The following is a 1,153,433-nucleotide window of genomic DNA, read 5'->3' as shown; positions in this document are numbered from 1 at the left end:
TGACGTAACTTGTTACAACATGACTTGGAAGAAGGTCAGAGTTTGACCTTGCTTGTAGTAGTGAATTAAATGTCTCCCCAGAAATTGATGGTCACATTTACAGAAATGGAAATGAAAGCAAATCAGATCCATTAAGTGCACACTTGCAAATTATCTGTTACACAAAACAGTATGAAAAGAAAATCAAGGTCCTGCTGCTAGTAGAGTAATTACAGAAATGCAGCATGAATAATGTAATTCAGATTACATACTAAAAATGGGGAAGAAATCACTTTTCTTATAGCAGATTTTGAAAAATATGCACTCTGTCTGAAATGATCCTTAGAATTCTCAATGTTTTCATAACTGAGGTTTAAAAACTCTGTTTGGGACAGTAGAACCTTTTGCTTTGAATATAACACTTCTTCTGAAACATATTCATTCTGAAGCTGAGAATATATTAGATTTTGTAATGAAAATTAGGTGACTTAAAATCAGAATTCATGACATGGAAAACAAGTCACTGTAAAAATTTTTAAAATATTAGGTGACAGAAGCAAAACATAATTCTATTTTCTTTATTTCTTTTTTATTTTATTCATGGCTAAAAGGAAGTAGGTGTTTTGGGTTTTTTTTGTCAAAAGACAGTATTTGAAAAATTCATGATTAATTCAGGGACATACATTCCACTTTTAGGATACCATTCATCTGGTGAGCCAGTGTGAAGTACAAATACAGTTATTTTCCAGAATCTAGTTTCACATTCTGTGTTTTTATTTTGTTGATTCTACCCTTCTGAAATATGAACATGTATGACTTGCTTGTTTGAAGTCTTGTTTGACCTCTATCTTCTTCATGCAGAGGCAATGATGAGAGGGGAGAAGAAGAACAACCTATTTGGAATCATTTTGTCTTCTATTAAAGCAGTTCAGGAGCAATGGACAAGAATACCGCATGTGTTTTTAAAAACAATCATACAATCCTAGAATATCCTGAGTTGAAAGTAGCCACAAAAATCATCCAAGTCCAACTCCTGGCCCTTCACAGGACAGAAGAGCCTGTACTTGAGAGCATCATCTAAACACTTCTTGAACTCAGTCAGGCTTGGTGCAAGTTCTAATTTTTGATATTTTGAGATGGTTTTCCAGTCAGTTTTTGCCTCCTTAATTTAGTATAATATTACCAAGCTTGAGTCCAGGTGTCACTTCAGAATCACCTAGCATAAGTTGTGGAGTAATCACTCTACATATCTGTTGAGTAAGACTTGTGCACTAGTATTGAAACCACTCTTTGTGCATGTGGAAATGTTTAATTGTTGCTCAGGGAAAAAAGAAAAAGGCCTACAGAAGTCTTGTAGCTCTCAGAACCTGTGTGTTATATGTACATGTATATATATATATATATATATATGTATATATGTGTGTGTTGTATATATGTACAGACACCATAGTGTTTTCAACATATGAAAATTTTGTGAGGAAGAGTATAGAGATTGAAGTTAGCCACATTGATATTTTCAGGTTATCTCCTCAGAGCCCTGCTATCAACAGTAATTCTGTGACAAGGATGTAGTCCAGCAAAAATTAATACTATGCCCATACCTCTAAACAAAATGTCCTTGGTACTGGGGAGCAAGTTGCCTGGCAACATGAAACGTCTTCTTTGTGTGATTGTAAGGGCCATAAGAACATCTTGTATATAAGCATTTCCTCTGACCTATTCCTCTCTGACTCATTTTGAATGTCAGTTCTGGCTGAATCAGCAGATCTCTCACTGCTCACAGTCTGCAGCTAAATGTGAAACTGAAGAGAGATGTGGTATTCCTACCACTCCATACATGTTCATTTTTATCAAAGTCAGGATTTTACTCTGTCAAGTCGCCTTTAGGTGGATGATATTTCTGGTCCTCTGATTTCAGTCCATATTCAATTAGGAAGATAATATATATAGTATGATATCATTGATTCCCACATAACAGAAAATAGCTGCTAGTGCCTCTCTGTAAAAAAACATCACTGCTTTGGGAAAAGGCCAGAGAAGGCTTCTGTTCAGTGCAACTCTTGTCTTTATAAACTGTAACAAGAGTCAGAGGAATATAGACCAGATATTTTTCTGGAGACTCTTCAGTGTCACCTCTTTTGTTTTAATGATTTTTATTTAATTTATTAAGTGGTCATTTCCAATTAGGCATTTCCAATTAGTCTTGGCTATTCATCTTGGATGCTCCATAAACAGCAAATAGAGAGAGATGACTCAAAAGGTAAAATCTTGGCCTTATGGAATTCCTAAATTTTTTTTGGGAGGTATTTCAGTGTGATTGGGATTTAGGCTTTAATATTTAGGCACTATTGAGTGGCCTTATCATGTCCCTGTAATTAAAATCAGTTCTGCTGCTTTGTAACATTTTAGCTGAAGAGCTACTTCTCTTTTGATCACAGAATGACCACGTAATGTTTCATATATAAAATAACTGGAGTAAAAATAGAAATAAAAAGTCATATGGAAAAACTAAATTTTGGCAGAAAATTGGTCCACTGATTCTTATCATGTGGATGATTAGAGATTTCCCCTTTCAGAAACCTCTTAGGTAATTTTTTGACAGTCAATATTCGTAAGTTATCTGAAAGTAGCTAAAAGGCAAACCAGTAACCTTTATTAATCACCTTTATGGCTTTAATAGTAGAGAGTTCAGATACTTGCCAAAGTGCTTGAGTTTTGGAGCCACTGGGGTCATTGGGAATAATCTGTGTGTAGTGTGGCTGCATTGAAATTTCCCACGTGGCTGTAGATAACAGGGAGAGAGGACAGCCTTAGCTGTCCTGCATGGGTTTTGTGATTTGACATGTCACTCTGCATCATGCAGTAGCAATGTCTGACTGCATGCATGCTCTTAAACCTTCTTGCAAATGTGAGATGAGGTGGAATAGCTGCAACCTCCTCCATCAATATGTGCAATTTCATTTTCCAAAACCTGAGAAAACAAACATGATCCATGACTGTGGCTCAATGGATGAACAGCAGTTTATGAAACTGAAATCTTGCCTGTACCCAGATTTTAGATAAGCTGCTGGTGAGAGTCTTTTGAGATGAGGATTTTGCCAGTGCTCCTTGCCCTTCCTCACATATTTAGGGTAAAAGGGTAGAAATCTGTGTGCAGCCTGGGGTAGAGGATTTGCTTTATTTGAGCACTGACTTTTATTTAACATGCTGAAATGATATGTAGATGACTTTAGAGCAGAGTGCTTTTCAGTGAAGTGGCCTCTTAAGTGCATGAGTTAAAATATCCATGGGAAGTGAAGAGACTGCAAAATGTACAAGTATTCCCCTGGAGGGAATTCTGGGTTTGAAACTATGCAAGTATCAGGCCTGTTTGGTACAATTCTTCCAAATTAAAGTGTGGCCTCTGTTAAGAAAATGTTGGGATTCTTGTCAACAGTTTTCCTATATTTTGTTCCCTGCAAAATACAGAGTACCATTGACAGGAGCCATTTTTTGAGCACTGTGTAGAGGCAAAAAAGTCAGGAGAACTTGTTCAACTTGAACTGGCCCTCTTTAGGAGCAGGTGGAGAGCATGTTCTTTGAAAGATATTTGTTCAAATGGCTCCATTTCAGGATCACTAACCTTATGCCATAGGGCACAGAAAATTCCAAGAGAAGCTGACTAAGCCTGTGAATTTTAGATCGTGCTTTGATAGTGACCTTTTAAATCATTCTATAAACTGGAAATAGTGGTGTTTCACACAGAAAGGAAATGTACAGTGCACTTGAACAAGCAGATCACAGGAAGTCGTGGAAACAAAAGACCACACAACCCAAGGGAGCAATTCCACTCTGGTCCACAGTCTTTATTTGTATACGCCGTGTAGTCTGGATGTCAAAGCACTTGACATCTCTGCTTTAAATAATTTGTCATGGTTGCTTTTAAAGTTCAGAGCACTTGTTCAGGGCCCCTCTCGAAAACCCACAATAAATATTATCATTGCAGATGAACTTGATTGTCTTTGAAGTTGTTTTGATTCTAAAAATGGTAATAGAGCCTATGTGCAATATTTTACTTTACAAAATTAAGACTCTTGTACGCTTATGGCAGAAAAAATATGTACAAATCCTTATTTTTTTTTCCCACCTGAGATTCATTGCTCCAGAAGTACTGCAGTAGGATGCACTTTCCTAGCACTTTCAGTCTGACTTTTCACAGGGAACAAAATTCCGAAAGGCAAACAAAATCAGGAGCATGATTCTGCCTCATTAAACCCCCAAAACATTACAGCCAGGGTTAGTAGAAGCAATTTCATAGCTAAACACTAGGTGGTGGTTTGGTGGCAGGACCACTGATGGACTAGTGCCCGGAGAATCAGTAGAGACAAGATAGTAACGGGTTGCAGAAGATGAAAGTTGGGAAACAAATCTCAAGAATTTTCTTCCTTCTGGAGTGAATAGTAACCTCAAGAGTCATTGAAAAGTAAAGTAGTTTGACACCAGAAGGGATGATTGTGGGATGAGAACAGCTGGAAGAAAAAAGAAAGTTATTGCTTTGGCAAATAGCAAAGCATTTAACATGTAGAAGTGTTTTTTCCCCTAAGCCTAGCAGGAAGAAAGGTCTAGGCCTGGAAAGTTGAAGAGTGGGAAGGGTGATTAGAAAAGACCCAGATAACAGATGAAAACTTCGTCTGCAGCCTTTTTGTGACTTGTGACAACCAATATTTCCAGCCTCTCATACTGAACATTGAAAAGACAGGACCTTACATGTGAGAAAGGCTTTAAAGTTACGTATTTTTCTACATGTTCTCATTCAGAAGTTTATGCTCATGATGCTTAAATAGGAACATTATGTGTCACAGGAGGTTGACAGCACTACATTTTCTTGAATAACTTAGTTGTGTTTTATTCTTAGTAGTTTACTCTTATCCAATCTATTTTGCCATAAAACCACTCAAATTTCAAATATTAACTGAGAAAAAAGTTTTGGAGGCTATGGTCCCATTTTCCTAAGTAAATTCAAATGAAACATTGGTGCTAGGAGTGTATGGATGAATCTTTTGCTTTTTGCCTGTTTTGAACTAATCAACAAAGTTGTCTTGTTTCTTCTTATTCTTGAGTATTAGAATTATTTTCTTAGCTTTTTGTCCTTGTTTAGTTTTGCTTTTTATTTTTGTTTTGTTGAGATTCACTAAGAGAAATTATTCTATCCTTTTCTCTTGCTTTTGAAGGTGTTACTGCTTTGTTTTGTATGAAAGATGCTGTACAGAAAGAAGCTGATCTTTTGTATAATTTCCTTGCTGGAAAAGCCAGTCTGTCTCAGTCTTACCCTACACTTCTGTCACATGTGTCTAATTAATAAAAAAAGGGTAAATTCAAGATATTTATTTATTTATAAATAAATAAAGATATTTAATTATTTATTTATTTATAAAAAAGAGTAAGATATTTATAAGGATTTTTACCTTAAACAGTTGAAGCAACTGCAGCTCATGCTCCATTTTAGACACTAAACTGCCTTTCTGAATGCCTCAGGAAAAACAGCACTTACAGACAATATTTGCATCTTCCCTTATGGGGGATAAAGGCTCTCCTTTATCTGAGAGAAGGAAAGCAGAGTTATGATGTCCTCTTGGAAAATCAGCTGATAGAGTTACAAGAAGGACAGACTGGCATTCTGGAAGAAATTGTGGCAATGTTCCTCAAATGTGTACTTCTCCAGCTGAGATGTACTGATGTGACTAATGCCACAACCCTTCCTTCCTGCTGATGTTGCACTTGGCGCTCAGTGCCTGGCTCCTGCTCGGCTCACTATCTGGTACTGAAACCCCCTTGTTTTGCCTGCTCTCCCATGGCTGCTCCTTTTACTGCTTCTGAACACTGTCTCTGTTTTTGTTTCTTGTCACTGTTTTGCTGTTGCTATTCTCCAAACACATCTCAGCACTGCAAGATTTCTTCTCCCTTGAGGTACAGCTGCATCAGCTGTGGATCACAGAACAAGTCTGAGCTCTACCCCAAACCTTGTGATTTTAAAACTCCAAATCCAAGTTTGACTAAAGGAAATTAGTTTCATTTTGCATGAAACTAATCCTGTCTCTTTTATAAAGCCACTTATGTCGGAATAAAATTTGCTTGATTCCCTCTACAGTTTAAGCAGAAGTAACGACTGTAAGAGCAAGATTCATCTCATTCTGATAATGATGCTTAAAGTAGGTCAGGCAAATTTTCACCAAATGCATGTTCCATATGATGGGGCTCCCAAATTGATTTTCTCAGATGTTGACATCTTTGCTGTATATCTCTAAATCTAGATAAGAACTAGGAGCATATTATAGTAGCAGAAGAAGAATCAGGAGGGTACTATAGTGAGGTATCCTGTTCTTTTTCTCACATTGGAACATCACTAGCAAACATAATGAGGGTCCTTGCCTAGATGGGCATTTCATTGACTCAATACAGCCATTCCCATGTTCTCATGTAAGCCCATCTTTTATGCCTAAAATGACTTTTATGGTATATATTTGCAAAACTGGTGGCAGAGGTCTAAACTGAAAAATCAAAGTATGAGCTGCAATTAGCAGTCAGAGTACACTGCTGAGGAAGAATAAAGTCACACAAGCCCTCTACTTCATAAGGCTTCATCCCTCTTCCTTGACAGTGAAGATTCTTTTTCTCTTCTGTCATTTCCTACCTTGTTTTAAAGACTTTCTTTCTGCTGTGGCACCTGTGTCACAGCTTGGTGTTACTTCCTCACTTCCAGCATAGAGCAGGAGGTCCAATAGTCTCTTGAATAAAAATACAGATGTTAATACCATACGTAAAATGTAGAATTTTTTGACATAAATTACCATAATGTTTATAATGTACAAGAAAAGAAAAAGAAGGAGGAAAAAACCTATAAAAATCAAGCAAATATTAATAATTTCTTCTTCTCTTAAAATCATGAACATACCAACTGAATAAAAATCAGGCCAGAGAGGTTGATATCAGATGAATTTCATGAAAGGAAGGAAATATGTAGTTATCCTAAATTTACAAAACCACTTTAAATCTTCTTATGAAGCCATGATCTATTTTATTCAAATTGGATCCTATTTTCAGCTCATTTAAAATTCAACGATTCAGAAAAATCAAACATATTTTGTCTGTCAGTGAATAGGGTGGAGATAACAAAGAGAATGAGAAAGCACTTATATGGAGATGAGGGATAGAAAACTAAGTAAACCAAGTTTTTTGAGAAAGGATTTGACACTGTATATGTGGTTTCTTGCTTATAAAGCAATAACATTGCTGTGACAAAGCCATGATTATAACCTGAAAGTAGTTTTGTCAGTCAAGCAGAAATTCTGAGGCTGGAAGGCACCTCAGGAGATTGCCCAGTTCAATCACCTCTCTGAGAGCAAGGTCAGCTAGAGAAGGTTGCTCAGGGTCATGTGCAACTGGGTTTTGAATATCTCCAAGAAGGGAGTCTTTAGAGACTCTCTAGGCAATGCATTTCAGTATCTGACCACCCTCAGAGTGGATTTCTTTTTTCTTATCTTTATGGTATTTTATGTTTAATTTCAATTTGTGTCCATTCCCTCTTGTCCTGTCACTGATCACCACGGGAAGACTCTGGTTCTGCTTTCTTTACTCCCAGCATGAGGTATTTATACCCTTTGCTGAGATCCCCCAGAGTCTTTGCCTGTCCAGGCTGAGCAGACCCATTTCTGTCTCTCCTTGTATGACAGATGCTTCAAGCCCTTAATGGCCTTCACTGCTCTCACTCCAGTATGTTCACATCTCTCTTGTACTGGGGAGCCCAGGTCCAGATATGTGAAACCCACACCCCCCTCCCCCCTGTGGATCCCCTGATGGGGAGACCCCTAAAAAGTTCTGTGCCAGGATTGAGAGACAAATGGGACTTTTGGTTTTTTTGGTCTTCAGGTTGTTGTTTATTTTTTCTCTTATCAACTGCTCAGTATGTTGTCTACAAACCAGACATAGCATACAAAAAGAAGGCACCAAAAAGTCACAAGATACACAGGTTCAAGGTCTTTTATTTTGTCCAATTAATTCTTAGAACATACTTTATTTCTACCTTTTTACCAATAATTAATTATTTGTCTATTCATGCAACATCTGCATTGCGGCTCTTTCTAACCAATCACTCTGTGCTACCAACAGAGCAGAAAATGGAATAAATGAAGAACAAGAAGGAGATTAGACAACGCCCAAAATCCTCCATCTTGTCTCCTATCTACCTCCATACTAAAATTCCAAAACTCTGAGGTTTTCACCCTGTGATAAACTATACTACTATCTATTTCACATACTTGTAGATTCCAATTCATCCCAAAGTCTTGGAAGCTTTCTCCATGGATGAAGATTAAAAGCAGTGTTCTCCTGGCGATCAGGACTTCTCAGGACAGGCAGAGAAACATTCCCTGTGCCCTGGGTTCCAAGACAGACACAGCATTCCAGGTGTGTCTCCCAAGTGCTGAATGGAGGGCAAGGATCACCTCTCTCCAGCTGCTGGTGATGCTCTGCCTGATGCAGCTCAGGAGCTGGTGCCCTTCTCTACCTCAAGGCCTTTTCTGGCTCATGGGCCACTTGTTCCCTGCCAGAACCCACCAGGCCTGCAGTGCAAGGCTGCTTTCCAGCCAGCTGGCCCTTGGTTGGAGCTCCTGCTGTGTGAGTCTCCCTCTCTCAACCCAATGAGCAGAAATGCTGCTGATCCCTCCCTCAGGGCAGCTGAGGCTGAAGGTCAGGAGGCTTCAGGTCTCAGAGAGGAACCAGCCACCCTCCTCCTCTTCACCCTGAGGCTCTGCAGGCTCCTGGCCTCCTCCTGCTGTGAGAGTTCCCTGTGGATGCTGTGGTTGCATCCTCTTTCCCAGCAGCAGCAGGCACCCTGGTGTTCCTCAAAGGGTTCCCAGGAGTCCCCCAACAGTGTCAGGAGAAGTTCCCAGAAGACAAACAGGATCTCAAAGCACAGCCAGAAACCACTGCCTGGGCTGTGGTGTCTGCCAGCTGTGCTGTGGGGCTCTGTGGGACTGGAGGGAAGCAGCTGCTCTTGTGCAATATTTTTAGGAAAAAAAAGAAAATAAAAAAAAAAGTGCATCAAGGAAAGCTAAACACAAACACAGGAAGACAAATTATTCTTCTGTGGATAATAATATACACTTCTAAAAATACTTTCAGAGGTCTTATCAGTCCTTGAAATTTCTGAGAATGTTTGGGAATATTGATATATGAGTGTATTATTGTGTTAAAGGCCTCTGAACACTTTTCTACTTGGAGAGATCAGATTAAGTACTGTGATTCCAGGAACTGTCTGTTCTCATAGTTGCTGCAAGTAAATTCTTAATGGAGTGTTGTGATAAAGCTGATGTGCTTTATTCTCCTTTATCATGTTGATTTTAATAGTAAAATTTATCATGGAAAGCTTTAGTGAGAAGAGTCTTTTTGATTTGTTGAAATGAAAATCCAGATAATACCCAATGATTCTGAAGTGAATTTTTCTAGAAGTTTCACCTCATGGGAAGTCTGGACATTTTATTTCAGTTTCTCTCAAAAGGAAATGTTGAAGAACTAAATAGGCATGTAGGATAGAAATTCCAGAATTTGGGCACTGTAACATTCTTTGAGATAAAGGTTGTGGTGTTTCTTTCCTCTTCTGCCTATCCTAGTAATTTCATGTCTCTTATCAAGTTATATTTTGGTAATGAAGTCTGTACTGGGCAAGAAGATTTCAGTGTGTGCCCTAATGAGCTTCATGTGGGAGCAAGACCTCTGTGTTTGCAGAGTTGCTTGCATAGATCTAACATTTCTGGTTGCATCTTTCATGCTTGCTTCGTTTGAACAGCATCACTTTATAAAGGTCCAGATTTTCCCTGCAGTCTCTTACAAAGACTGAATTGCTTGAGGATGAGTGCTGTAATTGAGAAACTAGTAGTTTAAATGCTTTTATTGTAACATACTTAGTGTTTTCTCCTTTCTGGAGAATAGTTAATCATAGTGAACCGATTTTCTGTTGATCTGGACAAGGAAACCATCAAAAACTTGGAGCAAACAGAACTGTGTTCCAAAGACATGTGGCATTACATTCTACAAATTGATGGTAGCCAGAGAATATGGACAGAACTGATTAGTCAGGCAGAGGGCTCAGTTTGGTACTCAGTTTCTCACAAAATAATTTTTGATCTTTCTTTGCAGTAGCTATCTTCTTTAAAAGGTTCTTTCTTGGAAAGTATGTAATTTCCACTTGAAGATATTTTCCTGTTTGAATATTATAGGATTAAAAACCCCCAGAACATACTGTGAGTAGCATTTATTCCTGCTTTAATGTGACAGGCCCATGAAAATAAAACTAGCTTTGAGGAATATAACAATTATTATCTGGATCTAAATCCTGAGGTGGAGGACTGGACAAGTAAACACAAAACTTTCTCAGAAATGTGTTCATCTTTTCCTAATTAATTAGGAAATTAATTGCCTCTTGGAAGTCTCATTCCAATAGGCAGGTGTGGACATGAAGGTTGTTCCATCTCCTTGGTTCTTCCTCTATCAAGCATCTTATATTATTGATTTCAAGTGCAGCCTTTAAATAAACAGCCCCATCCTCAAAAAGCTGTCATTTCAAATTCATCCATCTACCCTGCAAGAAAAAATTGGTCTGAAGGTAGGAAGGAGCTAACTTTTAGTATTGGGAATTTTGTTTCTATGTTTTCCTAAAGAGGTTCTCTTTGGGGAATAAATAAGTTGTTATAGAAAATTTATACTGCTATTAGGAAAAATGAAATAAAAGGAATTTATTTTTGTTTGTAGAAAAAAATTTACTTAGAGCAATAAAAAAATAAAGCATTCCTGAGCCTTTTTCATAAAATTCAAATCCAGTATGATTTAATATTAACTGGGAATGATTTATCCCATAGGATTGAGCTCAGGATTAACAAGTCCATCATGTGCTGGAATGAGGGGCTTGTTTCATCTTCTTAGCTGCATAATCAGTTATTTTCCAATTGAGATCATTGAAATGTGATCCTACCCTGAATAAAAACAAACTCTGGGTTCCTCCCCCCAGTATGAGACTCATTGTAACACAGTTCTATTTGTATGTCATGACATTCTGTTTCACACATGCCTTTTTTCTGTGAATAACAACAACTTTTTAAGGGACATCTCTCAGAGACAACTACTGTGGGTCGAGGTCACTGGAATCATATCTCCCCAGGAGACACATTTGGAGCATCTGTCACTGAGAGCCTCACAGATGTGAGGTTTATTATGTATCCCTCATTTTTGGCACTATCATTTGCTTCTCTGTTACCACTGCAAAAGAAGTATTCCATTATCATTTCCAACAGTAGTCAGAAAGTTAAGCCAGAAAGTTAATCACTGGAAAAGTCATTACCAGGTCATCCTATGATTCAGTTCATGCCCAAAGCAAAATTATCACTACACAGTTCACCCTATGCCCTTTCTATTTTGTGGCTGATCCCTGAATTTTGCTTTTTGGGTCTCTCCTCTCCCCACCCACTGCCTGGGGGGTATCTGAGAACCCTTTTTGCTCTGGTTGGCCTCTCTATCCCATGGATGCCGTGGTTCCTACCCAGGAATACCACCTGTCCACATTTGTGAATACAAACTTAAATCCTATTTTAGTTGGTAGGAGGGATGAAACAAAAGTCTTGGGAGCTATATTTTCACTTACCTTTGAAAAAAAAAAAGTTGAAATAAATGAGAATCTCACTGTATTTTAATAGAATCTGAAAGCTAATGTGTGCATTTATCTTTTCACAAAATTAAGCACTTGGAATACACAAAATTTCAGACTCTAAATCATTACTCATTTGGAAATATAGGAGTTAAAATCTCTGGCAGACTTTAAAACATTTCATCACCATTCAGAAGAAGATGCCAAAACCTCAAGATAACTCACAGGACTACTCCAGTGCTAAAAGACACTGAGCATCTTCTTTGCTGCTGCCAAGCATAGCATCTTTCACTATGAAGTATGACAGTGAAATGACCTTTAAGAGACTGTGTCTGGTAAACTGAGATCAAGAGTGACATCAGTCCTGAAACAGCTGCACGATGAGTGATGACTGATAATTTTTTTCAAGTAATTTGATTCTTCCATTAAGAACTCGATTTTCAGAAGAGTTCGTGGCTCAGTAGCTCCATCTACAGCTCTCAAAGCTCAGGCCAGGCCTGAGAAAACACCTCCCTATGGACACTTGCCCCCAAAGTTGAGGAAAAACTCACTGGTACTGAGCCCATGTGAGTTGGTGAACACCACAGCACTAACCTGGTGGAGAACTAGCTAGGATCTTAGACCTTCTCTTTGCTTGCTTGTCAGTATCTTATCCAGCACTGCCCTGAACCATACATAGGAAACTTTAAATTTTGCTTAATATGGTTTGGCTTCTGAAGAGGTTCTAGAAGTGGAAAAGCAATTATGTAGCTTAAACCTGAAGTGCATTAATAAATTTGTGTCAGGAAGTTTTCACAGTGGTTTTGCTCTGTGCCTATATTAAACCAAGGCTATTAATAGGGTTGAAATGTTTTGGTAAGTCTCATGAACTTTCACATCAAACTGAGACAGAAACTTTTTTAAGTCTTGGAGAAACTCTTGAGCACTTTTCTGTGACTTGCTCTGCTTACCTCTGTTCTTCTTGTTTATTAGGAAAAACAGGAAAGGGAAGGGTCAAAATGAAATTTGAGGAGTTGTTCTCACGTTGATCCCAGTCTGCCTGACAGCCAGAGCCATCCAAAACTGCCTGAGAGCTTTGCTTTACAGAATAAAGGAGCAAGCATGTTCCCAATTACAGCTGGTAACCACATGTCCTGGGGTGACTTTATTATTGGATTTGCTTTCTAGAGGATCTCGATTTGGAGGTTTTCTCCAAAATTTGCCCTAAACCAGGACACCACAATAATTAATCCAATAAATATAGCTCATATCAGGGGTTGGACTTATGCCAAGGATTGATTCGCTGTTTATGACTGAAGGTATTACTTCAAGGTTTCAACATGCTTAAAAACTATGATCATTATGTCAAGTAATGAAGAGAATTTAAATAATGTTACTCCAAAAGAAGAATGACTTTGCATATAAGGAAGGTTTTCAAGCAGCTTTTTTAGTCTTCAAATATTTTCCTTCTTTGTAGCAACATGATACCAACTTATGTTTAAATTCTGCTTGTCCTCATCACAGGCATACACATTAACATACAGGAACACATGCACGTGATTTTATGGAGGAACAGTTATACAGTGTTTGTTTCCATTGGTTTATTCCATGAGGAATGGTTAGTGTTCTGTTTCAGACATTCCTAACTGGGTTATGTCTTACAGTCATTAGCCTCTTCCACCAAAATATTGGATTATGCATCATAACTAAAATTAATAAATTGACTAATTCAAGACATCAATTTTTATCATTCTGAAGCATATGTTCCTGAAAACATTCTCTCCCCCTGTACCTATGGGAGACTATGGGGCTGTCTTTATGGAGAGTCTTCCTTGCATCATTATATTTATAAAGCAGAGACATTCACATTCCCAAATCTGGCCACTGGCATGTCCTTCCTTCTCATGCACTCATCTATTTTAAGGTGTTTCATCTATGAGTCCCACTTTGTCCACAGTTTCTAATTTGATTTGTAATACTTTCTGTCTTGGATTTCACTTGAAGGACCTTACACTATCCAAGAATTTGCCCACATATCCCTGTTTCTCTCTCATTTCATATTCACTCCCTCATTTCTACCTTGTAACCTGTGCAGTATGTCCCTGATACTATTAGTACACAAGAGGCTTTCAAACAAGAAAAAAAATAGAACTGACACTATCAACCTGAACAGAATTACTGTTTAAAAATCTTTTAGTCTTGTCACCATGATTTCATGTCTTAATATCTTCCTACCTTTCAGATTCTGTAGATTTGGTTTTATTTTTTATGCTTTTATGTTTTTAATTTGAGAAGAAACTTGATAAAGCAATTTATTTGAGCTACCACAGAATTACCTGCCTTTCTCTATGTTTCCATAATTTTCTATACTAATTTACGTACAGTTTTGAACCTTGTAAAGATGAATAGATTATTAGTGAGCAGCAGAGTTAAGGATTAAAAGTCTCAGATAAGTGGTTCAGATTAAAGTGAAATTCTGTGTTTCTGATTTAACTTACAATGAAGACAGGAAACAAGATCCAAAATATATTTATTATGGTGCTTTGTAAAAGTGTAGCATTACAGGGAATCAAGTTATGCATGGTAAACAGGGTAAGCAGGCAAAAAAAAAAAAAATCCAAGAAAGACCTAAAAAGCAGAGAAGCAGAGTAACTAGTTATAAATAGCTTTGATTCAAAGGACATAACTTTCTTTCTGTTTTGGAGCATATTTCATAGCAGTGTCTAGTGTTTCTTGAAGCAAAACTGGCAGAAAATGTAGTAAAAGGTCATGCAGTGTTTCGAATATGGTGTCCTAGAACCCTGCTCTCAGCTGTGCTATAAATACAATGTTAGCTGTCCCTCTAAGAGGTGATACAGCCTCCCAAGGAGAACTGCCTCTGTTCTGGCACTGGGTGCAGCCCTGGATATCAGGATGACCATCCTTGTGCCCACAGAGAATTCAGGTTACAAAACACTTCCAGGAGAGTGCCCATGGATCTGACTGACACTTCACAGGCACTACAAAAAGCACAGCATTGCTTGCATCAATGATCCTGGTGGACTTCCAGATGTTTTTTTCAGCATCATATGAGTGTTTGTGAATTGCATTTGCCTATTAATAGCTTGCCTATTAATAAACAGGAAATAGAAAATTAACACTGGCTTTGTTAATTAAACACACTGTACTCTGTTTAGTACCCAAATAACAAGGCAGCTACATACAGCAACTCTCAAATGTTACCAATTTTCCTGAAGTAATGCTACGTGCTGCATGAGTCTTGCCTTTGTGACAACTTCCCTGTTTGTTGATATTAAAATCCACTTCCCAGGAACACAAGTCTCATGCAGTCCAGAACAGCACGTACTGAGCACAAGTCATACTGATTTTGGAGGATCTTTAACATAGCAATGGTAGCCCACAAAAGGAAATTTCCATTTTCTTGCTATGTAGTTACAATGACATAAACACAAAAGAGGCATTTACTAAACAAGCCCTACAAATTACTACCCCAGTCCCACCCCAGTCCTAAGTAAAATTCCAGTCTCTTTGAATTTTAGGTGTAAAGCTTGATTACTGCTAGACCCCATCCTTCCTGGAAGGCAGTGTAGTGTCAGAGTAACAAGAGCCCAAACCAAGCATGAATGTCTCAGGAGAAGTGAAGAGTCTGCATGCTTACAGGGTGTCTGCCTGGCTCTTTGTTAAGATTATTTGAACATCCAGTCAATCATACATGTTTTGCCTGATGCTCCCTGTTACTATGTATGTTACTAATATCTTTTCTAGATTTGGAATACCACCTTGAGAACTCATTTTTGCCTTTAAGGATCTATATAAATCCTACAACTCTAGGATTATGACTAATGATGTGGAGCCACTGATGCATACTGAAGCACAAATAATATATTGGTAATAAGGTAGCTCAGGACAGCAGACAATTTTTGGAGGCTGCAGACTTTATAAACAGAAATAATTGCAATAACTAATAAAAATAATGTAATAAGGACAGTCTAGTCAAATGTCTGTGTCCTAATGAAGTGTCTCATTTGCAGCCAGGCTCAAGTAAACATCCTGCAGTTCGAAGAAACTCCATATTGGTATGGTGAAGAAAATTTAGAATGCCAGACTTCTAATATGGGTTTGTACATGTCTCTTGTTCAAAATTTAAAAAGACAAAATTTAAAGACAGAAAATTAGAGCAGTTTTTAAGTAGCCCAGGAATAGTTTCCCAGATGTTCAGCCACATATCCCTGGACAATCATTCATTGCATTAGGCAACGGATAAAACTCATTGTACTATTTGGTTCTATGAAAAGGTCCCAGATCATGGTGGCAGGCAAGACTCATTTTCCTCAGGTCAGTGTAGTCAGGGCTGTGTTACCCATTCCTCCACTGCCTGGGGAAAAAACATTCTCATAATTACTCCATCAACTTGTCCTCCTGTGCAAAACCAGTGCAAAGGTCCAAGGTGCCTAAATCATACTATATTTCTTCTCCAAGTTATTTGCTGACATACACACCGTGCAAGGTCATTGACCTGTAGAGAGGCAGCAAGAAGCTCTTAGCCTGGATCAAGTTGAAATACATTAAATTTTCAAGGGATAGAAAGAAGTATGTGATGTTTCAATTCCTTGGGAAAAATACTGAAAAAACTCACAAGGGAACAAAAACCTTTTGTCAGTCCAGAGCGAGGTATCACTGTTTTGTCAGTCCTTCTGGTACATTTACTATTTTGATGTTATAGGCACATTCTCAGTACATAGGTCATGTGAACATGACTTACAAAGCTCTATTTTTAGCCTGAATGAATACATATTTTATGAGAGGAAGAGTTTTCTTCACAAAAAGAGCTTGCAAATGATGTGAGACTTATTTTTTTCCCACAGACCCTTACACATGTGTTGCAGACATTCAGAGAAACAAAAGTGTTTAATCTGACTGGCTAGGACAGCTGCATGAGTTAAAATACAGCTCTAAGTTCATTGGTAGATGTTTCTACAACCAGATGTTCAACTTGTGCATCCTCTTATGCACTGAGTAAATTAAAGAATAATCTGTGATTACATTATGCTCTGTACTCTATTGCACTGCAGATTGTAGCAATTGTCTCAAAAACTTCTCAAAAGTTGAGGAACTAACTATAGCTCAAAACACTCTCCGTTTGCTCTGTCAAACTTCTTTTCTCCTGCAGAAAAGGTTTGGTTGGTTTGGTTATGGCTGGATGAATGGTATATGGCAATTCAGACATGTATTACCCAAGATAGTATTTGCATCCAAAAAAAAAAAAAAAGAAGAAATTTCAGTTTGTTGTGAATGCTACTAATCATTTATCCAGTGAAACTCTTAGTGTTCAAAAAAAATAAACCTGATGGTAGCCAGCTGTTGTTCCTCTGCAAATTGCAGAGTCAATGTAGTGATCAAGCAGCCTGTGCTGGTGTAGAGCAGGAAAGAAGTCAAGTATGGATCTTTCCAGCCAGCTGTTTTCAGCAATTGCCAACATACTCACTGCCATGGGTAGCAGAGTCCATCTGCCTGTTACCCACTAAAAGATAATTTAAACCTCTACAAATACCTTTTCTTTATTTAGTGTTTGCGCAGTCACTTGCCAATTTATGAAAGGCTGGATGAGCACCTGGGAAATGGAAATCATGTCCCTGTTTACAGAACAAATGGTTCATCACAACTGCCCTTGCTGGACCCTCTTTTGCTGCCCTTCCCTACTTGCCTGAGGTGTTGTCACCTGCATGTATGCCTGGTCTGCCAGTCAGACCATGAACAAATTTAGTGTTTGATTTTGGTGGTTTGTTTATTTATTTGTTTGTTTAATATTTTTCAAGCCCTTAAAGCCCTTCCCAGGCACAGGATGGGAATCAGCAGACAGGAGGGAGAAGGCTATGTGTTATTTTTGTATCATCATCTCTATCAAACATATTTTAGACTCAATCCATAGCCTAAGCAGGGACTGAATAGATCTGTAAAGACTAATGTAGAAATCAGGGAAAAAGAAGTTACCTGAATTAAACTAGCCCACACTTGTTTCACTACACAGATAAACTATCAGCCCTTGGGGAGAAGAAAGTTTTGAAACATGAGATTAGGAGACCCAGGACACAGATTTAGGATTCCACCAGTTTAATTGGTAATTGGATTAGAGTTTAAAGCCTTATGTAGCTCAGGCCCAAAGACACAATTTTTACAGTTCCTTATTCACCTTCCTCTGGAAAACATCAGTTTCTTCCAGGCTACTCAGTTCAGTGTTATGACTTTGCAGCCTAAGGAGGTAACACTAGTGAACAGCACAGCTTTTCAGAAAAGTTGAAACAAGAAACAGAAAGAAATAAAACAAGTATGTCTTGTTCATACAAACAGGACTGGTTTTGGTTTCATTCTTCCCATTTGGGAATGTGCAAAATTAACTTAGAAATAAAAATACTGTGTTGGTAGATGTAGATACTCTGGCTGCTACAAAGAGCAACCAGAATACATAATAGTTCCTTTTTATGTATAATTTGTCATTGGTTTCCCTGTGAAATATGGAGAAGAATCTTGAGACCTTTGAATTACTAATAACTCAGAAACAGTCTATCCAGCCTTAAAAACTGGGGTAATTTAGTACTTAAGACACCAAGCTCCAAAAAGTTTCCCTGAGTTAAGCGCTCACCAATTCAGCTTTTCAGATACCTGAAAGTTTTAAATTTGTTTTAACAGATAAAAATCCACTGTATATATACACATAGACCATAAAAAATTATATTTATCTGTGGATATTTATAAAAAAATAATCTTCAGACAGAGTAATGAATGTTTTTCTTGGGAAAGGGAGAAATAGTGTCTTATAGATGCTTTCTTCTTATGGAATCTGGGCAATGAATACACTCAGAGAAGGAGATTTTTTCTTTAGGGGGACAGCTGGAAACATGGGTGTTAAAGGACAGACCAAAAATGTCCAATTATTGTGTCCAGTTGCATCTTTACATAAATAGTGTTGCTAGAATCCCTATAATTTATTAGGTTACTGTAATTTTTGGGAATATTTAAATATTGGCTTTGCTGAGTCATCTCTGTATGGTGTCATTTGTTTTTGCTATACTAAGCTTTCATTACTCACTGACTATTTTTCACTTGATGCATCTGCATAAGTTTCATTAACATTAATGAAAATTCCAAGTTTATGTCAGATGGAGTCTAAATCTTCAAGACTGGAAATAATAGCTTTAATATTTCCTGTGAAGATGTCTGGAGAGAAGACAGGTTTAGTTCTAATAGTTACTTCTTCCTTCCCTGCTCATTATGTCCATGTATTTACCTCTAATTATAAATTGCTGTTTTCAAAGCTACCGTACCCTTATTCAAGGATAAACACATTACACTTAACCAGAAGTACAATTTAGATTCAAAAATATGAAACAATTTGTGGGGTGCTTTGGGAAGTCTTAGAAATGTAATTTAGGTTAGAGAGATCTAGAATAATTCTGTAAGCACATACAGATTTCCCAGAAGCAATTACAAGGTCTATTATACCTGTGTGGCACGACAGGACAAATCCAGGTATTGTGATGCAATTGTGAGTCTGCTGGCTCCTCATTTACTCTTACCTACAACTGTTCCTGAGTTTATAATACTTTGGGCACAGGAGACCAAGGATTATTAAGAATGTGTGTTTCATTAATTTATCATTTACCTGTATATTCCTGTTTATCATCTTAGGCTTAGCTAAAAATACAAAAAATATTTTCGTTTTAATCTACTGTAGAAATTCTGTTTTGATAACATTTTTTCATCATTTGTTTTACATCAACAAGTGGCAAAAAAAAAATTAATTCACCCTGGATAGAAGCCAGGCTGCCAAAATCTGATCTAATTTGAGACATAGGCACCTAAATCAAAGCTGTGTGCATTTTGCCTAGAGAGCAACATAGACTTGCAGCTTTCAAATATTGCCTAGTCCTGTAGGCACTTACCTACCTAGCCTGGAAGAAGACCTCCAGGTATCCTGAATTGGTTGCTCAAACATGTTCCAAAGAGGAGCAAACATTCCTTGGGAGGATGAGCAGGCTATACTTATATCATAATCCAGGTTTAGGCAGACAGTCACCTAGTCTGTGCAGCTCCTGGAAGAAGAGGTTTTATATATATTTTTGCACTTAACATTTAGTAGATAAAGCACTCACTACCACCTTAAACTTACTCCCTGTCTATAGTATACTCACTCTTACACCTCTGAGAAAATGTCTTCACCAGCATTTTATTGAACTGGGAATTCTTCCTACAGCTCCTCATGGATCCAAGTCATGGGGCCAAAGAAAGAACAGACACAGGGAGTCTGATTCCAGCCTGCTTCTAGGCATTCCTGAGAGGCTAATATTCTGAGTCAGGGCTTGGATCCCAAAGGCATTCTTTTCAATAATCCACAATTTCTTTCTCCATTCTGTGTCAGATTTGAAGCAGGATGGATGCTGCACTAGAACTGGCCTGTGAAAAACACTTGCATACTCAGACTCACAGTCTGAAGGGTTAGAATGACAAGGTCTGATTCTATTGAAATTATATTTTAGGCATCTGAAACGCATCATTGAGCTCAGGCTCCATTTTTAAACAAGCTTCTGAAAGTTCTTTAAAGATGAACTGACTTATTTTGCTCCCTGCTTTTATTGGCCAAGGCTTGCCTTAGTGTTGCCATGATGATTTTGCCATAGTTGAGGTGGCAGGACTGTGTGAGATGTAACAGGACACCAACCTGTGCTATTCAAAGTTTATATGTTATGTGTCGTGGTCTGCTCAAAGACAGCTTCTTCTCATAGTTTATCTCCCTTTGCAATTCTTCTCATAGTTTATCTCCCTTTGCAATTAACTGTTACAGTTAATACTGTAAAAAGAATATTAGGATAGCAATTATAGGAATAATATTAGATTGCCTCCACTGCAAAATACCTTTTCCTTTCCTTAAATTTTCCCATTTTATCTTTTCTTTCCTGTACTGTAAATATTTGCATTAATTAGAAATCACTGTCCCTACATAACTCATAGTTCCTGATACTACCTCCCTCTCTGTTATATTCTTCTGTTCTTCCACATTTTTTTAATCCTGCCCTCGCTTCCATAAGAACAAAACCAAACAAGCAAAGAACAAGAAAGACCAAAACCAAAAACCATAAATTCACTGGCTGAGCAAAGCACAAGATGGCTCAATCTTTTCTTTTGGAAAGGGAAGAAAAAATATTTTTGAGTAATGGAGAAAAGGAACAAATGCTCAAAGCATCAGTAGTAGCCAACATGAGCACTCTTCTCCAAGAATGTCAGTCTGAAGTTGTGGAAATCCTTAGGCTAAACAGGACCTAAACCTCAAGGTTCCCTTTTCTCTGTTGAAAGGACTTTTGATTAGGTTATGAATCCAATGATTTTTTTTTAGAAAAGCAGCAATTACTAGATTTCTGAGGACCTGAACCAGTTATGAGTCCCAGAAGAGGCAACATTATTTCTCCTGATTTTTGGATAATGATCCACAGCAGGCAGGAGTTCAGAGTACAGAGGCTTAGTTCAGAGTGTGCTAATATAGAATAAGAGATTAGGATCCTAAACATTAAATGAGGAGCAAGTTTTGGCGTTTTCAGGATCACTGAGGCAAAGCAAAGGCATTTAGGGCCTTTGGATCCCCAGGTTCATGTAAATACTTTTCCAGAGTGCTGCAGCCCTTTGCTGTCTCTTCCCCCAGTGCCTTCTTTGTTCTCCTGTACCTGAAACCTGCTTAAAACAGTAATCTGCAATCAGGAAACTCAAATACTTCAATCTACAGCTATGCTCATGCTGAGATATTAATTCTGCCCTCTGCTCACTCCACAGCCATGGCACATTAGTCCTGGCTTGGAAGATTTTCAGCTCTCTGTAAGACTACAGCAAAACAGTTTAAAGAAAAGAGACCTGTTCAGAAGCTGTGATCTGATCTGTTCTGGGGAGGCAGTTCCAGCTAGCCACAGGATAGCTATTATCTTCCACCATTCAAGCAAGAAGAAAAAATTAAATAAAAAAGCCCCAAACACAAAACCCAACAAACTTGTAATGCTGGGGAGAGAAATTTAGTACCTGTTGTGCAATTTAAAGAAAAGCAGCTCAGCAAAGATTAAAGAGAATTAAAAGCAGCAAGTTCTACCTGCTGCCCAAATTTACGTCAAAGATTTGTGTGGTACTTGCTGCTGAAGTCTGTGGATTTGAAGACTAAATTCTGCTCATCAAGTTGACAGAAGATATTATTTCATACCTCTGGAATTAAAGGCATGCCCAGCCCCAAACCCTGCAGCCATGAGCATCTGACAGTGCTGAGGATGTTCCAGCATGAACTGCAAGACTGGTACCTTTCTCTCCCTAAAGTGAGCTGAAAATGTTGTCAGGGATTGACCTGTGCTACATTCTCTATCTGAAAACTAGAAAAAAATACACGAGTTAGCTTCTGTCTTCATGGGTTGCTGCAGACCGTTTCCTTCTCTTTAATGTTTGTAGATAAATAGGATTCACAAAATACCTCCATTTTAGCCTATGCTGAAATCTGATGAAATCTACCACAGGTAAAAAATCAGGCTAATACCAGTTGTGAAACCCCACAATCTTCACTGGGAGAACATCCAGGCCAAATAGGAGTGTCACTAAAAAATGAGACCCTGTAGATACAAAAAACTCTCACCTCCCAAATTTATTGAAATCTGTTTTTAAGATTAATTTTCCTTACAAATCTTTGACAAGGTGAACTGAGGGCCTCTCTCAGTACTGCCATTGGGAATGTCTTGCTTGTGAACTATTGCTGCTGCTGCAAATGCCCCACAGCTTGGTTACACCTGGTTCTGACCTGACTCAGGATGACACAAGATGGACATTCTCACTTGGGTGCTGGGGCAGGTCAGTATGATGCTACATTTGGATGCTTTCCCTCCATGTCAAATTTGGTAGTTACAATTACTTTCCTTATTGCTGAATGGAACACTATTTTTTTTTTTAATTTCTTAATTGCAGTGTCTTTCTGAAATCATTTTGATTCTGTAGAAAAGATGAGGGGCGGACGTTCTTCTTTTTGGGCTGTTACTCATCTTCTTTATTAAGTTCTGTGTTGTCTTCAAACTAAGTGACTGACACTGTTCAGCAGTCATTGCTATTGGGTTCCAATTGAAATAAAAACCAGTTAGAGTTGAAAGAGCATTTAAGTGAGGTGTGGAGAAGATGTGGGGCCTGGGGTACCTCGGGTTGGCAGGGCAGGGCCTGGCATCAGACCTGGGCTTTTCTTAATCACTACACAGGCATTAATTTCCTTCTCAAAAGCAAAAGCAGTTACTTGAGTTATTTTCTAAATAAGTTCACGGATTTCAAGTATTACAGCCTAAGTGCTTGTGGTATTCCTTTTGAGAGATAATGGGAAATTTGTGTTCCTGAGATCAGATGTCATGAATTTGACCTTCATTTGCAGACACAGTTTAGTTTCCCTCCTAATTTTTTTTTCATATTTGTCCTTCTGTTGGTCACAATCAATTAAAAAAGCCTCAGCCTAAACCAAACAAAGTTGACAGCAATGTGGAAGATGATGACAAAATAAAGAAATACATCTTGCATTATAATACTTTATGGATTCCTTTGTTTAATCTCATGTTGAATTAATTTTTAAAGTAAGCTTTCTCAAGGTTATTAAAAATTGATTCCTAGTAATTTAAATTGACTACTATTAAATTTTATTTGAATTAATTAACTAATTTCAATCCAATACTTGAAGAAAATCTCAAAGGTCTATTTTCAGAAAATATTGCTTCTATTCTCCCTTAGACATACTTATTACTCTTTTGAGCTAATTCTTAAATAAGAATCAAAGGGCTCATAGAGGCAATGTAAGAACCTTCTAACTTTTCTCTGATGCTCCCAATGAGGACTGGTACCGAACAGATTCCCACAGTCTTGAATCACTTGCTTAACAGCACAGAATTGATGGCTGAGTAAATTCCAGATATTGGTGAAATAATTACATTTCTATTCTGGACTAATAGATTTTTGAAATGTAACAAATTACATCTCTGTCAAGTATGGACTCAATCAAAATCACCTGCTGACTCAATAAAAAATAAACCAAAAATTAAATAGCAATGATTAAATGAAAGCTATCATTTCTTTTATTGGTCCTACACATTTTTGGAGTTGGTACTGACTGTTTATGGACAACTCTTTCATCAGTTTCCATAACTCCTGATAATCAAATAAAATGCCCATATATAGACTGTATATCAATAAAAGTTCTTATTCCACATGACAGTAAGCAGCCCTAGCAAGCCCATTGCTCTCATTTTTCAGGAAGCCCCAGGACTGACATATCTAGAAACCCAAGTGCAATTTCACAAGTTCCTCATAGCATGACAGTTTGCTGCCAGCAAAACTGGTTCAAAAATTAGCAATTTTCCACTCTTTTAAGAGAAAATATAGAAGAATTTAAGCAAAGTGGGCTGTGACTGTGGTCTATTAATACTTGATATCCCTGGCCATGTGGGTAAACTTTAATGTGTGGCTGAAAATGGCAGAGTGATTTGAGCGCACTTTCCTGTTCATCCTCCCTACACTGGCACTATGTCTTTGACAGCAGTGAGGGACAAATGTCCACCTCTTTGAGATGATAATGGAAGGACATTTGATTATTTGAAGGCAGAGGTTTAGACTTTCAAAGAGTTGTCCTTTGGGAAATATAGGAAAATTTAATTAGTTTTGCATGGAGACAATTTCATGGTAGTGAGTAGAAAGCATGTCTTGGTGCATGTTTTTTGGAAGTGGTAAGGAGGAATTGACTGTTTTAAAATACTGCCCAATGCATCTGCATCAGGACATATAGGGTCTTTTTATAAAACAATAAAAATTTTATTCTGCTAAATCCTGCTGCAAGCCTTGAGTTACTTTCTTCAGCAAGTTGTATAGCCTAATCCGGGCCCCTGTCAGGGAAATAATGCACTGCTCAGAGATGCCAGAGTTGCAGTATCTCCCCTAAATATTTTTCTTGTGTTCAATTTGGGAAACAAATACAAAAATCCGCTCTCTCTTAAACCTTCTAGGCACTGTTAGTGCCAGAGTGGGAAGTGTCAAATATGGCTCTTTCCACAAGCACTATTATGTATCTCCAAGGCTTTCTGACAACTGGCTAAATAAGAAGATGAATCACTGTCATCCATTTAAAAGGTGGAGAACAAAGAGCATGTCAAGGATGGTGTGAGAACCTCTCTAGCAGTTACCTTTGAGCTCAAACTATTACAAGCTCTATAACAAATTGCTTGCCTACAGGCAAGGTCACTCCTATTAATTTTTATGAATTGCCCTCAGTTCCTTGAATCCATGAACTATGCAACAAAAGGCAATCAATAAGCTTCACTAAATCAGTGTTTCAACCTTTAATGATATCCAGAGCCTTTATGGAATCAGCTCTGTTTTAATTAAAGCTTATTGAAATTGATTCAGAACAAACCTTGGACAATATGTGTCAATAAATAATGTCTTCAAAGGACATAGTATTAGAGGAAGGCTAAAAGAGGTGATGGATCACTGGAACTATTTCTGGTCATTCTCTGTGCCAGGAAAGACAGTTTATCATTTTTGTATTGCATCAGTGAGAATTCCATGTGCACAACCTCTCTAGTTATGAAATTTCGGGAAATTCAGTGGTCCCCTAAACTACTCTAATTTCGGGTTATCTGGATCCCCTTTTCCTCTGGTTTTGTCATTCTCTTAGTGACTGCCTCTGATGCAGACATGACTGACCTAACCTTAAATTTTCTAGCATAATCTCAGCAGCATATATCTATCTCACTGTCAGCTGCAACACCTGGCCAGAGGTGTCTGACATGACCTTCTACTTGACCTCCAGAAACCATTGCTGAAGGACTCTGCTCTGACAGGCCTTGTGTAATACCAGCCTGCTCTGTAAGGTCGTCTCAGAAAATTGTGGTGTCTCAAAGAGCACAGAACTTGTGTTTAGGTAACTGAGTTGAGCTCAGGTTGTCAAGGTAGCTGCTGGTGAGGAAAAACCTAGAAACTCAACTTTTTTCTGCTAATTGATCTGCCCAATATTCTTTGCCCATATGAAACTTTCACTAAAATCCTAAGAATAATTGACACAGTTACTAGGAAAGAGTGCTAATTTATGGTTGGAATAGTGCTGTATCACCTGTGATGGAAGCAATCATTATGGGTCAAAATCTTGCCATTTAATAGTTATCTAACTTTTCTTTGAGCTCAGTTGTCACCTTCCTCATATCTAATAAAATAAAAAATTTTGAAATACAATTTTTGCAAGCTAACAGATGAAGTAATACACTAGTTCCTCCAGTTTTAGATTAGTTCCTCCTAGTTTTAGCTTAAAATTTATGTAACAGCTATAATATTCAGCCAAGTTTGAAATTTTCTCTCTAAATTTTTTTTAAGACATAGAACTCAACTAGAAATACACTTTATGATTTAGTTTATGTCTGGATTTTTATGTTTCCTGGGTTTTATTTTTTTTCATTGTGAAAAATTATCTGTCAATATCTCCACAACCTTTTCCTCTATTTCAAAACATGAAGGTACCTCACAACCTTGTAATTTTTTCTTAACAAGAATAAAGATATTTCTCATCAGTTATCTTCATAGTTGGCATAACTGAGACCTACAGTTACTATGTTAGGCTACATTGGTGATGAAATCGTAATAGCTCCAAAAGCCTGTTTGCCAAGAACTTTCTCATTCAAAAGTAATTTTCTAAAAAATCAGCTGCAATTAAATTTTGTTAAGTTACTGAGATCATTTAGCAACTACTAAAACAATTGGAATAAACTATTAACTATTCAACAGTAAAAAAAGTTAGCATATTTTCGATAGGAAATAATCACTTTTTTCACTTATGATTTTATATTGTGCTATACTGAAATAACTTCCATGAGAGAGAACACCACTCACTTTTATACTTTTCTTTTCCTGAGAAGAGTATAAAAGCCAAATCTTTATTTCACGAGACCTTTCCGAAGATTCTTACTGGTGTTCGAAGATGTCTGATAAAATTATATGGGAATGCAATGCACATTTCATGATCTCAAGGGCCTTACAAAAAATATTACTTTGTAATTTTCAAGATGAATTGTTCATATAAAAGCTTCAACATAATTTCCTATTTATTTAGGGAGAATCCTGATTGTTAAGAAATGTGTTTTGAGCGCTGGCACACAATAAATTGGTGAGTGGCTGGAATCTAACAGGCGTCAGAAGTTTTGTTTCTCATTTCCCAGCTTCCCCCTTCTCCTGCATTTCCTCTGCCTTGTGCCATCCTGCACCCATGCTTGGTAACAGCAGCAACACAAATCTGTGCAATTCCCAGCAGAGAAGGATGGGAGCTGGGAGGCTCAGTGATTTGCACCTTGAGCACAGCTCTATAGAGGGTCACACCAGGACACAGATGCAACCTCCTTGACAGCCTGACTGCCAAAATTGCTAACTCTACATTAGCCCATGAGGATATGCTGCCCAGCCTGGTGGTAAAAATGGCTCTTATTTTTTTCAGGTTGAATTTTATTTCTACTTACATCACAGTCTTATCATTGCAGAACTGTAAGACTTTTTGCCTTTCTAAATCAGGATTGGAGAAAGCACTCAGGCAGCAAGCCCCCCCTACAGTGACTGCCAGGCACCTGGAAGGGTAAAGGGTGGCTTGTGGATTCTTCTCTTCATTTAGAGATCAGCTTAATCTCTAAATATTAAAACCTTAATATTTGTCAGCCATTGTTAACATTGAAGGGTTTTTAATAAGGGACATAACTGTGATTATTGAGTGATAAAATTATCTTTAAAATAAAAATTAAGCAGTTAATGTCACTTGTTGACTTTATTTGCTAGTAATGTAGTGAGGCTTATGCTTCAAGTGACAGAGAACTATTTTCTGGCTTTAATAATTGCTCATCTTCATATGACAGAGATTTTCTGTACCTCTACAAAGTTAGTGGACACTCTGTTGAGATATTTACTTTCTGACAAAGATAGCAGAAAATCTAAGCCATATAACTTAATCTTGTAACTCATCCCAGTATGATCAAGCTATATAAAGAAAAACAGGCTTCCCACTAACTTTAGTGGGAAATCTGAACAGCTCTTAAGCACCAGTTTTTGTGGAACTACTGCATGATATTTTGATACTAGGAAACTTCTGCAAGGTTGAAAACTGAGAATGACTGTGTTTGAAGTAGTGCTTCTATTTACTTTTTAAGTGCTGACATTATGGCTGGTAGCAAAGCTGGTCTAGAGATGATGAATGAATCAAAACCGAGATTACACTTTTTCTGGTGCAGACTTACTTCAAGCAAGCAATTTTAGAACAAGAAGAGATGTTGCAGCCTGGATCTGCCAAAAGATGCAGTCCCACTACTTTCTGCTCTTGACCATACTTCCCTTGCTTGGGACTGGCACACATCAGGTTTTGTGAATAGCTGATTCAGCTCCTTAAACTGGCAGAAAATGACACATTTGTTTCTGATGGGCTCGTTCTGTAATGATTTAGTGAGAGGAATTGGTTCATCCTGATGGCGACTAGAGTGATTTCAAGGGAGGGGCTGGGATGTGAAATCAGGAGAGCTGAACTGGAAAGGGAGGAGAAAGAAAGGGAAGAGGAAGCAGGCTTTACATATTGGTAATAGCTGTTAAAGCTGCTCAACCCATTTGTGAAACTTCAAACCCAGTATAGTGTCTGTTAGACCCCTCCCTTTCCATAATGTGTGATGATGAAGACATCCGTTTGTCGTCCCTTCTAACTGAACTCCTGTTTGCCTCAAGTTCAGGCAGTAAGAAGGCAGAACATGTTATACAGGGCAAAATATGACTTTGAATACTGTGTGTAAAATATAGAAAACATGTACAGTTCCAAGGAAGACATAATTTGGAAAGTGACACAGGAACAGCACAGAAGGTAACATGAACAAGAGTTAAAGTTAAGGGTGCTTACAGAAAGCTACAGGGACAAACCTGAGGCTGATGTTGAATTGTTTTGTGTACAGGATGAAAGCCAAACTCTAGCAAGTGTGTATGTGAGCAGATACAAGGCATGTAAGCCTAAGGCATGTGTCTGTTCAGTGGGAGACAGAACTGGGACAAAGCCTGTTTTGACTTTCTGTTCTCACTAGTATATTGTGCTTGACTAGAAAGTCTGTCTCCATTTGCAGCTAATGAACTAAATTTCATTTCATTGTAAAGCATTTGAGGGAGGTGTTATAGAGTTATGTAAGATTTTTTTTTTTATTCTTGTGGATGCAGTTGGCTTTCTAGTATTTGTAAGTACTAAGCTGTTTAGTATCATTCTGTTCATCATATCAGTTTGATGAAAACATTTGGGTTTTTCCCCATTTATTATGTAAATTAATTATTTATATCTGAAGCAAAGGAAGATATTATAGAATATATCAAGGCCACAGTGACAGTCCTGTAATTCCCCATATATTACTGAAAGAAAATAGTCTTTTTTGGTGTTCTGCAGCTCTCAATGAGCAAGAGAGCTAATGTATTCTGAAAAACATTGTGTGTGCAAATAGCATCTCTATCCCTTCTCTGACCATAACAAATATGTGAGGCCATATTTGCAATGAAATATTTCACTTCCATGTAGAGTTTGGCAATGCAAGAGTGTATGAGAGAAAGAAAAGAGAATGTCCTACACACCTGGGATTTAAGTGGAAGAAATTTTAACCAAATAAGTCACTTAACAGCCAAAGGCTCTAATGTACTTGTAATGGGAAAATGAGTTAGCTGGGACTGATCAATTTCTGCTAGACTTGGCTACTACCTAGCTCCTGCTAAAACTTGATGTGTGCTGGGAGCAGTGCCATCAGGTCCAAGCAAGGACAACATTTAGGCAGGACACTGGGGCCAGAGAGGGCTAAAGTCATCATGTAGCCACTGCACCTGCAGCTTGCTGTCTCCTGAAGGATCAAATTCCTTGGTTTTGGAATTATGCTCCAAGTTATGTCACCTTGTCCAAAATGTTTTGGAAGCAGATCCAACAGGAGCTGGACTGCTGAGCATTTTGTGCTTGGTGTGATAAAGGTGTGCTTGGTGTGATAAACCGTGGTGTGGCAGAGGACTGAGGATGAGCTCTCTCACTGTTGGCCACTAACTTGCACATAGGTGCACAAGGTACAAGTTCTAAGTTGTAAATTAGAGAACTTGTGAGTTAGAAACCTCATGAACTAATCAATGAACCAGTGAGTCACTTGTTAGACTAATCTGTACCAAGAGGTTTGAGCCCTTGTTTGTCATGTTTGTTTCTTTTTATTTTTCTTTTCCTCTAAGCTTATAAAAATGAATTTAATTTACAGTGTAAGTTGTAAATTTGAGATCCAAATGCACTGTGAAAGTCAGGCTCCAGGAGGGCTGCTTTCAAATACTATCACAAAAAGCTAATTTCATCACTTCTTGGAATTAGTGTTCAGAGTGCACTGCTGTGATGCTGCTCATCATTACTTCAGCCTGGGCTTTGATCATAAGTAATATATGAAAACAGTGGTGGATTTACTTCTTGGAACTGTGAGCTTCATAAATTAATAGATCTAGATCTTTTGAGATTTGTTCCTGTTCATTAAAAAACAATGAATAAAAAAACTCTCAACAAAACAAACCCAAAACCACCCACAGAACGGAAAGGAAAAAAAAAAAAAAGAAAGAAGAAAAAAAGAAAAGAAGAATAGAGAGTTCAGTCAAATTTCTGACTGGATAAAGCATGTGAACTGGGGTGGTAGCATGTCCAAAGCACCCAGAGAGTTTTAAAACTTTAAAATGGTTTTGAAGCCATTGGGCAATATTGATGACACAGCTGCAAATGTGTGGGTATGTGTTGGCTAAAACTTCTCTACCTCTGAAAAATGCAGCTTTGCTTTTGGCATGTCACTCCAATGACTATCATGTTTATTTTTTAGTGAAAGAGAATGAAGGAATTCTAAGTGGTGCCTCTATTTCAGGAAGCTGTATCCAGTTCCTGCACTTGGCTGACAGATTCAGCAGCTTACACATAAATTGTAGTTATGTTAGTAACTCTGCTAGACAGATGATGCTTGAGATGTCATGTTTCATGTCAAGTGTTTGAATACTGTATGCTTGCATGCTGTGTGCAATTTCCCAAAAGACAAAACTAGATAGAGGGATATAGGAATTCCATAGTCCATGCAGCCCTCAATACTGCTCTCCTTTGGAGTTGCAAGAAAAACCAAAAACCAAACCAAAACAACAACAACAACACCACAAACAAAACAAAACAAAAAACCCCACAAATTTTACCATTAGATTAGAATATAGAAAGATAAATGCTAGGAAATTTTATTTTTAGGAGATGGAAACTGAGTGTTAGCCTCTGCTCAATAATTTGACAAAATAAACCCTCATTTTAGAGCATATTCTTTCTCTATAACCTTGTTTAGAAATCAGTTCTTAGCTCAAGTGCTGCCTCTCACCTGATGCAAATTTAGTGGAGCTGATGGACCTCCCCAGTCCCTGGGACAAGAGGTTGAATCCTTCCTTAGCCCAGTTCTGCACAGCTGCAGAGGAAACTTCAGTGACTCAGGTGTGTGTTCTTAAAGGAGTTTCTAACAGCTGCTCATGGTGCTGTAAAGAAATTCCTGAAATCTCAAGCAATCTGCAATTTCTGTACTTCAGAAATAGAGCTAAGTTTAGCACCAGGCAAAAAGGAATACAGAAAATGCTGCCATAACAGCAGTGAAATTTGTTTTGCATTGACAGAAAAATCATAAACTATTTCTGGAAATGTTACTTGCTGATTAAACTTCAAGCAAACACTTGAAAAACTAAGCTTTTAATCAGTGAAAAGTAAATTATCGTAACTAATAGTAAACAGTAAATAAACATAATGATAAAATGTATAATTTGAAACTATTTTGCAAGAAAGGTAAACAAATAAAGAATCAGTTGTGTCTTATAGCATCTCATTTCAGATTTCTGAGCATCTGGAATTCCTTGATGCTTTCTCATAGAATATAAATGACATTTCTAGAGAACGAGTAATGTCAGAAAATTTGATACTCAAGCTGGACTCTAGCTTTCTTGTGCTTCTCAGCTAGAAATAGGCATCAGCACAGTAAATTACAGGATGGAAATACACAAGGAAAAGTTTCCCCATGATAAATCTGATAGAGCTTATCAGAAAAGAATGAAAAAATCAGTATATATTGGAAGTGTTCAAGGTTGGATGGGCCTTTCAGCAGCCTGGTCTATTAAAGGTGTCCCTGCCCATGGCTGGGGAATTGAACTGGGTTATATTTCCAAACCAAACCATTTTATGAATCAACGATAATAGTTCATATTTCTCTCCGTGAAAATAACTTACGATCTAGGTGCTGTTATAACATAGCATGCTGCACTAAATTTCTCCAGCTTTCTGGAGCAGACTGGGGACATTTCAGACAATTTTGTAAATACTTGCTGGCGGCAAGGAGGCCATGGGTTTTCTGGAAATACTAGATACAATATTAATCTGGGAGGTAGTAGGAAACAAAAACACTATAAAATTGTGGGGTAAGAAGAACTTTCATTTCCATTTTACTCCATGGGCTAAAAGAGTGCCTGAACCCAGAAGCCCTTGTTCAGCTAAACCTGACACCATAGAGCAACCAGGGATTGGCCTCCAGACAATCCACATTAAATATCCGTTTAAATGGACTAAGATAGAGGCTCTATTCAATGAGAGTGAATCACTGTAACATCCTCCTTACATCTATTGGCTAAGATACTATTTAATTTATGAGTTGTTAATCTTTTGCTTCTGGTGACTCTTCTCTGTGCCAGCTGCTGCAATTCAAAATGCACTTGCTGGGGAAGTGGTGGAAAAAGATTAGAGAATGCCCAGGTGCAAGCTGTTCAGGGCTGTAAGGCTGTTTTCCAAGACAATTTCAGACTAGATGGTGCTTGCAGACAACTCTGAGGCAAGGGTGAAATGGACTAACCATGGGAGGGATTAAACCATGTCAATAAAAGCTGAAGGGGACCAATATTATAGGGCTTTTGTATGGATGAGAGAATTTATCCATCTTTCTTTATTGTGTTCCTAGTAACAGTAAAGGCTAGGAAACCACAGTGTTGAAAGCAATACCAGATTTTTTCCCTGAACTTTAGAAACCCATATGTTACAAGAAGTAATTGGGTAAGAATTAATCATCCACCACTGCAGTAAGTAGGGAAAAATCAGTTCCTACTTGACATCTCTGTATAGAAATTGGCCTTAATTGCAGTGACTAATATTTCTAGCACAGTTGTGCTGTGTCCATGCTTTTTGAAGAGGTGCTTCAAGGACTCCAGTGTTAACACTGTGTTAAACCTCCTTTTGGACAATATACAGGCCTCCGTACTGGATGTTGCTATGAAGGGTGCTATTAATATTCCTAAAGACTTATTTATGCTGCTACATTGTGTCCCAGACTATTTCTTGACATGGTTTGGAATAAAATTAGGAAAACCTGGCTAGCACACAGTAACACTTTCAATGAAAAATCACTGCTGACTGAACAATCAGTCAGTGTGCTTGAAGTTAGAGTTTCCAGGAGGGACTGTTGTTCAATGTGACTTGAAGAGTTTGTTTGAAGATAAATGTGTTTAATCATGAAAGTCACAGTTCATTATACCCTGTACAGTGCTTCTGTCAGCATCTGACTAGAAGCAAAAAGGGACAAGTTTAGATACAAAGGAGCCAGTGCTAACATGCTGATTTGTGCCTCCCAGTAAAAGGGGAAAGAAGAAAACGAAACTAACATTTTCATGCTAAATGAGCTAGTTTTCTTCATTTATAAAGCCTAAAAATTGGCTTAACAAATAGTTTTTTACTAGCGGGAAGACGATAAGTCTGAAGACATGGACAAATGAAGTGACTCTGATCTCACAGCTGATCTTGTACCACCACTTGTGGCGCTGGTTGTTGCCTGGTGTCACCCCCTTGCTCCACACTGCCTCTTCCTCCTTGCCCTGTAACCACCCCTGGTCATCACAGTTGTGCTTCTACCAGGCCCTAACAAAACACAGCTCTCCACAGCTCTCCACTGCAAGAAGTTCCATTCCTACTCCCATTTCTCTCCTGAAAGGCCTCTTTCCTCTGCCCTGCAGTGACTGATGCTGCTGCCCCAGTGCAATGCCCAGCAAGGCAGATTCCAGCTTAGCTGTCCCACTGCTGTAAGGGGAGCTGCTTTGTAGGTCAGGGGGTTGCCTTCCTCACAAGCACAGCATGTGCACAATCCATGGGCTTTAGGCCTGTCCATTAATGTCTTTTACTTCTCTCCCCTTTGATCCATCAGGTAACAATGGAGTTCTCCTCTTGGGGGAGTTCTCTGCCATCTGGGCTCACTGCTGGGGATGGGAGAGAGATGTGGGTTCTTGCCACTGCTTTAGGTCTCAGCTTTCAGATTTCTGTATAAACAGGTCATGGGGGAACTGGACTGATGGACTTCCTGGCCTGCTGCAATTTTCCTCTCTTCCTAATTGAACTACCCCTTTATAAGTAGGCAGATGATAGTGAGGTCCACCAACAATCCCAATAATTGTCAATCAGTACATGTACTGAAAACCAGTAGTAGCTACTCAGGAATTCCTGTAACCAGCAAGAAGAGAAGAAAAAAGTTTTAAGGGAATTTTATGATGTTCTTGCTTTTCCTTGGAAATGTTCACCTATTGGTTTGAATATTAAGAAAATCTTAAGATTACCATATTGACTTACAGGGTTATCAGACATGGGGTGGAGTAGAGAATGGTTATGGAGAAAGCACAGAAGCTGTAAAAGAAAAAGTCAGTAACAAAATGGAATATTTGATATTTAGATTTTTTTAAAAACAAAATTTCTAAGACTTGTTGGAAAATCAGCAGCAAATAATTTCATGTTTTTCTATGTGTTGTGTATTAAAGGAAAAATGGTCCCTTACACAGGAAAACTCCAGGAAAAAGTGACCCCTATTTACAAATACCTCCAAGGGACATGCTGCAAGGGGAGAGAGTAAGGTGAACAGATATATAAAACCAGATAAAAATAAGGTGGTAATAATTAAATTTTGGCTAAAAATCATAAAAGCCTTAAACATGGCCACAAGAGTAGTTCTGAAGCAGTGAGGAGAAGGGTGAAATATGAACCTACTTTTAGGTGAAATTCAATAATAAATTTATGATGAGGATTATCTGACATAGTGCATTCTGTAGCCTAAATGATTCAGGAGGTCTTCAAATCTACTTCACATGATTTGAAGTAAAGGTGTTCTCTGAAAAATTTTTATCGACCAAATCCATAGTGTGTCATACATAATTTTCATTGACAGTGAGCAATATGTAACTTGTGAAGCATCTGTATCATCATTTATACAGCAGTTGATTAAAAATTGTCAGAGAAAATATGTTGTTCCAAATTACCATAAACATTTCAGTTTTGAAGAGATATGATACTTTATACTTTTTCTCTTCTTAGATTGTCTTGAGAGGAAAAAAAGAAGATTAATTAAAACCAGCCCTTGTCCTTGCATCACTAAAAGTGTTTAGTGCTAAATATTTCCAAGAATGGAGCAAAGAACTGCTCATGCATATGCTCTGAAGTCATCAACTATACACATGTACATGGAAAAGTTGTGAAATTGCTTCGTGTATGTCTGTATTTAAATGTATATATGGTTCATTTCAGGGCAGAGAGGCATGTTTCAGTCTGCTGTTATGGACCAAAATCAAACTTGAATACTGAATAGGACTGCAGTAAATTTTTTTTCCACATTTGTCTAAATTATTTCTTGACTGGTCCATAAAGCATGTGCAATAGATGCAAAGCAGTGTTTCCTGCAGATGTCTGAAGCACTGAGATGCTGCTCTCACACAGAAAACAGTAATTTTTCTTAAGACCTGATTTCTAAAACGCCTCAGAGAAGAACCAGAAGCCTTTTAATCTTTCAAATGGACACCAACCCTAAGGAAGCTGTTACCATGTCATGTACCTCAGCTGGAAATGAAATTTGTGTATGGACAAACAAAACCTGAAATTCTGCTGTAAAGAAGAAAGGGAAAAAGTGTTGGGCTAAGGATTGGGTAATGGGTGCTCATCACAGCCTCATTTCTTGCTAAGAAACTATTAGAAAATAGTGCAGCTGTGCCTAGAACATGATTTTCACAACACACATTAAAAAAAACAACTTACTAGTTTTTCTGGTTCGCTCTGGATTAATGTCTACAAAAATGGAAAACGTTCTGTAAATAACAGAGGAAGAAGGAAAAGAACTGAATTTGATAATTGCGAATTGCTTTTCTAACATTAATATAGTTATCTTAGCATCTTCTGCCCTCGACCAATTAAAATACCCAAAGTAATTTTAAATGGGATTTTTAATCTATGTCACTATATTATGTAACAAATATCAGAAATATATTTTAATGAGACTTCTCTGTGGATCGTCTTGTGGCACATTATTGCCTCCTGCACTCACTGCACAAACTGGCAACATGACGCCTCACTGTGGAGGTGCCTTTTGCAAAGAGGGGGCAGCACACCAGAGCTTGCATTCTAAGTAGGGGACATGAGGGAATGACACATCCTCTACCACACCCTCATCAGGGGATCAAAATTAGGAATTTGGTGTATTGGCAGGGGACAGTGGCAAACAGCTTTGCAGAAGTTAATCAGAAGACAGCTCTTAAATTAATAAATAGGTTAAAATCTTGTATTAACTGATATGTAATCACTAATAGGTGAAATTATGGTATCAGCTCGAAAGGAATATAATCAGGGTGATTCTTGTGCTTTACTTCACAGGGTGGGCACCCCTCCCACGATAAAACTTCTAAGCAATTCTTTCTGTACTTTGTGAAATCAACAGCATGGGAATTTTTCGCAACAAAATATCATGAGATGTGTACAGAATAAATTATTTTAGATGGAAATGAATCATGCTCCTGCAGTGAAATGCCTGTCTGAAATTGCTCAATAAGAAATAATATGGAGTCAGTTTTATGGTGATGAAAACATCACCCTGAGAGAGAGAGACTGGTGAGGATAAGAGCTCTGCTAGCTTTGACACTCATGAAATGTGGAGATTTACTCACACATCATTGAATCTGCAACTGGTGGGTTGCAGCATGAAAGCACAAAGTCAGCTATGCTTCTGCTGGTGGACTTTATGATTATTTTTTAACAGCACTCAGTGATCAGAACACTTATACTGGTTACATAATTAGATTTGTTTTGGATGCCAGCAGAAGAGGCAGATGTGCAGACTTACACTAGAAAATAGAGTTAACCCTTCAGAGTCATTAGGGTTTGCAAGAAAATTACCACACTTCCATTCAGGCTGAAGCTGATTAAGAATGGAGAGGGCTCTGATACTGCCCCCATGACAGGGGCACAACAGGAATTAGAAGAAAAATGATCCAAGGTGAAAAATGGCTCAGAGCCAACATATATTTGCCATATCAAGCTCCAGAACTAACAGCGTTTTTCGAGGAGATGATATTAACAAAAGATTATTTTATTTGTCTGGGCTACGCAAATGACAGTGTGCACAGCATGGACTGGAGGATTGAGGCAGTGCCCTTAATTCAAAAGAATTAGGGATAGACACAAAAGGTGACACTGTGGCAAAAAAATAAACAAGCAGCCCAAAAGCACCCACAATATTTGCAAATTTTGATTTGGATAAAAAAAGGTGAAGAAGCAAAAGCTGTGCCAGAAACAATGATATTAGTGCAACAAAGTAAAACAGCTAAAATCTGGGCTGTGTGACACTGGTCTTACAATAGACGATGTGATTATACAATAGAGGATGTGATTATCCAGCTGGGAAAGAATTTGTTCTGTAACAATGCTGAGGAAAAAGGTGGGTTAAATTAAGGTGAAGCTCTTAGTTTTCTTTACAGGGCAGCCACTGGAAGGGCAATCAACTGTCCGAGGACAGTCTACAAACAGGACACAAACCTGTACAGACTAAAGCTGAGAAGCTCAATGACCCCAGGTCAAAACTCTAGAAATGCTGCCATGGCCCTAGAACAATCCAAGCCATGGAGGATGGATTCAGGATGCAAATAAATACCTCATTTAAGACATTAGTAAATATTTGCTTAAGCAGTTGTCCAAACTTCTAGTAGAGCCCACAGAGATTCAAAGTTTAATTTGATTACTAATTATATGTCCTTAGCCCTCTCCAGTTTCATGTTTCACATGAATGTCTCCACTGTTCAGAGGAGATATAGATTGGGCAGCACGTGCTTGCCTATTTGTGAATGTTTAATGCCATTGTAGGTCAACGGCTGATTTTGCTGATCTTCCTTTGGCTGTACCAGTGAAGTATGGTTTTCTAGTGGGTGCCAGTCCTTTGTGGAATTTATTTGCTATCACTAGAGCACCTCAGATGATATTAGGTATCCATGGTGAGAGAAATTACTTCTGCCTCTAGCATCAGATCACAATGTTAGGGAAAGAACTTGGGGCAAAATGGGAGCTCTGGTTTCCCTAGCTATCTTGTAAAAAATTCTGGTACTTAGTATGACATAATAAAATATTTGATCTTGGTATGTCAGCCAGTATTGGTACTCTGTTCAAGAGCCACAGGACAGAGAACTTCAATACTTTTCTCTAGCATCTTAGAAAGAATATGTAAGTGTCATGCGCAGATTTTAAAAATTCTGTGAAGAAAGCCCATGTTTTAGTCCTGCCTCAGACAAACAACTGTGCCACAGAAGTGGTCAGGAGCCTCTAATATCTCAGAAGCTGGATGACTGGAGCAAAAGAGGCTGGGGAAACTTGTATGAATGATTATCCTCTTGCGCAGCTGTCCAGCCAGTGAAAGCGTCCCAGCTAGCTCGCCAGCACAGCTAGCAGCACAGGGGGGCACTTGACCAGATAAGCGTGCTTCGGGTCAGCGCCTCAGGCAAACGCCCAGCGTTATAGCTACAGGCGCTGCCAGGTGCGGGACGAGGCCGATGAGTGGCTGCGGCCAGCAAGGAAAGAAGAGAGCGCTCTCCGGTCAGGGCAAATCTGCCTTTATTGAAGATCACAGGGAGACCAGCAACCAAAGAGAGCAGGCATTACATGAGCTTATAAAGGGTGTAGGAGACAGGGGTGGAACCAGGTCGGGAGCAAATGGGAATCCAGGGGGGAATGGGGAACATGGAATTGACATACAGAAAAGACCAATGAAAATAACTTGGGGGAGGGTCCCTGGCCCCTGATCCAATCACTCTGAGCGCTAGACAGAAGTTTCTGGAGAAAAAGGTGGTGGCAGGGAGTGACTGGCAGGGCACCGGGGTGGGGTTGAGGAGAGGATACATTCGGTTACTAGGGAAACTGGGGCGGAGTGTAAAAAGATACAATGGTCGCTATAACAACTGGAGTGACAGGCAGGAACTGGGAGGGGAGGGAGAACCAGGGCAGAACCATTTTAACCTAGAGGGGGAATGGAACAAACCAACACAATACAACACTCTTGCAAAAATAAATTTAAAAAATTAACCTAGACTAATGCTTCCTGGTGCAGCCATACCATAAAACACACCAGCTAGACAGAGCCATGCCTGTGAAGGAACATGCAAGACATGTTACCCATCTCTCTTCACCTCATGTTGTCTCTGCATTTCTCTTTGCCCCAACCCCTAACTAAGCACATGGTGCCTGTTGGAGGGAGGCAGAAGGGAGTCAGTGCCGGGGAGGAAAGTGGTGCCTGCAGAGGTGTTCCCACTGAGAGGTTCGTCCTGGCTGTCCCCAAGGCCCAGCTGGACACTGGCTGGCATGGAGGGAACCACTGTCTGTGGTATTCACATTCTCTGAACAGAGAGAGACATAATTCTCTCTCCTAGGATTTTTCCTGGGGAAGATAGTGAGAGAGAAGAGAAAACAATTCTTATCTCTATTTGCTGCTCCTGTTGTTTGGCACATGTGGAATGTTTATGGAGATTGTTTACCAAAAGGAATTTGTTAATTGGACTTTGCTGATAGTTGTTTGGACTAATTGACTAATTGGGTCAAAGCTGTGTCGTGACTGTCTAGAAAGGTTCATGGGTTTTTTCTTTAGTATAGTTTTAGTTTTAGTATAGTATAGTATACTATAGTGTAGTATAGTATAGTATGTAGTCTAATATAGCTTAATAAAGCATTTCTTCAGCCTTCTGAAATCACTGGAGTCATTGCACATCATTCCCTGGCTGGGGGCGTCCTGCATTGATAACTGTCCATCACCAATGTCACAGCTCCGTCTTCCCATCAAAGGGAATGTGCTGCTGCTGCTGCGCATGGCACAAAATCCTGTTAATGCCAGCTGAAGGATATCTTCTGCATCATGGATGTGCTCTTGCTGAAGTCATGGCAGTGCTTAAATGCTGCTCTGCTGATGAATGCCATTTCATCAGGATGATTAAGAAATGAGCTTACCATATTAAAAACATAATTTAATGTGTGATAAAAATATCTTGCATTGCTTAGGTAGCATACCTGGAGTTATTTCAATGAAAAATCCATGTGTTAAAAATTACCAGCTTAGAGAATTTGGCACAGTGAAAGAATGACATTAATTTTTAATTAAACTAATCTTTCTACTGAAGATCTAATATTGGTCTGTCACACTACAGATTCAATTTTAATTATAAATTGTAAACTGCTAGGCATTGTTTTAATGTAGTAAGTATGAAACAATATTAGTAGAAGTCCCAGAAAAGAAGAAAAGTCCCAGAAAGTTTGTGAAAAGTGCTAAATAAAAAAAAAAAGTTATTATCTTGATCTAGATAATATTTTTGAACCCAGACATACACCTCACTGATGCAGGTGACTACACAGGAGCCATGGCACTGGAAATAGAGATGATACAAAAGAATTCCATGGACTTTGACCTCTGAGTATAAAATATTATAAATTTTTTCAATCCAGGAAGCCTCATTTTCAGCTGAGCTACCTGGGCTTCTTCACAGTCTTGCCTGTGTTGGTTTAAAAAAGATTCTCCTAATCTCCAAAGCAAGACCCAGTGATGTGAGTTCACAAAAATGCAAAAACTAAGCAAAACATGTGTGCTTTCATTTTCAGTAATGAAAATTACTCAGATCTTCATGTAAGAAGATTGTACTTATGGACAAATTAAATTCAAGTGATTTAATGGAGGAAGAATGATTTTTAGACTTTTTTAAACACATTTTTCTTTATGGTTCTGTCTCTGTATGAAAACTATAGTTCAGATCTAAATTTTTTTCTTTTGCTGGCAAATGATAATTAGAATTTTCCCCATAGGAGATGGCAGAGTGGTAGTAATTCTCCTTTTGTGAAATCTGTATATTGCTCTCTGGTACTTCAGAATTTATTGTAAGCTATGCTATTGCTACTCATTCAGTTAAAGCACCCCTTTCATACCATGACATGTTTTTTTGCACTTACTGGGGCCACACATGAATCTGTCATGTCACTTTACTCACTTTGAGTTTTTGATAGGAAATCTGGGTGTTTTCAATGTTCTTCAGACAGCTGAAATGAACAGCATTTGACTAATTCCTATAATTCAGTCTATAAATTAGTGTATGTAACTAATCTTAGTTACAATTTGCTATAAGTAATGAGCAAGATGGGAATTAACTGAATGTGTCAGTTTCAGTGAATTTAGATAGTTATGAAATACAGTTATCAAAATATGAACTTTACAAGTCTAAAAAGAACTGTCATAAAAGCTTATTACGATAGAACAGCAGCTGGTAAGATCATCACAAATTTATTTACAATTGAGAGTGTATTAAAAAAAGCAAATTTCTCCAGGTATTAATGCCATCTGATTTAAATTAACATAAACATTTTTATTTGCTTCAAAATTGACAATATAATATGTTTCATGGAAGTGTGTAAAGAGGCACTGCTCCATATCATAATCCATTATTCCAACCCAATTTCCCAGGCAGTGTAGAGGTCTAGAGTCATATAATTAGCAAAGTTTTCATACCATCTAACATGGAACTTTTTTAGCCTTCTGCTACTGGAATCAATGGGCATGAAAATGAAAAGAAATTTTAATTTTTTCCCCTTTCTTTTATATCAACCACTTATCAGTTTCTTCTCTGAACTGTCCCTAATGTTTAACTGGTTTTCCTTAGAGTGCAGTTTCAGAAGTTGAGCACAGTATTAGGGCAAAACATTTGCCAGTATGGTGCAAAGAGTAAGGACTGCTTCTTGTGTCTTGCAGGCTATATTCTAATACACACACACACACACACATTGTTAACACTTAAGATGGTCATAACTGATTTCCAGCTTGTGATGTCCCTAGAGTTTCTAGGCAAATATTTCTAATGGATTGTTTCCCTAGGCACTTGTAAAATTCAATATCCTGAGACAAATTCCTAGTAAATATATATATATATATATATAAAAAATATAAAAATATATAAATAACTTATTTGTAAATATAAATAAGTAAATACCAAATACTTATTCCTGTTGAATTTTGTCCTTGTTTTACAGAACCCTCCACAAGAGTTCATTTTGTGTTGCAATTCTGTTTCCAAGACAGTTCTTGTTTCTGAGCCTCTTGTTACCTGAAAATTTAATAGCACATACTTTCTGTTCAGTCTTCCAGGTGGTACAGGAGGTAATTGAAGGGTACTGAATCCAGTGCATGCCATAGAGTCTCAGAATGGTTTGGGCTGGAATGGACCTTAAAGTCATCCAACTCCAATGCTCCTGCCATGGGCAGGGACACCTTCCATGAGATCAGGCTGCTCAGAACCCCCTCTTAACCTGGCCTTGAGCACTTTTGGTGGTGGGGCATCCACAGCTTCTCTGGGCAAGCCGTGCCAGTGCCTCATACCCCTCAAAAGAAGGAATTTCTTCCAGTTATATAAACCTACCCTCTCCTTATTTTTAGCCATTACCCCTTGTGCTATCACTACATCCCTAGCCAATAGTTCAACCTTCCATTTTGATAATCAACAAAAGATTTCTAACTGAATGAGGTTTTCTAACTAATGCTATATCCAGTCTGTGGTAGTTGTATCTTGTTTTAGAAAAGTGAAGCCTAATCCATTGTTTTGTCTCTCAAATTCTATGCGATACTTGACAAGCACACAAATGGCTTGTGCCAAAACAAGGGCTTCTGTCCGTCACGCAGTCATGGAAAAAGCTGTGCTGGATTGACAGTATTTGTTCGTAACAAGTTTGTTTTAGTATGTCTTCATTTGAGACCTTAGTTAATTATTCTTAGCAGAATTTCTATGGTAAAATAAGTGGATTAGTTTGTAAATGCTTGACATTTTTTAAAGGAAAGGTGCTGTGTTTGCCTTCTTTCTCTGTTCTCCACAGCTTCTCAAACAGGGCAGGCACTCCTCTGATGCTGCTTTAGCCAGTTCTAAGTACCTTAAGGTGACATTTATCAGGCATGCTCCCCCTCTACTCCGTCCACTTTAAGCTGTAGTTTTAGAATGAAAAATGAATGTGTGAAAACATTACTTGCATTTTACCATATCCTGTCTGTCTGTAGCTTCTGTCAGGACATGGAGCGCATGCTGCAATAGTGATGGCTGGTGGTGTTCAGTTACTTTTTCTGCCATGTTCTGTGGGTTGAAATATGCATTAGGATGTACTGCTCTAGGATCTAACACTTCCTTCCAAACTCCGTTATTCTTTAAAAAACCCAAACCAAAACAAACCCCAACAACAACAACAAAAAACCCAAACAACAACAACAAAAAACCCCACCAAATCAAAAGAACAGATAAAAAAAAGACTAAGGGAACCAGGAGAATGTTGCATTTTGCACTGCAAGGACAATATTGCTTTTCAAGTGCCAGCTGGATTCTTTTCTGAATTAGAAAGTCTTTAATGTAATTGCCTGAAACACCCTAATCTAACTGCAAATTCCTTACTGAGATTGTAGGAAGGTAATTAGAAAGTAGTTTGATTGTATTTATTTAATGTGCTAAATACACTATTCCCCGTTCCAATAAGATTATGTCCAATTAAAATGCAATTACTTCTATATTTCCTCAAACAAATGAGTGCACAAGGGAGAATTTTTCAGGCTTGGGGAATCCTTTCTCCATTCACTCTCTTCTACCAGAGTGTGGTGGAATTTTTTTGGTTTCTTTGTGGATTTTGTTTTTTTGGTTTTTGTCTTGTTTGGTTTTGGTGGGGGTGGCTCTTTTCTTGGTGGGGGGGGGCGCTGAATGTTTTTTGTCTTTTTTTTTAAACTGGGGTTTTGTCTGATTGGGGATTTGTAGTGAAGATAAATCAGCGAGTAACATCAGCTGGTGGAAGTAGATGTGGACATTACCAAACAGGCCTTTAAATATTTAGAGGATTTTCTGCAGAAATAAATATATGTTTCTTTCCCTCTTGACATCTCTGTCTCCAGCCTCCCTTCTGTTCACCTTCTTGATTTCAGCATCCTTTCACAGTCTTCTAGGCTTTCTTTTGATAAAGTTTCCACCACAATAAGCTTTTATTCTCGTTGCTGTTAGGTATGACCACAAAACTGGGTTCATTAATAGTAAGTGAAAAGCTGTGGCAACTCGAATTAAATCAGTAAAAGCCAACAGCCAAGTCATGAAGATCTGTGAAGTTTGTGGAAAGAATTGTAGTGCTTTTTCTCTCACCAGACTGTGTATCTCTTCTTCTGGAAGTCTTTCAGTTAAAGCACTAGAAGTTTGTGTTAGCTCGTTAAAATATGTGGTGACTGAATTTCATTGTTAATTTGGGACATTAGGTTCATCTTGCAAAGGAAACTTCTACAGAATTTTTTATTGTATTCCATATTTTTTATTTTCAACATTCTCAAAATTATAAAGTGATCCTTAGGGCAAAGGATGTGTTCTCCAGAAGCAACAGGAGTCATATACAAGTTTGGGCTATCTCTGGAAAAACAAAGGAAAAAATATGGAGAGGAATTACTTATATATTGGAACAAAGAATGTAATTTTCACGAGCTAACTGTAGCCAGGTGACCTTTAGCAGGATGGTGCTTTACTAGATTTGAAAACCAGGAGGGAATGTAGCAGCTGTTCGAAAGCCAATGTTCAAATACATGAAACAACACGTTCACTGAATATGGGCACTGCCTTATGTACAGCAAGCATGATGTTCTCTGGCAACAAAAAATATTTCGGACCCTGGAAGATGTGTCATCAAAGGCATAAAATAGCCAAAACTGTTTGGCCTTCCTCTAGAAGACACCTAAATAAGAGTGATTTGGAATGCCAAACATCAGAATATATCTAAGTGTAGAAAAGTCTATACTGTGGATTTTTTTTAACCTCCTTCCAAGAAATGATAGTCGAAACATAACCATGTAAATTCACCCTGTTTCATATTTTTTGTGTGAAAAGACTTGACAAAGGGTAAGACAGATATCCTGATGAGACCTATCTTCATTTGGGTGTGCACATGTCAGTTTGTGTTGAATGAGTATGGGTATATGTGGTGGACATTACTGGCATTTGTAAAATTAAGTTAGAAAGCTCAGAAGATTTGTATTCTGCTTCACATGCTCTTGCAAAACTCTGTGTGATACTTTCAGTGTATCTACAACCAGCTCATGAAGCAACAGACATACATCAGTTAATGTTGGCATATCTCCATTTATTAAAGGAGACATCAAAGCATCAATCATGAGCTTTAAATGCTTTCACTTCCTAATAGCACGGGGGGTGCCCCTGAAAAGTTGTAGTTTCATTTAGGTACAGCCAAAAATATTTTGTTTCTTTGCTTTTAGAGGAAAGTTTTATTTTGAGAAAAGTAAAATTTCTTGTTGCATGGGAATGGAATGGACTTCTTGGAAAGTTGTGGACCTAAAGGAACATTTTCACAACTTCTTCAATGTCAAGTTGGAGAAACATGTTCTTTGGGCTCCACTCTCTCCCTTTCCATTACTGATCAATGAACCTAAACAGGTACAAATCCCAGGGAGCACTGCAGAGGCCCAAACATCTGTGACAAGTGCAATAAGATATGTTGTTTTATTGAGCTTCCCATTGCCATTTGTAGGTCAGGAATGGTTTATTACCAAATACACCTTCCTAACATAGGTGTCTCAGGTACATCAGTTTATTGCCCACAGTGACTCAGTTATCAGGTACTTTGTTTCTCTGAGGAAACACTTTGACTGCTACAGTCCAGAACTGAATTTTTTCTGTCATGATTATAAAGACCAGTGACTTACCTTCCACTCCTATTTGATTTAGACAATTAGATCTCTCTCCTAATTGTCAAGTTTCATTTCAGTTCCTTTGTTTCAGTAAAGATCACATTTATTAATTGCTCTATTCATGATTTGGATGCTATAGAACAATATTTGTTCCAAGACAGTAATTTCCCTATGTTGAAATATTAGTGCTGTATGATTTTAGTAATTTACACACATAAAAAGTAGTAAGTGTTTTCAAAATAAGGAAAGGATAAATATTGAGAAATTTATATGAGTTCATATATTTTTGGTACATTTTCATGGATATCATCTGAGCCTACATCCTTTGAAAAGGACACCAATGTAAACTTGAATCCTTGCAAGTGCTGTCTTTTCTTTTTCCTTCCCTTGCAATTTTTGTGATGGAGATGATTACTATAACATCACATAAGAAGTTTAATAACTGAGCTTCCTAAAAAATTATAACAACTATTAGCCTATGTCAGGTTAATCTTCTTGAAGTAAGTTAATAAAAAACCCCTCAGTGAAAAGAATTTTAATAGAAAACCAAAGCAGAGAAGTAATCAGTAGCCTTGGCCAATAAATAGAACCAAGACATGCATTTGCTTAAAATATGTTATTCAGATCCATAGATGATGCATAAAGTACATGTGAAAGTTTGGAATATGTTTTAATTTATGCATGCTTGAGGTCTGAGACTAAATTATTCAGAAAAGATGTCTCTCAGGTTATCCTGTTAATACAGGTAGCCCTGTTAATACTCCAGTAACAGAATTATTTAATCTGATAACATTTAAAAACTTTTAAAAGATACAGTGGCTGCCTCTCTTGTTGTTAGCTTGTAACCTAAAAGAACAGTTCATAATCCAAAAGATTATAGTAATAACCACTTTCAAGTCCTGAAAGTTAATGAATAACTCAAACATAAATGCGTTATGATGAAAACAATTGAGGTTGCTAAGAGACAAAAACACCATGAAAAGTAAATCACTACTTTTAAAATCAGTTTATTCAAGCAATGAAGCCGTATGTATTCTTGTATCACTATCTCACATATGCATACCCAAGTCTGAGATTACACCCTGAGAATTTACAATTCAAGTGCATATATTCATAATAACAGTGCTCTTTCACAAAAGCATTTCACAGCTTGAGAAAGGGCCAGGGTTTCAGTAATAGGAATTCATGTTCTCCATAGATCCCTATATATCTCTGATTATGCATCAAAATGATGGACACTTTAACTCCAATGAAAAAGTTAATAGTTCCCTGTGCCTTATGCCTGAGAAGTAATTGTCAGTTATACAACACTATTTTTTCCCAAAGAGGGAAACATTTGCTTTCATTTTGTAACACTGCTATGACACAGAACCATGTTTGGAAGGCTGTAAATGAAACTAAGACCTAGTGAAAAACAACTGATGAATTAAAAGAAAAACCCATAAATTTTTAGGTAACATGTACATGTATTAAAAAACATTAAACACCTAGGAGAAGAAAGTATTCTCTGTTCATTTAACTTTTAATGTGAATTCCTGGGTGCTAAGCATTGACACAGAAAATCACTGCCACAGTAACTTCTGGCAGAGGCCACTTCAGATGTTCCTAGATCAAAGGGGCTGCCACTTAGCATACCTTGGTGCTCTTCCACAGCCCCTAATTATTAAGGTTTCTGAGCATCTCACAGTGTTTAATGCACTGTCTCTCACAGGTGTTCTCCTTTGTGAGATGGAGAAACAGTAGGACATTTAATTTTTTTTCTGGTGCTGGTACAAGATGCTTGGGTGCCTCACTGTTGCACTGAAATGCCCTGTCCCTGCCTATTTGCTTGATGTCTTCACCAAGTGCCTGGGAAGGAAAAGTGACGCCCCAAAGCAGGGAGTGCCCAAAGATGAGAGCAGCTAAAGCAGAGCACTGGCTGGGAAGCCAGCCAAGGTCAGGCTGTGGAGAAACACTGAAAACAGGGTAGATGATGAATGCCATTTCTCTCCAGGGCTGAGATGCCCCATGCAGGGTGGCAGATAAGTGCTTCTCTCCACTTGAGACTCTCACCTCTGAATCCTACAGCAGGGATAGTACCTCTTCTCTCTTTCTAAAGCAGAAGCAGGAACAGTTTCTTCTTTTAAAACTGAATCTTTAGTCTTATGCTGCTGTTTTTGAGCAGTATCTTAGCACTTGCTCAGAATGTGGCATCCTCACATTTAATTCCCTCTTGCATCCAAGTGAATTCAGGCCTCTTTTTGCCCTGGAAATATCCTAGCTTTAAGTTACTCTTGGGTTATGATATTCTCCACCTCTCTGGGTTTTGTACTTGCTAAGCAGCAATTCCCAATAGGAGACAGAGTAAGTTTCATTTTTTGCTCTGCTCAGTGTGGTGTGAGGAGTGGAGCTGCAACTGCTCCATGGCTCAGAGCCTACACAACTAAATGGCAGAAAGAGCAGGCCCTATAATTCTGTAAACTTCAATTCACCTACACAATCTTTCAGCTTTGGTTTATCGCTAATTACAATCCTCCAAAACTGAATTATACATCATTAGAGGTCATTATATTTTACCAAGGCAGCAGAATTTTCTATGAGTGACAGTTTTGAACACCTTTGTGTGGTGTGGTTCTAATCACAGCATCCCACACAGCCTGGCCACGTGAAGTGCAGGAAAATTGGCTATAACAGAGCCAGGAGATAATTTTAGACCTTTGACTTGTGTGCATGGGCTGGGACCTCAGAGCCCCTTTGCAGTGAAGGCAGCCTTTGGAGAGTAATTGAGAACAACTGTGCTGGGAGCCTCCTCCACTCCCACATGGGCTCCCACCTCAGGCACAAAGTTAAATGCCTCAAGTAAGGAGGGCGAATGTTGCCATTTTCATTAAGCCTATTAGAAATGACAAAAAGGCCAAATCATCGTGTGCTGATGCCCTAGCAACCTTTTAATGTAGTACCCTTGCTGTAACAGCAGAGAATTTAATCCCATAAGATTCCTCCCACTGTTTGATGAGAGAAAGGTTAGGAATAGATGAGAACAAATATCCCGAAATAACAAAATCTTTAGGATTTTGCAATGGATCATTCCTCAAATAGTGAAAAGCTACATGGAAAGCCTGAAGTTAAACATTTCAAATCTCCATTTTGATGATGGAAATTAACCCCTTCATGAAAAGCACAACCCAGGATTCACTTTGGCTCCTCAATGTGTGTCTCAGCCACAGAACTCATCACTCCAGCAGCAATGTAGCTGCTTTTTGGGACACAAGGTGTGTTGAGGAAGTGTTGAGTGGCTGCTGATGCCACTCATGGTCACAGGTTAATTAACTTCTCTCAGAAACTGACTCAAGATCTGGTGTGTTTCAACTACCTTCACTTGAAATGGCTGTGGACAAAGGAGAACACAAACCACTTTTTAATACTACAGTTTTGTTTTAATACAACTGAGTGCAAAAATACGTGGACTTTACTGAGGCTTTAGAAACTTTGTGTATAGCAATGCTAGAAGGCAGCTTGAGCTAACACTCTGTGTTAGTAGGAAGCTGGAAGCTGTGGAAAGTCCAAATGGAATTTGAGATCCTCATTCATATTGGTCTCCTAAAAGATCTTGTCATTTATGGGATACTTACGCTATGCAGTTTCTAGGTGCTATAGATCATGTTCTATCATCAAGATTCCTGGTTGTTCTTCAGCCAACTTTTTGAAATAGAGCTGTGGAAATGCAGAGGTTTGTTCAGAATATCTTATCTGAGATGCTGTAACACTTCTTTAGTTTATAGCAGCAATTTTAGTAAATATTCTTGTTTTGAGGAGAGCAAGGCTACAGCAAATACGCAATCACTATAGGAAAAGCATGCATAGGTAAGAAATCAAAAATAAACACTTCCCTTCTATTGTTAAAATGGATAAAAAGCATATAATATTTTTCCTCACATGGAATTAAAAGACATTAAATTATTGAGTGCACAGGAAAGAATGATTACCATTGTAATATATTCACAATTGCTTAATCAAAACATTCTCATGATTTGCAGTTTCATTTGACTTTAAAATATTACAGTTGTCTCATGCTCACAATTGGGTTTATACCTTTGGTTGTTTATGTTTCGAAACTGCTGTAAATGTTCAGTGGTGTCCAGTGACCTGGCAGATGCTGTAAAGCAGACTTGTGGCTCAGCTCTGAAGAATTCCAGGCAGAAATGACAATCATTTAATTTGATTTTGCTAACAATCAGGAAAGCATGAATTATTAAATTCTGAATAATCCTCTAGTCCTGTCGTCATAGTATTCTGTTTCAGGCCTGAAGTAATTTTTTCTCTGTGCAACTGCTTCCTTAGATCTTTGCCAGAATGTTTGAAGGAAGCATCCCTGCCAGAGACACAAGGTGGGCATTCCCAGCTCTCTCAGCTCAGCTTGCCCTCTCTGGTAGGGTGGGGCTTGCCATACCCTCTGTAGAACAGGGCAACTTCTTCAAATAAATGGAATTCAAATCATGTGTTCTTGGAAGAATGAAACATTTGTGTTTAACCTGAAATTAAGTTTCTCTGAGTTTTAAAATAGTGTTAAAATATTCCCACTTCATTCCAATTTTTTTTCAGCTGTTGGATTTTTTCAGTTTCTCTCCTCTTCATTTGAACATGAACTAAAGAGGCATTATTCATACAGCTGTACGTTTTAAGTGACTTGTACATTTTACAGTGCACATACCAACACTGAGAATAAAAACTTCTGTCTCTAATCCTTTCTAAACATTATATCATACTCTGTTTATAAAATCCAGTCAAGGAAAATAATCCAGAATTTTGGTATTACATTTCCAGAATAAATTATTACAAATATCTCTGGGTTTGCAGGTGCAATTCCTGAAATCCCTGGAAATTAAGACACTCCCTGTGGGCCACAGAAACAGCCCAAATGGGATTCTGCATTATTTTTCTGGGGACTGGCATAGCACAGAGTCATTTGTGTTCCTTTGCTGTAGGAAGCCTAATTACAGAAATTTATGCAGATAAAATTTGAAGTGCACTTTATCAAATTTGTTTTTCTGAGGTATGGCTCTGGGAAATCAGCCAAAAACAAACAGCAAACAGCAACTGATTTACACCTAATTTTTACTAATGCCCTCCATATTTTTATATTATAAATCTTCCTTATTTTACGGCACTCTGCAATGTCATGATTTAGATTGGAGCAAATGCCTAATTAGTTTGGCTCATAAAGTGCCCCACACAACATCTTTCATCTTACTCTAAAAAAAGATGGTTTATTATCTAGGTTTTCAAGCAAACAGAGGCTGGTGATGCATAGAAGCAGCCTCACACATTTCTCTATTCTTGTTAGGTTTATCTTTCACTGCAGAATTTCCATGATCAACAGTTTGATTTATATATCTCAGTTGCTGTTTTTTTCCTTTACAGGCAAATACTAAAAGTCTCTGTTCACTTCATGTGTATTATGGCCTGCCCAGTTCTATCTGTGGGATGTATTTTAAATTGTCAGATGAAAAAACATTTTACGAAGTACTAGAAAAACAAATTCAAGCATAATGAAGCCTCTTTCAGATTGTGAAACTTCTCATTTGGGCATGGTTTTTGTAAAAAAAAAAAATCACATTCAGATTTTGAAAAAAAGAATACCACATTCAGATTTTCAAAAATACCACATGATTAACTGAAATGTAAGCATAGCCTGTTACCTCCTCCAAGGCACCATGCAACCAGAAGGATGAGGAGTACATCTGCCAGAGACATTCCTACTTAATCATGGGTAAATCATGGCACTTTGCTCTTTCTCCATTCTTGGTTATAGACAGTAGATAATCTGGACCTCATAAATACTTGACATACTTAGTAATATTTTCTTGTAACCCTCTCTTCAGAGTGGATGTTGAGTAGAGCAAAGATCAAGTCAGATGAATTTTCCATGTGAATTTTTCTTTAAAAAAAATTAAATATTTTCAAATTTTATTATTTTTTCATAGGAATAACTGCAATGTTGTATATACAAGTTTTACTACGACCTTACCAGAAATCTTTTCTCCCCTAAATGCCAAAGACAAGTCAAAATCAGATTTTCATTAATTGCATATTTTGCATCTCTGAATTGACATCATGATCTGCAAGACTCACCTAATCCTGAAGGATGGTTTTCTTGTGTAAAATAACATTGAAATTTGTAACCAATTATGAAGAGTAAATTTCTGACTTTTTTTCCCTCAATAAAAGATTTTCAGAACATCAAAAATGCTCACCCACATCGCAGAACTTCAAACATTAGAAATGTAGCAGATCTGCAAAAACTTGCAGAGCATGAAAGAGTTTCAAGAAATCTGCTGAAAAGTGTTCTGAGGCACTGAATGCTTCATCAATTGGGCAAATGAGGAATGATAACGAATAGTTAGTTAAATCAGACTTTTGTATAATCTTGTCATCAGAAAGCCTAATTGTTGCACAAAATCAGTGGCAACAAATGTGTTCTTATCACTCAGTGCTTGAATTGATGGGAGTCATGTTGGTGCATCATTCACAAGTCTGTGTGCTGAAAAACGAAGGCAGAGCTGCTGTTTCAGCCAAGCAAGGGAATTCTCTTATTTTGCTCCTGTAAAGACCCTGTGCAGCCTTTCTTGCCAGAGGCTGGTGTGGGGGAGATGGTAAGGAAGCATTAAGGTATATACCACTAGAAGACAAATGAGTCCTTTAATTTCCCTTTTAAAAGGTAGTTTTACACCCAATAGTGGATATTCAGCCAGGGAAATATTGCTGTTATCTGTCCTTTTTTGGGATTCACTTCATCCAGCTTCAACTATCTGATTTGTGCAAGTTGCTGAGTGTCAACAACAGAATCAAGACAGGAGAGGAAAAGAGCCATGAAAAAGCACCGGAACAGAGAAGTTGAAACCACTGACTGCTGCTCCTAGGACATCCAAAGGAGAAAGCATAAACACTTTAATGAAATTTTTATATGCACTATTAGAAGGTTCTTTCTTAGCAAAATTTAAAATTTCTTTAATAAAACATAGACAAATGTACAGTGTCCTACTAAGCACCAAGGAATTGATAGTGGTTAGCTAACTCTGCAAACGTCCATTTGCTTGTGCCATGGACACTCATGTAAACACATGGACAAGCTCAGAGGCTCCCTTCAGTTTCTTCACACTCAGAACTGACACATCTCTGAAGTACCTTGTGTTTGAAGACCTGTTTTCAGTGCTGCTAAGTGTACAGAGTACCCAGAGTACAGCATTCAAATTGCCTTCTGTGTGACAGGGAAAGGACATTGCTGTACAGAAGAACTTCCTCAACATGCTTGTTAAAAAAAGGCAATGATCTAGAAGTATTTTGGAGGTGGCAATGTTGTATGTGCACTTGGAATAGGAGAGTCCTCAAGAAAACCATCCAATCTAGTGAGCTAAGGCATTATGGACTTGAGCAACTGTAATGAGATCAGATCTCTCCTCTGGAGTTTGAATTTATTATTAGTACACCTACTGCCATTTTGAAGACTACAAAAGGATAAAAAAGTGTGTCATTCAGACTAAGGTGGTCACCTCTCCTGAAAGAGATATTGCTGTAGATTTTATTGAAGAAGATCTTACACTAAGATTTTGGACAGATATTTACTTTGCAACCAAGTCCTACTGCACATTTTTTTTCTGCAAAGTGCTCATTGCTTCATCTGTTCTAGGAGAACTCCTACACTCTTCTGAAAAAAGCAAGATGAGGGAGAAGGATGTGTGCAGACCTTGCATCATTACTTTAAGAATACAGGATATTTGCAATCTACAGCTTCCTACTTTGCTGACTACAAGTCAATTGTCACACTTTACACAAGACAATTGTCATATTTGCTTTTCTTTCAGGAGATAATGTAATAATTCTTGAGAAAAGGCACCAATCTTTGCTCCTATTATGACTTATTATGAACTATGTATTATTAAGTTTCATATTGATCTGGTATTATTTAATCTTTATACCTGGTTTTATATTTTTGAAATCCTGTTCACATACACTTGCACCTTTTGACTACATAGATAAGATGGGTTGACATTTTGATAGATTACTATGTTTCCATTATTTCTTTCCTATCTTTTATCTTCAGAAATCAATTTCCTCTGTCTGCAGCATTGTGAGATTCTGATAATGTACTGGTCGGTGATGGATTCACTGTGGCCACAGCTAAGCCCTACCCAGCTGCTCACTGAGTCTTCACCTTTAACTGGAGAGGAGAGAGAATAGGAAGAGCAAAATCAAAAAAACTCATGGGTCAAGACAATGACAGTTTAGTGAGTGATGGAAAAACAAAAAGGCAAACAAACAAAACCTGAGTGATGTAGGCATCAGGATGACCAGCAGCAGAGCAATGACCCATGAGTCTCCAAGCAATGGCTACCTCCCACAGAGCCCCCTTCTCTCAGGTTTACTGCTGAACATGTTACATAGCCTGGAATATCCCTTTGGGCAGCTGCATCTGTTGTCCCAGCTGTGTCCCCTTCCAGCTTCTTGCCCACCTCTAGCCTACTAGCTGTTGCAGCAGAATGGGAAAAAAAAAAGGAAGTCTTGATGCTGTGCACTGCTCAGCAATAGGCAAAGCACTGGTGTGCTATCAACAGTGTTTTTATCACAAGTACAAAACACAGCACCATTCAGGCTGATAGGAAAAAAATTAAGTCCATCATTAACTGCCAAACCCAGTATAAACTGTCAGTATTATCCAATTATAGTATGAATACTTGAAATAAGACAACCAGAACATACACTGTGAGGTATTTCAGCACCACCCTCTCCCCCATATGTGAGTGAAACAAAAAAAAAAGTAGTGCCTACAGTGTTACACCTCAAATAAAATTATTTTGTATCCAAAACATTTAAGTTAACTGCTGGTTTCCTCTTCTTTCACCAGCTAGATTAGCTATTTTCTTAATTTTAAAGATGGATGTCATGAATCAGGATTGTTCAGTTGATGTGAGAATCTAGTCCACATTAAAATTGCTTACAATCCTGCTTGGGATGGACTGTAGAGAAATTAGAATTTCTAGATTGGAGACTTGAAACAATTTCAAGTAAATCTCTGTACTGGCTCCTGAAATGGTACACACAAAAATTTTGGTGACATCTACATTCTGAATAGCAAATGTCCTAGGCATGCTCAGCAGCACCCTGCACATATAGACCTGTAAAGTCTATTGTCTTCTATTACTTATAGGAGACTGACCTGGGACTTTTCAAACCATTCAGCCCCCTCAAAACCCCATCCAATGGTGCTGACTGCTGCTCATTGTGCTGCATTCAAACAGAATTCAGCTTCAGAAAAGCCAGCTGTACCCTGGGCTGCATCCAAAGCAGCGTGGGCAGCAGGGCCAGGGAGGGGATTCTGCCCCTCTGCTCTGCTCAGAGCCCACCTGCAGGGCTGCACCAGCTCTGGAGCACCAGCACAGGGAGGACAGGGACCTGCTGGAGTGAGTGCAGATAAGGGCCACAAAAATAATCAGAGGTGTAGAACACCTCTGCTCTGAGGAAATTGGGGTTGTTCAACTTGGAGACAACAAGGTTCCCATAGGTATCTTAAACCATTCTATGATTTTTGTTAACATATTGGACTCAGGGCGGATGGTTAGTAGTAGCAAGATTTTATAATCCCAAAGATAAATCTGAAAGAGTCTATGTGCCTTTAGAAACAACCTTTAGAAAGATAAGATTTTAGAATTCTAATTACACAGTATTATTGTGAAATGCAACAGGATTTTATAAACCATTCACCTTGCAATATCAAACAGCCCAACTGGAAAAGTTATCTTTTCTCTAAATCAGATCTTTGGTTAGTGCAAATTACACACAGAGTATCAGATGAGCCATGTTTCTGTTTTAAAAAACAGAACACACTGAATACACTGATACCTATCTGTGAGAAAATTTTTAAAGAGTAATAGCCTAAGTTTCATGTATTTCTGCTATTCACTCCTAGGTAGGAACCCAGAAGAGGAACAAATGAAACATACAATTTTGTTGAGATGAATTTCATAAGTGTTTTCCCTCCATCTCTGGGCCGAGGAAGGGAAAGTAGTAGCTCAACTTTTCTGAGTTTTTTTCTCTGATTCTGTGAGGGGAGCAAGAATGAGGAATCATCTCCAAGCTCTCTGTAGATTAATGGCTTCAAAATACCCAGAGTCCTGGATTTGTGGTGGACCTGGATGTCCCCACAGATGTATGTAGAGGTCAAAATGAAGCAAAGATAAAAATGTTGGCTTGTTATTCCTTCTTTCTTTCAGACCTTACTCATATAGGGGATTCCTGCTGCACAATGATCTGATTGTAAAATAAGCCTGAATATAAACCACAGAATTAGATTCAATATTTCACCATTTTAGTTGGATCAATTCTGACAAATTTGGGTCTAATATGCTTGGAGTCTCATTTCCCAAAGCTAAATTTGTGCTATTCTTCAAGACTAAGAAGATGAAAGACATGCTGATGAATTGATTGGTAAATGAGTTAATTTTGAATGGCTTTGGCTGATTATTTAGCTTTGTTTTAAGAGCATTTGTTTTTAGTTGGAACACACACAGAAATTAATTGCTAACAAGACTAGGTATCCTGAATTTAGCCGTTTTAATTCTAAGCAAGCAATTTTATTTAGATATTTTAATTGCTTGCCTAAAGAAGGACTTAAATGCACACATATGGACTGGACTGCACTGCACTAGCAAAATGCTTTTGTGTAACAGTCTGAATGGCTTTGAAGGGATAATTCAACACAATTTTCAGGCAGGGTCACAACCTCCTTTGGGCATCAACCTGCTCTGGCATGGCCTCCTTCATGGGCTGCACTTCTGTTCTTCATTTTGCTTCTTACTTGTACTGAAATTTAGCAAATCAAAAATCTCCTGTATCTTCATTTACCCATAATTCATTCTTGTTTCTCAAAGTTGCTTCAAAGTTTCATTAATTACTTGAGGTTCATGTAAAATTCAAGGTCCTTAGCTAAAGTAATATGTAAGTGTTTACACGACATGATAAAAAAAATACATATTGAACCCTATAGAAACTGTGGGGGGGTCCAGTGGTAGTGCATTTTATCAAATATCACAATAACAAGTATAGGGCTGTGGCTAGTTTTATTATTTATACTGTCTGAGAATGAGACTGGAAAGTATAAAAACATGGATATAAAATCAAGTGAGCCATTGTACATGATAAAACTTAAACATAGCAGCATATTAGATTTGACTTTTTTAATACAAGGGATCTCTGAAATGCTAATTCCCCCAAATCAATTATTTAACACAGGTTGAATTATTCAGGTTTAAAAATACAAAGCTATGCACAATAAAACCTGTGTGTTACACAGGAGGTACTAAATCCTCTGGGACAAACTCAAAGATCTTTGCTCAGCCTTCATTCTGCCCAGACTCTTACAGGAAACTTCTAGTGGAAACTTTGCTGAGTGAGAATCATTCTGGAGCATTCTGTGAGGATTCTGCAGTAGTTGAAGATGGCTCAGGTGAAAATCAACATCTTCTGTTTGGGGCTTGATGACTAAAAGAGGAGAAAAAAGTTTTTAAAACTTCTCAGATCTAAGGATTTGGCTGGGAAATGAAAGTTTGGCCAGGCCATTCTTCTAATGTCCTAGTGGCAATTAAGAATTAAGGGTTTAATATGGCAGCTTTAATTTGCATATGTAAACTGTGATGCAGCACTCAGTCACTGTGAAAAAAACCACTGGAACAGACTCATAAAGAAGGAGTGCTTAATATTGGGTGATATCTTCAGAAACAGATTGCATAATAGTGACTTACTGCTAATGGAAAATTAATCAAGTACTTAGATTGCCTTATTTAAATTCAATACATCATGAACTGTTGGATGGGTTCTGTCTCTACTATACACCAGTAGTTACAGCCAAAAGCCTAGCAAAAACAGATTACATCAAAACTGCAGCATGAAATGTAAGTAAGGAGCAGTAGGAGATGGGGAAGGGAACAGTGACTACAGTGGCAGTAGGATAAGTTTAAAATATAGAGAAAACAAATCAGGGAGAGGTGACTCCATGCAATGCCTAGCTGAAGTATGTATGTACTGCAGTGGAGTTATGGGATCACAGCAACTCAACTAAGGTTTAGAATCATAGAATAGTTAAGTCTAACCACCAACTCAGCAGCGCCACTATGTTCACCATTAAATCAGGTCCTCTACTGCCTTGGGCTGGGAGGTTGGGGTTAGGTGTGCAGCACCACAGCTGTGGCACAAGAGCATTGATAACAACAGCAAGTGTTATTCTAAGAGATTGCTGCACCCTCAGTTCCCCAAAAAGTAGTTCTGGACTAAGCTATTACAGTTTTGTTTTAATCAGAATGAAAGTCAATAGTTTAGGAAAAAAAAAATTTACTAGTTTTGTTAAAAGTAGATTTTGGAACCTATAAATTGAGGACTACCCAGTTGTCAGAGATATATATTACATTGTGTAGTATTCTTATATTTCCCTCTTGCATCATATGCAATAGCAATATCTCTGTGTTTAGAAATTTATACTTCTGTCCTTGAGCAGCTGCTGCCTGTTCTCTCCAGGACAGCATTGGATGTTGCTTAAAATATGATTTTAAATGAAACTGTATAATTGTGTTCATTACAGATAAAGTATATAGATTTTCCAAATCTATTATAACTGATTATCAAAGGGCCAAGTTTAAGTCTTCCCAATCCTACAACTGGAGATTCAGCTCTTCTGATTTAAATCTCACAGAAGAGCATCTCAGGTCTTCTCAGTTGCAAGATATGATTTTGAAGAAGTATTCACATTTTGAGCACAACACTTCATAACTGAGTGGAATTTAGTGCTAATTTTAAACTACCTGAAAAAAAAAGAGCTTCTTCCAGAGTCTGTATGAAAGGGCTTGGAAAGGCCCCTTTCATTGCTGCTTCAGTGGATAGTAAGAGATACAGGCATAGGTAACTTCCCAAACTACTGTGTCTAAACTGGGGGTCTACTGCTTTTTTTCCCCCTTTTAATTGGAAGCAATTCCTATTATTCTTGAAGTCAAAATTAATTTTAACATTAAAGCCTGAGAATTATTTTAAGCATTATTCCCAAGAGGAATGTGGATTATTATTTTCACTTCTGTCTTTGCAACTCAGAGTACTAGAAGCTTTTTTCACTGAGAACTGTCATGCAAGTAACATGGTCCCACGAGCTGATAAGTGAAGAAGGCGAGCAGACCCTTTGACTCAAGATTCCAAAGAGCTATTTACAATATACAACACTTAGAGATTAGTAAGAGCAGTCTTGTAGCTCTGAAACAGTTCCATGGGAGTTTCACCCAAGAATTTATTAAATAAATCAGTTAAGTCACAACAACTTATTTTCTGCAACAAAAACGAATGTCTGAAGTAAGCTGTTGCCTGAAAAATGCTCTTTAGAATGCTACTGTGGCCTTGGAAACCTTTGCACTACTTAGAAATACCAGTGTTTCAGAAAAGAACACAACGAAGAGGACAGAAACTGAGAATTCATTTTTGCAGAGATTTCTTACCTCCAGTCTCACAGCTTCCATGTTCCTTTCCAGTGGAACACCATGCACTTTCAGAAAAAGTATTGTAGCCACAGTAACTTACTAATATTTTTCCACTGCAGGTACCTTAGCACAGAAAGTGGATACTAAAGATTATGATGGGATTTGAAGAGCAATTCCAGAAAACTTCGGTCCTGCAAAGATCACGTATTTATCTCAAAAAATGTACATGGTGCAACCAGAGAGGACAAGGGTGCCCACTGTCCTGGTTACAGATGGGATGTAGATAATTTTGGCAGCAGGCAGGAGGGGCATGGCCAGGACCCAGATGTTATGTGATACCACCTCCCATTTCCATTTTCCAGGGATGAGATAAGGGCTCCCTTAAGGATCAATGTAGGAGGATGGCAGAGGAAACAGCCACGTATTCTCTGGGGGTTTTCATATGAATGTTTTACCTCCCTCTTGTACCCTCTGTCATCAGTACTGTTGCTGTTACTGTTGTTTTTCTTATCTCTTTGCTGTTTCCAGTAAATTGTTCTTGTCTCAACCCATGATCTTTGCCTTTTGTGCCTCCAATTCTCCTCTCCAGCCCACCACAGGGAAGGGGTGGGGTGGGAGGGAGTGAATGAGCAGTGTATGATATGGAGTGGTCTCAGTGGGAGCACTAAATTTGACTATACCATTCCTAAACCCCAACACCTACAGAGACCTAAAAATCTGGCAGGATTTCAGGATTTACTTGTTATAAAATACCATGGTATAGCAACCCATTAGTTCTTCTGTATTTGGTCTATAACTGGGTCTATAACTGATGATTCTAAAAGCATTCATCAAGCATTCATGACTCTATAGAATATTATATTGCAAGCACAGATAACATAATTCATGCAATGATAATTTTTGAAGTAATTTTCAACAATTCCCAGTAAGCAAGGACAAAACAATAAAATGGAATTCTGCTGGGCTGACTCTTGGTTCTGGAAGAGTTTTTGGTATTATTACTAAATATTAATGATACGAAGATGCTAGTCTAGCTCATCAATACAACTGAGATTTTCTTGAAGCCTGTACCAATCCTGCTAATATCCAGGATAAACTCTTGGTTTTGTTGTAGTCCATTGATGACATGACTTCCATGGATTCCAGAGGGATCAGAATTTCATCTCAATAGTTAGTTTTCTGGTGCAGTATCTACAGAGGAGGCTGACACCAATAATTTTTTTTTCTTTGTCAGTAACTCAAACAGTTTGTACCACTTGTCAACTGTCTGGAAAGATGAAATTGTTCCAATGCTTAATTAATGGGGAAAAACCAAATTTATTTGGCTTCCTGAATCATTTAACTTTGAGAGTGTTTAAAGTACTTAATTCTGGTTTTATATTTTCAAATATAATTACTAAAATCAAAATAAAATAATCACAAAAAAAAAATCAAGGGAGACATTCTGAAGTGACAAAGAATGACTGTTTATCATTTGGGGATTTAATTTCTTTCCAAGACAAACAAACCTGTCAAATAATAACTGATGATTTTGTGGACGCTGCATCTGCTGAATATTGCAGAGAAGTTTTGTCTGAAAAATTTATCAAATCACAATATAATTAACATGATGCAGGTTAGCTCATGTATCGTGGATAGGATTCAGCATTTACATATTTTAAAATTCTTCAATATCCTTTCTTTTTTGACTTTTCCTTTGAATTGCTTCCTAAAGACACAAATTGCTTTGACAGAACAAAATTAATCCCTTTTTCTATGAATTTATTGTTGTTATTAATCAATATTATGAAGTAAAACTAAGGGTGTGACCTATGTGACCCAGTATGGATAGTTTTGTGGATACTATGTATTTTGGGTAAGTTTTTGCTCTGTCCTTGTTATAAATTTTTTTGTCACATAAATGTGATCTACCAGAATAATCCTGTAGAGCCCAGCAGAATGGTCTCTTAGCCATATTTTCAAAGATGCCATGAAGAGTTAAAACTACAGTGGTTTATCTCTGTATCTCAATGAGGAAGGTTCTTCTATGAGGAGATTCATCCATGATGTAGTTTGGAGGACTCAGACAAGATTAAAAATACATCATACAATTCTGAATCCATGTAGATGGCATGGACTACAACAGAATGAGTGCAGGACATTTGCATAGTTTTTACTGCAGATATACTCCCTTTGGAGTAAGATCTCAGTAACATCTAATTCTGTAAAAAACCATCTCAGAATGAAGGTGAACTGCACAGAACAAACTGTGCTCCACATGACTCATGTGTGCAATAGATCACTGCTGTAGTTTGCATACAGTTAAGGTATTTTTTGCAGTCTGTTCTCTTAAGCTCTGAGGAATCAGCAGACTGGTGAGAATCTGAGAAGTGTGAAGTCTGGGACAAGGATGTTTTGCAACTGCAAGTTATTTAGCAACTTCAGCTTGGTGAAGAAAACAGAGACCTGCTGTCTAAACAATCAAAAATCTGTTAAACTTTACCTGGAAGTATTGAGTAAATAACTCTAGCTCAATTCTCAGTAGGCCTGCTTTATTCAAAATTATTTCATATACTTCAAAAATATATTCAAAATATTTATATTTTTTTCCCCTGACAAATTTTCTCTGGGAGAATCTCTCCCATGTACTGATCATCAGTAATCCTTAAACATTGACCATGTCTTCCTTTTTACATTCATATTTATTCATTCCTCATTAATCCTACTTCCCAGAAATGAACTGAATACCCAGATTCCTTTTGAGGTATTTTTTGCATATTGATACTTTGCCAAATCTCATTACGTGTGCTACATCAGCTCTCAGGGGATAAAAGAAGATGCTGCATATTTACTGAAAAGGATATGAGCATAAAGATTAAATGCTTTCACCATCACATTTGATTTCTTTGATAGCATTATTTACAAATCCACCAGCCATGCAGATACTTTACAAGGCCTGAACAAAAGTAAGAACCAGACTTCAATTTACTGCTACCAAATGTAAGAGATTGGTATTCTGGAAATATTTCCTACAACATAACAGTTGTCATATGATAATGGAAAAAAAACCCCAACCAAATCTTTCTAAAGATGTAGATTTTCTCCAATTTTTAATAAATATTTTTAATCAGAAAGGTAAAATAATATTCCTTAGAGCTGTTCTGTCTGTTCCCTTGCCCTAATTTCATCCCCATCTGTCCCCATGCCCCAACCTCATTCCACTCTTTTAGTGGACTAACTATTTGTGAAAAGGTCTCTATTAAATCCTAGAATTGTCTTTTCTTTTCTTTGGAGGGTTAAGTGGTCATGGCATGAAATGCAGATACTATCTCATCACTGCCATTTGCAAAATAGGAGTCTGGAAACATGTTTCTGTTTAATATTTTTCACAGTTTTTTTTCTTATGATTTCATGGGATGTTCATGCATCTATTACTACAACATGGTCTAAGTTTTATATGTTGACTATTGTGGGGGAGCCTAAAAGGTAGCAGGTGATTGCTGAACTGTGGAGCAGAATTAATTTTGTTTAACTTTTGCACATTTGCAATATAAGAACATCTACTGGGGTGATTATCTAGGCTTCCCTGATGATCACTGGGGGAAAATTGGATAGACAATTAGCCAAAGATGAATTGGATAGACAATTAGCCAAAGAAGAAAACTGAATAGCTCTATGCCTGTGTTGTAAGCATCTAAAGATAAGTGAAAATTGTTTCCACCCCATATGGTATTCTTAAAAGCCAAAGGATGATGTATCTCTGCCTCCAAACATACCTTCCCTCTTTTATTGCCAGCCACTATCACTTTGCTTTTTCTGCAGATAATCTGGTAGCAAATTAGGCAGATGAACACTGCAGTGCAGTTTGTAAGGTCCATCAGAAGGAAAGCTTTCTTTATAGAAACTGCAGGTGGGCATGTTTCATATTTTAACTTTTCTAGATTGAAATTGATTCAACTTACATGACACTGTGTTTAATGAATATATTACTTGCAGGTTTCCCTGGACTGTTTTTTTGTTTTTATTTGCTTGTTATGGTATTAGCTAAATCCTTCCATGCTATCAGAATGGTCTTGATCAAAGAAATTTCACTGTGTAACTAGTGACCATCATTCCTGAAGTGCCATGATGAAAAAGGGGCAGGCAAATGTTATGCAATCTGGTGTAGCCAACCTTGGGGAACCTATGAATTACTACAAGAGTCTAATAAACAACAGCAAGAAGTATTTTTTGACACTGTGGTGGCATAGCCAGACACAATGAATAAGCATCTTGCAATGCATGTTAGCAATTTAACTTCCTTTACTGTAGTTTATGAAACTGAAATTGCATCTGGCGTCAGTGTGGGAACTGCAATATGGAGCATAGAAGATTTTCAGGTAATTAATACCCAACTGTCCCATCTGGTGGCAGGATACAGAGTGACTGCTTGTTCAGGACTGAAGTCACAATGGGTAGAACTGATTGTCAAAGGAAGTCCTGAAAGCTGCCACCATAGCTCAAACTGTAGAATAGAGGACATATACATGGAGGATATATTTATAAAAACTTTATCTTACCAAGAATGTTGGGTAGTGCTTGTCAAATTGTTTGTAACAAAATCACTATGTAGCAGAATGAGTTGTCATACTTTTTCTGTATCAGCCCTGTTTTCTTTCTCAAGATATATGTATACTTGTGTTTCATATTATATGTATTATAGATTATATCTTTCAATTTAGTTCCTAGAATTCAACAATTAATTGTATATAAACGACTTCATCCTGGAAATCTGTTTATGTGTTTTTCCTAAAGGTTACAATATTTATTGTATTATTTTCTCTTAATGAATGCTTGGTGGACCTTCAAAAAAAAAAAAAAGAAAAATAGTAGCAAAAAGACAGTGACTATCTTTTCTTGAACAATCCCACGGTCCACACATCAACAACATATAGTTGTTGATGTGTGATTGTGTGATTACACAGAGGAATTTTCTCTTAAAACAGTTATTCAAACAAACCCTTACTAATCTAAAAATATATGAATGACAAATGGTGGTAGGCATGAATGTAGAGAAACCAGGGACTCACTCAGAGGGGAAGGCTGTCACGCACCACATAATGGGGCTGTTTGAGAGGTCACTTGCAACCCTTCATGCAACACAATGTTCTTTCCCAACTTACTTTTTTCCCAATTTCCAAACAAGACAACTCAGGCCAGCAGCAAGAACACAGAGAAGTAGGGTGGCAGAACTACAGAGTTTACCACAGGCCTGCCGGCAGGAGCCAGCAGAGAAATCTCTGTGATAGCTGTCAGAGGTATAGCAGCAACAAACAATAAAAGGACATGTCTGAGTTCAAAGATCAGTATTGATGCCAATCAATGACACATCATGTTTTCTCTGTAAGACTGATGCTCTCAGGCCTTAGAATTACAAGGGAAAAAAACCCCAGTGTCTTATGCTTTAAAAGGTGGGAAATATTAAATATTTCCTTCAAAATATTAACGCTGAGAAGCATTAAAGCTCTCTACTACTGAAGTCACTGAATAAGATGGTGTAGCACATACATGTAGCAAAATAAATACAAAATAGAATATAAATCCAGACAGGATTATTTTATTACTTAGAGCTTTGTTAAAAAGAAATTTAGGGTAGAAACTGATTTACTGTAAAGGAATGGGATGCACATATGTAATTCAGAGAAAACATAAGTAAGATACCATTTATGCATAACTTAGAAAATATATTTTTGACAGATAAACTGTTGTGATTAACTATTTTAAATACAGAAGGTGAAATTAGTGGTATATCAATAATTATAAATTTCATCCTGAAGGCAGAATGATGGCACTAATATCCATCATGTCAGGATCCCTACATGACAAAGCTGACATAGCAGTGAGATGTTTAGGAGGTACTCACTGCAGTTACTCTGCTTTCAATTTAACAGATCTGTTGGTCTTCTTTCAACATATTTTTCACACTTTTTGTGGTTTTTTATGTTTCTGAAAGGAGGTAGAAAATTTCTAGTGTTATGCTGGGCAGATAACTGATAAATTTTTACTAGTATCAATAACCATAAGTGATTTGAGAACTAAAGTAACTACTGATGTCATCTTTTAATATGACACAGTAATGAACCTTACTGTTGACAATGCTAACTTGAGATTTCTAGTCTGCACCAGAAAAAGAAACAAACAAAAAAATTATAATCTTCACATTAGTAGAAGCTTCACACCTTCAACTTGTAAAGAACTTAAAATAAAAAGCAAATAGAATTTTTTTTCAAATTATTAACCACATCATTGCTGTGGCTGTATATGATCATGTCAAGCTAAACAACTTGTTATTCAAACACATTTTGCAGGCAAAAGTTAAATACCAGGAATAGTTGTTTGAATGTTTAAGAACCTATTTTTGTTGGAGCTGTGATGTATTTGTCACTCTTAATGATACTTGTTTACTCTTTACACATTTGCAGGTCTAAATATCAAATCTCCAAGATAAGAACATGATTCTGCAAAGTATGTACACAGAAGGCTTCAGTGTATCACATTCTTTACATTCTTTGCTAGTGTGACAAATTTAGGTGACAAGTGGAGATGCTTTGAACCACTGAGGCAGGACACAGAAGTTAATATAGTGCCTTGCATGAACATGGAATGGAAGCTGAAAAGCTCTTAGGTTAGTCATTAAAATGACAAATTGAAAATACTTTATTTCTTTCTGTAATGAAAGAAGGTAGAAAAGGGAAAAAATGTAATCTTGATCTCACTTATGCTGTAAATCTATTGATTTCTGTCAAATTAGTCTTGCATTTCATGACATACATGGTCTCTGGTTCAAGATCTCTTTCCATATACACTTTGATTAGAAGGTTAAAAACCTTTCCACTTCCTTGGAAAATAAAAATACATTTTCTACTTAATTCTATCTAGTTTTGACTTCAAATATCCTCCTACTCACTTAAAATAGAGAAGGAGTATCTTATTATCTGTAATGGGAATAGGGGCTTGATGACTTGTAAAGTTCTTTATCTCGGAGCAATATGCCTCAGACTACTGGGTTGGAAACACAGTATTTATTCAAAGCCCACAAAATTATATGCAATGAAGCTGCAATGGGTTTAGTGACAGTATTTCAATTGGACTGACTTTCACAGTGTAGATATAGCACAAGTGGGTGTTAGTACGTTTCAAAATTTTAAAATTATTTGACAATAATTAATTACACCATGTAAACCAAGGCAAATGTAGCCTGACAGATCTTGTGTGAAGGCAACAAGAGAAGAACTGTATGTTTCTGAAAAAGATAAAGGCTAAGTGGGATCTTGTAAGGGAGGGGACAGTGTGTGTGTACACATTTTATGTGATGGGATTAGGATCATCCCTAGCAGTCCATCAATAATGATGCTCCCAGAAATCTCTGGGTCCCCACAAACTCGAGTCCTGAGTATAAATGTTCTGGTAGGAACACATCCTTAAATTTTCTTTGTCACTGTAGACCCTACTTCTCTCCCCACTCTTTTGCAGTTCAAAAATCCTTCAGTATCTCTGGCCCATGAACACCCAAGAGTGGTCTTAGCCAAGAAATTTTGAACAGCTTTTGAATGTGTTTCTGTGATCCAGTCCTATTGCTCTCATCTAGCTCACCAGCCATCTATGCCTAACTCCTCATCAAGCTCTCCTTTGAAGAAAAAAGCTTCATCTGTAATTTCTGACTGAGTGATTAAAATGTGCACTTCAGTTTCATATATTTATCCAGGCAGCATTCTTTGTGAACAAAAGGGGCACAGCAATGAGAGCCAAGTCACAGAATCACAGAACAGTTTGGATTGGGAGGGACCTTGAAGATCATGTCGTTCCAACGCCCCTGCATGGGCAGGGACACCTTGCACTAGACCAGGTTGCTCAAGATCCTGTCTAGCCTTGAACACTTCCAGGGATAGGGCACCCACATCTTCTCTGGACAATCTATTCCAGGGCCTCTCCATCCTCATAGTGAAGAATTTCTTTCTAATATCTAACCTGAATGTGAAACAGCAGGTCGGATCGGGGCCGGAAGAGACTATACAAAGGAAGAATTTTAGACATGGGGAAGTGTTTCTGGTTGGCACAACATGGCCCTCATTCACATATAAAAAAAGGCAGAAGGCAGCTGGGATTAGAATCAGCAATTGACAATGGTTATTCCATTTATCTTATGAAGAGAAAAACAAAATTACTAAGTAGTAATGGTTCCATTTTCAGGCTTTCTAAAAGCAAGTAGAGAGTCCTGCACTATAGAGCAGAGAAGAATTCCATCAGGCAGGTTACACATCCTTCACAACTCCAAGCTGTATAGCATTCTGCTATTCTTTCCAAGTGATACACCCACAGCAGTGACACTGCTTAGCCATTGCACTGTTAAACTGACTTTGCACCTTTCCTGCTTTATTCGGCTGTGGTTTTGATAGCATTCCCATGGCAGAACAAAAAGCCATGAAACCGACTGTGACATGTGCTGGAGTATCCTTGTTAGGTGCATTCCAACCACCTTACACAACAAGACTTTGGTTAAATGCAAGCAATTAAACATCACTGTATGAATCCTTGAAAATTTCAGGTTGATGTTGTCACTTTCTCTTGTTCCTGAAGAGGTTTAGATTAGTCTACAAGTTAGCAATACAATTGCACCTCTATATATTCCACTATAACATTTTTGTAAGTTATGCAGTGAGGCTGAATCATGGTACTGTGCTGTTGTGCATGGCATCTTTTGCAGCTTTCATTGCCATGGCACCCAAGTGACTTGTAGTAGTGCATTGAGAAATGTGCCTGTCACTCATTAGGCAAGCTCACTCCATCTCTCATCCTTTCCCTTGTACAGGGAACAGGAGCTTTCAGCTTTTGTTTTTCATCTTTGTCAGTGAAATATCTCAGTCACTAGACTTGATTGAGTGAATGATGATGGAATAGTTTGTAACTTGCTCTCTGTAATAAAACCAATTAAACCAACTCGAAACTACACTTACACTTCACATTAATGCATCAGTTCTTTTTATCTGAGAAGACAGATGTATTTTCTGATAATGTACTAAAAAAGGTGCACAAAGGAAATATTAAGCATGTAAATGCTGCAAATTTTTTTGGTCAAGGTTAGGTATTTTTTACCTCTAAAGCATGAAAGGTTAATATGTGCAGGTGGATCTCTGCTCCACCATGAACCTCCATGGGCTGCAGGGGCACAGCTCTCTCACCACGGTCTGTGCACCATGTGCTGCAGGGGAATCTCTGCTCCGGCACCTGGAGCACCTCCTGCCCCTCCTTCTGCACTGACCCTGGGGTCTGCAGGGCTGTTCCTCTCACATACTCTCACTCCCTTCTCTGGCTGCAAATGTTCTTGTGCAGAAATTTCCCCCCATTTTTAAATCTCTTGTCACAGAGGCGCTCCCACCATTGCTGATGGCTCAGCCTTGGCCAGCAGTGGGTCTGTCTTGGAGCTGGCTGGCACTGACATCATCTGACAGGGGAGAAGCTTCTGGCACCCTCTCACAGAACTCACCCCTGTAGACCCTCCCACCAAAACCATGCCACACAAACCCCATAAAGACTCAGGAAAACCAGCTGGTTTTTCTAGTTCAGTATTCACTCTGATTTTACATATAGATATATACACATATTTACAGGAAATAATAGAGTGAAGATCTGATCACTTTCTCCAGAACAGCAATTTCATTGTAATTCAATTTGCAATTTAAATGTCGAATAGATGACTGCATAAATATCAATAATGCCAAATTCATTAAAAAATAGCATTTATTCATCTTTGCCACAGAAATACCAAGTTATTAGGAAAGCCAGAATAATATATAAATGTCATTTGGTGTTGGAAAGACTTGCACAAAGTGTAATGAATAGTTAAAGTTATACTCTGCTAACAGTCTCTTTTCTTCTTTCTCACAGAAGACAAGGACCACACCTTGCTTCTTCATTCCAGCACTTTGGCATCCAAAATATTTCTCTTTAACCTCACTAGCTTTCAGATAGTTACAGAATGGATTATCATCCCTAGCCTAAAAAAAGAAAAAAATGCAAGTCCACTCCCATATCCTGAACCATTCCAATATAAATGCATCAAAAGGACACACCACCTTTAGCCAGCGTTCCCATCATATTGTGATTCTTGGAAAACCCACAGATTTCAGAACATCTGTGCCTATCTGACCTCTAGTAGAAGTATGGCCTGCTCCTATAGTGCTGCGTGTTTTCACCCTGTAACCAGGCAATGCAGACAAGGCAAGTATGTTGAAAGATGTCTTTTTAAAATATAAATCGGATTGAAAAAATTCAGAATTTCAGCTCAACATCTTTTTTTTCCTTTCAAGGGCATTGAACATTTTTTGTTCCTATAATTTATCTGTCCAATGTTTCTGGAAAATCACACAGCTGTGTCATCACTGTATCATCAATAACACCTATTGAGTGTGGCTTCAGGATTTGTGAAAGGTTTGGGATTGGTGAGAAAGTAAGAGTGCCTTGGGAAATACCAGAACTTACGAGACTGAAATAAGAATGAAGACCAAGGAAAGTTTGGCATCTAGGAAGGGCACCAACTGAGAAAATGGGAAATGTAACCTGGAAGCTGAGAGAGAGGAACAAGTATCATGTTAAAGATGGGAAATAATCTAGGGGCATTCAATCAGTAAGCACAAGACTGAAGGAAGCAGAAGAATGGAATAGAGAAAGTGGCTCTTGTGGCTTTAGTGCAGACTCTGAAAAAAAAATAAATCAAGGGATCTGCATGCCCATCAACAGAGTAGGATGATATTCACTTTAGAAAGAAGAAAATATACCAGAGGAGTGGAGAAAAAAGAACAGAGGGGAGGAAAGGGAAAAAACAAAGGTACCTGGAAGAAAACATTTGAAACAACAGCGTAATATCAGATAGACTACTTGAAATAAAAAGTAACTGCAAAGATTTGGGAAATATACAAAAAGCACTAAGTGGAGAAGTACTGTCTCTTCATAACAAAGTAGAACAAATTAAATTAAGTGGTTACACACAAGAGCAGTGGAACACATCAAGATTCCATCACAAAGTATTCTAGAAAGCAATTTTCTTTCAATAAAAATGTGAGATATTATCAACAACATATTTCTCAAATGCAAAGCCTGCACATAATTTTGTGCTGTCTGTTTTCTATAGTAATATGAAAGAAGTAGCAGCATGAGAATTATAAAATACACATGGTATCATTGGTACTAAACTTCCTATTTAAAATAAAATCTCCTTTAACAGAAAAAATGGTTTGCAAAGAAGGGAAGATTTCCAAAACTCATTAGAGTGTAATTTTGAGAGCCATAGCTGGGACAGAAGAAATTTCAGAAATTTGACTGCAGGTATTTCTGCACCTCCTCTAAAGACCTCGTAAATGAGCAGCAGGTTTCTTCTCACAGCTCCTCCTCTGGCAGTTTCAGTAGGTGAGCCGAGTCCCAGTGGCCCAGGCAGCCACTGAAACCATGGGCTGGCGGGGGCTGCTGCAGAGCAGGGACAATGCCAGCCTGCTCGGCAAACGACTGTCCTGGGGCTTGCCTAGCTATTTTCTCAGCACATCACTAAATCAGGGGAAGGTGTGCATGCCTAGAGAGTACAGGGCTGTGTGCTATTCCAACACAAACACAAGTCAGTATGTGAACGTGGCCAGGAATGAAGGAGTGATTTTATTTGGATGCACTAATGTTTTAACTAAACATTTACAACATTTAATTCTAAATATCCCCTTGTGAAATAGTAAGTACTGTGTTTAACGTGGAAGATACCTAAAGGTCAGATGTTAATTCTTCAGTGCCACGCCTTTTTTAGAAAAGTTTGTAATTACTTTTTTGCAAACTATCATCAAACAAAGTGCTACCAGTGAAGCAGAACTGAGAAATACAAGTGGACTGAGTTTCGCTTAAGTGCTATTACTGCAAAAATATTGTGTTGTTTTGGGGCTTTTTTTTACTATGATATTTGATATTTTGCCCCTGCTCTTAACTGACGTTATTAGAGGTGATTAAAAACTAGCTCTTCTCTGAAACAGGTGAACAGAGGACGTTTTGGAAATGAAAGAAAGCGGCAAAGAGCCTGAAAAGGAAGTAGAATTTCCAATGAAATTTTCCAGTTTATAGGGAAGACTTAAAGTTGCAGATTTTCTGGGTGTACTTGATTAGCATTCATTTTCACTGATGCTCTTCCTCGGCCACTTACACGAGGACACAAGTGCAGCGCAGGCTGTCCTACCAAGCCACTGTAAATCCAAGCAAGAGTTCTGTTCCCCAGCCGCGGGGAACACCGCCAGCCGCGCGGCCGGTCCTGCCGAACTCCCACGGGAGCGTTCGGCGGGGTTCATTGCCGACCACCGCGGGCCGTGCCCGGGCAGAAGCGGCGGGAGGCTGGCTCGGTCCCGGCGGTGGGACATGGCCCCTGCCCGGGGCAGCGCTGCGGGACCCGCCAGCGCAGCCGGGCCGGTGCCGCGGGCCGCAGCGAGCGGCGGCGCCGGCGGGGGAGGCGCGCAGGGGGCACCGGAGCCCCAGGGGAGGCGAGCGGAGCCCGCCGCCCTCCCACCTCCCGCCCCTTCCCTCCGGCCGGGGACAGCCGCGCCGCCTGACGCGCCGCAAACTTTGCTGCCCCCGCTCCGAGCTGCGCCTCGCCCGCGGCGCGGCGGGCGGCGGCTCCGGCTGCAGGGAGCCCCTCGCTGCCGGGGCGCGGAGCGAGCGGGGCCGCGGCGCTGCCGGCGAGAGCCCAGCGCGGCCCCGAGCGCCGGTGCCTCCGCGGCGCTGCCGGCGCGCCCCGAGGGAGCCGCCGCGCACCTCGGCCGCGGGACAGCATGAGCCAGGCGCAGCCCTACGCCCCGCGCAAGGGCAGCTCCCCGGCGCCGGGGGCCCGGCGGAACGACAGCCAGGACTACCTGCTGCTGGACGCGGAGCTGTGCGAGGAGAGCGCCCTGCCGCCCTACGCCTTCTACCCCGTGTGAGTCCCGCCGGCCGCGCCGGAGGTCGCTCCGTCCCTGCGCGGGGGAGGCGGTGGCGGGACAGGGGTGGCGGGACAGGGGTGGCGGGACAGGGGCGGCGGGCGGGGGTCAGGGTTCGTGGGCAGCCGCATGGGGACCTGGCAGCTTCCCTCGCCTCCCCAGGGCCGGAGCGGGGTAGCTGTGCTTGCCAAGGCGGAGGAGCAGCGTTGGCACCGCGGTGCCCGGGCTGGCCGGTCTCCTCTTAGCACGGCGTGGTGCCTTCCCGCTGGCAGGGAGGCGAAGGGTGGCTTGGGCTCAGCTGTGGAGAGCAGGGCGAGAGACGTCGGGTGTACGCAGAACTGATGGTGTCTAATGGGTTTAATGTAATTACAGAAATTTTGACTCCTGTGATCGGTTGCTCCCACCGAGAGAGCGCAGATTGCAGGTGTGTGCATAAAACCATCCTCCTTTCATTAATGCAAAATAATTACAAAAAACCCCATCCTCCTATTATTATCTTTGTCAAGGGCACGTAGCCTTGTGTAATTTCATTATGTGAGTTTTGGCAGGTAGTTACCATTTAAAGCAGAGTGTAAGAACATATGCAATAAAAGCTGAATTATGTAAACATAAATTACAAAGGTTCCAGGAACCACAACTTAAGATCCACGTCTATTGGCGTTCAGTGTTGGCAGTGTCCCTTTGGTTATGTGCTGTCAGCATGACTACTGTAATTACCACTTGTTAATGCTTCTGAGGAGAAGCTACCCAACAGAGGGGGAAAATGGGTATTAAGCAATGCAAGATGAGTCCTAAAATCTCAGACGATTGCCAGGAGAAGTGTACTTTCTTTTTTATGAATTATATTTTATTGCTTAAATGGTAAATTACAGTTATCGGGCTCTCCTAATATTTGCTGTTTTATCTGTGAGCCACCTACCAGCCACTTGACAGCTACCTGGATATAGGAAAGGAATAACAACAATGAAACTGGGAACACTTACAGTGCTTGAATATTTATCAACTCAGCTAAGAACAACCAGAGTTTTCAAAATTTACTGCTGTATTGCTATTCTTGAGTGTCTTTGTGGATCGCTAATTCATTATGCTCATGTAGCTGAATGTAACAGCATATATTTCTGCACATTGGACTTAAACCCTGCATATATGAATGCATATATCTAATGCATATATCTAATGAATCCTTTCAGAAAAAAAAGCTTTGTGATGTTTAGTTCAGATTGGTTCTCACTAGTGGACTAAAGCCTTGAACTAATATGGCAATTTTGCAGTTCTTTTGCCATCTACTCACTCAGAGTGGTTGTGCAGATGTGAGAGGATGGAGCTTGCGTTAAGTGTTTCAAATCATCTCTTCGAACAAAGTCTGCAAGTCTGTGGGGTGCTGATAATTGCCCTTCAAGAGTGAAGTGAAAAAAGTGCCTGTGCCTGCAGCTCCTGGTCCAGCACTCTCTCAGTGTGGGACTGCTCCTCATCACCTCACAGTGGCCGTAAGGACAGCCTGCATTCTAATTTAGTGCTTTGTAGAACAAGGGTAGCACTAACCACAGGAAGTTATCAAGAGCTTGGTTTTCACTTCCACGTTAGGCATGGAGAAGTTGTTCTTTGGGGTTTCTCTGGATGTGGAAAATAATCACTTCACAGAGATCCATAGGCAATGCCTACATGTGGCCACTGCCAGGACTTCCTTGGCTGGCAGGAATGAATGCAGTGAGTGAACAGGCTCCTCTAGGCTACAGTGATTACCAAGCAGTTTATGAATTTTTCTGCCTAACTTCCAGCTATATCACATTTCAGGTACACTTTGTAGATACACCTTTTCAACCAAAAGTCATTGGTTTTGCTAGAGGCCTTCATATGGCCAAGAATTTAATAAATAATAAGCTGGGCCATGTGTAGCATATGATCCTTACACTCTTTATCATCTACACGTAGTAAGAATACTTTTCTCCACTTTTTTTTTTTCATCCTCAAATTACTGGTATTTCCTGATGCTATTATGGTGATTAATGGAGATCAGTAATGCAGAGTACAGCTGATACCCAAAAAAAGCTGAGTTTTACCTCCTTTTAAACATTACTGAGAGGGTAACACACTTACTGGCATAATATGGCATGTGACTATTGCTTGAAAAGTAGCTTGATACTAAGGAATAGTTTTTCTCAAGTGGTGATTTAGTGCTAATGCTGATGTTATTGAGGACATTGTTTGTAGAACATGCTTTTCATGTATTGTTTTTTGACTGCTGTTAAGTGCTGTAGTTTCTGGATGATAATAAAAACCCAAACCATTTACAGAAATGTATTTCCTGTATTTTAGCTCCTCTTTCTGGAGAACAGATTTACTGTATCCAAGGTATCTTTACTGCAAAAAAGATTTCAAGAAGATACCTTGAGCTTATCAGCTGTACCAAGTAGGGTCACACAGTCTTTTGGCAGTGAATGGAAGGCTTTTACCTTTATATGTGGCATGATGCAAACCAAAATTTGAATGGAATTTTGTGCTGAAAAATCCTGCTGTTCTTTTGAATTCAGAACCTTAAGCGGGAACTCTAAAAGTTAGGCAATCTGTAGAATTTGTAAATAAATTATTTCCAAAAGATGACTTACTTACTTACTCCAAAGTCTTACTTTTTAAGACTTAAGACTTCTAAGATGTGTTAGAAATTATATGCAAGTAAACATTTTCTTTCTAGTAGTGCTATTCCATCTGGTCATTGAGTCCTGCCCCTTATGTATCAAGAAATACACTGCAATATAAATGTCAGAAGATTGACTCCTGGAATGCAAAAATGTATGTTGGGATTTGTCCCTCCTGTGCAAGTATTTCATTGGCAAAAAGCCCAGTTTTGAGGTTTAAAACAGGATAAAATGTGCATTTTAATGTCTAACCCCAAGTCTGAGCGCTGATGTGCAGTAGGATTTGGAAAGTGATAGCACTTGTATGTAAACTTGTCTGCTGGAAAAATGTTAGTGAAGGACAGATTGTCAGTGTACTAAGCTAGTGAGAAGACACTAATTCAGTCAGACATCTGGTTATAATGCTTATTTATACTTCACAATATTTTGCGTTGTGAAAAATAGATGTTTTCTTATAAATGTGAGGAGGGATAATTGTGTATTAAAATGTCAGTTGTAAAGTAAATGAGGAACACAAGTTATCAGATGAAAACAGGGGAAAAGGGTTCTGATATCCAAAACTGCATTGAGACCTAGACTGTTCCTCAACTTTGTGGTTTTCCAGCTAAGTATTTCTTGAAATTACCAAACCTAGTACGTACTTAAAAACCTATTCTTTGTTAAATAACATGTTTAATGATTTCTTTCCTGCCTGCAATATAATGGTTTCTGCCATTGACATAATGTAATTTTTATCACTAGTCTCAACTGTCTTGCTTGAAATGACCTGTAAAATTATTTTCCAGACTCTTCATTAGACATAATCTCTTCAGGGAGTACTGTACAATGTGGCAGCTATGTTTCAGATTGTCAGCCTCTTTGATGAGATGCTTTGTCTTCTGAAAATATGTTGAAATAGTTTTGTTGAAATCAAAAAGGTAGAAGTGTTGGTATGGAGGGGGGTTAATTTCCTTTTATAGCCTAGTGTATGGAACAAATGCACAAATCATCATGTGATTTACGTTTGATGGATCTAATTCATACTGGGCACTGGGAAAAAAAATCATATCTGAATCTCTCATATTCTGGGTGATTAAATGTAATCCCTTAGGTCTCGAGTAAAAGGACAACAACATTGTTATCAAGCCCCCCAGCTTTTAGTTCACTCTGTGTATCCTGCAAGTAGGTAGAAGAGAATGCTTCACTTTCCACATCACACATATCCCTATTTATTTCATATTAAGTAGACTTTTCCACCCACATGTGTTCATTTTTGGTGCAGGCTTATGGGATTTCTTGGGTTTAGTTGTTAGGCACTCTTGTGTTCACTGTGTACACTCACTAATTTAACTGGGAGCTTCTTTGGTCAGCTACAATACCCAGTTTCCTATGCTATGATTATGAATAATAATTTTTCTTGAGCCATTGCAATATATCTGTGAGTTTATTTATACCCTAACTCTCATTTAGTCACCAAACAAATGAAAATTGTCTCCCTGGGGGACATAATTTTGTAAAACTGTAAGATTTCCATGAAAATATAAGTAATTTGTTAAATTTGCATGAGGAAGGTGGAGTAGTGATTCAGAAATGTGTGGGATGTGTATGGCATACTTTTCAATGTAAATGTTAATAACCAGCATGCTGTTTGTCAAACATTGTCCCAGCAGCATTTCCCACCACAGAAGCTGAAGGTTATAATAACTGGCTACTTGAAGAAGTCCGGCCAGTATTGGTATCCCCAAATAAAGGTGGTTTGGCATGGTGGGTCTGCATCATCAGGCTGTGTTAGACTTTCCAGCTCTGCAAACATGAGCAGAAGAAGAGTTTGGTGGTTAAACTGTGTCCATCAAATTCTTTTGCTTTCATACCTCAGGCTGTTGTGCAGTGGGAGGCAATGCCTTAGCAGAAGGCCTTAAACTTGAAGTGGATACAGTGAGTTTTATATACAGGTTTGTGCACTTGTGGGTGTAGCCATTGCTACATAGAGTCCACTCAACAGGAGGCTTAAAGGATTTGCGTTGATAAGCAGTGTTTAAATCTAAGTTTTGATAATTGAATGTGGACAAAAAGCTTAATGGTAATTAAATGACAGGCAGTGTTCTCTGGAATGGATTAAGATTTTTGTCTTGAAGTACAAAGTTGATTAGTTGTTTAGCACTGACATACACAATCAAGTATACTATTTTTAGTGAAATAAAATGTGTGGAATATAATGTGAAGATGACTGACTAAGGTCTGGGTCTGGGCTTACCTTCCATACCCATTTCTGTCCAACTACATTTTTTTCTACTAATAGTGCATTTGTCAGCACAGCTCTATTGTAACCTCTAGTCTGATATGTTTGAATACATTTTTGTCAATATTGGAAAAAAAAGCCAAAAGGCAAGCTTTGGCATTAAGAATAAAAGGTGATTTACTACAAGAACCCTGAATAAGTGAAATAATGGCATATCAAGTATTGTCATTTTTAGGTGCTTTCTCAAAGCTGTGTGGGAAGTAGATAATTTGTTTTCTGAAGAGTTGAATGTAGTTCCCTTTTGTTAAAAAAAATTACTAAAACATCAATATTGTGGTTGTGAGCTCAGATTATGCCAGCTCACAAGAGCATGACTGGAGTTTATTTTGGTCTTTGGACTTGATTAAACACTGGGTTTGATGTCAGTATTTACCTTAGTGAAGAGAACAAAGAAGTGAGGATATTTACAAAATATTTAACATCTATGAGGCCTTTCAAGCAGGTAGAAAGAAGGATCTTAAACCAAAGGATCATAGTTGATCTGTAGAAAACAATATGGACCACAAGGCCTGGTGCTGCTGCAGCACAATTTTGCAGAGTATTCAGTCTGGAGAATTTTCATAAAGCTTTGTGCTGTGTTACAAAATCCTAGAAGGGTTTGGTATGGGGGAGATCTTAAAGATTGTCATCTAATCCCAACACCCCTGCTATGGGCAGGGATGGCACCCATTAGATCAACTTGCTCAGAGCTCCATCCAACCTGGCCTTGGACAATTCCAGGTATGGAACATCCACGGCTTCTCTGGGCAACCTGTTGCAGTTGTCTAAGAACCCTCTGAGTAAAGAATTCCTTCCTCGCAGCTAATCAACTCTCTCCTGTTTTAGTTTAAATTAAAGCCTTTCCCTCTTGTCCTGTCCTGTCGGCACATGTCACATCAGCTTGATGGGCAGCTAGGTGAGTGCCCAGCAGACTGGAGGGATGGACTTAGAGCTGGTCTGTTGCCTCCTGTCATCTTCTGTCAGCACTGGGATTAGTTCAGAGGAACACTTGGTTGTGCTGATTTTCCTCCAGGCCCAGCTTGGTTTTCTCTTACTGTGCGCATTGACTGACTTTAGGACTGATGACTGACTGCTTAGCAGCTTTTCAAAAGGGAAGATTCCCTTATCTTTGAGGAGTGATTTGTGTTTTCTTTTCCTTCTGTAAAATGTTTGCCTGCCATCAACATGTTTCAGCTTTTCTAGTCATGATTTTCCCCCTTATTTGGAATAGCTAGCTAGCCAGGCCAGACTGATAAACTTTGTTAGTCCTACTCTGTGTGCATGTACTAGGCCTGCCAAGTAGTAATAGCCCACAGTAAACTTCTCTGAGAATTTTTTCTAAGCAACTGTTTTTCATGATAGAAGATTATAAACCAATTTTCTTTTTTGCTTTTCAATGCAGTAATTGATTTTCTGTACAAGTTTTAATTCCACTGTGTTAATCTTTAGTTATATGCTTTTCTTCCTTAAGATAAATTATAAAAAATGTCTTAATGAAAGAAACATGCACTAGAAATTTCTAGTTTATTATCTTCATTTGCTAAGGCTGTTGTGTTGTCTGTGAGTTGAAGTTATGTTTCTTGGAGTTTTTTTCCATCTGGATTTATTAATTTATAGTTAATTCCAGTGAAACCACAATGATCAAAGTATATTACATACAAAAAGCTTTTGAAATGGTAATTGAAAGGTTCTAGAGCTTTATTTGGGGATATGTGGGAGAGGAGTTTTTGAAAGTTACATGTGTGCTATACTAGTGGTGCTTATTCAAAGAGAAATCCTGTGCTCTGAGAACTCTCAAGCTTCTCTTAGCCCTGAAGGATAATTCTGAATGCTGGAGGATCTGCCTGTGCCATGTCCACTGCTTGTCTTTTGCTTTCCTCTGTCCTGCAGGAGCACATAGAGTAGGGTGGTTGCTCACAGGGTTCATTCAGGCTCTGCAAAGGATCATCTTGCTCCACTGGTGAGTGGGTTATCTAGCTATCCTGATAAATCAGATGCAAAAGGCAGGCTGTGGGAGGGCAGCAGGGACTCTTCCTCTCTGTAGATTTTACATTCCTCTCCCTTTAAGAACAAGTTTCCTATTAATTACTCAGGACAGTTTTTGAAGACTGCTGCTGTTGTGAGTCTTAGAGTGAATCTTGTGCGTCTCAAGTGAGTTTTAGAATAGTACTTCTCCCCATACAAGAGAAAAATTTGTTTTCTCTCTTCTAAGTGTGGAAATCTAAGTGAAAAATTGCAACAACCCTTGATAAAAATACAACTGAAGTGCAGTAGCACTTACCTGATATGACTTCATTTTCAAGTAGTAAGCATGGGATGAAGCTTTTCAAGGATACTGGGTATTTTGTGTGACTTCTCATTGTGAGATGTTCTCACTTCAGGATCAAAAGCTCTGGAAAACTTGGGCTGTAATCCATATTACTGTTCAAGTCCCTTGGATGTCTGCGGCTGGGAGTCTGTAACAAGCTCTTGCTGCCCAGGAAAGACTAAGGAGTTGCAACAACATGGCAGATATGTTGGAGCAAAAATAGCAATATCTTGAACTGACATCTAAGCAACAAATAAAACCACCAAAAATTAGGAGGGGAGAGGGACTTAAGTTTCTGAAGATACAGTTTAGATTGAAACATTTTGTAGAGCACTTTGAACAAAAAAGTCAGCAATAACAGTATCACCAGGTCTGCAGAATGAATGCTGAATATGGTACTAAGCTGAAGAAGTTAATGTTCCCTACTTTTCTTCAGAAAAAAAAATTAGAGGCTTAAGTTAGACAGCTATTTAATCATTTAGCAACATCTGATGTGAGCACATTTGTAGGTAAACAGCAAATGATGTGACAGTGAAATTTCAGAACTTCTTTGTATGATAAAATAATAATGATCTTACCTAACAAGTTGATATATAAAATATACACTGGGATTTCTTACCCCACAGCCACTTCCATCCTAGAATCAGCAACACCATTTAATGCGTAACAGGAAGAGAAACTAAAAAAAAATAACCTAGGCAGGGATTTACAGAGACAGCAAGGCTAAAGCCTCTCATTTTACAAAGCTATCTGAGGATCTTTCATGACCTGAGGTTTCTATTTTACTGATTTTACATCAAATCTGTAAACTGGCAAAAATTTCCCTAGTTATCAGTGAGAGCATTGAAAATGCCTTAGAGGGAGAGAAAATCCTTTGTGGTTTAACTAGCTTTGTGCAGGGCATGGCTTAGTGAGGAAGGTGCTGGTAGCAGCACTGCTGGGTGTCTATGTGCCTTTTTCAAACTCTGTCTATGACAAGATTTCTGACTGCATACGGTTCTTGATATCTCCAGAGGGCCAGAAAAGGCATGGAAGTACACATTGAAGAGGAGGGGAAATAGGACCACTGCAGAGGCATGTGATCCAGTTCCTGTATGTATTTAGAGGCCTGAGGACACTTTCGGGGAATCAGAATTACAAGACAGATTCAACGGCAAAGTGTCTTGTCTTGGTCCCTCTGCGAGCCTCTCAGGAGCCCTGGGCCAGTCCCGAGTCAGCAGACACCGGGGGGCAGCCCCGACACGGCCGACAGCGGGGAGACACTCTCTGTGTGTGCCCCGAGGGTGCTGAGGGCACCTGGGCTGGCAGGGAGACACTCTCTGTGTGTGTGCCCCGAGGGTGCTGAGGGCACCTGGGCTGGCAGGGAGACACTCTCTGTGTGTGCCCCGAGGGTACTGAGGGCACCTGGGCTGGCAGGGAGACACTCTCTGTGTGTGCCCCGAGGGTGCTGAGGGCACCTGGGCTGGCAGGGAGACACTCTCTGTGTGTGCCCCGAGGGTGCTGAGGGCACCTGGGCTGGCAGGGAGACACTCTCTGTGTGTGCCCCGAGGGTACTGAGGGCACCTGGGCTGGGCGCCTGTGGAGCACAAGAGACACCAGAGACATCGGTAGAAGAGAAAGGGCCGACTCTCAGCAGGGGTTAATCCAAGGTTTTATTAGGATCCCAAGGGAGCTCCTGCACCTCAGGGGGCCTCCTGCCGAGAGCCCCGGGAGATGGGCCAAGGTCACATTTAAAGGGAGGTGGAAACCCAAAGTAGATAACATTTTACCAACCAATGAGTGACCCTAAGGGATGGGTACTGGGGATAGACATTTAGGACAGCGTATGGGGCAAGGCTTGGGGGGCTGACCCCTGGCCTCTGGCTAATCACTCGATGACCTGGAACAAAACTTCTGGATGGAGGGATGGGATGCTGAGTGATTGACAGAGAGCCAGGGTGGGGGTTTGGGGATGATCTCATCCCGGGAGAGGGATAACACAGGTAAAGGGAGGGGAGTACAGTCTGGGATAAACCATTTGGGAAAAATATGGGAATACAAAACAAAACTACTTCAAAGTATTACAAAATATAAAAATGCACTACAACAGTGTCTTTTGTTGAGTGAGATGTAATTTCTGAATAATTTCTATGTCTGGAATAATTCTCCTGAATCTATCAATATTATATTGGCAGGGGGGGAATGTTGCCCCAAATACGAATTTCCAACCAGACAGCCCCTTCACAGTGGCACCGTACAACTGAGTGCTCTTTATTGTAAGAAATATGGAACAAGATTTGCAGCGCTGAGTGCCATCTGAAAATGAAAGTGTGCCCATCTGTGCAAGCTCTCATGCAGATGCAGCAGCAGGCTGCTGCTGGTAAGGGGCATGAGGTGCCTCTTTTTGCATGTGATGCAGGGTTGGGATCCTGCCTCTGTGCCTGCTGGGGTTGTACTTCTCTGCTATGTTGTGATAGCAAGCAGTCAAGATCATTCCAGCTGTGTGATCATGTCACACTGCCTGTTTGTTCAGGTAAGCAGAGCTTTTTGTTACGCTCCTTGGGCTGGTTCTCATGTTGCTGTAATCATAAAATTTGTCCTGAATATAGGCCATGGGTCATTAGTGGAATATGTTCAGATATGTTAGTAGATGTCACTGTCTTGGCTGAAGAGTCAGTGATCGATGGGATCACCTTACCTCTCACTCTGCTCGGTAACCCCTGAGCACAAGACTGAGACAAAAGGTAGAAGGAAACAAGAAAACATCTAGTATTCTTCTAATATTCTTCAAAGTACTAGTTCTGAGAATATAAGAGGCAGTAAATATGAAATGATGACTGCTAAATACCTTACCAAAAAAAAGGCAAGATGCTAAAATCTGTGTAACTGGAGGAGATGTTTAAAAGGAATCAAAAAAGTTATGGATGTACAAAATAAGACTGCCCTTTTTTCCCCCCTGTCTCTAGTCATCAATTAGCATCTTCCTAAAAATTCAAGGTAATTTCCAGAAAGCAGCAAAGACAGAGGCAGCTGCTTTATGTTCTCGTGTACAGGAATGGGACATTGCAGAGTGGTGGAGAAGGATGGTAAAACTATTTTCATGACACTTTTCATGTGCAGCATCTAGAGAAATGATATGTCAACTAGAATAACTTTATATCCCAGACATTATTGCTGCATGAGAGCATGGCCCTCTGCTCCTCACACTTTTGCACTTACCGCTGCTGCACTTACTGCTGCTCCAGAGAGTACATAGCATAACACTTACAGGAGGATCATGAGGAAAAAAATCCAATTTCTCAGTAAATAAAAATTGTAAGTAGAACTCTGAAAGTGTGTGTTTTGTCTTTTGGGTTTATTTCCTTTCCCATCCCTTCTTCTTGGATGTCATCTTTTATGCCTGGCAAGAAAAGAACAATTTCATTTTTCCAGTAGAGAATATAGATGAAGGCTGTGTTCCCATTTCCCAAGTCCTATGTAAAAATGAAGGCTGAGTAAATCTGAAACTTCTGTTCATGTGGAATGTTATTGGTTTGGTATCTGTTTTCATGGTTTAAAAATCACTTTCATTCTTTTTTTCCAAATAAGTCTTGACAGCACTGTTCTCAGAAGTATTCTCCATTGGCTTTTTGATCAAAAGTGTTTCAATATGGCTGAAATAAGAATGTTTGCATTTGGTTTGTTGAAGCCACCATAAATCATCCATGGGTTGATCCAATATTAACTGCTTTTGAATCCCCCCCCCGGGATGGCTGTAGAGGGCAAAGCTCCAGCTCTGCTGAGCTCTTTCCTGCTCTGCAAACGTGGCATGACTCCCTGGGCAGTGCTCAGGGTGTATCTGCTTGTCAGTGTTCAGCTCATGGTGTTCTCTCAAGAGACCAGCCCAGGCAAAGCTATTGTGACCAAAACTACAGTTCTGTCTCCCGTCAGTGGGAAAATGTAGCTAATTGTGCTGTGGAACTGATGCAAAGCTGTACATTCCAGATCAGTTACAAAGCAACCATACAAATGCTTTCTTTTCCTCTACAATGTGAAATTTTGGATTCAGGTAATGCACCCTCCCCTTGTCCCCTTAATTTTAATGTATTTGGTTAAAATCTGATAAGTGAGGTTAGGCAGTTAGACAAGCAAGAAGACTTCCTGATGAATTTTTTTTTCAGAACCTGTATGCAGCACTAAATAAATGAAAAGGCCTCTTTGATTCTTATTTCTCCTGATGTACTTTATTTCTCCAGGATGAGAGTTCCCTTCCATCCCAACAAACTACTACTGTATAAGTCTTAGCTCTGCTAGTGCCCATGCAATTTCATGCTAAAAAACAGTGTACATTGTTATTCTGCTTTGATTCACTGGATTATCTGGATGTTAGAATCATCATTCTTTATCACTTAACACTATTTAACTAAGGAAAGTTTTAATTAAATTACAGTTCTTCTCTGGAGCATGTTACAAATCCAGTATAATTTGATAATAACTAGGACCATGTGAGAACTGGTTTTGATTGGTATTTACCATTGTACCTGACAGTAAGTGCTCCAAATTCTTACAGTTTGAATCAATCTGTCCGTTTGAATAAATACCTCTTAGGAAAACTTCTCATGTCTATATTTCAGTGTAGTGAATTATTTAGCAGTAAGATAGGTTTGTAGGGTGTCAAAGATCAAATTGCAAGACCAGTTTCAACTCAGTAAAAACAGAAATCTCAATCCACAGCAGCTACCTGCCAGAAAAATATTAGCAAGGCATAACTCTTCTTGTTTCTCTTCCTTATTTTTTTTTTTTTGAAGATAAAGGTCTCAAGGTTTTCTCTGTATATTCTGAAACTTTATTTTCCCCCGTGAAAGCAAACTTCTTGATTTTAGCTATAATAACAGTCTTTGTCAAGTGATTCTAAAATCCTCCCCATGCTATTCTATTGTTATTACCTGACTGGGGAGCAACAACAGCTAATAACATTGTCATGTGGCTAGCTAGTTCATGGATTTCTTCTGTTCTGTGGAATCAAAGGCAACATGGTGTTCAGTGGAGGCCAGGGAATCTCTTCTGAGTGACAGTGTTTGCAAATGTCACATGTTCTGCAAAATATTCCGCAATTATAAAGTAACTGTTAAAGGTAGATGTTAAAGGTCTTATTCTATGCCTTTGATCTATCAAATCTGATCACAGCTCTTTTGTAACTTGTGTTCTGTGCTGCAGTCACCAGTACATCTCAGATCTGAGAAAGCCAAATGATCTTTTCCTGCTGGAATTGTGTGTGTGACTTGCCATCAATTCTGTTTTCTCTAAAAGTGTCATTGAGGTCATGATACCAAGTACTTGTGCATATAATATACACATCATCATTGTTTCTTTATTCTTACAAAGTAATTAATTTGCATAACAGTAATTACAAATATTATAAGTAAACCAAAGTAATTCCCTTTTTTTGTACTGCTTTCCCTTTTACATATGCACACATTGAAATGCTAAGATCTTCTGCAGGAGCTCCTATTCATCCTGAAGTTGCAATGCTGCGGTTTTTATTGTGTGCGTGTGTGTGTTAAGGTAAATTTGATGCTACTGCATGGATTCTTTAATTAGAAGTACATCACATTCACATGATGAAAATGGCTTATTCTTAACAGAGATGCAGGAAGAGCATCAATAGGCACACTTCAATTATTTTCCTTCAAACACAGCTGTTAAAAAAATGGTCTCCTGGACATGAGCATCTTATTTTGTGCAAATCTTTACTTTTTCTAGGTAGGAAAAGTTTGCGTAGATCTAGTGTTCTCTCTGAAGTTGGTGTCAGCCTTCGTCATTGGTTGAGTTACAAATACAGTTTCTCAGTGAAATTTTAATTTTGTAGAAATACAAGGTCAGACCTAGATTCATATTAGATGATGGACGTATTTTATTTTATATGGAGTATGTGGAAGAACAAATGGATAAGCATATTAAGTTCCTGAATCAGTCCAATGTGACTACTGGAATAATCTTAATCGTTACCTTTTTCTCATTTGTATTTGCTATATTTTTGCATATCTCTGTTATTTGAAACACAATCATCTCTAAGTTAGTTACTCTCTTTAGTATAATTATAATATCTTCTACTTTTTTTGCAAAGCAAAGACAACTTACTGTTCCTTCTTCCTAAGATGCCAAACAGAAAATACACATGCTGCTTCTGCAGAAGGAAACAACTCTTGTCACTAAACCCCTGATGGCTCATCCAATTCCAATAGATTTTCCTATTGCTCTTTTCTATTCAGATGTTTAAAAGATCTTTAGTACTTTTGCCTGTACTCTGAGTAGCCCTGAGGTTGTTGCTTGTCATTTTCCTAATCAGTTGTTTACATGGCTTTCATTTCATATCCAGTCCCTTTTATCCACAATTGCATGCACACTCATAAATTATTCCAGTTCTCCTGCAATCATGAGACATATATTCAGCATGGAGGATCCATAATGTTAAAATCCATATTTTTCTCCCATCCTTATTTTATTGGCAGTTTTCCTCAGTTCATAGTCCTCACCCATGACAGGTCAAGATTAGCGAGAGATACACAAAGGAGAATGTATTGAAAGATATTATATTTATAAAAAGGAATAGCATCTGCAATAAAAAAAAAGAATATGCTCTGAATAGTATTTCACCATGAAAGATTCTGTATGTGGAGACTCTACCTAGGAATTTGATGAGATCTCAGGGCTGTTATATTTCATATTTGCAGATTTCCTCAGATTTCAGCTACGTTTGATATTAGTAGTCAGATCTACAAGAGAGAAATACAGACTGTATAGATCTTTTGAGGATAAAAGAGATACTCAATTTTTTATTACAACCCAGAAGCTGACTAATCTGATTAAGGTGTAATTTATTCCAGTGTTGGAGTGCTAGTTCAGTGCTGACTGGAGGGCATGTTGATCTGCCCTGTTACAGACTCACTGTTTTGTGTCATTCACTGTAGGCTTTATGGTTAAACCATGTAGGTGTGTTCCCCCTCATTCAGTTAACAATTTTTTTCATTTTGTTCCACTCTTTTCTATCTTTACTTGCATTGCATGTGGAAATATTGGAGTAATCTTAGTTACCATGTTGTTTCCTGTCTAGGATTTGTAATTCGCAACTTGATGGGATTTTGTTGTGAACTCTGGGCTTCCTTATCCTTACAGATAAGAACAATTCTACTGAGGCTCTTGTGCATGTTTTTCTTAAAGGATGCCCAGTAGTCTTGGTTTAGAGCAAGCAATTAAAAAATGTGGCTAGCTAAAATTAATAAACCTTTATAAAAATAAAGTGAAAGTGATGTATTTAGACTTGTTACCTTCTGCAGCATTCCTCTGACCTCTGACCAAGTAACAGAGGAAGCAGCTACCTGAAGAGCTGTCTTTTTTAAGGTGTTTTACATTACTTTATTTATTCTTTTTCTAATCATCTCCAGGTCTCCTGTTCAAGATGGTTTTTGTGTTTCTCTGACCTTTTTTGCTCATACCATACCGTATTGCCTGGAACTCCAACTGTAAAATAAACTGTGCTAAAGCTATTGGTGAAAATTGTGTCTGACTCATGCCACAAGTAATTCATACCTCTAGAAGACCAGGGAAGAGGAATAAAACAAGACATTTTGAGTTTGGTCTGAATTCTGTTCAGTGTTTCACCTTGTGCTTGAATCCCCTGATGCAGTTCCTGGATTGCTGTATTGCAGTTGGATTTAGATACATTCAGTGTCTAGGATGAGCTCTATTATCTGTACTGTGTGATAAATGTTTGTTTTCCTTCCTTTTATAGATATGTATGTAACATGCACATGTTCATATATGTTCCCCTTTTTGAAAATAGATGGCATTAATTGGAATTAAAGGAAATTACCTTCTATCATTAAATGATCAAAGTAGAGAGTTCAGCAGAGCTCTTGACAATGCCAGCACAAGCTTGTGTTGTTATCCTATCACTGTATTGTTGTGTTTATCCTCACCTGCTGAAATTTCTGTGGGTGAATGATCTCTGGACCTTACATTATATGAATTGCACAAAGGCAAGCAGTCAGGAGTTCCTTCTCCATCCCCATCACAAGGGATTAAGGTCCCTAAGGGACCTTGCAGCTTCTGAGCTAAGGAAATGCATGGCCCTTCTGTCTGGATATCCTTCAGTAGGCTTTCCCAGAGGTGCAGAGAGGGTCAGGAAGAAGATAGGACCATGTCTCAGTCCCACAGGTACATGAAAGGAGTGTCTGAAGTAGCCAGCCTTGTGGGGTGCACTTGGCACACACAGAACTACTTTATCTGGTTTTGTGTCCAGGGAGGTAAAATCCCAGACGTGGGCAGCAGACAAGCAGTGTTACAGAAGCTGCTGCTGCTTCTGAGGCTGTGTCTGAGTATTGGGACTCCATTCAAGCAGAATAGTTATTAACTTATGACCAGGAATGCATGAAAGAATCATTGTTAGCAGCTTAAAAATGAGAGGACTACAAGGCACTTGGTAGCTATTAGTTTGTTTTGACAAGTGGGATTCTCTGTGCTTAAATTGTAGTTCTTTAAGCTTCTGAATTAATCTGTACACAAAAGGTATGTAGGGAGCAGTGGAAGTAATATGAAAATGTAAATTATCTAAGCCTACCCATAAATGTGTATTTAACCTTAAAGACCCCTCCAATTCAGAAATCACTTTACCCTGCGATTAAGTCTTAATAGTTTTAAGGCAACTAAAGTGAAAAGCAACAAACTACTTTTATGAACTTAGACTTTAGTTACATAAAAGAAAGTGGAAAAAACCCACACTAATATTTTACTATTTTTTGCTTCTACAAAAATATTTTTTCTAGTTTCACATATTTAGTATGTTCATCTTACTGACCTTAAAAAAATGGACTCTTAAATATACTAAACCAATCCATTTAAATTTCCTAGTGCACATATTGTATCACACTCCTAAACATGATTCTGACATCCTGCGCTTCTAAATATTTTTAATTATTTTTATGGTTTATTACATTTGGAAGCAATAAAATTAATTTTCTCTAGTATTTAATTGAATATTAATGACTCATTTAATGGAGTTAATAATATGAGTGAGAAATTTTGAAAGGCATAAAAATTTAGTTCTGGCATTTAAGATTAGTTAACAGTGCTTATATTATCTGACAGAAGGATGGATAGGCATGGAACTATTATACTTTTATTGAGCTAATCTGTTTCTCTGTGTGGATTTTATAAAGCATGTTATAAGGCATTAATGCACTTGTCAGTTTTGCAGATTTAAAGGGGTTAAAAACACAAGATTATTTGCATAAATGAAAATTGACAAATGATCTAGTGTAGATGAACAGAAGGATTTTTATCTCCTAAGAGGTTTTATTGACTGTAAAGTATTAGAAGGAAATTAACAGTGATGCTTTCTTCTTGCCACCTGACAATTTAAATATGTCAGCCCTGAGTAGTGGTGTTAACTCACAGTAGAGCCAGTGCAGAGAATCACAATGTTTCATGTCTGGTTGAAGAGCAAGAAATTGAGAATAGGGCCTGCTGACTACAGGGAAAAAAATCAGCCACTGTATGAATTTTGAAGTGCAAATTGCAGTATATATACACTAAAACCTGGATGTATCTGAGAAAGTCATTAAAAACATAGAGTGTATCTTGGCTTTAGACAAATTTTTGAAGTATCTACTGACAGAACTTCAGATATTCTTACAGATGACAGGATGGGAGAACAAGTGCTGTTGTATAGTTCTCCTGCAGTAGCCTTGAACCCTGTAAGTTTGAGCTTTGTTTATCCATCTCACATCTCTGCAGATTGTTTATTGAAGGTGAACTGTATTTGACTGGATATTTCTGGATTTATGTAACACTTTCATTTCTAGTTATAAAAATTGTGCTCTGTTTCCTGCATTTCTCCAGGTATTGACTGGTTGGCTTTTCCTTGTTCAAGCTGAAGGTCTGTGTGGATTCTCAATTACCTGGATGACTTACATTCTTACTGATTAAACTGCCTTTTGTCTGTGTCTTGTGAGGGGTGTTGTGTTTTGATTTGAGAACCTTAAAAATTTGCATTTTTTGTTATTAAGTGGATGACTGGATGATTTCTAATTTGCAAAACTACAAAAAATAAGTTCACTGTCATCCACTTTCTTTAATGTCATTTCAGGCCTCTTTATGTTTATCTTTGGAGTTCCTATCATTTACAAAAACAATTCTTTGGAATCGTGGTACAGATGATGTCATAAATGCAATTGAGACACAGATAAATATAATGGGAATAATGGGCATTTATGCATGAGAGCATAACTGGGAAAAGAGGAGTGGTTTTATAACAGCTTGCACCATCTTGAGATGACCCTTATTTATGGCATAGACTGTGGGAAGGGAGCAGTGTTTGTGCAAAGTTTATATAGATGGACAACACTGAGATATATTTTATTTGAAGACTAACTTGTGATGAACTTTAAAAAGCCATTTTTTCATACATGCAAAGCCCTCCAAATAGTAAATTTATTTTAAGAAAGTGAAGATTAATTTTTCTGATTATGTGTGCTCAGATTGTAACACCACTTACAGAACGAGGAACTTACTGCATGGGCAACTATAACTACTGTGAAAATAAATGTCTTTGATTGTTTTTATCTGTCACTGGCTTTAAAAGATCTCTGATTTTGTGACTTTTAAATGAATTTCCTAATGTAAGCTTCAAGGTTTGACAAAGCTACCTGTGTATGATCGTGGCAGAATGTTTTTATGTGCATTCTTTCAAAATTTATCCTGCTGAAAAAGTACTGGTCTGTCAGCAACTCAGTACTCTTTTAGCTGTATTTTTCCAGTTAGAAGTGTAATAACTTCAAGGAAAGTTAATGGTGACCTTCAAGCCTGAAAAACACTGAAACATTCTCAATTTTAAAGTTACATCTCAATATATAGTACACTTTCAGGCTGAGAGCTTTCATTAGGGACTTCTAAACTGAGAGTTGATCAAATTTTGATTTTGGGACTTTCTGAACCAGATAGAGGTCATGATTTGTTTTTCTGCAATAGGTGTAGGTTTCCAACTCAGGGCAAATGGATACTGTGACTTCCATATCCTAGGGCAAGTTTAGTGAAGCAGATTATTATCTATGCTTTCTTTAATCTAAAATGTACATTTCAATGATCAAAATTCCCGTTTAGAGCCTGAAGGCATCATCACTCTTGACGCAATAAGTCACAGTAGAAAGGCTCTGTAACATATTCTCATGTGGGTATTGAAATGTCAAAGGGTTGTGTGGATCACCAGCTGGAGTCCTTAAAATTTAGAAGCACTTTCACCTTCACACAAGCTTAGGCATCCTAAATATGGCCAGTAACTAGAAATTTATGAAATACAGTTGGTAAAAAATAAGCTGCATTTCAGTCAGATAGATGCTCAGAGGAAGAATTAGAAGTATGTCTCTTAAAATGAAATTTCATGTTTGTAGAGTTGATTCAAAATGTGTTATAAAAGGAATATGGAAAATATTAAAATAATTTTTTCAAAGCCTATCCGAAGCTTTCAGTTCTAAAGGCAAACAATCTTTTCTTTGCCATTTCAGTTTTTATAGCTCTATCAGATAGGGGTGATATTTTGTGACAACTGAATGGTAGATATACCAGCCCCATTTTAAGAACAGAATACAAAGTTTTAGACAGAAAATTGAAGAAAGGATTAATACGACAAAATGAAATGTAGCAAATTGCCAGTTACTGAAAGATTAATTGTACATTAATAAGAAGAACAGTCAGAGTTAATGTACCAGGACTCAGTAATCCATTTGATATGATGGCATATAAGAATTTATTTGTTAAGTTAGGAAATATTGTTGTCATTGAAGAAATTGCTTTGGTGGAAGGAAATAAGAGGTTGAATTCTGGTTTCCAAATGTTTAACTTCTACAGTTTTTTGCGATATAACTCCTTGCCTAGTTCAAGGAAATATTTTTTTCTTTTGATTTTGAAGCATTATGTATCTGGAAATTTTTTGTGCAGTGGAGGTCCTTCCAGATCAAGAAGCACCAATCCAGTTCCTTCAGGTTTTTTTTAGATAGCTCTTTTCTTTACTTTTAATAATTTATTACCACACATCACACCTTGCTGGTGATGATTTGGTCCATATTCAATCACTTGCCTCTCAGAAACAGTTCCTGTTTCTTATGTTTCTCTGCTTCCAAAATATACTTATTTATTATTCAAAAATATACTTATTTATTTGTTCAGAGAAGATCCAGCTTGTTCATGTTGCACATGGTATTGTTCAGCTGAATTTGAACGATTTCAGTCTCCAGCAGTGGAGACTCCACAAATTATTTTGTCAGTCTATGCCATGGGGGAGCATTTTTTCTTTAAACAAAATTGGAATATCCTGTTGTTGCAACTTCTGATTTTTACATCTTGTCCTTTCACTGAGATGAGTCTGCCTCAGTTATTTTCATATCCTTCCAGCAGGTCTTTATCAAAAGCAGCAAGATCTTTGCCTCAGCTTTCTTTCCTACAAGATGGTTAAGAACAGTTTCCTCAACCTCTTCTTTCATTTCTTGAGCTCCAGCACTGTTGAGCACTTGCTGGCCTTACCCTGTTATGTCCATGTCTTACTTTTGTTGTAAGTCCAGAACTGGACACGGAACTCCAGATGTGCCCAACAGAGTCTCAACAGAGCCCAGAAAAGGCTAAGGATGACTTCCCTTGATCTGCTGGCAGCGCTGTTACTGACACAGCACCGTACAGGGTTCATTGTCCTTGCCAAAGGGGTACATTGCTGAGTCTTCTTTACCTTGAGGATCTTCAGATCTTTTGTGGAATGCTGCATATTCTCCAGCTGTTCTTCAGCTTGCTGCATTGGTTTAATCTGTCCTGGACATAGAGTTCACAACTGCCTTTGATGAAGTTTGTAATGCTACATTTGGCCCATTTCTGTGGTCTACCCTTTGAACAGCAGCCCTACCTTCCCATGTGTCAATGCTCCCACCATCTTCCCAAAAGTGTCATCCATGTCACACATTAAACACTATTAAACACTAACATTATTCCAGGAGGGTTGCTGGTACCCAGCTGTACTGGGCTTTGTAGTGCTTGTTGCTACCCTTTGAGCCCAAATGTCCTGGAATTTTTGTGCTCACGTTATCCTGTCCCTCTCCAAACCATACTGCATCAATTTGTCTACCCTGCTGTGGGGTCATATTGAAGGCCTTGCTAAAATCAAGGTCAGTGATGCCATAGCTCTAGCTTGGTGCAGGGAGCCCAACATCTTGTCATGGAAGGAAGTCCAGTTATCACGTGTGATCTGCTGCCTTTTCCACCTTGTTATCCTTCATGTGTGGGAAATGTCTTCTGGGAGAATTTACCACAGACTTCCTGAGATACTGAGATTGGACTGATTCACCTACAGCTGTGCACTGGTTACCTCTGGGGAAGCCCTTTTTTGAAAATGGTTGCAACATTTGCCTTTTTCTGCATATCAAGTATCAAGAAACTTTCTCAATTGCCAAAACCTTTGAGAGATATTAGATGACAATCTTGTGTGTAACAAGTTGGAAAGTTCCCTAGTTCCCTGTCCTGCTTTTTGCCTAATCCATATACAGTGATACAAACAATTCCCTTCACAGTTTAAGAATTGAGAGTGTTTCTGGACCTGTTTCCAAATGTTGATTTTCATGCAGCCACCCTGTTCTCAGCAGTGAGAGAGTTTACTGGAACTGAGCAGAGTGGCTGTAGTGAAACATTCATTTTAACCAGTGTAGAGGTCGATGAGGATTAGCCTCACAGGCGTGCCATGCAAACAGTTGACTAAACTTGCGAAAAATGCTGTACCAGCTAGTGCCAATTTAAAGAACACATTTATTTGTTCTGTAAAAGAAGACTTTCATTAGCTCTAAAAAGGGTAGAGATACAGAACAAATGATAGAGAAATTTAAGTGTGTGTCTGTATGTGTTCCCCCAAGCACTCAGCCAGTCCCAGCCTGGGAAAGTTTTAAGTAGAGAGTTCAATGATAGTAAGAGACAAGTGGTCTCTTAAGACCCCCTCTGTCCCCCACCTGCTGTATTGGTTTTCCTTACTCTAAAAGTCCACTTCCTGCTGATTCTAGATGGAAAGCCTGAAGGAATAGCTGATGCTTTTTTATTAAACCTGTCTGTGCACACTTCCAAAGCCCTGCACCTGACACTTACTCTGGAAGCTTCCGGGATCACAGTGTCCATTCCCCATTTCCATCTTCCCCACCCCCCAGCCTGTCTCCATTTGGCTTTATACAAAACATCTTCTCATATGCAGGTTGGGAGGGAGCCTTATAACTCTGCAGTTTTTTCAAAGCAGAGTTTGGACTTGATCCTAATAAATAAATCTTCTATGACAGTTTAATCTAGCTGCATATTATAGCCACAATGTAACCATTGAAAAGAATCTTCTCTGACAATATGCTGGAAGGCAGTGTATTTATAGTTATACAATAAAGGTGTAAATGTGTTCTCAAGTATTTCTAATAAAATAAAAATGGGTCATAGTAGCAAAAAGGAGAAATTTGCTACAGCAACATTTAGGAATTTATTGTATCATAGTATTTAATTGAAAAGTAAAATCCCCAGTGTATGGGGGATTTTTATGTTTTTAATTTTTTTTTTACTGTGTGCAGTGTTTCTACTGGGTGTTTTGCTTCCATGAACTCCTCTGGATGGTACTTCTTATCAATTTATTGAAATGAATTATGAAGGTTTTGTGTTTGTAGTGGCGGAATTTTAATCTGTGTATTGATGTAATTCTGTGTATTGATGTAATTCTGCAGTGATGGGTATCTCCTTCTGGATGGAGATGCCATGACTTGTACTGAACTGGAGTCTTCAGCCAGGACAGGTCAGAGGTGGCTCCTGCAGAATCCCCATCTCATCATCAGTCAGCGCTGCTGGAGACACGTAGTACTGTGCGTTGTGTCTCTGCTGGCCCACGTTTACTCCAGTGCTGCAGTAAGTTGTTCCTCATAATCCCAGAGTGATGGGACACTGCAGGAGTTATATGGACACTGCAAGAATCATATGGACAGTTTCTTGCCAGCTTGGTAGCTGTAGGCTGCTTTGTGCAGTGTAAATTCACAGAATCACAGAATATGCTGAGTTGGAAGGGGCCCACACGGATCATTGAGTCCAGCTCCTGTCCCTGCACAGCACCATCCCCAGGAGCCACACCATGTACCTGAGAGCATTGTCCAAACACATTCTGAACTCTGCCAGGCTGGTGCTGTCACCACTTCCCTAGGGACCCTGTTCCAGTGCCCAGCCACCCTCTGGGTGAAGAACCTTTTCCTGATATCCAGCCTAAACCTCCCCTGACACAGATTCAGGCCTTGGGTCCTGTCACTGGTCACCAGAGAGCAGAGATCCATGTCTGTCCCTCCTCTTCCCCTCACAAGGAAGTTTTAACAACAATGAGGTTTTGCCTCAGTCTCCTCCAGGCTGAACAAACCTCAGCAGCTCCTCATATGGCTTCACCACCACCCCCTTCACCATCCTCATGGCTCTCCTGCGGACTCTCCAATAGCTCTGTCTTTGCAGCACACTCCCACTGTGTATGTTGTCACAGCTTCTTCATCATCTTTGTAATCCCAGAGTGCTGATACACTGCTAATGAGAGTTTGGGTGCACTAACTATGTAGGAATATTGGTTTGCAAAAAGTAAAAGTACTTATATGCCAGTAATCATGGAATGAGATTTCCTGAGGATTTCAGTAGGAGCCAGTTCATGACTGAAAAAGGTCAAGATGCACATAAGGCTGATGAATGTTTCTTTGTGCAGTGCGAAAGTTTTTTTACTGGAATTTTTGTTGTTTAACACAGACGGTTTTCTTACTGTTGTGTCTGATATGTGCTTTCCCCATATTAAAAACAGATGGAGAAAGGACATAGCAAAAGTGTGCAAATAGTTACAGCAAAAAGACTCATCAGCCTAAAGCTTAATTTGTCCTGAAGAATAGAAAACCTTGCTAGATGAATAGTGGGTTCTTTAAAAGCTCCTTACATTTTATCAATATTGCATCCAACATGAAAAGTCACATAAATTCCTCTTTCAAATCCTGTAGAAAAGATTTTTGAATATTTTATTAAATACTTAGATTCAATTTATTAAGAGTTTTCTTAAGTTCCAACCACAGATTTCAAAAGTAGGGTTTTTTTAGTTTATAATTTTCATAGGTATTTGTGATGGACTATCCTAGAACTCTGGTTGCAGCAGATAAGTATGAAGAATTTCCATCAGAAAGTTGTTTGAGATTCCTCTTTTCATATAAATAATTTCTGTTTCATGAGGCTGTATTTGAGTAAATATATCTCATGTTTCTTGGTAACGTAAGAACAAGCAGCATTCCAATAAATTGTGAAAACCAGGCAATGAGAAAATTAGGAATCTTTTACTCCTCCAATAAATTCACATCTGAAAAGTGAAGAGAGGTTTCTTGAGCATTTCTCAAAATCATTCCCTGGATTACATAACACCAATGCGATTCTGTCGTGACAGGATACAAGGAATTTATACTTGTGTATAACAGATTCAAATCCACTTTGTGCTGTTGTAACTGGGGGGAAGATCCTTGCCTAACTAAAAATGTCATGCTTAATTGAACTTCAAGAATCCAACTTCAAAATTATTAGTAGCCTTTTGCTCTGTGTTCATAAGAAATTACTTGGCATTCTCATTTTAATTCCATATATATTATCAGCATATATGCACTTAATGTTTCTGGCTGTCTACAAACAGGTATTTCATATGGATTACATAAATAGCTTGCTGTTCCCACAGAGAACTTCTACATGGATATGTATTCACAGTCCTGCCCAGGAGGATGCCAGCTTGGCCTGAACTTGCCCTTAGCTTGTAAATGCCTTTGGTATGGTGTAGCATTTGGGTTATGCACCCAGCAGGAAGGCAGATGGCTCAGGCTGAACTTGTGGCTTAGCTGTGATTACTCAGCTTTGCATTTGGTGGAGGTTCACATCAGGCCAGCGTAGAAAGTCAGCAGAATGAACCCTTGCCTGCAGGCAGGGATTCTACAGATGTCAGAGTGTAATTTTTATGTCCATTTAGCGTATTTGCCCAGGAACTTCCATTTGACTTTTCTGCTGCATGAGGGAAAAGGAAAATCTTGCAGTGATTACAAGTATATGATCTATTCTATTTTTACCATTGCCTTAAGTGTAATGAAGATACTACACTGTTGATTATCAATAACATATTGATTACAATGTTTTGCTTCCACTAAAATATTTATTTCAGTTTTATTTTGATTTCATATTTTTCATATTTCAGAACACTTTGAAAGTCTTTGTTTCTTCCCACTGCTCTATTTTTTCCACTTATCTCAGTGCTTACCTTCACAAACAGGTGAAAGATTGCAAATAATCTACATAGAAGGATTCAAAAGACTCAGAGGATCCTGATGTGGCCATTGATTATAATGAAATTGATATGCTGCCCATTTTGAATTACTTTTCCTCACTTTGTTTCATTTTCTAGAAAATATCTTGATGAGGCATAAAAAATTGCAGTCCTAGATATATCATGGGTTGAAATGTCAATTTCTTTCAATTGTTTTAGTTTTCCATTCTTCAAACTCCCTCCTGTTTCGGATTCACCTAAGCATTAGTGCAGATCCATCCCAAACATCTTCTGATTGTACAATAATATTTACATTTTTACAGTGCAGACAACATGTCCAGAGAAAACAGATGGCTTATTTTGTTCTAATAGATGCAAATCTGAATTGATTAAAAAAAAAAAAAAAAGGTTAAGGAAAACTGGGAGTAAAAGCTTCTCCTTCTTGTACAAGGGGCTTTTTTGATTTAGGAGTGTCATACATTTGTAATGGATGCAAGACCTCAGGAATTTTGCCTCCCTCTCCTCCTAAATTCATCAATAACTACACAATATTCTTTTCTTCTCTTTGTTTTGTTACATCCGCTGTCCTTGGAAATAAATGGGGGAAGGGAAATCTTGTAATTCAGCTAGCCATGTTTCCTGGGATATTCAAGGTTTATTATTTGTTTTGGAAACACGGGAGCTTTATTAGGGTTATTCTTGGGCATTTGCTCTCTACACATTTTTCTTTCAGGACCCAGTGTGCCATTTCCAAGTTTTTGAACGTGCCCAGCAATTTCACACAACACCTGTAAGTGGAATCAGTAACCACTAGGAACTGAATTGAAAACTTGTAATTTTGTAACTTGAAAACCTGTTGGTGACAAAGGTACCATTTTCTTATGTGTCTGGACAGCATGTCACACAACAGGTTTCTGCTCAGTTTCTAGTCCCTAGGCTATGTCTGTACTAGTAAATGAGTAAGTGCCAGGGAATGTTCCTGGGCAGCAGATCTCGCTCTGTATGGCTAAATTATTAGAATGGTCCCTGGTATGTTTTTGGGATAAGCCAACTAGCATTCCCAAATATTCCCACGCGCCACTCAGGAGTTAACCCAGGCCATGGAAAATTTCCATTAGCTAGTCTGAATGCTGCCACTGTGTTTTTTTAAATAACAGGGTTTAATAAAGGGTCAAGGGTTGTTCAGCACCAGTTCACTTTTTGGTGCAGATACACCAGTTCCCTTATGTGTGTTCCACATATACTCTAACTCGTCATTTTCTTCAGCTTTCCTTCCCATGTCTTGAGTATTCCAAAGAGAGAAAATTAATCTACTGGCTGAAAGGCAATCGTAACATGCTCCAGACAGGTCCTCAGGGACAGGACCAGGACAAAGGAGAAAGCAGCAGAAAGCACCTGCAGTTCTCTTTCTCTATAACCATACGTGATGTGTCCTGTTCTGAGCATAGAACAATTATTTTGACTCGTTTCCTGCATTAAAGGGAGGAGTCTATATTTTCTTGGGAAATTATTTGTATTGCAGGAACATGAAACCTTCAAGGACCCAGTGTGCCAGAGGCAGCTCACTTGCCTTCCCTGTGATTGAGCAACTCATGGCACCTAGCATATGAGATCAATGAAGAGTGAATGAACAAAACAGTGGTGTGCTGAAAGCCAGGGAAATGAATGAGCTTCGTCCTCTATATCAGGGATTCCATGTGTGAACATTTATATCTTAGTCATAGAGTGAAGCTCAAGTACACACAGAAAATATGTTATGCAAAATTTGTCTGTATTTACGTAGTTTAACTAATATTTTACATACTGCAGCAAAGCAGAATACATTTTTTAAGAGGTTTTATTTTGGTATACATACAGTGAAGTCATACAGTAAAATCCCAGCCTCATTAAAGTGAGCAACAGAGCTTTATATTATCTTTGATCAAGTAAGAGTTTTATCCCTGTACATTTTTCATGGATGTTTGTTCACTTGTTTAGTTTTTCAAAGACTGATGTTCTCATACATTGTGCTAACTCAAGTAAGATGGTGGCATATTTTAATAATGATTCATCTCTTCCAAACAGATAGCATTATTTCATCTCATTACAGGAATTTTCTGATCCTTTTGAACATTAAAGGTCCAGACCAGTTCCCACACAAGTCAGTAACATTTGGATCAGATTCAAGGAGATGTTTGGCTTTATCTAGCTTATGCTGCCATGGTGAAAATGCAACTGCCTGGGGAATTTTCACAGCATTATTTGACCTTTTGCTAGAGCTTAGATTGAATATCAGAAAAGTGTGTTTTCAAGAGAGCATCTGTTCTTACATAAATCTCTCAGATCTATGCTTTAAATCTAATTTCTGGTGCAACTTCTAGCTAAATTCCCTGCATTCTGCTTTACAAAGTGGCAGAGTTTGAAAAAAATGGCATGTTTTAATTTACAGACAATGTTACAGTCAGAATGATTTAAGGATGTCGGAAAGATAAGGTTTTGGGACGAAGGCAATACCTTTCTTGGACCAGTTAGTATAGACTTGAATCAGAGCATGAAAAAGTTGTTATCCCCTCAAAAAATTTTAGTGATGTCTATGTAGGTATCTCCATCTCAACTAGCCATGCTTAGCTCTTTTACAAAAAGTGAAGATAAGTAGGCACTTCTAATGTGCAGTTCAATTTAGACATTTACTTGGGGCAGTGAGTCATGCCTTGGAAGGGCTTATTTCTGTCCATCAGCAGCATGGAGGGTTCGGGATGCCGAGTTCAGTTGCAGATGTCTGCATTGTGTGCATCTATATTTAGTCAAATCAATCCTGTCTGATTGTGTCACACATAATGGATGTGATTAGATATTATCTCATTTCCCAAGTCAGTTCTGGTGTCAACATGAGTATACCCCATTAAAAGCATCAGATTATTTTCTCCTGTGCTGAGTGACTCATGTTTAAATTTTTTTAAAAGAAAAACAGACCATTCTGACATATATTGTCTTTCTTACTGGTGGGCTTCTTGTGTGGCTAAAGTAAGAAAGATCTTGTGTAGTGACGTAAACTGTGCACAGCACGAGAGTGACTGCTTGACAGAAGAGTTCCTCCAGATCTCATTAGCAATAGAAATGTGAGTGAGTCAGTGTTCTGAGTCATTTTTAGGGAGTTTTTGGAAATGCCTGGGGTGTTCTGCTCAGGTGTGTTGAAATCTTCTGTACAACAGTATGAGAATCAGAGTCTAATTTGATCCTTCTAGGCAGAGTTGTTGGCATTCAAGCAGTCCTACAAAAATTCTGCAGCCATTCAAAGGAAAGTGATTTGTTTACCAACTCTGTCAAAGAAGCATTTAGGAATAAAATTCAAAATAAGAGGTGGTAAGGAACCTCTCATTCTCTGAGTTGTGATTAGAAACAAAGTAAAACATAGAAGCATTGATTTAGAAATTAAACTTATAAAGTTATAGACTTAACCATACCAAGCTCTGCTAAATCTGTGTCTTGAATTTGATGGCATATTTTGATATTTCTTACAAGTCACTGCCCAGTGCCTAGACTTCAGCACTGGGAACAATTACAATACTTGTTCCTTAAACACCAGTTTTTATATCCTGATTCCTTCAAACCCTCTTATCCACAAATGCATACACATCCCTTCCTTGCTCATTTAACCTATCTAAAAGTGTCCCTTTATGAGCTGAGCCACAAATTGGCTTGTTACTTTGAAAATTGAGATGACCAAACATTGTTATGAGAGAATGTTCTCTGAAACCTCTCCAAATGAAAGCTACAGAGGGGCAAGGTCGTTAATGACCATATGAACCCTGCATTTTCATACATATTTAGCTTTGCCATAAAATTGATTGAGGTGACAGGGCATGTATAGGGAACCCACAGACAGCTGTGATAGTTAATTACTGTGTTTGATTGTCAGGTTGCCATCTTTGAAAAAATGTTATTATGACAGATGGTGCTCATAAAGGTAGAGCTCAAGATTCTTCTAAGTTTCTCTGAGGCTTCCTGGGTGTCTGTGGAGTAGCCAGAAAAATAGGTATTAAAGAATTAGGAACTACATCAGTAAACAATCATAAGGGCAAAACCTTTCTCATAAGATGAGTGCTATTTATTTAGTTTTGCATAGTATTTTCAAATAACTCCTGTCACATCATTGAATTCTGGACACATGAAATGGATGTGTGGTTTTATTCTGGCATAGTCTCAAAGGCTGTTCTGATGTACACAGTCATGACCAGATATGGGTAACTCATGCAAAGAGCTGTGGCTCCCTGTCACAAAAGCAATTTCAGCAGCTCAGAAAATAGAACACAAAAAGTGATGTTTTACAAAACACAGGACATTTATTAGTTCTTTACCAAGGGCATCATTTAGGACATACTTCTTTAATCTTAGCAAAACAGGTTATTTGGGAGCATTATTTAGTTTCTGACAGTGTTCAACACAAAAAAACCACCCTAGACATAACAATGGCTACCGTAAAATGTGGTGTTTTATTCCAGATCTATTTTATGATATTTATTATTCAGTTCTTAGTAGAGTTGGTTTTGCAAAAAGCCATAGTGCTCAGGGATGTAGTGACACAATTATATTCTTTCCAGAAGCAAAAGCAGACAGAAATTAATGGTTACATCTCGGGGCCACTGACACCAAGCATAAGACATAAGCTCTTTTTTTTTGGTGTTGTTTTTCCTTTTAAGGCACAAAACCGACAATTTAGCAATTAGCTTGTGACCTTGAAGATCAAGATTAAAACGTGTCCTTTTGACACTAAGCAAAGCACTTGAGACCTCTTTTAAACTTTGCACTGATTGCCCTGCAGAGAATCCCAAGTTAATATTTGGGGTTTGCTCCATGCCTGAAGTCACTAAAACCTTTCATTTCCTCACTAATGAATTTCAGAACAACTGAAAAAACAAGTTTCCCTAGAAAAGAAGCTGCTTCATCCTTTGGTCTTAATCCAAATGAATTAACATCTAGGGGAATGTTTTCCTTTGTTGTCATCAGGTTTTGAATTTGAGTTTCTGCTGTTTTGAGGAAGGAGGACTGGGCTTGAATTGTTACCTTTTTTAGGGAAACAGAATCAGCCAGCAGATATAAAGCCAAGTAGGTTATGGATGTTCAGTGTTCCACGTAGTGACATCTACAAGTTTCTTAATTGGAATTTACTTTCTTTTTACTTCCCCTGAAACATAAACTCAGTTGGGAGATCTGCTTGCAGGTTTTCAGTATTTCTGTGGAATTTATAATAAGTGTAAGAAGCCTTTCCTGGATACTAGGTAACATGAATTTTGGCAGTGTAAGACAGCCACATTTTCAGATTGCTTCCTTATTACATTATTGATGCTGTCCATAAGTTCATGTGAAAATAGTAATCAAAATGCTTCACCAGCTGCCATTTCACTGGTTTTGTGTTTGGGTTTGTTTTTCTGATTTTTTTGTTGGTTCTTTTTTTTTCCTGCCACACAGAACCTGAATAGTAGCAGTTCACCTGGGAGTAGAGTTGGTGTAATCCTGTTATGCCAGACTAAAGACTCAACCAGGATCTGCTGATTTTATGATGCAAAAGGAGAGGTGACATGCAAAAGAAAGGGGTGGGCAGCACATTTTTCTGGATTTTAATAATCCAAATTCAGGCTGCCTCTGACACCCATGGATTTTAGTGTTGCAGAGAAATGTCCAAAACAGTGTCCTGTTTCAGGAAACAGATTTTGTTTTCCTAAGTAATTTCCTGACCTGAATTCTTGAATTTAACTTTTCCTTTAATTTTCTCATGCTGTTTCCTATTCAAAGAACATTTTTCCTCTTTGGATCAGCTGGCTGCCATCTTTTCATTTCTTAAACTGCCTTGAATAACCCAGGTGCCAACATGAGAAGTATGTTTATGAGTCAGGTTTCTTGCATAATATTCTTTCTTGTCAGCAGGGCTTCCTGATAGAGCTGTGTTATGATAACACAACCCTTTTAGGTCATTTGACCAATTTTTTATGAGCCAGTTCAGTTAATCCTATTCAGAAGTTTCTCAGACTTCATTCAGGTTTTCTTTTTTCTAAGATAAAATGCACCATTGAGAGTCATATTGTTGATGACTTTCAGTGCTATTGTTTGATATTAATAATATTTATTTTGATTGCCTTTTTCTGATTTTAACTATTCTAAAAGTATTTTAATGTTTGCTTATCTTCTTTTAGTAATGGAAATTAGTCAAAAATTTGAGAAATTATGCCCCAGAGTCAGCAGAAGTTAAAGGAAATACGTGTTCTCTGTCATGGTATTGTTTTTCTTCTCTAATAAATTTACAATAAATTTAGCATCCTTTCAACAAGTTCATTATTGCTCAGTATTGCTCAGTTCATTATTTTAAAGCTGTTGTGATTGCTCTAGAAATTGCATTATATATGAAAAGTTATGCAAAGGAACACTGAAAGCTAGATCATGATAAATAGACTGTTATGTTTGATGACGCAGGCAAAGGGAACATAATGTATTAAATTTATTTTGTCCCTGCCATAACAATGAAAGCATTGATTTTCTTGGAAAGGATGAGACTGACACAGCAAATACTTTTGCTATTACTGACCTGTCTAGAGAGTGGAATAAACAAAAAAGAACTAAAATTCTATTAAAACTTCTGGCCCAATTTTCAGAAGGTTTGTAAGACTCAGGTAGAGACCAGTGTAAAAACTGATGAAGAGGGGACAGGAAGAAATAGTACAACAACTCATATATGAAAACCTGAGAACAAGTCCTTAGGTTTTGTATTTGTGTGTAAATTGGGGCACTGTTATTTATCCAAAATGCTTTAATCAGGATAAAGGTAAAATTGAGTGGTTTTTATAAGGAACACTGAATAGTCCGCTTTTTATATCTGTTTCCACCTTATTTCATCTTTTCCTTTTATTCAGTTTTGAAGATATTTTTCATTTCCTCTGAATTCTTTAAGTGTTGGTTTAAATTTTCTTGTAATGGGTAAAAGAAGTCTCTTCTACATAATTCTTCTCAGACTCCCATAATGCCTGTCCCTTTCCCCCACTAGTATTTTTCATGACTAGGAAACAGAAAACATAATATCCAAAATGCAGATCTCAAAAAGAAAGACTGAGATAATCCACCATATTTTTCATGGAATTTTCAACATCTGCTAGTGCCAGGCATTTAAGGAGGTACAAAAGGTGCTTCAATAAGAAATTAATCCATTCTGAAACTGGAGGTAGCATTAAATGAATCTGTTCATTTTTTTGGATAGCTGACCTAATTTTTCTACAGTGAACTTGGCCCAGATGCTTCATATCACTATTACTTATTTATAGGTAAAATGCAAAGTATTTTTAGAAAAAAGTAAAAGCTCATTCTTTACTTACAAGAATGTTTTATTTAGGTCACACAGAAAGAAGACAGTGGGAAATTTAATGTAATATAAATGAAATGTGAATGAGGAAATCTAGTTTTGTCTGTGTTTCCAGCCAAAGCTACCACTCTAGAATCGCGCAGCAATGAGACTGGTGGCAAACTAAGGCAAGGGTAACAGTTACACCAGCCACAAACTTCTTTGAGCTAAATTCTGAACAGCTTTAGGTGATCAGGATTATTTCTGCTTCTGCAGATGAGACAATTTGATTATTGTTTTCCTTGTAGTACTAAGCACTGGAATGCTCTCACTTTGGTTTTCACAGTAGAGATCATTCCTGTTGCTTGTCTTGTATATGGAGATATCAGATGTCTCTGTAGAAAGGTTTCCTTTGGGCAGTGTGCAGGTTGTCTGTGAGGAGATTTTGATTATTGGCATAATGAACTGAGGACTAGATTTGGGGATACATCACTTTCTCTGCTCACTAGTAGAAAAAGCAGTTCAGGGTGACCCTGGACTATTTACCAGCTTGGTTAATGTTGAATAAGCAGTGAATAGGTTGATTGGACACCTTCTAAAACAGTCCGGTACATTTGCTTAATATTCTTTATCAGTGTGGAACTAAAGCATTGCACAAGTGTTCCTCTCCTTAACAGGTGTTGCAAATGTTTGAAACCCTATTTGATGACAGCTTGTGTGAACACTATTACCTTACTTCATCCCAGTCTAGTACATTTTTTTCAGAAGTTGAGAATTTATTTTCACCAAAACTGGCCACAGCATAAGTTCACTGTTTTTATTTATTCCTGGAAGATCAAGATTTACATAGATTTTAGGTAGATTCATTGTTTACATTGAGAGACATATTTTTTGTGCAATGCAAGGCAAATCTCCTAAGCAGAACAGAGCTGGAGGAGATAGACAGCAGTTCTCAAGTACAGTTGAAGCTTACACAGCCTGAAGTACTTCAGCACACCTTTTCCTTGCAGATGCAATTTCAGTCTGGTTCCTTTCAGTTTCCATATATCTACTTCATCTCTATATCAATAACAGTTGCATGTTAGTGAAGTATGTTCTGGATAAAATGAGGAATTTGCATCAGGACAGTCCAGCTAAGGACCTGTCATGTTCTGATTACACTGCATCAGCACTGATCTCTGAAAACTCAGTCAAAAGAAAAAAAAAAAAAAAAGAGCAAGAAAATGGTAAGAAATGCCATTAAAAGGAATAGGGAGTGGTTGTATTAAGTTTAATTAAGCAGTCTTCAAAACTAATTGCTTGAGGTAGTTAGTAAATCTAATGAAGAATGATTCCCTTTTCTACTCTGCCAAAAAAGTAATGACTGTCTGGGCTCAATATAATGCCCAAGTTATCACTTAAAACAATGATCGATAGCCCTAGAAGATGACCTGCTCTTTGTACAGATTTAGCACTGTTTGCTGTAAAATGTGTGAATGGAAATTCAGCATTCTGGCAAGTGGAAAGTGAATCCAAGCTGTGTATGACAGGACATATAGTTGTGTTATTTCCTGGGTTATTTCCAATTCTTGTACTTCAATGACTGTCTTCCATTCTATTGCTGAGTTCTAAAATGGCTTATGGAAAAGCAGGTATCTACACTATGTATAACTATAATAATGAATTGTTTGCTATATGAACCCTCTGAAGTTTCTATGGTTCGAGGAGTTTGAGAGTCCCTGAAAATAAATGATTTATCCATCAATAGCAGGAAGATTTGAAAACAAGGGAGCATCCTTTGTTAATTTTCCAAAGTCCTTTCTAAGCACCATAAAAATATTGCATGAGATAAGTGATATGCCTTATGTTTTCTAAAATCACTTAACAAGATTCCTTTCTAGAGATGATGAGCTGTGGTAAAACAGTGTTGAGTGAAAGATGAAATAGGATATTGGCCAATTTCCAGAAACCAAGAAACAGCCATAGATGGATCTTTTTCTAATGGAAGGGAGTGAAGGCTAGAGTAATCCAGCAGCCTGTTTCTGTCACAAGGGAGATTTTATTATACTGCTGGGCTTCTTTATGTCTCAGGGGTGAAAGGAAGTTGGTAATAGCACAGACAGGAGAGATAAATGCTGTCCTACATCCTGAAAAAAAATGGTACCATGTTTTCTGGAAAAGTAAAAATACCTTCTGTATTTTAGAGAATCAGAAATAGAAATGATAGATGAGCTTTTTTTTTTTATTTTAATTTAATCTGTTTTGGATTGTTGTATTTTAGGGGTAAAACCTCTACATTTATTCTATACCATTACAAGGTAAAGGATTTTGAGCCCTGATTACTTGAGTAGATAATTATCTGTCTGCTGGAATCTGGTGTATCCCCATGAAATGTTTGTGCAACATTTTCACTGTATGTATTCCCTGAAGAATATCTAAGTAGGATGCCTTTTCTGCCTGATCTGGTTTAGTTGATTGTTATTAACAGTGATTTTCTATGTTCAAACCATGTGAAGCGCATCCCATCAGTGCGTTAAATACCTTTAATTTTGCACATGAAAATAGAACCCAAATTATTGAGAAGAATGTTGTGGTTTTTTTCAGGCTTTTTCTTAGTATATTACTTTCATAGTATATTATTATTTACAAGCAATTTACTAATACCCTCTGGCAGGTTTTGAATATGGATAAAGTAGGTGACAATATTTTCTCTAATAGGTGTTCGTTTAAAAATAAATGAAGGAGTTAAGAAAGTGCTTGGGGAGAAGCATTTCACAAATGAGGTTAATTAACACATATGTCAGTAAGCAGCATTCAGTTATGAAAAAACCCCAGCAGAATGAAAATGGCTGTGGTGAAAGGGCACAGTTAAAATAAACTGAAGAATAGCAACACTAGCAAGTGTGTGGAGTTTCTCTTGCTTTTAAAATATTTTCCTGAATGTGACAACATTATGAGCTGAAGTGAAATTAATTTTTAAACATCTTCTGATAGCAACTCCACTGCTATCTGAAGTCTAATGCCTCAGGACTGTAATGGTACATCGCTTCATATCTGAGGCCTGACTTAAATATACCCTTCCCCAGCATTGCTTGAATTTTCTTTCTGTTTTCCATTTTTTTGGTCAACAGAATTCAACCAGAATCTTTCTTGTACCTCTGTGAAGTATCTACAGATCTGCCCATTCCAGCAAGCAGAACAGAATAAAGGCTGCTAGGTTAGGTTTACTCATTGTTTCACAGATTTAGGCAGTCTTTCACATGCTGCACCTACCTACAGTGTTCAGCTGTGGCCATCTGGAGTCCCAGCCCCTGCAGTTCCACAGCTGGGATTTTGCTGGAGCTCAGCTGTGTAACTGTGCTTAAGGGCCCATTATTCTCCACCTCTCCAGCCATTGTTTTTTGCTTTGGGAATATGAGCTAGTGACTGTAGATAGTGTCACTTCCCTGACTGCAGACAGCCTGGAACCATAGTTTCACAAAGTATGAACTGCCCAGTTATCCTAAATTAGGTATCTGAGGTTTCCTGCCTTTAATTCAAAATCACCTGGTCCCAGCAGTATTAAGCTTTACAAGTAGTGAAGCACTGTTAAATGGGATTAAATCCTATTAAACTGAAACCCCATGTACTTGTATCTAGTGTTTTTTCCCCTCTAAAGGTCAAGAGACACTGTGCAAAGTATGTTTTGTACATTATGGTGTGAAGTATTCAAATGAGGGGAGCTATTAGAAAAATGTTCTGACTGTGCTGCCAGGTACTTTAAAGAACTCAAGGTGCAAACTTGGTTGGGAGAACACAGGGGGAAGTTTTCCTCACCTGTGTTTTTTACAGCTAATTACTCATGTAGGGAGAAGCTGATCATCAGAACCATGAGGCTTAAATGGGTGTTGTTCTCTAGCTGTGAGTCATAGGTGAATAAGATTTTGCAAAGGCAAGAGGAGTGATATTTAGAGGAAGGTATATGGCACCAGTAGAACACCCACCAGTGTTGCTGGAGAGTTCCTAGGCTCTTGCAGCAGCATTGAGAGCTTGTGCCATTGAACTTTCACATTTCAGCCCTGGAATGGCTGACAAGAATGGGCTGCTCCAGAACTAATCAATTAATGCTTGATTCCCTCATCTTTCTGGTACATCATGCACAGATGTCTTTTAAAGCTGTTGTTTAATTTCAGACATTGATATTTATTGTAGAGGAACTTAAATCAAGATCAGCTGTCTGAATGCTTGAGTTCTTCAAATTCTTAGGAAAGACTACAGTCAGGACAGTTTCTATTCCTTAAATTTATTTACATTAGCCTCTTGGGCCTATTTTTTTCTCTTAGGCGTGAAGTGATTTTTATAAACATGCATCCATTAACTCTAAATTACCACTGTACTAAATCAGATTCCATGTCTCTCTGATAAATTGTGGCTTTGCTCAGAGGAGCAACACAAATGTAATTTTGTCTCTAGTATATAGATGTACCTTCCTGTTGCCTAATTTAATAATCTTTATCCATACTGAAGTTTACATAACAAAATGTCCATAAAAATTCTTTTATTCAGCTAAATTTTTACAACATCTATGCGATATGAATATTAAAACTATTGAGACTGGAATAGATTATAATAGAAGCTTTTGGAATGTGCTGTAGGCTGTGCAAACACCTACAGACATGGGTATGGTTCAAGAAAACCTTTTCAGGTAAGCAATTATATGCAATTATATATATTATTTGGTATACACATGATTCCATGTATAAATATATATATCTATATCTATAGATATATAAATAAGAGGAAATTCAATCCCAGCAGTGGATTTTTGTTGGCTGAATTTGTCTAGTTGCCCCTTAAGCCTGTTGCTAGATTTTATCACCTGTAGCATTGTGTGTCACGTTGCACATACTAACTGCACAGTATGACAGAGCACCTCCTTTGCCTTGCTTTGATCAGTAATGAGCAGTCCTTGGGGCAGGGAGTCAGAGCAGGGTGCCAGCTGCAGGCATCCTGTTTGTGAACTGCAGACAGTGAGTGGACAGGAGAGCATTAAATGCTGAGAAAATAACCTGGCCCTTCTGGACTCATAGGTTTCAACCTGTTCTCTGTTTAGGATTCACTAAAACTAGAGATGCAGTGTCTTTCAGGATTTTTTTTTCATTTTCCAGTTTTTTCAGCTGAAGAACCACTGTTACTGGTCTAAATATGATTAATATGCCCAGGTTCTGTTTATCCGGTTGTGAAATGGGAAAGCACAACCTGGAGCTTGATAGAGAAAATCCACATGAAATTGTATAGTCTGCTTTTCCCCTGTCTTCTAAATCATCTGTCATCATCATAGATAGATCACTTCATGAGTGAATACAAAATGCTGGTTAAAAAAAAAATCCCCTTTATTTTGCCTTGTAACCTATTGTTTTGAGTAAGAGCTCGCAGTAGGGTGGTTCAACAAAGGGAAAATACAAAGGAAAATACACAGTTGTGTCTAAGTGACTACTGTAGACAGTAATCTTTGTGGTACAGACTGGTGTTAGACTCAAATCTTCTCTCCTCACCTCCTGCCACTGATTCCTGTCCTCACTCTGCCTCCTACCAGGGGACAGCACAAGGGTTCACATCTGTATGATAATCTGGGTTGGAGAGCTGGGCTTAGAGTAAGCATTTTTCTGGAGGGGTGGGGGGAGAAGAGGAGTTTTGTTATTTCAGAAATGTTAATTTTCATTTAGATAGCTCCTTGCTTGGGGTCAGCCTGGAGATATCCCAGCACTTCTGTCAGGATACTGAATGACATGGTACAACAGTAACCATGAGCAGCCGAAGCAGAGCAGAAGGTTTGGAGTGTTTCTGCAAGGATGCACATGAAACAGCATCCTGACCTAATTTATGAAGCAGTTAGCAAAAGTGCTGCACTGTATAAAATATGACAGTACAGGAATTAACCTGTTTAGTTTAATAGAAATTAGACTTTATCCTTTTGAAATTAAAAAAAAAAAGAAATTCAGTTTGACCCTCTATCTCTATGGGATCAACATTTTGTGTAAAAAGATTTGGAGAAATAAAACACTGAACCTTGCCTTTAGTTTATTGTTTAAAAGATATTTTCTCTTTAAGAATCTCAGCATTTCCAACAGTTGAAGGCCAGCATCAAGTTGCTTGTATATAATAGAAGTTTGCTTTGTTTGTATCCAGTTTTAGCATTGGTACAAGTATCCACACTCTATTTAGAGTACTTTTATTTATAACCAGTGGGACACAGCACTGAAGCGTGTGCTACACAGAAGTACAATGTTCCATGAGATATAAGAGAAATGGATTTTGCTTTTATTTGATTTCTTGTCACTTCATTCCTAAGGAACTCTGTGAAAGTAACAAGGGCTATGGTGTTGATGTCTGCTATTTCACTGCTAATGTAATAATGTTTTGTTTATAGAGGCATGTTTGTCATATATAGACAGCTGTGTTTGTGTTACAGCTGCTGTATCGATTGTGATCCTTCTAACTGAACAAAGTTTTAGCCTCATTTTAAAAAACCATGACCTGTTAGCTTCAGTGATTTAGTCTACAAATCATCCAGAGTAGTCTTAAGATACTAATAATGATATGAGAGTTATGGAAACTTCAGTGGTGACTCTGATATGAACTGGAGGTACTTTTTCAGGGGGCTCCTATCTAGATAAACAAATGGTTCTTAAATTGCCATCTCAGATAAAGTCAGACCTGGCATTCTTAAATTGCTAACTGCAGTGGCTTATTAAGACAGAAAGGCCAGTGATACTTAGTGGAGAGGAGAAGCTTGCTTGAGGCAAGCAGGCTCCTGACAATTGTTGTCTACAGTGGTCTTCCTGACAGTCATCTCTCTGTGAGGTGAGTAATGAAAGCCATAACTCACCAGAGCTGCTGGCAGGCAGCTGCACTGTACAGTACTGATAGCTCTGCAAAAGGTGTGCCTTGAAATGGAAAGCAAGCACTTGAGCAGAAAATGGAGTTTCTGAAAGGGGAGGTGGTTTCAGGGCTATCAGAAGGAACCTCAACAAGGACTGTCAGCTGCAGTGACAAAGTTAGGCATGGCCAGGTTACTGGGGAGTGAACAAGGCATAAGACATTACATTTTACAAAACATGCAAGCTCAAATAGACCTATATACTTTGTTTAAGCCCCAAATACAAAGCCACATAGAAACCTTCAGAAATTAAGAATTATTTGCGTAAGACTGTAGGAATACAGAATTTAACAGGATATGGCATATGCAAGTGAAATACCTCTATAAAGATGTGACAATGAAGACTGTGATGTAATTCAGGTATTCATATAAAAGCCACAAATTAGCAAAGTAGCTAGCTGATAAAACTATGCTAAAGTCATGCTTTATATTTCATGTCTTCTAATTTTCCTTTTTATCCTCAGTCCAGAAGATAAAATGCACGCTTTAATTTGAATTATTAAGACTCTTTGATCTTTGTTTTACTATTCTTAAGCAAGTGAACTTTGGATGGTCTGTCTCCAGAAGGGCAGAGGATGTAACTAACTTACTGAGTAGGCACCAAGAGGAACTTCCTGAAAATCATGTAAGGAATGTGGAATCCTGTATTTTTTATTAGATGCTGGGTATAGAGGAGAACAGTGGTGTTATCAAGTGCCAAGCTTAATAAAGTGTTTACTGGTGGGCACACACCAGTATTCTTTGCCACCTTCTGCAAGAAACAGTACAGAAAAATAAATATTTCCTATCTTTAAAAAACCTCAGAGTTGAGGTTGCACATTGATCAAATAAGCTGTGAAAATAGGCAATTGAACTTTAATTAAACTGTGTTTTAAAGGGTGAATGCATTCAACATTTTTTACAGGTGAGGAAAAATGTCTGAGCAGGTGTTACACAGAGAGGAACTAGTTTTGCAGACGTAGCTAGACATTCTGAGCAAGATCAGCTACTGGAAAGTAGGAATTCAGTTTTTCAGTAATGACACTAAAATTAGGCTTTAAAAATTTTATTGTAAGTTTATTGTCAAATGTCTTCAGCAGACAGAATGAAATTAAGAATGTGCTCGGGTACACCTCAATGTTCAGACCTGCACAATCCAGATGACTATAAGTCTTTTAAACCTTAAAATGATAGTAATCCTCAAAGAAAAGGATGATATCTTTTGACACTCCATACTAAGCGGTCTCAACCCATTTCTTCATGTCATCTGCCTTGCCTAACCATCCTAGGCTTACCTAGGTTAGGTAAGGCCTAGGTTACGCCTTACCAACCTAGGCTTGAGGTTAGCTTAGTTGGGGTGTCAGAGCATGGTACTAGTAACACCAAGGTTATGGATTTATTCCTCATATGGGCTATTTACATCAGAGCTGGACTCAGTAATCCTTGTGAGTCCCTTCAAATTCAGAATATGCAGTGAATCTGTTTGCTTTGCTTTGCAATTGTGATGTATAAAAGCCTCTGGGCTGGTAAAGCACTCTTCTCTCTTTTTTTTCTTTTGAGGAAGAATTTAAATCTCACACCCCTCTTTAAAAGCTTCAAGCAATCTGAGTGCTATAACCTTTTGTGTGTTGTTCCTGATAAATCTGTAAGCTGACTCGGTTACAGCTTTCCAGGCTACTTTTTCTCCTTAGGCCATTTTTTATTCAGACATTGTTTTCCCAATCATTTCCCTAAATGCTTCTGTTTACTTGTCATTCCCATTTTAGAGGTTGGAAGCTAATTCATCAATAATAAACCACTGGTTTATTACTCAGCCAAGGGTAAAAATTAGGGTTAATGAATGACAAATTAAATAAGGAGCCTGAGAACTGGTTGTTTGCCTTATTTTGCGTGTTTTCTCTCCATCATCCATTAGATAGCCACTAAACTACTTTTCAGGAGAGAAAGAAAAACCTTTTGTTATTTCCTGAAGAAAGTGTTTGTCAGACTATTACCCTTCCAGGTTCACAAACTGTGACTGATGAAACACCCTCTAAAACATAATTGTTTTTAACTGCTCCTGTACAAAAGCATTTGCACAACACAATCAGCTTGGGGAAAACACTTCTCAGCAGTCTGTAAACAAGAAAGCTTTGACAGTCCAGGTCTAATAAAGACCTCTGGGACAGTTGCAGAAGGCAAATCAATTTTCACCAAAATTTCAAATAAAAGTCTTAAAAGATTTTATATTTCATACTGTGTGTTACATGCACATCTTCTGATAAAAACCCCACAAAAGTAAAAATACTCTTTCTTGTACCTTTCATCTGCTATAAAATTAAATACTTAAGGGTTGTTCATTGTGGGGTTTTCTTACTTCTAAGACAGTCACTATCACTGATTATTTGTAAGCTTTATAGTACATGTCCACAGGTGGTTTTGGGTTGTTATGTACAGTGTTTTTCAGCCCCAGCTCACTTACAATTCACCACCAGCTCCTAAGGGTTATGGAGGAACCTTGGATCCTCATGCCAAAAGATGGAAAACCCAAGGTTCAGATACTTGTTTCAAGATGTTTACCATCTTTACGTTTAGAATTTCAATTTAATCTTGCTTTCTACAGCCTGTCATTTTCTGTCCCTTAGCATGGTATCATATAGAGGTTCACACCATGTCTCTGTCTAAGCTCCCATCCTATCTCTAGTTAGATGGAGTTTATATTATTTAATTTTATATATGCTGCTATTATTTTATGTATATCAATATATAATTTTATAAAATATGTTTGGCAGATTATATATGCTATTATGTTATGTACTGCATATATTTTTTAATTTTTTATATAGAAGTATGATAAAAGACTGTAGAAGAACAGAACATCCAAATCCAAATAATTGGATAGTTTTGAGCTGATTTATTATTGGGTGTTTGGTGCTGATGATTTTGTTTGGTATTACTTCCTATCTGATCTCCTAGCTAATTGCTACTTATTGACAGTTTACCAATAGCATAAGAGAATTAAATTTGAAAATGATTGATTTAGTTTAGCTATTTTCTTCTCTTTGTAAAAATAGGCTCACAGCCTTCAAAGTTTTCTGGAAGCTTCCTTACAGAGTTGGTTCAGAAATGATTACTGATGGTTTCAACCTTGTTTCAGCTGCATACTTGACTTTGAACAAACAGTGGAAACTATTGTCACAGTGATTGGACAATTTTCAGAATTTTTGAGCTTCACAAGATTGAGGAGTTTGTGATTAAACTAGTGTGTCAGCACAACTTTCTCCATTTAGTTTGCTCTGAGAGCATTTGTGTCTATGACTTTTTTTTTTCTTTAGGATACTGCCAGAAGTGTCAGCCTCCTTTTTTCCTTACGTGTTTCCAGCCTGTAGATTTGCATTGCTAGCAGTGTACATGAGTACACATATATTTTCTTTTCATGAGAACAGCAGGCATTATGTCTGGTTTTATATTCAGATATGCAGGTCAGGGACTTCAGTGCAGTATCTTACTAAAGCATGGTCCTGAAGATAGTAGCAAAGTTGGATTTTTTGAGTTTAATTTGTTCTAATTTCTTGAGATGTCAGTCTTCTTCTAAAGGTTAAAAACTTTTGAAGGAAAGCCAAGCCTTAAGTTTAAATGCATTAAGAGATTACTCTTATAAGGTAATTCTAAAGTATTATAAGCTCTTTTAAGTGAGTAAAGGAAGATGAGGACTTTAACCTGTCACTATACCAGCTTGTTCAATTTCTAGCAGATATTGCAGAATTTCTTACAAAACATTTTATTTTGGATTCAAATGCTGTGGATACTCACAGTTGTTTCCCATGGCCAAGCTTTCCCAGCTTCACAACTCTTTATAATGACAGTTCATATCCTCAAAGGGAGTTGAGGGTCAAAATCAGATCTTTCAGCATAGTTCTTTCACTTCATAAAAAACTCATTGTCAGAGACCTGATTAAGGAAAGTCAGCAAAAGCAGAATTCTGCCTCACTAGAGAAACCATAGTGCCTAAAAATGATTTCTTGGATGTAAATGCACCTGAGAGATAGCCAAAGATGTACTGCACCAAAAAAGGTGTCTAATCATTTTACTACAAACACTGACATAAGGGATTACTGTATTTTAAGTTTAGGAAGGTGTACTCAAGATGGGTTTTGTCCTGTGGCAGACGGAACCTCATGGATGTAGCAGGAAATTAGAGGAGCTTCACTCAGCAAGATGAAGGTTGAGAGGAGATATGATTGCTATGAGTTCATGTTTTGCAGGGGACTACTGTAAGGAAAAGTGATACTTAGTTTGAGTAAAATAGATCTAAATTGGTGATTTTTAAATTTAGGCTGAAAATTAAGTCAATGTTTCTGAGTACTACAACAGTCAAATTCAAGATCAGTCTTTCCGTGTGATTAGTGACAGACAATAAAATTTCAGCAAGACAGCCTTTTCCTTCAAGACAGTCTGATATTTTAATGGGAAGTGTTTGAGGTGATACCTGTACTTGTAAGGGACTTTACTCCATCATCCTTCTGTGGTCTGTACTCCTGTTAAATTCTATGCATTAAAGGAGGCCTCTCACCTAATCTGCTGGCATTCTCTTGGAAACAATGGAAAAATATAGGTTCTCCACTTATAACGTAGGTAGGAGAAATGTCTCTCCTTTATCTACAGAGAAGATAAAAATTACTAATTTCTACTAGAATTCTGCTGATCCTATAGTGAAAGTGAGATGAGTGGAGTACCATCCTCTATAATTCACAAAATCAATCTTACTATGCTTTAAGTGGAAGATATGGTAGAGACTGTGTGACCTTTGTTGCTCTCTTGCATTTAATTTCTAATTTTGTAGAACTCCTTCCTGTAATATGATATCAAAAATGATGATAATATTCCAGCCTTGATCATACTGGTTCTTCAGTACTAAGGAGTAATGAGTATGGTACATTAGACTGCATTTCTCCAAAGTACACTCAGGAAATGTCTTGCAACCAACAGTTACAGTCTGAGAAGGATGAGGTTTCAAGTGGCTTTAAGATTTATGTGGCCAGTACTATGACACAAACATCTATTTAAGAAAAAATGAACTGGAAGGAACTTATTGAGTGTAAAATAAATGTAAGAACGTCAGACTAAAACAAGACTGAACATACCCTTCTGGATTGCCAAATTCCTTTCCCTGTGCTTAGAGGCAATCAAGTGTCTTACACATTTCTAAACAAACTCCTGAAGTAATGTTTCCTTCTCTATCTAGTTAAGCAGAAATAATAAAACAGAAAATTCAGCTTTCTGTGTTGCAATTAAACATACTTACAGCCTTGTACTGCAAGAACCAGTTTTAATGACAGATGCTTAAATTTAATTAACTGTAGATGCAAATGGACAAACCAGGACATTCATTTCATACATATGAAATGCATTGATGCAGGAGCAATTGGTTACATTGAGATTCTAGAGATCTGCATCAGACATGTGGTACAGGCCAGCAAACAATAAAAATAAATTCTATTTCATTCTATAATAGGTTCTAATTCAGTTGATGAGCTACTGTATAAGGAGTGTATGTGTTTAATATCCCATTTAAGCAATGATTTTCTTCTAAATGCAGGGAAGGAAAGAGGAAGTGGTACTAGACAAAGACACTAATTCAAAGTATTCTTCACTGCAATGATTACCCTTTGCTTTGATAAACCATACTGAATGTTTTGCTAGAATAGAAATAGAATATCTTTCCCTTATTTGAAAGATGGAAGAGGAAGTGTTTAATGAACAGCAGTTTTTGGCTTGTGGGCTGTGTCAGTTCACCACCACAGACTGATTATGCTGGTGGATCCAGTAACAAAGGACCCAGGTAAGGCTGAGGTACTCAATACTTCCTTTGCCTGTTTTCAACATTAAGATCTGTCCCCACAAGCATTATATTGGATCAGTTAATCACCCCAGACTGCTGAAGCTGATGCTGAAAAAATAATGACCAAGATTCTGTTGAAGGGTCTATTTCCTTGTTCAAGGATCAAATACTAGAAAAATAATTTTATACTGGGTTAGTTTTGCAGGGCACATAAAGATACATATTTTATATCAATGATGTTATTGACAAATTAACTAAGATTTTAGTCTACATTGAACACGTCTTTGTTATTTGGAAGAAGTTTAAAAAATATGTTCCATTTTTTTTGTGGGTTGAATTTTTTATCTGTCTATAATCTGTTCAGAGGAGGATTAAGTTGGACATCAGGAAGAATTTCTTCATGGAAAGGGTTGTAAAGGAAAGGAGTGCCCAGGGAGGTGGTGCAGTCATTTGGTGCTTGATACTTAGTGCTTTGGTCAGGTTGACAAAGTAGTGATGAGTAAAAGATTGGACTTGATGATATAGGAGGTCTGTTCCAACCTAAATGATTCTGTCCTACTGTGAAATAACTTCAGTATAAATTAATTGAATTATATTCAACAGTAATTGGCTGCTGCACCGAAGAAAGAAGCAGTTCAAGATAGATAGTGAACTACTGCATTTAAATAATCAGTTTACTCAAAACTGAGAAGCCAATGTGGAGCTAAGAAAGTTGGAAAACTTGGTGCACTTCAAAGATGGTAGAGAGCAACCTTGCCATGATTTATCCCTCTGCACCCTTGGATGCCAGGTCTCAGGACTTTGTGTCTGGTTGGTTAAATTGAAGCCCAGGTCAGTTTACCTTAAATGTAGGTAACCCCTCACACTGCTAAGGACCTTCTGTGGTATAAAAGAACAAATCAATAAAAAATGTATATGAAAACTTTGCACTGCTTTTCAGACTTTCTACAAATCTGATGTCACAGGAACACACTGCACTGTGAAAATATAGTAAGCTTACAAAATTCAACATATACACAGGAAAACTAGGATAAATATAAAATAAAGCTTATATAGCTTTTTTTCAGAGCTACATTTCTCAGTTCATAGGATTTGCGTTTATCACTAGGAAAAAAGTTTGCTTCTGAAATGAATTTAAACATAAAACTAAACATTTCTTTGCTTGATTTAAATATTTAGTGCTTCCCTACTTGCAATTCTGAATAACTATTTATTAAAAATATCAAATAATGAAACTAATAATTATAATTAATAGTTACTGTTGTCAGTTGTGATATATTCCACATTCCATACCTATTATTATCTTGCAGAAAATTGGTCCTTTTATATTTAAGACTTTGGCAATTTCAAGTATTTCCAGTGCTGCAGAAGACTTTATCTCTAGAACATAGAAGACAAGAAGCAGAAAGGAAATTTATACTAAAGCTAAATCTAAACAACCTAGAATAAATAGTACTTTGTAATGTTACTTATGGTGAAGAAATTTTGAATCACAGAGGACTAATTTTTTTTACTGAAACTTAAATTCATATTCATTAATATTTAATGAATAAAATATTGCTTATGGTTATTTTTTGTGGGAAATACTGAATGTAGTAAAGTGTATTTGAGCATATGTATGTAAAGAATAATTAAGCTATTATTCAATAAAGAAAAAAGATGAAGTCGTGGGGAATATTAAGTAGTTTAGCAGAGTAATTCTAGAAGAGAAAATTATTTGCAATTTTATTTATAAATCTTAATAGACTGAAAAAATAAGATTGAATTAGTTAATTAGATTTCCTTATTTTTAAAGAGAATGTAGCATATTTTGTAACATTTCTCAGAAAACTTAAGTTTGCCATGCTCACTTTATAATAATGACTAAATAATTATTAATGAGGTATTTAATATTATGGTTGTAAATGGCTGAGGATTTCAGTAGTAGCAGACTGGACAACATTTCAGAGCTATCATGAATCAAGAATTAGCAGGATTTGTTGGCAAGCACTGAGTGAAGGAATAACTAGCATATTAAGATTATGAACTGCAATAATGAAAAGAATGGTGGAGATGGGATGTAAGAGATGCCATTCAATGTATTTGATGTGCTTTTATCTTGTCCAGATTCAGTTAATGCCTGAGCACTCCATTATAGATGTCAGAAAAACAACAGCAGGGTGCAGAGGAGAAACCAGAGCCAAAATATAAGTTAGATGGTTGCTGAAGTAGAGAGAGTAAGAAGAGCAAGGGAAGTCAGCCTGGCTGCTTTTGTGAAGCAGAAGGGAGTTTAGACATTTTCATCTTTGTGTGCCCTGTTATCCTGAGCAATCCCTCATTTCCTATCCCATGACTGCTGACTTCTTTCACACTGTGGCTTATTCTCAATCTGAGCTGGGAGGATAAAATAAGGAAAAAAAGTGTAGTTTTAGATGATGATTGATGACAGCTTTTTCTTCTTGTTGAAATAAAATGTAGCTGTCTACTGATTCTCAGGTTGTGTAGTAACAGTGGTTACGAAATGCATCAAATACAGGGTTTCTGGTGTCCCTGCTGCATTCAAAATACACAGCAGATAAAGAACTAGAATATTTTTATTAATTATTATTCAAAATGTCCTTGCATAAGGAAGAACTAACAATTTCTCTGTGTGCACACAGCCGGGGTAACGAGAACAGACTGGCCCTGCGGCGACAGACCATTCTGCGGGAGAAGGGCAGGAGGCAGGCCAGCCGGGGGCCAGCCTACATGTTCAATGACCGCTCCACCAGCCTTTCCCTGGAGGAGGAGCGCTTCCTGGACGCCGCTGAGTATGGCAATATCCCGGTGGTTCGCAAAATGCTGGAGGAATGTCCCTCGCTCAATGTCAACTGCGTGGACTACATGGGGCAGAACGCCTTGCAGCTGGCAGTGGCCAATGAGCACCTGGAGATCACCGAGCTGCTGCTGAAGAAGGAGAACCTGGCCCGGGTGGGGGACGCCTTGCTGCTGGCCATTAGCAAGGGCTACGTTCGGATAGTGGAGGCCATCCTGAGCCACCCCGCGTTCGCCGAGGGCAAGAGGCTGGCTCTGAGTCCCAGCCAGTCGGAGCTGCAGCACGATGACTTCTACGCGTACGACGAGGACGGCACGCGGTTCTCGCACGACGTGACGCCCATCATCCTGGCGGCTCACTGCCACGAGTACGAGATCGTGCACACCCTGCTGCGCAAGGGAGCCCGCATCGACAGGCCGCACGACTACTTCTGCAAGTGCAGTGAGTGCAACCAGAAACAAAAGCATGACTCTTTCAGCCATTCTAGGTCCAGGATCAATGCCTACAAAGGTCTGGCCAGCCCTGCCTACCTGTCTTTGTCCAGTGAAGACCCGGTCATGACTGCCTTAGAGCTCAGCAATGAGCTGGCCGTGCTTGCCAACATTGAAAAAGAGTTCAAGGTGAGTAGAGGGACGCTGATTCTGGCAGACACGGAACGGCAAACTTTATCCTTCATAAATCAGCAATATAATGTGGAGAAAGATACAGTTTTTTACTGAGTGGAAGATTTAAATCTTTGTGAATGTCTTATTGCCGTGTGCCGATTGTAATTCATGCTGCTTATGTAGAATGTACCAATGAACTAATTTTCTACTTCCTGTCAGGTAGGAGAGTGAAGGAGGCCCTTCAAACTCATGGCTGAAGCTGGTCTAGGGCAGGGAAAGAGGAGTCTAAAGTGGTACATTTTAGTCACTTATGTCAGATAAGTTGCATGATTCTATCAAACCCTCATGCATTCTCTTTAGTTTCTTGTATTTGGACTTGAAGCTTTCATACTTACAGTGTATTGCATTCCTCCATGAGGAGGATTCTAAATAGATGTCCTCCTTTTTTAATGCGCTATTCTAGTATTTCTGTTCACTTCTTCCTCTTTCTTACTTTTTTGTGCTTAGTTATATGTAAACTCTGTAGAGTTAAAAGGCTTTTTCAGTGTTAAATAGAAATTTTTGTATTTCATACGTGGATGTTTTTGGAAAAAAATATTAGTAGTTGAGACTCTTGAAGCATGAGTGAAAGAGTAAGAATATAAGGTTTTATCTGTCAGTAAACGCAAAGTCAGGCCTTGTGCAAGCATTGCCAATGTTATTTATGACCTGGGTTAGCTAAAATCATTTAGCATGCGTTTGCCTCATGGGATCCTGTCAAAAGCAGATGCTTCTGTGACAGAGCTCTATAGACTTCACTAGCAGGAGATCAACATCCTTCCAAAGCTGTAACAGAATAATTTCCAACATTGTGTTAGCAAGTGTTTGAAGTTATCATGATCAATATTTAAGAATAATCTTGGCAGTGGTACAGTTCACAAAACTGTGAACCTGTCTCTACTCAGCCAACCTGAGCTGAGGTGCTGCAGTTCTGAATTAATTCCCCTGGACTTGTGCTCATAGGTGGCACCAGTCTATTATAAGAAGCTGAAATATTTATTGGAGAGGGAAAATAAGGAAGAAGAATGTATAAGGTGATCTTAAAAACAGCAGCTGAACTGCTGAAATTGGAGGTAAGGAGAAAAAACCAAAATGCTGGGAGGACCATTTGAGATTATTGCAGAGAATGAATATCTGCCCCATGAAGTCCCTGGCAGAAACCTTTAAGACCTCAGTGGGCTGAGATTTCATCCACTGATTTCCTGTGCAGTTCAGGGAAGAGTATTGAAACCACATACTTTTTTCTCTTTAGCAGCTGCTGATGGCAACAAAAGGACTTGATTAACTTAAAGCAGAGTAAATTTAGAACAGAGCTAAAAATCGTTTTTCATAAACCATAAGCACAGCCTGTTGAGTTCACAGCTATGTTGAGATAAATAGCATGTCTGATTTGTAGGAACTGTATAGATCCCTTTACCACAGTTGGAGTGACACAAGCTAAGATTATTATAAAGATAAATAAACTCATTATCTGGAGCAGCCAGCAAGAGGTGCCCTTCAATGTATGCTACAGAACACAATCAGTGAGATGAGTGAGAGGACAGTACCTGTCCATGGCACCACCAGGCAGGGAATGGAGCACACAGGTGAGAACCTAAGTAGGCTGAGTCACAGAAAAAGCTTCTGCAGCCAGCCCAGAAGTGCCATGAGGAGGTCCTTCTTTGGTGACTTCTGTTTTTACAGTTCCTCTTTTGTGTCAGTTGCTCTCTGTAAAATGAGAGCTTCACTTCTAGTGTAGTGTTGTACAAAGAATTTTAACAGATTTTGGATACTGTCCCTCAGCAGAAACAGGAGATTAGAGACAAAGCAGCTCCATACTGCTGGGCATAAATCATCCAGGCTCTGCTGGGAATATGCATACTCTTTGGGTAGAGTGGAGTGGAATAGAAACACTGACAAGCACAAGGCAATGTGGATATTTAACTCTGCAATAATTTAAGGTTTCACCAGGAGCTGGCAGCTGGCAACATAAGGTCTTTTGGGAATGTTTTTATAGATACTAAAACCATGTAGTGGTTCTGGATAAATATTAAAGACTGTGAAGTACATTTATAACTGAATTTATGAGAGCTGACATTTACACTATTGATAAGTAGTGATGTTTACAATATCTAGACAGGCCAGGGACCTGACTGCGAAATACCCTGCCTTAAGTTCAGTGGAGGCAGTACAAGTGTGTAAAAGTTACAAGAAATGGAGGCTGTCATTTCTACTGAGTCTGGGCTTGTGTGTACTCTGCAAGCTTATATCCCTGGTTGCTGCAATTAATCTAAAAAAAAAAGTCACCCTTGCTTTATTTCAGGAGTTTGTTACAATTATTTGGAGAGTGTGGTCACTGCATAAAAGTGTGGGTTTGGCAAAAATGCTTAACATGTGTTAGTGTAATCAAAACAAGTATATTTTTAGTGCATAGGTTGTGGCACTGGACATGGCAAATCTTTAGCTCCACCTAGGGTTAGCCTGAGCCATTTAAAATATTTCAAATCTTACCTAAATTAAAACTGAGCTTTCTGGTAACACACCATTTTAGGTCACCTGTTTGATAGTGCTGATAGGGTATTGTAGCAGGGAAACTTTCAAGTGGTTGCCTACAGCAGCCAGTGACACAGATAATTTCCAGGTCTTCCTCAGAGGCAATTGGAAGGATCAGTGCTAAACTGTGATGCTGGTTGTTTTATGACTGTCCTATAAATTGCTTCTCTCATCTAATATTAGAGAGAACACTGGCCATGAAACTGTGATTCATACAAAATAGGAAATGCCACAGTCGGGGGAAACCATTATTCTCTGGAATAAACCCCTTTCTTTCTACAAACCTATGCAGTAGTGTTATCCAGCATTACATGCATTTTGCATTTTGTTGCAGGTATTAAAAGTGTTGCAGTATTTAAGAGTGTTTTGGAGAAAAATACTTTATTAGGCATAAAGTCAGAAAGAAGTAGATTACTTCTGAAGGAAGAATAACTGGACAGATGTGTAAAGCACAGTGTAGAAATATTTCTGTCCCAAACAAATAGGTAATTCAAGCTTCCTAAATAATTCTGTCATCTTCAGGTATTTCTGAAGACCATTTAATTTAGTTTTGTGTCATAGAACCATAGAATGATTTAGATTGTAAATGACCTTAAAGATTATTTAGTTCCAACCCCACTGCCAGGGCAGGGAACCTTCCATTAGACCAGGTTACTCAGACCCCCATCCAGCCTGGTCTTTAACATCTCCAGGGATAGAAAGTACTTTAAGGACAACCTATTCCAGTGCCTTACCACTATTTTTGCCTAATATGTAGTCTAAACCTATACTCCTTCAGCTTAAGGACATTGGCTCTGGTTCTGTCCTGCCAGGCCTTTTTCTGAAGTCCCTCTCCAGCTCTCTTGGAGCCCCTTTAGGTACTGGAAGGTTCTGTAAGGTCGCACTGGAGCCTCATCTTCTCCAGGCTGAACAGCCGCAGTTGTCTCAGCCTGCCTGCATGGGAGAGGTGCTCCAGCCCTCTGATTGCCTTTGCTGGCCTCCTCTGGACCTGCTCCAACAAGTCAACCTCTTTTTTATATTGGGGGCTCCAGAGCTGATGCAGCCCTGCAGGTGGGGTCTGAGCAAAGCAGAGGGGCAGAATCCCCTCCCTGGCCCTGCTGCTCACACTGCTCTGGATGCAGCCCAGGACACAGTTGACTCTTCAGGCTGCAGTCTGACATTGCTGCCTCATGTTGAGTTTTTCATCCACAGCACTCCCAGTCCTGCTTCCCATGGTTTTTCTTGATCTGTTCTCTGCCCAGCCCATGCATGCACTTGGGATTGCTTCAGCACATGTGCAGGACACGGCTTAGTGTGCAGCTTTACTAAGTTTGATATTATATAGAATATTTTTATTTTTGGAGATAGTGTTCATGTTTTCTGTCATCTCAGTGGTTTGCCCACCTAAGAGCTAATATATTTACTATACACATAAAGATGTAGATGATATATGACAAATGTTGTCCTGCAGAGATGTGGCCTGAAGTTTTGAGAGGGAACGGTTGTGGCCCAGTGCTGTTCAAAATAGATAAGATTAGCATTTTTTATAAAGTCCACTGCAACTATAATGGCAACTGACTGGTTTACTGTTTAAAGGGATGAAATGGAAAATGTGTTTTTAAGTTAAACATAGATATATTACTGTTTGCTGTACAGTAATCCCCCTAATAAAATCATCCGAATTTGCTTTTCTGATGAGAAGCAAAATTCAATTCAATCCTCTCAAAATCTAATTATCTAGGGGGTTTTGGGGTTTTTTTTTGTTTTCTTTATTTTTTCATTTATACAACCCCTATTACAGAAATGGGACCCCCATCTTCACTACAGCAGTTATCAGCTTTCCTAAAGAAAAGTAACATCACTTGTTAGAGAAGGAGTGAAGCACTGAAGGCATAAGGGCCACCTTTGAAAGGGAAGTAATGTATTTAGCTATCTGCTGTGACACCTAAATTCAACATTACATCCCACTTTAAAATCCTAAGTTCTAGTACAGCAGTATCCATATTTCTGATCTTGTCCTTTACGGTTCACTGAGCAGAGCCAGGACATGGTCTGGAGCACTGCTCCATCCCATCCATGTGGTTCATTGTCGTCCTGCATGCTGAGAGCATTCTAATCCCAGGCACAGTCTGGGGGACAGCAGGAGCCTGTGACTGGTCACGGGGGACTGTGTGAAAAAAGGCTCTTTCTTTGGGAGATACAGCTGTAGTGATGCTCTCCTGGCTGTGGTCTCCTGTGCATGGTCAGAGGTAAAGCAGGCCATGGTCAGCTGAGGTTTTCAGAGTGACAAGAGCCTGCTTGCTCCCTTACTTGGCACCCCAAGACAGTCTGGCACGTTAAGGGCAGGTGACTCCTCTCAGCAGTGCTACTCTCACTCCTCTGCCACCAGCATTGTTCCCTAGTTCCTCATCCCCCACAGTGCTGCGTCACCTCCCTTCTGCAGGTGGGAGCAGCTAGTACTTCTCCCTCATCCTTGGGAAGAAATTTGTGAAATTTGGCACAATTTGTTTTTTTCCTAAACTGCTGAGGAGCCCTGAGCCAGTGTTGTCACATGCAGAGAATAAAGCATACATGCTTTACTGCAGAATTCAGTGCTGATTCTTTTTAGAGCCTCCAACTGTAAATTAGTTTCTAACTACCATCTAAAGTTTCTCAGGGATGGGCTTTTTTAAAAAATCACTACATTTACAACATGCAGTAAAGGAGAACTCATTATCCATGCCTTTGTCCATTTTTGAAAATAAATTAAGCCAAACAAATTGCCCCACTCCCTTGGCTCACATAAATGGTAGGAGACATGTGAGACCCAGGGAGGGGGACCTTTATTTGTGTGTATACAGAGACACATTGAAAAGTGTATCAATCATTTCTGCTGTCATTTCATTTTTTGTTCTGCCTTCAGCTGACTTTGCCTATGACACAGCAGAGGAGGAGGCAGTGATGGGCAATGCTCAATTTCCCAGTTGAGCAGTTGTTTGCCATAACCTGACTGCCGAGAACTTTTCATCTTGGCTACCATCACTGGTCACAGCTGTGGCAGTATTTCATGGAAGGGGGAAATGTTTTATTGCATTTGCAGAAGAGAAAATAAACTGGTGGATTTTATGGATGAATTTACAGGGTGCATTAGCATGATAATGCATGATAATATACTGTAGTACTGTGTACAAACCTAAATTCAGAAGAGATAATTCCCTGTAGAGTAAAGGTCTCCTCACATACAGTTTTGAAACTCCATGTCAGTCACTTAAGCTGGTGTCAGTCACTTAAGCTGGAAAATACTTACGGAGAGTGTGTATGAGTGTGGATGTATGTACCAATCTTCTACCAGAAAAAATACACATACTAATATATTACAATGCTTCATAAGTTCTTATGAAGGCCAAATTATATTGTTCATATGTTTACTGAAAGTTACTTGGTTTTTTATATTGGTACTCAAGGGTCAAATATCAGTTTGGAAGAATTAGTACCTAATCATAGGTGGGTAGTTGCCTCTATGTTTCTCCTTTATCTGTGAATTTGAAATGGCTAATTTTCCTTTCATTTGGAAGAGAAAATTAATGTGTTAAAAATACTGAATAGTGAATCTTAGATTCTGCAGAAAAATGAAAGCCAAACAGAAGGTGAAATATTACTCTCAAAAAAGTCTTTCTGTAGTGTCAGAAGTCAGGATTTTGGTTAAAATCTCCTGTTATTCATTGAATGGAGAGAAAACAAATAATGCAATAATAAATTATTCAGAATGAAAGGAAATTACTACTTTTAGTATTTAGCTTCTGTTGTCTTTGTAGGTAAATGGCATTGAATGAAGTGCCTTTTGCTCTTATAAGAGATCTGAGTTACCTTATTTATGTTATATTATTAAAAAAATAAATCACTAGCAGTTTTATGTAGATGTCTGTAAATATTTGTCTGTGAATGTTTGCATCCATCTAAGCAAAGTGAAGTGTAAAACTTGGATGCAATCCTTTAATATATCCAAGTAATAAACTTTTATTGTAGTGTTGTGCGTAATAAAGCACAAAGATGCATGAAGTACACCCTCAGCAAAGAAATTAGGGTATCCTGTATGCTCATTCTCTTCTAGGATGAAGTATTGGATGCATTGGATGGTGGTTAGTATGAAGGAAGTATTTAAAGAGAAAGGGCTAACTCAAGAGTAAGGGTAGAAGAAATACCCTTAAGCAGAGACTGGAAGAGGGGGAAATGTGTCTGTGTAATAAAGCATTTGTAGAAAATTACCTTGAACATGCCACAGAGACTACATGAGCAGTCCTGCATGGTGTGAGGTGGTGGGAAGTTTCTTCCATTCTTTCATTTAGGAAAAAATTCTACAGTATTTCATCTTTTTAAGACATTAAAATGAGCAGAAATCAAAAAATAGCAGAAGTTTTTGACAGGTGTGTGCCTAAATCTCTTGTGAGATTTTTTTTAGCTTTAGATACACATCTATACCTAATTCCCAGCTATATCCAACTTTTATGGTCCAAACACAGCTGCATGTAAGGAGTGGTTAATGAACTGCAGATTGCAATGATTAAAATACCGCTTTCTGTTTTGACTTAGGTCTTTTGGAAAACAGTGCCCAAGGACAACACTTGTTAGCTAAAGCAATAAGCAACTGAAACTGCAGTTGCAGAGCAACATTTTGGTCCATGTGCTGAAGTCTCTTGAGAGGTCCTTGAGCCAGAGCAGAGCTGCAGTCAGAGATGTAGTGTCACCACACAAGCTGTATCACTGGTAGCAGTGTTGCTGGAGAACAGCAAACCTTGTCTTTGCAACCTAGAATAGATGTTGGAAAAGGGGAAAGACAAAGTTTACAAGAATAATTCTAGGCATTAGAAATTTCACTATATTTCTGCATTTCGGAAGATGGTTGGGCATTTCTTTAGATGTATCCTGCTTAGGATGCTCATCTTGGCCAATTGAAATCTCTACAGTGCAATTTTCTACATCTTTTCTAAACTTCTGCAACAGCGAATAGAAAAATTTCCCCTCTGCTATACATCTCAACTTGAACTGGTCATTAAAATGTGTCATACGATGTTTCTGAAAGTGTTTTGGTTTTTTTTTTCTACTTTAATTTCCTCTAAAGCATGTCTAGACAAGTGACTCGGGTGGGAAAATTGATAATGTAGATGTACAAGACAACCAAGGTGAGATGAACCGCATTCCTTGAACATTTAGGAGAAAAAAGGAGTAACAAGATGCAAAGAAGCTATTCACATTCACAGAGGTGTAGGTGGAATGCAGAATTGCTTCTCTCTTGTTGGATCTAAACACCAAGATTTTTTTCTTTCTGCTTCTCTTTTCTAGAATGATTACAAGAAACTGTCTATGCAATGCAAAGATTTTGTAGTTGGACTGCTTGATTTGTGCAGAAATACAGAAGAAGTGGAAGCTATTCTGAATGGTGATGTGGAGATGAGCCATAGTAATGGAGAGCATGGTCGTCCCAGCCTCAGCCGCTTAAAACTCGCCATCAAGTACGAAGTTAAAAAAGTAAGCAATTCTGTTGATCAAACAGGCACGTCATGATGGTGGTATAAAATTATGCTTTTGTTAAATTTTATGTTTTGGTAGCCTGTGACACTGAAATGAATGTTTGGGCCCTTTGGGCATAGTGGTTTTACAATCTAAAGAATCCTTGCTTGCAATATAAACAAGAGGCAGATATTTAAGGTGAATACTGGTCACAATAAGCATGAGAGCAAATGACTCTTAAAACAATGTGTAGCTATGTGTGACCGTGGTCACAAGGGTTTTCAGGGTGAAGAAGAGACGAGAATGTTGACTCCATGATCAGAAGGCTTGATTTATTATTTTATATGTTACATTAAGACTATACTAAAAAGAAATAGAAAGGAAAAGGTTTCTTCAGAAGCTAGCTAAGCTAAGAATAGACAAGAAGGAATAACAAAGATCTGTGTCTCAGACAGAGCAAGAGCCAGCTCTGCCATGAGTGGTCAGGAAATCCAAACACCCACAGGAGACCAATCACGGGTCTACCTTTTGCATTCCACAGCAGCAGATAACCATTGTTTACTTTTGGTTGCTGAAACTGCAGCTTCTCACAAGGAAAAATCCTAAGAAAGGATTTTTCATGAAAGATGTCTGCGACAGCTATGTACAAAAGTTTTTGATATATATTTTTATTTTAAATCTGTTTTTTAAAGAAAAAAGATGGAAAAATTTTGCACTACTTCTGAAGCCTGGAAAAATGTAAGATCTAATAAAAGCTAAAAACAGTACATCAGTCCTAGTGCACTACATAATAAGAAATGACACAGATTTTTGTCAAGCTGTTGTGTCTTTCTCAAGAATTTGAGAAAGCCTGGAGAAATTGCATGTCTCACAGAAACTGTGTCTGTGTCTGTACAGAGGGATCAGAGGAACAACCTAGGAATATTAGAACTGTGGTTCTGAGGTCAGGAGAAAGCAGGCTTTTGGCAGTGCCAACTACAGGAATTTTTGTCCCTTCTTTGCTTGCTTTCATTTCTACTGACAGTTTAATACTCTGTTCTCCATCTGAACAGTGCTCAGTAAGCCAGCTGAGTTTGTAACTGCATAAACATTGGAATTTCCCAGGAAACTTGTCTTGGATAATATAGGTTGTAAAATTCTAGGTGACTTGTGTCAACCAGGGAGAAATGATTTGTGTGGTGAAGTTTGTACAACCAAAGATCAAGAAGACACAGATAAAAGGTATACTTCCAAAGCATGATACCCTAAATTTTTACAGAAGTTGAGTTAACATGCCTGGGGGACACACACAAATTTATATGTGAGAGGTTGTATTTATGTGTTCATGAAGGGAAGGAAAGACAAAAAACCCTTTCGGCTGAACCAGTATATGAGCACAACCTGCAAAACACTTCCAAGCTACAGTCACTAAAGAGAGCTGAAACAGCTTTTGAAGAGAACAGATTACATTGAGGTTGGGTCCTTCATACTGTGAGTCTTAGTGCTTCTGCACATATGAACTTTCTTTCAACACTTTCTCTTACCTCAATAAAGACATTTCTTGTACCTTCAGCCAGTCATCTTTTAAGTATAGAGAAAGGATCTAGAAAAACCACTACATTCAAATAAATTTTGATTTTATTTATAGATTTGGATTTTAAAATGTACAGTGCACAAGAATCTACAATTTTTAACATCTACCTTTGTAAGATGCTTCTTATACTGTCCAGAGGACACAAAGAGCCTTATAGGACAGACTTCTCAGTTTTGCAGTTTGTCCAAATGGTTCCAGAACCAAGTTATAAGTAATCCTTATCTGATTTCCTGCAAATGTGACAGCTGTTTTCTCATGCCAGCTGAAAAAAATGGTATTTTCTGTGTAATTATGTGAAAATAGGATGTATTATTTCTTTCCTAAGTGAAGATTACATAGCAATTTTTGCAGAACAGAAGACTCAAGGTGTTTTAATTTCTGAAGCAGTAAAATTAAAATTATAAATGTCAGAAACATATAGAGTTTGCCCAGATAAATTAACCTTAGATGAAATTAATAGTTTATGATGGAACATAGTGTTAATAAATAAGTTTTTAATTTAAAGTATTTCTTGCTGATGGCAACATGCATGTTTGCTGGGAGATTTGGCTTATCAAAATAGATTTTCTGATGCCCCTGTTAATGCTCCTTTGAATTTAAGCTGCATTTTCACAATTCCAGCATTCTTAATCCACTTCCTATGGCTGTATTTTAAGGGAAGTTATTCTGAAAGCAGTATCATTTTTGTGGTCTTTTTTTTTTAATTAGTTTGTAGCACATCCAAACTGCCAGCAGCAGCTCCTCTCTATCTGGTACGAGAATCTGTCGGGTTTGCGGCAGCAGACGATGGCAGTGAAGTTTCTGGTTGTCCTTGCGGTTGCGGTCGGACTGCCCTTCCTCTCCATGGCCTATTGGATTGCTCCTTGCAGTAAGGTCAGCCTGGGAAGCCCTGTCAGGGCCTCCTAATAACTCCTCAGCCTGTAAATTCCTGATAGCACTTCAGAAACATGTTGTTTTAAAGCCATGTTGGAGTGGAATGGCTGCAAGGTTGCACGTTCAGGCAATTATAATTAAGACAAGTAAATGTGTTGTGTTAATTGCAATATGAAGGAAACTAAGTTAAAATGGTCAACCAAGTTTTACATTGAGGAAATCCTGCTTTATAAACCAGTCAAACAGTTTTTCATTTAGTTCTTGCCTTAGCAGGCAGATGCAGAGGATACTCATTTTCCATTGATTCAGATATAAACTAAGCTCAAGCTGTGGGTTGATTCCAGTTGCTTCAAAGGACATTGTCTTTTTCATTATCAAAAATAACTCTATAAAAGTCAAGACAGTGCTAGTATTCATCATATTTTGTGAGGTCTTAAAAGCAGTTGCACAACCTGCCCTGCATTCACTTGGAATGCTCTGTCTGGGATTAGGTGCTACCCATATATCTGGTTTGGGTTATATATAGTATGGAAAACCTTTCCAATAAAGATGGGTTGCAGTTTTTGACCTCACTGAGCTTTCTGTTGAATCCCTGTTTCAGTTGGCCAGTGAGTGGACAGTTCCCTTTTGAGTGGACACTAATGGAAAATTTCCCTTGAAAGTATGTTAGAGGGACAAATGGCCTCCTATAAGGATTATTCAACATGTTGCAGTACGAGATCACAATTCTAGCAGGTTGAACTCTGTAGCCTTTTATGTTTTGCCAATTTTTTTTCATGTCTTTCAATCTAGACAATAAAAATCAATTGCATTATTTTCACTTTTTGGTATTATGACTAGGGGTTTTATGAAGAGTTTTCTCTTAAAACGCCTTGAGATACAACACATTTCAGTAATTGAATTTGTGCAGTAGCAGTGACTTACCTTCTTGTTATTTTCCTTCAATAATTTATTTGGCATATGCAAATGCAGTCAGTCTAAAATTAAAAAGTACTTTCTGGAGCTGCCAACTAAGTGGATAAGCTAAGACTTTTAATATAGGCACTCTCAAAAATAAAAAATTGCCAGAAGTTCAACTCATGTGAGTTTGTATGGAGCTTTCAGGTTTTTAAGTGTTGCGCTAAACTATTTTTTAAGTTGTTCATAGTGTTTACAAAGCTGAGAACTTTTCCTTTGTACAAGTCAGGAGGAAATTAAGACTCTACAGAACTACAAATACAACCTTTTGAGGTGTCACAACTTTTTTAAAAAAAGAAAATAAGTTGGGAAAACTGCAAATAACTGTGCTAAATTGAGTATCACATCAGTCAGGAAAAGGAATTCTTTTCTTCATAATTCACTCATAATGATAATGCTTTTAGTAAGTGTGTCAAAATCTTATTTTCTGTCTTGCCTCACAATGAAGCTAGCTAGTATTAAAAAATTCAACAGCTGTAATAGATTTTTTCTTGATTATTTGTAATAGACAAAAATGACACAAAATAATTACAGTATTATTTCAAATCACTGAGTTAAAATATATATTTTTTATTTTTCATTTCAGTTTCACTTTTAATCTATTGCTGATATCCTAACAGTGAAACTGATGGATTATTCCTCTGAAAATAGCAAATCAGTAGAAACTTGTAAAGATGACTGTCAACAGGGCATCACAGTATACAAACGTTTTCAGATATTTGTTTCTTTGTATTATTGAAATATATGATTATCTGTGTTACTGCTCTTTTTATATACATTTTATTTGGAATCAGTCAGTGCAATATCCTTGTGTTTGTTGATCTCTTTTGCAGCTGGGGAGGATAATGCGTGGACCATTCATGAAGTTTGTAGCCCATGCAGCTTCTTTCACCATTTTTCTTGGTCTGCTTGTCATGAATGCAGCTGACAGGTTTGATGGCACCAAACTCCGACCCAATGAAACAACAGACAACGTAAAACAGCTTTTTAGGATGAAGACATCCTGTTTCTCATGGATGGAGATGCTTATTATTTCTTGGGTAGTAGGTAAAAATTTTTGCTTAAATTGCTATGATTACAAGTGAAGCTGAACCCTTTCCTTTCAACGCTTTGTGTAAAAATTGCAACAAAGGGAGTTTATTCAGCTGTCTGCATTCCCACGTGGGCCTTGTGTTTTTTATTAGATGGCAGCAGGATTCATATGTCTAGTTGATCACAAACATACAGACTAAGTATTTAGGTGAAACCTCTATTATCTGAAGATTAATTAATTCAGTTTTATGAATATCAAAGCAAAGTGTCTACCAGTTTTTGGGTGGTTGAGTCCCAGTGTGAATTTCCAGGAGGAAAGATTTTTACATGATGAGACAAGATTTATTTGTGTCCAGTTGTCTCTTAATCTCTTACTTTGCAAGCATGCCTCCAGAACTAATAGTGTTTAGATGAATATATTAGTGATGAAAGAGAAGAGTATAGATCCCCAAAGATTTGGTGGTAGATTTTTTCCATCCCAACACAGGATGAAATGAGTTCTATGAGCAGTACTCTGAGCTGACCCATTCAACTTGGTGATGTAGAACTCTTCAGCATCAGAACTTGAGCCCAGACCTTCCAAAATATATTAGCTGTCAGTTTCTTACTTTCTACCTTTTAGTCCAGTGGGGTTTAGATGTCCAAATATTTTAAGGATCTGCTTGTTAATTATGTCAGTAAAAAGTGAGAGCTAAATTCAAGCTACCCATTGAAGAGCTTATGCATTTAAAGTCTTTTGCTTTTATGATCTCATTGTGATTGAAATTTGTATACCAACTGATTATAGCTTTAAAAGACCTTGGCAGTATTTATTTATTTAATTGTAAAGCTATTTATAAACTATTATAATTTTGTATTTTAGGAATAATATAGCACTTAGGTTTTCAAAGTCTATAAACATCAATATTTTCATCTGATAATAAAGAAGTAAATAATAAATTCTCAATTTTAAGTTCTACTTCACTAATTTAATCTATTTTTTATCACTTTCATGCGTAAGACAGTTTATAAAAAATTGATTCATGCATACTGATGTGACATTGAATTTAGCTACTGTAATTGACATTATTATTGTCCTTACCTGAAAATGATGAAAAGTGCTTTCAATTTGATAAGTGTAAAAATTAGTGACATTATTCCATTCAGTTATTAATTCTTTAGAATTTTACTTCATAATTACATAATTTTTACCTTGAAAAGAAAAAAGGATTTTCACAATAAAAAAAGCTGTCATAAGCTGATAATGTACTTTCATTTTATTACTAAGGGACAGTAGTTAGGAATCTGACAGATACCTTTGTCCTATTGAAGAAGAATTAGGTCTGAGTCTTACTTTCATGATCATTTGTCACATGTGTAAAAGAGACATGTAGCCAGGGAAATGGCAAATAAGAAATTTTGAGTTATGCTTTAGCTCTACCACCGCTGCATTTCTGCTCTTCTCGTCTCATTCTGTGTCTGTAACAGATGGTAAGGCTCACATCCCATTCCTCTCTTGGAAAGCTTTTGTAGTTTTACAGGAAAAAGCAGTCTGAAAGACTAATTATTACTCAGATGAGAAAGAAGTCTTGGAATGTATATATAAATTTGTAGGTCCAAGGATTTAATTTTGTGTTTGAACTCCTACTGATCAAAATAGTTTTGAATTTGACTGCAACCAAAGTCATGTCCTATATATAATAAAAATATAAATATATTATTTATATTATATTTAATATAATATAAATATATTTTATAAACATATTATTTCTACTATATTTATGTTATATATAATAAAAATATAACACAAGCATGAAGAATTAAGAACACACTGTTTTCTCTGTTCTCTCTTACACAGGCATGATATGGTCTGAATGTAAAGAAATTTGGTCTCAAGGTCCAAAGGAATACCTGTTTGAGTTATGGAATATGCTTGATTTTGGTATGTTAGCAATTTTTGCAGCATCGTTTATAGCAAGGTTTATGGCATTTTGGCATGCATCCAGAGCACAGAACATCGTTGATGCAAATATGAAAGATCTGACAAGTCCAACACTGGAGCCCAACATAAAATACTACACCTTGGGTGAGTTGATTGCACAATTATTGGGCCAAAACAAACTGATTTTCTTTTAATTAGTCTCCAATACCATAGTTTCACAATGTAGTACTGAAGACATTCCCACTGCTTCTCTTCTTTATCTTTATGGCAGGTTGAACATGAGCCAGGAGTGCCTCGGCAGCCAGGAGGGCAACCCTGTCCTGGGGGCATCAGGCACAGCATGGCCAGCTGGGCAAGGGAGGGGATTGTCCTGCTCTGCTCTGCTCTGGGGCAGCCTCACCTCCAGTGCTGGGGGCAGCTCTGGGTGCCACAGCATAAAAAAGACATTAAACTATGGGAAAGTGTCCAAAAGAGGGCAATGACGATAGTGAAGGGCCTTCAGGGGCAGTCATATGAGAAGCAGCTGAGGTCACTTGGTGTGTTCAGCCTGGAGAGGAGGAAGCTGAAGGGAGACCCCACTGCAGTCTGCAGCTTCCTTGTGAGGGGAAGAGGAGGGGCAGGCACTGATCTCTTCTCTGTGGTGACCAGCGACAGAACTCAAGGGAAAGTCCTGAAGCTGTGTCAGGGGAAGTTTAGGCTGGATATCAGGAAAAGGTTCTTCACCCAGAGGGTGGTCAGACACTGGAACAGGCTCCCCAGGGAAGTGGTCATAGCACCAGCCTGTCTGAGATCAAGAAGCATTTGGACAACACTCTCAGGCACATGGTGTGACTGCTGGAGATAGTCTTGCACAGGGCCAGGAGCTGGACTCAATGACTGATCCTCATGGGTCCCTTCTGACTCAGCATATTCTATGTTTCTACGATTCCACTATTGATCATCAGTCCCCTGGCTGTGTTGGTACATCTTTTTGTAGACTGTTCTAGACAGCACTGAAATGAACTAATATCAAAATAAATTCACTGTCACCCACCCCTTTTCTAGATAATTTTAATCTGTTCAATTATACAATACTGTCCTGCAAACCAGTCTGTGGTGGTGCAGCTTTGAATGGAATGTATTGTAATGCAGCGACAGAACTGAGCAATGCGGTGCAGGAAGTTCATAAACCTATTTTGCCAGAAAACCAATATATCTTTTATATATTATTTGCTCAGAGACTCTATTATATTTCTTTAATATTTTTCAATCCTTGCTCTTTACCAGTAAAAGATAAAAATGTTAAGAAACTTGCTTGGGATATTTGGGAAGTCCTAGAAGGTATTTTGCCCAAATGGGGAAAAAATTAAGCACTGCTGACTTGTGTTCACTCTCAATACCACCACATCTCACTTACCATTATTAGATATTTTTCTCTAGATACTAAATTGCATCAGTTTCTGTCTTTATTCTGTGCTTCAGATACTGTTTCTGAAAAGGTTGCATTTTCACACTATCCAGACTGCAGAAAAGCAGAACAATTAAAACATATATATTCTGAAACACATAAAATTGTAGTCTTAAAAATTTTACTTGAAAGTTATAAATTTCACATAAGTCCTAAAAGCAACTAGTTGAGGCATGTTTTTCATGTATGCATGTACACGGAAGTCTATTTGAAGAGCATCTGTGTATGGATGGTATTAATAGTGAGTATTTAATGCCAGGTTTCTTCATAGGGTAGCAAAGATAACTTGATGGACACCAGGTTGAACAGGAGCCTGTGCAGCAAAGAAGGCCAGTGGTATCCTGGGCTACATTAGGCAGAGCACTGGCAGCAGGTGGTCCAAAAATGCCTCCCATAGATAAGCACATGTTTTACTGACAGGAATTCTCGTCTTTTTTCCAGCCAGAATAAACTGGGATCCGTCTGATCCTCAGATCATTTCTGAAGGGCTGTATGCGATTGCAGTGGTGTTAAGTTTCTCACGGATAGCCTACATCTTACCAGCTAATGAAAGCTTTGGGCCACTGCAGATATCACTTGGCAGAACCGTGAAAGACATCTTCAAGTTTATGGTGATATTTATCATGGTGTTTGTGGCTTTCATGATAGGCATGTTTAATCTCTATTCCTACTATCTGGGGGCAAAACAAAATGAAGCTTTCACAACGTAAGTACAACTGATTAAATTGTAACCTTTATTTTCTTGACAATAACTCAGTAAAAATACTAAATGTTCTTTGCAATGCTACTGTATTTTTGGATGTGGGGAGCTGAGATCTCTTTATCAAAGCAAGAGAAAATAAATCTTCAAACAGATGGAGATAAACAGGAAAAAGTACCTCAGAGGTTTGGACTTATGTTTATTTATAAACTGATCAGGAGGAAATACATGCATTTAAATTAACTAACCTGAAAAAAAAATCACTATTTCTACACCATGACTTTACCCTGGAATTGTGGAACAGTAAAAACTCAGCTGGAAGATTATGGTCCATAAGACCAATTTTTTAAAAAATTGATGATTTGCCGTCAGATATCCTGTCTTCTTCATAGTTTTGAAATATTTGTCATATTAATGGTGAAATAATTCCCAGTCAGTGAACTAATAGTGCAATTCAAATAAAGTATTTACAGGTTAATTATTTTAAAATTTTTTTAAAATTTTTTTTCATGTTAACAGCAAGCTTGAAGTATATAGATTAAAGCAGTTAACAAGTGAATCATTGTAATATTCTTTTGAGGATGTATATACGAATCCTAAAACCATCTGATCTGAATCAGATGGTTTTATAGTTAGTTTTGTTAGGAATTTTGTGTTATGAAACAGCCGTGAAATTAGACAATCTATTTTATGTACAGAGGTGGAGTTAAACATTATGATAATGGAAATATTTGTACACTGTATAAAATTGATAACTGGCAATTTCTACAATAAGAATATACAGCTTTTCTTCAATAACATATGCATGTGTCCAATTTCTCCTTTTAGTGTTGAAGAAAGCTTCAAAACATTGTTCTGGGCTATATTTGGACTCTCAGAAGTTAAATCAGTTGTTATCAATTATAAACACAAATTTATTGAAAATATTGGTTATGTCCTCTATGGAGTCTATAATGTTACCATGGTCATCGTCTTACTGAACATGCTTATCGCGATGATCAACAGTTCATTCCAGGAAATTGAGGTAAAAAGTCCATTTATGATGAAATATCACCCTATTTACTGTTGCAACTGATTGTCTCTGGCTCCTGGAAAATTTTCTTGTTGACATCAAGACAAGTACCACATAAGCTTTTGGAAAGTTTTAGAAGAAAATATTAATGCCACTGTTCATTTTTATTATAAAATACCTGTCAATTACTTGGCTGCATGTGCTTGCAATAGTAAGAACCAGACTGGAATAAGAAACTACTGGTGAATTGTGTTATATTCCTGAAGAGTATGGGCTACATGGTGTTACTTTGTGAATCTTTCATTTGCCTCATTTGTAATTTCTTGTGAATCTTTCATTTGCCTCATTTGTAATTACTCACTGAAATCCAGCATGACCGTTTGCATTCCATGGAAAACAGAAGGCTAAATCATTATCACTGGTTAGGAAAAAAGTAAGCAGATGTTCAGGAGCTGGGCCATCCCAGACTTTCCTAGGGGTTGCTCTTGCCAAAGCATCAAACTCGGGTTTGACTCCACTTTGGTCCCACATTCTGGGCTCTGACTGCGGCCTGTAGCATTGTCAAGCTAGAGCAAGAGCAACACATTCTCTAGGGATGTTCACAGTCTTCTGGACTGGGAGGCCACAGGGCAAATCTATCAGCTTTGGAGCATTAAAAATACAGTGACTGGACAAAACAGACTCTAAAAACAGGTACAGCAATATTGAGTCATGACCTTGAACTGACGTCAGTCCTTTCTGTAGAAAACCCTCCTAAACTTTACAGGGGGAAATAAAGTGAGTGTTTTGGTGATCATAAATGATAAACATAAACCATGGTGATGATAATATATCTAGTTTAATCATATATTTCAGAAAATTGAAGGAATTAGGTAAGAATCACCTCATCTTTTTTAAGTTCATGTTTAAAGTAATAGACTCTACAGACTAGTAAGAGAGTCTGTCATTGTGGTCCTGTATCACAGACTATTAGCACTTACTCTGGAATAAACAACATTTAAATTAAATCCATTCTGTTCTTCTGCAATTGCATTATTTTAAATGGATTAAGAAGAACAGTTCCATTCACTGAAATTTTGGTTTTCATAAATCTTGATCTGTTTGAGATTTACTTCAGCCAATTACACTTAAAACACACATGAAGTTTAGCTAGAGCAGCTTCAATAGTCAGAGTGGTATTAACCGTGTCTTAACAGCTGTGTTTCTGTTTTACAGGATGATGCTGATGTAGAATGGAAATTTGCAAGGGCTAAACTTTGGTTTTCTTACTTTGAAGAAGGGAGAACTCTTCCAGTACCCTTCAACTTAGTGCCAAGCCCAAAATCTTTGCTGTATCTCCTAATTAGAATCAAAAAATGTATTTCTAAACCATTTTTGTGCCAAAAGAAAAGCTTTCAGGAAGATGCAGAGATGAATAAGGTAATTTTTTTCTTGTATATACTGACTGCTTATTTTAGAAGATAAAGCCAATTTTAACTTTATTTTTATTATTGCCCTGCTTTATTCATTAATTTCCCAACATACTTAATTCATACTGAATCAGTCACTAATATGGGAGAGCAGAATAGAATAGAATAGAATAGAATAGAATAGAATAGAATAGAATAGAATAGAATAGAGTAATTACAATCCCTGTTGAAGTTCAGGTCCAATGACATCTCCTGCTTTCCCCTTATCTGCAAGTCACTTTATCTCAGAATACCATCTAGATGGTCAGACAGATTTTACTTTTCATAAATACACACCTGCTTTTTCCAGTCACCATCTGTTCTTGAATGTGATCCAAGAAGTTTCATTTTTCATTGCGTTATTTTGCCAGTTACTGAAGGGAGGCTGAGTGGCCCAGGGCTGCTCGAATCATAATTTTTACCTTTTTTGAAGATGGATCTGACATTTGCTGTTCTCCAGCTTTTGGGGACCTCTCCCAGTACCCATGGTCTTTCAGAGATGATAGCATATTTACAAGGGGTGCATCTGTTCTCTCAGATGCGCCTGTGGATGTAGCACTCTGGACTGCCTGGTTCAAGTTCTTCCTGTCTCCTCGAATTCCTTCACTGAGCACAGAGGTCTGAGAAACTGTTGATGAAACCGGAGGCAAAAAAAGCATCAAGTCCCTCATTCTTACCTTCATCCAGCTGTCACTTAAATCCCTTTCTCCATTGCCAATAGGCCTGCATTTTCCTTGTGCTGCCTTACGTTGCTGTTGTAGCAATATTTCTTACTGCTCTTGCAAATGTCAGCTTAAGGCAATCTTTGTCTTTCCTAATGCCACCCTCACATGCCTGGGCAGTCTCCAAAGTCCCCCCTTGGCACCCTGTCTCTGCTTCCACTGAAAATGCCCTTTGCTGTTACTGTAAAATATTTTGTTACCTGTTTTACTTACACAGCTTCAGTAAAAAGCACTTGAGTTGATGCATTGGACTTGCTTAGTTTGTAGCAGGTGTATTTTTCCTGCACTATCTTGGTATAGATCATTTCAATTGCTTGAGAAAAACATGGAATGTTAGGTGGCATTGGAAATGTAAAGCCTGGCACTATTCTAGCACTTTTGTAACATTTTAGGGAAGAAGAGTTATCCAAGGCAGCTGATCAGATGTAGTGAGTAGAAAGGTGAGCATATGCTAACATACAGGAAAAAAAAAAAAATTGTCATGGTGGAAAAACAAAATTTTCTTCAATGGAAATTTAAGTATGGAAGAATCTTTGTTAAAATGGGCTGTGGTCTGAGCAGAGGCCTATTCAAGGTTAAGAGTTCTTGAATTTGTTGTTAAGAGTCCTTAGTCCTTAGTCTGGGGACCAGTAAAGAATTTACATGCATCTGTCAGTTCTCTGTCACCAGTGTGACCAGCACATTTTTCACACTTATTAGTTGAAGAGTAAAAGAGGAAAAAATGCTCACAATCCTAGAAAGAAAAAATGGACTTTTAGGGAAAAATCCTGTGCCTCTGAGCAAGTTTATACAGTTTATGAAAACAAATGTAGGTATTGTATTACAAACACTGTTATCTAAGTCAAAATTGCTATTAAGTTCAAGTGTCTCATCTCTGTTACCAGTAATTTTTCTAGTGTTTCACAGATCTCACTTCATTTTATTTGGAAAATCTAATCCTAATGTATTTAGGACCTAACAGGTATGACACATGCATTTGCTCAGGTTTTTAATGAATCTGACATTTGCAAAACTTTTCTTCAAGCTGCGTGATGCAACCTGATTTTAAAACCTTTGTGAGTGATAAAGTCATCACTAAAATATTGCGCAATTGAGGAGATGCATATAAACTTAAAATTGAGTGGTGGTTAAAAACATCAAATGCTTCTTTTCTAATTCACTTACTCTGTGAATTTGAAAAGCACATAAGTAGGTTATAAGCTTGTGTTAATGACTTTTTAGCATGAAATTTATGTTCCCATAAAACAGGTATTCTTATAAGTCCCATTTATACAGACTAAGGAAAGAAGATGTATTTTTATCACTCCATTCAAACATAGCAATTCATGTTTTCTAGCATCTTTCTAGAAAGGTGCATAGTGTAATACTAACCAGTTCTACATAAAACAGTAGCAGATTTCTCAGCTTTTACAGCAGTCCCTCTGAAAGAGAGCTGTAGGAATGCAAACATTGTTTATCAGATTTTTTCCTAGCCTTGAATTAATTTTAAGTCTTCAAATATTAATGCTTTTACACTCAGTTCAGATTTTAGTATAACTAATCCTAAATGAAATGTGCATACTCTGCCGCCAAAGCAGCTATAAAAATGCAAATCAAATTAAAAAAAAAAATACATTGAAAAACATAAAATGTCTGAGTTGTATTTATTAATTTCTCAGGTTTTTCAGCAGATAGTGGTAGATGATTGCATTTTCACTTACCTTTTGGGCTTTTACATGCTGAATTTATCTGAATCTATGAGCTATTGCCATCCTGTGCAATTCCAAGAAGTAGCTTAAGTGGTTTTGTGTTACCTTTTGATCCACTATTGACGATTCATTATTGTTGAGGCTGTCATGGCATCTTCTCAAGGGCACTCTCAGGCTTTTGGGATTTTGACTTTTATTTCACTTAGTGCGGAGTGGGTTGATGCTGCTATGACTGCTGAGCAAGGAGCTACCTGTGCATGTATATTTATAGTATAAATAAAATGAGCTGTGGAAAGATACGGAAAGATTTGGCAAGACCAGACCCAAGACTTGATGGCTGTGTTTGTGCTAGTATAACATGGGTAGCTTATCTGGGTATTGAGGCCAATTCAGGAATGGCTTGCCCCTATTCAGGTAGCTTCCCTCACAAAGTAGGAAACCTCTTGTCCCTAAGCCATTCCAGTTGCCAGACTGTGCCTAGGAAGATTGAAGGTTGCTCTGGTGTGAGTCCTACCCGGGAGGACAGTGAAAGTTTACTGGTGGAAGACATTGCACTGCAGTGCCCAGTAGTGTTAACACACACTGGAGTTTCACTGGTTCTGACCCAGCCTGTGCTGGGCAGAGCCTGCATCTTCTCTCTGCAAAAGCTGCAGCAGCTTCAGAGTGAGTGGGAAGACAAGAATTAGGGTGGGAAGGAAGGAAATGCTACTCCTAGTTCCAGCTCTGCCCTGATCATTGCTAGCAGAAAACGAAGCCAGATGCTGTCAGTGCTAAGCAAGTAATTTACATAGCTGTGTTCAAAGTATAGCACACCAGAAATTAATTTCCTGAGACATATCTAAATGCAGTACTAAAGACTGTGAAGATGTTTTCTTTCAGGCTGTTGATTAAAATCCATAGATTCCTTTTTTCAGGCTAGAATTGGCATTTTAAATATCGAGTGAGAAACTCAAACCAATAAAAAGGAAAAAAGAAATGAAGGAAAAGGAGAGTTTTTTTTAAAAAGCCTACTTTGACTAATGTTCTAAATTTTAAAATTGCCTTGGGATTGAGAAAATTTATGGCTCAAGTGTCACAGAACATGTTCATCTAAAAATCAGCAGTGAGAGATAATATATTTAAATTTTGTTCATTAAACATGGCCCTTCAGAAAAGAAGTAAGGGACAGTTATTTATTGAAGTAGCTTTAAGCCCTCACTCAAACAAGAAAAATATGTTAACTTTAACTTTCCTAGTGTAAAACAGTATTTCTGAAATTTTCATGAGTGACGTCTGCTTATAGGAGCACAAACTGAGTCACTTTCTGGGAACCCTCCTTTTTGATCCAAGAAAGTACAATTTTTTGGAATTGCGAGTTGACAGCAGCTTCTGATTTAAGACATTAATAAAGTGCTGAAGAAACCAGCTATAACAATTTTATTACTATTCTGATTGAATTGAATTTTAAGTAATACAAGAGAATAATGAAATGAGAGGCAAGTGTAAAGATGAAGATGTTTTCAAAGAACAATGATCCATATATCCTGCATTTCATATTTCACCCCCCACTCTAGAAGAAGACTTATTTTGGTTGGGATTTATATCATTGTTTTATTTAATTTACATCATTTCCTCTCTGGTTACTCATATTCAATAAATGGTAACTTAAAAATACGGATTCTAGGTCAGTCACCAATGTGACAGGTTAAATTCACTCTAGTACTAATTTTGGAGAAAGAAAAAAGCCATAGGCAGGAAGCTCAAAGAGAGCTTAAAGAGAGTTTAAAAATGTTAAATGTGATAATGAAATCTTGGCAGTCTCTGCCACCAAGTGGTCATTCAGCAATTTACAGTGGATCTTGTGTCCTGTTAGTGGTACACATAAGATCTAAAGTTTCACACTTCTGATTTACCTGCCAACTTTCAAGGTGGCTAATTAAAAGTAAATTATTATCTTAAAAACTGTGCTGGAGGCATTACAGTGTGCCTGGTTTTACAACTTTGCAGTGTCATAACTCATGTCACCACATATTACCAATTTTGCTATTTCAAGTGAAAATCAAATTGTAATTGAGCAGTAGATTAACTTTTGAGGTGAAAAAATGTAACATAAATTTGAAACTGGTAACCAGCATGACACTTTGCTTTTAAAATATGTAATAAAATACATAGTAAATACCCAAGGCAACTTCCCTCTGCTGCTGCAGAGGAAGCGTGATCTTACACTTTTTCAAAAAATGGTGCATGAGAAATCCAGGAACTGAAATAGCAGGAAGATTGTTTTTCTCTTTTAACCCAGTATTGTAGATGAGGCCCAAGAAGTGTGATTAGTTCTAAAATCCTGAAAAACATAGCAATTATGTAGTGATTGTGTAAACTCACTAGTCATTATTTTTTATTATAAATCAGATTCCTAGTTTAAGTTAAAACATTTTGATAAGATTATACTTTTTAAGATATATTCAGAATATCTGAAGTAGCTTTATTCAAGCATGAAAAAATAGTAACTTGCCCTTTTTATACATGCCTGTCCACATGTAGATTAATATATAAGAGAAATATTGTTTTATATGTTTTACATTATTTATCTTTTATCATTACTTTTGCTTAGTCAAGTAAACATAGACTACATAGATAAATAATGTTTTTTTAAAAAAAGTATGGACAAATAGATTTGTGAATCTTTCTGAAGAACCAAAAATTCCCAAATTCAGTGTACACTTTATATTGATCACTAATGCATATGTTTTACCAATAGATTTAATCTTTTTTGTATCAAATTTAATCAATTTTTGTATCGAAATACAAGCCTGATCTAATCGAAGGTGTCCCTGCCAATGGCAGGGGCATTGCACTACCTGTTTTTAGATGTCCCTTCCAACACAAACAATTCTGTGATTCTATGGAATGCTGAACAAAATCTAATAGTATTTAAATTATTCCCGGTGTACAGCTGTGTAAGCATCAAATCCTGCCCCATTTTTGTCAACAAATTGTATCCCAGCATATCCCACAGGTATTTAACAGGCTTCGAACTGCCCCAGTCTGCTTATCAGTAGATGCTCGATATATTAGGGCATAACATAGAGGGGTTCAATGGAAGTACAAAACATCCCACGGGATTTGAGACACTGCTCTGATGGCCCCATCCTTTGGAAGAGTAAAAATTTGGTTGGACCATGTATAATTTCAGGGAACTGAATTTTTAGTGGCAGTCCCACTTATTGCTCATCCAGATCCACCATGACTTATATTTCTTGCACTGCTATTTGTTGAACTGGCCCCACTCTTTATCTAAAGTAATACCATTTGGTTTTGCAGTTTCTGTTCACTTTTACTGCAGCCCAGTCATTCAGCTTGAGTCCCAGTTCACCATTTTGTGATGCCTTAGGTTTTCTGTCATAGGATATATACATGAAATATACATGTTGATCTTCTATTTATTTTGTACTATAAATAATGTTTCTGTTTTAGCTTGATCAAAGGAAGCAATCGAGTATAAGAAGCTCAGATGAAATTCACTTGAACAGTTTAAACAATCCTCCAAGACAATACCAGGTAAAAACCAGTTTATTTTTAAATAAAATCAAGAAGTAGTAGAACTGGCAGACTGATGGCATGAGGACAGTTTTGAATTTATGCTAAGTAACATGAGTCAAGGATAAATGCACAGACCTTGTATATTTCAGAAATAAATGAAATGGTTTAGGTATTTGCAGTACAATTTGAGGGTGTTTTTCACTCCTCTTTGTTTCTTAAATGGCACCCTTATAGTGCAATTTATTTATGTGCTTTAGAAAAATGTTCTTAATTTTAGAGTTGAGTCCTCAACTGCACAATGTGAACTGAGAAATCCAAAAATAAAGCCCAAATCTTTCCATTCCATTTGCTGAAGCAGATCAGCTTATTGTGGCACATCTCTACATACAAATGCCTCAAGCACTGCAAGTATCTGTCAGCCTTTATCCTATCAATGCAGTCTGGTTTTCCTTTCCCTCCTAAACAACTGCAATGAGCCTTTGTGCAGTTAAGTATAAAAAGACCCAGCACAGTCCTCATAAATCCCAGCTATTCTGGTCCAGAGACTGCTTCTTTCCTTCTTGTAATACTACAAAGTGGGTGGAAAGGAAGAAGCAAAAGCTGCCTGGGTAATATGAGAAGACAATCTGAATGAAAAAAGGTACAGAAAATGAGCATACTTGATTGATCACAAGAGAGATTTTCCCTTGGGCAGGCTACCGCCGCTCCACTTTTATGTTATGCAGCGTCTACAGGAGTCTGTTCCAAACCTCCCTCACTTTTTCACAGCCAATTTCATTATGATGCAGGGATAGATAGTAAGATTAAAAATCTACGCCGTAAACATGTAGTGTGGCTTTGTATTTGAAAGATTCTTGGATCATTATAATAAACAGTACAGCTGCTGACCTTGCAAGCGTGATCACGGTGATGGCCTGGGACCACTAATCTGGCATGACTCACCTCAAAACCAGCTCTGACCAGCTCTATCATTGTGGAGACAAAAGCAGACATATAAATCTATGAATGTTTTCTATCTTAAAATGGAAAAGAAAAAGTATTATGTTGTCATGGACTACACCCTATGAAAATATTAAACCCAAAGGCAGAAATACATATCCTAAAATGTACTTGGATACCTTGTTCTTTTTTAAGTAATTTGAACTGTTGGGATAGTCAGGGCCAGAATTCATTTTTTTCCTAGAAAGGTAAAATTTACAATAAATTTGCTGGCCTAGATTCCCCTTATTATTAACAGAGAGGTTGGTCATTCTCATGGTATAAGCTATTCGATCACTTTTAGTTGTCTCAGATGAGCTGTGCTCTCAGGTTTGCTCATTTTATCCATAGAAGGAAATAATACGTATTTTTACCTTAGAAAGTATCTGTCTTTGGTTAGATGAGTCCCAGATGAGACACTTAAATGACTTAGAATTTTGGATCCCATTTTCTCTAAGCAAGCCCTAAACTGGGAAAACATAACTTACCAAATATATCAAAATAAGATCAAATAAACTAACAACAAAAGGATTTAGCAACTAGCAATGCTAAGCAGGGTCATTATCATCTTTGAGTAGCAATAAAGGCCAGATGGCTTCATCTACTTGGAGATCAAAGATGCAACTGTATTAATAGCTCTTACAGCCTCCAGTAGCAGGTTAAAGGTTACGAATTATAACATTCATAAGATTGTCTTTAGTTCTCTAACTTTCAAGTATATATATATATATATGCAGAATCATAAAGGTTAAATATCACCTATAGATGAAAGCAGAGATTTTTACATTAAATTTCTTTAATTTGTCAAGTTCTACACTGAAGTATCTGAATGCAACAGAAGGTAATAGAGGTGTCATAATTTAACCCATCTGTCAGCTAAGTACCACACAGTTGCTTACTCACTGGCCCCACACTGCCCGCTTCCAAGTTCATGGGATGAGGAGGAGAATCATAAAAGGTAAAGCTTGTGAGTTGAGATTATGGTGCTTCACTCATTTAAATAAAGAAAAAAAAAAAGTAATCGTAGTGGTAGTAGCAGTAGTAATGAAAAGGAGAGATAGAGGAGCAGTGATCACCCCTCAAGGCCAAGCCCCCCCCAGTTTCTATACTGAGCTTGATACTCTATGGTATGAAATATTCCTCTGGCCAGCTTGGTTCAGCTGTCCCAACCATTCTCCCTCCCAGCTTCCTGTGCCCCTGATCAGCAACAGAGCATGAGGCATTGAAGAGTCCTTGCCTTTGGGTAATCACTGCTCAGCAACAACTAAAACACCAGTGTGTTATCAACACTATTCTCATACTAACCCAAACTCACACTGTACAAGCTACTAAAAGGAAAATGAACTCTGTCCCAGCTGAAATCAGGACAAGAGCTCTTACTTTGAAATGTTATAACAATACTAGTCCAACTAAGAAAACTTCTTTTTCCTTTCTTTGTTTCTTCTCTGCAGAAAATAATGAAGCGTCTTATTAAAAGATATGTGTTGAAAGCTCAGATCGATAAGGAAAGTGATGAAGTCAATGAAGGTGAGTATGTTGATGAATTGTATGTTTCATCAGAGAATCAAACTAAAGTGATTATATATTTCCAAAATATTTAATCCCCTTCACATCTTTACAAGTGCAAGAGGTAAAGTTAACCTGCTGTTGAAGAGGTGGGATTTATGTCTCTCCTCTCCCATCAGAAACTGTCCCTTATCTGACAAGTGTTAAAATGTGTTGCTACATGTAGTAATAATAGAATCATAGAATAGTTTGGTTTGGAAGGGTCCTTCAAGATATGGTGGTTCTTTAAAGATCTGATGGTCTGGGCAGTGATGGGTTAATCACTGGATTCAGTGATTTTAGAGGTATTTTCCAACCTAAATGATTCTGTGACTGTGATTCTGTGATATCTCTTACAGCAGAACAGCATCTTCCATCGAATAGATCATGTGAGTTTTGTGAACTCATGTTCTCTCACACTTTTGCCTTCAGATTTGTTTGATTCCTGAACTACATCTTCCTATTTCTATCCCCAAGACACCATTCCACTGAGGTTAGCTCATCTGGTCAAAGCATGGTGCTAATAACAAGATTTTGGGTTTAATCCCCGTGTGGACCATTCACTTAAAGCTGGACTCAATGGTCATTGTGGGTCCCTTCCAACTCAGAATATCCTATGATTCACCAATGGGCAGCAGAATATCTACTTCTTCTGTTTCAACAAAAAAATACAGGAAAAAACCATAATTGTGAGATATTTGGGTATGTTGTTTTTTTCTTTTGTTAATATTGTGGTCCTTTAAAATCTGTTACAGGTGAATTGAAGGAAATTAAACAGGACATCTCAAGTCTCCGGTATGAACTCCTTGAGGAAAAATCTCAGAATTCTGAAGATCTGGCAGAACTTATAAGGAAACTTGGGGAAAAACTGTCACTTGACTCTAAGGAAGAAGAAAGCAAGAGATAACCAAAATAAGATATGCAACAGAATGTTAACAATTCCCTTAAAGCCATATTTCTGTTTTCCTCAAGCCTAGCTCACATTTCTAAAAAAGATTCAGAAATTAAATCATTCCAATGCTTTATTGAAAGAACACAGTGGCAAATTCTCTAGGTCTACAGTAGGGAGACCATACCACTTCAGTAAAGATATTTATTCTTTACCTGCTGAAGAATAATTGATCTGAGATAGTTTAAGTACTCAATTTACTGTCTAGAATTCCAGTGGAATTCTTGATGAGCTCAGTCACGAAAGATTAAAAGCATAGATCAAAATTTTCCTATGTTAACTGTTTATTTTTTGCAAATTTCCCTTTGTAACCATTCTTACATATATTTTAGTGAAGCAAAAGAGAAAAATCCAGGCTTTTATATATATATACATGTATCAAAAGCTATTTAATTTTTCCAGCATTCCCAACTAGCAAGAAAAGAAAAAAAAAAGCTAACTCTCTTTCTTAAGAATATGTAGGATATTAAAATAAACCTATGAATGTTCCATGTAGAGGTAAATACCAGGACACTCAGAGCACTGTGTTGTATTTTCCCCTGCTGATCCCTGTCAGCACTGGGCTATCCTTTGAGATACCTAGGTTCCAGTGGGAGTTAGTGCATTAAGAAAGAAATATTTTTCACCAAGTTTATTGAAAAGCTATTTCTGAGTCTGGGAGGCTGGAAGAAAACCTTCTTTAACCCAAAATAATTAACCCTTGATGTTCCAATCTGTTTCAGAATTACTAAGTTCTCCAGCTTTTATGTCTTGAACTGAACCTCCCAAACTGCAGGTTACGGGTTTGAATGCAACATTTTTATTTGAGGTGGAAGATACTAAAGTGTTAGGTCCAAACCTCTCTTTGAATTCTGGGAATGTCATGCATGGGGGACCATGTTTCTCTATGTTAATCCTGTTTAAATGATTAAATTTTCTGCAGACATAGACAGCAAACAAAACAATCTTGTTGCAAAACAATGAAATCTTATCTTCTCTGGATTTGCATCCCTCATCCTTTTTTCCACTGGTGACAGCTCAGCTCTTGTGCTGTATTCTTTAGGACTCTTTTAATGAAGAATCTTCACTCCATGTGGTAAAGAAAGCTCCAACATTTTCACCCTGCCCACTGCAATAGTTAAAAGTCTCTTTCTGTTAAACTGCAGATGAGCTATCCCATGCTCTGTTTGGCTGTTTGTTGTGTAACAATGTCCACGCAGGACAGTCAGATGGTTTCTGTCTTTCCAGATAGAAACAGCATAAATTCAATTCCATAATTTTTCCCTTGGTTAATATAGTAATTTGTGTTTCTCTCTTTGGACAGTCACTAATTCTGGAGGTGTTATAAACATATATTACATTGGGCACCTCTGCTTCTCTTTAAGCTTTTTTTGAGATTAGTGAAAGGGCTGTGAAAAATTATAACATGTCATCCAGGTATATAAAACACCTGTAAAAGACTTGTAGGAAACAAGACTTAAAAAGGCTTGTCAGTAATTGCTTTAAAATTAGCTTTGTGAAACTTATTTACTGTGGAATGTATTAGAATGTTTCTGCCTTTCCCTTTCAGGCTGGAGATTATTTTTATTGGGTCTAGATTAGTTTCCAGCTGGATTTTTATTGATAGTTATTTTTAAAAAAATATTGATGGAATCAGTGTGTATTTTCAGGGAAAAAAAGACATATTAGAATGGGTTTTGAAATCACTTGGAGACAGGTGGAGGTAGGGGACTGAGGTCAGTTTGCCCTGTGAGTGTTTGTCATGCTTTGAAGGAAGAGCTTGGCACGAAAGTTTAGCCACGAATGGAGTATAGGGAGCAACATGTGGGCTTCAGGTGCAATGAACTCAGGGTTTAGAAACTTCTAAGGCTTCTTCATCTGAGGGAGAAGGAGGAAAGTGAGGATTCAAAGGTAGTGGAGCACAGGCAACTGGTGTGACCTTAGGCTGGAAGGCAGTGTGATGGTAACTTTCACTGCATTTTGGCTCCTGGATAGTTCCTGGCCATCTCTCTTGGCCAGGACTGGCCTCTGAATTGAAGTTCCACCTGAGTATTTTGGACCTGGTTTTCTGAAACAGTGGGCAGTTCATTCAGCTCCACCAAAGGGCTGTGTTAGAGGCCATGCTGCTCAAAGCACATCTTCCATCTGAGAGAAACTCTTCAGAAAATCTGTTGGTCAGGATCAGAGGTAACACAGACAGCCAGTGTTCACTTTCAGTAATCAGAAGTCTTAATTTTTGGTCATTGTAATACACAATTTGGATCTACTGTAGTGCTCATTGATGGTAAACCCTCACTCTCCATAAACCCAGAGAGAGGAAATGCATATAGACAGTTTGAGATCCAGGCACTTTTAAAGTGAAGATTTTTATTACAGAGGTAAAATGTACACTGTGAATTTGTTTAAACCCAAAATTTGATGTACCTTAAAACTATAAGATCATAATGTATATATTGTATTTCATGAAGAAAATACATACGGATTTTTTTAATCATTGAAGATATTTTATATGTAGTTATTACTCATGGAACAATTTGTTAAATATATTTGAAGAGGTCTATTGCCAAATGTAGTGTGACAAGCAATGTAGTATTTTAAATGAGCACAATGCCAAATATATTATGCTGATTAAAAAAAAATTAAATGTACCAAACTAAAAATGCCTTTGTGATCCATTGTATGAACATTTTGGTATTTCACTTTGGAAATTTGGCTGCTCCTGCTTGGAAGACTGATACGGTAAAAAACTTGGATTTCCTAACAACACTAATATTAAAATAAAACATTTCAAAGAAGTATTTTCATACTTAATTAGACTCAAGGCCAAGTATTTTGTCACCTGTGACTGTGCCTGATGCTGGATGGTTCAGAACATCTGCAGTAACATAATTTTCACCTTACATAGTTCTCCTTTTGGTTTCTAATAAAACAATAATTTGATCAGAAAGTATTTCCATATTTGTTTGTAAATTATTAGGATAACAAGATAGTCTTGTCTTGCTACCTACTTAATTGTGTCTTTAAATCTTGTTAATTACTTGAGTTCAGCAATTCTGTTTCTGTAGCAGCAGCTTCCACATCTAAACCAGACCTGCTATGAAGTATTGTCTTTATATACATTTTTTCCCCTGAGTATTTCTTAAACTTGAATTGTGAAATATGGTGAGTAGATTTCATCGTCCCGTAGAGAATCTCCTTTCTGTTTCACCCAAATGTATTTCACTAAAAGGTATGGAAGGACTTAAGAACTTCTGAGGAGAAGGCAATGAAGTAAGAAAATCCCCAAATCAATGTCTGTGCAAGGTGTTCTCACACTATTCCGGATGAAACAGAATCACATCTAAATATTGAGAGAAAGCTTTATACGTCATGGAGGAATGGATATTTTATTAGAGACCAATCATGCAATACAAGCCTAAGGTACCCAAGATTTACAGTGACAGATGCTGAGAAAAAGCTGTGGGATTTCAAATTAAAGTTCTGACATTCCAGGTAAAACTCTGCTGCATTACACCATATTTTAGAGCACTGACAGGCCAAGCCAATGAAAGCTGCTGGTTTTAGAAGTGGCATCTACAGATTCATCTGATTTTAGATGAAGGCCATGAAGACAAGCAACTGAGCTTGTCTAGTGTTTCTTTGTGTTCAATGGATAGAAATCATTAAAGGCATGATTTTGTGTCATAAGGTAGACAAGTATTCCAGGTAAGTCATGGTAGAAGTGACCATTTATCTCCTGTTACTCTGAAGAAGCCACTCTAGCTGTTGGCAACATTGCTGTTGAAGTGTGAGAAGTCTCAGCTTGTCAGAAATCAGCACTCAGCTCATGAACGCTGCAAGGCCAATGAACCATCACAAATGATCATCTCATTGGAAGGACTTGAACTGATGGGGACAGTCACTGCAAGGGGCAGGATCTAACTTGCCATCCCAAGAATCCATCCCATTCCCCAGGGATGATGGATGAGTTGGCTTCTTCTTTGCTCTGTACCAATATTTTCATTTTTCCTTCTTCATTAGTGTTGCTGTGGGTCAGCATAAACAAAACCACCCATTAAGCAAATCTATCACAAACGTGAGAAAAACTCTGTTACAGAGCATATGGCAACTAAATTCTTGCTGCCAAACCAGGACCTTTATGACAGAAGTTTATGTCTCATGTTCTAGTACATTGGGGTGAGCATATATTTTCAATAATATATTTTCAAAGCATAAAATACGTAGCTTGATCTTGGCAGTACTTCAGCTATAGCAGCTGTATCCTGTAATTTACTAAGAACATTTTCTCATGACTTCTGTGTCCCAAAATGCAGTTTAGTACAACAAAATCTTGCATTTGCTTCTTAGAGATTTCCCTCAGGCTTGAAATTTCTATCTGAACATTATAATTAATACACTACAAACCACATAATCTGAAACTGTACTCATTTGCAGAACAGAAGAAATTGTTCTTACAGTGTAAATTGCTAGTTTTTCATGTAAATATTTAACGCTTTTTAAAATTTGTTGGAAGCTGCCTGGTGTGAATAATCTATCCAAGTACTTAGGTTCCTACTTAAATTTTATTTTGGCTTGTGGAAAATAGAATTCGCAAAGTTTGTGCTTGGAAAACTACTTGTGCTTCAGAAGCTCATCTCAAAAGAGAAGTTAATCAAGGCTGAGGTGTGTACCTTAAGCTCCATGCTCTTAGAAGGCCAAGGAATCCCATGCACTGTTCTTCCCTTGTGTATGAGTAACCTCAAAATGTTTAATTTGTTCTGTTGTTCCCTGGTTACCGTGAGTACCTCAAAATATTTCATTTATTCTCTTGTTTCAATTTTTGCAAAAAGCCAAGTTTCCTGTTCCTCTTTCTGTTCTTGTCAACATCTTGTCACCATATGACAGTGCAGTAGGGATCAAAAAGTACAATTTTTCAGTGCTTTCTCTGTCCAAGGACATGAATTTTGGTAGTATTTTGTTTTGTTTTAAGCTTTTGAATATTCTGTGCTTTAGCTCCTTGACATTTACACTTTGCTCCAATGGAACTCCACTCAAAGTAATTGAAAAAGATCAGTTCATATTCCATTCAAAGTAAAATGCAGCAGATAAATCATTATCAATGTTATTAGCAATATTTTTATGCCCTTTTATATATGAACACTTTTATACCATTCTGATATTTAATTGTGCTTTATAAACAAGTATATTCTAGTAGATTTGCAAAGGACAAAGGGTATAAATAAAGTGACAAACACTCCAAAAGCTTTTTGTTAATAGACAAAACCTACTCACTCTCAAATACAAATAAATGTATTTTCCTATGACCCTTGCTAAACGAGCTCAAGTCTCTGTTTTTCACCTTCTTCATTTATGCCAGGAGAAAATGATACTAATTTATGTCAACATGCTCAAATAAGTATTTTCATGAATTAAAAACTTCAGTTCTTTCTCAAAGGGAGTACTTTTATTGTTTTCATAGAAAATTTTGTGTAATTTTACCAGAACTCCAATGATGTAATGAACTTAAACAGAAAAAACCATGAGATTTCATGGGGTAATGTCTGCACTACAATGCAATGGGTTTGTTCTTTGGAACTGCTGTTCTAAAAGTTCCACTTGAGACGCTAACTTAATCTGTCCACTCTATACACCAAGTTATTCAGTCCCCCTATCTACTAATGCTAAACTGAGGCTCGGCAGCTAGGTCACAACAGCCTCTTTTAAATGGAGAAATATCAGTAACACAGTGAATTTTTGAAAATGAGGACCAAAACTGAGCTCACAGATGTTGCAAAAGCAGGGGAAAAAAGTAAGGAGGAAGACACCCCATGATGGGGACGATATGAGGGACATGGCATGGATACTTTAGAAAAATAAAAAGGAAAAAATCTTCCCCAAAGTCAAAGCCATCAAGTGCAGGCCATATGCCATCAAGTGCAGGCACATGCAGCAAAGCTTGTAAAAAATTGATCCCTGCTGAAGGCCAAAACACAAAGGAAGGAGTTACAAACACACTGGAATGGAGATACCATCAAAGGAATTGCAATTGGAAGAGAAAAAAAAAAACTTTTGGAAATTTAGGAAATTTAGTGACTACAAGGAGATGGACCAGGATTTTACAAAGTGCAGTGAAAAGAACCAAAAGAGGCCAAAACAGACCTCACAGATGTTGCAAAAGCAGGGGAAAAACTTAAGGAGGAAGACACAACTTGAAGGGGAAGATATGAGGGACATGGCATGGATACTTATTAAAAAAAAAAAAGAAAAATATCTGGCCCAAAGTCAAAGCCATCCAAAGGCATGGCATGCCATCAAGTGCAGGCACATGCACCAAAGATTCCTCTCTTGGTCCCCATTGAAATCGCAAGATTCCGTTTCCCTTCCCGAAAGGAAATTTCATTTCCTTTCGGGAAGGGAAACGGAATCTTGCGAACCCAAAAAGAAAGGCTTACAAACACTCTGGAAAGGAGATAGGATCCAATGAAATGCAATTGAAAAAAACCCCAAAAGCTCCAGAAAATTGGGAGATTTAGTGTCTTCAGCAAGTGGTCTGTGAGGAAATGAGCTGCAGTGCAAAGGACCAAAAGAGGCCAAAGCTAAGCAGAGAGATGTTGCAAAAGCAGGGGAAAAAGTCAAGGAGGAAGAAACAACTTGGAGGGGAAGATATGAGGGACATGGCATGGATACTTATTAAAAAAACAAAGGAAAAAAATCTTCCCCAAAGTCAAAGCCATCAAGTGCAGGCCATATGCCACCAAGTGCAGGCACATGCAGCAAAGCTTGTAAAAATTGATCCCTGCTGAAGGCCAAAAGAGAAAAAAGGACTTCAAAACACATTGGAATGGAGATACCATCAAAGGAATTGCATTTGGAAGAAAAAAAAAAAATTGGGGAAATTTCAAAATTTAGTGACTACAAGGACATGGACCAGGATTTTACAAAGTGCAGTGAAAAGAACCAAAAGAGGCTAAAACTGAGCTCACAGATGTTGCAAAAGCAGTGGAAAAAGTTCAGAAGGAAGACACAACTTGGAGGGGAAGATATGAGGGACATGGCATGGATACTTATTAAAAAAAAAAAAAAATTCCTTCCTAAAATAAAAGCCATCAAATTCAGTCCATATGCCATCAAGTGCAGGCACATGCAGCAAAGCTTGTAAAAATTGATCCCTGCTGAAGGCGAAAACACAAAGGAAGGAGTTAGAAACACAGTGGAATGGAGATACCATCAAAGGAATTGCAATTGGAAGAGAAAAAAAAAAACTTTTGGAAATTTGGGAAATTTAGTGACTACAAGGAGATGGACCAGGATTTTACAAAGTGCAGTGAAAAGAACCAAAAGAGGCCAAAACAGACCTCACAGATGTTGCAAAAGCAGTGGAAAAAGTTCAGAAGGAAGACACAACTTGAAGGGGAAGATATGAGGGTCATGGCATGGATACTTATTAAAAAAAAAAAAAATCATCCCCAAAATAAAAGCCATCAACTGCAGGCCATATGCCATCAAGTGCAGGCACATGCAGCAAAGCTTGTAAAAATTGATCCCTGCTGAAGGCCAAAAGAGAAAAAAGGACTTCAAAACACATTGGAATGGAGATACCATCAAAGGAATTGCAATTGGAAGAAAAAAAAAAAATTGGGGAAATTTCAAAATTCAGTGACTACAAGGAGATGGACCAGGATTTTACAAAGTGCAGTGAAAAGAACCAAAAGAGGCCAAAACAGACCTCACAGATGTTGCAAAAGCAGGAGAAAATGTTCAGGAGGAAGACACAACTTGAAGGGGAAGATATGAGGGACATGGCATGGATACTTATTAAAAAAAAAAAAGAAAAAAAATCTGGCCCAAAGTCAAAGCCATCCAAAGGCATGGCATGCCATCAAGTGCAGGCACATGCACCAAAGATTCCTCTCTTGGTCCCCATTGAAATCACAGGATTCCGTTTCCTTTCCTTTCGGGAAGGGAAACGGAATCTTGCGAACCCAAAAAGAAAGGCTTACAAACACTCTGGAAAGATGATAGGATTAATTGAAATGCAATTGAAAAAAAACCCAAAAGCTCCAGAAAATTGGGAGATTTAGTGTCTTCAGCAAGTGGTCTGTGAGGAAATGAGCTGCAGTGCAAAGGACCAAAAGAGGCCAAAGCTAAGCAGAGAGATGTTGCAAAAGCAGGGGAAAAAGTCAAGGAGGAAGAAACAACTTGGAGGGGAAGATATGAGGGACATGGCATGGATACTTATTACAAAAAAAAAAGAAAAAAAATCTTCCCCAAAGTCAAAGCCATCAAGTGCAGGCCATATGCCATCAAGTGCAGGCACATGCAGCAAAGCTTGTAAAAAATTGATCCCCTCTGAAGGCCAAAACACAAAGGAAGGAGTTAGAAACACACTGGAATGGAGATAACATCAAAGGAAATGCAATTGGAAGAGAAAAAAAAATTTTGGAAATTTAGGAAATTTGCTGACTACAAGGAGATGGACCAGGATTTTACATAGTGCAGTGAAAAGAACCAAAGAGGGCAAAACTGAGCTCACAGATGTGTCAAAACCGGGGAAATACTTAAGGAGGAAGATACAACTTGGAGGGGAAGATATGAGGGTCATGGCATGGATACTTATTAAAAAATAAAAGAAAACAATCTTCCCCAAATTAAAATACATGACGTGCAGGCCATATGCCATCAAGTGCAGGCACATGCAGCAAAGCTTGTAAAAATTGATCCCTGCTGAAGGCCAAAACGGAAAAAAGGACTTACACACTGGAATGGAGATACCATCAAAGGAATTGCAATTGGAAGAGAAAGAAATTTTGGGAAATTTCAGAATTTAGTGACTACAAGGAGATGGACCAGGATTTTACAAAGTGCAGTGAAAAGAACCAAAAGAGGCCAAAACTGAGCTCACAGATGTTGCAAAAGCAGGTGAAAATGTTCAGGAGGAAGATACAAGTTGGAGGGGAAGATAGAGGGACATGGCATGGATACTTATTACAAAAAAAAGGAAAAAAATCATTCCCAAATTCAAAGCCATCAAGTGCAGGCCATATGCCATCAAGTGCAGGCACATGCAGTTAAGCTTGCCAAAATTGATCCTTGCTTAGGGCCAAAACTAAAAAAAGCTCTTATAAACACACTGAAATGCAGCTACCATGAAAGTAATTGCAATTGGAAGAAAAAAATTAAAATTTGGGAAATTACAAATTTAGTGACTAGAAGGAGATGGACCAGGATTTTACATAGTGCAGTGTAACGTACCAAATGAGGTCAAAACGGAGCTCACAGATGTTGCAAAAGCAGGGGAAAAATTTAATGCGGGAGACACAACTTGGAGGGGAAGATATGAGGGACATGGCAGGGATACTTATTAAAAAATATAAAAAAAGAAAAAAATCTTCCCCAAAGTCAAAGCCATCAAGTGCAGGCCATATGCCACCAAGTGCAGGCACATGCAGCAAATCTTTCCAAAATTGATCCCCGCTGAAGGCCACAACAGAAAAAAGGACTTACAAACACACTGGAATGGAGATACCTTTAAATGAATTGCAATTGGAGGAGAAAAAAAAATTTGGAAATTTAGCATGGTCAAATCTTTCTTGTGAACTCATGGTAAGGTAGGTACATTATCAGCTTGCTATCAAATCATATTGACAGTAAAATATTCAAGAGACCTCCTTATGTGCGTGTGCTAGAGGACATCTGGTCTCTCCTGATATGTTTCTTCTGTTTCTCAAGAGAAACTGTTTCTTTCTAAACAACTTTTTGCTTCAATCTGTCAGAATAATTTTAGAATTCTTTGAGTTACTTGCCTCTGAAGTAGACATCACACTTTATTTGAGGAAACTAAACTGCCTGGTGCTGCAATATCAGTGGCTGTAATCCTTCAGTAGAGATTCCTCTTTTACCCTACATGAGTCCACTGACCTACTACCATCAAGAGTGTTAAAAAACAGCCCCGGATATACCAAGAAATATTTCTCAGAATCTGTCTGGAAAGAAATAAAGACAAAATCATTCCCAAAGTGCCCAGGGGTCTTCTAATGTTGCAAGTTAGCCTGTATTCACTCATGAATGTTCCATGTGTCTGCAGATTTTGTGCCTTCTGATTCAACATCCACAGTACACATTGCAGTATGACATCTAGGCTCTCCCCCTAGTCTCTGAAAACTCTGAATGTCGTTTCAGAGGTACATATTTACTTTAAATGGAGGCACAGCCTTGGCCCAAGCTGTTGTAGTTCAAGATCTTGAGAAAGTGTAAATCCCTTATTGGGTCAACAATGAGGTCTCCATGGAGTATTGAGCTAATAAGAACTGCTGGCAATTGCACATAAAAATATGCCAAGTGCTCTTCTCTGCAGAAGTTTTCACAGCTTCAAACAGAGTACTTTTGTAAGACTCAGATTTTAAATAATCTGTGAATATTACAAATTGACCCCCATAACACTTGTCTTTAGATTATAAAATGCAGTCAATCCAGTAGATTTAACAGCTTGCAGTGTTCATTAAACTTCAAATTTAATTGTTGCATTAGGCAAACACTGAGATATTTTTATCTAATGTGGGTGAATTTTCTAATCACCAGCCAAAATTTAATATGAAGGAGATTGTTTTGGGAACAGGATCCATGTTGATGATCCCAATGAGGTATCCTCATCTCCCTGCTCCAACATCATCTCATAGGATGCTGGCATGCCATGGTCCTTAGGGGTTACCTTAGGAGCTTGATAGGCCAATAAAGTTACACATAATTGAAAAGAATGGAAATTTATTTTAACAGATGCTCCAGTTGTCAGGCTTGAAATTACTTCAAATGCATGTGTTCCTTTTGGTTGATTTTATACAGAGAGGAGTACCCGAGCTGCAGAACAGCAGTCACTGTACTACAGTAGCTCTGGTAAAAATAATTCTAGTTCTTGTGGAAAAAAAAACCTTTAAAAATTTGGAAGCAGTCTTAGGAACTGCAAGGTTGCCATGTACATGCCTTCCAATAAACTGTTTCTGCTTGCTTCTGCCTTCCTTTCATCTAACACTTCTTTTGAAAAGTAAATTATTAAGGTTACCCATTTATTTTTAGGTTTATTGGTTTACATAGTTGGTTTAGGCAGGAATTCAACTTTAACTAAAATAAATATATTTCAAGTCATCATTTTCAATGTCTATAAATTTTACGGTGGTGTTCTAGCATAGCCAACAGCTCCTAGCCAAGAGTTTGTCATCCTGGGATTCCTCTATGCACAATGAATACCATCAGTTGATGCAGCAGAAGGTAAAGCTGTCTGTGTACCTGCAGACCCCAGGATGCAGATCAGAAGATGACAGATGGTATTAGATACCCATCTTTTTTAATAGACTATAGCAAAGAGAACCTGGAATTCCTGGAAATTGTGTTTGCATTCACAGGATACATTGTAGACTCTCAAATTAATCCATTCCAGTGACTTAGAGTGAATTTTCCTTCCTGTACACCTAAACAATTTCAATAACTTTATAATGGGACTAAAAAATATCTGTATGCACCCCTTTCTGCATGATACAGGCCTGTAGTTTCTTGTCTAAAGTAACTTCTGTCTAATAGCAAAGTTGAAAACAACCTGGAGAAGTTAGTCTTCAAATGAAACCTCAGGCGCTTCTTAGTTCAGGTGACTTGGTAGGTAAGGGGGAACAAGAGGGAGCTATAACAATGGGGATTGAGTTAGATTGAAGTCCCTGCAGGACTGTGGGTAGGCTCCTAGAGCCCAGCAAGAACCAGCCTGGAATCTCTAATGAGAAAGTTCAGTGACTATTGATAGTTTCTAGGCCCAGAATCTGTAAAACAAAATCTAATAGTTCCAATGGAACTGAAGTAGCAGTGGCTGTCTGAAAAACAGCTTCTAGCAACTCCTGACGTTTATAGTCTGCAAGACATTCCAGGAGAGTTGAACACATAATTATTTCCTTGACAAAAAGCTGCCCACAGGTAGGGGATGTCCTCCTGTGGACAGTAGGAAAAGAAAACATTGGCAGCTTCTCATCAACTTAGCTGAGTTGCAACAATGCTTTTTTTTCTAGTGCTATTCAAAATAAATGTAACTACTGTCTGGCTCAATGAGAAAGTTTGCTATAGCCCAGAAGTATATCAACCACATTTTCTTCATTTTATGAGAACTACATTCCCTCTTGCTGCACACTCACTGTCTGCAGTAGTCCCATTAAACTCTACCTTCTGCTAAGTCCACCCCTGTAAATGTCTTAACTGGCTATAGGTATATACTGTCTATACTGGCTATATATACTTCATGTAAATGCATGAAGTATCCTCCTCTTTCCAATAAAGCAAATATTTTAACATTTTATTTTCCAACTGTATTTCCACATTTCTCCTACCCTTTTTCTTAATAACACTGCTAAGTGAGCTTGAAAACAATACTGTCCCACAGCAGTGCCTTGGCAAACATAAACTCTATACTGTGTCCAGAGGTTTGAATAATTAATTAGGAAATAGATGAATTGATTCAGTAATGATTATAATACAAACTACCTATCTCTCTGCAGTACATTTATTAAGTTATGACTAATTGAATTTACTGCATCAGGTTTTCAGAAATCTTTCTACAAAACCAGGAGGAAACACAAAACAAATGCACTTGTCTGAGCAAACCAAATTCTGGGAGTCAGAACCACTGTCCTCGTTCTTATTTCTTGTTTACATTATAAAAGGATTTGAGTATTACAAACCTTAATTGAGTATTACAGACCTTAAAAGCCCAGTTTCTGCCAGGAGAAGTTATCATCAGAACTACAAATGGCTGTAAACCACTGTAATATAGATAAATGCCCTTCAGCAGGTTGCAGCCCTATACAATTCAAGCCCTCTATCCCAGTTCATATTTTACCTGCACCCTCAGGCTGCAATAGCAGTTGAATGCAATGGATGTTCTGGTTGGGTATCACAATAAATAAAACACACGGGCCCCTGGTGGTCTGGTGGCTCTCTCTACCTCCGTAGTCACGAGTTCCATCTCCCTGGCATTGTGCCTGTGACCTGCCTGGCAAGCATGAGCACCAGGCCTTAATGCCAGCTGAAACCTGGCTCCCATTGAGATGGTTTGGATGGAAGTGTTCAGAACAAGCCTGACATGGAGGCTGACTGAACCCATGCACACCTTCAAAATTGGGTCAAGATTATTCCAAGCTAAAGAGCATACGGACCTGACGTAGGAATGTGATGTTCTCCTGGCCTGAGGTCACTGTTGTAGTGCCCACAGTACTGTCATTTCACTTCATATGGCTCCCTCAGGACAATCAGATTGGTCTGAAAGCCTATAAATCAGATACAGTAAGGCATCATCAGCTATACAGGTGCAAATATTGCAGCCATCTAAGGGCAGCAGTGATGCCCAGAGCCTCTCAGTGCACATGCTTTGGGAATATGGGAAAATGCATATGGGAAAATGGAGTGTGAGTGGAGCTAATGCCTCCACAAGGCCTCTCCAGGCATGAGCAAGCTTGTTGACCAAACCAAAGGAAATCACAAGGAACACACCACTTCCAATAAACGTTCTAAGCAATCTGTGTTGAAGTGATTATATTCATTTGCAGTGTTGTTTTTTGGGGTTTTTTTTGTGTATGATTTCTTAAACAAAAAGCACATAATGTCTCTTTTGGAGCTGCCTAATCTAATAGCACCCCTACTATTTGAGGTTCAGGGAAACTGAAGTGAAAATTGAAACAAAGTAATTGAATTTGTATCAATGTGGCAAAGCTTTAAGAATCAAAGTGAGAAAAAGTTCAGTGAATTCTAGGCTTGCAATTTTCAAGGCACTTGCAAGTGCATGATCCACCACGCTGGGGCAGTAATGCCCTGGGTTTGCTTAAAAAACAGGTGATGGAGTGGCTGTGCAAAGTCCTGCCAAAGCTGGGCTCTCATCTCACTGAGCAGCGCTAAAGGCTCATACAGTCACAAACACACAGTCTTTGCACTGTCCTTATACGTGTGTGTTGTAAATGTACACCCATCACATTCATGTTCATGTGTATGCTTGTGTATACTACATATCTGAATGTATTACACATGCACAAATATTATATATATAGTATAACACATATGCACGTATTGTTAGACATGCAAACAGCAAACTTATCTGATTTTTACAGTGCATTGGGCATGCCCATACAATCCTTCCTGTAAAAGAGACGGTCAAGTGAAACTATGATGGCAGTGAAATTACCCAAAGGCTGTGGAAATCATTTCAGGTTTACAGTTACACGTCTTGATCACACTATGAGAATAAGGGGCCATTGACACAAGGTGCAAGGCAGTAAAGCTGGGTCAGATATTAGGAAAAGTATTTTCCCATTGGACATGTTCAAACACTGGCACAGGCTGCTCACAGACACTGTGTAGTCTTTAATATTTTTAGGTTTTAAAAAACTGAGTGGACAAAGTTTGAGACACCTTAACAGGGTTTGGATCAATTTTGACCAGGAGGGTGGTCCAGATGATCTATTGCACTTCCTTCGAAACTAAGATATTCCATCATTCTATAAGGCTTTGATTATTATGGATAACTTTAAATACATTTACAAGCCTCAGTAATTGAATGTGCTACCTATATTTAACCAAAGCAACTATAAGCCTCTGGCTTGTATTCCAGAATGGATGCAAGAAATCTTCGAAGATTTCATCATTTCACTTTTCCCTTGGTGAATTTGTGAAATGTATTATTTTTTATGCATGTCTTCTATGTCTATGATTAATCACTTCCATCTCATCTAAACACAGCAGACTTACAGTATTTGTTTATTTTATTTTCCCAGCCAGGGAAAACAACCAAGTAACAATAAGCCTAGCAAAAGCCACAAAAAGGCAAACCAATATAGGCAAACAAACCGGGCCTATCCCTACTTAGAAAGTCTTACAGAATATAAAATTTGTATGTAGCAGAAAAATATTATTATTCTAATCTGATGGAGCAGTGTTAGAAAGCTGCCTTGAAAATTATCTTAACAATTCTTTAAAAAGATATTATATCATCAAAATGAAGGTCTGTAAAAAGTCACACCCCAGATAGAACTTATGACTGTTTTGAATCTCTGAAGACAGGAACTTTTAAGTCTTAAAATATAACTGCTGCCACTTCTCAGGCTAAGATTCCAAGCACGAAAACTACTTCACCTATTTTCACATTATCCTCTTTCTAGAAAAATGACTCCAGATTATTTTCTCTCTTTTCCTACCTTGCACCATTTTTTCCCAATAAAGCCTTGGTCATCAATGCTTGATATTCATTTTGGAATAGCTGCTAGAAAGTGAGAGTTTGACAGAGCTTGTTTGGCACAGGAGAGCTGAGAGAGAGAGAAGCAGACAACCTGCTCTGGATTTACAGCAGAAGGTCAAATGAGTTGGATTTTTTTATATTTTAAATGCCATGTATCAATTTTATTAGATTATAGGTAAATATGAAATGCATTTGATTCCTTCTTCATTCCTGGATTTGTATTAAATGTATTATTTTTTAAAAAAGGAAGATGTTTTACTGTGATGTCTGTTTTCATTCATTATTTTTTCGTTAATGCAAATATTTCCCAAATCCAATAGCCAGACAGTGTGGTAGCTTTGTTCAGGGCTTGTGCTGTACTTTCCTCACTCAGGATGGAGCCAGAAGTTTCTGAGAGAAGCCCATGAGCAAATGTCCACTTTGGGCATATATCATATTTGGAAATAGAACAGAGAATTTGACCCAGCAGCCCTGGAGCTCAAACGCAGCTCAGGGACCAGGCAGGGCCCTGGCCTCTGACCCCGTAAGGATGGGGCTAGCAGGCAGTAAATCTGTGCTGGCCCAATGGGAGAAGGCATGAGGACCAGGAGCAGTGCACCTTTCAGCTCTGCACATGCTCCATGGCTGATGTTCCTCACCCCAGTTCTCATCTGCTCTGGCTTTACAGAGGAATCATTGAGAATATAATCCTCAGCTCCATGTTTTCGGCTCTCCCTTGTTAGATTTGTTTACTGGCTCACAGATGGCTCTCATTGCAGAATAGCCCAGAGGCTGTCTTCATTTTACTCACAGAAAATAAAACATTCCAGCCACCCATCCCACTATCTTGAGGCACCACAGAAATCCACAGTGGTAGCACAGTTTGAACATGTTGCATGTTTTGGACTGCATGTGTTTCCTGGTGTCGTGCTGCAATAGTGGAAACTGAAAACTGCAGTTCTGTCAGGCTGTGTTTTTGCACTTCTCATCCTCACCATCCCACACCTGCTAATTGACTGGCTGTTGCCTCATTTACACATATGAAATCTCATTTTAATGGTCACTGTCCTTGTGACTTACATTTATTTGTCTTATATCTTTCTTCTCTTGGGACTGGTACATCTCCCATCCTGACAAGGTCATGAGGGTTGAACTACTTCAGTGCCTGGATTTTATTCTGCAGGAAAGTGATGATTATGTGACATGGCCTTGTGTCTATTCATTTTCTCCCCTTGTTCTTAAGCCTTGGAAGGCAGAGGTGTGATGTGAGTAAATTGACCATAGGTTTTCTATGCCTGCTAGAAGATGAGCTGAAACTGCTAGTTACCTGGAAAAAACACAGCCATTTATTGCTGTATACGCTTCTGGGTTTATAAGTAATTTCTACTAAAGCCAGTGCTGCAATCTGTATGCTGTGGCTCAGAAAGCAACAAGCAAGCAGGGGACCTTTGAGCAAACTTTGTGACTTATCTTTCCCCAGGAGTTCTGTATCTAACCACAGATAAGAAGGTTTGGGAAATTATATGGAGAAGGACTCAGAAAAACAGAGTAAATGCATTTCACTATTTGTGGTTGCAAAATGTTCTTGCTTTTAGAAGGTTTTTGGGAGGATACATAGACAATAAGGTCTGCACAGCTGCTTTCCAAGTCCTAAGTGATGGGAGTTCTATGGAACAAGTATATGACAAAGGACTTGTCCTTGCACTGGGAAACAATGACCAAATCAGTTTGCCTGGTGGAATTTTGGAAAAAAAACTCCTTTCAGGGAAATCAAGGCATAAATATCTCATTGCTGTGTTTTCTGCATGACACCAGTGCTAAGTAAGGAAACACTAAATCACTCCCCACAGCTATAAACAGCAAGACTCTTCTCCAAGAGATAGAGCTGACTTGTGTGTATTTGCTGCTAATACTTTGTGATAAGCAAAATAAAGGGCACTAGAAGCCTTTCACTGATAGGGAAGAAAGAGATCTTACTACTTTTAAAGGCAATAGTAAGCTCCATTTACACGGAGTGTAGCCTAAGGTATGGTGCTGCCACCAACTTCTATACCATTACTGCTTTCATGGCTGTTGGATTTCTAACACTGAAGAGTGCCTGTGGAATTAGGAGTGCATTGGGAAGGGATGTGTGTCCTTACTACCCAACAGGACCCCCCGGAGCAGTCTTTGCCTGCAGGAATGCACCCAGGACTATCAGAGCTCCAGTTGCCCCTCTATGGGCAAGAAGTCTAAAGGTCTACACCAAACTTCCATGTTCTGGATCTATTTAATAGGTATAAGGACCAAACAAAGTATATTTTCATGAAAAAAATAGTATTGCTTTTATTCATATTATTACTCACTGAACTTTTACATAAAGATCCTAGAGTCTGGCCTCAGAAAGCACCAAAATGGCAAAGGACTGTCTGGAGTGGCAACCTGCCAGTGCTGTAGAAGCACTGAGCATGTTTTTTTTCCCTGAAAATGGATAGTATAGGCAGAAATGGGAGAGTGAAGGTTTATTATACTCTCCATGTCAGTAGAAACCTTTTTTTCCTCCTCTTGACTAGCACTATTTCCTACTGTTTCTGTGTAGAAAGGGTCAACTATATATTACATTAAATTCCTGATTGGGAAAAGTTGACTTTTTTCCAAACTTCCTTTCTAACCTCCTCCTCATCTTCTTACATCATTTGTATATTTGGGAATTTGCATTTGCAAGAAATATGTGATATATTATGAATATATAACACATATCTCTTCTGTATGTATCTATCTATACAATGTAATTCACGTGTATCTGCATCTATATTTGTATAAGGACAACTTTGCATACAATTCTATATAAGTATACATGCTTGCACACATGCATGTACAAATACACCCTTTGAGTGTAATCAAATGTCTACTGATCTCAAAATATTAGGGCATGATACTCTGATTAAAAACCCCTGGACTTACCTCAATGGTTTCCAATGCTGAAATAGCAGAATTTTCACTTTGTGGTCAATCCAGACCAGGAAAATGAGGCATTTGGCCTTTATAATGTGAACTAAACGAACTATGAATTTAGTCTTCTGTGAGGAAAGGTTTGGAAAAATATCTGTCTTCTAGACTTGAAATGGTGATGTGCTTTTAATGTAGGTTAAATCTCAGAATCCCAACTTTCTTCTATTTTTCCAATATAAATCAGAAATGAAGGACCATATTCCAGGAGCAAAATAAATCTACAGTTAAAATAAATCATCTTTGTGGGTATTTTTTTTTGGGGGGGATGTTTTTTTTTTTTTTTTGTGATTAGAGATTTATTAAAACTGACTGGGACCCACAGGATATAAGATGATATGTTCTGTTCAGAAAAAAAAATAATCAGAAACAATTCCATCATTCAAAAACAGACACAGCCTCTATATTTTGGGTACTGAATAGGTTTGAGCTCTTTCTAAAAGAGCTGCTAGATATACTGCAACTGGAAATTCAGGTGAGAACATGTTTCCTCTCATCTGGAGTTCAAATCTTGTAGTTTCTTAAAATATCTAAAATATCTCAAAAATAAAGATATTTGCTGGGGCTAGGATGAGGGAATCACTGGAAGCTACACCAGAAATCCCTCTCAAGGCCTGGTGAGAGAAGTCATAAGCCAGAAAGAGGAAAGCCTATTTCCTCTGTCTAATTTGTTTTCTGTTCATGTATTTCCTTTGGGCTTTATTGGAGGAGGTGTGCATGCAAAAATTTAAAATAAAATGTTGATTTCCAATTTTCAGACTTCCTCTAGAATCCTTACCGGCTCTTGCTTGTCTCTGGGTTAATATAGGCATTATCTTTTTCTCTGAAATCTATAAGGACAATCGCAAGTTTCTGAACAGTTCAATGGGAATATGACTGGAAAAAGTCTTTGATATCTACTAAAATTCTGCTCCAGTGGGGTCAGACTCCCACACAATTTTAATGTGCTGTGCTGCTCATCAGCTTTGCCTTAAAACTGCGTATTCTGAAATACAAAACTTGAAAGTACTTTAAAATATTGTCAGCATTGATGGGTCAACAAAAGCAGCCAGGACTCAGCCTGGTCTTTTGAAAACTCTAGACTGGAAGTCTGTAAAGGTATCTGAAATTTTCTTGCTACATTGTCAGGCCATACTGTCCCAGCACAGATCAGAGCACATTATTCTCTTCCTCTTTGCCACAGTTTCCATGCATTTGAGGAAAACTCATTTCAGTCTATTCTTTCAAGCTGAACCACAATTCTTTTCCTCAAAAGTTATTCTTTTTAGACACTTGTCATTTAAAATAATTTCTTCTGAATTGCTTTATGTCTCATAGTAGTTGTGACTGTCCAACTGAGGCCCCACCAACACAAAACAGAGCTGTAATATGACTTTTTCTTCCAAGCTCACCTTCAGATTGTGCTAGTCTTTTTCTTGTGAGCATGTCACAGGTCACATTCATTTCATTCCTGACCTACCGTAACCCTTGGATACAATTTTTTGGGCAGAATTCCTGTCTGTTTGGTTGCTTCCAGGATTCTGAAGACAAAGGTAGATTTCTGTTCACATTGTAATTGAATTATATTCTCTTTGGAGTTTTCCCCAGACAGTTCCTCTAATTTGTACATATATGAATCTGTATTTAGCTTGCCTTCCAGGGACTCTGCAGTCTCTGCCAAATCTGGGAAAGGACCACCCTGAAATGAATACTCTGCTCTTTTTCAGAATTGATGCCTGAGGACCTTCCTGAGTCCAGGGAAATCTATTCCCTGGTATAACACCCTTCAGCTGGGGCCTGCTGTTCCTCACATTGTCAGGCTCAGAGCTTGCTGCACATAAATCAGGTTTTGTGAGAGGTCTGATGATGCTGCTGCCCAGCTTGCCCAAGGAACTCCTCTATTCCCTTACAAGGCTGCAATGAACTAACACTGCTCTGGCTGCCTGAAGGAGGATCTGCTGCTCCTTTTCCAGCCTCTGAGATGCCCAAGGTTTTGTGCAAAGTTAAAGGGATGGCAGCTGTTTGCACGCATTTACATACTGGTTTTTCATGGTGGTGAACACTGGCACCTGCTGCTTGAGGCTCTCACAACATCTGCCTGGCTGAAAAGGCACTCCTGCCTTTGTTTCTGTGTTGGAAATGCTCAACAGTTCCCGAGGGGACCAAGTGAAGCCTTGGGCAGGATTGTGGACCACTTACCTGATTGAGGTGTAGTTATCTACATACAGAATAACTTCACTAAATCAAAGGGGAGTTTTTTTAGCTGCATTGCTGCAAGAATGCATCATGAATTTTGTAAATTTTCAAGTCTTCTCTTTAAAAAGCAGCTTGAATTAACATTTCCAGCAGCACAGTAGAAATGGAGGGGTAAACTTACAACATTTATGATTAGATACAATTTTTTTGTATGCACATAAATACCATATTACAAAAACTCTCCAAGTCATCTTTTCTCATTTGTAAAACTGATCTAGCTCCATCCCCTTTCTGAAAGAATTTGCTGATCTACAAGTCTCTTCCTTAGATAACTCAAACTCTTATCATAAACCTTTTCTTGGCTAATGCCTCAGATCTCCAGGTGCCTAAAATCACCAGATTGACTGATCCTCTGTCAGCAGCTGAGCATAACTGGTGAAATTCATGCTTGACAGTAACAGCAGTGGAGCATTTAATGGAGTTTCCTGTTTAAAATGGAGTATTTTCTGCCCATGTAAAGAGAAGAAAGACTGTCTCCACAACTTTAGTGGTGCAGTGCAGACAATCTTTGTTTGCCTTCTGCTTTGGGTGATGAGGAAGGTGAGGATGCAGAAACAGTGTGGGAGCCAAACCAGCTGCCACTGAGCCCCCTCCCTGGCACTATTGGTGACCATGAGAAGGACTGCTGGAGATCTCCCTAGAACTGATGTCACCAGTTAACTTCATTTGTTGTCTTTCTCAGTATTCCTGCAGGTACTGGTACAGATTATTTCCTTCAAATACATTTTGTAGTCTCCTGCAGTATGGCCTAGCCTCTTCTTGAAACTATATTTAGAGCCATTATTCCATTGTGTTCTACACTTTTTCCCTGTGCTCTCCATTCAACTTGACCTGAAAGGAACCAACATAAGACACTTGTTTCTACCAGTACTTCTCAATAGCTTTGCCCTTCTGTGCACATCAAATTGAGGCCAGTAGCCCTATTAAGTTGATACAGCTCTAGCCTTGTTAGCTTTTACAAATCCAGATAATTTCCTGGCAGAACAGACTATAGAAGTAGAGCCACAGAAAACAACATATAATTTAAGGCATAAGATGAATCAAGAAGAGCTAAATATAGCACAGTCTTGAGAAAAAAATATCTGCAGCAAATCTGGTGGTTTTGTTCCCTCCAACTAAGCACTGAGGATTCATAATTTGGCAACAGACTGTGGTGTGTTGTCTTTTTGTCTTTCTCTGAGCAACAGGCACTGATTTCTTGGTAAATTTTTTGATAATCTTTCTGAGGACTTGGGGAAGTGTTTTTCTCATAATCTCTCATGGTTTGTGGGGGAAAAAAAAAAAAAAGAAGCAAAACTGTTCTTCTATTTCTCTAGAGTCCCATAACAATATTATCAGACTTCTAAAGTCCATACCTCCTTGGTGTATCCTCATGGCTGCAGCTCTTCACTGACTCCTTCTTCTGCATGCTGTTCCCTCCCAGGTCAGAGCCCCTCCAAGGCTCTCTTTGACTGGCTAACCCACCCCCTTTTATCCCAGTCATCTTCACTGGTCACAGCTGCAGCCCATCAAGGGCAACCGGGACCTCTGGGGCAAAGCCCCTATACAGAAATTCAAATACAAAACATTTCCTCTGCTATACAAAACTAGTTCCATAGCTCACAGTTTCCCTTATCTGGTCGCATGGATGTTCTGTGATAGATTCATACTCTTTTATTGGTTATCTTTATCCAGGTGAAACACAGAGCAGTGTCTCAGAAATATTTTATGATTTTCATCTTTTATTGTTTTGGGAGGTGACCATGTTATTGGTGTGGATACCGTGTGATCTCTGTGGCCTCCTGCTTTAGTTGGTTGACTTGGCTGGGTCCCTCACAAGATCTGTATCTTGTTTTTGGTGAAGGTTTTGTGTGGTGTTGTCTGCTAGTTAGATGTGACCTCTGCATATTCTACAGATTTTCTCCACTTAATTTTATGAATGAGAACTACTTGAACTTCAACTGACTCCATGTTTTCAAAGCCTTTGGTAAATGTTCAGGTTGTAAGCTTATTTCTAAGTTTTCCATAACTCTTAACAGGGTATAACATGTCCTAACTGTTAATAAATTATTTGTTTAAGGGGTTTGATTCCTCCAACAAATCACAACATTACTCTTTGATTTTTAGGGTTAATCTAATTTTCTTATAAACAAACCAGAGATTGAATATGTTTGTGGCTGAGGCCAGATAAAACTATAGAGGAGAGAAGTATAATTCTAGAGTTGTCTTGAAATGTGAGGGATGATACTGACATGGTTTTCTCTTCAGCCACATACCTGAGAGATATCAAGTGAAATGTTATGAACACAAATGTGAATTTCTATTCTCATGTAAGAGCTGTATTATTTAAAGAATAGGAAATCTGACATAACTGTCTATGTTTCTACACTTTTATACCTTGTCTGACTTCAAAGAAACTAGAACAAAGCAAGTTGGACATATGCAGTGAAAGAAAACATAATTCTGCTCTTGGAATGTTAAATGTGATATCAAGTATCTCCTAGAAATCATGCACCTACTAACTGGAAACTGACTGGTGGAAAAGTTCTGCTCCTGCTGGCAGTGACTGTCCCCCTGTAGCCAGCACTGCTGAGGCCACAGCTCCAATGCTGTGCTCAGTTCTGGGCCCCTCAGTGCAAGAGAGACATTGAGGGGCTGGAGCGTGTCCAGGGAAGGGCAACGGAGCTGGGGAAGGCTCTGGAGCACAAGTGCTGTGAGGAGCAGCTGAGGGAGCTGGGGGTGTTCAGCCTGGAGAAAAGGAGGCTCAGGGGGACCTCATCACTCTCTGCAACTGCCTGTGGCCAGGTGGGGGTTGGTGTCTTCTTGCAGGTAACAAGTGACAGGACAAGAAAAAAAGGCCTCAAGTTGTGCTGGAGGAGCTTTAGATAGGGCATTAGGAAAAAAAAATTGCAGAAAGGGTTGTGAAGCATTGGAACAAATTGCCCACAGAAGTGGCTGAGTCACCATCCCTGAAAGTATTTAAAAGATGTATAGTCAAGTTGGTGAGGCACAAGGTTTAGTGTGAGTTAGGAGTCAAGACTTAGGAGTTCTGAGTTAATGCTTGGATATTATGATTTTAAAAGCCTTTTCCTACTTAAATGATTTATACTAATATATGAATCAGTGGAAGTGAATCAGTTGGACCATCTTAGGGAGAACTACTAGTCAAGTCCTACCATCTCTCTGTCTACTTAAGGTCCCTGAGCCCAGTTTTATTTGTATCTCCCAGTACACAATAGATTTCTCTAAGGCAGGAGGATTACAAAACAATATGAATTCATTCTTTGTCTGCAGCCTCAGCCCTTCCAGCTGTTGTTCCTTCTTGGCCAGTTGGATACTTGATTGTACACATTCTACTCCAGATAATCTACTCCGGACTTCTTAGCATCAGCAGATTCTCTCCAGTACAGCAGTCTAGAGATACTTTAACCAGGAAGAGAAAACTGAAAAGAAAATGTCTTTCTCTAGTTCTGTTTTCTTGGGCGTGGGACGTGATAAGGATGATATGTTCAGAAGTGTTTAGTAAGGCAAAGACAGCTGTGGAAGCCATCCTTTCATTGACTGGATATGAAATTATTTGACTTGGGTAACACAGTATGAATTAATTTCATGAATTCTGAAAACCTGTAAATATGTCACCAAAAGTCTTGTGAATAACTTGCAGATAATTTACATTATCAAAGATATTGGTGAAAATGAATGGTTATTTTTTTAAAAAATAGGTCTCTAAAGTCATCTTCTTTTATTATTAGGACAAAGTATTTTTGGCTTAAGGCTATGAAGCACATAGAAACATGTGGCTTCTACAGAGGTATCAATACTATTCTCAGATTTCTGTCTCATGCTTTAATGAAGAAAACCCATCTGGAGACCATGGCTCCATCAGTTCACACCAATAAATACTGAGAAAGAGACACAACTTCAATCAAAATGGTATCCTCCTTCTCATAACCACTACTGGCACAGTTAATGAGGTAAATGCTCAGGAATAAGGTCATGTGAAAGAATAATGTCAAGAAGACCTTGCAGCTGTAGACAAGGGACATCTGTTATATCTTTTTATGCAACAGTCCAATTAGGAGCCATGATCTGAGTTAGATGATCTGAGGAAGAACTGGTTAGCCCCCAAACCCCTGAGGTATCTGAGCATCCCACATATCTAAGATTCTACAAAGCCACTGTGCTAGGAGCAGTGGTGCAACCCTACAGCCCATGAGCTGCTATGGGCCTTCAGAAACACTTAACACAGAAATCACACTAAGTAGCACTATTAGACAATCACTGGGGAGAACATGGGCCTTCTTGTAGGTAGGGTAGATCTGTGTGTGGTATGTAGGAAACCTGGTTTGTTCCCTCTTCTTTCTAATTAAGTGCTTTCAACCCAGGTTCCCACCTCCTATGCTGTAAGTATAGAACAACATTTCAGGTATCTGAGATAAATGCAGTCCAATAACTTATTTTCATCACATCAAACATCTGTACTCACCAGAGCAGGAACCTGCTGGGCGTTCAAATTGCACCTTCTCCATCTGAAATCAAGTCTGATAGCTTCAGGGGTTTTTTCAGGATCAGTTGCACAAGTGTCCAACTCTCCTCAGGGCTGGCTGACCTGGAGATGAGAATATCCCAGGCTCAGTCTCCCTCTAAATGTCGTTCATCTCACTGTTGCAAGTCTGAAGGAGCTTTAAGGTTTAGCCCTTAATTTGTCTTCTCCATTCATTCCCCAAAGACATGATGGATTTCTTACTTCAAAGCCCCAAGGTGTTCTGAGAAACAGTGGATTCTTCTATGCTTGTGAAGAGCTCAGCTATTGTAATAACAGAGATAATAACATTGCACAGACCAGATATTGCATAACCATTTACTCCAATGGCACAGGGCACTGTGGACATGTTAAAAAGCACTTTAGTTTATCTGGTTATGAAACCATACCTACTGAAAATTCTAGCACACTTCTCTAACTATTCCAGAGCATCCAGTTTCATATCTGATCAGGTTAGCTTGACATGCCTTCTAGAAACCAGAGAAAAATATATTCTGATCAGCTACAATGAAAGTTACTTAAGAAGCTCTTAGAGGAAAGTTAGACTGACAAAAACAGCAGCAGGATGCTTGAAATCTCAGAAGTGGACTGTGAAGCCTTACACCTGTCATGACTGCAAACTTCAGTTAAGAGTTTGAAATGCTTGAAATAATGCTAGGAAAAAAAAAATTGAGATTTTTCTGATTTTTTTTAATGAATACAAAAGTGTCAAAAGCATGATTTTGGCATGAATCAGCCTCAGAAAAAATATAACGGTTTCTGAGTCTCTGAATAGAGGTACAGGATTCAAAAATTTAAGCTGCAGGCTATGGATATCTTTAGATAAAGGTAATTGTGATATAATTTGTGCCTTACAGAGCCGAATCTACAAAGCAATGATCCAAGAGTGACTTTGTTCTTGACCTTAGAGCAATAGACAGCCAAGAAACAGCAATTAACCAGCTTTATATTACTTGTTTTGATATCAGTGGCTGAGACTGAAAACATTCTAAAAAATTCCCTGGAAAATGGAATGGCTCTGCTTTCATTCCTCATGTCTTTACAGGGTCTTGATGAAATGCAGAAGAGTAATCTGCTCCACAGACTGACTGGATTGGGCCCAGGCATGACACTATAATCCCTCCCAACCATAAACATTTTGTCATAGATGAGAGTTATCAGGAAACTTGCCCACTAGAAAAGATGCCTCCTGTTTTCACATCTCCATGCATGTGGGTGAAGGGTCCAAATTGTAAGCCTTAATTCTGTGGTGGGAAAGAAGAATCCAGCAGGCTAATGCAGCCCTTCTTCCTCCTGAGAATTTTTTATTTAGTTATTTACTTACTTACTTATTTACTTATTTGTTATTTATTTATTTTTATTTACTTATTGAATTTTTATTTACTTATCAAGGAAGACCATACAAAGTAGCAGCTGGGGCTCGTGGGTCCCAGTGGGTGTCTTGATGACTGAGAAGCCAAAGAGCAAAACATATGTTTAGTTACCTAAGACAGGGTTTCATCTAAACCTGAAGTTAAACCTGATTGCTAAAGTACTAAAGATCTAGAGTCTTACAAAACAGTCAAGTTTAGGAGTGTGCAAAACATAGTTTTACAGTTTCCATGCAGGCAACAAGCAGGAAAAAACAAAAAAAGAGCATGGGTAAATTGCATGTACCTCAATGTGATAAATTGTGATAAACCGTGTCTTGTGGGCTTTCATTGAACAATATCTGTATCCATCACGGCAGAAGGATGAGGTTGACTATGAATAAGGATAATTTAGGTACCTTACAGCTTTCATTGCAGCATTTTTAGGATTTCATAAACCAGTGGTGGCTCAAGAAGACAAACATAATTAAGGGTAAATATTTGCTGTCCAAATGCATAATTGACAACAGAATACAAATGGAAAATGAAAAACTAGCTTATAAGAAATTCATTCATTGCTTCTTACCTTGTTTTCTTTTAGTAATATGAATTATTGCTGGGCAATGATCTCTGAACTTATTGCCAAGTGATCAAAGACAGTGCCCAGTAGATACTTCAGAAAGCTCATTCTCTGGCTGACAGTGATGCACAGAGGCACATTCAGGCAGAAAATTCAGAATGAGAGGAACATGTGCATTTTAGAGGCAGTGGCATTTAATGAGCCGCAAATCTATTTCTGTGCTCTCCTTCTTATGTCTCATAAAGATTTCAAGCATTTTTTCTTAACCTTCAAAAATTATTCCTCTGGAGGAGAAACAAAGAGAATGTCTCTGACAAACTGAAATTCACTGGAAAGTTTGTTATCACAGCATCCTGGCTTTGTCCCTGAGTGCATCTGGCCATGTCCTTACCTGCTGAAGTTGCAAGAGGCACCCTTGTGAGCACAGCTGCAAGTGTGTGCAGGCCAGCACAAGTCTGAGCAATTCTTGGTAAAGTATAGCCTGCTGGCCTCCAGAAACTGCTGGAATTGCTTTGGTTATTAACTGCTTCTTGCAATATATCTTCTGGGAATCCTACCTCAGTGGCATAATCCTAGTAAATTTTTTATTTCATTGCCTAATAAAAGGGACTTTAAAGACCATGTGGATCTGTAATTGAAGATTCTAGGCTTAAAGAGAGAACAATTTTATAGGAGCACAAGGGACATTGTGTTTGTTATGAGAGCAGAGCCTACCCACATCATAATTTCTGCAGAGCAGATGTGGAACAAACAGATACAGAGGAATGGCTGGAGACAGACCCCAGCTAGCCCTGCATCATGCTGAAGAAGTAGGAGCAAAAGCAAGTGAAAGGAGACTTTTCTAAGCTTTTCCTATGTGAGGCCAGCTTCCCTCCAGCCCCTACTCACCAGGGTCACCCTGACTTGCCAACCCCTGTCCTGCAGCCTGAACTCAGCTGTTTTGGGGCAGCACAGGCACCTCACAGTCCAACCGTGGCCACAAATGGCTCTTTTCAGCCTCAACTCTGACAAACTGAGCTGAGCAGTAGCTTAAAGCTGGTCCCTTTCCCACTGTTCACACTATACCTTCACTCTGACTCCAGAGGAGAGAAGATTCCCCACATATCCTGCTGCTGGGCAGGGGCTTTGTTCTGATCTTGGCCTGCCAAGACAAATGCTTAAAAAAAGAACAATTTCATCATGAGCTGTAGGTATGCAGACTGCAGAGTTTGTGTGATATATTATTTTTAAGAATGCATCAAAATCAGCCCATCCTGGTTCTATGAATTTGTAGACTTTCACATTTAAAAGTTCTGCAAACCAGTTGAAGCTGGTTGTCGATGAATTTTGGTTGATTGATAAAGTATTCCTTAAGTAATCTTCTGTCACTGAATATATAATTGAAGTATGTACAGGTCTATGACTACTCCAAGGAGGTAAGGTAGTGCTGTTTCCTTTTCAAAAAATAGTTTAATTTTTTTTAAAAACTAACTTAACACTGTGTCATCCTATGCTTAATTAAACAAATATGGGCACATGAGCAGCAGGGAGAGGGTAGATTTATGCCCATGATCATGTATCTGCAATATATTTCTTATCAAATCTGCTTTGTTAGTTTGTATTTCTCCATAATTTCCTGATCCCATTCTGTTCTGGAGGAATCCTGGCTGATTTACCCTCATGGGCTAAAAGAGCACAAGTTAGTGTTTCACGGTGACTTAAATAAAACAAATTTGAAACTAGATCTCACTTTGAGTTTTTTGTCATTTCTGCCATCTGTGAAAAGGAAGTATTGGAAGGGAGAATAATGTTGCAATCTCCTCCTCATCAAAATCTGCTAGCCTGCTGATTTTATCCGAAATCAACATGATAATATGCCACAAAGACAGACTACAATGGAAAAGATATAGATCATCTTACTGGTTATAAAATGATCAAGAACTAACTGAAGTGGAGATTTTGTGGACTGGGCATCACAGTTTGATTGCAAGATTAAGAGTGGTTAAGATTAAATCCTTGAAGGAGTTATTTTAGGATCTTTTTTATCAAAACCCTGAATTATTTTTTAATATCCATGAAGAAAAATATGTGAAGGACAGGAAGAAATACTCTGAGAAGAGGAAGAAAATTTGCCAGAAGAAAAATACAAACTTGGGCATGAAAAGGTCGAGCACACAAAAATTTGCTGAAAATTGGGAATGTGTTGAGTAAAACAGAAGGGAATTTAGAATATTACACATATTCATTTTACTGAAACATTAGTGTGCTTTGCTGGAATCAAAGAAATCAAAGGATATTCTAGAACATATGAAAAATTGAAATTTTCAATGTCTGTTAAAATGTGTGTGCCAGTCTAAAAGTCATAGCTGAGGAAAATTGAATCTTTATTGACTTGAAAGAAACACAAAGCTGATTTCGACAATGGAAAGTCTTTCACAGATCAGGAACTAGAAGGGATTAATTTATTAATGCAATTATATAAGGACTGAGGGAACATGTTATTGTGTTTTACAAATAAAGTTTGGAAACAAATAAAGCTAAATGGTAATATTTACACAAGAATACACAGGTAACACTTAACAAAAAAAAAGTTTTCAAATTAAAAGGTTTCTGATCATAAGACCAGTGGGAATCTGGAATAACCTGCCATTTGGAGTAGTGGAGTCAACAAAATATACACACCTAAGCATCTGAATGTTGTTTTAATAGATATTGTCTGCTATCACCTTCACTAAGTGAAAGTACCTTTTCATCTAGAATGCCATACAGCTGCTTCTTCCCAGGACCACAGCAAGATTAATCATTGAGTGTTTCCTCTTTTTGGCATTATTCATTATTCATTACCGCCTTTTTCTGGCAAACATTAGCTTTATCATTTCTTCTGTGCCTCACACATTTAAAAAATGCCCTTAAGTTGTACTCAGCCCCACCAGCACATTTTTCTACGTGATGTCTTGTTCCCCTTCATAATTTCTAATTAAGGACAGTTATGACATTTTTATTGTGTCCTTATATTTTATGAACTGGGTTCTCCTTTTCCTTTGTACTTGGCTGAAAGAAGGATGCCCAAAACTGTTTTGTGAATAAATTTACTTCCTTAAAAAATAGACCAGGAAAATATAAAAGTGGGGTCAGGAGGAGGAACAAGCATCCACAGACTGGAGCTCCTGTTACTAACATCACTTTGCATGTGGTGTGTTGTAAAACTATTTGTGGATATTGGTTGCTTTCACTATGATTTTTGTCTCCTGTGCCATGGAGATGAATAAGACAACAAATCGTCTCCCCTTTGCTGGCCACTTCACAGCAAATCATGATGCCTGCCTGAGCACTCAGGAAATGACTGTAACTCATCTCAAGTCAGAATAATTTTTTCTAAACTGTGCTGGTGCCGAAGCCACCCCTTCTGTTTCAGGCCAGATGGAGTCCTTGAGTGACGGCCTGTCTGTATTTACTGACTGTGAGAATTGCTTAGTACAAGTACTACCTCTCTCTATAAGCCTAGTCTTTCCTAAAACTGTCCATAGGAGCCTTAGGAATGAGAAGGCAGCTAAAGGGAGCTGAATACACTTTTGTGTGACTATGTAAAAAACCCAGGAAGACAGGAATTAGTACTTAAATTATCACTGACTAAAACAGTTGGCTGGTTGTCCCACCTACCCCCACCTCCCAAGGCTCTAATGGTATTTAGAAAGTCCCTGCTATTACTTGGCATTTAGAGCAGTGTCCACATTCCTCCCTTCAAATGAGAGCAAACCAAGCTACAAAAACAGTTTTGAGCCCAAACATGGTGCATAGGTGAGACCCACAACCTCCCAATTAGTTCTGATAAATGCCTTTTTTGAAGAACCAGAACAGCACCACTCACACATTTAATGCAAGATGTCACCAGGGCTGGGTTCACTTGTGCCTTCCACTCAACTGTGCTGTGCTTCATGCCTGTAGGAGCCTTTGCAAAGCAAGTTTGCTCAGTGTCACATATAAAGTGCCACCTCCAACATCTCCTGGAGCCTATCACTTTAAAAAGACTCAAGTGGTTCAGCCTGACATCATTAGAGTTTAGAGTCTACTTATGAAATTATTCTAACCCAGGAAACTTGAAATGGTGAACATGAAATAGAAAAGGTCTTAAGAATTCCTGTTTAAGGAATCAAGCAGAGCAAGATGCTGTGTCCAGGTGCTGTAAAATGACTTGCCCTCAGAAAAACAAATAACCCAGTGTTGCTTACATGACTGATTTTCAGCAAGACTTCATTATTGCCTCTGCCTAGTGAGCCATGTGACATCAATACAGTGAGTCAAATGTGAGGGACCCTGCAAAAAATATAACCCCTTCAATTGAATAAGCCATGAAACTTGCCATTTGTTCATCTCTATTTTTTGGCACATGTTGTAGCTGTACCTTAAAGCCAATAATCTATTTGAAGTTTTAAATTGTACATCCAGGTGTTTTGCCATAATCCCAACTGACTGAAGAGCGGTACATTTCACAAGGAAAATATGGAACACTGTGACCTGTAAAGCTTTGTGTTGGTAGCCAGCAGATCCTCATGTCAAAACATTAGACAGAGTGGGTGTTGTTTTTCACCTCTGTATTGACAGTATTTTATTACCTCTTGCAGTTCCTTTCCCAAGCAATAACAGAGACCAAAATGACAAGTCTCAGCAATTTTGAAGCAGCATCCAATTGCTGTTTCTGTTACAACAGTTTTTATTAATTCTCTTTTTCATTTTTTTATAGTTAAAAGTTGTGTTCAAGTCACATGTTTCTTTGGGGGTGGGGGAAAGCGCTGCACAACTGTCTGTACATAACTGTGCAGCCCTTCAAGGGCACTGCCCTGCCGGCCAGCCCATTCTCACCCCCAAAGATGCCCTGGGGAGGAAAGCAGCAATGTTGTTCAATGTACCCACTGGTTAAGCCCTGATACTTCAGGGACCAAATGGAAATCAGCTGCCACCCCTTTTCCCTTATGGTCAAGTCCAGCAGGAAGACTATAATCACTTATCTGGATCTAGTTGCTAATTTTCTGGTAGAGCATGTGGTGAGAATTTTCTCATCCTCTTGGTCTCTGGTACAGCTGTGTTGTGTACATCATGCTTTAACCCTGAAGGATTAATCTCCTGCTTTGCAGAGGATGTTCAGGAAGTTGGCAAAGAGCAGATGTCAAATAAATTTATCTTACCTACTTACCAAAGCAAGGTCAGAGAAGCATGAGAAAGTGATTAATTTATATGGTCTCTGAAAACAGAGCTGCTATGGTAATTCATTGGTTTAATGTGTTATTTTTAATTATACAGCTATAACCACCATACTATGAAAGTAGAAATGGTTGTAAATGCAGTCAGGGCACCCAAGGAGTCAAGTACCTTGATGTATTAGAAGCAGAGTGCAATGCCTGCATTTTGACAGAAGTCTCTCAGTTTGCACAGAGAGCTAAGACCCATCCCTGGTCTCCTTTCCTACTGCCTTTCCAACCACATGATCTATGAAAAGCACATCATTTTGAAAACTATCTTTTCATCTGAGTGCTGATATACTTTAACTGGATATTACTTACATACTGCTATTACAGCTTTTTTTTCCTCAGAAAAATCTTAATGTCAGCCTTGACTCCTCAGCTCCTGGGCTACTGACAGATACTTTTGTCTTCACTACCTTTCATGTAGCTATCAGATTTGCTAGGCTAATGACCTTTAGGGGATCTAAATCTAATTTCTAAATGACTGCTCATTAAATGCTACTGCATGGGTAGTTAACTGTATCAGCAACACAGGATTCATAGGGAATTCTCTTAAGGGAGGAATACCTAACCTCCAATTTTACATAAAGTCTTTAAAGCTTTTGAGCATTTAAAAACTTTGTAAAAAATTAAAAATCAAATTTATAAAGATTTGGAAGGAGAAACTTAGTTTTCTGATTATATTTTTCCTATTTCTAGATTAGTTACAGAATAGATAAATAGCATAACTTCATTTTTATTGAAAATAAAGCAACCTCCAACAAAGGAAAAATATTCATTCATCATTTACCTTTTTAATTCTTTTCATTGTCTCTTGCAGATGCTTGAAAAATCTTTGAGGTCACCCACCCAACACTGAGTTTAACCACAAACATTCTCTGACTGGGGAAATTGGGAAGTTAAGGAAGGATATCACAGCTACACTTAAGATGACAGTGCTTTAATGTAATTTAGATTTGTAGACTGTTGTACCTAAGAAGTGAATAAACTTTTTTCTTGACTTTCACCACTCTTGACATCCAGGCTTTTGTATTTTGTAACCACTTGGGCTATTCATTTTCCCCATTTTCATCCCTCAGCACTTGCTGGCTTCTGAACTCATCAGAATCCAGGACTTTGGGCACGTCTCAAGAGACATCAGCGTTAGAGATTCTTGAAGGAGTCCTTTATATGAAAAGGGATAAGATTTACCACCCCCAAAAATTCATTGTACATATGTACCAAAGCATACATAACAACAGCATCACATATTGATACATCCAAATATTGAAAGAAGAAACAACACAGGAAATAGATAATCATATTATTGTACCAGATATCTGCTCAGCAGCTGTCAGAATGGTTGATAGCCTGGGAACGACTACACAAGAAAGCTGATAGCACTATTATGCCACTGTCTACAGTTACAATGCAAAAAAATTGCATTTCAGTGTGAGAGGTCAGACAAAATGTCTGCAAAGAAACCACATATATCTCCAAGCTTTAAAAGAATAGGTTTTGGAAGGCAAAAATTTTGGGGGAAAGCTGTATGTAGTGTTAGTGAAACCATCACTAGATGATGTTGCCATCAGACTAGAAGGTCTCAGAGCAGGGCTTCATGCTAAAGTCTGACTCTTCTCAAAACACACAGCTGGTAGCTGCCAGGCATAATGTAATGTATGTATGCCTTGCTAAAATTTTTTAATTTAGTCAGAAGTCTGCAAGAGGAGGAAGGTTTCTAAAGTACACTTTTTATTTTTTTAAACTTGGTGAATTAGTGAGAGAAATAAGATAAGCCACATTGTTCTTTCTCTCCAGTCGAAGCTATACACATTTCACATTAAAAAAAAAGAAAAAAAAAAGAAAGCTATATACAGCTAATTCCATAAGAAACTAAAAAGAACAAACTAAATTTAAATTGTATTTTTCTAGTATTGCTTTATTGTGAATGCAAGAAACAAATAACATGATAACAGGAGTATATTTGAAAATATCCCTTAAAGTGTCAGACCAAACTGAAGACTGAGGAGTGGAGTTTCTACAAATCTAGAAACTCCATTCTCTAGTTGTACAGATAAGGTGTATAGCTTATCTGTAACCCATTATTTGTTTTCACTAAATTAGGTTTGAAAATAAATTCTTATTTTTGTTTTTACTTTACAGTAGGTGCAGGAAAGCTTTTCAAACTGAGGAAGATCATATAAACAATGTCCACATACTTCAGGGACTTCAGACAAAGGCCATAAAACAAGGGTAGGGACTGAAGAATGTAATACTTTTGGATTTTTGAAAAGAAAGTTGAGAAATAGTTTGGATCCTACTTTATTAGTGGTTTTCCATGGGTTATGTAGTATTTTTCAACATAATTAATAGAGCATAATGAAAAGCTGGTTTTAGATGTCAAAAATAGAAAATTGAGTCTAGAAATACAGAATAAGTCCAGGGTGATGAATTAACCGCCACTTAACCTATAAAATAAGATTAGATTTTCCTAAAAGATTCTTCTTCTGGAGGAAATTTTGTGTCCAATATGTATCTACACAAGTGCGTGTACCCACTATCTGAGGTATCATGTTGCCTGTTAAACTCTGTTAAAAACATGTTTTTAAGCTTTGGTCATCACTATGACACTTAAATTAGTTCTTAGGTTTGGGGGTTGGGAAAATCCCTTCCTCTGAGAGATACTGAGGTAGTTTTGTTTTCCTCTGTTATTCACCTGTCATGAGCAAGGTGGAGCTTATCTGGTGTGCCCAGATCACCCTATGCCAGTAGCACACAGGTCTTCATCCTAATGACTGCCATTTTACCCTGTGCAAACCTTTGCAAAAGAAAATTTGTACAAAACATAGTGACTTACAATGGTACAGGTCAGAGTAGAAGAGACACTACTCCCTCATGGATGTAAACTGTGTGTAGTGAAACATTTCTGTGTGTTGTACTGAAAAAGTAGCTTGTAGATTTGAGTAAAAAGGTTAAGAAATGGCTTATGGCATATTTTTAAGGGGCAGCATGACATTTGTAGTTAATGAAAGCCAGAACAAATATTTTTTAATTTGATGTACATTAAGAGAAAATACAAAAATAGATGGGGGTGTACTGACCCCACCTCATGTTGCTAATTTCATTGAATGGGCTGCCTCGAAAAAGAAGGGGAAGATTTACAAAACCAGCAATACCCATACACATGATACATCTTAAAATAAGTAGGTATAAGTAATCCATGACCACTTCTTATCCTCAAAGTACAGTATTTCTCATTGTACCCTGGCTCTAGTAAAGCACATTTAGGCATCATCTACTCCTAGCACATCCTTATTTCCCCAAATATCTATGCTATCTTGTCTAATCATTAGTCAAGAGTCCTTGCTCTCCGTACAAAGGAATGAACTAGAAATAATAGGGCAGATGAGAAAGTTTTTTAAATCTTTTATTATTCTAAAGGATGAGATTTGTTTAAAGCACTTACTTTTAAAACAGGCAAAAATTTTGTATAGCTGAAAAAAGCATTCAAGGATTCCACTTGTAGAGTTTCATATTAACACAGGTAAAAAATCCTTGTCTAGAATCATCTAAGCATTGAATCTGCTGAGCCCATCTGGCAGAAATAGCAAGTTATGTAGCAAACACTGATGATGTGAGAAGCAATGTAACACCAGCAGGAACTGGGGATGGTGCTGTGACTGACACCACTGTCCAAAATGAGGCTGAAGGAATGCCCTCTGGGTGATTATGTGTTTGACATAATCCCTGTTGAAAAAAAAGGACAGGAAAGTTTAAGACTCTGTCATGATCCTATTCAGACTCAACATTACCCAGGGATGATACCTAACTAATGTAACTAACTCATTTATTCTCCTGAGAGAACAGGAGTTATCTGCCCAGACAAAATATCTCTACTGTAGGAACACCCAATGGGAAAGTTTTTTTGGCAAACTGATTTTTGTCCATGTTACACTGACTGCTTGACTCTATCTCCACCTTTTGGGGGAGCTAAGCCACCAAATTCATCTGTAGCCACCTACCTCCACACACCCACACCGTGGTGTTTTGAGAGTGGAATGAACCCCAGCCAAGCAGTTCAGTTAAAGCAGAACCAGAGTCTTCCTATAACATGAAAAAGCACCAAAACAGGTTTGGACAAATAGACAAGATAGAAGTTGTCTAAAGTCACTAGGTTTCTGAAGGGTAAAAGAAGATGCACAGGGTGTGATTCAGGCAAGGACAGGGAAGAATTAATGACCTGGTGAATGTATTAAACTGTCAGGCTCCAATAATTCAAAGGAAAAACAAGCAGTTACCACTATCCTGCAGCTGTTTGGAATTGATTGAACTGGGAGTAGACTATTCATCTGCAGGAAGAGAAATAAAATTCTACCTTCAGCACTACCAGCAGTTTGAGTTGGGTCCTGTGCAGAGCTGACAGTGTCAGGCTGGTTTGTAAGCTTCTCAGCTCCTCTAATAACAAGTCTGACAAATAAACTTCCTGCTGATTTTAATACCATAGTAATAATAATGTAGGGACATTTTAATTAAGGAGCCACTTAGCTTCCCACAGTCTCAGCCTTTCACAGGTCCATAATTTATGTTTTCTTTCACCACCTTGACACCAGGGGAAAGATTACACCACCATTTGGGTTATCCTCATCACAGTAATTTAGAAAACTCATTAGCACAAGGACAGCAACTGTTTCCTTTAGTTTTTCTCCCTCTGCTACACTAGCCCAGATGATTCAGTACAGTGTCCAGTACAGTTCACCTGGACAAACATAGCTCTGTGTTTATAGGAATTTGTCTTTTGACCATTGGTTCCACCCTGTATTTGACTCTTGATACAGCATGATAAATTACCAGCTTTGCTCACATGTTCAGTTGCTTGCCAAGCTCCCCTTCTTCTGTTTAGCTCCCACACTGAGAAAAGCTGTTAGTGATAATTCACAATATGTTTTCCTGGTGATTGTTCAAAGCTAGCTACAAACACATAGCACTTTGCCCAGAATTTAAAATATTTTGCAGCTGAGCCACAGTCCACCGAGGGATCTTTGCCCTGTTCCTAGACAAAGCAGATAGGAAGAGACAGAATTAATGGCCTGAACATGGGATCAGCAGGACAGCTTTGGCCTGTGAGTTGCAGAAAGGATGTCCCTTACACTCCAGGCAGCATCTCCCTGGCTGATGTGGTGAACCTCACTGGGCAGAGGTTGCAGGCAATCCCAGCAGCTGCCTGGCTGCTTCTCCAGCAGCATCAACATCCCACCTGTGGGCGAGCTGAGCTGTCTACATCTCTTCTGTCTGTGCAGTAACTCTCAGTGCCTGAAGGTGGGCTGCTGTTCTGCCTGTCCTGCATCAAAGGCCTGGCTTCTGCACCCTGCTGAGCACCTGAGTGCTCCTCACCTTCCCCTTTCTCCAGCTCTGCCTGCAAGTGCAAGTGTTGGCGCTAACACGAAGCAATGAGACCTTTCATAAAATGGTTCACCAATGTTTCACTTTGAGCTGAAATATGACAAAAGGTTTTCCTGGTTTTCTTCTTCAATTTAATAAAACATTTTTCAGTTTTTGGAGGACTTCTGTTAAAAACACCTCACAGGATGCTTTTGTGCTGAAAATCCAACAAATAATGACTATATGTCAAGCTGAAACAATCAAATCCTCCGTTATGTAATGTTGGTTTCACATGGTTGCAATTAAACTGCAATCTTTGTTCACTTGTACTATTGAACATTGATCCTAATCTCCCTGCCTTGTCATTTTTATAACTATTGACTTTAGGAAGAATTGGAGAGAATAGCTTGTCCAGCTGGTCTAATGAATTAATAGTACTAATAAGACTGAATATAAATTATGCAATCAACAATTTTAATTTTATCAAGGCTGTAATCAATCAGCCTTATAAACTTACATTTTTTGCAGTCAGAAGAATGGGGCCTTTTGCAGAGCTACAACAATGTGAATGACCAAAATTAGATGACTTTAATGTAGTTTTAATGAACTCTTATTCATAAATCCCTCATTTATTTCCTCCTGTTTGAAAACTTTTAGACACTATGCAGGTTTTCTTATCTTTGTGTCTAAAATAATGAGCAGGGTTTGGAGCCATGTACACATCTTTTTCTGTGCATCTTTTACTATTGCCTGCATATTGTTGTTTTGGTAGTGGGTCTATGTCCAGCCAGCATCGCTGCAAATAATTCTTATCTAAAGAAACATCTTAAAACTATATTAGGATAGTGCAACACCAAGTACTTTTATGATTTGAAAGGAAAAAAAATAGTCAACAAAAGCTTCTGAACATTTTCCAGTACTATGATTGTGAAACAGGATCCTATAGAGAGATACTGGTTATGGTGGAGACAAGACACTTTGAAGAACAGTAGATTATTCTACATGCTTTTTCAGAGTGGTGATAAAAATTGTTCTGTGCAGGCTCAACCCATACTCTTATTCCCATTCAGGTCTGTGGATGTCACCTCTGAAAAATTTGAAAGGGGAATATGACTTATGATAAAGAAAATATGTTGTTTTGCAACACTCTTAAACCCACATCTATTTCTCATGTCAGTCAACATAACTTAAAGGCTTAGCTAAATGGGAGCTTACACATCTGATTCTCATTCTTTCAGAGTAATACTTACAGGGTCAGACCAACCAAAATTGTGTCAGCTCACCCTTAGCTGAGTACAATTCAGGAGCAGATGTATGGGCTTGGTAAGATCTGAATCCTTGCTTGTGAGCTTCACATCTCCCAGGAAGCTGGCTGGGGTGATAGCCAAGATGGATGGAGTAGTGGGCTTCTCAGAACACTTACAATATTTCCTGAGAATTAAAGATCCTCAGGTTTTTACCAAATGGACTTTTGCAAAGCCCAGGGGTCACAGGTGGATTTAGCACTGCTGTCTCCACTGCTGTAGAAGAACTGTTAGTGTACAGACCAATTTTGCTTTCCACTGAAATGATATATGTTTGTCCACACAAAACTGCTTTAAGAATTGGATTAATGCAGATGGTAGAGCAAGCTGACAGCAAATATTTAAATAAAATTTCTGGACCAGGCAGAGCAAATTGCTATTAAGTAAAGATTTTCCCCCTGGAACTGTTTTTTCTACTTTACTTCTGAGACAGCATATTCCACTGTCAGAGGCAGGATACAGGGCTGGATGTATCTTTGACCCAGTACAATTGTTTTTGTGTCCTCATGACATCCTTTGACTGCAGACAGAACTGAGCAGGTACATACCAACACTCCCCAAATAAATGAAGGCCCCTCAACCATCCGTTGCTGGAACAACAACTGTTGCTGTTTCCACGGGACTGAAGCCAACATTTGCAGCTGCTTTATAATTTTCAGTAAACTTTTTTTTGCAGTTTCATGACCCATGTCAGGTTCTCCTCAACTTCACACATTAAAAGCCAAATTTGGAAATGTCCAGAAACAGTAACTCAAGCACTTATCCAAACCTGAAAGCATAGACCACAAGTTAAGTTGAAGTCAAACTAATTCACTTCCTGACATTTGTTCTTAAACTTTCATCGGTACTCGTTAATAAATCACATACAGAAAACAGAAGAGATTAGTTCAAACCCCCTCCCTGCTAGGACTGTTCCCAGGCTTTCAATGCCCTCAGTGTCAAATTATCAGGAAGTCACACATATTCCCTGTTTCCTTTTCTTTTCCTCTACCACGTGAAATCAGGAGAGAGCTAATCCTGCAGGTCACAGGGCAGAGCAGAGGTGTGCGAGGTAGTTCTGAACAAACCAGCTGATATACTGGAAGCATTCTTGCTACAGCTGCACTGAACTCTGTACAGTTTGATTTAGCTTTCTGGTTCTCAGTGGAAAGCCTGATAGAATTGTCCTCAACAGCCAATAGAAAACACTTCGCTGCTTCCTGAAAATGTCAAACCATGTACAAGTACTTGAAACAAACATTACACACTTTGAAGACTCTGGTTTGCAGAATTTGATGAGCAGAGCTAAAGTTGTGGGTACAACTCATGACAAAATTTTTGCAGTCACACAGGAACTTAAAATCTTCTATTGGACTTGAAATGTGTATTGGGTTTAGTTGCTGCTTGAGCTTGACTTGATAGAACCACATAAGAGAGAATATTGATAATCAAAATACAAAGTATTCTAACAACATGAATTCCATTTCATTAAAATAATAATTCTATAAAAGGAGGAATTAATAAGTTCAATCTAAAAATAATTTGGTTTGACACATGGCAAGTATACTATGTGTCTATAGTCTGTCCATAAAATACAGTGTACACATATGTATCAATTACTTTGTTATGCAGTAACCTCAATAAAACACAGATCAGTGTACAAGCATTTGCTTCAATTTAAATTAGTTTTACACAGAGAGGTGCCATGGCATTACACACAATATTACCACAAACAAAAAAAGAATAAAATTGATGTTTCTAAATTTAGTGACTATGGTTAGCAGCTTCAATAAATGATGAGATTTTCAGAACTACTGGTGCCTTTTGAATTTCAGTGACTTAAACCTACATAGTCTGGGCACAGGTACTTAAAAATTACAGCATCTGGTCTAAACAGGAATGACACGAAATTCTCAGAAAAGGTCTTTGAAATAGAAAGTGTTATTTCTTTTTATTTTACCTATCATTCTAAATGGAAGAGGAAGTCAATGGCTGAGAAGAATATTCTTGTTTCATGAATCACTTTCCAGGAATAAAATGTATATTCATTATGTAGTATCTAGTATATGCCAGTATGTAGTCCTGGGCATTAAAATCCTTTACATAAACAATAGACTGCTGTAAGCATTGATTCTTGAGAGTCCATCTATTTCTCTTATAACTTCACTACAAATATATAAAAAAAATCTAGCATAAGGACTTCCACATAAGAACTGTGGTTTTCAGACGTGCATATAAGTTAAACTAAGACCAGTTCTCATGCAAATATATCAAAGATGATGATGCAAACGTCCAAGTCAAGGGAAATTATGGTTTGTAGTATAATAACCAACCCATCTTCTCTCTCTGACCTCTTTTCCCACTTAATAATTTGTTCCTAGTAATGCCATCACTATTCCTATCCCTGTCTCTTCTATTTCTCAATCATTACTTGCTCCTGTAATTAGATTATTCTGTCACCTGCTTACTGCCTTTGCTACCCACTCCTTTACTACCTAGTCACTCTTCTTTGTAGTCCACCTCTGATTTTTCACATTTTTCTTTCCCCATCTTCTCTTTTTTTTTTCTTTTTCCAGAGAATGAACCCATTTCTTTTAGTTCATTTACACTCTGCTTTTCTGCCTCACTATTATTTTTTCTTTTTCCTGCCTTGGCTCATATACTTTTTAAACTCAGCAGACTTGTTTACACGTTGAATATTCTTCTTCAAGATATTTCACTGGCACTTTTTCTGAAACACATGGCAGAAGTAAGGCATTACCGCCAGAAGTGTGAACAGGAGCACACTGCCCCATGAGTGATCATTTGTTTTCAAGGCAAAGCAAATAACTGAACCATGCAGACATACAGAAATATTTCACTGCTCACTTGAAGAAATCAGAAAGGAAACAAAAAAGAATGAAAAAAAAAGAAATGTAATCAAATTATTAAAAATGTTATCTACTAATCAAGAAATACCTAATTTAGATGAAAAACAGCTAGATCTGAGCTTGGTACTTCCCGTAAGATGAAATAAGAGTGTAAATGTGACTGCTCAGTGAAATAGTTCAGAGTCCATGACACTCACAGATTCTCTTCGCTCCAATGCAAACTCTCAAGTTCCTTTCATTCAAGAATTCTTCTCCCTCCCCTTCCAATTTCTTCTCATTTTCCTAGACTTAGTCCAGCTGATGCAACCACTGTCTACTCTGTCCTCCACCACCTCATGCAGATTGAGTGTTCAGAACAGCAGCAGCACCCTGAAGAGAGCACTGGCAGACAAGAGGGAGAGCTGAGTTGTGCTCACATTCTTTAAAATAAGCACACAGGTGCTGAAAATGCCAGTAAGATTAAACATTTAAATACATCTCATTAAGGAAAATTAGCACCAGAGATATCAGTTGGTTTACCTGCATGGGGCTCTGTGAAGCCACCAACTGGCATGGAAAGGTATTTTATGTAGGTATTTTATTACTACATTAGACAAAAATTACCAAAAATTACATCTTAACACCACTGGAAGGCAGGGGTCACAGACATGTTCAGACACACTTCGTTTGTGCTTACCATGGTGAGACATACACCATGAAAATACCATGAATATCCTGAATACAGTCTTCAGAAAATGGAAATACTGCTGGCACAGTGTTGTAGCATCTTCCAAAACTTTCTTAAGCAGTGACGTGGCTGGGCAGCTTTGGGCTAGGCTCAGCCAAGGATGAGTTAAGGTTACAGAGACAGAGCCTGAGGCTTCAGTGGGGATAAGGCTGTCAAAGGCAGGGGAGGGGGTCCAAAAATATATGATTTCTGCTGGAACTTTTTCAAGACCAGTTTAGAATACGTTATGGAGATGTGCACAGTTGAGACCAGAGGCCTCCTGGTGCCAGCAGTATCTTTAACCCAAGGTGCTCAAGAGCTGAACAAGAGGCCAGTGTTTAGGCTGTTTGTAGCCCGCCCCCTTTCTCTGGCAAGCCTGCTGCAGCCCTACACCAGCAGGAGTTCTGGGCTCTGTCTCTGTACTAAACATAACCTCAGCCTACATGCCATGCCTAACCTAAACCCTAAGTCCTAAAATGAACCTGTGAAATGTCAGTGACTGACCCTCAGTCAAATTTCCAAGAGTGATTTCTTTTTGAAGTCCAGCCCCCACTCGGGAAGCCTTTTATGGTCCTACTATACATAGTCCCCCACACATCAGCCCAAGGCTCTGGGTTTCTCCTAACTCCAACCCTAAATATAACCCTAAACCAAATTTGGGCTGGGCTGAGCTTTAGTGCAAGACCCCTTGAATTTGTTGGTTTAACAAAGTTCTAAGGGGAATTTTTTTCTCCACTTATTGTTATAAATTATAAATTTATAATTATAAATTATAAAAAATAATTATATTTTTTTCCCATCCCTTTTGCCGCCCAGGATCCCCTTTGCACTGACATTCCTGGAGCCTGACACATGTTCTCTCTCACAAATCTGACAATAAGTATTACCCTAGGTCTTGGACATGGCTGATCCTTAGTCACAGCCCTCTTGAATGAGGTCTCAAGAGAGATTTTCTGAGACCTCATTCTGAGACCCCTCCTTCCTTTTCAGCCCCTTTGAGGCTGCTGTTGCTGAACCTTGTTTGTAAACCTAACTTTTGACAACAGCAGAGCCTTAGCACCAATCCTCCAGCCAAAGCCCTCATTAACTTGCTCTTATGGGAGGAGACTTTTCACACAAGAGTCCACCTTCCTCTTGTGCAGTTTGATTCTAACCCTACATATGTTAGGGTTAGAATCAGATTTGGATGAGTGTTACAGTCACAGCTGTCTTTGACAAGTCCTAGGCTCCATTGAAGTGAGATTGCAAAAGGGATGACCAAGGGTTGAACTATAAGACAAAATCTTTCCTGAGAACTTCTTGGCAATTCTCATGGCTGGGAACATGGAGAAGGCTAAGCCAAGGTCAAGGCAAAGGCCTAGTTGATAGGCTTAGGAAGATGAGGCACAGAGAGCCCTGCACTTGTAATGTGTAAAGGTGGAAAAATGCAGACAGGAGTGACAGTTCTGATGTAGGTTGAGAAGCCCTGGTCCACCAGGTTGCCAGTCAGGAGTAGCTTCGGCCAGGTCTGCACCCCACAGAAAAAAAATCTATCAGATCCTGAATTAGAGCCAGTCAGGAAAGTACACAGTGCTCAGCTCTGTGTACTTTCATCAGACTTTGAAAGAAGTGGTCAGCCATGAAGGGCTGCAGACCCGGTTCTGGGCACAGAACAGGCAAAGGGGGCACAGGTCCCTGGCTGTGCTGACCCATGCTGGGCCTATGAGAGAGGCCACAGGTATGGCCATGCCAGGCAAGGACATCCCTGAGGGACTGTGGCAGAGCACAGATACTCTTGGATCTGAATTTATTAAAAAACTACAACTTCTAACTAAGAAACAGCCAGCTTGTTTGTCTCTAAAAAGCACAGTTCCTTGATGACAGCAATAATACGACCTATTTCCTGAGGGCAGCATTACCACAACTTTGTTTCTCAAGAGCAAATGGTTTCAGAGTCCTCATTAGGTGGCACTTTGTGTTGCAAGTGTCACCATGACAACCTGAGGAAGTCAGTGTGGCTGTTGCCAGGCAGCAGGACACCAGGTAGGGTGCCCTCCCATCTCAGGTGCCCTCTGGACCAGCTGCCTGGGATGCTCAGGCAGCTGCAGTGATTTTGCCTATATGGAGGTGTCAGAACACAAGAAGAAAATCTGGATGGTGCATTTTTAGATAATTATTCAATAGCTCTGGCAGGTTTATGAGCTCTGAAACTGACAGCAGTGTGAAATCGACCACTCAAGATGAACAATAAAGATGTTGTTGTAAAGATGGGCTGTGGGGAAGAAACTGTTGCCCTTTCAAAACTGAATTTTCCCATTTGTATTTACAAACTATTATTAATATAGACAAGAGTAAAATGGATTATATTAATATCCTTCAGCAAGTGGTGTGAGGGTTGGAAAATGAGTAATTATTTTCATGTAATTACAGCTCAGGCTGCCTTTGATATAAGCAGCTGCCTGCAAAAGCAAGCAGCTGGCAAGCAGTGGAACTGGGCATAGCCAGCTCTTTCATCCCCATGTGAAATGCTCCATAACATCATTACATTTCCTTCCAGGCTCCATGGAACTTTATACATGGCACCTGTGACAGTAAGTTAATGCAAGAATATTCTGCCTAGGAGACTTTTTCCTTTCCCATGAGCTCCATCTCTAAGAGGCAATGCATGTCGCCACCCCGAGGAAGTCACATCTCTTTGGGTGAGTGGCACAAGACAAACCCATCTCACCATGCCATCAGCCCCTGCCTGTAGAAATAGGTGGAATATGGGGAAAACCTCTCATAAACCCACCCCTGACTTACCATGAGCTCAAGTGCCTGAGCAGTCCTCAGTGCTCCTCACATTGGGGCAAGCAGGGAGAGGACTGCGGGAAAAGAAAAATATTTTCCACTGCCTGTTTGCAGTGGACGATGCCTGGGCCATCTCACTTTGTCTCAGATGAGGAATGTACACTGGGACCTGTACCTTTGAGAGTGGCAAAACCAGGCAAGGACTGTTCTTCTTTAAAGGCTGCTCCCAAACCAAAATGCTCTATAATTCTATAATATTATGATGTGATGATTCCTAAGTTTCTTCCCTTACCTTTATACTCTTCCTCCAAATTGTGCCACATTATCTCCCTCTCTCAAATAACTGAGTATGACTGTAAGTTTTAAGGTGTTATGTTACCTTTAGATAGTGACGAACCAATAGAAAAGGCAGAATAAAGATAATTTTAACAGTTGCTGCTAAGGATGAAAATGAAAAATGAGTGTTAAGGTCATTGCTGGGTATTGTATAAGCAAAAAAAAAGAAGTTGGTTTAGGACAAGTGATTTAATGTCTTTACAGAGTGTTTTTCCAAAACAATTCCTTGCTTAAAACAACATAAATTGTAATAAAAATAATATATCTATAGATCTGTAGGCCAAAATCCTTGCAATATGAAGAATAAGAAATGAATTGTGATCAGGATCTGTCTCAATGGCTCTATTCATTTCAATCATTTGATCATTTCAATGGCTCTATTCTATCCATCACCAGCTACATCTTAAAAAGCACTTGCACAAAATGAGAAATAAATAGATTGGCTGTTTACCAGAGGATTAAACAGAAGATCAGCAAAGCTTGGTTTTGCATCAGGCTTTGGCTTCTGTCCTCACTGTTCTATGTCTTTGTATGTCTCCCCACACTCTGTGTGAAAGGGTCAGCTTTTAGTTCAGGTTAGTTATTCATCTCAGTTAACTGCAAATGGCACCAGTGGAAAAGCTGACGCCTGAGTAACACCCCCCCAGCCTCCACACTCAAAGGAGAGAAGTTGGCATCTTGGGGGGTGATTTGGTTATCCTGTTTCAGATTAGGACAAGTCCTCTCATCATTAGGGGTATTAGGAGTGTTTTGCCCTAAAAGTAGTTATTACTCAGCTTATGTGTCAGCAGATCAGATAAAACTGCCTGCAATTCAAATCTGAGCAGGTTAACTCAATCTTTACATATCCTTGTGGGATAACTCCAGCCTCACTTCAGGTTTCTAAGGCATTGTGGCTGAACAGTTAATATATAAAATAAAAATGAGGATTTTTCCAAGCTTTTTTGAGATTTTTCACTCTGACTTGTACACTTGTACACTTGAGCTCTTTTAGGCAGAATTTGTCTTTATTCTCTGCCTTGTAGAGTCTTTAGCACATACTGATGAGGTCTATGAAATTACCTCCAAAAATGATTTTAAACTTCTGATGAATCATCCTAATCTTACATTTTCAGTACTTGGAAAATGCCATCAAAGAAAAGAAAGGCTACAGGTCTAAAGTTTCTAGAGACATCTGCCAGCAACAATTATACTGACTGAATCTTAGAGTCTTCTAATGAACAGGGAAAAAAATAAATGGTCTTCAGGATTGTTTGTCTCTTTGCACTCACCACCACTGTGAGGGAAAGTGAGCTCATCTCACAAACCTAGAGTACATGACAAAACAAAAGTAAAAATACTTTAAATCCCTATTAAGGATGAAAATTTTGTTAAAAGACAGTAATCCTGGTAATACTGAGATATGAGTAAGGGCCTGAGATGGGAGGAAAAGGGAACCTGTGCTTGTGATCTAATCCCAGAATACAATTAAATGCCTGAGAAATAGATAAAGGGAGAAATTACAAGACTGATGGCCTGAACAACTTTTGGCCACCAAAGCTCCAGTTCTATGTTGGAACAGACAGACAGACAGATGTATTTTCTTCCCATTGGCCTGTATCTGCCTCTGTAGAATAGATTCTTTACTTACAGTAATTGTGTGAACAAAAAATGGGCTCTCTGGTATTGCAGCTGAGCACTGTAAGATTACTGGTGATAGCAGACAGCTGGATTTGTAGTCAAAATATGCCTTGGAAAAGTGAATATTACTGACACATAGATTTAAATATCATAATCAAAGTACTGTTATTTTGTAATGTTATTGGGGAATTCAAGATGTGTTTCATATAGGAAATTTACATAATGTGTTATTACTTTCCTCTAAACTAATTAAAGAGTAAAAAAAAAGGCCTTGACTTAAATTTCCAGTTTTGGGGGATAGTCTTAGGATCTCAGTAACTGGATTTCGAAGTGAAAATGCCTTTGAGGATAGACTTCAATCTTGTATAGATTGATAAAGAACAATCAAATTTCAATATAATTTCAATATAATCAGTTTTGCTTTTACCTTGACTCAGACTAGGAAAGATTAGAGCCATCAATTTTCTTTGTACTTTTAATTTCAGACTCCCCTATAAAATATTTTAAATGAAACCCTCTTCAAAGTTGTAGAGTTGGTAGGAAACAGTCAGTACAGCATGGAGATCAGTTTTGGACTACAGGAAGGAAGGCATTTATATTTCATGACTTCAGAAGGCCATGCCTGTTTCCTATCTTTTCTACTAAGAGTATAGTCTACCATTTTTGTCCACAGTTATCAAATGTCTCCTGTAAGACTGAAACAGAAGGTTCTAAATTCTTTACATTTTCAATGAAAAATAAAATATATTTTGCTCAGAATTCAGATTTTTTCTTTGTATCTGATTTACTCATCCTTTTTTAGGTAGAAGTAACACGAAGCAAAGAACTCTATACCTTTGTTTGCACCTGCACCGAGAAATAAAAAAATATTCCATTTTCTGCACAAATGATCTGCAATTAAAAATCACAGGGGAAAAAAAAAGTGTTTGTGACTAGTCAAGAGCAGCCATTTATACATCTCATTGTTTTTGCTGCAGGTTGCCATACAGAATAAAAATAATCAGTAGTGTGTATGGGTTTCATATCTAGAAGATCAGCAGAACTATTGGTATATGTTTTAGATAAATGTTTTGTTTCGGATTATGATTTCCAGGAGATGATGCAGCAAATACTGCCACTGCAGACTGCTGGAACAGGTCTGTGATGTTTTATTTCATTCAGTTGAATGTTTCAGTAGAGATTCAGATCTAGTTCATAATTTTTTGTTGCAAAGAGAGAATGGCAAAACCCCAGATTTCTGACTAGGAAAGGGGCAGCTGGGCAAAAAGTAATTTAATTTGGCTAAGACTTCAGCTGCCTACAATACACACATAAAATGCTGGAAGCCATGTAACCAGCCATCAATATTCTATATAGCTGGACTACCCAATTAAGGATTCAGTGAAGGATCACCATCATCCTGCTGCACAAAGCTGTAACCACACTGCAGCCCTGACAAACAGCCTTGCTAGGCTCTGGAACTAGCAGTTGAAAGCAAAACCTGTGCGCTTCTGAAATTTGCTGCATGTTATAGTTGAACTGCTCGTGCACAGAAAAACTGGCTGACAATCTGTACAGTGTGGGAAAGTCCTCAGCCTCTAATCGAAGAAGAGCTTTTGGTTTTACTTTTCTTATCAGGTGATGGAGTAGTAAAAAGAACAAGCTGGTATACTGAATAAAGCCTCCTGAATTCTTTTTTAAAATACAAGGTTATATTGCAGGAAAATCAAAACTGTGCTACGTCCATTGGTTCCGCCTGCTACCAAGGCAGGTGAGTACACATTTCCACTGACGTATCATTCCCCAAGCAGTACAGTATCAGTGCCTACTACCTTTGTATTTTCTTACTTCAATCTAAATGTCAAAATAATTTAACATTGAATGTATTTTATCATTTTATTACAGTGATGTCTGGATAGCTCAAATACAATAACACTTTCCTTTTAAGTTACCATACAAACTCAGAATAGATAAGGGCCATTTAAAAAGCAAATTTATTCTAAAAAGACGGTGATTATTTAACCAACTCTAATTTAATGATTAATTTAGAAGAAAGCAGTCTGATTTTTTTCTTCCCAATCATTATTAATTTGGACAAAGTGGTTCTTTCACTATCACCATGGTAAGAAGGTCAGATTAACAGAGCACAACTGATTTGTGATAATTTTTTTATGTTTAGGAAAAACATATATTTATGAAAAAGAAAAAAGAAATTGAAAACAGACAAAAGAAAACTGTAATGTCATTCAATTTTTCTTCTTTTTCTGCCTATTCAGTCTTGTGTATTTTCTTCTGAGTGTTTCTTTGTCGCAGGTGCATTCAAATACTCGATTTGTTGATCTATTCTAATATGAAGAAGCAGCCAAAATTTTGTGTCAGGAAGAGTTACATTGAGCAAAGTCCACTGCAGTGGACACCTTGGATAGCCTCCCCCAGGTGCCTCTCTCTTCTTCTGACACTGAACACAGAGTTAGTTTTCTCCTGGACATGAATTTCTTCTCAGGACCAGAAACTACGCTGTTTGGTGTTCAGAAAATGGAACTTCCCTCTAGGTTCAGGCATAAGTACCAAAATCTCATCTTTAGGCCTGTGCCGTTTCATGGTTTCATAGGGTAAATATGGATGTAATTGTTAGTAGTAACACTACTATCACTGTTAATCATAATCTGTCAGCATCAACAATATTATGGGTCCATAAACTGTAATCACTGAAAAGTGCAGTGGTTCATCAGTGAAATATTCACTGCTCCTTAAAGCCATGGGAACAAGTTTTGTGTGACAGGGCTAGGGAAATGTTTTAAAAGATGTATGAACAAATAGCAAAAATGCATGACTCTGTGATATTGGGGTTTTTTGCCACATCATTTCCTTCCTGACTCAGATGTGCCCTCAGATGTTGGCAATGCTTACCTTTTCCTGTAATACAGAGTTCACAGATGCAGTAGTTAAATTATCACACTAAATTCTGGTTTCAAAGTAAAAGAAGGGAGAATAGAGATATTATCTAAAAAGACTAATCAAATGAGATTAAAAAGCACACTTCAGTGTGCTCTAAACCCCAGAGGTTAAGGACATCTTCAGTGTTACAGTGCTGTAAGAGTTCTGCTGTAGTAAAAATGTCTAAGCACAGCTCTGGGCCAGGATTTGACTTCTGGAACCACACATTAAACCCAGCCCCAGCCAGTGAGTCTGAGGCATAAATGAGCCTGTGGAAATCGATGCTGAATCATCCAATGTTTTCCAAGTTCTTTATTTAGCATCTGCAGAGCAGGCTAGACTTCAGTCAATGCAAAGTTGTACATCAACACACAAATGGAATGTGGCTTCTGAAAACACCACAGGAAATCATCCCAACTGAAATCCAGGTTCACCAGCTGTTGGCTATTCTTCTATTCAAGAACATCTAGTCAAGAAATATTAAAGGGCAAATAAGAAATATGTATTTCCCTCTGATATATTAAAGTTTTAAGCAGTCCCTTATGATAACTCTTAATGCTAATTTCTAATTCACAAAAGGGAGAGCCTGTTTGCTGACACAGAAATTACATCTCTCAATTTAAGGACAGGGTTTGGGTCAGAAAACCTCTCAGAATGGATCCTCCTCTTTCTCATTATACTGATTTAGCTAAATGGCAATTTTGGAAACAGAGAGTGCCATAGCAGTAGTTATGGAGTTGATAGTCTCTTGAGTTTGACAACTTCTGAACTTGTTGTTTTTCTTAGTATCTATGGTTCCTTGTATCTTCTGATGTCCATAGCAAAATTAGACAGGAATAGACTGATATTTTGGAATGGAGACAGGCATATGAGAATTTTTCTGAGTTTTATTGTTTGTTTTTATTTTGATTCATTGTTTTTCCATGTTTAATTCATGATAAAAAAAATCAAAGCACATATAATGTTGACTGTTTGATTTACTTTTATAAACAGAATATAACAAAATATATAAATATAAATAGCAAAATTTTCAGGAGCTGGTAAGAAGCAAAAAGGAAACTGGAATGCAGGAATTAAGCATTCAAAGTTTTTATCAGTCTAACAAGTGAAAAAAAAGAGCAGTATAGAAAATACAACATTAACCATTACCACAGATGTTTTTGTGAAAGGATCCTACAGCTCCATTAATGGAATTACTAAAACTGGAAAAACATATCCAAGGAACAGAGATATTTGATGGATGCCCATTAAAATATGAGTGTGATTGAAAGGGGAAAAGATTCACTACTTATTTTCTTCTTGCAGTATAAGAATAAGGGGAAGTGAAATGAATCTTGAAGGATTCCCATTCAAAATGCACAGTGGTAGTTTGCAACCTGTGCCAGTGTCTCACCACACTCACAGTGAAGAATTTCTTCCTAATATCTAATCTAAATCTATTCTCTTTCAGTTTAAAGTCATTCCACCTTGTCCTACAACTACACACCCTTGCAAAATCTCCCTCTTCAGCTTTCTTGTAGGTCCCTTTTGGGTACTATAAGAATCCTATAAGGTCTCCCTGGAGCCTTCCCTACACTGAATAGCCCAAACTTTCTCAGCCTGTCTTTGTAGCAGAGCTGCTCCAGCCCTCTGATTGTCTTTGTCACCCTCCTCTGGACTCACTCCAACAAGTCCATGTCCTTTTTTTGCTAGCAGATCCAGAGCTGATGCAGCCCTGCAGTTGGGATGTGAGCAGAGCAGAGGGGCAGAATCCCCTCCCTGCCCCTGCTGCCCACTCTGCTCTGGATGCAGCCCAGGACAGCTTTGGCTTTCTGGGCTGCAAATGCACACTGACAGCTCGTGCTGAGCTTCTCATCAACCAACATCCCCTAAGTCCTTCTCCTCAAGGGTGCTCTTGATCCATTCCCTGCCCTGCCTGTACTTGTGATTGGGACTGTCAAATAGATAAACATGGGACAGTGGTAAGTAGCACGTTGGAAAATTTTTGACCACAAGCATAATTAAAGCAAAAAAAGAATTTGATGTATACAGCTATGAATTTTATGACCTGGTAGCTTGTGATCATCAAGTGTATGACCCGAAAAAGCCCCCCTGCTCCTGTGATGTGTTATTAAGGAAATATATACCAGCAATTGTAACCTACACATTGTTGTCCAATCCTTTTCAGTCCTGAACCTTTATACTTATCACAGCACAGCCCAGATGAATTTGCTGATTCTCTTAGATAAAAAGAGAAGCTGATGGTGAGAGAAAATGACTTGGTCTATTTGAAGAAAATAATGCTAACATTCCAGACCATCCGTAAATCTTTAATGATGCTTTTAGTAATTTCTGAAATTTCCTTTCTGAACCCATCTTGAAAAGAAATTGTTTCCAGTGACTTAAATGTTCCATCTACAGGGCCCAACTTTCCAATTGCTAGGTATAGCTCAATTTAAAAATGCCATTATCAATCACTTCTGGTTTCATGATGTAAATAGTTACCACTAAGACCAAAAATTTCACAACAACGTTACAGTAAAGACTGCCACATATGCAGAATTCGAACTGAATGGCAGTAAACTTCTCATAAATGATGTTTCAGCTGATAACAGTAGAGCACTCTGCAGATTGGAGAGCTGCTCTAGCAATACAAGTTTTATGCCCATGGTTTTATTTCTTGAGCACTAATGTCAGCCTGGTTTTAGATTAAAAAATTATAGTCCCCAGCAGAAAACAACATAATGAAAAAAAATTTGAGAAGTCTGAAGTAGCTCTCAGAAATGCCAGCATGACCTCTACAAGGCAGTAAAAATGCTCAAAGTAGAACTCTTCTTCCTAACTCCTGGAGAAAAATTCTACTCATTTCCACTCTTCTAAAGTGATAAGATGGAAGAGAGATGGGCTGGGTGCATTAATAAAGAACCCTTTGTAACATCTAATATTCTGAAATAATAAGAGAAAAGAAAACCTTTCTTGTTTCTTGCCTCTCAGGAGTACATTTTCAGGTAGGAAGGTTTTAATTTGATCAGAACTATGCAGTCTTTTGATGGGGCAGAACAAAAATGTTATTCTGGCTTACCACAGTGCCATCCTAGTCCTGCAAGGGGAATATGACAAAAGAACATGGCACCTAACTCTGGCTAAAACTCCTGAGAAATAATCAGATATTTTACTACAGTTTTTGGTTCAAATATTTTAACATGACCATATCAGCTGGTAAAATCAGTGGGGTAGAACAGTACTAGAAATAACCACGTAATGAGGAAGCAAAGACTAGAGGAAAACTAAAGGAAGTCATAACAATTTGACTTGGGAGAATCATGGAATATTGTGTTCATGTCGTGACATACAGGAAGTCCGTGGAAAGCTGAGAGTTTTGTTGTTGGGGATACCTGTGGAAGACCCTGCCTACAGGCTGCTCTTGCAAGAGGAAGGAGAAATATTCTTTGAATTCCCCCAGTGACTGAAAGCCTCTAAATCTGGGCTTCAGGATAAGAATCAGATAAGGTCTCTGAAGACCTCTGCTTGCTTGGGTATACATTTGAGAGTCACTTGACACCAACCTTGCCTTCCTACAAAATGGAAATTCCAAAACCATACAGTTTCATGCTCTTTGTTCTGTCAAAGAAAATCATCCTCATTCACACTCAGGAGGATTCATTTTGATCAACTGCATATTTGGTAGGAAATGGTGTGCTTAAACAGTGTGTCTTCCCACCTGGTAGGGAGACACACTGTTTAAGCACACCATTTCCTACCAAATATGCAGTTGTGTCACTGTCACATCAGCCTGAATATCTTCACAGGTCCCAAACATACTGTGGGTCATCCACAAGTAAAATAACAAACAAAAATAATTTAATAACAGTTAAATAACAGTTTTATAACTTTCAGCTCTGCATCTGACTCTGGTAAATGAAGTAACACATGCCACATCTTGATGCAGGACAGATATTAGGAGCAGGTAAGTAACAATAAAATAATAACATAATTCCTGTGCTTTGTCTGAGGCTGGATCTCAAAAATAAAAATCATGTGTTAGTCCCAAAGGTATGTCACAAGAAAGCCAGAGGTGAAGGTCAAGTGGCATTCGATGTGTAAGTAATATATATTATACTTTCGAGTATAATTTCATTTCTGAAAGGACAAACTCAGCAGCAATATTCCCCAGTTGTCTCATTGTCAGCTGGCTGGATTTCATTGTCACATTATATGTCTGTATAACCCCATTCCTGTACAACCACTGAGCAGTCTAAAAAATTTAACTACAATTTCACATATGTTACAAGGTTATTATCTTCTGATTTTAATACAACTCCTATTATATGCAGTTTTGCAATCAAAACAATATTAGACATTTTTATAAATCCTAGCCTTTAATTAGTGAAATTGAACTTTTTCAGGGACTACCTGTTGGGTTAAAGGGAAGGGAGAGATCAGGATCTAGAACATCACTTTCTTTTTTTAAAAAATATTTTTCAAAAATAAAAACTAAGTAATAATCCCAAATATATATATATAATGTAAAGGAATAAAATAAAATAAAATAAAATAAAATAAAATAAAATAAAATAAAATAAAATAAAATAAAATAAAATAGTCTTTTAAGGCTTTGTCATTAATGTCAAGGTCAAACATGGTACTTTTTGCTCCATTGATTCAGCAACTCGCAGCCCAAGTGAGGTCACTGCTTATGCACAGAGCACAATTAAATCAAGGTTAGGCAATCAGGATTCTGTAGTACAAGATAGTGTGCTAGCAGATTACACAGTACTAGGAAATTTACATTTGAAACATGCTTTAGGACGATTATTTTTTCATTTTCATGAGTGAAAATAGCCTGTAATTTTATCACTATAACTAGTTCTGTTTAAAGAAAACAAGTTAATAACCAAAATGTCTGCCTGAAATCTAAGGGTGGTTTTACATGTACTTGTACACACATGACAATAAACAGAAGTGTTTTGTACACTGTTTTTTGTGTTGTTTACACACTCTCAAGATAGCTTTTATGTGACAAATGAGTTGGAGTAACTTCACAAACTACGTAAATATTTTTTTCTAATCAGAATTCAACCTAAAACTCAAAGGTTCCTTTGCACAGCAAGAATTTCCTATCATAATCCTTTCATAAGCACACAGTGTGCAGTCCTTTGCATATATGCTTCAAAAAAGACAAGGCCTTAGCTGAAGTATGACATTTAGAGAATGAAGTAAAGTCATACCATCTGACATCAGAAAATTACTAATATGTGGCCTATTTTTTTTCTAACCAAAACCAAATTGATTGCAACTCAAGGCTGATATTTCACTGAGTGTAATTGGAAGATTTCGATCTGGAATATCTACTGAACACTGTCAATGAGTTAGTGTGTTTAAGCTCCCAGAGGACTACTCAGGCACAAGGTTCACAGATCAAAGGCATAGTATTCAAACAATTCATGTAGTTTCTTTCAAGTATATTTAAAGTTACTTGGTTTGGGAAAAGTCATCATGGAAGAAAGGTAGTTTTGAGAAGTGACCTGGAAAAAAAGGAGTCATATCCATAAAATACACAAGTGGGAAGTGCATCGGGAGGATGTAAAGATGTTAAAAATATAAATGGATTTGGAGAGAGTTGACAAGACACAGGACAAGCATGTCTGTGTCCAAGGCTATACCATGAATGCAAGCTGGACTTACTTCAAGTCAGAAATATACCTTTTTGAAAGATTTGTTAGAATTTCTATAGTTAGGTGAGCAAACAAAACTGAATGTATCAAATTATTTTACAGATTAATGTCTGCATGATTTCCTGGAGAAAAGGAGGCTTGGGGGACACCTTATCACTCTCTACAACTGCCTGAAAGGAGGGTGTAGCAATCTGGGGGTCGGCCTCTTCTCCCAGGCAACCAGTGACAGGACAAGAGGCCATAGCCTCAAGCTGTGCCTGTAGAGGTTCAGGTTGGACATCAGAAAGAATTTCTTCATGGAAATGTTTGTCAGGAATTGGAATGGGCTGCCCATGAAGGTGGTGAACTCCCTGTCGCTGGTTCAAGAAACAACCGGATGTGGCCCATAGTGCTAAGGTCTAGTTGTCAATGTGGTTATAGGACTTGATGATCTTGGAGGGCTTATTTAGCCTAAGTAATTCTATGATTCTGTGATTACCTTTCCCTTGTACATCATATTTCTGCTTGTACAAATACACATATGTGCTTACCTAAAGTGTCCAGCAGACTCTGTCAATCAGGTTCTACCTCAAAGTGGCCAGTTCAAGTAGCCTGGTTATCCAGTTCAAGCAGCCTTGTTAAGCAACAAGCTATTTTAAAATGACTACGTGTTTGCCCCCAAAATTAAAGGAATGTTCATTTCTCTTTCTTCTTTTCTTTTCTTTTTTTTTTTTCTTCTTTTCCCCTTCTTATAAATAATACCAAAACTCTAGGATATGAATCAGAAAGAATAAGAAGAATAAGGAAAAGGAACAGGCAGTTTGTTGGACACCCTTGTAAGTTGAATTTAATTGACTTGCTTTAAGATCCTCTTTGCTTTATACAAGTCTTTTGTCCTTTGCCTTAATTCATGCTGTTGATTCACAAAACTGATTAGGAGAAATGATAAGTTTTGTGACATATATGTACAACTGCTTTATGGCAAAACACATAAAATGACCATGTAGATGCAGAACACTCAAAACTTTAAAACAGCAACAACAAAGTATCAGTGTATTATGAATTCTTCCTAGGATCCTCTTTTAGTTTGATAAATGAAAAAGAAAAATTAAGATAATCAATTTCAGTGTTGCTTTCTCTGCCTAAATTTACAGAATGTTTCCTGACCCTGCTGGCTGAAGACAATTATGCTACATTCTTCTTATATGTACAATAAACAGCCAAGGTCGAGGTAATGAAAGTAGGTGTGTAGATGCTATTGTTCTACGAAAACATAAAGAAGACTATCATTAGAGGCCTAAGTAGACTTGTTACTTTTCTTGTTACTATATATTGTTACTTTTCACAGATATTGAAATATTAATATTATCTTGAAGTTCAAGATATTTTTTACCACAAACCACATTTTTTTACCACAAGATATTTTTAACCACAATCTATTGCAATTACAAAATGTGTATTTCCCCTCTGATCAGTCTTCTTTGGGCTGGAATGAGCAAACAGAATTGATGTAAATATATCTGGGTCACAAAAATAACAATAAATGAGCTAGTCATAGATTCAAAGATTCAAAGGGAATTTCAGCCCAGTTTTGACTATTAACCAAGTTTTTTTCAACACCTCTATAGTTTAGTGAGGAGTGTCCCTGTTGTTGTTAAACTGTTAGCACTACATGCACTCTGTTGCTAAATAAGGAAATACAAGCTTATGAAATTGCTACAGTATTTATAACCTCCTGTTACAGAGCCAGAACAAGTTAGCAAACACTGTTCTTAAAGCCCTGTTGACATTGTCAATGCTGTTAGTGCAGAAACAATCCCTCAAAAGAAACAAAGCCAGCTTGGCCAGTGCTTTACCTCACTCTTCGGCCAAGTGGAACAGTACAGAAGCGACAGGAACCAAAAATTATATTCAGGCTTCTAAGCAGACAGCAGAATACTGGTCACGGGGACAGTGTGGGACTACATTTAATATATTGTAATGTTCCTGTTAACATTGATCTGTGGGCAAGGAAGATGTTAAAAAGCAGGAAAAGACCTAGAGTAGTATTTGTTTCTGCACAAATTTATCAGGTTTTGTTTTGGTGCTATGTATGTGGTGACTGTTATCAGCTTTTCCTCTATTCCTGGCAGGTGCCAGGAGCTAGGCCATGCTTGGATCACATGGCTTCTGTGTGTGTGTGTGCGTGTTTGTGTGTGTGTACAAGATAGTCCCACCCATCTCAGCAGCCAGCAGCAGAACAGAAGTCTTTTCTGTGGCACTCCTTCTTTTAATATCAGTGATAAAATATTGTGTGTGTTCTTTCAGACTAGATATAAAGTTTTTTTTTTTGGTTTTTTTTTTTTTTTTGTTTTGTTTTTTTTTGTGAGGATAGTAAAATACTGGAACAGGTTTCCCAGAGAGATGGTTGAAGCCTCCATCCGTGGAAAGATTAGAGTTTGGATTAGATGAGATGCTGAGCAACCTGATCTACTTGAAGATATCCCTGCTGAAGGCATGGGGGTTTAGGCTGGGTGACCTTTAAGGTTCCTTCAACCCAATTCCATGATTCTTTGTTTGCAAGTAACATCCATGCTATCACCATCTGCTTATGTTACAAAACTAGTTAGAATAAAATGTGGTTGCTGTTGTGAAATGGAGCAAACAGCGAAGTGTGAGCAGTTGTAGAACCCTCAGGTTTATGAGCAGACACAGCCCCAAAAGGGTGCATGCCAAGGGCTGACCTGAAAAGAAAAAGACATATAGAAGGAGCAGAAAGCAACATACCTATCAACATTAAGTAACATAAACCTTGCAGTTTTTACCTTGTTGCCTAGTATTTCTCTTTCATCTCTCTGTTGCAAAAAGAAGGAAAAAAAATTCCCTGTCATCAAGAGAATCTGGAGCCCAGTGAGATTTATGATTGATTTTCAAAAACACTCTTCTCTTCTCACATACTTTCCTTATCATTTCCTGCTCAGAATACCTGAGGTTTTGCAAATCACTATTAGTGCCTGAAAAATTCCCCTGAAGTTAAGGCAGTCAGGGACAGTTGCTGAATGCTGATGCAAAGGGCTGCCTGTCTGGGTGGAAAAAATCTCCACCCAGAAGACCAGGTAAAAGACAAAGAAGAAAAGGAAAAAAAAAAATCACTCACTCAGAAGAAGGTAGAAAAAGGGAAGAATTACAGTAACCACAGCAAACCCGCTCGTGGTAGGAGTTTTCTATCTTCGGTAAGTACTAGCATTAATGCCAAAAAAACTCTCCAGTCCCTATTTTCCTTTCTACAAAATCCAGTCACATTTTCACAGTTTCCAGTCATGATACTGATGTTTTGGCAGACTCAGAGATGAAGGCATGACCTGGTTAACAGCAGTCAGGATGCTTTGTGTCATCTGCATCTCAAAATGGGGTGAAAATATGAGTGACCTGGACTGATTGGTATAAAAATAGGAAAGTGGGGATGGTAATTTGATTTCTGTCTGTGCAATGCTCCATTAAGAAAGCAGAATGTTTCATCGTATGCATGCTGACTACCCTGCTTCCAAAGCAGTCAGCATTGCTTTTACTTGCAAATGTGTACCTTACAAACATTTATAACTTTATTTCCTATCTACCTGTCTTATTGAATCTGTCAGTTAGTGTTATCAGATCCAAAGGCTTTGGAAGACAAAGTTGCCATCAAGAAGTTCTGAAAACAGCACCCCAAAAACAGCAGCTGAACAAATACTCCATCTTTTGACCTAAGAAGTACCTCACACATTTCAGTGAATGACAGTTCACCAGAAAACATCAGCCTCCAAAATTACAAAAATATAGCCTACCAAGTGCTCTAAATCATGAACATAATGATACCTGAACATTTAGGTTTTCCTCATATATGAATAAGACAAGGGCATATCATTTTTCTAGTTGGCAAAAATGAACAAGGGCGCCATGCATACTTTGTGTGTGTGTCCATATTGTGTACAAGCATATGGAGGTATCATTACAGCTTGTGCAGGTGTAATAAAAATAGCACTACCTATCCAACTCATGTCAATAGTGCTGAAGAGAAGACAGTGATGGCTGCCAAGATGACCAAAGTTAGTTTTCTCTATGATTAGGTTCTGTTGAGTACATCAGGACTTCATTTCAATGTTTATATATTGTTTACACTGAAGAACACTAGATGAAGCCTGTTCTTTTAGAGTGTAGTACTGATTTGTGGACTCACACATGGTCTGGCAGTGATCTGAAGAATTAAAACATAGAAGCAGACAGGCCAACGCTTTTCCGGTTAATGCTGCTGACACCCAGGAGAGACAGGTGTCTGCATGTCCTGAAACCCAAAGCCCTATTCCCTTGGCTCTGTTAGTCTCCCATCTTTTCTTCTCAATTGCCAAGACTACATGGAATTCCTGTGTGGGTGTATGACCTTGGGCTTCATGGTGGTGGAACTGCTGGCATTCCTGAAGAGCCAGGCTGCTCCCAGAGGCAGGGAATTCCATGTGCCTGGTGTTGCATCCCTGTCCATGTCCATAAGTAACAAGTGAGCTGAGCATCCTCTCCTTAGATCTGGTGGATGACTGTATAGTATTCCAGCTGCTGCTTACAGCACACTGTATAATCTGCAAAGACTAATGACATATTTAAAAAGAAAGTGAAAGCATAATATCAACCCTTAATAACAAATAGAAATTATTATTAAAAAAAATAAAGACTAAAGCAAAGCCATATTATAAAGACTGTGTCTTTTGCATACTTGAATCTTACTTCTATAACAAATGAGAGATGAGGATAAGAACAGATATATTTTCTTTGCCACACAGCAGTTTATTTAACATTTGAGCCTGTGCAATTACAGACCTACAACCAGGTCATGACACTTATCAGATGAGAGGATATGAGTAATCTGAGACTTATGGAAAAGATGTTGAAAGCAGAAGATCCTTAATTTGGTCAGATACACAAATGGAAAAAAAAAAATTGTAATGACTCCCAATCTACCTTACTCAGATTCAAAACCAGAAAATGTTACAGGTTCATTTTATCAATCTTATCAATCTATAAAACGCCTTCATACTCTCATAATTACACACACATGGGCAGACTGCAAAATCAACTATAGCTAACATTTGTTGAGCTGATGACTTCTTCGGTTTCTTCTGTGAACATAATTTAATTTGTTTGTTTTATGACTTTTTTCTACAGCTCTAACCAGGTTATTTTTCAAGGCTAACAAAAATAAGGGCAATAGCAGATTGCAAAAATATTTAATCTCTAGGCTTTGGAAGGTCTTACTGTGCACAAGGTATATCTGTAAGTGAGGAATTTGGAAAGATGGTGTGCATCAGCTAATTGTACATATTTTGAAAAATTGAAGAATCTGGCACATTACTTCAGGGTGTATTTTGACCAAATCTCTAGCACATTACTTCAGGGTGTATTTTGACCAAATCTCTAGCAAGAGGTTTTCTTGGCTACATGGAAACTGAGGCCCAGACAGTAGTTCTCAGAACTGAGCTGTCCTATTGACTCAACTGAGGTGAAGCAGTTTGCATAAAACTTAATACTGCCCTTATTTTCTCTTTACTGTCAGGAATAAACTTATAGATAACTTGAAATTTTATAAAGGAGAAAACACATGCAGTTCTGTAATATGTCTACCGACTTTCTATGTGTGTTGTCTCAGTCTGTGAAAAAAAGAAAACAATTCTCAGCGGCTTTTGTCATGTGCTGCTGAAAGATAAAACAAGCTGAGTTCTCTAATGCAGAACTTGACTGACCAAAGGGTGCAACAGCAAAACCAGATCATCTGTACAAAGAAGAAGCAAAGGGGGAAAAAATTCCAACTATTTCCTTTGACAAGAGAAGAGAAAGGAGAACTAAACTGCCTGTTAAACCACAAAAAGCTCTCTAATACTAGCATTGAAAAGGCAAAGATTCATATAATATTTCTTCACTTTGTGAGCAACTTATAAAGATCAAATTTAAAAGGCAGCAATCATTTAAGAGGCCTGAGAACCTATTTATGAAAAATTCTTATTATTTAGCAATAATATTCAGTTCATTGCCCAAACATCTATTTCTTGATCAAATATTTCAATCTAATATTTAAGATGCCTTTTAGTGGATCTCTCAAAATTGTTAGCGTAACTTTTAAAAAGAAAAACAGTAATAGAACACTAGGGAGGAAAAACACCCTGGATAATTTTTATAGTCATGAATAATTCTGTAAACTCCTAGATTCATCAATCACAATTTTTAAATTAATTTGGTGGCTCAATTCTTCCCTTAATTACAGAATTTTAATTTGTAACTTTACCAGCACTTTTCCATCCTGGAAAAGGAAAGAGGAGAGAACTTTCTTCCCACTCCTCTTGCCAGTCAAAGGCTCATCATCTTTTTCTTATTCAGAAAGGCAGGGAAACCAGCTCCATTAATATTATCAGTAGGCCTCATTCTCCAAGAAAAAAGATCTTCAACATCTGGATGGCTCACAGATTCTGGACACACGAGAGTGCAGCCGGAGCTTTTGGGTTCTCCCAAATACCCAGAGGCAGCCAGCAGAATTTAACTGAGCAGCATACATTCTGATGTCAGAAAGAACAGGATCTTTCTGGTTTGTCTTGATAGATCTGTTTTCCTTTGACATCTTGAGTTCCATCTTCCCTCCTCCATTAGATACACCTCCACCCTTGTATAGAATTTCTTGACAGAAAATAGAATGCTGTTTTTTTTCTAGAAACCTAATATGACATGTATTATTGAAAATTTACTTCTAATTTGATATTTTACTTAGAGATATTTTTTGAATGAAAAGAAGCACTCAGTACTTCTTACATTTTGTGGATGACAGAATGAAAGGAGCAGTCAAAATCTACTATAGTTGCTGACTAGTTTCAAAGACACAAATGCAAACAAAAAATTAACATATTTACAAATGTATGAATGAATATAAATGCTGCATGTTTGGAGACATGTCCAGGTGAGAATCATTGAGTATAGACTCAATGAGTGAGGCAATAGACTAACTGGGGACATACAGAATGACAAATAATGAGGCTAAGCCAGCAGATACTGATGTGAAAATATCAGGAACAGATTTCTACATCAGAACACTGCCCCATTATTAAACCTATCATAATCACCCTGATAAAACTTTGAAGAGAAATTTTTTTTTTTTTACAACTTTTTGCAATGTTCTTAAATCCCCAAATCATCAGGAAGCCTAGGCATGGCTTTAGTTTCTTGCACTGTATCAAAACCTGCCATGGATTGTTTGCTAGTCCTGGTTTCTGTGTCCACCTTGCTGTTGCTGTTTCTGCCAGCAAGAGGGGTACAGGTGAGTCATGGCACACAGAGAGTTTCATCCTGACATGACCTCAGGGTGTGTTTAGAGTGCACAAAATAGCCTAGAAGATTATTCTGGGTCCCACAGGTTAGGTGCATCTTGGCTGATCAGCTGATGAATGTTCACAATAGCCTGATACATTTCTCTCTATCGGATAATTTGGATGCTGTGGTCTATGCTGTGGACTTGGCACAAAACATGTCAGCTGACGTCACAGAAGTGTGTTGGCATAATGCAAATCCTATATAGCAAAGAGTAACAAATTCTCCACCAGAGTGATACTGTGGCAACTGCATTTGTAGTGTATTGCATTCTACTCATCCTAGATCCTATAGCTGTATATATGGCAAAAATAATTGTATTAAATAAAATATATTCTATATACTCATACAATACAATCCCTGCAAATAAAAGGATTTAAATAAAGAATTAACTTCAATTTATTTCCTTTCAAGTGTATCTTATAGCCAACCCCTTGTAGGTTCCCTGCTCCGGCAGTTACAGAACCACAGGACACAGAATAATTTAGGACGCTGCCTAATCCAAGGACCTCAAGTTGTCCAGTTGAATTTTGAACATCTCTAAGAAAGAACACACTGCCTCTCAGAGAAAATATTCTGGTATTTAAAAAATAAAAAGTCTAACTGGAATTTTTCAGGTTCCTCTCTTCCTATTGTTGTGTACCTACCTCCAAGAGGAGTCTAACTCCTTGATATCCTCTGATCAGGTAATCGTAGACAGCAATAAGATTTGCCCCTTGGATTCTCTTTTTCGGGCTGAACAACCATGGCTTGCTCAGTCTCTTCTTGTAAGTTCAGTGCTCTGGCTCCCTGACCACTGGTGATCTCCACGAGTCTCATTCCAGCACACCCATGGCTTACTTGTACTGGGGAGGCCAGAACTGGACCAGCATTCCAGATGTGCCCCATGAGTGGAGGTACAAGGGAAGGGGAAGGGTGATTTCCCGCACCCACTGGCTGCACTTATACAGCCCAAGATGATGTTGGCTTTCCTCGCTCCAAGGGCAGTATATTCCATGAGGATCATGGTCATCACAGTTTTGTTTTGTTTGTTTTGTTTTGTTTTGTGGGGATTTTTTGTTTTGTTTTGTTTTCTGTAGCTTTGGATTTGGTTTTAGTTAGTCAAAGCATCTTCCTGGCTTTTTATCAAATATTTATCCCTGCCCAGGTAAACTGGAACTGTGTGGAGCTGTGATGGGTCTTTCATATGAAGAGATCAAAGACATTTAGAAAGCTTTCTAGTTTGTCCAGGACAGACAGAGAGAGAGTACATTTCTACTTATTACTTCAACAAATGGATGTTTCTTATTGAATATTCCTGGTTCTATAATTTGAGCAGGAGTTTCCTGGATCTCAGACTACACGCTCAACACTCAATATGTTCCACTAAAAGATTTCAGACCTGCTACCAAAGCTTTTTTTTCCCCTCTTTTTTTTTTTCTTTTTCCTTCTGAGAAATAAAATGTAGAGGAATTTTTAGGATTAGAATAATTCACTTGTGCAATAATTCAAAAAGGAAAAAAAAATTCCATTGCAGTACATCTATTTTTTCAACAAGTATTGTGACTTGCCACATTATCACTCATCTATGAGTAATGTTTCCATAACCAGCAGGCTGCTTTCCCACCTTTCCTAATGGATGAGCTGTAACAAAGGCTTTACACTATGAAACACTTAAAATCAAAAGGCATGTACAGCCTCCAACCGAGGTTTGGCTGATTTTGTTCAGATAAACTTTGAGATGGTTGTCTTTTATAAGAAAGTTCAGTTTCCAGTGAAATTAATTTCTTATCTTTCTAAAATTACATCAGTCTAAGAATGTCACTTCACAATTGTCACAGAATACTGTAGGTTCAAACTCAGACCATGGTCTACACTGAGCCATCACTGGTTTGGAAAAATAAGAAGAAAAACTTAGTCTGCTTCCTTCATTGCATTTCTTTATTGGTATGATAGGCTAAATTACATCTTGATTGCTTGCTTCTTGTCCTCATAATTCTTGCAGTCATGATTGTACAAGGCCTCAGAGTGATAAATATATAAAAAATCAACTGTAAGACTTAATATTTTTAATATTTTCCTGAAAAATTACTTTTGATACTCCTGTTCAGGTCCCTCCTGCACAGTGTAGATATCTATTGAGTCACTGTGCCACATCTTTAATATCAGTCAGCATTTCAAAAAGATAACAAACGCTGCTTTTGTATGAGTCAGGGGAGCAGTTCTAGTGCTGTGACCTGGTTCTTATTCGGGTAACTGCATTCTGTTCTATTTGAAAGCTTTTTAATGTTCTGGTGAAATGGAACATTCTTCATATCCTTTCAGAACTACTGCAAATGCTTTGGAACATTTGCTGGCTGAGGCTTAAACCAGAGACAGAAACCTCTTCTGGGGAGAGAAATCCTGCATTAGTAACAAACAGCACAATGGATATATCAGTCTACAAGAGGCATCTAAACATGTCAGGATCATTTTCTGATTTAAGATAGAATTTGCATTTATTTGCTTACTCAAAAACTGCTTTTACCATGATTTCATAATGATGCCTAAAACACAGAGCTGTGGCTCCAACTCATATTTCCTTTAGGATCAGACATGGTGGGGTTTTTTTGGTCATATTAATTTTCCTTATTTCTTTGTAAAAGGATGAATATAACAAGACACATAAAGCCCAGAGGCAAAAACCAAAGGAAAAGATGCCATGTACTGATTTTAAAAATATATCAATAAAAGAATAGATATGAAGTCAAATAAGGAAAGCTTGACTTATAGTTTTAACCTTAAATGGTCCCTGTTTTGTTAGTAGATTTAAAAAATCCATTTTGTTTATATCACTCGTATTTTCTGTCCTTGGGCCAAAGGGGAAAATATTCTCTTAGCACCAGAGGAATGTTACAGTTTGGACATCATTGGACATCAGAATATTAAGAATATTCCTTAAATCCATAGTAATAATCTGGGGGACTTTAATACATTCATGTCATTTACATTACATTGTATATAATATAAACATTTATAATAGGCATGTTTGTATACTATATAATTTATAAAACTATATAAAATGCAAGAACATTACTATATTTAAATTATTTTTCTCCTCCACTTTTTTTGCTGGTGACTTCCAATAGCTTAAAACAAGTGTCCTATTCATTTATTAATTGTATTCTATTAAAAACTGAACTTACACACTATTTCAGACCATATTTCCATCTAATCACTCTGTTCAGATTTTTAGGCTAATGTAAGCAGATTTGTGGCAGTCTACCTGTCGGAAATATTGCAGAAGTCTTGAGGTTCTGGTTAACACAGGTTTTGCTGGGAATAAGTCATGCAAAAGAACAGGATGAACAGAATTATGATAAAACAAGGCCAGCCAGGCTTCTGTCCCTGCAGCAGAAACTCCCACGAGTACCCAAAATGTAACCATGGCATTGGTGTCACCAGGTCTTCTCCTCTTATACATTGCCTCCTTCATCCCTCCTGCTACCAGCTGTCACTACTCTGATAACCTTGTTCCTACCTCACTTATCTACTTTTCCATGAGCAGTGATAGTATTTTTTTTTTAATTTCATGGCAAGGAGAGCCCCACAGTTAGCAGCACAGTACGCAATTATTTTTTGGTTTTAGATTTCCCAGTGTGTGCACTGGCCCTCCAAAGTGAAAAATGTAGCTGTCATTTTTTAGCCTAAGGTCAGCAGAAGTCAAGAGAAACACACCCTAAAATATCCCTGTAAGATGTGTTATGGCCAGAATTTCTAGGGCAGTTTATTTTGGGATTAATTTTAGGGGAGGGTGATTAACAGATGTAGCAGGCCTCTGTCTTCTTCTAGGGTTGTATTAAGTGAACATCCCCCTGACATGTATCTATTTCTAAAACAAACTGCACAATGATCTTAACATTTGTCTTTTGTTTAGATGACTCTAATTTAATATCATTTTCTGTAAGAGGTTTTAAAGAGACCTTTTTTCTGTTAAATACCTAACATAGAACTGGGACCTCTGATCAGTGACAGACACCTTTAAGGATGATCACAGCACCAGTGTTGTAGTGCGTTTTTATATTTTGTAATACTTTGAAGTAGTTTTGTTTTGTATCCCCATATTTTTCCCAAATGGTTTATCCCAGACTGTACTCCCCTCCCTTTACCTGTGTTATCCCTCTCCCGGGATGAGATCATCCCCAAACTCCCATCCTGGCTCTCTGTCAATCACTCAGCATCCCATCCCTCCATCCAGAAGTTTTGGTCCAGGTCATCAAGTGACTAGCCAGAGGCCAGGGTTCAGCCCCCCAAGCCTTGCCCCATACGCTGTCCTAAATGTCTATCCCCCAGCATCCATCCCTTAGGGTCACTTATTGGTTGGTAAAATGTTATCTACTTTTGGTTTCCACCTCCCTTTAAATGTGACCTTGGCACATTTCCCAGGGCTCTGGGCAGGAGGCCCCCTGAGCTGCAGGAGCTCCTTTGGGATCCTAATAAAACCTTGGATTAACCCCTGCTAAGAGTCAGGCCTTTATCTTCTACCAATGTCTCTGGTGTCTCTTGTGCTGCACAGGCGCCCAGCCCAGGTGCCCTCAGCACCCTCGGGGCACAGAGAGTGTCTCCCTGCCAGCCCAGGTGCCCTCAGCACCCTCGGGGCACACACAGACAGTGTCTCCCTGCTGTCAGCCCAGGTGCCCTCAGCACCCTCGGGGCACACACACAGAGAGTGTCTCCCTGCCAGCCCAGGTGCCCTCAGCACCCTCGGGGCACACACACAGAGTGTCTCCCTGCTGTCAGCCCAGGTGCCCTCAGCACCCTCGGGGCACACACACAGAGAGTGTCTCCCTGCCAGCCCAGGTGCCCTCAGTACCCTCGGGGCACACACAGAGAGTGTCTCCCCGCTGTCGGCCGTGTCGGGGCTGCCCCCCGGTGTCTGCTGACTCGGGAGTGGCCCAGGGCTCCTGAGAGGCTCGCAGAGAGACCGAGACACACCAGCAATTACCAGTAATAACAGAACTAGCAAGATTATCTGACAAAGGAATATTTTAGCCAGAGCTTGTCAAAATCAGCATGAGAAAGTCTGTGCCCTTCACTGACATGAATAAATTTGCTTCTTTGGAGTTAGCACAAAGCACAAGGAACCATGTCTCTACATCTTTCCATGTCTAGTTAAGGGACTCATCTGCAAATTGTCATTTCAGGTGGACATGAAAATAGCTTGTGTAACTTGAAGGTTTTACTCTGTGGCAAATCAGCACAGGATTTATTCCAGTTCAGTTTAGACAGTCTTCACACCTTATAGAAAATTCCATTTAATTAAAGTGGTGACATTTTTCATATTCCAGACAAGTTTCACTATTGATTGAATTTATAAATGGCATGTAGTAATGTTAAATTTCAGCAATGAAATTTAATTTTCTTTGATTCATTTAAGAAATGGAGCAATCATGAACCTGCAGGGGTATATCTTCCCTTCACTTCCTGCTGTTTAACATTTCACATCCAAATCAGTGCTTAGCAGGCTTATGGCTTAAACCTAGCCCTTTTTTATTCAATAATGAGTAATAAATTAAAATCTGATTATATGTAAGTACAATGTTTGCCTGACAAATCTCCAGTTGTGAGTTTATTGACAATACTTTTCGTCTCTCAATTCAGAATCATGCTTCCTTTCCCAAGAATTGGGAACAACTTATCCCTTTTCAGTCAGTCAGATGTGAAGTACTGGTTTTGTATGACACTGACAGCAGTTTACTGTTTAGACAAGTATCCAGACCCAAAAAATGTGACAGTCCTCTAGGCTTCCTAGGAAACAATGACCTTACATTTATTACCCTCCTGTAACACACTTTAAGGGAACTTTTGAACTGGGAGAATTAAAGAATATTGGTCCCTTGACAGTTTTTAAGCTAGTTCCTCCTCTGGATCTCATTTAGCTGTGCTGATTGATAGCATTCAAGTACTTGATGCAAAATTCAGAGTTTAATATTCCAGTACTTTAATGGCTGGCTGATTCACAAACTTGGCAATATTTTGATTAGATTTTACTGTCATGCAGCTTCTGGGTAGAACTGAACATTTCAAAAGGTGAAGGTCTTCTGCCTCAGTCTTTGCTTAATTTTAACATCACAGGGCACCCTCCTTTGCATTTTAGTATTTCTACCCAGAATTGCCAAACACATGGACGCCTTCACAGATAATCCTCATACATTGCATCCATTCTTCACCCCACAGTTACATTTTTCACAGAATAACAGAATGAGTCAAGTCAAGAAAGGGACCACATTGGGTCATCTGCTCCAACCTCCTTGCTCAAGCAGTGCCATCCTTAAGCACGTGGCACAGGATTGTGTCCAGATGATTATTGATTATCTCCAGTGAGGGAGACTCTACAACCTCTCTGTTCAAACTCCTCTAGGGCTCAGTCACCTGCAGAGTACAGAAGTTCTTCCCCTCGTTCAGGTGGAACTTCTGTGCATCAGCTTCTGCCTGTTGCCTCTCGTCCTATTGCTTGGTACCACTGAGAAGAGCCTGGTCCATCTTTTTGCCACCCTTCCTTCAGATACTTGTATACATTGGTGAGGTCCCTTCTCAAGTGTCTCTTCTTGAGCCAGAACAGGCCCAGCTCCGTCAGCCTGTCCTTATAAGGGAGATACTTTGGACCCCTCATCATTTTTCCACTGTCCGCTAGAGCTGCTCCAGGAGCTCCATGTACTGAGGGGCCCAGAGCTGGACACAGCACTCCAGATGTGCCTCACCAGGGCTGAATAGAGGGGCAGGATCTCCTCCCTCGACCTGCAGAACTGCTCCTCCTGATGCACTCCAGAATCTCACTGGCCTTCTCAGCCACAAAGACACTGATGGCTCATGGCTTGTTGTCCACCAGGACCCCAGGTCTCTCTGCAGAGCTGCTTTCCAGCAGGTCAGCTCCATCCTGTGGTGGTTCTGGGGGTTATTCTCTCCAGGTTCAGGACCCCACATTTTTCCTTGATTCTCTGCGAATTATAGAAAAATACTACATTGCCACATTTTGTCTTTAACAAGTGGTTATGAAAAATTGCTCATTCAGAGCAGGTTGTGAATATTTCAAGGCTGAAGAGTCAGTTTTGAAATTTAATGGGACAACCAATTCCTGGTGGACTATTAGACTGTAAGTAGAAACAGGAAAAAAAGCTGGTGAATATAATAATTTGATGGAAAATTAATCCTTGCTAAGATGCCTTGAATTTACATAGGAAGGATGTTTCTTATGAAATTAAAGTTGGCAGCAAAGGCTGTACCAAAATAAAAGAAAATTATTCCTACTTCCACTTATAGTGTGATTCAACTTCAAGATTGCTTGTATTTCAATCAGCTTTTGAACTCTTAAGAAACTGCCATAGTTATGTTCAACCCTCTTTTATCTCTGTATTAAAAAGCATTTTAACATAAATTTGGATTACCAAACTTACTTGTGTATTTCCTAAGGCCCTATCCAATTGTTACCTTCTTTTCTATGATTACTTAGGATACACGATTCAATCAGGATATTGGTGTTAATACTTCTGAAGATCTACTGACTACTTCTTTCTAAATTTCAGAGATGCTAACAGCTGTTTAGTATCTACTGGTTGCAACTTTCTATTCTCCAGCCAGCAAACGAGACTTGATGCAACATCACAAATATTATACTGCTGGGAGGGGAGTAGTACAATGTCATCTTGTTCCACCCAGCAGCACTGGGTTCAATCATCTTTATACAGCCACTTAACATATTTATATAAAATATGTATTTCATATATAAAGATAATTGAATATCATATTTTACACAAAGCAATGTTTATTTCTTTTTCCTGAGGCTACACGGGAACAAAACCATTTTGAGGAAGATGGTGGGTTTGGGTAAAAGTTTGCCAGCTAGACCTTGAGGGAAGCATAGCACCTGCCCTTTGACACCTCAAGGTGGTGCATTCATTGACAAAATAACTGAGAAAGTTTTTGAGGATGTTATCCAGCAAGCAAGGACATCCTCTGTGGGGCATAAAAACAGAAAGCTTCTTTTCCTCTTTTTTCTCTTTTTTTTTTTCACTCCTCATGTTCCAGCTTATTTACTCAGTGACAAGTTTATTATATTCTGCATTTCAGTGAGCGTTAGCCAAAACATAAACAAACAAAGAACAATAAATAAAATATGCGACTCCTGTACCAGAAAGAGCTACCACTTTCATAACTGTGACTCAATACCCATCTGTTTCCTCCCTTTAGACAATATATGAAGATAAAACTGTCTCACAGTCCACTGCACCTTCCATATTGCTATTATGCCTGTGGGAACTTTAGCACCTGAGAGCAAAAAATTATGTAACATGCACTGTGATTAGCTTCCTTTTCCCTCACCTCCTTTTACAGCTCTATTGCTTACCTTCTTTGCCACCTACCTCGCTGTTTGCCAACGCCTTTTGCACTTACAATATGTTTTAGTACACCCTTGCATTTAGTAAACCAATAGTTTTGATAGCTTTTAGTAAATCTGATGGTTTAGCTTAAGCTAACAAAACACCTGATAACAGACCACAGAGATTAATTACATTGTAACATGCCCTTGCTTAGAGGAAATGAAAGCATGCTTACAGCACAGTTTCTGAAACTATGACTTAAAGAAATGCACATTAATAGTAGGGCACATTGATACTGCATTTTAAGGATTTAGGACTCCATTCATACCTCTTCATTTAGGCATCGACACTGCACTGCCAAAAATCATGGCTCTTTGAGTGCTTCAGATCAAAGTAAGTCCTTTATGTCTTTAACAAGACACAAAGTGTCTGAAGAGCTCCAGAAAAAATGGTACCTACAGACATCTATGACTCTTACCTGACTATGGAAGCCTAATCACCAGGTTCAGATGTGAACAGTTACCATCAAATCATATTCCTGATGCTGAGTGCTTCCATGGCTTAGCAGCTACTCCAAAATCATGATCTCTGAGAAGAGCATATTTAATCTCTGCTGGCACCCTAACGTAAGTGAAATTCAGCCTGAAGCCTGATAACTGGGGGTCTAAATTTTTACAGAATAGGGATGAAACCATGGAAAGAAATGTCTCCAAAAATTGTAACATAACAAGAATGTGCTGTTATTCACATGACAGTATTATGTTTTTATTGTCTACACTACATGCTGAAATGTGGGGCTTTTCATACAATTATGGAGATCTATTTTTTTAAAATAAAAATGTTACTTCTGTGATAGAAGCAAAAGCCTCTATGTCTCTCCTTATGCAAGCTGCTTTTTAGTTTTGGCCATGAGCTCATAAACTGTTTGAAGCAGTCTCTCCTCCTCTCTGTTTATAAGAAGTGAATCACATTTTTAGTTGTACTATGTCCTGCACAATGATAGTACAAAACTGTGAGCCACTGATTAACTGAAAAAAAGGAAACCAGTATTATTTTTATCTTCTAAGTTCTGTTCTCCAACAGGCTGTGCAGAACAATGTTGTAAGAAAGGTCTGTATGGGCTAAGACACTAACTCAGTGTAATTAATCTGTCATTTTCCAGAGTCAAACATTAGCTCACTCACTGTTTATATGGAGCAATCTTGGCATACAAATGGAACACTTTAGTGTGAGAAAAGGAACTTATATCTTTTTGACCTTCAGCCCATACTTCAAGATATTTTTAAAAAAAGTCATCATAGAAAACGTATGTGATTTTGATATTGGTACTGCTTGAGGAGGCTGTGCATTTATCTTGTTTCTCAAACAACATTGTCTTTTTATTTAAGCCAAAACCATCAGAAATATTTCAAAGGGTCTGTAAAAAAATTTTGCTGTTTAAAAGTGTACAGTTGAATGGCTGAATGGTCAGACTCAGGAACTACTTAAAAAATCAAGTACAAATCTAGAGCATTACAGTGGGAGTTATCAGTACAATTCTATTGCTATTCTTGTTGACATTTTATACAAGAATCGTGCTGAAAAGCAACACAGATGAGAAATTTTGTTCAGTGCAGCTTTTACTCATCCACACTTCTTGAACAGAGCAAGAAAATAGACACAACTTATTTGAGCTCTCAGATATATTTTCACATTCTCACAGAATTTTTAAAAATGCAAGAGTATCAATCAAACTCTCCAGTGCTTTACTTTTGGGTTCAAAATAGGTCTGTACATAAGTACTTTCATACAGTTTGCTCTTTGAAAATTTTATATTGAGTAAAATATTATTGAATATAAAGAAATGTCATTTTTAGGCCTGATTTGAAAATATCACTTTCGATTTTAATGGCTTGCAAATGAAAACTAGTCAAAGATATGCCATATGTTTTTCTTTAATGTTGATTGACATGCCAACAAAGTGAATAAATGAAAATTAAGAAATGACAATGGTAGGCTGCTAAAAAAATTGAGGACATATTTTGAAATGTTCTTATCAAAACACCTGTGGTACCATAGCAATATCAGGGAAAGCTTCCAAATGATGTGAGAAAATCTAAGAGCAAAAGAAACGAATCACAGAACACCTTGGGTTGGAAGGGATCTTAAAGACCACCTAATTCCAAATCCCCTCTCAGGGGCAGGGACACCTTTCACTAGATCACATTGCTCAATGCCCCACTATTAACCTTGAACACTTACAGATACGGGCACAAGAGTTATGGACAGAATAATGTAAAGAAAACAGCAAAAGTTTCCAGCGAAAGTTCATAGAAATCATGTGAAGCCAATATAAATTAATGTCCACTCACTTAGGTCCAATGAATTTCTTAAGGATATAGAACCCCAAATATTTTCCTTAAGCAATGAAAACTCAGCATAATTGCTGTTGCCATTAAAGATTTGAGTACATTTGTCAGGTCATAAAAATGAAATTAGGAAGCACAGCATAAAACCTGGACAATATACAAATGCTAACATTTAGAAAAATAATGCAAGTAGTAAGTATTTATATTTCTGGTAAATATGTAGGTGTTTACAGCCTCATAGCCTTGTTGGTGTAGCATTTCAATGGACAAGTCATGAGCAGCAGTGAGTGGAAACTGCTCAGTACTGCTTTCCTTTCAGGACCCTCTATTCAGGCCATCTCTGGCTCTCCTCTCTTCCTAGTCCAGAAGCAGTAGGAAGGGGGGAAGTCACTGTAAGGAAACATGTCTTTGGAGCACACTTTTATAAAGATGCAGGCCATGAATGCTGTGTACATATGGGGAAGTGGAAATGAGAAAGCAAGGCAGTGGCAATAAAAAGGCATGACAACCAGCTGACTAAGCATGCAACATCAGGGGAAAACCACAACAAGCATGGAGATGAACAGTACTGGAGATGAACTTCTCTCTCCTCTGAGAAAAGGCAGGTTTGGGAAAAATTTTGTAGCATGCAAAACAGAAACTCATTAGTCATTGAAGCACTTCACAGTATTTTAATGTCATGTCATTACAGAACTGGGTAGCACCTCTTAAATAATTCTTTTAACATTGGTTCCACTGACAGATTTTGTGAAAATATCTTCAGCTCCTGGTACTTGCTGGACAAACAGTTCTCTCCCATGCAACATCAAGAGAGTGAAACACTGCTGTTCAAGAAATATTCCTATACTCAACAAGTGTACTTGAAAGTGCATCATACTGTTGAGCCTCTAAATGTGTATAGAGGTGCCCACAATAACATCTGAATTTTAAAATGCTGTTAATTATCATATTGCCACAATTCTTTTGAATACCAAAAAAATAAAGATTTTCTTCTGTTTATTCCTAAAGGAATAAAAAAGCAGTCACAAAGCAGTCTATAAGCTAGTAGTGTTTTGTCAAGAATAATGTAGAAAGTACACACCACGTTGAATAAGGTTTGTGGGAAGTTGCTGCTTCTATAAACTTGCCTTATATGATTTAATAAAACTTAAACAATTTCCAACAGTTATGTTTATCTCCCTGAGAAGCTGTCCTTTTCAGTTGGAAGGTGTTTGGAAAGTAAAACAACAAAAGCAACTATTCTGTGGTGATCACAGTTGTTTTTGTTTTTTTTTCTTGAAAGCTGTTTCCTTTCAAAACAGCATGTTACACCTACAGGGCATAACCAAGGATTTAGCAGCACACTTTATTTATCCAAAAATATACTGATTCTGCTTAAAGCCAGGAGGACTACTCCTGCACCAATTTATTCTCTGTATCTTTCAACTCAAATTTCTTTCTTCAGACTTCTATATAATGAAAAGTATATTAAAGGTTGCACTGGTTTTTGGGGGATTTTTTCCCCACATTAGTAGCTGTCTTATTGAGTTGAGTGGGTTCTGCCACAAAGCCAGCATTTTCCACAAATTGCCAGCAATTAGCTGGTGACAGCTTCTTGGTGAGAACTAACCTGGGCTGAATTGCAACCTGCTACATGCAGGCTGGCCAGCCAGTCCTTTTAAAATGTCCTCTCATTTCCCTGACAAAGAAATTAAAACCTAGAAGAAATGAATGCCCCACTTTCCAAATCTTTTGCCGAAAAGACGTTGTGATACTTGGTGTAAAGGATGCTTTGACGTCCTGTAATGGCACATAAAGAACTTTACAATGCTTTGGTTTTCTTGCTACTGGAAAACGGATCTTGCGTCAGGAGGGGTTTTGGAACAGAGCTTAATCACGAAAAACTACACTGAACGTCTGAAGGGGACAGTGAAAAACAGACAAATGGGAGCCGTCGCTGCAAATAAGTAAAGCTTGTCTTTCTGCTCTCCAAAGCAGCGACCTACCCAGAGGCTGTGCCCTCTGCTCAGTGCAGAGCCGCACTTCATGGGATGGTGAAGCGAGAGGACGAAGCAGCGGCACAAGAGGTGGGGGGAAAGGAATGAGAAGACAGGGAGATGGTCAGGAGAAGCCAAAAAACGCTGACCTAAGGCACAGGGCGCCGGATACGATGGGAAAGGGATGCGGGCACGGCGAGCGATGGGAGGGGGACAGGCGGAGCGGAGGAGGAGCCGATGGAAGGGCCGCTGGAGGAGCAGCGGTTCCCAGAGGCGGCAGCCCGCGCCCCGCAGCGCAGACCCTCGTTAAGGGACGGGGCTGGAGGCGAGGAGGGGCGGGGAGGGAGGGACGGGCGAGGGGCGTGGAGCCCGTGGCCAGCCCGCCCGGGCGGTGGGAAACACTCGGGGGACGAGCGGAGCGCGGAGTCAGCCTGTCCGCCGCCGCCGGAGCCTGGCAGGCACCCTCCTTTCCTGAACGCCTCCCGCACACGCTCCCATCGTTTCCCCTCTCCAGGCTGCACCGCCCCCGGCTCCGAGTCACCCCCGTCCCGGCGGCAGGGGCCGGGGCAGAGCCGTCCCCCCGAGGGCAGCGCCATGTGAGCAGGAGCCGCGCCACCGCCGCTGCGGGCACGTCCAGGATGTAAGGAGCAGCCCGGCTGCTCGCACCCCGCCGCTGCCCGGCTGCCCGCGCTCTGTCTCTGCCGGAGACTCGCCGGCGTCCATCGCTGCCCCGGGACAGCATGACCGAGGTGAAAGCCAAGGAGCCCAGAGCGCCTCCGCCTGCCACAGACGGGGCGGTCCTGCTGCAGGGTCAGCCTGGCTGTGATCCCTTCCGCGAGGAAGCAGAGTCCGTCGACATCTCCCTGGACGGACTGCTTTACCCCAAGAGCAGCGACGAGGAGGAGGACGAAGAGGAGGAGGAGGAAGGGGAGGAGGAGGAGGAAGAGGCGCAGCAGCAACAGCACCATCTGGGGCGGGAAGACGGCCGGGACTCCCCCTGCTACCAGCCAGGGAGCGGCTCCCTCTCGGTCAAGGACTCCCTGGACACCGTGCTGGACACCTTCCTGGCGCCTGCGGCTCATGCCAGCTCCACCGTGGCCGCGGCTCCCTGGTCCTTCTTCGAGGCGGAGGAGGCGCCCGACGGCCCGATGAGCAGCGGCGCCTCGCAGAAGGCGGCCGAAGCCGCCCCGGGGGCGCCGGGCCCCTCGCAGCCCCCGCCGCGGCCCGCCGCGCTCTGGCCGCCCGGCGACGCCCTGGTCCCCGCCGCTAAACCGCGGCCGGCGGGGCCGGGCTCCGGCGCGGAGTGTCCCACCACGGCGTCCAAGGGCGATGTCCCCGGTGTCGGGGCGCTGCCCGGCGGGTCCCGGGCGGGGGACCCGGGGCAGGAATACCTGCACGTGCCGCTGCTGCCGCTCAACTCGGCCTTCCTGGCCTCGCGCACGCGGCAGCTGCTGGACGGGGCGGAGTACGAGGGCGGCGCGGTGCCGCGCTGCTCGCCCCCCGCCCCGGAGCTGCCGGCCTACGGCTTCCCGCCGCCCGACGCCAAGGACGGGCCCTTCGCCTACGGCGACATCCAGCCCGTCATGAAGATCAAGGAGGAGGGACTCGGCCTCGCCGCCCGCTATCCGGGCGGCAGGGCCACCCCCGCGGCGGGCTGCCACGACTACCCGCAGGCTCCGCGGGCCGGGCAGGAGCCCTCGCTGGAGTGCGTCCTCTACAAGGCGGAGCCCACCCTGTTGGCCGGCGCCTACGGGCCGGCGGCGCCGCCCGACAGCCTGCCCTCCACCTCGGCCGCGCCACCGGGGCTCTACCCGGCCCTGGGGCTGAACGGGCACCAGCCGCTGGGCTTCCCGGCCGCCGTGCTCAAGGAGGGCCTGCCCCAGCTCTGCCCGCCCTACCTCGGCTACGCGCGGTAAGGCGGCGGCGGCGGGGCGCTCGCTGAGGGACGGGACCGGGGGGGGTCGCGCTGCGCGGCGGGAGAGCTCCGCGCCTCCTCCTCATCCTCATCCTCCTCTTCCTCCTTCTCCGCAGGGGCGGGCGGGCGGGCGGGCGTGCCGCGCGGTGGGCGCCTCGGGGAGATGTTAAGGGGATGCTGAAGGAAGGATAAAGTTTCTCTCGGCGAGGGCCTTTTTGGGCTCTAGGTAGTGGCCGCAGCCCCGTTCGCATTCCCCGCGCTGCCTGAGCACGCCGCGGTGTCCCGGCTCCGCAGCTGGCGCCTCAAGGCTTTGGGCACGGTGACGCCCCAGGGATGTTGGTTTGTTATCGCAGCGGGACTTCAGGGCCGCCCCATGTCCGAGTCAGTGCCCGGCCCCGGGACACAGCGTGCAGGTTTTCTAGCATGTCCTCACTTTCAGCGATACCGTATTCATCAATACCTAAATATTTTCCAAAATACTTCCCAATTTGAAAAAGAACCAAAAAAAAAAAAAACAAACCCAAAGAAACCAAAAAGCTAAAAACAAAAACAACACCACAACCAAAAAACCAACCCAAAAAATCCAACACCACAAAAAGCATTTGATTTCACACAAAAAAGAAAAACTGAAACACTTGTATATTGATTTGCTTGAATGAAATGGTGTACTATCCTGCTGAGATCTGTATTACCTACAAATAGATGCAACAAAAGGTGCATGCAATGTTGCAGGTATGGGTATCCTTTTTTTTTAGTAAATGCAGTGGTTACCTAGATTAGTCTGCCTTGGAGACAAATTGAAATATCATTGATATCCCCATCAGACTTAGTTACTGCTGAGAATACTGCAGCTGAATGGGGGGTGAAAAACTGATTATTAAAGATTTTTTTAGTTGAAATGAAATTTTATGTTTCCCATGTGAAAGAAACCTTTGAATTTCAATTGACATATATGTGATTCTGTCTCTGTACAGGAAAAAAAATCATCAGTATGACTCCACTCACAAGAGTTGTTGATCTGAGGAAGATGAACATTTTAACAGAGTGTCCTAGATGGTACCTTTTTTGCTAAATGGTTTAAAATACAACTTTCTGCTTTTTTTTTTTTGCAATGCTTTCCTGTATTACCATAGTAGAGACAAACCATTAAGCAGAAAGGCAATCATACTTTATTTTTTTCGTGTCCTTCTGTATCTTGACTACAAATTTTAAAAAGAAGTTTTTAATATAAAACTCCTTAATACAGGTAAGTAGTTAACTGCACAAAGCTAGATCTTTCATTTCTTTTAATTCTTTTTCTTCTCAAGGCCAGATACGGAAACCAGCCAATGTTCTCAGTTCAGTTTCGAATCACTACCCCAGAAGATTTGTCTCATCTGCGGTGATGAGGCTTCAGGTTGCCACTATGGAGTACTTACCTGTGGAAGTTGTAAAGTCTTCTTTAAAAGGGCAATGGAAGGTACTATAAGATGCCATTGTTCCTAATTATCTGAAATATGTCTTCTAGACACTAGGGCATACTGTTTATTTATTGCTCATTTTTATAAATATTGTCACTGCAGTGAATTTTTTTGCTGTTTTATCAACAGTGGATATTGGCAAAGTTCTTCCTTAATTGTTTTTTTTCTAGTATTATTTGCTTTACTTTCTTTTTTGCTATTTATTTTTTACTATTTATCAGTTAATCTTTCCAGGTAGGCAGAGTTCAATAAAAATTTTGTGCATTATACAACTTGTTTTAAAAAGTATAAATGGTGTTCCAAGGAAAATATTCTGGGTATGAACTCATGATAGGCAAATAAGAATTGGTTTTGACTTTGTTCTCTTTTTGAAAATATGAAATTTTTCTTGCTTTCAAGTTGCAGAGTTTTGGCTTCCTGGAAGTTATAGAAGTATTTAAAATTTCACTGAGCCTTTTCAAGTCATAATAACAATAAATGTGTTTGATTTGTTCCAAATAGTTGTTAAATTGCAAAGTCAAACTGCAAGTTTAATGAAACAGTAGCAATATCTAGGTTTATTTTTTCATTTTGGATTCTTTTATATGCCTGGTCCACTGAGATTTTGAATACGAACACAAGCGCGGACTGTTTTATATGGTTCAACAGATAAAGCAGTAGAACAAATCCTTCTACTTTTTAGGCTTTGTCTCCTGTTTTGATTTTTATCTGATCCTACCAGACTAGGATATTCAAATTTCTGTTCCATGTATTTAACAAAACCATTGTTCTAATGGATAGGATTCCTTAAAATAAAAACTCTGCATCCTGTATTTTGTCGTTGTGATACGTAGTTTTTTCTGCTTTAGAGAGTTTGTCTCTCTCCAAATGAAAAAGGGAATTTTGGAAAGGTAAAAGCTTAGCATAATAATATAATTATATTTTTTGTTTCACAAAATTGTGCTGTTACTTTCTACTTTAAGCATATGCTCATGTTCTTCCTTAACATTAAATATTCTTCCTTAACATTAAATATTTGCAAAGTGGTCTTGGTGGTCTCAGTGAACTTTTGAGGCCATACCACATTTCTCCAATGCATTCAATGGGTTTCATGAGAAAATTACTAGAAATATTTGTGTTAGGCTGCAAAGCTCTTAAGTCACTTACAGGAATACATTTAAGTTTCACTGCATCTGCTAGTTGGTCTCCTGATTTGCCTTTCCATTTTTGCTATGTTTTTCTAAATCAGCCAAATATTTTGTTTAAAAGTCAGGGAGCTGAAGTTTTAATACTAAGTGTAGTGTCATTTATGAGTACTGTATTTTAAAATAAATTTTATTTTTGCTTTTTACTTATAATGTAATAATGTCTTTGAATTTTATTCTGTCAATTTTAGATTTCATCTCTTTTCTAATTTAGTACCCAGTTCTGTTTGCAGTAGATGCACCTGCTCAAAAACATAATATGTTACATGATTGTTCAGCAGAATTATTTTAACAAAAAATGTTAAGAAGGAAGAACTTGATACAAGGAACATCTTAAAGTTGTTTTCACAGACTGTTCAAAGTCTATATAGGCAGAGTCTTACCAGGTTAAGAATATAGAGTTATTTAGAGACAAATGAGAGGTCAATGCAGTTACACAAACAAAAGTCTTAGGTTTTACGTAGCAGCTTCATCATTTTAATTTTTAAATGAATCCACAGACTGAGAGTCTGTTGAGGAAGTGTGTTTGGGTTTTCTAGTAAGGATTTTCAAAGAATGTTCAAGGATGTGCATCAGAAACCTGACTGTAATCAGAAAAGATGGAGGTTATTGAGTTTGATGGGAAGCAATGTTAGACAATGAGCAGTGTAGGCATTGGCAAAATGAACAAATACAGTTGTACCTGTTTTTGTGTAGAAAGTGCAAGACTACAGGGGGCTCCTTAGAGATAGACTGATTGCAGCATACTATATAATTATCAGCACTAAACCAATCCTATTTATTGACAGTTAGTTGATTTTCTGTGGACTTTAAATACTTAAAAAAAATTTAATATCAGAAATAATGGTGGAAAATTGCTCCTCTGTAAAAAGACATAAAGTATTTGTATTTTAAATGCAATAGAAAATAGTGTTTAAAATTCTCATTGGCAATCATATAAATTTGAAACATAGTTCTTCCATGAAATGTCCCCTGCCCATAATTTCTCTGAGCATAAATGCATTACTTATTTTTTTTTAATTTTTAGTACTACTACAGACGTGGAATTTTTAATAATTCATTCAAATAAAATGCTAAATTTTGTGAGTAAAAAATCCTGGTCAAAACTCTACTTTTCATGTAATTTCCATATAGTACTGATCTTTATGAGAAATTAAAACATGATTGGAAATAGCTGGCTTTTGCTATTTCATGGTTTTTCTCTATCTTGAGAGGTTTTTTTGTATGTTATGAGGTTTTGTGCATAGGTAAAAAAGTACTTAATATAGTAGCTTTACATTTCTTGGAAAAGAAATGGAAAAAGCATATTTTCTATTTTAATTATTTATGTAATCTGATATGCATTTGCTGTTTCAAATCAAACAGCCTATTTTTTTTTTGTAGTTTTTTTCACAGAAACTGTTCTATTAATACACCATTTATTTTACCTTCCCTGGTGTGAGGACAATACTTTATTGGTTAAATACATCCATTTGAATAAAATGAACTGCTCTGTTATCCAGAAAATTCATTTTTTTCCATATCTAGTTTTTTTAAAATAAAACCAGATTATTTAAATTATTATGACTTATCAATGATTTAAAACTGTATTTACTAATTATGATTTAGTAACACATTTGAATGTAACTAATACATACACATACAACTTAATGAGGGGTCAGAGTTATGTGAGAATCACGAAGATTACTTAGAATGTTTCTTGGCACTGAATTCTAGACTATATATGCATTGTAGATACTTTCTGTCTTTTGGGTTCCTGGTTCCCCATATATGGCTGTATATATGAAAAAAAGGCTGGAGTTTATGTAATAAATATATAGTTCTCAAGGCAAAATCTTGAAGCAGGTTAAACAAAAATGCAAGTCCTTTCTTTGGGAACCTGTAGCATAGCAGATATGTAAAAAAGTTAGTACTGCAAGTGAGGAGGAGAAAGGAGACAAAGATACTGGGTTGGTTTTACTTAGGAAACATTTATCTGCATTTAGAGGTTGTACATTTTCTGCTGGACTCCTACAAATAACCAAAAGTCTGTAGATTCACTTAATGTACAAAGAAGTGAGAAGGCTTTTAAAAAATACTTTAAAGATCTCCTTTGAGTATAATGAAACCAAAGAAAGTTACAGCTATTCATACTCAGTAAAGAAATTTGAGGAGACAAAATTGAATTCATTGTGCTGATGGGGTAGTGCTGTTCCTGTCAGTGAGATGAGTGTGATGAGGATTTTGGAGATTGAAAAAAAAAAAAAAACAACAGAAATAATATTCAAAATGCTTTCAAATATGTAGAATTACTATATTTGTAAAATAATTTGCTCTTGATGACCAGCTGTTATTTAACTGCTACCAATATATCTCATTCATGGTAATAAAACGTAGAGGACAATATTTCTAACAGGCATTAGGAGAATTAAGATTAAGAGACAAACTTTTACTTTTCAATGACTAAATTGCCAAACAGTCATTTGTGATGTCTTATAAAGATTCCATAATGTGAAATGATGCAGGGCAGCTATGATCAAAATGCTTGTGGACCACCACAATGAGATGTTTTTCCCTTGAGAGGAGCCCAGTGTTCAAAATTTTGGGATTCTGGAACTGTTGCTAAAACAGAGTTTCTTGGTAGCTTGCATTATTGCCTTCCTGTTAAAAGTGTCTCTTTTGCAGTAGTTTTACTAATGAGAATTTTCAATTACCTAAATCCTGCAAAAAAATTCAAGTGCTGTTTTTCCTATAATAAAGCCTCTTACTTTTCTTCTCTATATTTGCACTTTGCTTATATTGTTGATATCTAAGGAAAAGTAGTTGCTCAAACTCAGAGTCTGAGACCAACATGAATACATGATATTGCAGCATATCTGTCAGAAACTGACTCTTGGTTTGTTTAAATACCTGGGAATGTGTTACAAACTTGATCAAGTGATTGTAAAACATTTGTCTACTTTTAATATGTGTTTTAAGGTCAGGGTAACTCTGACCTTAAACTCTGTTGCATCAATGGCATCAGGGAACAAGCTCAAGCACATGTAGCAGATAACATTTAACTGACCACGTGTGAACTTTCCTTCTTTCTGAGATCTGAATTTGGTATGCTGGCAGAAAGTAAGATTTCCATGAGAGTTTTCACTGTCTGTATATGGAGAGGTTCTGTGGAGTGTCTGATGATGAGCTACACCTACACAGTAAGAAGGTTGATCATGACTTCAACCAAACTTTCTGATAAAGTTTATCTGACCTTCTCAGTGTTATGATAAGCAGTTTTGTGATGGCAGTGTGATTCACTATATTCATAGTGCAATACTGTGCATAAGGAAAAGTGTTTGTCTAAACAGTTATGCTTTTCCATAGCTAAAGAATCTAAAATGGTACAGCATGCCAAGTATGAAAAAAATGCCAACCACTAGTAGAAAATCTTCTTTGAAAAGAGAGAAATAATAGTGTAGAGACCCTTTTATCTTTAAACTTGATGAAGCAGGTGTTAAAAGTTCCTTTTTCTCCCAACTCTGAAGGGTTTTCTAATTCTTAATCCAACTTTCCAGTCTGGATCTTGGGATCAGAATTTGGTACAGCATGTACTGTAAACCTGATGGCGATGAAATGTTCATGAATTAGAAAACATGCAAACACACAAAGCAGACAAATGGCAAGTTGAGAGATAAAAATTCTTTTCACTCAATATAATGGATTTGATGTTATTGAAGTTCATTTATTTTGCACATGGACAAAATGTATTAAAATACAGTAAGCTAAGTGTATTTTCAAATTCAAATGTATAAAATTGCTTTATTGAGGACCCTAAAATACAGATGGAGAATGTCACTTTTGTGAGTTCAAAAAATTTGCATCATGAAAACGAAAAGAAAATCTGCATTGATACATAATGATATATCTTATCATACTTCTGACTTCAAAAGAATTTGTTATCCAGCAGTTTGACAAACAGCAATTTGATGAATTGATTTATATGAAGCACGAGGGTGAAGTGAGCTGAGGTGTCATCTGTTCTGGTGCTTTGAGTCTTGAGCTAATGCTGGGCTTCCTACTCCTCTAACTGTGACTTTACCACTGTTTTACTAATAGACATGGCTTAGTACATAATCACCTGCAGAAATGTCAGTACTATAATTTTTAGTTTAACTTTTATGTAGTATTTTAGAAACAGTATCATTTATTAGCTTAAACATCTTTTGAGGTAGATTAGAAGCTAATTCAGGTTGTGTAAGACTCCCTGCTTTAAAGAGCACCAGCAAGTGGCTGCTCAGCCTTGCTAATTCGCTGTTCTAACTTCCCATGTGCACTATGTGAGCAACCATCTTAAGTTCATTTTATGGTGTATGGAGAGAAACAAGAAATTTAGGAAGAAATACACTGACATTTCTAATATGTACTTGTGATGAAAATAGCAGTGCTCTGACAGTAACTGTTTCTCAGCACTGAGTATAAAGGAGTGTCAGGTGACCATGCACACTGTCTGCATTTGGTGATATAAACCCTAACCACATCATCAAGGTAGCTAATATAGTTCTGTAGTATATAAAAGAAATATAATAAGCATACAAAATAATAATTTCATGTTGCTTAAGTATTATATATAAGGTATTATAGATATCGTTAGATTATTTTACATATACCAATCATACTTATTTTAAGTACTAGAGTATTTATAAATTGTATAGGTATATGCTAAAAGTAGATTTGGGATTAATGATGTCCATTGCCTTAAATTGTGCATTTGTTCCACAGTATTCATGAAGTGCAAACTAGCAGTGTTTTGATAGATATCTACATTTTAGAATCTAATTAATCAAATAGAATCAAATTAATCTAAGGTGTTTCAATCAAGAGGCAGCAATATCTGGGTGTTTTGCATATTACATTTTTCTGCTGCTAATATTTCTGGGTTTTTCCACTTTTATTGCTAATATAGTGGATGACCCTGTCCCACTGGTTCAGTTGTAGGACAAGTCAAGGAACATAAGAAAATACACATGAAAAAATGTATCATGGCAATGTGCTATGATAATTCCACTAAAATAAGAATGATATGATGACTGAAATGCAAATATGGAGTCTTATCTTGATAGAAGAATATAACAGGGATCAAAAGGACAACTGATACTTCAGTGCTCCATACCTCTGAAATAGTTGGTGTGTTTATAAAGTAGGTTTTGTGTTCAAATCCCATGTTTTGTATTTGTAAGAAACAAACCTCCAATTGACAAATATGCTGACACTTCCATTATTTTACATATTTATACCCCTGATGTGGTTAATTATTTAAAAATTATGACCAAGGAACAATTGTGACACAATGTCATAAAAAGAACTGGAAATAATGATTTGTAGATGCTACCATATTCTCCTGAAAGGGTATTAGCTATGGAAAGTTTTTACTGTTGTCAGTAAAAAATTTAGATTCCAAAACTTTACACATTTCAAGGTGTTGCAGTGGTAAACAGCCTAGGCAAACCAATTGTTTCATGTTGAAAATCAATATGAAACAATATACCTAATTTTTCATTATAGTTTCCATAAATTACGAGTTAATCTTGTTTCATTTTTTTTCTTTTTCTTGTTGGAAATGATGGGACAGGGAAATGTAAAAAAGATTAAAAAGCAGGATTGTAGCTTTTGACTCTATAGAAGTGAGCAAAATCAAGATAGCTAAATTTAATTGTTCTGTTTTGTAGATATTATTTAAAAATTTTACTCTGTTTGGAGGTTGCTCTTTGGAGAAGTGATTTTGGAAAGACAAACAATAGTATTGCAGGATTCACAGCAAAAGGCAGGAAGATTTTGAAATCACTATACAAGAGGAGGAAAGAGTCAGTCAATGATGTTATAAACAATTATTTTTATTGCTTTCACTATGAAATATATTATTATGAAGAAAGAAATTCTTCATTATTTCAGTTAGATTCCAGGATGAAACATATTTACAAGTTCTTCTGTTTTCCACTCTTTGACCCCTTTGGTCTACTAAATCCTTAATTCTTTGCTGAGGAGCAGATATACCAAAATATCTATACCAATATAGATATATTGGTATATTTATATACCAATATACCATTCTATATTGGTATAAAGAAAGACCTGCATCAATAGCAGGTCTTTCTTTATACCAATACAGGCTACAGAGTGGAAGTTGAAACACCTACTTAAGAACTGGAAGTGAGAATTTTACTTCAGTGGGCCAAGAGGGAAATCAAATCTTTATCAAAAGATTATGGTAAAAGTCCATGATGGATGTGGGTTTTGCTTAAGTAGTTGGAATCAGAAGTCTCGCTTCAGAGACTTTTTCTATTTTCATAGAAAACACACAGAAATAAAATCAATTATAAATTAAAACCTCAACAGCATTATCTGAAGTGTGTGGAATCTTGGAGACTAATAGCATGGGATGGCATACAGGGATGTGGAGACTGTGTAGTGTAGATTCCTAGTTCTTCACAACTTTAAAAAACCCCACATGATGAGAGGTAAATTCAATCTGCATTTGCTGTTTTGCACTTTGACACAGTGCAAATAGAAGAATGTTATATTTAGATCTGGGCTAAATTCATATAATTTTACTTCCCATTTTACCAAGGACGAGCTAGGCCAGACTGCCTAGCTGTGGAAAACCTGTCTTGTCAGAGCATGTTCAGCATAAGGATTACCCTGTATTTACTCTGACAAGTCAGGTTTTCCACAAGCTAGGGACGAGCCTGGTCTGTTGTCTTAGCTTCCAGAAGTCAGATTTTTACTCAAAAGCTACATCTGCACCATTATCTTTTGTTTAGGTGCACAGGTGTACTTATTTTCCATTCTTTAAATTTTAAACCCATGTTTATTTTCAGCTTCCACAATTCCATTGTGGTTTTTGTTTTGTTTTGGTTTGGTTTTTTACCTATTGATTTAATTGGTACTTTTTCAGAAGTTTATAAGACGTAAAACATACTTTTAGAAAATTATTGAGCAAAACCTTGAGGTGAGCCTTCAGGAAGCAAAGAGGCGATGTTGGGAGACATTTGGCAGTAAAATAATTTAAAAAGAGATGCAATAGATGTCTGCAAGTTTTAGACAGAAATCTAAAACTAAAATATCACGATGTGTTCTGCTGAGGTTGATGGTTTTATACAAAACCATTGGCAGTTAATAGAAATACAGGGAGGTAAAATCCCATCTGGGAGAAAGAAAAAAAAAAGTGAGATAGTACTCTTCTTGCAGCTAAGAGGAACTGAGAGTTTGCAAGTGTTTTGCTTCTGTGCAGGGTGGCAGCAGTTCAGCACAGATGTATTTACCCAAATAACTGATTGCTCTGTCTGATACTCCAGGTGCAGATAAAGCTTTATTTTTTCCATATTTTGTACATTTACAAAGTCTCTGCAACTCTTGAGTTTACTGGGGTGATTATAAGTGACTTACAGCATGTCAGTGAGCTAAGTTAATAGTGCTGTTTGTAACGACACTGTATGTGCTACTTTCACCACTGGACTAAAAACCTCCCAGAATAGCAATAGTCATTACAGGACTTAAAATTGTGTTTGCCTGCTTACATTAGAACTTGCAGCTTTGCTAATATTAATGGATTTTGATGGAAGTTTAAGAAAATACTATCCTACAAAAATCAGGAACATTTAAGTGACAGATAAAATCATCTCTGTGTTTTCTTCATCAAGCTGGTCATGGGGTGAATACATTGAGAGTGACCCTCAATGTGCATTTTCAATAAACAGTGCAAAGTAAACATGCATAGGAAACTTAACATTAGGTGAAGTTTTTGAAGGTGTGGCAATTGCCAGAAAGTCCCCAGGTTCATATTTTTGTGAGAAGTGATAATAGAAAACTTTTCCTTCAAACTTGTGCACTAGTGACTATAATACTATCTTGTTTTTTTTCTGAGTATTTTGTTTGCTTGTTTGTTTTGTTTTTTGTTTTTTTGGTTATAATGACAGTAGTCATAGACAAGAAGATACTGACTATCAAGCCACCAATTGAATGGTGATTGTATCTTGATGGAGGTTTTGGGTACTTCATTAGTACATGCATTTGGTATAACTGCAGTGCTCAAGTATGGAAGACAATTAGTTCAAATCTAGATGATCCTGAAGACTGAACTGTTGCAAGTACATTTTCAAATACATATTTTATCATCCCTGGAAAACCTTCCAAACCTAGTCATCTAACTAAATATTGTCCAGTAATTTTGAAATTAGGCAAATATCTGGTATGTGTTCATTTCTTACACAATCTCTCCTTTAGATGGCTGCTGTCCCTGAAATATTAATAAAAAAATGTCAAGCAAGTAACAGTTTCTCAGAACCCAGCTTTGCACAATGGTAGAAGTGATTTCAAATGGGAACATTTACTCAGATTTATCTATTGAGATGAAATCCACACAGATCACTGCAATTAAAAACAAAATTCTTTACTGATGAAACTGAAAACTGCCAAACAATTGAAACTTTTATGTTTTCCAAATAAATTGTAGCTGAATCAAAAAGAGTGGAATACACTTTGGGACAGAAGGTGTCAGGGAGAGGTGGGGTAGAGATGTCACACGAAGGTGTAAGTCAGGTAGAGGATATGACTGTGGTTTCTTAAAAGTCCTGAAAACAAGGAAGATGTTAACAGTAAGCATCAAAAGGTGCCTGAGTTTTTGTCACCATAATCCCTTGATAGAATTGGGTTAACAGCATTTTGGCTTTTAAGCAAATTTTACTGTGCCTAAATTCTAGTAACAGATTTAATTCTGGCCTGGTATACACTGGGCAGAGACACTGTTTAATCCTGTCTAATCTGAAACTTCAGAACATATGAGCATGGAAGTGTACTTTTAAAAACTGCGATTCAATTATGATTTGTTTTGTAAATGTGAAAAATGTTGTTCAGCCTTAGATTTATAATAAGAAGGACAAGGTTTATATGGAGTCAGACCATCTTGTGAAGAATTAACAAATTCCCTAGAAAAGAGGTCCAGAAGAAATCTCTTTTCAGGCGACCAAAGAAAACCCCCAAAACAAAAAAAGGACAAAGAAAACTTTAACTATGCTTAAGCATTCTTTGGTAAATTAGCTGTGCATTAAAGCACTAGAATGCCATGGAGCTGAGATAATACTCATGGATTTTAATTAAACTAATGGAGTTTTAAAATTGTTGTTGCTTATCAAAAGACTCAATGCTTTTTGTAGCTTATAAAGACAAAGAAATACAAGGAAAAACTGCAAGTAATCCCATGGAAGAATTGTTCCAAGTAAGTGTTTTGCTTACTGGTCTGCTGCCAATAGCAAGATGGATTTTTATTCATTTGTCTGCTTTTGGTAATGTTTCCTGTAAGGAGGAGTCCAGAATTAGAATTAATGAGACAAAGTAAATGAGAATTTCTTCTGATTAAAACATTAGTAAGGTCATTTTTGTTGCCAGGCAATGTGTGTGGAAATGGTTTTTGTTTACCTGTAGTTTTCAAAAAAAAAAAAAAGAAATTGTTATGAAAAGGAATTTCAGACAATAGGGTTTCTTTCACTAAAATTAAGAAGTAAGCTGTTTAACTTTTAAAATGGTAGCACAGAAACGAATGCAAAATTAAGCAATAAACTAAGCGAATCTAAACCACAGAGTTACTATCCCCTTCTATTTGTCCTTTTTGGCTGTGTTGGCTGCACCTGGTCAGCTGGTATTTCAGCAAGTTTATTACAGAACTGCTTGCCCATCAGAAGTCATTTGCTTTGCTTAAAGGGCTTTTTTTTTTTACACTACCGCAACTTCTTCTTTTTGTTTGCTGTCAGAAGCTCCACATCAATCCAAGCAAAATGTACTTAAGTTCTTTGAAAATAGGATTGATAACTTCACAGAAAAATAAACTTTAAAGAAACAATTGGTCTGTCTTCGTGCTTGATTTACTTAAGAATTACTGTTAGTACAATAATTTAAGCAGTTCATGCTGACTGCTAATTATTTTGGAATTTCATAGATGAGGAGTTATGCCCTTAAACAGACCAAATAAAGCATTATATTCAAATAGTAACATGATTGGTCAAAGGTTAGCATAAAATGAAGGAGTTCTTTAATGGTTCAAGTACACAATTTTGAATCTTCAGTTATTTTTGCAACATTTATACACAGAAATAATTTTTTTGTGTTAGAAAACATATTGTTCACACAGTTTTTCTTTTTCCTGCAGGGCAGCACAACTATTTGTGTGCTGGAAGAAATGACTGCATAGTCGATAAAATCCGTAGGAAGAACTGCCCAGCATGTCGCTTGAGGAAGTGTTGTCAGGCTGGTATGGTCCTGGGAGGTGAGCTGTTTTTCAAGTGGATTTATAAAAATAGGCAGTCAAGTACACTACCTTCAGTCTGTTGAGGTTGAACAACAGTACTTTGATACTGTAAAAGAAAAACCACATTCAAATATTATTTTTGGAAGAATTACCTAATGCTTTATACTTTCTTAGAATTTTTCTTTAGTGAATCTGGAAACCCTGACAAAATACTTTTCTGTACTGTATATCCTTACATTCATTTTCTTGAAGGGAAAGGAATTATGTCTTAGGTGTATTTGTTAATAATTTTGGATCAGGTAGTTTGGTATAGGTAAAAAAAATGTAGATTGAAATTGACATTAGAATCAGGAATCAGTACTGTGCTCATCTAATTTGTGTCATACTCTTCATCATTGCTTTGAATACATGTCAACAAAATTATATCCTTCTGTTCCACCAGAGAACAGGCAGTGGTTGCCCCAATAATGCAGGCTTTGCATATTAGGTGCTGGGAAATCCCATCTTTGTATTAGTTCTTTCTGTAACAGATTTGGGGTTTTTTTTTATGTATCATTAAATGTAATTGAGCACTGTGCCTTTGAAAAACTACAGGGAGAAAATGGTGTATGATTAGGTAGTCACATGGCAAGTTTTGATGTGTTTACAGGCAGGAATGATGCTTATTTTTGCTGGGTTTTTTTCCCCTATTTTGTATCAGCACAAAGCTTGGAAATATGTGGCTAAGGCTATAAGAAAATGGACATATTAAAGTGATAGAAAGAATATGTTCCTAAAGGGAGTTAAAAAAAAAAGGGGGGGGGGAAGGACAAAAACCTGCTTTATTTCCAATTTAATCTGTTTTAGCCCATCAAAACCCTCTGTCTGTCTCTCTCCCCTGCTCAACCTACATTCCCTCCCCTACATTTAAGTATTGTTTTTTATCCCTGAAGGAAGAGCTGGCACTATATCCTGTACATCATTGCATTATCTTGCTGATCAGCATTCCTTGATAATGTAAAACATGCATATAGTTTTCAGACTGATAGTTTGCACAGCTCTGTGTTTCCAGCCCCTGTAAGCTGGATGCCAGCCCCATGGAGCTGGGGTATTCTGCACACATGGCCCTTGTGTCATTCTTACGTGATCAGTCAGTGCCATCTCTCAGTTAAAAAAAATAAATGGAGCTGACAAGCACACTGGGCTGAGGGGAGAGGGACGAAAGGAGAACATGTCCTTTGGATCCTTCTCAGATTGAGGTAGTGTTTTAAAACTGGAGTAGCAGTGCAGTAGGGAAACATTATTAATACAAAGGCAGAGTCTAAAGCCTTGTTTGCCCAGCTTTGGAAGAGGAGAAAGCCAGGGAGGCAGAGGTCCTGAGTAGGCTGTGGAAAATGCAGAGTAAGAGGAAGAGGAGTTGGCAGATGTAGTAACTGCCTTTTAAAATTTGGGAGAATATGCAAGATTTGATCAATTTGACCTCTAAAATATATACCTGCCTAAGGCAGGTGTCTTAGACTAGATGATCTTTAGGTCCCTTCCAATCCAAACTATTTTATGATTCTAGTGTGTGTAAATTAATACAGATAAAAATTCATTCCTTACTGTGAATTTTGCACAGCTAGGAGTTTGATGATGATCTAACCTAAATTTTCATTCATGATACCCTGGATAACACCAATAACTAAACTTTGTGTGTTTCAACATCACAGGTAGCAGTTTCAACAAGCAGAAGAGTGTGAGATGACTCACTATCATTGTCCAGTCCTTTTGCTTCAGCATTGTTCTGCATAGTAATAGGAAAAGTCGCCAGCAGGCTTGACTTCATTCTACACTTTGTGTGCCGTTATGGATGCTAGTTTCCCTAGTGTTTTTTAATATATGCATTTTTCTCTGGGGGTAGGTGCTAGGAACAGAAAAAGTTGGACACTTTTGCCAGCAATATTGATCAGATGGTATGTCCTCATTAGTGTGTTCTCATAGCAAGATGTTCCATCCTCCTACAAAACCTGAGGATAAAGATACTCTGACTTTTATTTCATTACTATCACGTATGAAGAGAGTAAAATCTTCATCTTTCTCATCACCTTTTCGGATCACCTTTTTTTTCTCAGCTATTACAAAGCAAGCATAAATATTTTCTTTGTATTTAATACTAGATTTTTGTACCTAGCTGGTTTTTTGTCTTGCTTAGTCTTCTCCTAAGTACCTAATCAAAACTGTCTCCCATTTTTTGAGAAGCCTGTGCAGTCTAGTTTCTCTGGTTCTTAGAGAGACATTGCATTTCATCAGATATCTGCCCTGATATCCCCACCTACACCATCTTCTGGAAAGGAGCAATCTGGCAGCAAATAGAAAGCAGAAGAGAATAGTTGGGCAATGGAAAAAAGGAAATACTGAGTGGAGCTGTGACTGTGGCACCTCTTATTTTTTTTTAGCTGCTTCAGGTTAAATGCCTCAGGTACTCTTAGTGATGTGAACAGTTCTGGGGAGATTAGGAAGCTAATTGTTTTATGCAGGCTGAAATGGAGTGCTTAGTACTGAAAAGAAGAATAAAAGACAAATGTAGACCAAAAATGAGGAAAACTGGAGTGAAATTATACTATTTGTAAATGGGGGTTTAAAATCAAACTGCAAACAAAATCTCAAGATAGACTGTTAACCATAATACTCTTTCTATGTTTATATTGTTGCCTTTCTTCCTTTTGCTCATCTACCATTTCTTACAATTCCTTTGTTGTATCACATGAGCAAAATTTCCTACCATGACTTGATGTGCTGATCAGCACAATATGATTCATATATGGAGTGTTACAGAGCTTAGGTAATTTTCCCAAAGACATCAGTGATCAAAGGGCTGGGAAGCCTGCCACACAAGGAAAGGGTAAACATGAGCCAGCAGTGTGCCCAGGTGGCCAATGGCACCCTGGCCTGTATCGAGAATAGTGTTACAACCAGGATTAGGGCAGTGATTGATTGTCCCTCTGTACTCAGCACTGCTGAGGCCATACCTTGAGTGCTGTGTCCTGCTCTGGGTCCCTCACTACAAGAAAGACATTGAGGAGTATGTCCAGGGAAGGGCAACGGAGCTGTGGAAGGGTCTGGAGCATAAATCTTATGATGAGCAGCTGAAGGAGCCAGGGTTGTTTAGCTGGGAGAAAAGGAGGTTCAGAAGGGACCTTCTTACTCTTTACAACTCCCTGAAAGGAGGTTGTAGCAAGATGGAGGTCAGCATCTTCTCCCAGGAATCATGTGACAGTGTGAGAGGACATAGCCTTAAGCTGTGCCAAGGGAGATTCAGCTTGGACATCAGGAGCAAATTTTTCACAGACAGGGTTGTTAAACTTTGAAATGGGCTGCCCAGAGAGGTGGTGGTGTCACCATCCCTGGAAGTGTTTGAAGAAAGGCTGGACATGGCACTTAGTGCTGTAGTTGACAAGGTGGTGATGCATAGAAGTATGGACTTGATGGTCTTGGGAGGTCTTTTCCAAGCTAAAATATTCTGTGATTCTCTGATTCTGTTAACTGAGTTTGTTTAGTCTTGAGAAAAGAAGGCCTAGGGAACACCTTATGACTGGTTTCCAATATTTAAGGGTGACTGCAAAGAAGATGGAAACTCCCTTTTTACAAGCAGTCACATGGAAAAGGCAAGGGATAATGAGTACAAGTTACTCCTAGGGAGATTCTGATTAGACACAAGAGGGAAATATTTCATGAGAAAGATCAGCCATTGGCATTATCACCCCAGATAAGTGGTGGACTTCTCACTGTGGAACACTTTTAAGATTCATCTGGACAAGGTGCTGGGTCATCTTGTCTAACTGTGCTTTTGCCAAGGAAGGTTGGACTGGGTAGTCCTTCAGGTTCTTCCTATCCTGGAATTCTGTGATTCTGTGATAAAAGCCCATACACAAATTTGCAATTATTGGAATAAAGTACATGCTTAGAGACATCCTTGAGTATTTAAAATTAATTGGAATTGGCAATACTTTAAATCTCTTCTTGTGTTTACAACCTATATAGGTCAAGATTTTTTGTGCATTTTGTGATTTCTGCCATTTAGAACTTACATAGAGATATTTTTGTTATTTTACCTCGGATGCTTAGTTTCTTAATGCTGGCCTTGAGTTAAATGCAGACTTGCTATATTACTTAATTAACATGAGAAACACTGAAATTTTACAGGATATTAATGATAAGCTTCCAAAAATTACTATATTAATTAAATTAAGCTTACTTAGGGAAGTACACCTATCTTCCATTGAATGTCACTGAGTGGCAACCATATAGATAAAAGTGTAGCATTTTACTATATGGACAACAGTTCCATTTTTCAACCCTAAATTCAAAGCAATTTCAAACCCCTGAAATATCTTGAAAGAAATTTAAAGTCAGTTGTAAGTAAATTATAGAATAGCAACCAATAGCTTCAATAATTTATTTCCCTATATAGACTGTTTTGCCTTTCTTAGTCTATAGAAGGAAAGTATCAATAAAAACATTCATTTCACAGTATTGTATTTGTCATTTTCTTTGAAAGTGTTAATTGTCTTTGGGCTTTATAACCTCATAACTTGAGACATTAATCTATCCCCTTTCTAATCTTAAACCTAATAGGATAGCAGGTTGCTGGATCAGGTCCTGGAATAAACAAGTTCTCAACTCTTTTATTTATTATGAGTGAATCTAATTTTTTCAGGCTGATTATCACAGATTCCTTGTTCAGTTGTATTGCTAAATTACTGTGTCCTTCATTGTTTCAATCAGCTTTCGGTCTGCAGTGCAGTGATTACATGCAGAAAAAGGTGAATTAATTTTCCAGGTAATATTTTCGGAGGTAGGATCAAAGGGTTTATTAAAACCAAGATGTGTTCCTTCTGCTTTGCTGCTTTCTCTGAATTGTATACACCCTCCTAAGGTGTACATGGCTTCTTTTTCTACACAAAAAGCAAGAGCATAGTGACCTTAAAGTAAGGGCCATTGTGTTCTGTCAAGAATAATACATCATTGATGCTTTTCACCTCATTACAGGGTAAGGAGAAGGGTAGTGAGATGTTAAACTTCTACTAGAAACCCAGCCCTTTTATTATAAATTGTCTACCATCAGTAATGTCTAATTGTCTGTATGATTCTGTATACCTAGTTAAAAAAAATATTAAAATACAGAATTAGGTAGTAAGGAGAAAATCATAATATATTTGATAGTGGTATTAAACAGATTTATTTTTTTAATGTTTAATAGGTACATGTAGAACACAAACACCATAAACATGCTATTCGTAGTAATCAAGGGTAGGGAACAGTGAGTATGAAGAAACAGCTTGAGTGGTTAGCTGTCTTAAAGTGAGGTAATGAAAATGTTACCAAAAATTTTGTGCTGTCTAAATATGCACAGACATATAGTATTAAGAAATATATATTATAGTATTAAGAAAAGTAGTTGTCAGAGTGGATTGGTATTATTTACCCATTATGGGACTAAGGGGAGACATTTACTTATCTTACAGCAAAACTTACCTGCTTTGTAAACAGCAAATGAAAAACTAAGCTATTGTCAAATCTCCATTGTTTTCCTTATTATCTTTAGAGTTTTTATTAATTTGACATGGTCTCCTTTGTTGTAGATGGGAAAGTTTGCTGCGAGTTATTAATCGTCACCTCTCTTGTAGATAGGTAACAAGTGGAGTTGTTTTACTGATTGCTGTTAAGCAACATAATTAGCAATAAACACATGAGCAGTTCTGCAAACCAGTATGACATTAATTCTGATACATTTAGTCACTTGGAAACATGGGTACTTATTAACTACTAACATTGCCTTGTGATAACTATTCTGTTTGGTTTCTTTTTTTACTTGTTCTCTGAACTGTAAAAGTATCTGAAGCCATTATTTCTGAAAATGCCTGAAATCATTATTTATGAACTATCAAATGCATTGTTACTTCTGTTTTCCTTCATGCCTACACAATACTTAGTGGGAAATTCCCAGCAAGTTTATGACTATGTATAGGTTTGTTATGATAAAAATTGGCTCTAGGTCTTTCAGCATAATAAATTCTCTATTCTTTTGTGGGTTTTTGTTTTGCTTTTTTTTCCTTGGTTCAGCTGTAACATAAGATGCGACTTTGTGTTTGGTTCTTTACTAAGAAATCTCCAATTAGAAATATTTTTATTTTTACCACAAGTGATAAAATGAGCATATGATTGTTGTGGCACTTGATACTAATCTAATTAAACCTGCAGTTAAGTTAGTGGGAATATGACCCCTGAATGTCGTTGCATGATGAGTGTTACTGTTTTTGCCATCACCCCTGTGTCTATTTCTATCCCCCTGTCATGTAAATCAGACCATAAGTATCAGTATTTTTATTGCATTTTTTGACCTTTTTCCCTAAGTAAAACTTGTTTGGCAGAACTAAAGATCTAGCAGGGTTTTCATCATCTTTGAGGATCTATTTAAAGCAAATAGCCATACTGCATGTATCTGTGCTTATTTTGGGAAGGCAGTTCAGCTATTAATTTGTTTCAGTTAGTGTTGTTCATACCACTGCAGTATGGAATTAACAATTAAAAATACTGAGACAGGGAAATTATGCTTTAGGAAGTGAAATATCTTCTAAGAGTTTACAGTATTTGTCAGTCTTTCACTCATCCCCCTGGGCACTAAAATAAGATTCAGCCATGACACTGAAATGCTCTTAGGGAACTGGAGGAGAGGAGTTTCTGTGTGTAGTAATTAATTACTAACATTTTTGGTTTTGAATGTTAGGGAGTAAAAGAAGCAGTATCTTTAACTGACATTAAATAGAAACTGAATTGTAGAGAGAGCTGGCTCAGCTGTTGGCATATGACAGAAGAGTGGGAATTGAACCAGAAAACACTTTACGAGGTTACTGTAACCTAGAATTCATGGCAATAATTTTAATGGGTGGGTGCTGTTCATCCCTTAGTGAAAGGAGCAGGATACAGAGGGAGAAGCTCTAAAGAATTTTCCATCATCATTATTCAATTACATAAATAGTCAAAAAGTAAAAAATTTATTCTGAAGACAGTTCTAGTTTCCTTGTATAGATTAAAAGTGTAATCCAACACTACTGGAAAATACTAATGTTCTTGGTTAACTCTTTCTAACAGATCAACAATTTTTTTTTCAGGTCGAAAATTGAAGAAGTTTAACAAAATAAAGGTTGTGAGAACATTAGATGTTGCACTCCAGCAGCCAGCAGTCCTTCAAGATGAAAGCCAGTCTCTAACCCAAAGGCTGTCCTTTTCTCCAAATCAAGAAATACAGTTTGTTCCCCCAATGATAAGCGTTTTACGAGGCATTGAGCCAGAAGTTGTCTATGCTGGTTATGACAATACAAAACCCGAAACACCAAGTTCCTTGCTGACCAGTCTGAATCATCTTTGTGAGAGGCAACTTCTTTGTGTAGTCAAGTGGTCTAAATTACTACCAGGTAGTATAAATTCTTATATGTAGTGAATTGTATTTAAGCAAATATTCCATGAGAGGAGCAGTCTAAAGATAATACTATTGACTACCTGTCAATTCTTTACAAGTTCCGAAATGATTAAGCTTTCCCTTATCAGATAATTTAACTAATCAAATATATTTTAATAGGGAAGCATATTTGAAAGAATCCATCTAAATATTTAGATTCACTCCAAGTAAGCACAGGAGCTCAGACAGTTCCTGTATGTGATTTTTATTACAGCCTTCTATTTATTCATTTGATATAAAAAAGGTTGTATATCTGCTTATTCTTTATTCTTCTTATTACTAAAATGAATTTTTGAAAGCACCAAAAAGTAAAATTTTTATAAATAATACCAATTAGAAGTAAGCTGCTCACAGACTGGTAATGAGAAGTAATTGAATTTATGAAGATCCACAACTGGATTGAAAAAAAAAGATCCATGTTATGTATTTATGTGTGCTGTTTGGTGATAGGGATCATCATGGTCATCCTGGGATATATAGAAATCAATATATTGAGGAGAAAGCCTGGAAAATAGTTTCATGTGAGCTCAATTTGACACTTTGATGCTGCAAGAAGCAGTAGTCTCAATCACTGCTCTTCCCATTGCATTTGGCACTTAACAGACCTCTTGAGTGAATTGATTCATCTCACCAAATGAGAAGAAAAGAAACCTTTTTTTTAGTCCTCTGTGTTTCCTGATGTCTTCACGAACTGAACCAGTTCACTGAGGAAGAGCATGACTGCCAAAGCTTGCTTGAAGGAGGTAACAGGACCACACAATGAGGAACAGGAGTGTTCCTTTCAGTGGCAGGAAGCTGTTAGTTTCACTCAGATAATTTGTGGCAATCTTTAAATTTTTCAAACAGCAAAAGTGATCAAACACAAGCTCACAACTGAATATGGTTCTCTTAAGTTGAATGCAAGAAAGATGCTCATACTGGATGTTTTTGTGTGATCAAGCTATTGACATTCAATGAGAGTTGGCTACAGTGATGATGTTACAAACTATCATATTTTTACCAAAGGAAAAAGAGATACATTCCTGTCCTCTGAAACAGTAATTTTTCGTAAAATAAATTTTGGTGTGAACATTTCAAAATACTGGATGAGAACAAAAAGACAAGAGGTTAACTGTCAAAGTAAGATAGGCAGTTATTACCCAAGCATTGGAGAGCTACATCCCCAAAACTGCTTGTCTTTCTAGGTGTTCTCAGTTTGATAGCTGAATTTGTAATCTCAAAACACCTACTTAGATGCTGTCTAAATGAGAATGATGAAATATTTTATCTTGAATTTCATTACCAGGTTTTCGGAATTTGCATATTGACGATCAGATAACCCTCATCCAATATTCCTGGATGAGTCTAATGGTTTTTGCCATGGGATGGAGATCGTACAAACACGTCAGTGGTCAGATGTTGTATTTTGCACCAGATCTGATTCTAAATGAGTAAGTAGAATGCTCCCATGAATAACATGTTGAACTTTTATGTGCCAATGGGAATGTGACTCCATTGAGGCCAAGATTTCATTCATTACTTGTTCTGTTTCAAAATTAATGGCCAAGTCCTCTGACCATATCAAAGTTTAGTATCTTTGGGAGTGGTTTTGTGGGAACCTCAACTAGTCTGTGTACATGGTCAAGCAAAAGCAGTTCAAATAGAATTTTAATTATCTAAGGAAAAAAAAATCATGCTGTCAGAAGATTTACTTCAATTCGTATGAATAAGTCATGAGTTAATGTTTACTAAATGGAACTGAGTGTGGGTTTTTTTGGTTGTTTTTGTTTGGGTGGTTTTCGCAAATAGTTTGCCTAAAATCTAAATGCTCAGTAAAAAAACTACTTATCAAGTAGGAATTTTAATATCAAGGAAAAATTATATGAGACTGCTCTTTTCTGCTGGGGGATGGCAGGGGCTTTTTGGCTTGGATTTTCCTTCACTATGCTATTTAATTTAGATAATCATCATTTCAGTCTTTGTCAGTTTTCCAGCTCCGCAAATTAATATTGTCAGACTTGTAATTTTATATTCTTTTGTTATAGTACATGGGAGGTTGCCAGGAACAGTAAAACATAATTTAATCCCTATATTTATTTTTCCTTAATAAATTTTTCTCTTTTTTTTTTTTTTTTCTTAAAATACTAAAAAAACTGCTATGAAGCAAGCTGAAAGAAAAACAGGTATTTTGTAAGACATGTTGTTTAAGGATTAAGGGGTGGATTTGCAGAAGATCTAGACACCTGATTTTAAAATCTATAGATGTGCAAGATCCTCCCAGTGAAGTTCTTTGTAGGAGATATTCAGTAGAGCCGACCCTATAGCTCCTGACCTTTTCTCTTTTAAATGACTGTAAATCACTGTGAGGTTGTTGAGTAATGAATTCTTTCCTGTCCCATTTTTATTAATTGTGATGTACAAATTGAAATACTTAGAAGTGATGGGATTGAATGAATTTCTGGCTGTATTGTTGTCCCAGCATAGTCTTATACATCTTATGGTTATCTTCAGAAGAAACACAGAGTGAGATGATAGCTTTAAGCAGTAATGTCATGTCTTGAAGTATCACCCCGCTTGTGCACCACTGCTGACAGCTTGTGAAGAAGACTTTAAGTACTTTCTTTGGGAATGGTGTTAAGATTTATGAACCCTGATAGTAATCCACCAGAGACAGATTCTTATTATCAACTCAAGATCATCTATGCTGGGTGCTGACAACATATTCCTCTCTTGGTTGTAGAACATCTCATCAGGGTCATACTAGAGATGTTATAAACAAGGAGATATAAAAAGTGACTGATGCACTGAATCATATCTGCAACTATTTATTGGAAACAAGTTAGCTTTTAGATCAGTAAAATGTAAACGACTTTATCTACAATGATGTTTAAGTTTGTACTTTCATGTTCACCTTAAGCAAGAGTAACTGCTGAACACTGCCAAAAAAGTTAGCTGTCCTGGTCATGCATCCCCATGACTTTAGCTGAGCTGGACCAAACACTCTGTGGCTGCACTGTCAAACAGATGAGGAGTTTATATGCCTGAGAGGTGCCCCAGAAAAAGCCATTCATTAGCAGATAGAGATGATCCCTGACATGACTCACCATGTAGGAGTGCAGGCACTAATGCCAGAATCACAGGAGTGTGTGCCTAGAGGTAGAAGGAGATAATAGAAAGTCCTTTTGCAGGGGCAACACACGCCATAGTTGTTTCATAATTACCATGAAACCAGAATCCAAAGCTTGTGTCACAGCCATTCTATCATTTAGTGAACTGAGTTGTAATGCTTCTGGGGAAGGATGTGTTTGGTAGCATCAATTTCAGACCAAGAAAGCCAGTAGTGCTGGTTTGACAAAGATTTCTTTGTATTAACACCCTGCAAGGACTTACTGTTCTTGTATTTTTGCAGGATCTGAAAATTTGAGTAAGAACAACATTTAAGCTGCTAAACCCTAAAAGCTGCTATTGCTCTTCATAGATAATAATTAAGAAGAGATGCCACCAAAAAGTAATAGAAAAGGAGATTTAAAGTAGATGAAGAAACAAGTCTATTCAGGTCTAAAAGATTAAATTTCTATGGTTATGTCATTTAAGAGCTGGTACAAGATACCAGATGTTGAACAACATTGAAATAATTTTCATTCAAGCTGACAGTAACACTTTGACAAGAAAAAAATTCAATGCATTGAAAAAGTCTTTTTTAAATGGAAAATATCCTGTTTTGTTTGCTGAGGTCACTACCTGCAGTCAGGTTGGAATGCTGATCTGAACTCACTAGCAGGTGGGCAAGCAAAATTTAATCTTCCTGTTATTGTACCTAATTCATCTGGATTGGGATGCCCACTTTTAAAATCAGTCCAAGTTACTGGATCATCAGGTTAATATGCAATGAATTCAGTCTAGATTAGAAACTTTGTAATGCTACCATTGCAGTCATTGTAGTTGAAAATTTCTTCTACTAAGTATATGCAATAATATATACTCAATATACCAAAATCACAAAGAGAAAAGTGGTATCAAAGTGCTGCAAAGACCCCACAGTTTTATGTATTTCCTGTGTGATTTGTTCTGGTTACTTCTGTGGGAGTTTAGGAAAGGTAGTATTAATGTTTCCATTTACTTAGCATGTAACATTTTTAACTGTTTCTTTAATGGCATAACATGCGACAGAGTAATATCATTGCTGCTAGAGGTACCAGGCTAGAGTTGCTACAAAGTATCTTGATACAGATATTTTTGGAAAACCTAAGAACAAGCTTTCTATAGACTTTCAGATTTGTCTTCAGTTCTATGCTTTGAAATCTTTACGGAGATACAAGAATCTATCAACTTCTAAAATAAGAGAGTACTTCACATTATTCATTAGGGTATTTTTAATTAGTAAACTTCCCTTATTTTTAGTGGTTAGAGTTCAGCTTTGATAATTTTTGGTTTTTTTCTGGACAGCAGTAACAGATTTAATATCCAAAATAATAGCACATTCATTGCAATAAAAAAGTAGCATAGGAACAAAAATAATCAGAAAATTGTTTATGTGTATAAGCTTATCTTTAATTTTTGTAATGTGATAAATGGCTAATAAGACCTTTCTTTCAAGCGGTTAGTACTGGAGTCATTCTTTGTCTTTGTTTTCATGTTTGTTAATTTATTTTTTTAAACTTTTCTGGGTGTAAGACAGAGGATGAAAGAATCATCGTTCTATTCCCTGTGTCTATCCATGTGGCAACTCCCACAGGAATTTGTTAGACTTCAAGTAAGCCAAGAAGAGTTCCTGTGTATGAAAGCACTGTTACTTCTCAACACAAGTAGGTTCTTTTATTTCTTTCTAACACATTACTACTAAAAGGGTTTTGAACCATGTTGTTTAACTTGAAAACTTGACAATCACTAAGCTCTATGGCTTAACAAATGGAGCTGTCCTAGATGGCATGTTAGTATTGTAAGACTAAAAAATATTTTTTCTAATGTTTATAAAGAACAAAGAATTTGTGATTCATTGTTGGTTTTATTGTGTATAAAGATACTGGGGAAATGTTGGATCCCTTTTGACATATGGCTATATTGTGTTACACATTTTCAAAACAACTGTGCAGTATTTCTGCATGGAAACATCGGTTCAAATGACTCTACACAGATTTAAAAATCTCCAACCAAATCAAAGCAATCTTAAAAGTATTAGAATATATTTAAAAATATTTAATAAATTATCAGGACTGAGGGCTTTATCTTGACCAAGATCTTAAAGCACGTTTGCTGAAAAGAATTAGGGAAGTGGCCATGACAAACAATACAAGCATTTATTCAACTTTTTATGGTTATAAATAGGTGAAGTTTAGCACAGATATAAACAAATGGAAATGTTTTTCTTTGGTTTGTTTCTCTGGAAACAAAATCCGTGGTCACTTAATTATACGCATCTTTTAAAGAATGCAGCATACAGCTGCATTCCCCATTACATGGGAAATGTGATTGCTGGTGAACTTATCTTCCAAAATCTTCTCTGAAATACTAAAATTTGCATCTGCTAAGGCCATAATTGTTAATTATGAATCCCCAAATAGAAAATTTTTAAAGTTATATAGGTGCTGTTAGAAATGAGAATAAGCACTTTTGAAAAATATAGTGGAAAGAATGTAAAAGTTTGGTTCTCAACACACAAAGGGGTCAGGGGAGAGATGTGCAAATCCGGCATGACCTGCTTCTTGGTTTTACAAAGTTTAGTTAATTGATAAGGAATTAAAATTTAGTCCCTCTCAATCTGTTCATGGCTGGTATTTGCATAAACCCATTCATTTAAAAAAAAACAACTCGTTTCAGCAGAGAGTAAGTTTAAAAAGATATGAACATGGAAATTACTAAAAGAATAGCAAAATTCCATACACTGTGCTAAAGCAGTAAAGGTAATGTGGATAAAAATCCTGGTATAACTCCAGCTGCTTTGTTAGAATATTAATGCATTCCTATTTTAAATGCTTTCCACCTTGTTTTCATCCCAAATAAACTTTCTTGTCTATCTTCTAAAATTTCAGTTAAATTTAGATAAATTTCTGACAAATTTGTGATAAATTTCAGCTATCTCTGTTCCAGAAAGTTCATATCAAATTCGAAAAAGCATGACAGAGTTGGTCCAATCCCTCTAATTTTTGAGTGCATCAGTTTAATAGAATTCATCCAGTTACCTCTCTTTATCAACTGCATTGCATTCAGAAGCTATTTTTTTTAAGATGATATGTTTTGTATATACAAGAAATCACTTAAAAAAAAAAGAAAGTATTTCTACCTGTTCTGATGAGTTTTGCTTTTTGTTCTCTCCTGCACTTATTGTCTTATAGGAAAAAACAATTTGTCAGATCTTTGGGAAAAGGAACACACCTAACAGTTGTTGCTGAGACATTTAGTAAACATTTGGTACTGTATAAATATAATTCCACAAAAGCATTTTTAAAGAGCCATATAACCGTGTTGTTGTTTTAAGGTGTTTTAAGACTATTTTTATTTTAGTCATGATGTTCATCTTAATCCACTTCTATTGTGAAAGTGCAGCCATTTCAATCTTTTGTGTACTAACAGTAAATCAAGTCTAATCCTTTAGTCTCTCATTGTGTCTTCTGTTCAATTTATTATTTAGATGAACTGTTTTTGACATTTTTAGATTATTCCAAAGTAGCAATAATTTGAAATAAACTGAGTGTCAGTCTCAATACATTTCTAATTTTGAATGGACCCCCAGCCTAAGTTTTAACCTTATATTTGATTTTACAGTTTTTTCTTTGAGTTGGCTGAGGCTTAAATGTAATGCTTTCCAGACTTCTGATTTAAAGGAATTTCTAAATCTTGTTACATAAGATTTTGGCTCGGTTCGTGCCACTGAATAAAAGTATCCTCATTCTTGACACATGTTTGGGGAAGGGAGCAGCTCACATAGATAGCTACAAGGAACTTTTGGTCGTTAGGTGGGAATGTGACTGTCTTTTTGCAGAATTCAGAGGAAAAAGGTGATTCATTGATGGAAGATACCTTCAAAATTAATTTGCAGGGGAAATATAAAGACTTAATTGCTGGTTTAGAGATGTAAGTCAAGGATAACTTCCATCTAACCCTAAACTCCATCAGAGCCACTTTATATGAAAACATTCCTTAGTTCTCTATAAAAGAAATGTCTAGAATCATCCAGGCTTTGAAAATTAAGGTATTCTTTTTCCATGACACTTATCAGTAGCAGCCACTAACAGGTTCTTATCTCAGTGTTCTCTCCATGGCCTCATTTTGATTCTCACACCTGACCTTTAAGAGAAGAGGGAGTTCAACCAGTTTCTCCTCCTTGCTCATTTTTCTAAAAAGCTGTTCACCTTTAAGTCTCTGATCGGTTCTATTAAGTGAAGGAGGTTCAAACAGGAGGTCTGAGCCCTGGCAGCTTTAATGTCTGCACTACTTTAGAGCTGTTAGTTCATTCCTTGACTCCATTTTGAAGCACTCCAGCTAGATCTCTCTACCACAGATTTGCTGTGAAGAGGGCAGACCCTCAGCAGGGTAAGCACAGATCAGTCCATAACGTGTTTCCTCAAAGACAGGAGTGGTTCTTTAAGCCATATTTTTTTTTCCCCAGCTAACACATGTAACTGAAGCTTAGGGATATTTCTAGACATAAGGCAATTGGCAAAATGAACTGATTGCTCCTGGGATATCCTTTTAACTAATTGTATCACTGGTTTTGGAGTAACTCCTGAAGGGGAACAAGTACTTGGCCCATCATAATGAATTGCACTGTACAGCATGAAATACTGTAAAGTTTTCCTGTAGTTGAAATTTCATCGCCTTCAGAGTAAATTGTAGCCCAACTGATTTGGTTTTTTTTTTTTAGTTCCTTTGGAAGGTCTAAGGAGTCAAAGCCAATTTGATGAGATGAGAACAAGCTACATCAGAGAACTGGTGAAGGCAATTGGTTTGCGCCAGAAAGGCGTTGTGGCCAACTCACAGCGTTTTTATCAACTTACAAAACTGATGGATTCCATGCATGATGTAAGTTGATTTGTTAATGCTTTCTGCTCTTTATGTAAGAAGGAATTTCCTACAAGTAATTCCATGAAAGGGAGTCATCAGCATTGCTAAACAACAGAAGAACAAACAAAAAACTCCTTTATTGTGTATATTTGTGTGAATAGATAGCTCTATATTCAACATCAGTATTTGTATTGTGCACATATTTTATGGTATACCACATCAAAGTATTTGTGAAACATGCATTAGAGTGCTACCATTTTGTTTAACTTTTAGTGTATTTTAACCAGTACAACTGTGGGCTTTGGTAGGGTTGGTGTATGTGTGTGTGAGCGCGTATATACTTGTTCAGGAAAATAGTGTGAGGTAGAGGCAATTCAAGTTGCAAAGTCAGACTACTAAGAATTAGTGAAAGGCAACCAAGATTGGATTTCCAACCTTAGTTCAACTGGTTTTATGTGATATTCTGTACCACTTTTTCAGTATCTGTCTAGGTTTAGAAATTGAGTAATCTTTGACAATTCTAGATATCATGCCCTGGACACTTGAACTCAATGTTGGTTGTGAGGAACTCCTAAGGAGTTCAAGGTGGACAGGACCTTTGCATCTCCAGAACTCAGCAAATCTGCAGTTTATTTTAATTCAATCTCTTCCTTTTAAATGCATACAGTAAAATAACCTGTGAGGAAGGGAAAGAGGGAGAGAGGCTTGCTGCAAAGTAACAAAGTAGTATTTGATCCATGGAGTATTTTCATTCAAGTCCTGTTTCAGCTCAGGCTGATAAGGTGGGGAGAGATACAAGGAAAAGAAAAATCATCACACTGGAGAGATTGTGTGATGTTAAAGCCTAAGGTAGCAGAAATAGTCCAATATTTAACAACATAATGGTCACTGGTCCGAAATAAAAATTGGAATCTCTCAGAGAGGCTAGAAGAGATGTAATTATCATGTATTGAGCAGTTGTTTTCAAGGGATTAGAGTCCGTGGAGTTCAGTGTTTGCAGCATACACGGATATGATCATAATGAAAACCATGTCAAAGCTCACAGGTAAGCAGTAAATGCTGCCTCTCAGAGCAGTGTTTAAATAGCAGGTAGTGACCAAAGCACACACATGAATGTGAGAACAAGATGTAAGGTTGAAAGCTTGTTAAGTATTTGCCATGGTTTGTCACATACGTCTTGAGTGAGGGTGATACTACTTTGTAATATTAGTGGAGCAGTGGTTTTATATGACTTGCCATGACCATATGTATGGTTTTTGCCATTAAGAGGGTCTGACAAGTACCCTCATTACTGATTCAAGAAAGGACAGGGTAAGGTATAGAATGATGTGAGCTGATGAATGTATAAGTGATTGACAGCATGTTTATGTGGCTGCATTACTGTTAGCCTGATTGATCATGTTTGTATTTTATCAAATCCAGCTGGTGAAACAGCTCCATCTCTTCTGTTTGAACACATTTCTCCAGTCCCGTGCACTGAGCGTTGAATTCCCTGAGATGATGTCAGAAGTGATTGCTGCACAGCTACCCAAGATTCTAGCAGGGATGGTGAAACCTCTTCTCTTTCATAAGAAGTGAAATGTCTTTTCTCTTATCACAGAGATGATACCTGGGTCATTTTTGTTTGTTTATTTTGGTCAAGATTTTGCAATGTCAGGACTTCAGCATATTTGACATACTTACCCTGCTGACTGCTTTATACCTGTAACATACACAAGCCATTCAAGCTTGATGTACATATTGTGAGTTCCTGATTCCTTAACTGCATTCCCAACAGTCGTAAGAAATGTTTTGTAAACTTGTCTAAGCTGCTTTTTAGATATGCATATGAATGACAGTGAATAGACTTTCCAGATTTCTAACAACAGTTATACCTTTTTCTTACACATTGCACACTCTTGAATTTCTGGTATGACATGGTGCAAAATTTTTACTTTAGCACATTGTGTGCATGGGTACATGTGGGCACGTGCATAATGTAAGATTTTGGAGGAATTAAAATAAATATTGCCCACATTTTCTTACAGATATTTTACTTTTTATTACTGCAATGCCATCAGAAATAAATAATGTGCTAGGCACACAGTATACATTCATACTCGCATCTGTGGTCATGTTGCATTGAAACTCTTGATCCAGCATACTGTTTTCTGCATCATTCAGTGGAGCTCTTCTTCAAAAATCAGAAAGTTTAGGAAAATTTCAGTGTGTGTTACACCAGAAGTAATGTGTATGCAAACCCATTAAGCTTTGGTTTGTGTTATTTTTCCTTAAAAGTTCAGCACTTACTAAAGCTAAATCACTTAGCTGTAATCCTAAATTCATCAACTCTTACATTCTGTATTTCAGAAGCTTTAAATAGAGATGTTTTCACTGACTGCAACTCTTAATAATCTTAATGTTTTGCATTCCAATGCTGAACACTCAATCAGCCATTAGCATCAAATTATAGTGAGATCAGATGCAAAAAGAAATGGAAAATATGACTGCAAACATTTTGATACACATCAGACTTATTTCAGTATGATTTACTGGAGCTACATATTTTCTATTTTAAAAGCACACCATTATAAATGGGGTAATTGTAAAAAAGGAATTGGACTCAATTAGCTTTATATTCATGTTTTACCATAGAAATGAATATTCAACTGAAAAATTATAATGTAGTGGTGTTTGTTCCTTTGATACGGTTATGAAGCAACTCATACATTTAAGGCAGTAAATTGTAGATTTATTCAAACAACAGAGGAACAGATAAACCTTAAGAAGAATTTATGAGTCTATTAAAATATGACAAATTTTTCCAGTCATTACAAATGATATGTAAACATAGGAAATTGTGAGTCTTGTTTGGATACTTCTGGCCTTATGCTTTTGCTTTTGCCCATGGCTTGTTAGATGTCCCCATTGTGTGACTGTGTCCTGCTGGTGATGTGTAGCTTGGTCTGTACAGACATATCCTTGTCACATGAACAAAGGCCCCTGGAATACAAGTTCAGTATCCCCACCTAAATCAGGGTGCCCCTCATTCAAATTATAAGTGATGTTGCTTGTTGGTAAAAATTACATCTTGGTTCTTGAAAAAACTGTGGACAACTGACAAGTACAGGAATGTCTCAAGGTGTCCTTACTGGTCATAATTTCCTAAAGCCAACGAAGAAGAATCCACATTACAACTGGGAATAAGAGCATTTTTGAGATCCCCACATATCAATACAAAACCCACTAGAGCTGGTGCAAATGTGTGACCCTAGATAAAGTGGTATAGACAGACTTCTGTGTTAGTTGACAAGGTTTGTAATTTCTAACTGCCCAGGAAAGCAATGTCTTTGATATTCCATACAGTCTGACTTTTAACTGTGATCCTTAAAGCAATTATGTTTTAATAAATAGCACAAAATTCTTTATTTCTACATCCTGAAGGTTTTTTTCTTTATTTTGTGTTTTCATTCAGTAAATGTGATTTTCAGTAAAAAAATCCATTTCAATCATTCCACTTTCATGTAACAACTGTATTTCCATGCATTCTTTTGGAATTGAAGTGTTGCCACATGATTTACCACCAAATAAGCAGACCGTCTATGTTATTGTTTAGATTAAACTGATAACAGAAACTTCCCACAGTAAAAATTACTCCTCATCATCTAATTTTGAAATTAGACGACAGATCAGGCAGTATGTTTGCCTTAGGAATGCATGAATCTGCCTACATCTGCGTTTTACTCAATCCCTAAGTGGCTGACATGTCACCGTGTCCCGTAAACTTGGCAGATTAGTCTGAAATGCACTATATTTGCCTCAAAGGCATAATCAAAAAGGAAAAAAAGATACCTTAAGGGAATAGATAACAAAGCTTAAAAACATTCTCAAATTGTATTTCTGAAAGACCTCTAACTCACAGAAAAAATTTCCCAAAAGTTCGTGGCCATGATGAATTCACTACACAAGATAGAGTGATTGGGTAATTGTGTCTGCTATAAGTCTGAAAGTCCTGTGATCATTATGTGTTTGTATGAAGTTGGGAAAAAAAATCCAGCGATAAGCCCAGATTATAAAATGGCCTTTAATGTCCATTTTGATATTGTCATTTGCTCTGGGTTATGTAGAGACTATGAGTAGTGGAAAGGGACCTGGGGGTGCTGGTCAGCAGCAGCTGAGCACGATCCAGAGTGTGCCCAGGTGGCCAAGAAGGCCGATGGCATCCTGGCCTGGATCAGCCAGGTGTGGCCAGCAGGAGCAGGGCAGTGACCGTCCCCCTGTAGCCAGCACTGCTGAGGCCACAGCTCCAATGCTGTGCTCAGTTCTGGGCCCCTCAGTGCAAGAGAGACATTGAGGGGCTGGAGCGTGTCCAGGGAAGGGCAGCGGAGCTGGGGAAGGGTCTGGGGCACAAGTGCTGTGAGGAGCAGCTGAGGAAGCTGGGGGTGTTCAGCCTGGAGAAAAGGAGGCTCAGGGGGACCTCATCACTCTCTGCAGCTGCCTGACAGGAGGGTGCAGCCAGGTGGGGGTCAGAAGTCGACCTCTTCTCCTGGGTAACAACTGACAGCAGGAGAGGATGTGACCTCAAGCTGTTCTAGAGGAAGTTCAGGTTGGATATCAGGAAGAACTTCTTCATTGAAAGGGTGGTTAAGTGTTGGAAGGGGCTGCCCAGGGAAGTGTTGAAGTCACCATCCCTGGAAGTGTTCAAGAGATGACTGAACTTACTTCTGTGGTTTAGTTGACAAGGTGGAGATCAGTCAAAGCTTGGACTCAATGATCTTGGCAGTTCTTTTCCAAACTAAATGATTCTGGTTCTGTGAACATTGATCAATACACCTGATTTCTTCCTTCCCTACAGAAATCTTGTGTACTATGACTTTTCAACCCTGCAGTAATGTTCAGAGAGAAATTACTTGATTTTTTTACTGAGTACAAGGTTTTATAGTTGTATGTGCTTATGTCCTTTAATAGTTTTTTAAAGAGCAAAGCATTTTGGACCTGAGCTTTACAAATTTGTCTAAATAGACATCTTGTAGTGCTTCTCAATATATTGAGCAAGGCAGAATGCTGGATCTTCTTATGGTGTGTTTATACACTAGGAATAACAGGTTTCAGCAGATGGACTTTTCTTCTTTTCTGACATTTAGGATGTGCCTGACTACATTTTAAAAGTGTGAAACCTGTTGTATTAATTAGAAATCTTGCCAGCCATCTTCTACAGGCTTTTGTTTCAAGCTATGACTAAAAGTTCTTCGTGCACTGAATAATGCAGGCTGTGTCTGAAGCTAAGCCTCTCCTGTTCTGTGCAGTTGAGTACTTTTGACCAAAGCCCTTCAGCCTTACCTTCTGCTGCTGCTTGAGTGAAGCAACCAAACCAACCCATGAAGTCATCAGCTTCCTTTCAGCTCTGTACAGGTATCATATTTATGGCTTTTAAACAATGTTTTGGAGGTTGAGGTGCCTGGCCATGGCAGCTCACCTGTGTTTGGAGAGGTGAGACCTCCAGCCCCTGCAAGCTGTTCTCTTAGTCTGTGAGCTGCTCCGCAGTTGTGCTTGCTGTGGTCCAAGAAACACAAAAGATCAAACACTTGGCTCATGTTTTCAAAGGTCTCAACTGTATCCACAGTTGGGACCAGCCTTTAGGGGTGGAGGAATGTGGGTTCCTTAATACCTAGTCCATGACAGAGGGAAATGTGTTCTGAAAAGTTTTCAGTTGATTTCATGGCACTTTGAAATGTCCTGGTTATATGTGTGCATAATAAATATACATAATAATTTCTGATCTGCAGCTGTTTCTTCAGCTGCACTGGGGTTATGCTTTCTCATGCTATATGTGCAACGTATAAACTTTCTCATTGAAAGTGAGACCTAAATTTGTGTTTTCTGACAGTCAATGCCTTGTTTGTACCTTAGCTGGGTTTTTTCTTTCTTTTCAAGTATTTCTCTCTCCATTACCTTTGCTGGGAAGGTGAGCTGCTTTCCTGTGTTCCTACCTACACCCAAATATTCATCTCAGTACCAGTGATGTGTCAGTAGCATGAACAGCAGGGATCCTACAGGAATCCTTCCTTCCTCTCCTCTCCTCCCTGCCCAAAATTAAGGTTGGTTTATCTGCAGAGCAGGAGAGGATGGGGCTGCCCTCCCCCCCATGCAGTGCAACTCTGAGCACACATTTCTTGCCTTTCATGCTGTTTGTGGCAGGCTGACCTTTCTTTCATTCCAAGAAGTCAGCTTGCAGCCACAGAGCTTATATCCAAAGCCCTCCCAACTTTCCACGGCTCAGAAGCCTGTGAGCATATTGCCAGGCTGGACTGTCAGCATTGCTGGATTTATTGGTTTGTACTGCTTTGTGTCATGGTGACCTGACTTGAACAGAGATTTGCTTTTAGTTTAGTTCTCTTTTTCCCTTGGAAGATGAAAAGGAAAAAAACTCTAATATTTTAGGTATTTTTTGGTTTAATTTTTTTTTTCAATGAATGCTATTAATTTATTAGATTGATGTTATTTGCATGCAGAATGGTACTGTAGCTTCTCAGATGCTGGGACAGGAACATGCAGTAAAAGGTGACTGCACAGATATTAATAACTAAGTTAAAATTTATCTGTCTGTTTACCTTAAAGAGAAAATAAATAACACACAGAAAATAGTCCTTAAGTGCTCTTGGAACTATGCAGCAGTTGCATAACTTCAAATACATGAACAGTGCTGCTCCTTTGATGATTTTTTTGTTCACATTTAGGAATTGTTTTCCCTGGGTTGAGCCCACAGTGCTCTGTATGGGGCATTTAAGCATATATAGAGGACATCAGATAGTGGTGAGTTTTCATTTAATTCTAGTATATCCTTTAAAACTGGCAACACTTCAATTTCTTGCTGGTGTAGGGTGGGCTTATTATAAATAATAAAAATACCATCATGAGCCTTTTAGTCATAGATCATGTTTTTCTGACCATGAAAACTATGTTATCTTTTCATGTTTATGGGTACAATAGTTCCATCAATTTAACATTCAAGCATATCAGTGAGGAAGTTCTCACAGTGTCATTTAAATAGTCTTACTCTATTGCATTTTCCCACACTCAATTCAAATACCTACCCAGCCAGTTCATGACTAAAATCTCCTTTTCATTTGTGGAGGAAAAAAAAGAAATAAATCATTGTCAGGAAATCAGAACACTGCATCACTGATCTTCAAACAAGGGGCTAGATTGAATGAAAAGCAGGTAGGGAGCATAATAATCACCTGTGACATCGCATCAGAAATAACTGGGCAGAGAAGTACAGAGACCTTTGTGCTATACAGGTGAGATTTATATGAGCATCACCATAAGCTGCTCATTCCAGGGATGTATAGTTCTCTCAGAGGCCTATTTTCCATATGCTGGATGGGAATATAGGAATGCTGTTACACTTCATACCCTGTATTGTTGAGTGATGTCCAGTGTGGGACTCTAATCTGCGATATCTCCAGTTGAGAACAATGTTCTCATCATGGTGCTGCTCAAAGAAATTGATTTATTCTGGCAGGCCTGTCTTGGCTATATGGAGCATGAATAGGGAAAACACCAAACCAACATGTGCATGGCAGTATGAATCACAAAGGTGTGGATGTGATCTTACTGAGAGTATTTGAAAGATAAATACCTGGCCACCTGCAGTTAATATGTTCCCAACCATTTCCCTGGATTCCAGCAACATTCCTAAGAGTAAAACATGGATTTTGATGGCCCATGGAGGCATATTCTGTGGCAGAAAAAGAGCAACACACTTGACAAAAATTTACCACTGTTAAATAGAAAAAACTGTGACATGATGCTGTCAGGACAGGTTCTCAGGTCACCTATGGGGCATTACACCCAATGCATGGGAATAATCATCTTTTGGCACTGTCATCACCACACATCAAGCATTGGTCAGCTGAGGATGTCAAGGCTTTGCATTTGAAAATTTAGATGTTTTGTATCCTAAAGCTCAGCTTACAGTACAGTCACACTGCACTGGCCAGTATATTTCTTACAATAATTTTACACACTCACATCCCCAGTTGCTGTTAGAAGCAGTTCCTAGTGATGGCTACAGCCAGCTTAGGTTTTACTGGGAGACAGAAACTGCTTCCCTTTCTCAAGCTTCAAAATATAGGTCATGTGTCTACTTGGCTGCCCACAGCCAAAGGGTTCCACAAATCTGACATTAAAAAAAAAAACAAACAAAAAACCAAAAAGAACTCCAAACATCTGAAATTTTGAAAATATTACTTAATGAAGTTTTGCACTGGAAGTACCCTTTAAGCATTCTCTGAAGACAAACATTAATTTTAAGAAAAACTACATGATAGAGAAAAGCAGAAACCAAAGCTGGGCACTCCTGGAATGCATGATCTGTTGAAGTTTCTGAATTTCTTACAGCGTCTAAATCCACGTTTCAAATATTTGTGAAACATTTATTCTCCCTTCCTTCTGTGCCTTCAACACACCTGCTTTTCCTAATGGGTTTCTTGGGTATGTAATACATTAACACTTTGTAGAGTCTTTCTAATCCTTAATGGAAAAAATCTGTAGAAAGAGAAATAATCCTTAATTCTGAGACATCTTTGGACTGATCTTCATATTTCTCTGTATTTGACATTAGGATCATGATAGATACAATTTATGCTTTGCTGCTATTTTTATTTTTGGAAAAAAAAGACTTGTATAAGATTTCTGTATTTTCCTCTTGAGGAGCTTTCATCTCTATATTTGTACAACTGAAATAATAGCTTCAAATATTTTTGCAAAGGTGTTGTCTTGCTACATTGTGTCATGTCCAATAAACTGGGGATGTGCTTGCTTTGTAGTAGTATGAGAAGTGTTTAACTCTTCAGTAGATGTACAAAAATCCTCTAGACTGAGTGGAAGCTAAAGCTGCAGAATGACACTGCTGTCACTGGACACAGGGCTGCAGCTGCCAGAACCAGGCTGGTGGAGACACCTGTGCTGCAGTCCTCCAGAGCAGCTGCTGGGGGTTGATTTTGGGGGAATACGTTGGCAGCTCCAGGTTAGAGACAATGCACATTGATTAGTCACTGAGTTCAAACCTGTATGGCTGGGAAACGGTGGCGGGGGGGCAGAAGTGTCTTTCACAGTTTTTGCCATTCAAACCCTCTACAAGACAGGATACAATAAAACCTATTTTAATTACTTATTTATATCTTTATTTATTCTTACATGGAAGGTTGTGACTTTAATCAAAACTGAAGCAAACTGCCAGCTGATAGAAGCATCAAAAATCAAAATAAATTACAATGCATTCCCGATCTCCTGGCATAAACACATACAAAGGGAAAGTTTATTAAAAAGCCTGCCCTGCAGTGCAGAAGGTCCAAGCACAGCAGCACTAGCAAGAGGTGCTGATGTGAGAGCACAGACTGTGGCACTGTGGGAGAAGAGGTGCTGGCATGGCACGGCTGGTCCAGATCAGCAAAAATACATCTGAGTAGAGACACCATTAGCACAGCAGCCTACACATTGGGTAATCATTAATTTGTAACTATTTAAGAGCCAGGGTTTCAGAATAAATTGTCCCTGGACTTTACAGAGCCAGTCCACACCTAGAGCTGGAGCTTTCTGCTGCCAGAATTGGTCAGTGCCAGATCTGTCCTCTGAGGTGCACACTGCAGGATGCATCCATCTGCCATCCATCCACCCTGGGATCCTCAGTCATGGGGGAGAAGAACTTTTCTTGTTGCTGGTCATGGACCTGGACTGGTGCAACCTTTCCTTGGCTGCACCAACAGGGCTGCACCAACATCACCCCTGGCTCATAAGGAACTGACTCCAGTGCTCAGGTGATCCTTCCCTCATCCTTAATGTGTTCTGCTTCCCACCCCAATGCCTTGTGACATGGTGTGCAACAGGCAAGGAGTGGGAGCTGCAGCCTGGTCAGGGGCACAGGCAGAATGGATGGGAAATGCCAGGTGGTCCTCCATCAACAGGAGAGACCACCCCCCTCCTTTTCTGTTCCAAGGAAATACTGGCAAAAATCTGGACTGCTGGTGTAGATGTCACCCCTTTCTAAGGGTGTGCTGCAGTGTTAGTGTGCCCTCAGAGAAGGATTAGTCATGCCAACAACACCAATACTCATGGACATAATTTCCATATAATACAGAACATCTTGAAAGTGATGTTGCAGTTTCATTTCTGAATGTCCTCATTCTTGTCAATTGATATCTTGGATGTTACCAGTGCTCCATGTACACATCACAGGTTGACAGCTCTGGGACTTACCACACAGATGATTCATTTTCCAAATTAATTTAGTTTTAAGCATTCCATGCAGTATAAAACAACTGGGGAAGGCATTTAGTCGGTACAAAAACACATGAATTTCTTCTATGTGGAAGTTCTGTTAACAGCTAGGACACAGAAGAAAATAATCTTAAAGTCTCTGAGACACTTGAACTTCAAGATGTCAAAGTGAAAGAATATGGTCTTACTTAAATATGCAGTGGAGCACATCTTCATTGGTACCTTTATTTAGGCCCCCATTATTTATTTACACAATAATGTTCCTCAGGATTGGGTGGAATAGCTTTGTGTGTCCATATATATCTATATGTATATATGTGTGTATGTATGTATGTATCTCTATACATCTCTATATATCTATATATATATCTCTATATATCTCCATCTATATCTGCTCTGTCCCAAATCAGCCTCAATGCATACCTCTTTTGCTCAAGGATAGTTTGGGGTTTTATTCTTTTTAACAGACATGGTAATAGAAGGGTATAAAGAATAAAATAAGATTACTCCTTATTTGACATAGGATGTCTAAACCCTTTGAGGTAGAAGGTTTTGCTTTAACCTTTAGCAGATGAGAGTCTCCCTAAATGAGATGGGATTTTTATTGTGACATCTCAGACTCAACAATGATGTGCAGATGCTCTTGAGCCTGACTCATCCCTGCACAGCACAGTGAGCTTCCTCTTAAACATACTAACAAGTGAAGCAATAATCACTGCCTGCCTGCAGGGAAGGCAGCGCTGGCATTTTGTGATTTTCTAAATGAAAGAAATGAGCGGTGTCAGAGATGCTGCCCTGTGGGAATTCAGATGAAACCATTATTTCCTTTCCTGTGTGTCAGTAATGAAGGTGCTGCAGTACTGGAGAAGGCACCAAACTGAGCCAAGGCTGAGGTGATGCTCTGAGGAGGTCCAGTATCCTAAATCACCCCCTGTGAGCTGCCCTGGCTTTGGTGTTACCACTGTTTCACTCAGATGTTCCTGCAGGGATGGCTGACCTAAACGTGTGCCAGGGAAAGAGCCATGCTTGTTTCTTTTGCCTTCAGGTGAGGAGCTATTTGTGAGAGATTTACACAAATAACACCATGATAAACACTCTGTCTTGATTGTCCCTCTGGATACAAACTATCCAGCCAAGCTAACTAGCTAAAAAGCCACAAGATTCACCTGAGTTTCTCATGCTGATGTGCTTACAGATATCATTATTATGATCATGCTTACGTTTGGTCCCAGTTCCTTTCAGAAATATTTCAAGGCATCCTTTGAACAAAGATGAGAAAAAAATATTAAGGCAAGGGTTTGGCAGGGGCAGACTTAGTTCTGTGTTGCTCTGAGGGTAAAAATAATTGTGCTGGTTTGTTTTGTATTGTCTGAACTTCAGGGGGATGGGGAGGGCAGGGAGAAAGGCCCATCTGGAAATGTTACAAATCACAGCTGGAAGAGGGTGACACACTCCTATGGCATTCACTGCAGGTTTCTCAGGGAAGGTCTGGGGCGAAGGACATTGTGCAGAATGGCCATATTTCCCATCAAAGGCAGGCAGTTTGTCCTAATTACAGAAAAGAAACAGCCCTTCACAGGACCAAACAAAAGCACCCCTTGAGCAACAGCAATAGCAGGAAATAACAAACTTAAAATGACAATTTAAGATGATGTTTTATGTAAAGATATATTTGCATCACAGCTGCCCAGCAAAATTTATTTGCACCTAAGTGTCTCTGAGGTCTCTGCTATCTACTAGATTTCTTTAGATGCCCCTGAAGGGTGCACCAGGGCCCAGGAGCGTGGTTTTTGTCTTTTCTTCTTGTGGATTTTCTCTGCTGAGAGGCATCCTGCTTGTTTTGTGGTAATTCAGGGCTCACAGCTGTCACTGCTTACCCAGTCTCTGTTTCCAGCACTTTGTGTTCAGCCTCCCAGCTCAGGTGCACTGAAACCCTAACCCTTGTTACCTTCTGGTGAGGCTCTTGCAAACAGCACGTGCTCTATTCTAGGAACCAGTTGTGTCCTGCATGCCAGGTAATTTATTTGGAGGAACACTCCACGGATCAAGCTCAGGTTTCTTACCCCTTCTGCCTGGTTTGGGAATTGTCCTCTGAAAGGCTTCTCACGGGGCTTCCCAGTGTGCAGCTGTCTCACCTGCTTGTGCACTGTGCTGGTGTTTCCCCAGGGCTGCCCTGAGTGTATGGTCATCTCTGGAACATGGAGACCCCAAACGAGCTTGGCTGGAGCCCATTGCCCTGAGCTCTGCTGTGCTGTGACATGTTGGGCACCATCCACGGCCCACCCTGCTCCAAGCCCACCCAGGGCTGAGCCCCCACCCTCTCAGCCCCCCCACCTGCTGCCATAGCCAAAGCACAGCATTGCAAACCTTGTTTTGAAAATACCCCAAATCCAGATGTGCTGCATGCTTCCCTTTGCATGTGTGGGGTTTTTTGTAGGAATACAAAAGCAATGACCACCGACAAAACTAAATCACTAATGTTTTTCGTTCAGATGGAACTGTGATCCCTTTTAAGGGCACCCAAGAACCATTAACAGTAATTTTAAATGAAATACACCCGTGCTGGGTCTAACTAATCAGTTCCTCAATTATACTGGCAGAGAGATGTATTCCAATTACCAAAGTACTTTCAAGTGAATTAAGACTCCTTTCTGTACCGGCTGTGGAGGTCACTTAATGTTCCCATGAATCCCTGCATGTTTACATTAAAAAAGCACACCATGATCTTTGGCAAAGGCACTTGCTCTAGGTTAGTTCAGCTTTTGAGCTTGTTGCCATAAATACAATAGAAAAGAAGCCAAGCATTGCAAAAGAAGCCAAGAATATCTTTCAATACTTTGTTTCTGTATCAGTGATTAATCCAAATGACACAGGAAAAGTTTTATAAACATGAAATAAAATTTTAAAAGAGGAAAGTGCAGATACCTTATTTACCATGTTTAATGAGCAGTGTTTGTGTTAGAAAGGTTGGTTTTGAAGGAATGCATCATGCTAAACTAATGAGAAAATGTTCTGAACCAGGACCTGAACTGACTTTGCCACCTGCTCAGTTTATGCCTATGCTGTTTCCTTGGATCACTGAAGTTTCTCCTCTTTAGGCAGGAGGCTGTGGCCAGCCTGGCTCATCTCAGCACACATTCTATACCAAAGCAATTCCACACATCACTTTCTCCATAGCTGACATTGAAGCCTTATCAATAATAAAGCCAAAAATACTAATTTTTCCAAACACATGAGAATCATTCCCGGTAAGGTGCTTTAATGCAACCAAGTAATGAGATGTGTCTTAATCCTTTCTGGTAAGAAGCAGAGATGTCTCACCCCTTGAGAGTTTTAAATTAGGTGTTAGTGTGGTAATTCAACACAGTTGTGTTGATTCAACAGCAATTTAAATCTTTTTACATTTAAATGTTCAATGAAATGTCAAAATATAGCATGTATAACATGGGCTTCCCAGAAATAAAAAAAGAAAAAAAAATGTAGTTATTCCCTGATGTCAAATAAAATGGGACATTGTAAAAATGAGTATGAGAACTATTTTAGAGCTTAGTCTAGACTCCAAAGTAATGTTCATTCACTCACCCCTGCAGATCAGGGGCTCTGAAGCTGAGAAGCCTCCATTTCCATGGAAAAGAGCAGAAAACTCTAATAGAAAACACAACCTTTTTTTTCCAGATTTTTAACACAAAATCAGTAATGAACTGTCATTTTTTGATGAACTATCAACATGGAGATACTCTCCATTTCCTCTTGTGCCTATTCACAGTGCAGAGCAGGGTATCTGTGGCATTTCCAGCTCCTAACACTGCTGCTTTCATCTTTCATGGGCCCCAGCAGGAGTGGAGGGGAATCCAGTCCCAAGTGCTGGTTCCAGAGGGAGCTGTGGCAGTGCTGATGCAGGCACTGGCACAGCCCAGCTCACCAGGTGCAAAGGGCAGCAGAGAAGGGCAGGTGCCTCAGGGCGTCTGTCCTTGCTCTTCTCTTCTTCCCAAAAGTCCCCTTGGCACCTGGGAGTGTTGCAGGGAGTGATGGTGACATTGCTATTGTTCCACAGGAACGGTTCACTCAGGGGTGGTTCTCTACACTTGAAGTCAGGGCACTAAGCTTCAGCTCAGCTCTAACCCCTTGCTGCAGCCCCTCTACTTGTCAGGCTTTTCCAGCTGAACTAATACAGCCAGAAGGGGCTTTGCCAGCTCAACTGCATCCCTTGGTCCCAAGGGGAACCTTGCCTTCTTGCTGGCCCCATCCTGCTGGGGACACCAGCATCTCAGTGAGGTGCAAGACAGTTTGGTGACTGCAGGCTGCAGGTGATGTTTTGATTCCTGAAAAGAGAGTCCACATCTCTCAAGTCCTCAAGCAAGGAGAGCTGTGAAACACAGGCTTCACCTCGGAGCAGTTGTTAGAAAGCACCAGAAGGCAAAGACTCTTTTTCCATCTGGTCTGTGCTGCTTGGCTTCTCAACAGTCTCATTTTTACTTACAGCCAGGGTACTGGTGTTTTGTTTCTGTCTCTGATGTGCCCCTGGGCAGAGCTGAGGGCACAGTGCCCACACAGGAGGAGGCTGGCAGGCAGGAGGCACAGCAGCCTGAGCGTGCCAGGGACAGGAGCTGGCAGCTGGCAGCCGTGGATGCAGGAGCAGTATCCATCCTCCCTGGCCTCCTGCAGTTTTCTGCACTGACCAAGCCCAAGCACAGTGAACAGGGAAAGAGTTTATCAGCTGGCTGGTTTGATCTTGTTTAAGAAGCACAGGTTTTTTAGTCTGTATCATAATAAAGCCTGATTGTTTCAGGGATATTAAAGTCTCCTGAGTTTCTGGTGAGTTCCTTCAGAGAAAAGGCAAAGCAGGCCACCTCACAGCTCCTGTGCCTGGGGCACAGCTGTAACTCCAGCCCATGGGCTGTAAAAACTGAGGCAAAAAGTCATGGAGAGATGCTGGGGAGGGCATACAAGGGAACTTGCAGAGGCCATTGCACTCCCTTGCTTCCCCCACCTGGCAGTGCTGCTGGAATGGAGCCATGGAAGGCCCTCCCTTGAGCCCATCCACCTGCTGAATTCCAGAGGCAAAGACCTCATCAGAGAGATTCTGCCTCGCCAGGGCTCTGCTTGTTGCTACCTAGCATCCAAAGCTGTCGTTTTCTTTTCTACAAAAGCCACATCTTTGGAGACTTCCGCATAATCAGGACAGTGTATGACAGACTATTGTCTGGAATTCACATGCCCATCAACTATGTAGAGTAGCAATGCTACTCTAAAATGCATGTATGAATAGAAGTAGAACCAAAGTGGTATTACTTGGAAAAAAGAAAAAGCTGAACCCAAATTGAAAACAAATAAAAAAAAAGTTTGTGTATAAAGGATTTTTATTTTGAAAAACATTTTTTCAAATTTTTGAAATACAGTGTAAAGTACAACATAGAATTATGTCTGCGAAGTCAGCTTATGCATGTCATGCTAGTTATTTACATGTAGATATATACAGAGTGCAGATAATTGTTGAAACCACACTACAAAATAAACAGAGAGTTCAATAAGATAATTTAGGACTTTATTAAATAGATATAGTTATTGATTGTATATATTTTCCTATTAAAATATCATATAGTATCTAAAGTAACTCTTATAAACTCTAATACCTCCAAAATTGCCATAAATATGATTGAAAATTGAAACTATCCATGTGCCCTGTTCAGCTGTTCTGCCCTTTGCTCCAACAGAAACTCTTGCAGAGATAATGGTGCTATCTTTAGTGCCAGAGCTTTGATGACAATTACTTGCAGAAAGTTCAGAGGCAAAACAGCTTTCAGCAGGGGCGTCCAAGGGTTGGAGCACTGTGCTCTACACTTAAAACAACAAGAATAATGTGATGGCTTATTAAACACTGCCACACACAGGGCAAATAAAGAACGGATATGATCCTCAGCGACTGAATTCGGATGCCAAGTATGTTACTAAAACAAAACAGAGCAAACTCCCAAAGCCCATGCAAAATCTTAAGCAAAAAAAGAAGAGACCTCCCAATGTGTACAGACAAAGCCTGACTGACAGTGGACTTAATCAGGAGCAGGAGCTGGATGGGCTGGATGCTGCTGCAGCAGCAGCACCATCTTCAGGGCTCTGTGACCAGCCAGAGAGAGACTAAGGTTGCCTATGGCTTTCATCTCTGGCCACTGAACAATTCATCCAGGCCCCTCTGCTGAAGAAAGGACAACACCAAGCTGGATCAAAGATTATCACATTAGCAGAATATTCTACCTCCTTTCTAGGGGCTTCTGGCCAGCAAACCTTCACTATCAATTGCCAAAGGTCTGTCTTGGACTTCACTAGAACTTTGAGAGTTTCCATCAGTGGAGAAGATCCATCCCAGTCTGGAGGATGTGCTCCTCAACTGGGATTTCTCTTCTTGCTGCTCAAGCCAAAATTGCACAACTTTCTGCCTTAGGAAAAGAAATATCAAGAACAATGTGCTTTTTAGTTTCATTATTTATTCTGATGCAATCTTATTTAGTAGAAAATAGGCCAGGGGAGAAAAGTTAACAACAAAAAAAATCCAGTTACTACCATACAGTGCTTTTTTTGTTGTTGTAATTACTGTTTTGAACTGCAGAATTTTACAGCTTTTCCTCTCCTAACATGTCTTTCCTAAAGGCACATTACAATTCAATCCAATTACAGGCAAAGAATAGAGATTAGCACCAGAAAATATGTAAAAGGAAAATAAGTTACTATTACTATCATAGAATAGTGCTGGTCAGCAAATCTGTGCATCTTTTTTTTCTAGAAATAATTGTACAATGAACATTATAGATTAGTTAGGGACATAAGTAATAATGATGGTTTAATTTAACAGTTTTGTTACATATAACTCTAAATGCCAAAATACGGCAAAGACATTTTAATACTGAACTCAAAGGAATTACACACTAAAACCGTAATCTTTATCATCATTAACAAAAAGTGTGAATATAGAATATTAATATACTTTACATATCTATCATACAATATATCCTTCACACTATTAATCTGATTCATGTTGTGCAGCAACATGTATCAAAAAGTTTAACAAAGAAAAAACATGGCTAATTATATGTTGTGGGTACAGACATTATTTCTACAAGACAAACAACAACAACAACAACGTATCATCTATCTTGAGTTCGACAGTGATATTTGGAACAAACCTGCTGCATCCTTTTAGGAAGGAAAGTAATAATAACAACAACAATAATAATAATAATAATTTTAAAAAGTGTTTAACCTTTGCTTGTAGAGTGAGTCTGATTTCCATGAAGAATAGTAAATCACTACTATGAGCTAATTTAATTCCGATTGCCTAATTTTCTGGTAAGGCATTATCAAAATACTTTATCTCCATTTAAATGTTATATAGATTTCTGATTCTTTGCTATTTTCAGAAAAGATTTTTGGTCAGGCCTGAGAGTATCATCATTAGAGAAGCTTTGGTGCTGCCCCCTTCCCCACTTCAGTCTTTGCAGCCCTACTTACTCAGCTTTCTGGTTCCCTGTTCAGCTTCTTGTAGAGACAAAATCCCTCTTTAAAGGTAGGGAAGGGCTGGGCACCCACCACCCAGCAGTAAGACCCTACAGAAAATGCTACTACCTGCTGCAGAGGAGAGTACAAGAAAAACCATAGAGTTCCAAAAATGAAAACCCCTGCTCCTGGAGAGTGAGTGGCTAACTGTAACAAAGAATAGGGATAACATTTTTCAGATTGAAATGCCATTTTAAACTAAATGACTTAAAAGTCATTTATGGCTAGTTCAGGAGAAGGCCTGACAAAGCTGCAGAGCATTGCAGAGGAAAACACAGATTTGTTCTGTGAGCAGCACATTAATGGAATCCAGTTTCTTATGAACTTGTCTTCTCCAATCCTAGTTTTGGTCTAATGTGAGATGAATGTGTGGGAACACATGAACACCTCTCCTCCACAGGGATTCCTCCAGGTCTTTCTACAACCTTCCCCTCAGCCCTCACAGGCTCTACTTGCTTAATCTGTAACTGAACTTGGAAGTTTTACAAAATTTTTAATGAACTTGGCATCTTTGACTTCTCTAGCTTGCACTCAGATCAGCTGCTTTCAAAACACAGTACTGGAGAATTGTGAGACACATGCAGGGGATGTGAAATTACCTAAGCTTAGGGTTTTTCCCCCACTTATTTTTAAATCATGCTAGAACAAAGCAAGTAAGAGCAAACAATTTTTACATTTTCTATTTCACAATTCCTCGAGAATTTCACAACAATTAAATTGCCCTTAAGAAGTATGAGGAGTCATCCAAGGATGTTCAGTACAGGTTTTCTACTGACTCCATGCAAGAGACACAAGCTGGGATCCTTCCCCCTGATCACTGCATTTTTCTGCCCCTATGAGATGTGCTGGGCTCCCAGCCTCTGTTCAAAGTTCTGCTTCCCTTTCTGCTCCTTTTGGCCTGCAGCAGCACTTTCCTGGGAAGGTCACCAGAGGCAAACCTTTTGATATCCTACAGCTTTTTGATTGCGAAATACAGCAAAAACACAACCAAAACCATGTTGGTCTTCTCAGGGCAATCGCAGTCTCAGGCATAGCTTAGACTAAAAAAACTTGGCTTGCCTTAAAATGAAGAAAGATTCAACTGGCTGAGGAAAGACCTTCACTTCCTTTCACATCTGCTCTGGGCAAATGATGAGCACACACAAGTCTGCCTTCACTGCCAGTGCCATCTGGAACAACCCTTCATCACCATGCACTGGGCACAGTCTGGATTTAAGATGAAGTGAAATGTGTTTTGGGATTAATAAAACTGTTTAGGGTCAAGAAAGAACCCAGGTCATTCAGTCACTAATGCCTGGGGTCTATACTCAACTGCCTGCAGCCAGTCTTGCTCAGACTCCTCCTCTGAAAAAACAATTTTTGGAAAAATGTTCTTTGAGCCTCTCTCTTTCTCTGATCATCACTCAATAATTGAATTAGTGAGGAGAACGATCCTGCAGGATTCTGCCACCAGCCTGAAATCCAGCAACTGCTCTGAAGAATTCATGCACTACATGTAAGTAAAGAAAGTTCTGGTGTGCTACTTTGTGTTGGTGATGAATCTTACTTTTCAATTTAAATAAGAAAAAGGCTATGGAAAGAAAAAAACAGCAGGTCAAAAATTACTGATGTTTTTAGCCCTAACAGCAGTTCTTCTTTAAATTTTCTTCAAGCAGTGTAGGACTTAGAAATCAACAGATGATTTGTATGTTGATTTCTGCTACTGAAGAAAGAACTGAGCTTTGACATATCTATGAAACTAAGCCTAGATAGTTCTATGAACCAGTGAATAGTTTTGGAAGCACTGGTGTTGAAGAAATACTAAGATGGAGGTTAAATGTCATGGTTTTCAATCAGGAATGGCAAGTAGCCAAGCAAGCAGTGCATGTTTTCCCTCAAGGTGTACAAGAAAACTGCTCAGACTGAGAAAGCTACTTAGTGTTTCTGGGGTTTTCTTTGACTTGGTTTTATTTGCTTTTTTTTTTGGTTTTCAGTCCTACCAGGAGCAATCAATAGGTCTTTTCAACACCTTTGAAAAGTAAGGATTTTTTATTCTGTGGAAGGAGAGAATCTTTGTCAAATATTTTAGCAGAAGTCAGGAGAAATAACACTAAGTAGTTTTATTGCTACATGGAGCTTTTAGCATTCATAGCTTTTAAAATTGACTAGTTCACAGGTCATTTGTCTTATTTGCAATGAAAAAAGAATGAGTTACAATTTATCTCAGGTTTCAAAACATACTGCTGTTTTTCACTGCTCACTTCACATGACTCCCAGTCAGTCCAGATTCAGCATCTCCTTGTTTTCTACAGATGTTCTGGGACACAGAGAGAATATCTTCCAGATGATGGTTATCATTGAAATAAAAGCTGTTAATATTATCTATGCTGATACAGAAAGCAGGAAAGAAATCTACTAAGTATTTGAATGAAACATTCATTAAACATATCACATTTTGAATGAGCATTCACTGTGCAGGCAGTGTATAAACTGATATTATCAGCTGTATAAATTCTATACCATATTGTAACTCAATGACTAACAGAAGTCCCAACTTCTGATTTGCAGTAAAGTAATTGCTTATGTGAAATGATTAGGATCAATTTTAGAATCAAGTTTTCTAAGGGAGAATTCAGATCACAATAGAAGTAGTACTTACATTATGAAAAAGTCCACGATTTTCCATATTAAAAACCATAGATTACAAGAAATGTCATAGAGTGCACTGCCTCTAAATTTCACATTTCTGTGAGCAACATCCTCGGACCTGAAAGTCTGCAGCTAAATAGCATTTTTTTAAAATTTATTTTATTGCTCTAGAGTTCCTTACCCATAAAGGAAGAACAGAACAACCCTTTTCAAACAATGGAAGTTATTTAAACAGAGTACCGTCCTCAGCACAGAAACTGTTAACTGTTTCATCACATTCTGTTCCGTTGGCAGGGAGCTCTGTAACCTGCAGCTGCAGCATCTGAAGGAAATCTACCACTCAGCTAAGGGGCTGATCCCATATCTGTGTCAGATAAAAATCATAGTGCTTATTATTTGTTACCATGGATACCATGAAGATATTGCTGTCCACTAAAGATTACTAGAGGAAGACAACATAATTCTCAGGAACTAGTCCTGTTTTGCCTTCATAAGTTGCCTTTAACCAGCCTGGTTCCACTGATGGATACACTGCAAAAAAACATATACACAACTTTAAACACTGTTAAAAATCCCATACATGCTACATATATTTATTTAGATGGTATTTATTCAAGAGCAATTGAAAAATCAGGGCAAAAGCTGAGAGCTAAAAATGGAATTATGCCCCCATTTTGTAATACAGTTCAGTTTTTATAGGTTCTTTTTAATATGTAAGGCAATGTAGAAAAAATCTTACCATTAGAAAATATTGCCCCCTGGGGGAAAGACAGCTCATGACTATGCTCAGCCTTACAGGAATACATGGCTTTTGCTTGTCTGAAAGAAAAAAATACAGGCTTGCAATTAATGAGATAACAAGGAAAAGGGCATAAAGGAAATTAAAACCTGGGAATAAGCAGATGTACAATTGTTATATGATAACGACTGGTTACACGGCAATTCAGAGGAGTAGAATTATAGTCGATAATAACTTCAAGCTTACTGGAGTTAACAAGCATGTTATTGCAGAAAAAAGCACTCCATCCCACTTAGATATTTAAACAGGAATATAATTTGGAACTTTTAAAATGAAGTTGTTCATTCAAATAAGTACTGAAATGAGCATACTTTTTGAAGCAAGCCATGGATTGCCTGGAGACAAATTCAAAAGTGATCATCAAGTCATTAAAGGTCTAAAAACTTGACCTGTGAGAAACTATTGTTAATAGGTCTACAGAGGAAAATAATACTTAGAAAGTAAACATGAGACAAAAAGGAGTAATGATTCTGTGCCAGAGAAGGAGGACAGGAAAAGTAACCTCTTGGGGTCTGGCACTATGATTCTGCAAAGTACAAAATGAAGGTTTGAACATGAAGATTGAAATTAGTTCTCTTTAGATTCCTGCACTTCACCTAATACCTTGATGTTAACTTACACACTCAGAACAATTTTACATGAGCTACCAATTTTTCTGAATTTCTTTAAACCCACACTACGTTAAGTGAAGATGAACTTGTTGATTACTTCACCTTTGTGTGATATGATGGGGAATTGCCAGCTGAGGTTTCATTCTAGCCAGGATTTATCTCAGTGACCCAATATGTGACCCGTGGCAAAGTTTAAAATTTTTTGCATACTTTTTGAGAATGTCTATATGCAAGTGGCATGTAATCTATCATGTCTTTCTCCCAAAATAGTGAGATATAAGAGGTGCATGATAGATTAATTAAGAGTGCCACATCATAAGCATTATCATCATTCATTTGAACCTTTAAAAGTGTATGATAGTGGATGGGCATATTCTGAAGTTTTTATGTGAGAGCTTTCCAGAGATGATTTGTCCCTCTGAATAAAAAGCTTTGCTGTTGGTTCTTTGACTTGTGACTGGACTAAATGGCATGTTTTGTCTTCATCTCAAGAGAACTAATAGCTCCTCAAGGGTTACATTCTCAGGATGAGATTTTCAGAGGAGATCAGGAATTTTGAATTGTACAATATCCAAGGGGCAGTTTATTTTCAGGGAAATATTTCTGATTTTTAGTACTGTCATCCTGGTTTCATCCCATCAGCTAACTAAAACAAGATGAGCACTGGATCCCTGTTTGTTCACTTTGCTTAAATGTTAGCTTGCTCTCTGGCTGGTGTAGACTGCTCTGAGTAGAGTTTTCCCAAAAGAACTCCTTGGTGCCTCCTGTTGTGAAGAGTTTGCCACCTACACTTGACAAGATAGATGTCTTGATTCATTATTCTATTTAATCTGTACAAGTTTGTGTGAAGGTCACACATAAACTAAAATTATTTAATCTTCTTTTTCCTCAAAGCTATGGAGAGCACTACAGATGTTCTAATTATCCTGACCCAAATCAGTAACACTATGACAAAACAGCCTGTTGGGATGGGTTGACTCGTGAATGACTCCTTGTTATGCAAACCCAATACACCTGTGTGGCATAATCATGGATTTTACACATCTGAAACAGTAGAGTAACTGTTAAAGATTGCTGTAATTGTAATAAAGTAGTAGGTAATGAATTTACTAAATCACAGGGATTATTTCAAATCTGAATAATTTTACTATCAAGCCAGGTCCCCATGTTAATAATGGGACACCTGAGTAATACTGTGACAAAAGACATTTAAGGCAATATTTGTATACAAGGAGAGAAAACAGGTCAAATAATGCATTAAAAAAGAGGACATACAACTCATTAGAGACCTGTTGCATCATACAAAGTGAGAAAGCAGGGGTGCAAACACTGAATATAAGAAGAAACTAAGTAGGACCAGACCACTGTGGCAGTAAAATCTCAAGTGCAGCATTACCTGCTGCAATACAGAAAACAATGTGAGACTGCAAAACCATACAGGTATTTTTGATCTGCCCTCTGTGCAAAAGACCACAGCAGGCAACAGGTGCCTCAAGCAGGGATGAAGTTACTTACATTCTATAATGCAGAGGTAAGCAGTAGCTTGAAATTTATCTTAGCAGGGTAAATTACCCATGCAGAGAGTCCAAGACTCTTGACTTGAGTATTTCTGGTATCAAAACAGGCAGCTTAAAAATAGTTTTTCTGCCTTACACTCAGTCCTGCATACATTCAATGGTTATCAGAGTTATGAACACAGGAGGCATTTCTTCTGCATGATCAAGTTGTAATTACCATAATTCCTATCTACTTCAGAGCCAAAAAAACCCCAAAACAACAAAGTCTAATCTACAGTTTTAAATCAGCCTTCATGTTCATAAAATGCAGCTAAATAATAGCTGGTTTAATTTAAATAATTAATAATTTAATTTAATTTTTAATTTAATTTAAATAATTAATAATTTAAAAATCATACTCCGACTTAAGCAGCACTATAAGAACAGCTGAGCTATTACTGATTTCTTCCTCATTCTGCCTGCTGACCTCCCATTTTCCGTTTTCCTTGCTCCTGTTGCTCTTCTACCTTCTTATGAAGGCTGAAGTAGAGGAGCTATTCAGCCTTTCAATGTTTTCAGCTTTGTTATCTCCTCTCCACATCCATTACCAAACTGCTACTTTTTCCTTTGTCAGATTTTTGCTTCTTACATGCTTTTTATATACAGACGGCATAGGCTCTGAAGGAACAACAGGAGAGAGTTTGAAAGAAGGAAGTAATACAAAATAAGAAAAGGAACAGTGTTGAAAATGAAATGAGGAAGGACTGGTGAAGCAGTCATTGCTTTGAACTTAGGGCACTGGCTTAAGAACATTCTTCTTTTATACTTTTTTCACTTAAATTATTGCCCTGATCTTTTCACACCCCTTTCCTCTCCTGCCACCCTCCTTTTTGTTCATCTTACAGTTCATGGTACTACACAAAACAAGAGCCTTGATTCCTGAAAGCTGCTTCTCTCACAAAATCAGTAGGCCTTTGCAAGAGAGCTTTTTCTTTCCCCCTCCTGCTAGATCTGCCAGAGAGGACAGACGCATTCCACGGCCACACATTTTTCAGCATGTTGGCATCTTCCTTTACATCTGTGCTCCTTTAGGCTACTACTTCTGGATTCATGGATTGACATCTTTTTTTCATGGGTCAACAGTTCTGATTAGTTATGGGTTTATCAGTGAGTAAAGCAGTGATCTGCTCTAAATCTCTGTTCTGTCTCAAAGAATTTTAAAAGTTGGGACAGTGAGAAGAGAGACATGTTTTCATACAACTATTTACTTAGCTGCTTTGTCTATTAATTGTAAGGAAAGTAGTAATGTACAGAAGATACTGCTTCCTAGACAAACACTTACTAGAAAATTCTAAATTAATTTAATATAAAAATGAATCAAATTAATGAAGTAAATGCGAACAATTGTGAAGAAAATGCCAATACTTTCTGCTGCACACTACCAAGAAGAAAGGTTAACAGTTTCTCCAGACAGACACTGAGGCATGGAAGGTGTGATGGTAAAGACAGAAATCCTGATCAAGTTAATCTTGAACTTTCTAAAGTAGATGTTATTCCAGACCTGCCTATATGAGCAAATTACCATAAACCAGCAGGTTTGCTACTCTGCTGAAGCTGTTCCATACAAACAGCTGTATGGAGAAAATACAGCACCCTCATCCTAATTTAAATACTGGTAATTTTCTCTTGTATCTGTGTCCTTAAGCAGACAGCTGACCTGACCGTCTCTCACTATTCCCCCAGGTGAGAGAATAACCAGACTGGCTGCTATTATCTGTGAAATTTAGCTTTCTTTTGAGGAAAGGATGAGCTTAGTAAACCAAAAAATTTTCACATGCCACTGGATGCTGTCCAAAAGACACAGAACAAAGCTCCAACACTTCTTTTCAATCCCTGAGGCCAGCAAAACAGAAAGGATTTTACAGGATGTCAAACAGTTTGTAGCACTTACCGTCCTGAAGAGACTTGTTTAAGTGAACCAGCACTTTCGAACAACTGCGCTCTTGCAGCCACTCTGAAAATAAATGCAAAGCCTTGCTTTACACTGCACACACTAGTTTCACTTCTAATCATTTAAAGACATGGACACATTTGAATTTTCTTTCTTTTTAATTATTCATTTACATACCTATTTACCAGACTTTTTAAGGGTGTAACCTAACTGGGGCAACAGACTTCCACATGCTCCAGTGCCATGCTGAGTTACCAATGGAAACCTCAACCTTTTGTATTTAGAACTGTATTCATGGATGGCCAACAGATGTATTGGAATTGCTTTTACTGAAAGTCTACCACTCATGCTGGAACTCTGAGCTGTGCAGAATTCTCTGTTTAAGTAAGACACAGGAGTCTGTGAAATGACTATGGTGATCCCTTCCAGATACAAAGTGGAGAGGCTGAATGATATCCTGCAGTATTTGAAAAACTTCTTGATGCTCTGCAGATCTGGAAATACTTGTTCATTGAGACAGAGATATTCTGGGTCAAAGTCAGATCAGGAGAGATTGTACTTTTCAATGTTCTGAAAGCACTGAGAAACATTATTAACCCAAATCTCAAAAGGCTAAATCACAATCTCTATTGCTTGGAACTATCTCCCTTTCAGCATTGAAGAAATAAAACTAAACCAAACCAAACTCCAGCTGTTAAAAATCAACTATTTATGATGCAGCAAATGAAGACACTTCAGAGCTGAAGGTTTGTTTTCTTTTCTTTTTCCTTCCTCCAATTTTGGACTTCCACAAATAAAATCTGATGGTTTTTCTGAGATAACAGCACAGACAGTAAATAGCATTTCTGCTATTTTCTGAAATATTAAATTCCAGAAGAACCAGAGATAGTAATACTAATCATTTTCCTCGGAAACATTTCTACCTTGTCTCCAGTCTAATAAAGTCAATGGTAGTCTTTCCACTGACTTAAACAGACTTTGTGCCATCTCTTTTGTTTACAATTTTAACAAAACTAGATAAATAAATAACAAATACAGAAATATTAAAATCAAGTATTCATGCAGACTTTTTCAATTACTTATGAACATTTCTGGAATGACTTTCTAATACACAATACTGTAACAACACAAATCTCCAAAGGGCCTTAATGACTTACACAGATCCCGGTCTTTGATAGCCATTACTGGATGCAGTATCTAATCTTAATCTCCTGCACATTTTGGGAGGCAAATCAGGGTTTGGTGGAGCCTTTAGTGTATCTTTGGTATCTGTTGAAGATAAGCTCTGTATAGATCCGCTGCAGCTTTTGTTACCTAAAGAAAACATCAAATTATAGGGAACATTAAAGCTGATTTGAATTTGTTACAAAACATGTATAACTGTGCAAAGCAAAGGTCGTGCTGTTGTTGTTGAGGTTTTTTTTTCTTTTTTTTAGGAGTCAAAACAGGAAGAGAAACTACTTACTAAGAGCGAGAAAAACCATTTTTCAGGTGAAAAGCCAGGAGAATAGACTCAACAGAAAGAATGAGGAAATGACACTAAAATTGAGAAGGCTAAAAAATTACATTGCAATTACATGGCTAGATAGTACAATCACTAAAAAGTGACAATAAAAGCATTTATAAAGTAGTACTTTGCATAAAATTGAAAAAAATTCACAGGGAAATGGTTCTCAGGAAGTCAACTGATCAAAGCAGTGTGAAATCAGACCACAATAATTTGTATGAATTAACATTTCGATATCCACAAAAGCTTCATGCAGTTTAAGAAATATACTTCGGAGTAAATGATCATGATTTGCCTTAAACAATTGCCACTGCAACTTGATAAAGGAAATCTATATGTTTATAGACTGTATAGCACACAAAAGATGTCCTTTTAATGAATATAAGCCATGTCCACATGTGTTCTTCCAGGGACCTTCTCAGTGGATTGCTGCCTTGTTTCCATGGATGTTCTGCAAGATGAAAACAGCATCTGCTTCTCTCCTTATGCCAAAGACCAACCAATGCTTAATAATGCTTTACACACTGTCATAATACAGAGATCCAAAAATACAAGCACAATACCTCTAATATTGATATTTATAATCTATAGTATTATTCTGTATCAAATTATAGATGAATTGTAGGAGTATAGAAGGTGATCTAAATTTGAAAAACATTTTTTTTAAGGTGTGTGAACCGTGCAGGTTATAAGCAATGGAAATATGTCAGAAGCAGTTTGAAAACTGAAACAACATACCACAAAAATTAAAAACAAGCAAACAAACAAGACTAATGAGTATCATTAACTTTCAGATCCAGCTCTTGTTTTCTGACGCATAAGATAACACTGATGTGATAAAAGACCTTGGAAATTACCTTCAGCTGATGGAATTGATCTAAGGGAAGATGCTGAAGACCTTTTCAGCCCAGACAGACTGTAGGAACTCTTTTTGGTCGGGTCTGTTGGTGGAGAGGCATTTTCTGGTCCAGTGACGGAAGCTACACTTTGGCAGTCTGATTCCACATCTGTTTTGGTTGCATCCTCCTTTGATGAGGACTCTGGACTTGTAGTCCACAGGCCTGAACTTTTCTGGCCATTAGAAGAAGAGGGAGAGGCAATCCATGGAATCCCTCCTGATTTCTCCCTTGGCTGTGAGGGCGTACACTTGGTGGTGCTGTTCTGCTCGGAGGAGTGAGAAGACAGAGATTCGATGCTGCCCATGGGAGTGCTGTCAGGGCTACTGCTGTATGAGTCACCTAGGGAGGAGGCAGGGGAAGGGAGAGAGAGTGAAAAATCTGCATTTTCTAATCATGTACATTTCTTTCATGCCACTTTTAGCTCTTTTGTACCTTGTTATCAAATTCATTAATTTGTGGTTTCCTGCACGAAGAACACAACTCTTTTTTTTTATTTACGACTTGAATACTCATCTTGCCCATTTACGGAGCATTAGTCCCTTGAAAGTCACAAGATTGGCTAATGTATTTTTTGTCAGATGCATTTTCTGTAATTTTTTATCATTCCCTACCATATGAAACTTGCAGCTCTTTTCTCACCCCATACAGATTTCCTTTATTTCCCGCAATATAATTGTGTCCATGCTTCATTTAAATGATGACTTAAAACCATCTTGTACTCTGAAAATGTTATTGCCAGAAGCCTTGGCTCCCTCATACCTGCCACACTGAGAGATATTTGGTAAGAAGAGTACTTCTGCTTCTACCTCAGTGTTTCAGGGCACAAGTGAGATACTAATTGGAACTTGTTTACACAAGTGCTGAGTTTCAGCTAATAAGCAAAACACTAATGGAGAGCTGTTGGATCAGAACCAGTGGCAATCAAACTGCCACCATCACAGAAGTCATACAATCATTTGGGTTGCAAAAGACCCCCAGGATCATTGAATCTAACCTTTCACTGAACACCCCAACGTCAACTGAAGCATGGTACTAAATGTCATGTCATTTCTTGAATATTTTAAGGGGTGGAGACTCCACCACTTCCCCGATAAGTCCATTTCAATGCTTGACAAGCCCTTCAGCGAGGAAATTCTTCCTGATGTCCAACCTGAATCTTCCCTGGCATAGCCTGAAGAAACTTGTATGCATTATGTGAAATACTTGCATAGAAATATCCCGTTTTTATACTGATATTCATTCATTGCAGCCACACAGTGAAAAACACCTGAAACTTGCCCAGTTTATCCTCTGGTGAGTGTAACTGACTTCTCCTTTGTAACTTCTTACTTGGGACTCCATCCCGTTCACACTGGCAATCCATGTGCATGGAGCTATTGTTATTTAGTATTTAAACTCTGCCTGGCTGGAAACAAGTAACATAGGCCTATGGAAAGTGCAGCAGCTGTGCAAGAATATACTGAGGATAGATTTCTAAACATTACAGACTTCAGAATTACTACAGATGCTCAAGAATAGATGCACTTTAGCTGTGGATTAACTTACTGATCCAGTCTCATCTAAATCTTTTTGAGGAACCAAGGGACACAGAAATTCTTTAGGAAGTCTGTTGCAGTAGTGACTTAAGCTTTTATAAAGTTTCAATACTCCTTAAAAGTCCAGCCAGTAAGTAAAAAATTGGTGACCCAAATGGATGAGAATGAATGAAGTAAAAATTTTTAATTACATCTATAAAAAATTAAGTAAGTATTCTAAACAAGCAGTGGATTATAGATAAAACTCCCTGTTGTTAAACAGTAAGCCATATGATGAGTATACTGCTTCTCCCAGGAATATTAGAGTTGGTTTCCATTCCAGAAAACCTAAGAAAGTTTCAGTGGTTTTGGCAGCTGAGGCAGTGGCTGACTTTGAAGGAATGACCACAGTTTCATGCATGTGAAACAAGCCAAGTGATGGTTTTGATCTCCTATCCTTTACTGAATTACATTTGTTATAGGAGGATATAATGTTTAAATTGAACACAGTATGCAACATAAGACTTGCCTATAACCAAACATCTTTCCTTACTCAGAAGTGAGGAATGCAGCCAGTCAAGAGTGCTGCTGTGACTCAAAGAGGTTAAAAAGCTGATGATCATTGGAATACAGTATCTATAGGATATTATTCAGGCAAAGTTAAAAGATCACATAAAAAGCAAGATAACCAGTATGGAATGACAAACTTACTGTCAGGATCTGCTAGACATGGTGTGTACCTTCCTTTGGGTTTACGTGAGCCTGTGGAGAGACAAATTGCTCTTGTTCTTCTTGAACTCGATCGGGACTGAGGCTGGGGAAGAGGAATATTGGGGTCTGGTGCCGTGTGAAATATCTGCATGATTAGAAAAAGAGAAAAAATGACATTAAACAACAGAGATACTCTTACACTTTCATTATTAATCCATTTGTTTTCCTCCCCACTATGCTTGAAATTAACACTAACATAGTCTCATACATTACAAAAGAGTAAAGGCACAGAATATAAGCTTTGCTTTGATCTCATTTTACAACTCAAGAACCACAATACTGAGCTGTACTTAATATTTGTATTAATTTGTTGAAATAGATTTATTTTCTATCTCTTGTTAAGAAGGGCTTAACAGTTAAAATTGTAAAACAAAATAGGTGCCTACTAATGACTCTTATCCAAGAAGTAACATATTTTTTAAATATTATGACAAAGTTGATTTTTTTTTGCTCTGTGTTCCAGAGAAAGTTTTTATACATCACAGAAATACGTCACAGTCGTAACTTATTACAATCAAATTTGGATTTCAGAAAGCTTTATTTGACCAAACAAGTCAAGTTTAATGAGGAACAACTTTACGTTTAAGGCATCTCCTGCTTCTTATCTCTTACATACCAGTGCTGCCACTGGTCAATTTTGCACTTCATTGCTGCAAAAAAACTCAATTTTTTACCATGCTATGCCAGAAGGCATCTCTGAAAGGATTTCTGGGCTCTCTAGCTATAGGGCATTCCCAAAAGAAGATGAAGCAAACCATGAAAAGACACCTTTGTGCCATTCATAGAAGTGGAAGAAAGCAAATATACTTCTATAGTAGGAAATACTTGGATGGACATCTTGAGATGCTCTCGGAGTACATTAAAACTGTAGTAAGCCCTAGTGAGTAGCAAATCAATATAAAAACATTTCTGTAGACAGTGAAATAGAGCAGGAGTGGCTTTGGTTGTGCAGTCATAGTCTTTGTGATGAATGAACTCTGATTTTCTGGAGAAGAAATTCAGTATTGGAAAAATGCAATATATATGTTTTGCAATCAGAGCCAAGAAGTCTATCAGGTTCATAGCCATTTTGAGGAGTCCCTATGAAATATGATACCAAGCTGTACTGTCAGCACCTACTGATCAACCAGGGGATCCTGGTATTGACTGGGAGCTGCCCCTTAGCTGATTAGTATGCGATGAAAGAAATTAAAATTTTTTTCACTTTGTTTTGTCAGTCATCAGAGGGCTGATGACATAGCTCAACTAAGATCCTCAGAATAAAATTCCTTTTGAGTACAGTAAGTAAAGGAGGTCTTGAATGTTCGGCTGAATTCTGAAATCCAATAGTTTAAAATTAAAACAAAAAATCTGGGGAGCTTTCAGTGAAGCTGATACCAGCAATGGTAGTGACTGAAAGAAAGTGTGTAAGATTTCCTGTTCAAATCCTTCTCAACCCTTATAGTGACTAATCACCACTATACAGCTGACATGTCCCCTAAGAACAGCAATGGCCAGAAACACCCTGACCTGATGCACTCAGAGAGGAATCCCTGCATTCACCCAGAGTGAACCTTCATACAATGGTAGCAAGAAAGAGCTGGAACAGCCAGGAGCAAAGTTATGACCTTCTGTTTCTAGACTCAGGAAGCAATCTTCAGAAAGCAACTGAAGATTCAGAGCAATGCCTTCAAAGCATGGAAAATTATGCCTTGGATCTGTACCTTGCACAGCCATGAAACACTTGCTAGGAATATAGATTCATAGCATGGAGTGGGAAGAAGTTATTATTTCTATTAATGACCTTCTACACATTTTGGACTCTATTCTTAAAGACTTAATGATGGCAATGAAAATGAGAACTTAGTTCCACTCCATAACAAAACAGATGATTTCTTTCTACCTTTTCATAATGTTCTATCAGAATTTCAACGACGATATTCTGAAACTTAATGTTCATCATAGCAGCCACGGTTTCTTCTTGTGCTCTCATCAGAGTTGGTCCAAAGATAACACCAAGGTTGGATACAGTCATTAGATTTTGTTGACTGTGCAATGATACCCTTTAAATGAACACAAATAGTATGTGATTTAATTAGTGTGCTAAACTACAATTTTAACAGGCAAAAACTTGCTAAGACTACTATTTTTACAAGATCCCAAGTTCATGTCTCTCTTTAAAATACATTTTTAAAACATCCACTTACACTAGAATCAAAATACAATGTAGTACAACTACTATGTTTCCATTAAGGCTCCTATCATTCAATAACTTAATGGATAATGAGTATGCCCTCCTAGAGTAGTATTTCAATTCCTGATACACCTGACAGGGAGAGGCAACTGTATTTGGAGTTCTACATAAAGAGATTGAGAAAATCTACAGTTTAGAAGTCTTAGGGCAAGCACTATCTCTCTCCAATGATTATATAGGTCCTCACATACTTTCAACTGGTGCTGTGTGGTAACAGAGATCTATCATATACCTTAGTGTTCATGTAAAGGAATGAAGCTTACTTACTGAAAACACTTAATTTGCAATAGGATCTCTTTATCAATTTGATGAAGACATGGGATCAATGGATTAAGTGAAATTATTGTTTCTGTGTGATAGATAACATTAGATGATCATAATGACATCTGGCTTTAAAATATATTAACATTGAACTTCTGTATATTCTGCTATCATATACTTTACCTCTTCAGTTTTTTTTTCTTTTTAATGTAGAATTTAAAAGCTTAGTTTTCCCAATAATTTATCACATAGTTAAATCTCAATCAGTAATATTCAATGCCCCATTTCTCTACTCACTACTAAGATTTGCCAATTAAAAACTGTATCATCATAGATCCTTTGAAAAAACTGCCAGTGATTCCCCAGTCACAGCTGCCCTATTGCCTCATTTCTGAGGAATATTATGCCAAGTCAGGATTTTAAAATCACTTTAATGCCTAATCTTATTGAATCTGTTACCAAATGGAACTTATTAATGAGGCACTGGGTCCCATTTTCCTCTTCCTTCTCACTGCCATCTGCTACTATCATCAAGCTGAGCATTTTTAGCCATTTCCTACACAATTAAAATAACTCTTTCAACTTTTAAAATTAAGAAATAGTAAAATCTATAAAACATTCCCTTCAATTTGGGGCAGGAAGATTTTAGCAACCCATTTACATCAAGAAGTAGGAGAAATATGTGAAAGGGTTTTGTATAGGATGCAGCACGATTATAAACTGCAGGAAAACAAATGCATAACTTCTTACATATTTCTTATATTGCTTCAATAAGTTACCTCAAAACTTTCCGAAATGTTACCTCAGACAAACACACTGGCAGAGATTATTATTTGGAAGCCATATCATGAAAATGATTCCACTGTTAAAGCACATTTTTAGCTTAATTTAACTTTCTCTGAAACAGATCTTAGGTTTATCTTAGATGACTAAGGATCTTCTGGGAAGTCCACTAGTATTTTAATGAAACTGGAATGCTGAATAACTCAGCTCTAGATATGCTATAAAAAAACTTTAAAAAACCCTCCCTTTGCAATGTTACTCTGCTGTGTGCTGCATAGTAACTGTAGAGGTCTGTTACACAAATACTACAATCTTATAGCATAAGAGAGAAGGTAGTGTTTGCCTGGTGTTTGGGTTTCCATGGTTACAAATTTGGGAGCTTGGTTAATAAAAGAAATGGCGAATTCAATAACACTGCAGCACGAAAGGGCTTTCTACAACGCATTTCAAAGGCTCAATTTCTTGCAAAAGAGAAAGAACCCAGGGCTGTAAATGGATCATTTTGATAGCCACTTTCTCCTGACCCACACCTACTGGTGCTGAGCTACAGCACAGACACAAGCTGAGGTAATCATGCATTTCAGGTAGCTGTAGGGCATTCATGGAAATGCCATTGCTTTCTCCTCAGAATCTCTTCATTTGATGTATCACCAGCAAATCTGTGATACTGCCAGACTGCTGACTCCCAGCTGCCTACCACAGAAAAGCATTATGTTGTTAAATCATACCAAAGAATGATTCATTCTTTATAGTAGACATAATTTGACTAGATAGGTTTAAAAACCAAAAAATGAGCTACCCATGTGAAAGTAACCCCAAACTTGCCATGTTTGCCTAGCTACTGACTATGTATCCATGCAGTATCATGATTTTCCGGGGTGCTTTTTAGGATGCTTAGGTGCTTTTTTGCCAGTTTTGCTTGTTTGTTTCTAGTATGATCTACATCCCACATCTGATCCTATTTAAATTTGCATGGTAACACAAAAGTCAAGTTGGGCAAAGATGTAAAGAATTAAACCAAGAAAAAAATAACATTATCCTTATTTTATAACCCAGAGCTACAGTATTTTAACTTTGCTGCAAAAACATTTATAAAGGAGCTGAACAGCTAAAAGAAATATAGGAAAGTAATTATGCACTTTGAAATTGGATTTTCAACAAAAGAATGATGAAAACAGGAGGTTGGATTTTTTCCCCAAGTTTTCCCATTTCAATAAAATTAGGCACTTTACCTGCCATTCATCTATTCTTTGAAAAATTTCCAGACAGTGGTAGGAAAAAGATGAGGAAGGAAGATGGCTAATACACTCAAGAGACTAATTTTAAATTCAGTCTCATTAGAATTGCTAGCATAAACAACAGTTGGCAAATTATATGGAAATTAGAAGGGGTGAATTTTATGTTGGAAAGAAAAGTACTGAAGGCATTCAGTGTAAACTTAAGATTACATCTCTATGAAATAAGAATCTCAACAAAGATGAGAAAAGTGAAAGTTAAAGAGAACAATTAAATAAGGGAATACTACAGGTATGCTTTTCTTTGGAATTGCATCTGAGGTCACACTAAGAATAAAGAGAAAAGCAATGAAAAGAAGAAAGCAATCCTTGCCTAACAGTAATTGCACTGACAAATAAGTCTGTTCCTATGCTTATATATTCCTCTAATTTTGAAGCTTCCAGACCAGCAGCTTTTACGAAATTGTTAATCTTTCATTAAATACTTTCACATTTTTGAGGGTTCTGAGGGAGTAGATACTGTATTTTTAAGTTAATTAAACAATTCTGTGAGTAAAGAAACTTACGAAACTTTTTTCCCATCTGGCTCTCTATGTCAGCCCAAGTATAAGGAGAGGCAAGGTCTGCATAATCAGGTTTTGCAATGAATGCATTTACAGCAGCTTGCTATAATGCTAGTTCTCCAGGGGCTAAGGACATAATGGGCTAAAACAATTTTTTTAGGGCTAAATGATTTCCTGTCAAAGAAATGTTCAAAGTTCTCATTTCTATAGCAGGAAGCAAAACTGCATTAGGTTCCACTGTAGACAGCCTGTAGCTTACTGCAGCCTGTAGCTCAAGCTGTGATCAAAAAAGCAAAACATCAGGGTTGTAGTGAATTGAATGAACACAACATGGACTCCTCTCATGTCTTCTAAATGTCTGAGTCATGTGAGCCTTATCTGAACAACTACTGTTTCACTATTCACATTCCCAGATGACTCATAAATGTACTGATACAGCATCCTAAATCAAAAAGAATAATACATATTCAAAAGTACTGAACAAATACCAGCAAAAACTAACCAAAGATGTACAGAAACTTAAGAGAATAAATACTCGTCTTTTTTTTTATCTCACAGTTCATGCCAAGTGTAATTCTGTGAAAACAAAAGGTCACCAATTGAAAGAAATGCAAAATGTTTTCTATCTGACAATTAAAAATGAAGGGAATGTTAATGGAGATTGAAAAGTTGGACATCTATGTAGATATCAAAAATATAAATGAAAATACTTCAAATTAGTGCTTTCAAGTGATACTACACTTCAGACTTGCTAGAGAGAAAAATAAGATCAAACATGAAGAACAGGAATTATCATCTATCTCATTCTATCTCCTTTCTAATCTATCTCATTTCTAAAACACTCTGGGACTTTGAGACAGATTCAAACCAGGTTTCTGTCAACCTCAGCATAGTGTTATATGTTTCTTCTATTTAATTGGTTATAAGAACTGTAGTAAAAGCATGAATGAAAACATTGACTAGGTTTATTTTATAAGCATAGTTTGCAATCTTGGTAACACTTAGTGTTTTTATTCTGTTTCTACAGAGAGTATTATTCCAGTTAAGTTGAGAACAGCATTTTAGAAATCAAATGTAATTTTGAGTGTCATTGTTTCAACACAGAGAATGGATTAAGCAACACTGACAAATTTAAAGCAGAAATCATAACATCTTACAATAATACCAAAGAGAAAAATAAAAAATAATTACTTGACCAAGTGCTTAATAAGGATGTCCAGCATCTCTCTGTTCTTCTCTGGTAATTTATGCACAAGTGCATGAACTGCCTCAACTCTGTAGTTCTGATCATCTGACTCTATTAAACAGAAAACAAAATTTTGATAAATCATAACATGTGCTAAGAAGTGACTACAAATGGCATCAGTGCCTGTATGCTAACACAAACATGCATTAAGGGAAGCCAAACAAAATTAGCTTTCAAATGCTGAGGAAAATTTGATTATATTTATTACACTGTGAAATCTGTATTTCAAGGAACTCGCCTAAAGCAATTACTATCAATATTGGAACCAACAAATTAATGGCAATATTGACTTGATGTGCCATTTCAGTGAAGCCTAAGATTTAATCTAAGAAATATAGATTAAAATAGCTAAAATTATTTTTTGTCTTCTATTCTTCTAAAGACAAGAGAAAATGGAGAAATACCTTCAAATTCTAAACTGAAGTAATTAGAAAAATTATCTCTGCTACCTCTGTATCCAACTACTCCATTTTTGAAAATGAGTTCACTTTTGCTCTTTCTAATTTCTCAAGGCAAGCTAGGAAAATAGAGGTCCCTAGACGAGAGGGATGAATGTTACAAAATAATTATCAGCCTATGTAAAACAAACAAGCAAACATCTAAATGAGGGTTCAAAACTTCATGCAGAAGGCAGTCACACAGAACCACTAAAAAGATCAGAACAAACCACTGAACAGCTTCATCTAGTGTGACTTCTCTGTTTTGAGGGCTGGATCACTGAATATTAGAGCAAGAAGAAAAGTAAAAATAGTGACTGAGGAGATTAGGGGTTAGAAACAATACTACTTTCATGAAAGTACATTTATCATTTTACTTTTTACTTACTAACAGCAACAATGAAATCTTTGTGCAGCTTGAAAGTCATCAGTGGTTCTGAAAGACACCTGGTTGTGAAAAAAACCAGATTTTAAATTTAAAACAGACTCATAATCTAAGTTTTATGAGTGTGATTATGATAGCCCTCAACATCTGCATGATGCTCTATTGGTCCTTGGAAATCCAATTCAGTGATGACGGATTACAGGTAGTATAAAACTCAGTCATGTACACTGTCTGAAAATCAATTTGAATTGAATCTGGTGTCACCATGTAAGTTAATAAGGAAAATGTTACTTCATCACAGAGCCTCAATGCTTCCTGTCTTCCATATTGTAGGACAGGAATAAATATAGCTGCAGCAAGGTATAACAGGCTGCAGAAGCAACCTTTTGCCCAAGAAAAGGCAAAAATATGATGAAATTTGGGACTGAAATTCTGATGTGAGAGATCTTAAAAGAGTCATCATTTGAAAGGCAGACCGTGAGTTCCCTTACAGACAATTACTGCTTGCTTACTCATGTCCAAATTTTACAAATACAGTAGCAACAATGACTTGGGCTTCTGAATATGTATTATAAATTTCTTCAACCAAAGCCAGTCTTTTCAATGAAATGTACATGACCATTCTGCTACAAATCCTAGGCATGTTTTTCCAGGTTAATAGGGATTTCTGATGCTGCCCTTTCTGAGATGACTTGTATAGGAAATGTAGATTTGTAGAAGGCATAGTACACCCACCATATTCTGTCTCTTATCAGCAAAAATGACAGGAGGGGTATTTTATTTGTGAAGATATTAAGAACATAGGATAAAAAAACTATGCTTTTGCTGGGAGTTTCATTCAACCAAAATGTAATGAAATTTTATGGTACACAGCTTAAGGGATTCACAAAGAAAAGACTGAGCACAACATGCTTTGTGGTTAACATAAAAAAAATTAAATTAAAACATGCAATTGAATTTAAGGCTATATAAGGCAGGATATCTTAAAAAGGTTGAAGGTGTGTATTATTGTACATAATCACAGGAATATTAAGCAGGATAATAAAATACTCATTTATTACCATGGCAATGGATATGAGAAATGTATCCAAGAAATATTAACAAGCCAAAGATTAATGGGCCAGAAACGAATACTGAAACTGTGTGGCATCATACTTACCTGAGGTAGTTTTTTAGTCCACTTGTTATTGTTTTATTGTCCCAAATTTCCATATCAATATCCATATCAGGAGGTGATTTAGGGGCTGTTAGGAATTTGAATTAGGATTTTGTTAGTTTCACTTACACATTAACTAGAAAGGTAGCCAAACAGAAGCTACTAGATCAGCCATTTAGCTCAATTAATTATTTATTAGCTAGACTAACCACCAATCTGATCAATTTAAATCTCTTCATCTCTGCCAAATTATAAATAAATGTAAATTCAGTGCTCATAGTTAGTAATCATAAACATTAACTATGCACTATATCAAAGTGTTAAGTAAGCCCAAGTCCACAGAGAATTACTAATTCAGTTGTCTTAAACATGCAAACCCAAGCATCAGAGAGATAAATTAGCAAGAAAAGTGAAAGACTGGAACAAGTGCCTATTAAGGTGAGCCGTGATGTGTTATGAAACTAAGCTTTGGAGAACTTGTGGAACAAGCCAAATATCTATCAATAAATAGAACTTTAAAGCCAGAAGAAGAAAAGCATTTTTATTAGTAATTTACTCATGTGTAACATGCAGAAGTGAATACTAATACACACAAGGAACTACTCATGAATTACTCATTTTAAGAGTCCAAACTCAATTCAGTGGCAGCCAGTGCACATACAAAATTGTGAATATTGTGACACACTCTTCTGAGCACAGCAGTTGAGGCAAAAGGAATCACAGCAAATACACTGCACAATGACAAAAGTTCACTTCAGATACTTACAAAATATGGTATTCATTAGCTTTTGCACCTTGGAATTTACACCACCTATTCTGTACAGTCCAAGTATTGTAATACCTACATTGGGAAAACAAGTAGATGAAAAAATTAAAAAAATTAAAATATGGTGATTTCAATAGATGCCAATGCATTCTTGGTGTACGTTTTCAAAACATCTAAATGTATTTATGGAAAACTGTACCATTACATTCTTAAGTACTGCTTTACCCTACTGCAACCTCTTGTGGGATATTAAATTCATTCCACTGAGTCCACACCATAATATACACTAAGCATAATTTTACATTAACAGAACCCTTCTGCATAGAAATGACCCATATTAACAATAAGGTGATGGCTAGGAAAAGTGAAAATCAAGACCCAAAAGCAGTCTAAAAACACATTGCACACGAACAAGTTTATATTGCCTAAATGTCAGTGGAATTACTATGCAACTGTATTTGCTTAGACCACCATCCTTTCAAATAAGATGTGATTGACATTTATATGAAAAAAAAAATATACTGTATACTGTTCTAACATACAAATTGAGAATTTATGTTGCCAGTTAAAATTGCCAGGCCTTTTATAAGCACAGCACAGTTTTTAAGCACAGCACAGTAAATAATAACAAATAATGTTAAAGAGTGATATTCAGAATACAGTCTTTAGAACATAGAATCACTAGGCTGGAAGACACCTTAAAGATCATTGAGTCCAACCCATGCCCTAAAACCTCAACTAAACCATGGCACTGAGTGCCACATCCAATCTTCGTTTAAACACATCCAGGGATGGTGACTCCACCATCTCCCCAGGCAGACCATTTCAACACTTTATCAATCTTTCTGTAAAAAACTTTTTTCTAATATCCACAGCTTAAGACATACTTGATTATCTCAGTCACAATTATTTTATTATTTTTAACTGCCTTTTAAAATCAGCAGGGTTTAAATGTCTTCCATTCTCCCCACTTCAAGCCTTAACATTTTAAAATTGCCTACTTTTCCTTTGAAAACAACATTTCTAAATCTGATTTTAGATAACCTAGGTGTTTTGCTTTGAAACCCTCTTTCACCCTCCCTGGCCCAGAAAATAATGCAAGCTCTGAGTCAGCAGTGACTTAACAATGATAACATTGCTGGCTGAGAAACTGAATTCAAGTTGAGCTTAAAATTGCACAGAGATCACATTTGGATAGAAGAGATCTGCACACTGACAACTCAAGAAAAGGCTATCTCATTTTATAGGTGATGATACAGCCATAACTCTCCATTTAAAACTTACTGTGAGTTGTTAGATACCACCTCATTGGTAAAGTGATTTTTACTTCCATTTTTTACATTCCCACTAACAAAAAGGAGTGTTGCTAAACATTAAATGCTGCTAAACATAAAAAAAAAAAAAGTTAAAATGTACAACATTACTGGATAAAATTATAGGGGTTATACTCTACAAAAAACCAGATGTACCAGCAAAGAATGTTAACGTCACTTTTAGGTCTTCTGATTTCACACCTGAAAACCAGGTTGGGAGCTGAGACTCCCTACAGTTGTATCAAAAGAAAAGTCAAGTCACTGCACACAAAGGAAAGACTAAAGATGTGTGCAATTGTGTATTAAACTGTCTAATCAACAAGAAACTACAGAAAAAGTTTAAAAATCTCAAATATGTTAAGAACTGTTGCTGGAAACGAAGACAACATTTTGGAGTGCAAAGCCCCCAGATATGATAAATCCAAACCAAATAATGGATACACTTCAAAGCACAGATGTAAAACATGCAGAATTAAAAAAAGCCAGATTTTAGAAAAAGTCACAACAATCTAAGACATTATTTATGGTTTAATACACACCTCTTGTTTCTACAGCATGAATACATTTCCTCACAAAGTTGAAACCCGCTTCATTTAAGAACACTATAAAAAAAAAGGGTAATTACTCTCCAACATCAATATACAAAATATTCTGTTTAGCTACACTCCTGCACTAATCAAGGAGGGCTAATACATGGTTATCCATTACATTATAAGACTTGTTCAGTAATATGTTCTTTGTAGATACATCCATAGCATTCACAACCCATCTTTGTAGTCATTCTGTACCATTAGAAACTCAATATTCTACTGTCTTTTTCAGCAATCAGTAGCCTCTCTAAAGATACAGTTGAAAGCTGCTGAGCAAAATGCTTTTAAGAGTCCAGGACCTACATTATGAACAGAATATATTCATTGCTTTTAATACAACAATGTTCTTTCTTCCTTGCATATGCACATAATCACTCATAAAATGGTAATGTAGAAGAACAATCCTTGTTATTGAGTTTAATTAGTCATCCTATTTCAAGCGAATGTACTTCTTATTAATGTTGCATCTTCAATACCCACTGCTCTAACTACCTAAATAATGATCTTAAAACAGCGTATTTGTCACCATTAAAATAAACACCATCATAAAAAATAACAGATAGTGGCTTAAATTTTAGATTTTCTGAGTCTCAAATATACCTTCAATGAAGATGTATGTCCAAATTTCACCAATCTATTTCTCTGAGATATATTATTTGAATTAGTTTTATATATTTGTGTTAACATACAATAATAACCAATGTGTTAATACAGTGTTAATACAATTATGCACACAAATCTCATAGTACCTTTAAATACACTAATTTTCTTACTCAGTGTATGTCTAATAGGTGCATATACACCTTAAACTAAAAAGATGTGATGGACCAAGGCAAGTTGTATGAGGTCCAACAAGGCCAAGTGCTGGGTCCTGCACTTGGGTTACAACAACCCCAGGCAGTTGTGGCTGGAAAGATGTCTAAAAGATAAGGACTGGGAGTGCTGGCAAACAGCAGCTGAACATGAACCAGAGTGTGCCCAGGTGGCCAAGAAGGCCGATGGCATCCTGGCCTGGATCAGCCAGGTGTGGCCAGCAGGAGCAGGGCAGTGACCGTCCCCCTGTAGCCAGCACTGCTGAGGCCACAGCTCCAATGCTGTGCTCAGTTCTGGGCCCCTCAGTGCAAGAGAGACATTGAGGGGCTGGAGCGTGTCCAGGGAAGGGCAACGGAGCTGGGGGTGTTCACCCTGGAGAAAAGGAGCCTCATCACTCTCTACATCCATCTGAAAGGAGGGTGCAGCCAGGTGGGGTCAGCCTCTTCTCTTAAGTAACAAGCAATAGGACAAGAGGAAATGGCCTCCAGTTGTGCCAGGGAAAGTTTAGATAACCAACAAAGTTACTCCACAGCAACAGAACTAAAATAAAAAAAAATCTTTCTCCCACACATATCAAGGAACTGTAACATTACAGAAATCTAGCAAGATATGACAACTCAAAAAAGCTTACTTTCTTCCTTTTTGCTAATAATGGCTGGCAGTGTGTAGATCTGTAAAAAAAAAAAGAACAAAAACCAATCAAACAACATCAATGCAATAGAACAATGTTTGTGCTTTAAATCCTTTATTGCCAGGTTTGTGAGGAGTTGCAACATGCTATGTACTAGATTGCTGCTAGGGAAATTCCAAGCTTGCCTTTCATGATCTCTTGACATTTACTGCTCCAGCACACAGCTGGGTTAACAGCTCTGTGCTACCATAATGCAACTAATACATAGGAAATCAGATTTACTGAGACCAGATGAGTTAGATTTCAAACCAGCTTGTGATTATAATTCCTGTACTCGTTCAGGCCAACAAGTAGCATGTAAAACCCTCATGAAGTTCATAAAATGGATCAGCCGCTCTTTTCCCATCAGATACAGGTCTGACATCAGCCTCATTCAGTGACTACTTTAAGAGCATACAAATAGTGGGAAGAAAACTCAGACAAGCCTGTCCCTCAGTAGCTTTGAACATGTGTTTCTGCTCTCTGCAATGCCATTTGAGATGGTACTAATTGTTTACTCTATGAAAATGCCCAAAAGATGGATGTTGTTTACCACTGTAATAACAACCATTTCACATATATTATCTGAACCATGAACCCTATTAGACAATATGCTATTGTGTTACTTAAAATAGTATTAATTTAAATACCCTAACATAAAATAATGATATATATAAATGTAGGCTTAAACTAATAGATCTACTTTTCTGCTTTGTAGTTATCTTCACTATATACTGGCATTAGTGTTTCACAAAGAAAACAACTCTATTTGTTGGTATTGTGACAGAGTATCTGAAATGTATACTAGCTTCTTTCTGTAATATGTGATCTAGAAAACTGTAAAATGAAAATTAAAAAATATCCTTACTGGTTCCTTTCCATCCATAGCTTCAAGCCAAAGTTTTCGGTTGGATTCTGAAAAAGCTTGTAGTGTGATGATTCCAGGTCTGTCAAAAACACACATTCATTGAAGTTACTGTTTTTCTCAAACAGTATCCAAAGTCAGAATCCACATATATAGTGATGTGAATATAGAAAAGACAGACAGAAGTTAGAGGAAGTTATATCAGAGCTTCTGATATAACAGAATAATTTTGAGCTAGGTATAAAATACAGCTTTTTTTTTAAAGTTTGCTAACAGTCATAAAACATTTCTTAGGAGAACTACTACAAAATTGAGTCAATTTATCATATTTTAACACAAAAATTAATTCAAGATTTCTCTTTATTCCCAAGATTGGAAAAAACCACTTCTACAAATACTGCATATCTGTATCTTAAATACAGGAAATCAATTCTCAGGTATCTGATATAATTATAATATCCAGGAGTAAGTGGAAAAAAATTGCAGACATAATTTTCAAGAAAAAAAAAGTACTACTATACATTTCTGAAAGTAATAGAGTTTTTTACAGAATATACTTATTAACAAGTATTTATAAAATATTAATAAAAATATTTATGATCTGTTTCTAAAATAGGATAGTCAGTTTTTCCACAAGTTCCATAAGAATCCATGCTGTATCTGCATGCAAACATCATGTAGTAAAGACAACACATATTCTGTGTAGTGAATTTAATTAGAAAACCAGGTTTGAAAAAAGAAGTACTAAGTCTTGAAAACCTAGTTTGTCTGTTTACAAATGTATTGGTAAATATGTGTTCCTACTACAGGAGTAATTATTATCTATTGGTTGCTATTATTTTCAAATTGTTAACAAAATGGAAACAAACCTCTCAAATACTTCAATATCGAAACAGAAACGTTTGTCAATTGAATCTGTCTTTCTCCTGATGCAAGATTTTAGCTTGAACATTTCTGGTGAGCTTGTGACAAGGCCATTCTATAAAACAACAAAATGGAATTAGCACAGGCAATACACTTATACACCTTGGCTTCATCCTAAATTTAACTGAATGAACAGTCCAAAGAACATGTCTTAACATAGCTTTAGGCATATTTACAGTATTTTTCGATATATTAAGACTACATTTAACAGCTTTCTGTCTTATATTTGTTACTTAATCATTGTATTTCAAAAAATTCCCTAAATTCAAATCTTACAAACACCTGTGTATATAACTTGATTACATGCATGTAAGGATGAAAATTACGTAGTTCTGCCAACTCTCACATGCAGATAAAAAGATTTCTGAAGAATAAAGCTGACTAACTCTCAACTCTGGCCATGATTGTGAGACCTTGCTATAATATTGGCAAGGCTGACACAACTGGGGATTCTGAGGAATGGGAGGAAGCAAATGTCACTCCTGTCTTCAAAATGAGCAAGGAGAAGGATATAGAATCATAGAACCATTCAGGTTGGAGAAGGTCACAACTAAATCATCTACATATCTTTTAAATATTTCCAGGGTTGGTGACTCAGCTACTTCCCTGGCAGACAATTTCAATGCTTGACAACCCTTTTGGTAAAGTAATTTTCTGTAATACCTACCTCCCCTGATGCAACCTGAGGTCTCACAACTTATGGGGAACTATAGGCTAGTCTGCATCACCTTTATCCCTGGGAAGGTGATGAAGTAAATAATCATGGAAAGCATTTCCAAACATATTAAGAGCAGAAAGGTGACTGGAAGCAGTCAGCATGAATTTAATAAAGGAAAAATCACATAGGATCAACCTGATAGCCCTGTACAATGTGTGTTGAATGGCTCACTGTATGATGGAAGAGCAATGAATATTGTTTATCTCAACTTCAGCCATGCTTTCAACACTACATCCTGGGCTGAACACTGCCTGAACTACTGAACTCACAACAGAAGTCCAGCTGCAGCCAAGCACTAGTGGTATGCTCATGAGGTCAATTCTGTTCAGCATGAATAGCAGTTAGCCCAGGCACCAGGTCAGGACGAGACTGACAGGATAGAGAGCAGCTTGGCAGAAAAGGAATTTCAGGTTCTGGTGGGCAACAAGGTGACCATGAGCCAGCAATGTGATATTGCTGCAAAGAAGGCCACCAGCCTCCTGGGATGCATCAGGCAGGGTACTGCCTGCAAGTGGAGGAAAGAGATCCTCACCTTCCATCCAGCACTGGTGAGGGACACCTGGAATGCTATGGCCAGTGCTGGGCTCCCTGGTAAAAGAGAGGCAGTGATGTGCTAGAACAAGTCCAGCTAAAGGCTACCAAGGTGATTAAGGACTCGGAGCACAGCTACCTGCAAGGAGGCTTTGTGAGGTGGGGCTCAGTCTCTTCTGCCATGTCTTCAGTGAAAGAACATGAGGGAGAAGCCTTAAGTTGTGCCAGGGGAGGTCCAGGTAAGATATTAAAAATAAAATTTTCACTGGAAGAGTGGTTTGGCATTGAAATAATTAACCAGGAGGAGTCACCATCTCTGAAAGTGTACAAGAAGAGCCTGGATGTGGCACATGGGGATAAGATTTAGGGGTGATTGTGGTGATGCTACACTGATGGTTGGACAGATGATCTTGAAGGTCTCCTCCAACCTCAAAGATCCTGTGATTTGTCATATGAGGGGATGCTGAGAGACCTGAGACTGTTTGGTCTGGGGAAGAGGGATCACATCAGTGACTAATCTACAAATACCTCATGGGAAGAAAAGTAGGCTGAGTCAGATTCTTCTCAGTGGTGCCCAGTGGAAGGGTGAGAGGCGATGGGCACAAACTCAAATACAAGTAATCTGTATTTCAACTTAGAGAAAGTATTTGAACTTTAGAAAAAGTTTTTTATGGTGGTTGAACACTGGAACAGGTTGTTCATAGACAGCTCCATCCTTGGAGATATCTAAAACCTGGCTGGACACAGACCTCACCAACCTCTTCTGGTTGACCCTGAATTGAGTTTATATTAGAAATCTCCAGAGCCCCCTTCCAAACCTAACCTATTGAATGATTCTGTGCAAATGTGATAAATTTCATATGCACTTACAACAACCATATTAGAGAAGTTATTTAATAAGTGATTTAAATATGTTTCTAATGAAATATTAATTGAATATTTATCCATGCTATATGATACATGCACTGTTTCATCTACGAGAACAGCCTTATCTCTTTGCATTTTTTCTTTTAGTAGTTCCTTAATGCTTAATAAAAAAGATGGAACATACAGGTCATGTATTTGTTCATGTACAAGCAACTCACCACTTTTCCACCAGATTTTGTTTCAGCTATACTCATTGTAAAAGTTTTTGTTCCTTTGTCGTAAGTGCAGTAATGTTTAACCCATGTAAATCCAAGGGGTCCTAGAGTAAAGAGAGATAGTATCAAAAGTAATTGTCATTTTACCACTATTATACTTGGAATTAGAGTAGAAAAATGAAATAAAGTAGCATCTACATGCAGCCTACTCCTTGTTTTTTAATCTGAACATGTCGTTCCAGTATAATTTCCAAATATTGCAGCTTGATAATATTGCCCAATAAAGTTTCAGCAGACTGACTTTCTTTGGCAACTGGATGGGTAACAGCATTCTATTATAGTAACAAGGCAGGAAAAAGGCAAGAACAGACCTGAGGAGTTTTCAACAATATTAACAGTAGAGTGCACAAGAGGCAAATGATTCACATGTGAGTATTCACCATATAGGGACACCTGACAATACCTGAGCGCTCCCTCTGCCACATTTGGGACCCAGAAACGATCCCTTCCCCTACCCCCAGAAAATGATGAGGTGGTATTGAGTAAGGACCTAGTCATGCCCAGCTCCTGGCTACTTGCAAAAATTAACTCTGTCCTGTCTAGAACGAAGACAAAAATAAAGAACCTTGACTTTAAAAAATGGTATTTTGAATTTTAATTGTGGGGTTTTTTTGTGTGTTTTTCTTTGTTAATGTGAAGAATTAAATAAAAATGTTTGAAAAAAACCCTTGTAGTTTTACTATAGATACACAGGTTTTGCCTTCTCAATGTACCCACAAAGGTGGTGGTTATATGAGAGACTGAATCAGTCATGTAAGTTGGATGTCTGTCAATCCAGAAACCTAACTGTGGAAATTTATATGGTCTATTATGCTGACTGAGAAAGCTCTCCTATTGCTTGTGTTCTGGAAGAAAGTAAAGTCATGAATCGAAAATTCAAATGGTTATGTACCCTCAGAAGTTAGCTGTTCTGCTCCTATATTTTAAATTATTTTCACATAGCATAACAAAATCTGTAATTATTTGGAATCAATTTTTCCTCTGATGGCAATTCATTATCTCTTTTAGCACATTATAAGATGGATGAGCACTCTCAAAGCAGTTTTAGATGAGTTAAGAAGTCACCTATTTTCATTAGAAAATTTAGCCAGACACCTGTGTTGCAACTTTAAACTTGTTACTCTTGGCCATCCAAGAAGACAATTTATGGCCTAGTGCCATTTTTTAAAAACAGCTATATTTACCAGCATGCATATCATTAATAAATATATACAAAATTTACTCTCAAGGAAAGCAGACATTTAACCCAGTTGCCCACAATTTGACAAGGACCTATAGGATAAGGGTTGTAGGCAAGTAAACTTGCATGATAAGGAATTATATAACTAGTACCTTTCCTACTACACAGTGAGTACAGACCCTGTTACTCCAGAATAAACATTTCTTTTCAGTAAGATGTCAAGCTGGCCTTTCACTATTTAATGAAGCACAGCATGTGCCTGGTACTTCACTCCTTTTCTCCCTCCCCCATTAGCACGGCTCAGTGTAATTTCCACTTAACACAGATTTCTTTTATGATTATTAATCAATTAAAAAATAGACTGTGTTCTTAAAACTTGCAGCGCTACTGAGGATAAAACTGGCTGTGGTTAACTGTGGTAAGATGGTACTTAGATGACCTTTTCTTACATCTCTGATTTCCATTAAGCACATGTTCATTTAAGATGGCTGGGTCAGTGGAGGTCTCTGGTACAAGGTGCTCCTGATGGCTGAACTAAAGGCCCTGTTCAGGCAGAGAAAGTACAGGAAACAGAAGAGAGCCAAAGCAGGGTGCTGGGAGTTTGCAAGGTGCAGGGCAGCCAGCCAGAGCTGAGCTTGCTACCAGTCAACCACTGGGGCAAACAACAGCACGGACCTTCCTGGCTGTACTTACGTTTCTCCTGCACATAGAGATAGCCTTCCATTGTCCACTGACTTGGTGGTCTGTAATCTTGGTTAGCTGATTTCATTCTCTGCATGAGCCTCTCGACTTCCTGTCTAGTGCTTTCGAAGTTATTGCGAGTCTAATACCCAGGAAAGGAAACAAACAAAACCCCACATCACCTCATGCAAGTACTAAAATAACAATGAACAACTAATTACAAGTAATGCCAAGGAGACTGTATTGGAGACCAACAAAAGCATTTGCCAGAGACATAAAAGGGAGGAAAAGGAAAAAAAAAATGCAATAAAGAATGATACTTTTCACTGCTAGAAGCCTGGGAATAACCTAGTAATGAAGAATTCAACTTAGGCACACAAATGTAGGGAAAACATAGCTGAGAATAGCACCATTGCTCTTTCTGCAGGTCACTAATCTCAGACAGGAGGTCATCTCATATCTTCAAGTATGCTTACATAGTATTTTGCAGACAGATACAGGCTTTCCCTCTGTACACTCCAGGATTCTCAGACAGATATTTGGCTAAACCAGAAGCTGCTAACAGCTTAGCCCTAAACCTGAAGTAGTAAGACCCACTGAAGCACTTTAAGTACAGTGCAGAAAACACTAGTTTGGGTTACAGCCAGGTTAATGAGCCCAGACAGCTGCAGTTTCTACACACATGGAAGAGATAAATTGTCTGTGTATCCATATCTGCAGTGATACCACAGGTGCTGCTGCTTAGAATAGTCAGGTTACTGGCACTGCCATGAACAAGGTCTGACTTGGCAAACGCCACAGTTCAATATAAAAAAAATGGGAGGTAAGAAACACTCACAAGTGGCAGAACTATGCCAAAAGCATGGAAGAAGTGTGCCTGTCTTTAACATCACATGTGTAACCAGGCATGTAACAAAGCAAACAATTATGGTATTATGGTGGGTTGTTTCTATATTTTCTTATATCTCTATGCATATAAATGGCTACTTGCTCTTAGTGAATTCAGTGAGGCTAGGGTTTCCCTCCATGTACCTAGCATGGGATAACAGAAGAGAATTACTGAGAGATGCCAGAGCTTTGATTGATTAAATATCAGCTATTGAATACTCTGCTCCTATAGGTCAAAAAAAAGAATAAAGATTTTTGTAACGTTTCTACAGAGTCATCTATGGACTCAAATCCACAGCAGTCAGAAAGATACTCTCAGGACTTTATACACCAGTGAGTACTTCCCCTTTTACATGGGCCATTTGCATAGGTAGTTGCACAATAGTGTAAAAGTATACATGCTCAATCTTGGTTTTGAAGACAAACACTGTTATTAGAGAGGGAGATAAAATTCTAATCCAAACTTTTCTGATTATGCCCTTCAGAAGAAGTATCAGTTCAGACCAAATTTAAGAGAGGTCATTTTGAGGCCCTCAAGAAGGACAAGCCATTGAAGGAATGTTCCCATTTTAAGAGCTTGTCTCCATCTATTAAGTTTTTAATTACTACTTTTAAGCAGCCAGGTCTTTGAATCAAATCACAGAAACCAAAGCCAAACAGACACACCAAGTATGCCACTGGCCAGCTGAGACAGTTAAAATGACAACAGGTCATGTTAGAACATGGTGACCTGTTAAGAGCTGCTGGTCTGCTACTACTCTTCTACAGCTGTTACTGCTCCTGCTCTCCTGTAGAACATTTTTAAGAACAGCAACAGCAGTTCAGATAAACTATTCTTCAAAACCTGAATACACAATGCAATGGAGAGGAGTACTTTTGACAGCTACAGAGAGGCTGAATGCACTTCTTCCTGTCCTCTGTTTGTCTTTACCTGTATAAATTATTTCACTTCAATCTGATTTTGGATGATACTCTCAATGACAAGTACGTAGAGAACACAGCTGGCTGTGTGAAACTGTGGATCTAGATCTGGAGCCAGAATTTATACTGCTGTGTAACAGGAGTGAGTGATGTACTGATGCCACTGTATCTTCATGTGTATGTTTTCTGATATATAATTAAAAAAAAAAAAATTCATCCTTCTACCTAACTTCACATCTCCCTCTACTTCTGTAATCTATTTACAACTTCAAGTTGTGCTGATATAATAGTTAGAAAACATTAAATATAAATATTTCTTAATTAACATTGAAATTGAAAAAAGTCCTTTAATAATTTTGCCTCTGTAGACAAGTGTAGAGGAAACATATGATTACTTACAATGCCAGTTTTGATCTGTGCTGTGAGCTCCTGCTCCACTCAGACCTTGCCATATTAAAATAAGTAAAGTAAGTCTCTGGACTGAAGCACATTTTTCACTCTTTCAGTGAAACTGCTGTGCAACAACACTGACCCCTTGTGTCTTTATCTGAAAGCATTTTAGTAGCAAACAATGTGAAAAACACAAAATTGGTAAGGACAAGCGACTGGGATGCTCTACAGAGACCATTTGCACTTTGATCCAAAAGGAAAAGAATAATCATCTAGGAAGTTTAGCCTTATTTCCTCAAGCAGTATTTAAAATGGGACCTATATATATGAACAAGAGATGCAAAAGGGAAGATGGAACTACAAAAATTTGTGGTATGTGTCTTTTCTTGAAAGAATGAAGTGGACTTAACTTTAAAAGAAATTTTGTTCTGGACTTTGATGTTACTTTTCAGGAAATATGTGGGGTTTTTCCAGTACTGACATGTTGAAGTTCACTTTTTGCCTCAAAAGCAGAGTGTTTAAACTTTCCTTAGAAGCAAAGTGTGTACTTACTTATTTGTAAGTATATTTTGTACCTACTTATTTGTATATCCTTGGAAGTGTACTATCTGAATTACACACTGAAACAAGTATACACTTGTATAAAGCAGTTATGATGAGTGGAAAAGTATGTTGATTAAACACATTTTAGTTATCTCTGATAGTTATAAAATTCTTTGGGCAGTTTGTGCCCAAAATGGGATCCTGTATGGCTCTGACTACCAAATCCAGACGAATTTACAGAAAAAGATTCATCTGCTCAGTTGAGTGCAACTTTCTACACAAAAAAGAGATTCTCTCTTCTGGTGAAAACTAATGCTCATGAGAGCTGCTCACCATGGAGGAGGGTCTCACCTATTCTGTAATGGTATAGAGAGCAGCCAGAGAATGGCTTCCCAAGATTGCTTTATATATAGCGGGAAGTTAGCAGACAGCAGGACAAACTGTACAATTCTATATCAGCTGGAGCATATTTGGTACCTCCACTTAGTCCAGAAGACAGGCCTCATTCTCAAGAAAGCTTTATACAAGTTTAAACCTATCTGGACCGCTATGTTTTCTAATAAAAGCTTGGCTGTGGTCCTGTTTTTCTTGTTCTTGCTCCCAAAGTTTTGATTTGGAAATCACAAATTTACTGTACAAAGTTGTTGTCAGGAATCTTAATTACATTAGCCTTATAAAAACAATTTTACCTATCTGTATATGAATTTGATTTCAGCTTACTAAAACATTTCAAGATTTAGAATTTCAATAAAGTGCTATAAATCTACTTTAATATCCTAAACCGAAGTTAGCAAATTAAAAAGTTAAATTATGTAAATACAAATCATCCTTACATTTTGCAAATTGAACTGCAGTTGCTGCTTGTATGGTGCAAACTCCTGAGCCAGTTCATATCCTTCATGGTAAAATGTAAATAATCCTTGAAGAAAGGCCAAGAGCTGAAAAGGTAAAATTGAGAAGCATTATACATTTTTAACTCCGGGAACACTGTGTGCTTTTACATGCAAAAGCAAAGTTTTGCTGAGAAGAAATCCATGATGAGATCTTAAGAAAAAGGAAATGCTACACCTGCTTTTGTGTCATGAAGTTGTAATTTCCATAATAATTTAATTCACTATCTTAGTAATTTTGTCCAGTATTTCAGCTGGAGTCTTTGCTGGTGTGCATTTTCCAAGTTTAAAATGTCAAAATTCAAGTGTTTTTACTTCAAAATATTCTTTCACTTTCTTCATAGTAATTGCTTGGTCTACGACCTATTTTCCACAAATGAGACTCTAGAAAATATGTTTTGGATAGGTTAGCACAACACAAGAAACCCAGATTATTTCTTCCTGCTCTGAAAAAAATGCAAACTCTATCTGGTATGTCTGTGATTAACTCCAACAGAACCACCACAGTCTGCATATACCCAGCTGAAGAATTCTTTTAAAGTTTGCTTTGAAACAATGCTCAAGTAGTAAAAGGTGCCACTAGATTTCAGCTCTTGAATTAATGCATTCCTGCCATCTCTTAGTTTTAAAAGCCTTCTATAACTGATTCTGCTTTAAATTTTAAAAGAGTTTTGACATTGCTATAAGTCACCCTACCTGCTGTTAAATTACAAGCATTTAATTTCTTATCATAGACTGCTTTCTTGGTCTATATAATTTAGCTTACCAAAAAAGGTAAAGAAAACAGAAAAAAAAAAAGAGAAATTAATTTGGATTCACAATAACAGAAATTTTTAACAATAAAAATATTTGCATTAGTATATTACACCATTATCATCTGGGCTAACTAACTGGCTCTCCAGGCTGTCTGACTCAGTAGAGAACCACAGGTATTCCAGAGCATAATTCTTTTCCCTTTTTCAGACTTCTCTCTCAGGATGGAATGAATGATCCAATCGAAACATTTATCTCTCTTCATTGACTACTGAAGTAGTCTAGACTCAGGCAACAAAAATACCATCATTCATATTTAAAGTGTTTGCTTTGTGCTACCAGTACCATAGATTACTCTAAGTGGAATAGTGTAAAGATGTAGTTTTTACTGTGCCTATATTTTCTTTACTCTTAGCCCTACTTGAAGAATTGTAGCAAAATTGTTCTGCCTCCTCTCTCCCATTACTCTCTAGGAGACCACTGAGAGCCCATTTACCTGCCTGCTCTTTTGCTGCATTAGTAAGTTAAAGCAGTTGGAGGTGAACAGACCATCAGTTCAGACACAAATATAAGGTATGGCTGGGAGAAGGACTCTGCCCTTGGTTTTTACTGCTATTGCAGGAGCAGAGGAAAGCCTGGCCTCAGGCAGAGATGGTGCAAGCCCACAGCTGCCCAGTAAGCCAGTCATGGAGCCTGAAGAACTGAGAAGATCTTTGGACACAAAAAACAAGTTTTTGTGGGGGCCTCTACAGTGGATGTGAATTCCTGAACCATATTCCACCATCAAACAATGAAGGCAATGCAATCTCAAGAAGAGGGCTCCATATCTTGTGTAAATCAATCTCACCTTAACATGATTCATCTGTCCAGCCAAAATTATTATCTCAGCTAAGGACTGGACCCTGAAATTATTATTATTAAACTGATTATTCAAGTGTTTCCGAGGAAGGTCCAAGTACAATAGTTTATATTAAAAACCTCCAATTGTGCAAACAGACAGAAAGAGCTCTACAATTTTCTGTAATTCTTGACTATAATTCTAATTCTGTAATTCTGGAAATAACTATCTATAGGAAAAGAAAGAAAATTAATCTTCCTTTTTATGAATAAAGTACAAAATATGCAAATTATAACTAAAGCTCTGCTTTGGCTCCAGTTATGTGAAGCCTGTTCTCACACTCTAGATTCAGTTACTCATCAGTGCCCCCAGCTACAATTCCTTCAGATGTCACAGGGCAACTACTCCTGTGCTTACTTTGACTTGGTCCAGTCAAAAGAATGTGCGGATTAACACAGCCTGCGAGCAAGGAGCCTGCTGCTAAACCCACTCCTAGTGCAGGAGTCACACTTGGCAAAACTGTAGCCAAATCACCACACTAATGCACACCAAAATTACAATAAAGAAACTTTGTGGAACAAAGTTTCAGTATGTCAGCTTATGCCTGACTTTTAGAGCTCAGTTTAAAGAACACTTCAGGAGAATAAATTGTATAAATTTCAGCTTTAATACTTGAAGGAAAATATTTTACATCACATGAAACACTTTTGCAGAGTACACCGAGAAATACCAAGTCAAATATTTAACACAAGATGGCAGCAAAGCTGAATTTATCTGAAAGCAAAAATACAACAGTAGCAAAAAAAAAAAAAAAAAACCAAAAAAACCCCAAAAACCCAACCCAAAAAAACCATCCCAAAAGTCGGACAAAAATCTGAATTAATTTTAGTTAAAGTACTTCACAGGTATTCTGGCAGTTGTGCATTGCAGAGGATCTGGCCTTGAGGCTTTCCTGGTTAAACACTCTTTGAGAACTCAGAAAAACAGGAATAAAAGAAAAGTATTATGCAAGTCCTAGATCAGCATTTTTAAGCTGTGTGCTCATATGTGACACTGAGGATGGCATTCACTTCAATGTACATGTCACTAGCAATGGAAAAACAGGAATGCAGAATATGCCCTGTGCCCAATGGGCCTGTGCTGCTAGGGCATCTTCAAAATCACTTCCATTAGAACAGGTACAGCCATAGCATTATACGGAAGAGATTTAAAGGCCATGGTCTTTTGCCCTAGGCTCATACTTATAGTGGGATTTTCTTTTTGCTGGCATTTGAAGAAGCACTGCTGCTAAAGGCAGGCTCATAACTTTAAAGATATTAATATTAAATAGAGCAAAAAATATTAAAAACAAGAATAGAAAATCAGCCCCTTTTCTTTTCTAAGAAAATTTCCAGAATGTATTTTGAGGTGGTATTCACACATTAAGAGGTAGGTTATTTCATCAAACATACAAAACAATGTCTGATGCTTTCATATCAACAATTTTTTATTTTAATAAGTGTTTTATCGTTATCTCATTCTGAGTGCCTAATCATTCACATCAGTAAAGACTGAGGTCTGAACTCCATAACACAAAGCTACTCATCACACCAGTGCCACAAGGATTTCAACAGAGAACCCGAAACAAAATCCAACTACTTCTTGAGACTCTATTTATTTTTATGTAGAGCTGCTGACCTCAAGACTGCCTGGTCGTTTCATTCTCACAGGAAGAAGATTGTACTTAGGTTTCGGATAGGGGAGGAATTTAACCTTTGGCCTGCAGCACATCAGCCAGAAGTCCCTGTCTCCCTGTTTTCATTTTATTTATAAGAAGATAGCACTTATTCTTCAGATTAAAGTGAACATAGTTAATAATGTAGAAAATGCAAGAAAGGGAAACTTAAATTTAATGTCCACTATGAAGTCTCATAGAAATGCATGCAATTACAGGCAGTTTTTTTCAGTTGGCTGTTCTTTTTCTCTTCTCTTTAAATAAACATTTAACTGACCACCCCTCACATTTCAGATAGGTTACTGCTTATGAACTTTGTGCCCTGATTTCTACAGGACAAGGAAGTCCTGGCATCACCAAAGGACAAAGCAGAACTTTAGGAAGGTGTTTGAATTGTTTTACAAGCATAACATCCTCAGAAAGCACTGTTGGCTTGCACTAGCTTCCTAGGGATCACAAGAGAAAAGCTAGCAAGACAGATTATTGTCACTTAATTTGCTTTATTGTTTATCCAGCTGTAAATTTGAATACTAATTTGTCCTTCAGAAAAAGTTTAAATTCATTATCTGTATGAAAACCTGAGGTTTTTTTTCTTGGAAAAATCAAGATTTAGGAGGATTGCAAACAGGAATATGCCAGTTACTCACACTAGTACACATTAACAACCACTTAGATCAAGATGCAGAGAACAAAGAGAAATCCATGGCCTGAGAAGCAGCTGCAAAAATCTACTCTAAATATTATAATCTTCTATGCACTGTATGAGTCAGTAGCATCTGTACCTTAAAATCTTTCCTGAGTCTCCTCCAGGAGATAACACACTCTGCTTTTACTGACTCCCACTGTCCTAGCTGTAACCCACCTGGCAATTTTTGCTAGGTTACTTCTCCCACTCTGGTTCTCAGACTGTCTTCATCCTTTGGCATAGAAAAACTAAAGGTCTTGAAAGGATGTTTAACAGATCATTTGATTTTCAAGTTCTACTCCCACATCCCAAATTTATCCTTCTTTTGCATGGGCATCACAATTTCCTCCTTCATTGCACTAACAGATTTATTTTGTTAAACTTTCCTTCAGCAAGTCTGTTAGCAAGATGTCAGACTGAGAATTATTTGAGGACGTGACACCGTGCTGATAACTCAGAGGCACAGGCAGCACGTACACGAGAATGTCTCACGACCATCAGAGCTCCTGAGGAGGAATGTCCATATGGACACACCACCAGGCATCATCTGCCATATGCACATTCATAGAGCACACAGAGGAAAATTAATAATATGACAATTCTTTTGATACCTGATTTTAAAGTGTTAGGCTTTCTCCTTATCTAGACCTTTCATCTAGGAGCACATGCTCATATTTCCAACATTTCTTACATAAGCATGAATTTTAGAAAGCCTATTTTGAAGTCTTTGGGTGTTTTTGATTTGTTTTGTTTGTTTTTTTCTATAACCATGGTATTGCTGATCTGTATTTTAATTTACTTTTTCACATAAGGCACATGCCTTATGGGTTTTAGAAAATGTTCCTAATTCAGCACGTTGTATGCAAGAGACTACAAACAAGAATTCAGTTTTGAGGATTCAAAATTTTATAACTGATGTTATAATGTAAGCTCCGTCTATATCCAGATTGATTGTAAATAAATTCACACACAAAGTCAGAAGACATTACCTGCAAGGCCTATCATTACCCAGTCACCAGAGTATTTTCTGTACCTTCCCCTGGACAATCAAGTATGCCATACTGGGCTGGAATGCCTACTGATCTGAGACAGTATGGAAATAGATACATTTAAAAGTAAATTTTACCTATTTTAACTATTGTGCAGTTGCACAATATTTTCCAATGTACAAGGTCTTTTCAATACAGAAAGTTTCTATTACATTAAAGGAGCATAAAGTCTTCTACACTAGGGTCAGAGCTAGGTCAAGATTGCTAGATTTTTCCAGGATGTGAGAGTTTTGCAGAAGGAGACAGAGACACACACTCTGGATTAATCTGTGACAGGTAGAAAAATGTCCTTATTTAGGAATCCGAGCAAAGTTTTAGTCTCTAAGATTTGGCAGCTGTATGCTATAAAGATAGGATTTCTGAAAGTACTGCTTGCTGAATCCAGGTTCATTAGTTTGCATCAATGTCAAACATTCAGTATACAATACTCTCATCTCATGGAAAGAAGGCATCTGAGAAGCTCTCCTTGGTGACACAGGGTGTTAGAGATGTAATTCAACCCATTTCACAGTGAAGAGTGCTGCTTGCTTGCAGTGGAGAGTAGTTACAAGGAAGCTGGGAGATGGTGTGGAGAAAAGTTACACTTGTTATGCTCCTCTCTGACAACCAGGACTCTGCTGTGCTCAGTGTGCCTAGTGTGCTTAATGGGAAGGGACACATGGCACTGGAAGTTTTCTGTCAGGGGCTAGAGGTACAAACTACATCAGGCAACTGGCAAGCCAGCCCTGTCTGTATGACATGAACAGTAGCAACACTGCTACCAGGCCACAGAAATATGCTAGCATGTCATGAAGCTGCTTTTGGACCTGACTGACACAATAGGGAGTTAGGAGTGGGGGATGGAAACACAGTCCAGAAGGAAATCCCAGACTTAAATATGGACACTGAAATACAACTTTATCTTTTTAATGGCACGTCAACACATGCATTCCTTTATGGGCAAAGTAAACTAAAGGCAAATGACTCTGCCAACAATAAGATGAACTTACCTATCCACAGAAAAAATGATTTTTCACTTTACTTCATGTGTAACTCAGAACAATGTCTGTGTATACTGCCTACCCAGAATATTTAAATTAAAACCTGGCTCAAAATTTAAGCCATTAAATCATGGTATTAGGAAACATCGATTATGTGTTGCACAGACACAACATTACATGATGTCCCATTAAAATGTTACACACACTTCAAGTCATCAGACATTTCACTTCACAGTAGATACTAAACTCTTACATAATCCTTCAATAAACATGGAAAGTGCCCAAGCCAAGATCTTAATGTCTGTCTGTATACAAAGAACCTGCATTCAAAACTTAAAAAGGGAGCAAAAAAATTGGTATTTTAAATTCAATTTTCAGCTTTATACACATGCATTCTAAAGAAAATAAAACATAAAACTTACAGGTTCTACAAATTCAAATTTCTTTTTCTCTTGTACTTCTTGTATTTTAAAAACATATTCTAATGAGGCTTCATAAAAGTTCTGATGTTCTCTGTCAATCTGTGTATCTGCCTAAAAGACAAAATTAAATATGAACAACATTAGTTTGGTCTTGTTATTGCTTTAAAAACGGGTTATGTCATTAAGAAACAGACCTTCCATAAGATTATTTTAAAAGTTTCATAGAGTTCAGTTTTCTGTCTGAAAATTAGAATACCTACTCAAAAAAGCTAAATGCAAGTTTAAAAAGCTAACATTACACATTTCAGCCTATGCCTTTTACTCCTCTTTTTTGGCTTCTTCTCTCTTTTTGCTCTTTAATATTCTAGGTTTTAGGAGAGCCTGGAAAGAAAGAAAGGTGGCAGCAGGTACTTGGAATATGTAAATTTAGAAAAGAAAATAGAAATGAGCACTGTAGGAATCAAGGACAAAGATAATGACTTCTATTGAAATATTTAGGTATCATATGCACTGAAATTGTATCTACTTCTCAGGTTCAAATACCTTCACAAAAACATATTTTCTTTCTTAAATAGGCTGTCTTTAACAATGACATCTTGCAACTTATTTTTTTATAGTATGAGTCACACGTTCTTGGAATGTAAACATATTTAAATCCCTAACCTCATAAATCAAATATATTTCAAGTTTTAATTTTCAAGTGACAGCACTGCAAGGCAATACTTGTCAGAAATGCCTGACTAATACCACCCAACATGGAGATCCAGTATCAGAACAGTGTCATCTGCCTAAACAGCTAAAGAATTAACTCTTACCAGCTGATAAAGAGTCATAGGCTTTTATCTTCAATTTGAACAAGCCACAGGAGAGGGAACTAACAGACAAGCAGTGTAGCGCATAGATGATGTTTAAAGAAGACATGAAGATTCCATTCTAATTCATTCTACCTCATAACAAATCATTTTCTCATGCAAATCCCTTTTGGGCTGTATTAGTTAGACTTTGCTCTTTGGTCAAAATACTACAGCAGATTAACAACATGAATAAGATCACCCGTTTTTGATGTACGTCAGTTGAAATACAGAAGGATACTTCTGCATGTTCTCTAGTTTAATTCTGGTATTAAAATTAACAAATGCAGGGAAAGTGGGAAAGCGTGATGTTGTCTTCCCTTGACAACAAACTATAAACCAGCAAACACATCATAAAAGAGATTTAGTACTTTTAACAGTAAAAAAGCAAAAAGTCAGTGTTTTCCTTCAGGCAGGATTTGGCCATCAATAGCACCATATATAATTAAGATTGCTTCTCTACTCAAGGACAAGCTACTCTTGTGATTTGGCTGTACAGGATTTTAACAATATTGATTCACCTTCCCAGCCCAGTGTTCTAGCTCTGCTTCAACACATGGGCCTCAAGGATATGTTTCAAATCATTCAGTACCAGCATCTCCTTCCTATGTCTATTAAAAAAAAATCAGTAAACTAATAATATGAAGCTGAAATCAAGCACTCAAAATTCCAATAATGAACTGCTCTACCTTAAAATTAACTCTGCCATTTGCCATTCATATAGTGTGTTTGGCTAGTGTTTTCCCTGGTAGTCTGTTAATAGCTTTATTTCACAATAATTATCACAAAGACAGTGCTACATAACTGAACAGAAGCAGTTGCGACCACTGTGGGATGCGATCCAGCAACGCCTTGCTCACACAAATGCCATCAATAAGCACTTGAAACAGATCTCAGTTCTCTCATTTAATTGTACATAAATAATGAAACATAGTTTTAGAAATTGTCTCTTTTAGGCTTTACCTCAGAAAAAGTATTTAAACACCTAATTAAATCCATCCCTACTCTGAACAGCATTTAAGCAGGTTGCAGTTGTAATGATACTTACAGCAACCAAGTGCCATCTCAAATATGGTTTAGGGCCATAATCACCACCAGGGAAAGGGACTAAATCAGATTTCCCCAAACATATATTCTGTAGAAGCTTATGAATTTGTGTTAACACCAAAGGATTCAGATTTGTAAGAACTGCTTTGAAAGTGATCTTAAAATTTCCAAAGGTGAAAGTTTAATGCTTTTCTGTGAGTTCAAACTGCATGTAAAAAATAAGGAGATCTGATGGATATAATTTTGAGTCTCTACCTGTATGATGTATAGTTATAGTGAGTAATATTTTCATTGATGTAGGCTATCACCTCAATATATATAGCAGAGCTTCACATAAGCTTGGGGACTGATTCTGGAACAGGTTTCAGAGAAATAAAATCAGAAGTTCATTAGATTTCTCACATCACTCAATTATGCCCATTTTCTCCTCCATTGTAGGCTTCTGTAGGCAGTGAAAAGATGCTACTATGAAGTTGCTTTTTGATGCTAAAGGAAAAAAGCCAGTCACCTGTATAAACTGCATCAGCAGTCTTGCAGGCTCTTAAAATATCCAACATATTTCAGTTAGGTGAATATATGCAAACTACTCTCTACAGAATATTTTTCAACCATCAAACTTCAGATACCTAATTAAGTGATCTCAACTGGACTCAAGTGAGATATGTAGAAGAACCCAACAAAGTACAAGATCTTTGCTCACCCCAGTACTCTTTAACCCACATAATGTGATGTGGTATCAAGAAACCTCATCGATTCAAGGAAACAGTATTTTTCCCATGTAGCAGTCAAAAAATGTTATTTCCACCTCCCTGAATACATGATGTTGGCTTGAGGCATGGACTTCCCATCTCCTGCCCTGGGCACCAAAGCCCCAGCTGCCAGCACTGCTTGGTTCTTTGCTCGTATCCTGCTCTGCTGTGGGCTGCTCCAACAAACTCCATCCTGGACATCCGGGCTATAAATGGGGCTCATCCAAACCGCTCGGGATGCAAAGCAACAGCTGTCTTCAATTTCAGATCAGGAATGGGGCTTGGTCTCCTTTTACTTCCAATATAGACAGAGGCCAAAAGCCTCCCAGGTTGACAAATTTGGTACTGATTCGCTATTGTACCTTCTCTTACGGTGGGTCTATGCTGCTGATTCAGCACATCTACAGTGGCAGAAAACGGCTAAAGACAGAAATGCCAAGTTATGCTCTTTATTCTTTACAAGGGAGGCATCTAGAAATCAGAAACCTCAGCTTCAGCTACAAGATTTTAAATCTGGATATGCCACTTAAGGACACATTGGAAAAAATTATTCTGGTTTTCCATTAGTTTATACTTGTGAGCCAAATCCACTATTATTGTACCATAGTTTACTAGATTCACAGTTGTTACTTCACACTTCAGTCGCTGCTTTTAGACTGTAACTATTCTCATGTCTCAAGAGTAAAATATTTTATTTATTTTATTTAGCTTCTATTCTAGAACAAATTAGTGTTTAAGCTTACTTTCCCCAGTTTGGTAAGAATTTCTCTTTTTTTAAGCTAGGGTTTAGCCTCTAACTGGTTATTCATCAAGAACTGGTTCTTTATCAATACCTAAGATATTTGGGAAAAGTGAAAGCTGTAACATACAAGTGGAACAATGAACCAATCCTACATAACTAGCTTCTTATCTAGACTGATTATTATATAGACAGCAACAGAAATTTAGCCATATAGACATTATTAGAAAATTTTAATTTCTAAGCCTTATTTTATTTGAATTATAATATTATTGGTAAACATGAAAAAAAATCCTACAACATATGATTGAGTGATGGTCACACCTTTGGTGAAAATTCCATCTGCAAACTAACCCCCATGATTTAAGATTCACCATGACAACAGTAATCTCATCAAAGTGATTTTTAACTACTTTTGGCACAATTCCCAAAGTGTCATTGATATAATATTGCTGGGTTTATTGTAATTTGCTTCAGAGACAAGTTATATTAATTTCTATCAGCATACTAAAAAGCCCTGGAATCTTTCTGTTAAACCAGAAGTCTTCGTGTTTTGTTTTTGTTTTTTTTTTTAAACAGGAAAGAATCAGCCATACAGACTCTTCAAAGCTGAAGTTATAGATACAATTTCAGGGAAATTTCAGGAGCCTCAATTTCAGAATAAGATGAAAAGGAGAAAAAAAAGAAGCAGAAAAGAGCATTATTAAAGTGATCTCAGTTCAGTCTTCTGGATTAGAATTTATGTGAAATAGAAGCGCAATTTCATCAGTTAATAGATTAACTAGCAAACCGAGAAGAAATTAATTGGCTTTCCAGTATTCCACATATAGCTTATAAAACTCACACTTTTATTGTACTAATATAATTCTATTCTTGCAACCAATAAACATTAGCTGTACTTGAAATACATAAAGTTGCAAACATAGAATATTGCTTTGTTCAAATATTTAACTCCTATTTGGGTTGTTTTCATCCCAGTCGAGAATTTATAGTCACAAGCGTGACCAGAAACCATCACAATTTCACGTTAAATAAAATACAGCATGTCTTGAAGAGAACCAGCTTGTTATCATGATTTCTATGCAAATGTGAAATTAGGTAAGAGTGCATTCAGTTCTTACATCTTGCAAATGAGATTCTTTCTTCTTGGCTGACAAATTTAAGTGCTTCTCTAAGATGGAATAATATTTCTCACTTTCCTTGTCAAACTTCTTCTTCCCATCCTGAAAAACAAAGCATTCCCAAGTGAAATATTTGACTAAATATCACAGCTAACTTAAATTAAAAGAAATAACAGGTGCCAAGATATGCCTCACTATTAAACCACTTTTGTTAGTTCCAGTATTTTTAGGGTTGACTTCTTAAGTGGAACTAAAGATAGCAGGAGAACTGCTTCAATTATTAAAAGCAATGGTAAGCAGGATTTTTCCCATAAATAACAAATCCATACAACAGACTTGCATGCCATACAACAGACTTGCATGGTTTCCCATAGTAGACGTACATGAGATTTTATGTAAGTGGTAAATTTTTAAGCAGACACTTAATACAAAATAATCTTCCCCAAGTTTTTTAAGTCTACCTAACTGCCACACTGTTTTAAAAAACAAGCAAGCAAACAAAAAACCTCAACCAAAATCACAAAAAACCCCAAACAAACAAACAACAAAAAACTCCAAACACCTCACCCACACCCAACAAGCAAAAAACCCTAAAAAAACCCCTCACCGTGGAGGACACAGATGAGTACAAAATATGTGATAAAGACATAGTCCTAGTCTTTGCATTTAAGACTAATACACTTATTTTCCACCCACTCTCCTAAAATGATGGAAAAGCATATGTGTGGTTGCAAAATGAAACTGGTCCAAAAATCTGTTTCCAATAATATTTTGATGTGTCTGAATGTTTCAGCTTGTCTCATTTAAAAGTTATCCTGCCTTTTTCCTTTCCCACTCCTTTTTGTTTTTCCAATCATGTGCAGCCAATCCTCACATTTCTACCGTAAAACTGTTTTGATACATAATACAAAAGAGTTACTACTTTGAGTAAATTAAGAAACATCTTAGTTTTGGCAAACAAAATCATAATTCATACTTCAAATCTTTTAAAACCTGCTGTTCTGAAATTTAAATCTGAAATTTAAGAAAAAGATAGGTTTCTCAAAAGCATTTCCATTCTTCAAGGAGTGTCAAATTTCAAGTAAAAAGAGAACTGATTGAAGTTGATATCCCATCAGGGTATTATCAATGATAAATCTATAATTTTTAATTTAAAAATTATTTATTCCCTAAAAAAAAGCAACTTTCTGCCAGTGATTTTTATAATCTTAGTTAAGTCCTAATGATTAATAATTTGAATATTTTGAGAAAACAAAAAAAGCTTCAAGACAAGCAGTCCTACTTACCCATGTGCAAAAGCTATTAATGATAAAAAAACCAATTACTGGACATCATGCAGTAACGTCAGGTCATTTTAAGAACCGTAGTGTTTCTCTCCCTGACCTCCTTCTCTCTAGAAATTTTTTTATACAAAAACAAATAACTGGCTCACATTGTAGCACCACCCTGTTTTCCTTGGTTATATTATGGGAAAGTCAGGTCAGTCAGAGAAATAAGAAATAGGAGGAAGATTTTAACAACATGAATTAAAGCTTATCAACCAGCTGCAACAACAAACCACTTAATGATTAGCCCCAGCGACTAAAGCTTACAACAGTAATTATAGTAGATTGTTAAACACATCATACATTTTCTATCCTGCAAAAAGTTCACATATATTTAGTATGAAAAATTTGCACAATTTAATATTCACACTACTTCACAACAGAGATATCTTCAAAAGACACCAGGAGGAAAATAAAGGACTTGACACAACAAAAGATTAAATAACAATACAGAATAACTACTAATGCCTTTTATATTTAATTACAGATAAGCAGATACCAGGACAAAAAGGCAAAAAAGGAAAAAATAAAAGTTTGTATTTTGTTTAGCAAGTGAAAAAAAGCTATAAGAATTATCTTCCAGAATCTTTCCCAAACACATTCTAAAAAGAGAGAAGGAAGAAGGTCAGAGTTGTGGCAAATAACTTGTAAGTCAAGAAATCAACTTCTGTGGGGCTGAAATCATAGGTCAGTTCCACAGCCACAGTTTTAGGGTGGAATACTCAAGTGCCAGGTCTTCATGATGAAGCAAGAGCAACTTGTGTCTCTCAACAGCATGATCAAAGGTGTTGTGTATCTCAACAGTACCTTTGGTCACAAACAGAAATTCAGTTCAGTTGAACACTGAAAGAAAGGTGCAGTTAGTTACATACTGTCTTATCTTCTGAGATAATGATATGTGCTGGACTAGAAATATGAATCAGATTATTTTAAAATTCAAGTGACAAAGCTGTCAAAGTCATCAACTTCAGGAAATACTCAAGTTAAAGGCAAACTTGATGCAATGAAAAATGTCAAGAGAATTACTTTTTAGGTGTTTTTTTCCCCATGTAATTGTAAAGTGGGAAAGGAGTCTGCCTGATTGCAGTATTTAAGCCACTGGTCACAAGCTACTGGAGTTCAGTGGTGGATAGCCTGTCCACTAGACCACCTACCTCAGAAGGTAACTTGACACAGCCTTTGACAATGAGGCCTGGATGCTGATAGTGTACATTTGGAATTGATATTGTGTTTGCTGTCTCAGATGTCAGATCAAAGGAATGAGCCAAGGAGCCATGGGCAAAGCTCCTACAGCATTACTTATTTCAGACTGGGATCACCCAGCCCAGACTGCTCTTCCATCCTTCCTTCCTCCCCTAACAGATTTATGGTACGAACCATAGGTATTCATCTTGCCTTGTGAACTGTTTGTCTCAGAACAATCACAAGATGATCAATAAGTAATGAGTAACCCTAAGTCTAGCCAGCCACTTGAGCTCATAGTAACACTAACATAACTTTTACTAACAAGAGCTCAAAAAGAGTGTGAAGCTGCCCAGTGAGAGTCAAAGAAAAAGGGGTGAGAACAGGACTTTGCCATCTGAAATACAGTGCACCAAATACATGTCAATGCCTAGAGTGGACTATTGATATACCTAATGTGGCTCCCATTGCTTTTATTTTCTGCTATGATCTATACCAAAACCTGTGAATTAATGCATCACATTCTCTCTTTATACGTATAAAAGAAAAACAGAAAATTAAATTATCACATATAAACAGATTAGTCCCCCCTGCCTGCCAAGAACAAGAGAAAAACAAGTTCAAATAAACTAATTGTGGTTTTAAGACATATTGTATCTCATGTGAAGCTTCATAAAGATCTCCATGGCACCATCCGTAAGGAAACAAGGAATTTGAAGGCTCTCATGGTCTTCTGCCAGCTCTCTCCCAGACTGCACCTCTACACTGCCACAGATCTTCTCAGCCTCCACAGTTTTTTATACCAGTTATGTTAAAGAGAAAACTACAAATTGGAGCTTGTCTGTCACCAGGACAACTTCTGGCCCAAGTGCAGTGTTTTCAGAGACAGTACATCAGATCAACTTCTTCCTCCTTTTTCAGATTTTAACTTAAACAAGACCTTCTTCCTTCAAAGGTAGAAGTTGACAAAGTAAAAAGACTAACAGAAATAAAATGCAAGTAAAGATCTCTTGGCAATTTGGACTGCACTAGTGTCTTTACCTAGTGATACTCCTGGGAATAAGTTTGCAGCAGGATAGTGTTTCTGGCATTGCTGTGATTACTCAGACATGTTTCTGGGAAAAATATAATAAATACTGGCCCCAACAGGTGAGTGAGTTTCCTTTGCTTGGAAGGTCCTCCACTGTGCCAGTAAAACCCACATATTTGGATGTACTGAAGCCTCTGAAATCTGTTTACTTAATACAAATTAGCAAAAAAAAGATACACTCAGAAGCAGGTGATTCATGTTCTGGATGAGAATAAACAGTTTATGCCAAAATAGCTCTTGTCTCACACACTCAGTCAGTGACTCACAGTACACAGGCTCATCCTAAGTGGAGTCACAGACTCAGCTTATTCCTGCTTTAGCCTGTTCTTTTGGAGCCTTCAGAACACTTTACACAGAGCACCTGCCCAAATAAACTATCTGAATCCTGGTCCCAGCAATCTGTGCCCATAAGACTGAGAAATCTACTTTTCCACATACTAGGAGGCTTTCAAAGGAAGTTTCCGTGCAAAAGCATCTCCTCAAAGTTTAGGAGATGTGATTGCTTTTGTCTAGATTCCACATTGGATCAAACCCCAAGGAGAAGAAATGTGGTTGGATAAGAAAGCTTGCGCTGCACTGTTACCAGAACAGACTGCACCAGCCATGACACAAAGCTTAAGGCATGTGGCCATAAGGAAGATGCTAATTCCTGATCTCTGTACTGCCTCTTATTCCCCTCAGACTCCAGCTTTCTTTCATCCTTGAACATCTTTCCTGCAGTAAACGTCATCCTTTCTCTTTGCCCTGGAAAAGCATCAACCTTTTCTTTCAAAATATCAGATAGAACATATGATAAAAACTCCCAAATCCATGTGAGATAAGTGGGAGGGTGCAATAAAAAAACTAAGCACAGAAAAAGAGAAATTACATAATATTAATCCTTGGCGTGTTTTACACTGATATAAGTCAGTCATATAAGTCATCAACACCTTTTGTCTAGACTAAGTCCTGCAGATTTTAAACACTGTAAATGTCTCTGTATAGTTGTTTAACCATTCTCAGGTGTGTCAAGCCTTATACCAGTTCAAAAATATTTACAGTTTGAAATGGTTCAGATTTCTAGGAACCCCATTAGGAAAGCCCTTAACCACACAGTCACCTTACAGCATTTAATGGAGCCTTACTAACTGCCAGTACCCTCTTGAGAGACTTAAGTCATGTAATACTAGATCCAGGTTTAATTCCTGATTTTATTCTCTCCACTCAGATTTCCTGCATAGTTTTATTTCAAAACTAATTAGAAAACCTCCAAAAAATTATCCTTTCAGAAATTCAGAAATAAATTTTGCTTGAGATACTTCTAATTATAGGCATGCCAGTTAGAAGTTTAAGTCAAAAGGTGTTCTTGTATTCCTCTTGTTTTACAAATATTTATGGCTGTGAGAAGTCCAGAGATCAATTGCTGAGAAGTTTATTAAAAAGTTGACTCAAGTGAGTCAGATAGTTTTTCTCCTGTTCAGAAAGATTTTGATTGCATGCTGTAACTAACCATATACATGCTACAAATCATTGGCATGATTCCTACAAATTTTACCCACTAGCTGTATTTTTAGATATAAAGCATAAATCATTGTTATATTTTAAAGTTGACTTTCCTTTTCCACAGGAAATATCAAGAAATCTAGTATTTTTATAATGGTCTACCACTACTTCGTGTGTAGTATTTAATGTCAAAACTGTTATATGCATCTTCAGAATAATTACATAAATTATTCCTCTTTATTTTTCCAGAAAAGGGCCTCTGCTTTCCTTCTCATTCACTTCCCTTTTTTTATTCCCGTATCTGCCAATATAACATTTTAGTGTTATATTTATCTATTAGCTACATCTTGTATCTGTCCATAAAGAAATTTATTAACTCTTTGTTTGTTGCAAAATTAATATTTAACACTTTAAGAAGCTAATTCGTAAAAAATCCCACAAAAACATTATCCCTGTTGAAACCATAAAATAAACATGTTTTGCAAGAAATTATTTTAAAAGGATCATGAAAAGAAATTAAAGCAGAAATCATTGCAAAGAAACTACTTGGAAAAAAGAAGTCAGTACCTTGAAAAGAGGAGAATACCTTAATTAGAAAGCAAGTAAACATTGTGAAACCTGGCCATGATGATTTCTTTCTTCTCATCACCCAGAATTAGTACATATTTTTTTCACCAACTCAAACTGAGGTTTAGAAATTGTAGAAGCTGGCACATAAATACAACAGTAAGACTTGAATACAGATCAAGTCAGACACATTTGCCAGTTGAAGAACTGGAAGGTAACAGTGAACTCTGTGGAGATCAATAAAGCCACATGCCTTTTCTTTCTCTTTGACAACAACTGCAAAAATGTTGATTTTTGCAACAACAGACTGGAGAGGTTCATTGCTAGAATGTTAGACTTCAAATATATTTTCTCAAAGCTATCTTTTTCATTACCTCCGAAACAAAAAAAAAATAATTTTATTTTTACAAACTTAGTGGGATTTTGTTTGGAGATGTGAGTTTGGGGACCATGTCTTACTAAGTAGCAGGACAAACAAAAACAGAACAGTAGTCTAGAAAATAAACTAAACTTAGTTTTGGAAAGATTGATTTGAGCTAAGATCCTACGGACTTCTTGGAAAATTTAAAATCTCAGAGTCTCACAACTCCCCCTTTGAGGAGAAAATAGTGAATTCACCTTCCATTTTATATTGCCTAAGGTTTTGTTGAGCGTTCTCATGGAAGCAGTTAGTGACTTGCTGGGTTTTGGTTGCTTTGATAGTATTGAAATTATCACTGGCATCTGAGACCACAGGGTGATTTTAATAGATGTCTGGATAGGAAGAACTTCTTTTTGGTAGAAATTTTGATTTGGTATGTGAATGCAAAGGGTTCAAGATCAGGTTGAAAGATGTGACAAGCCTTTTTTTCCAGAAGAAAAAGTGAAAAGGTGATATAAAACTCCTTCCCTCCTCTTACTCCTCCAAAACAGAATTTAATGTACTGTTAGGCTACAGGGTTTCCCCAAATCCATAAGAAAGTCAGAAAAGTTAAGGACATGGTTTATATATCATTAGCAAGTAATATGAAGTGAAGCAAATTTGTACCATAGTTCATAAAGAAATCCTTGTTGATTGACATAAAATACGGTCAATATATTCATAAATTATATCTTATGTTCCTCATAACTGCTAGTGAAAACACTTCCAAATTGAAGCAGAATGCATCATGTAGAAAATTAAATGTCCAAATGACTATAAATCTTAAAACCATTTCTTTACTAAAAAAGAACAACCATATGCAAACCATGATGATCCAGAAAACAATATAGTCTAAGACACAAATAATTATAATAAAAAGAACATATTGCAACTATGAAGTATAACAAGGCAATAAACTGGGAATACAAGACTGTTTAGCAGCATTAAAGCTATGAAGACAGATATTAGAAACTGGCAGTTAAAAAAATAACCTCAATTAAAATCAGGTAAGGAATACATAAAACTGAAATATACTTGAAACAAGCCAAAACTAATTTAAGTTTAACTGGAGTTCACATCTGTGTAAAATACTGAATAACCTTGCAAGAGATAATTTACTTTCAGGTTCATAAACTTCTGAAGAAAATGTTCTTTTCCCTCTGTAATGCCTTTAGAGATCCAAGTATCAGGTACTTTCAAAAGTGTATCCTGGAAGAGGAGAATCAATTTCCTAATAATTCCCTATGTAATTCTATCAGATGTTTTCAAATTAAAAAGCAGATACTATTAAATGAGAAAATGTGTTTGTAGGATATCACTTGTTTTTCTCCAAAAAATTCTCTCTTGAGATGGAAACAAAAATATTAGAAGTTCCCAGCATTGCTGTGAAAATGCTTGCAAACCTGCCAGTACTGTCAGGTCACAAAGCAGGACATATTAGACTCCCTGTTAGTCAACTGCAGAGCTGTCTTGAGTTTATTTGGCATTTGCTGATTCCAGGAGTAGCTGCTCTGTGTCTGGGAATCTTCAAAATCCCTGCCCAAGAAGCAGGACTGGTAAGTCTACACACATAATCTCATTTTATTGCTTTACTGTCTACTAAATATGAAGTATTTTTGCTGGAATAGCTTACTTAGGATATTATCAAGTTACTGCTTAAATTAAATGGAGAAGCCCCCTAGAACATCAGAAACTGACTTTCTTTTCTCTGCATCAGTTTTAGGATAGCTTTCTGAAGTTTAAAATATTTTATCATAACAGGAAGAGGTTTGTTCCTGTACAAAAGCTTGTGACTTCAAATGATTTCAAAAACAAAGCTAGCCATGCTGTTTAGGAGCTCTTGAAGAGGCCACTTTATCTGCATAGTTAGCAACATCTTTGCTTTGTTGCAAAGATAAAGAAAAAAGTTACATCTTGTTACATCTTTGCACTGAGAGCAAAGATAAAGAAAAAAGCTGCAAAGAACATAATGTCATTCAAACAAAGCAATTCCAACAGAATAGCTTAAAACTTCACATACTCACTGCTTTATTTCAAAAGCTGCAGATAAAAATATCTCTTTCTTAACTAGTAATTTCTTTTTTTAAACCCTCTTTGGGAATCTCCCAACTATGCCAACCAATCAGCCAACATCACTGATCCCAGTGATGTGCCAGCAGCACATTCAGCACTGCTCGTGGTCCCAGGGCAGCTCCGACGTCATCGCAACAGGACTGCAGTGCTGACCTGAGGAAGAACTTGAGGCGTGCTTTGAGAAATATTTTAGATTAATACACACAACTGGAAACTGTGCTGTTTACAGATATTTTGGGGGAAAAAAAAAGGAAACAGTCTGAGGTCAATGTCAGAATTGATTTTGTTTTGTTTTGAAAGCATCTATTTTCAGAGTCCTTTTTACAACACTGATAAAAGAACACAAACTATCACTTTGGGGTGAAAAGTTAAGCCTCCCCAGTGGCATTGTTAAGCTCACCGATTGCTCTCAGATTACTTCTTGAGGGTGGGTGTTTAATCTTCTCATCAAGACAAGAATCTGAGACCACCCCTTCTTGGCAAACTCCACAGGAACAAATAGTTCTGTGGTAGCTACTATAACCTGACAGGTCCTGAAATAACAAAACTGCTTTATTTGGTGGAGAGATGGATCTCTTGATGCTCCCATATGCTCTTGATGCTACCAAGACACAATAAAGTTTAAAGTAATGATGTCCATTTTTGTTACAGCACAGAAAGGATACTTCGCAGATACAGTCATCCACTTCACTTTGGAACAGAGCTATTTCAGAGTTTGCTTTACCAAAAGCAAAGTTGCTATATTAGTAGGAGATTCAAATTTGTATATTCCCAGGCCCCTGCAGAATGTGCTGCATAGATAGAACAAGATACTGGATGAAGGGAAATCTATGGCAATACAGCTGATCAAATGATTTTCTATTTAGAATGGAAAAAGGCAACTCCACCATTCATATGGAATAAAGACCCACAGACCCCACATCATCTGAGAAATGTTCAAACAATGCCCAAATTGTAACTCTATCTATTTTTATGCTGTTAACTTAACTTAACAATACCACAAAACAAAGGAAAGCAATGCAGAAAGAGACCTTAATTTTCTCCCAAACTGCTAAAGAAAAACCCCAACATGTAACAGAGTAAGATTAACAGATGAATTCATACCCATGTATAAGACCTCATGACTTAAGCATTTCAGTACCGCTGTGGCACTATACAACACCCACAAGCACAATTCTGAAGTAATCCCTGTAGGCTAAGAGAAGGCAGCTGCCTTAGTCAAAACATAATGAATTTGGTTTGATAAAGGATGTTAAAACTCAGGATGGAGTCTAATTTTGAACAAGGGGAGGAAGAGCAGGGGACTAGGTGCCTTTGAGCTGGTGAATGAAGATTGACACCTTGTGCAGGGAGCAGAACACCAAACTCTGCTTTTTTAAGTCCTGTCCTGCTCTGTGCCTGGGCAATTGGCCACTTCCTGTATTTCTCATAATCCTTCTTGAGACTTTTCAAGTCTCATCAACAACCTTGAGACCTGCTTTTCAGGTGTGGGAACATGATCTTGTCCACACTGCGGCCAAGAGCAAGGCTAGAAAGAACTTAACAGGTGAGTAGAGCTACTGCACTCTGTTTGCCAAATCCTCCATTCCCTCAAACACCCACTAAGAAGTTTAGTTCCCCTGTGAGCTGGAAATTAAGTTTGAAAGTCAATGTCTTTGTTCATACTTTTGATCACAGCTCAGGCATCCAGCAGGATTCTAGCAGCTGTGCAGGGTCAGGATGCAACCTTCCTGAGTCCTTCCTGTGACACACAACACAGTAGGCTGCAGCAGATTAGCAAGAAAAAAAGCCTTTATTCATTTAGAAGATGTCAAAGTTTTCTTGCATTTTTATATTCTTTTGTCCTTTTTCAGTAAAAAGGCTAACACTACCTAAGTTTTTAATTTTTTTTGCTTTACTAGCTGTAGATTTTAAAAAGTAAATGGTTCTTTTTGCTAAGAAAGGTACACTGCATGCTCACTTAAACAATTCCACCAATTTACACATTTATCCTAAGCCTTAATTCTGAAATGCTATGGCAGAATAGTAAATTATTTTCCAGTTTACTACAGGGGACTAATTTATTTATCCTTAATTTATATCTGTTTATGATGCAAATTAGAATCTTATTAAACTGCAGGAAAAAAACGAAGCTTCAAAAACCGGTTTTAGTCAGGGAGCCAGTTAATCACACTCACTCATAACAGAAAGGCTGCATTTAACAGAATTTATTAAAATTGATTATGCACATAACATTAACTGTTTTCCTCCCAAACACCTGCAGTCAACACACTGAACCAACAGTTTTTAATCACTGTGTCCACAATCTTATAGTTACGAGATTTGAATTTTCACTCTCATCTTTTAAAAGAATACACTAAAATTGAAATAAGCTTTTAGGATTGTTGTCTTTCTTTTGTTTGTTTTTCTGTTAACTTCCTAAAAACTTGTCAACTTTGAGTGAAACAGTAATTGAATTGAAGCAAATTGCAGTGAGAAATTAATTTTGTTTCATTTGCATGAGCTGTCCCAAGAAGACCAGTCACTTCAAAAAGACTCTGGGTCCAGCTGCTCAGCCAGTGTTGTCTTCCAGTTTAATAGTTTGGCTCTGCACAGGAGAAAGTAAGACTTGCTTAGATGAAATGTATGCATAGAGGGCTCTTCATCAATGTTTTCGAAAGTTCCCAAATATTTCACATACACAAGTGTAGAAGAAGCAACAGCTAATCATACTGGCATTACAATTATTTTTTGCATGGCAAAAAATAGGTCTTTCACTGCTTGATATTTCCCTACGTTTATTTGAATAAATAAGGGAAAATACATTTGATCTATTTAAAAAATAATTTAATATTATACATTTTCATTAAATGAAAGTTCTGATTTCTCATTTCTTGCATTTGATAATGCTAGTTTAAGTATAATATCAGATTAGACAACATATATGGGATTATTTCTCAAATGAAAGTGTTCTAGGACCAAAATCTTGGAATGAAATGTATTTACTAGGGCAATTTACAACTTTCACAGTTCAGAAACTTCAACCAAAACTTGAGGATTTATATAAGTAAACAAAAAGCTAGAGAAAATTTGTGCTTCTCTATCTACCAGAGATAGATGCCTATTAACCTATAATACCTAAAGAGATTGCCATGAGTTATTCATCAGTACAGCAGATCTTTTGGTATGCAGCTGTCTCATGACCACTGAGTAGCCTTGGTTCCTCATGCTCAATTATTTATTCTTACACTTTATACCAAATCCTCCAGCCCTCCTCCTCTATCGCAGCAACCTATGGCAATACCATCAGTTTTTTTTTTACCTGGTCATTACCAAAAATAAAACAAGACTGATCTCAAATTGCCCCACGGGATCTTCTATCTGGTGACTTCTCTCTAACCACAGCCCCTCCCATAAACAAAACTCACTGCCCTTTTGCATTGAGCTAGTTCCTCTGACAGACTGGGTTTCCCATACTAAGCCCCATCTAAACTACATTACAATGACTCATGTAGAGTGTTATAAAAGACTGGCTGAAATAGAAATAGGTTTGATCCCCTGTATTTCCTTGCCTACAGAATAAGTTATCAAGGAAGACATCAGGTGACTGGTACTAACCCTTTTTGAGAAACTGTTGCATTTTAACTCAAAACATTTGGCCATCAATAATACCCCTTGCCTGTCCTCTCTTTCTGCTTCCTTCTCCTGGCCCCCTCCCTCCATGGTTCAGACTGACATTAAAACACACCAAATCTAGTGGATGCAAATACCAAACTTTGAGTGACAGACACCACTTGTAATGAAACACCTCCTGCAGTACCTACTTATCAGGTCACTTATTTTTCTCAGTTAAAGGACAACAAGTGCTATGATTTCAGCGGATACCGAGGAAACTGATTCACCAAATGGGCATTCTGGTATTTCTAACCATCTTAGATACTTATCTAAAATGCTGCTTTGACAGCTTTCTGACAGACCTTAAAAAATGGGAGTTTTGTTTGTTTCACGCTCCTCAATTTCTAGACAATCCAAATTAAACACAGAGAGAACGTGCTACCTCCTGCATGCCTACATGTGAAGATAGATGTGAGCAAAGATGTGGGAAAATTAATCCCAGCAGTGAATATGGATTTGTTTCCCAAGTAGAAAGGAATTCACTGCTTTGAATAAATGAATGAAATTAAATAATGATAAAAACTAATCCTCCTGGCCAAAACAAATTATTTTATGAAACAAACAGATGGAATTGTAAGGAGGACACAAACCTCTCCTTTTAAGTCTTAAAACCAAAATTGCTTCTGTTGTCTTTGATCTGATTTAAGTTGTATTAAAGGTCAATGAACATTGGAACAAATATTGCCAAATACTGTACTCAATGGATAAAAAGAAAGAGGAAGGTTTGGCTTTATTGTCCATAACACATCACACAATGAGCTCACCAGCGTTACCAGCTGGGGCCTCGCAAACCACATTGACCAAATAAGGCAAAAGGCTTCATGCCTGGAATCCTTTCCCAGTTACCTCACCCGGCTTCTGCTCGCCTTGCTACAATAATTGGAGAGGTCATTTTTTTAAACTCAGATGGAGTAAATCAACAGGCTGTCCAATGCAAAGTTGGGTTTGTGTAGTCTCTGGAGAGAACTCAGCTTTATTTAAACTGAGTGTGTACAGAAAAGGAATAACTGAAATACGTGCAATAAAAACAGAAGAGCAAGTAGTATAAATCAAGAAGAGCAAGTGATGTAGATTTGTATATTGCTGGTTAGATTACAAACACTAATGTTTTATGGAGAATGTTTCTCAAATTTGTTGGGTACCTTCAGGTTTTTGAAGTGCATGTGAAGAAGTGGTCTTTAATGTTATTCTTGTGTTATTCCAAAAACACTTGAACTTTGCACTCTTGGGTTTATATGGTCCTTGTATTTAAAATATAGCTTTGTAACGTCAACAGGATATATTTTATCTTCCATATTCTTTTTGATTTCTGAGACCATATTTTTGCCTAAACTCATTATAGTTTTGAAGAAAAAATTAAATATTTGCATTCTCTATGTAAAAACATTTAGAGAATATTCATCATGGTAGCAAAAAATCTTGTAAACTTATTTATTACACAAATTAGTTTACAAGGTTTTATTATTAAAATAAAATGGTGATTCTCACAATTTATACCATTTTCCCCTTTTTTCCCTTGGGAGGGTGGGGTTTGGTTGTATTTATCTGCAACTGAATTTTATCTGGTGTTTCATTAAAAAAAAAGAAAAAAAGCCCAGACATCACTTTTAAGTGCTCTCTCACATAATCTTTACCCCCAGCAAAATCGGACAGTGGTACCTAATATAATTTCCTGTTTTGTATGTTGGTAACACAACTATCTAATAATATTTCTCTTCCATAAAATTTGGAAACACAGCTTAATAGGGTACTTAAATGTATAAAGTCTGATGAGAAGACAGAGTCCAACACCTAACAGCTGCTTGGATCTCTAGTTACTGCTAATATTGCTAATGCTAAAGGCATACCAATCTTGTGCTTCTACACCCAATCCCTTTAAATATTTGTCCTAAAGATATTATGATGCAAATTAATTGTGAAGTGACAGCTCTAGAAATGTGACATTACTATCAGCTATCCTGTGGAGTTTGCACCATCCACAGAATCACAAAATCACAGAATATGCTAAGTTGGAAGGGACCCAAAAGGATCATCAAGTCCAGCTCCTGTCTCTGCACAAGACCATCCCCAAGAGTCACACCATGTGCCCGAGAGCATTGTCCAAACGCTTCTTGATCTCACACAGGCTGGTGCTATGACCTCTTCCCTGGGGAGCTTGTTCTAGTGCCCAACCACCCTCTAGTGAAACCTTTTATAAATAGCCAGTCTAAACCTCCCCTGATTCAGCTTCAGACCATTCCCTCAAGTCCTGTCACTGGTCACTACAGAGAAGAGATCAGTGCCTGCCCCTCTGCCTCCCCTAATGAGGACGCTGCAGACTGCAATGCAGTTTTTCCTGTTTCTTCTCCAGGCTGAACAGAGCAAGCAATCTCACTGTCTCCTTGTATGGCTTCCTTTCCAGACCCTTCACCACATTCATAGCCCCTCTTTGGAGACTCTCTAATAGCTTCCTGTCTTATATTGTGGCACCCAAAACTGTACCCAGAACTGGAGGTGAGGCCACCCCAGAGCAGAGCAGGACAATCCCCTCCCTTGCCCAGCTGGCCATGCTGTGAAACACTGAAACACTGCTCTGCAGCATCTCATTCCCCAGTCTGTCTGTATTTCCAGGGCTGAAGAATCCAGCACTTTTTCCTGTTGAATTTCATCTGGTTGGTGAGGGCAACACAGTCCTCTAATCGGTCAAGGTCCCTCTGCAGGGTCCCCTATCTTTGAGGGAGTCAACAGCTGCTCCCAGTTTTGCTTCATCTGCATATCCCTTCCAGTCCTGTGTCCAAGTCATTTATGAAGATGTTGAAGAGCACAGGGCAGAGGATGGAACCCTGTGGAACCCTACTAGTGACAGGTCACCAGTCTGATGCCACCCCACTCATTAAAACCCTTTGTGCCTGACCCATGAGCCAATTCTCACCCACAGCATGATGTGTTTATTCAGCTGAATGCTGGACATTTTGTCCAGAAGGATCCTGTGACAGCATGGAAAGATTACATCAGCTGGCTTCCCTTGATCAGCTAGGTAGGTTAGCTTCTCATTAAAGGAAATCGGATTTGACAAGCAGGAGTTTCCCCTCATGAAGCCATGCTGGCTGTCACCAATGACTGCACTGTCTTTCAGGTGTTTTTCAATACCTCCCGGAATAATCTTCTCCATAACTGTACCAGGCACTGAAGTCAGACTAACAGGCTTGTGTTTTCTAGGGTCCTCCTTCTTGCACTTCTTGAAAACTGGGACAGCTTTCTCCAGCTTCCAGTCAGCTGGAACATCTCCAGTTTCTCTTCAGAGAGCAACATGTACACAGAAATGTTTTGGGGTTTTGGGTAGGAGAGGGATGACAGAAAAACAGAATCAAGTTTGGATTTGATACAAATAGCATTCTACACACTGTTTTAGACTAACACTACAGGGAAAAAAAAACAGCTCACACCTGCTGTGGACCTGTAAGGTCCACTCAACTGATGTGTCTAGAAAACACCACAAATAAAAAGTGACATTCTCAGTGTTCTGTGAAACTTGCTCCTAAAATCCAAACAACAAGAAAATATCTATATCTTCTGTTTGACTATCAGCACAGATCATCCCAGAGGAGTTCAAAGAGCCAAATATCTGTGCAAACCTTCCTTAACTGCGGATAAATAATCAGCAAGCTCAACTCATTCTATATTTATAAGAGCTCATAAATGCTCAAGGGCTGATCCCAGTGAACAGAAGTAGGGTAAACAATCTGACCATGTTTTCTACTTTACCAATAATGGGTTTCACAAAGCCCAAATTTCTACTCTACTTCATATGGGTCTCATTATTCCTAGATCATACGCTGCTATTTTGTAATTACTAGAAAAACAATACTGAATGTAATTAAGCTCTGACTTGTTTGTGTTGATACCATTTAGTTACATTTAGTTAGAGGCTAACTGTAATTGCTTCCACTGATAAAAATCAACTCAAAGGCAAATGTATCACACTTGGTTATGACGGCTTTCTGAACCTCTCATTTCTGAGTTTGACAGTTGAACTCCATGTGCAGTGCTAGAAAATATGTTTGTTTGACATTTTATAAAACAATGACCTGGGAGAGCTCTCTTTAGGGTATCCATGTGTCAAGCCAAGTATCCTGGACTCTCCAAAACACACAGCACTGCATAATAAAGTGCATTAGACACTGGAATAAGAGTTAGCTGAGCCAGGCTCCCTCCTGAACTCATTCTGTACAGTGTAGTATGACCACAGACAAGTCAAAACAACTCTAAGAGGAGCAGATGCTCATATTTTACATAGAAGAGATATGGAAAAGAAACCAACCATTGTGATATACCAAACAGAGGGGACTCATCCTGTCCTGTAGTGCCTTTCCTTTAATAATCTTGATGATACAAAAAACAAAGGAGTCATCTTCAGTTAGATCATTATGCATGTGTTGACATCTACTGAGTGATATATTTATTCAAAGGAAACCTGAGTGCCATAGAGAGTTCTGCAGAGAGTCCTGTGAACCACTTATGGATTGTCTCTGTCATGCAGCAAGACAGTCAGTAGAATGGTGGGTTAAGCTTTCAAATAGGGTGCTCTGAAGAATGATATCCCTTGAACTATGAGAATAGGAAATGAAACACTACTACAAAGAACTGGATGATGCTATTAAAACCTACTGAAAACTAAAAATAATTTTGTGCTGGGATTAAGTTCTGATTCATGCAGCATGGTAAATAATCTCCCAGTCCTGCATCTCACAGCAGCACAGGGGTGGGACAAGAGAAGAATGTTGTTGTACACAAAAACATATCAAGTGAAAGGGTAAAGAGCACCCACTTCAGAGAAATCTGACCTCAAGTTCGCAGTACACATTCTTCACAAACATCTACTTAGTTCCTGTGTGGAAGCAGCCCCATGTGTTTGCCACACATTCACAATAGCAGTACAAGAAGTAGAAACCTTTGGTGTCTCTTTCCAATAGCTCTGTTCTTCTTCTGAGTTTCTTTGAGTACAGCACATGCCCAACCTCACCTGCAACATCAGAGAGCTTTTTTTTTTGTACTCATTTAACCTTACAAATGAATGTTTCCCAAAAAATTTTATGAGCACTAATATAAGATGCAAAATGCTTCAGAACTAGTGTATTCATGCAGACGGAAGAACCATAACCTCTAATTGACTACCACAGCATTTATGCATAGCCCAGAGACTGTAATGAAAGCAGATACTGACAACCACTCAAAAATTCAGGATCAGACTGAAAACAGCTATTCTAGACTAACAGTTAATTCCAACATACTTTTCCCCAATATATCTGATTTCCTGAGCTGACTAGTGAACCCTGGTACAGACAACCTGCATTGTCTCTCTCACACAGATACAATACTTAACACAAAAGAACCAGATAAAATTACTAACTGGAGCACTTCCACCATGGGAAAAACCCTGAAGAATATTAAGATGAATACTCTGGCAAAACGAACATAAGCCATTGCACTGCATCAGCCATGTAAAGAGGAGAGGGAAAGCAGAGGTAGAGATCGTGCTGAAACTGTCTTCTGTCTTTATACAATGCCTGTTTGAGGGACTCATAGCAGCTGTTTGAATCCTCCCTGTGGTTCTGGGTTAACCCAAGACACAGCATAATGTAAATGCAGAAATGCAGACATCAGAAGATGAACACAATGCCAGATGGTAGGAATGTGCAACAGTAGTAAGAGCTATCTTCTATGCAGATTATCAGTCTTTAAACTCCATCTCTAAATTGTCTCCTCCTCTGAAGCAAAGAATTAAGTATAATTTACTAACATATTAATGAGCATGGCATCAAGTCTGTTTGAATACAAAATGCTTGTTTTCAGTCCAGCTTTCAAAACACACTGATAAACGGAAATAAACATTAAATGAAAAACAACCCCAGCTACTTACTTTTGCTGCTCCTATTTGCTCTTTTCGAAACTTCTCCAGCGGTGCTATTAGCACATCATTAGCATTCTGGATCTGCAATATTAAACATAAAGGATGTTGTCTTAATACAGAGTATTTGCAGAAAGTGGAGTCACTGTAACTCTGCCAAAGTGCAAGACTGAAAAATGCATGTCTGAAACATTCTGGTAAGAGTAGAAGGCAAGTAATTATGTTTTCTTTACACAAAGCATACAAAACACATGTACACTAGTCTACCACGGAACATTTTTATGAATAACTAAGGAAATTTCAATGGAAGATGCAGTAATTTTCTCTCCAATATGCAGAAGGTTTTCTGGTGCTTTACTTCCATTTCTTGTATCTTGCCTAAAACCAGAATAGAAAACAAAAACTTTCAGGAATATATTTTGGCAGAACAAAGAAGACAAACATGTGAATACTGACAGCACTGACTAAAAAAAGTCTGTGTTTACGGAATCTGAAACTTTGACAGCTGAATATTTTCAGCTATCCTTTTGGATTATAGACCTAGGTACACTGAGCAGAAGACAGTGAGGCAGAGAACTCTAAAAAGATATGTGGGTACTTAAAAGAAATACTCTAGATTGGGTTCCTTCACTTTTCTAGTTTTTAAACTAATTTGAGATGTCCTGCAGCTATTTTTATCCCTTTAACCTAAACCAGAGTTCTTAATGAAACACAGTTTTCCCCTCTGGCCTCTGTTTATTTAGTGTAAATCCAGTCCTGGGAACTCCTCCCTGAAACCCATTCCCAGCAGCAATCACCCAAAGCATCTGTAGTCATTTGGGACTGGAAACACAAAAGCAGCAGAATACAAATGGCAGCCAAGCCATCATGCCACTCTCCAAGGAAAGGAAGCATAATTTCCCCATGTGACTTTTAGGTACAGGAAAAATAACCAATTAAATTGACTTTGCTGATGAAAATCAGAAAAACTAAAACCTGTCAACATATCAGAAATAAAGTACAATAAAACATATTACAATATTCTATTATACTGACAACAGGCAAAACTCTGGGTTTTCTGTACAAATAGCTCTTTTCTCCTCACCAGTACAGTCTTTACCAACACTCATAATTTGGGCTTTGGCAGGTTTAGTGGTCTGGGCAAAGCTAACATGTACCTAAGCCAAATGTGAATGAATACAGTTCTTGTGGTTCTTCCATAACAGTAATTGATAAGTTACATTGTCAGTTGAGCACAAAAACTTCCCAAAAGGCTGTAATAAAAACCATATAGAATAAACCTATTGAAATACAAACACACTTTCTTTCTTCCCAAACCTAACATTACAATTTAAAAGACCACAGAATCACCACATCTCTTAGCAGGGCAAAGTTTTAGGAGAAGCTGAGACTCTCTTTGCCACCCTTATGAAGTGAAGTCCAAGACAGCAATGGCAACACTAGAATGCTCAGTGATACCATGATCAAAATGTGCTACATTTAAAAAAAAAAGGCACAGAGGATGAGGAGAAATGTTTTCATTGCATCCAACATCTTCCATCAGTTCCACTGGACCAGACTACAACACTACCTAACTCTCCAAGTGGATGCTTCCCAATAAAAAATAGATTTTTAGCCATTATCCAGCAGTCTAACTGGGACTCAACACCTTTTACAAGGTAAACTGCATGCACTTAGCAAAAGATAATTTCAATCCCAGGGACCACTAAAGCAGATTAACAGCAGTGCAAAGCTTAAATGACTTGCCTACTACCAAGCAAAATTTGCCTGGAAGTAGCAGCTGGAAGTTTTGATAGCTTATAGAGCATGTACATGGCTTTTAGCAACACATACAGAAACCACAAATGATTGCTGGAGTCACTGGTATGGAAATGGGGATTCAATTTTTTTTTTTTCACATCCCAAGCTAAGTTCTTCTCTACCCTTTAGATTCATTGCTAAATATGTCACAGTTCAATTAAGGGAGACAGATATATATTATTAAGTAGTTACTTATGATACCAGCAATCACTACTAGTCTTGTTGCTAGTCGAACTAACCAGTTTGATTAGCATGTCATTGACAGTCAAACTAACCCCATGTGGAGCTGAATGGCCCCTCCCTTGACTCAATGCTACCATGGTCATGCAGCCTCCATGCCACACCAGGAGACCTCACTCCTATATATTGTCCTCTTGGCAGTGTTAAAGTGACTGAAACACAACTCCTACCCATCTCATTCAAAGATGCTGCAAAGCAAATGATACGATACTTGGAAAAAGAGAATCCTGCTTCAAACACCATGGAAGAATATACATACAGGAAGCATATAGAACTGAGAGGATTTGGCTGAGAAGTAAGTGGCTTTGCTGAGCTGAACCACACTGTTATACTCCCACAGTTATGCATGAAGTGGGAATGGACAGCAGGCATTGCTAGGCTTTCATCTAGACAGGGTCTGTGCCTCTGAATAGATCTGCTAAGCCACAACAACAGAACACACTGCAAGCTCATCCCTGGGCTGAAAGGTTCTACTGGCAAGAACCCTATTGTGACAATTCACCTCCCAGCAAAATTAGGAGCTAGGCAAGAAATAGGCTTTGGGTTTGGGGAGGGAGAATGTGGCAGCAAAGGAACTAAGAAAAATCCCAGCATATGCATTTCAACAGCCACTATTACAAGATGCAGAATGCTCCACTGTGTAAAGACTTCCATCAATTTCTACCAGGTTGGGCCTAGCTTTTGGAATCTGAAAATTATAGAAAAGAAGAATTTTTGCCTTACATATTCACTTATTAATTTCCTTTCTTTGTAAATTACTATTACTGAAACTACCTCACAGTTTCTTTCTTAAGGGTTATAAATCTGCATACAGCCCTCCCCCCCTCCCCCCCCGCCCCAGTCTTCTTTTAAAGCAGCAATCCAATACTCCCACAACCATTTATGTGGAAATCTGATTGCTTTAAATAATCTGAAATTTTCACTGTGTGGTCCTAATAGAGTATCTTTTTTCCTGCCAAGATGATAATCCCTCTCCTACTCAGTTATTGTGCTAGGTTGAAATCAGGGACATTGGGAACAGGCAAACAATGTCAAAAAGACTTACAGTTTTTGTTAACAGCAACTTCAGAGATCCATGTTGTCTAAAATTTGGATCTTACCCTTCCATGGTTATTCAGATTAGTCACACCTTTAGAGAAGTTACATTTTGTTGATCTAAAAGTTATTGAATGTGACACAGTTCCAGTGTTCAGCATGGTTAATATGTGGCAGTCAATCAAATTACGTGATTGTTTCTCTTGTTTGGCAAAAGCAATGGTCTTTCTCAAGAAAAAGAAAAAGAATACCACAACTTAATTTATTGACAGTTCATCAGTCTTTTTTTAATTAAGATGCTAGACACGTATTAGCAGACATAATACAAGAATATTACTTTGACATTTCAGAGAGCTATATTAGATACAGTAATAAAGAAACAGATTTTTCCAGACTAAAAAGCTTGCTCAGATTTTCATCTTTGGTATGTATAGTTCCACTTAGTTCTAGCTAATTCTACTTGTTGGTAAAAGCACCATTGAAATAAGTACCACTAAAACCACACAGAAGTTTAAAATATATTTGAAAAAGAAGCATTTAAAAATTCAAAGTACTTTTTCTAAGGCAGTTTGACAGCTTATAAGGTTGGTCATTGGTTGCATAGCTGCAATATTTCAATATACCCTGGCAGCCTTTGAAACAACATGGTGAAACCACTTAAGTTTTCTTTTCTGATTCATGATCATCCACTTTTCCAACCTACCCTCTTTCCCTCCAGGAGGTAGCTGTGAAATTGAATTTATGCACCAATACTGAGATTGGTGCATAATATTGTGGTTTGCCCAGATTGCAGATGTGGAGAGAAACTCCACATCTATACATTGAAGATTTATTGGGCTAGCAATTTTTTTAACTTTTCTTTTTTTATCAAAACTTTCAATCATTAGAATGAAGAGCATTAAGAGAATCATAATTATTTTACAGTGTTAGGGAGGAATAAATTTCTTGCAAACGTATCTGAACATTTCCATTTCTAGATTTTTCTTAAATTCAAGTCAACATTAATGTTTTGAATGAGTTTTCTAATCAGTTTTCTGATTTTTCTGAATTTAGGAGAGTGAATGATATACAGCCTGTACATGCAGCATTCTTCTTCTTTTACTTAAAATGAAAGAGGGTAGGTAAAGATTTACATGGAAAGAGGGCAGGTTTAGGTTAGATATTAGAAGGAAATCCTTTATTGGGACAGGTTGCCTAGAGAAGTTGTGCATGTCCCATCCCTGGAAGTGTTCAAGGCCAGGCTGGATGGGGCTTTGAGCAGCTTAGTCTAGTGGAAGGTGTTCCTGCGCATGGTAGAGAGTTGGAGTTGGATGACCTTTAAGGTCCCTTCCAACCCAAGGCAATCTGTAATTCCACTTTGGTATACCAAAGTATACCAAACTAGTGGTATATAAACAGTGGATATAAACAGAAATTTACCTAAAAAACATCAATGCGGCTGCTAATTAATTTTTACATACTAACAATACAAAAATTTTAAGCCCTGAATTGCTTTATAGGCTTTCATCATCACCTTAGTGTCTACAGGGCTGAACTGCAGTAACGAGGACAGTCGACACCTTTTGAGCTTGGTATTTTCATTTGTAGGGATAAGGACTAGGTAAGTCACAGAAAGAACTGAGTTAACAGATTTACCAATTGCCAGAAGAAGACAGCAACAATTTAAGTGAGCAATATTTGCAGTAACAGAATTATATTAAACTTATCTGAATGACAGCAAAACAATTTAACTACAAAAAACTTTAGTGTTTATATAGTGTATCTTTGAAAAACATTTTTTTGTTCCAAAATCTGCTATAACTACTTTTCATGGCAACACAGAACGACCACACTCGCACATAGTATATAGATCTCATTTCCCTGAAATACTGAATGGCTCTCAAATTCTGAATGCTGACAAATATTAACTTTTTTCATGTCAGTATAAGACTTTTAGAAAACACAAATTAAATTCATTCAAAGGGGGCAACAAATCTCATAGGTAATATATACACAGTAATGCGTTTCTAATTTAGAAAAATATTTATCTAGTAGACAAAAAGATATAATTTAATTTTAAATCTTTTCCCCAATAACTAACAATTACTAACATCTGATCAAAATATCTCTTCTTTCAGTCTGAGGACAGCATCAGCAGCTGCTAATCAATACATCTTCAAATACAACACTTGAGACCAAATACAGACAACAGGCTTTTGAATAACTTATGCATCAAATTGAATGGTACAAAGAACATAAACATGCCATGATAAAATACTGGTCATGTATTTAAGTGCACAATTTCTGTTTTAGAAGTTAAAAAATGTAAATATTACACAAAGTTAATATTGTGAATTTCAATGCCTGTAACTACTTGACCTTAGCAAGACAAATATTTTTACAGCTTTGTACAGAAAACTCTATACAGACAAATCACATACTTAAAAACAAATAATATACTCAAAGTTCATCTTAATACCTCTCACCTTTACAAAAAACAAAGATGACATCAAACAATATCTAAGCTTATGTTAATTTTCTAGAAGTATCACTACCACTGCCACTTATTTAAAGTAAAGCTGATGATAAAGGAGATTGAGAAGACTACGAAGTTTTAACTACAGACAATTAATAACATAGGCTGGACACTTCCATATTCAATGTGTAATGCAACATTCAGCTTCTTACCAAAACCTAAAGCTGTATCAAGTGGTATTAATACATTGCCACAAGGGGATGCTTATTAATCACATACTAGTCAAGGCTGGGAGTAGTTATACACATGAATCAAAAAATAGTTTGGGTTGGAAGGGACCTTAAAGATCATCAGGTTCCACCCCCTGGCACAGGCAGGAATACTTTCCACTAGATCAGATTTTTCTCAATGTTTTCAAGTGAACTTCGATTTCCTATATTGCATAGTTTATGTTTAAAAATACATTACTGTAGTGTCAAACCTGAAATGATTGTTTGTTAATATATTAAAAAATTACACATGAGAAAGGCTGCCTTTAGCACTGAAAGGCCAGTCTCCTTATGGACTCCTCACAAAACATTAGAGGAAGAACAGAACTCATCTGAAGAACAACTGAAGAATTTCAGATGTTAGGTGTCTTCAGAAGCTTTCTCCTTTTGACTGATTACAGACCAAGCAGATAAAAAAAGCAGCCAATCTTCAAAAAAGTTAGTCTTCATGAAGAATCTGACTCAGATCTACCATCTTCTTTTTACACATAACATTGATATTCTAAAAAGTACACACTGATATGAAGTGTAAATATACATAGAAAAATATGATATATAGATATAACATTTTAAAATTAACATTGCAAACATAATTTCAGATCACTGATATTCTGAGTCAGAAGGGAGTCACAACGATTATCAAGTCCAAATCTTAAGAGAATGGCACATCCAGGGACTGAATCCACAACCTTGGTGTTATAAGCTCCAAGCTCTGACCAACTCAGCCAATCTGCAGGGTCTTGTGTATCTTGACTTTGCAATTACTTGGTAAAGGTCTTGGTAAATGAAGGCCTCCTGATACATTTTGCTATCACAACATCTAATTATGGGTGAGTGGACAAACTAGATTTGGAAGTACTAGTGAGTACTGTGACTATCTTCGCGATCATTAACCAGATGCAATTTTGTCTTGTAAGTTGGGGAGAATATCAAATACCAGGAGGTCCTCTCAGTCTCTCTCTCAGTCCCAACAGTTTCCTCTGTTCCTCCTAAGTATCAGCTAAAGAAGAAAATAGTTACAGTTTCTAAGCAATATATTTTGAGAACTCATTGGCAGAAATGAGTGAATCAACATTATTTTAGAAATACTCCCTTGTACTGTCTTCTTTTTCTTTGCTATTTTTAACTACCCACTATCCTACTAAGCACAGTATGTAATTAAAAAGAATTAAGTTTAAAATGCTTTCATTATATCAGCACATGAATGAAGTGTTTATATAAGCCACATTTCATTAACTTCATACCCCAGCAGTCTCATAATTGAGGCGTATGCTTTCTGGGCTGTTTCCACATGTTCCTAAACAGGGTTATGATGACCCCTGCTATCTTAGATGAGGGTACAACATAGCATGTACCTATGGCAATCACCCTCAAGCATCTTACCTTTTTTGTAGTAGCTCAATCTTTAAGGCAAAAGACAATATCTATGGTACTTTAGCACTCAGAGATCCCAAGGTCCAGTACAACCTTTCATTAAAACAGTAACTTGATTCTCTTGGAAGGAGGCACCAATATTCTTCGTGTCTGCAATGGCTGTGGAGCAGAAGTTCCCTTCTTCCTCCCAGGAAGTCAAGCCTTATGAATGACCCTGAAAGCCTGGGTCTTTAAGAAGATGCTATACTAGCACTGGTTAACTTGCTTTAGGGCCAAGGAACAAGAGAGAAGTATTAACTCTAAGGCTTAGCATTAAGAAAAATAGAGAAAGAGAAAATGTATTTTTGAGTTTAGTAACAGCTAAACACAAAATCTGTAACTTCAGGTGTTCTCCTAATAAATCAGTTCATGCACTGCCAACAGCAAGATCTGACAGAGGACATTACCAATACCAACACAAAGAGGCTCAAGGACTTACCGAGCAATTAACTCAGTCACTCAGCATTAGATACCCATTGTCTCTGTGGATACAGCCACATAAGCTTCCCTTCCCAAATAATGAGGAGAAATAAGCATAGGATGCCTGTGATCCATTCAGACAAGATACATCACATCATGAAATTGTGAGGCTGTTTGCAATCAAATTCAAATTTGCTAATCCTCTTACATAAAGGTAATTCTGTGTAGATGTATAAAGGCTTAATACAACAGTATTTAGAAGTTTCCAAAAGAAAGCAAATGAACGTCTGGGCTACTGGGCTTGAAGTCTGCTTTCCCTCAGAGATATTGCAAACCCATTTAAAGTTTTCTGTGATAAACTGAAGAAATATGGGACTGGGCAAGATTTGCTTTTCATTCAGCAGAAGCAGCTGGATTCAACAAGACAGCAAAAACATTATAGACATTACAGGATTCAGTAAAGGTTACTGTCACATTAACTTCATAGTCTGAAGTTACACTTACAAAGGTATATGGCACTTCTAATATAACCAAACAGATGAACTACAAGTGTAGCCACACACCCAAATAGATAAAGAATAAATTAACTAAGCAACCAATGAAACAGTGTACAAATCACTTGCTTCAGAGTTAAAAGAAAAAATAGTCAAATTTTAACTCTATCATCATGCTACATAGGAATCACATTAGTTAGATTTTATTATACTAGGTCATACAAAATATGGCTTAGTCTAATTCCAACATGAAGCAATATTTTTATGCCTTCTGATTTCCTTTTATTTAATTAATTTCTAGCATAGTTATTGCATTTATCACCAACTGATTACATGTGCAGTGCTGGAACAGGTACATAATCAGAACTTCACACCTGATCTAGGCTATTTTTTTTCTGTAAAAATCCAAATTGGTCATTGCATATCACTTCTCCTAGAGACAGCACATCATTCAGCCTCAGAAATAACCATTCTGCCCTCCATCTTCTGGCAGGATGCTGCCTCCACTACTCACATTTTCTGTCATTCATGGGTATTAAGATGCCAGATTCACCAGCTGACTCTGGAATGTGGCAGCTAATTGGAGTCTGACCAAGACAGGGCTCACACAGGGAGCTCACTGAAGCTGAACATGGAAATCAACAGAAAAAATTGGATCATCAGAACCCAAAAGTTCCTACCATCTGACTCTAGTCACTCAGTGCTGCTCCAGAACCATTTTATGCTACCCACTGGCAGTATCTTATAGAAGCACATCAGAAATTCCCAAGGGAACAAATATTTAACAGAAGTATACAAGATGAAACATATCTTCCAAATGAATTCTAGCATCTTACAATTTTTCTTAGTGGTTTGTTAATCTCTTTATGAATGACAGCCATAAGAAACAATTCGCAATGACTGCAAGACTGGACTCTGCAGATATTGCTCATTGAGTGACAAGACACGGAAAGAAGGGTAAAAATGAACTTAGATGAGAATACTTGCACCATGAATTTAAAGCAGCAAGTTTCAAATGCATCTCAATAGTTCCTGATTTGCATAATAAGGTAGGTTATGTATGACTGAACTTATCATTGCAGGCAAAAGTAAGTAAAGGTTGCAACAAGATTTCCATACATTAGAAGTTTTTAAAGATGCAAAAATGGTGTTTGGCATGTTTAGATGAAGTATATTACCAACATATTCATTTAATACTTCTTTTTAATGTTACTTCCTTTTAATTATCTTGTTCACCTAATTTATTCATTGTCTGTGATTTCTCTGGAGGGAAAAGCTAAATATTCATTCCATCTGTTTTAAATTCTGCATTTGAGAATTTGCAGTAAGCTTAATACATCTTTCTTGCCTTATGAAGAGAAAATATCATTATATTTAAACTCCCAGAACTGTTGTTATTTTACAGCAGTTAAATTTTAATGTTTGTATGCTAATCCGTTTTGGTCATAAACACAAGATTCTTGGGCATTGTTGGACCACAAATACTTCAAGCATGACTTTAAACAGCACCAAGAAGAAACTACTCAATTCCTACCATTTGTATGTGAACAGACATTGCATTTATAACCATCCTCCACTAAATGTTTTAGTTTGGCAAACCAAATCTACTTTACATTTTAAAGGCTGATGCTCAAATTTTCCTTCTGAGTTAAGAAAGTGCAGTATACCTATATTATCAATCACTCCAAGTAGGAGTAAAGTCAGAGGCTACAAACCTGTCACTTGCCCAGTGAGCAAACTGCCTCTGATAACACACAGAGGCAATGAGATGTCTAATACTTTTTATGGACAGCCTTAAAAATTATTTACAGCATATAGTATGTCATGTCATCTGCCTACAGAAAGCAGATTTGTTTGAGGGGGAATATTAGACGCCTTTCAAGCATTGGGAACTGCTGAAGTGAAATTGCTACGTATACCTTTATGTTAATTCTGGTTTACATCTTCAAGATGCACAAAACAAAGTCTTAAGCAAACATGGATTACTGAAAACAGTCACATTCCACATATATGTTCCATGTAAAAAGTCAGATATTCTCTTTTCTCATAATTCATTATTTTACTTCAAATCTCAAAAGACTGCTAGATTTAATTTTCTTTAGGTAGGTGAATGAAGAAACAAGTTAAATACCTCAATTATTTGACCCAAATAAGACCAAACTGGATCTTTTCATGTTACCATCATATTTAACAGACTCATATAAACTTAGATTACAATAGGAAAACCATGTGATGGTAACCTTCAAAAATGTCTTTAAATTGTTACCCGACACTCAAAATTTATTCATTTCTTAATAAAATAATCATACAAAAAGTTTACATTTATAGCATCTGTTAAAATAAAAGATTAAACAAAAAATTGCATAAATACTTTTAGATGCTATGATCCACAAATAATACCAATGTAAATGCAAACAGCCTTCTGTAAAAGCAACACAAAGTATTCAGAAGACAAACATGGAAATGGACAAATGAATAACAGCAGTTGATAAGAGAAATAAAAAGGAGAGTGTGCTAGTATTTCATAATAATCTCAAGAAATTGAATGCCAAAGGTCAGTATCAAGACAAAAAAATCCACCTGAATTATTAAAGGGCTTAGCTAGTTTTATGACCATTAATAAACACACACTACTTGCATGTTTTAAATTTAAGGAAATCAGATTTTAAAGCATTCAGAGCAAGCACGTAACTTGTCTGTCATCTCCCTCCCACAGCGCACAAAATGGCAAAGGAGTCCTGTGTTTGTTGGAACATTGGATAGTCCCCAGAAGAAACATCTGTGTACAAAAGGGGCCCAAACAAACTCAGAAAAGTTATTCTTTATAATGTAGTTGAAGTGGTAAGGGTAAAAATTCAAACATTAATATCATACAAAAATTATTGATTTTAAATTTTAATTTCAGTCCTTCCCTTTGCTAGCCTGAATAAAATAACAAAAGTAATTCCACAGCTCTTCTCATGTGTCAAGACTATTCCAAATGTCAAACTCTGTATCAAGTATTACAAGTACTGAATAAAGATGTAAATACTGGCATGTTGTAAATTAGGCTTCATGGGGAAATTAAGATGCAAAGAACAATACCAAGGGAATTGTCCAGACATGGGTTTAACAATACTGCTCTTGCCCTCCCACAGTAGCTTTTAACAAAATTGACTTCATTCCTCTCACAACGTACCTTGCCAAGAAATGGATTTGAATAAAGGGCCCTCATTAGCAATAAAAGTTTGGAGGTAAGTGCTGCTTGAAATTTGCTTTGCTGAAGTACATGCAAGGAAAAAGTACTTTGCTAGCAGAGTCTGCACAAGCCAGTCCCAGCCTGCTGGTCCTACTGTCTCAGCTGCTGCTCAACAGCAGGATGCTTCAACAGCAACAGAGGAATAAACTTGTAACATCCATGCATGTATCATCCTGATAGTGAAGCCCAGATGTCCTTCTCTACCAACTGTGGAGCTCGCAGACCTTCTCAACTCCTAGCAAGGTTCTGCAATGTGCTCTGGGAGATAGTATGTGAAAGCTGACAGAATTATGCAAGGAGTATTAATGCTCAAATCCTTTTTATACTGTTAGCTTCTGAGCAAAATTTAAGGTGCTGGTGATTCTTAAATGTAGTGGTTATGTGCAGGAAAGTATCAGAATTATTTAGGGTTGCTCAGAAAACTCTGCAGGTATTGAGAGGATTACTACCTCGTGACAGCACAAAATATTTAAGTTTTACTACTGATAGCACCACTGAACCAATCTGAAAACAAAGAATGTCCTATCTCAAGCAACTTATAGATCAACAGAGTTGTAAACTAAATCCCTGTAACATTACCTTTATTAAGCAATCTTTAATTCATGTTTCAGGCCACAGTTGCACATCTAAAATAGGGTACCTAGATCAATTTTAATAGCACAGTTCTAAACACTGAGTTTTGAACAAACATGACAAGCTACAGTCCTAGCTCCATGATTTAGTAATCTTATACAGCTGGAGGGTTCATACAGCATGGGCTACCCTTCTTGTAAATAACATAGCTCCTGCTGTATGCTAAAGGCAAAAAGTAGAATTCAAGATTCCTAGCATTCAAAACTAATACCAAAACTGGGACACCTGAATTCATTATGAAAATACCAAATGTGCCCAAGCAGTGCCTACTGAAGGACTGACTTGCCATCATTCCTCCAGCTCAGCTACAAGGAGTCAGTGTCAAAAATTTGTAGGGGAAGATATTCAAATTTGATCAATTGGGATGAGGGACCCCAATACTGTTACATTAAATACATTAAATACATTGAAAACAGAATGATTTAATGTATTTAATGTAACAATACTGTTACATTAAATACATTAAATAATTGAAAACAGAAAAACCTTGGCCAACCTGAAGGTAAAATACATTTATAATCAGACTCTTAGATGTTTTGATCCACTAGAAAAGTCTCACATGAATATATTTAGAAAAATTCCTGTTCTAGGTATTGACAATAAAAGTCCTAAGACGATGTCATAAGAAGTGCCTCATCTTCAGTGTGTTCAGAAATTAGAAGCCAAATGACATCAACTGGTTCTTCTTCACTCATTTCCTCGATGTGTGGGTTTAAGCAGACTGACTTAGTCTAATGCAATGTTAGCCATAACCAAACATATTTTCCTGGGCAGGCACCGAGCACAATGACACCCAGCAACTTCCCAAAAGAGCAGGAGTAGGGGTAGATGCTACAGTGAGCCTGGTTACCTACCAGTACCCACACACTACATGCACTGACCATTGTAAGGTAAAATTCAAATGCAGAAACATTGTACATCAAGGCTTGTGCTCCAGTATTTTTCATTTATGTGAAAAAATACTCACATCTTGCCCCTACAGGAGTTTTTGATGGATTAAGAGAAAACAGAGGCCAGTAAGTTAAAAAGGAAAGGGGAAAGACCCTACTGACTTTTATACCTTGCAATTTATTGCAAAAGCCCAGTAGAAGATAATATATTGGGATAAATTTGCTGTACCTCGGTTCCATTTTTTATCTCTTCCTGTGCTTTCATTTCTTTCTTTTGCCTTAAAATCCTTTCACATAACAAAGACCACATGCATGCCACCTACTCTTTCATTGTACAAGGACACACTTCAAAGACTTAATTTCTCTGTGTACCATCTTCCTGTTTTTCCTTCAGTGGGCAAGAGCTCAGTGGGGTTTCTGTCACTACTGGCACTAACAACTTGAGCTGGAAACTGTAATGTACCCATTCTGCCTCCTCTCACTTGCAACCTCTCCTGTCTCTTAGACTTACTGCTTAGTTGCAACAGCAAAATAATTTTCTACATAGATAGGAACATTTTATAAAGTGTTAAAGAATGCATTTAACTTTTTCTGATATAGGCACAATTACAAAGATGACTGAAGCTAGAGGTTTCCTCCTTTTGGAGGAAAAAACCTACCTGGTGATAAATGAAAGGGAAAAAAAAAACCAAAATAACCAACCAAGAACAAACAAATAAAAACCCACAAAAACACACCAAAACAACAGTTGGGCTTTTTTGTCCCTTTTTTCTTTAGCAACCCCCTGAAAATATTTAGAAGACATAAATTAGCAGTGGATATGGTCATGGTAGGTAGCTAATCATCCAGTAAGAGATACCACTTCTTTTTACAGCTTAATCCATGGACTGTAACTCAGCAAAAACTGAGGAAAAGATAAAGCAGCCACAAACACCACTACACTGAAGTAAAAACAGTTCGGTAGTGTACTTACAAGTCTAGGCATTTATCTTTTTATCACTACCATTAGTACAAACAGTGCATGTCTCTTGACTAGGCTGAGAGTCCAAATCATACAGAAAGGAAAAGAGCTTGAGAATGTAGCTTCAGATAGGCAGCAGAAGAAAATTTTTATGGTTTTACCCCCCTTTATGGCTGTCCAAACAAACCAAAAAATTTCTCAGCTTGAACGTTTACATTACATATTATCAAGTGGGAAATGGCTACATAAACACAGGAAACAGCATAATTGGAGCACAGAACTAATTAAGAAAAAAACTGATTCAGAATTTAAGTATACCACACTTCACAACATTTTTAACAGTATGTTATTCTAGTGAGTACTCTGTTAAATATAGATATTTTAGGATATTACAAGTATCCTCACCTTCTTAAACATTTATCACATGGAACAATTTTTCCCATAAACAATGAGTAAACAAAACAAAACCAAATCTTTTTCTATAGGGGAAAATCTTCAACTTAAGAAGTGCAGAAATGAAGGAAGCTCTGCTTTTGTGGAGAGTTGTGTGGCTTTTTAAACTTTTTTGTTCACTACATTAACATTTACAGAAATTATCTGATTAAAATAAATCCTAGCAAATAAGCAAAAAGCTTTACTCTACAAAAAGCTTATTTTAAACTTTCCAAGAGATTTTTAATCTGGCTGTAGACTTACTTAACAGTTACCCCAAATCAGTTCCGTATGTTTATTATTTTGTCTCTTTGCTTTTCCAAATCCTGATCTGTAAATTTTGCAGCCAGGCCTGTTTTCCTCACTGTGCAGATGTCAACAAAACCTCTCCAGAGTGGAGTGAATGTACCCTGAACAGGCCTCCTTGTGAGGTCCATTAGGATGTGAAGGGAAAGTTGGAAATCAACAAAAGAATAAATAAACATTTCACTTATCAAAGTAAGAACTTTCTAACTTGCCATGAAAAGTAAAACCAATGTTATTTAATTAGTGCAGATTATTCCTTAAGGGATGTTGAGCAGCCATCATCACAACATTTATTTTGACAAGCTTTATTTGTCAGAATTCCTGAAACTGCCTTTAAATATTCTTTCCTTAAAAAAACAGAGTCAGAGTGCAGGTTCCTTCTTCCTAGACCGAAGCTGGACACATTAAAGCACATAGACAAGCTGCTCTTTAGCAACAGACTTAAGAGATCAAGAGTTTGATTGCCTGGATGTCATAAGCAACAGCTTCTGAGTCCGAAGTAAGAACAAACACCTCAACATTTAAAGTTTGAAACAAATAAATAAACAAAATGGAAGTTTAGCAGACATAAAAATAACCAAATGGCTAACCCAATGTGAAAGCCAAGATGTTGGCAGGAATGTTTACCGCAGCTAGGGTTTTCTTTTAAATATTTCATCCTGCAGAATCTGTCAGAGAATATCAATAAATTTTTCAAATTGCCAGTAATGGTTCTATTTGACACAGTGGCTCTAATTTTCTTCAAACAAACAAGCAATAAAATTGGCCAGCTACAGAACTGTGCATAGAAATTTAGGCTCCAAAATACTGAAATCAATTGATTTAGAGCCTCATGCAAAATGCTCTTGGGACAAACGTCACGGGTGAGGAAGCTACTCTTAAATTCAACTAGAAAAGCAGATTTGTTAGATGTTGTCCAACTTCTGCCTGTTTCCCATTTTTCCCATAACCTTTACCTCAAAAAAGAGTATGGAAGTCTTTTTAAGAAATACACCATACTCTTAGCCCATTACCATGATGGGCACCTTTGAAATAACTTACTGAAAGATACTTGATGACAATCTGATTAATGATGCTCCAGGCTGAGGGATGCATGGTCACTGAGTAATATAAAATACTTACTCTGTTTCTACAGTACATTTTCCAACACTTGGCCTAATCTCAGTTTGTGCATTAGACATTTTCCATGGTAAAGTCTATTTTCTTTGGTAAAGTATTTCACAATGCAGCTCATCGTGAGGAAGTTTTCCTGTCATTGAGCCTAAATTCTCTCCCAAATTCTTCCTGTCAGATGACTGTCTCTTCTTAGCTAGATGATGTAAGCAGCACTCACACTTCCAAGATAAAGAAATAAAAATTTCAAATCAGAGTGAGAGCTTGAGAAGATGAACAGTTCAAACTGAAAGGGGTCTTATGTATAGATCTACCTACTTACTCTTTTAGCAATCAATGCAATCACTTTTACATGAAGAAAAAATGCCTTATCTGTGACTAAGTGATAGCTATGGGGACTGAGCAGCTATGTAAGCAGTCACATAATACCTGTCCGCTGTTCTTAGTGAAGGTGAGAATTCAAGCAGCCAAGCGAAGTTGTGCTGGATTACAGCAGGCCCTGCACTATTTGTGATCATCATGTGCTGCCTTCCAGTATGAAAATTAATTTGCACTTTCACAGACACTGTAGGTCTTCACAGGTCAATGCCACTAACTGCACAAGTGGGGTTAATAGGTCTACGATCTGTTACTATTAGGAATCACTTTGCATTATATTGCACAGCTGCTGTGAAATAAAACACTGAGAAAGGCGGTCTGACAGTTCAATGCTTTGCATCTGTGACACATTCTTGATAGTTTGGATACTGCCATGGTTCTTCTATCTACTATTTGTTGTCTCTTCAGTACCAACAAGACCAAACCCCAAAAAGCATTGTTAAAAAAAAATCAAACAAAAAAACACCAAGAAGTTGGTGCTGAGGAAATTATCTACTCAGAGATGAATGTAATTAGAAGTTGTATTTTGCTTTAACAACTACTTTGTGAATGGACACAGCCAGGCATAAAGCCAAAATCAGCTTAGCTGTTTGTAATGGTACTATGCCCAGGAACTGTTAATGTTGAAACTGGAAGTATGTATCCTTTCAGGAAACAAAAGCACGTGCATGAAAATTTGAGATATATTCTGCAAAATCGTAGGTTAGCCACAGCTACAAACTACTAAGAGGTAAGGGAGCTTTAGATATAGGATCCATAGAAAACCTTTCCATTTCTCCTTGCTATTGGCATACTAAGTTTTACTGGTAGCTGACACACTGAAGAATGTTCATATGTTATTAAAGGCTCAAATGCTGAATAATTATAAAATTAGAAGGTTATGGAAGTTGTCAGTGGTGAAAATTCAAAATGAGTAGGTTGGGAACAGCAGACGGAATTAAGAAAGGAGCACAGGACATGTCATGACACATGCCATGACAAGATATTTAGAGCAAAAGGTCCAAAAATAGTATCAGATTCATACTTTTTAGCCTTTTTTTCTGATCTCGTGCAAATAGAGCTAACAAAATAAGTCAACTTAGAAAGCTCTCATCTAGCTTGTAGAAAGGTCTCAATATAGTGTAAGAGGCAGCCTAGGAGAGACATAGGGCTAGTCTGGTTTCTTCAAACTGTGACTCTGCTAAGATTGTGTGTTGCTACATGGGCTCAGCTGCAGATGCCGTACCTCCCTGTGATCCTGCTGGATGCCCATCAGGGAAACCGAGTCACCCTTTGCCTCAGTGTGGGAATTATGGATGGTCTCACCCTATCAAGCAGCACCCCTGCCCCCTCAATAGTATCCCTGGTGAAAAATGGCCTCTAGCCATGGGGAGGGGGATGCTGGGGCAGTCTGCAGGGCAGCGCTGTCAGGACTGACGGGACGTGAACTGGAGCGGTGCCGGAGGGGCAGGCCTGGGCTGGCCCTGCCTGCAGCCACCTCACAGCTCCGCGCTGGCCCCAGCCCATGGCTCTGGGACAGGTGGAGGCTCAGGGCAATGCCAGAACCCCCTGCATGCTTTGGCTTGCCATAGCCCACTCTGTACTGACTGTGACACTGGACTCCAGGGGGAATTTCACATCAACTCCATGAGATCACATCATGACATGTCACATGACAACAAACTGGGCCAAAATTTTAATGATTTTGGCCAAGGTGGATGGGCCACCTCCACTTAACCCAGAAAGGAAACAGAACTCAATATTGTTTGAAAAGTAGCTTTTACTAAAGAACAGCTATCCAAAGAAGTAACTCTCACAATATTTTAATCCTTAAGGCTACCAGACTCTGTGGCCCCATACTTCAAAACTTTTCTCAGGACCATGTGACCATGGCTTCCAGATTTCAACTCTAATTTCCTTTAAACACTAGAAAAATAATCTCTTTCTCTGACTACAACTACTTGTAATAGCAGGGCTGCAACAAATATTGCACCATGAAGTAGATTTATAGTCATTTGTTTTGGTGGTCACGCTAGCTTAAGCAGTTTGCTGATCTTGAAATGCTCCTTCATCCAATTTTTGACTTCTTCTTCTGTCCTCTGTGGCTGTTACACTGAAACAGTCTGTTGCAACATGGTTGAAAAATAACCAGTAAATATCTTGTTTGTTTTGCTTTTAGCCAGGTCAGTTTTGTGAAGTGGGTACATAATAAACTGGCATGGCTGCCAAAAAACAGACAAAACTGTTAATCTGTTTCAGTCTTAGCACAAAGCAAAAGCACTTGCTCTGGGAGATACATGTAAGAAAGCGTCTCAAGATAACTGTAACTGAAGCCTCTGCAGACATTTGAAAAGTATAATAAAGGCAACCTAAGTATTCTGCAAATACTAACACAACATCCTAAAAGAGAATAATTATATAAAACACCTTTGTATGTAACACAGCTACGAGCCCATGCAGATTACACAGATTGCTCAAGGGAGAATATTTTGCTTCCTTATGAAAAGGTGGGGGCTTTGTTTGGCTGGTGTTTCTTTGGTTTAAATAAAGGCATATTTGTTTCTACACACCCTTTGGTACATAAAGTGCTTGTGCTGTTTTCTGTTTTTAATCACATTTCCCAGGACATTACATAAGAACAACAAATACAGAGGTTTCATTCCAGAGATCAGACTAAATGAAGGAAAATTCAAAATTAAGTTTGTGGGAATGAAGCACCTTTCTTCATACCTCCAGGAGAATTGCAGATAAATTTAGAATCCATTAAAAAATTAAGAAAGTAGCATGTCAGATAGCATGTAGGATAGCAGCATCAAAATTATTACAAGTTAGTAATGGGTACAGCACATATCCTCTTCTATGACCAGCTCCATTCCCTCCCTCTGTAGTCAGAAAATAAATGCATAAACTTAAAGGCTATAAGGTTGGCTGATCTAGAACTCATGCTCCCTTAAAACAGTCATTTAAAAGTGCAAACACCTTTCTTCCTTTTTTCTATGTCAACAGTCATCTGAAAAGACACTTAGTGACTCTGGTGGAAGCAAAAGAATCTACAAACTAAAATTGCAACTACCACATTTCTGTGAAGATTAAAATGTCATTAAAATAAATTCCTTCCAGCCATGCTACTCACAGAATGCTTCTCAAAACTTTGGGAAGTGCCGTTATGCAATGCAATATCACATGCAGTGAAATGCCTGCATGGAGTAAACATATGAATTGAGAACAAATTAGATTTATAAAATGACAAGTAGCAAGAAGCTTTCCAACTAACCTTTCATTCTGCACTTTTAATGAGGACAGCATTTCATATCTCTCTCCATGATACTCTTCAAAACTGGAAATAGCAAGCAATCTCATTTTGTGAATGTTCTCACTGAAAAATGCTGCAAGGTAAAGCTGGAGAGAGACCTTTTATAAGGACAGGTAGTGACAGCACAAGGGGGAATGTCTTTAAACTGAAAGAGGGTAGGTTTAGATTAAATATAGGGAAGAAATTCTTTAATTTGAGGGTGGTGAGACCTTGGCATAGGTTGCCCAGAGAAATTGCAGATGCCCTACCCCCAGAAGTGTCAAAAGCTGGATGGGGCTTTGAGCAACCTGGTCTTGTGGGTGGCCTCCCTGCCATAGCAGAGGGAGTTGGAGTATGGTCTTTAAGATCCCTTCCAACCCAAACCATTCTCTAATTGTATATCCATATGGAGGCAAATACAAATACACAGACCTTGAATATAGAAAGCAGGAGAAACTGTAATTGCTAACAACTAATTACACTAATCTCCTGCAGCACACTTTGTTTCTTAAAAGTATTTTCTAAAAAAGATTTTCTTAATTTGCATTCTCTGCAGAAGACTGAAAAGCAAATAGTATATGGACACTGAATTACCAAAGCCTTCTTACTAAGGCTTGGAACACTACATAAGATGGTAAAGAATGTACATGAATCTTATAAACCCCCTTATCTCTGTTCCCCTTTCCTTTCCTTTTGAACAATTATCCTATTCCCACTCTCCTGTCTTACTCACAGCCTCTTAGCCCTATCAAGACAGACAAGTGATCACTCTTTGATGCCAACTATCCAGTCAAAACAACAATAGAGATCAACATGGGAGATCTATGTTTTCAGACCTTTTACAAAGTTGCTTACTACAAGAAAATAACTTTTTGTCACCAATCAACTCTATGACAACTATCTTGGAAAACAGCAAAGACTGTCTCTAAAACCAGTCAAATTGCTTTCCTCCTCAACAGGTAGGTTTAAAGGCAATGAAATTATCTAGGCCCAAGATGAGGAGCACAGGGTACAAAAGGCACCACAGGTGGTATGGTTCTGCACTCTGGACACTCATATCAACAGGAAATAACTCACATTTTCAAAAGAAAAAGAAAAACATAGGGAGAAAGCTGCTAAGAAATAGAGAGCAAAACATGAACAGTAGGTTCTCTGTTGACTTCATGATCATAAAATTCTGAACATATTCTGAATTAATAGTACTGTTCTGTCACAATGCAGTGATTCTGGAAGTACCTTCTGCTAAGTTTATGAAAATAAGGACCTGTATTTTCAGTTCCTGAGGATGGCAGTTACAGGGATGTGAGAGGGACTAGTTGCAATTTTTTTCTATTGAGACCAGCTTGATCTTTTAAAAATTATCATACTCAAATGTCCCAGGATGACTGTTTTTTCTTCATTTCCACAAAAAAATGGAAGAAATTATTTTAAATCATGAATGTTATTGAAGAAATTAGAACTAGATTTAAACAAATTAGGAACATATCAAGTGTACAATTATGGAAGCTGATGCAGTGTTATCTGGATAAGCCAGCTAATGCTCTGTACTAATAGCACCCATAATTTTATCTCCAAATTGTTGGGCCTAGTAAGTATTCTTTATCTGAGAAAAGTTCAGAAATACATACGTTATATGTTATACTACCTTAATGATAACAGAACATGAACTGTTTACTTTTATTACTGGTTTTTTATGTTTTTTTTTTTTAAACCGAGCACAAATGCTAAGAAACATCCACTGAACACGTGTATTTTCATACTTAAGTGGTGCAGAGAAAGACAGCGAACAGGATTCCTTCAAGCCCAAGACAGGGCAAGGGGGAAAGATGCATTGAGAGTTCTTGCTCAACAAGAACTCACCAATCATGCTCTCTAGGAAGTCTGTGCAACAGAAATATGCCTATCGCTTCCCGATTTCATATAGGAGTTATAATGATCAGAGATAACATCTGCAGGGAAATGAAGGTACAGTTCTAGTATATTTTTGATAGCAATTATATTGAAGTAATTATTATCTTCTGGATCGAAGGTCTTCATTTTCCCTGTGTGCACTGCAGTTATGGGAAGGAAGTAATAGAAAGTTAGTGTGAGAGAAATTATTTTTCCAGCTGGATCACTTCTCCAATTATGTTCACCACACAGACACACAAACATTTGTACCAGCACAACAGGAAGACCTTTTCTCAAAAGGTCTGTACTTGACAGACACGCAATTAATATGAAGAGGTAACACAAGGCTGACTGAAATTTAAGGCAAAGCTGGTTCTGCAAACTGCTAATTAGATAAAATTCTCTGTAGCACATTTCCTCCAGTTATTCCAGAGTTAAAACACAGGAGAAAACCATGCAATGCTACTGAGCACACTCTTGCTTCTGCAACAGTCTCCAAGTAATTTTGCAATGTTTTTTCTTGTTTATCCTTACAGAGTAAGACTGACAATGGTATCAGCAAGGAAAAAAAGGGAAGAAAAATCTGATGTCAAGGGCTGAAGTGTTAACCTGTTGCTGAGGACTAGTTCAAGTGTGCTGAAAGGTGTCATTTCAATTAATGAATCACAGGCCTCCAAATAACGTTGATCTAATTTGTTTTAATTAAAGCTAATCAAAGAGACCTCCTTGCAGTCTCTTCTCATTCTCACCTTCTGGGTGTTAAGCTTTCCTTGTTGCCTTCCCCTGTATCTTTTGTAATCTACATCATACTTTCTGGCCAGAAGTGCATATAGCAAGTATTCAAAATGTGGCCTCCCCAGAAAGGTTTGTGAAAGCATGTCATTTGTTTCCAGTAATTTTCCTAACGATTTCTAAGACTTAGCCTGTCAGAGGACAGTAAGCTGATAGTTAAAAAAAAAAAAAACAAAACAACAAACCAACCCCAAAACCATTGAAACCAGTATTTTCCTATCTTGCAGAACTTCCCTTACGTTAAAGACATGGATTTTTCTGTAATTAATATCAAATATGCTCTCTGCTATATCTGGGATGAAATAGGAGGAAGAAAAGGTGAAAAAATAAATAGACAAATGTAGGTAAAAATTATGTTTATAAGAAATTTGAAAATTCAGTACTGATTTAGTGATCCTTCTTCAAGAGAAACCTCAAAGAAGTACTTCTAAATTAGTAATTTGATGCAGAAATTCAGAAAGTCTTTCAAAAGAAGTTAGTTAACAAAACAGTCCATGCTACCTTAATGACTCAATAGGATGTACAGCCATCTTAAGTATAAGGAAAAAACTCAAACTCTTTAAACCCAGGTGCTTTCAATTAATTTTAAACAGCAAACATGATGGGAGGAGAGGGAGTAGAAGGAACAAAAATAAAGAAACAAAAAAACAGTCGTAACTTCAAAGAAGTCCTTTTATTTGTGGCATTTTCTTTCACTTACAGTAATATGCTTTCAGTGTTCTTCCCAGCAGACTCCTACCAAGGAGATTAATTTAAATGCCAAATCTTGCACGAGAGGTGAAAAACACTGAAATCAGTTACCAAGTATATCCAAACACCATCAAACACTATTTTTTTGAAATTTGAGAGACACCATGCAAAACAAAGTGCCAGGTGTTTGTTCTGCAGTCTCAGGGTGCTAGTACATGCAATGCTATTTTTCCCCTGTATAAACTGAGAAATATGCTGCCCCTGTGGATAGGAGACTCCTTACTCTTCTGATGGAATCTGTAATGCACTTTGCATTATAGGGAAAAGGTTAATTCTGCTCAACAACATGCTGTGCCCTTCAGTATCTGATTTTATGTACCATTCCATGGATAGTTGGTTTTAACAACTCATTTATTTTTCTTCAAGTGCAGCTTTTGAAACTGAATATTTTGATGCTTTTCCTGAAAGCAGATAGCATCAGACCCCTTGTGTGAGGGCAAATACAGAACCACAATGAGAACATCCAGTTAATACAAAAAAAGTCCACAAAAATGAGATACTGTCTGAAGCATGAAGATTATTAGATACAAAAAAAGCAGACTTTATAAAGAAAAATATTCATCGAGCATAGTACAAAACTATCCACTACAGAATTTTTATATATCCCCTAGAGTATTTAATATTGGTCAGGAATCTCACTGATTCATGATGCCAGAGAGAAAAAGCTCTGGGGCCATTCATCACCTGCCAGCAACCAAAAAAAAAAACCTTGGATAAATAGCAAGGAATTTAAGAATTAAGAACCTATTTCAGTCTTGGATTCAGTAAGCTCTCAGAAATAATCAGGCAGTTCCAGCAAGATAACATTGACACTCAAAAGAACTCATTCAATGCTTCAAACTCATAGTGGATCTCTAGGACCAGTAGCATGAACCAGTTCATCTATAGTGATGACAACACAGAATAATCCTTCAAGAGGAAAAGGAAGTAGCATTTTGTTTTACTCCCAGATAATTTCTGTTTGTTATTAATTTTAATAACAATATAAAATTAATAGGAAGCATAAATAAAATATGAATCTGTAAAATAAATATATCACTTATTTAACAGAAAGAATGCAAATTCAGTGAAAGAGGACAGAAATTATTTTAAGTAAGTACCCTTGATAAAGATTCAAACATTCACATGGGATTAAATTACAGCATCTCTATTGTTCCCTAATCAACACCAGGAAATAGAGGTCATTATTCTACATCCCTGATGGCTTGCTGCTGAAGTCACTGGAAATGCAGTGGGGATGAATCTGACTTTTTATCCAATTTACAGTACATGTGAAGCTCAAGAGTAGTGCTGTTTAGTTGGAATTTTTTAATGCACCATTTACCAACAGCATCACTAAATTAACACCACCACAATATGACAGACCTCATCAAAACTTAAGGCTGTACATCATAAAAGAAGCTATCTTATGAGTTATTTTTTCCTTTCTTTTCTTTTTAAGGGGAAATGTGTGGTGCATGGCCTCTGTTTTTTCTGACTACTCTTCAATTTTCTAGCATCAAGAAATAAAAGACAAGGATAAAAGAAGCTGACTTGCAATAATCACCATATTATTACTGCTGCCAGTAATAATGGCCACAAGGCCTTACAAAACAGAATATTTATTTGACATGAAGTTTCATTTGACTTTATACTTCAGTGTTTTTCCTAATAATACCATTCATAATGTCTTGTTTCATTAGCTTCTTCTGAATAAAAAACAACTTCTGGCTCTTCTGGGTCTTTATGCTGGAAGGAGAGAAGCCTTGTTAAACACCTTCTCAAACTATTTCCTTGACCACTGGAAACACTTCATTTATACAATCAGCGGACAAGCACTCCAATATTGTGTTCGGTAAGACAAAAATATAATTTGACTTATGAAGAATTTAATAGACATCAGATTGGAAATAAATCGGTCACATGAATATAAACTTTTTTATACTTTTCATATTCTAACCTGATTAATGCACTTATATGTATGCTCATAATTTAACAAAATAAAGTTCAAGGCAGGGAAACAAGGCCATTAGCTGATATGCAAAATTAATATCTGTCACTCCATATTCTCATACATCCTGCATTCACTGAGACAATAGTGTCTTTTACTATCACATGCTACAAGAATTAAAAGAAAGTTGAAAGTAGTATGATGAAGTATATCCAAAAAGAGCCACAACATTGCCTAGATGTTTTTCTCCAAGCCTTCTACAAAATGTCAGAAAGAACAAGCTTTTTAAAAATAACTTTTGCATGTTTTCTCTCTTTACGCAGAAGGAAATTAAATTCTTAAAGACCTTCATGCCATGTCTCAAGCTTTCCTATCAGCTGAGAACCTTCTTTAGTATCACCACTAAGCTGCAAATTGGCTGACTTTAAGTGCTTCCAGCAGAGAAATCTTAGTGTATGCATGTCACAGACATCTTTTCATTAAAAATCCTTTCTTAGGATTTTTCCTTCTGAGAAGATGAGAGGCTTCAGGAACAAAATGTAAACAATGGTTATCTGCTGCTGTGGAATGCAACAGGTGCATCTGTGATTGGTCTCATCTGCTTGTTTGTAATTAATGGCCAATTGCAGCAGAGCTGACTCGGACAGAGAGTCTGAGGCAGCTACCTTTTGTTATCATTCTTTCTTTTTCTATTCTTAGCTTAGCTAGCCTTCTGAGATGAAACTTTTCCTTCTATTCTTTTACTGTAGTTTTAATGTAATATATATCATAAAATAATAAATCAAGCCTTCTGTTACATGGAGTCAGATCTACATCTCTTCCCTCATCCTAAGACCCCTGTGACCACTGTCACATATGCATAATGCTCCAAACTTCCTCAGAAGCAAGCAAAAGTGCTCTCAAGATTCCACAGTTAAATTACAAGTTTCTCAAGGAAAAACCTTATACTAGGAATCTACTTGGCATACTGATCCTCACAGGGACCTCTGGATTTTATGACGACATGTAGAAAACTGCAGTAAGACACTGAGGAATAAAAAATCCACATCTTTGACAAAGGTGATACTTTTACTCCAGTAATAATTAAACAAATTCCACTAACAGGCAGCTCAAACATTTTAAACATAGAGAAATCCGAAGTCTGATAAATTTTCTTATGCAAATATAACTACCATGAAAACTGCGTGTCCTCAATATTCTCATTCTGGACAGAGAATGGGAAGTGAATGAGGTTATTCCAACCTGAGCAAAAAGGTGGATACAAATAATTTCCTGTCCAGAGCAGCTTCTCCATACATGAAGACCCTGCATGAACCCACACTGGAGCAGCCTATTCCTGGAGGACTCAATCCTGTGGAAAGGACCCACACTGGAGCAGGTCATGAAGAACTGCAGCCATGGGAAAGACTCATGTTGGAGAAGTTTGTGGAGACTGTCCCCCAAGGGAGGGACCAATACCGGAGCAAGAGAAGAGTGTGAGGAGTCCTCCCCATGGGGAGGAAGGAGGTGCAGCCCTCATCCCCTGCCCTTCTCTGCCATTGGCAGGGAGGAGGTAGAGAACTGGGATTAAAGTAAAACCTCAAAAGAAGGGAAGGGCGGAAGAAGTTTCTTGAAGATTTGGGTTTTGCTTCTTATTACCCTACTCTGATTTGCCATTAAATTAAACAGATTTCCCCAAGTTGAGTCTGTTTTGCTCATGACAGTGATTGCCAAGTGATCTCCCCCTGCCCTTATCTCAGCCCATGAACCTTCCCTTAAATTATCTCTTCCCTGCCCAGACGAGGAGGGCAGTGACACAGCAGCTTTGGTGGGCACTGCTAATCCAACCAGGGTCAACCTACCACACTCAGCTACACAATCCATGCATTCCCATGGAATCCATATTGATACAGAACAAAACATATTATTCCATCTGACTAGTCTTTTTTCACTCAATAATATTAATTTTTTTTCCTTCTTTTATGCTAAAGGCCTTCCTACATCTTTCACAAAAACATTATATGGCAAGATCAAATTATAAACCAAAGAGAGGCCATAAACTTCTAAAACTGAAAACTGTAGTGACTCCTCTGAGGGAAAAAAAAAGAGGTTAAAGAAATGAGAGAAAATAATAGGATTTTTTTACATAGTATGAAAGACTAATGAGTTTGAAAAATAAAACCCTCATCTATTCATTGCTTTTTTTTTTTTTCCTAATAGTTAGCTCATAACAATCTTTAACTTAAACTGGAGAGCTATCAATTTTGAAACATTGTTTAACTAAGGAACTACTAAGTGTTCTGCTAACCTACTTTTAAGGTGGTAAGTACAGAACAGTCACCTCACTATCCCAGCTACCCAGGAAAAAATGATTTGCATAAAGTAAAAAAATAATTATACTTTCATACATTTAAGTAATATTAGCAATGCAATTGTACTTAATAAATGCTATGACTTTGCTAATTTAAAATATTTATATAAACAGAAATAGTGGGAGAGCAATTCTATGGCTATTTACTTCTAGGTTAAGACAAATTTACATAAACTTTTTTCTGAATTAGTAAATTGATTCTGAACTGAGTCACAAAAGCCTTACCTCAGTGTTCTAAGTACCCATAAGAGAAAGGAAAACCGGCACAGACATAATCTTTGGATGGATTAGAGTGAGTTAAACTTTCACAATATTTAAAAATCCCCCTACTGATGTTAATTCTTAGCTCACTCCCTTATTCATGACTGACTCCCAAGGAAGGACAAAAATAGCTTCACTGCTCACCTGGATTTTTTTTTTAAATAGTTCCATAAAAATACACTTAAAACTTCTTTAACAAAGCTATATTTGAATAGAGATACAAAAATTAAAGCAAACAACAGATTCAAATGGCATAAGGACACTGTATCAATGGATGACTCTAGCCAGACTGATCAATAATGTATTCTACAGGAGTTTCTCTCAGGTAATGAATTTACTTTCTTTTCTTATCACTTCTCAAATTCTTGCATTACTAGCATACACTCACTGTACAACACTCAAGAGTATTTCATTAAATACAAACACAGATCTCCATCTCCAGTATAAGCTTTTTGCAGGAAGGGAAAGGTACACCAGGATTCAAAGCTTATTTTGGGTCAGGGAGTAGGAAGGTAGGAAACAGAGAGAAAACAATTTTTAAATTGATGCAAACATCTTTGGTTGAACTGTTTAATAAAAATTGCTGTAGTTTGTGCTAGTACATTTCTGCCTTTGTGTAAGAATTCCAAATAATTCTTATGATGTACTTAACCTCTACTACAGAAATAAAATTTTTAAAAAACCACTTCAGGGAGAATAGAAAAATGTGTACTATTTTACTCAAGGAGAGGTCCAATGGAAGATTACTGCCAGCAAACTTACCAGTCGTCTTCTCTCCTCTTCAACAGCAATCAGGAGCCGAGCAAACTCCTTCAATGACTGGGCTGAAAGGAAAACAAAGAAAAAGAATGTTCTGCTTAAAATGAGATTTTAAGACCAGGTGAGTCCATTATCTGGATTGAAGCTACATTGATAAAATATTTCTCTTATATTGCAATGCAATCAGTAGCCTTAAACGAGATAGACTGAAGCAGGCAGCAGGTCAAGAACAAAGAAAAAGAACATGAGTCTTAAGAGTCATCTGTATTTTAAACATAGTTTTTTAATGGAATATGGCAAACTGAATTTCCTGAAACATGGAAAGATCAGTCTCAAAATAGAAGAATTCTGCTTTCAGCCACAAAATTCACTTTAGCATACCAGGAGCAGAAAGAAAATAATTGAGTTTCTCCCACTAAGGTGGGAGAACAAGTATTTGAAAGAACTATTAAAAATATTTGGGTAAATATTTGACACTCAACATTTTAGAAGAAATGCCAAGCGTTTAGATTTACCTGCTCTTTGGCTTTATGTTTTACAAGGACAAGGTTTCAGGTGACTCAAACATATGATTGATTTATAAGCTTTGAATTCTGTTACAACTGTGACAGAGTCTTTGCTCAAAATTGTTTTCAAATAGAAGTCAAAGAGCTGAAGCAGAGTCAATGGAAACATAAGACAAGAATTAACCCTAAGAGGGCAAGAAAGAGGAAAACATTCTGAAAACTCTTAAGACTTCATTCTCATGTAAGCAAACCTGTCTAGAAAAGTATTTCTTTCCATTTGTATTACTTTCTCAAGGGCATAGGGGTTACTTAGATTCAGCATCACAATCCCATCAGTGACAATCCCAGAGAACAATCATGTGAAGTGAGCTAAGTATCTGTTTTTACTTTCTCCTGATGCAACTAGCAGTAATTGCTACCAGTGACAGGATGCTACATGTTGTGGTTTAAAGCTCTGAACTCAGAGTACAAATTGCTAAATACAGTTTCTCACAATAAACTTGAGGCAATCACAATCATTTTGAAAGACGTAAAAAACAAACATGGAAACAAAACTCAGATTTTCTCAAAAGAACAGGATGAAAAATTCTTCACAGTTAACAAACATACAGCGTTGACAGTATGCTAGTGGAACTCCACCTCTTAGTTATTTTTTCATCTTCTTAAATGTTTTTTGTGTTAGTCTCCAGTAATATGGTTTTATCCCTTCTCAACATCTCTAAAAGATTTAAGGAAATAAGCACATTTTCTAGAAAGTACTGGAATAGATCCTTTAAGAAGGAACTATTATCTGGCTTGCCTTAGCTGCCTTGTCTGCATTCATGAAATGTTACTTAGTTTTTGGACCATTCCAAAATAATTTATATTCTTTATACCATCTGGACCTTGCAGAGGTCACCCTTGCATTCTCCTTTCTCTCTCCTAACTTTTACAGTTGAAGAACACTTTGCTGTTTGCACCAATTTCTTCTGCAAGAAATTACATAGCTAATTTTTTTTTTGTAACTATGATGCTACACTTGCATATCTTGACCTCTAAGTCATTGTTTGCTGACAAATTCTTTTTTTCCCATTATGAGTTCTTGGTTTAGTCCAAATACACTGTAAGTGATCTGTACATCTACTTGGAACTTGAGTCCTTTCCTTTAATATTTTTCCCTGAGAACATAAGTGTCAGAAGATTTTGTCAGTTATGTTGATATCAAGATTTTCAGTTTGATATCCACTGAATTAACCCAATCTCTTAGTCAGCTCATAATATCCCATGGAAAACAAAGCAAAACAAAACAAAAACCAACAGGTAAAGAAATAGGATTATAAACTGGTTGGTTATACCTGACTAGGAATATGTAGAGTGTTACGCTCAAGAATATCTATGTAGCCAATATGAAATGCTAAAATCTAAATAAACAATTAGCTAGACAGACATGGCTAAACTATGAGGATATGAGGAGTGGGGGGGAGGAAGAAGGGGAGTGTAAAAGAAACCTGAAACAAAAACTACTACGAGAAGCTTTTGATTCATCTTTCGAATTTCAAGGCTGAACCAGAGAGATTTTTAGTTTAAGAGTTGAAACATTTGCTTAGGATTTAAATAAATTCAGGTCGGTCACAGGAAAAAAACATATAAAATATGTTCTGTAAGTGTGCCAATCAATATTTTCCTCAATATTTAACACTAATACAAAGATACTAGTCTGTCACCTGTACAGTGCCTCAGCTAAGGACTGAGAAACTGTCTCCATCTTTTCTACCCATTGGCTCACCTTTGGGGGAATTACAAAGGTCAGTTTCACTAAGAACACAGAACCTACACTCTTCAGCAGCTCTAAGACAAACCATCCCTCTGATCTTATGAGACTTTGATTGCAGAGACTCCTTTGCATCAAAACTGACTACACCTCTGATGCTTGCTGCCCAACATCCACATCCTTCCCTACATCCAGCCATGGAATGTCCTTCCCCAGCTCAGGAGTTGCACAGGGAGAACTTGTGCATTGTGTTATTCAGAGCATAGTGAAGGATGCACACCCAGTAGAGATTTCTGCAACATGGACATCTCTGGTGACTCCCATGGTTCTTCTGTTCTTGTAATGCCACCACATTCATTGAGAAAGGCTTTACCCATGCCAGCTCTCCTACAATAGCCCTGACTACTGCAGCACTGATCCTTCATGCTACTACACCCTTCTTCCCATACAGCCCTCACTCAGTGTGGCCTCATTAAAATCCAGGGTCTGTCCCTAGAGAACTTTGGCTGTGCTGGAAGTTGCACTGGGAGGGGGAAGGGAAGGAAAGAGTCCTTGCTCCCCTTTTCCCAGTGTACCCTTTTCCTTCTTTCTCCCCCCTTCTCCCACAGAGCCCTCTGGTTGCAGAGAGGCAGCAGCTCTGCCTCACCTCAGTTTGGGGCTGAGTAGACAGAGGGATGCTGAGGACAGAGGTCACTGAGGGGGGTGAGGCCTCCCAGGCAATTCACCTACAGATCTACACTTGGAGATCTGGGCAGGGGCGTCCTTGCCTTCCACAACTACTACCCTCATCAGGATCTCAGCACAAAGCCTGGGCACAAGGCACAGACGTCTAACTCTGGATTCACAGCTCTCAACAGGAAACAAACAGATATTTCAACAATAATAATTTGAAGTCCTTTTGTACAGTTGAAAACCAGAAAATTTAGAAATCAGACTCATCTGTGTCAGATGCAGCCCACTGTCTGTCAGGACACTCAGGCATTACACACCAGATTCACAATCTTTTCTTAGTAATGCTAAAACATTTTTTTCAATCTACTTCTTTTTAATCAGAATAGACACAGAAGAATTGAAGTGAACTTTGTAAATACAAAAGGGGGTGGGAGAAAGAAGAGTCAAGTATTTTGCAAGAGGAAATGTCATGGGAATGTGCTGATAAGAAATAAATTCTGAAAACACCAATAATATGAAGTACAATATGCAGCCTAACATATTAAATATAAAGACATTTTTAGTTATTTTCATAAATAATTATTGTTACTGGTGGACCATTTAAAGGAAATGAAGTGCTGACTCAACATTTTATTCTAAGTTATTAGGTGATATTAAAAATCCCAACAGTGTTACAGTCTGCTTTTTCTTTAAGGGCTACTCAAAAGGATTTGTAAGATACATTTGGTATCATGATGGAAATAATGCCTGTGAAAAGCAACGCCCAATAAGTAGAAACAATTGAATATATACCCAGATATACACTTGTGATCTCATTCATCACAAACACAACAGGTTGCCAGCTGCTCTCTCTTGAGTGTTCCCAGCTCAACAACGAGCTGCAAAATTTCCCTTGTTCAGGAGAAAGCACTCCCATTATTCATTATTTTATTTACCAAAAAAAAAATATCAATAATGTTCTTTTTTTTCCAATATCCCTATCATTTCAAACACATGGTACAGCTCTACAAAGAACTACACTCACTTAATTAAAAAGGAACTGAAGTTTAATATAGAATCTGGTTTACTGCATTGAAATCAACCCAGTTGTTCAAAGGAAAAAAAAGCATATTATAAATCTTATGAAGCTTTTCCTATATACTTCTGTAGAGAATGTATCACCTTAAAATAGCATGTCTGTGGAAATTACTGAAGCTACTCTATCAACCTTAGCTTACTATTTAAGAGTACAGTGCTACACTGTACCACTAAATGTCACATGCAATAGATATGGCATCATCTACATTTAATGACAAAAGGCGGACAAAGTGTATGACACATATAATAGCTTTGCATGATCAATACTGAACTGAAAGACATAAAGCCAAGTTTGGAAGGTAATGCTCAACCCAAGACAGAAATTAAAAGCTACTGTGGAAGACAATATAACTGAATGTTCTTTTTTGTGGACTGTGGCTTTAATTTCCATTTATACATTCAGTCTTAAATGATGCATAGACAATTTTTAATTACTCTAAAGTACACAAAACAAGAATTTTTTGCATTATGAGCAGATATCACTACCATCTTCAGATATGTGAATGCCAGCATGGAAAAAATAATACGTACAGATATATGTCACATGTTCTTATGACACCTTGCTGTATAAAAAGCAAAAATAAGCAAGACTGTCAGAGATTTCCTTATGTCCTCCTGATCTGAATGAGGAACTGCTGGGACTGTGCTGTACATTGCTCCCAATACTCTTTGGCAGGAAGGTCAGTCAAGTACATCCTCCAGAACCGGTCATACCTAGCACAGACTTGCTATAGCTGGCCTGAATTCATGCTTGAGCACGAACTGTAGTAAAGTCTAGAGGGGAGTTTTTTCCTGTAAATAATACATCACTGAAACAGAATTCAAGATAGACCAATGGCCCATAAGGAAATTTTCTAAGGATTAACACTTGTTTACTAGACTTCTGTGAGTAAGCAGAATAAATATAAGATCCATGAAGGCTGGGAGAAGAAGTTTTCTTTTCCAAATCTAAAATTACAGTAAATATATTACTAAATAGTTATTAATTAACAATTGTATTTCCAGAGCTTTTAATGATTAGTATTAACTGCAGCCATGACAAGCAGTTTCTCAACAAATCACAACAGCAAATAAAATTTTCATCCGTCTTTCTATGGCTTTAAGGCATATTGAAAAAGTATGTGAGGTGGTGGTGATGGGGAGGTTACAGTAGGTAGGACAAGAGTGGCCACAGAAGGCTTCCTTTTAGATAGAAAAAACAAACATTTCAGAGTAACACTGACAGGCTACAACAGGTATGAAGAGACAATCATCTGCTTTCTCAGTAATTTCTACTTAACACGAGTTGTGGATGTTAAAGCCACAGAGGATCTGTAATGTCTATCAGTAGGTAACTAAATTGGATGTCTCAAAATATGACCACTATGGCAAGTTTTCACATTACAAAATGGAATGCAGACTCCCAGAAAGACTCCCAAAGCCTGTAAGTATCTTGATCTTTCAGTATGTTGGCTATGAATTTAAATGGAGCCTTATTTTATACAACAGAGGTTTCCTTTACCACTGTCATGACCTGGACTGATTTGTTAATGATCCTTTCTTCCCTGTACTTTCCTACTGAATTTAACCTATAAAACATAAAAAGTGTAGAATTACCTAGAGCTTTAAAGGGAATTACAGCTGAGCCCAATGGGAACAAGCTGAAAGATCAACACCTAAGTCTACGAACAGAAATAATGAATAATTTATGCAAAATGCAAAAAAAAATTAAATGTTTTTGGACTTTAAGCAGAGTATCGGTGTCAAAGCATTTTATAACTAATGTAGACTAGGCTGGAGCACCTTCGTAACATAATTTAGAAAAGAGTAGTGCACGATGACTGCAACATTTTCTTACAGAAAACAGCTGTTGGTTTTATTTTTAAAACACATTTTCAGAAAAGCTATATTTGGACAATAAGACATATGTCTGATATGTCTGATTCCCAATTATTGCTCAGGTTTTCTATTTTCTTTACCTACTGTTATTTCTTCCACTATTTCTACCCTAGGTCGTCTTCCCTCAATTTCCAAATGGCAACATTTTTGGAGAAACTTGAGTTGGAAGACTGAGCTTTGTACTGTAAATAATATTTACTGGGAAAGCAGAAAAGACCACAGAATAGGAGAGGAGTACAGAATTTGAAATCAATGTTTATCTTAGTTATTTTGTCCCTTTCTGAGTATCATTCCCAGATAACAGAGATGCAGCAACTGCTTTCTTTTGCTAAGGTTTAAGAAAAATCATTAAAGTATTTATGTAAATTCCAGTTTGCAAGCTTGCAGCATGTGAGATACGCTTTAAGCTGAGTATTGCTGTCAAGAGATGAATTATGTTAGAAGATTCCATTGTGAAAAAAGAAGTTAGAATATCAAGATAATGGTTCATTTCTTTATGGGGTTTCAATCTCTTTTTAAATTTGGGAAATTATTATTGTATGTGCTGTCTTATATCCTCTCCGTTTGGTTCCTCTTACCTTCCTAATCTAGGTATCAGGTTTTATGGATCTGCAATAAGGACCTTATGCATTCCTGTTGTCTGTGTTTACATTTACCACAGCCTCCACAAGAACAGTAAAAAAAGCTATTTGACCTTCCTATAATACCATGAAATGCACTTCTAGTAGTAAAAGACATAAGATGAAACAAAAATTCAAGTGTAGAGGTTTAAAGATTACAACAACATACTGTAGTATGGAAATACACTCTCAAAGTGACAATGATTTCTGCCAGAAGACAGTGGTTTAAATTTACAATCCAAATAACTACAAATTTCCTTGAAGACTTCCATCATGGCAAGGCACTCTAAGGTACAGGCAACCCTGTCAGGTCTGTACTGTTCTTGTGATAGAATCAAGACATTCTTAGAGCAGTCAATGTGAAGCTATTTCAGACGCAATAAGTGAACATTCTTACTATTTTCTCCATAATTAGTCTGCAAGGACTTAATCCAGTGCTTTTTCAGATTTTGAAGCATCTGCCAGGGAGCACAAGTTTCAGTGGTAACTTTATTTCCTGTGGAAATTCCATCCTTGAACTGTGAGGAAAGGTATTTTGCCAAATTTTTTAAATTATTGAAAATAAGTGTGCTACCTCAAATAAGGAAATCCAAATTTGCTAGAAAATTAATTATAGATCAGGAACAAAAAGTATGATAACAGCAAAGAGACAGAGATGAAAAATGCTTGTTTTAAAGTTTCTGCACAGAAATTACACAAATGAATAAACAAGAAAAATTACAAAATTAGGCCTTTTATTCCCAAATTTATGCTTCAAGGTCTATGTATTGTTCTCCAAATGTGATCACATGTTCCACTACATGCTTGCAAGCAGAGAATTTCATCAGGGTACAGCTACTCAAATACATGTAACTAAAAGTAAAGAAACCCCAAGGGTTCTCTCTATTTCATTTGAGTTAAGGCATTGCAAACTCAAGAGTAAATTCAGTGGTAATTTTTTCTCCACATCATAATTAGGAGCATTTTGGCTCTTCACAGTATTAGAACAGAGAGATGATAGTAAGTGCTGCAAATTCCCCATGAAAACAAGACCAACAATGAAACTATCAGATACTCAGCTGCAGCTTCCCATTTGATCTGCCCTGGTTTATAGCATTTGACCCCTGTATGTTTCTATGCAGTGTTCCCCACAAAGTTTCAAAGCCCTTCAATTGCAGGCCATACACCAGGCACAAGCATTTGGGTTTTGTCACACTATAAAGGTGAGACAAACCAGCAGAAGAGGCCAGTGATTCCACAGCAAGAATGGAACCTCCTGCCTGAGCATCACACACATGTGCCTCACACTGCAGGCCAATATGAGAACCATAAAAGGCACCAAATCAAGATCTGAGCTTAACTGAAGCCCAAAGCTCTGCAAGATGTGTTTGGCAGGACAGTATAACATGTACATACCATATGAGGCAATTTTAACTCAAGAGTATTTTCACTTTGCAAAACTTAATGAGCAAATATAGCAAGGTATTTTCTGAAGTTTTTTCCTAAACACATGCAAAGCATAAAGTACAGGGCAGCTATTAGAAGTAAAAATCCTTTCCCCTTTACAGAAACAAACCTCCATCAGGGTAACCATCTAAATTCAGTAACAAACAGTGTCATATCTGAGAATTCTTTGCTATAAAAATAAGCTATCATCTCACAAATATTTAAACATACAAATGCAAGCCTTGCACAAAAGTTAAAACAATTCTTTGAGCCAATACATTTACACTTTCCACTCCACTACTTTTCAACAGAGTCCTATGCAGAAAGCTACATGTTCATATACAAACTAAGATTTGCAAGAAAGTCAGGTTATCTAGAATTCCCAGATTTACTGTCAGCACTTGTCAAACACAATACTTGAAAAGATAACCTGAAGACATGCAATGTTACACATTTTAAATAAATCCAATTACTTGACTTAATATCAGTAAATTACCATGCCCTACTCATGCAGAAGTTAACAAAACAAATACAAGTAGAAGATTCGAAATAGATCAAGCAAGGCCAAAGCACTTCAGAGAGTCCTGAAATTTTTTTAAAGTTCATAATGCTGTCTATCCCTCAGCATGTTTGTAAAAACAAAACAAAAACAAACCCACACCAAAGAATAATTCCACTCCCACCATTTCACTGTTAACACTTTATTAAAAATACAGCTGCATATCTACCCTGTGTTAGTGTTCTACTCTATTTATAAAAGCACTCCAGGTATTGAAAATACATCATTCAATTTGGAAAATTTACCTATCTTGTGTAGCATGAATTCTTCAACATGGCAGAGATGTTGTAGAAAAACTTCATTCTATATGCTACTAATCTACAGCACCTCTTCTCAAACATGGCATCTTGGAGTGCCAGCAAAAACATTTTAAATCATCTAAATAATTTCTTGTTTTCTTAGCAACATGAGAAGGATCTCTCAAGCAGTCATGTGCTCACACAGAGTACTATATCAAAACCTGCCTACAAATGACTAACTCTTTTCTTGTCTCTTCCCTTCTGTGAAGGGGTGGAGGCTTTTGGGATGAATCACAACAAATACACAATTTCTGCCGTGTTCTTATAAAATAAATAGATAAGGGTTTAGATAAGTAATCATTAAAAAACACTGCATCTCTATGCCACACTACAAAATGGGGTTTTACATTATTGTATCTGTCAAAGAGAAATCAGCCTCTTTTTTCACCTGATGGAGCCACAGGCACAGCAGTGGTGCTGAGCTCCACAGCTGCCAAACTCAGCAGGGTGTGGGGAACAATATTCAATACTTCAAATTCTGTCTAACAGGTACAACATGATCTTAAAGTGCTGCTGGAGACCTACTTTTGAAAAAACAGCAGCTTGAATTGGCCCCTATTGAAAACTAACAGCATTCCAGAGAAGTTCATTTCATTCAATTAATCTTTACCTCAACTAAATTGACCATTAACCTTTGACTTGAACAGATCTGGCTTTGTCTGAATTGACTGATATCCTATCACGTGTGAGAGGAAGAACAGCTCTAAAAACATGGAATATTCAGAAATAGTTAAGTTCAAAGATGGATTATGATGCAATCAGACTACAGTCCTCTCTTGCTCTCCCTCCCCCATCCCAGTAGAAAGAGTTGTGATATAAATGTACTGAGTATAAATTTTCCGTTCCAAGATAAGAATTGCTGCTTCAACCCCAAGTTTTTTTTAACAGCTGAATAACAAGACAACATAGGAAACAGCCACTGTGCAATGTACAACACTGTGTGCAGCAATATTAAGCTGCAAAAGTAATATTAAATTGTAGCATTCCATAAATAAAGGAATTAGAAGTAATTATGACTATATTTCAGGCTTGCCAATCCCCAATTCTTCAGAGGCCCATCCATACTTTAGGTGAAGGAAAAAAATCCTGATATTTTAGTCTTCCCAGCTGTACAAACCTTATTTGTGTATGGCTCTTTATCAGTGCTGAAATAGGGGAAGTAAAAGCAAAAGCAATATATTCAGAATGCAACTGAGAATCATTAATACTGGTTTTCTGATTTTTAAGTTTTTGAATTTATTCTTGAATAGTGGAAGAGTTTAGAAAAAATATCACCAAATACTTTAACAGATGTTAGGTTTGCTATAATCACTTAATTCCATTTACGCCTACAAAGGATCAAAAAGTTCCTGTGCTTAAAACTCTAAATTCTACTAAGCATTTTGATTTCAGAAAGTACAAATCTTTTATCTTACTTGCTCAAACCTGAAGATTAATATCTCAAAGCTGAGCTGATCAAACCACTATCTGTTTTGAAAATGAGTTCCTACTTTTCAAGAGGGATTCTAGCCTGACAACTCTAAATGTTATGCCATTTTACTAGAAGTGTATTATATGCGTCAACAGTACATACTCATTATTTTCTGAACAATTCTATAAAATAACACTCTAGTCCTCACATTGTCTCCCTATGGACATTCATGCTTCCACTGGGATGTCCAAATCTAGAAATAACAAAGTTAAGTGACAAAGGAGAGGAAAAGAGGTATGTTGAAGGCATGGAATGAGGACAATAAAGTAGAATACACCTTCAAGCATCCAGGAGATTGAAATATCAGAGAGACACAAAAGCTATTTCATATTGCTCTGTGAGTGGCATGGACTTGTCCATTCATCTGCTCAGCTGTTCAGATCAAATTTTGACTCATCTTAACTCCTTAGCAGAATGCACCAGGACAACAAAGCTGTTGTTGTCCATTGCCTGCCTCAACCTCTTTCTGTGCACAGTGAGAGCTGTATCTGAGACACCACAGTCTGCGGTCCAATACAGTAAAATGAACTAACATGAATTTTAGCTTCTGTTAGTACACCAGTATGCTAGTACACCAGTACTGCAGGGACTCAGGAGAGCTCCTTCTGTCAGCTACTGCTGACACAGAAGAAAGGTAGGACAAACAGAAATGGCACTAACTGCATCAGCCACCCCAATTCCGTTTTTTCATTTGAACACTCATCTTAAGGTCAACAGAGAATGGAGCATGCAGATTCCAACAACCTTCTGATAGGTATCCAAGAGAAAAAGAAACAACAAGGACTCTGTTGTTGATCTTATATTACCTTTTCCTCCTGAACAGATAAAAATGTACTGCACCATTATTTTGTTTCCTGATTTGTCAGCCCCATTTGCCCTTCCAAAGCAAGGACAAGAGCTCTGGGCTCGACCAACAGAATGCAACCTTCACTTTCTGGGGCACATGTTGTTTTGAAGCCTTGATAGAATCCCAGCACTATCATAAAATCATTCATTTTTTGAAGTCAAGAAACAATAGAGTTCCGGAAACAGGTGGCATTTGTTTAAATTGTCAAATATGCAACAGGGATTTTAAAAAATAATGGTAGGAACAGAATCAACAGATTTGAAACAAACACTTTAGGCATTTCACACCCTGATTGTGCTAAGTTCCTCCCACAAATTGTTACCATTGAAATTCTCTAGGGTACTTGTATAGGATAAAAATAATCCTATACAAGTAGCAAAGAACCCTGTCCTGTGATCTTACAAGTACCTTAAACAAAGTTGCTTTGAAAGTAATCTAAAAAGTTAAATCTTAAAATTCATTCCTTCAGCCAGAGGGAAAGAGCTGGCAAATCTAAGCAGATAATTACTGTGGAAAAACAGCATACAATCTTTCTATGCAGATTCACTCTCCATTGTAAATAGCTTTCTAGTCTAATTCAGGACTCAATCCTTCCCCACCCATCTAAAATAAAACCACCTTTTGCAAATACACTTGTCCCTAATGTATTCCACAGGTTCAACAAACTCAAGCACTAGAAAAGTTGTTGGGATGATGCCTACACGAAAAAACATCCATCCCCAGAACTCTGCCCTCAAGGTGGTGGCAAGATCCTGTTCTTTCTTTGCTTTGGATAAGGGAGCAGTGGACCGGAGATGCCAGAAGCAATTTTAAACTCATTTGGAATTTGGTAATTCCATTCAGAAGCTTGGTTGCAAATGGGAATTCAGTGCAAAGTATGTTGAATATTAACCCCAAAAAGAATATTCTTGAACATGAAAGCTTAACCACAAGTAATTAAGGAGATGACCTGTAAGATATCCAAGTGATTCAGACTGTAGGTGGCTCAACTGAATTTAATAAATAATTCAAGAAGAGCCAAGCAAATTCAAGAAACCATTACACACCACAAGCCACAGTGGCTTGAAATCATGAGTAACCTGACATTTACCTTCTCAGATTCCTGATGAACCTCCAAAAGGCAGTGTCCTAACCTGGAGACTGCCAAGTCCACAGACTGATTGTCAAGATTTCTCTCTACACACTGTAGGCATGTATAAAGCTCCTATGCAATTTTTTGTTGTTGTTTTAAATTTATTTATTTGAATAGAACATTGTATCCACAGCATGCACCATTAAAAATGTAATTTGATACCTCTTAAAGTCAATTAAACTTTTACACTGTTACAAAAGATGGGGGGAAAAGGAAACATCATTATTTTTTTCCTTTTTTTTTTCTGTAGTTTTCTATACAAATTTCCTGGTACAGATTTATTTGCTGCTTTGAATTACAGGATGCTTTTCCTCTGACGAGCTCTCCAAGAGGGTAGAGCAAATTCTAACTGAAAAGCATTGTATACCTGGATGCCCAGTATGAGAAAGAAAGAAGACTGAGCTTCTGGCATCACTGCTCAACTAAAACAAGAAGGAAAACACAGTAGTGGACTCTAACAAACAACTACTATTAGCATTCTGAATTTGTTTGTTTGGTTTTGAGTTCTTTCTCTCCAGTACGTTTGAGTAGATTTTTCAAAGTTCAACTTGAAACTAACTGCTGTAAACAATATAACTGCCAGGTATGAGCTAACAGTTCTGTAGATGGTTAGTTGCAAGCAATTTAATAATCCCATGAATGACTTGAGGTATGAGTCAGCAAAGATCACAAGCCCCAGCCACTAGCGGCCAGAGAAGAATTCAGTGCCCACAAGAAAAGATACCACATTTTAGAACTTCTGACCTATTCTTTGTGGCTCAATTAATAATGATTTCATAAATCATCATATATCATAAATCATAATCCTATTACATTCTTAAATTAAGCATCTCATGCTACCTGAAACATCTGTCATAATATAATTCTCTGCAGGGAAGAAAGCCCCAGACTTCAAAACCAGCAGTCACAGAGTGAAAGACATATGCTTTTCAGTGCACTTTCCTAAACAGAACTTGATAATAAAACACAGATACGAAAATAAAATGCTAGAATTTCAGAATGTATTTCTTTGCTTTGTTTTTTTTTTACATTCTGAAGAGCATGGTCTTATGCTGCAGATATTAGATCTCACAGATATATAATTAGCCATTATACAAAATAGACACAAACTTGTTAAAGGCACATGACAGAATTCCATTGAGTTATTAATGTTTATTATTTTCCTCTCTAGCAGCCATAAATCAGATAACACAAACAGAATAAAAGAGGATCAAAACAGGGATATTCCTAGGGAGAGATCCAGGTGATACAAGTTGGATAATACTAGGAGGAGCTCAGCAAACCTTCTTCTTGCAAAATTTATGCCTGCAGTGTATACTGAGGAAAAAGATAGATGATCATTAAAAACATTGTTTTTGCAGCTGTCCCATCCATGTAAAGTTCCATGTTACCGATAAGGTTTGAAACGTAAAAATCATGCACCCATTTTACACAAAACTCCCACTGGGCAAGACAAATGACTGACCTCCTTTACTGTCAATCTTAAGTATTTAATTTTTGTGCAAAATATTTACAAAGAGGGCTGGGAAGAGGGTGATATGTCTAAAATGCAAATGGCAAAGTGTTATCAACTGTTGTTATTTCTGAGGAAAACCCAGTTGTTAGATTAGGAAAGCCACACCCTCTTCTCAGAGTAAGGGCAAGTCGCATAAAACTTTCATTACTATGGCTTTTTAGTGGTATTAATTCGCTGTCACTCATCTTGTTATTTTTGCATTGAAAATGCCATCTTCTGCAAAACTTTTCAGTTGCACAAGACACAGTTATAGCTTCACTGAATCACATGCAACTGGAGCTAATAACCATGTTCTGCCATCGAACAGTCATACATTGTTGCATATCACATGCTTCCACAAGCATTCCAAACCAGAGGAAGAGACAAAACCAGCAATTGTTGCTGGCTTGTTTTATTTTTTAATGAGAAAAACTAGTAAAGATGGGCACCACTGTTTCTCAAACCAAATTTTCTGGCAAAAAGATTAAAAACTGAAAAAGGTTTTATAGCTTGAGTCCTTTGATGTTCAGTTAAGAAACCAACCAAAACCATAAGCACTGTAGCTGATTTGAGGAACAAGGCAGTCTACTTATCCAAGACAGTCACAGAAATTCCTTACAACTCATGCATAACATGACTCTAAACTAGGCATGGTATATCTGAAAGTGACTATGAAGATAAATTTGCCTAACTTCCAGCAACATGAAAAAAACTACCTAAAATGCATTATACGGACACAGACAGAGATAAGATTTTTTTTGTCAAAGAAGAACAGCTCTTCTATGCAAAAATTAAATCCTTGTAAATAAAAGATAATAAATCATCAAAATTAGAAATCAAAGATAGGAATTAAAAAAACCAAAGCAACCCAAACAAATAAACCACTGGATTAAATAGAAGATGGATTAAAATAAGCATGAAGAACACCACCATAATTCTGTTAATGTGGAGTGTGTCATAAAGCTTAACTAAAATTACTTCTTACGTATTTAATGTAATGGGCTTACTGGAATAAATAAGTTATATTAAAAGAACAACTAAAATGCACAGTTTATAGGAAATGCAAATAGAACTGCTCTTATTAGATCTCAGACTGGAAAGCAGAAAGAAGCCAAAACAAAGTTACTAAAGAGACACCCTCAACTTTAGTTACTAAAGAGAGACCCTCAACTCCAGTATCGCCTCAAAAATGTTAATGGAGCTATCAATTCAATTCCAAATACTTTTTATTGGTAAAAAAAAAAAAACCACACCTAAATCACTTATATTTAATGCTGAAAGAATCTGAACCTTTAAAAAAAAAAACTCAAATACATGCTGACAGAACAAGTCAGAGGTGAATTCCCAGTGCTAAAGTGTATTAGGGTAGATTTTCAATGCTAAGCTTGAAATAGACATGCAGTCCTTACAATAAGCCCCTATGCATATATCCATAGGGTTTTACAGATGTTATCAAGTCAGAACATCACTGCAGACTGAAGTAGAACTCCCTGCCTGCACAGCTGTAGACATTTTTAGAAAAAGGAGGTGAAGGCAGAAGGAGGTACAGAGTAGGATTCATCTATACAAAGCTGTCTTTGATGATAAGCAAACATCTATCTTGTTGGGGCATGTTAAAGATATGGATAAATTCTAGGTCACTGCTCTAGGGAGAACAAAAATTGAGCCTTACCCCATAAAAGCACACAGTATCATTCAAGCTCTGTTAGACTTGAATTTGATTCCTGTCAGTTTACCTTTTACTCTTACAAGCTTCTTTGATGTACATGACAATCCATCAGGCAATTGGTCCTTTGCAAGCTAGAAATCCCTTCTTTGAAGCTTCAAGTGAAATAAATCAGCTGTCAAGCATCATGAACTGTGTTTTTTTCCTGAACAGTTTTAAATGCCTGTTTAATGTCCAAACAATAAAATGCCTTTTCTTTGCTACGTTTACGTTACAAGTAAAATGTTGTCTTTGTTCTCAGTCACCTGATTTTAAATGCAAAACCGTATGTCTTTAAAAAAAGTTATTGACTCAATCTAAGACATTTATTGACCCAGTCTAAGACATATAGCTGAGATACTGCAGATTTGGTTTAAAAATATACATATACAGTATAATCTTAACAGCCAAGAAATAATATGCAACATTACAAAAAGTACATGCACACCATTTCTCTTTCCATGGTGAACACACCTGAAGAATGCCTGCAGTTTTACACCTGAGTAGCAGCAGCTCAGTGATTTCACTCCCCTACTTTTAATTGCCAGTAAAATTAAACCTCCCCTCCCACGCCCTGCCAAGAGTTAGTGGAAGACCGTGACCAAATACCAGTCATCTTTGATGACAGTCTTCTGACTACCACAATGTTGTAGGGTGAGGATGAGGCAAACCTTGCAAGTGAAAACAAGCACTTCAGACCTTCTGTCCAATGACTCAGTCAGGAAAAGGAAAAAATTGAAGGGAGAGGAGACTTGAAAATAGACCATACTAATAGATACACTTGGAAAAGACTACATCTGAGTTTCCCCTCTGTGTTACATAGAACTTCTTCAAAAAATACCAACAAGTCCTATGTTCCCTCTTGTACTGCCAAATTATTTATTTTTAGAAGTCACTACTCTTTAAGAACCATCTTACTTCCTCTCAGATGTTTTAGGAGACACATGGGGGCCATGTGGTATGTAAGACTCATGATACTGAATTTAGCCTTTCTGAAGATGGATTGTAATCCAAATTTCTTACCAGTGGGGGTTAGCACTCCAGCTGCTGTGCTACTGTGTAAAAGCATCACTACAACTGCAGCAATGTCTTGCAGTAAAGAGTGGCTCAATTTCTGAACCTTGGAAACATTTCCAGGATTAGTCTGCTGAGGGAGGAGTATTTTGATGACTTTAAAGAGGCTTACATTCAAGACATGTTGAGCTGTTCAGTTCTGCAAATGCAGAATTTCTGGTGTGTACAGAGACAGAACAATAAGCAGCTAGCAAATTATCCTGGCAAAAGTTCAGACAACCATATATTTAGCAATGCACAAGTTGTAATGAATATATTCCTCTTTTTAGACCTTTAAATACTTCCTGTGTATCAGTATGCACTTTGGTGGTTTTTTTGCAGATTTATGTTACATCATAGAAAACTTGTGTACCTTTTAGTAACCCACTGAAAACTGACTGAAACATAAAAGTAGCAGCAGAATTTAGAATATTCACAGTTGACTCAGCTGACAAAAGTACTGTTGAATACCTTCTGCTATAATAAATCAAGCTATGCCATGAAGACGCAGTTTTTTGACATGTATTTTTAAAGTGTTGCATGGTTTCTATTTATTGAAATTTTTCTATTTTTGTGACATGAACCATTAAAAAACAACTGTGAATTACCCCACCGTATTTCTGATAACATGCTATAAGAAACTATAAAAATGCTTTGCCAGCAAAGTAAAGAGAATACTTACCAATATTAATTTCATCATCAGTTTCAGCATCTCCAATACACTCAAACTGAAAATCTTGTAAAGACTGTGAAAATTTTTGTACTGCCATGGATAAATCTAGAATTCAAGGAAAAAAAAACAAATCAGAATTACTCCACTAGAACTTTACTGGAGCAAGGCATCATGCATTTCTGCACTGAATATTTTTTCTGCTTACAAAGTTTTCTTTCTAGTATATTTTTGGACATTAAACTCATTTTAAAATCACTATCACATTTTCAAAATCAAATGTCTGAGATATCCTAGACACCTATGAAACAGGCTGATGCAAGATTTCAAGCATTGATACATGTATCACATTGACAACTAAAGAACTTTTATACATCTTGAAAAACAATAAATTAGTATAAGAAATCGATGTCTAGTGATAAATTGCATATGTAAGTATACCACTCTTTAAAGTATTGCAATATTAGTTTGCAGACAAAAATAAAGCTCATGATAGTGCTTTTCATTACCATTATCAAAATAATTACATTATAATTATTCTGATATACCACACTGTAAAATGTTTTAGTGAAAAACCTTTGTAAAAAGAAAATTGAAGAGGAAAAAAAACCAAAAGTGCTTGCCAATCAACATGGTAGTCCACAGATTATGATTACTATTTTCAGTGAATTTCACAAAGCAATCCAAACTTTATAGAGCAGAATCTCATAATAATTTTACACAAAAAACCCACAGAGTATCAACCACATAAATCTGTTATCTTCTTTTCTTTTTTTAGAAATACTAATGGCAAATGGAGAGATAAATGTGACAATGAATAGATTTGGTCAAGACTTAAAAACACCACCAGTCCAGATGAGCTCAGAAAACCAAGAACAATTTTCTGCATCCTGGAGGCTGTATCTATGGCATCTATTTTGATGCTAGGAAAATTGACAATTAAGAATCTGACATCTACTAAATCTAAAGGAAATTCATGGTAGGGGTAAGCTATGAATGAAAGTCAAGTCATAAATTCTGTTTCAAAAGCATCGCATATCTGTCTCCACCCTTGGGAATGGTGAAAAGCTGTCTAGACCTGGTCCTGGGTAACTGGCCCTGCTTAAGCAAGGCAGCTGGATGAGATGACTGCTATGGGTCCCTTCCAGCCCCAGTCATTTTGTGATTCTGTGATTTCTTTATGCTCTGTTACCGTAAAGCCATAAATACTCATTCAATCAGTGCTGGACACAAAATTAAGAGGGCTAACCTTCTTCCAGGCAGGAATAAAACCTAACATATAAATATACAAATTGGCCTAATATCCTAAATCAACATACAAACAACTCCCATACACACGAAGTATGATTAAATTTGAATGATCTCCAACAGTAAGAACCATTCCACTATCCTAAATGAAATAAGAATTGAAAAATGACTGAAATAAAGATTTTAAACACCTCCAAACAACAATTCACAAAATAAGATGATTTTTTTTAAATTTTATTTTAATTAAAGGTAATGACGATCAAGAAAGAAAATCCCTTCCTGGATTTTGCACTGGCCAGAATTTACTCAGTGACTGTTCCTCTTGTATTTTTATAGGTAGCTATAGAGTACATCAGTCCAAAAAGAGACCCATCATCTTTAGACAATACAGACATGAACAGATTTTTTTTCTTCTATTAGTAGGGAATTCTGTATGCATATCCGATAAATAGCGAAGATGTAAAGAGCTGGGTAAACAAATTCTGTATCTTTTGATAAAGCACATGGGAAACAGGAAAGAATGCTACTCAGATTTATTGCATCCTTACTGTACATTTCCTACTGTGCTGTACATGAAGATGATATTATTAAGTGCATTAACAAATTGAATGCTAAACAAAAACTGCTTCCTACTGTTTGTATACATGAAAACCAAATAATCTTTATAAGATGGACTGTGTTTTATGCAAATGCAGCTTCTTTCATAGCTAAGTAAACGATTGTTTTACATTTGTTAGAAAGATCTAAACTTGAATTTGTCACATTAGTATATTTTAAGTTTTAAGGGAAGAAACACAGTTTTATTATTCACTCTTTCACCAGGTTACTATACTGAGTCCCAAACCTTCCTACAAAATTGCTGTATGGCAACTGATGCCAAAAGGAATTACATGGCCTTAATGTAATTGAATGGAAACATTTCCATTGCAAAAATTAACTCTTGCTAATAGGAGTGGAGGTTTATTTCCTTTGGACAATCAAATAACTGTCCATGATGAACAGCATCTCTGCGAAGATGATGGAAATGAGAGAGCATGGGTCTCCCCTATCATTCTTCCACATATGCAGGATTTGGTGGAATAAATGTCAAAGTAAAGGAAAGTAAATGTTAAAAATACCAAAGGTGGAGTCTCTACTTCATATCCTGGATTATTGATATATGATGCCAATTGTATCAGCAAATCAGACACAGCTTATACATTTTGAACCTGAAGGAGGTATGTTTAACCTAGTTCAGAATAGTGGGAATGAAGAATTAAGGAGCTTATGAGATAACTTGATAAACTCATGCAGCAAGATACCATTTGGAGATATCTGCCTCTATATGAGGTCTTTCCTCATACCTTGAGAGTATTAGACAATACCATAATGAGTTTAAAGCTGTTCAATGTAGCAAAGAATAAAATGAAGTTCCAAGGTCAGATATTTCCTGTAACATTCATTTACAAGTTCTGTACAAGGTTAATCTAACCTGAAAAGATAAAAAAATATTCTACTGAAAATTCCAGCTGACTTGGACAGCTTTCCTAAAGGCTGAGATAGGAGTTACTCTCTAAGACTCTGACACTGCAGTTGAATCACCAACACTGGACCAAGCAGTGCTACTTGATTGTATTTATCACTTTCTTAGGAGCATCATCACTTTAAATGATTATAAAATTATAAACCCAGTCACAGAAAGGAGCAGCTGTGCAGTAGGCATATCTTTTCTAAAAGATACCAAGATTCAAAACTGAATTAAAAAGGATTTAAGAGCAACTGTCTCCAATCAAGAAGAGGCAAATGATGGATAAAAAAAAGAAAAGAGCAGATAGAGCAGAGACCTCGCCCAGTTTTACAAGATATCATATAGCCCTGCATATCCCAAATTCTTAAAGTCACTGAGAGTCCTCAATGCATGCTGCTGCTTCCAGAAGGAAGGTAATCACCACACAAATCACATTTTTAGAGTCTGTGGCATTATTCAGAGTTGCTCTTACTCAGCATTGTAAAGTCCTGTCCCTCCTTTCATTGAATTCGCATGAACTAGAACATTCACTTAGTTCAGGGCAGAAATTTTCCTTCAAGCAGACACAACTGATCTTCTAAGTTGCTATAAAAATCTCACCAGCTTTACTGACAGGCAGTACAAGTCTATCAACCAGGAAAGGATGGCTGCTCTAAAGTCTCAATGAGCTCACAAATGCTGTTGCCCCTGCTCCTCTGCAGGCACTCAAAGTAATCTCTCTGGGTGTCAGCAAAAGAAGGAAAATGCAACCTGATAACCCTCATTTGCCAGAGGGGCAGTTCTGTTAATATGCATTTTCTGAGAGTACTCACTGTACCTCTACCACTTGTTCCCTGCTATCTCTGATTCCAAAGAAGGATTCAGTTCCATTTTGCAGTGAGGAACATAGTCAAGAGTAGCCATCTACACACTACATACTGTCAGTGCAAGGAGGTAACTGTGACAGAGTTGCCTGTTTTAGTCAGGGCTTCAGCAAGTCAATGGGCCAACAAGATTTTTTTTTTTGTGGAGCTGACAGAGGAAGTACTAAAGAAGTTACCACACTGTGACCGGAAATAATAAAAGCATAACTACAACAAAGCTTAACCACAACAAAGTAATATAACACCAGTATTGCATATGGATACATACAATACCGACCATCAGTACCATAATGCCAATGAAAGAATAATAAAAGTATCATCCATTCAGGACAGTCACAGAGGAATCATGAAATGCACTACTCTATTGTACTTCTCCCTGAAGTTTTATATATTTGATTAATCTATTTAACACATATTTTTCAATTAAAAAAACCAAACAAACAAATAAATCTTCTGGATTATTCTGGAAGGCAGGTTTATTTAAGACTCACTTTCTTTGAAATTGCCAAAGAGAAGTATGTAATATGAACTGTAATACATTAACTTATTTTAGGTATCAGGGCCTAACAGCTGAATATGGGACAATAAAACTGGGACGATCCAGACCCTTTGCATCACAAGAACTGTTCTTCCACCTTCTTGTCCTAGATTTGTTAAACAGATTGTAAAATAATTTCTTATTTAGAGTCTTGAAGAGGAGGAGAGAACAATACATTGCAACAATGTGATGAAATGACGGATGCTATTTCCCGAAGAATGAAAAAACAAGTATATGCTTTGGCATGGCACAGCCTGTCACAACAAGGACAAAGTCCTACAGATAAGGACATCTGAAAAGATTTCCACAAGTTGGTAAGCACAATGAATTTTTTATTGGGCTGTGATGGTTGTCATTTGTTTGGTCTTGCCAGTCTGGTGTCCGGAAGAACAGCAGAAAGTCCAAACTTTGGATAGGGATCAATCAATCTCCAAAAGCAGAAACTTTGGAACACTTGCAGAGGACTCATATCTCTACCCTAGTAGCAGCCTGCAAGAAAGTGTTCTCAGCAAACACATCAAAGCCCAAGTCTTTCCACTTGTTTGCTTACAAAGATGACTTCATTAGCTAATGGAAATCCAATAACCAATGTTCTTCCTGACTGATGTCAATCATCCTGGGAAAGCTTGGTATCATTCACTGGGTTAATAAAGAAAAACAGTAGTTAAAACTCATGAGAAGATTAAACATGCCTAAATGAACTCCTGAGTACCAGCTGGAATGCAGTAAATGGGACTTCAAACAACAGACACTCTGGCTAATACAGTAACAGCAATATATCTGGCTATCTGACACAAAGCTAGTTATTATTCCATGGCTTCAAAGACAGCAGAAGCAAAGGGGTTGACCTAGCAGGATATTACAGGCAATCCTTCAGTCAGCTGAATTTCAGGACAGCTGAAGACTGGAAAGGAGACTCACAGTACAGCACAGTCACCTTTGGTGTTTCAAACCTTTGGGGCAGTATGAGTCCACCACCAGATATGACGAGATGCATTGTGGTGCTCTGCTTGATGAGATACTTCATTTGGTCATGCACTGACATACAGGTTTATTAAAACCTAAGCTAGTCAGCAAAACTCAGCATTAAGATATTGTAATATGTGAATAAAGCACAGTAGAAATTGAACAGTATTGCCAAAGTACTTGATAAAACAGCATGCTAAAACACAGAGAAATACTTATCTAGTTTGTTGAGTTCTACTCCTCAATACCTGAAAATGAATCATCATTATGGTTATTTTTAATTGCTTTACAAATAGATTTATTTTCTTAATTTATTTCTTAAGCAACTCTCATTCTATAAACAATTGTTCAGGCTAAGTTATCTAAACACTTTAAAAAAGTAGTTTTTATATGAGAGACATTATTATTATTATGAAATAGCAGCTATGAGCATGATTTGCAGTATTCTTACCACACTAAATGACAGAAGCAAGGAAGCATTTAAAAATTCATAAAAGTGAAAAAAGGGCTTTCAGTATTACAAATATAAATCCGTAAAACACTATTTATTCTGGAAAATGCTTGTGAGATACATGTCTCCCTAAATAGTTCATTACATGCTCTTCTACACTGAAGATGAACAGAGAACATCCTTGGCTTTGTTATTTTATGAGGGAATGAGCTTCAAGGATTTGAGCTATATCAACAGCCAGAAATAAGCTGGAGGAACAAGAACACCCCACTGAGAAGCACTGAACTTCAACAGCTTCTGTGTTTGCTACAGTCAATTTGATTGTAAGTAGAACATGTCACAGTGGGATATCTTTTTCCACACCATAGACTGTAAACACAGAAGCTGGCAGTACAATTATGTTTAGGCAATATGAATGATTAAGCAGCTAAAAGCAGGGATCATACAAGACTGTGTATGTCACTAGTATATTTCAAATTTCTTCCTGGCTTAAGGGCTTTCTCATTAAAACTTCCAGTTTCACAGCAGTAGTTCCTAATTCAGAGAAAAGCACCAAAATGCATTTTCTTTGCAATTTCTGCCTTTCCACTCTTCATTGCTCACTAATAATTTAAAATTAAAAATAAATTATTATCAATGGTTTTAGGTAATTATCACACTTAGAAAAATCTTTTTGCTCATAACATATATAGCAGCACATATAAAGGGACCTGAAGGTTAGCACAAATAAAGGGACCTGAAAATGTCTTACAAATCAGCCCAAAGCAGCAATCCTGAGCCTAGGAATGTCGGCATATATGCCAGTAATGCAATTAATTTCTTCGACTGCATATGAAAAGAATTCTGGGTTTTGCTGCCAGAACAGGTAATCCCAATTTAATAAAACATCACTGCTATAACATGTCCAGATCACCTATAGTTAGAGAGCAATTTACAGTGCACGTTAACATGCCTTCTAAACACTGACAAAAAGATCTGTATAGTCAGCTGATGCAGCTTCTGATGTCTTTGGTTTCATGGCTTTCAATACTGGAGTCCTTCCTTTGAATGGAATATTTTCCATGGTATTTCTATTTTTAGAAGTCTATTTGATGAAATTATTTACACACACTTATTATTCTTTACTTCTCAGCTGAGTTAATTTCTGGATCATATAAACTTTTCTGATTATCATAAGAAAAAAAAATGACAAAAGGGAGAAAAAAATCCTCTCCTCTTATGAGTGACCACATTTTATCCAAATTCAGCAGAATTTAATTTGGCAAAACACCGGGCAGGCTGGCACAGAGTAAAGACTATCTGCAAGGGCTGATCGAGCTAATGCTGGCCACATGCCACAATGCTTTTTTAAAGAATCCACAAGAAAACACCACAAGGGAATAGAGAATCCAGTGCCCAGTGCCAGAGATTTTGCAGCTCTAGGGCCACTGCTCTGTATTGACACAGTCTTTCATTGTTGCTCTCAATAAACTCTTTATCCCCTTTATTTGCCAGCTTCATGAGTGCATATTCTTTGCCAACTTGCTATTCACAGAACAATAATAAGCAACTAAAACAAACAACTCTCTACCAACTCCCTACCCCTACAATCCCACATTACTTTTTTACCTTAGGCTCTATGCTTTGCTCTTAATTTCAGGGAAGCTAACTTCTTCCTACAGTCTCCAGGGACAGGACATCAGGAGAATATGTCAACATGTAGCCCATGCATTGCCGCATTCCTCTGCGGTTACATAAGGCACTGAAATTTTTCAGTGTCGTTCTCTTACTCATGAATATTTCCATGAGAAAAATGCACAATTTGCTTTCCCATTCTAGAAAGCACTGAGAAATCCCCTTGATCAAATGCAACAAAATCCCCACTTTCTTAACTATGAGGCAAGAGCTACTGAAACGTCTGTATGTTCTATAAACTTCATAGCTATTCATACCAACACTGTTCAGTCACAACTTCTTATGTTAGACACTTGTGCAATACTTTGGGTATTCTTAGAACTTCTCTACAGTTAGGAACTAAGTCTAACACAGTCTTGAGGACACTTCAAGAACACAACACTGATGTTTAATGAGAAGGGGATTTTTATGCCACATTTGCATGCTTACTTGATAAAAAACATACTAAAACTTCCATGAAAATAACTGTTGAACCTAGTAATATTATACAGACAACAGACAATATTGATCATATTCCATCCCTCTTTTCACTATTCCTTTCCTTACCCCACCCACTTTGTGTGAACCTAACCTTATTCACATAATCAGAACAGAAAGAAATGAACTTTAGTTCAGTATACAAAATCTGTGAAGTCTATAAAACTACTATCTTGCTTTGACTTTGCCTATTTATAAATATATGAAATAATAAAAATGCACCTAAAAATCTATGTCCTGTAACCTTTAATGCGGAGGACACAATACAGTACATACTGCTCATCTGTTTCTCTGAAGTTAAAGCATGTATGTAACTTCATAGCTCTTTCTCATATTAAGTGATGTCATTTTGTTTCAATACTCCCACATTCTTGTATTTTATTTCTCATTACCTCATTCTTACAAAATCTTTTCTCAGTATTTTAGTTTATAAGACTGTTTAACTGTTTACTGCTGCATTTGATTAGAAAACAAACTGACTTTGCAGGGAATTACCATGGTTTAAACCTTTCAATCATCAAACCATATTCACAGAATTACACTTTACAAGTGACTAATCACATGGTACAAGGCAGAACAGAAAATTTTCCTTTGCCACCACTGCAATTTTTTACAGTCTTTCCCCACAAATATGGCTACAATTTTCAGAAAGCATTTGGTTTCCTTTTACTTCTGAAATTGTAAAGATTGGCTGTAGGGTGTAACCTAGTACTATTTCTAGCATATTATTATATTTTTCTAAATTATATTCAACCGAAGCATTTCTATACAATGAGAGTTTGCTTATTGTCATCCTGTATACTTTTTGACTAAGATCCACTGTAAAGGCCTGAAATATTCCTACATTTCTTCTGTCCTGGAGAAAAATAAATCTTAGAAAACAAGTACATTTCCCTACTTTTATTTCCATTCTCAAATAAATATCATTACTAATTCATCTGCATTCTCAGTATTTTCCCTGTCTGTTGGTAAAACTACTCCATAGTTCTCTATCAGAAAGATCTCAAAGATTCCTAAACTTTTGTTCCTGAAACTTGCTTTGACCCTCAACATACATTCTCTTGCTCCTTGTGGGGATTTTAAATGCTTTTTCATGATCTTCCACATTCTTCCCCCACCCCAAGGATGTTTATTTCCCAGAACAGTGTCAGACTTTTCCAGGGAGTAGGGTCCACATTCCAATATTCTCCCCCCAGACTCTTGCAATGAAACACGGTTTATCAGGCATGCTACGTTATTTCTCACTCCCCCTGGCACATCCCAGCAACACTGAGCAGGCAGAGAAGCACCACAAAAAGGACAAAGAAACTAAGAGCAGATGCTGCCAGAGGTTGAAAAAGCAGAGAGCGATTTCCTGTCTGGCAGCTAGGGAGTTGCCAGAAAAAATATGGGAATTCCCAGATTTTTAGTGAAATGAAAGGTATTGGTGCATCAGATGATCTTATAGTAAGACATGAAAAGACATTTTTCTCTGTTTGTTTTTAATCTTACCATGCATCCAAAGAAATGTTAAAAATACATGTGTCTATTTGCAGACAATGAAATATATGATATAAGACTATAATTAAAGCCTATGCTGCAACACATTCTTAAGGAGCCAGAGTTCAGACTATCTGACCAAGATCAGTTCTGCCAGCTCAGTGCTGTGCACATGTAGAATGAGATCCAATGTCCTCACTAATATCCCTACCCAAATATCTTTCCAGAGAAAAAAATAAAATATAGGATTATTTCTGGTATGAACAGGGAGCTCTAAGAAGCTGCTTCTATGAAATCAAGAATAAATCACTGCAGCAATTATCATGCAGATCCTCAGCTGTAAAAAAATTCTGCAATATATCTTTCAATGCTTTTATGTTCCATGATTTTTACATTAAGTAGATTCTCCTGTTCTGTGAAGAGAGCTGCTCAAAGGAGGATCAGTCCCACTGGCCTGTGCTGGATGGCGGGGGAGGGATGAAAGGAATGAAAGCAGTTATCAAGGCATTTGTAAGTAGTGAGCTCTTGGAACAACATTAGAGTTGAGGGTCATGGGAAACAGAAGCATTGCTCACCCTTCTTCCTGGCAAGTTTTCTGTGCTTGGGCAACAAAGTAAAATGTGTTGTAAGACCAGAAGGAGGAGGAGAGGGAAAAAAATTAAAATGTGTATATTTAGTTTATTTAAAAAAGAAGAAAATATTACCACGTGGCTTTAAAGGAAATGAAACACTTTCCATATGAAATTCTTTCAGGCTCTTAAAGCTCAGGAATACAATGCTTGATTAGATTCTTTTGATCACACAAGTAATACCACAGTCCGATGTACTTCAGTACTGCACTTAATAGGGGTGGGGGTGTGAGAGTTCTAACACACATACACAAACAGATGTTACATTTGTTTAGAGAGTCAGATATGCACTTCCACATATGGAGGGCAGAACTAAGATTCCTAATCAAGCAGAATTTTGTTCAGTGACATTAAATGTCACTAAATGTGTTGACCAAACTTGGCCTAAAGTAAATTTTTTTCCATTCAGCCTACCATACAGCCAGTGCACTATTACACACTGCTTAGCTACTTTTCACTACTTAGAGAATGGATACTAAACACATCAGTTTCATACAGTAAACAAGCTTAACATGCTAGTTTAAACTGTCTTCTCCCTTTAAAATAGGAAAGCAATTCACAAAATACAGATATGAGAGCAGTTTAAAGTCTGATGTCACAATGAAAGCACTTAAAAGTCTTTTAAAGATACATTTTTGAGGGCTTAAATTAAATCACTTGCAGTATCATAAATTCAAAAATCTGTTACCAAAATAACTATATTCTAAAAATGGGTGGAAAAAAGTAACAGCAAAATGAAATATGCTTCATTAACTAATGAAATCCTCGACTACAAATCAGTTTCACCAGGTGAGCTCCTGCTTAAACAAGTCAGAATTAAGTGTTCCCAAGGAGTTTGGGGTTAACTCAAATTTACATATATGAGACTATTTCCTTAACACTTATAGTTTTTACATTTTACTTTCCAGATTTATTGCATTTAGTTAGAGAGAATTATAAATAATCCCTGTAAAATCCAGTATTCATAGGATGTTTCTTTCTATGTATAAAGCCACTTCAAAGAACAGGATCTTTATATTAAAAAAAGAGAGGGAGAGAGAGAGAAATATCGCTCATACTCATTTTACTGGATTTTTTACTTAACTTCTCAGACAAAAATAAGGAATTTGAGTGACTTTCAGCAGAAGCCTGTCTAGTTTCTCTTAAGTCAACTAATTTGTAAGAAGGACCAACTAGCTCTCTACATAGTTCATGTATTATTTTTTTCAAATTTTAATTCTTTGGAATTTTGTTCTACTTTCCTGTCAAAAAAATATGTAGGAACATATGAAAACATCCTCTTGTTATCTTCCTGGCAGAGTGATATCCTTTAATTAATAATCTTACCATCCATTAGTACTAGCAGTGTTTATATTAGGGCATGTGTAATGAGTTCTGAACTAACTACTATCACGAACAAATGAGACCTTGTCATAAAAACAGATATATAATAACTGGGTTGCTTTATTACTCTACACTCAGGCATGGTCAAGAAACATATTAAATTCTAGTAATTATTTGAAATTGGGGGAAAAGACACACATCATTAATGCCAATCCATCAAACCACAAGAGACATGCACTTAAAAACTATACAGAGATTTTGTCTCACTCCTTGACACTGTCTCTTGATATCAAAGGTACAGGGAATGGAGGCATTGGTGGTACGTGGTAAGCAAATGGCAAGAACCCCTTGTTTCAAGAAATGCGCACACAGCAATCTGCCTGAAAGGGTAACTGGGGAACACCAGAGTTCTACAAAATGACAAGCAGTACAGAAATGATGGTTGTTTCCCAAATGGAAACAAAAGGCTGTCTAACAGAGCAAGAAGCAAGCTCAAAACAAAGCAAGAAGATGCTTTTTCTTAACATTTGTAGTTAAATAATGAATCTCACTATAACCAGATACTTTGGATATTAAAAATGTATGTGGGCTCAAAAAAGGACAAGTTCTCAGAAGAAAAATCCACTGAGAGCTATTAAAGACATAAGTAACCCCTTGCTCAGGAAATCTTCAAGCCCCAAACCACTGGAGGCAGTGGAAGCCTCACTGCACTCTGCCTGCTGTTTTTCTCTGCCTTAGACAGTCAGTGCCATGCGTGAGAGAAAAACAGAACCCACAGCACAGCACTCACCCGAATCTAGAGACAGGATGTAACACCAGATAAGCTTCATGTCCAATCCTGCACAGTTGTGCTTATGCTCTTTGTAGAAAGATTTGGACACATATTATGTAATTGCTTCAATGCCTCAAGACACTATTAGCTGATGACCAGCACCTGCTAGTAGGAGGTTATCACTGTCATGGATGAGCCAATCCATGGGGTAAGCCCTCTTTAGCCACCTATCCAGGGCCATCTGCCTGAGAAACAGGCAACAATAGGACAAGGAGCTGAGTTCACACTGAAAAAGCAAGGATCATGAAAATGATGTGTCTTCCTGGCTGAACCACAAGGACACATTCTCCAGTGTATGGGCAATGGCAGGTAGATGAAAGCTGTATTATCTCCAACAGCTCCAGAGCCAGAGGATGTGGGCCATTACACCTTTAGTTATATCCCAAGGCTGTAATTCTTCCAGCAAGGACTTTTTCAGTTATTTGTAATATGAGGTAAACTAAGTATAATTTTTCACAGTAAAAATAACTGCATTAATAAATAAATAGCTGACAAAAAGTTTATTTGGACTACCAAGCACAAATGGCTACAATGAAGACTGATTATAAGCTGAATTCCTTGCAAATGTAAATTATCTTCACCCTTCTCCTTCAAAATGTTCCTAACTTATTCTTAGCATGAGGGCAGTCACTATGTCGACAACTATTACATGACTTTTTTTTTTTTTTTTCCTCAGGGTTCAGTATTGCTCCTTCCTCCTCCCATTATTGCTCACTGCCTAACATCCAAGTCCAGGAATAAACAAGGAATTATCTCAGCCTTCAAGCATGCCAAATCTAGAAAAAATAAAAGAAGTAAATTTTTATGTGATATGCAGCTCTATTATCCTATTTACAGAAGGAAATGCTGAAAGCAAGACTGCCTAAGGCCACACACCCTAAACTAGTGATTAGGCAGGCCCTTCTAGTTCCCTAGGTCCTTGCCCATTATTCCAGATGCCATTCTGTCAAACCAGGAGATGTTAACCAGAGCTGCAACCACACAACTTCTCACACTTCCCTGTCACCACAAAATCTGCAACTTCCTTCTTCCAAGGGGGCACAATTTTGAAAAACAGATTTATATTAAAAGGAGTGAAGACCCCAATTTCATTGAAATAAATAATAGAAAAAAAATAAGCAGCACAACATTATTTTGATCCATTTAATGCAGCCCCTACAGAAGGCTTGGTTACTCCAGTTGCAGCAGTTAGTGCCCTCTGTTTCAACTCAGTCTCCATGAAAAATAAGAACACAAATATGCCTACTTGCTTAACAGCATTTGCTAAACTTTAGTTCAAGCATTTTTAAAAAAATGTAAAAAAGAAGAAACAAAAATGTGACACAAGTATTAAGGTTTGCACAATTAAACTCTAATGTTTCTAAAAGATGTTTCTAGAATATTTTACATCTAAGTTTAATAAAGGATTTTTGCATATATGTTTCCATAAATTTTCAGGTGCTGCAGGATGTTACTTCTCTTTCTCAAAAAACATAAATTTTCACCAGCTAAGATTAATTCCAACTAAGATTTCAATCCAACTTCATCACAGCTCCATCTCAAGAATCAGTATCTGAAGAAATATTGAAGAAAGTGTTTCTTTGCATAGAAGTTCTAGTAGAAACCTACAGAGGTTTTCACTAAGAGAAATGGGAAAAAAATTCCTTCTTTAAAGATACAAAACAACGCTGAAATAGCTGATAACAAAGCTTTTAGAAAATACCCATCCATTTTGTTTCCACACACAATGGCAAAGTCAATAAGAAGTCAATGAATCAATAATTCACTGAGAGAAGGAAGAAAAAAAAAAAAAACAACAGAAACACTTTGAGCCTGAACTAGTTATTTATTCATGAAGGAAAATTTGGTGTTTAAACCTAGAACTGTATTTTTATCCAAAGCCTGACTGCAGAATATCCCTGACCTCACCATAACATTATTTTCCCTCAAGTTTGCTGCAAGAACTTGCACTTGGAGGAGCAGCCTTGCATGCCTCACAGTTTGTTGGCTAGCTGGATTTCCATTCCATTACAGCCTCCCCCTCTCCCTTTTCTCAATGAAAAGTGGCTTAAAGACTTATTTTAAATGCCCAGCAGCACTATGACTTCCGTAGACTCAATTTAACACAAGTGGGAACTTTTCCATGAAAGTATACTTTTCAAAAATCGTGAGAATACTTAGCAAGCTTAAAACCAAACAAGTTCTGTAACTGGACACAATTCTGAAATCATTGATTCCTTTTAAAATGGAACTGGAATTCTCTGTGAAAAGTTTCAGTCTAGACAACATTTGCTATCTACAATGAGCAATACGAACCAAACAAACAGAGTACAAACATGGTAGTCTGGATTTTGGACACTGCCTCCCAAACGCAGATATTTTTTTTCTATGAGCATGTAAAATGCTTAACTGCAATGGATACTCCTTTCAGAGGTCCATGTCTATTGACTGTAATCGTTTTTCCTCTGCAGTTGAACAAGTTCATAAACACAAATCAATGAAGAGTCTCTGAATTACTTGGGAGAATTAATTTAACAGCCAAGCAAAACACCTTCCCAAAATATTCATGTTAGCTTCCTTGACATAAGCAAACAGAGCACATTAAAATATTGGCTGCAAGAGGAGGAAAACATGGCACTTACTAGCTGGGGGAGGGGGTAGGGATGGTGTTTGTTATTTTTAATTATTTTATTTAAAATTACAGCCACCAATAAGTAGATGTTTTTGCAAATATCTTTGGGTCTAACATGCAGGGCAAGACATAGTTTCTCCAAAGTCAATTCTATTTTGTGAATTGTATCGGAATTAAGGATGCCCAATCTATACCTCCTTAAGAGGTATCATAATGACCACTGCTGAGTATTGCAATAGCTCAGCTACTAAGGATTCTGATCCTCTGGCTCCCTAAATATACTAGAGCATCTCTTATCAAGCCAATTATTCATAAAGACAGGCTTGCTAAATCCTTTTACAAGCACCTTGCAACACAAAACAATACTCCTGGGATCTACTCTGCACAGACAAGAGCCCAGAAGACTGAAATAATCTGAGCCACCTCTATGCTAGCTGGTCACTTTCATTACTTAGTGGCCAAAGAGCTAGCAAATTTAACTTTGATATCATACCCTCAAGCTAAACTTATAAATTAATCCTGTGCATTCTGCTGTTAATTCCCACAATGTCTGAAAATAAAATTTAAAAAAAATCACTGTGGAATAATAATTCTAAACTGGGTAAAGACAAGCAAAGACTGCTCTCAAAATTATAGTGGGAAAGAGTAACTATAAATATGGATGAGAGAATCAACATGAAGTTTGACATAAATAGCCTCACTGAGAATTATTTTCCTATTGGATTTGGAGGTCACCAAAATATGCACACAGTTACTTAGAATTAGAACACCCACTAAGTCAAACAAAAACAACTTACAGTGCCAGTTTTTCAGTGATGACACTCAAGGTGCTGATTTTTTTTTGTGCTAATCCTTCCTTCTCCTGTTTCTAACATGAAAAATGAAGCTTCTCTTCACTCAAAGAAAAACACAATCCAATAATAACTCTCAAAAGTTCAGTCTTGGCAAGAAAATTTAGTAAAGGTTTCAGCTTAAGAAGTCTCCTTGAACCAAATTACTCAAGTGGCTAAAAGATTATGCAGCTGCTAACTTCACTACTCGGTATATAGCTTCCCAATAAATACACCTAAAAAATCACTTCATAATTTGTGGGTTTGTCCTACTGCATGAAAAAACAGAACATGTTTCTGGATGCACATAATAGTCAGGTTCTGGTTTTTATCATCTCACCACAGATAAGCAATACCACGAGGTGCTAGCACAACAGCTTTTTGAGTGAAGAGAGATGTATTTCTGAAAAAATCACATTCCATTGAGAATTCAAGAGCATTTAGCTCTTGCTCTTTTATACTTCTGAAAATATCATAAGCAACCTACATAATCCTTATAATATTTTACAGTCTAAACAAATACTTTCATTTAAAGATCAAGGTAGGGCAGTAGTAGAGCTGTAAGGATAGCAGAAGGCTCTTCTTTTAGCTTCAGTTTTGCTAAGTACTGAACTCAGCAAAGTGCATATTCCAGCTGTGTAAAGTATTTATCTTGAAAGAAACACAAGAGGATGTGGGCTTTAAGCCAGTAAAATACTCAATCATCTGGAATATTACAGGACAGACCAACCAAACTGGTTTCACAACTGCCAGGGCACGAAGGCAGCAAGTACTTAACTTAGTTGCCACAGCTTCTTATAACGGAATCAAACTTTAGTAGATTTTCTGTACTAACACTTCTTTTTCCTGCCAAATAATTCCTTTCTGAATCTCCAAGGAGTCTTACTATTCATCAAACCCATCATAAAATCTGGAGATCAAATTGGAAAAAGGGTGTTAACACTGAGTAACATATTTTGCTGCTGATACATGTATTCACAATCAACTTTCATTTTTTCCTTTCTTGAAAAGCAGAAGGGTTTCAGAATCTTAAGTACCAAGAAGGCAAGGTGATAGGGGAAAATAATATTTAGGAAGCACACATTAATGCACATGGCAAAAAAAATTATATCCACATAAAGACGCTATTTACATTAGATTTAATACTCCTTGAAAGATCTTGGGAGTCAATGCAGGCAGTTATTTTATAATATCAATGCAACAATCAGCGACAGTCACAAATATTAAGGCCTAGTAGGGAAAGAATGCCAAAAGCAGAAACTATCACTATTTGATGCATTCTTGCCTTGAATATTCCATGAAGTTGCAAGTTCCATTTCTTGCAATCTAACTCAATCTAACTCAGAATGGGCATTGTAGGGCAGAAAGAAGGTACAAAGGACAACCAGAGGACAGATTTGCTAACTTAAAAGTAGAAACTTAACTAGACTGGAACTTTTCAAAGCAGCTGGGGAGCAAAACCTGAAAGAACAAAGAAAGAAAAGCAAGACCTTAAAAAATAAATATAGCAAACCCAGATGAACAGCACAGGCAATATATACAGACAACAGTTACTACTTCTCATAGAACAAAAATTGCCACTGTCAGATAAAAAAATAAGCAGCAGGCATACAACAAAGGAAACATTTTTGCTCCTGCAGTGCACACTTAAATCATGGAACTCCTCACCTGCTGTCACAGACTGGTGTGGAGCCTAATGGACACCTGGATTTCAATCCAGGTAAGATAAAGCTCTTTCTGAAAAGGAGTTATTTGATGACACTTGGGGAAATTTTAAGCAGAAGGCTACACAATTTAGAGGTTCTCCTTGTCTGACTTATAGAAGCTCAGCACTTCTGTGAGGCTAAATGACTGGCCAGTTTTATTCTGGAGGTCTGAAGGCACAGTGCATGGCTCTGTGAGATTGCACAGATGCTGACACAAATCTAAACTTAAGTATCCTCACAAAATCTGAAACTTGCACTTCAGTAATAATAGGACTTCACTACTGACTACATTAATTTGTTTCATGGGGAAATAATCAGGTTTTGCAGAAGTGCTTATCAATTTATGGGGTTTTGTTTGTTAAAAAAAAAAACAACAAACTTTCCATATACTTGGCATTCAAGCAGAAGCAGACTTCTGAGAGACCAAATTCCATGCTGCAGATCTGGATCTCACCATAAATCCTCCCTCCTAAATTTCTCTGAGAAGCACAAATACAATCCTCACTGGAATGAATGGGGAGTTACAGAAGTATTAGACTTCATATTTAAAGAGCCAACATACTTTGAATAAAGTTTAACAAAACAGTATGACAAAATGTCTGCTGGCAGTATGATGTACAGCAGCATAAAAAATTCTACTGCACTGACAGTAGGGATTACCTGAACAATCTGTTTAGCTTCAGAAAAAAATAAACGCCTCTTTTAATAAAATATACTAATCAACTGTTTTAAGATCCCACTCCTATACTAAAAAGTGTCTGTTTTATAAGTATCCAAATCAAACAAAGTAAAATTGTAGTTCAAATGTTTAAAGTGGTATTTAATGCTTTTATAGATAACAACTTTTTTTAAAAATTTCAACCTAAAGGCATATGTAGAAACTGAGATGGAAGTGAAATGCCCCGTAACACTTAACAGACATTTAAATTACTCAACACCTGCTTATATACAGAACAAAACTAAAGTACTATTTATGGAAAAATATAGAAGTTAAAGATAAGTCTCTCAAAATCACAGGTTATATTTTACCGTGGGATAACGGTGACAAGAAGAAAGGCAAGACCTTGGCATACAACTGGATTAACTTTGATATCTGCCCAGAATCCAGACATGGGAATGATACACAGAAACTTCAACTCCCACTGGTGCAGAACCTCATGGTCTCTGCCCATCTTCACTGCACTCAGCCTCTTTTGCATATCCCACAAAGGGGAAGTGGGATCAAGATTTATGTCACTTAATAAGTTTTAAAAAGATATCCAGACCAACCAACCAACCAACCAACCAAGAAAATATCAAGCCACTAAAACATCATCCCCCCCAACCCATTCACTAGTAAGAGTAACACTGCTGTCTTGTGTTTTATTCCATCTGTACAAATGCATTGCTGTTCAAGTGCCATTTTGATTTACAAAGGAACAAGAGAAGTGTTTGTCAAAATATCATGGATTCCTTTGGGAACATTAAGAAAACATTGCAAAACTGATGTTCAACCCAGCAACACAGTACTCAGAGCTCCATAATGACTCGTCAAGAGAAGTGACAAAAGTAGGCATTCAAGGGAGTTTTTATTGTGAAACAGTCTTGAAGTCTCAAGGTGCATTGACAACTCTGGCTTCTCATAAAGAGCATCAGAGAGGCTCTGGAGCATCAGTGAGGAGTTGTGACAGCATAATGCATATTTCACTGACAAACTATTTGGAAGCTGTCAGAAAGCTGTTGGAGAAAAAAAATCCACATGATCTGCAATGCCATTTTAGTAAATTTAAGATGATTACCATTCCCAGGGAGATTTGGGATATGCTGCATTAAGAGACAAGAGTAAAACTAAATGAACCAACAAAATAAAGAATTGCATTATTGCTGTGCTGTAGCAGTGCAAACAGAATAAGAATAAACATTTTAACCTGCTGTATTTCAACAACACAGAGAAGGCACGAAAGAGAAAAAGTAGCACTATGTAAAGTTATCAATATTGTATGAGAATATAAAAAATGGAAGTTCCTAGGTTGTGTGGAACTAAAGGAAATCAGCAGATCCTGTGAATTTGTGAGTTTAATTTATTTAGACCAGAGACCAATGTGTCTCTAGGATTACAGAGAAAAAAGAATGGCAAAAAAATGTACTTTTACAAAACTTGTAATTTTTCACTTCTCAATTAGACCTGAAAAAATTTATTGAACATGACCTTAACATTTTTATCTTTCATCCTGCAATCTGGGGATAAATAAAAGATGGTAAGACTTAGACGAACATCCCAGCAGTTCATGGGAAAATGAGTTGCGTCATGCTGGCTGGGATGCAGAAGATGGCATCTTCAACCAGCTAAGCAACAGAAGCTATAGCTTAAAGGGCAAACTGAAAATTCTGTATGAGTGAATCAGGAAATCTCTCAGCATACAAAGAAGATTTGGCTATGTAAACAGGAAATATCCTGCTGTGTCTAAACGCCTCTTCATAAAATGAAATATTTTGGATTTCTCATTTGACCTTAGGCTCCCAAACAGTACAAAGATGCAGCAGCTCTAAGCTCACGTAGCAAAAGGCCAACCATACTGACTGTATTTGTGAGAAATCTTTGTTAAGTCTATTGCCAAGCTTACATTTATGCCTACAAGAATCAGCTGAGATACACCTCTGTATTCTTATGTCAGTTTCCAATTAAACCAGCCATGGTAGTAGACAACAAAACACCGTATACACAGGAACTGTGAGAATGTTAAGGTTTTTTAAGTAGTTCAGACCATATCTATCTCAACAGGATAACAAAGCTAAGCTATTAAACGCATTTTCCTGACATTAAGGATCTTTGAAAAATGTTAAGTTTGCTGCCTTTACGTACCTGTAAGACAGCAACTTTAGCTGAACCTATTTAGTGCCTGTATATATGAAAAGAAAGATAGTATTACTATCTTCAACTATTTGGTTTTGTTTCAATGTATATTTCCACAGGCATGTACATATACTAAAATAATACAGTCTAGTGTTCAAAACTAAGAAAGAGGAAAGAAAAAAAAAGACAAAACAACAAAACTAGACACCAAAAACATCCCCCCCAAGAGAGTCACTACAGCATAGCACCTCTGTTTTGAATCACAACATTGATACCAAAGTAAAGAGTACCAGAAGGAAACATCTGAGGCCTTACTTGCAAGTATTTTAAACACGAAAAACATTAAACTAAAGTATAATGTCTCAAGGATGTATTCTTCACAGATTTCAAAGTTTCACTCACACATGTACATTCAAGGAATGTAACTTCATTACTTGCAAGTAGACTGAAAACATTTCTTTTTAAGGCAAGAAAAAAAATGTGATCAACAAGCCCTACTATCCTGACCAGGAGTTTCAGGATTTAGTACTTCAAGTCCAACAGGTATAAGTGAACAAGACTTCAACTTAGGGAAAAAAAAATCCAAACAATTTAAGATTTTCCAGCAATGAAGAGTCCATTATAGTCTTAAGGAAGCATCTTACTAGCTCTGCAGTTGCAGGTTTATAATCTCAATTTGTATAGCTTCTGCCAACACTTGGATCTTCATTCACCTTGGTCTCTTAGCAAAACCTCCCATCAATAATTTTTCCTTTGATATAAGTAAAAATATAAATATAAACACAAAAATATATAAATATAAATAAATCTTTAACTTTCAGATTAAGTAATAGTGAAAAATGGTGCTACATGGTGTTTGTGGTCTTCAAGAAGCTGAGGCATGTTGATATGCTCTTCAAATGTTCAAAAGGGTCTTCTTTGTGCCTTCACAATTTTTCAGCATTCTCCAGAAAACAAGCAGCAGGACCAGACTCAACATCCATAAATACAAAAACTCTCCATAAAATCCTTTAACTGATACTTGCAGTCATACTTCTGGCATCTGTCAGCCTGCAAGCCCATGTTCACCTTATTAAACGTACTCATCTTCCTCTCCACCAGCCAGTTACTTTCCACAGTCAGTGTTAGCTGCCCTGTAGGCATGCCACATTTGCTGTTTCTTGACTTGCTGAAAATGTTCCCAAAAAGATTATGCAAGGACAACAAAGAATGATTTGCTGTGATTCTAACAATTTTCAACTCTCAAAAAAGAAAAGCATGTTTCCCACAGAAGTCTCACCACACTTCAAGAAGCAAGGGAATTCCCTCTAAAAACCAGAGTGAAGCACTGGCCATTATCAAGAAGAAAATATGTTGAGAACCTGCAGTGCATGTATTTCCTTGCTACTTCAGATGAACTAACTTACATTAATAAATTTATCAAATTAAGGTAACAAGTTCTCATATCCAACCTCTACAAAAGTAACCAGTCAGTAATTCCTAGACAAAGACCTATGAGTAAAAAAACATCTAATCAGGCATTCATGATGCTTACCAAATTACTGTTAGTTTTTCCAATTTGCACTGTTTTTCCTTAGTTTTAACGAACAGGCTTGGTCAATAATATGCTGAAACTGGGAGAGGAAACAAAAAACAGGAGAGGGGAAGAAGTAGTACTAGCCATATTTCATTTCAGTATCTGCAAATAGTTAATCAAAAATTAATATTCCCAAAGATTTTAACCCCACCTACTTGCAGCTTAAACCAACTCCTGCTTAACCAGATCTGATGCCAACTGAAAGCAGCGATTATTTTCCTCAGGTCTGTTTTGTACTATTGGACCTTTGCCTGGTTCCTACTCTCTGCCTCTTCAAAGCACAACTCAGATGGAGAAACCAACCCTTTAAGTGCTGAGAATGCCAAAGCCCAACTCTTGATGGCACTGACTTGTATGCAAATAACACATACCATGAGATAAGATTCACAAAAGCATCTCTGAGTACTCAGAACAAAATAAATTTTTTATTATATGCCAACTACTACTTTTCATTAAGAAGCAATTAGTTAATTTTTCTTTTTCTGTATTAAAACAGACTCTTCATAGAAATATGGAAATTAGTGCAGCTTCATAGACATCTTCCTGAGCTGGAAGAGACCCACAAGGGTCATCAAGTCCAACTCCTGGCCCTACATAGGACAAGCCCAAGAATCCCAACGTGTGCCTGAGAACATCGCCCAAGCACTTCTTGAACTCTTGGAGGCTTGCTACCATAATTGCTTCACTGGGGAGTCTGCTCCAGTGCACAACCACCCTCTGGCTGAAAAAAGTTTTCCTAATATCCAAGGTAAAATATTTTATAAATACTTTTTATTTACCCTAAAAGGTAAAATAATTGACAACACTTTACAAATGAACAGATGTATTTTTACACATATATGTTTTAGCAGGATAAATACTCAAGTACTCTCTCAAATACTCTCAAATTCTCATAACTTCTGTTTATCCCCAGAATAAGGGGATTTTACCACTCCTAGAGTAAAGCTCAAGTCTTACTCATTTCAAGGTTTCCTGGAAGGTAAGTGACATGGCTCCACAGCTCCCCTGTGTATGTAGGCTAACTGGTAACTCACAAGAGGAGCATGGAAAGGTATTTAGTTTTTTTTCTTGAAGTATCATTATACAGCTTGTTTTAATGGCAGTGGTATTTCTAGACATGAAAAGGTTCAAAAAGGGAACTTTTTTTAAATTGATAACCTCGGGCTCAGAGCAAGCTTTTTCAAAGCAGGAAGTTTCTTCTGCATGCTCCCTGCAACTTATAAATAATTTCAGGCTTAGAGGAAAATCACCCCTCTAAAATATTCATGGATTTAAAGTAACAGTTTATAGAAATAGTAAATTCCACAGAAGATGAGTTCTTGTGTTCTCTCTACTTCTACCTCTCTCAACTCCTCCTCATCCTTTGTAAACAAAGGTTAAAGGTAAAAAGCCAGAAAAGGGTGAGAAGATGGAAGGAATGAAATGCAAACTTTCTGAATAGCATGGTCCCAGAGCTCCAAAGGCTTTGACATTACTGATAATCTAGGCAGGTTTTTGAACATCAACATGACCTACCACAACATTGCAAATCTCTCTGCTCTTCTATTTAAATATGACCTGCACTTTTAAGAACTGTGGCTTTTAAGAACTGATCTGCCCATATTTACACTGACATTTGGCCACTTCTTGAAATTAATCTCATTTTTACAGCAGAAGAAAAAAAAAATCCAGTTATCTCTTCTTGTGCATTTTCAATTAGCAAACAAAGAACTTAACTCAAAAGGAAATGTCTTTACTAGGAATCCCTACTTCCTGTATTGTGGGGTTTTTCTGTGCATGGTGGTGAGACAGTGGCAAAGGTGAGAACTTGGAGAAAAAGAACAAAGATGATTTTTATATTTGATAATTTTCTAGAAGGAACCAGGTTCTTACCCAGGCATTTTTGTGCAGAAAGCAGCATGAAGGGGTAATCACAAAAAAATTATATCCTTAACAGAAGTCTAAACAGGTCAGCTGAATGACCACTTCATCTAAGATATACTGTAAAAGAATTAAAAGCCTTTGCAACTTTTTAATGATTAATTCCCCTATTCTTTTCCTAAGTTCACCTGTCCCCATGAACAACAAAACAAGTCTCAGTCATCAAATGCCTAGACTGCAGCTGCTTGTTAGAAGGGGAACCAAAATGTTTCTCTTCCAAAGGCAGAAGCACTGAAAGCACTTGGAGAAGAGCTTTACTGGGTTTACACGACAAGGTAGAGGTGGAGGAGGAGAGCAGAGGTGGCTTCTGCGAGGAGACATCAGAAGCTATCTCAGACAGATGGTTCGACAGAATCAAATCACAGAATCACAGAATACCAGGCTGGAAGGGACCTCAAGAGTCATCCGGTCCAACCTCTTGGCAAAATCACAAATAGATTCTTCTTATTGTTACCTATTTTATTTTTCATGATGTTTATTTTACTTACAAGCTTTTATAGTAGAAAATTAATCCTAATGGTGATACCTACTTTGATTTACATAATATCTTTCTGAGACCAAGAGTACCTTTGTAAACAGACACTATTACCCACATCTGGCATGCAAACCTCTCTTTAATCAACTTGCAAATCAACTAACATGAGCAACATGAGAACAAATCACATGACCGAGGCATTGCAGCACCTTGTATCCTGCTTTAATATTGAGCTAAAAGAAGACAAGACTTCTTAAGACATACAGCATTTCCATACTGTTTTGCCATGTCTGAATGATATTAATCAAAACACCAGAGTGCAGTAACACGTTTAAGCTTTTGTATCCTGTGAAATACAAGTTTGCATAATTCAGAAGAGGGAAGTGATTTAAATTGATAACTTCTAACTAATCTGAAAAACTACACTGTAACGTAGCCTGGAGTTTATAACCTGCTGTGAAATATACCTTTCTAATGAAAGCTATTTGCACTTCACAGGGTGCCAATGGGAGGTTACATTACTGCCCAACAGTACTTCAATTCAATATTAATATGGAAGAAGGTCAAGTTATTTTTCGTCAGTTTAAATATGTACTTCATTGCTACTGCCTGTAAGATCCTGAGACTTTTTCACCTTTAATCATACACTTGAGGAATCCATAGCACTACACAGTCAAAAGACCATAAGCATTGATTTGATTTAATGATTGATGTTCTCACAGAATATGGAAAGATAAAACTTATGAAAACTATTATACTAGCTTTGTTTTCCCTACTTTTAGAGCTCTTGAAAACTTAAAAGTCAATTTAAAAAGGCATAGAAAAGAGCTACCAAAATGACCAAGAAACCAGAGAACCTCTTAGAAGAGAGGATGTGAACAGCCTGTTCACTCCAGCAAAAGGATGTGATTATTCACCAAGCAAATCCAAGTAAACAACAATGCTGAGTGAAAGGAAAATTAGCATAAACAAGTTTGAAATTCCAGATTAAATTTAATTTTAATGAGTTATCCAACTCTCAGAGTAACAAGGTTCTAGAACAGCCTTCTAGCAGAAATAGAAAGAATAAAAATTGTTTTTAAAATGGAGCTTGACAAGTAGGGATTACATTATGTAATACTAGCAGAAGACTGGATGTAATTAAGTAAATCCATGGCACCAAATTTCTCTATATTCCAGATTTATTTATAATTACAGTTTTGAGAAAAGGAAAAATAGAAAAGGCAAAGATATAGCACTGGCTTACTTATTCAGTAGGAAGAAGGACTGTATTGTCCTCTGTATTTTTTTTTTTTGAGAGGATGAATATGAAGTTATTTACTATTACAGGAAACTGCAAATTGCTGTAGCACTTCTGCCCACAAAAAACCCAAGAGATCTGGACAAGTTCAGTGACCACAGCATCATATTTTCCATTGTAGTAAAGACAATATTCCTGAAGCAGCTGGTCTCTTATTAATAGAATTCATTTATCTTATTCATAGCAAATGAAGCACACAGTAGACAATGAGCCAACTGGCCCATTCAGAAACAGATTAAATTTGACCTTTTAAAGAAATCAGTTTAAAAATCCTAATTAAAAAAAAATCCACAATATTTTTTTCAAGCAGAGATATCATTTCATATGGCACTTGAAACTTGAAACTCTCCTTTGGTAGTCTGACATAATCCAATTACCAAGTTTCTCTAAAGAATACCAGTTTCAATATTAAGGCTTAAGAACACCCATGTTGAGTCATTCAAGGTCTTTGTTAATACAGTAATCATTACTGACAGTATGGAAATTCACTTGCAGGTACTACTGGTTCCAAATTAAACATCATATGATGGCCAGAAAATAATGCTCTGTAACAGTCTGCTACATCCTGATATTTGTTTTCTTCACATATATTTGGCTAAAGATAATATGATACAGACTGCAGCTGCTTTAAGCACTAGAGGAAGCAATTAAGATCCTTCTCTGGCCACCAACCAGCTTACTGTTGGTATCTCTGCATAAAAGGCAGAACACTGTTAGAAATGTTTTTGACAGTTACATCCATAATCCATAGATACTGCAGACACCATGTGAGGTTGCACAGGACCCTACAAATGCCTATCAGAAGTAACAGGACAGCAATGGAACAGATAACTTCAAACCCAAAACCTAATGGCAATGAGTAAGTTTCAATTTCCTTTAAGTGGGATAAAAGAAAATGTAGTTTCTCCCTGTAAATACTAGGTGTAGGACAGGGCAGAGGTAGGCATGATGACCACGTGCGCTCCATGAAGCAGCTGCTGACTGTCATGAATGCTTACTTACTAAGTACGTGTGACTCTGGGAATATCCCAGAACAACACAGATCATATGGTTCAGTTTATTTAGCATCATATCTTTATGTATAGCAATACTACGAGGGAAATATTTTTTTTTTTAATTGGGAATAATGTACTTAGGGACTAAAAAATATAAGCTACAGCTACATAAATAAAGGAGAGTGACTGCTATCAAACTTCAGCAGTCAGTATTCAGTCTTGCTTCACTTAGATCTGGAAAAGACATTGCAAAGACATAATCTTATGAAAATATGTGAGGCAAAGATATCTGGGAAAATGCATCTCTCTGGAAAGATACAAACGCTTTGTTTTTTCATGAAAAAAATGAATTCCCAAAGAGATAAAAAGATCATAAATTCTTATGCTGTAATTTTGTCCTTTTTTTTTTCCAGGGAGCTAATCCCCAAAATTTCCTTGTGTATAAACAGGTTCATCACTGTATTTTTATTATTAGGTTTAGTAGAGAAGTGAATCATTCCTGAAAACCCTGAAATATGCCAAACAACTTAAGAGTCTTTTTATATGAGAAATTTCAATAAAACCCTGGTAAATAACATCCCCTTGCACAAGGCAGTATTTCCATCTTGTGTCTGTTTCTCCTTGTGTCAAGTAATAAAATAAAACTAATGACTGCTACTAAATTACAAAATCCTAAAGATATCTGCTAAATCTTATTTATATTACACGTATATATAACACCACATCTCTGCATTGCTATTTGCATCATTCTAAGACACTTGAAAAAGTATAGTATTACTTAAAACAGTTGTAAATATACTTAACTTTCAACCACTTAACCCAAAACTTAGGCAGCTCTCATCTTCAAATATGTGAATTTGACAAGACTTAAGATGAAGAGGGCCTCAAAAATCAGAGGGAGAAACAAAGGCTTCTGCACACACTGAGCTGTAAGGTCACCTGTACAAGATGAATGTCACTTTTCTGGATTGTTAAATACAATATTCATTAACTTTGGCAAGTCAGTAGGCCTATTATGGAAATTAAAAGTATACAAGTAATTCTGTAATGGAATTTCCTATATAATCTATAGGACAACACCCTAGACTAGGTTGCATTTTCGGAAGATAACTACAAAGAAATTATGAAGCACATGACTGGAGTAAGTACAGGGGAAACCAGACTTGATGTTTTAATTGAAAACAACCTAGAATGAACACAAAGGAAAAATATCAATTCTGCCTTAAGAGTCATTCTACAGCTGGACCTCACAATGTGAATCATTTAGGCATATACACTTTCAACATGCACCTGAAAGATCTACTAAATTAGGTAGCTGAAGAAATTATGAACTCACCAGTTACCTAATAATCAAGAAGGTCAGTTGTAACAGGAAACCATTTGTTCTATAAAGTTTTTTACCCTCTTAATTCCTAAGTTAACAACAAAAAACCCCTCTTCTGGGAGCACTAAAAGATTATATGCTTCTACTTAAATGTGCCTATCCACAGGGCTAAAGCTCTGTCAAAAGATAAATTTTTAATATAATAGGCATTACATCTTACATGCATAAACTAAATCTTTCAAGAGATAGTAATGCATTTAGTAGCTCAGCTGATTTGAAAAAAGAAGTGTAGTCCATCAGTATAAATACTAATTGTAGGGCAAGGCTGAAGCTGGCACAGTGGCCATGCAGATGGGATGCTAACATCTAGCTAAACTGAAACATATCATCTGTGTTGCCCTGGGCTACTCACAGAATCCCGCTTATTTAGAAAGACAATGAAACAGTGCGAAAAATGCTAGGAAAAAGATGCTGAGGATTTTACATCAATTCTGGTTTTATCAGTTCCCACTGTATTCACAATAGTCAACTGCTGCTTCATGGAACACAGTACTACAGCTCTGCATGCCACCTTGGAAAGCAGCACTCTCCAGAATTAACGTAGCAAAACCACATTAAAATAAAGTCTGACTCATTTTGGGACCACTCCAAATAAAATGCAAAATATTTGCATACTACCTTGAGCATATTTGTTCTATCTTCAATTTATGTGGAATCTGCCAGGTATTTATAAACATTGCATTGTTACAGTAACTTGAATATTTGATTGTGAAAATATTAAAATTTTGTAACATTTGTCATACAGAAGTTTAATTTTTCCTGAAAAACCATGGACATGCTGTCATTTCATATAATAAAACTTACACATAGCAACCTTTAGAATAATATTGTGTTTTCTAACTGTATTAAGTCAGTTTCACTGTCTCTTCTCTAAGCATGGTCAGGGTGACATATTCCAAAACTCATTTCCATTGAAGCTCTACAGCACAGTCCATTTTTTTTTTACCCCATCAGAACTGATCCTACAAAATGATGTGTAAATAAAAATGCTAGATCACCTAGAGATAAAACTTGGTAAATAATGCCTGTTTTGTTTCTGGGTTTTAAGGTTATTAAATATTCAAAAATCAAATAATAGAGTTATCACTGAACTTAACTACTTCACAATTTGATTTTCAAACACATTTTAAGAAATTTGAAAAAAATAAAAGGCTTGTGTAAGTATTTTACACTTCACTGATTTTAAAGGTGAGTAGGAGCCACTAATTTGCTTAAACAAGTCAAATTTTTGTGCTCTAGAAATATACAATAGTGCTACTTGCTATAACAGGTACACTGTCCTTGCAGCATCTACAACAGAGTCTTTAGGAGCATAAGTCTAGGATTTCTAAATTGTTGAGAAAAAATCCAAACTTTTTCTCAGCAGTCCTAACACAGGAATTAAGGCAATATTCTATAGAAGAATGACACAGCCATGAAATCAAGGCATTTGAAATGAACAAGAGGACAAAGATTTCTTACTATACCAAAACAAACTTTACTTTTCTAAGGCTAAAAGACACAACATTCTAGATCTGTATATAGGATACATTCTAGATCTGTATATAGGATACAATTTGTGTCAAATAGAATAACATTTGAACTAAAAGGTTTGAAAAATCATGAGAACTTACAAATTAAGAAGTCATTACTTGAGATAGAATTTTTATTCTAAATCCTGCAAGGACTCATAAGTGCTCTCCCCAAAACTAATGGGATTACTCACTTCAGAATCAGGGCTTAAATTACTTCTCAAATACAATATTTGTTCTACTGCAATGTGTGTTTGACAATCATAAACTGGCTTGTGGTGGAAGGGACCTTAAAGATGATCAAGTTCCAAACCTCCTCCCATAGGCAGGAACACCTCCCACTAGACCAGGTTGCTCAAGGCCCACCCAACCTGGCCTTGAACTTTTCCACAAAAGGGGCATCCACAGTTTCTCTGGGCAACCTGTTACAGAGTCTCAGTAGCCTCACAATGAAGAATTTCTCCCTAATATCCAATCTAAACCTATCCACTGCATTACCCCTTGGCCTATTCACTGCAAACCCTTGTAAAAGTCCCTCTCCAGCTCTTGTATTTCTCTCTTTAGTTGCTGGAGAGCTGAAGGAAGGTTTTCCCAGAGCCTTCTCTTCTCCAGGCTGAACAGCCTCAACCTCTCAGCCTGTCTTCAGACAGCCTAAGAAGAAAGTTGTGCTTGTTCATATTTGATCTGGACCCAAAAGCGGTCAGCTCTCAGTGCTAGTCTAGGTCAAAAAAGTACTCATGTGGTATCCTAATCTGTCATTACTATTTTTTGGACCAGGTTTGTAATAGTAAGCTTTTACTACTAAAAACAAGGTCAAACTTTCTGTTACACAGAGAAAGCTTTTAAGCAACAAGAAAGGCTTAAAGTATAAATAAACTTTTTTGCCTATAGAGAAAAAAATATGTTTTCAGAGATACAGATAGACTGATACACACACACACACACACACTAGCGCTATTTCTGTGTAATTGGTCATCTCACATCCTGTGGGCATGGGTTCAGGAATTTATTAAATTTAATATAAATTCACATAAGATGTTAGCTTGTACCCAGCTACTCACTAAAACTTAGATGTGCCCAGAAACACATGCATCTATATGAAAAAACTCTGAAAAAGGCAGTAGCTGCTTTATGTAAACACAATGCTGTAAATATACAATTGATGCATGAACAAGTACAATTCAACCCTACTGCTGGGCAAACAAAATCCTCACAATTTTTACCTCCTAGGTAAGGACATAAACTTTGGCTTTGGACTGCGGGTCAGAAACAGTTCTTAAGAGCTACAGAGCTCAGAGTAACACCTGTTCCCCATCCACATAACAAACAGTACTGTTACTCGACAAAAAATGACATACCGTGACAATGTGGCAGATATTTTTAAGGATTAAAGCGATTTTTTCTTTTTACTATCTCATGTTGCAAAAAGAGAGTTACTTCTCTGCTCTCCGTGAAGGAAAACTTTGGGCAAAACAGGTGAGACATCCAAAGCGAGTTAAAGACAAGAAGTGGGTGGCAAGGTTTACAGGACGGGAGGACAAACCGAGTCTAGTGGCGCTCCTGGGCGATTCCCAGCTTTCACTTCATGATCTTCAGAGCATGACTGCTGTTTTCATGCCCCAGAAAGCTGTCACTGCTCAACTCACAGACCTTTAAAAGCACTACGCTATTCGTGTTTCTCTGCTCTCAGAACTTTCAAAATACATAAAAGTTCATCTACAACATGAAGACTCGACAGGATGGGGGGGAAAGATATAAACTCTCGCTATAAATCCACTTCATTATGTCACTTTGCCCACTTATTACGAATATCTTCGTTATATGCAGACACTCAACTAGTAGCCAGCGTGCCAAAAAGAGACCCCACCGCAACACTCCACGCCTGGTCCGTGGGGTTCAGCGATCTACACGGCGACTTTCCACCCCAGCCCCGACCCCGGGCTCTGCCCGCATCCCCAGGCGGGACCACCTGGCCCGTCCGCGCCCCGGCGGCGCCCACGCTCTGCCCGCGGCCCCGGCGGGGAGGGCGCGGCCGGGCCCCCGGGCCGAGGCAGGGCCCGCGCCGCCCCCGCTCCCCCGGGACACCCACCCGGCCCCGCCGCGGGCGAGGCGAGGCGAGGCGGCGGGGAGCGAGGAAGGGAGGGAGCGGGGCAGAGAAAGTTGAGGAGGCTCCTTTCGGCGGCTGCCGGCAGGGGAGCCCGCGCCCGGCGCCCATTCAAACAAAAGAAGACCCTTCTCCTGCCAGCCACCGCCGGTCCCACCGCCCGACTCACTTCGCAGGGCCCCGATGAGGAGGCTTCCGTCCTTAATCAGCTCCTTGATGAACTTGTTCGTCCTCTCCAGCTCGATCTCGTGACACTTGAGGCGCTCCCTGAAATCCGGGCTGTCCAAGTAGGAGTCGCTGAACTCCAGCGTGGGCAGCCCCATGGCAGCGGTGGCGGCCGCAGCCCCCCGGCCGGCGGCGGAGGGAGGCAGGAACGGAGGGAGGGCCGCGCCGAGAGACGGTGCCGAGGGCAGAGGGGAAAGCGGGGGAGCGGCGAGACGAGGCGCGGCCGCCGCCTCCCCGGAGAAGCTCCCGACCCGCCGCACCGGCCCGCTGGCAGCGGAGGCGGCGCGCTCCGGCCGCTGTCACCCAGCTACATCGCTGTCCGCGGGACACCGCGGGCTCCCAGCGCCGCCGCCGCTCCGCCGCTTCCGGCAGCGCTCGCTCTTCCTCCCTGCCCGGCGCTAACTCCAGTGCGAACCTCCTCCGGCCCGGCCGAGGAATTCCTCCTCCTCCCGGCGCGGCATGCTCACACGCCGGGGACGCGGCCCGGCAGTGCCCGCCCCTCGCTCGCCGCCCCTCCGCGCTCTGCCCTCCAGCGGCGGCGCGGCCTCGGGCCGCTGCGGCCCGGGGCGAGGCGGAGGGTCTGCGCGGCTCAGCGGGGTCCGGCGCTCGCCGCCTCCTTTGCCAGGGGCTTTGGGACGGCCCGAGCAAAGTCGGGAGGGAGGATCCCCCACCGGGGCACGGAGGCACTGGGGCATTGCAAAGAGTGCGCGTGGAGGAGGCCGGTTTGTGTGGGGTGAAGCGGGGAGCAGCCGCGCTGCTCGGACAGGAGCGATGCCGGTCCAAGGGCTCCTGCCTCCGCTGGAGCAGCCGTGGCAGCCGGGGCCGGAGGCAGCCAGCCCGAGCGGGCCTGCTCTGGCAAGGGATCCCGCTGGCACCCTGGCCAGCCTGCCCCGTGTGCGCGTCCAGCCTGTGGCCGGGCAGCGCCCCAGGGACGGGCAGACACAAGGGTGGGAACGTCCTTGTTCTGCCTTAGCACTTGGTTGCCATGAAGGGGATACAGCTGAGCCAAATCCATCCTTAAGATGAGCATCAAGCCTGGCTTCTGTAGAAAAGTTGGTTTTTACAAGTATGGGAGTGGGCTTTTCACAGTAAACAGAAACACTTTGATTGATTCTTGTATGTTTGTTTATCTGGAGTGGTTTATCCAGACATACCATGTAAGTATGTATACAAACATACATACTGGATTTAAGGAGAGCTCTCTGTAAACCCACCTTCAAGTCGGCAACAACTCAATTGCAAACAACCATCAACGCCTGGCCATGAAAGTAATTGTACTTCAAGACAGCCCACCACTTGCCAAAAATGGCTTTCAAGAAGACAGCCATGCACACGCTCCTACCAAATAATTGTCACCATGTCTAAACAGTAGAATATGGAAGTGTGGGAAGGATCAATGCTCCTACATGCTGTAATTCCTTGATAGAATTTGTGTTTTTCACACTTCTTAACTGTTCATCAAAACTTACCTCTTTGTATTCACAATACATTTTTGTGAGTGTCAAAAATAGAGAACAGATGCTGCCATTTCAGCTAATACAGCCTGCCAAATTTCTTCAAGTGAAAAACTAATAATTCTCTTTTTTCACAAGACTGAGACTTCCTCAGGACAGTATCAGTTAGATGTCAGTGTTGATACTAATAGACCCATTGAAGTCTCTTAATTCACAGTGATCACAGAACTCTGCTCATTAACATGATCCCTATTTTTCTAAAAATAGAAGGAATCAGACTGAAAAGGGCTGCTTATTTCCATGCTTTTGCAGGCAATAGCATGTAATTTCACTTGTAAACTAACAAATTTTATTTAGAATCCAGTTGAACTACTGGAAGGATGTTCCAAGTGGATCTTTTTTCTGACTACTAAAACCCAAATTTTCACTCTAAATATGGTCTACAGGGTCATTTTAGGCACAGTTGTTCTCTTCAATGACATCTGGAACTGAAAACATTCTTTGTCTTCTATCATGTTTATTCTTTGATGTAGTTCTAGAATACAATAATGTCATCTCTTAACTCTTCCATACAATACCTGAAATAAAGCTTTCTGTCATATAATAAAATATTAATTTCCTTCTTTATTCTTGTTGTTCTTGTCTAGGTCTCTAAGTTTGATTTGATCTTATTTCATCATAGTTCTGAAGACCTTGTTCAGTCACATTAATGACTATGTTACTGAACTTCATCTTTGATGAAGATTGCATTTGTCTGTTTCACAGCAAAATTACTCCTGTCCTTCAAGATCTTTTGTTTCCCGTCTTCAACTAGCAGATTCCAAAGTGAAAACAGTACTAAGCATTTTAGTTCAAAGTAGCTATACTAATAATCAGGGTGACTGTTTTTTTACTATATAATGCTATCATCTTAAGTTACATAAGCACATTGCTGATTTTGGTATCAAGATCATGAGTGAAAATATTAATGAGACAATATTAATAGCATAGCCCCTCCAAGTAATTTACCATTATCCATTTAACTAGTTCCATGTTTCTCAGAATAATCCGTATCTTTCTCAGCGAAACTGAGAATTTCTCAGCATACAGTGTATCAAAGTTCATATAAAAATTCTACTAGTTCACATGTACTACTGTTCCCTTTTCTCAGCAAAACCCTTTCTTTTTAAGAAAGTAGATTTGTTAAGAATTGTCCTTGCTTCATGAGGCAATATGTGGCCAAATGAACCCCCAGTCTTGCATTATCTTCCACCAGCAGCGAAAAGTCTTATAGTTAACCTGTGAGCTTAACAAGCATTTATGGCTGCATCTGGAGGAGGATCTGGTAAATGAGGGCTCTGGCACACTTGCAGAGTTCAACTAACAAAAAAAGTCTTGATGGAAAGATAAGTCCTAGGGTGTGTTTTGTGTTGGAGTTAGGTGGGACCTTGGAGTTTGCTGCTTTCTTAAGAAAACAAGGTATTTGAAGATGTACTTGGGAAATGTAGAGGCCCAAACTTTATAGTGAGTAGGATAGAACTGTATTTGGTTTGCTTTTCTTTCCCTTAGAAAATTCTTTCACAGTGCCCTGGTAGAAACAGTTGGTTTCATAACTTGAAAAGATGGGGAGAAGGCTAAACTTTCAAAACCAGCGTATTTCTTGTAAATTAATAGTATGCTAGAAGAGAGTGAACCATGTTGAAATACAATTTAAACACCTAAATAGTAGAAGCACCAGTCCTTCAAATAGAAGGCTCTAGTAAATGAGTTAGCCTGGTGTAATTACAGGCTGTGAAAAGACTAATTGAAAATGGGACACCTTTGTTTTCTGAGCCCCAGGGAGCTTTGCCATGTTTTATCGACCTCTATGTTTGTTACTCTAAGTTTATTCTGATATCTTACATGATTATGAGGTCAGATCAATTACTGTGGATTTCTCCTTCATCTTAAATGTAAACATTGAACTGTAATTTCCAGACAGTGGCCCTAGTCTGACTGGAGAGGATACCTCAGTCCTATTTCTAGGCAGCCTGGGAAGAGGAAAGGAGAGGTGTGTCTCACTATTGTCTACAGCAGCACCTATTCCCTACTCGTAGTGTGAGGAGAGGGCTGCGCATGCAATCCCCAACATTTGTGGCTCTATCCTTCTTTGTTAGATGCTATTAATCTGGGCAGTTAATGCAGAGAAGGACTGTGAATGTCTCTTATCTACTGGGGAATATTTTAGGATAGAGACTCTGCCAGCTTCCTTGTTATTTTTTCTGCCTTAATGTACACAATTATGGGAAAATTACTTATAGAGCTCTGTGGCATTGCTCTGTCTTCTGAAAATTGCTGTTTTCCCTTGAGAGACTGTGGGACTATGACTATAAGGACACTGATGCTTGTAAGTCCTCTTGAACTGCTCAAGTGTACAAGATTAACTCTGTACATAACTAGCATAGAAAATATTAATAGAATAGAAAACCCTGCTCAAGCAGTTTTTTACAGAGTATTTGAATTTGTTTTAGCTCTCTAAAGAGCTTGTTTTACTTAAGTTTCCCATAGGTTTCATCTTGGGAATTGCCAAGATTCCCAGGGACTTGCTAGGATAAATTCTATTAAAAGTTTTCAGTTTCACCTTATTAATTTAAGATACTACATACTAAGCTTATATTGGTGAACAGTGTTGAATAAAAAAAACCCGAAAATTCATGAGGAAAGTAGGTCTAAGTTTTTTATTTCCTTGCATATATAAACTGAAAGTAATTCTACTCTGTCTGGAATAGAGTCTCATGTTGTTAACTGACTGCTAAATGACATAGCTGCCAATGTGTTCTGTTTGTTTTGTTGGTTTGGATATTTTCACTGCAAGTTAACATTGTCAGAGGAGGAGAGTAGCTAGATGAAATCATAGTTTGGAAACCACGCCTTGTAATTTAGTATGTACAGACCATATTATCCTGAAATATTGGTCTCTGTGCACAAAGGTCAACTCACATGTGGGTTCCTATCAGTGTTTCAGATTGTCATTAATAATTACAGATTGGTAAACCTTCTCAAAAAAAAAAAGTAGTGTTTTTAATACTTGAGCTAGCTCAAAGTGGTTTGGAGAAGCTTCAAACAGTGAAGTTCAAAGCTGGAATTAAAAATCATGTTTAGTAACTCTCATGCTGTGTTTGCTTAAGCCTCCTGGGTACTTCTGGGTTGAATCTGAATATTCCCTAACTGTGTTCTGTGGTTCAGAAGGCTGTGGTTCTGCCTTCTGGTATGCTCAAAATAGCATTTACTTCAAGAAGTAGGTGCCTGACACCATGTGAGTTACAAGCACTTGGAATAAGCAGCTCTCAGCTTCCAGATGGGATGGATACAGTACCTGTGACTGAGCAGATGAAGGCTAGTCAGCATTTCCCATATCTATGGGAAATAGTAGGTGTGGCAGCTTAAAAATCACAGCAAGGTAATGAGGACTGCTTTATGTATCCTTGTACCTAAAGTATAGAGTAGGAAAGCTGAATGTTAGGTACCTGCAGTCGTGGTTCACAGTGCTATCTCTAGAAGGGGGAAACTTCAGATCACACTTTGCCTTGCATTTTTCTTTTTGAAGCTTTTGGGAGTTCCACTGAGCATGAAAAAATCTTTGGATCATTATCCATGTCTATATACAGTAGAGAAGTATATTCTTTAGTTTTCACTTTGGAAGCAAAGCATCTGAGAGGTAGTAGATGTATCATCTTAATTAAAATTTGATTCATTTACTCTTTGGTGAGATTCTTTACTTGCCTGTATTTTTCTGAAAGTAACTTTTTCACATTATTGATTATAGTTTATTTCACTAAGTAAACAATGGGACTGTGAAAAACATTATCAAGGTGAACACCAAGTTAAATTTTCACATCATTATCCACAATTATTCTTTCATATCCAGGATCTGGTTCCCTAAGTGGATGCCTTCCTTACTAGCCTTGTCACTTGTATCGCTTTGAACATGAAAGAAGAAACAGTCCATAGGAGATGTAAATTCTTGTCCTGCCCTTAGTCAACAGACTGCAAGTTAGTGCCAGATAAGCACTGGGTGATTACATGATCTTGATGAGCAGCTAAAAGGCAGGGTATATTCAGCTCAGCCCTGTGCTACACCTTTGCACAGTGTTTGGGTCAAAGTGGATGTCTGTGGTGACTGCAGCCTGTATAGATATCACGAAACAGGAATTACAGAAGGTACCCGAAGGAAGCTCAGTCACTTTGGATGATTGTGCTAGAAAGGATGCCGCAGAAAGCTTAGCAAGAGAAGGAAAGTGGACAGACAGCTCTGCTGTCTGCTTTATCATGTGTACCTCTACTGCATGGAACCTAGATGGATGCCAATTGCAGCCATGCTGTGTAGGGGAAACAGACCTCAGGAGACAGCAACTGGTGTCACACATGAAGTCTTTGCTGTGCTTCTTGGGTTTTCAGGAGCCAAATCAGATCTATGAATACAGGGCAGTGAGATGGCATCATTTTCACCAGCTAGTAGTTTAATAGTTTGATTTGCAAGTATGTAAGGTCTTTAAAATAAGGATCATTATTAGTTTCTGACTTCATACATTGTTCTGTAAATTTGAAGTAGTAATTGTAACCTACATCCTGTGCACTCAGTGGAAGAAGATACTTGTTTATCTTGGCTGTCTGCCTGTAAGTTATGACACAAATATCAGTAGGGCCAGGAGCTCTTGCATGCTCACATTAGTTACTCTTCACCAGAAGACTGAAGTCCTAAGCAGTCAGTACTCTTTAGCACATAATTTGCATTTATGTTGACCCAGCAGATAACTGGGAAGGCTTTTTATGATACAATGTCATCACTTTTGGGTGTGTTGATATCTACTAGGTCTGTCCTAGCAGAGCACCTGTGGGAATTGAAGGGTCTTCATTAGCAGCTCTGGACAGTGGGTACCGGTAACGAGCCCACTGTCAGCCGGTTGCTAGTACTTCCCTGTGCAGAAAGAACACAGTTTAAATGCCCATCCAAAGGGCAAATCTTGCAAGCCTCTTGGCAGCCATAAAGCAGTGAAAGCATTTTGCCAAGTAAAAGGCTGGATTCAGTTTGGAAAGATAAATCTGGATTAGGCCAAGTTAAACACAGCGATAGAAATTTTGGATGACACATGAATTACCGGTTTCTCAAAAGCAAGACCTACCCTCAAAACTAAACTTAATTGCAGAAAATTTTACCCAGAAAGTAATGAAATTCCAGAGAAAATACTGAACAAATGCCATTTTGAAGTTAATCTTGAAGTATTTTTTTTCACTAATCTAATTATGTGTTTACAGAGGCACATAAGCCAGAAAATAAATCAATAATTTGTTCATTTGAACATTTCTCTAATTCCCTGTGTAACCTAAATCTCTGCTTTTGTGCATGGTCAGAAGTGCCTAGGTCTTGACAGGAATAAGTAGTTCTGAGCTTCTGAGTTCTGGCTGAATCCAGAAAAAAGGTATTCTTTATTCTTTTTTATGGCATATAAGGAAAGAATAATTTATGTGCCTACTCATTAAAGCCTACAAGGATGTTTTCTAATCCTGTCCTTCTCTGAAAACTAATCAAGTAATTTATGTGAGAATCACAGAGTAGCAGTCCTAGAGTGGAAGACACAGGCTAGGATTCTGGGTGTTTGGATCAGATTTAGAACAGAACACATGCAGTGAAATATATTTTTCTTTTTACAGGTAAGGAAATGGAGACATTAATAATGCAGGAGAAAGTTACTTCCATAAACTTGTCTACACTTGGAAGTTTGCTAAATACCTATTATAGAAAAGCAGTGTCCCCTTGAGGATTTACAGCAAAATGATCATCCTAAAATAAATTAGGGATAACTATCTCAGTAAATCTCAAAATGCATAAAAGAAATATAGTGCAACATTAAGTTCCTCAAGAATATTTTAGCTAAGCATGTTCTTATTCTTTCTTTATATGGGAACTCTGTTTGTCGGGGTTTTTTCCCATTTACTTTGTAATTGATAACTGCTATGATGTAGATTTTTCTCTTCATCCTCTATAATATGTGACTTACATTGTAATTTCCAAGACATTGAAGTGTTTACTGGCAAAAGTAAAAAAGTGCTTCTTGTTTTAGTAAGAAACCAAATCAAATAGAAAGTGAAGTCTGTTTTTCATGGCTTCATCTATGAATGCTCAACAGGTCTTCATGTGAACAAGGGAAATATACTCTTTCTTTGAACTCTGTTCTCTTCTCATCAGTGTTTCATTTTTTGTTTAATTCATAATGTTTTCATTACATTAAGGGAACAACAGGGTATCCCTCCTGTAGATAGTGGAATAGTTATCTGTCCTTATACTTTAGTCCTCAGGGTAACTTTTTTTGTTTGAGTTAAAGCCCTCTTGGTTTTGAGTTTCATAGAGTGTATAACCAGAAACGTATTGATAGTCATGTCAGATATATTACAAACGTGCTTAAAAATAAACAAATCACAAATCTAAAAAGCTATTAAATTAGGCCGGGTAATTTTTCATGTAATTGCAAAGACTCGAATAGAAGATGGTCTCAAATGTTGAAATTATGTTTCCTATGATGTAAACCAATTCAGATTTCATTTTTTGTATCAGTAACTTAAACATTTGAATATTGCCTAATGATGAGCCCATATTTGGGAGAAGAGGAAGAGATTGTCCTCAGTCTATTTTACACGTGGCCAACAAAACTATCTGATATTTCTCAGAGCCATGGGAAATCAAGCTGTGATTCAAATTGCTGTTAGTCTGTTTTGCTATTCAATATAGAGTTGCTTCTGTGTGGTCCTTGTCTAGCACTATAATTATGCAAATGATACTGGCTGAGGACAGATACCTTAGAAAGCAGATGCTCCTAATCTGGAATTCAAAAAATATACATTTTGTATCTCTCTCCTCCTTGCACTGGAAAAATAATATTTTGCAATGTGTTTATTGTAATGACTCTCCCACCTCTTCCCTCTGTTTCTGAAAATATAGAAATTTAAGAGAGGATCAAAGGAGACATACAGTATGAATTTCCTCTCTTGAATCATCCCTGAGAAAGAACTTGATTGTCTTTTTTTTTTTAATATGATATTTTTTTAGTTTGTTCAAATAGTATCCTCTGTTTCACCACCCTGCTGAAAACTTTCTCCAGCTCTAACCTTTGCTATCAATAGTATTTTTTCTTTTTCTTCTCCCTTATACATGGAAGAACAATGATTGTCTTCTTCTGACATTTTACCATGTTTCCTTCATCTTGCTTTCTAGACCAAACAAACTCACTGCATTTTATTCTTTTTTTTCCTAAAAAAACCTCATCCTCTTCTTAAAACTCTTGCACTTGAAAAAAATTAAAACAAAAAAAGAAAAAAAGAAATCAGAATTCTGTCCAGTTTCTTGCTAGACATGAAGCTCCTAAACCAGACACAGAATTACCTGTGAGAACTCACAAAAGCTGAATTTGTAGGATTGGTTATCGTTCTCATTATTTCATTCTATAAGGACATGGCTCTTTGGAAGGATATCACTCTATATAAATCATTGTAGCCCTAGGACAATTCTGTCCTCACCATCTAAATAAACATTTCTTATTCCATATTTTGTGTTCTGAATTTTATTTTCTCTTTTCACCATTGCACTTTTTTTTTTTGTTATTTGTTCCAAACCTGGAAAGATAAAGCTAGTTGTCTTACTGATTTGTCAAATCTTTTTTTTAATTCTGATCCTTTCACCAACAGTATTTTCTATTTCATCATGACTAATTTTGATAAATGAAAATTTGAACTTAAATCTCTTTGGGAGCTCTCAGCAGGACAGGGCACTCAGCAGGATAGGGCACTACTAGGTATTTTCACTTCCTCAGCATCTTTTGTTTCTCAAAAATATGCTCACTATTCCCGTTGTCTTCCAGTTACTTCTTACTCCCAGAACTTTTTTCCTTTTTTTGCCTAACTCTTTATGTCACATTACATCCACTCACATCTTTGCTTTCATTGATGTCTCCTTGGTTTATGTTCATCCTTGCTTTCAGTTTTTGTATGTACCATTCTTCACTGGTCCAAGTTACTGAAGAGCTCTCAGTACAGACATAATTGTCTCTGCTACTCCTACTGTGTGGCCTTTCCTGTTTAATAGTTTGGCTTACAAAATAACCTTTCTGTAGTTCTACCTGTACTTCTTCAAATTCTTTCAGAAAATGTCTCCATTTACCATCTTCCTGTTTTCTGAAATATTCTTTTCTGAAAACTTTTGCCCTATCCAACTACATTTGCAGTCTTGTATCAGTAGAGCAATAACATTTTTCCTTTAATTATAATTCCCTACACATAATTCTTTATGCTTTCCCAGGAGTCAGAACCATATCTGAAAGAAATACTGCTATGAAAGAAGAGACTGCTCTCTAAATAAAAAGTTTAAATAACAGTTGATCCTGATGATTCCTTGAGCAACTGCTTCAATTTTTATATGTTTTATATATGTTGAGGTTATAGCTGATGAACAAGCTGAAATTGAATTATCAGTATAATATCATTGAAAGAAGGCATATTTTCTATCAACTTCATTAGGAAATAAGATCTGGACTGGATAATTTTGTCTTCTTCTTGGTAGTTCAAGGATGTGGACTAGGTGGAGAGGGATAAGCAGGGAGCAGTGATAGTGATCAGAGGGCCAGGAAACAAGAGGAAATGCTGAAAGAATGTTATGTGTGTTTTATGCAGACAGAATACTCACAGTATACTAAGTGATACAAGACTGCTTCAGAGAAAAGGGGGTATTTGGTTTACATGCTCAGTCAAAAGGTATTTGGTTCCAATTACAGCATGAGAGATTTGGGTTATACAAGGAAAAATGGCTGGTGATAAGGATACTTAAATTTTGGAATAGTCCCATTTATTCATAAAAGCTATAAATCATAACGGAAATGCATTTTTTGCATTGAAAATTTTCTAGTTCATCCTTGTCCCTAAGTAGTACTATTTTCCCATAAACCAGAAAATCTCTCAAGGTTCTTCTTATCTCCTGATTTTCAGCTTATGACATCTCTAGATTTTATCATCTCTCTGAATTGCCCTATTTTGTCTACTACTTAGAGCTCCCACTCATGGAGAATTAATCAGATTCACTGAAAACATTATTGAAATCCCAACATTTGTGTTGGCCATTCACATTTTATTCTATCTATTCAAAGACTAAGCTTAATTAGACCTTATTAAAAGCTTATTGAAATCAAGAGAAGTTCAGACTGTTTTCATGGGCTTTTAGTCTGAAAAAATTAGCTTTATTAAACATATCTTTGGTTTTGTCATTCTAACCCCACATACTCATTGAGTAACCTGTCCTTGTCCAAAGATTTAGTTTGCTTTAGTTTGTCCTTTTTTTCTGAAGTTACTGATTTACTGGAATAAAAGGTGTATTTCACCCCACATATTAAGATTGTTCCAACATTTCCTTCAAGCAGTTAAGTTTCTGTTGAGCCAATACCTCAATCACTTTCATCCCAGTATTTAAGTTGCTGTAGATAAAGAATTTTCTTGTAACTCTGCAAGGTTCCTTGCTGTGGCAGAAGGGAGCTTTTCACTGACTTCTCAAAATGAGCATTCACCCATCTGTCTTCAGAACAAACAAGTATGTTTCCACTTCCTACACCCTTGCCACTTCAAAGTGAGGTCTCACTTTGTGCTTGGAAAAAAATGCTGTTGAGTTTTTCTCAATTTCTACATCTCAATCTGATGCAAAGGAGAGGGATCCCAGATTTAGAGGAAATCCTGCTGAGTTTAGAGTTGTGTTCACACTTCATGAGAAGAGTGAAGATTTCATGCAGCCAGGGAATTTCACAATGGAGAATTAGTCTGTCGTTTCAAAAAAACATTTTGAAGCAATAACAATATCTACATATTTGAAAGGTTGGGAAATTTTAAAGCTATAATCACATATGTAAGTGTACTCTTTTGTGCATGTATCTAGCAGTAGAGATTTTAAATAAATTTAATAATTTAATTTTTTACCCTGAGCACTTACAAACTTGTAGTGTAATTAGCACTGTGTCTTTAACTTCCACAACACAAATATTTTTAATCGTTCTTCTATCCTAGACTTATGTCTGGAAATTTCAATGCAGATACTGGGTAATAAGTTCAGATGTCTTTTATGAAGATTGCACAATTTTAGAGATTTTATTTTGAAAGACTATTTTGGATGGCTGTGCCTTTATAATATCTATCATGCAGGATATTAGAAAAAAAGCAGAGTTACTGCCGTAGACAGCCAAGCTACACAGACACCATTTTGCCTCATCAGTGCTATGAGGAAGTAGGGTACCATTCTGGGAGAAACCTGAGGCAGATGACTTAAATGACTTGTTCATGGTCTCATTGGATGCCTGTGACAGAGCATGAAACTAATTCATGTCTGTTGAGCTCAGAATTAGAGTCACAGCTTTACGATCCTGATTTTCTCTTGCTTTGATGGGCATTTCAGTAAAGACAGTGATTGTGTGAACATGATTCTGTGTCAAGAGATTAGTATTAGGGATAATTTGTACAATTCTCACTCTTCTGCTGAAATAAACAGATGTAATCCCCTTTTAATGGAGAAGAGGTTCTATTTTATAAGAAAATATGATTGCTTGAAGCCAATTAAAAGAACTGTAATAATACAGTATTGTGATAAGAGAAACATGGAAAACCAGTTTGTGGGCTAAGTGAAACAGTAGTGCCCATAATGAAACAACATCCTCCAGGCAACAGCAAAACCTTCCAACCATATAATTTAGGTCTTTCCAAAGGCAAGGCTAGCCTTATGGCTTCAGATGGCTGAGGCAGAGAGACAAAACAGAGTCTAAACAGAACAAGAGATGGACATACGCCAAAGGAGCAATATTTCTCATCCAAAGATCAAGAGCAAACGTGCCAATCTGCAGTGCTTTTGGCAACCGGCTATCTTCCTCGCTTAATCTAAAGAGAAGGCCTGTCTGGGGGTTTTCTTACAGTCTTGAGAGGCACTGAATTTGGTCTCTGGTGCTATGTGATGTGGAACAGAAAATGTTGATTGGGAACTTTGTAAGCAGGCATAGGTCACATTGCCTACTTATTATGCAAGAAAGTCACTAGAAAAAAAAGGTAAGTTACTTCCTGATGGAAATTTTTCTCCCCTCCCACAAACAGCTGTTTTTATTATACATATACATTCTTGCCTGAGGTGATCTCTAACATGTCAGAGATTTTGTTAGGATTCACTCTGGATAGGAGGCCTTAAGTATGACAGGAACAAGATGCTGAGTCAGCAGTATCTTTTTACACCTGCAGATCTCTTACTTTCAAGCCTTTCTCATCTTATCCCACTTCTTCTCTACTACTGACTAAATTTCACAACTGGGTCTTTAAATTTAGGATATTTAACTGGGTCTTTAACATCAGGATATTCTTATTCCAGGTGGATTTGTGCTATAAGAGAGGTCTCATTTACATCCAGAACATTTGGTATCTACTTTTACTTTGGAGTAAACAACATAGACTTCTGTTTCCAAATGTCTTTATGTCACTTGCCTGTAATCTTTTTATTCTCATTTCTCCAATTTAACAATTGTAAACTGTTTCAGTCAAGGGTTTTCTTCTTGTTGCAAAACATGTGTGGGATGTCTGTTACAAGAAACTGGTTGTAAAAACTACAACAATACAAGCAACAATCCTGGGTCTAACTAATCTGCTTTATAATATATTTACAAAACAACTCCTGGAGCTGCTTTAATCATGCTAGTTCATCCCATGAAGGATAAATTTTATTCAGATTTGAACTGCAGTTAGCATTTAAAATTCAAAAATGCCTACTTGTGTAGCATTTTATATAAAAATTCTGAAGAGTAAATGAACACAAATGTCCCTAAATAATTTTTCTAAAATCTTCATACTGAAGAAAACCCCTCAGACATCCCTGGGTTTAAGTGAATGACTGAGTAATTTAGTATTTTTCCTATATGAAGTTTACAGGCTATTCTTCAGACTGCTTCATGCATCACATATTAAAAGCAAACCAAAAAAAAAAAAAAAGAAAAAGAAAAAGAAAAGCTGCAGTGGCCCTGAAGGTAGCACACAGAACACAATGGAGCATAAGTCAAACTCAAATCCCCTTGTTCAGGATGTCTGAATCTCTGTGTGTGTGCTGTGGGGTTGTAATACAAATTCAGGAAGGTGAGAGAATTGCATTAGGAAGAGAGGAGGTTAAAAGTTTAAAACTCTTTTGAGCTCAGAAGGGCTTAAAAGTCTGGATACCTTTATTTTTCAGAAAATACTCCGTCAGTCTGGTTTGACATTGTCTTAGAAATGCAAAAAAACCCCAAACAAATCCAAACTATAGTTTAATTTCATTAATGAAAGTATTTGTTTTAGTGTGTTGGTACAGCACTTGTTTTGGTCTGTAGCTGTTACACAACTCCAGAGTGCAATGTATATCTTTTCTAAGCTGAAATGCAGTTCAGTGAGTGGTTCAGTGTTCTTCCCTGCTCACAGCTGCATGATTCTGCCCTTTCCTTTGCCCTTACCTTTGTCTGACCCCAGGGCATCAGACATACCAGTGCAGAAGTAACCCTCCTACTCTATTGCACCGGCTTATTGGAACCATGGACCTGTGTTGTTGAAAAGCATGTGAGTGGTTATTTCCACAGTGTGAGCACAAAAGCAGCTACAGGCCTGCACTGCCATGTGTGCTTGTTTTGGACGGGGTAGAATTATTTTTCTTCTTCAGTGGCAAGTGAAGAACCACAGTTAACCAGGGTTAAACCATGGCACCATGCCAATCAATAGTCTGGATCTGTGCAGAAACCAATCCAGAGTGATGTGGGAAATTTTAATGAAAGAAACTTTACTGATTATTTAGGCAAAAGACTTGAGGACTCTGTTACTGGATTTGTACATCTGAATACTGGGTTAGGTGTCTTGTAGTTTAGGAGCATTAGGAACTTCACTAGTAAAAGTTGTGTTCTTCTTGCATTAGGAATCATTAAAGCTTTTGGTTCAGGTTTCCTAAACTGTCTTCTATATGTATCTCAATTTTTATCCTGCTAATTGCAACTTCTAGAAACTAGGCTATGGTAGGGAGCTCTCCTTTCATGGTCAAATCATAGACTTACTAAGGTTGAAAAAAACCTGTAAGATCATCAAGTCAAATAATTTGCCTGGCAGCACAGTGTTCACCACTAGATCATACACCCAAATACCAAATCCATGTGCCTTGTGAACTCTTGTAGGGATGGTGATTCCACCACTTTGCTGGGGAAATGTTGTCTTTGCAGTGACTGCAATCATTTGCTCTCATTTTTAGGCAGTTTTAAGAAAGCTTACTTAAAATATATTTATGGTTTTACTGTTTGTAATTCATATAATGTATCCTAAACCCATGAAATTAATGTCAGATTCTATATTGCTTTTGCTATAGAAAAAAGCCCAGCAAAATAATGAACAAAACCACAAACAAACAAAAACGAAAATGAAAAATATTAATAGTATAGACCAAGGATAGATTACATGGAAAACTAAAGTTGGTTTAGGTTTATATTAAGTGAAAAATATTACTTTAGTAAATACTGGAGGCTGCTCTTGAAGAATCATGTGCTTTTAAAACTCTGGGAAGTTTGCTTCTTTTTTGGCATAAAAATCAAGCATAACTATAAATAACTTTCATGTCTGAAAATCGTGTTAGTGCCATTGCTATTTTGACAGTTATCTATGAAATTCAGGGTGCAAACAATTCTGTTAAATTAGATTCAGTGTTTCAGGTAATCCCTTTCTTACAATGGTTGGCATTTTCTCAATTTCCTTAAATCAAATGAGATAGTCCTAAAAGTGAACTGGCAGATATCAAACCAGTGAGCACCAGCAGAAAAATGTAGCAGGTGAATACAGTCAACAGTTCATACTAGATGGAAGGAAATTTTTTGACACAAGAAAATATCAAAAATGACCCTTGGCCAAGATAAACGATGAAAATTACTGCTTCCACTGCTGCCTTAAGGAACCTTGTTCATTTGAGCCTTACCTGTACCAGCTGCAATGATATATTATTTCTATTGGAATGAACACAAAACCATAACACCTGAAGCTGCTTAGCTAAAGTTAAATTCATGTTTGTTTTAATACTTTCGGTGTTTTGTTGTAGAGGTTTTTGTTTGTATACTTTATTTCAGTAAGAAATTTTCAGATTCTGTTTCTGATAGATTGTGATTGATTTCTTTTTATATTACAGCCCATGCAATTGCATATTAATTAGATTGAACAAGTATTCTTTGGCTTATTCAAAGAAAGTCTATGAACAAATAATAGTTTATATTGAGTAGAAAACTCTATGTGTGCTGGTAAGCATTCTCCGGTCTTTATAATAAGAAATTACTGTATTTGTTAGATTTTTTAATGGTTATTTGTAAATTTTTTTGGAATATTACAAAAGCTACATTAGTATAGTGAATTTCATACCTTCCTGGGATGTGAACAACATGATTTTTCCATGGAAGTTGATACCACCTGTCAGAAAAATTCATGTTTTTCTCATTTTCTGAAAAATATCAGATGATTCAGGAAAAATAGTCCATGACAACAAAGAAAGTTTTCTTAGTGTACAGTTCTTGTGATATTTACCATGGAAAACCAAAAACTTAGAACCATAAAATTGAAGCACATGGTGAATCCAAATCCTGTGTCTAACTACATCTCTTTCAGATGTCTTCACTAACAGATTTTTGTAGTTCTAGAAAATAAGGGATGTGGGATAGCAAATAAGCCTTACACAGATTTGCATTTCATGGGCTTCCATTCTGAAGGCTCTGCTGATTCAGCTACCAAACCTGTAATATGCTACAGCAATTGTATATGAAATTGCTGCTGTGCTGGCATGATTTTGCTGCTCTTGGTTTACAGGCTTAACATTTTCTGTTTTCTTTGGTATCTCAATGCTATGTTTAATATAAAGTGTTTCTACACATAGAGAAATGGATTCCAGCCAGACTTCTCTGCATTTGTGCAGACCTGAAGTATCATTGCCAGTCTGGGGACACTCAGTCCTTGAACCTCTGTGTATTCACTATCTGCATAGGCTATTCGCTTTGTATTTTCTTTAAACTGAGACAGGCTGCTTTTGACTCTCCCTTGTTCCCACCTCATGTTGGATATTTTATATCTTTAATCATCACTTACACAGTCTTATCTGCTTGCTATCTTATGAGGTAAACAGTCTTGGGCCTCACCACTCACATGGGAGGCTGCCAAGAAGTCTTACTCATTTAAGAAATGCAAGACTTTTTTTAGATTGTTTACTTATGACCTCTATTACTGTAATATCTTCAGACCTACTAGTTTTAATTTTTCAATTTATGTATTTCCTCACAACAAACAAGGAGTGAATGTTCCTCTTTCGCTTTGCTCATTTGTCTCTGTGGTCTGGTAGACAAAATGTTGGTAGATCAAAATAAGATGGCTTGAATTTCCTCATGAAATAGATGGTGAATTCATTCTCTGCTGAAAGTGTTAGAATTTAGAACCTTGTGGTAAGAAAACTTTATCATTTATTCCTTAGAAATAAGATCATTGATTTATCTGAATGAACCCTCTTAGGGTACACAAACTTTGCACCTTATTATTGGCATCTTGGATGATTTTAAGTTTTCCCCTTGTTTTGTGTTTAGTTTTATTAGATACATTTTACATAACAATTAAGTATCTTCTGCAGCTCAGTTCCTGAAGTATTTCAATGTACAACTGTACTGAAGTGTCCTGACAGCCCTCCAAAGTCCAGAGTTCATCCCACATCTCCCAACACTCCCTGCAGTGTCAGGCAGCCATATTCCTTGCTGAATCTTATACCTCCAGCTCCAATTATTTTTGCCACATGTCCCTAATGGCTGCTTTCCTTCTTTCTTATATATAGTCAAAGCAAGAGCTTGGTGTACAACTTCCTCACATCCCCTGACCTTTGAGCTGATGGGAAGATATACCTCTCCTCTCACACCAAAGCACTCTGAAGGCTGCTATGAAGTCCAAGTTCTCCCACAGTCTGTAATTACAAAGCCAGGAAGGATGACTCTGACTAACAGTAGGTAGTCTGTGGAGAGACCTGATATATTATTAGAGCTGTGAGCTATGAGACTTTTGGAACAAAATGCAGATGTGATCTAAAGGGCAGTAACTCAATCTTTTCCATCCAGATGTAGGTAAAGAAAGTGTGCTGTGCTGGATATCTCACAGGAAATGGGAAATGATGGTCTGATTTCCCTGAGGACATACACTGTGGGTAGATACCCTGATCCAAATTTCCAAGGAAAGCAGATGCTTGCTGGCAGAACTGGTACCTCCTGGTAATAAAGAATTTACACTAACAATAGTAACAAATCTATCCTGAAATGCATCACTTGGGCTTGGTAGGACTTGGTGACCTCAGCATCCTTTTGGTCCCACAGCTTGAAAAAAAAATTGCAATCCTTTACATGCCTGTGTGGTAGTTAAAGACTCAGCAGCTGGGTAGGTGCCAGTGTCCAGCAGGGACAGAAGGTGCCTGCTTGCTTTATTCTCAAGTTTCAGCCCTTCTCCCTCTCTATGATGAAATGCTGGAGGAAAAGAAGTAAGAAAACAGATTTTTGATTAAATTCTTGTATTAATTCCTGGCTTGGCCTGCTATAGCCAGGATACAGATTACTGTGAATGCCCTTCAAAAGCATGTCCTATCCATTACCTGGAGACAATTAGACATCCAACTTGGAATAGTTGCTGCCATTTCAAGCAGTCACTTTAAGTTGTGCCCATGACAGACCTTGAACTCTTTATACCTCCTTTTTCATCCCTGTGGAAATTGTTTTGACTCATTTTTTTCTTGGTGATTCATGGATCCCAGTCTCCTTCCTGGAGCTGTTTGGCTGAAAATGTGGAAGAAGTGAAATTCCAGATCATTATCCTGGATATGATTTTGCAAACCCTCTATCTTCTACCTTTACTGTCTTCCTTGAAAATGTTACTGTCCCTTTCTCAGTTTAGAAAAACTTCCCCTCAACACACACAGGCAGGCACACACATTCCCTCTCCCAGAAGAGCTTTATGCCATGAAGTCCCCTGCCTGCATTGTTTTAACTCCTGACTTTATGGCAGTTACTCAGATCCTCTCAAACAGTCTCATATTCTTCAGGTTTAACAAAGCAGGCATCTGTTATTCTTTTACTAACCATGGGATAAAGGTCAGCTCTAAATGCCTCATCATGTTTTCTAACTACTGATGTGAGACACTAGCGCACAATTCCAGTTGGCAAGATCTGTCAGCAGATAAGAGGATATAAATCAGTGCATATTGCCATTTTTCCACTAAGATGTCATTGCCTAAAGCCGGAGTGGGAGGAAGTCAAGGTACCAGCACTAGCTACTGTTTTCCACAATGGAAGGCTTGGATAAGCTCATTGATTTAGTTCTTTTAATGATATTTTAATTTATAAATCAGAAGTGTATTTGGTACTTACACTGAAGAGATGAGACTCAAGTAACCTATCATTATATCTTCAAATGTTCCTGGTGGTAGTGCAGGCTTCCTTAGTACTTTATTTTTCCATGATACGAATGGCAGTGACTTGAGAGAAGTAATATACTTTGTACTGTATCTACTACAGTCATGTTTGGCTCTTGCTTACCCTCCTTCATGGGACAGTGTCTTCCTGCTGCTCCATGCTAGGGAGGGGTGGCCACAGGGGTGATCACCCCCTGGTTTCATCACCAGCAGATCTAAAGGAAGAATGGCCAAGTGTGGGCAGAAGATTGAGACAGTCCTTCTCACTGGCAGCCAGGGATTGAGCTGCATCAGATGTGAGGTGCATTTACACTTGAGAACTTTCACCATCCATAACAACTTTTCTAGGGTTTAACTTTTTTTAAAAACCAGTATTCCATCCAGAGCTTTGTCACCTGAAGTGACTAAGAGCTCCTGTGCTAGTGATTTAAGGACATGGTTTAAGCATAGCTTTGAAAATGTTGGCAAATATTTAGGTGGAGTTTGGAGCTAACCCTAAGCAGGTTCCTCATTTAATCAGATCACAGTAGGAGAAAAGCCTGATGGATTTTTTGGTGTGTTTGTGGGGGTTACCCCCCTTTTTTCACTTCTCCCCCAAAGTTAGGCTCATATGCCTTTGAGTAGCCATCCTATTTTTTTTTTCCTCTCTGTCATTATTGTAATTTTCTTTTCATTAGATCATTATCACTCTGCTCATTTGACTGGGAATTTCCCCCAGGAGTCTGCCTTGCCAAAAGTGGTATTATTTTATGACAGATTTACATGAGAGCAGGTTTTTCAGGTTTTTGGAGGTAAACCATTTGGAAATATGTAGACTGGAAAACTGCACTTTTCTGTAGAAAGCCTCATCAAGGTCACAAACTTTTCTTGTTTTCTATATCTTCTTTCAGCCCCCCAAATAATTGCCAGTCAGCAGTGCAACCGAGGATTGTAGCCAACACGTAGTCCTTATGGTTCCAGAGCCTTTTACCCTTTTAATACAGCACTGCACATCTGATATTAAATAACTGCTTAATTTACTGTTATGATTGAAACTTGAAACACTTTGTTATTTTCAAAAAATAGATGGAGAGTGGGGGGAAAACCCAGCAGTTTTATTGCAACTACAAAGGTTTGCAATCTGAATTCTGTTCTGCCCCAAATTAATATTTGTGTGTGGGAATTTGTGTTCAGTACCAGTGCTTAAACTGTGAATGATCCTGAATACATGCTTCTGACAGGGAGGCTTGTCATGCAGGAGGAAGTGGCTGTTTCAGAGATGTAGGTCACATTATAATTTCCACATCTTGAGAAGGCTGAAGAAGAGATGCAGTGGATCCCTTCTTCCATGCCCAAACCTTGTCCAATGGCCTAGTAGACAACATTTTTGGACACTGAGAGAATATGTGTCATATTAGCACTATGTCCCTCCTTTGTCATCAGTCTGAGCTTGTGGAAGCTGCAGTGGAAGCTCTGTCATTCAGCCTTGCAAACTGAAGCTCTGTAACCTTAGGAAAATGTTAATTAGGGCATGGTTGTGGCTGACTCTGCTGAGGCTGTAGCCTGAGACTCCAGCCATGCTGTATGGAGTTGCACGAGCGCTGTAAGTGGAACTATCCCCTGAAATCAAGGCACGTTAACTGAATATCCACGTCTGAAAAACCCAGCTGGTGTAACTGAGCATGTATTTAGGCAAGCAGATTTGTGTGTGCATCTTTTGAAACCATCCAGTCAGGCTGCACTTTTAGCACTCGTTCCAATTTGTGCTAACTTGTAGGAACTTGGCGATATACATTATAATTTTCAATTCAGATTTTCAGGTGATTTTGACGAACCACATCTGAAAGTGAAAGTTTTATTGAAGAACTGTGTTATAAACTTATGATGTGGTTTTAAGCAGCCAATACATAAAGCTAGTTTTAAACTGATACTTAAATAGTGAGTTTATTTATATAATAACATGCAGTTAAATAGTAGTATTGCTGCAAGAGGAATTTTGTTCTCTAAAATGAAAATTTTCAGCCGTTGACTTCTGTGCAAGTTTTCCTCCTTCTTTTTAAGTGTATCATTCCTAAAGTTTTAATGTGCCTGGACAGTTAACTGTCTAAATGTCAGTTTTACAGTACTTCAGCGTATGCAGTATGAAAAAGTGCAAGTTTGAAAACATAGCTCTTAATAAAATAAATGTCACATGTGGCAGTTTGTTTAAATATTAGGGGTCTGATATTTGTGTGGAAAACACTGCAGTTTATACTCAAATATTTATTAATCTTCTCAAACCTGTACTTGTGCAGCGTGAACAAACTGGTGGGATAGAAATTTCGGTCTCTTCATTTTGTATTCACATAGCTCAGTCCTAAAATGCCCTCTGCTGGGCACTGGCAGCAGCCAGGGAAGCAAGAGTGTTTAAGGTTGGCAAAACTGATATCAAATGACTTACATCATCCAGCAGAGCATCTAAATTTTGAAGGAATGTCTTATTAAAGTTATTTAAAGCTTAAGTGTGTGTAATATGGAACAATTTAAAAGGGAAAAAATTAAGTACTTCTAGTTAGGTATGTTTCTAAAAAAAATAGTCTCGTACTGGGATTAAACCACGTTTTCTTGACATCATCTCTTTTTTTCTCCACTTCTGGATACAAACAGCATTATGTTACAGAAACTAATAGGTATTTGGGGAAAAAAGGATAAAATCTAACATACTGATATTCCAAAATTGTGGAGCCAGGAGAAGCCACATTTGTTACATAAAATTGGAGCTAACAGAGAGTAGAGAGTTTCATCACTGGTGTTCACTGCTCTGTCAGAGCTTCTTTTCCCTACTCAATGTGATGATAATGTAAAAGTAGAAGGGGGAGATCTCAACTGCTTTCTGTTCTTAAACATAATCTGATGGATAAATGGCCCCAGAGATTAAAGGACAATAATTTGATCAGGTCAGTTAATTGTGGCTCTGGAACATACCTATAGGGATGGTATCCTGCTTAGTGAAAGGTAAACAAGGAGTTATCTTACTTGGGCTTTAACTTTGCATTGACAGCTGTAAAATATTTTGACTGACTGTAAATCCTTATGATGTTATTGAACTGGTAGTCTAATAATGTCAGCTTGTCACTGGTATGTTTTGTGGTAACCTTGTCCAGTGCTGTCATGAGTATACATGAGCTTCCACACATTACTGTTTTATATTGCCTCAATGTACTGATCAAAACTGGAACTCTGTGTTTTGTATAAGTTGGCGTGTGAAATCTGATTGAAAAATTCTTAACAAGATTCTGCAAGAAATATTGTTACTATTTATATTGTCTTTCTTTAAGATCAAATATCTCACATCTCTTCAGATGCAAGTCCTGGACTACTGTGTACTTGCTTGGAACCTGGGATTTTTCCTTTTTCTGGAGCATAAATATATGTATTTTTAAAGGGGAAAAAAGCAACCAAGAGTTTGGCCTGTGGGTACATGAAAATAGGTTTGTATTTGGAGCTATTAATTCTTTATGGTTAAAATGAAATGTATTAGAAATTCTGTATGTATTAAATGCATGTTTTCTCTGTGCAGCAAATTAACTGACTCACAGAGTTTTACATCTTGGCTTCTGACTCTTATCTCTCATAGGGTCAGAAACAATTTTTTTGTCCAGATGGACATGGATTAGTAAAAAAGGCATTTTAATTAAATGGAGTTAAAATTGTAGTGTACTGCACTTTGTTAGTTTAATTGCAATTGTGCAACATATGTTGATAATCCATCTGAAAATTTCAATCTATTCCACGTACAAGTAGTCACAATAAAGTGCTAGAATTTAATTGAAAAGTAACAGCACAACTGAACAAAGAGTGCTGTCCAAGTTATACTCATTAAACAAGCCAGACCTACTGATCTACTAGGGCTTTTGTGAAACTAGCAGGACTTTCTTGTCCAAAGTACTTGTCTTGTCTTTTCCTAAATTTTGAAATCTGTGTTAAAAAATATGGTTGTTTTGTCACTATGTTACACGATACCATTTGTTGTCTTGTTTGCTACAATATGCTACTTCATGTTAGAAAAAATAAAAGAAAAATAATCATTTTTATAAAGCAAGCAAGGAGGAAAATTAAATCTTTCTCCACAGCTGAAACAGAACAACCTGCAAGGAAGAAACATGCAAAAGCACGTGTCAAATTTATGTGACAGAAACAGTTTTTAAATGCCTTAAGGTTATTTTTGGTATTTTTTTTCTCCTTTTAATATTTTTATACCAGCCCTCAGTCTACCCTATATCTCATAATGACTGTTTTTCTTCTGATAAGAAAGTAAGAACTGGAAAACTTATGTTAAGAACTGGTAAACTTATGAGAGGTAATATCTGGCATTTTGGCAGGATGATAGTGAATTCAGTTGTCTTGTAAGCAATAATTAGGAAAAAGCCCCAAAACCCCACGGCCATTCTGAATAAGGAATATACTTTTTGGCCTGATGTCTGAGATTTAGAAAACATCTGATATTGTGATATTTACGGTAATATTACAGTGCCTGCCAGGACATTTTTTGTTCATCTTTAAATCATTGCCAGTTAAAATTTAGGTAGGATAGTGGGAATAAAAGACAAAGCTAAGAACACCTCCTCACCCTTCCCTCCTTCCAAGCTTCAGCTTTACTTCACTTGCAATTTTTCTACTCCTCTTCTCTGAGCAGCATGGGGGGTGGGAAATGGGATTGTGGCCAGCTCCTAACACTTCATTGCTACTGCTCATTCCTCCTCACAATCTTCCTCTGCTGCAGCATTGGGTCAGGTCCATAGGGTACAGTCCTTCAGAAGTTTCTTCAGCCTGGGTGCTTCACATGGACTGGAGTTCTTCAAGAACTGCTCTGTCATGAGTCCTGTTTCTGGGTGCAGTTCTTCACAAGTGGACTGCTTCAGTCGGGGTCCACCACGACCCACGGCTCCTGCCCGAAAAACTGCTCCTCTGTGGGCTTCTCTCCATAGGCTGCAACTTTCTTCAGGTACATCAGTGTTCTCTGGCATGTGGTTTTCCTGGGGCTGCAGGTGGATCTCTGCTCCATTGTGGACCTCTTTGGACTGCCTGCCACAGCTACCTCACCATGGTCAGCACCATGGGCTGCAGGGGAATCTCAGGTCCAGCATCTCCTGCCTCTCCTCCTCCACTGACCTTGGTATCTGCAGGATGTTCCTCTCACAGCTGTTATCCCAGCTCCTGCACAGCTGTTTTTACCCTTTCTTTTAAACATGTTGTCACAAAGGTGCCACCAATGTCACTGGAAGGATGTTGAGTTGGCTGGAACCAGTTCTCTCAGATTTGGGCATCTCCTTCTGTCTCTTCACAGATGCCACCCCTGCTTTTCCCCCACTACTAAAACCTTGCTGTAAACCCAGGACATCTTGTACCTTCTCTAAAGGAAAGGGAATACTGAAATTCCTTCGAAATGTTTATACAGAGCCATGTCATACTTCTTCAATTTTTATTGTTTTAAGAAGATGTTAGTATTTTATCCTCAGAAATACTCTCTCTAATGAAGATAATATTGCCTGTTTTCACTGAAGGAAGCATATGCATCACATAAATAATGATACGTCTAAGAACAATTTTTGGTGTGGCGTAAAAGAATTGATTTTACCACTTTATCTCCCACATTAAAATTAAGTTTTTCATATCTCCTCTCATATATATATATATATTATTTTTTCAAAGTTGAGTTAAAGTTCTGTTTTCACTTGAAATGGGGAATGTTTTGGAACCTTCCTTAACTAGGACTCCAATCCAGGCCAACAGAAGAAGTACTCTGTGCTTGCAGACCCAATTCCCCCTGTTTAAATGACTTTAGAAACTTTTCTGTATTTCAATAATAGATTTTGGTCTAAAATATTGCCCTGTCAATACATCATCAGGGGATATTTCATAAAGAAGACATGCCTTACTGTGATGCATAAAATCCCTGTGTGTGTGATGGCCACAGCCTCTTGTGCTGCATAGGAAAAGCTCCAACCCATAGCTGTCGTGATCTTTTGCTCTCTTTATTTATAGCTGAAAGCTTTCATATTAATGTCTGCCACATGGACTTGTTTAGCAAGTCTCTGTCCTTTTATAAAAAGATCTGTTAATATTTTTCACAACTTTCTTTGCATGTTTGAACTTCAAAAAACAAGTACTGTAAAGGTAGGAAGTCCTTATTATTTCAGTAGTGTTTGTCTGTGGAAAGGGAAACCCACTTTTTTTCCTTTAATGGATTTCATCTATTACTGGCAGCTGATTTATTTTCTGAATGTTCTTTAGTTTTTTAATGGAGCTTATATATTTTTGCTTTATACATTGGAATCCTACCTCATCCTTACGTGACACATCTGATAAAATGTTTTTGTAACTGCTTATTTTTTTTGCTTTCAGAATTGGTTCTCTTCCCTTGGATAGACATTCTCCAGTGGAAGCCTAAAAGCAATATATAGTTCTTCAATTGCATCTATCTTTTGCCAGTTTGGAGACCTAGACATCTAATTTTCAACTTGATTTATAAGCTGTGCAGCTGGTAGTGAATTTATGGTCATTACTGCTTTTTGACAATGTATTCTTGGATTCATCTTGCAAAGTTCACATTTTCAGAAATAGTGCCCTTTTTTCCCAAATCCTTCATGTTGCAAAAAAAAGTTAACGTTTCCTTCCCAAAGCAAGATCTTTAGGGAGAAATTCATCTTGTGCTCTCAGTGAAAGTACAAGAGATCAATACTTTGATATGTTGTTTTACTTTTTTATGTTTCTGCACTTTTCCTCTCAATTCTTATGCCTTACATATGAAAGATCTCTGATTTATTTTTTCCATGGGTCTATTATTAATACTGCATTTTTCTCTCTTAAAATTATCTTTTAATTTACTTTTTTTTTTTTGTGATGAAGCCAAGATTTTCTTTGCTTTCCTGGTTTATGACCTCATTTTTATACACCAATTTGCTAATAAAATGCTGGGTTTAATGCTGTCCATTTGTAATCCTTTTTTTGGTGCATGGAGAGGCTAGAGTTGATGTTTTCCTCTCTCCAGTGCTGGAATATTTGACGTAAATATGTCAGTAGATTAGTGGATATTTCACTGTCAGTTAAAGAGTATCTCTCATCTATTTTTTTCTTTTTCTTTTCTTTTTCCTTTTTCCCCTCAGAAACATCAAGTTATTGCTTCCAAAACTTCAGAACACAAATCAGCCAAACAAGATTTTTTTTCAATACGAGTTCTCTAGATAAATCAAAGTAGAACTGGAGCAAATTAAGGAATTTGCTAATTAGCTGTTAATGAGTAATAAATGTTCTCTGCCAGCATATATATTCCCTGTTTAGATAGTTTAGGGAGCTCAATGGAACAAGTTGTTCAAACTAAACTGTGTCACTGCTAAATAGTACTTCTAATGCAGCAAAACTTGTTGAATATTTCTAGGCAATTATTTTCCTGTAATAATGTACCTGGGTCTTATGAAGATTGGAATTTTTTGTTAGAAGTGAAAATTTTGAAATATGAAGAAAAAAAAGTGGAGGTGACCATTAAGAACATTATAGCTCAATAATATTTTGGTTTTTCATTTGAAATTATTTAATTTCTTGAATTATGTGTATGAAATATTGGTAATAAAATATTTTAATTTTCCTGCTAGAAAATTATTTTACCAAATTAAAGTCAGGAAATTTTATGGGGAAATTTAATTGCAATTATTTTATTATTTTCTTTTTTCCTTTCTTTTTCTCTTTGAAATATACTTATTGCATGGCATGATCTCTGCATTCCAGTCTGAAATAACTAAGAATTTATTAGGTCTCTCTCCTATATAACTAAAAGAACTGATAGGAAAATTGCTATTGTAATAATCAAGAACTGTGTAAATACAGACCAAGAACAAGATTGCTTCTCAATTTTAAATAAAGTTTGTGCATCTCAGATATACTTGGGAACTTTTTCAAAACACTGAAACTAAAAGAGTTTACAAAAAAAAAAAATTATTTCCCTCTGGGGCTTCTAGCAGTGTTATAATCAGTATCCTGTATATCGGGCAAAGCTGGATAGAGGTAGAAGTGGAAAGTTCCTCGGATGCTAACATCCTCCTAGGCACAGAGCAAATTGTCTTTTGAAAGATGTACATTAAAATGTATAACATGCTTTTATCTGCCTCTTCTTTTGTGCAGAATTAATAATTTCAAACAGTTTTGCCTTCTTTCAAATGGTAATTATTGTAGGGACTGTCAATGCTGTGCACTACATCAGTTACAGAGGAGTATGAATTAAGCTAAGCACTACAGTCTACTTTTTTAAAAGCACGGATCAATTCACACCGAAACAATAGCACATGCACTGACTTAATTTCTGGTTGACCCACCTTTCCACAATTTCCAGTTCTTCCTGTATGTGAGGAAGGCAAAGTTTTGCTCACAGACTTTGTGTACACCAGGAACATGTTGAGCAACATAGCTAATAATCAGACACCAAATAAAACCTATTTTATCACTACTGACACTAATTTCACAGTCCAAGGTTCATATTTTCCCTTTCTCTATGAGTTTTTGCAGATTTTTTTTCCATCTATCAGCATATGAGCCAATAAAATGAAAACTCTTCTGTCTTAGCCTGATGGTTTGCTAAGTGCAACAGGGCAGTCAAATAAACAGGCCAAGCATTGGAAAATGGACACACTTGAAATTCATAAGAGCAAGTTTAAGTGGTTCTTTAAAACCGTTTTGAAAGCATCATTAATCATGCTGGGCACTGAGCCAGTATAAGCAGCTAGTTACAATTGTATTACTCCTTTTAACAGAAAAGATGAACTTTCCTCGTCTTTCCTCTGCATGGTTCTTTGTGCTTAAAGTCCATCCAGCCTCAGCTAGAAATATCCCTTAGCAGGTTAGAAAAGAGAGACAGCAGGAGGCTTACTTCAGTTGTTCCACCCTCCCCTTCATGATCTTTGCTTTGTAATGGTTTTCTTTCATCAGGAATACATCCCTTGCTTCAATTGTAAAACTAATGGCAAGTCTTTCTTCTGCTAAGGGATACTCTACACACTATGCAAACAGGCAAAAGAAAAAAACAAAGCAGATCTCTAGATTGTTCATTCCTCGACCACAGGTTACTGAAAGGACACACTGCCTGTACCAAAAATAAATTTAGAAGCATTTCTGTGGGCCACTTTCACTGTGTTCTATTGTTCTTTAAAGATCTCAACATGCAAAATTACAATGAACACTTAGAAAATAAAACTGCCAATAGAAACTTTTTGTGGTGTCTTATTGTTCCTCCCTTGCTCCCTGTCACACAGGGGGAGTTTTTTCCACCTATAAATTATTGCACTCACTAATTATGGTAATTAGGACTAATTATGCTAATTATGTCATTTGAAGATGAAAAATGTAATTCTTTGATTTTATGGATGTAGCTTTCAAATTTATGGATGTGGGTTTAGAGGCTGTCCCTTCTCAAAGATTTGCACTTGATAATAATCAGGAAGATTATATGTTGTCCTTTACTGGAATGCTTTTTTTGTGCTGTTTTCATTCTAAGTAAAGATAAGCTTTGAAGACTTGTATTTAAGTCCACTGATTTAAATAAACTTGGGGTTAAACTTGGAGTTCTAGGAGGATTTGGTATGTCATCTTTATTTCCCTTGGTTCTGGGTCATACTCTTACACGTTTCTTTATTTAATCCTTAAAAAACATACAAGAGAAAATTTGGTCCAATTATGACCTTGATCCCCTCAATTTAATATAATTTTCATTTATTTCAAGGTGAAATTTTATGATGGATATTTAACTAGCAAATAAGGCATCTGTATTAATTTTAACCTTTGCATTTAGCAAAGTAAGTTTCTCATATGGAGATCAGGAAGTATATCCTCAAATCAAGATAAATTATTTGTACCGACAGATGCTTGCCAGCCCATTATAACCACAATTAGAAAGCCAATGATGCTCTGTAAGGTATCAAGAAAAAATTTGTATTTGTCAGAGTCAGCACTACAAGAAGAGCAGAGTGTAGGCAATCTTTATGTCGCTTTAGGTGGTGTAGCACTGAATAGCTCTTCAGCCCCTGAGCAGACCCCATCCACAGAACACACCCTCCCTTTTGGATCCTTGGAGCTACTTGTTTCCTTACATGGAAGGAGCTCTATTCATAATTCCTGCTCTCAGACAGGAGAGATGTTTGTGTGGGGCTTGCAGCTGCACAGTTGGATGGAAGCAAGGCCAGGCAGGGAGTGGAACTGCCAATATGAAGTAGGAGCTGCCACAGGCTCCTCTGTTAAAACCAGCTGGTTTTGTTTGTCCTGCAGCCAAATTCTCTGCAGCACTGGCCTGAGGGCTGTGCTGGTCCTGCATTTACTTGATCGTTCCTTCTATGTGCAGTGGTGGAACAGTCAGGGCCACTGCACCAGTCCCTAATGGTATTTTATTAGGTAAGTTACATGGTGGAATTGAGTGTGTATATGTTGATACCTCTGAACTTCAAGAGAATTTTCCTTTCCTCTGTTTCAGGGACAACAGGAGAAAACAAGTTCTCAACACGAAACCCCAGGGAAACTGCTTGAATTCCTTATTAAGTCCACAAGCAATTTGTTGGGTAAATAAACCTAAGTAAGTGTTCTTAAATCATCTATTCAAATAGAGGGTGATTTGTAAAGTTAAAGACTGCTAATAAATTGGTATTGCAGAGCTGGTAAAACACATCATATATCACCAATTCTCGTATAGCTCCTGTGACATGAATGCAATTACATTATTTTACATTTCAAAAGCAAATACAGAGAGAAGGAACAAGTCAGAGAGAACAGCTAAAATGCAGGGGGAAAATGTACTTAGAGCTGCTTATTGCATCATTTTTTCCTGGTTTTTAACACTGGGGACTCCTTTGCCCTCCAATAGAAAAGCATCAGAAATAAAATTATGATAATTAATGAAAAACAGTGTGTACAAATATATAATGGAGAGTTAATGGGGTATTTAATAAATAAGCAGTTTAAAGCAAAAGTGACAGTTCGGTGAACATTTCCTATTTCAGAGTGTGGCTGAACGCTGTGAAGATGCACTTCAATTTGTGAAGTAAATTCCATTAGCTGTTTCTTCTCTAATAAAAACACATACAGTTTTTCTTTCTATCATCTATCTATCTCTCTATCTATCTATATCTATCTATCTATCTATCTATCTATCTATCTATCTATCTATCTATCTATCTATCTATCTATCACAGTGTGTACTATGATGAGAACCTCTCACCAGGCCTTCTAACACTGTGAGGCTCCTTCTAAACTGTATTGTCTGAATTCTCATCAAAATTTGTGTGGGCACAAGATGTTGTTCTTTATTGTATAGAAATAACTCATATCATGTACTCTCTCTCCACTGTTTCACTCATGCAGAAGCAAGAGGTCAGTGCAGGGCATTAATGCTTTGATATTTTCCATACTACTCACTGCAACTAAATTTCATCAACCTGTGATATATTCTGCACAGAGTTCTGTATTGTGCTGCATAAACCCAAAGAAAAAAAAGGCCACTGGTAAGTAGTCCAAAGGTTTCTCTACATTTGTTGTGGAAAGAGTGAATGCTTTCTTTTTTCTCCCCTTTATGCTCTATATAGTACATAAACAAATAATTATTTTTCCTTTTCATTTCTGAAATACTCTTTATATATTTGAGTCCTGATCAATAAAAAAGAATATTTCTAAAAGCTCTATATACTGAAAATAGGACTGAATACTTTTATTTTTTCTCCTATAGAAAATTGCTGTATTGTAGTGATGCTACATTACAGCATGAGAAAACATACCCAAATGAAATAATTGTGCATGCCTTATAGAGATTTCCTGGGTACAGGATGGGAAAAATAAACCTTTCGTAACTAATACTAATTATTTTGCATGAATACTTTCTAGGAGGCATGAGTACTACTAAAATGTAGTTGGAGACAGAGTGCCACTACAAAGAGCAGAAGATGTTAAAAGGTCTTCTATGCTTATACTTGGCTTCATGGGAAAAAAGAGCTGATAAGGTTCAAGATCAAATAAAAAATAAAGGAATGAAAAAGGCATAAGCTGAAAATATATTTAGACTTTAAATCTGTACAGTCTGAGAGTTTTGTTCAATTAGACTTGATTTGGATTTCTATATTTGTGTTGAGACAGCTTCAAATATCCATTAATCCATCCAATTCCAATCATAATATTTAGAGGGCTTCAATGCTAGCAGTGCAGAGATCTACCTCAGCCAGCCTTAAATATGTGAAAGATTATGTTTAAGTCTGTACTTGTCACCCTAGTTGCTTTTGAAGTCAGTGAAAATTAATAGATGCTTTGAAAGAATGTCTCATGTGGCCTGTGGAGAGTGGAGAGAAGTGACTTACACTCTGCTGTCAATCACCCTCTGGAAGTGCCTGTTTCTTTCAGTGACCTGCAGAAGGAGCCTGCCAAGACTAGTTGAGATTTAAACCGTGATGTCAAAATGAATGGATCTCTTTCCACATTACCTGTCACTGCTTGAGCATGCTGTTGATGCTTTCTGTGTAGTTCACACTCTATTAAGAAACAGAGCTTGACTTTTTTATAGATACAGAAGGGGAAGGAGATAATGACTCCCCTTAGTTTAACAAACACGTGCTAACTAAAAAATCAATTGCTTAATATTAAATTCTGGACTAGCAATGCTGAAAAAGTTAAAGTTATAGTGAACTTAATGAGCTGCAAGGAGAAAAATCTGTGTATCCTATTAACTAACTGCAGAACAACATCCAAGTAGTTTTTTTGCCAGAACACCAGAAGTCACAGGGGCAGAAGGAAAACTGTAATATCCTTGAATGACTTTTGTGGTTATTAATGCTGTTCAAGTCACTCTGCCTGAAATTTCCAACACTTCAGTATGTCACAAAAGATCATTTTGTTTTTGCTGTTTTCAACCTTCTCATGATTTTGTTTTCTTTGAATTTTAGAATGAGGTGAAGTTGTCTAGGAAAGTTCTTAATTTTTTAGATTTATATGCACGAATTTATCAAGTATTTTGTTTAAGAGGCTTTTAAGTAATTTTTTATTCTTCTGGAAGATTTTCAGCTTTCAAATCTACATTCCAGTAGCAAAAACAGAATTGGAATTGAAGATGCAGAGTCTGGTCTTCGAGATTTTTTTAAGCAAAACTGATATTAATATTAATGCCAAAATTCTATTTTATAGATTTAATATTATTTCCTTCCTGATGTCCCCAAATGATTGCATGTTACAGTCAAAATAGGTAAATTAACTTAATTTTCATGTTCCCTGTCTTCTAAGGATATGTGGTGACTTGAAGAAATTCTCATTTAATTTTGTTTTGGGATGGTCTATTTACCTTTGTTCCTTTCTTGCATGTTAGTTGAGCTTTTACTTCCAAGATTTATTTTATTACCTACAATTACATCTTCTGCACACTCCCTGTGTAGCAACCAATGCTGTGGTTGTGTATAAGTAGTTTTTTCCTTAAAATTAAATGAGTGGTAATATCAGTCAGGAAAGATATATTCTTGACACCACTTGGCATTATGTTGAAACATTAAGTTAAAAAGGAAAAACGTAAAAGATTCTTGGTTGTCTTCTCTAATGTAAGTTTTAGATCTTCTTGTTCAGAACACCATTTACAACTGTTGTGATATGTAATAATAATATCAGAAAATATCATGTTAATGGTGAGTTCTTTGAATCCATATGCTATAGCTCTCTGAATGATGCTTTAGTTTCCTTGCAAACTATTCTTGCTTTCTATACATTTTTATCACAGTAAAAAATGTATTTTTTAAAATTAGACATTTGATCATATTGCACATAAATTAACATCTTCAGATATTCTGAGGGACAGATTTAATTTCCTTTCAAATGTCTAGAAAAATACTGCTTTTTTGAGACTCCCGAACATTTTGGTGTGACTGTGTCAGAAGAATGCTGTTCTGTGAGCCTGATGGTAGCCACAATTTCATGAATAATCTACTATTTTTATTTCTGAAAATGTTTGTCCCTTTGTCTTTATCTATCTTGACAAAAGTAACCCATTGCTGACCTTAATATTCTTGGATTTTTTTCAGTATAAGTTTGTAGGCAATAGTGAAATTAACCTTTGATCTCAACTTTGTGTCACCTCTTACTGCATAGCCTTATATAACTACCATTTTCATGTAATGTGTTTAAAGTCTAGCTCAGAGCAATTACTATTAATTGACGTTTGGTCTATCAGCAATTTTTTCTGCTTTAGAACTCATAATTAATGCTACTTGCTTTCAGTGCTAATCCTCTGGCCTCCTTGAATATTTTATGATTGTTTTTATTCTTAAATTGCTTTTTGTCTGCTCCTGGCCACTGACATGTGCTTATTACAGCATTCACGTTCATCCAATTCTTATAGCAACTTTTTATTGTTGTAGTTACAGTTGCTGTTCCAAAAATTGACTTTCACAGTTTGTTACACCTTAATAAAGAGCTTTTTAGAGCCCTGGAATTCCAATCAGCAACGCTTGCCAAGAAGAGTACATTGCTTGCTATGAATTATTTGTAAGGAGTACCTTGTTACATTTCTGAAACTTCCTTTTATATATGTGTATTTTTTTCTTCATATGGGCTGTAGTGCAACTCTGCTTCATACAATCCCTGCCCTTGTCCTGCTGGCCATGTTGCTTTTGTTGCCCAGGATATGGTTAGGTTTGTGGGCTCTTGGCTTGAGTCCAGCTGGAGGATATCACTTGTTCTTTCCTCATCCACAAAAGCTGTGATCCCATTGTAAAAGGACAACAGATTTGTCAGACACAATATGCCCATAGAGAAGTTGTGTTGGCTGTCACCAATCCATTTTATTTTCCATGTGCCTTTGAATAGTTTCCAGGAAGATCTGCTCCATGACCTTACTGGGAACCATGGTGAGACTGACTGGCCTATAATTCACTGGGTCTTTTTTTTCTGTTTTTTGAAAATGGGGGCTACATTTCCCCTATTCCAACCAGTGGGAACTTCACTAAACTTCCCTGACTTCTCAAATGCGATTGAAAAGTGACTTGGCCTCATCCTCTGCCAGTTACCTTAAGACCTGCAGATGCATCTCATCATGTGCCATGAACTTGTGTGCCTTTGGGTTCCTTAGATGTTCTCAGACATGATCTTCTCCTACAGCAGATGATTCTTGACTGTCCTGATGCTTGCCTTTGCCTTCTGCAACCTGGGCAGTGTGGCTGGAGCACTTGCTGGTGGAGACTAGGGCAAAAAAGTCATTGAGTACCTCAGCCTTCTGTCCTTGATAACCAGAGCTCACATTTTCCCTTTGATTTAATATATCACCAATGTATATAATAGATAACATTTTGTTATGTATGCTGAATATAAAAAATAGATCACATTTTGTGCGACGTTAATATCCCACTTTGCCTGCTGGATCTGTATGCTGAGCATGGTAACCTGAAACAGGCCTCTCTTTAACATATGAGCTATTTGGATTTATAAAATGAGATGCATGTACCTGCAAGCTCATGTACATGTAACCTGATCCAAGACAAAGCTCACACTCCTTGCAATAAAAATCCTGCTTCTTTAATTCCTCACATCGCATTGGGAACCTCAAGTAATCAGGTCCTGATTTGAGCAGCAGAAAAAAGGGGTGTAGAATGGAAGTGTGCATCTTGAATATATTAATTTTATTTGATTTACCAGTTTGTTATAATATCTGAATTGGAGCAAAATCATACCCTGGCAGTTTGAGAATAATGTAAAATGTGAGTTAAATAAAGGCTTTTTTCCTGTTGACCACCAGTATTTTAAAACCCCATTTCACAAGTATTTTCCATTTTACTTGTTCCTGTTTCAGATTAGACAACCCCAATGGTGAAACAGAAATGAAAATGTCAACATTTTACAAGACAGGGTCCTTATGAGATACATAGGTTTATATTTTTTTGATGCAAAAAGGTTCATACTCACTAGGTAGTTTTATTGCTCTGTTCTTGCAGACAAATGAATCAATAAGGAGAGCACTTATAAAAGCCCTTCAAAGTAAGTAAGATCATAAAATGGTGGATAGCTAGTTTTGACATTTTATTTATTTCATTATAAACTTTTTACGGTTTTTGTTAGTTTAAATTATTTTGAAAATACCCATTGCACTCATCTTCTTGTTTGCTATTTTAGGTTAATGACTGTGTGGAGAATGGAAATAAGCATTACCTATTTAACAATTTTTTAAGAAGAAATATAACTCAAAACCACTAAGCATGTAGCATTTGCATTTGAACACAAAGAGATAAAAGTAGAGAAACTTGTAGGGAAGAGAGCAGTCCATCTATGCTATAATAAATTATATCCTTCCTCAAAAACTTTTTTATCTGCAGCAATTAAACGGGTTAATCACTTCTTATCTAGGGGCATCTACTGACATAATTAATTTAACTCTGCTAGCAGTGCTAGAAAAGATACCATGAATAAGTGTATACATTCTGAGTTGTGTTGACTTAGGATGTTTACCATTTTTAATCCATTTGTGGTTTGTTTTCCTGATTCTATTTTGCATAATATTAAGTACTCTAATTACTTGCTGAAGTAGCTAGCTGAACTTTACTTTAAGGAATCGAACATATACAGTGTCTAATGTGTGTGACTGTCTTGAAGACTTAATTGCCTTGAGAATTATCTAGGGATGTAAAAGTGGATTGTATTTAAATTTGGAAAAAATAACAATCTGTGTGCATTCCAAACACATGTTCTTGCTTATGAAAAGGTGTGGAGTGTGGAGTGAGGAGCCATAACTGGATGTGTTGCAAATGTGCTGCTTCTAGGTAGGCTTCTCATATCTACCCATGATGGAAGAGTGTTGGAAAGATTCTCTTTAATGTGTTTGGTGTTTCTGATTGATTCATACTGGATGTCAAGAAGACAATTCTGAGGTTACAGTACCAGTCCTCATGACAAGACAAATTAGAAAGACAGCTCTCATCAGACATCCTTGAAGAGATACAAGGTCCTCATCAAGGCCATGGTTTTAAAGCTTTGTTTACAGGGCTTTAAAATTAAGCTTTGCTTAATTACTGACTGATCTGAATCCTTTTTTTTTCTGTTTACCCTGATACCCTTGAAGAAACAAATTTTAACAACTAGATTGCCAAGACATGGCACAGAAGTCTCCAATAGTCAGATTTCTTGGATGGAATTCTAATTACAACTAACAAAAATATAGATTTAGTTTACATAATTGGTTTTTAAGAGAAAAATACTAATTGTAGGTGAAATGGGAAGAAATCATGCAAAATCCCCAACTAACTAGTGCTCTTAATTAAAAAGCTCTACTAATTACTGCCAACAACTAAACAACAAGCCTATTTGATCTTTTTCCTTTCAAAAATGTCTTCCTCAAAGGCAGATAAGCCTTAGATGTATCTGAGCATAGCCTACAGACAGAATGGGTTACTAAATCTTGCCCTGCTATGCATATACTGCCTGCTGTATGGTTGAAGAAACAGTTCTATCACATTTAACATTATAATATTCAGAGACAAGACCAAGGATTGTCAATATTACTAAGGTCTAATTTGGCTCTGATTAATATAATTATCCTGAGATGGAGTAAATCAGCAAATTCATTGAAATCAGCATCTGATCTTCCTCTAAATTTTGCCATTATGCTATGACCTAATTTTGTGGTTTGTGTCCTAGTGGATGGAATGATTTCATGGTGGCTTGCCTGGACCTAATGTTATTCATACAGTAGTTGAGATTCAGTCTGTTATTTTGATTAAGTTAGCAAAATCTGTAAAGAGCAAATCATTGTTCTCAATCTGCAGTCATGTTACATTAAAGGTTAAGGGATTCAGAACCCATGGAAAGATTACTACCAAGATATTTACTCTCACAATGAAAATACCTGCAGTGCACAGAGGCACAACAAAGCAGAAATAGAACTGACCTTTTTATTAACATTGTCAGGGGTAACGTTTCAAAACATTCACAGCAGGAACGTGGATGATCATGACTGCGTTATAGGGGAGTTCAAATATTATGGTCTAATTCCCTACAACACAAAGATATTACAGAATGAATCACTCCCCTTTTTCCCTTTATAAACTCTCTTTATACTTTTCCCTAGTAGCCTACCAGCTTCTGAACTCTAAAAATTAGTACATCCTTTGCAGAAAATATTTATTTCCTGCCTTTTCAATACTAATCAGAATGAGTGGTTTACCTGGCTTGGTTAGTGTTATTTTCCTGTGTTTAATTAATTAACAATTACTTTTTTCCCCCAAATATTATAGCGTTGAAACATCCTTTAAACTGTGGTTTAGATATTCCTTCAGGGTGAATTCTAATCTGATAAACATCAGATTAGCCAAATATTTTTGCCATGTACTTTAGATTTACATGTTCCAGGAAGAGTGCCAATGTGTGCCAGACCTGCTTGCAAGTGCGTGTTTCCTTGTATTTGAAGTAAATGTGCTTTTTGGCTAGCTTGTAAATAATTGTTTTCAAAAATCTGAATATATTTGCTGTTCTAAGATTACATAGATTTGTAACTACAGTCCTACTTCTTGCTTCTTCCATGTATAGAATAATGATTAAAATCCATGAAGAAACTATGACAGTCAAACTGACTTCCTTCTAGATAGGACTGACCTTTTGAACCTCTTTTTGCTCCATTAGAAAATGAGAGTAGTAATAGTTACAGGCAATATTCCCAGAAATGCTGCAAACTTTTTCCACCTGCTTTCCATCCCTCCCCTTTTTTAGACTTAAATTGGATCAAAATTGGTATTCTTTAAAAAATAAAAAATATCAGGAATTTGATTAGCAAATGGATTGTTTCTAAGTGGTTGGTTTTTTGGTTTTTTGGGGTTTTTTTGTGTGGGTTTTTTTTTTTTTTGTTTGTTTGTTTTGTTTTGTTTTGTTTTTTTTTTAAATCCTAGGAAAATAAAGACTTTACATGATGCAGAGAAATTTCTGGAAAACAGACGTGGGGCCTAGAGAGGTAATCCAGGAGAAAAAAAGGTAAAGAGCTGCTTCAAGGTCATGCCTGTGTTACCTGTTGAGGTGTAACCCAGCTCTTCTGCCCCTAAGTCTGGTCTCCACTGTTTTGGAAGTCTGTTTCCACAGGCTGAGATGGAGCTGAATTTATACTATGGACAAATGGCACTCATGATTTTGTTTGGGCTTGAGAACTGAGAACTCTTGTGAGTAGTAATTGATTGCACATAGATATGTGAGAACATGGCCTTGTCATTATGATTTCAGTGAACTATGTGCTACCTAGTTATGTAGGTAAGAGTGATTTATTTCAAAATGATTACTGAAAATATTTTATAGAATTTGGATAAACACAATCCATCTTGTGCTCTACCAAAAAAATCTCAATATCCTTTCAATTAGAATTTCAAATAGTTTTTTAAACATAACACTTTTCAATATGCATGCATATATATATATATATATATATATATATAAAATCTGTGTTTTAATAACATTATGTTTATCAATGCTGTAAATATTCTGAATTTTTTTTGGTTTTTAATCAGGATAGCATATACTAAGTCAAATAGTTTCTAAATGTCTGTTATGTTCTATAAAACCATATTTATGAATCACCCTTGTAATCACACCTATGAATTAAATCAGTTTTGCTTTATGAGTTCTTTCTTCCAGGAAACCTTGCTGATTGGCATCTTTGATCTTCAATGACTTCTAAATCTGACTTCCAAGTTGCTAGGCTTGGAAGAAGATCTTGGCCTTTGCTATTTAGGTTATGCTGTTCACCTTCTTCAATTAGCTGTTTCTTTATTAACATCAGAGATTTTTATTTTTAAACATGCCAAGAATTCATTGGTTTAATAAAACACAGTGTTTTCAGTACTTTCCAGACATCTACTTGAACAATTATGATGTATATTAAGAGAAATATCAGAAAACAGCTGATTAAAAAGTGATTATTCCTAATGTATGCATCTAACAATAAATATTCTTGGGCTGAATCTGAATGTTATTTTTGTACTATTATTTACTTTTATTATCTTCATGAAGATGCATACAGTGGTTTGAGTTGGACATTTAAAGATCCTCTAGTTCCAACACTCTCCCATCATCAACAGGGACATTTTTTATTAAATGAGAATGTTCAAAGCCCCATCCAACATGGCCTTGAACACTTCCAGATATGGGGCAGCCACAAATTCTCTGGTCAACCTCTGTGTGCCTCTCAGTTCCTAATGAATCTTTAGGTCCAATTTAAACTATCCTCTTTCAGTGAAAACTTCAGAGTTTCCCTTCGGAGGAATTATCTTGTTGCTTCTGGCTTTGGTAAAAAATCTCCTTCCAGCTCTCTGGTAGTCCCTTTGGGTACTGAAAGGCCTTACTTGTGTTTCCCTGGAGCCTTCTCCTCTCCAGTCTGACAAAATCAATTCTCTGAGCCTGTCTTCATAGGAGGGGTGCTCCAGCCCTCTGATCATCTTCATGTCCCTTCTCTGCACACTTTCCAGTAGCTCCATGCCCTTCTCATACTGGGGGGCCAAGAGCAGCACTCAGATGGGGTTTTATGAGGGCAGACCAGCAGAGCAGAATCGCCTCCCTTGATCTGCTGGTCACATTTCTTCTGATGCAGCCCAGGATGAGGTTTGCTTAATTTCTGTACTGTAGGAGCAGATTGCTGGCTTATGTCCAATTTTTCATCCAGCAAAAGCCTCCAGTCCTTCTCTGCAGGGCTGCTGTCAATCCATTCATTCTCCAGGCTGTTTTGATATTGGGAATTGCTCCCAGCCATGGACAGGACCTTGCAGCCTTGCTGTACTTTACGAGTTTCACACAAGCCCTCATCTCAAGTCTGTCAAAGTCCCTCTGGATGGCATCCCTTCCCTCCAGAGTGTTGACCGCATCACAGAAATTTGTTGAGAGTACAGTCAAATGTAATAATGGTTATATTCTATAATTAGAATTTCACATTAAATAACTACTTAAAATTTTTTCTCTTCCCACAAACCATACCTTTATGTTTCTTTTTTTTTCCTTAATTTGTTTAAATTTGCTGCAATTCAAGTTTTCATTGCTTTGTGAAGCATCTTCAGAAAAGCAATAGCTGTCTAAATATTTTTCTCAAGGTATTATGAACTGTTATTTTAAACTTGTTCAGTAAAGATTTTAACTTCTTGAGTTTAATATATTTATCAGGGATATTACAATGGCCAACACTCTTTCCTTGTCAGACTTTATGCAAATCAAGTCCGAAGTATAAAATTAAAGTTACATGAAACCTTGATTTTATTTCTGATCAATCACTTAAGCTGATTATAGTTCTGTTATTACATAAGGCCTGCCATTTTCTAGGCTAAAGCAAAAATGCAATTTTTGAATCTATAAATTCAAGTCTGAATAAATGGTACTCTTCATCAGGAAGTAAACACCAGTGAAGTGTAAATGTTCATTACATGGTTTGATTTTAAGTAGATTTTAAAGATCATCTAGTTTCCATAAAAAACATGCCATGGCCTTCTCCTCCTTTACACTGAGTGATTTGCACCAGTGTTATGTGATGGCATTATTCAGCAGACTTAATGTAACATCAAATTGTTAGGGAAATACAAACCACCCCTAAAACACTAGAATAAAAAGCTAAGTTTTGTCTTCGATTTACTTTTACCTCATCTGAATGATTTTATTTTACTTTATAATGAGCTTTATTCTGTTCTTATTTTTCAGACAAATAGTAGAATAGCATAAAGTGGCTGTTATCACAATAAAAATGCAAACTTGAGAGCGTGATAAGAAAGGTATGGTAATTATTTTGGTACAGTAAAAGAAGCTTGAATTTTAAAATTCATTATTTTTCAAGATTTTAGGTTATCACCTACCATTATTTAATGGCAAGTTTTGGTTAAATAGCTTCTTTGATTTAATAAATATGGAGTAAGACCTGTACCAAGTTGGCATCTTTTATACTTAGCTGATGTTTTGTGTTTGGGGATAAAAGATGGAACTTCTTAAGTCTCCATAGGTAAATAGCAGAGAAAGAGAATAAGAAACTAATAATTTCTTTTGCTTTGCTCTTAATCTGACAAGTAGCACCTCCTGACAGCTTCTTCAAGGATGTACTTGAAGCAAGGAAACTTTACATTATATCAGGTGCTGCACATCAAAAATAATTGACCAAATCCCTTTTAGCTCTATAGCTACATTTTTTTTGCATGTAAAGGAAACAAACCAATTTTAATTGCATTTATTAGCATGTCTCTGTGGCACAGGCAGTCTGTCTGCAGCCCTGTTTGGTCTTGGGAGCTTGGTCCAATGTCACAGCCTTGTCCTTCTGCCCATCTGCCCAGTCAGCTGCTTTGTATGATTGGACTTTTCGGATGAACCCTGGACCACATTTCCTCTTGATCATGTCTGAAGTGAACTGCATTGGTGAAAAAACTTCTTATTATCACTACATGGCCCTGCTCAGTCTTGTGGGACTGTGTGGTGGTCACTGAGAGCACAGCTCTGACCCTTGGCTCTCCTTCAGGGAGCAACCCTGCTACTGCTTCCCCTTGCCACCACCATCGCCCCAGTCCCTCACTGAGGGCTGACATCTGGTACCATGGCACAGTGCTTATGCCAATCAGCATTTTTAATAGAGACCTGGCAGTCTACAGTGTACAGCAACATCATAAGGAACAAAAAGACAATTTATTTTACATGAAAAGATAGTGTCCTTCATAGCTGAGATTCAAAACAGAGCAGAAACTGGGTGATTATCTTTGATTTTTGATTATTGATAATTTGATTTCTACAGGATTGATTTCTTCTATCCTTATATAGCAGGTACAGAAGTATCCAAAATATGAAGACTGAAAGCTCCTTGCTCGATGTCACCTCAAACTGAAGTCAGATGGAAGGACTACAGAATTTGTAAAAGCTGTGCTTTATCTGCTGGGTCACGATTTTACTTTGGAAATGCATTGGAAATATAGTACAACAATAGTGTGAGAAACAAGAAAATAAAATTATTCGGCTAAAATGCTACTTTAAAAGCATTTGAAATTAATTAGTTACAGAATTTGGTTAAAAGCATCAATTTCTGTTTTACCTGCAGCACTTGAACAATCACTGCTTGTCTGCCTGGATAATAAAAGTAGTGTTAATTGTACCAATTAACAAGTGAGAATGTGAGTTATTGCTCTTTGCTACTTTCCAGGTCAGAGCAGATTCAATAGGAAAATACATGTCCAACAATCTAAAGACAGTTTACTCTGAAATAGTTCTTTGCAATTTAGGTATTTAATTAAAAGCTTTAAAGTTTAATTAAAAAGTTAAATCATTTGTCTATTTCTGTGAGAAACAAAACCAACAAAAACCACAGTGCTTATGTGTTTGGATCAATTATATAACATAAAACACAGTGAGATAAGCACTATTTTCTGGTCTGAAGTTCTAGCATTTTTCATGCATAACAGCATTGCATATAAAAATGTATTCGTGGTATTAGAAACAAATAGATATACTGTTCTATTAAGCACAGTGTGAGAGTAAGTTTTAATCTAAAAAGATACTTTTTCTTTTTTTTTGTGATGGTACAAAGGCAAAACCCCCTTTTTAGAATAGTGAAAATAATGAAAAGTAAAAGCTAAGTCTTTTCTACTTCACTTTAAACTTTCAAAACAGCAACCTGTTGTATTTATATACTGGTAATAAACACTCAGACAAACACCAGAGCAGAATACTGAAAAATTAATAATCAATGGGATTTTTTAAAATCAGCATGTGGAGTCATATTCTAAAAAATATTGAGTAGTTGGATTTAAAACTCAGAAATATGTGATTTAATCTCATGACTTAAGCCTACAATTTGCAAAGGGCTGGCAAATAGATTTGTGAATAACTCAGAAATTCAGAAATGCTCAGAACAAATACAGTTGGAGTAAATAAACTATGTCTGGAAGTAACTACATGTCTACTCAACATTCCCCTTTGAAAATAAGAAAGCTGCTAGATGCTATTAAAAATAATTCTGTTCTTAAGTCATAATAATAAGATCAAAGGTCTTAGAAACTATCTTTTTTCTTGTCAGTAGGGAAAAGTTCAATTTTATAGATATCTTTTCTTTGGAGTTATCTCCCAAGTGACATCAAATTGTGAGTTAACCATGTTAATCTACTCAGACTAGCCCTCTCTGAGATGATTTTTCTTGACATGAGGCCAGTCCAAATTGTAGACACACACTGCAATAGATTAATGCACAATTGCATGGCACACTCCTGGCAAATAATGCAAATTTACTGGGCTGCCTTAGAAAAAAACCAAGCTTGGCCAACTGTAAAATATCCCACATACAGTTATCTGCAATTCCAAGTCCACTTCTTGTCTTTTGTTTCAAAAGGGATGTGGAGAAACTGGAGAGGTTCAGCTGACAGCTATCAAGATGACATGGGCCTAGGGCATCTCCTGTGAAAAGAGGTTGCAGGATCTGTGCTTCTTACAGGGGTGAAAAGGAGGCTCAAAAGTAATTTAATAGCTGCCTACAACTATTGGAATTATAGTTACAATGCTGACAAACTTCACTTGATAATTCCAGATGATAAAAACTAAACCAGATATGAATTCTGGTTTATGAAGTTCATAATAACTTTGGAGGAAAAAATTTTCAAGGGGATTTATAGAACAGTGGAACAGGTTGCCCATCAGGCACCTGAGCTCAGTGATGCTACCTGGTGATGGAGATTGGACTCTTAACCTGAGCAATAAAAACCTGAGCAGACAAAGCAATTGATAGAATGCTTAGTAATTGACACTGTGTATGTTCCAGGGACCATTCTGGGAAGGCATCATGGGCATGTCTGAGCCAGGTGTAGCCCCTTCTACTCCCTGTAATCCTCAATGCCACCAGGCTCTATGCTCCTAGACTTGGCTGCCCTCATGACATACTCCATTTTAATCAGTGCATAGCCTCACTTGCACCTTATAAAAACAATAATTTGATCTCTTGGCACACAACCTTCACATCATTTCAGACACTTTGAATTGACACGCTCCCACCTGGTCATCCACTACAAAATGTCATCTGGTTGCAGGAACTCCACAAAAGGTTCAGAGGGGACCTGGAGACAAATGTGATTAGCTGGACTGTGCCATTGGCAGGTCAGAGATCAGTCCCTGACAGTCTTTTACATCTGATTTTGGCTGTTTCCCCAGTCTTTTCTACATTATATTAGAAGATACTTAATCCACTCCTTGTGCTACTTGAATTACCTGTTTTCTGGCTGCACAGCTGTTGTACTTAAGGACTATTTGACCAAAAACTCATAGCTACAGCTGTTCCTTGAGCATCTTAAACTCAGTCTAATGTATTATTTAATGTGTTTAATAGATAAGTAATGTGATAAAATTCTGAAAGCAGGGCCTTCTCCATTCCTTGTGCCCCATATCTCTACTATAAAACAGAGTAATACCTTTTACTGTCTTCAAATGACATGATGAAAAATGTAGATTTATTAATAAAAAATTCTACTATTAAAAACTGTAGAAGCATTTGAAAATAATTTTCCCACAAGGCTTTAGTTACCTACAGTAAGTAATATGTCAAGGCAGTCTAAGTACCCAAATTATTCATGAAAAATTCATTAAATAATAATAAGGTTGGGAAAAAAAAATTCCATATGGAATTCTGAGCCAAAATAACACATGAACATGAGTGACCTGCTAAAAACAATGTTAATGATGTAATATCCAAATTTTAAAATATAGATTGTTAATCAATGTAACATTCAGAAATGTAGTTTTGAGAACATAATAAATAGGTGCCTTCTACTTTTGTTGGAGAGCAGCACAGGTATTTTTCCACAGTATTTTTTTTTTTTTGTATTGCTCAGGCTCAGTGTAGAGGAAACATCATATAAATTGCATTGAGTGTGCATACCTCAACTCATGAAACTTATTAGACTGTACTTCAAAAGAAAGATAGTCCTATACTAGTCGAAATAAAGGCTGGAGTAATCAGTACTGATGATGACTTTTATATGCAAAAGAATAGAACCTACTCAGTTATTGTTGACTATGAAATGCCATGAATAGACTCTGAAATGTAGGTGCTGTGACATTAGTTCTCTTATCTGAAGGTAGTAGTAAAAATCTGAAACAAGTATTACTATGTGTGAGCTATAAGAATGGGATTGGATTTATAGAGCAGTTCAAGAGTGCATATATTTTATAGGTGTTAGAAACATGTATGAGATAAAAATGAATCACCTGTTTAATTTTATCTACTGTCAACATTTAGATTAAAGTTTTATTTTAAAATCATATTTCCTGTAAATCTGTAACTGAGTGACTGAAGTTACTCTTTTATATATCTAATCCTAATTTCTCTGCCTTTTAAAAGCAGGATAATTATATTCATGAACCTTTGTTGCATTATTCACTTGGAAGGACTTGATTATGCACTTTACATATCAGAGTTTCATAACTATACATCCAGGGTATCCACTGTACTCAAAAATGAGATGACATCATTAAGTCTTAAATCTCTAAAAATATATATAAATCATAATAAAAGAGTTTTCTTAGTTAGAAATGACTTAACATTGAGGCAGACTTTGATTCTTTTCCATTACATAGTTCAAAAATTATTTTGCATAGAGAGTGCTCAAGGAAGAGGTGAAAATGAAAACAATCAGTATTCAGATTATCTTTCCAGGAGTAAAATTTAAGAGAATGTTTCTCAGCCTGTCACCTAAAAATAGCCCAAGCTAAAAATGTTTGGACACAATTATGTGGTATCTTCTATGGGATTAACCCTTTCTTTGAATGCACAGCAGTTCACAGACTCTGGTATAGACAAATTTAGTCTAGGGAAGTTTCTGTCAGATAACAGCTAGATAAAAAATGACCACACCTAGGTCTCTGTGTAGGAAAGAGGCTGCCAGTTTTCCTATTCCATGTAACAGTTTATTGACTGGTCTGGCTATATGCTGAGTGCTGAGGGAGTAGGGGGAAAAGCTTGGTGTTCAATAAGTACCTCACTGAACTTGTGACTAATTCATCAGACATAACAGTTTCTTTACAATTTCATCATCTGTGTGAAAATTCTGGTGTTTCCTCACCTCTTGTGATCTGATGTCCTTATGTTTGGACAATAGAATGAATATGCTTCTCCTGCTTTTTCTCCAAACACAGACACCTTGAACTGGTGCACTGAAATAAGTCACAAATATTTGGATATTGGCACTTTAAGTTATTTTTTCCAGGGCTGGCCCTAGAATGGTTTATCTACGATTCAATAATGTGTTGATTGCTCCAAAGTTAGAAATGTGCTCACTGAACTTTAACCATGGAATTCAAGATCAGCTTCATAATGGGTGTAAATGGCAAACAGTTAATGTAAAACTGCTGTACTAGCGCTGTCATATTGGGGAGGTTACGTGCTTAGTAGCCCAGATTAAAACACTCCAAATTCAAGATATATATAATCTGTTTATATTTTTTCTCTTCATTATTATCTTCTGTCACATCTTTACCTCTTGCCTTTAGGAAATTCTTGCTTTACCTGTATGCTAACTGCCTTCAAATTCCAAAATTACCTTAAATTTTAATTGTCATAAATTCTGATGAACTCACGACTGGATATTTCCATGTCTTTAATGTTCCAGATGTCCTCCATTGGTGTGGACCTCCATTAGTCCTTTGATGGTAAAGGAAGTTCTGCTTGGTGGCCTGTTGTTTGTCTGCTGATCAAATTGATCAGGTATAGCATTGTTTCCAAGACACAATTACTGCAGTTGGGCTGCTTTCCTTGCATTTCCTGGGACTGCTACTGTCATTGCCTGCACCTGGGCCTTAGGCTTTTCACAGATGACAGCAGATGTTGAACGTGGTCTAGAAATAGATGGCAAATAGAGAGAAACACTTAAGGCAGACTGGATTACCTTCTACTGGTTTTCAGAAAAAACCTTTAAAATTCTGTGCATTATTAGTGAAGCTGTTCTCAGTAGACTGAATTGTCCCACTGGGGCAAAGCTATTAAAGTTTTAATTTGGAAGAGTACTTAAGTTAGAATGAAAGCTATACAAATTATCTTTTTCTAACCAAATCCAATATTTTAAGTAGCTATTAGCATATAGTAGTGTAACATATCTGCCTATTAAAGCAGAAATAAGAAATAACTTCCTTTTGGAAAGACAAGCTCCTGAGTTTACATGCATCTAGTGAATTGCTTTTTGTTGTTGCTAGTATTTGCTTTTTTTCTGCATTGTGACTCACAGTTAGAATAAATATATGTTTTGCATGCTGTGTCCTTGATTGCACACTCAGTTTTCTGATAATAGGTGGTATAGTAGGATAATAATGGTAATGTACGTACACTCTCACACATTCTGTGGAGGAGCAATTAGCTATCTACACACATGGGCTGTCAAATTGCTGTTCTACATGACTGCTGTATAATCTTGCAAGCTAACATAGCTGTGGCTCAGGTTAACAGCTACAAAGCAATCTTCTTAGCCACTGGGTCTTAACAGCATTTGGGCATGTGGCACAAACAGTAAAATGGGTTATGTTAAGGGCTGAGATAGCATGAAAGAAAAAATACAGTGTTTCTGAGAATTATAGGACAGACTGTGTGAAGTTCTTTTGTACATCCAACCCTTCGGATGTCTCCAGGAGGTCACAAAGGTAGACAAAAGACAGCAGTATGGGTAATAGCAAAGAATAGAAACATGCCTTTCTCCTTATATCAGTGTCGCTAGTAACTGGCCATGCCTTTGTCCTTGCTTATTTTAGTGTTCCCAGTAACTGGCATATCTCTAATATTTCATAGGATGAGATAGATTATTGAATTACATTAATTGAAGATTATCTCCATTGGGTAGAGAATACTGCTAGTAACACCAAGGTCATAGGTTTGATTCCCATATGGGTTGTTCACTGAAGAGTTGGACTCAATGATCTCTGTGGGTCCCTTCCAGCTCAGAATATTCTGTGATCTTAGGTTCAAACAGACATTAAAATAAAGAAATGTTGCCATTTGTATGAGCTTCTTGCCTTTGTCATAGAATCATAGAATAGTTTGGGTTGAAAGGGACTTTCAAATTCCTACTCTCCTGCCACAGGCAGGGATGCCACTGAATTAGATCAGTTTGCTCAGGACCCCATACAACCTGGCCTTAAACACTTGCAAGATAACAGGATCTGCAATGTTTGTGTGTTCATCTATTACGCTAATGACACTATTTTCAAAGTCAGCAATACTTGCTTTTCATTTATTATAAGCACAGAACTTTCCCTCATAATCCAGAGCTTTAGGAGGGAAACACAGGTACAATGGTTTTATGATCAAATTGAATGATGGGTGAAGAAAGACATAACTGAAGTTACTAAGAAACAGTAATAGAAAAAAGAGAGGAATCTGGGAAAAAAAAAGAAAATAAATGAGACACTGACAGCAAAATTAAATAGTAAATGAGACACTTGGAAATGGGGAATACCTATCAGTATGATATCACTTTATTCCATATATATTATTCTGAGCATCTAATCTAATATCTTCTTCAATATAATATTAAACATAGAATTATGCTTCCATCTTTCATTGAAATTATTTTTACAGTATTGCCTTGATATAGGAGTAATTTTTTTTGCTATTTAATAACCTGCATGATGTTTACAAAAAATTTTGTAATGGCATTCATCACAGGAAGATTTCTTGTTTTCAATCTTCTCAGAGCATCTCCATCTTTATGTCAATGTCAAGACAAAGGCAAAACAAAAAGACCTCTCCAAAAGCTGCTCTGGAATCAGTATGGTTGACTTACTTGAGCTCTACTTTATACATTTGCCTGTTCCTCATATGTAAAATAAAGTAACAGAATTATCCAAGCTGATAAATTGAACATTGATACATGAAAGTCAGGTACATGCTCAGATGTAGCAATAATGTGTATCAGATAAATGGGTAGACTCTTATTGTATGGGCATGTGCACTCATAGGGTCAGAGGATGCACAGTGTGTAAGTGACTTTAATGGGATGTGCCTGGGTGCACAGCTGCCTTTGGACTTCAGCTCTGAACCATCATAGTGACAGTTTGATGACAGAATTCAGGCACTGAAATACTCCAAGGAAGAAACAGGTTGCTTTGGATGATCTCTGTAGATCATCAGCTGTTGCAGGGCTTTTTCCTTTTTTTACAGTGAAAGTTACTAAACGTATATAAAATATTAATTTGGGCATTTTAAAACACTGTAACTTTTCTATTATTTTAATTCTTTTAATTTCAGTTCATTGCAAAATTTAGCTAGTAATTTATTAACAATTTAATTTTATATAAGCTTCTAAACAACTGAATGGGGATGCTTGAAGTACGGCCTTTTGTCTGTGATATTCATGAAATTACAGTTCTAGCAAGTCATACTTTTATTGCTAAACAGTGTGAAATTATAATGTAAAGGATATTTTAGAAATACAGAGGACAAATTTACACAAAATAATTTTGTTTATAATGTGAATTGTAGCTGCACTTGAAGTTCTTTGGATAGAAAAAAAAAAGGCAATACTTTGACCATGCTGATGATTTAATGTTTACTTTCACCTATCCTACTTTTCTGGTGCTAAGACTGATTAGAAAATAGCTTTACCTTAACTTATACAAACAAGTTCTATTCTAAAGGTATATGCAAGTTGCAAGCCTGAGCTTCACAATACAACAGGCACAACAGAAAGACCTTCCCTTGATGTAAAAAGAGAATTCCCTTTGATGAAAGGCATATTTAGATAGCCCTAGGTCACGTTCAGAGACTTTCTGTAACATTATATATTTTCTATAATAAATACAGTGGAAGCATCATAAATATTCCCAAGTCACTTAAAATTATTTGAGAATCTGAAAGTGTGTTATTCTTGGTTAGCCTGTGAACTGTGAAAATCTTTTCTTGCAACTGGGAACATTCAGGTTTGGTGTTAGGAATTTATCACTCATACCTGACCCAAGGAACCAGCCTAATTTTAAGGGAGTGAGAGCTAGCATGGTCCGTTTATTTCAGCTGCAGTACCTCTCAAACTAAGGGTCCCTTAGAAGCTAACATGAATTAGCTTCCTTTAGGAAGCTACACTATACATTACTGGTTTCTCTAATTTTATCTGAATGTCAAACATCAGATCATCACCTTCTTTTCACCTTTAACTTATTCTTTTGTTATTTAATCACAAATGGTTTGTTCGGTTCCTTGCAGAGCAAAATGTATTAGCTTTCCCTTGAATTGTAATTTCAACAAATGGTTAGTGAAGTCTGAAACAAAGGTATCACTTTGTGGAGGAAGAATCAGTGAAGTTCATGCCAGTAAGGTCACAAAAAACATTTAGACATCTAAAGTCTAAACATCTGCATCTGAATTAGTTGTCAATATACTATATTGAAAAGAAAGTTATAAACATCTCTAAAGAGATAAAGCACCTGCATAATTTCACTTGTCCACTGTAGCAGGAGATAGCAGCCTTCCAGTACTTGAAAGGAGTCTACAGGAAAGCTGGAGAGGAACATTTTGGAGGATGTAGTGACAGGACAAGGGGGAGTGGCTTTAAACTGAAAGACGGTGGGTTTAGGTTAGATATTTAGAGAAATTCTTTACTGAGAGTGGCAGGCCACTGTAACAGATTGCCCAGAGAAGATGTGGATGTCTCACGCCAAAAGTATTCATGACCAGTGTTATAGGTAAAAGTTAAGTTAAATTAGGGTATAGTTCAATTATATTGTATTAATTATGTTATATTAATTGTATTATGTTAAGGGGGGGGCTTTTTAGAATGTGCTAGGAGAAGGGTCCAGGGTTTGGTGGAACAGTGGTCTGATGGGGCAAGGTGAGGTTGAAGAGGGATTGGATGGAAAATCTGACCAATCATTCAAAGCCCTGCAGAAATGGTTGGTCCAGAATAAATGGCATTTAAGACCAATGAGAAGCCTGGAAATGGACCAATCACCATGCAGATCCAAAATGGACCAATCCTGGACTCAAAGGGGGCTATAAATGGGGGGAGTTCGGTTGGGTCAGGGTTCTTCTTTTTGGATACTTGTTTTGTGGGGAAAACCCAGTGCACTTGGGGGTAGCGCACTGTTCTGGTTTTGGCTCACTGTGTGGGTGCCTGGGCTTATCCTGGGTACTCCATTCCTTGCAGCTATCTTAATAAACGAGAACCTTTTCTCTGGAGAAAGTTTGGCCTCCTTCATATTCATAACAACCAGTTTGTAGCAACCTGTTGTAGTGAAATGTGTCCCTTCCCATGGCACAGGGATTGGAACTAGATGATCATTAAGATCCATTTCAACAAAAACAATTTTATGATTGTATTCTCCATTTTTCTCCATTTACACAAAGTGAGGTCTAGAAAATTCTCAGAGCTTTAAATGTAAACAATATAAAAGTGCAGAGTTTGGTGACATGAATTTTGATCATTGCATATGACAAATGATACTTTCACATGCATATATTTTCTTGCAGAAAGCAGCTTAAAACCAGATCTTTTTAGAAATAATATTGTTTAATAGTGTTCTGAATAAAATAAAATATGAATGTTCTTCGGTTGTTTTCTGTGTTATTACACCACAGAAATATTCTGAGTTAGAAGGGATCCACAGGGACCATTGTGTCCAACTCTTAAGTGAATGGCTTGTACAGGGATTGAACCTATGGCCTTGCTGTTATTAGCCTCATGGTCTAACAACTGAGCTAATCCTCACCCTATTTTGTGTTATTTTGGTTTAAATAGCATCTTTTATTGTTCTAGCTCTTAGATATGCCCTTGCTAATTTTTCTGAGTAATGGGAATTGAGCACTTAGGAGAGCAAAATAGTAAGATGCGTAACATTACTTTTAAGAATACAGAAAGAAGAGGGCACAGTGTCTCAGTGGGGCAGTTAAGAAGCCAGTGACAGTGAGTTAACTAATAGCTAAATACCTCTATATTGATTAAAGATTTAAACCTGAAACATAGGAAATACTTCTTCACAGAAGAAATATGATTATATCTTTGAAAATGATATAACAATTAACACGTGAGATTTTGTGGCTAAGCCAAAGGAAACAACTCATTTGGTGCAAGGTTCATGTTGCATTCTGGGTATAGAAGACACAGAGTTTGTGTTAGACTTTGAGTGTGTTCGAAATTCAGTGAGAGTAAAGAAAAATATTGATTGTGACAGAAAAGAAGATTACTCCTATTGTTATGTCAAAGATGAGACATTGGATAGGAAGATGTTGCTAGCAAAAAAAGGAAGAAAAGATACAGCCAGGAAAAAAATCCCCAAGTGTAAACCTGCACTGAATTGAACAGAACAGTCTCTGATGAAAACAATACCATGCTGTAAATGTGATTGTTTGCTTAAACCAGCTAAAACAATTTTTTTCTATCAGAGAATTTGTTGAATATGAGCAGCAATTCTGAGCAGTCCTGTCTGTCTGTCCTCTAAACTATGGATACTACCTGATTTCTGTCAGTGTATCACAGGAACTTAATTTCAAGTTGTTTCCTCATCCTTCACAATGTAGTTTTCCTTCATTGATTTGAGATCAATTTGGCATTTGGTCTGCTCATTCCTACAAGGCCAATCCGGGCAAAAAGCATTTTAATTATCTCTTTCTAATCAGTGAACTGGCAGGAGGTTGTTCAACTTGTCTTCTCATTCCCATTATTCTTCCATCTTTAGTTTCTAAAAGACTGGTATAAGTCTCTTGAGACACACCATCTCAAATTAGTCAATACACTGCAACATTGCTTTCTTATATCTTGCATACACTATGTACCTTTCAACAAGATTGATAGGGCATGAGCATGAGAGTTTTGGCCTTTGGCTGTTCTTGAGGGTTATAAATAAAGGAAACAATGTATTGTGTCCACTGCTTCTGTGTTAAATACAAAGAAGCAGAAAAAGTCAAGTGTCTACACTGCCAATGCATCTGCATATATTTCTGTGCTTGGATGGAAAGCTGGCTATGCAGTGACATTATTTGCTGGACCTAGATATTTACCTTGTGGGCTGCAGCAGACTAGATCCTCTATTTAGAGAACAGCACTTGAAAACATGGGTTTACTTTTTGCCCCACTGTGGATTTTCCTGGTGATGTTAGTTTATAACTAGCTTTTAATCCAAATCTTTAGGTGTAGGTAGCTAAATAAAAGGCTGACCTTGAGATGAGTTTGTTGCTCCCAGCCTCAGTGGCAGATTTGTAATACAAATGAAAAGACTAAAATGATTCCTGAATATTTATATGTGTGTCACTTTCGAATTATTACCTTTACGTCTTTGTGTTTCACTTTGATTAGCTGAAAAATAATATAGTAATGATAGTGATAACAGCAGTAATAGTAATGCTTATAACACAATATAAACATGAAGTCTATTTTCAGTAATATTTCTAGGCTGTTTTGAATCATACGGAACAGATATATAAAAAGAGGTAAACATAGAGCCATATCCTACAAATCATACCTATCCCATTGCCCTAGTGCTGGTTACTGGCCTGTCCCACTGGCTTGGTCCTGGTTATCTCGCCTCCTTGGTCGTGGTTGCCTTTTCTAGAACAGCCTCTTGAGCAAAATAATGGAGTAACACTAGAATAGGACTGATCAACTTTACTGCTCTGATGAAAAGCTGTCTAAAAGCAATCTTGGATTTTGTAGTTTTAGGTTATCTACCAGTTTACATCCATTAAAACTCATCAAAGGACTCTGCACAATGAAGTGACCCAAAATGTGCAATGAATCCAAAATATAGTTCTGATCATGCATAGAATTATCCCATTTAAGTGGGACCATGATGTGCACCTACATGACTTTCTGATGCAAAGTATATTTCACTGTTTTTATTAAAGAAAATATTTGCTGCAGTTCTCCAAGCCAAATGACAATGTTATTTTATTAAGCTACTCTCTGGTAACTGCCTTGGTTGATGTGAAAACCATTTCACAGCCTCATCACCCCTTGGTTCTTAGTGAAAATCTTATTCTTTTAATTACATATAGCTGATTTTCCAGGAATGGTCAAGTAATTATTTTATTCTGGTGTATGATTCCTTTTGTGCTGTAGCAAACAACAACAGGCTTCCTCTTTCTCCTTGGTGTTTGGGCTTGTATCTTGAATATTATGCAGTCCAACATATAAGAAAACATGGCTGGATTTGACTTTGAATACAGGATGAAAGGTCCATCCCTGAGATCATCAAGATTTTGCACTTTCACATTTACAGCTCTGTATGTTCCCATATGTTCCCACGTTGCTGCCATTGAGCCATGGCAATTAAGGTGTTCCTATAACAGACTTTAAAATAGCCTCTTGTCTTTACCTCTTTGGTCAACAATATCTCCTCTTTGCTTTGCAGCCTGTTTTTTAGGTAGGAATTGTCCATCATAATTTCCTTTGGGTCTCCTTTTTCACTGCAAGAGAGGTTTTAGCACTTTGCAACAGGTAAAGATGTTGGCCAGACCACTTCAGAGGTCCAAAGGGTGTGTTTGGTCTAATCCTTTCACCCCAACCCATGACATTCTCTGCTCTCCAGAGGAAAGAAGGTCTGCCAAGAAGTCTACAGCTCCCCAATTAAACTGTTACTTTTGGATACTGTGTTATACTGTATAAATATATTGTTTTCTCTTTTATTCTGTGTATAAAAGAGAAAACAATATTTTCTTGAACATCTAGTGGATACAAAAACAGAGCTATGAAAGAATGACTGCCTTCATACAAAAATTGAATTATAATATTTTTATGACATAACCTTAATTTTCTATAAAATCACAGATCTTGCTTGCATGAGCAATTTTTTCAAGGCAGTAATGCAATCTCTGATAACTGATTTTGAACATGTGGTGATTTAAGATGTTGTCACTACAGTCCATCTTGTTTTTCTGCCAGAGGAGACTATCTACAGAGCAGGGCATAAAACTGAATTTATTCAGGTTTTCCAATTCATGTTCTTAGTATCTTAACACTAACTAGCTTCACCTGCTGAAGTGTGCTAGATTTTATGACTCAGAGCATGAGAATTTTGCCTCAAGTGCCAGGAGAAAAATCAGCATCAGCTTGGCTTTGTGAAAAAGTGAAAGTCACATGATCAGTGATCACAAACAAGAAAGGACCATTATCTTAAGAAGTACCTAAGGATAAACTAAGCACTATAGCTGAACCATCCTAATCTGATAATTAGTCATTCATTTTAAAACAATTACTTACAGTAAAAAAAAAAAGAAATCATATCTTTGATTTCATGCAGTAATATGACTGTGCTTACAATGAACTTTAAAAACACTGCAATGTGGTACTAAATCCTCTTATTTCTGGGCAATGAAATTAAGACAAATGATTTCATTTTCTTCTGCCAGTGCCTCCAAAGTCAAGTACAGACAAATGATCTTTCAGTATCTCTCAGAGTATACTCTGGATACTCTAACTTTTCTTACAGTATGATTGATCCATAATTTTCAAACAATAAAATCTAAAATGAATGGACTGGCAGACATAGGCTTATAGGCAGGTCTGCAACAAGCAGTTATATTATGCTTGTTTTGTTGTCCTTACTTGAAGCTATGGTCACAGGCATGCTCAATTAATCAGGCTGATTTGCTTAATACAAGGAGATTATTCAGAAAGATGGTCAACTACATGGACAGGTTTGGTTACCAAAAGCCTTCTTGCTATACAGAGAAGTATCTTTAAGCTATCAAATGTGGCCAAATTGTGAAATTTTTCTGTCTTTGGTGGCAAAGCAGCTATTGACATGACCTGCTGATTGACATACTTTACTGATTTTCTCTCTTATGTTACAAAAATCTGTGAAAATTGATGTATTTGCCATCTCATGGCATCAAATCTGTTGAGTGGTCTTCAGTTTCTTTGAAAAGGCTCTGGATTAGAAAAATGAACTCCTGTTTAAAACACAAAGTTAACTTTGAGAACAAATTTGAGGAGTCACTGATCCACTTCAGCATGTCATCTGTAGTAGTACACTGTGGCAGACATGATGTCATCCTGCTGCCTGAAAGCTATCTATTTTTCATTTCTTTTTCACAATATCACTTCTCACACCATGCCATCATTTTTTAAAGTAAAGGAAGTGTTATCACATATTTCACATGTATGACTTGCAAGTTAATAATAAAAAGACTTGTCATTCAGCAGCAACATCTTTGTATGCCAAGACATTTTAAAACAAAGTTAATTCTGGAGTGTCCTTATTCATATTCTCCATGCCTGTGATTTTCCAGGTCTCTAATTCTCATTTGCTGTGGTGAACTTTTAATTAGGAATTAAGGGAGCAAGCCTAGTACAACATGCATATTTAGTAAATCTTTGTTTAACTAAGTATTTTTAACTTGAACATCTCTGAGTGTGTTGCTTAAATATTGATACTTTGGAGACGTTTATATTTAAAGATTCAAGAATAGAAACATTCTTGCATTTATGTGACCTAAACTCTTTTTAAAAATTCTAATAGATAAACTTAAAAAATAATACTTTGCAATTCATTCTTTATAGAGCTTCCCTGAAAATCATCACATTTCTTACAGTGGAAAAATCTTTGTTGCTATTGTTGGATTGTTGAAGTTTGAGGTCTATGTTTATTTTTCTCATGGAAATATATATTTTATTTCAGGGCATGCATAGTGTAATTTCATTAATGGTGCATTCAATATGTATTATGGCTTTGATTCAATATGCACTATTGCAAGTCACAAGTTAAACTTAAAATAGGATTATTGCTAAGGAATTTGTTCCTTAAATAACAAGTTTTCAATTTTAATTGTAGTAACTTTATGCCATGGAACTTCTATTTTAATATAATATTTTTTTGGAAAATACAGCACTAATATGGGAGGGTATTTTGGAATACTTTCTATCATGTGGCAGATGACTCAGAGCAGTTTATAGCCAAGTTCTTAGACTTCTCAGGAATGTGGTGAACTGACCTAGAAACCAGAATCCTAATAAACCCAACTTGTTTGCAGGTGTTAAACCTAATGGGAATCCTGACCACATTTTTGTATCTTGTACTTTCTTTTCATCTGAAAAAGCCTGTGAGTGATGTGTTCAGGCTAAAGGTTGTTCTCTGGAATACAGAAATTTTATCAGGGTCAGAAAGAGAAAATACTACTTTCTCACTTTTAATTTCAACAGCAGAAGAATTTTGTACAAGAGAGACTGAGTGAATAGCTCTAAGGCATACTTCATTATTCCTTCTATACTTACATTTCTCCATCTACCAGAATAAAAAATGCAGGGCCTGCCAGTGTGCACACTTCTTTGTGAGCATCTGTGCCTTTCACAGCACCACACAAAAATGTCACACTCCCTAGACCTTAACATAAAACAACTCTCTCTGCAGAAAATAACAATCATGTCTCATCATTTCATTATATACTAACACAACAGGAAAAGAAGCAAAAATTTCCTCTTGATTTTTGACTTTTGCAAAATGAGGCAGTTTGGTAATGCCCAAAAGGTCATGTTGTTTCCTTGAGATAACAGTCTGTGTATCTGGGAGGATGTCAGAGCTATGAGAGGCGTGTATTGCATTTTATTTGGAAATCTGTGGGCTGCTTTGCCCTATGTTTATGACTTTTAGAAAATAGCTTCTTCTGGAAGATGGTGCTTTTCTGGCAGTAATTTTTCTGCTGCAGAAGTTTTTTTAGAGTTGAAGCAAATACATATCAATGTAAATCACTGAGACTGAGATGCCTGCCTGGGTATATATCTGGACATGATGCACGGAAGGTTTTATTTGCCCTCACATGTTTTTAAGAAGTGCAGAATATGGAAGAGGATCTCATGGGAAAACCTGTTACAATCTTCACACTTTGTTCAGTGGGGTGGAGAGGCCATTCCTTTTATGTCTATGAGGCTGTTCCTCAGGAGGCAGAAAAGCTTGGAAGCTCCAGTGCCTGTAGAGAATACCAGAGATCACTTTTTCCTCTTTTGCAGACAAGTTTGAAGAAAAAGCATGCTCCCCTGCAATGCAATCTCTTTCAGCCCCTGAGGCACTGGAGGTTTACTGCACCTTCATGCCAGTTACTGTCTAAAAGCCACAGTATTTTTTTGAGGATGAAGAAGCTGATTTTTGTTTGTTTAGTTTTCAAAACACTGAACAAATTCACCTTAGTGTTAACAGACTAAAGGAGGCCGAGCTTAAGGCATTTTCATCAAGGCTGAATTTAGATTTGTGGAAAATTCTCAAAACGTGTTCAGAGGCACACGGCAGGTGTGATGTGGTTATCTCACTGGATTTCTGGGTTTACTCAGAAAAGCCTTCTTTCTTGTCTGAAAGTAACCCTGAGAAATCTTCATATAATGTGAGTGTGGTATGCTGTGAATGTGGCATATTTAATTCTATTTTTTGAATGCCCATCAGCTGTTTAGGGCCATAAAGTGTAACTCTTGTTAGGATTACTTTAAAATGAATGGGAATAATTTTTTATCAAGACATGTAAAAAATGCTAAGATATGTGTGTCACCATGAGGGTAAAAAGGGAGGAAGAAAGTATTTTAAGTTGACCAGACATAAGTGGAACCGCATAAATGGAAGCAGGAGTAATAGCAAAGCTACAGTGCTACAAAATGTGATTGTAATTAGGGCATCAGTCTCACTGGCAATCCTTCCTTGGATTTAAATTTGAAAGGACTTTGAAATTTCAAAGAACTTCAGCTTTTCAGTTCTCTGTTTAGAGGTATGTAACTGTAAGCAGATAGCACTTATTCCTAATGTGTAAATGGACTTTCTATGGAAAACAGGTTTAAAGTCAGGTGTGGAGGAGATTAAGAGAACTACTTTAAAATCATTGTAATGAGTGGGATGGAGCTTAATCGAAGCAAACAATAAAAGGAAAACTGAGGGCAAGTGTGTTACAACTACTTCTGTATTCTAGTTTTAAGCACCTACTGCAGTGCAGTCACTCACATCCTCTGCAGGACTCAGTGCTCAGTGGCTGTTGCAGTCACCTGCACCATAGCAAAATTGTGGTGCAAAATTGTGGTGCAAGCTCTTTCCTCTCAGAAGCAACAAATTAAAGCCGCAGCATTAGTGGTCTCTGGGAGAAAATTATGAAAATTCTGATTTTCATCAGTGAATTTGCTATATTTGGTGGAAAAAAATATGAAATCCTTCCTACCCTGGCAATATTCTGGACCTGAAACAACAGAACTCTGTTCCCCCTGTTCTGGCTGAAATGTAATAAGTCTGCCTCTTCTACAGAGCTGAGTCACTCAAATAATGCAGATGGCATCAACTTTCCATGTTTAGCAGTATATTTTTAACTTTGGAACATCATTAGTACAGGTTCCTCTAGAGATTGTTCAGATTAAGGGTTTTTTTCTGTGTCCTGATCAAGCACACATAAGAAAAATAAGAAAAACATTCAGCCTCAGAAATACTGAAGTGTTTCGGAGTGTATGACTTGTTAGCAGAGTTTTAGAGCTTACAAGTGCTGGTGTTCAAATCATAGAGTGTCTATATAAAAAGATGAGCTATATCTATCTTCAAATGTTTTATTTTCCATGAAAAATACAATTTTTTTTTTTACTTGCCCTGATTTTGTGCTGGTATAGCCACACCTGGCTGGCTTCTAGATGTCCACCAAGCTTCTCTATTCCCTCTCCTCAATAGCACAAGGAAAAAAAAAAGTGATGAAAAAGCTCAGAAGTTGAAGAAATAATGAGGAAACCACTTACCAGTTACAGTTAGGAGCAAAACAGAGGATACTTTTGAAATTAATTTTATTTATTGCCTCTAACAGAGTAGGATATTGAGAAATGAAACAAAACTAAGAACACCTTCCCACCATCCCTCTAACTTCTTTGCAGGCTCAACTTCACTTCCAACTCTTCTACCTCCTCCCTGAGTGCTGCAGGGGGATGTGGAATGGGGTTTGTCATCAGTTTTTCTGCTCCTGTCTCCTGCTCCTCAGCCGGGCAGAGTGTCTTCCACAGTAAAAAGTCTTTCATGAACTTCTTAAAAAAGGGTCCTTTTCATGAGCTGCAAAGAATGCTCCAGCAGTGGGTTCTTTCCATAGGGTATAGTCCTTCAGCAGTGGATCATTCCAATGAGGGTTCCTCTCCATGGGCCACATTTCCTGACAGAAAACCCATTCCTGGCCTGGGACTACACAGGCTGAAAATTCTTCATGGTATATCCACCTGATCCAGGATAGGATCCTCCATAGACTGCAGTGTGGATATCTGCTCCAGTGTGGATATCTGCTCCATGATATGGTCCTCTCCCTACTGCCAGGGAAACTGCTCCAGCAGCTGGAGCACCTCCTCCCCCTCATTCTTCCCTGACATTGGCGTCTACAGGGCTCACACATACTCTCCCTCTTGTCTCCTAGCAGTTGCTCAGCAACTGCTGAGCAACTTTCTTAAAAGTCTTTCTTTCCTTTCTTAAATGTGTTTCAACAGAAGAGCCATCACTACTGCTGATGGGCTCAGCCTTGGGCAGTGGCAGGTCTATCTTGGAGCTGGCTGGAGCTGGCTCTGTCAGACACAGCAGTGTAGAACCATAGAAAGGCTTGGGCTGGAAGGGGTTTTGGAGATTGTGTAGTCCTCAGTCTCTTGCAGTGGGCAGGGATGCTCCCCACGAGATCAGGCTGAACACTTCCAGGGATGCACAGCTTCTGTGGGCAGCCTGTTCCTGACATGGAGGCAGAGGCCAACGTATTCTCACAGAGGCCATCCCTGCAGACCCCCACTACCAGTACATTGACACAAACCCTGTACACAGAACTTACTTCTGTAAAATTTCATCAGATGAGAAATTAGGATAAAGAAGATGAAAGTCAAGTCACAAGTATTTCTATGGTGAAGCTTCCAATTTTAATGCCCATTAAACCCTTGACATTTTATTTTGTGGAATTGTTTTATGATTGTTAATGTCTTTATTGGCTATTTGCCATTTTCTGCAGTCTGACTTGTGCAAATTTATTTCTCTGTTGATAATTTTAACTGCTAGTTACTTAGTGCAAACACTGTGAAGCTTAAAAGTGTATTTTATAGATTTACTGTTCAGTTTGTGAAAGTGATTAGCCTGGTTACAAGTGATAAGTAGGAAATTGCTCTCCTGATGTAAAGTGCTGTCAAATGACCATTTACAAGTTGCAGAAAGATACAATTTCATTTAATTTTCTAATGACAATAATGAATGAGCAGGAGACACCTTGACTCATTTTGCAAATGTCAAATGGGGGATGAATCCCCTAATATTAAGGATGGGGGAATTGAGGCACTTGTATACATTTAAATGAAAGGAATAAAATTATGCTGGGGTGATATCACTATATTTGCTACTGGATTTACTTATTGAGTGATTTATTTCTCAGATGTTGCAGTGCCTATATGTTTATGCATGAGGAAAAACAGGAAGAGAAATGGTTTTCAGATGAATGAAGTAGAGGTACTGTATTTGCCATCACTAGCGATTCAAATCAATCTGGGAATGTCTATTTGACATAACTCAATGTCATGTTATAGTAGGATTTCTAACCTGCCAGGGGCGTGCATTTGATTCTGAAACTAATAAATAAAATAGACTGCAACCTCTGAAACTCTGGTGGCAGTAAGGAGCTGCTGAAAGTTAAGCTGTTGAACAGATACAGCATTAGACATTAGAAATTGACTCCTTTTGTGCATGGTTTTACCACAGAGAACCATATGACCTATGGTTACAGAAGTCCCTTTCATTTATGCACAAGCTCTCTGGCAGGGCTTGTGAACAATACTAGGCAAGAGACCTCGTGATTAATTCTTGCTCAGTGGTTAATGTCTCTTGTTTCCAGCTGATCTGATACCATAGTAATGTCCTCGTAGAGCCACTGTAGTTTCTTTGTATAGTAAAATCATTGTTTTTCCTCTAGTCTCCTTTAAGCTCAATTACCTCTTTTTGTCTTCACATTGTTTTCTCCCACATTTGTGTCTTCCACTTGTGTCCACACATGCACATGCTCCCCTCTCTATGATTTTTTTTCATTATTATATAATTAATTGTGTCTGATAGTTGTTTATATTGTTATACGCTGTTGAGCATGCGCCACCTTGCAGAAGAGAATACAGATTAATGCAGTTAGAAACTGAAATCTGAAAGAAACAGTAACATAGTGTTAAATAGCTGGGTTTGGGCGATTCTCCAGTGAGCTCCACCTTGCTTGTAACACTCACACAGGGTGCATTATCCATTCACCAGAGGAATTGTCCTGCTGAGTCCTCAGTAAGATGATTTTTTGAAAGATCAATTTTGAAATTTTGAAAGTATCAATTGCATTTTAGTTTCAAGGTTGCTGGTTTTAGGTTTGCCCTGGTGATATTACCAAAATCAGGCCTCTGTCTGATGTCAGAACTAAACAAGTTGTTTTCTTTGATCCAAATTGCATTTGAGAGACAGAGAAAGGATGAAATCCCTGGTAGACTTTTCTGATAATTTGAGTGTGAGAGCAGACATGACATGCTGGGATTGCCTTTAACAGATGAACCATAAAAGGTTTACTCATCTTTTCCATGTGCCTGAAAAAAATTAAAAAAAAATTGGATGTGTGATTGTCTTATCTGCAACAATTACTAAAGGTTTCCTGAGCAAAGAACAGATTGGAGTCCTCTGCTCCACAGCTGGGGAGCTGAGCATAAATGTGATGGATCTAAAGTTTCTCTATGTTATATCTCTTTACAGACTCCATCAGGAGCTATGAAAGTATGCTACAATTATACATAACATCATGAGTACAAAAGCATTTAATCTCTGCTTAAGTCTATATTTTGTCCCACCTGGAGATAAAGACAGGAAGAAGATAATGTACTTACAATTCTTTGCAATACAATATGCTATATAAATCTAAATGTTTCTTAAATGTTTTGTCATGTTTGCTTGTTCTGGGCATGAGATTCATATCAATTTTTGGGTACAGCATGGTTGAGTGGTAATTTTTAATTTCTGCTTTAGGCATAGTTACATTTGATGCTCTGTTAAAAGGATTTTGGTGCTTTGTTAAAAGGACACTTTTGTTCTGATTTCCACCTCTCCTGTACTTTTAACTTTTTGTTACTCTGTATGTGGTTTGTGTTTGAGAACGGATAATTATTATGTAAATGCTGTGCTAAAAATCTTATGAAAAAATGTTGCTATTTTTATGACCTTTGATATCAGAACAACTGTGATCAACATACATCTGTGATGCAGAACTAAGGTTAAAGATTCCATTACTTTACCCACAAGTAGCTGAAGCATTCATGTGACCATTATTTATTAGGACTTAACCTAGACCTTCAGTTCAAAATGGCAGCTTCAAATATTAGAACAAAAGCCACCTTATCTGTAAGGTGGTGGTATGCCATGGGGATCACACTTTCAAAGGATTCACATCAGGACTTTGCAAACATCATTGTGTTATAAGGACATCCTGGCTTTAAATATGAAACAATACCTTTTTGCTTTTTTGTGTCTCTGTGTCTGCATGTGTCTGTGAGTATGAATTTCATTTCACTGTCACATATTTATCTTTGTCTAGCTGATCTGTGTCAACTCTTTGGTGTTTCAGACACATGAAGCTGTACCTGTTTCTTTTTGGATACTTTCTTCCAAAACCTGCTAAGTCAGTGTCTTTCATTTTACATTCCTGTGTGCTAGCTTTTCCCCATGGGTGCTTTTTCATGCCCTCTTGACTTTATTTTAGGATTTACTGTTTCAGTTCTTGTTTCATCTTTTTCCACTCCCCACAGAGTCTTAGATGCTTTTCTCTTTCTCAATATTTTTATAATCATCAGATCTAGTCCCTGTGGCATTTGCTACATCTGATAAGGCATTATTTCCATGGAGCTGTTGTGCGGGATTTGGAAATGTATCTTCACAAAACACAATGATGAAGCTGAAAGTTTAATGTTCTTTACAATGACAGCATTTGGCTTCATGTTGTTTTCTGTGAAAACAAACAGGAAAATATTAATATAGAAAACAGGAAACCATAGTGGAAGATTATCAGAAAAAAACCCATAAAACCAGCTGAATTTTATATCTGAATTCACAGTTTTGGAAAGAGTGACTGAAAAGTGACTCTATGAATACTACGTATATTGTTCAGAGATATATGAATTAGATTGTCTCTCTTTAATTATAAGTTCAGCAGCAGTCTTGTGACATATCTCTTTTCCTTGTTTTCCCTTACATACAGACTTAAATACCCCTTCAAAGCAGCAGCTAGTAGTTACAAAGCATGGATTAACTATTGTCCTTGCAGCCTTACAAACAAAACATGATACATCTCACCATATTTCTGTATGCTTTTGCTGCTTATTCACTTTCCTGAAGAGTTCAAATTTCTGTTTTCAGTCTTTTTAATAATGAATAAAAGTCTTTTTAATAGTGAATAAAGGTCTGTCACTCAAAGAACAGCAATAAAAACGGGGCAAGATGTTAGTCATACCATAGGGCTTAACACAAGTTGATTTCAATAGTAAGGAAATGTGCACTTTCTATTTTAGCTTTTGAAATGGCACAAAACTTCAATTTTAGTTCTACTTTAATGCCACTCATTTGCTCGGTTCTTAATTTTTTAGTGGCAAAGAATTAGCTTAAAGAATTTTTGGATTCACCATTTTTTATTTGTATGGGTAAGATGTGGGAATCTCAGGAATCCACACAAACCCACATGACTGGCTCTCAAAGGCTGTTTCCATATCGTGAACTGTTGTAATTGTGTTTTCATGTTTTTTCTATATTTTACATTTTTACACAGTTCTGCCCTGAAAGCTCTGGAAAAAACCATATTAATCTGAAGCAATTGAAATAGATCTAGAAGACAAATGAATTACATTTTACAGTGCATACGTGAATACAAGTACAACACCTACTGCAGCAAAGCACGTGAATGCTGTGAGCTCATCTATTTACAGAATTATTACTCTCTGGGAACTCCATCTCATTGACACGAGAAACATCAGCAGTGTAAGCTGCAAGTGCATTGTCTGCTATTATGACCATATTTGACATAATCAATATAGTGTTGGCTCTTGTGGGAAAGGTTTAGTCTATATTTGTAATGATGGGATTTTTTCCTAGTTTGCTCACTCTTTGCTACTGCAGGGGACAATATTTGTCTTGTATGAGTGATTTAAGATGATTTTCTGGTTGGATAGTAGACCTAGCTAATATCTGACACCAAAACAATTTACAGTGTATATAAAAAGTTGAACACAACTAGAACATAGCTTATTACTGGGGACAAGAACAATTTATTTCCCAAGCCAGCTCTTAATGCTGTGAAACAGAGTCATAATAGCATTCTCTAATTCTTCCCTTTAATTTTTATTCTACACCCTCAGCTTCCTTTGCTGAACTCCCTACAGGGACTCGCAGCTGGGGTGTCCACTGAGCAAAAGGTAAGTTGGCAGACATTTTAACTTGAGAAATAGAACCTATAGTAATGACAATGTAATTTAAAAGTGGAATCAGACAAAGCAGTGTAAAACTCAGTTAGAATACTGCTGCAGAATTTTACTTGATTCATGGTGACTCACAGGCAAATTTTTAATTACAGTTAGCCACAGGTAAAGAAACAGGGACCAAATTATTTACCATTATTTAAAAATATATATGACTCTCTTCCAGATGGAATCTCCTCAATTTAACTTTATATAAAATTTAAATTAATTCTCTAGGGAAGAGACTACTACCTGGTCAATATTACTTTGTAGCCTTTCTAACCTCAAATCTAGGGACTGTTTTTGCTGCAAACATTTTTTAAGAAAACATATTTTCTCTCATGAAAGGTGCTGCAAAACATCAACTACAAGGACAGATTTTGCCTCTATTTCTTGAATAAAGTCTTGCCTAGAATTTTTTCACGTGTAAAGATAAGTGTAATAATGTCCACATAATAGGAGCATTTCAATGTGTTTTAGCATTTTAAATTACCAATAATTAAACATTTAACACCTCTTTGTTAATTCTTATTTGTCTTTTATGCTTTCATATTTTCCAATTATTTAGGTGTATCTGTAATCTGTGTATAGAAACAATATGCCTATTCTCTAAGGAGATGACACTAAAAGAAGAATTGCATTTTTGTAGATATAAATAACTGTGTCAACAAGGGGCAATTTAGAGTATGCAGTGTCACTAACAGGATTTATAGAATTCACTAAAAATGTCATACTTCAAAAGTGACTCTTGGCATGTGATTTCAACTGCGCTAAAATTAAAGCCTCTGGCATGACATTCTGAAGCTGTTTAACAATATTCAGTAAGACTATAAATGTTTAATATTGCAAAGAAAGGAGAATGCTATGCCAATAACTGTTTTTTATATTTTTTATCAGAATAAAAAATATTTTGGGGCCTGTGCAAAATTAATTGCTTTATCTTCCTGATGAGATTGAAGTGTTTCGCTTTGGGTGAAAAATAAATTAATTTCATTTTTTCCTAGATCCATAAAAATTAATTTTAAAGTGATTTCAAAATCTTGCAATAAAAAATATCTTATAAGAGGGCTGGAATTAAATGACTTAATTCTTTGTTATGTATGTCTATTTTGCTCAATCTGTGAAGTCTTTGTAGGTGTGGTTTAATCCCAGTTGGCAGCTCAGCCCTATCCGTCCTCTTGCTCACTGTCTCCCAGAGGGATGGAGAAGAGAACTGGAAGAACGAAAGAAAAACATGTAGGTTGAGATGAAGGCAGTTTAATAGGTGAATAAGAAATTGTACATCCAAGCAAAAGAAAACTAGGAAGTCCCTTCCCATGGGCAGGCAGCCATCCCCAGGACAGCAGGGTTCCATCATGCATAACTGTGGCTTCAGAAGAGAAATGCCATCACTCTGAATGTCCCCTGCTTCCCTCCTTCTCCTTCCCCAAGCATTATATGCCAAGCACAGTGCCATAGTTCGGGACAGCCAGCTGAGCTGTGTCCCCTCAGCGTCGTCACGGGGGGTGGGACAAGGAACAGAAGAGGTCTTGACTCTGTGTAAGCACTGTTCAGAAGAGACAAAATAATTCCTGTGTGATCAACTCTGTGTTCAGCACAAATCCAAAATGCAGCCTCATACCAGGTACAATGCAGAAAATTAACCATCCCCAAACCAATTCCATTGGCAAAACAGCCATTTTTCATTGTGCTCAAGTCTTTGTGACTGTGCTTGTGTTCATGCCTTTCTCTCATCCTGGTCTTGTGCAGGGTATGTAAAGCACCTGAAACCAGATCCTGTCATTGGAACTGGCCCTCTCACACTGTTTCTAGAAGTCTCAGCAACAGAGTGACTGATAGAGGACAATAAAGTCCTCTCTTTTTGTGAGAAGGCCATGGAGAGCCTTAACATATAGACAACATCTGTGGTGGGGCAGATGCCCTCGTGGGGAACCCTCCCATCTCTCTTGATGGTGTGTTTCAGGTATACAGCCTCTTCTGTGCCTCTAGAATTTATCTGGCAATCTTTGTGCTATCATGTTCCTTGTCAGTGATAATAAAACCTGTCTTGCCTATAGAGGATTTCCTAATGAAGCATGGAAGGCAATACAAGCAAAGCTTCTGTGCACTGATGCACCTTCAATAAATCACACTCATAAAAGGCAAGAAAGTAGCTTGATTTAAAAGTAGAGAATTAAGGTCTTTTATTCTGCTGCCACTAATTCAGTAATTCCATGTGCATGCAAAGGCCCCATGATGCTTCAAACTGTTAATTTAATGCTGCCATTTAATGAGTAATGTAGTGGTATTGTACAAAACACTGTAAATTCTGCTGCAGTGTCAGGCAAATTGCTACAGGCTGATATGGTTTATACATAACAGACTTCATGAAATTATTTTTTCTCCAATCCTTAAACTTGATATATTTATGTATACAGAGATTATTTCCCTTATTTTGCTTTTTGTGACTTTTAGAGACGATTTTTTTGGTGTTGTTTTCCTCACTCCAACCTACTGCATGGAAATACCTCAAAATAAACTATAAATATGAAGGTACTTGCATAATGCTCCTCCTGATGTCTTATGTATGGAGGCAAAGGTCTTAAAATTCCTGGCAGGATTTATAAAATGAAAGGAAGCCCATTTCCAGTATGTCAGCTGGGGACTAACTATGGCATTCCTATCTTTCAGTGAAATTGAAAGAATTTTCTAAAATTGATGGAGTTTTCTGCACAGTGCAAGCAAAGCATGGCGTGAGGAAGCCGCAATCATTTTTCCTTCTGTCAATTCCACAGCACTCTCCTCTGACAGATGTGCAGGGGTGTTTTTTCTTTAGTCTTTTATGTCCTTTGAAAGTGAAGAGGCACAATTACTAATTGTACTGAAATGTGTGGATAAGATTTGAAACTCAGCAATTAATTTTATTAAAAAAACAACTTTAAGTCCCAAATGAGTAGAATAAGATTGGTTCTGATGGGATATTGTTGTTGGAGGTACTTCTTACAAGTGCATTTTGGATACTAAAACTTCCATCCTTACATTTTTCCTGAAAGACAAATAATAATGGAGTATTTTTGTATATGCTATGTATTTTCCATTGTTACACAAACTCTTGCCCCAGGAAACCTGTACAGAGCTGCAATGTAATTTTAGCAGAAGCAGAGAACCTGTGAGTAAAAATCTTGGGATTTGGGCCACAGTCTAAAAGAAACCTTGCAGTTCTGTGCAATTCACCTGAGGGAAATGTTTCTGAGAACACAGCTTACCTTTGGGTATATTGGCAGCATTTAGCTGCTAGGTTGTCTTGGGCTGGCTGCAAAATTGCTCTTTTTGGAGCTTAGGAAAGGACAGAGGGATTTAGAGGACAAATGGGTAGAACAGGCTGCTTTGTATCAGCTTCAGCAGTTTTATATGCTGCACACTGGGGAGAAGAGCAATGGCTGTCATCTCTGCTTTTGACAACTTTTCCCTGAAATAAAATGACTAGAAGTCACCAGTGTGCTGCAGAATAGCCCAGTCCTAACACTTATCCTGCTGGGTTTATTTTATCCACATGGTTTTTCTGGGCTCTTGTTCTTCCTGGCAGGTAAGGGCAGCCAGTTTTTCAAGAGGGAAATTTTCCCCTACAATGATTTAGGCCTTAGGAATCATGCTTTTACTCAGTCTACTCATCAGAACAAGTGCTTATAGGATCTACTTTGAGGGGTAATCCTCACTGCCTGCTGGGATGCCAGGTCCTAGGAAAAAATGTAAAAGATCCAGAGGAGAGATTTCAAGTACTTCAATTTATTTCAAGACTTCCAAGCTGCTAGGGAAGGAAAAGAAAGCACGTGGTCTGAACATGTTTTGAAGTTTATTTTTTTCTGACTTGAGGCATAACATTTTTTCTGCCTAGCAACAGTGAGACGCATAGGAGGTTTGAGTCTCTCTTGCTGATGTTGGCAAGTTCATCCTTCAAAAGCTTAGCTTTCCTCTTAGCCTGGGCCACCTTTTGAGTGTGTGCCACATCATTAACACCTCCTGATCTGCAAAAATTGAAGCACTTTCTTTAACAAAAACAAACCTGTATTCCAGCAATGGCCTAATGTGTAACTGGCTGCAGTTAGTGATATTTATAGCAAAGTTTGAGAACTCTTTGAGATTAGTCTCATACCTTTTCTGTAAGAAACAGATGAGAAATTTTGGTAATTAAACAAAATTTAAGCAGTTTAATCTCATTTGATCTAATGCCATCTACCCCTCACCTCTGAGCTTGTGTAACAACATACATACATACATAAATACATTTTGCTTATTTATTTAGATCTAATGTTAATTTTTTGTGAACTTATCTCTTGTAGAGGTATTCTAGTTCTGATAACACTTTCTGTAATTGAAGGCTGTTCCCTTAGAAACTGCCAGCTGAATAACCTTAAACTGCAATGGAAATAAATAGAGTAACTAATATTTGTTGAACGTCTGGGGTTTGTGAAATATTCTTATACATAAATTTAGAAAGTGGGCTTCTGTGAATAAAAGTGGGTTTTAAAATTATCTATTATTATTTTGATGTGCATTGTAATTTTTTTACTTGGATTGAGGTGCTCTGCCAGTTTGTAGTTGAGTATACTGCGAGAAATTCTGCAAGCAAATTAAATTTTTTCTCTTACTTATTTGTGATTTATGTTTGATTTTTAAACGGATCTTTATACCTGAAGCTATTCACTTCAGAGGTAACTACTGATATTACACGGATACAATAGCTTTATTCTCTTTCCTCACTTTCTTTTAGTTTACATGAAAATGGTATTTACATTACCTGTAGGCCAGGTCTAAAAGAAAATTCTTCCATCTTTTGAAGCATGGTAATTGGGACAACAAACTTTTATTTGGCTTCCAAGCACTTTGGGCATGTGGTGAATCTTACTCTACTGTTCACACTAAGGTTTTGTACAATAAAACCTTGGGTTTGATTGCTCTTTGGCACTTGTGAACAAAGATAAATTAATAGGAAATGTGTCAGTTTAGGGGAGAGGCTTCTTCTGACTCCCAGACTGCTGGTCAGCTGAATATGGCTTGCCTTTCTGTCTCCTGGAAGGGCAAGACAAATTCCACCTGTTGCATCCTATTTAAAGTAGCCAAGGCAATGGGGAGCACATTTTGTTACAAAATCCTCGTAAATTCTGGCTGGAGGAAAAAAAATATCAAAAATTCATGATTCAATGCAGTAACTGCCACTAAGTATTTTTTAATATTAAATAACATATAACCTTTTGCAGGGAGCTGCAAAATGCTTAAAAGTACACTTATAGATGGAACCTCTTGGGGCATCTTTCTTGGATAGCAGAAAGACTGCTGAAAGAGAAGTAATACTATTCTATAAAACTCAGGTCAGTAGTTATTATACATCAAAATGTCACATTCCCTTGGAATAGAATATAAAGGAAAATATTGCATGCTGATACCTTAGAGTGATTGAAGGTGGTATACATGATAAAAGTTAAAATAAAATAAGCTGCCCTGAGTTTATTCTTGTGGAAACAGATAAGAAATGTGAAATCAGAACAGAGATGATGAAGCTATGTTTTGGCTAGTTCTTGGAGAAGTGCAGTCCCTGTCTCAAGATATTCTCACAGGATATCTGTTATGATCAACAAGCTCTGCTTTTATGGTAGAAAGGTTTGATTTGGTTTATTTATTTATTTTTTTTTATTCTGAGAAATAAAGCTGTTCACCTCTATTTTTCCTCAGGAGCTGTTAGATTACTATTTTAATACAAACATATATTTATGCACACAATAAACCTGGGTAATCATTCATCTTGAAGATAAAGACCAAAAGCCTTAAAGTGAACCTGAGATTCTGGGGAAACCTTATATAGAAGTGTAAGAGCAGTTCATATGTGCTCCTCAAAGGGCTGAGGATTTCATGCCTGTTTATATTGCTTTGTGGCAGTCCAGGTGGAAACCAGATGAGATGAGACAGAGATTCCCTGCCAGCTTAGAATGGAAATCGCTGCATGACAGGCTGTCTCCTGGCAAAGATAGCTAATATTCTGATGGGTCCTTAACTGTTATTAAAATGACAATTTCATAACAATAATTGCCAGCACTATGCTGCTGGTGGGTCTGAGTTACATGACATGAATGTAAGCAAAACTATTTCATAGAAACAGCTATAAGACAATTTATTTCACTCTGAAAAATCTTTTTATTAATTAGGCTGCAAAACTCAGTCCCAGTTAGAATAATTTTCAGTCATCAAAAGAAGAAGCAGGAAACATGTTTGAATGCCAAAATTTAGGAGTAGTAGTAGTAGTAGTAGTAATAGATTCTTTAGTAAAAAGACTGCTGAATATCAACTGCACTAACCATGTCCATGACAATCATCTGCACTACTGATCATTAACTTCACAATGAGCAAGAGTGCTGATTTATTTAATGAACCTGCAGGTTGTTTCCTTTGCTAATTATTTCAGGGAAATGAGACCTGTTAGCACTGAAATGGCTTGAAATACTTCAGCAAATCTTTCTGAAGGGTAAAACTCCTGGCTATTTTTCTCCTACTTTCTGTTCTGTGATAAAGTTTTTGTTAATCTCTTGTTTTAATTAGTGAGAATTCTCTTTTTCATCCCTTAAATAGTGAATCTTGGACATAATGTATGCTTTAGTATTTGGGGAACCACCTTCACATAATTAGCACATAGTGCTTCTAAAAACTGGAACATTTCTACTGTTTATGACATAAAATTGGAAAACAAAGTCAGTCTGAAATGCTGAAATAGTTGAAGCTGCTACTTTTAAAAGCTCTGCCTAGTGCAGTACAGCTCTGTTGTCCCTGCAGGTCTGTGGTGAGACCTGCAGGGCTTCTCTTTCACCCCAGAGCTCTGCACATGGAAATAAGAGGTTGCAGCTCTTGGTTTGCACAGATTGTGGGTTGTCATAACAGATAGGAATACTCTGGCCACTCAACCTTAATTTTCTTTGAAGAAAGGAATTTTCTGCATAGAAACTTTAATTTCTGGCTGTACCTGAGTACCTAATAGTAGGCTTCTAAGCAAGCTCCTTCTGTCTGGTAGAGAGTCTATGAGACAGCAATAGATCTGGTGTTTATGCTTGCAGTTAGAAATGCACTGATTTTGTTCAACTCCACTTTCCAAAAGTTGCGTATTTCTATGTTCTTGCCTGTTTAATCTAATATTACAAATTGGATTTCCTCTCAGGGCCCCTTGTACTTCACTTACTACAGCACCAATGAGGAGACTACCAATTTGTACCTCATTGTTCTTAAAACATAACTTACTGTCAAGGATGTGCTCTTCTGTTCTAGTGGTTACACCAAATTTGATTAGGTCAAAGAGAAGTGACCTAATTGCCAGGGAGCAGGAATGACTGTGAGCTGAAATGCTTAGACTGTCTGGGGTATCAGTTTCAGTTCCTGCTATTGCTAATACTTGATTCAATAGATTGCTGACTATTCGCTTAACATTGGCGCTTAATTCTTCCTATCCGAGTAATCAGAATTGAGAGTCATGCACCAGTAGCTTACTTCCCTTCTAAAAATAGCTCAGAGATAGTACACTTTATGCAGAGGGTCTTTTTAAGCAAATGCCAGCCTATTCTGGCTAGATGATCAGAAGGGAAAAAAGTCTGTGCAAAAATTAGATCTTGTCATAATATTAATTTGTTAACTTTACAAAGATGAGGAAATTTACAAGTAAAGGGTAGAAATAGAAGAATCAGAGTGTGTGCATGAAGGGAGGTGAAATCAATAGAATAAATTCCTTGAAGGTGCCCATTCATATCAAGACAAATGGCAGGATCCAGCTTTCTGAGGAAGAATATCATGATAAAGTCTGTATTCTCTAATATCATAGTACCACAGCTCCAGATCAGAGGGGAGAGTAGAAGCCCTCTACTTAAGGCAGAGTTTAATTACAGAAAGAAATTTACCACATAATAAGAGCACGTCTTGGAAAAGGATCACTGACCACAAAAGTCTTAGTAACCTGCTGCTGGTATTATAACTGAAACAAAATAATCTTCTTTTCCACTTTAGTGATGGTGCTGATGTGAAAGAATAGAACAATCTTGATGTTCAGTCAAAATTTATAATGATTTTAAGTTGAATGAAAATTTAATCTCTTAGTCTTTAGTCTTATTTTTGTCACCTGCTCTCTGTCCACACCCTGAGCAAACAATTATTTTAATTGAGTTGTTGGCTTTCAGAGCTCCTACTGCTAACCCAAGACAAGGCTCAGTCACTATTGTCACCTTGCCTTGGTCTAAAAATGCTACATTTTCCTAATGATTTTCTTAAGGACTATAATACATCTGTAAGTTTTAAAGACCCATATTTTTCAAAAAAACCCTTCTCTCTGGATTAAATTGAACTATTTCTAAACTTGTAATGTAATTGCAGCAAAAATTTAATAAAATATTTGAATAAGCATAAAACTATGGAAATAAAAATTGAAGAAATGTTAGTACATCTAAATTAAAGAGCATGAGACTGGAAGAACTAATTTCAAGGCATCTAAGATCTAATGAGCATCAGGTTCTGATGTGAATATTAACAATTCAGCAATACCTGTGGAGATGGATAAATGTACATTAGACTTGCAATTGAAAATTCTTGATCTGCATTAGAAATAAATATTTCCTTTTTTGCAAAAGTGATACACAGAAAACGATGTCTATTTTTAAGCAGACCATTATTAATTCAGTCAATACTGTCTCTGAGATTCCTTGGATTGTGATTCCAACGCCTTAGAGTCTTAGAATGTAAAATGCTGTCTTTTACACAGACTACATTACAGTACTATTCGGCTAGTTCACATTTAAGCTGGGTTTTTGTCCCCATTTTCATGACAGAGCTCTTGAGGAGCATTTTTACATATTGCTGTGACAGCCTGAAAGCATTTCCTTCCCTGTTCCTCTACTCTTATGTCTATTCTTGTGGATAATATTACCATAACTGTTCATCTCCTTATAAGAAACAGCCTGGCCAACATTGAGATGGTCACTTCACTCAAGGAGAACAAGTAAGTTCTTTTTCCTATGCTACCCATTCAGAAATAGAGAACTATACCAATTAAAGACATTCCGGTGTGAATTTTTTGTCATTTTTCACAAATTTTCAATTTCATGTGGGAATTATAGACTAATATAATTTCTATACTCTGTACCTTCTCCATGTGCCTCAAGACTTTAGAGGAGTGGAAAGGTACAAAAAGAGCAGAAAATAAATCCCTGTGTGGTGAATTTCTAGGCTTCTGCCTTAAGCAGGATAATTTTTTGCTTATCATCACTGATAATGCCCCTCACTCTCTTAAACCTCCCAGCAATAAGAAAAAAAAAAAAGCAGTAGAGCTTGAATAATTAGGAAAAGAAAGAGGATTTTTTTAAATGGGGATGAACTGTACCATTTTATGCAAAACCAGAAAATGTCCTCTTGAACTGACTTGATATGCTAGAAACCTGTTTTGTTATTACCTATGCATCAGAAGCCTTTTCATCCAATTAAAGGATATATATTTAGAATCTTTACAAGGTCTATGTGAAAGATGCTCAAAGTATAAGAGAGATAATTTAAAATTTTTTTCTGTGTGAAAAATCACCACACAGAAAAACCTAAGTTAGGTTCATTATTACTCCAAATTGAGCCTTACTTGAAAACTGTACAAAGCTCACTGACATTTCCTTTGAAGTAGAACTATTTTTCAAGTTAATAACACAATGCAGTGATACACAAATCATGGGTTATTTTACATCTTTTTTGACTATTTCACTTTTCTGCTACAATTGTCTCCCTATACCTGCAGTATGCCTAATAGGTATTCTTATAAATGATGCTGAGAATATTGCCTTATGAATTTGTCACATTCAGCAAAATCATCAATAATTTATGGGGATTGTACCATTAAAAACATACTTTCATGGAATGAAAAGGTTATGAAAATGAAATGTCTCATGCTAGGATTTTGCTCTTGCCTTAAAGATTCTAGTCATTTGCACAGTGCTCTACAACGGTAGTATAAAAGAGAACAGTCTTCTTTTTGATGGCTTTCATTCAGGTGCCAGAGTTTCACATTTCATGCCATTTGTTATGTATAGAAAATCACTTGGAAAAGGTCATCATCTATCCTAGTCACTTCTTGCTTAATTAGGCATTTAGCAATGACACACATTTAGCAATGCTATTATAAATGAATTCCAGGAGAGATAAGAAACCATGATGACAGTGTCAGTTGATATTTATTTAGGTACATGAGATGTGCAGAAGTCTGCATGTGTGCTTGACAACCAGTGTGAATTGTAGATACAACCACTACATCACAGAAAAAGAAGTTTTAGACTCCTGCTTTGCTCCTGGAGTATATGGGGGAAACCTTGGGCTGAAATAGATGGAAAACTGCTTTTTGCTACAGTATGCCCATCTTGACTGACAAATACAATAGCAAATATGCCCAGTTTGAACATGAGTGCCAGAGAGAAGTGCCAGTCTGAAGATGTGAGACAGGCAGATATTATTAGTGTGTTTCACAGCAAAGAAATTATTTCAGTTTACATTTCAATCAATGAGTGTCATAAAAACTACAGGTTCAAAAAAACTAAGAACAAAAGAAGTCACAAGCATTTAGTCTCCATTCTGCAACCTTGCTTTGGAAATGCCAAATTATTCAGAAAACTGCACAGAATAATTTTGGAAAGCCTGAAGAGAGATGGTCTTTTTGCAGTGGAAAATACAGTACTTTTGAGGGTTCTTTTATTCTTTTATTTTTTTTTTAATCAGCTCTTTACAATATACTATCATTTCATTTGTAATGGATGCCTTTTTACATATACAGAAAGGTGGGGTTTTTTAGGAGTTTTTGTTTTTCACTATTTTGGACACTTTTATAAATACTGGCTAAATGGGGAGTAGTGTAACACATCTCTCTTTTGCATGTATGCATGATATAAACAAGAATTTATTTATTCTGTACATGGGCTATTCTGAGATATTCTGAGTGGAGGGTCAGGGAAGCTGCTGTTCCAGCACCACATCTGGAGCTGTTTACCAGGGTTGTGATGAAAGCAAAACCTTCCAAGTTACTAGAAATTATGAAAATGAAACCCTTCAAAGCAAGTTCCATATTCACAAGCCTTTGAAGCCCACCTCCACAGTGTGCTTTAGGGTGGTGTGGGTGTTTTCCTTCCCAAAACACATCATGCCAGGCTTTACAGGAGCAATACAGGAAATGGAAGCACTGCTTCTCAGCAGCTGCTCAGGTTGGTGCTGGTATTGAGGGACAGAAGGAAGGTCAGGGTTTTGTCTTCAGTCAGTTCAGAATTACTGGTGGGTGAAGCTGTCTTCACCCTTCAGGCATGAAAGAGGCCATGAACAGAGGGAATCTTTTATTGACCTTTCCTTCCTATGACTGACAATTTAGAGTGAGATGCACAGGCAAGAAGGGCAAGAGAGTTTGCATGCAGTATCCTGTCATTATCTGGTGGTTCTTCCATGAATATTTAATAAGGGAAGGATGTCCAAGAGGCATTTCACATTTCCCAGAAAGATATTTAATTTAATTCCTGTTTTGCTGGATTTTTTCTTTTCTTCCAGCTAGTATAACGCAATTTCTAAGATTTAAAATTATGTACTTTGGAATACTGGATATTTTAAAGTTTCTTTTATTATACTTCTCTGCATTCATTTCCCACTCTTATTTGCACCAAATGTATGATCAGTGAGATCCCATACATATCTGTGTTCCTTGAATCGACAATTTCCCTGTGTATTTAGGTGCTACTATGGAGTTAACCAAGATTTTGAAAACACTGATTGCAATATTTTCATTTACATTGTGTGTTCCCTGGGAATGATAGCTCAGTTCCTGTCCTTAGGAGCTCAAGGAACAGTTCAAGACTTTTTATTTCATCCATTTTCCATCTATGGTATCTTGAGAGGTTATTTCCCTTCCTCCTGGATTTTACTCTGTCCTCCTTGAAGGTGTGCCTCCCTTTAGTTTGCAGAGTAATTTGAAAATATGAGTTGCTTGTAGTAATCAGTTACTTCAAGCTCTTCATGTTAACTTGTGGAATTTAAATAGAATTTATTTTCAACTCAACTCTTTTTGGCTTAAGTGAACCCATCCATTTACAAGATGGGAGAAACACTCAGTACAACTCTATTGACCCAGTCCGAGATAGTGACTCAGGACTGTGAAGTCCAGGAGGAGCTTTGGCCCAAAATTAACCCAATTCTGTGACAGGCATGGCAGTCCTGCAAAGCTTCCCAAATTTATTTTATATCTCAAGGGGATTTTGAACAATCTAATATGCTAAAAATATGCACATTCACATGTTAAAGCACATCCTAATTGCAATGAAAGATAAATAACTAGAGAAAGTAGATGAATTGACCATTTTTCAAATATAGATATCCTCTTGTCTATTAGCAGCATTTCAAATCACCTCAAGTGTATTCAAAATGTCATCTATTTTTTTTTTTAGTTAAGGGGATCATCTGATGTATTCAATTTCTGGATGTTTCTACAGCCCAGATAGTTGAAGCATACGAGGGTCTAAAAACTTCCAGAGTAGAGCACACAGTGTCCAAAGTTAACAGGTCACTTAAGCATGAGTCAGCACAGCTTTCCTGAAGTTAGTTCAGTTCAGCAATAATGCTTGGAGCATCTGGCACCACTAAGAGTGGTTGGGGTTTTATTCAGAAACATATGTTTTATGTGAAAGCATCCACAGCAGTTTGAAAAATATGATTCATTTTCTTGTAAACAGGAATGTAAAAGTTTAAAATGAAAATTTCAGTCACCAGATCTAGAAAGATGTATTCCTATTTAAATCAGCTGCACGTCCAATGCAAAGTACACCAAGGCTTGTATCAATCCTTAAAATGTGCTAGTGAGAGCTGAATGCCAAATAGCTTTCCACAAGGCCTGTTATGCTAATCACTGTGGCAATCAGTTATTTATCATTCTTGCAGACATGTATTTTCCATTTACGCTAACAGGGTTGTTGATTGGATTTTTTTCATTAAATGGGCAGAGTCAAAACTGGTCTTATAAACTGCTGTTCAAGTTAATTAGTGAGTATGTGTTTATTGAGAAGCAGAAAACTAAGTTTTAAAATTATAACCTACATCAATCAGGCCTCTTTACTACATTATATCAAAATCATTCCACTTAGTGTATTTGGTACAAAACAGGGAGTAAAAATGCTGCATTTTCATTTCCTCTAGTCTCTGATGGTCTGGCAGTAAATGTGATGTTGTTAGTCATAAAAGAGTAGGAACAGATATTGCCTTTTCCTCTGCTGTCTTACCTAAAACTCTCCCAGGCTTTGTATATAGCTTAAAAAGTGGTGCAAAGATAAGAAGATCCTAAAGCTTGTTTTTTTACAGTCTTGAGTTTATTAGCTATTAGCAGGTAACACAGATGGTCTGCAAGAGCTACCATGAGGATATAACCCAAACAGCAATAATTAGAGCAATAACAATAAAGTCTTGAATCCAATCACTGATGGAAATGCTAGACTGTGATTCTGGGGACCCAGTTTCAGCTCCTACATTTTATGTCCTTGTGGGAGGTATGGTTTCATCAGCCTGGGTACCTTCATAAGCTTCTATGAATACTTGTAAGTGTTCCTTTGTAAAACAAAGGAAGACACATTTCCTTCTTCTGTCTGCTGCAAATTGTTTAAAGATCCAGCTGAGGATTTCACAGATCTCAAAAGTCTTTTCTTTCTAACTTGTATCACAACTGAGAGTATATTTGATTACTCTGGTCTTGGGAATAGCGAGTATTCTGAAAAAGCATCTGTTCAGTGTTGGAGTTTTCTTTGTGAATAGTTCAGCATTCACTGGACAGATAAAGCAGAATCTTTGAATTTAAAGCATATTTTCCTGATAGGAAGCAGAGGAAGTTTGGGAGTCAGTCTTTCACAGGTCTTTTTAGTACTTGAGTGCATGATAGCTTATTCACTGCCCTGCTGTCTCCAAACTGAGGAGCCCTAGTCCTTTCAGCCTTTCCCCAGGTGGCAGATGTTCTTGATTATACCCTTGGTCACTTGAGTTAGCTTTCTCTTTGCTATTTCTATTATGTGCCTTTCTGAGCTGCTAAGACCTGGAGTGCACACACTACCAGTACTGTGATAAAACCAAAATTTTCTTTTGCAGAAAATTTGATTTTTAATCTTTGTTTTAATAACCTTCCCGATGGCATTCAATTTAAACATTCTAGAAGATACTGTATGGTGACCCATGAGTTTTTGACTTCCTTTGAGATTATTTCAGGTTGCCTTTCCTGAGTTTCACTTGTCAGTTCCACACTCAGCATTAGGTTCACACAGTTTAGGTTTTCTTCATCTCACTTTTGTTGGCATTAAAAGGTAGCTACTGCCTTTTCCCCTCTCAATCAGTTTTGAGCAGTCCATGAGTGCTTCAACATTATCTACCACTTAATTACCTGAAAGGGCTTTGTATAGCCCTCATAATGTTGAGATATAGGTTTTCAAAGGTGGCCAGACATCTCTCACCTTGCCACTGAGCTTTGTAAAAATGGCAGCGTCAGCCACAAAAGGGACAGAAATCTTGTTTGTCCTTTCTCCTGGCTGCCATTTCTCCTCTATACCATCCTACCAGGAACCTTGTGAAAAGTTGGTATGGCACTTCAGATCTTTCTGAAGTGCCATACCAACTGACATTCAACAATAGAACTTGGTTTGCAGGGTGATAGGCCTCCACTCCCTCCCCCACCATTAATCTGGATAGAAGATAGTTTTATTTTGAGTTGTTTTGTTTGTTTGCTGGCCTATAAAAATAGACCTACTGGATTTGTGTGTGTTTTTAACATCTTTTTTAGATGCTTACAGTTTACAATATCTCAACAGGATGTACTATTTGATGAAAAGTAAGAAATGGTTCAGCAGTCATATAAGAACAGAAATACCTCACTGTAGTTTATGAAGATAAATCACTGTTGTTTATGAAGGTAAATATTTTCTTAGTGGAGGGAAGAACTGTGGAAGTAGCTATGCCTTGAGCAAAGATTATGTTTGCCAATATGATGTTCACACCAAAGTTTAAGGTGCTGCAGGTGTCTTATGCCAGAGGACTTTCAGTGTTGTAGATCTTAGTACATCAGAAACTTTCAAGAGATGTTTGAGTGTAATAAAAAATGGCCCAAAAAGAAGAACTACTTTTCCGGAAAGCAAAGTTGCAGAGATCCAGTGACATTCAAGTGTAGAAAGTAGAAATCTGACAAAATTTTTGCCACTGCAAGCCTGTTTCTCATGATGCAATAATACATTCAGCCTGCAACCTGCTAAAGTTATCTCATGCATTAAATGGACAAAGCTTTGTTAAGACCATTAAAGACTGCTGTTTCCTATTGTATGTACTCTGGCCATCCAAGAGGATTTTTTTAATAGGAAAAATTTGTAGTGATGAAATTCCTTTCACTTCCCATTCAAAAGCTGTGGGATTTGCTTCTATTTCCACTGGAAAGTCAGAAAATATTGACACAATGCAGTGGAAATCTACCTTAGTGTTTTGGATAATCTAGTGCAGCCATTCTCAGGTAAAAATGCTTCCTCTTGTTTGGAAGGTAAAAGGCTCACAATTTCAGATGGCTTGTTGGAAGGCAAGCACTGCTAGGTCAAGAAGCAGGCTTCATTTCATGTCGTCCTTGTGGGAGACAGTGCCCATGGACTCCCTCCTCCTTCTATTTCTCCTCCCTCCCATCCCTCTCCATACACACACAATCCCTTTTTCATTTTGTTACAGGACAGGGAAGGGGAAGGAAGGACGGGCTGCCCAGAAATTTGTAGGACAGGGTGAAGTATTGCTTTTTCATTTCTGTAACTGGAGCAAAAGGGACACTCAGTTCACCGTGGACAATTCAACTTTTACCAATACGACTTGAAATAAAGGTAGTATATCCTGAAAAAAAATCAACAATTTGCTTTTGAGCCTTGTCCAAGTACAAATACCAGGCTTGAGCATCCCATGCCCTACAGCCTGGAGATCAGAGCAGGACAGATATTGAGGTATTTTGCCTAAAGCATATGTGAAACTTGTTTGTAATTAGAGCAAACATACATCTAAAACATCATCATCTAGAATGATGCTCTCCAAAATGATAGATTTGGGTGTACATACTACTCAAGAGTAAGGGACTGAGTTATACAAAGTAGGCAATTGACCTGGGGCTTCTTTTCCAAGTTATTCAGTCACTCCACATGACAAATTTTTAAAGAAATATCAAGAAAATTATCCCATTTTACTACCCTAAAAAGTCCTTTTTGTAGAAGATTAGAGACGGTGTCATTATGAAATGGAAATGCTTGTTCAGCCAAGGAGCAGAGCAATACAGCTTTAAGTAAAATTGTTTTTGCTTAAGCTTTGATCCAGATATGCCTCAATTACTTTCAGTATCTTTTTATTCAGTTATTTTCTGTTATGGAAAGGAAATTGATATATTTTCCCACCTTATTTTCTGTACAAAAATCAAAGTATGCTGAATAACTTTATTTGTGATTAACACATATTTGCCTGCCTTTGTTATTTATCTTGCTAACTGTGTTTTTCAGGAGCACTCTCCTGTTCTTATTTTATAGGTTTTTTTTAGAATTCATGAATTTGAGCATAAAAGTGTAAAAACTCTCATCACCAAACCATACCAAAAGGGAGGGTATTTTCCTCTAGCCTGAAATATTTATTTCATCATAATAAAAGATGAACGAAAGCATCCCACACTTCTTTATCGGTTTCTTCTGATGACAGAGGTTTCTTATACACGCTGAGGTGCTTAGCTAATAATCTGACAGCAGAAAAGTAGCACAGGAAGCATTAATAGCTGCATATCTAAATATTTTTCCCAGTTTGCACAAACAGCTGACCCGTAAGAACCTTACAATTGACTTGACAGCTGTAAGAAGTAATGTGAAGATTGAAATTGTACAATTATCCATACATTTCTCTTTCAGGCTTGTGAGGCTTTAATTTACATACAATATCATTATCTTGTTTAAAGTATTAAAAATATGAACCACAGTAAAGACAAAGTCAGGTCTCTCTTTACTGGAACTGAGAAAAAAGTCTTAGAGCAAACTCAGGACCTGTACTTTTGGAAGCAGCCTGTCTGCCAGCATGCTTAGTAAGGCTGTTTGTAATACCCTAAAGCCAACTAACCTCTTGTAAGAAGATACTGTTCATTTTCTCTTATCCTCGACATTGTTTTGCTCAAAAGTACAAAAAGTAATTAAGAAGTAAAACGTCTTTCATCTTCAGAGGAACTGGGATGATGGCCATAACAGGGAAAGAATGGGTTGCAGTTTGGTAGTAGTTCTGATAGGGTCTGGATTTTCAATATGCATAGTTCTTCATGTCAGCAAAATCAGATCATTACAGTTTTCTGTGACATTCATAATTATTTTAATGGAAGTCCTGATATAATATGCCATTGAGGTCATAATAATTTTTTAATTGAAGTCTCAGTTCAAATGACTGTGGCAATGTATTTTTATTTTCAGTAGGGGCTTTTTGACTTTGTACTGTGTTACAAAGTCATTTACCATAAATATACATTTCATAAAGGACTGATTGGGGATTATTAAGAACTCAAATCAAACTAACAAAAAATATTTGCTCTAATTGGGTTATCCTTTGTTCCATTTTTTTTTCTCAAAAGGCTATATGTATTTTTGAAAGATATTTTATTGTGGTTAGCCACACAAAATATTTCAAGGATAAGACAGAGCAACTAAACTTTTCAATTGAACATGACATGACCACACTGTGCTTTTGTGCCTCCACAGACATGGGGTACAAGTGATACTTGACAGAACGTTACAGAGAGGTCCCAGAAACTATGTAATTATTCAGTACATTGAGGATTGACCTTGGTGAACTCCTTATAAAGCTTTTCTTTTCATGGAAATCATAGAAAGGTTTAAGTTGGAAGGGACTTTAGAGATCATCCAGTTCCAAACCCCTGCCATGGCAGGGACACCTTCCACTATCCCAGCTTGCTCAAAGCCTCATCCAACCTGGCCTTGAACACTTTCAGGGCTGGGGCATCCAGAGCTTCTGTGGAAAACATGTGTCAGAGTCTCACCACCTTCCCAGGAAAGATTAGATTCCCCTAAAATCTAATATACATCTCCCTTCTGTTCATGATTTTTTTTTAAGGCAGAGAACCTTTATCTCTGATGCTAAATTGCAGATTTACATAGCAATTTTCATTAGGTGTAGTTTCATTTTGAGAATTCAGGCCTTCTTTACCTTTCAGATATTTAGCTGTAAAAAAAAATATTTACCTAGGAAATCCAAAATTTAGATGAAATTAAAATGATGTCAAAAATGATTTGATTTTAATGGCCATCCTTTCCACATTCACCATTTCAGATTCATCACTTTTTCTTGAAAATAATGTAATTTAAAGGTTCTTGCAGCTGCAAACCAAATAATTTTGTCACCTTGAACTGTACAAATATAACTGAGGAGATGACAGGAGATAAGATAAAAGTCAATAAAAAGAGAATAATTTATTAAAAAGATCTAATGTTACAAGAACAGTACACAGAAACTATTATATTACTGTGTCTTTCACATTGTATATACCATTATATATAGCATATATACAGATTGTATACAATATATCTAACATTTTGATATGGGCCATGACAGCAACTTTCTTTTGGTCTGTGTAACAAGGTTTCATTCTAATAATTAATTTTTCTGAACAGATCCTGTGACATTATACAAAAATACAGTCTCCTCAGTGACGCCAGACTGCACTATTACAATCTTTTACATGAAAAAGGAAAAAGCTTTCCCTCGCAACTAAAAATGTCATGATAAGGAAACATCTTCTACAAAGTAACAAATAGGTAATACATAGGTACTTAAACATTTAAAACATGTTTATTATTATATTTAAGATGCAAAATACATATTCTGTTCATGTTGAATATAAAACATACCTCCTTTTGTCCCTGCAATACAACTACATTACCTGATGGTATGTTCAGTATTTCTATTTGTATCTTCATACTAGGGAGGGAGATGTGTCTAGATGGAGCTGTCTCCTTATCAAACTCTTTTTTCTTCCTATAAAGCATATCCATTTTTTGTTATCAGAAAGTTTAACCAAATGCCACCAGCAGTGAATGTAGCCTTTTTGAATACTTTGAAATGAACTGCATTGGCAAGCAACTGTATAAAAAAATAGAGGAAATTATGCATAACTAATTTATAAAATAGCCATTTGACTTTTTTGTTCATCACTTTATTCTTATTTATTTTAACATTTTGGCAGATGATGGATTGCAGATGTAGGCTCTCTGCACAGTAGCAGTGCTGCTGTTTTACAAGGGACAGCAGGTAGTTATTCTCTATGAGTTTGCTCCATCAGCAATGTACTTTACACCTTCATGTCTTTGATTTCAAAGGCTTTTCCAGAAGCAGAGATATATCTTTCTATATATCTGCAGTCAATTCTTAGCTAGCTATTCTGCCTTCATTTTCTGAGCAACATGGTGACTTAAATGATTTTGAAAACCATTTTTTTTAGAAAATTATTTAAAATATTAGTGGGTAGCAAAGATTTAAGTTGAACCTCCTCTGAAAAATTTTACTGATAAAATATTCAAAGGGAAAAATATTTAGTCATCGTCAGTTTTTACCTTCTTGTCTCTGTTGTGCTTTCTTGGTTACTGTTTTGAAGCAACTGAGAAGGAGCACAGTTGCAGTGTATTATCTGAATGCCAAAAGTTATTTTGCTAGTACTGGCAAAATAATAGCATTTTGAATTGGGAACCCAATTCAGCTAAAATAGGTTTTCATCAAAACTTTTAGAGGTATAGACAACTAGAAGAACGTGCTGTTAGGACTTTCATGTTAAGCATTTTTGGCTTGATTCTTCTCAGGCAGTGCAATATTTTTCCTAGGCACGGTCCTCAGATGTGTTAGCAAAATGCTGCCCTTCATAACACTGTGCCCACCATGATTGTACAAACATGCACACCATCTTCCCTGGGAGTCATTTTTCCTCAGGTTCCAGTAGGTGGGAAAGCCTTCCAATGTAGAAAAATTGTCCAAATTGTCTATTGAGTAAAAAATTGTCTGGTACAGCAAAAAATGGGGATTAGAACTGATTTCACGCAGTACCTAGAAGAATAATCTCCCGTGAGCTATAGAAATAGAGCCAATTAGATAAATAATTGTAATGGTGCTCTGGAGCACTTTTCCAAGTATTTTTTTCTCAGAAACAAAATTCTCCCAAATATATCCTACTGCAGTCTTTAGATACTTGGATAATGCCATTCTGAAAAGCATAGAATGCTATCAAAAATTGGACTCAGAGGAAAAAGAAAGTTACAACAGAGAAGCGATTGAGAAAAGTTGGTTTATCTCCTTGCATTGCTTTATTTGTCCTCTTAGTAGCTTAATGTATATAATGTTTAAATGCCCAGTGGAATTTTCATAGTCATATGCAATAGGAATTGATTTCTTATTTTCTACTGAAAATTCAATTGGACATAAAAGCTTGTGGTATTTGATAAAAAATGACTGGTTTCCTCCTAAGCTTGTGTTTAATAATTTTTCATTTACCTGGTAGTAAAATAAATGGATTTTCTGCTCCATTTTGCTATGTTCTGGGGTAAGCTGTCTAGTATTTAATTGACAATTCTTTTTGCTAACTGAATACATAGTATATATTTTCAGAACAAGTTCTTCTTTACTTTTCCAGAGGTCTTTGCATATAAACTCTGTTTTTCTTCCTGGTCAGTAGGAGCAACCAGCTGTATCAAACTTTTTTCTATATTTAAAAAAGGATATATTTTCTCCAAACCATACAGGTGTACTGTACTAGACACCACCCTGTAATGATACATGACTCGGTTGACCAAATTTGAACATATTAAAAAAGGAAAATACATGTGACAGAAATTACCTTTGCTTACAAAAGTTTATTACGTACAATCTGCATATTTTTGGGCCAAGAAGGGTCTCCTCCCCAGAGGACTTTTTCAAATAAAAGAGATAAAAACCTGATGAATTATTGACCGTGTCTCCAACACTTCTCTAAGTGCACCACAGGCATTTTGATGGGTCTTTAAGCATTAGCTTGGGTTTTCAGTTTCTCCACGGACATAGAACTCCATCCCTTGGTGTCATCAAGTTAAAGCAAACAAATAACAACAATAACAAAGTCTGCAGCCTTCACCATGAGGTTGAAGGTACCATCAGTGCCAAAAGCAGTGTTATAGAGGATGAGGAAGTAGACAACACATGTAGGGTGGACTGAGCACTTGTTACTTTCCCTCCTGAAATGAAAAGCAAAATAATTAACGAACAAATGATGCAAATGGTTCTCAGTACATTTAGATATTAGATTTTGCCCAAATTTATATTCTTTACCCTCAGCAAGCCTAATTTTTGGGAAATGGATTACCGTGTGAGAACTGCAGACGCAAAATGGGCTCCATACACAGATGGGATTTTGTGATGATACCTACAGCAACTCGCATTCTGAATCCTCATATTCAGTCTGCAAATTAATAGGAAGTTCCAAAAGGATATATGGTTTTGTGTCTTAATCTTCAAAAAAGCATTAGGCTGCCCTGAGTCACAAATTTTTGTCCCAGAACAAGGAATGAAAGCTAGCCCTTCTTCCCTAGCCTTGTCCAGAGGAAAAAGTGGTCTTTGGTGCATTGGTGCAGTGTTCATTTTTGATCACATCACAGTCTTATATGGCCATGCTAAGGAGAAATGTGCTCTGGGGTAGTAGTGGCAACAAGATGGGAAAGGAACCAGACTGGATTTCTTTGGACAACAATTGTCCTAAATGAAACAAATGTGATATGCATAGTCTAATTAGATGGAGGACTTTGTGGCCTAGAATTATGATATATGAAAGGAATATTCCATGAGGTAGGGACTAGTGTCTTCTGCATTCTGATATAGCACTGCAGTTTGTGACCAGACTAGAGCTGAAATTGTAGTTCTAGACTGAAGTTTCAGGGTCATACTTTTGGTTAGTGTTCCTTAAGGACCAAAGAGCAATATTTAATAAAATTTTAAAGTGTTATCAGAAGGTTATAATTAAAATGCCTTGTTGTGCTTAGGCAAAGATTATGTTATTTCTTTGTTGTTCTAGTCACTTATCCTCCCATGCCTTACTTACCTTTGTGATATTGATACTTTACATTCTTTCAACACCTCACAGTAACTGAGGAGAGAGCAGCTAGACATCAAAATTTACCTAATGAAAACATTTTAATACTGCTATAAGTTAATAATTAAATAGTAATAATTATAAAAGGGAGTGACTGGAACTCACAGAGAAATTCAGCTTATTCTCAAGGAGGTACATACACAGGTGTCAGGTACCTAAATCTATGCCACTTTAGCTGTGTTCCACCTCTGGTGGTATAGAGTGGTACAGAATGGTGTGTGTATCCCCTAAGACCCATAGAATGGTGTATGTATCCCCTAAGTCCCACAGAATGGTGCGTGTATCCCCTAAGTCCCACAACAGATCTGCCAGCTGTGTTTGGCATGCCTTAGGACATTGCAGATGTCCTTAGGTGCTCATGTCTTAATACTAAAATTCAGAAGTTGACCTGAATTGCTGTCAGGGCTCCACTGCTGGTCTCTGTGAATTGCATCCCAGCTGATTTTATTGCTGTTTGAGACACTAGTGCACATATAAACATCTACAGCTCAGGTAGGGTTTTAGGTGTTATCCTCAAATGGGAGAGATTTCCTATAAATCATCTTCTTTGTTCATCAGCCTCACATGGTTGCCTCAGAAGATCTTAAACATCCCATGTGTCACTAGATACATTTGTTTCTAAAGACTCAGATCAATGGTTTGATTTAATAGCTAAAGAATTGTGAGAACATTGTTTTTCTGGTAGAGAATAGCAGAGATAATGAGCATTGCTATAATCACCACACTTTCAAATAAAAGTGTAACCTTACCTGAAAAAGATGGAACTCTGATCTGGGGACTTGCAGTCCCATCCCCTCCTTCACTGACAGCACAGACCTCAATGATGTAGACCCCAACATCAGGAAGAAGTACCACTGCAGAGGTTTTTTGTGTTTCTATAACTTGGCTATTGCTCTGGCCCTCTTGCCGAAATAACACCTGTGGTGGATAAAGTAGAGAGTGGTCACAGTGGTCATTCAAGCTCTGTACCAGACATTTTGTGTAGATAACACAGTCATTGCAGTGCTAACTGTTTCATGCTTTCATTAGGGATTTCTTGACATTGCAATTGAACAGACTTTGCTTTTACTCTTCCCTTTCTACAGTGGCTTCAAAAGAGTAATAGCAAAATATTATAGAGATTCATGAATGTGAAAGGACATAGATTGTGACCTAGAGCAAAGACAGAGGACTTTAGCATTAGGTGTTGTACAACTTTATCCCCAAAATTTCAAAGTTTATTTTGAGTTCCATTTGATTCAAATTCTTATCCCAATGTTCCTGTTGATATTCACATTTTTGGCTCAAGAACCCAACTTCCAATATAAGGAAAATAGCCTGAATAATGTATTTACTGTGTTTACCTTAGCTGGCTAAATCAACTGACAACAGCTCAGATATGTCCCTGCATTTCCTGTGAAACTCTATACAAATTTATGGCATGTGGGAGGAAAGCAAGTCAGCACGTAGCTGTCTTTTTGGTATTACTGCATAAGCATTTCTGTTCCCAGAGAAAATTGAAAAGGTCAGAGAGGTGCGAAAAACCAAAGAAGTCAACTCTACTATTTCAGAATATCAACTATTTTGATAAAGGTTAGGACAGTTTCTGGTTTATTTGAACCATTTTATACTTTCTTGGTGATATTGCCTGATGTATCAGAGGAGATATGAGAATGTAGTCTATAGAAATGATTTGATATGGGCTCCAAAAAAACCCAGACTCCACACTTCTTCAAAAACACTGAAATCATTCTACTTTTATTTAAGGTATTGCAGTGAATTCTGATTTTATGACTTGTTATTTAAGTGTTAATCTGGATTTTATTCTTTAAAACTTCAAAACTTTAAATCCCAGATATTACCATCACTGCTGTTAAGCATCACTAACATGATCACAAAAAAACTGAATTACTTGTGTTTCTGCTAAAAAATATTAATTTTAATGTAAATTGAAGATATCTCATTATTCTGCATTTTTCTAAATCCTACTGCAAACACAGTTGAAATGAAGAAGTATTAGGAATTTCATTGCAGTCTGATATTATTAATAGCCACTGCTGACTCAGAGAGGATGGACTGACCCCCTGAGATAGAGGGGAGTCAGATAGAGTTTGGCATTTGAAAATCACAACACAAAAATATGTTGGGACATTTCTCTGATTTTAATTTTATTTATTGCTTCTCACAGTGAAAGCTGTTTGGAGACAGTCTGTAGAGAATGCTTCATTTACACAGAGAAACAAGAAAGGGGAAAAAAGACAACAAAGAAGAGGAGCAATTGCTTGGAAGAGAGAAAGGTGAGCCAGGAAAGGGAAACACTAACCTTGTATCCCATTACATCAGATTCATTAGCTAGAGGTCTGACTGGCTCCCACCCAAGAGACACATGTGAGCCATCCTGTATCCACATAATATTGCCTGGTGCTTGGCTGGGAGCTGAGAAAAAAAAAATAACTTGTACATATATATATATTTATAGGTAGTTTCTTTAAAAACAAAAGAAAAGTAATTTAATTTTTCATTCTATTTAAAACTGGTAATGTTACCAGCCTTCCCACTCTAAATGGAACATTTAAGATTTTTTTTCATCAGTAGTATAATTTGCTAGATTATAGTGTATTTATTCCACCCACCCCATAAATTCCACAAAGCTTATGGACTTGAACTCTTTTCTCTCCCTTTGTACCAAATGCCTTGTTTTCTAGGAAATTAACCTTTTTTATGAAGGCAAAGTCATATGAATTAATTTCTAAACGTCAAAGCAAAGCCATGAATCAAAGCTATACATGATTCCTGATTATTATACACTCTTAATAAATAAGAACCTAAGGGAACAGAGGTTGCTCCCTGATTTCTTCCTTTTAGCAAAGGTACTGAGATTACTTACGGGATTTTTTGGTTGCTGCATGCACAGCAGTGCTAGGTGGTCCATACCCTGCAGCATTGTAAGCCCTCACTGTTAGGTGATATAATGTGTTTCCTTCTAATCCTGTCAGGAGGATGGATGACTCATTTCCCTCTGTTTTGACCTTTTCTGCTGCTTCTTCCTGCTGCATGTCCTTCCAGTAACCAACCTGCCAACAAGCAACCAAACAAAGGATTAATATAGGCACCTGGCAAGCTCATGCTGCCTGATGCTTGTGCTTATTACCCTGTGGAAGGTATTTTTGCCATTTATGTTTTTTTCTGATCATCAGACCCCTTTAAGCATATAGGATTTGCAGCTTGACCTCAAGCCATTCAGTTCTCTCTTCTCCAAAATGGCAAGACATGGAATATTGTGGTGTGACCTGGAGCACATGGAATAGCTGTGTACTGGCACAAGAGCAGGTTACTATAAGACAGAAGAGGAGAGGGTGAACTTTGTCCGGGAGAATTCATCATTGAAGGACACCATTGAAGGAGAACTCATCCTCTGGTAGGTCACCAGAATATCTGTGTTCACCCTGGAAAACTCTGACTGCATCAGTTAAGTGTTGTGAGCAATATTCTCTTCCTGGCCTGGTGCAACTGAGATCCAGGGGATTTCTTATCAGTCCAATGAATAGGCAATGACAGAACAATGATGGAAATATTTCAATCATTTGAAAAATATAAACAAAAGAAAAAGAAGGAAATGGATTCAGTTTTAGTTCTTGGATATAAACAGGTTTCTGGTAAATGAAGTTTTGATAGTATTTTCATGCTCTTCATTTTCAGACATAAAATGAACCTCTAAATGACCTTTGGTGGTTATTCTCTAGTATCTTTGAATTTATCATCATCTCAAAGAGGTTATAAAGATGAGCTGAGAATTTGGCTACTCTTTGTCCTAAGGGACCAAGCACTTCCAGGGTGTAACTAAAGAAAATGTATCTAGGTGAGCTACACAATAAGGCAATTCTCATGGGGCCCTATTTTGCCTAACAGGAGATGTCACTAAAATGCCATTCAAAGACCTGTACTTGGCTTACTGTTATTCATGCTGAGACCTACTTGCTTTTCTTGCACATGTTGACCTTTTTTGTGAAGCTGGTTATTTCTTAATAAGTTATTTACATTGTATCAAGATAACATTTCTTCTGAGAAAAAAAAGTCAGAGACAAGACAGAACTCTTGAGAATGTCTCCCAGGAAATGGTGAACCAAAAAAACCCAAGGGTGTCACAGGAAAATAAGACCAATGAGCACAATGCTGACCTTCTATAATTGCATTAGGACTGCCATAAAAAAAAGATCTGGTTGCAAAAATATACATTTGAGGTCCTATCTTCACTTGACAAAAGTGTCTCTGTTAACTTTGATTGAGCGTATATTGGTTTGTGTCAGCTCACAGTCCACTTTTTCAACTGTAAAATTCAAGTGTTTGTCTTTTGTGTTTATGTCTGCATTATCTCATGTTAAAATGCTGTTGCTTTTATTCTTAGATCAGTTACAGCTCAGTTCACAAATCTAGCTGTGGTCACCACTTGTTCTGAAATAAGTGTGATTCACTGAGGTATTTTGCTTGATGAATACTTGACCAAAGCTACTGATATCTGAAATAACACCTATTCAGAGTCAGTTTTCTTTTCTTCAAAAGAAAATGGAATCAATAACCATTTTTTTGCATCCTATTATTGAATCTCCAACGCTTATTATCTCTTGTGCAGTCAGATTCCTTTCTTTTTACTTGTGATGCATCTTTACAAATTTGGTGCTATGATGGTGAGAACTGCACAATATTGATCACTGTATGAACAGGCAGTGAGGGGGAACATGTGTCCTGGAGACCCTATCATCCAGACACTGCAGTCTGCTGAGGATCCAACAAGAAAAGGGTCAGAAAGGAAAAGTGGGATGACTAAGCTTATACAGGTGAACAGTAGCAGGGGTGGAAATGCAGCTGAAGTTTTTCTCCTTTTTCTAGAAGGCCAGGAGCAAAATTACAAGTAGCTGCATTTATTCACAGGACACATCATGTCTCATGTTAATGAAATGTTAATGGATTAACTTTGATCTCTTTTTCTTTTTTCTTTGGGGGGGAGGGCATAACACATGCATCTATCTGTTGATGACCAAAAGAAATGAAAGAAGTAGCTATAAAGCAAAAAAAATCCAATAATTGTTGACTGAGGTAGATGGTGTGGGGATTTACACTGATTTGAACTGAAATGAAGATACTTCTGATGTTTAAAAGTGAGAGACATATATCTTAAAATAGAGGGTTTTCTTATTTACACTTCTCTGCATTTGCTGGTTCTTTTTTAAATCTTATTTTCTGTAACCTTAGTTTAAACTTCTCAGAAGGGATCTATAACACAGAACAGGTTTTCATTAATGATAACATTGAATATTGATAATAGCATGAAGCATAAATCATAAAAAGTAGCCCATATTTGAAAACTGAAAGAAAAAGGAGAGAAGAAAGCATTTTTAGTCTGTTTAATGCATTCTAGTTTGCAAAGTTTTACATTTTTTCTGGACCTCCTGTTGTTTTTAGCCAAAGAATAGTAAACTTTGATACCTAATTTCCAGAGACCCATCCCTTTGAGCTGGAGAGGAGCAACCTGCTTTGCTCTTATCATGGGTTGAGCAATAGTTAAAAGCAAATCTTGGTTAAAAAAAAAATTCTGTCTAAAATTCTTCTACCTCTGATTGTTGCAGACTACTTCCTTGAAGTTTTAAATTAAAAAACATCTTAAATGATACCACTCTTTTCCCTAAGTTGGTTTCTAGGTTATACAGTCTTTGTCATAACTTAATTGGATCTAATTGCAGGTGATCTTCACTAAATGCAGTAAAATCAGAGTTACTGGCTGGATATTCTTTCTGCTGACCACAGAAAAATAAAGCTACAAATTAAGCATATCAAGTAAGAGTGTAAATTAAGTAGAATTTCTGTCTTGCTTTTCCAGGCTATGGTTAAAATATCCATATGCTCTTTTTAAATTACCTCCAGGTATACTTCACTAAATAAAACAAACAAAAAAAAAATCAAGTACCGTGCAGATGAAATTATCTGTTCCATTATAAAAACAGATAAAGTGCAACTAAGAAGCAGCAAAATATGGAGTATTTCTCCTTGAAATGCCGTAATATGGTTTTATGAAATAAATAATATAATAAACCAGGTTATTATGTCAAGTAATCCTCTCTGAAAATGGCACTCAATATATTTTTTTCATCTTTTATATTTTTGTTATTTTTGGATTTTGTTTATTTGTTTTCTTCATGTTGATCTTTTGATTGCATTAACCAAACTCCTATCCCTTAGAGGAACTCCAGCAAAAAAGACATGAGATTTTTCATTTATACTTAGGTATTAGCCTTGTCTTTCTGGAAAAGTAAAAAGAAACCCAAAATATCTCTTCTTCCAGTCAGTAATTCTTTCTGTTTTCCTTTCTTACCAGTAGTGAACAAAAAAGAAAACATTGCCTTGGGCTCAAATAGATTTTATAACCTTCAGCTTATAGATTCCAAACAATAAGTACGAACAACACACTATATATTTCCACAATTCTGACAAAATTTTCGAGCTGCTTCTACTTTATCAGAGTGCAGCTGGCATATATTTAGTATGGTCGGGTGGACAGCTGACAAACCTGTACTGAAGGCAGGAATAATATGTGCTTTGGAAAATGCAAATGAGGGCAGCAAACCTTGCACAAAACTCACGTGACATAACAGTTAACACTGCCTTTCAAGGATGACAATGTGAAATTGGACAAGTTCCTTTGCCTTTCATTACTCCTTAGTACAAAGTGCAAGCAGGGCCACAGTGAAAGTAGGTCACTGTGAACTTGTCCACATTTAGTAAATATTCTGTCACTTTGGTTGATTAAAGCCCAAACATTCAAGTGTTAAGAAAATAGCTGCTTCTTTTATAATGCTGTTGCCAAAAGGCCAGAAATGTGAAGACTGTGTAGGAGGTTGTCACTGCTATGATGACTGCAGCCAGAATACAAATTGAGACTTGAAAGCAGAGTGGCTAGTCAGATTGTTTTGCATTCAGATTGAACCAAAGGCAACCCTTTACTTGTGTCTCACAATAATTCTACATTAAGAAACAAATAAAAAACTGAAAAAAAAAGATAATTCATCCTTTTATCAAAATTACTGTATTTCTGTGCAATATCTATTTGCTGTTAGTGGATTAAAGGAGTACTACAGGCTTTGCTTTCCACTGTAGTGAACAAATGATGAACTTTCAGAATTGGTTTTGAAATTAAGAGTTTTCCCACAAGTGAAAGAAACTCTTAAGAAAAAAGATAACATAAAGCTATTCTGTATTTCTGTGTGATTTTTGGGGGGTGGATTTTAGCCCTACATGGACTCCTTTGCTTTGTGCACTGTGGGGTGCTTTAAAGACAGACTGTCAATATGTTAGGAAAATTGGGCTGATAGCGTGCACCTAGTGTACTAAAGTGAATATAATAATGCACTGACTCACTGTACTGATCCTATAAATCATTACCTCCTTTTTGATGAAATCCTTCCCAAAAATGGAATTGAAAAGATCTAGCAATACCATCCTTAGAAGTTATTCTCTCCTGCTGAATTGTGCATTTACTTTCATGTTTACTGAGTAAGTGCTGCTCTGATTGTAATCATTCCTGTCAGGATGGAGGAGAGTAAATCACTCCATGGAAGATTTGTCTGCCAGAAAGTGGGCAGAGGAATTCTGGCTAAATGAACAAAGATGGAAAGAGCAGGATGGGTTTGGGTAGGATGGGGAGGAAAAAAATACCCTCATCTCCCCAGATAAAGTAGTACCTTAAAAGGTATTACTACTTAGGAGGCTCCTCTAATTTCTCCGTGGGAGGAGGTAAAAGGGAGCAGTGAATTTTTTTTATACTTCATTTTATTTTTAGGTCAATTGCAGGTCCTTGGCTTGAAATATTTACTCTGTAATCTTCATGCTATAATCTTAAAATTGGTATACAACAGAGTGAGGAGCCAAATTATTAATAAGGTTCACTGTTAGTAACTTCTCCTGTATTAATCGGCATTTTCAGATTTGTACCTGAGGAATCTGTGAGAGACGTAGAGGTTGTAGAGACATAGAGATATTATACCAAACAGTATTGCTGTTTGGGTCAGAGTATGCCAAACTCCAAAAGCTTTGCACTTACCAAGTGCAGAAGACCACCTCTGACACAAAGCAAGCCCACTGCCCTACCTGTAACAGCCATCTATTGCTAGGACACATCTGTAGAGCTAAGGGAAGTGTTAGTGACAAGCAAGTAAATGCAAAATCCATTCACATTATGAAAGGATAAGGTTCTGGGGAAATAAATTTCAATTTTAGAGAGGAAATCTATTTTTTATTTTAAAATATGTAATGCAAAGTTAATAAAACATTTTGAGAATCAATTTGATTGATGGAATGAGGATAAGAGTGAAAACAGTAGATATAATTTAAAAGATGTTAAGATAGCTGAGGAAAAAAAAACAAACCAGACACCTTTCTGAAAAGAAAAAAGACAGGGTGCAGCAAGTAAGTTATTACAAATGATAAAAGACTGGTCTCAAGATTGAAGTCAGCTTAGTAACAAGTGGAACACTTCAACATTGAGAGGAATAGTATTTGGAAGATGAATATCATCTCTATCAGATACAGTTTTGTTCTCTTTATAAATGGTATGTTTAAAGGTAAAATGGTCAAATATAACTTTTGCTGCATGAAGCAAGCTATGTGCAAAGGAATAGAAACATATTTAATGTAAGGAAGAAGGAGAAAAGAACAAGGAAAGAAAACTGACAGAGGGTTAGCAGAGTTCAGCATGCAGATGTTGGAGAGAAAAAGACCTGAACAAATGCTAGACCTGAGGGGACACACCAAAGTCACAGCCCATTTGCACAATGCTAGATATTAATAGAGATATTGCTATCCAATACATCAGGATAGGCTACAGAAACAGATTAAAAAAATATTAACTGGCTGCATCTGAGCTATGAGGTAAATGTGCTGTCCTCGTGGCTGGCCAGCCAGAGGCTGAGCTGGAGAACGTGCTGGCTCTGGTGCTGCCCAGGCACCTACATTTCCTTCCTAAGGCTATTGGTGACTGTCACCAGCTCCTGTGGTTGCCCAGACATGCTACCAGGGAGACACCCTGTGCTATCCTTTGACACCCACATGGTTGGTGTCTACCTCAGACCTACACATTTACTCTCTTTTCCATGTTACTGGAGAAAAATCAGGAATGAGTCAGCGCTGTCTAAAGGTCTAAAGCAGGACAAATAGCCTGCATCCCAAAATCAGTTAATTTGGTTTAGCTAGACTATTTAATGAGGACCAGCACAGCCTGATCCACAAGGTCAGGGTGGGTTGTTGTGGCGGCCCAAAAGAATAGACAGGTGTACTGCTAGATCTGATCTGTTCCTGGAGGTTTGGATTGTAAACTGCATCCAAAGGTGCAAGGAGGTCCCTTGCCAGGGCTGGTTCACTCCCCCAAGTCTGGAAGGGCTGTCTCTAAGCAGTGTTTTATTTAAGGACTGTGAAGCTGTTGCTTCCCTCCTGACATCCTGTTGTTACTGTCTGCCCAGCAGATGTCCCTCGGCCACTGTGGGATGAGAGCACATGGATGCAGAGGCTCTCTCCTTTCTCTGTGCTGATTACTGTCAGTAAATAACAAGTTTGAACTGGTTGCTTAGAGCTGGAAACAGTCAATACCTAATTTTCCCCAGCCTGTGAATGATGCGTGCTGGGTCACTTGCAGTTCTTTCAGCTCTTTCTGAAGTGACAAAGAGATGTTATAAGAACTGGTGTTGAACAGTTTTCAAGCACAAATAAATAAAAAATGTTCCGGTCCTACAACTGTGACCATTGTTCCACAGCCAGGGGTACGTATGCTAAAACGAGAATAATTCCTATTGAAGTTTCACTACTGCCCATGTTAACAGAATGCAAGACTCTCAAAAGCAACAAGACTTCTCATTATGATATTCTGTGTTCATACCTCGAATCCCTGTGGTCTTCCTAGACTTTCTTTAATATGTTTCCACGCAACAAGAATCTCTGATACAGACAAACTCGTAGCTTTGACATCGATGGGAGCAGCAGTGGGTTCTGTATTAAGAAAAATTGAAACAATAAACCTCCACTGTAACAGCTTGTATTTATCAAAAACACTCTGCCTGAAACTGTCATTTACTTCCTTTATTCTACCTTAATACTCTCAAGAAGTTATGACACTTAAGGGGAACATGAAAAACTGAACAAGATGAAGAGATTATTATTGTTGTATTTCTTTATTTGTGTCATGCTACATCAATATCTCATCACTGATGATGGGTGCAGCAAACTGCGAAAGAATCTCTTGTCTGCAATTCTTTAAAAAAGCTTTAATATTTGTATATGTGTCCCCTTCCTCCACACACCCCTTTCATAGCCCTATGAACTTCAGCAGCAAACGGAGCATTCATTCTATTTGTGGTTTTCTAGTGCCATTCTGTCAGCTCAGGATGAGCAATGCATTGCTGGGGTCCTCGTCAGTCCTGCCCTGGGGCAATACTGAGCAGGAAGTGTTACCCTGCACTGTAGTGAAATGCTATGTGAAAGATACTTTTTTTAAGACTGTGTTATTATATCCTTGAAGTCACAGGCACCAGTGTTTGGGATGTACCACCTTCTCTCTGCTGTGCAGCATTTACTGTTTTAGGCCTTGGGTGCACATTTTTATAAAAACACCAAGACCTAATGTCTGTCCCTCTGATTACCTGTGTTTGTTTGCATTGGCCTTCTGTCTGTGCTTCTATCTCCATGCTATCCATATAACACTCTGCAGTCCTGACCTCCTGATTATCTGGATCAGAGGATCCTTCCTGTCCTCCAGCCTGGCTGGCTGCCCCTTGGTGGTGCTGGGGCATGGCCAGGATGCTCACAGAAGGCTGTGGGATGCTTTACACACCACACTTGCCCAGCAGTGTTGTCACAGGCGTGTTTGCCTTTGTACTTTCACATCAATGAATGCTTTATAGAGGCCCAGCTTCTTTCAGTGGTTGGGAAGTTGAGTAAATGTCCCCAGATATTTGCCATGACAGGCTACTGAGCACCCCACCGCTCAGTTGTATCACCTGTTACAGTAGTGACAAGTGTCCAAAAATTGTCTCGTATGAAACTGGAACATGACTCAAGGAAATCTTGTGAGTAATCTTGTGAGTATTTTGCTTTATTACCTAAATACAACTGAAAACTTTCTTGAAGACAAGCTGTGGAGGCAAGGCTTCTACATATACTGTGCAGCACACAATAGGGGATTTCTCCACCTTTCTGGTGTAGTTCACGTAGCAAAAATGTGAATTCACATTCCCCTCTAGTCACAGAACCTATGATTTCTTCCTTGGCCTAATGTTCCTCATTACATTTCTAATGTGTTGATCTGTTCCTGAAGGGCAGGCAGAGGTCTTGGTTTTATGTCGCAGGGAGACACATCAAAGAGCTTTCTGAAAAACGGGGTTTTGGGAACTTGTTTAAAAGGGTTGCAGAAAAGCAGTCTCCTTACAGAACAGCCTGAGATAAAATTACATATTTTTCTCAGTGATCAAACCACCTAATATGTAAGATATCTAATATCAATGTTGACTTATTAACTACTCTCCTTTCTCTGCAGCTGTTGCTCTGGCGCTGCTGCCCTACAAATATTTTTGACACGGCTCATACAAATTTTTCATCCTTTTTGATGTCAGGCTTTTAATGCTTGTTACACTTTTTTGATCTCTTTTTTTAATTTATGTCCGAAGAAAAAAAGTCAGTCTGATGTGATATAAAGTGGTGTTTGCTGTTTGCCAGCAATGAGTATCACTAAGAAGTATACAATATGTTTGGAACTTTTTAGGTAATAAAGAATAAAAAAAATATGTTCAGGAATAGGAGAAATGATCTTTTGAATTCAATACTGAAAGAATTGCATTATGAAGAAATATATTGCTCGTAATATCATTTTCTGTTCAACAGATACATCCTGCTTTCCATTTTATGTACTACTAAGATTTGTGTGGCAAAAGCTATTTTCTAGTTTTTGTATTATTGAAGCAATTACCTTGTTGTCAGAAAAGATTGCAGTGGTATAAATAATTTGAGATGTACACAAAATGTTGGTTGGCAGACTTTACATTTTCTATAAATGCAGGAATAATTTTCTCTTCACAGCATTCATGAGGAGTGGTTTATACATTGCTTGAATAGAAACATAGAATATTTTCTGATAGTTTTAAAAATGTTTTCAACAAATGAAGCAGAAATAGTTTGGATTTTTTTATGTGAAGAAAATGTATTTCTCACATATTCAGAAATAATTCACTGCAGTTTCATTGATATTAAGCACTGAGAATTGTGTTCAGCAAAACAACAGAAATTATCTATTTAGGAATAAGATATAGCATGACTGTCTGAAAAATTTTGGAGCCTAAATATCATTTTTTATTGACTCAGATATGATGAGGACCATATAATTTCTGGTGATATAATACAGTCTGTGGTTCACTCCAATGTCATGCTTCAGTCTCTGTGTCTAAAACTAATGATAAGTTTGACAGGTTCATTAGCTTTTTCTATTATGGTCACTGATGTTATAATCATATTATTTTCTTCACCTATATTAAACCTATAGGTGTCTACCTAAGGTCATACTTCCTGAAAAAAGAAAAAAGTCCATTTTTAAGAGTCTCTTTAATAGTCCCTTCTTTGAATTAAAGATGCAGTACAACAAATTCTCATAAGGCTGTGTTTGATATCCATGAAACACTGTCTTTCCCTGTGCTGCAATGACACTTTAAAGAAACATGATCAATATGTAGGTTTTTTGGGATGGCTGTAAAATGGCAGGACATACATTTGCACTAATTTCATTTCTAATGTTCAGAGAGGGAATCCTGAATTTTGACACTAGGAAGTAAAGAAAAGAATCAGTTATTAGCCCTCAGTGTGTAGTACCTGTTTATGACTGTAAGCTGATCTGTTTTCCAGAAATATTCATCCTTAAGGATTTCCACATGAAGTCCAAAAGCCTACTCAAATTTATGTTGTTTTCATTCTTCTGTGGAACAGAGCCTCAGTCAGGACTACTCAACCAATCACTTCATATCTGTTCAGTTCTTATTTTGATTCCAAAAAGAATTTTTACAAAGCAGTCTTATTCAAAATTCAAGCCCTTATTTGAAGATAAGAACCTCAGTCTGAGCAATTGCATTATGACTGCAGGCAGTTCTTCATAGTTGAGATTTTGGGATTTCAGCCAGGATCTATTTCTGTGATAATGCCTCTCTGTGGAAAAATCCACAAGAGATACATCAGAAGGAAAATTGGGAAAAGTCATCCCTCTTGTGTCAACCTATAAGTAAAGAAAGTGGTAGTATTTGCTTCCTTGCTAGAAATAGCCACATAGACTATCTTGCAAATCAGAGAACCTTTAGTGAACCTTTTCCATTCTGAGAAATGGGGGACTCCACCAGATCTGCAGTGAAATGTCTGTCTGTAGGATATAGAACTTTCTCCAGAATCTTGTGCTTAAAAGGGGAAAAATATCCAATTTCCACAATAGCAGAAATAAGATTACTGTTTCCAGGACAGACCTTTGGAATTATCACTTTTCCACAAGTCCTTTCTATTTTCACCTTCTCTCTGACCATCATCTTTGCAGAAGACAAAACAGAGGAAAAATTAGAAGAGTATTGGAATGAGCTACAAGTGAAGACCTCTGCCCTGAATATTTTTGATGTAGTGCTGAAATACTCTTTCTTGTTGGGTAGATCTTCTGAAGCCTTGTCCTGCACACTTTCTCACAGTGCACATCCTGCTGTGACTCTCCATTCCCTGTGGAATAACCCAGATTTATTACACAGCAGAATGTCACCTGGGAATAAGGAGCTGCCTTATTCCACAAAGAATTTGCCAGAGGAGTGTTGCCATCTTTATGATCATAAATGGTTTGTTTCCATCAAGTGACATGGCAAAAAGAGTTACCCTCAGGTTGTGAGGGGGGGATGTGCCCATTATATCTATTGCACATCTGCTTCCCAGGGGGCTACTGCCATTGATCAGAGGAGTGATAATAAACTACTGCATGTCAAGGTTGTGATTTCATTCCTTAAAAAGTCATTGGAGACAGCTCTAGCTGAGCTTTCACAGGATCTCTCCAGACAGATCATCTGGCAGAATCAGGAAATAACCCTCTGTAGTTTACAGCTAATCTGCCAATTAGTTTTCAGGTTCACCTAAACCCCGAGCAGCTCAGCTTTAGCTATGAAATGAATCACAGGACTTAAAGAATTTAAAATTTTAATTAAAGACATTGAGGCTGTATTCAAAGGTGTGTAATTGCATATTATTTCCTCTCAATGAAAAGAAAATAGCAACTTATTTGTCTAAATATGGAGACACAAAACTGCAGTGGCTTTTGTATGGTCCTTTGCCTTTTGGATAACTGAGAGTTTTGGGTCTCCATTGGCTCAATGAATTACCCCAAATCCATACAAAGCAAGAACAAAATCTCTGTGCAGTATCATTGCATCTTGTATGTATAACAGAAGTGCATCTGGGGTCCCTCAGGAGGTTTTAAACATTAAGTGTGAGAGTCTTCAGGCTTCAACCTGTATCGCTCAGGGCTTTCTATTTCCTATTTAGAAGTTTTTAGTAGTATTCACTACTCCCTTTATCAAAACTATAGATCTTTCAATTGTTGTGAAGATAATTCTGTCAATGCCTGAAGGAGAAATTAGATACTGAAATGAACAGAATTGATCCTGTATCACCCATTATGACAACCATTAACCAAAAAATCCTTTATAAAAGGCCTAACTCATCTTGAAACCAGTTGGGTTCCCAGAAACTTGTTTCTATTTCCTTTTATATTCTCATCTATTTCCATACTGTAGAGTACTCTAATTCATATTTATCCTTGTGCTTTTAGGCTGCATCTGTACTTGTAAACTAAATGGGGACAAACAGCTATCTGTGGCATTATACTGTTGGCATCATCCATATTGACTCTGGGCAATTTGTGCTGCCTCAGGACATGATAGTTTTATCAGAGTAAGGCCTTCATGCAAATTAAAACGTTTGAGTCTTTCTTATGTGTAATTTCTACCCCATCTCCATGAGTAGAAGAACACATTAATTTTTATTTATGGTACATTTGAATAGCAAATTCTGCATTGTTGAATTTAGAAAGGGTTGAATTTCTGACAATTGGCAATACCAGAAAATTTTACTACAGATATAAAAATTTTCACTTTCATGTTCTTATTAACTATCTTGTCTATATAATCTTATTTATTTAAAATAAATGGTAAAGTTTTTAATTATTGTTTAAAATTTCTTGATTATATTTAATATAAATTCCTTACTTCAATTATTCATGCCTTATATACTTCCCAATTAAAAAAAAAAGAACCTATGAACCTTAATTTTTTATCTATACTTGTGCTATTTTTATCTTTTTCATTACTTGGATTGCATTATGTATGTTTTTTACTTATTCTGATTATCTTTTAGGGGTTACATCTATAGATCCTCAGATGTAATGTCCTGTCAGAAATATACCATTTCTTGCAGTATAAACTTCAAATATCTGTTAAATGTTTCACTTAGAGACATTCCAAAACACTTTTATTTTTAGTTTCATCAGTTAATTCTAGTTAATAAAATAATTTCCTGCTTTTTAATGATGATGTGTACCACTGTTATTTGTTATGATCAGCTTTTCTATAGTGTCTTAATTATTCATCAGAACAAGGCTATTGTACTGTTATTTCTTCTCACTTAGTACTGGATAAAGAATCTGCTAATTAGCACAGCCAGAACACAAGGTCATTAGTCTTTACTAATTAGTTTTTACTATCCAAACTACTCTGAACAGCTAAACTTGCTGATAAATAACAACTTTCTTTAGTATTTTTCAACAATTAGAAATGTCTTTTTCAGCATCCAAATTGATCAGGGTAATCAGTAATTGACCTCTAGCTTGACTTCCAGCTTTTGTAATTGCCCTTTTCCAAAATCACATGGAACCCAAGGTTATTCTGCTTTATCCAAACACTGATTTTTTATTTGCTGATACATTATCACATTATCAGCATGTTATGACATCCAACTTCTTACTTTTATTTTGTCTTTCTTGTGTAGCTCATACTTTGTCTAAAGAAAGCCAGCCTGGCCATCACTGTTATCAGCACAGCCTTTTCCGTGTTCTTACCATCATACTTTCACACTTCTATTTCCTTCTTCATTGCTATATTTGTGATTTCCCCAGTTTTCATTTTCCAGTGAATTAAAGCCACACACAGAGGTTGCAGATAGTTTTCTCTGATACTGAAAGCTTGTATTAGTAATTTTGGAATTCTTAGCACCTTGGTATTTAGGTGAAATGTAGTCATCAATAAAAAGAGGATGCATAAATGTTTATGTTGTAACAAACAGTGCTAACATTATTTTTGTTCATTGCTTTATTTTCAGTGTCTAGTGCCTTTACAATGTATTTTTTCTTCTGTGGATAAAATTCATCTGTACCTGCACTGAATTTCAGTGCTGTTTTAGTATTTCCTAGCAAGAATCTGATACCTTATTTTCCTGACAGAAAGTATGGACAGCAGATTTCTCTCTGTTTTGTTCATGATCCTTTTCAGCCTCAGGGCTGCACATGGCAACCTTTCTCCTGGCAGGTAGCCTAATTTGCTGTGCCCTCATGTCTCTTTCTCTTACTAAGGTTTTCCTTTATGTAAAGTTCAGGCTCATCCTTTCCAGCTGCTGGAAATGCCTACTGTCTCCTTTTGTTCTGCCTTCTTATTGAGGTAATTGTGCATCTTTTTTCTATCCTGCCTCTTCTGAGCATCATCCTCATTCCCTCTTCAGAACTGCTTCCTGATTCCCATCATCCCTTTTAACATCACTACATGTGATCTCTATTTCCTTCTTTTCTCTGTGATTACTTGCTTTATTTCCTTTCCTATGTTTTCCAGGAAAGGCTCTTCCTTCAAACTTCCCTACTGAATAAAGATACCTTTTCCAGAGAATCACACATATATTTGATTTGCTTTTCTCCATGGGTTATATGTCTAGTTTTGTACAACCTTTTTAACTGATTCTCCATTCTATTCTCTACTCTTCCATTACATTCATCTGCAATTTTAGGTCCTGGGCAGTCTTTCCCATGAACTATATTCTGATGATGATTTTTATAAAGTCAAAAGACTGGTGAAGAAGGGAAAAGATCTTAAAGTATCTATGACCAGGTAGAATTTCTTGCCTCTTCAACTTTGGGTCACCACTGTTGTTGATGTTTTAGTGACCATTGGTGTAATTCTGTCTTCTAAGTACCTGTTGGGTCACTGTCCAGGTGGAGGCTGGTGACAAGTGGTGTCTATCAGGGCTCTGCCTTGGGACCAGTGTCCTTCAATATCTTTATCAATGACATGGACAGTGAGATCAAGGGCACCCTCAGCAAGTTTGCAGATGACAACAAGCTGAGTGCTGCAGCTGACACACCTGAAGGACAGGATGCCATCCAGGACCTGGGCAAGCTGTAGAAGAGGGTCTGTAGGAACCTTATGAGGTTTAAAAGGCCGAGTACAAGGTTCTGCACCTCGCTGGGACAGTCTTAAACACTGAGTGGGAAAAGAACTAATTGAGAGCAGCCATAAAGAGAGGACCTTGTGAGTTGTCATGGATGAAAAGCTGAACATGAGCTCTCAGTGTGCACTCACAGCCCATAAAGCCAATCATAACCTGGGCTGCATCCAAAGTAGTGTGGGCAGCAGAGCAAGGGAGGGCTCTCTGCCCTTCTGTTCTGTTCTGCTTTGCTGTGCTCTGCTCTGCTCTCCTGAGACCCCTCCTGCAGTGCTGCATCAGCTCTGGAGTCTTCATCACAAGAAAGACCTGGACCTGCTTTAGCAGATCCAGAGGAGGACATGAAGTTGATCAGAGGGCTGGAGAGCCTCTCCAGACAGGCTGAGAGAGTTGGGGTTGTTTAGCCTGGAGAAGAGAAGGTCCCAGTGAGAATGTCTGGTAATCTTCCAGTACTTAAAGGAGGCTTATATAAAAGGCAGAGATAATTTATACTGGCACATAGTAACAGGATAAGGGGGAATGGATTTAAACTAAAGGAGGAGAGATTTAGATTAGTTGTTAGAAAGAAATGAATTACTGTGAGGTTAGTGAGACCCTGAAACAAGATGCCCAGAGAAGATGTGAATGCCCAATCCCTGAAAGTGTTCAAGGCCAGGTTGAATGGGTCTTTGAGCAACTTGGTTAGTGGAAGGTTCTCTGCCAGCAGCAGTGTGTTAAAATTGATAATATTTAAGGTCCCTTCCAACCCAATTCATTCTATGATTCTATTATATGATCTGACTTAATAGACAGAAAAACATTAGCCATTCATTCTATTTACTTCTGAAAAAGTGCTCAGTGTTTTTGTCAAATTTCTGAGTTCTTTTACTTAGAAGGCAATGCTTTAAACCTTTTGCCCCAGGCAGAGTCACTATGCAATCAGAGGGCAATCTATTGTGTTCAGTGAGGGAACACCTTACTCAACACCACCTACCAATCTGCTTGCTTAAGAGCAACTCAGAACTAGCACCAAAGGGCTCTGAATGTGAATCACACAATATGATGTCACAGTCATACAGAAAATGGAGATGCATTAATTATTGATAAATGTGAGATTTCTTTAGGGTTCAGAATCTGTCCCGTGAAAACTGTTTTTATTTTCCAGTGTGCTAAAGAAAAGCAGCATGATTTAGACTTCCTTAGGCAAATTTGTTACATCATTAAACAATTGTAGATCCATTTTTAGATGTGGGAAAACTTGTAATATGTAACATAAAGCCTTAATTTTTAACAATTTTATACTATTGCTTTCTCTAGATATTTACTGAGTGAATTGGATGTGTAATGAAAAGCATGTAAGCTAAGGCTTTGCTGGATCACCCCTAGGACCATAATACTGTCAATTGTTATTTAATATCTACTGTTCAATAGAAATCCTTGAAAAATTGTGCCTTCAGTTGTTTAGCTCCCTAGGCATGACAGTCCATACCTCTTTCAAAACCAGTTCCCCATTTTCATAGCAAACTACAATGTCTATTGTCCTCAACCTTCATATTGCCCCGAATTTAGCTGTAAAAATCTGTTTCATTGCTCCTTTAAATTCTCAGTAAATTACCTTGTTTTTTCTGGAGGAAAGATTTTTATAAATTAATTTTGTGCTGTAATTTCACAGCATCCCATATCTTTCCTGAAATATGTCTTGTAAAATATTTAGGCCCATAGAATTCCTCATGTGCAGACACATACAGAGACTGAATTAGCAAAACTATAATGGATAGATACTTTTAAGTTACTGAATTCAAATCAGAAAAGATGGTTTCTAGAGAAAGTTAATTTTAATATTCTATTAAGACCATTTTTAAAGCTCATATTTTAAAAGAAATGATAGAAAAAATTGTTTATCTATTACTAATTATTCTATTTCCAGTCTTGTCCAAATAACAAGCAAAGGTATAAGGAATCATTATTACAATTCAGCATTCAGCTTCTGTTAAAATAGCTTTTGCTACTAAAAAAAAATAAAGTGTTTGTCTCCCTTCCTTTGCAGAACTTTATTTGCAAAGAACTTTCTGCTTAGAGTAAGAAATTATTAAAAAATATAAACATCACCATTGACCTCACAGTATCCATTTTCATTGATGAACAGGAAAGTCAGCTGTACAATTTTCAACTTGTACTGTGCAATTTTTACATTTTAAAATGTAATTGTTTTTATAAAAATATGACTACTTGGTAATCCTGATTCAAAAATTGCAAAAACCCCAAATTACTGGGACTAATTTTTGTAAAAACAGCAGCTCCAATCTCTGTAATTACTGTGAGAGAAGAGTAGCAGACAGGGTCTGCTATGTCATGGTTCCAAAGTTATAGATTTATTGTGGGTTAGTATGAAGTAACATTTAATGTTTTCCAGCTTCACAAGAGATATTATTATCTTTGCATTACTGTTTCAAAGACAGAGTATGACATTCTTCTCATCTGCATTGGGACTGCTAATTTTACTCTCTTAATAGGAGACAGTGGAATAACTCAAAATAGTATAGCAAAGAAAAACTGATATTTATAAATTTCAGTAATGGAGCTTCTGAAAATATTCTTGTGGATAACATTTATTTGTCTTTTTTGTGTGTGGGAATTTCCATACACTGGGTCCTGTCAAAACAGAACAACTTCTTTTACTAGTACTGATTGGTGTTTGTTGATTGTTTCTGTTTGGTTCTTTTCTGCCCAACAAAATACTGTTTAGAACTTATAGCAATTCTCAATAGAAATTTTCAAGAAATATCTTTCATTTGTTCTTGGGAGCTATTCCTATAATTTGCATTGAAGACTGGGACATTAATGCAGTGTCAGAACTTTCTACTAATGAAATAAAAATTAAAACAAAATTTATTTCTGTGTACTTTTAGATTGCATTAACTAGGAAATGAACTTTCATAAGTGAATTTATTTATTCTTTGAGCTGTTGTCTGATTAACACATTAAAAAAAGGATCATGAATCTCAGGAACATCAGAAAATGGCATCCTTTCTTTGCTCAGTGTTACAGAAAGACCTGTCTAAAATAAAGGATAATGATTTCATATAAAGGATGAGCTTTCATGGTTTTGGGGTTTTTTTGGGGTGTTTTTTTGGGTGTTTTTTTGATTATGACTAATGTGGCTGGAAGTCTATTCCTAAACTTTATAATTTCTTTCTAGGTAAGCTTGGCAAGTTCCTTCCTTCTCTGCAAAACCTGTTTAATGTTATTTAGCACATCTGCAAAGAAATTTGCAATTTAAGGTTTAACAAGTGTGTTGCAAGAGGATGCATTAAATATAAAAGTCTTAATATAGTTCACGATATGCAATTTAACTTCATGTTGAACTGACCTCCTTCAGCTGAGCAGATGACCACAATGGGGCTGAAGGGACCATCTCCTTTGTTGTTGTAAACACCAACTTTCACCTCAAAAGGAGTCAGAGGTGGCACACTTTCATCTCTGTAGATGAATTTTGAGGCATCTGAAGATGTCACCATTTTTTCCTTCCACCCACGTGTCCCATTGGGTCTGAAGGCTACAATATATCCAAATCCTTCTCCACTCTGAAACTCTTCTGACACTGGCTGAAAAATTAAGTTCAGAAACTTAATTATGATTAGAAATAGTTTTAATAATTTAAAAATATCACAGTTCCATGACAGCATTTTACTTAACATACCTGTCCTCATAAGGACAATTGCTTCCCAAGAGGTACCTTCTAAGAGTTTCCTCACCTAATCACCATAGCCAAGTCATTGTCCTTGGACTGAATGGGGTCTCATGCTCAGAAAAGTGTTTTCTTTTATATATCCCACTTTTTATTGGGATATTTTGACCAGTTGTTTGTGGGTGGAATAGCCCTATCAGTGGCCTTGTTAAAAATATAGACCAATATATTGTAATATCTACTGTGGTGAGACTTTTGGGTTTTAGGTGCCAGACTGTCTAAATTCTGTTCCAAGTGGGGTGTTAGGTCTTAGAGATTCAATTCCAGGGTTCACCTTAATACTTAGTGTTGTTTTGTTTTTTTTTTTGGGGGGGAAAATAACACATTTTCTTTTCTCTCTTTCTCTCTTCAGAGGACCTGTGAAATTAGCCACTTAAATTGGGACACATCTGACATAAGCAGCCTGTTAGAAAAGGGATTTTTCTGCTTTAGAGTCTGAACACTGCAAAACCTAAAACTTACATGTCCTACTCAATGAATGGAACTTTTCATGCTTATTAGTACATTAGCAGTAGCTTACATTTATTATGAAGTCAATGGGCTAGTTTAGGAACTAGGTTATATTTAACAGTTGTCTGCATATTAAACCTATGTGAAATGTCCAAAAAATGGGTGTCTAAACTCTTTCTCTTGAAATGCCCATCCTAGAGATGCAGCTAATGGACAAATGAATCAGAGCCAGGGCACAGGTGACACTGAATCCTCTCCTCTCCACGTTTCTAGTGAATATTTCATCACCTGGCACTTCACTTACAGACAAAATTTTCTACCCATCCTTCTGAAGCTGTGCACTGCATATCCCAGAAAAAAAAAAATAATCACGACTCCATGGGCAGAGGATGAAAATCTAAGACAGACTTTGTAACTTAGTCTCACCCATGGGTCTCTGTTTTTTTTGAGAACAAAACTCTGGTCCTTAATAGAATGGGATTTATAAGACTCTGCAGTAGTCCCCCAACCCAGTCACCTCGCAGATGATATAAAGACACTTAATATGAATACTGCATATTAATATCTCTTCTTAGGGACTGGGATTAGGTCCATTCACATCAGAAAAAGTTCTAGCCACCAGGTACTTTTGTTCAGGATTCAGCAAATTCTCTCCTAATAAGAGAGATGTTGATATTTACCCTTACAGAATATGAAGCAAAATGAAATCACCTCTGTCTCAGCTGTCCTTGGTAGCTGATGTCAAAAAAGTCAGAAGTGCCAACAGAAGGCAGTCTCTTTAGATGTCCTAAAATTTGCTAATTTAAACAATTAGAATTTGGTGTGTCTCTTACCATCTGAATCACTCCTCAAATTGGCTAAGCTTAAAATTTTTTCATTTTATAAACCCATATCTTTATTTGATGGAATTTTTCTTGAGTATGTATACATATATATATATGTATATATGAATTTTTATGAATCTGAAACTGTTCATGATGAATCTAGAAGTTTTGAAAACTCCTTAAGAAAAGTCTTTATTCTACTATTTTTCATAATTAGCAGAGAAAGCAACTCTCCCACTGGCATGACCATACATCTGTGTTGCATCTTACATTCCAAATATGTTCACAAGATTCTCTTTACTTTATTTTTATTCAGCAATTAAAAAAATAATTGTTTCAGAGCTGATACCATAATGTCTTCTACTCAAAACTCATGAAAATCCACAGTACTTTGAAATTTTAGAACATATTTAAGAGTAGTATTTTGTGTTCATGTGTTGCCGAGATTTGTTGTAAGGAAACCTCAGTAGAGTACTCCTTACTTTGGTCTCAAAGAAGTTAACATGAAACAAAACCTTTAAACAGAAAAATCCCTTACCTCCCATGCTATTACTAATTCATGTCGCCTTCCACTTCTGCCACTCACGTTAGCTGGAGGTGTCTTTGGCACTGTGTGCAAAAAGGAAAAACAAAACAAAACAAAACAAACCAGAATATCCAAGTTATTGAAGTTTTCCCCATTGCAATAAGTTGCTGCAGAAGACATGAGACTGTTAAATCAGAACAGGAATAAAAACATAGCACTCTGTGGTAAAGAAAATTTGCTCAAGCCTCATTTGAGAGAATTGCACACACAATCTAGAAAAATCAAACAAAACATAAGCAGAGAATGGAAATAATTTTGCAATAAAAAAAATGTTTAAGCACTAGGTCTTTTGCAGATTGGTAAAAATTTCAATGTACAGATCACTTAAGAGATAAAACAGGAATTACCTTGTTAATGTTTGTCATTTTTTAACAAGCAACTTGAAATGCCAAGAAATCTGACATATTTCAGATTTCAGGTAAAATCTTACAACATAATTATTAATGTCTCTATTATTTTTCGGGTAGTTATTGATTTAGAATGTTTTAATTATTGTAAATCTATTTTTCATTGCTCTACTGGGGAGCCAACTTTCAGAAATTTTAAAGCAGCCAACCGCAAATATCCGTCATGATTTCTTGCAAAATGCTGGAAACAGTACTACCCACAGTTCTTGAAAAATTGAGCTCATCGTTGCAGTTTTAAAGAACAAGAGCAGTGAATGAAATTCTTTAAAGTAAATTATAACTATCATCACCATTTTTATTTGAATTATCACATTTTGCAAAACCAGAAATATCGGTTATTCCATTGGAATTGTATAATTTCTTTTACCTTGTTTAGTGCCTCTAATGAAACTCCTACAATGGCCCAAGTCTTGAGTTTATTTACTGTGAGGAGGCAATACCTGCATTCTCTATTTGATTAAATTTGTCATAAGATACAAACTTTTTATTTTCTTCTTTACAGCAGTACTTGGGTCACTGGTAGAAATCTACTGTGAGTCTTTAAGTGTTTAGGCCTTATTGCATGTTTAACTTATTTAGTGAGTAGCACTTGGCCTTTGAACTATACAAAATAAAATGCATTTAAATAAATGTACACAGTCCTCTCTGTTTCCTGTGCCATTGAAAGCTTGAGTTCAATGAAAATGCAATTTTTATTAGCTCCTGTCTGTCCACCTAAGACTTCAGAATTAATTTGGATTGTCACTTTTTGAACCCTCAACTCCCCGATAAAGACCAGAAGCCTGATTCTGCTTTTCCTCATAAAAGATGCAACCCAACAAGGTCTAGGGACTGATTCTGATTCAAACTTCTGGAAATGAAGCAGGTGTTAGTTTATCTTTGGCTCTTAGCAGACTGATAGGGGAGATTTCTATTGTGTTTCCCTCCAATAAACCTATGTTCATCTGGCAAATATGGTGCCTTTGACTTCCTTCCTTCCTCCCTCCCTCCCTCCCTTTAAAAAATGAATAGAAAGAATACAATCAATGTGCAACAGTGTGACAAATGGTCTAGCATGAAAAGATGCAGATGAAGCCTCATCTGACAGTTAATTAACATCCTTAAATGATGATGCCATCTCTAATGAAGCATATTTAAATCTTGTTTGGTGCCCATTTTTCTCTTGCCTCTCTAAGGTATTTTTGGGTAAATTATAGAGACAAATGAAGGTTTTATGTAGGTGCCTGCCACATTAGAAATGAGAGAGTATGCTGTAGTCCTTTGAAGCATCCAACATGATGAACTCATTTAACCTGCAGCACCCTCTTTCTGGAGTTTTCTTGTTAATAATGTTGCAGACTGTGGCCCTATTTAAATGAATAAACGTTAAAAGAATAAAACTGTCAAAACGATGAATTTCTTTTGCACGACACTAAAATGTACACTCACACAGTGAAACTCTTTCAAATGAATAACCATTAAAAGAATAAATGTGTCAAAAGAATAAATTTCCTCTGCACTGCAGCAAAGTAGAGCATGCACAGTTAGAGGGAGACAGTTTGAAATGAGTAACTATTAAGTGAAGAAAACTATTAAAAGGAAACATTTTTTGCCAGACACCAAGCCTGTACATCAGCCTTGCTTTCAGCACCATCCCCTTTATATCAATGTTATATCTGAATTTACTCACTCATGGCCTGAGTTTGTTGCTATGCAATTAATGACTTCCCAATCTTTATGCTGTTAATTCTCAGCAGTGGAGATGCACTTGCACCAAATACACAAATATGATGCCTACAGTTGGCTCCTGGAAAAAAGATACATACACCTGGAGAACAAGGACATCAGGACCTTTTTTGCTTAAGGTTTATCAAAGCTCAGAAGTTTGGTATTTTTCTTCTGAATAAATACACCCCCTATTTAGTGCAAACAAATAAAAATCTTGAAATGAATGTGCCAGGAGTTTGATTCGAATGCAAATAGCAGGATTTTGTTCTTACTGTTTTCCATTTGCAAGAAATTACTGTGATATGCTGGAAATGAAAGTCAAATTAAAATCTATTGAAACTTATCTCCGCTAAACCAAACAAAAAAGCCATTAACATTTTTTCTAGGAGCAGACATGGAGAATGTAGCTCTCAGCAGTCCTACAAAACATTTGACAAGATACTTAAGATATCAATGAAGAAAAGGTGATATGGAAAGATAAAGCTTATACAGGAAGCCATGACAATTGTTTAATAATTCATGTGTATCTTATCATTACAAGCTAAATATGGATGAAAACCAGAGATTTAATTTCAAACAAAAATGTGCACAGAATTGCTATTGCTGAGGGTTTTATGCATAGGAAAAGTGGTTATAAAGTGCTGAAAAATGCTGACAGTGTCATGTATATATTTTTAACCTATATTTAAATGTAAAACATTTAAATGGGGAAGCTTTTGAAATGGTGGGTAATACCATAGCTATGAAACCACAAACTTATGGGGTAGATACTCACATTCTTTCACTTTCACTGTGTCCAAAATTTTGAATTAGATTTTAAAAATTCCTTTTTCTTCAGTCTGCAAGGCTGATGGATTATCTGTGGTGGTTTTTTAGTTTAGGTTTTTTGTTTATTTTTGAATGAAATTGGTGGACTGCAAAGATGAGCTGATTCAAAGATTCTTGGTAATCAGTTTTGGGAAAAATAGTATAACTCACTAAATATTTCATTTTCACATTATAAAAAATGAAGCATAGCAATTTGACCTTAAAAATATAATTTGTATTTTGATTCAGTTTTTAAAAATAAAAAAATAAAACTAGAAAGACAGATGAGAGTCTTTTGGCTTGAATTGACAGAGATTTTTAATTTTTAATCCAAAATTATTATTTTAGTTCTAATTTGCTAAAGAAAAGTAAATAAGCAACCAATAAATAAGAAAATATTACACTGAACCTGGAAAAGTTGAAAGTACTTGTAGGGCAGTTTATGCTCTTTTTAACATTCCAGTCTTGCAAATAAAATTTAAAAATGTTATTTAATAAATAATTAATACTTTAACAGTATTTCTGTTCTGTGTTTTTGTTTGTTTACCTTTTTCCACCCCCAAGGAAATGTCTAGTGGCTTATTTCAATTTGTTTTGTCTATTATGAAGAGAAAAATACAGAATCTTAATTTTGTAGTCTCTCTTAATTTTTTGAGAAGAACAAAATTATTTAGCAGCCAAAATTATAATTTATTATAACTGAGTATTATTGATTGCACCATTGCAGTAGAAACCTGTACCTAGATTTGATCCTTACCCTTTGATAGGGAATATATCACCTAAAGGGAAGACAAAGAGAAGTAATAGTCTTATTAAACTCCTGTTTTTAGACTAAGAGATGCTGAGCTGAGCAGCCCAAATTTATAGTTTTCTCATAACCAATTGAGTCCAGATTTCTCAAATCCCAATTCAATACTTAGTTCACAAGGTCTTTCTCGCTCTACTTGAATCCTGTATTTCTTAATTTATTTGTTATTCAAATTACTTGGTATTATTATCTTTTTATATAAATTCTGAAATTTTCGTCAAATAAAGAAAAATGAAGGAAAATGTTTATATTGCTACATTTTTTTTTTGGAGATAAATTAATGAATTTGGCTTTAGTCCTTAAGAAATGACTTGTACCTTTTCTCAAGGTACAGTTGCTGTTACTTATTTATTTTAAAGCTTTTTATAACTTAAGATACAGATGCAGCTTGAAAAGCTATATTTTTTAGCTGTAGAAAAGATACAGGCAGGGGAAAGAGGGCTTGTCACCAGCTTGGCAGAACTGTTTAAAATGAGACCAAAGGTATAACACGTTCAGTTTTTTCTTCCCAGTTGCCTTCCATTCTCCCTCTATATGCATGTATGTACATGTGTGTGTATCTCTGTATGTCTCCTGCAGTACACATCTGGGAAACAGGAGGATGTGTTAAGTGAAAATGCTTTCATTCTGTGGAAGACCAGTCCTCCAGCTGTCACCCTCCCAGAATAACAAGGCACAACCCACCTGTTCAGGAATGAAATGTACAACATGCCAGCATCTCAGAAGTGGACAGCACACATATTCAACTACTGGAAAATAAGGCTGGCCCTACTGGTCTCAGAATCTGAAATGCTGTTCTCATTTCCTCTGTTTTATTAATATTTGTAATTAATTATGAGCTCAAATTTGGTTCTATTCACTGACAAGAGGGTCGTGTGTGACTGCAAGACTCTGCCTGAATAGTCTCCAAATCACCACCTACAGAGCTGAAATCCTGCCTGAATGCTGTGGCATAGATATATACTATGGAACAAATGCAGGTCATTTCTGCTCCATTTTCTGTCACACACACATTTGGATTTCTTGTCAGTATTAGCTTGAGCCTGCAATCCAAAGCCTAAGTAACCTCCAGTCAGTGATTACACCCTACTTTCTCCTTTTGTTTTTCTTCATGGAAAAAGTAGAATTTTTACAAAGGCTTTAGTAGACCATGCCTTCATCTGCAAATGTCCCAGATGCAGCAGGTTATCAATTTTTAATTTTTTTATAGTACAAAAATAGTTTTGATAATGGGAAAAACTGGAACTTCTTTTATACAAATCACACATAAAACCGTACTCCCAACAACAAAAAAACCCTGAAAATAAAGCTAGTCTAAAATGGTCAACTTTTTTCCTGGGACAGAGACACTTCTTTTTATGCCATGAAGGAATTCTAGCTGAGAATAAGGACAACTTAATGCAGTATAGGGATTTATTAAAAATATAGCCAGTGTACAGCCTGCTACTAAAAGAGTGCATTACATTGATACCTCCTAAAATCAAGTTTGCATGCATGATTAACAGGTTAAACTTAGATTCCACTCAATTTCTCTCACTCCATGTTTCCTCATGAATAGATAATGTAACTGATGCTTTGCCCCCAGGCTTCAAATGCCCCAACTGTCTTAGTGGAATGCCAGACATGTTTAAATTCATGTTATTGGCTCTTTGCAACTTGTGGACCTGTAAAATATGTATCAACGCTAGAGCTGACAAAAATGCAGCAGCTGGCTATAAGTTAGATGTGCCAGAAAATTGTGGTATTTTCTGTTCCAATGGAAGTAGCAATGAAAAGCAATCATGTTAACTAAATATGAGCTAAGTAACAAGATTAGAGTTTAATTAAAAAAATTAAAACAAGTAAAAACCTGTTTATTATTCTGTGGGTTTCATTATACCATCTGAATTATTACTTTTGTAGGTATTTTTAGATAATGGAGTAATATATGGTGTTATTACTATCTTGGATAAGGAGTGACAAAATAAGTGAGGTGTGGGGATAAAAAGAGACTTTAGTCTTCAATCAAATTTTCTTGTGCCATTAAACTACAGATGCAGATTTCCATTTAAGTGTAAAATAATGGAACCAGAATCGCACATTTGCTGCCTCTGTGGATTGTCTACATAGCTACCATTCAGCCTGAAGGGTCTCAACTCTTATTTGAACATGAGTCACATTCACTTTCTCAGCTGGGAGATGAATATTTCTGGATTTCCACTCAGTGCAGGGGCAACCTGCCCATTTGCACTTGTGGGCCACATCTACCATCAGTGCAAATAGCACTGATTATTCTGGTTGCTCTGCCTGGGTCATGAGTAGACAGGTTCATGCCATGTTCTTTCTGAAATATGACCTATCACATTAATGTCCTTTAAGAATTGAGAACTATGATATTAGAACTGGGCATCATGCTAATAGACAGTTTCCCTTGAAGCTTTCAGATAAAAATAATTCATAATAAAGAATTGTGAAAAATAATGGCTCAATGGGTTCACTAAGATAGGCAATTATGTGCTAATTTGAAAACCCATATGAAAACTATTCTAAGACAATGAAAACTATTACTGGTTTCTTTTCTCTTCAGCATCTAAAAACTATACCAGGGGTGATAATTCCCAAAATCAGTGAAAGGTATTTCAGAATACAGAGGCAACAGACTCTGAATTTCAGGAATATCTGAAGTTAAGGAAAAGCTGGCTGCCTGAATGAAGCTGATCATGAGGGCTCTGACCTTTCAAGAGTGCCATACGTATTATGTGCATTATGCCATTTTTCAAAGAACCATATGTGTAACAGTTTGGGCTTTTTTTTATTTATTTGGTTCTTTATTTAAAGCAGAATCCATTGTTTTATTGTTCCAATTTAACAACCCTGTGCAGATTCTAGCTTTTTTCTTGAGTTAGACTCTGTTATTTCTGATGGCAAAAACAGTGGAATGTTACCCAGAAATGAATACCAAGCACCAGGTAAATATTCATCAGACATTGCATGCTTCTTCTTTCCCATAATCTTGTTTTTGCTGATCAATATGATGATTTATCATTCATTTTTACAGATGTAAAGTTGCAAAGAATGTTGAAAATGAATATGCATTAAGAAGAGTTTCACTTGAATTATAAGAATATGTTTTAGCAAATAGAGGCTTAGTTTGTTAAACATTGGGCAAGAAGGAGAAGGACCCTAAAAACACGCCAGCTGGATGAAATTTAACATTTTCAAACTTGTTTGTCAGAAAAACTTAAGTCCACAATTTAATTGCACCTGGTCAATTGAGATACTGAACCATCCTTTTGAAAACAGCGAGAATATTCCTCAGTCTGAAAGAGCATAATACCAGTGGTGCAACGTATTTCAGGACAAACTTTTTCTGGAATGTTTTTCTCTTCTCTGATATGTATAATCTGAACAAATAGAAAAGTTGTTCAAACACTGGGGTCCAGAAGAATTTGAATTGCCAATGAAATATGGTACAAAATTAAGGAAAGAATCATGGTGGTGAAAAAAGGGAGTTTTTAAAAAAATAAAAATTTGTGCTTTTTATTTCATTTTCATATCGTCTTTTTCTTAATGGAATGATGTATGGAGCATCTGAAGCTTCTGCTATCAAGTTGTTGAGCTTCACACTGTGGGGAGCTTGAAGAAGGTGAGGGAGTTTGAAAGGAAGCATCTTTCAACACGCCTGAATGGGAATCAAATCACTTCAGTGCTGTTCCGTGATTGCACAGTGACATTTAATATCAACTGGCAACTACACTGTTATTTAAAGCAGGAAAACATAAATATGTCTTATTACAATTGCAGATAGGTTTGTTAGACTTCATCTGAAATAGGGTATGCAATTTTGGGTGCCACAATGTGGAAGACATTGATCAATTAGTACAAATTCAGGGGAGGCCACTGGGGTGGAGGGGGGCTGGAGCAGTGGTCTTGTGAGGAGATGTTGGGGAAGCTGGCCTTATTCACTCTGGAGCAGAGATGGTCTTGGGGGACCTAACAGCAGCTCCCAGTGCCTGTGGAGAGGTCACTGAGAAGGCAGGCATGAGGTCTTCACAGTGGTGCAACAGGTTACTTAAAAATTATTCAACTGATGAAGAATCAAAACACAAAATAATCTGTGTAGGCATCTTAAATAACAAAAAAAAAAAAAAGAATGGAGAATAATGTGAAAGTGTTCTGACATGTAGTTCTCATCTGAGGCTTTGTCCAAATCCTATCTCTACCTCTTTCTGCTTCTTAAAACATGCCTTTCTAAGTGCCTAGGTATTTTTCTCAGGTTCCCAGTCCTTCTTTATCTTCTTTGACTTGGGCAGAATGAAGGAAGATAAAGAAGATATTGTCAATGATTCTAAATCTTATGAGTCCATTGTACTTTCAAGAGATGCAAATAGGATATTTTGTTTTTCTGGTCTCCCAAAGTATAATCCTAATTAGAAATACAATGAAATTTATTAAAATGTAGTAACTGTTCACAGTAGAGTGTGCAAGACAAAGAAACACTTAGAATACAAGGTATTTTAAATTAAGAAGTCTTTTATGACTTCCCTATCTTGATGAAAAAATTCCATGCTCTGTCAGTGAGACAAGTTGTGAAAAATTTGGGGGAAGAGGCTGCTTAGTAGCCGTTGTTTGAAGAGACTGCAAAACAGCCTAATTTAAGAGCAGTAGTAGTTTATCAGAGGGAAGACAGCAATAGCTTATGTGTAAGATAAAAAGTAAAGTAGCTCAGATGGGGTAGAAGAGCAGGGAATAGTTTTATTTGAAATTTCTGCAAGTTAAGCACTATTCCTGTAATTGAAACAAACTGTCTCCCCACTACAAAGAATATCACCTGGTTACTGGACACACAGATGCGTACCAGTGAAAAGAGATTAGGTCTATTATTATATTAAAGCAGGTCTTGTTTCTGATAGTGCTGTAAAAATAATCTTTTTATTCTTTCCTTACCTGCTTCATTGGTTCTGATCACTCGCGATGGTGCACTTGGGTCTCCAGTCCCAATTTTATTGGTTGCTACTACTCTGAACTCGTACTCCACCCAGGGGTTCAGTTCCACAGCCATAGCAGACTCCATGTCACCACTTATCAGATCTGGAACTGGAGACAATAAAGAAATTTTAAGTCACTCAGAAATCTGAAGCTGGTGTGCAGTATCTCAACAGAAAGCAGACTTTGTGGTACAACATGGCCATTAGAAATGATCGACATCAAGGATCTAATATGTCAGAAATCGCAGCTAGGTTTTTGGCACTGTAGTATTCCTGAAAAGACACAGATTGAAGGATTTAGGGGAGAGCTTTCTGCTTATTCACAGATGCATCGTGGCAGGTGTCTTTGTGCTGTCCTTTCAGAGCTGTTGCTAAGTAACACAAAAGGAATAAAAAAAAGAAAAAAAAAATCAGTGATTTTAATTTGTCATTGTTTTCTGAAGAGTATCTGTTCCTGTAGTTGCCAGTGATTATTACTGTTATGATCAGGAGTTTTGAATAGTCTACTTGTGCTGTTTGAAAATTTTTCTCACCTGTTTTTACGGTCTGCCAGCCAAGAGAAAATGGACTGCGTGCTTGCAGGTTGTAGAGGGAGATAGGGCTGTGATTGTCTGCCCCAGGACTCCAGGAGAGTGTTGCTGTTGTGTCTGTAATTTCCTCCACTATTACAACCCCTGGGGGACCAGGAGGACCTAGAAATAAAGTGGAATAATCAAACAGACTACACCATGATTGTGGATGCGCAGCATTAATATAGGAGATGCATTCTGTAGGGACCCAGTGGAGTTCAATATCCATGTAATACGAGAGCTGAGATACACAGCGCTACATCATGGAAATACCTCATTTCCACGATTTCTGAGGGTAAACTGTGATTGTTGCTATTCTTTAGATGCTGCATGAATGAACATCCATTAACTTGTCAGAGTGACAGCTGAAGAACTAAAAATAGAAATGGATTAAAAAACACCCCCAAAACTCCATTATAATTGTTCTGAACCTAAAATTAGAGGAAAAAAGAGGAACTTTAAGAAGCATCCAGGTTAGACTGAACAGTCACAGTCATCTCTTTGTGTGAAACTTGTCAGCGAGAAAGACAGATGGCAAGAAAAATGAAGCACAGGAGAATGTTCTTCATGAAGAACAATAATATCACTAATACCTGAATCAAGAATACAGCATTCATCCTTTTTCTCAAATTCACTCACTCAGGATAGCTGCATAAATTCCTGCTGGAAGTCCATTAACTGTTTGCTTGAAACCTTCTAAAACCAAAATAAGAACCCAAATATTTTAAAAGCTGAAAATTACTTAGGGGCCATTAAAACACCAAAAAATCACATGAGAACTCCTTAATTTGAAAAGTAAAGGATTATTGTTTTCCATTTAGCTTCTCTAAATGAGAATATGCTAATCACTCTTTGTATAGCCCATGTGACTGCTGCAAAAAGTGAGGTCTTTGGTAACATAAAAGACTTTGCAAAGAAAAATGTGGCTGTACCATTCCACTCCCATCCATAATTTTCTTATTTAATTCTTCTTGATGGTTGATATGGCTGGTGTTTTGAAAACATTGTCCATTAACACTTGCTGAACTACATTAGAGGCAAGGTTGTCCTGATTCAGGATCCTCCTCCAGAGTTGTTTATAACCAGATGTTTTGGGGAAAATGTGTGTCTCTGTCATGTGTAAATGCAAAACAAAGCTCTTTCTTGTGGTTTCTTATACTTAAAAGCTTATAGTAGTCCTGGAGGACAGAACATGATACTTCCATAAAATATTCATATTATATTCATAGCTATATTGATTTATGAAAAATATAATTTTATTTTTGGATCCAAGGCCCTTCTAATTGTTTTCCATCTTCTTGCTATGAAAGGCTGATGTTTTGCTTGTGCTTCTAAAAAGATGGAGGACTGTGAAATCAGAAATACACTAACAGATACCTTCTCCAAAAATGGAACTGCAGGAAGGGACCAAAACTTCATTAATAGAAAGCCATTGCTGGTTCACTTTTGAAGGAGCCTATGTTGTTTGAGCATATAATGAGCTGTAGTGGAGTAGGACATTTGGAAACCTCCATTCCTCTGAGCTCTGGTGAGTGCTGTAGTGGCACTTGCTGAAGTGTCAGAGCTCAGCACCTTCAGATCAAGGTGGCAAACGCAGGGGTTTAGTGGCTCCCTTTGAAGAGAAAATTGCAGACAATATTTCAGCACTGCAGAGTTAATAATTTTTATATTTTAGTACTATTTCATGCAATCAAATATTTTCTGGCTGGGTTTCTTAGTGCATGATTAGAAACAAATTCATCTGAACATCAAAGGCTAAAAACCCCATTAATTGAAGTATTTGTATATAATGTGATTTTTTGTCATTTGCAGCTGCAAACAGCTTTATGTTTCCTCTGATATGCCTTCAACTAAAACATGGCTACATGAACTGTTACAGCAGTAGGATCAGAATATTGTAACAATTGGACTCAATATCTTCAGAGTGAAAGAAACATTGAATCCTATAAATGAGAGAGCAAATTGTGCTATTCACTTGCCTCTATTTACTTGGCAATGATCTACAAGCGAATAATTGACAATAAAATGCTAGAAATATATGGCATTTAGAAATAATAGCAACAAGAAAGAGAAAAAATGTTTGAAATTCAGGAGGTTCAATGCATTAAATTTTAGCACTATGGATGTATGATGGAAGAATGTTGTCTTCACAACACACTGCAGTCTTCACAGGAGCTCAGGATATGGCTCTGGGCCATAGGAAGAACAAGGAACAAGGTTTTCCACTTCCATGGGCAATGAACAACTTCAATGCTGGGAATCTCTCCTCTTCCCTTGCTCTGCATGCTCATCAGGCTTGTCTTTGTTGCTGTCAGTGCCTTTGATTGTGCCACAAGCAATAGGTGGAAGAAAATGATGCCTCCCATTAGACACCTTGCAGCTCCTGGCCCTCCAGAATCCCATTCCATTTGCAGTGGAAATGGCTTGCTTTTCTTCCTTGGAGAAAACATTGCAGAAAGATGTGCTCTCTGCACTCCTGCCTTCCTGCCAAGTGTTTGCTGCTCTTTGCTGGGAAGCACCTGGTCAGATCTTTGTCTCAAAAGAGAAAGTCCTGGGGCTAATTTAATAAAATAGGGTGATTCTTCAATCTCCATCCTCTACTGTTTCAGGCTATCTGTTGATCTAGGAAGATATTAGTGAAATTTTTATTTGTAGCCATGAGGGAAAGTTTAGAGGAAAGTTGGGATTTTGATACAATCATATGCTTTTACTGGGTTGGAGCCCTAGGCCCAGAATTATACAATGGTCCCAAGCACAAACAAGATTAAAGGGAAATATTTTAGTACACTTCCTTTATAACAATATTTCTCCCATGCACTCTGAATATTGTTAAAGTGTTTCTAGCCACTATATTATAACAAAAGAATATGCACCTTGCTGATATTAAAGGATGTAAAATAATATTTATGCAGACATCCTCTGCTAAATTCTCAATATATTTTTTGTCAGAGTTCTCTTCTGATTTTTAAATGTTTTAGATGCATTCCTAGGCATGAGAGTCTGTCATTATGCTTTCGGAGATGAGTGCTCTTACAGAGTCTGCAGGGTGACTGCTAAAAAGCATTTCAAATTCCAACAGCAGGCATTCTTGAAAGTGGATTTATGAAGGACAAAGGCCTCAGTGATGACAAATGTATGACAGTTAGCCGGGACATGAGTGCTATGCAGATGTCACTCATTTTTGTAGAAATCTCATTAAATTTGATGCTTGGGTGTTATCATTCATGGTGTCAGTCAGATGGCTAATGCAGAAAGGTTTTTATCCCAAGGGCTGTGTTATTGCTCAGGATCTCTAAAACAATTTTTTAGCTGAGAATAGCCAATTGAGGAAAAAATGCATGGTCTGTTCAAATGCTTATCTGGAAACTAGACAGAAAATGACTGGTCATAAATGCACTATAGTGCAGTCGACCTTCATGAAGAAGACATTTGGGGCTGTGATAGGCTCTTACACAACTCTAGGGGCACTGGGAACCCACTGTCAAGGATGTGAGTCAGTTATCTCCTTTCAGAGCAATTCCATAGATTGATATTTCATTTCAGGACATGCATGACTGCATTTTGGCAAATTTGTTTTATGTATCTTTTTATTGTTGGAATGATCATCCTGAGAGGTTGTTAGATTGCTTGCCATGATACAAAGTTAACGTGAGAGTTCTTGAAAAACAATTACCAAAAATAGCTGTAGTCATTCAGCGAGGCAGTGCCCTTTCCTATGTATCCCAGAATATGCACTGATTTACTTCACTGCTGCCTGACCAGGAGAATTCTTACTTTTACCAAACAGCTAACAAGACTGATATGTAGCAGTTAACAAACACAGATTTTTTTACCTGAAGATTTTTGCTTTTTGAATGACAAGGTGCACTGGCTTGTCCTCAAGAAGGTGAGAGGTTGAGAAAAAGAGGATAAGAAAGAGGCAGAAACTACAGAATACTGGGAAGGCGCATAGAACTGCAGCATAAAACAGGAGCTTGACTGCTGCCGCATAAATCCCTTTTGCTGTACTTAGCTATGATAGACTATGTGTTCACATGTGGTGGAGGAGATGATGGAGAGAAATTTGGAGGTATAGTAGATGCTAGAGACACTCTGGTTTTAGTGGATACATCCATAATGCCAGTCTCTCCATGTGTGGTTTCCGTAAGGTGCATAAGGGCTGTGGGCTGATGGAGAGGTTATAACCCAGCCAGTGTCAGGATAGACAGGAAGGTTAGGCTTAGGGTTAGAATGTAAGTAAAAGAAGACATTGATTATTTCAGCCTGGATAGTCTCAATTCATTTCAGGGATGAGGGTCAAGATAAATCCCTGGTGTACAGCCTGAGAAGTCCCTTAGTGGTACCTGTCATATTGCCCCTTTGCCCTGATGACTTCTCTGCCTTGTGAAAACCTAAAAATAGTGAATTTGGATGAGGCAACCTTGAGAGCTGCTGATTTTTCTGAGCTCAGATTGCAGATTGCAGTCCAGAACCTCTGAGCTGGACTTCTCTGTAGCAGTAGTTGTTGACACAAATGTACGGAGAGCACAGGGAACTTGAATTTCATCTAAGGTGTAAAAGCACTACTAGCCTAGGAATTGATCCTGGATGACATTGCTAGCAGTTCCCAGGTAGAATAAGAGACTGAGTTTTGTCAGTGTCTCTTTGGCATGGCCTGATGACTACCTTTAGTGCTGCAGGGCATCCCTCGCCAGCTTCCCAACCCTTGTTCATGCTGTTTACTTCACTCTCTGCAGTCCTACTGTGAGCACCAGCACTTCCAGGACTACATGTGTCTTTTTCAGGCACTGAGTTAATAAACATCATCACATCTGATCTTTAATTTAGTATTTGTTTCTAGACACTTTTTGACTCAAATAAGTTCATACCTATAAGTCGATGCTTGTAAAAAAAGCTTCTTAGAACAAAGAATCATTTTAAACTCTTGAAAAAAGCAGCTTTTAAAAGATGTGGATATATATATATATTTAATTATATATATTCATATATATATATGAATATATATAATTAAAATATTTTTTTAAAAAAATTAGAGGTCTTATTACAAGATTGAATTGCTGGAAACGTTTTGGTGAAGTCAAAAACATCTTTGTGCCTAAAAAATCTTTAGCCTTTGGTGGGTTAAAGGGCTGATTCTCCATCTACAGTATATACTCTCTTCCAATGTAATAAGATGCTGCACTGAAGAGGGCCAAAGTACAGATCTGAACTCTAGCCCTGATCCTACCTGCTCTTATGTTGGCAGACAGACCCTATCACAATTCCACAAGCCCTGTGAAATTATGACTTTTCCAACCAGTGCTTTGGATTACTGTGGGCTGGGGCAAATCCTTACAGGGGATTTGACATGCCTATCCTGAGGGAGGGGGACTGGCAATGTAAGTGTGTGAACTGGAACTCTGCTGTACCCTCTGGCCTCAGGGAACTGTTCTGTATTATGGACATATTCTATGAGTCCAAATAATAGGGTTTCTGCTCAGGGCATCTTCCTGGCCTTTGCTACAGCTCAAATGTAATCTCAAGGACCAGCAAGAATCTGCTGACCTTGTTTATGTTCCATTTAATAATGTGTTTGAAGGCCTTTAAGCCCAAGTACTTGTCTTTACGTTTTATTGGCAATATCAAAACAGCAAGGAGCAGGGTGGTCAACCTAACCAGCAGTTCCTGCGTTATATTTGCTCTGGGTCACTGGAGTTCTGAGGAAACATTACTTTTCAAAAAATAAAGGATAAGAGTGGATTTGTTGCTTAGATTGCTAGTTTTGCCAGTCTATAAGATGAATAGCTCTAACCTTTTCATTTTATTTTTAGACCACAAAATGTGTACTCAAACCACACATTGTAGTCACAAAGACTTTCATCCCTTCACACTACCGGATTGTGCTCTGCTTCATTTTAACATCTTACAGCTTGCAGGTAGATGTTTGATTGTTTGATCTCAGTGCTCACATAACTTACAGTAGGCACGCACAGTGCATTTGGTTAGCTCTCAGGGCATAGTCTTAAAATACATGTGTTATGTTGTAGGAGGAAGATGATTTTCATCCCAATTTTAAAGAAGCTTCCTTCGATTTTTTGTTTTGTTTTGTTTTGTTTTGTTTTGTTTTTTCTTGTTTTTTAACTAATATTTGCACTGGTCAAAGGATTTTAATTAGCTCTGTATATGCTCATAATTTTCCAAGGATATACAGCATTTATGCAGAGAATTAAGAGGACTGGGCCTTATTTTTTTTACTCTTAAAAAATCACAGTGCCTGTTGACATCCATAACAATTAAAAACACAATTTGAGCAGTAGGAGTGAAAAGGATAATAAAAGCAAGCACAGTGAGTAAACAATTACTAAGATACCCAGAAAATAACTGGCATCTAAATCAACTAAAATCCTTAAGTGTAGATGAATGAGATAGTACTGTGAACAAATTAAACTATGCTTAGAGAACACAGGTCTGTTTTTAGTGTAACTGACACCAATACATTATTTCTCCTAAAGTATATTTGATAGTAAATATGTAATGTAAAAATATTTTAGAAAGTACTTTTATTAAATTATGAAATCATAGAGACATTAAGGTTGGAAAAGACGTCTAAGATTATCAAGTCCAATCATTAAGTTGGCCCCATTGTGTCCATCACCAATTCCTCAACCATGCATCCTTTGAAGACTTTCACAATTGGTGATTCTATCAATTCCCTGGGCAGCATATTCCAATACTATCCTTTCAGGGAAGAAATTTTTTCCTAATATCCAATCTAAAGCTCTCCAGGTGCAACTTGAGTCCATTTTCTCTTATCCTGATGCTTGTTAGATGAGAGAAGGGACTGACCCCTGCCTCCCTACAGCCTGCTTTCATGTAGTTGTAGAGAGTGATATGTATGTATGTATGTATGTATCTATCTATCTATCTATCTATCTATCTATCTAAAAATATATAAATTATTAAGGGGACTGAATGTGCTGAAATGATCTTTCATATGATCATTGATAAATAAAAGGAAACATGAACAAATAATTTCTATGCATTTCATTTATTTGAAATATTTTCTCTTTAGAAAATGGCATATGTCATTAGTTAGCACCTCAAACTCAAAACTTTAGCAAACTTGCCTGGCTGCTGTATTGCTGTACTTTCCTGGCAGACACCTCATGGTCATCTTAGCTACACTCTCCCTGGCTTAGTTACCTTGTACTGTCAACACTCACTACCTTTGTTTACACTGTTCACTGCAGAAATTCAAACACTGAGTAAGTAATTTTGGGACCGTTAGTCTTTGCTCCTTTGTGAGTAGGCGGAGAAATTTTAAGGAAAGAAAGTTTGGAGATGACCTCGCTGCTTCATAGACTGGCAGTGCATAATGCAGCATCCAGCATCTGTCTGAGTAGTTTGAAACCTATACAAACTTACTCTTTTGGTTATAATTAACTGTAAATCAGCTTTGCAAGACTAATTTGCGAGTAAGCGTTGATGGAATTAATTTGAAAATTTAATGTTACTGAAACCAGTAATTTGTTATGATAAAAAGCTTTTATTTATTAAATAAGGATTAGCATCCTGGAAACTTGGTAGCATTGATTTGGCGCTGAAGCTTTCACAGATGCAAATCAATCTTTTTGATTCACAACTTTGTATTTCTAATTCAGTCATGATACTTCTAAATGTCATGTATGAAATGGATAACTGTGAAAAATAACTATTCTGGTGTCTGTGGCGTCACTATCATCTCTACCAATATGGAGGTTTAGATAGCAAAAATCACTCACTCTGTTCTAAATGTTTGAAGCACTGTCTCCATCCATATGAGATAAGTATTACAGCAGGTTTTGCACTGATCCTCTAGTCTGCAAGAGACTCTTATTCTTGGAAACTGCTGCTGAACCAGGACTACTGCACATCTCAGTGTATGCAAAAGTGTACCTGTAATTGACTATAGGAAGCCTCATGATGACTTCTGTGAAAGCAAGTTAGACTCTTGCATGGTGTTCCCAACTTCCACTATTTTTCTTTGCTGAACTACAGATGTTTTTTCTCCAGCCAGCCCTTCAAACTTGCAGGAGAAAGAGAAAGAAATATACAGTAAACAGCTTTGGAAGGACATTTTTCTACTCAAGCTTTTCTTTCTTGCTGCCTATGGCAAAGCAGTGCTTCAAATGAATTAATTAGAAATTGTGTGTTTTAAGAGAAAAGAGATACTTTTTGGTAAAGTAAATGTAAGAAGTATCCTTTTGCTCTTATCTCTGACTTCTGCTGGTCTTCTTCAAAACCTCCCAGTCACTGTATAATATATTTTGTACTAATGGGTTAAATAAACACAAACTGTAAACAAAATACTGTAGCTAATTGAACCAATGTACAGTAGTAAGGGTCAGCCCTTTCATGGTGTGAACCTCTTTATGATAAAAGTATTTCTTGTTCTAAACATCTTCACAGCAAAACATAGTTGAAGCATGGGATCATTTAGATATCCTCTGAAGTGAAAACATGGAAACACAGATAGCTTCAGATTTCAAGAACATAATGGAAAATAGGAATGTAATAAGCCCTTTTTGGAAGTTGTGCTTTAAAACAAAAAATTAATTCACCAAACAGGCATTGTCTCAAGAAAAGCTGACACATTGCTGGCTACAAGATCACCTGAGACATCTGTGAGAGGCAGGTCTCTTGGCTGGTACTTGGGTGTTTGACACCCATGTTTGTGATGATATCATTAATGTCAGAACATGACATGCATGTTTATCTTGTATTAGAGCCTTCTGCTTAGATAACCACTTCTTTGTGAAAAATTAGTATAGAGACAACTCAACTAGTGGTATGCCAATGTTCGGTGGAAAATCAGCCAGGCTGCAGCATTCTGAAATTCTGCTCCTCTGCTACTTAATATTCACTGCAAGTTGAAGAACTGGGTGGATAAGTAAAGGCTGGTAGCCAGAAAATGCACACGACATGGGACAAGTATTCTTGGACTGATGTGAAGGACAGTATTGGCATTCACAAAAATCATAAATCACTTCTTCTTAAATGACTCTTGTCTTCATGTGCAGAGGAAAACATTTGTTGACTGTGCAGTGAGTGTCTGTATTCTCCTGTAAACATTCTTGTTTGCATGGCAAACAGGTACTCTGCATTTCCTCGGGTGAGCAAACAACAGAAGACATAAATGAAATTAAATCAGGTAATGACTTGGGTGTCCTTAAAGGTGATTTTTGTTGTAGTCTTTCACTCCACTAAAACTGTTTCTTTGATCATCAGACATACATAATTTCTGTCATGGGATTGCACATGAGGTACCACATTTCTGCAGGCTTGGTGCTAGAAAATTTACCAGCTTCTGTGAAAAGCTGTTTTCTCTTCTAGATGTCCTTGAGATGCATCAGCATATATGTCTTCTGCTGTTATGGGCTCTGATGACTCTCTTGCAGAAAATATTGCAGAAAATTTACCACTATCTCCATCTTTGCCCCAATGGAGGGCAATCTGGTTCAGAGGGTGGAATGCCTGTTAATTAGCTTCTATAAAGCTATTTAGCTTTTCCCTTTCCAATAAACAGTTCAGTGTATTGGCTTAAGCCATTGACGATGAGGGAACCTCTGTTCATTTCTACAGAAGGAGTCAATTCAATGAAAGAAGAAAATATTTTGGTTACTGGAAGTGCCCTAAATTGTGTCTTACACATCCAGGTGCTCATTTGTTTGTCACCTGATTTCTGTGCTCTTGGCTCCTCTGCATTAGAAAGAGGCTTGAACATATCTTGATCCCACCTAAAAGCCATCTGTAGGTATAGCATGCTTTTATGGAGAAAGTGTGATTTTGAGTCGTGGTCTGAGACAGATAAAAAGAGTTATCCTACTTCATAGATGAGCACTGCAGTAGCTGAGTTAAGTTAAAAGTGATTGATATTGCTTCTTGTGCCTTAAATCAGTTCTGGCCTTTGATCTGAATCTTCTCTCATCCTCCCCGTATTCAGAGAGTAAAGGACTCTCTGGGGACTTCTACAGAATCAATGTATGTATCTAGAGGGGATGGTGGATCTCAGATGAATGAAAGATCATGAGGGGTTTTTTTTAGGAACATAATAACAATAAAAAACCCTGTGATGATGAATTGCAAAAAATTTTGTAGAGCTGTATTCTGGAGAGGAAATACTCCAGTCACTGGCAGAGCATCTCTTCCTAATGAAATCCACATTACTGGCAGCATTACAAAAAAATGTTAGGGATCACTAAAAAGTTTTTCTTACTATAATGTACATAGTTTAATCACATTTTAGAGAACTTAGAGATGTATTTGGAGGGGGTTTTTTGAGTATTTAGTGCTGATAGGACTTGAATCTTGATTTTGTTCAAACATGACATAGAATATCTTTTTATATATACTTTTGAAATGTTCGTGAAAGAGATTCACTAGGTCACAATCATTATTGGAAAAATATTAGATATGTTTTTCACTGTAAATTACCTAAATTCAAGACTTGTGAGGTAGTGAATTTAAAAATTTAAATTTTGAATTTAAAAAATGTATAACACATTATAGAAAGTTGCAGAATAGAAACTTGCTGCTGTCTTTATTTCCTTTGTTTTTCAGACACACACACACACGCACACACACACACAGACTCGTACACACACAAGTATATATGCAGTAAATTCAGGAATCTTCTTGCACCATTAATTGCCTTCTTATGAGTAATTACACTCAAAGAAATTGAGATTTACTTGGTACTGTACATTCTCTGTTCTTTGTGTTGTCTTTCATTGGTGATATTTTCGAAATATAGCTTTCATTGTATAATGCAGAGCAAAGAAGAGCAAGGGCAAAAATAGTGACATTCCCTGGAATATAATCAAGGGAACTTCCAGTAGAGCAAGTAGTAAAAATGGTTTTGAAATAGATAAATATTATTTAAGGATACTCTATGTTTTCCACACTATAAATGATACTGAGACATTGCACTTGAAAATACAGCGGTGAATGTCTGTCTGTTAAAGATCAGGATGTTAATTTTGAGCAACAGAAGTCTGCAAACTTTGTTTCTGCTTCCTCCATCTGAGGAGGCTGCAGTGAGGTACAATACTGTTGCAAGTCACTTGTAATTAAGTGCTGACAAAAAGTCCTTTGACTTAAAAAGAGAGAACCAGTTGAATGCATACTTCAGTTTAAATTTAATCAATTTGCTAGTGGCAGTGATTCTGATATTTCATTTAGAAACATTGTAAGAAGGACGATTTTTCAAGAAAAACTTACAATGATTTATTAAAATACCATATGAACCCTACAATAAAAGTAATGATTGAAATGGAGTTATATGCTGGTATGATATTATCAGTATTATCACTGGTATTTTCTACAGAGACAAAAGGAGAGAAAGAAAGGTCAGAGCAAGGGTGTGCTGTAGGTTTGCTTATACCAATACATATAAGAGTTCCTAACAAAGCTTCTGCTATCTCAGTTTGGCTTTGAGCTGTAACATTTAAAAGAAAAGAACGTTTTGTAATATGCATAAAATGAAATTATTTTGACTAGAAACTGTTCTGGAAATAAAGAATAGTATGGCTTTGGATAGCAGACTTTACTGCATGAGTTTTCTTCCTAGAGGATGACTTCCTTTGTCAAGTGGAATTCTCCAGGGTTAACTGAAATATTTACTGATACATCTGTTTCTGCTGGTATCTTCTCCTAAACAATGTCCAGTATCACCAGAAGCTAAACATAAAGAAGTTTGAAAGGTGCTACAATTTGGGATCATCGCAGTCAAATTGCACACCATTAAGTGCACTCTACAGGCTGAGATAGGGGAGAAAAAAAAATTAGAGATACTGAAATGAAAATGAAGTTCCTGTAAAAGCATAAGGAGAGATAGATTAGATTCTTATAAATATTTTTCATTTTTGCACTGTTCATGTCTGTAAGGACTAGTCATTCACAATTCTACGCTGAAGATGCTTTAAACATTTTCTGCAATACAAAACAAAATTTCTTGCTCTATCTTAAAATGATCCAATTTTAGAAACAAGAAAAGGAGAAAATTGTAAGCAAAGTGTATTTGAATTCAAATTCCACTACAAAGCAGTTATAGCTTTTACTTCAACAGCAAAGTGACATGGTGATGAGACTCATGTAAATGAATCCTGATACTTCTTACAATGCCTTTCTTAAAATTTAATCTCAGACCTCTTCCTCAGAGAAGAATTTAATTTCTACAGGAAATTCAATAAACTAATTTATATAACCAGGATTCTTAAAAAATAATTTTGTAATCAGTCTATCCTAGATAATAACTAAGCCTTTTTTGTCACAAAAGTTCAATTTAAACTTGAGATTGCCTTGTCTATCCATAGAGCCTCCTGCTCCTGTTTGAGACAAAGGGGGCACAAAAGGCCTTGCATAACCCAGAAGGATGAATCAGATTTCATAAGGCAGCTAAAATGGTATTACACGGCGAGTCAGCTGAATACAACCATCCCAAAAGTGCCATAACTCATGGAAATCTGACGGTCCTCAAAGTGTCTTTATGGAAATATTTAACTATTACTTTCATGAAAAAATGAAGAGCCCTATAGTCAGCCAGAAATATTTTTTATCATTTAAAACATATATTTACCCTAAAAATGGTGGATAGGAACACATCAAATTTAAAGATATTGTGGAATGTAGTAAAATAAGTATTTTTGAATTGTAATACCCAAATAATTTTGATTTTTTTTTAATCTGGAGTTTTTAAAATGTTAATAAAATATCTGCCTTGATTTATTATTTTAACAATGTATCATCCACAGTAAGACTACCCAGCTGTGCTACCTAGCAGAGATCCATCTCTCTTGGGATTGCAGGACCCACCAGTTGTTATGCCAGTAAGTGAACTTCAGATCCTCAGATACCTCCTCAGCACACCCCTACTGCAGAATGCAGAAACACTCTGCTCAATGGAGTTGGCATCCTCAGTATGATCTGGGATCCTTCAGGAAAAGGACTCTGAGTTCCTGTGCATAACTAACAATTCCATGTGAAAAAACTCAAATTCTTGTTGTATTATGGGTCTTCTGTATCATAGTTCATATCTATAATTTTACAAAAGGCTGCATCACCCCTCTTAGGAAATGAATGAATGTTCCTAAACTGCTAAAGCTGAAAGAATGGCTTGACCATAAGATGAAATGCAAAGCACCAAATAGAATAGCAAAAACTCATTATACCTACCTTACACAGGTCTGTGAAGGCTAATTGTCTGCATTTTAGCTAATCTGGTATACCTTTTGTGCTGTTACCTCTCTTAAAACTGTCTATTAACCCACTGTCTTTTGTTTCTCTCTGCAGTGTCTGCAGGTCAGCCTATGTTGAAACTCCTTTCAAAGACAGCAGGTTAATCACAAATGGCTTCAATTACATAAAATCTGAGGACTACTGCATGGCAGAGATGTCCCTGAAGCTCACTTATTTAAAAGTCCCTGGTAGAGCTGTGTGTGGTGATTGTGTTTTCAGGGGAGAACCACAAGCATACTCACCCCTAACAAGCAGCTCTGTCTCATCCGACACGGTGTCCGCTGCGGTCTGGACCCTGCAACCATATCTGCCAGCGTGCATCAGGAGGATGTTCCTGATCATTAAATCTGCAGAGGATGCTTGCTGAAACAGGGATGAAGAGCCAGTTTAAAACTCAGTAAATCTGTGTTCAAGGTAGTTCACAAGGGTGTTTTTTGTACAGTCAACTCTTGAATGCAGCTTTCATCTTACAAAACGTATGTGTCCTAATACCCTCTTGTGAGGATTATCAGAACAGTGCATTTATACAATTATTAGTAGGGATTAAAGAAGAGCATTTCAGGTTTTTAATAACTTTGACTTTGCTTAAAGCACATTGTGTATATTTGCATGTTCAAAGCGAATTATTCCAACTAGCACAAAGAAATTCATTAAGGAGATGAACAGAAATATTTTGGATGCTATCCGTGGTATTAAAAAAAGTCCTCTTAAAAATTAAGAACTTTCTTCCTCTCCCTCTTTACTGTAATGCAGTGACATTTGGAATATGTCTTACTACTGTGCTAAAATTAAGATTACTTGAAAGACAATATTGATTGATTTTTTTTTATTAATAGAGAGGAAGTTAATGCTAAATGTGAATGAGAACATATTATATGATTCTCATCCTTCCTGATGAAATATGTATGTATTTAATGCTGAAAAGTGCAAAAAATATATAGAGAATATAAAGAGAGAACCAGTTCAAATTTCTGTTTTTTAGAATTTTAACCAACAGTCATTACAATTCCCCAAGGTTCACTTTAAGAAACATTAATTGAGTATAGGCATTTCCTTTCTCAGATTTGGCCTACTTTGCTAACCAAGCAAACACAGACAGTCTTTCCTTGAACTATATGTTTCTATGCCATTCAGTGGTTCTAATTTGAGTCATTTTGATCATGAGTGAATAGAATTGTACCCTGCATTCAAAATAAAATCTTACTAGGGGTGTAAGTATCGATACTTCTCTAGCTGTGTTGGAAATCTGTCACTGAATTCACCTAGATTCATATTTGCTTGTTTCTTGGCTTATACTTATTCTGTGCTCATGTAGACACACAGCTCTTTATCCTTATTCATTAGCAAGTTATGAGCTCCCTCTTTATAACCAGTCATTCATATGTGCATGACCTTGTTCTTCATGGGATTGAATTTCTTGTCTGTTCCCATCTGTTATTTTCATTATCTGCTGCATTGGTAAGATGTCCAATTTGTACCATACAATCGTCATTTGCATACTTCTTTCTTTTATGCCAAGGTCATTAATGACAAGATGAAATAGGATTCATTTCAAGATCCAATCTTCTATAATGTAGTTTTTTCTTTTCAGGCAGAAGAGTTCCTTTGCAGCACATCTTGGCACACTTCTTCAGTCAATCTTCTCTTCATTTGCATTTTTTGAACTAACTTGTTGTAATATCCCATGTAGCATCAAGGCAAAATCTTTACCAAAGGATATTCAAATGCAAAGAAGGAAAAGGAAGGTGGAGACATTAAGGCTGCCTCTGGGGCCAAAGTGAATGTGGGCATGATCTATAGCTTAATAACCCTGTAGATCTAAGAGCATGATTACCACGGGAGTGTTTTGCCTTCTGAAGTGGCCTAGGTAATGATGTTGCTGAAGGGAAGATAGACCAGTCAGGCCATAATGCAATTCTTATATTCTTGCTCTGGCATATGAGAAATCACAGCAGGGGAAATGGATATCCCAGTAGTCTACAGCTCAAAATGCAAAAGAAGAGCACACACTCCTATCAGGAGTCAAATTCAGGATATATTTTTTTTTAAGTTGCATAACATAGCATTTTCTAGCTATTGAAATGGGTTTCTCAAGATCACTTGTGATTTTGGTACAAATCTTTGGTTACATGAAGGAAAAGACCAGAATCAGTCCACATTTGTCCTCTCTTGAGGACAAACATCATTGAGGACACACATCTAATGTGTGTTTTAGTGTTAAGTGTGAGAAAGAGCATAATGGATAGCAACTGTCTGGTTACATTGTTCAGGAGCTGTTAAAAACCTTGACTGTCACTCTAACTTCTAGAGGGCTCATGAATGTGTAAAACCTAATATTTTTATCAGGAAAAATATACGTATTTCATCTGCACACCTGTGAACTGGGCAGACAAGCATCAATTGAAAGAATCATTGCTGTAAATGGAGAGCAGTGCAGTGCAATAGATCTCTATGAAATGCTTTATTACAACATAACAGGATGCACAGCCAGCATTCCTGAGGATGTGTGAGTGGATTAAACACTGACTGTGTTTAATACAGATAGGTATATGCTCAGACACTGGATTCTTGATCATAATCAAGAAAATAATGATACATTTTAGCTTCCATTTAGATAAGTAGGAGATATGTTTGACCAGGGACTCTAAAATTATACTGCATTAGTGCTATTCTGTGGCATGCATAAATGGATGTCAAAAATTTTACAGACTCTCCCAAGTCTTGGAAGACAAATTGTTTGTTGATTAGTTTATCCTGTAATGAGAGGCTCTAGGCCACAAAAAGGTCTGAGGGAGGTTAAACTTATGTGCTGACTTTCTATGTCTCAAGAAAAATTCTGCACCTTGTCACTGTAGTTGCTACTTAAACTTGAACAATTACAATCCAGTTTAAAAAAAAAACACCTACTAAGTGGGAATGCAGCAGAGACTCCATTTAGAAAAGTATCTAAAGTCAGAAACTTTCTTGTGCTTTTAGACTTCTGTCAGTGGAAAAAGACGCCATGCTTCAGCAAAGCAGAGACATTCACTTCCCCTTGGGGGAAGACAAAAACTGGGTGATATAAATGCCAACAATGTAGGAAGGTCTCTCTCACCTGGTATAACATGATTTAGGGCAGCCTGGTGTATCAGCAACTTTGTGGTCTCAATTTTATTTAAAGTCAAAGATAGTGGCATTTAAATATTTAAATTTCTTTGTCTAGGTCTAAATTTTGATTCTATCAAGTATATGTTTTTAAAAGATGCCTTTCATTTTACTTTTATTTTACTTTTATTTTACTTTTATTTTACTCTTTCTTGACAAGGAATATTTTGCAAGAAGTGGGTTATTTCAAAGTAGCATTTTATTAGAAAAATCCATATTCCTTGGTGTTGCATCATGTATTATCCACTTAACCAAATATCAGTACCTCAATCTCAGTATAAACTTCTACTGTGTGAAATGTAGCTCATATTTTACTGAAGCTAAAACTTAAAAGAAAACAAACCAAAACTGATAGGTTCAACAACCAACTTTTACTGATTTTCAGGAAAGCTAAGAGTAACCTTCAAGGTCAGCATCAGCTACAGACCTGCTGTACACTGCTGATCTTCATTAAGCAGCAAATAAATAATAATAGAGCTCAGAATCCTATCTGTCATGACTAATGTTTCTCTCCAGGACTACAATTTATTGTACCGTTCATTTTATGCTCCCAACCATCCCATTCATTTAGATCTGGGCAGCTCCAATGCTGAATGATATGTCAAGCTATGGCTCTGTCTGCTTCAGCGTGGTATGTTGTCTGAGGTCATAGTCATGTCTGCAATGTATCTAATTAGCTGTACATTAGTTGTACATATTGCTTGAAGCTACTTTTTTTTCAAAAATTGGTGCCATCGATGCAATTGCATTTGCTTCAGATGTGGAAACTTGCCCAAATTAAAAAAGGCTCCAAGAACATATAGCATGCATTCTTTGCTCAATAGTAATAACATCATTGCATTTGTCTTTTGTACTCATTGTCCTAATATTTGTGGGGTTTCCAGAAACAAAAAAAAACCCAAACAAGCAAACAGAAAAAAAGACAATTTTCAGAGAATTTTCTGTTGGGGAATTAATACTTCTTCAGCCATCTCAAATACCCACAGAGAGGAACTTGTGTGTGGATTTTTTTTCTCTTTCCACCTCATGAATCTTAAGAGGTAGTTGTGGGAGCCTGGACTGATACTAGTTAATTACCCAATCAATCACTTAACTGCCCAGGTGCAGAAGGTGTGCACACCATCACCAGAGGCTACAGCTGCATGTTGGATAAGATAAGGAAAGAGGCTGACAAGAGGCAGATCCTGTAAGTTGGGGTCCTACTTTACATCATACCAAAGTCCTTACAGCATTGGCTAGCTGCGGAAATTCCCTTCCAGAGAAGTGGCACGACATTCACACACAGCCTGAAGGAATTCACCCCTTCTGGTGGGCCATAATTGGCTCAGTTTTACTGATATAAGAGGCAGCTGTGATGTCTTATTCTTAGAATGTGTCATAAACCATCAGACTGATGAATTGTCCCATGATTCAAAGTATTACATCATCCAGTGTAAAATTCCCTGCCCCAGGGGAGGTACTTGGGCATGCCCACCCAAACCTGAGTAAATATAAACCCAGTGGATTTTGAGTTTCTCCCACCCCTCATGGCCCAAGACAGTGACAATCACTTTGACTAGACGGGGATGCTCACCACTGAGAAGACCAGAAGAAGAGAACCAACAGAATCCATGCAGTGATGACATATTCCATGTCTCTCTGTCATTCTCTTTCTTTCCCTGCTCCCACTCTCTTTTCCTATTTCTTTCTTTCTCTCCCCCTTTCTCCCTCACATTTACTGTTAAATAAAAATTGATACTAATGACTTTGACATATGGTCTCGTTTGCACCTTAATTTGGGCCAAGACATCTCTCTCATTTTAATAACCAGATATTAACAGTTGTGAGTTGCTTTGCAATAAACAACTTTTACATATGTTTCTTCCCTCAAATGAAGAGAATTAAACTTATTCTTCCTGTGAGAGTGAGTTCATTGTCCCGAGCCAGTTGCTAGGAAACCTCTCTGTTAATCTGTCCATTCATTTGCTGAGTTTTTATCTCTAAACCAAGGTGGTCCATTCAGTGTATCCGACCTTTCCTTCTGAAGACTTTGCAAATTCTAATTTCTAATGAATTTCTGAAGACTTTGCACAATTTCTAATCTGTCTGCATTTGAAATGGAGCTCACAGTTACACTCTAGAGCACTTTCTTAACATCTAGTAAGTCTTTTGTTCCCTTCTCCCTATCTCTTCCATGAAAGAATTACACCTGGGTTGATTGTTACATCATTTATAACATACGCTTAAAATACAGAATCATATGTGGAAATTCTATATGAAATATCATTATTTTGTCATTGTATCAAACCCAGCTTTCATTTAATCTGCTTCTAATGCTGCTCATTTTCCACATTCATTGTCATACCTCCCATCTGCACTCCAACTGCAGTTCTTTGAATGTAGCTCTGATTTATCTTGGAAAGAGGGACAAAAAGCCAAAGAAGTTCATAGGACTGGGTAGTCGGTAGAGATGATGTGTTGACCCACAGCTCTCAACTTCTGCTCTGCAAGGGCTTGAGGACTGCCTAGTACTGTGCAGAGGATTCAGGCTGTGAACTCAGCCTGGACAACATGTGGTGAAACTGTCTCTTTGCCTGGGAAGAATGTGTCTAAAATGGGTAATGAGAATATTACAAATGACCATGATTCAACAAAAGCTTAAATCAAAGGGAAGAAAAGAATGGGCAAACACTGACTGCCATTGCAGGAAAACATTTATGATGAAAGCCAAAGTGGAGCTTGGGCCACTTTTTTACTATGACTACAGGGGTTTATCAAGGTTTGCTACCTGTCATCTAGATCTCTTGACAGTGAGAGGTGAGGATGCTTTCCTACAGAGGTTTTTATACAGAAGAGAGTGCTTGTGAGGTACTAAAAGCCTAAAAAGATTCTCTTCTCTTTAAATTGAGAGCAATAAAACAATGCTGTGTTGAGTAAAAAGGACTGAGATTTGATCCTAAACAAGAATGACCTGGGTTGTTAATGATAGCTTTTTCAATGTAAATGATCATTTAAAATATATGGGTGCTTTTACATATAACATACACATTAGGTGAATTCCTGACTCATATATTACTTCATTTATAAAAATAGCCTTTAGTAATGAAATTAAGTTAGATTTAATTGAAAAATTATTTCACAGTTTATTTTTGCTATATTTGAATGGCAATAGAGGTTTTTTTGGTGACTTTATCTGAAGCAAACAAATGATTTTACAGAATAACGTTATGGCAGTGTTATCTTTGTACTATCAATGGGTGAGGACCAGCAATACAATAAAGTTCTTTTAAATAATGATGGCAGTCCAAATGTACATTAGGACGAATTGTTGTCTTCAAGCCAAATTATGCCCATATTCTGTTTAGGAAAATTTAAGTATCATTTCATGCAAATTCTCAGGTTTGAACATATCAACTACATCTGTCTGCTACTTGTGATGATTAAAAATTGCAAATATTTAATCTGAGAAGCAGCAGATTTCTTAGTTGATGTATTGGTAATGGAAAATTATATTCTGAGCTCTGCTTTTTAATCATATAGGCACATTTGGAATGAAGAAGATGAAATCATTGTTATCAGTTTTGTTGTGATCAGTGGTACGAGGCAGGAAAATAATGGTAATATATCAGTATCCAGGCTGATGCAGATTGACTCAGGCATACCTGATAAAACATAACTTGCATTTCCCCTGTCTATAGGAAGTTAAAAGGATGTCTTTAGGTTTGTGAATCCTTAAGAATAATGTGAGGGGAGTGTAGATTCTTTGAGTGGCAGTATTTATGAACAGTTTGCATAGACTGGCAAGAATTATGAAAAGAGTTGTATTGGTGAGTACTGGTGGCTTTGAGTGGATGCCAGAGAGTGATGGAGTGCTGAGAATGGAGAGGGAGAACTTGAATAAACCTGAAATGCTTCAAATGCATTTCAAGTGCATCATGAATTGCTGCAAATGAGTTTGATTAATTTTATTGAATAAAGGTAGAAAAAGAGATGAAGATAAAAGAATATCAGCTGTCAGGTGGTCTGTCATGTACTGGGGTAGTTTTGTGAAATCAAGGGATTAACAAAACCATGGAAAAAGCAGTGAGAATGGGAAGGAATGAGAAAAGAGATGGGATATGATATGGCAAGCTTCAGGACAGAGATGCCCACTACGCTTCTGATGCTAAATTCATGTTCTGTATTTGCAATTTTATTACCACAAGAAAAAAAATGAAGAAAAGACCTCTAGAGGCTCCCTCCAGAGCAATAGGTGACAATGAAAATGATGATTATGTTTTGCTGTTTTTTTTCTTTCCCCCTAGTTAATAATTTTCTTTGGAACCTACTTACACTTCTATTTGTAAGTATTCATTGGAATATGTTTATTAAGAGCAGTTGTTAGACAATGATTGATTGTTAAGACTCTTAGTATGTATATTGTTGGATAACATTTATAAAGTATTTATGTGAACATTATCTACCGTACTGGATGCTGTGTCTTGGTTTACCAAACAAGAGAAAAAGAAAGGGGGCAGGAAGTTGAGGAGAGCTTCAGGACGGTGAAAGCTTCTTCCCATGAGACTTTTCTGTAACAACACAATTGAGGTTTGCAGGTGCAAGGTCTCTAGAATAAAACCAAAACATTGGGAGTGTAGGAACTGAAATAGAGAAGTACTGCCAGGAAGGCTTTGGAAAGCACTACCACAGCAGCTGGGGAGAAAGGCTGCAGAGCTGCAAGTGTAAAATAGCCAGCAGAGCTTTAAATGGAGGCTTCTTTAGGAGCTGATATTGATCAGTTGTTCAAACAATCGACTCTGCTGTTATAGCCCAGATTAACACTGTGCCAAGCAGTTAAATGATGCATCAGCTCCAAGTAAACAGAGGGAGGAATGGACTGTCATGAAATGTCTTTTATTTATCCCAAGGTTGTTTACTTTAGAATGCTTATTGTAAACAAGGAATGGTACAAAATACCACAATGGAACAAATCAGTAAAAATTATCTGAATGTATTTCCTTACTTATTACAATCATTTTTAAAAGAAATTGGTCAGGAATGTTAAGAGGCTCACATTTTCCAAAATTATTGGTTATCTCTCCTGTCTAAAATAAAATTAAATAGAAGAGTTCAGAGAATTGTTAAGATTGGAAAAGACCGCTAAAATCATCAAGTCCCACCGTTAACTCAGCACTGATGTGCTCACCCTCAAACCATATTCCCAAATGCCACATCCACACTCCTTTTGAACATTTCCCGGATTAGTGATATCACCACTTCCTTTGGGAGCCTGTTCCAATGCCTGACCAATTGCAGTGAAGAAATATTTTCTAACCTCTAATCTAAATCTCCTCTGATGCAACCTGGTCACATCCTCTCACTCTGTCACTTGTTTCCTGAGACAGGAGACCTGATCCCCACCTCACTAGATCCTCCTTTGAAGTAGCTGAAGAGGGCAGTAAGATTCTCCTCAGCTTCCTTTTCTCCAGGCTAAATGAGATTCGATGTTGCTTATCATCTCTGTCCCTTACTCTCTATTAACAGCCAAAGCCACAAGCACTTGCATGCAGCAATTTACACACTTTTTTGATTCTAGGAAAAGTTTGGAGTGTCTCTTTCTAGCACAGCATCAAATAAATTCAATCTGTTCACTAGAAATGTTTATATCCTGGAAGGAACACATGGTAAAATGCAGTATTACACTGCGGTCTTTCTGCTTGGATTTTGGTTCGTAGTTACCAGTCATAGAACTCAAAGTCTAGAAATTCTCATTTTATTTAGTACACTACCTAATTTACAATAGCTATTTATTACCAAGAAACAAGATTTAATATTTATTTTGTTTAAACTGCTCCTGATTGCTTAAATAGGTAACTGCTGTAGCATGACAAGTGGGCATAACCTGGTAATGAGCACAGGGCTGAAATATCTAGAGATTAGAGTGGACACTAATGGCTGTGTTCAGCCTCTTCCATCAGCAGGAAAGGATTGCAACAGACAGTGAAACAAATTGGTAGCAATGACGCTGATATGGCAGCTTTACCCTGAACAGAAATTCACTATGCAAAGAGCTTGCTGTCTTCTGCAAGGCTTCTGACAACTATTGCTGTTTTCCTCATGTGGGGGGGGCAGTCAGGGTGTTCTGTAAAATCCCTGTTTAATTAACCTTGTTTGTGTTTACACCCAATAAAGAGGAAAGACATTATTATTAACAGCCTGCTGTTTTAATTTATTTCATGTAGCGTAGAACTTCCCTCTTCCTATTTAGAAATGCTTAGGAAATTTTAATGCTAAGTTCTTGAATATGATAAAAGTACTAGAAGAAATTAGGGAGTGACTTGAAAATACAAGGAAAGATGTAAATTTATGCATTGTCCAAAATTCTAGGTTATCTAATTGGAGTCTCCAGTAATAGGCAGGAATAAAATGCATTGTCCAATCTGTATCTGCTGTCCTTTTTGAAGTAAAACAGTAGATTTCCATTCACTTCCATGTGAACAAATAACCATTGTAAAATATAACATGACAAGTTGTACTTCTTGCTTCCCCTGGTGGCAGTTTTAGCTAAGATCAAAGACCAAGAACATATTCAGACCAAATCACTTTCCTGAGTCTGAAAAGTCAAGGTGAGGGACATTAAGAGCAATGCTGTTGGCTTACCAGTCTGTGGATAACTACAGTAAATCATTTTGCTTGGCTGCTATAAAAACAATATCAGCCTTCAAGCACAGAGTTGGAATTATGACAGTTGGATGAAAATCTACAGAAAAAATCAGATATTTTTAGATGAAAAAGGGATATGTCTAAGAGAAAATTATGGTCAGTAGAGATTTTAGGAGAAAACATTTTGAATAGAGTTTTGACTAGGACTTCTACATTTGGCACAAGGGATAGAAAATCAAAGTTATCCTAATAAAAACAAGCAAGTCTATACTTTATGAGTTCATTAAATACTGTGTTGCTACAAGAAAATTTTGGAAATTCAGACTTCTATGCAATTTTTTTTTTATTACACAGATTATCCCTCATAGAGCTTAAAATGTTATCAAATATTTTGCTAGACGAAATAAGACTTCACCAATGCCGGAGGATTGTACTTTGATATAACCCTTGGCATTATTGTTCTTCCACCAAATGTACTGTGAAGTTACATATACACATTATTTGGGATGTTTTCTTTCCCTAGACTTCTATCTGCAGTGGAAATCAGCTGGTCCATTGTCCTTAATATTCACTTCATGCACAACTTGACATCCTTATCACACTTATCTATTTGCCAGGAAAGTCCCTGAAGTACCTAAATTGGTATGGGCACTAAGTCATTGATAGCTCAGTAAAGAACAGCAAAAATACCTTCGGTTTGTATGAAAAATTACTTCTCAATATGAAAAATTATAACAGTTTTTTTTTCTGATACAAAAGCTACTGATGTAATTTCAAAACAAAAATAGTAATATTTATTAGTAAGAGAAAATTTTCTTTTTCATTGTAATTGCTAGGGATCACATAATTTTAGTAAGTAAAAATTTATCTGCAGCAGAAATAGGTGTTACTTTGGTGATAGCTTTTACAATACTGCATTAAGCATCAAGATGCTCATCATACTTAATGCTTGAGTCTGCCACAGTGAAAGTATGAGCACTGCAACCAGTGATGAGAAGTTTAAAGGGGTTTTATTATTAGAAAAAGCCATTTAAATACTGTTTAATTTGTCAGGCTTTAAAACGAATAACCAAACTGCAGGCAAGCCTGAAAATATTTTTATCTGATGAAGCATCAGTGTATGGACAAAAATGGACATGTAATTCTGTGACTTCATGCACAAAAAAGATATTATTTTTCTTAAATGTACTCCATTAAAAAGCATTTTGTTCAGGACCAACTCATGCAATTTTGAAGTGTTTCATTCAGAAGAGCAATATAAGGGATATAGATAGAACTATCAGACTTCAAGTTCCTCTTTTCTCCATTCACAAACCTATGGCTTTAACTCATTGTGTATCTCAGCTTTGAAACTGGAGAGGTTAAAGGAGATTTCATGACAGCAAAAAAGGAGGTTTTTTGTCCTTTGTGCCCAGTACCTGGTCATGCTTTAGATTTTAATGAGGTAAAGAAATACATTTTTAACCTTTTGATTAATTTCTCATTCTCATGTCATTAACAGAAATGATAATGAGATGCAATTGACAACATTCCACAAATGAGTAGGTATGGGAATTGTGTCAAAACACATAGAAAAATTCCTGTATTACCACAGTTTTTATTACCACTTTCAAGATTTGTGTCTCTCAACTGATCCAGCTTCATTTCAGGACAATGCAAAACTCAAGATATTTTAGCCACTACTTTATGAGAGACTTGTCCAGCCTGGAGGAGACTGAGGTGAGACCAAGTCGCCATCTACTTCCTTATTAGGGGAAGCAGAAGGGGTAGGTGCAGATCTCTTCCCATTTGTGACAAGACCCAAGGCAATGGCCTGAAGTTGTGTCAGAGCCTGACAGAGCTCAAGAAGTGAGCAACACTTCTTGAACAAAACTCTCAGGCACATGGTGTGACTCTTGGGGTGTCCTGTGCAGGGCCAGGGGTCGGACTCAATGATCCTTGTGTGCCCCTTCCAACCCAGCTTATTCTGTGAGTAGTACTATTTTCACTTATTAAAGTAGCAGTAACACTCTAGCAGCACAGTTAGGAGAAGGTCATAAACTCAAATAGTTGGTTAAATCTATCAAGTTTTGGTCAAATTTTAATCGTGTCAGGACAGTTAAATCAATCAGTAATTTTAGTGAGATTTGCATGAACATTTGTCTGAAAATAAGATGTTGTCTTTGATTGGTTTGAGTAAGCCTTATTTTTATCAGTTTGAAGGTTTTCTCTTGTAGAAATGAAATTAATGAAGATTTCTTGAGTGAGATCTACAAAATCATCTTTCTTCACATGCTAAATTATATTAAATTAGCTTTATTTTGACATGAGATATGAAATTATTTTGAAAATTTCCTAGCCTGTGGATTTTTCCCATTGATGAAAAATTTCCCATGAAGAGAGATGCTGAAATACAAGGAAAGAATCATGTAGCATGTTTTGGATTTCAATTTTTTGGGAATAACTTGAAGTTAAATTGTAATAATAGGGTTTTTCTTGAATCAAAGAATGATCTTGAAGTTAAAGAGGAGTGAAAGTTTTCTTTCTTACATAGTGTTTTGAGTGTTATATTCCTCAGATGAAGATAACTATGCTAAGAACCTTCCAACTAAAATATACCTAGGTAATGTTGTTCAATTAAAAGGTTTATTGAAGTAAACTCAAATTTTAAAAACATGAACCCCCCACCAAGAGGATATGACTTCCATAGAGTATGATTTCCATATAGGCAAGCAGAAGAATAAATTGATTGCAGCTGACAAGGTTTTTAATGCAAAGTTAACTTTGCTACATTGTACTCAAATGAGATTTATTAAGTTTTAAAATTTTCTGACCTTTATGAACCTAATTTTTCTCTGTTAACATAGCATGGACATTTGATTTCCATTTCATTAGTCACAAGATTCAGTTAAATTACTGTAGATTCCATTTCCAAGCTTGTTCACACTAAAACACTTCTTTCTACTAAGAAATGTTCAAATCATTTTATGAGACAGGTTTGAAATTATTTATCATACCATTTGATCACATGAAACTCTTTTTGACTCAAGTAGCAATATTTTATATTGGTATGCATATTTTTATCCATATGATTCTTATTGACTTACATAGTGGTTACATGGTTAGGAAGTACCTCATGCAGGGAAGTTAGTAAATATAGTCCTTGCTATTCAGATATTAAAATATTTTCTAGGCAAGTAAAGCATTGGGAGGTGAGGGCATTTCAACAGCCATGTTATCTGTGAGAGAGACATCAATGCTTATAGCAGCATCCTTTCTATATTAAAATCAGCAGAAGAATATAAGTAGGATTTGATGAAAACTCCTTTCTGTTCCCTCATAAAGATTATCTGATACATCACAAATAATAGGATATACAAATTTAAATTTAATATCTTCTTGAAGAGTACTACTTGGAGTAGTTCTAGTGATCTGCAGTTTGCACTTCCTCTATCTAACATTTCTTTCCAATGTTACTGAAACCATTTATCTCTCAGTTTGGGCAAAATTTGGTAAATGGGAGACATATAAAAGCATGCAAATTTCTATCAAATCCCAGCAAAGAGATGACAAATGCATGGTCACTTACTGCCTTGATGCTTTCAAAGTGTCCACCTTCTTTCTCAAAGTCAATTGGCTGCCCATTGAGTGTCCAGTAGAAGGTGACATCCATGGTGCTGTCATGAAGGGCTTTGCAGCTGAGGACGATGCTCTCTCCAACCGTTAGCTCAATCTTCTTGGGAGTCAGCTCTATTCTCGTAGGTTCTGGAAACAGAGAAGTGTTAGGAACATTTAGATGGAAATTAACCTATAGTGCCAGACCAAAATAATAGGATTGACTGATGCTGAGTCTACCCAGAGCTTACATTTGTTAGTATGAATTGCAGACAGTCAAATACTGAAAGATATTCATAATAAACACTGAAGTATGACACTGGAGATCAGAAGGTACAGACAGTTTCATGGAGTCAATAAGGCAGAATCCTAAACAGCCATCTATGGGACATATGAGATGGATTAATTATTTAATTATTTAATTAATTTTAAAAGTTTCAGGAAAAGCTTTTTTTTTTTTTTTTTTGAGGCTGCAGCACCCAGAATCTTGTGATTGTATGAAAATTTTAGTTTTGTCACATAAAATAATACAGGATGTTTCCTGGATTACTAAATACAGGAAGAAGCTTGAAAAATGAAGTCAAAAGGCTTGAACACCTGCAAAGAAAATCCATTAATTCAGCTGAAAACTGAAAAAGAAAAAAAGGTTCAGAAATGGATTGCTACTCAGTAGTGTTAGTATTATTATTAATCTTCTTAGTTATTACCTTTCTCTGGATTTTATATACATACAATTATTACTTTAATTTAAAGGTTTCTTCTCATACAGAAAAAGTTAGGGGTGAGCTCCCAAAGATAAAATATGTTAAAAGCAATATTGATTCCTTTACTTATAGAATTATTTATAGTTTGAGTGATTTAATATATATATTAATTCTTATGACATATCTACAATAAAACAGCTGGAGAATGCAATCTGATTCAATGTTTTACCAGATGGAATTTAGTCCCCTTAGCTTTTTGGAAATGCTTTTTTATTCTGCCTGGAGAATGCTGCCTTATTGTTGGCTGGGGATAATATTTAAATATTTGTTAAAATAAATCATCATTACCATCAAAGCATTTTTTCATACCTTTAACAGATAGTGATACAATGATTTCTGCAGATCCAAATACATTTACACCTTGGCATAAATACCGCCCTTCGTCAGACTTGGAAGCATTCAGGATTCGCAGACTCCCATGTGGAAAAATAGTTATCCTGGAAAGGATAAGTCCATAAATATATAAATATCTCTCCCATGCTACCAGCCAAATTCCATGATGATATCTTTCAGAGATAATAAATAGGATTAAGGACTGCTGCCTCTGTAGCAAGGGATGATGAAGATGATAACTGAATTATCTTCTGTTTCAAAAAGGTTTTAATAAATCCGTTTTACTAGTCCTTCCTTAATTCAAAATTTTCATGGAAGCATCAGTGGATTAGTATCCTTTGACACTTATTAAGAGTGAATTGTAATGAAACTTTTGTAGAACAGTAAAAAAGGTAATCCTTCATAATTTGTCTTCAAAGTTTAACCACTATATTTTTGTCAAATCACATTTCAATATCAAGCACAGGCTATTCCATCTAGGAAAAAAATTACCTTAGAAATCAGATCTGAGAAGAATGGGAAGCAAAATTCAAAAGACAAGAAAAAAAACCCTATAATTGTATCTGGTCAAAAGAGGATTTATGGCATCACAGCACAGTGTAGCGAAGGGACTTAAATAATCTTTGCTTTTTGTAGGTGGGCTTTTTTTTTTTCTAAGTCTATAATTGCAGCTCCACTATACCTCTTGGTATGTGACCCTGCTAAACATATTCATGAGAAATATTTAGCTGCTCACATTTAGGAGTTTCAAATTTTGGTTTTGCTTGCACAATATTAATCATAAAATCCATGAAGCAGTGTGTAAATGAAACTCTTTTTGCTCTTCTAAAATGACAAAACCACTGAATTTATTCTGTCTTGGAGGTGCAGTCTGGAAGAGCAGTAAATAATCATGGCTCTTTTTCTGACAGAGAGCTAGGAGCCTAAAAGGAATATGACAACTCTTAGATGGTATTTAATCCAAGCCCTGCTTGCAGGTGTTGTGGATCCTTTCCCACTTTGAGTAGTGGTTACAACTCTCTCAAAGGTCTTGGGAGATGTAGGCTGGGAGCATGGACACTGGAAGCAGATTATCCTCAGCAAATGCTTTCAGGTACCCCATAGAATGGGGGAGGACATGGGATGCTTCCTTCTCCTGTATTTGAAAACCAAGGTAAGACCTGTGTGTTGGAGAATCTAAATAAGTAGGTGGGTGGCTCTTTCCCAGGGATGGGTGGATTTTTAGGTATACCTGTCCAGAGGGGGACTTTCTGGGAAATGCAGCATAGACTGACACTCCTGCTGGGAATCCTCTGTGGAGTCTATTATTGGAAATCATGGAAGGTACTGTACAATGTTGTGTTTTACTCTTGAAAAGTATTTAATCAGGAGTATGGCACTTTTGACAGGACTGGGTTGGGCTCTTCAGCAGCAAAAGAGGAAAGGAATTACATTTATGGACTGTATGTGTTAAACTTCACAGCTGTTATCTTTGATTTATACTAGAAGTGATTTACATTGGCGTAAAATTCAATAATGTGCTCAAATGAAATCATTAATACGAGACTGCATTATTCTCCTTCCTTCCTTCCTTCCTTCCTTCCTTCCTTCCTTCCTTCCTTCCTTCCTTCCTTCCTTCCTTCCTTCCTTCCTTCCTTCCTTCCTTCCTTCCTTCCTTCCTTCCTTCCTTCCTTCCTTCCTTCCTTCCTTCCTTCCTTCCTTCCTTCCTTCCAATAATATCCCCTGTTTTCTAACTCTGTGAGAAATGGTCGTTTATTATCCAAGGTTCATAAATATTATGGTGGAGAAAACAGAATTTCATTCCAGTGAAAAATGTGCTTCTGTTCACTTCAGATGTGAAACCACTCACTGCTCTCAACAGACAGCAGAAGAAAAAAATAGCTTCAAAAGTGAATGGGGCAGAGGAAGGACATGTCAACTCAAGGGTTCCCCAATACAACCTGAGGATGCATCTCCCATCGTGCTCTAAAAAAATATACACCAGTATTTGAGTAACATTATTTGTGTAAATGTAATTTTATAGAAAACATTATTGTATTAAGTAAATGATTCTGTACCAGAGTTTTGAAGGTTTGGATTTTTTTCTAACAAATAAGAAGTCTTGAAACTTTGTTACAGTATGCAGAAGAAACACTCTGCTTTAGAAACTGACAGGGATGCAAGGTTCCTTCATTTTCTCTTGGTGTAATTTAAAATAAAAATTTCTAGCAACATGCTCAGTTTTCAATGCTCTGATGACATAATTTCTATGGCAATGGTTTTTGCAAACAGTGGTAGTTCTCATCAGTGTACTGACAGGATCAGGAAAAAACCCAGGATATTCCTTTAATGTTTGCAAATTATAGAAGCTTGTACACTGTTTAAGTCCTGATATAAAACAGTTTTGAAATTCTGACCTTGGAGGAAAAGAAATTTGAATGCATATAGAAGATTATCTAATGAGTCTTATGGATATTATCAACTACATTACTCCGTAGTTAAAAGCTCCTGTTATCCATGATGGAAAGAGTAATCACTCAATCAAAGGAATTGCAAACACATTTGCTGGTGAATTATTTGGCTCAGAAATTAATATTTTCTTTAAGGTTCCTAGCACTTAAAGAAAATATTAATTTTTTTTTCTATGTGTTTGAGAAAAAAGCCAGAGGCCTGGTTATGATGGAAACTGAAATGCTTTATTTATGCATACAATACTTGCTGCACACAGCAGGATCATAGACTTCTCCTTCCCTGCCAATATCTCTCAGTCACAGGGAGACCACTTGTGTAGTATGTCTACATATTTTAACAAAAATTTGCATAGCAAAAAGTTTTTTTCACTTCATAAATAGAGGGTAAGTACAGAGAGGAAAATGGGGCTGGGGTAGAATTAAGGATTATTTAGGAAAAGAAGCAACCTTAAATGATTAACTAACTAGAAACTGAGGGACAGATGATGATAGATTGACAAATAGAAAAAAGATGGTTGAGAGATCACGGTGAGAGTTTGGAAATTATTGTATTTAAGTATAAGAAAAGTTATTTTAATCACATAAAGGAGATGGATGTTGTCCATAAAAGGTTTCCGGAAAAAAGTGGCACAAAATCAGTGTCTTTGTAAAAAAGAGTTTTCATCTGTCTAATAACATGAAGAAAATGATATGAGAGTTAATGTCTCATCTCATGTCAAAAAATGTGTTGTCTTGAGATCAACTGTGACAGAGATTTTAACAGCAATTGCTAGGAAAGTGGAAGTAAGGTATAACAGCAAATGGACTTGAGATGAGATTGAACATGGGTTAACTTAAGTACACTGAAAGAGATTAAACTATTATAATATTCCATAAGAAAAAATATTTTCTAGAGAAAATAACTGCAGATTTAATCTTCCACAGGTTTCAAGAATGATTTTCATGCTGAAATTCCCATGGTTGGTTAAATACATTTAATACAAAAATTAAGGATTTTTTAGAAAGTGGTTGAAGAAAAGACTTCTTTTTTTCAGAGAGAGAAATTGTTTTTATACTATGATATTATTTTTCAAAGTTACCAAGATACAAAAAGGCTGTTAAAAATTTGATTAAATAAATGTTTCTTTGAGACAGCAACGGAGCACCAGGTTGGTAGAAAAGCAGTAGTTGTGACTCTGAACTAAGAAGCCATGCAGTAAAGGAAAATACAACCGTAGAATATATCAGATACCAATGTGCATCTCTTTATGGAAGTATTAATACATGAAGTGCTGAGGAAATATAATTAGGCTAATTTTGATCATCAGTATTCAGAAAGATTAATTCTAATCAAGCTGACATTTGTAAAGATCAACATGATGACCAGGGAGGAAAGAAAACCTTTTGTTCTGGAGGCTGTTTGTAAAATTAAAACTGCACGTGAGATGCGTTTCTATTTTACATGTTAATTCATGGATCTTGTAAGCAGACAGTTGAACTTCTATTAAAGGTAAAAAAGTGCAGATGTCTAATTCACATTGCAGATTTCCACACTTTGGATCTCAACCTGAAGTGAGGAACTGAATCTCACCCTCAAATCTTAATTTAGTTCCCCAGATATAAGTACATTTCATGATCTGGCACAATTTCTGGGACAAAATCCCAGCTGCTGCAAGACGTGGAAATTAATTTCCTCATTGTCCCCACTTGCTGTGATCTTGTTTCTGAAATGAAGCTTTCTGAGCACCTGAACTTCAGTTGATACCAAATTAGAAGGGATGCTTGAGGAGTCAATTGCTTTTCAGATAAAAATGGGAATCCATCTGTGGAATGGAGCTAGAACTATTCCAAAGAGAAACCTGGGACAGTGGACAGTGTGGATAATATCAACTTTTTGCTTCTCCTATTGATCCATGCTACCTGCTCATGCGGAAATAGCCATTAGACACCTGCACTGGGCTGACACACATGACAGAAGACCTGTGAGAGGATGTAAGTTCTTAAAGCACAGACACGGAAATCAATTAGCCACAAGCTTCTCTGCCAATGAAGCTGAAACCCCCCATCAAATTAATAATTAAAAGACCTAAATTGAAATTGAATGTGATTTTAAAGTCTGTCTTATATATCTGCGTATTATAATTTTCCACTCTGATTGTATCAGAAGTAGTGCAGCTGTTGGATGCCCAGCTTGCCAAGAACATCAGCAAATTTGGACATACATATTAGTCACATTTCTATAACGTCAGTTTTGCTAATGACTGCATAATCTGCTAAACTAGTTTGAGAGTACTGCTACAAAGCCATAGAAATATGAATGAAAGTGTAAATTTTCCTCTCTAAGGCTTCAGAATTGGACTAAGATTAACATTGGAAAATTCTCAGCAACTATACTTTTCAAAAAATATTTTCAAATTATTATTTTAACTGTAAAAATATAGCAGTCTATTCAAAGTTTATACTTACCAGTAACACTTTAGATTGAAAACACACTTAGTACATTTGTTTAAACAAAAATGTATTAGCTCACTCAGATCAGGAATTTTGTCAAATTTTTTCTTCTTTCAGCAATGAAGTATGCATCAGGAAGAGTAAGTCTTTGATAAAGAATGTGTTGCTATATCTGGAAGGATGAAATTCAACACTGTTTGCATATGGGATGTTGACGTGAATAGAAAGGTGTTCTCTGAGGCCAAGTGTTTACAAAGAAGCTGATGGATGGAAGTCAGACTCATAAGAAATGCTGGATCTTTTCTTATGGATGGTGTTTGGGCATGCTTTATTTGGTAGTCTGAAATGCCTTCTCTTAATCTTCTGACTGACAGGAGGTAAGGAACATGCTGATGGAAGTGAACAGAGTGTAAGGTCCCCACAAATGTAAATGGCAAAGCTCATCTTCCTTTGAGTTTCACATGATTTAAAGAATGGGAGTAGGATATGATATGTAAGAGTTGCTTTTATGGGAAGTTTTGCATTTTTCTTTACAGTATTTTGATTAAAAGGTAGCAATTTTTTTTCCTTCCTGCTGCTCTGTTTACAGAAAACTTTTGAGAGTTTTGACTGTAAACTTTGGTCTTATGTTGAGGGGAAGGAGTAAGACATGGTAAATACAGACATCATTTTTTTATATAAAAAAAGGAGATCTATTCTGCCTGCCATATAATTTCTCCTTTGATTGATTCTTTAGTATAAATGAAATGTATTAGTAGTGCAGATACTTTTACTGTTTCCCTGTCTTAATAAAACAATATTAGTTCATTAACATCTGGTATAACCTATCATAGAAATTCTCAGATATTATTTACAGCTAGGACATACTATTTTATGTTGAAAACTGATGCTGGAAATTTTCAGCCTTCTTTATCACCAGGGACAGTTTTACCTTGACCCACTGGGGCCAGGATCTGCATTTGTTCTCTGTATCACGTTAGATCAATGAGCAGAGATTTCCATCAAGATTAAGATAATGAGAAATGGAAACTCTAATTTTCATTCTCTTGCATCATTCATAGCAGATTCTCACAAGCAGATGTCTTGATGCTGCGGCAGAAATTGTTTCTGGATGCTGAAGCAGTTGAGGCAGCAAACATTAGAATTGCTACACAACAATTCGGGATTTAACTAAGCACTTCTTACACAGTGCTTCAGACAGGATCCAGACACAGTGTCTGGATCTTAATAGAAATTAATGTCAGGCAGCTTATACTTGGAGCTCTATATTCTTTAAATAACAATTACAGAGTAAGAAAAAATAGAAGTCAGATATGTGGCCGTTTTTGGTGGGGAGGAAGAATTAGCAATGGTAGTTTGGTTAGGCTGTAGATACTATTATCTTTCTCTGTTTTCAACTAGTTATTTTGGCTTTCAAACCAAAGAAAATTTTTATTACACATTAGAGATATAACCACAGCAATAAGGGAAGCATAACGTTTAGTTAAAACCTTTACAAACTTTAACACCTAGTAACTGGAATTAAAAAGAGAGTTATTGGTGGTCAGAAAATCATCCCCTGAATTTTTCATTTGGATCTAAAATCAGGAGTATGAAATTGGTTTGTCCGCATGTTGGAAATAAGAATTTTAAAGATGCAAATGGAGAGAAGCTGCACTGACTCATTTAGCCTGTGGCCCCTCACAGTGTTTTGATCTGAACAATCTGTCATTTGACATTAGTTTGGATTTGGGATCTGTCAGTTTCCTTTAATGTAGACTACAAGGAATCAGAACAAGTATTTGTAAATAGTTGAAACCTTTATTTCTCCCTAAATGGCTTTGGGCTATCTCATTCCCCTTTGCTTTCTCTTGCTCCTTCATAATAGATCCACAAACGTCTAATGGTCCCAGAAAATGGATGTGAGTCATTGCTATAGTAAAGCCACTTAGATAAGCAAAAGACAATCTACTTTATATTAATTTTGTAATAATATCACCCTAGATAGAGCAATTTTTATTTTAGTATTCTTGACTCAATTAGGAAAAAACCCCTATATTTGGCATAGTCCCTTGGCAAAGCATGAAATTATTTGGATTTTCTTCACGCTATGTTTTCAAACATTTATAATGGTGCAATTCCTCTGTGTGATATCTTAGGTCATTGGAATATGCTAAACCTTATTATTAATGTCCCACAAACTACTTCCAGCTCTATTTAAGCTAATATATGCAAACTGTCTTAGGGCAGTTTCTTTCAAAGTGCCATAGCAAGGCCTCTCATTTGTCCTTGCTGTTTGCTGCACAGGAACATTTGTGCAAGAAAATACATAGCTCTCCCTGGTGCAAATGTTGTCCATGTATGTAAATATAATTTCATGCGGATGACACTGAAGTTATTTTTTGCTAAGAAATGTAGCTTCTGTTCTAAGCATGGGGAATAAATATGGTCTCTGCAGTGTTTCTGTGCAGTAAAGTCTGGAAAACACTGATATGTCAGAATCAGAAGGGTCTTTGGGAGTGCTCTTTTCTTTGTATGAATCAGCTGGTCATTATTATTTTAAATCATGCTTTGCATTAATGAATTTATTCAAACCAAAACTTAAGCACATAGTTTGCTTTAAAGACTCTATTAACAGCACCAATGCCAAGGATGATAGAAAGGTGCTAAAATTGAATTTCTAAGGTAATACACAAGATAACTGAGGTAATAAGCTGAAATAGAGACTAACTGTAAAGGTAACAGAAATTCAGATCAGTAATCTATTAGCTAGAGAAATTATACACCAAGCAAATATTTAAATTATTCTACATTTTTACTGGTATGTTCAAGGAAGTGTTGGTACGTATTGAAAATTTAATATCCCTTCCTAATTGGTACTTTGTTGTGCTGCTCAAATATTTTACCCTCAAATGTGTTTCATCTTGTGCAAAGAAAGAACTGGGAATATTACTCAGAAGACATATGAGGATAAGTGTTCTAGAAACACTTGTTTGAGAAATTGTTAGGAAAGGCCATTTAAGGTCTTTTCTGCCCTGCATTGAAGTCCAAGACTTCCTTTACAAGCTCTTATAAAATACAATTGGTTTAAAAAAATTTATCTCTAAACATGCTGAAAATACTATAAAATTATTAAAATGTTCTTTCATATTTTTAAAATCCATATCATACTTTTGACCCATTTAAATTTTATATATATATTTTAATATTTAAATATTTTAAATAATTAAATGTGTTCCTCTTTTTTTGCACACTGTTTCAATGTCAGAAATTTTCTCCTGCTGCAAAAAGGTTCCTTCTTTTCAGGAAAAGCTTTATCACAATAATTTTCTCCATGTTTCTAAGTGACAGCAATGAATTATTAACTTACTCTCTTTTACTCAGAAGCTTAAGAAATAATAACTTCTTCAAGAACTGCATGATCCCTCCAGGAAAAGAAAAATACACAGGAAACTTCAGTTAGTCCAAGATATGTCTGTGTTTCACTTGTTAGTTAGAAAAGTAACATTAATACTCAAAGGCAGACCTTATATGCAAGAGGTAAAATTCAAATAGACCAGGTGCTCAAGGAAGCAGATCTTCAGCCAGTGTAAAATAAGATAATTTAATTCAACTACATGATTCTATTATGGCTCATACTAGATAAAAACACATCTCAAAACAGCCAAACTATGCTATGCTTGAAGAGTTAACATTAACTTCAGCAATATAATATGAAGAGCAGAAACTTAAATTTCACTCAAATTATATTCTCGTAAATTGAAGACTGCTAATTAGATGCTTACATGGGAAGTGTCCATTTGCTCATCATATGAAAGTGATCTAGCAGTCATCTAGCTAAAGCGCTATTGTTGTAAGCTGTGTAATGATGTCCAGCCAGATGGAACCTGCTTTCCAGTGTTGATTCTACAGCACTACTAGAATATTAACTGCAAGTGATGCTTTTATGTAACACAGCAATGAAATTGAATATTTCCCACCTCTCTGAAAAATTCTTTTCTTAGATATACTGTTACTGCTTTCATGTGAATAGAAGAACTGGATAGAAGAGAATAAATGATTGTTCTGTATTAAAACCTTGCTATCAAGAAAAATAAAGACAAACAGTTGTTGTCCCCCACCCCCTCCCCCCCCAAAAAGCATCAGATCATTGCAGTTTGCAGTTAATTAATATGCATTGTTTAAGATCCCCTCACTGATGGAGGTGCTTTCTACTTGGTAGAGCTCTCTCCCTGGCATTCAAAGACAGTCAGTATTGAAATGCCACTGGGTGCTGAATGCCCTAATCCCAAGCAAGGAGGTAAAGGACCAGCAGTCAAACTGATGGCTGGATGCTTGAGAAGGAAGCTGACTGGTGAGAATCAAATCAGCAAGAGGGTTGTCAATCCTTGTAAAATAGCCAGCATGGAGGTTTGAAAAGGATAAGAACTTTCTGTGTCCCATTCATATAATGCATCAAAACACACCAAAGAAAGCATATTCTTTCCTGACATTTTCAGAAATAGACAGGATAATGAGATTTATATGGTCATGGTATGGGAGGGCTGAGATAGCTTTAATGGTCTACTGATAAATGCTATTAATGTAGCATTCTGTTAATTTGTTACTTTTGAATGAATATTGCAAAATTGTGGTTTCAACCTTCTCATATGTCTAATCTCAGTTGTAGTACAAAGACAGGACAGATGAATGTGGCAATGTCTGCCTTATCCTCACATCAAACTGACTCCATTGTCAACTGGAGAAGCTCCAATTATATTTCTATCATATGGTAGGTACTGCTGGACTCTGGAAGATGAAGACTGATTGCTTTCACCATTACGCTGCCTCTGGAAGATTGTGCAAAGTCTGCCCTTACTGCATGTTGGTCCAGGTAGAAACTCTTTGGAGAGGAGATTCCATTAGCATGATGTATGTTGTACTTGGATCAATAGCTACAAGATCTTCACTAGTTGTTTAGAGCTGTCAATATAAGATTCAGTGCTCCACAGAAATGCTGGCCTTCCAACCATTGCTGTTGTGAAATAGCCTCTATTTTCTCCCTATCTAATAACCATAAGGTCTCAGATAGACTACCAATGAGTTTGACACACTGTTTTCATGAAAGATACACAATCTAGAGGGGGCACAGTCAAATAATTTTTCAGTACAAAATCAACTTCTGAAAATGGGAAATGAATAATTTGAACATAGATTACCTCCTAAAATACATTTGCTGAGATGTTTAGAGAATTTTGAGCATTTATAAGCTTGGTAGATTGTAGACAATAAAAATGGCATGCATTGGTATAGCAATAATGGGATAGAATAGAATAATTGGTCCTGCTTTGCAGTAAAATGTCCCTGCTGGCTCTCTGGTTTTTCATATCAGAGATTACCATGCTGTGTACAATAAGGAGCAGTCATTACTTGTTTGCTTAGTTCTGTCATATTTCTGAGTTTACCCTTGGAAATTCCAGCACTTCTTTTTTCTATCTTCACTGACAATTAGATCTAATGTGAAAGATCTCAATAATCTCTCGCTACATCCAGAAAGAAAGCAAAGGATAGAGACAAAAAGCTCATGGCTCCATTACTCCATACTACTTCACACCTTTAGACAGGAGCTTTTCAGTGGAGAAATCTAGGGGATAGAACAGACTTCACAAAAAAACGTGTGGAGTGAAAGCACACCTGATAAACAACCTTCCATCCATCTATAGTTCCATAATGTATCTCTAACCTATTTCTGTGATACAGCTCTGGATTTCTACATCATTTACACTCAACACACTTCCTCACTGCATCCTCGATAAGGGGTGTGCTCAAAAGGCCATACCTCTAACAACACCTTGTTGTTTATTAAGATATTGGTGCAAGAATAGGTTTCAGAAACCTTGATTATAAATAGCAGTGCAGAGCAAAGGCCATGCTGTTTCTGCAGCACATACGAAATTACCAGAGGAAAATTTGTTCTGGAAGACAGCTTTGCTGGAATTCTACCTTTCCTCCTAATAATGGACAATTCTCTCTAATTAGTTTTCTGTTTTAATAGTAAACCCATAGGTTAATGATCCTACTTAGAAGGTCATACAGTGTTTAAACCTTTATGAGAAGTAAAAAAATATATCTAACTAAGCTGTAAATCTGACAGATCTACATTAATTTTCTTACATTTTGTGAAAGAACCAATCTGACCTGTGGATCTAGACATCTTGCAAGAAGGAGAGACAATCAGTTCAGCAGGGAGACAGTTTAAAAGCATTGGCTCAGCACAGAAATACTTCCAGACTGTAGGAGTGGTAAATGGGATTTTGACTAAAATGAACTAGGATCTTATTGACTCCACTTTTTAGGTCAGATGAGTTCATTTTGCATTCTGTGGGGAAACGGGTACCATGGCTGGAAAACTAGGTAAAACAAGATTTATTTTATTCTCATGTCACAAGGTGAAATACAGTCTATTAACTGGAAAAGGCAGTTAAAAAGACACATGTTCCCTCCAGAGAACCACATTGCCACTAAGGGTGAAAAGGGTGCAAAGTTCTTACTGACAAACAATTTATTGATTAGAGTTATTTGAACCTTAGAATCTTTAGTTTACTCTGGAATATCTTGCACTTCAGCCACAACTCAAAAATTTTGATTACAGGTTGAAATAACAGTTCAGTAGGATGTGCTTCTGTTTAAAACTTCAGTTTAAAACTGTATCTCTCTACAGCTGTATTGCTGTGCATGGAAGATAACAGATGGAATACCTGCAGTGATATAAGTTATGTGCAATAAAACATGTAACAAAAATAATGGAACAAGAAAAAAAAGTCAGTGACTCTATCTGTGCTAGTCCACCAGGCTGCTGCCAAAGATGGCTCTTGTTTTAGAATCAGGTGTCCCATCATGCACAGTGAGAAGGTCATAGACTTCTTTGGGGGAAACACTCTATGTGAAAAAAAAAAAAAAAAAAAAAAAAGGGGCATCCTCAGGCCAAGTCTGTTTTGCTTTATGTACAAACTACCCACACACAACCTCTACATCCTGTCTGTTAGTGCATTTATTTCTTGTGCATGGATGGAAATTTGTGGTGGTAACAGGCCCCAGAGAGGACTAGGGAGCCAGCAAGAATCAATGAAAATGCTTAGAGAGAAGAGGCAAATGCTAATTTTGTGGTGTTGAATGCCTACATCAGTTGAAGGATTTGGATGACTCTTGGATTTCTCTTGCTTCTGCCAGCCACAGGTTCTCTGATGGATGAGACTTAATGCCCCCCCATATTTATTTATCATGGTAAGTTTGGGTACACATCTTTACATCCCACTGGTCGTACCACATACTCCCACATGATACAGGTTATCAGTTGTGGGTTGCTAATGTCAAGATATAAGTTGTCATGGTTGCAATGCCTCACCATATTGGAGAGGATCTCATATTGATCCATATTGGTCTAGAGCCAGAAGTAAATTTTTGTGTGGCATTAGCTATGTCACACCTACAGACTGGTGACATGGTAGCTGTGCAATCATTCAAAGATATCTGCTGTTGTAATTATAATGCTGCTCTAATGCTAAAATCTGGCTCTTGTTTCCTGTTTGAGAAGGTCAAAGCAGCATTAGAGCATTCACATGGCACACAACTCCAAGCTTACTGTCTTCACACCAACAGTCTCAATAAATAGGCATCTTCTCTCATCAGCATAGAGACAAGAACATGATACTTCTTTAGTGACATAATTTCCTTGTTTGCCTAAATTCTACTTGCCTTCTAAAACTTACTTGCTTCTCCTTCTTTCTTCCCTAACTCTTCTTTTCTGCACAAAATGGTATGTTATGGTATTCTTAAGATGCTGCCACATCTCACTTCTTCCCTAACCTTACCTTATGAAGTGCATTATTGATGACATTGGCATAGAGCTGGGCACACAGAAAGTAGGATGAAAAAGTTACTGACTCACTGGGGATAACCTGCTGCCAGATATGCAGTTGTGTCCTATAATTAAACAGCTAGACTAATCAGAAAACACTCCCTACTTTATAATTTTATAAAGTTGTACTGTAGCATGTTCCCTTCTCAGGATGACAGGGAGGAGTACTGAATCAACAGAGACCTCACTGCCTACTCTATATTCACATCTCACTTTTGCACGCAGAATTATTTTCCAGAAATTTAAAATAATTTTAATCTTTTTTAATAACTTTACTTGTGTACTCTGAATCTATTAGACCAGGTAACTACTTGCCAGGGACCTGGCAAGAGTAAGCTAAGTATCTAAAGGCAGTAGTGTGAATGTGTCCTTAGAGCAGGTACTGACAGATGGCACAAGTTTTGCCCATCATTTTGCAGTTCACTGTGTTGGCATCTCTCTTTCCCTGTCTTCAGAGGTCTGGGAAAAGACACAGTCAGGGATCAGAGGCAATGAAAAGAAAGATATTTTTCCTAGGGATGCAGAGAGGTCTACATACAGGTTTATTGAAACCTGATGAAAGACTGCTGAACTAAGAGCCAACCTGAAGGGAAGGATGAGCCTTCCAAGGACACAGTGAATGAGGATAACCTGTTTATAGTTTCACCTCTCTGCTGCCAAGTTTTCTCCATTTAAAAAATGGCCCTTGATTTTGCTTCATTTCTAAGAAAACATAGCTCCTGTGGTTCAAAGATTTTTGGTGATTTAAGCATGCTCACTTTGATGAAAATTGCAGTAAAATCCTCAGAACTCAGTTTGACTCATGCTCCTATCACACTTGATTCCTGCTGAACTGAGATTACGCATATAACCTCATCCATAATTTTTTTCCCTTATTTTTGAGTGTTTGAACTCAGAGCCTTTGCAGTGCTCTTCACGTAGTTGCTTGGATATGATTACAGGATTGTTTACGGATTTTGCAAAAGTAGTATGTAAAGAGCAGTTGACCTTTTAAATCAAGATTTCACAGCTTCTTCCATGAATAGTCAGCAAAAAAAAAATTGCTTTTTTATAAAAAAAATTTATTTATTGTTTTTATTGAGAGTGGAAACCTAAGCTGCCATTTAGCAGTGGAGCTGTGGAAGGGAACACAGTGAAGTGGCATCTTTGCTACAAGGATGAGACAAAAACCATCCCTTTGAGAGTGGGCTATAGTTCAAAAACTTCAAAAGTAGGGTGAGTATTGACCTTGATAAGGCTTAGTGATACACAGAAACATATGTATATTCATGGTGCTGTTTGACAGGTTCCAAGCTCATAGATCGACTTTTATTTATGGACATTTATAAAGCACTCCAACTTATGGGTTTATCTTTACTGTGGAAACACTTTGGTTTCTGTCTTCAAATATAGAATCTAAGGAGATTCATATTCAAATACAGACTGATAGTATGAATTGTGAAATATCTGAGCTAAATGAAATCAGTTCAATTAGTATATGTTTATAATGCAGTAACATTACCTTTATGAGTCCTGTACCACCAATTTTCCACTTGGAACATGTTCCAATACTTAAAGTAAACTTAGAAGAAAGGTGGGAACATATTTTTAATGGGCCCTGTAGTGATAGGACAATGTGCAATGACTTTAAATAAAAAGAGGGGAAGATGGGAGGTTAGCACTGTATATAAGGAAGAAATTTTTCATGATGAGGGTGGTGAACGACTGGAAAAGGCTGCTCAGAGAGTTGGTAGATAACCAGTCCCTGGAAACATTCAAGGTCAGGTTTGATGGAGCCCTGGGCAGCCTGATTTAGCTGAAGGTGTACCTGCTCATTGCAAAGGACACTAGGGGGTCAATTTTGATCTGATCTCTTCTATGATTCTATGGAAATAGGAAAATAGTCTTAAAATAAATGACAATGTAAAGGGTTTTGCCTCATATGAAAGGAGATGCAATGAATGCATAACCAGTGCTCAGCAATTTGATTTTAGCTTCTTCTGTGATCCAAGAAGGGAAGACACATTCTACACTTGTAGTCTGTATTGGAACAAATGAACAGCCTAATTCTTCAGCTGCTCAGCAATGACATGAGCAGCAGATAAATCAGCTGGCTAATCAGTTGGTCCTACTGCCAAACATGAAATAAGTATGGATTTGCAGTAATTATCATTGCAAAGAGGTCATTAGTGATCACTATACCTGTGTGAAGAGTTTGAGATCTCTGAGTCTTTTATGAACCATGGTCCATTGACTGCTCTTTCACAGACTACTCTTTCTACCTAATTGTGATTTGTATCTAAAAGCTTTTCTTGGTCAGTATGGAATTAAGTGTATTTATACTTTGTTTCTCCACATTTGGTATTTATTTAATGAACAAAGCAATGACTGTCTACAATACTAAGAATGACTTACCTTAGGCTTCATGGTTAAGCAAAGGAAATTATTAAGAGGGTTATTATTCTTATCCCTGCACATACAGTGAAGGTACAATAAAACTTTGTTGTTACTTTCTAACCAATTTCCTGCAAGGGCCAAGCACTTTCCTGGGTTTCACCTAGGAAGGACAGCAGATATGAGAAGAATGGTGAGGGACAAATTGGGATGAAGAAAATGTTGGACATTCTTTTGCTGCCTGTGCACCCTTAGAATGAATTCTAGCTCTTTCCTGAACTCCTCTAGAATATGGACATTCTGATTCAAAAGTTACAATTAGTAAAGAAGGCAAGGTAGTGTAAAATAATCAAAGAATAAAACACTACACACTTAAGCCCTTAGGCAATGCTGCCATAAAAAAAAATAGAACAAAAACCAAAGGGTGAGATGAAAGATTTTTGTTCACAGTGACTATAAAGAAACATTATAGCTGCAAGCTAATATCATGTCTTCTACAGCTATTTTCATCTCAAAATGAGAATGTTTATGTTGTTGATATTATACATAATTTTAACCTCAAAGCTCTAAGTTCACCACAAAGCAAGGGGCTTTGGGATAAGATATAGGTTTAATCCCATCAGATACTTTTCTGATCTGGTTTCACATCTGAGTGTTTGAAGATATAGGGTTTGAGATCTTGCTTAAGGTCAGCTATGCTTTAATTCTTACAGCTGCATTATCATGCAAGTTTTTTATTTTCTCTTTTTTTTCCCCCTAGTTTGTCTTTGATCCAATTATAATTTTTCATTTAAAGATAAAATTTTGTAGTTCTAAGAATATTTGCAGAAGGCAAGTAGTCTTTCCTGTACCACAAAAATGACAAAACCTTCCCTTCTGTTTTGCTTTTGCTTTCCTATAGAAATTTAACCAGGTTGTAGGCAGCACATAAGCCTAACAAACCCTTAGAGACATTTGTGTCCAAGTTCACCTTCTGGGAATAGGAACATTCTGAAATAAATTTTTGGCTGATGTTTGGCCTGAATTTCAAACTCAATCAGAATTCAGTAGTCCACTAGTTACTTGTTTATAATCAAGAGAAAAATGTAGACCATCAAGAAATTTTTGGATGCAACACAGGTCTTGAAACATTCTTAGCTGTGATGGTACAAATGTGTGTTTGAAGCACAAATTATACTGGTTTCCTACCCATATGTGTGAAAATATGCATGATGGAAAAATGGAAAATATTTTAGTACCAGATAATTAATGTTTAGAGGATATTCAAGTATTCTAGGGATACTATTCTGATATCTAACTCCATAGAATTAACCATGGTTGTGAAAGGTGCAAATTTACTGCAGGATGTTATTTTTCTTTGTCCCAGATTTCTGGAATTCCTTGAGCTTTGAACAAAAAATAGCACATTTTAAAAGGAATATTTTGAAAAATATTTTTAGTTTTCAACATTCTGCATCACTAGTCATATAAAAACTGTGAAATATTTCCAGTTTGGCCACTAAGTTGAAATAGTTTCTATGAGATGGAATGAAAGAAAAGAATAAAATTTAATATCAAAGACAGGGACTTCAAAAATTAATTTCATAGATTTTTGTCTAACTAAGCTTTATAGCAAGTACAAAAACTGACTTGCAAAGAAATAGTGCCAAGCCTTACTTCTTCCTCTTTGTAACTCATTTTATACAACAATATTCTTATGTATGGAAATTTGTTTAAATAAATCATTGATGGTTGAACAGAAATCCTGAATTGTTATTGGAGGAATATTTTCATGTGCAAAATGTTGCCTGTTGGGAAAAAGTTACCATCTTTATCAGAAAATATTAAATAAAAGAAATTTAAAATGTTTCCATTTAAATTAGGCCTGTGTTAGTTGAGATTTACAGATTAAGGCTTGATTCATTTACGGCAATATGCCTCTTTCTAATTAATTACAGAATTACCATTTTCATCTTTGTGAATGCCAAATGAATTAATCACCATGTTTATACAACTAATGTCTTGGCAATTAAATAATGACTTGTGTTTCATTGTATGGAGCTACACTAGTTCTTGGTCTTCATGTTGGGACACTAGCCATAAGATTTAATTTCATTTGATCTAATTAATAGAAAACTGTTAAAATTAAACCCACAAATGCAGAAATTCAATTTAAAGGTTCATATGCCTGATCAAAGAAACAAAGACGTAGACAAATGCACTGGAAAACATCTGCTTAAAATGGAAACAGGGCTGATTGTTAAAAACATCTTGCAAAGCAGAGGCATATTTAATTAGCATTTGCTATATTCAGCTCTGAGACTTATGGAAAAATTGTGTATATCCTAATTCTGAGTGTGTCTGGATCTTACTTTCCCATTTCACAATTTCACTCTGGATCACTTTCCATCATAAATTTGAGACAGAACAACAGGTGTTTCCATCCAATTATCCAAAACTCGTTATTAAGAGTTTATGACGTTCTTATGTTTTTATTTTGCTTTCCAGTGGCATGGGAGGACAGACTACTTAATTCAAGCAAAGTTTACTGAGACTTGATTTTTGTTTAAAAACCCTAACAATTCTGAATCAGCAGATTGCTTTTGTGCTTCGGTGTTTTCTAACATAGCCTCAGCTATGTTAGAAAATGTTTTCTAACTTAGCTTCTGATACCAAGCAGCTGTTGGTATCAGAACAAGCAGTCTGAAAGTGGATTTACTGTTTTGTGAGTCACAGCCATAGGAGGAGCTTCTGAAAAGCAGTAAAATTTCCCCAGTGTGGAGCACAGTGCTCCTATTTGACAGACTTTCTAATTTTAATAGAATAGATTTGAACTCAGTGTATGTAGAGAGTGATATCTGGCTTTTACCACATTACAGGAGTTTGGATGTATACACATATTATTTAAAATCAATATGTTAATGTAATAGAAAAAAAATATTTCATTTTAACATACTAATGAAATTTTCCCCTTATGAATGCTTTTCACATTTGATATAAAAGTCTTCTCAGTAATAGCTAAAATATTTAATGAATGTAATAACTGCTTCAAATTTTTCTTCCACCTTCCTGCCTTTGTCGGAGAAACTTCCTCTGTTTCAACGAGGAAAAGACTTACAAACCAGTGGCACATGATAACTTTCTCATCATTATTACAAGTTCAATATTATAGTTCTATTTCAAAAGTGTTTGAGATGCAAAACACCTGTAATATGCACAGTGAAGATGTAGTCAGAAGAAGCACAGTGGTAACAAATTTACCTGAGTGCTATAGGCTGTTCTGTGGTTCTACTTGGAAGTGGACAATCGCCCTGCCAATGAATATAAATACGTGGTTCTGGGTTATTGTCATACACGCTTGAATACTTTTGGTGTTCCTAAAAGCCCTGCTTCCCACCTCCATAGTATTTGTTTTTAAATTTATATAAGAAAACACCTTTGTGATACTTTTGGGAGGAAATATAAAATACTTCCCCTTCAGCCTGTCTATTCCCTCAAAACAGGTGCAATTAAATCTTGCAATTGGCAGACCACATGCATGCCACTTAACACCTTGATATTAGAGCCTGAATTCAGCACATATGCCCAGAATAAGTTATGGATGGAAGAACATCTTCACCTTTGTGTTCATTACTGTCTTTCTACCAAATAGAGAATCCCGTGAATGAAGTTCGCATATTTTTTGTAATCCATCATGTTGTAACTATGGCAGCAACTGCTTCTATGTAACCATGGTTTCTTGCAATAAGTATTAATTTGAAACAACACAACTGATCTATTTGCACAGACCCATCAATCTAGAAGACAAAAAACCCAGTAGCTCCCTATAGATTTAGAATATCGACAGAAAGTAATCTCAAAACTTTATTTTATTTTCAACTGTATTATTTGGCTAGCAAAGTAATTTTCTTTTCCTTTCCCTTGCACTATTTCTATCCTTAGACCTTCACTGTGCAGTAATTCTGGATTAAAAATTCAGTCATGCAATAACTAAGGATGTCCCACAATCCTTTCATAATTATTTTCTAAAAATGTGTTGTTTTTTATTCTTAGTTTAATTCTAATTAATGTATTTAGGGTAACAGAAAATGTCATCTGTATTCTCCTTTAAACACAACAAAAAGTCTTTTGTGCATTTTTATAAAAAGGAGAGGGAAAATAGAGAGAGGGATTCCTTTCCTTCCTAGATTTCAACATCTGTCATTAAGGCAGATATGTAGGGTCTGATTATATAAATAGAATTTTCTCAATTTATTAAATATACATTTTATCTTTATAAAGAACAGAAACATTTTTGTTCGAAAGCAGCTGTCTAGTTCAAGCTTAAAAGAAAAGAATCCAGAATTTTAATGTCTGCAGTGACATAAAAAGGTCTGTACCATTGCATGAGAAATAAAAAAAGTCACTCTGAGAAATTGATAAAATGTATGCTCAAACATGGAAATAGACGTGTCATCTTCATTTAATATTTTCAACTAAAAATAACTAATATTCAAAGACTGAGAAATCTAATTCAAATTCCCAGCTGTGGTATATACATGATTTTGCCAGACCCAGCTGAGTAAACCAAATAAATTGTTTCTAAAGTTAACTCAATAAAAGAGAAATCTGTGGGCACAGAACAGTGTACTTGTAACTGCATAGATAATGGTGACAAATAAGTCATATATGAAATGAAATAAATCTTGAGCAGTAATGAACAATGAACTAAATCTTATAGCACATTAAGTAACCTATCCAACAAAGTGAATGAGGTGCTGTTATGTTAGACATATTTGAACTAAACCCAGACAAATGACCACGCATTCAAAAGTTTGAAGCCAAATTACACCATGCTGTGGAAACAAAGGGTGCAGAAACATCTGGAATACGTACCTATTGCTTATAGATTAGATATTTACAAAAAATTCCTGAGGATATGTGCATTTTCTCTTCCTCTCTTTCTGTAATTTCTACATCTAGACATGTATTTAAGCCTCAATTAAATCTGTGTTTTTCTTCTGACTGCTTCCTTGTTCACCTCCTTCTTTCTCTTTTGAAACATTTCATCTTAGACTGCCATTAGAGGGATGCAATTCCTCTTCTGAATCCATGACTATCGGTTTCCTAAAAATAAGGGATACCTGGAAGAGCATTTAAGAAGGGAAAGAAAAGGACAGTTTGATGTTCAGGAAAGAGTGAGTGGCTAAAATGAGGAGCTTTGGAGCATGCCAAAGACAGCTCACATACAGCTAGGCAGATGGATGGGCAGACTGGCATTTATACTAAACTGTATGTATCTGTAAATATGAAGAAGGAAAAAAAGATTGGGTTTGAGAAGTTTGAGAGCAGATGCTCAAACTCAGTACTCAGTCATGCAACTTCAATGATTGCCTCAGTCCTGGCATGTCTTGACACTTGCTCTGACTTCTGATACTAAAAATGATAAAGAAAAATCACTGTGTTATTACTTGCCTCACATCCAGAGATGTTTATATGAGTGTTGTACTCATATAGATGGGAATTCCCTCCATTAACAAAGAAAAAATGGAAAAAAAAGAAAAAAAGAAAAAAAAGAAGAAAAATTTTATGCTGATCTAAACCCCTGTCTTGGACTTTTTTCTCCTCACCACAATCAAAAAAGTAAAAATTGCATAAAACAATGCAGATCTTTTTCATTTCACAGTATGTTTATCTATTACAGAAGTCACCAACTTTGCTATCATTAATAGCAAAGTTATTAAACCTATTAAAGCATTAAAATTTTCTTCATTATAGAAATTCAAAATTATCATTAGTGCTGAAAGTAGTATGGTGCTGGAAACAACACATGTTGTGCAAACAAAAACTAGGAATAACTTAATATTTGACCTGAGACTTGGAGGATGTCTCTTCTTTTGATGAGTTTCAGCGAGGTTTATGGAACCTTTTTCCAATGACAAATCAACAAAACATGAAAAAGTGCATATCCTCAAGCTCCAAGATGAATAGATCAGCACCTCAGCCTGTAAAATTTTGAAGCTAGATTTGAGCTGTGTATATAGAATATTATCAAAAAAGGGGGAAAAAGTAGTTTCAGCTTACTTTATTTGCTGTAACTTTAAAAAATAGCATCTGTATTTGGTCTAGAATTAGATATGTATTTAAGACAATACGTATTTCAGGTAAGTTTTTTTATTTAATGGTCATTTTGAATAATTAACACTCCTTACAGAAAAACCTGGATAATCCAGAAAATTTGGCAGTATCAGTAATAACTACCCTACCTTAGTGCCCATACACTGCTCAATCCAATTCACAAAAAATTACTTCTATCATGTCTAAATCATTGATGAACAATGAATAATATCACAAGATGTTCAATTCTCTTTGACTGTAAATAATAGTTCCTTGTCATTCCAGTGAGAAGAGTTGAAGGAGGGGGGCTTGGCACATGCAGAGCAGTGTTGAAGACTTTGCTTTAAGAAGTTAGAGAAGGTAAAATGACACAACAGGGTGTCTAGACCAATACTTCAATCTACAATAGCGATTTATTCCTGAAGTTCTATTAAAAGTTAATAAATTAGTATGTTTTTGAAATTCAGATATTATTCTACAATTAAATGTCTAATCCTGCACCGAATCTTTCAAAACTGTAATTTTCTGTGATAATTTTCTATTATGATAAACTCTACAAGCAGAATATCTGGAGTATAACAAATGACAATGGACATGAAAACTGATTTCTCATCACAAAAATTAACTAAAACAGATTGCACTCTGAACAGAGCTGAACATCTTGAACCAGAACATTTTGGCTCCACTTTTCTAGGTACAATTAGAAATCAAAATGTTAAATATGTAGAAATCTCAAAAATTACATTGCTGGCAAATTAATTTGTATTTGTTTATCTAGGCATATTTGTGTGCATGGTTGCATATATCTTATAAAACTGCCTCTTGAAGAAAAGTTAAATCAAATCATTGTGATTTTGATAACAAACCAAAGAAAAGAGCTTTAGCCAGGTGATCATTTAATCCTAAACCTTTCTTGACTGGCAGTTTAGTGCACATTCATTGTTGGGAAGACATTTCATGCCAGGAAAATCAACTTCCCAATAGGAGTCAGTCCACTGGCCAGCTGAAGTGCAAAATGATCAATGTTGAGCTAAATGTTTAGTGAATTCTTGAGTACCTACTTATTTAATTCAGCCAAGTAATCTTTGCCCAGCAACTCTAAGGTCAAAGCTATTGAATGCATCTGCTTGTTGTTTAAACTTTGCCAGAATACAGTTGTTTCCGTGGGAGGAAAGTGAGTAGATCATCCAGCATCTCAAGGAAGGAAGGTGAGAACTGAAGTGTCAAAAGAGGTGCCTCCAATTTAGCAGCTGCAAATATATGCCCAACTTCTGGGGCACAACAGTTTTCTTCCCACACTCAGAAGAGCATAATGAGATTTCTCCAGCTCAAACAGTCTAGGCTTTCAGTTGCCTTACTGAAATTCTTATAGTTTCTTACAGACAGATCAGTGAGGCACAGAACTTATAATGTCAGTATGAACTTCAGGGCTACCATAACTCAAGTCGATAGTGCTTGAAAGGTCTGGAAGACAAGGAGAGCACAGTGTCTTCTGCCTGTTACATAGAACATAGATAAATTCATGCTTTTGTTCTGTTTGTCCCACTTTAACACATGACATGAGTGTTTTAGGTCTCCTGAAACTCTGAGTCTAAAAGTGCTGGCTAGCATCTATTTTTAGTTTTATATATATACATATATATATATACATCTCACCTTTTTAGACCCTTCTACTGAGACTGCATTGTTTTTTGTTTGTTTTTATTCTTTTATTTTTTAAATTTCCCAACAAAATGTTTTTCTGAGACCATTTTTCCGTTGCTTATCAAATTGCTCTCCTTGTTTTATTTAACTGTGGTAATGGCTTAGGCTTTCAAACATAATCCAATGGATTTTATGAAATAATATAAAATTGTTTCTCACACATTGTTCATTTTGATCCCACTGTCTGCAGTACAATGTTTCATTTTTTAATCTCTAAGATTCGCATTTCTGTTAAGTGATGTAGCAAAAATCAGTGAAGAATATAGTAATTACCTTCATTTGAATGCATACACTAATGACTGATAATTTATTCTCATGCAGTAGCAAATGAGTATAGCTGACATTAAAATACTGCATTCTTGCATTAAATCTATGATTTCTCACAGAAACTCATTATATTCCTGTGTATTCCACCTACAAGGTTTAGATTTATTATTTATGAATTTGATTCCTCCTTCAACATAAAATATTAAGAATGGTTCTATAAGTCAATGAGGGAAAGAATCCATTTCCATCCAAGACATATGCATGAGTAAAACAAAAGAAAATTAAAGCAGTGGCAAAAAGCACTTTTTGCTTGAGAGTCTAAGTTTTTCCCTAATTTTTTGGCAAGAACATTAAAAAGAAACATATTTAGTTTTTTTCAGTCTTTGCATTATTAAATTGCTAAAACAGACTGATGTCTAAACCCAGTATTTTTCAAGGATTCTCTGCTTCCCCACTTCCATTATCAAGGTCATGGATGGGTTTTCCTGCTGTTTATCATGCTCCAGGAATACGGAGATTGCCTAATGAATAAAATCCGAAGACTGACAGGCACATGGAGTTAGACCTTTGGAAAGGTGTATGTACTTCATTAAGTGAGGATATCAGCTACTCCCAAGGCTCAGATGACTGCAGCAGAATTTGTCTTTGATCCAAAGCAAAGAATTGAGAGGACTTAAAAGCAGCATGCTTCAGTGCTGTCTTGCTGTCTGAAAGAGCCGCTCCACTCCAGCTCGTCCATACCCGCAGTAATTGACAAAAATCATGCAACACTTGACTGCTTTCTCCCTTCCAGACTACAAAGGAGAAAATTGAACAGGGTCTTTGCTTAAGTACCTCTTGGTTAAAAGTAAGGCAGGTTATGGGAAGAGGAGCTCTGGCTCCTTTATAGTCTATGCTGTGTGTCTAGCAGCTCCATTTTTGCTTTATCAAAACTAATTCCGCTTCTCAAAGAGGTACAAAGGGGCAGACCTGTAAAAGGATTAATATAATCATATTCAAATGGAACTCAGTTATAGACTTTGGTGTTTGAAACCAGGTGAGTTCAATGAAAACAAAAGGGAACAATTGCAACTGGAGGTACCAGAGCTAGGTAGTACACTCCACTTCTGTCCCTCTTGGTGTTAGTTTTCCTCTGGCGCTGGCTGAATCAGGTACTAAAGAACCACATGTTTTGAAGATGCTCTGAATCTCTGGTTGTTTCTTAGACTAATTCTTTATCTAGTGTCAGTGCCAACCTGATGCCCACCTGATGCCCATGAAGGCAGCCTGAGCTCAGCCTGCCCCTGTGACACCAAGTTGCTGCACTCACTGTGGGGCAGAATCAGCGTCTCATATTATCATGCACTGTTGGTGGGTTCTGTGTCAGTCACTAAATTCTGAAAATAAATGCCATTACTGCACAAGCACATGCTCTTGAAAATAAGTGTGCATTTTTGGCTTTGCATGCAAGGATCAAAAAAGATGAAAATTGGAGGGCTCTGCCTGATCTTGCTCTTCTTTCCACATTGCTACAGTATTGCAGCTTTGTAAGGTACCACACCAATATTTCCTTATCTGCACTGTGTCAGAGGGCTATCAATCAAAACAGTATCAATTATGTAAAAATAATTATGTAGGAGTAGCAATTAGAAATAGCCTTATAATAATATCAATATTATTATAATTAATAGCACAGTATATTTATATTAATGAATATATAAATTTTATATTTTTATGCATAGTTATATTATTATAATGTATAATTACAATATTATTATAATATATAAATGTAACGGATTTTTTAGTATTTATTGGTATAATTAGTATACATTTTACTATACAGAACTCAAGATTAGCCCGCCGTAGTCATGGAAATTAGTAGTTTAATTACCGTTAATATACCTAGAGCCAAGATTTAACTTTTTCTAACACACTTATTTGCTTGCTGCCTAAAATTTGCTATTAAGGAACATTTATGTAAAAGGTTTACAGGGTTATAACTTCAATCATAGTCAAAGATAGTGAAATGAAATATGTCTGAGAAGATATGTTAAAATCTGCTATAAACTTTCTTCAGAAGAATAAATTAGTAATACCTTCAATTTTTCATTGTATCACCTCTCATAATGCATTTGAAAAAGACAGAAACAAGTTGTTTTATCTAGAGTTCCTCAGCTGCCATCAGGTAATTTTGAAAATTATAAAATATGATATTAATATGATTAATGCATGCATTTTGTAAACAAATCAATTAAAAATAAAGCTGAGTAGTAGTTAAAATTCATCATAATTAAAAGCGTTCATTAACACTGCACAGCTGAGGACACTAGATAAAAGTCTGAGGAACTGCTTACATTTCATTCAAGTCACTCCTACTGAATATTTTGTAAAAAATTCTTTCCTATCAACTTGCAGGATAGATCCTAATGTCCTTAAATCTCCTAAAATTTTAATTTAGATTGTTTTTCTGAGTTTGCTTTGCTGTTAAATGTAAGAACAGCAGAGATGCTGGCTGCTAAGTGTTGTACTTCAATGTCAAAAGAGAAATCTGAAATGGGTACTATTCCTAAGAAAACTGATAACATCAGATTCAAAAATCCAGAAACACTCTTGTTGCAACACTACTTTAGCATAAGGAAAACTGCCAGAGCAGCATCTGTTGTGTTTCAGAGCCTGAGTGGAGAGATTTTCCTGCTACTTCTGATTGATAGTGGAGATCCATCACTCAGTATAGAGGCTGAGCATGGATAATGCATTTTACTGGTATCCTTTTCCAACCTTAACTGACAGGGGTTAAGACAAACACAGCGACTTATGAACACGATACCCAGCTTGAAAATAAGCTCTGTGGTTTTTACAAGTTTTTGTTCAGTTTTAGGGTTATTGGTTGGTGATCTGTTTGGGGTTTTTTGTTTGGTTGATTGGCTGTTTTTGTTTCTTTGGTTTGATTTTTGTTCTTTTTTTTTTCTAAGAGGGCACAATTGCTCATGAACAATAAAGCTTGACCATTAAATATTTTTGAATGGACAACATGAAAGGAGATTGTAGCAAGGTGGAGGTCATAATCTGCAAGGGGAATGGACTAGAAGTACAAATGCAGGAAGGTACAGAAAAACACATAAAAATTAGTTGGGAGAAATAAATTTCCAAAACTAGCACAGGAAGAGCCAGATACCTATCCTTTTATACATTTGTATTAAATCTAAGTCCCTTTTTAAAAGAAGACTTGCTATACTCAAACATGCTACTTGGTAGGGAATAAGGAGGCTCTGAGGTATGAAGCAGTCCAGACTAGATCATCCAGCAGCCTATTACAGTTCTAACCTCTACAACACTGAGAAATAACCTGTTACTGTGTTCTTTTGTGTCTCATTAGCAATGACAAAATAATATATTCTTGGCATCCAGCAATGCACTTCACAACAGTAGAAAATTAAGAATATTTAGTGGTAAAGGGGATATCATTCCAACTATGCATCTTCTTGTTCTCAGTGAACAAAAATGGATGATGGCCTGGATCTAATGCAAAGCATGGAAAAGACAAGTTGCCTCTTGCACATTCCCATGAAGGCAGATGATCACTCTTGTCTATTGTCACTGGATTCGGGACACAGAATGTATTGAGCTACTGTAAAACTTGTCCTGAGGTAGCAGAAGTTATAATTCCTTGGATTTGGTAGTTGTCTATCTGTACAGTAAACAGTTCCTTTGATATATTACAAAGTAGAGTACAGCAAGACTTGTTCACTGTTTTGAATTACCAAAAAAGCAGATTTAGACTGAGCTGAGAAATGTTCTTTGTTTTATTTATCTTTTCAGTAAATCACTATTCAATACTCAACATAGCAACTCTATTTGATGTCAGTATGTTTTGCCTTCTTTCATAAACCTATAGTATGCCAAAATTTGCTGAACATGATAATTTGGTCTATGTAATAATTGATTGTCTAGAAAAAAATACAAAAGGAAAATCACATTTGACAGCTAACAGAACCATTTCAGTACAACATCACTAACAAAGCAGAAGGTTAAATGGAATGAGGTCGCTGAAGACATTGGAGCTGTATTCATAACAAACCTGGACATGGACATTAATGTCTGATACTACATGGATAATAAGTTGCTGGTTTTCTGATTGATAGAAGGATAATAAAGCTGTGCTTACTCCTGTTATAGATGTGGAGGATTCTTACGTTCAGGTAGTAAGAACACTTACAACAATTATATTGTTGTGTAAGATACATTCATGTATTCATAACAGTTATTTTCTTCTTACCTCAGTGGAATAAACTGTTTATCTTCTATCTGAAATACAAAAGTGTATAGGCAGAAGACACACTGCTAGAAATCAATTTAACTGAATGTTTCCTCTGTCTTTCAAGGGGACTTCAATGGTTTGTGAGTAAAACAGATTTAAAAAAGACCCTAACCTTGTTGACAATCCAAACAAGAAGCTAATAAATACTATTGCAAGTTACTGATGTTAAAAAAAATCAACAAAAACTCCAACCACTCAAACTCCCTTTAAAAAGTACTATATAAAAGTACTATATTTATCTGACAAGAAGGATGCCATTAAAAAAAAAAAAACAAACCAGTAGGTAGCATTTCTGGTTTTGCTCAACAAGGAACCTTATCTATTAAGAAATTTGTATGGTCTCTTTTCCAGTTATCTGTATGTATTGTATTTAGTTTGATTATATCCATTGTCTGGTAGTATCCATCATGTGCGATATATACCTTTTCTAAGAATATATATATGTATATCACTGCTATTGTGGGCACAAATTGTTACTGATGAAAGAGGAAAGGAAGAAAGTGAAAAGAAGGAAGGGAAAGTTATAATGTATAGGATACAGTGTTCCTAGTTGTTGACTTGGAAATACCTTTAGAGGATATTTAGAAGGAAAATACTTGCAACACTAAGAAGAAGACACTAAGCATTATATTCTTTTGAGGTAATAAACATGAAGTGAAGCCCCATTTGTACACAGAACTTTAGATAAACTGAGTATGTAAATGAAATAAAATTAACCCTTGTCTTGCTATGCTATTTCAACTTAATTGTAGAGCAGATAGATAGGATAAAGTTAGTTTATAATATTGTGGCATTATCTCTTTTGAGAGATAAGTTCTGTAGAAACTACAGTATGACCAGTATTAGCATGATAGGATGTTTCCAACATTCATGGTATAGTTTCCATTTAGCATCAAAGCATCAGTTTGTATCATATTTTATCTATAACTGTGATAAAACTGGTTTTCCAATAATACTAAACTGAGTGGGGAAGTCGATTCTACAGAAAGGAGAACCCTCTGCAGGAAGATCTGGATAGGCTGGAAGAGTAGAATAGCAAGAAACTTATGAAGTTCAACAAGGACAAGTGCAAGGTCTTGTGACTGGGAATTTATAGTCCAGGAATGCAGCACAGGTTGGGATCTACCTGGCTGGGGAGCAGCTCTGTGGAAGGGGGCTTGGGGGTCCTAGTGGACAAGCTCAATGTGAGCAGAGTGCTGCTGCAGCAAGGAAAGCCAACAGGATGCTGGGCTGCATCAAGAAGGGCACCAACAGCAGAGTTAAAGAAGCCATAATCCTAGTCTACTCTAGCCAGTGCTTTTCAGGCTACATCTGATGTAGTGCATTCAGTTTTGGTCTCTGCTATACAAAAAAAAATGTGGAAAGGCTGGAGAAAGTCCAGAGAAGAGCCACAAAGATGGTCAAAGGGCTAGGAAGCCTGACAGGTGAAGAACTGCTTTGGGAGTGGATTTATTCAGCCTTGAGAAAAGAAGGCTCAGCAGACACCTTATCAGCATTCTCCACTCTTTAAAGAAGAGGGGAAACTTCAATTTCATGAGGAGATACATCAAAGAAACAAGGGGTAAGGGGTTCAAGTTAGTCCTGGGGAGATTCCAATTGATCAGAAGAGGAAAACATTTCACAATAAGAACAATCAGCCATTGGAATAACGTCGAAACTGAATTGGTGGCTTCTCCTAATGTTGGCCACATTTAAGATCCAGATGAACAGGTTTCTGGGCTGTCTTGTCTTGATCGTGATTTTGCCAAGAAAGATTGAACCAGATCATCCTTGATGTCTCTTCCAACTGGGTATTCTATGATTCTATGACATATTTTTGCTTTAAAGGTAATTGAGATCAGAGGCTCTTTACAGTAGTCACTGCAATACTGTCGCTTCTTTGCAAGCACTGACGGCTATTGAAAACTCTGTTGCCTTAATGTGTATTTTCCATCCATGCCATTTCTGACAAAACTTATTCACAAAGCTAAAATTTTCTCTTGATCATACATGACAGGCCATGATGGGCTCAGATGACACTGGGCATTACATATCCTCTGTTGCAGAGCTGTGCCATGCAGGAAGAAAGCGATTTTCTTGACACATGAAAACATTTTTTTGGCAGAGATTATTAAGATATCTGCACACTATAAGAAAGTGAACTCAAGGTTCACAAACTTATTTGGCTTTTATTAGTATAATTTGAAGTGAAGCATCAAATGCATGAAGATCAGCGCAGTTTCCTGTGTTTGTAAAAGTAAGAGCTGCCCACAAGCTTACCATGTATGGAAAGTCCACTGTCAGTCAAAGGCACCAGGGGAGATAATGAAGCATGCAAAGAATCCATCCAAACAAAAATTAAGATATAACTTGCCCATTTACCCTCAGAAATGTGCTGAAGGACCACAAGTGTGTCACTCTGAAACATTGTGTGGTGGCCTTTTTAGAAGCTGGTCAGAGGAAAAACAAGAAGTTTTGGTTGTGCTATTTCCAGTGTAGGAAATACAGGAAAAAATAGTTGGGAAAAAAAATCAGTTTGCATTCATAATAAAAATTACACTTGCAAGGCAATGCTAGTGGTTTTCCATCAATATACAAAAGAGAAAATGTAAGGATTATTCCCTTAGGAATGCTGCTACTTAGAGTCCCCAATTTTTTTTAATAAGATAATTTTTTAATAAGACAGATATTAATTCATAACAGCTCAGGGTCCTCAAGATACAGAAAAATATTCTGTCCTTTTTAGAAGACAAATGACTGATCAGATTTTTGTCTAATAAGTTACTAGATTGTAAATTTATTTAGTGCATTTACTGTTCCTATTGTAGCTTTGAACAAAGATAAAATCAGTCAGGAACAATACCAGCATATTAACTCATAAATTAAGGCAAATGACACAATCAATGAGTTCTCAGAACATGGTTCTCCTTTTTCTTAGTATCCCACATAATTTTAAGACTGCTAGCTTTTAAATATTCTCAAATAGTTTTTTTTTTTTTTTTTTTTTTTACTACAACAGTTGAAAAAATTGTAAAGAGAACTTATAGTACAGGAAAATAGGTATTTTCTGCCATGTATTCTGGTATAAGGTTGCACTAGAAATACTTGAATCACTTGTAAGCAAATACCTTTTAGTTGAAACAAAATTGTTCTAAAGCTTTTTCCCTTAAATTGAATTAATAAAAAAATATGAAGTATGAACAGTTTTAGTTCAGCCCAAAGTACCATAATGCCATGGTCTTTTTCAGCATATTTTGTCCAATGTTAACTAAAACAAATGTGTTCTCTGCTACGTAACTATAAGTTATTGCTTGAACTATGTGTAGAAACTGGCCAAATTCTGAAAATATAAACTCAAGGCTAAGTTTTCTTGTGATGATGCTTCCTCCCAAACTCAGTTTATTTCCTAGTCACAATTTGAAGCCACATATTATTTTTTTCCCCCAAAATGATTGCTAATAATTTTGTTACTTATTTAAAAACAATTATCATAAGTACATCAAAGTACTATGACAGCCAGATCTGATTCACTGTTTATTCAACTTTGATCAGGACTACCACTAGTGATCTTGCTGGGTCCCTTCTAACCTACTGGTGATCTGATAAAGTGACTAATTAACCCTGCAAGCCTCGTCAGGACAAATTAGAAAATCCCATCCCACTACTCAAGATGAGGAATCCAAAGAATTCAGTGATTTAGGGTGATGGCAATCCTCATCAAAGTCATGTTCCAGTCCCTAAAGCTCATCTCTGTGCTTTCAGAGAAACAATGGCAAACACTGACAGTTTAGGAAAGTTTTCCAGAAAACTCAAAGAAATTAGGGCTTTCAGATGATTATCCAGAAGTCTTTATCTCCACTGCACTGAACTTTGGAATATTATATGTATTTAACAAGGAGCAATGTTTGAAGTCTTTTCCAGGATTAGATGAAAAAGCAAACAAAAGTGCCCAACCTGAAAATACTGAGACATGGAAAGAGTGATTTGATATAATTCATTTTCTGGAGTTCAATTCTCAAATTTAGGCTTAATTTTTGTGGCAGAATCCCTGGAAGTAGTAGAAAGGTACGTATCTTCTCCCCTCCCTAATGAGATTGTCAAGAAATCTCAGTAGGTCTTACCAGGCAAAGATTATTTCTTACTGGCATAGAGCGTTTCATCAATATCTAATCTAGTGTATACATGTTTTACTAAATTTTTTTGGTTTCAGTTTAAGAGCTGTTATGATCAGTATAAAATAAACCATAAAGACGAGCAAAGGAGCGTGGAATTGCTAGAAACAGGTAGCTATTCTGTAACCTCAGTGTACTGCTCATTCAATTACCCAGGAAAAAAATAAATAGGAAGAACTTGGTGGTATTTGCTAAAAACAGTACATGCATCTCCTCTATTATAGTAGCAAAAAATAAAAGCCCATGACCAGATGCATAGCATAAAATATGCATATATATAATAAATAATGTAATGTGCAAATTTTAATACTTAGATTTGATATAAATTTTTATTATTTATAAATACATACAGTACATTTTATACTTACTATATCTATTTAATGTGTTTCCCATAAGAAAAACCCTGCTCAAGAGCATACAGAAAATATTCTTAGTGATTAATAATATTCTAAATGATTAATATACATTTATTGTGTGTATTTATGCTGTAGTACAGGTGGATGAGTGTCATTTATCTCCTAAAGTTTTTAATGTAAATTTTTATTTTTCCACTTATATTCCTGTAGGGCTTTTCTCTGTAGTTAAAACTTCATCTCCTTAGAAAATGGTTTTGTGGCATTTTTAATTAGTTCTATATTTTTTTTCATTCTCCTGAATGTGGTTGACAGAGGTATCCTCAGTAATTGTTGAGGTCAGGGATCTTAGAAAAACCTTATCCTCATTACTCCAAATGGGGATCACATCACTAGTTTTCTACACTAAAGATCAGAACTGCACAGCTCAACATCTTAGAAATACTTCTATCCTGTTCTAATTAGAATATTGAAGAAATTAAATATATTGAGCCTGAAACTGGCAGAACATAGGAAAAAAATTGAAGATAACTGGAAGGGGCGATCAGCACTGTCAAAATATTCGACTTTTAAAAAACACCAATTAAAATCAAATATATTATAAGCTGAAAGATTTATTTTTCTTTAATGCCCAGGAGACTGTGATTCTTTGGTGATGAAGTTGGCTCAGTGCCTAGAAGTAGTGTGAACCCTTAAATAAACATACCCATTTGAGTGCCCAGATATCCAATTCCCACTTAACTGGGATGGTGGTTGTGCAAATCATATCATAATTTTATCTTGTTGTTATCATCAGTCTGTTGAACCAATAGAAGGAAGCAACTACAAATGAAAAGAATTTAAATAGCGACAATATAATCAATTAATTCCATACTAAGGCAAGCCACCATATCTAAAGGAAAAGTTGAATACCATTGAAGGCAGTGTAATAGATGGATTGGAGTCAGGAAATTTATATCAGTGCCAAATCAATTACAGGTTGCAGGTGTCCAGAATTAATTAAAATAAATTGCCATAAATCTGACATTAACCATCTGTCATGTGCGAAGAAAAGCAGAAAAGGAAGTTAAAATAAATGTATTTCTTTTATAGAAATGTTGAAAAAGATCAGAAAATGAATAAGAAATAATTGTTTATATTAGTTGGCAGAGTTTTTATTCTAAAATCAAAAGTCTATGAAGGTCTCTTCTCATAGTAAAGTGTGCTTCATTATTAGAAAGGGATTTATACCAAATGACTTTGTTGAATCTGATGTTTATGCTTTCTGTGTTTAAGACCAAATAATACAGCTTGCCCACATTTCAATAAACTGAGATCTGTGTTACACAGACAGAAGCTTCAGTGCAGGTAAATAAATATTGACTTATACTTGCAAGTACCTAGCAAAAGAAATTCTATGAACAAATATTTAAGGATCCTTAATGTTAGAAACGGTTTATATAAAACTGATACCATATAAATATGTATAAACATTTTTCAATGTTACTTTTGCTTGTCATTAAAAAATATTGATATGCAAAACCATATCAATTAGTTTGAGGGTCAGAAAAATTACTGTCTGATAAAATTCTCTACAAAACCATAGAAGTCAAATAATGAAAACAATACTGTGTGCTTTCCTAAATTTTAGCAAAAGGATTGGGCAAAATCAACTTTTACATCCATGAAGTACCAAGGACAATGATGTTGCAGTATACATGACAGAAGTCCCAGCAATGTCGTTTTGACTGTAATGGGAGACTTACCCAATAAAAAATGGTGAAATATACCAGTTTCCAAAACTGCTATAATTCCAAATCAATTTCAAAAGAATTTGATGAAGAGGAGGGAAATTTGTGGTGTTTGCAGAAGGAGAGGAAGAGAGAAAAGGACACCGGAGGCAATGAAAATGAGATGGCTTTAACTGCAACATGCACAATGCTCACAGAATCATATCAAAACAGTGTGAAAACCTGATGTGTTTCTGAATTGTGTTTCTGAATGTAGGAACGACACAGGTCTGCAGACTCCCTCTGGCTTTTCCTGCATGATACATTAGACATGCAGTGTCATGACAGAAGTGTCAAATTTAATTACCCATGTTCTCTTGAACGGGAAAAGAGGAGAAAATAAAGCCTTGTAAAACTTCTACTGAGAGCAATTACTCAGGAAGCTATTAGCAATGAACTTCTTTAGTTGCCTCTACTGCAAATCAAGGCCCGGCTTTTCAAGCAACTCAGGGAAAGCCACATACACTTGTAAAACAAGGGGATGACAGCTGAAAATGTGAGAAATCTGTAAATGAGATGAGGAAGGGAAGAATGACAACTCAACATTAAAAAACACCAGTTAGTGAGTAATATCCCTGAAATGATTTAGTGGAGACAGAAAATACTAGAAACCTTATGACCAGGGACATGACTGGCCAATATAGTGGTTTGTGTATTGTAAAACATCTATGAGTTTCACTTGCTTCTAGGTTTCTAGTTTGAAAGAGGAAACATTATAGGACTCAATCCTGGGTACTGCACAGTCCAGGTTACGGCCTCATTTTTCTGCTAGTTTGGTTCACACAGCTCCCATTCACACCCCATCTGTTTCTCAGGGCATAATTTGGCCTCAGATCTTGTCCACAAAATCAGAGTTTCTCATATATCACCATTAATGTGGTAAATGGTTTCCATGACCCTTTGCCTGTCTATAAATCACAAGCTATGAAGATATTCCATGGTGATCAAATCAGTCAGTGGAAATTTCATTAAATGCAGTTTTTCAAGCTGCTATTTATAAACAAGGGGAATTAATTCTTTTCCTGCAGTAGAAAATTACAGTATAGCTTACAATGATTTAGATATAATTTTTCTGAATTGTACATTTAACTAAGAAACGTATTTATATCCTCTTACTTAAAAACAAGCATATCAACTCCTGTCCTGTTTTATGAACAGTGTTTATCATTTAACAAGGATCCGATGAGAGCTTTGGCATACATCAGAGAAAATATTTCTATTGTTTTCATGTGTCATATTGACTATCAATCTCACTAATATTGTTCTATGCAGTATTTGTGTCTCATGACTAGCAATGTATCCTGGGACAAACTCACAGTGCCAACTTTTCTACACAGAAAACATAAGCTTTTCATCTTGACTTCTGGATTTTAAATAATAAATTGGCTTTCTTCCACAAAGAACGAAACCTGCCTACATAAACATCATTCGTTCTACCATCCTGCATCCTCATGTGGGAGCTGCCTGTGCTTGAGCAGTGCCTAGCACAATGGATGCAAAGACAACGTTGATAGAAAACATATTATTTGCACATTTTGAAAGCTGAATTATTATATCTAAAAATAATTTCTTGGGAAAGAACAAATGCTATGTTATTTGTTCCTTTCCATCCAATTTTCTACCTCTGTTTGAATTATGAAATTGTTGGTCCTAATTCAGTTGCTAGAAGATGAAGTGAAAGGACTATAAATAGTTCAATTGGGTTTTGTTCAATACTTTTTGGTTAAAAGTTAGCAAACTCATGTAATGACAAGCAAGGTGGCTCTTTAACATTTGTGATCCTCTGACTTTACCTGAATTCAAATTCCACCTTATTTGTTCTTTGTCTGATAACTGTGAATAATTTACATTCATTTAAATATAAGATTTTTTTCTCTGTATAGACCTGGGATAAAAATCCTCGGTGATAGTTCTAAATGCTAAAAATAATCAACTTACATAATATTCAGTGAGACATTTAAGGCTCTTCATCATGTTCTGGGCTCAGCTTATGAATCTTTTAATGGAAAATTGATATATCTTACAAAATGAGAAAGGTGCCACCTTGCAGTGCTTTAACTGTTTCATGTTTTATCAATTTCTGATGCAGTTCTCTGCTCACAGCCAGTTTACTGCTAAGAATGTGACAAGAGCAGCAGCTGGTAATTTGTCAAGACTCCTTGAGACTTCATTTAGTTGCTTCAGTAATTTTAATGCCTATCCAGAGTCCCTTGAGTAGAATCCCTCCTATTGATCAAAATTCTCCACTTGCTAAGTGCAAAATCTAAGTTAACAGTACATGGATAATAGCGCTGCAGAGAAATCTACCGCAGAGATCCACAGAGTGCTGTTAAGAACCTGGGGCACTGATGCTCATTTTTTCAATCACCCTGCTATGAGTATGAAAGCAGCTGCAGAGAAATTTCTAGGCTTCCAGAATGTGCATTAAAAGCATGGCAGATGTTTCTTTTTTTCTAGCAAGGTTTCAGCATCATACTAAAGGGCATTAAGCCACAGTCTACAATAAGTTCCTGTCCTCTATATTTAAGGAGAAAGGAAAATGCTTTTGAAGTCCTGAATCAAGATTTAAAGCTGAGTGCATTTTTGTGCACTTTGTGTTCACTTAAGAACCACTTCTTTTGTTGGCAGAGCTGTTCTTGATCAATTCCTACAGTTTTTTACCTTTTGTTCATTTTTTTGCTTGAAGTGTGTATTGTAGAAATATCAATGTAAACGTTGATGTTTGTAATATTACAAGTGAAATCCTTCACTTGCTTCTGTAATTAAATTGTTAATTTTATATTAAAGCAAAGGTTCAGCTAGTTCAATATGTGAAGCAATTTTGTAATTTCTTTTTTCAGATGCTTTTAAGGCACAATAAATTATATGATTTTTATACTTTCTTCTACATTAGGAAGGTATTTGCCTGACTTTCTTCTGGCTTTTACATACGAGTTAAACAGAATTTTAACATAATTGTCTGTGTTCAGAGTACCCTTCCCTTCAAATTCTTCTCCAGTCCTTCTCTTAACCAAGCACTTCCCAGATGGGGCTGATGGGCAGTGTCTGCCTGCAGCCTCCTCACTGGAACCTTTGTTACTCTGCTCACACCATGTTTCAGGTTGATACTTTAAGAACTGCTGAGAAGCCCAAAATAGAGATTCATTTTACTTTGAATGCTGTGTTCTGATAATACTTGGGTTCTGAAAATATTAGACATGATATTTAAAATTAATCAGCTCCTTGGAGATGATTTCTTTCAGTTTGATCAGTTAAGGAAGTCTGTAAGTCTGAAAGAATTGCATGAAGTCTCAGATTTGGGTTTGGGAAGATATCTCTGAAATATTAGCAAACAAGAAAATGCCTCCTAAAATCAGGTCAATGTTGGAGACTATGGCATGGATTGAATAATAAATATTAAATGGTTAATGGAGGCATTGCTGAACATGATAGAAAACTGATTCTTTTTTTCCAACATTATTGCTGGATACTGGACCTGAGAAAAAAGGTAGAAGCTCAGTGACTTGATTATAGATGAAACCTGGGGAAGCTACTCACTAGACAAAGGACTGGAATGTAGAATGAGATTTTTTTTTTATTTAGTTAAAGATACAAAAATTGTAAGAAATTTGTTTCTCAAATAAAGGCCAAAAAATAGTTCTGGGAAAGGGTACCATAACTAAGCTAGGTAAACAAACAGCTTGAAAATTATTACAGAAATTGGAAAAGGGGCTATGATGTAGGGAAGGTAATATACAGAAAGGTAAACTACACTTTTTTACACACTGAAATAAAGGATGCATTACATAGGGTCTTAAAGCAGGGAGAAAGAACAGCTATTTGGATCATTTGAAAGGAAACAAGATGAAGTCTCTAAACTTCAGTACTTTCTCACTTAATATTCTTAAAGTAATGATGAACAGAATAAATAAATTTATAAAAAAGCAGGTTATTGTGAATAACCACCTGGAGATAATACCCAAAGTTATCCTTTGGCTTTACTCAGCTGACCTCATATCACTGAGAGATATTTGCCTTATGTGCTACTAAGGAATGTGTTTGGGCTCTGAGTTGAAACAAGTTGTCCATGGAAAGAAATGCAACTGAAGACTGGTCATCTGAAATAAATTCAAGTGATGTCTCAAGGTAAATAGAAACATTTTTGTTTCTTTACATAACTGATGAGCTCAAAAGGGTAATAGGACTCATTCTCTGCAGTAATCTGGAGAGAAGCTACCAGCAAGGTAGAGCTATCTAACGCTATGCCATTTGTGCAATCAATTTTCAGCCCAAATGAATGACAGGGCAAAAAACATGGTGCTGCAAGTTCAATACTTATGAATATAGGCAATCTGCTTTTTATCTGTTCACAAACCTGTGTGAATGGCAGTAAAGGAAATGCCATGTAAAAGTCATAAACAAATTCCCATGTGTGAGTTTAGCTCCAATGATTTGGTAGAACTCATTTTTCAATTTTTTATGTCTTATTTCCTTAAATCATACCTCATTCATGGAAGAAAATGACCTACATTAAAAAAAAAAAAAAAACAACAAAAAAACCAACAAAAAACCAAAACCAAAACCAAAACCAAAACCAAAACCAAAAAAAACCCAAAAAAGCACATGCATACAGAAATCAACACACACATAAGGAAAAAAATAGTAGACAGGGTTAAATTAAAATTTATTAACTGCAGAATTAAAAGTTTAAAAAAATTGAGGATATAATCTGCAAATGAATGGTACTCCTGGTTTTATTATTCGACTAGTGTATAGTCAATTTTATTACACAGTTTCCTACACTCTGGGGTCCTGTTGGAAGTGTCTGAATTAGTTCATTTCAGTATTATGTTTTTACAGTGACAATTTTTTTCATTAATATTAGAGCAAATTATATTCAGCTGAACAGGAAATCCATTGCTAAGAAATAAATGAATTTTAATAAATAAGGATCCACTTACTGCTGTGGTTGCAAGTATTTCCTTTTATAGGACTTTGTATTAGACACAGGGGATTCTCTTCAGTATGAAATCTGGATTATACTTTCCAGTATATGCTTTTATCTCAGTGCCACTTGAAAGTGCAGTTGAGGCATAATGCAGAAGTCAAGCATCAAGCAGAAATAATGTCTTAAAGGAAAAAGCACGTGTGCTTAAATTCAATAGCCTGAATTGTATGAGTCTTTTAAGCTGACATTAGAATTTGGAAACGCTGTGTATTAATGAAATATCAAAGAGGATGTAAGATATCCCTGAGTGAGTAATCAGTGGACAACAAAGAACTATTGTGTGGGTCTTGATCCTGAGAAGGGGCCCAGAATCAAAATGCCAAACAAAACACAACACAATTACAATACACTGTGCCTTGAATGCGAAAGTGAGGAGGTGTTCAAAACCTGATTCAAGATAAATTCACTACTAAGGGGAATCTGGTGATAAAAACTTTAGTTGATGTGTCTTTTGAATGCTGAACTTAGGTCCTGAAGTACTAGGAATTTTAAGTCCCCAGAAATACTGCTTTTCATCTGAAAAGTATTCAGTGCAGAGATAAAGTACATAGTACAGTTTATTCCTAATTGGCATTAAACACATAATAGTGAAAAAGAGCACCTCTTGTCATATAACTCAGGTAATGTTATCACAGGAGGTCTTTTACTTCCCTTCTTTCTTCTTAGAAAAAAAATGTAATAAGTATTAGAATTCCCATTACAAGGTTGTCAGAGCAAAATTAGTGCATATTTTGCTCTGAGACAGGAATTTTTCAGAGCTTAGTGATGCATGAAATCAGAAAAAAAGAGAATAAGGAGAAATCCTTAAACAAGGAGATAGGTTGTCAAAGATTAGTCTGAAGCTACAGAGATGTCAGTCATGAAGTCTGAACTGTTTAGCATAATTTCTCCTGAATGCACTTGAGGTTTAAGGTAAATTAAAAGTATATCAATGTTGAGACTTTTAAAACTTTATTTATTAGAAAATTTGCTTACAATATAAGCAATTTCAGAGTTGAAGTGGATCCATATCTCAACTAGAAGCCAGTCACTGAATATTATGCCATTTATGAAGACAGAAAGCCAAGCTGATGCAAGGCACTGATGCTGCAGTACAGGGTCTTTATGTCCCAGAATCATGTTTGGCTCTTCCCTTAGGCTGCTGTAGAGCGACCACTACCTTGCACAAACCTGTCTGATGCAGATTCAAGCTTCAGGTGATCCCTTTATCCTCCTACTAAGCCTCCCTAGAACTGAGCTGTAACTCACATACAGTAAAATGAATTCTTTCTTTTCTCCTCTAATTAAATAATTGCAGAATCTTAGTTTATCCTGGATTTATAGTATGGGGTAATTAGAAAAGTTGATTTTTTTAGCTTATCTTTTCTTTATAAATATGAGGTAGGCATAAAATGAAGTGACCAGGAAAGTTATGAGAAAAAAAATAAGTTGAGAAAATGTTCCCATATCAGCTGAGAAAATACAAATGGGCAATCAAAAATCATCTATAGGGCAAACAGAGTTCCCAAAGCACAGCAAATGGGAACTAGCTGTTACTGATACAGTTCCCCTCTTCTTTTCAGAGCTTTTTCTGGCATTTACTGGTGGGCTGCTATTGGTGAAGGTTGTCTTCTAAATTTTGCTTCCTTCAGGAAAGAGGAGGCTTCTCTTGGTTGTTTTCTCTTAGGGAGAGCCTGTGTTTCTGTCTTCAGCTGACTGCTGTCAAGAACTGACCTGAGCACCTCTTTGGCTGGTGCTGAGAGGCACCCATGTACCTGTCAGGCTGGAGAGCCACTGACACAGACCCAGGAGTTGTTAGTGCAGCAGTGCATGTGGACTGTGGGACATCAGAGAGGGCAGACAGGTGATTGACAGGCTGTTCTCAGAGACCCTGAAGAGACAAAAGCCCAGTCTATGAGAAACAAGAAATGAAGGTCAGCTAGAAACTGCACTTGAAGGAATGGTACATGGAAACTCTCAAGATGATTTGAAACACGTGATTTTAGGGAGCAGCAATCTTCCTAAATCTAGACTTGCAGGTAATTTACTCCTGTAGATCTGTAACTTCAGGCCAGGCAGAGTGCCCTGGGAGCAGCTGAGGATGAGGAATACTCATCAGAGAAGGCATCAAGGCCAGCTGATCCTGGGCCAAGCATTTGTGTAATGGGGCCTGCTTTGTGTGGGTGTGTGGAATGAAGAGGTTACACTCTATTTCAAAAACTTGATCTCAGCGATATAAAATCCAGCTGGTGGCTGGTTACTAGCTGACATTTTTTACAGTCCTATAGAGGGGCTGCTGCTGTTTACTGGTCCTATAAATGTCATGTGCAATGGCAAGGACTGCATAAAGTAGGTTCACAAATGGATACCGAATGGAGAGGGTGATAGATATGTTGTGGAGCATGATTGTCATTCAGATGGACTTCAGCAGCTGGAGAAATGGACTGAGACAAATCTTGGTATTCTTATAAAGTTCTAAATCTGTAAAGAAGAGCTTTAGCATGACTAGCTAAAAGCAGGTCTGCAGAGAAAGACCTAGGATCTTGGTTGACACCAAGCTGAACATGAGTCAGCAATGAGTCCCTGCAGAAAAAAGGCCAATCCCTTTCAGCATTAGTAAAAGGCAGCTGGCAGGTTCACAGCAGCAATTGTTTCCCTCTATTTGGCACTTTTTCTCTTGGGATTGTATCTGACGCACTGATTATATTCACGTCCTAGTCAGTCCAGAAGAAATACATAAAGATGTTCATGGGGTAAAAGTACACAACAAATGAGTAGAGCCTGGGGAAAAATTGAGGCTTTCTTCTTCAGCTTGGAGAAAAGAAGGTTAAGGATTTTTTTTTTTTTAATTTCTTTTGAGTATATCTATCTATTGGAGAGCATAGGGAAAACAGAGCTGGAATTGAAGATACAAAATTTAAGAGATGAAAGATACAAATTAGAATACATGGCAACATATCAAGTAGCAAATATACTCTGAAAGGGTTCAAATACTGTAATGAGTTGACAAGACAGGTTATAGAATCTCCATTCGTGGAGATATTCAAGACTGGCCTAGACAAACTCCTGAGAAACATGATGCAGTTAGTCCTGTTTTGGATAGAATGTTGGGCTAGATGGCTTCCAGAAACTGCATCCAGTCTCAATTATTCTTTAACCATCATGCTTTCCCAGAGCAGTGCAATGTGACAGAGCATACAAAATAAAAGAAAGAAAAAGAAAATAAAGATCAATTGAAAAAAAAAGGACGGTTTTGTGGGGTTTTTTTGTTTGTTTGTTTGAATGATGTTTTTACTGCCTAGCTCCAATCATTTTGCTTTGAACTGATGACTGTGAATGATTTGGACTTTGGATTATTACTGAAGGATATCAGGAGCCATTCAGAGCAAAGAAGTAACAGAGTCAGAGAAAGGAAGCTTTAAAAAATTGTTGACAATAAAAGAGTAAAAAGTACAAATGTTTCAAAGTTGTGTAGTAATACATCAAAAAAATAGAAGTTGCCAATGAGTCCAAGAAATTTGTGGATATTGTGCTGGTTTTGACTGGAGTAGAGATAATTTTCTTTATTATGGGTAGTATGGGGCTATGTTTAACAGGATTTGCTTTCCCTGTTAAACTGTCTTTACCTCAATCCATCAGTTCTCTGGCTTTCACTTCTCTGATTCTCTCCCTGATCCTGCTAGTGGGGGAGTGAGTGAGTGGCTCCATGGGGCTGCTGGCTGACATGTTAATTTCTGTAGATAGGAGGGATAAAGAATTATCAAAATAAGCTGAAACTATTTGTAGGCTTATTTGGGCTCTTTCTAATATGGAACTTATTTTTTGCAATTTTTAGTGTGAGGAGAGCTGACTTGAATTTTGCCAGACAAAAAAAAATACTGATTAATTTTTAGATAATGATAACTTTGCAGAAAACCTACAGATCTACAGAAAAGCTACAGCAAAACTTTTCAGTTCTAAAATAAAAAAAATGAAGACTTAATGTTCCATGGGAAGAAGGGTTTCTTAAAAAAAAGAAGAAAAAAATACCACTTAGTATATGTCACTTGGCTTAGTAGTGACAAATGAACTATACCAGCAGATGTTCTTGGGGTTATGTAGTTGCAGTACATATTGAAGAGCTGAGAAAATTTTTGAGGATGAAAGTGAAAAGTGTATAAAATTTCAAAAATACCAGGGTAAAAATATGAGATTAATAAACAGTCACAGACAAAAGTCTGAGAGATTCCTTTGAAGAATTATTCTTGTTCTTGTCAAAGAGTAAGTAATGCATAGATCTGAGAACATTGAAAGAGGTCACTCTTACAAAAAAAACCAAAAAAGATGTCATGAAATATCCTTCTGCTCAATGCTTTGAGAACTTTGCAAAACTGGAAAGTTTATGGAAGCTACATCAAACACTTAGCAGCTTCAGAATATGCCTGTTCTGATACCAGCATAACCATACTTCAATAACACAATATCACCTTTTTACATTGGTATGATACCATATCATCACTTTTCAGACTATGTAATCAGAGAACTTAGTTCAATATGACCTTAAGTCACACACACGCATATGAAAATAACAAACTTTTCTCATACAGCTTCTTGAGTTTTTATCCAAAAACTATTTCAACTATTTTGGCACAGTTAATTTAATGATACTTTGGTAAAATTTGAATGATACATTTCCCACCTCCAGCCTTATTATATCTGCTGTGAACATAGGTAGAGAGCTAATAGTCAGTGAGCACATCTACAAAATCATGTTAGTGACTGGACAGAAATGCCAGGCCTCTGTGGCAGGAGAAAAAGAAGCCTACTAGTATATTAGGTCCAGTGAAGTGCTACAGATATTAATGTTGGTGCTAATTTTACTAAATATTTTTAATAATTGGATTTAAATGCCACATTCATTAACTTAGAAGCTCTTACTTGTTAAATTTGAAAAACAGAAACTGGAGAAATTATTTTTTAAAAGGATTTAGCTAGAGGAAAGTGGAAGGGAAGGGAAGGGCAAAGTTGAAGAATGCTCATTAAAAGCCTTCACAAATATCAAATGACTCAACTGCTTGCTTTGCTAGAACATTTTTCTTTTTCAAGGCTAGTCTACTAAAAAGAAGCCTCGGTATATTTTTAAGCTTCCTGTGTCCATTACTTTTATGATTTTTTTCCCTCTGACTTTCATATATTTGCTATACAGAGAGTAGCTGTATACAGCCATTGAAAAGAAAAATGAGAAATGCAGGAATCTCAGATATAAATGTAGAAAATCTACTTGCATGGAGGTCACTAATATCAGAGTAATCTGATTTTCACTGATACTGATAATATGCCATTGTGAAATTCATGTTATACACAACTAGATCTTATTAGAGATAGTTTCTTTCCCAGTGGTAAGTGAATTTGCAATTTAAAAACAGTGGTAGATCACTCATGTTGTTTTTCATAAATATTGTCAATTTCTTGCCTGCTCGCTAGGATTTACTAGGGAGAAACATTACATTTAAAATTCTTTTAAATTAACCTCTTGTCTAAATGAGAGCATGAGACTGATACTGTTGAAATACAAGGAATGTAACCCGTGATCAGCAATAGTATGATACTGATTTGTGATACTAATTTTCATATTATTAAAAAAATGAATACTTGGGCTTTCTTTACAGATAAAATGGCATAACATTTTCATGAGGAAATATGGTGTCTATTTTTCACAGTGAAGCAAATCTGAGCCTTGACAACAGCGGTGACTGAGGTTCTACAGTATTTGAAATTATGTAAAATGCAGATATCCCTTGTTCTGACCTAGAGTGTTTTTTTGCTGAATAATATATAGTTTCATTGCCAGATATTGCTTAGAAATACACCAGTGAGACTGCTGATTGGATAGCAACTTTATGGTCATTTATGGATTGAAGTGTGTTCATAAAGTTAGGCAGAGACCTGAAGATCAATGATCTTGAGAGAGTCATTATCTTCTGTCATGACCATATGGATTAATTGTAGCATTGTTTTCTAGACTACTGTAACTAATTTTTTTACTAATGTAATTAGAAAGCCAGTTTCCACCATATTTTTTTTCAAATAATGAATCATTTGTTAAAGGTTCTGCACAAAATTTAATTTTCTGCAAAATATATCCACTTTTTAAAAATATGCATAGACATTCTCCTTCTTTGGGACCAATTAGCACATAAATACTAAGAGTCCATTGATTTCTGAGACTGACAGACTGGAGAGTGTTAGAACATAATGTGAGAGAAGATGTCAAAAGCATCAAAAATTCCTCTTTAATTTTGAAATTTCATAATAAATTTCACAATATAGCTGCAAAGATCATTAAATCTAGATGCAATAGATAATAATCTGTTGAAAAACCACCCTAATTATTTTAGATTTACGACAGACAAGGAAGAATATTCCCTGTAAAGGAGATTTTCCCGTTCCAAATGAATTCTGACAACCCCTCTGCAGAAGATCTTTGTAGCCTGTACACAGATCATGGATGCTGACTGGTAGATTTAAAAAATATTAAGCATCACTGAAAATGCAATATGTGCTATAAGTTAAAATATATTATTGAAATACATGCTCATATTCTAAAGTCTGAAAAAATTTTTCAATCCAAAATATCTGGGTTCATATTACAACTTTCCCACAATGCCTTGGGAGCTCCTTTCACATTCTATTTTTTTCTAATTTAAAAATTTACTTGGTTCCTAAAGCCTTGAAACAGTTTGTTGCTGTATGGTTACATGTCACTGAGCCATAGAAATGATTACTTTTCTTGTGACTAATTCAGTGATAATGCCCAGAGACTCTGGCTGAGGTGACTCCCATGTGCTGTACCATGCAGTATGCTGTACCATGCTGTGCAAGGATTATTTCTCCAACAGCAAGATAAATAGGTGTATTCCACCCACCACAGTGAAGTCAGCTATCACAGAAATGCTTTCATCCAGTCAATGATGATAGCCTTTAAAACAGGGTGGCAGCATGCAGACAGTGTAGCAGGACTTGCTGAAACTCCTAAAATGCTTAGGGACTGCTTGGGTGAGCTGCTTGAGGGAAACTAAAATCTAGCCAGGGACTCACTGCTGAATAGCTAATCTGATTGCATCCCAGTGGAATCCCAGCTGGGATTACAAGGCAGCTTTTCATTTACTTGTGTGGGTAAATCATCTGCCCTAACTGGTGCAAAGCATGTACAGGCAGAAAAATGAGAGACTGGGTTTGTGTGCTATCCTGGACACTCTGCTGTGAGCTCCTCTCCCAGTCATGGCTCATCCCTCCAGTCCTTCCTGGCTGCTCTGGTATGTCATGACTGCATCTGTATGACCTGCTGACAAGGGAATGATCTAAAAAAATAAAAATCCAGACAACAAAGTTTAGGTGAAATAATGGGGCTATTTTTCACCTGAATTGGATTCCTGAATCATTTCACTGTAAGGCCTGAGACGAGGGATGGAAATTTTGGCAGTTTGCCACTGAAACCACACCTAACTGCACACATAGACACAGAAAAGCAAGTCTCTTGCCCAAAGTCCACAAAGTACATATCATTTAATATTTCTGGGTTCTGGACTGTTTCCTTAATCCTGTTCTCTGTAAGCAAACATGAGTGAAGATTGAGAGTTGTTTAGGTGTGTGGCCACATCATCATATTCTAAAAACTCATGCAATATGCTCAGTTAGTAAAATAATTCTGCTTTGGAACAGACTCCTTTTGTCAAGGGATGATCTTGCCATTTGTTTTTACTGTTTAGTCAAGGTTATCATTGTTTCCCTTTTCTATTTTATAATCAGCTCTCTAAATCCCATTATGAGCCTGCCACAGATAAATTAGACCATGATTTATGCAAAAATTGAAAAGAAATGACTTGAAGAAAGAACTCTCTCAGGAAGATTAGAGTTTCTGTCATGAACCTTCCCTTTCTTAATGTCCTGGGTATTTTCTTTCTTCGCTACTTTTTGATCATTAAATTTCCCCTTGGGAATCTGTGGATGAGTGGTAGCATGAATTTAAGTGTTTATATTCCCAAGATTTTTAGATGAGGTTTCTTTTAAGGGCAAATGGTGCTGAAAGTCAGAGTTTGAAGAGTCTTAAGCAAAGAAAAACCTTTAGGCCACTAAGATTTGTCATATTTTACCTGTGTGATGAACAAACAGGCAGTCATTTATAACAACAGCAGAGAAATGAATCATAGTTAAAATCAAAATTCATTAACTTTTTGCTCAAATGATAATTAGTTATCAGCAGATATTCAAGACAGAGACAGCAGATCAAATATCTTGCATTCTCAGCAACTTAAAATGGCTGATCTTCTGAGGTTTTACTTTTAATTAGGGCTATGGACTGTATAGGGGATAGTTACAGTTCCGTAACTGAGTCAAAAAAAGGGGAAATGCAGTTTCATGGAAATACTAAAAAGCAAGATCCTACAGCGTGGGACTCACCTCCTCAAATATTAGTGTCTAGTCTGTAGGCTCCTGAAGAGGTGCAAAACTGCCTGATGGATATGAAAGAGTAATTTTGTAAGCTGCCAAAGCAGCTGGGTGGCAGTGGGGTTATTGTAGGGAGCTGTGTAGCTATTTTCACACAAATAAATCCTGCTTGAATTGAAAATTGGTAAGATGTGGTGGAACACTTCTTCAAACATCAAGCCAATGTGTGAAGAAGAGAATGTATTTCTAAAATGTAGACTTCAATGCACTGTTACCTAAGCATATAATTCTGATTTGAATCAAGACTTATTTCCCTAAAAAGAGTCAGCAAGTGCCTACACAGCTGTATATGAAGTACTGTAGATAGTACTATACTAAGGACAAATAATAAAACATATTGTCTTGAATCTTATTCCTGGAAAGAAAGACAGTTCAGAGAAGTCATGTGGAATCTCATAGCGAATACTTTACTCAGATACAAAAAGATAATTTTTTTGATTTCTGTGGGAAATGTTACTTGTTTAACTAATTAAAACTTGCAAATAGTAATTTTCTTTGGATATTTAACTGGGGGCACAGAGTAAAGTCTTCAAACTGCTTAACAAATTTCCCCTGTTGTTGTGTTAACCCTAGAGATATTTCATTACTATGAGGAAATAAAGGGTGTTCTTATGAAAAACTGGAATAGTAGAAGGCTGAACTCCTCTGCTGTCTGTGTGGCTGATAGCACAAATGCAAGAAAGCTTGTGCAAAGGACAAGTTGAGCCTGGTGCAATTCAGGGACCAACAGACAAACCAGAAAATGTGATTCAGAATAATTTTCCATCCGTTTTATATATTCACCTACTTTGCCTTCACAGTCCATATTTTCAATTCAAACAAATTATACCACCCACAGTTATATATAACTGAAATACTTTTGGAAAGCTACCACCATGATTATGAAGAAAACATATAATACATATCTGAGCTGCGTGTTCATATTCAAAAGCATAACAGAACATGTACAAACCAAAGCACTTTACAAAACTGAATACAGATTTTGCCTACAAACTCAATCTTTTTCTTGCTGCTGCTCTGAAACACCCATATTTTCCTTTTTTGATTTTTCCATCATAATTAAGCTTAAAAGCTATTAAAATAGGAACTTCAAATGGAAACACTGAAAGATCCTTAAATACAGTAGAATGAAGAGAAAAACTGTAATAAGAACCTGTCAAAACTGAAAAGGAAGGAGTTTGAGAGACCAGAAGACTGTAAAAATATGTCTATTTCTAAGGTTTTGAATGATGATATTTTTAGATTTAAGTGCTCTATGTGTTTCTGCTAATTACATAGCAAAGTGGGACAGATGAAATATCTAGGCATACAGCACAGATATTTCTATAGTTCAAAGATTTCAGTATTGACTTGAAGGTAGGTAAAAAGCAATAGCATCAGATTTCCCTGTGTCTTTGTATAATATTCACATTTGGAATTTAATGTCCCTGTAAAAGATCACTTTCTTTTTCTTTTCTCTGACTTCTTTTACAGCTGCTGAATGTTAGGGAAACATTACTGAAAGAAAGCAAAATAAAGCAAGCTTAGTTCAAGGCAGAACTTTAGCAGCCTCAATTCACTCCCTCATGTATTGTTACATGCAGCTTGAACACTTTGTCCTCTCCAGTGTCTTTATTCTAAATTTAGTACCTATAGACAATACTTCTCACCTAATGAGCACTGTTTAGTGTTCTCCTGTTCTTCACAGGTCAATGTATGGCTTGCAATTTACCCACAGAAAAATAAGTTTTCTCATAAAAAATTGTCCATGTTTTTAATGTCCAGTAACTTCACAAATATCCATATCTCCCTATCTTCTGTATCCAGGAATTGTATTTGTAGTAAGGGAACAACTGTCAGAGCACTTATTATTAATATCTAGTACTTTGTTGTTCAATTTATAGCCTCTACAGGCTTCACCATGGCTGCAAATCCATCCCAACTACCTCAGGGCAGGCACACAGTAAATGAAGAATATGGCAAGCAGAAAGTAACTTTGCAACACGGCAATACACTCTGGGAAGGTTTTGTATGGGGAAGTGACATCTCCATTTTATGAGTTTTGGTGGCCAGGCAGGTTTGGCACAGATCCGAATGGAGAATTTCAGGTGTCATGGAACATTGATAGAAACTCATTATATGGCCATATTTTTTACAGATCAGAGCCACCCAGCTGTTAAAAGCACTGATCAACTGATGCACACACTCTGAAGGGATGATGCAAGCAGATAAAGTTAGATGCTTCTCAGTGGTGCCCTGTGACAGGACTGAGACAATGGGCACAAACTAAAACACGTGCAATTCCATGTAAACATCAATGTTGTTTAAATATTAAAATGGTTTTCTTTGTTTGTGTTTGAATTTTTTTTTGGTGTTTTGTTTTGTTTTGTTTTACTGTAGGGGTGCTTAACTCTAGTAGGAGCAAATTTCCCAGATAGGCTGCAGTGTTTTCCTCCTTGGAGTTACTCAAAACCTGACTAGACATGACCTTAAGCAATCTGCTCTAGCTGACACTGCTCTGACCCTGGGAGTGGCCCAGGTGCTATCCAGAGCTCCATGCCACTCAGTGCTGCTCTGTAATTTTTTTTTTATCATTCAGAAAAAAAGGAAAGAGTTTTTTCCCACTTGCAATCAATGAAATTACCGTTGTGATTGTGTATTGCAATAATAGAGATGTTGAAGTTTTGTCCTGGCAAAACCTAGTCTATTACTTTCAAAATATCTGAAATTCCCTCTGCTGCTTAACATACCAAGTTTTCTCATCTTATGTAAGAACTCCTTCAAACAGAAGTGGAAAAAAGGAAGCTAATTGCACCATAGAAAAGTGACTGATTTGAAATGGCAGGTGGAGTTTTGCTACCATTTATTTTCCCCACAGAAAGACTTAGTGTATTTAGGTCTTCAGCAAGAATTAATCTGGGACACAGGTGGATCAATATGAGCAATTACACCGTGGCCACAGAGAGACTGGCACTATGCTGCTCTTGGTGATCTGTGGTGAGTCTGACCTTCAGAGACTGTTAATGCTTTTCTGCACAGCTCGTTCTGCGAGGTGAAGGAGAAAGCTTAGACTGCGCCACTGTGCCATACGGGAAGCACAAAAATCCATAAACACAGAACTACATTACCAATGAATACATAGGTATTAGGTCATCCCCATATTTTCTTTTTTGTTTTTTAGATTAAATATTTATCTGCACACAAATTACGGTGTAAAACAAACAAATAATTATAATTTGAGAAACTTCAAAAGGAGAAGAAAAAAGGCAAAATAAAGCAGCACAGAATTGGGACTAGGAAAGTCCCGCTCCCTCAGTTACTGATTTGTTGGTTAAACTGTGCTTTCTTCCTCAGTTACTGATTTGTTGGTTAAACTGTGTTTTTTAAAATGATTATTAATATTCTTATTGCTTGGTAGTCTCAATAAAGAAGGCAAAAATAGGGACTAAGGACAACATTTTCACTCCTAGAGTGCTTTCAAATTATTTCATTTTGACTAAAATTAATGGATATGTAATGGAAATAAAGATCTAGACTAAAAATTTAATACAAGTTTAATTAGGAGAATATTTTAGTTATATGAGAAAGCACAAAAACCAGATAAACGAGGACTTATAAGACTTCAACACTTTTGACTCCTCAGGTGTATCTGTTTAAACATCAACTGTAATCACCACTACAAGGCAATCTGGAAAATAAAAGAAATTTTCTTTAAGAAAATGAAGAAAATGTGATTACAGCTCAGGTAGTAATGGCTCACAAAAATTTATGCAGTTGTAAATCATTCTAAAACACCTGATGCTTGAACATAGGAACTTAAAAAAAAAATTTAAAAATGTTTGCTCTGAATTTAATCGTTAACTCTGTTACTAGAACTCATGATTTATATTGGTGCAACTGACACCGAATTCTGGTCCATTCTAGTGTACATGATAACATTTACGTCTACAAAACATCACTTTTGTTTCTTTTTTTTAGTTTGATATGTAAGTTAAAAAATGTTTAATTATGAACAGGCTTCTGGATGGCTTTGTGGTCTGGAAGGGCTGGGTCTTGGTCTTGTTTAGAAGCTGACGCTAGAGTAGTAAGTGATGGTTTGATTCCACTTTAGGAAGTATCTGATTGAAATATTTTAGAAACTTCACAAAAATATATTTTGGTCACTGAACTCTTCCCCAAGGGTCTAATTCCTCCTATTTAGGTTCTAAAGCAAAGTTCCAATCAAACTGTTTACTAAAAATAAAAGCAAGAACTTTTTTTTCAGACTTTGGTCCTAATATAATCCACTTTCCTATCAAACCAAAACTACTTATGAACAAAAAGATTCCGAAGTTCTTTACAAATTTTTGTGGATGAAAATATTGTTCAAGTCAATAACCAGAGCATATCTTATCATAGCCTGCCATAAATGAGACACAACCATCTACCAGCCTATGAGAATCAAGTACTGAGACAAGTTGTTAGGAAAGATAGCTATGAATTTTAAATATTGTGAGATGATGAATGAAAATATGCAGCTTAAATATGTTCTATATCCAGACCACTGATGTTGGTATTGTGCTCAGCTGTATTTTAATTCCAAAATAGAAGTATAACAACTCCCTTCCTTAAACTGTTAGGTGAAATTGCAGATGAAATTATCTTTGTTTGAATATATTAATGACTCACTGAGATAACAATATATGAAAGAGACTTGAACTCTGTTCAAATGCTGATCATTAAATGTCTTGTACCAGTAAGCTTCAAAGACTATGCCTTGATCTTTGGAAGTTCTAGTCTTCTGCATAAAAGATCTCCAATATAATATATTTTATTTAATTTCTTTTTATCAGTTCTAGATCTTTATCTCTGGTTAATAGAATGAATTGTAAACACTTTGGAAACCTTATTAAATAACTATCTTTTTATAGGAATAATTTCATCATATTTTAATATATTTTGAGATTGTAAAACTTGGAACCGTGCTTTCATCAGCAAATGACTGATGTGTAATAACTGACATAACTGAATATCCTAATTCTTTTAGATCTATCTCATAGATTTGCCACTCATTCGGAACTCAATTGAAAAACCCTGTTACAATATGCATACTCTTTCCTAAAGAAATCAAATTACCTGGCTGCTCAAAATGATTTCTGGGGATCAAGCCTATCATAGCTACACTATGAATTCGAAGGGCTTGACCTGGATAATTTGTTTGAAGGTAAAAGAGACCAAGAAATGAAGCTAATGAAGGCATTCCACGGTTATGTTCCCAAGTGTATGTCTTTCCAATGAATCTGAAACATTTGAGGTTTTCAGACTGCACTAAATTCCAGAAGCTGAAGTCAAGGTCTGACTGCAGTGAGGACTGTAGCCAGCCATGAGTCGCACAGGAACAATCAGCCTTCTCTTCAGTTATCTATGGAAATGTCACTAGACGTATTTCTGTCAACCAGCTTTTGTTGTATAAAAAATACCTAAGGAGCAACAGAGTTTGGAAGACATGGAATAGATAAGAGCATACCCACTGTTCAAGTGAAAAAGTGAAATTTTTTCTTTGCTGTGGAGGGGAAGGTCTCTTTTTTATTGATCTTGCCAAAAGGATCAGATTCCTTTGCTGGGCTCACAGACTTCACAAAACTTAAACACAATGTACACTTGATAGCCACACTTTAGAAGAGAAAAAAAATGTGACAGAAAAGAAGAAAATATATTATGCTGTTCTGTTCTTGTCCTTCCTTATTACTTAACCAGAATGTTGCTATTTTTTGCTATTTTTAAAATTGATTATTGTTTTGTTTTCTCTAAGGACTTAGTAGTCAATGAGAACTCATCAGATGACAGTACCTAATTGGTTTTTTTTCCCTAGGATTTTTATCAACAGACTATGAAGAAAGCCCATTTTTAAAGTGTACTGATATGTTTGCAATGTTAGTTTATTCCTTTTTTAAATGTTTAACAGCGTTCCTTCCTTCTCAGAGCCTCCAAAGCATGGAAACACACATATTATCTTCATTTATTTACACTTCCTTTCACAAATCACAGTAGGCTTCCTCACCTTCTCTTAAAGAGACTCTATTATTTTTGTTTAAAGTATACTGTATAGAGACAGAACTAAATTCCCTTGAAACTGATATTCTTCTCATGCCCACCCCTCTAAAAACAGTAGATGCAGGGAGGCTCATGTAAATAACACATGATAATCCTTTAACAGCTGACTAAAAATTAAGTTGAATGCAACCCTCTTTTTTCAAATATCTGATATAGTTCAACCAGCATTTAATTTTCCATGTTTCATCATTTTTTGTTCCAGCCTCTGTTTAAACAAGCAAGTATCAAAATCTACAAGTACCAAAAAATGAAACTTCAGATCTATTGTCGTAACATTTTAACTTCAGAGTTAGGCTATTTTTTTACAGACATAAAGTACTTACTAAAATGCTTTACTGGTCTTTGATTAAAATGTGATTTACACGTGGTGATCAGAGAAACCATAGTGAGTTTTGTGGAGATGGGAGGAAAAGGTCATGTAGTGAAAAGTATCAACTGTGTAGGTAGAGCATAGAGACATCAGTGTCCCAATATTTGATATTTTCAGCTCCTTTGTAATATAAATCTGTCATATTGTCAATACAAACGATACAACTCCTGTTAGTAAAATGTTGTATGTAATACTGTTATGCTCTCTCCCCTTCAACAAAAAAATCAATATGGTACAAGAAGTTACCCATTTTTCCTTCTCAGAACAAAACAAATTTCATGAGATGAAAATACAGCACACTTGAACAAAATAGCTTTGGCAGCTAATGAGGACAGATGCACTCTACTGCTTCCCTCAGTGTTGTAAAAATTCAAAAAAAGGGGGGGCTTGATTTAATCTTTCTGATTATACTACACAAGTCATTTTAAATTACTTCATTCACATACCACGTTACCAGAAAGAGGAAAAGATTGCTCTTTGTGCTTAAAGACCATGTGCAGAGTAGCAAAACTATTCCAGTGTACAGATAAGTAATCTTGTAAAGTGCAATTACATCTGGCATTTAACCTGCAGTGCTTAAACTACTTTTACCACACAAAGCTGGACAGAACTTATTTAATCAAGCATAATCTGTTAAACAGATGTACCGCTGAGTACAGAAACTACCAGTATAATTAAATCCTATAATGGAATTATATTTTCCTTCTCTGAATAATTTTAAAGCTATTCTTACATAGACTTCCATTGTGATCAAGCTGTAAATCTGCCTTATTAAAATTATTTCAAATGAATAAGCACATTTTATGTCTTCCTGAATAGTTTGACCTTTATGCTTTTGATATTTTCATACACTAGATTTGAAGTACCTCTACAGAATAATTGAAAGGTTTTTGAAATTAGTAACAGAAAATAGAGACAAAACTCCACAAACAACACCTTTTCATCTCTCTACATCTCTGAACAATGTTAAGATTTTTCATTTCAATATTGTGGAAACTATAAAGTCACTACTGTCAAACAAATCAGCTTGACAAAATAATTATGCCATACCCAGGCTAACGTTCAGCATGTTCTTGTCACTTGCTGCATTTTCATATCATATCACAGAATCCAACACGCAAACACAATTTTAGTTTACTGAACAAGCTTCTGACCTCTTATTCTCCCTTAACACTTTGTCGCCTTTCTTCCAGGTGATAGTTGGCTTTGGAGAGGCTTCCGGCTTGCACTCAATGACAACTTCTTGGCCTTTGGTAACAATTATTGTTTTCCTCATTTGATTGAGTGGGAAAGAGGGAGCTGAAGCTGTTAAAAAGAAGTAAGTTAACTCTACAGAGAACAATCAGAGCCTTCTGTTTCATTGTGTTCTAATAGAAGATTAGAAAAATATATTTGGGTTTGGGGATAGAATCTCAATTTCTCTCTTTGAAATTATTATGTCAAAGTCAAAATTTTACAAAACATTTGAAATCAGCAGGCAGGATTACATGGTAAATTTATAACTTAATCCAGCTACAGATTAATGAGAAATCTTTCACATGAGCAGATTAGAGTAAAACTACTCGTGAATTCAAACAACTTTAGAAATTAAAAAATGCAAATGTTTTAGCTACACTTTTCCCATCTTTTCTTTTTAATCAAGAACTTGTTAGAGGTAAATAGTTCAAAATAAAACAAAGTTTTAATTCCACACCAATCCAAAATGTACTCTCTAGAGTTAATGCTTGCAAAGAATATTAGTGTTAGAGAAATTTGATTGTTTTCACTTAAATTTGTCTGAATACTGGGAATTTCAATATGAGAACTTCTTAATAGAAGACATTTAACCATGTCTTGTTCTTAGTATTTCACTTTTTAAGGATTCCCATTTTACAAACAAAAGCTAAGATAATAAATGCATTAAAAATGTCATTAATTACTGCAATTTCACACCGAGAAACTACATTAGTTCTCAAGTGTTTGATTGCGTTTTCCTTGAACTACCTTTGTAATGTCAAAGGTCTCTACCTCAGCTATACCTCACCTCAGGTACATCTCAAATACACAGGGACATTACACTTTGTAGCCTCAAATATGTAGGATTTTCCTAGCATTATTTTAGTTAACTCACATACCAGAGATATTTATATGCACAATTTATTCTGTTCTTTTCCCTTTGGTAAGGCAGCAAATTAAACACAACTGTTTCTTTAATACAATATTATGGTTAAAATTTAACATGGGTACAATCTTACAAATGAGAAAATGAAAAACTAATTTTACTGCACCAATATACAGGGTCTATTTCTGATATTATAGAACATCAAAGAAAGTCTGCAAGTACCTGACACACTAGGTATACCTGTTTTATAACACATACAAAAAACAAAGCCAAAGAATGCTGTAACCTGTAGGTTTACTGACTGAATCACAAATGACCAAAAAATGTGATGAAAAGAAAACAATCACTGGCCTTGGTTTTTAACTTTACGGCTATAAAGAAATGATTTTATAACTTATCAGTGAAATTCTAATGTTGGCCAGCTAGGAAATAGCTGAAATGTACTAGAAAGGTTATTTACCAAAAGAGCCAAATGTTACCTGAAACACAGTATATTTCTGCAATTAGAGCTTTTTTACTCATTTGACTGGGAGTTTAAAGGAATGATTCTCATGTGCAGGTCTAATCTCTGATAGGGCCATTAAACAACTTTGGTGGACAACTTTCTTCCTGCTACATCATACCCTGATAGAAATGATCTTACAAGTCTGTCTTAATCCTCTGGAAGGGCACTATTGTTCCATTGCATGTTGCTACAGTTTGGTTTAAGGAAAATTAGAGTGTTCAAAAGTTCTTCAGTTTTTTCTTCATTAACTGCTTGCTTCAGCTTTTGGATTATGACATTTTTATCATATTTCCAGGTAACACTATGTAGCGTATTTGCTTTTCTTTGGAGGATATTCAGCCAAGTATGTAACTGATATTATTCAATTTGTTTTGGTGATTTCATAAGAAGTTTTTTGAAAATAAGATCTTGCATAATTATCTTTGAATAATGGCCAAAGTAGAAATAATAAGTTAATTCTAACAGAGATTAAAATACATTTACTTCCTCTAAATTTTGTCTCCGGCACATATGTTTGAGGGAGTGAAAAATATTTTTCCATTTATTTGAACTGTAATAGCTTTATGAGAGAAATATTCACAAAATGCTGTGGAATGACAATTTTTGGTTAACAGAAGGCCCAATGCTCTCTGGGGCAAGAAAGGACTCACCCACATATAAGTAACAAGAATAAAAAGAAACCACTTTTATCTTCTCTGCTGTTTGGACTGGCAGAAGCTGTTTCTTGTCACAACAATCTAAGAAAAGAATGAATTCGCAAAAGGGGAAAAAGGAACAATTTATTCTTTTCCAAATACTCACCTAAAACCTTCAGCTCAGCACTGGCATAAATCGTACCATACTTATTTTCTGCTAAGCACTGATACATTCCAGCATCTGAGACATTCACACTATGGATCATCAGAACACCATTAATCATCTCAATCCTGCTCTGTAATGGAATTTAAAAAACCATTAAAATTATTCTATAAAAGCAAAAAGGAACTGGAAAATTGCTGTTATTAGTTTAAGGTGAAGCAAGAGAAAACAAGCTTCCTTGGGCTTACCTTTATCTTATTATACAAGAAATTACAAGAGTAAAAAGTCAAGAAATATTTGACAGTAAATATTTTCAGGTAAATTCACTATATTCAAAGTTTCCTTTATTCTGTTTGTTTGTTTGTTTGTTTGTTTGCTGTTAGCCTTACATAATTTTTAAAAGCAGTTCATCCAGGGAACTTTAAAGAGGCAAGAAATAATTTGTGGATGTAATGTGTCTGATGATCTTCAAAAACATAGCAAATTTTTTGGTCTCAGTAATGGTGCTATTTTCATAAAAGGAGATCTATGAAAGATTGCATGCATAAGTAAGAACTAAAGGGTCCAATTACTTTCATCATTAGTACAAATTTCTAATTTGAAAGGCCAACTAGTAGAAAATAATTACCACAACTAGAAGAGAAGGGACATCAATAACAGTTTGTGGAAGTGAGTAGGTAATGAAGCTAGAGTATGAATAATTTGAACTACTATAAAACAACTCTAAGTTTCATTATAACAGTTGTTGTAAGTTAAAATTGATAAGGCATAAATTGTTTGGGAATGCAGAGGAAACTGTGATAAAAAATTCACTTTGTTGTAAGCCCTCACCCATCTCAAAGTAAAATTCAATTTGAAATTTCAGAGCCTGGAGAAACTAATGGTTTGGAAAATCAGAGAACCAAAAAGTAGAGACATTTAAATTGCTTCAATTTCAGCACTAATAGCTCCATATAAAAAGGCAGAAATGAATAGAGTAGCCTTATTTTCAATTCCTCACAGCTTCAAAAGTAAACTGTTTATATGTTTCTTTTCTGGTTGTTTGCATAATTGGTTGATGTTCCCAGATAGATAGAAGGGACATTTGCTGGAAAGGAAGACATTACATCTTTTATATTCATAAATCCATTTTGTTAGTTCATTTGCAAATATAGACATTTTCTCCCAGAATTAAGCAGCTAGCTTTATTTTAATCTGGGAAAATAGATTAAGTAAATTTACAAAGATTTTCATTACTCCAAAAACTTTGAGACTATAAAATTAAAAGGTATTAGGCAAAAGAACCCACATGATGTGAGACGATTCTTTGATGATGCAGTGAGAGAAACAGAAAAATGTGAAATAAAAGACAAACCATGCCATCAGTGGTCTTTTAAAAAAAAAAAAAAATTATGTCTAATTCTAAAATATATCAGGTGATTGTAGTAAAACACTTTACATTCTAGGGGTCTTACACAAACCATTTCAATGATCTTCATGATAAATTCTGTTACTTTCAGAGAACAGATTGAGTTGAAAATGTAATGGTCATCACACTTTTTGTGTTAGCCAAATAGTAATTTATGAAGAACATTTCTATACTTTCTTTAACTGACTTTATCTGAATGAAAAGAGAAGCACCCAACATAGAGGTGACTCCTTGTCTAGTGTACCTGTGGCCAGAGAGGAACTCCATTTTTCAGCCAGCGATAAGTGGGCCTTGGCTTTCCAGTGGCTTTGCATTCCCATCGGAGCTGCTCTCCACTGTCTAGTTGGGTATCATTGAGCTTCTCCACCCAGTGAGGGTAGGCTGCAAGGAAAAATTGCCATGTTAGACTCAAAGATTATAAAGCGGTAAGTTCTCTAGGGGATGTGCAAAGACCTAATCAATTAAAAAGCTTAAATTAATGATCTTTACAAGACTTATATTACTCTCAGAAAAAAAATAAACTAAAAAAAAAAAAAGGCCCAGATCAAAAGAGACGGTAACAAAATTAACAAACTCCAAACTTTAAAGGAAGAGCTGTAATGGTATCAGGTGGTAAGCAGTAACATAACCAACAATAGAAACCTGCCTGATTTAATAAAGTCCAATGGATTAAAATGTAGTACTATGTATTATTGGGTTCATTATTCCTGAATTTAAGACAAATGTTTGGTAGTCACAATAGAACATTTAATGATTCACAAGACTTAGGATAGTTGAATTGTGGTAAGGAGGTTAATTGCCATAGGCTGTGTTTCATGTATTTTTCTCAGTTTACAAGGAAATCAGTATTTATTTATCTAGGAGTGATTAGGAATTTAGTAAGGTATTTGCATATATTTTTGTTTAAGTGTCCTAAGTTTAATTCATGTTTCAAGGGAGAAAATGCTTTTAACATATTTAAGCACAAAACCCATGAGATTTCCGTCATCCATCAGAAGCATAAGTTACACAGTAAATCAATCCTAAAACAGCCTTCTTTTAAAGGCAGACAGTTGATAGCCGTAAATGTGATCACTAGTACCTAACTTTCATTAAATAATCCATCAAAAAATAAAGAATATGTTTTTCAGAGAAGTAGAACTTTAATGTGGCAGTCAATCAGCTATTTGTAGGATCTTATAATTTGGAAAACATTATATGAATCAGTGAGAAACTGAGAACTAATATACAGAAATAAAAATGTATGCTTAAAAGCCAGCTTTTGGGTTTCATACTGTAGCCATAACACTTTGTATAACACAGAGGGTGATAGATGACAATAATTAACTTAAGGATATCAAATGCTGGTTAGGGATTTTTTTGTTTAGCTTTGTTGTTGTTGTTGTTGTTGTTGCTGCTGTTTTTCCAAATCATAAAGAATAAATAGCTAAAAGGCATAGCCAAAAGGATGTAAAATTCTGCATGGTATGAACAGAAGTCCAGATCTGTCATAACAAAGTCGCTGCTTCAAATGACAGGTAATTGATAATGTACTTAAACATGTGGAATTGAGTTTAAAAATAAATCTTTGATTCTAGCTGGCATTTGACTGGTCATCAATCAAAGACATGAGAAGATATGAAAAGGCACGACAGGTGACTAACTGCTTCTAGCTTACATCCTGTGCATGGATGATAAAGAAAGTGACCGAGGTGTCTATCATTCCTAAGCAGGTAATAGTCTGCTTCAGAGTCCCAGACCAGACATCTGTCAGAAGCTGGAAACATTAGAAGAAGTATCACACACTTCCTTTTTGATAGAGGAAAACAGAGAGATCGACCCAGCCCCACTCCCAAACCCAAGACAAAAAACTTCTGCTTCCTTATTCCTCTTATTACAGTCAAGGCAATGCATGAAATCCTCTACATGTGCTCTGCTGTGCTGAATTTCTTCTTTCTGAAGTTATAATAAAGGGTCCCACAAAAATCTGCAGAAACAAACAGGTTTTGGGAGTCCCTGTTTATTTGTTCTCTCTTGTCCTAAAAATATAATTTAATTGCATTTTATAGTTGCTGTTCTCATTTTTAGTGCTTCAATATGCAAAGGAAGCATGCTGAGAATGAATTGCTTCCTTTGAAAAAACTACATTAATATGATTCTGGAAGATGAGACAGTTAAATGTATAGCAAAAAAGTAATAAAAGACAGCCAGTGGTACCATAAAATCATGCAGTTTCAAAGAGGAACTAAGCTGTTCTTATTTATATTTACTTATTTTCATTATTTGTTTTTCTGTAAATTTTACTATTTGACCCAAAACATATATAGTCTCACATTTCCATGTTGAATTTGAGCTCATCATGAATTTGAGTGTCCTGGAAAGGATATGCACATTTTTACACTGAAACAAAGCTGCTCAAGCATGGCTGCAGACTTGTCCTCTTCAGAACCGCTGTTCCCTACCCTTTTTCTGTGGCTGTCTTGCTAAAAAACTTGTGCCACAGGTTTCCTTCTGAAACTACAGACTTGCAAATCACAGTGGCATGACTGATTGGTCAGAACAACCTTTTTCCATTAGTAGAGGTATTTCTACTCTAAATTTTCTCCTTGTAGCCTAAGTGGCCTTTGGAGTCACGTTTTTCAAGCTGTTGAACTTGCCATCAGTGAAGGCAAGATTCCCACCCCTTTGAGAATAAAGTAGCAAAGTAATAGGTTGATGTAGCTGGAATAGAGCTAAAAGCATGATTGAGAGAAATACTGTTCATCACTTTTTGGCTTCTATTTGTCTCTATGTACTCCTTACTTTATCACAGAGAATTCCCTCTCTGCTTGTTAGCAAGGGTCACTCCCCATAAAATCTTAACCCTTGTTCTAAAATCCCATCAGTACTTTTAAACTTGAAGCATTTAACTGAATGTACAACCTCTTACTCAATGTAACATTTTTGGGCCTTTTTTTTTTAACATATCTCTGATATATGTGTATGAAAAAAAAAAAAAAAACTTCATTCCATAATCACACTTTATTTTAATTAGAAAATTTAGCCAGATTTCAAAAGTAACAAGTCCTTTTTTTTCTTATAAATGAAACACTCTTCTTGGGAAAAAGCAGGTGTCTGCTTGTTTTTTAATCTGTCCAGTGAAGAGCTTTGGGTTGAACGTGAGAAGAGAAGGATTTTGCATTTTAGTGTTCAGTAGTCTTTATGAGTGCTGTGCCAGAGCTCTATACAGTGTTTCTGAGATTTTTCAGTCGCCATCAAATCCGTGATTTATTTTATGCTGCATTTCTGCACTTGTTTATTCAAAGATATCAGAATGTTTATGTTTTGTAAACATAAATTTGAAATAAATCTGCAAGGTTACAGGCAAATTTTTAAATTGTCGATGCAAAATGAAAATAAGGTGAAGAAAATTTAGATTATTTCTCAAAATTTTAAGCACTTTTTTGTCTGAGACAAAATAAGCGCAAAATTTTATGTAGACAAATAATTTAAAATAATGTTCTAAAAAGTGAATAAATACAGAGTTTGGGAAGAAAAAAAATTATTTTCCTGTATATGAGATTAATTGGGAAGAGTTAAGCAGAAGAAGCATATTAAGAAATATAAGTGAGAAAATCAAGAAAGAAAATTTAAAACTAATTTACTTTTTTACTACAAAATCCCTTCTCTTGCCAGTTTTACTGTGTGGGACTAACCTGTAGTGGCAGGGGTGGACTTTTTTCCCCTTCAGTTTTTATAGGGAAGTAATTAAAATAGATTTTAAAATCAGTATGGTCAGTTACACTGCATTACAGAATATTCCTGCTGTCAGATGCGTGTTTCCACTCTTGTGTTCTGGCGAGCCTTCCCTCCAGCTGCCAGGAAGGCACTGCTATGTGCAGAATGAGGGAACTGGTACAGCCAAAAGAAAAACAGCCAAAAATGTGTTTTTATAATCACATCACCATCCCGTGCTGATCCTGGCAGTAGTGAGTAGGAAACATAGAAAAAAACCCAAAAAGTTAAGAGTGAGAGGGGAGCAGGAATTGGTCATACCAGTGCTTACCATTGGGAAAATGCTGTTAGCAAGAATTTGAGGAGAAACAAAAAGGCTAATGGCAAATCTATCTACTCATGTTTTAGTTTTTGTGCTCTCTTCTATTAATCAATTTGAGCTTGAATAAAATTTCACAGAAACTCACAGGATGAGCAGATCACTTGGGGGAAAATCACACCTCTCAAAATAGGTTGCAATGCATAAGAGGATTCCTGGCATTGTAAAAATTATGTTATTAATGCCTACAGCTGAATTTCCACTAAGTGCTGAGACTACAATAATTTGAAGTTGTCAGCATCTGAAACAGTGCTTTCTGAACAACATCCAAATTGTCAGCTGCATCAGGCAGTCATGGTGTATCTGGATTGCAGCAGCAGGTAAGAAGCGAGAAATCACTAGTTTGTGATTAAATGTGACTAGACAGGCAGACTGGGTGTCCTGGGCATTCTCCAAAATGCTCTGTGGTGACCCAGATCAGATGCAACTGACAGGATAAAGAAGATTCAAACAGACAGCAAGTGAGTTCCTACAGAGATATGCAAATTGTGAGACCGCGGTATGACACAGCTGGTCCTACAGACTGCTCAGAAATTTTACAAGAAACCCCTGGTAAAGAAATGACGGCCTACAAGTGAATTTCTGAGCCAAAGTAATCATTGCCACCTGGAGGAATAAGATGTCAGTGAAAAGACAGTGAGCTTACTGGTAAATAATTCATGTTGACTGTTGTTATGAACAAAAGGTACAGCAGAAAAGGCCGTTTCAGATAATGCCCCCAAATCCTGCAACACCAGCTGTCAGCCAAGGAAGCTGAGAGTTTGGTGAAGTAACATTTGGCTCAATCTTGTGTAGAAGCCTTCTCACACAAACCCTCTTCTCACACCTCTGGAAAGAGTAGCCAAGGTTTGAAGGCAGTGAGACACTGATGCTCTCTCCATGAGCACTGAAGGCTGAGAGTGGCTCTGAGGGGAATTTTTTATCTTGGGGCCGAGGAAAGGCACCTGTGGGGGGCTAGTAAAGCCTGTGCTTCTTGTCCTGCTCTATTGGAGGTCACTGCTGGTATTGTCCATCTGAGAGCCCCTTGTAACCTGTTTTGACCTTGCTGCCTGCTGATGCAGACAGGTGAAACTTAATGTACTAGTCTCACATATCTGTTAATAGAAGAGTGAGACGGTATGAAGTGATTGCTCTTCCTAAAGTGTTAAAGAAGTTGTACTAAATTATTGCAAAAAAACCCCAATGAGATAAATTTGTGCTTTATCCTTTAAAGGCAGACACTCTAAAATATAATTTAGACAAAGGTGGAGAATGAAAAATTAATATTTCTATCTACACAGAATACAACAAAACTAACATTGTAAATGTATTCCATGGATTTGAGTACCAGCTTTATTTCTGCTCAGAGCAAAAGGCTAATGAGAGATGAAAGTTGTGTAGAACACTATGTCATGTTTGTTGTCATTTTATGCCACAGATTTGCATGGTGTTCTTGAAGAAATAATTTCATTTTATAGCATCTTACTTTCTCTCTTGAAGAGCACATTTTATATTCTTTTAACTGTGAAAGAGGGAAGCAGTGATAATTATAACACTTTTATATGCTGCTTTGGCATCTAGTAGTTTCACAGCTCTAAAAAACAGGTAGGAAGTGTATGAGATGTATGGGATACATCTTATAACTCAAATTAAATTTTCTGAATTTCTTATATTTTAAGAAACACTGTAGAGAAAGACCAGTTGCTAAATTCCCCTGGCCCTCAGGTGCCTGGCAGGAGCTGCTATACTTTCATGGAAGTAATTTTTAGCAAGAATTTGAGAAATATCAGTGGACTATTGTCATCGTAAGAGGCATAGAGTAGGTGCTGGGCTTTTTTTGACTGCTGTTTTCAGCAAAAGTCTTATAAAAACTTTGCTGCAAGTGCAAGATGGAAAATCTGAAATTAAATGCACAGACTGTCTTAACCATCGCATAATTTTTCCAGCATATACAAAAATTTGAGGAAAAAAACATGCCCTGGTCTCTAGGTGGAGGAGAATCAAAAGCAAGGAAGGAAGCATGATTCAGAGATTGCTGAAACTCACTAAAATCAACTGAATTGAGATAAAGACATTAGAAAGCCAGAGGAGACAGAAAATTTATTAGGGTCCTGAAAATATTGACATATGTGGAAAATAAACGAAATATACTGTCCTGGTCTAGAGTTATTTGATGAGAATGCATAACAAAGACAGAGAACTCTTTACAGTTACTAATGGGGAGATGGCATTAGGAGCCATGGGCTGAAATCAGGAAAAGAAAAAGAAAATTGATTAAGAAGAGAAACTTCATAGACATTAACTTGAGGACCTATCTAAACTGCAGCATCTGGAATTCTACTGGCTGGGATCTTTGAAGACAGAAAACAATTCAGTTTGAAAGATCTGTTGCTTAACCTCACACAGAGGACATTTTCTGCTAAGTATTTAAGGTTGTAGGGTTCATGGAAGGATAGAAAGTAGTGTGGCTTAAATTGATTAAAAGTAGTGGGAGTCAAGCTTACATGTTATATATGCCAGACTTTAACTTGTAAGTATTTATGGTATGTATTACATAGGTTTTTGTTTCTGGACCCTAGAATGCAGCAACAGTATAATATAGAATTCACGGGGTTAGTAAAATATTTTTATTTTCAGGGTTCCTTTTTTATTTTCAATCTGATGCATGACTTAATCATTTATGGATATTCAAATTTTTTTTTTTGCTTCACTTTGTGAAGATCAGAACTTTTGGAAATTGTGCATGCCTAGACTGAAAATTTTCTGGAAGAAACAAATCCTTTAAGTTCTCATTCCAGTACAATGAACTTGACAAAGCTCAGCACCCAAGCATGGCACAGGTAAAATGTTAATAAAAGCATGTTAATAATCTTAAAACATTTACAGCATTGTTTTCTGACAGATAATTCATGTTTATGTTGCTTGTCATTGTTATATCCTAATGAAAAGAAATAGACTTTCAAAATTATGGCTCTATGCTTTAATTAAAAAAAAAAACAAAACAAATCCCATATGAAATTATATTTAAGTCAATTCTTCAAAGAAGTCAACATTATATATGTTTCAGACCTTAATGCAATGTTAAGGAATAATAATATGTACCTTAATTCAAAACTATTGTTGGTATAAGGTGTATACTCTATATATCAAGGTATCTTGTTTCTGCTGAACCTTGTAATGCTTCATGTGTGACCAAAGCCTTAAGTGTGGACAAAGCATTTCAGAACAATACTGTGAGCAGTTACACTTACTGTATACTTGTAGCTGTCCTCTGAAGACATTTCTTCCACGAGAGTTTTCAGCCTTACATTCATACATTCCTGAGTCCTCTAGCTGCACATTAGGTATTTCAAGCACAGCTTGGGATTTTCTCAGGCGGGCTTTACTTGGATTATGACCATTAACTTTCCTCCAAGAGATTGTTGGAACAGGGCTGAAATATTTAGTAAAATTAATGTTAACACTCTTACACTATTGAGAATATAGATTCTGTTATCTGGTAGTTTAAACACTTAATAATTTAAGTAGCAATAAAGCATAATCACAATTGAGGTTCATATAATGGTTGATCTAGTTCACTTTCTGTAGGGAATCCTTAATAAATGGATTGTTACATGGAATGTGTCTCTTTCATCCACAGGGGAGGCTGTTTTTACCGAGATAAAATAAATCACTTGAAATCACTCTCTCTAGAGTTTTTTAGGACTATATGCTTTACTCCTGAATGCTGCCACTCCATAGGTCAACAAAAATAACTTCAAAACTTGGATGAACTTGGAAAATTCCAAAACATCCCAATTTTCCTGTAATGAAACTGCAGTTCAGATCAATCAATAAAAATATCTGTCTAGGTGGGGAATTTCTTTTTTAGGTAAATTTAGGTGACCGCAGTTTTGGAGACATTTTTCTTACAATATTATTCAAAATGCAAAACTGGTTGTGTGACAAGACATATTAATAGCACTGCTGTTCCTGTCTCACAGCATTACAATTTGCTTGTGGCAGCAGAAGGGTTTTTCACTGCAACTTGCTGTTCCACAGAGGTCTGTGAGGACCTTGGTGTCATTTCCATTCATACTTGGGGGAAAAATGCCTTATATAGTGTTTGTACTCATAAAATTTTCTTTTTAGCTCAAAAACTCATCAGCCATTGTGCACCCAATGGGCCTTATGGTACAGACATACATTTTTCTAAATATGGCAGGTATTTAAGATATGTCAATAAAAAATATTTGATTGTGAGCTGAAAACTGGGCTGCTTCAGGTACTCCACAAGAAGCTTGGAGGACACCATAACAAAATGGAACTTTTTGAAAAACATATTTTGTATTTATTTCAACTCTAAGCTTAGATATAAACACAGGGTCTTGTGGCAGTTTAGATGAGGAAAAGCACTTCATAATAGTTCAAATTTATTTAGTTTAAATTCAAAACTGCTATGAATTGCTGTCATGATTTGCTGAGTTTCACTTGCTATAAATATATGGCGTTTCATTAAGAATATCACCTTTCTCGTAATATTTCAGGGTATCCAGTTTGAGGCACAAAGAATAAGTGTGTGAAGCAAGTTCTGGTTATTCTTAAAGCAGTTGGAATCACATGCAGTAATGTGAATTACTGCAGTTGTACTCAAACTTGCAGACAAGATGCTCCAAATTCTAGTATTTTATAGAGATTAAGAAAATTCCCAAACTTGTACCTGATTATCAGAAGATTTGTCTAATTTTAACTCCTGAGTGCCACATATCACTGAATTTTATTGAGCCTATTAACATCATTACCTTGCAAAACCAACATATAGTCCAATATTCATTTTAATATACCAGAAAGAGATAAGAATTATTTCTCTTATCAGTTTCCTGCACTGATTAATTAACCTGACAAACTGAACTTTACTATGAATGTGTATGTATTCATCTCTGGCACATGGTTCCTGCAATATCTTTTTATTATTGCAAAATGATCTTTCATCACTGTCCGCCACAGAAGAAATACCTGTATGGAATAGTTTTTGTTTCTCCTTGCTAGACAAAACAGGCTGGTCTCTTTTCTCTCCAGCACTCCAGTTATGTATATATTTTTCTTTTTATAGATGTTTTTGGATCGTGTGATAGGTGTGGATCATAAGACCTCTTTTTTTTTTTTTTTCACTCTATCACCATAGGAACTTTGCAGCTTTCTCATTTTGAACCTTAAATTAATTTCTTGATGACTGATTTCAAATTTTGGTGTCTTGTAGGTTTGGTTTGAGGGCTCTTCCACAGATTATATGGTTCTGGTATTTTTTCTGATGCACTAGTAAAACTTCCTGTCTTAGTCCCACCAGTTATGTTATCCCTTTCACATCCTTAACAACATATTTCATTTGCTATACTTTAATACCTGTATGTATATATCAGACGTAGTACAAATAACAATCTTAGTTTCTTTTTCTCCCTTCTTTAGCTCTCATATTTAATTTCTTATTGCACACTTCATTCTGATATTCAAATTTAGAGTCTGTCTTGAGTGACTTGTGGAGATTGTGCAAGTCTTCTGTTTTACACTCAGGTTAAAGAGTTAACTCCTTTTTTTGCTTGTCCTCTTTTTATATGGAATATAATTGTGTCATGATTTCTGGCTGCAAAACATTCACCATGGACAGATAAGAGTTTAACTGATCATTATTTATCACAACACAAGTGCACCGTAGGAATAGGAATTCTCTATGTTGGTACAGTGTAATAGGACTCAGCAACTGCTGCTTTATGACTGAAATGGGTGTGCAGATATATTTTATTTGGGATCTTAAGGGTGTCATGCTTGCTGCCTTTTGATGGTTATTTGGCCTTCAGCCTTGCTTCCAGTAAAATCAGTGACAAAAATGCTTTTTCTCTATTGTCATGGAGGAAAATGAGTTCTGCTGAGTAGCATTAGTGAAAGGATTTTTTTTTTGGTAGTGTACATTTCTGAGAAAAAGTCAAGAGTTTATAAACAATGAAAATTGTCTCATTTAGCTGCTATGAGATTATTCTGAAATTCATGTATTTGGGAAGTTTCCTTTAAATTGCATTTAACAATTTTTTTTAAATTTGCTTTTGTGTTTCCTGCAGCAAGTAAATGTGTATAACATGGCAAATGCAGAGGAAACTGGTTGTCTGGTTCATAATGAAGCATATTTTAAAACAACTCAGTTATTTCTTGATCAGTATGAGGTAGTAAGTGGAAATTTTCAAGGAGATAAAGTTACTTTAGCTGTGCAGATTTAATGATTTCAAAGAAAAGTACTCCCATATTGCAAATTAGTATTTGCAGACAACTTGTAGTTCCGTTTAATGAAGCTTATTTTTCTTGCATAACTCACAAGTGACATTTGAATTTTACATCTGAAATAAAAATATATCCATACCTATTTCTCTGTGACTTCTGTGAGAATGAAATGAAACATATGAGTGAGAATATGAAAGAATAGAATTGTGTGACTGTTCTAGAAAACTCCTGAAGTTCACCATAAAAGCTAACTAACATATGCACATTTTTAGTCTTTTCGAATGATCCACAGCTTTTTGAAAAACAGAGTAACTGCAGAAGTATTTCTAGCGTTAATATGAGTTTAATGCAATATGCATAATTACTGAATCTTATAACCAATATAACCCATTTTTATTTTGGGCTCAGCAGATATTTATGAGACTAGTTTCCTTGTTTATTGTTACAACATCCACATTCAACTCCTGTGAATAAATTTATTTGAGCTTCAGTTGAGTTCAAAGACAAGATTTCTCCTTACTTTTGGAAAAAAATCATCTGAATACTACTGGGAAATCTTAGTACCACCAAGAAAAACCCTACTTGATTTCAGAAATACCATCTTTAAACTTGCCAATATCCTAGATTGAAATAAAAAACCTAAGTGGTCCCTGGTGACTGTGATAGACACTACTGTGGCCTTGTACACTTTGAGTTTGAAGAAAATATGAGTCATAATTTTACCTTTACATTTACAAGAGATTATGAGAGTTGGTTTTCAGCAGTATATTATTTGGGATGAGTGCTGTTGAATTAGTTGGAATGCTTCACAAGTTTCAATAAAACATAGAAATAAAAATGTTTTAAAAAACTATTGGAAGCTGTTCTTCTTCCTGTCAATTTCATATGTGAAAGTATTTTATGACATACCTAAAGTCCATGTTTATTTTGGGAAAGGGGAGAGGTAGAAATAGGAATAATGTCTGAAATTTAAAATACTCTTTCCTTGGATCTGAGCTCTTAGGATTTCAAGAATATTTTAAATAGGAATGCACAGATTACTTTTTCTGTACTTGGTTGGTACAGATTGATGTGATATTTTGTAATATTTTATCTACTACAGTAATTTCAATTCCGCTCCACAAGATTTCTCTTTACCATGCATCACTGTTCTGAGCTGTGTCTTCAAACCCACAGGTGCACACCATAATATATCTTGAAAACCTCTGCATGCCTATGGGGACTACAAAAAAACCTTTTTTTTTCTTACACCTTCCTGTCTTGCAACTGTATTAAATATCTTTAATTATTATAGGATAATTATGAGGGGTAAAATGTGGAGGACTATAATGAAATTCTCTCTGTCAGATGGTTTTCAGAAATGCCTATCAACCATGGACATCTACCTTTAGAATGTCCTATATAAATCTGTTCAGAGTTTTATGAGACGCAATAACCACTTTTCCTTTCATTTGGTTTTTAAAATCTAGTTAGTAATGAAATGCATGAAATACAGCAGCCGTGAGTATGGTGATTTAAAAATTAAAAGAGAGTAGAAGCAAATGATGATGATCTTGAAGACAGTGTACAGGAACAAGTCCAGGTCTGCAAGTCTCTTCAACAGATGCCCACGACTGTGCTAAGAATATCTATTGCATATATGAGTGTCATGTATTAATGTGGGCATGCCACCACTTATCACCACTATTAGCTTGTTCTTTATGGTACAGAGCAAGGACAGTGCCTGCTTGGCTGCATATCCAGCTCCACAGCATTTTCTGCACACTTTAAATTATGGCATTTTGGAGCATCTCTAGCATCTAAAATAGTGCCATGTATAAAGATGATTCATTTTCTATAATGGTTCATTATTTGCAGTGAATTATACTCCAGAGTTCCTCTTTACTGGTTGATCAGAGACTAAACTGATGTCTCAATCTTCACACTTAACTATTCAACAGCTAAATTTAGATAATGTAGCTGTCCATACCCTAAGTTAGGTGATATAATCAACAGTTTTGGTGATTTAAATGTTTTTCCAAATTCTTAAATTTGAGTTAGTCATGAACAAATGAGTCACCTGATGAAGGTGTAATCAAAGAAGACCACAACAGGCAAAGGTATTGGTTTGACAAATAGTGAAGAAAGTGGAAAAGCTATTCCACAACCTTTTGGGTTTGCATTTAGAAGTTAGGTAATGGTGTTTACTCTTGATGAAATAGCAACAGCACAAGTAAAAATTTAATAAGAAAGAGCTGAATATCTTCTATGTATTCAGTGTTGTTGTCCTCATTGCAAAACTCCATATTATATTCCTGCCATCACAGGACTGTGGATGGTATTTATATGGTGGGATTGAGGAGGTAATGAGCAATCAGGTCTGTTAAAAATGATGGAAATAAACTCTGGTTTTCCCTCAGCCATTCAGTAACCATTTTTTCTAGTCTCTGTATCACACCCTACCTCAGCATGTGTCTGGGGGCATTCTGAAGTGGACATTATTCTAAAAAATATTAAAGACCTAACAGGTAAATTGTCACCAGCCTGTGACTTGATCAAGGCTGTTGAGAAGAGGAATTTGAAACAACTTGAAAAGCCAAAGACATATATTATACCTGCTGTTTTACTAAAGGTGATAATACCTGAAGAATCCATGATTTTAAGAGACAACGCTTCGAAGCAGAAAATTTCTTTGAAAAGATGACACATATTTGGCAGGTGTTCATACAGATCTTCAAGGCCACAGTACTGCAATAGAACTGTGTTTATTTGCCTTGTGTTATTTTATAACTGAATTTTTGCATAATTTTTCTCTCTTCTAAATTTTGCCCAGGAAGATTTTCTTTAGCTAGCACATTGATCTAGGATGTCCTGACTCTGCTATACAGGTGTGACCAGCATATGTGTGCAGATCCAGAAGATCAGGAAGACTAGTTACAATGAGTCCAAAAATCCCAGAGATCGTGACATACCATCAATGAGGATGCAAATGTAAACAAAAATCTAGCATGTCTGAAGAGTGCAAGATGGCTTTGAACCTGCTGATCAGACAGAGTTTGAAGACAATGAGTGTGATGATTTCCAGAAGAGCTGCATTTAAGGCTCTTGTGCCATAGTACCATATACATTTATTTCTTTGTGGCAAATAAGAGAAACATAATAGTGGTAACTCTGGTGACCTTCTCCTGAGAAATGCTAGAATTTTTTTCCTTCTGATCCTCTCAGACTCTGACACAGAGAGAAAGTCTACACATATGCTTCTGGATAGTAATTTTGGAATAACAATAAAAATAAAAAAGCTCCTCCATCTTTAAATCTACAGTAAAACTGCAAAGCTGCACAAGTTACTGAACAGTTTTTAGTAACATTTATAAATTTTCTTCAAGGGTTCTGAGAGAGAAAGAAAAGAGATTGGTAATATTGCTTCTTCAAGAATGAAATTCTGCTGACAGGAACTTAGTTTGGTAGGTTTTTCTCCCACTTCCATTATGCCGTACAGTAAAAGCAATCAAATTTAAATTTTAGCTTTAGAGTGAGGTAGAATGAGGCCTGGGAGTGCTACTTGAGATTTACTGAAAAATCTTTATTACATTGCTATGAATGATTGTAATATCTGTAACAGTATTACAAAGTCTATTTAAGAACAATTCCACTTAGAAGAAAACAGAAACAAATCCAGCCTGAAAACCAGGAATAAAATCCAGTCTGGCTCTAGCACCTCATAACATAAATACTTATTCAGCACGAGCTGAAAATGAACTTGAAATTGATGAAAGTCTTAGAAATATTTCTTTGTTATAAAAAATATGTGCTATCAAAGGGGAAAAAAAAAAAAGAAAGAGAATCCTGGATCTATTTTTATCATATAAACAAACTCAACTTGAAGATGTCATGTCTGCATTTAAAAAGATTAGATGGTCCTCTCATCACAACCTTATCTTGACGGGAAAAGACACCCCTCTTTATAACATTGACAAATGTTCTGCAGAGAGTATTTATTTCCTTCTTGCAAGTATTTTGTTATCAATAAAATTTAAAAGTGGCTTCCACAGCTTCCAGATCTGGAATCTGATAGGATTAATAAAATATTTTCCAGAAGAGAGAACTGGTGTGAAGGGACATGGAGTAACATGATTTTTTGTCCTATGGAACTTAGAAACAGGTATTTCTATATCAATTTTTGTATCTATTGTGCAGTTTCATTTTGGGCAAATAAATCAGATTAATACTCTGTGGCATGGTTTCTCTGTTTTAAAAAGAGAAAACAAACAATTCATGTCTCTGTGGCCTGTAGATGAAAAATAGAGCATCATGTTAAACCTTGGTTTTGATGATAGAGGAAAATTACTACCTGTGGACTTCTACGCTGTGAATTAGCTTGAGGCTTGAAAAGTGTTAAATTATAAGCCTGCCTTGTTCCCACAGTAATTCTGCTACATGTAGGAAAATGACTAAATATTTCAATCCAAGTTCCAGCAATGAATTGGAAGTATAACACCTAGAATGACTTATTTAATGCCAGGTTACCTTTAATATCAAAGGTGTTTCTGTGTGCCACCATTATTGTTGGAAGAGGAAAGGACTGTTTAGTGCTCATGGAAAAGCACAAGTAGCTTAATATTTTCCAAAAGACAATAATTAAGCAACTTCCAGGGCTGAAGGGCTACTTCATGAGCTATCAGAATCCTTAGCAAAGAGACACACTCCCTGAGAAGCTTCATACTGTTGTCCAAGGAAAAGACAGCTTATCTTCAGAGAAAAAACCACAGATCTGCTGACATATCCCAAATACATTGACAACAGAACTGTCATACTTAGCTCTAAAAACAATGAAGCCTGATTTATATCCCAGATGTTGCTCTTTTTTATTTTGTACGCATGAATGTATGTATGTATATATATATGCACACCAGTGAAGTGTGCTCTGTTCCCAAGATTATCCCAGGATTATCTGAATCCCAGGATTCCACTAATACTCATCTGCTGCTTGCTGCCTTGACTGCTCACTCATGTCAATGCCCCTGGGTTTCCGTGTAGTGCAGTTAACAGAGGCTAATTTTGAGTATCACCAGCACACTAGCTCTGCTACTGTTTAGCACCACACCAGAGCTGAAGCAAGATGTGAATTCATGTTGATAACAAGGAGACTTAGGTTAGAAAATAGTCCGATCCCAGAATAGAAATCCTCATGAGAGGATTTCTAGATTACTGGGAAGGGGTCTGGCTACAGGACCATTTTATCTGGTTCTCTTGACAGTTCATAAAAGGAGATGCCTTCTGCCAGGTCTGGGAGAAGAATCTTGGAAGACCTGTTTGGAAACATTCAAGACCAGTAGGTAATATTGGATTAGCCAAGATAAGCCAACTAGAGGACAGAAGTCAAGGAGAAATATGTGGAAGATTGGCTGACAGTTTTAACTGGTGATCTGAATGTAAAAAGCCTTATTTTACAGATTTGAAGAACAGAGAGGGTTAAAGTCAGTCTCTTGAAGTTAGGAAACAATGGTGCAATGCTGGAATCTTCTATTCCCTTGTGTGTAGAGACCATATGGATAACTGTACATGCTAGATGGAGAAGTGTGCAACCTGGATCTGTGACTCATTATAATATTACTGTTTATCAACTTCTTGTTCCTCCAAAAATCTCATATGATTATGTGGCAGATGGAGAAAAAAAGGAATCAGGTACTATGAAACCTTTGACCAAAGATTCATTCCTGGCTGCCTTTAACCCTCTTTTCTGAAGTTGTTCTCTTCATCATTACATTATTTTCCAGATCTCACTGAAAGAGCCCTATAAAATGTGGACTTGCAAAGCCTATCTTTTTGTACCTGCAAAAATGTTTGCAATATCTAGAAAACTGCTTCATAGCCATTACCCCATGTCATTGGCTTAATGAACCACACCAGTAAAAAATAACTTCAGAAACTTCATGCAATTCTCCACAGTTACATTCAAATGCTCTTCACCAGACCATAAAGACTTCTTATTTGGCTGCTCTGATCTTTGCTTAGGTATTATACTGATTTATCCAAACACTTTGCCTTTATTTCTGCATATTGAAAAATATGTAGTAAGCTCTCTCTGCATTGCTTAATAGAATGGTTTGAGTTGGAAGGAAGCAAAGATTATTGAGTTCCAACCCCACTGACATGGGCAGGGACACCTTCTCTAGACCAGGTTGCTCAGACCCCCATCAAACCTTGTCTTAAACACTTCAAGGATGGTGCATCCGCAACAGGTATATAGTCTGTAACGAAAGTATTGATAGTGACATGAAACAAATAATAGCATTTCTAATAAAAGCTTGAAGATCAATTAGAAAAATTAGAAAAGTCTGGTAAGAGGAAAACAGGAACAGAAGGTAACAAAACTACTATATTTAATGGATTTAAAACTTTGAGGCATTTATTAATTTGAATTGATTCAGAGTTCATGATTTCAATAAAAAAATTTTGAATGCTTCTTAAATTAAAAGTCAAATTTCATTAATTTGTCTGACAAATATATGTAGCTTCATCTTCTTTTTATTTAATTTCATTTAGAAAGGAAGATTTTTAAAAGGACTTTCAGCTGAGTTCTTGCAAGTCCTACTACATATGGGATGATTCTTTACAACTGAGCTATAAATCCCTTCCAAACAAAGTTAACAATAGAATTATTAAGGCAATATTAAATATGACAAAACGAACAACACATCTATCAAAACTGCCTTGTTTTACTTTACTAACAAAAATAAATAAATATTGTTAATTTATTCTTATCATTAACTAAGTATATTTCAAAACAAAAACATAGTGTTGACATTGCCAAAGTGAAATAACCTAACATTTAAAAAGAATATTGGTATATTATGTGCATGTTACCATTGTGCAGACATAGCATAAGCATAAAATAGTCTCTCAAAAATACAGAAAAACGAGCCAATGAGTCATAAGAAAAATTGTCTGTCAGCACTGTTGTTTTTTTGATGCTTTTGATTCAAATATCTCTGTGTTGATCTGTATGGTTTAAAAATAACCATAGCATAAATAAAGGGATGCATAAAGCTTTTTTGTTTGTTTGTTTTTTAGCAAAAAATCCTTTTGTCAGTCTATACAGCCCTTATTTTAAGAGCAGAGATTGAAAACTCTGGTAATCTACAAGTACTGCAATACCCCAGATCTTGTAATTTGTTTTAATGAGAAATAAAATATGATTACTCACTCAAAATTGGCTGCTGGCACTATCATAATACAAATTCAATTTTTTTCTGACAGAGCCAGAAAACCAATGAAATGTGACTTTTATATGGAAAATAAAGTAGAAGTCTGGTGTAATGCACAAACAAAAATGCACTGAGGAAAAAGCTGAAGTGTGAGGGTCAGGTAGGGTGTGTCTATGATACACAGTTTAAAATTGAAAAATCTGTGTGAAAGAGTTTGAGTAGAATTATTCATATAGAAGCAAGAAGACAACTTAGGTTTATATGCCAGAAAGAACAATAAAGGGAAAAAAAATAAAGATGTTTTGACACTTGCACTTTTCTTGCTTTCCTCTGCGGCCAAGGGTCTGGGCCCATTGAAGAGGGCAGGAACTTACAGTTTTTCATGCCAACTTGGACAAAAAAATCCTGTTTCATTTCTCAAACTACGAAAACTTGTTCATTTTGAGGCTTCAAAACAAAAAGCATATTTCCATCTATGCCTGCCTTTAAGTCTTGTATTTAAAATAATAGTACTAAAATTGCTTATGACATAAGTAAGGAAGATCTGAAGGATGCTTGGATGGCTGTCACCGAAGTGCTTCATTAACGAATGTGTCATATAGTGGGGATGGAATTTAGATGTCTTTTGCCTATCAACAGCATTAATTTCATCTCATTTTAGTCGGCAGCTAAATGAAGGCACTAGAATTATTTCTTTGAATAAAGTACATGAAAAAAGAAATTAAAGAATGGACCAGTAGCTTCTAGATGCTCCTGGAAGCAAAGTCAGTAACACGTGAGAAAATTAAAATGGCAACCGGCTGTCACAGAGGGCAGTGTCTGAAAAGTTGCATTTCTGGAGCAGGAAAAGCCAAGAATGCTGTAACTTGTGCAAAAATGTCAGTTAGGAAAATGATATCTTCTCCACCAGAACTTCTCTGAAGAACATGGTCATCTGTCTTCCTGATTTACATAAGAAATCTAAGGTCTGATACTGAAATGGACATAAAAAATCAGGATTATGTGGACTATGAACAGAAACCTCATTATCCACTAGCTCATTTATTAGTTTTACAAAAAAAAAAGCTTGTTTTTTTAAATAAGAGAAGTCACAAGCTGTGAAAACTGTTACTCAAAAGCAAACATTAACGTATTGCTGTTTAGAATTATTTTTATTAATTTAGATATTTTGAATTCTTCCATTCAGATTTTTTTCTTTTTCTTTTCAATTATTTATTTTAACAACATTTTCTGTAAATACTAACCAGGATGTAGCAATTCTGTAAATTAAAAAGTAGTATTTTTGTTATGGTGGAAAGTTAAAAATAAATGGAAAATGTTAATACCTTGTTGCCAGTGGTTTTTCAGCATGTTTTTTGAAAAACGTGATCCCCTGATATGTTAGGGAACAAAGAAAATTCAAGTATTATAATAGAAATTACATACTTAAATGGGTGGCAGAAAACATATCTGTATACTATATATAGGTACATATATGAAATATAGATGTCACTGAAACATAAGTTGTTGTGTAGATGTGGCAGTGAATATGTCTATAAAAAACAGCCTTGGGCCAGCATATATATCCAGCACAAAAGGTTACTAATTGCAATATGCACACTCTGATATATATGCAGTAAATTTTATTTGGCTCCTCTGTTTTTCATGTCTTGTTAAACCTCAGCAGTAAATCACTGATTTATGCAGTGATTTCTTAGACAATGACTGATGCTCATGATAAGAATCTCTATCTAGTGCAAATTAGATAATCTTGAGACATTTCACTCCTTCATTGCTTTGAATTTTTTAGCAGCTACAAAGTCTGTTTGTAAGTGGCATCAATAACATAATATTTTCACTTGTAACTGAATCAGCTCCATATTGCTTGGGTCAGAATAAAATCCTTCTCAGAAAATTTATCTCTGTGAAGTGATTAAGATATTTGACTTTAGTTTGAAGACAAAAGCTTCAGAGCTTCAATTAATTTAATTCTTTCAGCCATAGTGACTGACAGTGCTAAATAAACATTATTAATAAATCATTAATCTGTAACTGAAGATGAGGATCTTCCCGGAATTTTTGCCAAATGCCTACTTCAGGAAATCTCACTGGGACATTTGTCATTCTCACAATTACAGTGGAGAGAGTAGAGTATTTCAGACAGCTAAATTAAAGCATGAGAAAAGCAGCAGCATATTGGTTTTAAGACTGTAATAAACCCAGGGTTATTTTCAATAAGAATTCAAAATATCAAGTTTGAATACTAAACAAAAAAGGGACAAATTAGTTGTTGCTTCAGTTTAGCAAATGGGACCCATGGCAAGGTAACAAGCAACAACCTCTACAGGGAATTAGGAACAAGAAATGGGGACAAAAAAAGAAAATTATGAAAATGAATAGGAAATTTGATGCATTTGTACTTCTCACCTCAGCCCCCAGGTTTCAAATGGTGCCTGAAATGTCATTCATGTAATTATTACCATATCAAATTGAAAGCAATTTCAGCTGAGCTGATTTGATTGTGCATTAATGGCTGGGAAAAGAAGATAAGGAATGTGCATGGTAAAAATAGCTGCCCATTACTCTAGCAGCAAATGGGGTCTTATTAGGTAACCTTAAATTCCTTGGTCACTCAGGTGGTCTTGTTTTTTTTTTATTGAAGATTAGCACCAAGTAAAAAAAGATTAAATAACCTAATCAAAGTCCTTCCTGTCATCTTCACCTTACTTTTTGAATAGTGATTGGATCTTTTTGAGAGATTTTACTAAATCTCACAGTGCTGAAGGTGGAATGTATCAGTAGGTCTGTTTGTTGCCTTTCAGTGATGGCTGCAGAGGACAATGTATGTCATACCTCCTTTTCACTGGAAAGTTGACTTGTAATCTGTCAGCAACTGTAACCTAATTCCAGCAAAATGAAGAAAATAAGAAGTAAAATGTTGGTTACTTCTTCAACCATAGCCTAGAGTCTAAAAGGGTCTCGTTGCCAACTATTGACTTGGCAGTGCTTCTGACAGGAGAGAGCCTAGAGCCATCAGCCTTTTTTCCTCATTTATTTCAGCATCTCAGGGAATCTCTCCATTTATTGCTTTCCTGTCCTCTGTCATGTACCTCTTTTCTCATTTTTACTATGTAAAACATAAGACTTGAGTTCTACCCTACAAAAGTTCTCGTCTCACATTTTTTTCTAAACTACTGCTTACATTTATGTTGGGACTGAATTTGAGGAAGCTGCTGTCGCAATAGTCTCCCTCCATGCGGGCTGTGGTCTCCCTGCTTTTGTTTGGACTGGTTTGGCTATGTCCTGTTTCTTTATCAACTTCACTGAACCTAAATAGACACAACTGAAAAACTTTGTCAGAATTTCTCTTTAATTATTTGTGTATAATTTCTGTTGACCTGCCCACTGAGAGCATTTCGGTATTTGTCAAACACGAAAAAACAAAAAGAAGGGAGTAATTTTCAGGCATATATCATCCAGTCAGTAATGAGGAACTGTTAAGAGAAAAATCTGAACAGAAAAATCCAGTGACCAGTGACACATGAAGATCAAAAGGGCTATAAAACATTTTAAAAGTCCTCTCAGGTAGTAGAGACAGGCTTTGAAAAGTAATTCTGGAACACCAGACCTGCTGAACAAGCTGGAGGAATGATCCTCAGCAAAACAGACTATTGTCTTAAAAATCCTATCTTCCTATGTTTTGTTCCTCATTAGGTAAATAAGAAGTATTGGTATGCAAGATATAGTATTTCTCAGACTGTTTTGTGCAATTCCTCCAAAGGAGTTGCAAAGACAAATGCTTCCCTTATTTTTTAATCAAGACCATGCTGTAAGGAACTTGCCTGTTTTTTGATAAGCCATGAACTATAAAAGCAAGCAGGGTATATGATATTTACCAGCATAACTTTGGAGACTAAGGGGAAGATGTCCAAAAGAACATCATGATGAGCTGAAAAGAATTCAATACAGTGAGATTTTTTTTCAACACACCACACAGAATTTGATGAAGTATTTAGAATGAGCCCTAACCATTATAATTTTTTAAATGTCTCTAGAGAAATATCATTGAAGGAACATTTGTTTTTAGCAGCATATATGTGAAGAAGAAAGAATCTCCTTAAATCTCTAGAAATTACTCTTAGTTCTGTCTGTCTGAATACTAACATTGCCATCCTTATTCTTGGAAACAATCATAATAGTAACTTGAGGAACTAATAGTAACTACCACCACAAAACTGAAATGTTATCATTTTCATCCTATATTCTGTAATCTCAATACTGTAAAGAAGAAATTTTAGTTTCAGTTTCTCTTACCTTTCTCTCCCTAAACTCTTTTCTCTAAAAACATCTAAAAACCCCTTGACATGAATAGCAAACACCCATTCTGTACTAGTACTATTAGGTCAGGTAGAAACTATAGAGTGGGCACTGCCACAAAATCTGCTAGGACATGATCAAGACATTGTGCATGGGTTAGGGTTAGGGTTAGGGTTTATACATTTGTGTATGAATCATTAATATGGGGGAGGGAAGAAAACTCTACAAATGTTTGTTTATTCTCCAAATACAACACTTTTGCAGGACAAATCCTAATTTACTGGTTTATAGTATCCCTGTGAATGAATGGGTGTGAGTCTGGTAAAACTTTCAATTAAAAAGCCTTTCTGCTTTTTGTTTATTTGATTGGTACTTTTCATTTTGACAGAGACACTGTTAACTTGACTGAATTCCTGACCACAGAAATGGCTGGGCAGGGAGTTCATAATTAGCTACTTAGTCAATTGGTTATTTTGAGAATGCAGTAAGCACTGTCTGTAAAAAAAATCCAGCAAAATAGTGAAACCACAATTCAGGCATGTCTCATCTTAAAAAACGATATCTAATTAGAAAGAATCTTTACTTACTTTCCAAGTGCAAAACACTCCATCTTAACAGTAGTTCCCCTTGCAGCTGTAACTGTGTAAGGAAAATGGACTTCAATTTTTGGTTCATATTCCCCCATCACACCTGGAAAATAGAGAATGTTTACAATATGAAATATCATCAGTTTTCCATTATCACAGAAAGACCCGTGGCTTGCTTTTTGAATCTACCCAGCAATAAAGTTGGTAAGTGATGGAGATAGCCTCACTTGACCTGATGTGCTGTGCTCAGGTGCAGTATATATATACTAAAATGCTCTTCAGTTTGCCAGCAGCACAACATTGAGCTTTAAAAAAAGATTTATTTTTTGAAACTTGTGTTAATATTTAAATGTTCAAAGATTAAAATGGGGAATCAATAGAGGAGTGAGACTTTTCATGGACCAAATCTTTGTTTACCAGCACATTCACAATTAGACAAATAAATCAACGTATCACGTTGTGTTTGACTGAGGACCTTCTAAGCTGAGGGAAAAACCCTCAGATTGTGTAGGAGCATTTGTATACACAGATACAAACACAGATATGTAGACATGAAAATTTCAGTTATGTGATTTTCAGTGAAACTTTTAATTTGGAAGAAGATTTTTTTTCAGGACAACGCTTTAAGTACTGTAAGATAGAATTCTAGGAAATGGGAAAACATTCAGGAATGGGAAAATATAAAAATGGAAATCAATAAAGTTATCTCAGATTTGGTGTAGAGTGATTGACAGCTTTGGAGAATCACAGCAGCTTAGGAAATGAGAAATCAGTAAGGAAATGGAGCTATGTCTTTTAAGGTGTGATGAGAAATTTGTGTTTAATGCCACTCGGAGAAAATATAATCAACATGGAAGGAGAATAATATGACCCTAACAGCTGTATTTGGTTAGATGGAATTTGGGCTATGGGGGAAAGAAATATTCAGGAGCAAAAGGCTTTATTTAAAAAAGTAAGAGTGGCTCAGATTTTTAGATGAGGAAAATGGAATAAAATCTGACTTATTGAAAAAATAGCAACAAGACAAATCTAAATCTATAAAATCAGTCAAGATTCTCCAAAAAACTCTAAAGCAAGCAAATAGGAACAAGAGATGAAAATGCCAGAGAGAAAAGAGATGTGAGAAAGAAAAGAAATGAGCGTAAGAAGAAACATGGAAGTAGAGGAGTACAAGATTTACAGCTGAGAGAATAACAGTTGGCAGAGATGGATGAAAAAACAACCCACAACCTGCTAGAGCAAAACACAGTACATAAGACTGAAATTGTAAAACATATATTCCTAGCCTTCAAATGTTCCTTGTGGGGCTCAGGAGTTTCCAGTGAGGCTGTGCTCTCATTTTCCCACTGTCACTCAGGCCCCTGAAGAACCTTGGTTCTGGAGGAAGTCTGAACATATATACATTTGAATGTTTCATCAGGGGCTTAAGTCTAATTAGAAAATCTAAATGTGTCTCATAAGTGAATCAAATGACAGAAAAAGAAAGCATTAAATGCTCTTATTTCAAATAATGTATTTCTATGAATAATTCTATAGGTAGCAGATTTCTTTGTAAAAAAATTATCCTGCAAGTATTATGTGGGCTAGCAATACTGACCCATTTCCTCCAAGAGAGGACTAAATCAGTGTTTTGACATTGCTTTATGAACCCTCTTTTTTTAATAGAAAAAACCCCCATGTCCTGGGTGTCCTGGGTATTAAAATAAAGCCAGGCCATCAAAAAATGGTAGTCAATTAAAATTTTCCTTAGCATAGACTGAAGTGATTGCTAGTATAATATATAATAAAAATGCATTCCCACTGGACTGTAAGACATCAATAAATTTATAATTTAGTTACACTCCTTGTAACTTTGTTTACTCTTTTCTGATTTTTTTGCGACTATGAATACTAGTTTCTGATTTATCTCAGTTAACCAATTACATGGTTTTACAGGATATCTACCATATCTCCTTTCAAATATGTCTTTATCAGACTGAAAAACCCCAGACCATTAAACCTTCCTTAAAAAGAATCTTTAATAAACATTCCTAGTGCCCATGTGGCACCTCTTCAAATTCCATTCTCTCACTTGGAGATGTGAAGGTGAGAACTGCACAACAATAATGAAAATGTAGATCTTTCTATCACACTATTTATTTCCTTGGAGTTTTTTGGGTTTTTTACAAAATTCAGTTCTATTTGCTTTTTTGTACTTGAACTGATGCTCATACACTGTGGCATCATAATGTCTTTACTGATAATATCTAATAAAGTATTATTACTTTTCTGTTCATTTTTCTTCCAGATAGTTTATGTGTTGAATAGTGAAGTCCCAGATAAGTCCTTACTGACAATCTCTCAGTTCTCCAAACAGTTTAGGTACTATACAATAGATTTTTTCTAATATATTTTTAATTGAAAATAGGGCTGTACTTCAGTCCCTCTAACAATTTAGTTTCCTCAACAGCCTTTAATGGGTGACCCTGTAAAGAACTATGTGAAATGCAAGCAGCTTGGCCATTTCTGTTCATATTCTCTCAGACTCTTTAGGAAAGCTGTTTACAGACAGAAGCACAATTTCCCTGGTCAAAATTTGTGTTGCTGGTACATGACTGTGTGGTAAGACTACTGTATGACAATGTGCTGAATGCAATCCTAATGATCATACCCTTTATGTATTTTCTATCAACACACTTGACACAGAAGTCAGATCTAGTGGTCTGTCATGCCTCAGATGTTCTTACGAGTCCCTTTTTTTGAAAAAAACCCCACCTTTTCTACCAACCTTCGTTCTAGTCCTAAGCATCAGTGAAGGAAAATAGTACATCCTGCTTCCTCCCATACAGAAGTTGGGCCTTGGGACCTTGTTATTATTTGTAGTGTCAATATTTCCTCTAAAATTTCTTCTATATAATCTTCAATTGCAAGAGCATCAGTCCTGATAGAGGAATCTACTATGTTCCCTTGTAGAGAATTCTGCTGAAAATAGCTCCTTTAGGTTTTATGATGGAGCCTTATATTCCCAAGGTGTTTCTTTTAAATCTCTGACACCTGCTGACTGTTCATGCTCACTGACAGGTTTTGTGCTTCAATGAAATTAAATATGGTGTGGTTTTGCTTTTGGGTAAGGCTTTGTTCTGGAAACTAATTGTGTTGAGTTGTTACATAGTATTCAGCACTTGCTTTTTTAGCCCTGAATAAAAACAGAATTTACAATAGGATTAAATTATTCTTGCCTTTAAAATAATAGAGTACATCTGTTCCCATCTGAGGGACAATATTATCATTCAGATCTTATGTTTTTAACTTACATTAAATCCCTTTAGTGAGTACAATCTGTACACGTACTGAATGCTCTTTACATGTCATGCCATCATTTCATCCTCTTAATGAAATGCTGATTGACTGATGCTTTGCACCACATCCTGTTCTTCTAGGTTATTGCTACCCTAGCAAGAGACATGCCTGCAGCAATTGGCAGGAAATGTATAAAAATTACTGAGCAATTGCTTGGTGTCCCTATGAAAATTAGGAAGCAAAAGTCTATTATTGCAGAGGGATATTTTTCATCCTTATTATTTATGATCTTTGAGACCATGAAGGCCATTACAGTTGCATAGATATTAAGGGAATTGTTAAGGCCTTACCTTCCCATATTACACTATAATTGCTCTGCTATGGCTGTGGTGCCTCTAGGCTCTTTAGCTTTCTAGCTTTTGTTTTGGTCACAATGAGTCAGGGATGGCAAAACAATCATCACCTGCATTTTCATAAAGATTTTTGTTCATTTGTATTAGATGCTAAAATGAAGCTGAACTTTTAAGAAATTTTCAGTTTTTGAGCTATGCGTACTGGAATCAATCTCTCTCAGACTTATATACATGACTCTCTTACAGAGGTTTGGCTAGGGCTATAAAAAATCCTCAGTCATTTTTTATACCCAGTTATCAAACATGAAATTTAACAATAAATAAAACTGATCAGCAGAGAATAAAAACATAATATATGATTTTCAAGTGGCTAACAAATCACAGAGCTCACGTGGTTTGGGTACTACAGAGCAAAAGGATGTTTTTCTCAATGCTGCTGGCCTCTGCCTTCCTATGAAAAAAAAAAAAACTTTCTGAAAATCCTTTACCTTTCAAGGTCTGACCCTAATAATTCATTATTTTTAATGCTAATTACTTAGTTTGCTAGACTCCCTATTTCCTAAACTTGTTCACCTGAGTTTGGATCTGGGTATAAAAGTACTGAATTTGTGACTGATATCAAACATATCTCTTCAAAATAAATCTAGTTCACCATATCTTGAAATTTGGTCTGGGATTAGAATTGGGTTTAAAAGGCAAACTTTATTTCTTAAAGTAAATCTTATCCCTGGCCTTCACTCTGAAATATGTCATTCCGTCTTAAATTTTCCAGTGTTTGGGTCTCTGCCCTCTCAGGCAGGGTCTTCTTGGCTGGGGGAGATTTAAAAACTAATAACCTCTTTGTTCTGCCTCTGACTACAAAGAAGACACTGATTTAAAGGATTAAGCATATCACAGGACAAAGTTTAACCTTGGAGTTAACAGTTAACACAGGCACAGATTTGATAGAATCAATGTCTTGTTAGTCACCCAGCCAGAAAGGGACCTCAATATTTATAGAAGAGATCTTTCCTTCAGATTTTTTTTTACAATGATACAGTTATCACAAAGTAATTATTCTCCAACCTAAATACAGAAAAAAAGTATTCAGAAAATCAGGTTTAATTTTTATGAGGTTTTATTTAACAAGTTTTTTCTTTCAACTTTACTGTAAATCTGTGACTTGAGTCCTACACTCTGCTACTCAATGTCTTACAAACACAAAGCTATAATATCTGCATTTCATTTTTGTATTAAAAAAAAGAGATTACATAAAAATGTGATAAATATTGATTTTGAGGCACTTACATATTACAGGAATAGAAGTAATAAAATTTCAGACGTTTAAAGATATTACTGCAGCTAAAATTCTTTACTTTATCCACTAGGGGCCATTTAATGGAATGGAGAATGGAATAAAGAGGAACGATCACTTTCTGATTTTCAGTCCTTTCAGCTAAGAGCAAGAGAAAGAGCTACAGACAGGATATCAGACATTATTGCTTTGCAAAGGACTGCTCAACCTCTTCATTTATCCTGCCAATCCATGCCTTATACAACCTCAGAGGAAGAGTGTGGAAAAACCACAGTATTCATACAATAAGAATTTTTTTCCTTCATGGGGCCAAAAAGAATCTGACTGCTGAGAAACCATGACCCATCCTCTTATTCAGATGTGTAGAGGCTGATGCTTCTTTCATTAATCTTCCAGATATTAACTACCCTCTTGCATGTCCCAAAACATGAAGGCTCCTTAAATCCTTTCAGCTAAAGTGATTTGTGTTTATTACATACTCTTTCACTAATAGCTCTTTAACTTCCAATTGGGCCTAATTTTGAATGGAACAGGTTACAGGCCGTGCTTAAATAAGTGGCTGATAAACATTTAAGACAGTAGATAGAAAATATTCTAAGATTGCTGGCTAAACATCATCAGAATGCTCAGGAGAAAATGAAAGCCAAATATTTCCTGTACCCAGGAGAAAAATTAGGCATGGATTGATACTTGCCATTATTTTGTTAACAAATGGTAAAACCCTCCCAGCTCTGTGACCAAGAATGCTCATCTGAGAGGTTTGCACAAAGAAGTCCGCAGTCTTAATCAGGTGGTGCAGGAATGTTAACATGGTTTTCTAATATCCTGAATAAAGCTCTAAAGACAAATTTAATTTGGATTCTTACTAGTTTGCATCTTCCTCTCAGTTTCTGGGAAACCTCTTGAGGCGTAATAAACTCATCCTGCTGCATAAGAATTTTTTAATAATTTTACAGATCAAAAGTTGAGCATCTTACCACATTGTAATGATGACCTGTTGCGTGAATATGTATCTAAACCCAAGAAAATTTTGCCTAAGAACTTGCTTACAGAATGTTCATGCATAATTTCTTTTTGTATCTAAACCTGGGATGAAAATTAAGGTTGTCTAAGGTATGGGTCCCTTTGTAGCAAATGAATATTTAGCACTTTCCCCGAAGACCTGCACTGTTAAATGTCTCCAGAAATTTGTTTGGGAGAGCCTTGAGTACGCACATTTACAATGACAGAAAATTGACAGCACAAACTGAATTAATTCAAGTATAATAATGATACCCACCATTGTCTCTGGTCTGCAGCAGAGATTTTAAATGAACTGGGAAGAATTTATTGACTCACCTGCTATTAATCTCATTCTAAAGGACCAATGACTACTGTAAATCCCTAGAACTTTACTGTGGAATTGTTGTTTTAAGGTAACAGTCCACGGCATTCCTTCCACTTAAATGTTTCTCAGCCAGGTTTGAGCTATAAATTTATCATTTGAGAAGCCCTGAAAATGCTCATGTGAAATTGCATTCTGCAATGCACTGAACTAAGCACTAAACTGAGTTAATACTAAAGTGCCATCATTGTTTTGCATGTTAGAGAGCAAATCCTATTGCATGTCACTGGATGCAAAGGGGTCTTTACTGGTATACATCCTAATATGAAAGAAAAATTGGTAATTCAGTGTCTAGAAAAAATATAATGAATACAACACAAGAAGGGTATAAACTCTACCTTGAAATTAAGGGATAAGATGTTCATGTATTCCTAATTTTAGAGGAATAAATGTGAAAGAAAGTCACATATAGCAGAATAAAGTGTTTAAAGTTTAAACATAAGTTTACTCTCACCACTTTATCTTCCCTATTTTACTCATACTTGATTTCACTAGTTTATCAGTTACACTGAACTCTGAACTCTGGAAAGCCCTTTCTAGAAATTGTATTACTATCTTGAAATATATCATTATTAACAACTCTTAAATGTATTTATGTCATACATCCAAAGCTTTCTGCCTCTCTTAAACATCAAAAACAACAAAAGCACTTAATTTTCAGTTGAAAACATATGTTTTATGAATAAAATAAAAGGAACCGAGTCCAAACTCTAAAAACACAAAAGCAATGAGATAGTCTCAGAATAAGCAATGAGGGAAATATTGGTATATTATCTAATTCTTCAAATGAGAGACCAAAATTTCTAGTGTACAGACTGGGCTACAGAGACTTCTGTTCACCTGTGTTTGAAGATGTTGAGCAGACTATGACCAAGTCTGCAGTCTTTTTCTGTGTAGAAAAGTCTTTAGTGAGGAATAAGCTAGACTTCACCAGTTTCCCACATATTTGTAAAATGGCATCTAAATTCTCCTTCTAAATCCAGCACATCTGGTATTGGATGAAACCAAGCTTCATGCTTTGGACATTCAGAGATGAGTGAGGACATGTGAGTGGCTTGCACACAACACTCCAATATGAAGATTTGTGCATGTGCAGATTGTATCTAAACACGAAAACCTGATTATTTTCACTCATTAGGTACGTGAATTATCATTAGATAATTTTTCCTATCAGCCATACACATCAAGAAAAAAAATGGACTCACTACATAGTCAACATCTTGCCTGGGAGGCCTAGCTCAATGAAAACCAAATCATAGGGGATTTTGTTCCATTTTGTTTTTACAGGGAATGAGATTACATTGAATTTGGCACAATAAATATATGGCAGATTTCTTTTAGGCATCACTGGCCAATGTTTATTGTTTCTCCTTTCCAATTGCCTGATATTCATCCAGGACAGGTTCACAAAAGATATTCAGAAACCTGGGAAATCTTATTTAATCTGAGTGATTAGGAGAAATATCTAATTTCTATGAGGTTTGTAATTATCTTCCTGATGAAAGTTCTCTAGGAATCTCACTTTTCCTATAGGAAATGACATAATTGTTTGTACTTCAAATATGACCTTAAGTTTAATTCTTTTTTCCTTGCAACCTGCAAAGTTGCTTTACAGAATGAAAACAAAATATTCCCTTTCCAACTAGGTGCCAGAAGTGTCAAAACTATTGTGATGTGCAGAGTATTTCCCTCTCTTCTGACCAATTAGAAAACTACTGCACATAATAGCGTTGCTCTAATATTCATTGTATCTCAATAAACTGAGAAAAGCTTCCTAAATAAGGAATATTTAATTTTTTTAAATTTTTTTCTCAATTTTTAAAATTTTTTTCTCAATTTTTTTTTCAATTAAGACTGCTCATATAACCATGTAAAACAAAGAACCTATGATTTCCTCAATATCCTCAAAAACAAGTATTAAAATACCCATTGTTTTAGACCCAATAGAAACAAATCATCCTGTTACCTACTTCCTGCAGTTTTTACTTCGAGTAAAACTCCTGCTGTTCATAATCAAATTATTTTGCTACTCTGAATAGAATTCCAAACTGACAAGTAATTTAAATTTGAATATTATGCCATAGTCTCTGACTGCAAAGCAGCAGTCACTGGTAAATTTGTATCTAAGATCCTGAGACACTAAGTTACATAACATTCAGGACCATTCTTCATACTCTGAAGCCATCTACAGATATAAAGGTTATTTCCATTATCAATTTGCACAAATTTGAATTTAGTCACCAAGAATTAAAATATTAACAACATACTTCTGTCTGAAATCTTAATAGTTATAGTTCAATGCAACACCATTCCTAATCCTGACAAATTTAGAGGAACATTTTTTTCAAGTTCAGTAATTTTAGACTTTGTATATTCTGTATATGGATCAGTTAACTCTTTGTGGAAGTTTCAAAAATCATAAGGAGAAGGAGTGAAACAAGAAAACATAAGTGCAGAAGATGTGCAAGACTCTACATGTCTAGAATCTTGAGGTTTTTAGCTAATTTAGAAAAGCAACCACTGAATTTCCAGCATACAGCGTTTCTATATACCAATGGGAAGACTTAGCTATTACGAGTCCTGTAAAGTTACCTTAACTGAACTCAAAAGCAGACTAAACTCCATTCAAACTTTTGCAGTGAAAGAGTTCTTGCTCTACACTGAATCCTGGGACATAATCTTTTTCCAACCTTTTCCTGTTTTCCTCCTGCAATAACCCCATGGATCCCAGGGCTCAGCCCTTTTACATTGTCAAAAGACCATCCCAAGTTATTTTGTCTCTCTACTCTTTCAGATTAAATATTTTACAAATAGTGTCTTTGAACTGTTGTGTTCTGTTTGAGAGTGTTCTTCAACTATTCTACAATTCCTATAAACCACTCTGTAGGAGGTTTATTGTATAAAAGCCCTCTATAAAATTCTCTGCCTACCTATAGATTTTCTTGCCTATAGGTTAAGAACCATTCCTGCTAACTGGAACAGACTTTCTAAATAAATAAATAAATAAATAAAAAGAAAAAGTTAATATTTTGGAAATAAGAAAACCTCAAAAAAAACCAACAACCTTCCCTCATCCTATTATATCTATGGTCTTCTTTTATCTTTTTAAAAATTAAAATAAGACTACACTGACATTTCTTAATCCTGATTTTCATCCTATTATTTTGACAACAGTGCAGGAGGACCTGGGCAGAAGAGCAGAACAAAAAAAAAAACCAAGTACAGAATACCTGTAACCCATGCAGGATACACTTTCAGTAGAGTAAAGCAGAGATTGTAGGAAGACTTTTATTTTCAGTTTCCAGTGTGACCCAACATTAAAATACCTCACTACAGTTTTACAGGAAAATATATTTACCACCAGGCAATGGCTGTCCAGGGACATTGCCATTTTATCAACCTTCCCCTGGAGCAAACCTTGCATACATTCATGTCTCTGTCAGTGCTATTAATCTCTGTATACCACTAAAGGGCAAACTTGATTTTTGCCCAGACAGTTTGTCTCTGCTTAAAAAAAAAAAAAAAAAAAAAAAAAAAAAAAAAAAAAAAAAAAAAAAAATCAAAGCAGGATTATGTAAGGTTTGATTCCTGCCCTGGAGTACTGAGTAAGAAAAGTTCTTACAGTCACTATACAGTTTTTATGGACACAATTAAAATACAAAATGTTATTGCAAAACCTTGCAATATAACCCACTTGAAAGAGGAAGCCTATATGACTGGAAAATCCATAAAACATAGCAGAATTAAGTCACAGCTGAATATGTATTTTGAACCCCTGTTAAAATTCAGGTGCTCGTTGTAGTTTTCTAGAATTCAGCTCCATATGAATAACCCCATTAGATGACAAAAACCACTAATAAAAGTTGAAAAAAAAATTAAAAATAAAAAACAGAGAAGGGCAAAGAATGATAGGTCAAAATCATTACAGTTCATCTTTAGGTAATTTAAAAAAATTCTAGGTATCAGTTAATTAACAACTGTCAGCATTCTTCTGGGATGGGTACAGCTATGTCTGTGAAACTGCAAATTTTGTTCTATCTTTATTTATTACCTTATTATGCTACACTGGGCATTTTTTATTGCTTGATTTCTATTGGGGAATTGGTATGATTTCTTCCAAATTTTATGTAACGTTGGTAAAGAGATCTTTAGATAACCAATTGTTGCTTGTTGTTCAAGCAACATATCCCAGAGTTTAACCTCAAAAAGCAGATGCAGACCATATTTCTTCATGGAAAATTAGAAATTAGCATCCTTAATACCTTGATATCTATATGTTCTATCATTATGTGAGACTATTAATCACATTGCATTAATCAATAGAGTGAGGAGAGACAAAATTCAGTTCACTGCTTCGCAGATTATGAAGACATGGAAAAAATCTGAAAGTCAGTTACATGAAAATATGTCTGGTCAGACTACCAACATCTGGAGGTTAAACTAATTTGCTCTAATGAAACGTAGTAGAAATTATCCTCTGGTGTCTGAAATTGTCCATGTTTATTGTTTTTTTTGTTTTTTGGTTTGGTTTTTTTTTAACTTCAGAAATTTCACCATAGCAAAGCTAATATGCAGTTTCTGCACAGAGCTAAAATGAAGAATTACATAATTTACTACTGTACAGTAATAATGTTAAAGTTAACATATTTCCCAAAGAATAAGAAGGATAAAAATGTAAGAAAAACTGGAATAAAAATGTGTGAACTTGAAATAACTCTTATGCGCTGAAAATCAAATGTTTATACTCCCTAGATTTCTATTTCCTTAATTTGAAAAAACTTTCAGATGTTTTTATGAGTGAAAATAATTTACTGCTCCCAATCAGCATCCAAGCCTGTGAAGATACAATTTAACAAAGCTGTTTATTATTCATAAACAGTTATCAAATATTTCCTCAAAGTTTGTAATGCATTAAGAGGCAGTTAATGAAATGATGCATATTCTTTTATTTCCTCCTAAAACTTTGTCTCTCCTCAAAATTTTAGGGTGTTTTTATAACCCAGCTTGAAGTGAAATTGAATTATATGAAATGACTTATTCTCAAGGATATCTGAACAAATGAGGTATTCATTTTATTCAGAATCCATTGAAGGATTTCTTGATGTTTTTATTTAATTTGCTTCATATCAAGCAGCTAAGCTCTCCTTTGAGACACATCACAGAAGAAATAAAAGATTAATAAAATCCCAGTAAGTTCTTACAATCTTTCAGAGTTTGACAGAATGCCTTGATATTATTCCATTTCGTTCTAATAGATAAATAGAGACCAGTGTTTTCATTGAAGTGCTCTTTGTCACAAGCTCTCTAGTCCCCTGGGCATAGGTACTCTATATACATCAAAATCTAAGAATGATGATAAATAAATCAATTAGAGTACTTTGGAGTTAATGATATATATGTTTGGAGAATACAGGCTATATAAATTGTTTTATTTATATAGAGCTATTTGTAAAAGCTGTTTAAAACTACAAGCTCTTCCTGTGGTTTCTAGGAAATGTGCTGACTGCTTAGGGTAATGTCAGTTGTGATGCCAACCATTGGAACTCAGAAAGATGTATTATTTTTAAACCTAAGGGAGTATTTGAAAAGTAATTCAAGTAATTTTATGACAAAGAAAAGATTAAAAAGCCATATTTAAAAATATATAACACAACTCAGCAAACATAGAATTGAGTATATTTTCAGGTAATTTAATGTTTGTTTTAATGCCATTATTAAATTCTCACTTCCCTCTTGGAGTCTATTCACAGCAGTTTCTTTCTTCATAAATTACTTTAATTTTCTTTAACTAGTCAGCACTACTTTTCAACAGTTATTCTGTATTTTTGCACATAATGAACGCATACTTTAAAAAGGTTGTCGTGACCCTTTAATATTTCTCAATGGATGAGGCAGTATTACCTAAGGCCATTTGTATGAAAATGAAAAAGTACAGTATGATTTATGGAAATTTTTTATTATATTCCCAGTTTTTTTTCAAAAGGCCCATATTATTGCATTATGTGGGGGAGGTGGAACCAGACAGATGTCCCAAATATTATGATTTAGCAACCAGTAATTTCCTTAACAATTTTTTTCAAGGTACGTTTATGGGGACTGTAAGGTTAGGTAGAAAGTTGAGGTTTCTTCACTGAGAAACTTGCTCAGTCATACAGGAAAGCAACCAATTTACTGAGAAGTACTGAAGAATTCCATAACAAGAAAGGAGCTTTTCCTAAATACCAACAGATTAAAATTAAGGCATGGAAGCCTAGTAGAAATTCATGTGTGTGAAAAAATGAGTCAGGAGACTGGGAAATTGCTGAGGAGCTGTTCATCTATGTGCAAACACTTCCCCAATACTCTAGCACAGTTCAGAAGGTTGGATTATCACAGTGGTGTGACAGCCAGCCATGAAACAAAAAATTTGCTGGAGGCTGGTATTTACTACCCACTTGACATTTAAAAAAATCTGCAGAGTTTTCCTTCATAGATTTTTTTCTTAGCTCAGTGATGTAGACTGCTGCCTTTATCCTTATTTACTCTCTCAATTTCTTTCAGTGTGTTCTCTACCTATGTACTATCAGTACAAAATAGATAATTAATCTGCTGAATTTCTGCAGAAGACAGAACCAAATAAAAGCATGAAGAAATATCATAAGAATAAATATCATAAGATATTAATAATAAATATGACACTGAAATTCTATTTTTTTTCAGAGTCCAAACAGATTAAAAAGGCAGTCAATGTTTGGGCATTTTAATTTTGAAAAAATGAATACCAAAAAGATACACAGATTCAAAATGTTAAGTCAGTAAAATTAAACAAACACCTGAAACTCAATAATTAACATAGGTACTAAACCAGCAAAAGAAAATAGGAAGTGATAAATTAAAAGAGCAGCTTTTTGCTGCAGAGGCTACGTGTTATGCAGAAGGAAATTTGCTACGATGAAAAAACATTAACTTAATTCCATTCTAATTGGTGAACATATTTTAAATTTACTCTATTAAACTAAGTCATCTGTGTTTAAATCCAGATTTTGTAACGTGTTTGTAGCATAGGACTAATATTTGTTCGAGAAAAAGTTATAAGCAAGATAAAAGAAAGCTCTCAAAAGTTTCTCTCTCTTTCTCTCTTTGATTTATGCATGTGTGGATTCACATGAGCTGAATTGTTGTGAGGAACTAGAAAGCATAATCAAAAGTAGAACATCTTGGAAAGAAGGAAAATATCAGCCATTTTCTCTGTTACTTTGAGACATGGCAGAGATTGACACCATGTTTCTGCAAGCTCCTTTAGGGCAGTTGTAGAGAGTGATAAAGCCTCCCCCAAGCCTCCTTTTCTCCAGGCTAAACAACCCCTGCTCCCTCAGCCACCCCTCATCAGACGTGTTTTCTACACCTCTAGCAGCTTGACTGCCCTTCTCTGGACTCACTCCAGCCCCTCAATACCCTCTTTTCAACAGAGAGGCCCAGAACAGGACACATACTTGAGATGTGGCCTCACCAGTGCCGAGTACAGCAGGACAATCAGTCCCTGCCCTGCTCCTGCTGGCCACACCATTGCTGATCCAGGCCAGGATGCCATTGGCCTTCTTGGCCACCTGGGTGCACACTGGATCATGTTCAGCTGCTGTTTGCCAGCACCCCCAGGTCCTTTTCTGCTGGTCAGCTTTGCATTCGCTCTGCTCCCAGCCTATAGCACTGCCTGGGACTGTTGTGGCCCAAATGCAGAATCCAGAACTTGGATCATCCTTCTGATTCTTCTTGTAAGATGGGCCTCATATTTGCTATTTTCCAGTCAACTGGGACTTTTCTAGATAACCAGGACTGTTGGTAAATAATTGAGAGAAGCTTGGTGGACTCTTTCACCATCTCCCTGTTGGGTGCATCCCATCCCAGCCCATAGACTTGTGGATATCTAATTGGCACAGCAGATCACCAACCATTCCCTCCTGGATTATGGAGGTATCACTCAGATCCTCATCCCTAACTTCCAGCTCTAGGAGTTAGGTATCTTGAGTACTACTGCTTTTGGTGTTAAGATTGAGGCACAGAAGGCACTATCTCAGACTTTTTGTCATCCTCTGACACTACGGCATATTCTACACCCAGAAAAGAATGAAGATTCTCCTCCTTTTGCTGGCAGGGTATTTAGGGAAACTTTTTTGTATTGTCTTTAACCACAGAGACCAATATATGAATAATCTCCTGGCATCTTGCAGCCAGTCTGTATGCCCCATGTGACATTTGCCAGTCCCCGGTGGATATCTCAGGTGCCTGAGAGCATCAGTGTGGCAGTAGCCACCTGGGTTGAGGCAACTGAACTGAGCCCTAAGGAAACAGACATTGCCTATAAAGGAGATGTGCTTCTCTCAGTGACAGAACATCAAAAGAGCAAGGTGGAGTAACTGTACTAAACAAAATACACCAAGAGGTGTCAGTTTGCACTTCAGCCTTTGCAGATCTAAATACTCTCACAAGGTCTGGATGTTCTAAAAGATATTGACTCCATGAACAACTTCCCTTTGCCATTTTCTATGGAAAATGCATGCATATACTGAAAAATAATAAGATCATGTTTCTTAAATTAATTAGAGTATTTTCATTTAGTTTTTTTTTCCACGTAGTAGCCAGAAACAATGCTTTCTTACCATCATTTCTCAGTGTCAGAGGCGTAGGAGGACTCAAAACTCTGGCGTTTGTCACTGTGTTTTTCACCAGGCATATGTAGCTGCCAACATCGGATGTTTGCACCTTGGATATGTAGAGATTGCCTGTCTCCTGAGAGATGAAACGCCTGCTGTCTTCTGCCACAAAAGATGGGAATTCATTAAATACCCAGCTATAGATGATCTCTAAAAGAACACAGAAAGAAAATGAGATAAAGTAATTGCAGAAAAAATACTGTGTCATGTTAATAGATACACTAAATTAATGTTCATTAGCTTTATTTCAATAATCTATGGGGAGAAAAAGTTAAAGATGTTAAAAACTTTTAATTTGTTTGGTTTAGAATTCAAGAGGATATTTTTTTCTCCCCTTGGGAATTTGAAAATAGCATAAATATTGAATCCACAAGTTCCTTGTGAAGGCAGAATGAGTTCAGGTGAAATAATTAATTTATTCATCAGACTCAGAAAACAGCAATAAGATATTAAATAAATCCCTTTTGTAGTCTTTTGGGCCAAACCAATAATAATAGCCAAAGAATTATTTTCTCTACTAGGTCAGATTTGCAGGGAAATATATCAAGATGATTCCTGCAGAGCTATGGATGACTTCTGCAAATGTATGTGTATAAACAGGTTTCATTCTGAATGTTTGTTTTTAAAGTCACTAGATTGTAGTAACTGCTCTACATACCTTGTTGGCAATATTACTGCTTTATAGTTCTATCTTTTACATCTGCTTCATTGAAGAATTTCTTAACCTTTCCTTTATGCAGCTTAAATCCCTATGATCAATGAATAATTTCTTAAACCAAAACTACCAACAAATCATTGACTTTTAAAAATAGCAGTTAAATCCATTCCCTTGGTTCTTATTTTTATCCCATGAATCATCTATTCTATTTACCTGAATATTATATACTTTTCCCTTTATACTCATAATAATTTGTTGAGGGAAAAAAAAAGTTATTTCCTATTATTCTGTATGAGATTATATCATGATTTAATAAAAACCTAGATTCATTTATGCCTCAGAATTAGAAGTATCAGTAAAGTTAATGAGATTCTGATTTAGCAGGATATTCCTTGCAGGGAATATCCTGCTATTCATGTGGAGTTTCACCAACTCTGCTTTAAAGCCTTAACCCTATGTACACTTCTTTACACGTTGTTCTCCTTTTGAGCTTATTTTACATTGTTTAATTCTTTCTTCACACTTGAAAAAAATATTGCTCACTACTTAAACTGGCACATCTGATGAAAGGTTATTTGTTCCCTAATCTCCCTCCTGTAGCCTTCAGAAACCTGGCTTCAAAATGAGAAAAGCTGAAGTTAGTCCAGGAATGTAAAGTCCCCACTACTGCTCCAAGATGCTAACTGCTCCACTGGTATAACAAATTTCAAGCTTTTAAACCGAAATTTCTTGTGTGACTACTCATCTTCAGCAGCAACAGGAAGACAGTAATTTCAAGCATGTCAGTCTGGTTTTCTCATACTTTCATCCCCATGAAGTCAAAATCGTTTTTTGATATAAAGCTAGTCGAAAATAAAAGAGTCAAAGGGGTGAGAGGAAACACCTCAAAATTTAAATTTTGCTGTTTGGTTTTCTTTTAATGATAGGAGAAGAACTGGTATAAGTGTAAAACATATTACATCTTAACCAGGCATGCACTTTGACTATAAAAATATGGAGAGAATTAGAAATTCCAACTGATTTGTCCTTTCTATCCTTGTGTTGTACTGTCCCCTGATGCCGTGGTGAGAAAGGAACAAAGAAGCACAATGGCTGCTTTTTCAACCAATATAAGCAAACAGTGCATATAGTGCTAATAAGATGCAGTATCTTCTGAATCAATTTTTAGGAGGCTTACTCTTATTTTGAAATTAGATGAAAATTCTCCTAAAAAAAACTCTGGTGGTATCAATGTAAAAATGCTGTGTTAAAGGACTGAACACACTTAGCTGACAGGGGCGGAAGACTGCCTCAAAATCTCAAAATGGGGACTTAAACTGCACACATTGACTTTTACTAAAATCTTTTCTAGATTTATTAGTAATTCTGGTGGCTACATAGGACTCTAAGGAATTAAGAGCTCTCAGAGAGTTCTCTAAGTGTTCAGATTTTCCTTCCTCTTCTGTTATGTTTCAGGCAAAATACTAATAATGCCCCAAATATGTCTTGGAAAATTTTATTACCACATTTTGCCATAATGCTTTATCTGGCAAAAAATGATTCATGGCAGTACAAAATTCTACAAAATGATGATGAATACACAAGTTCAAGGAAAATACACAGGCTTTAACCGAAGACCTGTTACCAATTCAAATGGAAAGTAATCAGTCTCACTAATTGCTCTGGTTTAAAAGTAGTTCAAAGCAAATCCAAAACAGTCATCAGTGTGGGTTCACTGGCAGTTCACACAGAAGAGAATTTTCTCCATTCATAGCCTAAAACCACTTAGCATTAATTCTTCATTTATTAATTAGAATTAATACTAAAGAACAGATTTCAGGCAATAAATTTTTGTGCCTCTAAGGAAATAAAATACTTAGTCTTTGCCGGTGCTGAATCCAGGGGGATACTGTCATTTTGTCACTTTCTTAATTATTTTTGCTGTTAAATATGGCGTGATGGATGAATGTGGACTGGCATAGTGTACTGTGACAAAAAAATGTAACAGAACTCCTGCCAAACCTGAAACTCAAAGCATTTATGCTACAGAGCTGTGGTTAAGACCTTTTTTTTTTTTTTTTTTTTTTAAATGCACACCTAGAACATCTGTATTCCAGCCAGGAGCCAAACTCTTAAGTCCAGAAGAAAGTGTTAGCAGTTTACTTGATTCTTGTCAGCCCATTGACATCGAAAGAATTGCTCCTATTTTTCATTTCTAAAAAGCAAAACCCGAAGAATACCCTTTAAAATACCTGAAGAAGGCATCTGAATGCTCATATCTGGAATGCAGCTGGAATTCTTGGTCTCCTTTGCAGGTGAAAAGTCCCTTAGACACTTCATGAATTTTTTTTCTCCTGTTAAACCTGGTTAATGAGTTCAGCAGATTCTTAAATAAAATTTTGAGGGTCATGTCCATACACTATGCATAGGTTTCAGTGGAAATATCACAGGAAAATGTTGCAGACCAGTCAGAAACAACCACAGCTGGCTTGGGATCTGGGGACCCCACAGTTTTTAGCTGACAGAAGTAGATGGATGATCTTGCAGAAGTGATTTCACAAAAGGGTGTTCACAGAATGACTGCAATTAAGGGAAAATGGGTGTACCTTGACATTGATCCATTGTGCAAATATCTCACATTTCTAAATTTGTAGCCCAAGAAGAAGATGAATCATGCATTGCTGTTCACATTCTTGGACTCTGACTGTTTCTACTTTGTCTGCCAGCAAAATTACAAGTTAGAGTTTGTAAAAAACAAAATTGCTAGCAAAGGCTGGCCAAGTACAAAACCTGGGCGTCTGTTTTGTTTTGCTGGTTTGTTTTTCTACTGTCAGTTTTTAGCATAAGCCAATACTCATTGCAAAGACATATTAAAAAAAAAACAAACTAATAAAAAGACAATAATGGAGAATCAACATTTAAAACATAGCTGTCTCTCTGTAGAAATATGTGTAATCCATACTGTACAGGCACAATAAACTATTCTGAAACGGTGGATGAAGTTACATGTCACAAGTCCCACAAGAGTTCAGCACAGGAGCACATGTAAACTGCAAGAAGAAAGGTATTTAATTGTCTGAAATCCTACTCATACAAAATGGTAAACTGCTGAGTGAACTTTCAGGATTACAGAGCAAGAAGCTGAAGACCAAATGGATGACACCAGCTCTATTTGTGCACAGTTCACTGCAGTTTTTACTGAACTTCAAGCCTGAATTTTCCTATAATGGTTTATGTTACAAGATTTTAGAACCAGTATCATTTGGCCAAGCACAAATACAACTGTCACTGTATTATTTTTCAATGGGATATTGAACTCCAGAGGTGCACCTCAAGCCTGATAGATAAATAATGTTAACCTTCAAGAAATTTTTAAGCTAAAAGTCAGAGCTACTAAGATCTAAATAAACCAAACCAGATCTTTAAAATCAGAAAGTAATTACTTTAGATATGGACCTTATGAAGTCATCTGCTTTTCAGAAAAACTTTAGTAAATGGTTTTTCCATGCTGTACACAATTTGCTTTCAATAGGGAAAATAAGTTTAAGACAAAAGAGAAAACTAACCACTGCATTTTACACAAGTTTGGAGTTCTTTTCAAACCATGTGCTGAGGTTTTTTTTTTTATTTTTATGCCCACCTTTTTATTTTTAATGTGACATCAATGAGAAAATGACAAAGAGGATGCAGAGCCCTTCCTGGAAATTACAGTTGTCTGCCAACATAAAAGAAAGTTTTCCACAGATACTTTGCATCAACACAAACAGAAAAAGAGAATAAAAAGTTGGAGAAATTATGTATTGTAGAACAGTTGTAAATTGATATGTGTTGGGCTGAAAAAGTCTTCTGCTGCTATATTCTCTTATATATAATATCTTGGTGTAAAAATGATATAAGTCATTTTGGTAACTGCAAAACTGATAGTTCCTTTTATGAATAACTAACCTTGTTTACAGGAGGATGACTCTAAGGAAATATTTATCTTTTTTTCTGAAGATGATTTGGAAAGCCTTCCTAATACAGCCTTCCTATCTCCGATTTGTTTCTGTATTTTATTAAACACTTTTTACTAGGCTATATAGGTCAAAATCTGGGTCATTTTGTAATGAAGTAGTAAGAAGAGCTCATCTATTTCCTGACAGAATTAATTTATAGTGTGAAATCTTGCTTACTATAATTTCTTAAATGATTTTTGTAGTTCTATTTTCTCTACTAAACAACACTAATTCCTAAACTGTCACAACATGATGTACTTCCCATAATGGATGAAGCTGGAATACTTACATATCAGCATTTTTCCTAGTGCTTTTGGAGATATTCTGATGCAGAAAATGTCGGTACTATGGCAATGTAAAAGTGTTTCTGTCACTGTGGGTCAGCATGAAATAATGCCTGAAGTATTGTAAAGAGAGCTGTGCTGAAGCATTCAGATAACACCAAATATTCACTCCTGTGTTTGTTACTGCCTGAATATTTCACAGATTTGCTTCAGGGATTTTCTCTTAAGAAATTGCTCCATTCATCCTTTTAACATGAGGTTTCTGGACAACCATTTCAGCAGTCCTGTTAGCTAAGTGGTATTTTGGGTCCAAGTGAAGACATAACAAGAAGGTTGTTATATAAACTCTATTAAGGTCACTGAAAAACTAAGTGTCCATAACATGGCTAAATTTTGCCTATTCAAGGGCAAAGCATGCAAAATACCCATGCCATAATTGCACTTCTGTGGAGTTATAATGTTTGTACAAGAAATAATTCCAGTTCTAGACTTCATTTTGTTGTGCAGTGGAGATCCCATTGGAAAATATATTTCTCTTCATCCACTCAGAATTTGCTTTGATTGCTCTAATTCCACAAGATGGCAGTACTTGATGAATAAATGGTATTGATGCCTGATGACAGCCAAAATCTGAGATAATCTAGAAGTTTTTGCAAATCTGAAGAAGTTTTTATTGTTATATTTTAATTGATAAGCAAAACAGCAAAAAGTACACTCAAGATTACAGGCTGCATTTACTATATATTATATTAAATATATAAATTTCAAATATATTATTAAATATATATATATATTAAATATATTGAAATATATATATCCAATGAAATTTTCAAGATGGATTTCCTTAGCATTTAGAACTATACTGTTTGAATGAAATAAACTGTAAGGAAATATATAGGCCTACATCTCCTCTTCTGAAAATATAAAGCCTAATTTTATGCTAAGCCCAGCTTTGAACTTTTGCCTCACAATATTCAGTACACTATCCAAAGAATAAGGGTGCAATATGCAGTACCCTCTAATAATGGGGAACACTTCACATTAAGAGGGAAAAGAGGCTTCTTTTTAGCTAAAATGAATGAAAACAATGGGTTGATCCTCCATCCTCCCACTGCAACCAGATAAATAATTGTGGTGCATTTCTCTTTGCTGCTATGGTTTATTATCAGTGCTCAATAATCTTCTAAGAAAATATTTAATGGACATAATTTATTTGTTGCATTGTAACACACCTACATGGAGCAAACAGATATTGTCGATTTATCAGTTAGCAATTAAATTGGTTATTTCCTTCTCTGGGGGCTTTGCATCTACTGCTCACTTATCTGAAACACAATTCTACCAATCACATGTTTGTCTTTCTTCAGATTCAATAACAGTGATAAATCTCCAAATATTTTCTTTCTTATAAACACTCACACAGCTAATAGCTAAAAATATTCTGGAAACGTCAAATATATTGTCAGGATTCATCTTGTTCTGGAGGATGCAAATATTATATTGTTGTTACCAGTGTAGACAGACAATGTAGTCTCGTTTGTACTTTAATATTCATGAAATGTACCCAGTCACTGAAACATATAAAGACTGATGAAATGTATTTCTCATACATGCACTCTTTAAAGAGACCACATAGCATACGACAAAAAATACATCTTTGAAAAGATATTGGATTATCACATGTATTTGATTGTCATTGGTATGATTCTCATAATAAAAAAGAAACCTGTTCCACAATGTGTCAAAATACTGTTATCAAAACCACACATTATTCAGGCCCTTCTTCTGCCCTCAGGCAAGACCAAATATTCTCAGCACACTCTAAAAGAATGTTCAGTGATTTATATTTCTAAATTTAGATCTTCACAATAACCTATTTTTTTATTGGATAATTGGACAGTTTTCTTTAATATTTATCTGTATTATTTTTAATACTGTTTATTGCCTTTAACAAACACCATATTGGAAGTACTGAAAACACATTACTGGAAAGCAATATTAAACTTTTGCAGCTACAGTGGAATACCATTACCCTTGTGCATATCAAACTTTTGTTTGCAAGGCTGGATCAGCCAAATCTCTTCAACTTTTCTTCAGAAGTCCTGATTTTTAATCTTTTATTTAATTTTTATTGTTTTCATCTCCACTGCTTTTCTACATCTTATAAGGTAGGACTCAAAGTTGGACATCAACACTACTGAGCAGTGGAACAAGAGTCACTCATACTCCACAGGTAGCAGCTCTCTTAGGATGTCCTAGAATTCTACTACTGAATTATCCATTCAACTAAGTCTTCTGTTATTATTTTAAATTGCGTTTTTCTAAGGAAAAATGCCATTCAATCACTTATTCCTTTTTATTCTCTGTACATTTGATCTTTGATAAGTACAGCAATCTGAATTTTGCTGAATTTAGTGTTATTCCTTGTGAGCCATTTATCCAATACACTGATCATTTTTGATTTTCATTCTGTGTTCTGCAGTAATTGTAACCTCTTTCAGGGAAAGGCTAAATATGCCTTTCTTTCCTCTAGGTCACACACACTTCCAAAAAATAAAATTTAATTTAATATATATTCTCAGCAACCTTCTCATGTAAAGAAATGTTTAGACATACTTTAAGGTCATTTTATCAATATACATTGTTCTTTTATGTAAATATAGAAGATATTTAAATGACAGAAATTTATGGGAGAAGAGCCTGATGGGAGAAACAAATAAATTTGTGATAATATTTGAAAGTATTTTTTGAGGAAGACAAACGCTGGAAACAGAAAATTCTCAACAAAAGGCAGAAAAAAGCTACATAAAAATTTTGAAAATTATTTTTTTGAAGCAATTAAGGGATTTTAAACAACAAGTCTGTTATTTATATTCTTCTATTTTTTAGGTAGGAATGGAAATGAATACTTATATAGAAAATTCTTGAATACTCCATATAAATTAATGTTCTATGGTTTATAACACAGCAGGTAATACAAATACCACTGTATATTGTAATTTGCTGTGAAAATTAATACTAGAGAATCGCTATTGAAACAAATGAAAAATCCACAGTAAGCAGGAGCAGGGCAGTGACCGTCCCCCTGTAGCCAGCACTGCTGAGGCCACAGCTCCAATGCTGTGCTCAGTTCTGGGCCCCTCAGTGCAAGAGAGACATTGAGGGGCTGGAGCGTGTCCAGGGAAGGGCAACGGAGCTGGGGAAGGGTGTTTAGCAGAAATCCCGTGAGGAAACTGCCTGGGAGTGTTTAGCCTGAAGAAAGAGAGGTTTGGGAAGATCTCAGTCTCTAAAACTACCTGAAAGGAGATTGTAGCCAGGTAGGGATCAGTCTCTACCCTCAAGCAAAAGCTGAAATGATAAGAAGAAATGGCCGCAGGTTGTGCCAGGGGAAATTTTAATTGGATATTAGGAATTCTTCACTAAAAATGTTGTGGAACATTGGAAAAAGATTTCCAGGGAAGTGATGAATTCACAAACCCTGCAGGTATTTAGAGGATATATAGCCATGGCACTTAGTGTTGCTGGATTTGATGATCTTAAGTGTCTTCTCCAATCTAAATGGTTCTATGATTAGAAATTTCCAAAGAGAAGAACTAAATTTGGTCTATCATTATCACTATGCATTTGTAATCACTGATTTACAGGAAACATAAGATTTGTCAAAGGCAAATATGCAGAAAACATCACTGATAAACTCTGATATAGATAGCTTATTTTTATTAGAACCTTCTTAATGATGGAAATGTGTTGAATCTACAAGTTGATTGTTTCTTAATAATTGGAATGAACAAGGATTCTGTGGTAATGCTTAACTAACTATTGCATTCATATGAAAAGTGTGGCACTGGAAAATAATGAATATTTTGTTTAATGCTAGGAAATCATCACTGTGTAGAATATGTGTGGAAATTATTTTCTCTGGCAAAACATTTGACAGAATTTAAAGGGATTTTTTCTTTTTTTTTCATTCACACTTTAGGTTTCTCTTGTTCTCTGATTGTGCTATGGCACTTGATTTTCTCTATAATTGAATGGCACTGGTGATAATTACTTCAGCACTCTCTGCTCTCCTCTAAGTTTGATGCAGTGGTGAGTATGATGAAAAATCCTACTCCAGAGCTTTGTGACTTGTAGGGAACCCAGAGTCCCGCACCCAAGGGGACAACTGCTTTACGTGGAAATTTCATTTTATGACTACTTCAATGATGCTAATAGATAATGCATTTTGAAGGCATAACTAGGACATTTTTCAAAACAATAAAATAGAAGTAATGTTTGGATGATGATTATCCAGATTTATAGAATATTACTCTGTCTTAACTCTTTTTCAGCTGAGAGATGCAAAATGCATAATTTTCCTTATTCAGCAGAAGAAACTCTGAAAAGCAAATTCTGTAATTTGGCTACAAATACTCAGTAGTACTTCAGTTATAATAGTATCAGTCTCTCAAGGAGCTTATATATATGTTTCAGTTCAGTTTCTTGTTCTTACAAGAAAGAAGCAATTTAAATTTGTCCCTTTACACCTCAGTCACCTTCATTCCTAATGTCAGGAAGGATTAATAGTAGCAGAAAGATTTCTTTAACAAGATTTAAATTCAGGTTTCTGGGTATTGAAATGGAAATAAAAGGCAAGTAGACCTCTAGTTTATACTTCAAAACACTTTTTTTAACAGAATTCACCAGTCTATACATGTAGTTGTTGTCATAGGAATTGTACTGTCAAAACGTGGGTTCTTGGAGTCTGTAGAGTTACCCTTGCATGACTGTACACACTGAACTTAAGACATAGCCCACTGCCTCTCTGCTTTATATTCTCTTGATATTAAGTGTTTTAATATAAATGTAAAGGCTTTTGCTGGATCTGTTTGCAGGTCAGTGCTTGGTGAATTCCACCATGAGCATAACACAATGTGATTGATGAATCTTTCTCGGGCCTGCTTCTTTGGTCCTATAGTATTTCTTACCCTAAGGTAATAAAAGGAAGTGACTTTCCAGCAGTCCTGAATCAAGCCATAGTCAAATGGATATCTCCACTAACACATAATTCTTCTAATTTCTAATATTTTTTCCTCTTCACACCAGTTCTTTTTATATCTATAAGTAATATAGATATAAAAGTGTCAAAAGACACACACAAAACTTTATAGCCAATGAATCCTTAGGACCTTTGTCGATGATCATAAGGGACAGGTAGCTATTCTCTCATCTTCCCTCTGAATATGATTTTCAAATATGTAAAAAACCGAAACAACAAAATAACAGTGTAAATCTCATAATCCCCCACATGTTAAAGATCTAGTGCTCAGCTCCTTCTTGATGTATTTTCTAGTCTTAAATGTACCAAGGAACGGATTGGCCATTACATTTTTCTGAACATAATGGAACTGGGGAACATATGCCTCAGAGAATAGCATAAAACCAATTTTATAGTTCAAAAGAAATTTTTTACATACTAAGAATGATGGTGACAGATGATTTTTTCCACCTTAATTAAAAAATAAAGTGCAGACAGAGGAAGAAACATATCACATTAGCAAATTGCCCCAGAATGCTGATATTGCTGTTCAACCATGTTGTACAAATAAATCACCGCAAATAACGTCAGCAACAATAAATCATTTAAAGTGTAACAGTCTTGAGAATGCAACTCCTACCTGTTTCTACATACAGACATTACACTGTTGCATCCCTGTGCACACTGTTCTGCACTGCTGGAAACCCAGTGAACTGCTTCCACCTATCTTCTACTTGTCACATAATTGTTATTGAGACATAATATGCAGACTTCTATTGTCTGATTTTTAGCCTAGACCAGTATCAAAGGATTATGTATCCCATCCTCAAACCCTCAGCAATAGCAAAGTGAAACATTTTAAATACATGTGTCCCATTGCATATAGGTATCAAATGGAAGAAGGTATTTGTCCAACTCTCCTATTCTTTTTGTTTATTCTAAAGGAAATATCATTAATAAAATAATGCAAACAGCAGGCAGTCCGTCACTCTCTTCTGCTGACTATGTACATAATTTTAAGAAGTCTTATTCTGTTTTTTGAAATCCATTTTCATTTAGGAGTAGGAAAGAATTGTGACATGATGCCTGAAGATTTTTAGCTTTTTCATATATTTGTAGCTTTTCAGATTTTTAATATATAGCTGTATAGCTTGTAGCACTTTCTGACACTTTAGAATGGTAGTTATCCTTTCTCACACATTCTGCCACACTCTTGAAATTCTGTTTGATTTTATTTTCAAGGGGAACAATTTCTAACAAGAACATCCTGTTTTGCAGCAGCAGTTGGGAGACATTACAAGATACAGGGCTAAGAACCCCAATGGAGCAGGTCGAAGGGTGGGTTACCAAGACAGCCTTGCTCCCTTTGGATGTACTTGCCAGATATACTAATAAGTTAAACTTACAAAAACTGGGAAAATTCAATTCTGTGTGTGAACATAAGTATATTTTGTGCACCTGAAAGCTTTAATTTAAAAACTGCCATTTTTGTTATCAATTTTAATATTATCTGGAAAGTTTTCCTTCTGATTCTTGGCAACAAAAGATCTGGATCTTGTAAAGTCATGAGATCTGGATTGTAAATCAGTGCAATTTTAGTCTTTCTTTGATGTTTTCTTTATAGATCATCCACTGTTATCCTCTGGAAAACATGTATTGCTTCTTTCTTCTTGCATTTGATAGAGGTGAAAATAGACTCTTCAGGATTGAAACTAGCTTGCTAAACTCCTAAAGGACTTTGTGGTTCTTCAGGAAAAGCCAAGCTGTAAAATACTTTATCAGTATTACCTACATCCTTCTTTTCATTCTCTTTTCCTACTCCTGAATTTTTATCCCTGCAGTCTCCTATAGGACATTTTCTCACTTATTGAAAGAGGAAAAGTAGCATGCAAATTACTTCAATAAACTTTATTGCTTCAATAAACTTATAAATTAAGTAAAATTTTCTTGTTGCAGGTTCTCCACTCTGGGAGAAGCAGCATCAAAACAACAGGAACTGTATCAACTGGCTAAAAAAGTCATCACAATGATTTTAACAGTATTGAAACAGAGCATAAGAACATGGGAGATAGAATGGGTAATCAAATTATCAGAATTAAGTGTGATATTAATTATTAAATAGTTAAAATGATGGCATTTTGGTCATAAAAAGTCACCTTTTCACTACTACTGCTCTGGAAAACATAATTTGTTGTTAGAAGATATAGAATGTACATGTGCTGTGGTGCAGTGATTCAGATCTGCTTATAATCAGATTGCTGTCTGAACTGTTACATTATTATGTTTATACCTATCCAGTCATTTTCTCCTTGAAAAATCCAAGCAATTGCCTTTAACATATTTAATGTTAAATTATAGCTGCCTTCATGACAGTTATAATTTTATAGTATAGGAAAAAACACCATAATACATCCATATATGTATATATATATGTATTTCTAAACAGTTTCTAGTTTTCCCTTTGAAAAAGAAAAAGGCAAACGAGATATCCCAACCATTCATACCATTCGAAATAAATTTATTTCGAACAATCTTCCTGAACTGATTAAATTGGGCTTTATGAAAATCTATGTCTCATTAAGCTTTGAATCACCTCCAATGGCTGTAAGTTCACTTTCATACTTCAGGAATAAGTGACTTTATTATATAGAGAAACTTATTAATGGAATCGGGCAGAACTCAGATCAGTTCTGTCCAAAGCCTTCTGCCTCTGAACCAAAACTGATCTCCTAACTTTTGTAGTAGTCTTCTCTACCAGAATCACCATTGAATTCAGCTAATTATGCCTAGTGTGGGGAGAATTGCATTTTCTGAAAACTCTCCTGTTTTCATCCTGGTTTTTTTACACCCTTTAAGATTTCATCACAATGGTCTTGGAGATAAAAAGCTAGAATCCAGAACCTTAGAAATAGATAATTTTTCATTCCTTTCTCCTTCTGTTTCCTCTTGTTTCAGCTTTCTGATCAGCATTGTATTTCTGGCTTCTTCTCCTTAGTTGCACAGATTAATGTGTGCATTCTCACTCTATACTTTTCTGTGATATGGAGATGTAATTAGGATTAATTAGGAATTTTCTAACTTAAACAAAATGGGCCTTCTGATATTTATCTAGCTGACATGTTAGTGAAATAGTATTTTTCCAGGCATCAGCTTAGTAAAACATTGGATCTAAACAGTGGACGGATTCTAATGGGAAGGTTAATATGAGCGGGTCAGTTCTGGGAGAGCCCTGCACCTCTGAGTTGGTAACTGCTGTATGTGACATCAGTCTTAAATCTGTGAACCTTGGGCTGCTGCTGTTTTACAAATTGTGTAACCATTGCCACAGAAAGCATTTGTGCAACACTTTAGTTGGTACTTTCCAACACAAGCTGAGAAAAATTGGATGTGATACCCTGAGCATCCATTTCTGTTAAACCTGGCAGGACAATGCTGTCTAGTTTAACCCCTAAACTAAGAGGTTTCTGCTAGCTATGCCTAATTGGTTGGGACATATCAGTAACAGGCTAGTAACTTGTCTTGAGGGAAGAGGAGCTTGCCCACTACAGAAACTTTTCATCATTGTCCTATTTGTCAGGCTGTAGACAAATAGTCATGTACAGCTGGTGCCTGAGAGGCAATAGTGCATGAGCCTGAGGGCCAACTCACTCCACATATTTTTAAAATTAATTAATCTCATGCTTCTCCCTCTTTTCTTGGTATCTCCTTTCACTTTGTTTCTCCTGAGCTGTCAGCTGGGGTAATATATGTAGACAATACTGTGGCTGTGAAACTACAGCACACATCCCTTAAGCAGAGCCCTGTCAGGGCTGCCCCCATCATCCATTGTTGTGTGCTGTCTTAATTGGGCAAGGTCAACCATCTTCTTCTCACTACGTTTTCATAGTCCCTGAGGGGACAAACAGCCCGTGTTGTGGGTGTAGGGACATGTAACTTGCAGTTTCTACTGTAAGTTAGTGTATTATTGAAAGAATTACTAGGATTTTTGAGAGGGTGGGGCAGATTTTTCAACAGTAGTAATATCTGAAAAATGTTGTGGTTTTTTTTCTGTTTTTGTTTTTGTGGGGTTTTTTAATACTTACAAGTTCCTTGGAAGAATTTACTACAGTTGGACCAGTAATGCATTTTTGGTCCTTTATGACATTTCAAATTACAAAAATCCCAACCAACCAACCAACCAACCAAAAAAATCCAAAACCCAGAAAAACTCACCGAAACTCCAGCATCAACAACACAAGAAACCCAACCAAACAAAAAATGAGAGAAAATCTAGACTTATTTATCCATATACCTACTATATAGACATTGTCTAGAATTTGGGGAACGTGCAATCATTAAAATGCAATTAAAATCTAATAACAACTCCAGAGTGGAGTTACTTCCAACAGACTGGAAGTAACTCCACTCTGGCAAATACAGCTTGTTAAAATGCTGCCCTAGAGAAAATTTTCTAATCCCCAAACTCTTAAATTTCATATCCTCAGATGAATGTCTTCAAGAAGACTGAGGAAGGAAACCTTAAAATGTGCTTCAGGGAAGTCAGCAGCAAAATTACTGGTCATGTATTGAGTAATGAAAAGACCATAGAAGAAAAAAAAGTTAATTGCATTTTTTCATTCCGTAATGAAATCTACATGCATGGTCATCAATCAGTTGCACAAATAAAGAACACAGATTCCTATGCTGAGCAATGTCAGGGGCCATGGACATTCTATTTAATGATAACACCCATGTGAATTATCATTACTAGATATGAAAGCTTCAAAAGCAGTCTAGTAAAAGTGACAAAGTAGACGATGCAAGAGTCAAACACCTTTATAATGCTTCCAAGCAAATATGTGATGTGTGAAGAGATAAGATGACCCTATGAAGTTAACATAGAATTAGGTGAAGTTAACACAGAATTAGGACAGGAAAATAAAGGTTAAGATACTCTAAACCTGTCCTCTAATGCTTTTTATTCTCCCATTACTGAAAAGCAAAATTTAAGGTTTATTCAAGATATCCATAGAAAACAAATCATCACAAGATGATAATAAAGTCTAAGAGGCAAATTCAGGAACCCTTCAACTCATGATCTAACTCGTTAGTCTGGTACACAGAACTCTCTGAGGTTTTACAATATTCTGTCTAGATAATTTATAAGTTATAGACGTGCAAAGTAGAGATGAGAAAGTTTTCATCTTGTATTCTATGTGATATAATAAGTGTTTATTAAATAAGCCTTTCCATCCTGTGTAGTAAGAAATTATTTTCTACTATTGTTACTTAAGTGGCCTATTTCTGATTCCCAGCACTAGGCTCCTACTAGGAATCACAACAAGTGCAGAACAGACTATGGCATGCAATTATGAGAAAAAGAAACCAGAGCTGAGTATTCTGTAGTGTCCATATAGATCCCCTTAGTGCAGTTCAACAGCTGCTGAAGTCTAGGAGACTAGGATTTGGCTTCCATTTTAACAGGAATATAAGATTTTAAGGCAAAGAAACAATAACAACAACAAAAACCCCCAACCCTCAAACATCAGTGTTCCTCTCAACCTCAGTTTTGTTAGTAGAAGAGGAAGTATACTGGAGCATTCAACAGTTCCACCTGCTCAGCAAGTCTAGCAGTTAGGAAGATATGATAATTGTCTACAGTGAATGTGAAATGTTCAACTTGCCAACATCAGCTTCATACTTATTGACTTCTACAAACTAAGAGAAGGTACTGAGTGATTAATAAGTTCTGTTTAGCTTATGGGAGAGTCATGGTTAGAGGCATGCCCTGTCCAGCTGTTTTGGTAAACTGTGAGTTTCTAGTGCTTTGATAAGTGCCAGCAAAGCAATTCTGCCTTGGTCTCAAGGCAAAAGGATAGATATCACTTTCACCAGCATACTGACGTCTCCTGGAAGCAAATTATTTAGCTTTCTACACTAAAGATGATTTGAAAATTCAGATTTGAAAAAAAAAAAACCAACCATACAGTAGAAATGAATCTGGATGTTACTTTACTGCTTAATGCATAATATTGTTTAATACAGTATAAGCCATGGTCAGGAAGAAACCTCGCCTCTACTGACAGGTTACATGATGAAGTGCATCCACTCATGCCTAGAGAGGGCTGGAGCATCAGAAATCTAAGATATTGAAGGCTTCCTGTGATTTTGAAGAAGCTGGTAATAGCTAGATTTACATACAGGACAGAAGTTTTCTGATGTGGACTGAAATGACACTCTTGGGTGTCTGGATCCTGGGACTTAATTTTAAAATAACAACACAACGTTAAAAAACCTTGCCACCTTCAGCTACATATAGACAGACATCTGAGAATTGTATTCCCAAAATCAGCTTAGTAAATTGAGATCCAGAGGGTGCATGGGCCCCTTCAGAACAGAATTTGCTGTGTCCTGCATGTAGCTACCTGAGCCAATTGCCTGTAAACAAGGTAATGAGCACACTAAGAGCAGTCCAGCCCAAATATAACCATCTTATCATCATAACTAATTTGCCTGGAGAAATTTACTAACCATCCTCTACCTGAATTAGGTGATTTACAGCCTGTCTTATTATTTTTATATATAATTTGTGCTGTGTTCAAACCAGGGGAGTTCTAAGGCTATGTTTCACTTCAGTTGGACTTGGTTTCCAACCAGTAGTGAAGCTGCAATCCAGAACTTCAGATTTAATGCAAATACAGCTTTCATGTTCCTTTAGCAGACCCCGAACAGTAAGAAGTGATAGGTTTGTGTTTACTTCCAAGGTGAATGTCCAAATATTTCTGAAGTACCCATAAATAGGAGCTTAGAATGACTTAAAGAAACTTTATTTTGTGTGAGTTTCTCAAATCAATATGAGGACCAAGAAAACTGTGCAGGCAACAGAAGAACAGGACAAAAGTTTCTAGTGCACAGGAGAATTTTTTAGCGGCTTGTCTGTTTAGCAGCACAGTATGCAGACATCCAGACAAGGATGGGAAGGACTGTGATCCCCATGGCACTAATCACCTTTGATGAAACTTTTCTCATGAAAAATACAGTTTTATAACAGTGAAGGGGAGGTATAAAAGATGCAGCCTACAGCACAGTTTCCAAACTTTGTAAGATCAGCTTTACCCTTTAGAAAGAGATTAAAAAAAAAGTTAGAGTTTAACATCTGTACAGATGTCACATGCTGCAGATAGATTATATAGCAGAGCTCCCTCCAGACGGCAGCATCCCTCTGAGGCAGGATGGAGCACACATCTGCCTTCCCCTGTGTGCATCAGAGCTCTACTCATTCTAACAATGGGAATCGTCATTCTCCATTAACCTCATACTGAAAGCCTTGAATAAGAGCCTTAAAAAGCTCAGCTGAAAGTATTAATTCTGAGGGAAACATGTAAATCTGGATGAAAACTTCTATTCATTTTTAATCTTGCTATGGTAAACCTTGTAATTAAGATGATTAAATGGCTGAATAAAACCCTATATTTACATCATTTAGAATACCACAATGAAAAACCATAATCCTGTTTATGGAAAGAAAGCAGTAGAGGCATTTTAAATCAGAAACATCAAACAAAGCTTGTTATTTAAGCAGTCAGTAATTAATGTAACTCTTGCTTAGCAAGGACAACTAAGAGTTAACTGACTAGGAAATGCCTCTTGGAGAAAAGAAATAATTGGGAAGAATCAGATATTGTGTTTATGGAAGAAGAAGAAAAGATAAATTGTTATGTTTATGAATGATCAAGTTATCCACATTCAATATATTTCACAGGGGACAAGTTAAGGATTAGCAACAAAAACAGTGCTAGTGGGAAAGCTTCTGGAGTAGGCACATCAAAATGATACAGCACTCCCAAGGAAGCAAGAAGGAGCATTTTTTATGAGCAATGGTCCAGGAAAAGCAGGAGGTGACAATCTCTTGGTGGCTGTTTAACGTAAAGAATCGGCAGAAAAATCTTATCATTGAAAATATTTTCCTTCCCCATTTTGAAGGAGTGGATAATGTCTCTCCAAAAAGTCTCCCTTAGTTTGTTGCCTTGCTATTACTCAGCAAAGATGACAATAACTTAAAAAACTCATTTATTAAACTAAAGAGATAATTCTCTCATCTGAATCTGCATGGCAGGATTTAGAATCTATTTCAGGTGTGCTTGCCACCCCACATTCCCCCACGTTTTCCCTGTAAAATATTTGGACAACAAACTAATGAAAACCTATATGAATAATATAAATACATCACAAGTTTGTGTGTGTTTGTATGTTTAATGCATTACCTCTTGATAATATATCACAGCATAAATAAACAGAAATCAAATCTATATGCATGTGAAATTGCCTCTCTGATTAAAATCTTGTCAAAAGAAATTAGGGTAGTATTTTTTTCAGTCAGTGATGCTTTGTAAAGGCTTTCAGACTTTTTTTCTAAAATTGTATTCTGTAAGAATAGAATGTAGGTACTATTTAATCAAAAGTATTTACTTTATCTTCCATTTGAAAACATGTTAATAAAACTATATCTCTCTCAATACAGTGTTCTTTTGCTAGGTTATCTTTCTTTTCCTGCAGTGTCAAAAAGTGCTCAAGCTGAAGTTCTTGGGCAAGCTCATATGCAGCTATTGACTGGAGAGATTGAGGAATGGGATTCTGTTGAAGGACAAATTGCTTACGAGGTTGTGGAGAATTATTAGGCTTGATATTGTATCATGGATTTATCTCCTGTGATAAGTAATTGAAAATTATTTCTAAAGGTGCTGATCAATGTGAACAAGTCAATATGGCAAAGCTTGCAGTGTTCATCCACAAAAAATTCTCTATCATCAAAAACACTCCCATAACTCATGGTCTTGTTAATTTGAGATGGTCACACATTGCAAACATGCTCTGAATAGTCTTTAGATTAAATGTGTCCACTATAACATCTTAGGATCCACTTGAAAGTTTGTCTTCTGGGTGATTTCATTGTTCAAAATTTCTTAGGGCTATTTAGAAGATAATACCACCTTTGCAAATCAGACACAGAAACTAAAATGGAGTATTGAAAAACGGAATACTTAAAAAAAATTTTAGATGTTCCTGCACACAAATACTTGAAGTACCTCTGCTTGGCAAAAGACCTTTTTACCTGGACATTTTATATTTGTTGTTAATGTCAGAATTAAATTCATACACTTCACTCTGAAATTTCAGGTTTTGTCCAGAATTATTTTTTACAAGTGGACTCTGATCTAGCAGTCAACTTTCATTAATGTCTTGTATTTTATTGCCAGTGCTTTGTAAAATGATTTATTTTTGAAACTTCACCAGGCCTGTAGAGGTAGCTTTCCCCATTTCAGGACGACTCCAGCCATTGTATTAATGCCACTTGCATTATTATTATCGCTGTACCACAAGAACTTACTGGTCCCCAGTACTTTGCAAAGAAGAAGCTAAAGCAAATTTCCTGTGATAGAATCACAGATTTATTTAGGTTGGAAAAGACCTCTAATATCATTAAGTCCAAGCAGTAAACCAGCACTAGTTCCACAATAAACCATGTCCTTAATAGCCACATCTACACACTTTTCAAATACCTCCAGGAATTGTGACTCTACCACTTCCCTGAGCAGCCTATTCCAGGGCTTGACAACCCTTTGGATGAAGAACTGAATTACTTGCATTATGTAATAAACAAAAGGAAGGGAGGCCAAGACTCCTTCCCATTGATAGGAGCTTGTGTTTACATGTGCATATCAGTGCAATTTTTCAGCTTTTGTTGATTACTTCATCACTCTGTAGAACCTTTTCTGGCTTAGCAATGGTGAAAAAATTATGCCAACAGAGGATAAAAATATTTTTCTAGAAGTAATTTTCCTGTTGGCATAGCCTACTGGTACTCAAACAATATGAACTAAAATGACTGAATGCTGTTTCTGAGCACTGTAGTTTGCACAGCAGGAGTTTTGCTGTCCCAGTGATGAAAATGAAAGATACTGGTTTTCACCATCAAAGGCAATATCTGTGTAACAGTAGTGTTAAAATCTGACTAAATAAAACTCAGCAGCATGATTTCAGGAAAACAATTCTAAATATTTTGATGATGCATTAAGGTGTATTTTGTGGAATGGTAGCTGTTAAAAGGTGTATGACAGTTTCACTCTTGATTAATGTCCATCTATCTTTTCAATCTCAGCTTGTTTGGGGAAATGAAATTCAGCTGCACTCCTGAAACCACCACTCACTTTTTCTGTCTACATCTTTTCCCTCTCAGTTTACTTATCACTATCAAGCCTTAACATCATGTACTCAATTGCATCATATAGACTGCAGTGTCAAACTCAGAAGGAGATTGTAGAGGCAACCACAAGACAATCTGCTCAGAAGAGAGAAAAGCAGAGATATGGCATTGATAACTGTAATACAGTAATAACAATCCTTGCAGTATAAATAGATACTGAACACATTTCTCTAACAGAAACTCAGAGGAGACTTTATTTTCTGCAGATCTGCCATCTGCAATGTTACTTTTCTTCAGACCTAAAATTTGGAGTAGAAAAATCCCCTCAGTACAGACCTCATTTCCCACAGAAGAAAAGGATAGGCTATACTGCATCTGCTGAAAAACAAGTTATTCTGTCTAGCATGGTGTCTCCAGGTGTTGTATGGCATGGAAATATAAGGATGTACCCAGCTGTCTACAGATTTTTGCAGGAGCATCAATTTGAAAAGCAAAAAAGTAACCTCTCTGGAATACCTAAGTTTTCATGTGGGAATCCACAGGCATTTCATAGAAGTTATGGTAATTCTGACTTTTAGTAATGATGCAGTTTTATGAAACTAAGTTATACAGTGAAAGGAAGTAACCAAATCATGTCTGTACTACTGAAAAGAAAATAAAATTTATATTCAACAAAAGTATCATGACATTGGAATTTGGAGCAATTTCTGAAGGCTTCTAAACACTATAAGCAATCTTTTGTGACCTCAAGGCAGCCATATTCACGGTTGATGGCATGGAGACTATTGTTACATTCATGTTTTGTACCAGGAATTAGACACTTTCTAATAGAAACTCTGCTGTTATTCATTGGCATTTGCAATATGTGAGCTTAAATTAGTCCTTGGTATTCCAAGAACCGTCAGAAGGATGGTGGATATCTCATCTTTGAAGTTCCACAATCAAATATATACTGTATCTAAAATCCTGGGCACCCAAAAATGAGGAAACTGTAAAGGAGGAACATGAATACAGGCTGCAGCCTACTATACCTGGAGAATGAAGTGGAGGGGAGCACATCAGAACAACTCCTTGGCCTTCACGTACAGATACAGCACTTCTTGTCCGACCACTAAAATTCCCCAGATCTATCAAAAGAACAGAACATTAAAGTTACATACCAAAGATTTTAAATTTTTTGGCTACCGTGACTTCCATTTTATTTCCTTTTTTAAAGCTGGCTGTTCTTTTTTCATACCTTGATCTATAATAGGAGCGCCTGAAAAATAAATTTATTTCCTTTACAAAAAATTCCATGTTGCATCAGCACTTTATTCCTTTTTTAGTGCACTTGCATACAGTATGAAAAAAAAGCAGCAGACTATATATATATATCTCCTGTTTGATTTTGTCTCTTGGTAGAAGGGATTCATACACAGTGAAAAAGAAGAAATAAAACTGGAGGGAGTACCCCAGCTAACATCCAGAATGATGGTACTGCAGAACCCACTTGGACATTGCACACAAGACATGGTGATGACAGAAAGGAAAATCAACACATTGGTTCTAAAACTATAGAACATTGCTACTCTATAACATATTTACTCTTTCAAATAATTATCTTCTGATTTTCCTGATGCTGTAAGTCCAAACCAGTTGTGAGTAAACGTGTTTTCCCCCCAAAAGTTTCCCTCCATCAGGGCAATAAGAGGCATTTCACTATTGGAATAAAAATTTTGAATAAAGTTGCAGGGCACTGCTATGAACGGTTCGTTGTGATTATTTAAAGCCTCTCAACCAGAAGATCCTATTATTCCATTTACCACACAGAACACTCAACATGGATTCATATTTGTTGTGGATAATAATGCTCTAGCATTTATATCTGTAGTAAAGAGATATGAGAGTTCAGTTCTGCCATCAGACTGCTGGTGTCTTCATCCATTCCTCAGAGCCAGTTATGGTGTTTAAAACCTCTGTTTTCTCAGGGGTATTCTAGAGAATTTTCCATGTTATGTGGATCAAGGTGAAGAGAGCAACAACAAGAGATCTTTGAAAAGGATACAGAAGCTTCAGCAAGCGTTAAAGGAGGATCAGAAATATGAATAGTGGGAGCTTCTCTCACTGACAATGAGTGACTTGTAGCCCTACTTCCTAATTTCTGCATACAGCCCAGAGTGCCGGGATGAGCCAGACAACACCAGTTTAAACAGGTGGAGCAGAATTATTTCTATCTTAACTGCATTTAGTTGGTATTTCTCTATCAGATGCTGAAATTCCTCATCTTGTTTCAGACCTAGTAGAGCATAAAAATGAAGTCCAATGATTTTCAAAAGTAATTTGAGTTGATTTTTTTTCACATTTCTAAAATGTGTTTTGGGCACAGGCAGTAGTTTAAAATTTAAGTGCATTAAAATTTGTGCTGTCATTTGCCAAAATAAGTTCGTGTTTTGATTTCAACAATAGGTATCGTGCTTGAATAGAAAAAAGGTATGTAGGATCCAGTAGATTTTTTTTTCATTAAATTTACGCTGCAAAACTTTGAAAACTTTTGCTAGTCAATAGATAATTAAAAAATTAAATATTGTATTGCATATTAAAACAAGCACGCCATGGATTATAATACATTCTGGTGTAATTTCTCATAAAAGTGTCTCCTAATACATATTACCTGACAGCATATTCTGCAGAAAAGTAATTATTATTTTGTGTCCAGAAAATAGTGGGCTGGTACATCCCTGCATGAAAAGAGTGGATGGGAGAACATCTTGTAATTGAAATTTTCTTAGTTAAGTCCTCAGGTGATTAAATGTTATTTTCTATTAGTTATAGCAACCTTTAAATATATTTTCTTCCATTTCCTGCTTTGAATATGCATTGGGATGGAAAAATATACTTTTTTTTTCACCAAATGAAAATCAAAGATATTCTTTCTTATTTTAAAATAAAAGTACTACATATGACTCAAATTTCTATTTCTAAACAATTATTTTCAAATTAAAGGAGGAGAGTATCAAAGAGCTTTGAATTTCAGATTTTTTTGGCTATCTATTGGTTCTGAACTGGATTTCTTGTTACCATATGACAGAAAAAGGATTAGCAGGTACAAAAGAAGGGATTTAGTTCTAAAACAAATAAATGTAGAGAAGCTTAAAAGGAAGGAAAGGTGAAGGATCATGCTTGCAGTTCCCCCACATTAAAGTAATAAACACAATAAGGAAAAATCAAATGAATGGAAAATTTAATTACTTTCTTGTAAATCTCAGCCATTTCATATCTATGCACACTGGAAAAAAAAAAGGCAGCTACAGAAAATTTGTACAACCACCTTTCATTTAAAACTCTAAAGAGGTAGAAAATAAAAGAAATGGTGGACAGAACCCAGCTTTAGAGGTGAGAACTGTAACTTCTCACACAGCGACACCAGCCTTTGGTTCACTGCTCTTGCTGCAGTATAAACCTGCAACACGTGTGACATGTCAGAATACCCCACACAGAATAAGTCTGTCCTTCATCTTATTACGATGTCTATAGCTGATTGATAAGAAAATGCCTTCCATGCTCCATAGGTGTTCATCTTGTTCCCTGAAAGATTAATTTACTCATATCTCAGTGCTAGTGGCAAAGATGATAACATATACTATGTTATTTTCAAAGCATTTCCTGAGGTTCAGCTACATAACTCCCATACTTTTTAACATAAGAAACAGCACTGACCACTTTGAAAAAATGTATTTAAGTGCCAGCCACCATGTCTAGTGTAACTTACTATTAACACTATATATGCAAACCACACATTTAGATGGAGGGCGTGGCAGGAGTAACCAAATTTCCTTCACTGCTGAGAAATTATTCAATTAAAAAAAAATTATATAGTGTCACTAGTGTATTACCTGTGAGACAGGAGTGGTCTCCATTGTAAAAGGGAAATAGTAAAGAAATTCCAGAGCTACTGATGATGCCAGACATTAAATCCAATGGCTTTGGTGTAGTACTTTCTGGATGTCAAATTTACACTGCAATTGTATTTACATTAGCTCAGTGTAGTATTTGGTCTTTTAGAAAAGTTGACCTTTGGAAAACCATTAATCTATCTGATCCAAAGGAGCTGCCAGGTAGTGCTGCTCTCTCCACAGTGACTATTCCCATTTTTTGGAAATGAGCTAAATCATGGGTTTCTCTCAGCACATATACCTATGTATTGATATGCATTGTGGAACAATGACACCACCACAAGACTATCAGTTTTAAAAAGACTCAGTAGAAAAGGAAACACTTCCACAGAAAGTGAAAGGAGTAAAGAGAAATAAATGAGGAAAACCTCAAGGCAGTTGAAGCAAGAAAAAACCTTTGAAGGTCTAACAACAAAATAAACATTTAAATAAAAGGGGGAAAGTTCTGCCATTGACAGAAGGACTTTTACAAAAGTTGGATCAGTTTTTAGCACTTAATGGCCTTCCAAGTCACCTTCACTGCAGTTTGCATTTTAGGTATCTGCAGGAGGCATCATTGATTCACTGTGCTCATCAGCTTGCTGCAGCTAATGGGGGCAACAGGTTTTTGTGACCCAGTCAACAGTCAAGGGGTAACTGCTATGAAATTAGGATCAAATTAAAGATGAAAAACAGATCTTGTTTTTATTGTAGGCAATTATTGCTTGGTAACCTAACATGGAAGCTGTAAAAGTCTCTATTTCATTATCAGTGACTTAAACCAGTCAATTTAGTTTTAAAGTAGAAATTAGATTGGTGCAGAACAATGTCCTCTGCCAGCTCAGTTCTCTAAGTTTAAGCTGTTTTATATGCAAATTTATTATGGAGTTTAAAATGGACATAATATGATATGTATTAAAATGTTTAAAGACATATCCTGAAGATACCTGAGGACAAGTATAAAGCAGGCAATATTCTTTCCAATAAGGTAAAAATAGCTCTACACAAGGAGAGATTCTTCTGTCAGGCCAAGGACAAACTTATTTATTGCATTGTCACAAAGAGAGGGTAGCCTTCCTCTCCTTGGATTTGAAAGACAGGACTAAGAAATAGACCTTGAGCTGGAATTGTAGCTCTTTAAAAAAGGTAAGATTTACAGGGAAAAGAATTCCATCAAAACATGTTTTTCAAAATTCCATTATAACCTAAATCAAAAACATGGTTTGACTGTACACTCTAAACAATGGAAAATATAAATGTTCTGTTTAATAACCCACAAGCTATAGAAGAATGAAAGGTAGGTACTGAAAAATATCATGTGTGATTGTATAGGAAAGTTTTACATTGGTGAATTAAACACAATACCCAGAATATCCAACAGTCCAAGAAAATTAATAGTTTATTTTATATTGACATACACCTATTTTGTCGGAATACCAGATTAACTAGAGCTGTATTAGTAGGGTCACTCATTCGACCTAAGTGTAACTTTTAATACTGAAATTATTCATTAGAAAAAGTGTGAAAGGAATTTTGGGAAAAAAGATTTCTACCATCACAGAAACATCATCTCACCATTGATAATGGGAGAAGCATACATCTTGAACTTTCAAAAATCACATTACTATATGACTTTTAGGTGACAAAATACAGGCAACAGTCAAACACTTTAGAATGTATCATGCTTATTATCATTGCTGCTGTTATTATTTATCATCAAAAAGTTTTTAATTCTTCATGGATCATCAAACTGACATGATGTGAAAAAGGTTATTTTTTTCTCAGAGAAGTTACTATGCAAAAACAGAAATAGAGAGAGCATAGAAAAACAATGAAGCAGTCCAAGTTTGCATGACAACAACCCTCTCTCTGTGTACATCTGCAGAGCCATTAAAGTGTTTTAAGGAAAGGGGGTCGATACACAGATTTTTTCAGCGAGTGCTGACAAAAGGTGACAAGGAACTCTGGAGAATGTTTAAAGATTCCTCTCTGAAAATGTGAAAAACAGAGAAAGAACACACAAGATACTGTACTTATATTTAAACTAGCATCTTCAGAATCTTTCTCAGATATTACAAGATATTTTTTCTCAGAAAAAAAAAAAAAAAGAAGGATCTTTGAATAATGGTGCTCCACAGATGTGTTCTTGCAAAAACAAAGCACTTTTTTATGTACATGTATCAGCATGAAATTTAAGGTATATGCTATTGATTCATTACCCCTGAACTAAATTTTCACTATGAAAGGCAGATAAATAGTCAAATAAACAAACATTTTTCTGTCCTTAATGACATATTTCTATTTATATATTGTTTTATAAATGATAACAATTTAAAAATACCTGGTTTACTGTTTATTGTTCTTCATTTAGTTGTATGTCATGGCTATGTCTAGCTGTTTTACCTTGTAAGTAGAAACATTTTTAATGCTTTCTACATTTCCTATCACAGTGAAGTCATGAATCCATAAATGTGGCAAATACATTCTATCATAATACAATACATTAGAGAGATAATTAACTAACCTAGTGTCCTGGTTTTGTCTGAAATAGAGTTAATTTTCTTCTTAGTAGCTGGTGCCGTGCTGTGTTTTGGATTTATGTGAATAATGCTGACAAAACATTGATGTGCTCATTGTTGCTGAGCAGTGATTATCTGAAATCATGGACTTTTGAGTGCTTCATGCTCTGCCAGCGAGGAGGGCACAAGAAGCATGGCTGGGGCAGCTGACCCGAACTGGCCAGAGGGATATTCCGTAGCACAGAGCATCCTGCCCAGTGCATGAACTGGGGAGAGCTGGTCGGGAGGCACCGATCGCTGCTGGGGGACGGGCTGGGCAGCAGTCAGGGGGTGGTGAATAACTGCACTGGGCATCTCTTGTCTCTCTGGAGTTTTGTTCCTTTCACTTTCTGTTTTCTCTTTTTTAATTACAATTGGTATTACTATTGTTAGCATTATAAGTATTCTTTTTGTTGTTATTATTATATTGTACTGTATTTCAGTTGTTAGTATATATAACTATTCCCTAAATTGATTAATAGAATTGTGCATTAAATATAGTGCAATTATTTTTCTTTTTAAATTTTTTCCCAAAATGGGTGGTTTCTATTTATTAATTATTATTATTAATTTAAAAAAAATTAAACTTTATGATGCAAAAATAGACTAGTTCACTATTTACTATGCCATACATTTTAAAAGAGAATACTACATTTCAATTAAAATATTCACTACTTGTGATCCTACACAGATTTTGTATAAATTATGAATTGATATGCTTCTTCCACTGTTTTGTCTTGCCTAACTACTTATTTTTTCTATAATCTAATTTGCATGAAGAGATACCCCAGGAAGGTTGAGGAAATTCATAGTGCTGAAGAATTTTTCCTTTTGTTAAGCTTAATTTCAATAACATCAATTAATACCATCAGTATCATCAGTAAAGCTTAATTCTACTCCGAGCCTTGAGAAAAAAAGGAAATTCGTAGGTACCAAAATCTCCCTGAAATTCAGTAGGATTTCTGCATTCATAATCCTGAAGTACTGGATCAAAGTGAATTTAGAAGAAATATTTACATACAGAACAAAATAACAAGATCATGTTGAAAACTACAGAGTTACTATATGATTCAACTTGGCATGTTAAGTTCACAATAATTAGTGTTTGTGGTTACAGTTGCTGATGGTTATGATTAATTAGTTATAATCATTCTGTGTCCGTCAGGTTTCATCTCTTCTCACATGAAGTATTTCAGCTAGCTTCTCAGCTGTCTTTCATGACTGCAAAATGCAATTTCCAGGGAAAACATTGAATCAAGAGGACATGTTATAGTTAAGCATTTTTCACCCTTTCATTCTGTCATTTAGAAGCAACAACTAAAACCAAACAAATAAGCAAGCAATCTTAAGCGACAAATGAAAAATTTTCAAATGCAGATTCCAACATTATACCACAAAAGGAAAGTGGTACAATAAATATTACTGCTTGCAGAGCTTCTCAGCAAACAGATTTTTTCACTTGAGTAATATATGCAATATATTTTTTTAAACACATTGTTTTACATAATGTTATGTAAAACAATGTGTTCTGCATCTTGAGAAACACACATTTGTATTTCTAACCTTTTCCATAGGAGTTCCTGACACTGAGTGGTATACTACTATTTATACACTGTATAAATCCTGTGCACATGATTCTACCTTTCTATTTTTTTTCCTTTCTTCTTATGAGTCTTCCTTCCCTTTTTGTTGATTTCTCTTTTAGTAACTTTTATCCAATTAAGTTAATTACAAACATTCAAGGATATATTGCAAACAATCTTTCATTTTGTTGTGAGTTTCTTCAGCTGGATGTGACTTTTCCTTCTTTTAATTAGTAATTAAAGACCACAGCCAGTTGGGATTTTGGAAGATTTAACATAGAATGACTATCATAGTATAGTTTCTTATCATATGATGTGATATGAAATAGACAGTGACTAATCTCCATACAGCTTATTGGAAAATTCCCGTGTAGGTGTTGTGGTTCACAAGAAACTGTAACAGTAGTACACAGAAAAAAACCTTTTCCTACCATCTGGGTGAACAAGTCATTAAAGATAACTTGTTCTGTATTTCATTGAGCTAATTTATATAGAAATTACACTAAAATACTTATTGTATATATTTATTACTTTTAGTTCATGGATTCTACTCCTAAAATAATATAATGGTGGCAAAGGAAATAAGCTTTCCCAAGTTCAGAAGTGATGGCACTGAGCTCATCTAAATTAAAAACTTTACAACTTCCACAGTATCTGTATTTGACACTATCTTGCTGGCATGATACAGACAAAGAATCTGCAGGAAATGAAAGAAAAGCCTGACCTCCCAGGGTCCCTGTTATGAAGATAATATGTAAGATGTTTGATAGTGTTTCAGTCACTAGTCTATTTTATTTTTTCTCCCCTGAATTCTTCATAATTTGTTTCAGAATGCCATCATATGCATGAACTGAGACAAATATCTGAGAACCACTGTTCAGATCTAAGGTTTGAGGAGTGGCATGATTGTTCAGGTTTCAGTAATAGCTGGAGGCTTTTAGTCACCATTTCCACGAGACATGACATATGAAATTCTGACTCCACTCTAGACAGGTCATTTTGCTGCACTAACTTTTCAGCAGACTAATGTGTATAAATGCCTACATACTTCACTTCTGCTTTGTCATAAAGAAAAGAAGAAGGTCATAATCTCCCAGAAATTATTTATTTGATCTTCTATAAGAGTTGTAGTGCCCAGCACGACCTGCAAGTCAATTGTGACAAGATTACTAAGTGCTTGGACACATCCAAGGAGTAAATCTAGAAGACCTTGGTCTTAGCTGAATAGCTCAGCTGGAAATGAAGACCTTGCAAACATAGAGAGTTGCCTAGGTAGCAGCTTCTTACATATGATGCTAGGTGATGCTTTTGATAAAACAGTTTGCATTGAAGCATGTTATTCTGCTTAATATCAGGGCAGTATCAGCCACTGAAAATCAGAGTTTAGGATATGAGCATGTCATTTTACAAGTAAGAGTCATCAAAGATAAATAAATTGTCACCAATCAGCTGAGCAACTATATATTTAGGAATGTATATCAGGCAGCAATCTCTCAGCAGTTCCTCTGATCTTTTAACCACTTTGCCATCTGTCACAATTATATATTATCACCAACAGATCAATAGAAATAAAACTAAAATATATTTCCTGAGCTATGTTGGTTAGGTGCTCCACAATACTGATTGACTTTAAGCAATCTAATAATTGTGTCTCTTTTTAACTGAGCTTCCTAGAGCAATTGCTACCAAGTATGTCCCAGCTGTAAGGTTTTTTTTAATGACTTTTGGTACTGAAACAAAATTCAAGCAAAGCTGTAAGGTTGTTGATTTTGAAGTTATGGGTAATTTGTTAGTATTTCTAATGCAGTGGGGAAGAATTTCTAATTTCTAATGCAGTGGGGAAGAACAGCAGGACAGCAGGACAGCTTCTCTTCTCATATGGACTGCTGACAATACGATGTTCAAGAGTATCAAATACTAGACGACGGTGTCTAATCCTGCAGCTATTCCTAACCATAGTAATGTATAATATTTTAAAAAAAACAAAAAAACCAAAACAAAAAAATCCGGACAGATATTTCTGGAGAAGCCAACTGACCTTGCAAACAGGACAGGTCTCGGCATCCTACCAACAAACCATACTTCCTCCTAATTAATAAAAATGAATTACACAGCATTTGTAAGACTTGATTGACCATAATCACAGTCCTATATTTAGACAAAGCTTTGCCACATGTAAGCACTGGTGCAGTACAGCTACTGTGTAGTGTGGGTGAAATCAATCACTGAGATGTTAAAAAAAAAAAAAAGAAAAAAAAAGAGAAAAAATTTCAGGCTGGAGAAGATTTGGGCCCTGAATACATTAATTCTCCATGGAATAGGAAAACTTCTGTCACAGTAATGAGACCTGTAGTACTAGCCTAGTAGGAAGGTACCATAAAGAAGTTATAACAGGTATTCAGAGAGAGTCAGACATTAAAGAGGATATGGGGAACTTGCTGAAAGGGTCTAGCCATTTTAAATATATGATGTGCTTTTGGCAGAACAGAGTAAATACACCATCAGGAAAAGAATCCAAGGTTCTGTCTTGAATAGACAGCATACAGAAAACAAAAATTCAATTCAGGAAAACAAAAGAGGCAATGTGTTGAAAAAATAGTCTGGATTTTATACTGAAGTAGACCAAATAATTGGAGACTGTGAAATGAAGACTGTGAAAGGGAATCTCCAGATTTTAATATTACAAATTTATGTAAAGAATGAAATAGATAGTAATGAATATCAAAAAGAAAATCTGGGAAACAAAATCTAGGGATTAAGTAGTTACAAATCAATAGTTTTTGCAGCAGTGTTGGGAGATGATCATTAGAGCAAATAGATCTGTAACCTCAGATGTGCTGAAAGGATTGGTTCTGAATGTGGTATTAATTTACAAAGGACCTAATACAGATAACAAAAAAATAATAGGTGAAATTTTGCATATGTGTGTCTGAAATATTTCAGGGGTAAAATCTTACTCACACCTGTCAGCTTCTAGATAAGTCAACATTTTATGTTATAAAAGCAATTTGTTTTCCCAGCTCCAGTGAGAATGGTAGTTGTTTTCAGCAAAAATTGCTGGGATTTTGCTGTCTGAAAATCAGGTCCTTTGAAAACTTCTCTGTCAGATAAGTATGATGTGTTTTTCTGATGCCATACTTATAAAAAGAGGTTGATAAATCTGAAAGACTTTAGAGAAAAGTTATGAGATTAATTTGCATTACAGAAAACATCTTTTAGTAATAAATGCCTAAACATAAAAAAACCCTAACCTGACAGAGTTAAAGGTGAGAAAAATAAAAAGAGTTTTCCATAATTTCTTTTTCTTAAAAGACAATATGCTAGTTTCTGAATCAATATCCTATTTTCTGAATTAGTCTCCTAGTGAGTTTATGTGATGTACAAGTAAGCTTCATGTGATTCTTGAAATTCCATCCTAGAAATGGTTCCCTCAGCCTCAGTTGGTATAGTGATTTAAATATAAGCATAATACTTTCCATAGTATGGAATATAATTTCTAATATAAATATCCATGCATAAAAATTTTACATGAAAAGTAACAGTAAACTAAGACATACTCTTAAAAAATATAAAAATAATAGAAATATGAAGGCTTCTCAGTGATGTGTAGGATATCACAGGAAAATGGTACCAGATTATTGCAGTGTTATTACTTTAATAATGCTTGATGAAATTTTTTTTGAAGGAATGACATGTAAGGAAATGGTACCTAAATACCTGGGGAGAATAGCATTCATACTATCAGTGTAATTTAATATGAACTATTTTGTTTAATTTATTGTAACCCACTCTACATGTTTCACTCTACATATTCTCACACTGTGAGAATATGAATGGGATTTTTATCACTGTAATTGTAAATAATTGACAAGAATAACCTGAGTGGTAGTATACATTAATTTTATCCAAGTCAATTACAACTGGATATTATACATTTCCAATTAACAATACAAGCATAGATTTTAGATTAAAATTAACTGTAATTAAGTTTGCTATGAGTAAAACCATTATGTTAGAGTATTTAGACTTACTGGTTCAGATAGTCATATCATAAATATCTATGGTCTACCAAATTTTAATAAAATGTAAGCAAACCTAAAATTAATACTATAGTGACTATATCATGGTTACTAGTAATTGAAGAGGTTCATATGTGATTATACTTATAGGTAACAATTTGGTGTTAATGCTGAAAAAGACTTTATTTAAAGATTGACTTTTACACAAATTATTTTGAATGTAATTAAATATAATCTTAAATTGTTGTCCCTATTATTTGACCAATTTTTTTTTTATTGGAAGGAGTTATTTCCCTTCTTACATTTTACCACAAAAGCACAGTTGCTTTATAGCTATATCTGAGCCAGCTATCCTAGTCTTCCTTTCAAGGCAATGCAAAGAAATAGACACTTCAAAGGCCTGATTCATTTGACCTATTTTAGATGTCAACTTGACATGAATGAATTGCATCCCAGTAGTGCATCAGATTAAGTAGGAAATCAAAACAATTAGATCAGTTGCAGCTGCCTATGGTGTTGACAGTCTGACATTAAAGGAGAATGAATAAAGTGTATTTAGAGGCAATTTACTATTTCCTTGATCTTCAGATTGTTTTCTCAACATAATTATTTTGCCTACGGTGCCTCGATAAAACTAAGTAGAAGATGGTAAAGGATTCCTCTCATATATATATCAGGAAAGTACCAAAAGGCAAATATAATTTTTTTAAGATGTGTTGGACCTTTGTAAGTAAACAGTTTCTTACTCTTATAAGTAAAGTAGTGATCTAACCAATTTTTTTAAAGCTATATAAGAGATTAAGATATGAGCATAGTAGTTTTGAAATAATGTCTAAATAAAGGTAAATTCAGCCCTTAATCTCATAGTCTTTCTTATTGTGGCATTAATTGTATGCTAAGAAACTGCTCCTGAGTAATAAAGATGATAGGTCTAAATTTAAAGCAACTTCTGTATACACTTAATGTGTTTCATATTGTTATGCTGTATAGAAAATCTAAATGTTACATGTTTTAAAGGATTTTACGTTGACTTTTAGAAGAACTTTACAAGGTGAGGAACACCATCTTCTGGCTACCTGTTTGGTGATTAATGTACATATAGAGGAAAACTTCCAGCTCAATTTGCTGAGCCTGATTGATACTCAGAAAACCTAATCTACTGCACCTTGGGAAGACACTTACTGGAGAAAGGAGGATAAAAGAATTAGTACCACCTTAATGCTGCAATAAATGTGCATCTTAAGATGACTCAGAGATTTCATCCAGCATGTACAAAATCAGCCAGCATTTTCTACTTATTGCTTTTAGTTCCAGTGGAAGCAAAAGACTTTCAAAATAAGGAAGATATATTGTTATATATACTTTATGGCATTGACTTTATAAAGAGTGTAGGAAACTATCTCCCTCTCTTAGAAACACTCGTAATGTCAGAGAAGCGATGCCTTTGGATAACTATTGATTTTAAGTAGACTGCAGAAAAGATGCTTGCTTATTGTGTAAACCTGCTCCTCATCCTCACAAATTCAGCTTGAGTATTTCTACCTGTTAAATCCTTCCTTTTAAATGCCAGCACTATTAAACATTTCCAAGTTATTTGAGTGCTTCATTCTCTTAAGTTAGAATTGACTAGGAACCTATTAGATGCATATGATGGGATATATGTACAAATGCTAAAAATGTTTTCTAATTAGAAGGGGAAGGATTGATTTTTTTTTCCTAAAAATGATTTCTAATGTAAGTGCAGGTGATGGAAGAAACAAGCTAGTCTTAAATTCTCAAAGTATTTTCCATAGTCATACTCTATTAAATTACAATCTGATCAGTAGTTTTTTTGGCAAACCCTAGAAAATTAAAATGCACTCATATATTTTATTATCTACAATCAAACTGCACAAATAGCAGCTTGGTGTACATGACTATCATTAATAAATAATATTAAATCTGTTGTATGTGAAAAGATACAATTTGTGTTTCATCACTTCACTCAATTATCTTATTATTTACTACCAGAGGTTGCACTGCATTATTGTTTAAGTTCCCAATATCTTGTTAGGCAGTTTTATATCTCTACTACTAAAAATATACTCTCAATGCTGCTCTGTTAGAAAAAAATAATTTCAATTCCCCAGTCTGCAATTCTATCCTTTCAAAATAAGAGGTGAATGGGACTATGGTATAATCATTATGATAAGGAATACCCAAACTGTTTAAGAAATACCAAACACGTTTGTCAAGCAAAGCTGTAAACACTGATTTCTATCCAACAGTCCTGGAATCCTCAGTGGGTCAGAGGAGGTGTTGCAAAAATATGTTGTTGGTCAATAAAAGCCTAGAGCTTTTATGAGGATTTGAACTAAACACTCGAAGCTGGAGATGCAATGTGAGCCATAACAATTTCTGAGAGACAGCACAAACCAATGTTCTGAAGTTTGAAAATAACTATTGTAAAAAAATATACACACACACACAGCCCTGCCCAAATAGCAGACTCAAGAGGCCAATGGCAAAAAAAACAGACACAAGGTAAAATAATATGATAATGGAAATTAAAATAATACGGTGAAATCTCATAGAAGAACAGAAATGAGTTCTTTCAAAATAAGTTTACCTTGAAAAATATTAATTTTACTACAACAAAAATAGGGTTAAACCCTTCAACAAACTACACCCTTTTATGACAATTTTTTTCATTAGTTTGATAATACTTTTGTTTATCCCCCACTTTATTTGGGTTCTTTGTTTTCTAGTTAATGGAATGGCTGTGTTCCTGGTCACCGGGATTACTGGAAAAACAAATGTAATTACACTTTTATTTTCTTTACAGTTTTTTTGAAGTGTCATTTTGTCTTCTTGTATTACTGCAGTGAATTTCTCCAGAAGACTTGTCATTTCCTGAAGCATTTTGTAGGCAAACACTGGTCAGTCGTGTTAGATCTTATAGACACTGCCTTTCAGTAGAGCTGGCACAGATGCTCATGGCACAATGCCTGTAGAGGAGGCACGTCAAATACTTTGGTGATGAGGGCAATAAAAATTCTGTTTACCTCCAGCAGACTGCTCAATATCTTTTTGATTAAATAGCTCCTGTCTGGCCTTTTTCTTATATAATGTAAAATGTAATTTCCAGAATCATTAACTTAAGTAATCTTTCATGAAGTGTAATATAAGAAAAAAAAAGTTTAAACATTTGAATAGATTTTGGTAAAGGCAAGTAAGTGTCTATTTCTTAGCTAGCATCATCCTAAGCATTCACCTTAATGTATCTCAGGTTAAAAAGTCCCAGGGCAGCTTCACAGACTTTACTGTGTCCTTGTTTTTTATGTTCTTGTGTAAATAAGAGAAGGCAAAATGTGATTTATTCAAGGATATATGTACTCATGCATCTGAGAATATATTCCAAGGTTGTTTCACACTGAGGGTCTACACTAGTCAATTATATCAATGACAAAAAAAATGCATAAAACTTTTGCAAGCATTCTGAAAAGCTTTCTGGTACTCTTCTAGTGCATTTGTGGTAGGCACATATATTTACTCTGGAATGATGACTTGTCATTCAGAAAACATATAGCCAAAAAACCTTTCAGAGACTGTCATTCAGACTGATTCTGAAACTAGGTTCTTTTTCATTTGCTTGTGCAACATGATTTTTTTTATGTGGCATCTGATTGCAAAAGCTTTCATAAGACTCTCCCAAAAGTAAGTGTTCTACAGATTAATTCTCGCCTATATATGGACTCAAATTGCTTAGCGGGACATGGAAGGTCAAGCTTAGTATGTCTTCTGACCCAAGAGAAAATTTTCAGCTGTAGCTCAGAAAAAATAATGTAGAACATTCCTCTCAAGAATGAGGAGCAGGACATCTGCTGTAAGTGGAATCATAATCTTGTGCTTAGTATACAAATACAAATTTGAAAAGCCATTTCACTACAGTGGGCTAAAATAATTACCATTTTCTCCCTACTCTATCTTAAAGCAAAGAAATTTGCCTACACTTACATTACAATATGCAATATTTCCAAAAAATATGCCTACTGGTCACAGCATAAAAACAGTATTAAAAGGGGGAAATTTGCAATTCCTTTGCAATTTTTAATGTAATTAATTTCTGAAAGAACAAGTGCAGTAGACAAATAATATTTCTATGTTTTTCTGTATGTTCTTTAATCCCATAAATCCTGGGACATGAATTCTGTAGTTTCATAAGGGAAGGATGGCAGGTGCAAGACATAGATCTATATATTACAATTCAGATGATTTGTAGAAATGATGGTCAGGTGCTAAGCAAGGAAGAACATGCTCTCCCTTGTGACAGACATCAAGGTAGAAGGTTTGTCTGCATCAAGGTTTGTCTGCATCAAGGTAGAAGGGGAAAATCAGGGAGAACTTGGATGCTTTTTGCTTGAGACTGGATGTCCTTCAACATCTCCATTAGTAAGAAGTACGTTTGCAGCAAATCACAGATGGAGAAACAGATCTGCTTTCATCTTTTGTCCCCCTGTAAGGAATTGTGACCAATGGAGCCAGAGCTTTCATTGCAATTTGACCCTCAAATGCCACAGTGCCACAGGACCAGATGACCCTGTGTAGATGTCTCTTTCCTCTACGTTTAAAAATCTGTCTTTCAGATTTTTCTTTTCAGGGCACATGTAAACTCAGTATTTTAAAACTAAAGCTGATATTTCTTGAGGATACTTTATGTCTTCTACCCCTTAACTATACATTCAGCCAAATTTTTAAAACCTGAAGAGACAGTTTGTCATTTAGATATTCTGTCATATCAGCAAGCTCACAGGACTGGGGGAAAAAATCTCTTACTGTACTAACTCTTTATTTTGACTTTCTCCCCTAAACAAACATCAGTTGCTGAAACTCCTAAACTAACAGTAACTCCTCTCCCAACAATAAGTTCAAAAATCTGAAGCTAGGTGATTAATGTTCTATTTTATGTTATTCTTACAGTGAAGGACTCAAGCCACCCTTAAATGTATTTTCTATATTTAATTCAATACACAGAAGAGCTGGTTTCTTTATTCCAGCTTCTCTGTGTAATCCAAATTGGTGTCAAAGTGCTTTCTGCCTATCTTGCAGAAAATGAAAATACATGTCTTTGTTTGTCTTCTGAATAAACTGAAAATATTGCTCTTCACAGCCCTACCCTGAAGTATATTTCACTTAAGTTTAGCAATAGAGATGTGATACTTCTTGCAATACCACAGTCACATTTATTTAGCAGAAGGAGGGACACACAGAATATGGAAGTCAGAAAAATCAAAGGATGAGAGAATAATTCAGAGTGGAGTGGGCTCAGAAGGTCCCTGATCACATTCCCTGTTTGAGTAAGGTCATCCCGAGTGTTAGACCAGGTTGCTTGGAGCTTCATCTAGTTGGGTGTTGAAAATCTCCAAGGACAGATACTGCACAAACTCTGGGGAACCTGTGCTACTGCATAGCTGTCCTCATAGAGAAAATGTTTGTTCGCATGATTTTTCACTCCAGTTTTTGCCTGTTTTCTCTTTTCTTCCTGGTAATCACCACTTTGAAAAGTGTTGTGAACCACCTGGTAGGCACTGGGAAAATACTGCTAGGTCCCATCTCTGCTCCAGGATGAAAAAACCCAACTCCCCCACGTTCTGGTCAGGTGGCAAGAGCTCCAGCCATCACCACTTGGTGGATTCTCCTGAATTCTCCTGAGCTTCCTAATGTCTTTACTGGTGGGCCTGAAAGTGGACAAAATATCAATTTGTCCTTTCATCGAATACATAGATCTCACTGTTATCTGCTAAGTGTCCAAGCCCTTAATTTTAATCTCTTAAACATTGCCATATTACCATATAAATAATTATATTTAAAGAGCCTTTCAAATATTTTGAAATTATTATTGAAATAATGAAAAAGAAGTAATTCCTTGCCTCAATGTTAACAAAAAAGACTGCAATTTAGGTACTGTGACATAGTCCGTCAGAATCTCTTAATGTGAAAATCATGAACCTCTCCATGGGTAAATGGGCATCCTGTGATGTTGACAAATACAAGGATCTCAGGGGACAGTTGTGACATTCAACACACCCTGGCAACAAATTTCACTTTTATCAGACAAATTATTTAATCTAATCACTATGTGGCCCCTCTCAGAGGCAGGAAGACACTATCTTTGTAAGCCTAATTTTTTCTCTCATTTACATCAGCAAGAATTTTATTGATATAATCTCCTCAAAAATCAAGCTGTGAGTCACACACTTATTTTATTACATTTTTGTCTAAATAATTTCTGGGCATTGAACTCTTTCCACTGAAAGAGCATTGAGACCAGCACTTAATGTTTGTGGGTATGGAAAGTTATCAGCATTAGCACTGCAGAAGAAACCAGTCTAGGAGATGCTGCTCTTCACAGTATGAAACAGCAGAACACAGCAATGCTGGGTTTTGTCCACCCTTGAAACTGCAAATGCAGAAGAGCTTTGTGCAGAGACATGGCTTCATGGCTCCAGCTTCCCTTGCCCGCGTCACCACCTTCCATACCACTGCACGTCTGTACACAGCTATCAGCAGTTCAAGCCAACTCTATGTTATGTTGTTTAATGCTCATGTCTAATGCAACAACAAGATATCTTGCATTGTTCGGAGGACAGTAGGTGTGGATGGCCAAATTTGAGTCGCAGGTATCCAGCCTACAGCAAGTTAACTTTAATTTAAGCTTGGAACTGGAGTCTGACTTTCGTTAAGAAATTTTTCCTTTCTCTTCCATAAAACTGTTTCATAATGATTCAGGTTGGAAGGGACCCCTGTAGATCATGTACAATTGTCTGCAAAAAGCAGGATCAGCCTTGAACAACTTGGCCTGTCAGATCAAGTTTAGAATCTCTCCAAGGAAACTGCCAGAAGAGTAAAGATAGCAAACTCTCTCTTGGTGCTGGAAAATTTAGGACTAAAATATAGGGAAAATAAAAATGAATTACTAAAATTTTTGGTAACATTAGTGGCCACTTACTTTATGTCTAAATGTCAGAATCTCTTTTATATGGTTAGACATGGCAATGTTAGTACTAGGATTGTCACAGAGAATAAATCAGGTACCTTGTATGCAGTTGACTGGAGAAGAGAAAATGTGTAAAGGCAAATTTCAGAGATCCTGTGAGTAAAAAGATGGTATGTAAAAGTCAAGCAGCTAAACAGATTACATACCCTAAGGTATATCAATAAATCAAGCTGTCATAAGTGCTCCTAATGAAGGATCATTTGTGAAAGTTTTACCTTTACTGTTTTTAGCCAGCATTCAGCAAATGAATAGCTGCCATATTATTCCCAACAGACAACGTAAAAGTCAAAATTATAGAAGGCATTTTTAAACATCTTCAGGTATATTTAGAAGTGATAAATAAGGAATTACCATCCCAGTCATCTACTATAACTCCAGTGTAACATGAACCACAGAAATTCTCAAAATTAATGTTTTGAAATAGATACGTCTTAAAAAATATTAAAAAAAGAAGAAAAATTTGGACTCATTCTCTAGACAAGTTCCTCCAATGATTCTTTTTCCTCTCTGTGAGGTTGACATTTATAAATAAAAACCAATAAAAACCAGTACTTTTAATTTCAAATGCTTGAATTTTTTTGCTCCTTCTTCAGCTAGATTGCAGTCTTATTGCTTATATATCAGTGTGCCAGTATCTTTTCAATGTAGTGCTAAAAAATAGTCATTTTTGAAAACAAAGTCTGTTTTTCTACTACTACAAATCTTCCCCTATCCGTCAAGATGCTTTTTAAGTTGTACACCCCAGAGTATGCTCTCCAGGATGGAAAGGAAGATCAGGAATCTTCATACTGTCAGTATGGAAGAATAACCTTGACTTTTGATCAAGAGTTCCAATAAAACGGAAGCTGGAATAATTCAAAGTAATCATTCCCTTAGAATAGAAGTACCATGGAGACACAGACTGCCACCAAGGGCTGATCCATATGGTAATGTGACTCATGAAAGAGCAGCAAAGAACAGCACCCTAGGAAATATTGTACCACATCCTAAAGCTTATAGGTGCCAATATTACAAGACCTCTTAAATTCTTTCAGACAAGAGAGCTCAAAGATCTTGACCCTTCTAAGTCTCAGATGGGAAATACTACAGATAGATGCAGAAGAGAAAATAAACTTCTGTTGAAAACTTACAACTATTTTTTTCTCATGAACTTTTGGGTTTTTTTTTAATCCAAAATTGCTTTCTGTGAGCAATTGAACTTCATGGGAAGATCTGTCCTCTGGACTTCATGCAGGATGGCAAAAGCCATATGTCAATACAGTTCCTTAGCAATTTCTGTAGTTTTACCTTCAGACTTAAAGCAGTTGTGATGACAGGTAGATAGGAAGTAGATTGCTGTGTAGGAAGACTTGGTGCATTTTTCATGATATTCCTCTCACAGGACTAGAAAAGAGATCTTACAATCATTAATTATTGGGACAACTTTTATATTGTTTTCATGAAAATCTTCATAAGAATTGGATCTTTTAACCTACCTAACTGAACCTGTCAGGAGACAGTCTACTAAATACAAAATTTTACATCTCTTCAGTCTATATTCTGAAAGAATCAATGATTCGTCTTCTGATGGCAAAGAGATTCATGGTCAAATTAGAGCAGGAGGAGCCAGTCCCTTGAAAGTTCAGAGTAACCTCAAGATGCTATCTCAAGCATCTCTAGAGAAAGAAAAATAATTTATGATTTAATTTAACAGAGGGAAATTAGGAGGCTAACAGCAGGCAATGACCATTACAATATTTTGCACATTCTGTGGTTCACATCTCCTTCACATTACATGTTCCTTTATCAGAAGATCTCGATGTACTTCTCAGCTTTGGAATCCCCCACTATTATCTGGCTCAGCTGCTACCTTGTAAAACCTTGTACAAATATGGCCCAATGAACACAGAGAGAGAGAGAGTAAAAAACATTAAAAAAATGTCAAATAAATCAGTCTTATGTAGAGTGACATTAGGTATAGAAGTCTGGGAATAATGACTGGCTCAGAAATTCAAAATTTATAAGTATATGTATATGCACATGTGCATATATATATATATAAACACATTTCTATATTCATATTTATCAGCTAGATAAATATAAAAATATAAAGCATATATTGCATTTTGAATACACATAGATGCTTACACATTGCTTCTGTGACATTTCACTAGTTGATTAGCAACAATTTTAACAGGGTTAATTAGTTATTATTAGTTCACACTAAAGTTAGCTCACACTTTAAAATCCAGACCTATGTGCTTACTGTGAGATGTAGAAAAGCTGCAAACTGCCAATTTTAGGTGAGCTGATAAATTATAACAGAGCTCAAAAAGTGATGTTATGCCATTATATAGTATCTGCTACAGGTAGATTGAAAAATCTGAGTTCAGATATTAAGATGCTGGAGGGAAGAGAATAAAAAAATTAAAAGATGAGTGCTGTGCTTACTGCAAAAAGGTGGGTTACTATCTACTTTCTTTCTTTTAGAAAAGAATTTGTGAGATATGGAGCTCAAGATCAGGAAAAAAATCCTCTGGTATAAACCCAGGAAACATTATGTCGTGCAAATTCATGCAAATGGAATGTGGGTTCACAGTCCTTATGAGCAGGAGAGATTTCTTTCTTATGATAGTTATGACAACAACGCATAGCAGTTCAGGATGAAAGGAAAATTACTGCAAAGTACATTAAGAGACTACCTAGTGTTACTTTAATGCTCCAAATGCTTCTACATTCATTTAATACTTAGGGGAAAGCACAGTTTGAACAGACATTGCTTGAAAGAATAAACAGCTGAGAAAGTATAAAAGTACAATGCTTTTGTGGTTATTGGGGTTATTTGAAACCTTTTTGCCTTAAGCTTCCTTTAATATTTTTGGGTGCTTCTGCATATGAGCAGAAAGAGGGATAGAAGAGGTGTGAAAGACTCATAACTTGGTGAAGAAATGATGCAACTTTTCCTCTCTAGTCATCTTTGTAATAGTATGTGGAAGAAGAGGGAATCCTTTTTTAAGAATATCTGGTTAAGGTCCTTTCTCAATGCAAAAAGACTTAACGAGAAGAGGAGTAAGTCATAAACAAAACATACAAAGCAGTCATAAGAACAAAACTTGGTTGACCACACTAATTGATGAAGGCAAGTGAGATTGTAAGAGCATTTATTCCAGCAAAGTTATCTGTCAGCAGACCTTGCCAACTAGGAAGGAAACTAAACAGAAAGAGGGAAACAAAAAAAAAAAACAAAACTAAGGATACACACACCCACACACCTGAACAAATAAATGTGGAGGAAATGAGAGGAAACAAACCTTAGCAGTTACACTAATTGATGGACTATCAAGAAAACACAGGTAGAAATTCCAATGAGATCAACCTGGACTTTGCAGCACTGTAAGATTGTAAACCAGGGGAACCCGAACAAGTACCACTTTGGACAACATGTTCTAGTGCCTTACAAACCTCACAGTAAAGAATTTCTTCCTAATAGCTAATCTAAATCTACCCTCTTCCTGTTTTCTCTTGTCCTGCCATTATGGATCCTGGTAAAAAGTCCATTTTATTTTTTCTATAAGCCCCCTTGATATATGGACTGTTCTATTCTATTCTATTAATTTAATTCTATACTCCTGTGATGGGTGGGACTTAATTTCGACAGTTCCTGCCTGGAGATTCTGGGACTCAAAAGACATGAGAAGAAATTTCCAGTGTTAAACCAAGGCAAAAAAGAGTTTTTGGATACATCATTTTTTTTCATGCCAACTGTAATCAGATCAATTGTCTCCTTTTCCATGTTTATATGTTATCTCAAACAATTTATTCAGTTTGTTATGTTTGGCCTTTTCTTACAGATAATACAGTAATGTAAAATAATATTCTCCCCTCTGACCCAAATCTAGACTCTGATAGAATTTGGGAACATTTACAGAAGTGGTAATTAGTTTTCTGCCCATACTCTAGTCATTTACTCACAGGTCTCATGGGTAACATTCACTGAGAAACGAGATGACAGCTAAGCTGTCCTGTGTAGTACTTAACCCTACTTTGTTTAATGATGTATCTTCAGAAAATGAAGAAATCATCTAACAAAGTTCAGATGAATATCCTGGAAGTGCCAAACCAGACCAAAAACACTGTTTCGAAGTGGATTTTTTTTGCTGTCTTACCTTTCTCCAGGCAACTCTAGTTTCTGCACATTACTGTAAAATGTTTCCACTATTTTTCTTTAAATAAAATATATTGCAGTGCAATCTGCTTATGGAGTCTGAGATTACCACAATTCTTTCACACCTTCAACCCTTTTTGTCTTAATGCACATTCTTGAAATAAGAATGATGACATAGCATCCACAAGAGTTTCCATGAAAAAAGTAAAGAATAATATGATTTATGTAAACTAAAACTGTTCTACTTTTACCAAGTAAATTATGCAAAGAACCTGCATAAAAGTAAATAGAAGTTTTATAAATCAAACCTTAAGTGCATAAATGCATTCCCATTTCAAGCAGTATTTTAAAGAGCTGAAGCGGAAACATCATCTTTGCAGGCATTATAATTCAAACACTGAAACTTGTAAACTTTTTATTATAGTCCTTTTTCAAAATGCCTATGTTTAAGTACAAAAGGTTTTTATACTTTTTGCAACTTTTTCTATCAGACAGGTACAAGCCATGAATGTCAAGTTGCTCCTGTAGGTATTTTACTTGTAGGCAATGTCAGTAAGATATATAAAATCCACCCTTTTTGTAATTGCTTCCAACTTAATTTTAGGTATCATATCACGTTAATCTTTCACAGCCTTGGCATTTGCACCTCAGATAAATTACATGAAATCAGCAAAGAAGACCCTTCTAATGGCAAAACAAGCCGTGGATACAAATTCCAGATTGTAGGTTCCATTGATGTGATAACACAGAATAGACAGAGATGTGAGATGCTTACTGATGATTTAGTTTGGGAACTGGTTTCAAGACGTTGCCTGTTGGTTCTCATCTCGAAAATCAATGTCACTGATTTCAGCTGTTGCCTTTGCATAGAGAAAATAATTACTAAGAGTGAAGAAAGTAAAATGTCTTTAATATATAAATTACTTGCATTTAAATCTCTGTCCACATATTTATTTTTACCAGGACATTCCCAGGAAGTTGTATGAACAAGTTACTTAAAGTAAAAAAAAAAAAAGGATGTGCAGTTAACCACAGTGAGAAGACATTTTGAAAAGCTTTTTCAAAATGCCACATTACTGATGGGAAATGGTTTTCATTATATTTGCTTTCCCTTTCTAGAGTTCTAAAGAAATCTCTTTTTTCCGTTCAGGACCAAAGTCTGATATTTCACCCTGGCTGGTTGAGGAGAATGTGCTTTCCAGGTGCTTTGTGTCATTGTTACAATATTGGCCCATGTGTGCCAATATCGTGGTGCCCACAATGAGCAGTGTATCAAAACCCTAAAACATTTTGCAGCTCACAAACTCTTAATTCCCTTAAAGGTGACCCAATTTGTCAAACAAAATGACCACCTGATTGTATTAAGTCCAGTATAAATATTTCATTTCAGTATTAAGGTAGATTTGAGCAAACCCAGAAGTAAATCCTCTGGAATCTAAAACATTTACAAAATGAAGACTCACGTTGCAGCATATTGCAGGAATGACCTAGTTCACTTGCATTTTCATAGCAACAACAGACATATCTGCAGTCTTTGCTTAAAAAGCATCAGTCATAATTACTATCTGGTAAAAAGGATCAGTTAAAGTGGATGAAAACATTTTAAGACCATCAATACTGAAAGCATAGAACTCTATGACAAACATAATTTACAGATTTTTCAGCTGCTAAGCCACAGTTTTTCTTGCTTTTAGAAAATATTTTGTTTGGGTTTTATGCATCAGTGACTGATTCCCTTGCCTTGACTGGTTTTTATCAACTGAGATAAGAATAAACAAGAAAATATAAGCAATATCCTAGAAAACTCATTGTACTTCAGGATACTCAATAAGATTAAAATAAAAAGAAGGAATAAAACTTGGCAGCCCTGACTAACTGAAGTAGACTGATGAATGCTGTCTTCATTTCGATGCACTGCTAGAGTGCTAGGCTCTGAATTGATAAAGTCTGAAGATAAAAATCTTTGTAACTGATCTGAAAAGCTTGATTATCTAAAAAAAACCCCCAAACCATTATATTTTTACAGATCTTCAAATGTTTTTGGAGAAAGTGAAAGAACTGCAAAACAAGCTTATTAGATAGGGTTGCAAACCATTGGATGTAGAAAACAACTGATCTCGGGAATTATTGTTTCAAATAATATTGCTCCTAGAAAGATGAAATGAACAATTTTATGCCCTGATATGTGTCTAAATGTAATACTTAAAAAAACAGATGTACTCAAAAAAAATTCTCTCTGGTGAGGATATCTCCATTTTATTCTGCATTAAGAGGTCACTTGGTCTGTTCAGCCTGGGGAAGAGGAGACTGATGGGTGACCTCACTGCATTCTGCAGCTCCTTTGGGAGGGGAAGAGTCTGGGCAGGCACTGATCTCTGCTTTGTGCTGACCAGTGAAAGGACCTGAGGGAATGGCCTGCAGCTGAGTCAGGGGAGGTTTAGGTTAGCTATGAGAAAATGTTCTTCACCCAGAGGGTGGTTGGGCCATAGAGCAGTGGTCACAGCACCAGCCTGACAGAGTTCAAGAAGGATTTGGACAATGCTCTTGGGCTCATGGTGTGACTCTTGAGGATGATCCTGCATAGAGCCAAGAGCTGGACTTGAGGATCCTTGAGGACCCCTTCCTTCCAACTGGTTTTCTGTGATTCTGTGATAGGTTACTTAAGAAGATAATATATGATTGTTTTAAAAATAAATCACAAGAGGCCTACAGGAAAGATGGGAAGAGACTCATTATCAGGAAACCTAGTGACAGCACAAGGGGAAATGGCTTTAAACTGTGAAAGGGAGTAGGAAGAAATTCATTACTGTGAGGATCTTAAGGCACTGTAACAGATTGCCCAGAGAAACTGTAGATGCCCCATTTCTGGAAGTATTCAAGGTCAGATCAGATGGGGCCTTTGAGCAACCTTGTCCAGTGTAAGGTGTCCCTGACAATGGCAGAGGGGTTGGTCCCTTCAAATCCAGCCATTCTTTGTTTCTGTGATATGACTGTAACAAGTCCCTAAAATACTCTATTTTCAAAATGCTCATTAATTCAATTCAGTAGTTTTTACCTCTATTCAATTAATCATCGAGCATTTCAAGTCAGAACATAACCATAAGGATCATAGAGTCCAACTCACATGATTTATTTAAATTTATCTGAGAAAATATTTTATTTAAATTTAATAAGGTAACTGTGATGCTGTGAAAGTAAATTTCATTCCTTTTCCTTCAAGGTTCAAGAAATTTTATATATAATTTAGATCTATGTCTCCAAAAGATACTCTGTTTAATTTGGTCTCAAATAATGTGGGAATAATTTTATATGGTAGTTTACTGTCTTTCTTAAATGATCTTCGTAAAGCATGCTTCTTTTCATGTTTTTGGTCTGATAAAAAGTTCATTTAAAGCAGTCAGAGAATCCACATCTGTATTTGGATAGTTTTTCTTTGTCTCTTCTGTTTCTAGTATTTTTTACTCTACACTCTTTTATGTAAATCTTTACCCCAGGGAAAGGTTTGGATATGCATTATGGTCACAGATTTAGCAGTATATACAAAATAACAAGAAATAAAGGTAAGCTTCTAGGCTGCAAGTTTCACTGTAGGTCTTTCACTGTTCACACCTTTCTCAACAGGTAGGTAAAGTGAACAAGAAAGGTTTAGAGGCTGTGGATCTATTTAAGGACAAGATGTATGGAAGAACTGGGTGGAAGAGAGGGAGGGAGTTTAGATTAACAGTGTCAGTTTCACTGCGACTTCATATGCAGCCTTTCCTTCTTATTAGATTACCTTCTTATAACTTCACTCCAGCAATTAAATAACTAGAACAGAATTTAGAGACTTAGTGTCATACTTTTCAGAAAAAAAATTAAGGTTATTATAAGGGCATTTCTGTCTCAGTATTTTTTTACCATTCTTATACATAAAAATAGTTATTTAGGCTTTTAGTTTTGACAGTACTGGGTCAAGTTTTGCCATGTCTAAATACACATAACCTATAGATATGAATTTCTTATATTTGTAGTATAACATGGTAAAATGTCAAATTTGCAGTATTCAAACTGCTCTAAAAACTACTTTATTTCAATATAATGGGATATTCTTAACCAATGTATAAAAACTTGATTTTATTAAAAAAACATATTTCATTGACTCCAAAATATATTGCTTTGGAATCTTACCATGACAGAAATAAAAAAAGAGTGAATTTTAGACTAAGAAGAAAAGAAAAGCCTAAATCTCCTGTGGAACTAGTATCCCAGTATTAAACATCCTTCTTCACATTGTACAAAACTCTACCTTTTGGAGAACTTAGACCAAAATATACAGCAAAGATCTTTCTCCTGAATGCTAACCTGGTGACTTAGAGTGAACTACTGGCAACTGTGTTTGGCAGGATAAAGTACTTAAAGGATTGGCTTTTCTATTGAGATTGCCACAAGGCAATCTTGAATTGAAAATAATTTCTTTCATTCCACTAGCTATGATTTTCTTACCAGTATTTCTACTCAACTTTTACATTCACTGAAATATTTTATCCATGATAATTTCACTTTTTTTAGCAGATCTGATTTTAATGAAGTAACGACAGTTTTAAGATTCAATTAAAAATTAATGGCTATTGTACTTTCCAATATCAGAGTATTACATGTTGTCAGACCTTATATAACCAGCTCTGAAAGTAAGAAAAATTTTAAAAGAGTTCTTTCTCACATTTGTGGCACATCATGGCTAGTAATGACCATACACTAAGATTTTATCTATTTCTCACACTTTAATTTCAGTGGAGGAATAGTCTTTAATTTGTGAGCCATAAAGGAGGCAAGAACAGGAAAAAAATGGAATTCAGAAGGTGACTGAATAAAAGTTGACTTAAATTGACAGTCTTGCAGTCACTAACCAAAACACAGAGTTAATCTCTGTTAATGAGTGATGATGGTTGAAATCTCATAGTAAAAAAAAAAAAGTTTATAAATGAAAACTATTTAAGTAGAAGTGTCATTCCAGGCAGAAATTTATCCAAGAGGCACCTGTTTCATTATAGTGTCATCTGTAATAATAATTTAATAATTTAGAAGAGAAAACACTGAATTATCAGTGGAAGTCCTTACTGAATGAATTGTTAACATTGCCATTCAAATATTTGGCCCACTTATGAGAGCTAATGGAAGGGCAATTTAAGTTATTTAGCCTGAAGATATATAAAAAATTCTAACTAAGAAAATCAATTCTGTCAATGGATATTCATACTGTCAGGAAATCTATCCATTATTATAAATACACAGATAGCAAGTACAGTGATTAAGATGGCAACATCTTTCCATTGGAAGATTCTGTTTTAGTTATTCTCAGTAAATGTAACTAAGTGTCCATTCAGTCTGTTGAGGATGCAGCAGGATATGGAAATAAAAAGCATGTTATAGAAGGTATTGAATAAGGACAAGGAAAGGGAGTTTAGGAGCCTAGAAGTGGGAAATGTGAGACAGAGGAACTGCAGGCAATTAAGCAGAATGTGTACATGGAGACTTAAATGGAGCTAGAAAGATGATGCTATCCTTTCTGATCAAACAGATGCTTTCAGTAAATAAGGAGAGTGGAAATGGGATCAGTAGCCTTATCGATAATAGGAGAGAGATCAGAAACCAGATGCAGGGTTGAGATATGACAGATACAAAGGCTGAGAAAAAGATTAATCAGAGTGATGAATAGGAGACTGATCTGAACTTAGAGGAGTTCTGGCTCCTCTAAGCATTTGGGAAAAGCAGCACCCATTGAGCTCATATACAGTTCCCCAAATTACTGGATATTTTACATTAATCTCTCATGTCTTAGTTTTCCATTTATAAAAAGGAGATAGTAATATCTACTCAGTTCACGGGAACACTGTAAAAATAAACGTATTAATGTTCATGAAGCATTTAGATGCTGTAATGATGAGCACCATAAAAGGCTTCTGAGGAAATTAATTTCATCCTCAGAGTAGGTTTTGAATAGTCTGAATTAATGAAGGCAGGGGGCTGTGCACTGAACAATAGAAAATAGAACACTGTTCAGTAAGTGCACAGTAATTCTTCTGTGACCTGAGTCTAGTGTGTCTAATATAAAATAAAGAAAAAAAAAAACAAGAAAATTTTGTGAGAATTCTATATATCAGAACTCCAGCATTCAAGGAAAAATTCAGACTGTATAGACAATGATGGATCCCTCATCCTGTAGCTTGATGCTTGACCTTGCAACTCTAAAAAAATTTACTGTAAGATTTATTGTGTAGCTAGACACACAGTATATAAATTTCTGACTTAATGCATTTTGTTTTAATTAGTGCAGTAGGTATGTGGGTGGGCTCAGCATTTACATATTTATAGAATCCTGAGGACATTTTTACATGTTTCCATGCTTGATAAGATATAGGACTAAAACCTAATTAAAAGGTTTGTTTGGGAGATTTTTTTTATTTAGTTCTGTATGTGCATGTGTGTGTGTTTGTATATGGAGACAGACTAGAGTACATTTTATAGAAAGAATGTGCTTCTTTATATATATATATATACACTGTGTCCTATGAAAACAACTTCTAACATGTGACGTCTAAAACCAGTGTAGAAGAAACTGTAAGCTGCTAGATGCTGATGCCAGACATGAAAAAAACTACCCAATCTCACAGAATTTAAGACTATAATGTTACAGAATTTGATATTATCATCATATGGTGGTTATCTGCAAAGGCTTTTGATGTTATCATTGTCACTGGTCAGTTGACAATTGGAAATTATTTTGATTTTGTTTTCAAAATAATTACAAGAAATAACAAAAAAAAAATCAACAGTTATATTACCATGCTCATGATTTTAAATGCAAAATGCTAAAAATAAAATAGATAATTATTCAGTTGAGAATACAACTTCCATGTTGACAAAACTTCTCATCTTGGCATCTTTAGGTGATTTAATTAGAGTTCTGCTGTGAACACTACTGAAAATATCAAGTAGGACAAAAGACAAATTAGTCTTGGAATTGCATGTTGTTGTAAAGTATAGTCACTGAAGTACTAAATTTCATGGATGTTGGAACTAGTTTAAGTCTGGATTTACTCTTACATTCTTGTCTTGTCCCATTCCCAAAGTAAATGCAATTTTCTGTTACTGTTATCTCATGCTTCAAGCTGCTCAGTCCTTAGAGAAAACTGAACAAAGGCGACCATTGAAGTTGGGGTCGTATGTAGATTAACTTTAATTTTATCCCACTATCTCTTATTTTTGATTTTTAGTAATCTAACTAAAAAACTTATATGTATTCTCTTTCATTTCCTTTGCCAGGCAAATTCAACTTGACTTCTCCTAATTCTCATTTATCCAAGTGTTTCACAACCTTCCAGATGTTTTCTTTGATGATCAATCTCCTTTATTCATTGTAGGCTTCTATTCATAATAACACCTATAACAGTAGTAACACTTGTTCAGTGTTATTAACTCAGACAGAACTCAACTCTTTCCTAGAAGTTTTCCTCCCTGAGTTCTAAAGTATCATCAAATGTGACTCCACTGCATTTATAAAGAGTACGGTTCCTAAATCAGCTTAGATGTCCTGTCTACTTCTCTCTTCTTCCATTCCAGGCTTGTGCTGCTCTTTCCTTTGTACTATCACAAGTACTTGTGCCCCTGCACTTATAAACAGAAGAGTAACCAGTCAGAGCAGTTTACTTTACAATGAGACCAGGAGCCTGATTTGTTTCTCAGGAAAGCCGTAATACATCTGTGTCAGGATAAAGGAGGGAGAAAAATGAGAGCAGGAATGTTATGGTAGCACTACAAATACCATGCAAGAAATTTCAAGTAAAACTTTTCATTTGAAAGAATTTACAATAGTGGTCACCACTATTTGCCACACCTGGAAGGGTCTAAATAGAGAGGTGACACAATAATTTCCAAAAGTCAGTCTAAGATAGAACTTGTGAGCGAAATTTACAAGTGTTGTCTGGTCTTGGCACAAAATTCTCCTTCAACCTTTTAAAATTTCTCCTGTTTAGTAATGCTGCTCTTAATTACTGTCATTTATATTTAAATGCCAAGTCTAATGATTCATTAGCATGATAGATTAGATTGTGAAGGATAGGTGAGATAGGTTATGGGCAGGTTAAACACCAGCCTCCCAGTCCTGCAGAGAAATGCACAATGCTAAAATGAGAAGTCAGTAGATGTACTATGCATCTTTAAATGATTGCTGTAATTACATTTCAAACTGTGTCTCTCTACATGACTGACTTCTATTAATTCTTCCATAGAACAAGAAATATAAAATATATTGTGTAAAGTACATTTTCAGAGTAAAAGACTAAGCAGAACTTACACCTCAGAGTACTCTTTTGGCATCAAAACTTTTGTAGCAATAAATAAATTTGACAAGATTAATAAATCTCATTTCTACTTAAATAGCTGGAAATAATCATAAGTTTTTTGGTGTTTGATGGATATGAGGATCAGTGAGATTGAAGTTATCCCTATGTGCAATTCAAATGGAATGAGATAATAAATGTTGCTCAGTGGAGTACATCCAGAACTGATGCCCCTTTCTGAAGCCAGTAGCTTATCCTAATAAGTATCAAATGTGTGCTGTATTGATGTATAATCCCTAATCAGGGATCTGACCTCAACTTTTTACACTGCCTGCATTCTAGTGCTATCATACAAAAGAATAAATGTTAATTTTAATTACGAATAAAAGATTTGCTGTATTAGATCTTCCTGAGTTTTCCTTCTCAGTGTTGTCAAAATGTCCCTTTCAAGCTGAGGTGATGTATGATTTCACCACAGAAAATTCAAGAGGATGAAGCTAAGGAATGAGTGAGTTGTTTCTAAGGACAAAGAGGAACCAAGTTCTTTTTGGAGAACAAGCAAAGTCTTATATCTTTGCCTTTCGGACAAAGATTTTGTCTAAACTAATGCAGTGAAAGGTATAAACAAATAATCTCCTGCACTGGATTTTCATCACAGATAGTGTCACTGTATTGGAAGAGTACCTGGGATTCTTTGGTAGGACCACAGCCTTCTCCAAGGTAATTTTTGTGACGTTTTTGGTGTTAGCAGAATTGACTAGGGGCTGTTCTCAAAAGAGAATTTAGAAGTACTCTGTCTTGGAAGGTAAATCAGTTTAGAATTATGGATGTGGAACTTTACATATGATTTGCTCTCCATGCTAGGGAGTGCTTACTTTACTAGCACAAAGATCCCCTTTTGGAAATGACAGGATACTGTTTTGAGACAACAGACAGAAGATGAAAGAATTTCTCCACTCTTGTCTTTGTGAAAGAAAGCACCTGCTTTTGTAAATAGGAAATGATTGGGCTCCCTTTGCTCTTTTAAGTGTTTTAATGGAGAGGCAAGATTTTTAAATGCTGATGTAGCAATGGAAAAATGGAAATTGACTGCAATTTTCAGACAGCTTCAAAAGCAGAACTGAAAGGACAGAAACATAGAGGCAGTCTATCAGAGCTGATCTTATGCTGGTACAGACAGGCTGCTGTTGATAGGGTCAGGAGACCATTTCCAAAGGCATACTGTGGAAGGGGAGCTCCAGAAAATGAGTTGCTTATTTTTTTTTCCAAAGCTTTGACTGGACACCACTCCTGAACACAGTTGGACTCCCAGAAGGTTTATCTTTTGGCAATACTCAATGATTTGTTTGGAAATTTGAACAACATAAAATTCATTAATTTTGCCATTCTTTCCGAAAGAGTGGGTGCTGTCTTCACAGTTTTAGATGACCTGCTTATTTTACTGATTTCACCATACTTGTTTTCAGACTTGGATTCTGAAAGTGATTCTCACTATGTAAAGTGAGGTTGGAGGCAAATTTTGATTGAAGAATCACCATAGCCACAACAGAGAACCAAGATAGATATGTAATTTCCAACAGGAGAGCTTTGAGAAATGCTGCTTAAAATGAGTTGTAATGAGTTCCACTATTTTTTATTCCTAAAGTTTATTATTCTAAGGTATTTATTCACTTAAAAAAAAAAGAATCAATAAATGAATGACAGAAGGCTTAATTAAACCCATTATGTGTCTGTCATAATGACACTGGCAACAAATCCACACAGATTGTTTCAAATCTTGCTTCAGGAAGTCTTATGTTTAACAACAACAGTTTAAGCATGTGCTGAATTTTAAGGACGTACATCACCCCACCAGCTTCAAAAGGATTATGCAGATACTTTAAGATGAAATGCCTTTTTAGACTGGAGCCAAAGTTCTTAGCATTTTGCATCACTGAACTTAGTTATATAAGCCGAATATTTCACTAAACAACAAAGTATCATCACAGCTAAAATTCAAACAATTTCATTTTCCAGACTTCTACTCTGATTGAAAACATATTTTTTCAACATTTTTATATGAAAAAAATATATATTTCAGTTAATTTATTTCCTGGTCCTCTTAAGAAAAGAAAGGGCTAGATTGCAGAATTTTAAAGTAGATACGTGCGAGTGGTTTGAACATTTATGTAGGAAACTGTGGCTGGAAAGAACAGGTGAAACTGTTGGTAGAGTTTGACAAATTCACATTAATTTCAAGTTCACTGAATGATACTCTTAAATTAATAAATTATTTATGAATAAAATGCAAACAGTTCTACACAAAATTTACTTTTTATGGCATTTACACATGGTTTTCAGCTGCCTTTTAAGCATATATTTTCCAAAGAGAGCATATTGAGATAGTGAAGAAAACAATCCAAAAATATTGTAGTGCAAGTCACTGTTGTATGTGTAGCTACTCTTAACTGATACAGTAACATTCTTCACACAGCTGTGATGCTTTCAGAACGAAGCAGTCACAAACTTAAAAGTTTATTACAGGATGATCAGGGACACTTTTGAAACTGAAAGTATAACAACCTGCATTTTGATTTCTTTTCTCACTTCAGTTTTCACCTTTCATTTATAGTACCTAAAACTGTTTAGATTGATATGATTTTGAAGTAAATGCTGCTATTGTAATGCCATTTTGTAATTCTGCATCTTCTGGAATGAACATGAGAAACAAAGGCTTTTCTCAAGTCTAGAGGGTTTAAATAAATCAACTCTTTACAAATTATTGCTAGGAAATTATGATATATACCCAATAAGGTGTCCACAGAGCATGATGGCAGGAAAGAAACATAGGTGATTAAATTAATTTCTTAGTAGGAGAAACCAATTAAAAGGTTGACAAAAGTGTGCTATGATAGAATGAGCAATGTGTAGGCTGTCTCCTCAGGAAACTATTGATTTATATGTCTGCAGCATGGGTGACTTCTTATTCTGTACATCTACATTATTGGTCAGTCATCATAGATCATCCATTGGAAAAGGACATTTAAATTAAATCTAATCAATACCCTTCGCTGCAGATTAAAGGGAATAAAACAGATTTAGTAAAAGAAAAAAGGAAATGATGCAAAGAAGCCAGTGACAATTGAATTAATAAAATTGCAGTGAGGTGTTCCATAAATGACGGGTGAGAACGTTTTCCCCTAGCACTTTAGGTTTTTAGTCCAGACTGTAAATATCACTGAGACGATAGGCTTGTGAAAGGTTGAATAATCCATAGATAAAAGAAAGCAATTTTGTTTTGTGACCTAATGGAATATAGAGATTGTACATGTGGCAAAGGTAAGCACAAAATAAATCTGCTGTTGTAGCCAAAGTTATTAGGACACTGCTCCAAAGAGAAGCTGTGGAACCACATACAAAAATATGCAGTTGTTTTGCAGTAAGGCAGATAGACTTAGTCAAGCTGAAATATATATCTTTTTTTCAATTATGCATCAGGTTTTGTTTTTATTGAAAAAATATACTTCTAATTTCATTTACAGCATGTGATAGTTTTCTTTTTTTTTGCTTACTCTCTAAAAATAGCATAAACCAGCATGACCTTGGGCATGAGACATGATAGGAAATGCAAAGAAAAAGAGAAAAGTGAACTTTCATTGAGTTTAAATCTTCCTAAGTATTTGCTGTGGTAGTTTAAAATTTTAGGCAGACCTTTAACTGCACATAACTGGTCTTCCAATTTTGATCCATAAAAATAACCAGTGATAGAGTGAGCTATTTCAAGTATTATATCTCTAAACATATACAGAGTAATGTTCACTTTATATCTCTTTCTCTTTCAAATCCAAAGACATGATATAAGTTTCTCAAAGTATTTCCTATTTTAACTGTGCACACATATGCAAATGATATAGCACATAAACATTGATATTTGCAAGGCATCACCAGTGCTGAATTACATGATAATAACCATAGTAACAGGGCTTTTGGCCATGGAATTGGGAGAGAACTAAGGGCCAGTGTAATAAACATGCTCTCCATTTTCAGGTTTCATGGTATTTTTACATAGGCACCTTAGAGTACACACTTTGTCCTTAAGATGGTGTCAAAGGCCTTGGTTAATGATCTCTGCTCCATTTTGAGCTGCACGCCATTTCTCTTTTTAATTAGAAGAACGTCTTTCAAGTTGCAAAGAGGTAGCTATTTTCCACAGAGGTACAACCAATTGTTTGAATTACATTCAAACAATTACATCAACTTAATTTTTTTTTTTCTGTCAAAGTGGTAAGTTTCTAAGCTTTTGGAATCAATATCCATGGTTTTCAGCAATGAAAAAGAAAATGAAGGCCATTATGTGTAGCTCTATATCTCATAGTCAGAAATGGCTTTGCTTTTCCTTGGTATTATAGATAACCCTTCAAGCCACTAGATCCCAGTAAAACTGTAGAGCACCAATTACTTTAATTACTTTAAGATTAGGACATTTCCTTAAAAAATCTATTCCGATGCTTTACTTTCTGTCTTACTGAAATCAACTGGACACATGCAGGCCAGCTGTTACCAAGAAATACTTCCCTATATAGGGCACTGGAAGAGGTGGCCCTTGGATCTGACTTTAAACAACTTTTCAGTGATACAAGCTTCTGGTATATTAGTATGAGCTTACACATCAGTGACATGATTAAACTTGAATTAATTTAAACAATACTAAAATCTGAGATGCTGCATAATGCAAATATTATTTCAACACGAACACCAACTATTTAAGAACAGGGAATTGAAGAAGCATTAAAACAGGATAAGAAGAGAAAGTATCATGCTACATAGAAATTAAACTACAAATACACATTGAAGTTGAAATTGCTCTTGTGAACAAGTTTCTCACAAACTCTTCTAAAAGAGCTTCAATCAGTTATTACTCTAACGCTTTATAAATATTTTTATATACTAATAAGAGCCTTTTCTCTGATGCAAGTCCTGCAGCATTATTTACTACACCTCAGCACTTCCAAAAAGCATTCTGCCATTAAACTTTCCTAAGAAACGTACATAAGAATTTCCAAATACTTTAATGGACAGAAATCACATTCCAGACATTAAACTGTAATAATTTTGATACCTGTAAAAGTAGATGTGTAAGATAATACAAACTTAAAAATCCAATGAAAATAAACTCTCGAAACAGAATCTCTTCTTTCTTTTTTTTTTTTTTTTTCCGGTCACTTTATCTAAATTGATTTTAATGGAGAAGGTAATAATATAGGGGCCTGAATTAACTATTTGATTTAGATGTAGCTATTGAAACTCATAGGTCTTCAATTGTTGAAACTCAAAGTTCTTCAATTGTTTGAGCTTCAGTTCTCACTTTCCCTCTATTTTATTTTATTTTCAATTGGAGTTTAAATAGCCACCTTGTAGCCCTACTCTTGACCTGGGAACAGAAATCTGAGTTTCAGATTGTGGAACCATGTATTTTTGCCAGTGGTTGGGTTCTCTAACCAAGAGATTTGCTGTAGGATAGTTTTCTTGTCTAAAAGATAAAATGCAGCAGGATTTTCTCAGAAGCTACATTCAAGACTGAAGTCCAATAATACCATGATACTCTTGTGGTGCTTAGAGTTTTAAACATGCTGCCCTGGCATGAGCAAATTTTTACAAATGTCATTATTCTTCCCAGCTAGAAGGAGGTGGATAGTACCGTGATCTCCTAACAAATACCTTGGCGGAATAGGTAGCAGATAAGAATTAAGCAATAAATTATAACAAGTCTGACCTGACCAAGGAGGGGTGGATCAAGGGAAAATCAGACCTCACTGCTGAGTTCTTGACAACACCAGATGTGCTAGTAGACATGCAGATGGCAACTTCTCCCTAAACTCATTTTTCCAGCTGTGGCTATATGAAGATCTGCCTCATATTTAAGGGGATTTTCTTATTTTCAGCAGGATCTGAGAAACTAGGATGGAGTTCTTTTTGCACTCCTCCTCTTAAAAACCACTCATGGTAGGATTTATCTAGATAAACTAATAAAATTGTGTTGGATTTCTTCTTGTAAAGTGCTGAGGGGAAGTTAGGGTTGAAGAGAAATCCCGGCCCTGTTTTTCCTGCTAGTATGTTTGACTATAGAGCATCCTATTGATAGACCATAGTGTTTACTTGGGATCATGAACTATTGATAGCTTCTGAAAAGTATATTGTAGTGAATGATTACAAAATCTAAGACATTTTTGGTTTCCATTAATGACTATAAAAACCCCTTCAGTTTTATATTGTATGAAAGGATATGTATATGTATAAAAGGATATGTATGCAAAAACAAGGACATAAGCCATATATATTTATATACATATATGTATGAAAAAAAGCAGTTAAGGTGCATACTATTCAATAGATATATAGGCACTTTATCTCATTCTATTCCTAAGTTTACAGTTCTTTCTTTCCTGCTCAGAGAGTGTGGCAAAATGATAGATGTTTCAGGAAACTAGCAATGAGTGAAATACATCACTGCAGAGTATTCAAGTATGCCATTAAAGTACAGCATTTGGGATCATGCACTAGAGCTTTTTTCCCTGATGATTCTATTTTAAAAGTAACAAGTCTACAGAAAATCACTATCTGCCACTAAGTATTTTATGTCTAATTTTGAGATTCTAACTCAACAATGTTAGTGTTTTGGGTTTTTTTGTATAACATATTCAAATTACAATTTAGTGCCTTATCAAGCAATGTAAAGGTCTGATTTATCAATATTTAAAAAAAATGTTACTCACATGCAAACTGAAGAACAGCCTCTCTGCTTAAAATACTGCCAAACATGTTGGTGGTTAAACATTGGTACTGTCCAGAATCTTTCATTTCACTGGGGTTGCTGATGATCAAACTTCCTTCTATTAAACTGAAGCGATAATCACTTTCAATGTCGATTTCAGTTCCATTTCGAAGCCATCTTAGGGGAAAAAAAACAAAAACAAAAAAACCCCACTGAAACACTGCTTGAGCATTTAATAGCCAAGTGAAGGTATCAAGCTTAGGACACAGAATCTGACAGCTCCAGTTGTAATTACAGCTATTCAAAGATATCCTGTGCAGCAATATATTAATCTGGCAAAACTTGAAAGCAAAAAATACAAGCAAAACCTGATCTTTAGCCTCTGAAGAAAAGGGATATTCTTTGTTTTGCCTATGCTGAATGAAAATAATGATCTCTTCTTTTTTTCTGCTTTCCCCCCCCCCGCCAAAAAACTAATGTTCACAAAGGTTTGAGAATTGAAAACTGCATGGCAGATGCATCCTTTATGTCAAAAATGGGAATTTTACTGTGCTTATGATAATCAAAGTTTTAACTCATATTCTATCATCTATCATTAAAGCCTTAGGCCCAGCTGAGCTTACAGGTGCTGCACTGCATACAAACAAGGAAAGGTTTTTCCAATCTTTCAGCATTTGATCTTCTCAGCCCAAGAAACAGAGACACCTCATTTAAATACAGAAAAAAACAAGAGCAAGACCTGTGAAGAGCAGGGAGGTAGATTGATGTACATAGGCTGCTATACACTATAGGATTTTGGCAACAGACAAAGGCAAAATAATATCATCTGAATCAGTATACACAGAATTTAAAGGCTGGAACAGAAGACTGGAATTAACTGCTGGGTGGCCAAGGGCAGTTCCTGGCAGCCACTAGGTACATGAAAACTAAGAACAAATAAACAGTCTGAATAAAGAATGCTAAATTAGGGAGGTGTTTGGGAGTGAAATAATAAGCCTGAGCAGTAAATTCAAGGACGGGAGTGAAGATAAGATGGAAAAAGCCAGGCTGTAGGAAACATTGAAAGTATCCCAACTGAGGCAAAGTTTTGAGTGATTCCTGAATAAACACTTATTTTTATGAGGTTTCAGAAGTAACCTGAGTGTCTCATAATTTTTCAGTTGTGCAAGTGGTTTTATGGGTTGTGTTTCCTGCCTGTCCCAGATATTGTCTGCCAAAAAGCCTCAGCCTCCCATACTTCTCAAAAGACTGAAGCAACAAACCCCATAATAGTCCACTGTCTGCAAGAGAAAATATTTTGTGTGGTAGATTAATAGACTTCAGCACTCTGGAATAATCTCTTATATGTGTGTATTTGCAGTTTCTGAATAAAAGAAAAACATCCACATATGAAGACTTTTACATATGTGTAAGTGTAATTACATGAAATTGTAAGGAGAATGCAAAGAAGAGATAAGCAGTGTAAACAGATAGGGAAAAATTATTACAATGCCCAGATATTTCTTTCATTACTCTTTTGCTGTCATTCTGCAGCTTCTAAGTTGGCTTGGGAAATTTCCAGGAACTTGCAAGCTGTGCCAGAGATCAGCAAAGACTGGAAGAACTTGGCAACATTTAGACTCCAGAGACAACTTTAACAAAGCAAAATAATTATTAATTCACCCTATCTTGTTAGCATTCATGGTGAATAGGGTACAGAGAGCAGAATTCAGCTGCAGTAGTGGTGAATATTTCTAAATCCAAAGGTCAGAATTGTCAGAATTTGGATGAACTGCGAATCTCCTATTTGTTCCTTCTTTTCACAATTGGACTTTTGATTGCAGAGCACCTGTGATTCACTGAATGTTAGAAATGAAACAGCATTGAAAATTTACTTATATTTTAAAGGATAGCAGGGGAAGTTTGGTAGGATTAACTATGTTTTTAAATAGATAACATACAAAGATGAGGTAAATAGGAAAGGAAGTTTTATTTTGAACATTTGATTATTAGTTTATATTTTGAATGAAATCGTAACAAAAAGTTAACTTTTTCTACATATATCCTTGTCTATATATGTGGAAAAAAAAATGCAAAAGTAATTGATCTTGAATGGAAATTTAGATAGGGAAAAGGAAAAAAAAATCATGTTTTGGCATTTCCAAATGAGAACTGCCCAAAATTCAGTTAAACTAGCTTTTTTCCTTTAGTTTCATTTTCAGCTAAGTTCAATTAAAAATATGCTCTTTGAATTCTACCTCAAAACTTTGGATCTTGATAGTTACCTGCCTCCATATATTGCGGTCAATCCTGAGGGATTGTATTCCCCTCATGTAATCTATGCACATTGTAGGGAAAGAAACACTGAATTAGGTGACTTTTTTTCTAGGTAGCCTGACTAATCTGGAAGGACAACTAAATTGTCCAAAATACAACACTTCCAAGGTTACAGACTGTTAGGAAAATTCAGATACATTTTTTCTTGAAGAAAAGTGACAGATAATATTTCAAATTACTATAATCTGGTTTAAGCAGAAAAAAAAAAAAATTTAGAAAACTTTTTCAATTGCAGTAAATGAAACTTGACAAAACAATTACTACCCAGCTTATGTGTGGCCTAAGTAAAAGAGTCCATGGAGGGTTTCACAATCAGTGAAAGCCATGTAGTTAAGTGGCTTCTCGGGGAATTCAACATCTGCTTGTACCTCAGTAACTCTGCTGACCTGTGAGATCCCACAGGAAGTTTGTGAATGTCTGTATTTATCATCAAAGGGATTGCATTTATCATCTTCATTGTACTACCCCAACTTGTGATGCTAAGGTATGATTTGCTGAAAAGCTAAACAAACAGAATCAGTTTATCTCAGGGAGTTATTCCCTATGTATCAAAATACCTTAATGACTGAAAGTCACTAAATTAAAACCTGTTATTTCAGGGAAGAGTTTGGATAAGGAGAAACCAAGTTTTTTGAAAGGAGGAACATCTGAAATGGTGTGAACATTCTCCATTCCATTAAAACAAAGTAGTTTCCAAGAACAAAAAGAAAAAATTGTAAAGAGGTTATGAACATTGGGACACAAATTACACAGACTAAAGAAATGAATTTTTAAAAAGGCAGAGATAACATTGAAATTTTTGAGTGCTTTAAGTGTTCTTTTAATATAAATTTGAATAAATACATACTGTGCTTTGGTTTTGGCCAAAAATAATTCTTAGCGGCACATGCCTCAGAGCACATGTAAATAAAGGTCCAGTGCAGCTGGCCAGGGCCTTTGGTAATGTGGTTAGGTAGTGGCATATTCAAAAAACTTTGTATATCTGTAGATCTTTTGAGGCTAAATTCCCTCTACATTTGTCCTGAAGAATAATATCTTCCTCAGAGAGTAATTTTTACTTCTTTTCCCTCCCTTTGAATGGTAGGGTGCATTGCATATGGTGCGCAGATAAGTGGCAGCAGGAGAAGTTAAACTGTGCTGTTTGAGTTAGGCCTTTTGAGTTTAATCTCTCCTTCCATGAGAAACAGTTGGGAAAGTTTGCTTATGAGGCTGCTGACACCAATTAATCTCTGGAGAATTGAAGAAATGGATATCAAAAAACCATAAAGCATCCCAGGTGGGAAAAGATTTTAAAAGATCATTTTGTCCAGCATTATATGGAAAATGGAGCCTAGATGAGATGATTTTTGTTTGCATCTTAAAAGGCTTCAGTGATTACTGAGGAGCATGAAACCTTCTTGCCTCTTGCCTTCTCCATGTAGACCCCTGTGTAGAAAGAGTCCTTATCATCTTTGTAGTCACTCTTTAAAACTTGCTGAAAGTCTGTATTTGTTGATTGCATTCCACTGGGAAAAAGCAAAAAAATGGTTGGATGAAGAAAGAAAGGAGATGGCATAAATTCTCCACAGACAAAATTTCTACAAGAAAAATGAGGTTTTCGGGGAGACTTGAATATAGGACTCTCCTCTTTTGGGGGTGAATTTGTGCCTTTTCCCCATAGTCACAGGCTATGTTTAATGGACCGACCACATTTTCACAATGTGTGGCACTAATCTCCTTTTTTCTCCTTTTTATTTATGATCAAAAATCACCAGTAGGTAACAGACTTTACATATGGAATGTCAGTAAAGAAGAATGCAACATAGCTTTCATACTACATAGCGAGGAATTCATGCTATTCTAGTTTGGAGAATTTTTGGATATTCATTCCTAATCCCGTGTTATATGTTTTAGTCATGCCTGTGCTGTTGGGGGAGGAGGTGGCTTGTGTCATGCATCAGATCCATTTAATGAGTCCATATGTTGCAAAAAGGCAGATTGAATTGTAATGTTTAAGGATGGTACTGCTTCTGGATTTCTTCAAGTTATAGAAATGCAAGAGCTCTGATTCATATAGCTCTAAGGAAAATTCAACCAGAATTCTGAAGAACCCACAAGTTAAATAAGGGTAAAAGGCAAAAGACAAAAGGCAGAACTGATGATTGCCATCTATGATAAAAAACAATAGGAGTCCTTATGTTCCCTTTGTAATTGAAGAATGATTCTATGAGAAAAGATGAAAGGTATGTGGGAAAAAATAACCAACCATATGTTCCCCCAGCCCTCTTACATCACTACTAATTTACATAAAATATGAGCAGAGACAGATATAGCAAATGGGTAAGGTGACTGCAACATACTGCTACCACCTGTAAGTGAGCACCATCAATAAACTGCACTCTGAGGCTCACAGATGTGTCATCACAGGCCTGAATAATGGATAACCATGGCCTACAAGTCTGTATGGAAAAATAAGCAACAGGTGATGGTTGCAGAGAAATAAAATGGTAGGCTTGTGAGTGAAAAACAACCAGATTTGATGCAGCCGTGGTATCTTGTAGTGCCAAATCACGTCATTTACTGTACATATATTTTGCTGCCTTCCCTATATGTTGGGATAGTATTTTGTAGTTTTATAGATGCTTAGAAATAAAAAAGAAACCCAAAGAATTAGATATTATTTTTGTCAGTTGTCGCAGACACAAATCAATAAACTGGACAAAAGGAGTCTCTCCACATGGATAGAAATGATGCAGAGAGTATATAATTTGAAACTTAAAATATTCCTTTGCCCCAATCACTGCCATTTCTTCTTCTTGCTTATTCAGAATCACAAAAAGCATTCAATTAGGAAAACTACTAGTGTCAGAGAGCTGTTTCTGTTGTTTCTCACCAAAACACATTGATTCTCAGCGTAGGATTGCAGTGGCTAATATTCTGAAAGCTAAAAAAATAAAATTCTAAAACAGGTACCTGTATGTAGGAGTAGGATTTCCACGTGCTTGACAATTCAGAGACACTTTCTTTTCCTCAGAATCAGTTGGAAAAATCATATCATCTGGCTCTTGTACAAACACCGGCCCATAATCAACACTTTCTGTCAAAAACAAAAAGTTCAACTGTTTAGGAAAGTTCAAAAAATGTAAATGTATTATAGATTTTATAATGTGAGATTAAAGTACGCATAATTATATTTGTTTTACGAAGTTTCATGCTGCATTACTTTAGATGTTGTATTAAAAAGCAATTATTAAAAGGAAAAAAAAAGAAAGAGAAGACATATAAAATATATCACTAAGTGAAGCATAAAACATATAGTATGATTTAAGTGTTTATTATGCCTAAGAATGGATTTCTCATCAGATATATTTTGGCCTGAAGTCTAGTGAGAACCTCAAGAGACTTAAGAGAAATTAACTCAGCTTATAGAGAGCAAGGTAAACAAAAAATTACCTACTGCTTGCAGCAGCTTATGTCACAGAAAATTGATACATAATATTCCCTCCCCTTTCCACAGAAAAATAATACACAATTCCCCTTCCTTATGTCAAGGAGTGCTAAGAAAAATCACTTGGAAAATTAATGGCAGCAAATGGTGTCTGTTATTAAATAATATATAGCTAAATCTGGCATTTCATTTTCCTCCACTGTCTTGTCTAATTTTGGCATGTACCTTTATCTTGATAAGAATTTACATTTCTGAACTAAAAAAAGCTGTACAGACCCATAGAATACGTCTGTGATTCCAATTCATTCATATTATGAAGTGAGAAGTGTAAGCCTTCAGAAAAGCAAAAGGTCACAAGCAGAGTATTCCTGTCATGTTGGTCAGAATGAATAAAATTCTCACTGTGTACCAGAAGTCTCTGGAATTTTAATATTTTTAGGCTTACTCTAGACTCACGGATGATTTAATCACATGGTGCTCTTTGTCTTTAAAGCACTATCCTGTCTGCAGAGAGGTAGTGGCATTGTCCTGCTACTTGCAATGAAACATATAGGAGCAGGGTTTTTTCTGTTGGTTTTAGGGTTTCATATGTTCATGGGATAGATGTCCTCCAGTTCTTACTGAGGACAGCAGACCACATTAAGCATTTTATAACATCCTGCTGTATTTGTCTTACCAACAGCAGCTGAAGTGAAAAGAGGTATACCTGAAGAGTTGGGGTTTGGTCACTCACCTGAAAATTATTTACTACATTGTTTTACCAACTCCACACAGCTTCAAACACATTAGGGTTTCACAGTTTTGGGAACTGAGACCTTTATCATACCAATTTAATACTTTATCATACTAGTAATAACCTTTATCATGTTATCTGTGGCTAACAGCCTCAGAAAATCTGAGTAGACAGGAAAAGGTACATGGGGCTACAAGTCTTGGTACAGAAAAGAAAGACTTGGAGTCTGAAAAGGATGAGAATTGTGGGAGACATAGGTCATAGCATGTTAGTTTTGAGATGCAAATTTCCATGTCTTTAAATTCTTCCATTTGGGGTTTCTCAACTCTCTTATCATACAGTAAAAAAATGATGACATGAGAACCCATTATGCTTTTCAAGCTTTCTTTTTAGTGACTACACACTTATTATAGACTTCAGTTTTGTCTTTTTACACTACTATTCAAATGTAGATTTTGAAAATACCTATATTTTCAGGTGTGTATGCTTCTGCTGGAATAGATTCAAATAATTAGACTGTTGATTTGTAAAGGCAGCAAATAAGAGCAGAAGCAATTAGTAGTATCTCTTTCCCATAATTTTCCAGCTTTTTAGCCCTACTTGTAGGACTTTATAAAGGAGTATGGATTGGTGTTTTGCATATTTATATTAATGTGTAGGTATATTGCTTTGCTTGGGTTTATTGGCAGAAATGTGTGTTCTGGAACAAATATCTGCATATTAAAATAAAACCAAAAACAACCCACAAACAAATCAATCAGAATAAGTGACTTCTGATATGTACTGATATTATTGAAGACAAAATAACTCCAGTAATGAATTTTGAAAAGTACATCTTAAAATGCCATGGGGGGAATGGATTCAGCTGGTAAAACTTATTTTGCTGAAGGAAAACATTGGTACAAACACAGTGTGTGGATTTTTTATCATTTGGTCACTTCTTGCATTGCACAAAAGAAAACACTAATGTATGTAGGTGAAAATAAACAGAACTGATATTGAACTAGTGTTTAGCAAAACCAAAAATTAATTAGGGATAACAAATCTAAATAATGACTTTAGATTTAGGTGTTATTTCATGCGGATTAGTAGGCATATGGATAGGGTGAATATTAATGAAGATAAACGATTTTATCTTTTCCCTAGGAGGGACTCTGGAGATAAAATATGATATCACAGTCTAGGACTGCTGGAAAGAAAATAAAAAGGTGCAAGGCTAGGTGCAGGACCAGACCATGGCACACTCTTGTCCTCTCCCTAAGACACTCAGATGTTGCAGACATCTTTTTGCGAAAATCTTAGGATTTTTTCCCTTCTGAGGAGCTGAGGCCTCAGAAACAAAATGTAAACAGTGGTTATCTGCTGCTGTGGAAGGCATCAGGTGAATTTTTGATTGGCCCATCTTGGATGTTTATAATTAATGGCCAATCAAGGCTGAGCTATCTCGGCCAGAGTCTGAGAGAGCTGTTTTTGTTATCATTCTTTTCTATTCTATTCTTAGCTAGTCTTCTGAGATGAACCTTTTCCTTCTATTTCTTTTTAGTATAGTTATAATGTAATATATATAATAAAATAATAAATCAAGCCTTCTGAACATGGAGTCAACATTCTCGTCTCTTGCCTCATCAAAAAACTCCTGTGAACACTACCACACTCAGACAGAGATTTCTGCAGCTTTTGACTCAGCCATCGACCTTAGGACAAGGAAATACCTCCAGCCCCAGCTTGCAGCACACCATGGTCCCACAGACAGCTGGAAACTCCCCTCAAACCACACAGAGAGGGGAGCAACCCAACTCCTCTGTGTGACTTTGGAATAAGACTTTTTGATTCATGAACCATTGCTTGGCTCTCCTGCTTTATGTGGATTTTTGGGGAAATATCCCTGGCCTCATCATTATTGCCCTCATTTTCTTATTGTGTTTAGGTATATATCATTGTACATATGGATATATAAGCTCATGTATGTTTTCTGATGCCTTCAGAGATCCAAAAAATCAGGGGTTTTGCACCCATAGTTTTTTTGCACCTATTGGTCACAGCTAACTGTGATCCATACTCTTTAACAGGGTAGTCCTTCATGATTGTGCATGGCAGTATTTGAGCTCCACACCTCATTTTTTTCTTTCTAACTTATCAAGAACACAAAATTAAATGAATATTCAATATGCATGTTAGCATGCATATATTTCAATTTACCATTATAATTTCTCAAGGGAAATATTTCCATTCCTCATAGATGTTTTTACTAAACAAGATACAGAAAACTATTTGTTTTAAGTGCTATATTTTTTAAGAACAGGGATTTACCACAGAGTCTTGGGAATACAGGTGTGCTCTGCAACCTTCAGTGCAGCAGCTACTTTGTGGTCCCCTCACAACTTTTAAGAAAGGCAAGGATATGGAAAACGCTCAAGATATAAGAAAAATCCCTCTTTTAAATTCTTGAATATTCTTCAGAGTAGTTCTTCAATTTTCTTTGAGTGCCAGTGTTTTCCTAACAGCACTTGTGCACATAAAATTTCTGGAACATGCGACTCCTTAGTACCAAGTATTTAAATCCTCATGGGAATGTAAACTAGAATCAGTATCCTGCAACTCAGACAGTAGTCAAAGTGTGGTTTCTCTCTCTCTTATCTACAGGCATTCTTTCCTACTTTTATTCACTCCCTCAGTTACTGATGAAGAAAAAAAATCAGATGTTCTTTAGTTCTTCTTTCTGAGCAATGCAGATATCATAACAACAAACTTCAGATGAGAGCAAAGTTTCCTGTACTTTGAATCCTGTAGCAATTGAAATAGTGTAATTCCTCAACAGTTGCTTTCTTGCCACCATTGATAAAAATACATGTCAATTAATATACTGAGAAAATTAATCAATTCCTGGAACCCTGGGAACACAGAGTGGACAGGAAAAAAATATGACCCTGTTCAAACTCCTGCATTGAAGCTACACTGACACTATTACTTTTAGTTGGATAATTCTAAGTGCTGTACTTCTAAAGAGGAAAAGAAATGAAGTTGTTATAAATGTTTTCTTAAATAAGTACCCTCCAAGATACATGACCGGCTTAATCAGTCATGGAGCCATCTTCTCAGTCTGAACTCCTGGTGGGAAGGAACAACAGACACATTATGTGAGAGGATATGCTCAGGCAGCCTTTGTATATGGGGGAAGGAAATATTCCTTCAGGTCTTCTTCCCTTCTTCTGCTCATGTCCCTTTAGAAGCACTCTTTACAAGACCAGGAAGAATGTTTCCCTATTGCTCTATTTTTCACTCCCATGTTTCAAAGATTTCTTGAGCCCATGTAGAGTGGAAGAATTTTATAAAGAAAAGTTAGGCAGGGAATGTAAAATATAGAACTTCTAAAGCAGCCTAAAATGAGGAATCACTAAGAGACCTTCCATCCTAAAATATAGATGATGTTCCTCTGCATACAGGGCCTATCCAGAAAAGTACCTACTTGACACAGTGCAGACCAAACTACAGCTGAATGACCTAGGTATTAATGTGTTCAGGACACACTAATGAGTTTGAAGAAATTATTGTTGATAAGGCTATACATGTTGATGAAATCTATATCTAAGAAGAAGTAATTCAAATTAGGCAAAGACATTTCATTCCAGTTTGGTCCTACAAATTGAAAGATTCTTTTTGGTATAGGTGGATCACACTATGATGCTACTCACTATCAACTTTGTTTTTGAATTTATCTCTTCCCATTCTTGATTTTCAGCTTATGTTTGTATGAACTTCAGTCAATTGATGACTCAAATGGATCATCTGATTACCTTTGTTATCGTGGAACCAGACAGGAAACCTGTTCAGTATATTCAGAAATATTTTTGATATATATTCACACTGATTTAAATGGAAACCTATTGCTTTCCCCAGATAAAAGCTAGAAGCTATTTTGATTTTTTGTTTAAACACTGAAAAACTGTATTAACTTCAGCAGCAATACTTATTTTACAGGTAGATCCTATGATATAATCTTTCATCTTTACACCTAAGAAATAAAAAAATACTATTAATTCTAATATCACTATCATATGTCAAAATATTACGTATTTCAAAATTTCAATAAAATAAAAAAGAAACCCACAAATTCATCAAGGCAAAATATGAGATGATTAAATCTTTGTGTAAAATATTTTGAAATTAACAATAGTTGCTGAAATTAACAATAATTATTTTGCATATATAGAAGCAGGGACATTATATATATATATATATATATATATATATACACATACACACATATACACACACATATACACACATGTATATTTCAACATATCCATTTCTAAAAATAAATTTGAATCTTTAAACTGTCAACTTAAAAGCTGAGAAACTTTGAGACTCCTTTTGAGGTAAACTGAGGCTGATACACATGCCTCAAGGTTTATTTATTGATTCTAGTATGCTGCATGTTGGAACATTGTACAGTACACGCATTATTAAGTTTATACTGCAAAGATTAACTTATTTTCTCACATTTTCACATTTACCTTTTCTGAAACATGTTTATTTGCTTAATAAGCAAGATGATACAAGATTTTACCCTTTCTTGAAAATGCATTCTCTATTCTGAAACAAATAAATCTGTTCTAAATTTAGCTTATAATATCTAAACTGCATGCCAAATGAATCAATGCTGTAAAATATTTTTAGTAACAGAAAAAATTAGTGGTTTGTGTCTATAATTCAGACTATGTATGTGCCGAATCTAGCAGATGGTGGGGAAACAGGAATTCTCATTTTACAGAAATTACATTCAGGTCTTGCATATCTTGGGGTCCATTGATTCAAACACTCTCAGTTGTGACAGACTGTTTTTCATTTTCTTGCAAAATGTGTCAAACCAAAGATGAAAGGACAAAGAGAGTCCTTATTCAAGGTTAAGTTCAATTATCTTTACTACAGCAATTCCAAAAGTTTTTGGAACAGTAAGAAAATATAAGAGTTTGCAGTTTTATGATTCTTCAAGAATATTTAATGAATAATTCATACTTTTTATTCACATTTTTTAGTCATGACTTTACACATTGATACATAGTTTGAAGAGAAAGACCACATTGCCTTAGCTGCATGTTTACGCTAAATAATTCCAGATAATTTAAAGTCAGCAGTGAGGTAGAGCACAGCTCTTTTAATTTAAGATATCAGGAAACATGTGTTGAATTGATAGTGCAAATGAAATAACATCAAGTCAGTATAAAAGGATCTTTATTATAGGCCATGTCAGGTGTTTGAACATGTCTGCTGGGAAATAATTTGAGAAGTCACTTGAGAACTGGTATAATTCAGCAGCTAATAAAAGTATTCTTGGGTGTTTTTTATGACAAACTTCACTCCTGAATTTATGCCATATATTAGACATTTGAATTATGCAAATTCTACATTATAATAATCTAAAACATGTTTTATCTCTTCCTAAAAATGTCCTCTTACTTGAGGCAGTGGTGTCTTTTTACCACAGCTTGCTGTAACATTTCCTCATTTAGGAAGTCTTGGCTGGTAAACATGGCTTAACTCTATCATCACATAGCAGTTTTAGGATCATAACTAGAATATCCTTACTTCAAGACCTGTAAAACTAAAATTAAAAAAAAAAAAACCAAAAAAAAAAAAACAAACCAAAAAAGTAGCTTTAGCCTAAATCAAAATCAAGAAATTTAGAAATACAAGTATAATGACAGATAATTGAAATAGTCACTTATTCTCATAATATTCTATATAAAATTCTCAGCTTCTAAATATCAAAGATATTTATTCAGGATCAAGCTTTTAACAGAAGTGAGAGAGATTTAGAAAACAAGTTACATTCAGCTGCCATGACCGATGTGTTCAAGTCCTCTTAGATGATGCAGATTATCCTACTTGGTGACATGCTGATCTTTTCTAAATACTGTCTCATACCTATGCTTGTGCTATGCAGGCACTTCAGTTAATCAAGGGCTTTTAAATATCATCAGGTGACTCAGATTTACCTATTTCTACAAGTGTCTACACAGCTGGATATACCAAGATCTGTAAGCGAAATAAATCTCGTGGGGCTATTTTGTGTAGTGTTTAGAAGAACGGTGTTCCTCTCTTCTCGGTCAAATACTCTGTTCTTTAGGCCTTATGAGGCATTTAAGGTATTTAAGCCTTATGAGGCCCTTTTACAATTTTGTCTATAGTCAGTGGTTTTTCACTTGCTCCTGAGAAACGGATCAATCTCAACTGCTGAGCTGCAATGTGGCCCCAGTGTTTTGAGGAGAGTCAAGACTGCTGACCTAAATCATAGATCATATCTATGGTACAATGATCGTCCCTGAGCTATGATCTTACTGCACTTTCTGGAGATGTCCAGGATTTCTAGTTCTAGCTTGCACCATATTATTCAAATAATCTGTATTTTTTTGCTTTCTCCTTCAGTCTTTAGACATTCATTTTGTAAAAGATCAGGATAATAGACTATAGTTCTAATAATGGACATTATGCAAATTCTACATTATAATAATCTAAAACATGTTTTATCTCATCCTAAAAATGTCCTATTTTAACCTGTTCTTAAAAGATTGTCGGGGAGGAGTTATCAGTGTCTGGTGAATGGGGAAAAACTGAGTTCATTCTAGTCACTGCTTAAACAAATATTACAGTGGAAGGACAAATGTAGAAAAATGCCCCTATCCCAAAAGTGGTATCAAACAGAATTTATCTGCTGACAGGATTAAATTGTTTCTTTTCTAGATCAAACTTTATTCAGGGAACGTATTTATGTTTGTATATTACCCATTTTTCTACACAAACCACTTGCATATGCCATTAATTTTCAATAAATGCAAGACATTTTCTGGGAAAAAAAATAAGACTTTGTTGAGTCAAAAAGTAACCTGTTATCACACTCATGATATTGTGTGAATTTCATTGAACTTCACACTATTAATCACAATTCTTTCCTATTTTACATCCTTAGATGTAAATGAGGAATATACTTATAATATGCTTATGTCTCCTCTAATCTCTCCCTCCCTCCCCACCTCCTCTCCTTCCTTCCTTTTTTTCTTTCTGGCTTTCTATCTTTTTTGACTGCAATTCAGGTAATTATTGTCACTAAAGAAATGGTATTAGAAATGTGGCTTCTTAAAATGTAACCAAACATGGGAAAATATGTATTGTTCCTATGAATTATTGCATTTATAGGTGAACGACGTCATATCATACCAGAAACTCTATCCAAGCATGCACATCAATACATGCATGACACAGTTGACTACACAGAAGAGATAATTTAGAGAAAAAGTAGTTTTATAAGGTTTATCCTTCATGTTTAATTTATATTACTGGCATTCATGATTACATTAAAAGATTCCAAGGAGAAAAATTTGCTTAGATTTTACTACTAGATGAAATTGTGCTGTAATGGAGTTTCAAATCACTGGTTTGCTATTTTCCTGTAGCAACACCTGCATAAAACAATTCTGCATAGGAATCTTTAAGAAAGGATATTTTAACTGGTGACTTTAAGGCTGTTCTGAAGAGCCCAAAGGAAAGCAGCTCATTTCCTCCTTGTGACATTTAATATAATTCAAAATTGTGTCTGAGAAATACTGAAATAAGCTGACAAAAATACACTGATTTTGAAAAATGTTTCCAAGTTTTAGGGGGGGAAGCTACACTTACCATCATGCTTGAAGGTCTCTGAGAAGTGGTAGAGGTTTGTTGGGGAGTGATAATGTTGTGTGGATCCTCTCCAGCCTGGTGAAGATACACTTCCTAATGAAGGACTGCTTAATCGTGGTCTGTTCTTTGTATTAAATGAGGCTAAAGATGAACTACCGGATTTGATTCTTAGGATAGCAGCATATGATGTGGGGAGACCAGGAACAGCTTCTGAATAATCTGGAAAAAAATCCAAAAAACCAACAAGATGTGAACACTGGGTAGAGACTAAGTCTGTCACTTTGCAAAAGAATGTTTAGTTAAGCAGTCGAAAAGCAGAAAAGTTTTATCTATAAATGGAGTGACAGAAACATACCAGGCTTGATGAGAGACTCAGCTTCTGAAAAGAATTGGGTAGCAGCATGGAGCTCTAAGAAAATTTCCCTGCAGCTTCACCACAATATATAAATCAGGTATTCACTAAATTTCTTACTTATGGAAACATGAGTTTTCGATGTTTTTAATTCTATTTATATGACCCTATATTTCTATTTCATAGTGGAAAAGTGTCTGCCAGGCCACCATCTTTCCTTCACAGCCTTCCTTCCGTTTGTATGTGAAATGCAGAAAGTGACTGAAAATAAATGTGCTTCTCAATTCAACACTACTCTGCAAATCAAGCAGGCAAGATAATGGGCCAAAAGTACCTATATGCACAAATACCTTTCCCAAAAACATACATATGCTAAAGTCACCTCCTCTGCTGTCTCTTCAATTTCCTTTTTTTTTGTCTTTTCTGACTCTATTTAAAATTTCAGCATTTACAAATAAGAATAGTGCCCAAGTTTTCAGTCCCTTTATGACATCAAATATAAAGAAAATAAATTACATTACAATAGATTAAAATCTATAACTCAGGACCTGCAGGAACAAAGCAGGCAGAAGTATGCAACAATATTAAGGAGGTTAGAATAACATTCAAAAATATAATTCAGAGATGAGCAAAGGGATCCAGACTGAATATCCAGTGCCTATGAAGGAACAGATCTTTTAGAGAGCAATTGGAAGTGTCATGAAGAAAAAAAGATCTCTGTGCTGTCATCTCTGCTGGTGATAAATATTTAAAAACCAGACATCCTTTTCACATTGGCATAGTATGTAACATTTGTCATTTTTAGGCTGTGACTCTCCTTTTTGTTTGCATATGTAACACAAAAAGCCACTCTAGTAAATAGGATTCAACACTTAAATAGTCCTGACAACTTCTTTTTGCTGAAATATTTTGTGTAGTCAGTTTTATGAAATGAAGTTGTTCTGCGCTGCCTCATCAAGTTAAGAAGACTGCAGTTCTTCTTCTGCTTAAAAATAAAAAATTATTCTATAATTCTTTGTTATCTAGCAGAGTGTGGAACACTACTTCTGCAGTGGTAGTCTCAGGGTTTGAAAGAAAAAAAGAATCTACAAGATCTCAGATAGTATGAATGCAAAGTACAATGGGAAGAAAGAGAAGGAAAGGATACAAAAGTCACGTGACGTGGTGAAAAGGTCCTGCAGTAACGATAGCGTTACAGAATCTGTTTTCTGACTTTCTACGGTATAATTGCTTTGTTTGGCTGCGATTAGCGATCAGTGTGAAATTTCACCCTGACTCCAGTTGCTCTGTCATGCTCACGGGGATGCTGTGTCTGAGTAAAGTTTCCCTTGTAAAACATAACTGGAAATGGTTAATAAATTATACATAAGGAAATATTTCTTGTTTTGTTTACTGAAAGTCTGTAGCCTGTGATCATTACTGACAACTACAGCAGAAAACACGCTCACCTGAAAACAAAACTTACTTCCCAATTTGAGCATTCACCTTCAGAGATTTAGACTTCTGAACTGCCTAGTTACAGTGCCTTAATTAGAATATATTTTTATTGGAGTACTATTTACAGTAAAATTATTCCTTTAATTTGGTTTGGATTAGACTTCTGAGATTTGGGAGTATAAATTTATATATTCCATTATTTAAGTACATAGTAGTTAAACTGCTGGAGAATAGATATTACTCTCTAATGTACTTTTTTACTTTACCAGTCTACCCTAAAAATCCTTGAGAAATTTCATCAAAAATACTATGGGTAGTTCTCAAAATGCTGCTGTACTTGAGCTTCATTATGAAATTATGTTTTTCATAGTCTCATTCTGAGAAAATAGTTAAGTATTTGGGATGAAACATCCAAAAATCCCTTCTGCTGCATGACACAGATAAGGAAGATATAGGCCCAAATGGTAAGGATATAAAGTGACTAGAAACCAGCCACAATAAAATTAGTGGTTTGGGTTAGCCTTCATATTTCTTTGAACTAGAACTGTCAGATTTATAGTAATTTTAACAGTGGTATGACACTTTTAAGATAGACTATTTCTTTTTAATTTTCTTAATGGATTTCCAACACTTATCAGCAACTTCCAACTTATCAGCAAACTGATATAGTTTTGGTAATTTTTTAATGAATCTGTATCAATAAATTATTAATTCATCTCTTATTATTTCCAGCACATGCTGCTCTTCAGTCAGATTGATCAGATTCAAGACAACAAGGAAAAAACCAGTGCCATAGGTAATAGAGAGCCTGTCTTCCACTGATTACCAAGGGGGTTTTTTTGGTCTTAGAAAAAACCAAAAATATGAATTTCAAGATAATTTGAAAGAATTTTATTCCTGTAGTTTGTAATATCTGTGTCAGATTAAATTCAACTTTATTTCATGTATGCTGTTGTGGGAGAACAAGGCTTACTCTGAGGGAAAGGGGATCACAAGACAGCAAATTTTACACAAGTTCCTTGGGTACAGTCCATAGGTGCAAATATAAGCCACAAATACTACCCTGTTATATTTTATAGTTTGTTTTTAAAGGCACAGCATAGCTCAATAGAGTTCAAATAATGGTACACAGAAATTTGACTAAAATGCATTCTTTCTTTAAAGAGAGAAAAGTGACAAGACAAATTCATTGAATCAACCCCAACATTTCTTTGAAAACTGTCTTTGTAATGTTTGAATTTATAGAGAGTAAAGGATTCTGGCTTTTGGTGTGATGTTTTGTTTTCTTTTATTCCTTTTTTTCTATAAGTGACTCCTGGTCAGTTACTAACTCATTGACATTTTTCAACTATCTAATTAAAATGTAGACTGTCTTATAATACTTGCAAATGTGACCTTCATTTGTGTATTTTTGCGAGCTAGCATGTTTAATCAAATGTCACTAAGAATGATAACCCATTTTTTTCATTGTAACTTTTAATTACATTGTTTCAGTGGAAGCTTTCAGTCTTCTAAGCTTATGGAAATATGTGCATTCATTCTGTACAGTGGATTGTATCAGTGTTGCTCCTCAAGTTTTTAAACAGACATATACTTTCTGCTCTGCTCTGTGCATGCACATTGGTTTCCCCTTAGACTGCTCAATGACATGTAGCTTGGCAAGAACTTGGGAGGAGATGCAATAATAGCAGAAATCTGTTGTTGATAAGGTGTCCATACAGGTCATCTCCTATGAGAACTAGGATCACTACTAAAACACAGCAAAATGTGAATAAATAATACTTTTCGGATGAAATTGTAATAACTATAACAAAAAAGAACCCAAAGCAGACCCAGCAAAACACCAAAACCAAACAAAAACATGGACAAAAAAACTTCAACCAAAAGCCAACAAGCCAAACACACACACAAAAAATCCCCCAGAACTCAGTGGAAACCAGTAGATTTCTCAAGAACTTGTTAGTTCATCTGATCCTCCTCTGTGTATTTCCTACCGTGGTGCTTTAGTTTATCTGAGAGAGATTTTATTCTAAAGTTGCTACTCTATCCCACTTATCACTGAAAGCAATAGACAATGCAATATCATTGCATTTTCTATTGACATTGTCTATTGACATTGCATTGTCAAAATCAACAAAATCAAACGAATCATGAGATGGAAACTTTCACTGGAGACCTCATTTTGAATATTTGGATTCTGGATGTCAGCACATAAGGTAGTGAGGCTGAGCTCACTTTACAGGCAGTAGAAAGGAGGAGAAAAATGGCATGTGATATGGTAGGCAGTCTCAATAAATGGCTACTTTTTGCCACAGAATGTAAAGGAAAGTAAAATGAATAGCTAAGATGTCAAAATTTCAACTTTTCAGATCTCAGTTGTCTTAGCCATGGAATTATAGACCCATAAATGTTGGAAAAGACCTCCAAGACCACTGAGTCCAACATTTGACCTATCACAGAACAACTAGACCATTGCACTAAGGCCTGTATCTAGTAATTTCTTGAGCACCTCCAGAGACAGCGATTCCACTGCCTCCTTGGGCAATGCATGCCAATGCTTAAACACCTTTCCAGCAAAGAAATTCTTTTTGATGTCCAATCTGAACACTCTCTGTTGCAGCTTGTGGTTATGTTCTCTTGTCCTGTCACTCATTGCCTGGGAGAAGGGGCTGACCCTGATTTTGTTGCAACCTCCTTTCAGGTAGTTGCAGAGAGTGATAAGGTACATCCAGAGCCTCCTTTTCTCCAGTTCTCTCATCATAAATCAATCAAGCTTCATTTGTGTCTTTTCTGCTCAAAATATTTGGTTCTTCTGCAAAGGAGTGAAAAATCAAGAAATTTTAATTTCTTTCCAAAGAAGCAGTGGGGGATGACTTAGAAGCTGGAAGTTCTCAAGGATAATATGTTGGTGATCCTCATCAGCCCTTTTCACCACAGATATGATAGTGTGAGAAAGGGAGAAAAGTTATGTATGCAAGGTGGTCTTTCTTCAGGGAAAAATATATTTTTTGCCAGGTCTTTCGCAAAAAAAAAGTAAACCTTCAATCCAAAAATTGTTCTGTTGAGCTTTTCAGTAGTCCGCTATTCAAGGAAGATGCATGAAAATTTAACTTGAAAATCTGCAATAGCTTCTCACTTTATAGAATTTGTCTTTTTCTTAGAAATCTGGCCATACAAGGCATCAATTTTAAGAACATAGGATATTATAGACAGACACGGGAAAAAATAATTAGGGATAGATGTTATTTTCCTTTAAAATAACAAAGAGGAAATGATTTGAAGACTTAAAACATTGACTCAGAGATGGTAAAGAATATTTCCAGCGGCAATTAGCAATTGAATCAACATCATTGGAATATTATACTGTTAGAGCTAATTTAAATGTCATGAATTTTTATGAGGAATTATTTTGAATAATATAAAGATGCTTTTGTAGAGTTATTCATTGCTTCCTTTCCAACTCGAAAAACAATCTATTTTTCCTCTTACTTCCACTTCATCCTCATAATTCAGCAAATAGATTACTCAATATACGCCCAATTATTCCCACTTTGCATCCAACATATGACATACACCAGAGCAAACAAAATGCACTTTAATACTGAACACCTTCTGCTAGAGAATGCTTCCGACTACAGTAGTACAAATAATAAAAGTAATAATATATTCCAATTATGGAACAGCATTTGTCCGAAGTAAAGTGGTTTACAACTGAGAAAAGTGCTTTGAATTTATTGTCATATTTTTTGTCTTGTTTAAATCATGCTAATGTAATATACTGAATAAAATGAGCTAGGGTGTGTTTCTGCCATAGCATAGGCTTCAAACACAGTTGTTATGTTCAGTGAGTGTTTTGCACCTTTTTTTGAAATTCATTGAAGTCATCTAATGAAAACTGCTTTTTAGAAGTAAAAAATATAAAACATTTTGAAGACTCTTCTAATGGTATTATTGAAGAAAAATTTTAGTCCAAAGAATAGCAACAGACCCTTATTATTTAGTATATTCCATCTAGTTCAACATTTTTTACTTCTGGCTTTTGCACTCGTGAAGACCACAGGTGGGTCTGACACTTTACCCCTGCGTGGATTGTTTCTGCCTGTTTGTCTAATAAAAAGGAGTTTTAGGTCAGTTTTTACTGAAAAATAAGACTTAAAGCAAACAGTGAAGATAGCTGAGGGGACTCAAGAAATACAGTGTAAGAATTAGCTTATTTTAAATACCTTGTGATCTTTGACATGAAAGAGGGGTGCTATTGACTAGATGTAATTTGTTGACATGTATGAACATGTGCTTTAAGACACCCATGTAGGTTTGGTTTGTCAATTTTAAGATATACTTCACTATAGTACTTCTTCAGGTGCTTTCTATATGATATATTTCAGCCCAAACATGATACATATTCTCTAGCAGGGAAGCACGGAGCATTACTAATGTGAGATCCATAGATTAGCCTACACTGCATGCTTTTAATTGAAACCTTAACTTATTTTCCCCATGGCTGATGATCATCAGAGTGAGCTGTCAATTTTGAATGTGAAGGGAGAACCTAGTGCTAAAGGTCAACTATTTCAGCACAAATCAATTAAACTAATTAGATGGAGAGAAATCCTTATTTATATCTCTTCCTTCCTGCAATGATATGCATATCAATGTTAGGGGGGAAAAATAATAGATCAATCCACAGCAAAGAAGGAATTTGTAACTGACTATTTTAATATAAAATGTAAATATAAAATAATTTGTCTGATTTATTAATACCATCATCAGGCAGTCAAAATCCTAATAATTAATTAAGCAATCAATCAATCAATCAATTAAAAAGGAAACAACATAATGCAAGTTTTTCTTTTCCCTGTCATACACATCCTTACATATTAGCCCAATTTGGTGTGTTTGTGTGTCCATTGGAAACACAGTCTTTAATCCTCTTTAAAAAAATCTATCTCCAAGTTAAAAGCTCTTTTTTTTGAGGCAGATAATATATTCTTCCCTACCCTTGGCTCCTCCTGTAGTTCTTTGTGGTTTGCTTTAATGTTTGCTAAATATTTTACAACACACTCTTTACCCTGGCTTGCATCTTTGAGATCTTTTTGTGGCTCAGTCTTCCCTTAGGAATCCTGTGAATTAATCACTGGATGTACTGTCAGTGTAAACAGCTATTGCTAGCAATTAAACAACTCTTACACACTTAGAGTGAAATTCATTCTCATGCTCCGACAAATATTCTTGCAAAACATTTCTTAAGTATTTTTTAATATTTAAAGTGGCAACTAGATCTACAGATTGTTAAGGAGGTAGTGTTTTATGTCACTTCTGAACTGTTTTTAAAAATAATAAAGAAAATAAAAATCTAAAAAATCCTCACCCTGTTATGATGGACATTGTTCCACCATCCTCCTGCATGGACACAGCTGTGCCATGCAAATGTACATGCCAAAACGTGTCTCGTTTTCTTGTCAGAGATGAAATAGAGATGAAAGACATAAAACCTTCAAAGCATCAAAAACTTCAGGATTTGCAATGAAATAAGAGTGCACTGTGCAGGCATTTGTATTCTCACAGGGTAAATCTGTAACACAGGCACATCTGCACACTATGAACATCCCACAGTCTCTTCATATGATTCTTCATTCCTCTTTATTCATACTGGTTGGTTTTAACCACTGGACCTGGTGCCTGCTTGTGTGCATTTCCAACTGCAAGCCTGTTCTGGTGGTGACCCAGGCCCCCTCAGTGAAGTGTTTGCAAATTCAAAGGAAAGCCGTCAAAAGGATGCAGGCACTGAGAGAGACTAGCAGCTCTTTGAAGGACACAGACTTGAGCTGTTTCTACAGTCCTTTACAATGAGAAAAAGAGAGGCTGTACAAGTGATCTCCAACAAAGAGTGAATAATTTCAAGATAGTAATAGGAGCACTAATATAATTTCCAAACACAAATGTTTTGTCACACAAAAAGTGATAAGTGTAGTTTAATAATTAGCTAGCCGGTGGTTTCCTAAAGTTTAGAAATGAAGACTTTAATTTTCAAGTTCAGCAACAGGTTTTAGGGATGTGAGGCTATTTGTAATAATGTTGCTTTTTCAATAACTTTTAGAAAATGGAAGGATCTATTTTAGAGGTGTCAAAAACATCCATAACATATAGGTGCCATATATGTTTATGGTAATTTGCAATTATTGTTCTTATATATACAGATTATAAAAAGTTTAGCCTATTTGAGCAAATTGGAAAAGGTATTACATAAATTTCCAGTGGCTAAGAATAATGCTTAACATGGAAGAGGGAAATTATTATGTGTTACATGTAAAATGTAGGCAGATTGTAACTGCTTTACATATTATACATACAAGTAAAAGATCTCAGCATTACAGAGAAACCTCACAATTTTATTCTACGGGGTGTTTGAAGGAGAATGGAGGTCTGCATTCTTAAACGAAGAGCTACATTCAAGATGATATGACAATATCATAATGCAGCCCAAGGAAATACCCTGTAACATCATTCCATCCAGCAGTGGCAGCCACACATCTCTTTTTAGACTAGTCAATGACTTGTTACAGCTCCAAAGAAATTATCATGAGTTCTTTGCCTCGTGTTTCAATAAAGTCATCCTGAAGAATTACAATTAGGAATTAAAAAGAAGAAATACATGATAAGATATTAATGAAATTGGAACAAAAGCATATTTTCTTATTACTGACAGCAACAAAAGGTCTAAAAATAAAATTTACCTGGCAAACAAAATCATTGTAAATTTTTATGCAGAATTTTAATAAAATATATAAATGTATTAGAAAAAGCTATGTGAAAAACAAATAATCTGTAAGCATTGGCACTGTAGCAGATGCAATTTTACTGCAGTTGGGCCAGTACTAAAAAAGCACGACAGACACACTTGACCTCTATATGTACATCAAGTGAATAAGCAATGAAAATGCAAAATACAGCAGAAAAAAATGAGCACAGTTGATTTTAGAAGTCAACACAGAGGATTTTCTAAAGCAATCAGAACTACATTTCAAAGTAGCATTATTTGGTCAAGGACTTAGAGGAGTACACATAGGAAACAGTAAGAAAAGACTTGTCATGTCTTGAATTGTTTTGGATTTGTTGCTGATTTCCATTTCAAAAGTAGTTTCAAATATGCAGACATGGAATATAGCTGGAATTTTTAAATAAAAAAAATTTTGAAATCAATCAAGTTTGACTAAAATGTAGATATCTTTCAAAGAGAATTTATAATAGTCCTTTCCAGTACAACCAAATTTACTGTTCTCATATAAGTAAATTTTTAAGTATGAGTAACATTGAACAGAAAGATTTATTCTAAATCATCTATTTGGTATATGGAACTTTACTGTAAACACAGTTAGTGTGCCTGTTTTGAAGCCTGAGGTTATAGCTTTCATTTCAAAATCCTCTCTATAAAGAAAAGATAGTGAATCAGTAAGCCTTGTCATTTCAAGGGAATTTGCATTCTGAGGGTTTTATGTTCCCATCTATGGTTTTGCATACCTAAACGACAATGAAAGTCAATCATCACAGAGAAAAATCTCTGCTTACCTGAAATTTCTCTTTCTTTGAAATTATTAAGTTTAGAGAACCATTATTCTGAGAGGTTTCAGCTAGTGTAGCACAGAGTCAGACAAGACCAATCAGTCTTGTAGGGAGGGCATATTTTGGGACACATTTCCAGACACATGATTTCTAGAGCCAAAGTATTTCTACCCAGTTTTGATGCAAAGTAGCTTGAGGGGAGAAAGGTACAATAACTTCTAATGAAGCATAAGGGAAATTCAACTGTGCAATAACATAATAAAATCTTTCTTAGCTTAGTTCCAATCTCTATTTATCTCTAAAGCAGGTTGAATTTGTGGACCTAATTACTCAAGAAAGTCAACTTCATGTAACTCTCTTTTATTTGTTTTCAGACTGGAGTTCACAGATCTATGACGATAGAACCTCCACCGCAGTGTACACACGGGTCACCTATGGCATAATTCTGACACTTTGGTCTCCTAATTTTAACAAGGAAAACCTATATTTCTAGTATTTGCTTCTTACATATGGGTAATTTAGAATTTGTGTTTTCTGCTAAGCAGACAGAGATTTCTGTTTTGGAACCTTTGAACATTTACACAGCCCATAGGTAAATTTCAGAATTGTCACCATCACCCTGTGTATTCAGATTTCAAAATTTTGCAAACTCCCTTTGAAAAAGGTCTTCACTCAGTGGTCAAACAATGTTTTAAATTACTAATGTGTCTTGCATCAGAAATACAGACAGTTCCTAGACATACTTTTAAAATTTTATTATTGTGTGAAAAAGGTATGCATTTTTGACAGTTACTGTTTTAATATTTAATTCTTAAACTTTATTTGAGCTGCTGGCCCTCTTGTTCTACAGGAAAATATCATAAAGGCACATCTGGCAGATTCAATACATATTTTTCCTCATGTCTTTTTAATTAATTTTATATCCCTTATGTATAAATGAGTAGAACTAGGTCCTAAGTATTATCTCCCTAAGGCCTTCCATGAGGACAAACAAAAAATATTTGATATTTTATTATTCATTTGTTTACATTTTTGTAACTTCCTCTAGAGGGAGGGAACTTAAGCAGAGAAATTTTAGAGCATGCAACTGGCTCTCTAATTTTCCCAAGCCTGAACCTTTTTGCTTCCTTTCTTACAATTTAACGCTTTTGAGAGGCTCTCTCAAAGAGAGTAAAAGCTCTTATCCTTGCTGCTGTATGGAATCTGTGTAGGTCAGATATTTCTATGCCTGTGCTTTTTAGCTGTCAACATAGAATGCAAATTGAATTTCTGAAAGCCTTGGTAGGTGGCAGCAGGGAAGGACTGTTTCTTTCAAGTGTCATTTAAGAACAACTGATGCCAGATTTCTTCATCCTCCATCTTTTGTCTTCTGTCAGGGAACTTTTGGGATGCAGAAAGTTGGTGGGAATAAACATTATGGTCTGATCCTGTGGGCAGTAGAATCAAAGAGGTTCATTCATTTCTTGTGCTGTTTAACAAGATTTGCATTTATCCAACTGTTTCAATCTCCATTATTTCTTCAAAGGAAGAAGCGAGGATGCCCTCTGAAACTGAAAATTCTTGTTCACTCTGCCTAAGCTTGGAGACTTGAAAATACAACTTTTTAAAATGGGAGAGTGTCTTATGTTTATGCTCATTATTAGCCAGTGGAACCATATACGAAGGCAAATCTCTGCAGGATTTTAAACTTCGATATTACTTTTATTTTTTTTATCCTCTCACATTCCCCATAGATGACTGACACCAAACAGCATTGGAACCAAGAAAAGAAAGAGAATAAATAAGTAGAGGAGAGAAACTGTCAAATTTTAGGTTATGGAAGATACATAGACTTAAGAAGAAAAAGATAGTGGCTCAGTTGTGTCTCTCCACTCTGCAATTCACAAAAATCACTTTATTCTTGCCAACAGAGTAGAGCAGAAGGGAATATTGAACACATGAAGAGAATCAGAAAATCTGATATAGTGAAAGCAGAAAAGTTAAAAGAATCACAGTATATTGATGAGAGTTGCAATAAAGATTAAAATCTGTCTGGATACATTTGTAACTGTCCTATAACTGGCAACAACAGAAACAGGAACAAAATACACAGTCATCAGCATAGTATCCCTAGAGTTAATAAATAATTATATAGACAAGATTGCACCCAGACCATGAATACAGGTGAGCAAATAATTCTAAAAAGTATCAAAATTCTACACCAGCAGATAAACTGTATTGTACTTGGCAAAAACATCTGCTTTTTTTTTGTAGAATCAGATATCACCATTAGGTTATTGATGAGCACTCACTAACACAGCAAAAAATAAATATCAGCTGCTGCTCTTACTTTAAGCTCTAAAAATACATGGTTCAGACTAAAAAAATAACACCAGCTCTCTTGTGCTTAGTAATTTAAATCATTGCTTGACCTTTGAATGAGAACCTTTTTCTAAGGGAGTTTGCAAAATTTTGAAATCTGAATACACAAGGCGATGGTGACAATTCTGAAATTTACCTGTGGGCTGTGTAAATGTTCAAAGGTCCCAAAACAGAAATCTCTGTCTCTTTGGAAGACAACACCAATGTTTCCATATAGACATTGCAGAAGAAAAGAAAGGTCTCTTCCGTGTATACATTGCTATATTTGTAGTAAGATTTTCCACCAGTTTTTCTTCAAAAAATCTCTCTTTGCAAAGATGTCTGCACCAGGTTATTGTTACAATTACACTGAGACAGCTGAGCTTACATCCAGCACAGCTACAGAGTTGATTGAGAGCAGAAATGTCCAACAATGACCTTTACTGTGAACTTACTTCTGTAGAGCTTACAAAACTCCACTCTGTCCTTCTTACTACTTCTTTGCTATCTCCTTTTTCCAGACCAAATCTCTACTAGCAAAACCCTGAGGGAGGAGCATTGGAACTAGATGATCTTTAAAAGTGCTTCTCAACAAAAATAATTCTGTGATTCTAGAAAGAGAAGATGGTCAAAGATTCAAAGATTTCTGACTAGATGGGCAGATCCCAAAGAAGAATTATGCACAACATGATTAACTAACTCAGACTTCCAGAAGAACCAAGCATCAGTGCTACTTTTGCTTGAGATTTTGGTGTATTTATTAGTGGGTTCTAGAAAACACACTGATCCCAGACAAAAATTGAGGGCCATGATGACATGGAAGATATTTATGGAAAGCTGTCCAATTTTTATAGGCCATATGAAAGCATCATTAATTGCTCTGAAACAGTCCATTGGTATCTCCTCAAGAGTGCATGGGCTAAAGGAAAAACTTCCTGCTAAAATGGTAGTAGAAATAATTTTTTCCTCTTTTTTTTTTTACACTGTTCAAATACAATCAGAGACTATCTTTTACAGTTATCCTGTAGGTCTTCAATTCTCTCTATAGTAATCCAGATTTCTCATGATTTAGTAAATTGTGTGTTTGCCAATAATACCAATGGTCATGAAGAGTAATAACCCAATAGATTACAGGACATGTTTTTTAATTTCCTCCGGACTGTTCCTGCAAGTCAGGTTTTGGATGCTTATGAACTTGCTGTGGCAATAAAGGCCCAAGTTTGAAAAGATAAAGTAAAAAAAAAAAAATAGTCTGAAGTAAATAAATTGGAAAACTCTCCCTTTCAGTATATGAATTGTAGCAGGTAGGGCTGTCATCATGTAAGGAGCTGTTCATAAAAACCTGAGGTCAATTTTTCTGCAGAAAATGTTCCTAAGGATATAACAGTTTCCATCTAGAAGAAAAAGTGTGTCCTTTTGTGTCATACTGCTCAGATTTCACCCATAGTTCACCTTTTTATTCTGGAGTTTTTAAATAATTTTCTTTTAAGTATTGTCTAATTAGGAGATCTATTTACCAAAGTGAAAAAAAATACATTGACATATCAGTTGGGAAAGCTTTTTTTCTGAAATAACTTCTTAAATACTGATACAATTGGAGTGAAAAGCATCCTAGAATACCCAGAAACTTAGCTAAACTTGGCATTCACATAATATATGAGACATACCTGTTCATTCCCCTGTTCTTTTTAATTTTCAGATCAATCTTTACTAAACATAAAAGAAAGACTGATTCTAGAATTCAGCATGGAGAGCATTCCCTTGTGCTATAAACATTATAGGTTAAAGACCCTGCTCCAATTAATATTTTGTTATTTACAGAGGTGGAAGAAGTAATGGGAACATCTAGAATCCTGAGTGAGAGTTCACTTATAATCTATTTTGGTGTTTAGGAAGCTCCTCTGTGATTGGGAAGATTGAGGTTCAAACTCCAGAAAAGCATAAACTGAATCTAATCAACAAATACTCAATATGCATTTTAAACACTAAGTGTCTGAATATTACCATTGTGACCTTACAGCTTGGATTTAATGTCAGATTGCTTTTCACAGATAGGGTCAGGAACCTCATCTTAATAATAAAATTTTCAAGAAATGCTTAAATCTGCTCTTTCTCAAATGAGAACCTATAAAAACATTTACTACACTCAGACACCTACTTGATGAAAAGATCAAAATAATCAAATCTCAAATAACTACTTTATATGTTAATACAAAAATCCATGGTGCAGGATTTTATAGAGGGTGGTGGAGTATATTAAATCCACATCCAGTGAGTACCAATTGAGTGTTTACACAAACACGACCTTCTTTTTGATGAAGTGGCTTCCACCTGGTGGAAATCATGTGTATGTGCTGTGTATTTCTAAACATCTTCAGAGCTTTCCAAAAGTAGAAATTTTTATTCTGCCAGTAGGTCATGTAAGAGACTGCAGGGTTATGGCATTGATTTGCAAGAGTCTGACTCATGTCAATGTGTTTCTGACTCTCATGGGCTCATAAGATTCTCTGCATGGCAAAGAGGAATCTACAGCCACCAAGGACTAGAAAGCTTTCATACCCATAAAGATAAGCTGAAGAAATTTGAAACATGCTGTCTTCAAGGAACATTTTGAGAACCCTAATTGTGTACTGGTGGTATTTTATTTTAGCAACATAAATAAATGAAAATATAATATAAATAAGCAAATATTTATCTGACATAAAGAACACTACTGACTATATTTTTCTAAATTTCCATCTTATATGTAAGTAATCCTAAATTCTAAATTTCCATCTTATACGTAAGTAATATAAATATATGGTTTTGTGAGATAATGACAGTGTAAGAGCATGTACATTATAACACCTAACTACTAATCACATGAAGCCACTAACGTGCCCTCTAGTAACTGCAAAAATCTACAGTTTATGAAGAGCTTTTTGCACTTTTTCTTCGCTAGCCCACTTTATAAAACAGTATTTTGCTCAATGTCTCAGACAATAGTATATTTCCCAATTAACAAAACTTATTATTCTGTGGAGCTTTCCTCTTCTGAGGAGGCTGCAATCTGATTTTGAGATATGATCCCATCATTGTAGCCACACACTGCTACATTATTCCGTATGCCCATACAATGCAATTTTCACATCTTGATGTCTTGTGAAGGCTGACCTAGAACAGGGACTAGACAGAGTTAAAGAATAAAGTAGGTATTTATTAGGAGGCCTCAATGGATACACCTTGGGCAGTACAAGAGCCCAGCCAGGGCTACACCCAAGATGAACCCAAAATGGTCACAAAAATGGACTACTGGTCACGAGGTCTCACACTTTTGAAAGTTCTGGTCCATAAAAATATTTGAGCTAATTTTCCAATGATAGTTTTAGCCCATGAAGTCCCAACCTTCTTATTTTTCTCTCTTCAGTCCACTGCTGTTATGCTCTTGGGCCTGAAATTTGGATCATTTGTCCTTGGTCCCCAGATAGAGAAGGAATTGTTTTGTCTACCTACTCTGTGAAGAGAACTTACTATCCCCTAATATGAAGCTCAGAACTACATACTAAAAATATGAAAGTTAAAACCTGAGGCATCAATAGTAGTTGCACTTGTCTCTAGTGTTTTTTAATCAACTACCTTCAAAATAAACAAACAAAAAAAACCCCACTAAAATAAAGATTAGTTATGTGTATTTTTGAGCACAATTTTTTTACAGTTCTAGGAAAAGAGAAAGGAAGCAATTTACTTCTCTTAGCTTCCAAAATCAGAACCAGAGGCACCTTATGACTCATTCACCTCTGCAGTATAAAGTCAAACAAATAGTACTGAAGTCATTGCAGACTATTTTAACTGTCATAAGTAGACAAACTACTCAGAAAACTTTCTGAGAGATCTGTTGCATAGCAGCCCTGTTTCCATAGTACAATTATGAGATCTTGATGTCACACACAGAATTAACAAAAATTACATTTCTTTTGCTGGATGCATAAGAGTTTTGAAGTTTTAATATGTCATTTGCTTGATAAAACATTAGATACCATGATGCTATTGAAACAATGAAATACATCCAACTTTTTCAAAGAGGTTCCAATTTCTCATCCAAAGGACAGAAATTGACCTTTCACTAGCAAGCAGTAATCCCATTGTGTAAACTGAAAATAGATTTTGTAATTAGAAGGCCAAGTAATAGTGTTTGCTGATGCAAATGCAAATCCTTTTTTAAGTCAGTGAAACAAAGCTTGGTTGTCCCTGAATGATTTTTGATAAAACTCTTTGGGTGACTCTACCCTTTGTTATTTAAAAGGACACCAGTCTTCAGCCATCTTACTGCTTTATAATCTCCTAGTATCTTTGTATCTGTTGCACAGATCCAGCCACACAGTCATTTTCTGCCCTCTGTAGGGATCCTCCTACACCGAAATGGTCCTTCTAACATCAGCTGAATTAGCATTATAACTAATTTCTCCCACTAACTCTAATCTTACAATAGGCACACCACATTTACTTCAAAATAAAATTCTGTAATATGGTTCATTTTAAAGACACACCCATATTTAAAATTTTGTTTAATAGAAAAGAATATCTCAGGCAGATGACTCATTATTTCATAGATACAAATCGTAAGGTATGTCATTAAATAGAAAAATGTATGATGGGGCGAATCTTTTAAGGGTATAGAGAGAGAGTAATCCATTGCAATCAATAACATTTATTCACACTTAAGGAAAATATATTTCTTCTAGCTTTTGTGACTTTCAATCATTTCATTTTGTATTTTTTTACTCCCTTTTAGGAGTATTATTTACAGATATACAGCTTGCTTGCTGCTGTAAGGGGGGGAATTTGTGTGTCCAAAGCTCAAATGGAGTTGTAAATTGGCCAGTACTGTGGGGCACAGTCTAAGCTCTCTGAGAGAGGAGAATTATACTCCCAAGAGTAGCAGCTCTCGTGTTCATACATGCACACTGAGGAGAACCCAAATGCAGTGAACAGTCTGAACACTTGTTTATCTCAACCAGCTACTCTGGTCACACTGAAATGGGAATTTCTGTATTGTAAGTCTTACTAAAAGAAGAAATATAAGAGGCAATATAAACCCCTGGCTCTGTATGCCAGCTCATAATACAAAGCAGTTGTCCATTGGTGGATTTATGTCATGTTTGATTTTTAGGTCATGATTCAGGTGGTCTGTCTCCGTGTTAGAAATATTTTACCTTTTATAATAATTTCCTTCATGTAAGAATATTCTGTAGCATTTCTGAAAAATGCAATGAAAATCACATTTTGAAAGTGCTGAATGGAGATTGTCTCTGAAGCACAATGTGATGACAGCTGAGCAGCATAAGCCAGGACTAATGTCAAAATGTTAGGGCAGGAAGAAAAAGATGTATTGGTTTTTTGTCTAAGTATAGCCTTCTTTATTGGAAACATCACACAGAGATGGGTAGCCTTGCAGAGAGGTTTCATCAGCCTGAAAGGATATTCCTCATGTAAATTTGACAAAAGACTGGCACTTCAGAGTAGAAACTTTCCATAAAATAAAATATTTCATAACTATTTTCAGAGCACTGATTATGTCAAAAAGCATATTTTGGCTAGGCAGGAAAGTAAAGGGATATGGAAGTTTAAAATATCATGATTTTAAAACTATTACAGCTGTTCATCAAGTGATAGTTTCCTCACTGACAGTTTAAAACTGATCAGGAGTTATTTTAAAAATAAGAAATTAATCTGCTAGTAATCTACCAAGAAAATATTTTGAGCATTTATGTTTTATTTGCAATTCTTCTGTATGTAATAATATTTTTTTAAATTTTGCAGTGAATAAAAATGAAAAATGGGGAAGAGTTTTAAACTGGAAAGTAGCTGTTAGGAAGAAATTCTTCACTGTGAGGGTGGTGGGACACTGAAACAAGTTACCCAGAGAAGTCATGGATGTCCCATCCCTGGAAATGTTCAAGGTTGGGTTGGATGGAGCTCTGATCAAACCAGTCTATCAGACGGTGCCAAGCAGAAAGGCTGAAATTAGATGATCTTTAAAGTCCCTTGCAACCCAAATTGTTCTATAATTCTATGAAATTGCATGCAAGCAGACTGGATGTTCAATACTGAGGAGCTATGTTTCTCTTTCAAGCTAAATTCTAAATTTTTTATGCAGGTAAAGTTCCAAAAAATAATTTATTCCAAAGAAAGATGTATTATTCTCTAATAACTCCTCTAGACTAGTGTCTTTTTACTGTTACTAGACTGTGTTCAAAACCTTAACTTTATATTTTGACTAAGAATCTGCAAAATAAATCTTATATAAGTGGGAAATAATTAATTAATTTGTAGTTTCTTCATGGGTCAATATTCCTGCACTAGGCTTACAAGGATTTACCAGCAGGTAGAATAGAGAAAGTTGGATTGGTCTTCATGAAACCTGGCTGCACTTGATGTCATATCTAATATTAGAGGTTGGTATAGAAATTTACCCAAATCACTGCTAAACTTAATTTAGTGAAAGCAGACAAACTGTGGTTGAAGATCAGATAGGAGATATAGGACCTGACCAGCAAAAGAAAAAAACTTGAGCTGTTCAGGTCAGTCCTAAAGCACAAGGGTCAAAGGAAACAGGTTTGAGATATTTTTGTCTGAACTCTGGTATGCTTTAAACAATCAGTCATACTGTATGCACATAAAATTCACATGATAAGAAAGAGATGATTACTTAATTCTTCAAAGTTCTATATTTTAAAATTATGGCTTATTGCAGTATGTTGTGTTCAAAACTGCTTTTAAAACTTTCAATTTCTTTTTCATACAAATCTGCTCTGAAATAATTATAAGTATTTTATAAACAGTTTTCACTGAAAAATGTCACTGTCAGAAATTTCTGGTGTGACTGTGGTCACAAGGGTTTTCAGGATGAAGAAGAGACGAGAATGTTGACTCCATGATCAGAAGGCTTGATTTATTATTTTATGATAAATGTTACATTAAGACTATACTAAAAAGCAATAGAAAGGAAAAGTTTCTTCAGCAGCTAGCTAAGCTAAGAATAGAAAAGAATGAATAACAAGGATCTGTGTCTCAGACAGAGCAAGAGCCAGCTCTGCCATGAGTGGTCAAGAAATCCAAACACCCACAGGAGACCAATCACCTGTTACATTCCACAGCAGCAGATAACCATTGTTTACTTTGGTTGCTGAACTGCAGCTTGTCACAAGGAAAAATCCTAAGAAAGGATTTTTCATGAAAGATGTCTGCGACATTCTGGTTCTTAAATGAAGGAGTGGCATACTGTACACCATCTGCAGTTAGTGCTCAGCAAAAGGTTTCTTTGAGCAATGCAACTTCTCTTTTTGTCTTGGAATACTTCTGCAAACAAATACTGTTTTTCTTATGTATATTTTTCAGGGTTTTTATTCTTCAAATATGATTAAAAGAAGACAAGACAATTTTTCATGTTTGGTGCTGGGGTTGGAAAGCTAAGTGCAATAATTCATTTGGGCCTGATCACATGCATACATATTTATTTTCCTTGGCTAGATTCAGAAATCGATGATTTCAGAAGTTTAACAGTGCTGTATAGAGCTAGAATTTTGCTTTTTGGACTATTCAGCACTGTAGCATTTAGAATGTTCCCAGGGCCAAGTTTGCAGGCTAGTAGCAGTCAGACACTTAACCATTCACCGGAAACATGCAGAAAAAGACAGTGTTACTGCAGCTTGTGAATATCCACAATCTTTTGGAAATCACACTGTTTTCATCACAAAAAATTCTTTTTTTTTTCATAAAGAACATAATTAATGACAAGACAATGAACAAATAGGAATCAATATGGTTCCTTCCTGTTGCATATAGGTAAAGCCTTATAGAATAAGGGCCTTGTTACCCTTGTAGAATCATGGCTCAGACCTGCTACTTTGGCTAAGCAGAAAAGAACTATAGGAAAGTGACTCAGCTGAATTGGAGGTAGAAAAAACAAATTATATAACCATTATGTGTTCATATTGTGGTTTATAGTGGTTGGTTGGATTATGTTTGTTATGTTTTAAAACTATGTAACTGATAATTGGCTAACTGCTTACAAAGGCCAGATTTCTGCAATAAAGTGACTCTCCTTCACACTGGCCTGGGCATTCTGTGTTGTTTTGCTTCAAACACCTTCCTGTGTAGTGAGAAGGAATTATCTGACAAAGTTTATGACAAAAGCACAGAGGAGAAAACAAGCAGTGTTTGACTTCAGTTTCTTTTTTTTTTTTCCCAGTCAGTACATGTTTGCAGGCTTTATTGGTCTTCTGTGTGGACATCTATTGTCACAGAGCTTGGAGGAGCTCAGCAGTCTCTGAGACTTCTCTTTCTCTGTCCATCCTGGCAGAAAAAGCTAAAATGGTGATAAAATAAATAATCAACCCAGAAATAATGGCCAAATTATTTCTCTGCTTTGTTCCTTTGAGGGCTGTGCCTTAAATCTCCACATGATTTGTACTCCAACAGGGGCATGCTGCAGTTTCTCTACACCTAACCCAAGAAGAGGTAACTGCATTTTTTTAAACAGTAGAAAATACTCTGATAAGGAATTTGCTAAAGATGGTTTTTAAAAAATGTTTAAATCTCTTTTAAGGGGAACCTTTCCTGTCCTTGTGCCACTTAAGTTTTTGTATTACTTGGTCAAAACATGTATGAGATTAGTGAAAATCTTAATATTAGACAAAATAAATAATCCAAGTGCAAAGCAATTTGCATAAATGTAAAATGTTCTCAAAATTGAGAGGAAATAGATAAAATGAGAAACTATATATTCTTGTGAAGGTCATATGCTTAGCAATAACACACAGTATTTTAGGAATCTTTGTTAAACTTCCTAGTATAAATTATAGAAATAAGAAAAAATAAAGATCAAAGAGGTGCCTCAAGAGACATTATCATCTAATTGTATGCCTGGTGTATTTGTATTACCTAGCACTTATGCTTGAGCTACACTACAATATTGGTTGTAGGTAAAATGGAAAATCTGGGAAAAAAGATTTAATCTTATAGCTATTAAAAAAAATAATACAAGCATAAAATCTGTCTCACCTTTCCACTCCCTTTAAAATTATATCAGAAACACAGCAAATTTTCAGTGTAAATTTTCTGATTTAAGATCTCTAATAGATCTCTTGAAGAAGTGACCTATGTGTTACAACATCATCCTTATCTTGGAAGGAACTTGCTGTACAATGAGAGGTTCATATCTCAAGGTAGGATGATTTCTGGGAAGGAGTACAGAAAGGACTTTTGTATTGTTACAGAGCTTGAACTTCAGAAACTGAAGCTTATTGCTACAGCAGTAGGAGTAAAGATAACTTCTAGTATAACCCATGATACTCCATGGAAGTGAGTGAAAAAGAAATACACCTCCCTTTAAAAAGAAGTGAGCATTCCTTGTGTGGCACATCTCAATGAAGGCATATTGCAGAAGTCAAAAGAACTTCAGATGGAAGAGAAAGAAAATGTCTCACCTGAGAAAACATGAAAATGTCCCTACTGGTATTCACAAGCTCAAAAGCAGACCTCAGGACTATGTGAGTCTTTAGGCTGCACATTTTATACAGTACAGAAGTAATAACTTTAAGTTAATTATGCATTCTTTTCTGTGTGGGGGACAGGTCAAATGAAGAGTGTAAGAAAACCTGTTTTTTCAAGGCTACTTAGAGCAGATAGTTCAAGGAATCCAGGACGACACTTAAGGATTCATTTTGATAATAAGAGGTTTTGCTTACTTCAAGTATTACATACTGAATTATGTCATGTTTTAAAAAACAAAGTTTTTTTAAGAAACCACTAAAATAATTACCATTATATTTGCACTGAAAAGTTGGAGTAGATTTTCTACTATGAATTATGCAAAAAAGTTCATCTGACGCTGTATAGAAGCATTTCTAAAAAAGCTGTTTTTTCCTATCATTTTATTATGACTGAAACCTAAAGATCCATAACCATTCTCAGGAATTCAGTGCTTTGTAAGAAGCTTATTGATTACTTTTATTTGTGAATTATGCAATATAGAGTGAAAAATTGGTATTTTAAAGTCTAGAACATTTCATTAAATTTCTAACTGTGTAGAATAAGTGCTTTTGGTGTGTGATTCAGTGATAAATGCTGTAGAAAGTTGTGGAAGAATGCAGTTCAGAAAGTGCTTTTCCAGAGACACACGTGTTTTTCAAACGATCTCTCTGCAAGTAACCAATTTGAATTTAATGTTCTAATAAAAAAAATTGGAGAAAATAAGTGAAAATGTAATTAAAATTGAGCTCATACAGTAAACAAGACCAAACTCTATTACTTCATGAATTTTTTTCTGCCACTCTCAATTACAAAACAAAAGCAGCAATTTTTTACTCTAGAGGAAGCAACTATATATTTAAGTCACGTAATTTTTGTTTTAAATCCATTTACTTTTTCAAAGGTAGAATTGCTGTGAGAAAGCCTTTTTTATCAGGCTAACATCATCCTAATTATTAAAAATGATACACTGAATACAAATGTGATTAAATATTTATTGAGATGTCTATTATCAATACTTATGGGCATCAATAAAGTACTGTCTAAAATTTTATTCAGTCAACAAATATTCTCCTATATTTAATTAATTTTAAATACGTGTACACTAGGTGCTGATGCTTTGAAATTACCCTTATAGCTGCCCTTCAATTTTTCAATACAAGTTTTTATTTAATAATGAAGTATTTTATTGAATAATTCGAGTATTTAAGTCGTATTAAATTAGCATCGCTATGTGTTGCACTTTCTTAATGTCATAGTGAAATAACATTGCTGGTTTACAAAGACAAAATAACCTGGACTGCTTAATAAAAAATAAAATATGTTTAACTCCATATACAGTTGTGGTGGTGTGTGATGTAACGTTGTTTGATTTGGTCTGGTTCATCCTGAATAGTTCCCCCCTCTTTCCCTGGAGGTCCCCAATTTCTTGTCGTTATTTGTCTGTCACGTTTCCCCTCCCCTATCCATCAGATGTGTCTTGTTGTCCCCACCCCTGGCCTTTGTCCATCACTCGGCAGCCCTGCCTTTCCTTCTAGAACCTTCTCCCCAGGGTGTCGAGTGATTGGGCAGGGGCAGGGACCCCTCCCCAGTTTTTTGCTGATTTGTTGGTTTCATGCGTTCATCAACCTATGTATCAGTTTTTTCATACCCTCATTTGCTGTCGTGTTGCCCCTCCTGAGCCCTCCCCCTTCCCTTATAAGCTGCTGTACACCCTCAGTTCGATGCTCAGTCCTTCTCCCTCCACCTTGCTTTTTCTCCCCGACCGACCTTCCTTCAATAAACCTGCCAACCCTTCCTGAAGGCTGAGTCCCTCTTTCCTTGCCTGCGCCTCCCTGCGTTTGCCGCCCTCCTTCGCTCTCGTATCGTGGATCTCTTCGGGACCCATAGGCGCGATAGGAGCTCCGGGCTCCTCAAGCGCCCCTTCGTCGCTGATCGGGGCTGAACGTGAGCCGGGCAAACTCATCATCTCAGCACCGCAGCAGTTTGGCAGTCATTAAAGATATGGGACCCCTCCAACCAGGGATGCCGTCCCCTGCGATGCTCCCTAAAGATTGGAATTTGGCAGTTGTTGACATAAAAGATTGTTTTTTCCAAATTCCTCTACACCCTGATGATGCGCCGCGCTTCGCCTTCACGGTTCCATCTATTAACCGTGAAGCCCCAGGCAAGCGCTACCATTGGACCGTATTGCCACAAGGCTTGAAGTGCAGCCCGGTGATCTGCCAATGGTACGTCGCTTCCCTGCTGACCCCTGTTCGTGCAGCTGTGGAGTCAGCCATCATCCATCATTATATGGATGACATTTTGATTTGTGCGCCAGACGACGACCTGTTGGCTCATGCGCTTGACCTGACAACCGCTGCGTTGGTTGCTGCAGGGTTTGAGCTGGCGCAAGAAAAGATTCAAAGGATGCCACCCTGGCGGTACCTCGGCCTTGAAATTACCAAGCGGACCATTGTTCCGCAAAAATTGGCAATAAAAAATAATATCCAAAGCCTAGCAGATGCCCACCAACTGTGTGGTTCTTTAAATTGGGTGAGACCTTGGCTAGGTATTCCCACGGAAGACCTAGCCCCTCTCTTCAATTTGTTGAAAGGGGGAGAGGAGCTGAGTTCTCCTAGGACCCTCACCCCGGAGGCCAAAACCGCTCTGGAGAAAATTCAGAGTTTAATCTCGGCCAGGCAGGCCCACCGGTACCAACCGGGCCTGCCATTCCGTTTTATTGTTCTGGGGAAACTGCCACACCTTCACGGCATGCTCTTCCAGTGGGACGGAGTCATCGGGAAGAGCAAGGACCGCGGGGCGAAGGACCCCCTCTTGATCATAGAGTGGGTATTCCTGAGCCACCACAGGTCCAAGAGAATGACATCGCCACTGGAGCTGGTGGCTGACCTGATCCGGAAAGCGAGATCACGGATCAGGGAGCTGGCAGGTGAGGACTTGACGTGCATTCATCTTCCCATTAAATTCGGCACGGGCCACCTCAAATTAACAATGTTTGAGAGCGTCCTTCAAACGAACGAACTTTTGCAATTAGCTCTGGACAGCTACACGGGCCAAATTACGATAGATCGGCCGGCCCACAAATTGTTTAATCAAGAATTTATTTTTACCATCAAGTCAGTACAGAGCAAGAGACCCCTCGATGCCCTGACCGTTTTTACTGACGCATCTGGAGCATCCCACAAGTCAGTGATGACTTGGCGGGACCCTCAAACTCAGCGGTGGGAGGCAGACATCTCTGTGGTAGAAGGATCGCCACAAGTGGCTGAGTTAGATGCAGTCGTCCGAGCTTTTGAGAGGTTCTCTGAGCCCTTCAATTTGGTAACTGATTCGGCATATGTAGCCGGTGTAGTGTCCAGAGCGGAGGGAGCAATCCTCCAGGACGTCTCGAACGTTCGTCTCTTCGAGCTACTCTCCAAAATTGTAAATTTAGTCTCCCACCGAGAGCAGCCCTTCTACGTAATGCACGTTAGGTCACACACCGATTTGCCGGGGTTCATTGCAGAGGGCAACAGGCGCGCTGATGCCCTTGCCGCTCCTGTTCAGGTAGCCCCGCTCCCTGATCGCTTCGGTCAGGCCAAACTAAGCCACCAGCTGTTCCACCAAAACGCGCCTGGCCTTGTTCGCCAGTTCAATCTGACGCGTGAACAAGCCAAAGCTATCGTGGCGACATGTCCCCAGTGCCAGTCCCACCAGCTTCCATCATTGGGCCTGGGGACAAATCCTAGAGGACTTTCAAGCTGCGAAGTGTGGCAAACAGATGTCACTCATATTCCCTCCTTTGGCCGGTTGAGCTTTGTTCATGTCTCGATAGACACTTTCTCCGGCGCGGTATTCGCCTCCGCCCACACGGGAGAAAGGGCAGCAGATGTCGAAAAACACCTACTTCAGGCATTTGCTGTTCTGGGCATCCCTAGGCTGCTCAAAACTGATAATGGGCCTGCGTACAAGTCCAGGGAACTGCGCCAGTTCCTGCAGCAATGGGGAATAGAACATCGAACAGGCATCCCCTATTCCCCGACAGGCCAAGCCATGGTAGAGAGGGCTCACCAAAGCCTTAAGAAAATCTTAGAGCGACAGAAATCCACCACAAAGGTAGAGCCCCCTCACATCAGACTCTCAAAGGCGATGTTCACTTTGAATTTTTTGAACTGTTCCTTTGAGAGCCTGAACCCGCCCATGGTTAGACACTTCGGGAGCCACAACGCGCTGCAACCTACAGCCAAGCCTCCGGTCCTCATCAAGGACCCGGAGACTTGGCAGACCCAAGGACCCTTTGACTTGGTGACCTGGGGGAGAGGGTACGCTTGCGTCCTCACTCCTTCTGGTCCCAAGTGGGTGCCCTCAAAATGGGTTCGGCCTTTTGTGCCCAGGGAAGCGAAACACCGGACGAAAGAGCAACAAGTCCGTGTCGCCAGTTGGAGGCGCCGAAGAAAGCCCCCTGACCCCCTTCTTCCGCCTATCTGTTTTTTATTCAGTGATGAGCCAGAACCATTCGAATATTTAGTTCACGTTTCTTAAAACCCAGTTCTCCTTCCCTGATACTGCCTCTTTTTAGTTTTTCAGGTATGGCACGGCCCCAGACACACCCAGTTGCCACCTACCTCCTTTGGGCCACGCTCACCACCAGCTGCTCTGCATGGACTCTCCCCCAGCCGAAACCTAATGTTTGGCGGACCCTCGCGGAAGCCCTGGGGCAAGATCACCTTTGCCTGAACACGGCGGCAGCTGAAGACCCGATGGCGTCTTGCCTCGTGGGGATCCCGCTCCCCCCTTCCCAGCTTCCCTCCCCTTTCAATTATATTTACTCCTTCAGAACTACCCCGAAATCCCCCACTGCTTTTTGGAACGCCTGGAGAGACCACCTCCGCTTACAACCTACTCTTGAGGTGAACCCTCCAGAGCTCCATTTGCTCGGCTCTGCACTTGCCCCAGTTTGCCTCATTTTTCGATATATCCCCAGCCCCGGTAATCCTCTATATTTTAGAGAAGCCCCGGGTTCCCAACACCCCCCCTCTGCCTCACTCCGGTATCCACGCACTCTGACCCTGTTGAACCCCTCCAATGCCTCCTATCCCCCGAACCAATGGTGCAAACGTGTTGAAAAAATCCCTCTAGCCACCTCCCCGAATGACAAAGCAGTGACCCTTCCCCATGGTTTGTTCTTAATTTGCGGAAACCGAGCTTGGGCGGGAATCCCATCTAATCCTATCGGGGGACCATGTGCATTAGGCCGGCTGTCCCTGTTTACACCCAACCTGACCCATATTATCGATTGGCAGAATAAAAGCGCAAGCCTCAATTCGACCTTCGATTTAAAACGTATCAAAAGAGATTTAAAGAATTTAGATGAAGGCTGCGACTCTGTGATTGAACATTGGGACCGTACAAAAGCGACTGCCCTCACAGTTTTACTTCCTTGGGTAGCGATCGCGAAGTCACTAGGCGAATTGGGCCGCCTAGAGTGTTGGGTTGTAAAACAGGCCAATCTTACGTCAGCCGCCCTAACGGACCTCCTTTATGATGAGAAAGTCACGAGGCAAGCCACACTCCAAAACAGAGCCGCCATCGATTTCCTCCTCCTGTTACACCAGCACAAGTGCGAGGAGTTTGAAGGTCTCTGCTGCCTCAACCTCTCATCCAGGGCTGAAGACGCGAGAGTCTCCATTGAACGCATGCAAAATCATATTGAAAATATCAAAGCGCAAACTACCGACTGGCTGGGGGACATGTTCCGCGGGTGGGGGTTTTCAAACTGGGCAGTAGCCATCCTGAAACCGACCGTTTATTTATGTTTCTCACTTATACTTGTGTTACTCGCTGCCTCAATACTGTGGAAAGTACTGAAAAACTTTATTAACCGAGCCCTTTCCTCTCCGGAAGTCCTCCGACTCCGAGCGCCCTCCAACTCACCAGAAGAAAACTCTTGGGAAGACCCTGACGAAGAAGACAGTATGGGGCCCTTGGACCAAGAACTGTCTTATGAAGAAGGCCCTGAGGACAGCGAATTTGAACCTTGAGAACATGAACTCAGATACTTATAATAAGTTAGTCCCCCCGTCCCCCCTTTCCTTTTTTGTTGTTTGCGAAAGGGGGAGATGTGGTGGTGTGTGATGTAACGTTGTTTGATTTGGTCTGGTTCATCCTGAATAGTTCCCCCCTCTTTCCCTGGAGGTCCCCAATTTCTTGTCGTTATTTGTCTGTCACGTTTCCCCTCCCCTATCCATCAGATGTGTCTTGTTGTCCCCACCCCTGGCCTTTGTCCATCACTCGGCAGCCCTGCCTTTCCTTCTAGAACCTTCTCCCCAGGGTGTCGAGTGATTGGGCAGGGGCAGGGACCCCTCCCCAGTTTTTTGCTGATTTGTTGGTTTCATGCGTTCATCAACCTATGTATCAGTTTTTTCATACCCTCATTTGCTGTCGTGTTGCCCCTCCTGAGCCCTCCCCCTTCCCTTATAAGCTGCTGTACACCCTCAGTTCGATGCTCAGTCCTTCTCCCTCCACCTTGCTTTTTCTCCCCGACCGACCTTCCTTCAATAAACCTGCCAACCCTTCCTGAAGGCTGAGTCCCTCTTTCCTTGCCTGCGCCTCCCTGCGTTTGCCGCCCTCCTTCGCTCTCGTATCGTGGATCTCTTCGGGACCCATAGGCGCGATAGGAGCTCCGGGCTCCTCAAGCGCCCCTTCGTCGCTGATCGGGGCTGAACGTGAGCCGGGCAAACTCATCATCTCAGCACCGCAGCATACAGTGTTTTCTTACTTAAGTATACACCTCTTTTTCCTCAAACTCTAGACATTTTTCAAGATGGGTAAACCTTATTTAGCTAATTTTAGAGATGAAGCAGCATAAATTGTCATTAAAATATTAATGAAAATCTTGATATTCAATTATTTGAAAATCCAAGGACCTTAAGGAGAGCAAAGGTCACTGTTAGTGATAAATAACCATACTTTTAGTGACTTTTGATTTAGTAGCTTGAAAAATGAACAAAACCAATACAACAAGGGAGAAATAACTCAGCTCTACGAGTAAGAAACAAGAATTTTTTCAAAGTTTCTAATATAAGTCACACCACACTGAAGTCTTTCTGCTTTACTTTTCCATTTTTGGGAGGACAGATGCCAGCTCAGTGTTGCTAAACTGTTTTTGTGTGGGTAAGAAACAGCATGAAAGACAGCAAATTTATTTACTGCAGGAATTTAAAACAATAAAGTTCAATAAACTCCATTGTAGTTTTTAAATTTTCTTTAAAATTACCCACTACTACTACTACCAATATTTTCCTAGATTTGCCTTTTAGAAATTTTCATGCTTTTTTTTCAATTTTCAAAATCAATGGTTCTTGTAAAAAAAAGTTTAAATATGGTCTAAGATCTGCATTGAACACTGAAATAAGGACTAGCATTCATTGCTAATTCCAATAACAGGAAAATCCATTAGTCTCTCTCTGCTTCAGCTTCATAATTTGTAATATTGGGATAATCTTGAAATTTTTCACAAGAAAATGTGTTAAACTCCATTAGTCTCCATGGAAAAAAAAATATATCTTCCATACTGAGAATAAATGCATGCTTAATCTTCATGACAAATATCACAAAAAGGCCAGTGTAGTGTGTTTTGGGCTCTCATGAGACCAGTTTAAATATTGAGTCTTTTCATTTCAACCATAAACCCAGCAGTTTTTAAAAACCAATTTTTTCCATTTTTAGCTTCACAAATCTTTACATTAAAATGACAGACAACACTACATGAGGCTGCTAAGGGTGTCATTTTTATCACAGGTAGGAGCTTTTCAGTATTGCTTTTGACCCACTGTGTATATTCCCTAGATATCTAAGAGTTGCAGTGGGTTTTGTAGAAGTGCATTTACTTTCACTTCATCAGTTTAAAAACCTGATCAGCAAAATTATTATAAACACTAGAATAACTTATGGCCTACGGGAAAAGTCTGGCCTCATCCCACAGTGGGATGTTTTCCTCTCTCAAAGAAATGGTAGAAGTCTAGTCCATTAAAGTATAGTACTGCTCAGCCATCTATGCCTGTGATGCTGAGTTTGGGGTCCCAAATAAGAAAATTAAAATTAAAATCTTGGGAGTTAAGGGATAATGATTTGCACCCTTAGACTTTCTGAAGCAGGTGTGCAGCCTGCTGTTGAAGTTAATTACCAATCATTATCAGTGAAGCTGGCATATTGCCACTTTTCTAAAAGTAATTTTTTCTTCCAGTGGAGATTGAAAATACTCTTCATACTCTTCACTTCAGTCTCCCCCCAACTTATATATGTCCCAGATTTCACCTTCAAATTAATCACTTTCAAATAACAATGAACTGTAGCTAATTTCCAGTTTATAAAGCATTAAAAAAAACACCAAATAGGGAAAAAATATCCCAGCGTCCTACAGCTTATTTCATATACTTTTCCTAGTAACTATGAACTGAATGGATAACTGAAATATTAAATTCAAATACTTTTATTTGTGAAGTCTATTAATAATTTCAGATACAAATGTATAAATTGAATGTTAGCAATGATATTCAGAAATCAAACTATAGACTAAGTCTTTTGTTGCAGGTTCTATTACTGAGACAGTCTAATGAGTTGGCACACAATAGTTTGAACAGAAATATGATGTTTCCAAATCAGAAATGTGCTATCATACAATGCACAGTGAATTTCCTATGGATAATGGCAGATCTCATATTGCCAAATCTTGTCTCTCTTATATGAATACCTGAGAAATATACAAAATTCTTGTATTTCACCTTACAAATACTTTAGGGGGGAAATAAGAAAAAAATCATTGAAGAATGACTAAGGATTTCTTACAGTCAGGGTTAGAAAGTAGATGGTTAGAAAATAGATGGCTAAAATTAAATGATAAACTGAAAAAATCAAATTGTTAATCCTCTATTTTTATTTTAAAACTATTAAAGAACTCCAAAAGGAGAAATTACTAACTTTTCTCCATTATGATTTTCTTTGATCAAAATTCTACCATTAAAAGTATCTTCAGATCTCTGTTTGCTTTTTGATGGGACTGTAAATGCTACTTGCAATGTGGGAATTATAGATAAGTGCTGACTTTTTAAAACTGCATTTCATGATAAGCAGTGAATACCCTGTAACATTAAAATATTAGAAACACTTGGACTGACAACACATCACTCCTAAAGTATAAAGGCATAGGATGGGATCCACACAGTCAAGTGCAGGTGTCTACATCAAGCAAATAACTCAAAGTGAAAGAAAATAAATACATCTGAGGTGAAGAGCATAATTAATCTCCCACTGAAGTGGATGAATTTTATTCTTAAAATTATTTTTTTTCCAAATTATTAATATGACTACTTCAGAAGTGGAAACCTAAAGATGGGTAAAATAAATTACACGTAATATATCTAGTTCTAAAATCAGAAGTAAAACATGAGAGATTTTTTTGTGTATTTTGGTTTTGGTTTGGGGTGTGTTTGGTTGGCTGGTTTTGTTGTCATTTTTTGGGGTTTTTTTGCATTTATTGTGTATTTAAGACTGTTTATCATATGATTTAAAAAATATTTTTAGTTTTTAATTCCTTATAAAATAGCATACATATCTCTAATTTAATAAAGCATTTATGCCAGTAATGTTTATGGGGTTCTAATTATGTGCTTCTAGCCATGATAATAAAAGGAAACCAGTTCAGAAATTGCCTCTCCAATAAATGAAAAAATCCTTTTGTAGTATCCATCAGACCAGACTGTTTTAGAGAAAAATATAATCTCTTTTTTTTTTTTATATTTCCAGAGAATATAGCATTAGGATGTTAATATAAACCATTAAGTGATGTAATGCCTATAATAACAGAAAAAAAATTAAAATTAGTATTGGAGTATCTTGTTAAAGTATTTTTCATGAACTTTTTCTTCTTTTTAAAAGCAAAAGCAGAACATAGTGTGTAATGTGAATTGTATTAAAGTCTATGGAACAGCAAGACTAATACATACTACATCACTTTGACAGGTCCTGTAAGACGAAGAAAAATCTAAACAGAAAAATATTTAAAGATGGTCTGTGGGGATTCAGAAGTATCTGTAGCATTACACTTTGAAAGTGTAGTTCCTTGAAACACACAGCAGATCTCACGTTTAACTCAGTACCAAACCCATAAGCCATGTTACCTCATACTACTCTGTTTAATTTACACTTAATATACATAGTTTATTTAATATTTATAGTAAAATGCAGGGTCTATGGTTATGAGGGAGTTGAGATCTTCATTAAGATCATCCAGTCAAGGACCTTTGCATGGCAGAAGAGGACAATTTTTGAAGACAAACAATGAACAGCAGCAGTAGGAGATGCAAACCTAATAGAAATGGGAAAACTGGTACCAAGCGAGAAGAAATAAGAGAAACTACTTATAATGTATATAATGCTATAATGCCATCAGTGAAGGCAAGAGCTCTCCTTTTGTGGTGGTACCAGGTGTTGATTTCTCTGGGTCTGGACTGATGGCATTTGAGACAGTAATTCGTGTTCGGACTCAAGTGTTTATTATTTCTTATCAGTAAAATAGTCTCATCACTGTGAGTTCAGCAGCTTTTCATTAGAAGGCACAAAATGGCTATCTCTTGTTACAAGGCCTTTTAAGACTAAACTATCCAATTAAGAACTGACACTAAATTATTTTCCCTTTTAACCCAATAACTGATCCCAAAGAGTCCTCAATGTGGACATTTCTGCCCAATTACAAAATGCCATCCAAACTCATGAAGAAGAAGGAAGAAGAAGCATGAAGAAGAAACCCAGGGCGACATGCTGTGCCCTCCATCTTGCTTCCATCGACAACATACTAAAAATCCCAAACCCTAAATTTCCCACCAAGTGATACACCTACACCACTCTCTATCATCTATTTCACACTTTTGTGGATTCCAGTCTATCTAGTCTATCTTTCCTGAAGTCTAGGAAACTGTCTCCATGAATGAGGGTCAAAGTCAGTGCTACCCTGGGGGCCAGGCCACCCCAGAACAGGCAGAGAAATATCCCCAGTGCGCTGGGTTCCCACATCCTTTAATTAACTGAAACTGCATTCCCTTTGAAGTAATGATGTTGCTAAACAGCTGTGGTACACTTGGCCACAGACAAGGTGTCCTGAGAGGTTCCACTGAATCACAGATCACATGCATCCTATTGGTGTACTTTTCTGGAGCAGCTTATACTTCAAGTATACAAAATTCAAAGATCAATTTAGGGATTAATATTGTTCTGAATAGCAATGGTAACATGGAGAGAAAAGATGTCAACTCTGTTTCACTCCTGACAGCAGAAATGACAGAAGCCTGTGAAGTTGGAGTGCAGGAAGGATGATGCAGGGTGGCATGGACATGGATGACGCCTCTGTGTGCTTAGCTCTCTAAAAGCTTCCTGAAATTAACTATTTTTTCCCTTTCTATGTGTCTGAGACATTTAGGTCCTATCGAGCTAAATCCACACACACTTTTACATGCCTCAGCAATCATGTATTAAATTGAGTCACGTAAGTCCGTGTCTGCAGGCTCTCTTACGCTGTTAGTGTGCATAATTGCAAGACTAACATTTAAGTTTAATGGTGTTAGAGAAGATTCAGGGATTACAACTGCACCACAAATAGCAAGACAATATATTTTTTATTGCAATTCTTACAAAAATCCATTGTGTTTTTTGCCTTTTTAAATTAAAGCTATCCTAGTAATCTACTATTTGAACTTGCTTGTCTTTACTTACTCAAAGTGAAGACAAAAATAATCAGCTTTTGGATTTTTCTTTTTACTGATGTATCTTGGTTACAAAAGAGCTGCAGGCTGGGGAGCAGCTTTCAGGTAACCACGAGCCCTCACAGAGCCTTGGCAGCAAAAATGACTGAAGGAGAATGGGCTGTAATATAAGGGGCAGAGCCAGAAGACCCAGGAAAGTGATTTCCCCCCTCTACTTGGCATTTGTAGCAATCCATCTAGAAATTGTGTCGGGTTTTGTAGCCTCATCTATAAGAAAGACATTAACCAGCTAAAACTGGGATAGCTGGGCTTGTACAGCCTGGAGCAAAGACGGCTTTGGGATGACCCAACAGGAACTCAAGTGGCTGTGGGAGGTTCTAGGGAGATGGAGCCTGCACTTTTCACAGAGGGTTGGGTGGGAGGGTGAAATAAAGTGGGCAGAGATTGATAAGATAGAAGTTCAGACTGGATACAGGGAGCAATTTCTACCCAGTAAGGAAGGTCCAGCAGTGAGATAGCTTGAACAAAAATCCTGTGGAGTCACAATCACTGAAGGTTGTGAAGACCTGACTAGATAAAATGTAATCTGGTTTGTCCCTCAAGCTGACACTGCTCTGAGCAGGTGGTTGGAATGGACACTTCCTGAGTTCTCCCTCAGGACGTCTTGATAATGGCATGATCCTGTGATTCTGTTATGATATTTAACTCTACTGTTCTCAGCACCAGTCATGCTTTTAACTAAAGCTGTTTTCTGCTCACATTCATTTACAGCCATTGATAAAATTACACATGGACATTTCTTAAGCGGTTGTTCTAATCTTTATTTCAAATAATCAAGTTCTTAAGGGCGCTGGAGAAAATAATTATTCTATTTTGTATAAGGAGTGGGAGGGGGTAATTTTTTTTTTTCTTAAAGATAGTCAGATATTTCTTCTGGTATTACCAGGATTTATCATCATTAACGTCAGTAGGTTATCCTTTCTTGACCTGACACAGGAAGATCAAGTACAAAATTGTTTAGAATACAAAAATAATTTGTAAAAGCAGATGTCTGGATTCAGTGTTTGTAATATTTTTTCTTCTCAAGTAAAGAATAACATTTAAACCTGTATGGAGTAGACAGTACTTTCACTAATGGTGGCCACATGGGTTTTGCTGCTGCAGTGAGATAAGACAGCAGAGTCCCAGAGCAAGCTGGTGGAGTGAACAAAAACACAGGTGCTCACTTTGTCACCTCAGCTTTTATTAAAATAACATACTATTGGATATTTTAATCCCAAGACAAGAGAACAACTGGCACAGCAAATCAAGATCAGAAATCATGCAGGTGTGTGTTCTGTGGACTCAGCTTTTTGAACAGTACTAATGGTTAGCAGGCTGACATAGAAAATAAACAACAGATAGCCTGTTTCCAGAAAATTCTGCATTATCTTTTATGAAGTGGTGATGTAAAGAAAAAAATAGAACTACTGGCATGCTTTGATAAAAAAATTTAGGCAGGCAGTAGTCTGGATTTGAAGAGAAGACAAAGCTACCTGTGAATAAGATGAATAGTTTCAAATTTCCTGAATTTCTCATTCATATTCAAGTATGGATATTGATCCTCCTGTTTGGCCAGACCACCTATACATGAAGCACACATTGTTCTCAGTACTGGCTCCCTCAAGTTTTCTGATCAAATCTTCTTTAGCTAATTAATTGAGAATTCTTAAGGCAGAGGAGAGAAAATAAGAAAACTTCTAGGTAACGGCATTAATGTGGAAATGCAGAAGTCTAGATTCTTTTCAAAACCAGCTTATTCACTTATTCAAGAAACTGAATTCATTTGTGTTTTCTCACATTCACTTAATTTTCTTCACAGAAATTAACAGTTAAGAGCAAAACGTAGCACTCCTGTATTCTCTCTCCAAGCTCCCTGATGATGGGAAGTCTATTATTCTGTACAGATTTGAGTGGCAATTTTTGAGAATGCTGTAGGTGGTTTTGGGGTTTACCCTAACATTTCTTTCTGCTCCCTTGCTACAAACCTTTAGCACATCTAATCCTCTTTCCTCTATCTCCAGCTAAAGCTAGACAATCTATATTTTGAAAGTGCAAGGAGAAACTTACTTGAAAGTGGCTTACAAGGCATTCAGAAGGTATTGTGGGTAAAAACATTTTGCTGGTGAAGAAACAGTCTTTGAATTTATCTCTTTCTTCCTCGGGCACTAGTATCTCCTCTTATGCTGAACACTGCTTTCTTAACAATTAAATAGTATATATTTAGAAATATACACTGTTCTGCAGATTGTTTAGTTCTGTTAAGCTGCCTTATATGTAATTTGAAGCAAATGAATGCAGTACATTGAAGAAAATGCTAGAAGTCTTCACATATTTAATGCAAATTAAAGCAGTCAATGTATGAAAAAGACTTTTAATAATTAAAATGTTTCAAAATTTGAAACTTTAAAGTGCTATTTTTCCCTGCTTCAAACAGTGGTTAACACTGATTTTACACTAATAACATAATTTTCATGCTCTGCAGGTAGAAGGGTATCAAACCCAGAGAAAGAATTTCATGGTCAGCTCTCTGCAACCAAACAGCCAAAAACTGTAGAGAAATAAACAAGATCACTTTTATGTGCAATTGAATATAGTCATTAATGACAGTTAAGATTAAAAACATGTTTAGTCCCAATACCAGTCCAGCTCTTTATGCAAATGCCACCACATGCACCCGTTTTGTTGGGGTGGTCAGTAACTTTGTTGTGACCTATTCCATCTGAAATCCAGCACTGATCAGAGACCTAACAGCTAGTAACACCACCACTGTGTATTTCAGGTTTTAAATACCGAAAAGTAATCAAATAATAACTTGACAGATATATTATAAAGAAATGGAAAAACCTGAGTAGCTGGATAGGAGGCACATAAAATCTGCATTTCAGAATAATTTGTGTAAATATTATAAATATGTGGTTGCTTATGTCCAGATCTGATAACCCTATGCTGTTATCATTCTCAGTTGCATTAGGCAGTTGGTCTGCTCTCCTGCTGACTACAGACTTTGCAGTGATAAATTCTTTGCAGGAGTTACTTGCTCTGAATTTGTAAAATGCCCAGCACAACAGTTGTATTATTGACAATATTATACGCTTCTGGTATTTTACGTCAGTGGATGCATAAGATTGTATTGCTTTTACTGGTTTTAGTTTTCCTTACTTCTTCTTACTTACTTACTTCTATTGCCTACAAGAAATTAAACTCACAAAGCAGCACTTCTCCAGGGGATTAATGCACTTCTTAGGTAAAGCATTTAACCTTGAAGCATATTTCTTATTCTTATTTGTGTGTCTCTGGAGGGTGTTCAGCAGTCACCCAGAAGCATGGTGTCTGATTTGTCTTGGAGCATTTTGCCACTTTCTGTCATGTGCTTCAAAACATTAGCAGCAATTTGTGACTGATATGACTTCATATGAAGGTTTTCAAAAGATAAGCAACAATAAATCCAAATAAGTCTTTCAGCTTGTGATGGACTTGTAATTTAAAAATAAAACAGTGTTTAGCAAAGTTTAAAAATGGACCACGACTCTTACACAAAATTCAGTAAAACAGGGAACACACACTATGAAATGAAACTTCAAAATTGTAACTGTGACATATGTAATATATGGCACAATCAGTTGCTTTTTCTGACTTGTGCATGTATAATTCATAAGATACTGTCATTTTCCAATAACTTTTCCTTTACATCCACCATTTTTCTTATGTCCACCATATTTGAACTATACCTTTGAAATTATGCTGCTGAATTTATGCATGATCATCAACTGGTACTGAATTTTTAAACAATCATTTATTTTTCCGCTGTATTACAATAATCTCATTATCTTCATAATTTTAAAATTTTAACATAAAATTATTTTAGCATGGTTATTTAGTAACAGATAGACGTGAAGGACATTTGAAAGCCCTGTAAACAGAAACCTTTAGACTATGTTTTTTGTCAGTTTACATCTACATTTGAATGAGAGATTCTTACGGGAAAATACTGCATAAATTTGGTTTGAAGAGTCTACTGATACAGCCTGCCATATTTTGGTTAACTTACAATTTTATTATATGGTCCTGAGCAAGACCCCAGATTATGATTGGAGTATCTAGCTCCTCTCCTTCTCCACTTCCTCCTTACCTCCTCCAGGCATTAAAATTCCAAGGACTATACATCAACACTGATCAATGAACACGCCAGTGAAATGTAGCTGCTCTAAACCAGCTTTTGCTCATTAGAAAAAATGGAGCTATCAGGCTGTAAATCACCAGAACAGCAGTTTTGTCTGTCAAGAATCTGTGAGCTTCAAGCAGAGGCTTTTCAAGCATTCACCTGACAGGAAGCCTGGAAAGTTGTGAAAGGGCAGGGATGGTGCCCATCAATCCCAAGAGTCAGCCAGAGATGTCTCTGCCAGACAGCTGTGAGACAAACACTACTTGCCTGAATGCAGAGAGACCTTGACACACTCCCATAGGAATGAGAAGTTAAATTAAGGAGCAATACATTAGGAAAATAATAAACATGCTAATTTATTTTATTTCCTTTAAGTAAAGCATCATCACATTCAGCAATTCTGTGCAAAGCCTATTTACTTGTAGCTTTAACTCTTCTTATGTCCCCTTAAACCAAAGATATCTTTTAAGCAATGTTTGGAGAAAAGAAAAGTCTGCTTGGTCTTTTTTGCAAATCCCAGGCATTAGTGCAGTAATTGTACTGAGGAATACAGGGAGTTAAACAGAAATTCTTCCTTTAAAAGTATTGAGCTTGAAGTAGAGCATCAGTTGCCTTTACAGACCCAAGAGATTTGAAACTCCAAGATTCAGTGTCTGGATCATCTGCTAACAGTCTACTGATCGGATGGAAAGTGTTTTATCCCAGGATGTAATTAGCAAAATGACAATGCTAAGGCAATTTCTAGGCCAACTGAGCTTACTGGAGTTACTCCAGACTTAAAAAGTTCTGCTGTAAAATGGAATTTAGCTCTTAATGTATGTCTAATGGTATGAACCTAAATTAATTCAGGTTTTCTCAGTTAAGCTTTTGCTTTAAAAGACAAAAAATGAATAAAGGTAATATAACAATATTCTTCTATCTGACCTTCCAGAATATATCTTTTCCCAGGTTCTGTCTTCATTACAGTCTGTGTTGTATAGATTTTTAGTTATATCAGAACAAAGCAAAGGAATCAAGAAAAAAATCACTTGCCATAAAAAAGAAACATAAACTAGTTTTGAATGCACATCATGCTTTTTCATCGATGACAGCAGCAGTATTTCAGAAGATACCAGATATGAGGTATTTATGGCAGGTGCATTACTACTTAGAAACTAATCTCACACACATGGCTGTTAACGTGAAATATGGATTTTAATAATCCAGCTTGGTGAGATATGTGAGCCTGCCCAGTGGGGATGTGATTAGCCACAGTCTGCAAGATTAATTGAGATACACAGTGTAAGATTACATTTAGTGAACTCCAAGCCAGTCTGATTATGCAAGAGACCACTCAGTTAAGGCTGTATCTTTAGGGATATGAAAACAGATAAATCACAGACTCTACTATGACAAGAGAGTCAGAATGGAGACTGTTTAAGTCAGTGAGCACAATGAACAGATCATCAAAGTAAAATATTAGAATACTTTTTAAGTAGAAAAAAATAACTCCAGGAGCAAAAAAATATCCCATGTGGTTGAAACAGAACAAAACACATATATATGGAATGAGATTTTAAATGTCTGCTATCATCATCATTTTAAATTGATGGTATGAAATTTACTATTTTACTATTAAACATGGCAATACTCATTCAAGAGTGGACTGTTTGTAAATGGTAATTTTCTTTTTAGTTTACAGTTGAGTCTAAAATTGCATCAAGATCATCAACAAATCAGATACCAGTTTGAAGGATTACATAACTTCAGAATGACATTGTGATGAAAACTTTAAGTGGTTTTAAGACAGTGACATTTAATACAGTTCCATAATAAACATATCTTCCAACTTCCTGCATTGCTGAACACCAGTTTCTAATGGAGAAGCAGTAAGGGAGGTCCCTGCAGAAATCAGTGCAAACTGGGCTCAATTCTTTTTTTTCTACAGGCTGTTAATTATTTGGATAATTTGCCCACTCACTCCTTGCCTCATTTTTCATGTCTGTGAACACATTATTAGCCAACAGAGATACTGATGGATATTGAGACCTATTGTTTTACTTTTAAGTAAAACAATATGAGTACCATATGAGTACCAAATGATTAGAGTGCCTTCAGGAGAAACAATTCTTACATCCGGTAATTATTTTAGATGACCAAAGGCCTGAACCAAACACTTACAATAATATATGCAAAACTGTAGATTTTCTCGTCATGATTTTTTTATTTTTAGAATTGATACAGAAGTTGCTGGCTGCAAAACTAGTAACTTCTCGAATCATGTAACAGACATTTTGCTCATTCCCTTAAACCACAGAGAGATTAGTCATGCTTCTAAAACACATGAAGTAAACACACACAATAATACCAGAGTAAGGCAGTGTGAATTGTACTTCATTCATTTATTTTGACAAGTATGGTTTAGCTTAAATTATTAATAGGAACACTTTGCACTTACTAGTATATCTTAAATGTAAAAATGCTCAGCTTTTAGTACAGTGAAGATCAGTCAATAACTTTGCTACTAGAGGATTTTCTGGAATGAAAGACTTGTATGTGTGTATGTACATGTCCCAGGGAAACACTAGAGCAGTATAATGCAGACTAAATGAACACTGAATTCACTTTGGCTCATCAACCATATCACACTGGCTGCAGATTTAACAATCCTCTCCCTGTCACAGTCTGACATTCAGTGCTATAGCACTGGTTCCAGTGCCACTGTATTGGTCTTGCCTTGCTTGAGCTATGTCTACTGAAACTCTCCAGGATGCTTTCTCCTCTCTAAAGTTCACTAAGGAAGCTGATATAAGCAAAACAAGAGAAGCAACAGCCACATATAATGCTGGGGAAATGATTAAGGAGAATGATCCAATATCAGCCCTGCTTGGTTTTCAGTTGATGAATAGCCACCAGGAGTAAAAACCAAAAATCTGGAACACCCAGAAAGGATTCTACACTAACACATAATGTAGAAGGACATCCCAGTCAAATAGGATTAGACTATAAGAGTTTTGGTAAGGCTGTAGTATTCACAATATACTACATCTTAGAATCATAGAATCTCTCAGGGTGGAAAGGACCCATAAGAATTATCAAGTACAACATCCTTCAGGGATTCTCTTACTGCCATGGATTTTTCAGCAGAAGTGTTTATTAGCTTTTGTGATATACAGGAATTTGCACTGTTCAGGGAGAATAAAAGCTCTCTACAATATATTAGAAATATATATTGTCTGTGGGTTTTGATGAAAATTAGAAAAAAGTAGATATGTGCAGTAGAATTAGGGTAGAAACGTTAATGTGACAGTGTTCACAGGGGTTCTTGGATGAGGCAAGAGACACGAATGTTGACTCCATGTTCAGAAGGCTTGATTTATTATTTTATGATACATTATAACTATACTAAAAAGAAATAGAAGGAAAGGTTTCGTCTCTCAGAAGGCTAGCTAAGAATAGAATATCAAAGAATGATAACAAAGGCAGCTGGCTCAGAGAGTCCAAGCTATCTGGTCTGTGGTTGGCCATTAATTGTAAACATTCAAAATGGCCCAATCACAGACACACCTGCATTCCACAGCAGCAGATAACCATTGTTTACATTTTGTTTCTGAGGCCTCAGCTTCTCAGAAGAGAGAAAATCCTAAGAAAAGATTTTCACAAAAAGATGTCTGCGACACTGTAATATTAATACTAAGTGCAAAACTCCTTTCAGCCCTATATTAAATCCCATTACACAAAACACTGATGCTTTTGATCTTTGAAAACAAAGTATTCTGTATACATGTGCATGATTAAATTTTAATATCTATCTGCATGTTCTTAGTGAATTTGCAAAAGGTCTGGGAACTATAGACTTTCAATTATGATACCATACCCCATATGCTGGTGGGTAGCCAGCTGAAAAGCAGCTTGGAAGAAAAGGACCTGGGCATGCAGGTGGACACCCGGTTGAACATGAGCCAGCAGCAGCCCTTGCCATGAAGAGGGACAGTGATATCCAGGGCTGCACTAGGCAAAGCTGAGCCAGCATGTAGAGGAAAGTGATCCTTCTCCTTTGCTCAGCACTAGGCATGCCACAGCTGAAAGACTGTGCCCAGCTCTGGGTTTCTCAAAAGAGACATGGACAGACTGGAGACCATTCTGCAAGGAACTATGAAAAATAAGGAAGTTTCTGGGGCCTCTCTCCCATTAATAAAAGGCTGAGAGACCTGTATTAATAAATTAAAAGGGGGTGCAAAGAGGATGAAGCCTTTAAAGAGAGTCACTCTAGTGGTGCCTAGTGACAGAGGCGATGCATACAAACTGCGATAGAGAAGTTTCCTTTTGAGCATCAGGAAACACTTTTTTTACTGTGAGAGTGGCTGAACACTTGCACAGGTAAACCAGGGACATGGTAGAGTCTCCCAGCTGTGGAATATTCAAAGCCTCCAGTATATGGTCCCAGGCAAGCAGATCCAGTTGGCCCTGCTGCAGCAGAAAACACTCAGTGTTTTATATCTTGAATGAAATTGAATTTGTATTGTGTCTGTGTTTTCAAGTTATTTGCTGCAGTAGAACGATGGATGCTATGTTAGAAAATAATTTACTTATAAAGAAACACAAAATTAATAAAACAAATTATGTATTCTGGATAGCCTAGTTAGGAATTTTATTTTCCATTATCACAGACACTGATCTAAAGAAACATTAGAAACTCCTCAATAGTACCCAGGTAGTCCTCCAGTACTTAGTATGTGATAAATGATGCCAGGCAACTGCCATAATAAGAGAAAAACTCCTTAGAAATAAATAATTAAATATTTTCCTCCCTAATAATGCTTTTTAAAAATTATATTTCTTCTTTCCATGCAGATAAAATGTATGCAGATGTCTGCATAAATTTTCAAAAAGGAAATTCAGAAATATTCTCATGTATGACAACTCTCCCGTGAGTCTTTTGCTTATTTGTATTTTTCCATGTATATTAGATCTAAATCTTTTGCTCTCAGGGATGCCTATGACAAAACTGCTATCTTTGAAACTATCTGAACGTAAAACCAGTTTACAAATTAAAAATAAGCCCAAGCAAATACAACCACTTTGTGATTTGAATAATGAAGTTGATGTTGCCCATTAAGTAACATTCCTGGAAGCATGATAAGGGGGACTTCCCAATTATGGCTTTTGATACTGCTGCCAGAAAAATTTTGCATCAAATAATGATGAAATAGTAGCAAACAAAAATGTCTGGTTGATTTTTCTTTTATATATAAATCAAACCTTTTCTCCCACCCATTTTAAAGTTGTATAAAAGTACAAGTTCTAGTCTCTCTAGGATAAGAGAAAAATTTAATGACAGAAAAAAAATCCTTACAACTACATAATATACAAAAGTGTATCATCACAAGAACATATATATGAACACAGACATTTTAAATTTTAGAGAAAGTATACTGAAAATAATATAATTGTTTTAAATAGAGGTGACATTTGATGTTTAATATGCCTTGAAAGAATAATCTTTTAAATTCTTTGAGATATATTTATTTGATATTCTTGTGTTCTTTATGGTACCTTGACAATAATTCTGAACAAGGCACACAGAGTTTATAAAGCAATTGTATGTAAGTTATGCTTTATCTTACAGGTAATTAGAATTTAATTAGTGGACCCAAATATTTAATTATATGATGAGATTAATTAAAATATGCTTTTAATATAATAGGTATGGAATAAGACAGACTTGCTCTTTATTAACTTTGGCCTCTTTTATTCCTAGAATGGGTTCATTTTGACTTATATGGAGAAAATTTTTGCTTCTGCTTGACCATTTGATTCTTCAGTATGCTTAAAAATAAAGTTCCCTTAGAAGACATAAAAGCTAGAACTCTAACTGCATTGTTAATAGCAGAAAAATGATGCTGCTAAGCATTCCTTAATGAACTTTTTGTGTTCATGTACATTCTCTAGTAAAACAATAAATTAATACCAAATATTATTAAAATACACTGCATGTGGAGTGGAACCAGTCTTAAAGATTATTCAGAACAACCCTGTGACTTGCACTTTTTTTAGCAGTAAGTACACTGAAACCTTGACACAGTTATAACATTTCAAGTGTTATTTAGACAACTGTGTAAAGAACTGATGGACAGCTGGTCAGGGCTAGAATACCGTGAGTGATGGCATGTATAAAAGCAATAATAGTTCATTATTGGTCATACCTTCATTCAACAGTTCAATGGATCATACCTTCATTCAATCTGAGAAGTTTGCTGCTTGCATTTTTCTTGTAAGAGAATTATATACAATGTGAAGCCTCCTTTTAGATTGCAAACAACATATGTGTGTACATCAAAAGAAGACGTTTAGAAAACCAGAAATAAGAGCTATAGGGAAGCTTTATCATCTATCTAGGCTAGCCCTCCACCCCTGCAGCCAGTTCATCTTCTTCTAACCATTCCTGAGAGCTCTTGGGAGCGTTTGGAACTAACACATATTCCACAATGTTTCACAGTAATTTTCCCAGGCTGAACCATTATTCTGGAAACAAAGGTTTAGTTCCCACCTAGAAAACAGTGTTAGTACTCACACATGGTAGTTTAGAGATGGTCTGCCACAGTGACTCACACTATTATGATTGGATTTTGGTCATTCTGAAAGAATTTCTAAAGGACTGCTGCACCTCCACACCCATCTACTTTACTAGAGGAATGGCTGCACTGGGACAGGGCAATTCAATTCTGGCCCTAAATGGATATGGATGAATGTTCCAAAATGTAGGGATGAATAAAATTGAGACAAACATGCATGCTGCTTCCCTTTCAGATTATTTTCACTCCCAACCTCATTATTTTCAGATTTTCAGTTGCTGTACCCAGAAATCTCTCTCATTTGAATGAATGAATACATTAAATATTTAAGATTTTACATACCAATTTGTTATTGCTTTTCCTGTCTGCTGAACTGAAATGTTACATTTTCTTTGCTTCTTCTCTTAATGCTTATATACATATGGAATTACTTTTTGCACTTGCTATTCCTTGCTAGTTTTTAATGATTTTCTTAATAAAGGGATATTCTTATTAATTCTCCTGATGTATACAGTTTTATACTTATTCTAAAGTAGTATGCCTATTTCCACATTCTGAAGTCTTTGTGTTTGAGATCAATGAAGAAAAGCTCATGGGCCAGCAAGTTGCTTTTACTGCACGTCCTATGAGTTGCCTGCATAAGGATAATTTCATCTTTGTGGTTTTGGTTCACTGCTTAAGTCCTTCAGACTTTCTTCTCTTAAATCTGGACTCTGGATTTATTGAAGGATGCCACAGTGATGTTCAGTGTCATTACTTTGTTGCTCTTCCTCTTTTTTTCCATAATAATCATTGTCTCTTGATTCTAACAGCACTACATCTAGTCATAAAAAAACCCCTCATTAAGCTTCCTGGTAGATCTCTCTAATATAAGTCCATTTAAATTAAATGCTTGCTTATACCTATTTTAATTTTGATAGATCATTCAACATATATGTTTCCCTGAACACTTTATAGACCTGAGAACATCAGCATGCAGTTTTGACATGTAGGGCAACACTTGATCTCCATTTTCTCTACGTGTCTCTACAGAAAACAATAAATCTGTGCAATAATACTGGCATGAGAATTATCACAAGTCTCTGTTTTGCCAATCAAGTCACAATTAAGCTTGTTACATAACTATATTAAGACTATCAGCTTCTGGTTTATTCTCTGCATTTACAACAGATGCACACATACTTGCACACATGCACACAGCTTCTTCCAAACCCTGTGTGTTCAGTGGCTGAAATTTCCTTTAAAATTATGGGAATTTTTGAGCTTTCTGGTTAAAAGAGGGGGAAATAGTTGAATTAAAGCAACAAGCTATAGAAAATTATGACACTGCAGGTGTCATAATTTGAAATATGCTTTGATCCTGAGGATTCAATGAATATATAATACTTTCTTCAGGTGCTTCTTATAGCAGAAAATAATAAGGCTGAAAAGAAAGTGTGGTCTTACATACTAGTGAAAATTTAAAGCTTAATTAAAAAACTCAATAGAATCAGTGAAGATGTGGATGAAAAACAGGAAGAGAAATAAATTAACAAGGATGTTCTGCATGCAACTTGAACATACAAGACTTAGAAATGAAATAGTTTTAACTTGTGCCTCAGTTAGCTTTGTGAAACAAACCTGCAGAAGGCAAAAGTCAAAGTTACTGCACATAAAACACTTGGTCCTTGGCTAATACAACTTTTATAAGGAAGCTAAATTAAACTAGAAACAGAAATAAAAGTATACAGGTCACATCACTGGAATTTGATTTCCTGCTGGTTGCTGATAAAGGTTATAATTTCAGTGATTGAAGAACTTGTCACCGTATTCTGTCAGAACCATTTTCTGAAAATGCATATATTTATATATTTATATATTTATACATAGATTTATAGGTTTATTTATAAATTATTAGCAGTGGAACTTAGAGAAAAAAAAACATGAAGAACTCATGTCCTAGGTGTGTGCAGTCCTGCAGCCCTCACCTTGATCAGCTGTCTCCAGCACAGCAGCAAAGCAGCACCCCCCTGATGCAGACTTCTGCTAAAGGGAGAGGGACAAAGTGCTGCAGTAAGCTCATTTCTGCTGGGTACCGATCATCTAAATCAAGGGTTAATGACACAATGGACTGTCATGTGGCAGGAAGGACAGAGGGACTTTGCTCATTCCCTGCACTGCATGTCCCTGGGAGCGCCTAAGGAAGCTCCCACAGACATGCAGCGCAGGGAATCATGAGCTCCTTTCCATTCAGCAAATGTCAGTTCAGCCTCACAAAGAAATTGATGGACCTGGCTGGGATCAAAGAAAAACAAAAGACAATTGACTTTTCCCCAAGAGCAGGACATTTTTGGGACTCCACAAATTATGGATTTTGAGGTGTCGTAGAGGAGAAACAAATAAGGAAAGATTTAGGGGACAGATTTGGGGATTTCTATAGATGCTTCCACTTCCTCAGATAGCAGCTTTATAGAGAACTAAAGTGTTAAAGGGATTGATCTAGATTTTAATATTTTCTACTTTACAGTATTTTTAAAGCAGATTACATGAACTCCATATAAAAGAAGACTAATGCACAATTGAGAGGTATCCTACCTATTATAAATGAGATCATTTGGGAGATAATTATTTGCCTGGGCTGCTTGACAGCGAAGTGTTGAAATGGTTTAATGAGGATGCACTTTAATTAAATATGTCTGTTTCTTAAGGATAATTTTCACTCTATAAAGGTTTTGGTTTCTTTGGTAAGGAGAAAAAAAGAAGGGAAAGAACAATGTTTAACCAGAAAATAATTTTAATTATTCACTAAATAAATGAGTTTTGGAAAAGTGTTCATGGACCTTGATTAGATATTAATCAAAGCAAGGTGATCTAATTATAATTAAGGTTTATAAGTAACTGAAATAACTTCTGTTGATGTTTTGAGCTTCATGAACTGCGTACTACTATGGTCTGTAATACAACTGTTTTTTATTTGAAGTTTGAGTGAACATGTGTATTTTTTTGGCTTGTTGGAAATTCATGAACTGCAAAATTGTCTGATATAAATGTAGGTGGTGTAATGAAAAAACACACAGGTAAACGTCACAATAAGACATCTGACTTAAAGAGGAAAAAAGAAATTTGGTCAAACAAAACTGGTATAAGTGCCTGAAATTCCAGGGCAACAAATCATCAGCAATTTGACACTGCCAAGGTCAGGTACAATGGTTTTAAATGGAAGTTTAGATTCAGAATATATAAGGAATGTATATATTCAGAATATATAAAGAATGTATAAGGAAGAATTTTTTTTATGATGAGTGTGCAAGGCACTGGAACAGTTTGCCCTGATAAACTGTGGATGTCTCATCACTGGATGTGTTCAAGGCCAGGCTGGATGGGGCCCTGAGCAATTTAGTCTAGGGGAAGGTTCCATGCCTATATGTATGATCTACATTTATCTTGGGGCGGAGGGGGGTGGGGGGAGGGTGCTGGGAGGGAGAGTTTCAGGGGTGGGGTTTTCCAACCAGAATGGGTTGTTGGGAGAGCGTAAAGGATTGTGGAAAGAAGAAGGAGCAGGCATGGCCATGTGGTATCTACCATCATGGTCTGGGGAAGTTACCTGAAGCGGATCGGGGGTACAAAAGTGGGCACGAGAATTCCGGGACAGGGTATCACAACTTGGGGAAATAGGGGAAAGGGTAGGGTCCCGGGGAATTTGACCGGAACTGTCCGGGTTGGAGACAGGGAGCTTCTGAGGGAAGCTAGGGAGTGTGGCTTTCTTCAGAATGTCCTGGGTCGGGGCTGAGGGTGAGGAAAGAGGGCTAAAAGAGGGAAAACATAACTTAGAGAGGGGTAAATCGGGTTTCTGGGAAACAGAGGTGTTGAAACTGTTCCCAGATGGCTGTTCCTGCCTTTTTAATTTGGGTTTTACAACATTTCTTATCTGCATTGCTAGAAAAGCAAACTTTGACAAAGATTTGTCACCTGACTTCCCTGCTCTCAATAACTCATTCCCAATTTTGTCCCAGAAAGCCAAATCATGGATATTTTCAGTTGATACATTGGGGAAATGAAGGAACAACCATCTAGCAAATTGTTTAACATCTGTTTTTGAAAAGAGGATTTCTTCACTCTTAAGACAGTTCAAAAAATGGTAATAGACACCTTTGTGAGATACAGAAAGCTTTGCACCCATTGTACCTGTGATTTTAAATTTTGTATCTCAAATTTCACCAACCCAGGGGGGGGGAGAAGAAAAACCTGAAGCTGGCAGCCTGCCAAAAATAGAGAAAAAAAACTTCCGCTGTCCGCAGCGAGCCTGAAGATAAAGGCAGGGAAACACCCCCCCTCCCGAAGAGGGGAGAAACGGGAAAAAGGTAAACTTACCAATCCAGCTGTGCGACAGGAAAACAGGAGGTCCTGGGATGGTGAATTCTCCCTGAAACTGACTCTTGAGAGCACTTAAAAAGTTGCTAGTTTAGTGCAAAGAAGAGCAACTCATTAAAACGGAGTGTGTTCTTCTGAGATAGCTTGCCGGCCAAAGGCTTTGCGAACAGTCTGAAAGAATGTCCGAGCCCCGTCCGTGAGCTCCGGGGATGGTCTCAGAGCCCGACGTTGGTCGCCAAAATGTCTTTGTCTCTCTGCGAGCCTCTCAGGAACCCTGGGCCAGTCCCGAGTCGGCAGACACCGGGGGGAGCAGCCCCGACACGGCCGACAGCGGGGAGACACTGTGTGTGTGTGCCCCGAGGGTGCTGAGGGCACCTGGGCTGGCAGGGAGACACTCTCTATGTGTGCCCCGAGGGTACTGAGGGCACCTGGGCTGGCAGGGAGACACTCTGTGTGCCCCGAGGGTGCTGAGGGCACCTGGGCTGACAGCAGGGAGACACTCTCTGTGTGTGCCCCGAGGGTACTGAGGGCACCTGGGCTGGCAGGGAGACACTCTCTGTGTGTGCCCCGAGGGTACTGAGGGCACCTGGGCTGACAGCAGGGAGACACTCTCTGTGTGTGCCCCGAGGGTGCTGAGGGCACCTGGGCTGACAGGGAGACACTCTCTGTGCCCCGAGGGTGCTGAGGGCACCTGGGCTGGGCGCCTGTGGAGCACAAGAGACACCAGAGACATCGGTAGAAGATAAAGGCCTGACTCTTAGCAGGGGTTAATCCAAGGTTTTATTAGGATCCCAAAGGAGCTCCTGCACCTCAGGGGGCCTCCTACCGAGAGCCCCGGGAGATGTGCCAAGGTCACATTTAAAGGGAGGTGGAAACCCAAAGTAGATAACATTTTACCAACCAATAAGTGACCCTAAGGGATGGATGCTGGGGGATAGACACATAGGACAGCGTATGGGGCAAGGCTTGGGGGGCTGACCCCTGGCCTCTGGCTAATCGCTCGACGACCTGGACCGAAACTTCTGGATGGAGGGATGGGATGCTGAGTGATTGACAGAGAGCCAGGGTGGGGGTTTGGGGATGATCTCATCCCGGGAGAGGAATTACACAGGTAATGGGAGGGGGGTACAGTCTGGGATAAACCATTTGGGAAAAATATGGGAATACAAAACAAAACTACTTCAAAGTATTACAAAATATAAAAACGCACTACAACAATCTTTCAGTTTAAAGCCATTACCCCTTGTCCTATCACTGCATGCTGTTGTAAATGACCTTCTCCATCTTGTGGTCCCCTTTGGGTACTGGAAGACTGCTGGGTGATGTGCCATGAGCTTTCTCTTCTCCAGGGTGAACAACCTCACTCTCTCAGCCTGTCTTCGTAGGAGAGGTGCTCCAACCCTCTGATCATCTTCACAGCCTTCCTTTGGACTCACTCCAACAGACATATATCTTTCTCATCTTGGGAGCCCCAGAGCTGGATGCAGCACTCCAGATGAAGTCTCACAAGAGTGGAGTAGAGGGGCAAAGTCACCTCCCTTGAATTGCTGGTCACACGTCTTTTGATGCAGCCCCAGATACAGTTGGTTTTTTGGGCTGTGAGTACACATTGTTAGGTTATGCCAAGCTCCATGTTCACCATTAAGCTCAAGTTCTTCTCTCCAGGCCTTCCCTCAATCCCTTCTTCACCCAATCCGTATTTGTGTTTGGGATTGCCCTACCCATGTCCAGGACCTAGATCTTGACCCTGTTGAGCTCCATGAGATTCACATACACCCCACACTCTCAAACCTATCCAGGTCCCTCTGGATGCCATTCCTTCCCTCCAGCACATCAATTGAACCACAGAGCTTGGAGTCATCATCAAACTAGTGAGAGTGCATTCAATCCAACTTTCCATGTTGGCAAAGATAATTGTTCTTTTCAGTTTTATTCCCTACAGTCACTATTGCTATCTGCTAGATCAGTACTTTGGACCACTGCATTAGCAATTACATGCATTATATATCCTACTTCAACCTTGAAAATTAAAAGAGAATTCTTGCCTTAAATCCCAAATGTTGAGTTTAGGCAAACCTAGCACTGTAAATCAAAGGGACTTAAGAATGGGGGAAAGGTGCATTCTTTATTTATTGAGCATTGCTTTGTACCGAAAACATAAGGGCCATATTAATAATATTTAGAGAGCAAGAGAGAATAATTAACAGAGCCAAAACTGAGATATACATACAAGCAGCTATTTCTTAATGCAGTGGTCTGGCCAGGCCAATAAGATATATGTGCAAACATTAATTAAGGGACTAGATGTCCCTAGTGAACCCTTTCTGTGTAACAACTGAAAACTTAGTGCTGTCAATAAATTCTAGTTTAGACTGATGGGATATTTAAGTGTTAAAGGCTCATTCAATATCACATACAAAAGAGAATTTAGAAAACATTTAATATTATTTGGGCTTCTTGTTACCATTTTAGTAAGTAATTAACCAGTAAGTTAATTACTTACTACAATTGCACTGTACAGTTTTGTTACAAAATTACAGACAATCATAACTACTTTAATTTCAAGTCAATTTTTTTTGATGTCACCAGAACATTCTTTTTGGTAGTAGGCATACTGGATTTAGCTTGATTTTTCAAATGTGATGAAAATAGCAAAGTCTAAGGAATAAGAGAAATATATGCCACAATTATATATTATAATTATATATCTAGAAATATCTTTAAGATGTAGTGAATGTACCCTGAAATGACTTCATTGTCAAGTGACATATTTTTATATTAACCTGCCATAAGCAGCAAAGTATTGCTTTCTCACTCCTCCCTTTTTACAAACTTTCCACTAAAATGGATTTCCCAGTGAGATTAATAGCTATCTGAGTGCTATCCGTACTGTTATTCACTATAAATATCTCCAGCGGCCCTATTAACTTTAATGCATTAGCTCTTCTTCTATTTATTGCATCTTGATGAATGCATAACAATTTTAGTTTAGGACACCATTAGCAGGATAGTTTTTCCAAGCTCCTGTAGCTCAGCAGATGTAGTGTCATAAATTACCACCAAACTATGTGCTCTTTTATGATGGTCATAACGCAAAAATATTAGAAAACCATTTTTTATTCTCCTACAGACTTGGCATTTAAAAGGGCTACAGGTTCAGTAAAAGCATCATGTCTGAGTCCTATCATAAGCATATGTTTCACAAGTAACCAGGATTTAAGCAGAAGCAAAGATATAAAACTTGGCCCCACAGCATTCCGTGAGGTAAGGCAAGAAGACAAGAATCCAGAGGATATACATCAAATGCTAAGAAGCTGCTCATGTTTGACAATTGGCACTATTAATATATATTCTGATCATAATAAGAGATATTTCCCTTCCATATTATTTGGAACAACACTTAATAAAAATGAACTGTACCTCTGAGGTCTTGTTGAGGGCTCACATGAGCAAATGAAATGATATTTGTGTCATTCGCTTCACATCTATACAGATAAAGCTGTGAAACAGAGATGACTAAGTGCTTTTCAGGGAAAATTTGATGTGTAAAATGTTTTCTGAATCCTGCCCACACTTGAAAGCAATGCTTGAATCCTTGGAGTGCAGATTAAGCAGTTGTATTATGTACTTGGGTAATTCATGGAAATCCTACATATAGAGTGAGTGTTAGTATGACAAACAAATCAGCTTGCTGTGATCTGATTTTAAACTATTAAATACTAACCCAGCTACAAGATCCAGATTATTAGTCCTACAGACATCAAAATAAGTCAAAAGGAATAGAGTTCCCCAAGAAAGATCATCACTTCCTGAGCAAAATGTATGGTGAGCATTGGATGACTACTTACGGCATTATAACTTGTGCTATATTTGAAAGCACAGATATAAATTAAAAAAGAAAAAAAGTTGCATCAGTTTTAGACATTACTCAAAGCAAAAAAACACTATCTGAAGTTGAAGCTCTATTACAGCTAAGCAAGATTTCTGTAGTTACATACTGACCTGCTGAGGAGGTAAGACATCCTTACAGAGCAGAGAGAAAAAAACAATATTTTCCACATTACCATTGAATTCTGTCAGTAAAAAAAAACAATCTTTAATCTTTTAGTCTTTTCATCCATTCATTAAGCTGTTTGAAATACATTCCAAGATAGAGTCAAGTATAAAGTCCTCAAGTTTTCATATTTTTCAGTGCTTCTCTGTTGTCTATGTGGCCAGTCAGAAATACTCCTTGAAATTCCATGTAACAATGTAGCCATACACTGTTTGTGATCTGGAATGCTTGCCTTAGGTATGGTTCTTGAATCATCTTATTTATGTGTATATAAAATCTTGTGATGTCAGAAACAATCTAAGTTACTTAAGGATTTTGGTAGCTATGATTTATATCAAAATAGCCTGAAAATGTTCGTGTCCCTTTCAAAACTGCTGATGCAGGACTGAAATATTTAAACTTCTCTTAACATTCTGGGATTCTTCAGCCTGAAGGGGACAATTGCTACAGGTGACAGAGCAGACAGCCTGCCCACCATCAAACAGAGATTTCCTTCACATTACTCATTCTTGCAATAAACTGGGATTGATTGAACAAGCATGTGACAGTAAGGAGTCTCAGATTTACTTCCCTGTTATATTTTGTCCTAGGATAAATAATATACTTTTACAGCCTGCTCCAAAAGGTATCCTTCATAAGCAAAGTTTAGCTTTCTTCCTGTTAGCCTGCACAAAGCTTTTCTGGTCAGTAGTTCCTCCCCCACAATGGACCATAAACTAACCATTCAATGCTAGATGTATTTCTCTAGAAATCACAAGAAGAGACACAAGGACATTTCATACCTGTTAGTCTCAAACAAAGGTCAGAAATCCTATAGAAATCATTGCACTTAGTTCTCAACAGTTCTTTATAATTTGTTGACCAAGACTTTCCTTTTGATCAATTTATCTAGTTTTCTCTGTGTTTGTATATGTACATATATGCACTCTCACACACACATGCACGTTGCATAAAACCTCAGTAATTATCCTGTCTAATCAACCTCTTTGTGGTGACTAAGAACATATTAGAGAAACCTCTAATTCTGTTTTTTTTACTTAATTCTATTGTATTTGAAAACATAATAGGGTAATTTTTCAAATAAGTTCAGTATGTTTTATGCATAAGCAATAAACATAAATCAAGTTATTCACGTTTACACCTCAAAAATTATATCCTGGATGAACTAACAACAAAAAGATTGATTGGTTTTGAACATCTTCTGCAGAGAATTTCTCTTTAAATATGTTGTAACTTTCTTCTAAATAGGAATTTCTAGAGTTATGTCCCACTTGGCTGGATCACTGTTTTTCCATACAATGCATTTTACTGTGTTTATCAGTACTGCTGTGTCCATTTGAGTAATCATCAGTCCAGAATTACCACCCCCTAATTGAGTCAGTGTTATAAAGTTCACTCCAGCTTTAAAATTTCATTTCTCCTGGTTTTAGTGTTAGTGTATAGGTCAGTATGTAACCTCAACTTGAGACATGTGCTCTGGATATGGAAGGATTACTAGCACAACTAGTGTGGAGTCACTGCTGAACCCATAGGAATGACCTTGAGCATTTTTAGAATCCAGATCTTGAAACAGAAACTAATTCAGGTGAAGAGAATATTTTTACAACACAGAAAACCCAGTTTCTGGAACAGATTAAAAAAAACCCAAACCAAACAAATAAACAATAAAATACAATGACAAAAAAAGCCCCCAAAAATAAATGGAGTGAGAGACTATTTTCCTGCCAGTTCATCAACTATTTTTTTTTAATTAAAAAAATGTTGAACTAAGTTGTTTTATAATAAATTACTCTTCTTTTCCACATGGATGATCAGCATGAGTAACAAAGGTTATAGTGGATTAATGTTTTCCTAATATGAAATTTAGGCATACACAGAAACACTTTCTTTTCTACAAAGAACGATATTAGTATAGCAGAGCTACTAAGGATGATTTTATGGATCAGCAGTTGACTTAAACTCAAAATATCTGGTTGAATTCCCAGGTGCTAATCATAATATTATCACATACATAATTCCGCATTTAATATTTCTTCTCTCATCACTCTTAGTTTCCTTTGTAAACAATAGACAGAGGTAGACATACTTTTATTGGCATCCTACCTCTGTACAATATTTCTTCTGAACCTTTATTTTGGAATGCAGATGTATTAACTGCAAAAATTCACCAGAATGCAGTTTACTAAAACCAGCATATTATATATGTATATGTGTATATAAAATAGATATTATATCCAATAATGTTTACAAGTAATGTTTATATATAAATAATAGTATCAATATATGTTATTATTTTAATATATATAATATAAATTTATAATATATTGATATGTAATATATGCATACATATTATAATACCTATTCACTGTATACTAAATACATATTATTATCCCGCACCAGTGAAGAATCATGATATGTAGAAGAACACCAGATTGTAAATGAACTTAAATCCTCAAGACAAGTTAATTTCCTGAAGAAGCCTCTGTTATTGAACGAACTCATTTCTCTAGAGGTCTTTATGACTCCTGTCTGACTTGATGGTGACCTAGCAAACTGCACATGTCTGCTTCCCCCAGGGAAGGTGCTCTGCTGAAAGAGGCAGAATAACTCATGCAACAGAAGAACAAGGTGCTTACAATCAAATACTGCATTGAGGCCCAAAGCAGCCTGACATAAGCCTTGACTAATGCTTTAACTCAGCCCTTTCAGCATGCAGGTGTATCTGTTCTATCATCTAGAGGACATGCAAATCACTAACACATGTGAAAAACAAGCTGATGTTACAAGATAATGGCAATGTGCACCTGTGATTTAGAAGGCAAGTCAAGGCCTTAGAAGAGTAGGCTAGATAAATTATTATAAAACCTTTTGTCTCTATAAATCAAGAGGCTTGCTGAATAAAACACAACAGAGCTTATAGTTAATATCTTATCAAAGATTTAAGTCTAACTACAAACAAAAAATCTCTACCCTAAAATTTATACATAATCTCAGATATTCATAATTTATGACTGGTTTATAGACAAATGTCAAGTTAATTTGGCCAGAGCAGAGAAATGCAGTAGCAGACAGCAAAGCCAGAGTCTGATGTTGACAGACAGTGGCTGACTACCAGCCTTCTCTTCGAGTTAGCATTTCAGATTTGGAAGTGTCTAACCTACTTACAGCAAAGTAAATTACTGATAGTACTTCATGTGTTCATCCTTTCACTCTGAGATTAATTACTTTGCAGTCACTTTACAGCATTTTGGTTTGCCTTTCTCTGTATGACAATGTATTCACTACAGAGGGGAATGAGGGATTGAGACTAGGAAATTGCTTTCATTTTCCCGCTATCACTAAATAACGTGTCTTCTCAATATCAGGCTAAAAGGTCAATATCTAGTTTAGAATCCTGTTTCTATAGTCCTTGAGATGAGCAGCTCTTGACTTCAGGAAAGATGGTCTTGTGATTTAATGCATTTTTAACTACGTTGTGAGAAAAAGCTGAGGAATTTGGCCCATTCTTAAAAGCAGTTGTTGAAAAATGCACAGTGCATCTCCTCTCCTCTCCCCTCTCCTCCCCTCCCCTCTCCTCTACTCTTGAGATCAGCCTCTCTTTAGCAAACAGAACCCTTAATTTTTTTCCTCCATCTGTATTTATTATAGGTGTAAATGAAAACCAGAAACTTGAAAACCATGCTTTTTCTGAAGGATATTCCATTCCAGATATCTCTCTCTCTCTCTTTTAACCTAGAAAGTTTCTCCCAATTCATGTGGCCTTCTTAGCTTAACAAATTTTTTTTGGCCACAAGCCAGTCTGCCAGATTAATGGCTGATACTGTTTGTTTGCAGCTTCAACCAGACAAGAAGATGATTTCTGTTAGAGAATTTGTCACTTTGTGATGGACTTAATACCCCTTGAGGCATTCAGTAACAAGGCAATTTTAGGAGTTAACGAGCATTCTTCAGTGATACACAGACAGATGCCCCAAATTTTTACAGCAGCTATACAAAAATATAAATTTCCCTGACTGTAGACATGGGATGTAAACATTTACTAGAGTATCATACATGCTTATTATTTAAAAGAGTCTGTCTTATTATAGCACACATTTTAAGTTCATAATTTCCCCTTTACAGAGTCTTCCTTTATTTCATTCTCATGACTAATAAGCTACAAATTCTCTCACAACACTATGAAAACATATTGGACAAATATTTGAAGAATTTCATACTTGTTCTAACTTCCCTACAAAAAGGCTAATTTATTATACCTAATATACAGAAATTTACTATTTATGTTTTACTATAAAAAAGTAGAACAAAAAGAGGGTGAAAACTATAGCAAGAGTCTTGTCAATGATGCTTTAATGGACACAGGCATACAGCATTCTGAACTGCAACAGAACAGTGCCTTTTGCTGGGCACTCCTCTGCCACTGGCCTTCATGAAAGAAGAATATCTTTTGATCTCTTTCTAAATGTATCTGACTTTGTGTGACCTTTCACAAGTCACATTAGTTGGATGTGCAGCATCCATAAAAATTAGTAAATTATTGCTTTCCTTGTTCTCTTGAGGTTTGTGAGACTTAATTGGTAAATTTTATAAATCTTTTCAAGACTCACAGGTGCAAAGTGCTGTAAGGACAAAGTTTTATTGTCACCATTCCTTTGGGAAATGAGTTTCTTAAAGTTATGTGAGATAATTAGTCTCATTCTGCAGGCTGTGCTGCAGCTAAACACACCATTAAAGTAATCTGTTTTATAATATGAACAATACCTGTTCTCACAAGTTTGGCAAAAACAGATGTGAGTTCTGGGTTTCTGGTTTGGCCTTTTCCAGTGCCCTGCAGTTGGAAAGATTTTAGGATGCCAGGATTTTTTTCCATTTCTTTTTTTTAAAAAATGGTGATAGATTTTTGCACCATTACTTAAAAATGACACATACTAAATGTTTTGGAAATGCTTTCTCAGATTTCTATGAAATTGTCCACAGTTGCATAGAAAGTATAATTTTCCTTCTCAAAATACTTGCGATATTCACATACTATTTTTGCTAAGAAATCTTGTAATTTAAATAAAATATTTGGCTATAAGTTCTGTTTTACAGGCTGTGACTGAAACTTACTTCATGCTGCCTCTCAGCTGGTCATTTACAAATAGGCTGATTTTTTAAGTTTTTTTTTTTTGAGCAACCAATGTCACCTTTCTTCATTATTTGAAGGAAGGACACATTAACTCTCTGAGAAACAACCTTGTTTAGTGGAATTACAGTAGGCTGTCTGCTTCTGTGGCATTAACAAAGGCACTAAGACAGTTATAACAAGTTTATTTTATGGGTCACATTTTTAAAGTAGATGTATGAAGGTACATGTACACCTTGTTCATGTTTCCATTCTTCTCATATCTTTATCTCCTTCTTTAAGCTTCATGAATTTTCTTTACTAATGTTTATCTAAATAGCATGATAATTTCCCTTTTTCATTCAATTTAGAGAAAACCATGAGGTTATGGATGCCATTTTGTCCTCCTTTTAACTGTTTTTGGAAAAAGTATATGTTTAACATACCCCCAAACTTGCTTGTCAATCTGGATTTTACTGTGCTTGGTTCCGAGTGGCAGACAGGTGGTTTCAACCTTTTACTATATCTAAGACCTGTGCTTTGGGAAACTGCACTAATCATGTGTGCAGAATCCTCATTCATGTGAATGCTCTCACTGAGCTGCAACCTCAGTCACAGTACCCATGTTCATCTCCTATTTTGTTATCATGCAGACGTTCAGCAGATACAATTTCTCTGGTAACTCAAAGAAAGGGCTTATATTGCTCATAGGCTATGTCATGTCTCCTTTTTCACTAGGCAGCACATCCTAGGCAAGATATACAATTTATGACTCTGTTCCAACCAGAATTGGAACAGTGACTTCAGCAATTTCTGTTATGATAACTAAGTTGTATATTTAATCATTATCATAATCATAAAATGCTGCTTTTTATATTTCTTGCATTAATAAATATTTATAGAAAATGTTTATCAACTTGATTTACTATGCACTTTGTTTTCTCTCTCTTTGTGATATGAGTAATCCTCTCACCTTTGATCCTATGATCAAATTTTAAGTTCTCAGTTAGCAAGTCAGTATGGAATTTTATGTTGGTTCTATTCTTCATTAGTCAGCTATAACTCAGAAAGCTTGTGGAACTTCACCCTGTAGTGTAGAAAGCCACTTTGGAAAAACCACCATCACATCTATGCCTTAATCTTCAGGATATCCCTGTTTCTTCTAAAGCCTTGCCCTTCAGCAAGTAAAAGTGACAATAATGCTATCTGTGCCTAGAGGATCCAACTCTAAATGCATCTATAGCACCTCTGTACATGAGAATCATGGAGTATTGGCCAGGGTGTAAGAAAAGCCAAAGTAAACTTTTAGTAACAGCTTGGACTTGGTCTCACCCATGTCTGCTGTGCCTTACAGACTTGTAACCAGAACTCCTGGTGTTCTTGACTTCACTACTATTGGTTGTCAAAGATCAGGACATCCTATAGAGTCTGGCTGTGAGATAAGGAGTTTATATCTAGGGACTTAATAATTTGGAAAATGTTCCATGTACTTCCAAAATTGTATCCTGACAAAGGACACCATGACATCTAGAAACTTCTCTTACCTTCTTCCTGGTAGTTCCAACTATAATAAAGAAACATGTCTTGAAATGTTCATTAAATATTAATCACTCTTTAGAGTTCATTTAAAAAAGACAGGACAGTACAATTTCATCTAAACTATGTTAGTATGGCAAAACCCAAAACAAGCCAAAACTGCTTCTCTTAGCAGCATGAAGCAGTTCTTATGTACTGAAAACAGTTTGTTTTTCTACTGACATTTATAGAGTGTTGTGCACAGAAGATCTAGATACTGCAAGGGGCCAGCAGAGCAGTCCTCTCTGTAGTTTATATAACATTTACCTGCAGTCATAAACCAAATATTCAGGACCTCTCCTCTCAAGTGAAGCTATATAAAAAGGGAGCACTTATTATTTACACTCACTCTACCAGTAACAAAGAGATAGGCTGTGGAAATTAATTTTGGCTTGTAGAGAACATTCACTGCAGAGATTCATGTATTGCAACAAGTTATCTCTAAGGTGTAAATGTGCTTTATATTTATATAATAATAATTAGAGGCCATTTGTGCAGCGGAAGAATACAGTACTCAAATCAGTCAGTGGTAACCAAAGTAAAGCATATTTTGTGCTTCATTCACACAATCTTGCTAGATCATTACCAGCAAGAAATCCCACTGTGTCATAGCTATACATTACATTAAAAGGTTGATTTTTTTCCTTCCAATAGCATGGCTCTTGGAATGATAAAGATGTCAAAATCTTTCACCTTATTCTAGTAAATAGCTTATCAGATATAAACATCAAAATTTCTTTATTCTTGAGAATAGAAGAAAAAATAATGAACTATGCAATCTAATTTATAAACAGAGTTTATATTTTTAGAAGTAGAATAGTGATTCTAGCTGTTTTACTTACATAACCACAGGAGGAATGGTCTCAACTCACTGCACATAACAAAGGGACTACTACAGAGAGAAATACTGTGAACATATGCAAAATATGTGTGTTCCTATAATTTTGCTTTTTGTTTCTACTAAATATTCATTCATGCATCTCATCCTGGTGAGAGAAAGCAAGAGAGAAACAATATGAAATATGGTCATCCATCTCCATCTTCAGCATAAACTTCTTTTCCTTGTCTGCACACAAACAGTATTAAATTCTGCCTGAACAAGGATCCCCAGACAACTTAAGATATAGATATAACAAAGTGCTCACCTGTATTAGGGAATGTCTCAGTCAAAAAGTGGTAGCATAGTTTTTTGCACATTTTGTACTGATAGATGATATGTTACTGGCATCCTAAAGAATGGCATTTTGATAAGGCTGAACTAGCCAGCTCTTTATGTGGATAACTTTTTAAAAGGAAAGCAATATACTACATCCTTTCTCCCACAAATTGCTTTATAATTGTCATCAGCTCCTGACAACTCCAGTTTACCCTTCTGTATAGCCAAACAGTTAATTCTATACAATTTAAGTTTTTTTCGGTTTTTTATCCCCAAATCTGATTTTTTTCAGTGCAGCATTTGTATGAAAAAGTGCTCCAAAGAAATAAGGCAGTAAGTTTAAGAAGTGGGCAAATTTTACTGTATTCCTCTTTATCATGATACTTCTTTTAACTGGATAATGTTAAATATCAGCAGTAGGTGCTGTTTGAATCAGTGCTGGACAGTTTAGACAATGGTCTACAATTTCAGCATGGCTTTTGAAAATATTGCAGGATATCGTTTGCCTACCTGAAAACTAACAAACGTTATGGTTAAATAGAATTAGAGAAAGGTTTGGGTGGGAAGGGACCTTAAAGATCATCTAGTTCCAACCCCTGGCTATGGGCAGGGAACCTTCCACTAGCCCACATAGCCCTGTACAATCTGACTGTGAACATTTTCAGGGGTAGGGCATCCACAACTTCTCTGGGCAACCTGTTTCAGTGTCTCAACAATCTCAGAGTAAATAATTTCTTCATAATATCTAATCTAAATCTACAATCTTTCAGCTTAAAGCTGTTTCTGTCTGGTTTTACTTTAAGATCAGACAGTCATGGCCTTTGCTACACACATGATATGTAGACAAGGCGTATCTGCTTTCTGTTTTCTGATCTAATTTATTTAGAGGAAGATTATGAACACAAGTACCTCACCTTCAGGGAAGCATCACACCTGTTAGATTATAAGATAAATATTGTCAATATCTGACAGTTTATCCTGCCAAAGGATAAATCTGATTACACCATGGCATGAGAGGGACATATTCCAGAATTAATAATATTGCATAGATTACTTTACAAATTTTGTGAAACTTGATATCAAGCATATTAATTTTTTCTCCCACAGATCATTTAAATGTTTTAACAGTGTTTTATCTAATATTTTATTATTGTCTGGATTTTGCATTTAAAATTATTTTTTATTCTGATCCATACTTTTAATTGCATAACTTTGTTATTGTATGCTACCTGAAATTTTTAGTTTCTTGTCCCAATAAGGGGGTTGCTTTGAAGGAAGCTTTAATTTCTTTGAAATTTGAGACTTCCATTCTGTGAAGCAGAATAGAATAATAAAATGTGATTTTAATAATTTATTTAGATGAAATGGGACTAAAGGTTTTCTATAAATTTTTTTACTGACTGCAAGGAAACTACCTTTTAACTGAACTTTTAATAAACAGAGCGGAAGCATACTTGTTTAAAACAAGAACTATAAAAGCCTGCTGATAGGCTTTTAACATAAGTAAGAAAGTCCAGACAGAGAAATGGGCCCTTATTTCAGTGTGAGAGATTCACTGGTGCACCTCAATACAGATATCAGGATATAGGTTTCTGACTCTGGCTAAGGAGGGAGCCATAAATTGTCATCTGCTGAGCAGTGCTGAATCAGCTCCCTGCTCTGAAATGAGACAATAAGCAAGAAATAGATTCCAACCTTTTATTCATTGGGAAAGATTTAAACTTCTTTTTTTTTTTTTTACTTTGGGAGCACAAGGGCTTCTATCTATCACCTCTGAAAGAGGTCCCCTAAACAGAGTAGCAGAAGCATTCTGAATGAAGCTATCTCAATTTGTGCGGTTAAAGATGCTTCAGCTGCCATGTGATATTCCCCTATGGTAGGAAGAATAGTGAAAGAATTGTTTAGTCAGTGGAGAGGAGTTCCACTGTCACAGAGGAGTCCCTGTAGAGAGGGAGGAGTGCATGAAAAAATTCAGTTCAGTTCTATCTTATAATGATTTTAGTTATATTTATTTTCCTGGTTTATGTATCTGCCTGAGGCAAGTTTGAATTCTTCCAAATCAGGCTCTGCAGACAGGAAATGCCTCACTGGGGCATCCTTAAGAGGCTGTGATGTCAGTGAATAATTTCACTGCTCTGTTTCACAATGGGGGTAGCTGTGTTTATATCTACTGCCTCAAACTCAGGCATTAAAGTAATACAGAACTTACATTCACCCAGAGTCTAAGTCTGAGTAAAGACTGACCTGGGATTGTGAGCTTTGTTTTTTTTTGTACTGGGTACCCACAATCTACTATGAAATAAGCCCTGAAGTACTTCACACTCCTTCCTCTTTTTGAAAATAAACCACAAATTATAATTGTAAGGAGGTATGCACTGTGCGCGCTGGAATAAACTAAGTAAAGCAACTGCTTTTAGATCCAAAAAATCCAGTTCCTTGCAATGTCTTGCACAGATTAAAAATCAATACTGAGAAATGGACTCAGGAAAAACAAATTAACTCAGCAAGTGACTTGGACTTGCTCTGCAAACTTTTCTTCTGCTGTTTTTAACCCTTTAAGATATCAGATCACTGCTACATAAAGGAGGAAGTGCAGTTGTGTTTTGCTTATTTAGATATTTCAACTCAATTTGATAGCACAACTTTCAAGATGAATTTCATAAAGTTTTCCAAGTGCATTCTGATTGTTATCATGAAAGATGCTTTTTGTGCAAAGATAGATTAAAGAATATAAGGTGCTTTTAGGACTTTTTTCGAATGTTAACAATATCACATTTGATCACTCACTAATGGCTCCATATTCCTAGAATATAAATATGAAATTTAAATTCTTAGTACATTTTATCTACTTTTTCTTCTCCTTCTCTCGCTCTCACTTTCTTTTTTTTTTCCCCTATGAAGTAATTTTGATGCTTTTGTTCTGCAATTTACTAAATGATGGCTACATGCCAAACAGATTTAGGAAAGTGATCAAACCAATATATAATAATGCAATTTTCTAAGACTGACTGATTCAAATAGACTTCTGACTAAGACTGACAAAAAACAAAGAATGTTCAAGATTACTCAGAATGGTAATGTAAATTTTGCTTTCTATCCCTTTAGCATTAATTAAAATTAAAACAGACTCTTTCATCCTCTTTATCATTTCAGCTTTTAAACAGCTTCTTACTGACACCTCAGCTGACTTCTTTTCCTTCAAAATTTTTACACATATGCCAGCCTGGCTGGCCACAAGTGTAGATGTAATTTTTATTCACATTATTTTTAAGTCTAAATTGTGTTGTGGGATAGAAGGGATTTAAAATTCCCTTTACTTTCAAGGACACCTTTTTTCTTCCTTCATTCACTATGGATGGGAGAATTTTATCCTTTGTAAAAACAGCAGAATACATCACCAAAGTGGTTATAGCAGTAATGACAATTGAGGATAAAAATAACAGTACTAGTTTTAATATTAAAAATTGAAGATAAATAGATAATACCATTAACTAGGTGTCATTAAGTGCTCTCTATTACATCAAGAAATATTTATATTTATTCATATAAACCTTACAAAAATACAATATATTTCCTTTCCAAAATCTTCTCCTCAGCAGAACCACATCACAAGATTCATTGATGTGCTGGAGGGAAGAGATCTCAACAGGCTTGAGAGGTGGGCCCATGCAAATCTCATGAAGCTCAACAAGGTCAGGCACATGGTCTGGCATATTGGATGGGAAAATCACAATCAAAAATGCAGGCTGGATGGAGACTGGATCAAGAGCAGCCCTGCCAAGAAGGACTTGGGGATGTTGGTGGACAAGAAGCTCAACACAACCTGGCTATGTGCACTTGCAGCCCCAAAAGACAACTGTGTCCTGGGCTTCACCCAAAGCAGTGTAAGGCAGCAGAGCAGGGGAAGGGATTTTGCCCCCCTGCTCTGCCCTTCTGAGACACCACCTGGGGTGTTCCATTCAGCTCTGGAGCCACAAAATAAGATATAAGAACTACATGGCACTGATGGAGTACGTCCAAGGGAGGGTCACAAATATGATCAGAGGGCCGGAGCACCTCTTCTATGAAGACAGACTGAGAGAACTGGACTTGCTCAGTCTGGAATAGAAAAGGTTCTAGGGAGAATATATAACACCTTCCAGTACCTAAAGGAGGCAACAGGAAATCTGGAGTAAGACTTTTTACAAGAGCAGGCAGAAATAGAACAAAGGCTTTAAACTGAAGTGGCTTTAAACTGAAAGACCATAGATTTAGAGAATATACTAGGAAGAAATCCTTTAGTGTGACGGCAGAGAGGCACTGGAACAACTTGCCCAGAGAAACTGTGGATGTCCCATCCCTGGAAATGTTCAAGGCCAGATTGGATGGGGTTTTGAGCAACATGGCCTGGTGGAAATTGTCCCTGCCTAAGGCAAGGGTGCTGGAACTCGATGATATGTGAACCCAAACCATTTTATAATTTTATGATTCTATGTACCTGTTATTACTTTTATGATGGAGTTCAACCAATCCATTCTAGAAGGATTCCATACACCATTTAATTCCCAGTTAATGTCTAGAAATGTAGCTTAGAGTGAGGTTACCTACCAAGAATTTGCTTTCAATTCTAAGGACTTTTCTAACCAAACTAGTTTGCCGCTTCAAGGGTTTTTCTAATTCATGCTGTTGATTTATAGCCTTTGTAGAGATATCAGACATGATTTTTTAGAGAAATACACTATGAAAATATGCTATCTAATTCCATTTATTGTGTTGGTGTATTCTTTTCTTCTTTTCTTTGAGAGAACAGGCTAAGAATTACAAGAATATATCTTTAATCTTTGTGTCCCCTCTCTCTTGTTTGCTGTCTCATACCATCTCTCCAAATGCCAGGATAACTCTGATCATGAAATGATAAATTGTCTGTTCTTTGATACAGTTTTATAACAAAAAAAAAAAAAACAACCAACCAACAAAACAAAATAAAACAAAAAAAACCAAAACAAAAAACCCCAAACCAAAACAAACTTTTGGAAACATAGTAAAAGTTGTACTTAAGATAAGCCATTCAGCCCTTTTACACTGGCCACTGGAAAAGACAAAATCCTTCACTGGTTAGATAGGCTAGGAACAAAGCACGGTCACATGAATTAAGAGGTACTGAAATACATGACTTCAAAAAAACTAATTCATATTACAAGAATAACGGCAAAATCTTCACAGATCTTCCTCTCATTTTGTACAGTTGGATGATTAATGGATTAGGTATGTTTTTGTGTTTGTGTTCTCTCATGTCTAGATTCCCGACTTAGACAAATGCCTCCCTGTTTCACTATCAACACAACATTTATTCATTTTCTGAAATTAGAAGCAAGTAGAAAGAAGAAAAAATAATTTTTAATTTAAATTATTTGTATTTTTAAGGATATTTCTCCCTTTACATATTCTTTAGTAAAATAAAACTTTCGTCTCAAAAATAAAACAAAATACACACACTCACAAAGAGATTGTTTTTGGTTTTCTGGCTTTCATTTGAGATATGTTTTTATCTGTAGGTTTTATGCTTCTAAACCCTCAGTACAATTTTGCAGTTAAGCGAAATCTTCTAGCCTGCAAGTAACAGTTAGGGAGGAACAACAAAACTGGCATTTGCAGAAATAATGCACATATTCCTTCAATTAGTAATGAGATACATGGCCTTATCAGGGACACTCTCTTTTGTAAAGCTTCCCTGCCTCCTCATCTGTTTTCACTGCTACAAAGAATGTGTTTGAAATTAAAGAATGATCAAAATCTAACCAGCTGTCAGTTTGCCGATTCTCCAGCCTCTGCATATGTGCTGCCACTCTGCCAAGGCCATGCCTAAATGCCAATTTTAAAAAGGAGGACATGCATATTGTGTTACATTAGTTGTAACTAATTTTCCCAATTATTTTGGTTAGCAGTATTGATTCTTCCATCAAAATGAACAAATTGGATAGGACAAAACACTAGAAGAATCTCTAATTATAAACACTCTCTAAAAAACACCATCAGGCATAATCATGCCCTTATTATAGCTGTTATGCATTCAAAATCCCAACTGAGGGAAAAATGTATATTTTCCTAAGAATTAGTACCTTATTGTCTACTTCCTTACACCAATTTTAAGATCTGCAAAGTCTGGGATCTTTTTTTTTTCTGTTTCTCACTACTCAGAACCTCAGTGTGAACCTGCCGTTTCCATAGGTACAAATCTCTCCCAGAAATTTTTAAGAAGCTAATGGTATGATTCTTTGGACTGTCCTGTGCAGGGCCAGGAGCTGGAGTCTGATGATCTTTGTGGATCCCTTCCAACTCAGAATATTCTGTGCTTCTGTGAATATCCAAAATCACAGGGAAAAAAATCCAGAAAATACATATTTTTGTTATACCTATCACAGTGGAATCAGACTGTGGAGCTTAGGATACCTAAGAGTTTTCTTCTCAGTCTTTTCTTTTTGTAGTGTGCCAGTCCTGGACTGTAAGGTACTTCTGTAAAATCACCTCTCCCTTGAATACCCACTTCTAGCATTGCAATACACAGCTGAAGCATGGCAACTCCAACTGCTTCCCATTATTGTCTAGATGATATTTGCCTATTTTCCCCTGTTTTTTCTAGGCATTCTAATCATCTGCCAATGTCTTCCAAACAGCATTTTAATAACAGCTTATTGTTTGGAAATGAATGCAAGAGAAATGAGGGTTTTATAGCTAAAAAAAAAAGGATCTACAGATCTAGACATATAACTAATACAGAAGGATGTACATCTGTTGCAATTAGGTGGAAAAAAAAAACCCAACAAAAATCTGACAAAAAATTATGGTGAAAAATTCAGTTGAAAATCATATATTCCTCTGGTGTTTTTGTATTAGACAATAATTCTTGATTTTTGAGATGAAAAGCCACAATAATCATGACATGGATGAGAATTAGAATACTGATTTTATAAATAGATTTTAAAGGGGAAATTGGGCATGTGGAGTGACTGGGACTAGTTGCAGAGTTATATTTTGCAGAGTTTTACATATATCACCATGAAAATTGGTGAAACTCCTGAAAGTTCTTGGTTCTTAAAGAGACAAAGATAAACATAGAGACTTTCTTTTAAGTATTTTATTGCATATATAAATTTATGTTATCAATAGTTTAAATTAAATGTAATTCCACATCACATTCAGGACTGGGTCTAAGGAGAGAATTGTCACATTTCATACAAATATCAAAAATATAATTAGTTTCCTAAAACAAAATATCCTGTGTCTATTTAATTTCTGCCTAAATCCCTCCAAAATACTTCAGAGCAGTGATAGCCAATGCTTTGCTGTTGCAATTGCTATTTGCCCATATTGGTTTTTACAAGTATACCACAAGATTTTAGCCAACATTTCAATATTGAGGTGGCTGTCAATTAATGTCCATGGGAACTGATGACTGGATTACAAGAGAAAATTTATCAGGCAGGGTTTGATTCCAAACTCTTCTTTTTTTACAGCATTTTTCTTTTGGTCAGAAAACAGATTTTGAAACATTAAAGTTTAACTATCTTCTTCAATGTGATAAAACTAGAATAAGGAGGTAGAATTCCACCCTTCTTATTATATAGTTTTGTAATGTTTGTGGAGGATGTCATAATCCAAAGATAGGACCATTAGAATTACTTAGATACTGAAATTCCAAATATACATGAAGAGCTGCTAAATTCCAGCAGTGAATTGTTTCCTCTAAGTACTTTTCATACATGCATGAGTCTCTGTGCACAGTCAGAGTGCTCCAACATGAAATGCCCCCTATAAATGTAAATTTACACTAATATCTAGACAGTATGCAAGTTATTCCATAAACTGCAGAGTGACATGCACAGTAGAGTTAGAAATTAATAGCTGTGTATCACAGAAAAAGCTCCTTGCATACAAGTAGTTTGTTTTACATAATACGTGTCATTCCAAGGAAGATTTGGTTTATATGCATAAATAGGGACACATATTTGCACATACCTCAAACAGTGACACAGAAACAGATGCATATTGGAAATGACTGAAGGAGTAAACTATCTGCCAGCCCCATTCATTTACACATGAAATGCCTTATTGATTTAAAATGAGGTGAAAAGGCACAATCCTATGGAATAGGCTAGCCTTGTTTTGTAAATCTCCAGCTGATTTTCAAGCAGCTAATTCTGGTGGCTGTAAAGGGAAGCCAAACTGACAGAAACACTATGCTTTTGATTTGTGAATGCAGAGAAAACTATTTAAACAAACTTTCTGGAACCAGCTTGCTTTTGCTCTCAAGTGTGTTCCTGTCCTCCAGATCCACCTTGCCTTATTTCAGCTACTTGATGGGACTTTAGAAATGTGCTAACTACATAAATTCATGGGAAAGAAAAGAACACTCTAGAGAGCAGCTTTACTTACTAAATCTTAGTCCATGACAACCAAACCTGATCCTTCATATGAAAATCTTCATAATGGTCACAGGATTCGTATTACAGATTTCAGGGAGAGATGAAAATTGGGAGTTATACCCCATTAGACGGCCAGTTGTGTGATGAGACAGCTTACCACCTCATTTTAGCAAGGAACTGCATTGGGCAGGTCAAGACAAGACCCATGACATGGGTCCAAGGCTTTTCCAGCTGTTTCCCTCCCACACCTGTGGATTTAGCCGAGACAAAATCCCTTCTCCTTTGTGGCACAACACGTGTCCCATGTGGTAGGACCAAGCCAGGGACATAAAGTACACATTGGCCATGTGCAGCCAGCAGTCAGTCAGCACTGTCCAGCTGCCACCTGGCTCTCCATAGGACTGATAAACAAAACAATAAATTACAATAGCTCACTTCCTCTTTAATCTATTGTCTTTAGGAAAAGGCAACTGCAGTATTAAAATATCAGGATGGTTGTTGTTATTAACAAGGCCAAAAATAGATCTTTTGAGAATGAGAAAAATGAGGGCAGTAGAATTTAATAGGATCTCTGCTGACCTGAAAAACAAAAAGCCCATTTACAGCTCTTTTGCTGTGTATTACAACAAGCAAAAATAAAGCTAATTTATCTCCAAAGAAGCAAATTGCTTTATAGTAAATGGCTCATGAGGGTCCAATAAAAACATTAGAGAATCTTTGACATGGTAAATAATTAAAGACTGGTCAAAATCTTGATAGAAACTCCCCATTGCCTGCAAATTACAAGATCTCAAGGGTACTCCTGCAGAAAAGGAAATGTAGAGTAACACAAGAAATGACTCAAGTGCCAGGTCCAATGCAACAGCATTAAATATTAAATATTAAGTAACAGAAAGCACCAAAAAAAAAAAGAACTTTACATCATCATCATCTAATTTGGCTCTGTATCATGGGGACTTATACATCTTAATGGTTCAAGCAATAAATTCAACTAGAAAAACCAACAGTGTAATAATCTAAAAAAAAAAAGCACATTAATAGGTCATGTATATGGAAATAGCCTCTTAAATTGACCAATTAAGTCATAAAAGATAAAATTACATATCATCATTAGGTATTCTATGAGCTACTCTCTAACAAAAAATGAACATTTACCCTTTATTTGATTAAATTTTAAAGACAGCAGGCCTACACAGAAATATTTTTGTTCCACTGAACTACAACTCCTGAGAAAGAGTGATTTAGATTCCCAAACCACTATGATGATTTTCATTAAAACCACCTCTATTTTTCATAGTTCAAGACCTGATTTGCCCCAGCTTAGTCAAATAAGTCTTTCTCCCAACTGCAAATGCAAAAGCAAGAACCAAGTCCTTCATATAAAATGCCAATACTGTTCCCCAGACTCCACTTATTTTTTTGAGGGTAAGCAATATTTTAAGGGAATAAAAACCCCCAAATCAATGAAAATCATGCCATTAAAAAATAAGGTAAAATGTATTAGGGAAGATCAGTAACAGATTTTCAAAATGTCATTTACCCTCCATTGTAAATGCAAAATAAGATTTTGATTCATTCCAAAAAATAAAATAAACAGAGTAGAATCAGATCTACTAGGTTCACCTATATCAAAGTGAAACCTCAAAATAGTCTTATGACTCCACCCATTCCAGCCAATGTTTGTTTTCAATTTTTTCAATTTTTCATTAACCATTACACTCATGTTACAACTCTTTACACCCACAAGCAGCTTTATGTAAATTATAAATAAAGGCAATAATTAACAAACTTTACATTGACCTTATAACTTGATAGGAGTAGAGGCAATAAACAAGCTTAAACATAAGAAACTTTTGTTGGATACCAAGGAAAAAAACAAACATAAGAGTGGTTGAATATAGCAATATGTTTCCCAGGGAGACTGGGGGATGCCTATTATTGGAATTCTTCAGGACTCTATTGGACATAATCTGGACTGGGTATTGTGATATAATTACCCCTGCTCTGAGCTGATGGCTGGATTAATTGATCTCTAGATGTCCCTTCCAATCTCAATTTTTCCATGATTCTACTATTTTCTTCTGTCTGCATTTTCACTGTCAAGCTTTTAAAAAAATTTAAAAGAAACCAACCAACCAGAAAAGAACATATGCTATAATAAGAAAAAAAAAATACATAATGGCAAAATAACTAAACATCTTTGGCACTCTTGGTAGCGTAAGTTGGTCTAACAATGCCAATACTCAAATAATCAAGCCACAGAAAAATGCACAGCACATAAGGTTCATACTTTGAAAACCACCCTTCTTTATGCTGTCAGTTCTCTAAGAAGTCACAGCTCCATGGAACATGTTCAGCAGTGACCCATGGCAATTACCTAGTGAGGGGAACTTGCTTCTGTAAAACTGTTCTTTGGAAAGGATGAAATACAGAGGAAAAAAACATGGTTACAACAGATCTGAATTTTGACCCCAAATCCCTCTCTTTCTCTTTTTCTAAGAAACTGTCCAAGGTCAAGAAGATAATAAAGAGGTTTTTCAATCATTGCCATTTAAAATCGAACAGCATTTGGTAATAAAAGCTTCTGTGCCTTAGCTGATTATATTCAGAGGATTTATACAGAGATTTAAACAAATGTGTCTGCTTAACCTGGTAAAATTTCTTTGGCAGTAGAGCTAAAAAATGCTAAGGACTGTAAGATGAAACTTCACATGGTCGTCTGCTACTGTGCTAAAACATGGGAAAATTTTGAATATGTATTATGAATCAGTACAGCAGTAATATAACAGTTATATTAATTTATGTTTTTTCATGTACTCTAAGAGGAAAAGAAATGTATCAGAAGTGGAACTCAAAGCAAACTTATTGCTTATTTATCTAGGTCCCCAAGAAAATATTTGCACTTTGATGAACATTAATTTTAGAAATACCTTATAAACTACTGAGGACAGTACAGACTACAATGTTTTTTTTTTGGTTCAAGCACTGTCAAAGAAAGCTTTTAAACCTCCTGTTGTGGGTTTTTTAAAGGACAACCAGTAGAGAGGGATTGAATTAAAAATTCAAGCTGTCCTTTTGACTAGGAATAATGGATTAATTAGAGGCCAAACCATCTGTATTTCTTTGTCAGCAAGAAATTACTGTGTCATGGATTATGACAGTGTATAACACCTACCAGAATAGTGACATTGTAATGTCACCATACTCATACTTTCATCTCTTTTTGATGGGTGATCGTGTCATTACAAAGGATGTGAAACACAACATCACCGGAAATCATCCACATAAATCTATGTAATTCATGATAAATTCACGACACTATTTGTTTTGCAGTAACTTGTCATGCTGAGGGTACAATTGCTCCACAACAATTGAGACAGCTCAATTCTTATTTTAATGTACTACTTGAAATTCTTGCCTCTCTGTAAAACATGGAGGAAAAAAATATACATTTGATTTGAAACTTACCAAAATTAGAAAACATGCAGAAAATATATACCACAATACCCTTTAAAAAACAAAGCTAAATCATATGACACAAATACACATACAGAAACACATTCAAATTCTAGTCAAAAATAATTACTGAGTGATATTGCATTTTTTTCTTGTGAAAAAGATTGCAGAAAAAAGGCTGAATTTTAAACATTTGTATTCAGTGATTAATGTTTTCCATCTATGTATACATAATTTATTTCCCCTCTTTTTCCTTTTGTTTAAAAGAAAGGTTCAAACCATCATGACTTTACAGGAATAGCCAGGAACAATGTAGATCCATGTATAAGTTGAATTTTTGTCTTCTTTTTGAGCTCTGCTGAACAAGTAGAAAATAAATGTAAATGAGGAAGGAAAGCAGCCAGAGTTCCTCAGAGTTCCACTGGGAATGTAAAGAACATGTTGCTAGTGATATTTCTGCTGTTGTGTTTAGTGCCAACAAATCTCCAAAGAAATTTTTTTTTCAAAACACCAAACTGTTGCAAACCTCAATTAATGTGCTCTGCATAATAGTACTTCTAAATTCATACATGGTTCCTTTCTGCTTTCTCAAGCTAAGCACCTAGAGACCCCAAAGCAAGCCAGGGAAAAATAACCACTGCATATATTAGAAAATTCATAACTACAAAGCCCTAGTCTGTAGAATTACTATGCTTTTTACTATTCTACTTGACTGTCAGTATAAGGTATTTTACAAGCATTAAAGCCAACACGTCAAATGGGTAGACTGATGTAATGTTAATACAGCAATTTTCAGAGCATGTTTTGTGTAGTAATGAGATGATAAGAAAATGTATGCAAAAGAAGACAGAAAAGAAGTGTGAGAGAGAGAAGGAAATGGGAAAATGTTGCTAACTTAATCTACCACATATGTAAAGGTCAACCCACAAAATGAAAAAATGCTTTTGCTTTTTGCTTGGTGCCTCTCTAACTAGCAAACTTAATGCCAAGGTCTGCTGACTTCTCTAGGGGCAGAGGACCTGACGCACAAGGAACAATAAACTGTAGGACAAGTCTATGGCATGCACACTACTGTTAAAGAAAACAATTCTGACCAAAAAAAATCCTGCTTCTTAGCAAACTCCCAATGTAGTACCTACATTGATTTTTTTAAGCCTTGACTGTCTCAGCCTGTTTCAGTACTGATTAACTAATTCACAGATCAACTAAGGCTGGAGGGGACTTCCAGACATCATCTAGCTCAACCCTCATACTACAGAAAAGACAGATAGAACTGGTAGCACAGGATCATGTGCAAGAAGTTGTTGCATAGATAAAAGGAGAGACTCCACAACCTCTCTGCACAACCTGTGCTCAGTCACCCTCAAAGTAAAAAACTGTTTCTTGATGTTTCAGTTTGTACTAATTGGCTCTTCTTCCAGTGGGCACCAGTAAATAAAAGAGCCTGGCTCTATCCTTTTGCACCCTCCTTTCAGGCTCTTGTGCTATTGATCACATCGGCCCGAGCCTTCTCTTCTCCACACTGAAGAAGCCCAGGTCTCTTAGCCTTTTGCATTGGAGACATACTTCACTTCATGGCCCTTCACTGGACTGCCTTCAGTGTGTCCATGTCTCTCCTGTGGTGTGAAGTCCACTGGACAGAGCACTCCAAGTGTCACCTCACCAGGGCTGGTAGAGAAGCTGTGGATGCCCAATCCTTGGAAGTGTTCAAGGCCAGGCTGGATGGGACCCTAAGCAACCTGGTCTCATGGGAGGTGCCTCTGTCCATGTCAGGAGAGTTGGTATGAAATGACCTTTAAGGTCCATTCAACCCAAACCATTCTATGATTCTATGGTTCTATGATTTTATGATTTTATTATAATGTGTTGATGAAGGAAGAATACCCTTTTGCTTTTAAACTCTTCAGTTAATTCCTATAAATATAACAATTTAACATATTTTGTTTATTCTGTTGTCACATAGTTGGGCTGCTCACTTTGAGAATTCACACTTACAGAGATGATGTGAAAAAGGAATGCAAAAATTAGCTAAATGACAAGAAGCAATAAACCTAGGAAACAAGGTAAAACATCAGTTGGAAACTATACATCTACCAAAATCCTATACTTTGTTTTCCCCAAATACTCCCAATAACTGTGAAATAACAGTGGGAGTGGCAGTGTCTGTTGTAACACACTGGTAAGATAATTTGATTTGCTGCTTTATCAAAGAATAGTCACTTCCATCCTTGATCTACTCAAACTGGTCTTGTCTTGTGAAACCAGCCACAGAACTCTGAGATGGTGTTATTGCCTTATCTCATAAAACACTGTAAATACCATCATTATTCTTGAATAAGGGAAGGTGAATACAATATCTTATAAAAAAGTACCAAGTGGAAATATAGACAAATATTCTTTAGTGTATGTCTTTTCAACATGTTAATATTAATTCTAGTTTTTTTAAACATTATCTAAATTCTTTGTGACAGAAACATGTTGAACTAATTATCTTCTGATGCCTTTTTTCTTAATAATTTCAAATTAAGCACAAGAAATACTTCCATTTTTTCATCTAGAAAAGACGTGACAGCCAAGGAGAACAATATTTATCTAACCTTGACAGTGCAATAAAATAAAAGTATTAGTGCACTAATTGTGCACTAATAATTCATTGTTACGTACTTCCAGGTATCAAAATTTGTACTAATTTAAGTAATATGTCACTCTCATATTGAAATAGGTTGGAAAACTTAGAAAACTTCTCTCAGAGATTTAATACTTTCATTACATGAGAAATTTTGAATTTCATAACTAAAAATTGACTGATTTTAGGTAATTATTTCTATATGTCTGATTTTATGTAGAAAAAAGAGAAATAAGTAAAAAAGCATACAATGTGATAACTACACTGCATTGTAATGATACTAATTTCAGCCTGTACCCTAAAATAATCTCTCAGGAGTGTTATTCTTGTCTTTGCTGGTGATACCTGGAGGACAGACTCCTAATTTAATGTGCCTGAATTACATACCTAGAAAGCAAATTACATACATAGGAAGCAAAATTATGTCCACTTAATTCCAAAAGTCTTTAATAGAAGGATGATATGTAAGGCAAGTATATATATACCAGATTTACAAAGCAACACATATTTTAGCAGCTCTTCATCTTAATTTAAAAACAAGCACAAACCTATCCTATGGATGGCAAAATAATTTCTGCATAGGGCTTCTGTTTGGAAGATTGAATGATTTGTTTGGTTGTCTACAGTTAAACATAGCAGAGGTACAGTTTTGCAGTGTATCTCCAGAACTTATTTTAGAAATGAAATCTCTATGTCTATGTGTATATCTCATCTTTATATCCACAGATGAGATAATTAGAATTCTGTAGTTGGCTGATTAAATGAGAACATACTATTCTAAATCTTTCCTTATCAGTCTGAAAAACCTACATTTGCACATGATTCATTTAGGTTTTTACACTTCTATCCATTATGAATTCAGGCAAGTACCAAAGGATTTACTCTCCAGTCATACTGTATGGATTTAGTTTCATTAAGGAAAGCCAGTTTACTGTTAGACAGCAGGGTATTGTAAATTTAAATTTTATTTTAACCATTTGGAATGTGTGATCCAACAAAATTAACAAGAAAAAATTTCTCATCCTTGGGGTTGTAAGGTTTACTTAGTGAATCTCCCTCACCAATTGGGGCAGCAGAAGGGGTGGCAGGGTATGGCAGCAGGAGAGTAAATTTAGTCAAAGTTTTAAAAGCCTCAGGAAAAGGCAGTAGAAATTAGATTTGAGCTGTGATTTGGCACAAATCTATCTAATAAAATCCACACTAGTGCATTTGTATAAGACTGATGGATTTGATTTAATCTTGCCAAAAAAAAAAGAACACTAAATTACACACACCAGATGAGACTAAACTCACTTTATCACCAATAGAATGACAGTGAGTCATTTTTATGAAGTTAATCAGCTCATCTAAGGTACAATGAAGACTCTACTAAAGGACCAGCATCCATTTAACAATTGTTTTTCTTTTGCTTTTTCCTTTTTTTTCCCTTTTCTTTCTTTTTTAAAGGCAAGAGGATTACCTGAAATTCATATTCCTGCAAATTGAAGATCAAAGCCATGGTGCCATACATGCTGCTACAAGAATGCTCTTGTCTCTACATCATCTCAGAGGAAAATATCCCTGGGTTGATCTACTTCTCAATTACAGAAATGCTCTTTGGGCCTGGTTGAGGGAATACAGAGACCAGGGTAGTTATTGCCTTATCTCGGATTATTTGATTAGCATGTCAGTTGAAAAAGCCACTGGTCAAAATTATCTAACTTGTTTTTTAGAAGTCCAAATAAAACCCTTTCTGACATTTATTATCTGTGACATTTCAATGTTTCCTAAGAAACACATGGAGATATCTTGAAAAAGGTTATACAAACATCTCTAAGTAGTCTAAGCAGCACAATGCCTCATTTTCTGAGTCTTGGTACTTAATACTTCAACACAGTCCCTGAAATTTCCTTTTTCAGTTTGAAGCAAGAATTAACAGAATATTGACTTGCTGTTAGAAGAATGTGATGCAGTATGTGTGGGACATTCAGAAATAACTCTATTTGCAAATCATAAAAATTGCACGCTAGAGACATTTTTATCCAGCAACTAATATGCCCAGGGGGTCCCTGAATTTTCTCTATGAACTAAAATATAAAGGAATTGTATAGGTCAAGCACAGAAATGATTAAAATGCATATATACATAAATCAATAAATCCCATTAAACCAGTCCCTATTTGAATTTTGGCCTGTTTGACATTATTAAGATGAAACTGGTAATCTATTAATTCCATCAATATTTAATACTCTGAGATTGCAAGTAAGAGGGAATAACTGTGAGCTAATTAATAGCAATCTTTTCCTTATGGTAAAAAATATGATGTAATGCAAAATCAGGTTTATGATTTTGCTGTATTATTACATCAAGAATATAGGGGGTTATTTACTTAGGTAATATGTGGCCTTTAGGGTTAATTGTCTCTGAGTGTGTAGTCCTTGGAATTCATAATAAAAGCTTAAAAGCAAATTTAAGTATTTATCTATTTGCAATTTAAATTTAAGAAAGAGGAAAACTACTGGTATCACTGCCAGCTATGATAATGTTTCACTGAACACAAGAACAAAACAACTTCCACGCTAACAAAAATATTTCTGCAAGGAATAAAACACATTCTCTGGGTTCAACTAAAAGAACTTCTAAAATTATATCCAAGAATTTCCCAGAACACATACTCCTAAAGACCTGCCAATCCTTCCACAGTGTTGCAGTAACTTGGGCAGACAACATAACGTGCTGCAAATATGCCTTTGAAACCAGAGCAAAGACAAGTTTCAAGGCTCCCAACCTGAAAGGAACTCACCAATTGCTAATTTTTTTGTACTGGTTACTCCTAGACAAATTAAGCAAATGCTAGACAAATTTACTCTGAAATTAATTATAAGAATATTGTGATCAGAGCCTTGGAAAACAGTTTTGATGAATTTCTCTGCAGATACATTAATATTCTTTGTGGATTTAGAACCAGGACATAGATCTATTTTTAATCCTTTACTTTTATTTCATGCCAAAAAAATCTTCATTAAAGCATGCTGTGACTAGAGCTAGGTTTTTTATTTTACAATTTCTCATTTCTTAAGCATCAAGAAAATACCAAAACCACTGTAATTAAATCTATCTTCAGTAAGAATCTTCTCCCATGAACCAGTCTCATAAATCACTGAAATCTTTATATTGTTTATACAGGTAAATAATTATTATTCAGCACTGTTTACACAGTGGAATGAAATAATATAAGACTTCCCTATATCAGCTTTTGTAGAAAGAAAACTGATGGAAATGTGTGAGTATAAGAGGGAAAGAAGAAATTTAAGTGTTCATGAGAACAGATATGAAAAAATGTTCCAGGAAGACTCAGGTTGTAAACTGGAAGTCTTTCTAGAAAGGCATGTGCTTTCACTCTATTTGGAAGATTAATTAGTATTTTAAAATGAACTTTTTCACTGAAGTGAGTAATGTAAAAATGAGGTTAATTAAGAAAAGTTCATTACAGAACTCTCTAATTTATGACAAAATATACCTTATCAAAGTGGAAACTCAATAATTTCTCCTTTTTAAGTGTTGCTAAGAATTAGAAATATTTTAAGCCATAATTTTCTCAAGTCTTACATAAAAAAAAAAAACAAACATAATTTTAAAAGAATTTTGCTTGTCATAAAATTCTTATCAGAGGTACTTCAAAACCTTACCAATAAATGTAAGGGCAACTGACCAAAAGTAACATAAAAGTGAAAAATACCTGGTGGGTTCCTTGCAAATGGTATTTAATTGAATCACCTTTTTTTTTTCCCATATCACACAATCAACAGGTTAATTTTTTGCTTTAGATCTACTTCATTTTTCTTACAGTAGTTTGCCATGTCTACTATACTCTCAGACTGCACTACAGGACTTGCTGTTCTGTGCAAGCTGGGAGACATGCAAACTTACAGCCTTAACTATATAGAATAGAGTATAAATTATAGACATTGTTTAAGAGCATACTAACAGAACAGAGAAGACTGAGACAGTTTTAGAAGAATTTCTTTTCTTTCAGTTTTTAACAAACTTATTTTTTTCATTGCTAAATCTAATCTAATGGGAAATTCTGAAATGCAAAGGAGGACACATTGCATATCTTGCTAAACCCTTTCTCTGATGTTTGCTTTGACATCCTTAAAGATGCAGTTCAAAAGTTCTTAGATATTAAACAATTATGATGCAAACATCAAACTATAGAGCACAGTAGAAGTCTAGAAGTACATACTGGTCATCTTTTAGATTTTTGTTTGCCTTGCACTCTTTCCTATTAAACAAGGTAATCCAATTTTAAACGATCTATATAAGGAGTTATACAAACTAAATCGTGTTAAAGTGGCTAAGTCCATCACTAGGCCCCATTTCACCCAATGAGTCAAATCAATGGTGAAATTAATGTAACAAGAGATCTTCAATGGTTTCTTTTTATTTCACTATGTCCATTCCTGTTTGAGTTGCCCAATTTGTACATTATTTATGATTATTTTCCAGAGATATGAATGTTAAACTCATTAAAGTGACACATCAAACACTGTTACAAAATTTTAAGAACTGCCCAGTGAATGGAAAATACAAATTCTATTCTTTTAAAAATTCTATCTGAAATGGTCATCAAACAATATGAGTTAAGCAAAGAAAAAATATATTACAAAGAGAAAAATATGCTACTTTGAGTTACAAAGTACAAAGTGGTAGGTACAAATGTAAACTCTACAAAATTGTAATGTTTCATGTTACTCCTGGTGGGGAAGGTCACCAAATCAGAGTGCATTTATTTTTCTGCAGATGTAATAATTTCACTCCTCACTTTCTGCCCATGTCGGACATATGTACTTTTAGAACAGATCATCACAAACATGACTTTACAATATCTTAGCAAAAAAATTAGCTATGAGACAAAAGGCATTCATTTCTGTATTCTACCACCTCAGCATATTTTCATTCTATGTTTTTTTGTGTGTTTTGCATTCTAAAATAATTTTTGAGAGGCTTCTCATTTTTTACTTTTTGAACAGGGTAGGGCTTCAATGACGAGTAAAAAACAGTTGGAGAATCATCTAGACCAAGTAACTAATTTAAGAGTAGTTTCCACAGGGCTTAGATAAAAACAGCATCTTTACAGAGAACTGCAGCATCTTTAGAGAGAACTTTCAGAATTGCTAAGTTACATCGTCAGGAAATATTTATGAACATGCTCATCTTTTTCTTCTAAAATGGCTGACTCTGTCATCCATTGTTCTTTTTTTAATCACTTTAAAATCAATAGTAAATTTCAATGATGCCACATCCCCTTGCAGATGATAAAATTACATCCTTTTTTTTACCTAACTCGCTTAAATCACAGGCTTAGTCAGAATGTCTGTCTTCACCTTTCTTCCTGGACAAAATGAGAGCACTATCATTCACTGTGTTATAAGGGGTTTAAATACTATCACTTGCAATTCTATGCTGAGCAGAGATGATACTCTTAATGGCTGTGTGGTGAGCCATAGCAAACCACCTACAGCTTTATGCTGAGCCAAATTGACACTTCGTGTAGTGCCATGACTGCGACACTCCCTTTTCACAGTTGCACACCATACTAAGGGCAAACACAGGCCATGGTGCACTCAAGACAGGGTCACACCCCAGCGGACATCAATGGTACAGGAACAGTTTAACCACTGAGCTCACTGTGTCAGCTGTAGGGATGCTAAGATTAAAACATAAAAAACTACACAACCTCCTCACTCCCCCAAAACACAGCCACAGAAAAATTTCAATCAAAACCAGCTCTGATGGAGTGTTTAACAGAATACTAGGAAAAGCCTTTCTACTTGAATACCCAACATTAAGGTAGATAAATTCAAAGAAGTAAACTAAACCCACTGCTGAAGTGGTCTCAGTACATAGCACATCTAGCCATGTTGAATAAAAGCCAAAATTGCAGGATATGTTCTTCACTATTATAACATTTTCACACTACTGCACTTAATAGGGAAAAGCCTCCCTATCAAAGCAGTCCACTGAGCAAAGCAGTTACCAGTCTCAGTGCTGCATGGAGCTTGATAAACTGCCTCCCACTGTCCTATCATGGAGCAGTATATCCATATATCCCATTTTCTGACAGGAGTGAGATTTATTTTTCACACTATTTTCATTCAGTTTGGGGAGAGATTTAGTTACAGTACAGTTAAGAAATTGCTGTCACTGAACTGCTAGCACCAATTTAAACAAAGGCACTATAGAGTTGACTAGTGCATCAAGTCTGGAGCAGCAAGAAGTTTCCCCATAGCTACCTACATTCATCAGCTCACACAGCTATGAAGTGTTTATTCATCATTAGAGATGTGACCTCTCCACATCAGCCAGCTTGTCTCCCATGTAGAGAAACTGGCAGATTTTACTCTAACCTTATTTAGTAATTTTTCCAAATAACAATAAGGTTTTCAACACATGTTGATGATTACTATTTTAGGGTGACTCCAAAAAGTGTTTTCAAGTGGTAAGAAAACTTTTTACATAATCAACTGATAAAAAAAAAAATAGAAACAAAACCACACAACTGGATTTTTTAAATATGAATACTTCAGGTATGACACAGGCAACACGTAATAACTTCATATTGGCTAAAATTGCTCTGAGTTTAACCTACTGCCATTACTCCAAGGGAGTAATGAGAGAAAAAGGGAGAACCACCACCTAGGGAGCAAAGGAGAACACTTGCAAGGAGGCAGATTATCTAATGTTTTGCCTTCTAACACAGATAGTTATCATATATAGAATAGCTATGGACATTAGCTGTGGGAAGAAAATCATATCATTGCTGAAAGTTTACAGCCTTAAAAAGTTGACTTTTTATTCAAACACAGCAACGAGTTTACCTTCCTGGATCTTTTCTGATGGTGTTTTATATATATTCCATCTTTTATGCTTTAAATTTATTCAACCCATGGTAGCAATTAGTTTCTCTGATGTTATTTGCAATAAAAATCTTTTGCATTTGAAAGAGCATTTACCCCAAAAGTGTGGTCTGTCGTTTGTCAGTTCAGTCTTGTGTTGTCATTAAGTATAATTTACCATGCTAGGTAAAACCAGAAGAGACCACCATACACACTTGGCAACATATCACTTGAAGAGTCCTGACTGAAACTTTTAACAAAAGAAAAGTAAACTCTGGAAGTCTCAAGGACACAGAGAACTTTTGTAATAATATGTTTGCTACCTAGTGCTGGAATTGAGCAGTGAGAAATAAATACAGAAAACACCCTTGCAGGTGTTTTTGGTTATTGTGTTTTTTTTCCCTAACATCTTCCCTAGCAGAGTATGGTATTTTTCTCAGTTATTTACTGCAAAAATTATCAGCAATTTAAGATTTTTCTTAAAGATTTCCTTCTTTCTTGAGATTTTTCTTTATAGGTAGGAGGCAACCTTTAAATTAGATTTTGTCAGAAGGTTTGAGCTTGGTATTCCTTACCAAGCTGGTTAAAAGCACCAGGTGCTATTTCTTGGAATAAGGCTGGACATGAACCAACAATTTGGTTTGCATTCAATCTTACTCCTGTGGTTGTAGGGCAGTAATGTAACAAAAATTCCTGAACACATCTAACCTGATAATTTGATAGCATATTGAGAAACTTCTGAGCAGCTCTATGAAAGTAAGCAATAGAGAGCTTGCTGTGCTCTGAATGAACACCCAGGGGGATGTAGAACATGTATGAAGGGGAAACAGGGATTAGTGCAGCTCAAAATTATTTTGAGGACAACCCAGCCTTACTCTCTTACAGCGCAGGCACATGCATACACACACACAAACTCACATATTCACTTGCATCCACCACAGAATTTCTATTAGAATCTTAAGAAAACACTTAATTTTTAAAGTTATTTAATTTTGCTTTCCAACTTAAAGCATTGTCATATCTGCCAGCCTCCTAGCAGACCTCTTCCAATATTGGTTTAACCTCATTACTGAAAAACTAGTATCTCATTTCAAAGCTGAATTTGTCATAATTTTCAAGGTTTCACTGCCTTTTTATTGCACTCCTAATAGAAAAGGCCAGGTCAATGCTTAAAAAACGTTGTGCTAACTGCTAATGACTTTTTGAAATGAAGTTAATAACTTATTATGTATTTGAGATATTGTTACTGCTGCTTGGAAACTCTAAATTATTCTCTATTATGAGCTAACTACTCCTTGTACGTGTCTGGCACTGGAAGTAAGAGAAAACAGACTTAGTTGCTTGTTAAGACCAAGTATTGCTCTTTTCATTACTTTGGATCATGAGAAGTGGTCATCTAGAAGCACACTTGAAGAAAATGATAATCACTTCATAGAATGAATTACTTTTGCCAGCAAACCAATTACAAATATTCCTACAAAAATTATATCACTGTTGCAATGTGTAGTATAACAGCCAAATTCCCTGTAGTATGAGTGAATGTATAAGAGATTCCTGGGGATAAGGACTTCTGGTGAAGGGTCAAACACTGCAGTATTTGGAAAAGAATGACATGGAATATCTAGGAAAAGTCGTAAAAACAACATCTTCAAGAACATTTTCAACACCTTGTTGGCCAGCAGTAGGAAACTGGCTTTATAAATTGAACATAGAAAATTGTAAAAAATACAGAACAACCCAGACATGCATACAAGCAGAAGAATTTATCCTAAAAATATTTTCTTAAATCCGTACTCGGTATCTTTTTTCCCTGCAATTTTTCCCATCCTTAACACTCCTGATTATTTAACATTAAACAACATCAGGATTCTGGAGGCAGTAAATATTTTTTTACCTTTGCATTCTTCTTTTGAATTAAACGTAAAGAAATTGCAATATTTAGCAGATAAGTGCTTTGCTCCCTGATTCAAATAAGCACTTGATTCAGGAGAGAGGATGTGGACAGCAATCTGCCTTAGTTTTCAGCGCTGTGGCTGTTTTCTTGCCTTGCACCCTTTGCAAATGCAGTACTTCAGGATGATCAGTAGAAGGTTTAAGTGTGTTATCTTCTCCATTTTTACTCAGAAGCCTGTGAACAGGAAAGTCCCCAGGCACTAATACTTATCTAGAGCTCTGTCGCCAGGATTTTATCCTCAGCTATCGAAGGTGACAAAATTGCATGGTATTTCCTATACTGCCATCAGTGCAGGGCCAGGAGTTGGGGGCAGGGAACCGTGGGTAACTGTATAAATTTATCAGTGCTACTGGTCATTCATGTGTTCATCATTCATGTGACACAGTAGCAGCTTTTCACACGCTGTCCACTGAATTGGGAAGGACATTGTCTAAAAAATGGAAGAATAAAAATGAGAAATAGTCCTGGAACTCAGAGCGGTATGCCTATTTATATGCTTTGGTTAATGAATTTGTGAACCTTAGGCTATGAATTTTAATCCTGGCTGTGGCTGCTGTAGTTCTGAAAGTTACATATTGAGCAGGTTTGTGATGTGTTTTGGAAGCTGATAAGTGCAAATGATAGACAATTCCTAAAAGCCCCCAAGTAGCCAGATGGAGAGGGATGGGTACGATAAAAGACAGGAAGCACCTCAGATCCATGCCAGCTGCAGGTCAAAACTATTACAGGACATTTGTGTTTGTTTGTGCTCTTTTACTTAAGAGCATTTTTTGTAAGTCTCCATTCATATTATATTCTAGCAAACAACAGCTCAGAAAAAGTTATGCTGATTCTAACTTTGAACACCATAACAAGGGATACAGGAAAAAAAACCCTATATTGAGGCAGTCATTGCTTAGTAGTAAGAATGTTTTATGTGGAAAGGAATGAACGGTACATAGAGATGAGTTTTAAGGACAATGTTTACCCACTCAATGCTATGAACAGTGACCGCAGGGTCTCAGAGGTACTGCCTCTATCTTGTGAAGTCTTGCTACTTTCATTATACCCATAATTTTATTGATGCCATGAATTATGCAGTCTTACAGAGAAAATGAGTCTCACTTTGACCCAATTAACATGCAGAAGGTAATATTACAGAAGTAGATAAATGTGCAGGGGAAGAAAAAGGCATAAAGAATATGTGTTAGATTAAAATAGAATTAGAACTCTATAAATACTTTTCACTCTACTATGCAACTTTTAGCATATATTTAAATTTGAAACCTCTTGTAACAGGCAGCAATAATTATTAAAAGGAATGACAGGAGTCCTATTCTCAAGCTAGCTTTTTCAAGTGTCTTACATCTGCAAATAAAACCCATTATCTTAATTTTTCTATAAATCATGAGATGATAATCTGACGTCATTTTTTACTATTATAAAAATACTTCCCTTTCTGAAACATGAAGAGACATATCTACTTGTCTCATTAAATGGTCAGGGTTCTGTTTAAAAGAAAAACCTTTCAGTAATATACATTTCCAACTTCTCTGAGGATCCAGTGCAAGAAAACTTTAACAAGTCTACACAAAAAACAGTTTCTCTGCTTTCTCACACACTCTGTTCCTAGTGTGAACCAAAAATAAATAGCCTTTACTTCACACTCTGTTCCTAGTGTGAACCAAAAATAAATAGCCTTTACTACAAACATAAAGGCCGACTCTAAGGTGATCATGGGGAACCAGGACACGAGGACCCTGGGAGTACACACCCAGACTAATTCTGATGAACTTAGATTAAATTTAAACTGAGCATCCCTGTACTTTATGCATTCCTGTAACCAAATCAAAATTTTTAAAGTTACTCTGAATTTCATATTTACAGTTTCCCCCATAGTAAACTATTCTTTTGTAGCATGCTGTCTTTCTCTAAAAGAAATCTTTATAAGAGGAAGAAACAGAAAAGAAAAAAAATCCCCCCAAAACCCTCCAAAAATCAACATTTTTATTCCAACTGTCAATTCAGTAGTGAGGCAGTCCCTAGGTCAAAAACAACAGCTTAATTCTTCTTCAATTCCATTTTGGCTTGAAGGGCAGTATTACAGATAAGAAAGAACATATCAATCTTGAGATCTTCTTTTTATCTGTTAATTATCAATATTTCATAAAAGTTAAATTTTTGACAATTTAAATGTGTAACTGTGAGCTGTACTCCCTGATTACCTTTGCTTTAAACCAGAGTAAGAGACATAATTTAGTCCTCATTCTTATGTTCAGAAAAATACATTTTTCTCTATTCAAATATTATTTTCCATATAGCCTAAGCACACTTCTATACATTCATGCTTAAGCACAACCCAAAATAAGAGAGTCAGTTTTAAGATAAAAATGATATAAAAATGGGATCAACACAAACTAAAGAGGTCATCCCTTCTCTTGGATCCTTTCCCTCACCACTGTAAAATCAATACAACAGTGCAGAACTCTCTTCCAAACACTCCCTGATGCTAGGAGTGATCCCATGATATGATGATTAAATGGATAAGTGCTGAATTTTAACAGAGTCTAGAAGAACAGAAATTGAATGAACCATCTTCATGGAGCACCATCAATATCTGTTGCTCTGTTGTTAACAATGCATTCAGGCATCAAACTTACTAGGCTGCCTTGAATTTCATCAGCTGTAGGAATGAACTATTTGCAGTTGTAAACATGTTTTAATGAGCGCCGCAATATAAAAACATCTCCAAATGCAGGATGATGTTATCAAATACATAGTTATGGAGACAGTAAATTGCTAGTTGTACAGATGATCTCATTAAAATAACTTCAAATCTAATTTTTTTAAAATTTTGTTAGTTTCAGCTCTTATAGCAAAAAATTAAACAATGAATAATTAATTATTAATGCACATGAAGTGATTAAAATGTTATCTTGTGCGTGTGAAAAATGTATGTTATCACATTATATTCAACAATATGTGAAAACAAGCACTGCAGTTAAAAAATATTTCTTACAGAAGTTAAATCTCCTGCATTAATATGGAATAAAGATTTAAAAATCCTAAAGAATCACAAATCAGAATGAAATTTAAAAAAACGAATGCTTTAGAAACCAGATATAAGTAACAAATTAACAGATGAGAGGAACAGTCAATTTTAAATATGATGCTGAATGACCGGCAAGAGTTTTCAGGGTATAATGTTATTAAAATAAAATTCTTCTGTAAATATTGACTTTCAGTTAAAATTCCCAAGTAGTTACACACCCTCATGCTATATTAGAATTAGTCACTGCTAATGCTTTTAAGTCTTTGCAAGATGTTGCTTGAATGTACGTGCCTAAGCAATGCCTGTGGCAAACATCTGAAGCTTGTTCCTGTGTATCCAATTTTAGGATACAGAATTGTCAGCATATTACATGTGTCTCACAAATTTTGAAACATATTGATGTGTTATACAGAGTAAGGCAAATCTATCTGGAGCAAACTCGACAGGTATTTTCTCTAACAGCAGTTGAGAGTAAGGAGATATTATCTATGTGAAACCAGCTACAGGCTCAGGTGCATTAGTTTCACAGATAAATACCTTCTGCCAGATGTTAACATTTAAATCAAAGATTTCAAGATAAAATAAATAATTCTTAGAAAGAAAACCTATATTTAAATTTCTGACATCCTTCTGAATTTTGCATCAAATTCCTTGCAATTTGTAGCAATAAAAATATAAATATCAATTTAAAAAATTAAATTACATTAATAGGTGGTGGTTGTAAGGTACTACTACTATTAGAATCACCAAAATACAAACATTTACAATACAAACTAATATTAACAATGTGGCTGATAGTCCAGCACAAAGAAAACAGAAATTCCCTGTCCAAAATCAACAGACTTAGATAACACAATGAAGCTACAAGAAAGAAACCAGATTAAACTAGACTCTCATGTGTGCATGCAAAGCATGTATGTTGACATCCATGGGCACTTTCCATTATCAAATTCCTGTGTTAAATATAACTTTATTGTTACTAATCAGATGTTTTATTTCACTGACTTTTAAATTTCATCTTGTGATGACACAAACCCAATAAATTTTGGAACAATTTTGGAAAAGAGTAGCTTAGTAACTGCTGAGATTCAATAATCACGTCTTAATACAAGGACAGCATTTTTCAATATCTTAATCTAAATCTTTATAGTTTCACCACTCAGTGTAGAGGCCAGAAAGGTGACTTTAATTACATTCCCACCCACCCTTAGGTCCCACTTTGGTTTGAGAAATGCTCCTTAGGCTTTGGCCTTGAAGAACTGCATCTGGACTAAGCCCCTCTCCAGCTTGTCAGAAACACTGTCTATTCACAGGAAGTAGAAGATCACCAGATTTTTTTAAAAAAGCAGCCTTTAAAACCTATTTTTCTTGCCTGAAAAACCCAAATGAAATAATATTTCTGTTGCTGAACCTTCAAAGAAAGTTACCAACTTGAATTGCATCCAGGATAGAATACTACTATGACTAAAATCCACTGTCTTGCAATCTTATAAAAAGTGATTTTAAGTGAGACCCTTTGGAGCTCTTAGTTATGAGGAGCTGATGAGTACTAAAGACCACTGTCTATTGACCTTATAAACAGCGGTCCAAAGTGAAGTTTTTTTGAGCTCTCAGTTTCCAGAAAATACTTGGCTAATGTGCCTCAAACACCAATATGGCTGTGAAGCCAAGCAAGAACTTTAAGTAATAACTGACACAAAATTTTGGTAATAACCAAGGACTATTTGGACTAGCAACCTCTGAGAAAGAACAAGTTTTGACTGAAGAAGAGGGGCCAGGTGGAGACAGGGCAGCACTTTTCTGTGAGAAAGAACCACAATCTCAGTGCAGGAATGAATGGCAGAAAGAGGAAATATACTATAAGGTGAGCCTGGGACCTAAACAAGATTTTCCACAAAAAAGTACCCAGCTCCAAGTCCAGGTAGTGACCCTCGGACCCTGGACATCTCATCAGCCACACTGATGCAGCTGGATTGCTGCTTATCACCTGGCTTGACACTGAAAACAGGATGGGCATCCCCTCAACTGGGTTGGCACTGAGACTGGGATGGGCATCCCCATCATCTGGAGTGATGCTGAAGTGAGGGCTGGTGTACACTTTTTTACTTTTCTTTTTCCTCTTTCTTGTCCTCCCTTTTTCTCTTTTCCTTTCTTTAATTAATTTCTCCCTTTTTAATGAACCTCTTTAATTTCTGTTTTCCATCCCATCCTGTCCCTTGATCCAAGACCCATTGCATTGTGCTTAATCACTCTTTTCCCTTTACCCTACCCTTTTGTCTGAACCCCACTGCCATGTGCCTACACAGCAGGTCAGGGGCTAACATACCAATTTTCATGCCAGTTGCATAATTTACCAATAATACTCTATGCTTCTTTGCAGACTCTCTCACTTCTGTAATTTTTTTCGACCAATGAGCATTAATGAATCTTATGGGCTTCCTTCCCTTAAGGGTGGATCATCACACTCAGGCAAAGAGTTTTCATAATGATGCTGATCTTCTCCAGCATGCTTTTACATCTTCCTATTTCTGTTTGCAGTTAAGAGCCTTAAAACGATAAGCAAAATTTTCTTGTTTTTTGTTTTGATTTACCTGAAAGACAGCCAGTGAGTGACAGAAACATCAAGAGTTTCCATGACAACCACATCCTTGGTCACAAAGGTCTTTCCGTCCCTCTTTGTGCAGTTGTTTGCAACGTTGACGTTTCTTAATTAAAGCTTAGCCTATTGGGAGAAAGACAGATCTCTGTTACGAAAATTAAAAATATCTCTCAATAATATGACAAACAATTAAAGAGACAAAGCTTCTTCTAATGCAATTAAAAATCTAGTTCTAAAGGACTCTCTATCCCTCTGACTCTCAGACTCAGAGGGATCTTACTCTGGTAGTTAACAGTGTTAATAGCTCAACTGTCTGTGGCAGCGCTCTGCATATGTGTATATATATTACATGGATATCGCGTTAAAACTACATGTGCTTTGAAGCTTTGAATTTCCAAAAAGCCAAGATTAGAAGATAGTACACATATCTTTCACAGCAAATATATTCAAAGCACATGGCCTGACATGTGTTCTTATTTTCCTGGAAGTATGTTGATTTCTGATATAGTGTTTCAAAGAGCTTATGTTGAAGTGTGGGTTAGATGAGTGGACAGTGAGGTGGATTTAGACTTGGCTGGAGGGCAGAGATCAGAGTGTTGTGAGCAGTGGTGCAGAGTCTCGTTAGAGCCTGTGGCTCACAGTGCTCCCCAGTGATCGGTACTGGGTCCAGTTGTCTTCAGCTTATTAATCAGTGACCTTGGCTGAAGGCAACCCTCAGGAAGTCTGCTGATGATACAGAACTGGGAGGAGTGGCTGATACCCCAAAGGTCTGTACAGCCCTCCAGAAGGGCCTCAACATGTTGGAGAGATGAGCAGAGTGGAACTGTCTGAAGGTTAACGAGGGCAAATGCAGGGTGTTGCACCTGTGGAGGAATAACCCCAGCACAGGCTGGGATCTGACCTGCTGGAAAGCAGCTCTGCAGAGAAGGACCTGGGGGCCCTGGTGGACAACAAGCAGTCCATGAATCAGGAGTGTGTCCTTGTGGTCAAGAAGGCCAAAGGGATCCTGGGGTGCATTAGAAAGAGCCAGCAGGTAGAGGGGGGTGATACTGTCCCTCTACTCAGCCCTGGTGAGGCACATCTGGAGTAGTGTCCAAGTCTGGGCTCCTCAGTACAGGAAAGACAAGCAAGTACTGAAGAGGGTTCATCTGAAGGCAATGAAGGTGATGAGGGGATTGAAGCATCTCTCTTGTGAGGGAAGACTGAGAGTGGTGGCAGAGCACTGAAACAGGCTGCTCAGAGAGGTTGTAGAGTCTCCTTGTCTGGAGGTACTCAAGACCCTCCTGGACACAATCCTGTGCAGGTGAATCTGCTTTGGAAGAAGCTTTGAAGTAGGTACCTGCATACTTCCCTTTCAACTCAAACCATTATGTGATTTTTTTCCTGTAAGTAATATGTTGGTATATTTAGTATAAACAATTTTTAAAATGTTTTAGGAAAATCCAGGTGTTTTTACTAATTGCAAACTGGATAGAAATAGATTCCAGATTCAACTTAGTGTATGAAGAATCTAAGAATACCTTTAAAAAAATCAGCACTTTTACCAAATATGTTGTTCATACTCATCTCCTACTCTTCCCCATATTTGTGATTCCTATCTGTCCCATGACATGAACATAAATTTTGACTTCATCTTTGATCCCTGTCTTCTTAGCTATCACTTTACAATGTCAGGAATTTTAGCACATTGGAACTCAAGAAATTTTGCATTCAAATGTCTGAAAAGTCAGTCCAAAATATGAGAAAGTTCAGCTGGTTTTGTATCGAAATATGTGTACTTCTGGTCTTTGACTTGAAGAGCATCAAGTTGCAAACATAAAGTTAATTTCCTATATTTAATTAGTCACATCTATTCAGGAGGATTCTGAGATCCTCTTATTGGAGCCCAAGGAATCTTCAATCAGTAGAGGCTGTGATTTATGACTAAAAGAGAAATGACATGTGACATAATTATGAGACAAGGGAGAATTTCATTTGTTCCCCTATCCAACCCCTTTTGGGCATAATAGGACTCCTTCAGATTATAAGCAGCTGAGTTAGATGCCATATTTGCTGCTTTGTGTGTCCTATTCTCTGTTAGAACCCTGACAGTAAGAGAACAGAGGCAAGGCTCTGCACACTTGCTAAAAATAAAAATATAAATCATAATGTAAAAATAGTTTCCTGCTGGATTATTCCATTTCAACTGTTCTCTGAGCATCTCTAGTTGTAACAAGTTTTGACAGTCTTTCCATCATATATAGAGAGACACACTGTGTGAGCACAAGATGACATCTCTTTATGTTGCTGGCAGTTATTCCTGCAACAATATAAAGGTGTAGCTTGTCAGCTTTCATTTAAACAGCACAGCAGATATGCTTTTCGACACAGATAAAAAAATCCCATTTTGGATTTGTACTTCCTTTCAGGTAACTCAGACCAGGGAAACTTAATATTGGACATACACATAGGTATAAGCAACCCTGAAAGAGAGCACAACAATCTGGTAGACAAGTGACTTTCCACATAGAACTTGTAACTCATGTCAACCTCCACAGGAAACCTCCTCAATTAATTATTAATGTCTTCTGCCTTTGTTTTTCACTTCAGTGATAATCTGCTTTTCAGGCATTGTGTTCCTTTGGTTAGTGAATTATCTCATTCAGCATTCTTTGTTGGCCAGGCCTTTGGGAAATAAGTATTTTCATTAAAATTTAAATTTTTCCCTCATGGCCATATCCGTTAAAGAGAGTAAAGCAGAGATTTCTCCCCCTGCCCCCAACTTTATTACTTTTTCTTCTTCCTATTTTCCTAACATCTTTTCAGCTACTTTTATAACAGTGAAACACAGAAATTATTTAAACTTGGTGATTTTTGTCTAGCATCAACAGGGAAACATATATCAAATTTTCAAACATTACAGTGTGAGACTGTTGCTGTTTTTATTACTAGGTATTACTGTACCTATTGGATTAGACTGTTAAAATGATAATAATAAAGGTTGTGATTGGTAGAACAGAAACAGGATGAAGAATAACTGGAGCCAAACAGTGGGAATATCAAAATAAAAGACAGACTTATACACATTTCTCTTTGCATTCTTGAAAGACAATGATTTTCAATTCCCTCAGAAATTTTGAAACAGAATGATTTTAAACGTTCTGTGAAAAATAAGTTTTTTTAATGAATGTGTCATTGAAGAAATCAGAGTTATCACAAGTTGAGTGGGATAAGGAGCCTATAGCCGAATAGCTGCAATAACTTTTATGTGACAACCTTATGTAACCTGTACCTATTAATGTAATACATACTTCAGACCTTTTACACAGGAATACGAAAATGTAAAACCAGAGCACTATGGCAGACAGATAATCTAATTTTAAGTCATGGATGTTGGACACTGGCCTTCCTATTTGGATATTTGTTGTATAAATACGTTGGCTGATCTCTGTAAAAGAATTGCCAGCAAACAAGCAAAAGCAAAATATGCCACTGCATAGTTTTTAAAAAATCTACATGGAAATCCTGATTATTTTCATAAGGAAAGGATTTTGCATCTTTAACTATTTTTCTGTATTTCTTGTTGCTTGAAGTATAATCGGCTAAAAATGTACTTGGCATATGGATGAATGAAATGCATACCAACATAGTAGGGTTGTTGACCATCTAGGATTGGGAAGTACTGATCATGCAGACTGACAAAGACATTGATACTGCATGTGTATGGCTGCCATGGGGCACGTAGGATAATGACAAAGGTGCTTTGTAGGAAATGACATGGGCAGGAGGATGAAAATGCTGTATTTAATAAAGATGTACAGATAGTTAAATTTCTGTTCTAGATTTATTGAAGGCATGGACTCCTGGCTTTACTATCAGTGGTTGCCACCTATCTTTCCAAAAACTGAGCTCTAACCCTTAGACACGTGTGATTGAAGAATTCCTTTATGCTTATAGAAAAAGATCAAAGCTGAACTAAATCCATTAAGAGGAGCATCTTCTTTCTTACTAAAGAAAAAGAAGGAAAAAAAGGGTCTTATTGCTTTAAAAACCCAAATGAATATTCTGTTATATTTATAAGAAGAATCTTCCACTTAAAATTGCCTTATTCTAAAAGTAGTTTAAGAGCACATATACCAGCAGTATTCAGTTGTTCTTGGTTTGAAAATTTTGTTAATTTTCTGTTTTGTTTTGTTTCTTTCCCAACCCTGACTATCCCAAAATGAGGAAAACTTTAAAGCAAAAAAAAAAAAGCATTTACATTTTAATCTTATGACTGTAAACCAGAATATACAGTAATTTATGCAAAAGAACACAGCTCTGAAGGTGTTGCTTAAAAGGACTTTAAAACAATTTCAGCTGAACAATATCTGTTTTTTTCCTTAGTTACAAATTAGGACCTCACTAAAATCCAACTCACTTGTTTAGAATGGTTTCTTGGCTTCATTCTTCAAGAAAAGAAAATTAAGTTGTCCGGAATATACTATTTTTACAGATGTCTTTTGCATAATAGCATGAATTGACAAAGCACTACAGTCAGATTTTTTATTTAAAGATGAACTCTCTACCATTTCTTGATTTTTTAAATTCTGTCCTGTTCTTATTCTCATTTCTTTGCAATAGAGTTTCAGGAAATTATTTTTTTCTTAATACCAAGGACATGAATTTTCCCTGAAGGAAATTTGTATAAAAAGGTGATCTAAAATAGAGATGTATATAATGTGCAACAAGTAATTCATCTAATTTCTTTTCCAGCACAAAAATTAGAAGCAGTTTTCAATTTCCACATGGTACTACCCCAGTCCTTTGTGTTCCCCAGGATTTCTGCCAAATTACTTTCGCAATTTATTTTAATTCTGTGTAATAATTGTAGAAAACTTATTAAAGCCCTCACCATTCAGTATGTTTTAATGAATTGCTTTGGCTGGTAGTGACAGGGTGGATATTTTTTTGTGGTTCTGACTCCTAGCAGACTTTGTGAATACAGAGTACTAATTCACTATTGTCAACCCTAATGTGCAAGAGGCTTGAACCAGATCCAGTGAAATCGTGCTTTTTCTAAAGGTAATAATAGCATCTACTATCATTAATGTTTGTTTTCTGACACGTAGGATAAATTTAAATGCAACTTCAAGGATCTGTTCTTTTTTAAATTAAAATACTTTTAAAACAAAGCCTTTAGTATAGATAACATGACACTGATATCAAAATGCTTTCTTTCATTATCACTACCTAATTTCCTTTTTCCATCTATCCATTTATGTGTAGCAACATGAAAGAGATGATTGCTTAAATCCACATCTGCTCTCAAAGCAGTGGAGCAAATCTTTGTGTCTACAGTGACTATACTTCTCAGAGGAAATGCTGTGACTTGTCTCAAAAAAAAAAAAAGTTTTCTCTGTAATATTTTTCCTATATCAATATATATTAGAAGAAAGTTCAAATTATTTCATTTTCCCTTTCCTTTCAAAAAAGGACCATACTCACAGGTAATGAAGAAATAAAACCAGTGATATGCAATTCTGATGTTCTAGATAGAGTTGCAAAAGCAGGAACTAAAAAGAATTAGAAATTGAGCCATTCCCACCCATACATCCAAATAGAAAAAGAAGAGCATATGCTGTGCAGAACAAATATACTTGCATTGCTTTAGGTAGTATTATTAGGAAATCCTTTCATCACATTTAGTAAGTGGAGGATGTTGGCATAAGGTGCAATGAAACTGCTAATAATATTCCTTACTTAGGGTGGCAAAGCTATGAAATCAACAAATGCAATAAGCTAAGTACCAGTGACTAGGCTTCCTGTTAAAAGGCTAGGAAGAAGACAGAGGTCTTCTAGCTGAAGATAGAGGTTAAAATACTTCTAGACTTTAAAGCCTTCTGAGCTGCACCAAACTCTCTCTGCTTCCCAGCACAACCCCTTCTTCCAAACCCTTCCAATCAGGGCTTGGAAGATATGAATGGAATTGTTGCAGACAACAATTCAGCCTATCTTCCTCGTTCCCATGAGTATCAGACCTCTAATGCTGAGTCCACGGAGAATTAGAGGCCTTAGAAAACCAAAGGCTCCAATATTAAAAAGCTCATAATGAACAGAGGAAGTAGCTTGGCTGGAAATTTTTAAAAAGAGCTGGTCTGTAAAGATCTCCCTAATGAATAATTAGATATAAAGTCAGGCCACAATTATTACAGACAGTGGTTATACAGAATATAAATAACCTCAACTGAGTTCATGGCCCTGCTTGCTTTCAATAAAATTTTTATTTGTTCAGTCCAAAGTCTTTTTGACAATACTATTTTTATATTGGTTTAAGTTTACTAAAACCATATTAAGTTAATATTTGATAAAAGGCATACTATAGACACTTATACAATGAAACATCACTGAAATTTGTTAGAGGACAAATGAAAAAGGAATTATATTAAGCTAATGTAAACAGCAAGGCATCTTGTAGGATTGATTATTACCGGAATGGAAGATCATTTATTTGCAAACTTTAGTAATTGTTCAAACTATTGTAAAGAAAATTTAATAGAGATCAAGATTTAGCAGTTAAATAAAAAAATTTCAGAGTTGTTTATGAACACTCTACTGCTAAGAATATTAAAAGTTTATTCTGTAGTGGAAACTTTCCTTGTCAGGTTCCTTTTGGCAAGCAACCAAGACTTTCAACATCAAAATTAATTTTTTATAAGTTTTTCTTTTTTTAGTGGGTTTTTTCTTTTTTTTTTTTTGGTGTTTTGTTGTTGTTGTTGTTGTTTTATTCATGACACTAATAAGTTTTCAAAGACACCAGTCCAGGTCTAGGAAGAAGCAGATAATGCTATTCTACAAAAGAATCAAATAACTTTTTCTAAAATAACGATCAATCACAATTTCTATACTGGTGAATGAATATCTGAACTACTGCTCTAAAAAAACAAACCAAAATATTTGATTGTTAGCCCTGAATAAGTATCTCAAAATACCTATTAGTCCATCTAAATTATTCAGATGAATCAACCTGTTTGCAATGCTGTGCACAACACCTATACAATAAAAATTAACATTGTACTAATATTGTATTAAATGTTGATTATTTTATAGTATTTGAATAAATTTGCACATACATATTTAAAATAGAATGTTTGTATGTAAGATGCAGAATGTGTCCCTTTCCAACATTTCAACCAGTTGACTGCATTTGCATTGTGTCTAATATTTTTTTTTACCAAATCAACCATTAATATGTCTAGAGGAGATTTTTAACATCACTTGACCAAGAACTGGTTTATGCAGAATTATGAGGGATTGTTCAGTGCTATTTTTTATAGAAACTAGATCCTCTTTGACATTCTTACTGCAAATCAGACATAAAATGCCTGTGTATGCTGAAGCAAAGATGGCAGAAAGAGTCCTCAGCTTCTCTAAACCAGCAGTACTGAGGTGCTCTACTTGGCAACATTCATTTGAATAAAGCTTGAAAAAGCTGGAGTACTGCTTAGGCAGTCAAATGACTCAGGATATACCTTGAAGTAGAGGGTGCTGAGTAGAGTTAAAACCATGAACTCCTGTCTACTTTCAGGCATTGAGGCAGCTTCAAGAAGCTGCTCCCACCACAAGACATGCTCTTGTGGTGAATAAAATACCTGTTGGAAGAGGCTTCCTGAGAAGTGAAGGAGTGGAATTAGATCTGTTGTGGATTTTTCCCTCTATTTGCCAATCAGACTGACAGCTTCTAAAATTCAGCTCACATTTCAGAGAACAAGCAGTTGCTGGGGATAAAGCGGTTTAAAAAGCCTTGCTCTCTCTTAGGATTTTGAAAGCAACATGGATTCACTCAGCAGCATGATTTTGAAATTTCTTAAAGACTGGGCTGGAAATAACAAAACTTTTGTCACAAACACCACAGTTAAGCTGTTTGGTTTCTTGTACGAACTTTATGACCAGTCATTTCTCAAAGTCTCTCAAGCTCTTCAAATTTTTTTTTTTTTTTTAGTTCTGCCAATATTATTCATATCTAATAGGAAAAAAAGAATAAAGAAGAAGATTGTGTATAATTTGACACTTTGGAAATGAAGTCTATAAGCTCTCTTGTTAGTAAATGAAGAGGAATAGAAAACCAGAAGGAAAATTAATTCAAAGTCTTTTGACAGTTATTTTGAAGTGAGATGAACAACCTCATTCTTTTTGCTAACTCTGATGGAAACCTGCTTGCAGCAGAAATCTAGACAGCTATCTTAAATTATTCAATTAACTTTCAGATGGCTAAAGCGGAGTGATAGCAGTCTTAACTTGTCTTTTTTCCAGTGTGTATGGAAGTTTCATCTCCATGTGAAAAACTCAACTGGTCATTTAACTCCCAATCTCAGTTGAATTACAATAAAATCACTCTTCATCTATGATAATCCTTTCTTGGTATTTTCCTTTAATTATCAGGGAAGTTATGTAAGCTCTTAATATTAAGAGTAACAGATGCCTCAGAGAAATTGAGAAGTTCAGGGAAAATCTATAGAATTGTAGGTCATGTTAGTAACCTGCTCTTAATCTGCACTCTTTGTATTAGACTTGATTTATTTGCAATGAAAAATTGCAAGGAAAAAGGCATATTCTCATGGTATGTTTTTCAGGCCCACTTGTTTATTTCCAAATTCCTCTGGGAGATCATAATATGTGCCAGTGTAATCACATCTGGAAATGTTCTTTCTCTGCCAAGCAAGGGATTAAGGACAATGAGAGGACCCGCAGGACACTGCTGTTATTTTCTCTCTCTGCTGCACTTGGTAGAACCACCTCTAACATATAAAGAACAGCTTATCTTGACCTTTTTTCTGCAGCAGCCAACTACTACCAAGAGGGAAGATGACTGCAGTTAAACAAATATTCTTAACTACTACTGCATCCAGCACATCAACCAGCATAAATGGGCCCAGCATAAGCCTTCCACTTAATGCAGCTGCCAGACTAATGACATTATGCATTTTAATAACACATAACAGGATCCTCACTCATTTCTCTACAAGGATAAAGCCCTGTACATTGTGTGTACTGCTCTGAAGTAGTGGCCACAATCTCTCCATGGACCTGTAAATTCAACTCATCTCTGTGCTCTCTTCCAGACATCAAATCACCAAATCAGCTGTGCCGTAACAGCATATTGTGCACCAGGGTGCTTAATACTATGCATGTAAAGGATAAGTACACTTTCTGTGCTGAAGATGTGAGATCCTATGCACTGTATGAGGAAGGTGCAAGGCAGGGTCCCAAAAACATGTTAAGGAAAAGTAAGATCCTTCAATACTCTGCTTGGCTCCTACCCCTGGGCTTTATGTGATGCTGTCAGACTGTCAGAAGGACACTTGTCTGAGAAGGATGTAGGCTACATGTGCTGAGTGCAAGAGGCTGTTTCATGTGTAGAGTGGATGGGAGACACAGAGAGGTTTGTGTGCAAAACGAGTGTGCGTGAGCAATCTGTCAGTGTAAATGTGGTACAAGTCTGCCTCAATGCCAGTCCATAAATTAGAAAAATAACAGTTGTATTAAAAAAAGAACTTGACATGGTATTTGTTACTTCTGAGTTATTACCTGTGTAGTCACTGTTGCAGATTTCACACTAGTTCAGCCCCCAGGTTTAGTAAAAAGACCATTTTTAGTCAAATATTCTATTTTATTGTGATCTATAATGAAATAGCTGAAAGTTCCATCTAACCACAGAATCACAGACTCATTTAGGCTGGAAATCATTTTGGTTCCAAGAGAAGTTGTGGATGCTCCATCCCTGGAAATGTTCAAGGCCAGGTTGGGTGGGACTGTGACCAACTTGGTCAAGTGAAAGGTTCATGGCAGGAAGGTTGGAAATCTTTAGCATCCCTTCCAACCCAAACTTTTCTATGACTCTATGATTCCACGAAAAGGCCTTCAAGTTCATTGAATCCAACCATAAAACTGCCACTACATCTTCAATTCAAGGCTGGCTAGATATTTCCTAAACTTAAGAGACAGAAGTCACTTTAGACACTTTTGGAAGTCATAACACTCAGTGTATTTTAAAAAAACTGAGCATGTTTTTTAAACAATACATCTAATTAAATTCAATCTATTCAGACAAATAAAAATAAAAAAAATACTAATTTTGACTTAAATTGTTGCAATAAACGATCTCATTACAATTAATAGTTGAGACATCTCATGACAGCAAAGAGTATAATATACAATAAAATGACATTATCTTTGGAACATAGCTGTTAGAGGAGCAAATAAAGATGCAGAATTTGAAGATGCATCTGTAAAAACAAAATTAATTAGGAGAAAACACCTAAAACACTCAGTTGTTGTTCTGTATTGATTGTGGTTGCTTAAATGTTAATCATTTTGTTCTTAGCTATTTTCTATTTGTAACAGTAAAATGCATTTTTAAATTGGCATACTGAAGAATATTAATGATGCAACAAATAGATTGGTACTACAGAGATGTATCTGGTTTTTTTACAAGCATATTTAATTGCACATGATTCTTATGTTTCTAATTACAACCAGTACTAAAAGTGTCTAGATGCTTAAGGATGCATTTTTATATTTAAACATCCTTCATTATTATTACTTATATGGCAGATAGTTCGCTAAGATATAATGATAGGATATTAAAGTGGATTAGAAATCTCATTATTAGAACACAAGCTTGTCTGAATAGAAAGAAAAAAAATAAAGTACTCTAAGTGGAATAAGTACCTCTTCATTTTCTTTCACAAATCTAATTTTATTGCAAGCTAAATGTCAGAGACATAAAGACATAACTGCTGGCATGATCCCATCAGGGAGGTTTCTATCTGCTATCATATGGTATTCAACATTCTTTTTCCACAGATTTTAAGCAAAGCCAGCAAAATTTACTAAGGACTCAAATTTAAACCAAATATATTTCAGCCTATCTAGAGATGGATTGTTTATTTTTAAATAGTAAGAGATGACTGCAGTCAAATAACATTTCTTCTTGTATTTTAACTCAGCATTAGGGCACACACCAATTATGAAATTGTGCTGTCAGGTTACCCCTCTAAGGGCAGTCACACACTTCATGTTTTGAGTGGCAAATTGAATTTGACATTTAATTTGAAGCCCAGGATGCCATAATGTAAAACCTTCTGCAGTATTAGTGATAAAACATGAGGGCATACCTCCCGTCTGGGTTTTTTAAATAGTCCCCTCCATGTGACTATTGTCTTCATTATTTTCCATGGAGATTATTTTCCTGATATTGAAAGGAAAATCACGGTAAATATTTAGAATCACAGCAGCTCACAACTAGAGCATTTCAGGTTTCTTCAGAGATTCAAATAAGTGATCTAATATAAAATCTACCCATGCATACTGTTCAGACACCTTGTCATTTTTGAGTTTAGACCTCTTAGTAGGTGGTGGTGCCAACATTTCCTCATTTGTTTATTCTTTAGAATATAATTTAATTTAACATTGCAAGAAAATGTGCTAATAGTAGTTACAAGCCCTTTATTGGTGGAAGTTTAATTCCTTGCAAAGATTTCTGTGTAAGTTGGCCTTTCTTTAATACAATTTAGAGTATTGAAATGCAATATTTTCAAGAAGCAGCCAGAATTTTTCTTTCCTTGACAGAACAGGAAGTTTTAGGTCAAAAAATTAAGAATGTCACAATCTGAAAGTCTAAAGCCTGGTTTGGTGCACATGCGAATGGAATTTAGCCAGGATTTCTGGGTTAAGCATCACCTTGGAAGTTACCATTACATATTACTCCCCCTCCCCCAACCAAGAAACAAACAAGTGCAACAAAAACAAACTTATCCCCCTCCAAAAACAAACAAACAAACAAAAAAAAAAAAAACAAAAAAAAAAAACAAAACCAAACCAAACCAAAACCTCACTGATAGTTTCTTTACCCTCTAAGCTTTCATATTGCAACAGCCATGAATTCAGCTGTGAAATTACCAGTTCAGAATCAGGCCCAGAGGCTCCAGCCGCAGAGTACTATGTAGCAAATATCAGATCTCTGTGTGATTCAATATTTTTACACAAATATAACTCACCCAAATAGGAGCATATTTCTGGTTAATTGTCCTGCCCACAAAATACACTCAGCATAATGTAAATTTTGCATAAACTGGCACTATCTGATCGACATGAAAGTCAGCAATGATCCAGTTATTTCCCACTTTTTTCCCTACCATTTCTACATTCTCTGTCAATTGGATGAGGGGTTTTATTATAATTTTGTATTGTTGATATGCTAAAGTGGAATTTACTGTCATGAAGATGAACTGCTTTAGCACTCCCTACAGAGTGCCAATATTCCCTAATTATTTCAATAAGAGGTCAGAATTCTGTCAAGATATTGGAAGTATATGCCCTGAGGTTTTTTCCATTTTTTAGGTTTTATTTCTGAAATGATTAATTTAAGGCTTTTTTCTTGGGAGAGAACACCCTCCTTGATTAAAAGAAGACATGAGTCTCTTACTGGTTTCCAGAGAGTATTGTCATTGATTGTGTTAAAAACACTTATTTTAATTGATCTTGCATTTTTTTTCATTCTATCAGAACATTTCTTGCAAAAACCTTGTCCTTTTTTTAAATCCAGTTAGTTCCAATTGCTGGAACAGCAATTGTAGGTTGTAGGTTGTGTTCACTGAGATGAAAATTTATTTTTTAAATTTTTTCTTTATTCCCATTTATGAAGGAAGACAATTTAGAATTTACAAGCAAGAACACAAACTATGCCCAGCTTAAAGTTTACAGTGTGGCACTTTCCTCGCTGTAGAAGATGCTTCACTTTGGTAAATTCATACCGTCTATGAAACACAATCTAAGAGCACCAATTCAGCAAAATACAGTGAAATATAGTGAAGAAACTATGTACCTTGTGCTGTTGGAGTGCTGAAATTCTGCCAGTGCTTCATGCAAAAATACAAGCCTGAGGCTACTGGTGCATGCTGGACAAGTGCTGACAAATCCTAGTAATTACCCAGAGAAGGCTCTGTTGGGACAGAGTTTTCACTCACTTGTTTGACAGGAAGTGAAGTGTCAGGCCCATCACTGCACCTACTTAAGATGATTTTTTGGTTTTTTTTGCTTCTGGAAGATATGTGGAATGATGCCTGCCTTTATTAAAAGTTCAGCCATCCTCTTCCAAGAGACAAGAACCCCTTGGCACAGTCCTGATTATTGGTGATAAGGGAACCAAGGTGGAACTGAGATTGGAATTGTATGTGTGCTTCTCTTCCCTCCCTGATAATTAGTTGGAATCATAAGTGTTTTACAATTCAATTTCTAACCTGTGCTGCCAAAGAGGAATAGCAGGATGGCTAATAGATAGAGTGCCACTTATATCTGAAAAGGAATGCTGTCTAAGGATGCCTTGTCACCCTCCTGCTCTTCCCTACAGGTTTCATGCACAGCAGCAAAGAAGGCAGATAACAAAAATGTATCTTTTTGAGACCTTAGTAAAATAAGCTCTCAAAATTAGTCTGATAATACCTTTTGTTAAATGTGATGTTATATTTTCTATTCTTCTTATCTTGAGTGTTCTCTTAGACTCTAATTATAATAGTTTATCCATAAAATTAACATGATTTATCTGTGCAACTTAGTACTGTGACAAGTTCTTAAAAATAGGTGTCTGAGCAATTGGAAAGAGAAAATAACCCCCAACACATTCACTTCTTTTCTTTATGCTATCCATATTATGTCAGAATATTTTAAAATTATTCAAAATAAAAGAATAAGGATGTAATTAAGTATGATTATGTAGATTATGACTGAAAATGGAGAGGGAGGTATTGTCTGTTTTGAATATTTTTTAAGTGTAAGTGTATTTTGAAGATTGTTTTTTAAGTGTATTATTTGTAGTCTTTGTATTTATGTTTATATGACTCCTTAGCCCCATCCAGCAATCTACTATAGGATGAAAATTTATATTAATTAAAACAATCAATAAATTAATTCACTAAATATAATGAATAAATTAACTAATCAGATTTAAGTCAAACTAATTTAAAAAATTTAACCAGACTTAATCAAGGACAAAGGGACTTTAGAAATTTGATAACCTTTCATAGATAATTATACAGGAAAGAAGTCATGTGTTAGCTTGGCCTAATTCGAGTAAATTAAAAGACAAAGTCTAATTGTAGACCCTTCAGCATCATATAATGAATTATAACCTCCCACCTAAGGAAAATCCAAAACTAAAACCACATGATTGAACACTAACCAAAGGTGTGGGAAACATCTTACTTATATCACTATTTTAAATTTCCAGTAAAGAAGACTCATAACACATCCAGCAGTAAAATCTCTAATTTGAAAATATTGCCACTAGTTTTACCACACCTACATTTACACCTCGGAAGTAGTTCAGAAGAATAAACTTCCAGAAGAACAACTAAAAACAATTTCAGTTTCAGCTTCATGATTATGAGTGGACCTCTTCTGACAATTTATTCACTAAGGAGAAAGACATTAAGAAGTCAAACAAAGTCATTTGAAGTGCTTACAATGTTTATGGAGAGATAAAAAGAGAAAATTAGTCAGTACAAATATTATGGCTGCAAGTGGATATTATCATCTGTTTTGATCTTATTTTCAAAAGATACAGGCTGGGAAATATTTTCTGAGCCATAGAAAACTCACCACCTTCAGAAAAGGAAGTACTGATATTGTGAGTAAATAAATTATTATACAATTAATTTAATATAATTACTTATTTCCTCACTAAATTCCTTTTCCCAAACAAGTGGGTGAAGGGGGGCACTGGATAATCAAGAGGTGGCAGCAGCTGATGAGAAACTTAGAGACTGATTTCTCCTTGAGGAGGCAGAAGATGGATGTTCCTTCACATCCATCTGCTATATGTCTAAAAATTTAGTTTGATTATTATGTCATACAGGGGACAGAGGGAAAGAATTTCACTCTTCTCTTAGTGATTTGAAGATTCGTTGAACATATCAGAAGTGCCACAGTTTTAAGGAAGATAATTTTCAGAGTTGCAGAGGAAGTGGGGAATAAGGAAAACAAAATAAATCTGTGATCTCAGTTTGGTGAAGGGAGGGAATAATGAAGGAATAGCAATCTAAGGACAAGAGAAGAGGCAATGTACCTTTCCTTACTCATAAGCCTCAGTTTGAACTATCTGGCTCAATATAATTCTTTTTTATTTTAATTTACCAATCTCCTCAGCTGTTCTCTTACAATGTAAATTTTATGTGACCATCAGTGACTGAGATGAATGATTAAAATCAGATCATAACATTCTGCCCCCAAGTATTTTCTGTTTTCATAGAACAAGCAGATTAAATTTTACAAGACAGCTACACATCCAAAAATAAATCTGCTGCATCTCCTATTCCTATGTACACTTTTGTAGCCTGTCTTACCCCTTGTCCTTGTTTGTTGGCCTCTGTAGGCCAATCTTTGCCCTTGATTATTTACATGCAATACACTAGAAAGTTATGCATTATTTGTTGCCTCACTGTTTACTAGATCTCTTCCACAAATAAAGCATAATATTTGGAGAAATCAACCAGATTTATAATGCAGCATCACAACAAATGTGCCTTATGTGCCATTTTTTACACCTTGGTATGTATAGAGTAGTTTAAAATAATTGAGAATGAATTAAGAAAATCCACAGATCACAAGGGATTTTTGGCACCAGGCTCTCTCTCCTACAGGCAATGCTCATCCCATTCCTCTGCCTGCCCCTTCTCATGAAGATAAAATCCATGGCTCTTTCACCCTCCACCATGACTTTGCTATTTGGTTTTCCTAATTCAAGAGCATTTAGGTCAAGTTTTGTTTCTGAGACATAAATCATTATGTAGGGTCACAACAGTCCCAGCTGGCTTGGTCTGAGCAAGTTAGAAGAATGAAGATATGTACATGCAGATGTACATGAATGTAGCTGTATATATATATATATATATACACACACACACATTAATTTAAACCTTACTTTGTCTTACACACTGACAAAGTTAAATTGGTAAGACTTTTATTAAACCTAAACATTTCAATTAATGCCCAGATGTACATCCATCTAATATAGTCTATACAAAATTAGGGGTTTTTTATAGTGTTTAAAAAAAGGGTTTTTTTTGTTGGTCTTTTTTTAGCTTTACCTAAACAATTAAGATTGCAAAATTCATTTGGTTTTGTTCTTGTTTGTTGTTTTTTGGGCTTTTTTCCCCAAATTATAAGGCTTTTATGGATGATAAACTTGCTGATAAAGTTTTTTTACATGGTATATCAAGAATAATTTTGAGACTTAAATCTCACTTTAAAGTTAAAAAAATTACATTTAATTTCTCCAAATTCTATGAAAAAAAGATGTTCTGGAAATTACTGTAGTAAAAAAGAACTGCTAATATTTAAGGCAATGCATTCAACCTACAACCCAGAACAGCAAAAATTGTTTGTTTATTAAAGAACAGATGTACAAATAAAAATATTTGTTTTCCCCTATGTTCAGTTACTCAAACATTTTACTTTTTTACACAAACAAACAAAGACAAACTTATCACATGGATATGTGAACTTCAATTATTTGAGAGATTGAGACAAGCTTTGAAGGGAATGATATATTTGAGCATTTAGCTTTAAATCAGTGCTTTGGCATATGGAATTACAAAGTAAACAGCAGAGAGTATGGAAACACAACCATAAGAAGCAAGAAAACAAGAAATATGTGAATATAAAAGAAAATGCAATTACTTGATTTTGACTGTTATGTCTTTGATAGAGGTTCACCTGGGTAGTCACGACTTTCTGCTAAGTAAATTCTGTCTACCTGCTTGGCCTTTATGAAAATTAATGACTCAGAATGAGTTAAAGAGATTATATCATTCATCTTGCTTTTTGAGGAACAATTTTGGCTACAGAACACTGTCCATAAAACGTCCCTGGACATATTTATTAATCTGTGGGTATATCCTATGACAGCTGTAAACCTGTTATCACTGACATTCAAACAACATTTTTATTTTACACTCTCATTGCAATGTAAAGACATTTCTATGAAATCCACCAATATTACTGGTCTTATATTTCCACTTTGAGAATAAAGACAGCCTTTCCAGCTCAGATTTTCTTTGAGCAAGTGTTTTTATGTTGGAGTTTCTGGGATTATGGGCAGGCTATAAAAAGATCTGTTTAATAATAAATTAAGTGACCTGCAGATAGAGAAATTAAGTTTGCACAAAACTCTCACAAAAAATCTTATCTTCTTTTTTCTTTAGAAAGATCATTATTCAGCTAGTACAAACTTGTGTGTGCACATATAAATTTCTTTCTTTTAAAATAAAATATTGGTTTTGCTTGTTCACTTGCTGTGAAATGAATCCAACATAATTCAAGTAAAGATGACAATTTAAAAGCCTCCTCAAAGCAATATAAAGTAGTTTAAACTGCCTTGTTAAAAAATCAACTTAATTTACTCAGTAAAATGTATAATGCAGCTCTAATGATTAGGGGAATCAAGGATATATACAGTCTAAATTTAATTGGTGACTATGTGGGCATTTGTCCACATCATGGTCACGTTTCTTGATCAGTGAGATGATCATCAGAATTTTGAATGTTCTTATTCAAACTCACACAACATTTAAAATTCAAGGTGTTTAGCCTTTCCAGAAGCTGAACTGTGTTTGCTCTTCCTATCATAAAACATGAAGAGACTGTAACTACTTAGTGTACTTCCAATTATTTATTTCTTTGTTATGTTTTAGGTTCTATTGATTCCTCCTTAAAAGTGACTATAAAACTACTGGAGATGTTATAAACAAAGGTTAAAAAAAGTTGTTCTAAATAAAATTAATTATGACCTAAGTAACTTCATCAATCAATCCAGTTTTATGTAAAAATCACACAAAGATTCTTCTTTAGTAGAGAAAAAGAAGAGAAAAAAAATAAAAAAAACCCAGATGACAGCATAGATGAAATATTTTGTTGGATGCCAGCTCCAAAACTGCTCTTTCCTTCTTACACATCAGATAATCTATTTAGCCATGAATTAGCTGTCATAATAATTTTGAAGAACATATTGCATTGATTATCTTCACTAACACCCTGTGATGACACACTGCCATTAAAACATGTTTAAAAGTATGTGAGAGTGAGATACAGGGACTAATTTTTTAAACAACCTTAGCCACTCACTCACATCACCATGCCTGAAAACTCTTCTGTATTAAGAATATCGGGCACTTTCTTTGTATTGGTCAAAAAAACTTCTTGCTTAAAGATGGCCCAGACTTTCAAAAAAATTGTTATTTTTGTTTTCTAGGATGTATTTTTCCTTAGGTGGATTGCTAACTTTCTCACTTCCTTCCTACAAAGTCTAAGATTGTCTCAATTTTATTAAATAGTCAAGCTTTATTTTTGCTCTCAGTAGAGATTATTATAGAGAATCAAAAATCATTACTGTTTTTCTGGCTACATCTTCTCATACTTAACCAGAAACAGGTCTAATTTGGGCACCTCCCCATTTTTATCCATAATGAACTCTTTCTGACTATTTGAAAATTGATACTGATATGCAAACTCTTACTTTGAAAAACATTTCACAAGCCATGTGCATCAACATGATCAGCTAAAGAGAAACAAATAAGATGAACCATCAAAATGAAATCATAATGTCCTATCTTCTGTTCTTATTAGCACATTATTTTTTTTTTAATAATTGAGTGTAGTCATGCAGTTTTTAAGACAGATTTTGTAACTGCTGTTCTGGATTTTTTCCCTCTACTAATCCTTTAGCAATAAATTATGACAATGAAAATCACATAGATGGATGATAAAAGCATGAAAATCTGAACTGGAAACCCTGTATTAAGAGAAAATAACACACCTTTCAATGTTATTTTGGACTGCAGTTATATATGGGCTTTTGTCACTAAAAATCATAAGGATACCAGCTGCAAACATAGCCTCTGGGAGGAAGCAAGCCCTAACATGATGAATCTGGAGCTATTTTGGCTGCCACTGTTTAGTCACAGTCAGCAAGGGTTGACATAACTCTGCACACACAGCACCATCTGTGAACAGACACCTCTACACACCTTCCAGTGCACGACTTCAAACAGCCACAACAGCAGCCAGCATGAGCTGTACACCTACTCTGGGAAACCTTCTGATCCTGCTGCATTAACTACTTCTTACCAGAACTGCTGATAATTTGTCTTTGGTCCACACAACCCCAGGGCAGGGCTGATGTTTAATTTGAGAAAATCCTCTATGTGTGGGGCTTTACCTCAAAGGACATATTATATATTAGAGGGACAAGAAAAACAATTTATTTGCTGCATGACAGCATCAATATTCTGATTATTTATTTATTTATTTATTTATTATGATTTATTTATTATTATTTTACAAACCATTTCTGGGAACAAGCACTGAGCAAACACCTCCCTAAATGGACCAGACTAGCACAATTAGCATTTCAGAAGTGCACTCAGGAACATCTTACAGGGTTATACTTTAACTGGACATCTCTAACACATTGAAAACTCATTGTCACTCATTTGTCACATTCTTTTCTCTTTGAAGGATCAAAAATAGCTGTATGAATTTTCATTGAGCTATACATATATTTCTCTGATAGCAAGATTGAGAAGCTACAGTTCAATATCAGTTTAAAGGGAAATTAAAATCTACTGAAAAACATGAAACAAAAAATATTGCTCAGCAGCCTTGGAGAGGGAACAATAGAAAATCTAGAGAAAATTGCATCTTTGTGATAGGAGATACAAAGCACAGATCCAGAGCCTACACAAACTATTTAATCCTTTATTGATGTATTCATCCAAAGAAATTAAATTTTGCTCTGAATGCAGATTGCCAGATGAGGGTAATTTCCAAATGCCAAAATGTCTGCTGCAAGTAAAGATGCCAGCTGTAACCAGGACTAGATATTTACTGTAATCATAACTTGGTGCAGATAACGTACTGGAAAACATCACTTGCAAAGCTGTCTTAAATGGAGAACTTTATAAACTAAAAAAGCTAAGTAGTTTGATTTTTTTTTCAAAAATTACTGTGTTAATGCATGTGACACTAATATGTGTTGGGATATTTTTTAAATACAAGATCAAATAGATAAATATATGTATATATATAGATCCTATAGATCTATTCAAAAGACATCTTAAATAAATAAGATATATGACAAATTACTGCCTTCAATTTGTTACAGGTCCCTGCAGTTGGTTTCTATTTGATCTATGAATGAACAATAGAGAAGGTGGGAAGCCAGACCAGTCAACAGCTCAGTCTGAGAAAAATAAGCTGTTATTAGAGCATTCTGGAGGAATTTAATTGCTTTCAGTCTGATTATGAGGAGAGAGAACTGAACAGCCATCCTTATACATTACAGAAATTAGTTGCTCTTCAAAGAAGTAGTAATAGGTGGATTAACTTTTCATGTACCAGCATTTTTCTGCAGGTAGATGCTAGAAGACTGAGACAACTTTTGTTTTCTCCTGCCCTAGGTGTTAAAAATGTATAAGCACTTTATAGGAGAGAATATTTTCTTTTTCATAATCAATATGAATACGTGTACAGAGACTGACGTAAAGGCACGAAGTGTAATTCAGGGGGTAAAAAAAAGGTGTAAAAAGTTCATAGTGCATTTTTATGAACTTTCTTTATTAATCAAGGAAGCCTTGTTCACTTAACATTGTCATCATTGTAAACAGATTTCTACAGTAGAACTCACAGACATGAATCTTCTGCTGTCTTAAATTAAGATACTCCAGTTTTTCAAAGTAAAATGTGCAAAAAGAGTTAAAATTATTTTTAAACAAACAAATTAAAATATTAAAGCTGTGGGAAAAATGAATGTACAGGACAAGACTTCACACAGGACTATCCATGCATCACTAAAACAAAAGAAGGTGAAGATAGAATATGTTCTAATCAACACTTTTCCAAAGGGCTAGATTATATTATCAGAGAACAAGATAAATTGCTATTCAGGATGCAGAAAGAATATTTTCATTTTAAAATATCAACAGATTTTTTAAATATGACTATTATGTAAAAAAAAAAAAAAGTGAATTCTAGAATATGTGAATTATAGAGTTTCTAAACCAAAATTCTAGATTGCCTTGGAGGGCACTATTTTCATTTCTAAGAGATAAAGAGTTTAAATGAATGACAGTTTAAATAAAATTTTTCTTGTATTTGTTTTTGAGCCAGTAAGAAATATGCCAATAAAATTTCTATCAGCCATAGGAAACACCCAGATTGTGATGCTGGAAGAAGAATTGATACAATCCTCAGAGCACTGGAGTTCTGTCCAATCTCAGAAAATGTACTGCCAGCCATGCGTTTTTACAATAGAGTATGAGAGATTTATAAAGATATTTGTGAAGCAACTTTCTTTATGAATACAGCTGGCATGGATATATTACTGACAACTGGCAACACAGCAAAATGGTACTAAAGGTTTGTAGATCAAAATGAAAAATCCCCAACTAAAAATCCCAAAAAATCTGCAAGCTGAAAAGTTTTTATGAGATCTTCTCCAGTACAAATAACAAAAACCCACTGGAGATAAAAATAAGGTATATAAAATAGCCTGCTACAGTAAACAGTCATCACGAGAAGGACTTATTTTTATTTTCATTTACAATAATTTTTATTTACATTTACATTTAGATCAATGATGTTTTCATATTACTTTTCCTTAAAGAATATTAGTTCACAGTTACTGACAGTTTGAAATAAAATCAAAACTTTAGACAATTAAAACCCTTCAGAATGTCATTGTTGAAGGTTATTGTAATAAGGATGTTGCAATTTAAAAAGTTTGGGGTTTTACGTATCTTCTCCCAGTTAATCATAAATGGCAGCATAGCTTGAGCTGGGAAAGGACTGTTAAGCTCATCTCATTCCAACCCTCCTGCCGTGAGCATGGACACCTTCCACTATGCCAGGTTGTCAGAGCCCCATCCAACCTTGCCTTGAACACTTCCGGGGATGGGGCATCCTGTCTGGGCAACCTGTCCCAGTGCTTCACCAGTCTCACAGGAATGAATTTCTTCCTGACATCTAGTCTAAAACCAGCCCCTTTCAGTTTAAAACCCTTACCTCATGTTCTATCACTACATGCCCTTGTAAAAAGTCCCTCTCCAGTTTTAGCCCTTCAGGAATTGAAAGCTGTTTTAAGGTCTCCCAGAGCCTTCCCCAGGATCAGCAAGACCAGCTCTCCCAGCCTGTCTTCATAGAAGAGGTGCTGCAGCTTCTTTATCTGTAATCCAGATCATTGTAATCCTCTTGTGGACTCACTCCAACAGGTCTATGTGCTTTTCAGTATTACTTGAAATGTGGAAATCCCCAAAGAGAGTGCTAAGTAGCTGTTTTGTTGTTGCTGAGAGTAAAATGTTATGGAAAAGAAAATACTTCTTGCTTATTACTAATAAAAATATGGAAAATACTTCTTGCATATTACTAATAAAAATATTCATTGCCAAAAATTGTCAGCAGCAAATGTTAAGATTGTGAGTTGTCAAAAGAGAGTTTGACAGTGGAGAACTTAGTTTTGGAATGACTGTCAGTTAAAAAGATCAGTTGAACAGAAAATTAAAATTAGTATTTTAAATTTATTTGCAAACTAATAATAATAATTAAAACCAAAAAAAAGAGACCTGTTTGGAGTAAAATTAAATATTTTGTTACTGCATTCTAAACCAATTTTGATTATTATTTTTAATGGTTACTAAATTATTTTAATTTTTTTAAAATATAAAATAATTTTACAAAGACATAATTTATGTTCCTTCACACTGCTTTTATGTGGCAAAAAAGTCATATTGTTCCCTGAGAAAGGAGTGAATTTAAAATTTCAGGTAGACTGATATCAAAGGCATTTCAAGCAATAAAATGAATTGTCTGAATCATAAGTTTGATGTCATTTGAGATTATTTCAGAAATAGGCAATTATGATGTTTCACAGATGAGGGAACATCAAATTTAAGTACTGAAGCCATGAAGGACTTGGAACCACAGGAAGCCGTAGATTGCAACTGACAAGCACTTTATGTTACAGCAAGGAGCAGGATGCCTGGTGTACAGCAGGAGACTGACCAGTGGCTCAGTAAGGCCTGTATTATATCCCTGGGGTGTAGACATTTTCAGACATGGCCTATCAAGGTGCATAATGTGCACTAAGTGGATTGCAGCCCGTGATTAGGGCTTGCCTGTGTGCTTAGCAAAGGAATAACATGATTATCTAATTTGCAATGCATGATAAGATATGCCACTTTCTAAGGAACATAGGATGTATAAGTATTAAAGGACACAAAGAGCATAAACACAAATCATAATTTGTGCCCATGGACTCCACCTGCTTCAAGGTGAGATCCCACTGTGTGTCACCCATCACCTGAGTAGACAGTTTAATTTGCTCCTGTGTTTTATCACTTTGAATAACAGGAACTGTGGAGCCAACCTCTAAATCTAGGTGAAGTCAGCCTTTGAAAGAAGTGGAATTGGAAAGGCTCTGGGTGAATTAGAGGCAGCCAGATGCTGAGAAGTTGTTTTTCTGAATGCTAGTGCTGGGCAGTCAAGGCTGTGGTCCCAGCTGTGGTTTAACTACATGCTCGTCCCTCCATGGAATTGTCACCAGAATTGTCAGGTGTTTATTTTTTAAACATATATTTGGGATGCTGTGCAACATTGGCTAATATTTTACCTGTGTTCTGCTCCATGCAGACTATAAAAATCCTCTGAAATATTTTTTATACATTAGGAAAAGACTGAAGTAAAATATAATTAAAGTCTTCACCCTTTCATTTTCTCTTTTCTTGCCAAGAATGATGAATTGGGTTTTCAAGTGGAAGGTGCATTCTGATACATACATATTTATATTTTTCAGAAGACATATACAGAGTGACTGTGAATAGCAGTAAAAACAGCTCTGCCAAGAAAATAAAAAGTACTACTGCTTTTCAGTACTTTTATTTTGTACTATCCCTTGGGCAGGCATTCAGATTAAGCTATAATATGTTTTGACTCTAAGAGGAATAAAGGTAGAAAATGAAAGATTTCACTGAAATTATAGCAATGCTTTTAATACTGAATTAATTTGATGAGGCACCTTGACACCTAATTCTTATGACAAACCAGACAGGTTGCAAATAAATAGCATTTTTTCTTTCTTTTTTTTCCCTTATAGTTGGTTTCAGAGTTCCAGTACAATTTCATGTATTCTCAGTTTAATATATGGTCAGTAATATTATCTTAAAAAAATCCCTAGCTGATGCTTCTTCAATTCTCAATCTATTTTCTGAAATTCAAAATGGATGAACTTGAAAATTAGGTAGGTCTTGTCTTTCCATGTACTGTCATCAGGTCCTCTCCTCTGTTAAACTATTTGGAAAAAAGAAAAATGTGTATTCATTTTAAGGAGAATAAGGTATGTGCTCATTTCTAAAACTACATGTTCTACTTTAAGGAAGTGAACACGATGAACTAATACCTTACTAGGTATATATAAATTTTGCATTTCAGGTTTCAAAAAAGAGAAGATACCAAATTATAAAGAATCCAGGAAAAGCAGGAAATATCAAGTGTTCTTGATATTTCCTATACGTGCTGAAAGTTCAGGAAATGGTATGATGAAACAACAAAGAAGCTGACAAGTCAAAAGTCAGAATATAAATGACCTAAATATCATAGAGTCCGATTTGCAGGTCTTTTGTCTAATGCAATTGTAAAAACCTAAAACAATTGTACTTTCATGTTAAAACCTAATCTTTCTATAAAGAAATATTTCTATGTGTTTTTTTAAAGAATGTAGGAAAACATTATGAGAAATTAAAGAAGAAATTTATTACTTTCAAAAAATTACAGAAATTACTACTTCTGTCTTGATATTTTAAGCTTTTAATTGCTTCTCATGGATGGTTGTATAGCCTCCCCATAATTTTGCATTTGCAGTTGTGATCTAGTGATAAAGACAAGCAAACCCTGATAATATTACAGCAAGAACTTGATAACTAGGTTTGATCTTGAATAAATAGCCCTAGCTCAAAGCAGCCATCCGGTCTGAACTCTGTGGTGGTGCTGGTAACTCCTTTTTGCCTTTCTACTATTTCATGGTTTGTTAAAGTGTCTAGCTGTAAACATACCTTTAAGATTCTATAATAATTTGTAACACTTCAAACAATGAGCTTCTTTGAAGGTTGCACTAGTCATTTTTTTTTGCTGCAAGGATTCCTTTTTTCGACCTTTCCATTTTTCTACAAGTACCAGGGAAGTATGAAGACCTTTATGTTGTGTTAAAAATACTCCCCTTCTGTCTAGACTGTGAAAATTTCAGAGATACAATTGATCCAGTTCTTAAATGAGGTCCAGTATTGTACTAACTTTCCTCAAACTGGATGAAATTGTATTCTTTACTTGTAATTTGCTGTCCAAAGTGAGACCTCCAAATCAAACTGCTTAGACCAGACAGCAGTCAAAAAATGGACGTGAGATATTTCTTCCTGTAGTTTTCAGATCTCTCTACAATTTAGGGTTATCAATCTCAATTGCCTTTCTTCAGTAGCTCAGGGAAGGCTGGAGGTGAGCTGGGGCAATAGAGTGGAGGTGAAGCTAATGTGAGGTTGTGCAGTAACACCTTCCTCTTGTAAAGGAACGCTGGTGGCAGTGACACTGAAAGCAGTTGCAGCAAAATGGTGTGACAATAGCTAACTCAAGAAGAGCCCAGTGACTAGAAAGTAGCATTCAGTCATGCTTCTTTTCTTCAGGGTCTTAGACAGCAAAATCCAACCTGCAACACAGGGAGTGATCCAGTTTCAAACATTGTTTTTTCCTGAATCTGTGCATTGGAACAGAGGCAAAATTTCTGTATCTTGGTCTTGCAATAAAGATCTGGTCTTTATTACACACCCATCAGACTGCAGTGGGAAGCAAATTACTTTGAGTCCTCCATCATTTTTTGGGAGGTTTATAAGTATTAGTATTGTAGGTCTGCTTTAAAAACTAATTGTACTTAGCAAAGGGCCTTGGAGGGGCCATGACCATGAACAATGCCTTCACTCTCATCACTGAGACATGGAAAGTAATTTGGAAAGTTCTGTAAGTGACTTACATGGCTTGTTGCCTTCAGCAGCTGCAAAAGCATTGATAAGAACTATGCCTAAATCAAACTGGCACTGCTGTAGTCAAGAGGTTTTTCAAAGTTGCACATGGTTAGCAAGTGTTCTTACAAAGTGGGAGCACAAATGTCTTTCTTCTACATGGGAGGGCATGGAAAACAGTATTCCTTCTCACTTATCACTTCCAGAAAATAACTTCATGCTTGTGATAGGTTCAATATGTAAAACCCTTCTTGCAGTTTACGATTTTGGGAGAGAGAGGGGTACTGGGATAAAAATTAGTGAAAGAGATACAGAAGCTCATTTTCATTCCATCCTGTTTCTCTTGCATTCTGGTTTTATCTTGTACATAGAAAAAAAGAATTCTTATATAATTAAACTACATTGCCAATTTTAACACTACCCTTTCTTATGTCTTAAGATGAATTGAGAGCATAATCATTTATGATGCTTGCTATTTCTTCCTAAGCCAATATTGAACAATCTATCAAGCATGAAGTGAAACTTGCTGTCACAGGAAATCACTAAACCAAACATTGTACAGTCAAAACGAAGAATGTCATTTTTACAGACACACATAGAGGCACACACACACTAAACTGAGCTAGTTCATGCCTTTAAGCTAGAGATCATAAATCCTCCAAACTTTTCACCTTTTAATTTGATGTTTATATAGTTACTAAAGTAGTTTTACTGAGCAATTTTCCATTGATCTTTGCTTGATTTGGCTTGACATTTTTTTATCCATGTCAGGTGGGAATTTTTGCAATGGCCTTAAGGAGTCATGTATATGTCCAGCATCAGCACTTCCTAGGGATGAATGGCTAACACTTGAGATTGCTCTGTCTGTCATGTACTTAGGTAACTGCCTGTTAGATGCAAAACTGTGGGTAGAATAATGAGATTATCCTTTTAAAAAGCTACTGTATAGTGATAACAGTAAAATTACCTGAGAAGTCATTTTAAATATTAGACTTCCACATCAGAAACTAATAAAAGGTTAAATTCTCAGCATTTTAGTCTTGACTACCTAAATTTCTTATCACTTGCAGTTCTCCAAATCCTTGAATTTATCATGAAGAAGCCTTTTTTCAAGATTATTTTAGTCATCATCAAGCAAAAGCAGCAGCATTTTTCAGCAATACAGCTCACTGCAATTTCTGTACATCCAAAAACTTATTTTTCAAGTACTAAACTACCAGTCTCTTCTCAACCTAATGTTTCTTTAAGTGAATTTGCAGTATTAGAACCTAGAATTCAGAGGTTTATTTATATTGAAGCAATTTCTTTCAATTAAGCAAAAGGATAAACAATTCAGAATATATTCCATCACTATTAGATTATTAATGCAAATCTGTATGATTAGGAGCTACAAATGCTTACTCTTCAGTTGCACTTTGCAATCTCGACAACAGAAATGCAAAAAGGGAAGGAAATTACTTCACTTGCTTAGTTAATCTAAAAGTTTACTGCCTCTTGCTAAGTCAGTTGTAGGTACTGACCTACTGAAATTAAAAGCCTTGGAAAATGGGTTAATGCTATATATATTAAGTCCTTGTAATACTAACGCTAAAGAGTAAATCACTGAAACATTTTCAAGAACAAAAATAATTAACCAAACCTCAGAAAATTTAATACTACACTTCTAATTCTTTCATCTCTAAAGATAAAAGAACTGCTACTCTTACACATCTGTCTCCTGCAGACTTCAGTTTTATTTTTACAAGCTGAAATGAAAGTTGACAGTGCTAAATTTACAAGTACACTAATGTATGCATATTACTGCTCTTCTAAGTGTGACTTTGGTCCTTAAATATCTTTAGGTTTTCTAAGAAGTTGACAGTGGTTTGAAAATCTTCCTACTAGTCAAAACTTATTTTTCAAAGGAACATAATGTGTTTTCTCATGATGAACGAACACAATTCAACAGGGAAATGAAAAAAAAAAACTTACTGGTTTTGTAATGGTTTTTTTTTTTCCAAAGCATCTTTCTGAAAATTGAACTGATTTCCTTTCATAAAATATAGGCTGATAGACAACCTCACCAAAACATTTGATTACTAATAAAGAACAATCACTCACAGCAATTTTTATAATAAGCACCTGAAAGAAAATCAATATTAACATTTTCAGTAACCTGAAAGAGGAATTATGTTGTATTTGTTTCATAAATGAAAGAAATAAAGTATAATACAAAATTCATTCTATATGCAGTGTTTTAGAATCTGCATACTTGCATTGTGTGAAAGGAAAATTACTGTTAGGACTACAAAAATGACATCAACCTTGACAGCTTTTGGAATCAAGTACCTGCCAAAAAGATCTGCCCACCTACATGACAGCTTGTTATTTAAGTACTTAAAATTAATTTCCTCTCCTTACTCTTGCAGAACAGTGCTTCAGAGAATAAATCTTTTCTTAAATATAGATGACAACTCCAGAAAATAAGGTATACATTCTCTATGAAAAAGGTTCAGGATTTCTTTGAGCCACAAACCTAGATCAGTGCTATAAGAGGAACATGAGGAAGTGTGTGCATTCTTTTACAACCAAATGAACATAACCTTTTCAACTACATACCTGAAAACTAATGTTAAAACAAAGGATCACTAAACTGTTAACTAAGAATTTTGGTTTTATTATTATAGAATTTTCAGTGTTGAAGAACATAGTAAGATAAAGTTTGTTTTATGCAACACAGAAATTTTACACTCTGCATATGAATAAAACCTTCAAATTATCTAGCAGACATTCTCCTAACAAGAACAAAACAAGGCATTGTTATGAATTACAAAAGAAGCAATATTTAAGGTGAGTAATTTCTGTCTGTTAGACAGTGAAAACGTCAAAAAGATATATATTAAAGGATAAAATATGAGAACTATCATGGTTTAACCCCAAACAGAAGCAAAGTACCATGCACCTGCTTGCTCACTTCCCCATTCACCAAGATGGGATGGAGAAGGGAATGGGAAAAAAGGCAAACTCCACAGGCTTAGATAAGAACAGAAAATATTATTATTATTATTATTATTAATAATACAATTAAATAGGAGATAAAAAAAGAGAGATGGGGAAAAAACCAAAACCCACAAGTGATGTACAATGCAATTGCTCACCATCTCATGACCGATGCCCAGCTGGTCCCCCAGCAGTGATGGGCTCCTACCTGCCAACTCGACCCAGTTTCTGTACAGGGCGTGACCTTCTGAGGTATGGAATATCCCTTTGGTCACTTTGGGTCAGCTGTCCCTGCTATACTCTTTCACAGCTTCTTGTGCCCCTCCTCACTGGAAGAACATGAGACACTGAAAACTCCTTGACTCAGGATAAGCACTGCTCAGCAATAATTAAAACATCAGTGAAATAACATTATTCACATACTAAATGAAAAAAAACCCAGACTATTGATCTAGCTACGAGGAAGAAAAATTAATTCTATCCCTGCCAAAATCAGGATAGAATCTTGTAATAAATGTTTTAAAATACAGTTATATCTAAAAGTTCAATGTGTGTCTTTCTTTTATTGCAGGATAAAAAGCACTTGGCAACTAAAGTTTGGTAAATTGTCATTTTTAAATAGGACAAGTTTTTCTTTAAAACCTAATTGTAAGGCATTTCTCAGATTTTGAATCACTAAAAGAAAGGGGAAAAAGACATCACCTTCCTTTTAAATAAATACAAATACAAATATTATTAAAATAAAAGAAAATAATATTGGCTTGTTAATAAAGATATACTTTGTAGTGAAATCAGTTTTTTCTCAATGTGGTTAAAAATAAGATTATTATTATTATTAAGCCTAAGACATTATTACTGTGCTAAACTAAAAGTGTCCATTGTCCAATAATTCCCTTGAAATATGTGGTAGAAGGATAAGCTAAAGAAATGTGTCTTGGCTTGAGATCTGTCTAGAAACACAGCATCACTTCTTCTACATGAAATATGACTACACAGACAGATGATGATAGGCAGGTATTTAATCTATACCAAGCAGAAAACCAGCATGAAGTTATGGCTTCTAGGCTAAGGTCATTCATGAGTTTGTGTTTATCTAAATGTACTCACAAGTGTGATTACAGGTGTCAACTACACACCTGATATCTGAGTAGGTATTTCTGTTTTACTGGTAGCATAGCTAGCCATGTAAAAACAGTGTTGATAGCTCTGCGGAGGCTAAATTACTATGTTGGAAATCTATGAATGAGCTCAAGGCTCTGCAGGTTATTCTATTGGTTTTATATTTATTTTATTGTATTGGTCTATTTTTAAAGTTTTCATTTCTAAAATTTTTTCTCACTACAGATGTTGGCTAGATGTATAAAACTGTGCAATATGTTTATGAAAAACATCACAACAAGGAAAAATAGTTATGGAAATTGTAATCTTAGATCTTGAGTCACTAAATACTGAAATATAAACAGGAAATCTGTAATCTAGGGTGTCTGAGAAGCATACTATACAACATGAACTGGTCCTAAAATCACTTCTCAGACAGGAAGTGTCACATAAGTGTCTCCATATCTAGATGTTAAAGCTTGCCACTTGCCTCACAAACCTATGTTTTATACTACATACCACATTATGCTATCAATATAAACAAAGAAGTTTATTTGTAGAGACAGAGCGTTGGAAGAGAAAGAAAAAGACAAAATCAATACCAAAACAGAATCAATAAAACAAATTAGATCTGCAGTATTGTTCTTCCTATTCTTGTTTGTATTTTACTTACCAAGGCCTTAGTTGCTTTTTGTTTTTTTTTTTTTAGCTGTAATTTAGGTTTTTTCAATTCCCGAATTGTACTACATGACGTGCTCTAGAACTCAGATCTAACTGTACATGGATATGCAAGTCTTGCTGCTTCATTTATGGAAAAAAATCACGGAAAGCAAATAAATATTAAATTGTTACAGCACATAATCTGAAAGTAATTTTTAATATGTAACTTTTGGAAACATGTTTATCCTACCAAAGATTTACAAAAGGCTCTGACAAAAGGGGCATATTCTGATCTATTTTCAACACGTTCATGTTGGAACCACTGTGGCTCATCTGCTTCCATGGGTGTGGTGATTTTGCATTCATGAAACTAGAGAAAGTCTTCTGCTATGGATTGTGTCTAAAAGCTTTTGAATTTAGTTCATATGAAACTGGTGCATTGCTGCTTAAAGAAATGCTCAAGCAATGCACTGCAGTTCTTGAAACAGTAGCCACATGGGCTGGGCAGCAATATGCAGTGATGGGTACTGACATTTCAGAATGCCAGCTGTATAGGATTTACATGGAAAGGGGTTTTTTTTCAAGGAGTAGAGGAGCTGCAGGCATGGCTTCTGAGAGAAGATCCTGATGCTGTCTGCATATTGAACAGAGAAAGTTCCAGACAGCTCCAAGAATGACCCACCACTGCCCAAAGCTGGCACCTCTGCAATATCGTATTTGAGAATGGAGATATAAAGTTGTGCTACAGCATTTGGGAGACTGGAGTGAGAATATGTGAGAGCAAGAGTTTGCAGACCCCAAGGTCATTGCAGAAGGAGGTGCTACAGACACCAGAGCAGAGATTTCCCTGCAGCCCATGATGCAATCCATGGTGAGGCTGCAAATTAAGTAAGTAAAAAATAAATCCAAGCATATATTAACTGAGACTTGACAAAACCAGGGCAGAAATTCATGGCATAAAAACCCTAAAAGTTAGGTACTACTGTACCACCCAAAAGTTTTCTTATTTCTTTTCTCAAAGAGTAATCAACAATGGAAACTTAAGGAGGGCTTATGAACAGGGCATAAGACCAGGAATGACTGGTCTTTAACCTGGGATGAGAAATCAAGGTAATGTTGGTTTTCTGCAAACAACAAACAGTGCTAATGTTTCCAAGCACTAGACTAGTTGACTAAGGAGAATCTCTAAAATATATTTAATTTGAACATGGCACAGGTGAAAACCAAAATTGATGACACAATGTATCAGAAGTAGGAGAATATTCTAAAGTTAAAAAAAATTAATCTCCACTGATTTCTGAAGTGCTCGTAGAAGCTTATACATATACCATTAATTGACCTTTTCTAGATGTACCTTTCTAGGTACTCATTCTGTGGTGTGGACATCCCTAGTATCAATGGAAACTCCCATATTTTGTTTTTAAAAGATATATAAGGTTTCACTACCCAAAAATTAACTTGCTTTAATGTACATGAAGTCTAAAAGTCTAACTGTCTAGAATAAAATAAATGTATGCTTTTCTCCTGAGGTATCAAAGTAACATGACAGAAATAAAGGAATCACCAGAATTTCTGGCTTGGCCTTGCAGACTAAAATTAATTCTATCAAAAAAAACCCAAATTGACATCACTGAAATCCCCCACATCTCAGGGCTATGATACAAATAGGCATCTAGCAACAGCTCAGCTCAACTCATATTTTCAGTCTAATCCCTCCCAAAAATGATACAGAATTTTAGCGTACTTTTCATGGTCAGATTTAGCTTGCAAACTCTTGGTTAATATACTTGAAATAGCCTTTACATGTAGGAGGCATGTACTTTAAAGTAGCAATGCGTGTATGAAGCTTGAGAAGTGTTACAGCGCACTGGCTACATGGAGGAGAAAATAAACTTGTTATATGTCACCCTACAGTGACCTGTTCCCCACTTCAAGTGATGTTCTTTGAGGTCACAAATTTACCCCTGTGAAAATAATGAGTATTTACTTCACTACAATAAATCAGTCCCAAGAGCCAAAGAAATATATGGGTATGAACTTCTCCTACTATCAACTTGGTCTGCTTACTGCCTGCAAAGTTTTTAGCCTGTCCAGCACTAATTTACCAAGGACTTGATTTTCAGGCAGAAGTAAGATCTGATTTCTCTTGAGTGTTTTTACATTTATATAATGTGTAGTGATTAATCAATATATTGTTTGCACACAGGTGTGCATGTCCTAAACGGATTGTGCAGTCAATTTGGAAATCATATTTAAGGTGATTTTTTAATTCAGTTCTATCCTGATTTGCTATAAAAAAGTCAAGATGCATTCACATTCAGCAGTTTGTTTTACCATCTTTCTTACTCTTTCTTCAGAGCTCTCACTCATATCTCAGAGGCTCAAAATCTACACAACTTCATCACATGTTACAAGAGTTTTCTCCAAGCTTAACAATATGGTCAGCTTCTGTCCCATGTTCATTTGCAATCTTAATTTCCAAACTGAAGGCTCTGGAACTGCATAACTATCAACAGAATAATGACATCTCTCCATCTGCCCTTAAACAGAAGGAAAATTATCCTTGAAATGAACCTGTTGAAAGCTTTATACATCTCATCTTTTAAATGGATCTTCCAATTCATTTACACTACATCTGTCAATGAACAGTTCTCCCACTCCTAGTGCCTGTATCAATATCTAAATGTATCACTAGAAATTGCCTCTCTTTTCTTCAGAAAGTATGGCTCTGTTTCCATGGGGGAAATAAGTTATTTTAACTGTGACATGATAAATTTATATTCCTTCAGGGAAAAAAAAAACAAATGTGGCATGAATTTGTTCTTTCTCCTCTTACCATTTGTTTTCCTCACCCACATTTATTTTCTTCTAAAAAAAGAATTCTGAATGCAGTTAATTTTTATTTCTATGTTTATCTTTTTTGGACAGTTTGCCTACTGTCACTTCCATAATATTGCCAAACTCAGTCTCTGACCATGAGTTTGTTGGTATTCTTATTGTTTCCTACTGTAGTGCTGCAGTAGTAGTCACTGCATCATTTATGATTTCCATGCAGCCCAACTTCAGAGAGCAACAAAGTGATATAGCCTGATTATCATTCCCCTCCGAGGCAGTATCAACCTCTGGAAAGAAATGAGGCAAAAGGAAAGGAAACAGATAATGATGGAACAGGTAAATGGCAACTAAATAAGAATACAGTAATTAATAAATAATTTAAAAGTTCTAAATAAAAGCTTTGATTTAAGAAACTGTTTATTATTGTTGTTGTATAATATGCAAAAGACAAATATCATTAAAATAGGATTTCAAAATGTCATCTGACTCTACTGCTTTTTAAAAGACATTTGGAAATTACAACTTTCTGCACTTAGGTATAACTCAGTTTATCTTCTTGTGTTGATATTCATTGCTATCTTAAGCAAACCAATTTAGGAAAGATGTGAGTAAAAATGAGTTTTATCTTATACTTTAGGAGCCCTGAATCAAGTCATTCTTTTAGGAAGGTGCTAAGGAAGGCTGAGAGGTTGCTCTTAAACATATTTAAAGAGCAACCAACCAGCAGAGAAATATTTCAGTCCAATTTGAAGAAGGCACGTAATTTTTTCATGACTATCAATATATAAATTTATATTTAAGGAATGGAATTATTCTGTTGACTCTCTGTATTAGCTATCATTCAGCAAATAGCAGCTGCTATTCAAAATGCCTTCTTCAGATATCCTGTTGAGATAGGACACTCCTGTGTATCAGGGTTTCATAGAAAGTTAGTGTCCTGCAGGAGAAACAGTCTCAGGATTGTTCAAAACACAGTCACCCACAGCTAACCAAAAGGGTATATCAAACAGGGAGGTACCTTTGAATTCTCATTTTCTTTGATATTTATTCATAAATATCACACTCAAGATTATGCCTGCCTGTGCAAATTTAGGATACTGGCTATTTTCCCAATGAAAGAATCCAAAGTGGCACCTTGTAAAGCCTGTCTCTGTTTAGGAACATTGAGGTGTGAAAGTGTCTGGAGTTTACATTTATTGCTAAAACACCAGCAGAAGAAAAATTTTTATTCTTTCCTATCTCAATCCAGTTACAAAAACTCAGGGCCATGTTTCCCAGTTTCCAGTTCCTAAAGTGTTGACACACAAAATAGCATACATGATTCCATTCCTCATGTTGAAGTCAGTTTTCAAACACAAAATTATCAGACTAGGCAGAAAGAAAATTGATAGGAGGAATCAGTCTCTTCCATGATTGGCAGACCTGCATTCCAGTCTATTTCTTTTCTGTGAATTGCTTCAGGGCTGAACTCAATGGATGTTTAGTACAAAAACCTTGTAGTAATCTGCAGTGAAGCAATGGGGAATTAAGTCTTCTCACTGCCAAAAGGTATAACAAAAGCTATTCTGTTCAGCTCTGCATTTATTGTCAGAATGGGAGTATACCAAGATGCTAACAGAGCAATAACCAATCCTGAGTTGCCATGAATGATGTTGGTCTGAGGAGAAAGGAGGAAAATTGCAGCATAAAAACAAACAAAAACATCCATACATTTAAAAGATGCCACTATGGTCTTGAAGGCTGTTTTGAAAAGGATTGTGACCCTGAGCTTTGGAACATTTGGTGCATACATAGCAACCAGGTCTTTGATGATGTTTTAGGACACAGAAATCCTTTCTTAAATAATTTTCTATAGAAATGGAAAGATAAAGGCTAAAGGAATGTCAAAGTCCAGTATGTGATGCCTCTTCTTATAAGCTTTCTGACCTGCTCTTGAATATAAGCACCTAAATTTTTGTTCATATCCTGCAAGCCCCACATAGGAACTAGAGCAGGCAGTCTGTTCTCAAAATACAGATCAGTCTGCTTTTTCTCTCTTCTCTCAGATTATATAGCTAAAATAAAGCTTCCTAAGTATGAACTCATTTTCATGATTTTCCAATACCAATCCAGATATTTCTTTAATTTCTTTTTAATATATTTACCTTTTCACAAAAAACAATGGTGCGAATTAAGTTCTTTTTTCTAGCATTCCTTACAAGAAACTAGCTATGTTATATGCATTCTATCAACCATTTGATGTGGTAGAACATGTATTTCACATTGTACTACCAAAAAATGAAAACTGTTTCAGTGCTGCACTTTCTAGCACTTCTTTTTTGTAAAACAGGCTTTGTGAAAGCCTATTTTACTTCTCTTTGTGAAAATTCTGTGAATTTTATTGCCTCTATTACCTTTAGTAACAACTAAATCATGTCCCTTTGTACAGAAATTTAGCCAAACTGCCAAAGTTTTTGTACAATGAATAAATGGATATTGGAATATCTTTGGATAGAGAGAATTGGGTGGCAGTTTTTTCTTTTGTTTTGTGAGGTTTTCTCCCCCTTTGTTTTTCTTTGTTTTTGTGAAGAAATGCAATTACTTTTACCCTACACTATAAATTACAATAAAAGGCTTGGAGATAAAAAAGATATTACATTACTTATAGACCATGTTTTAAAGGCAATAACATTTTTAGCTCATTAATTTTCCAATAAAAGCAGAAATTCTTTTCAAAATTTTAAAAGAATTGGCACTGGCTTGCTGCCCAGTCTCATTTACTGCTTTAATTTCTGGCTTAAATCTTGTTTTTCCTATCTGTTTCAGGCTCATGCAAGGCTCAGTCATTCTCAAAGGTTCTATCCTGTGACCCCCTGATCTTAGTTTTCCTTTTTGCCCTGACTTTCATGAATTGGATCATTATAATCTCTCTTTGTAGAGACAGAAAGTTGCATGACCCACACTTAGAGATCAGCAGAAGAGAAAGTGAGCCTAGTGTGTAAAAGAGATTATTACTTCTGCTGTTGGATTCTGTAGTTGGTAACATGCTTCTTTCTGTCCTCAGAGCTTTACTGTACTTTTGCTAGCTTACAAGGTGATAAACCACTTTTGCCTGAAAATCTGTCCCTCAGCCATCACTGCTCAAAAACTGTGTGTCTTCCCTGTCTGCCATTCTGGAACACTGCTTTACAAATCATACATTTTCATGGTAAAACTAATCCCTCTAGACAAGAATAAATTTGTACAGTGGAGGATGCAGCAACAGCCAAGGAGCTCTCTGCACAGGGGGCCAAATCCAGTCAAGAGCTTCATCAAATTATCTCCATCTGGAAGTGTGTGAAAATCCTGGTGAAATAATAGACTAAGCTGAGTTTTAGGAGAGCAGATGCTGGACAACTACATGGTGTCATAACCCATAATGATATGAGAAAATCTGTCACTGCAGTTCAGGGAAATCTCTCCCATGCACTAACATTTTGCTTTTTCCAGTCTTTGCCTAATTTTCCTTTATCCAGTTCTCCTTCAGTTCTAAAATTTTTCCTCTACCCTACAGTCTTTCCCCCTTCTCTTTCTCTAATCCTTGTCTCAGGGTATCTTCTATTGTCCTAAAAGACCATTTATTATCCTATATATAAGGGAGCTTATTCAGCTTTGCTTTGTTGTACTGACAGTCAACTGATATCCAGACATATCTAGGCTATAAATAATTCTCTTAATATTTTTCAAGTGCTAATTAATATACTGTATTCCTTATTACAAAAAAAAATGTTTGTTTTCTTAGATGCACTGCAGATATATTTAATGGAAAACATATCTTCTTCCACTTACACAGGTATTCATTGGCACCTGTTTACTTATCAACAAGTTGCCAAAACTGTTTGTGGATGCCTTGTGAGAAGGTTTATAATCTACCACTATCCAAAGTCAGTATTGTCACTGACAGTATTTCATTAGCAAGTTCTTCAAAGATGATAATTTGATTTGATTAATTATGAAGGCTAAGAATTTTAGGAACCCCCCTGGTGAGCAGTAGCAGTCCATGGGAATAACAGTGACTGTCAATGAGGGGAGGAGACTGCCCAGGAGACAATGCTTGTTATTAACTCTGTTGGTAATAAACACTGCTAGTAATGCTGAAACAAACACTTCCTGGATAATTTCAATTCCTTGCATCTCTTCTCAGTATTAGTAATGAGTTTCCACTTTTTATCCTGTTAGAATAAAGAAGGGTTTACTCTCCCATTAAATTTTACTCAGACTAGTCTGACACCAGGAATGCTAATCCTGAAGCACTGAAGAAAATGATTGCTAGATTACTCTTGGTGTTCCATGTATTTGAATCAGGCTGTCAGGACAGACAAACAGGGAGACCCTCCATCAAAGTGAAGCCACAAATATGAGGCTTCAGGGTATTTCTTCTTCTGTGGGAAATATTAGTAAGTTAGACACTTACCAAATTTGGGTAGAGAAAAAAAAATCTTGCCAAGAGATTCTCTCTTGCTGAGAGAAGGCTAGTAAAAGATATTAAGGTGTCATCTACATATATTCTTGAAAGAAGACATCTCATTAACCTTCTTTAAAATCATACATCTTGTCTTTGATACAATTATAAAACAACTACAAGAATTAATAAAATGGGAAATTTTCCACTAAAGTGAAGACGTGCCCTGTGGTCAGTCTAAGGACACCACACAGCATGGGCTAGTCCTTTCCTTTCAAAGAATGATGGAGGCTTCAGTTTACATGAAAGGAAGACTCTTGTAACTAAAATAGCATAATTGTAGTATCCAGTGATATTTTTTCCTTAATCCATAAATTTTAATGAATATGTAAACTAACATAAAGCTTGCAGTATGCACTGAATGCAGAATTACCTATTTTCAGTTAAATCCAAGTTGTCAACAAGAGAATATCTATTCAAATCGGAAGGGATTCTTTATTAAAAAAATAAATCTGAAATTGCACTAAATACCATGATTTCCTTCAAGCTCACCTTTCAAATCTGATTTGGATTTTTACAGCCTAGATTAAAGCTTTATAGTCTCCAGTACAAAAATGAGAAAGACTTGGTGAAATGTACTGAGAAACCCACACCAAATAACAACGTGCTTTGCAATTTTCATCTTGAAGTTCTGCAAAAAGATCACAAGTTATCAGTTTGTTTTTCACTGTTCAGTGATACTAGTAGACTAGTAGACAGCTTAATGATAAGCAGAATATTTATATTTATCTATATCTATATCATCTATATCTATATAATCTATATATCTAACCTATAACTATCCATATCTATATCACCTGCTGTATGTGTGTTGATTTAAAACTAAATTTTAGACAAAACCTATTTTCATAATCTAATTTTCAGCTGAAAAAAGCAGATGAGATATACTGATTACAATTGCAAGATAATGCCTACTTTAGAAGTACAACTTCACTTACTCATATGGAATGCCAGTTCCTAAAAAAAAATTAAAGAAACAGACCTGAAGATAATTTGTCAAAATCAAGAAAAATTGCTTTGTGTATAGCAAGTGTCTCAAAAAAATCTGAAGTTTATTTTCTGAAAAACACTAAGTATTGCTATCCCTAGACTACCTCTTTGGTTTTTTTTTGGTTTTTTGTTGGTTTTTCTTAAGGGTTAGGTAATGTTACTGCAATTTTTTTTTCCTTTTCAAGCTCGAAGTTGCAATTTTATTGATTTTTGTGTCTTTCTCTTTAGTACAAGAATCAAGTGACTCTTATTCCGTGCAATACGTTTCAATAATGAAAACATCCATTCCTGATGAATAGTACAATCATAGAATCATTGAGTATTTTTAGTTGGAAAAGCTGTCTAAGATCATAACATTGAACTCTGAATTAAGGACAACACTATTCACTATTAAACTGCATCCCCAAGCACCACATCCATACATTTTTGGAACAGTTTCAGGGATGCTGACTTCACTACCTCCCTGGGAATCCTGTTCCAGTGCCTGATCACCCTTAGAGTGAAGAATTTTTCCCTAATATCCATACTAAACCTTCCCTGGCACAGCTTGAGGCTGTTTCCTCCTGTCACTTGTTCCATGGGAGAAGGGACAAATCCCACCTGGCTGCACCCTCCTGTCAGGCAGCTGCAGAGAGTGATGAGGTCCCCCTGAGCCTCCTTTTCTCCAGGCTGAACACCCCCAGCTCCCTCAGCTGCTCCTCACAGCACTTGTGCTCCAGAGCCTTCCCCAGCTCCGTTGCCCTTCCCTGGACACGCTCCAGCCCCTCAGTGTTTTAGTTGTAAAGATGGGCCCAAAACTGGAGTACAAAAACAAATCTGTGGCTCACAATTTTAGCAAGCAGATACTTGTATCTGCTTCCTAAATGCTTGTATCCTTATCTCAAGTTGTTTCTCATTTTTTGGACAAAGGCTTGGCAGATGGGCCACTACCCCATACCTTTTTCTTCCAAAATGCTTCTCAAGCTTCTTAAGTAATCAGTTACTGAAAACATGGCAACAGTTAGGTTTTTGTGGGGCTGAAAGGACTAATCCCTTTCATCCATTCCTCCAGTGTGTCTTGTCTTATTCACAACTTTCTATCTCAGAATAAAATGATCTTATTATTCTGACTTCTTACACTTAGTATCTTTAGTACTCCTAAATGCTAGCAATATGAATATAAACAGGAAAAAAAATCTGATAAATTCAAGTTTTCCAATAGCTATCTTTGTACCAAATTAACTTCCTAGTGTAGGAACTTTTACAAGAGGGTTGGACAGAAATTAATTTGAGCAAACTCTGATTTTCCTCTCTCCTCCTTGGTATATTAAGTCTAGTTGTCTAGAACATCAGACATTTTGGATATTAAAATGTCTTGCTTCCTGATTCCTGTCTTTCCTAATGAACTGTCAAGTCATCTGTTCTGCCCATGGTTATGATTTACTAACCATAACTGATAGTGATATTTTATGACATGCATTTTTCTAATTTGGATGCCAATTCCATGTAGCAATTTTACAAGGGTGAACCTTATGGTATTGGAAGATCAACAAAAATTTTAATAGTATCAAATCAACTTTTGAAATCTGTTTGAAAAATCAGCGTTTCATTTTAAAAACAAACAAACAAACAAACAAACAAAATCAACCTTCTCCTGTGACCATATACAAGAATATGGTTGAAATTTTCTGCTAAAAAATATGACCTGTCACATTACATAAATTTCCAGAGGAGAACGCCAATACCAAATAATTAGATGTCTATTGGAACTAAGAATGCAGCTGAAATCTCTTTACTCTTGTACAGTAATCTTAGTTGTAAACAGCAAGTGAGCTCTCACAATAAAGAGCACATTTTTAATGTTATTATTTTTTCTGTAGCAGACAAGCTCATATATAATTAAAAGTATGATTTGATAATAAAATCTGTTCTTAAATTCTTTCAAATAAATTAAAATGTCTTTCTTCACTCTTGATATGTAAGATTAGATATTGAGATAAGATTTGAATACTTTATAGTCTTGTTATAATTAGAAGCCTACTTTTCTGGATTTCATTTGTATTCTTAACGTTTTTAGCCAATACCACAGCTAAATGAATGAAGGAGAGACACAACAGCTCTTTGTCAAACACAGTGTATGAACCAGAGACTATAAATATATGCATTTGAGTGTGTATAAATATATGCATTTGTGTGTGTATGTTTGTGTGTGTTTGGACATGGACAAGTGTGTGTGTGAGAGAGAAAAAGAGATAATCCTTCTTTATCATGGTTAAATGTAGTAGTATCAGCTAAAAGTCAAGACAAGCAGGCAATAGCATGCATTCAGCTGTTCTAAGCTTACACTTTTTACACAAACCAAATCCATGCACTGGGAGCATAATATTTCAGAGATGGCTTTATTTAAAACTTTTAAAATAGGTTGATCGATTAATCAAATTTTATTGCCAACAAAAAGTAAAAGTCTGTAAAAGTCTTATTTGGATATGACCTATTTATCTTTCTAGCATGTTGAGTTCCCCAACAATGAGGATGACTCCCAAATATTATGCTAATAGTATTTCTTTTTCCTTTAATTTTGAATATATTTTACATTGAATCAACCTAGACTATGGAAGAAAAATTGAATTACTATCTATCCTCACACTGATGACATAGCAAAAAGCTGTTACATCTGCCAACAGAAACCTTTCTCTTATAGTTAAATATATGATGATACAGCACTTAGAAATGTTAGGACTTCCTAGTCTCAGCACTTTGATGAACATGAAGATGGTATCATCCTGCTTCCACAGAGTTATAAAAACCTGCAAATGACCAGCACCTGTAGCAAAATAATTTCTGCACAATAAATATAAATGACATCTGCTGCTCAGAATACTTTAGCCTTATAGCTGGAATTGGAAAGGCATATTCTAAGCAAAACTGCTGCTGAGATAGCATATTTTAGAGGCTTGTGGGAAATTAGGGGTCTATCAATGACATGCATCATCACTTCAAATGAACTGTGGAATCCAATAAAATAAGTGTTCAGATTCCACATACTTGGAAGTGGGCACAAAAAGGTTTAATTTCTCCTGATTTCATGCAATGGTTTTTTCATTATGATAGCAATTTTGGCACTTCTGAAATTGAAAAACTAAGTAAATAGGCTAAACCTTAAAATAGCTTGGTAGGAGGGGAACATGGCTTAGAAGGACTGAGGATTATGCCTGACATATTGCTTGAATAATGAAGTTCTATTTCCATGGAAGAAGTACTATCACACTCTGTCAAGCTTAGCCAAGTTGCAGAATCTATGCTAATGCATAAGAAATGATGCAGGGTAAAATCAAAGGGCTCTGATCAATGTCCTCTTGTAGGGGTGTTTTAGCAAATTACTGCACCAAAGAGGATGTCCTGCCTAATGCCAGAAGCTTTCAGTTTTTTAAGAAAGAGCAGCATATTTTGGTCTAACCAAACCACATAAACCTCATCTTTTCATTAGGATTTAAAATTATTGCTTCAGAACACAAACTAAAAATGCTAGAGCATATGTCCTTTTCATCACCTCCTCCACAGGGGCAGTAAACTTTGCTTCAAAAAGGGTTGGGAGAGCTGGAGATAGATGTGTCACATCAGCCTAGCAAGATTCACTAGAGGATGTGCATCAAAACCCAAAGCATTTGGTTTTACAAGGGTGGCCAGCACTGATAAGGAGAAAGAAAGGAAATAATTTTTTAATCTACTTAGCAAAGATGGCAAAAAATGTACACTGTTTTCTGGATGACGAAGATAAAGACCAATGTGCTAGTACATCTGAAAAAAAGCCCAAACCAAAAGTCACTTTGGAGTCTGAGAAATTATCACATTTCACTTTCATGGAAGGCATTTCCCATAGAAAACATTTTGTCCATATAGTTGGTGTGTACTCCGGCACCACTCCTGAGGTGTACTTCACATCCCTGCACATATATTTATCTAGTAAGTTTTCAATAATTTAATGTTGGAAAACATTTAAATAATTTGTTAATGTAGGCATTCATCATGTAATTTTCCCTAATATTGATGTAATTCTGAGGCTACTGAACTATAAAAAATTCTGTGTATTTAATAAACACTTGTTTCTCTTCTATTAAGTTAGTCCTGCTGAAAGCCAGTTATAATTCCTAGACTACTTATTTTCCTCATAAAAAATGAACATAATTAATTTCTTCTTTTATCATCCATGTAGAGAAATATGTAGACTGAACAGTTTTGCCAAAGAAATCTTACAAAAGAAGCTTCAGAATAAATCCTGGCTGTATTGAAGTGAAATACATAAACTAAATGTGGTCCTTAACTTTTGGCATATATACATTTGTCATCTGATTCTCAGAAAATCAAATACCTTATAAATATCTCTCTTCAAACAGTATGTTTTTTCAGAATGTTTTGCACTTTAACAAGACAAAGGACTAGCACATTTTGTCAAAATTGCAAAATGAATAGAAGAATATTTATTGATAATACTAGAACATCATAACTATATGATATTATCTTGAAACTACTTTTTTACAGAAGATTGAGAGAATATTATTGTCATTATTGTGAAAGATTCTGGTATAAACAAAGTATAGAAATACACTAGAATGATTAAAGTACATGGTTCAATACACACAGAGATGACATGAAAAATAAACAAAGATTCAAAACAGAAATAATTAATTCAGTGCACTAAGAAAAATGCATAATTTCAGACATCAGAAACTCTTGGAAAAAAAAAGTAACAGTTTTTCAGTAGCATTAACTAATAAAAAACCCTGGTTTTGCATTGAGTGGCTGTTATGGTGGTTTTTCTCCAAAACCCCTGGAGATAAACATACCTTTTGGTCTAATAGAGACTTTAATTTTTAGCTTTGGAGTACCATGTGATTTTTAAATGCATTTCATAAGTTTTATGAAAGCATTGCATATGTTTCAAAAATCTTTAAAAGTGGTTGATTTTTTAAGGTCAAGTGACTGAAATTAAACAACTTTTAGAATCATTTTAACCCAGAAAAGATTGACTAAATATAAATGGAGAAAAGATGTTGTCTTGGGAATAATTAAATTGGAAAAATTTTCTTTTGTGTCAATAAATGTATTTAGCACTAGAACTGAAATCCTGCCTGATGCTTCATCTCTCACGCTTTCAGAGGTCTGTGTCAGCACAAGCATTCTCATGTGAGTATTCTTTTGACTCCTTCAATGGCTAGACTAAACCTTTTTTCAAGTCAAGACACAGAAGCTCTAGGAAAGTAATTTCCAAAAAAAGTGACATTTAGGAAAATTTAGCAAAAAATTACAGTTCACTATCAAGAATAGCAAATAATATCACTATTAGAGTACTCAAGGGAATAAAGAAACAGAAAATAAAGACATTGCATTTTCACATTTTTGACCATGAAAGTTGATTGAGGGCACACCATGCACAGCCATCCTGATGGATTGCTTCAGTAACCTCAGCTGTCTCTGTTCTGACCAAAACTAGCCATCCTTATCAAACCCTGACTGTAGAGAAGAGCTAATATGAAAATAAGTATATCTTATGAAACTACAAACTTCTTACAACAGAATATTTATATGATAGTTCTTGGTTCTCCAATTTTCTCTGTATTCATAAATGGAAATTCATTAAACAGCAGAGTAAAATTGGTCAGTTTTAAGGATAGCAACTGGCTGCATTTCTGAGAGAGGATCTTTGTCACAATGTTGAATGAAATGTGTCATTCTAAGACCTTTGAAACCCATGCTTAGAATGATTACAGAAAAGGTTTCATAGTATACATTGCAAAAATTCTGTAAATAAGTAATCAGTTGATAAAATAATCTTCTTTTCTCTTTTAACCCCTAAAAGACAATTGTAGCAAGTAAAATGAATTTTTAATATTGATTGTTAAGATTCAATACAAACATTTAATATTGTAAACATATATCTGCTGCACTAAATGCAGCACTTCAAATGTCATAAACTCATATGTTTAGGGGTATTCATGCTTTCTGAATTCATTTTGTCTGCATCAGATTAATTAAAGACTTTAGCAGGTAGCTTTTTTTAGAAAATTTTTCTTTTTATTCGAACGGCTTTATTACCCATCTGTTCTTTAAATAGTTCTTAAGAAAGCAATTTCAATTTAATTTCCATTTCAGTGAATGAATTATATCTTCTGTGTAGAAATCGTGATGTGTGAGAGTGAAAAGGAATTCTATTTGAAAACCCCAATATTATCGGGAAGAGTATGTAGGTATCATTTTCCTGAACTTTACAGGCCCAATTCTCAAAGACCATCTTTTTTCACACTTTTCTTATTGGAAAGACTTGCCATTCCTTAACATTTAAGGACAATTGCATTTCATTTGTTGCTTTACTCTCTATATATATATTGTTGGTTTTTTTTTTTTGAGACCTTATTAAATATTTCTTTCTCTGTAAGTGCACTTTGTAAGTGCTTCCTTTACTGAACAGAAATATGTATTCATACACAGAGTTCCACACAAGGTTTTAACAGTATCTGACAATATGGCATTCACGTTTCATCATTTCATCATTACTTCTGAAAATTTCTTGCTTAATACATAAAATCATGCAAGTCACAGCCAGTCAGTGGGCATAGATAATTTCCTCCTTAGTTCCCAAGAGCTGAGATCCGAATTTAGATGAGCACAGGAAGGACAGTTGTTGGAGTGAGTTCAAAGAGGAACCACCAGGATGATTAGAGGGATGGAGCACCTCTCCTATTAGGGAAGGATGAGAGAGTTGGCTTTTTTCAATCTGGAAAAGAGATGGTTTTGATGTGACCTATTTGCTGCCTTCCAGTACCTGAAGGGAGCTCCAAGAACACTGCTTACAAGAGCATGTAGTGACAGGACAAGGGTAAGGGGTTTTAAACTGAGAGTAGGTTTATATTAGATTTTACAAAGTAATTCTTTACTGTGAGGGTGGTGAGACATTGCCACAGGTTGCCCAGAAAAGTTGTGGCTGCCCCATTCCTGGAAGCGTTCAGGGCCAGGCTGGATGGGCTTGGAGCAAAATAGCCCAGTGGAAGGTGTCTTGCCCATGGCAGGGTTGGAACTAGATGAACTTTGAGGTCCCTTCCAACACAAGCTTTTCTAGGATTCTCTTATTTTTAGTATTTTCCTTCAGCGTTTTCTCTTTTTTGAAATAAAACAATATAAGGAACTTGAAAGTCAATGTGATTTACTCAAACAAAACTTTCCCTTAAGTTCAAAGCACAACTGGACTTTTGACCACCATTCAAAAATGCTAGAGTATAAACAGTTAATAAGAACATTCACTGTCTTAAAATATATTTCAGATCCTTCTGATTTTACTAGCCCACGATATAAAGACTCTTTTTCAGTTCAATTTAAAGTGGTTTGTAGGTTTTAAACCAGCAGAGGTCCTATTTCAACCATTAGAGCATTGAAACAAGTGCAAGTTTTGTACTTTGTGGACAAATCAAAAAAAGCAAATAATAAAAACAACTGAAAATATCCACCAATGAAACAACCACGAGTCATCTCTGAGTCATCTCAGTCTGTGAATATCCAACATTCAGATTTTGCATGAAGTAACCCAAATTGCCAACTACTTGCTTCAGAGGAGTAGAGCTTCAAAACAGATATTAACAAAAATAGAGGATATTGCTATAAAATACTTTAAAATAACCAGAACATGACAAAAGTTAACAATTCCATTATCACCTCTTCAGCAAGACGTTAGAGAAATGAATCTTATTATTGAAATGCATTCTTTACGGAATCTTTGGGATATGAAAATATAAGATAAGTACAAGCCCTCATTAAGTAATAGATTTACTATGTTTTGTACTCTAGATTTTCTGTGCTCAAGGAATTGGCTGGTTCAGGAGATTTTCAGCAATTTTTTTGATTTGCTGAAAACAGATAAGTACAGAATGCTCACTTCTAACTTTAAAATAAGACTGACATATGGATGCCAATTGGCACACCTCCTCATATGCTGCAAGTTAAACTTTCCCAAAAATGGGATAAGACAGCAGAGAGCAAGACCAGTATAGTTTCTTAAAAGGTTGTAAAAGTATTCCTTAGTTTAAATCATAGCAATATTATTTTTCACTAGTTATTTGACTCAAAATGCTGCAATGACTAAAATATTGATAAAAGCAAAAATGAGCAAAAAGGTGATTCACATCAAAACCCTGATAGCACACTTCATTGTTAGCAGCTACAAACATAAGAGTTCTGAGTGGTAATTGAGAAATTTATTTTAAACCAGATTAAATACTTATTTTTTGAACTTTTCCACCCCTTTTGTTTACTTTATGTAGCTTTAAAGTAAAAAGAGTCATCAAACAAAATGCTTCTAAAACATTAACATTTTAACATTCAGGAATGCTTGCAGGAACCTGTCAGTTTTATATCAAACAATCTGTTTTTTTAAAAAGAATATTGAATAAAATTATAAAAGTCCCCAAAAAGCAAAAATTCTCCAAACATTTAGAATAATTTGCTTTATACGGAAAAATTCTATTTTTAACAAAAAGAATGCAAATGAAATTATTTCAGGAGGCCTGTTGAAATCTGTATAAAGTACACTGATAGTCATAAATTCAGGTTAAAGATTAAAAATTATGAACAGGCAGAAAAAAACCTCCAAGGTCAGTAGTGTATTAATTGAATAGTGATTGCATGCAAGATTTACCTTACTGAAATAGGGGATTAATCCCTAAAAAGCCAAACAAACCAACTTCAATTATTTAAATGCAGAAATACATGGTTTTATATAAAATAATCCTCTACTAACTCTTACATCTGTAGAAAGTATACTAACTTGAAAGCTATGGTGTTTCATTATTAAAACCAAACAGAGACTGTGACCAAAGATGAGCAGGTTAATAAACAATACTAATTTTTTTCAGAAACTATGTATTTTTCTGCTGCACCCATAATTTCTCATCATCCTGAAGGAGAAAAGATTGTATTGTCTGTCAGAGCTCTCCAGATCATCAGAAAATTCAAGGATACTTTAAAAGGAGACTGCATTTTAATTCAACTGAGGCACTCTTTAGACAATTCAGTTCCAAATTGCAAAAAGTCTCTGTACAGAACAAGCACCTTAGACCTGGCATGACTCCTAAGGCAGTCTGCTTTTTTTTGTGCTGATCCACGACCATTCCTGTTGCAACCATTTGGTATCGATTGTCATAGATCATTTCTCATCCTTAAGTAGGTTCATTTTCATTCCTGGTACATTAAGTACTGTTTCAACCTCAATCTGAATTGCTGTTTAATAAGATAAATAATCATAAGAAGTAATTGCCCAACATTTAAGCTGATTTGTAGCTGTTGCAGTGAGGCAGCAAGATTATCAGGAATATTACATACATATTTCTATTCCTTTGCATTCTATCTTAGAGAGCAATTGGTTTTAAGCTGTCTAAACTTGAACTAAGAGAAAGAAAATTGCAAAATTTCTCACATAGTCTAAATTTAAATATCTCATTTTCCTCAGGAAACCTTTCTAGTATTTCTTTTTCAATTCTCTAATCTGTTTATTATTATCTACTTACTAATAATATCAATTTACCTTGCATTAAGAGCTAAAGATTCTGATCAAAATATCAAAAAATTTGAGTGACTCTCTAGAGCAGGTTACCCTGCCCCTATAAAGCATCAATTTCACCGACCTCATTTTTGACGAGAATTTGTCCAATCTTTTGTTATCACTGTCATTGGTAATAGAAACTTTGCAATTGCTTTATGAATTTTACTCAATCTGAAATTAGATATTATTCCCTATCAGCATCAGAATATCTGTATCTTTATCACTGGAACCTGAGCTGCAAATCTCATCTCATCCACTTTGCATACTGAAAAAATGATGGTAACTTCCCTGCTTCTTTTACTTTAGAAGGTTTCTATATTGGAAAAATGGTGGTTACATGTCTGCTATAGCTTTTTATGGTTTAGGAGGTTTCTATATTTCATATGAATTCTATATTCTTCAAGGCAGACAGTCTTAAGTTGGTCAATCTGTTTTCACAAATAAAATCACTGCCTCGGGTTGTTCTCATTGTTTCTCTCTGGACTTGCCAGTAGCTGCACATATTTCTAAATAAGTCACACATGAAGTGTTAGGTATTTTTTCCAACTGAGAACTACTATTGTGCAGCTTACTTAAAAAATATTTTGTTTTCTGTATGTTTGCCCTGTCCAAAACAGGGCAAGGTTGTTCATCCAAGGATATTCCCTTGGATGAACACCCAGCAGCAACATGGCTTTTACATTTCATTTTCACCTTGTGATCTCATGAGCTCTTTCTTGGCATCTCTTACCAGTGCAGTTTGTTCTTATGTAAGATAGTATTTTCAGGTTATACATGTTAGTTTACATATTTTTCTCCTCTAAATGATTGCTCCAGTTTGTCATGATAATTTCAAAATCTGAAATCTGAACCTTCCAATATTCACAGTGAGGTAGCTGTGATCTGCAATTTAATGTGAAGCTCCCTATTCCATCATGCATTGGGTTTGCATGGCCAAGCTTTGGTAGTGGGGAGCTCCAGTGAATGGTTTCTGTGAGAAGCTGCCAGAAGCTTCCTCAGTGTCCAGCAGAGCCAATCACTGGATGTACAGCTGATTGAGGCTGGCCCGATTAGAAACATTAGTAAAGGCTCTGTGATAACAGATTTCAGAAGGATAGGAAAAGTTATTGCACAGATGTAATTGTGGCCAGAGAATGTTGGTGTGAGAATATGTGAGAGGAATAACTCTGCAGACACCAAGGTCAGTGAAGGAGAGGGAAGAGGCAATCCAGGCACCAGAACTGAGACAGAGAGAGAAGCCCATGCTGGAGCAGCCTTTCCTTGAAGGACTGCACCCTGTGGAAGAGTGATCCACACTTCAGCAGTTTGGGGATGGACTCACATTGAAGTTCACGGAGAACTGTCTCCCATGGGAGGAGTCCCATGCTGGGGCAGGAGAAGGAGTGCTCTCCAGGAGCAGCAGGAGAAAACCTCAGGTGATGACCTGACCATAACCCCCATTCCCCATCTCTTTGCACCACTGGGAGGGAAGATAGAGCTGGAAAGGAGGGAGAGGTTTTTATAGGTTTTTTTAAAGGTGTTATTTTACTTATTATCCTGATGTGATATTATAGTTATAAATTCAGTCAATATCTCTAATTTGAGCTTGTTTCGTCCACGATGGTATTTGATGAGTGGTCTCTCCCAGTCCTCAACTCATGAACCTTCTCTATGTTTTCTCTCCCCAGTCCAACTGCTGAGGAGAGTGAGAGAACAGCTTTGGTGGGTGCCTGACATCCAGCAGGGACAACCCACTACACATCATTAGATTCTTACCGAAAGTAGCAACTAGAAATAGGCCTAGAATAAACATTTTAGAGTTTAACAATACAGGGTCAGTGCTCTCTTCCTACCTAATTAATAACTGCCACCAGGTATTCTTAGAATGTACTTTTCTAGCTATTTTTACATTTGCCACCTAGTCCAATCTAGATCTTTTTTAGATTCCTTTAGAAAGTCCAGACCAAAGCAGAAAAATCAAAAGCAGTACTAAATACTCCCTCTCTATTACACTTAACATATAACACTTAACACTTAACCATGCTGTACAAAGAGTATAAAGTCCACTGTTAGATTTGTATGACAAAGTTTATTCTTACTGATCCCACTGGCAGCCATTCATGGCCTCCTTACCTGACAGGGGCTTAAAATAATGTATTTATTCCAGCATATTTTCTTGTCATGAAGATTCACTTTTTCTAATTTCATTCTTCATACAATGTTGCCTTTATCCCAGAGATTTTACAGCCTGGGTAAAATAAGTCTAGAGGATTCTTTACTTTAAATATATTGACAAATAAAGTATTACTTAATCCTCAGTCTGTTGGGCCATTTGAAAATTGAGGCTTTCAAGAATCTAAATTGTGACAGAATTAGGCAGAAGGTTATTTTTTTTTCATACTGAAATCTCATTAAAAGGTATGAAAGTAAAGATTAATGTTCAATTCTCAGTGGGGAAAAGAGTCAGCAGTGGCATTCCCCAGGGCTGAAAATGCCTAGCAGGTTCAAATAGCAATAAAAGAAAAAGGACAGTATCTCCAGCAATAGATACCAAAAATGTATGTTTAGACATGTTTAATACCTGTAAAGCACTGACTATAGATGCTGAGGCAGAAAAAAAAGGATTAGAGAAATTACCTACTACATAGGAATACAAAGTACTTTGCAAAATGGACAGGCTCCTGTGCTTTTCTCAGACACTAATTTCTATTGCCATCAATAGAGACAGGATCTGAATCAGCAAAAATTTTCCATATTTTTAGGATAGAATTTTTCCTTACATAATTAAAAAAAAAAATCCCCAGCCACAAAATAAATCCTAGTAACATAAGATTATGGTCTCATTGTGACTCAGAAGCAATCTTGGGGCCAAGACAATCACTGAAGATATTTGCTCCATACTCAGAAGTCAAAAGGGAAAACAAACATTGGGTAATAGAAACTGTGTGAAGAACAGAACCAAGAACATCACAAAGCTACCATAGAAGCCCATGGTTTTCCCATGCCTAAGATTCATTCTGTGAATGAATTCTTTACTCAAAAAAAATGCTATATTTGGATAATGGTCCAAAGGAAATCAGCAAAGATGTTATGAAATCTCTTATGTGTGAGCAACGGCTAAGTAACTAAGACTATTCAGTCTGAGAAAGGGAAGACTGAGAGAAGATTATGTAAAATTATTAAGGCCACAAAAAGGCACATGTAAAAAAATTGCCAGAAGTTATGAAATATAATCAGCAGGAGCAAGGTAAAAAAGAAAATAAAGGAAAATATTTTATCCAGGCAGCATACATATGCTTTCCACAGGACTTTGTGAATCTGAGTTTGTATGGGGCAGTAGTACAGAGAATTGAGAGCAAAGGGTTGCTAAATTAAAAAAAAAGATCCAGAGATAAATGTTACTTCTGTGCCAAAAGTGATTGCTGGCTGAAAGAGCTTTGGGAAAAATGTCCCAGTCCTTCTCCAGGCATGGCCTTTGGTCAGTGTTAGGGGCAATGTATAGAGGAATATTTCATGAACCAGCATGCTTGGTCTTTTCTCACTCCAATAAAATTGCAAACCACTGCTAGCAGTGAAGATAAGGACATGTGTTTTTGAAATGTAAAGTCATTTAGTGAATTATTAGATTTTGTCAACCACTGGATTTAGGATTTTTTTTTTAACTTACTGAATAAGAACTCTTTACAGTTATTGACCCAAAGGAGAAAAAGACTTCTATTGCATGCAAATGAAAATCTGGAAAAAAACTAAAATCAACCAAATAACTTGAAGTTATTGCAACGAGCTTTTTTTCCTCAGTAGACTTTGGTACTACTCATGTTAACATAATGTCCCATAATACTGTCACAACAATTGAAAATCTCTCCATGATTAAAGATCAGTGTTATTAAGAAATCATGAGACTGTTGCACCATGGAAATCCTAAATTTCAGTATACCCTGTGTTCTTGACATATTGCTGGAGGAAAGAGCCTTCTGAAGTAACAAACAAACAAATAAGAAGTTTATTTTTTTTTTTACTGTACATATGCTTTTCAGCACAGTGATACAGTATTTTTTCCCTGATTTCTAAATGTCTAGCAAGGCTTCAGACTGAAAGGCAGTTGGCATGTGTGGAAGCTAGACAAAGTGGGAGGTAATAGGGATTGGCAGAGGGAATTGTCTGAGGTTTTGGATAAATCTGCAAGAGCTGTCTCAATTAAGGGATTTTTTTAGCTTCTTAGCAAAATGGTTCACTACTGGAGGTCCTAAGTAGATCAAATACTGTTACTGGCCTTTCAGACTGTACCATGGAAAGGAGCATTTTTCAACTGATGCAGACCTCTGGATTAAAGTCTATCATCCTGGATGAAAATCCTCACAGAGGAATACTCTGGTTTAGTGAGGAGTATCCAGAAATTACATTTCTGCAGGAGGCATTAAAATGAAACAGACTCTTGATAATTTTGTAATCCTCAAAAACTTTCTCTGGATGTTGAACTGCATCTCAATATCCAGTTTCATACAAATTCAGATGGCACTTCCTCCAAGTAGAGTCTGGCCAGCTGTGTGTCAGCTATGTGTGAGGCTAACAGACATCACCCACTTTGAGATCTATATCTCAACAGGAAGCTGATTTAAAGTCCTGAAGAGTGCATAGTTTCTAAAAATACCTCCCAAATCAAGCTAGATTAAATAACATCTTTTACAGAACTAAAAATTGACACCTCCGGAGTTCAAAGGTTTAGATATCCAACTGTGATTCGTGATAGCTAGCTCAAGTGTGTTTTCCCAAATATCATTTTAGGAAGCATAGTAGGTTTCTTTGTTTTACACTTTTACCACCCCAGTTGTACCTCTCTGGTTCTATTGTTACATGTCTGGTAAGCGATAGAAAAGTACTCTAACAAAGAATGGAAGTTCAACTTGTTTTTTTTTATTATTCTCACAACTCTTTCCAGTGGGAAAAAAAATCCTGAACTGTTTAATTTGATGGTGATATGTATTAAACTTCCAAAAACCACTATGTAGAAAGAAGAGTGGAGTCCCCATATTTTGGCCTATGTCGCAGAAATTATCTGAATGAGCTGCACTATACTCTGCCTAAGGAGGTAGTTAATGAGTGGCTCAGTTCAAGAGCATACAAAATGCACAGAAGAACACCTCTGGCCATGCTAGACTCTGAGGTAGAAACAGAATCCCTTTCAGAGCAGCATTTGCTTCAAGTACTCTTCCCATCCTATCTCCATCCTCCCAGTCTCAGAGGGAATTATACAAAACCTGGGCTTCTCTGAGTGTCCTAACCTTGAGATAAGAAAAGTTATGGATGAGATATAGTTCTTCCCTTATGTAGTTCTTATCAGAAAACACCAATGAGATAATTTCTTCTGCTTAATAGAACTTGAATGGCCTTTAAAAATACAATTCCCTCATTATTTTATGTTCAATTAAGGAAAAAAAAAGTTTTTCCATTACGCACTCTGTTACATATCCTGTTTGATGCAAACATATAAGGAATCCTTTTACATTTCTCATTAACAGAATTATTTTCAGCATGCCTATGTTCTCTGCTGCTCATATCCAATTTTACCACCTATTCCAAATAAGAAAAAAAAAAAAAACAAACAAAAAATCTATTTCAGTCTTTTACTGACACTAAATATTTGCACAAAAGAAGGTGGAAGGTATTTAAAAGTTCAATAATTCTATTGAGATAATGGTAAGTGTCACAAATATGCAGTGTTTCTAACAAGACCAGGAAATACAGATTAACAAGAAAGTACTTTGGACAGTATCCTGCATGCAAAATTTTCAGCCTTAAACTCATAGTAATTTTCATCTACCATTCTAATTTTTTTCTTTTAGCTGACTGACCCTTTAAACTCTTTAAAAAATTGAGTTTAAAAACAGTTTTTATTTGATTTATGCTTATTAAATAGCAAATATATATTATTGTATATTTAGATATATTTAAATATATATAAGTTATATATTAAATATATAGGATCATAAATCTCAGTACCTTAAAAATAGGAATTATCTTTTATTTAGATTTGTTTTATATTTCTGAGATTTCATTCCTGTCAGTTAAGACTAACCATCTTGTTAGAAAGCAGTCAGAATGAAGAGTAAGATGCCCAGTGTTAACCTTTTTACCTAATCACATTCTATTTGAACTCAAGAGAAAGTAATAACAACATTTTCTGCCACTCTGACTTCTGAGTAATTCACCTTGGCCTGTGAGGGACTATGAGGCAAGGAGTTTCGTGTCTTAAATTTTCTATCTCTTTTGGTCATTAAGAGATGACCACACAATTTTCGCATACCTATTTTCATCTCATGATCAAAGCTGCTTTTCTACAAGTTAAGATGAATGCCTCTTCACACATATAATTTTGACTCTAATCCTTTAATAATCAAAAAGAAAAATGGAATAGAGTTTACAGTAATTTTAGCAATAATCTAAGGCCCTTGTGTCCAAGTTTTCTCAAAAACTGTACAGCCTCTGAAAAATATTCCAGCAGAATTTAGAGATAAACCTCACACCAGTTGTACTAGGCATTGTTCAGACTCACACATTCCTGTTCCAAAGATTTTAATTGCAAGCAAGGAAATTGAATGGGAAAAAGACTGATGGAGACCAATAAATTAAGCTCAAACAACTCTTGAAGACAAGGCAAAAAGTAAGAGTGAGACATGGAGTAATAACTTCCTTAGGAAGCTAATAAAGAAAATTTACTTTTTTCCTGTGGAAGCAGCTATCAATACACACGTTTCCTTTCTAAAACCTTTATTTTTCCCACTTGTAAATGACAGAGCCATGTACACACTGTGATGGTCTTATAATAGTTGCTTATCCACTTGGATGAGAACAGACTAACACTAGCTGCCTAGAAGGAGCAGCAAGAAACCTCTTATAAAAGCCAACTGTGCATCCTGCACACTCAGCCACAGTTAGTGTTTAGCAGCAACAATTTCCTTTCAGTTACATGCAGAGCTTTGGTGAACCTACCTTATTTCCACACCATTAACTTCCAAACATTTTTTTTCTTCCCACTGTCACTCACCATGATCACTTCTGTGTTTTTCTGTCAAATCCAATAGCTTCTCCAGCAGTCTTACTCTATCTCAAAGCAAAGACCTTGTTTCTTCTAAACAGCTTTTCTCTCATTTACATCTGTTTTTCTGAGTAGTTGGGGAAATACCTTGAAAATTGCTTCTCATCATTATTCTATGTTATCCAAAAAGTATGAAGTGTCCCATAATCCCAGGTGGGGTAGGCAGAGGCAATTTAACTGGGTTACTTACAGGAGCAAGACACAATGTTTCACTTGCCCAGGCAGCAGTATTTTGTGCTACACACCAAGCAGTTCATGGTTGGCAGTGCTCTGAAGCATGGGACTTTATCTTCTGTAAATAGGATTAGCAAATGAAAATATGTATTCTAGTTTCACAGAGCAGGATTATCAGCAAACCAGTACATTTTTGTGATGTTCCTTTTAGCTCTATTTTCTGATGAACAGTAACACAGCTTTTGCTAATCTCTTCTGTGAAAAAAACATATATTCAAACATGTTATACATGTTAGATTGCAGGTTTAGACTCAATTTTAGATCATCTCTTTAGTAAGACTAATAGAAATCTCTGAGTCATAAATTTTCCAATTAGAGAAGGAAAAGGTTGTATTGTAGTCACTACAAATAACAGAGCAATTTAATGAGGAAAATACATAGCCACTCACAACACTATTTCCAATACTGTGTCCTTTCAGTTTTAAGGTACCCATTTTATATGAACAGGTTTAAAAATAAAAGGAAATGCTACTGCACAAGTTTTTCTTTATGACACTCCAAAAAATGGGTTTTGATAGTTAAAAATTTTTGATAAGTGCCTGAAAATGGTAAATCATCTGCTCACAATTAATTCAGTGCTGGTTCAGGGACGCTGTCATCAGAAGCTTCATGGTATGTCTCTGAAACAGGCTGTGCTGGTTTTGGTTGGGGTAGAGCTATTTTTTTTTCACTTTGGCTAGTATGTCTTTTGGATTTGTCATGAACACAAAGTTATAATATAGAGGTGTTTTTGTTGTTGCTGAGCAGGGATTACATGAAGCCAGCGCTTCTTCCACTTTTATGCTGCCAGGCTGGTGAGGAAGCTGGGGTTCCATGTGAGGTTGAGAGGAGACACAGATGGGACAGGTGACCCACACCAACTAAAGGGACATATCCAAACCATATGGCATCATGGTCAGTACATAAAGTGGGAGGAAGGAGAAGGAAGGAGGAACTTTTGAAGTAATGGTGTTTTTCTTCCCAAGTTATTGTTACAAGTTGTGGAGCTCTGCTGTCCTGGAGATGGCTGAACATCTGCCTGCCCGTGGGAGGCAGTGAATTGATTCCTTGTTTTGTTTTGCTTGTGTCTGTGGCTCTTGCTTTCCCCATTAAAATTTTTTTATCTCAATCCAAGTGTTTTCTATCTTTTCTACCCTTTTGATTTTCTCCCCAGACCTGCTGTGGGAGAGTGAGCAGGCAGCTGCATGGGGCTTGTTTTCTGACTAGGGTTTAACCACTAGACAGGCTCATGAAAATTTATCGTGTAAATACTTCAGTCTTATACTGAAACAATGTAAGAAAGACTTTCATAAACTGTTTCCATATTTACTACAAGTTCATCTCCATTACATATTTCTTAGTTTTATTTGCAATGTAAAATGTGATGTAGTACACTTAGGTACAAAAAACCCCTAAATTCCTGAACTTTAACTGAACAGCAAATTTACCAGCCTGAGCATGAATTATCTGAGTTGGTTCTACATGGCAATTGAGATATCCAGAGACTTACTTTCCGAGGAATGGATGTCATTTACAGTTTGTGGGACAAATTCATGTTAAATGTATGAGGGAAATAACAACACAGTCAGAATTTTTGTTTCTCTTTAGAGCTGTAAGAAATAAAGGCATCAGTTACACAAGATGTAAATCTCTCATTTGTGTTTGTGAAGACTAAAGTCAGGACCTTGAATTTTAGGAAACCAGAGCTCCAGTCATTTAAGGAGTTAGTCAATAAGACCCCCTGGGAAGCTGCCCTCAGGGAAAAGGGAGTAGAACAGAGCTGGCAAATCTTTACGATTACTTTCCACACAGTGCAAGAGCTTTTAATCAGCAGGTACAAAATATCAGGCCGAGAAGGCAAGACAACAACTGGATGAGTCAAGACCTACTGGCCAAACTAAAGGGCAAGAATGAAATGCACAGATAAAGGAATCAGAGACAGAGGTCCTGCTAAGAGTCTAGGGACATCACCCAGTTGCGTTGGGATGGGTTCAGGTGAGCCATGGCACAGCTGGAGTTGAACTTGTTAAAGGATGCAAAGAATAAGAAGACTTCCTACAGAAGAAAGTCAAAGAAAGTGTAGGTCCCATGATAAACGAGGCTGGCAAACAGGTAGCTATGGACAAGGAGAAAGCTGAGGTACTCAACAGTTTTTTCCTCAGTCTCCAATGGCAAACACCCTTCCTGCACCTCTTGAGTGGGTGGACGGTAAGGCAGGAACTGGGGAAGCAAAGTCCTTCCCACTGTAGGAGAAGATCAGTTTTCTTACCACCTCAGCATAAATCAATGTCTCTAGGACTAAATATAAGGAATAAATCTTTAACAATGAGGGTGGTAAAACACTGGAACAAGATGTCCAGAGATCTGTTAGATGTCACATCCCTGAACACTTTCAGTCCAGGTTGGATGGGGCTCTAAGCTACCTGCTCTAGTTGAGCATATCCTTGTTTATTGCAGGGGAATTGGAGTCGATGGCATTTTAAATATACCTTCAGGACAAAGTATTCTATTTTTCTGTTTCATTATTTTCTTAAAAATTAAAGGAAAGGTTATAATTTAAAATACATACATTATATATACCACATAATGCAACAGTGTCCTCTCCATAATCAACTAATATGGATAACCCTGCTGATTTTTCTCTTTTGCTAAACTTATTCATGTACACCTGGATTAAAAAAAAAAAAAAACAAAAACAGAAACAACTCTTTTTTTTTGTATGGAAATAATTAGTCTTTTTATTAATAATGAAAAGAAAAAATATTTTAAAGTAACAGAGTGCATCCCTATCTGCTATAATAGTTATAAAAGGAAGAAAAAAATTTTGTTTATAAGTACCTTATGATCTTTCCTCATAATTTGTAAAAATAAAGCAAAACATCCCTTTTCAGTACAACTAAGGGATATAATGCTAAAACTGCCTGCTCACAGGCTAAACAATTGTTTCCCTCATTGCAGACCATATCAGATTGATAGAACAACTAGAAAGTTGTGTAATAGAGCATAAATAGCATTCTCAGCTGTTTTGCCATCCAATCATTAACCAGGTGAAAGCAATTCCCAATACCAACCAACACTAGGATTGAAAGGCAAAAAATTCAAGTTACCATATTATTTGGTTTAACAATTATCAGATATGGGGTAACATAAATGAATAAATAAATAAATAAATAAATCAAGTTGCAAACATACACAAAGGGAACATGTTTTCAAAGCTTGGAATTAGAAAATTCTGTGTTCAAGGACTGACACAATAACAACCCTCTTTTGGAGGAAAATATAGCAAGTAGACATGGGCTTTAGCATATTTAACAGCCATCTGATTTCCTATGATCACATCATTTGAAATATCATTTCCAAGAAAGAAGCAGTAAAATACATGTAAATTCTCTATCAATTCACCCTTCTAAAATATCTTTTCTGGTCTCTATCCTCCTCCCCCTTCTTTCTTCACCCTAGCAATGATTTCTGCCTCTCACAATCTTGATTGCTCTGATGACCTCAATCAAAAGGCAATTATCCAGCAAGGATGGAAGGTAATTATTCCCATCAAGGAGAGATTGAATGCACCTGAATAGACAGCTGCAGTTCTTCCAGGGATTACATTATTACTATAGAAACTGCCTCCATTAATTTGTGATGCATGTCAAATTTATGATAAAAACTTGATTTGTTTGCAAGACAACTACTTTTCCCATTTCATCCAACATTCACTTTAAGGCAAGAGCAACAGTCAATTGTAAGTTACTTTAATATATAAGTGACAACTGTCAGCATGCAACCATCTGCTCAGAAGTAAATGACAGAAAATCAGGAAAGGGAATTGAAGCTCCAAATAGATATATATTATATAACTCCAGACAGAGCCAAAAGCATGGATACTTCAACCCAATCTTGTTAAGATCCTGCTGTAGGGGCAGCAGTATAGGAGCAATATATATTTTATATATATAGAAAAGAAAAACAGGAAGGCCCAGTAAGAAAATAAATTTAGTCACCTTATTTATCTTCAATGCTCAATTGGAAAATGTTTAATACTAGGAGATAAAAAATGGAAAAATCTGTAAGTTATGATGAAAGATTTATATATCAATATTTACAACATCCTATTTTTAAGAGAGGTTGGCAAGATACCTGCTCTCAGACTCTTGAGGACTTATAAGTCCTCAGATTTATAAGGTATATTGTAAGTAATAAGCTTTGTCTAGAAATTTTGGGTAAGGGTTCTAATCACTGTAGTCATTACACATGCTAAAATACTGCCTTCCTTAGGTAGAATTATAAGACTGATAATTATTTTTAATATCAAAATTCATTAAATTTAAAAGGATTAAAAGAGGCCATTTCCCTTACCAATGCTTGCCTCCTGAAAGGTAAAAAGCACAGAAGGCTGAATCAGAAAGCATTTTACTCTCTTACTGGTGAATTATAAGGCATTTTAACAGAAAATCAACCAAAAAAACTGTTGTTACATCTTATTAAAGGTTATTTTTGTGCATATGCTACAATTGTAAATCTTGCATTTTAATGCCAGCAGAATATATAAAAGTTGCTGTTCTAATGCTAATAGATTGTCATAATTCTTGGCAGTAAGGTCACACAATATTGTGCTAATTAGGTACATACATGGCATATTTAATTTAGAAATAAGGAATTTTTTATTGTAATCTTACACTCTTTCATATAAATAGAGTATGAAGTCTTAAATTTATCCCTCTTTCTATACTCTTCTTTTGAGACACTAAAGTCAATAATCATTGTATATGTATTATTGTTATTTTGAAAGTGTATCGCACAACAGTTTCTCTTTTAACTTGTAGTCTGAAAGCATCAAATATTTTTTCAGCATTTTCAACTTTTCACCATGATCTCTGTCATCTTTTTGTAGTTCACCAAAATATGAGAAAAGAAGGGAGAGAAGGAGGGAGTACAGAGTTATAAAAAAACCCGTGAGAACAGAAGGGGACAAGCATTTGCCCTGCCTATTGCAAAATTCTTTTTCACTTTTTGAAGTAAAAGACACAGCTGAGTTTCCAGCCTGCAAAACGATAGCTGCTCAGTTAAACTGGCTTTGCTCTTGCAACACATGTTCTTCTTTTTTTTGGTTCTTTGTATGTTACAAAAAGTTGAAAGTGCAGTCAGAGTTCACTTCCTAAAGCCTTTTTGCCCAGCTGACTAAACATACAAGTCCTGGTTAGGCTTCACTTTTTTTCTTTACCACTACTTAGAGCTGTGTGGTGGTTCCTATCTCAAAATTCTCAGTCATCAATGTCAGTTCACACATAAAATAACTTTTCTTTTGCTGTGAAGAGAATAGCAGAGATGTATTGTAGAGCACTTTATTAAAAGTTTGTGTGCAACAGATAGGGATAAGAGAAAGCACAAAACTACCTTGCTTCCTGGGTAACTTCTGTATGGACAAATGTTATTCAAATCATCTTTAGGTTCATAATTGCTGTAATTAAATTTTGCTGGTTGTTACATAACCGTCAGCCCATACATTTTTAAATTATTGTCAATTTCTGATTTATCTATGGACAAACTGGTTCCAGACATTGTGATATACTGGTGATCCTAGTAACTGAAGCCTGTTTCCCTATCTTAACTTGGTATCAGAGAGGCTCCTGAGAGACACTATTCTATTTGGTCTTGATCCATGTGATGCAAACTCCTTGTCAGGACCATGCAGTATTTGTACCCAAAACTTCTCCAATGACTTTTTGGATATTCAGGGAACATGGAGGAATTATCTGCTTAAGGTGGTCAAGTGGCAAGGTTTCTGGATTTGCATTAGTCTTCAGTTAGTAACTTGTTCTTGGTGAATTATCTTTAAATCATCCTTTTCTCAGGCTAGCTTAAAGAAAAATGAAAAGAAAATATTCAAAACATCCAAAATAGCTGACACATTTACCAAAAAAAAAAAAGGTAGTGGTGATCAGAATTTAATCTGCTTGCCCTATGATTAAATGAAAAAATCCCTTTATCTTTAGCAATTGTGAACTTTGGCATCTGTGGATTTTATTTTTCCTCCTGCTTTATACCCTAGGGGTTACCCCTGGAAGAAAGTCTTGCCGTGGTAAGACAGACTTGGGGTTAAAATTAATTTCTTTTCTGGAGCTTTCCAGTGTATCTAGAGAGATTTCATTTGTTTTTCTCCAAATCAGTTTACTTCTCTTTCATTCGAGTGATAGTCTGACCATACAGCTGAATCCAAATAAGCTTTCTTTCACTTCCTTAGAAACTCACATTTTTTTCTTGGACCAGATCAGTTCTAATACCTGACAGGCAAATTACCCATTCTTTGACTCAGTTAAGGTATAAACCCCACTGTCTCTTTCTGGTTGAGTGACTCAGGGTGGCTTTTTGTGTTACACAAATTACAGAAGAGCTCAGGCCCATTACTGATGGTGGCAGTACAGTTGCTTCTTCCCTCTGCTTTCCTGACATCATATCTAAGTGACAGGGAACATACCTAGGATTCATGGAATCTTGCATGTCCACAATGGTGAATATAGTGAAAACAAATAACTAAATGGGATATATGGTTTGTAACTGCTTCTTCATAAAGAGACAGACATGAGTGAAATTAGCCTTTCTGACATGACAATGGGATTGGGAATATCAAACACCAGTCCAAACATCCCTCCAGGATAATATCCTAGGAGGATATTATGACACATAGCCTTTTTATTCAAATCCCTACTAACCTCTTGCAGTTTGCCTCTGAGGATCTCCTCTTTCCTTATTGACCTTAGAACACTGAGGCAAGCTAGTGTACAATCAGAAAAGTGATAGAAATAGCTGCTGTAGCAGATGATGTCTTTAAGGAATAGTGCAGTAAGAAGTTATCAATTTGGAGCAAACAGACAAATTGTGCCCAGGCTGCTGGAGACACCTGTTGCTGCATCAATTCAAAAGCTGAATATTCCATTTGTTGCTGCCAAACAGTAATCAAGGTGTCTTGGGTAACCTGAGCAACTAAATTAGTAATGGTCATCCTCAACTAGTTATGCTTATGGATGAACTGCTTTTGATTCACCAATGTTTATTAATAAGTCCAGAGCAGAACACCCTCCATGCAGAGACTAGTTAAAGGGTATATCAGAATAAGGTGACTTCCAGGAAAGAGTAAATGACCTAGTGGCGCCAAACTTATCAGTTTTATATTGCCAGGAACTGCTGATGAGAAAATTTTATGGCATACTGTGATATACAGCTTTAAATTACAGAGTTGCCACTCTCATTGAATATGTCTTACAAGAGATTTATCTGAATCTTTAAAGGTCTATACATTTAAATATTCCTTTAAAGACCTCTAAAAATGTAGTCTACTTTAAAAGACATACATTTGGAACTCATCAAAGCTTATAAGTAGTTGAAAATGAGAACAAGCAAAAATTAGTTATAAATCACCTTAGCAGTAGGCAAAGCCCAAACTAACATTTTGAGCCCTTAAGAGTTTTTGTTTCTGACCCTTACTAAGCAAGCTGAGAGAAATTTAAAGAAACAAACAAACAAAAGGAAAACATTCTACCTCAGATGTATAGAGTTTGTAGAAGTCAATATTATTATGGGGCAAATGTGGACTTTATACCACACTTTATATGTATGTTCTTTTGGGACTGTAATTTGAGTCATGATGCTGTTCCCTCTTTATTGCTTTTCTAATAATAAACAATAATGAATGGCTGCAAATATCTATTGCAGAAGTGGGTGAGAGATGGATATAATGAACACACCAAGGAAATATATCTTAAAACCAGTATGTGATTGTAAGTATACAAAAAACCAATTATATAAGTAATGCCTACATCACTCATGCTCTGTTTTGTAGATCAACAGGCATTTTAAAGTTCCCAGTATTAAGAAATGTCCTGATTGTTACCCAGGGAGGAGATTTCAAGCAATTCTTTTTGAAAAAGCAAAAGAACAACCAACATTTATTTTTTGAGCTTTATTTCCGACATTAGAAACTGATAACCTTTATAAAATTATTGAGGAGCACAGTACAAGAAACATGCTTCTTAGAAACAAACTAATTCCTTGCTAGGCAGACCATCTGTAGAAGGAGATTAATCTTCATGTTCAGTCTCAGCTTAAATCTGAAGAGGCTAATACAGGCAGTGGGTGCTAAATGGAAGGAGGGAGTCAGAATTTGACTACCAGATATAACTCACTGGTTTATAGCAATCATGGTTTACACTAATCTGTTTTCATTTGCTCTGAAGCCAGCTAAGAATGGTAGTGAAGCCTGGCTTTAGCTGCAGAGCAGTCTGCAGCCTGCAGCCCCCCAGACCATGACCTGCCAAGCTCCTCTCCTGCCTCATCTTCATCTGTATGGTCCTCTACCTGTCTCTAAACACCTACTCTTTGATCCAATTTACAAAGAAAATATTTTGCTGAACACTGTTTAAAAAAATTATGTAACCTCCAATTTTTGTGCTGATTAAGGGAAAAAAAAGCTTATTCCTGCCCACATTATGTAGTCAGAATGACTTAACAGAGTTTGAGCCCTCTCCAGTTGCATTAATTCTGGTATTGATGTGATTCTTGTAATTTCATTTCTTGTGCTAACCTTGGAGAAAAGACACCTGATACTGTACAGTTTTCTGCCTGGTTAATGATCTACAATTCCTTGGGATAAGGGCTGAGGATTTGAAAGGGTTGTGGCAGGACTGCACACAAGCACAGAGGGAGGAGGGATCACAGGTAGCTTGAAGCTGAGTCGAGGCTGCAGGGGAGCCCCAGGCTTCAGTGCTGCACTTCTGCAGAGGCGAGGACACAAGTAGGACATAATGGATTTTACTTTTTCTTTTTTCAGCCCTGCTGAAGATGAACTCAAGGGTGAGGCAGCTACAGAGACCTGTATGACTAATGAACTGATGAGTCTCATGCATGCTAATATTGCCCAGGATTTCTCTCCCTTATAACACCCAAATGTGCTTTCTGTGGGATCTTGTCTCTGGCAACAAGAAGTGATAAATATGCAGTGATCCCAAAACTACTTCCTGCCACATAACCTTAGTGTAGCAACAGCAGTCACCAAAAGTATGGATACAGGGTAATGCTAGATGTCAGCAGCAGAGGCAGATGGGTTATTATATTAGAAAACTCAGCAAGCCTGGAGCACAGGGTGACCCACACTGAGGGACATGCAGCCTCAGAAAAAGCAGCATCAGGGCATGATAGTTCTCATATTTTACAATAAGATGGAGAAAATATATTTAATACCCCTAAGACAAATGCCTGTATGTCATCTCCTATCCCAAAGGTTTTACTCACATATATTAATTTGAATTTCTCCATGGAGAAGATAGTAGAAATCAACAATAAGTACAAAACTGCCACACCTAAAATTCTGTTCCATCTGTGTGCATTTCAAAATCTTGAAGTAAAAGTTCTCCTTAATCATTATGTGATTTCTGTGGACAGATAATATTATTTGGGGAAAGTGGATGATCTACAGTACAGTGATGAAACAACCTTGTAAAAATTAACAAAATATCCACATCATATTTGAATCCACATGCATGGAAACTGCATTGAGAATAAACATCATGTCCACTCTGTCCAAATATCTGCTTATTTGATGTGGTGAATAAATTAAATATTCTATCAGGCAGGATTAAAAATAGAGTAGTGTAGCTGCAGAATTGTGTGCAAACTCAAAAATAATTTTTTGATGCCCATTTCTTGTATAACAAATACTTTAAAGAGTTTCAGTTGTAGTCATAACAACACAGAAAAATAAAAAATACATGTCCTAGATTGAATTCAATTATAAAATCAATTAGGTAACATTACCCAAAAAAGTATTTATAAACAACACATTAATATATTCTGTTAAAAAATAAAAAATAAAAAAAAGGCAACCAGGAAAACTATCTCCAAAAAATAATTTTGCTCTCTATGAAGGAAATTGAATAAAGCCTATTTATCTACAGTTCTTTGTCTTCAAAATTATGTGTCCATAGATATTGTACCATCAACTTGCAGCATTCCAACCATATTGGTGTGGGTTAAGAGAAAGCGTAGTCTGTGCTCAATTTATCACTCTACATCGTAGTTTGCTCACCAGATGTACTGAACAGAATGTAGAACATCCACGTTCTACCTAAATTTATCCCATCTCCATTTGGAGATATTTTTTTTGTCTGCTTAGATTTTTCACTAAATTGTGTTGAGCAGCAACACTGAGTATTCCTTCAATGTTCTCTGGAGCTGTCTAATGAGTTCTGCTATTACTAGTGTGGAAAAGAAAGAATTTCCTCACAGACAAAAAACTTAATTGCATAAACCTTATGTCTTGTTGAAATTCTCCAAATAATTCTGTGAAAACTCAACAATAATTTTGTCTTTATACATATTATCCTATGTATTTTATATTACTGTCATAAATTTCCACCCTATAATGAAGTTTATTTGCAGTCTCCACCCTTCAATTACATTTTGGAAGAGAAATATGAGACTGTTACTCTTCTTCTTGGTGAGAAAAAAAAGAGAAGAAAACAAACACCATCTATCTGCACTACACCTGTTTATCATAAACAAGAGTGCATTAGGATGAGAGAGAAAAGAGAGAACCCTGTTAAGTGAAACATCTCCAGAGAATACGTGGAGAACTTCAAACAGAAAGGATTTTTTCTGGCATGGTCAAAGTAAGGTCCAGCAGTTAGCTTACATTGGACTGGCCAATTTTGCCCCACTCCTCTGTAGTTTGCCAAACTTGTTCATCCTTCTCTTTACAATCTCCTTATAACATCCCATAACAAGACTTATGCATCTGAAAAGCTCTTAAATATCCCCTCATAAATTTGCTCTTACCCTTGAGACCCATGCTGATTGTGTTTCCTCCATTCTTTTGATTATGAAGCTCTGGGTAAATCTCTCCAAGGCCATGCTCCACTGATCCTTTCAGTGTTCTGTGAGCTCTTCATCTATGGTAGTGTTTCTGTAACTTCCTCATCACTTAGGTTTTTGTATCTAGATGTTTAACTCTTCTCCTGATTCATATCACTGTTTTTAAAGTTGAATTGCCATTAACCAGATATCATCACAACTCAGATGTCCTTACATTTCAGGTGTCCACATATCTTTTTACCATCCATATATCCTTACAATACTTTTTTTTCCAAACATAGAAGCATCTTAATTAAGGGTTTATGACAATTGCCATTTATCAGTCTCAAAACAAAAACAGTCTCATTGTGCAGGACTGTAATCTTAGTATCTGGATTATTTTTAAACTTACAAAGAGCTACCCTTAAAAATCACCCTATAGATTTAAACATGGCAGAACTGTAACACTCTCTTTTAGACTAGACTCTTCTTGGCGATTAAAATATTTTCTTACTGATATTTCTCATTACAACAAAGAGCAGGAACAATCTTTCATTGTTTTCAACCAATTATTATTATAATGACTTATTAATTATAAAGAACAATTACAAAACCCATCCTTTTGTTCACTTGTGAAGTACCTGGTATAGTGGAGTCCTGGACCATGACCTGCTGCTGCTACTGCCTCACCAAGAGAAATCAAACTAAACCAAAGCAAAACCCCAGTACTAAAGAACATGGCTACAGAGGATAGTTGAACTCTCTGCAACCTTGGCCTTTGGCCTTGCTGATACTGCTCTACTCATCTGCTGCTCTACTTAATTTCATCACTTCAATTTCCTATATTAAGGCTCCTCCCTCTCTTACTGTCTCTGGTATAGAAGGATTTAAGCTCCACCAGGTCTCTACAAAACAAATAATAGACTTCAACAAATATGAAAATGTCACTTTCCTTTCCTTTTCTTTTTAACCATATATAACACCTTTGAAAAATGTCAAGATTTTCACAGGGCCCTGTTTTGTTATTATTGTTTGTAGTGCACAATAGATAGAGATTCAGAAATTAGTGATTTTACAACATTTTCTATCAGAATGCAAAAAATGTATCCCTCACACCAGTATAAAGAAAATAAATAACAGCCTGAGTTTTCAACACAGCAGAATTCTGATCATCTCTGTAAAGAAAATCTTTCACCATCATTAAAAAAGTTCATAGTATAATTAAAAAAATAATAAAAATCAAAGCTGAACCAGAATCAGAATACTTGGTTCCATGTTCTGGGAGACAAACTCCTTACTTCTCTTACTTACATTAAAGTTTAGTCATTCTGAAAGACAAGCAAAGCCTGAGGATTATGGATGTTTCCAGCTCTTTTAGTGATGTGCCCTCGAGGAGTTATGCCTTATCACTCCCCACCAGACAAAATCTTTGAGGGTTTTCAAGGACACTGCTAAAGAGAGAGAGCTTGTTGCAATATTCTAGCCCAAAGGCACTGAGAGCTTGGGGCAGGTTGCTGTCCATTATCATCTTTGAATATTTCAGAAATTAAAATGGCTAAACAAATATGATGTCTGAACTGTTTGACTACAAGGCATCACCAGTCTACACTTTCATGGTTTTGAATTTTACAGGAGATGTCATCCCTAAGTGAAATAAGGGAAAAATTGCCTGTCTTCTTAAACTGAATAAATAAAAATAAAGAGAAGATTAAAATTAAGATTTTGCAGCAAATTGTAGAGGTGGAAGAGAGGAAAGGTGGTCAAAATCAAGAGGAAAAATTGGAAGAACAATAGACAAAGAAGCCCAGCTGATGCTCTTACAAAATATAATTCTGAAAATAAAATCTATTCAAAGGTGCTCTAATCTTCAAGATGCACATCCTGAAAGTTGTTTGGAGGTTTTTATGTGTCCCATGGCACTTAATTGCAAATTCAGTTAAAAAGTTTAACGAAAGTAACATCAATTATAGTATAATGAGATTCTCATTTTATTACAATTTTTTTTGTTCAACTTTCTATTATTCTTTAGGTTTCTTTGCGTATTCTATGTCTTTGTGTGTTCATAGGTGGGAAATGCTCATCTGGGAAATTAGATGCCTAAAAACTTAACTCTCTTAAAAATATTTTTGTAAGAATTTATGAAGAAAACAAATGGACAAAGAAATAAAATCTCTCTGTTTCCAGGGTCAGTTAAGTATATCCAATTAAAGGAATCCAAATTAAATAAAATGCAAATTCACAACCACACCAAAGTCACCCCAAGGTACTATTTATTGTCTATCTACTTAATGTTTCCAGCACAAAAACAAGTAATTGAAATTAATAAAATATTATAAAAATCAGTGAGATGTTATAAATTGGAAAATAAAATAATTTACTGCAAAAGACATTAAAAATGACATTTTAGATAATTTTAAATATTTTCAGCTCTTTTTGGTAGCCTTTAATTGACACGAGTCTTTCTAATAATGTAAAAATAATCCTGAATGTTCCATTTAGACCCTGTGATACAAAAATAACTTCTCAATTGAAATTATTCATCTAAAATGTTCTCTTTCAGTTGTCCTGTCTTTCAGGATAGAAGCCTGCTCACATAGAAGTGATGCAAATGACTGTTTATATCATCTAAATGTCATCAGAGTGTGTTCAAAAGTTAAACCTATAGAATCTCTCAGTGATCTAGTTGTTAATTTGATATGTGACATTCCCAGCTTAAGAAACATCTTTAGGAAAAGATTTTGCAGTAGACTAACAAAAATGAAAGAAAAAAAACCACACCAGTGATAGATTTCAGATATGTGGTAAAAGGTGTGTGACAGAAAGCAATTTCTGGCTACCTTATTGAAAGGTAACACAACTCAGAAACACTGGTCACAAAATGGCTTTACCCATTTCTTTATTTTATAGTGCATTGAGAGTTTACACCCATTGACCATAGTTGTGAAAAAAAATTTAGCCATTTTTACTAGGTACAAATCTTCTGTCTTTATTACACACTGTAAAGAACGATTTACAACTCAACAAGACTTGCAGGAGAATAACTAGCTTAGCTTTTTGAGAATTCTGTGGATTTTTTAAAATTTTCTTCCTGAAAATTCAAAGAATTTTGAGTTCCTGTGAATAGTCAATGTATCACCACCTCTTCATGTGAGCTCTCTGGTACTGGGAAAAAACCCAACTCTCATAATGTACTAGTTTCAAAAGGTTTGCTGGGAAATTCTACAGTTTTTAGCAGTTTGGTGGACTATTCAACACTTAGCCAAATGCAATCATGAACCTAAAAAAAGCCACCTTTTTTTGAGATTTATGTAGTGTTCAAAATGTATCCCGACAAAAGTTAAATAAGGCATTGTACTGAAATTTCTATTAATGGGTGTTAGCCCTCAGGTCAAGACTTGAGAGCGGGTTCAAGCTTTTGCAAGTATAATGAAAATTTATAATTATAAAGATTCTTATTTTGTAAAAATAATTGTCAGAACGTGTCAAACTTGCTACTTGCTTTTTCTCATGATTTTCATATATCCTTGGCATTACTGGCTGCAGGCTTTTTCTTACCTGCTAAATTATTGAGAGGGAGCTTTGCTCAGAGGCCTTTTGAAATTAAAAATAATCAATTGAACTTGACTCAGTAGGGGTTAAGTAGCATTATACCAACTATTTCTGAAATTAAACTGCAATTTGATTTCAAAAGTAATCAGACTTTTGGACTGGATTAAGGAGTTGCACTATTCTTATAAATGTGATTTTATTAATTAAGCAATCATGAAAGAATTGCCAAATGGAACCCTGAGTGGGAAAAGTCATTGCAGTTTCTAATCATAATCTTTTGAAATTCCTAGGGGCAAAATGCAGTTTGTGATTTATATTTTCTTGCATTTTAACATCATTGAAGAACATTCCATTTCTGCAAGCTTCTTTTAAATATGTTCTATTTGTGACTTTTCAGATCTTTCCAGGAGAATATTAATTCAATTTCAATTAGAGAAGGATGGACCTGTTTAATAATTATTTTTACTAAATTTATCCCTCTGAAGAATTTGAGGGACTAGCCAAAGTTGTTAATAAATTGGATACATAATTCAATAAGTTTTTAAAATTGTAGGCAGAAAATAAGCAGTGAAAGTTGGGGAAATTCCTGGGTAGGTCAACCAAACTTACCTAGGTTCTTAAAGGATTATTATGTACTGGTATATGACTAATGAAAATTATATGAGGATGTGCAATTCTTTAGAAATATTATTTAATCTATACCAGCATTAGAGTTAGCCAAAAATGCTAAAATACTCAACAAAAAACCCCACTAAAAATACTATCACAGGTTATTTTTTCTCTTTTACCACTTAAATTCAAGGTTATGACATTCAAATTCTTCACAAGACTTTCATCTCTGCATAAATGAGTGCTTAAATACCTTTTCAGATTTATCCCTAAATAGCCAGCCCCTAACTTCAGGGATCCTTTGATGTTTGATTGAAGTCCTGGCTATGTTCAAGGAGCTAAACGCAGCTTCCATTTTCTGCAATTTCTGTGAATGTCTAGGTCAAGGTGATATCAACAATGGAATGATTTGAAGTGGCATTCTCTAGTAATGAAGTCTTCCTTACTCCCACTCAGTAAAACTCCTTTTTTGATTTTCAACAGTTCCAAAATAGGGAAACACACAAAAAATACTTGCCTCTTCAGAAAGATAAATGACAATCAGATCGATAACCCTTGGCTAGTCTCCCTTGAAATGCTTCAAACTGCAGTTGCTATTGGTGGCAGAACATGTTTCTCTACATCCTGATTCTAAACTTAGCCAGAACTAACCCATGTAGGTTACAACACTATATTGTGAATTGTTTCAGCCTCAGCATGAATTATCTCCACCCTAATTTTGCCTAACAATGTCAAAATAAAGAAGAAAAAAACTAAAATGTTCCAAGAAGGAGTGGGAAGGACAGATTGTCTCAGTTTAATCTATATATCTAATCTTTTTCTCAGCCAAGGGAACTGAAAGAATGACTGGAACCTTGATCCAGCAATAGCCTATTAATTTGGTAGAAAAAAGCCAAGTTTGTCCTCATTCTTTTAAACTTGTTCCCTGAGGAATTAATCTAAGTGTTTCACTTTTTAATGTAAGGAATTAACATATATGATAAAGGGTCAGTGCCAGCACTTGGGAACTGTGTTACTGAGGCTGGTCTCCAATGTCTCCAGAATCATACTTACCACCCCTGGAGATGCAGCCTTGAAGACAATAAATTCTTTGAAAAATCTTGCCTGAATAAAATTAGTGTTTTAAAACAACCTGACTTAAATATTTGAGCAATTAAAGATAATTAAAATAATGTTTGAAGAAAATACTGTTTCACAAGTGTACAACATTAAACACAGTGCTCTTAAAGACTATTTTTTCCTTTAAGAAAGGCTTACATGCAGTGATTTCCTGGCAAGGGTAAGTGTACTATTATTTTTTCATTGCCATTGGTGCACGGACAGTCACTTTGGCATTAACAGTGAATGGATCAGCATTACCAATTCCAGTCCAGGATGGATTGACTGACATGAAAATAACAGGATGGAAGGGTTACTTTTTAAGCATATTAACCATGACAAACAGCACTAGCTAAGACATTTCTTGTGGTGCAATTCCTCCAGGTTTAGAAATGGACTATATGATCCAATTAATTTATACTGCTAAGAAACATCATAGTTTCAAGAATGAACACTTTTTTATTGATTTTGTTGCCTAGCAATTCCATTAATGTTTAAGAAATACCTAAAATAAAAATTTAAAAAAAAAACCAAAAAAAAACAGAGAAATGGTCAGTGCATTTTTAACTTATTGGACTGAATGGGTAATTCGTGAGCACAGTAATTTAAGTAGGCTTCCATAGGAACAGCTTCCCTTCTGGAAAATGTTCCATTGATTACTCTCTTGATGCTCTGAAAATGACCTGTCAAAAGATGCTCCTGAAGATGTTTCTATTTGAGAGGAAGCCATGGAAAAATAGAGGGAGGATCAGATCACTTTCCAAACTGCCTGACAGTCTTGTTTGAGAGCAGATTCAGATAATAAAACTTACCCCCTTTGGCAGCAGAGGCTGAAATCTTTTTAAAGGAAGGTTTTCTTTGAAAAAAATTCCATTAAGTGTCTCACCAGTGATGACAGAATAAGGATACACCCACTCAGAAAGCTGCACATAAGCTTTTTATTTTTCAGATTCTATTTCAGAGGATGATGACATAAGTATGTTACAATTTTTTGAGCAGGATCTTTGTATTGTCTTACATAGTGCTCAGCAGCGAGCAGAGTAGGAACATTGTCATTACTTTGCAGATTTTTAATTTGATTTCTGAAGACTCTCCTGTGACTCTTCACAGTCCTCTATACCTATGAAGTCATGTATAATGACACTATGCTGACTTCTGTTCTTTCATAATCTTATAAGTGGATTATTATTTCTGAATTGAGAACCTGAGTACACGGTACTATTTGTATGAATAACATTAAGCTGTAAGTGCAATATGTAGACAAACCCCAGCTGGCAAAAGAAAACCCATAAAAAACCAACAGACAGGAATCAGGAAATAAAATATTTCCACCTAATAAATAGGGAGTTTTTACCTGTACATTTTGAAGTAAGTTTTCCAACATCTGTATCTTGATCAAGTTTAAATATCATGCTGGTTACCAAGATATTAGAGAATAGTGTCTACAGAAAAAAATGGAAGTACATTTCCCGTTACAGCTGGCATAATATTAAAAGAAAATCCTAGAAGGGAGTCATGGAAGGCATTACAGACAGCAAAAGTTATCTATGGTGAGATTCTGTACAAATTGATTAGGAATACAAGTTTCTTTAAAATAATTGTGATTTCAGAAACTTGAAAGATTAAAACTAATTTAATTTAGTTCCCAGAAGCTAGATGAAAATTTCACATTTCTTAGATTATAAAGAAATATTTGCCATGGAAGATATAAACTAAGGAGACTGATAAAAGTAATCATGATGCACAAATTTAAATCAGCAGTTTTTATGGCAGTCCATGGCACTCCATTCTGTTGATGCCCTGCTTCAAGCCTTGAAGTACTAGAAATTTGAAGGCCATGGAACAAAGTTGATGCTGTGTCAATGAAAAGTAAAAGTTTCAGCCAAGTAATTACCAATCCATCAACCACATGCCAATCTTTTGAAAAATAGCAGGCAGGACTCAAGTACTAAAAAAAGATGAGGCCATGTTAACTGGCATGAATTATACAAAAGTGCTGATAGTGTACTTAATAATTAAAGGAAGGAAATTAATCCAAATCAGCATGGAATTAGGAAAAGTAGATCTTAACTTAGATATCTTAAAAGGATTTTTTTTTAATGCAGTCATGAGATTGGTTGATGAAAACAATAATGCTGATACAGTATACTTAAGTTTTAAAAAGGCAACACAATTAAAATTAAATAGCTTTCATTTCTTTTTCAAAATGCATTGTGAACACTGAAATCAATGAAAGAGTGGTTAATTGATAATGCGATTAAGAATAAGGATTGTATATTACTCTGATGGTTATCTTTTGGGATCCCAGGTACTTAGTCATGCCAAATGCCTAATTCACATTATCTAAAAGTGACCTTAAAAAAATTCTAGTCATAGGAAATTAGATATTTAAATGACACAATAATCAAACCACTAATCCTGGATTACCTGAGGAGTCAGAAGAAAATGCAACACCACCTCACACCCCCAGTTTGTTTTTCAATGTCACTAAAGTCAAAAGAGTGTTGCTAAGTACCAAAACCATGGACCCTATTTTTGAATTAAATGATCTGAACAATTTCAAAATCAAATCACTACAAGCCAATGTCACAAATAACAATAATAATAAAAATCTCTGATGGTTAAAATAATGAATATTGTGTGTACATATCAGTTCTTTTACAAAACTCCTACTCAAATACTGTATATATTGTATACTGTTTATAATTCATAGAGGTTGTCAAGGAGCTGGAGGCAGTTCAGAGAAACTTTCTTATTGATTTAAAAGTGTGGAAATTACACCTTCCAGTGAAAAATTCAAGTCCTTATACTAATGGGAACATTAAAGTTGTCCTGGACATGAGTAAACTACATATAGAATACAGAATAGCCAATGGAGCATCTTATATATTAAGGGCATGATGTGACAAAATCATAATTAATAAATTTTTAGGCTGACATAATTACACATTTTCTACACCAAGAGATTAAGCACAGGATCAACTTTATGACAGTCTTTTGCAGTATCTATGTCGACAAACATATTTTAAAATATGATTTCTTTGTCGTTTAATATTTGCTGTATTTACAGAGATTTTATAACATCCATTGCTCAATTTAGAGAGATCAAGCCAAGTAATCACAATGGTGTTACTTAAGAATACTAGATCACTGTATTATTTAAATGCCGTTCTTATTGATAATTTCTCTGAAAGGGGGAAAGGTGCACATAAAAGTCACAAGTGTCCCTGATTATATTCTACAATATGGAATACTAACATTTTGGGGACTAAACGGAACAGTTTATCTGCAGGTAACATTAATTCTGTTTTCAGTTTACTTTCTCATAAAAATTCCATCTGTTCTTATCACTCATTACACTGAGACAAAGAAAAAGCCTTATCTATTCTGATTAACAGTATTAAATTCTGCTATGGAAACTCCCCAGCCAACTGCCTTTAGGTGTTTTTACAGCTGCTAATCCATAGGCATCAGGAAGAAGTGCAAGTTTAAGAAATTGCAATCACTTGAGAGCCCTTTACCATTTTTTCCCTTTTAAAAAATATCCAAATTAAAAAAACCTGTGGGCTGCACACATGTTAGAATGTAATCTGTATTTGTTTAATATTATGGATGCTTGAAAACAATATTATTGAGAAAATACAAAGATCCAAGAAATTATTATGTTTAGGAACACATTGTTTACGGCCAATATATCCCAGTCATTCAATGTACAGGCAACACTAAACTTTCTCTGCAGTTCTGCTGCTCCAGGAAGACAGTTACTTCAACCAGACATATATTTTAGGATATGACCCATGATATATGTTTGTCATCTCCAAAATCACTAACACGGAAATAAAACCCTGCAGGCTCCTATTTGGAGTGTATGAATTGCCACAGTTTCTTAAAGGAAACATTAAATTGCCAGTTACACTAAGAAATTATTGCATGGAACAGTTCAAGATCATTTTTGAATATGTCTTAAGAGAAAGGTACATGAACCTTCACAGCAAGCTGCAACATCTTGACCTGATTTCTACTTTCATAATCCTTTGAGGGCGAGCATGTCTTGCTGATATCCCCTGAGCTATGATCATCAAATTTCTTTCTATCCCTCTTCCCTGCAGTGCAGTATTATCTCTGAAAATCTGTATTTTCATCTTCACAAAATAGGTAAAATTATTCATAATTTGATAAAGTAATTAATGTAAAATAATGTAAACTAACCATATTTATAGCACATTTTTACTTAATCCACTGAGATCATTGGTCCAGGAACACGAGTACACATAATTCGGTGGGGGAAAAAAAAGAAACAACATGCTAATGAAATGTGGTGGAATATAGTTTTTCAAGGCCGCATATCAGATAAGATGAGATGAATTTGAGGCCAGTAATAGTGCTCTGGAACTACATATGTAAATACTCTTTCTTATCACACTGGAAAATTCTGAGGTACATGCAAATGATGAATGATATGCCTTTTAGTATTTATTGTACTCAATCTAATTACAATTAACTACAAATCTGTTTAAAATCTGAATGCTTTCTATATGTATGTTTTTTGGACTAAATCCGGAAGCTCTAATTCCCAAAAAATAATTCTGGCTTTTTTTTTTTTTTCCTCCTAAAAGCAGAGTTATTCTGGACAAAAAATCAGAAAAAAGTGTTATTTTTGTATTATTTCACTTGCAAAAAATTTGTATATTAACTTCAAATTCAATTTTTTCCTTTAAATTAAATGTTACCAAGTACTAAGGAGTAGCATGATGGTTGGGTAACGCAGCCTTGTTTTGTTCTATCTCCGGAACACACATATGGAAAAAATATTTTGCCCTAATTAGATGCTAGCTTCCATGTAAGAGTATCAAAATGAAACCTATATGAAATGTAGAGACTCTAATGATTTCTCCTGGCTCTTAATTGAGCCAAACTGCAAATGCTTTGCATGGTATTTTTTGAATCAGAAGAAAAGAACAGATTTTGAATTCATAAAAGCATGGGTGAATCAGTATTTACTGAAATACACTCAGTTCTTCTATTAATGACCAGAGAATAGAGAAAATACTCCTTTTCTTCCCAATATTTCCTCGGCAATGTATCCAGGTCTCTTCAAAACTATGTAATGGTCAAGCCAGCATCATCTAAACACCAATCTTGCTTATTCTGTAACACATTAAAAATTTAAATGAAGTTCAATATCAATGCTAATTTGGTTTATACAAAAGATTTGACTTCTTGTAGCAGCAGTGGTAGTTCAAGGCAATCAATACAGGGCTCTTTGGCTCTGCAGGACATAAACCTCAATGATTTAATCTTCCAAAATGCACAGAATATCTCTTCCAGAGCGATCTTTTATGACTGAGGTTATGATCAATTTCTAGACTATTTCAGACAAATCCTAATTAAGTAACTGTGCAGACCCTCTCTCTGTCTTTATAGTTTCATCTACAGAAAAAAGAAAGCAATGATTTCACACATGTTTCTGGAGTATAACTGTTTTTTTGTTTATTTGATATGATAGAATAACCTTCACCAACTCTTCCACTTTTGTTGATTTAATTCTGCTAACCCCAAGTGGCACATGAATGATGAGATAAATTAAATTTGACATCACTATTGACTGAGTCATTGAAAAACAAAAAGCAAATTCTACTAAATTCCAAAATATTTTTTTTGTATGGAAAAACCAACCTTTTTCTAAAGAATAAAATTCTATTCAAAATAAAATATTTCCTCTTATGAGAGTTGAAATTACTGTATAGATATCTCATGTGCACTTCATACTAAAATGTTTGATTATTTTGAATAAACGCTCCTTTGTTGCAGTTGCTCATAGTGACCATTCACTTTACAATTTTATTTTTGTGATGTTGTTGTATTTTTGGGGTATTTTAAAGTTTACCTCAAGTAAACTTTAAGGCATTGTTGTTGAAATTAAAGAAAGGATTGTTCTGCTTGTGCTGAAGCTCAAACTGTTGCAGTCATAAAAACAAGAAGTATTAGTACATCTATCTCATATACCTTAGACTTCATTTTTGCCAAATGTGATATCCAGATACCATACGTATTTTTTGCTCATTCTTCTGAAAACATCTACAAACTGCCTTTTATAAAACTCTGCATTTTAAGTTCACACATAGCCAGATATCTTAGGTATCATCAGGCAAATACTCTGGGGATTCAGCATGTTTCACTTTGCACAGCCTATATCCACTATTCTTATTGAATATTGTCTTTGTGGAGAAAGCAAAATATTTTTTCTCCAAATGCTCCTTTCAAGGTAAAGTACCATTAAGGAACTTTGCATGAAACAAATAAGGAAGACTTCTGTATTTTCCTATAGTCAATAAGAAAGAAAGAAAAAACAATTTTCTGAAATATAGAAAGAAAAATAAAAAGACAGAAAAAAACCTTTTATCCAGAAGATAAAGTGAAGTGGGAAATATGAACAACAGAAAGAAGAAAAATAAAAGGTGTCTTTCAGTCTGTCATAATTTCCTGGAAAACAGAGTGAATTACAAAGCTTTCCTAGGAGGAAGCAGCAAACAAATGACTGCTTTCCAGTGTCTATCACTTACAGGCATTTCTTGCTTAAGTATTTTTGAAAATCTTACTCAGAACATGGCCAAAAAATTAGTCAATAACAGTAAATTACTGTCAAAAATATCAAATAAAATCTCCAAATAATGACAGCACCCTCTACCCTATGTCAGACCCTGCCTACATCTAATCAAACAAAAATGCATCACGAGTATGGTAGGGTGTAAAAAAATGAAAGAAAAGGTAGAATGTACCAGAAAATATGTAACCTAAAATTACCCTGGCATATGTAGCTTTTCAGAGACAGTTCTTATTTACATGATCACGTATCTTTCCCCGCAAGATCTCTATCTCATTTAGGTACTGTGTACTGGAAAAATACAGAATTATATGTTCCAAATGGTTAAAGTTCAATTTGCAGTGCTCCAAAGTGTTGATAGTCAAAATTGAAATTATTGGAAACTTTGCTTTAAGTTAAACTTCTGGGAAAGTGTTAAGAAAACTGGAAAAAAAATAGTTGTATTCTTAGCTTCTTACATAGCACATAAAAACTGGTCAGCACTTTTGTACATGCTGCCTAACACTGGTGACCAAGTTCTGTAGTAAAGTAAGGATACTACAGCATCATCTCAGAAAATCATTGTAAGGATTTGCTGACAGCCTGGAAGAGGAAAAATACTCTGAATGAAGACTCCAGAGTCAAACTCTTCTGATTTTTTTTTTTTTTTTGCTAAAGATTTGCTTGCTAGGAACTGCTAGAACTGACAGGATTAGATAGGACAGGTATGGAACAGGTAGGTCAAATAAGACCCTACAAATATTGAAAATAAATAATAATAATTAAAAACAAACAAACAGAAAAGCCACAAAAAATGTGTAATGGATCTCTTTCAGCAACATGTAGAAACGACTGCAGCCAACCATTCTGCCTAGAGATAGAAGCAATTTAATTTGTTGTTTTCTATTTATGATACATAGTTACCATGCATTTAGTGCTAAGCATATGTCCCTCACAGCAGGAATTTTTCTCCATAGATGTAATATTGACTGTTCAAGAACTTGATAAAAAATTAACAGAAAAATAGAATTGTAGGATTGTTTGCACTGAATGGTCTTTTAAAGGTCATCTAGTCCAATGCCCCTGCTGTGGACAGAGACACCTTCCACTTCCCATACTGGCAGTGGTGTTGTTCCATATCTGTATTAATGACATGGGCCTTGGGACTGAGTGCACCCTCAGCAGACTTTCAAGTGACATGAAGCTGAGTGGTGCAGTTGACAAGCTTCAGGGAAGGGGTGGCATCCAGAGAGACCTTGGCAGGCTTCAGAAGTGGATCCACATGAACTCCATGGAGTCCAACAAGGCTGTATGCAAGGTCCTGCATCTTGACTGGGGCAGTCTGCAGGATCAATATGAATTGGGTGATGAATTAATTGATGGCAGGACTGTGGAGAAGAACTTGGGGATACTGGTGGATACAAAATTGGACATGAGACAACAATGTATGCTTGCAGCCCAGAAAGCCCATTCATTCAAATGAAGTGTGACAAGCAGGTCAAGTGAGGAGATTCTCCATTCCCTGCCTTTAGATTCAGGAACTCAGAAGAGTGGGGAAGAAGAAGAGATTGCTGAGGAAAAAAAAGTGGAGTACCTCAATCTTCTCCATATCACTTTTCACCAGATATCCTGTTTTATTTGTTGAGGCAGTAAAATTTATTTTCTTTTTCTTTTCTGACTGATGTAACTTCAGATTGTCTTCTTCTAATTCCTCACTTCTCTCAATTTATTTCCAACTCTGCCACAGCTTTCCTGATCCAACCCTACACTTTCAGGCAGTTTTGTTATGTTCCTCCCAGCATGCACATCCCTGCTTCCACACCATAAACTTTTCCATCTTGTATTTCAATTGGACCTAGAGGTTCTTTCTCTACCATGCTGATCTCCTGAGTTATCATCCTTGTAGTCTGAGTTGAGTCAGTCTTCTGGAGTGTTGTTTACCAGTGTGGCACTATCTACAATAGACATTGCTTTTTGCCTTTGGGACTACATCTGTAAGTTTTAACTTGGAAATTAGAAAATCAATGTACCAAATTTTCCTGTCAGTACCAATTAGTAGCTCAGACACGAAGATAAAAGCATTAAAGTACAATCCTTCTATTTCTAATCTTGCACAAGCACAGTCATTCATTTATACTAATATGAAATTCAAATGTCTGTGTTTTGTTTCTGGGGAAATGAAAATTGTTTTCAACTTATATGTGCTCTTAATACAAAATAAATCATCCAGTTTTACAACAAAGCCAGCAAGAATTCTAGAGGTGTTAAAGACCATGTTTCAGTGCCATTTTTGCAAAGGAGATCTATGCAAATACGTACAAAGAGAAATCTCCAGTTTTGTTTAGAATAGGCAATAGAACAGACATCAGACTGATTTGAAAAGGTAATCCACAACTTATCAATTTTTTCCTGGTACGTCTAACGCAAGGGCTGCAGGATGTTTGTTCTATAAGCGATAAGATACGCTTATTTATCTTTGTCTATACATAGGAAGGGCAACACTAACTTTAAATGAGCTAAAAATTTCCTTACACTCCTGAACATTAACATCCATTGTTCGACTTCTTCTCAAATTAATTTTGACTATTTGATGGTCTAAGATAGAGGAAAAAATGGCAAAAAGTTCCTCCAGTCCTCTGACAGTTTGGTCCCAGAAGGGAAGAATAAATAATTTCATGATCCTCAAACAGCCTGTGACTTTTAGCACTTCCAAAAACACCTACAAATGCAGTAGAGGGAGGGAGGATGAGTTAGTGAAAATGAGCTCTGTAAAGATTTTGGAAAGCATTATAATGGAGAAGAAAGGTGAATGTACAGAGCAGGTATCCTTCTCCATCTGGCAACAGGGACAGAAAGACTCAATGCTATGGAGTGACCTCCCCTTGATTTTCTCTCTCTTCTTTTCTCACCATTCTCTATCTGTAACTTGGTCATTCCCACCATCTGTTAAAGTGGGCAGAATGGTGATAACAGCTGATCTACAACCTCCCTGCAGCTTCCAGGCAGATATTGTTTATGCAGCCAAAACCAGTTCAAATATTTTTCAAACAATGGCAATAAATTTCATTTATTCATTTCAGCTTAGCACAGAATTTAAAGTTATTTGTGGGATTCTTAAATGATAATTTGGATTTTACACAATAGATCATAACTATGAACTCCATCTTTGTACCAAGGTAATAAAAAATTTTGAAAATGTCTTAGAATTCTAAACTCATTGCATTAACCTTCTTATTCTTTATAAACACAAATTGAAGACTGTCTATTTAAATTCCAACAGTGAAAGAATTATCAAATAAATTAAAACTACATTTTATCTGTTCAGAAAGGTGATACCCTAATTTCAAACTGCACTTGCATCATCTATATGTCAATGCAGTTCCATTATCTTCCATGCATTTTTCTGAAATTTTAACCATTTCAGAGAAAAAGCAAAAACAGTGCAGTCGATACAAAAAGAGAAGTTAGGTGACAATCTGGAAAATGTTTTCACATTGCAAATTCATACGTTTTCATTCAAGACAATGTCAAAATTCACAGTGGCAGCACACTAAAGCTTCAAGACATAGGGAGGAACCAATTATTTTTTCTTGCTTGTAGTAAATTATATATTTAGTTGCACACATATTCAACTCAGTCTTTCTCTCTAAAAAGACCTAAATATTTGTAAGAAGCACTTAATTTGCCCATAGTGTTGGTTTGTTGTTTTCTTTTTTGTTATTTTAAGAGTCAATTTGAGTCCTAAATTTGGATACTTCTCAATACAAGGAAAAAATTTAATTGCACAGAGATTATACCTTGAACTGGATTTTTTTTTTAATATTTTTAGGTTTTGTGAAGAATTGAAGTAGAGAGGACAAGATTAGTAAAGGTATATATTGTCTGTGCATTCATCTAATTGCAAATTTTAAGTAAATATCAGGAGAAATAAGCTACAACCCTGAAAGCTCAAGTTTTAACCTGTATGTTATATAATTTTCAACAGATATATTTGCTAAGAAGATTAAAAGAGTTTTCTAAGCTTTGGGAAACCAATCAAGTTGTCTTGCAAATCTGCAGGACTTAATATACATTTAAGGAATTCATAATCTAGTAAAGTTAAGCTTACTTTCCAACATGTCATAATTTCAGATCATACCACACTGGAACTTATAAACTTCTCAGAAAGCATCATACACCATTCTGCAGCATTTCTATACTGCTTCAAAGATCATATTTAACTCAGAATAATGCAAAAAAAAAAAAAAAAAGCTGTTTCTTTAGATACTAATTTTAATTTAAGCACTATAAATCCATTTACAGGGTGAATTATTAAACATTATAAATTCTGATCACATCTGATACCACTTCCATTGACTGACCAGAAGAAAGAACATGAACACATAAGTCACTTATCTTCCTAAGTTGTTACGTATCATGGGATTAAATCCTTAAAACACATTTTTGAACTTGATGTTTTACTTGTGTCAAGTAAATTTTAAAATGCTTTCTGCATAAGGCCTTAAAAACCTCAATACCTTTGATTTATTTTAAATTTTCTTTCAAGTATTGAATATATTGCCTCCTAAGGAATGTTATCTGTCAATATCACAATATGATATCATTCAAACATTTGTTATCCGCAAATGCAGAACATCTGCTATTTTGGCACTTAGCAACAACACAACAATTTTTCCCCTCTCTGCTCCCCCCTTCATTATTATGTAAAATATGTGCAGAACAAGAAATGCTTGTAGAAAAATTGTTCATGCACTGAGATAGTTTGACACAAAAATCTTTTCTCGTCAAAGATGAAAAGCACCTTGTCATTCATTTCTAATTACAGCTTTCGTTCTGTCTTTACGGAAAGGCACCAACTCCCTGTGGTGATGTCATACACTGACATTTGCAAAACTACATTGGACTTTGTCTCCTCTCAGTCTTTGCCAAAATCAGTCAGTGTCAGCACTGATATACACTGATAAAGGGAATTTAAAATTATGAACGTTAATTGTGTTTAAAGTCAAGGAAACTGCATTATACTTTCTGATATTAATAGCTGCTGAATCATCTAAAACAATGGAGAAAGCTTCATTGCATATTCCTATTCTGAGATGCCAAGACATTAAACTGCAATGACAACAGAGATTTCACAGTCCAAGAATTAATTTGAATAGATGTAAACTTATTAAAGATTAAAATGAACTATTTAGTGTTCTCCAATTAGTGTTAACATCCAGGCTAAAACTACCAGTGGGGAAATACCAGAATGGAAGTGGCAACCATGTGAGAATGTAAAGCCTCAGAGAAATTCTAATCCTGGCCAAAACAGCATTAGAGAGTCTAATTCAGACTAATGATGAAGCCATATTAGCATAAATCAGAAAAAGAGATAAATAAATCCCCCTGATTAGTTTTACTTAACATAAAGTCTCTTATTAATTTTCTGAAAGTAATAGAAAATACTTGTATGAGTCAAAGCTAGAGATTTATTTTACATCTTATTAGGAATTATTTACAGCTGTCAAGATAACCACAGCAACAAGAATTTTCTCACTCTTGACATAATTGTCCACTAAGCGTTCTTGGCAATTTCAAGACCTGGTAATTAAGAAATCCAGCTATGAAGTTATTGTCCAATCTTCAACTTATGAATGAACTCAGCACAAATATGACGCATGTTTAAATGACCTATGGTTTATAATATTTTCATAGAATCCTAGAGTCATGGAATACCTGTTGGAACCGACCTCAAGGATCATCTGGTTCAACCTTTCTTGGAAAAATCATACTGCCCTGGCACTTTGTCCAGCTGTATCTCAAAATTCTCCAGTGTTAGGGAATCCATCAGTTCCCTAGGAACCTCTTACAGTTCTTATTTTTAAAAAAATGTTCTTCTCGTGTCCAATTGGAAACTCCCCAGGAGATGGTCATCTTTAATGTTAGAGACTTTTCTCAAGGAGGGCATGAGATATAAACACTTTATTCCAGAGTATGCACATGTGTACAAAATACTTTGCTTTCAAAAATCAAAAGCATCAGTCATTTTTTAAATGGAATTTAATAAAAAGGGCTGAAAGGAGCTTTTCATCAAGGTAGTAATATTGAAGTTTCTATCTTGATTCTATTTTACGTTTGTTTGGTTTTTAGTTGTTTTTTTTTTCTCAATTGCGTCAAAACCTAAGGTTGATAATGATTTCTAATAGATTGTAGAGCTTTGTGGGTTTTTTTGTCGTTTTGTTTGTTTTGTTTTTTTTTCACTGAACAGTGAAATTTCCTGTACATCACAACATTTAATATATAATTTTGATGAAAATTCTATGTATGGCAGTAAGAGAATCCCTGAAGGACTTGAACTTAGGCTCAATGATCCTTATGGGTCCCGTTCCTTGGGAAAACTTGTTCCAAAGGCTATGAAGGCATAACCCTGAAAGGAAAAAAACAAGTGGGAAAAAATCAAACGTCTATTGAAGAATCTCATTTTTAATCCCTGTGATTCCAAACTCTTTCTAAATTTTCCTGTACCAACTAGAAAATCAAACTAAAATGCACAAAATATATTGAATCTGTTACATGAATGATAATGTTTTTGGAAATAGCACTGAACAAGGGCCGTTTTATTGTTCAGAAATACCTGGGTTTTTTTAATAATGCATATATATACATAAATACTCTGAAATGTCTGACTTATCATATAAACCTCACTTACCAGATGAATATCAGACTCACTATATAATAGAACATAACATACATGGCACTTATGTGCTATGGAACAACAGCTTGGATACTACAGCCAACTTGTATATTGGGGACAACTTCATGTAATACAGGGGTTGTGTTTTGTGTGTTTTAAAATTAGTATTCTGCAGTTTTATTACATTCCTTCCACAGACCTTTCCTTAGGCAAAGAAAGAGTTGATGTTCTGCATTGTAAGTGTGTGTCCTTGCTGAACAGTCACCTATAGAGTGGTTGAGCAGATCAACATTACCACTCAGTTTATTTTCAGCTGGGAACTGTTTGAGAGGAACTCAATCCTCTTATCCAGGTCATTGATAAAGATTAAACACAGCTGGCAGCAGTACAGTGGAGAGCCCCACTGCTGACCAGCCACTAACTGGGTGTAGCACCCTTCACCATCATTCTCTGCACCCAGCCATCCAGCCAGTTTTGAACCCAGTGAAGAGTGGACTTGTCCAAGCCATGGTCTGCCAGTTTTTTCAGGAGAATGCTGTCGGAAACAATATCAAAGGCTTTACTGAAGTCCAGGTAGGCAACATCCACAGCCTGGTGCACAGAGACACCCCGCTGCCTCTCCTTGCTCATCTGTCCAGTCTGAAGAGCTTGTAGCCATCCATAGCAGCACTCCAGGCACAGGATTCATTCCCCCATGTTTGTGTGATGGTGACTGTGTCAGACACTTTCCTACAGTGGCTTCCAGCTCCTTCTCTTTATTATTACCAAGTGTGTGTAGATGAACTTCTGCTCAGCTGGTGATTTCACTCCCAACACTGACCTGTTGCTCGTGGCTCATCTCTAGACAGCCTGATCTTGTCCCCTTTCCCCTTCAAATGTAGTTTAAAGCCCTCTCAATCATCCCTGCAAACTCATGGGCTACAGTCCTTTTTTTTCCTTTTAAATAGGAGAGTCCTATATCACCAGCAGGCCTGCTGCCATGTAAACATCCCCATGATTCAAAAAGCCAAAATTCCACTGATGGACCTGTCTTAAGTGTTGATCCCGTGGGTTCTCCTCCTTCATATTCTTCCTTCCTATTGTAGTGATTGAAGAAAACATCACTTGTTCTCCTGTCTCTTCTACCACTCATCCCAGTGCCATGAAATTATTTTGATTGCCCTAGGACTTCTCAACGTCCTCACTGCTGACCTGGATGACCAGAACTTGGTAAAAATCAGAGAGCTAAATCAGTCCAGGGAGGCTCCTAGTACTAGAAAAAATATTTCACAAACACTAATCAGTCTACCCATATGACATATATCTGATGAATATATAAAAGAAAAACCTTTGCTGACAACAGTTATGAACAAACAACATTCAGTAACCATGAATGGTGGAAATAACAGTGAAAATAACTTCAGAGTAAAAATGCAGTTTTATTATCTCACGACAATGATTCTGGTTTATGAGTGTAAATGCTTTGCATTGATTTTTCTAATCTTTGAAAACAAGCAACTCGACTGAGTTATAAGACATTTCATTTAAAAACCCCACAGTTATTACATTATTAAAATCTTAAGCTATTCCAAGAACAACTATTTTCCCAATGCTAACCAGTTGGAAAGCTATATCAAATAGGCTTCTTTCAATTTAAACTTCTAACAAATGCCCCAAAGGCACTAGGTACTAGAACTTAAATGAAAGTATCATGATTTTTTAATTAGTTTTGTTAAAAATAATGTTTCCAGAAGAAATACCTATTGTATCTCTAACTCAGCTGTGGTGACAAATGCCAAGACATAAAGAGTAATTTTATTTCTCACCTAGGATAATCAATAGTGGTCATGAATTCCAGGGTAGACAAACTCTTGTTGTGGGGTTACAAAGCTGTTCAGCACAGACAGTAATACAGGAAAAGGAAACCTGTCAACCAGAACTAATGTAAGACAGTGAATTCCCTTTTCCACCTCTATAAACTGACACCTGGTAAGTTCTATCTTTTAAACTCTTCTAAGGTGAATTATAAATCAAGGAACACATTATTCTAGGAGTGAAATAAGGGTATGGACTACTTTAGGAAGAGAAAGGTACAACAGAAAGGGTCTTCAGGAATCATTCCCAAGAATAAGCTTTCATGAACTTGGGCATATATTTTAGTTTTTGCACTAAAACAGCAATGAGTGTAACTTAAATGCATGACACTTATCAAACTTTTCATAGTATTAAAGCTCTGAAGCCAGGAACTTTTGTGTGTTACATGAGAAGAAAACAGCCACATCTTTAGCAATTTCTGGCCAGAAGCAAGACTCTTTAAGGGTTACTTAAACTAATGCAACCATGGTAAAGAGAGTTAGTTCCTTTTTTAATAGATAAGGCATTCATATAGCCTGTCAAAATCTCAAATTTTGCCCCTAATGTTAGGGCTCTAAAGGAGGCACAACTGCATTACATCCAACCATAAATTCGTTACTGATCTAAATTTGTCTTCCCTATTGGCCAACTTCCAAATTCTGAGTGGGTTTTGAGGTGTAGAGGAATGAAGCAACAGTGGTGTGTTTGTCTAAAATTAGAATGCTAGACAAAAAAAAAAAGAAACATTAGCTAAATAAAACAAGTTAAATTAGCTCTATGATTGAGTGGAAGTGGAAAGGAGAATTGATGAGAGAGCAACCCTATGAAGGACTTGAGGGTGCTGGTGGATGAGAAACGTATCACTAGGGATGAAATGAAGATACTTTCCACAAGTCCAAGTATACTCTAAATTTCCTAAAGGGAAAAGACTGTTAAAACTAAGTAAAGTGTGTAAGCATTTGCTTTTTCAAAAGCTGTCAAATTAAAAGCTCTTACATAACTCTACTAATATAGAAAAATCTGGACACACTACTTGCTCTTAGTGACATTAAAGTATTAAAATTTTAATTTGCAGTTCAAAACAGAATTAGATTAACTTAATTAATATTTTATTCATTTTTAAAAGGAACTTTTAGACATAAGGATGTTGATATTAGTTATGTACAGTAATTTTAAAATAGTCTGCAGTGTTTTAAAGGTGCTGTAAGTCTGTAATTGCTAAAGAATTTTTAAAAAACAATAAATTTCAGAAACTGAAAAATGTATAGATGTGTACAAACATTGGGTTTAAATTAAGTGCAGTCATTTGGTTTGGATTGACTGTTGTCTGTTGTTTTGTTGCTTTCTGTTAGGTTTTTTTTTTAAATAAATTGAAATCTTCCTTTGAAAACATAAGGATTTAAATTTTAAAATGTATGTCAGTAGCTCTATTTAATTTCTTGTTGGATTCAAATCTATACATTTCTTGTCAAACGAACTGTTCACATTTATTAAAGAAAAAATGCACTAAACTGAACTCAGGACTAATAATAATAATAATAATAATAATAATCACTGGGTAAATATTTATTACTCTATTCTTGAGATAAATCCAATTACATTTACGATGTATGGCATGTTTCAGTATTTGACAGGAAAAAAAAATTGCTGAAACAAAGAAACAAAAAATAAATAAATGATTTCTCACATCTCAAATGACATTAAATAACAATTCCATTCCAGAGTAGATATATTTGATTAACACAATGACTTAAAGTAATGATTTGTTTTGCAAGACGCAGTAAATCTGCCATTTATTCACATATTAGTAATCACTCTAGCTGAATTGCATAAAGAACACAGAAATTAGAAGAAAGATAAACAAATGCAAATTGGTTATCACAAGGTAAATAGACTCTAATGAATTCTCTATCCTATGTAAGCAACTTTATCCCCATCACTTTACTTTGATCTTAAACCAGTGAACCTAGTCACATAGATGCTTAAGACTGACTTTAAGTCAAAATATTTACAAAACAGACTTTTAAACTCCTCCTGCTAGACCCTAATGACTGTACCACCCAAATCAATATGCACAGCTTCTTCTTTCTCGTCTACAATGTTGTGATTGCCCCAATTCCAGCAGATTCAGAGCCCTCCAGAAAAACTGCCTACACACTTCAGCTCACTGCCTTTTTAGGCTCTTCTCTCCCTACCAATTTTAGACCCTAACAAAAAATGATTATGTACTAAGAACTCTGTCTCATAAGAGACAAAAGGGACAAAACCAGAAGGTGTAAAAGGAAAATAAAGGATAATAAGCTTGGGAGTGATGCGTAAAGCTATGTCTTCCTTTTGCCAAATCACTGATAGAAGGTTAATTTTTACCAATTAAAATTGGTACAGAATCAGCAGAAGAGAATACCAGGCAAGTGGGATTGCTCTGTGTTCGGGTGCTCGTGTGTTCCACCTACCAGAGAAAATAGTGGCTGGGAAAGTGGCAATGGGACTGAACAGCACAGTCCAAGAGCCAGTTGGTCCAAACGTTGACAGACCTAGAGGGGAAGATGCCAGCAACTGCTAGATTAAATTGTAAAAAGGGACTTACCAAGGAGGTGAGCTTGAAAGGAAGGACTGAAAGACCATGGCAGTTTTAGAATTCCAGAATCGCCTTGCCACCATTGCAATCTCTGTCTTGGGCTGGCTGAGTGTCCTCAACATTGTGGCCACAGGGATGCAGTCAGGGCAGTGGTGATACAGACTGCAACACAGGACCCACACCTCGTGTGTGCACCCATGGAAGCTGCCTCACCAGTGGATGGGCTGATATGGGTGTGGGCAAAGCCAGAGAATGCAGGCAGCTGTCTCAGTGTGTTAAATTCCCACTTCCAGGAATTAGTTATAAAAAGGTTGTTCAGGAATTTGAAAAGGTTTCTTACACTTTTATGCATATCCAGCATTGTGGTTTATCTTCTGTATTGTGGATATTGATTCTGAATATATGGTCCATTGATTGTTGGTTAATTAGAAGTCATTAATAATTCAATAAACAACTTGGAATCAGATTTGATATAAACCACCATGAGCTGAGCATGTTTTTGTCCAACATTGTTATTGACTTCATGCTCAAAAAATGTGTCTTTGAACAAGTTCTAAACATATAGCAGAGAAGGAATGTTCAGGAGTTGGAAAAGGGAGAACATTCTATAACCCAATGTTAAACAGAAGTTTTCAATAGTGACAATTGAAAGAGGCTAAAGGTTGTTAAAATCAGAATAATGCAATAGAAGTGACAAATATAACAGTGTATTGGTAGATATATAGTATGGCAGGGTCAGAAGCTGACTACAGCCTTGACCATACAGGTATAGTAGGTGAAGGCTTTAACAGTTAAAGAGGACTCAAATTTCAGCAGTTTATTGAGTTACGTCAGGTTGGAGTAACAGCTTTTTCAAGAAAATCCAAGTGATGAGAAAATGTTGTTATAATGAGAACAGTGAAGATCTGCTTTGTTAAGTATAAGGATGCAATTTCTTCAGTACATCACATTAAAATATTTACATGATAAGGGTTAAATGCATAATACAAAGAGCACATACTCTAAATAATATTATTTCACACAAACCCCAAGTTATATTTATTAAGTTTGACAGAGTTACAACATGGAATGCTGTTATACATTCTCTGCAGTACCCCATTTTGCAAAACCTTAGCAAGATGACTTCTACAACATGATGCTGTAGTGTTGCCAAATGAAGTTTAATGTGCAATATTTGGCCAACTCATCCCAACTGGGAATTCCAGGTTCCTTTTATTGACAGATACCCTGAGGATGATTTAGATGTTGGTTGAACTGAATTAACTTCTGCTATTTCTTTTTATTCATTATAAACAGAGACTCAGTGATGAGGCTCAAAGCCAAATGCCTTAGGCATGCAGTGAAGTGTATGGAAGAAGAACGACTTCTTTTTCAAGACTTTCTTTTAAAAAATTAGTATCTTGGACTGGCTGTTTCAAAAATGACAAGTTTTTATAAGGAAAGTAAACAATAAATAAATCATGGTCTCTAATTCATGCATGCATTTCTAACCTTCGACCACTGGATTTGAAATATGCAAACTCATTTTTTGTGAAAAGTGTATTTTTATACCATGTAAAATGTATATGTTATCAGCTAAATAGACACTACTGCATATGGATCTGGTAATTTCATTTGTAAGATAGGTACAGTTGCATTTATTTTAATGTGCAAATTCCAGATTTTCTTGTAGCTGAACATTCATTTGTCTGGAAGACTGAATTTATGTGGGCACTAATTTGTTATGGATAATGAATGCACTATTTAAGAAAAACACACATTTCTTCTATATAAGCCAAATTAATTTTAAATTTAGCAGCATGACTGATTACTTATGTATGACAATTACCATGTTTTAAAATAGGGTAATTTTATAGTTACTTATACAGAAGTCTTAAGAATTATAATAATTTAATTTGTGTTTATCAGGAAAATCTATACAGACAAAAAAGAATATATGCTGGTAGATTTCATACAGGAACAAAAATATTAAAGACAAACATTTGGGTTTAAAATGAAGCAATTCTTCATCCTCAGCTGAATTATTACTCTTTTGCTGTGTTGAAAAACAAGCTTCTTGTACAAATTATGATCTACATATGGGAGTTTTAGTAATGCTGATGACTTGGTATAAACTCAGTAGGATAATGGTATATGCTCATTTTTCTTTTACAAAAGAAAAAAATAAAAATAAGCAATAAAAAAATAATCAAAAATCTCTTACTCTTCTATTGTTTAAATATATATTTGATAGGAAAAATAAAGGCAGAAGTGGCAGTTCAAGTTTTAGTTCCTAACAATAAAATATAATTCTCGCACAATCCCCTTCTAATATATATATGAAATTTTAAGAAATTACCCTATTTGTTTGTCCTATTCCTATTTATCTTTTGTGCTCTGGCTCCCTGATCATTCTAGTGAGTTAAAAGTTTGCAATATGTGGCTATGACTTCTATTTGTTCATTACTTTGGTAGATTATTTGACTATCACCACTGTGTATAGTTTTACAGTTTATTTTCACAATTTATAGTGAGTCACTTGCTTTTCAATTAACATGATGTTCCCAGTCATTCTGTGAGCTTTCTTGCATTTGTCTACAGATAATGAATGTTCATTTATCGACTGATATTGCTTTAATTAGATCCTTGTCTGAGGGTTTTCTGCCACCCTTCCTTTCTTACTCCACTGTCAGATCCTAAAATGGATTTTAGCTATGAAGGGAAAATTCCAATTACAGTGGTAATTTCTGACTGATGAATGAGCTCTCATGGAGGGCAAGAAGGCTCAACTACAAGAAGGAGTTAAGCTGTTTGAAAATAGGGATGCCTGAGACAGAAGCCTGCTTTGCAAGGGAGTGAAGCATTTCTGAGTGCTAAGGAACAGCCTCAGCATTATCTTGTAGCCATCCTGGGATGAGGGCACTTAGGAGCCATGTTTCACAGCAAACGTGGACTGGAGGATGGACCCAAGGGTGGCCTGGAGTGCCCCATACCATTGTTCTTGGGACGGCTGCTGGTGCAAAGGAATATAAGGATTCTGTTTGTGATGCCTCTCTGCGGACTCCATGTAGAGTTGCATATTACAGTAGGACTCAGCACATCAAATTGTTTATTACTTTTTTAATATATATATTTGAGCACAAATGTGTTTAATTTGCTTCAAGGCATGCCATGAAAATTCCCCAAAAACTAGCAAACTGATTAGTCACTCTAGAGTTTTAAAAAGTTTATCTTGCTCATTTGTTGTGGTTGGTTTTTTGGGTTGTTTGGTTGGTTGGTGGGGTTTGGGTTTGGTTGGGTTTTTTTTTTAATATATTTTCTACAGAAACACAAGAAGGAATATTCTGTACCTTCTATTTCCATGCAATCTCACATTTTCTAGCTTTTCTTTGATCCATATTGCTACTCAGTTCAAATTAACTTTGAAGTAATTTTTACTTTTTTACTGGAAGCTAATGTGCTCACTCCAAATTCCCTGTAGTAGCAATAGACATTTTGTCTTTGAAAAGAATACACATCTAGAATTTTTATAAGACTCTACTTCTCAGACAGACTGTATGCTGTTCTTCAACTTTGTAGAAATGTCATGGACATAGGCAACCCTTGGCACTACTGAAAGCTTTGCTATTAATTACAGTGGAATTTGAACTAGGTTTTAAGTTGGTGGTTTTATTGACTTTCTACTTTCAAGGTCTTTTATAGCAAGAAAAATAGCAATTCAGATTTTCAGCTAAATTGCCTGTTCCACCTTTCCTCCTAATATAACAATTTGGATCAAAGATTCTGTTTCTACAAATAATGATATAATTATAAAATATTTAAGATTCTTGATAAGTATTTTTATTAGATGGGTCATTGAAATGGAAGAGTTAGATCAGTTGATTTATCAACTGAAAGAGAAACAGAGAAATTTGAAGACTGTGGTTTGTAGCTATACTATAATGGAAAAAGCATACTGCTACTTTACTATATTATTACTGCTACTTTACTATATATTGCAGTCTCTTGAGTTCCTTCTCAGCAGTAGCTATATGTTTCCTGCAAGCAGTATTGCTCATGGGACATAGCAAACAGATTTTCACACAATTGCATATGCTGGCTGGGACTTGAACCCAGCAGGAAATGTTCCTGAGTCCCTAAATTAAGATAATAGCTTTTGTACTTCCATAGTTTCTGTACAAGGATTCTTGTCCTCATCAAATGGAGTTCCTTTCCCATCTCCTTTCAAAGTTATCTAATTTTCATTAGTGCATGATTTACAGAGTAAAGGATATTTTTAATGAGCCAAAATCCATTTCATTTTTTTATGACTTGTTCATTTACCTTAATAAATACTATTAATTAGTTTTCATCACATTTGTGAAATAAATAATTCCTGCATCTTGTAAAAATGGCAATGTTCAGTGAGGGGCAAACTGAACCAAATAAATAACACTGTTTCTCTACCCCATATATCCACTTACTTTCCAATTTTGAACTCAGGAAGGCAATGAGGCTATTATATTTTTACTAATCTATGGATATCTCCTATCTCTCCATAAGAGAAAGCTCTGCTTGAAGATTTGCATAACAAAAATAGTTAAAAAAGATCTACGGATCAGTGTATCTTGGAAACTGAACACATCTCTTTAAGTACACATTAATTACAAAAAAAGTGACATATTAAAAGAAAAGGAGAGCAGTAATTGATTTTGTAAATGAACTTCTATAGAAATACATATGAATTCTCGATGGGTAGGACCAGTATGGATACATCAAAGTACTGCAGATACAACAGAAATGCTCAGAGAGTAGCCCTGAATATGAGCTCACAGACCGTTTGCAGAAGTTTGCATAGCCAATGTCACCTTTGCTGAAACTCCAGAATAACTACCAGCACAAACTGAAGATCTACCTAAAGAAGAAAGAGCTTTATCCACCACATTTATATCTCTAGCAAATCCTCCAGTATAGGCTATTATCTCTATAGGGAAGTAGGTAAGGGAATTTGGATGAAAATAATGTATTTTCCTATGCTTCAGAGTCCAGCCAATCATGCGACTGAAGATGCATCCAGTTTGCCTACAGAAACTGCGATATTCTGTTGTCTTTTCCTAAATTTTAAAATTAAAAAAAAAATCTTTCTGTTTGAAAAAAATAAAACAAGTATTTACTTCACATCTACTATGGAAAGATAAACAAAGATTTCTCTGTTTGAAGTGAGTTTTGCTAGGGAACGGCTGCCACTTGCCAGTGCCTTTCTGCTTCCCTTCTACCTGTTCTTAGGATGTCTTGACACCTTAGTGTTTCTGAAAACCAAGGATTTCAGTTTAAACTAACTAATTTGGATTGAAGGATTTTCAATATCAAATTTTGGAAGTGGAATTTTGCTGCATAAAACATCTGAAACACTAACTAGGATTACTGTTACAAAATTTAGATGTTACATTTTACTTGGTAGAAATAGTCATTTGCCTAAATTTGTTTTTATACTGCCTAGTCTTCATAAACAATTCAAGTATAAATTCTGTAAAAGATTCCTTGCACTTTAAATAAGTTAACATATCACTTTATTTGCTTACTGTATGAAAAAGTTATGCTGATGTTTATTTTCATTTTCCATTCAGGGAAGACTTTTCTTGAAGGAGAGGCTTTCAAAGTCTGGCAAAAATGGGAACAGAATATCAAAAGCCTTGTTTTACAATATTCAGGAGCACCACTTCCTTTATTGCATGCAATCACAGAAGCTTTTCCCTGAAATCCACACATATTCAGCCTATCAGGTAACATTTCCATCCAGGCTATTCATTAATAGACATGTTTCCTTCCATATTTTATTGTTTAGTAAATAAATTAGTTATTTCTTTCACAAGTAATGTTGAGATTTTCTGGTCAAAGCATTTTTTTTTCATCCACATAGATGTGAGTTCTTTATTACATAGTTATGGCAGACTATTTTTAGTAATAACTAATTTACTTGTTTTTTCTTAAATAAATGTAGACTTAAAATTTTACTTGCCATTTACAGATAAACAAATCTCTAAATGTAGCATCTGAACTGCGATGATATTTAAATGAATATTCAATTACAATACGCTTGAGGTAATAGGATTAAAATTAAATTTTAATTTTTGTGTATCGAGAACCTAAGCCCCAGAATACTTAATGATATTTTAAGAAAGCTGTGGCCCTCTTTCATTTTTGATTTAATTGAAAGGAGCTTGGAGTAAAAGAAAAGAAGCACTAAAGAAGCTACATTTTCCCTCTTTTGTTCTACTATAAGTGATGAACTACAACTTTCATTTAAAATATTGTAATACGACTTTCAACTTTAAATCACAAAGACTACATACTATGTTTTTAACATAAAAGAGACAGTTTAAGCTTCTAAAGTTCCTTAAAAAAAGCCAATAAAAATAGTGCAGTCACTTATTCACAAGATCTATTGACTGTAACTCTTGTGTCTCATATAGAACCACTCTTCTCCCTTTCTGGCTAGAAATAAAACTGAGAGAATCACCCTATAAATATTTTCCCTTCTGAGTTATTTGCATTAGGATGATACACATTTTTCTTCTGAACATACCACCTTTTCATTCTTGCCTCTAGAAGGAACAGAGTGAGCAGCCCACGTCTATCCATTTTGGAATCTCAAACCACGAGAAAACACTCCAACCACATGCAATGAGCAAGCAAGAGATAAAGCCATGAACTAACGGGGAAAGTTGTGCAAAAACAACAACAACAACAAATGATTATTTACTAAGAACTGTGTCTCATAAGAGACAAGGGATGAAACCAGAAGGTGTAAAAGGAAAATAAAGGATAATAAGCTTGGGAATGATATGTAAAGCTATGTCTTCCTTTTGCCAAATCACTGATAGAAGCTTAATTTGTATCAATTTCTTAAGGAGTTCTTCAGTATGTTCCCTGCCTTGAAAGCTGCTGCTTTGATGGTCATCACGTTCTCAGTTTGGTTTCCTGGGAAAGCAAAGGCATGCATGAGAACCTGGTGTCAACCAGCGTAATGGAACAGTCTCATTGAGCTATTTCATTTTGGAGCATGAACTGGGACAGTTCAGACTAATTTTAAAGCAAGTAAACAGGGATGTCTTTTGCATCAGTTAAAAGCTGCTTTTTTTTTTTCTCTTTCATTCTAATAGAGAATGCAATATATACACAAAAGTGTAGCTATGGAAACATCACCAAAAAATGCAACCAGAGAATTCTCCTGTGGAAATAAATTATACCAATGTTGTTCTTACCTTAACTTTTATCTTGCTTTCATGTTTCTGATTTCAGGAATTTTAAGAGGATATTACATAATATCCTCTTTCAAGAAAAAAAAAATTCATCCCTTTGGATGCAAATGTCTGAAGATCAAATTCTGCTTTTGGCACATCAGCAAGAGTCTGATTCATGCTCCTGTAAATTAAAGTTGGTCTCAGCTCAAAAAAAATAGTACCAATGCAATCATGTTTCTAAATATTGTCTTATGAAGGTAAAGGCTGCTTAATTTCCTGCTTTTCCAAGAACCTTCATATCTAGAATACTGCATCCAGTTCCAGGCCACTCTGTAAAAGAAAGACAGTGACCAACTGAAGAGAATACAAGGAGGTCACAAAGATGGTGGGGCTGAAGAAATTGTTCTTTGACAAGAATCTGAAGGAGCTGGGCTTGTTCACTTTGGAACAGAATTGGCCTTGGAGGGAACTACCAGCAGACCCCGGTGCTATGGGGAAGTCCTTGAGAAAACATGGCCAGACTCTGCAAAACAATGCAAGCTGGAAAGATGAGAAACAAGAAGTATAAATTTAAATAAGTGAGGTTCATCCGAATATAAGGAGTTTTCCACCATAAGGACAGAGAGGCAGTCGCACGAGCTGAGAGAGGTTGTTCACTTCCCATCCTTGGATGATTTGAAGACCCAGCTGAATGAAGACCTAAGCATCTTGGTCTGACCCAACTGGATGATGAACTCAGCAGTCTGGTCTGACTTCCTTAGAGCTGACTGGCCATGAGCAGAAGATTGGAATGGAGACTGTCCAAGGCCCTTTTTCTACCTAAATAATACGATTGTATGAATTGCATTTTATACGGAGCTATTTCAGTTTACCAGATTTGGGAGTTACCTAGTTTATTTCATGCGAGAAAATCCAGGCAGACATCAGTTGCAAGAAGTTATTTTAAAGTTGCACAACCAATAAATACAAAGTCTATACTCTCCCTGTGGAATCCCATTAAAAGACATGAAAAACAAGATAAAAGCCAATTATGTGAGTCTGCCAAATTCATTAATATTAACTAATGAGACTGTTGACTTCTAAAATTGTTTGTGTCAGGTGGCAATGACAAACTTGATAAGACAGTACCTGCAGAATGTCATTAAATAGTTTGCAGCTCATTTCTATCAGTATCAAATATTAGATTAAGACAATAATAATGTTCATATGAATTTGAAAGAATTAATTAGAAATCCTATTTAGAAACCCCACTGCATATGTGAAAAAAGGATAAAAACAGCTTTAATTCTGAGGACTTTAAACAGGAAAAGTACTCCTGCTATAATAAACAAATAACAATAATTAGTATAATGACAATATATGATACCGAGATTTGGTTTTTCTCATCCTATCAAAGCAGAAGTAATTATTTTTCCTCACAAAACTCCTACTAAAGGAGTTGTGCTGCATATTAGGGATGTTTAATGCTTATTATCAGAGTCTCTGTTATAGAATGTATAGCTTCAATTTTTGTGTGAGGCTGTGGATTTTCTACTACTTTTAAAAGCATTCCAAATGATGGAAATATATCTCATTTCATAAGAGCTGTTCTCTACATGTCTCTGCAACACTTGAGCTATGAATTTGAATTCAGGTTTGAACACTGAGACAAGATCACGATCTGTTGACAGCCCCTTTCTCCCTCTCTCCTTCTAAGGCAGCATGGTATAAGCATTTTTATGGCACTTTATTTGGGGTCTTTGCAAGTCTAAGAAGATAAAACAACATTTATAAACATATGCTTTGCAAATACTTGGGAAAACTTGAAATTTAAATGAGTGTAATACAAAATGAGAAACATGAATGGCATATGAAGTTGTTCTGAAACATTATGTCTGTATAAACTGCATAATGAAAATTTGACACAAGACCTTAGCTCTCTCAATGGTTTTTCATTATCAATTTCAAATCATCAGTTTTCTGAGTTTTCTGTACTGAAAAAAATTAATGAAAAATATGGAAATCTTCCAAAAATTACAACTAGCTCAGGGATTGCTATGTCTTCCATCCAATTACATTAATTCCGCCTGAAATGGTGATAATTATGTCATATCTGGAAAGGCATGGTCAATGAGCTCTCTTCAAGATTCAGTGCTTCTGACTTTGAACATTTTGAGCATTTACTACTCACAGTGTGTGTGGCTAAAAATATAAGGCTTTCTCCTCCTAATTTCTTAGGAAAGGGTGTGTGTCTGAGTAGTATCTGTATCCATTCCCAATGTGAATGAGTGGCTACCTTGTAGCTAATTTCAACGTGGCTGGTAGGAGACGGCAGAGCAATGGGCACAGTCTCAAACAGCCAGGTTTGAGACTGGACTCACATATTCACTATGTGGAAAGTATACATATTTTGGTCTTGATGGAAATTTTAGAGCTGTTTTTAACAAACATTGAAGGCTACTTGGACTTTAATGGCTTGACAGGCTTGACTCATTGCTGCTTTCATGAAAAATATGGTGCCTCCCCAGATCCGACCAAAAGTGGGGCTGAGGCCCTAGCACACTTAATTTTGTATTTTGTATTTTTGTATTAGTTATCCTTCAGCAGTGGGAGGTGGCACCCCCAGTGGAGTGGCTCTGTGTGTAGTTCACTCCTCTTCTCACCAGGATTTCTGATGCTGTATCAGCACAAGAATTCACCTGCTTGAAAAATTTAGGCATGCTTTGTAGCTTACTCTGATTGCAAAGCCAGTCTGATAGCAAGATGCCTTGGAAAGTAGAAGTCTTACTGCCTTGAAATTTCCCTTAAATATAGTATATCGGTTTAGCCCTAAACCAGAATGGAATTAAACAAACCAAAACCAGAATGTTTTCCACTGCATCAACCAATTAATCATTGAATATATGATCTGTAGATAAGCCACAGGGTCACAAGGAGAGAACTCAACCACATCTTTTGCAGTGATTTGTCATTGGTAAGGCTTCACTGTAATGCCAGACTGAGCCTAACTATCTTAGGATAAATGTTTTTCTTCTTTGGATCACATTGGGATGCATAAAATGTTTCTTGTATGGAGACAGATTTATAGGAGAACTGAAACCTGCATACATGCAATTTGCTAGACTAGTATTTCTATTTTCCCTATTGTGTGTCAACAGAAGTCAGTGAACCACTATTATATGTTGCATTTTAGATTCTCATTAGCCTGGAGTAAGCTGTAAACATATATATCACAATTTAATCCATCAAATTATGTGCTCAGTATTAATGAAAACTGTACTAATAGCTGAATAATTCAGAACTATAGTCTAGTAGGACTTCAGACATTACTCGGAAGACTTTTTAAAAAATATATTAACATAAAGTCTTAATTTTGAAGTGCTTTAACCTTTGTAAATTTACAGAAAAGCAAAATATAGTATTTCATTACAAAATTAAAATAAAGCAAACTGTCAGAACATAAAATTGAAGACAAAGCAAATGGGTTCAAGATCAAAAGCCTTGAACATTCTAGTTATTTCTATTCTAGTTATTTCTATTTCTAAGTAGGAAAGGGAAGAATCACTACTCATTTCAGGCCATAAAAACATTAATTTCCTCAGAACACGGGCATGCTTGTTTCCTACAAGATATCAGTCATATAAACCTCTTAAATCCTATTTTTAAACTAGTGTGTTCCTATCAACACTGCTACCTATGGTTCTCCTGTCTCTATTGCTCTACCCACCTTGAAAAGAAAGTTGTTACTCATGTGAGATGATTCAGCTGCTAGCAAAGCAGGTGCTAAACTGCTATACTTTGCATCCAGCAGGCAAAACATTTTCTGTAAGATTGAAATTCGAGCCCTTAATGTATGAAACCAAAGGAAACCTTTCCTGATGAGAATAATTATGTCTGAAATAGATTTGATGGCATTTTCTACCTCTAGTGTTTTTAATTCTATAATCAAGGGAAAGCTATTCGGGCAATTTATATGCCCAATGCAGGCTTGAATGGCCCTAAGTTAGAGAACCAATAGCTCTACATGGAAAGCCTAAGTCACTGGAATATAGTAAGTAAACTTTAGTATTACTCCTAACATGATCTTTGCATTTATATGGAAAAAGTATGATTTCTACAGGAACTTAAATGTAATTAAAAAACCCCAACCCAAAGTATTAGATGTAATCTCAAAAATCCTTTTTGAACACACTAGATTAGGAATCGGTGGGAATAAATAGATCCCTTTAGTTCCTCAAAGATAAGTAGGTAACATGCAATAGCAAGTTATCTCAAAAGCAGGATTCCCAGACAGAATCTCTTTTAAAAATAATTTTTCTCCAATTTTATTGGTGAAACAATACATGTTCAAGGAGTCAAAATTTCTTTTATTAATATTTAAACACAAGCTCCTTTTTTCATGGTAAAATTCACATAGTGTATGTAATTTAAAGCTTATTTGTTCTCAAAAAATTACATGAAAGATAGAAATTCAAACAATCAGGATACAATTTAGAATCATCAATTTTATTCTCAATGAAATCATATTAAAATCATTAAATGATCAAGAGTCTGAACACCATGATATTCACTGGTAGTAGATTTTTCCTTAGCACTCTGGAAGCTTGTGCAGCCCAAAAGTAATCACAAAAAGAAAAAAATCTCACTAAAAATGCTATATTTGTCCCTTTTAGAGCCACAGCCATTTCTTTTTTGGTAAGGAGAGAGTTCCTGTAGCTTTACCTGGCTATATGTCAAGAAAACATCCTTGTTTGATAGGGAGAACTGTCCCCATGGAACATGAACTGGCAGAAGGCCAGAGTGAGTAAGGAAAATTCAAAATCAGTTGCAGCAGAGCAGCAACCTAAAGTATCAATTTTCAAAATAATTGAGTCATTATTTAACACATGGAGTACTCAATAATACAATTTTTTTCCCCCTGAATAAATTATAATAACCATTAGAAGTGAATTCAGTAAACACTCTTTTTCACCCAGTTTTGAGCAAGTAGAATTTCTGGCAGGTACCCACACAGGTCACCATGAGTAGGATAATGTGGCAATCTGTTATCATTAGCTCTGTTGGAAAGATTCTGAACACACTAGAGAGAATTAAATGACCTGGAAAACTCAGTCTATGGAAAAGTCTATTGTACTCATCTCCTTTATTTCCACCTCTATGCATCACTGGAACAGTGGAACAGCAAGATTTGCAGTGGTGACAAAGATAAAGGTCATTTTTCAGTTTCTCTTTCATCCAGCCTGAACCATTTAGGGACTGTTAAATTCTACACATTCAGAAAATGACTATTTTCTGTCAGGTCCTTCTGCTCTCTTGGTGTGTTAGTCTATTGAAATCTTCACATTTGGAAGACATTGCAGATTTGTGTTTTAAAAATCACTGCTACTTTTGTTCCTGACCATCACTGTTACAAGTGTCAGAATTTAAGATCATGCAAAATAACAATGTACAACCCCCCTATACAGCCCATTTTAGCAACTGTTTTTCCTAACCAGTGTAATTTTTTCCAGCAAAACTTGAAAGAAAGAGCAGTTCTTAACAGCTCTATTAAATCTAATCACTATGCCAAGATCCAAATGGTCAAGATAAATACTATTAAAAGAATGACAGCTGATTCAAAAATATGTATCAGAGACGTTTCTATTGTTTATATAAACTTTGTTGCTGTTTTCCATTTATTTGAGTGGTTAACTTTAAACAAAGAATGCAACTTTGATGTACATCAGCTCTTCTGATTTTACAGTTTTGGATGCAAAGCTTATTCCTGGGAAATCCAACTAAAGGTATATCCACATCAATGAAAGAAAATAAACAGGGAATCAGCAGAATCTTAGGCAAAATAAAATAAACCTTTTGCATTTTGGGAAAGGGGAGATGAACATATGCCTTGACCTCAAAGCTGAGAAAAAAATTCAAGGGACTGTAGGCAGGGAAGCTCAGGGTTTTCCCTAAATCTGCTTTGTTTCATACTATATACTTACGGAGAGGCTGAGGACATGGACTACCAAATATATGATTTTGACTGCATATTCTTCACCAGTAAATAAGCAGCTCCTGCTTAGGCATAAAATTATACCAAATCTTTCCTCTTTATAGAAACGTAACAAATTCACTGGAAATTTATCTTATTTTTTCAGAAGGAATTTCTATATTTGAACACTTTATCATTTATGACAAATGATTATGACATGGATTTAAGAAACAGACACAAGACTCAGTTCTATTCTGTTGTAACAGAGGATGAATTTAACATCTCACACTAAGGCTGACAGGCCAGAAGTTGGTTCTGTCACTTGATATTATAGATTAACGTAGAAAGAATATCTACATAAATGATCTTGAAATATTTGTCAAAACGTGACTACCATAAACATCCAGTCTAAAGACTAACAGAATTCTGGAATAGTATACACAATTATTTAGGCTATAAGAAATTATTTTGAGAAACAAAAATCTGTGGGAAATTATGTCTTTCATATATCATAAACAATTATGTCTTCAACTTATCTTTTCTGTTCTTCAACAAGAAAGATAAGAGAATGATTTTTCATTTACCTCTTGGGAAAAAAACCTTCTTCCCCTTTCTCTTCCCCTATCACTTTCTGTTCCTCAACACTATTAAAAACACCTCTTAGATTCCAGAAAGCCTGCTTTGCGTGCATTCAGAACCAAAGTATTTTTATATAACAAATATCCTTCAATAAATCTACTCTTGTAACACTTGTAGAAAAAAAAATTTTGAAAATTAACAAGTTAAAATTCACTTGCCAATTTTTCCTATGCTTTTAGTGCAATACATTTCCAAGGGCAGGAAAAAGAATTAAACTGTGTTATTTTTAAAATGACACTGTGAATCTACTCATATCAAGTTCATCAGTTCTAATTCAGTTATGTCTTTTGGAGGTCACTGTCTCTCTCATTCATTACAATGGCTTTCTGGTTCTTTGATATGATTCTCAATTAGTTGGGTAGGCAGGTAAAACATCTGACATCCAACAGTGAACTATGAGCTTCCAAATATGTTTGCACAGCCACACATTACACTTTAGCAAGCTCTTTACCTTAACCCATTAATAAACCATAGTTTGAGGTTAAGAATAAAGACTCAACTCAAAAATTAATTAGAGGTGTTCTGAACTACATGTTCACGAGTCATTCAGCCATGAAATGATAAAGCACACCAGTTAACAGATAACCGCAGACATTTACTCCATCTTATTTCAATCTGTGGCTATACTCATGATAAATTGAAAATGAATAACCATCATTCATCTCTGTAGTGAATATCAGATTCAAATTACTCAAATCTGCAGTGCTGCATCACAATGGTTTGCATCACAACAGGCTCTTGAGCAAAGCACTTTCTATATTCACCTGCTTCATTAATACAAATTTGTGTTTATTCAGTACTCTAGCAAGTACACTATTATACAAACCACTTAATATGAGCTGGAAAAACCGTAACTCCTAAAAGGGGCATTATCCTTGACCTCCAAGAGGTTTACCTTTGTGGAACTCACTTGTCATATCAGAGTCTTGCAGCAAACACACCTATTCTAGACCTAGATCAAGCCCCACTGAAATACTTGAGAGATTAGACATGCAGTATAGACTTTGTGACTCATCTACAGAGATTTCTAGAAACAATTATATGGAATTAAACATGACAGAAAAATTAGATTTCAAAACTTATTCAGTGCATTCAGGTCAAGAGTATACTGCAGTGACTATTTTAAACACTTTCAAGAAGTGGTAAACACTTTTAAAACAGAACCTTTTGCAAACCCATGGTGAAAAATATAACAATATGATCCATAAATCTAGATTGTTTTTTTAATCTCTGTTCCATTTGTGACCTTATTCAGTTTAAATTGCTTGTGAGAGCATCTGTATTTGAAATGAACTTTATAAACTAATAAAGGCAAAAATTAAGGACAATAAACATATCCCAAAAGCAGTTTTGTCTAAATATCCAGTACCTCAACTTTCCAATTTGCTGTACAGAAGTTGTTCTTCAAAACAGAACTGATCTCCACAGAGGTTAGGTCCTGTATGAGTGAAAACCGACGATGCTCAGGAGCTGTGCTGGTTCCAACAGTATTAGGACTCCCTTTTCATAATCTGTGGGGGGGGGAAAAAAAGTTACATGTGTGTAGAGCTGTTGTTGAAGTGTTAGATGTCTCAAACCTTCTTCTATGTGGACATATGTTCATTTGGCTCTTTATGTTTCATTACTTGCATATTGCATGACATGACAGTGCTGGTTGGCTGTATGAGTTTAATCTACGCTGTCTTGCTTCAGAGTGGATACAGAATGTAAAAGTGTTTGTTTTATGCTGTTTGGTGGGAAAAAAACCCTATTTCTTGCAACAAGAACAAAAAAAATTAAGAGAATTAAGAGAAATTAAAGAGTTCTACTTTATTTGCTACCCTTTAAGAAAAGATAGTGCTGGGAAGTATGGAAAATGTACAGGTTCACATTATTAGCCTCCTATATTCAGGTAGACTCATCTATAATGGAAGGAATATAAAATAATTTCTGTTGTTTGAATTTAAACCAGCTCATGAGCATTCTTGTAAAGATGTTTTCTCACAGGAATTTTTTTAGAGTGACCTTTTCCAGATAGCATGCAATTATGACTTTGTTGATTATTTCATTTTCAAGGTACTCATTTGAAATTACGCTAGAGGCATGTGTCTCCATTTAGCTTATTATCCTAAAAAAATAGAGCATGACTTTCTTAAAATAATTATTGTTTGAACTATTCAATCATTAAGTTAAATTGACAACAGAGAAATCACAACACTTTTAATAAATTTGAACAATTGTTAGCAACCTCCATTAAAAAAGCAAAAAAACCCTTACCTCTCCCCCTCACAAACCAACTAAGCAAAAAACCTGCAAAACCCCAGAAAAACTTCCCCAAAAAACAAAACAAAAAAACCCCTAAAACTCAAACAAAAAACCACTGTTGTGGTGTTCATGGCCATTTAGATTAATTTTCACATAAAGGCTAAAACCCAGTCTTTTCTGTGAAAAACTGTTTATTAACTAAAGAATTAACACAGTTGTATCATGTTAAAGCTTTTCCTTTTTTCATTTTCTTGTATTTAATCTGATTTAAGTTTTTAAATGCTTCTTCCCTTGACTTTTTCATTATTTCATCCTGTCTGAAGGAATCATAGGGAATGCCTTTATGTTCTGTTTAACTGTCTACTTCACCTGTTGTCCTGGGAAACCAGCAGCAGCGGGAAGTACATCTATTAAATAGTTTTTGCCCTCCTCAAACCAAAGCAACCAAATAAATAGCCAACTAAGGGTCCTAGTTATACCTCTTTATGTGACTGGCAGGAAATGTACTAGATGTCCAAATTTCTTCTACCAAAACACTGTGGTAGAACTGACTACCAGTTTCATAGCTAATTCACTTAAGAATTATGAACAATCTTCCCTCATTCTATTAGCTTTGGAGTTTGAATTAAAAATTTTACCTAGACCTTGCCTTTGGAAAGGCACTGCATTCAGGGGCTGGAGAATAGATTTGACTTATATTGCATATTTTGAAACAAACAAACAAAAAGTATAAGGGAGAAAATCTGCTGCTGTTCCTATTATTATTTTTGAAGCCCAGCCTAGAGGATAATAATTTACTTAGGTGATATTACAGCTCTGCCTTGTACTGGCTTGAATGATTCAAAGCTGCATCTGCAGTCTAGAAAACATTTAGATTTATGAAGCAAAGGAAGGCAATCTGCTCATCCTTCTTTTAGAGTTGGTTCACCTTGCAGAAAACAGTGAAATTTTATAAAGATTATGAAGACAAAGATTAATTCCCATCAATTGCCATCTCTGACAGAAGCACTTCTGCACAACTACGATTTATTTCATTTGACTACACCATGAGCTTCTCCAATCAGCACCTGGATATTGACGACCTCAGCCCTGAAGTGTTTACCTAAAAGTTAGAAAAAGCCCTAGATACTTCTCTGAGTGGAATGGATCCTGTAGCCCAGTGAATAAGATGTTGCTACAGCTACCAGCATGCCATGATCTTTGTACAAATTTTCAAGGCTATAAGTCAGCCATGTTTACTTTGTCTGAACTTCTCTTACCTAGCTAAACTTCGTTATGAGCTCTATGCTAGAGCTGTAACAGCAACTTTTTAAAATTGACAAGAAACTAGGTCTATTTAATTTTGCTTTTGCTTATCTTCCTATGGTAAAATTTTCATATATGTGGTAGTAGCAGGTAGTTTTTCTGTATAGAATCTGATATTTATGACTGTAACATAGCAACATGGCATAGAGGAATATGGTTGTGGTACAGAGAAACAGACCTTGAATGGTGGGACACAGGATGCAATGCAGAGAGAGTAATAAGAAATAGGATACGAGCTGATGTTCCAGACCCAATGGCTGTATGCACCCTACTAATGACCAGCTAAGGTAGTACAGACCTGGAGAAATCACTTTTAAATGCAGCAAAGAGAAAAAAAGCACATAACTAACATATGTAGTGAAAATATACTCACATAGTGAGTGAAAGTATGCCATAATTAATAATTACAGAAGAATCACAGATGAAAAAGAGTGACAAATAGCAAGTTATGAGAAAGTTGGCAAACATAGAAAAACTCCTTATGTGAGTCTAAGATGAGGAAGAAAACATCCACAAAGTAACATTAAACAGCTGCAGCCTCTTCCCATGCTGAAGACATTTGGTTCCATGTGTTGGGAAATCAAACTTAATAGATAAAAATGTTATCAAGAATGTGTATAAGGAAATTTCATCTTCATCTGTGATGTTATAATTTTTGTTATTTTCAATTTCTTTCTTTTTTTTTTTTTCAATTTATCTGTAAAAATAGGTACTGAACTAAAAGGGAATCTTCAAGAGACAGAATTTAAATTACACTAACAATAAACTATTGAATCTACATAAAAGATGTGTTTATTTTTTTTGGCCATAAAAATTATGCTTTTTCACAGCACATTTTGAAACTAATTCCTGGATACTATTAAGCTGATCAATCATTCGCCTGCAAAGCTTATGGCTACACCTGGGAAAGAAAGACATTGTCCTTAAGACTCATTTAATTCCATTCTGATCATTTTATATTTTTTATTTTGTCATGGAAATTAAAAGCAAATATACAAACTGTTTTTTGACAATAATAATGACAAATCCCTCCTCTTTGTACAGTTCAAAATTAACTTTTTTGTTTCCTTGTATTACTTTCTCTATTATAAGTTATAGAGATATATATCCATGACATGGTTTTAGTATGTGTCTATAATATAAACTAGCATTTTGTGTCCATCCATATCCATATGCCAATCTTTTTTTTTTTATATTTAGACTGATTTAACATGAATTAATAGGAATAATGATTTTTAAACTACTAATGGTCACAGATTTCATTTTAAAAAACTTGTTTTGTTATGAAAATAAATATAAATCTGTGTTACTTTCAGCTGCGAACTGAATGTAAAAAATATAATTTTGAAAGAAATGTTCCACAGTTACATGGATGAATTATGCATTAAAAGGAAAATAATCACAATTTATTCAAACATTTTATTAGATATAAATATCTGCAGATCACTGAATTCCACAGAAGGTGGGCTAGACATTAGGTTTCAGCAACTGAAAGAAACAATAAATCACAGCTTTTACTTTTACAGCCCATTACACACAAAGGTCTAAAACCTTTCTATTTGCAAGCCTCAGAGTACTCCAGCTGCAGAGTCTTTAACTTTCCAACTTTCTGTGACTAATAGATGTTATACTGTAGAATGAACAGGAAATTAGAGTGGAGAGAGGTGTAAAATCAGTATCCTTAGAAAGGCTGTGCAGGAGGGATGTGAAGAATAGCTCACTGTAGGGCTATGCTGTCTCCCAGTGATCCTCAGACAAGACAGATTACATTCTCATTAATGACCGTTTAAGAATCAGTGGATTTTTATATGTTAGAAAGGAAAAGCAGTTATAAAGCTATTAAATATTGTGGAAGGGCAAGGTAGGAGAGGCAAATAGAGAGGCAATAGATTCAGCAAGAAATTTCGTTGAGACCTGCTGTACTTGGAAAAAAAATAGCTTGAGAGTTGTATAGATCTTTCTTCTGCTTTTGACCTCACACAGGAAAGTTATGCCCTTTTAAAATTTCATTCTGCATTGAAGGGTAAATCCTTTATTTTTCATTAAAATATCCTTTCAATTGACTTGCCCTTCAGAATTTATTTAAAAAATCTACTATTTCTGATGTAGCACAGTTCAGAAAAGTAGTTACTTTCTTCTCACATGTCTATTCAATAATTCTACCTTTTTTCTTGAAGTGGCCAAATCAGATCTTTCTCCCACTTAGTTTAGCCTTTTTCCTACTGTCAAATGGGCCCACAGCCCCTAGCTACTTTTGAAACGTGTCATGGCGTCATCGGCTGCATGGAAAAAAGAAGCTTTTTTAAGAAATGCAATACCTCCCACACTGAATTAGGGGAAACTCCAGGCTCCCTCAGACAGATGAAGCAGCTTTCACTATCTGTGTCTGTATTACAGGAAAGAGGTTCCTGCTGTGCAACCAGACTACCTGGTGGCTGCAAGGCAGACGGCACCATCCTCAGCAAACACAGTTTTGATAAGATCAAGGACTACTGCGTTCCTAAATGTCCTCTGGGAGGCCTTGTACTGCAGGTTATACTGAAGAATAAGCTTGCTATAAACCCCCAACCCCCCCCTAATATTTCTACTATGTATTTGAGTTTCAATCCTGCTTTTGGAATCTTAGTGCAATGTTTCCCATTTAGAGTCTTTTTCTTCTGCTATTTTCCTCAATCTATTTCTGGTACTGTACAGTCTTGACAGGTGAAGATTATAGATGGTGTAGATATACCAGATATATCTTAATGGCAAGAAATTCTTCCTCAGATTCCTTATTAAATATACTGTCCATTGCTGGTCATATTTCAGCCCAAGCCTTTTTAAAATACATTTTAAAATAGAGTTTAAGCACATAAAACTACTCCGCGAGTTAGCTATTTCTCCTATCTCACATTATCCTTGAATGTCTGCTTTGAATCAACCCATAGAGAAATCAAATGTAACAGAGGACAGGGTTTCTGCTGGTTTAGTTGGAAGTGTGAAAGCATTTCTGTCCTTGTGTGATGGGCAGCAGTCTGGTCAGCCCAAGGGAAGCTGTGTCTAATTCTGAACTTAAATTTAGAATAAAAATATTCCACTTAGAAAACAAATGTCAAATCCTGAAGCGATGAGAAATTATTTACTCGCACAAGGGAAGGATAGGTACCATACAGTCCTCATCCCTGTCTTTCATGGACTTCTCCAGTAGGAAAATTTTCAGAAAGTCTGTGAATCTAGGAATTTATTTTAAATATATGCACATATCTCAGTAATTTCAAAACAATAATTTCATAATACATTTTTAATCTGGTAGACAGAAGTAGAGATCATTACTGAATTTCTTAAATATGTAGCAACATGTCAATCTTTACATTTAAATGATATATTGATATCCACAATTAATTTTGTACTGACTACTTCCATCTACAAACTTCATGAACAGTAAGATGGTATCCCAGAATAGTCCTTCTTCCCTCACTTGCATTATAATAACAATAATAATGGTGTCTATAATATCTGTAACACCCACAACTGGTGCTGTCTGCAGTGTACCATGATTTTTTTCACAATAGAAGTTAAAGTCCATTTTTCAGAAGGAAAACCATGGAGACATGAATTAGTAAGTTAAAGGTTGCCAAGAGATGATGCCAATAAATATGAGGTTTTTAATGGTCATTTCCATTAAACTATAGAGCTCAGTATTGGAAGAACTCAATTGCTTAGATGCAGATTTTGAAAGAAAAAAATTATATGGCAGAAGATAATTCTTAGCTGTGTAGATGAAACTTTGAGGACACACCCTCAGCTCCTAAAGATCATTTACAAATATTGTAAGTGGTGTAATATTTGACTTCTGCTTCCTGTTTCTCTAACATCAGGAGATGTAGAAGGTGAGCAACACAGTGCTGCATGATTTACTTGGGGATTTTACTCTGAGTCACAACTAATACTAATATGACTTTGTGATGTAAGCAGCCAAAAAGTTTAGAAAGAGGAGAAGTACTAACATAGAAAATTCCTGCTGGTATGGATGCCATGAGCCTGGGAACTGGGTCCTGGAACAAGAAACATACTGAAAAAGTGCAGCTGATCTCTTTAAAAGTATGGGCGAGGAGCCTGGAAAGTGGTGACCTCCTGTGATACCATCAGTGAGTGCAAACCTCAAGAAACTGCAACTTAGTCTCTGAAAAAGTGGAAGCAGTCCTGGAAAACAAAATTGGGCTGAACGAATGGAAACATCACAACTTTTTTGGTGGTCTGGATGAAAAATAGACATCAACAGCATCTACTGGCTGCTCAAAATGGTGTGTTCTATGCCCGTTTAGGGCATAGAACTTACAGTAGACAAAGAACTTAATTTTTATCCAAAATAGAGCTTCTATCTCCCTGAGAACTTCCCATGCTGCACATGTTTTTAATTTTCTGAACAAGTTGAAATCTACACAAACTTTCTACAAGATCTTAGACTCTCATTGAAGACACCTGGCTAACTCCAGACTCCATGATGTCAATCATTTTTGAAGTCAGACTCGTATAAGTTGTTGGTTGCTAGTTTGGGCCCACTTTTGGAGTGATTTCATTTTGTCCTTAACAGCTCTGGGATGGCTGGATCTCTCTTGGTGACTGGTTTGTCCTACACTTCAACATGATTTGGCCCATTTCTGAAACCTAATTCGCTCAAAACTGGTAATTTACATCCATATAAGTAATATATTTTAAGTTTGTTGTTTTATATTGGTGAGAAGTTGCTTCACTAATGAAAAACTCACAGTAACCTATATTAATCATTGGAAATTTTTATATTGATTGTTGCTATCTGATTGATTGCTGATGCTATTGACTGTTGCTACAGTATTGCTTGTTAATTTATTATTGATAGCTGATAGTGATTTTTAATTGCTATATATATTCACTTTATTGATCCTTTTTACATTTGCTAGTGATGATGTCTGTGGTGGGATTCTTGCTGGTGTTGATTTTTGTAGTATTTTTGATACTCTGTAATAATGTAGAGAAATTTTAAGGAATTAAAAGCTTCCATCTTCTTGTTTATTACGGAATCCTACAAACCCGTTTGGCAATTTCTGTGCATGCACAAGCTGTGTAACCCTGGCACTGCTATTGAGTTTAATCTCACCTTTTTTCATGCATATTGTCTTGTCATAGTGCAGTCTCCTCCAAGGGATCTGTCATGTAACTAAGCTTCTTCCAACACAGTAAAACACAACTATATTGATGGGAGAAGGAAACTGTGAGAGAGTTCCTTGCCCAAACCTGTTTTCCAACTCCACTCCAACAGGATCTTCATGTTTATATATAGGGTCACCTTTCTACCAGACATGATGTTTCTGCTGGCACTGCTGCTGCATCATTGTTAGTAAAATAATACCCTTTAGAAACAAGCTCACTGGTTGTCAGTGCAAGTACTCAACTCATGGTGACCTCCTCTGAACTCAACTTCTGATGCATCTGTTTGCTCAGATTCTTTTTAGTTGTGGAAAGATACTTATTTTCAAATCTAAACAACAGGATGTTTTCTTTCAACTTCGTAGCTACAGATGATTTTTCTTGGATATTTATCACTTTCTAAGAGGAAAGACAGAATTATGACTAATTGTGTTTCTCTTCTTTTTGACTCATAATGCACACAATAATGTGGATTAGTGTGCAGTGAAGACTGACTCAAGTCTTGTTTTTCAGAAGACCTGGTGAATAGCCATAGTCTAGCAAAGTGAGTCAGTTTCCCTCTGGTCTTGTTTGTAACGCTTCCAGTATGTATAACATAATAATACTAACATAAATCTCTTATTATAAAAGACAAGCAATCCTAAAAAGTTTTATAAACATTTTCAATCAACAGACCTTGTGAAGGCTATTTTTTCCTATTTGCAGATAGGAAATCAAGGAACAGTATTTTTCAAGTCAGCATTAAAAAAGAAAAAAGAAAAAGCTTGAAATCATCTAGAGTTTTAAGATATTGACTTTGAAATGCTCTAATACTATCCTAATTGTTGTATCTGTCAAGTACCTGCATGTCTCATCACCTTTAACTGCTGTTCTCTCTGTTGAACACCAATCAGAACAAACTCTATGGTAAGTAACAAAAGGAAGACACCCAAACTTCGTGCAGCTGCTTGCAAATTTGGACCTTCTAAGTGATTTTCTCAAAGTCAAACAGTGAGCCTCTGTCTAAACAGTAAAAGAAATTAAGTCTCCTGCCTGACACTTTACTTTGGAAACATGCTGCTTCTCTTTCTCTCATTCTCCTTTAATTAGAAAAGAGTGGTCTATTAAGGCAGCAAGGAAAATAGCATTACTTAATAAGTCAATACAAGAGAACATGTAATGCAGGAGTAAAGATCGGACAATACACAGTACCTGTAACTAAAAAACACTAAGGACAAAAGATGACTGAACTATTCTCTCATGCAGACAAAGGTACTGAGAGGCAGCACCATGATAACTGGAGAGTGAGGAGGGCTCAGTGGCTGAACACTGGCCTCAGTGGCTTTGCCATGTCATGCAGGGCATTTTCTACCCAAGCCAGGGTGAAAGTAAATTACACTGGGAAATGACACATAGATGCCACAATTCTGTGAACATTAAGTATAGGTGGAGTAAATGAGATAAAAATAAGAGATGCATTTTAGGGCTAGTCATACAAGAATTTAATGAAGGGTATTTCTTTGTTTACTAAGTGTATGATCAGGGGGCAGATACATACTTTGAATATTTTAAACATAGGAAAATTCCTTTCTAAATATATCAATTTAGTTAAACCCAAGTTGAAACTGTGATAGAAAAAGTGTGATTTGGAACAGATGCCAGATTTAGAACTACAAGGGATGAATACTAAAGGCATTAATTTTTACTGAAAACATTATTCCAACATGCATAAATGTCCTCCTGCCAACATTGCTTTCATTGCTCCCTTAATGTGAGTCCTGACTGGGCTAAAGACTGAAGGTCTCTCCATCACCCCAAGACTATTAAATGCCCACAATTGTCCTCTTGCTCTCTTTCCCACATTGCCCTGTGTCTCAAATCACAGTTAGTTTTCAGCTAGTGCAACACTCTGACCCAGTGAACCCACTAGATCTTTGTTTATCCTCACTCACAGGGGCTCTGAACACCTTCTTTTTTGCCTTCCTTCTCTTCCTCCATTTCCCCTTCCCCTTGCTTCTCTCCATCAACCTTAGAAATTCATCTATGTTAGAGGTTAAATAAAATGGAGGGAGGGGGACATGGCTACATCTGGAAAAATTATAGATTCAGAGGAAGGTGCCTGACTTAGTGAATCACATACCAACAGCTTAATGTGTTTCTTGTGCTTTACTCATTTTCTTTTTCATTCTCCCAATGGTTTCCAAATAAATATTGCTCTTCCTCTTAGTGTTGGAATTCTTAAATATTCAGAGTTGCTTTGATGTATTATTGAAAAAGCCATCAGGTTATTGGTGAATGGAGAAATATTATCAAGTAAAGATCTCTCCAGCTCATCTTGTTACACAAGTCCTAGCAATATTTCTAATATTAATCTTCTAACAACATACAGCCTACTCAGGGAACTACAGACCATTCAGCCTTACCTTAGTCCCTGGGAAGGTTATGGATTAGCTAGTGCTGGATACTATTTCCAGGCACATGAAGACAAGAAAATCATCAGGAACAGTCAGCATAGCTTCCCGAAAGGGAGGTCATGCTTGACCAGCTTGATAAACTTGTACGATGAAATGAGTGACCTTGCAGAACTGAGGGGAGCAACGGCAATTTTCTGCCTGTACTTCAGTAACACATTCACAGCCTCATAGATAAGCTGCTTATGTATGGGCTGGATGAAAAGACTTTGGGATGAAATAAAAACTGACAGAATGGCCAGACCATTGTGGTTGTGATCTCTGGTGCAATATTTAATTGGAGGCCAGAGACTGGTGGTGTACTCCAGGGGTCAATACTGTGTCCAGTCCATTTTAATACTTTAATTAATGATTGTATGAAAATATTCTCATCAAGTTTGCAAGTGACACAGGAAGAGTGGCTGTTATACCACAGGGTCATAGAATATCCTGAGTTGGAAGGAACCCATAAGGATCATTGAAATCCAATTCTGCACCCTGCACTGGACACCCTAAGAATCACAGCATGTGCCTGAGAGTATTGTCCAAACACTTTTTGATCTCTGTCAGTCTTGATGATGTGACCACATTCCTTGGGAACCATCTCTAGTGCCCAACCACCCTCTGGGTGAGGAAGAATCTTTTCCTAATATCCAAACTAAACCTCCCCAGAGACACAATTTCATGCTGTTCCCTTAGATCCTATCACTGAACACCAGAGAACAGATCAGTGCCTGCCTCTCCACTTCCCCTCTCGAGGAAGCTGCAGACTGTGGTGAAATCTCCTCTCAAACTCCTCTTCTCTTCATGAAAATGCATATAAGATTATTTTCAGAAATAAGTGGATATTTCTTTATTCTGAAGGAGTAGTATTTTTCTTTTAAACAAAGAAAACTACCATGCACCAGAAAAATACTACTTTCAAATTGTACTTCCTTGGCAGTGAGGGCACTGGGCATGCACGAAGTCTTGGGAGGGGACATGTCCAGGAGAGCAGACAACAATCAAGGCAGTAAAAGATTCAACTTGTGACTTCTTTTTGGATTTTGCACAGAATTTTTGCACTGTCGCTCCTAGTATTCCTTGAAAAGGCCTGGAGAAATAAATATCTTTAAAAATTATCTGATAAGTTAGAAACATTATGAAGAAGAGATTGTAGTAGCATCTATCCTACTCAAGAAGTGAGTGAAATAAAGCAAATTGCACGATCCTGTTCGTGCCAGTATACTGAAGTATGCACCAGCAATTTACCTGAGTTACAGGACAAAGCACATAGGCATATTTTTTGGCCCATTTATGCCTAAAAAAGGATTTCAGGCCAGAACTAGCCATAAACCAGATATCATTTTGCCCTGAGATTATTTTGGAGAAAAGAAAACACTGATTGTGATATCATCCTGAAATCACCTTACACGTGAGTGATTAAAAATCCAGCAGAGGTAAAAACTATGAATTTTCAATTTAAAACTGTATTCATAAGCTTAACCTGTTTGATGAATGAGCTGTAATAGCACTCCTTGTCAATTATGTGTCATGTCTGTTTTTAAATTAGTTTACATTGCTGCATTAGCAAATTAAATACAAAATTATACTGGGTTTGCACTTTCATGCATGGAACAAATGTGTGGTATACAAAAATCCAATTCAAAACAAATAATTATTATTATTATTGTTTTTATTATTACCATCCTTTACTGTATTCAGGCTTTTTTTCTTAAATCCTAAATAATCAGTCCAAAGGGTAAAAATGAGAAAAATAATGTGTTGAGAAAAAAACAGTTTAATAGGTTTAAAAAAAAAAAATTGTGCATGCAAGAAAAGCAAAAAAAGGAACTCATTCACCACATCTCATGAACAGGTGGGCAGACACCTCCAGGACAACCAGGGTTCCACTGTGCTTAACAGTGACTCAGGAAAAAAAACTCCATCACTCTCAATGCCCTCCCCTCCCTCCTTCTTCCCCCAGCTCTACATGCTGAGCATGATGCCATATGACATGGAATATCCTTTGTGTCAGTTGTTGTCAGCTCTCCTGGATGTGTCCCCTCCCGAGACTTCGTGCATGCCCAGTGCCCTCACTGGCTCACTGCCAAAGCAGTACAAGAAATAGAAGAATCCTTGAACCAAAGCAGTACAAGAAATAGAAGAATCCTTAGCTCTGCTCAGCAATAACTAAAACCTGTGTTATCAACACTGTTTTCACCACAGGTTCAAAACACAGCCCAATGCTGGCTACAATGAAGAAATTAATTATATCCTGACAAAAAACCAGTACAGTTAGCCCAGAATATTTTTTTCAGTCTTCCCTAGGATTAGCAAAGGAGTAAGGAGAAATTTACAGTAGGAAATCATTCAGCACAGTATGATAAGATCAGTATATCTAAGTGTTAGATCAGTTCCCTACAAGACACATATGGCCCATGGGGTAGTCTGTACTGAGCATTCATAGAATCACAGAGTGGTTTGAGTTGTAAGGGACCTTAAAGACCACTTAATTCCAACCCATCTGCCATAGGCAGGGATGCAACTCACTAGATCAGGTTGCCCAGAGCTCTGTCAAGCCTGACCTTGAACACTTCCAAGAATCAGGCATCCATTGTGAGGAATGAAATCCTGGAGATGAGAGCTCTTTTTCAGAATAGTAATTGGTAGTTGATGTTAATGAAGTTGATAAGGTCTTAATTTGAAGTGTTGGTCTGTTGTTAAACATTGAATGTTAGAATTCTAAGACTTGCCTTTAGTTGCTGCTGTTAGATGTTACTATTTTACCTTGTATTTGTATCTCTCCCTGTCATACTCTGTATTTGTACCCCTTTCCGTCTCACCCCGGATTTGTATCCATTCCCATGGGGAACCACTTCCCCTGCTCCCCTGCTCCCAGAAGGCCTTGCACCCGGACCGAATTCAAATGAGAGGCTGTGGGAACTATATGAACTCTCTCAAAACAACAAACCAGCACATGAACTTTGACTTTAACCCACCAGAACCACACTAAGTCACCCACTCTTGACCAGAGCTGGATTCCGTCCTGTCACCATAACTTAGATAGTACCCAGCTTGGAGGATACTGCTGGGCTACGAGCCAACATCGTGTTCCTAAGGACTCTCAGTGGGTCAGAAGCCCCAGCTCTGCCGAGAGACAGCATAGTCCAGGGGGAGCAGCGGCTGTGTGCATGACACCATGGGTTCACCACCCAGAGCTGTCTTTAATAAAGGCCTTTTAAAGGAGCTGGTTTCCTGGCCCTATTTATTGCATCCATCACCTCTTTGGACAACCTGTTCCAGTGCTTTACACCTTCTGAGTTAATAGTTTCTTCCCAACATCTAATCTAAACCTGCCTTTCTTCAGTTTAAAATCAGTTTCAGGAGCTGGAGAGCCTGTGTTGCACTGTCCTTGAAATATGTTTAGTACATACCAAAACCACACTAGATCTAGTATAAACACAGAGAAGAAGGAAGGTCAAGGTACTAACATCAAAACTGCACTATCCTTTGAATCAAAATGCCTTCCTTCCTTCCTTCCTTCCTTCCTTCCTTCCTTCCTTCCTTCCTTCCTTCCTTCCTTCCTTCCTTCCTTCCTTCCTTCCTTCCTTCCTTCCTTCCTTCCTTCCTTCCTTCCTTCCTTCCTTCCTTCCTTCCTTCCTTCCTTCCTTCCTTCCTTCCTTCCTTCCTTCCTTCCTTCCTTCCTTCCTTCCTTCCTTCCTTCCTTCCTTCCTTCCTTCCTTCCTTCCTTCCTTCCTTCCTTCCTTCCTTCCTTCCTTCCTTCCTTCCTTCCTTCCCCCTCCCACTTTTCCCTTCCCTTTTCCTCTCCTGAACAGGAAATGTCTCGTAATTGCTTGACATTTCACAAAAAAGAGAATTATCTCCTGAGTAGTTGAGGTGCTGTCATGGAACATTGTATGTTTAACAATTATCAATGTTTATAACATTTCTTGTACAATGAGTTGAGTCACATTAGCAGACAGGAGTGAAGAGTGCATGTATTCATTAAAAGAATTAAAGCAGCAGCAATAGCAGGTCATCCGCTCAAAATTCAAGTTACATCCCTCTTAAAAGGACTGGTGTCTTTAACCAGTTTCTTCTTTTTGAATGACAGGTTGACTGGCTTTTAAAAATGTCATCCTCTTGCTCTAGATACACAAGTCCAAAAAAGTCAAAATTTTTACTTTGATAAAGAAGACAAATGGAGAAATAAGTCAGATATTGTTTTGAATATATTTGAGGGTGGGGAAAATGATTTTCCATGTATTTGATTACTCTTGGGGAATTTTCTACTAAAGTTTGGCACAAGAACATTAAAGAAAATACTGCAGAAAGACAAGACAATTTTATGGAAATACTCTAAAAGATGCAACAATTAAAACATTTGTAGAAGTAATATAAAAATTTGCCATATATTAATTTCAGCCTGCGAAACTGTAATGCATCTATCCTTAGACAAAGTTGTCGGAAGCTGCCTTTGCAAATTATTGTTCCATGTATACATACTTGTTCTTAATTTAAAAAAATAATTAATCTCTCATTGTTTCATGTAATGAGCACGTGTCTCTGTTTCTCCTCTATAAATGAGAAATTTGTCAACAAAATTAAAATATTTTGGATTTAAGTGGACAACATATCAGTTACAAAGGCAGCAGATATAGAAGTTTGTTTAGGTGTATGCTCATGTTGGTACAAAACTAAAAATAAACCATATCTGCCCTTCAAGTGAAAATTAATAATTAAAAAAAAAAAGAAAAAATCATAATAAAGGATTTTCTGTGCAGGTCTCTCTATAAATTCCATTAATCACCAGAAAAAATGAACTTTATTTTGTGAACAATTTTCATCTACGCAAATGTAGCCATGACTCTTTGTATTAATGAGCATTACTCTAAAATCACTATTGTTTAAATAACTATGCTATTTATCATCACAGAATCCCCTCCATGGTATTATATGAATTCTCAGTATTGCAACAAGTGGCACATAAACCACAATACCACACAGGTTCCCAGGTAGCTAACATCAGCTGGGAGCTGACTCAGTGAATGATCCTGTGCTCACAAAGGCGTGACCTTTTTCTTGTCTTGAGAAAACATTTTTAGATTTTAAATTTTTATTTTTTTATTTTAGAAAATAATAGAAATTTAGTATTCACATATGAAGTTAAATGGAAGCAGTTAAGAATTTCAAATGCATCCTAAACAGAGAAGTGATTATATTCTTCCTTTAAAAGCAATCTATATTTTGTACTGCTCTCTTCTATCAATTCTGCCTGAATTAGGATCTTTTAATTAGACTGGAGTTGAAGCTGTGTAAGGACTGTCTTTGGGTGGAACATAACCCAAACAGATGAAAATATGACTTTCTAAAAATTACCTCCATAAATCTATAATAAGATTACTGTGACCTTTTTAATGTTTGAAGAATTTTTTTTTCTCTACTTACTGTAGAGTTAGCATCATATGTATCTGTATAAATAGGACTAACTAATTAGGATATAATTCATTTTCAGCACTGGATATGTAACTGTGAATTGAACCAAAAAAACAAGTTTTGAAGTATGGGCCTTGTCTTGATGAAGCTGTTTCCAATCTGAAAGCAGGCTTGTTTTGTCTTGTCACATATATCCACCATCTTTCACTCTGTCAATTGCCACTTGAGATTCTCTGAATTCATCTTCTCCTTCCTTAAATTCACTGTGCAAAGAGATGTTAAATACCTATAGCAGCATAAAACTACTTGTTTCAGATCTGAAATATGTACCTTATCTCCAATCTTGTTGTTCTTTTCTCTTTCAGAATACCTTCACATTATTTGATTGTTAGGTAGTAGCTTTCATAATTAATGACAGAAATTTAAGAATATGAGATGCAATTTTACATGGCTATACATTTTGAATAAAACCTCTTATATATTTAGACAGACATTTTTAACATTGCATTCAGTTTCCTACCTTTTATCTATTTTTACTTTTTAAAGTCAAGGCTAGAAAACAATAAACTAAAATCTAAATTTTGATCCCTCAGTCACAGTCAATCATGGTTAACACTGAATTCCTCTTTTCTGTCATTAGCTAAGCCATATTTCATCATGGTTTGTAATATGTGCAATGTACTTTTTCACTGCAGTCTCAAACCATTTCAGGAAAAAAGAGGTAAGTCTTCAAAAATTCATTTTCCATTTATCCAAAAGAAAGAGACTCGATTATTTTTATGAGAGCTTTTAGAAATTAATTTACACTTAGAAATGGTGACAGCCCTGACAGATTATCACCCCCAAAAAACTGATTGTATGATAATTTTTAGTCTCTAAAGGGATATACAATTAATTAGAGAAGATCCAATGTATATATGCTGTCAGTTATCTGGAATGTAAGTGTTGAGGTTTAAGTCAATGGAAAACATAAAATTTAAATTAAAAAATCACTTCTGAGTTTCAAGAAATTATAGAAACTTTAACTAAGCTTAGTTTTTCAGTTAGGTAAAATCCTAATAGCTTATAATGCTTTTTTTTCTTCAATTTTCTTGAAACTTTGCAAATTCTTATGACCTAAAAACTGTCACATTAGCTGCCATAGGCAAAGTTTTGCAAAGACAAAGAAAATGCAAGTAAAAGCAGAAAGTAACAGTGTTTAAAACTGGAAACTTTGAAAGCCTAAATACAGTCCCAGTGCATTTCGATAGCAATGGTAAATCCTTGTGGCAAACCAGGTTAACTCCTTGCACATTTTTATATAGGCTTCTATCTATTCATATACCTATTATTTTCTCCTCTTTTTCTTTGTCATATGGACTCAAGTATTCATTATATAATAAAACGAATTTACTGTAAAATTTTTGCGGAGTTAGCTAATGAATTAATTCCTTTTAATATTTCCAGAAAGAACCCAGAATTCTACTATAATATGTGTTTTCAGACAGAAATTCTGCTGAGGGAAAGCTTGAGGATATTCTCATAAACTGAATAATAGTTGGTAAAACAATGTGATGAAAATAATACTTAAAAATATTTTAAATAAAGCATTCTACTAAATTATGAAACAAAAGTACTTCAGTATAATTCCTATGAAACCTAAACCAAGTAAAGCTGAAATTTGAAATGCAGATAATGAGTTTTGGAAAGCAAAGCCTTTGGGGTAAGAATTTCTTCTTAAATTTCTGGTTTTGTAAAGGAGAACCTGTGTGACCTCAGGCAAATCAAGACAGGGCTGACATCTATGGGCCTGTCATCTCCAGCTGGACTAGTGAATTACAAAGTGCAGTACTCACGTGTGGCACTGGCATCTAAGTAACTTCAGACTTCAAGACCTATTGTATCAAAATTTGGTGATTTCCATTAATTTTTAAGTTGGCACTGTATAGTATTGAGAAGCTGGTTAGTCCTTATTTCAGCAGGGGATGCGCAGAAATGACCTCTCTTTAATCTTAATTTTTAATATAAGCCTTTCCTAAAAATCCCTGCAGATCTTTTCCCTGATTCTGTGCTCTCCCTTAATTTGAGCAACAAGTTTTCTGAGACAACAGCTCTCTTTTGCTGGGTTTTTTAGAGCATATAATACATCAGCCATAATTTATAACCTAATCCCTAACATACACTATCACAGAAGCAGGAATCTTCATTACTATCACGTTATCAAATGACCAGAAATCTGTTTATGTCTTTGGAATTTAACTATAAAGCAGCCTTCTGTCATAAAATATTTTTTTCTAAAAATTATGCTAGCTTTATTACATATACCTTAAGCTGCATGTAGCTATGATCTTCCTATAAGCCAGCAGATATCTTTGCACCCAGACATTCATATTGCATGTTTAGGGATCAAATGCTGTAGTGTTCCAAGATATGTAAGAAACATTTTTTCTTGACCGTTTGATTTCTCAGATATTCACATTTAGTCAACAGCTCTGAATATCTTATGCATGTTTTGATTCATGTTAGTTTAAAATGAAGTGAATAGAGAAATATAAACAATACCTGGTCATTGACAAATAAAAGAAAGGCCAGATGAAATGGGTGTGTTTGTTCAAAAATGTATTCAGATTGAGACTCCCAAAAATTTAATTGAAAATATGGTCAGGGAAGGAAAGTGAAAACAAGCCAATAAAATGCTTTCTTAAGCTTTTTAATTGAGGAAAACTAGAAGGATATATATAACATTCCATGTAGTAGAATGTTAGTGAATCTGATTCAAATTTGAATGTAGTATATAAAACAAGTAATTAAGTTCAGGGTACATATCTCTAGTGTATCACTGCATCTCATGCTATTCTTAATGTGTGTGGAAAGATTCCTTTTGCTTGTGATGAAAAATATGACAGTGTGACATTTTCTTTAATTGCAAATTCTGATGTGTTTAATAGCACAAAGTTGGCCTCCAGCTTGAGAGTTCTGTCTCTTAGAATCAATGGTTAGACTTGAGGGCACTAGCTTGGTCATCAAGATCAATATTAGAAAAAATATGTCTTGTCAAGACCTCTTGGCCCCTTATCGATTCAAATAGGGTACTGCAGAGAAATTAATAATGACATTACAGCTGTTGGCCAACACACAGAATCTTCTCTCATTGATTTCAGTAGAGGTAGATGAAGAACACAAAAACACAATTAACTTAGACACTGTAGGAAGACTTGAAACAGAGATTCCAAGGTGGAATCCTCTGGTACTTGTGGTGGTCACATGGAAGAATTTTCAGGAATACTAAATTGAATTCATGTTTGAAAGAATGTAAACGGCTGAAACTGATTCCAGGAAAGGATTTTTACATTCCATTAAGGAAGTATACCTCATTTTGTCAGCCTGGGAAAAGCCCTCTAGTTCTTCTTAGTTCTTATTTATCTCAGCAATCTTGCAATGTCTTCTCCTCAAATTGAAAAAGTCAGATATCATTCCAAAGTTGTAGTATTAAACAAATAAACCCCTGTCATTTACTCCTACTCACCAAGAAATTTAAACTACTATTTTTGAACCTTTGGTAAATGACAAAAAGATTTTACAGAGCCTAGAAAGGTCTGAGCTCTTCTTTTACTTTTCGTACTTTAAAAAGAGTTTGGAAAAAAATTTGTCCATGGGTCAGAGAGAACCTCACAGAAAACAGAAATGTCTCTTAAGATCTATTTTCATTTAGAATTTATTTTTTAGGTGTTTTATTACTAGTTTAAAAGGAATTACTTAAAATCAGTAAGCAATTTTCTTCCAGCCTAATTTCCTTCATACTATGATAAATCATACTTTTTAAAGGTTTGTAAGTACTTTGCTAATATTTTAAAGTGATTAATATAAGTAATACTTTATTACTGCAATTTTAATAATTGAAAATAAAGCATAAATTTTGTTATAATCCAATGAAAGTAATATTTTATGGAGACCTGCTATGACACATGAAAAATTCTGCACCAAAAAAGAGATAATGACAGGAGCAGAAGAGAGATGCATTTCCCCTCATCTCCTGCAGAGGTGAAACATTGAGAGCATCAGAATTAAGGCCCAGAGGGGCAGAGGAATACCTGTTGTATAGTCCTGTCAGTCCCTAACATGCAGACTGAAATCAGTAGAAGAAAGTTCTTCCAAGTCCTTCAACACTCTAATCACAAGTGTGGACTAGGACCAATGCTGGGAGTGATGCCTGGAGAGGCTACCCAGAACAGAGGGTAGTCAGAGCTAAAGAAATAAAGTAGGTATTTATTAAAAAGGTCATCAAAGGATTCATTTTGGGCAGTACAAGAGCCTGGCCGTGACTTCACCAAAGATGGACCCCAGGTCATGAGTTTTCACACTTTAATAAGTTTTGGTCTATTTACATATTGGGGTTAATTGCCCAATTACATCTTTAGGTTATGAAGTCCCATCCTTTCAGATTTCTTTCCTCAATTCGCTGTTGTTTATACTTCTCGAGCCTAAAGCTGCAATGGTGTCCTTGGTTCTCAGGTTGGAAAAGGATTGTTTTGTCTGACTAAACTCTGAGGATAACTTGTTAACACTTTATATGAAGAGTTATCTACTGATGCAGTACAGAATCTGGAAAATATGAAAGTTAAAACTTAAGGCATCAGGAGACACCCACAGGGAACTCTTACTCTCAAAGTGCTCATACTCTTAATAGTTTAGAAGCAGTCTCTTTACACTTTCAACTTCATGCTGGAGCTAGTTTTGGCTCATCTATTTTTTATTATGCCATTGTTTTAGTGTGCTGAAAAGATACAAGATTACAGCTATATGGCTTTGATTGTTTAGATTATTCTAGTACTTGTTTTGTTTATTAAGCCATATTCATAAGGAACTTTATGTGTTATAAACAGCTATTTGGGTTTTAGTTTAGCCACAGAGTATTGGAGTATCACTGGGACATCTGGTTCAGCACAGCTTAATCTTATTGAAAAGAAAATCTACTGCATAATAAAAGGACAAATGTAGGTATCTGTCATTCACTCTGTTTCTTTCAGTTGCACCTTAAAAAAAGCAGCATCATTTTCCAGCCTTCTATTGAATCTGACAGGTAAAGGTCCCTGAAGAATCAATTATCTTCTAGTGGAATTTACTTCTTGCTTTCCTACATGAGGTTGTCAATTCAAGGTCTTCACTTACCTCTCTCTCTGTGTTCTATGAATATTACTCCTTTAAGACGTATTAATCTTGCCTGGTGCACCTGGAGGGCGAAACAGCCATCAAACCTTCTTATATTGAGCATTATTCAATCCATTAAGGATGCTGCTTGATTAACAATTTATTTAATAGACGTGCTGACATAAACAGCTCTGCATTCCCCTGTTCTTCCTCTGCCGCACCCCTTGGAAGCTCACCCAGGGCTCAATTTTGATCACTTGGACATTGCCAGTGCATGTACTGGGCAAACTAAAGATCAGCCCTAGCTCAAAAAACCTGTAGACATTCCATCAAGTATGGAATGATCTTCTGCCACTTCTACTGACTATACAAATTTAAAGATAAGGCAAAGGAAACAGGGAGGAAAATTCTACCCCCAGCATCTATTTCCTCTCTTGTGTGTGAAACAACATGATTAGGAACATGCAGATTGTGTTCGGGTTTTTTTTGATAGAACTTATTTCTCTCTGCAATTTAAACCCAAAGTTAGCTTTCCTCTTTTTAGTTCTAGTCATCCTGCACATGTTTCAAGGTAAGTGGCAAAGTTTTGTTGCTTTTACACTGTCATCCATTTCTTTGTTAGTCAATTGTCTATGTTCCAGAGGATACCTCCCTTTGTAAGTCAGGCGCCTGTGACTTTTTCTATTAGCTCTCACTTTTTTTTAATTGCTTAGCTCTCTCTTTAGCCAAAAGATTTGCCTCTCTGCCTGTTACATCATTCTGTTCATTATGAAAAAGAAGGACAAGTAAAATGTGGATTTTCCTTGAGAAATTAATAACTCACTTCAGTAAGAAGATAACTCACATCAAGTAAGAAGACACAATGTGGTTGTTAAAGTGAAGAAAAAAATAAGGCTATAACTACAGAGAAAACATTTGAATCTTGATTTTCCTTTCACAACCCATTGTATCTCATTCATTACTTACAGCATGGACAGATTAATAAGAAGTCATGTGACTTAAATATTGTGACTAAATTACAATTAATAATCCTCAAGGATGATATATGTTCAGAAGTAATTAATTAGATATGTTATGGGAGAAGATAAAACTAGGATGAAGAGATGAAATTAGGAAAAGAAAAATTCACCTTAAATATTAGAGAAGACATTTTTCCAAGAATTAAATATTTTCCATTATTAAATTATCAGCATCTACTGGAAAGGTAAAGATTCTGCTCCTTTGAAGGATTTACATTTGCCTGGGAAGAGATGCAAAGCACTGTAGAAAATTTTGATACAGTTATGGTTTAGTCAGTCAAAAACTCTAAAAATTAAATACTTATTCTTGTGACCTTAAACATGACATTCTGAATGCTCCAAACACCAGAAAGAAAACTAGAAGATATCTTACAAATTTATCAGCTAATATACAGTAATAAACACATTCTGAAATACTGCTTAATGTTAATAGGTGAAGCTCAACTTAAGAAAATTCCTGTGGAAGTTAAACCAGATTTAATCACCATTACTTTTGTAGTGGGTAATAATTAGTCTTCAAAATATTGATTATTTATTTAGCAAAGTCAACTGTATCCCATCAAATACCATTTCATTGCAACCAATAGAAGTCTACATATTTTGTAGTGACTTGGCAGTCTGGAGCTGTCTATTTTGGTTTTGGCTAAGTTCATTTTACTTTGTATTAGCTATGGCAAAAACTTTCAAGTAGTCAGGTTATTATTGTCCAGTTTCTTTAATTGTGAAGATTACATGCCGTAAAGCTAAAACAAATCCATGTTGTGAATGAATAATGAACATTAGTCCAGGTAAATATAATTGCATTGATGTTAATCAGTGCTGGGGAAGCCTATTACGTAACTTCAGTAGGTAATGGCTGAAGACAGCCATACTTAAGATGGAAATAGATGGAGATCAAGCCAAGCAATCTGTTTTAAGAACATTAAAAATGAAAGAAAATAGAAAATCAACAAAAGAAGAAAAACAAAAAAGCAAAAAGCAAAATATCTAGGTGGACTCAACATAGTGTAAGAAGACATTCTTATCAGAGTATCAGAGTCTTTTACTCGGAAATTCAAAATGCTGATGAGCTGTTATAAGTTTCTTTTGAAGGAAATCTGAACCTGTCAAAATGCAGAGGAAAATAGGAAGGTTGAACATTTTACCAGAGAATGGGAATAGGTACTAGGAAGTTTCTATGCATTTTTCTTAATTATACTACTAAATACAAGTGTTCATCACTTCAAATGAATAAATAATAATAATGAAAATAATTTCTGTATTGTGATTAACCATTACAATTTTAAATACATGAACAAGGAGTGTTCATAAGGAGTGTTCCCTTCCCAGCTGTATAGAAGTTTTGATTGCAATATACTTGCTAAAATGTAACCTTTCCTGTGAAGACATAGATTTGATTTCTACATCATGTCAAACCAATATACAGAATTCTGAATCAGCTCATGGGACCACCAAAGTCTATCAAAATTTAAAAGAACCAGTGTCAGTACATATTTCTAGCTCCCACAGGTGCTAAGCAAAAGGCATGAACTTACAAAAACCATTATTTTTAAATGGAGTCTGATTCCTAGAACTTATCAAGAAAGCTGGTTATTTTAATAGCATGACAGCTATGAAAAAGTATAGTTAACATGTCAATCTCTAGTTTTATCTCCTTACCACAGAAATAAGCATAACTTTTTACATGTTATACCTGAAGATAGAGAATCAGTATGGAAAGTTTTCAAGTCTCAAATCAGTATGGAAGGTTTTAAAGTCTCAATGTATATGATTATTACATTTTCTGAATGTTTAGTGAGGGATTACTTGTTTTGCATGTGTGTTTCTTTTTTTTTTTTTTACTTTTTTGTTAAAAGCTTTGTTACATATATGTGATGGCACTCCTATCCATGAAAACAACAAATTCAGTGACCCCTTCCCATGGTCAGGGAGACTAAAACATCCCTGTGTTAGCAACACTGTTTCCAGCACAAATCCAAAACACAGCCCCATATGAACTCTATTCCAGCCCAAGCCTCTACATAATAAAATAAAATTCATGAAGTTGATTACACTAATTTTTATGTGAAAATTCCACACTCTTGGGTTTTGGATATTTAGCTCCATAAAGGAAACATTATATGGGTTGAGACATAAGCTGGAGGAAAATTACTCAATAAAACAGACTTAGAAACAGGGCAAACATCTTGCAAAATCTTCACATCTTCCAGAAATCTTTGATGCAGAGATTTTTCATCAAAACATTTCCTTAAATTTTTTTGCTACCTGTGAAAGGGAAGGATATCTGAATACAGGATAGAAATAATTAGTTGCCTAGAAATAGGCCTTCTGCATTTTATCTGTAATATTTTGCATCTCAAGACCACATAATAGCATATGAAGATGTCACTTGAATGATAGCAATTGGCTGAACATTAGTGTTAACACTGAACTCATTTGCACAATCACAGCCCAATTCAGTGCATATCCACTGCTATTTATCTCCATTCTGTAGTTTCACCTGCTTCTTTCTTAGTATGAATAAATCATTAGAACAGATGGCAAAACTTTACCAATAAAAGTCACTCTTATTCTCAGTGTTAGCCCACCACACTCAAACCACATCTATTTGCTAAAGAAAAGGAGCACTTCCATGTTCTGGGAACGTTTTCTATTAGAATCCCTGATCATATTATTAAAACAATTAACCAAAAAGAAAACTATTCATTCAATCCATAGAACTAGATCCTTTCATTGCAATCTTTAGTTAATTACAGATGGCTTATTCTGATTATGTTCACTTTTTTGAAGGCTATGCACACACAACACAACTAGAATAAGGTGTCCTATGGTCAGAAAACAGGATGCATTGTAAAGCAGCCAGATCTTGAAGAGCAAACATTATTGAAATGCAGTGAGATTACTAGTCAAAGATCTTACTCATGTATGATTGCTTCATGTATGGACATGTTCAGCTGCAGCTCAGGCTGACAAACTTGCAATTGTTAAAACTTCCCATTGGCACAACAAAGCCAAGAGTGAACTAAGGTATTTTCTGCAATCCTTTCTTTCTACATATAATATGAATGGTGTATCTTCATCATTGATCTAAGTAATAATAATTTTTTCACTGAATTTTCTTACTAGCACTCACACTGTGACCATCCATTCAGTATAAAAATGTAGATATAAAAACTTAATAATTTGAAGATACAAAAGTAAAGGCTGGAATACTAGTCTTTGCTTTATCTGTAATATACCTGAAGTGTAAGATTTCATTTCCAACCTCTGCATTCTTTTTTATGATTGCTGTTTTTCTCAGATTATATTAAGACTCTAGCTTGAAAAATGTATTTTTTATTTAGAATCAAATTTCTGTTTACATTTAAGTTCTCCTACACTCCATTCAAGTCACCAGCTGAATATCATCCAGAAATCATGGCATGTTAGTGAAGCAGTACAGACCTTGTTTTATACTGACAACATGCACTTTTTTATAATACTAACAAACAACTTGTGAGAAGGCACCATAAGAATAGCTCCTGAGTAAAATGGCTTGGGCATGAATCCTTATCTAAACTTGCTATAAAGTTAAAGGAATAAAAAATTCTTATAGCTTGTTTTCAGGATCTTTTTAGATCTGATATATTGTGAATTTGCCCAGAGGTCAAACATTTGAGCTTCGTGATTTGCTAATTAATATATTCTATGAAACCTCAATGCACCCATTAAGGGTTAACCATTCAGATATCTCACAACCTAGATTATGTGTGTTATTTCATTTTCTTCAAGTAACACATTTCTGAAATTTTAAATAGTGTAAATAAATTCTGATTAAGATTAATGACATTAATGAAAAAAAATCCTTCTTATAAGTTAAAAATGTTTTAATAGAATTTTTAGAAAGCTTTTGAAGTGAATTTAGTGAAGATCAAAGTGAAAGATTTGACAGTCCTAGAGCCCAAATTTAAAAAAAGGGAAGAATCCTAATGAGCATGTTGCATTAATCACTGACTGAGGAGCTGTGCTTCCATAGAGCCAGTGTTATTATCCTGCTAACTGAAATGACATTGATGCACTTGTGGGAGGTAAAAGCATATGAATGAGATAAGTATTACCTGTGCAGAGCAAACACTGATGAGGAAAATATCTAAGCAAAACAGTGTACACAAATATTTTATTAATACACTAAATGAGTATTTGGCATTTATTATATCTACAGACACTATGCCACCGTATTACTTTGTAGTTCAAAGCATTTTAAAATAGCTGCATGTTAGAGAACTTTCCATCTTAAATCCACTAAGGACCATTAAATTATAAATTGTGACCACATCTATAACACAGGCACTCTAATTTAACCCAGTTACTCTTGCAGTAAATGCAATGGCCTGTGTTGTTATGAGGCAAGACTTACTTTCAAGAAGTGAAGAATCTATCACTCCAAATAACTGATCAATTATTAAAGTGTTATGTCAAATTTAGAATTACTCTGAATTTACATTCCAGATATTGTCTCTCATTATACTTTTCTTAGCTAAATTAATGTCTTTTAATATTCATTATTTTTTCTCCATAAAAGCATGACTACGGGAAATGTTGAAGAATGTGCTTGGCTAAATTGCACTAAGACACTTAATATACTATAAATGTGGTTAAATGCTAGTATAATCTTGAAAAATTGCTTATGAGTATTGAACAATTACTTGCAGATACTTGACCACTTAATTTCCCATATATACTTGGCTCATTTACATATATTAAAATACTTATATTTTAAGCAAAATAACAAAAGAGAAAATATAAATTCACTTCTTCTAACCATTCAAATATTCCCCTTTACCTGCATAGAAGATTTTGGGATGGAATTCTACGCACAAAAAAAAATGAGGGTTTGCAAAACAGAAATTGGAATCAGGTTAAAAATAATAAAAGAAAATTTGGTTTCAGAATCTCTAAGTGAAGTTAAAACAGTATAATGAGTATGCATCAAAATCAATATATGTTTTATAATCATAATTTTTGTCATCATCAGAACATGAGTTATAGGCCTGTATCCATACTTAGAAATTTATTAAATTATTGGTTCTAGTGGGCTGACCCTAGTTAAATGCCAGGCACCCACCACAACCACTGCATCTCTCCTCTCCACAAGTGGACATGGGAGAGAAAATATGGCAGAAAGTTCATGAATTGAGATGAAGAGTGGCACAGACAACTTGCCAAACATCTTCACAGTCAAAACAAACTCAGCTTGGGGACAGTAACAGAATTTAATACTAACAAAACAAGAGAAGTATAATGGGAAGTAACCCGAAATCCTCAAAACACCTTCCCTCCTCCCTCCTTTCTCAGATCCACCTCCTCCTGCAGTGGTGCAGGAAGACAGGGAATGGGGGTTATGGTCACTTCATTACCCATGGTTTCCTCCCACTGCTCAGGGAAAGGAGTTCCCATGCTCCAGTACAGGGTCTCTCCCATGAAAGACAGCTCTCCATGAACTTCTACAACATGAGTCTATGGGCAACAGATCTGAGAACTGTTGCAATGTGGGTCCCTCTTCCACAGGGAGCAGTCATTCAGGCACAGCCTATGCCAATGTGGATTCCCCATTGGATCACAAGTCCTACCAGGAAACCTGCTCCAGTATGGACTCCTCTCTCCACAGGTCTGCAGATCCCTGCCAGGACCCTGCTCCAGCAGGGGCCTCCCTTGGGGTCACAGACTCCTGTAAGGCATGTGCCTGCTCCACTGTGAGTCTCTTCCAGGTGCTGCAGATGGATCTCTGCCTCCCTATGGATCTGCATGGTCTTGGAGGATAGCTGCCTAACCATTATCTGCACCATTGGGTGCAGGGGAATAAATCTCAGCTCTAGTGACTGGAGACCTCCTGCCCCTCCTATTCCAGTGCCTTTGGTGTCTGCAGAGCTGCTTCTCTCACATATTCTTGCCCTGGTCCTCTCTGGCTGCAAATAATTCATGCAATAAATTTCCTTCCTTCTTGAACATGTTATCACAGACAAGTTACTATCATTTTGGATAGACTGAGCCTTGGACAGCGGCATGTCAATCCCAGAGCTGTCTGGCATTGGCTCTGTTGGATGTGTTCCAGAAGGTTCTCATGGAAACCACCCCTGTAGCCCCCTCTTCCAAAACCTGGCCACACAAACTAAATACTGCAGTTGAAAAAATTTGAGTGCAAAATATTCTGAATTTTAGTTCAAATAATCAGATTCACGCAGAGGAGAAGAACTGGAGAGGCTGTTCAATGGAAGCTTCAGCTGGCCGCAGACTAATTTTCTGATGTGTTATAGCAAGTTACAACCTAACTGTAATTGTGAGCATCATAGGAAGGAAACTCTGAGTATGGTTCTCTTAATAAAAGTTGCAGAGATATGATCATTTTTCATGAGTGTGTGTTTCTGTGAGTGACTCTTTAGTTCATATTCGTATGCCTGTTTCCTCTTCTGCCCATCCCACGGTCAATATCTCTCAAATAAAACAAATAAGTGAAAATCTCAGTGTTACTAAGAACTCAAAAATTTTGTCAAAATTGATATTCCTTAGGTGAAGAGAATGGCTTTGTCAGTGAACCTAATAAGAGAAAACATGGGGGAAACGTCACACACATTTTTCTGGACTGGACTTCAAATATTGCAATATGTGCAAAAGTGTTACAAATGTTTCAGCACTGAGAAGTGTTATCTGTCTCAGTTAATACATTTACAGACATGTTTAAGTTTGTACAGAAGTCAAATCTGTGAGAAAATAGACTTCTGCTGCTAAAAGGATTGCTACTTTTTCTTTGGAATTTCTTTTCACTTCTGGCCTGAATTCAAATTCTTAGGGATTGGTTATGTGGAGACAGCACTTATATAGGATAAAGTTTGCTAGTTGAACTGCTTTATACTTTAGCCACTACATTTTAGAACAAAAGTGGCCTTTTTTTGCTTTTTCCTTTTTTTCTTTTTTTTTTTTTTTTTTTGTTTCAAGGCAGCAAAAACTGAGATAGAAATGAGAAGGTTCTGGAGGCTACAGCTGTTGCACAAGAAATCTCCTTTTGGTGCTCTCATCCCTAGTTCTCCTACAAGCAGTTGTGCTGTAAAACACATCATTTTAGCCCACACTTGTATTGCAAAGATGCAGCTTCTGGTTCCTGATTGACTCTGACATAGATGTAAGTGACATAAGGGCTATATCTCATGCCTCCTGCACTTACAAGACTTTGGATTAAACTCTCATACTCACCTTGGAGAAAAATATACTGATGGAGAAAAATGTGCCATACTACATTGTTGTACAGCAGAGTAAAGAATTATTGATTGTGGAATTCAGATGAATAAATATGCTTTCATTAGAGTTTGCTTAAATGCTTCTTTTTGTTGTTGATGGTTTTTAACCTGACTCTACACATATTGAAACTGATCATCTTATTTAAAGAGCTTGTGAGTTTGATCCCAGATAAGGTTTTTCAGACAAAAATGCTGCTTCTCTCTACAAATGACTACTGACTACTAGGATTGCTGAAGTTCTCTTTATGAAAATTTCTAGATAATGTACAGGCTAAACCATGGTGTACTGAATTATTCATAACCAAACAACACTCTCTGGAATGGTTTCATGTTTACAAACCAGACATTTTAGAATTAGCCCAAATCAGCAACCACACAGTTCTGTGTCCTACACATAATGAGGAAATATTGATGGTAGATTTTGATTAAGAGACCCCAAGCTGACTGTGAATAACAGAAGTGATTTGTTCAGCTGATTGAAGGAAGAAAGCCAAAGGATTCAAGTACTTTCACCCAGCTAGCCATAAAATTACTACCAAGGTCACAGAAACACCTCTTGACTGTTCACTCCCTGATCCAGGAAATGATCTGGCAAAAAATACCTGAGACAGAAGTACATACATATTTTTACTTTAGGCTATTGTTATTGTGCTTTACAAATTTTGATAAGAATGTGTTTTTTATCATTTGTCTCACTGTAAGTCTTTTATTGGCACTTTCAACCAATCAATACTTGTGTTTTTCAAGCAGTCCAAGAGCCATACAACAAAAGCAACTGACTTTATTTTTATTTAATCATTTTGAATTGGAACATGCTGTTCACTGATGTAGATACTGAAGTACAATCCAGAAGACAAAATGAAAGTGGAATATAAAGATTGCCTATTATTCTGAGCCATATCCTGTCACGATTCCTTTCTGTACCCGTTCCTATCTGCCCATTTCCTGCCTTTCACTTTTACATTTTAGTTATGTGTATAATATGATTATATATGTTACATATTGCAAGCTGTTTAATTTTCCTATTTTGAATAGTTATTTTAATACTCCTTTTCCATATATGTGAATACATTGCATAAATCTTTTTTTCATTCTATTACATAAACAAAAATGTATTCAAAAGCATTACAATGAGCTCAATCTTTTCAAATTGCTTGGTTCTTCTGTATGTAAAACTGTGGAGCTTTTTCAGCTTTTGAATCCTAAGATGAGGACGTGACAGATACAATTCAAAAGAGTGATTCAAGGAACTTATTTAAAAGATATGATAGCTATGTAGGAGATGGAAAAAATAAGGTTCAGTAGATTTCTCTATTTGCTATAGTCTGTCTGATGAAGAAAGTTCACTAATAAGAGGGGAAGGCAGAGGGAGAATTTCACACACGATGAAATATGTGGTTTGATAGATAGGTTCAGAGAAAGCTTTTCATAAAATATCAATATTAAAAAAAAAAAAAAAACAAATTATGTTTCTGAGGAAAGAACAGCCCTTACTGATAAAGGACCAAGTAACTTTCATATTGGTAGGAGAAATCTAAAAGGAAGCTTCAAATCTTCTGCTTACAATAGTCTGGATATAAAAAGAATACAAATATGGAAGAAGAAAAACAGTAATGAAATTTTGGTAGTTTGCAGGGGGGTTACTATTTGGGTTTTGGGGGTTTTTTTGGTGGTTTTTCTTATTGGTTTTTGTTTGTTTGTTTGTTTGCTTGTTTTTTTGTTTGGAGATTTTTAGGGTTTTTTTTTTTTTTGGTTGGTTGGTTGGTTGGTTGGTTGGTTGGTTGGTTGGTTGGTTGGTTGGTTTGGGCTTTTTTGGGAGGGTTATTGTCATGAATCCTTTTAGAGAATTACCTTTACCGGCTTCTGAAAAAAACCCTGAGATTTCTGTTTGTACCATCAAATGTCTACTATGTTCTTAGGGATAGATTTGTGCAACAACATAGAGAGAAGAACTAATAGGAAAAACCTTTCAAACAGTGCTGTATGTTTCATGTTCTCCTTTGTATTTGAAATCTAGGATAAAAGAGGCTTTTCTTTTTTCAGTCAGTACCCTATCAGCAGGACATTTAGAGTCTGTGTGTTACCTAGATATCATGAAAGAACCCACTGCCAATAAAAGTATCTGACATCATACTTTCAAAAAGAAATAGATCAGAACACTGGAAGATTAGCTTACACATTAATGAAATTTATAAATACAATTTATAAACACATTATGAAATTTATAATGCTCTAATGGAAATGCATTTCAGAAACACTGTCAAAGGTGTTCTTCTTTATTTCAGTCTTTTCCTGTATAGGTTACCTTTTCTTTGATGGCTTAAACTTCTATAGATGAGAAAGAAAGGTTTCAATAATTTTTTCCTGTTTATTCAAATCAAAGACTCTGAACATTTTTTTTATAATTTTTTAAACTTTTTCTGCATCTATTAAGGTGTATCTTTGGACTCCATTTCATTAAAAATGTAGTTTTTTAAAGTACATATAACTGCAGAAAAAGAAAATGAAAAGTCACTTATCACAGATTTTCCTTTTCTGATAGGGTTTTATTCCATTACAGCTTTTGCTTTGCAATTTGTTTATGCTTCTCTCAAGTCCTTCTATCTAACTTATGCCTGCTCTGAGCTTCCGGCCAAGCTGTTATCTGTTATTCATTGTCATCTTTACTATGCCAAATTTTTTTTTTTTTGGGTCAACCCACATCTCCAAGACTTAAATAAATGAAAGTAATATTGACAGTGTATTATCCAATGCAAAAGCACGGCAAGTGCAAAATAAGTGTGTGTGTTTCCTTGGAAGACTTAATTTATCAGTGGAACTTTTATATCTAAGGCATATAATTTTTGAAAATTATTCTTCTTGCTAAAATATCAGCAGAAATTAACTGTTAAACAATGCTCTATTAATATCTCTGAAAAGACTTTTCATGAGTTTGTTTAAATCCTTTTGAAAGAGGGGCAGAGATTTTATAACTCAGAACAGCAGTGCAGCAGTGATAAAAATGTAGACTTCTCATGGTTTTTGATCTGAGTTTACCACATAATGCAAAGTATTTTTGTTAAAACATGGATTTAATATATACAAAATGTTACTCTATGTTTTAATTTAATTTATGAGTGCTATTTGATATTAGTTTGTAATTATTATTATTAGTGGATTTAATTTCAATTTGGTTCAATTAAAGTGAAGTAGGAGGGAATACAATTTTGAAACCTTTTATATCTGTCAAGTCCCTTTCTATTTTACTTTGTTTGTTGACTTGATAAGTGTTTAAAACTCTTAGGCAGCCACAGACAAAAAGCCCATCCTAGGTAACAAGAAATAATAAAACAGATGTCCTGACATGATTTCTTTAAAATAACGATTCCTGATAAAAGCAAGCTATATATATTAAATTGTTTCATTAAAGGGTAATTTTTGATATTAACTGAGAGTTTAACTAGCCATGTGTGTGTGTGCTTTACAGTGTCATGTCATTGTATTTTCATGAAAGATAAAGATTCGTACTTCAGAAGGGTCAATAGATGTGAGATTAGGATACTGAGACTAATATGGTGAATGTCAACTGCCATCATTTATGGCATTGGCTGAAAGTCCAGGCAGCAATAAGCAAATGTTCCTAAATTCAGTTTGGAGGAAAATAAACCAAAGCACCAACAAAATGACAAGGTTTATTCCATGCAGAAAAAAAAAAAAAAGACAAAAGCTCATCATTTTTCATGAAACTGAACATTTGAGTTCTAACCAGGAATAGAATGACATATTGTGATTGATAATGACTGAGAAGTCAGATCTTCTTCAAAATAGACCAGAGGTAATCTATATGACTATTACTTTTGCACATTTTTTGGCAAGTTCAAGTGAATGAACAAACATAAAAGGTTTTGTAGTAAAGGGTCGTTATTTAGCAGACCACCAATGAGTTTAAGAATTTTATTTTTTCCTGATTAACCCATCTGAAGTCCTGCCCAAGGGGTTTGGACATGTCACATGTACTTGAAATACTTTGTTCAATTTCTTTGTTTTAGCACAGTTCCTTAAGATTTCAGTTATCACAAACAACTGGGAATTTATTAAATTTCATCTGGAATTTTAGTTGGGAGGAACACTTACATTCTCAAAATCATATCTTCAAAGCTTTAATCTTAGCATAAAAATGTAAAAATGAAAGAAGTGCTCGATTCTGTTATCACAAGTATGACCACAGGACTTTCAAGCATGAACACATAATTTCATATATCCAGAATTAAAGGTTCAGAAATTCACTCCATTTGTGAATTGATAAGTAGGTATTCAAACATAGATATTTTACAGTTATTACATTCCTTAGCCCTTGCACATTACTGAACTCTATGTGCAGAGTTACTTTATTAATTTGAGGTGAAATTTTTATCTGCTAGATGGGGAGGGGATATCAGAAAGAGCCAGTGTTTTAGTTGCTTAATGGAAAGTAGTGGGATTTTGTTTTTAAATAAGCTTGCTATGTGTTTAGGGAAGGTACATAGACATTAATCATGACGGATTTTGGGAAGGAGAGTACCCCATCTCAGCACGGACCAGGTCAGTTCAGCTAAACATAGTTGTTAAAATACAGTGTTCTATATATGCTCTTTAGTCTTTTGTCCACTAAAAATATTGCATTTCCTTATTGTTCCTAGTCCCTACTTACTTCAACATGTCTTTTACAAAAGAGGTATACTTTTTCAAATTTGCTTTTTTAACTTATTAGCACTTAATAAGAGCACCAGCTTTGCTTTCTCTTATGTTAGTACACACTAATAAAAGATAACAACAGCACAGATATTAATACATTCAAAACACATGCAAGAAGGGTATAATATCACCTAGAAAGAAAGGAAAATGAGAACTAAAGTGGAGATAAAAGCAATCAGTCATATGGATTTTCACTTCACTGGAAAAACTGAAGCATAAGAATGTGGAAGAGTAAAACAGATTTTCTAATTCTACTCTATCACTGAGTATAATTTTGAGGAACACTTTGACAACTTGTATTTAAAATGTTTCCATGCTGATAATGCCACGCTGAACATTTCCTTTGAATTGTTTGACACTATTGTAGTCTTCCTTTATACCTTCTTTAATTTCTTGTGGTGGAAAACTGATAGTTACCATGACTTTAAGAATAGGTATGGAGCCTAATTTGCTGTAGACTAAAGTCTTTTAAAGACTCTTCTTTGTCTAAAATGAGCTGTATCATGGCTCATTGGTTTTCAAATAAAAATATTTGCGAAGGATTCAGAGACATAAGACTGAACACTGAATGGGCCCATACAATTTGTTCACTACATTCCTTTATTTGTAATAGCTTCTGTTCTATTTCCCAGCTTTTGAAATGTTGAAATTAAAGCAGGAAAGCAAAAATTTACTGGATTCTATGCCATGCTTTCATTTCTGAGTGTCCTCAGAAATACACTTCAGCTTTTCAGCAAAGCACAGTTCAAATATCTGCATCATTTTGCATTAAATCTTTAAATAAAAAAGTCATGTCTAGTGTGGGATTTCAAATATAAAGGTAAAATTTCCACCAATCATGCTTTTATTAAGGGATTTTAAATTACACTTGATTTTTTTTTTATATCTTAATAGAATATTTATGAAAGAATATTATATATGTGATACAACTTAGAAACTTACCCATACCATGATCAACATGTAAGCCATCTACAATAAGATTACCCTCTTTGGATCATCTCTGAATAACCCCATGGAAATTCTTACTTTGGTCTTCTGACTTTAGAAGAAACCTGAATAATTTATATTCCTCAAAAAGAAGTTAATGTCAAATGTTAACAAGTAAATGACTAAAGAAGCAACAAAAATATTATTAATGAAATAAAAAAAAAACCCTGTGCTCTATTGTGTTCCATCCCAAATATATTCCTTCAGAAAAAAGTTAATGATGATGGTGTGCTGTATACTATATTTGAAATATGCTTATGGTAAAGAAAAAAAGGAAACAAAAGCAACAAATGTAACAAAGAGATCAGGATGTGATCAGTTTCAATTCAGTATTTTAAGAAAATTATAACCCAAGGCAGAATGCCTAGAAAATGACTGCAGAGTGTATACTGTTACTTTAAGTGTCTCTAAAATCAAGTAAAAGGGTTTGATGGAGTTTTTTTAATCCACTTTTTTCCTATAATGACTCTTGTGCATTCACTGAACATTCATTTGCTTTTACTAAGAAAAAGAAATATACTCTTGTTAAAATGAAAAGGAAACATTAGGAATAGTGAATAATACAAATATGAAAAAGAAGAAAAGGACACAAATGCAATTTTGAAAGAGCAATTCTTGCAGGGGTTCAAGGCCTATCTTTGCAGTCTCTTACTTCTGAGGACAAGACCAAAGGAGGAGTACATAAACAGATTCTTTGAGCAAAGGAAAACCTCTCTTCACAAGAGATGCTACAGACTATTACTCGCTGCTTCTAAGTGCCTATTTCAATAAAAAGAATTTGGAATATTATAGTAGCTAATAATTCAGGCACACTACCTGTTATTAGACCCCCTAAGTATGGTAATGAATGCTCCTCTCAAACAGTGATCAACTTCTTCCTTCTTGACCTGCACTTAGATCCTGCTCATAAAGAGAGCTTGTCCAGCATGTTTTTAGGGTTCAGTATAAAATCCACTTGAACCCTTCAAGTTGAAGGATTCTGTTTATTGATTTCTTGCCAAGGAAAATATTTAACTAATTTTAACCACCAGAAACTCTTCCTCAATGAGGTAGTTACCAGAGCTATATACCCTACAGCTTGCACTAGCCTGTGCCACATAGTTAGTTTGACTCCTTGCTGTGTGAAAATATCATTAAAACTGAACTAACAAGAATTGTTTACTCCTATAGAAGCTTCTCTGAACATTTTGTTCCTATGGAGTACAGGGAATAAAGAATGCAGAGGAAAGAATGAAGATTGGATAAAATAGTTCTGTGGACCCAAGATATGTATTTAGATTATTTTATCAGTTTTTTTAGAAGTAGGAGAAAATATCCCCAGCCTTTACAGTGTCCTTTTTCTATGGCTTATGTATTGCAGACTTCAAGTGGGTGTTAGTAGTTACGGGTATGGCTATGCCTCTCTTTTCTCTCTGTGAAGGAAGATATTAATATATTAAGATCCTGCAACGTAGACATATGGAAAAATAATACATAAATCTCTTTACCTTCTTTTTTTTTTTTTTTTGGCAGATTTTCAATCAGCTCCATCTGTAAATAGCAGCTGAACGTCCTAAACTTCAGATGAGAATCAAATAAAATGCTAACCTGAGCATCTCTAAAATTATTTTGGGCATTGCATTTTTCCCCTCACTCCCAGCTAATTTAAAAGCCTATGCATGATTTAAAAGGTTTTCTAGCTGGTCCGTGAAACAGGATGTAAACCAAAAGTACGTCATTTTAGACTCTTGAATCTAGTCAATCAGGATTGGCAATATCTTGGTAACCTCATCCTGAAAGAATCACAGGCAGGGAGAGAATTTTTCATTATTTTTAGTCAAAAACCCATTTTCTTGTCTAGTCTGGACTATAATGATCTTTGTCTAGCTATCTACCTGTACAGCTTATGTGTATTCAGATATTCTGTTTTAGAGATCAGCTATTCTAAGCATGCAGACTTTATTATTTAATTATCAAATTAGTGAACACTGTAAAATTGACTTTCACAGGCAAAGAATTCTCGTTTTAAAACTTTCCTTTTTAAACACAGAACATTGTAAGTCTATGTTATTTAACCACAGAATATCTAAAGAACTTGTCAACTTGGGAAGGGCAGGGGAAAAAAGGAGAAAAAAACCAAGGCTCCTAACTACAAATTCAAATGTTGAAACTGACAGAGCTTGGTCTCCAGACAGGCCATGCTGTGAGCACTTGACTTATTAGTGCCAAAGAATCAAAGAGTATGCAAGATACAACTCTTTGGACTGTTAGCAGAAATTTATTTGCTTTAAATATGTTACTTGGCATTTTTTTGCAGTTTTGAATTCAGATTATTCCTTTTTTCAAGACCAATAGACACATAAGAGAAAGAAGACAGGCTATTGAGACAGTTAGGAGGAGAGTTAGCCAAATCTCTGGCGGAACTGCTGAGATACCAGGTAGAGATCTAGAGGAGACAACATGTGGAAACAATAGAAACAAAAGAGTGATGGACTTTGTGTGATTTCTCAAAAGAGAAGCAGTCAAAGAAGCAGCTCCTGTGTCAAGCTGAAGAACATCAGATTTCTGAAGATTTATTGAAAAATGTAACATTTTCAGGCATTTGGAATGTAGATGGTAAACAGAGTTTAGATACACCATTAGAAGGGAGAGAGGATTAGAGAAGTGACTGATATACTGAATCAATGAATTACTATACAGTTTGTACCAAAAAAAAAATCCCACCCAAAGCATTGAGGCTATTAGAGTAGGATCTGAAGTAGACATTGTGCAAAATATTGACTATTCAAGAATTAATCATTTATATATGATTAACACAGTGACTCAAAATGCTTTGTGTCTCTGGGACTTTGAGGAAGGAGAAGAGGGAAGGTGTTCAGGGCAAGACAGATCTGGTGGCTGTAACTGCAAACAAAAGGGGAAAAAAAATGTACCAAAAATATTTCTATATGAAAGAAGGGATTGAAAGTCCATGTGTGTCTCACTGTTATTACTTATTTCTGAAGAGCCTAAGAAAAGTTCAAAGAAAAAATACATCACAATAGGTGACTATTATCTCTGTTGCACACACGAAGGTTTGCTTATAACTCTGGGAATTATGCTGTGTAAGTATTCATTTCTGGTTTAGAATAGCTGCTCTGCTGTGACACCCACAACTGCATGATATTTATGGAAATAACTACAAGAAAATGCACCTTCCCTTCCCCTCACAGAGTGGGGGGAGAAAAAGCAGAAAAATCAAGTGATACATTAAGTAGAGACCAGAATGCAGATGTGTGGGGTTTCAAACATTTTAGTGTACTGGCATACTACAGTGTGTCCTGGTTCCAGCCAGGATGGGGTTAATCTTTTGCAGTAGCCAGGAGAGGTCATGGCCAGGAGACAGAAGTTAATTAATATCACCCTACATTATTACTGGGGGTAGGGTTAAGGGATTCCCAGGGAGAAGGGGTTTCTTCTAGTCCAGCAAATCTGGCAAGGGACATTGTCTATTGTTGGGGGTTTTCCACATGAATTTCTCCCTTTCCTTGTAGCTTCTGTCATTAGAACTGTTGCTGTTACTGTTTGTTTTGTTATCTCTTTGCCATCTCCAGTAAATTCTTCTTATCTCAACCTGTGATCTTTTCCTTTTGTGCCTCCAGTTCTTCTCTCCATCCCCCCGGCATGGGAAAAAGGGAGGGGAAAAGCAGGGGATCAAGGGAGTGGCCTATGGTTTGGAGAGTCTCAGTGGTGAGGCTGAACCACCATTCCTAAACCACGCCCAGTGAAAGGTTTGATTTTATTATTGTGATCTTTTTCCACTTTTACAAGTAACAGCCACATGGACAGGAGCAAAATAATAAAAAATATGAATCTCTAATTTTAATATCCATAAAAAATAGTCTCATTCAAGAAATAAAACTTCCAATACCATGATAAGGACATCTCTGACACATCTCTCCGGGTTTTGGGTATATTTACAAGTAGTTTAATTCATTGCAACTTTTTAAATATAGAATTTAAGTATCATGTGCAGACCTAATGTCTTTCTCATTGGTCAAAATCTGTTGAGAAATTAAAAATTAAAATAACTCACCCAGCAAACTAAAGTAAATAGGTCTTAGATTACTTACAGGAAATACCCCAGAAGACTACAGCAAATTCAGATTACAACTGAATTTTAAGGTTGCTTGTGTCTTTTTAAACCTGACCAGGTATCTAGTGAAGAGATGCAAATAAAGAGAAATTTAGATTGTGGATGAGCCAGCTACTGAATGTTCATAACTTAGAATAGTGTTTTATAATTTACAATTTATGGCTTTGTTTTAGAGAAGAGTGACAGCTTGGGTAAACATCTCCATTTTTAAGTAGTACTGTTTATTACAAAGATGAAAATTAAAAAAAAAAAGAGCGCCTTTTTTCTCTTTTTTATTTGGCCTACTTCGCCAGTATTCAAACAAGTCATCACTATTGTTATGGATGCACATGATAGTATAACTAATAGGATGCTGACTTTGGGTAGAGTTTTCCATATGATTTGCTATAGTAGGGAAAAGCAAAGCTGACAATTCAATGACATTTCATAAATAAGCAGATAGTGATGGAAAGATAGGTAGAAAGTAAGGCAGATGGAAATACTTTCAGATTCTAGACAGGGTTGATCATATTTTGAATGGTAAGGAAAAGGTGGCTTTTACATCATAACTGAATGCTATTTTCCATAACTGTTTTAAATTGATATAGTCTTAATTTTCTATATCAAATGGTATATGAACTGTTTCCTATTGAAACCGGCAGCATTCTTGGAAAAGGACAAATGATAGAGACAGAAAAGGGAGGATATAATGTCATTCGGTTCTACAACAAGCCTCATGAGACAGTATTTTGACAGCAAATCCTGTCAAAGTAAGACTCCTGAATAAACAACATGAAGTTTGTTCTCTGAGATCTTGCTCTTGAAAAAAAGAGTTCCATCCCCGCTGCCATGAGGAGCATGGTTCCATTAGACCAGCTGACCAGCTTATCCAGAGTTCCGTGGTTTAGAACAAACTCCAGGGATGGGGAAATCCCCAACCTCTCTGGACAATCTGTTCCCATGCCTCACCAACTTCACAAAATCATAGCTATAATACATATATAAAAAATCCTAAGTTACAAAAACAGATCTGTTCTGATTTGAAGTGTATACTTCTTGATATCAAATATGTGTTTTATGACTCACCTAAAAAGACACAAAAATCACAAATCTTCATAGAAATTACGTTAATACACATCATGCTTTCTTAAGTGAATTTCAGCATGTCCATGATGGCTATGGTTCAAAATCAACACAGTGCTGCATTCACAATTCTTCCACCTGGGGCCAAAATTACCCGATGTGAACCCTTACAGAGAAATGTTTGTCTGACCTGTATTTGAAAGCTCCTATTCTGCCTTGCTTCAGTCTTTCTCCTTTTTAGACTAATCTGAATGTTGTCTTTTTCCACTGGATTTAAGCATGCCCCTGCCAAGGTGCTGGCGTTGGGGATAATGCAGGGGCAGCCTCTTTAAGGAGAGGTTCTAATGGAACTACTTTTTTTGTGAGGTGCTGGTTCCAATGAACCCATCACTGAGGAGACACAACTGAGCCCCTTAGTCAAGCTGGCAATTCTTCTGGGAAAATTAGATTAAGAAAGGGCAAAACCACCACAGATCAATATGAGGGGAAAATGAGAAAAGAAGTAACAGAAACTTCTGCAGAGATCAGGGTGAGGGAAGGAAGAGAGGAAGAGGAGGTGCTCGAAGCACCAGAACAGAGATTCACTTGTGGAGCAGATACCCTCACTGCAGCCTGTGGAGAACTCCACACCAGAGCAAGGGCATAGTCACTGAATGAACTGTAGCCCATGGAGGAGCAGGGGAATAGTATGAGGAGAAGGAACTCTTATGGACTGACTGTATTACACCACCAGCCTGCATTGCACAGAGCGGGTAGATAGAGTCTGAGATGCAGGAGTGGTTCAGCTCTGGGAAAGGAAAGGAAGACAGTGTTATATTAATTTGTCTTTGATTCTCACAATCCAAATCTATTTTAACAGACAGTAAATTAAATTTTCTCTAAGTCTAGACTGTTTTTCCCCTGATAGTGTTGGATAAGGGATTTCCCTGTCTTTGTCTCACTTTACAAGTTGTTTTATCTTATTTTCTTCCTCCAATCCCATTAAGGAGGAGAAGTTCGAGTGGCTGGGTGGGGGTCTGGAAGCTTGCCAAAGTCAGCTGTCTACAGTATAACCTACCAGAAAAATGGGGAAGAAAAAAGAAAAAAAATCTCAGACCCCACAATAATAAAATACTTCTGGATTATATCTCTATGATACAGAGTTTGGCAGTGAAGCAGATTTCAGAGAGGTTATGAGAGGAAATATATGGTTTCAGTCTGTCCCTCACTGATAATATTGATTTGTAAAGGCAAACTATCACTTCTGCTACATCTCCATCATTCCATAGTCCTGATGTTATGCTGCTCTTGCAAATCCATTAGCACTAAAAGGATCAGCATATATCATTTGGCCTGTATCTGTGAGGAGGCACTTGCTAAGAAAGTTATTTGGCTGTCCAAATATATGCTGTTTTGGAGCTGCTAATTTTTTGAAGGAAAGTGAGTAACTTTTACACGGCAAGCAAGGACACCAGTGACCATGTGATTGTCTCATACCTTCCTTAGACCAAACTAATTTTCACAGCCGAACTGGACTTTGGAATGAAAAACTCATCAGTCAAATTTATGTAGGTGTCAGGTTTTGAATTAAAAAAAGCAATTATAAACTGTGTATGTATATGTATATAATTTCATGTTTTAATATTGAGCATCATCCAGGAGTCAAGCTTGCATTCCCAGTCCTTCATATCCAAATTTCACAAGAGAATGCCTTTGCACAATTTCAAGAAGATTGTTGTCATTAATTGAAACCTATGTGAGAATAAAATAAATTGCCCTTTTGAAGGATTCTATTCCAGATGCACAGGTCAATTTTTTCCCTACAATTTTCATTTGTTCAATTCTAGGGTTCAGGATTGGATTAGTCTTAATGGTTTCTGTAAGGATTTGGTGTAGGTTACGAAAGCTGCTCTTCAAATTTTCTTTGTTTGGGACTTTGAAATTTTTTTTACAGATCAGTTTTTTATTTCAGTCTGTTTAAGTTTTCAAACTGTAATCATCTGGCCTGGGTCCCCAAAGCCAAAAGTGCTTTCAGCCATTTCAATCATTATCATTAGGGTATAGATATGAAATTACTGGGGTTTCGTTTTAATAAACTGCATTTCTTACACTAACAAACTTCAGTGACAACTTTCATTCAGTCTTCTGAAAGCCAAAGAAACACAAATCTACTAGAGGTTTTTGTTTTCTCTTTTGTTGTCTACTCTATTCCTTAGTTTTTGATGGTAAAATGCATTTCTTTTAAATTTTACTGCAAGGCCCAGTGACACACTGCAATTAAAAGTCAGGGGTGTATGCTCAAAATGAACTGGTGTAACTTTAGTTGCTTCACTGGACTTGCATAATTTCATATAAGATGCAAAATCTCAGCGATAATCACTGAATTAGAAAACACAGCAGAGTCCAACTGAAGCATCACTGCTCTGTTTTTCCTTTAAAATTTGCATATAGGAAGCAAGTATTATAGTTTAAAATGTATTATTTAAATATAGTTATTGCCTTGAAACTCATTAGACACACACAATTTATAATGACATTATCAAAATGTCTTCAGTAAGGAATAATACAGACCACCACAGTAAATTAGCACACTTGGATAAGAAATGTGCTGCCTGCTACACAGAACAACAGTTGGATTTGGTTGCATGTGTCAGATCAAATCATAGTTAATAAGAGCATTCACTTTTCTGATATGAACAGAACAGACAAAAAAACCCTCTTGAAGATGTTTACCCCTAGGATAAATGGAGCTCAAGATTAAGACACTGAAGAGCAGGATATCAGTGAGCAGATGTTAGGTGATGGCAGGAATTAGGGATGCTCATGGGAGAAATGTCTATTGCCAGCTGCAACCACCCTAATTATTGTAAGACAGAGTGCCAGAAACATGAGAAAACGTAAACAGGGGTAATCAGGCTATATTGAAAAGGGTGTTTAGGAAAAACTGTCAGATTTACAACAGCAAAAAAAGACTGAAAGTCACTGAGAATTTTCAAAAAATATTTCTATCTGAAACAGGTCCAGATTATAGGAACCTCTGTGACAGAAGAATTTAGAAAATGATCCTTCACTAAATTATTAGGTCTGCAGCAGGATGCACCACCAATGACAGCATCATTTCTGAGGTCTTATCTCTAATATAAAGACAAGTCTACTTACACTTGAATTTGTTTTGACAGTTCAACTATTTCTACTTGAATTTACACTTCAATTTAAGGTCAAAAATCCTGTTTGGTTTCTCTGTTATGAACAACCACCCATAAATCACTCAGTAAAACACTGAACATTCATTTTAGACCAAGGTAGGCATCACAGAATTTTGCCAATTGTGGTGGTTTTGGCCACGATAGAGTTAATAATTTCTTCATAGTATCTAGTATAAGGCAATCTTTTGGATTTTGGACTTCCACTGCAGGGATGAGCAAGCAGTGTGGGGCTGGCTGGAGTTAAACCACAGCACCGAGGAGCTGAAGACCAAAACTGAACCTTGGTTGTTCTATGGACCATGACCATCTGTGGGAGTGAAGACCCATTGTGACTTCGACAAGGATTGTCTGGTCCAGTCAGTCATCCCCCCACACCTCCATACCTCTGATAGGCTGTGCAATTTGTCCTAAGATAAGAATGCTGGGTGGATATTGCAGGAAGAACTGTCTGAATGCTCATGTAATTAAAGTATTCCAGACATGGGGGAGCTGTGATGCATTGGTCATATTTTGATACTGTATTAGCAATAAATCTAATTGTAATCATACATATTATCAGTGTCATACCTCTCATGCCTGATTGAGAGTCTTCTAATATACTGTCACACACATCTATCAGAAATCTCCCTCAGCTGATTCCCACTACACTATCGCATGAAGACACACACTTTTTCCATTCATTTATGTTGCAGTGTTGGACTTATTTGTGGGTCTACAGAGAGAGAGGGGAGCCTTTTCACTGTGCTTCTCCTACCTTGGTGAATCTCACTATAAAACAGCACCCACATGCAGTAGGTGCTGTTTATAATATATATAAACCTTATATATTTTCAGCATCAGTTCAGTACTCAAAAGTATCTACAGCTATTTGAGATTTCCTACCATGCCTAAAACATCTCCACTGTGCTGACACATACTGCTTTCTACATCTCTGGCAATTCAGTTCAGGTCTAGCTTTAGGTGTTTATAGATAGATATCTGCATGCTCAGTAGATGTCTGTGTCCCTAATACCAGCCAGCATGAAAATGAAAATTGTTTAGCTCCCCTGCAAACAGGTGCCTGCACTTGCCAGCCAAGTGCCTGAGCATCATCTAAGCACTGGCTTTGTTGCCTGGAGCATGTTTTTGCTGCTCACCCTAGGGCACCTGGTTTTATCTGAGACTCTCCAGAGAATCCCACCAGGCTTCCAGACACCTCTCCCAGCAGGCATTTGAGTGCAGCTTCTACATCAGATCTGACAGCCCTACAGATGTCTGCACTGGATATCTGGGATATCCAGCCTGAGTGTGTCAAATGACAGTAAACACATCTGTGTGGGCAGTCATGCTCTAGATTTGCATGGTTTGTAACACAAGGCAAGCATGAAATAGAGTTGAAGGTAGCAGTTTAGGTTTCTTGATCATTGACCAAACCCCCATTTTGATTCTAGTCACATCTGAAGTCAAGTAAAATAGAAGTCCAACTGATGATAACAGAAAGAGAAAATAAGGAATAAAGACAAGGGATAGCTTAAATCTTCAACTAGTGTCGCAGACATCTTTTCATGAAAAATCCTGTCCTTAGGATTTTTCCTCCTGAGAAGCTGAGAGGACTCAGGAACAAAATGTAAACAATGGTTATCTGCTGCTGTGGAATGCAACAGGTGGATATGTGATTGGTCTCATAGAGTTATTTGTAATTAATGCCAATCACAGCCCAGCTGGCTCGGGCTCTATGTCCGAGCCACAAACCCTTGTTATCATTCCTTTCTATTCTTAGCTTAGCTAGCCTTCTGATGAAATTTTTTCTTCTATTCTTTTAGTATAGTTTTAATGTAATATATATCGTAAAATAATAAATCAAGCCTTCTGAAACATGGAGTCAGATCCTCGTCTCTTCCCTCAACATAAGATCCCTGTGAACACCGTCACAAACTAGTACTTCCTTTAAGGAACGTGTCTGCAATCGAATACATGCTATACAGTGCAAAGTGAGTAGATAGAGCACTTCTAGATATTTTTCAGGAAGTGTCAGCAGGTCTAATTTTAAAAGGGCAGGTCAGACTGTAATGGTACAGCTCAGCTTTTATTTCCTCCATAAGAAGGTTAATACAGTTTTAAAAGGTAGGAAAAGAAAGAACATGCTGTAACCTTTTATCCTTGTCTTTAATCTGACACTAACAAAAAACGGAGGAAATGCAGCCTGCCACCTCCTCTCACATCAGCATGGGCTGCTGTGTGCCTGGAGTTCTCAGACAGCAGTCTCAGTCACAAATACCTTTAGATGGGTGCACAGATGCTCTCAGGAGACAGCCATACACACAAGTCCCCTCACAGTGCATGGGAAATAAGAAATAAGTTCTCAGGGGAGCAGTGACATAGCAAGAAAATAATGTTGCTCTCCCAGGCTTTAAATATCCTTTGGTACTATCAGTGTTGTTAATGATCAGGTATTTGGATCAGGTATTTCATTGTGTACAAAAGATTCTATTCAGGTCAGTTGTAGAGTTCTGCTACTCCAGTGACAATATTGCCATCATGGTCTCGCCTGTATCTCCTCAGAAAAATTGTCTTGTCTTCATGGTGCCAACAGAGATAAACATGTTTCTGCTTTGGAGATATCACTGTTGGGCTAGGGGTGGGAAGAGAAGATCTGGAGGAGAAGTTACTTTTCATTGGCAAAATTATTGTTTCTGTAGGCCATTTGGTACAAAGCACAAGTTCTGGAAGGATAAAGTTATCAGATACTAAAGACAATCCCCCCTCCAAAAAAAAAACCAAAAAAACCAAACCCAAAACAACTCTTCATATGGTTAAAGGCTGGTAAAGGTTTGTTATGTTTGAAGGAGCTCTCTCGAGGTTACTCCATTCTGTTGATTTCAGGAAGAATCCTTGGATGGTGAAGAATGATTTTATGGGGTAGAATGGGGTTTAAAGGCAAAATATAAAAAAATGAAGGGTATGTAGGGTATGTAGAATAATTCATAGAATTATTCTAAGAAAAAATAGTTTTACATAACTGCCTTCTTGTGACTTGTCTGTTCTAACTCAGGAGGGCAATGGAAAACAAAAGTCCATCTTATCCAAGCTTCTGAAAATGTCATCATTTTTGCTGAGAAAGATCCCAACTGACTGATTGCAGTCAGGATTTGTGGAATATTTGAAAAGTTGTAGTTCTTACCAACACAGATGAAAAGGAAGAACTTTTATGTCATAAACAAAATTTGAACTAAGAATTTTTTTTTTTTGGTTTCCATAATCATCTTGAGTACTGGACAGATCAGAAACAGAAAAAAAAAAAGAAAAAAGCCTTTTTCTTTTCTAGAATTCTAAATGGAGCTATAAGGTCAATACTACCAATCAGGCAAACAGGATGAGACAGCTACTCATAGAGAGCAAATAATTTACTAGCTGAAAATGTTGCAATTTTTAAAAGCCTGGACATTTAACATAGCAGTGTTAACATTGAAAATAATGTCTGATCCCTTTTATCAAAGCATAATACATATTTTCTACCCCTGCGAATTGTAGCAAGACCCTACACAGCAAATTTAAAAGTATAAGCCCATGATTTCCCACATAGCTTGTAGCATTATTTTGGACAAACACTATGACTGTGATATTATATAATAACAATGAGTTAGATGACCAGAAATAAGACTAGCTACTTTAGCATCCTAAGATAATACTAAATGGAAAAAAAAATCCACAAAACAAAATGACAAGCGAACAACAGCACCAAAAGTTAGAATTAGTTTCTACAGTATTGCCAATGTAATACTCACATCTAGAAATGTCACTACACAGCTATGCCCATTACCAGTCACTTTCTTGGGATTGCACATGATTAAAGGAGGATAAACATAGATTAAAGCAAACAATGCCACAAAAACAGATGTTCAGTTTGGAGGTTCTTTCCTGTTACAGAATGTGCTTAAAAAAGGTGCATTTTCTCCAGCAGTCCAGAATACACTTACTGCAGTGTACTTCAGCAGGGAACAAATATGTCACAAGTTCTCAGCTATGACAGAGAATTTATTGAAATACTTTTTTATATCTTATTAGAATATTTTCTTACTGCACTATCTGCCTGGAATGGTTTTAAAGACTGACTTCATTGCAGACAGATGTAGAAGCAAATTGCAAGATACATAGCTGATAGCAAAAAGAGCACTCCAGTCTGGCAGAGCTTCCAGTCTCAGGTCTGAAGCTTCTGACAACAAGGCTCAAACTTTACAAAGCTTCTCATATTGTTTCTCCCAGATTCGTTCTTCATTTTATGTTCTTTTTTTTCCATGTCCAGAATTATTAAGCCCAAGGATCAAATGCATTTTCAGAAGTGCATCTCCCTTTCAGTGCCATTACCTTGAAAGGTTTTTGTAAATATGTGTGGATTTTACAAAACTCTAGGTGTTATTTATTTTTCTGACTTAGGTTTACATGGCAATGTTTTGGTAGTGGAGAAGTTGCAGGGATGCTCTCCATGAGAAGACACCAGGAGTTGCCCCTGTCAGACACAGCTGGTTCCAGTGGACCCAGCCCTGGCCAGATCCGATTCCACCAGTGACCCCAGTGCTTCCTCTGTGACAACTCACTTAAGAAAGGGTAAAAAATACTGTGCAGCAGCTGTGAAACATGAGTGGGAAAATATGAGCAGACAGCAGGGAAGAGTGGGAAGGAGGCGGTCCAGGCAGCAGAGCAGAGATTCCCCTGCAACCTGTGGAGAAGACCAAGGGGAAGCAGTTTGTGCCCCTACAGCCCATGGAGGACCACATCAGAGACCAGTGAGAAAGCATCACAGTGGGAAGTATCACTCTACAAGTGCTATTTCTTGCATTGCACTTTTGAACATTGGCTGGTGCTGGAGACAGAATAGAGACCTACATGGACCTTAGGTGTAAAACTGTGTTCACTTTTATCTTATTCTGCTAAGGAAAGTCAGATCTCAGAAATCTTAGAAGTCTTAGTGTCTTCAGAAGTTTTAGGAAAGCATAGTAGGCTTCAAACAGAAATGATAAGTTAAAGGTAGAAATTTCCATTCAAGTTCCATTGGGATACACTGTGGGGTAGGTCTGGAGAGAAGATTTTTGGACTTTAGAACTGCTAAAATATTCCTCTGCAAGTAAATTAGATTTGATTTCTGGAAGATGGTGTTTAGATAATCTAAAAGATATTTAAGTAATCAGTAACTCTGAAGTGCTCAACATCCTTCACAGTTTCATATTCACTATGAGAACTAAAAGCGCTCAGTACAGACTCAAATCCAGGAATAAAAACACTTATTTGAAACAGTTTTTACAGCAGAATATAGTAAGGACTTTTTATAGGACTCTCTAGGTTTTAATAGATAGGTATTAGAAACCTTAATGTAGTAGAATATTATAATAAAACAAGACGAGTAGTAATATAAATGTACATTAACTCATTTGCTAATGATCAACATCAGCCACAGGAACAGATGTCAGTGGTTTCACGTCCTTTCATCAAAAGGGAGACAGAGCCTATTTAAATGTTTTAATTGTTGGAAGAGAAATGGATTTGCTTTTATCCAATCAATATTACTTTGACCAAAAATCAATTAAACTGACAAGGCTTCTCTTATTGAGGTAAGCAGGGGCTTTAATTAAATTCCATTCTATAGTTTAAGCAAGGCACTGGAAGACAAGGAGAACACAAAAGCTACTTTGAATTTACTGAGTATATTGGAAGCATGGTTTTAGGAACAAATCATAAATTAAACTTTGGATATATTAACACTTTATATCATGCTACATATCAAAATGAAGCCACAGATAGTGACCTCATCTATTACAGCACATACTTTTATTCTGAATTAGCAGAAAACTGAATGCTGTGCGTGATCCTTTATTTATTACAGTGAATATAAGTATGTACAAGGGCATCCTCCTATTTCCTCAGAAAACATCATTAGTACTAAACAGTCTCTCTTTGCTTATTTCTTTAGAAGATCACTACACAAAAATGAGACACGGCAGAATAACAACAGGCTCCATTTAATTGGTACAACCCTTCCCCCTGCCTATCAGCAGCACAACTCAATATTCACTCTGGGGCAAAGAAGTTATTAAAGCATTTCAAATGATAGTTTCAAAGGGAATTTTCCTTTTTTCTTATTACCTCTTCAAATCTGAATCACTGGGTGAGAAGGGAGGCCAAAGAGATGGAAAAAAAAAGCTTACTTCCTAGGAAATTATTGGAAATGATGTCATGAAATCAAACAGGCTTTGGTATAAAATATCTTCAGAGAGAAAATACACTTTAAGCAAAAGACCTAAAATACAAAGTCTTTCTGCAAGTGGCGACACCTCAGATCACTTAGCCTGGAGGTTCTATCATTTCAGTCCTCTGATGTGATACTATTCCAGCTTATTTTCCTCAGGCTGCTTTGCTCACTAAAGCAAGTAATTAGAGTAGCAAATAATAGATCCAGAGTTCCAAATTAACTTCCAATATTATCATCTTGTTGCTAGTGGCTAAAACATTGGTAAATCTATATACCTGCCTGCAAAACAGCTACTAAAAGAAATGATTTAGTAAAAATCATTTTCAGCACCCTTGATCTAAAATATGCAATTTTTGTGCAAATTAAATAGCATAATAAGTGATCATAAGGTGCCTCTGGTTAAATATTCTTTTTAATTGCTCATTGGTTCAGTCCACATATGTTTCACCCACAGAAGTTCTTATGAAAGTGAGGGTCTCCAACTTGTGTCCCCAACGTGCGATGGCAAGCTTTCTCTTTAGACAAATAGTTTTCAAAGATTGGTGGATTATTCTTAATGTGGTGGACAAATCAGCACAAAAAAAAAAAAAGATCCTTTTTGTTTTAAGGAGACTTTTCTTTGTTCTTTACAGTGTGATGGCAATTACAGTCCTCAGCATTAACTAGCACAGCGTTTTCTAACAAAACCATGTTTTCTGTTTATAAACAGCTTTTTTTTCAAAATTATTAATTAATAGTTAACTTATAGTTTGCATAAAAACAACCATATATATGTGTCTATTACATTTAATATTTTATATTATCTTACTATATACAAGAAAGTATTTAATATAGGCAAATTATACAAACTGAATGAAAAATTTGATGAACATGTTTTTTTGTTTGTTTCATAATTGAGTTGAAGATTTTGCTTTTTATTCTGTTACACAGCATCTACAGATTCTGAAGTATTGGAATTTCCAACAGAGAAATGACATTTACTGAATATTTTTAAGTGATTGCAGCAGCTGTGGGTAATTGTTCAAATTATGGTGGTATTTATGGACAAGGTATAATCCTTCTATTCTCAAAACAACAAAAAACTTCTGGAACAATGTAAAGGCAAAATTTAAATAAAATAGATAGCTAAATAACTAAATAAACCCCCAAAGCTTGCAAAACATAAGCCTCATGCTTACCTCAGCTCTGTTCAAAATGTTAGAGCAATGTAACAACTATGGGACTGCATCCAGTATTCATACTGTATGGTAATGTTAAACTTATGAAATTCTCTGTCAAAATCAGTTTCAAATTTGCATACACCACTGAATTTTTGCTAAGGCTCTGAAAAATAAATGTTCTCTATCAGAAGTTTTGATACAGGTTTTAATGAAATTTGTAAATAATAAGTCTCTTCTTGTCTTTCTACAGCTGTCTGCATATGACATATGAATAGAACTCATGTTGCCTACTTCTTCCAATTGGTGGGCAAGTTAAAACTGCTGCTAAAACACAGTGTTATGAGGGGCTGTGATCCACAAAATGTTTATTAAGTCCTGCATAGACCCTACTGAGCTATTGACTTTCTTACAGAGAGTTAAATACTTTGTTACTTATCATAATAGCCATAGCATGGGTTTTGACCCAGAAGAAGTCATTACATAAACTAATCTGTAATATATTTTCAGCAAGAATGACCTGCCATGCCCTAAGAAGATTTAGTCAAATTCTAGTCCAACTCTGAATGCCTACTTTTGAATTAATAACTTGCCAGTTGCTTTGCCAAGCAGTGCATAACAGCCAGGATGAGACACTTCTGTCTACAGCACCTTTAGTGCTGATAGCTAGGAAGCAGTTTCTATGGCACCTTTTGAAAGATTTTCTGATATTATTAATAATTTGCTGTACATAGATCATGAGCTGTTTGGGAAAACAAGGCATTTTAAGATTTATGCAGAACTGAACTGCTTTTTAGTACCTTATTCCTTTTCCCAGGCATGCACAAACTCATCAAAATGTCCATGCCAGCAGCACCCTCAGTGTTCTGTGTCTCTCCGTGTTCTACACTATTTCATACATAATGGGCAAAAAAGAGGAGTTGGAAAGCAGGTATCATACAGATCATGCTACAGGAGAGAATATCTTTTAACTGAAATCCTGAATTATTTAAACTGAAAATATTGCATAAAACCAACTCAACTTCAACTAAATGTCAACAAAGGATCTAAAAGTTACTGAAGAAGCTGTTTTTCCACATTTTTTGACTTCTTTTTTCTTTTTTGAAGAAAATTTTTTAAACATATAGGTATCTCTTTACAAATTAAAAACTGAACAAGCAAGTAAATCTTTTAGTTCTATTTAAAACACTTACTCCTTTGATCGTCTTGCAAAATATGTTCTTTATAATTTTGTTGAAAGATATGAATTGTATTTGAGTGCTATCTCAGAAAAAAACATTTCAGATCTGTACCTATTTTCTCATTATTAACAACCCACGTTCCAACATTTCTTCATTCCTTAAATATTTCTTAATTCCTTAAACATCTTAAAATTTCTTCCTTCCTATAGAAATTTTTACTTATGTTGAAAAATAAAATATTTTGGAAGTCTTATATTTTTGCATAACAGTTGCATAAACATTCTCCTTTTTCCTAAGTGATGTCATCAAGATGTCAGTCATTAAAAAAGGAAACCTTGGTTTCCTGTTATACAAAATTAGTAAGAGAATCCTTGTGTTTTGCTACTTCACTCCCCAGCAATACACTTTCAATATCCAGCTCCTGGTCCTTAGGCTCATGTGTTGAAGGACAGTTTCTTCCCTGCCACTCTGGTATGCAACACAGTTATATGGACAGTTCTGGGTTCTGGTGTTCTGAGTAGTTTTTCTCTCTGCCACTTCCTTTGAAAAAGAGGAAATAAGCAAGCACCAAAATCAGATCCACAAGTTGCAGCTATTTTTGAAGGGCAAGGGCCCCTGTCAGAGCCAGTACAGGTAAGAACAATTTTGGTTTTTTCTTTATTCATCTGCTTATTAACAGGAGTTCTAGCACAAAGAAAAGGACCTGTTTGACTAATAAATGCTCTGTGATATTGCACTTAATTAGCAACATCTTACATTTATTCTAGAGCAGTCATAGTTTTTTATAGTGGTTGGGGGATCAAGATTTCAGGCTTTTATTTGACTGCTACTTCCATTTCAATAACTCACATTTAAATAGATTGTCAGACATATCAGGCAGAGCTAGCCATAGAGGTGTTATCAGGGCAAGAATGACATCACAATTATCAAGGATTGCATGGGAGAGAACTCAGAGAACTAGGGAACTGTGAAGGTTGTATTACTTGTCAAGCAGATTAGGACTATCAGGCCTTTGCACAAACTCTCTGTGTATGTGTGTTTCTGTCCAACACAGCCCCCTAGAGACTGGTGCACAGTCTTGCCACTTGCAGGCATTTTTCAAGTATAGACATAGAAGTGAAGAAGCATCCTTATTTAGAAGAAGCCTATTGTCACTCGACGGTGGCAGTGTCTAGAGTGGGTCACCTCTCATTTGTGTCTTCTGAGTTCTGTTCCCCAGTTTATCAATCATTTTGTCATAATTGAATAACTTTGACAGATGTCTACAAAGCTTCTAGAACAATTAGCATGTTTAATAAGGTTGAAGAAAACAACAGTTCTTTTTCTGAGATTGGAGGCTATAGAATCAGCTGAAGTTCCTTTGGATTAGAGGTTAAGACCACAGAGTGATGCTCCATCACAGTTGATGGATTGAGTCTTTTAGACATGGGGAAAAAAAAGGTTTTAAGTGTTACATGAAATTCAGCTAGTGAGACATTTATGACATTTTTGAGGCTATTTTTTGAAGATCGTGGGGGTTTTCAGTTTTCTATTTCTAAAAACTTGGTGTATTTTTCAGTGCTTCCTGATAAGCAGTAGAATTTTCTGTCCTAACTAATACCACAAAAGAATCTGTTACTGCATTTTTCTAGATACCGCCTTTATTAACCAGTTTGTGGAGTATAATTGCTGGGGCTAGCAAGGTTATCTACAGATCTTCAGTTAGGAAAAGATCATTGAAGCATAGCATATTCAAATTAAAATAACAATCTAACAACAAAAACCCCAAACCCTGTAATTTTTTCTTCCCAACAACAGCTACAGCGTAATCTGCTCACCCCATTGCTCTCTGTTCAAGCAAAAATTTCACATGATCTCCCCTTTTTCTCAGATAACATAGAACACATGATTTTCCCCATCATTAGCACTGAATTTGATAGCTTGCTAGTTTGCACGATGATGCGCTTTTAATCGGTTGATTACGTATATGCCCCGAGCAAGTTACTATGATAACATCTGATGATTTAGCAAACTGCTCTGATTTTATTTTTTTATTTTACTTCTGGCTGAAACATTTCTAGTATCAATGTTAAAAGTGTAATGTCTTAGTGGAAGCAGCCTATATTCACAATTTCTGGGTATTTGCATTAGTGGTAATGGATGCCTTGAGCCATGGGAAAACACTATGGGTTTTAATGCACATGCTTAACACTCAGTGCTAGTTCCCTAACTTTAAAAACGCCAGCTTAAATATTTATGAAATGCTATTTTTCATTTTTCATTTTGAATTGAGTAACAACTGATTATCTTTCATAGAGATATCTGCAAGATCTGCAGTCAGGTTTCTATGCTAAATTGCAGGGCTGCAGATGTTGGTTTGACTCTCGTGGGCCAAAGGGTTCAAACTGCATTATAGTCTTTAAAATGAAAATTTAATTGAAGCTATAACCAAGCTGTGGGGGATAGTTCAAATTGGGTTAATGCAGTTAGAAAACAGTGAATTAGGGTGGTGTGTTCAGAGCTCATAACTGGATAATTTCCTGATTTTATTTGGCATTTGCTTATAAATCATACAGATTTCCACATCCAGAATTTGCCTGTACGATTTCTAGTGAAAGTGTCATTTTTTACCTGTCAGCTCTCAAGACATGGGATAGTCCAAAATAAATCTACTGACAGACCTGTTTGTCTGGTTGGTTGGTTTTTGTTTTGTTTTGTTTTGTTTTGTTTTTTATTTGTTTGTTGGGTTTTGTTGTTGTTGGATTTTGTTGGGTTTTTTTTTGTTTGGTTGTTGGTTTTTTTGGTTTTGTTTGTTTTGTTTTGTTTTTCTTTAAACTCTCTGGTCCTTTAAGAAAGGAATTTCTACAATAAAGCCTGTTGGAAATGCATTGTAGAGTACGATTATACAGGCTTAATCATATGCCACAAGGAGAAAAGAGTTATTGTACCTACATTTCAAATTGTGACATGAATGTCCTGTAAATGCATTCTTTGACATGAGCTGAAATTTTTTAGTATTATCAACCAAAATTGGATCTATGGCCTTTTGGCTGGAAGAAAAACTCCACTAACTCAGTCCCTGTGAAAATAAAAGTTAGTGAATTAAAAATAATAAAGTTTGTTTGATTTGACTGAATAATTACTTTTTGTGCCAGTACATTATTGCTGCTTACACAGACATTTCACCTATGCTCTTCTTTATTTCATTTGATTATAATTCTTTCCCCATAGACAAACCTGTCTATGAGGTGAATATATTTGACTGAATAGTAGTGAATATTTAGATAAGGTACCAATGGCTAGAGGATAATTGCAATATTTAGCAATTATATGTACAATGCCTCAGTGGAATTTCTGTTGAGAATGTGCTTTACATTGTGTAGGAACAATCAAGGACAGAAAAAAGCCACAAATATTCCCATCAGGCAGTTTAGTGTTGAAGACTATTTCACAGGTTAGGATTAAAATAATAGATACAAACGTAGTAAGAACTTTGTCAACAACCTGAGACAGCTGTTTCCTGAGGAAGAGAATCCTTTCTGTGCAATTTATATCATCTGTTACTTCTGCTCTACTACTTCCATATTGTTTCCTCTCCACATACCCTCCAGAAGGAGAAAAATTAAAGACTTTCTAGCCAGAATTAACTTAAGTCAATATTAGTAATCCAACTAATTTCAAGTTCCATCACCACCACTTGGCCCTGAGAACAGCACAACAAAACATTAAGCAGCACATTTTGAAAAAATGAAACCTTGTGTCTGGGCATTGTTGTGCAAAACATCAAGAGAATGGCAGAACTTTTTTACCCACCCAACTTAGAGATAAAAATATCACTTGAAAAGGGCTTGTTTGACCCTATTGATGCCATCATGAAAAGCATATTTAATGAAAAAAAAATTTCTTATTATTTGTACACTGGTGACCATCACAGACTACATGTAAAACACAATTGCAAAACAGAAAACAGGGTCTGCAGAGGGCAGTGGGTTGATGATCTCATTACAACTAATGACCTTGAACACAATTCAGTTTCTGTTTAAGACTCAGGCACTGCTCTGGTTCTTATTTAATTAGCTCTCAACATTCCTACGTGCCATAGGATAAAGGACAAGAATAAGTATCTCAATTCTGTAAACAGTCTTCATTTTTTTCAATATCTCTTATGGACACTGGATTTAAAAGTCTCAGCCAAGATATTTGAAATATAATTATGAAATGGAATATTCAATATTTATAAAAGGAACAGAATTCCCTTTAAAGGCATGGAGATTATATACAGTCCAATAAATATACCAGCATCTTTGTATGAATAAGGTGTGATTAACTGTGAATAGTCCTCCTTGTTTACTTGTAACTTCTTTTGTTTCCTACCATCTATTTGTTCTTTTTCAAATTCTCGTTTCTGCAGTTTGAACTAAAAGTTTTGCTCAAGAGTGCCCTTAATCTGGCTCCCAAACACACCCCAAAATGCTAGCTTGAATTCCATAATAGTTGCAATTTATGTTAGCTTGAATGTCACAGCAGTTAGGCTGAATCTTTAGTGCTGCAGTAAAAGGCAGAAGTAGAAATTACAATTCCTGGGGTGTCAAACCTAATAATTTTGTTCTGCTCATTCAGCCAAGCTCTACTCATGCAACCTGACTACAGAGTATATCTGACCAAGCAGCAGCCTAGATGTGGCCCAGTGAATGGGATAACCTACGTCCCTGAGGCAGAACAGCAAAACTTGCAGGCTAGAAGTAGAAGAGATCTGTCAGAATTCCTACCCTGTTAAAATTGCTCCCAAGGAAGAAGAAAAAGAAAGCAAGAGAAAGGAGGGGACATGGTGTCATAGGGCATGTGGCAGTATGGATTCTGGAATGTGGAGGCAAGGACATAAAGAAATAAAGGCATTGTAATGTGAAAATAGGGGATGTGAAATGAAAACTGGGGGGGTAGGATGAAAAAATAGCGAACACTAGAATGAGAAGATGAAAGAATAAAGAACACTAGAATGTGAGTTATAGGAAGAAGGACTTAATGGAGTTGTATGCCTCATCGTCCCCTCAAAAACATTCGACTCCAGGTTGTCCACAACTAGTTTGGCTGTATTACAGTTTGGCTGTACCATGGATGAAGAGGACAGCCAGCATCAACCTTTGAAGGTTGATCCTCATAATATGTGAGGACGGAAGACCAGGCATGCCTATTTCAAAGCCAATCTAATATAGAGAGCATGGGGTTTTGTTTGGCTGATGCTTGATAACACTGATATGGTCACCTGATTGAATATATTCTTAAATACCATAATAAACTTTTTTCCATTTATAGAGCTATTTGTAGCAAGATAGTCTGCCTAAGTGGGGGTAAACTATCTCAAATTTGACACTATTTGATGGTTGGGGAAGATGGGTCATGCTGCATTTGGTGTTGAAGAATGCTGAGACCAGGTTGACTCATTAATCCTGAAGTTAAACATTCTGAGGATGTGAAGAACAATGTTTCCTGAAAGAATCTGGCACTGGGGAGTACAAAGCAAACAAAATTTCTGATATAGGAACTAAGAAGCAATAATACTGCTAAAGGATCTAAGGGCTGCTGAGCTGACAGAGATTGCACTCAGTCACTTTGTACTATAAAAACCAAGTCCCACTTTTTAATGCAGGGGACTTCTAACACAATCCTTCCAGAAGTATGTTAGGGGGAGTCCTCCCATGAGTGGGAGACGCTATTCAAGGTTAATCCTCAAGGCTTAGAGAAAGAGACTTGCCCACAGTTGTTGCTATGGGTGAGTAACATCAATCTCTACTTAATAATTACTAAGCTAGTTTTGAAAATATTGATTTAATAAATATTCCATTGTACTAGTAGTTAGAACTACCTTTACTGTGTAGTAAGTAATTCCAATTAAAATATTTTAGTCTATTATCATTGGCATCATCAATATAAAGAAATACTGTGTTTGATTCATATGAATATATTTGGATTCCTCTCCCTAATTTTGCAGGACAAAGACATATAGTGGCTCACTACACCTATGTAATCCTTTAGACATGAGCTGCTGACCAAGCCTGGTACTTGGAGTGGATGCAGCTGCTCCTGACTCCCCTCTGAGAGGCACGTTAAAGGTATCCTTTCTGAACTTTGTGACTCAATAGACGCATCTCCCTGATTAACCTTGTCTGAAGCTTCCATTTTGCCAGTGACATTATCTCAGGTTTCCTTTGCCTATATAATTCAGAACATACCTATTATAACACAGGCTATTATAAGTATCCACCATGGAGAAAAAACATCTATCAATAATTTTAAAATCCTAAATGCCACAACTTACAAGACTTGTAAACAGGGCTCCTCCAAATGGAAGAAATAAGTATTAAAAATAAACATTTTGTCAATTCATGCAGGACCCCTGTCAAGATCCCACCAATAAACATCTCCCTGTGTTGCTTTCATACAGTTAACATGGCTGCAATACAAAGGCCAAAATTCTCTTGCCTTATTCTGGACAGTAAGCCTTTTTAAACTGATACGGTTGAGCCTTGACCTTAGGGTTCAGTCACATGAGTCCTATCTCTAAGCAGGACATATTAAGGACTACCTAGGCAGTAAGTATGAGTAAGCAGAAAACCCAAGCTTAGAAATTGTTCAAAGCAAATGATTAGTTCCACATTTTCTGTGAAACTTTGGTAAGGGTAGTAAGAACTGGCACAGATAAGTATCATATAGTGATGCTAATTTGCATTCAGTGAACTTCATAGAACACTTTCAATTTAGATTTGTCTCTTCTGTGTGTTTTTTTAGTCTTCTATTGATGCAAGAAGCTTCTTATTTGACTAATACTGTACAAGATTGGAAAGGGGAAAATGCACTATTCAGTTTTGCTGTTTTGCCACAGACTGCAGAAACTCATGTTGGTATGCAGTTTTTGTCAGTGTTATCTTCTGACTTTGGTTTTCTCTATTGCTTGTGTGTCTCTCTAAACAGACAAGGATGCGCATGAAAATGAAACACCAAAACCCACATGAGCTGTCTGTCTGCCTATAGTTCCTGACTCTATTAAATAGAGTTTGCATCTGATAGACGCCAACCTGAGGTCTGGCATCATTTCCCTGGACTCTTTTTATATTAAATTACTGGGTAAAAAAAAGCTGATGATGTGACCAATGTTTTGGTCTGCTGTCCGCTAGCTGGCTCTGTTAGCCACTTAGCTAGCGAGTCAAGTTTCCAGCTGTTTGTCCTCCTTTTGTCCTCCAGGCTCTTCTGTTGCCTCTCATACAGAGGTTCAGACTGAAGAAAAGATGAAGAAGATGCTTAATCCTAGGAGTACTAAACTTCCAGAAGCTATTTTCTTTCTTTATTTAGCCTTTCAGGCTAAAACAACCCTGAAGTGTCAAGTCTCTTACTTTGTAGTTTAAAGATTTTGTCTTTGGAGTTTAGTGAACAGTCCATGCCTCCTTCTTTTCTGGTACTTTAAAATAAAAATTATGGTGATACTGTATCAGATAGTGAACTTAATTAGTCCAGTAGAAGATAAGCATATAAAAATTATCAAACAGCAGAACAGCAGCAGAACTTTAAGTGAGCAAGTGAATGTTATAGCAGAAGTAGGTGAGCTATAGAATCTCAGATACTTATACAAAACTTCTGTGAATTTCATGTCTTTCACTACATTTGAAAAAAAAATCTTGAATAAATAAATATCACATTTTGCTTCCATTTTTTTTTCCTGTAAGTCTCAGCCTTATTCTATATGTTTTTATGAAAAACTTAGTACTTGTGAAATCTGATTAGCTTTGGTTAGGAAAGTATATGCCAGGAATAAATTTATAGCTACATGAATGTGTTTGGACCACTTTCACCACTACTGTGGTTATCAGGCATTAAAGGGAAATGTATATCTGTGTCATAGATGTCACAGGCCATCTAAGCTCGCATTGGTCCTCAAGGTTTTATTAATCAATTTGGACTAAGGTACACCTAATTTGATTACCCAGGACTTAATAGATAAAATAGTTGGTGCATTTTTTCCAGCTATATGAGAGAGAATGAATATAATTTTTCTGTAGAAGCAAAAAAAAGGAAAAAAAATTTTGGATCCTTTATCAAGACAGTTCTGCACTCATCTCAGAGGCATTAATAACTAATGTAAAGGTATGAATCCAGCCTATTTTTAAGGTCAAAAGTCAGAAAATAGTACTGGTCAACTTTTGGGTAGTCTGTTATATCTGGGAGTTCATTTTCAACAATAATACAATCTGCCATGGTCATCTAGAGCAGAGTTTTGGAACAGAAGCAAAAATTTTATGTTGCCTTTATAGAATCAGAAATTACAAGCAGACCAAGAAGGGACTTTCAGCTTCTGATTGACTCAGGGCAGGTTCTCTCCATAGACTTTTGTTTCATATATTTTAGACAAATAATATTATGTAGCCTTTGAAGATGTGGACACAAATAAAATCCTCTGATGCAACATCAGTAGCTCAGTTCATATGCCATACTCTTTAGAATCTCATTCTGTAATGCCACAAGGAGCTCTACAACAGGAATTTCAGTTGAAAAAATGTTGAGGTTTGTCTGCACATTACCACTGAGTAATGGTGACACAACTGGAGTGCAAAGTTCCTGAAGAGAAAAAATGAGATCAACAGAGTGACACAATAATAAAAAAAAAGGGGGATAAACAAATATTTCCACTGGACTCATCCAGCTTCCTAGAATTCTTTTTTATTTCTTCCTCACTAAGACCTTAGTATGCATCTGCCCTCTGGTCCTCTCTAGGGTTACATGTGCCTGCCCAGGCCATGTCTCTGCTCTCTCTGAATTTTCACTGCACTCTTTTCTTCTTCCTGTACAATTCACCTTGCACTCGAGAAGTCCCTGAAGCAACTTATGAATTTCCAAATGTTTTCAGGAAGAAGTTGGGTTTCATTTGATCCTGGTAGCAGGCTGCCTTCCTCTCCACAGACACCCCTTTCTTAATAGAACAAAATAAAGCACACTAACACATACAAGACAGTGATTAAACAAATCACTCAATATAAGTTTATGCAGTGATTGGCCTTCCCTGGTCACTGTTAATTCCCACACAAAGGGCAAATAAGCTGCTGGCAGTAAGGGAACTCTCCTTTTTGTTACCTTAGGAAGACAGTGACAAACTTGGAGACAAGAGAGTGACAACCTTGGAGACTTGCCAAGGCTGAGTTGTTAATCTCAAAAAGGGGATTTTAGTCCCCACAAATCCATAATTCCCAAGCACACTAGAGGATGTGGGCTTTTAAAAAAGTTTTCTACTCTGCAGACATTTTTGTAAAAAGGCATTTTGGGATAAGTATCACTATGGTTCCTCCCTCCCCTTTGCCTCTAGAGTCTCTCTTGCCAACACTTGATATTTACTCATACAAATAATGAATTTTTGCCATTTTTTGATAAAAGTGTGATGATTTTTTTACCCTTCAAGTTACAAAATTTAGGAATAAATATTCTCTTTGGGTTTCTGTGCCTTTATTCATTTGCAGTGCAAGCTTATTTAACTGTATGTCTTTGACAGAATTACTTAATGCCAGAGCCATTATTATTTCCTTCCCTTTTAGCTGATGCACATATTCAGTTAAAAATCAATTGTGTGCCACATCCGCAAACATATCCTCAGTCTTATTTCCTCTCATTTTTATTTTCTACTCTTTGCTTGGGTAGTTAAACTTCCATTAATACCACTCAGCACACTTCAATGTTTTTTTTTAAATGTTCCATCGTTTCACAGTCCAATTGCCATCTGTGGCAAGATGACCTCCTACATAACATTCATAGAGCTATTTAACCTACAAAGCTATAACCTCAGTCTATAATGGCCCTTCACTCTTAATTTCATAAATAAATTTTGATAGCTGTCTCAAGTGCATCTCCAAATGCTTTTCTTGGATCAGTTTAAGAAAGCTAAAGCCCTGATAGAATTACATCTGTCCAGACACATCAAGGGCAACAAGAAAAGCTTCTGTAGGTATGTCAGTGATAAAAGGAAGGTTAGGGATAAGTCTTTAAGGCCATGTTGGGTGACGCTTTGAGCCAGCTGTCTAGTGGAAGATATCCCAACCCATGGCAGGGGGATAGAACTAGGTGATTGTCAAGGTCTTTTACAAATCAAACCATTCTACTGTTCTATAATTCTATGTAGCAAAAATATTACTTCATTCTACAAATATTTATCTAAGAATCTGCTAAAACCAGCATGGTTACAACAAAGGATTACTCCAGTGTGTTTTGGATTGTCATGTCTGGATTTTGGTGTGGCAGGGCTATTTGGGTGGCTTCTGCGAGAAACTGTGAGAAGCTTCCTCCATGTCCAGTAGAGCCAATGCCAGCTGGCTCCAAGGCAGACCCACTGCTGGAGAAGACCAAACCCATCAGAGACAGTGTTGACATGTCTGGGATAAAAAATTTAAGGAGAGGGGAAAAATCTTCTTCAGAACAAAAGATGCCAGAGAGAGAAGTAGGAATATTTGAGAGGATCAACTCTGAAGACAATGACATTAGTGAAGAAGAAGGGAGAGGAGGTGTTCCAGGCACCAGAGCTGAGATCCCCTTGCAGCCCATGGTGCAGACAATGGTGAGGCAGCTGTGCCCCTGGAGCCCATGGATCTCCATGGTGGAGCAGAGGTCCACCTGCAGCCTGTGGAAGCCCCCACACCAGAACAGGTGCATGAATGTTGCTCATGAATGAAGCTGTGATCCCATGGGAATCTGCACCACAACAGGCACCTGACAGGATCTGAGGTCCCCTGGAGATAGGAGTCCATGCTGGAGAAGGTTTGCTGGTAAGACCCCACAGAGGACCCACACTGGGTCAGCCTGTTCCTGAAGGACTGTGCCCTATGGAAGGGACCCAAACTGGAGCAGTTTGTGAAGAACAGCAGCCTCTGGAAAGGACTCGTGATGGAAAAGTTCAGAGGCCTGTCTCCCATGGGAGGGACCCACTAGAACAGGGGAAGGACATGAGAAGTCCTGTCCTGCCTGTGAGGAGGAAGGAGCAGCAGAGACAGCATGTGATGAACTGACTGCAGCCTCCATTTCCTGTCCCCCTGTGCCACTGTGGGGAAGGATGTAGAGAAATCAGAAGTGTGGTGTGGCATTCACATTCTCTGAAAAGAAATATTCACCCAGGGTTTTTCTCCTAGGAAGCTGAGAGGCCTCAGAGAAAAGGAAAATAATTCTTATCTCATTTGCTTCTCCTCTGTTGTGCTCGTCTGGAATGTGTTTGGAGATTGTGTGCCCACAGGTGATTGTTTCATTGGATTCTGGTGTGAGTTGTTTTGACTCATTGGCCAATTGGGGCCAAGATGTGTTGGGACTCTGAAAAGAGTCACGAGTTTTTATTATTATCTTTTTAGCTTTCAGTAAGAATCCTTTCTGTATTCTTTAGTATAGTATAGTATAGTATTCTTTAATATAATAGAGCATTATAAAGTAATAAATTAGCCTTCTGGGAATATGGAGCCAGAGGCATCGTTCCTTTGTTGGGTGTGTCCTGCAAATACAATAGTGTGGTTGAGCCTGGGAAGAAGGAAGAAGTGAAGAAAAGTGTTTTTAAGATTTGTTTTTATTTCTCATTCCTCTCCTTTGATTTCATTGGTAATAAATCAAACTAATTTCCCCAAGGCGAGTGTGTTTTGCCAATGAAGATAATTGGTGAGTGATGTCTCCCTCTCCTAATCTCAACCCATGAGCTTTCCACTACATATTGTCTCTGCCAAGCTGAGGAGTGGGGGATAGAGCAGCTTTGGTGGGCACCTGGCATCCAACCGGGGACAGCCCAACACAAAGTGCTGCATCAACTTTAGTTTGGTTTCCTTGCTGTTTCAGCTTCAACATGTACAAAATAAGAAGGTAATCAAAATGGAAAAGTTCATGTTTGGTATGCATTTTGACTCCTGATCATCTAAAGATGAAATAACCATTATATTAGAACTCTCTCAGGTGAAGTGACCACTGGCTAATTTATCAGCAAGTATATAGGCCAATATATCCAATTAACACTGCTTTTCCCAGTTTTACAGTATCAATAATTTTTTACATAAAGGAAAATATTTTTGGCTCTATTAGCCAAACAATTCAATATTTAATCCTAATGTAATAAATTCTGCACAGTGGTCTACCTATCTTCCTTTGAATGTATCAGGAATATACCAGTTTGTACAAAAGTCTTCACTCAATATGCTTTTTTATTTAAATTAAAAGAGACTTTTTCTCTGAAATTGCATTCTTTGTTATTTTTATTGACTACAGATATTATTTGAAATTTCTTTTCTGAATTTTTAAAGTAAATCAGTAGTCAAGCACCATGATTTTCTTTAGTGTTAACATATGTGCAGTTTTCACTTGGCACATATAGATATCTTCCAGTTCTTCTAGGAAACAGGAAAGAAACAGTTTATAGCAGCACTCGAAGCAAACATCAGCTAAAATAATTTCTGTGGATCACCAAACAAGCATATTAAAAGATTTATTCATTCAGCATGCGACAAAGTTCTTTGCCTAAGTATGACTGGCTTCTCTCTGTCTCCTTCACATTCTTAACTTTATGAAACTCAGTCAGTTCCAGGGACAGTTATTCCTCAGTTATGGTGATCTGAAGAAGGAACATCATGTGTAACCTCTGCAAATAGTGTCTGTCAGCCACTTACATTTTTGGAAATAGCCAATTTTTCCTTGATATTATGTAAATCAAATATTCCTTTAAAAGTCACGGAATTCTAGGTACAATCATCAGTGACAATTATGAAGCCACACACACACACACATATATATATATATATATATATATGGGATAATATATTTTTGGGAAATAAAAATGCAAAAAGCCACACAAGCTGTACTATTGAAAAAAATGTTTTTTTTTTCTTAGTTCTCTATCCACAAAGAATTCCATTCATGTCTTCTGAGGTCCAAAATAACCAAGATACAAGATAATTAAATTTTCTGCAGAGAGGATTTCTGTTGAATGCACCTTTAACAAATTCTATTCATTTCAATAATTTTGCAACACTGGTATTTGTTGTGTAGTAAAATTTTGAGTTTGGAAAAAATTGCAAACAATGTTTCTGGGTTATTTGCAATAGCTTTCTAATCATTATAGACTGTGAGTTTTCCTAGTAGTCCAGAAAAAAATCAATTAACATCTATTGCCCATAAGAGGCAAGAATAAAATTTAAAGGAAAGTCCTGGCTTTATTTCTTCATTTTTGCATGACTTTGTGACTGATAGGAAAAACCACAAGCCTGACTGTGTCTATTAGACAAAGTACCAACATCTTTAAATGAAAGGAGAGCCTTAGAGTAACCTGGTATTTCTGCTTGAAATTTTCTCAATGGCACTGAAATACATAGTTTAGGAAAGAGAAAGTGACCTTCTGATGCAATTAATTGCAAAAGAGATGCTCCAGTGCTTTATACAAACCAGTTATTTTGCCACACCTGACTACTGTATAGTGCCTGTATGAAATATAAGCAACATAACTTCTGCGTCACTCTCTGATGTCACACATCAGGCCATAAGCTCCATGACACTACACACATTCCTTGCTGCTAATGGTGGTGGCACTTCTGAAATAAACTAGGTGGGTAATGTCAAAGGATTTCCTACTAAAGCCTGAGTCCTTGCCAGCCTTTGCAGTAGCCTGGGGACACCAGTGATGGATGGAGTTTAGAACAGGCCTCTGTTTGCTTTCATACTAAATATGAATATAGTATTCTACAAGACTGTCTTGTGGTGAGTTCAAAGATAGTTTTGCTCATGGAATACTCAGCACTGCATTAAAGTCACAAACTAGGCTTTGACACATATTATGTACCACCAGATTTGGCAGTTGTACAATTGGGATTTACACAAGCCCGTCCCATCCAACTTTTGGAATGTCTAAAATAAGCACTGGAAAAGGCACTGGCTTAAAAATTTGTATTAATTTTATAAAAATAAAAATTGTAATAATGTTACAACAACCATAGTTACTAAAATGAGATTTATTGTCTAGATAACAAAATTATATGTTACGTTTTTGAGAATAGGCAAGATCATTATACACTGGTTTATCAGCTAAGTCACCAATTATCTAACCTTTTCTATAATTTAGAAGTTTCTTGTTCTTTCATCACTAATATTTGGACAGAAACAGCTGAACCTGACAATGCCAAAACTGAGTGCTTTTCACTGCATTCACCTGGGTGGAAAGTAAACAATGCCTGAGCAAAGGTGATTCCCTTCCTTTCTCAAACTCTATCACACACTGCAGTATATTTATTTTTTGTTTCCATCTATCAAATTACTGCTGCTACCTCTGAAAAAAAACCCCCACATCATTAAATTCAAGCAGGGATCTGATTTGAAATCAGAGATTTTTTAAATTAATTCAATTAATTTCATTACTTCAAAAGACTGCTGCTAGCTTAGATCAGTGTCACTTCATTCTGGTTGAAACAGGGTTCATACTCTAACTATAATTATAAAAACAAAAGCAACAGCTGTTCTTTGTGATTCCACTCAGGAACAGTTCCCAGACCTGAGTGGTGTGGATTAAAACAACAAATAGCCATCCAGCATTACAGGCATTTACCATTTTTGTCACAAATTATTAACTTTCTGAAGTAAGCTTTAAGTATAGACCTGTTATCTCAACTGCAACATATCTTTTATACTTAACCTTGATCATTAAAGCTGGCAGATTTCACTGCAGGAAGCCATGGGGTGGCTTTTTTCCAGTATAAATTGAGCAGAAGATGTTAAACCATATCAAGTCAACCTTTGAGATGAATTCAGATATCTTACCTCATGGAGTCAAGTTTAAAATTTAAAGGCTCACTTTCATAAAGACTTTAAAACAAAAAACAGACTAAAAGGCAAAAAGAAAGTGTTTTTCAGGTGACATCGTATCTTTTCTGTAATACTGTGAAATAAGTAGATTTTACTTTTGTAAAAAAAATGTAGGGCCATGACACTAGTTTCTTTTATGTAGCTCCTAAGCAGATAAAAATTGTTTTAAAAATATATGCAGTTGTTTTAATGCTCTTGTCTTGGCAAAAACTTTCTAAGGTCTTAAAAAATTACTGCCAAATTAGTCCTGTCTTGTATTTTGATTAGTTTTGTCTGAAGTATGAGTTGCTCTTACACAGGACACTGCTTGTTTTTAGTTTGTGAAATTGTAACCCTAATGTTTTACTCCATTATAAACTGATAAGCAAAATTTGCTCTCCTGTAATATAAGCTTTAAATAAACAGATAGCAGTAAAGAAAAACAAAGAAACAAAAAAGCCGCAAAACTGCCAACCATGAAACCCAGAAGCTTTGCAGTTGCAACTATTTAAATTTTCTCAGATTTCCTGTCGGAAGTATGTCATTAATAATGATTTGTGGCTCTGGTGGTTAATAACACATAACAGATATTGCTCTCTCTTACTTAAAATAATTTTTAAATTTGCATTGTAAGCAAAGTATTTTTTGGCCCCATACTGTAGACTGAATAATACCAGATAGACTAAAGTATTAGAATCCTATATACCTATTTGTGAGTCACAGAATAGCTTTGTTTAAGGAACTTCTTTGCTGAAACCCATTCATTCTTAAATTCTGTATGCCACAAAATACTGTGCATCACAGCATTTTTGGAAAATCCAATGCAATGAATAAATGAAAATGCAAGTTTTCTTGCAGTGAAATTTTCATTTTGTAAGTCCAGAAAAACAAAATTCATATGTGTATTAGGCCAATGTTACAAGATCATTCATGTATTGTTGAGGGTTTTTTTTCCCATGGCAACTCTAATGTTAATTATAGTTTCTGTTCATGATTTAGAAGAAACTTTGTTTAGAAATCAGAAGAATTCATAATTCACTGCAATTGAGGAACTTTTATCAACTGTTTAACTGCTTCACCACATAGTGCTAGATTGGGGTTTGGTTCATTCTTCTTCATATACAAACCATTTAATCAAGCTTGATCAAAAGCAAGACTACAAATCCATAATATCACAGAGTATAACTACATGATTTAACTATACTCTTGGCCTTATTTTATGTCAATGTAACCCAAGTGCAATATTGAAATTTTCTGATAGAAACAAGAATAATTTTTATTGTATCAAAATTCTAAGCACATAAAAGGAACATTTGGAAAAATATAGAACTTTCCACTTTATGGAGATTTTCAGTGAAAATCGATTTCACAGTTATTACTGTGAAAGTAATATGGGTCAAGTCAGTCAAAACTTTTTGACTGAATAAAAAAGTAGTTCAATACTAAAAAAAATAATTCAAAATCTCCTCCATAATTATGTTTGTCCCTTCCCTTCCCTTCCCTTCCCTTCCCTTCCCTTCCCTTCCCTTCCCTTCCCTTCCCTTCCCTTCCCTTCCCTTCCCTTCCCTTCCCTTCCCTTCCCTTCCCTTCCCTCTCTCTCTTTTTCCTTTCTATCAGAGAAAGAATACTTATAATCAGCACAGAATAGGCAAAGTATAATGAACAATTAAGGCTCTTGAGATCTTAACTGAGGTTTATATTTCTTTTGTTTTTATACCTCTAGTGATACATTTAATCATTATTTCAAAGTCTAAAACGAGCCAGGTGCGTTGCCTCCTGGAAGTGCTACTCTCAATCATTTTCTTAAATTCTCAAAAAAAAAAGCATTTGAGGAGATCTTGCCAGTTTAGAGATGTCTGGATGACAGAATATTATATGTTATGTAATCCTATTTAAAAATGTATTCAAGTCTTCAAAATGGTAATGTACTGATAGCATCATCACTTTCAAAATCAAGTTGGAAAACTCACTTATATGCTTTTCATGCCTTCCTGGATGTGAGTCTGAGTCTTCACAGACAGTTTAGAAAGCCCGTGTACCTTTAAGAACCCTTTGAGAGGATGAGTTTACTTTCCAGTACACTTTTGCTGATCTTCAGGATGGAGATCAGGAAAAATTCTGGAAAATATGTAATTTTACACATTCGGTGGAATTTTTTCTTCCTTACTCTACTTAATTTTCCTGAGTAGTCTTTGAGATCTTTAGTCAAGCACACAGCATCAAAGTGAGTGAGCCAGAAGGGATGGATTCCCATGTCATAACTCTCACCTGTATCAAGCACACTCCTATGGCTGGTGAAGTTGACTTATATATCAATTTTCTAGACACAAGTTGTATTTATAGCCACATGGAATATATGTGTGTACTACTGAAGCATAAGTTTGGGGCTACACACTTGCAGGTACTGTTTCTGAGCATCCTCCTGAGACAACTTTGGCCTGTGACAGTTAGTATTCTATGCCATAAAACCCAGTTCCAAGGTCCATTCTCAACAGGCTAACCTGTACTGGGCGGTGGAGATTTAAATCACAGGTGTTAGTGGCAATGTGTCTTGGCCACTAGATTTATTAGGCTAGGAATAACCCAGAACTCTTTGGGAGCACAAGCAAAATGCTAATTTTAAGTAGTGTGAAACCTGAAATTGTAAAATAAGGCTGAAATAACCAATTTGAGGTAGGAAAATACTCCAGTAACACTGACAATTACTTAGAAAATATTAACAATGGAAAATATATAACTTGTATTTTATACATTTATACATTATTCTACAGTGTCTTTTGAGTAGGAACATCCAGCTATCCATATTCTCCAAATATATCCAGGATTTGCAGAGAACTACATGAGAAGAACATAAAATTGTGAAATTATTCTTAAAGTTCAACAAAACACCTGCATTTAAAATTATGTAACCTTTTTTTTTACTGATGCTTCTTTTTCATTTACTTTCATTTTTCCAACTCAAGAAGTTGCCATTTTGTTCATACAGTGATTTTTTTAATGCTTTATGAGACATCAATTAAATTATGATTTAGACTTTGCAGGGAGTTAATGGATAGCAATTTAAAGAATTATTGCTGTGCTTCAAGTACCAAGTATCTTATTCTGCCTACATAATTTCTGTATTCCTACAACTTAAGCAGCTATTAGGAAGTGCTTCTGACACAGTCTTGTGTTGTGTATCTGCAGAATTACACCCCGTTGCTTCAAATCCAGATGTTTTATATTGGTTACCATAGAATTTAAGATATGAGGTAAGGCCATTATATAAAGGTAGTGTAGTGTCATTTATTTAGGGAAAAAATCAAACCCAAGACAACAGATTTTAAATTAAAAAGGCATGAATATCAGGATAAAAAAAAACCCTAAATTTTCTCAGGAAGCTTAGGAATAACATTATTCAGTCAAACAGACTGAAATAATTGCGTATCTGAAGGTATTCTGTATGCTAAAAGCAGCTGTGATCCAAGTGGATGCATGAGCTATGTGGGAAGAAATGCTTCTGATTAGATGCAAGTAATAAAATAATGGAATAAGCAGCACTTCCCATGCATCAAGGAAGGGGTACTGAGGTGTTTTTACAGCTAAAGTGCTACTTAGATGACTCAAAGCAGCCATAAACTTCACATATGGATTCCTTAACCTGAACATTCTAGGGAATCTGACCTTTTTGAGTAAGAAGCTGTTGCCAATTACAGTCTCCTTGCTATTTAGACTTATTTATAAAAAATTTAAACATTTACTGGGATTTTTTTTTGATGTAGATGATTTTTTTCCAATAAAGAATTTTTTCTCCATTTCACAACTGAAGCACTCCAGAGAGACTATGAAGCAAGAGACTGGAACTAGATGCCTTTCTGGCATTTCTTCCACTTCTTCACAATTGCTCTTGTTCATTTTTCAAGTCTATTACAATTACTCTACATGTGGCCATTATTGCTTTCTAAATGGTGTTGTAGTCAACCACTTGCTTACTTTCATCTTTCACCTGCAAAAAATCTAAATGATGATGTTTAGCTTGTCTCTCTATAACAAAAATGTATACATTATGTATCTGAATATGCTGGTTTATGGTCCTTTCAAAACTAAATGTGTTCTTTAAAACTGTATCTAGCATATGGGCATTAGAATTTACTTTGCTTTGTCATGCCTGGCCATGGATAATTGGAAAATATGAGATAATAACCAAGTCTGCCAAGTCCTAGTTAATAATCCAAGTGGAAATGGAGAATCCATGGTCAGCAACTCTCTTTGGTTTCCATATGGCATCACAAACAAGAGACATCGTGATTCACATTTCACCCCCTCACTCTGGAGTAAAGAGTTGCTACACTGCAAATATAAATTTATCTAAAATGTACCAAGAGAAAAGTCTTCAAGAATTCTTGACTGTCTCTAAATGTTTAGATTTGAACTCTGTTCTGAGTAATAATTATTTTGCCTCTCTGTGAAAAAGAGGACCTTTGACTAATAGGCTTCACATTGCATACTGACATTTCAGAAGGTTGCTGTATTAGTTCTATCATTCAGAGCCATGAATTATTGAATCACCTGCATATCCCCCTTCAAACTACTGAACTACTCACCTTGTGTTGATGCAAATATCTAATAAATAAGCAGAATATAAAATGTCTTTATTCAGCTTTAAAAGAAGGTTATAAAGTTTTAGTACAGCCTCTACAATGACTAGTGCTAGGTAGTAAATTTTGTTTGCAGCTTTCATGGTCTGCCATATCCAAATTAGTTTCAGCTTAATATTTAATGGAGATTATACATTCATTTGCCAGGTAAAAAATGCTGCTGTCCTTCCAGTGGTTCTTTGACACCTTTGTACTTTAAACCTCAATGTGCTCTTCCAGGGAGCTGAACTGTCCTTCACCTTCCTTTTATTTCACAGATTCACAGAATACTCTGAGTTGGAAGGGACCCACAAGTATCATCAAGTCCAGCTCTTAAGTAAATGGCCTGTATAGGAATTGAATCCACAATCTTGGTGTTATTAGCATCATGCTCTGACCAACTGAGATAATTTACTACAGGTTTTAATTATTTCATAAGTTAATATTTGTGCAAATCAGGAAAAATTGTGGCAATAATTGCAGCTGCACCATGGAGAGAAAAATGGGGTACTGTTAATTTTCAAAAAAATATTTTTCATTGAGATTAAAAGTTCTTAGTGACAAAAAAAAAAAAATATGATAGACATTCTAAAGCATACCCCCTGACATTAGCTTTTAAAGACATGTACAGTCTGCTGTAAAGGTTGGCAACGCTACACAGGGTACATGAGATATTACGTACGAGATATTACAAATGAACTGTAGATTATTCTGATAGAGTAGCTTCAAAATACAGATAGCCTGGAAAATTTGGATTGCAAGGCATTCTGCTGCAGTGGGGAATTTCTTTATCCAGAAAATCAAAAGAGATTTTGGTCAACTTATCCTGTTTGCTTTTGTTTACTGGACATAGATATTTAAATTTTTTCTTTTTTTTTGTAGGAAATATAATAGATCAACTACTCAGATACTGATACAGAGTGTGCAACACAAAGACATTAACAAGAAGATAAGGAAGTATTAGAATATTTCCCCATTCAAGCTCACATAGAAAAATAGCAAAAGCAGTAATTACTTACACCTGGGCCATTTTCTCTGAAGATAGACACTATACCATGTGCTTGTGAGACTTATTTTGATGATAAAGAGTGGTTTTTCAGTCTCTTTAGGTCATCCACATACATTTTTCATTTGAGAAGCTTTGAATTTTCTCTTAGACAAACTAGATATTTACTGAGAATTGCTAAAATCTTTTTATTATGTTACATAAAAAGCCCCACCCAGCACCACTGTCATTTTATTGAAATAAAGTTTAATAGAAAACTTAGAAATCATAGAATATCACTTTCACATTCTAATACATGAAAACAAAATTAGAGACCCTGAAGGTTCTTAACCAGGAATTTAGCTGAAATTTTGAAAACCAAATGCCTACAGAAATACCTGCTTGATAATTTTGGAACACCTGCATGGAAGCACCTACAGAACATTAAAAATTCCTTTGCTCCAGCTCTTGGGAAAGTGTGCGTTTGTCCTAAAGAACTGAGCTCAGTAACACAGCACTGGCTGGATGTCAGGTCCAAGAGAAGAATGAGCACCAAGAGCAGCATGTTGATGCCTGTGAGACTCCCAAGAGAATGGAAGTTCAACATCAACCTCTCCTTTTGCACTGCATTGGGCTAAGGAAGTCCCGAAGTGACAGAGCTGTTGGTGGGCAAATTTACCTGTGGATTTTAGAGCTTAAGCTGCAGTCCTGGCCTTGGAGGTTGGCTGTAACACCTGAAATAGGTCATGTCAGAGCAAGTTGGAGCGTATCTATAGTATACTGAAGCCATTTCTGTGACTGCAGTGCTGAAGCACTTTTATTTTTATCCATTGCACCAAATTTTTATGCTTCGCTCATAAGTGGCAGGGAAAAAAAACATTATCTCATCCATAGTTGTTAAGTGCCCTAATTAGTTACTTCAAATAACACAGGTCTTCCAGAAAACTTTTAGAATAGCTTTGAAAGCTCTCATCAGCTTACATGTGAAAGCCAAATGTACAGGCTCTAATTCATTTACACTTTGTAAAATTATGTAGGTCCTCAATAGGTCCCACAAATTATTTCAGTATGGCATGATTTCATTTAAACTTCATAAGTTTAAATCACTACATCACTTCAAATGTGATGTAAAACCTTTCAAGCAAGAAATTCTGGGTTTTTTTTCATTGACACAGTTCCAACCTGTGACTTCTCTTGTTCAAATCTTTATCAATATGCAATTTCTTCACAAACCATTCCAAATACTCAGGTTTTTTCATGCCTAAGGACCAAACCTAGCATAAATATTTTCGCTGTCTCTTTTTTTTTTTTTTTTTTTTTTTATAAGTTACAAAATCCTCTTTCATTTAAACTGTAAAGTTCTGGGGCTTTTGGGGAGCTCCGTAACAGCCATCCAGCGGTAGGGCTGCGTACATATAAAGAGATTCAGAGTATTAATTACAGAGAGAAGAAACGTATGAAGAATATTTCTTGAATGTTACTTTTATCAAAGAGGTTTATGGGATCCCTTTCTGCTAAATATTATGGTAGGAATTAATTATATGATATTTGTTTCCCTATAAAATCTTTTGTGTTCAGCTTCCTCATACCTGAGCACTGCAATTTTCAGCCTTCATAAAATTTCAAGGTAATACACAGAAATAAACGTGTATGATTCAGTAGAATGATCCAATATAATGTGTAATTATCGCCTAGTTTCTTTTGGAATATTATTGATTTTTAGTGATTTTTTTGTGTCCAGTGAATCTATAAAAGTTATAGAAGATAATCACCTTATTGGTTTGAACCCTCTGCTATATTTTCATTCCTATCTTTCTTTTTATTCTGTTTCAAAAGTGGCTACCCTCTGTGATAGCATTTCTTAGCATTCTCATTTTGTTTTTAATGAAGGTTACTCTTTTTTCACAAAGTCTTGATGCATGTCAGTTAATCAAAAATTAATTAATGCAAATGCAAGTATGCATCAGGTGAGGTAAGTTTGAAAAACATGCAAAAAAACAATTTATACTCACAGAAGTGATGGCACATTAGTTCCCCGTCTGTCTCTCCATCACTACTCTGGCAAATCTGTGTTTGTAGGTTCTATTTTTCTGTGAAATCCTCTACATAGTCACAACAGTGATTAGCAAGAAATCTGGGCAATTCTAGAGAATCTCTGTGTGAATGTGATGGAATGGACTAAGGTAAATTCATTTTTGAAAGGTTTCCTGATTTATTGTCATTCAAGTGTCTCTATTTGCATTTTGACAATTTTCATCTACATAGAAAAATGCAACTTGAAAAATTAAGTAGAAGGCATTTCACTATAAACTTAGTATGAATTCATGTTTTGAAAAGACTCAGCAATACTTGCAAAAAGTGTATGTGAGAAAAATGGGTACATATTATATAAATTACTTTAGTCTCCAGGTACCAAGTTCAATTTGCAAACAATTTACGTATGTTGTACAGAAAATTCACTGCACAAAGATTTTCTCCACTATTTGGGTACTGCTACATGATACTTATCCTACCCTTGAGATTAAAAATTATTCTGCAAATCTTCTACTACAATATGTAGATTTTGTCCCCTTTTAAAAAGTTCTCAGGAGAAAGGGGTAAAATGAAAGATAATTCTTACTTTGATTCTGTACTTTGGGAAAACACTCACACCATTACATACTTACACAGCGTTGTGAGCTTTATTAAGTGATTTTCTCTCTATTTTTAATTCCCATAGCTTGTCTGCATTTCAAAGGCGCTCTGGAGCCAAGCCAGTAAAGAATGCAATCACATGCTTGGCTTTGCACACGTGCACAATCTTCTGCATATTCTGCCTTTGAGATACATTCTTAAATTAGTTCTAGGGAGGGTCAGGGCAAAGTTATCCAGTCAGTGTGTGCATAGTTACTTTGTGCAGGCAAAAGAGAGCAAAGATCAGTGCCACCAGCAGCTCCATGGCTGGCACAGGCTGTCTGTGCCCAGAGGGGCCAGGCACTGGTTTGTCTGCCAGAAGTATCAAAGTCAGCATGATTTACTAAATTAAGAAAAAAATAATACATTTATATGCATATATATATATAGTGTCAGAATTTTTATGATGCTTTACAACATTAGAACCAAACACCTCTCCCCACAATGATTCCACAATATATCTTAGTACAACTAATATGTCCTGTAAATAGAGGAAAATGCTCATAATATCATCTAAAATACTGAACTATATGTAGACAACAAACCTGAATTTCAAAAGTACCTTTTCATTATAGAAGAACTTGATCAAGAAGTAGAAATAGGTTTTTTCTAAAGTTCAAAAATTTTTCAAAGAATAGGAGCTACAGTTAAAAAAATTATGATGGATTTGAGTATTGAAGACAAGAAAAATCATTCCATAAAAAGATGTACAAATACTTAAATAAAATACAGACCAACCTAAAGGCTATGTTAAATTTAGGTTGTCATTATCCAAGTATGATAGTTGCTTTAAAATACAGGTAGATCTTTTTATGATGGGAAAAAGATTAGGCCAAAATAGGAGGGTGAAATGACATCAGATTTATTTGAGACCACAAGCCTAAGGTCTTAAGTCTTTGCAATATGAGCAAGATCTATAACTAACAGATTGCATTTCTTAGTCTTCTGAAGTCTGATGCAGTGTAGATGACAAAGTATTTTCAACCTCTCATCTTCTGTGTGGAAATGTATTTTAATTATTTCCTGAGTTTATTATGTATCCACTTGGAAGCCAAGTGCTTGTTTTGAGTCAGATTGTATATAACAGGGCTTCAAACAGGTGTTTCAAATTGGCGTACAGGCCCGCAAAAAAATATTCCTTGGTGGAAATAGCCATCTTTGCCTTTTTCACTGATGCATGAAAAATCTAGCAATATTCCTCTTTTTAAGAAATGAGAATAAGAAATTTAATTATTTTTGCTGTACATGTTAAGCAGTACGTTTGAAGGCATATGATTATGATATTTTTCTCTGCAAGTCTAGAGGTGGTTGGACTGTTTTAGAATTTGTTTTTTAAGTTCACTTAATCTTTTGTCACTAAAACCATTGTTTGTGTATATTTTAGGCAACTTTCTCAGTGCTGGATCAAAAAATACTTTCTAGAGCTGCAACAGAGTTCATGAGGTTGCTCTGTGATTTGCTGAAGACCTTTTATGTATAATGAGGTCTTATCTTCAGAGTGCATGCCATATGTTTACAATGGTAACTATTTGAAGCCAATAGTCCTTTTTTGTTTAAATGTAGCAAGTGTCAGTGTCATGTCCTTGAATTCAAGAGGCTCATACTCATAACAGAAGAAAGCACCTCCTATGAAAATTCACAAGGAAGAAAAAACTTAAATTAACTAAAGGTTATTTTGAAACACTGTAGATTTTTATGGTACATGAAATGTTTTACAGAAGGCTAATTTGTGTGTATACAGTTGGCACCAGAGTTTGAGTTTTGCTTTCATTATCATAGCACTGATGAAGAATATAAATGTTACGGAATAGCTACTAAACCCTTTCAGAAAATGAGGATAAAAACAACAAATCAACAATCAAAAAGACCCCAGCTCTTAAATGAAATTATTAGAGCAGATCTAACAGTGGCAAAAAGATGCGAGTTTGAATATTTTACTTATGTTGGACTAGAAGTGCTTTTCTCCTCTCCTGCAACCCCTGCCCCTCCTTCCCCTGCCCCCATCACGAGCAATGCCTTTGGTGGAACCATATTTTAAAAAGCAAGTAATTGTAGTTTCTAAAATAGTAGTCAGTACACTGCACACTGAAGGTTAATCCTTTGAGTATTAATTTAGTTTTATCACAGAGCAGACAGAATGCCTGTATTCGTTTCACTGTATTTAATATACTATCAAAATTAAGGTCTCTATAAACAAAATATCTTTGAAAGCACTACAGCTTAGTTGGTGCAAAAGTAAATAGAGTGGTTATTGCAATCATTTCAATACACAGCATGAGAATGTATATTTAATACATAAAGTGAATCATCTGCATCATTTGAAGAGTACAGGTTCTTCAGTTCTGCTATTTATTTGTGCATGTCCAAGATTTCTGTGTGCATATAACAAGTTCACTTTCATATTAAAATGGTCTCTAATGCTCAGTCTTTTAAAAATTGAAATCAAATATCCTGATAAAACATATATTTTTATACAGCATAGTAAATTTCAAAAAGCTATCTCCTTAATAACTAAAAACATTTTTAAGCTTTAATTAAAATGATTCTGACTTTAAAAAGACCATTTCAAGTTTTAAAAATAGATTTTAAAAAATAACTAGCCACACTCACTAAAACAAATTCATTTTTAGTCTTGAATTTAGCAGAGCAAGACACTGTCCTTGTTTAAATATGTTTCAACACATTTCACTTCCTGAGAAAGTGAGGATTTACAATGCTGTGTTGCAAAGTATATATAGAATATATAGGGTTATCAAAGTTGTCTTACTTTCCTCAGACTCACTGGGAACTTTGCCTGAAATTGCCATGCAATACTGAATGTGTAGTTAAAAATGCTAGTGTTTATATGTCAACTATTACATGACAAACAGGCTCATTTTATAATTACCTGTTACCAAGCATTCACAGACTTGTGTGGCCTTTCATCAATAGGTCCACGAAAGGACTGATACAAAGCAATAAATAAACATACAAAACACTGTCCTGATATCATGAGCAGATACCTGTGTCACTGTGGTCGCTTGGAACACAATCAAATGTTAGACCTGTCCCAGCTCCTCCTCAGCAGACAGCATTTCCATTTGCAATCCGCTGTGGCAGAAGGACTGTCGCAGCTTAGCTGAGTCAAAATCATTGTCTATGATACAATTATTGCACTACTGATTACTTCAGACTTTGGTGAGTTAATCCTTGGGGTATTAATTTACTGCTCTGACTGTACAAAACAGATCCTAGTGCTTTACCCTTTTGAGGTTTGTCACTGTAATTGTTCCATATGGCATCACCAGTAAAATCTCCCTGTTCATCTCTCCAAGTAAACAGATTTTAGGTTATTTTCAAGTCAATCAGCTAAGAAGTATGAAATTTATATTGCTTTCAAGTACTGCAAAATATAGTGATCCTACTTTGAGAAGAATTTCATTCTTTCAAAGACTTGCTATATTTCAATTAGGAAGACCCTTCATTATTTCAAAAAGTCTTCCTGAAAGAAAGTTCTAAAATATTCTATTGTATATAAGTTCAAACACAATTCTGGTTTTATATGTACAGATGTAGGAAGTGTTTAAACAACATGTATTGTGGAAAAAAAATTCAAAACATTTGGACAAAAATCCTGAAGCAGCCTATCTCAACAAATCTGAACGCTCTGATAATATTTTTTAAACTAAAATTGAAAAGAAAAAAAATACCAGTTTGGTAAATAAAGTCTACTTATTTCACCACATTTTTATATCTACTGTCAGAGTTTCTCGTACCAGTTGATACCTACTTGGATTCAGTTTTAAGAAAACTAACTATGAATTAGGTTTAAAAACAATCAACATTAATTCAGTCTCCAAAGCTGGAAACTCCAAAGCGGGATGATTTGTAGTGGCTATGAAGTAAACCTTGAATTTGACACATTTTCTTCACTGTTACAGTGTTTTATTTCAATGTTACATTTCTTTGTGCGTAAGGGGAAAACAAAGAACGGAGAAGAAATATTTTCAGGTGGTCTTTGTCAAGATCCTTCTGAGAAAGTTGTAATTATCTAATTAAGCTTGAGAGATAAGGCGGTGTCATCATGGATTAAAAACTGTCTATGAGTTAAATCTCAAAGTTTACTATTGAAAAATCATTTTTTCCTGCTATAAAATTACCCATCTTAAAGTCAGAGAAAGAGTACATTAAGTGATTGTATTTATATTCTCTTAAACGAGATCTAAGATGGAAATTTTTGCAGTGAGACAGCATTACTTAGCTTTTGAGAGAACTGGTAACAATTTGACATCTCCACAAAATTAGCAAAGAGGTAAACTCTATGTTTCAGACTAAATGCTTAACTGAAGAAATTAACCTCAGCATCAATTTTAAAAAGGCAGTTAAGATCTCTTTGCAAATTATGAATAGTGGTAATAAAAACACTGAAATAAGATGTTTGGAAATAAATCAGATGTTTGGAAATAAACAAGATGATCACAGAATCACAGAATATGCTGAGTTGGAAGTGATACGAAAGAATTATCAATTGCAGCTCTTGGTCCTGCACAGGACCATCACCAAGAGCCACACCATGATGAGCAATCCAGAGCAAATGTTAATGCCTCTGTAGGAACCAGTGCTGTGGACTCATTTGGTTATGTTAGCAGAAGTAGCAGTAAGACTCTCCTAAAGAAGTAGGAGAAGAACACAGGGGAGTGAGAATGAGGCTAGCTAAAGACATAAAATGTTTTCAGAAGGAGAAGGACCAATATAATAAGAACTGTGATCACATAGGGTTATTGCAATTAAACTCACATTGCAATTAAAAATATATCATCTATATATTACTGCATTGTTTGAATTACACAGCTGTGCCTATTACTGTTATTAACATTAAATGGAATTTGTGTAAGTCACTTCATGTTTATACACATATAAGCATGGATGGAATTTCACAGCTTCTTGTCTGACCTCTTTGAAAGATTTGTGCTGCTTTCTTTTCAGAATGCAAACTATCTCCTTCAGATTTACCTACTGCTGACAAGCTTTTGATAATGCTGCTTATTTGTTCCTTACGGCTCATCTGAGCTATTCCTTACTTTTATACATCAGAACATTGTTGTGTTGATGAATGTAAGAAGCCCCTTTGATCCATGACCATTTTTTCAAACAGGCAGTAAAAGACTACATAGCAGACAACTAGTGATTTAGTTTTTGAAATTTTCTTCTTTAAAAGCAAAACATTACTTTAGAGAAATAATCTCTCCCAATTTTAGTTTTTAATAGAATTTACAGATGCACTTTAACATTCTTATTGTGCATTTTCAATAACACTGGACTGTTATAAAAAAAGTCATAAATGGTTCTGCAAAGCAATTTGCTCTTGCCACTATTAATGGTGTTCCATAGTGGCATTTATTTAACCAAACACAGCTATCTACATGTCTGCATCTAAGCTAGTCATTTTCGTATTCCTTTGTCATCAATGAAAAGAAAAAGACACTTAGGTGGGAATTATATCATCCTAAACAAGACATCCAAATTCCATCAAATGCATCCAGCTATAAAAGCAGCTGTTTCTCTCCCTTGACTATAGAGGCAATCTGATCAGCAAGGTCTGCTTGGCTCAGACATTGATATCTACACTGCACATGTCTAAGATGAAGTGAGGCAAATCCCTGATTTCTGCTTGCCTTTCACCTCAGGGCTCATTCATTTGAGTATCATAGCAATGCACCACCTGCACCTTTGGAAATATTCAAACACCTTGATATTCCTCCGTGAATTTCACATGACTAGCATGTCAAGAAATGGCTTAAGAAGCTCCTAAAAAGCAACTTTGACCCTAGGGTATCAAAATAGTTTCCTCTCAATATCCACTGAATAAAATGACTACCAAATTCAAATTCTGATCTCTTACATGATAAAAACAATACAGGGTTGCCTGGTCAGCCATGAGCTCTCTCTCACAAGACGTTTAGGTGAAGCTTTAGTAATCATAAAAACATTTTCATGCCTGAGTGACATTGCTTTGCTGCAATTGCCCTTGAAGTGCTTCAAAAGCAAAAGGAGGGTTCTCAATGCCTTTAAGCTATGATTGAAAACTGAATTTCTAACGCTCAAGGCATGCTGAACTTAACAAAATTTGATGCACAATTTAAAAGCAAAGTGATAATGAAAACTATGTGATTATTCCATTCAAATAAATCCATCTTAAAATATGCTAAACATTTAAATACACTGTGGTATGTCAGTCATCTACCTAGCTGCAAATGTAATTGAATGTTGGATCAGTAATTTTCAAACTCAGTTTAAAATAAATGAATGCACTCTTTAGAAAAGAAAAAAGCTGACCATTCATCAAATACCCTACTATGTTACATGGCCAATTGAAACAGACTTTGTGTTCTGGAGCAAAATAAAACAAATTCAAACACTTTTGTTCCAGATGCACAAGCATATATCTATAGAACACACCATATCCAGATATGGTAATATCTAGGATACGTCTAGAAAATGAATTGATTCATTACTCTAATTTAGAAACTTTTCTTCAGTATAATCAATATTTTGTTTGTAATATTCTCTTTGTTCATGAAAAATTGAAGTCTCAACAGATATTAATATAGCTTTTATTAATAGATATATATGGATGTAAATGTACCTTTAGAACTTTCAGGAACACTCAGGAATGCTGCATATTCCAAAGATTTGGGAGATTCTCAGACGATAAAGAGAGAATTGAAAATATTATTTTTAGTTTCACAGGGAAACAAATATCCAGATTCACAATCCAATACACATCTTCCTCTGTAAGAGTTTGCCTTAAACTTTGAAATGAAAAATTAAATATACCTTTCCAGGTTAAGATAATTATGATTATTCTGCTAGATATTTTTATATTTATACAATTCCTCACTTCTCTTTTGAATCATCTTTCATTTTTGTTCTCAATGATACTCCATAGCAGTGTGTTTCTGAGACTTACGTGATTCACAAATTACTCAAAGGGCACGAATTAGCCAAGAGACCTTCAATGAACAAATACTGTCATTTAATTGAAAAATATCATCATGTTCCTATGTGATGAGAAAGGAAAAAAAAACTTCTCATCTTTCTTTTTCAGTCAATAATACACTAACATTATGTCCACTCTTGACTTCTAAGGCCAAATGGTATTGTGATACAGTCTGACCTTCCTCATTTTCAAATCCATTTATCCATTATTCTCCAGCTTGCTCTTTTTTTGCATACAATGTCTTTGATGTTGTTTTGACAGCAGCTTTACCAAGAATTGAGTCCTTCTAACATAAAATACAGCTCTCCAAATTCAGTAAAAGCTTTGATGTCAGGTGTGAAGCAAATGAGCCTAACTCTTTTGAGGAACTCATGTTCTTATGGTCCAAGACAGAATAATAGGTGACTGATGATAAAAACAGAGTAGAATTGATCAAGTTTCTGAAAATTGGTTTTTGTTCTGATCATGAGGTCTTCTTCCATGTCTTCCTCCTTATAAGATTTTGTTCTTGTTTGTTCATACATTTTCAGTTTTAAGGCATTCTACAGTGGCAGGCACTTATTTCAATGAGATTCAGAAATACATAATCCTAGTGACATGTGCTTGCCTGCACAGAATTTTAGAGAAGAAAAATAAAGGAATAAAAAGGCAAACTGAAGTTTACTCCTTTTGGCAACATCAATTTTAGAGTTTCTAGCTGTTTATTGACCTGACTCCAATAATAATAAGTATACCTTCACCATGGGAGAAAATATACATCTTTCCAAAGTGAACAAAGTATTCTTATGTTTATCACACTCAGAAAGTTTAAAGTGTTTCTTTGCTTCAAGTCCATGAAAGAAATTAATATACAGCTGATTCTTTGAGAATGAGAATGAATTATCTTTACCACAATACACAAACAACCTTATATTGTTTCATATTGGGCAAATATTTCATAATACATGAGTCAACTGCTATTGTGTCTTGTCATGTTCACTTCAATCACTTGACTTCTTTGGAATTGCAAAAAAATAAATGTGTTGCACTAGAATATTTTGGTATTGACAAAAAAATTACCTGGCCAGAAGTGAGCACCTTTGCTTATTTCTAAAAGGATTTTCAGAACAATCTGAACAACAAGCATGCCTCGTAATATGTTTTTATCTAAGCAGGGTGGCCTATTCTTAACTGTTTTGATGGAGGTCTAAGTATGCTTCCCATCAGAATGCCAGATACAGATTGTCCAAATCTGTGCATGAATTCACTACAGTGATTGGAATAAGAAAGATAAGCATGAAAGAATGGCCCATAGGAGAGTGTAAAGAATATGAAAAACATTTATAAGAATTTCAATATAATTTCCTACATGCAAAACCTCAAACACTTCTGAAAATTTAAAGCATTTTAGGCAATTTCTTTTAAATTAAAAACTACTGATCATTTAACTATATATTTCAAGCCTGAGGGGAACAGAATCATAGATATACAAGCACAGCAGGTGAAGAAAATATTGGAATTCTTGGGAAAAAAAGAAATAATTTTTTACAGGTTTTGAACCCTACTCTGATCTAAAATTTGTTCATGATAAATATTTTTAAATATATGTTACTTGGTTAGAAAGAAAAAGTGTTCAAACCAGTTTTTTCCTATTCCACCTTTAGTCTTAGTTTTCTAATGTCTACACATTCTGGACAAATTTGCTAGACAGCATATACAGTGCAGGCAGTTACTGGTGTGTGTGACTGTGAAGTGTGTGTACTGATGTTTTCTATTATACTGGTTTTGTCACTTTTCCAAAGATCACTTTATGCAGACTGCTTGTGTCTATCTATTTATATATAACTTTTACAGGTTAATTTTGCCAAGACAGGCTCATTTATTGGAATTACTGCCAGGTCTCAACCTGGAATCACAGTAATTACACTACATCTGTACTAAGGTACCATCGCTCTGCTTGTGTCTTATGCTGGTCGTGAGTCAGCTCCATACAGAAAATCAATGTAGTGAGACACGGCGTGCCAGAAAATACACCCGACACATCTCATTAATTAACAACAAGTGACAATCTGGGAACTTAACTAGAAACATCATATAACATTTTTAGTTTGAAATACTGGGTAAATTACATCTACATTTTTACTTAAATTAATGTACTGATAGTAATTTGTCATTCCTAAGTCTACAGAAAATAGTACAGCAGCTTGACGAGCAAACTTGGTGTGGTCTTAACAAAAACTAAAGTAAAAGCTAAAAAATATCTTTTCTGCAATGTTTTCTCTGCAGTGGAGTCATGGTCTCTGCTTCCTAGTCCAAATGCTTCTGCCATCTCTAGTATAATTGAATTGAGGACACCTGTTCCAATTTTTGCAATAGGGCTCCTTTAGAATGGGCAATGGGCTGAAAAGGAATTAGTTTCCACCCTTCCCTCATCTTTTTACCACATAAAAAACCAAATGAATCTCAGTGGTAGAAGCCATTTGCTCATTAGTTTCTCAGACCATTTCTACAGCTTGAAAACAGATTCCTCTTTCTACTTTCACGTGGCTAGGGATGTGAGGGCAGCTTTTACCTGCAACAGCTTAAATGAGGCAAAAAGGAGCAAACTAGCAGTTGAAAAATTGAAAATTTACTTGAGAAGAGAAAGAACTGCTTCTTGAATTCCAAGTTACATGAATGTCCTGCAGGAATTCATTGAGTGGTTGCATTGCCTGTAGTTTTGGGATTTGTCTCCCTCCACAACATGACTTCTCTTGACACAATTTCAGCACACATGTGCATTAGCTATTGTACTTTCAGTATGCTTAATTCTTTTGCCTTCCAAAACTATCTATATTCTGCAATAGCAAAATGTCTAAAAGCTTTGAAGACCATTTTTTCTGTGAAAAGTAACTCCAGGGAAATGCATCTCAGTAGTTCACCCTTGTCTCTTGATGATATACAAATCAGCTCTGCTCCGTTTAGAAGCAAAATAACCCCTCTCTGAAAATAAAATAAAAATAAAAATTGACCCAACAAACAAACAAAAAAAACCCCAAAACCCAACAAACAAATGCAAAACAAAAGCTCAGAACTCCCTAAAAACTTACTTGATATCAAGCAGGATTTGCACATGGCTAGATCTCTATAATCCTGCAGCACTGTTAGATTTTGTAGTACTAGATCAGATAGAAGTGTCATCAAGTATAATGACTCCTTCAGCAGCACAGAGGAGTAAATGCTTTAGAAAGTGAAAAAACTCTTGACTTTGAAAGGCAATAGTGTAACACTACAGCTCTTGTTGTGAGTTGGTGTAACTAGAAATCAGCTGAAATCTGGAACTATGACAGTATAAATTCTTCACAAGTCTGTGCAGACAACTTTGATAACACCAGATATTCTATTATTTAATGCCTATCCCATTTTGGGGCTCATAAAGATTATTTGTCTTCAAAGGCTAGGTTTTTTCAAAGAATTATTATCCAGGTTATATAGAGAAACCATGTTATCTGTCTGCTCTAGACACCTGATAAAAACAATATTGACCACAATGACTGAAGTACACTAAAAGCATTTTTAGATTATATGAGCTATAATAGTTTATAAACACTCTGTAGAACAGTATAAGATTTAAACATCATTTTGATAAATTGAAGAAAAATCTCAAAAACAAAAATAAAAAGTTCAATAAGGAAACATGCAAAGAAAGAAGAAAATAATGCACAGATAAAAAGTGAAGCAGTTATATGATGCAAAAGGATGAGGCAGTTGTGATGGATCATTAATTGAATGAGTCAGTAAAGCCCCACAGTTGCAGAAAAAAAAGCAACTCAATCCAGTTTGTCCTAAAAGAAATTACTTATAGAAGAAGACAAGGAGATAATTTAAATTTTAATTGATTCTTCTGAGGTTTTAAATTTAGGACTTTTTTAGATTCTGGGGAAGCTGCACTTAAATAAGATGCAAAAAATGGAGAGAAGGACAGAGAAAAACAAACAGGTTAAATGAAGGCTTAGGGAATATGTCTACTAGAAAACCTTGAAGAAACTGATTTTTTTAAAGGGGATGTTCAAGAAGATATTAATGCCTTAGGATTTTAGCTTTTATACTTTTCATATATTTGCAATCCTGCACATCTTTAGTATATAACTCTAAACTCCATATAGAGTGTTAGCTACTTTTGATGAGACAAAGCAATTCCTCTCTAGGCCTAGGAATAAAGGACACCTTACTGTCTCAGGCCCTGAAAGATGGAAACAAAAGTGAGCTGGGGGGAGAAAACTTGGGGTAAAATAATTTCATTACCTGAAGTTGTAATTGGAAGATTAAGCCCCAATATACAAATGAGCCAAATTTATAAAAGGGTAAAAACTTGTGACCCGCTGTCCATTTTTGAGTGTAGCCCTTGCATGGGCTTTGTCTGCCCTAAATGTACCTGAAGGTCCTTCAATAGATATACCTACTTTTTATTCTCTTAATTTTGTCTGGCCTCTGTGTATAGGTAGCCCCCAAAAAGGCATCAATATGAAGACAGTATTCCAACTTACGAAACACTGCCAAGGAAAGGATAATAATAAGAATTTTCCATTTTACCTGCAGTGAGCGCATTATGTAAGAAAAGCAAAGATTAACAATGGATGTGTGTGAGAAAATTCTACATTGACTTCAGTGCTTTAATAAGACTCTTGCATATATCATAAATGTGATATGTAAGAGATATATGTACATATATCATAAATTCTGAGATTTTTTAAGATGGGAATATATATGTTGAATAATACATTCTTTCCCTGTTTTAGCAAGAGAACCCATATACACAAAGATGTGATAAAAATAAACTAATAAATTTTAGCAAGCTGGGAATTATTGCATATATTTTTTATAAATCTCTATATAAGATACATACCTACATCTTATTAGCGTGACTTCTATGGGCGCAAAAGCAAATTGCAAAACAACCTCAAAACCCTAGAAGATGACTAATTCTACCCAAGGAAAGATGACTAATTCCACTCAAAGTAATCGCTACAGTAATTTCAGCCTCTGATAATAATAATAGTCGTATTTCTCCAGATATATGAAATCTTCTGCAAGGCAAGTTCCACTGGAAAGAGCTCTGAGGGCATCAGGTGGACTCTGTTAGTCATTGTATTTTATTATTTCATCTTATGCCAATATAAGGAATCTTTCATTGGTGAACAATTATTTTCCATGTTCACTGGGGACAGGACAAGAACAAATGAGCTTAAAAGAGAAAAGTATGTTTGATAAAAGGAAAACAAGTATAATTATGTAGATAGTTAAATGCTGAAAACAGTGACCCAAGGAAGCTATGGAAACTCATTTTGTGCTTAAGCAAAGGGAGGAAGAGTTAGGGCCTGGATGTTGAAGTTCATGAGGTCTGCGTGAATTTGTTGGATGTCCACAACTTTGTTTCTACTAACAACCTAGAAAACATAGAATCACAGGACCAGAGAAAACTAGCACTGGAAGGTAACTGATTTTTTTTCCTGACAGAAGAACTAACTTCAGTTGTGTGTTTTCAATCAATAGTTTATCTAAACTCTTCCTAAAGTCCTCCAGCAATCTGAATCCTGCAAGCTCCTTATGCAAGCCAGTCTTAAGTTCATGCTTTTAAACCAGAGTAAGTATCAATGCCTACAGAAACAGCCTCTATGACAGTATCTGAAGCCAAGTGAGGTAAAACAGAGACATGGAATGGAGGAAATGTTGCTATCAGCAACTTCTGATGTTATTTTTTATGCAATTGGTACTTTAGAAATGTTTGATAGCAAAAATTATTGGCATATTTTCCTCAATCCTTATTTCGCTGTATCATAAATCACATACAAGGGAATAATTTAATCAGCATAAAAATGTAGAAACCTAATTTAGAGTCTGATCAAGCTCATTACAACAGACAGGACTCATAGTGAGTTGGCAGACTGGCCAGGCTGTGTGTGTAATTGGCTGGTATAGGCTACCCTGCAAACCAAGCCTCCTAAAAGGGACACAGAAATGTAACTTTCTGCAAGACCACACCATTTTTAAAAGCTTACTATGCTTTTCCAATTCTGTTGCCACTTGAGAGCAATGAACTCCCATTAGTAGAAGATGAAACAAAAAATAACACTGAGGAAAAAATATGAACAAAACCCATTTATTTTTAAAATATGCTAACTTCACTCAGTATAATTTGTGCTACACAATTGACAAAGACAAGCGTCAGTAGCATATGGATTTGGTCATTTGTGTTGGTGTTTGCTTTTTTGTGCTGATGACAAAAACCATACATCTGCTTAAAACAGATGCACTGTAATACTGCCTTTAACTAAATTCTGTACTGTGTGCCTGTAGATGGAAGAGCCAATAAGCAAAACTGCCCCTTTTCATATTTCATAGCATCAAAGGGATTTTCTTTCCACAGTGTAATTTTTTAAAATGCATATCGTAAGGCACAATGCTGTGACAAACATTGATCATATAAGTAACTTTCCTGATACAAAGTACAAAATACAAATATTAATACCATATGTGCTAATGCAAATTTTAAAAGCAGATGTTTTCTTCAACAACTTTTAAAAGTAAAATTGTATTCTACAAAGCTGACTGTTTACATGTATACACCTGCATTTTAGTAATCTCTTTTTTAATTTACTTTCAATTCACTAAAAATAACCAAAATAACCCCAAAATCTCAAAAAATACTATTCAGCTACTTAAAGGAAGAAACAGTGTTACATATCCAGTGGTTCCTTTATTCCCTAACCTACAGCCAGCCAGACAGAAGTGGGCAGAAGAAACAAAGCCAGGAAACATTTAGACCATATGTTTTCTCAGGTTATTGTGAAACGACCTCAAAATGCTTTTACACAAATATTTCAGCCCTGCCATACAAATGTTGTCTATACATAAATATGATTCACCTTTCAAAACTCTATGATAACCAGGGACAACATTCTTACTGAGGTTTAATAGTCACCAATAGTATTTTCAAATTCTGGCAGAAACTCATTCTAGTACAAGAGCACTCGATGCTATTAAAAAAAAAAGGACTTAAAGTAGATTGGGGTTTTTTACTTTTATTAAAAATGCATTTTTTACTTTTATTAAAAATTTTTTTCCAATCTTCATGAATGCTAAATCCATGGCTTCCATTTTGGGAAGCTCAGGAAATCTCAATTGCAAAGCATACACAGAGTATGCTTTTAGCAAGGATAATGCAACCATCTTTTCTTAGGCTAAAATAGAGAATATGTGCTGTGAAGCACAAATGTTCCTGTTTAATGGATGCATGGCTGACCATAGTTAGATCTGGAGGTATATATACCATACACTCTTTCAGAGCCAATATATGGGATGCCAGATTTTTAGAGGCCTGGTCTAGCCTCCGAATCTGCACCAATCCTACATGTTGAATCCCATAAAGCTCACTCATTGACTTCTCTAATCCATTCCAATATCCATAAACTTCCTGGTGCCTAAATAAACTGATAGTTCTGAGTACAAAAAAATATATGTTAAACACAGTATATTTGAGTATTTATTAAAAAATAAAATAAATAAATAAGAAGCAACAAGTACTCCTGGACTTCCTTTGCAAAGCTAATCATTCTGCAAGACCTTTATATTAGAGTCTTTATTTTGAGGTATCATTAACTCATATTTGCTTTAATAATGTCTTCTAGAAGATCTTTCCCATTTGAAACTGCATCCATTTTTCTTCTTATCCTCCAAAATGAGCAACTGATAATGCTGTCCAAGATTTTAAGAGCAGAAAGCTGAGATCTCAAGTTTACCCAGTGTTTACACAGCCACTATGGTTCACACTGATGCATCTTTATGAAGTCTAAAGAAATCAAAGCAACTTAGAAGTTTTAAGCAGTGAGGTGATTAGATTGTATAAACACAGATGATTTTTAACCTAGGCAACTTTTAACCTAAACTGAGTAGACAATATATATCTATATTCTGGCAAGCAAGCATCCAAGAGGCATGCTTTTCTCTGACTATCAAATTTTCATTCATCTTTTGTTACATCCTTAAACTATAGGAGAGAATGTCTTCTGATATTTGAAGAAAGAGTAGATAAGGAATAGAAGACAGTAAATTTGCATCCATTAAAAAAAAAAAATAAACAATCAGAAAGCTCTTTCCTTAAGCTTTGAAGGATGTGTTTTGCTTCATTGAAATAAAGTTGAAAGAGCACAATATCATTATAAGCTATCTGTTCTCTCTCTAGCCCCAGGAGACAGAGGATGAAGAGGAAACTCAGATGATCATATATTTTGAGGCCAGAAGGCAAAGCTATGATCATCCAAAAAAGGCATGCTGAAAAAAAACCTGCCATGTGAAATTTATTATAGCCTTTATTCTCAAAAAATAAATAATGAAAATTCTTCTTTAGAGTCTCCACATATTCTAAATGTCATAGTTATTCTGGGGTAGATGAAAGTACCTAGCTAAAAGGAAAGCAATATAGTTTTGTTTTCTTTTGTTTGCTTTTTTATTTTCTTTTGTTTGTTCCTGGTGAGGAGAACCAGCTATCACTTTTTGACATATCCAAAAAATTGTTTAAATGCAAAGCACTATGAAAAAGAAAGATGTTTACTAAGAACATTTTCTTAACAATAAGAAATCTACTGAGGGCTCTTTTCATATTGTCCTGGTTACCCTACCACAGGGAAAACTTGTCTACAGTTAAGCATGTGTATTAATATTGGAAATGATGGGGATAAAACCTTAATAAATCCTTGGGAATCAAGCAAAGAAAAAGAACTTACTGTCTGGGGGTTTTTGTTTGTTTTTTTTGTTATATAGTTATGAGAAAGCCTTTTTCTTTCTTCCTTTTAATATCCGCTGTGAGATGAGCTAAAAAGACATGACTATTATAAAATATTCTTCTTATAGACATAGCAGCTCCTTAGAGGTTATCTCCCAGGTGGCAGAAGATCAGCTTTAGGTTAGATTGCCCTTTTGAAAAAGAAATGTCATTCAACGTTGTTATCTTAGAATTAAAAGTAATTTATTTCCTTAAAAAAATTATGATTCAGTTATAAAAGGAAAAGTAATAATATGCTGGATTTAGGTATTACTTCACCTATGCTGTAAGATCCCAGTATTTGGAATAAATTAATTAATTCTGCTTTTGGTCTTATTTTTTCACTAATTTAAAAATAAATTCTTTGTGATAGATTGCAGAATTATTAAAGATAAAAAAACATTAATTTCTTCCGTGAATTATTAATATTACAACTATTTTATGAACAGTTTGAATGTCACCAAGGACCTCTATAATTTATTAATGAGCAAGTTTAATGGTAAAAGTCTTAATGTCAATGATACAAGAAACTTCAACTGATATTATAGTTTAAGACTTGTTAGTGAACTTACAAGATAAAAAAAAGTAAAGGTTTATTTGACATATATAAGACTACACTGTATTCCTCCTATTCTGTGTTGGGTAAGATACAGAGTGTTTTAGCTGAAGTGATATTAAAGGGGACATGCTCACTTGGGACAATCAAAGAACTGCAGACAGAATTACTACTATGATCATAAGTGGTTTTGGAATGAAAATCAAAATAAATTGTGGTCTATAACCACAAGAGTTACTACATTTTTGATCATGTGATAGACTTCCTTCACCTGAAGTGTGATTTTTTCCAGCAGAGATGAGATCATGCCCAGTAACAGGGAGAGGACTACCTTTGACCTCTGATCATTGACATTCATTCACCTTTGACATTTCTGATAACCACATATTAGTTTACTCATGTCACCATTAAAAAGGTGAGACTTCGGGTGAAGAATCTGTTTACAACAAAAATCTAATTGCAAACCAGAAATTGCAATTAGAACCAGCTCAGTAATCTCAGCATGTGTAATTATATTATGAATTTTTGTGCATTAGTATATTGGGTTTCTATGGCCAGGTTTTGGTAGTGGCGGGGGCTACAGGGGTGGCTTCTGTGAGAAGATGCTGAAAGACTTCTCTGTGTCCAGTAGAGTCAATGCCAGCCAGGTGCAAGATGGATGCACTCCTGGCCAAAGCTGGGCAAATCAGAAATGATGGTAACACTCTGTGATAACAGATTTAAGAAGGAGAAGAAAAATAAAAGGTTATTGCACAGATGTAATGGTGACCAGGGAAGAGTGAAGTGAGAATATGTGAGAGAAACAGCCCTACAGACACCAAGGTCAGCGGAAAAGGAGAGAAGGAGGTGCTCCAGGCACTGGAGCTGGGATGACCCTGCAGCCCATGGTGCAGCCCATGGTGAGGCAGCTGTGCCCCTGCAGCACATGGAGGTCCATGGGGGAGCAAAGAACCACCTGCAGCCCCTGGAGGAGCTGGAACCCACAATGGAGGAGGCACATGCCTGAAAGGAGGCTGTGAGCCCATGGGGCAGGGTCCTGGTAGGGATCTGCAGACTCAAGGAAAGAGGAGCCCTCACTGGAGCAGGGGTGCTGGTAGGACTTGTGACCCTGTGGGGGACCCACACAGAAACAGGCTGTGCCTAAATGACTGCTCCCTGTGCAAGAGTGATCCATTGCAGCAGTTCATAGAAAATTGTTGCTCTGGGATGGACTCAAGCTGGAGAAGTTCATAGAGAATTGTCTCCTGTGGGTGGGACTCCACACTGGAGCAGGGGAAGGACTCATCTCCCTGAACAGCAGGAGAAATTACTTGACTTATGAGCTGACTGTAGCCTTCCTTCCTCACCTTCCTGCACTGCTGGGGAGGAAGGAGCAATATCTGAGAAGGAGGGAAGGTGGAGGGGGAAGGTGTTTTTAAGGTCTGTCTTAACTTTTTATTACCCTGCTTTGATTTTGTTACCAGTAAATTTATTTAATATGTCTAATTTGAGTCTAGTTTTTGACTGTGATGGTATTTGATGAATGATCTCTCTCTGTTCTTATTTCAACTCATAAACCCTTCATTATATTTTCTATCCCCTGCCTAGCAGGGGAGAAGAGTGATAAAGAGGTTTTGGTAGGTTCCAGGCGTCCAGCCAGGGCCACCTACTACAAGTGGAAACAGCTAAAGGAAGTCCTAGCACTTATTGCCTCTCTCTTGTCCACCTTTTCTTGGGAGCTGGAGGGGAAAGGACTTATAAACCTTAGATTCATTCAAGATTAGTACATATAGAACCTCTCTAGCTGGCGGTGTAACTGCATTGAGATAGCTTGTGAGAAGGTGAGTGAGCATACACATGATGAGTGCACAGGCATGCTGAATCTTTCCCACCAAGAATAATGGAGTAGGTAATCACATTCAGCTTTTCTAATTTGACTTGCTTTAAATATCTTACTTTCCTGTCTCAATATATAAAATAGATATATTTTGCAATTCAGTCCTTTGGAAGGGCATTGTATATTTTTTCTCTTTTTAATAAATTTAACAGAACTGAATACGTAAGCCATTGATTTTCACTTGATATCATGTGTTATAAGTATGGTCTGAAGTTTTCTTGTCTCATTCCTTCATGTTTTGTCTCTTAAAGGTTACTTTTTGCTCATGTTTGCACTTCCTATCTGTATTCTAGACTATGGTTATTAAACTCATTTACAGGACAGATCTTTTGGAAATGTTAGCCTATGATTGATGTAGACCATTGAACATTTTTTAATTTCATGTTTATTGCTTCAGGATAGTGGTTAACAAGTTATTTCACAAGCTGATTCCAGTATGGCACAACATTTCAATGAACAAAATATCATTGCCAAGCCCTATCTTGTTTTGAATATACATTTGTGAGTTTTAAATGTCTGGAGTTGATTATCAGATAACCTAAAATGCTGGCAGACTGCCCTGTATCATATAGACAAGTTTTCCACTTTCCCTGTGCTAATCCCTTGCATAGCTGCTTCCATATTAGGAACTTAATTATCCCTTCTGCTTCCCATTTCCATCTTTGCACTTGCAGTTACTTTAAATATAATGAATGTAATGGTGATGAACAACAGAACTGTTTGACTAAGTGCCCACCTATGAATTTCAACACTTGAACAGAAAATTAGGGAAATGAAGGCTACTGTCTTGAATGCCTTATCCATCAAAAGTAAACAGTGGCATACAGAAAGGCTTCTGTCCTATCTTTTATAGAATATATTTCTTCTGTTTACTTGAATGTATCTCATGTGAATACTGCATAGAAATCAGTGATATCAAGGACTTTGATAGGTAAAATAAAAAATATGTAATTTTAGTGTTTCCTTTTTTATTTTCAGTGAATTATGTTAAATAGAGATATTTAAGTAAATGTATCTATTAAACTTACATCTGTGCTAATTGGCCTCACAGGCTGTGTGATGGGGCAGGTCACACAGTCATCTGCATTTAGCTCAGTTTTGAAATTTGCTTTGATATTTACTTTTATGCTTCAGGTTCTGTGATTAAACAGAAATGAGGAATGATTGCTATAGATGACTACTCAGTTGTCTGGGCTACAATGCTGCCACTTCTGCATCATGACCTCTAACTAATTTCCCCTATCACTTTTTCTCCTCATTTGTTCAGAGCAGTCAATACTAACCCCCAGATATTTCCAAATACCCACATTTTTCACCCTGTTCAGCTACTGCTCCCTCACCAGAGGGATGATTTAAGAAAATGGAAATCACCACAATTTAATCACCACAATATAACTGTGAAAGGTGTTGGAGTTTCTACTAGCATTAGATATTGAGCCTATTTCGATGGTAGTGGGATAAATTTATATCAGCCTATCCTAGATATACACCCCTGTACATACAGGTTCGTTGTGTACAGCAGTTACTCAGCTGGGTTCCTCTTATAGTCAAGCAAGGGAAACTATCCCTTTTGGATATAATTTATCTTATTCTAGATTGAGATCCCCATATCTAGCACCATTCACTTAAGAGTAAGACTACATGATCCTTGTGGGCCCCTTACAACTCAGAATATTCTGTGATTCTGTGAAATTAGTTGGGATTTACAAATACTTATTTCTTATAAGAGGACAATCAATTTTTAGACCAGGTATAGATGTTAAACATTCAGTGAAGAAATCAGATGTATATGTTTGTGTCTGCTAAGAGAATGAGATAATCCTACTCTGTCCAGATCCTCAGAGATACAAAATTCAAGTAATTATATAGGGTGGATGAATTTCAGATTAATTTAGTCCCCCTTAAAAGGTGACAAGACAATAACATCAGAGTGATTAAGATTCTGTTGCTCATTTCCAAAGACAGGAAACTATCAGGAGCCTCATAGGCAGGTAATTACAGATTTACTATACAATCTTCCTGGCTTTCTCATTTTCTTTTTAGTAGAGCTAAAAATGATTTGATTTTGATTCAATTCATGCACATTTGCATGTCTAGGAAAGTTCCCTGTCTGACCTTCCAGGAGCCACATCAACAAGTCATGCTTAGTTTGAGTTGCATTACCATCTTGACCCTGGATTTCCCACAGCAGAGTCTCAGATGACTGGATCCTTAAAACAACTTAATCTTAGTGCAGTAACTAAATAACAAAATAGCAGCTCAAGCTGGTGCCTCTGAGGAGGGATCCCAAACGAAGGAAGCCCTGGGCTCTTATACCCTGCCAGTGTAAATGCAGGAAGTGTCCGGTTACCTGGCCGGGCCACAGGTCCCCAGGCCCTTGGCTGTGCAATGGGTTGGCAGTTCTGGCCTCTTGGCTCAGGCTCTCACCACATATAGCTCATCTAAGTTTGCCCACTGAGCTGTGTATTCCAAACGTATTCCTCAACAATGCAAGGCAGATGTCCAAATTATGTCCACACTATTAATATCATTGCACTGAATACGGTCCTTTTTCAGGATGCCCTGAGTCTACAAGTTGGTCATATTGTGAACAAGGTGAACATGTTTGGTCTTCTGGGCAGTCTGAACTCAGCCTGGACATTTGCTACCAAACCCAACTGATTTTATGCCTCCAACATTCCACTGATTAAATTCAGAAGCCTTTGTGATAGGACCTTGTTTGTCCAAGGTCTACAAGAAAGAAGAGAAGAGAAGAGAAGAGAAGAGAAGAGAAGAGAAGAGAAGAGAAGAGAAGAGAAGAGAAGAGAAGAGAAGAGAAGAGAAGAAGAAAGAGAAAGAAAGAAAGAAAGAAAGAAAGAAAAAGAAAGAGAGAGAGAGAGAAAGAAAGAAAGAAAGAAAGAAAGAAAGAAAGAAAGAAAGAAAGAAAGAAAGAAAGAAAGAAAGAAAGAGAGAAAGAAAGAAAGAAAGAAAGAAAGAAAGAAAGAAAGAAAGAAAGAAAGAAAGAAAGAAAGAAAGAAAGAAAGAGAGAAAGAAAGAGAGAAAGAAAGAGAGAAAGAAAGAGAGAAAGAAAGAGAGAAAGAAAGAAAGAAAGAAAGAAAGAAAGAAAGAAAGAAAGAAAGAAAGAAAGAAAGAAAGAAAGAAAGAAAGAAAGAAAGAAAGAAAGAAAGAAAGAAAGAAAGAAAGAAAGAAAGAAAGAAAGAAAGAAAGAAAGAAAGAAAGAAAGAAAGAAAGAAAGAAAGAAAGAAAAGAAAGAAAGAAAAGAAAGAGAAAAAAAATTTGGTCATTGGGAACACTCCCTGGTCCATCTGAAACTGTTTTATCCTCTTTTAATGGTAGCAGGGCCAGCTCAGAAAGAGTTCTATGTTCCCACATCCATGAAGCAAAGCTGAGGGCTGCAAACCTCTGTGTGTCTGCTCCATATGGCACTGAAAATGGAGCCAGGCAGTTAAGACTTCTTATGAAAGACAGAGTGAAGACATCTAAAACACAAACACTTAGTCACTTTGTAAAAAGTGAGGAAGCCATCCTGACTAGAACTAGGAAAGACTCAGGAAAATTTAAAGAAAAGTCTGCAGAGATGAGCAAAATGATGAAAATGGATTCACTGACTATTTAATCATCGCTAAAGACATCCTTTGTTCTGCCACTCTACTTTTCCACTTTCAGAAAATGCGTGATTTTTCTTCATTTGCATTGGAATTTATCTTCTGATTTATGGTAATAAAACTAGAACTCTTGATGAAGTATTTAAAATCCTTGAATAAGTCATTATGATATTTCTTTTTATTTTTTATTTCTTAAATGATCTTCACAACTGACTGCAACTGGAATCCAATAATTTATTTTTTAGACATTATCTTCCATTGTGAAGTCAGTAAACTCTTTAGATTCTGTTTAGCAATGAATTCTGTAAGACAAACATGGAAAAGTCTAGTTTAAATGGTTCTCTGAAAGACTGAATTATTAGCACCTACAGTAAATGTCTTAAAACTGATTTGTAAGAAGAAACTTTTCACTGTTAAACAATATTTAATTTCCTATGGTATCACCAATCTTGTCTTCCTTCTACTATGTTTGGCTGATTCTATGAAAACCATGACTATTATTATAATTTTTTAAACCCTTTCAGATAAACGGTCATTATTACAGGATTATAGATGTTGACATATTGATTGGTGATTTTCATTTGACCATGTGACTTTTTCTTTCCACATTCAACACTTGAATTTATTTTATGAAATCAAGATATTATTTTGCCTCTCCTGACTACATTGTACTCAGAACTCAGGCAGAAAAAACTGCTCTATATTTTTTGTATTCTGGATAGCTACTCAGCCACCAACTTTGTTTTGAGGCAGGATTAGCATCTATTCTATATCTTAGTATTCAGACAAAACTGGTCTTCAATCAGAAACCTGTCATTAAAAAGGAAAAATATTACTGAGAAAAATGACCAATTCCAAATGAATTTAAACCACATTGGTTACATAGTAGATTATTTGGAACAAAACCAGTTGCTTTTGACAGGACTATTTTTTACTGTGAGCAACAACATAGCCAAATCTATACTGAATTACCATTTTGTTTTGAGGTATATACCTGAATCTCACAAACTTCAAAAAGTAAGGAAAACTCAAGTTTCTAGCTTTTAGTTGCTAATAAAGCCTTCATCTACCCAAATTATTTCCAGACTAGTAAAATCTGGAACCTTCAAAGATTCTGTAATCCAAGCACCAGATATCCACCATGTGTTTAAGACAGATGGTTAGTAGGGCAGCTACAACAGTTGATTAAATAGGCAGCAATATTAAAATAATTCCAAATATGGCTTTTAGGGAAAGATCCATACTCTGGTATTCAATTTAGATTATCACATTTATCTACATAATCGCTGGCCAAAGCTGTTGATATGACCCAGTTTTGCATGTAGATCCTTCCAGATGGATATTGTCAGTAATACATTCTTAATCCGATTCTTAATCTGTGGTAAATGGTTAGAATTAAATTCTCTGATCGATGTAAAGGTCTTGTTTGAGTTCCATGAAGCATGTTTGTCTTCTCACATAAAAAGGTTAATGTGAATAAAAGATCCGTATACTCTCAGGGAAACTGCAGAACCTTTGTTGGATTTCTGTTTGAATAAATCCATACCCGGTTCTCAGCACTGTAAACGTGGCTTTAGTGAAAATTGCATGCATAATTCTGCCAACCCATACTAAGCCATATCCTGTATAGAATCTGAATACCTTTTATATAAAACACAAAGAACAAAAAATTTATTCAGTTTTTGAAGCTTTGTGGCTCATTTTTACTTGGAACAGCCCAAGTCTACTGATTTTGCTGCCACTTGCAACACCAAGCATCAGCACTCTGGTGGAAATTAAACCCCAGAAGGAGGTGTTTGATTGTCATTCCACCCTGTTAGTGGTCAAACTAGAGAGGAGATTATTAAAATTCTGATCATAATGGCATTTTGCATCTGTCTGTCTTTCCCATTACCCCCCCCCACCTCAGCAAAAGAGTTAAGTGATCAAAGAGGTGGAGAAGAAGTGCTAGGTATTTCTTTATATATCCCACCTGCGTCACTTAGTGCTTCCTGTGAGGTAGAAGTGCTCAAATGTCATCTTTCACCCAACTGCTGATGATTTTTTTGTTTTCAATTCTTACCCCATGCAAAATATTCATGACTTTGAGGGACATTACATCTATGGATACTGCAGAAACTTCCTATTCATTTTATCTTTATCTAGCTCCTCTTTATGTTTATGTCACTAATATTTTATTTGGTTGATGCTTCGTTTCTACAGGCAACAAGAATCTGGATGGCAGTGTTTTCTGTTTCCTGATAAAACAATAGGTACAGCTGTGCATCACCAGCATATGTCAGGCATTTAAGCCTGTAGTATTTTATAATACCACTGGCTGGTTTAGCACATATGTTGGACAGGGAAGAGAAAAAACTCTACCTTTTTGAACCTGTAGAAGATAAAAAGACTTCTGCTTGTTGAGTATTGTCACACCTGGGATTTATGTAAAAGAAAGGAATATAATCCTGAATGATCCGTTCTTTCAATTCCTTCTGAATAGTTGATATAATATTGCAGCGCCCCATGGAAGACAGTGTTACACAAAGTGAATAGATACAGCAGGACCAGTATGAATGCCTTTGCTCTGTCTTTGGCTAGGAAGAGATAATCTCTGAGGAAGAATGTCTCTCTCTCTGTATTAAAATTTCTGAATGTGTGAAATGGCATAAGGCAAATGCTGAAGGAGATAGTAGAAACTATTATCAAGACACTTAGGCATGACCAGTGAATGAAAGACAGAATACTTAAGCATCAGCTCCAGTAAGTGCAGAATGTCTGTGCTGCTGTTCAGAGTGTACTAAATATCTTTTCTGCTTATTTGTTTACAGTTTCCTGACCAAGTAAAGGCATTCTCAAAAAAATTGTAATCCAAACTAAAACAACCCACTGCCCCCTAACAAAAAGAGCAAACCTTCCTAAATTATGCATTTGTCACCCAGCAGTCTGAATTTATTAGTGATGGTCTCCCAGTCACTTGACTGTCTAAAAGGTATTCTATTTTATGCAAAGCATTAATTCCCCAACTGGGAATTCATGACTGGTGTCAGGCAACACCAGAAATAAATGCTAAACTCCTCTTTTTGACATGTGTCATCTACACTGCTTCATATCTGTAACCATCTGTAACCCAGAGTTACATCTCATGACAAAATAATAATAATGAGAAAATGGAGGACAGGGGTGCAACTATCAAGCAACTTTGAATTTTTTTGGTAATATTTCACTATAATCATTCAATAGTCATATTCTACATCTAATGAACTTAACAGCTCATCAGAGAGACACTCAGAATTATGTTTGTTTTCTTCCTGAGACATTTTCTTGCCTTGTCTGGAGCTTCACCTGAAATTTCCATGGCTCATAAAAGCAATGCCTCTGAAAAGTGTCTCTATACAGCTTTTCCTCTATGATCCTTCACAAAACAGGACATTCTTGTCAGACTAATGTGAAGGTCACTGATTTGAATTAGAGACTGTCCTGGTTTTAAATGGGATGGAGTTAATTTTTTTTCTTTTTGCATGTTTCAATATTATTCATTCATTATACAGATTCACCTCAGACAGACCATGCTATTTACAGCTTTTAAAGAAGTACTGGTTAAAGGGCTTAAGGTACAATGTACACATATTTAGGCCAGGTTTTTTATGATTTTGGAGAATAACAATTGGATCTGTGAGCTCAAATCAAAATTCTTGCATTTCAAACAATGACATAAATGACATGAAATGGGAATAGGGACCTGCTTCATGTCAGTGATATTTCATGTTTATTCAAAGAAGTTGTTGCTGCTTGCATTTTGCCATTTTTAGTTTTCTCATGTGCATAGCACTTTGTGACTATAGAAACAGCAAAGAAAACTGCTCTGTTAGTTTGAAACCTGTTATTCAGATATTTTATTCTTTTTCTTTTTTTCAGTTTTTATTTCCCCCATGATGTTGCTTCTTTCCTTGAATCTCTGGACTGAAGCCTTGAAAGCTGGCACTAGAAGGGTTTTATTATATTAGTGCAATGTTATTTTAGGAAGGAAGGAGAGGAAAGCCTTCTTCAGCTATGCTTTAAATGTCCAGAATAGCAAAATCAGACTTCTTCTTGGCAAAATTTGCTTTCTCATCTGAGTCCATGAGCAAGCATAATCCCCTGCTCACAGTTAGTGGAAGTGGAGATGGGAAGAACAGATGGGGTGTAGGAGACAGGGGGGCCAAAACTGTGCCACAATGCAGCATGCCAAGCAGCAATTTGGTCTTCCCCATGAACTGCTAATTAGCAAACAATTAAAACAGCAATATTCACAGTGGTGTCAGTAATCTCACAGTTATGGGAATTATCTCATGATCTAGTAAGATTAAATGAGAATTTTGCTGCTAACTATTTTATCCTATTTGAAAAAATTGCCCTATTCAATAAATCTTTCAAGATGTTTTTTTGTTTTTTTGCTTAGGGAGGACTGTGAGTGTACACATCACTTTGCAAAACACGCTGAGTGACTAATGCATGCCTCAAAGAATTTGCAATGGATTTAAAAGAGGTATGCAAAACAACTGTTCAGAAAATAGATGGGGTAATCTTAAAGACAAAGAAAAAACTAGAAAAAGAGAAAATATAAGACAGATAGGCAAATAAATATTTGCTAATGAGTTCTGGTAGAGTATCACCAGTAGTATTGTATAAGGCATTGCTGAGGCAGAAGCAATCATGTCTGACCTGGGAGCTGTGCTTCACTGTGGTGCTCTGTGATGAGCAGCTCCTGTGGCTAGCAGGGTGGATGGACACCTGCAGGTATCTCATACCTTTTCCCTATGCCCAGTCATGAAATAACAGAGGAGACTATTCTGAAATGAAATGCAGCCTCTAGACAGCACAGCTGTGCTGTGCCATTGCCACTGGTTTCAATTCTTCAACCATTAATTGCAGCTTCAAAATCACTGGGGCAAAGATTTCCAGCAGCCCTGCACTGATAACTGACTCTAAACACAAATCCCTATGGCTCCTGCCCAAAATTGCCTGTATGAATCTGGAAGCTCCAAGATTGCAGCTTCTTTAAAGCACCTGGATTTCCTGCTGTGGAAATAAGAACTTGGATGTATTTTGAACCTCTATTAATGATGGCATCAAAGTTTATCTCTTCATGGCAAGAAGTAAAATATGCTCTAGAGTTGGTTGCTCTGGAGCTGCTGCACAGCAGCCCTGGGAAATTACCACTGCAGACACATTTCCATATTTTAGGCACACTTGTAAGAAGGACCAGGTTGAGGATTTAAATATTCTGGTAGCACTTTCACTGGGAAGATTTTCTCTGATTCTACAGGCACAGAGCATACAGGCATGCTGAACCCAGGTCTTTCTAACAAATCCTGCCAACTTCTAATTGAACACTTGACTTGTTTACATCTATCCAAGATCACAAAAACTTGTCAGCATATTAGAACATCAAAGTAACATCTATTTTGCACAGAAATTGAAAGATGTAAGAAAAAGAAGATCTTGTCCAATGCCTGTTGAGTTAGGATAAATATTCTTTAAAGCATCCATTAATTTCAGGTTACTTAGGGTTCAGCTAATCACTGAACTGATCTGTTTATGTTATATTTTACACAGCAATAGTTATAGAAATATAGGTTACAAAAAATTATCTGCATTTTTGACATGGAAGACTGCACGTAGAATGAAATAGACATTCTGTTTATTTTTGTGTATGTAATATTCTATGCCAGATTTAGGTTTTGCTATGTTTAAATACTGCATTTTGGATTCACTTTAAACTGCCAGTGAAGGAAGAGGGGAAGAGCAATACATCTCTGGATTGATTTAGTCTGTCTGTATTTTAATACAAGTGTTGAAGTAGGTGCTACTCCAAACCAAACCCATTTATTCCATATGAAACACATCTATTTGTGTAAATTAGTCAGCAACTTTTTGTTCTAATTGAATACACTGAGAAGTCTTCTGGGGCAGCATTACTTCTCTGCAGTACCTGTTTAGTGAAGCAAGGCAGCTTGTATTGAGCATTCTGGAACTGGGTCTCTGTGCTAACCATAACAGGAAATGATGGGATTTAATTAGAATTAAATGTTAATTACTCAATAATATTGAGGAAAAAATCATCTGTAGTACTTAAGCTTGTTAGTTATGTAAAAGTCATAAAGGAGGTCTACTTATTAAGAGATTTAATTAAGTAAACAGGTCTTCATGCCAAAGTCAGCTTTCCAGTCTTATGGAACAACAGCCCAATGATTCTGCTGGGTGTATTTAACTTGTTTGTTGTTCAGTTTCAAGTCTCTGCTCAGCAAAGAAGTCAAGAATGTGCCTAAGCACCAAAGAGATTTAATCTAATTCATTAAGACTTAAATTTAGGTCCATGATAAATATCCTATGAAAACAAGAACTAAATGGTACAACCAGTGTGGTGTTTAACAGCTGTGGAAGCAATTCAGCCTTAATTTTAAGTTGCTTCATTCATATATATTTCAAATTGGTGAAAGAACATATTATCTAATTAAAAAAACTTATATAGCTTCACCATTGCAGTGTCTGAGAACCTCATCATCTTGAATATATCTCTCAGGGAGTAGCATTAATTCTGTTGTAGAGCGAAGACAGTGTAGAGATGAAGTAAAGGTAAATGCACGTCTTGCTCATTTGGAAGAAGTCATACTTGAGTCTTACATGCCAAACATTCTTCTAGAGGATTTTGCAAAAATTAAGAGCTGAAAAAGAAATTCACAAAAGCCATTATGTTAGTCAGCATGAGTAGCTAATGAAGGAATGACATTTACTGATTATACATTGAAATGCAGTTTCTGAGGAGACAATATTACCATTGCCTTGATATACTCAATGAAACCAACTAAATTCTGCAGCCTTGAAGAAGTCAGAATATTTCACAGTGGCTGAGGAACTGTCATGGGAGACTGGATTCAAACTGGGGATCTTTGAATTCAAACAAGGGTTGGGATTTAAATTTCATTTAACTCCAATGAGAATGTAATCATATGGTTAAAGGAATGAGGAAGATACACCTAACTCCACTTGCCTTCAGAAACTCAGTTTCAAAGTGAGGTCCTACCAGGAATAGGGAAATCCTAGTATTTGAAACAGAGAAGCTACCAGTTTTATGGAGATTTTTTGGGGGGCTGGGGATGTCAGCCAAAATAGAAAAATTTGGGAACCTCACTAATAGAGGAAACACACACACAGAAGTTCCAGTCTTGGAAAGCTAAAGAATTAGACAACAGTAAAGCTTTTTGAATGTAAAATAATTATTAAAAATTGCATTTTATTAGTCTAACCTTGAGTGACTATGTAGATTTTCCAGTTCTTAGTTTGCTAACCAAATCCCTGGTTGTTTCCAAGGTAATCTACAGAGATTAATCCATTGAAGAAGATATCAAAATGAGACAAAAGCTAAATGCTGAGTGTTTCAGACTACAATAAAAAGTCAACATAGAAATTTTAATACCCTCCTGGTTGTCAGGAATGAAGAGATGCAGTGAAAATATTGATTTTTACTGAGAGGTCCATTAAAAAGGGAGAGTATTACAATTTTAGTTTATATTTCCTTACAAAAAAAAGTGCGTCTTGGGGAGACTAAATATGCCAAGGCTATTAAATAATAAAACTACTAGACAAGTTTTTATCCCTCAGAGAGTTTCACAACAAAAAACAGAAGTTGGATCTTACAATTCTTTCATCAGTAAGGCTCTTCTGTTTCAGAAGTGCAAGCATAATGTCTCTGCTTTGTGTATATTAGGGGAAAAAGCAAACAATACTAGTGTACCTGATTTTCTGTCTCAAATTAAGCTAAACCATGTCACACGTTCTGTGTGGACAGCGTTACCTGTACATTACAAGATTCTGCATCTGTGGCTTAATCAGAAAAACTGGCTTAATCCTGCCCTTATTTATATGAAGAATAACTTTTCAGCCCTGCTTCTATTATATTCAAGTTGACAGCGCTTATAGCTGCTTATTTTCCCTGAATGGTTAAAATATGTCAAGTGAATAAACATTCTATTGTTTCCTTTACAGTTATATCACAGGAAATAATAGACACAATTGGGGTACTTTTACTTATTTTTACATACCTCTTTTCATAGTTCTATGAAATCATGACTGTGTTTGCTTCAGCTTTTAAATAAATAAACAATACACCTTGAGTACTAGTGATGCTGAGGATGTGCATCAGTGTTGCCACCAGCACAGTGTACAGGTTTTTCAGGCACTTTGGTTCCTCTTCAGGATAGCCTCTCACTCACCCACAAGCTGATTTCTTCTACCAGACTAGACTATCTTACTCTAGTCCTGACATCCTGTCATGTTAGAGCTCATTTTTCCAGTAAGTTCCTTTTAATTTTCAAAACATAACTACAGTGCAGAACTACTTGGAAATGTGTTCCAGTATGAAGGAAGAAGGTTGTTTAAAATCCCAGCATCCAAGTTGTTCTGTCACTTTTGCATTATTCCTTGCAGTCAAAATAATTGAAACACAGGGTTGACATCTACCTTTTTATTGGTGTGTTGTATGAATTTTTATGTTTTCTTCTACACATTCCATAGATTCTCACTCTTGCTTTCACTTGTGAAGCAGCAGAAAATACTTTGAATATTGGGAGGAATACTTGCTATTTTTACCTCCCTGGAAATTAATAACACCATGTGGGTTCTTTCATTTTCACTATACTTTCTCCTTATTTTTGTATTAGGAATATTCACACAAACTCCAAATCAGTATAAATAATTTAAATGGTACCACTATCATGAATAATGATATTGGGATAGAAAAATAATTCCACTGACATCTGGAAGCCAGTATCAGTGGAATTACTATGGTAACTTTCCCTTTGGTGAAAGACTAAATACACCAAAAATACAACATCATGTTTAAAAAATCCACTTACAAATAGGGGTGGGTGTGTGTAAACTGTGATGCTTAATAATCTCTCTTGATCTTCACTTTCACCTGTTTAACTAAAAATTAAAATCCATATGCAAGATTAATTGAAAATAGCTTAGCTAAGTGAATCTTTTAAAACTACTATAATGTTTTCAATATTTTTCTTTGAAAATTTCAGTAGTATTTCTACAAGGAAGTGATTGAAATTCACATCTTAAAGGTGGAAAGAGTGGAGATCAGAAAGGTTAAAAGCCTACCAGATGTAGTAGAGTTCATTGATGGTCAACCTAGAAGTGGAATCTATAGCTCATATTTGCTATCCCTGTACAATTCTCTGCTGGAAGAGAGCTTCCTACCAGAAGAAAATCTCAAACCTCCCCCAAAACTTATCCACCAATATCCTCCACCCTAAACTCCTATGACTCTCTAGAAATTATTTCTGGTCCTAGACTTTATTTATCTTAAGTCTTTAAGAATGAACAACTGAAGGAGTTTGCAAAATAAGAATGAATATTATCCCAGGACTGGAAATTAACAAATAAATACATAAGAACAAATATTTATGTGAATTGCCATTAAGAATATTAAATTTTTATGAAGCTTGAGTTAAAAAAGTAAGGAAGAAGATGAAATGTGATCAGGAGAGCTCTCTGTTTGCCCTAGGACAAAAAAAAAAAAAAAGACAGACATATTACTAAAAAAAGAAAGAACTGCATCAGGAAATAATGAGTTTGAAAAAATTGCTGAGGATGAAGAGAGAAAGTATATAATGAAACAGTAAGCAGGAAACCCCTTAAAAGTTCTGTTGGATTCTAGTTTCCTCATAGGACCTGAATCAAATGTTTTTAAGCTTCAATTTCATTCACAACAGTGAAATTTTTACAGGAAGTCTGTACTGCAGGAGTAGTGCATCCATGCCTGACATGTGAAGGTACCACAGCTATCTCCAGAATAAATGGTAGGATGTGGAAAATTCTGTGTGCTCATAGTGACTTCTAGTGATTATTTAGCATTGTCCTCCAGAGTCCAAAGGGTACTTGGGCCTATGAAACACTTCATCTTCAAGGACTGAAAATTTTTATTTGATAACACTCTTGAAATCCTTGTGATATTTTCATGAATTAAGGGTATCAAAGTTCTTAGAAGCGCATGCTACAGGTGTTGCCTTTAGAATATTTCACAGTACATCTTGCTATCTTCCAGTTTCTCTTCTCCCATCCCTGAAATGACATTGTGAGTACTCCCATACCTTTCCTTTCAAGTGCTGTGGAGAGGGAAGAGTAATGGTACTCCTGTTCAGTGCCTCATGCTCTGCAGGCTACACCATCAGTGCTCTAAACAATACACTTATGGAGTGTAACATACTAAGTAAAGAATTTATTAAATGCAAATAAGGAAATGTGGTAGAATCCAGTGTCTATACTGATGCTTATTCCATCTTAATAATCATTATTATTATGAAAACATTTTTTTAGTTCAGTTTTAGTCTGAAAATATATTTATCTTGTGTTACTCCATCACATTTCTATGCTACTCACATTTGCCATATCTGTCAGAATTCTATTCGCATTTCCTGACATTTTCCATCATTATGCAATGAAACCATGTGATGAAAAATTGCACAGGAAATTAATTTAACTAATTTAGTAGTTTTAGCACTACAGCCTAAGTCAGATTTGAAGGACATGTAGATTCAGGGGTTCGTTTTTGTATCCTCCTTTAACTATTTTAATAATTTGATAAGCAATTTTGGCATATCGAAAGGGCAAAAAATGTACTAGTGTATGCCTTATAACATGGTCATGCCTTTCATGAAGTCCTGAAATATAGATGGTAAAGAATAAAATAGTACCTTTTTTAAGACATGCTAAGTAAATACATCTATCACTACAGAATATCCCTACTTGGAAGTATACTATAGGTAATACCAATATGATTTCTGAATGAATCTGAGGTACTAATTCCTGTGATTATCTGATGAATGTATTAGTGTAAATTCTGAACATTCAGATGTATTAATATGGTAAACAGTTTAAAGAATTTACTCATATTTCACATGTACATCTTTGTTTAAAAAATCAATATAAAATGAAAGTAGGTAAGGCTTTATCAAATACTTCTAATTCTTTCTGCTGCTTATTCAAGAAATACTGGCAGAATAGTACTTTTACTTTATGTGACCTTTCAGATATGAAATTGGGAAAAAAAAAGAAATTGATAAGCATTCAAAAATTTGTACTACTGTCATAAAAGTTTCTTAGTATCAAAATATAAATTGAAATTATGTTAATATATTGATCCTCTTGTGGTCATTTCCAATGCTCTTTTATACAGTCCTTCTCCTATATACAGAAATAGATATTTGTAAAATGATATCAATACATATATACATATGGCATGTGTACCCACACATTTATTTTCAAAAAGCGAAACACTGAGCCAGAGAAAGAGAGCAGGAAAGCCAGAGTGTATTTACATTGTGTGATGAAAAGTTCAATTATGATAAAATTAATAATGCCTGGGTTTTTGTAAGATGTTTCAATATGTTTAAAAATATATATATTTTTTTAATCTTTGTGACATAAATGTGCACTAAAACAAGCTTATGATAATAAAGCTACCAATTAATACATAGTAGTGCTCAAAATCAACATAATGATTGCCATGGCAGAGAAATCTATGGATAAAATAAGGAAAATTAGAATGTGTTCAGTGTTTTGAAGGAATCATTTATGAGACTCCTCTACCTGGGTACTTAGACATGATGATTCACACACTCTGTATGTAAATCATTCACCTTATTTTATCTCTCTTCAAGACATTCCTTACCACAGGATGCAAGGGGCTCTTCCAGGACCTGTTAGCTTCTGCAGGACCAGGAGATATGAAAGGCAGCCTAAGTCAATGGGACGTCTCTGTGCTCTCAAAATCTTAGACTTGTATACTCAGTGGTTTAGCTCAGTTTTTATTGTGCATCACAAAGGTTCTGATTCATGAGGAGCAGAACTTCGTAATATCTTTTTTGGAAAAGCAGGTCCCAGCAGCAGAAATATTGGACTAGGAATTAAAAGACCAGGGTGTTTTTTGGTTTTTTTTTCACATCTGCCACATCTACCAGTTTTCTCATAATACATTTCATTATACCAGATGTAGAAAGACTTCCTTTAGCCTTGTACTACAGTTAATAAATGTGAATAGACACTTTAGTAATAAGTTAATCTCATTCTAGTATAGCATGTTAAATACATGGGGTTGAATCATGCCTTTCACTTTTCTACAGTCAGTTTTTTTCTATCAAGAATTAAAATTATATATAGTATTAACCATGGTATAGATGACTACTTTATAACTATAAAGTAATAAGAGATTAATTCTAATTTGAGATTTGTTTGCCTCGTTTTTCTGTGAAATGGGATAGTTATATCCCCTTCCTGCTTTTCTTTGTCCATGCTAATTTATCTATGCAAACTGCCCTTTGACATTTATGGTAGCAGCATCCCACAAAAAGCAAGACTAACATGGACTAATATCTCAAAAATTATTGCAAGTCAGGCCATTGCTCAGTGTGTCATATTATATGAAAGTAAAACATAAAATTACAAATAATTCAAACTATTTTGTTTGCTATTTATTTTGTTCAGTCTATATTTTGTCCACTATTTATGTATGATTACCAAATAATATGGGTTTTTATATAAAGTATTTCAACATTTTCATACTCAGAAAGAAAATTTGTGTAAATTATATTTAACAATATTAAGATCAGAATTTTGTTTATATTGACATTAATAGTTGGGCAGTTGTGCCTGTAATATTATTTTACAATATTTCATGCATTTTGCTTAAATTACACAGATAAAATTAAGATTACCTTACTGTTTAAGATACATGTTCTCTATAATGCAAAATCTTATGCAGACTACATCTTGAATGAAAAATAAATATGACTAATTCTAATGCCAGTGGTCTGAAATCCTCATTAGGAATGGGGAAAGGGTGAGCCAGGAAGACATCCTTGCATCTTCCCATAGAGGGATTTCTAACTTAAGAAAAAATAAAGCAGAGACTTACAAGATAGATGAAGGCATTTAAAGATGGATGTAACTGATACATCATCCACCCCACTCAGGTTAGTTTTTAAACAGTGACTGCCAGGTACTGCTTTTAAAATGTTGGGGAAAGGTTCTGCATTATGGTATTATAATTGTAAATAGAACCAGCTGATAAAACTGGTTGTCTATAAATTAAGGCAGCCTTAAGCTAGTTTTTTCTGATTAAGCCACAAATGCAGAATATTTTTATGTGTGGATAACATTGTTCACACAGAGCAGGTGACATGATTTAGCTTAACTTCAGCCTCAAAATCAGGTACATTCATATTATTTGCTTTTTCCACTAATATATACAAAGCTGAGACAATATGCTTTCATTTCTGAAACTGAAGAGCCTCACTGATGAAAGAAATTTGCAAATCCAACTTCTGGAACTGTTTTGTGTAGTGAACCTCTCTGAGGAATATTAACTTGTCTAGTAGTTTTATTATTTAATAGACTTGGCATTCAGAGTCTTCCCCAGTGGCACTTTTTTTTTTTGTATGGAAATATAAACTAAAATTGTAATACTCTCCCTTTTTAATGGACCTCTCAGCAAAAATCAATGTTTTCACTTCCTCTTTTTGTATAGTTATATGACTGTACAGTAAGCAAGAAATCTAAGTGGAAGGGAAGAGAACTGGATCCTCTCCAAAGAAATTCAGTGCCTCATGAGCAAAATTACATAGTACTTTAAAGAGTTACTTTATTATCTTGTATTCTCATCAGTATTTATCTTAACTAATTGGAATTCAGGTTCTCCAGGGACAGGGAATATTTTTTGATTCATTGTGACAGAGGAGGATCCTGACCTCTCTTAGCATACCTCAGTGCTATATCAGTATATGTAACACTGTATATATGTATACTACATTGTAGCATATGTAACCTCCGCAAAAAACAGAGAGACATCATGTGAATACTTTGTGTCTATTTATGTATATTAAGAAAAATTTTTCAAAGTGTTTTCTGATGATTACACTTCTTTTAAACAACCTCAAATTTCTCCAGTTATCCTCACAAAGTTCTTTATGGCATTTTAATAGATATTACTGATACAATATTACTGATATTACTATTACTTGCATCATAAGAGTACTTATGATGCAAAACATACACTTAGCTTCCTTTAAAATACAAAGAAATAAATCCTTTTCATTTTGAAAGTCTTTGTCTTCATTTGCCTTTTAAGCTTTGTAACATCTAAGAACATCATTCTTGTCCCAGTCAATAAGTTGGTAAACCAAAACTGCAATCCTTTGCTAAGCCTACATAAGAAAATCAAGTTTCAGTCAGTCACCTAAAGTTTCCCTCCTCTGTCACCATTGGTCTCCAAACAGATTATCACCTCAGTAATTGAGATTGAATCTGTTTTACACCATTTGCTTTCTTCATTTATCCTTTAATGTAAAATCACTATCTCATCTCTGAATATGTGTAATTACAATTGTTAAGTGTAGATAATATGCCACACACTCAAATCTACATCAGTAGATCTACATTACTCCGCCCATTTTTTTATGTTTAGCCAAATAACGCTGATCAATAAGAGCCAGCAACCACTGTGAGAAATTCAGAGCTGTTTCACAGAGACAAGATTCAAGTACAGTTGGATACTTCCATATTGTTATAACTCTTTGTTTATTAAAAAAATTACAAAATATCTTTACTTTTTTTCTCAAACTTAAAAATATTGAATAATTTAGAGCAATTTAATAACATACTAAAAGTTTAAGGATGTAGAATCTTTCCTTATTGTATTTCAGCTATATCTTTTGCCTTGTTTCCCAAACTCCCTAACCTGCTGAGTTTTATTTTGCCCTGTTTTCTTCCAAACTAGGTTAGTGTGTTTTTAGGGTTTAAATTCATGGGATGACTTATTGAGTATAACAGACCTTCTTCAGCTGACCATCAACTCATTCAATTATGCTCAGAACTTTTATTTCTGCATTTAAAATTATGATTTAAAGAAACTGAAAGAGCTGCTTCTATTTCCCAGGGTCTTGAGATCCCCCCTGTCTCTACAGCTTTGCTAATCCAGTCTGGGTTATCCTGAAGTACACTTCTTTCTTAGGTCTGCTTGACTGGTGCCTGTTTATATCCTTCTCCAAGTTTAGGTTTCTTTCTGTATCTGGAGGGAACATCTAAGACAGTTTTGACTTCTAAATGTTACCTAAAATTTCTGGTTGTTCACAGATCTTAAAATTTCTTCCTACTGCTCTTTAAGAAAGAAATTACAACACTGAGAGGAATAGTGAGCAAATTTTGCTGCCCAAATGTGAAAAGAAAAAGGCCCAGTTTTTTTTCTAACACTCTTCCCATGACCATCTTCTTTTCAATATCAAAATAAATGCTCCCTTCTTGGCAAATTAGACACATTGGTATTTTTTTACTGATCTTTTCCACAATTTCCTCATTCCTCTAAAATGATAAGCTTGACGAAGCAACACGTTTTCTTTCTAAGGCCTGTTATTTGATGGCTTATCTTATTGGTTTTCCTATGGTTCCAAGTCAGATAGCTTTAGTCTCTCTTTTTAGAGTTACTGAACAATGCTAAGTAACAACCCAAATCAATAGGAAGAAGATGGTAGGAATTATGGAACATTGGTATCTTAGGGCATCAAGGTGAAATCAGTCAAAAAATAATGGTTTTGGCAACAATAAACCATGTGCTGTACCATAATAACCTTTTTTGCATACTCCAAACTATAGTTGCTACGCAGGTACTGTCTGTTGGGCAGATCCTGACCTCTGGTCCATAAGGACACTCCTACAAGTGCTGTCCTGAGCTTACCCCGAGATAATGGGAGTGAGTTCAGCACTTGTATCCAAAGGGAAGGTAAAGAGCTCCTATCCTAAAATAATTGTCAAAGAACAGCAGTCCCTCTCTCTCTTCTACAACCAGATGACACCTGTACATTTGACGCATACATTTTAGATGAGTAACATTTTTAATGAAGCCCATGTGGAAAGCTAAATATATATGGAAATAATTTGATACTTCTTTCTACGGTTTTATCATATGTTTTAGTACTAACATGATATTTTATATTTCCAACTTGGTTGGTGATTCCACAAGCAAAACAGAGGTGCTTGTTAGATGGAAGAAAAATTAGCACAAAAGCTTTTAATCCTTCAGAATTTATATATTTAAGTTAATAATTTGTGGCTCCTTAATCTGTAAATCTGCATAAAGGATTCTTTTATTTTTTTTTCCTACAGAGACACATCTCTTTTCTCTTCAATGCAGTCCCAGCTCCATAAACTTGATTAAAGACAGTGTAAGGATTGCTCTTAAAAAAACAAGATAATTTCAGAAAAAATCCAAAGCCAAAGCATTAAAGACTTATTTAATTCTGTTAAAAACCCAAATCTGATGTTGAATTAAATGAATAGTTTTTGCTTCTCACTTACTTGGAACAACTAAATTTTCATGGAATTGAATTGCTGTAACAGTATTTTTATTTATACTTTAAGTAACTACACTTTAATAAACTAAGCTTTATTAATTGCATTTTTTCATTAACACTGTGTATTTCAACAAAATGCACATCAACGATAAAGAGAAGTTCAAGGAAAAAGAACCCTTATTTCCTTTTTTATATTTAAGTGAAATACAGCCTACTGAGACAGAAATGGAAGTAGGGGTTTTTTGTTGCTGCTTTCAGACCTATCATATTTTTAGGGAACAGATACCCAAGATAATTATTTCTCATGTTCTGAATTTTGTTATTTTTGCTTCCAAAAACAAGTTCCAGGCTTAAATTTTAGTCAAAACTGTGGAGGGTTCAGTTCCTTCAATACAGATTCATCTTGGGAGACTAAAATTACTGCAATTTTAGTTGCGAGTATATTATGTCTACCACTATCATCTAGCCAGCAAGGAACAAAACCTTAAAAATAAGACCAACTGAATTTAATGTTTGTCCCAAATCATAGCCAAGCAAGAGACATAACACTATGCTAAACTGCTATCATCTGGACATTTCCCCTCAAGTCAGTGAGACATAAATGCTACAATTTAGATATGTACTAAAGTATCTTGTTAAAGGAAGGCTTATATATATGTAAGGCATTTTTAGTGTATTAAAAATGTTTATACTTTACCACCTTTAGCAACTTGCAACCATCCTGATGTAATTAATTGAGAAAAAAATTTGACATCCTAAGTTTTGAAATATTCTGTGATAAGCTTGCAAGTATTGAAGTGAATTATGTATAGTTTGTCTTTGGAAAGTGCTAGAGCTGACCAAGGGCAATTTAATTTAAGCATACATTAATATACTTTAAATTATCCTTGAACTCTAACTGCAACAATTTCAAGAATGCTTTTAGAATTTCATTATCAGCAAACAGGCAGGTGCAGTAGCAAGGGGGAAAACCTGATTAATTCTACTGAATATGTGAGAAGTTAGCTTCCACTTGCAATTGACTGTGGTACAGAAAATGGCCTCTCAAAATCCTGCTTTCTCCTTTCAGTTTCACACACATCTCTAAGAAATATTCAGCCAATCCAAAGATATAAACTAGTTAAATGCTGCTGGCTCAAAATATGATAAAAGTTTGGGCATTAAAGCCCAAAGTGGGCACAATGATGTCAAAGCCAGCCATGTAATTATGTTTTCACAATGCATTGCACTTACTAAAAACACCCAAAGTTCTTGAAATTAGCTTGTGTAGTTCAAACATATCTGGTATATAAAGAATCTATACTGAAATAAATAATTGTATATATTTTCCCATTTACTTAAATAGTTAATATAAACATCACCATCTACTGGCAGAACAAAATATGTAGCAGCGTTCAAAAGCTTGTAGGATCAATAAAGGTAAATACTCAAATTGATTCCAATTTACAAAGCTCTTAAAAATCTGCAGAAATACTGTTAACTTCATGGTGCCTGACAACAGCCCAGGTTGTTGTATAGAGTTAGAGGTGACTTCCTGAGCAGCTTCACACACTTCTCTAAAATTGCTCCATGTGATAAAGATGCTCATCTTCAATAAAAAATGATCTTAATTTGAATTTGAATTAAACTGCATACTCACTATGATCTCTGATCCATATGAAAAGAGCTTCATTTTATTGTTGTAGTCTGTGTTTATAGTGGCAGTGTTTGCAAAGGGTTTCTCATATCAGTGTGAGCTTTTATTATTTTCTGGTTTGGATATTTTTTTATTAGAAAATATACCTTAAATTTTCATTTTGAAATATTACTGAGAAAGTATTTCTCCTATTTTCTCAAAAGTGAGGCTGGTTGGCATTTTAATGGAAATAGTAGTAAAATGTTAACAGAGAGATAGCCTGGGTTTTTATTTGCCTTTTTGTATGAGTCCTTATTATGCTCTTTTGTGTGTTCAGGTTTTTTGAGTAATCCTGAAGGCTAAGTTTTAGTAATTTTGATAAAAGCTTAGAGTTTCTTGTTCTCAGTTGCCTTCAGGAACTGAAGCTTTAAGTAAAAGATTAAATGGTGCAAGACTTGTCATCAAATTTTAGACTTTGCAAGACTCAGATTGCAGAAATAAAATCTTGACCTGATTTGAGCTGAGACAAGTGAAATAGTTCTGAATAGAAAGATATTGAGAGGAAAAAAATATCAGAATATTACCACAGTTTGGATAACAGGAGATAAGAAAGAAACAAATGAAAAAAAGTAAAATTGAGAACATAGTAACAGGGGAATGGAAATACTGTATGTGGAAAATAGAGATAACAAAGTATTTAGAGGAAAAGATCAATAACCTAGGAGATATGAAAATGTCCTCGCCCAAAGAAAAAAAGACAAACCAGGGAGGGCAATCTAATGAAAGTCAGGGAAGAGCAGAGCATTGAGGTAAAAGTACTTATGGGCCCAGAAAGACTGGGAAGTAAAAATAAGCCAGATGATTAGAAATTTGGCCAGAATTTACAGGTCTTTGACAATTTGAGTGAGATCCTTCTAAATAGAGGAAACAGTTGGGAAGGAATATTTGAAATAATGTAGGAGAAAGACAGTACTGCAGCTTGTTCAGGCATTATTATAGGCTGGGATCTTCCAGCTGTTTTAATATCCTAAACTGATTGTTGCATCTCAGAAGACATCCTAGCAAAGAGTAGGAATTGCTGTTGCTGACTATACCACCTGACACCACAGTGCCCATCAGGCAGATCTATTGGAAGATAGGTAGCCAAAAAAAATCTGTGTTTTATACAGACCTAATATTATGAAGGAAGTTGGATATGGTTTCTTCAAGGACAGTAACACAAGCAGCAGTTGTTTGCACTGTGGCATGGCCTGTAGGCAAGGAGTGAGCTGGAAGTAAAAGCCTTTGCAAATGTATGTAAAAAACATTACAAGAGTTCAGAAAGGATGAGAGACTGAAAAATCAAAGTTGAGTTGTTTGTTTTTCCTATATGCCATTAATCAACCTTAAATTGCAGGGCCACTTTTTCACAAAACCTTGCTTTAATGCTTTTAAACACAGAACACACAGCCTACATTGAGGGAAGATAATAAGCAGAGTGAAATGCCTATGGCTTGGAATTTGCCTTAAGGTGATATTGTAAGGCTTTGGTACAGAGCAGATTTTTGCATCTCTAAGACCTCACTTATTTTTCTATGTGGTTGGATATACAGTGTCCTCATCTGCTCCCTCAGCCCCCTGCTCCCAAGTCATTCTTTTGGTAAGCATCTCTATTTTTTTCTGCTTTAGCCAGAGAGGCATTTTGGAACAGGTTTTTCCTGACAACTACATTAATATTAAATGGCCCAAGGTCAGTCTGTCTTGTGGGACTGACCAAGTCACCACTAGGATTTTTGGCAACAATTTCTGCAAATGGTTTCACAACACTCAATAAAAAGATAGAAAAATTATCACCCTATTTAAAAAACAAACAAACAAACAAAACTTTCACCCACATTTTATTTTTTCCAAACAAATCAACGATTCTATATTGCACAAAACTTTGAAAATTATCATCTATCAATTAGCTACTAATGCCATCTTGGTTTTTCTTTTTTTTACAAAAAAAAAACCTTGGACCTTTTTTTACCAAAAAAAAAAAAAAAAAAAAAGCTTGGACACAGCTTGCTTAAGCTATTTGGCTATTAGAATTTGATCCAAAACAAGATAGTTAAGACATTTAGCTGTCTGACTTTATAGGTCATTAATACGACCAAGGATATCACAGGCTGTCACCCTAGAATTCTGCTTACAGAGAGTGGTGACAAATAGGCATTTTTAGAGTTCAATTCATCTGAACTGGTTTAGATTTCTAAGTCATGTTTAGATGAATCGTGCCCCACAAGTGTCTGTTTCTCTTCCCTGACTATAAAATTCACCCTGCTGTCTAGCTCAGACAAATACATCCATATTAAGGAAGGATGTTTCAAGTTAGGTGAGATTAATCTCAGACATGGAGGTTAAAGATTAGCTTTTATAGTATAAAAGTGGTTTACAATGTAGTCAGGGATCATAGCATGACTTTCCAATGTATTTAAGTGCCCTGGCACTTTTGAAAACCTCACCCTCTGTCTATCTACAAGCTTTGGTACTTAAATATTTCTACCAAGTTTTCCCATAGAAATTTCCCATGCAAATATTCTCCCAGAAAGGTCAAATGAATTTCCTTATACTTAAAACCAAAGTAAAGGAAAAATCCTACCACACACACAAAAAAATGTAAGAGTCTGAAGAGCTGTGCTTCCATTCCTAGCCATATCACAAGATGTTCATAGTCTTTTAGGATCAAAGGGTTGTCCAAAAATCCAAAAGCTTTGAATTTCTTTCTGATTGCAATCCTCTCTAAAACAAACTGAGAAATGTGTTCCATGATAAATTTTCTTTTTTTGTGCCTACAATTTTCCAATCCTAAAGCTAACCAACAGTCCTCCAAAATCTGTAAGAAGTGGGACAAAGGCAATATTATGTATTTCAGGTGATAACATATTTGCATTTGCTGATATAGCACAGAAGTGCAAACAAACAAAACAATATCTATTTTAGTTGCATAATAAATATGTTTTTTATTCCAAAAAATATGTTTCAGATGATAAAAATATTGCCTTGCAAGCCCATATCAATACTTGTTTGAATAGCAGCATATGCATGTTGTATAATCAGTCCTAAACATGTTTTGAAAGCAATTAAAATACCTTTGTGGGTTGTGGGGGGGAGTGCTTCTTTGTTTTGTTTTTAAAGACTGAAATTTCTTGTAGTCTTGCCAGGAAAATATCCATAGTATGACTGAAAGATGCCTCATTTCCTTAGTACATCTGGCAAAAAAGCAGATAGATGAGTCAAGTGACTACCCTGCACTTTTCCTGATGCTGGGTTCTCTGGAAGCTCCTTAGATGCTGTAGACTTTGAGACTCCTTTACCAATATTAATCAACCAGCATGCTGATTGGAAGGCACAGGAAGGGCTACTCCAGATGTCTCTATTGATTCTAATACTCAGCCATCATCATTTCTCATAACACAATGCCATTTTAAAATTGTTTTGTACTACATAAAGTTTAAAATTAAATTGTAAATGTGACATTGCTCTGCTCATTCTCCTAGCTGCAGTTATAGTAAATTTACCATACAGTGCGTAACAGGAAATATTAGTAATGTCCAAACATTGACTGACATTACTGTCAGCTGTGTGTCATTAATACTCTTATTAAGTGCTATGAGAGGTTGGCTGAATAGTCATTAATGGCCTTCAAAGACTCAAATTCTAAAAAAAACTGTCTGCTTTTACACCATTTTTTCAACAGCAAATATGTATCTATGGAGCTGAAAGACTGTAATTTATCTGCAAGGGAGAATAGCAGTTATCAAAAGTAACATATACCACTGTTAGACTGGGGGCTTTGACATAAAATTTTCTATGTTTTAATGGGAATGACATCTATAAAACTGAGTGTGATAGGACACTCAGAACCCATAAATTCTTAAGATAAGACTTTCAACATTTGACATCATTTTCTAGAAGAGCTTGGCTATTTCTGACAGATTCTCACAACACGTATGGATGTGCAGGTTATGACTTGCACAACATTAAAGAGCTCCTCTGTTATAAAAAGAATAAAGGGGTTGATGATTAATTACCAGTAGTCACCTGCTGTATTACTATCTGGATGAGAACATTAATATGAAAATAATCACTGCAGTCTTCTGAATAAAGTAACCATAAAATGCATGAAATCAGACATGCGCAGAGCGAATCAGCAGTAGAAATATATGTGTATTGGCTTTGTGAGGCATGTGATCAAAGGATGATCTGCACAGAGCCAGCAGCTCAGCAGAGCATGAAACATGGAAGACAGAAGAAGCCAAATGTGCACAGAGCTAAGAATGACTAAGGAGTTAAAACCTGAAGAAACAGAAAGCCAAATTGTACCATTCCCATAAAGGTGTAACCACCTGTCAATTGTGCTTTGTCTGCTGAGATTCCTTCAACGACTTTAAAAAACAATCAAATAAAAATAGTCAAAATGAGCTAATGTGTTAATTGCTGTGGGAATAGAGGCTAGGGCTACAATCATTGCAGAGAAAGATGAGAAGCAAATTTTGTAGCTACAAGAACTCTGTGCAATCTTTTTCTTCAGTTCCAACTTGCTTAATAACTGAATACTGAAAGCTGGCCCTTAAGCTACAGAAAGTGGTTCTCTTGGCTGATACATTTCTCTCCAGTTGAGTTGCAAACTATTTAAAATTTTCCCTTTCTTCTGCACTATTATGTTTTCAGCCACATTTTGCACATGGGACAAAAGTAGCAAGTAATCACATCCACTCTGTTGAAAAGCAAGTTCATGTTATGAGCAAAGTCCAATGCTGTGAGTGCCACCCAGTTAATGGATATTCTGAATTCTATTTTCACCTTTTGTGTAGAGGGTACTTACAGTATTGTTAAAAATAGTTTTTAACTATTTAACTCTAAGCAAGAGCTGAATTCAGTTTTGACAGCAAATCTATGCTGAATTATGTCAGAGGAAAACAGATTGGGTAGGTCTTATTCAATTTCTGATGTCCAGATCTCCAGTTACTTACACAGGTTTGAGTTTTCAGCAGAGTTTAATTGACTTTTGATCAAATTCTTGAGAGGTTTGCATCTCCTAAGATAACAGAATTCATTCATGAAGTACTAAGGCATGTACTTAAGTTTTAAATCAAGCCATCTTCAGCAGAGCAGTCCACTGATAACTGGATTTCTGCTCATATGCAAAATTAAGCAAATGCTGAAATAACTCATATAGGAATTATACTACAAAGTCCTGACTGAAAACATGAAAAATAATTATAAATTTCTGGATAATTCTTGTACAACTATCTGCTTGATTTTCAAGACATTTAGGGCAAAACCCCTTAAAATCAGTGTGATATCACTGAGGAAAGTAGTTAAAATTATTTGTTCATCATGGTACTCTAAGATATCTTTGCAATTTAGACATCTGCAAATAGATGTCTGTATATTGATACTAAATTCAATCCTTTCTTCACAGAACTCATCAAGTCTGTCAATCCTTTATACACACACATACCTATATATATAAGTTTATATATATGTATAAACATCTGTTTTATCACATTAACACAATATAACATAAACATTGCCCAAGCACCCATCCCATATGGGCCATCCCACCATCCTATCTCCATAATAAAATGTAAATACCAGAAGCCAAGGTATGTCTAAGCCACTGAAAGGTGAAAGCTAAATCCTTCTTTAACAGAGGCAGAGAACAGTCATTCCCACTTTCAATGGAGACACCATTTTACAGAAATTAATCAAGCTACATCTGAATGGAAGGATCTTGGACAGTTTCCTAGATAATAAGGTTTAAAACAGAGCAAGACCCCAATTTACTTTGTCTTTAGCCATTTTGTTACAGAATTAAAAAAAAAAAAAGAGGTTTGGGAGGCTGAAGGTGGATACAGAGGTGGAAATACCAGGTAAAATATATGTTCTCACTACTTTTATCCATTATTTCTTTCAAAGAAAAAAGCATTTGTTTTCAGAAAAAGTGGGGTTTGATTTTCTTTTGATCCCTCCTCCAATATTTATAATTTTTTGCCTCAGATGCAGGTGGGATGAGCAGAAAGTTTGGAGATTTTCTGAATAAACTTGTCTTCACAAGAAAAAGGTATTTTTTCTGGCTAGAGTAGGACACTCAAACAATCATCCTCTCAGCCCCTCTGCTGATAAAGCTTGTATCTCTGAACTCCCAGAAGATTTGTTAATCTCCCACCATCATGTTCTTATTCTTTTGAGGTCATTCTATATAAGAGGTCAAAAACTGTGCAACTTGATGGGTGAGACCTGACTCTGACTTCCACTCCAACATTAAAACCACATGCTAGATGAAGTCTTAGACAAATTGTATGACCAGTGTTTGAAAGAAGAAATTGTAACATTAATGCAAGTCATGAAATTAAAGTTGTTGCCAATTAAGAAGTAAATAAGATTGAGAAGGAGAAACAAAATGGATTAAAAATAATTCATCAAGAAAGAGTTTAAAAATCAGAAGGACCCACTGTGTCAAAAGTTATCCCTCAAAAAGTACAAAGTAATATTTAGGCAAACACTTGCATACCAGATTAGAAGAATCATAGTATTAGAATAAATGTGCATTAATCTATCCCAAAATTCCAATTCTGCATAGGACTAAGTCCAAATACTGACTTACAGACATAGGTATACTTCTGGTCATGTCAGTCTGTTGAACCCAGTGAGTGGGATATTATCACCATGGCAAGCTCAGACAGTAATAATTAGAACTGAGAGTCTATATGGAAATGATACAAGTATATTTTAAAATGTATTTTGATTTTACAGGGTTTATACCATTTAGAATTTGTGTTCTATAGCTATTCAGGTGTTTACCTTTTTTTATGGACAGACATTAACAGAAAGATTGTGCTCCTGTCCAAAGTTCGAATTCTGGATGTGAAAAATTTCAGCTTGCACAGTCAGTCATATGGCTGAAAGCTGATACTTTGTTACCTTCCACACACTATTGATTTTTCTCTCTTATGGACTGTCTTCTAACTAATTAATATATTTATCTAACTGATTTGCAACCATTTATTTCACTGCTTAGATAGCAGCACATAAATAGTTCTGTCACAATAAATTGGACTTAACATAAACTTAGAATTAAATGTGAAGTGTTTACAGAATCAAAATTCAATAATTTTCCTTTGACAATAATTTATGAGAAAAAAGCAGGCAGAATATCTAAATTAAGATTATTTTAATTAAAAATACTTGACCCAAAAAATGGTCGATTTTTTGTGATCTACAAACAACTCAATAGAGAATTTAAATTGCAATTTTGAATGACTTTGAAGACTTACTCATGTGTTTGCAAATAGCATGGTACTAATAAAATTCTAGTAATAAATATAAATTATTATGCAGAACTTCTTTTTCAGTCTTATAAGTATACACGGTCTTATAAGTATACACAGTCTTATACATAAGTATACATATACACACACTAACATCTAGGAGGAAATGTATTTAGTGCTTTGGGAAGTAATTATGAATACATATTTTCTCATATGAGATTTTAATTAAAACACCTTAATTTTTATAAATCTTTGGGGGAAAAGAAACTAATAAAAATGGTGATAAACTTTTTTTTAATAGGATGAAGCTTTCAGAGCAAGTAAAAATCTCAAAGCTGAATTCTTCTCAGCATAGAAACCTGTCATGGAAGGAAAATTCTAAAAATTGTATGAATTTCCAGAGCTGTGAAATTATGTGGGCCAGTATGAACTGCAGTACATTTTTGTTTCCCAAATCAAATCACAGAGGTAGATTATTTTTGATTCATTTGTTTCACCATGAGCAGTGCTTCTTGGATCTTTCTATCACAGGGAAAATATGAAGTTAGTTAATTTCTATCAAAAAAGCTAGAGCTGTGAGTGGATATATATTTTTCTAGCAATTCAGACTGTCAATTTTAGCAAAGCAAAGAGAGGAAGCAGCAAGCTCATGTTCTGCCAAACGCACAACTGTAGCAAAGAACATGTACAAATATATATGCATATATTTGGGTAGGTGCATCTTCAGAGATGTGGCTTTTACATAGCCAGCCTGAAGCACTTCAGTGGAACATCACTTTCACTTCCTAAAGCCCAAGAAGCTTAAAAGGTTTCCTAAATTAGGCAGCCAAAATCATTAATCTCCTCAGAAAAATTTGGCAAACCACTGAATTCCTATTGACACAAGAACTAGGAGGTAGCAGACTCAATTAACAAAACCATTTCTCTCCTCTGATGGCTTTGCTCTTTCTCTCTGAAATCACTAGGGTAACACTGACTTTATTGCAGTCACAGAGAAAGAGCTAATGTTTCAGGATGGGAACAAACAGGTATTGATAAAATAAGGACTGAGTCAAGCCTGAGTCCAAATGGGAAATCATCCTGCTTGCAGGTTTGGGTGAGCTGCAGTCCTGCTCCTGATCCTGACACTGAGTCCAAGGCTAACCAAGGCTAGCCCTGGCTGCAGCACTCAGTGTACTCAGACCAGCAGTGAGAGAAGAAGAGGTTCATGTACTCACTTGCTCCTAGCCATGTCTCTGCTGGGGTAGGAGGGGGTCACTAAAAGAAGCAAGGTCTTACAAGGAAGTGTGATACCAATTAACTGTGGTGAGACTATACAGTCTCACCTCTGACTTTCCGTACCTTTAAGGTACGGCAGACAGCTGGATTAGTAATGGCTTTGTTAATTACTTTATGGAGAAGCAAATCAATGATTCTGATGTTCCTGTTGTTCATCAGATATTTTACAAAGATGCCCCCAAATAAAATAAAAGATCCTAACTTTGCAGGTTTTAGGGAATGATTGGACAAGAAAAATACAATTTGGTTTCCACAGACACATTCAGGACATTTTTCACTCACAGTACAGCTGATTTTCACACCTATTTACTGGCAAGCTGTGCTCTGCAAATAATCCCAGCAGGACAAGTAAGCTCCTATTTACTCTGCAAAAGCAAGGATGGCTGTGTTCGACCATTTTCATTCCATCACATCACCAGTTTTATGGTCTATCACCTTCACAGCATTTTGCTTTCACACTATACCTCACTATCTCAAACAAAACTTGAAAAAATACTTAAGCCCTGGGACTCAATAAGGTTTTTATCCCATTTGACACATCATTAAATCAGGTAGACTGTTGTCTAATGGGCATTTTCTCAAGACATATTTTCTTCACAAGTTCCTTGTCTTCAGCTCTTAAGCCCACCTAATGATTGAAGCATTTTTAGCCATACTTTGTATACTGTACCTTTCTAAATCAAATAATTGGATGAGACAATAAATAAATGTAATGGAAGAAAAAAAATGCTGAAAAGAAAATTATTGAAAAGTATTGAAAAGTTAATTGAAACCTATTTTTTGCTAGAAAGAAACCTCATATGCATGCTTGTCCTAACTCACTCACTTTTCCTTGGTTATTTTTTCTTTGTCTGTTACTTTAGTTTACCAAAGCATCCCTGCAAATACTGGGGGATTAAATTCTGATTAAAATGTAGAGCCAATGAAGACGGGGTTAAGTTAGATTCACTGCCTTTCCCCTGTCTAAATCTATATAAACCAGAAGAGTAGCACTCCCTGTGAGGCAACTCTGTCATGCTTAGCTTATTTAAGACTGATTATGTTTTTCAAACACAAGGGCTTTACAAAGGTTTAGCAAACTGAAAGAGAACTGTTCATTATTATTAAGCTAAATATGGATTTTCTGTGTTGGTAATAGTTTTTCTCCTCTCCCAGTCAGGATCTGGAGAACACAGAGTGCTGCTAGTGGGCAACACAGCTATGACCTCTGCTTTATAATGGTAATGTAAAGCATCACCCTGTCCCCGTACAAATTAACAGATGTAAAGTTAGCTAGCAGAGAGTTTTCTTTAATGAAGTAAAATATGTCATATTTTAATCAACAAAAATTAATAAAAATCAAGATAAAGTTGACAGAATTCAAAGTTAAGCAGTGTACTCTCATTGCAATCTGTGCATAATCAAAGTCCCTTAACTACATCTCTGACACATAGAAACTAATACTCACAACAAAAATATTCAAATAAAGAAGACTAATATTTGATTCAGAGTTCTATTGAACTTTCTTGTGTGTTTTTTTACACATGTTCCCATGCTTTTAAAAGCAAACCTGAATTTCTGAAGCTGCTCAGAAGTAGTTTCTTCCTGATTTAAGGAAGTGTTCAAACTTCATCTCTGTATTCATTGGACTGTGAGATAAAAGATTTTCAGCACCTCAGAAAATTAAGCTATACATTTTAGCATGTATATAATATCAAATATTAGATAATCAATTAGGAAAAAAAAATCCCTATCTCTTTTTGTGTAATGGTGTCTGTATGTCATGGGTGTAAGGTATTTGTGAGCATCTGTATGTAATCAGCTTTTCCACCTGCAAAGTGGGGATAATTATTCTTTCTTTGCAAGTATCATGAGGTTTAGCTTAATAATTTCTGGCAATTGGTGTGAGATGCTCTTAATGAATAACTACATATTGTAAGTGGTAAGCTTAATTATCCCACTATGACAGAAATCAATCACTAGTAAATCCTTTTCATTGGATAATGAGGTAATCTTAATTTTTTTGATTTCACTAAAGTAGTCACATTGCTACCATATGTTGGAAATCTATGAGACTACATTATAGATCACAGAATGTCCCTGTGCAGACTCCAAAGGACTGAAAGGAACTATAAAACAAATTATGCCAAGTTTTAATTATTTTGTAGTTGTTGTTGTTATGCTTCAATTTAAATCAATAATGTTACTCTTGAAGATAATTTATTATCCTAACTATGGCATAGAATAAGCCCACAACTCTCCTCATGACGTGCTGTTGTAATGTTGAGTAATTAATGAAGTGCTATCTTGAAATGACAAAACAAAAAAAGTTATTTTATACCCACAAACTTTATACTTGATTACAACAGTATTTTATCCATTGGTATGATTAAGATTCAGAATACGCCAGTTTTGGGGTTGAGTCCATTAAGCATCATATTTGTCAGTGATTTTTAAGTAGACACATAAGGACAGATATTTAAGTTATATGCAAGGAAGACAGCAAACAAAACTGATTTGTGAGGCCAAATACCTTTATACCTGAATGTGTACATCTCTCCTACACAGGCAATATACGGGCAGTTGTGTTTTATTCAAAATTCAATTTATTTATTCTACCACTCTCTGTTAATGACATGAAACATGCAACAGTATTGAGTGGTGTTTGTGGACAGCTGGACAAGCAAGCCTCTTCCAAGAGTGGAACATATACTTTCACAACATGGGAAATTCAAGCTTTCACATCATTAGTGGAGTTTTAGACCATATGCTGCTGAGCTCAAAGGTAGCCAGGCTGAGCTTTCTGTGTCAAACTCATTATCTCTCAAAACAAATGTAGTCTCATGGTTTCTGAAAACAGGAGATGAAAGTCTCAGCTTTCATCAGCTTTCAAAGCAGGACCTATAACAGTGCAGAACACTGTCTCTTTTTTTTAATCAACTTTTTTCCTACTGTATCAAGGATCTTTCAAGTTTCTCTCTCATTCTTGACATTTTATTGCCAACAGTTACATGTGTACAGCAGTTTTAATAGGAAGGAAAAATATCACTGGGAGGTGGTTACTTTGATTTGATTTGATTATGTAGTATTTTAATTTCTCCCTGCATTTTCTCAGGATAAAATAGTTAGTTACAAATTAAAGAAAATTTTAGATTTACACTGTTAATTGAATGTTTTTATAGGGAAGTGCAATGACCTAGGAAATGGAGAAGGATTTTTCACTTCCAAAACCAGGCATTTTTTCCTCCCCAACTCTCCTTTTGCTTTCTACTCTATAACTTGCTTGTCTTGTTTATTGAGTCTGATCCTTCCTATGTTTCTTTGTATTAGTTTTCTCTCTTGCTTTATTAATTGCACTATATTAACTCCACGGCTACGGTCAGTTCCACCTCAGAATACCAGGGACAAACCTAATTCTGCAAACAGCATTCCCCATAGGAACCATAAGCAGTTTTCAAGACTGTGATGTTTGTGTACAGAACTGAACAGCCAAATATTCCTTCCTGATAAATTCATGAGTTTTCTCTGTTCTTAATATAGTTGTTCTAATTCAGACTGCCATCCTTAACAGTGTAAGTCATCATTAATCACAGAAATATGAATTTCCTCATACTATGACTAAGTGGGCAAGCATAATCTTCTCAGGATTTTTTCAGATAATTTTACTGTTTTGATAGCCCTGAAACTTTATAGAGCACTTTAAACTGTATTAAAAATGATTTAACGAGACATAAACTTCTAAGTATCTGAGCCATCAAAGAAAGCAAGTCTTAGGAGCTGAAGTAGTTCAGTATTGTAAGAGCAGAATCATATATAATTATCTTCATATTCTGTGTCATACCATTCCTTCACAGGAAGCCTGGGACAGAGAATTGAATTTGACCTTCACAGACTCAGTCAAGAACTTGATGCCACTTGCTGGACATCTTCTAAATAAACATTTCTTTAATCCAGTCCAGACCATGTCCCGCATTTGCCAAGATTCTCAATTTCATTCATAAGCAAATTCTGTGCTAAACATGTATGGGCCAACTCCTTATGCTTAGCAGATTCTGTGTAATTCTGTGTCACAAGAGATTTTAAAGCATATTGGCTTTTTTGTTCTTTAGAGGTATGGCTGTGAATAATTTAATTTGTGAATATAAATGAAGGTGTTTGTCAAGGCTGTGTTTAACCAAGGTTGGATAATCTCCTCAAGTTTTTACTGTAATCAGTAGAAGGAGAAGCTCCTCCGGAGGATGTCAAAATAGGCACTTTTCTCTGTACTAAGCCTGCAAGGGGCCATGGAAGGTTAGATTTGCAAGGAATAGTAAATCTCATGAACAATTAAGACTAACTCTATGGTGAACTCTAAAATGCCAAGACAGAGTTCTTCTCCTTGTCCATTATTTAACTAGTGCAGTAACAGAATTCCAAAGAAAGATGGATGGATACAGCTATAGCTATACTGCAACACAAATTCCTTTGTCTAAAGCCAAACCTCAGCTTGATGTGAAGCCTTTCAGGATGCAGGATGCCTTTACATTTTTATAAAAGTGGTCTCACTGGAAGTCAGATAATGGTTTCTGCCTAAAAATTGCATATATTATATATATATATATATATATATATATATATATATATATATATATATATATGTGTATATATATATATATATAGAGAGAGAGAGAGAGAGAGAGAGAGATAATGCCTCTGTGTGTGTGATACTTTTTAACAAGCTTTTCTGTTTTTCTTGAACAATTCAACACCCAAAATAGAAAAAAGAAATTACTATTTCACCATGTGCATTTCCCATCTCCTATGAATCCTAAGCAATCAGACCTCCTGACAAAAACTCATGTTGAAAAGTAAAAGGAACAAATGATTTTGTTTTGGTGTTTCTAGAGTCCTCCATTGCAAATGCAGTATGTAAAGCAAAGTTAGTGATACCAGGCTGTTAATATACTTCAGTTCATAACTGAAACATAAAAAAAAGATAATTTTAATACAATAGCCAGTAAAACTTATCAGAGAAGGAGAGGGGCTGTGCATGATTTCAGCAAAGTAAAGGAGACAGATGTTCTGTGCAAAAGAGGGACACATAATCTACAGTGATTTCTGGAATCAGGACAATCATTGTTTAAGAGTGAGCTGGAGTCATAGACTGGTGCTGGTGCAGTAAATGACTGGCACTTGCTGTCTGCCTCCTGCCCAGTGGCTGGCCAGCACCTCAGCTCATGCCACCCAAGAGATGAAACAGCAGAACACTCCCAGGGCTGGTGTCAGGAGTCATGGCCAAAGATGCTTGTAAACATGCCTGGAAGTGGTCATCTGATTGCAATAGCAGCTTCCTCAGTTCCTGCTTCACACTCAGATTCCTTGGATGGAAAAGGATGACCTAAGCAGAGGTTGTCCTGGTTGCTATGAGTCTGGAAATCTGCACAGTGTGTTGCAAAAGTGAGGAATCAAGTGTGGCTTGTTGGCTGAATCAGATCATGTAACAGTGAATCCTCTCTAGCAGTGAGAAGACTAGCAATATGTCTGGTGAAAGTTGTCTCTAATACCTCAGATCTGATAATTTAGATTCATATACGAAAGGGATCTCTGGTCATCTCCTGATCCAACCCTTCCGCTCAGGGAAGCACCAGCCTCAAGGTTTGAGTAGTTTTCTTAGTGTTACAAACTCTTGAGTGTCAAATATGCATCATTTACAATTCATTCCATAGACAGAATGACTCTAGTAGAGATCTTTATTCAAGAGTCTCATTTCAGTCATCCATTCTTTGTATAGAAGTGTATCTGCTTGAAGATCTAGTTTTTCAATCAATAAAGCACTCTCTTGCTTCAAACTAGTACTTACAACCTTTCCACTACATAGATAAATATTTCAGAAGCTTTCTTTTACTTTTTAAAACTATTGTACAGAAGCCCACCGTGTGACTAGTAAAAGAAGGGTAAAATTAACAAGGCTTTAAATAACATGAAGTTATCCTTAATTTACGGTTCACAAAAGTAGTTATCCTAACTGTGCTTGGATGATCAAGGCAGCTTGATATGTAGGATTTGGATAGTGAAAGGTAGTGAACAGGGTCACCACTTTGTCAGCATACTTCACTTGGTTTATATAAATTACATCAGCTTTACAGCTTCAACTTTATAATTTTAGAAACTGATAGAATCAATATAAAGTTAATTAGTTTTCTCAAAAAAATTTCCACTTTCTAAGAAATTATACAGTGAGTATCTTTAAACATAGAACATTAGGGAGAAAGATTACTCTCTATCTGTCATAGAATCTCTTAAAAGCTTTGATCTAAAAGATCTTTGATTTTAAGGTTAAGGGAAAAAAAACAACTTTGCAATGAAATGGTACCATTTTATGATCTCTGACACATAACTGTCGTTTCATAGAGGATTTGTATAGAAAAGAAAAATGCTTTAAAATGCCATCACTAACTGGCTTCTGAAAGAACATAGATTTCAGGTTTGAACAACAAAATTGTTTTTCCACATATAAACATTTATTTAGGTCCTACTCCCACACAGAACTGACTCCTCCAATAAAGAGTATGACTCACACAATTGCTGGTGAAAGATATTGACTTTTCTTTCCAGAACAAGCATCAGACAAACATCAGAAACTACGAAGTTATTAACTATGATAGATCACAAACTAGTATCCACAGATCTCAGAATAGCTTCAGTTCAATTGTTACTGAGATCTTCACATCCTTTCTGAGTACAATACTGGGTTTTCAGGTTTTTTTTGTTTTTTTTTTTAATTATAGTAAACCCATTAATGTCATATGCTACCACAAAAGTTGCATTTTAAATACCCGGTATTGACTCATCTTAAATCTGAATTTATCACTTAAATGAAAATCAGACAAAAGCCACAAAATCTCTTTTTTTCTTAGGTAACTTCCAGAATCTTTTCTCCTACTTTTATTCTCTTTCATATTTTCTGAGACAAGAGTCTTTCTAGTGCTAATAATTTTCATTCCTTGTATCTCAGATATGTCCTTCCCTTTTCCCACACTATTCTTCTCACCAGCTTTGTCAAGAAGATACTTAGTCTTGAGCCTACCCCCAAAAGACCAAGGTCCTGAGATACCTCTTCCTATTCTCATAACATCTTGACTCATATCCTCTGATTTACTCTGCTATCACTCTGTCACAAATATTTGTGTTGAAAGAAGCTGCATCAAAATCAGCATGACCAGCAGATCAAAGAAGGTGACTACTCTTGTGAGACCCTATTTGTCCAGCCTGGGGAAGAGAAGGCTCCAGAGAGACCTTATGGCACTTTCCAGTACCTAAAGGGAGCTACGAGAGGACTGGAGAAGGACTTCTGACAAGAGTATGCAGTGATAAGAGAAGGGGGAATGGCTTTAAACTGAAAGATGGCAAGTTGAGATTAGATGGTAGGAAAAAAAATCTTTACTGTGACAGCAGTGAGGCACTAGCACAGGTTTCCCAGAAAATCTTCCCCATTTCTGGAAATGTTCAAGACCAGGCTGGATGATAAACCTGGTCTACTGAAAGGTGCCCCTGCCCATGGCAAAGGGGTTGGAACCAGATGATTTTTAAGGTCCCTTCCAACCCAAACCATTCTATGATACTATGATTTCTGTAATGTAATGATCTCACACATAATTAATCAGGAAACTGTGCAAATTAAAGGGGTCTTTTTGCTTGTTAGGTACCAAAGCTGATAAATTAATGTTCAGTTGTAAGTGTTCAGGCAATGTTTCAGAGTAGGAAGATATAAAGTTATGCACAGTCACTTTACTGTATTTCCAGGAAAAACATTCCTAGAATGGTGCATTTGTGCTACAAACAAGTGAATTCATGCATGTGTCAGTGCTGCTACTCTCATAGCCAGCCAGATCTGTATTTATAGTGCCAAATGGGAAAAACATGTACAGTGATTTCGAGGCATGTAGAAACCCAGTCACAGGTGCTCTGAGGACTAGGAGTGCCACAGCTGTTAGTCTGTCAGGGGCAAGGTCTGTTAATGAAACTGAATTGCTTGCTTATGGCAAATAAGCCTTGCATGTGAATAAACTGACTGTGGTACAACAGTGGCTGAAAACCAACAATATGACAGAAAAAATGTTGGATATAAAACACTGACCTGGGGGACTCAGATGCAGAGTTATGCCTAATTAACATGAGTAGAGTCAAACGCGCAATTCAAACAACAGCGTCTGTTAGAAAACAAAGCAACTGGAAAAGCATTTGGTTTTATGCTGAGTTTTAGGAATCATTCACTTCAGGCAGGTTAACTGTGTTTGTTGTGTAACTCCCAGGCATTTATCCATGCTTTGATAATAGCAAGGCATCTATGGGGCACTTAAATAGAGAATGCCTTGAAACAAAGGCATTTAAGTCCTTCCTGGAGAGCCAGCTGTGGTTATTCCTGAGTTTTTATCACAGAAGCTGAGATCAGAATAGGAAAAAGTCATATTTCCCCTGAATCCTGCTGCCTCTTTTTTTTGCTAAGAGTTCTTTCATCTAAAACAGGAAAAGAACTGCAGTATCACAGTACATCTAACTGAGAGAATTATAAAGTTCAACTCATGCTTTGAAACTCCCACGTTGGTGGTAGGAAATTCACTGCTCAGATTTTCATTCTTCTTTCTTTTACAATATTTTTTTCCTTTCTCACAGGTATATGGATACCAACTCCTGCAAGTTTGATACCTGTCTCATAGCATGTAAGTTACTGACTCCCTGAGGCACAGTGGAGTCTCCCCTTTGGCCTCAGTGATCTTCCAAACAAGTAAGAAACTTCCTCTCTGTGGCAGTTTCCTCTATGGAGGAATTAAAAAACAACACAGGAGAGAGAGGGAAGAGGCAGGGAACATGTGATGCTTTCCATCTGCACTCTTCTTACTACATTATTCATACTAATCTGAAAAATTTAAATAAGTAATATTCCCCCCTTTTATTTCTCTGTGATTGATGCTCAAGAACACTGCAGAAGCATATTTAATAACACTGAGTTATTAGATTTGCTTATACAAATCTGAATGATTGTATGTACTTAGATCCTAATTAACTCTTCATCCCTCGTTATGTAACTAGAAAGTGCCAGAATACTACACTTGCTGTGTTACAGGAAAACCCAATAAAAATATTGTGGAACTCATACAGCAAATAATTTTTAGTCTCAATCATTACTCTGAATGGAAGAATATCTTCAAATAAAACAAAACAGAAAAGCAGGGAAAGCTCATTAAACCTTCCCAGGACACTGCTGTGTTATTTATAAGTAAAACTGTTTGTGTGATTTTGTAGCAATATTTTTTTCAAAGACATTAAAAGAGTACAACTTTTTCCTTCTTGTTTTTATTAAATGAGGTACTTTTTTTCTTTCCTCTCTGTTAGTCACAGAATTGGTCACAGATCTCCAACACAGATGTCCAATATTATATGCAAAACAATATAAATAAAGACACTCAAAAAGAAAATCTTAAAAGCAGAATTGTTTAGAACTATCATGTAAACTATCATGTACTGAACAAAGGAGAATGAAGGACTGATATATTTATGAGTTTTTTTGTGATGATTTTTTTTCCTGTTGGTTTTAAATGTAGTTTGAGGTTTTGGTCACTTTTCTTTATCCTCTTTTTACAAAACTCCAAAGTAATTTTGATTGCTGAATGTGATTATTCTCATCTGTCATTATTAAAGCCATGTTTCACACTGTATTTTTCTCAGCAGTCTTTCCTCTCTTCTAGTTTGAGAAGACATCTGGAGCAAAAGTTTGAATATATTTGTATAATCCACTTAATAAATACCCTAAGTCCCAGAGTTATAGGACCTGCAGAAAATCTAGACTCTAGTGATGTCGTTTGCTTATCATTTCCCTTTCTCAATTTAATCCACAAAAATATATCATGTGTTATTCAATACTGAATATGCTAAAACTCACTGAAAGCTGACTGAAAACTTTGCCAAAAAGCTAACTACTTCATTATTGCAAGAACATATTATCATAAAAAAAAATATATATATATATATATACAAGCCTTTTCAACTCTCAGTAGCTAATTCTCTGAAGTTTAAAAACAGGGACTAAGGGCTTGGTATAAAGGCTTGCATTTTTCATTTATTTCATAGTGTTTGGACTAATGGTCAGCTGCATTAAAAAAATACCATGCCTACTACACACAGATAGCACGTTAGCATGAAGAAAGTCAAGACAATACACAGGTATTTTGGTTTAGACCATTGTGGTAGCCTTCTGAGGGATGACAGGACACAGAGCACACGGTGTGAGATGTAGTGGAGGGCCAGCCAAAATGCCTGACCTCACGGCACTCACAGCAAAGTGTTGGCAGCACTTGGGCACACAAGACACAACCACCACGCTGCACACAGTTAAAAGTATAAGCAGCTGTGGGAGAAGCTTCCACATGCAAGAAACACAGAGTCTGTGGAATTTATGATTCACTTATTCAGCATTACTTCAATAATTAACTCAGTCAACTGAAATATCGCCAAATTTCACAAACTCATTGGAGAAAATAGAAACCATGATCCTTACACAACAATTAACCCATGGAATTATTTCTTTCAGCTATGACATATCTTTTCTGCACTGGAAGATCTGAAGAGTGTTCAGGATAGGAGTTGGCTCTGTTGACTTTTCCTCTGAATTAAAAATCCCTTGTAAGAGAGCTACAAAATCCTTGAGTGTTGTCCCTTTAGCTATAGGTTATATGTGATAAGAGGTTTGCAGAGGGTAAAAACACCTGCTAAATCAGACTAATGTAGCAAGATTGTAAACTTCCAGATGTGAGTTAGTTTTCATCTGAGAAAATGAGACTCCAGATCTTAAGGTTAGTTTTCATCCCAGCTCTGTAAAATTCTAACACTTTGGGTTTTTTCCTGAAATTGTAATTCTAAATAAATTTTCTTCAAAAGAAATTTTGATAAGATACTTTTAAGCATTTCACAGTCCTCTGAATCAAAATGAAGGACTTGTCCTGCTAAGTTTCATTTAAGATCAGGTTTAATATTAAGCTATATTTTGAGTATCACACTGCTAAAAAAAAATCTCTTCTGATGTTTCCGATATCCTACTTTTCATCTTTTCTAATGCATACAGAGTTTCATTTCTCATGAAATGATATTGAAGTTGTATTTCTGTCAGCAGGAGCTCTACAACATGCTCTTGAGAGATACAGAATTTCTGCTGGCCATATGGAATAAAACAAAACAACATAGAAATATTTGAAAACACCCCAAAACTACAAGTGATTCACAGTTTTTTATAAGGCAGAGTACTGATATGAAAATTCCATTTTAAAATTTTTGATGTTCCAAAATTAAACACTTTACATGAGTTAAAAAATGAAATATTCTTAGGCTTAACTGAGCAGCAGATGACATTTTGATTTTTCTTGGACTTTCTTCATCATTAACAATCTGAATTTGAAAAAACTACAGCTTCCTTTGGGTAAACAAACAAGCAGAAAGAAAATAAAAATCTATTTGTGATATTCAATTCCTAGCTAGTTACCTTGGTAGCATTTTACATCCATTTTGTGTTAACTAGCACAGGCTGGTAGAGGAGTGTATGTGAGTATATAACAATCTAGCTCTATTAATAAGCACATAAATTTAAGTAGGAATGCCAAGGAGCAGTCTTCATTTCTTCAACAGGCTATTATAATAGTGGAAATGTGTTTTCTAGCTGTTGTGCCTGTCTAGACTGCTATCAGCAGCTTGTATTTGTTATGAAAGCCTGCAGCTGGTCCGTGCAAAGTTTGCTGTTTTGCAGCCCATCTGCTCAGAAGAGATCTGTAACACTGCCCAATTTGGAGTAACACTCCCTTATCATTACTGTTGTAGTTCCTAAATAGAAATCTGAAATAATGATGATTGCTTTCTACTTTAGATCCCAGTACATTTTCTCCTGTCCAGGCAGATGGCTATCTGGCAGGTGAAAACAGAGGCCACTGAGAATCAAGCATAGCAGGCTAGGGAGTAGTATCCTTTTCTTTTGGTGCTTTGTTTGATCCCTGTAGTCTCCCCAAAACTGTGATGCTGAATGTTCTTAGGAGATGAGAAGGTGGCAATGAAGATAAGTCAAGTGTGAACAAATGGATGAGTTAAACTCAGGAGACAAAAATAGAAGTCGGTGCTTGGAACTACACATGCTATACACAGCTAACATGCTTCTTCCTGAGCAAGACCTGAACTTGATCTTTAGGCAAAATTACAGTAAGCAAGCTCAGCACACTTTCTAGCAGTAGTCATTAGCTGTTTCATTAGTAAAAGTTCAAGAAGACCCATATTCACACTGTCCTTAATTTAAACTGACAGTAGAATTATTTTCAATTTTCTACCCACTATTTGATATTGTGAAGGGAAAAGTTTGACTCTAGCTCATTTTGATTAAGTCTTTTCTGATATAAAAATGCTGCCACTTTCTGAGTGACCCAAATAAGAAAACTGGTTTATATTGTAACAGATTTAGCTTGATGTTTTGGGATCTGAACTTACCCTTATTGATATCAGCCACTACTGGTTTAAAAATGCAGCATGAACGATCATTGAATTTATAAAATTCTTGTAAGTAATGAAAAAATTCTTCTTTTTCAGGTGCAAGTTCTGTACTGGGGCTCTGCAGTGGATCACCTGCTCTTACTCAAAGTCCTGCAGTGCTGCTAGAGCCAACAGAGATGGTGCTCTATTGATCAGGAGGAATGGGCAGTGTCCCTTAGCAGAGTGTGACAGCTCCTTGCACAGATCATTATTGGCTACTTTGTGTGCCACTGTGGCTTTCTCCTTGGTTTTCTCTCTTGCATGCTTAGCTGTGACTGCAGGCACCTGCTTCTGATTTCTTGTTCCTGTTATAATTTGATTTCTGCTATAAATCTCTCTAGTTTCTGATCACATTTCTACACAGATTCTTAGCCTGGGAAAACTCTTGAACTTTTCTATCCCATGACTGTGAATCCCTGTCTCCAACTCTGCTTTTAGCCTTATAACCATCAGGACTAGTCATACAGGTTTCTAGCATGATGAGCCTGATATAAACAGGTTGCGGTGTACAATTTTAAATCAGGAGAAGAAACCAGATCAATAACAGCAACAACAACAACAACAACAACAAAAACAAAACAAAACAAAAAAACAAAATAATAAAAAAAAACAACAAAAAACCCCCCAAAAAATCACAACCCCCCCTAAAAAATAAAAACAAAAAACAAAGAAAAGCAACAAAAAAACCCAAGAGATTTCAATTCGAGAAATATATTATATACTAGCAATTGAAATATTTCATGCTTATAAAGTCAAAATTCCTGAAATTTTAAATTGGAAAAAAAGCCCTCATGAACTATTACTGTGTAGTGGTTGATATAGAACTTAAAGTAAGGTATCATTAGGCCCTTTCTAAGATCAATCCAGTTTCCATGGAAAATATGTGTATTATTTTCTTAAGGATTGTATTTATAGAACAGATGGTCTATCTACGTAGCATAGAATCTGACCTGGGTAAACTCTGCTCTCACATATGGTTTTTCTGGAGCCTTGTTGATGTAAACATCAGGTTTTTTTGCATGTGTATGTTTTCAAAGTGTCTGAGAAACAGCAAAAGATGTATTGTGACCCACAAGAATATTTCTTCTATAGCATGATGCTAAATATGTATTTCGTACCCTAGAACAAGATAGGAGGCTATGCAAAAATATATGAAAATATGTGTGCAGTGTGAGTAGCATTTTAACTGTGTTGGAAGATCAATGCATCGAGCATGTCTAAGAGCAGAAACATATGGAATAGTTCCTTAGAAAACAAAAAAGTGGTAGTCAGCAAACCTTAGTAAAAATAGAACAGGGAACACAGCTGGCCTTCTTTCTGCTGCTTTGAGTTACATGCATTGCAGGAAATAGGAAAAAAAGACAACCTTCCTCTCTTCTAATAAAGGAACTTATGCTTTTTCTGCCTTTTGCTACTCTGTAGGAAAGGAATAAAGGAAGGGAAGGCATCTCAAAGACTTTCATGTGATTTACATGCCCTACACAGGCAGTATCTGACCTTTAATTTGGCTAGATGTGCATTGATTAGGACTGAATCTCATTAAGACACAATCTACTGGGGGTGGTGCAAGAGAAAATATAATATTGATTAAAAAATAAAATAATCCTCCTCTCTCTCTAACCCTCCTGACTGCCTTAGTTCATAATTAGCCTTCTCATCTAGCTTTCCTCCTACATGTTATGTAGCTGTCAGTCTGACAGGAAGCCAGATCATAAGAATGTAATTAGAAATTTCAAATTAGCAGTCAAGCACAGAAATGGGATGGATGAACCTGCATCATGCCCAGTATGTCATTTGACCAAAGTGTGATTGCAGTAATGTGTTAAAGATTTTTATTTCAACATAAAAATATGAATGCTATTATGCTTATGCTATAGTTTAGGAATTACATCACATTTTTCTTACACAGGATGACCATGAGAATCAACTGATAGCCATCAACACAGATAAGGCCATTTTTGCCCTAAAATTTAAGACTGAAAGGATTATTTCTGTTCACTGTAGGGATACTTTACAGAGAAAAGTGATACTTTACAGAGAAAAGGTGAACTTGGCCAAAACTCTATCCGTGTTAGAGCTGTAGAAAGGAATTGAATCAGAAAGGACAGCATTTACCTTTCCCTTCCTTTTCATGATCTTTTAGAAAGGTACAGTACCATGATAACGGTTCAGAAGTAAAGAGACAATACCAGGCAATTCCCAAGCTAAATCTAGGCTTTCTAAAAAGTGACTGCAGCACTGACAGTGTTTAAATGAGTTTAGATTAGCTTTGTTCAAGTTTTATTTGAGACTAGCAGCATCTGTTTTGGGATTTACAAGATTTTCAAGTTCTAATATAACAATTATCATTGTGTTTATTCTGGTTCTAACTTAATTGTTGGCAATTTTTTTGGCGAGGATTCTTCATGGAAAAAATAACAAAAAACAAACAAGCAGCAGATTTGGTGTATTAGCAAGGTAATTTTCTTTCTGGTAGAAGAATTAATTTGAGCTGACCTATTAAAAACATCACTGCTTTACTGTTTGGGCTCTTCATAATGATCAGTCACTGAGAAACGAGCCCAGAAAGCCACAGTAAGTGTGTACCACCACTGAGTTCACTGAAGTGATGCTCTTCTGCTTTCTGCCAAGAACTGGGTAAAGCTCAATGTTCAATAAGTTTTATTTCTATTGACCATTTAACAGATTGCTGTGTTTCTGTGCTTATAACTCAGAGTTTCAAAGGAGTTGTTCAGTGTTATGTGGTCTTCCTAAAAGGTTTTAATCAAAGCCAGCAGCTCACCCTGGTTCATTCAGTGAAAGAGAAACAGCAATCCACCTTTGAGGAAAAGGTACTGGAGAAAAATCAGAAACTAAACTGATAGAGTCTGGGAGAGGAAATATGAGTTTCAGAGCTTCCACTGTGGCTTACACATTGCCCTGTGAAAAAAGAAGAAAAAAACCTCTTCACAAAGAACTTCCAGAAATGTAGCTTTATCTCCCCATCCTCAGTTCTTATACTGTGGGGACTTCTGAAGCCAAGAAAATGTAAACACAAATAAAATTTTAGTAAAGAAAAGAAATCATGGAAAAGCAAGATCTTACTATTACTTGATTAATAAAGTGTGATACATAGATTGAGAAGGAGTAGTAAATTTAAAGGTCTTTAGAGGAACACACTGAATGTATTACTTGGAGTTTCATTTTACCTGGCCTGGTAATAAAACACACTGTTTGTTCTACCCATATCTAACTGAAATTCTGTTCAGATATTTGCAGCCATTACTCTGTTTTAAGCTTGTTTTCAAAAATACTTGAACTGATGCATGGCATTCTTTTAATTTAAATCAAAGAGGGCATTTCCTCTTTTACATTTTCCCCCATCACCACAAGGGTTCAGGAGTTCTTTTATCTTCTGTGTGGCATTTTAAGAGAAGAGCCTTGCCCCTAGGGTTTCTACTCCTATCTTGTACTGCAGACCATTTCTTCAGATTCAGGCATTTAGAAGAGATAGTAGCTCTGGATCTGAGGGTGCAACTTCCAGACCTTTTCTCTTCCTTTAGTCAAAATTGCTGTGTCTTTCTGAAAATTGTGGTAAAGAGAGACATCAGCTAGGATCTCCTTTGAGAAGTAGATGAAATCCACTGTTAAATTCACATGAAAAAGTTCCTATAGACCATTCTATGCTCCAATTAACAATGTCGTTAGCATGTCATTAGAATAGCATTTTAAACCTTGAGGTTAGTGCATAACTTTCTTTATAGAAATTAGCAAAGAATAAAAAAACCTTATCATTTCTTTTCCTTCTACTCTCACTTAGATCCAGAAAAACTGGAACACCAACTTTGGCAGGTATGAACAGAGAGCACAGTACACAACATTGCAAGTACTTTCTGGGAAAGTCCAATAGAAAAATATGCACCGGTAAGATCTGAGAAAAGAAAAATGTAGGTGGGTATATTCTTAGTGCTGAGAAGCTAATTAATAAAATAGTTATTTGGTTTCTGTGCAAAGGGTGACACAAATACTAAAAAAAATATATGAAAAAGTCAACTTCTGTATGTCGTAGTTTAATGTTGAGAATGAGAGTTAAAAAAGGTAGAAATTCCACTTCTCTCAAGGAGAATAAGCATTAAATTTAGTAAGCAGAAACATTACCCTAAGGAGAGATTGAAATTCCAAAATGAGTTACATATCAAACACAAACTAATGCCTTATGCTAGATTTTTTTTAAGCAGAAGCAGAAAAATAAAAAGAACCCCAACATCAAAGAAAGGAGAAAAATGCTGATCTTAACACACATGTTTAATTATTTTTGAATACTATATTCACAGTTTGCAGGACTTACCAAAACAGGAAAGTCCTCTCTCTCTTCTTAATCTTGTTTTTGTTTGTTTGTTTGTTTTTATGAGGTTTTTAAAAGTGTTACACAGAGCTCCTATTTATTGTATGCAGTAAGTTAAAATCAAGCATGTTTCCATATTCAGAAATGCTGATAGGCTTAAACCTTTTTCAAGAAAAGGTAAGATAGACAATATGAGATTTTGGTAGTTAAATTATTTCAAGAAAGTGTGTGTGCTAGTCAAATAATTTGATCTCTGGTTCAGTCTACTGTTCTAAATATAGACATATATATACTTATCCATAGATATATATGAATGAAAATGAGAATTTGGTATTTCTGGCACTAGCTTGGGTTTACGTAGGACACCTCCTCACAGACTTAATTACCATCTCTAGTAATCTGTCAGTTTTTCAAACCTTTTAATTTAAAATTGTTTAGGTGCCAGTATCCTAGGTGGCTGATATAGATTCATTGCTGTCTGAAGCACCAATAGTAGCAGCTCCTATTTGTGCAGGACTGGTATCCTGCATCTCTGTGGCTCCCTGGACAGACACTGTTTTTCTGACCAGCAGTTTTTCTGACTGCATTTCAGTATTTTCACCTTTGACCCTTCACCTTATTATCTGGAGTACCAACAACCAGAGAACATAGTGAACAGAGATGGCAAGGTGGGACCAGAAGAGAAGGTCTGATGCCCAGAGATTGTGTGTGACACGGCCACAGCTAGTGAGACACTAGTGTATCACCATCAAATTTCCTGGAAAAATCCCCTTGCCAGGATTTTTGGGCTTCTCCTGGGAAGCTGAGAAGCCTCAGAGAAAAAGAAACCAATATTATCTCACTTGCTTCTCCTGTGTTTTGCTGCTCTGGAACGTGGTTTGGACATTGTTTACCAACAGGTGATTGTTCATTGTTTTTTGAATTGTTTTTACTTATTGGCTAATTACAGCACAGCTGTGTTGAGGCTCTGGAGAGAGTCACGAGTTTTTCATTAGTGTCTTTTAGCCTTCTGTCTGTATCCTTTCTGTATTCTTTAGCACAGTTTAGTGTAGCATTCTTGAATATAATATACATCATAAAATAATAAATTAGCCCTCTAAGAACATGAAGTCATATTCATCATTCCTCCCTTCAACGGAAGTCTCAGAAAATACCACACTAGTGTTGGACACTGCAGGGACAAATTTGCAGGGCTAGTTTGAATGAGAGCTCCTGACACATCCTCCCAGTCTCCAGTGCCTGGTGCAACTCCCTGACACAAGCTGGGACGTAAGCCACCTTGCCTGTGGGAGAGACTCCAAGTCAACAGCTGAAGGGGGTGTAGGAGGAGGTGAGCAAACTGTCCACCATCAAGAAGGGATGGACAGGGAATTGAGGGATCCTTTGGCAGAACCTGAGTGTGTAAGGAGCAGCAGGTAGAAGCTGGTCCTGAGCAAGTAGAGGATACAGGATGCCAGGAAGCAGAAAGCCAGAAGCTTGAAACTTTGGTGACAAAAGGTAAAAGCTCTTTCCCCATTGTGCAGCTGTGCATTGACAGAGTAGATACAAAGTGCTGACAAAAGAAAAGGAGGAACAAGTTTTTTTCACAGCACAGTAGGGAGATGTCTGAACTTTGATCTGGATTTGGATCAGATATTTTGAAAAACACTCTTCCAACATGAAGTGTTCTAATTGTTCTATTGATTCTAATCAATGATTCTATGACTCCAGTATCTTTGAAATTTTTGAACTGCAGTCACAGATCAATATCTAGAACAATTTGAAGGAAGTGTATCCTATAAGCTGGATTTGACTGACTGTAGCAGTGTCAACATTCCTGGAAAATCTGGACTTGGCGTTTCCATACTGCACTACCCACTTTTCTTCCAGCAATTATCACATGACTTCAACAACAGAGCTAAGCATTCCAGTCTCATTTTCTGATGTTTCACACATCAACACACCAACAACTATATTATATCCAGCTCCCATTTTATGTTTAAGAACTATGAGCCTTTCTGTCATTATAATACTGCGAGGTTGGAGCAATAAACATGCTGTTTCTAATTTTTATTATAAATGCTTATTTTTTATAGAACTAGTAGTTCTTTACAAACAGTGCTCTGAATCTTCTTTCATTATGTGCCTTAAAACCAGTTATAATTTTTGGAATTATCTGTACATCTTAAGTATCATGGCCTCAACCACTGATGTTCATTCAGATTCCATGAGGGACATCTAATAAGAAGGAATAATTCACCTTTTCTTTAACCTGTGGAAAAGTCTAATTTTGGAATATGTTAAAGTAATCTGAATACATTAAATAGTAACCATGTCCCCATAATTAAAAATGAGTTTTTGCTTATTGCCATACCCGTGATTCTTTAAGAATTCCTCCACAGGAGGTATAGTATCTTTTGTCTTTTCCAATCTGAAGCTGTACATCACATATCCCCAGAGAACTTCTTTGTGTTACTAGAAAATGAGAAGGAAAATAAAGACATCTGGTTTATAGGATCTGGGGTTTGCCAGTTGGCCTATGAATCATCTGTTTTGGGAATGATATCAATCCATCTTTTTTGATACTCTAATAGTTTATACCTGTTCAAATACAGTCTTTAGAGAATTTAATCCTCATTTAATATGACAAGAATTCAGAATATATGTGAAAACAATCAACTGCTTTAAGGAACTAAAACTTCTATTTTGACTTCATTATTCCTATTTAGTTTATTTATCTAATTGCTATTATGTAAATATTTTGTAACTACCAAAATATGCATCCAGAATACTTTGTTTTTTAGGAAAAATTGCATACAAATGAGCAAAAAATGGAAATGAACAAGAATGTTGCAATGAGTGAAATTATTTTTTTTAATTTTTGAACTTTCTGTTAAAGTGATACATTTGCACAAAGCATTTTTATTTCTCATAAGCTGTATTTTAAAACAGAATACTATTCAACTTCAGAATTTCAATTAACTGAAGTAGTAAATTTTTTAAGTTTTAAACATTTTAGTTAACTTTTTATTAAAAATCGAAATATTTGGGGATCATTTTTTGCCTGAAATAGACACATCACATACTTTCCATAAACACATATCCTTGCTACTGAAATCAGACCATTTGTATTGTAAACAACATATTTGCAAGGAAATGAACAGATTTTTTATTTAAAGCAGCATATTTTTGGTAATTCCAATAGCTTTTATCCAGTCCCAATTATTTTTCAAAACCAATGCACTCCAATTTATATCAGGATTCTTTTTATCACGTTATTAATTTTTCAGTCTAATATATTCAACTAAACTAGATATCATGTGTAGAAATAAATAATTTTGCATCAAAACCACTGAAAGTTAAATTTACTGAGTTCCTTTTAGCAAAATCCTTAAGTTAAAAAAGTCAGATGAACTTAGAGTTACATTATTTTCAGAAGACCTTAAGTCATTTAAATGAACCCATATTTATTAGTTCTAATAGTCATATTTATAGTGCTTAAAAACATATACTGAAGAGTGGAATGGGAAAGAACTATCCTATTTAATAACAAAAAAACCCAAAAAACCCAAAACAATGAAAGATTATTTAGTATTTTTCCCTTTTAATTGTAGAATTGTTAGATATCTTGAAATTGGCCATTAAAATAAGCAGGTAATAAGCATCATTCAGCTCACACTGAGGGAGAGGCAGCAATTTTCCAAGCAGCTACTTGGTTACTGCTGGCAGTAGTCTGAGTGTGTTGTTTTCTAAATCACAGACTAATGGTACAAGATAATTCAGATCCAAAGGGTCTTCTGAAGGTCTCCAGCCTGGATGGAGTCTGACTTCTTGCTTAGTACAGGGTCTCCCATGAGATCTGATGAGATTTCTCTGGGCTTTGTTTTGAAACACCTGCAAGAAGGAAGACACCACTACTTGACTGGCCAACCTGTGCCACTGCTAAGCTTCCTTTGTGGGGAAAAGGTCCTCCTTATAGGCTCAGAGTGCTTCTCACACGTCTGTTTATGTCCATTGTCCTTTATCCTCCTGGTCTGCACAGCTGAGAAGAGCCCAGCTTCATCTCCTCAATGATCAGTGATGTTTGTTTAGGAGCTATTATGTCTATCCTGAGGCATCACTGCTCCAGACTGAAAAATTCTATTTCCTCCAAGCCTCTCCTCACAGGGCAAGTGCTCCAAACCTCTAATTTTGGCTTGATTCTCTGCTCTCACTCTCCTAACAAAACCTGCAAGAAGCTCACCCACTTTCCATATTGCACAGATTCAGATGCAAAGCTGGAACACTGAATATATGTGGCTTCTACAAGCAATAGCTTTAAACCAGCCAAAATTATATAAAGAGCTTTCTGGGCAAGAGATGAGGAAGATTTAGAAAAAAAGAAAACAACTTTATTTAATGCCTGTAGGATTTAGATAAATAAAAGGAGTGCTTATACACTACTCATTCAGCTCATTTACTCAGGTTTTCTGATTGACATACAGATGACATTTGACCACACAAAGATAATCCATTGTTAGCATATCTTTTTAATCTCTGTGCTTGTTTTTACATTGCTGAAATATTTGTCTTTCCTCAGCTTTAATATGATCATCTGTTCTTCTTTCCTTTCTCTGACCTCCTCCTCAATTGTTTTTAATGTGTTCCCCTATTTTGCTTTGCAAAATGTCACAAGAGGATCCTACTGTTTTCCTTTCCTGCTGAAAATCCCATATCTACTCTGACAATGTTTCTTAGTCTTCAGATTTTTGACATTTCTCCTCCAACCAGTCTCACATTTTGTTCTCTGCAGCACCTCTTTTGTAGCTATATTTGTCACAGCTGGTATAAAATTTTGCTTTTATTTTTTCCAGTGACATTTTTAATATATGCTTATTTTGTTCTGTTGTATTTAGCTGAAGATGAGGAAGGTAATATAAAATCAATCTCTACTCCTTTGCACATCTTTGTAAGATTATTACTAGCATCACTATTGCTAAACTAAGGAACTGCCATTGTGTGATTTCCTCTCTGTGTTTTAAATTTTATAGATGTATATTTTGCATTCAATAAGATGTATATTTGGCATTCAAGTATTGCACTCTTCCTCTGACTTTGATGTTTTTACCCTCAAAAATATCTGTCCTTACTCCTTATAATTTATAATTTTCTTATTTTTTCCTGTAAACAGTTGAAGTAGTAGACTGCTGTAGTCTCCTTATGTACTCTATTTTAATTCTAATTCTAATTCTAATTCTAATTCTAATTCTAATTCTAATTCTAATTCTAATTCTAATTCTATTCACACCTTTTAGCTACCTTCTTCAAACTGTGAAAATAAAAACATATTCATATTTCTAATCAGTTATCTGCTGGTCATAACTGTCTTTCCAAGCTGTCCTTGTATTGTATGTCCTCTTGCTTCTCTGGATTTTAAATTTTTATGACAATAGTCGGCTGTCAATGTAATTACATTCCTGAAGTGCATTACAGACCTACTTTATATATGAAAACAGAACTAAACAGAAAATTAGTAGAGATATTAAAGCAATATTTATCTTACAGGGATATCTCAAGGTGGAAGAGATTATACAATCACTTAATATCTGCAGATATTTAAATTATTTTCACATTAGTCTACTTTTCTTAACCAATTCACCAAGTGATGACTCAAATATAACTTTCCATGTTTTTCTGACATTTCCCTTTATAGATATTATAATTACAATGATGATGAACAGTATTTTAAACATCTTTGGCTACAGTGAAGACATTATCCTTGTCAATTATCATCTATGTCTTGATTCTGCAAACACTTCAGCATGACAGTAGCTTACCCTGAGTAGTCTGATTTTTATGCACATGAGCTGTTAATGTGAGTGAGATTTCCAGTTTTCAGAGCCAAAAAGCAATTTTACCACCACCTGACCTCTTGCTTTATACAGGCTGAATACCTTATCTTGTCCACAGACATTTGCATCAAGCAGATGCTTTTGCTACAGATAAGGAGGCTTAGAATGGCAGGTACCCATGCCTGCCCTGTTCAGGCCTGCCCGGAGTTTGTTACAAAGTAAAATTCTCCAGAACAGCTGTAGTGAGGACACTAATTAGTTATCACAGTCAGTTTTTTACCAGCAGCAATAGCTGCTACTACAGAAATATTCTGCTTGCTTCTGAAGACAGTCTTGAACTACTTATGTGAGGCAGATTCTGAGATAACACAGTACACAGAAGAAAAAGAAACGTGTTTTATTTTACTTTTATCAGATAAGTTTCAGTTTCCAGCCATTGGTTTCTGTTAGTTTTTTGGGTTTTGTTGGTTGAAGGTTATTTTTGGTGGGTAGCAAGTCTTTCTCTTCTAGCACCATTTTGTGACATTTAGCATACCCAGATTTATTTAAAAGGGAATTAAAATCTTCAGTGCATTTCTTGCTGCCATTCCTACTTTAAAAATATTTTTAATTTAGACAGATGCTGTTATTAACTGCAAAATTAATTCACTGATATTACAAGGTGGCCTTTCCTCATATACTGGAGATCAAGAGTGAATCTTGGAATTATTTCAGATGTGGAAAAAGGCAGAAATTGAGAGCAGATTTTCTGGAGTTAAAAGTTCAGTGAATTCAGGGAACCACTGTGATATTTTATTTTAATTCCAGTTCTTTAACATAATCACAAAAAAGCCACCTTATATTTTCAGGACAACAGAAAAGCAACTAATTTATGATCAACTTTTTCCAAGTTTAATTAACCTGAGAAATAAAACTAAAATGTAACACATATTGATTTCCTTTCACCATGATTTTTACTGCTAAAGCTCATAGATAGAACTTTGTCTCCTTTCAGAAATAGCTGCATTTCTCTTTAAATAAAACTATTTAATTAAACAACTGTAACTCAAGAAATATATCAGTTAATCAGATGTGAGGATATTGTCAACATCTATCAGAGACAGATTAGTTATCTGTAACAAAATTTACAAAAGCCCAAGATTTCTAATCCATCACAGTTACTAAAAGCTTTTTTAACCCATGAAAATGTAGGGTTGTAAGATCTGTACTCATAGGTGTGCCAAATGCAGGTAGTTCTGTCTGAATAATTTACATCTGTGGTTATAAGACACATGTCAAAAGGACTGGCACGTAAAAAGTGGCATTGTTTCACCTGCATTTCCTTTTTGAAAATTCATAATAAATGTCAGTAGTGCTACAGCCTACAGTCACACAGCTTTAATATTCCAGATCATGACCATGAAGACATACTCCTGAGGAAATAAAAGGAAGAAAAAAAATAGAAAGTCTCATTTAAAATTCCTTCAGTGCAAGCTAAAATTTTAGAAATGAAAACCTGTCTTCTGTAAAATGCTATTAAAGAACACAGATACAGAGTGTAATACGGAAAGAGAAAAATACAATAAACTGTGACTTCACCAGAATGAGAAGGAACAATTTAATAACAAGGCTTTTATTACACTTGCTCAGAGATTTTCTCCCTCTTTTGTTTTCAATTCCATTCATGAAAACCCATAACTGAAAATGTATAATGAAGGTTAACATTGACATAACCCATGACAGCTAGATAATTTTGAATAGTGAAGGGAATTGTGTTAACTGGGGAATGAGAGAAAATTGAGAAAGCTAACAAAGTTTAACTGGAAATATTTTTACTAAAGGGCAAGGATTTTCAAATTACTTGCATTTGGTTGCAAACATCTCCTTGCCTTTGAAATAGACACCCCTGATCCAGGAGAAGTATAATAATCCATGGTAATCTGTAAACAGTTTCATGTCCCCATCCCTGGAAGTGTTCAAGGCCAGGCTGGATGGGGCTTTGGGTAATCTGGCTAGTGGAAGGTTCACTGCCCATGGCAGTGGGGTTGAAGCTAGATGATCTTTAAGATCTCTTCCAAATCAAACTATTTTTTGATTCTATAATTCTTTTAGAGTATATCTGGAATTTTTACCTCTTTTATATTTCCTGATTCCCCTTCTCTTTTGAGGAGAGTTTTCTAATAGAGAATTCAAGTTTCACCAAACTGTTTGGCTTTTCCTAAATACATTTTATTTTTTAGGTTGGTTTTATTTTGACGACCTAGAAGAAAATATGGTCAGATTATTTCAATTTACAGTCATGTTCTGATTTTTCTCTGATTCCAAATCTGAACCAAATATTCAAATGTTTTTCTTCTCAGTGCAGCATAAAAACCCACAAGTGATCGTGTGCTCCAAGCGCCTAATATATTCAAGTGATCCTGGCTATAACAGATCTTAGGGAAGATTCTTCTTATCATATGGAGTCAACAGACTTATTTATTACTTTATTTATTTATTTATTACTTATACAGAAACTGAAAATAATGTGTAAGTGACAGTTATGATCTTGAAACATACATATATATCTAAATGAAAGTTGAAATACATGATCTCCTGAGGTCCTTTCCCACCTTCCTATGAACTTAATTTTTTTTTTTTAATATAAGAACATGCAGAGATACTGTGTCACATTGCAAACATTTGTTTCCACTGAACGCTTTTTTTACTTATTTCTAGAAATGCCCAGTATCTCATGGGACTGTACCTTCTATCTCAAAATATTGCCAATAAAACTCCTTCAAAATACATCACTTTCCTTGATGACATTTTTCTCTCATTTATTAAGGAGAAGGCCAACATGTTCTGAGATCTGTGCCATGAAAGAAGAAATTCTCTTTACTATAGCAGTACCTTTTGTTGAACTAGGATTCCCAACAGTTTACACTGGTGTGTTTATTGTTTCACTGTTAATTATGAAGTGTTATACTTCGTACAAAACACGAAAGAGATTGAGAAAATTGTGTTCTGCAGAGGGATTTATTTTCTCTAATTTTCTTGACAGGATAGCTTTTTTGTTCTTCCATTCAATAGGAATACAGAAGTTTCAAGTCCATTCACTAATATTATCAAAGCACTAAAAAAGTAGGTGGCATCATACTTTTCTTTTTTGTGATTCAGACATTGGTATTTATTGTTAATGGCATAAGAATTTGGTGCTGTTTTCTGTCTGTATACTGTACAGCTAAAACTCTGTTTAGTAGTGATTCTGATTTTCCTGGAACCTGGAAAATCCAATGTGTTGTCTTTGCATTTACGCACATACAGCTAGTGTAACAAAGGGCAGGTTGGACTGCTCCTGAATCTATCAGCACTGGTGCCATGTGATACCAGAGCCAAGGTATCAGAAATTGATAACACCAAGGTGTTATCAGAAATTGATTCTCTCCTTTCAACCAAAAAAAAAAAGGAGGTTTTCTATCCAATCAAAATGCACTTCTTGTAGGAGTTGAGATATTCAGAACAGGTTACTGTGTAAATCCCAATGAATGCAGGAATTTATATAAAACTACTGGACCTTATTTCTTCAGGCTGGCAGCACAAAGGGAAGGTTTGGAAGTTTCAGAAACATAGTCCTCTATATTAATGAAAAGATACTAAAAAACTATTTACAGAACATGGCACCATCAGCAAATTTTCATTAACATGCATAACACTTCAGCATCAAATGTATCAGCATTGTTATCTAAAAGCTTGTACGATTCTCCTACTAACAGATGACTGATAAAAACAGTTCCAGTTTCCAATTAAATCAATTACAAATCTCCTTCTAGCTTCAGTGGTATATGGATCATGTCCACAGTGCATCATGTCATGAAACATTTATTATCATTCCATACCCTTTGTTAAGTTCAAATATATGATTTACAAAAGTGAAAACTGCAGCAAAGTCTCCATCTTTGTCTCTCTAAAAATGTTAACAAATACCTTTAGGTACCCAACAGCTGCTCTAAGCTGAGTAAAATCCAGTTTCATACAATAAAATCTACTGACATTCATGTTCAGGTCTCCTGAGTATGAAACAAAAAAGCAAGTTTGTAAGAAAGAAAAGTAAGTAAGTAAGTAGCTCTGTAACTGCTGAGGTATCACTCAATTCTTAGTTGTAACATTTGTAAAAAATAAAAAAAAAAGCCTGAATCTGTGAAATAGAGTGAAAAAAATAGCTCTCTTTTAAAAATACAGAGAAAATACTACTAGAAAATAACACAAAAGATAAATGTTTATACAGGTAGGGAACTCTATTAGAGGATAAAATCTTCTTGAGCTTCTAAAATGCACAGCTGGTTGCACTGCAACTGTGCATGTAGAACAGACCTTTGTTTTAGTTTACAAGATATCTGTATTACTATCAGATAGCTGTAATTAAGATATTACAACTAAATTAGTTCTTAAAAATGAGGATGAAGAAACACTCCTCCTTTGTGCCATTTGTGAGCTTACCTTCCCAATACCTTGAGATTCCATAATAATGTATAAAGTTATTCCTGATGTACTCTAGAATCAAGAAATAGTCAAGGTAACGTATCTTGCAGAATTTCCATGGTTATGCTAAAAATGTAGGAATTGTTTACAGGTAAATTAATTAATTCACTTCTATGTCATCAATTAGAAAAAACTTTCTCAATGTTGTTAGCTTTGCTCTCAAATACAGTTGGTTGAAAAATCTTTGGTGAATCAGCTTTGTATCAAAGTCAAATCTGTTAAAAATGAAACTGACTAATTTTGACTAGATAAAATTTTAATCTGAGGAAAGTTAAAAAGAATCATTTAAGCTTTTCTGTTTTGTTATGAAAGTACTGTAAGGACTTAGAGAGCACAGCAGCCTGTCTCAAACACTGTTTAGGCCACAGACTTTTCCATGAGATAAGCACACAATGAAGAAACAGGATGGTGTTAATTCCAGGCCCAGTAGAGGTGAGGTCTGGCACATCCTGGTAATGATCCAGACAAAAATTTCCACTGGCAAACTATGTAAGGAGAAAACTGCTCATACACATATCACAGTCAAAGTCATACACATATCACATACACATATCACAGAGGGCACCTGTGGCCACCAGCCCATCACCAAACTACTTTGCCCCTGCAGTATGCCTCTGTGGGTAAGCCCCCACACTAGAGATAAGATAATCCTGGCACTATTGTCTGGATGTTATCTCAGACCTAGAGGGAGGGGAACAAATATGGGGGAGAAGAATTCATTGCTGATAATGGACACAAAGAATGTAGAATTTAAGAGTCATGAGGACAGTTAACTCAGCAACTGTGTTGAAATCAGCTTTGTTTGCTGAAATGTATAAGTAGGGAAAAATTTTGAATGACCTCAGGCCCCTAATCATCGAGAAGCCCAGGGTGAAGAAAGACAAAAAGGACACTGCTGTATCCATAGACCATGGGTATCTTCTGCTTTTATCTTTCTTTTTCTCCCCTCTATCTTTTCTATTTCTTTCTTTCTCTCTCCATAAGATTCATTGTTAAATAAAATCTGTATTATTGACTTTGGCATATCAGCTCATTTGCACTTTAATTCCAGCAGAAGCATCTCATTATTCACATCTTAACAATTACAGACCAACTTTGGTATGTTAACAAATACTTTTAATTTTTATTGCTTAGTTGCATTTCAGCCTTTACAGCAATATTTGACCTTTTTTTGCAACTATATATATACAATATTATATAGATTACAGACTACTACTATAATGTAGTCTGATACCAAACCAGAATAATTGACTTTATTGAAGTGAAAAGAAAAAAAAAATTCAAAAGTCTCATAGTGGAAACAAACTGCATAGAAGTCTGCTAAGAACTTCATCTTGTACGAAAACATCACATTCTTCCATTAAATAAAAATTCCAAATGCCACCAGTCTTGGTAGAGCTTTCATGAAATTAATTATGTGACTGAGTTCACAGCATGGTTTCTGTGATTAAGTGTAAAATAATGCAAAGGATTTGACAAAATAAAACATTGTGCTATTCTTGAATTAACTGACATGATCTTAAGATACTAATAAGTGAGATTACAAACAGTCAAGGATTAGGACCCAAAGAAAACACAATACCAATGTTTTTAAAATAACTGGTGAAGATGCTTATCTTCAGAAATACAATAATTGAATTGTTGAGACTGGAAAAGACTTGAAATTCTTGGAGCTTTTTTTTGGCTTTTAGTGGAAACAAATATATCAGGAAAGAAAACAGAGCTGGGCTAGCAGCAGCAGTGTCACTTACTAGTATTGGTGCAGCTCTTGCACTGCCCTCTATATGACAAATCACAGCTTGAGAAAAATGTTAAGAGCTTCTAGCAAATTAGGTTTCTACCTATGTAAGAAAGTTTGTATTCATGAATGCCTACCAACTGCTACACTACCTTAAGTGTGCTACTGAAATACAAGTGTTGTTCCTCCAACAGGAACCCCTTCATATTCTCCAAGCCTGCTCTGGGGTGTTACTTGAAGCAGAGTGAAGGGGAATGACGAGGAGATTCAGTTAAAACATGCATTCTTTTTTTGAATTAAAATGCTGCTGTAAACACATCCTCTACTTCTGGGACAGGTACAATCCAGAAAAAACTCAGCAGTGATTTACAACAAAGTTAAGGGTATGGTCAGGTCTTTTGTCTCTCAGCATATACACAGAGAGAGGACTGCGTACCAATGGGGAGTTAAGTTCAAATGCTACCAGAGAAAAAACCATATCAGCTTTCCTGCATATCTAGTGCCCAGTTCCAGGCCTATAAAAAGCTTTCTATATTTCTCTCTGCTTGCTGAATCATTTACTGCTGAAATATGTTTCTGAGAGCTCAGCATCATTGAGCATGGTGAGATAAGGCATGACAATGACAGAATATCTATCAGCAATTGATGGAGCAGTGAACTGGCTGAATTCCAACAATTCTAGGATTTTAGGAATAGCCATGAGGTGTATCTGTCACAGCACACTGGGATGAGAGCATTTGCTCAGTTTCTTCTGCTGTCTAAACCAGATAGATGTGGAATAAAGAAAAACTTTAAGCTTATTTACAGCAAGTATATAAAATATTAAAAAGCTTGGTTGTGTTAAGTAAAAAATAAATGGTAGCATTTTTTTCCTCATGACAGATCTTAATGTTTTGGTGTTTTCATGCTGCCTGACTCATTAAAACTTCAACAGTCCATATGACAATTTAGTATATTTCTTTCCAATTGTATCAACAGGTATTGAAAACTTGCAGATCATTCACTGAAAACTTGTTTCAGAGGAGATGGGTAGTTAAATATGGATTTTTTTTCCTGGTCTGTAGAGAATGCATATTAGCATTTTAAAATATACACATAATTTTAAGAATGTTGTACAAATATCTTCGCAAAGGCTTCACCATCTGGTAAAGTCAACCATAATTTTCTTCACTTTATTATCAATATATATGCATAAATGCAATTAAAAAATGTAACTATATAAATATACATATTGTAGAGATCGCTTAATTGCTACAAAGAAAGAAGGATTTTAGAAAAAATTTAAGAGAAATTAAAACAAATCTCGTCAGTTTATAGATCTATTACCAGAGATGCTGATAAGAATTTGAATTATTCATAACCCAGAGTGGTCAGAGGGCAGCTACAAATACCTGAAGGGATATCTTCTCAAAGCAGATAGTTTTGGGGTGTGCACACTTCAGAATGACATTACCAAGAATCATAGTTTTGAATTGTAAATTGTCTATGGTACTATATTTGGTGTAGGAGAATCTGGAAGTGTTTCTCCTGAAGAAAAGGTTTAACTGGAATAAGAGGGAAAAAGTGGTGTTTCTGTCACTTTCATAGATAAAAGTTCATGAAGACAGTCATAGAAAGGAAATCTTGGGGTGAGACTTCATAGCAAGATAGACAAGATGATATAGCAAAAGGTCAATCAGTAATAATATCAATTTAATATCAATATCCAGTGATATCCTAGGTAATCCTGCTATGATCAACTATTTAATTACTTTTTCCATTTAAAATTTAATTTAATTATTTTTTTTCAGAAGAACACTTATAAAATGGAAAAAAGAAATCCTACCTTTGTCACGAGGCATTAATAAAATGCCTTGGAAAATTAATTTAAAAAACTAACTGTCCCAACAGAAAATTTTTTATAATTTTACTGATAATATTTTGTTTTCTTGGTTCAGACATTGTTCTTGTTTTAAACCCCATGTTTACTAAAACACATTCTAAAAGATTAGGCTATAATATTTTCTATTAAAGTTGAATGAAAAAAGGAATGTGTTGAAATTATGATTATTTAAAGTAACTATTTTTTTTCATGTATTTTGATATGATTAATCATTTCAGGTTTGCACTCAAGTAGTTTCTTTAGTCCTCAATATTTTCAGAGGACAATAATTTTTTAAATCTAATTCAATATAGGTTTTAATTTTATAGAGACCACCACCTCAAAGGATAAATTACAGTGTGGTAAGATTAGGGAGGCAAAGCTTTTCTCCCAAGGCACTACAACATAAACTGCTATGGTAGAAGGAGGCAAATGACAAAAAAACCTCTGTGTTGGAGTTGATGATGTCATGGCAGTGGAAAAAATTTTAGACACTTTTTAAAGAGACAGAAGTGTTGTACTAAAGCTTTGAAAAACTGCTGCTTCCTTAGAAGGTATTGAGAAAAGAATACATTTATTATGTCACTTACTTAAAAGGCAGAAGGTCACTCCCATGTCTCATTGATTATGCCAGGTGTAACCAAAATTTAATATTTTTAACTCCAGCTCCCTTTACTATAGAAGAGTCTATGTTTTATTCCAGTGCCTGTTCCTTAAGAAAGGTCAATTATGTGGAGAATAAAATTGATGTTTATGCCTAGAGATGGTGCAGAAGTAAACAAGTAAACATACTATCCTGTTTCTGACTGCAAAAGGTTGTGTTCTGTTATAGTTGAAACTAAATCTAGAAGTGTAAAATCTCATCTATTTGAGAAGAATGAAGTAGGGTGAAATCATCTGGCATTCCTAATAAGAAAATTTAAAATTAAAAAAGAAAAATCATCTTTCTGAAGTACATATAAAATATCTACCCATATCTTAATTGGTTTGTATAGCCATGTTTCTGTTTGAGACTTTGTAATTCATCACAATGGATGAACAGGCCCGTGTGATTCAAAGAAATCTACAAAGGCAGCATTTTCAAAGTTGTTCTACTTTATTGTAAGAACGAAAGTAACTGATAAAAAGCATCAAAAAGATCATTTTTCAGAAGTGTAAAGTAACAGTAAATAATAGATTACAAGAGAGCACATTGTTGCTATTGACTGGCTTTGATTGTCATCTTTGTAAGTTTATGCACCAAGAAAACAAGTATTTGATGAATTCTTATAGGAGCATATATATTAATGTATTAATGTATATTAGAAAATAAATAAAGTTATATTATCATCTTTTTTATCCACACATTGAATCTCATATGACTTCCTAAGAGCATACCCTTAAATACACTGTATCTAAATAGCAATAAAATATTAAAGATTAAATTACTGTTGTAGCTATGACTATTAAAAAAAAAATAATTGCATGCCTTAATTATAATTGGGTGTGTCAAAACCTGAATATATTGCTTCCATACAGAGTAATGTGAGTTCTATGCAGTCATATGCACAAATTTAACAGTAGATTTAGCAGTAGTAAGGGACACTACCAAGAGCAAGTTTAAAATTTTTTATTTGGTTACTCAGATTTTGTGTGTATTCTATGATGAATTTCTTCATTAGTTCTTTTGTCTAGCTGCTCCTTCTTATTCATTAAAGAAGGGCAGATGTAGAAAATTTTGTCTAATTGTTAGCAAAATTTATTTTAGTTGTCTTCAGTAGAATTTTGTTGGTTTTCATCCAGAAAGACCTGCCCACAAAATGAGACAGTTGCACCATAACACAAAGTACTTATCTTCTTCTGAGGAGATGGGGCTCCTTCCAATTGATAAAACCTGGCAGATGGAGTGGTCCAGTATTAGTTTACTGCCAGGGGCTTTCTGTGTAAATAGTTTCTTTTTTCGGACATATTTTATTATTAATATTGTTGCTGCTATTCTTTGTTTGCTTACCTTATTGCTGTTTCCAGTACTTTTTTTCTTATCCAAAACTGTAATCTTTGCCTTTTTTGGCTGCAGTTGGAGGGGGCAGGAAGATAAAGTGGCACATGGCTTTCTTAGCGGTTGTACTAAATTGGACAACATCATTCTTAAATTATGACAAATAGATAAATAATAATAATAATAATCTATAATGATAATGATAATCTATATCAGATGCTCAAAATTACAATGAGGCCAAGAGAACATTTTGAAATAGCATTTTTTTATTAGCAATGGCTGAACATAAATAAAAGAAGGTGTTTGAATTCAAAAGGTTGGATAAAAAGACAGAATAGAGGTCATTAGGAAAAAAATTGTCTGTGAAACAGAAAATATGACAAACAAGCACAATGGTCTGAGGTTTTAATGAGAGGTCAAAGCCTGGAGGTATCAGTTATTTAGGGATTTTCAAAGAATATAAAAAAGAGAGGTCTATAAAGACACAGCTTAGTCCAACATACATAAACCTAACAAACACTCTGGTGTGGGAAAAAATAAATAAAGGTTAGACGCTCTGAATTCTCAAATCGCGAATCCTGAATAAGACCAAATAGAATTTTCAAAGCCCTATTAGCATTTCAGACACACTCCTTTTCCAAATATTTTTTGTAAAATTAGTTTACCTACAAAATAAATAGAAAAACTCCACATTTATAATTTAATAATAATGTTAGACTATGCTGCTGAACTCACACTAGTTGTTCTTCTAAATGGAATTAATAATTGTGTAAAAGCAAAGTCTTACTTTAATTAGGAAGTGATTCATACAACCTCATAGCACAAGATGTCTCACAGAACATATTTTTGGAAAAAATAACTTCACATTTTGCTGAGTACTCAATCAGGAAAATCACATCACATGCTTAACATATATCAGCAAAACCCCTACTTTATTTATTTATTTTAGGAATACTTCAGATTTGTTGGGTTTTTTTTCCCCATAGACTTGTACCATTCACTTCTGTTGAAAATGGGGTTAAACAAGATATTGGGACTTCCTTCTACACATATATGACTTGGAGTCTAAATTCCATTTTTAAGAATTAAAAGATACTTTTGCAGATTATTGTAAGGAAATAAATAACTGCATTTCAGCTACCTAATTTATTTCCCAAGTCTTTCCTCTCCTACAGCATCCCATACAATATGTGAGGTAGTGTAGCTTACCTTGAAAAAAGAGCAATGACATTGAACTTTTAATGGGCAATACAAATTATATTTCCATGGAAACCTGCTGTGAAATACATCATGTATAATAACTACTTACTGTCTGGGAGCTACTTATTTGTCAAAACTCTTAGGTTCTTAAATGCCCACAATCCATGACCCTTTTAAACTACCTGCAGTAAAATTTGACAAATATAAATAATAAATTTAGCAAGTCTAGGTTTATTGTTTATTTTTTTAAACAGGTCAAGAAGTTAAAATCCTATCTCTTCCTTACTTTAATGAAATATGACAGTGATTGCAATAAAGGGAAATAAAAGCAACAGACTCCAATCAATCATTAGTACCCCAAGGGGCTACTGCAAGTGGTCTTAAACCCATAAGAAACAACACTTCTGGTATTGTAAGGTAGATGTGAATGTAATTCTAGATTTAAAGAGTTTGGTTTTTCACTATGTCAGACATGTAGAGGGAAACGGAATGAAACATTCTGGAGATGGCTAAGCTCACTCCAGAAGTTGCCTCCTGTAGGAAATTATCACTAGATTAAAAAAAAAAAAACAACAAACAAACAGCAACCCACTGAAAAAGAAACAGTCCAAAAGAGCTTTTGTGTTTGGCACACACAATATGGATTTCCCATCTGTCCTAGGGTGACTGTATGATGCTTGTATCCCCAGTTGTCTGTTCTGTTTATGCTGGATATTAAGTTCTGCACCTTTATGATTAGTTATGAGAGAGAAGGGGAGAGGAAAAGAAGTGTGCAGTTTGTTTTCAGAAACTGCACTCACTCCTCCGTGTTCCGGCTCCTGGACTGTGTTCTCTGCAGCACCAACAGACAGCAGGAGAGAACTCTTCTTTTGCTTTTAGTTAGTTTTTACCTAGCTGAGGCAGAGAAGTTTCCCAGACTCTGGTTTTTCTTTTTCTTGGAACTGTTCAAACATGCTCTGGACTGAAAACCCAAAAAAACACATGCCTGTGGCCCACTGGGGCCTGGGACGCTGCATTCCAGTGCCAGCAGGACTGATAAGAGACTCAGCTACACCTCACAAGAAGAACTTTCTGAATTTGCCATCTCTTCAGAACAGTGAGAAGTTCTATTATTTAACGTTATTCATTTTTTATGCTTCTGAATACTTTGCTTGTTAAATAAACACTTTTTTTCCGCTTTTCTCCAAAGAAATCTTTTCCCAGACTAGTGCAGGGAGACACCGCTTGAATTTGCTTTTCTAGAGAAATCCCATTCAGAAGTTTCCTCCCAAATTCTTAAACCACTCAGAAGTTTCCTTCCAAATTCTTAAACCACTCAGAAGTTTCCTTCCAATTCTTAAACCAAGACAGTATCTTGAATAATAATAATCAAAACTCATGCTCTGAATCATGCTGATTCGCACAGTCCTTGCAGCTAATGAACCTTGCTTGAATAAACAAAGTTATGCACATCATAAGTGAATATTTCTATAAATCAATTTGGAATCCTATTAACATTTTCACTGACTAGATAAATCTGTCCCTTCAGAAGCTCCTGTCCCACTGAAATTCATTCAACATTTTCAGTGAGCTTCTTGTAAGAGGTGTCAGGGTCTGAGCTAAATAGCGTCTGATGTTAAATACCTGATTTCAAGAATCTTTGTTAAGGGGAGCAAAGACAAATATCTTCGCAATTAGAGCTTCAAGTATTCATGTAAATTACTTCTGGGGGAAAAAGAAACAGACAAAAAAATTTATCCTGGAAAGGCTGCATGTGTCCATATTCACTTTTACACTAGCTTATCACTGAGATAAATTGATGACAGTTTTCATATTCAAATACAAGCAAAATTTGCAAGTGATTTAAAAAAATTCTTAAATAAATAATCAGTTGAGATTCTCACAATGTTGCAGCACAGAGTAAAAGTAGAAGTGGAGATAATAATAGAGATAACCCTGTGCAAAGCAACTCAGTGAATATTGAGAAATGTAAAAAGGACATTATCAATAAGAGCAATTCAACAACATCTAACTGAAGCATGACACAGTAAAATATTAAAATAGAAAGTCTTTTATAGCCAGTAGGTCTTTAAACCCAAATACTGAAGCTGAAAGGTGAAAATCTGAGTGCAGGGAGAGATCCAGTCAGAAATTGCAACTGAAAAGAGACAACCCAGCGGCAACATTCATTCAAACTCTGATGATCCATCTGAAAGAATCGAGCCTGAGGACAAAAAACATTCAGACCCTTGCAGCAAATTTGAAAGAAGAGAGCTTTAGGGCAGGAATTGCACAGACCTTAACAATGAACTGGGATGCAGAGATCTTCAGGACAACCCTTAGTCAGGACCTGGGACTGGAAAAGTAAGGAGTTAGCAGGGCACTATGGGGATCCTGAAGTCTCTGAGAATGAGCTTCACTGAACCTCTGTTATGCTCTGGCCATCACCAAATACTGAATTTAAATTAATGCGCGGAACTGCATACTAAAAGAGCAGAGTAAAAGAAAATCCAGGAGAGGCATCACAGCTAGTCCAAGGCTTAAGCTGCCTCCTTCAGTGTAAATCCAAGCTATCCAGTTACATTAACAAAACTGACTGCTCGAAGAGCTTGCCTAATGTGTATTATGTCTCATCAAATGGCATTATAATTTTTTCAGGATATTTGAAACTCTACAGTAAAATTTGACAAAGGTGACTTTCTCTTCACTATACATGGGCTATATAACTTCTTTTGCTTTATTTTGTCTTACTAGTATACGCTATGTGGTGATCTGTAAATTTAAAGGAAAAAAATAAAATATTAACTAGTAATATGGAAAACAGTTTTGTGAAGGTGTAGTTTTGCAAAGGAAAAAAATCTTACTTAATTAATCTTTGCAATTGTTCTTCCTTTCTAAAAAATGAACTCTATACATTAAGATTTTCAGGATCATACAAAAACTGCCTAAGTTAGACACCCTGGTATACGAAAGAGACATATTTCTTTCCAATTTCAGAATTCTGACTTCCTAAATCACGATCCTAAAACTCATTCATAAAGCAGCTGAGTGAAAGAAGCATCCCAGAGATCTCCTGAGGGTAACTCAGAACCCCAATAGTGGACAGCTGCTCTGAAGACAGTTAAAGAAAGGAGATTTTTGAGTTGCACTCCCTGGAATTCCCCTGTGTTCAGCATCTAATGTCATAAACACCCTAGTAGCTACTGTTAACCAAAGCATAAGCTCTGGAATAACCCTAAAGAACTGAAAAAATAATATCTCTTTGAATGTATAATAACTTTTAGTGCATATATCCTTCTATGACATACTGAATCAGGTTTCAGTTTCTTTGGTGTTTTCTTTCCTTTCCGGAAAAGTACTCTCAATTGAAAGCACGCCCACTTTTCAGAGGCCACTTGCAACAGTTTTTAAGCTATACAGGGGTTTGTCATATTATTTCAACTCTTACAAACCTATGCTGAATATGCTATTTCTTCATAGGAAATAATAAGATTTCAAACCTTTATCTTTATTCTCATTATCCTCAAACTATTTCAGGTTTTAATTTAGAAATGGAATGACTTGTAGATTGTTCTCATGGCCACGGAGTCTTTCGTCCTTTAATGAGGTAGCAGTTGAGGCCTCTTAATGGGAATGTCTGACTGTTCTGCTTCACAGCAATTCTTATATATATTCAAGAATTATGGAAGTAATCACGTTCTGTAGAAATACATCCCACTACAGCGAGTGATATGGTTCTCAGATTTCCAATTTACGTGTTTTAAATTAATAGCTGTTTACTCTGCCGTACAATAAAAAGGGTAGTTATCACTGGAGCTAATTCATTACCTAGTACTTTATTTCTGAGATTCACAGTCTTTCCATGTACAGGACACAAAGTAAGCAATTACAATAAGCATATATCTGTCAAGATATAAGGTAACTTTTAGATTACCTAAGCCACTTTCTGCAAAGACTCATCACCATGCCATTTAAAAGACTTTAAAGAATGTGTTTGCCTTCTGAAATTGATTAGGAAAAAGGCAAAGTGGGAGAAACTGAGGACAAGAGCTTTAAGCAACAAAAATATAATTTTTTCTTTAATGTAGATTTCATTCCCTACTGGTTTAATTTATACCATTTATTCAGCACTGCCTTCAGCATTTAAGGGAAAATAAGACTGAATTATATTGCTTGCTCTGTAACATAGCAGTCAATAAATATCCTTTAACATACATTTAATCAATGCTACTTCTTAGTACAAGAAAAATTTGAGTATCTTTATTTTTCAGAAAAGTTAAGATCTGCTTTTTGTTCTTTGGATTATTACCACATTGGTTGTAAGCAGAACAGGCAATACAAACAACCTACCGGAGAAAGAAAATCCTTCTAGGAAGGGAACCATCATCTACCTGGTGTTTTTTCAGGCTTGCAGTGTTTTCTCTGATTTAAGGGGAGAGAGATAGTGGAGACTGTTTAGAAACACTGGGCTAAACATTGAAATAGAAAAAGATTCTCAGTTGAAGATGGCTATGCATAGCCTACAATGCATAGAGTACTTTAAACAACAAAACCTAAATATAGGCAAAAAAAGAGATGTTCTTCAAATGTTACTTGCTTTGTTCTTCGTTTTTATCAACATTTGCCATGATTAAATATGCATAAATACTACAGCTAGATTATAGGAAAAGATATTAGAGCTTTTAAGGGGAAACTACTAGTGTTGAAAGATTGGTAGCATTCATTTGGTCCATCTGTATGGATATAGCTGCAATGCTGAAAGAGAAACACAAGTGGAAAACACTGCACACAGGCGAAGACTTCTGAATTACAAAACTGTCAGTGTTCCTCAAAGTTGGTGCTGTTCACCCTAATAGTATTTGAGTCCTTAGTTGAAGTCAGTGTGGTTTTGTTGCACAGCTCATGATGGAAGGGTTTAATATAGTTAGAAGGTTTTTTCCATACTATACATGTTTTTACGTACAGATTTCTTTAATTGCTTCTCTCAATTAAGCTACAGAATTCACAGAGTTTTACAAGAAAAAAGTGATTAATTAATTCTGGAGTGTATGTTATTTCTCTCTTTTAGAATTCTGTATTGTTGAACTTTTAGAAATATTTATCTATTACGGTAAGTTTTGCTATATATGTTAAGCATGATTATTTTGATACTTTTGGTGTAAGATCATCTCTCCTCCTCTTCTTAAATGCAAATAACGAATGTGCTATGTAAATGGAACAGTCTGAAAGACAAATTGTACTGCAGAGAACTCTCAGTAACTAAAAGCACTGGTACATTATGGAAGTATTGAAAATAGCTGATTATTATTTAACAAAGGAAAAGATGTTTCTGAGCATGAGCAACTTTATGTTCTCTCATTAAAGAAGTTGATCTACTAAAAGACTTCAAAGATTTAGTACTGCTGTTTGAGAAATATGTTGTTTACTTCTTTAGTCGACAAAGGAAAATATTAAAACTCAAAATCTTTAATGCAAATTATTTTCAAGATGCAATATCCCATTTCTCAGTTCAAAATCTGAGAAAATGTAATTGGAATTGTGATTTATTGAGGTATTTGAAGAAATAAGAGATGTTATAAAGTTGCAAAAAATAATGTCTGATTGTCAACACTATGCAAGATTCGACATTAATTGGAGACTTACTCCAGCTGATGAATCAGATGCTGAATTAAGATTTTATCTAAATATCAGAGCCACAGTCATGATTCTGAAATCCAGATCTAGATAATAGATCTGAATACATATGACTGCAATAGAAATGATATATGTAGAACATATTGTAGCATTTGGTCCCTCTTGTAGCTTAGGTCATATTCCATTCAATCTCTGAACCAGTATAAACAGTATGATGACATTTTAGGAAGTACAAGCTGTAGCTGTGCATTGACTGTAAAATGCTTTGGGCAAAATGAAAGACTTGAAAAGGGTTATTCTGGAAATTACTTTACATGGATGATTTTATTATGCTACTGAATTATAGATAGGGCAGTTCATTCCTATGTCATTAACGAGCCTGTCACTGTAAGCAAAAATAAGAAATAGGTTTTTACATGTGTATGTAAACTAAATCACCATGTGTATATGCATGTATAGACACACAATTCAAACGTGACAGAACTTCTTCCTAAATACACCTTTTAAAAATCTAAATCTGAAATTTTAACTTCAAAGATGATTTCATTAGCTCGATATGACAAGTAAGTTGGGAATTGAGATCTGCTATTTGAGTGTTTTAAAGTGATTATTTCATTTTCCTAAACATTTTAATTTACTTTTAAGCAATAAATCAGTGAGTGATTACTAATGGAAACTAAAAATATTTTTAAGGTAAAAAAAAAGCTTTCACTTCTTTTAGTAAGACATGAAATCTTTCATTTGTCTTTTGTTTGCTTGCAGGGGTACTTTCTCTGCAAATATCTCAGAACATCTTTCTGTTAGGAAGATGTAAACTGTCGAAGTAATCACTCAAAAATGTAAAATACAGAATCAAATACAACAGGAGAGAAAAAAAAAATCAGTCATGTTTTCATTTCAAATAGTGGTTTCAACACTTTGTAGTCAACACAGAAATTCATGTAATAAAATTTCAAAAGAAATACAATGAACAACATATTGGAAAAGGTTTACCACCTTTAACCAGAACATTCTCTTATTTTGTCAAACACTTTTTACTGCTTTTGAGAAAATTGATCTGTAAATAAAACACTGCACTGCCTTGACAAACAAAGCAACACTTGACATGAATTCATTAATAGAAAGCAGTGTTACTGCCAATTTTAAAAATGTAGCACATGCTAATATTTTAAATGATAGCTAATTAACACATTGGGAGTGTTTCTACAGAGTTCAGTGAAGCTGTGGTGTCCATCTTAGTGTGCATCTCACTAGGTTTGTCAGAGAAAGCAGGTGATGTGACTCTACCTGCATTTACACATCACCAGCTCAGCCTCACTAATACAAATATTCCTCTAGATGTAGTCACTGGAGATTTTAAAGATGGATAACTATCACATCTGTTTCACAGACAGTGAGACTAAGGCTCAGAGGCTTTACAATTCCCACTGCAACTGCCTCCTACACTTTATCTCTCCTTGGTCAGTGTAGAGTATTCCATCTTCCCATGCTACAGCACTTCTACTATAACCTTGGAAAATTAAAACCAAAACAATCTCTGTTTGAGAGCACAAGGAATGTCCACAGAATTCTTAGAAAGTATTTATCCTGCCATTAAGAGCAAAACATTTCATGCATTTTCTTTTGTTAGCAAAACCTCCTTGGAGACAAGGATAAATAGTGAAAAAGACCTGTCCAATTTCTTTCCACAGATCATAGACTCATACAATTGATTAGGCTGGAAAAGACCCTAAGGTCCTTAAGTCCAACCATTATCCCAGCACTGCCAAGTCCATCACTAAATCATGTTCCTAAGATCCATGTCCACAAGTCTTTTAAATACCTCCAGGGATGATCATTCCACCGCTTCCCTGGACAGCCTGGTTCAATGCTCGATATTCCTTTTAGGGAAGAAATTTTTTCGTAATATCCAATCTAAATATGCCCTAGTTCCACCTGAGGCCTTTTTCCCTTGTTCTGCCATTTGATACCTGGGAGAAGAGACCAACCCCACCTGACTACACCCTCCTTCAGGCTGTTGTAGAGATAGGGTGCCCCTGAGCCTCCTTTTCTCCATGCTAAACATCCCCAGCTCCCTCAGCTACTCCTCACAGGACTTGTGCTCCAGACCCTTCCCCTCTGGACATGCTCCAGCCCCTCAATGTCTCTCTTGCACTGAGGGGCCCAGAACTGAGCACAGCATTGGAGCTGTGGCCTCACCAGTGCTGTGTATAAGGGGACATCACAGCCCTGGTCCTGCTGGCCACACCCTGGCTGATCCAGGCCAGGATGCCATTGGCCTTCTTGGCCACCTGGGCACACCCTGGATCATGTTCAGCTGCTGTTGACCAGCATCCCCAGGTCCCCTTCCACTGGGTAGCTTCCCAGCCCCTGCATCCAGCCCATAGCACTGGAGGTGTTGTGACCCAAGTGCAGGATGCAGCACTTGACCTTGCTGAATCTCATCTCATTGGCTTTGGGCCATCAATCCAGCCTGTCCACATCCCTCGGTAGAAGCTCCCTGCCTTCCAGAAGATCAACATTTCCACTGAACTTGGTGTCATTCTCAAACTAAGGGTGCACTCCATCTCCTCATTCAAGTTGTTGATAAAGACATTAAACAGGGTGGGCTCCAGTACTGAGCCCTGGAAAACACCAGCTGTTACTGGCCCCCAGCTGGATGTAACTCCAGTCACTCTGAGCCTGGCTCTCCAGACAGATTTTTACCCACCAAAGGGTACTTCTCTCCAAGCCATGCACAGCCAGTTTCTTCAGGAGAACACTGTGGGAAATGGTGTCAAAGGCTTTATAAAGTCCATGTAGAAAACAACCAAAGCGTTCCCTTCATCTACCAAGCAGGTCACTTTGTCATGGAAGGAGATCAGGTTGGTTAAGCAGGACATGCCTTCCATAAATCCATGCTGGCTGGGCCTGATCCCCTGGTTGTCCCACATGTTCTACATGATTGCATTCAAGATGATCTGCTCCATGTCGTTCCCCAGAACCAAAGGCAGACTGGCAGGGCTATGGTTCCCCAAATCCTCCTCCTGCCACTCTTATAGATGGGCGTCAGACTAGCTAGCCTCCACTCACCTGGGACCTCTCCAATTAGCCAGGGCTGCTGGGAAATGATCTGTTATGCAAGTATAAATTCTACCCCTAATTAATTAATAATTAGCATAAAGAATGAGATCTTTCTGAAGGTAGGATCAAATAAGTGGGTTGATGGAGACAGCAGTGAAGTACATACAGATGCTGGGAGTTTCTAGGCGTGTTTGAAGTTTTAAAGGGAAACACCAACAGAAAAGAGATGAAAACGATACATCTAGAATGGACTGCATTCCTTTGAAAGTTACTATAGGTGATGTGCTGAAATATCAAAACTGACATAGTAATTGCCTACATTGGGGTAAGTAAATATTTCCCTGATCTTCCCCAGCATAATTGACCATTAGCTTTCCTTCAGTATCTTTCCTGCCTGTACTTTTATAAATAAAATTTAGAGGAAGGACACATGCTGGGACATAACATCCCCTCTCATGCTGTAGGTCAAATAAAATACTGTAGTAAAGATGTAATAAATTAAGTTAGATTTTCAGAAGTGTATTATTTTATGCTGTGTCAGCTAAACCAATTTAAAACAGAAAGCAAAGAGACATCATCTGACACTGAAGGGAGACAAAGAGAGCCACTGGCAGCTTAGCATTTGTAAAAGCTGCTTGTATTCAATTTATGCTTTTGGGTTTTGGACACCTCTGTGTTCTCAGCAAATACCCTTAAACTTTTCAGAATTCACTTTTTTTTCTTTTTTCTTTTTTTTTTTTTTTGGTAATATAATCCCAGGTAAATTCAATAAAAAATGAACATGCTCCTCATTTCCTGCAACAATTTATATAATTTACCTTAATGTTACTATATTATTTATAACAAATGGATATTGTTAGTTTGTTTGCTGTCCTTTCCTCATCACAATAATTGTTCAAAATGTGGTGCTATGTCCCATGGTCTGCCTAGAGATTTTGTGACGTCAATGCTGAAGCTAAATCTTTGAAACCACCTACCTAACACAAGAGCGTATGCAAACAAGCCTTCAAGTCCCTCCTTAGGCCTCTTGCCTTTTCCCACAGCTCTCTGACAGCATCATTATTAGAGAATCACCATCCACTTTCCTGCCCAGTCCAAGCTCCTCCTTCCCTCCCACCCAACTATTCACTATGCTTGTGCACACTAGAGAAGAAGGCCTTTAGTCTTGATTCAAGGGTAGGGCTGTTGTAATTTTCTCTCCTTCTTCCCTGAAACATAAGGTCAGTCTTTTTGGAGCAAGTCCAAGAGGAATGTTCTCACACTACTGCAAAGAATGACTAAATCTCCCAAATCAAATAGTGTTACTTATTGAGTAACTCAGTTAGTGTACCACATATTAAAGGAGTAATTTATTGGTGTTACTCCTGTTGAGCATCTTCTTAATCCAAAACTGCAAGTTTATTTGCAGTCCAATTCATTTGCTGTGGAATCAAGGCATAGTGAATGCATACAGCACCTCATAAAAATAATGTGGAGTCCAGAAAGATGCGGCGTTTTGTGCCAGTCCAACTCCTGGCAGTGTTTCCATTGATTTATAGGATTTTTTTTTTTTAGCATTCAGAAATGGCAGAGAGAATACTAAAGTAGAGAGTTTGAAAATTAAATGGAAAAATGTAAGGAACACTCATCTTCTCTTGAAGAATTCTTGTATGTAAGGAAATGAAAATTTGCATGCATTTGTATTCCAGGGAAATTACTGGGCAGAGAATAATACGCTTACATGAATTTTGAAGCTTTCAGACACTTCAGACACAAACATTTCTAACAATTTTAATAAAATTGCTTTGTAGATAATGCATTGAGTTTGACTCTTACAGAACGCCTGCTTCATAATGCTCAATCGTGACATTAGGAAAAAAATAATTAAAATATATTAAATTTGTAATACTCCATCGTTCTGTGTAATGCAACATTTAGTGCTAAAGAGCAGCTATTGAATGACACTTCCAGTGAATGGAGCCAGAATGTCTGGTCATTAGATGATAGCAGCAATATTTTATGTAGTAAGCAGATGTCAAATGAATTCATCAATACAAATAGAAATCTGCTTAACAGGATCTAAACTCCATCTTTTAAAGCACCAGTAATTTAATTATGCTTTCCATGCACAAAGGACAAATTTATATTTTTTACTGGAAATTACTTTTGGTTTGGTTTGGAGTTCTATAACAATAAAACAAGGAAGGAAGGTAAAAAACATTCAGGAAAGTCTGCAAAGGAAGTACAGTTCCTCTTTTATTTGGGATGAGTTGCAGAACCTTTCCAAAACACATTTGCCATGGTCTTCTAGACCACCAGTACACACAAAATGACACTGCTACAGTGACAGTGAGTACAAACACACATACAACCCATTTCCCTGTTGATAGTTCTCTTAAATGAAAATGTTGTATGGCATAAACTAGTATATATTTATAGTTGAAGGAACATAAAGTAATTACGTTACTCTGTTGCTTTTTCATGTTGTTGCCTTTTTCACTCTCATCCTTCCTTTTAAAATTATGCCTTTCCAGGAATTAGAATGAGCTCATGGGCTTGTTTGAAGCTGCATAATACCATTCCAGATGCTCTACTTTATCTTTGGCCTTCAGTAACAATTAGGCAAAACATAGAAATTAATTTGGAGGCCCAATTTTTTAAGAAGAATAGAGAGTCCTGGATTACGCAAAATAGAATTCAACTGAATTCAGACCATGTAGCCTGAAGTATCATACACAATTCACTTGTTTTTCTGTCATAAAAAAATGCCATCTAATCCTTTTGTCTTCTTGTAGTGGTTCTCCTGACATGTATTCCAATCTGTTTGGGTTTTGACTATGGTGACGGCTTTCCTCAACATTCTTCCTGGTGCAGAATCCTACAAAGGATTCAACAAAACAAACAAAATTATTATCTCTGTATAAATTAAATTTTCTACCGATTACCGATGTATTTCCTATGTGTTAGCCTACAAATATACTGCTTTTTGATGCTCTTTGACATGAATTGTTGTCTTTGAGAAAAAATATCTACATAATGACCAATTTTGCCCAATCCCTACACAGAACAGGGAGGGCTTTTCCCTTGACTTTCCAATACTCTCTAGGTGACTAATCAGAAATTTTCCCAGATAAAATTAAACAGATATTTTTTATCCTTTTATTTTTTTTTCTCTGCCCTCTGGAATCACCTTGCTATAATAATATGCTGGCCGACATCTTTCTGTTTAACATACTTTTGATAGTTTCATCATAGTCAAATAATTCTTCATATCAAGGCTATTATTAAGGCAATAAAATTCTCTTTGGCTCTTCTGTAATTATCCTTCTGCTTTTTTCTTGTCTACCACTCTTCAGAAAATTTAAATATCACCTGCATCATCCAGTTCATAATTTACATTTGCTTGAGGCTGTACTATCGACTGTGGTCCCTTACAACTTTACCATTCTATGATATGTGAGGTCACATACACTTTATTAGTTTGAGCTTCCTGGTATAGTTAGAGTTTATTGTAAAAGTCTGAACAGATTGTCCATTGTGTCAGTGGGATAGACTGTAAGTAAAAGAGGATGCTTCTAGCTGTAGTTTTCCAGTTCTGAGTGTGCTACCTACAATCACACTTTACAATACAGAGTAGGCAGGCTGGCTAGGGAGGGGGCAATCTGCAAGAGGCTGATTTATTTGGAGGTATAAACTACAGTTCACATCTTTCCTTATTAGTTCCAAAGTGAATGAAACAGCAATTGGAGATAAACTAAATAAAACCTTCTGAGACCGTGGAAACTTAAGGTTCATGGAGGGCTTGGATCTACTGCTGACTGTTTCATTATTATCTATTTAGCAGATACATTTCTGGCAGCAGAACTGAGGACTACCTCCCAATGATTCAATTCTTAGGAGCAATGAAGCTTCCTCCAGCATTCAGCTGGAAGCTTCCTGTCTCCATTCAGCAGCAACTAGCTAATTCCTTCCTACATAATCAGGGACCATTAACCATGCTATGGCAATGTACCTGTGCATTTGCCCATTCCCTGGCTCCTCAGGAAACTGAACCCATGACCCACACTTGGTTGGGGGATGGCTCAAACTACAGATAGTCCAGTAATGAAATTTATTCTCTTGCATTTCAACAGAATGAGTGTTGTACTTTTATTTTAAAGACATAACTCTCAAAAGAAGAGATTCAGTGAAATGAACTGTTAATGGCTGGGTCAAACCGTGGTGGCCTCAGCAGGACATAGCACTTGTCCCAGTCATCGCTTTTTGCCTCTGGCATGCTATAGGTATCTGCATGCTGAACATACAGATCTTAATTGGTTTCTTTCTGGTGTCCCTTCTATTCTACAGTGAGTCTCAGTGATAGAAGAGGTTTCAAGATCTTATTCTGATAGCCAAAAGAGCTGATCATGATATATGATACCTTTAATAATCTTACTAATTAGCTTATTCTTTCATAGGTTCATGTGCTAGTGTAGATAACATGTTAGGAAAAAAAAAAAAGAGGCTTCATATGCTGCTTTGTCATACTTATAGCCTGGACTTTCTCTTCAGCAACTATCCTCCAAATTTTCAAATAAATTTTTAATTTTCACTGAGAGAATTACTAAAGAAGTAGTCTTTAAAAGTTGCATCCATGATATGCTCCCATATTTTTTCATTTCTGGTGATTTCTGAAATTACTATGATAGGAGAATTAAGGATGTGTTAATGAAACTCACAATCACATTTTAGTGACTGTGTCTACAACCAGCAGCTGCCATTCTGGTATCGACTGAGACTTTCATATTGCCAGAAGCCTTTTAAATATTAAAAGCTGGACTTTACACAAATTCTTTTCCTCCTGTGATGAGGTCTAGACTTGCCATTGTCCATTCAAAAATGGACAAAGTGCCCACAGTTTTCACATGCTCCACATGTACTGCAATAACTGCAGTTCCTCTGCATGGCTCCTGTTGACATGTAGGTGCTCGCCTGAGCTATTCAGAGCTACTGGCTTATGCACAATGATTCAGAGAATTCCTTGATATGCATCACTGAAATTTATTGTTGCATGCAGAAGTGTGCATGGGTGTGAATGTAAATATATAAATCCCTTCCTGGCCCCTGTAGTGATGCAGTGATCCTGTAGCTGATGCTATGAAGCAGGAAATCCAATTATACCTCACTTAGCATGCATAACTAAAAATATTATTATTGGTCATAAAATTATCCAGCCCTTTCAAAAATCAAATCCATGAACTATGTGACTGTACTCCTCAGGGTGACTTCATGTTGTGTGAGGAAGTGCTTCCTTTAATTTGTTTTAACTCTGCCTGCATTATTGCAGGCTGCACTTTGCTGTGAGAGAAGGTGCGGCTGAAGCGGCTAATTTTCCTTCTAAAATGTTTGGGAATTTTTGTCTGGGAGCAAACTCCTTGAAGTGCACAGAGCTTTCACATACACTATATGGCATTTCCCAAGTCAAAGCAAAGCAACATTGCCACCATCAATGATATCTGTTTTCTAAATGTGCACTAAAATGAAATGTCAACACTTTGATGAACAGCTTCTGTAGTAAAACGGCATGTATGTGACCAAATGGAGCAGACCACTGTTTACACGAAAAATGAGCATATTGGAATAAAATTACTCTGAACCGCAACATTCCATGCTATTTTAAAAAAATAAAAAGTCCCCATTAGAGCCAATAGCAAGCCACATTATCTTTTAAATAAAACCTTGAGCATACACAGATTCATCATATTGACAAATGAGGTAGATGGGAGTTGAGAAAGATCATCAGTATTTTCTGAGCTCTGAATTCCTCTCCTAAAACCTCAGTTCCAAGGGGAGCAGTCGCTCACAGAGCCACAGTGGACAGGCTGAAAACCATGGAGGTTTCAATGACAAGGCACCTCTGTTCTGTCCAGTGCTCTGGAGTATCTTCTTTCTCTAGCTGGAGGGGTATTTTATCTCCACTAAAATAAATTCTTTCCCCCAATTCAGCACCTTGGTAATATGAGTCTTGACATGATTTACTTCAATTTTTCCATAAATATCCTCTGAACATTAACTTCTATAAATGTGTTTCAGGACGCAAGTCCTTGAGGATGCCTGCACAAGCTTGTTTATTTGTATTTGGAGAGTAGAAAAAAATGTTTTATTTGTGAATTTCCCCATGCTGCTAGTAAACTAGACAAGCTTAATGGTGCAGTAAAAAACATATTAATCAAAATTTCAAGTCATATTTTTACATATTGGTAGCAGAGGTTACAAATAAGACAAAATCCCAGTTGAGCCTGAATGCTTGAAAACTGATTGTTTCCTGGTCACTCTCCCTTACTGAGGACAGTCATGTCTCAGAAATCACAGGTGACAATCACAACTCAAAATCTTTTGAATTTTACTTGCAATTCTGAAAAAAAATCCAACATTGCCTTTTCCTGTGCACTCATGCATGCATGCATTTAAAATAACAGCTTGGGATGCAGAAGCATTGTGCTTGGCAGTCTTGGGTAATTAAAGATCCCTTTCCCCTCTCCTAGGTGCACACCTCATCTAGTATAGGCGCTACAAACTACCCAAAAAATTTTAAACCGCTATTCTAAAAGATGTACACCTTATCTCCCATGAAAAGCTCTTACCATTTTTTCCTTAGTCAGCCATGAACATTAAATATCATGCAATAAATCTGCTTATTCTGAAAGCTCATGGATTTTATTACCTTGGCAACAAAGTGATCTGTTCTAACTGCTTCTTGCTGTCAGTTTTAGAGTTTTCTGTGTCACAGAAAAAGCCATGAGGAGAGGATGAGCAGTTAACTGACTCCTTCCCTTATGCTTGCATTATCAGTTTCTACAGATGGAAGAATAGATACAGTGTGAAAATGAGGTCTTGGTTGCTTAGAACCAATTGTAGTTAATAGATGAGCTGGATTAAAAAATAAGGTTTTTTTCAGTTTTATGACAATCACCAGCAAAATCTCAGTCAGGAATGGAATTTTATTTTTAATATATCAAAAGAACTTTTTTAATCTGGAAAAGAAAAACAGCGTAAAGAAAAAAAAAGAAAATATTTTAACAAAATAAAGTGTTTATTTTTTCACATCCATACTTGGACTTTCATTAACAAATAAGCACCCAAATGTGGTCATCAAAGATTACTACAAATGAATAAATAAAAAATAGAATCACTTTATTTGGAAGCTTCTTTAAGTCTTCCTTTTTCTTAAATGACTGTGATTATTTGTTGCTTGTTTCCAAAGGGGGAAAAATAGTGACAGTGATTCAGACAGCTAATGCTTCAGCACTGTTGTATTGGTGTCACTGAGAGATGAAAATCTCCCACCCAGCACAAGGGTGAGATGGAGCCAGTTTCCCACAGAGGCTGTAGCTAAACCCAATCAAAACCTCCTGCCATGTCAGAGCACACTTTCAGGAAACTTCTACTACTGAAATGGAAAGGAACCTGCAGCACTGTCTTTAAATTGTTGAAGGCAGCATGCCCCACTGAAAAAGATAACCAAAGCTTGATCTTTCTGTAGAAAGTAACCTTACATAAATGGCACACAAGGGAGTCATATTAAACATTGTGCAGTGGGTTTTGTACCAAACACTACAGGTAAGCAAATATTTTTGTGGTTTTTCTGTCAATCCCGCAAATACAGTGTGAACTATGAAAAGCAGTTAAGGGTCTAAGTATGATCATGATTAACTAAAAGAGTTGGAGGGAAAACTCTTGTGAGTTACAGCTCAGAAGCCTCATCATGGGCTGCAGTAATAGAACTAATTTATCAAAGTGGGCAGTAACAACTTTGCAGATATTTTTTAAAGTTTGCACCAGCCAGAAAATAATATTAGTCACTAGCCTCACATGGCACTGGTTGCACCTTTATCTAGTCTCCTGAATAAAACAAGATGGAGACCTGTTTTTCTGAATATTTTATGCCATTGAAAGGGAACTACATTTGACTGAATCAAAGAGATTGTTTAAAAAATTTATGATGAGTATATCAGATATTCAATATTTTTGTGATTTTTATAGTAGGAAATATAAAACCTGATAGAAAAGAGATATTGGGGTATACAAGACATAATCTACAAAAATAAGGACATTTTTAAGATTAAGGAATGTGGTTTTGAATTTTTCTGCTAGAAGTACAAAATGGCTATAACTATAATCCAAAAGTACTATTCCACGCCATGAAGTAAAGATAAGGTGAAATTAGCATTCTTTTTTCAAGGTACTTGTTCAGGGCTGCACCTAAGATTGCTTCACTAAAATGCAGTCAAGGTTTGTTAAGTGTAGGCTTAGTTTAAGACTGTGTGTGAAGTTTCTCAGAACATGTGTACATGTTTCCCTGGCTCAAAGCTGCAATCACTACTGGTTTCAGCATGCTCCACACATAATCTCTGACTGCTTTCCTGGCAGGGTCTGGGTCTCCTCTTCCCCAGAATAACAATATATAGAAGAAGAAGCCAATAAATTTGACTAAGAGAGACTTTTTTTTTTTCTCGCCCTGAATATACAAAGGAGTAAATCACTACCTGAGATTTAAATGTACGAGACACTTTTCTCCTGTAAGACCTCAAATGGAGATCTAACTAATCAGTTAGTCATTGAGCTGCATTACACACCTTTCTATCCTCTTGCCTTCCTCTCTGATTTTTTTTACCATTCCTTTTCTGACAGGTCCTACCTTTTCATACCCTCATTTTTAACATTCATTTTAACACATTATTTCTTGTAGCCCTTACTGGTCAGAAGCAGTTACAGGATCCTACTTTTTCTCACAGCTCAGCATTCTTGCTTGAATTGTCAGGGTAACCAGGCTTTTCAATAAATGAGCAGTCACTCAGATCAAAATGCTAAATATTTAAAATGACACCACATCATTGATAAAGTGAAACCTAAAGTGTTTGTTTGCTCTCTGCTAATTATTTTAGTTCAAGCAGGCAGACTCAACTGTCTACATTATTAATTAAACCTGTTAAAATGAGCTAAGGACAGGAAATGTTCTTGCTGTTAGCAGTGCTAAGATTAGGCAGCAGCTTACATTAGCTGTAACATGAAAACCTTTTCTCCAAACTGCACCAATATGAAGCTAAAAAAATCATATCAGTTCATATTTCTGAATGGTTTGGAGAGAAGATTAGTAAATGGGAAATCTCAGATGTTAACTATTTTTAGGAAGTAAAAGTAATGTTACTAGTTTACTGGTGTTTGTGGTTATCTTTGGCCTGAAGTAGCAAAGATTCATGTTCTCTAAAGTAGCATGTTTAAACACTAAAGAGCTTGAAGGTTTTCTTAAAGGAAAATGGAAGATTTACCCAAGGGCCATACAATAGCAATATATAATATTCTACATGCAACTTATACCAGTGATCTATTTCTCTACAGCTACATTTTTGTTATAAGAAAATCATCATTGGTTTTTGTGATCAGGAACACTGTAATGGGGTGGAAGCCAAAACATAAATTCACATTCATGCTGAAAAGAATTGTGTGAAAATACAATTAACATTATATATTGTTATATAAATTTTATCATTTCATTGCAGTACTTGAAGTAACGCAAGACCTCTCAGCTGGTATTTACCATGATGACCTGAAACTCCATTCCATTCTGTCAAAAGTTTCACACAGTGGTTGAGTGTTGATTTGCAGTTTAGGACTAGAAACACCCAAAATTCTCATTTTTGTTAGACACAGGGGGACAGATCCAAAGGGAATGGAAGAGTCTAGTTATACCTTGTAAAGAGGTGGGATAGATATAAGCACACAGGTCTGTGAACTGAAACTTTTGAGTGCTGCAGAATATAAAGCCTACCACTCTGCTGTGTGTCTCCACAGGACTCTGGAGCCTAATTATAGAGCTGTATGAAAAAGTTCTGCTTGTCAGCAGAACCAGCAGGAGTGGAAAAAATAATATTTTTGCACATTCACAGAAGAATAAAATATTTAGGCATAAAATCATCATTTCTGCAGATGGACACTTACAGAACAAAAATGGGTAATTTTTGTGCAGCTCTGCTTGTCACTAGCATAGCCAGAATACATTTGGTAACAGATTTAAAATCCAACCTAGAATTCCTCGGTCACTGCCAGTGGCAAAGTATGCTTCATAGAGTAGTACTGGTTGAGGGTTGCAGGAAAATTCAGGGTGGGGAAGTGGTCCTAAAATGAGCAGTCAGCATTCCACCAAATTTAGCATTGCTGCACTTGCTTATGCTAGCAGAGAATTTGTCTCTTGATGGGTTTGATTCCTTCTGCATAAAGGCGAGCCACAAAAGCCTGATGACAATTACAAGGCAAAATGTGAGGATCTGACCCTATTGAGGCAATGAGGAAAGAGATCTAGAAGAGGTATTAAAGAGATGCACAAATTGTTAATGAAAACAGCAGTAAGAAGCTGCTAGTGGCCAATAGATTTTAACTGCTTGCTTTCATTATATTCAAAACACTTTCAATGCATGCTTTGAGCGAGAAGAAATATACTTATTTAAAAAACTACTCCATGCCCCAAACATTTCACATGAGTAACTAAAGTATTTTTAGGAGAAATATGACTTGACAGGCTGATAGGCACAATACATGATTCCCAATGGTGCTCAGGTAAGGACTTTTACCCAGTATATCAAAAAAACTCAGTAACCTAGAACAGCGCTTTGTGTGTGCGCTGTGTGAACCTCCACAAAACTGACAGAGGGATTATCCATTTGCAGGTGCAGGTCTGTAACACAAAAGGTGAATAATTTATGTGGACTTCTTCCTTCTTCCCCTCACTTAGCACCAAGCAGAGAAAAGGGGATCCAACACTGCGTGGTTCTCACAATTTCTGCACTCCCCAGCCTGTGTTTGCAGCCACTCAGTGGAAAGCTTTGCTCTTCAACTCAGCTGTAGTGACCTGTACTTCCAGCTTTGGATAAGTGTTTTTCTCTTATGCTTGTTAAATGCAGTGTGAATTTTACGTGGAAGTGTTTTTTTCTTATTCCTTTTTTCTTTCTTTTCCTTTGGCATCATCTAATTTGGCAGTTCTTGGAGTGCTAGAGAGTCTCTTTAATGTATCTCAAGGCACAAGGACTCTGACTTTACTGCAATAACAGAATACATTTATTTGCTGCCTTTATAAGTGGCAATGGGAACTGATGAAGGATTGTGTTCTCAATACTTCCCTCATCTCCTTCTTTGTCTGACATTAGCAATAAAATACAAATTACAGAAAAGGCAAACCAAGAATACAAATTAAAAAACTAATTTCATGCCAGCCAACATGTGGGAAAACCTCAGGTGATGAGGAAATCAAAGGAAAATGTCAATAAAACAGACTATGCTAAGAAGTAATAATTATAACTCAAGATGCAAATCCAATAATATCTTTATACACAGTAATTAATAAAGGAAAAATTAGTAGAGAGTAATAAAAATCTCCTGCAATAGGACCTTCTGTTAATAATCTGACAAAGTGTCTGTCTTAAAAAATGAAAATAATTCCTATATCTCTTAGTTTTCTTAAAATCTGGCCTATAATATAAAGTAAAACAACTCTGTGTTTAGTGTGCTTGATGCTGGAAGCTGATTCTGTTCTGTTTAAGTTTTATTTTCAAGTTAACAGATGAAGTTTTTCTCAGACAATTCAAAGAAAGCCTCAAGAGAAGGCAAACCTTTGTATTTGCTTTGCTGTTGCATCATTACAATTCTATAATAAGCCCAGAAATAATAACAAAAAGTCCAAAATCACTGTCTTGCATATGGCTATTTACAGTCTGTTTTTTTTCCACTGCAAAATATTCCAGATCTTATTATACCACCTACAGGTAGTTTTTAGATAAACTCTTGGGATCCCCTAGCTTCTCAGTTACTCTACTGTAGGTTTCAAAGAACAAGCATGTCCATTATAGATTTTAGAGAAGTTTCTCATAACCCACACTGCTTTGACTTTAAAGCAATCCTCAGGAAAAAAGCCTGCTTTTTTTTTTTGAAATCTTAAATAATACATGAAACTAGCATGCCATTTTTGCTATAGACATTATCTTCAATAAACATTGCAAGTGTTCAACTGGTTTTATTTTCTCATATGCCAGCTTTTCTTTGATGCCGAATGTGACATATGAAACTACTAATCATTTTCTGTTGAAGCAACATAACAGAAACCTATGATAAATTTTTCTTTCTCTCACACAATTTTCTCATTCAAAAATCCTATAATCCTATATAATCATGCACATATTGTTTATAATTTCAACATATTTTTGTAGGCTTTGAAAAAATCCTTGGCAAATTCTTTTACATTCCTTTACAATTAAAGTCGTGCTGCTTCAAAGGAGCTATTTTGCAAAGATTGACAGAGAAAGAATCTTGATAGTAATTTATGGATACTTAATGAAAACTTACAGAGATAACAGACATTAAGTAATGACCTTTCACGTGTAGATTCTTTAGTACTTCTATACACTTAATGCTTCCCAATTTTCTCAACCTGTATTTATTTTCTAGGGAAGAACTGTGGGTTTTGCATGATTTGAATCAATCAGTCTGTCTTGCTTCTAATTTGTAGAAAATATGCAAGAATTTAATCCAAATTAAACTGAATTGCTCTGCTTTGATGCTGCTTATTTTCTCCAGTTGTTGATTAATATGCCCCTTGTGCAAACGTCTTCCTCCTACCTGATGCCTTCAGTAATGTCTCAATTCGTTGCTGATGACATTCAAATTTCCTCCAGAGATGCCTTCTGAAGTCACAAACAGAGGATTATGCCCATCAGTAAATGACTCAGCCACAAAGTGATTGATAAGACAAATAAATGCTTAGATCTTAGCCATCAGTCAGTTGTGATATGCAAGAGGGAAAACAAAACTGCAGACATTTTGGCCTTATATTAAACATATATATATATATGTTTTCTAAATTATCTTTATATTCCAACGTCCCTCTTAATAAATTATTCTCCCTGGTTATCTGATCTGGAATTCGTTTTCAATTATGCCTCTTCACAAACATGTGACAGTCTTCCTCAGTCTGAAGCTGTTTCAATGTCCAAGAAATATCTTCCAAAGTCCAAACAGAGGAAATACTGCACAGCTGGTTTTGAGTTGAAAATCTGTACACACACACATTAGAGAGACTTTATGACATCAGAGAGGTCATGGCTTTATTCCCAGATTCCCTGAGTTTTATGTAAGCAGCAACAATACATGACACTGCATATGTTAGAGGGGAATAAGAGCATTTTGAGCATCTTGCACAGCATGAGACTGAGAAATCAGGACCTTGTATCACCTCAGATGTGCAAAAGTCAAAAGCCAAACAAAGAATAAGGCCATAATACAAGAGTGAGTAAATAATTTATTTTATTTTATTCTTTTTTTTTTTTTTTGGAATGACAAAGAAAATAAAAAATTTTAATTAAGAGAACTTATCTATTAAAATAATATCATGTGAAAGTCCATATGCTTGTTTTTAATAAGTTTTGATCTGCATGAGGTTTTGGTAACCTCAAGAATAAGTTAATTTAGAAAAGGGGTCTAAGAAGTACATATTTCAGAGGCAATTGTGGACTGCTGCTACAGTTTTCAGACAAATATTCAATGCTACATTTTGTAGCATTTATATGTGATCATTACACATGTCACAGTGTTGCAGATAGTATCTTTGGCTTTTTTTCTCGGGTGGGAGGTGATCTTGGAGAGGTCTGTATGTGATCATGGTAGCATGGCTGTGAAACACAGAAGTCTTTCCTTAGCTATAAGCTCTTCAAAGGTCAGACAGAACAGCAAAAAAAAAAAAAAAAAGTAAGTCTTTGAGTTAAGCCATACGTTCTTTGATTGAGGGTCCATTTTTTGTTTACAGCCCTCAGTGCAACACAATTTTGATTTATGATTATCATGCCTACTTGTCACAATGATGATAAGGTTTATAATGGAATAAAGGACCTTGATAATAAAAAATCATCTAGGGCAATCAGAGTTCTAATCTAAATAATATTTAGTATAGACTTGTGATGTGAATTAGATGGTTGAGGCAACTACATTTTAAAGTGACATCTACATTTTTTTAAATATATGTGAAAAGATGTACCTACAAATTAAAGTAAAAAAGAAAAATCTAAAATTTATATATACAATTGTTGAACTACACATCAAAGTAACCTATACAGTAGGTAAAGAAAAATACCTGGGGGGGAGGGGGAGTGGGTTTTTAAAGTGCCACTATATATACAAAGTTTAATATCATTAATTTGGTCCAGAAAGAGGGTTGTAGTACAATATACCAAGCAATGGACGCTTATAGGAAAGAAATTAGCAAGCATAGGAAAAACAAAAGTAATGGAATTTTAATTGATTTCTATGTCCAGAACTTCAAAGGCATTTTTGTTCTAGCCATACTGAAATTCCTATATAGGAAAAAGACAGTTCCTGAAGTTGTCAGTATTTTCTGTTTCCTTCATTCTGTATAGCTTGTCCCCCATCCAAGCCATCACAAGTATAAATGTAAAGATAAATAATAGTCATAATTACATCACATCAATATGAGCATCATGAACTTTGAATGACTTCATCAGACCAACAGTGCTGAATATCACCAAGTGTTCCAGCCTGTCCAGAGCAATTTCTTGGAGTGTCTATAAGACTTAGCTTTTGGAAAATGTTTTCTGTGAGAAACACCTCAGAAGAAGAGGTAAAGCATACACTGTGACTTTGTTGACTCATTTTGGTGTGGTTTTGCTCATTACACTTCAAGTCTATGCAGAAACCTGTGAATAACCAAGAGTAAATGGCATATGAAAGTCTATGTAGTAAGCTAAAGGGAACAGTGGGTCATCTTTCACAACATATGATACATATGTGTTCTTAAACAGTTAATAATTAACCACCTTTCCCAAAAGTAAATTTCTGTTAATATCCTTCCCATTTACCATTTAGTTTTGAGGGCACATTTGTGGGGAGAATGTTGCAGCAAGCATCTTCTGAATATGTCTCTTCATGGCTGAGCAAGAATTACAACTTTTCAAGTTCAGTGCCTGAATATCTTCCCAAAATATTACTATAAGGACGTTATGCTTTTAGATCAGCTTCTTCTGTTACTATGACCAAACAATCTTCTTTATTTACCTGCTCATCTGTGCAGCCACTACTCCTGGTTGAATGCATAGCAGGGTGGTTACTACCTATAGCAGGAATGTCACAGCCACAGGGCAACGCCCATCACGCCCATCATGTACTCAATCAAGACTATAAACCCAACAAAAATAAAATGGGATTTGTGAATTCTTGCAAAGTGATGCTATTTGCTAAGGAAAGACACCCAAAAGACTGGTCTAATACTATGCCTACATCAATTACAAAGCAGTATATTTAGCCTTGATCAAAATGATTCAAAGGCTAGGAGTCCCAAAAATATAGTAACCCTTTAACTATTAAAAACGGAACAATTTTCACTCAGAAGGAGGCTGAAGCCAAAGTCTCTATATGTTGAGTGAAAAGTTGTCATTCTTTACCCCTCTCTGGAACTGCAGTGAACTACCTGCAAAGTTTGTCTGCTTTTAGTTTCAGAAGCTGAAGGTTCTCCAAAGACAGCATCATGTTTTAACACCATTTACAAGAAAATCTTTAAGAGCATGCTGAAAAAGGAAATTCCCAAAAGAGCTTTCTGATGGATGGAAAGAGTTTGATGTATTTTCTATTTCTAGGTATGGGAATGGAGAAGAGTCATCAATTTTTCCCAAGACTGATGTGTGAGTTTGGTCCTGAAGGAGATGTAAAGAGGTGAGCTATGGTGGTATAACTAGTACATGACAGCATGCATCATTCTGATGTAACCTCATGGCTCTGTAAGCTTGAGACTTAGTCTGAGTGGATGACTACACAGAATAAGTATGAACATGTTGTGATCAGGAACATCAGCTGTAGCATGGATAGAAATTCTGATGTTTTATTACATTCACAACATACAGAATCTGACATAGCTTTTCCTTATTACATATCCACTTGCAACATCTTCGAATTGATTTGTTGCCTTTATGAAATATAGTGAGAAATCATCTTGAACTTCCTTTTAGAAACCAGCACATGAGCAAAGATCAAATTTTCTTATGGTTCACACACTTAGGGATATTTTCATAAATCAGCCAAGAAATTAATTATAAAAACAAACAGATTACATTTCCTTCCACTATCTAGAAAATGTTACTCTTGCTGCTATTCCAGCTTGCAAAGACACAGAATCATTGCTCTTCAATATATGTGTGTGTGTATAAACACATCTATACATACATACACACATTATGAGGCTTTCAAATCTTTAAGCAAAATAAGAACGTATTTATCTTATAAAGTTTTAACAATTTCATAATTTACAAACCCATCTCCTAATAGAGTGTTATTGATCAAAATCACTCAGGAGATAAGAATCTGTAGGGACCCCATCACTTCCAGAAAGAGTACTTTTCCCTTGTAAAGAGCTAAAAAGTTGGTAATCCAGGGTGTAACAAACCCTGTAAAAAGCATCACAGAAGGAAGAAAATATACTGTGAAGGACCTACCAAAATAGTATTAGTAACCAAATGTCTATTTCACATTGATTCTCAGGGAATTAAGGATGCAGTATAAACTGTGGTGGATTTTATTTAGCATTTGAGAGCACAACAAATTGTTCAAATGATTGATGTTTTTCTGAAAATGAGAGAAAGTGCAATGCAGAAGCTTTAGCAGGAGCATAAGGAGGGAGCACACCAACAGTGGCAAATTTTGCAGTACATTTGTAGGAACTAAAATCTGTGTTGCAGGCTACAAGCAGAAAGACAAAATCAGCCAGAAGAACTATTGTTTTCTCAATGCCACTGAACCAATCACCTCAGATGGCTCAATACCTTGGTATGCATATTCTTAACATACAGATTTCTATGATGTCTTTTGTAAAGACTTGCATTAATTATTTAAAATAAATATTTCTATCATTAACTTAATCAGATAATTTCCAGTGTTTTGAATCTGTTCAGTGGAACAAATTTTTCTATATTTTTAACAAATCAGATTAAGCCTTTTTGAACATACCAGATTTGCAAGAAGCAGGAAAGAAACCTGGATCTCAGACTGTCACTTAAAGCATCATGCTTTTAACCTCCTCTTTCCATACAGAGCTCTTTACCTTTACTGACACCCTCTGGTCCCTATGCCTAAGTCAGGTTTGAATTAATTCCAGCACTCCTTCAAAAATTTACTCTCCAAATCAATATTATGTGGAGCACAGAACTGGACATTTTCTGAAACTCCCATAAATCATATCACTGGTTCCCCAATAGTTCACCATGTCAGCAACTTATTTAGGGGACTCAAGCAAATTTGCCAGTCATGACCTTCCTGTATTGAATCTGTGCTAGTAGTCCTCCAAGATATGCATTTCTTAAAGTTACTTTTTATTATTTTCTAACAGCAGAGCTTTTAATCACACCTTTATCTTAACTGCTATGATATTTTTCCTCAAGACCTCTTTTCAAAGTTGCTTTCTTTCAAATTATCAAGTAGAACTCAGCCAGTGAAATATTTTTATTTTCTGTTTTCATTCTTAGTACATCTGCCCTCGTTATAAAATGAAATCAAGACCCCTTCTCCTGATATTTTTACCTAGAATTCAAAATATGTCCTTCAGCTTCATATTGACCAAAAAACTAAAACCTACACTTTTTATCTCCCTAGCTATCTTCCCACTTTCATGTTATGCTCTGCAAGTTCTGACTTCTTTTGCATGGGCATTTTGTAAGTGTATGAAACAGAAGTGCTGCATGTTCAATAGTCCACTTATAAAACTACTTAGCTGTTATCCCCTTCAAGAGTGCTTAACACTTCACCCTTCTTAATATATTTGTTGGCTTCTGAAACTTTGTCTTCTTAACCACATCTTTTAAATATTCCCATAGTGTATCAACAGTAAATCTCTGCTGAAGGCCACTGTACATATAACACTCCTCAGTTACAATAGTTCACATCTCAGTTTTCTGTCTTCCTTTCAGCATACCTCAAACTAGTAAACAAGTGTTTGTGTTTTCCCTCACAACAAGGTAAACAAGGGGTTTCAGGGAGAAGGTTAGGTTTTGGGGTTTTTCTTGTTTCCTTTTTGTTTTACTTGAAACTTTGTAGGTAAATGTTATAGTAACTGAAGTCAATTTATAAAATATATTTTTAGAAATTCTACTTGAACATTTGATAGCTTTTTATGTAATGGTCCAGTTATTGCTAATTCTTTCAATAACTCCTGTAATAATATTAATCAGAATGAACCGATCTTGTGCTATTGGTTGTCATAAAGTACTTCTGAAGGAGTGGTACTTCAGCAAGAATTAAAGGCAGTTTTATTAATTGGAAAATTTCATTCAAATTTTAATTATCAGGAATCCCCCCATAGCTTTTAGCTAATATTTAGTGTATAATTTATTTATAGTTTCAAACCTCAGGGTCTCGTCAACAGCTCATTGAAGTCTAGGGGAACGCTGGAACACCTCAAAAAAATCTGGCACCAAGGAAGCATTACTTTTTAAACAAAAAAAACCCCAAAACTTTGAAAAAACTTTAAGCTGCATTTCTGAAATATTGTAACACAGAAAAATTAAGTCCTAAGTACTCACATTACATTACCATGTCTAACTTCTGTTTCATGAAGTTTCTGAGCTTAATAGATGTGCAACTGAACATCTGAAGTACATATACAGTCATGGAATTTTTTTTTTCCTAATTTAAAAATCTTAAAAAGACAGTTTCATGCTCTATGTCACAATAACTCTCAGTTCATCTTCTAGCCAGTTCAGAGACATTTCACATAGTCTTATTAACTGTCCTCACATCAGAGACAAAAAATCAGTGCATCTTTATGTAATTCCATCTCCTCTGCCTGTCCGCAAAGGAAAGGAGTCCTGGTGCTGCACTTTTCTAATTCCAGAGATAACTGTTTATCCCAAAGTCAAGTATCATTCAAAACTCCAAAACAACACAACTTTCAGTGCATCACTATAAACTCGATATGCTGGGTTACTTCCTGATTCAACCTCAAGCATTAGCATGGTAGTTCTCCCAAATATAAAAAATTAGCACATTTGAATAGGCATTCCTTCTCTGGAGTATGTATTTGTACTAAAAGCCTCACATCTCTCTTCACAACTCATTCACTGCAGTAGTTTGCTCCCCACTTAAATGACAGGAAGCATATAGCAGATCATAGTATTTCTACTTCAACTTTTCTGCTCAATTATGACAATTTCAAGGTAAGATTCAAAACAAAAAAGCAAAACACATAAACCTGCAGCCCAAAAACGGGATCTCTCACCATTGCCGGCTTCACAGTAGACTGCTCACAGAGATGCTGCGATAGATATTACAACAGATAATCTGCACAGACTCCAAAGTCTAACCAGGGAAATCAGTGCCTGGCTGGAGGAACGGCAAAGACACTTACCGCTGCTGTGGCACCGTCTCTCTCGCCCTGACTCTCAGTCTCTCTCTCCCATCCTCCTGTCAGCCTCAAATATAGCAGTCCCTTATGTTGCTGAGCCTGGGGGAGCAGAGGATTGCAGAGTTGGGTTTTTTCCCTTTTTTTTTCTCTCTTTTTTTTTAAACCATCCAGAGGTAGTTCTCCAGACCCGACCGCTTCTCCTCCTCGGCTCGCTCAGTGATGGAAAGCCCCAGGTGAAGGCATCCGCGCCGGCAGCTCCCGCGAGCCCCTCCCGGCCCCGCCGTGCCCCCTCCCGGCGGGGAGACCGAGGCGCCTCCCCCGGCTGCTCCCGGGGGGCGGCGGAGGCTCTGCCCGCCCCTGCCTGGACGCGTGCGGATGTATAGATGATGTGGATGTGCGTTTATGTGAGTGCCATCTCGCACCGCCGCCCGCCGCTCGCCCCTACCCCTAAGCGCCCAAGGACCCCCCTCCTCCCGCTCTCCTCCTCCTCCTGCTCCTCTCCACCTTCCTCCCCTATTCTCCTCTTCACTCCTCTGCCCCGGAGCGTGAAGGCAAGAGGGCAAGTTGGCGAGCGCTGTCCTCTGATCTCCTGCTCCTCTAACCCAAGACATCAGCCTCTTCCATCCACCACTTTCTGACCCCATCCTCTCCTCCCTCCTTCTCATCCCCTTCCCCATCCTCCTTCCAGGTGGATTGATTTTTATGATTTTTTTTTTCTTTCTTTTATTTTTTTTTAAACGCGTTTTATTCCTCTCCAGCGGTTATGACCCTCCCTCCCCCCGCGCTCTGCAGCCGGAGCCGGGAGCCCGAGAGCCGCGGCTGCTGCCCGCAGCGCACCACAGCGCAGCGCAGCGCATCGCAGCGCAGCCCAGCGCACCCTCTCCTCCTTTACACCGCGGCTGCTCCGTCTGGAGGCACACCCGGGGCGGCCAGCGCTCGGCCAGCACCCAGAGCGCCGCTGCTCCGGCAGCCGCTTCTCTCGCTGCTCCCTTCCCCACCATCCGCCCGCGCGTAGCTGCATCCCCGCCCCGCAGCCGGCAGCGCCCGCCTCGCCCCGGCCCCGCCGAGCGCCCCGCGCCCTCCCCGCCCGCCGCCCCCGCCCCGCGCAGCCCCGGGCAAGGCTGCCGGCGCCGCGCCGCCACATCAGCCCCTGGCGGGTCCTCCCCGGCCGCCTCGCAGCCATCCACACATCCAGTGGGTTCCCACTCTTCTGCCTCTCCCTAATGGCTGTCCTCAGGATCGAGGCTGATTCTAATCCTTCTCCTTTTTTTTTTTTTTTTTTGTTTTTTTGGTGGTTTTTTTTTTTTTGTGTGTTTTTCCCCCTGTGGCAATGGCAACTTGTGCTATAAAATTTGATACTTTTCTGGCCTTCTGTTCTTTTCTTTCATTGCCTTTTTTCCCTCTTTGCCTTCCACAAGTAGTTTGGACTCTTTTAACTTGCACGTTATCTGAGTAATTATTGTATAATTCCTATTCTCTGAGAATTTTCTATGCTTCAGTGATTCCATTTCAATGGTTTATGCTTTCTGAACCTCTGTGGTCTACAAACATGTGTGTGAGTGCACGTGTGTGTTTGCATTTTTCTTTACTAACTTTTCTTTATATTTATTTTTTTTCTATCCCAGGTAGTTTCTGGCTAATTTTCAAAACCTGACCTTTTTGTTCTTTAGATTCAGGAGAACAAAGATTTTGGATTAATTTTGGAATTTGCTGGGGGTTCTTACACAACTCTGGTCTTAAATTGGCAATACTAATGTGAGTTTTTTCTCTGTGTCTTTTGCTTGTCTCTTATATTGAAGCATCTAGCTAGATAAGATACTAGTGATGAGTAGGACAGTTTTATACACTTTTGTGGTCCTGTATAATATATGGAAGTCTATCAGAGGATTTACAGCTCAACATCATGTTCAGTGAATTCTGTGCACTACTGTCAGTGAAGATGAGCTGAAAAAAAACCCTCACTTTCAATTCTTTTTTTTATTATTCTAAGACTGAAAATTTCTGGTCCTTCATCACCATCTCCCACTGTATTAACTTTCATAGTGGAAGAGAGAGAATGAATCCATCATTAGGAATGGACTTGGTCTGGAAATACTATTCCATACTAACACAGAAGACAATTGTCTCCACAACTGGGTCTCCAGACATATTTCTGTTGGGCAAGTAATGTTGCAACTTGACATATCAAAGCTTCCCTTCATTGACTCAATTCACAGAAAATTATCATCTGGTCATTATTTCCAGTGTTACTAGGTTACAAGACAGCATTTAATCAGAAGCCAGGAATAGTGACTGCATTAATTCTGATCTTATGAATAACTTATGAGGCTCCATTTCTCAATATTTTCAAAGTGAACATTGAAGCCAGAAGCATTTTTGCCTTTTTTTTTTTTTTGGTGCATACTGTATCTATTTATGACGATAGTGAGGAATTACTTGTGAAGAGGTGATTTTCATTGGTTAGTTTTTTACAGGTAGAGATGAAATTAAAATCAATGCAGTTGTTTTTTTGGGTTTTTTTTGGTTTTTTTTTTTTTAAGTCATAAAGATTTGATTTATGGTCTTTATCATCCTTTATGAAGTTTATAGGGTTATTTTGAAAAACAACTTTACGGTACCCATTCCATACACATTGGGCTACACACTACTTTAACTCAAAGTTCTTGTCAAAGTACATCTTTCTTATGAATGGCAAATTTTAATGTTTGCTTCTTTTTTTTTTAGCTTCACATCAGCAATATTTCTACAAGGAGGTATTTGTATCTTTTCCTTTAATGTAATCAGGAATTAAATGGATTTGTATGAGCACCAGTTTCATCTTTCTTTAAAAGGAAAGTGGCACACAGATTTTAAACAGGTTAAAGTTTCATTTGATTGTGTGTATCATTTGCAAGGTCAGTTCCTGCTCTACTCCACCACAATCTACTCACAAGATTTTGAGATGTTTTATGCCATGTATGCTCAGTGCTTAGTGCATGAACAGTGAGTTATGATCAGCATAAATAGTACTTTGTTACAGTATTGTTATTGCAATACACTTTAAGTCAACCTAGCTGCATTTTGCATATCTGGTCTAGTTGTCTGACTATCTGTCAATTAACACCTTAATCTCTCTATCTTAGTGTCTGCAGTGGACAAGCAAACAGTGGATGCAGCACATATGCAGTCTGAGTCATTTATGAGCTCTTTTCTTATTTGTTTTGTACTTTTCATTCAATTTCTTCTTTTAAGCAGAACACATTTTCTTTTTCTTTCCCACATGGGAACTGCTCCACTATCTGAGAAGTATCATTACTATTGGGATATTTCACTGTACTTTTCTTGACCAGTTGCAGAATATAAGATAGGGAGTGAATTTTGAAGAAGAGAATTAGCTGCACAAATTTCTCCCCTGTATCTGGGTCTGCAACAGCACTGGAGGTGTATGTTTAGAGATAATGAAGGCTTCTCTTGCTCTTCCCCTTCCATTTATGAGAAGATCTTTCAGGCACCTGGAGGACAGTATTTGAAAATAGTAGTTTTTGAAAGGTGTATGTTGGCCCTCTTTTAGTATGCAGCTGTATAATTTTAGTGGCAACCACTATATTTTGTCCTCCCCTAGAACATCTGGATAGACTCATGGCTTTATAATTAGAGTTATAAGAAAATTTTCTAGGGGGATAAGCAGAATTGTGTGTAAATTTGACGCATAATTCTTCAGGCCTTCGGCAAACGGCAGAAGATTCAGAGCCTATCATGAAAGCTTTCAGTTATAGCAGATAATTAACAAACTGGAGACGTTAGCAATGGAAAGAAGTTGCTGCATAAAATTAAAAATAAAACCCCAAGCTCTAGGGACTTAAGCCTCTTAAATTTTCAGAAGTGCAAACAGATGACATCTGGTCCAACATAAATACTGGGATAAAGTTAACCTCTTTGAAAAAGTTTCGAAGCAGCAGAATGAAACATGTTTTGTACCACAGCTTTATAGCATGCCACAATGGTAGTTTTGATTTTGTAAGAGAAACTTGTAAACTGAATGTATTGTTTCATTGAGCAATGGCCTGAGAGGATGACAGAACTGCACTGCAGTTGGTCCAACACCTTAAGGATGATGAGGCCATTCTGTTACTTGGTGAGCAACATCATTATAAATTTCCCCTGCTGCCTGGTTGAAGAAAATGATCTGGGTCCAATACATTTTGATACATCCAGGTATGGGCAGTATGTTGCTACTGAAATAATGATCATCAAAGAGCCAAATAGCAATGCTGTGGTATTCAATTATTGACAGGAGGGGACAGACTGAGTGCTCCCTTGTTTCTGCAGAAGCCACAAACTCTGGAAGAGATACAGGGAAGTGACAGGTGTGTGTCTTAACCCTATATCAAACTTGTTCATACACTGATGTTCCACTGAGTGTTACTGGTTTTGTGAGAAACTGATTCAAAATGAAAGCAGAGGAACAGGTTCTTAAAAATCAATCTCCTGGCTACTGCCAGAAGCAAGGATGAACTGATCATCAGAGGGGATTCCTCTTTTCTGTGCATGCTTTGTGCAAGTGCAGTACAGTTTTGTATTTCCAGAGTCAGAATACAGATGAGAAGGGATTTGCAGATTCTTATTTTCTCCTGGTTTTCCTAACCTTATGAGGGACATGCCTAGGTAAGCTATTATGGCATACAATGCATTGCTTTTGATGTGGTGATACACCTACTAGTTAATATGCTGAGGAAAGCAAAACCATAATTTTCCTCATTCCTTCCAGCTTGATCTTCAACATATGCACAGGAAGGATCCAGTGTCCCCTGGAGACTGATTTTACCTTCTACAAAGATGGAGCAAAGTTCTTACTGCACATGGGAGCAGAATGCACAAAAGAGTAAAGAGTGGAGAAAGAACAGATCTGTTTATCACTGTAGCTATCCCATGGTAACATGAGCTGTTGTAATAGGGAACTAGCTGGGAGGTGTGCTGATCCATAATACTCAAAGCAGAGGAAAAAAGACAAGGGAAATGAGATGTTCTCTGAGCACCACAGAAAGTTTTAAAAAATAACAACCCATAATTAAAGCTGAATATTCCAGCAGCAATGAAAACTCAATAGCAACAAAGATAAAACCCCCTATCTCTCTAACCTATATCTCCAAAGAGCCATGAGCACAAAGGATGAAAAAACTGCCCTCTACTGAATTACCGAATGGTCAGAGTACATGAATGCTGAATGCAGAACAGGACTAGATACTAAATTTAGGTTCCTAACTTCTATTTCAATACCTAAATACAAATGGCCTGATTTTTTTTCAAGGATGTTGAACAGTTCCAGATTCCTCTGATTTATGTTGCTACTTAGAGAAAGAAAAGAATTTTTTGTTTAAGTATCTAACAATAGGATGCAGAATTCTGCCCTTACAGACCAGAGGTTTGCAGCCTACTTTGTAAAATAATTGGATGCCATTGTGCCTTCCAAAGATGGATAGAGCTGCAAAAGAAAATATTTATTCTGTGTTTTCCTACTAATGAAGGAAATGAAGAGCAGAATTCCCATGGCCCGAAGTGTGTAGTAGCAAATATTTGGTTTTTTTTCTCTCCCTCCCACATTAAGTTCAATGGAAATACACTAGAAGAAAGACTTAATGTGGGAAGTATCCTTGTCATTGCAAACCTTCTTTGGAGTATAGTGCAGTTATGAATACACTAGTAGTGAATTAAGCTTTTCATTATTTTTAAATGAACCTTCAGTCCTCAGTTATTTTTTTGTTTCCAGATGTAATGGAAATCTAGAATTTGTGACATAGGCAACTTATGTATCCAAAAGTATATGACATTATCTTCTGTTTCAGAAGATTTGTAACTCTGTGAAAGAAGTACCAGGAAGAATAAAAGTTCCTGTCATTTTCAGACCTTCAGTGCTTCCTGGACAGTCACTCGAGCATTTCAGAGTGACACAAGGGAAAAGGGGAAATGTGGATTGTTACACAATGTACAAGACCATACAATAAATAATGTAATGCATAAGTAAAGCTGAATAACCCTATCCCCAAGAAACCTGAGTGACACTATTATCAAGTCTTTATTTGGTGAAGCATGTAAAACTGAATTTGTGAACTCATCTGAAAATAAAAACCAAACGTACCAAACAAGCCGTTTTACAAACAAAAGCAGAAAAAGGGCAGGAGAGAAGTAAAACTTTAGAAATCATGTCCTTGAGTCTGAGAAAATCTCAGATTATAGTGTTAGTGTCAGTGTCCCAGAAGGGCTGACAATTCTACTTTGCTGTGTTTCTCATAGAAGAAAGGATTTGACCAGGAATGTCTGAAATTGAGAGTTTCTGGTAGCTGTGATTAAAATGGCACAAATAAACATTCCCCAGTTTGCCTAGTTACCCTACCTGCAATGTCCTTTACCCTCCCCACCCCCACCACAAGAAGATTAGATTAATCATTTGACTTTGATTTTGATGTTTTATCTTTCATATGACAGTTTACTGGGAATAGTGTATCTGGAGCACCCTATGAAAATAATACAAAAGAAAACTTGAATTATTTCTTCAAGTTATTCCTTCAAGTATGTCTGGAATAGCCTGCTTGACTCCTTTATTAATATGCTGAGTACCTGATAAATCTAGGTATGTGAAGATGGCATTAATTTAATAAAATAAATTGATCTCATCTAATAACAAATTTTATTGGTGGTGACTTGGCAGGTGAAAGCACAAATGAAAATGACTTTGAAACCTTTAAATGTTTTCTGAAGAAAGTGCAATTACCCAGTGATCTTTTATCTTAGGAACAAAATACTAAATAAATTGAACTAAGGTTATAAAATATAATTAATAACATGCATATATACAGGTTTTAGTGTAACCTACAGAACATTAATTATAGCACTTATTTCACAGCTGTTCTGTGAAAGCTCAAATAAAATGTGTCTACAATTAAAACTGAATATATACTGACTTTATTAACTTAACAGCTGCACCAATAACCAATACCAAGGAACATAGCCTACTTTGGTAATGTCTTGATACCATCTGCAACATTCAAAACTATTGGGTTTTAAAGCAGATGATGTCTTACTAGTATTGTGATCACAGCTATCACAATATGCTTACACATGCTACTAAAGTGAATTGATCTGTTTCAAGGTAATTTCAAGGGTTATGAGCTGAACTGCACGACAATTTCCTAAGCACAATTGTGGTGGCTAGAAAGTCAAAACCAGAAGTTCTAGGTGGCTTCTTCCCAATTCTTATGTCCTCAAACATTAATTTCTCTTGTGCCCAAACAAGAAAAATTCAACTTTGGAGCAAAAATGGGGGGACTGAATTAATATAGGAAACTTTTCTGCTATCACTTCTCAATGTTTTGACATAAAAATTCTGTAATTTTAACCCATATTTCGAAGTTACACTTCCAGCTTTAAAAAGAAAAAAGGAAACCCATATGCACAAAAAAAAAAAAAACAAAACAGCAACAAAAAAAATCCCAAAACCCCCAAACCTCCCAGAAATCCCATCATATAGAGAATCATACAGACATTAAAGAAAATTTACTAGATTTTTAAATCTGCTTCACAAACTATTCTAATACAAGCAATTAATAGGTGACAGCAGGCATAAAATCGTACCCCCGAAAGGTGTTATTCTGTTTAACATGTACAACAGTTGATTTCAGCATCTGGTTCTCCTTCAGGCCTTGGTTTGGTATGTGAACTTAATCCATTCTATTTGCTTCTTTGAATATTGACTGGCAGTAGTTTTACTAGTATTACAATCTGTTGCTGCAATGTTTAAGTTACATCCTTACACATTTGAGAACTCTCTGTCTCTATCATTCTTTCAAATTTTCAGTACAAATTCTACTTTACCATTATTATCTCCCTGCCTTGTTTCCTCATTTTGTTCTTTCATACTTTTCTTGTCTTTTGCTCACAATTTATGACTTCTGTAGCTTTCACAGCTCTGTGTTCCTTATGTTCCTCTTCCCAGAGTCCATTTCCTTGTTTATTAATTACACTCTCTTCCCCATCTTCAACCTTCTCGTACTCCCTCAGGTTCCTTGTCCCAATCTGCTCCTCCCCTCAACAGTTGTCTCTTGCCATCTGTTTTTTGTCCTTGACTCAGATGTTGTGATGTTTTTTTTTCCATATTTCCTGTGCTTCCATGTCACTTGAGCAGCAATCAAGAAGTAACCTATATCTCTAGGAAAATAAGTTATTAATTAGTTTACAGGTTCACATCCTATGGACCGCATTAACTGGCATTGAAATTCAGGAATAGTCTTCCTTGATCTCTGTAACTGTGTTCTGGACCATAGTCACTTTCCAGGTTGGGACTTGTTCAGAAAAGTCAAAGTTCTGAGTTAGAATCTGCGAGGAATGTGTCTGTCAAATCTTTAGAACTTTCCAAGCTGCTGTGAAAGGATATTTTTCAGTGGTTTCCAGAATGGAGAAAAAGCAGTTTTATCATTGGGGTGACATCAGAAACACTGCTGTCTTAAAACCAAATTCTGCTAAAAGCTCAAGATTTTCCTTTAAAATGTTCATAAAGTAACTGCTGAATTTGTTATAGTTTAACATCAATAAAAGAGCATTTTTCTGTTAGCTTTATATAGAAATGCCTGAATATTTTTTTGCAGAAATGTTTGTAAAAATTAAATAAATCTTCTACCTGACATACACCCAGTGGAGAAAATTTCAATCCAAATATACAGTTTTGGCAAAGTTAAAAAGAGCTTCACTTGGAAACGTCCAATAAGAAATATCAAGGAAGAACAACTCCAAAGACACTCTGAACTCCATCTATAATAAAATCTTTTTTTGTATTAAGTTATCAGCTATGTTATTACCCATGAAAGGGAGTATTAAGCATCTGTCTGTTTTCCTTTCAAAGTGTTAACATAAAGGATGTAATATAAGGGCTTTAAAAATATCTGTCTTATTTTAGTCTTATTTGTAAAAGATGTGACAGGCTGGGTAACTATTTAATTTTTTCATGCACACATTCCTTTACCCAGGAATTGCCAACCAGCCAGATGGATGGCTGCCTTGCTGCTGGTCCCCAGAGGCTCAGTTAGATGGGATCATCTGGAGGGGGGAACTTCCAGTCTCTAGGGGCTGTTGAAATGGCAGAGAAGGGAGGATTGTGAAAAGTTTCAATTGTCTCAGTAAACCAAAAGTAGAAGGAGGGACAGAGGGACAGCTAGCATGAAAACTGCAGTGGTAGAGAGCAAGTCACAAAGGGGCTCAGGCACAGAGAAACCAGTTTTTATAGCCAGCCTGGGATTTGTCATTGAAAATCAGCATTCTCTAAGGACATAAAAGGAAATGGGGAGATTTTTGTTGCTTTTTTAAAATCTTGTTTTCAATTTCCATTACTTGAAAAAGTCTGTTTTCTAGTTTCCATTTCCATTAAAAAAACCCAAAAACTTTTGAGCTTTAGAGTGTATGTAAGGAACAGAGGAAAAAAAATCCCCCTCAGAACTTTATTTTGATGTTCTATCTTAAAGAATTTATTTTAAAAGAATACTCTTTCCCAATAACAAACTTCATTAGAACAATTAGGTAAAGGATGTGTTAAGTATTTAATAAGATTCCAGTTATTGTTCTGAAACAACAACCAATTAGTGTAAAGAACCTTTTACATTGGAAAAATTGGAAATAGTATTATAAAATTAACTCAAATCTTCTCTATAGAATATTTAGCATAGGATTAAGGTCTGGAAAAATATATTTCTGGTTTTAATTGAACAGACTGAAAGCAAAACCATTTGGCAGATGTATAGCCCAGTACCTTGTAGTGAGATTTAAAGAGTGATGACAACATGTAAGAATTTTTTCAGCATACTAATAGCATAATTTAAAGGCAGAAGCAATTTGTTAAGGATTAATTTGCATACTCCGCATATACAGTAAAAATGTTTTATGCCCCTCAAAATGTTTTATTTTCTTAGGGAGAGTATACATGTTAATTGAATAATAAACTTAAGAATAGCATTTTGAAAGCATTTTATTCTGTTGTCTGGATTACAAATTCAAAACACTGACAGACTAATCCTGCTCATATTAGGTATACAATGCATGTTATGGCATAATTGTGCTTTAAATGTACTTGATAGATTTTAGCATGCACTTTAAATGTCATGATACTATGAGAAGCAGCTGTAAAAAATGTCATCTTGGTGCTTCATATTTATGCTATGACTTCACAGGAGTTTTGAAAGTCTGAAGGAGTGTTAACTACCACTATTGCCATCTCAGGATGGTGTGTTAATATCTTTCTCCCTGACATCCTTCCCCCCTACCGGTGCCAATTTTGACAGAGATGGTCTCCAGGGATTACTGACAATTTCCTTGATGATGTGTGAGAGCTGCCATTGCCCACTTGGAGCACTGACAGTGACTGAAATGCGTGTGTCTTGGCTGTTAAGTGTGTTTAATAGCAGCATGCCGTTTTCTGTCATCTCCTGTACCTTAAGAAGAGTCATATTTTCTCCATATGTCTGTTCATGACAACTTTCTGTGTCACTGTGGCTGAAGTTCCACATGTGCACACGTGTCTGCACATGTGTAGCAGGAGCAGTGGATTGTATGGGATTGTTCATTGTGTTTGCTGTATGCATGCCAGGAGTTAAATGGCATTGATCAGGATTACTAAGGTGCCAATAAAAGCAAACCTGTGCCAGACAGTGAGAAATTAGTCACACCTGAGACTTGTAGTCCTTTCTTAAATAGTGGTGCTGAATCTAGTTTTATTATATTGTGAAATGAATCACAGGAAACATAGCCTTAAATTTGTATAATATCACTAGTGATTCAAATCAGAAGAGGATTCATTTTAGCCTTTTGCATTGGGTTTTGAAAATTACCTAGAACTTCCAGGGATTTCCTCCAGAACCTGCAAAGAAGAGTGTTTATAGTTCTGAAAAACTTCTGAAATCATGCAAGGAATTGTATAAATTAGCCAAGTACACAGCCATAGCTGATCCACCTATCAAGGACCTTATCAGAATTTCCTCAGAGTCAACACTCATTCATTTTTACTAGCTTTTGAAAAAAATCCCCTCTAATCTTTCTATAAGTCAATTAGTAAAATTTAGGTATATTGTCAAACATTTATACTTGCGACATGGTAAAAGGAATAATTAATTTTATATTTTTATCCTTATATCAGTGTTATTCATATCCGCATGGTGGTGAGAGCATTAAAACAAGTAAGAAGAACTGCAGATTTTCAGAATAACGTGAATTTCCCAAATTCCATAAAACATTTCTTCCAATTTTTGTGGTTTTATGCAGGGAAGAAGCTGAAATTGCACTCTGAAATTGTTTCTCATTTCAGGTCTATAAAATCTCAATGACTGATCTGTTGTATCTCTAACATCTTGTAGTTAAAGCACTGAGCCAGTTTTCATGAGATCTGGATTAAATTTCTTGTTGTAAACCCCTTGGGTGGGTGTGATTTGGTTTTTCAGTTCTTCAAACTTCCTTTTCCTGAATTTATAAAAATACACAGTATATTTTCTGAGCTGGAAGACTATGTAGTAATAATTCCTATTATGTATTCATAGTAGGGTTTCATGTAACAGTCTGATTTTGGGTATTAGTTAGGGATAGAGTCTCTAGATGTCTGTTTCATGTACAGGTCTTTTAACTTTCTTTCACAGTAAGCTGCAGATCTCTTTGTTAATTGATACCTAGGAATAATGCTTTAACTCTGGAAATAACTATGCAATTGATTTAATAAAAAAAAACTTATTGGAATATGTTTGGTTTTAATTAAATATCTACACATGAATGTTAATTAAAATTCACTTCTACTGATAATAACATTATTAACATGTATACAGCGTACAGTTAACAGAAACAGAAATAGAGACAATTAGTGAAATTAGGTGTTTTCTCTGCCAGAAAGGAATATCCCAAAGAGTAATTGCTTATATTCATATATTCTCCGTAGATATCACTAATAGCATCATTAAATCAATATAGCACCACTTTAGAAACACTAAACAGATTTAATGACTGGGGACTTTATAGGAATGACACTTTTTTATTTTCTTTTTAATTGTGTATGACTGTCAATAGAATTGGGCATTTTCATATGGCTGTCAGGACCTGACTCTATTTTGCATCACAGAAACTAATTAATGTATGTGGAAGTGTGTTGCTTTTCAGGTGCTTTTTTTAATAAGAAAACACTTGTTTTCTTATTAAGTGTCAGCTGTGTAAATATATATGTTCATCTAAAGTTTCACAGCTATTTTCTCAGAAATTAAATTTTGGTGTTGTGAATTATCATGTAAGAATTACTGCTAATACAATATCTAAATATTGCCAGTTTAGTACATAATATGAACAGGTCTAAAGTTTTATAATATAAGTAGGTCAGTGCAGAAATGTCCAAGTTTACAGTTTTTGGCCTTGCAGGATACTAGGTGACAAAGCAACAGAACCTGTGTAGTGCTAATTTAGGATTTTGCTCCTAAATTAGCAATTTTAGTGATCTTAGCGATTTACTCACCCATGCCGAAGTGAGCGTTCCCCGTCTTCAGTTGAGATATATTCTGCAGGCATCCCTGCCAATGGATCCACCTGGGAACTGCCTACAACCTTGGGAGAGCAGTTTACCCTGTTGGCCCAGTCCTCAGCAGCATTTAAGACCCTTTTCAAGGCCCATTTGTACCAAAGTCAATCGCAATCATCACAGCTTCCCCTTCTTTGGGATGCATTCGTTATGTGAGTATCCAGATGGCTCCACCTGTAATGCCCACCTAGCATTCTTATTTTGGGACAAATTCAATTGTCCATCAGATACAGCAAAGGAGAGGGGGTATGTGTGGGGAGGTCTGAGGAAGATCTGATTGTTTTTTGTTGCCTTCACAGACACTATTTGAGTTATTGTATGCAATTTACCATTTTAATGTCTTGTCTGGGTGCTAGAAATGATGGCAAGAATAGACAAGTGGGGAAAAACACTTTTTGCTTTTCAGAAAATCCAGTAAAGCCAACAATAAATAAATTTAGTTTTATAACCTTGCTCTGCCCCTTCTGTACTGGGGAAGGAACGAGGGCTTCAATGGCTGTAAGTGCTTCTAAGGTACTCTGTGGTGTACATTGGGAGATTGTATAACCCACCATCCTATCCACCCAGAGTACAGTGCAATCACACCAAAACCCTTGGAATTCCAAATCTTTATCTTTTAGTAATATCCCAACTGCAGTTTTACAGGGATTGATTCTCCTTATACTTCTGTGAGACAGATACAGTAAATAAATTTATGGAGGGAAATGCCATGACAGAAGAGCTAAAAGGTTTCCCCAGAAGCATTACACTCCATGTGAGAGAACTTACAATTCAGAAAGCCTGACTGCCAATTCCTGCATTCAGACTTCAAATCCAAAAGACGCCTTGAAATTTAGATACTTCTTTTTATTAATGTAAATAGTGCGCTATTATTTCAATTAAGTTGAACTGTATTTGTTATCATCTCTTGGGCAGAAAGATGTAAGAGATATTTGCTGTATAAATCCTTCTATGGATAAAACTGTAGTAAAAATCAATGTCAGGAAAATTAGGTGTGTGATTAGGGAAGCTAAACATGACATTACATTACAAGAATGGTCACCTTGTACTGATAGAGCAAGTTGACTGATGGAAGTCAACGTTAGGCAGGGTTTGTGCTAACACAAAGAGAAAAGTAGAATTAATATTGAATTACTGGTATTTATATATTATCGATATGACTTTATATGCCTGACTGTTGCACTTCTGGAAGGACAATGAGAGATGCTGACAAGTCTTTACATTTAATTTTAAAAGGTGAAACTTGACAAGCATGCACTTAGGATAGCTAAATGTTGCACACCTTGATGGTGGTTGGAGAAGCATCTGGCAGTACTGGGGCTTGCAGAAGATGCTGCTCTGTATATATGTTATCAAAATGTTCTGCAGGGGCATTCAGCTCTCATAAGATTCCAGGCCCACAACAAAACATGCAGGGAATGAAAGAAAACGTGATACACAGAGAATATGAAGTGAACTGAAATAAGAGTTTAAACTTCAAGAAATGTACAGCCAGATGGTAATTATCTCTAAGTTTTATATGCAATGTACAGACTTTTAGTTATTTCCCTTTTTCACCTCTTCACACGCCATCTTCATGGGTTACTGGCAATGGATGCCGTGGACATCCAGTCAATGTCATTTCAAAAACCTCTTAGCTGGGGAAGAATGGCTTAGGCACATGCTTCCTTTTAAGAGCTAATATCCTTCCTAGAGGCCAGTGCTTAGAATCATAGAATCATTTAGTTTGGAAAAGATTTTTAAGATCATTGAGTTCAACCATTAACCCAGCTCTGCAAAGTCTGCCACTAAACCATGTCCCCAGCTGCCACATCTACACATCTTTTAAATTCCTCCAGGGATGGTGACTCCACCACTTCCCTGGGCAAATTGTTCCAGTTTTTAACAACTCTTTAAGGAAAGAAATTTCTCGTAATATCCAGTCTGAATGTCCCCTGGTGCAAACAGAAGTTGTTTTCTCCTGCTCTGTCTCTTGTTATTTGAGAGAAGAGACTGGCCACCACCTGTCTATAACCTCCTTTCAGGCAGTTGTAGAGAATGATAAAGTCTCCCTTGAGCCTCCTTTTTTCCAGACTAAGCAACCACAAATATTCAAAAAATCCTCACTTCTACATCCAGGAAAGGAAAATTAACCTGAGAATTTGAGCAGAAATGTTCAGTTTCAACTGAGGCGCAAGGCTTCTCACAGAGTGTCTGAGAACATGAGAAAATATAGCAGAAATTGTCCTGTACAGACAACCAACAAAGATTATATTGCACAGAGCATCATGAGGCCCAGTAAACATTCTTACTGGGTCTGGGAGATTAAATGTTCCTTCTTTTGGGGAATCTGAATGTATTTTGCCCAAGGCTTCCTTTCCCCAATCTTTTTGTGAGGAATGAGGGGGTTAGCCATGATATTGCCTATAATTCCAAGATCTGGAATAGTGCTGGAATAGAACCTGTGTGATACCTGCTATTAGTGCCTTTAGACCCTGTTGAGACATACTTACTGTCACCCTCATTCACATTGACCTACAGTTTATTTTATTACTGTTCTCACAGATTAGTAACACAAACCACATGGTGTAGTGGGCATTTCTAGAGGACATTTCAATTAAATTAGTACTGAATATACAAATTCTATGAAATCATAAGGCATTATGGACCCTAATTTGTAGCCTACAAGGAAGTTTAAACAGGGTATTTAAAGTCACCTTGGAGTTAATTGAAAAATAAAACAAACATAGCAGATTAATAAAACAACCTCACTAATCTGTCACTGTTTTATGGCGAGAAGGGATCAAAATAATTACTGCCTGTCTAAAACACACCTTCTGAAGAAAGAATACAACTTCTAAAATTGAGTAATGGAATTCTTACAAGTGGAAACTACATAAAAAATAAAGTAGAATCCCAAAATATTTTTACCACTTTAATCCATAATTATGTAAATTAATGATACAATTCTAACAAGCAAAGTAGTAGCTTTATATGACAAAGTCTAAAATATGTTACCTTGAATTCTACATAGCTGCAATCTGTTCTGGTATCCAAAAATATTATGGTGTAAAAAAAATGTGAAATTTTACAGTATCTACTGTTGGAGTTTTTCAAATATAAAAAGAACGCTAAATACAGCTATAAAACAAATCAAATAATAAATTTAATTTTTATATAATCTATGTTTACTAGTAAGCATATATACTACAAAGTAAGAACATATTTAATAAAGAGTGAGAACATCTATAATAGAGTAAGTAAGAAATCTTTGTAATCAATGTTTTTGTGTTCCTAGATTAATATATTTGAAGACAATATTTGGATATCAATGCAACTCTGTTCTCTTCAGTCTCATTCCTGCCGCCATAGGTCTGTCACATAACAGGTGGCATATGGGCAAGCAGCTGAGTTGTAACTGGATGCATCAGACTGTCCCAGGGCTGCCAACTGCAGCATGGGGATGCTGGTTTATATTAGTTCAGTAAGTTGGGAGTGCATATAGTGTGCTGGCACTGAGCCTGCTTCCTTGGCAGGTGTGATCCAAGCACCCTGCCATGTATATGCTGTTCTGGGAATATCCTGTCAGCACTGCCATATTTCTCAATCACAAGAAAATATCCATATTCTTCAAAATGTACAACTATGTGTGGAAGTTCACACCTCTGCAAAAATGTCTCTGATGCCAACAAATTGCTAGATGGCAAGCCATGAATGCATTATTTATGGTACAAAGCAAGATGAATGCATGAGGAAATAGAGTAAAACCATGGAAGCTGAATTCTAGAGAAAATACACTGATTAAAAATGAAGAATTTGTACTCTCCTAGTCCTCCAAAGGCAGACAATACATAGGCACAGTGCTAATGTCTTGTCTGCTTGCACAGATATTGGGTGTCCAGTTGTCTGTCAAATATAATTTAGCACATAAACAATTTTAAAAAAATCATGCTTTACTCTAACATTTTGCATTCATCTTCTTTTCCATAGCTTAATTCTCCATTGCTTCCCTTCTCTGTGAAAATACAGTCTTCTAAAACTAGCATTCCTTTCCTTTGCTTTCATTCCCAGAGAACAGGAGTACTTCTATCTTCTACTGTCAAATCATTAAACAGTCCTTGTATGCTATTGTGTGATCAAAATTGGAATGGGGATTGGCTTTCCCAGGCCCTCTTCTTGTCCCTTTCTTCTCTGAATTTATGTCATCTGCCAGGCACCTGGAGCTCAGCACTGGGGACAGCTCCTGAGTCACATCCATGTCCCTGATGCTGACTTGTTTTGTGATCTTCAGAGATGACAGACCAAGGCAAAAATTGTACTTCTAATAAATAATTCAAGCATTCAAACTGAAATTCTAGCTCATGGACCTGCTGAAAAGTACCATACACTATTACACTAAAAAATGGGAAAGTACTGGATATGCCAAAAGTAACAGAGAAGGTTTTTTTATTCTTGGCCTGGCATGTACTGGCAGTCTCATATCTCATCCTCCAGCTGCTGGGAGTAGGAGGCTGCCTCTGTTCCTAGAGCAGTCCTATTAGAGTATTTTTTTAGTCTAGGTTTTTTCATTTGCAAAATGAATTTACTTATTCTTCAAGACCAGGAAATTTAGTTGCTACATATATATAACAGATGCAAGTTTTTACACCAGGAGAAAATTTCTTATCCTCATCCTCATGCCCATCCCCATCATTGAACTGAACATCATCTTCCTTCATGTTATTATTATTCATCTTTTTTTTCTGTTATATTGTACAAGGATAATACTTTTCCCCTCTTTAAATATGCATTCTTTTTTCCCTGGACCAGCCTGTTGCTGCACCCAGTTTCCTTCATTTGCTGTCTGTGAGACAGTTGCAATAACCTCTTCTGTAACAAGTTATCTTGTCATTTTATCTTTCAGTATAAAATGTTTTGAGAGGTTTGTTTGAAAGATGTGGTATGAAAATGAATTAAATTTTACTGGTTTATCCTGAAGCAGATGTTGCGCTGGGTTGATTCCCCATTTTCTCCCTTCTAGATTTGACTTGTCATCTTTTTAAACAGATTTCTGTCCTTCTGTTTTGGTTGGAGTTTCTTTTGTTTTGTTTTGGTTTGATTTTTTAACATTGTTTTTTGATTCAGTACACAAAACAACTTGCACTTTGCGGTTTTCAAAAATATTCTTTTTGGTAATGTCCTACTCTCATAAAATAAAAACTAAACCAAAACAAAACCCTGAGAATAATGGATCTGCAGAATGCAATTTCCTCAACAAAGAACTCACAATGAGCATGAGAGTCACAACACAATTGAAGAGACACACATGGAAAGGGCCAGATGCAGGAAAGTACCTAACACAGGACCATTCTCTTTGGTACGTTGATCTCTACAGTTAATTTCTAAAATTTTCAACTCTTAGACTTTATTCCAACTGGTAAAAAAATCTGTCATGTGTTAAATAAGTTGAGGATCTGTTTTGCCCTCTAGATTTATATTAATGAGGCAGTAATGGTGTCAGAATGTTATGTGGGACCACCTGAGCAATCAAATAAATATGTATACAAGGGGCTCTGCATATGATATTATGATTCTAAAGCTCTGTGCTGGCCTATATGAAATGGACAGAAATTCTTCAGATTTGCAGACAGCAGTATTGCTATTTGTGGATGGACAGCCTCTGGCTCTTTAAGTCATCCAGCCAAAAAAAGGTCTGAGAGGGCATTGTTCAGCCCTCTGTTCACATCAATAGGTTGGATCCTGACAGGGAAAGAAAAGGTTTGATGCTTACATGGTGTTCTCAGACTATTCTTTCTGCATGGATGAAAGACTGTAATCCACAGTTAGGAAGGTATGACTTCACTGAAGTCAGTGTGAGTTTTACCAGTTACTTAGTGGGAACTGTGTTTGATGCCTGCTTATTAGTACTCTCAGAAGTAAAATATTCACAAAATAAAGAAATGTATGCAAACAACATCAAACAAACAGTTCTGCAGGAGCTTATTTTTTTCTGTCAAACTAGCTGCCCTCACTTGCAGATCATTGGAAAAAAGGTAAAACTGGAAAATCAGTAGGACTCTCAGCCTTTTGTGGGATTAGAAACAAGACAAACAGGTAAATTCCAGAGAAATGTACAAGGAAAATGAATCAGTGACACTTGGAGGAAAAAAGGTGACAATTCTAACGACACTTTCTCAGCTGTCTTTCATACCTCTTCCTCCTTGCCACTGGTCTTTAAAGACTGTTTTCTTCCTTTAAGAAATCCCATCTCTTGCCACTTATTTCTCACTAAGATTTGTAATACACTGTAATAATATGATTTGTTACGATGTTAAATAATCGTGCAATCACAAATGAAGGATTATGACTTTGGTGGGGGATGTAATGATTAACTCTTCTAAAAATCAGATATATATGGACGTGAGGCAACGTGTACTGACAGGTTTCTGCCAAACCGTGCAAGGTATCAATTTTCAAATAAAGCTCTCACAGCGATTTACTTATTCCTTTGAAATGACTGTGAATGCTTTTAATTTGTATTTTTATTTCTGTATATTTGGTAAGATTGCAATCTTCAGAATGACAGAAAACTTGAAAATACCCAGTTTACTGGGTAGCTATCATATGGATAGCTTTTCCCATTATTACTCATGCCATCCTGGCTCCTCATTCTCTTATAGGAGAAGTATGGTGGTGTTTCTGTGATATTGTTTTGCTGCTGGAAATGGCCTGCCTTTCCTAAAGATTTTTTTTCTTTCCCTCAGGAATCTGATTACTATTCTTTGTTAAAATAACAAAGAGAAGTCCAAAGGCAATCAAAAGAGACTTTAGGGCTCTGGAACAATTGGTAGAGGGATCAAGGACACAGGAAGCAATTTCCTTGATTCTTCCTGTAACAAGAAATAATATTTATTGGAATAGGGAGATCCACTAACCAGGTCAATGCATGGCTCTGAGGTTGCTATCAGCAAAAAAATTTTGGATTTGTTGACCATGGGATGATCTATTCAACATGTGGTCTACTGACACCTGATAGGTTGCACCTATTGAAGAGGGGAAAAAGAATTCTAGAACAGGAGTGCTAGTGGGACCTGTTGATAGAGCTTTAAACTAGCTTGGAAGGGGGAAAGGGACAAAATCAGGCTGGCCAGTGATGAGCAAGGGGACAGTGTATCAAAACTTGAGGAAACCAGCACTTCCTCAATATGGCTCAGGAGGTGTTGGCTATGATATAGAACACCTGCAATATTTCTACACTAATGCCTGCAGCATGAGGAACAAACAAGAGGTGCCTGAAGCTGTGGCCCAGTTCCAGAGATTTGACATCATTGGCATACGTGAACCTGGTGGAATGAGTCCTGTGAGTGGAGTGCCCTGTGGGGTAGTTACACACTCTTCAGGAGAGATAGGAGGGGCAGAAAAGGTGGAGGAGAGGCATTGTATGGAATAGAAGGTTAGAATGTATGGGGCTCACGTGTGGCAATGACACAGTTGAGAGTCTCTGGATCAGAATCAGGGGGTAAACAAATAGTGTGGATGATCACCATGAGAATCTTCTATAGACTGCCTAGCAAGGACAATGACCCTGACAAACTATGTTTTGAGGTACTAAGGGACACTTCCATGTTACCTGCCCTTGTCCTAATGGGGGACTTCAACTTGTCAGAAATGACCTAGGATCATCACTCAGATGGCACAGCCTGGAACAGAAAATTCCTAAAAAACCTGGATTACAACTTTATGGTACAGATCTTAAGGGAGTTGACTTCAGGAAGAGGTCCACTTTGATCTGGTGCTTGTCAGCACAGAGGACCACATAGGCAAAGTGGAGACTGGTGGCCGTCTTGGCCACAGACATGGTGGAGCAATTGAGTTTAAAATCTCTGCTGACTGAAGTGCCAGGAAAATCTCAGCTCTGGACATGAGGAGAACAGACTTCACCCTGCTTGGAAAATAATGGAGTAAGGTCTCTTTGGAAAACGATTTTGCAGGTGCCAGGATCCATTAGTGCTGGTCACATCTTAATCACCTCCTAAGGGCACAGGAGCAGGCAATTCCCAAATGTTGGAAGTCAAGACGGTGAGGTAGAAGGCTATTTTGGCTGAACAGGAATCTTCTCTAGGAAATAGGTGAAAAAAGAAGGAATATGCCCAGTGGAAACAGGGTGACAAGGTGAAAAGGGTGCCTAATTCTGCATCTGGGATGGGACAAGCATGGGTGTACAACCTGAGGCATGTGATGCTGGAAAGAAGCACCGTGGAAAGGGACCTGGGGGTCCTGGTCAATGACAAGTTGAACATGAGCCAGCAGTGCCCTGGCAGCCAGGAGGACCAACCCTGTCCTGGGGGCATCAGGCACAGCAGGGCCGGCTGGGCAAGGGAGGGGATTGTCCTGCTCTGCTCTGCCCTGGGGCAGCCTCACCTCCAGTGCTGGGGGCAGTTCTGGGTGCCTCAATAATATAAGAAAGATATAAAGCTAATAAAGTGTGTCCAAACGAGGGCAACGAAGATGATGAAGGGCCTTGAGGGGAAGCTGTAGTGGCTGAGGTCATTTGGTCTGTTCAGCTTGGAGAAGAGGAGAGTGAGGAGAGACCTCATTGTAGTTACAAATTCCTCCTGAGGGGAAGGGGGGGGGGGGGGGCGGGCATTGATCTCTTCCCCGTGGTGCCCAGTGACAGGACCCATGGGAATGGCCTGAATCTGTGTCAGGGAAGGTTTAGGCTGGATGTCAGGAAAAGGTTCTTCACCCAGAGGATGGTTGGGCACTGGAACAGGCTCCTCAGGGAAGCCCGACAGAGTTCAAGAGGCATTTGGACAACACTCTCAGGCACCACTTGGGGATGGTGCTGTGCAGGGCAAGGAATTGGGCTTGATGATCCTTGAGGATGATCCAACTCAGCTTATTCTGTGAATGTGTGATTCTGTGACTCCACACCTTAGAGCTTTACCAGTGTACATATTTTAGCTGGTCTTTGATTACTCACAAAGTATTTATAAATGTATGGAGAGGAATCTATTTCAATCAGTTTTCCAAATTTGTGTGTTTAATTAAATTTCATAAGGTTCATTTTCTTAAGGTCTCTACATATTAGATAGGTAATGAGAAATTCCACCATATGGCAACATGCCTTGGACACCTCCTTCTTTCTGCACTAATTGTACAGAGAGATTATGAACATCATCCACCACTGTTTTCTGAGGCAAAAGGAGCTTCTTACAAAGTTGATATGCACAATAAAGCAAGAATAGATCTGTCACCACTGTGAAGCATGCATAATATCAAACTTACTAAACCTGTGAAATGGTCCCTCTTGGGTGTTCTCATCTCTTCTGAAACACTGAAAATATCTGTTACTTGGTTGAAAAAGGCAGGAATAAGTCAGCTATTCATCTTTTATTTTCAGTTAAAAGGTCAGTATAGCAAGTGAAAACTTCTGGAATGAGTCTTGTTCTTTCTCTCTTCTGTTTCCAACCAATAAGACAAAATCCTTCAGAGCAGAATTGTCCCCTCTGAGAAAAACTGTTTTCCAGGCTCAACACATCCAAATACTTTAAACTAAGTCTATGGACATGCTAAAAGTCTGTGTTTTAGCTGGGATAGATCCTGCTACTAATCTGAAGTCTTTAAATCATTGCTGAACTCTGCATGGTTTGACTGAAAGACTGCTGATTTTAGCACCAGAGGCTGTTGCCAAGGTCCCACTCATAGCTAGTAAAAAGATCTGGGAAACCTATATTTGATTAGTTTTTCTTATTTTTCCCTAGACTTCAATTGCAAATAATTTCTACAGCACTTCCAAAAAATCTCTAGCTTTCTACAGGACTCAATATTACTTCAGGTTTCATTCATGTAGCAGTAAGGTGTCTAGCATTATAGATGTAAAAAGAGACAGACCTTACTGTTTGCTTGATGATCAAAGATATGAAAAATGTTGAAGGTCACTGGTTTGTCCACTGTACCTAATATGGAGATAAAACATGTAATTATTACTGGGATCATTTTCCATCTTCTCAGATTAAGGTACTTCATGCAGTTTTTAAGGAATTATATGGAAAACTGAAAGAATAATAAGTCCTTCACTGTTCCAAATTAGAGAGAGAGCTGTGGAAGAGACTAAGCTTGTGAGGAATTATCTGAAATGTAGTGAAAGCAAATGGTTCTTAAGAATGACATGAGGAAAACACTGCAGAGAGAATGCATCTGTAGGTACTTGTATATGTGCCCAATGTCTTTCCAACAGTTGCATGTTCTCATGAGAAAACTTGGAATGTACATTACAGAAAGGAGTTTGATGATCATATGTCAGTACCACTCTTCCTCTGGAATAAACTACAGAAAATATGTACATTTGGTGCATTCTGTTTTCTCTGGTTTGGTTTTATTAAATATTTGGTGAAAAATCAGCAACATGATTCAGGAGGCATCTCTGGGAGGAGGACTGTTCACTATCCTCATGAGTAAGAGAAAAACAGAGCAGAAAAAAAAAAAAACAAAACCAAAAAACCCAAGAAAAAAATCAAGCACAAAGTCTACTAAATTAATCCTAATCAGGTAGGTGGAGTTAGTTGTAAATGGTCCCCTTATTATGCACTTTGGGTCAGTCTCTCATTTAACTGCATTCTCTTATTCGACTCCTGCTTCTATGAAAGACTATCATGGGTTCCAAAGATGGCTTAAAACCAGAATCCTTTAGTCAGTCATCTGTCAGAACATTTGGCTTTTCCCCCCCTTCTTGACCAAGGGAAACCATTATTGGTTCTGAAATTATCCTGATTTCCACCAAAAAATATGTTTAATTTACTGATAGTAGTTTCTTGCACACAACATATATATATATATTTTCCACTCAAGTTTGCCAGAAGGGCTTCTTTCTAAGAAGTTACTGTGATCAGCAAAGAAAGTAGAGGAAGAAAATAAGTCTATGCATCTTCTGAATTTATGTTAAGAAACACAACTGTAAAATAAAGATCAGAAGGACCCATCCTAAAAGACAATGAGTACATGAAGTTTCTGCTCCAGGTAATGAATGCATACCTTTGTGCAAAGCAGGGTCTTCTACTGCAGGCTGCCCAGGGCAATATCCAGATAGGCTTTGAAAAAGTCCAGGGATGAAGGCTTCACACAACCTCTCTGGACACCTGTCCTATTGTACGACTACCCTCACCATAAAATAGGATCTGTTTGCTCTTTTGTTTTGTTTGTTTGGATTTTTTTTCCTTGTATGATTCCTGCTAAATTAAAGACTTAATACACTAATTTAGTATTGACCCTCAGACTAAAGGTATGAGATTTGATTTAGGAGAAAAATCCTTTTTGTTCTCTGCGTTTATGTGCGTGTGCACTCACTGCCTGCATTTATGGCACCAGATGTAAACAGTTCTTTCCAGGAGTACAGGAACAGTACATAATAAACAAGGGCTCCAGGAGTGCCCTGTCAGTAGTTGTCCTCTTCTCCCTTCCTCCCACATTGTGATTTTCATAGAAAGGAAGATTCAGGTGTATAGGTCAGATAGGTGTTTATCAAATCTTGTACCCCTATGCTTTGGTAAAGAAAAGAAGTCTCCAGCCTACAGCTGCAGGTCAGTTTGGAAGTGTCCAAAGGGAGCACCTGACTGAGAGGACTGCAGGTGCTGGTTTGTTCTTGCTGTGTTGAGAGTTCTGGTGCTGACTAAGACTCCAGAGGTCACCTACAGTTTGCCCTTAAAATATGAATCAGTAGAACATTGTTTCACCTGCAATATAAGCCTTTTTCAGAGAGATTTATGCTCTAAATCAAGTGACTTACAGCATGGCTTCTTTTATTAGAGCTTAAAGCATTAAAAGTCCATTTTGTGTCTCAAAGAAACAAAGAAACAAACAAAGAAAACCTGCTTGTTTTACAATGCAGCCCTTTTTGCCCAAATTTGGTTTTGGGTTTAATATTGTTTTTTTAAATTTGTTTAGTATTTTTGGCTAGTCTCAATCTGACAGTTTTCAACACAAAAACAAACAAAAACAAACAAAATTGGATTGGAAAGAAACAATTATTTAAGGATTCTTCTCTTTCATCTCAGCAGTTCTGCAGAATCCACACCTGAATATATGCTTGTGCACATATAGATAAGACAAATTCTGGGCTTACAGATTTATTCTGAGTTTTTATTTTTCATGAAAACTTTGTGATGTCTGTGGGTCATTCCACTTCATACTATTTAAGGTTTTGACATTTCAGTATTTTCCAGTGGAGGGAAAACCTTTACCTACTCCTGCTTAACTCGATAGCATAGTGTCAGAGGTTCTTTAGCACCCTCAGCATTAACAGAACATGTGACATTTTATCATCTCTATGTGCCAATTGAGTAAGGACAGAGACATTAATTATGATAGGCTTTGATTTATTTTGTTAAAAAGGCAACATTGAATGCACACAAAGTATCTCAAAAAGTGTATCAATAAAAAAGAGATTGCAGATAGGTGGATCAATCCGAGGGCCAAACTAGGAGCCTGTGGGTCTTCTCATTTGAAGGAAGGTCAGGTAAAAAATGTTTCCAAACCTTCATGGTTGCACAAACTATAGTCTTGGACTATTACCAGTGAACTTACATGTTTTTCAACCAGTCAAATATAATCTGTAATATTTGATTTATTTATCAAGCTGAGTTAAAAATCAGGTATTAAACAATATTTGCTCTGTTCCAGTCCCCAGTTAGTGCAGAATTTAAGGTTTTAACATACAGTAAAAAAGGGAGAAATACAAATATATAGGGCAGAACCAGATGCATTATGACTTGTAGAATACTTGAAACTAGAAATTTGGTACTACAAACTTGATGCAATGGTCCAAAACAGAGAATCTAGGAAATTGCAGGCAGACACAGCATTTTAATTTTCATGAGAAAATGGCATCATATCACGAAAAAGAAAAAAATTAGAAAAAACCCTCACATTTTCTTATGAAACAATGTACTTAAAGTATGAAATTTCTGGGAAAAATGTTTAAGATATCCTTCCTTTCTCCCCATGTTTCTTTTCCAGACTGATAATACCCATAAAGAAGTTCTCAGATAAAGCTGAACAGAAAAGTCAAAAAGCAGCTATTTAAAATATTCAGAATCTGAAATTTTACTCTCTTTCCCATATTTATGTGGAAGCCAACCTTAGGAAACAATTGGGAAATAGGCCTGCAGCTTTTTATCATGTGTTTTAGTCTGTTTTTATATTTTGTAATACTTTGAAGTAGTTTTGTTTTGTATTCCCATATTTTTCCCAAATGGTTTATCCCAGACTGTACTCCCCTCCCTTTACCTGTGTTATCCCTCTCCCGGGATGAGATCATCCCCAAACCCCCACCCTGGCTCTCTGTCAATCACTCAGCATCCCATCCCTCCATCCAGAAGTTTTGTTCCAGGTCATCAAGTGATTAGCCAGAGGCCAGGGGTCAGCCCCCCAAGCCTTGCCCCATGCGCTGTCCTAAATGTCTATCCCCGAGCATCCATCCCTTAGAGTCACTTATTGGTTGGTAAAATGTTATCTACTTTTGGTTTCCACCTCCCTTTAAATGTGACCTTGGCACATTTCCCGGGGCTCTGGGCAGGAGGCCCCCTGAGGTGCAGGAGCTCCTTTGGGATCCTAATAAAACCTTGGATTAACCCCTGCTGAGAGTCAGGCCTTTCTCTTCTACCGATGTCTCTGGTGTCTCTTGTGCTGCACAGGCGCCCAGCCCAGGTGCCCTCAGCACCCTCGGGGCACACACAGAGAGTGTCTCCCTGCTGTCAGCCCAGGTGCCCTCAGCACCCTCGGGGCACACACAGAGAGTGTCTCCCTGCCAGCCCAGGTGCCCTCAGCACCCTCGGGGCACACACAGAGAGTGTCTCCCTGCCAGCCCAGGTGCCCTCAGCACCCTCGGGGCACACACAGAGAGTGTCTCCCTGCCAGCCCAGGTGCCCTCAGTACCCTCAGGGCACACACAGAGAGTGTCTCCCTGCCAGCCCAGGTGCCCTCAGCACCCTCGGGGCACACACAGACAGTGTCTCCCCGCTGTCGGCCGTGTCGGGGCTGCCCCCCGGTGTTTGCCGACTCGGGACTGGCCCAGGGCTCCTGAGAGGCTCTCAGAGAGACAGAGACAATCATGGTATTTTTTTCAGCAGGGGAACATTTTTATCAGAAGGAAATATCCTTTCCCTATAAGTTGTTTTCAAGGCCATGATGTCACTTGTACCTATGAGTAAAATATGCTGTGTGAGGTCTTAGGGGGTGTGTGCTCATGGATACAGGCATGGCTCTTCTCAGCATATGGTGTAAATCTGAAGGACATCTGTGATTAATATCTCCTAGGGGATAACTGTACAAAGGACCCTTTGTTCTGTCCCCTTCCATCACTGAAGCTAAAGAATATTAAACATTAATAGTGACACTTTATGCTGAAAAAATACTTTGTACATAGCACCTTTGTTCTAAAGGCATCAGGCATTGCATTAATGTCAATGAGCTTCTCTGAGCATCCTTTCCTTGGAAAACTTATTAGTTAAAATCCTAAACAGAGGTTCAGCAGGATTCCTCTTGTTGTCAAAATGCGCAGCAGGTTTTGCATCCTTGTAGAATGGACAGGGGCTTTTATTTACAGGTTTTTGGACTATGTCTCTGATTTTGGCTTTCTAAAATCAGGTTTTTCAGGACCTGAAAATGCCCATGTTTTCTACTCTAAAAGACATAAGACTACATCCAGAGGAAAATATATAAAGAGAAACAACAGTGGAGCTTTAGAGCGATTCTTCACATGCTGCTTGTGTAAAGCAGCAGTGTCCTAGGCCTTAGCCAGCATCCAAGACATCACTGTAAAGTCTCAATGGGATGGCGAAAAATTAAAGTGAGTTTGAAAAGCTTGATCTGACATGGACATTGTTGACCACTTCACTTACTCAGTGGACTGGGTGTTGCAAAGAAATATATGCCCCTTTTTTAGAATGATAGACCTATTTTGTAAATTAGGTCCTGTCACCAGTCATATTATAAATTTTGTAATGATTTCTTTTTCTTGACACTGCTCATATAATTGCATGATTTCTTAAAATTATCACTTTTCTTTAAAAAAAGCTTCTAATGATTCAAAAGCATTTTGTAATCTCAGTATTAAAATCCAATTTATTTTGCCATCTTTGTTTCTAACTTCTTTATTTTTGGGGAAGATGTTGGCTTCAAGTGATGAAAATAGCTTTGCCACAGAGACGTGTGGAGAGTAAATGAGACCTTTGGAGATACAATCTATTCTGCTATTGACTTTCTACAAAGCATTTAGAATTGGTTCTTTTCTAGTATAGGATGTTGGACTGATCCTTGGTCTGGTATGCAAATGACATGTCCCTGAAAGGACTCCACTAAGGTCCCAGAAAAGACAGAGGAAGATTTTACTTTTTCCTTCCTTTGATCCTTCCTTCCTCCCTCCCACTCTATCCCCTGTCCCTTCAATTTCCTGACAGTGCCCTGAATTGATTGCTGGAGTGAAACTTTATTAAGATTTTTGGGTTTTGTTTAACATTTGCTACCTCACACTCAGCTCTGGCTCTGTTCCATTCCACTCTTCAGCCTGCTCCTGCTTCTTGCATCTCTCTGCTGCTCCCTCCCTTCTGCAGCACTGCCACAGCTGGGACAAAAGCTCCATTTTCAACCCAGCAGAAACCAGTTGTGCCTATGCAAAGCAGTACTACATAAAGTGTGTCTGTAGCTGAGACAACTTGTCTGTATCTATGATTTCTACCCATTGTAATTACCCTAAGCAGTTAGGCTTAATTTTTTCCTGGTTTATGACTTCCATTTTTACAGTGGGTACTTGGAGATTTCTGGAGATTCCTTATTCACATTATTAGCAGAGAAGTGGCTTTGCTCTATTTTTGAAAAACCAAATTAAAAAAGCAAACAAACTCACCCCCACATTAAAACCCAATAACCATTACTTTACAGTATTTCCAGACTTGGAGTCTTGGAATGTATAGAGACGGGAGGTCATTTGGAAAAGACAAGCTGGCCTTACAGTTGCAGGCATTTGAGAGCTTGAACCATGAAGTTAGGGTGTGGATACTTCTTGCTTCAGTCCTCTATTCTGAAGTTGCCCACATGTGTCTCCCATGTTACAGGTGATTCTTGGGTCATTGGACAGTGTCATCCTCCTTTTCCCCTCCTCACCTACCTGCAATTCTCTATCCTCCCCCTGCCCTGCCCACTGCACAATGGCCACATATCTTCTGTCTATAGTGATTTCAGATGAAGGGAAAAACATTTTAGGATTGGTAGATTTAACTGTTCAACAGATTATAATATTTGGACTTTTGTCTTATCTTCCAGACTGAGTATACTTGATACCTGCTGGAGTTTTGAGGTTTATTATAAACTGCATTCTTTTCCTCCTTAAAATATTTCAACCTTGGAAGTTCTCAGACACAGCTTTTCAAGTCGGAAAAAAAGCTTATTCAGTGTTTAAAATATAAATAAAATAACAGATATTTTCTACAAAACCCATTAAAGAAAACACCTATTAAATTATCCAGTGACTTCCTTCCAAGGCTTCTGTTAAACTGTCATCCTTCTTTAGGCTTTCTATCATCCTTTTTCAACCCAATGCTCTTTGTGTGAGACAGGAAGAGATGATCAACATTTTTGGAAAAAGAAAAAGCTTTCTAGAGCACAATGCAAACTTGTTTGTGTAATAGCAGGATCTCATATTGTAACCTTGCCAAAATCCACTATTTAAAAGTCTCACTGACAATGCCAGATTCTGCAATCCTGGAGATGTCTGGGTAACACCTGAATAGAGCCACATCAAGTACTTCTCCACTTTTCTGCCAGGTGCTACCTAGTTTGCAGAAGGAGAAGTTTATTAAAACTTCTGCACCACCAAGTGTGTTGTTTCTCTAAGTTTGTTACACAAGTTTTTTCATAAATCAGTTCTTTGCTGCAATTTTTATGTCTCTCTCTTGCTCTGTTGAAGTAGGCTAATATTCTTTCCAGGAACTTCCAGACTCTCCAGGAGCTGAAATCCCATAATTCAGGAGAAGGGAAGCAAAGAAGAAAGTGGTAATGGGGAACTAGGACTGCAACGGGAGTCTAGAATACCAGCCGATCTAGGGTGAGTACTGTCACTTTTGTTTTATCAGGGTGAAAAATCTACTTCAACTGGGAACCTAGCTTTCAGCTTTTAAACAGTAAAATGGATGCTTTTAGAAATAGTATTCAAATCAAACTACTATGGGGGTAAATATATTTATATTTCCATTAAAATATTAATCACAAAGTAAATTTAATAAAGTTTTAGTATAAAAACACTCTAGGCAAGTGAAAGGAGAAGCAGAAGGAATATTTCAAGTTGGTTAAGGAAAAAATTTGCATTCTGGTAAACTGAACAGAAGAGTTTTGGAGATGAAGAAAAGCTCTAGTGAAAATCAATTATTTGTAAACAACAACAGCATTACAAATATGTCTATTTACTGGACTGATTAAATTAGGGGGAAGAAACCACCAAAAACTTGAAAAAGTAAAAGAAATTGCAAAAATATCAAAGAGACTGATTCACGTTGTCCTTCAATTTTTATAAAAAAAGCAAAAAGTATTTGGAAAAATGGAATATTTTGTTTTGGATTAACCTGGATGATTTACTTGCTCAAGACATGTTTTTACAGGCCTGCCTGTGCAGAGCATTGGGAATTATTCCCAACCCAGTACTGGGGATTGTACATAAAACAGGTCTGAACTGACATTTCCCAAGATCTTCTCAAAAAATGGAGACCAAACTGAGAAGGATTTTTTAAAAAACAGCACAGCAATTGGCAGGTGACCTTTGGGGTCATGCAGTTCATTTTCTGTCAGCAATTCAGATACTCAGGTTATCTTGTTCAGGATAACAAGGTACAGCTCAAAAACTGTGAACCCTGTTTAAACCCCAATAGAGGCTTTAGCAGAATGAATACTATAATAATATTTTTTCTTTAGACAAAATGATGTGAAAATTAATTAACTTTTCAGTGCTTTATGATTTGTATTTTTTTCTCCTGTAAATGCTATTCATGTGTTTATTCACACAGATCTGAACAGGCTGAACTTGACATGAAAGGGAATTTTCATGTACCATGTTAAGCATGTAGGCCACTGTTCACATGAGCATATTATCAGCTGCATTTGTTGAAGGGACAAACCAAAATTAAACAAAATTCACAACTGGAAACTGCAAACTCAGTCTCAATACTAGAGCTGACTTCTTATTAGAAATAGTTCTTTGTGTTCAGTTTTGGGTCTATACTCCTGAGCTTCATAAAACTAGAAAAATCTGCCAAAGCAGAATTAATTATATTAATAGGGTCATTCCTTTACTACCAAATATTGAATTACAGAAAAATCAAAGTTTAAAAGCACTTTTCATATGAAAGTTTCATATTCCTGAGTCATTACGTTTAACAAAATTAAATTTTTAACAGATAATTTTTATAAGACCTATTTGTTTTTATGCTGAAATTACCTTGTAGGTGCCTTACAAAATTTAAGAGCAGCTGTAGCCATATAACACTTGAACTTTATTAACCCTATGCTGCCTATGAAGCTATCCTCATCAAGATGCCTATTGAATAACAATTTGTCATGCAGAAGTACTGTGCTGGCATATTTTCTCCTTTTTCTAGAAGGCCTGGATAATTTGTTTCTGTCTTTTAACTTTTATCAGCTATAAAAGAAACCAGCATTTGGCATTTTCAGGCTACTCCTAATGCACCATGTCTTTCTTTCACAATGAGTCAGTCTAAAGCTTTGTCCCATGGAAATCATTTGATAGACCTCAAAAGTGAAGCTCAAATGTAGTTATGAATTTGCTGACCCTTCAACACATTCAGCAATTGCAGGCAGACTAATCAGATCGACCACTTTAATCCCATCACATCTAATGTGTCCTCATTAAGAAATTAAGAGGAAATGCCTCTTGTTCTAGACAGAAACATACTTCAGGGTTACATATGAATGTAGATACACTTTGTATATATTATATGAATTTTTATGCATGCATATATACACACACACAGCAATACATATAGGAAAGGGAAAAACAGAAACTTGGAAATATGAAGTTCATCCCATAACTACAATCAAAATGCAATTCATTAACCACTGACATTCAGGCTTAGGAAATAAATCCAGAAATATGTAATAGCTGTAAGATCTTTCTATCATTTTCTCTGTTTTAAAGCTCACTGAAAGATAAATGGTTACTGTTGTGTTGATTGCTATCTGCCTTCAGTTGCCCATTTAAATTCAGTGATATGATACCTGTCTGTACTTGATAGTTGAAGTAAGAACATCTTTATTGTGCTTTGCCTGTTATTGCTTTTCAGTATTCTGCTAGAGCTCAGAATTCTCAGCTGACAAGTCCCTTTGTGCTCAGTTCCATATAAGCCTCCAGTAAGACACATCTCTCCTCCCCAAAAGTTCATAGATAAAATGAAAAACTGACTAAAAGGAAAAAAAAAGATTGAAAAAAGAAAAAAAAGTTTGAATAAAATATCATCATTGTTTTATGGGTAAGGAGAAAGATTAGCAGAAGGAAATGAGACTTGTTCTTCAGTGCATATACAGTGAAATCAAGAACTGACTTTAGATCTCCTGTTTTGCTAGTGCCATCACTACAAGACCCTCAATCCTATCTTTGATTTAACTTTCTTTTATACTTTCCCCCTTCACCTGCTGTTCAATATCAGGGGTTCAGATGCTATAGAATGACAAAGTGAGCATACAAATATGTAAGCTTGTAGATATAACCAAGATAATTAACATGGAGAGGCATGCTCAGCATATTTTTACTTTTTCTCCTCACAGATAAAGACTTTCTTGACTTTGAATTTAAGAACAGATACTATATGATATTCCTACTGCAATTAATTGATGAATAAATTTTCCCCCTTGAGTTTCTTCTTTGCCTGGAAACCTGCCACTGTGCAACCTAAATATGTATATCTGAAATAGGGAAAAGAATAAAGAGAAAGATAGAAGGGCAGGAGGGGGGAAGGAGAAAAAGAGAAGAACTAGCTGAGAGGTGTCAGTTACAGTATTTGTATTCTGAGTTTATTCTTCTAACCTCACTTGAAATTCTACAGAAATTTGGTGCTTCAGTTAAAACTGACCTTAGGCACTTTCAACTCACATGATGATTATTTGCTCAGAAGTTCACTAAAGGTCTATCTGACTGTGGCAGTATTACAGGAGGTCATATTTTTTCAAAGAGGAACAGTTCTTGAACATTTTTTTACAATTCCGTGTGCAGAAATAAGCAATATCAATATCAACCACATTTTCCCATAAACTTCCCTTGCTTGTTTTTTTTATTACTGTTTCTTGAAGATTTTACAAGAAAATGCCACACTTTTTAAACAATAGAATTCTTCATGTCTTCTGTTACAATATAGCAAATTTGTGATAGATTATATTATCTTATTACATTCTAAGATTTTTAATTTTACAATGTGAAATTTTGGAACCAATAACAGCAACAGGTAATTAATATTTTCAGTGTTTGGGAACTTTAAATAGTACATAGGCCCATTGTGCTGAAACTTGAATAGGTACTGATAAGTTTCTGATATACTTGCATTTGAAAATGAGAGATAATCATCCAAAGAATGAAACTATGCAAGACTGATAAATTTATACACATATATGCATACACATACATAATAAACAATGATAACTTGTTTTAGAATAATACTGTAGTTATTTTTAGTCAAAAGCTGAGATACTGTTCTAATCAAACATATTTGACCTCATAAAAACTGCCTTCCCATTGTTTAGAAGAATGTAAAATTGTACACAAGTATGAAAGCTGTTGAAATATAAGGATTGTAATTTGAAATTTTAAGACTTTTCATAGCTAGCTTTCTGAAGCTAGTCAATTGAGCACAAATAAGTGAGGCAGATATGCGAAGCTATATACTGTTAAAGAAATAGAAGGTGACCTACACTACAGATCAGAAATAAGGAGGCAGACAATAAAACAGAAAAAAAACCCCAAAAAGAACAAAGTATTTTCAATAAACTAAGAAATGTCTGTGGAGCTCATTGCCACAGGATACAAACAGGATAAGAGATAGATGGAAATCAAACAAAGGTGGGGAATGTATGTGAATTAGAAGAAGAATTCTATCAGGAATTAATGCTTTTGAAAGGATTTCAATGCTTTTGAATTATGATTCTTCAGGAGTTAAAATGGAACGGGAGTTAGAAAGAAGACTCTTCCAGGTGATGATTAGCCTCTAATTGCCTGTAATAGGGATTTTCTGAAATTGCTTAGTGGCATAGGAAACTAATAGAAAACATAAAACCACAGATTTTATCTAGAATGGTATCTCATGTTATCATATTTGGAAAATTTAAATTTTTTTCCTGATTCTGGTCAGTTACCAGTATCTGGTAGAAACAGTGATTTTTAAATTATTTATAAACATTAACATTTTATTTTTGTTGTTGCTACAAAGCTCTCTGGATGGCAGAAAATATTCTTCCTGTTAATTATAGGCTAGATTAAGACAAGGAGGAAAACCCAGAGGGCTGCACTAGGTGTAATGTTTATTTTTCATCATCTGAAAGAGTAATTAGAAATATTTGTATCACTTTTGCTAGCCTACCTGTAGTTTTTTCATGCATACATCATATCCTCCTGCATTTTTTGCCTTCCTTTAACGAAATAGTCCAAGACTCCTCCCTGCAGAAGCTCTAATGCTTTTCGCACGTTCCTGTTTGAAGTAGAATGGTATAACAGAAAATGGTAATCCTCATCTATCATTCATTTGTATAAAAAATGGAATAATTTTGGTATAATTTCCTAACCTTATTCCTTTACTTTTATAGTGTTTTGTTTGTCTTTCAGCTGCTACCAAAAGCTAGATCTGTAAAATGGGGAAAAATTAATGGGGTGAGCTGTTGGAAAGGATGATGGGATCTGTTTTCTAAAAAAACAGGTTTTGATGGAAGAGATATAAAGTTCTTTGGTACATGGCACTACAAACTGTTTATACAGGTGTTTGAGGTTATATGTGAGCATATCTACACCTTCATGAATTAGGGACAAATATCAGATTCTGCACCTGGGAAAGTGTAACCCTGGATGTAGATATGTAGACTGGGGGACGAGTGGCTGGAGTGCAGCCTTGTGGGAAGGAATCTGGGGGATGAGGTTGATGGTGAGTTCAAAATGAGTCAACAATGTGCCCTGGCAGCCAAACGATCTGCCAGAATCTTGGGGTGCATTTGGCACAGTACAGCTCCCTAATGGAAAGGTGTGACTGCCCCACTATACACAACACTGGTGCAGCCTCACCTCTAGTGTGTGTGTGTGTGCTCTTTTGGGCTCCATGATATAAGGATATAAAAATTTTGTGCTCAAAAGATGTCAAGGAAGATGGAGAAAGGACTAGAAGATGTAATTTAGGAGTAGAGGTTGAGGATACAAGTTTGTTCAGCTTAGAGGAAACTGAGGGATCATGTCTTTGCTGCCTACAATTTGCTAGTGACAGGGAGAGAAGAGGGCTTCCCTGCTGTCCCATGATAGTAGGTGAGGGACGTCTTAAGTCTGTGTAAGGGGTAGTCCAGATTGGATATTTGGAAAATATCTTCCATGAGAAGGTGGCCTAGCACAGGAAGAAATTCCCCAGGGTAGTGGTTCTTGGGCCTGTCCATACCTGTCAGTGTTTGAGAAGAATTTAGATAACATTCTTAGTACATTAAAAAGTACATTAGTAATGTTCTTAGTACATTAAAAGTAGCTTAACTTTCAGGTTGTCCTAAGTGGAATCAGAGAGCATCAACCCAATGTTCTTGGTTGGTCCCAGCATATTCAATGACATAATGAAAGGTTTTCTGAACTAAATGGAAAGATGAACGGAAAAAAATGTGGAGAGATTAAAGTCTAAATAGAAAACTTATCTGAGTAACATGTTAAAGACATTTATCAAATCCTTTATAGTCATGATGAAGAGGGAGACTAAAAATGTTTATATTTGAACACTGTTGAGAGTAATTAGAATTCTTGTATCAAACTTCACCTCCTGTTCACTCTTCCAAGTAACACCTTTTATTCATGGCAAGCTTTATAGAAGTCATTGCTTTCAGATAGCACCAGCAGCATAAATTCATCTGCTCTTCCTCAGGCTCCATTTCAAGCTTTATTGAATAAGAACTGGAGAGAGGGTTTTTTTTCCTTAGATTCCCACATAATTCCTTCTTCTGCAGAAAAGATCAATCAACTGGCATTACATTACTCTTGATATTGATACCGTACCATTTTGTGAGGAAAAAAAATAAATTCAGCTTTAAGCAAGGCCATAAGTCTTGTTCAATTAGTTCCACAGACATAATGGCTAATGAGATCAGGAAATGCTTGTGCAAAGGAATAGCTCCAGAGAGCTATTAATGTGAATAGAGTAAGGTTCATGTCCAGGGCTATTGCATACTCCTTTGAAAGGAGCCACCTCTTCTCTCTTACTGGAGACAGAGATTCGCCTTGCTTTGAAATCTGTTAAGACAAAAGACTTTCAGAGGATGTGGACTTGATTAAGAAAGGCAGCAAATCTCTACATAACTTATTTGTATTTTGTTGCAAGAATTGCCCTGACTGATTTAATTTTTAGTATTTTTCCTGCATTTCTGGGTACTTTATATTTTGTAAAGATGCCTGTTTGCTCAGTAGGCTCACTGTATAGCTGAGGCTGGAAGGGTTCTCAGGAAGTCTCTGGTCTAAAGTCCTGCTCATAGCAGGGTCTGCTATGGGCTTGGACCAGCTGGAATTCAGTTGTATCCTGAAAATCTTGAACTATTGAGATACTGTACTACCTCCCTTGGCAATGTGTGCCATGGCTTGGCACTTCTCATGGGGAGCAATCTACTCAGCATAGCCACTCTGAACAACTCACATGTACACTTTTATCTGTTGTCTTTTATGAAGAGCATGAATCTGATGTCTTGCTCAGATTCTTACTCACAATAAGTTACTGAGGGCTGTTGCTATGTTGTCTAAAGTCATTCTGCTCCTGCCTGACAAAGCCCAGCTCCTCTACCCTCTCCTCATTCGAAAAGTGCTCCAGCCCTCACAGTCTCTATGGTGTCCCCTGAACTCCCTCCAGTTTATCAATGTTTTTCTCATACTGGGTACACAACACTGAATATATTGGTGCTGTGCCCTCAAAATCTTTAATTGGAATGTCTCAAGCTTATGGCCAAAGTTTCTTTAAAAAAATCTGGTTTTGTTTTTGTTGTTTTGTTTTTGGTTTTTGTCCTTTTTTTGTTTGTTGGTTTTTGTCCTTTTTTTTTTTTTGTTGTTGTTGGTTTAAAAAAAAATTAACATAAGCCACTAAGCCACTTGGAAGAAAGCCACTCTCTTCTACATTAAAAACTGGAGACATGGGAATGCAGTTATGGCCAGTGTTCTCCAGAGAACCTAAGATAATATTTATTTTCAGCAGAATCAGCGATTTAAAGTTCTTGTCATATCTTGAAAATTTTCCAACCTATTTCCTGACCTTTTCTGTCATATCAAGATCCGTGTGTTTGAAAATTAATTATAATTTTCAAAAGGAATAGGTATTTGTTGCCAGGCTTTAACATTCATGAAATAGAACCCTAAAGAAAGGGAATTTTGTCTTCTTAAGTTAAAATAATATAAATATTTACACTAAGACTGAATTTTGATTTCCATTTGATTCTTGCATTGCAATTAGGTGTATACTGGAATTTATCATGACTTGAGGGCAGTTATTGTCTCACAAAATATCATTTTACCTGTAACAATGCATGAAGGAAATATATTGCTTTAATCATCTAGTGTTTGCTGAAGTTATGTAGTCCTCATTGTTTGATTTCATGCTTAGTCTAAGCTATCCCACAAAACAAATCAAAGGGAATGATGCAAACAAAATTTAAGTTCATCAAAAGAACTTGAGTGTTGAGATTCTCAACATTTTGTAATTTTTGTTGTTATTTTTCAGAAAGCTGATTTTCAACCTGTGGTATAAAAATAAATTGCAAAAAGTTTGGGTTGTCTTCTCTTTTTCTTCTTTTTAGCACACTAAGAGATAGACTTGGCCGATAGAGTAAAAGAAGAGAAGGTTTTTTTTACCTTCATGAATGTGTAAAATGTAAACAATGGGACTGAGTTAATTTCACGTTGCATCATTTTTACACTAACATTAATTTAATGATTTGCTCTTGATTTGGCATTCAGTATGGAGATTGCTACCATGGTCAGAATACCTCTGTGAGGCCATTATTTATATTCTGCAATGGGTAATTTCTGCAGCAGGGAAAACAAGTGGCAGTGGCAATAATTTGACAAACAATATGTATATCAGCATAGTTAATCTATTTTTTTAATCATTAAATAGTCCACAGTGTAAATTCCCCCTTTTTGAAATAAGACACTAAGAAAACTGTGTATTTGTTGTTGAGCAGCTTCAAAATTTGGGGTCTTGGGACAACAACTTCTGTCTGTGCTTTTAAATACTTGCCTAAACTGGACTTGTCTTAGGAAAAGGAACACCAACAATCAATATAATCCAAATGGCCAACAAATTTATCTTGAAAGCAGCATTTTAGAATCAACACTTTTCTATGTTGTTTAAGGTTTTTTGGTACAACAGGGCACCTAAAATCAATACTTTTTACCTTTGCCCATAACAAAAATAATAAAGAGATCCATGCTTTGTGGTGTAGCCACGTCAGACTAGTACAATGCGAATGCAGACATTCATTTCAGTTCTGCTGCACTCCCTGTCCAGGCAGGCAGAGTAGGCAGAGTACAAAGCAGCCAGGAAGTGTTTGAACTGATCTTATCATGACAGCTGCTTAGGAGTATGAGGTACAGCGGTCCCATTAGGTACAATAGATGCAGGATAATCACAAAAAATACTGTGAAGCATTTACCAATATGTGCAGCAAAAACACCTGAAAACTTAAAGCAATGCTTGTCTATTAACTGGTGGTCATAAATATAATTGTATGCCTACAAAGTAGCTTGTTTCTTGTGCTTTACAGGGAGGTAACATTCTAAAAAATTTTTTCACAAATGCTGTGTTTTGTTTTGTCTTTTAATACCTTTGGCATCAAAAAAAATCAGTATCTTAAAAACCCAAGTTGGTCATTAGCACACTATTTTTAGAGCCCAGCAAACACGCTTTACTTTCAGTTTAGCTGGTGAATCTTACAACTCCCGAACTTGCTGTACTACACACTGTTACAGCTTCCAAGAAGACTAAATATTATAAGGTCTTACTGGCTTGTTTCTGTTAAAAAAAGAACAACACATTTCTCTTAGTGGAATTTGTATTTTGACACTATTTTCTTAATTAATCACTAAAGAGAATAATTACATCTAATTTAGATAGCCTTGCATCACAAGGATTTTTCCTCTTAGATCATGAAAATCTTTAGAATATGTGTGATGGCTTTTGCTCCACTAACAAAAAAGAAAACTCTGAAATATGCCCTACCAATGCAAGTTTACACCTGTATTGCTGAGTGATCTGCTAGACATAATTGCTCCAAAACAGGGACTTTGGCAGAGATTTTTCCCAATTAATTATTTTCAACTAGAGTTTTTGCTATTTCTGTTCAGAAATACAGTAGATTTGGTTTTGATTAAATAGGTGTTAGAGATAGATCACTCCTCTGGAATTTGTACAATGTTTCTAGGACAATATTAATATATTCTAATTTTCTTTATTTCTATCTCCACGGATTACCCCAAATAATTATAATTTATTTTATTTCTGTAGTGCTGTAAAAACCATACTTTCAGATTTCACAAACTACAATGCATCCTGATTCTGTGACAGCAGCTACTTTTTTTTTGCCATTTTTTTCTGCTTTCTAATATTCTTCATACCTCTTGATCTCCACTGATGGAATTTGTGTGCAAGTAAAGGCCAATGCCTTTTAAAATTGGTCAGCCTATTTCAATTTTGGTATTTTTCAATGAAATCTGTTTTTAAGAGGTGGAACCCCTTGAGAATTTCCAACATGATAATTTTGATAGGATATGAAGCAATAACACCCTAATTATATGTTATTATTTAATGTCCTATTCCTAAATTCTCGTGTCTCAAATATTGCAAGAAAAAAGAATAAAAAAAAGAGTGGAAATAACATTTTCATTATTTACTGCAAATGTTATTACTGAACAACACCCCTTTGTGATAGCTCAAGTGGATCAAATTTTTGGAACTGCCAACCTTGTAAAAATATCTCTTCTTTTAGCATAGGAAAATTTATATTATCCTCAAAACCTATGGACAAGAGACCAATTGTTTTGGAGACCAAGCTCACTGAAGACACTCCCAAAACTGCTCAATTTTTCATTAATTGCCTCCCAGAATCCCAGATGGCTGTAGATAATATGATTCTGAGTTTAATTATTTGAGCACCATAAAGCAAGAAAATTTTAAAAATTCAAGAGCTGGTCAAAGACTGAGAAAATCAACCATTTTCTGTGAGAGACAAGAGAAGTAGAGATTTACCCAATGAAATAAACAACATTCTCTTATTAAATATCAGAACTGAAAAGGCTCTCAGGATTTTTTTTGTCCAGCTTATCTCAATTTTAAGTAAGTTTTGTGTATGAACCTTAACATGAAATAGCTATTGTAAAATTTTTTATTTGTGCAATACTTCACAAGCTCTTACTGTGCACTGATGGCCTCATCCCATGCTTCTAGGTGGGTCCTATCCATCTCATGTTGGATGCTGCCATAAAAGCACCACAGCTTGCTGCTGACTGTGCTCTGTCTTTTCTTCACAGAATTTTTTCTGCCTTTCTTTGCAAGGAGTCTTCATTTGAGAATTTGGATTCCAGCCACAATAAGATCATTATGGTGTTCCCTCCCAGGTAACTATACCAGAACAAGTAGTTCTTGGTGTATTTTTTTCTGGGAAGGTTTCTCCCAGTTGAGAAGCACCACTCTTTGTTTTTGTGACACAGACCAAATGCAACAAGTCAAAATTCATGAATCAAACAATGCAAAGTATATCCAGACACAGAACGGGAGGTGAAAGCTATGGAAGCAATTACAAGAAACATTTTTTTAAACAGTCAGAATTAAATTCTCAACTGAGATAAAAATATCTCATAATTGTTTTAATCTGCTTCAGGTCAAGAGCAAATGCTTATCTGCAATCAGCCTGCCTCGTTGCTTACATGGCTATATTGCCCTGGCTAGACCATCCTGTCATGCTAGAATATTCTGAGAGTTATCACTGAATCTTTTCTCGGCACATATAAATTCTGAAATGTGCTAAAAATGAAGACTTAATCGAGAATTTCCTAGACTGAACCTGGATGTAAGTGCTTTCCAAAAGTGGTACTTTTTCTAACAAACAAATTTGGAAACCCTTTTTTGGAAATATAAAATCCTGCACTCTAGATTTCAAAGAGTTACACATTAAATAAAAACCTCTAGTAAAGCATACTTTCTTTGGAAAATTACTGCATCTCTTTGGATACTTGAAGCTTTTGTGATACAGAAACTGATGCATAGAATTACTGCATCATTACTGAGTAAAATCTGGAATGTATGTTGGAACATTATGGGTCCTAATACTGAAGTGAAAAGTGTCAAATAAAAAACAAAACAGATCTAATAGGAAGCAGAAAAAAGAGACACTGCCTGTAATTATTTGAAAAACTTCAGAGGTTTAGTTTGCAATTTTACAGGTTCACAAAATATATCCTTATGTGTGAACTGACAGATTGACACACTAAACAAAGTCCTGAGATTGGAAAGAAGGCATAAAATTAAAAAGAAATACAACGATAGAACACCAAAACTTCCTCATATTGTGAAAAATCAAAAGCCATTCAGAGGGAAGTAGATTTAATGCATAATATTGCCATTTTTTTAAACACAAGGTTTAAAATATTATGTGTATGCACAGAGTTCAGGTGTTTGCTTTAAGAAAAGATTTCCAGTGTCACTTACATAGAATCATAGAATATCCTGAGCTGGAAAGGCACCCACCAAGATCATTAAAGCCCAAATCCTGGCCCTACACAGCACAGCCTGAAGAGTCACACCATGTATCAGAGAGCATTGTCCAAATGCTTCTTGAACTCTGTCAGGCTGGTGCTGTGACCACTTCCCTGGGGAGCCTGTTCCAGGGCCCAACAACCCTCTGGTGAAGAACCTTTTCCTGATATCCAATGCAAACCTCCCCTGACACGGCTTCAGGCCATTTCCATGGGTCCTGTCACTGGTCACCAGAGAAAAGAGATCAGTACCTGCCCCTCAGCTTTCTCCTGTGAGAAAGTTGTAGACAGTATCAGTTTAACATGCAAATTTTTTGATGTTGGAGTTAGAACATGTGCCCATGTATTAGTCTGGATTATAGTTCCACAATTAGGTAGCCCTAAATTTGAACTTTACTTCAACAACTCTTCATATACAGTTGTTACAGAAAGTCACTGCCTGTGACATTTCCAGGAAAGCAATTATCAGGGAAGTAGTGTGTAAAAACCGGATTGAAGTGCTCCTTTATCACAGTCATTTTAAGATGTTCTTGCTTTGAAAATTCCAGAAAATCACCAAGACAATTAAAATCACAAAAACTTGGTGATGGATACACAGAAATTTCAGGAAGTGAATGAAACAGAAAAGGACTTAATTCCAGTAATTCATATAATAAATAACAATAAGTATTTTCTCATGGATCTCAGCAGTAGACCTACTGGAAAGAAAAAAGAAATAAGCAAAACACCAAACAAAAACCCCAGAAAAATTGGTGGAAAAGCCCGTTATTCTTTTTCATTTGATTGTACACCGACACTCTTACTGGGTACAGCAGAGGAAAAATATATAGAAGACATAAGGTTTGAAGGCTCTCAGAGTGAAAAAGTGATAGAACTGAATCACAAGCATGATGGGGTCTAAGTGATACTTCCAGAGGTGATTAGGCTGAATGTATGAATTTAATATATTTTAAGTTTTTATCTGGTTCTAAGGAGGTGTGTGAAATGTGGAAAAGAGTCAATAGGCAAAGGGAAAGACTGGCCCCAAGTCTATCTGTCTCACATCCAGAATTGGATATCCTCCCTCCATCTCCTTTTGAAAACAAGTATTATGACTTCTAGAATCATCTGCATAGTAAGTGTTGGCTTGTCACTGGTGTAATAAGAATGCTGTTAGGTAAGGCACTCAGCTGAGAGTCAGAAGAACATCCCTTCGTGAAGAGAAGAAGGGTGTAATTGGACTTTTGACCTCCAAGGAGACAAGGAAAGTGACATGTCCTATGGTGGTGTTTTGGAGTGGGTGGAGGTAGAAGAGGAAGAAGACAAGAAGTGTAGCTGTGATAATTGTTAGTGTTTATATATATGAAGGCCAGCTGGGCAAAAGTTTTGGAAAAGTTGCTGCTACAAAGATATGTAGAACATGTTTTAAGGATTTAGGCAGCATTATGCATATCCAGTAAGAGAAATGTGGATAGTGCAAGTTTTATATGCAGACTCCATCCTAAACATGTCTGTTTTGAGAATCTAATCCTTATATTTGACCTGATGAAGCAGAAAGCCTGTGACTGAGCACAGAACTGTGATCAGATACATCAAACTTGGTGCTTTCCCCATTGAATCATCCTTCTTTTTCTTTTCCAGGCATACTCAAGTTTGAAAGTTTTCCTCTAGAGCATCTCTGGGGCATGCTTTGTTTTGCAATTCGCAACTCCGCTTGTGAAATAAATACCAATAAGTCTCACGCTGAGCTTACAAAACCTGCGCCTGGCAGCACGTACAACAGCTTTGTTGCTCTCCTGCACTGCTCTCTCTACATTTTCTAACATTCACCCACCACTTCTAGAGATATGAGGCTGGTTTGATCTTCATCTGCATTCAATCTGTTCTCATTCTTAGCAGAGCAGGAATCACTGAGGGATACCAGCTATTGTGTGCCTTTTGTGAAAGGGACATGTGCCTACTAAACTTGCTTAAAATTATTAAATGTTTTTTGCACAGTCCTGTGTTTTAATCTGAGCATGGGATTTTGCATATATACCTTGAAGAACTACAGCTTTCTTTTTTTTTATTAATTGGTTTTTCAGGGTTTTTGTATTTTTTTTTCTTACCAGGCAAGAGAGTGACTGTTTAACGCTTTATAATGAATATAATTTACTTTGAGTCTTTCTATCATTATACCCTTTGGTTGCTAAGTGCTTCCTTTAAACTTTAAAGAAAAATTATTTTCTGTTTCATATTGAGAATAAAAAGAAAAGGATAAAGAATTGGCCTCTCTTCATCAAACTCTCTTTCTTCTTTTACCTTTTTTCTCTAGTGATTGATCTATCTTTTGCCATCAGATAGTTCTCTGATTAATTGCTTTGGCTTCTCTCTACCTATCATGTATATTACTTGCATTAAAAAAAAAAGAAAAACTGAAATCACAATTACGAAAGAGGTTTCTAAGGTCATTTTCTTTTCTTACATATGTAAAAGAAAACATAAAATTATGAGTTGCAATATGTGTTACTGTTCATAATCATCTGCAGCATTTGTTGCTATTTTTAAATAGATTCTTTAAGTAATCACTTGCTTGAGAAAACACACAAGAAAAATAGTGTGTAGATACAAAGACAGTGTAGCACATTAAAGAAGTGAAAAACTTATTGTATAACCTGCCTATTGCCTACTCTGCTGTTATTCTCCAGAGAGAATTCTCCTTCAGTGTTTTCTATTTTGCTATAATGAGATTATATAGCGATTCAGGATACAGACTTCTTCAGTCTCTTTGTTATTTTCCCTCTGGGGTTGTCACTCATGTCAGTATTTTTAGATCACTGCAGATACGATATTTGTTTATAAGTGTATTTGGATATGTATGCATGGATATGTGTTTATATGCAGAGAGACAATCTTGAGAAGTACAGATATTAGAGACTGAAGAAAACATAAACATTAAAATGATACATTCTTCCTGTTTTAATCTCACAAAGACATTCTTAAATGATGAATGCTTACAATTCTTCCTGAAAGTCATCTTGCTTACAGTTGCTTCCATGCTGACTGCAGGAAGTCACATCCCCAGCAGGCTAAATTGGCATCTCTCTGTCAGTAACCATAGAGCTACACCAGAGGACAATCTGTCCCTGCACAAGCATAAATCATACAAGAGCTAATTTTCCTTTGTCTTGAACACAATATAGTACATAGCATGTAGGAAAGAAACAATAAAGAATGAGTGAAACTCTCGCTAAAGTCCTAATCGCCAATGTTTGCAGGTAGAAATGAGTAGTGCCTGTACATGCTTCTGCAGAGTTAGGTTCAAATTAAATAGAACCCGAGAAGAATAAAAATAGACAGAACCACAAAATAAAATCAACAAAAAACTCCACAAAAAAACCATTACATTCTCTCCAGGAATTTGTTTTTAGACAAAGTTCTGGACAGAATTACCAGAAAAAGTTGTTACCTGGTTGCTTTCCTACAGGGTATCTAGGGCTCTCTTTGGTGCCTGAAAAAAGCTTTAACTTTACTGATACCAACTCTACTAAAAAGCATTACGGAATGAATTGCATGAGTGAGACCACGGGATTACAGTAGCAAAAATGTTTTAGAAAAGTGGTGAACTGGTTACTAATCCCTGTATCTAGCTAGGCATTTGTAGCACTATCTACCTTTTGTTTCCAAAATTGTTGCATCTGGATGAAGGGCAAGCTCATAAAGTGAAAGACTGATTTGTACGGAGCCAGAGGACATCAAATATCAAATCTTGATTGAGCGGCACACTGCAAAAACAAACAAACAAACAAACAAACAAAAAGTCCTCCCCCATGAAAAAACAGTTGATGACCAGAAAAAAATCTGAATCAGTCTCTGAGTCAAGTTCTGCACAAAGCTGCACACATAAAGCTCTATTTGGAGTTCTGGAATGTAATTACGATTAAGACTTCAAAACATTTTTTCATTAAATTCAGACCTCAAATTGTGCAATTTATTTGCATTTGAGATAAAAAGAGATGCATATTTTGTATGCTGTAACTAGATTTGTAGAACCAAATGTTCATTCCCAATGGCAAATATTACTAAATCCAATTCCAGTTATGAAACACTAAATTGTTTTTTAAGTGTGAGCCTGCTCTCTTAATAGGCTTTCAATATTAATCCTCTAATCGTTATTGTTTCTTTGCTTTCTAGAGGTTATGATAAAATGGATGAATCAGGAAAGTCTGAATTAGATTTAAACTAGAATTTAGTGTTAAGAATTAGAATTACCTGGCATGAGATCTTCAGTTCAGATTTAATATGGTTAAAATTGTGGCTGTAATTGTAGACATATTTCTTCCTAGACAATATAGGATTTAGATGGGCTTGGAGGTCATAGACTACCTTTAATATTAGACTTCTCAATATCAAACTTTTTTTGAAAGTTTGTAGTATTGTAATATTCAGAAAATGCCTGCACTTACACATTCTTATACAGGAACTTGCTGAATAGAACAAAAAAAATTACATTTTTAAGTCTTACCTTTGACAGGGAAAACAAGATTATAAATAAACAACCAGAAACTTCAGTTCTGCCCTTAGTTTACACAGCAATGGCAGACACAGGAATGTCTAAGTAGATCAGCAGCAACCATAAAGTGTAATGCACCATTACCTCACTGTGTGGTCTAAATGGCAAGGAGGCAGAGAAAAAAAATTCTCTTTACTCTACAAGTTTCATAAACTTGTGGCAGTATGAACCAGATGCTTTTTGGAATGTGAGTACTAATTTTAAGAAAATAAGCAAGATACTATTACAGCCAAGAAAGCAGAGATATTAAGGTCTGTATCTATCCTAATTGCTAATAATAATTAAAAGAAAAAAAATTATAGACATGATGTTTAAGCTGTTCTGCAGGTGTATGTGGCTCATCAGGGTGTAAATATAGTTAATTTTTGAGAGAGAAGCCTCTGAAATCTGTGAGTTTTCAGGTTCTTCAGGCTACTATTAATCTTTTCTGATCCAGGCAACTTCTTGTATAGGTGTTAACTTATATATATGGTTAAAATTATGTTGGGTAAAATTAAGCATTTATGTAAATGATCTGTTACAGCAGTCTCCCGTACGAACCAGCTCTCTGTCTCTGCCTTCCCCACTGATGAGTTGTGCCAACAATGATGCTAATTAGAACTGCTTCACAAACTGTAGGCGAGTGTCTTTAAAGCCTTCAAAATTTAGTACATCTTGAAGAACGTCATTCACTCAATATTATCAACTATTTGCCACTAAAATGACATGAAAATTGAAAAAGGTCAATAAAAATGCAAATCCCAAACTCAGTATTTTCCCTGGTGATACTGAATATCCTAACTTTTTCATGGGTCAGATATAATGCACCTGCCTCAGGCAGGCCTGCTCCACTCCAGGGTACTCCAGGGTTTCCAGAGGTACTTTCAGACAAATCAGAGAAACCTCCATAAATCATGAATCAGGAATGTGGAATAGCCTTTCTGTGTGTTTCTGCTACTGTCGCCATGCACTTACTCTTAAATTTGTCCACTTTTTGCAAAATACTGTTGGGACTTCAGTTACACATTTTTCATAGGTCTGTTCAGAGCCAAAGAGTAAACACGTCCTATGCATAGACCTCCACTTCCATATCCAATAATCAAATTTTATAACACTGAGGACACATGATCCAGGAAGAGAACTACCGTGTTGTCTTTTTCACTTCAATGTCTAGTTCTGTCTGATTAACTAGTTTG

At 36.4% G+C, this 1,153,433-nt stretch overlaps 4 protein-coding genes and 1 long non-coding RNA gene across 7 annotated transcripts; 3 read left to right on the top strand and 2 right to left on the bottom strand.

Moving 5' to 3' along the window:
• The first annotated feature begins 72,037 nt into the window (after positions 1-72,037).
• Positions 72,038-151,415, top strand: TRPC6 (transient receptor potential cation channel subfamily C member 6). The gene is made up of 12 exons (XM_066570623.1): positions 72,038-72,180; positions 119,343-120,117; positions 127,972-128,157; positions 130,421-130,585; positions 132,376-132,589; positions 134,412-134,639; positions 136,384-136,648; positions 137,471-137,666; positions 138,870-139,073; positions 144,966-145,049; positions 147,461-147,536; positions 148,310-151,415. The coding sequence occupies exons 1-12, from the start codon at positions 72,038-72,040 to the stop codon at positions 148,459-148,461; spliced, it is 2,688 nt and encodes an 895-aa protein (XP_066426720.1). The 3' UTR covers positions 148,462-151,415.
• A 73,394-nt stretch (positions 151,416-224,809) lies between these two features.
• Positions 224,810-263,173, top strand: PGR (progesterone receptor). Its single transcript, XM_066544734.1, has 8 exons — positions 224,810-226,005; positions 227,316-227,467; positions 238,812-238,928; positions 246,044-246,346; positions 247,676-247,820; positions 251,044-251,174; positions 254,231-254,388; positions 255,793-263,173. Exons 1-8 carry the CDS (start codon positions 224,834-224,836, stop codon positions 255,946-255,948), a joined length of 2,334 nt encoding a protein of 777 aa, XP_066400831.1. The 5' UTR covers positions 224,810-224,833; the 3' UTR covers positions 255,949-263,173.
• An 11,887-nt stretch (positions 263,174-275,060) lies between these two features.
• ARHGAP42 (Rho GTPase activating protein 42) lies at positions 275,061-411,937 on the bottom strand. Its single transcript, XM_066544733.1, has 24 exons — positions 411,727-411,937; positions 380,338-380,433; positions 363,170-363,231; positions 335,099-335,170; positions 317,427-317,528; positions 312,920-313,030; positions 306,422-306,526; positions 302,859-302,988; positions 300,929-301,029; positions 298,540-298,649; positions 297,674-297,752; positions 296,767-296,806; positions 295,272-295,334; positions 293,420-293,494; positions 292,657-292,741; positions 291,501-291,559; positions 290,621-290,726; positions 286,237-286,396; positions 284,295-284,439; positions 282,028-282,408; positions 280,821-280,977; positions 279,664-279,726; positions 275,546-275,625; positions 275,061-275,337 (listed from the first exon to the last, which is right to left on the bottom strand). Exons 1-24 carry the CDS (start codon positions 411,878-411,880, stop codon positions 275,249-275,251), a joined length of 2,625 nt encoding a protein of 874 aa, XP_066400830.1. The 5' UTR covers positions 411,881-411,937; the 3' UTR covers positions 275,061-275,248.
• An 83,626-nt stretch (positions 411,938-495,563) lies between these two features.
• Positions 495,564-1,107,213, bottom strand: CNTN5 (contactin 5). 3 transcript variants are annotated; one of them, XM_066544731.1, is made up of 26 exons: positions 1,107,071-1,107,213; positions 1,106,197-1,106,292; positions 921,525-921,666; positions 816,631-816,761; positions 727,756-727,974; positions 718,874-718,997; positions 713,607-713,782; positions 676,317-676,412; positions 655,116-655,319; positions 640,170-640,272; positions 625,102-625,283; positions 618,044-618,180; positions 616,395-616,524; positions 614,142-614,292; positions 559,324-559,451; positions 558,225-558,400; positions 545,134-545,254; positions 531,602-531,760; positions 531,028-531,177; positions 522,325-522,395; positions 520,135-520,369; positions 509,182-509,291; positions 502,150-502,336; positions 501,586-501,698; positions 500,033-500,201; positions 495,564-498,372 (listed from the first exon to the last, which is right to left on the bottom strand). In XM_066544731.1, exons 4-26 carry the CDS (start codon positions 816,683-816,685, stop codon positions 498,269-498,271), a joined length of 3,300 nt encoding a protein of 1,099 aa, XP_066400828.1. In that variant the 5' UTR covers positions 816,686-816,761; positions 921,525-921,666; positions 1,106,197-1,106,292; positions 1,107,071-1,107,213; the 3' UTR covers positions 495,564-498,268. The 3 variants fall into 3 exon arrangements, with proteins under 3 accessions (XP_066400828.1, XP_066400827.1, XP_066400829.1); XM_066544730.1 differs by lacking the exon at positions 1,107,071-1,107,213 and adding an exon at positions 1,106,698-1,106,950; XM_066544732.1 differs by lacking the exons at positions 531,602-531,760; positions 1,107,071-1,107,213 and having other exon boundaries at positions 1,106,197-1,106,635.
• On the top strand, positions 1,106,315-1,149,647 carry LOC136553313 (uncharacterized). Its single transcript, XR_010783131.1, has 4 exons — positions 1,106,315-1,106,597; positions 1,135,697-1,135,814; positions 1,146,504-1,146,590; positions 1,149,348-1,149,647. It is a non-coding gene; the product is annotated as an uncharacterized lncRNA (long non-coding RNA).
• Positions 1,149,648-1,153,433: the final 3,786 nt, after the last annotated feature.

The sequence above is a fragment of the Molothrus aeneus genome, chromosome 2, assembly GCF_037042795.1.
Source record: "Molothrus aeneus isolate 106 chromosome 2, BPBGC_Maene_1.0, whole genome shotgun sequence".
Taxonomy (NCBI): domain Eukaryota; kingdom Metazoa; phylum Chordata; class Aves; order Passeriformes; family Icteridae; genus Molothrus; species Molothrus aeneus.
The sequence above is the reverse complement of the archived record's forward strand: the minus strand, read 5'-3'. Positions and strand labels throughout refer to the sequence as shown.

Excerpts from the sequence above, each read along its gene's own strand:
- TRPC6 (XM_066570623.1), top strand. The coding sequence starts at position 72,038 with ATGAGCCAGGCGCAGCCCTACGCCCCGCGCAAGGGCAGCTCCCCGGCG. Across the intron at positions 72,181-119,342 it reads CCCTACGCCTTCTACCCCGT|CCGGGGTAACGAGAACAGAC; the intron begins GTGAGTCCCGCC and ends GTGTGCACACAG. Across the intron at positions 130,586-132,375 it reads GGATTGCTCCTTGCAGTAAG|CTGGGGAGGATAATGCGTGG; the intron begins GTCAGCCTGGGA and ends TCTCTTTTGCAG.
- PGR (XM_066544734.1), top strand. The coding sequence starts at position 224,834 with ATGACCGAGGTGAAAGCCAAGGAGCCCAGAGCGCCTCCGCCTGCCACA. Across the intron at positions 226,006-227,315 it reads CCCTACCTCGGCTACGCGCG|GCCAGATACGGAAACCAGCC; the intron begins GTAAGGCGGCGG and ends TTTCTTCTCAAG. Across the intron at positions 238,929-246,043 it reads GGCTGGTATGGTCCTGGGAG|GTCGAAAATTGAAGAAGTTT; the intron begins GTGAGCTGTTTT and ends TTTTTTTTTCAG.
- ARHGAP42 (XM_066544733.1), bottom strand. The coding sequence starts at position 411,880 with ATGGGGCTGCCCACGCTGGAGTTCAGCGACTCCTACTTGGACAGCCCG. Across the intron at positions 297,753-298,539 it reads GATATTGAAGTATTTGAGAG|ACCTGGAATCATCACACTAC; the intron begins GTTTGTTTCCAT and ends TGTTTTTGACAG. Across the intron at positions 275,626-279,663 it reads AAACAAGTCTCTTCAGGACG|ACAAGCAAAAGCCATGTATT; the intron begins GTAAGTGCTACA and ends TTTTTCTTTCAG.
- CNTN5 (XM_066544731.1), bottom strand. The coding sequence starts at position 816,685 with ATGTGGTTGTCATGGAAACTCTTGATGTTTCTGTCACTCACTGGCTGT. Across the intron at positions 640,273-655,115 it reads TCTGACACTGAGAAATGATG|GTGTGATGGGGGAATATGAA; the intron begins GTAAGAAAGCAT and ends TCTATTTTCCAG. Across the intron at positions 559,452-614,141 it reads GTGTTAAGGGAGAATAAGAG|GATAACTATTTTTCCACATG; the intron begins GTCAGAAGCTTG and ends TATCCTTTCCAG.